Here is a 1,153,433-nt window from a genome sequence, read left to right on the forward strand (position 1 = left end):
TGTGTGTGTGTGTGTGTGTGTGTGTGTATTTTAAAAACAGGAAAATTAATATATGATATTATATATCATATTATTTGTTTCTTTTGTGTGGGAAAATAATAATTCTATGGGGGTACCAAGATACTTATAGAGGGTCAGAAATATTATCTATCTTATTGCTGCTGATTTACTGGATGTGAAATTTCATTGAGCCCATATACATACAATTTTATGTATTTTGTTTTATGTGTATTATACTTCAGTTAAATTATTATTTACACACACACACACACACACACACACACACACACACACACACACAAGTAGGATATAACTTCCTTAGCATGAAATAACTACCATTAACATCAAATTGGTGTTGTGATAGTGGTAGTCCCAATACGTCAGAAATAAAAAAAATACCCTTTAGCTACTAATATTTAATATTTTTCTGAAATTTACTTATGATGCAATAAGGTAAGAAAAGTAAATTAGGTATATAATTATTATGAGGTAATGCCAAAATTATAAGTAAGTGATATATTTGATGATCTGAAAAAATAAGATAATTCACTATATGTTATTACATTTAATAATAGAGGTAGAGCGGTTAGCATGTTTAAATATATATATGTACATATACACCATTGCTACTTAGTTGCCTTAACCTATTAGAAAATTACATAAAAATCATATTAATAGTAGCTATGAGATACAGTTTATGTCTGTTATTATTAATAGTGCTCCCTTTTAGTATTAAAATCTACTGGTTTGAACAACAAATTATATGGTCATCTTACTAATAAGCACTCATAACTATAAAATATGTACAAACCTAATAAGAAATGTAAGATACGTGCAGAAAACTCTACCAAATATAATGAATTTATGGAGGCAAATATCAAGACTCAGTACTAAAAATATGAATTATCCATATAACACAATTTATAATATAATTCCAGTCAAGATATCAATGTATGCTTTTGAACAGTTTTAAAGATGTTTCTAAAGGTCATCTTGAAAAATTAATGATTATAACATCCACAGATTCTGAAAATAAAAGAATAATGTAGAAGTGATTTGTACTGGTTAATAATGAAATGGTGTGAGAATGCCAAAGTCATTAAAATATTTTGGTATGGGATAAGAACTGGCTGATTAATGTAACAAGTATAAATGTACCAAGTATAAAAATAGATCCATCACATTTATATACAGAATAACAGTTCACATGAAGTCGATATAGAAAGTAAGATGCATTTGGGTAAATGGTACATTCTAGATAATAAAATAGTTAAAACAAAAAAAGGTGGCCAACCATTTGCTGAAAAGAAAATGAAGGTGTTGGGTTCTAAGAAAATATTGTATGCATAAAAGACAAACAACAAACTTAGAGCCAGATTGGTATTTTACGTAAGTAACAAAATTGATATATACTCTAAAGTTATTATCAATATTAAAGTCACAATTTAAAAATGATAGTATTTGGGGAATATTTCATAACATAACTATATAAAATATTTTAGTAATAACAAAATAGGTTAACACAATAGTAAAAATAGCCAGACTTTATGGCTATGGACTGAATGTTTGTGTCCTTCCCAAATGTATATGTTGAAACCCTAATCTCTAATGTGGTATTTGGAGATGGGGCCTTTGGAAAGTAACTAGGTCGTGAGAGTACAGCCCTCATGATGGGCTTAGTGGTCTTAAGAGACGAGGGCTTGCTTCCTCTCTCTGCTCTGTGCCATGTGAGGATACAAGAAGATAACTATTTGCAAACCTCACCAAGAACCTCACTATATTGACACCTTGATCTCAGGCTTCCCAGCCTCTAAGAACTGTGAGAAACAAATTTCTGTCATTTAAACCACGCAGACTATTTCTTATAGCAGCCTGTACGAAGGCATATAGCAGTAGGTGATTACTAATGATATTCATCATTAATCTAAATAATGAAAAACATTGAGTTAAACAATTCCTCACAAAAATCAAAAAGATATACATTAAGAAATTAGACTATTCTGCCATAAGAAAAGATGAAATAGTACCATTTGTGACAACATGGATGGATCTTGAGATTATTATGCTGAATGAAATAAGTCAGACAGAAAAAGTCGAGAGCCATATGATTTCACTAATATGTGGTATATAAAACTAAAAAACAACAAAAGAACAAGACAAACAAATGAAAAACAAAAACTCATAGACACAGACAATAGTTTAGTGGTTACCAGAGGGTAAGTGGGGGGAGGGTGGTAGACAGGTAAAGGGAATACAATATATGGTGATGGAAAGAGAACTGACTCTGGGTGGTGAACACACAATGGGATTTATAGGTGATTGGATATTACAGAATTGTACACCTGAAATCTATGTAACTTTACTAACAATTGTCACCCCAATAAACTTTGATTAAACAAAATAAAAGAAAATTAGACTCTCTAGCTAATCCGTATTTTTCGATTTAACCCTTAATGGCTTAATCCATGACTTTATGCAGTTGTTCTAGGACTTTTTAGCTTTTGAAATGGATTATAAAATTTTTCTAGCAGATTAATAAACACTTGTTCCCAGGTTTTTTGTAATTACCGATAGGGGGTGGATTTCGTTTTTGAGGACTAAAGAAAAGTAACAAATTTAGAACAATGATATCTAGTATTGATAGACTATTTTTATTTTTACAAAAACACTTTTTAAAATACTTGTTTATTTTTCAATTACAGTTGACATACAATGTTGTTAGTTTCAGGTGTACAACATAGTAATTAGACATTTATGAAACTTATGAAGTGATCACCCCAGTAAATTTAGTACCAATCTAAACCATACATAGTATTATGATAGCCTTGCCTAATTTCTCTATGCTGTACTTTATATCCCCATAACTATTTTGTAACTACCAATTTGTATTTCTTAATCCCTTCCCTTTTGCTCATCCCCCCATCCCCCTCTGGCAACCATCATAATGTTCTCTGTATCTATGAGTTCATTTCTGTTTTGTTTATTTTGTTCTTTAGATTACATATATAAGTGAAATCATATGGCATTTGTCTTTGTCTGACTTACTCTGCTTGGCACAGTACTGTCTAGGTTCATCCATGTTGTCGCAGATGGCAAGATCTTATTCTTTTTATGGCTGAGTAATATTCCACTGACATACATACTACCTTTTCTTTGTCCATTCATCCATTGATTGACACCCAGGCTGTCTCTACATCTTGGCCATTGTAAACAATGCTGCAATGAACATATGGATGTACATGTTCTTTTGAAGTAGTGTTTTGGATTTCTTTGGATAAATACCCAGAAGTGGGATTTTGGGTCCTTCTATAGCGTTTGTTTTATAGTCTGTTTTTTCTGGTATAAATATTGCTAAGCCAGCTATTTTTTTGTTTTTATTTCCTTTTTCATGAAATATCTTTTTCCATCCTTTTACTTTTAGTATGTGTGTCTTATGATCTGAAGTGAGTCTCTTGTAGGCAGCATATGTAAGAGTCTTCTTATCCATTCAGCTACTCTATGTCTTTTATTGGAGTATTTTATCCACTTACATTTAAAGTAATTGTTGATAGATATATAGTTTTTGCCATTTTATTATTCATATTTTTTATCTTTTTTATCCTTCTTCTTCTTTAAGAAGTCCCTTTAACATTTCTTGTAATGCTGGTCTGGTGATGATGAACTCCTTTAGATTTTTTCTTGTCTGTCAAGCTCCTTACCTGTCCTTTGATTTTAAATGATAGCTTTGCTGGGTAGAGTAATGTTGTTTGTAGGTCCTTGCTTTTCGTCACTGGGAATGTTTCATGCCAATCTCTCTGGTCTATAAAGTTTCTGATGAGAAATCAACTGACAGTCTTATGGGAGCTCCCTTGTAGGTAACTAACTGCTTTTTTCTTGCTGCATTCAAAATTCTCTCTCTGTCTTTAACCTTTGGCATTTTCATTATAATGTGTTTTGGTAGGGGCCTCTTTGGGTTCATCTCGTTTGGGGCTCTCTGCACTTCCTGGGCTTGTATGTCTATTTCCTTCACCAGGTTACAGAAGTTTTATGTCATTATTTCTTCAACTAGGTTTTCAATTCCTTGCTCTCTCTCTACTCCTTCTTGTATCCCTATGATACAAATGTTGGTACACTTGATGTTGACCCAGATGTTTGGATTCTTAAACTATCCACATGTTTTGGATTCTTTTTTTCTTTTTGCTGTTCTGATTGGGTGTTTTCCACTTCTTTATCTTCCAAATTGCTGATTTGAGCCTCTGCTTTATCTAATCTGTTGATTCCCTCCAATGTATTCTTCATTTCAGTTATTGTATTTTTCATTTTTGACTGGTCAACTTTTATGTTTTCTATCTCCATTTTCATGTTTTTAATCTTTTTATTGAAGTTCTCCCTGAGATCACTGAGCACTCTTATAACCAGTGTTTTGAACACTGAATCTGGTAGATTGCTTGTCTTCATTTTGTTTAGTTCTTTTTCTGGATCTTTGTTCTGTTCTTTTATTTGGGACATGTTTCTTTGTCTCTCCATTTTGCCTGCCTCCCTGTGTTCATTTCTATGTATTAGATAGGGCTGCTATGTCATCCAGTCTTAGTAGAGTGGCCTTATGTAGTAAGGTCACCTGAGCTGCGTGCTGCACGTGTGTTCCTTGTGTGAGTTGTGTGTGCACTCCTGTTGTAGTTGAACCTTTGTTGCTGTTTTATGTCAATGGGAGGGATTAACCCTTGGAATGATTGGTTGGGAGGACTGACCATGATTATAGTGGAAAAGCTGTTGTGCAGGGAGCAGGATTCACGTTTGCAGTTCTCTGGTGTCTTCCTAGACTTCCCTTTTGGTGTGAAATTCATAGAGGCAGCCAGGTGGTGCTCTATCTCAGTCCAAAGCCTGCCACCAGCCATACTGGCCTTGATACAATGCCTCCTGGGAGGGGCCCTGCCACAAGCCAAGTTCAGCCACCTGGCAAGAGCCACAAAGCAATCTGCAGATAGCCACCACCCACACTTGGCTTGATGTTGTCTCAAGAAGCCAAGCCTTGAACCATGGCCAGCTGCTGCCAGTGCTGGGTATGGTCCTGCTCAATAAGTGTTATGGGACATACCAAGGCTATGTGTTTGGGATTTGTGAATCTTTGAGAGTCTTTAGGAAAGTCTGCAACATGACCCAAGAGAAGCTGTTTGTATGGAAAAGCCACACTGGAAGCAGCTTGGGTGGGCTGGCAAATTGGGGTGGGCAGTGTCTCAGGGAATCACCAGGGTAGAGTAAATAGTTTAGCCAGGTTGATGGAGACTCAGATATGGCAGCTGCCTGTGTCTGCTAGCTGGGTGGAAGGAGGACTCATCAAAGGGACAATGGCCTCTGCCAGAACTTCTGTCTGGGAGAAAGCGCCCCATCCAACCGTTGCTCTAAAGCCAGAGACTTCAGTTTCTTCCCATATCTCCCTGATGCCTTTCAAGCTGCTGTCCCATTGCTGGAGGTCAGAGTGAGTGAGTCAGTCAGCAACTACGTTCATGCATGGGTCCTTTAGGAGATATGCCTGGGCCTCCAGCCACCCTCCATCTCACTCAGCCACAATCTCTGCTGGGTTTCACTGCCAGTTGTGGGGACTTCCCTTCCTGGTACCGGAATCTTAGGCTGAGGAACCTGGTGTGGGACTTGGACCCTTTGCTCTTCCAGGCGGACCTCTGCAGCTGAAATATCCCTTCTGACTTTTAACATGTGGGTGTGGGAGTAGCTCATTCTGTGTCACCAGTCTCCACGTGGCTTCTTCTGTATGTACTTAGTTATAGGATTTCTCTCCCGCTAGACTTCAGGAGATTTTCAATTATGATTATTCTGTAGTTTAGTTGTAATTTTGAAGTGGTCATGGGAAGAGGTGAGTAGGTAGCATTTATCTACTCTACGGTCTTGACTGGAAGCCTCCCATAAAAACCCTTTAATAACTATAATTTCATTTTATTCTTATGTGCATTTTATTTTAAACTTATTTACAAATTCGTACTTTTCTAGCACACAATAAAATTAAGCCAAAATAGACTATTATGACTACTTCTTTATTTTTAAACTTTAGTTGAAAAATGTTGTACTTAAAAATGTACAGATTTATTAATTTTAGGAAGTCATAGATACAGCCAAAAATAATTATGCTTAATGGTAAATAGAATAATTTGTCACAATATAAAACAGTCATGAGCTTTATATTTATAACAATATGGACTCAAAATACATGAAGGTAAAAACAAAGAATTTCAAGGAGAGAAATTCAAAGAATTTCATGGACAAAATTTTATCATATTGTAAACTTTTAGCAAATGTATCTCAGAATCTGCTGAGTTATACAAAGTGAGAATTAGCGAAGATGCAGAAAAAGTAAACAACACAATTAGTATGCTTAATACAATTCATTTTTATAAAAACTGTATTCCCAAAATAGAAAAATAGCATTTTTAAGCACATATAAAACTGACCACGTAGTAGACCTAAAGGAACTTTCAATATATACAAAATAATATCATACAGAACCAATTCTTTCAAAAATGTATTATGATTATAAGTAGTAATCTAAGTTGGTCAATAAGATATGATAAATTTGGAATCTAAAGACATAATTTTACATAGTTTATGAATCAAATAGAAAATCTTAATGAAAATAAAATATTTAGAAGTGGTCATGAGATTTGCATAATGAAGCTTCAGTTTAGAGGACAGGTATGGCCTTAAATCCATTTCTTGGAAAATAATTTTATAGAGAATAATAGTTTAAGACTTCTGCATCAAGTGAGGAAAACAGAAACTGGATCTAACATCTTACTTTAAGCAACTAGAAAATTAAAATATATGGATCAATGATTTTCAAAAATTGGACAATAGGCAGCACATGATAATGAGATCTGAAAAAGGAGACTCAAATAACGTGAGCTTATGATTACCTCCAATTTAATGACTGTAGAGAGTTTCCAGATGCAGAGTAGAGAGACGGAAATCAAAATAAGTCCAGTGGTATACAAGCCCAAATATGGATGTTGGGAGGCTCAGGTGCTAAAATTCACAGGGAAAAGTACTGCAGAAAAGAAAATTACACAGGGAAAGAAAGTTTCAGAGATTTGCCCAGGATTCCTCCAGAGGCTTCACCTGAATACTGATTGGTGCATGTGGGTGAAGAAACTAACAAGCGTGGGGAAAATCCCAGTGGAAAAGATCATGTGGGACAATCCTCACATAGTGCTAAGAATAGTTGTTTTTCTTACCAATAGAGTTCTTATTAATCAGAGCCCTGGTACCAAGGCTATCTGGATTCACCTAACAAATGTTTTTTTTTTTTTTTTTTAAAAGACTTGAAAGGATCGAATCATTTCCACGTAATTGCATAATAGAACAAAGCCCAAAAGTATTTATAGAAATGAAAAAAAATTCAGTATCCAAATTTTAAACTTGACAAAGTCTGGCATGGAATAAAAAATTATCAGTATGAAAAGAAGCATTAAAAATAAGAACAATAATGAGAAGAAAAAGTAATCAATAGAAATAAAACAAGAAATATCAAATGTGGCAGCATTAACAGGTAAGAACATTAAATATGTATTATAAATATAATTGATACACAAATTGTAAACTTGACAAAGTCTGGCATTAAATAAAAAATTATCAGGCATGGAAAGAAACAGAAAAATACAAACTGTAATGAGGAGTAAAAGCAATCAATAGAACCAGGAATAACAAACATGAGAGAATTAGCACATAGGGACAGTAAGCATGTTTTATAAGTGTATACCACATGCTCAGTGTGAAGAAGATATCATAAGCTTGTTAAAGAGAGACATGGACGATATTAAAAGGGCCAAAATCAAGTTTCTAGTGATAAAATTTAGACCTTAGAAAATGAAAAAAATATATATTAGATAGGTTTAATGGCAAAATAGACATTGTGGGGAAAAAAAGTTAGCGATCTTGAAGACATGGCAATAGATACTATCTAGAATGAAATACAGAGTGAAAAAAAATAATTAAAAAAAAAGAAGCAGTGTGGAAGTGAACTTTGAGAAAACATCACATGTTCTAATATGTATAATTGGAGCTCCAGAACGATAGGAGAGAAAGGGTGGTAAAGATCAAGATATTTAAACAAATACTGACCAAAAATTTTCAAATTTGATAAAACCTAAAGGCACAGATTCAAGAAGCCCCATGAACCACAATCAGAAGAAATCTATACCAAGGGACATCATAACAGTTGCATTGAAGAGAAAATCTTCAAAGCCAGAGGTAGGAAAAAGTCCATTATACACAGGGGGTATAACAAGAATAAAGACAGCACATTTCCCTTCAGAAACAACAATGTAAATCAGAGAAGAATGGAATGACATCTATAATACAGAAAAAATAAATGTCTACTTGGAATTATAGACCAAGTGAAAATATCTTTCATAAACAAAAGTGAAATAATTTTTAAGATATAGAAAAGTTTAAAGTATTGTCACCAGTACACCATTATACTACTCACCATTATAGAATAACTATAAGAAATGTTAAAGAGAATCCTTTAGTGAGAATAAAAGTAATGCCCAATGCAAATTTGAATATACATATAAAAGAATGAAAAGCATCAGAAATCGTAAATATGATATAATTTTTTAAAATTTTGTAAATACCTCTAAGAGATGATTGACTTTTTAAAGAACAACAATAAAGACATATTGTAGGTTTTTAAAATAAATAAAATGTATGACAGTAGTATTATACAGAGGTCAGGAAGGGAGAAATGAAATGATGTCTTAAAGTTATTATATTACACATAACTTGGTATACTATTACATGAAGGTAGACTGTGATAGGTTAAATCCTAATAGGAACATAAAAATGTGGTACATCTAATAAGCAAATGAATGAGATGAAATTGAATCAAAAAACAATTCAAGGGAAGGCTGAAAACAGGAAAGTAGATAAAAGAACAGATGACGCAGTAGAAATATGGAAGACTAAGTTTCAGTAGATCTATAATCAATGATTTATGCTTCTAACTTATGCAAATAGATTAGTTTGAACCAGAAATAATCCTAATAAAGGAAATAATTAAATAAAAGCAAAAACCAGTGGAATACCAAACAAAACAGCAGAGAAAATTGAGGAAACCAAAAGTAGGTTCTTCGAGAATGTCAGTTAAATTGATAATCATCTAACCAGATTGAGCAGAAAAGAGAGTAGAAAAATAACACACCAATATTAACAATGAGGGAGCTAATACAGATCCTACAGATAATGAAAAGGTAATAACTGTGTATTCTAAACATGTTTTATAAATTTGACAACATAAGCTACGTATTTTCCTCATGACCATCAACAAAAAGATATTCTTAACAAAACTTTTGCAGGTATAATCAACAAAATATATAAAGTTAATTCATCTTGGCTAAGTCAGGCTTGTGTAAGTTTGGTTTGGCATTCTTAAATCAACCAATATATAATTCACCAAATTAAGTGACGAAAAAAGAACTACATGAGCAGTTTAATAGATGCACATAAAACATCTCATAAATTAAACATCTATTTTTGATAAAAACTCACTGAAAATATGGAACAGAAGGAAACTTCCTCAACCTGGTAAAAAGCATGTATGTAAAACTTACACCTAGCATCATTTAGGGGTGAAAGTTGAATGTGTTCCCCTAACATCAGGAACAAGCATCGAAGACTCTTCTCACCACTTCTATTACACATTGTCCTAGAAGCGGGAGCCAGTTTAGTAAGATGGAAAAATAAGTTAATTAATTAATTAATTAATTAAAGTAAATAATAATTAAAAAATAAATTACACCCAGATTATAGAGGAAGATGTAAAACTATCATTACTTGCAGACAACATAATCCCCATGTAGAAAATTCTAAGGAATGGAAAGAAAAATTTCTAGATTTAACAAAATTTCAGGATAAAGGGTCATTACACAAAATATGATTGTGTGTACTAGCAACAAATTACTGTAAATTGAAATTGACAAAAAACATTTAAAATATCATAATAGACTTATTGGGATTATTACTTTGTGAGGTATATGAATGTCTAATCACTGTTGCTTTATACACCTGAAACTTATTTAAAAATATCATAAGAATATGGAATATGGACTACTTTAACAAATTATGTGTAAGACCCATAAAGTGAAAACTATAAATTTTGCTGAGAGAAAGAAAAATAACTTAAATGGAGAGACATACCATTATTATGGTTTGGAACATTCAATATTAAAATGTCAATTCTTATCAACTCTATAGATTCAATGAAAACCTGATTTAAAATCCTAGAAATTGTTTTATTTTGTAGAAATGTACAAGCTGATTCTAAATGCTATATAGAAAAAACAAGGACTTAGAATTCAAAAACTATTTTGAGAATTATGACCAGATTTGAAAGAGTTGTAGTATTTTATTCAAGGCTTAATAGTATAGTACAGTTATAGAGACATCACGACATTGGCATAAAGATAAATATTTAGGCCATTGGAATAGAAAAGAGAATCCCAAAATAGACTCTTCCATATGTAGTCATTTGATTTTGAAAATGATGTTAAGGCAATTCAATGAGAAAGAACAACCTCTCAAGAAATGGTGTTGGATATAGAAATGCAAAAACAAACAAACAAACAAAAAACAACCAAACGAAAAACCTCAAAACCCTCTTAACTCTTACTTTACACTAACTGCAAAACTTAATGCTTAATGTAGATCATAGACCTAAATGTAAGATCTAAAATGACACTGTGTTTGGTAAAGATTTTTAAGTAATAAATGAAAAGAATGAACTATAAAAGACAAAAATAAACTCACTTTCATCAAAATAAATAAATGCTTTTCAACAGAAAGGAGAACAAAACATACTACAGACTGAAAATATATTTTTCAAAACATATCTGAGAAAAAACTTGTAACTAGAATACATAAAGAATATTTACAGTGCAATAATAATAAGACACACAACAAAAAGGGCAAAATATTTGAACACTTATCGAAAGAAACCATATAGATAGAAAATAAGTACATAAAAAGATGCTTAATATCATTAGTCATAAAATTAAAACCATAATTAAATAACTCTACACACTGTAGAAAAAATGAAATTGAAAAGGCTGTCCCTACCAAATTTTGGCAAGGAATTAGAGCAACTGGAATTCTCATGTACTGCATGTGGAAATGTTAAATAGTGTAACTGTTTTGGAAAACAGTTTGGCATTTTCATAAAAATTTAAACATATCTACCACATGAAGCAGCCATTCTATTCCAAGGTATTTAGCCAAGAGAAATAGCCATATACACTAACCTTTCTATAACAAACAGAAACTGAAGGCAATCCAAAGTCCTTTAATATTGAATGGATTAACAAAGTGCTGTATGACCTGTTCAATAAAACAATATTCAGCAATAAGAACAAACTATTGACACATGCCTCAACATAGATGAAATTCAAAAGAAATATGCTCAATAAAAGAAACCAGGTCCCCAAAAGCAATTTTCATTAATGTAAAATTTTAGAAATGAAAAGTAATCTATATCGATGGGATGTATACCAGTGGTTATCTGGGAGATTATGCAATAGGAAGAAAGAATACGGATGCAGTAGAAATGAACATGAGGAATCTCTTAGGGTTACAGATACGTTCAATATCTTGATTATGCTGATTATTTCATATATACAGAGGGTGCCAAAAAATTTATACACATTTTAAGAAATGAAAGGACTGTATTAATTGTAATACTCAATATATACCGATAACAAAAAACAAATACAAGTCAGGTTTGACTTCTACAATTACAAGAGGTGCTCAAAGTGGTTGCCATCAGTATCCAGACACTTCTGATTATGGCGAAATACTGCTTAAGCATAGATGACATCTCTTAAAAAGTGTATACATTATTTTGGCACTGCCAATACACACACACACACACACACACACACACACACACACACACACACCAAGGTATGACAATTAAGTTCGAAACTTGCCACCATGCACTTACATTGGCAGCATTATACAAACAGCTCGGTAAGGTTTTATAACCTTGATGTATCAGTGTCTCACAACTGTGTTCATGTCGATATGTAGCAGTGACTTGCTGAGTGGCGTTCACTCTTGTTGTTGCATGATTTTGTGTGCCATTGCGAGAATGTCTGAGCTTGAATTAGAGCAATGAACAAACATTAAATTTCTTGTTAAACTTGGCAAGAGTGGGAGTGAAATCAGGGACATGTTAGTCCAAGTTTATGGGGATAATGCCATGAAGAAAACAGCATGTTTTTCTGAGGGGAGACAATGTGTCACTGATGAAGAGAGGTCAGGGCAGCCAGTAATGAACAGAACTAAGAAAACATTGCAAAAATTAATCAAATTGTGTGTCAAAATTGTTGGCTGTGAGAAGCATAGCAGACCAAGTAAACATCAATACAGAACCAGTTAGGAAAATCTTAACTGAAAATCTTGGCATGAGAAAGGTGTGTGCAAAAATCATCCCGAAGGAGCTCACGGATGAACAAAAGCAAAGGAGAGTTGAAGTTTGCCAAGACCTTTTGGAGAGGCAAAACAATGTTTTGGGCCATGTTATCACTGGTGATCAAACATGGGTGTACCAATATGACCCTGAAACAAAGTGCCAAAGTGCATAATGGAAGTCAGCCAATTCTCCATGACCAAAAAAGTTCCAACAATCCAAATCAAGGGTCAAAATGATGTCGCTAACCTTTTTTGATATCAGAGGGATTATTCATTATGAATTTGTACCAAATGAACAGTTAACCAAGTTTACTATTTGGAAGTGCTGAAAGACTGCGTGAAAAAGTTAGATGAAAATGACCTGAACCTTTTGCCAACAATTCATGGCTCTTGCATTAAGACAATGCATCAGCTCACACAGCACTGTGTGTGAGGGAGTTTTTAGCCAGTAAACAAATAACTGTATTGGAACACCCTCCATATTCACCTGATTTGGCCCCTGATGACTACTTTCTTTCCCCAAAGATAAAGGAAGTACTGAAAGGAAGACATTTGGATGACATTCAGGACATCAAGGGTAATACGACAACAACTCTGATGGTCATTCCAGAAAAAGAGTTCCAAAATTGTTTTGAAAGGTGGACTGGGCACTGACATCAGTGCATAGCTTCTCAAGAGGAGTACTTCGAAGATGACCATAGAGTTATTCAGCAATATGGTATGTAGCACTTTTTCTAGGATGAGTTTGCGAACTTAATTGTCAGATCTAGTATATGTCAAAACTCATCAAATTGTCAACTTGAGTTATGTGTAATTTATTTTGTATTAAGCATATCTCAGTGAATCTGTCACATATGATAGAAAAGTAAACCCAAAACAAGTATTACAAAAGAAAGAATATAAATAAGAGTCAGCAGTGTTGAAATAGAAAACATTATCAAGAAAAATAGAATCAAGAAAACCAAAAATGAATCAACTAAAACCAAAGGCTGCTTATTTAAAAGGAGGAGTGAAATATGTGGACCTCTGATGATATGATTAAAGGGGAAAAAGAGTGAAATTACAAATAATATTAGGAATTTTAAAAGAACATGACAAGATATAGAGATTCAAAATTTTAAGAAATTATATCAACTCTTTAATAATAATTTTTAAAACATAAATAATATGAACAAATCTTAGAAAGGTAAATTCACCAATTTAAAGAGCAACTGAAAACAAATAAACTTTCAATTATTATTCATTATTTATTCAAAGCATATTACCAACTCGGCCCCAGATGAACATTACTGGTGAATGTTTACCAAACTTTTAGTGAAATTATTACCTATCTTATATTCACCTTTACAAAGAAAAGTTCAAGAGGGAAAATCTTCCAATGCATTTTGGGATCTAAACAGAAATGTTATCAAACCTCAACGAAGAAAGAGATTGGCAAATAGTATTTTTCTCAGAAATGCAAGAACAGTTTCACGTTATAAAGCACTTATTAAAAGAGAAAAAAAATTATCAATAGATTTAGGGAAAAGCATTCAAATTTAATTAACACTCATTCATAATATAACATTTAGCCCAACTAAAAGTAAAAGGAAACTTCCTCACCTTCATAAAGTGTCTCTATCAAAAACTTGCAGGAATATACACAACTGAATACAGAAGCATTCCCTGTAAAGTCAAAAAGAATTTAAAGATATCTGATCTTACTACTTTTATTTAACACAGTATTACAAGTCCTAGGCTTTGTAATGAGACAGAAATAACATATGAGTGGTAAAGTTTTGAAAGGAAGAATTACATTTGTATTCAGAGACAATATGACTAACTACATGAACAATCTAAGATCTATTTCAATCTGTTAGAATTCATGACAGTTCAGCAATGTTGTTTTAAATTAATCAATATGCAAAAATTCAATAGCAATCCTATATATCAATCTCTTAGTTTGGGTTTCCTGTGAAAGTAGAACTTAAAACAAGAATTAGGGTGTAGCTAAATTTTTATATGAACTCAAGGAGCAGTAGTCAGGAAGCAGGGGAATGCAATATATAGATGATGTGTTATAGAATTGTACACTTGAAACCAATGTGATTTTACTAATCAATGTCGCCCCAATACATTTAATAAAAACTTAAAAAAAGGAAATAGGATATCCGGATGGCTAATAAATACTTTGAAATGTAAAAGCAAAAGTCAATGCATGGATGAATATTGGGGTCCCTACTGTAGACAATGGATGTTTGATTTTACTGGGACATCTGGAAAGCACACAGACTTTCAGAATTGCTGGTCAAAAGGAGAGGGAGACAACTGGGTCATTTATCCATGGCTCCCATTCTTTATCGGTTGAGGTTTATCCTTGATGATATTAACTTCCCCAAACTGCTCTGCCGTGCATGTGGTCTGTGCCTAGAGGGCTTCTGAGGATTCAGAGAAGTCTTTTACATGGAACTGTCTGCCACAGCTGAGTCTGAAATAAGAGGATTGGAGGGGATGTGACATAAGACCCCTAAGGCATCAGTGACAACCAAGAAGATAACAGTTTTATAAAAAAACTTTCCAATCACAATAGCAAATATCTGTTTGTCTATCTATGTATATATCTATATCTACATCTGGTATCTATATCTATAGCTATCTATCTATCTATCAATCAATCATCTATCTATCTATCCATCCGACAATATCCCCAATTAAAGACTTGTGAAATCATTGAACAAAAAATTATAACATTGTATTAAAAAACATAAATGGAGAGATATCATGTTCATAGGCAGGAAGAATCAATATCTTAAAGACATCATTTAACCTCAAATCTAATAATAAATTCAAGGTAATTAAAATTTAAAAAGCAACACTACAATGATCTTTGTGACTTTGATCAGATGTCTGTCCATGGAGGCAAATTTAATGGAAGCAAAAGGGAACTGGATTAGCCAAGATAATTGAATGAGAATCAAGAAGAAAGACTTACCCGCTACAAATTTTAAGACTTATTACAAAGCTGGTGAAACATAAAAAAAGAAAAAAAAAAAGTGTTTGGATGAAGGGAGAGAGAAAAACCTATAGTTTAAAGGCAAATCTCAGACTAGGAGATATTTGCAACCCACTTAACTGATAAAGGATTAGTTTTTGTATACATAAAGGACAATGAATAAATAAGTAAAAAGACAACCCAAAAGCAAGATGTGAATACAGAAGCATTCCTTGTAAAGTCAAAAAGAATTTAAAGATACGTTAAAGGACATGAAGCAGAAATTTACCGAATAGGAATCACAAATATAATAGACAATAAAATATGAAAACAAATCACTAATAATCAGAGAAGTAAAAATTAAAACCATAATGATATATAATTTTACATTTATCAGATTGGAAAAAAAATACTCCTAAAATAACAACTGTTGGTGAGAATATGGTAGAGGGAATGGAAATGCTCATACATTCCTTCAAGTGAATTGCTTCAAGTGAATGTTGGTACAAACCTTTGTAGATCAATTGTCCAGAATCAAATGAAGCTGATGCTGAATTTACCCACTGAACTATATCTCAGCTTTATGCATTGCTATATCCCTAGCATCTGTAGCAATATCTGGTATATATTAGGTACTAACTAACTAACTAGCTAACTACCTTGTGCCAGTAACCTTTTTAAAATAACCTTTTACTATATAACTAACCATTTCCAAAATTAGTAGTTTAAAACAACTTACTGCTCTGTGGGCCAGCACCTTGGGCTGAGGTGATTCATTTCTGCTTTCTCCTAATGCCATCTGGGCCCATAATAGTTTTAGGCTTTGACTAAGATGTGTGGGGCTTCTCTCCTCAAGCTCATATGATCCTTCAGGAGATTAGCCTGGATTTTTTTTTTTTTAATGTGGTGTCAAAAGAGTTTCAGAAGCAAGAGAGGGCAACCTCCCAGGTGCAAGCATATTTTAATCCTCTGCTTTTATCATACTTGCTATATCTTTTGAGAAATGTGAAGGATATGAGATTTTACTTTACCTGTAAACTAACAATTTAGCCTGGAAGCTGGTAGAAGATACACGTTTCTCAGTGCAGAGGCAAAGGATTTTGTTACTCTCAGCACAGCAAGTAGCAGGGGCATTGTGATAATGTCTGTTCTCCTTGCCTCTCAAGCCACATGAGAGTGACACAGAGGTGGATGCTTCAAACACAGTGGGTTTCAATCACAGCTGAGGAACTCTGAGCTCATAAAACCTAAGTCTTTTATAACCAGCTGCAAACAAATCTGCCTTAGCCCCAGAGGAAGACATCATCTTTGTGGTATGTTAGGATGTTAAGCAAATCTGTCCTTTGCTCTGCAGGGGAAATACTGTCTTTATCTTCTAAGGCATTTGCTATACAAACATTCTTGAAAAGATAGGCTGGAACAAAAGGCCAATTAGTGCCTTGCTTGTAAGATGTGTAGAAATATGAGAAGGCCATAGAGAATTATCTTCGAACAACGTCCTATTGGCCAGAGTCAAATGAACAAGCCTAGAGTCAATATGGCAAGAGACCCTACAGGAACTGGACACAAGGAGGCGTGATTAATTAAAAGTCACTCCTGTAATGCTCTATCACATTCTTTAATTCACCAGTTCACATCCAGGTATAAAAGATATTCTCACAAGCGACTGGATAGCTCTGTTGGTTAGAGTGCGAGCTCTTAACAAGGTTGCTGATTCAATTTCCACATGGGATTGTGGGCTGCGCCCCCAATGACTAGATTCAAAAGATTCAAAACAGCAACTGGACTTAGAGCTGAGCTGCGCCCTCCACAACTAGATTGAAGGACAACGACTTGACTTGGAGCTGATGGGCCCTGGAAAAACACACTGTTCTCCAACATTCCCCAATAAAAAAATTAAAAAAAAAGATACTCGCACATATATGTACAAGGAGACATATACAAGTACTCATATGTCCATTACAACATGTTTTTGTGTGTGTATAAGTAAAATATTGGATACTATTTAAAGGTTCATTAAAAAAGGGAATGGATGTATAAAGTATATATTCATATGAAAACCGGACAATAATGGTGAAAATAATAATAGATACCCTTTACTGAGTGTTAACTATGTGCAAGGCATTGTTATAAATAATTTACATGTATGTCCGCTCACAAAATGTTTATGTTGTATCAGAGACAGACATCTTGACCAAGGTTTGAAATCTAGTGAGATGGTTGGTCTGAAAAATGATATATCAAAATGGGTACTTAGAACAAAACATTAAGTGAAAAAAGCAAATTGTGGGTAGAGAGAGTATGAACCATTTATACAAAAATTAAGGACATACAATATCATTTGTTCAGTTTTGTCTTTCATGTCTTTAGTTCTATTTTAATATATATATATATATTGCAAATATATATATATAATATATATATATATATATTGCAAATATATATTTAATATATATATATATAATATATATATATATATATATATTGCAAATTAGTTTTGAGCTTTGCTTTTATTTTCTTGCTGGATACTACTTCTTCCTTCCACTATTAAAAAAACATTTTATTTAAAGCTGGGGTGTAATGCTGTAGCCAAGAAAGATTAGTAAAGGAGAATACTTTTCCCAGTTCCTCTGAACTTCTAGGAAGAATAACACATATCTCTGCTGCTTTTCTTAACTGAAACATTTATTTTTTGATGCAAACATAATAAATATTCTTTCACCTCTTGTCCTTTGGTATTTTCTGTTAGTTACATTACATTTACCAAACTTTTAGATGTGTCCTCTGTGAAAACCACTGCACATGTTTTATTATATCCTCTGATATTCTTACCAGGCTTCTATGAAAGGTTTTTACAAAAATCTTGCTTAAACATATTGATGTCCTAAAATTTCTAATGAAATTCAACAAATATTTATTGAACCACTTTGGATATTCTTGCCATAGGTAGCGGAGGGATGAATAAGATATGGTCCTTGCCTTTGAAGAACTCATAATCTAGTGGGAAAGAAAGATCCATAAACATTTTAAGCAAACCATGATGTGATATGTGCTAAGACAAATGTGTTTATAAACTACTTTGGGCTCACAGATAAGGGAGTGATTAATTCTGCCTTCAAGGCTGAGGGAAAAACCATAGAAATTAAATGACATCGAGTTGAAACTTGATAGATAAGTAGGGGGGTCCTACACGAGAAAAAGTGAGCAGGGTTATTCTGAGAAGGGTAAAGAACACATACAAATGACTGAAACACCAAAGGATATGGGAAATTTAGGATATTGGTGAAATTCGAGTTACATTAAGAGATAAAGTTAGAGGAAAAGCCTGGGGGTCAGAGGTGGGGGAGAGACTTGGGTATGAGGCTAAGAAGTTTGACTATTATTAGTAAGCTAGCAATAGGGACTTCTAAAAATTTGGGGGTAAGAAAGTGTTGTGGCCAGATTTTTGTTTTAATTTTTTTTTGTTTTGGCCCATTAGAATGTAGGCTTCATAAAAATAGTAACATTGTTTGTTTTATTATTATATACCCAGTGTCAAGAAGCATCCAAGCATATAGTAGGCACTGAGTAAATTTGTTAAATAAATGAGGAGTGGCAGGTAAGAGTGGAGGCAGATATTTCAGGTTAGAGGTTTATACAATAGTCCAGGGAAGTGATAGTAAGTGCCTTTATTACTATGACTTGTTTCATTGTAATGATTAATCACCCTCAAGTTAGGGAGACCATATAATTTTTTGTCCAAGTTGGGAGACCTTTGAAAATACAGGAGGGTGCACTTAAAAGTATTCTGGAGGTAACAGGTGAAAACTGGATTATTTGGGCGATGTACCTCAAGCTCTTACCCTGTCAGCTTCTCAGCCTCAGGTCAGTGCTCAGTGTGGGGAATGGGGAGGAGACACCACCAGGGAATAGGGGAAGGCTGAGAAGGCTATGCCTTGTCCTTGAGGGGATGTACATTTGTTTGGCCTGGACTGCTTTGTCATTATTACCTGCCCTTGGAGTTTGTAAACCTTTGTGAGATATAGTACATTGAGGGGCAAATAGGAAAGATCACACCCAGTGGGTGGGAGAGTTTTTCCTGAAGGGGATTTTTCCATGAGATCAATCCTGGAAGAGGAAGTCAGTACTCAGGAGTAGGGCCTTAGGTTGATATTGGTGGAAACCATCTCCACGTTTTCTGGGTCTTTTGACAGTTGGGTGCTAGGGCACTGAGATGCCTGAAGCTCTTTTACTCAGGGTAAGAGGGTACTTTGGCTTCTGCTTTGAGGAAGCACATGAGGAGTAAGTTGGGCTGTTAGCTGTTAAAGAACTTTAACTGGTAGGCATAGGTCTGAGCACTCAGAGCATACGAGATAGGATAATTAATTTCGCGAACTCATCCTAGAAAAAGTGCTACATACCTCATTGCTGAATATCACTATGGTCACTTTCGAAGTACTCCCCTTGGGAAGCTATGCACCGATGCCTGTGCCTAGTCCACCCTTCAAAGCAATTTTGCAACTCTTTTTCTAAATGGCCATCAGAGCTGTTGTCATATTACCCTTGTTGTCCTGAATGTCATCCAACTGTCTTTCTATCAATATTTCCTTTACCTTTGAGTAAAGAAAGCAGTCATTGGGGGCCAGATCAGGTGAGTAGGGAGGGTATTCCAATACAGTTATTTGTTTACTGGCTAAAAACTCCCTCACAGACAGTGCTGTAGGAGCTGGTGCATTGTCGTGATGCAAGAACCATGAATAGTTAGTGAAAAGTTCAGGTCATCTTACTTTTTCATGCAACATTTTCAGCACTTCCAAATAGTAAACTTGGTTAACTGTTTGTCCAGTTGGTATAAATTCATAATGAATAATCCCTCTGATATAAAAAAAAAAAGGTTAACAACATCGTTGCAACAAGTTTGCGAACTTAATTTTCTGACCTCATACACACAGCTAGTGGTATATATGGTTTACTCTTCCTGTTGTATTTTTTTCATTATCTCCAAACCATCTGTAAAATTTTCTTAAAAATTAATTGCAAATTTTCTTTGCTCCACTATGGGGACATAGGGAAAAAGTGGAGAGAGAAGATTCTAAGGATGTAGGGGTACTGAGCCAGGAGTAGCTCACTGAAATAAACCCCTCTGAAGACGAAGGGGTTAACTGCAGGAAGATTGGCAGAGGCCTGGGATTCAGGGGAGCAGTGACCTGAGCCAGACAACTGGCAGGCATGCTGAGCAGCAACAAGGCCAGATTTGTGGTTCATTGTCACATTCCCCAGAAACATTTTGGAAAGGAAACCTGGGAAAAGGCAGAACTTCTCAAAGTCAAGTAGACTGAGCATTAAAATACTATTACTGCGTGATTTATTGTATAGCTCAAGGAGGTGGTGAGGCTAATATATTTGGGTTGAAAAAAAATTTTTTTTTTGATGTGATATGTCTAATTCCCAGAAACAGAAGAATTTTTCTTCTCTCTTTCCTAATTGTCTTCCTGTTGCCCAATGGCAAAAAAGACAACAGCAATCATGCTTGTATGTTCTTCCTTCCCACTTCACCAGCCTGATTTTTTCCTCCCTACCCTTTCTGCATCACAATTCAACAGTCCTTTTCCATATCCCTTTTTTTAGTCTTCACGTACTGACACTGGTGGTGGCTCTAAATCAGGGGTGTCCAAAGTTTTCTCAACGTTTTTTACCAAGGGCCATATGTGGTAAAATACACAAACAGCCGGGCCACTCACTCGAGGTGAAGTACGTATTTCCTCACCTGGTTTATTTAAGTAAACAAAATATATTTTTGGAATTTGCTGCGGGCCAATTAAAAATGGATTGTGGGCCACAGTTGGCCCATGGGCCGCAGTTTGGACACCCCTGCTCTAAATCAAGGTAAAAAAGGAAAAAATTCTGGGCTTAACATCCTCTGATCCTGCCGTTTTTCTTCTTCCTGCCATTGCTTTTGTTGGGTTTGACAATTTTCCAGTTTCTGTATGGCTAGTGTGCTGTGTTCTCACTGGCCTCCTGTGGTTTTATTTTTCTTCTTCTTGCTTGAGTTGGTATAACATCTTACAGAGCACACTCTTCTCCTTACTTTAAGGCCACATGAGCCACTTCCCAGCAGACCTCAATAACTCATTCACTCACACACATATCATTTATTTCTCGGACTATCCCTAATAAGGAGCAGAGGTAAAGTTTTATTATTATTATTTTACCAATAAAGAAACTTAAGTCCAGAAAGGTCTTGACAAAAGCCAACCAGCCATAAATGACAGCATCACAAACAAAATCACGGAAGCTGGGACCTCGCAGTGGCATCCAAAGCAATCTCAAGAGAGGGCACTTACCAAATCGACCAGTGAAAGACTGTGAAATATGACTCCCTGCTGGCAATAGACCACCAAGGCGGGGCTGTTCTTCCAACATCTCCTGACAGCATGGACATACAGCGGTACTGTCGCTGTCATTACAAGCTGCCATGATGGTAGGTTCTACTGTCAATTTAACCAGCTGCCAAGTTAGAATAAATAGTGAGGTTTGGTAAGTGGTTAGAACTGATACTATTTAAAAGCAGGAAAACTGTGAAATATAAAGTGAGAGTTGCACTGGTTTTAAACAGCACTAGCTTAACTTGTGAGAAATGTAAATATGACCCTTTGAAAATGTCAGGTGCTCACATTAGTGACTCTAGCATTTGTGTAAGACAGAACACACAGAAGCCTGGCGCTCATATTTTAGAATTCAATAACTACAGACATGGTCCTCTAACAATTCTGTGGCCCTGTTATAAATGTCTCATTGACAGTGTTTCCGCATCATAAAGCCAGATGGGAGAGGCCATCTTTTATTTATCAGCCTCAAAATAAAATGTTATCTATCATCTTTGGGATTTGAAAAGAATTTTGGTGGCTTCAATTTTCTTCCTCATCCTCTCATTTCCACTACCCCCACCACCAGCCAACTTTTTGTTGTTCTAAATTGCTCTGTTCCGATGGGAAAGACAGCTAATCAAGCTGGTCCTGTTATTCATCTTGGCTCTATCAGCCATCCAGCTCATTCAAACCGGTGATTTCCACACTTGGCTGAGCCTCAGAATTATCTGGATGATCTTGTTGAAATACAGATTCTTGGGCACCATTCCAGATCTCCAAATTATAATTTCTAGCAGTGTGGCATGGAAGTCTATATTTTAGGAAGTTCTGTAGTGATTTCTATGTAGACCTATGTTTGAGAACTATTGAAATTTCCCAGTCTTGTCAGTGTCCGAACTGGGATGTGGAGGTGGTCTCTACTGATAACTCTGAGGTTGTCAGCAGGCCAGTGAATGCCAAAGGATCATGCCCAAAGCACGGTCTCCTTCTGCAGATGCTAGGGAAATGTCAGGATTTTGTGGTGGCAATGAGTGGAATTGCCGATATGGAGAAAACAGATTTACTCTGGAACCACTTTGTGTGGGCTGCCTTCACAGACCTGGTGGACACTGTAAAGTGCGTTCAGGGATTGGCAAATATTTCATGCTGGTGTAAGTAATGTAAGATGTGTTGGGGCTATGTGTTTTGAGAGAAAGAAAGTATGTTGCTGCCATATTGAATCCCTGCTAAGTAACATGGTCTTTCCATTTTGAACAAGTAAGCATTCATATATGCATCTATTAAATATTATTCTTTGTAGTACAATAAATGGGGTGTTTTTAAGCAAAGGAGTGACATTATCAGATATATGTTTTAGAATGATATCCAGATAGCAGTGAGCAGATTCAATTAAAATGGAAAAAAAAAAATTGGAAGTAAGGAGATAAGTTGGTAGCCCGTACCGTGGGGAAAACGGAAACTCAGGTAGTGGCCATCAGAATATAGAATCAGGAATAGATTTCATAGTTATGTCTTAGAGAGGACTGGCAGAAATTTTCTAATTGACTATGTAGGGAGACTGGTCAGAGAAAATGAGGAATTAAGGATGACTCAGACGTTTTAATTGAGTGACTGGGGAAATGATAATGCTCTAGATAGAGACAGAAACACATTCAGAAGGGTAGGCTTTTTCCTCCTGAACTTGACATGACTATAGGACATGGCGTTGGGCCTGTTCAGTTGATAGTTCAGCAGGATGACTGAGACTGGAGTTTAGGAAGGAAGAAGAGGAAATGAAAGATTGAAAGAGATTGACCATTGGGGGGTGATTGGATTCTTGGGAGAATAGTTAAGATGGCTCAGAGGGAGTGCACAAAATTGAAAATCAAGGACAAAAGAAAGAAATAGGCCACACAGAAAAAGGGGGAAATATAGGTCAAGGGTTATTAAAAAGAAAAAAATAATGCTAAGAAAGTGTCCGAATACTCAGTTCCCGGTGGAGTGGGGGCTGGGTGGCTAGTGGAATGCCAGCAAGGGGTATGTGTGTGGTGGGGATTAAGATGGAGTAGGAGGGGAGTGTGGGTGGGAATCCTCAGATGAGAATGTCTCTTACACAAGATTTAAGCAGAGGACATACCAAAACTAGAGCAGTGGGCAAAGCCAAAAGCTGAGTGGGAAACTAAGGTCCAATAAACCAAAAAGGGGATTCTAACCAATTGTGAAAACCTCAGTGCCAACAATGGGTGGCGTGTGCCAGAGTACAGTCAAGACCCAATGGCAGGCATGCTGAGAACTAGCAGTAGACCTGGAACTCATTGGGTTTGGAGACATATGACTAAACATTGTGTCCTGCAACTTTCTTTGTATGGGCCAGCAGCATAATGTTGTGTGGACAAACTATCCAAATGCAAATGTCAAGGGATAGATAACACCACATGGGTAACTGTTTCAAAGACTCCCTTGCATTAATTCTGAAACCTCGGTAGTGTGCTTGGTACATAGTAGGTTATCCATAAAGGTCAGATGAAGGAATTTGTGAATGAATTAAGTATAGCAGATAATTTCTGAGAGTAAACTAAATTCCTGGGAATCCCGAAGATGACTACCTGCTCAAAATAATTCTGTTGAGGAGGTGTGGGGATCCCAACCATTCTGGCTACAATGTCAAGGGGAAGTACATTCACCAGATAAAACATCCGGGTCACTTTTGCCATCCTTCACGGGATGGAAAACCTTCCATCCTAATCCCGCTATGGAGCAGAACTGATAGTCCTTTCTCTCTTATGAGATTAGAGAGCTGATAGATAAAGAATAATGAACCCTATCAGAATCCATAATTATCTCACACGATTTTAGTTTTATACACTTGTATTGCTATAATTTTCTGTCTTGTCTTTGAACCATTGTTTTGAAAGACTGCAGTGTGTGCTTTATTTTCCCTGCACCAGGACTGCCATCATCCAGTGTATCACATCCACTATATCATATTAATGGCTGCCAGCTCAACAGTTTGATACTCAGTCCCATACATCAACCAGATATAATCCATTGCTATACAGTATATTTCATTTGCATTTATCTTTTCCGTATACAGCCCTGTCTTTTATCACTCTTTCAGCAGCCCCTCTTCCCCCCACCTCCCTTGTTTATTCTCACAGGCACACATCTATACATTCTTCCGGGGTGTGTTATTAATAATCTTTACAAAGACCTTTCTCCCCCTTTTACCTTTTCCCCTCTGAGTAACTGACAGCTCCTTACAATTTGGCCTTTTAATGCGGTGGAGTCAGGCCTGAATGAGGATGTTTCTTTGTTATTTTCACAGACATTAGCATAGCTGCCTGAGCTGGGACTCAGGCACTTTCTCTAGATATGATTTATGACATCAATCCAATTTATGGCCATTTAAAGGAATGCTGAACTGGCTGTAAATCAGCAAAAGCACATAAAATACTCATGAGAACTGCTGGAATCCATCTGCATCAGCCTCCATCACCTGTCACAGCAGCCAATCAGCAGCAAAGGGATGGCGCTAACATGTGGGCAGAGGGAAACAATGGCAATGATAGGCTTGCATCAAGGAGAAACAACTCACCTGGTGACAGTAGACAAAACAGACATGGATCAGGTGGATAAGGAAAGTCTACGGGGCAGAGAGGAGAGTGAAATTTTGGGTTGGTAGCTACTACGTGCACATTAAGTAGGTTTTGCAAAGGAAGGCAAGAATAAGTAACATATTATTCAGGGGTTACAATTTACCAAGAAACTTCATATGTAGTGTCTCATCTAGGCCTACTGGCCATCTTGATAATTGGACTTTATTTTGCCCATTTTATTTAAGAGAAAGATCTAGTCGATAGTTACCAAAGGGTGATATTAAGGCCATATTTTCTCGAACATAGAAAGTTAAGCAAAAAAAAAAAAAAAGGTGAATTTTACGTTGTTGAGGAAATTAATTAGTTGAGGAAAGACATTACAATAGTTAAGTATATTGCTAGGCACTGAGTGGCATTTTTGCTGCAGATAACTTATTCTTTGTTTGCATGAAAGGATGAATAAACCCTTGAGAGGTTTTGGCTATTCTAAGATATTTGTCTTCCAGTGCATTGTTGAAAAGTCAAAAATAATCCCTCAAAGCTAGTTCTTCCTTCTTCAGCCCTTTAGCACTCTGCTTGTACATCTATTCAGCAATTTTGTCTTTCGCTGCGCCTTATGTTGTGGTGGCACACGTGGGCAGATGGATAATATTTTGACCTATTAATTGTTATTTCTTTCTCCATATCGTTTCCCTATCTCCCTTTTTCTGCCCAAACAAGTAACTGATGTTTGGTCCATTCCCTCAGAAAGTCATGTGGCAAAGAGGAAACCAGATTGAGACCAGAAAGACTTCCTAGCTTTTATTTCCCAAAGCCAAAAGCTCAGAATGGGAGAACGTTTTTGAATAGAGCAAAGTGTCTGGGAGAAGCAGAAGAGAGAGATGCATCAAACCTCTGCTGTTCCCTCCTCTCATCTATTAAGAGATTTGTGTGTGCTGGGAGGAGGAGGAATTGGGACTGTGGACTCATGGAGCTCTGGAGAGCTGGGCCCTGCTCCTTGGCAATATTGCTCAGAGATCACAAAACACCAGGTGCTTCCATTACTTTAATTAAAAATATTTTCAGTTAATTATTTCTAAAATCTCGTGTGTGAGAGTGTGTGGTATAGTGTGTGTGTGCATGTGTGTGTGTGTGTGTGTGTGTGTAGTGTGGGGTGTGTGTGTGTGTGTGTTTGTGTGTGAGCATGTACATGGTTGTGAGTTCATCTTGACCCTTTATTGGCCTCATGATAACTAGGGGTCAGCTTTTTGACCAAGTCCAATGATAGCATACTCCCCGACGTGCATTTTCAGGGGGTTGTATATTTCCTAATGATTTTTTACTATTTCTTTCACCTGTGTCCCTCACCTCCTGTAAATTATGTCCCTTGGACAAACTTTTTCCCAATTGTGCATAAGTTGAACCTTTCAGAGGAAAGACACTATAAAACATCTAATCGATAAATAACCTTGTTCTCTTCATAGAGTAAAAGAGCCAATCAATCTTTACTCCTCCACATAAGTAAATGTGCATATCTTATCATAGTTCAAATCCCATTACAATTATTTCCCTAGCTGATTTCTCTTTGGTTGCAAGGGAAATTCTACAGTAAGTAAAGGGGATTCTTATTTACCAGAATTTTTTGCCTCCATTTCAAATGAGGTGGAGGAGGTGAACAGAAGGCAAAATAGGCTTTGGAAATTGTAGGTGCTCAGTACATGTGTAAATTGAAATCTGTATTCTGACCTTGGGTAATCTAACCCCTAACAGGCCTATATTAATTTTCAAGAAGCATCCAGGACACGGACGGTAATCCCTAGAGGGCTCAAGAGCTTTCCACAACAGGACTTTAACACATTCAAAAATGTAGCTGAACTATGTCTGGGATTATGTAGTCATTACCCTTGATTAAATTTAATCGCTGTAATTTATGAAAGACATGGAGTTGTTTGGTGCTGAATTGTAAAGACTGGTTGTTTATGTTTTATGGATTTGTTGGAAATTTGTCATCACACTACTTCATTTTAGGTGTGTTTATGTGACTTACAATTTTCATCATCACATCGTAAACTTCAGGGGATTGAATTCCCCTTCAGGGTGGTGGGCTGAAGATATCAGATGATGCTGTATTTGGGAGCCACAAGTTAGCAGTCACGTGGAAACAAGATTTCAGTATGAAAAGATTCTCTAAGACAATGGCAGGGATCAAAGCTGGAGGGACATGACACAAAAGTATACCTGAGTTGAGCTGCCTTAAAGTATAATTTCAAATCACATGTTATTTGCATATGAATCCATTTGCCTCAACCACTCATAAGCTGTTTGACCTTAGTCAAATTTATTGACCTCTCTCTGCCACATTTTCTTTAATCTGTAAAATAGAGGTAACAATAGTACTTATTTCAAGATTAATTGAGATATTCCATGCAAAGCACTTAGATTCATTTGTGGCATATAGGGTGTGCTGAGTCATGCTACCTATCAGTATTTTTGTTACACACCATGTTCTTGTTACCTCTTTCTACTAAAGCCAAACTAACTAAATTATATTACCATGATTTATTTGGTTCATAGTGCTTTCATATTTTTTTGTAGAGTATTATGTTATCACTACAGTATTTCCTTCCCTGTCAACTTCTATAATCCACATATGTGACAATTTAACATTACATATGTTCTCACTCAATGCCTATACATTGAAATTATTTTATCCTAGCTCCATAAATCCTCATCAGTGAACAGACTGATCCAACAGCACAGATTCCTATGCCTTCCTTGCCCATCTGGTTTTTCATATAGTCTTTCCAAACTTTTTGGTTATTTATCTACTAGAATTTATACTCTATTAAAAAAAAGAAAGAATTTAAAGCAGTAAACATTAGTATCAGGAAGGTAGCAACACTTATAAAAGGAGCTAAATTGCCATATTAAAGATTTAGATTGTGTGTGAAATTTTTTTCCTGAAAGCAAGGCTTATTGAATGCGGGGGAGGGTTGCCAGATTATTTCAACTAAAATATCAGAGCTTTAGGCTCACATATTTGTATCCAAATGGTACCTGAGCGTAGGGCAGAAAGCTCAGGCCTGCACTGAGCAAGGACCCTTACACAGGTCATAGTATATCAAAACATCCCTTTAGTTGCCACACTGTTTTATGAAAACAAAGGCAACAAAATGGAATTGATATAGGATTGGGTAGGAGAGGCTTGGATTCGCCTTGTATTAAAGAGACAGATATTAGAAACATTAAAATAGCACACAATTTTATTTAATTGTTGTTCTAATCCCAGTTGTAGGTTCATTAGTTTAGATCAATCCTCCCCTATCTTCTCTAATGAAAGAAAAACATGGATAAATATGCTTAAAAGTACAAGTTCCCAGGTCCCATCCAAGATATTTTCAACCAGAATCTTCAGGCACCCATGTGATTTTTATTTTTTAGTAATGTTTAGAAAACACTGCTTTTGATGGTTGCTTGGTAATCTCACCTGCCTCCTTTGTCTCTCTCTATAGGTCATCATAGGATTTCTCTTAGATGAGGAGAATCATCATGCCACCATAGTGAAAAATTGTGAGCAAACATCATCAAAAACCTACTGCTGACATTTATGATCTAGATTTAGAACATTTGTGAGTTTGTTTAGGACATTTATGCCTCAGGTTTTTCTACCTGTAAAATGAGAATGATCACATAATAGGTCCTTCAAAAAAATGAGACCAAATGAAACAAAGAACAAAGTATTATACAAATGTTAGTTGTTATTATTATTATTTTTATTATTATTATCATTATTCCTTTACTGGGGTTTCAGCTGTCTAGGGTCGACTTTCCCATTAAGCCTTAATTATCTTCTTCCTCTGTTGTCATTTTAATAATGCAACTATACTGCTTTTCGTTCTATGTTTTTTCTTTTATTTTTTTACTCTTTCTATGCTTTTTTTTTTTTTCATCCAAAGAGGAATGCTGAGAATTTCTGTACTTCATTCCATCCTCTCCTCCAAAGCTGAAGGCTGATGCTAAGCCCAGCCATCTTTACCCCCTAGAGTAACAGGGGAAGTGTAAAGTTGGCTGTTGGCATTGTTGCTTTCTACAACTCCTCTTTTTTTAAAATTTTTTTTTATTTTTTAATTACAGTTGACACACAACACTACATTAGTTTCAGGTGTAAAACACAATAACCAGACATCCACATAACCTGTGAAATGATCACCCTGATAAATCTAGTACCCATCTGACACCATACATAGTTACTACAATATTACTGACTTTGTTTCCTATGCTATACTTTATATCCCCATGATTATTTTGTAATCACCAATTTGTACTTCTTAATCACTTCCCCTTTTCCACCCCTTCCCCCAACCCTCTACCACCTGGCAACCATCAAAATGTTCTCTGTATCTATGAGTTTGTTTCTGACTCCTCTTTTTTCTTTAAAGGCAAAGTTATTCCACAACCTGACTAGTCTGAGCTGAGAAAGACAAACTTTCCAAAGAACTCAGAATAGAACTTAGATTTCTGACTCATCAGAGGTAGTTTAAAATTTTTCTCCATCTGCTCTAAAAGCCTAAAGAGACTGGTGGTTCTTGTGCTTCAGTCATTATTAGAATTAGGAAGGAATACCCATCCTATGTTAAAACATCTTCTTCCCTTGTAGGTGTGTCCACCCACTCCACCTCATTCCCTGGGATGCCCTGCTCATCGAAAATGATGGAAATCACAGCATAAAAGGGCTGCAAAATTATCTATTATTCAGGAAGTTTGAAGAACCTGAGTGGATGGAAAGGAGAATAGTGTGATGTACAATCGATGGCAAAATGTGGAGAGCAATGCAACAAGGACAGAAGGACTTGGAGACACCCCAGTGCCTTATGAAAATGTAGATTTTTAAGGCAGAAGTTTGAGGTGGGGTCAAAGATTTAAATTTCTTCTAATTTCCAGGAGATGCTCAAACTGCTGCTCTGCAGACCCCATTTTATGAGCAAGAAGCCCACCCCAGACCTTAAGCAGTAGAATGCACTATTAGTAAGTTTGACAAGCATTGATCAAGAGTGATTCTCAAATGGCCTATGCATTGGAATCACCTGGGGAACTTAAAAATATATGAATGCCCACAGAGATATTCTGATTTAATTGTTTTGGAGTGCAGCCTGGGCATTGCATCCTCAGATGATTCAAATATATGGCCACGTTTGAGAACTCTAGACTTATGTCTAGACTCTAGACTGATGTGTCTTAAAACATGATTTCTGGGCCAGCGGCATTAACATTACCTGGGAACTTATTAGAAATGCAAATTCTCAGACCTCTCCCCAGACCTCCTGAATCAGAAACTCTGACTGTGGGATCTGTGTGTTAACAAGCTCTTCAGGTGTTTCAGATGTGCACTAAGTTTGAAAACCAGGGTTCTAGAGAGGGCTTGTAAAAACAGAGTTTCCCAAGTTTCTGATTCGGTAGGTCTTGGGAGGGACCAGAGACCTTACTTTGAAGCCACACGTCTAGATGCAGGAGATCAGGGAGAGAAAGAGTTTATAGCTTTAGAGGAACCGAGGAAAGAACTGGTGAAGAAGAATGGGCTCAAAAACACATAACTAGAAGGTAAGAGCAAAACGGTTTATGGTACAAACTAGAAACGCTTAAAATTATTTCTAAATTTGTTTAACATCTTTCTTCCCTACTAGAAGGGAACTCTATGAGGTGACAACTCATGTTTTTCTTGCTAAATGTTGAATTAATGAAAGAAAGCATTTAATGACTTACATTCAACAGTACAAGTCTGTTTACATATAACCTTCTCATGTTCATTCATTTAACAAACATTCATTGAGCTCCTATTGTATCAGATCTTGTGTCAGATGCTGTGGAAACCGGGATGAATAGTCAGAGTCCTTGTTCTTAAGAAACGTGTGGTTCCTCTGACCTTCGTTCACTTATAACTGTATTTATTCTTCCACCTCCTTTGACACATTCATTGAGCACCTGCTATGCGTTAAGCACCTTGTGAGGTACCACATGTACGTTCAACCCTACCTTTCAGAGGAGGACAGTTCAATGGGGGTGGGGTGGGGTGGGGTGGGGAAATAAACAAATATGTATGTGAATGAATGTGCAATTCCAAATTAGGATGAGTGCTCTAAAGCAAATGCACAGAATGTTATTGGAATAACAGAGGAGAATGTTTAACTTCAATGGGCAAGAAAGAGTCCCTTGAAAAAGGCAACACATTACTCAAATGAGAAGTGTCATAGTTAAAGTTGTTAGTTCCATGTCGGGCCTTGGAATCTAATAGGCTGATCTTGACTGGAAAACTTAGTAGCTGTATAAGCTTGAACAAGTTACTTTAATTCTCTAAACCTCAGTTTCCTCATCTGTAAAATGAGAATGGTTATAATACTAACCTCACAAGGGGCTCAAGAACATTCAATGAGATCATCCATGTAATGTATTTAGTCTGCTATGTGGCATTTTTAAGTACATATTATCTTAATCGAGATGGACCCCACCATGTGAATATCTGCAATATGTTGCCTTTGTTAAGCTGCTGGAAATACAAAGATAAATATGAAGCATGTTTTATCTTTAAGACCTTACAGTATTATGATCATATAGTCTTACATTCTGAATAAAAATCTTGCACAATATAAAGATGACCATGGTACAAACTGCATCAAATGTCATGGGAGAAAGTAGCTCAGACAAAGGAAAAGAGGAAACCCCCAAATTCTAGCCTGGGATCTTGGCAGATAAATCCTTTCTGATTCCTTGGATCATGAATGTTGAAGTCTTCCCAGTAAGCAAGTCAAGATATATACCTTCTCTATAGGGGCTTTAGGGGAGGGCTGCATTCTTATGCATAACCATGCATGGGAGCAAGGCCATGCCCCCTTCTTCAATGGATGCCAACCCTGGGAACTACTGAAGAAATGTTGAATTGTTCAACTATTCATTGAGCATTAGACATTTCTTAAGGGCTTTACATTCCATGCAGTATACAGTTTGGTAGTATCGAGGTGGCTAAAAACTAATGTTGTGTGACTATATTGTCTAGGCCTCAACAATGAATTTTAATAATAGTAATGGTAATATAATAATAAATACCATTGATTAAGCATCTACTATGTGCCAGGTGTGGCTTTAGACACTTTATATATATTATCTCATTTTACTTTCAAAAACACCCCATGAAGCATATATTATTTTTTGGACATGCTAATGGAGGCTCAAGAGACTAAGTGACTTGGCTAAAGTCACCAGCTAGAAAGAATGAAATATGAAGGCAGTTCCAGTGGGTGTAAACGCCTTCACTGCCCTTCCCCCCACCCTCCACTGTTTTTTTTTCTGTTGCTTTTTTCTCTTGAGATTTTTTCACACCTATCTGGCTTGAAGGAAGTGTGGGGTGAGTATTTCCTTTCCCACCTAAACCTCAGGCAAACTCATCTCCATTATTTTTTGAAAATCTATAGTTCCAAGTGTTTTGCTAATTAGCGTAAGTTTTTCTTCTCATGTATGTCTTGTATTTTCACATATAGAGTAGATTGGAGAACTAAAGCATTTGTGAAAATGCAGACTAGAAAATGGGTTTAGCTAAAGTGTCTGACTGTCATCAGACCCCAAGATTGGCAATTGAGAATGGATGGTCCAGGAAGGAGGTCTGCAGTTATAGTCAGTACTGAATTGATTGATACATTATTTGACTTTTAATTTCTGTTGTGTAGAAAGAATATAGTACACCAAGACATGGTCATGATTTAAAATGTTTTTTTGACTGCTGATTAAATAATGGTATTTATTACTTCATTATTATTAAGCTGCAGCATGTTTTCTGAGGTGTTCCAGCATTCACAAAGTATTATATGCATATGAGAGTAGGTGGCATCTTTTCAGAAGTGGTATATCCTGGTTACTATCCCTACTGTACAGACATCAAGTAAAGAGAGGGGCGATGGGTACCACGAGTTGTTCTGCCAGCATCTTGGCTGGGAAAGTTTGATTTCACCACTTCTATTTCGACAGAAAATCAATTTGTGATGTCTTGTGAATCGATAATCACAGTATTGAATTAAAAAAGAATACTTATTCACTCTCCCTGTATTTACCTTTCTAGGCTTCAATTTTGTCAGCTGCCCAGTTGGTTCAGTTCATTCCAGCTCTAATATTACGGCTCTCGGGTTAAAGATTGCCTAAATGCTTACCAGGTCTTCACTTCTCCTTTGTGTTTTCTGGATGTGGTTGTTGATGACTGATTTCTGAGCATTAATGTCAATGAAAAGTTATGAAGTTAGCCATGTGAAAGTGATGCATCGGTGCATGACATTAATGCTCTCAATTTCTCTTCACTTACTGGACTATGAAATTCATGAGTACCCAAGCACTTTAAAAATTTAAAACATTTTTTGAAAAGCAAAGTTATGTATTTCTTTTAAAATAAATGTAAAAATAGCAACTCTGTGCTAATAGTGGACTTAAAACTCCACATATGTTATTCCACTGAATGTTCTGTTGATCTTATGAATTGGTCCCCTTACCACTAGTTTAGAGATGCGATGAAGATGCTATGACACGGAGGCCATACAATAGAGTATGGGGCTTCGAGATTGCTTGTGTCCAAATCTGTCTTCACCACTTTTAGTTATGTGTCAGGGATAAGTTATTAAACTTTGGAGTTTCAGTGTTCTCATATTACTGGAATGGAAATAATATGATACCTAACTCCACAGGGTTGTCCTGAGGATTCAGTGAGATAATGGATATAAAACGTCTTGGCATCATATCTGGCATGTAATAAAAATTCATTAAATGTTGTGTCATTATCATTGCCCAAGATCACAGAGCTACTGTGTGAGGGAATTGAAATTCAACTTCAATGCTCTTTTTCTCCAAAGTCTATATTCTTACTGGTGTACTGAAGGGGATCAGAATATGCCACCCCAAATATGCCACTTTGGTGTAAAGATTATTCTGAGCTGAAAGCAATTGAGAAACAGCAGCTGCAGAAAAATACTCTCTACTCTCCCCCTTTATGTCTAAAAGCAGGGCATAAATTTCACCTTGTGTGGTGTCCCTACTCCACTCTCCTGTATCCGAAAGTACAGATAACTTTTATCACTGGAGACAGCACAGACTTAAATCTACATAAACAAACCTTAATAAAATAACCCTATCATCCATTAGTTTCTCCCATATGTTTACCTTCCTACCATTACCACCCCTAGAAGCCCAAACCCTTTTTCCTATGTCTTGTCACATCTCCACAATTTATCACCCTTTGTTAAAATGATGTATAATCTCTCAGGCCTAACTACTTTTTTGGAATTTTTGCTTTTCTATGAAGTCCCCCCATGCCATATAAAAATATTAACATTGAATAAAATCTGTATGTCTTTTCTGCTGTTAATCTGTTTTTGTCAGTTTAATTTGCAGAGCCCCAGTCACTGACCATGATAGGGTAGAGGGAAAATTTTTTCCTCCCTTATAATACCATACCACCAGAGACATAAGTCATTAACCTAAGATGATTTGTGAGCAATTACACCCAATACTTGTAAGAGTATGGTGGTTTGAAACTATTGTCTTAAACGTCTTTTCTCTATGCAGTCTGAACATAATCGTCTAAATCTGTAAATAAGATCATAGCACATTCCTTCCTAAACTACTTCAGTGGCTTTCCATTGCTCCTAGAATCAAGTTCAAATTCCCAATCTTGTCCTCTGCCCTGTGTCTGACAAGTTCTACTTTGTCACTCACCCTGCTCAGCAATACAGTCATCTTTTAGTTATTTGAACTTGGCGATTGCTTTGCAGTATCAGGGATTCTACACATGATGTTCTGTGTGCCTGGAGGAATCTTTACCCCATTTATTTCTTGGTTGCTTCTTATTCATCGTTTAGGCCTCAGCCTAAATATGTCATCTCAGAGAAGACATCCCTGACCACACCACTCCCTCAGCCTTCTAGTCACCAATAAATGCCATCCATAGTTCATAGCACTTACCACAGGTGATAATTATGTATTTATTTATATTTATTTGCTTAATTTCTGCCTCTCTCAATATACTGTTAGCCTTATAAAAGTAGAGACTGTATCTGTTTTGTGCAACACTGTGTGAGTTGCAGAAATAATCTTATTTATAGGCATCTTTCCTTAGAAATTCTACCATCCTAGTGATAATGAATCTTCTTGAGGTGTGTGTGTGTGTGTGTGTGCGTGTGTGTGTGTGTGAGAGAGAGAGAGAGAGAGAGAGAGAGAGAGAGAGAGAGAGAGAGAGAGAGAATTTCTATTTTGAAGTACTAAAAACCTATAGAATGTTTTATGGAAAATATAAATGCCTATATATGAATACTTATATAATGTTATTAATTTTTAGCTATATTTATTTTACATTTTTAATTATAAAAACAATCAGATTCAGTTGAAGACCTCTTTCTACCCAGAGATAGTCAATGTATTGAATTTGATATTTGTTATCCTCATGCGTATTATTATATTATTATTACAGGTAAATATGTCATAAACAGTATTCAGCACTGCTTAGCTTATTTGTGAACTTCAAACAAAGAATTCATCATAGTGTCTATATCATACTAATACAGTATTTTCATTCTTTTTTTTCTTGCATATAATATCTTAAATGTTTTGTCATTTGATATCAGTAGTTCTAGTTAATTAATTCTCACCAACATATAGTATGAAATTTGGTAAACATATTGCATGTATTTATTACCTGCTGATGGACATAAGTCATTCCCAATGTTTCCCTATCTCTAGCAAAGTGTAATGAACTTGTTTATCATGTCTCCTTGTAAATATCTGCAAATGTTCTCTAGGAAATATAGCTCAAAGGAAAAGTGCAGAGTCAAAAAGCATGCTCCTTTTCAAATGTAGTAGATATTTTTAAATGTTCTCCAATATGTATCAATTGACTTTATTCCCTGCCACATGAGAGGTGTTTTTCTCAGTAGTCATGCCAATACTTGACATAGTCAACAATTTTGAGATTCACCCATCTGATGGTTATGGAATGGTATTTTATTAGTCTAAAGGCTCTTTGTATCATTGAAATATGGTAGACAGTAAACAAATTGTTATGCTTGATAATATCACTACTGCATATTTCATATCAGTACTAGAATTCAGTTTTCATGCATATCAGGGAGAAGAGAGATCTGATAGAAGGTATCACTAATCATGGGACATCCAAAGTAGAATTTCATTATAAGATTTAAGAAATTCTTCCCTTTTTCTGTTATCTCTAAGTGGGAAATGAAATAAGCATCTCTCCTGAGTTACAGTTTTACCAAATACATTCTTTTGAATAAATTTGAGTTTTCTCTTACTCTCTTTCTCCCCTTTTATTGCTTTCTCTGCCCTAGGACACAGCGGTGTGGCTTGAGATGGTGAGTAGGTGGCAGGTGGGATGTGGGGGTGACGGGGCACAGTCATTCCCAAGGAGTGAGTGGAAGAGCTGGGAGGCCAAGGAGGCACCCCCAGGACCTGAGGAGGTGGTGGTATTTGGAGGCAGTCTCAAGGGCGGCAGAGGTGTCCAGCGTGGTTTGGAGACTGGTTACATGCAGGGGTATTAAGATTACACTGCAGAGAAGAGATTCATAAAGATGACAAAGAGAAGGCAAGAAAGCACCGTGAGGTGGTGGGTTGGAATAGGTAGTATATATTTTATCCAGCAGAAGCAGGCTAGCCAGAGCATGTTCTCATGACAGCTAAGAAGGAGCAAGAGAGGAAAGGGAAGGGCAAAATGCATTTTCAAGCCTCTGCTTGCATAGACTGCGAAGAAACTAGTGACCAAAAGCAAGGCATCTGTCTAAACCCAGAGTCAGAGTGAGAGAGCACTGTGCATTTACAGGGAACAAAGGTTTGGATACAGGGAGGTACCATTAACTGGGGCCATTAATGCAATTAATCTACCACAAACTCATTCAGAAGACAGCATGAAAATTACAAGGACAAACCCTGTTCCTCCTCAAATAGGCTACCAAAGTAGTAGATATATGAGCAAGTGTTTCTAAAATATTTATACTCTCTCTACATTTTTTTTGTCATCTTATTATTTTTAGTTTATCCAGTTCTTCCGTTGAGGACTTTCACCTCCATTTCTTGATCTATTGACTTTAGACAGTTTCTATTCATTTCTTGATATTACAATGAGAGAATTATAGCAGTTACCCTTCTTTCCATCATTTCTCTCTTATCTGTAAGTCATCATTTTTGTCCTTTATGTTATATTTATATTAAGATCCTTAATATTTATCAGTTTTATACTCATACATATTTCATACTTCATCAGTTGATGTCTCAAAATTGAATACTCATCACACATAATTCACAATATAGTGATTGTATACATATTGTTCACTGTAAAACTAAGAAGCGTGTTTAGTTCCAAGAAGGAATTGCTACCCAGTGTCATTTAAACTCTGTGGTAGAGGAATTTTCTCAGCATCTCATTTTAATGGATTCCTATTTTCAATGCTTTTAAGCTTTCTTCCCTTCTGGGTCGTACTTGAATATATATTCTATGTTATCCTCTTTCTTGGCTCCCTTTTTTCATTTTGTTGGAGTATCTTCCTGAGTAATTTCTTTTATTCATAAAGAGCGTGTGGGTTGTAAACTTTATAAGTTCTCGCCTGTTACCAAGTGCCTTCATTTTCCTCTTGTATTTGATTGATATTTTTCTAGGCATCAAGTTTTTGTTCAGATTCTTTTCTCCTTGAGAAGGTTGAGGATAGAACTGCAATATTCTCTGCCCTCTAAGTTGTTGAATACATAAAACTATCTCGAAAATTGTGCAATTTCACCTGGATGTGGGTGTTTTTATTTGTTCTGCATGTATTTGATCAGCTCTTCAATCTAGTAAACTTTGTGCCATTCTTCAATATGAGGAAATGATCTCTTTTTATTTCTTTGCACCGTCCTCTACATTGTCACTATTTCTACCTGATTGATATTTTATTAGATCATCTTTGACTATCAAACATTTTGTCCAAAATCTAAAATAAGAATCACATTTTACATGCTATTCAATATACACATGTGTTTTACTATATATGATATATTGTCACATATCCCATTTCATTTTTAAAAATGCCACTTGTAGAGCATTATCTTGATATTATGTCTCAGAAAAAAGCTAAGCCTGCTGTTTGAAAAACAAAGTATTTGACCAATGGTGATCTTTTGAACTATTCTTCAGATTTCTTAAATATACTTTCATATTTTTCAATGCATTCCTTTTGTTGTATATGTTATTTTTTTACTTTATCTTTATGTTAATAAATTGATCTTAATCTAAGTCCAATTTCTTATTTTGAAAATCCACTGAATTTTTAGTTGTCTTTCATTAATAATGCTTTTAATTTCTAAGAACAGTTTCTTACTTTTTGAATATTATTTTCAAAGCAGCATATTCTTGTTTTATGGTTATAATTGCCTCTTTTATTTATTTATTTTTTAAAGTGATATAGTTTATATAATTCAAACTCACCATTTTAAAGTGTACAATCCAGTGGGTTTTTTGTCTTTATGTGCTTAGTAGCTGTTTGTGTAGCTTCTCTGGAGAAATGTCTATTTAAGTCCTTTGCCCATTTTTAAAATTGAGTTGTCTTTTTGTTATGGAGTTGTAAGCATTCTTTATGTATTCTGGATGCTAGATACTTATCTCATATATGCTTTGACATTCTGTATGCAGACTTTTTACTTTCTTTATAGTGTCCTTTAGTGCACAAAAGTTTTTAATTGTGATGAAGTTCAGTTTATTTTGTTTTTGGTCATTTGTGCTTTTGGTGTCGTGTGTAACTAACTGGTCTAATACAAGGTCACATAGATTTGTACCTGTTTTTTTCCAAGAATTTTATAGTTTCAACTCTTAATTTTAAGTCTTTGATTCATTTTGAGTTAATGTTGGTATATGGTATTAAGGTAGGAGCTCAAATTTATTTTTTTGCATGTGGGCGTTTAGTTTTTCTAGCTTCCATTTGTTGAAAGGACTCTCCTTTCCCCCATTCAGTTGTCTTGATACCCTTGTTGAAAATCAGTTGACCAAAGATGCATGGGTTTATTTCTGGACTCTCAATTTTATTCCATTGGTCTGTATGTCTATCCTGTTCCAGTACTATGCTCTCTTGGTTACTACAGTTTTGTAGTAAGTTTTGAAATTAGGAAGTCGCCCAAACTTTTTTCTTTTTTTTTTTTTATTTCTCTCTCTCTCTCTCTCTCTCTCTCTCTCTTCAAGATTGTTTTCATAGTCCATTGAATTTCCGTAAGAATTTTAGGACGAGCTTGTCCATTCACTGTAGCTTCTTGAATTTCTCTGAAGCATGAGAGAAAACATAGTTTAAAATACTATTTTATAATACATTATCTTTGTCCCTAAATTATCTATCTTTCCTCTTTTCACTTATTTTGATTTGGCGTATCAGTGCTCTTTCTTTTTCTCAATTGTTTGATCTCTTCCTAGTAGGCACTTGTGTATATCTATTGAAGTAGTAAGTGAATAAATGACTAAATTAATCAGAATGGATTACTGGATTTTTTTTTAAAGACCTAAGTCAAAATTCACCTCCTCCAGATTTATTTCTCATTGAAATGCCAGTAGTGACTCTGATCAATGTACAATTTACATGACTCATGATTTATGTGTTCAATTTCAGGCATAAGTATTCTGAGTGTTCTTAAGTTATTTCATTCTGTTTGTTCCTTTAGATAAAGGTAAGGTCTTTTACATATCTGTTTCTTTCTGTCTCCCATCTTTGTCTCTGTCTCTTTCAACTTGTTCCCTCCTCTGCTTTCTATTGCCACAGTGGTGCTCAATAATTTAGCGTCATTATGCTGATATTGACTTTAGCTGAACAGAAAGTGCAGTCACTGGGTACACAACAGCTTTACTACACCTTTACAATTTCACCTGGGTTCACACAATATCATGGTAATCTTTCCCTTGTCATGTGGCTTAGGTAATAGAAAGCTTCATAATATAAGAATTTATATTCTTATAAATTCTCAAATAAGTTTTTATATGAAAACTCATCTTGAAAGAAACAACAGTTGAAACTATATAATCTAAGTACACTTTAATAAGTGTCTTTGTGTGTGTGCTTGTGTGGGAACAACCTTCCTATATCTCCCCTCATAGGGAGAATCCTATGAGAAATCTGCCTCCCATTATAGAATTCACAGGTGGAAAGGCAGCTAAAATATCAAAATGACCATAAATTGGGCCAATTAAATATTGCTCTGAAACACTTTGGATCATGGGGAAGTGAAGCAAAGATTAAGATCTTGTCCATTCACTGTGTGGAGTCCACTGTGCAATCATGAGCCTTATGTGCCAGCAGTGAGTGTTCACGAGCAGTGGTATCGGGGTGGTGGGCTCTGGTAGGATCGGGGCTGCTTCTTTCCTCCCTTATTCCCTGTCATTTTTCTGCACTTGGCTCTGTGGCATTCCTGATGATGTTGCGAGCCACCCCAAATCCTTCAAATAAATTATCTTCTAATCAAACCAATATAGTTTGGTTTCTGTAGTTTGCCACAGGTGCTGATGCCAAAAAAAATCAATAAAGATAGGTCTCTAGATAAGTCATATTAATGACATTAAAAATTCTCAAATTGTGAATGATGTGTGTGTGCTGTGTGCTCTTAATTTTCATTTGTGAGCCCTTGCTATATTTCTGGATCACTTTTCTCACACTTAATTTCTATATTTATTTAATTCCTATATTTATTGCATTCACATATTTATTTTTAATGTATTAAACAAGACATTTTTCCCTTCATCTGGTTCTCCAACTGCCCATTCATGAGCCACCTGATTGTGTCATTTGAAGCTCTTGACTCTGTTCTTTCTGTTACTGAGCATCTATTCAGCCATACTTCTTACACACTCCTTAGCTCTCTCCCTCCTTGTAAACCATCAGAATACAGACCCAACACAGAGGTTTACTTTCTCCTATCTTCTCTTACTTTTCCTAGAGTATCATTGCAAAACATTTTATTCTTTCTCTGCAACACATTGTACCTCCTTTTTCTATACCCTTTCCCTAATTTCCTCTTTTCAAAATTCTCTTCAGTAGAAGCAACTCAAAAAGCACACAATTTATATATCCTAGAACAGTAATTTTCATTGTTGAAAATTCACTTGTAAATAGTATTCCCCAAATGACTAGAATTGAATGGATGTAATTGTTAGTTTTTAATTCAGTCCCCAAATGCCTCAAACTTGTAGGACCATCCAATATCAGTCTTTTTGCAGAGATTTTCTATGCATTGCTTTTATTATAGAAGAATCTAGGAAGCTTATTTTGTTCCCCAAAAAGAAGAGGAGGAAAGCCTGCTCTTCTATGTCCATGGGTGCTGTTGTTGCTGTTGCTTCTTGTTCCAGAAAAGAGGTCTATTTTTCCAAATAAGCACAGCCAGCTGGGACTGAGAGCATCATTTCCCTTTAGGCAGGACATGAACTCTCTAGCTTGCCCAGTCCGCACCATTTCTTATTGTCTCCCAGAAAGCCAGAGGTTAACTAGAATTTATCCTACGAGGTCAGCATCGGTCATTTCCATGGTCTGCCTCTTCCCAGAAAGGCTTTGAATTTGTAAACTCTGGCCCATCAATACAAAGATCCTATTTATCATTTGAGTGACTCAGATTTACTTAGCAACTTCTTTTGTCTAGAAATGCATGGCTGATTAGTGCTCTCCTACCCCCATAGGTAAGAGTAGTCCAGATTTTAGGGGCTAAAGAAGCTTGACTTCCCTTTGGTAGGAAAAGAAAAATGCTTCCGTATTCGGTTGTGTGTTCTTCCTGGCATGCTAAAAAACAGCACACAAGCCAATTTCTTGGTAGGCTCTCCAGCTACCTCATAGTACTTCATCGTGTTATCCACGCAAGCCACATTTCATTTGAGGGGAGCTCATGCTTATAGAGGGTTTACCGAACTGCATGTACTTCCTCACTATAGCTTCCACTCACTGGTCACTGGAAAATTATAAACAACAGTGATTGTTCAGCACACAAAAATGAAAATTTTAAGATCTCAGGAAGGGCTGCCAGCTGACTAGACTTCAGAGTGGGCACCGTATAACTGCAAAGTCCTATGGGAGAGGAACCAGCTGCAGCTGCTACCCCTCTGAGGGTGACCAGATGCAGCTGCTCTGTTTTATTTTGGATAGGGAAAGTGTGGTGACAAGGAATTGAGGGGGTCTCTCAGTATTTCCTTATGGCACCAACATAGGCAGCCAATTTGGGCTTCTTGAGAAAACTTCCCTTCCCCAGGTTTTTCCAGGGTCCTGTCAGTAACCTACTAGTTGAGCCCTGCTGGTCGACACTGGAATGTGTATCTGTTCCCCTGGAAGCTCCTACCATAGATGGCAAGGATCCAGGGGCTGAGGTAGTGTTTTTGTTGTGTGCCCAGAAGTATATCCAGGACCTGGGCTAATAGAGAAGATGCTTATGTTTGCTCCAAGGTGCAGTTGTCAATTACAGAGAAGAGAGTAACTTCAATTTCCTCCTGAGTCCTCAACTGCCCTTTTCTGGAAGCTAAGTCGTGTGGTGAGTTATTCATTATTATAATGCCTTCACCCTCCATAGCAACTTTCTTTTAAGGCCTACTCACAGTTTTCTGAGAAGCATTACCATATTTGTATACCTAAATTTTGCTGGCTGAGTAGGCATAGGAGTCCTATGTAATAGTAACACAGGTGCATAGACCTGGAGAGCTACCTCAATCAAACTAGTAACAAAATATGAGCAATGATTATCCTTTTATGGCTGATTGAGTTTCTGAAGATTTCTCTTTTTCCTCTTTGCCCTTTCTGGTTACTTCTGGAATAAAGCTTAGAAGTCAAAAAGATCTTGAGAAATCCCTTTGGAATCACCACAGAGTTTAAAGCCCATTTAGCATTCAGGCACCTCCAAGCTTTTTGTATTGCCTCTAATTCCAGCCGTGGATACTCTAGAGTAGGCAGATTTCCCCGGGACAATAGAATTAGTCAGGTATTTCTATAAAATTGCCATGTAGCAGAAAATCCTAAAAATATCAATAGTTTACCAACACAAGCTTTATATTACTTAAAAATCTGTGGGTCAGCTGGAGTGGCTCTGTTTCAAGGTAAAGTTTTGCTTCAGTCATTGCCATGTCTCTCTTCATCGTTTTTCAGTGAATGGATATTAGGAAATATTTCCATGGTGAATGGCTGAAATATAAGAGGGCAAGTAGAACTACATGAAGCCTCTTGAGGACTCACCTTAGAACTCAAAAATTCACTTTGACCTGCATTCCATTGGCAATAGCCAAACATGTGACTAAACCCACTATCAGTGGGCAGCGGGAATACATTCTGCCCAATTTATTGGATCGAAGGACAAAGTAATGGACAAAGGATATACGTGAATAATTATAATACAGTATGGGCATGAAGAGTTGTCAATAATGATTTAACCTGCCACACCAGTGAAAAATATAGAAAGGGAGTTTCTCTGAAATAATGGAAGAGAGGGAAGGATTCATTATTAAATACTGAAATTATAACTGTTACAAATGGAAAAGTGGATACAGATTAAACGGTGGATGTCTTATACAGAAGACAGGGCCAAAAAGGTGACATGAATGAGCAAGTTGTTAAGAAAGTAATTCCCTTCAAAAGGTTTATCTAGCAAATGTAACTCTGATTAAGAGAGATAAGAAAGGGAGGAGGATGAGAGAATAAGCCTAGAAAGGAAAGGAGAACGAGTAAGAAAAATTTGGTCTAGAAAGTAAAAAACTGTATCAGCAATGTACAATCTGGAAGAACCTTTAGGGTGAGGTGGTAAAAATTCCAGAACCCTATTGTGTTTCCCCAAAAATGAGACCTAGCTGGACAATCAGCTCTAATGTCTTTTGGAGCTAAAATTAATGTAAGACCCAGTATTATATCACAGTAAAATATGACTGGGTCTTATGTTAATTTTTGCTCCAAAAGACACTAGAGCTGATTGCCCGGCTAGGTCTTATTTTCAGGGAAACATGGTACTTCCTAATTCAGTATAACTGGGGTTTAAATTGCAGGGATTCTTTGTTCATGAGATTTCTTTTAATGCTTTTCCTCTGTTCTCAGAGATTGAAAAGATGCATTGCATAAAGATAGTACAATGCCAAGAAATATATATTCTTAGAGATTACAGCATATTCTGCTTGGATTGACTACCCAATAGCTATTATCCCCTTCTTACCAAAACAGTGCAATGTTTATGTGGGTAGCAATGTGCCCACTTAATGTATATTTCCTAACCTCTCTTGCAGCTAGGGATGGATCTATGATACAGTATGGCTGGTTAGATATAAGTTTTTGGGTGTGGCTTTTAGGTAAACTCTTAACAAAGACGAATGCACAGTTGGAACCTGTCTCTTGCTCTTCTTCCTGCCCAAATGCAATTGCTGGAGCAGCCATTTTGAAATCACAGGTGAAAAGAATGAAATGAAAAGCCATTCACTGAGCAAAAATACCAGAATACTGCTTCCTGTTGGCACTGGGGAAACTATATGAGCCCTGCACTATGTAATGCTCATATTTATTGCTAGTGTGAGGAAAAATAAACCTCTGCATGGGTTTCAGCTTCTTTTGTTGGATTTTTGCTACCAAATGCATCACCTTGGTAAGAAAGTGGTGGAAGATGATTAGAGATCACCTAATCAATCCCTTCCTCTTTATTTTACAGTGAATGAAACAATACTTCTGAAAAGTAAAGAATGTGCTTAAGGTCAGGCATAGTGATCCTAGGATTGAGACCATAGAACTGTGGGTGAATTAACCTAATAAAAATTAATTAATTAAAAAAATAACTAACAGGATTCATAGCATAGTTGTGTTCTGCTCCAAAGTCCTGGATTCATAGCATGTTTCTGCCCATGTAAATATAACCTTCAACATGACCTCCAGTTGTGTTGACACAACCTGTGTTCTATTAAAAAAAAAAAAAAAAAAAAAAAAAACCTAACCTGGAAGTACTGAATTGTGCACAGCCTTGCAAAGAGACAGGCTTGGAATTTTGGAGACCTCCCTCATATGTATGCCAATAACCAGAAATGGTAGTAGTTCAAGGTAGCCAGGAAGTCTCCTTCCATTTCCTAGGAGGTCCAACAGCTGGCAAACCAGCTGGCTTCACCCTTACCAGATGCTCTTTGAAACCAAAGGTGGCCTTAGTTACTAGGAGCACAAACACAGCACAAGCATTCTGTGAGAGTTGGAAGTAATTGGCTCACTAGAGTTTAGGAGACCCTATTTGAGCATTTCATTCCCTCCCTTATAATTACTATTTAAGGAGCCTCTGCAAGGGGACCTATAAAGGAACCTATCACTTCTGCCTTGGGAATTTTTAGTGAGATAATTTTTAAGTTTCAGGGCTCCTTGAGGAGTCTAAGGCCTCCATGCCAACCCTAAGGGTACACACACACACACACACTTGAAAGACCATCATTCAAATTTGCATTATGATTCTTTGAGCATGTTTTGGTTTTCCTTTTCCCAAAATGGAGGCTACTATTTTCCTTTAGGGGAATGGATGGGCAGGAGAAATATATCTCTAACTTCAAAACTGCCTCACTCAAATTCTTCTTACAAATAGCAGTAGTTTTCTTACTGACATCAGTTAAAAGGCCTTTCAATTGAAATTGTCGAAGTGACAAGATAAATGGGTACATTCATCTTAAGGTTTGAGAAATACACAAGGGAATGAATCTCTGTAAGAATTAGAAAGAAGCCATGACAATCATTAGATTGAGCTAAATATGCAAATGGAGTGAGTTTACTCAATGTTAATTTACTTACAAGAGACACTAAACACTATAATGATCAGATTTAAACACTTATTGTTTTCCTCTTTTTAATTACTACGTTTTTCCCACTTCTTCCTGTCTTCCTAACATATTTGGTCATTTATTAGCCAGTATTTTCTTCTTCTATACATCATATCTTTTTTTTAATTATTTACTTTTTTCCGTTACAGTTGACATTCAATATTTTATATTAGTTTCAGGTGTACAGCATAGTGGTTAGATATATACATAATTTATACAGTGATACCCCCGATTAGTCTAGTACCCACCTGGCACTACACACAGTTGTTGCAAAATTACTGACTGACTATATTCCCTATGCTGTACTTAACATCCACAGGACTATTTTGTAACTAGCAATTTGTACTTAATCCCTTCACCTTTCTCACCCAGTTCCTTACTTTTCCTCTCCTCTGGCAACCATCAGTTTGTTCTCTGTATCTCTGAGTTTGTTTCTGTTTTGTTTTTAGTTTTTGTTATCTTTTAAAGGAGCTTGACTCTGATGTCATTGAGAACTCAGTGGATTTAAGTTCTGGTAGTGGTGCATATATTAAGATATTGATAAGGAAATAAATAATAATCCAGCATAATAAAAGTCAATTTCAGAATTTAAGAATATTTTATCAATTTGGGAAAAAACAAACAAACAAACAAAAAACTCACCTTGTTTTTTTCCAGGACAAATCAAACTACATAGTGATAGTTAAGATATATGGTTGGAAACATGCAAGGTAATGAAAATAATTTTATTGGGAAGAAAAGTGAGGACTCCAAGCTATTTCAGGCCTCCCTTTCTCTGAAAACATCTTGAATAAGGTTCCTATATTTAGCAAATATAAAATACAGGGTGTCCAGTAAAATTTAAATTTCAGATGAACAATGAATTGCACAGTACATACTAATACGAGTAACCATTTCTGTTATCTGAAATTCAAATTTAACTGATTGGCCTATATTTTATCTGGCAACCTTATGTCCCAGGACACCCATTGTTTCTCCTCATTGACCATGAAATGTCTCCTGAGCCTTTGGTTCTCCTTTCTCCATTCACATGGTCTGTTGTCTTAGTGATATAGAAGAAATCCCTATTACCAGCCTGGTAGTATCCTCATAGCCTCTATCCCTAATAATTAAGTGTATGTCCTTATTAGGCTACCAGAAAGGGGGCTAGAGTACTAGTTCAGTATCTCCAGAATTAGAATTTTTAAAATTAAATTTAGTCTCTTATATTTTTACCTGTAATTATAGGGCATATTGGAACATGCTCCCAGTGTCTGATTCACTGATACTATACAAAACGATGGAGAAGTCATCTTTTCCTGACAAAATCAACCTCTGTTCTATGACTATACACAGATTCCTTGACTCCATCTTACTTCAGAATGAGTCTCCCATCTTCCATGTCAAGCATCTCTTTAGAAACACCCCTCTCCAATTGAAAGCCCTTACTCCTTTCCAGATTCAGACCAACGTGCTTCATTTATTTTCCTGTAAGAAGGAGTCTTGGTTATTCATTCCATAAAAATGCAGTATTCTCTATGAATATCACTTTAAATATGATGAAATTTGCTATGCAGATAAAAGAGTTGGATAAAACATGTAGGATAAAAATCATATTGTAGAATAAGTAGACTTAGAGTTTACTGACTTTTAACCACCCCTGACCACAGTTAGGTAAATTCAAAAGTACAGTGAACAATTGTTATTACCCAAAACATGTTGATTAATGGATTATTGTCAACCTGGAAGTGGATTTCTTGTGGTTTGGCTCAGATCACTGTCTTATGTTTGACTTGGTCAACATTATTCTTACTAACATGGATGTAGGTTGTGTTTACCTGGAATTTAACTAGGCGATATCTAACTACTGATTTTTGAAAAGAGATGAAAAGGGTAGCTATATGAGTCATATGTGTACAAGCATCCTTTAAGCTATGTCGTTTTAGTTATATCAGGTAGGATTTGCTAATAAGTTGAATTATAGATAGTGGGACATAAAATTAATTGTTGGCGAGCGAGGCTGTGAGGATACTATATTCTATCAACATTATTTTCACTAAGATTTACCTTTTTGCACAGCTTTTGAGCTGAGCACTTGCAGATGCTGGAGCCGTATCATGCTAGGGAGCTATATCATGGGGCAGCTGAAAGAACTTATTAGTGTCACTCTGTGCTCATATTCTCATGCAGTAAATAATATGTATTTATTTCCTTGCATTCGTCGTCATTTGGTATATGTCTGTGGCCTAATAACCACTGTTACTAAACGTTTGCACCAAACTACTACATTTCAACCAGAAAGCAAATTTCTGGTATTAGTGAGCACCTGGGACATGGAAAGAAATACATTATAGAGAAATGGTCATTATGATAGTATCTATTAGACTAAGCTAGAATGCCTTCCTACATTTAACACACATTGGACTAAAGAATGTTGCCAAAGTTAGGTTATTACTGGAGCAGACATAGGGAACAAGAAGAGCCTGAGGGGTAAAGAATAAATATGGATCATGTCATGATGGTGATCATAAAAACTATGTCTGAGTGTGTGTGTGTGTGTGTGTGTGTGTGTGTGCAAGCATGTGCGTGTGTTCACATTCCAACTCACAAAGGAAAAATAAACATAGCAATAGGTATAAACAATATAGTACCAAAAAATCCATTAAAAAATCAGCAAACATAAAATAAGCTGAATGAATAAAAACCAAATTTATCAGTTGTAACAACAAATTAAAATAAGTTAATGCCACATTTTAAAAAACGTTCTCAATTACAGTAAAAAAAAATCTAAATAAAACTGTATGCTGCTTAAAAGCGATGCATAATGACCCTGAAAAAATAAAATTATAAATGAATCTCAGGCAAACTCAGAAAAGAAATAAACGATCTTAAAATTTAAACAAAGAAAAAGGAGAATTGTTCATTTCTTCACTAACAGCCTTGTATAAACTTCGACAGCAAACCCTTTACCAGCGAGTTCCCCCTGGATATCAAACCCAACAAAAAAGACAGTAAAGTGCATAGAATGTCATTTTATTCTGATAAATGATACAATCCTCAATAAAGATGTGAGTCATAAAGATTTATGTCCTAAATATCATTATATCAAAATGGATAAATCAAAAGCTATTAGATAAACAGAGAAGTTGGCAACAGCACAGCTCTGTAAGTCCTTTATAGGCCAAAAAAAATAAATAAATAAAATAATAAAATAAGGGATGATGACTTCCATAATATAATTAATAAGGGTAATTTGATAGATGAAAAATAAATATATAGATATCTAACTTGATCATCTTTAGACAGAAAATATGAACTTTATAGCTTCCAGTCTATTTTTTAAATTATTTCTGTGTTAGACCATAGAAAACATTCAAAAATTCCAAAATGCAGAAAATAAATGAGCCATATTCTGTGCAACATCCTAAAAGCAACAACCTTCTAACCAGGCTTTCTGTCTCCATGTTTTTGTTCCCCTTCAGCCATTTCCCACTTCTACTAGAGTAATCTTTTTCTAATTCATCTAAATCCCCGGGGTGAATTTTTTTTACAAGATCCCCATTTTTCATGTGCTTCCTAGTGATCTGTTGCTGACTCTTCAATTTGCTCTTTCCTTGCACCACATCTGCAGGCTTGACAGAATGATTCCTAAGTTCTTTTCCATAGGTTGTTCTATCTGACCATAATTTTCTTCTTCTATTTGTTGCGTAGCTAACATCTACTTTTGCAAGAATCAGCTTAAATTTCACACGTGTGACAAGCTTTTCTTGCTCCTCCTCTCCTTTTCCATGACCTTCTACAAATGCCTCTCTCAGAGCACTTTAGGCAGTTTCGTCATTGCCTGTTATTTATTTGCCTCAGTTATTGGTCATAAAGTTCTCTGGAAGGTGGGGTCCCTGACTTTTAATACTTTATCTCCAGCTATTAGCACAATACCTAGTATATATTATTCTAGTATTTTTGAATGAATTGATGGATGAATAAATAGATACTAAATATATTATAGGCCTTTTGATCTATATCGCAAAATAATCTAAGTCAGACATTATAAATGATTCCCAGACAGCATTTCACGTAACTTTTAGCCCTATATAGAGAAAAAAAAAGAAAGAAAGAAAGAAAAAAGACGTTCCCATTTTAATAAAAAACAATAAATATACAAGGGCTAACTATATTAATCACATTTTTTTTTTTTTTTGGTTTAATCTTCCCAACAAACTGTGAGGTGGTGTTATATCTATATGCATATCCATATTCGTATCTATCTAAGAACAATGAAGCCAAGGGAGTTAAATAACTTGCATAATACCATGCAGTTAGAAAAACAAAGAGCAAGACTTAACTTTGGCTTATCTGATTCCAAAGGTAAATGCGTACTACAATTTACTAATTATTTCTACCTTACAAATAATAAGAAAATCTAACCTTGTTAATATTTATTATATACCAGACCCTATTATAACTGTTCTTCTCACAGGATTTTATTAAATACTTACAATAATTAATCTATGAGTTAGGTATTATCACTATGATTCTAGCTTTATAGATTAAAATAAAAAGGAACAAAGAGGTTAAATAACTTGCCCCATCACATTTAGCTAGAATGAGGAAGAACTGGCTATAAATCTAAATAGTCTGACTCCAGTGTCTATGAATTTAACTGCTAAGCTATACAACTCTCAGATGAGGAAGACTATCCAGTTCCCAGATTTAAAATAATAATAATAATAATAATAATAATAATAACATAGATTTAGTCAAGTATTCATAAGATACATAAAAAATAAATATTTCTGAGACATAAATGTGAAAAAAAAGATTTTTTTCATTTATTATAAGTAATCAAGATTAATGAAGTGATACAACTCCAAATGAAGTTTTAGTTATTATCACAAGAGGGGCCAATATAATCCTATACAAAAGCATTAATAGAATTAGAACAATAATTAGAATGCCAGAAAGACCCACTGCGAAATGTTAAAATTGGCATCAAGAAAATGAAAACGTTTCCTTAATTTTAAATATCATTACTTGCTGCAATGCTCACCTGATATAATGGAGGTCTGTCAAGAATTTGAAAAAGAGAAAAGAAAGAAAACTCTGTCTGAAACAATTCAACTTTTATCTAATTTGATAGAAGAATACAGTTTCACAAGTTTATATATTTAGTTAACTTATTCATAGTCTGTTAAGTTCCATAGAAGGTGATGGAAGTTGTGTTTTCTTTAATTTGATTGTCACTTTTTAAACTTCCATCTCAAAAGAATTTGAGCTAGGATCCCTTGCAGAGAAAAAAAAACCCAAGATGAATATCAGAACAATCACGGAATTGTTTGAACCTATTGTCTTTCTTTATTGCATTGCTAGTGGTATGTCTACCATCATATGAAATGGGTAGGTAAAGTATGAAGGGCAATACTTTTACATTTTGGGGTGTTATAAACACTTGTTTGGTTGTTTAAATGCCTGACTTGATACCCACTCACATCTCTGGCCCTTTTCAATACAACTAGCTTCTTCTACACAACACCTAACCCTCACACTTAATGAAGGAAAAATGTTTGGCAGATCAGGCACAATGATGTACTAAACCCATCCATAGACATAGGTCAAGCTAAACATTTGGATACAAAATTTTACAGACAAATTTTAGGTCATACAATGTCATAAACTATTAACATGGTAGGGGTTAGTGGACAGCCCTAACAGTGGCCATTTTTTGTTCCTACTAGTTAATGTAAGACAGAAGATTGGACAATAGGCCGAGTGTGTCCACATTCACACCTGGAAATCATTTATGAAATCTGGTTTAAAGAATTCGCTTCTGAATACATAAAATTACCTGATCACCTTTTCTAAAACTCCCACCCACCATGACATGCAAGGAGAAGTCTGGAACTAGTACCTTCCTTTTCCCCATATGTACTTCACAAGTATTTTAGTGGTTCATGTCTCCATAGCTACAAATGCTGCCAAACTTCACACAGCAGGTCAGCCAGACCCAGACCCAGAGCCTAGCTTAGCACACCTAATTGGTGTCACAAGCACCATCTTCAAACACGAATAGAGTGCAGATGTCTTGATGCTCAAAGTTCTAGTCACTCTGTGCCTGGGTGATCTTCTAGGCTTCATGTCCACTGAGCTACAAGCACTGTCACCCCACCCCCAACCTACCTTGATACTATGTGTGCCTTGTGGGTGTTACTAGACCTCTCTATAGCCCAGTATTTATAAACTCCACATTTGGAACCAGATAGAGATGGGTTCATTGGCTCAAATCAATGAATAATTATATAACCTTGGACAAGTTACTTAAGCATTTGGTATCTCATTTTTTTTATTATTAATATGTACTTATTTATTTTTAGCAAGTAGGAGTTAGCATTCATTCAGTGCTTACTATGTGCTAGGCATTCTTTGAAGTTCTTATTATATATATTGACTTATGCAATCCTTGTAAGAACAATCTGAGGTAGGTCACTTTTTTTCAATCCCCTTTTTACTAAAATTTATTTTAAGGCCAGTCTTTTAAAACTTTACCTTCTCTCATAATTGAGGATTATAATGCTGTTTTTACAGAGTAACTGAATGGAAGAATTCATTAATATTTTTATGTGAAATGTCTAAAACTGTGTCTGGGACATTGTCCTCACTAAATAATAATAATGATAATGATAATAATAATAGTAATAATAATATTGTTATTATGCCTCAATTTCTTGATTCACATTGTAGTTCCTTTCATCTATTGAAACTATTCTGAACATCAACTCTTACTAGGATCCTGTATAGCTCCCTAGTTCTTTCCAGCCCCATTTCTCTAGGATCTGGACCCTGCCTTTCTCTCCCTGTGATTCCATACTGAAGTGATTGTACTCCTGGCACAGGAGTGTCTACACATTTGATGCCAAATAATACTACTTTCTGCTTATACTTAACTTATTGCCATGTCTTACCAGAAAGATCAGTCTATTAGTAAACAACTTTAGATCATCGAGAACCTTGAACACTGGACAGCTGGTTAATACCTTTATGATCAAACCTGAAAAGTTTAGTTCCCTGGCCTTAATCTTTCTAGTTTCTTGTCATTTCCTCTCTCTGGAGATCCACATTGAAGAGCCCTTACTTCATCACAGGTAGCAGAGTTAATTATTTTTGATGCCAAAAATAATGTAAGAGGGTTATGGAAGATATCACCCCAAAGAATGGTCTTACTTTATCCATTTCAACCACACCAATAAAAAGAACTTTATGTCTTGGGGGGACGACTAGATACTATCTAGGACTGTCAAGTCTAGATGGTTTTTCCTGTAGTGATTTTGTATTATACAAATCTGTCAGAAAAATCTGATGCAAAAGCTTTTTACAATTGGCCTATTGTAGGAACAGAGATTTAATCACATTAATATCTTAAGAGGACTTCTTAAAGAGGTGAGTCATTTAATCTTTTTGAACCTCAGTTTCCTCATTTATGAAGTGAGGATAATATGATGATCTAACATAATGAAGATAATTATGCAGTGATCAAGGACAGAATTATAGGCTTAAAAGCTGTGGGAAACAGAAAGCAGAGTGGTAGCACTCTGCTTTGTCATAGCGTTGTCTTTGCCTCATTTTGAAACTAAAGAGACAAATGCAGAAAATAGTCCTACTCCCTGTGAAGGGACAAGAAGAATAGAATTGAAAGGCAGATAATAGATGGCAGCATGGTCTCCCTAACTTCCCTGTGAATTTCTCAGAAAACACTAGAAACTTCTTTGATTCATCTGGTGCTACTTTAATATAAGTGTTTGTTACTTGGGGTCTTCACACCAGGATTACTACAGAGCCTTTCACTTCACAAGTCTTCTATTATTTTTTTCAATCTCCATAAAGAGCAGCTTCGGCCTTCTAATTATGTTTCCCTTATTCCTATATTTGATCCTATTTCTGTTTATTGTTGAGGTCATTTCTCGTTGGTGAGCTAAGCAATATTAACCACTGCCCGAGTTCATCGAGCACCCATGCTGTGTTCAGTTCTGTGTTAGAAGCTATAGTGTTAGAAAAGGAATATAAAGAGCTCACCATTTGGTTATGATCTGATTGTGAGGCAAGTATTATTGTCTTCATTTTATATATGAACAATCTTAGATTCAAAGAAGTAAATAACTTGTCGAGATCATAGCTGGTAAAGAGAAGAGCCAGGACTTAAATCCAAAGCTTTGTGACTTCAGAGACTCTGAGATCAGCATGATGTACATGACTCAGGATAAAACCAGGTTGACCAGAAGAAAATAGCATGTTGGAATTAGTCAGAAGTTGAAATATGTTCCTTATTTTCGAGTCTGCACTGTGACGAGCCAGCCGCCACGAGTCGAACAGTTCCTGACAAGGGGAGTGGGAATGAAAAAAGGCACTCACACATATGCTAATGCGGCCGGTCTTCAGTGGTCCTGAAGCACCAGGTTTATTTTCTCTGCTGAATTTATACCTTTTGAGTACGTGCAAGCTCACAATCACAAAAATGCATTACATCATTAACAGTTGATTTTTTAACTTTTTCACAGAAACTTTACTTAATCACTGAAACTCCCCAAAACGATTGTCCCATGACAGAATCCATCAATTATCCTGATTAGCATCACTATGTCTTGAAACTGGTTGTTCCCACTTCATACCTTAGCAGTTCGTAAGCACCCTCCAGGTGCAGGCAAAGACAATGCCTCAGGAGCACAAACCGGTTATGCATTAGCAGAGCCATTAAGGCTTGCAATTAGCTTTAACCATGGCTCCCCACATCTCCCCCTTTTTTATTTATTGAGAGCAATTTCCATCCAGCCGGAATGGCGAGGAGACGGCGCCTGACTTAGGTGCCCCGGGAAGCCAACTTCAGAAGATTTTTCACTTAAGGGCCTAAACGTGGCCCTTCTGAAGTGGTGCCCAAGTACTTGCCCGTCTTTGGCTGACCCGTCCCTCGGAATGCTCAGGGGAGGAACTGCTAAGGCTTTGTCTTGAGCTTTAGATGATGAATATCAGTACGCATGTCTAACATGCCATTAACAAAACACTTAACAAGGAGTGGGAACAGACACAGAGCCAAGCAAATACAAATACCCAAAGTGAGAAATAATGTAATCGAATGGGTAATTGTAGGCAAAGAAGGAAAAGCATTCTTCAAAACAGTAACAAAATTAGAGGCAGCCTGAGCAGCATCGGATTTCAAAGGCTCAGCTTCTCTCAAACTCTGAATCTCATCATGAAGTCTAAACATATCCAGAGATAAATTAGCGTTATGCCAAATACCCTGAAGATGCAGACGAACTCGATTCCAATCATACTGACTATTATTATATTCTTTGGAGGTAACACAAATCCAATGATATTCTGGATGACACTCTAGATGAGATTTGACCTTCATACCCTGAATAACATCCCCCATATACTGAACGGTATCATAAAGGGCATTCACCTTTTGCTCCAATTTCTCATCAATAGCCTCTTGGGTTCCCAAGGCTAAAGAAACATTCTTAGAAAGGGTATTTACATACTGAGCATTTTGGATGGTTTGGGAAAGAGCAACAGCCGCTGTAGCTGCAGTGGCAATTATTGTAACCAAAGCCATAATTCCTGCAATTAGAAGTCCAATAAACCGTTTTTGTCTACTCAAGGCATACTCAATTTTTTTAAAAATCTGTAAACTTCTTTCAGCATACCAGGGTCCAGAAATGTTAACAGGAAGCATTACAAACGAGGGCTGCTTTAAAATCATAACTTGGGTTCCCGAGGGTACCCAGGAAACACAATTAGTCAGAATACAATTATTACAAGACACATTGAATTGACCTCCCACAAAATGTACACTAATATTTCCCATCAATAAAGCATAAGGGGAGGGAACACAAGCAGATATATTAACAGATTTAGTAACAGTATCCCAACTTTCAGTTCCATCTTCCAAAATCTTCATAGGCAGGGAGAGCCAGGTTTCAACTTTATCCATTGCTCCCAAAAGTCTCCATAATGAATTTTGCTGATACTGCGTATCAGAAGTCCATAGTCCAGAAATCAATTCACGGGTCCGTCCGGACCGGTTGTTTCTCGACCAGTCAATGATATATCTGCCTGTTCCAGGGATGTCATAACGAACAGGATCACTGCCAGGGCAAGCTCTCCATGGAACAGTCTCAACATTTAATTTTAACTGTTTAGCACAAGATGGACGTGATGGAGGGATGGGCAGTTTTACTTTGCGTCCCCCGGACCAGTCGCCTAGCATGTTAAGACGAACAGTCCATCCAATTAAAGAATCCTCAATATGCATAGTGACAGGGGAACTACGCAAACACCCAGTCATGGAGCTATTTTTTGCAATACAAATAGGCAATCCCAGACCTATGCCATTGTAAGTGAAATTTTTTTCCAAATGCTGTCTCATATGTCCATTAGAAGGCAATCCTAAGGCATGAGTATCATTGACATATACTGGAATTTCCGGACCTTCCCAGATAGCAGGATGAAGAATAGGTGGATCGGGCACATAGGCCCAATACGTCTGGTCAGGTTCCGCTGTCACTTGGCAAAGCATCAGCAACATCATCAATGGGCTGAGGGTCCACATGTCGCACCAATCTTTCTGGCAGCCACCGAGGGCCTTCTGCATCCTGTGGAAAAACACAAACATGTCCTCGGCCCCATACGAGGACTGGGTCTGGGCCATGCCAGGAGCCCATAAGTGGGTCTTTCCATTTAACCAAAGCCTGAGGGGCTGTAGAAGGATGCCAAAAGCGCTCTGCAGCACTCTTACCATGGGCATCCAAAGTCAAAAAATTTTGAATAAAGAGAGAATGAGACAAATAATTATGAGGTGTCAGGGGGTATAGCTCCCCCTTTTTTATTTTTTGTAAAGTGAGTTTTAATGTTCCATGAGTACGTTCCACAATCCCTTGTCCTTGGGGATTGTAAGGAATGCCAGTAACATGATCAATCGAAAATTGCTGGCAAAATAGAGCAAATTTTTTGCTGGTATAACATGTTCCATTGTCTGTTTTAAGTTTTTTAGGAGTTCCAATCATGGCAAATGCAGCAAGGCAATGTCTAATTACATGCGATGTGGCTTCTCCTGCTTGGACGGAAGCCGCAACATATCCAGAGAACGTATCGATGGAGACATGAACATATTTTAACTTTCCAAATTTAGGTATATGAGTTACATCCATTTGCCATAGATCATTAGGACGTAAGCCTCGGGGGTTAACTCCATAATGAGGCACAGGCAGAAGATGTGAACAATCTGGACACTGTTTTACTATTTGACGTGCTGCTTCTCTGGTTATTTTATACTGCAATCTTAGGCTCTGACTATTTAGATGGTGGAGGCTATGAGCCTTTTGTGCTTTCTCTACTCGAGTTAAGGCAACAAGCTGAGTAGCAGAGTCTGCAATTTGATTTCCTGAGGCCAAAGGGCCAGGAAGATTAGAATGAGCTCTAATATGGCCAATGTAAAATTTTTCACAGCGCAGCTGAATGGCCTGCTGTATCTGAAGAAATAGATCCTGAATAACAGGATTGCTGGTACTAATAAAGGGTACTGTTTCTAAATTTTGGATAGCACGAACTACATAATGGCTGTCAGAAAATAAATTAAATGACTGGGAAGCAAAGTCAAGCAATACCATATGAACTGCTCGAAGCTCAACTATTTGAGCTGAGGCTGGAGGTGTCTGCACTCTTTTGATGACCTTATCATTGAGTGCATAGACAGCTACACCATTACTAGATCCATCAGTAAAAATATTAAGTACAGCAGGAAGAGGAGCATGTGACACAACCGAAGGAAAAATAGGAGCATGATGCTGAAAAAATTGAAGCAGTTTATGCTTGGGATAATGATTGTCCAATGTTCCTGTAAAACCAGCCAATGCAACAGGAAAGCTATCAGTAAACTGCATCAAACCTTGAATTTGGATTTTTGTAAAGGGAACAACAATAGAATCTGGCTCTTTTTTATAATATTTTTTAGCTTTTAAGCGACTTTCTTGAATTAAACTAGTCACAAATTTATAATAAGGAGTAAGATTTTTCTGAGCAGTCACAGGAAGATGTATCCATCTAAGTGGCCCTTGTTGCCACAAAACTGCGGTGGGTGTATGCTTAGTACTTAATACATACACATCCAAAGATTTATCATAATCAAGGAAGGAAACATGTTGTTCCTGAATAGCTTTCTCTACTTTAAGGAGCGCTTTTCGTGCAGGCTCAGTAAGAGACCTGGGAGAGGTTGGATCAGAATCCCCTTTTAAAATTTTAAACAATGGTTTAAGATCTCCAGTAGTTAGTCCCAAAGAAGGACGCAGCCAATTAATATCTCCCAACAGCTTTTGAAAATCATTAAGAGACTTAAGATGATCTTTTTTGAGTTTTATCTTTTGAGGGGAAAAATGTTGAGCAAATAACTGAAATCCCAAGTAAGAGTAAGGCTCACTTTTTTGTATTTTTTCAGGTGCAATAATAAGACCTGAAGCCAGAAGGTTTTTTTTCATATTTATAAAGCAGGCTAATAACATTTCTTTTTTCTTACAAGCCAACAAGATGTCATCCATATAATGAATGATATACACAGAAGGAAATTGTTGTCTGGTGTTATCAATTGCTTCACTAACAAACTTCTGACACAAGGTAGGGCTGTTTGCCATACCCTGGGGAAGAACCCGCCACTGATATCTCCTCATTGGCTCTTGAAAATTTGGACTAGGGACACTAAAAGCAAATCTCTTGCAATCTTGCGGATGAAGGGGAATAGTATAAAAACAATCCTTTAAATCCAAGACTATTTTATAAGTGTCTTTTGGTATGGCAGAGGGATGAGGTAATCCTGGTTGCAAAGCCCCCATAACTTCCATAGTTTCATTCACTTTTTTTAAATCCTGCAACAATCTCCATTTCCCTGATTTTTTTTTAATTACAAAAATGGGTGAATTCCAAGGAGAGGTTGATTCAGTTATGTTGCCTTGTTCAAGCTGCTCCTGTACTAGCGCTTGAGCGGCCAAGATTTTTTTTTTAGTAAGGGGCCATTGATCTATCCACACAGGCGTATCAGATTTCCAAGTTATTGCCTCTGTTGTTTTTTGGTGGAGTACAGGTAAATCTATGACCCCTGGGGAAAATACCCCAAACCTGTCCTCTGTAAATTGGGATTGGGCGATATAGGTTCCTGACGTCCTTGTCCTGCGCTCCCTAAGCCTTTCCCGGGAAGAAGCCCCTGATCAAACATCTGCTGAGTAACTTGAACACTCGGGCTGTAAAGATAAACTCCCATATTGCTCATAATATCACGTCCCCACAAATTTACCGGCAAACCGGGAATAATATAAGGCTGAAATGTTCCTTGATGACCATCATCATCCTGCCATGATAACAAATTACTACTTTGCTGTGGGGCGTGAGACTGACCGATACCTTGTAGGCTTGTACTCGTACTTTGCATCGGCCAATTAGATGGCCAATGTTGCGCAGATATGCAAGACACATCGGCTCCAGTATCTAAAAGCCCTTGAAAATCTTTCCCAGCAATCTTAAGCTGTAAAACAGGTCGATCTTTTTTTATCTCTTGAACCCAATATACATCCGAGGAACCAAAGCCTCGATCTCCTCGTTTTTGGTTTTGTTTATTTTTTTCTATTTTTATCCTAGGCAAAATTATTAATTGAGCAATCCGAGTTCCAGAGGGAATATTGGAAATAGTCAGGGGTGAATGAACCATAATCTTAATTTCTCCGGTAAAATCCTCATCGATAACTCCCGGGGAAACTTGAATTCCCTTCATGGTTGTGCTACTTTTCCCTAATAGAAGCCCAACGGTTTTTGGCGGCAGCGGCCCAAAAACCCCTGTGGGTAGGGCTTGCATTTTCATTTTAGGAGTTAATACGATGTCGGCGGTGGAACACAAGTCCAATCCTGCGCTGCCTGAGGTGGCCCGGAATAAATCTGTGATGTATTTCTTTTCTGAGGTTCGTTCCCTTTTTGCTCGGGAACCTGTAGAGCCCCATAACATTGCTGATTCGGGGCCTGGGGCTGGCCCCTCACCCAGTTTCCCTGAATCAGTTTTCCATCTTTATCTGTCCTAGATTTACACTCATTAGCCCAATGTTTCCCTCTTTTGCATTTAGGGCAGACATCTGGAGGTTTTTTAGCAGGAGCAGCTGTATTTTCAGTTTCTCCCTTGTCTGGGCATTGGGCTGTTCGATGTCCCCTTTTCCCGCAACTAAAACATGCTCCAGTACGATTTCCTGTATGAAGTCTTGCCTGTTGATTTAGCACTTCCCTCATAGGCTTTCCCTGAAGAGCAGCTGCTATCGCTATTCCCTGGGTAAAAGAGGGCCCCACATCAGTACACAGGCGAAGGTATTCAGATAAATCTCCTTTTTTTCTAATTGGCCTGATAACGGCTTGACATGCCGAATTGGCATTTTCATAGGCAAGCTGCGTTATAAAGGACTGGGTAGCCATTGACGCCCCAAAAATCCGTCCAGCCGCAGTGGTAAGGCGGGACACAAAATCTTGGAAGGGCTTGTCAGGTCTCTGTCTTATCTGAGATACATGCTCCTCTTTACGGGAAGTGTCTGGCAGCTTACGCCAGGCTTTTTTTGCAGCGGAAGAAGTCTGAGCATAAGCTCCCACTGCAAAGCCCATTTGGTTTTTTATTTCAGTATAAATGCCTTCACCGGCCAACATCTCAAAAGTGATGGGAACTCGCCTTAAATTGTTTTGATGAGCTTTCTTTTTGTAGTTTTTATAAAACTCAGATCTCCATAAGAGATAATCGCCTCCCGAAAGGCAAGCATGAGCAAGAAGCTTCCAATCCTCTGGAGGGATGGCTTCAATAGCCAGAATATCCAAAATTGCCAGGGTGAAAGGGGCAATAGGTCCATACTGCACACAAGCCTCTTTCAATTTTTTTATCTGCTTCCACTGGAAAGGCGTCCAATCCCTAACCCTACGCCCTGCCTGATCATACCTTTCAATAATAGGATATACACCAAACTGCTCTGTAGATTCCCCTTGCTTGTGGGCTTGTTCACAAGCCATTTGGAGCGGCGATTTTACATCAAAGGAATCAGATCCCGGTTTAACATAACCCGGTGGAGGCTGTGTGGGCATATCCCAGACAGGAGGCTGTAATGGAGGGTCCCTCATTTCAGTCTCATCGGGGGGCGGTGCTGAAGGATCAAATGGAGGATCCCTTCCCCCCGGATTTTAGGGATCTCTACAAGAGACTTGTGAGCCTCGAGGACCGTTTCCCTCATTTTTTGAAACCTTTAGTTTTATTAATTGTCCCTGAATCTTTTTAATCTGTTCTGACAGTGTAAGAAGAGCATCAGATGTCGGTCCCTCTTCTTGGGCCATAGCCACAACAGGGGGATATTTCTCCCTATCATACTTGGCAGCCTCATCCTCTAATTTTTCCTGATCTTTAGGGCTCAAATCTTCCCATATGTCGTCTGGAAACTCTTGAGCAACCGGCTCTTTGTTAACCTTAAGAACTCCTTCTAAAAACTTTGCGCCTCCTCCCTCCTCATCGCCGGCTTGTTTCACTTTCTCTAATTTACATTTCTCATTTTTAAGGTTTATACAGTCCCGGATCAAAGTCCACAGTCCAAATGTTTCAATCGGAACCTGCTGAGGCCCGTGGACAGTGTAAAAATCCTTTAATTGTTCTCCCACTTTCTGCCAGATTTCCAAGCTGACTGTTCCTTCCTCAGGAAACCACGGACAGACTTCTTTTATAAAGTCTATGAATTTATCTAACTGCTCTCGGCTTACACGACTACCGCGAGCGGCAAGCAACTTCCTAAGTCCTCTAACATACAGGTCCTTGCTGGTTGCGAGACCCATCCCTTTTTCCTGACTCGGTCCTTTTTTCACACAGAAATCACCCAGGTGCCCGTCTGGCCGTGTCCCTTGCGGGGCTAAATCTGTCTTAGCTAGAGGCGCTCCGGTATAATTCCCCGGACAGGTAGGTTGTAAAGCCCAGTCGCCGTTATGCCGTATGACAGAACCGGAACCGCAGATTGGGGCCCAATCAAGCTCCGTAACACAAAGTCGTGGAGCTATCACTCACTCACACACTCATTCGACCGAGGGGACAGTGCCGTACTCACCACGCATCTACTGATAAGCTCCAATGAGCCGGGCCCTTCCCACGCGGTGTTCCTCACTATTACCCCTATATTCAGGTCCCTGTTCGGGCGCCACTTGTGACGAGCCAGCCGCCACGAGTCGAACAGTTCCTGACAAGGGGAGTGGGAATGAAAAAAGGCACTCACACATATGCTAATGCGGCCGGTCTTCAGTGGTCCTGAAGCACCAGGTTTATTTTCTCTGCTGAATTTATACCTTTTGAGTACGTGCAAGCTCACAATCACAAAAATGCATTACATCATTAACAGTTGATTTTTTAACTTTTTCACAGAAACTTTACTTAATCACTGAAACTCCCCAAAACGATTGTCCCATGACAGAATCCATCAATTATCCTGATTAGCATCACTATGTCTTGAAACTGGTTGTTCCCACTTCATACCTTAGCAGTTCGTAAGCACCCTCCAGGTGCAGGCAAAGACAATGCCTCAGGAGCACAAACCGGTTATGCATTAGCAGAGCCATTAAGGCTTGCAATTAGCTTTAACCATGGCTCCCCACACTGCACCTAATCTGGCAGAGGATTTAAACTTGACATAGTGGCAAACAGAGAACTCCTGAATATTTTAGATCTGGGGCAGAGTTTATGAGAAGTGGTGATTAAAGGTGATTATTGCAATGAGAAGTTGGAAGGGCAAGGTTAGACTGGCAAATGTTATTGTATAACTGAGCTACAGAAGGGGGAGGGCCTGGACCAGGTATTAAAAGTAAAAATGAAAAGACATGATTTCATGACATTTGAGGGAAAGGAAAAACATTTCATAATTTCAACTGATAGTGGAGGAGTGCTGTGGTGAAAGAAGAGATTTAGTCAAAGATAATTGCTAGGTTTGAGCATAAGTAACATAAAAATAGTGGAGAGACTGATATACCGGGAAGCCGAAAGGAGATCTCTATTGACAGGATTTTACCCAGGAAGGAACAGAGTTTGACTTTCATTATAGGCCTGTTGCATTTGATGTGGTAGGAGGCATTCCAGGAGAAATATTAAATGAATACAATAATGAGAAAAATTATGATCTCTCAGAGGAATGGGATATTGAAGGGAAAGACAAGAGGATCAATATTGAGCATCTGGATACTCACATAAAGAAAGGGGAGAGGAGGACCTATTTATGGGGAGAAAGAAACCAGAAGAGCCAAGGAGGAAAGTTCAGGAAAGAAATATCAAACATGACTTGCTCTCAAATATTGAACATCTGTCCTACAGAAAGCAGTATACTTTAGTTCTGATGTGGTCCCCACCCTCCTGGTGCTTACAATCCAGTAAGAGAAAAAGGAGGCAAAGCACTGAGGTACAAACAGGGTGCTGAGGGACCATAGAAAGGCTTTCATCTAAGCAATTAGATGAAAGAAAGCAGGCAGGAATTGGGCAGGAAAAATTGCACCAGGACTTGAAGGATAGTTAGGGTTTTAACAGTGTCATATGTAACAGAGAAAATCATCGCTGGTAGTTCTGGCAAAAAGTGGTGGGGGTTGGGAATGGGAGTTCACTTGTGAACTCAATACCCTAGTGAGGACATGAGGCAGACTGCTCCGAGCGAATGATGATGTTAGAGAAGAAACCATCTGGACAATCAGAGGCCTGGTCATGTTAGGAAGGAATGAAATTAATATCAACGAGAGACTTAAGGTCAACAGCTTGTGGGAGGGTGTAACTGGATGAAGGTAAGAGCTGATCAGCTAGAGAGGGAGGTGGGTTTAGGCAGGAATGTGGTGAGGTGGATGAGTTGAGGGTTGAATTTAGAGGAGAAAAAGGCATGTCATCCTTTTTGGGGAAAAAAGGATGTGAAATTGGGCAGATGAGTTATTAGTGTTGCTTTTTTAATGCCTATGGCAGGGCCTGACTTTCCCATATAAGTAGGAGGAAAGCTTGTCATCTTGAGGTCCAGAGCATGAGGAGGCCAGGGTATGTTTTGAGGTTCTGATGGTGGAGAAGAGCTGCTTGAAGCATTATTGGAGGTGGCTTAGAAAAAAAGTTTTCCTGGAAAGTGGCAGTGGAAATAACCAAAGAAAATGTTCTTCAAGAATCAGGTCTTCAGTTGGAGAAATAATAAAACATTCTACCAACAAGTACTGGCAAACAAAAGAAAGACCGCTTTCTATCAACCTGTTGCAGAAGCCACTCCTGTAGATGTCTAGGAAGAGAAATAGTAAACCAGTAATCGCCATGAATAACCAAGGCAACAAGATAGCTCAGAAAGAAAGTGAAAAATCTCCAGAGAAGGCACTTAAAGATACAGAAATATGTGACTTCAATGACAGAGAATTCAAGATTGCAGTTCTGAAAAAACTCAACGAGATACAAGAAAACACAGATAGGCAGTTAAAGGAACTCAGAAACTCAATCAAAGAACAGCATGAGCATTTTACGAAAGAGATTGAAATCTTAAAAAAGAACCAAATAGAATTTCTGGAGATTAAGAACTCAATAGAAGAAATTAAGAATGAAATAACCAGCTTAGGTAGTAGAGTTGACCAGATGGAGCAAAGAATCAGTGACATCGAAGATAGAAACCTGGAAATGACACAAATAGAAGAAGAAAGAGACTTGAGACTTAAAAGAAATGAAAGAACTCTACAAGAACTTTCTGACTCCATCAGAAAGAGCAATATAAGAATAATGGGCATACCAGAAGGAGAAGAAAGAGAGAAGGGAACAGAGAATATATTCAAACAAATTGTCGATGAGAACTTCCCAAATTTGTGGATAGAACTGGACCCTCGAATCCAAGAAGCAAATAGAACACCTAGTTACCTCAATCCCAACAGACCTTCTCCAAGGCACATTGTATTGAAGCTGTCTAAAATCAATGACAAAGAAAGAATCCTCAAGGCAGCCAGGGAAAAGAAGACGGTAACTTACAAAGGAAAGCCCATTAGATTATCATCAGATTTTTCAGCAGAAACTCTACAAGCCAGGAGGGAGTGGAACCAAATATTCAAACTATTGAAAGAGAGAAACCATGAGCCAAGAATAATATATCCAGCAAAGATATCCTTTAGATATGAAGGAGGAATAAAGACCTTTCCAGACATACAGAAGCTGAGGGAATTTTCTAATACACGACCTGCACTACAAGAAATACTAAAGGAGGCTATTCGACCACCATCAACAGGGACAATTTGTGGCAACCAAAACTCAAAAAGGGGGAGAGTAAAGGCCTGAACCGGAATATGGGAATGGAGAAAGTAAGCGTGCTGAAGAAAATGGAATACTCTAAATATCAAACTTTCTTTTACATAAACTTAAGGGTAACCACTCAAAATAAATCCAGAATTGAAATATATACTGAAATAAAAGAAGAAACAGAGGGAAACATCATAGAATACCACCACACAGAAATAATAGACAACAACAAAAAGGCAAAGAAACAAGGGAGAGACAACCTTACCAGAAAACTAAGGATAGAATGACAGGAAATCCTCACATATCAATAATCACCCTAAATGTAAATGGACTGAACTCACCAATAAAAAGGCACAGAGTAGCAGATTGGATCAAAAAACTAAACCCAACCATATGCTGTCTCCAAGAGACACTCTCAGCTACAAGGACAAGCATAGACTCAAAGTGAAAGGGTGGAAATTGGCACTCCAAGCAAATGGTACCCAGAGAAAATCAGGTGTAGCCATAATGATATCAGATGAAACAGACTTCAAGGTGAAAAGATAACAAGAGACAAAGATGGACATTTCATAATGGTGAAGGAGACAGTACAACAAGAAGACATAACAGTCATCAATATTTATGCCCCCAATCAGGGAGCACCGAAATACACCAAGCAACTACTAACAGAACTAAAGGGAGAAATTGACCAAAACACAATTATACTAGGGGACTTAAATACATCATTGACAGCTATGGATAGATCATCCAAACAGAAAATAAATAACGAAATAGTAGCCCTAAATGATACATTAGATGAAATGGACATAATTGACATTTATAGAGCACTTCATCCTAAAACATCAGACTATACATTCTTTTCTAGTGTACATGGAACATTCTCAAGGATAGACCATATATTGGGACATAAAATCAGTCTCAACAAATTTAAGAAGATTGAAATCATACCATGCATATTCTCTGATCACAAGGCTTTGAAATTGGATATCAACTGTAAAAAGAAAGCGGGAAAAAACACAAATACATGGAGACTAAACAACATACTTTTAAAGAAGGACTGGGTCAAAGAAGAAATTTGAGGAGAGATCAAAAGATACATAGAAACAAATGACAATGAAAATACATCCTACCAAAATTTTTGGGATGCAGCGAAAGCAGTTTTAAGAGGGAAATTTATCTCATTACAGGCCTATCTCAAGAAACAAGAAAACTCCCAAATAAATAACCTCATGTTACACCTTAAAGAACTAGAAAAAGAAGAACAAGTAAAACCCAAGGTCAGCAGAAGAAAGGAAATAACAAAAATTAGAGCAGAACTAAATGAAATAGAGAACAAAAAGACAATAGAAAAAATTAATATGACAAAGAGCTGGTTCTTTGAAAAGATTAACAAAATTGACAAACCCTTGGCTAGACTTACTAAGATAAAAAGAGAGAAGACACTGATTAACAAAATCAGAAACGTAAAAGGGGAAGTTATCACGGACACCACAGAAATACAAAGGATCATCCAAGAATACTATGAAGGACTATATGCCACCAAATTCGACAACCTAGAAGAAATGGACAAGTTCTTAGAAACATATAGCCTTCCTTGGCTCAACCATGAAGAACTGGAAAATCTAAACAGACCGATCACCAGTAACGAAATTGAATCAGTCATCCAAAACCTTCCCAAAAACAAAAGTCCGGGACCAGATGGCTTCACTAGTGAATTCTACCAAACCTTCAAAGAGGATCTAATACCAATTCTGCACAAACTCTTCCAAAAAATTGAAGAAGAGACAGTACTCCCTAACTCAATCTATGAGGCCAACATTACCCTGATACCAAAACCTGGTAAGGACAGCACAAAAAAAGAAAACTATAGACCAATATCTCTAATGAATACCGATGCAAAAATCCTAAATAAAATTCTAGCCAATCGAATACAACAATGCATTAAAAAGATTATTCATCACGACCAAGTGGGGTTCATCCCCGGGGCACAAGGATGGTTCAACATACGCAAATCCATCAATGTGATACATCACATAAACAAAATAAAGGACAAAAATCATATGATTATATCAATTGATGCAGAAAAAGCATTTGACAAGATACAACATCCATTTATGATTAAAACACTTAGTAAAATGGGTATAGAAGGAAAATACCTTAACATAATAAAGGCCATATATGACAAGCCCTCTGCTAATCTCATAATTAATGGAGAAAAACTGAAGCCTTTTGCTCTACGTTCAGGAACACGACAGGGATGTCCCCTATCACCTCTGCTTTTCAACATAGTATTGGAAGTCCTTGCCAGAGCAATCAGGCAAGAGAAAGAAATAAAAGGCATCCAAATTGGAAATGAAGAAGTTAAATTATCACTCTTTGCAGATGACATGATGCTATATATAGAAAACCCTAAAGACTCCACCAAAAAGCTATTAGAAACAATCAACGAATACAGTAAAGTTGCCGGCTACAAAATCAACGCACAAAAGTCCATTGCCTTCCTATATACTAACAATGAAATCTCAGAAAAAGAAATACAAAAACAATTCCTTTTGCAATTGCAGCAAAAAGAATAAAATACCTAGGAATAAACTTAACCAAGAATGTGAAAGACCTATATGCTGAAAACTATAAGACATTTTTGAAAGAAATTGAAGAAGACACAAAGAAATGGAAAGACATTCCGTGCTCATGGATTGGAAGAATCAACATAGTTAAAATGGCCATATTACCCAAAGCAATATACAGATTCAATGCAATCCCCATCAAAATCCCAATGGCATATTTTAAAGAAATAGAACAAAAAATCATCAGATTTGTGGAACCACAAAAGACCCCGAATAGCCAAAGCAATCTTAAGGAAAAAGAACAATAATGGAGGTATCACACTTCCTGACTTTGGCTTGTACTACAGGGCTACAATAATCAAAACAGCATGGTATTGGCAGAAAAACAGACACATAGACCAATGGAATAGAATTGAGAACCCAGAAATAAAACCACATAAATATGGACAGATAATTTTTGACAAAGAAGCTAAAAACATACAATGGAGCAAAGACAGCCTCTTCAATAAATGGTGCTGGGAGAATTGGATAGCCACGTGCAAAAGAATGAAACTGGACTGCTATTTGTCACCATGTACCAAAGTTAATTCAAAATGGATCAAAGACTTAAGCATAAGACCTGACACAATAAACTGCATAGAAGAAAACTTAGGTACTAAACTTATGGACCTTGGGTTCAAAGAGCATTTTATGAACTTGACTCCAAAGGCAATGGAAGTAAAAGCTAAAATAAACGAATGGGACTATATGAAACTTAAAAGCTTCTGCACAGCAAAAGAAACCATTGACAAAATAAAGAGGCCACCAACTGAATGGGAGAAGATTTTTGCAAACAGTGCCTCCGATAAGGGGCTAGTATCCAGAATATACAAGGAACTCATGCAACTCAACAACAAAAAAACAAACAACCCAATTGAAAAATGGGCAGAGGACTTGAAGAGACATTTCTCCAAAGAGGACATACAAATGGCAAATAGACATATGAAAAAATGCTCAACATCACTAATCATCAGAGAAATGCAAATCAAAACCACAATGAGATATCACCTCACCCCAGTCAGAATGGCTATCATCACATCAACAAGACAAATAATAACAAATGTTGGAGAGGCTGTGGAGAAAAAGGAACCCTCATACACTGTTGGTGGGAATGCAGACTGGTACAGCCGTTATGGAAGGCAGTGTGGCGGTTTCTCAAAGAATTACGAATAGAATTGCCATATGACCCAGCAATCCCTCTTCTGGGTATCTACCCAAAAAATCTGAAAACATTTAGAGATAAAGACACGTGTGCTCCAATGTTCATTGCAGCTTTGTTTACGGTGGCCAAGACATGGAAACAACCAAAATGTCCTTTGATAGATGAATGGATAAAGAAGTTGTGGTATATATACACAATGGAATACTATTCGGCAGTAAGAAAAGATGATATAGGAGCATTTGTGACAACATGGATGAATCTTGAGAGAGTAATGCTGAGCAAAACAAGTCAGACAGAAAAAGCAGAGAACCATGTGATTTCACTGATATGTGGTATATAAACCAAAAACAAGAAAAGAACAAGACAAACAAATGAGAAACAGAAACTCATAGACACAGACAATAGTTTAGTGGTTACCAGAGGGTAAGGGGGGTGGGGGGTGGGGGGTGGGAGATGAGGTTAAGGGGGATCGAATATATGGTGATGGAAGGAGAACTGACTCTGGGTGATGAACACACAATGGGATTTATAGATGATGTAATACAGAATTGTACACCTGAAATCTGTGTAATTTTACTAACAATTGTCACCCCAATAAATTTAATAAAATAAAATTAAAAAAAAAAAAGAATCAGGTCTTTTTGTCTTGGCATTTTCCCTAGCAGTACTCAGACGCGAGGGAGGGAGGAGTAGAGACAGCAGGTAGTGGGGGTTGATCAGGGGTTGGGGTGGGACAGTAAATGAAGATAATCAGAGAGCATGGGAGCATTGGCGGGGGACTTGGCAGTGGAGAGAAGGCTGTGGTCATGAGGTTGCTGACGAGGTTAGCAGTACTGGCCTAATGGGACTGCCTCAGCGGCCGTGTGAGTTCACTGAAGATGAGCAGCTGACTCATATGGATGGGTGGGGAGTGGAGGATAGGAAAGGTGAAGAGGTTATGGAAAATAGAGCAAAACTGGACCCATTTGTTGGATGATTCAAAAATCTGCTGCCCAAACCCTTAAGATCGAATGCTCTGCCTTTTCTCATGTTGCTAACTGGGGAGAACATTGTCAGGACCATGGTACACAGCTGAGGGAGGAGGCGGTCTTTTCTCTTGTTTCGTTTCTTCCTTTTTATTAGTTTTCTTGTCAGTATTTAATTGCCACCTTTATTTCCTTTGAGAGTTAAGACATCTGCTTTCCCACTTGAGAAGTACAGTGCAGGGAAAAGACAAAAAAAAAAGATAAATACATTTTGCTCCCCCATGAGTCAGTTTCTTTCTTCTCCCCCTTTCCCCCACTCCTTTTAATTATTCACCTCCAACCTTTTTCTTTATTCACTTGTCCTCTCATCTCAGTGTTCATGTCACATTGTTATTCTTAAATCCTAGCCATGGGAGGGGAGAGTGTGTAGTCTAAGACCTAAAATCTGGAGGTTACTGATTTATACTGCACCTATGTAAAGCAGAGCTCAGCAGTGATTCCTCTGGCCTCTTCAATGCCACTCCTGGGTGTTACACCAGAGGTAAGCACAAGGACATAAAATTATTCCATTCGCCTCTCTGGCTTTCTCTCTTTTCCCCTCCCACGAAAGACCTTTGAGCACAATCATTCATAAATTAAAGTGTGTTGGTAATTATGCTTAGACACCAGAAGCAGTTCTTGCAAACAGCACATATATTAGACTTCAGAAAGCATTTCTATTCCTAGCTCTTTTACACTAACTCACCAATGGGTTTCTAAAGAAGAAATGAAAGAGATTTAGAAAATAGTAAACATAAATATGTAGAAGGGTTTCTTCATGGTTTAAGCCAAATGTCCTATTTTTGCAATCTCTTTCAGGGGTATTTATGGGACTAAAAACAATTGAAGAGTAATAAAATGCAGCATTTTGTCTGGGGTAAATCAGGGTGAAGTAGAGGATGAAAACATTCCTTCCTAAAGCACTAACATATCATCTATCTATCTATCTATCTATCTATCTATCTATCTATCATCCACCTATCTATCTAATCTTCTTAGTGCTTTTCCCTTTAGGTCATTTATTCGACATTTACTTACAGAACACTATGCTAGGCATTGAAGTCACAAAGATGGATGAAACATGGTCTCTGCTCTCCAAAGCTCACAGATGACAACTATTAATTCAATTAATTCTTTGTAGAAATAAGCCACTGTAGAAGATCAAGAAAAGTGACCCTGGTGTAGCAGTATAGTGGGTAACTCATGGACAGACCTGCTGCTTTCCCCAGAGTCAGAAGGTGACATTCCTTACCTCAATCTGTTTATTGTGATCTAGGCTCTATTATTCTTGGTTCTCTTAAGAACTGGTACCAAATGGTCGGCATACCACAAGTAGGTCTATCTCCAAAGAGCAGCCTCACTTAGCTTGACCTCACAGAGATAGACTATAACCAAGAATGCCAATACAAAATACAATTATCAGGGAGACAGTCCTGCTCTCTAGTAGAATATTCTCTCCCTGAAGGAGAGACTCATGGACTACCGAAGAAAAGTCAGAAGATTGTTGGAGGATTTGGGCTCTCCATGCTCTGCAGCATTAGGTGATGGTTTCTTTCATATTTTACATCTGGATGGTGTTTTTATTTTTCTCCAAGTTTCTAGAGAATGGTATTTTCTTCCTTTCTCATACTGTTTAAAGCAGTGCTTCTCAATGTGTAGACACTTAATTAAAATGAAATTTTGTGGGACCATCCCAGATTTATTAAGTCAGAATATCTGAGGAATGGGTCCTGGAAGCAATTTTTTAAATGTTTTTTTTTGTTTGTTTGTTTGTTTTTCCAGGTAACTTTATACACACTAAAGTGTGAGAACCATTAGTTCATAAAAATAGGTGATGGAAATATTCCTTTTTTCTGAACTTGTTCTAGGAAAATGTAGGTACAGTCAGAGACAGTTATAATGTGAAGTGAAAAAATTAGAGAATTATCCAACCAATATTGGTTGCATATTCCAGCAATGTGCCCTCTTGATTCTGAAGGTGGGCTTTCATGCCTTGACCATCAGAGGAGAATGCCTCCAGGTGCTTGTGTCAAAATGTGAGCAAAGCCAAACATAAGGCAAAGTTCATGAAGAGATATCAGAGGTAACTTGGAGAGGATGCCAAATCCTATTTTGGGGGAACAAATCTCAAGTCAGGATTGGGACATAGTTGCATATCAAAATAATAGTAAAAGACACATATTTAGGCAGGAAATGGCATATGGTACAAACTATAAGAAAATATCAGCTATTAAAGCTGGCAGGGTCCGACGTAAGAAGCAAGGGAAGGTAATAAGGAACCATTATGCACAGGTAGATTATCGTGGGTATAATTCAGTTGTGTTGTAACCTCTTTTGAAGTAAGGCCTGTTGATTTCCATTTCCCAGCACCAAATGCACCACATTGCAAAAGCAAAATCCAACAAGTTGTCATCAGACTCACTGTCCTATCTTACCTATCTCTGATTTGGGACTTTCTCTCTTGTGCTCATACATGTCACTTCCAGTTTTGCCTGGCTCTCCTAATTTTAAAGCCAGGCCTGTTGCCATAGACTTTGACACCACCAATTCACAGGGAGCTGAGATTCAAGTCTCCAGTCTGTGGCATGTGACCCAGACACCATCTCCAATTTGTCACAATACTTTTTAATGAGAGAGTAATTTCTATGCAAGGCTTGCCTCTCTTGAACATTGAATCAGAAAAAACAAACACATAAAGTGACAGTCATGTCACGACAATCCTTGCAGGTCAGATTTCCTAAGGAAAGACGGGGAACAATCAAATCTCTGTTCCTTTATCCTGCTATTTTTGAGTCTTGGTGGCATGTGGCCTGTCTATCATATCTAAATGTACTCAACCTCTGGAAAACCTTTTCTCCAATTATAGGCTTGCAGGAATACTAACTTTTCTTTTCTGAAGAAGAGCACCATTCAGACCAAAAAGGAGTGACTGCCTTCTTGGTGAAATTCAGAAATATGAAGCAATGACAGCAATAATCCTTTGTAATGAGTATGTCAGTGTTTCCCACTTAAAGCAGCCTTGTTGATATTAGCAAAATAGGAAGGTATGGAACAGGGCTGGAAATGAGCTCCACTGTCTTGGCGGTGATTTACTGTTCTAAGGAAAAAAGATGATAGTAGAAATCCATTTGAAATGTTTTTGACATTGGGATGCTTGAGGAGCACAGGTAAATGATCTTTATTGTCAAAGGGCTATAGCACTTTAGCACTTTCCTCCAGCTCATAGTATATGTTATTTGACATCTAGAGTGAGAGAAGAATCATTGCTACCTTTGTTTGATTTGTCCCTCATCAAGGGAAACGGATAATGATGTTGCTTCTGGAGGCTTAGTGGTAAAAGCCTTGGAACTCTACATGGGCCTTGAAACAGCTGTGGAAATCCTGGTATACAAGCTATCTCAGGATTTGTTACACACAGACATGTAAAATCAAAATACTCACAGAAAAACACACACCAAAAAAACCCCTACTTTTTTATGCTGCCGATTAGAGAGAAAGAAACTCAGAAAAGGTATTATCTAGCAGAGAAGTTTCTGTGAACCTTCAATTATTTTCTGTGATTGATCTATCAATAAGGTGTAAATCATCCTCCCCTCTTCCCACCCCTATCTCAGGGTATCAGATCTCCTTTTATGGTTAATTCATAACAAACTGAGATCTATCTATAGTGTGAGACTCATTGGATTCTCTTGCTAAAATATTTTATTCTATATGAGAAACCATGCATGATATCATTTTTTTAACATGACATTTTATTTTTTTGTTTATAATGTCTTAGAAAATATGATTTCACAGAACATATGAAGAAGGAAATATAGTATCATTACCCAGAGATTGCCATGCTAATATTTTTCTATACTTTGGTATATAAAGATATCATATGTATCCATAAATTATGCACCCCATAAATTAAGTATGTTTATGCATATACATATATAAATATGGGCATACATAAAAATACATCAGTGTGTGTGCTTATATGTGTATATATTCATACATGTAATATATATATTATTTTACAGTGTACATATAATAGTTTTGTTTTGGTTTTGCTTAAATTATATTGTATAAATCTCTGATATCATTAGAGATACTTTAAAGCAGGATTTTTTTTAACCACATAATATTCTGTAGTTTAGACATATCATGATTTGTTTTGCTATTCTCTCATAATTTCATTTTTTAAAATCAAGTACCATGTATTGTATGCTTTTCATAGATCTTCTGTTTTGTGATTGTGCCTTTCTTTTTATTGTTTGTGGGTGTGGTAAGCAGAATAAGGCTCTCCCCAAAGATGTCCGTGTCCTAATCCCTGACATCAGTGAATATTTTATACTACCTGGCAGAAGGGAATTTGAAAATATAATTAATGTTAAGAACTTTAAAATAGGGAGATTATCCTGTATTATTCAGGTGGGCACAGTGTAATCACATGAGCTCTTACCAGCCAAAGACTTTCTCTGGCTAGAAGCAAAAGAGAGATTCGAGTGAAAGAGAAGTTAGAGGTATTCCAATCATGAGATTTGACACACTATTGTAGGGACCCATATGCAAGGAGTGGAAAGAGGTCTCTAGGAGTGAAGGGCTGCCCTAGCTGAGAGCCAGCAACGAAAGAGGGACATCGATCTGTCTTACCGCTCCAAGAACTGAATTGTACCAATAGCCTGACATGAGCCTTCCCACTACCTCTTTGTAAGAAACCAGGAAGCCCGCAACTTGATTAGGGCCTTGTGAAACCCAGAGTAGAGAAACTAACTGAGCCAACCCAGACTTCTGACTTACAGAACTGAGATAATAAATATGTATCATTTTAAGCTGCCAGGTTTGCGGTAATTTATTATAGCAATAATAGAAAACTAATACAGTGGCCTATAATATATTCTCTTTCATTAACAGTAAACTATTTAATTTTTATTTTTTGAGCTGTTCAGATTGGGTCATTATTATCTTTGGAAACCAATTATTTGAAGTTTTTGTGTATGAACCTAAATTTGATATACACAATAAATGGGATAAAGAACAAATATTATACTATAACTATTTCAGCCAGAGTTATACACATTATACCATGGAGTCCAGTAGAGCTTGCTGACATAAAGTTGTACACTGTCACCCTAAGTGGTGTGACGTTGCTTTTGATGGAGCTTACTGATGAACTGTATAATCTTGCAGTAGTAACATTATTGTGCTTAAAAATAAATATAACATGAAATCAATCAGTGGACTTCTAAATTATATGTAAAAAGTGAATCGAGTTTATAGTGACTTTTTTAGTCTCTTCACATCGCTATTTCACTGGCACTTAGAAAAGTTCTAGCAGGAATACATTGTTATAAGGAAAATAGTCTTCTTACATCTTCTTTTCCTGGAAACCGTGTGAGTTTTCCTATGGAATGATTGAAAAAATATATGAATTAATCTTTTACATGTTGATTAACTAATAGAAGCATCCCATAGGGAAGAAAATTTACCTTTTGCAACATTATATAAATAGAATCAGAATTTATAGACCTTGTCAGGAAATGATGTACTATCCTGGGGCCTCTAAGAAATCTTAATTTAAGTATAATTCATTCATGATCCCACTCTTAGAAGACAACCCTGACACACCTAAAAAACTTGCAAAAATAATTAAAAACACCAAAAATAAGTTTTTCCTAAGAAAGACTTCTATTCTAATAAATGTATTAAATTATAATTAGTGCCATGCTACCATCAGACACTTCTCTCTGCAGACAGCACTTTATTCTTTCCTAGGCAAGCAAAGTGAAAATAAGGCACACTCTTTCTAACAAGACTTAAAATTTTGTCATCAAGAACTCCGCAATGGTTATACACAAAAGAGAGAGGTTTCAAGGGCTGGGAAAATAATGAACAAAAGATGACGCCCAAAGAGTGATGCTTCTGTTAAGCAGTTGGACTCCAAGGAGAGCAGCTTAAGGGAGAGAAATCTGAAAAGGGACCATAAATACCTTAGGGTTGTGAGCAAGACACGACCAGCCTAAAAAGTCATGGAAAGGAGAACAAATGCTTCAATCCTCTCAATTTTGGAGGCTGCCACAAGATGAATGGTCTGTTTCCCTGTTAATGATGTGTGTCCAATGACGAATGTTCTCCATCAACTCCACCTGTTCCTACTGTCCACACCTTCTGCAAGGGGCCAACAGGAGTTTGTCTAGCCTCTTGCCTCTGCCCACTGTAGCTGTTTCTCTTGCCATCTAACTGCAACACGCATGCTAATTACTGTTGCCCAGCATGGCTGCCACCTGACTTTTCTGTGACTACGAGAGCCACCCCGGTTCTGCTAAAGCTCAGTGGGATTTGCTGAGGTCAGAGCGTCTGCAAACCTTAAGAGGTGTTGGGTTATAGTCACCTTGCTCACGTCCCTGGTTCTCGCATCTCACATAATATAAAAGATTTAAGTCTCTTTTGCACTTATCCCTTTGGTATTCTGTTTCCTCTATCAGACCAAATATTTCACTCCTGACTTCTCTCAAAGATCTTTTGCATTTTTGAACCTATTTCAGGATTAATAAACTACACTAAAGTCTAAATCTTTCCAGCTTTTCCATCCATTTAAGGCCCTTAATTAAAAACTGGTGTTCTGCAGATGCCATATTTTCTTCATTTATGTCAAGTGGAAACAGCTCATTTTCCCTTATCCCATATGCTTAAAGGTAAGGACGTGGAATAGGTGTCATCTTCCCTCTCCAGTTCACTGTAAGACAAGTATACATTCAGCTTGATGTTAACAAAAAGCATAAAAATGTAACTTTTTATATTTACAATATGTTATAGTTTGTCTCGTTCTTTTTAAAAACACTGTGCTCTTCCTTTCTTTAGCCTGTCATTCAATAATTCTTCATTTCCTTATTTCATTTATTGAAGCATTTCTTTCTGATCCCAAGTGTCCTTCTCTTTGAACTAAGTCTTACTCTCATCCTGAATAACTTCAAAGTAGTAGTAGAAGACCATTCATCCGAGTCATCTCAGTTCTTTGATGTCTTCATATCTCCTAGCTTTGTTTCTTACATCTCTTCAACAATATTAGGTTATGTTGTCATTACAAACCATTAGCATTTCTTACTTAAATCATTGAATACAGTGACCTTCTACCCTATCTCCTTGTGTCCATGATGGCTGTCCTCCAATCTTCTCTGCAAACTAGAGTAATCTTTTAAAACAGGAAAATAGAAGCACACCATTATTCTTGTTTAAACCCTTTGAAAGACTTTGAGCTTTAGATTTGATGTATAAAGAGCTTAGAGGATATCATTCCTCTACAAGGAAAAAGCTGGACAAACTGAAAATCAATTATTTTTCCTGGCCCCATAAGAAAACAGAGAAAATTGGCATCCTGAAATCTGAAGAGACAGGCACATTCGGGGAGCTATAGACCTGAGTTTGCTTACCTGGAGCAAAAGCTGATGGACTATTTAATTAATTACAGTATAATTGAATTATAATATGTTTAAGGCTAGATTCAATATTGAGCAAGATTGACATAAATATAAATAATGGTATAAATAAAAATATATGCTAATAATTTCTATAATTGCCACGTATTTCTTAAGTTAAGCTTAGTTTTCCATGATATCCTCTGTCTTTACATAGTATTTTCAGACATCGGAAAGTTCTATCCACTCAGTTGACCCTTAGCTTCCTGGATAGCCACCCACCTTTCAAGTCCTTACTGCACTTTTTCTTGCTGTCAAAATTAATTACGAATTATTGATGGCATGGCTTCTTCAAGTCTTTGTTCAGCTTCACTACATAGGCAATCCCTCCCCTAAAAAGAAAGTTGTTAGTCTCAGAAAAAGCCTGAAACAACATTTTCTCTAGATTTGTTCTTTCTTTTTTAGATGAAAAAAAGGCAATCCTGTATCTTTCATCAGTTTGCTGATTTTTTTCTAAACCTGTGACCTTCTGCCAGTTAAAAGAGGGGGGGTATCTTTGTGACTAAATTACTAATTAATTCAAATTCCTTTCTTCAATGCTCAATTAACTGAGCCATTTCTCCCTACTTCTTCCAGTTTTACAACCTGCTTAGACCAACTTGATTTTCCTTTGACTTATAGATACGTCTGACGATGGAAAGATAATTACAGTGATTACCTCACAATGGCTATTTTAGTAACCATGCCTGACATGTGTTCCTGGCATGTAATGCCATGCAATAATTCACTGTGATGACAACTTTCAAGGATTACTTGTACCTTTAAAAAATAGTTATTATATAGATCTCTGCAATATTAAATTACTTTTAGTGCAGCGTCCCCAGTGAAAATGTATACAACTGAAAGCCTTCTCATATATTTCAGAATTGCGCATCTTTTAAGATTTTTGAAAAGACAGTTTCTCCCAGCTCCACTGATAGTGTTCAGGGTGCTCATTACATATTTTACTGTTTCTCTCCTTATTTGGTTCCCCTGTTAGCTTGAGGCTTCTTGCCAGCAGAGACCTCGCCTTTCTGTGAGTCTTCAGCATTTAGTATATACAACTCCTTACATGGTGTTCCAATAAATATTTGTTGATTGAATGGATGCATGACTGAATAAATGGTTCAATATATGCATGGAGAAATAAATAAATAAAAGAATTAGTATGTTAAGTATAGTCACTATACTAATAGGCAGGCTTAGTATGAAAGCAGACTAGAAATCTTTTTGGCTTTAGGGAGAAACCAATAAACAAACTTCTGGATTCAGTAATGCCTGGAAGATGCTACTTCTGTCACTCAGTGGTGTCCTCTCCATGGCTGCTTCCTAGTATACACCGTAAATTAACTCATCCTTAACAGCAACTGCTAGTAATCTCCTTCAGTTTCCTGTCCAATTATGTGAGAGTTGGAAACATATGAGATAAAAAGAGGTCCCTTAACTAAACAGAGAAAAGGAAGATAAAAAAGTAGCCAGCAAAACTTGTTTCTCTGATTTCCCTTTTAAAAACAATAGGCATTGTGTGCCATCATGCCTCCCTCGATGGTCAGAGCTCTCAAACAATTTCATGCATATATTTAGTAAGGTCCAGAAAGAAGGGCTTGGTATTATTAAGTGAATGCCACAGATTAACAAATACTGTGAAAAATTAATGGTATGAGGGCTGGAGGTGGATGTCTGAAACACAATTTGCTCCTTACTTTATATTATAGAAATACGGAGGAAAGAGCATTGTCAAAGCAGAGTTTTGCTGCAGCTCTATGATAAGCTCTCTAATGAGAATAAGCAGAGTATCCAAGAACAAAGATTTAAAAAATTGGCTTGCAGTGAGTGCAGGTGATGAAGCAGCTGGCAGAGTTAATAACATACCTTCTATAATTGCCAAAGACCTAGTTCCAAACAGAGTGGGTAATGCCACATCAGAAAGAGATGAAGAGAAAATTAGATAGGGATGCGGGGCAGAAGGCATGGGAGTGCCTAGAAGTCGCAGGCGGGCGCAGACTGTGTGAATGGGTGTGTGGACAAGGAGTCATCTGAGACTGAGGATATGGAAAGAGGAATTTGGGAAAGGAGTGCAATGACGGGTAAGTAGGAAGACAAGAAACAGTAGCATCTTGAGCAGGAAACAAGAGTTTGGTTGCTAAGGCTGAGGCTGGTTTTGGCTGAGAATGATTTGAATCGGAAGAAGCATGTTTGGAGAACTTGGAGACTAATGCTCAAGAAATCAGAGGTAAATACAGGACTAAGTGTTTAGACTGAGGAAGAAAAGGATAGGGCAGGATTAGTTTGGGTTAATAGTTGTTTATTGGAATAGCTTGCCACAAAGACAGAGAAATAGCAGCTTAGCATGTTTAAAATTATTAAGGCAAACCAGAAATCAGCTTCAATTTATACAAATGCACTATGCAAAAAATTTGCCAATAACTCTGTTGTAGCAGAAATAGCTATAGTGTGTTCACCTTAAATCTAGGTATAACATCACGTTAAATTACGCTTAAACATTTTCCTAAGTAATGCTTCAGTAACCTTAGTTTTGTAGCTGGGAAATGTGTATAATTTGTTGGGGAATATAACAAAATATAAAAGTGATCCTAATAGTATTTCAGATATAGGTAGATATAATCAAAGCAAAACATATTGTTAAAATGCAGAACCAAAGACCATGGAAAACAGACAGTCAGTTTAATACCAGCTGGCATCAGTGAAGTGTAATGGGAAAAATTTGTGTAGTTCTAATATAGTTTTGATTACAGAAGCATTTTTACTGACTAAACACTCTTGAAAGAAAGACGAACTACATTAGAGTTATCAACAGGAAAGGACTGTACAGGCATGAAGCTAAGTAGCCTTGGTTGCCAACCCGCTCTCTGTATTATAATGTCAAGATGATAAGAGGAAGCAGAGGTGCCTGCTTAACATAGTCCCAGGATAAGATACCCCAAAGGATTTGGGACAGGAAGTTGATAAGCATGTTGTTCTTTTCGAGGATAGATGCTTGGGGAAGGGGGTGTTTTATTTAAATATCTAAACCCAAGTTTGAGAACTTTCTTAATGCTGCAGACCTATTGTTCTTCTGCTTTCTCTGGATGCATGCTCAGGAAGGATGCTCTCAGAGACACACACTCATGTTGGTGATAACACAGCTGCCTCTCCTGTTCTCTCACACAGTGAACATTACATTGTAGAGGAAACTGTAGACCAGAAGCTTGCTTTCCTGCTTCCCTCGTGAGTCAGTTTGTATTTAGCATGGTCCAAGAAGTCCCAGTGCTGAGTTCTATTCTCTCTGCACTCACCATTTCTCAGAAAGGTAGGGCATGTCTAGAAGGGGAAGTCAAATAGAGCATCATTTCTTTATGAAAAGAGAGGCTGTGGACCAGAAGTGATTGTCTAAAGCTGCAAATAGTCTGTTGACTTGAGAATTGATTACATGTAAGTATTAGTCAAATAACTGGAGTAGAAAGGAAATAGAAAAAGAGAAAACTATTTAAAAATGGGCAAACAAAAACAAGAGAGAGACCACTGGAGAAAGCCCTGGTGTTGAGTAACGAGGCCTGCTTCGGTATTCCCTGTCACTGTGCTCTACTTTTCTGCCAGAGAGCTTATGTGAAAGCTGCTCATCCATGCATCGTGTCTCCCCTGGATCCCTTTACCCCCTCCAACAGCACTGTCTGCCTGCTTTGGTATCCCTGAGAACCATTGTCATCCTTTCCATTTTTCAGTTCTGATTGCCAGGCACGATGATCCCCAGGTCTGCAGTTGTATCTACTCCAGCTGTGCCCATCCCATCGTAAGAGGCAAAGCCTCTGAATCTGCTCCTTTCCCACAACGTTCATGGCCATGACTGGTGTGGTTCATGATGGGAGAGTCTATACCTAATGGTTTGTTTAATTGTTAGATGTTGGAATATGAGCATATGGTTTCAGTGATGATTTCTTTTTTTCTTAAACATTTGCTCATTTCTGGAGTTTACCCAAAATCATACAGTAAGGGAACTCAGCAGCATCAAGATGGCAGGCATGATAATATCCATTCTCCAGTTTTTAAATTTTGATTTTTTTTTTCTGGTCCATGGGCTGAGTTTGCTGCTAAATTAAATAATTCTTCATTTAGAGTTGCTTTCAATGAATTTCAGTTAAGCAAGGTTTACATAGAAGAGCTTTGCATTTTTGTGACAAATGACAGATGGCAAAGCTAAATGCTGACAGCTATGGCAGCTATATATTTGACACAGGAAACAGTTTTTCAAGAATCAGTATTGTCATCTCTTTTTCTAATTCCATTTGAGTGCTAAGAACTAGCTAGGAATCAGATGTAAAGAACTCCTAAGGAAAAGAAACACGTTACTCACCTAGATTCTCCTATTGCTGCTGCTGCTGCTTCTTCTCCTCCTCCTCCCCTCCTCTTCCTCCTCCTTCTTTTTCCTTCTCCTTCTTCTTCTTTCTCCATCTTCTTCACCATTAGTAGAGGCACAAAGAAAAAAAGAGGTGTTCACTGTTCAACTCCCATATCTGTTTGTGGCATCTGGGATATGTGCTCACCTTGTACACGAGGAGGGGGATAGGATTGTGGTGTACACCCCTTGGATATGTTGTGTTCTCACTCTAATACACCCTAGGCAAAGGGTCCCTGTAGCATTCATTGCACATCCTTAGTAGAGAGATGCTGCTATCTCAGAAGAGAAAAGTGGGTTTAGTAGAGGCTAGCAGGTTGCCCTTGGCCCTTGGGAGATTGCTCAGTTTTGGAGAAATAACTCAGGTCTTTTGATATTCAGTGCTTCAGTGCTGGTATCTGCAGGATATGCATACATGACCTTGTGGGGGACACTTTATCTTCCAAAGCCCCAGTGTTATCACCTGCAAGAGGAATATAAATATCTTCACTTTCTTATTTCCAGGACAGTAGTGAGACTCAAATTACGAGGCTTGAAGAAAGTTCTCGGTAATCTGTAGCTACAGTGCTGCCATAGAACCTTCATTTGGTACCATAACGGTGGGTCTAAGTCCACCTAAGAAGACTTGGTATTCCTGTTTACAGGCTGGTTCTTTCTCTCCATGGCTGACCTAGGGAGTTGGTGGGTTGGACAGCAGGGGATGAGACATAGCCTATGCTTATCACATCCCATCTGCATCACCTCTACCTGTGAAGACTTTGTGACAAAACAAGCTGGAGGGGATACTTGACAATTAGTCTTTACCCCACAGCCCTCCCAGACTTGCTTGCCAATGGCAAACACAAGGTTTTCTTTGGTTTTCTTCTCCTCCGCCCCACTCAAAGTGTTTCCACTTAGTTGCAAAAGCACCAATTAATTCCCCAGCAGGAAGAACATTGTTAGAACTGAATTCCTGAAAGCCATCAGGGCCAGATTTTTGAGAGTCTGACAAGCCCTCATTAAGTGGACACTCAACAGTCTATTGCATTACCAGTTAGCTTTTGGCACTGAAAATCTGCTCTCGGGGGCTCAGGACAAATGGACTAATATAATTTGTTCAGCACTCCACTGTTGGTAGTAGTCATGAGGTCAGGATGGCTTCAAGATCTGGGTGAATCCTTTTATCGATATTATTAAAGAAAACTAGTCATCTTCCCTATGTCCCCGTTTATCTTCCCCCTGTGCTGTACATATCTAATCGGTCACACATACTTTTGAGGTTTTCCTCTTAAATGCCTTTGAATCTGTCCTCCTCTCTCTAGAAGAAAGACTTTTTCTTGCCTTACCGGGACCATTGCAATAGCTTCATGCAATTGACCTTCTGGCAGCAGTCTTCCTCCCTCCAATACATCCTTTCGCCGCTCTGCTACCCGAGTCATCTCTAAATACCCAAACCATGACTTTGCTATTCCTTTATTAATGCTTCAGTGCTTCCTTAAAAACCACGGGATTACATAGCAGGAACAACAAGGCCGTATTTTTCACCTCAATAGGTCTGCATTTCTCCAGCCTGACCCTAAGATCATCTGCTTCAAAGTAAAGCAGGGTGTTTGTTTACAATAAGTATTGCATGACTCCTCCCTAATAGTTCTAGATTGCAATTTTGGGAGAAGGGTTTACCAAATCTGCATTTTAAACAATAGTCTAGGTGACTTTTATATGTAGTAAAGTAAGAACCATTGCACTAGAACAGGAAGAAAGAAACCCTTGGGGGGCCAAGAAAGCAACTGTGCCTATTCTACCTGTGTCTATTCCCCATATTTTCCTGGCACTCCTATGAGCTCAGTAAATACTTGTTTAATAAAAAAAGATGTAAAATTAGCCTAACTCAAAACTCACTAAGGAGGATGTTTGTTGACTAGAAGCAGGCATGAGGAAAGTTTATGTGTGCTGGAAATATTCTGTATTGATCTGATTTATGGTTTCATGTATTTATGGAAATGTGAAAATTCACTTAAGATTAATGCATTTTTATACACTTAACCATATATATATATATATATATATATATATATATATATATACACACACACTTTGGGTATAGAAATGAGGAGAACCTATAACATATATATATATATATATATATATATATATATATATATATATATATGTTATACCTCAATATGAATGAAAAAGACTCAATCAATGAATTGAGCCCAACATTTTGTTTCTCCTCATTTCTATACCCAAAGTAGGTTTTCTCTCCAGTCTACCTTAGCTTGGTCAACAAGCCATCTCTCTAGCCACCAAGGCTTAACTCCTTAGTCATTAAAAAACAAAAGCAAACAAACAAACAAAAAAAACTATTTCTATTTATAATCTTCATGAAAACACTTCTAAGTCCATCTTTTTCCTCTGCAGTGTCTCAAAAGGCTTCCTTCCTTGCCCATCTCAATGACACTGCCCCATTCAGGCCCTGGTTATTTAAAACTCAGCTCTAATTATGCCATGTTACCCAATTTAAACTCCAAATGACTCTGTGTTGCATAAAAAGTGCTGCTTATATTTGACCTTCATTAGCTGATCTTAACCTACCCATACTGCTTGTTAGTCTCTTTTGGCCTAAACACCCAATGCACCCTATATTTAAATCAATCTTCTTAACTGTTGTTTCATGTCCTTGCATCTTTACTCATGCTCTTTTCATTGCCCAGAATGTCTTTTTCCTATCTTTATCTCCTGAGAGTCTATACAGCCCAATCTAATACATCTTTTGGAGCAAAAACTAATATCAGACCCGGTCTTATTTTACTATAAGACCAGATCTTATAATATAACGTAACGTAACGTAACGTAACGTAACGTAACGTAACGTAACGTAGCGTAGCGTAGCATAGCATAGCATAGCATAGCATAGCATAGCATAGCATAGCATAGCATAGCATAGCATAAATAATACCGGGACTTATATTAATTTTTGCTCCAAAAGACGAATTAGAGCTGATTGCTTGGCTAGGTCTTATTTTCGGGGAAACACGGTAATGTGCTTATTGATTCAGAGTAAACATGGGCCCTGCCAATCTCCCAGCCCAGAGAAAAAAAGACAAGGTGGTGGGGAAGAGTAACTGTTTTCTAGGTTCCATAAATCTCTTACACTGTGCAGGAAGATAAGGGGTTCGGGATGGTTAGTATGCATTAGGCACTAAAACAGAGCTGGCACTTAATCTCATACAGCCACCATTGGTTGAATGGAAGAGAGTGAGGCCCTTGCACATAATCAAGATGGCTACAGTCTCCATCTTGTGAACATGAGCTCAAAATCACTAGAACATTTAAGAAGGAAAGAAAAGGAGTCTCTTCCATTTTGAAACACATTTCATTTGTACACAAATGCAAACAAGAGCTTTTTGTAAGTTTATGTGTAAGTAAAATTATTATTATTAAAGGTTAATATTTGTAAAAAAACATTCAACTCAAAAAACTCTTTCTTATATATCTCTTTTAACCCTAATAACACCTCTATGGAAGTTGTGTTATTTCTATACCCATTTTTAAAAAAAATTAATAATATGTTATTTAGAGAGGTTAAGTGATCTAAGTGGTACAATGGATACTCAATGCAGAATTTTTTTTATACGATGGGTCAATTTTATTAAATTTAAACCATGCTATTTTGAGGCAAAATCATTATTTTATATATATTTTTTAATTTTTTCATTAAAATATAGCTAACATACAATATTACATTAGTTTCAGGTGTACATCATAGTTATTCAACATTTATGTACCTAAAGAAGTGATCACCATAAGTCCAGCAACCATCTGATACCATACTATGCTATCACAATACTATTGACTATGTTCCCTATGTTGTATATTACATCCCCATGATTTATTTGTTTTATACTTGGAATTGGAGCCTCTTATTCCCCTTCATTATTTCCCACCTTTTTAATTTTTCAATTATAGTTAACATTCAATATTATTTTATATTAATTTCAGGTGTACAGCATAGTGGTAAGACATTTTATAATTTAAGAAGCGATCCACCTGACTAGTCTAGTACCCATCTGGCACTATACATAGTTATTACCATATTATTGACTATATTCCTTATGTTTTATTTTACATTCCCATGACTATTTTGTAACTACCATTTGTACTTCCTAATCCTTCACCTTTTTCACCCTGTCTCTCAACCCCCTCTCATCTATCACCCAAATAAATCTAGTAAACATCTGACACCATACATAATTATTACAATATTATTGGCTATATTTCTTATACAATATTATACCTTATATTGCCATGACTACTGTGTAACTACCAATTTGTACTTCTTAATCCCTTCTCCCTTTTCCACCTGCACGCTCAATCCCCCTCTCATCTGGCAACTACCAAAATGTTCTCTGTATCTATGAGTTTGTTTCTGTTTTGTTTGTTTGTTTCTTTTGCTCTTTAGATTACATATATAAGGGAAATCATGTTGCATATGTCTTTCGCTGTCAGACATACTCCACTCAGTACAACACCCTCCAGGTCTATCCATGCTACCGCAATGGCAAAAACCCATTCCCTTCCATGGCCAAACAATATTACATTGTGTATGTACCACATCCGCTATATACATTCATCCATCTGTGGGCACCCAGGTTTATTCTACATCTTGGTCGTTGTGAACAATGCTGCAATGAACATATAGATGCACATGTCCCCTTGAAGTAGAGTTTTGGGCTTCTTCAGATAAATATCCAGAAGTGGGATATTTATCACTTCTTTGTCACTTGTTATATCCTTTATTTTAAAGTCTGTTTTGTCTGGCATAGATATTGCTATTCTGGATTTTCTTTTTTGTTTCCATTTTCATTGAGTATCTTTTTCTATCCCTTTCAGTTTATGTGTGTCTTTTGATCGGAAGTGAGTCTCTTTTGGACAGCATATATAAGGGTATTGTTTTCTTATCCATTCAACTCTTTTGATCAGAGCATTTATCCATTTACATTTAAAGTAATTGTTGATAGATATGTAGTTATTGCCATTTTATTATCATTTTTTAAATTATATTTTTGATCTTTTCTTTTTTCCATCTTAAAGAAGTCCCTCTAAGATTCCTTGTAATACTGGTTTTGTGGTGATGAACTCCTTCAGCTCTTTCTTGTCTGGGAAACTCTTTATCTGTCTTTCTCTTCTAAATGATAGATTTGATGGATAGAGTAATCTTGATTCCTTCATTTCATCACTTTGAATATTTCATGCCAATCTCTTCTGACCTGTAAAATTTCTGTTGAAAAATCAGCTGACAGTCTTATGGGAGCTTCCTTGTAGATAACTAACTGCTTTTCTCTTGCTGCTTTTAAGACTCTCTCTTTGTCTTTAAGCTTTGGCATTTTAATTATGACGTGTCTTGCTATGGGCCTATTTGAGTTCATCTTGATTGGGTTTCCCTGTGCTTCCTGGGCTTGTATGTCTATTTCCTTCACCAGGTTAGGGAAGTTTTTGATCTTTATTTCTTCCAATAGGTTTTCAATTCCTTTCTCTCTTCTCCTTCTGGTATCCCTAGGATGCAAACATTGGTACACTTAATATTGTCCCAGAGGCCCCTTAAGCTATCCTCATTTTCTTTTTTCTTTTTATTGTTCTGATTGGGTGTTTTCTGTTACCTTATCTTCTAAATCACTGATTCAGTCCTCTGCTTCATCTAATCTACTATTGATTCCCTCTAATATATTCTTCATTTCAGTTACTGTATTTTTTTATTATTATTTCTGACTGGTTCTTTTTTATGTTTTCTATCTCCATTTTTATGTTTCTATCTCATTGTTGAAGTTCTCACTGAGATCATTATGCATGCTTATTACCAGTCTTTTGAACTCTGCATGTGATAGATTGTCTCCATGTTGTTTAGTTCTTTTTCTGGAGCTTTGTTCTTTTTTTCTTTCCTTTGGGACATGTTTCTTTTTCTCCTCATTTTGGCTGCTTCCCTGTGTTTGTTTCTATGTATTAGGCAGAGCTGCTATTTCTCTTGGTCTTAGTAAAGTGGCCTTATTTAGTTGGTGTTCTGTGGGGCCCCATGGCATAATTTCCCTGGTCACCTGAGCTGGATGCTGCAGGTTTGTCTCTTGTATGGGTTGTGTGTGCTCTCCTGTTGTGGTTGAGCCTTGGTTGCTGTTTCCACATCAGTGGGAGGAATTGACTCAGGCTGATTGGTTGTGAGGACTGGTCTTGACTACAGTGGAGGAACTATAGTGCAGGAGCTAAGCCTATGGAGCAAGATTTGCTTTAGCAGTGCTCTGGTGCCTGCCCAGTATGTCCTTTGGATGTGTTATCTTTGGAGGTGTCTGGGTGATGCTTCAGTTTTGTCCAAAGCTGGTCACAGGCTGTGTCAACCCAGGGGCCTCCTGGGAGGGACTCTACCAAAGAGCAGGTTCAGCTGCAGCTTGCACCCTGCCTGGGGCCACCTGGCATGAGCCATAAAGCATTCTGCAGATATCTGCCATCCATGCTGGGCTTGGAGGTGCCTTGAAAGGCCAGTCTGTGAACCAAGGCTAGTTCTCACTAATGCCAGCTTTAGTTCTCACTATCTGCTCAGCAAGAGGTATGGGACATGCTGAAGACAGATGCTGCTTGTTTGGGTTTTGTGAACCTTTGAGAGATTTCAGGAAAGTCTGCAGCATGAGCTAAGAGGTCATTAGTAAACAAAAGCCACTGGATGTGGCTTGAATGTTGGGTGGGGCATGGTCTTAGGGAATCACCAGAGTGGGGCAGATAAACAATGTTAGCCAAGTTGATGGAGACTCAGATATGGTGGCTGCATGCAACTGTATGCCAGGAGGTGGTAGGGCTCAAGGAAGAAACAATGGCTTATGCCAACTCCTCCATCTGGGTAAAAGCTGCCCCTCCATTTCTTGTTCTGTAGTCAGACAACTGAGTTCTTCTTTGTAAGCCCCTGGTAACTTTTGAGCTGCTGCCCAAATGCTGTCACTCAGAGTGGGTGAGTCCATCATCGAGTAAGTTTGTGTGTGGGCCTTTAGGAGGAGAGTCTGGGATTGCAACTGCCCTCTGTCTCACTCAGCTGCAATCTTCGCTGGTTTTCATAGACAGAAGTTATGGAGACTTCTCTCCATAATACTGGAACCCTAGTCTAGGGAGCCTGGTGTGAGACTGAAACCCCTCCCTCCGAGGTATGACCTCTGCAACTGAGATATCCCTCCCAATTTTTAATGGTCACACTTGGGTGTAGGACCAGCCTGTTCCATGTCTCTGCCCCTCCTACCAGTCTCGACTTGGCATCTTCTGTATGTTTTCAGTTGTAGGACTTCTGTTCAGCTAGATTTCAGGCAAATCTCAATGATAGTTGCTCTGTAGTTTAGTTGTAATTTTGATGTGGTTATGAGAGGAGGCAAGCACAGCATTTACCTACTCTGCTATCTTTACCAGAATCAATGCAGAATTTTTTATAAATCTTATGCTTTGCAATGAGATGAAATGTTTTTTTAATATTGTAATTTTACTTAAAATTTTCAAATTGAAGCTAAAAGTAGAAGGTGCACACATACCTACATGTATATATGTCATATACATGTATATTTATAGGTATAATAGTTATGAATCTTCTATGAGCTAAACCCGTGCTGAGATTAGTATTTTCAGCAATCTACCTAGAGAATACAGCATAAGGTTTCTGTGAGTCATTATATGTGCTTTTAAGAGTTAAAGCTGTTGGAAATTTAAACTTTATGTAGATCTCTCAAATTTAAGTGTATGTAGACAGTGGGACTCCATTAATGATCCCAGAATTTCTTTGAGGCTTTACATATTAAAGGAAAAAATAAATAAAAAAGAACTGTGGGAACGTCTTGATCTTATTTTCAAATTAGACTGTTTTTATTGCAGCACTGAATTTTTCCTAAATGATCTATAAGACCCTAATTTTATGTTTCAGGGAAAGTTTAATAACAGTAAAAACAGTAATAAAATATCTAGTTTTTATTTTGTATCATATGCCAGTCATTATACTTTGTCACTTAATCATCGTAACTATTTTATGCCATTAATATTGCCACTGTATAAGTAAGATAAATGAGATAAAGAGAATTAAGTAATTTTCTTACCATCACACAGTGAGCACATTATAGGAATGGTTATTTGTCTTAGTCTAGATTCCTTTCCTAGGTAAAGCAGATTTCAGGATGATGACTTGTGATGATCAAGAATGAGGCAATGGGGAGAATAAAACTGGGAAGGATGAAAAGTCAATTTAAAAATCTAATATGAAGATGCTCACTGTCATGGTGAAGCTGGATCCCATTAGGACCTTCTAAAAGAAGAGAGGCAGTCAATTTCTCAGAATTATCCACCAAAGGATTGACAGGGACAAGTATTTACCCACTGGCTCTTATCATTCTTCACTGAGTGTTGCCCCAAGGACCTTTAATCCACAGCCCAACACACACACACACACACACACACACACACACACACACACACACACACACACACTTCTGGGCTGCACATGCTTCATGGTATTGAGTTCCAATGGGATTATCCTTCTTTAACATTGAAGAAGGCCCAGGTCATAAAGGAAAAAGTGGAGGAACAGTCAACGCACATACAGAATTGGTTTATCCAGCTGGATTTGGAATCAGAAATGAAGCTGAGGGGGTGTGAGGCTCAGCATAGGACACATTTAATATAGTTCTCACCTGCACTGCTAAAAACTTGTGCCTTACACTGAAATCTAAATCATGACTTTTTCAAGGTAGTGGCTAACTGCAATTTGCAAAAGATTTCATATTTAACTGAAACTAATATAATGTTATATGTCAATTATACCTCAACAAAAAATTAATTTTTAAAAAGACAATATTCAATGGTTAGTGGAACAAGCTACTTGCTACTGGTCCCAAATGATCTTTATCTTTTCTTCCTCCATCACTCTTTCTATATTTCCCTATCTTTAGTTAGCACTTCAACTAGTGTAGGTTTCTTGCCTTGTAGGGTGACCCAGATCTTTATCCCTGAGAAGTCTGAGTCTTACTGGGTTGTGTTTGGTGCAATTGTGTATTCACCGTTATCACCAGACCTGGAAGCACCAAAAAATACTCCAATGAATTTTTTCAGTTCCAGACACATTCTTCGATGTTTGTATTATGGAGGAGCAAGCTTTGTTCCCTGTAATAATCAGGATCAACATCTCATAGCTATAGTAACTCCTTTCTTGACTTCTAGCCCTTGATACCAGGTGGTACTTATAGTATTTATTTAGTGGAACCCTTATTGTGTCCCCTTGTGGATTTGTTTCCCGTCTGGAAATCAGGACCTTTAATCCATTAGATTCTAGTGTTTTAGAGATGAAAAATATACTTTGCTCAAGATAATAATTCAAAATAATGGTGATAAATGCCAATCTTCTGCCTTCTGGTTTTTAGGCCCAAATATTTATTCTAGATATTGGAGGATGAGTCACCATATACTGGTAATTGCTTTACTTTGTGTGCTTCCTGCAGAGGACAGTTATCAAAACCTGCAAGGTATTGACTCTGTGACAGAGCCTTAGCTGAGCCTTCAATGGTCCATTCTATTATTCTGTTACTCTAACTACTGCCAGGTACGTGGGCAAAACTAGTTTGTACCCATTGTCACACTCCATCATCACCTGTCACCCCTTAACTTTTCCCCCAACTGGTATTTTGGTCTTCTCGTATTAATGTTAGCTCAGGCCTTGTTTCCAATAGCTCTCAAAGTGTTTGGGGTGTACTCCTTTCCTTAATACACAATTACTGTGGTAAATGACCAAAGGTACTTTTGGGCGAAGGATTAGGTGAATGTGCATCTTAGTTGTATTCCAGGGACCTTCTTCAAGGGGACACGATCTCCCCTTCAATCAGTGGGCTCTGGCTGGGATCTAGGAACTTGAAGATTGCTCTGCTAAGGATTGAGCTGCACATGCACAGATGTAATGTGAGGGTATTGTATTGCTTGAGAATATTCAGTCTGCCACAGAGAACAGGATAATTAATGAAATCATGAAACTTAAGTGTTTAACATAGTGAGTAAGCTGGGAGCTTACGATACATAGGTAAATCTCCTAGGATGTGTTAAATATAGATAATGAGTAAACAAGGAACTTGTGAAGCATAGCCAAAATTTATGAGATGTGTTAAATATAGACTGTGAATGAGTTAGTAACCTGTAAGACATGCCAAAGATAGAATAAATAGCCAAGATGATGGAACAAATATGAATACTATTTGTAGAAAAAAGGAATAGAAAGAGCCTCCTCTGGATTGGCAGCACTACATGTACTCTATGGAAGAAATGCAAATGAAATCCATAGTTGTTCAACAGGCTAATTGGCAACTTCCTGCTGTGGCCAGGTATACTGCTGTGGCCAGGTATACTTGTCTCTGCATCATTCTGATAGAACAAGCACGAATCATTGGTCCAGGAAACCTTCTGTCTATGAACCCCTTTGCTCTAACTTCAACTTTGGATCTTATAATGACACCAAGAAGCAAAAAAGCTTATGTAGCTGAAAGAAAGAGACTAGACAAATTTACATTACATCACCCAAGACTCAAGGAGTGTGGTTCTTTTGTCCACTTACAGCCTACCCTAAAAATGTTAATTTACCCCACTTCTCTGCCTTTGCTTTTTGCTGTGTGTTTTAAAATAATTTAATAAACCACTTAAATTTATTCTATGAACTGTTCCATTTTATGGTCTTTGGGTGAGATAACTTGGCAATATATTTTGGAGCATGAACATAATTTTCCACATTACAGCAGGTCAAGACTACTGAAGTCTTACCAGAGAATAGCACCTGTAGAGCATGGAAATAATAATAGCGTAGATCAAGATCAAGTGTGCTTGGAGACATTGGAATTTCAGCCTAGCTAGAGTGGAAAAACCTTGTGTAAACCTCCTCAACAATCCCAGCCATCCAGTTACAACACTAAAAAGAATGCTCTAGGAACAAAAATTATACTTTAGAGTAAGAATTACCTTAGACCTACCTAGTAAAGACCAAGAACTCTTTAGTGATATGAAGATAAACAACACGATTTTAAGAATGGGTGAAATATTCGATTAGACACTCACAACAAATTAAGATATACAAATAGCCAATAGCACATGAAGATGTTCAATCTCCCAGAACATCTATTATGCGAGAAATGCAAATTAAAACCACATTAAGATACCATGTCACACTCATTAGAATAGCTAAAATTAAGAATTTAATGATTAAAATTAAAAAGACTGAGCATGCCAAGTTAGTGAGGATGAGGAGCAACTGGGCCAATCACCAATTCTTGGTGGGGATGTAACATGATATAGCTACTTTTGAAAACAGACTTTCTTATAGTAATAAAAATAACCATATACCTATTGCTATATAACCCAGTAATTCCACTCCCAAATATTTTACCCAAGAGAAATGAAAATATACTTCCACATGAAGACTTGACAGTAGTGTTCTTAGTAGCTTGTTCAAATTAGCTCAGAACTAGAAACAACATAAATATTCAGCAGCAAATGACTATTTAAAAAAACTGTGGTATGTTTGAAAAATGAGGTAATAGCATTGAAAAAGCATGAGTTACTGTTACGTGTGATGACATGTTTCAAGCTCAGAGATACTATGTTGAGTGACATAAGAGAAAAACAGACACATGAGTGTATATACTATGTGATTTCATTCACATGAATTTCTAGGACAGGCAAAACTGGTCTATAGAGATAGATATCAGATGTACATCGGCCTGAATGCAGGGTGGGGATAATTTACTATAAAGCACACAAGGGAACTTTCTGTAGTGATGAAAATATTTTTTACGTTGATTAAGGTGGACATGAGTGTCTATATTTATCAAAACTCGTGGAACTATACCCTGAACATGATTAAATCTTCCACAGCCATTCTGACATCTGACTTCAATGACTGTGCACTATCAGAATTTCAGAACTTTAAGGAACTATTCCAGAAGTGTATTAGAACAGACTCTAAGTATTCAAACTAGGATGTTAATTTCTGTGTCGTGGAAAAGTGCACCAATGTGAATAACTTCTTTTCATCCAGTCTTATATTCTGCCCCTGCAGCCAAGGGGAGCTCTCACGATTCATTGTGTATATTAACCAAAATCTGCATTTCTTTTAGTGAATTAGCTATTACCTTCCAGATCAGAAACTCTGTTTCCTTGCTTGGGTTTTGGTAAGGTCTGATTCTAATTATTGATTTGTAGGAATGAGAAGTGTCCTTACTGGATCTTGAGGGAAGCAAACAACCTTACAAGGTATTTACCTTGCGTGAGTTCTTTGCATGGTCTTCAGGCAAGGGAGGATGCCGTCCTCTCTAAAGGGACTACAGAGACCTTTGCTTCTGCTGGCCTAGAGGATTTAGGAAAATTTGGGGAGTTCAACCTTCTTAGTCTTGCCACCCAGATACTCCTATACCCAGTATCAGGGTCACATCCCTCCTCTATCAGGACTCCTTCGATGTAGGAGTCATGTTGGGTCTGCACATTAATCTCCTTTGAAGTTCTTTCACTCTTAAGTGAATCTGGGATCTAATCTGCAAAACAGGCTGCCCTTTTTTAGTGTTTCCAATGCAACCAGCAGAGAACTGCCTTATAATTACCACTGTCATCTATTCTATTCCATAGTCCACATTACCCCAAATGTCACTTCCTACCTGTACATCATTCCAACACATGATATGTGACATTATTTCTAATTGTGATATTACAGCATGCCTGGTGTCATCACCACCCCACTGGTCACCAGCAATTGGTGAGTGACTCAGGTCTAGCATTTCATCTTGGAGGTCTAATCTCTAGGTCTATTTCTAGTATCAGTTGTCTTAGCCTGGGTCTTACCCATCTACCCACTTCCCCCCCACATTCCCTCAATAAAAGAGCTGAATGTGAAACAAAGACTTCTGAGCAGGTAGTTTATTTGGGAGGTGATTTCAGGAAATAAGAGTAATTGTCCAGAGTTTAATTGGGAAGGACAAAAAGCCAATATAAGAGAGCATTATTGAGTTGGTTACTATCATGCAAAACCAGAGTTCAGTCCCTCTGGGATCTTCTGAAATCGTATAAAATGCCTCACAGAATTGTGACTCTAAGGATTAACAGTGAAGAGTATTCATCCATTGGCTCCCATCCCAGATTGATTGAGCATTGTCCCAGAGGTAATTTCCCCACATTTGAGTTGTGCTGAAAAAGCTCCCACTGCAGGCCCATGCTTTGGCATTGGAGAAGTCACCAGACAATAAGCAGAGAAACATGGCATGCCATGGAAGTGAAATGCTGTAAATTCAAAATGAGGCAAAGCATACCCAGAAAAGTGTGTTGCAGCTGTGGCTAAATCAGTGGTGAGAACATAAGAGGCACAAGAGGTATCTAATAGAGGATTCAAACATAAGCTTGTTTGACTTTATAGCTCAGACATCAGGTTATCATATATGATATCTCCAGTGAACCAAGATAAAAATTTGACCATCAAAACTCTTATATCTCCAAATCTCTTATTAGTTTGGGGGAATTTAAAACCATAATATTTATAATCTCACTAAATGTGTGATAGAGTTTTACAAGGTTTTGCAGATTGAAATCCAGGATATTTTCCAAGAATCTTTCTTTAAACTGCTGTTTCGTGAAACTCAGTGTAAAACAACTTTAAAAATAACATAATTAGCACACAGTAAGGGTCATATAAATATACTAACACAAAATCCATGCTTTCTCAGGCTTTTATGAGAACATAATTCTTTCAAAACCTTTCACAGCCAGACTTAATTTATAAGCATTATTCTCTTAGGTTTTTGAGACATGGCCTATGGACCTGAAGAATAATGTGGCAGAACTAATATTTGTGTTTTGGCAAGACTTTATTTATTTATTTTTTAGAAATGGTGAAAGTGAATCACCCCTTTCAGGCTCAGGGGGATATAATTAATGAGTGCAGAGAAGACGGAAAACCCTCCCCCAGTGTTGGAGTCAAATACTCTTTATATGGGAAAATACACTCTCCCATAGCTGGAAAAGGCCAGAACTATACTCAAACCAAGGTCTCCAGACTTGCAGTCCAATTTTCTTCTAACAGTCTGAAGGCTTTAGCATCAGAAGATGTGAATTTAAGCCCTGACTCTGCTCTTACACAACACATGAACTTAAGAATCCATTTGTTTTCCTTAGCTTCAGGATCTTAATGTATAATATGGGGATACTTCAGGCAGCCTTTCTATCTCATGAAGCTGCTGTAAGGTTTAAAGTATCTAATGTTTACAAAGCCCTGTGTAAATGTTTGCTGTTGTGGTTGCAGTGGTTATCAGATCAGCCCTACCTCAACTGTGGTTTGACTTCTGGACCTTCTTGCCTTTACGTTCATTTTCTTCCCCACCCTTCATAATTTTCCTGTCCAGCTGACTTCCGGTTTATCAGGGTTACGCCCTCCCCTCCCACAAACACCCATTATTACTTGCTCTCCGGTGCACCTGTCTTTTATAAATGGAGCTGATGAACAAACTCAGGCTAAGAGGCAAAGAAATGATTCTGATTTTTCAATGTTAATCTTCCTCCTCCAAGAAGTATTTAGCCACAAAGAACAGAGGGTCAGAACTGAAAGGACCATATAAAGATCACTTTAATGATTCTCATTTTATCAATGAGAAAATCTAAGCTCAGAGTTGAAGAGACTTGACTAAACTCGCAGAACTAGTTAGTAGAAAAACCTTGTCTCAAACTAATTTTCCTGATTTACTCTCCAGTGGAATTTTACTTGAATTAAAGGGCACTTGAGGAGGCTGGTCTGGGGTGAATGCTTGAAAAGCTGCCTGTCTGCAAAAAGCCAAGTCACTAGCACATTTCACAAGTGGAAAACTTTAAAACTCCTCAAACCTGTAAGAATTTTCACTAAAGCTTTTTAAGGCAGGATTTCTCAATCTCAGTATTATTGACATTTTAGGCTGGACAATTCTTTGTTGAGGGAAGCCGTCCTATGCATTGCAGGGTGTTGAGAAGCATTCCTGGCTTCTACGCAGTAGATAGCAACAGCCCCTCCTCCAGTTTTGACAACCAAAAATGTCTCCAGAGAATGCCCAATTCCCTTGGGGACTCACTGATCTAGGTCAATCTACAAGTCACGCTATCTAGATCAGCAGACATGGTAGCCGAAGTTCAGGGAAACCTAGAATGCGTGGCAGAAGAGGGAGACGATGATTACCTGTTATGGCCTCAGGACCAATCACCAGAATTTATTTCCAGAAATTGCCACTAATTAGAATCCTGAAGAAGCTCTGACTATATAGGGTTAATTTATTGTGATGAACAAGTGAATCTGAATAATGCAAGGGGTAGACCATAGTGGAGAGGTGGAGTTCCCACTCAGATCCCCTTTATGGCTAGTGTACCCATTCCTTACCTGCTGTGATTGACTGGTCACTACTTACAGCTGCCAGAGGATTGCTCTCAGCCACCTTGGTGTAAGCCACCTTGCCTGGTAGAATACATTCTGATTTCATCCTCTTTAGGGCAGACCTTGGCCAATAACGAAATGACATAAGTACAAAAGGTCAGCCCCCCTTACCTCATGGTGAGACTATATGGTGTATTTTCTGTGCCAGAATTACTCTGTTGAATCAAATTGAAACAAATCTCAACTGAGATCACCTTCTCTCATAACATTTCTCCTAGCCTACCTTAGTTTTTTCACTCCTCTTTTCTTGACAGCACCCTCTAAAAAAAAATCATATATACAGGGCGATGCCAAGAAAATGTATACAAGTGGACACAAGTGATCAATGTTGCTCAAACAGTTGTTCGTCGTAATCAAAAGTGTCTGGACACCGACACTAACCACTTTGAGAGCCTCTTGTAATTGCAGAAGTCAAACGTGAATTGTATTTTATCTTTTGTTATCGGTATATATAGAGTATTACAATTTTAATGCAGTTTTCCTTTCTTAAAATACATTTTTTGGTACCCTCTGTGTCTTTCATTCTGATATCTTGTATATTTCAGTTTCATAATTTGTATTTAGAAGGATTTTTTCCATTTTATATACATTTTCACAAATTTTCATATAGTTATTCAAATTTGCTATTATCTTTTTAATATTTGAAGCATGTGTTTGAGGGTCAACCTTTTTCATTCCTTATATTAGCAATTTGTGTACATTTTTGTGTTGCTAGGATTATATAAATTTTAATAGTCATTTTAAAGAATAAACATTGGACTTTGCTTTTCTCTTTATTTCTATTTCATGCATTGCAGTTCTTATCTTTATTATTTCCCCATTTCAATTTTATGTAGGAATATTTTGCTATTTTTTTTTTTTTTAACTTCTTGAGATGGATATGTAACTCTTTGATTTTCAGCCTTTCTTATTTTATAATATATAAATTTTTTCAGCTCAGTGGGTTATTTAAAGGTGATATTTAAAACTTGGAGCATTTGGGAACTTCCTACTTATATCTATGTTATTTATATCTGAACTAATTCCATTGTGATCAGATAATACAATTTGTGTGTCTTCAGTCCTTTGACATTTATTGAGGGTTTTTGTTTGTTTTTCTGTTTGTTGAGATTTGTTGAGTTATGGCCCAGTGTATTGCCTAGTTTTGGTAACTGTTTTAGCTGCACTTTAGTGTAATGCGTATTCTACAGTTGATTAGTGCATTAGGCCAAATTAGATTTAGTGGGTTAAATTAAATCAAATTTGCTATTGTGTTATCCGATCTTCTTTATCTTTACTGACATTTTGTCTGCTTGTTCTATGAGTTATCCACAGTGATTGTGGGTTTCTGTATTTCTTTTTCAGTTTTATTACTTTTGGTGTTATATATATTGAGACAGTTATTCGGTGCATACACGTTTGTAATTATTAAATATTCCCAGTGAATTTACTCATCTACCTTTAAGAAATGTCCTACTCAGAGCTTTTTTGTCTATTACTGCCTTCAATTCTACTTTGTAGAATATGTTTATAGTTATGGCAGTTTTATTTTTATTAATATGTGAATGTTGTAAATTAAACAAATTTAAAAGAAGTGGGGTAGAAAAGGGGAATGCTCTTTTTTAACAAAATAATGCCAACTACTAAATACAGAAGTAATGATGGAAATTTAAAAATCACCATTTTACAGCACAGTGGTGATTGAATAAAGCATGAATCTTCAATAGATGCTAAAATCTTTGGGTGAACTATTGTTGAGGAACAAGACATTTGCAGAGTTTTAATTATTACCTCACATTAGGTTTTAATTGTGAAGTGAGAAGGTACTCCTCACAGTAGAAAAATGTAGTAGACATGATCTTAACCAAATAATCAAAATTAACATTACTAATAATGGGATAAACTGATAAAATCTGCTTATTTATATGATGCACTAGATGGAACATAGCATCACCGATGTAGTTTTTCTTACAAAGATTTTTAATCTAAATGTAATCATGAGGAAACCATCAGCCAAATCAAAATTGTCGGGACATTCTCTAAAAGGCTCAGGAACTATTCCAGATTAAAAGAGACTAATGGTACATGACAACCAATTGAAATTCTTGTTGAAATCTGTGAACTATAAATTTACCTTTAAACATGGATTTTTCTGTATCCCGTGACTTCAATATAGAGAAAGAGAGAATGAGGGTATACATATGTGACTAAATGTTAAAAACTTAATTAATTTATGTGAAGGTATATTTTACTTTTCTTGTAACTTTTGGGGACATTTTAAAAAATATAAAAATTAATGTGAAAAAAATAATTCAATTTTAGAAACTAGAAACATTTCAAATCTCTTCTAACAATAGAATGGATAAATAAATTGTGATGTATCATCCAGTGATGTAATATACAGCAGTAAAATTAAATTATAGGTACATGCGTCAACTTGGATGAATCACAAAGACATGTAAAAAGTCCCAAAACAATGTGTACATCATGAGTCTACTCATATACAATTCAAAAACAAGTAAGCTGTATACTACAGTTTTACACAGTAAAACCAAAAAAGGAAAAGCAGGGCAATGCTGAGTGGTGGGGATGCAATGCCATTATGCAACGATATACTTGTATAGAAAGCATCTAAGGTACAGGTAGCATTCTGTTTCTTAAACTGCATGGGGAGTAGACATAGGTGTTCATGATATTTTTTTCAGACTATCTATCTGTTTACTGCACTTTTTTTATAGATAGGATGCAATTCACAATAATTATAAAAGTTCAGAAATGTCATGAAATTTTGGAGATTAACAATTTAAATAGAAAGTGTGACTTACGAGGTTTTATTATCAAGAGCCATTTTTTAAAAAAAAGAAGAGTGGTCATGTTCTTCATTTTTCGTGGCCCCTAACTGTACTGACCATTGTTTAGCTGGAGACTGGCTGGGGAGAGAGTATGAGAATAGAAGCAGGGTGAAGGAGTCAGCTTTCTTTCCCTTACACGCTTTGTGGCAATATCCAATGTGGATGGATATAGTTCAAAATGGCTTCTTCTCCCACTCACGCACTGGCAGCCCTTTCCCCACTGTCCTACCAAATCTAACCATGATTTATTTCGCCAGCTTTGTCATACTTTGTGTGTGATCCTGAGGGAGATATAGGACATGATTCACATCACAGCGGTCCTTGGATTTTACTTTAAAATGTCCCTAAAGTTCCTTTTCCTTTTTATTGATGAACTTTTTCCCCACTTAAATTATTTACCATAGAAAAGATTAGTTCATCTAAGCCCTTTCCTAAATTCTGCATGAAGGAAATATTATAGAAAATGTCTTTTTTGGTTATCTGTATTTATACCAGAAAATTAAAGCTAAAGTAGTGTTAATAAAGTTAAGTCATTTCTTATTAATGCATACAGGTTTTTATAGGCAATTTAAAAGATCCCAGTGTAAATTAACTTTTGGGATTTGTTTGAATCTTTAGTTTAAAGTGTTATCTATCATTAAAAGAAATTTATCTCTGTTATTTAAGGATGGACTTCGGGTGCTTTCAAATTTCCTTTCATGAACAGAAAAAAAAAAAAGGAAGAATAAATGACTCTTAAGTAGTTTAAATGCTACCTGATTCTACCAGATTTAAATGTAAGAGTACTGTAGGAAAAGGTATATTGATTCTTCTGAATATGAAGACCTGCCCTGAACAGCAGTTGTGAGCTCCGGAATTGGCACTGCAGCTTCTCGGAAAGGACTCTCTGACATGCATTATTCCTGCATTCAGATATTCTTAGAGATGGTTCCACCATACCTGCAATGGTAAGGCCTCCTTCAGTTTAATCAAGAAATAGCTTATCTTGCACTTTTAGAAGCATATCAAATGTGAAGGAATAATCATTAAGCCTTTTATTTTTATGAAGTCTTTAGAGATTTGTGGGGAAAGGCAACATGCAGTACTTTGTAAATGTCAAATCTCTTTACAGAAATGCGAAGGAGGTATTGCAGGCTGTCATCTGTTCTTCATGCTGCCTACTGACCCTCATTGGGAGCTACCAAGTCTCAAAGATTCTGTGGCCGCTAAAATAAGCAGCTCTCTCAGGCACAAAGCAAAATGTTAGACAACATACAGTGGAACAGAACCCACTTTAATTATACTATGCAATGTGTTTTGTAAAGAAGTAGAGATCTGAAGGGTTACGCATTGAAGGACAGTTCCAGCTGGCAGGCGATGAAGGAGAATGTTTCAGAACGATTGTGGCAAATGACATAAAAAGCAAGGGAAGAAAAAGTGGGTGACTTTCAGGCACTTGAAGAAAGAAAAAGGATGATGCAGGTTTTGGAATGCAAAAGAACAAATGTATATGAATGCTAAGTATGAAAGTCCAATTGTATTGCTTCCAGGTACATTTTTTGTAGCTTAGAGAATGGGTCTCAAAATAGAGCGATAGGCAGATGCTGCTGTGTCTTCATCAGCACCTGCCTCATCTTCTGGATTTTCCCATTGGGATTCAGAACAGAGTTTTGGGCAAGAAGCTCCTATTGTGTTTCCCCAGCATTATTATTAACTATAGGCTATTTCACTAACAAAAGATTCTGCTTTGCATGAAAATGTATATGGTCACCTGGGATGTGTTATAGATCAAAATATTCATTTATGGCATAGTTAACAAAGTAGTTTTAGTCTCACAAAGCCCAATAGTAGGTATGAGGCTTACTGGGTATATCGACATTAGGCAAGTAATCTAAGTGCGATGAACTCCAGTTTTGCCATCTCTAATTATCATGCTCATCAAAAATTTTAACTTGTGGAGCCAGATTATAATCAGCAGCATAAAAATTTGCATTATACCAGCTTTGTAGGTCATGGTGTCTTTTTATTAGGCATATTTTTTGGTTGTGTACTTGCTAATTGAATTATTGCATTGAAAAACTTTAAATGTCATATTAACCTACAGTTTTTCCCTTGATTTAGAAGCTCTTCTTGATTTGATCAATTTATTATCAACATTTTTCAACTCTAGCAACTCCAAAGCAACTATGCTGACTTACTTCCTGTACTTGGTGCCCAATGGTTACTCCATCCTTTTTTATGAACTAGCTCCATTAGTTCTATTCTCCCTTGCATACTTCAATTTTTCTCCGCAGCAGTTCAGGTTAGCCTCTAGTCCAATGTTTAAAATTTCTCAACATTATCACTTATAATTGGTTCTCCAGTTTCTGCATGAATATAGAACTCCTAGCCCTTTCCACTGTTAGATCTACCTGCAAGAGTCACCAGTCTTATGCAGTAGTCTCCTCTTTTTCATGGGGCATATGTTTCAAGGCCCCTGTGGATGCCTAAGACAGCAGATAGTACCAAACCTTACACAGACACACACACACACACACACACACACACACACACACACACACATACTAGCAAATAACGGAGGCTTGATTAAAACTAGGGATTCTGGGGGAAATTTCATTCATTCATTCATTCATTCATTCATATATTTATTCAGTATGTACAATAGTTATACCCTGGGATTTCCTAAGGAAGAGAAAATAAGTTGAGTTCTGAAGGATAACTCACAAATTTAATGCCTTTTCTATCTTAACTAAGCACGTATCATGTACTGTGGCCATAACTTTTACAGTATGAGGTGCTACAGAGCACACTAGCACAAACTTCTTTTTCCTACTTCAAAATTTCATGGCTAGAAGATTAGGTCTTACTGTAGATCTTAGCAAACTCAGTATATGACTTTTTTTTTCTTTCCTTTACTAAGTGGAGAACTTTCACCTTTTTACTTAAAGGAAATGCTTTATCACTTCTCCTCGGCACATCCAAATTGACAGCATCAGTACTCTTGTGTTTTGGGGCCATTATTTAAATAACACACGGATTACTTGACAAACGCTGAAATACCCAACCATCGATCTGATAACCAACCTTCCTTCTTTCCTTTCCTTCCTTCAAGATCACTATGTAATATTTTAATTGTTTCTTTTTTCTTATCTAGTGTTTCTGTGTGTTTGAGGGGAAAGCTATATTCTCCTTATCAATTCAGTTCAATCTCATAATAGCTAGGTACCCATAGATCTTTTCCATCGTTGATATCATTGTTTCCTTTCAATTTTCATAATAATTATTAAATTAGTTTCAGGAAATACAAAATATATTCCTTCCGAAATCTAGGACAGATAGCTATATGATTCTTGCATTTCCCTCTGTGTTTATGAGAATTCTTAGTGGCAAGCAGTGGGAACCCACTCCTTTAAATGTAGGCAGAAAATAAATTTATTAAAGGATAGTTTGCAGTCTCTCTGGGATGACCGGGTCACTATGACCGGGTCAAAGGCTAGGTAGCCAGAAATGATTCTCTAGACCTGCTCCAGTGGGAAAAACACAGCACAAGCGCTGCTGAGCACAGACACTGCTGACCTTACACACCTGGTACTGGGAATTGATCTCTGCTAGGATCTTAGCCATTGCTGCCTCTGAAAGTTGTATGTCTCTCTTGCCCCTTATACCAGAGTAGGTTCTGCCCAGCACCTTGTCTTCGCAAGTTGGAAAGTTCTGCAGTAACACACAATTGTATTGAGTAGGGTGCTGTTGAGGAGTAACTTCAATCACACCCAGTTAGAACTTTATTCAGGAGTCCTATATGCTAGACTGGAAAGAGCTAATACTTTTCTCGTTAATTTTACAAGTTAAAATTAAACTTTTCAGGTTATGATAGGGTTAGTCAATCTACTACAAAACTTGAATCTTTAACTCAAAGCTTTTCTCTTCCCATCTTGGGTCTCATAGAAGCTTTCCTGTGAGGAAGGGGTTGGTGGTCTCTTCTCATACTGTTTCTAGACCTTGTTCTTTTAAACCATCTCCCACTCATCAAGCTGCTTCTGTTTTACTCTAGGTTAGGGGCCAAAGGAAGAAAGGGAGATGGGCAGAAAAATCGTACTTGACTAGTGCTATTGACATCTGCCATGGTTCCGTCTCTGGGGCAAGTGCCCAAATACTGTTTCTTTCCTTGGAGTGCTTTTGTAAGTTCATCACTCAGCCCAGGGAATCCTTGGTATCACTTTAATCACACTTGACCCAGTGATAAACTCTGCAGTTGGTCATTTCTTGCTTTTCTTCAGCTTTTGTTTTGAGGAGAAAGCAGGCCCATGCTCTTCTCCTGGGGTCACATTGTCACAGCAAGCTATCTTCTTGGGGTGGAGTGTTCACAAGGCGACTGCAACATGGCTGCTTTCAGAGGCATGAGTAAAAGTATCCTTGCTCTCCCAATTTTCTAAGTCCTGTCTATTCCCACTGTGGCCCTTTTCCTTCACTCTTCTACCTCAGGTCGCTCTAGGCAACCACATTTCTTGTCAGCAACAGCATCTTTTTTTTTTTTTTTCCTACTCTACCCTCAAACTTCTTGGCAAATAGATTAATGTGTCCTAACAATACTCTCCCTATCAGTTCTGCTTCTACATGACACAGCTCTACAGGCTTCTTCAGTTTTACAGGTTTCCACCAAGGGGGTCAGATGTCAGGCTCTCCTTCAGGCCAGCATTCTTGCTCTATGGATATTTCTAAGATGCTCTCGTTTTGTTTGAGAGAGGAAATGCGCAGAATAATAACTCTCTTTTAAAAATACACAAACTTCAAAACTCTTCTACCAGTTTCTGATATTTTCTTACCTATAGGCTAGAAGTTAAGAGTAAGGGTCACAGAACCTGATTTGCAATCTCATAACAAATCCTGTAAATAAGTCTAGCACCTATCATATGTTGTTATCTACTATTCTCACTTATGAGGCTTCAGTCAGATGGAAAAGTTCTCATTCAACATCCCATTATATGAAGGGTCTTTAGCATGTCGGGGTAGAAAAAAATAGTCCTGACAAGGCCATTCTCATCTGTGATTCACAATGCTCTAGTTTACCAACCAGATTTCTGTGTTATCATTAGGTTCAGATAACTGCTGTTCTCACCAAAAAGTTTATCTTTTGAGGTAACAAATTGTTTTAAAAATTAAGTAAAAACTTTATCACATATTCGGCTATTGGTAAAATAACACTGATAGCAAATGTCTGGATAGTGAGGTTTTTCCAGCTTTGCCAAATTGTGGCTGTGTGTTACATTAGAGTCTTTATTATGAAAGCTGTATCTCTATCCTATGATTGGTACATTTTCATGGAACAATTATTTATTCAAACTGGTGATAATGTGGTAAATCATACATAACAGATACAGGCTCTACCCTCATGGAACTTACAATCTAGCAGAAGATATAGACAATGAACAGCTAATTTCACATTTGATTAATTATTGTTGTAATCATTATCATAAAGGAAAATAATAGAATACATGGAGAACAAATAATAGGGAAGTTTGATCAAAACTAGAGATTCTGGGGGAAATTTAATTAATTAATTAATTAATTCATTCATTCATTCATTCATTCATTTATTGAGCATGCACCATGTGTTATACCCTGGGATTCCCTAAGGAAGAGACAATAAGTTGAGGTCTGAAGGATAACTGAAAGTTAAATTTGTGGACATGTGTGGAATGGAAAACTCCCTAGGTACAAGGAACAGAATGTTGGATCTCCCAAAGTAGAAGGAAGTGTAACTCACCTGAAGAACTGAAAAAAAAAAAAAAAAAAAGTTCTATGTTTTGAAGGGCGGAGATCAAGAGACAGAGAGTTATGAGTCAAGCACAGTGAAATAAGCAGGAGTTTATAGGTCAAACTATACAGTGTATTGTATATATAGGTCTTACAGGGTATTATAGGTCAAACTATAGGTCTGGGCAATTGTCTTCAAGTTATCGAAAGATTTTCAGCAAGGAAAAAAACATGTTCTCAATTAAATTTTAAATGGTCACACTTAATGCTTTCTGGAGAATTCATTAAAGAATGGCAAAATTTTTATTTTTTTCCTTAACACTTTGAGTATTAAGTGCCAAATTTATTTTTCTAAATCAAATGAAATCTTTGTTAGAAAATCACTTTTCAAGTTTGGTAAGAAGTATAATAATATTGGTTATCTTCTCTTGCCCAAGGTTATATAGGTGGATTCTAAGATTCTTCTGTGTCTGCAAAAATAGCTCTAGGTCGTACCTGAAAATTACAGAACGGACTTGTCCTCTCCCATCCTTTCTGTCCCGTTATTTCACCAGAAGCAGGAGCATTGTCTGTACAGGGCATTCAAATTTGTGTTGATCCTTTGGAGGTTCCATCCTACTTTGCTAATATTGTCCTTAGAGGTTCTTTAGCCAGTGTTAAAGGTAGAACCTAATCCTCCAAAGCATGTGTGCAACTCTTAGACTATCCATCTAAGTTTTTTGTTTTTCAGCAATTGAACTAGACCTTTGAAAACAATGGATTGTTTAAGATATGCCTTTAAGTTATAATTTCTCAACTTTTCCTTTCTGACCTGAAATATAAAATAGCACTTCACTTTTCAAATATGAAGGAGAGTGCAAGGAGAGCACATAGCTTAGCTATAAAGGCCTGACAACTCTGTGGGAAAGAATGGGAAACCAGTACTTTCTGAAGACTACATAAGAAGGGTGTTAGTGTGTATAGGGCAATGGCCACTCCAAATGTTTCTCCCAGTCTGTAGCTTGTCTTTTCATTTACCTACTACTGGTCTCTTTGAAAGAGCAGACATTTTTTAAATTGTGACAAAGTCTAATTTATCATTTTGTACTGGTTTGCTTTTTTTGTGTCATCTGTAAAAAAAAAAATCTCTGTTTTCCCAAGGTTGTGAAGGTTTTCTCCTACAAGTTTTATAGCTTTAGCTTTTGTATTTAAGACCATGATCCATTTCAAGTCACTGTTTTGTAAACTGTGAGGTAAGCCTCATGGCTCATTTTTCCATTTGGATAACCAGTTCTTTCAATAACACTTGTTGAAAAGACTGTCCTTTACTCATTGAATTACTGTAGTACCTTTGTCAAAAAACTATTGGTCATGTATGTGTAGGTTTATGTCTGGACTCTCTATTCTGTTCCATTGATCTACATGTCTATTTTTATGCCATCCTGCACTTTATTAATTATTATAGTTTTATGGTGAATCTTGAAAACAGGTAGTATAAGTCCTCAAAATTCGTTGTTCTTTCACAAATTGCTACGGCTATTCTAAGTCTATGTATTTCCACACAAATATTAAAAATAGTTCATTATTTTCTACACACACAAAAAAAGAAATGTCTTCTGGGAATTTGATTGGGATTGTAATAAATCCAGACATCAATTTGAAAGGAATTGATATCTTAAAAATATTTAGGCTTCTAGTCCATAGAATCTGTCCATTTGTTAAGGTCTTTGATTTTTTTCAGCAATATTGCATTCATTGTACAGGTCATATATATATATATATATATATATATATATATATATATATATATATATATATGATTAAATTTATCCTTAGTATTTCATGTTTTTGAATGTGATTGTAAGTGGTCATTTTAAATTCTCTGATTATTTGTGGCTAATGTGTAGAAAATAGCTAGTTTCTCTCAAGTCTCTTTTTTTTTTTTGCAATTTTGCCTAACTTAATTATTAGTATTAATAGCTGTTTTTAAATTTCTTAGTGTTCTACATACATGATTATGTCATCTGTGAATAAAGACAGTGTTACTTATTTCTTACCCAACTTTATGCCTGGCATTTTTGTTTTCTTGTCTTATTTTACAGTTGAGGATCTCCAGTTTAATATTGAATAGAGTGGTGAGATTGAGGACCAAAGTAAGTTAATGATTGTGAAAGTGCTATAATATAAAAATGTTAACATTGTTTATTATTCTCTGTATATGTCAGCAGAAGTGGGTAGCAGTCAATAAATATGGGAAAGCTCTTCATAGCACAACAGATATGTGTTCCTGTAGATTTGGCCTAAGCCACTTCCTAGTTTCATAATTTTGAGTGATTCATTTAAACTTAAGATGCGGTCAAATGGAGAAAGTTATGTTTGCCTCATAACATGTCTTGGCCATGACTCTCTCACATACAAGTTACAGAGATCCAACTCAGCTAGTTCAAGTTAAGAACAAAATAAATGGAATTTATTTACTGCTGAAAAAATTTGCAGCACATCTTTCTTCAGGCCAAATAGTGTTTTCAGATCTCACTCTCTCACCACTCATCCAATTTGCTCAGCAGGCTCTCTCCATAGGGTAGCCAATATGACTCTGAAGGGTTCCTCAATAAAAAAGAGAGTGCCTTTTTATTGATAATTCTAGTGAAAATTCCATGAAGTGATGTCGTAGCCAGGATATGTCATGCTCTGATTGTCCATGTTTAGGTTGTATAGGCATCCTTGGAACAAGAGGGTAAATTCAGTCTCGCTTGAACTACTGGTCTAAGAGAGAGAGTGGTGGTTCACCAAGAGAAAACATCATTATTATTATCAAAAGAAAGGACAAGTATTCTGGGAAAGCAAATAAACAAAAATCAGCAAAAGTAGATCATTACTAAACAAATCTGTTCTATTGAAGCAGGATATTACCAACTACCGTCATTACACATCTCTGATTCTTAGAATCTGGAGGAGGATTTACAATACTTATTTATAATACCTGTGTCTTTCTCATATTTCCAGGGAATATGGCATAACATGGCTCTTTACAAGAATTACATTTAACTTTTTAGAGAAGAACCTTAAGGCTCCAAGATTTTTTGTCTTTATCTTTCACATCTGCATTATATTTTGATGACCTCTGAACATGTGACATTCCTCTTGATTTCCTTGACCCCTTCAGAATGTTTTTTTCCAGAATGTTTCTGTAACTTAATATATGTGGGCTTGCCACAATAAACAATAATCACACCAAGTTACTTCTTGAGCCGCTGCTGCCATGGGGGTGGCAAATGGTGCTGATTATTACATATTGTGGCATAAGTTTTAGGTCAATGACGCCAAGCAGAAGGGACTTTTCCTCCAAAATAGATACAAAACATGCATCTTCTCATCACAGATCACAGAAACTACCAATTTGGCACAAGAGAACACAGATACAAATTTTCCAGTGTACATGGGGAAAAGGCATCATTTCCCTCACATCCTGTTCTTTTGAAGAGCACATTAAAGTGAAACAAACAAAGCCTTCTGTAAAATAATTGAATTAATATTTAGTGCTCAAATTTTATATTTTAAGTATTGAAGAGATAAGTCATAATTGGAGCTCAGAATTAAGGAACAGATAGCTGCAGACTGTCATAGTGGGGAGTTTTCCAACTGGACCATACTTTTCCTTTAGCTAACCTATTTAAGGGTCATTGCCAGGTTTCTTTTCTTTTTTTTTTAATACAGAGAATGGAAACAACTATCAGAAAATACTATGCACCTTTATTCTTTGTGTATGTAAGGAATTGCACAGTTCTCATTTATTTCAGATTATGGGTTCAAGTATTTTCAGCAAATCTCTTCTTGCTTCCCTAAAGCTCTGAGTTAAAAAAATACATATGTGAGTTGTTTTTGTATATAACTAGCTGGACCATATTTGATATTCAGAGAAGAGATTCTAGTGTTCTCAGTAGACAGAACCAGAAAAATAGCATTATTTTCAGTGTTCCTTTATGGAATATTTCTTCTGAGTTACTTCTGAATGATTCAGTCTCTTGAAGAACTCGGAGTCTAGGGAGGTATTTTTCTATTGCAGTAATAGAGGGTACAGTAGAATATAATCCAGTGCTTGTTCTTCCAGAATTTCCTTTACATTATACTCAAATTTTCTTCTTTCTCCAGTAAGCCATATGAAACAGAATGAAAAATAAATAAGTGAAAATAAGAGTGACGTGCCAGTTCAGGTTCAAAAATGGTGGGTCAATGCCAATCTGGGTCTCCTACCTGGACAGATGACTTCATTACTAAGAGTCGTACTGGAGTCATGGGTTTTAACTTTGCAGGGATGTCTTCACTTTAAATCCCATGCATGACAAATTGAGTTACTCTGTCACCCTGACAAGCTCCCTACTTTGATGTCAGGGTTTAAAGAAGGAAAAGAAAGCAAACTTTTTACCAGTTGTAACTAGTTAACTATGACCCTGGCTGAGAAACAATTTGAAGAACAGTTGGTTCATTTTTATTAGCATTAACATAAGCAATATTTCCTAAGGGTACATGATTTCATCATCTCTTTTAAAATTATATGGTTTTTTTTTTAAGGTGCCCCATTCCAAGGGCTTAACCTTCTCATATACATGAACAAGAGCTTCAGGGATATATGTGCTCTCACCATGAGGATAGACTGAGCCATAGACTGTGAAATAATCTTCCTTCCTTCCTATAGTTATTTTTAGATAACTTATAGAACAGATTTTTTTCTTTTACCCCCTATTTTTTTGAAATTATTTCATTTTAAGCCATTTTTTCCTAAGTAAAAGGCATTTAAAATTGCATATTTAAATTAAAAAAAAAAATCAAAAGTCACCTGGTAATTTTGAGCCTAAGTTTCCCTACATGTAAAATTGAGGTGCACGTGTATCTGACTTACTAACAAGTTGGTATAATAAGTGAATTATAAACCGTTTCCTTGGAGCTTAGAATTCCTTTTCTTTATGTTATAGTGGTGTTTAAGTTCCAAAACCAATATACAAAATCATCTTTAACCTTTATTTTATCTGAAATATAACTATAAAACTAAACTTTGTATGTAAAAATGTTTTCTGAGAAATAATGCTCTGAATTCCATTTTAAGATGTCAGGGACACTTCTCATCCACGACACAGTGGAAATGACTCACTTCCTTTTCCTAACCATCTATTTGGTGGGTAGTAGGATCGGAGGACTCCACCAAGAAGAAATGATGAGTTGCATTTATGACTGCAATAAATGTACAAACAGAATGAAAATCAACAACTTTCTCTGGGAAGCTCTGCCAGGTGCTTCCCAAATACAAATTCACTGGAGTCTGGTTCTTGTTTATAAATTCCTGAACTGTGGAGGGGGTGTGGGGACGAGCAAGCAACTCTGTGCTTAGCCCAGTATTTATGACACCATATTTAATTCTCTCTCTCTCTCTCTCTCTCTCTCTCTCTCTCTGCCCTAGTATACTGAGCATTTTAGGGCAAGACTTTATTCAGTTCACAGTGGTATCCATAGTTCCAACAACAGTAACTAGCACATAGAAATATAAAATAAATATTGGTTAATCAATGAACTGGGAATGGAGAGGAACGTAAATAGGATGATGAACGTGAAAGTTAGGGAATTTCAATGACAGAGGCTCATGAAGCTAAGGACTGCCAAAATATGGGGGCTCCTAGGGAATTTCTTTGTCCTTAGCTGTCTGCCTGGTTGCCCTCTCTCCTTATGGCATTTCTCTCTGATGACTCATCTCCCCAGACCCCAGGCTCTAGCCTCCCATCACATGATTCAGCCTTCTCTCATTCTTCTGTCTTTCTCCTGCTAACTCTACTACAAATTCTTTTTACCTCCCTTGAAGAGTAGTTTAATTATTTGTTTCTCTCTTGCTAGACCATGCCCTTACTCTTTGCACTCAGAACAGTGGAGCAAGTGTTCTTAAATGGTCTTAAATTAAAAGCAGAGAAACTCCGGTACCATTGTTCAAATAATTAAGAGGACTCCATCATTAATATATTTATCAAGCATTCCTGAAGTCTAACTTAGTGCCAGACATTGTGCTGGACACTTAGTATACAAAGATGAAGAAGACATTAAGACTGACCTACAAGTTATATTCTAAGAAAGAGACAAAAGCAGATGATTTATTGATACATGATACACTGGTGGTAAAAATACCCACTGGGCATTACACCAGGGAACTTGGAAGTAAGCATCTGGTTGGCTTCCTGGAGATGACAAATGAGTTAAATCTAAAAGGTAGTTAAGACTTTCCAGAGGAAGAAAGTGGCTGGTTTTTCTAGGGATAGGAAAACATATTCCAAATAGAGCCAATGCAGGAAGGGGAGAAATAGTATGGCCATTATAAGTACAGTAGTTTATTGGCACTGAAATATAATTTGAAGGAAAGCCTCATGGGAAAAGAAACCATAGGCAGAGATCAGCTCCTGGAATGACTTTTGTGTCACATGGAGTAGATTGAACATTATACTTTAGATGTTTTAAGGAGGGAGCTAAATAGATTACTTGGGTGGCGAAGTTAGATATGGACCTGAGGGAAAAGGAATAGCAGTCATGAGAAATGTTCCACACTTAAATTAGGGCTGTGATAGCAAGGATGGAGATGGTAGCAGTTGGATTGATATATTATTTAGAAGATAAAATCTGTACAATGTAATGGCTGGCTTTGGTGAGCCAAGGGAGGGGTTTCTAAAGAGAATTGCCTATGGTGGTGACTGACAATGGATATTAAAAGGATAGAGATAGCTTCCTTTCAGATACTTGGAAGAAATTTCATTGTTATCACCTCTTAAGTTGCAGGTCCATTTTTTTTTAATGGAGAAAAGTTAGCAATTGTCCTTTTCAAAATATGTTTTTAGTAGTTGTTTTTGGAATCTGCCAGGGCAAAATTGTGTTCTTGATATATTGGCAAGTATTTAACACGGAATACATCAATATTTCCAGTCACAATAAATATACTATAAAGACAAGTTTAATGCTTATCTTAATTGGCTAACAGATAATCAGGTTCATAGTGCTGTTTAATCCATTAGCATTAACAAGGTAGAGGTAGGTTTTATCAATACTGACACTTGTTCAGATCCCTAGGTCCAGGAACATAAGAATTTACAATCACAACCAATGCTTCTTCATTAACAATAGTGTGTTAACCCTGACTGTTTCAAACTCTAAAATTCTGTTACATCACGCTGCAAAATTTACTGCCAATGCTTCACTATGTTAGTGGTCCAGGGCCTTATTACTCAAAGTGTGATCTGTGGACAGAGCATTCATATCACCTGGAGCTTGTTAAAAATGCAGAATCTTAGGCCCACATCAGATCTACGGAATCAAAACATGCATTTTAGCATAATTCCCAGATGATTTGTCTGGGCATTAAAATTTTAGAAGCACTGATCCAGGACATTCGTTTTCTGAACATAAAAATCATGTGGAAGACTTCCAGCTTCTGGTAATGCCGTGTTTCCCTGAAAATACGACCTAGCAGGATAGTCAGCTCTAATGTGTCTTTTGGAGCAAAAATTAATATAAGACCCCGTCTTATTTTACTATAATATAAGACTTGGTCATAATATAATTATACAATATAATATAATATAATATAATATAATATAATATAATATAATATAATATAATATAAAATATACAATATAATACAATACAATACAATACAGTACAGTACAGTACAGTACAGTACAGTACAATACAATACAATACAATACAATATAATATAATACTGAGTCTTATATAATATAAGGCCAGGTCCTATATTAACTTTTGCTTCAAAAGACACATTGGAGCTGATTGTCCTGCTAGGTCTTATTTTCGGGGAAACACGGTGGTAGAGGTTCTTCAATGAGAATGAATTCTCCTTCTGAAAACAATGATAAACTTTGGAAAACTGTTTTAAGGCACTGGAGAGCAACCACAAACAGGCAAGCACTGGAGCGATTACATTCTTAAATGAAGAGCACTATGGCATTTATATAACTGCTCTGAAGGTGCTACCCAGTCAACACAATGTGCTGGCAGATAAAGGTCAAGCAAAAAACCAGAAGCCTGTTTGTTGACTTAAGGAGTTCAGAGATGCCACCGTGGAACTTGACAAAATTCCACAACATAGGGAACCACAGAAAGAGAACTCCCAAATCTTGATACAAAACATCCTCAAATTCTTGGCTGATTTCTAAAATGTACCCAAGGGGTTGAAACTCCAAGTAGCCGAAGGGAAAACAAGTAATATAGTGAAAGAACTTATAGTGATTTCAGCTGCAGAGACAACAAGAAAAAGGGAATTTATTAATATTTTATTTTGCCTTTTCTTTTGTTAATGTCTGGTCTTATCTTTATTACTGTTTTTCTTCTACTTGCTTTGGTATTTGCCCTACTTTCCTAGCTTCTTGAAGTAAATACTTAAGTCATTGATTTTCTACCTTTCTTCTTTTCTAGTAGAATCATGAAAGATTAATAAATTTCCCTCTAAGAACTCTTTTTGCTGCATCTCATAAGTTTTGGTATGTTGTTATTTCATCATCATTCAGTTAGAAATATTTTCTAATTTGCCTGTGATTTATTCTTTGGCCCATAGGTTATTAATATTTAGATGTGCGCCATTCTATTTCTAATGGAATGTTCCTAGGTAGAAGCTTATTGCTATTGACTTCTACTTGAATATCATTGTGATAGTAGCACATCCTCTGTATGATATTGGCTCACTTCAGTTTATGAAGACTTGTGTCATGACTCAGGATACAGTCTATCTTGACCATATGTACCATGTAAACTTAAAAAGAATGTACATGTTGAAGTTGTAAATTATACTGTAATATAACGATTAATTTAATCAAAATTGTTGACAGTTTTTCTCAGCTCTTGCATGGTTGTCCCAAACTCTGTTCTCTCTTTCTCCAAGCCAGAAATTTCGTGACTGTCAATAGCTGTCGTTCAATAGCTGTCATTCCTGGGGATGTGTCTGCTCTCTGTGCTGAGGCCAAGATCCAAAATACTGAAAACTAGCCCTGTGGTGATACCTTCTGCCAAGTGTTAACCCCTCTCTAGAATCTGCCTCCTAATTTTCACTCTCCAAAACTGTTAGATAACTGTTTTTGTTTTTCCAGAGTAAACAACTATTTTCTTCAGGAGCTTACTTGGCCCTACCAGATATAACAGAGGAAACTGTGTTGAGTTCAATTCCTAGAATTCAGGTTCCACACAAGACCAACTAAATTGAAATCTTTATTTTAGCATAATTGCCATATAACTTGCATATGTATTTCTGGTAGTTGTCAATTTATTGCCTGTTAGATAAAAATTCACCTTTAATAACCTACTTTGCAGTAATAGAGACTGATCCTTTTAGCATTTCTCCTATGTAAGAGCAGGATGTTAAACTTTGAGACTAGGGGATGCTGGAGGGACATTGCGGGAGAAAAGACACTCTCTTTCTTGTACCAATGTGCTTTTGATTTTGTTTCTTTTTGCTCCTACTGCATTACGCCCAGGGGCACATGTAGATAGGGATATTCGTGACACTCTGCCCAAACCATGTACCCAGAGCACACAATGCCTTAGTGAACTTAGTAAACAAAGCTCTATCCAGACCCAGTGATCACATCACTGTGGCAATGCTGAAATGGACATTGTAACTCAGGTTTTTCACTACCATGCTTACAAGTGGGTTCCTATGGCCTTGATTTCCTCTGAGCATCTACCTGCCAACCTTGGCCTACCTGTGCTTCAGGGAAGTATTTCCTACTGAACCACCTCTAGTGCAGGCAACCAAATAAACTTCTCCACAATACAGTCAAATCCAATTACAACTTCGCAACCATGTCTGAATCCCAGCCTTGGGGAAGAGGCTTGGTTTCCAAGTTGGTTTCCCTTTTGAGGACTGTTCCCTCAACCACAGGCTAGTCTGACAGTTCTTGTTATGCTCTTATAATTAATTTCTGTTAAGGTTAGTAATTCTTTAAACATTCTCTGTTCAAATTACAAGGATGTCTCTGTCTTTGGATTACACCCTGACTCATACAAGATTTTTATCATGAGTGATTCTGGGGAATAGACTTGCAAAGATAGAAATGGGAATTATTTTGGTTGTGTCCTTGATTTAAACAGTGCTGAGCCAGTGGGAAATTGGATGATAGTAAACTATGACAATAAAAGAAAGTCAATTAAATGAAAAGGAAATACACAATAGAGAAAATTTTAAAAAGATAAAAGTTGAAATAAATTTAATATATACAGTCAGGACTAATTAAGTTAAAAAAAAAAAAAAAAAAAAAAAAAAAAAAAAACTAGAAAAAACAACAACACACAAATTATCTACAATTACCTATATCTGTCTAGGGTGTTTTCTGACGCTAACCGATTCTCTGATCCTCTATGGATACCTACTCAATTTCCAACAATTTGATTCTGACACTAACTATACAGAGTTAACATTAGACTACAGGTTTAAGGGCTCAGTCCCTAAAGACTGCCTTCATTTCAGATGGCAGGCACCATTATCACGTCACTCATACTTGTGATTGGCCAGCTGTCAATTGGGGGTTCACATGACTCCCTCCTCAGGTTTGATAACTTGCTAAAACAGGTCATAGAACTCAGGAAGCCACTTTACTTATGTTTACTGGTTTATTGTAAAGGATACAAATGAACAGCCAGATGAAGTTTGTTGATGGTTTCCTTTGCTGTGAAAAAACTCTAGTTTGATGTAGCCCATTTGTTTATTTTGTTTGTTTGTTTGTTTTCCTTGCCCAAGGAGTTACATCCAAAAAAATATTGCTAAGAGCGATCAATGTCAGAGAGTTTATTGCCTGTTTTCCTCTAGAAGTTTTATGGTGTTGGGTCTTACATTTAAGTATTTAATCTATTTTGAGTTTATCCTTGTCTATGATGTAAGGAAGTGATACAGTTTGATACTTTTGCACGTATCTGTCCAGTTTTCCCAAGACTATTTCTTGAAGAGACTGTGTATATACCAATAACAAAGTATCAGAAAAAGAAATCAAGAAAAAACAATCCCATTTATTACTGCATCAAAACAAAATAAAATACCTAGGAAAAATTTAACCAAGGAAGTAAAAGGCCTGTACTTGGAAAACTATAAGACACTGAAGAAGATACAAATAAATGGAAGGATATACAGTGTTCATGGATAGGAAGAATTAACGTCATTAAAATGTCTATTCTACCCAAAGCAATCTACAGATTCAGTCAATCCCTATCAAAATACAAATGGTATTTGTCACAGAAGTAGAACAAATAATCCTAAAATTTATATGGAATCACTAAAGAGGCCAAATAACCAAAGCAATCTTGAGAAAGAACAAAGTTGGAGATATCACACTAGCTGATATCAAACTATACTATAAGGCTATAGTAATCAAAACAGCATTGTCACGACATAAAAACAAACACCTATGTCAATGGAACAGAATAGAGAACCAGAAATAAATCCATGCCTATATGGTTAACTAATATATGACAAAGGAGGCAAGAATATACAATGAAGTAAAGACAGTCTGTTCAAGAGTTTTTATCGAGCTCAATAGCCAGACATTCCTCCTCTTCCTGGAGGTTAAGGGGTAGAGCTGAATATCCCAACCCTCTAATCACTTGGTCTTTCTGGTGTCCAGCCCTACCCCGAGGCAACCTGTGGGTTCCACTATAAGTCACTTCATTAGCATAAACACAAGTATGATGAATGGGCCTCATAGTGAATAACAAAAGACACTCCTATCACTATGGAAATTCTAAGGGTTTTAGGAGTTCTATGGCAGGAACTGGGGACAAAGACCAAATATATTTTGGTATTATACCACAATCTGGAATGAAAGAGGTTATACATAATATATATATGTGTGTGTGTGTGTGTGTGTGTGTGTGTGTGTGTGTGTGTGTATTTTTTACACACACACACATTTTCCACAAAATTAAAGGGAAATAAATAGAATATCTCTGGAGCAAAGGAAAAATGATACCAAGATCAAAATCTGTGTCTACGCAAAGGAATAAGATTATCAGCAATGAGAAACATGTGAATAGATATACAATATTTATTTTCTTATTTTCAATCTCTATAAAATATAATTAAGTATCCAAGACATCTAAATAACAATGTGGTATGGTATTATAGCAAACACATGAGTAAAATGATAAATCAGTACAAAGACCCAGAAGTATACAATGGAAGTATACCGTTATAAGCTTCTTATATATATGTGTGAAGAGGTATATTATTCTTGAAATTGTAATAAATAAAATCAGCCATAAGACAACCACTAAATTAAAAAAACAAACAAAGAAACAAAAAAAAAAAAACCCAAAGCGGTATGGCTAACATTCCAATGGAATTAAATTAGAGAGGGTAAAATGCAATCATAAAAATGTTAAATTAATCCTAAAATAGGTAACAAAAGTAGAAAAGGAAAGAAAAATCTAATGGGATAGATATAAGATGATCTGGTAGATTTAAGCCCAAATATACCAATGACCATATTAAATGTAAACAGTCTAAATATTCTAATTTTTAAGAGATTTTAAGTGTGGATAAAAATTAAGACCCACATGTAAATTGTGTACAAGAATCCCACACAATATATAGGCACATAATTTGAAAGTAAAAGAAAGCTGTAATAGATATATTAATACCAGAAAAACTATGTTTCAGACCAAGGAATATTGCTAGGAATAAAGAGGGTTACTTCAGTATTAATTAAAGTGATCAATTTATCAAACATAATAATCTGAAATGGTCATACACCTAATATTTGAGCTTAAAAATAGATTAAGCAAAACTAATAGAACTAAAAAGATAGAGAAATCCACAAATATAGTTAGATGTTTTAACAGTCCTTTCTCAATAATTGAAGTGGTCAGAAAATCATTAAGGATAAAGAATACTTGAAGAATACTATCAGTCAAATTTTCTGTAATTGACATTATAAAAATATTCACAGAACACACATTTTTCTCATATACACACTGAACATTTAGAAAGATAGGACATATTCTGGACTATTAAGTCTCAATTAATTTATAGAAATTCAATCATATGAATTATATTCTTTGAAAGCAATGGAATTAAATTAGAAATCAATAACAGAGAAATTTCTGGAAAACTTCCAAATATTTGGAAACTAAATAACACACTTCTGAAAAGTCCGTGGAACAAAGAAAAGATCATACAGGAATAAAGTACCAAAGTTTGCAAAGTATTGAAGTGTAGAAGAATTGAACCAAATGAAAACAAAAACAAAATAACAAAATTTGTGTAATGCATTTAAAACAATGCTAAAAAAGAAATATTTAGCATTTAATTTCTGGTGGTTTTAAAAATATGTCCACAAATTCTTTCATACTCCACTTTTTTAAGGGGTGTAGCTTAATTTCCCTCCCTTTCAGTGTGGGATGAATTTAGTTACTCGCTTCTAATTAATAGAATAGGACAGAAGTAACAGTATGTCACTTATGAAAATATGTTATAAAAAGACTCAGTATCCATTATGGATGTTTTCTATCTAAGGGATCATTTATATTGGAGACAGAGCATGTCCATTTCAGGACACTCTGATACCTATGGAGTGGCCCATATGGCGGAATCTGAAGTGTCTGGCTGACTGAAATAAAGGGACTAAATCTTGGTAGCAAACTTATGTTTGAACTTGGAAAATAGATGATCCCCTAGACATGCCTTCAGATGAGACTGCAATGCTTAACAGCTTGTTTGCAAACTCATGAGAGATTTTGAGTCAGAACCATTCAGCTAATACACTCCCAGATTTCTGACCATAGAAACTGAAATAGGAAATGTTGGGTTTTTTAAGTTTCTAAATTTGGGGATATTTGATCACACTGCAATATATGAGTAATAATGAGTTTGATGCTGAAAGTAGAGCGTTGCCATAATAAAAAGCCTAAAATATTGGGGGGAAAAGATTAAAATATTGGGGAAACTTTGACACCAATCAGTGGGCTTTGTAGAGACTGTTAGCAAAAACCTAAAACCCCTTTAAGAAACTATTAACAAATGGAGAAGACAAACAAACTCATAGACACAGACAATAGTTTAGTGGTTACCAGAGGGTAAGGGGGGGTTGGCAGGGATAGAAGAGGGTAAAGGGGGTCAAACATATGGTGATGGAAGGAGAACTGGCTCTGGGTAGTGAGCACACAATACAATATATAGATGATGTAGTATACAATTAGACACTTGAAACATATATAATTTTACTAACCATTGTCACCCCAATAAATTTAATAAATTTTTTTAATGTAAGAAAAAAGAAATAAAAGTGAAATAGAAAAAAAGAAACTATTAACAGAGTCACGGTCTTAGATGAGGATGCTGGTGAGGACATTCAGGAAAGTCAGGTAAATGTTATCAGAAACTGGAGAAGGGGGGTCCTTGTTACGTGGTTGCAGAAAGTGAAATATGGATACCATCAGTCAGGTTGAAAATAGAACATATACTTAATAAACTGGATAATCTGGCTAAGGATAATAGGATAAGGATAATAAACTGGATAATCCAGCCAAAGTTTTGAATGTGCTAACTTTTTTTTTCCTTAACGCTTAACATAAAATCGAGAGAGGTAAATTAAGAAAATGCTGTTAGACATCAAAGAGCTGGAACTTAAAGGTTTTTAAAATTTTGCCTCTACAGACAACAAATATTAAAATTAAATAATGGCTTCTGAGAAAATATAAAGCCCAGTGCATTAATGTCTAAACCAAAGGTGAGACTATAAAATCTTTTGTTAAGATCTCAGGAAGATCAACAATGGTGTATCAGGGTGCTATTCAGTGAAATAAAATGCTCTTTAAAGAGACTAAAGCTGTGCCTCACACATCTCTCAGTATGACTTGTAGGAAGCTTCAGGGTGTTTTCTCTCAGCTTTTACATCAAAACCTCAAAATAGAGAAATACAAAAGGGCTTAACTTAAAGAAATATGTGTGTGTATGACTTTTGTCTAATAGAGTAGGCTCCAGTAAAAATCAGAGAAGACCCATAAAGGTTTTAAAGTCTTATATATGCAGAACCATCACCCGTTGACTGAAAGGCCTAAAGACAATACAAAATGCAGTGAAATGAAAAAAAGGACTTTCCCCTTAAATTCTACCAGCAAGTAGGAGACTGAGGAAACTACTCGGCTACAAACAGATGCCGCCTTTCTTGATAAAGGAAAGATGATTCAGAAGGCAGGACGAACATCCCAGAGGACGGAGCTGAGAGCCACAGGAAATTGTCCCAGACTTTGAGACCTACAAGGAACTTTCAATATTTGCCTGCCTAGATTTCAGAATTGCTATGGACTTCATTGTGCTAGTGATTCCACCTGCTATATTCTCTCTCTCTCTCTTTCTCTTTTAATTAGTTTCAGGTGTACAAAAAAAACCCACAATCATAATGATTAGACATTTACACCCCTCACAAAGTGATAACCCCACCAATTCTACTACCCCTCTGACATCATACATAGCTATTCCAATACCACTGACTCTATTCCCTATGCTGTGCTTTACATCCCGTATTTGACATTCAATATTATTTTATATTAGTTTCAGGTGTTCAGGTGTACAGTGCAGTGGTTAGGCATTTCTATAATTGATGAAGTGATCCCCCTGATAAGGCCAGTACCCATCTGACACCCTGCATAATCTTTAAAACATTACTGCCTATATTCCCCATACTGTATTTCATATCTGTGGGGACAGAGCCAGGAGTGTAGTTTCCAGGCGCTCGCCTGCACGTGGAGGGGTGCTCACTCGGATAGTAAATGGCCATCAACTGTGATTGGATGGCCATTAGCTAGTTGGCCATAGACTGTAACCAGTGAGCCATTGGCCACTAATATAACTGCCGTGGCTGTGCTAGCAGTAAATGGGGGCTAGCAAGAAGATGGTGGCTGAGCTAGCAAGTGTGAAGTGCATTTATCATGGAGGATTGCAGTTAGCAAGTGGGGTTGGTTGGTTGGCAGAGAAGCGGATGGCGGGTTGTTGATCATGTGGCTCCTGCTTCCTGTGTATCTAACCCAGCCGTCAGCAAAACTATAGTGGCCTGACTCCCCTATCTATGGCTCCATGGGTGTTCCTTTTTGGCTTCACCATATCCTGCGTTCTTATGTGGGGAGCAGAGCTGAGACCCCACATGACACCCTGCATGACAATATCGCATGACTATTTTGCGACTACCAATTTGTACTTCTTAATCCCTTCACCTTCTCACCCATCCCCCAACCCACCATCACTTTATTCTCCTTCTATGAGTCTATTTCTGTTTTGTTTGTTTCTTTATTCTATTCTTTAGATTCCACATATAAGTGAGATCATTTAGTGTTTGTTTTTCTCAGTCTGACTTATTTCACTTAGCACAAAATTCTTTAGGTCCATCCATGTTGTTGCAAATGATTAAATTTCACTTTTTATGGCAGAGTAATACTCCATTGTATAAATGTACCACAATTTATTTATCCAATCATTTATTGATGGACATTTCAGTTGTTTTTATATCTTGGCTATTGTGAATAGTTCTGCAGTAAACATAAGGGTTCATGTATTATTTCAAATTAGTGTTTTGGATTTCTTTGGATAAATACCTGAGTGAAATTGTTGGGTTACAATTTTACTCTATTTTTAGTTCTGTTTTTAATTTTTTGAGGAACTTCCATACTGTTTTTCATAGTGGCTGCACCAATTTGTAAGCCCACCCACAGTGTGTGAGCGTTCCCTTGTGGGGACAGAATCCAAAAGAGTGGTTTCCAGGCTCTTGGCCTCACATGGAAAGATGCTGGTTCAGTTTTTAGTTGGTCATCAGCTGTAACCAGTTAGCCATTAGCCACTAATATAACTGCCATTGCTGGGCTAGCAGGCGAGGATTGCAGTTAGCAGGTTGGTTGGTTGGTTGGTTGGTTGGTTGGTTGGTTGGTTGGTTGGCAGAGAAGTGGACAGTGGATTGCGGATCATGTGGATCCTACTTCCTGTGTCTCTCCTGGCCGCCAATGAGACTGGGGTGCAGGAAGACCCCTTGTTGGGGTACTGGTGGATGTTTGCTCCCTGTGTCTCCAACTCAGCCGCCAGTGAGAATATAGTGGTATGACTCCCCTATCTATGGCTCTGTTGGTGTTCCTTTTTGGCCTCACTATATCCTGTGTTCTTGTGTGGGGAGTGGGACCAGAGACCCTGCATGACACCCCTACATCCTTACCAGCACTTGTTGTTTGTTGATTTATTGATGATAGTTATCTGACAAGAGTGAAGTGGTATCTCATTGTGGTTTTTATTTGCATTTTTCTGATAATTTAGTGGTGTTGAGCATCTTTTCATATGTCTATTGGCCATCTGTGTGTCCTCTTTGGAGAAATATCTATTCAGGTCCTCTGCCCAATTTTTAATTGGATTGTTTTTTTGGTGTTGAGTTGTATGAGTTTTTTTATAAATTTTGGATATTAACCCCTTATCCGATGTATCATTGGTAAATATCTTCTCCCATTCAGTAGGATGTCTTTTTTTGTTTTGTTGATGGTTTCCTCTGCTGTGGGGGGAAAAAAAACCAAATCTTTTTAGTTTGATGTAGTTCCATTTGTGAATTTTTTGTTTTGCTTCCCTTGCCCAAGGAGATAAATCAGTAAAAATATTACTAATTATTACTATTTTCCCTTTTTAAACAGGTATGGCTATAATAGTTATTCTACGCCTGTTCCACTGTTGTATATTGGGTTTGTGTGAGGCAGACAATTTTTCATTTTAGTTTCACAGGTCTGCAGATTGAGAGGAACTCCACTCTAGGAGCTATAGTTAAGGAACTACACCTAAGGAGCACTTTCCACACCTGGGTCTGATTTAAGTGACAAGATTTTGAATTTAGAACCAATTAGACAGTGAAATAGGACATCTGGGAGGTTGGGAGACGATTAATGTATTTTGCATGTAAGAGGAAAGTAAAGATTTGGGTTAGAGGTTGGACTGTCATTGTAAAAATTCCACAGATGGTTTTATATTCTCCCCTTTATAAGGACAATTTTTATTTTCTGGCTGTTGAGTATGGGAGAGACTTAGTGAACAGAATATGGCAGAAACTGTGATATGCCATGTCGTGTATAAGATTAGAATATGGAAAAAATAATTGCAGCTTCCATCTGGCATGGACTTTCTCACTCACTTTCAGATCACTTGCTCTGGGGAAAGCAAGAGCTCTGCTGTAGTTCACTCGGGCAGCCTATGAAGAGTATCACACGGTAAAGAACAAGTCTCTGGCCAATTGCCAGCGAAGAATCAGCAAACAATTCTGCTGATTCAGCAAAGAACCAGCAAAGACTCAAAGCCTATCAACAACCACATGAGGAAGCTTGAAAGTGTATTCTGTCTGAGTTTAGCCTTCTCTTGAGACTAGAGTTCCAGCAATTTCATGAAAGACCTTGAGGCAAAACCACCTAACTCTACCATTCCTGACCCACAGACACTGTGGAAAAATGAATGTTGTTTTTGAGCTGCTATGTTTTCTGATAATTTGTTACGCAGTATTAGAGATATAATACAAATACTTGTATCAGAAAGGTAGAAAAGTCTCAAATCAATATCCTGTGCCTTCATCTTAGAAACTAGAAAGTGATGGCAAATTAAACACAAAGTAAGCAGAAGAAAGTAAATAATAAAGAGCATAAATTGATTAAAGTATAGTACAAAAGATAATAAAGAGAAATCAATGGAGATAAAAGTTGGTTCTTTGAGAAGGTCAATAAAATGGAAGAGGAAAAACAAAAACTCTAACAAAACTGATCAGAAAATAAGAGGAGAGAAGACATTCCAATAACAAAAATTAGAGAGGTGACGTGCTTGTAGAGTATTTAGATATTAAAAAGGTAATTATGGAGAACAGTCAGCTGCCCCATGATGATGATTTGGTCAACAATGGACTGCATGTAAGATGGTGGTCCCATAAAATTATAATGGAACTGAAAAAATCCTATTGCCTGGTAATGTCCTAGCCATTGTAACATCATAGCAAAATGTATTACTCACCTGTTTGTGGTGATGCTGGTGTAAACAAACATACTGCACTGCCAGTTGTGTAAAAGTATAGCACATATAATTAGTTTATGTACTCACTAGATTTTATTATTTTAGAGTGTACTCTTTCCATTTATATAAAAAAAGTTTGCTGCAAAACAGTATGCCATGTTATATTGGCAGCAACCTCATACATCTTGTGTTTACCACATTTCTTGATTGCATCATTTTCTCTTCTGCTTGATTCAGTCTCATGTTGTTTTAGAAATTTAGTGTGGCCTGAGTGTACAGTAAAGTTTTTATAGAGTACAATTTATAAATTCTACAGTAGTGTACAATAATGTTCTAGGCCTGCACATTCACTCACCACTCACTCACTGATTCACCCTGAGCAACTTCTAGTCCTGCAAGCTTCATTGTGGTAAGCGACTTACACAAATGTACCATTTTTTATCTTTTATACCATATTTTTATTGTACCTTTTCTATGATTAGGTATGTTTAGATACAAATTCATACATTGTGTTACAGTTGCATACAGTATTCAGTACAGTAACATGCTATATAGGTTTGTGGCATAGGAGCAATAGTTTATACCATATACCCCAGGGGTGCAGTAGGCTAGACCATTGAGGTTTGTGTAAGTGCCCTCTGTAATATTTGCACAACAATGAAATCGCTTAATGACACATTTTCCAGGCACATAACTGTACTATAAACAATATACATCAATAAAGTCAACAACTTAGATGAATTGAACAAAATTTTTAAAAGAAAGTCTGTCAAAGATCACAAAAAAGTGAACAGGTAACCTGAATGCTCCTATATTTATTAAAGACATTTAATTTGTGATAAAACCATCCCCAAATGGAAAACTCCAAACCCACATAATTCCACTGGTGAAATCTAAACATTTAAGAAAAATGAAAAATTAACCTGCACAAGCTTTTCTGGAAAATAGGTGAAAGAAAGAAAACATCTGACTTAGCTTATTTTATGAGGCCTACATTATTCTGATACCAAAACAAGTCAAAGACATTACAGGTAAAGAAAACTACAGATGAACATTCCTCATGTATATAGTCACAAAAATTTCTAACTAGATTTCAGCAAAAACCAAATGAACAAGATATAAAAAAAATAATGTGTTATGAGAAAATAGGATTTATTGACAGAATGTAAACTTGAATCAACATTTGAAAAATGATCAACGTATTCCACCACATTTAAGAAAGCGTATAATTATCTCAGTGGATGCAAATAGTATTTGCAAAAATTCAACAGTCATTCATTCATTCATTATAAAAACACTCATCAAACTGGGCATACAAGGGGATTTCCTCATCATGGTAAAGAAAATCTGCAGAAAACCTAATGGTAGCAACGTACTTACTGTGAAAGACTACATGTTTTCCCTCTAAGATGGGAAAAAAATGAAAAAAACGAATCTGTTCTGCATTTTTAAAATTCAACGTTGTAATGGAGGTTCCAGCCAGAACAATAAGACAAGAAAGAGAGATATCTATCATCCATATTGGAAAGGAAGAAATAAAACCGTGTTTATCTATGTATGACATGTTCATCTATGTATAAAATCCTAAATAATCTATTTAGAAAAAGGTACTAGTAATAAGTGACTTTAACAAGATCAATATTTAGCGAGGTGAACATGGAAAAATCAATTGTGTTTCTAAATGCTAGCATTGAACAGTAGAAACTGAAATTAAAAAACAAAACAAAAACTTTTGTAATAGCTTTAATAATATGAAATACTTAAAGATAAATCTTATAAAACTACATTGAAAACTAATGCTGAGCTAAATTAAAGACTAAATAGATGGAGACATATACAATGTTTATTGGTCAGAAGACTCAGTATTGTTCAGATATAATTTCTCCTCAAATCACTTTATACATTCAACATAATCATTATAAAAAACCCAGCAGATTTTAATTAAGATAGTTTAATTAAGACAGCTTTATCATGATAGTTATCATACCATAAAATTAACCCCATTAAAGTGTATAATTCAGAGGCTTTTGTTATATTCAATGAGTTGTGTGACTGTCACCAAGATAAATTTTAGAGCATTTTCATCACCACAGAAAGAAGCTCTACCCATTAGCAGTCACTTATTTCTGCCATCTCCAGCCCTAGGAAACCACTAATATGCCTCTTGTTTTTATGAATTTGACTATTATGGGCATTTCATGTAAGTAGAATTATGCAATATATGGTCAAAGGATTGGCTTCTTTAACTTATCAGAATGTTTACAAGTTTCATTCATACTGTAGTATATATTAGTATTTCATTGTTTTTATTGCCTAATATTGTTATGTGGATGCACCATATTTTATTTATTCATTCATCAGTTGATGAGCATCTGGGTTATTTCCACGTTTTGACTATTATAAATAATGCTGTATTAACATCCATATAAAAGTTTCTTGTGTGTCCATTTCGTTTCATTTGTCTTGGAGATATATATATATATATATGAGTGAGATTCCTGAATCATATTGTGACAACATGTTTAACATTTAACTTTTCCAAAGTGACTGCATAGCTTTACATTCCAACAATGTATCAGGGTTCCAATTTCTCCATATCCTCACCAATACTTATTATTATCTGATTTTTTTATTTTGGTTATCCTTGTGGGTATGAAATAGTATCTAGTTGTGGTTTTGATTTGTATTTCCCTACTGACTAATGATGCTGAGCATATTTTTATAGGACATTTAGATATGTTTTTTGGGGAAAAAAATTCAAGGCCTTTGTCTACTGTTTTAAGGCGTTAGTTACCCTAATTGTCCACCTCAGCAATAAAAATTGCTAAGTACTGATACATCCAACAGAATAGATGAATCTCACAAACATTATGTTGAGTGAATGAAAATGCAAAAGAAGTCATATTCTATGATTCCATTTATATGAAGTTCTAGAGTAGGCAGAACTACATTGTAGTAAAACTAAAGCAGGGAGTATTTGCATCTGGGCGGTGGGCTGATGAGTAAGAAGTATGAGTGAACTATCTAGAGAGATAACAATGTTCTCTATTTTGGTAGAGATTTGGGTTCAGGGGTGTGCACAGTTATCAAAACTCAATGAGTGGTAAGTTGATCTTTCTGACAATTACGTTTATGAACTCATCCTAGAAAGCGTGCTACATACCTCATTGCTGAATATCATTATGGTCACCTTCGAAGTACTCCCCTTGGGAAACTATGAACTGATGGCAGTGCCTAGTCCACCTTTCAAAGCAATTTTGGAACACTTTTTCTGGAATGGCCATCAGAACTGTTGTCATATTACCCTTGGTGTCCTGAATGCCATCAAAATGCCTTCCTTTCAATATTTCCTTTATCTTCAGGTTAAGAAAGAAGTCATTGGGGGCCAGATCCGGTGAGTAGGGAGTGTGTTTCAATACAGTTGTTTGTTTACTGGCTGAAAATTACCTCACAGACAGTGCCATGTAAGCTGGTGCGTTGTTGTGATGCAAGAGCACTGAATTGTTGGTGAAAAGTTCAGGTTGTCTAACTTCTTCATGCAGCCTTTTCAGCACTTCGAAATAATAAACTTGGTTAAGTCTTTGTCTAGTTGGTACAAATTCATAATGAATAATTTATCTGATATCAAAAAATGTTAGCAACATCGTTTTAACTCATTTTTGATCGTAGAGAATTGGCTGGCTTCCATTGTACACTTTGACTCTTTGTGTCAGGGTCGTATTGGTACACCTGTGTTTCATCACCAGTGATAACATAGACCAAAGCATCATCTTTCGTCTCCAAAAGGTCTTGGCAAACTTCAACTCCCCTTTGCTTTTGTTCATTGGTGAGCTTCATTGGGACCATTTTTGCACACACCTTTCTCATGCCAAGATTTTCATTTAAGATTTTCCTAACTTTCTCTATCAATGTTTACTTGGTCGTCTATGCTTCTCACAGTCAGCTGACAATTTTGACACAGAATTTGATGAATTTTTGCAATGTTTTCTTTAGTTTTACTTGTTACTGGCCGCCCCGACCTCTCTTCATCACTGATGCATTCTCTCCCCTAAGAAAAAAGTTTAATCCATTTGTACACTGCCGTTTTCTTCATGGCATCATCCCCAGAAACTTGGACTAACATGTCCCTGATTTCATTTCCACTCTTGCCAAATGTAACAAGAAATTTAATGTTTGTTTGTAGCTCTAATTCAAGCTCAGACATTCTTACAACAGCACACAAAAACACGCAACATTAATGAACACCACTCAGTAAGACTCCACCATATATCGACACGATCACAGTTGGGAGACACTGCTATACCACGGTTATGAAATCTTACTGAACTCTTTGTACAGTGCTGCCAATATAAGTACACGGTGACAAGTTCGTGAACTTTATTGTCAGACCTGGTATCTGTTTTCTAAAAATGCCTATAAAGAAACATTGAAATCTAGTTAATAATATGCATGCTGAAGTGTTAATATGTATACTGAAGTGAGGTGTAACTCTTTACTTATCACATGGGAATTTCTACGAAAGTGCTATGTATGTAGTTGTCAGAGATATAAGAATGGAGAAGCATTCCTTGAAGATTGCTTCCAAGTGGAATAGTTTGTTCTGACTCAATTCATTTTAGGAAGGTTTGTTTTAAGTTTTTGATACCTCTTTCCATGTTGTTGGATCCTTATTCTTCATATTGTAATTATCCTGTATATTGCAGGAAAAAAAATATTTTGCCTTTTAAATCAATGGGCCTCTTTTACTCATATTGTTGCATGTATGTAATTTGGCTGCAGTTTTGTTTTATTTGCTTGGTGTTATTTGTCCTGTGCTCTTTTCTCACAACTTTTTAAAAAGTTTTTGTAGTATTTACAAATATAAGTAGATTCTTTCCGTTATACCATTTAAAAAAGAATTAAGATATAATATTAGTTACAGGGGTACAACATAATAATTCAATATTTGTAAATATTTTGAAAATATAAGTCTAGTTAACATATATTACCATAGTTACAGAACTTTTAAGATCTCTCTTAGCAACTTTCAAAGAAAAAAACAGTATTATTAACTATAGTTACTACACTGTACATGTATAGTAACATACCCATGACTTAGTTATTTAATAATTGGAAGTTTGTACCTTTTGACCACTTTTACCCATAGGAACACATTAAAGGAATCAGAAAAGATAAATAAAAAGGTTAATATAATAAACACTATAAATATATATTTGCTTTCTTTTTTTATCTTAGCTTCTTTAAAAGACATTATATATAGTAATAATTATAACAACATGTTAGTAACATATCAAAATTTAGTATGTATAATAATAATAGCACAAAGGTAGAGAGAATATAGCTATGTCGATATTTTACTGTAATAAATTGTAGAAGTTTGAAAAAATTTTAAGTACGTTTCTAAGTCCATATTTAAGCTTAGTAGAAATAATTTAGTTAAATTATTACAAATTGTTTCTATATAAAGTTACATTCTTAATTCTCTCTAACTAAAGGGATTACATAAAAGAGGCAGAAATATGTGCCAGTTCTCTCTGGAAGGCACCATATTATAATACTTCTTTTCTAGGGAGAAACATTTTATACTTTTCTCTTGGGAGGTGATGTCAGAATCTGAAGGTGAAGAGATATGTCTCCTTCCTTCCTTCCTTTCCTTTCCTTTCCTTTCCTTTCCTTTCCTTTCCTTTCCTTTCCTTTCCTTTCCTTTCCTTTCCTTTCCTTTCCTTTCCTTTCCTTTCCTTTCCTTTGGCAGTTTATTTTTTTCTACCAACTGACTGAAAGAATGAAACATAAAGAACATGTTTTCTACCAAGAGCAAAGCTGGAGGAACATTTACTCTGAGCTAGGCTGAAACAGGAATGGTTTAAAGCAAATTGCTGAAGGTGCTTGAGACTCAAAGTCAAATAGGTAGTTAAATAGGTCCTTGGCTTTCAGTTTGAAGGTTAATATGTGACTTTCTTAAAGAGGGAAACTGAGTTATAGGTAATAGGGAATAATTTAGAAAAACACGTGATATTTTATTTCATTTTATTAAATAGTTTTTGTTTTTATTGTGGTAGATATCCTTAACATGAGATCTACTCTCTTGACAAGTTTTTAAATGCATAATGCAGTTAACCATCCTATTAGCTGTATTGTTGACACAGTGTTGTGCAGTAAGTAGATCTCTAGAACTTATTTGTATAACTGAGACTATATGCCATTGAACAGCAACTCCTCATTTATTGGTTTGCTCTATAATATTTCTCCAAAAGTGTTGTCTGTTTCAAGGTTTTGTAAACATCACTCAAGTTTGGCTATTTTTACAGGGGAAGCTATATTTTGAACCTTAAATGTATTGGCAATCCATGACCCTAAATACTTCAGTATCTGTGCAATATTTGGAAAGAATCTTTGTTCTTGAGGGAAACTATGTAATACAGACACGCTGCTACCTATTAACAGAATGTGAAAATAACAGATAAGGTTTTAGAAAGTAAAATTACCACATGGACCCTGAAATTATAAAACAACAGTCATAAATAGCTAGCATGCTTTCCTTTCTCTAGATTTCATAAGTTATTTTTTTTTCATTTGTACCTGGAATTTGATGTGTTTATCCAACGATTTTTCAAAGAGAGCTACACTTGCCAATATTATAGATTTTTATGCTTATAAAATATTAACATATAGATTTTCTCTATCAAAGGCAACAATTTCTCCAAGTGGGAGTGAGAGAGAATAACACCAGAATGGTAATAGTAGAAAGGAGTTAAAGAATTGGTGGGAAATTTGACCTTTACTTTCAGACAACTCTGGTTACTCTCTTTTTTGTTTGCTTTTTTTGTTTGTTTTTTGTTACAGCGTTTCAATCATGGGAATTTATATTCTTCTTATTACTCATTAAAATTTTTAATCTAATATTCATTTTTTAAATAATATAAAGAAAAGAAATGAAATGAGTTTGACTTAGATTTATTCAGTATCATTATGTGTTATGTGTGGGTTTCATGATCTTTAGAGAATGATATTTCCTTTGGACATTACCCATTTTAAAATTAGATGACAATTTCAGCCTTAGAAATATAGAGGTATAAAGTTTTCAAGATGGTGTTTTCTAGTTGGGTTGGCTCAAATACTTGGGTTTGTGCTGTTAATATCTTATTTCCAGCCTGTGAGTTGACTGACAGAAATGTTTGTAAGTGAATCAAGAGTAACTATTGCAAATCTGATTTACCCACCTAGAAATATTTGATTTTAAATCACAATATTTTTTTTCTCTCTTTATGCCAGGGGTCATTGAAGCTCATATACTTCTCTCATTCTTGGCATACAGGAGAGTATCTTTCCCAGGTAAGATAGATATACATTTCAGTCATGTCCTTGGAATAGAAATAGAGCTGCAACATAATATTGCAGTGTGATATTATGCAAAGAGGCTTGGATTTGGATTAAATATTCTGTGAAAAGAGGAAGATGAGTATAGCTCCAAAAATAGCTGGGTTTGATTTTTGGCTCTGTTATTTGTGAATTGTTGAGTTTGAGCAAGTTACTTAGCATTTTAAGCCAGTTTACTCGTCTGTTGAATGGTGATGATGCTGACCTCATAGGTTTACTCTAAAGAATAAATGAGATGAATGCATGTGAAAACTTGACCACATATGTGTTTGATAAGTGTTTGCTAATATCCCTTTTTTAAAAAAATATGTGCAAATTGTTAGCATTGTTATCTTGGGAAATTACATTAACATGTCAGATACACAGTTTACTTATATACAAAATTGAGGTATTATTATTAAATTATTCTGAGAACTTTTAGTAAATAATAGTTTTAGCATGTTTTGTAAATGTACAAAACAGCTATGTTAACTCTGGAGATATCTTAATGCAGTGTCTCAGTAGGAATGATAATGATAATCACTGTGCTTATTAAGCACTTATTTATGTTCTTTGTGCCTAGTATACTTTATATACATTAATTCATATAATCCTTGTACCAAGCCTATGAATTGGTTGACTTTGAAATTTTTCTACCTATAAGTTAGATATTACTGTTATCCCAGTTTTACATATTGGGAAAACCGAGTCAGTCATAAATCATACAACTAATAAGGGTGTGAGCCAGGGGTCTATATGAGGTGACATATTTAAGCTCAGGTATTCCATCTGGTTAAAATACTATTCTGATAATGTAGGGAAAATAATTCGACTTCAACTTCAGAGAGTGGGAAAAGTAGAGGAAAGAGATGGTAAAATGTACAATGTGAGTGAGAAATACTTATAATAGATAAAAGGGAAGGCTTCACATTTGCCCTGATTGGAGGATGTTGACCTGGGGATATTGTAAGCAGGTTAACCAGAAGTGAGCTATGCTATGTGAGTGGTTAGGAGTACATTTTTGGCTTTCTCTGGTTGGTTCTAAGTTGGAAGTGGGGACAAACATTGGGGAAGCTGTCAGTTATTAATCAAATCCTGGCCATTTTATGCCAATTGATACAGAAGTCATTGTTCAGTTTCCTGGATTACCAATAGAGATAGCAATTTCTGTTCCTACAAGCATGATTTACAGCAGGCGGACTCCCTGGGTTGTTTATTGTAGATTAGAGTTGGTTTCCTGAGCAAGTTGTTGCAGATTGGAGATCAAAATTATGTTTTTATACATGGTCTGGCCATTGTCTGTCTGTATATTCAGTCTCTTAATAGATTTGAGACAAAAATGTAAAACTTCTCTATCTATGGGGGAAAAAATCAGAATAAACAAAGCTGAAAAGAATATTAAACCATGAAAGATAATTACAAAGTCCATAACAATATATAATAACACATGTTTATATATTTACCATAAAAGGAGTTTTAATAACTTATAAATTATTAAACATCTCAATGAAAAAATAATCAGGATAATAACAGGTAATGCACAAAAAAGAAAATATATTTAACTTCAAAGAAATGCAAATAAAGTGAGATTTAATTTTTAGTCTATTACATTGACACATAATAAAATGACTGACAAAACTGAATGACAGTGTGGGTTGAAAAAACAGACATTCTGACACATTGCTAATGGTAGTCTAAATTGGTCCAACTTTCCTGAAAGGCAGTTTGGCAACTCTGTGAAATGCCTTTAACATATGCCTTTCCTTTGGGCCAGTGATGCTCTTCTAGGAATTTATTCTAAGAAATAATGAAGCAAATACACAAATATGCAAGGAGGATGGATTAATCCAAAGCAGCCTATGATTCCAATCATAATGGATTCATTAAATAAATTATGGTACATTAGATGTAATCCTTAAAATGGTGATGCCGGAATATATTAAGTAATGTGGAAAGTTATATATTAGGTGTTAAATTAGCATAAACCATCTGAGAAAACAATCTGGAAGAATAAACATCTAAAAGCTAACAACTGTTGTCTCTGAATGGATCATAGGTTTTGAAAATTTTTTAGTATTATTATTTTTGTTTATTAGTAATTCCTAATTTTCAACAAAGAATGAGTATGCAAATATTGCTGAAAAATAGCATTAGTGCTTTTAGTATATAAGACTATAAAAAAGAAAACATATAGTTAACAATCTCTCCATCTGGAAAATACCTATTAACATTTTAAAAAGTAATTCATGCATATTATTAGAACATTCAAATAAATTTTCAAACAGTTTAGAATGAGAATCAGAGTTTTCTTTCTCTGTTCCCCTGTCCCTCCTCCAAAGATAATTGTTGTTAACAGAATTTTATGAATTGGTTATGTATTGTTTGGTCACATTTTTAAGGGGAGGAGGAATGCACAACCATCAAAAAAGAGGAAAAAAATTAACCAACAATTTTGAAGTTAATTGGCTCAGGAAATAAATCCCAACTTCTGCTCCTCTTTAGCTCTTGTCTGAATTCCCATGTTTCCAACTCATTGGCTTCGTATTAGGATGTTCTAAATTATACCTTACAATTTATATTACAATACATAGCTTTGTATAAGTCTTTAGTTCATATCTTTTCCTTTCACTCAAATTAAAGGTACATTTAAAAAGGCACGGCATTTCCTGTGCACTGACTATATGTTCATTTTGTTACAGTCGCAATGTACAATTGCATCACTCTACAGATTATCCATGATGCTAGACATTCTTCCCACACTTGCATTTGAAACAGAAAATGAAGTAGGAAGTTGAACCCATTTAAACAAATTTAGAGCTGCAGTTTCTGTGCTGAATGCAAGTTTTATTTATTTATTTATTTTAGTGCTGTTTCCTCCAGAGAAATGATCTTATGTCCAAAGCACAGACTTTTTCATAAAGGAAATTTGGAGTGGGCTCTTATTTTCATGATGAAAACATTCAGCTATGAATTACTTCATCAAAAGAAGGAGATGACTCATGATTAGGCAAACACAAAGCACCCAGAGCAATATATGGTGGATTTTCAAAAAGAAATTACTTCTCTTTATATATGAGCGCTCTTATACTCATATTTAATTCTTCACAGGTAAACTTACTGAATATACAAACTGATAAATAGTTGTTTTGTAATGTGTATAAAGCTCCTGCTAAAGAACTATATTGAATTTTTTTTCTCCTAAAATTTTGGAATTAGAGAAAAAAATTATTGACTGATCACAGATTTTGTTTTATGAAGTTTCCTTACCTTAAAAAAGGTATTGCAAATATCAGGGCTAAATAAGAATTCAAGAGTTGTAGGTGTACCTAAGAAAAGTTCCATAGTCCTGCTGCACCATTGCATGTGGCCTAAGGGCACGGATTAAGATGGGGAGGTTTTCCCTCCTATGCTGCATGTTAAAGAGGCACGATTGCATTGATTAAGTGCTCAGAGACTCAGGGCTAATCAGCTCAGTTACGTGAAGTGCCCTTGACTTTGACTGTTAAACATGAACTGCAGGCTCTACAATAATCTCTGTAACTCCTGTCATATACTGCCATGTCTGTCACTCCTGTGCCCTGGATTCTGGACAAATATGCTATCTAGAGTGAAGCGCTTTCCAGTGAGGACATGCTTTCCCTAGCTTACGAAGAACAGACATCTTGTACAATATAGAGATGGTACATTGAAGTGAGTTTATTAAAGACTTTATTTCCACTGCCCGGGTGCTAGTTTTTTTTAGAAATAACCTCTTCCAGGACTTCTTTGGCCTCAAATATGACATCCCTGTGACTGTCCCTGGTTCTGTTGATCTTCTGAAGTAGATATGGATATGTGGCTATGAGTCTTCTGAAGCCTACAACCACATGTATATCCGGAAGATAATCTATCCACCACCCTTTCCTCAATGGCTTACAAAGTCAGTATGGTCTGGCACCAGCATATGTTTTTATTTGGAAGTATTACATAAGGTCTTTGAAGTTCCTGTCTTCCATCTGTTATTCTCTTGTTGATGGGGTATCTATCCACCAAAAAAGCTGGAAAGCTACTACTTCCTACTGAGGAAACATAATTTAGATCAGTTATAGTAACTCACTGTCTTCTCCTTGAGAATTGGCTTTTTCAAAATAATCATGGTTATTTTTGCTCTTAGAATAGCTGAGCTGCACTGAGTGTGTGCTGAACAATCCAGGGGACACCATTTGCATAGTAACATGAGTGTCACACCTGGAGTTGTGCAATACGGTGCTCTCACTGAACACTTGGAGGTGTCACATCTAACCAAGACATAGGTGGTCAGAGACAGTATACCAGAAGTAGTATGAAGGGATCTCCTGACAACTCTCAGTTCCATTTAGATGTTTGTCATTTCCCTATTTATGGTACTTATCACATTGTAGTATAATTGGTTGTTTTACTTCTTTGCCTCCTCAACTGTACCATGAGTTTCATGAAGTCAGGAATTACTCACATTTTATTACCAAGTAATAGCAAAATACCATACACATTTTCAGACTGTTTATTGAAAACATAGACTAAAAGACATTCAATGGTATGTCAAATAACAAGAAGAGGTGGTATCTCTGTGGGATGAGACTCAAATGGTAAGTTTCATATAATTATTGCTCCAGCAAAAATCATATGCTTATATTAGTATACATAGGTCTGTATATATCTTGGAATTGTTGAAGATGAAAAGGGCTATTAAACCTCGGAGTTTCAAATCCAGCAACCCAGAGTTCTTTTAGATGCTTAGCACACTGAGTCTACCACTCTCTCTCTAACCCATCAATCCATTCCAATGAGTCAGAAGTAGTATACTACACAATGAAAAAAGTGTCATGGACCTAGTAACATCATGGCTAGCACTAGAACCTAGATCTGCTTCACAAGTATATAGCAAAGGATCATGCGTATGAACTTGAATTTCACCTAGAAATGAGACACTCCATTCTTGCCCTAAGAGGTATGGATGTGCCCTAAGGAAGGTGAAGGAGGGAAAAAAATAATAATATACGTATATTTGCAAAGCCCAAATTAGACAAAGTGGAAGTTTACACTCAAATTGTACTGTAAATCCTCAGGACTGGCTTCACCTACAACTTCCAGAACAAATAAAAGTCACTATAGTTGTATATTCCTTCAGAAATGAATCCAGACTTCTTATCTTCATGGTTTATTAATGTCCTTTGGGCATGATACCAGACGTTAAGGCCAACCAAGTGTCCAATAGTAATTAAAGGCAACCATGAACTTGATATTCCTAGGCCCATGTCTTTTTTTTTTTTTTTTTTTTTTTTTTTAATGGTGGGAATCATATAACCAGCTCTGAATTGTCAGATCACCAAGAAGAATATTTAGCTTCAGCTTCAGGTGTACAGTGCAGTGATCAGGCATCTATATCATCCCTGAGGTGGTCTCCCTAATGAGACAACTGTCCATCAGGTACCCTACAAAAGCTTTACAACATTAGTGAATGTCAACTACAAGTTTATATATATGTGCGTGTGTGTGTGTGTGTGTGTGTGTGTGTGAGAGAGAGAGAGAGAGTGTGTATACTTACAAGAAGTGGAATGCAGCATTAGGAATAGAGACAGTGGAAATGTAATGGCTGTGTGCGATGTCAGAGGGGTAGTAGATGGGGGGAAGGGGGTTGACACGGTGTGAGGGATATACATGATAAACATCTAAGTATTACTTTGTTTTGTGCATCTGAAACTAATTAAAAAAAAAGAATATTAAGGTTTTCAGTAGACATCCACCAGGCTATAAATACCATAAGAGAGGAGCTATGCTTATTGATTTATCCTATTATTCATTCATTTAAATTTATATTGTTTAATTTTCATATTCCAGGCCCTATACTTAAGGTTTAAATACCCAGTGATATCTAAAATGGCAGTCCCCATCCACATAGAACTTATCACCCAGTAGCACAGTTGGAAATATAGATAATAAGAAAACAAATATATGGTTATAAATTCTAAATGCTATGAAGAAAAATAATTATCTTGGCATGGATAACTATAAGACTAGAATTCTATATTCAGCAAACTGTCAATTAAAAAAAGATGAAGTAAAGACATGTCTGCTACATAAATACTGGAAGAATTAATCAACGGAGACTATCAGTTATTGAAAACTCTAGAAAATAATCTTCTGGTCAAAGGAAAGTGATTTCTGATTGAATGTCTCAGTTGCAAGAAGAAATTAGATCGAAGAATGAGTAGGCAATACAAATGAACACTGAGTCTATAAAACAAAAGTAATAACATCTGTTAGGAGTAAATATATGAACAGAAAAAATGAATTTAAAATTTCAGATAACCAAAAAAAAAAAAAATCATACAACCATAATCTATAAATTTGAATGGGTGTTGTTAGTGGAGTAAAACCTCAAATATCCTAATATTTTCAAAAAATACAATAAAATAATTGAATAATTACAAACTTTAATAAGTTAACTACACATATTATCATTTCTAATATTACAACAACAAGAGGGGAAACAGAGGGTCTAAATTTTATAGTAATAATGGATGAAAACATTATTTAAAATATTCACAAATATTCAATAAGGAAATGAGATAAAAATGAAGACCACAGACAGAAAGTGTAATAATATAAGATAGTTGAAGTAGATCCAAATATATCAGTGATTATTCTGAATACAAATGGAATAAATGCTCCAGTTAAAAAAAAAAAAAAGATAATCAGACTGGGAACAAAACGTCTATACTTTTTATAAGAAATATATCTAAAATACATGAGTATAGAAAATGTTGAAAGTCAATGGATGGAAAAGATATACCGTTAAATCTTAATTTTAAAAAAGTTCCTATAAAAGAGACTTTAAGGCAAATGGAATTAGTAGAATTAAAAGGAATTATTTCAAAATGATAAGAGTCAATGAGTGATTTTAAAATTATATGCATATATTAGGAAAGTCTCAAGTTATTTGAAGCAAAAATTGACAGAAATATAATGAGAAATTGATAAATCTCCAAAGTCAGAAAGTTCAATGGTTCTCTCTTAGAAATTGATAGAAAAGCACTTTAAAAAATCAAGATATAAAAATTTTGAACATAACTAACAAAGTTGACTCATGACTCATGTAACTGCAAAAGGTATTATATGTTAATTTCAATGATGCACAGATCATTTATAAATATTTATTATACTGGGCCACAAAACATGTCTAAACATAAACTCTTTCAGAAAATTGAAGAAAAGATTTTCCAACAAATTTTATAAGACCAGTATTCTCTGATAGCAAAACAAGACTAACACATTACAGAAAACTACACAAAAATATTCCTCCATCATGAATATACATGCAAATATTTTCAACAAAATTTTACTAAATCTTAAACAACAATATATTAAAAAGATAATATATTATAACCAATTTGGATTTATTCCAGAAATGCAAAATTGGTGAGACATTTAAATATCAATCTATGTAATTCACCTTATTAAAAGACTAAACACACACACGCACACCCCTAACAACAACAACAACAACAACAAAAAACACAAAGTGATCATCGCAGCAAATACAGGGAAAGCATTTGACAAAACCCAACGTCCATTACTGATAAAAGGTTCCCAGAAAATAAGGAATATAATAGATGTCCTTAATCTGATCAGTGTCATCTATGGAAAGCTTTCAGCTGACATCATTCTTAATGGTGAAAAAAATGAGTGTTTTCTCCTAAGATCATGAACAAAGTAAGGATATTCACCCCCACCCCTTCTATGTACTGGAGTCATTCCGATAAGGTAAGGAAAAGATTAAATGACAACATTATTGGAAAGGAAGAAGTAAAATTGTTTTTATTTACAGAAAGCACAATTATTTGTATAAAATATAGAATCTAAAATAAATAACCTAATAAATCTGTGAGGTTAGCAGAGTTGTGGGATATAAAATCAACACACAGAATCAATTGGATTTCTGTGTACTTGCAATCAGTAATTGAAATACTAAAAATATCACTTACAATAGCATCGAGAATATTAAATACTTAGAGATAAATCTGACAAAAATTGTACAAAGACTTTACATAGAAATAGAAAATGCTGAGAGAAATTAAGCTCTAAAGGATGAAGATACCATGTTCATAGATTATATGGCTCCATATTGTTAACATGTCATTTATTTCTAAATTTATTCATAGATTCAGTGTGTTATCAATCAAAACCCCAGAAGGAATTTTTTGACAGACTGATTTTAACATTCTATTGAAATGTAAAAATATCTAGAATACACAAAACAATATTGAAAATAAAAGGATAAAGCTAGAGGTCTTATACCACCTAATATTAAGATTTACTTTAAAGCTGTAGTAATCAAGATAGTGTGTTTTTGGCATCAAAATTGATGAATAGATCAACAGAAACAAATTGAGTCCAGAAATAGACCTGGAAGTATGTAAATTTTAAAATTTAATATATAGTTATTTGAATATGACAAAGGTAAAGAGGCAATTCATTGGAGAAGCATACTTTTTTTTTCAACAACTGATTCTTGAACAAGTTGCATTCATGCCTCAATTTTCATTCATTTCATACCTTACACTTTTACCAAAATTAACTGAAAATGCATAATAGGTCTAGATATAAAATCTAAAACCATACAATTTCAAGAAGAACACAGAGATTGTGGATTGTGTCTTGGTAACTAGGGGTTAGGCAAAGCGTCCTAGATAAAACAGCAAAAAGCACAATCATAAAAGAAAACGACCAATACTTGGAATCTTAAAAAAAAAAAAGCAAGACAAATGAACAAACAAAACATAAACAAACTAAAAAAAAAAACAGACCCCAAAGGAATGGTTACCAGAGGGAAAGGGTGGAAGATAGGTGAAAAGAGGAAAGGGAATATAGTCAATAATGTTGTGATAAGTTGGCATGCTGACAGATGATTACTAGAATTATTGGGGTGATCACATAATAAGGTATAAAAATGTTGAATCACTATATTGTACACCAGAAACTAATATAACCAAGATAATATTGCATACCAACTGTACTTAAATAATTTTTTTAAAAGCTGAGAGAAATAGACCCTTAAAAAAAGATCGAGGTAGAAAACAGTAAAAAAAAAAAAAAAAAATTAAAAAATAAATTAGACTTCATTTCTGCTCTTTGAAATACACTGAAATAGAATGAAAAAATAAACACTGTAAGTTGTGAGAAAAAGATTTGAAAATCACACTTAATAAGGGAATTATTGTCTACAAAATATAAAGAGTTTTTAAAACTCAATAATAAGAAAATCAACAATGCAGTAAAAGAGGTGGAAAAGATTTGAAGAGACACTATACAAAGTGACACACATTTTCAAATAAACACATACAAAGATGCTCTTTAGCCATTAAGGAAAGTCAAATTAAAACACCAAAGATATACTCCTACACCAATTAGAATGGCTAATATCAAAAAGACTAATAGTAACCAAGTATTGGCAAGAGTATGGAACAACTGAACTCTTGTATACTACTGGTGGGAATGTAAAATTGTTCAAGCATTCTGAAAAATAATTTGGCAATTTCTTAAAGAGTTAAATATATACCTGCATATGATCCCAACATTAAAGATTTAGGTATTTACCCTAGAGAAATTAGAATATTTATTCATACATGCACTGAAACACCAATATTCAGAGCAGTTTTATTTGTAATAATCAAAAGGTGTATAAAACCCAAATGCCCCATCAATAACTGAATGAATAAATCTGTGGCATATCAATATAATGGAATATTATTCCATTATATAACAGAATGACAATATCAAGCTATTGATATGTACAACATAGATGAGTATCAAAATAAAACTATTGAATGGAAGTATCTAGACAATGAAGAAGTACATACTATGTAATTCCACTTACATAAAATTCTAGACAGTGCAAAATAATCCACAGTGATAGAAAGTAGTTTAGTGTTTGCCAAGGAATTGAAAGTGAGGTTAAGACTGGGTTGAATGGAAAGATTACAAAGGGACCAGGGAAAACTTTTGCAGGTGATGGGTATGTTCATCTTGATTGTAGTGATAGTTCACTGGTGTGTGTGAGTGTGTGTGTGTGTGAATAGATCAAAATTGCATAGTTTAAAATGTACTTTTTAGTGTATATATGTTACAGTTTCCTATTTTTTTTTAAACTCTTGAGGAATGGGCTAGAAATTTAACTTAAATACCAACACTAATCATAGACTATAAAAGCAAAAATTCAAACAAAATATTAATAAATGCAAAACTTAAGAATATAGTACAATATAAAAAAGATAACACATTGTAGCCAAGCTCAGTTTATCATAGGAATTCAAGTTTGGTTTAGCATTAAAAATTAATAATTTTAAGTCATCCAAATAACAGATTACAGTGAAAAAATTATTAACTTTCAATATATATAAAACATTTGACAAAAGTTAACACCCATTCTTGATTTTAAAAATCGAAATATTTGGTGATTTAGGCATCAAAAGATAAGGGCTATCTATAATAAAAGCTTCCACAAACATTTAAGGATCAAATGTTGAAGCTTTAAGTTTGTGAATAAGAGATAGATTCCCACCATCATCACTGTCCTCAAGCCCTCAACTAATGCAATAAAGGAAAAAGGAAAAGGAAAAGGTAAAAGAAAGAAAGAAATGCACATTATCCATAAGATAAATGATTGTGAATGTAGAAAAATGGACAAATAAATTATTCAAATTTGCGAAAGAGCTTAGCAAGTTCAGTATATACAAAAATCCATATAAAATATCAATTATATATTCATATACCATCAAAATATTTAATTAATGAAATTTTTAAAAAATCTGTAATTTGCATATTCATGTAAATTATCTAAAACCTGCAAATGAATCTAATAAAATGTGTGCAAGAGCTTATAGATGAAATTTATAGCTTTATAGAAAAACATTAAAGAAGACTTAAGGACATGGAAATATACATAGTGTTTGTGGATTCCTAAAAAAAGATTTATACATTCAATGAAATACCAGTCACGAGCTCAACAAGCTGAATTTTATATTTACGTGAAATTGCAAAGAGCTAAAACTAGCCAAAATATTTTTGAAGAAAAACAAGACGGGAGAACGTTCTCTGTTATTGCAAATAAGGACATTGTAGTTTTGGCAAACAGACCAATTTGCCAAACACAGAAGAGAGAGCTTAGAACTAGCATTGAGTATAAGTGGATATTTGATTTATTAGGAAAATGTTACTGCAGAGAAGTATAAGAAACACAAAAATTTCAATAAACCATGCAGGCATAATTGGCTATCAATATGTTTTTTAAAGGAAACTACTAACTTACATCATATTAAGAAAAATCAGTTCTTGAAGCCTAAGCTGATCTTCAAGATCTAAATTTTAAAGGTAAAAAGCTATAAAGTGCTTAAGAGAGAATATAGGAGAATATCTTTAGACCTCAGAGTAGGGATGATTTCCTAAAGATACAAATAACAGAGCCATAATGATAGACTTACAAAGAAGAATGCATTAAATTAATAATTTCCAATAATTAAAGGATTATTATAGAGACAAAGTAAGTTACAGAAAATATTTTACACTTATAACTAACAAAGTATCCTGAATATATAACATAATCCAGAATGTATACCAGTATCCAAGAAATCAAAGTGAAAAAAGGCAGATAATTCAACAGAATTGCCTATGAGTTTGAAGAGGTACTAAATGGCTACTATTGGCTGAATTGTTGTGCCACCCTATAATTCATCTGATGAAGCCCTAATCCCCCATGCGATGGTGTTTAGAGGTAGGGCTTTGGGAGTTATTCATTTAATAGGGTACAGCTTTCAAGAATGAGATCAGTGCCCTTATAAAAAGAGACAGGAAAGAAATGATCTCACTTCACCATGTGAAGATATTGCAAGAGGGCAGCCATTTGAAAATGAGGAGGGCTCTCACCAGGAACTGAACTGGTTGGCAACTTTATCTTAGATTTCCCAGGCTTAGGAACTCTGAGAAATAAATTTCTGTTGTTTAAGCCTCCCAATCTATGATATTTTGTTACAGAAGCCTGAGCAAACTAAGACAATGACCAATAAGGATGTTAAAAGTTGACACAAATACTCATTAGTAATGAGGGAAATGTATATTAAAATTAAAATGAGATTCTAGTATACATATTCCATATGGACAGATATTAAAGCATACTTGAGTATACCAAGTATTAGCAAGGATATGGAACAAAGAAATTATCAAGCATCATTTAGGAATATACATTAGTACATTTTGAAACCAGTATAGCATTATGCTGTAATTTAAAAAAATGAAAACTAGTAAAGTTGATAAAACACACACATCCTATGACCTAATCTTTCCATTTGTAAGTGTATACCCTACACATCTGCATTTTTGTATGCAACAATAATTTTTATAAATACAAAAATTTGTAAATAAAAATGTCCCAAATAGAAACAAGATGCAAGAATGTTCAATGCAGTGTTTTTCAAATTTTCTAAAAACTGAAAACAGCCCTTTAATAGTAAAATGGATAAACAAATTGTGATATCAATAAATCATAAAATGTACCCCACAGTGAAAATTAGCCAACTAGTTCTATGTACCACAATATGGCTGAGATTTACAATCTTAATAGTGAATAATACTGAAAAGTAGCAAGTTATAGAAAGTATATGCAGCATGATTCCTTTACATAGTATTCAAAACAGGCAGAATTAAAGCATTTTGTGTAGGGATGCATAAACAAGAACTAAAACTAAAGAAAAACAAGGAATTGATTATTCTCAGTGTCAGGTTAATGATTAGACCAAAGGGGAGGGGATGGTGGGAGGAGACACTGTGAAGGTTCTGGAATGTTGATAATATTTTACTTATACAATATTTACATCAGTGTTGCTTATAGCTATGTATTAATATTAAACTAAAAGTGCATTTTATGTACTGTACTAGCTGCATATATATTCATTCTATTACATAATCAAAGAGTTTAAAAAGCAAAACCCGCAAGTCTTTATCAAACCTAGTGAGAGGTATTTGGACTCCTTTCCTGGCCTAAGCCAGATATTATGACATTAAAAGTCCATTTATTAGTCTCTTATGAGGCATCAGAGGGCTGATCAGCAAAAGGATTGGGTTGGCGAATGGCATGTGCATTTTTAAGCCCACTCCAGCACTATCCATGTGTTAGTAGTGAGCTCTCTGAAAATATTTGTCCTGCTTCTTACACAAACCTTACAATGTAAAAACTAAGGTCTCTAGATGGTGACTTGCGAGCTTTAAGAGAAAATGTAATGCTACTTTGAGCTGAAGGTAAAGACTCACGACATGAGTGTAACCAGTCATGATGGAGCACTTCACCCAGCCAGTGGAGCCTGCAGATTGTCCCTTCATGTGAACTGACAGCACCTCCGAGCACTGGATTGATTTGGCAATGAAGCAGGGAAAACTGTGTCGAAGTGAAAATAATGTGATACACAAAAATGCTCTAAATCGTTATAATAGCAGAGAAATGTTATGGTTGGTGCAAAAGCAAGTCATTATTGGAGGCAAATGACTGAACTAAAGAAATTTGATTTCCCCTGAATTTTAACTTCATGGGTGGCTGCCTATAAGAAAACTCAATATATCTCTAAGACTCCTGCCTCTTTGTCAATTTGACTGAAATCAGCCTATGAAATCCAAATGATTTCATTCCACAAGAAACTAGGAAAAATATTTGAAGGCTATATTTTTAATCAAAATTCAGAAATCCTTGAAGACTATGGTTTCTTTGTCAGATTAGTTTGTAGAATCATAAAAATTTCAGTTTATTATGCATACAAAGGGGACAGTTTGATCCCCAGTTGAAAGAAGTCAGGTTATAATAAAGCTTAGATAGTGAAACATCACTAGATGATGATACACGAGAGAACCATGTCTGGTCACTTGAAACGCGCTAGTTTCTGGAGTTAGAAAAAGTAATATACGCAGAAAACCTGGGCGGGGGAAAGATTCCAGTACCCATTCTGGTTTTAATTTCAGTTCCAAGCTGGCAAAGTTATGGGTTTGTTGAATCTAGTGGAAAGATCAGTCTAAAAAGGGTCACGGACCATTGAGACTACAAGCTGCCTGCACTAGTATGCTCTGGCTCAACATTCTAAAGGCAGACTAGATGGGACATGATGTGAAACTTAGACACGACTTCTGAGCTTCCTTCCCATAGGAAAGCAGGCTACAATTACAGACTGGAAGTGAAATATGCGGGAGAATGCTCAGTTAAATAGTAAACTATTTGAGGCCCTGGGTCATGCCTTTCTTTTATTCTTCTGTATCCTAACCAGACTTACACTTCCTAATACTGTGTTCCTATGAGTCATGCACTCAACAATTATTGATTTACTGACAGATAGGCAACTTGCTTACTGTGCGGCTGCTGAGAAAGCAACATATGGAATATGAGTATTAATACTTTTGCTGCCGCCGTTACTTCAATCGACCCCATATAGATCCTAGAAGATAGTACCTCCATTTCAAATCACAAAAATGATATCTTGCTTACGTTAGGATTTATTCTAGGAAGATAATAATGAAAAATACTCAAGACTGCTTCAGTCCCCAGTAAATACTGAACGAGGATTTAGGCGTCTGCCTTTAACAATTGGCCCATCCTGCCTTTAACAAGAGGCAGGAAGTAAAACAGCGCATTTGGTGATAAATCTGTTGGAGTACTTTAACTACATACCAATTCCAACTGACTTAAATAAAATGACACTTTATTGACTTAAAGAACTGAAATCCCAAAAATCGGATGGGCTTGAGGATAACTGTAAGTTCATGACTCTGGCTGTTTCCATGCATTTGCCCTGGCTCAGTCCTCTTCTAAGTAATGATCACATTCTTGGGCTGCTTCTGTCCTGGAGAACAATGCCGAACGTTGCTCCTGGCTTCACATCCACACACTACAATGTCCTGAGGAAGAAAGAAAATGTTCTTATCACAGGTTTTTAAGCAAATATCCTGAGATCCACCCTGGCTGGGCTTTTATATTACTTGCTCATCCCCAGACCAGTGATTGGGGACCGGGAAAGGAATGGGTTGATGACCACAATCCAAAAAGCCTGGGCCTTGAAGCTGGGAGGAGTCAATTTTCTGCAGTTTCCTAAATGAGTAAAAGCAGAAGCCTGAACCAAAATTTAGATGTCACAGGATAGGGAAAAAATATTCTAAATAGACAAACCAGAAAAAAAAAAAAGAAAAAAGAGAGAGAGAGAGTGAGAGAGAGAGAGAGAGAGAGAGAGAGAGAGAGAGAGAGAGAGAAAATAAAAGGAAAGGAAAGGAAAGAAAAGCCTATTGTATTGTTTCTCAATTTTGGCTGCACATTAAAATCACCTGAGAGCATTACAAATCCTCTGTCTAGGCCAAAACCCTGGGCCAAATAAGTCAGAATCTCTGGAGGGAAGAGAGAGGGTAGTACTTTTTAATGCTTCCAGTGTGCTTTTTAGTGAGATCACTGCATTGCATGGCAAGAGTATATTACAGGAAGACAGAACTAATATCTGTCAGCTTCTCCCCTCACGTGGGGATTTTGAAGAGAGAGGAGTTGGTTTTATTCCCCAAGCTCTGGCAGCTTAAAGCCACCTGAGCTGACAGTTGCATTCCCATTACAAAGTGGCTTAAGTGTAGTAGAATTGTACTTTTCTAGCCTCACAATGAACAACACAAAGGTTGCAACAGTGGTTAACTCCCACGTGGGCAGCTCAGAGAAAACCATTATAAGCACTGCTTTTCCATAGTGATCGAAAATAGAGGGGGATTACAGTTGGGTTTAAAACACGGTTTCCTTCCTTCCACCATTCATGGCATTTGTTGAGTATGCAACCACGAGTTGCATGTTCAGCTGTGGCATGGCTTTGTTTTGTTTTGTTCTCTGATTCTTATCACTATCCTTTCATCCATTTCCTACTTATTTTCTCACTCTGTTGCTGCTCTGGATTCTGTAGTTTCCCTCCTGAGAATTCAGCAGATGAATCAGGCTGAATTACAAGCAAAGGAAACTAAACCCCCCTTCAGACTTGTAATTTCCTGCTTTCTTTCTTTTTCTTCTTTTGATTTTGTAAGAGGAATAAAAAAAAAAATAGAAAACATAATTTTTCTCTCTTGTTTGACTTTTAAAACTGCTTGAGCTTTTTTTGGACCATCTTACCTTCTCCTTTGATTCATTTATTTTCTTTACATTCAGAAAAATACTTCCCCAGAAAAAGATCAGCTAATATTGGCCTTCATTTTGTCCTAAATGCATTCATTCACCCACTATTCATACAACAAAAAAATTATCGAATGCCTAACATATGTCAGGCACAGAGATAAAACCAAAAATAAAGTCCTTATCTTTCTGAAGTTTGTATTCTAATGAGGGAAAACAATCTATAAACAAACACATATTAGGTCAGGTAGCCATAAACTTGATGTAAAATAATAAAGGAGGTTAAGAAGGACAGAGAATCTTGGGGGAAGGGTACCATGGGAGGAAATGGAGGTTATTAGTTACTATTTTAAATAGAATGATGAGGGAAGACCTCCTACTAAAGTGGCATTTGGGGAGAGACCTTGACACATGGATAGTGCTGGAGTGGGCTTAAAAATGCACATGCCACCCGCCAACCCAATCCTTTTGCTGATCGGCCCTCTGATGCCTCATAAGAGGCTAATATTTGGAATTTTAATATCATAATATCTGGCTTAGGCCAGGAAAGGAGTCCAAACACCTCTCACCAGGTTTGACAAAGATTTATGGGTTTTGCTTTTCAAACTTTTGGATTATGTAATAGAATACATATGCATCTAGCAAAGTCATGAGGACATCTCAGGAAAACATTCTAGCAAAGCACATAGCAAGTGCAAAGACCCTGAGGTGGAGGAATGCTGGGAGTGTGTGAGGGATGGTGCTGTGAGTAGAGCTGGAGCAGAATAGAGGTGGACATTGGTTCGCCAGAGAGAGCAGGGCTCAGATTAAGAAATGCACCATTTACAGAACTTCAGTCTTAATCTGAATGAAATGAGAAGCACTTAGAGAATTTTGAACAAAGAAGTGTCATCTTACATATTTTAAAGGAATTCTCTATTGAGAAAAGGTTTAGGTTGGCAAGGGTGGGCAAGGGTAGACTCAAAGAGAACCTAATAATTTTATATTTAATGTTGGGTTATGGTGTGAGATAAGATTATGCCTTGATTTATTGAATATATTTCTTCTTGGTATCTGAGGTTCCTTTGCCATATATTAAATTTTTATACTAAACTATATATAACCAGTTTCGGAGGTCTTTATTCAGTTCATTGAACTAACTATTGATTATTGTACTAATACCTTAATTATTGAATTGCTGTAGCTTTTATTATGCAGTAATAGACTCTTCTGTTTTCAGTGACTGTATGATCAATCAGAAAATGCTCATCATATAACATTAAGTCACTGGAAGGAAATATACAAAACTACAAATAGTCATGTTCTTGGGATGATAACATTATAAGATTTTCCTTTATTCTCATCTATAGCTTCCTAATTTTCTATGATAGTCATACCTTTAATTTTATAATTAGACAAAAATGTGTAAGTATTCAAATAAGACAAACAATCCTCTCTCTGTTACTACAGATGCTTGCCATTCGTAAACCCAGAATACTTGTGTTATTTTAGTAAATATAAATGCCACAGAGGGAAAACAATTTCTCAATAAATTAAGGATGCCAGACTCATATATCTCCGCCTACTTAACATTTCAACTTGAACATCTAATAGGCAAATATCAAATTCAACATGACTGAAAAAAGTCGTATTCCTTTCTCCCCAAACTTCTTCTCTGCAAATGTTCTTAATGCAATAAATGGTACCACTTATCATCTTGTTATTCAAGTCAAAACCCCTGGTATCATCCTGACCCCTCATTTTCTTTCATACCTGACCTCTGATCATTCAGCAAAACTTGTTGGTTCTACCCCAGAAAGCTTAGCTAAAGCCTTTTACTTCTCACCACTGCAAAGGCCACCACCTCCTAATCTGTCTTCCCCTGCTTCACTCCATTTTTCATACGGAAGCAGGAGCGCTGCTTAAAAACACCTGAATCAGATCATGTCAGTCACCCCACTAAACATTTCAATAGTTTCCTATCACACTAAAAATAAAACCAAAGTCTTTCCATGGCCAACTAAGTTCTACGTGTTCTTTTCCCTGAATTACTCCAAAGTGATTATCTATCCCCCTCCTCCTCTCACCAGGCCCACACACGATTGACGTTTTTCAACATACCCAAAGGCATTCTTTTAAGATTTATTTTGCACTTCCTGGTATGCTCTTCCAAATATTTTCATGGCTTGCTGTTCCCTTACTTCATTTGTTCTGTGCTTGAAATACCAACTCTTCAGAGAGGACTTCCCTAACCAACCTTTTTAAAATAGCATCCTAAATCCTGCTCCATCTTTACACCTGGCTTATTTTTCCTCAAAGTACTTATCACTACCTATTTATACACATACACACACACACACACACACACACATATATATACATATATATATATATATATATATATATATATATATATATATATATATATAGTGTTGGGTCTTTTTTTTATTGTCTCCCATCCCACTTGAATAAGAGTATTTGAATGCTCAAAGAATTTGTTTATAAAACTAAAGAGAGGATGCTGTTTTTTAAAATGTATAATGATCAGAAACAACAAAGGAGGTATACTTAGAAAATTACCTATTCCTAGCTGTATGACTGTCACTAGGAAGCACTCAGTTTTTTAATTTATTGTTATGTCTAACATGCTAGTATAAACACATTCAATTCTTTTCTATTTTCTTATTTCTACAAAAAGTAAATGCAAGATTGTCAAAATATTTACTTCCTTTTTGCTTTTAAATTCACAACAATATATTTATAAAAAAGAAAAAAAAACAGCAGCTCTCTGTCTATAATTAGGGTCATCCTTCTCCATCTCAGTCTTCATCACCAACACTGTTGTATCTTCATCATATCTTTCAGCTTCAGTCTACATTTTGTATATCAATCAGGACCTAATGTAAGAAACAGAAACTACTCAAGGTGTTTCAAGCAGAAAATGATTTAATATAGGGACGTATGTGTGAGAAATTTATGGTACTGCTAGAGAGGAAGCGTGCAATTTCTGGACTTTGGTTTCAAAGGTCACCAGACCTGGCTGTGATTCAGGGATCCAAAGCTTCTGTAATACTGCCTCCACCCCTGCTTCTACCAGAGAGACGATGGAGAAATAAGAAGAAAATATTTTAAAATAACCTATGATGGATATAACCAAAATGTTAAGAGAAGAAATTGCAGTCACAAAGCAGAAGTAAGAGGTTTTTAAGAAAGAAAAAAAAGGGGGAGAGTGGGAGAGAAGGAAGGAAGAGATGGAGAGAGGGAGGGAGGAAGGGAGGAAGGACAGAAGGGAGGAGAGGGGAAGACATTTTTTAAAAAGAAGCGAAAAGAAAAGAAAAGAAAGCACTTGGATTTAAAACTATGAGAGTCAAAGGAAAAAACAGTTTTTGTTTTTTTTTTCAGGAATAGAATAGGAAAACATATACAGAAAATGGAATATAGTAGTGATTAAAAATATGCTATCAAACCGGCAAGTTCACATCTGATAAAGAGGAGTTTCTGAAATAAGAATCAGAAAATAGATAACAAAAGTTATTAAAAATGAAATAAATAAACAAAACTCTATGATAAAGGACACAGTTTTCCAAAACAAAAGAGTCTGAGTACCCAGACAATAATTTTTAAAAGAGTCATATGACGACACATTATCATGATATATTAGAGCACTAGGAAAAGCACTCTCAAAACTTCCCGAGGGATAAATCTCAAGCAAATGATAAGGATTCAACATGGCAAAGGACTTTTCAACAGCAACTCTGGAAGGAGGAAGATAATGTTCCAGATTCTTGAGTCCCTGCTTTTCAATTCTATACCCACAACATTATCAGTAAGTGTGGGTGTATTGTAAGTAGGTATGTAAACAAGAACATAGAGAAAGTTAAATAATTAGAAAACAGAAAGAGCACACACTTTAGTAGAGCCACCCTAATGGATAAGGAAACCAGATCCCAGGGGCTCCAGGAACTTAGCAAAAGAAGTTTAAGGATGTTTACTCTAGTGCTCCACTATTAACCTGTCTCAGCTGCTTCCTTTTCCTTATATTCTCTCTCCTCTTCTATCTACTTACCTATTCACTCCTTTGTTTATACTTAAGGAAGTTAGTTTTTCAATTTCTGTTTCTTATACTAAGTGCCTGTCATTTAAACATGCACTGGTTCAAATTCTTGAGAGATGGAACTTGATTTCCTCTCCTTGTCTTTTCATGCCAAGGCCCATTATAGATCACTGAACAGCCTATAGATTGGTCGGGTTCTGACACCTAATTATCAACTGAGGCTGGCAGGATTATTTATTTGATAAAATATATGGCCACTGTTTATTTTGTTTTTGTTTTTTGTTTTTTGTTTTTGTTAGCAAGTGCTCTGAACAAGGCATTTTTCCTTTGAACAGTGGTCCTTCATTAATATCACCTGGGAACTTACTAGACATGCCCATTTTGTGGCCCCACCCCAGATCTACTGATTCTGAAACTCTGGGTAAGTCTCAGCCAACTGTATTTTAGAAAGCCCTCTTGAGGCAGGATAGGTAGCCTAGGAAATTATCAACCCCCTCCAGGGTACCACATGACATGCCTCACAAGTAACAAGTGACTGTATCCGGTACCTGCAGCTGGAGAAAAACAGGAATCAGCTTCATCCAGCAAGGCTAATCTCTATGATGGGGGACCTGACCTTTAGCTAATTTTAATGTCATTATAATATCATTTGCATTGTGGTTACTCTGACTCTCATCATGCATCTGACACCATGACAGTTCGAAAAGGAACCAAATAAGGAAGAAAAAGTGGGATATGGAAAGTCCCGCACAGGGGGAGGAGGTGAATAAATCAAATCAATGGGATGTCACCAATTCCCCACCTTGGGAGGGATAAATATACCTGACAGTAACTTCCTCCATGTGACTTGTTCTCTGAGTTTGCCCACAATTTCCTCTCAAGTGTGTACTTTCGTTTTCAATAAATCGCTTTTGCTTTCCTGTATCTGTCTCGCTGTTGAGTTCTTTCTTGTGTGGAGACAAGAACCCAGTCACCACTGCTTGGTGTTGAGTCCTCTCTTGGACATCCTGTGAGCCTCCTGTGACACTGAGTGATTTTGATAAACATTTGTGTTTGAAAACTCATGCCTTTAGGGTCTTTCATGGTATTATTGAATATTTAGTTTACATAATCTCTGTATCTAAGATTTTCCAACAAGAAAAGGTGATAAAATTACCCCCTCTCATTTTTTTTTTTTTTTTTTTTTTTTTTTTTTTTTTGCTTTTTAATGTAATTGCTTTCTGTATTTTAACCCTTCTTATCTCTGGGATGGGCATGGATGGAAGGTAGGTGCATAATTAGATCAGTGTGTGTTTATGCCAATAAGACAACACTAATATACACAAAATGTCTAGCACATTCCAGAAACATTCTAGGTAGCAATAAATGTTAGTTTCCTTGACTATTTCCAACCACAGAAAAGTCATTCCTTTTGTTTTAACTTTACTGACTCTCCCAGCCATAGGTCTATATTCTTTCCACTAGAGTAATATAGAAGGAATTTAGATTTGACTGTCACTGAGAATCTAGTATGAGCCATGTTATCTGTTTTAGATCTTCCAGTTACTCTCTGTATTAGGCATTTTTATACCTTTTCTACTTGGGAGCCCTTGAAACATTGTAGATATCCTTATGCATCTCTTTCCATGCAATACTATCTCTATCAATTGCTTCTCATATGTAAGGTTTTAAGGCTTTTTCAAAATTCTTGTTGCTTTTTCCAGATCCTATTCAAGCTTCCTAACATGGTGCTCAGTTACCCATATTTTAATATTTAAATACTTCATATGTAAGCATCGTTCTGACACAAGTAGCATATTATCTCTTTTATTCAGGACACAGTATTCCTAAAGAGAAACCTAAAATTGTCTCAACTCCCAGCTATATAACTGTGGTACATATAAACTGATATCATAATAGGTCTCCCTTGACATGATTTTTTTAACTGAAGTGTATTTTACATCTGTTCATATTAAATATCATTTTAGTAGTTTTAGTCATCATTCCAATCTGTCATGATTCCTTTGAACTTTGATTCTATCTTCCTTTCTTTTTATGAGCTATTCCTCCCATATGTCTATCATCTGCAAAGCTTATAATCGTGCTTTTATGTCTTTGTTCAAGTTGTTGATAAAAATGTTGGGTAGAACAGATTCTCATAATAATGCACATAATACTAATATTTTATATTTGCATGGTGCTAAAACATTCAAAAGGCATATTCATATACATGATCTAATTTGATACTATAATCCTGGGTTGTAGGAAGGGCAACATTCTTTGTTCTTCTCATATAATGGATATGCTAAGAGAACATAAGTTGCACTGGTACTGGCAGAGAATTATTACTTTAACTTAAATGTTTTGAAGACGTTCTTTTGTAGTTCTGACCAACTATGAATTTGAATCCACCTACCTCTATTACCATTCAGCCTGTATTAATGCATCTATAATTGGTTTCATTAAGCAGGAAGGACTAACACATTCTTCGGGGTGGGGGGGGGATTGCAGTTAAAACAAGTAGGACAGACCAAAAAGGAAAGGTCCCCCATTGACAAAAGAGATCGGGGACCCAAGAGGAAGCCAGACAGCCTCTGACTCTCCTGATACAACAGAGCAAAATGGGCTTGGAGAAGGGAAGTCAGGAAAGCTAATGGGGAACCTGCTTGGGGAAGGCGAGCAAAGAGCCAGGTGAGGGATCTCCTCCGGTGAAATATAAGGTGCCACGTATTCCTTGTTTTGGAGCCTAATCTGGAGGAATCTCCTTGAATGAAAAAGTCAACCTTGACAGTAAGCATACAAGGCCAGGATTGGGTAACATTCCCCACTGCTGTGAGCCCTGAATTAGCCCATTCCTATTCCTATAAGGCTTCATTCCCAAATGATGCTCAACAGTGAGCAACACCTGGCACTTTAATTGCCTATGTTATAGAAACCCTACTCTCCATCAAACAGGAATGGAGTAAGAAAGGGCCTGGGCATTGAAACATAACTCTATCCTTACTAAGTTAAAACCATGGTGATAATCAAGGCACTAGAGAGAGTAGGTATCTATTAGATCAAATTATATAAAATTATGAATATTTGACTTTTTTGACCAATGATTATTTCATATGGTTCACCCAATATCTTCTAGTTATGTTCTGAAAGATTTTAAAAGGACCAGGATAAGGAAATGTGCCTAAAACATTCACCAGTTTCCTTCCTTATAAAAATCTTTTGTAAAAGAAATGATTTAGATAAACAGTATATTAGTTTAAAAACAGCTTAACAAATCTATCAAGTCATTAATTAGAGGAAAAATATCAAAAGAAATCCAATCCCAAAATACATACGGTGTTTCCCCGAAAATAAGACTTACCCGGACCATCAGCTTTAATGCATCTTTTGGAGCAAAAATTAATATAAGACCTGGTCTTACTTTACTATAATATAAGACTGAGTCTTATATAATATAATATAATGTAATGTAATGTAATTATAATATAATATAATATAATATAATATAATATAATACAGGGTCTTATATGATATAAGACTGGTCTTATATTAATTTTTGCTCTAAAAGACGCAGTAGAGCTGATTGTCCAGCTAGGTCTTATTTTCGGGGAAACACGGTGTATATATATATATATATATTGAGGATTTTGTATGTTCTGGGCACTACTGGTAGGTGCTATGGGTAGAGAAATGACTCAGATAAAATTGTTAACTTCAAGAGTTCCTAACCAAATTGAGAGGTCAGACCCAAACAAATAATAATATAGTAAAATTAATTTAAGATAAAAATACAGAAGGACAGAGAATAATTTTCTGGCCAGTCAATGTTAAGGGATATAAGATGACAAGAGATCTGAAGTTTGAAGGACAAATACAAGTTAGCCTGAAAGACAAGCAGGATAAAGCGCGTTCCAGGCCAGCAGAGTCGTTGTACAAAGGCCAGAGGTATGGGGGTAGGGGAAGTGTCAGAAGATGATGGAAAATTAGATAGACATACAATTTGGAAATGTTTTATTTTACTGATGGTATCACCTGCTTGTAATGTTAATTAACCTTGTCCTGATGAAAATCTTAAATATCTTTAATTTTTTGAAGAGGTAACATCAACCCTTCAATTATTTCCTTTTGACTTTTATTTTTATTTTGCATTTAATTCCTCTGTTTTAGGTTTAAGAAATTAAGACAGTAATTTTTTTTAAAGGAGTTGTGCCTTCATTGAGTTACCTAACTTTATTTGCATAGCTATGTACATTTTAAAATAGAGCACAATATAAAAACAAACAATAATATCCCTGCCATGTTACGCGGAGATATGATTACACAATTTAAAAGTCAATTTTATTGTGTATATATGAAGACTGGTTTTTGATTGCTCAGTTTTTTTCCCCCAAACTCATAACAATTTCACTCTTCATCTTTAAGTTCTAAGGTTCAACTATATTTGAATTATCTATAAAAAAATCATAAGTATTTTCTCTGTATGAAATTTTACCCCATACGTCAAAACTTGAAAATGACTAAAGCAATCTGTGCACTAAAAAAGTCAGGGAGGGAAACCTCTTTGTTCTCAGGCAAGGGCAAGGGAGTTTGAGAATCAAAGGATAATATCTTGAAAGAAAGTTTGTACAGGTCAAAACAGAAGGTGATACTGGATATTGTTTTGAAATGTTAACAATAGGATCTCTTCTTATTCACCTTTCTGGTGACATGGTCTGAAATAAAACTGCCAGGGGCTAGCCTCCCAGGGTCTCTCTGCAGACCCTCTTTAAGAGGCATAAAAACCCAGCATTCTCCATCTCCTCTCTAGTACTACTTTGGAGTGAGAAAAACATATATGATTGAAAGGAAGGTTAAAATCTAAGCCAGACAACAAGGAGGCAGCTGAAAGGGCTTGTTCACCCTGCAGTGTAATGAAAGATGCTAGTTCTGAGGTGGAAGTTAGGCTTTGTTGGAGACTTTTGGTTGCCTAGAAGTGTGCAATCAAAGACAAGTCGGAGTCTGATGTGGTTGGTTGCAAGCAAGTGGTGGTACCTCTGTTGCATTGCTGTCCTGTGAGGCAGAGGCCAGATGAGGGCATAGGTATTGAACTGGGAATCCCTGGGTAGTCCCCAGCAGAAGGCTTCCAGTCGGGTTCTGCTGAAGCAGTCAACTCCAAAGGGACCAAAGGTTTCTGCTACAAAGACAGTGTGACTGAGACTCGTGACCTTTTCCTGCCACCTCTGTTGTCCCTACCCCTAGTGTCCTTTGTCAGACAGCAGCTGACAAGCCATGTCAGTGTACACAGTGTTTTTCTATATTGTGAGGAAAGCTCAGTCTAAACTCTTGATGGAATGGGTTTGGTTACATGTATGTGGACTGCCTAATCATAATATATGAATCAGTCTCTTCTGGAAAAGGGACGTGGATTTAAACAGGGCCTTATGTAGGTATTAATAATTGTGTATGTATCAAAAACCAATAATACATTTTGAAATGAGAGTGGTGTGGTAAGAAAATATAGTGTTATGAAGATATGGGCAGAGCTCAACATTAAGTGCTTTGCACAAAATTATTAATAGACTCAAAGTGGAGGTGGTTAGAGGTATCACACAGTGAAAGCTGAAAATAAGGCCAGAAGAGGACCTAGCAAAGAAGAACCAGAACTCGTATAATCCTTGATTCAAGGCTTGGCACAGCCTGGTTGGAGAATTGCTACAGGTTCAGCTTAAGGACATCTAGAGAAATGAAATGGTAATTGAGTAATGTGGCTTATATTTTGTAAATTTGATGATTTATCGCTAGTAAACTGACTGAACTAAATTAAATTGTCATGTGTAGTGCAGTAGTCTCTCTCATACTGGAGGAAGAGTTGCTGTGCATTAAACCATGTACCCTATGCTAAGCTTGGGGCTTGGGGGGAATCTTAGGACTGAGGGGGAAGATAAAAATATTATACCAATTAATTAGGCTGAGAAAATGTTGAGAGCAGGGAGAGTCTATTGGAGCAGCTTGTCTTAAGTGAGAAACTCCCTTGTCCCACCAGACTTTGCTTGCTCTTTGAATTGAGACATTGGAGGAAGAAAGCTAACATTTATCATAGATGAGGTAACAGTGTGAGTAAAACTGAATAGTGACTCCCTGTCCATCAAGGACCTCCATGCAGGAATAAGAGTAATCAAAGAACACCAGAGGAGCACCAAGAACACCTTTACCTGAGCCCACCTAGCGCTGACACTTTGCTCTCTTTGCTTTTTCTCTAAAGATATGAATGAAATTCGGATGTTCCTGGGCGCTTGAGTGACTGTCCCCAAAGCTCGAAAGAGATGCTTGTCTACCCTCTCCCATTTCTCTACTTCCTTATATTATCCCCAAGCCCAGGGAAGCCTTCTCTCTCTTTGCTGGACGGGCAAGGCCTTTTCCTTGCTGGCCTTCTAATGGAAACTACTCTCCCCAGAGCCCTCAGTGTCCCAACTTTATCCAAGCCTATTTCCTGAGTTTGCCTCCCTCTTTTCACTCCCCAGTGCATCATTATTGAGCTCTCTGGAATCTGAGTCCGGCTTCCACATCTTCTGCCTCCTTCGAGCCTTTTTTCTTTTCCGTACAGTTCCATATGCTTACTTAATTTTAACCCCCGGCCCCCACAAACCTCTCTCCACCGGCTGCCCCTCCCATCTGGAAGCAGTCCTCCCCAGTTACGTTAGTAGTAAAAAAATCCCAATTCAGTTCACACTTCTGACCTAGTACTGTATCACTGTCTCTCCCAATGGAGGCTGTACATTTGCATTTTATCACATCCACCCCGGCCCATATGGGGTCACCCTTCAATCCTCTGATATTTTTAGAGAAGATTGTGCTACAATTGTTAGTCTGATATTCGTGGCTTTTCAGCTGAAAGTTTGGCTTTCTAGTGACAGGCTGCAGCAGAATTCGAGAAGTGGATTATAGTTATTGTGGAGGAGAAAAAGTATTGCTCGAAGTTCTAGAAATCTATAGCCTCCCCTTTCCTCCTATGTATTAGACAGTTAGGTAGTGTGTGAATTAGTGATGAACATGGCTGAGAAGAAGTAATGCACCAACAAAAGAGGGGACCAGATGCAGTTTAGGTTAGAATCTTTCAAATTCTACTAGCACTTTCACCAATTAAAATCCCTGGGGACAATTATAGGGCTTAGCGTACTAATAACTTTCTCAGCCAGGACATATTCAAAGTTTTACTTTAGACCTTTCACCCCAGATACTTCAATGATGCACTGAGGATATAGAGTGGAGTGATATGTGTATGTCAATTTGAGTTATTTATTCACCTTTTTGAATCACTGTTTAAATTTAGGTCCTGCTGGCCTTCAGTTTACGTGCCAGTGAAATGAGGATGTTGGATTTGATGGTCCCAAAACTTCTTGTATGCTTTACCATTATTCTTCCCTCTTTCCCCTCACTAGCTATTACTTACACTATTCCCTAATTGCCCGCCTCACTGTGAGACTCCAGACATTGAGAATGTTTGTTGTCAAAGCACCTATAGGGAGAAATCCACTCAAATGTTGAATTTTATTTAGGCCATCACTCTCCAAGAGGGTCTCATCATGACACAGCAGCATGGGGTAAATACCTTCGCCACCACAACTTGCTTTCCTGTCTGTGAAAGGAACTCAATGATCTCTACCTCCTGGTATCCCTTCAGGGTGGAATGGACCTAGTGACTTGCTTCTAGCAGGTAGAATCTGACTAATGTGATAGTACGTCACTTCTATGATTACATTACAAAATATTTGACTTCCCTCTTGCTGGACTCTCTCCCCGTTGACTTCTCCATTTGCACTTCCATGAGGCAAGCTGCCATGTTAGAGAGGTCCACCCAGCCAGGGACTGAAGGCAGCCTCCAGGCAAAAGCCCACGAGGAATTGCGGCCCTCATTCTAACACCCAAGATGAATGGAATCCTGCCAATAATCATTGATCTTGGAGTGGCTCCTTCTCCAGTTGAAACTTAAATACTAAAGACATAGCCTGTCCCTGGATCACAGCCCATAGAAGACCATGAAGGAAAAGAACCAGCTAAATGGGCCTAAATTCCTGACCTATAGAAACTGTGAGTAAAAAAATGCTGTTGTTTCAAGTTACTAGTTTGGGAGTAACCTGTTACACCGCAGTAGAAAACTAATACTCTGTCTTGCTAACTTAGACTTTAAAAAGCTACCACGTGGACCTTCTCTGTACCCATGGCTGTATTTTACTCGATTAGGAAGAATTTGCTGTCGACTATGTTTTACTGACTTTTAACTTCCTCCAAGATACTCCCCATCTCTAATGCCGCCCTACCCAACCCCTAGTTATTTCTGGTAGATATCTTGGGTGTGTTTTCTCTCACATTTACTTATAAATAAGTTCTATCAGCTACAATGAGGTCTCTGTCTTTCCCTCCTCTTTGTCCATAGCCCTTCTGCTGAGCCATCTGTTATCTATGAAGCTAGGGAGGAATTTCTCAGCATTGCCCCTGGTAAGGAACAATTTAGCTGTTCCACTTCAGAAATGTCTACTTTTCTGGGCACTGACATAGAAGTTCTGGAGCTTTCGACATTATCAGAGCAATATGGGAAAGTATGTGGAGTCCTTGATTAGCTGCAAACAGCTCCGACTCCTGCCCTGAGGAGGAAAGAAAGCCTCTTTCCCTCGTTTTAACTTTAAACTTTTCTTTCTTCATTATATAAGCATTTAGAGCTATAAATATTTTTCTAAACGCTATCTTTACTGCATCTCACAAATTGTGAGGAGCTACTCTTCTCTTTTTTCTATCAATTTTCTCTTTGTCATTCAGTTTGGATAGTTTCTATTGCTGTGTTTTCGAGTTCACTGATTTTTTTTCTTCTGCTCTGTCTAATTTTATGTTAAACCCACTCAGTGAATTTTTAATGTCCGATATTGTATTGTTTTAATTTTGGCTATTTGATTTTTTCATATACCTTCCATTTTTCTCCTCATATGTTCATGTTTTCCTTCAAATCCTTGAACATATTTATAATAGCTCTTTTAAAATTCTTATATACTAATTCCAATGTCTCTATTGTTCCTGACTGTCTCCATTGACTGATTTTCCCTGATTATGGGTGGATTTTCTTCCTACTTTCACCCAAGGAACTTTTGAATGTCTACTAGATAATACAAAATTGCTGAGTTTGGGGATTTCATTGTATCCTTTTAAAGAGTGTTGATATTTATTTAGACAGGCAGTTAAAGTCACTTACAAATCAGCTTGTTCATTTCAAGGCTTGCTTTAAGCTTAAACTATGCTAATTAGCTTAGGCCTAGAGTATCCTTTGTTGTAGGACTCATTTACCTCTACTACTAAAGCAGGAACATTCTGGGATCTCCACTGAATGCTCTAATGAGGACTCTCCACTGTGGTTGGTTGGAAATCAAATGGATCCCAAGCCTTTGTGATATTTGGGAATTGTTCAGATTACAACTCCTTAGTAGCTGTTCTTTTTCTAGTGTTTGTTCTTTGCCCAATGTTAGGAAGAAGTACCTATGGAGACTTAGCTTATATTCAGCCAAAGCCTCAAGGAACTCTTGTGCAATTTCTGGAGGTCTTTATTTGAGTTGGTTCCTCTTCTCTGGTCCTCTCTTCTGCAAAGTCCATCCACCCCCATCTCCTCAACTCTCATCTCTGGTACCCCAAATCAGCAAAATCATTGTGTTCTCTTTGAATTTATCTTGCCTGTGCTTGCCTATCCTATGGCAACCATTATTTGTTTACCTTTTCTCAAGGGTTAAAGTCAAGCCTATTGCAAAATGTCTGAAAATACTTGTTTTCTATCTTGTACAGTTTTTAGTTTTAAAATTGTTTCCACAGGAGGGCAAGATAATATTTGCCACGTTGGTTCCTAAACACAGCTTCCTTGTGTCCTTAGAAGAATATCTTCGAAGAAATGAACATTAATTGGTTTATCCATTTGTACTTCACTTCTCCTTAGAATAAGACATAAGTTCATTGAGATTCAGCTGGAAGACAACTCCAGGTTACAGACACCAAGCTACACTCAGAGTCACTCCTCCCTTTTACAACAGTCCTTGATTTGTTCAAGCACTCTGCCTACACCTTCCTTCCTTAGAATGAGTCTTCACCAAAGAGTCTTTGAATACTCATGCCAATAGATGCCTGTCAGGCCAAAGCTACAACATACCTGCATCTAAGTACTGGCTATGGCTCAGGCTTAGGAGTTCCAACCTTACCCCCAACACTTTATGCAGTTAGGAAATTTCCTTACTCTTGGTCATGTCATATGTGTAATAATAAGCTGGCTCATTCTTTCTCCCATTGCATATTTGAGATAGGCAAAAGAACCCCTTGTTTTCAATTCTTTTCTTTAGAATTTGCCTATAAGAAATGACCAGGTTTCGTGTTAACCTCCTGTTTGTTTCTTAGGGAAAATATCCTGCCTAAAGCAAGGGTTCTTAAATGTTAGCAGGCTGAAAAATAACATGGGCAGCTATTAAAGATTCATATGCAGGTAGTCTTTATTTTTCTAATATCAAATAAAATCTGACACCAAATCCCTCCATCTCCTAAGGCTAATGAGAAATTGATTTTCTGTCATTAATTGGGATTCTTCCCTTCAGGACCTGAAATGATTCTAAGGGTCTTACTTAAAGCATAACTTTCAGAGAGATAACTCTGGTTTTTGGTCCACATATGGTGTTTTCATTTTCTAAGCCTGCATGTTTCCTGAAGGGAAATGGCCCTGTGGTTTTTGTGTCAGACTTGGGCAGAAGGTACTTTGTCAGGCCTCAAAGAAGCTGTACTCACATGGTTAGCCCTCTGGGAGTGTACCATACAAACAATCCTCTCTCAAGATTTTCTACCTCCTTAGGCTCTGCCAAGGAGTAGTGCAAGAACTCCTAATTTTTGCTTGTACTACTGGTCTTGAGGAAACTCTTCTGCCTTTGTCCTGTCTTTTTTTTTTCACCAAGAATTTGCCTTAATACTCAAAGGTATTATGTTATTTCCCATCTTCCTCAGGAACAGGTGCTGAGGTGAAGGTAGCAATCTCTCTACGGAGTAATTAGTCCTGACTTTAGAGGATACTAACATCTATCCCCTTAAAATAGAGAAATGAGAATTGCAAAAAGAAACACACATACTCACACATGAATTAATATCTCAATAATTTACCATGCCATACATCATTTTCTTTGGTCTAAATTCAGTCAGTTTCTGATGCTCTCACACATGGTTCTCGTGCTGTATTTTCTAAATAATTTTAACTACAATATCTATTATTTTGAAGTTTTTATTATTTTAACTTTTAAAATATATATGTTTACAGCTTGCTGCACTTCTCAAAGAAAATGAATTCCATTTGCTCAATGGGGATAGAGCCTGAAGGAGAAAGACAGACAAGAGTAATTTTGTAAGAAATTGAAATGTATCCCTCTGATGATTTTAGCAAAAGTGCCAAAAAATCTCCTAATGTGGCAAGCATTTTTTTTCAGCAAATGTGAATTTAGTGTCTACTATGAGTACAATACATAGCTCAGCATTTTAAATAATGCAGGTGGACTCAAACATGGTCTCAACCCTTCAGATGCTTGCATTTTGACAGACTTTTATACTGCATTATGTCTGCTTCCTACTCTTCAATGCAACACTCATCTCTTTGTCTCTCTCTGTCTCTCTGTCTCTCTGTCTCTCTCTCTCTCGCCCCCCTCTTTTCTCCATCACTCTGTACCTCCCTTCATGGCTCCTCTTCTGGCATCTCTGCTTCATTCTGCCTGTCTGCCCAATTCTTTTCTCTGCTAACAGCTTTTCTCATCTTAATAAAAGTTTCTTTTACTTTGCCCATCAATGGCCACATCACCACATCCTAGCTACTTTTAACTTTAATTCTCATTCTTAACTGCTTCTACCATTCATATTTATAATTTGAAACTCACATCAAAGTACACGAACTCATGTGTACTTCTCAATAATGTCCTACAACAGGCAGGGCAACTGTTATTATTTACATGTTACAGATATATTCATTACAACATGAATAGATAATGTTATGTCTATAGTGTAGTAAGAGAAAGTAAAGAATAGAACAAAGAACTTCCAACTCTAAATAGCAAGTTCTTTGCAATTCATCAAAATGTCTTTCAAGACTCTTGTAGTTACAGTGGAGCCCTTCGCAATATGCAAGTTTGTGTTGTTCGGGGCTACCAGATGGTTTTAACCATTCGCCATCTTGAGGTCAGGGATTATGTCTTACTCATCTCTCCTCTGCCAGGATAGCACATTCTGAGGACTTACTAGCTGCTCGATAAATAGTCGATGATCTCATCCCATATAATGCACTGACAAAAGAAAAAAAGGGGCACTGGAGTTGGGCAGGCAAGGATTGCTTAGTGGGGTGGCAACACAATGAAAGGGGAGTTTCTCTTGGCAATCCTGTCACTTGGGTTTGCATATTTTTTACATTTCACACTGAGGAAATGAGAGGGATACTGCAAACGAAAAGCCAGTGTTGCATCTTTCTTCTTATCTGCATGGAATTTTAGGTTGTGGACTTCATTTAATGAAGGTGGAAATAAAGTTCCAGCTGTGGGAGGGAAAATTACCCTTTCCCCCAGAAACAGATTGATTTGACTTTTAACACAGGTGTTTAAAAACATGAAGCTTCTTCCCCAACATACATAGCTGCCCTTTGATTCTGGAAAGGTTATCACTTTTTCTTTAGTGACTCTCCCCTGCCTTTCTGCTTTATTGATGTATCTCTTAGTGGTGTGCGACAGGGAACTTTAGCTTGAAGGGAATGCCGTACCTCATTCTGTAGATCACGTGCCCGTGGGCTTTATGCCTGGGGAATGATTCTTAGTTTGCCTTGCCTACGTTTTCACTTCAGAAGGAATTCATGTATCACAGTTTTCCTCTGCAGTCTCATGAAAATTAACACCTGCCTTCTCCTTACTGAAAAGAGATGTGGAAGATTGATGTTTGTAAGAAGGATTGAACTCTTTTGAGTTAGTTGCCACCAATGGAAATGTTATTACACCCAATTTATGTATGGAATAAGGAGAATGGTTTGATTGTGTTTTGTTCAAGGTTATACATTTAACAAATGTAGTTATCAAAACAAGAGAGAAAGGATGAGTGCACAGAAACTGTCTCCTAACCAATCAGGGTTTTTTCACTATTCCAAAAGAATTCTTACAAAAGAGGGGAGTGGGTTTCTGCATTGTGTGGAGGGTTTCTGATTTGTTTGGTGTAAGATTAACGGTACACCTGGAATAGTGTCTCCATTTCTCTCTGCTATTTCACATAATTTTAGTTCCCATAAAGCCCCATTCCAAACTTACTCTCTTCCCAAATTAATCTCACCTCTTTCGAGTCTGAAGGTGGAATGTTGTGAAAGAAAGAACATGGGCTCAGCACTCCGGTGTGACCACAGTAACGACAAACTCTGAGTCCTAATTTCTTCATCAACAAGATAGGGAGAATATAAAGTTAGTTCTTTATTTGACAGGCTTGTAGCCAATGAGGTAAGGTAATAGAGGTGTTTGTAAATTAGAAAAGACTATATAATTCTAGTTATTATTTTCATTATCTTTCCTTTGCTCCGTAGATAATACTCTGTTTGCATTATATTAATGTGTCTATTTGCAAATTGCTTTCTAAGCCTTCCCAAGTCCTCTTCATGACTTTTAAATTCTCCAAGGATAGGACTATATCTTCTGTTTCTTTTATCTTTTATATTCAGTGCCTCTTGCTCCCAAACTGGTTCATTGTCAGTTGATACCACCTTAAGTATAAAGTGCCCTGAGAAACAAGTGTCAAAAAATGACTTTGGATCATCCACAGACTATGACGTCAGTAATTTAGACAGTGTGCTGCACTCAGAAGAGTGAGGGCAGGAACTGGACAATGGGATTATAAACTACAGTTGCCTTGACATGAAGCTACCAAGCAAATGGTTATCAGCTTATCAACAGACTTTAAGGGGTAAACGGTGAAAGTGGTGAAAAAAAAAATTTACTGCTTTATGGATAAAAGCATTTTTCCCTTATTAAGCCAACGTGTGCAGACTTCCTGGCTTAGCAAGTGGAGAGCTGTGGCCCCAGTGATGGTGGGGGGTGCGCCCATATCTCTTCTGTATGAAGCTTATCTTTCTCTTGGGCACTTCACTGGGAAATCCATTGCCACTGGCTCTTCCCTAAGGACAGCTCTCTCTTTCTTAAAAACTCAGGACCAAATGCAGACAAAAACCTTTTAGTACAGTTAAGATTGGCAGGACATGTTAAGGAGTTTACTAAAAGATAAATGTAAAAACAAAACAAAAAAAGAATCTCAAACTAGTAAACCAGTACACTGGGTTTCTAGCCCATGAGAAAAAGCGTAGGTTCTTAGCCCAGGAGAAAACCAACTTGTTTCCAAGGTTCACAGCTTTGTTGAATTCTGAACAATATCTTTACAACTTCCACCAAGAACTGCTACAACTTTATGAGCATCTTGCCTTGCTTTCCGGCTTCCAAAATACCTATGTAAGTCTAATAGGGTTTGCCATCTTACCTCCTTTTTGATCCCTGCTACTTGGTTACAAACTGTGCTGTAAAGACTAAAGGGAACCTTCTGACTCTCCACTCTGCCTCCAGGACTTTTATTAAGTTGTTAATTTCACAAGACAAAACTCTTCCACTAGTCATTACCATAGCTTGGGCTTGAGATTCCACTTATCTCACAAATGAGAAATGGCTTGCTCTTTTGCATCAGGGCATCTCATTTTTTTTGCAATAAAAATTACTTCCATGCCACATGAATTATGTACATGAAATAGTAAGGGCTCCTTTCTTCACACTAGAGAAAATTGAGTCTTACCTTTTTAAGATTCTGACATTAATTTTCAGGAAAACCCATGGATTTGAGGATTTTGGTACCCATGTTTTCAATTTCAATCCATAAAACCCACAATAAGGTAATTACTAGTTATTGCGTGATTGTTGCTGTAGCTGGAACCTGCCCATGCTGCTATTGCTAGCATATTAAATGAGAAATCATTTGCTTTCTTTCTTGTAGTTTATTATTAGAAATTTCAATGTGTCAAAAATGAGCCCCTATTCAAAACTCTCTGATATATCCAAGGACTGAAAGAAAAATCAAGGAAAGCTCTTGAAAAAAATCTTTGGACAGTTTCCCTCAATGACAATTTTCAAAATTATAGTATCACCACCACGATATAGTCACATCTTATTCATATTTCTCCAGTTTTACCTGGATTCATGTGTGAGTGTGTGTGTGTGTGTGTGTGTGTGTATTAAGTACTATATGATTTTGTCTTCATTGAGGGCTTGTGTATCCACAACCACAGTTGCATTACTGAACAATTCCAGCCCCCCAAGGATCCTTTATATTTTCTTTTTATAACCACACCTACCTGTCTTCTGTACCCCGCTCCTATTCTTAAACCCTTTTAAAACAGTTCATTTAGTACAGGCAACCATTCGTCTATTCTTCATTTCTAAAATTTTGTAATTTCAAAATATAAAATGGAATCATACAGTCAGAAACTTTTTGAGACAGGCTGCTTTTCACTCAGCTTAATTTCCTATAGATACATCCAACTTGTTGCTTTCATCAATAGTTCATTCCTTTATATTGATGAGTACTATTCCATGGTAGGTATGTCCCACAGTTTGTTTAACCATACCTGTTGGAGAATATATGGACTGGTTCAGTTTTGGGCTATTATAAATAAAGCTGTTATGAATATTTGTTTTTGTGGGGTTTTTGGTGAAAATAAATCTTTTATTTCTCTGGGATAGACACCCAAGGGTGCAATTGCTGGATCATGTATATGATAATTTCATGATTAGCTTTATATTAAACTGTCAATCTGTTTTCCAGAGTTGGTGTTCCATTTTAAATTCCCATCTGTGATGTATGAGTGATCCAGTTTCTCGGAATCCTCACCAGGATCTGGAATTGTCACTATTTTTATTTTAGTCATTCTAATAGGTGTGTGGTAATGTCTCATTATGGTTTTAATTTCTGTTTTTTTGCAATGGCTACTGATGTTGAACATCTTTTCAGCTTCTTTGCTATCTGTATATCCTCTTCAGTGAAATGCCTGTTCATGTCTTTTGCCCATTTTCTAATTGGGTTATTGATTGACTGATTGATTCATTGATTCATTGATTCATTCATTTAATTTTTACAGTTCAGTATTGAGAGTTATTTATATATTCTATATACTAGTCCTTTGTCAGATATGTGGTTTGCAAATATTTTCTTACAATCTGTAGCTTGTCTTTTCATCCTTGTCACATAGGCTTTCATGGAACAAAAGTTTATAATTTTTATGAGGTCCAACTTATAGATTTTTTTTTCTTTTCTGGATCCTGCTTTTGTGTCAAGCATAACAATCTTAGATTAGGTCTAGATTCCAAAGATTTTTCTCCTATTTTTTGTAAAATTTTTGTTGTTTTATGTTTTACATTTAAGTCCATGGTTTATTTTAATTAATGTTTGAGGTTTAAGTAAAGGTTCATTATTTTGCCTATGGATAATCCATTGCTTCAGCAGTTTCTGTTGAAAAGGCTATCCTTCCACTGAATTGATTTTACCTTGAAAACAATTTGAGCATATTTCTGTGGGTCTATTTCTGGGTTCATTATCTGTTCAACTGACCTATGAGTCTATTTCTCTGTCAATACCATATTGTTTTGAATATTATACCTATATAGTAAACCTTAAGATTAGGTAGAGTGATTCTTTCACTTTATTCTTTGTTTTAGTTGCTCTATGACCTGTGCCCAAGCTTATTTATGTCTACAAAAATAATTTGCCAGGATTTTCATAGGAATTACATTAAACTTATAACTCAGTTTGAGGACAATGACATTTTTACCACATTGAGTTTTCTAATCCGTTAATATGACGTTTATCTATTTATTTAGGTTGTTTTTTATTTCCTTTATCAACATTTTGCAATTTTTAGCATGTAAATTCTATACATATTTTATTAAGTGTATCCCTAAATATTTAATTTTCTTTGAAGCAATTATGATTGGTATTGTGCTTTTTAATTTCAGTTCCTATATGTTCAGTCCCTGTGTGAAATGTAATTGATTTTTGTTCTGTTGAACTTGTATCCTATGACTTTACTGAACTCATTTATTAGTTCTAAGTGTTTTTTTAAACTCTTTTGAATGTTCTGTGTTGATAATTTTTTTTATCTGCAAATGGAGATAGTTTTATTCCTCCCTTTCCAATCCTCATGCTTGGTTAGAACTCCCACTTCTATGTTGAATAAGACTGGTGAGAATGGACATTGTTGCCTAACTAATATGCTTTAAAGCACACTAAAAAAAAAAGGGAACTAGTCAAAGGAACAAAACTGGGCTTGGTCCAGTTCACTGGAGGAGCCTGATTGTTTAATGTGGATAACCATAACAAATATTAAAAACCTATCTTTCAATATTTGACAGATCAACTTGGAAAAACTAGCAAAATGGAAGATTTGGGCTTAGAAGAAAGAGCAGTATAGTAGCAATACTCTGCCAGTGGTGAAAGATGTCTCATGGAAGATCAGTTCTGTTTTCTAAAGGTGTTCAGAGGCAAGATTACCTTCTCTGTGGGAAGACCATGTAGACAATGCTCCCCACTGAGTCCCCTGGGTGGCCTCCAAGGAGCTGTGCCATTTTCCATGCTGGTACTTGGAGAATCTATGATTGTTCTTTTAAAAGCACATTCAGTTGCAGTTTTCTTTTATGTAGTTACTGAATCATGTTTTTCTGTGCTCATATGACTTTGGACACAGAAAAAGTTCCTAGCTCATAAGGCTCATTAATAATGGGTGGTCATGGTGATGATAACCCAAGAGTCACCATAACATGGAGAAAACAGAAGCCTAAATAGACTGGGCAGATAATAAGTACAGCAATTTAAGGTTGGTCACTTTTTTAATAAATGGCTTCTTTTTGTTGTTCTCTTTTAACCACATAGTTGCCATTTTTTTCTATTCAATCTTTGCATTTTCTCCCTAAAGCAATGTGAGTGATCTTTTGCACTCTGCACAAAACATAGATGCTGCCTCAAACTTATATTTCATGATTTTAATTGCCTGCGTAGTATGGTTTGTGTATAAAACTAACAAAAGCAGAATAAAAAGAAGAGAGGAGAAACAGCGATGGAATGTGAAGCCAGGAGCAGGGTTAGCAAAAGTGGCACCAGGGTGCAAATGTAAGAAGGAACTCACTCTCAAACTCATGCAAGTGTTGGGTCAGCACCTGAGAGCGATACCTCCTGAAATGTTGTACCCTGCTGTGCCTTGCTTGTCTCACCCAGGCCCAGGCCACAGTCTTCTGATTCATTAAGTAACACAAGCAGACAGATGTCAGCTAAGCCAGAAATTTCCCAGCGATAGTTGATAGGAAATTTCATTTCTAGGTTTATCAAAATGTAATTCACTTAAAGAAAAAGATTAACTTGTAAAACATAATGTTCATATAGCTTTATTTCTTTACAGTAATTCCTTATACACTACTTTGTCTTCTTTCGTGACTTTAAACTTATTATATTAAATGATACAAAATCATATGTTTTGCAGGTTAAAAGATTGAATATTGGCTATTTCATGTGATTGGTTTAAACCTATCAGTATAGGGTATAGTAGAAAGAACATGAGCTAAAGAGTCATATCTGTGTGTAAATTTTAAATGTGTCATTTAGCAGTTACAGTTGCTAGAAAATTACTCATCTTTTTGGTTTTCTTATCTGTAAAATGAAATCATAATTATCTTTCAGGATTGTTTTGATTATTATATAAGGTCATGTAGCTATACTACTGCTATTAGTTAGTATTATGCACTACATGTGATTACTGAAGAAACTCCAGGGTACAAATCCAAAAGAGTTATGGTTGTGCCAGTATTAGAGCAGACGTAAGGTGAGTATTTTATGATGCTTGAGATTAGAGATTTCCAAACCTGTCTGAGTATAGATTCCAACACAATTATTCTAGCATGGAGCTTGATTAAACTGTGTTTTTAATGAGCTCCTCTGGTGATTGAAATGTGTTGCTGCATCTGACAAAGTTCCCTAGATAGCAACAGAGATCCCTTCTGCCTTTATGTCTTGTAATTGTTTATCAAATTCTGTTTTGAGCATTTTTTTCCTTCTCTTATATACACTCGTGATTCCTTTACTTGACTCTGTGATGTCTTCCCAAAGAAGGCTCCAGGCTAACTTGATGTGTGCTATCCTTGTGAACACAAGAAACACCTTTTGTTCTAGCATTGCCCTATGAATCTGTGAGCTTTGCTGTGCATTTCTAGGAGAACAATTTTTAGTGGGAAAAAAAAAGTCTCACAAGTTTAGTTTTCCTCTTTAAAAGACACCATTGTCAGTTTCCATGAAATCCTTTTCTCTTTAACTCTCTTTCCTTAAGATATTTGAGTTCAGCAACATCCTTTGTGTCAACTTCTGGGTAAAAAAAGATGTTTCCTGGCCTGCTGCTATTGTCCATGGCTGCCACGGTAAAACAATCCATGCCAATTGCCCAGCCTGCCAGGCTGCCGCCGATAAGAACCCCCTTTCCTGGGTCTGGCATCTTGTTCAGATACTATAGCAAAAGCTCTATTACTCTCTGGGGAGCAACTTGAGTGTCATCTTAGTGGCTTGCAGCCAGCATTCTGCACTGTGGAAGGGGATCCTTGGGCACAATCCAGAATAAAGGTGGTACAGTGTTGTCCAGAGGATCTTCCCCTTGTATAGACAAACCTGTATTTGTGACCTTCAATTCTGACAGCCTGAATTTTATTCAAGCAAATATATTCATCTGGATTAAATCTAGCTCTTGCTAGGAAAAAAAGCTTTCAAGGAAGTTGTCATTACTTTAGGACTAAACATGAAAGACCTTTGGAGCTTCCACATGGGGTATAGCAGAAATATAACTTTCAAATAATTGAGGTTGTTACTTTATTCCTATAATGTTGTCATTCAAACAATAGACTCTCAGCAGCAGAGATGTACAGGAGCCTTGGAGGTCATTAATTCTAACATCCATCCCATCGGAAATCCTTTACTAAAACTACACGATAGACTGTCGTCAAAGCCTCTGATTGAAACTTCCGTTGATTGGCAGCTCACTGCATCATGAAGCAACCCATTTGGATCTGAAGTTCTCTCTTTTGCACAGAGTGTATCTAAATATTATTCAGCTTCTCTAACAGCCAACCATTTTTTTTTTATTCTCTGGAAAACCATACGGAAGATATTTAATTTCTCTTCTCTATGAAAGTTCTTCAAATATTTGATTATAGTTATATCTTCCCATGTCTTTCCTTTTCTAATTGAAATAACCCTAATTCTCTATACTTTATATGTCATAGCATTAAAATCCATATAATTTTGGTCACTTTCTTTATAACTTACCTGGGCTTTTTCAGGTACTCAAATGCATAAATATGGTCCAACCAGGGCAGACTTCAGTGAATCATAATCTTTTTTATACAAGATACCATACTTTATTAATATAGCGTCTTATCACATTAGCATTTTTGACAGCCTTTTAACTCTTTTGCATCGTAGTAAATTTTAATTCAACTGAAACCCCCTATGTTTTTTTCCCCATAAACTGTTATTAAGTAAAGAAAGAATAAGGAGTTCTGAAAAGAAAGGAAATTAGACTGGATTGTACTTTATAGTTCCAGCTTTGCTACTACTTTATTTTGTGATCTTAGACAAGTATCTGATTCTCTGTTTCTTCAACAGTAAACTGGAAAGTTTGGAATAAACGATTTCAGGGTTGCTATCAGTTCTGATATTCTATTATTCGTGAAACCCTATGTGTTTCTCATACAATTGGCGGCTTTTTTAACTAAAATATAAGACTTCATTGATCTCAACAAATATTCACTATTGTGGTGGTGTTTATGTTTCTTTTCACTTTGTTGATATTCACCTTTTAGATAGACACACAGATATGTAATTCAGTTATTCTCTGAGAAACTCCTAAGTGTGGAGGGGGATTAAATATCTTTCACTCCAACATGGAGTCAAGAGAAAATACTTGTGTCAGTTAGGGTTGAATCAAAAAACTATGTCACCATTATGAGTTATATGAAACAAGGGATCAGAATGGATGCAATTATGGGTATTTGTGAAGATTTTTATGGAAGGTGGTTTATGGAAGGCTGTGAATCTGTTGGTTGGCCTATCATCTCCGTATTTCAGTAGGGGTTGGGGGAAAAAAAGTGAACATGAAGTGGGAAGAATAAGGACAGACTAGAATTTCTGAAGATATATTGGAAGCCATGTGGACAAACTGGAACCCACATGTCTGTGTCACCACCTCTAACCTTGACAGTGTGGGTAACCCACAGAAAGAGCTAGAGCCCCCTTCAAGGAATTATAGTTGACCCTCATAGAACACAAATTTTGAACTGCACAGTTCCACTTATACACAGATTTAAAAATCCACTTATAAGTGGACCTACAGAGTTCGAATCTGTGTTTTTCAAGAGTCAGCTGTATATGTGCAACTGGCCCAGCCCTTGGAGAGGTTGACGTGGAGATATGATGGGAAGTAGAGAAGCTGCAGGCCCACACCAACAAGGGGAACTAGTAATAGAATGTTAGCAACAATTGAGCACAGTTATGGTGGTGACAGAATGCTACCCAACCTTCACTTCACTGCCTTCCAGATCTCGTGCAAATTTCCCTGTGGTCAAGCCTAATCCAAAAACACACAGGAAAGGAATTCTGAGAAATGTGCTTCTTCCAGATTAGGAAGGTTAACAGTATAAAAAAGCAGCAACAATAGCATTTTTTGACTACCTTAAGTAGTGGTATTTGAAGGTCTAGAAAATATGAACATACGCAATTCAAAACAAATGTAAAAGTAAAAACGGCTGGTAATGATTGCTTTGAGTACATAAAAAAAGTGACCAGTATAATAACTGAAGAATTTAAAATAGCATTCTATATATGTAATATATATGCTACATAGTATTCTATATATAATATTAAGTTTAGCCACATCAGCTTTAATAAGCTTTCTGTTTAATAGAATAAAATACATCAACAAATATAAAATGTTACAGTTTAATATAAGTATGAAATTGAAATCATACAAGTGTGACACATGCATTCAGTACATTTGAAATATTTGTATGTGTAGGTGTCTGTGTGTGTGTGTTTGGTTGGGTTTGGAGATTTGATGACCTTATCCTGTGTCAAGAATTAACCTTCTGTTAGTCAAGGGTCCTAGCAGTCTTCCTTCTGGAATTTCTCTCTTGATCCTTCTTCCCTCCTTTATCTGAGTGACTCTTTTCCCACTTCCAGCATTTACTTGAATAGTTTCCCACTAGGGTTCATTCCACCAATTCTCTTGATCCATAGTTTAGAATTTATTTTGTAAGTGACATTCTTTTAATTTGTATTTATTATCATCGTTATTATTATTATTATTATTATTATTATTATTATTATTTTTACCTTGGAAAGCAGTCTGCTATAGTCTGTCATTGTGATTTCAAACAAAGGGGTATAGAGTTGCCAGTTATCTTCATCCTGAATAGCTATAATTACATGTAGTATTAAAAACAACACTAGTATTTTGAATATTAAGAGTATTCTGTGGTCTATGAATGGTTCTAAGTGATTTTGAGCATGCTTTTAAAAACATAGAAGATCAAGGCATTTTGTGTTCATTAAAGGTCAAGGCGGGGTTTAAAATAGTGTAATTTAAACTTGATGTGTTTTCAGCTTTAGTTATTCTACATTTACCTTCAAACAGCCCAATCAACCTTAACAAAATAATTCTTTTAAACTCCACAAAATGATCTGGGGATAATGTAGAAGAATAGTGGTTAATACCTTTTTATTTGATCTACTAAAGGCAAAACACACATTTTTCACTTTGAAAAAACTAACTTTTATGTCAGGTATATACCCTGAAATCTTATCTCGATACCTTATCATCTCCAGCTTATTGCTAAGTTTTTCCCTGACTATTTACACCACATGGTACTCCTGGAATACTAATTGTGATTAGTTCTGGTGATTCCACACACCCCAGAACTTTCTGTGTATATAGTCAGGCAAGATACTGAACAACAAAGAATTGCTTGCATTGCTGCTATGCCAGATAAGGATAGTTTAAAAGGATTAAAAAGTTCAGGAGGTTATTAAGAGAAACTTGAATTTGGAGGATGGTGATAAATGAGATTTAGATGCAGGTGACCTATTTAAGGTTTCAGGAAGGAACTCTTTTAGCATACTTATGTAAATGTCAGGAAATGGTGGTATTTACCTATTCATCAACTTATAGTAGTAGGCTTATGCTTTGCAGACATTTACCAAAATAACAAAATCAAGTAGTTTTTGACAGCCAAATGTATTACATACCATTTGCATTTTTATTTAAACCTCAGTATTCTGGATAAACTTTTAGAAGAAGAGAGAAATTTTCCCTGCCCAATTAAGACCACTTAAATTTCTCCCATTAATTAAACATTAAAGTTTCCCTATAGTACAGCTAATTAATTCTTGAAATATGAAAATCATCATGAAGAAGACAATTTATGTAATAATTTACATAAATTCAAACCTATGCTATGGTGATCAAGGTAGGAGATACATGAAAATTAAATAACCGTGGGAGGAGAGAGTGAATGTGTATTTTCATATACATTTAGCACAAAATGATGGACAATCAGACTGATTTTATTTTTTCCTCTTAACTATTAAATTCCTTAACTTGTATGTGTCAACTTGACAATTTAAATTTAAATTATAGTAGTTTTATAGATGTAATAAATTGAATTCTTCTTGAAGGAAATTATATTCAATATGAAGTCAAGCTCTATAGATTTTCAAAATTTTAGACACTTTAAAAAGAATAATGACACATTAACTTATTTTAATTTTCACCAAGTTCCCTGACTACCATTTTTCAAATAACAAGGGAAAGAAGTTAAGGAAGTGCTCAGTCTTTCCACCATGTTTCCCCGAAAATAAGACCTAGCCAGACAATCAGCTCTAATGCATCTTTTGGAGCAAAACTTAATATAAGACCTGGTATTATATTATATTATATTATATTATATTATATTATATTATATTATATTATATTATATTATATTATATTATATTATACCTGGTCTTATAGTAAAATAAGACCGGGTCTTTACATTAATTTTTGCCCCAAAAGACGCATTAGAGCTGATTGTCCGGCTAGATCTTATTTTCAAGGAAACACAGAGTTAGTGGGTTTCTTCATTGGTACTTGAGCCCAAAACTTAAAATGAGTGCTGAAGTAGGTTGCCAAGGTGTTATCCATCTGGGGCCATTTAGGAAGACAAATCAGACACACTTTATACTTTTTTCTGCCTTTAATACTAGTGTTATATAGGTGGAATCAGCCTGACATACACTTTGTAAGTAATATTCAAGGGGCAAATATTTTATAATGAAGATTGAATGGAAGATGGAGATTAATTCTATCTACTTTGCCTTAGGGATGGTGCCTCCAGTTGCCAGGTCAACACTTCTCCTTGTTCACCTATCAGCACAGGTTCTGGAAAGTTGGTGATGGGACTACTGGCCTGAGGTGACCAACTGAAAGATGATTTGTGGCTGTTGCAAGGCCAAGGAAGAGGTAGCATTGCTGTTGTTGGCTCATGTGATTTATCATCAGCAATCTGACTGAACATTTGAGGCACAGATGTGGCAGATGATAATCTGAAATCTGTTTGGTTAGAACTAGAAGCCTAACTGGAAGATGGACGCTGATGAAGGTAGTATAGAAAGCAACATAAATTATTTCTTACCCTCGAGTATATCCTGTCCAATAAGCGTATCCTTTATGCATTCAACTAAGGCTGGGATGAATTGGGCAAAATATCATAGATCTTTATGGAAGGTGTAAAAAAAGAGAAAAAGCAAGTGAAGTTCCAGCCATGGTAAGGTATTTGGACCATTCTGAGATGTTACTTGCCTGCCAGCTTGTGAAGCAGACCAGAATTAGAATTAGTTCTTATTGTTTATATACAATTGGTTCATGAGAAATCTGAGAATTGTGGACCTGTTTTGCCTTTAATATAGGCACAGGAAAAAGGCTTCCCTGTTACAAAGTGTGCTTATGATCAGAAAGAATACAGGGGCCACGTAGGCAGGTAAAAGGGGAAATTGGGAGAGAAGAGTGAAAGTGGTAGTTGGGCTCAGAGAATCTGGGTTAAGGAGTCTTAAGTCTGATATTATGGCAGCAACTAGGGTAAGAAAGACAGATGTAAAAAGAGTGATGTATAGGAAATACGTGGAAAGAGTTTAAGTCCATTTTGTCCTTTGGTCTGGAACAATGAAGGCAGAGAGGTGTAGGACAAAAGTAGATACAATAACTGAGAATGTGAATATCTCTAAGGGGCCTTCATTGAGGACTGAAGAGCAAATTTAGTGTAAGAAACATGTTGTTTTCTATAGTCTGTATCAACCCAAGGCATTTGTACTGCCTCCTATATAGAAAGCCTCTGGAAGACCCTAGATACAATAATGAATAATAGATTCTCAAGATGCTATCATTGCTAATAATACTACCTTACATTTGCGTAACACTTAGTGGCTTTCAAAGTACTTTCATATAAAATAACACATGATTTTACAATCTCCGTGAGATATGTAGGACAGGTATAATTTTACTAACCTTATAAATACAGACATTGAAATGAGATTTAAAAATGCTAATTGTCTTGTCTTCCATCACCACAATCTGTAAAAGGCTAAACTGGCACTCAAACCCTGATTTTCTGAGTTGGAATCCAGACCTCTTATTGGTAAATATTTACCTGGGATGCCAAAAAAATATATGCACATGACTTGTAGTCATTTTTTGTTATTGGTGTATATTGAGCATTATAATTTTAATAGTTTTTACCTTTCTTAAATAAAATGTGTATACATTTTTCGGGCACCCTCTGTGTATGTGTAAATATATATATGGTAAATATATAAACACATATATAAACATTTTGTGAAATCTAAATATGTTTGATGACATACTTAGATTTTCAAAATGATATAGGGGTAGTAATGTTATGTTTGGGTATTATTCTGTCAATGCTAGAATCTATGGAGAAAATTTTGGTCTAATTCAATGTGATTTCTGGTTTTCCCATTTAGAGTTTGGAAAGAGAAATAACAGGATGAATAGATCAACCTGGGAACCCAGGAAGGAAAGATTTTAGTCGAGCAGGTAGGTCTTGGTGCTCTGAACCATTTGAAACCACATCCTGGCATGGGATAGCGTTTTCATCCTTCAAAATCCCTGAAATCTTTGAAAATGAAATGGCAGAATTAAATAAGCTTGTTCCAAGAAATAAAGCTTTGGGATATCTGTAGGACTTCTGAACACATTTCTCAACTGAGACTGTATGACTTTTTCCAGCCATGGCCAGGTCAATGTAGGCTGCGAGGTGAATATGGCAAGCCAGCATTCAAGACCTTGCATGTCACTGAATTGTGTTAATGCTCAAGTTTACTTGTCCATATAAAGGCAATAACGACATCACATCTGCTCCATGGTGTGTTTGGAAGATGAAATGATTAAAGGTAAGTAAATGTATTTTGTAAGTAAATGTGTTTTGCAAACATCAATTGTTGGAAATATCATCCCTATTGAGAAGATGACCCCTTTGAAGCATTTCTCTTTCAAGACACTTGAAGTCATTTATACAATTTCTAGAACTACATCACACTGAGGCAAGGACAGAAACTTTAGAAAAATTTTGTGTGTAATACTATCAGATCTTTATGTTCCTTTTCTGTAGGCCTGCAAGGATAGATTTTCAGGGCTGGACAAGAGACAGCTACTAGTGAGGAGAGGGAGCAGCAGCTGCTTTTTGCAGCTGCAGAAAGTTGCTGACACAGAACTCAGTTGGGAAAGCACTGAGTGGAGTGCAGTAATTTGGTGGAGAAAGGCAAAGGGAAGGCAGATCAGCACAGTGAAGAATGACTCAGAGAGTTTTCCCTACCCAGAACTTTATTCTGCTGGAGTTCTCTTCAGCATTTTTTGTCATTATAAATTGGAGGGTTGGAATCAGCAAGAGACAGAAAAGAGTCTCTGATGAACCTCCAGATGGAGGTGCTTTGTTTTAAAAAGAATAGAAATAGAAAGAGAGGTGTACTTGCATACTGAAAAGAGGCACAAAGAGTGGAATAGGATCTGTAGATGAAAGAGGTTGTTAAATGACTGCAGAGGGAATACCACCCCTCAGTATTCCTCTGGATGATCTTAATAAATGGTTCAGAAAAAGAAAAAGAAAAAAAATAAACAGCAGAGAGACATAGGAAACTTTTAGAGGTGATGGATATGTTTATTACTTTAATTGTGGTGATGATATCATGGATGCATGCATATGTTTAAATTCATCAAATTCATTAAATTAATTAAATATGTGCAGTTTTTTGTCTATCAATTATACCTCAATAAAGCTGGCAAGGAAGGAAGGAAATAAGGAAGGAAGGAAGGAAGGAAGGAAGGAAGGAAGGAAGGAAGGAAGGAAGAAAGAAAGAAAGAAAGAAAGAAAGAAAGAAAGAAAGAAAGAAAGAAAGAAAGAAAGAAAGGGAAAGGAGAAAAGAAAAGGGAGGGAGGAAGGGAGGGAGGAAAGGAAGAAGGGAAGGAAGGAAGGAAGGAAGGAAAGAAGGAAGGAAGGAAGGAAGGAAGGAAGGAAGGAAGGAAGGAAGGAAGGAAGGAAGGAAAGAAGGAAGGAAGGGAGGAAGGGAGGAAGGGAAAGTGGTTTCATTTTGTCTTGTTCCTATCCTTTGAGGAAGGGGCTATAATTTAGTCCTAAATACTGCAAAATAAAAGAAAGCTGACTTCATTCAACACTAAACTTATTCTTAGCTCAATAGATTTGAAGAAAGAATTTACAGCTGGCTTAGAAACATGCCTACTGTGTTATTGGTTGGTGAAGGTACAAAGAACATGTTTATAGAATTTAGTGCTAAAATAGGTATTCATATTTTTTAAACATCTTTACTAAGATATAATTTCCATAAAATAAAATTTGATGATTTAAAGTGTACAGTTTTATGAGTTTTTCAAATGTTTACAGTCACGTAAGTACCATCATAATCCTAAAGTAGAACACTTGCATCATGACAGAAATGTTCCCTTACAACCCTTTGCAGTCAATCCCCTCTTTCTGTACCTGGCCCCTAGATAACCATGGGGATTTGTTTTTAACACTACAGTTTGCCCTTTTCAAGAATTTCTTATTAAGTATATCATACAATATATAGTCTTTTATTTTGAGATTTATGCCTTCTGATTTTGATATCAGTTTTTTTTTTTTTATTGCTAAGTAATATATTTTGAGATGGATATACTGTATGTTTACCCCTTCAACAGATGATAGACATGTGTGTTGTTTCCAGTTTGTTGCTATATATAGATAAAGCTGCTATGCATGCTCATAAACAAATTTTGGTGTGGATATGTGCTTTCTTTTCTCTTGGTTCACTATTTATAAATGGGGTTGTTAGGTCATAGGGAAGAATATGTTTATATGAAACTACCAAATAGTTTTCAACATGAATGTACTATTTTGGTTTCCTACTAGTAATGTATGAGAGATCAAGTTCAATTTCTTGTCAACATTTGGAATTATCGTCCTTTTAATCTGCATATACCCAACAAGGAATGATGCTGAATATTACCATTCATATATCATATTTGGTGAAGTGTCTATTCCAACCTTTTGCCCACTCTTTATTTGATTTTTGTCTTACTATGGTCAAGTGGTAAGATATCCTATATATTCCGGACATAAATTTTTAATCACATATCAGTTTTGCCAATATTTTCCCGAGTGTTGTGTGCCTTTTTATTGTCTTTTTGAAAAACAGAAGTTACCAAACCTAATGAAGTCCAATTTATCAGTTTTTATTTAATGGTTCACCTTTTTTCTGTCTTATTTAGGAATTTTTTTTGCCTATACCAACGTCACAAAGATTTTCTCCCATATTTTCTTCTATAAGTTTTATGGATTTTAGATCTTACATTTCATTTTATGATCCATTTAAAATTTTTCTGTGTATGCTATGAGGTAAAGGACAAGGCTTATTTATTTATTTAATTATCTTGCATATATTCGGTTGGTGCAAAAGTAATTGTAGTTTAAAAGGTTAAAAACAATTGCACAAACCACAATTACTTTTGCTCCAACCTAATAGATATTCTATTGTTCCATTTGTTGAAAAGACTAAACTTTCACAACAAAACACCTTGGCACCTTTGTTGGAAATCAACTGACCATTTATGCGTGTTTCTACTTCTGGACTTTGTTTTCTCTTCATTTACCTATATGTCTGTGGTTGTCAGATGACACTGAGGTGGCTCTGATTCCTGGTGACTCTGTGAAGGAATGATATCCACAGTGTCCTGTCCTCAGTATTTATGAGAATACTACACTGCCTTGATTACTATGCTTTATACTAATCTTGAAATCAGGTATATCATGTTCTCTAATTTTGTCTTTTCAGAATTGTTTTGACTGACTACCTTAGGTCCTATGCATTTCCGTACTAATATTAAAATCAGCTAGTAAATTTTTGCAAATGACCTACTGGAATGTTGTTTCATATTTTTTGAATATATAAATAAATTTGGGGAGAATCGACATTAAAATGTTATTGAATCCATGACTATGATATATCTCGCTACATTTTTAGGTATTTAATTTATTTTGGCAATTGTTTGTAGACATTGCACATATTTTGTTAATTTTATCTCCACATATTTCATATTTTTGATGCTATTGTAAATTATATATATTTAAAAGCTAATGTACAATTGTAACTAGTATATAGAATTTAAATTGATTTTAGTATATTGACTTTATACATGAAATTTGATAATTAATTTATTAGTTCCTGTAAGTTTTTGGAGATTTTAGGAAGAATTATCCATATTTGTCTAAAAGAAGATAATTTTGCTTCTTTATTTCCAATATCTACTTTATCTATTTCTATTTCTTGCCTTTTTGCCTGACTAGGACCTGCAGTACAATGTTAAATACAAGCTGCCTTTTTACTGATTATTGGGAAAAAGCATTCAGTTTTTTTTACTATTAAGTATGATGTTAATTGTAGGTGTTTTACAGATGTTCTTCATGAGATTGCTATTACTAACAGGCTGAAAGTTTTTCTCATGAATAGTTGTATATCTGTTGAAATGATCATTTAATTTTTCTTTTTTAATAGTGAGAATATACTTTAGTATTTTAGAATATACTTTTTTATTTTTTGAGTAGTAAAGCAACATAACATGTATAAGATAGACTCCATTTGGTTGTGGTGTATTATCTTTTTATATATTGTTGAATTTGATTTGCTAAGGATGGATTTTTCAGTCATTGATTGTGAAAGGTATTAGTCTGTAGGGTTTCTTTTTAACCTTTGTTTCTATGTTTTTGGTATGAGGATGATGTTGGATTTTAAAATTTTTCTGTGTATGCTATGAGGTAAAAGACAAGGCTTATTTATTTATTTAATTATCTTGCATATATTCGGTTTAATTATCTTGCATATAAATGAGTAATTCACTGGGAAGTAATTTATACTATTTTCTCAAAGTGTCTGTATAGAGTTGGTTTTATGTCTACCTTCAAAGTTTAATAAAATCATCAGTGAAGCCATTTGAGCCTGGAGTTTTCTTTGTGGCAAGGTTTTTAAATATAAATTCAATTTTTTAAATGTTATCAGATTACTCAGGTTATTTGTTCTTGAAGGAGATTTGGTAATTTGTGTTTGATCTGTTTAATATAGCTTGTAGATTTTATTGACAAATTTTCTCACAGTATTTCCTTATTATCCATATTATGTCTTTGGGATCTGTAATGATGTTCCTTTTTAATTCTTGATATTCATAATTTGAGTGTTTCATCTCTCTTACTAGATAAATCTAGCCATATATATATATATATTTTTTTTTTTTCTTAATATTAGGAAAGCTTTTTTTTGTTTCCATGGATTTATCCATTTTTTAAATTTCATCAATTTTTGCCATCATGCTTATGATTTCCTTCCATGTATTTACATTGCTCTTATTTTTTCTAGTTTTAAAGGTAAAGGCATAGATCATTAATTTGAAACAATTCTTTTTCTATTATAAGCCTTTAATGCTATAAATTTCACTCTAAGCTCTGCTTTGGCAGCATTGCACACATTTTTATAAGTTGTATGTTTTTAATCAGATCAAAATGTTTTCTGATTTCTCTTGTGATTTTTTATTTATAAATCATTAGAGACATGTTATTTAATATCCACATATTTGGGAATTTTTCAGATCTCCTTGTTATCAATTTATAGTTTATTTCCATTCTAGTTAAAAAACACACTGTAGATTATTTCAATTTTTAAAAATATGTTAGGACTTGTTTTATATCCAGAATGTGGTCTATCTTGGTGAATTTTTCATGGGCACTTGAAAAGTAGTTTGTTCTGCTTTTGTGGGTATAGTGTTCTTTGGATATCAGGTAACTTTCTTAATAGCACTGTGCAAATATTCTATATACTTACTGATTATTTTTATCTATTTTCTCTATTAAATCCTGAGAGAGGGATATTGAAATCTCGAACTGTAATGAAGTGTGAATTTGTTTTTTCTCCTTTCAGTTTTAACATTTCTATGTATCTTTGCTTCAGGTATTTTGAAGCTCTATCATTTGTCATATATATTTAGGATTATAATGGCTTCCTGATAGTGGGTCCTTTTATCATTTAAAAATATCTCTCTTTATCTTTGCAGAGATCTATTGTTTTTAATATACTTTTCTGATATTAATACACCCATTTCAGCTATATTGTATTTTAATTTAGTTAATAGAAGTATAGTTTACATATAATAAAATTTAAATTTTATATTCTTATGAGTTTTGAGAAATATATACATTTGTGTAACCGGCAGCATAATCAAGTTAAAATAAATAAATAAATAAATAAACTTTTTCGTTATCACAAAAATCTCACACTTCATTGAAGTGCACCCCCTCACTCTATACCTTGCCCCTGGGAGCCACTCATCCACTTTCCATCCCTATAAATTTGCATTTTCTAGAGTGCAATATAAATGGAATCAAATAGTATGTGGTCTTTTGTGCCAGTAATATTAGTAATTTGCTCCTTTTTATAACGGAGTGATATTGCACGGCATTGATGTACTGCTCTTTATTTATTCATTCTCTAGTCAAAGGATATTTGGGTTTTCCCAACTAAGAGCTATATGAATTAAGCTATATAAGCATTTACATATAGGTCTTCTTGTGGACATGTATTTTCATAAAGCTCCAGGTGTTAGTATGTAAACAACATGAACCTTCACAAAGCACACAAAAATTAAAAAAAATTGAGATAACCAGAGGATTTGAAAACAGGGTATAAGAAACTGAAGACATCTTTCGTGAACGTGATCCTAGAGCAAGTTCTACCTTCTGTGAACACAACCTAACAGTGGCTTATTGAACTTAAAAGATAGTTGAATAGAGCCATGTTAGGCAGCTACCAGGATTTTGGAAGGGCCGGATAAAGAGACACCAGACAAACTTCTAGGAATAATAATGCACCCAAACCAACTGAAGGATAGAATAGTATAAAAATGCTGAGGGTTTGTCTCTTACCTCATGAAGCTTTAAGAAATACAGCCATAATCACACCAATGCCATTTTTATTCCAGAAACTAAACCTTGCAACTATTGTCAAACGCAAAGTGAGATATCTCTGCCACATGTGCAAACAAAATGGATTCTCCTTTTTTCTCCTCTGAGCTCACTTCCGCAAGCTGTTCACTCTGTCATAATGGTTAAGACTGGCAGGTGGAGCCCGGATAATCTGCCTTTGCTTTAACTACAAAGGAAGCTGGGGAGGTAAGTTTTCTTTTTTCTTTTCTTTTTTTTTTAATTGAAGTTCATTGGGGTAACAATTGTTAGTAAAGTTACATAGGTTTCACGTATACAATTCTGTATTACATCGTCTATATGTCACAGTGTGTGTTCACCACCTAGAGTCAGTTCTCCTCCCATCTCCATATATTTGATTGCTTTTACACTCATCTACAACCCCCCACCCCTTACCCTCTGGTAACCACTAAACTATTGTCTGTGTCTATGAGTTTTTGTTTCTTCATTTGTTTGTCTTGTTGTCTTGTTCTTTTGTTGTTTTCAGTTTTATATACCACATATCAGTGAAATCATATGGTTCTCTACTTTTTCTGTCTGACTTATTTCGCTTAGCATTACACTCTCAAGATCCATCCATACTGTCACAAATGACATTATTTCATCTTTTCTTATGGCAGAATAGTATTCCATTGTGTATATATACCACATCTAAGTTTCCAACCCTATTTTGGAGAGGGCAAATTTGTAGCATTAGGAGTTTCCCAAACATATTAATATTTTATAAAATATTTTGATCAGTCAGAAAATATGGCAAATGTCTTTTATACTTTCTTTAATATTTCTTATTTAGATAAGATATGGGCTCAAGGTAGAGTTTCATGCTAATGTTGAGAAGAATAAATAAAGAAGCAGAGGGTAGTAACCATAGATGTGGTCCTAATAGATTTAGATTAGTGGGCAAAATGGACATAAACCAAAAGAAAACAAGCCATATGCCCTTTGAAGACTGTTTTTGTTTGATTTTTTTTGTATTTGATCGTTATCTTCTTACCCTAATGAAACAAAGTACCTGGCAAATCATAGGTAGTCAATTGAATTTTTTTCTCAAAATCAGTAAAACTTATTGGCACATAGAGAGAAGAATGTAACTAAATGCAACTTCTGATTGTGAACAAAAGTGTGGTGGGAAAGTGCTTATGTTATTAAAAGAGTTCTTACTTTATAAAATAAATTTTATCTGTTCTGTTTAAATAATGCTTTTAATGAGTTTTAGTTTAAAACTCCTATTTACACATAACTTTTCCAGATATAAAGTTATTCCTTGAATAAAGCAATGTCTACTTTATCTTATTACTACTACTACTTGTGTCTGTTACCTTTGATTTTGCCATATGAATGTAAGAAAGCTAACAGTCATAGATATTTGGAAGAGCCAGGATGACTTAGTTCTAATCATGCCTGGCAGAAATGTAGGGTGGAATTAAAGAGCAAAAGGGAAAATTAAAGATAATTGAGAAGATAGATAATGATGTCTAAAATAGTATGTATTTGTATTGGTATAATTGTATGTTTTGTATAAATATACTGTTTGGAACTTTTTTCTGAGTTACTATTGTAATCATAAAGGTACCCCACTCAGATATCCCTTCAAGTGAACCTGCTATGGGTCACATAGCTGATTGATAGCCACTAGCTGCGGGCTCTTCAGATCAACGGTGGACCATGGGCACTTCCTCTGCATTGCTCGCAGCCAAATGACTAAGCATGGCTAAGCAGGTAGGATCAGGCTATTTCTGCTCCATGTGAGATTCCTCTAACTAGCAAATTTGGCTTGAAGATTCCCTGTCAACCTGACTGCAACTTTCTGAGAACTTCATTGTGGTCTAAGGACTCACAATCATTCCTTCCCTCTCTTTTTCCACAGGTGTCAGACATGTTTCATGGTCTGAACTCTCTCCCAACCTGCACTTTCTCCCTTTTCCATTTATCCTTTCTAGGCATTCTGTTTCCTGCAAAAAAGTCTCTTGCTTGCCTAATCCCATCTTAGTGCCCTGTCTTCTGCACTCAGAACACCTAAAATGGCACAATTACATAGAAAGAGGAAAGGAAGGAAGGAAGGAAGGAAGGAAGGAAGGAAGGAAGGAAGGAAGGAAGGAAAGAAGGAAGGAAAAAAAAATTTTTAAATTAAAAATTAGAAAATAAACAAAAACAAAAACAATACCACAGGAAGTTTGTTGTTTAATAGTTAATAGTTTTAACTCAATTTAATCACAGCTTTAAAAAAGCCTACCATTTCAGCCTACCAGAGCCAGAGTCGATGTAACACTATCTCATTTGGTTTATCATAAATCTTGATGGTACAATAGGAAGAAGTAACCAATATGAAGAGTTGTTACTAGCCATACAAGCTCATAAATACAGTAAAATATCATACACCCTCCAGCAGGACAAAGGTAAATGATTTATTTTATGAAAATTCGTGCCTTGCTTACTGTAGGTAGTTTTTATAACATGTTGATGTGAACTTGATTTCTTTTAAGGGAAAAGAATAATGAGTGATGAGGAGGGTCTAAGCCAGAGGTTACAATCTGGATACTGGAGCACTAAATCAGGCCAGCAGTTATGAAGTGGTATATAGAGACTCCCTGTACTTTTGGCTCAAGTTTTCTATAAAACTATATCTGCTTTAAAAATAAAGTCCATTAATTAAAAAAAAAGAAGAAGAAAGAAAAGCTAATGATTATATCCTTAGACTATCCTTAGAATCAGCTTATTTAGAGAGACTGAACCCATGCTTTCCCTGGTACTTTATATAAGCTTTTTCAAGTATTTACTGCCTGACTCTCAAGATAGTACAATGTTTCTTAAAATAAGCTGTCAATGAATGAAGCAAATTGATTGAAGCAGAAGATTTTGGAGGAAGATGGTTCTTTGAAGCCTGGATGAAGAAGTTGGGTCCAAATTTTGGAAGGCCATGAAAGGTAGACCAAAGAGAAAATATGTTTTGGTTTGTCTTTGTTTATTTGTTTGTTGTGGTTAACAGAGGACAGTCAAATATTTGGAACAGGAGAATGATATTTAAATGCCAATAGCAAACACACAAAAAAGAATTAAACATTACCAGAATGAGAAGCAAAGTTGTAAAGGAATTTTAAAATGGCTTTTAGATTTGTTTTGTAAAAATATTACTAGGAAAAATGGTATCCCCCAAAAGATGGATTTTACAGTATGTTTGGCTGTATCTGGGTCATTACACTCATGACTGATGCAATGTAATAATTATCAAATAAGAAAGTTGAATTAGCTGGTTAGTTTTAAGTTGTCTAGGAATTACTAGACAACCAGAAATTAACATCTTCTCTCTACTGAAAACCAAACTTCCTGTTTAAAGAGAAATATATGAGATCTATGAATCACAAAGATTTCATGTTTCAGCTCTGCGATCAGTCTTCTATCTTCAAGTGTTGGAAACATCATTAAACCTGTGCTCTGCTGACAATTAAGAAAGCAGAGGCTGTTCTGAGACTGTCAAAAAGGCAGCATGGGGATGACTTTTAGCCAGACTTCAGTTGTCTCGGTCCCATCCACACAAGCTGACATTGAATCTCTCAGGGATGACCCACAGGACAGCAATGTGCACTGTAGTTCCAGGTACTATTTCTTGCTCCTTCAAAGTTGACTAAAGATAGAGGAATATAAAATCCACCAGATGAACAGAAAAGGGAGAAAAGCAGTGCAAAATCTGTGGGAAAAGTGCATATGGAAGATCCTCACAAAGATGAATTTGTTATAAGAATCAGATTTATGGGTGAAGCCAGTAAAAGCCCACAAAGGGCATATGTAGTAAGAACATTGATAATAAACTCATTAGGAGTGTCTCCAAAGACTATCTGAGTAGCGATTCAAATTCTAAGAATGCATAAGTATGATATTAGGTTTAGATGTGGGCAATATGTAAGACATTTGGGGAGTTACCAAGGGAAATTAGAAGACAGCTATTGAAAGGAAATTGCTGTAGATAAGTAAACTGAGGATTGAGAATATGCACATGGAGTTTTGAGATTAAAAGCAGTGCAGTCCATTATATCTGGTATGATGCAGTCTCTGTAAAACAATTTCCTTTATCCCGATACCTAAATCAAGTTTCTTATCTAAGGAACAGATGACGCTGTGCTGGTCACAGGTATTTGTAGAACAGCTCCAGATTTCAAGCATATACACTAATGTTTCTTTTTATTGATGAGAGAGTTAATTGTATAAAGTATGAAACTGGAGGAAAACAGACATATTAATAATACCAGGATATGGTCATCATCGTTCTAGTCTATACCTTTTAATGCACAAGACTGTAAAATAGAGAAAAATAATTCTTCACCTAGAGAAAAAAATAACTTAATCTTTTCAGTATTGTAATTTCTCTTATGTCTCTGCCTAGTTCAATCCTGTTTGCTTAACTTTCTTTTCTCATCATTCATTTTTCTAGTTTTTGTTCCTATGTTAAACTCTGTTCTTTTTCATTCTTTCTTGAGCATTACACTCCGCCCCACTACCAAGCATTTTTATCTCACTGCCTTGCCTCTTTTTTCTTAGTGCAACTTCCCTTCCAACCAGGGGATGTTTATTTAATTTGGAATTATTGGTAAAAATAAGCAGAAAAAAGAATAATGGAAATGCAATTCCAGGACCATACGTATATTTTTCCCACTTTAATTGGCTTTACTTAATAATTTTCTGTTGTCACTAGGATCTTAGTTGTACCTGCTCTAGAATATGGTAACCGTTCCCATAACATTTCCGTTAAGCCAAGCTACTCAAGGCAACTTGCCAAAACTCACCCTAAAATGTTTGGATAAAGAATGCATATGGAAATAACTCCCTGCCAGCTCCCACTTTCATGCCCATAACAAGGCAATGTTTATGTGTGTTAATAATCACAACTACTGTTTATACTGTGTCTTCTCTCCACTAAGTCACTCACTTTGAGTGTTTTGTATACGTTCTTACAGTTTTAGGACTGTGGAAAACACAATTCTAAAGAAGTGCCTCAAGTATTTTCATCCCGTAGTGATTTGAAAAATATAAATCTAAGTACTGCTGTGAAGGGGCTTGGGAAACAGACTTAAGGTCTGACCTTAAAACAGGAAGATTATCCTGATGGGTCCGATGCAGTCACATGGGCCTTTAAAGCGGACAAGACAGGCTGAAGAGTCGGTCAGAGATATGTCAGAATAAGAAAACAGGAGAGATATGAGGCAAAAGGGGAAATCAGAGAGCTTCAGAGAGAAAGATTTTACTCACTGTTGTTGGCTTTGAAGATAGAGGAAGGTGACCATGAGCTAAGGAATGTGGGCAGCCTCTAGCTGCTGAAAATGACCCCTGGCCAAGATCTCAAGGACATGGGGGCCTCCGTGCTACAATAACATGGAACTGAATTTAGCCAGCTATCTGAATGAGCTTATATGGGGATCCATCCCCAGAATCCCCAGAACACCTTGATTTTGGCCTTGGGAAGCCTGGAGCAGCCACATTGTGTCTAGATTTCTGACCTATTGACACTTTGAAACAATAAATGTGTGTGGTTTTTGTTTGTTTGATTGATTGATTTATTTACTTTTAAATGAGCCTCTAACTTCAAAAGTGGTAAGATCTTATCTGAAATCTCTAGATTTAACCCTTCCAATATGAGGCAGTGTACAATTTCTTCAACTATACTCTTATTCTAAAATTAGCTCCTACCGATATCTTCTTGCATTGTAGATCTAGTCACCACTAGCACCTTTGCTAGCTATGCAAATACTTCAACAACTTTGGTATTATAACACCCTCAGTCAGGAATAGCGCTCTGGAAAAAAAGAGTAAGGTGATTTGAAAACATGCAATACAGAACATCTTAAAACAAATTCCTCAACCAACCATCAGGACTGAAAACTTTAAACCTTAACATCACTCTATTTGTGTGGCTTGGGGTAAAGTTGACGATGCTATTAATTAAAATGCAGATATATCATATAGCTAGGATAAACTTAACTCACTATAAACAATGATTCATCATCTTTGATTAATTCATAGGGTTACTTATGAAACTTGAACAGGTAAGTTTTCAAAACAAATTAAATCGGACAGAAAAACAAGAACCATATGATTTCACTCATGTGGGATATAAAACAAAAAGCAACAAATGAACAAACAAAACAAAAACTCATAGATACAGATAACAGTATGGTGGTTACCAGAGGGGGAAAGAAGTGGGGGAGGTTGAAGAGGGTAAAGGGGGTCAAATACATGTTGACTGAAGGAGACTTGACATTGGGTGGTGAACACACAATATACAGTTGATGTATTATAGAATTGTACACATGAAATTTACATAATCTTATGAACCAATGTTATCCCAATAAATTTAATAAAATAAAAAAAACAACTATAATTACATATATTGCACAAATCTGAGATGGAGAGCTAAGCTAATTATTACATTTATATGCATCCATGTAACAACAAGCAGGAAAGACACAGGACATTTCCAGCACCCCAGGAAACACCCTATCTCCTCCCAGTCAGTCCCCCCTCTCCAAAGTTAACCACTTTTGTAATTTCAAAAAAGGAGTTTTGCTTCAGAACAGATATGTTTAAATTTAAGTTGTGAGGAGGTGGTTAATAAAAACGAGGAGGGCAGGCTTGTGCAGAGGTTTCTGGGTGCTCAGGTGTGAATCTCAGATGGAGAAAGAACCGAAGACAATTGTTGCCTGCTTCCCTGCTCTAGAGTCTATGGAAAGGCTCACATAACAGAGGTGGAAACATTTTGTGAAGATCACATAGTATGTTAGTGAAAGATATAACATCTCCAACTTGCAAATAGGTTGTATCGCAACAGTTCATTCATCGCGGGGAACTTGGAACCTACTTCCCCATAGAACCACTGTCATAACTGTCATAAATCATGGGTAGCATCCCAGGTTATTATTTAAGCCTATGTATAGTAAGCATATTGTATCTGAAATATTGTACCTTTAAAATGAAAATATAGGTTCAAATCTACAACACACATAATTAAACAAAACAGGAAGAAAAATAATAATTATTCCTATTTATCTTAATGTTGGTACTTTACAAAAGACAGGTTTAATTAGAGGATTTGTGTGACAATTTAGGTTTTGAAAAGATTTTAGAAACGTTTTCAAATACTTTAAACAATGTTTTCCTTTATTTTCCTATTTTCACTCTGAAAATATCACTCTTATTAACCTGACACAGGTGAATCACTTATCCTAGGCCTACATTCGTCTACCATTTATGAACAACAACAAGTGGTTCAGGCAAAAGGCTTTAGCAAAAGGAGGAATGGTACCAACATTTTCTTCCCCTTTATTCAAAACTTCTTTCCTCTTTTCAAAAAGAATTTGGAAGGCGGGGTTGGGATTTTGCCTTGAAGTCTTCAAGGCTCCATTGATCAAGGACCCCAGTGCATTTGTGCTGAAGCTGTGGGTCCCAGCCAATGACTGCACCCAGTTAAGGTACTCATGGTCTCTTGGAAGACAAGGAACAGCTCTGTGCTGAAAGCTGATTTTGGCTAAAGGATGCCCTGATAGCATAGCAGAAACTGCTATTAACTGCAGGGCAGAAGAAGAGCTTCCAACCACATTTCTCTCTCTCTCCTTCACTCAGTCTTAGAGTTGCATTGCATTCTGGAAGCTCTCTTGACCTTCCCCAGCTCCTTTCCTATTTTTCTCTCACATTGTTTCCCCTAAAAACAAACAAACAACAACAAAAAAAAAAACCTTTCTGTGTTTCATCCCATCTTGGTATCCGCTTGTCAGAGAACACAGACTAACATTGAAATACTCTCTAATTAGGAGTTGCTCTACATCTAGAAGGGAGTGGGGTTGTATTAAGTGAAAACAAGTTGGGAATAGAGTAATGGAAAGAAGTATATATTCTATAAGGCTTTAAGAAGAAAACACTTAAGGAATCCTTAGACCTCTTTTGCCCAATCTAAGGAGTTAGGAAAGAGTCAAGGATGTGAGTGGAAGAACAAATCAGAAGTAAAGAATATGAAGCTGAGATGCCCATTGTATTGTCTGCCAGGAAATTAAGCAAGGCAACAGGTGGGTGGTATGTGGCCTGAACAGAAGTGATCATAACTTGGAGGTATATATAGGGGATGGAAAATAAAAAGAAAGATAATGAATTACATTTGGAATTTAAGGGAGTGGAGAACTTCAGAACATACCTTTCCACTTCTAGGATTGAGTCTCAAATGAACAAAATGAGGCTTACATTCTGCAAAAATGATCATAGTTCATGTGTTTTGTATTATTGGGTGGGTGTATATTCATGCATCTTCTATTGGGCATTTTCTTTTAATATTGTTTAGGACACAAAGTAATTAATCAAAAGCAATCTTCACAAGGGAAAATTAAAAAAAATAACAAACATTTTTAATACCAGAAATGATACTTATGTCATTCTCTGAGTTCCTAACTCAGTAATGTTGAATGGCATGCGAGGTTTGGCCAAGGAGAGAACCTGCATTTTCTTGTGAAAAGGACATCCAACGTCTTATATTTCTAGCAGTCTTACTTTCCCATTCTTCTCTATTTCTGCCAGATGGAACTCTAATGTTTCAGTCTCCATTGTCTTCACAGGTTCCTCAACAGCTGAGGAAACAGACTGTGAAGCATAGCTGGAGATGTGGTAGGTACACATCAGTTACTATTTCCAGAGAATTATCTGGCCACACACAGTTTCCCTGGGGGCACTTCCCAAATCTGTGCTTTGAGGAAACTTATAGGAATCAAATCAGTAGCCCTTCCAGTTTTGTTGTTGTTGTTATTGTTTTCTTATCTGTTTCTCTGTCACATCCTGAATTTCTTATTGACATGTATTACATTTGGCAGATAGTTCCTCCATTTAACAGATTTATCATAAAAAGCTGCTTCTAAGCTAGTGAAAATCAAAACTTACTCCTCCTTAAATACTGGCGGTGCCAAAAATGTATGCACATGACTTGTATTTATCTTTTGTTGTCGGTATATATTGAGTATTACAATTTTAATACAGTTTTTTCCTTTCTTGAAATGTGTATACATATTTTTGGCACCTTCTGTATTATATTTTCCTTCGGCTTTGAATTCCCTGAACTTGGGTAAGGTTTTCAATTCTGATAGGAGTATATACTATATCTCCAAGCTCCGTGACCTCTTTTTATGCCACTGTAAGAACTTAGCATTATAAAAAATATTAATAGCAAAGAGGAATAGCTAATAAGTCAGTTATGTAAAAATGGAATCTTAAAAAACATTTATTAAATCCAAAGTTAGGAAAAGAGAAAAGAAGGAACAAAGAATAGATAGGATGAAAAGAGCAAGTGGCAAGATAGTAGAATTAAACCCACTTACTTTAATTACATTAAATACCAATCATCTAAATACTGCAATCAAAAGTAGATATTAGAATAAACAAAAAACAAGAAATATATGCTACCTACAGAAAATGTACTTTTACAATGAAAATACAGATAAGTTGGAAGAAAAAAATAAGAAGTGTGTAATGTTGAGAACAGTCATAACAAAAGTGGAGTGGCTATATTAATATTAAACAAAGTTGCCTTCAACATTAGAAATAGCAACAGAGATAAAGAAGAAAATCTGATAAAAGGTTAAATTCATCAAGAAGACTTAATAATCCAAGATGTTTATGCACCTAATTATAGAGCTTCAAAATAAAATAGACCCAACCTGAGAGGTATAAAAGGAAAATAGGCCTACAATCATAATTTGGAATTTCTACATTCCTCTCTTAATAATTGTGAGAAGTACAGTGGGAATCATTAAGGATATAGAAAATTGGAACACCTCTATCAAAGATAATGAACTAGTTGACATTTTTAGAATTACTTTTAAAAAGTCCCAAGACATTTCAAAATACTAAAATATTTTATGTTCTCTGAAAACAATGACATTAAATTAGAATTTAATAAAAACAGATTACCTAGAAAATCCACCAATACTTGGAAAATAAACAATATACTTTTTAAATAGCTGATGGTTCAAAAAATTGCAAAGGAAAATTAGAAAAGTTTTCTAACTGACAAATAATGAAAATGTAGCATATCAAATTTGTGAGAAACAGCAGTGTTTAGAAGGAAAATCATAGTTTTCAATGCTATCCTATATTACAGAGATGGAAGTTTTAAAATTAATAATCTGCAATTTTATCTTAAAAAGTTACAAAATAAAACGAGTAAACAAAATGTAAGTGGAAAGGAGGAACTGACAAAGATAAGAGCAGAAAACCAATTAAACAAAAACCACAAAAATAGAAAAAAATATGAATCCAAAAACTTTTCTTTTGAAGAGATAACTAAAATTGATGAGCCCTCAGTCAGCCTTACCACGAAAAAAATACAAGACACAAATTACCACAATTATAAATGAAAGAGAATGTATCACTAGGCATGCTACAGACATTAAACAAAAATAAAGCACTATGATGAACAAGCTTAAGCCAAAAGAATTTGATAGTCTAGATGGAATTAAATTTTCTTGAAAGACTCATGAAATTTAAGAATCTGGCCCAAGAAAATGTAGAAAAATCTGATTAGTTCTACATCTATCAAAGAAATTGAATTCATAATTAAAAGGCATCCCATAATTAAAATTTCAGGTTGATATTGCTGTACTAATTTATTTTATTAGACATTTAAAGAAGCAATAACAACAATCATATACAAATTTTTCCAGAAAGCAGAGGGGGAGACCTTACTTCCCAACTCATATCCTGAGACCAGTATTACAGTGATACCAAATCCAACGATATTAACAAAAGAGCACAACAGATATATATCCCCCAGGTGTAAAAACACCAAACAAAAATTTTTCATAAATTGTATCCAACAATGTATAAAATGGATAACACATCTGACTGAATACGGTTTTCCTAAGGAATGCAAGGTTGATTTAACAGCCCAAAATCGATCATTGTAATGTAGCACATTAATAGAATAAAGCAGTAAAAGTATGTGATGATTTCAAAAGTGTGTGATAATTTCAAATGCAGAAAGTCATTTCAAAAATTCAATACTCATTTATTAAAAAAAAATAAAAATCAAATGCTCAGCAAATAAGAAATAGAAGGAAATTGCTTCAGCCTGATTAAGGGCATCTCTGAAAAACTCATAGCTAACATGGTACACTCAACAGTAAAAGGCTCAATGATTTCCATCTAAGATCAGGACCAGGTAAGGTTTTAGTCCACATTCTTCTATCAGCTCTATCCAGTGAATTTGGCAAGATAAAGAAACAAAAAATCATAAATATGGGAAACAAGAAATAAAACTCTCTGAAGAGAACACGATTGTGTACATAGTAAAATGTAATAAATTACTAATATGCTACTGATTGTAATAAGTGAATATGTTAAGGTTGCATATGCAAGGTCAGTATAGATCTATCAGTTATATTTTATATACTTGCTATAAATAGTTCGTAAAATAAATTTTTAAAATCAACTCCATTTACAATGGAACTAAAAAAAATAAAATTCTTGAGTATAAATTTAGAAGTTCTTTACATGGCCTGTGTACTGACAACTACAAAACATAACAAAGGGAATAAAAGACAAATTTCTTAAACATTACACAGAAGCATGAACTATAAAAGAAAAAATCAATATCATAATTAAAAACTATTGCTATTTTAAAGGCGATTAAAAAAGTAAAAAAGACAAGCTATTGACTGAGAGAAATATTCACAAAACCTGTATCTGAATAAGGGCTGGGATTGAGAATATATACAGAATATGTATTCCAACTCAATAATAAGACAAACAGTACCATTTAAAATGGGCAAATAATTTAAGCACACACTTCACAAAAGAAGATATAAGAATGGGCAACAGACACATAAAAAGATGTGCAAATCATTATGGGAATGCAAGTTAAAGCACAATGAGATACCAATATACATAAACGGGGCTAAAGTCAAAAGGGCTGACAATACAAAGTATAAACAATGATGTGGAACAATTGGAACTGTTACATGTTGTTGCTGCTGGGTATGCAAAATGATAGAACTACTGTGGAAAACAGCATGGCGGTATCTTATGAAGTTAAATACACACTTCCCATGTGACCCAGCAATCCCACTGCTGGATATTTATCCAAGAGAAATGAATTCACACAAACATTTCTATGTAAATCTTCATGGAAGAATTATTTATAATAGCACAGAACTAGCATTAGCACATAACGGAAGTAAATATTTGCAATGCATAAATCTCAATGATATAGCCACAATATGTAAAGAACTCCTATAAAATAACAAATAGACAAACAACCCAATAAAATTGGCCAAAAGACAAACAAACATTGCAGAAGTAAATATTTTAATGTCCAGAAAGCACATTAAAATGCTAAAGCTAATTACTTAGCAGGAGAAATGAAAATTGAAACCACGATGAGATATCATTTCATACTCAGCAAAATGACTGAAAACAAACAAGCAGCAAATGATAAGAAATAACAAAACAAAATTTCTAAAACCAAATGTTGGCAAATATGTGAGGACCTGGAATTCTCATACTACGTATAGAAAGCATACCTATAGAAAGCATCCAGTAATTCCACTCCACTCCTTAGTAAACCAAAGCAAATGAAAACATGTATCCACCAAAGATGCTTATAACATCTTTATTCATAAGAGTTCCAAAATGGAAAAACCCAAATGTTTATTAATGGGAAAATAAACAAATTGGGACATATTTACATAATGGGATACTACTAAAGAGAGAACAGAAACCGAAACTATACATTACATGTAACTATATAGATGAATCCGAAAAGTATTGTCAGAAAAAGCCAGAAAGAAAATAATACAGATTTATTCTATTTATGCAAAGTTCAAGAATAGGCAAAACTTATTTTTGATAATAGACATCAGAATATCATATTCCCATGGAGGGTAGGTATTGAAACTAAAGGGTACAAGGAATTTTGGGGCGTGATGAAAATATTCTATATCTTAATTGTGGTTCGTTTGATGTATGCATTTCAAAACTACTCAAAGGATGCACTTAAATCTGGATATTTGATTATATGTAAATTTTACCTTATTAAAATTTTTTTAAAGTAGTGATAATAATGATACTAATAGCTAGCATTTGAGTCTGTTAGTGTTGTATATTTCCACTACTTTTTATGAGTCAAACTAATTCTTACCTCAACCCTATGAGATTTATACTATTGTTGCTATTTCCAATTATTACTATTTTACAGATTAGGAAATAGAGGATGTGAGATATGAAATAATTTGCCAAATGCCACAGAACTAGTAAATGGTGAAATCAGAAACTGAATCCAGGGGCAGCCTATGGCTCAGTTGGTTAGAGTGTGAGCTCTGAACAACAGGGTTGCCGGTTCAATTCCCACATGAGCTAGTGAGCTGTGCCCTCCACAACTACATTGAAGACAGTCAGCTGCCACTGAGCTTCCGGAGGGGCAGCCAGATGCCTCAGTTTGTTAGAATGCGAGCTCTCCACAGCAAGATTGCCGGTTCAGTTCTCTCCCTGGGATGGTGGGCTGTGCCCCCTGCAACTCAAGATTGAAAATGGTGACTGGATTTGGAGCTGAGCTGCGCCCTCCCCAACTAGATTGAAGAACAAGCAACTAAACTGAAGGACAATGACTTGGAACTGATAGGCACTGGAGAAACACATTGTCCCCCAATAAAACTGAAAAAAAAAAAAAAAAATTGAAACTGAATCCAGATTGTCCAGTTCCACAATGTACATTCTGAACTATGATTCTCTACTGCTTCTTGAAAGTAGTACACCTCATGGAAAAAATAAAATCAAATGCTAGAGAAGAATAATCAAATGAAAAGTCTCATCTCCCTATCCATCCTACTTATTAAATACTGTTAGTTTTTTTTTTTTTTCCAGCATTCTTGAAGAACATTTTCTATATATTTTCAAATTTATAGTATATGATTACATTGTGTTATATATCTACATAAAATAATATAGGCCACATATCCTTTTTTTTTTTTTAACTTTTATTTATTTTAAGCGTGTTTTTCTAGGACTCATCAGCTCAAAGTCAAGCAGTTGTTTCAATCTGGTTGTGGACGGTGCAGCTCACACTGGCCCATGCAGGGATGGAACTGGCAACCTTGGTGTTACAGCAGCACACTCTAGCCAACTGAGCTAACTGGCCACCCCCACATATACTTTTATACAAATTAAATAACTTTACAAATACAGTAATGTAACACATTTTTTATGCTCAATATACTTGGATATTTTCTTCTGATCAGTATATATATAGATATACCTCTTTTAAAATATCTTTGAAAGAATATAATATTGAAGATATGTTGGTTCACACCCTCTGGTGTGTCCTGGGTGAAATCAAAAGTGGCCCCCATACACAGAGGGCAGGGGGAGATGGATAAAAGTGGCAGACCACTCCAGGTTGCTAGTGGCAGGTTTAATAAGCAAAGGAATTTACATATGAGCCTTGATTTGATGGCCACAGACTACGTAGGTCTCCAAATCTTAAGTTTATATAGAGGCCTGACCTAAATTCAGTCTCCTCTTCCTTCTAGGTTGTCTCAACAACAACTTGCTCTCTCAAGGCTACATCCTGGAAAAGGGCTTCCACGGTGGAAAAGGTGGGTAGAAGGTACATTCCAAGGATGTGGGTGGGGGATAGAGGTGGGGTGGGAAGCCTGTGATTGCCTGAGCCTAGTTGGAAAGTCAACTGGTGGTCACATCCTCTCTATGACCTCCTCCAACAATGTGTACCATCATATATTTAACCATTTTTTTTTTCCACTCATAATCACTGCAATAATGAACACGCTTATGTAGTGTAGGGAACTTTTGCTGGCATATCTGTAGAAAACTTTGTTCTTAGAAGAGGAAATGCTGAGCTAAGGTATGAGCATTTAAAATTTTGATAGACATTACTAAACATCCTTTCAAAAAGGCTGTTCTAATTAAGACTCTCCGCAATAGTATAGGAAAGTATTTATTTCTAGCCCAGACTTTTGCCAGCGCTATTATAATTTTTTAATCATTTCAATCTAATAAAACAATGATTGTCTAAAATGGCTTATTTAAATATGAATGAGGCTGAGCATCTTTTCATATGTGTACACTTCCATAAACCACCGCTTTGTGCTCTATGCACATTTTTATTGTTGATTATTCAGGGTTTTTTTGATATTTAAAATCTTTTTCTATGTTAAGGAAAGTTTGCCTTTGTCACAAGTGCTGCAAATAATTTCCCCATTAATTTACATTACTTATTTCTTTTTACAGATATTTATTTTTATCTTTATGAAATCATGTTCAGGATTCTTCCCGACTCTATACTAAAAAAAATACAGTCTCCCACATTTTATTTTAATACTTTCATTCTTTTTTTTTAATTTAAAAATGTAAACCTTTACTACCTCTCCAATTTATTTGAGTTTAAGTACTGAGCCAAGATTACATCTGAGCCCCATTTTGCTAGTACCAATACTGACCAGTAGAACCAAAAAAAAAAAAAAAGTACTTTCTCCCACTGATTTGGATTACACTTTAATATATACTAAATTTCTGTACTTTTTAATTTATATCTGTAGGTCTCTGATATCTGGACGTCATTGATTTGTCTAGTCCCACATCAGTAAGAAAAATATTTTGCTAGTATTAATTTATTTTCAATTTTACTAATTTTAAGGGTAGTATGCTCTCATTTCTCTTTTTCAGAAATTTTTTTCTGATTATGTGTGCATGTTTTTAAATTTGGCCTAAATTTCATATCAATTTTTTTGAAGTTCCAAGAAAAAAATCCTATTAATACTTTGATTGAGACCACATTGAATTTCTATATAAAATTGAGAAGGATGGATAGTTTTACAATATTGGGCTTTTCTAGTTTCTTTTTTCCTGTACAAATACATTGTATTTTTACATTTGTTTAACTCTTCCTTTATGTCCTAAGGTCATTTAATGTTTTTCTACATTATCGTTACAAATGCCATACAAGTTTATTCCTGGTTGTATATTTTTGTTTCTATAATGGAATCTTGTCGTACATTATATTTTGTAACAAAAAAGCTATTACCATTTGTCCATTAGCTTTGTGATCAAGTCACCTTACTAAATTTATATTTTTTCCTATAGATTTTTTTCAATGACTTCTCTTTATTTTCCCAGTTGTAAGATCATGTTGATAGCATATAATGAGGCAAAATTTTTCCTGTTCAGTATTTTGTCTATTTAATTCTCCAGAGCACACACACACACATATATATATATATATATATATATATATATATATATATATATTCCAAAGTATTGTTAAGTAGCAGTACTGAGTCTCGTATCCATATAGTTACCGTACCTTCAAAGAGACTCTTTCTAGTTTTCTATGATTTGACATAATGATGGCTGCTTGCTAATTTCATCATATTTACTATGCAAGGAATTATCTGTTAGGCATTATTAAGTATTTTCATCATGAATAAATGTTTAATTCTGTTAAATGTCCTTCCTAAGCTAGTGGGATGGTCTTATAATTTTTTTTTTTATTTAGACCTATTAATACTGGAATCAAATAAACAGATTTCCTTATTTTAAGTGATTCTTGTTCTATAATCAGTACATGGTTACAGTTGTTATTTTAATATATTGCGTAGTTCTTTGTGCTAATATTTATCATGAGAGTTTTGCATACATATTCTTGGGCAATATTGAGTTTTCATTTTCTTTTTAAATGGGTTGTTTTTGTTAGGTTTGGGAGATTACTAATATATGGGTTTTATTAAATCTACTTGAAAGCTTCCCTTTTTTCCTATGAAGCTGTTTTTCTAAGTGTGTTACACATGGACCATCAGTACTGCAACTGCCTAATGGTGTTTCATTTTATTTGTTTTTAATTATAATGACTATTGCCTTGTCTATTTTCATTCATTTTTCTTTCAACAAACTAACCCTTGGATTTTCTTTTGTTCTATGTACTTTTGGTGTATTCTACTGTTTTCTATATTTAATATGTCAGCTATTTTCTATACTTAATATATTTCTATATTTCATATTTTCTATATTTAACTTGTCCTTTTTGCCTCATTTTGCATTCCAGGTTTGTGATTTTTTTTTCACCTCCTTGAATTGAGTCCTTAGTTTCTTTTCATTTTTGTTTATACATGTAATATGTAGATTTACAAATCTTCTACTGGACCCAAAATGAGTTTCAACCCAGGGGTTTTGATATACAATATTTTTACTACTATTATTTTCTAGCTATTCCATTATCTTAGTCTTGATTTCCTCTCTGAAATGGGAGTTAAAAATGTCATCTCTTATTAGCTGGTAATTTTGTTTTTGTTGCTGTTGTTTGTATTTCTAATTGTATTATAATATGGTCAGAAAATGTTATCTGCACTGGTACAGAATTTTAGATTTGAACTTGTGGTGGTGTTTTTAGATTAATATATAGAAAGCTTTTATAAATATTCTTTGAGGACATCATATAACCTATTTATCAGAGATTTTATATTTGTAATATCATATTAATTAACATCACATTATTTACATTATTACATATATTTATTATGAGCTGAGAAAAGTGAGTTAAAATTTCCTATTACTATTCTCTGTCTTTGGTTTCTTCTTGTCCTTGCTGCAGTCTTGGCTCTGTGTTTTAATGTTATGTTAATCTGTGGCTTAAAGAATGATGACAGCAATATACTAACTGTTAATTATAATCTTTATTATTGAAAATGCTCCTCTTTGTCACATTTAATACATTAGTTCCTTGAATCAAACTTGTTTGATATGGCTGTAAAGATGTCAGCTTTCCTTGCATTAGCATTTGCCTCCTATATCTTTGTCCTCCCTTAACTTTGAATATTTTGATTCATTTATCCTAGATATATTTGTGGTATATGACCTGTTGTATATGACCTAGTTTTGTCCTTGTTTTTGGTTAATACAAACTTAGTACACATTTTTATAAGGGTGTTCATCTCAATTACATTTACCAATATAATATTTTACATTAATTACCAATTATATTGTATTTTTAAATTTTATTTTAACACATCTTACTGTTTTTGTTCTTTTCTACATTCTGCCATGTGACCTGTTTTCCTCCTTCCACTTCTCTAAACTTAAAAATCACATACAATTTTTTTCTTATTACTTCTTTTGATGGTTATGTTTATAATTTAAATAGTATACTAATATCTTTATTTCATACATTTTGATTTTAAAAGTGAGCATTATATGTAAAATTTCTTTTCTAAAAGATGAGGAAATTAGTTCATACTCAGACCTCTTCTCCTCTCCTACCCACTGACTTTTATTGTAATGCTGGAATTCTGGTCTAATTCATTGCAGTTATATTATTATTTTCATATGGTATAATTTTCTCTCAGTATCTATTATTTTCTTTAAACATAACTAACACATTTATTTTGCCATAATTCAGTAATTCCATAATCATAGTATTGAGTTTTTACTCTCAATCCTTTCCTATTATGGTGTCTCCATTCCTAAGTTTTGTTTTTTTCAGTCTGGTTAGATTACTCCATCATGCTGATTTTTAAGGATTTATGTTTGCTATATTTCCTGATTTGTTTAAGAATGTCAATCTTTACCTTGTTATGTTCAAAATGATTTAAACGAGCCTAAAATCTTGCTTTATTTTTTCCCCTTTATCCACTCAGAAATCAGAGACTATAGACATCATTCTTATGTCTAGTTGGAAGTAAATGTTAATGTCCAAAAGTCTGAGGACACATTTTTTTACTCTTGATAAGTGAACTACTTTTCTTTTTATATCAAAAAGCCATAGGAGTTTTTGTTTATTTGTTTGCTTATTTTTTTTAATTGCAGTCTAATGCATTAATCAGGAAACTTTCAATGAAAATAACAAAAATTAAATTTGAACTGGCATGAACATAAAAAAGGGGTATTTGGAAGCTCACACAGATGATCTGGGAAGAGTAAGAATATTGTTACTTCTAAGGGTGACTGGAATAAATACTCATATGCTGTCAGGGTTTTCTTATTTGTTTCTGTTCTGTGCTTTGTGCTATGTACTGACTTTATTATTTCCAACCAAAAACTCACATTGGAGATATGATTATAAGCAGCTCTAGGCACATATTCTCAAGGTTTAGCAACAGAAAAGAAAAGCTATTCTCTGCTAGCTCTACAATAAAAAAATACCTTAAGGTGTCTGATTAGTTTGAGGGTCACTTTCCATATGGACGTGTCAGTGTAGTCAGAGAGGTTATGTACTCTGAGTGAACTAGCTCTGTGATCTTTCCACCAAGCACTGAGGGTGCTGTGGTGGAGAATCCCCATTATAATTGATTTGACAAAGTATATTTTAAAAAATTAAGGGTTATTTTAATCAGAAGAAGAGGTAATTGTGCATTTCATTCAGTAAATTCACAAGGAAGGATATCTCTTATTATTTGAGATTTTGTATTCTTTTTTAATTGGAAAATAGTATAGGCTTGTAACGTGCAGATTCAGATGTTATTTTACTTCAGGATAACTTTCTTCTATTACGTCCCTCCATTTTTGCTTCAGCCCCTGGTCTTCCTTGGAAATATATTAAATTTTCTTATGCCAAAATTTTCTTCATTGATGCCCCTTTGAGACAATGCAATAGGCATTATTTTCATTCCCAAAGGTTCATGAAGGTATTTTGTTAAATAAAAGGGTATTGATTTAAATATTGCCATAATAATGTTGTTTAAAAAACTTAGTTGCATACAAAAATAGATATTTATGTCATGCTCATAGATCTGAGTTAGGTTTGGATAGGCTTGTTTGGGCTTAACTTCAAACTGCAGGATAGATTAAGATTATTTCCAAGTGTCTCTCACCCTTCTTGAACCCCAAAGTTACTCAAGGAATATTTTTCACATGTGAAAGGCAGGAGTACAAGAATGCAAACTCAACTGTAAAGAACTTGTAAGCCTTTGCTGGTGTCACTTTCACTAACATCTTATGGTCAAAACAAGTCATATCTGACCAAGCCCAAAGCAAGAATTGGTTAGTTCAGTCCTTCCAACCATGACAGGGGTGTGGATGTATAATATTACTACAGAAGAGTTAAAAATTGAGACTAATGATTAAATATTTTAGTTTCTTTGTGGGTCACAATTACTCACATGTAAAATAGACTCATCCTATGCAAAGACTCCCAAAATTTTCCTCTAGTCATGGCAATGGATTCGAAGTTGAGAATAAGAGGATCTACATTATGTCCTGGTATTGTTTCTTGTGATCCAGAAACCTATGAACTGATTAAAAGTTCACCAGTCTCCAAAGTACAATGGTATAACAAGGATAGGGGAAAAAAACAACAACACATCATAAACATTCCCATTTGAAAATAATAATTGAATGCACATATCAGTCAATGGTCCAGAGAAATTTCCTGCTGGACAAATATTGCCAAACCATCTACCCTAGGGCTAGGCAGTGCTCTTTGATCAGGTTCTGTGTCTGCTCTCTGTGAATGGCTGGCTGCCTGTCTCTTTGCTCTCCACAGCTACTTTTCTGTCATCTTGGAAGTCATTCCTTTTCCCCACAAAAACCTCCTTAGCCATTTCTGAAGAACACATAGGAGACGATGCTTTTCTTCAGAGCAGAGGTTTTTGAACCTGCTTTCTGTATGGAGGAAGTAGGAGGCTCGAAGATCTCTTTATATCTTGAACACTTTCAGTCTCTTTTAGTCCAGACTAAAGAGATTTTGCCAACACAACTGTCTCAAAAACTGTAAAATTTCTGTGTATTTGATTCTAGTCAATTTCATCCAATAGCTACAACCACAATTATTTCTGATACATGCCTCTCATTTTAATTGCAAGTATAGTACATAATTGCAAGTATGGGTACATAAGATGTCTGGGGGTTCACAATTTTAAGCTTTTCAGAAACCCCCCTACTTTTCTAGCTGAAGAGATCTAAATGTCCATTTAATTCTTTCAGAGGTTTTAAAAATGGCATTATAGCTATACATTTAATTTTGTCACACTCTGAAGCTATATCTTATTGGAAGTTCCAGAGAATCATTCTTTCCCCTGAGGCTATATCTTAATAACTGTATATTTCATATGGTGAAAAACAGTTTAACTTTCCAATTTCACAATCCTAACATTTCTGAGTTCTTCATTTTTTTTTCCTCTCAATTTTATTTTTACCTTGCCAGGTATTTCCTATCTTATAAAACTTTATCAAGTGCAGTGTGCCATGGCCACCTCTGAGTTTCATCAGTCACCTTAAAATCTCAATCAGTATGACAAATTCATTAGATTTATTCTCTGTTCTTCCCATTATCATGAGTGACAGATTGCCAAATATTTATGCACTACATGGCATAGGCTGACATTTTCCCCTCTTCTTAGAACTTTCCTCACAATTTTTCTAGCCTTCTATCACTGTGCTTTCCACCTGCTGCCCAGTTCCCAAACCACGGCCATCAATTATAGTTGCTGTCCTTGGTAGAGATTGTCAAAAGGATGCCACATAACCAACCACCCTAACATTCTATGGCTTACAACAGTAACCATATTTCCTTGTCCATGCCGTTGTTATCAATAATTCTGTTAATCTAGACTGAATTTGGCTCCAAGTTTCAGATTAGAGCCAGGTCTGCACAATGTGGCTCTGATTTTTCTTGGGCCAGCAACTATCTGAGGCATGGTTTTCTTATAATGAAAAGCAAGAGTCCAAGAAGGCAAATCCACATATGCAAACACATGTCCAATTTTTTATTATGTTACATATGCTAACATCTCACTGACAAAGCAAGCCAAGTTCAAAGTAAAGAGATGAGTAATTATGCTCTGCAAACGACAAAGGTAGGACAATGATATTGATGTATATCTATATTAGAAGGGCATGAATATTTTAGACCTATAATTCAATCTACAGAGACAATGTTTTTGTTGGTAAGAGGAATTCAATAGATAACCTCTAAAATCATAATATATTCTCCTAGATGCATATTAATCAGGGCTTACTTGTATTCAAAATTACTGAAAATAGAGACCAGTAAGAGGAGCATTATTTAATTTTCATGTAATGCCATATAGATTTTCATATATCAATCTTCTCATATATCATTTTGACTTATATAGGCCTATGGCTCTGGTTTTCTCATGAGAGCTCATTAGAACCAGCTTAAGAGCAATTGTTGGAGTTCTGGTATTTCTTAGGCTGATAACAACAGTGTAAGCTAAGTCAACATTTCTATACATCCTCAAAAATATCCACAGAGATAAAAAAGAAGTATAAATGAAACCATCCAGGACTTATGCCTACAGCATAACTAGGACATAGAGAATACTGTAAACCTTAAATCAGGGATAAGTAGGCCACTAAACACCCAAACGGCACAGCTATAGCTCCAGAGTTCGTGCTTATGAAGAGGGATTGAGGTAGAAAGAAGACCCAAGAACAAGGAACCAAGAATAGTGGAGCACAGATAAAATTAACCTCAGAAAGAGAGTTCCTCATTTGCTAAGAAAATATTAAAGATAAGTTTGTTAACAGTAACTCAGAGACTATTAAATAATTGAAAGCAATTCTTTGTACAGGACTCAAGGTAATAGACTCAGGAAAGCACTGATTCTGGTAAAAAGGGGAAACTTTGAAAAGGCCTCCATCCTTTTGACACTTTATAGTTACAATGAAAAAAATAAACAAGAGAAAAATCGAACAGCATAATTAACAAATTCAAGCAAAGAAAATATGTATCAAGGCTTGTGTATTCAACCAAGCTTTTTTTTAATAGCAAGCATATATAAAAATAGCTTTACTTTGTAAAAGTAAAAACCAATAACAGAAAAAATCAAACAGAAACGGAAGATCAGAAAACACTGTTACCCCCTCCTAAAAGACTATATTTTGCTATATCGAGAGAAAAGAACAAACTCCACTATAGAATTTAGTGAGCTATCTAAAACCTTCCAGTCATGTCTGCATACAACTACTTGCTAGTCCCAGAAGATGAGGCATCACAAAATGAAGTGGTCATCCCTGTCCACAAAAGCTAAATAGGAAGAAAACAGAAAATAACAATAAAAATTTTGAGCTCATGAAAATTTTCCCAAAAGAACATTAATGAAGCAAAAGGAACCTATAACATAACACATAACACCTCAATCTAAGTGTTGTTAAACAAGCATTTGCACTTAGGTAAAAACAACTCAGAAATTTTAAAACTCAGAAAAATAATTGAAGAAAAAAGCCATAAAGCTCTGAAATAAGACCACAATTGGGAATGAAATTGAAGGAAAAAAACAAAATCAATAAGAAATGAAACCAGAGTAAAAGGTACACCAATGGGAGTTGATTAAATTTATTATATAAAAAAAGAATATTGAGAAAATACATGAAAATAGCCAAAATAACATAAAGACAATAAAGTGGTATAAAAATGTCAGAGTAAAAGTGATTGATAAGTAAGTTGCGGAAATTAAGACATAAGGTGCATATAATTGAAGCCCCTGGAAATTACAAAAACAATAACAATAGGATAAAATTATTTTTAAAATTACTTTTCAGGAAAATGTCTAGAGATTGAAGACCTGACTTTACTTACAATTACCCACTATTTCTGGAAACTTTGGTCATAAAAAGACAACTCCAAAGTATATCATAATACAATTCTTAGAAATCAGTATTAAAGGGAAAGAGAACAAATCTTTAGAGCTCTGGACAAAAAGACCAAGTCATACATTAAATGAAAAAAGTTATTACTGGCATTAGATTTCTTAACAACAATATACAAAACAAAACAACAGAGTGGCATTTTTCAGAAACTCTAGAAAAGAGTGTAAACCCAAGGATTTTATATCCAGCCCAGCTGTCAGGAAATATTAAAGTGATAGTAAATATGATCTAATCTGCAAGAACAAGGAGGCATGCTATGTTCAAAAGCCCTTCCTGAGGAATCTACTAGTAGACAAATTCTATCCAAAATAAATGATTTCTGGGGAGATCAGCAAAATAACCAATATTGACCATTGTAATACTGAGATGTGACTGATGTACTTCGTTTCAATTGTGTCCTATCATTTTATGTATATTTCCTATGTAATATGTCATATTTAGAGTGTTTCCCCATGTGTTTTTTTCCCCTTTAAAAGCAAAATGGTAACAAGAAGGAAAATTATACAAATAGCATATGTTCTGTTGAAGCAGATGTAATGCAACCAAAAACTGGAAGAATATGAGAAGAAAGGAAGCATGTATCAGCCTATTGATTATTCCATAGTAGTAGGAGTCAAATGCAAACAATTACACGTAAAAGTTGAATAGCTGAGTAAGTAAGAAACATTAGGCATTACAAAAGATACACATATCAAGCCAAACATATGAACAAAAATTAAAATCTTAAACGCCAAAAAGAATAAAAAAGGTGTAAAAAAATCAGACCATGAAAGAAAGTAAACATAAAATATTATACAAATTAAAATTTATTAAGATAATTTTACAGAACTGAAACCAAACATACCATTTGTACCATTAAAATGTAAATGAGCTCAAATCATATTAAAATGATTTTTAAATTTCCTCTCAAAGAAAATCCAATTTTCTACTTATAAACTGGATAAAAACAGCTATTTGAAAGCACTATATGGCAAAAGCAGACAGAAACAATTCTTGGAAGAAGAAAATAGGGGGTGAATCTGTTTTTATGGCTTTTTGCCTGGAGACAGGCCACAGCCCTGGGCATGCTGTATTGGGTTGCATAAACTTGGCTAGAAACCTGAAGTATTACTGGTGTGACAAATCAGAGGGCAAGGTCCTGGGCTATCACAATTACTGAAAAGGAAAAGGAAAATCCTGAAAAGGAGAGAGCCTCAGATGGGAAGACCCAATTTCCGTTTTTAAACTGCCCAAATGTCTGGCTGGCGTGGGAACTATGAAATACACAGGACACACTCCAAAAAATCCGATAAGTCTTCAGCAATAAGATTTTTAAAAACTGAATTGTTTTTCACTTCAGGCTCTTATTCTGTGTTTCTATTTTTTGTCTTCCATTATTTTCTGCATTTTGTGATTTTAATCGAATATTTTATATAATTCTGTTTTCTCTCTTACTACGTCAGTTACACTTTTTATTTTTCACTTGTTTAGTGGTTGCACTAGAGTTTGCAATATACATTTACAACTAATGCAGGTCAACTTTTAAGTAAGACTGTACCACTTGATGGGTAGTATGAGTTCCTTACAATAATAAAATAATCCTAATTTCTTTCTCTTGTTCTTTATGTCATTGCTGTCATTCATTCTCTTATATATATAAGCATACATAAGCACAGATGATGGATAAGATGTATGTGAGCATACATAATTAAATACACTTTTGCTATTTTTATTTTGAATGAACTTTTATGTTAGATTAAGGATAAGAAAAAGAAAAGTTTTTAATTTACCTTCATTTATTCCTTATTTGATGCTCTTCCTTTCTTTATGTAGATCTGAGTTTCTGATCTATTTTATTTTCCTTCCCTCTAAAGAACTTCTTTTTAACATTTCTTACAAGGCAGGTCTACTGGCAACAAATTCTTCAATTTTTTGTTTGTCTGAGAAAGTCCTTTTCTGTCAATTTTGAAGGATAATTTCACAGGGTACAGAATTCTAGGCTGGTGTTTCTTTCTCTCAACACTTTAAATATTTCACTTCATTCTCTTCTCGCTTGCATGGTTTCTGAGAACGCAGAGGTAATTCTTATCTTTGCTCCTGTATATGTAAGCTGTTATTTTCCCCTCTGCATTCTTTCAAAATTTTTTCTGTAGCTTTCATTTTCTGTAATTGGAAAATAATATGCTGAGGTTTAGGTTTTTTGTTGTCATTTATCTTGCTAGGTGTTCTCTGAGCTTCCTGGGTTTGTGATTTGTTGTCTGACATTAATTTGGGAAATTCTATAATTATTGTTTGATTTTTTTTTTCTGTTTCTTACTTTCTTCTTCTGATATTCCCTTTGTGTGTATGTTATCCCTTTTGTAGTGTCCCACCGTCCTTGGATATTCTGTTCTGTTTGTTTCAGTCGTTTTCTTCTTTGATTTTCAGTTTTCGAGGATTCTGTTGATATATCCTCTATTTCAGAGTTTCTTTCCTCAGCCATGTCCAGTCTAATAAGCCCTTCAAGGGTTTCCCCCCTTCTCCCCCCCGTTATAGTAGTTTTTGTCTGTAGTGTTTCTATTTTGGTCCTTTTTTAGGATTTCCATCTAGCTGCTTATATGACCCATCTGTTCTTGCCTATTGTCTACTTTGTCCATTAGAGCCCTTAGCATATTAGTCATAGCTGTTTCAAAATCCCAGTCTGATATTTCCAACATCTCTGCCACGTCTGGTTCTGATGTTATCTCTATGTCTTCAAATTGTGTTCTTTGTCTTTTGGTATGTCTTGTAATTTTTTTCTTGGTATCCAGACAAGAGGTCCTGGGTAAAAGGTATTGCTGTAAATAGGCTTTTACTAATATAATGGTGAGGTTTTGGGGAGAGGGGAGGCATTTTATAGTCCTGTAATTAGTTCTCAGTCTTTTAGTGAGCCTGTGCCTGTGGACTGTGAATTTCACAAGTGGTTCTTAGTATTTATCTGCCTCCTTAGTTGGGACAGGTTAGCTAGAGGGAGATAGAATTGGGTATTTCCCTTCCCCAGGTCCATTACATTCTGATAATACCTGAGCGGGTTAGGCTCTTTAAGTAGTTTCTCCTGAGGGCAGGCCTTGTTGAGAATACTCTGGAGTAATTCAAAGTGGTTCTTTTTTCTCTAGCCCTGCTGGGAGGAAGAAGGGATTTCTCTGTAAGATTTACTGTGGGAATCTGGTGGAGCTTTTGGAGGTAAAACTTACAGTATCATGGGGGTCCCCATGATTGGGTCTCTTGGAGTTTTAATTCTCAGTTATCTACATGGAGCCTCCATAAATTTGTTAAGGTTTTCCTAACCCAGCACTGGTTCCTGTGGTGGTTTCAGCTGGTGAGTCTCAGATCTGGTAAGTCATGTCTCCTATATTCATGTGTTGTGTTTCCAGGTGTTGGGAGAGCAATTTGACATGTGTCCTCCTCTCTCTTCAGGATCAAAGAAGAGTTGTTGATTTTTCAGTCTGTTGTGGGGACAGAGCCACGTGTGCAGTTTCTAGGCTCTTGCACTCATGTGCTCACTTGGGTAGTAAATGGCCATCAACTGTGACTGGATGGCCATCAGCTGTGGCTAGTTGGCCATCAGCTGTAACCGGTGAGCCATTGGCCACTGGTATAACTGCCGTGGCTACACTAGCAGCTAGCAGCAAAATGGGGGCTAGTAAGAAGATGGTGGCTGAGCTAGCAAGAATGGATTGCAGTTGGCAGGGCAGATTGCAACTAGCAAGTGAGGTTGGTTGGCAGAGATAAGTGGACAGCAAGTTGCAGATCGTGTGGCTCCTGCTTCCTGTGTCACCAACCCAGCTGCCAGCGAGACTATAGTGGTATGACTCCCCTATCTATAGCTCCGTGGGTGTTCCTTTTTGCCCTCACCATGTCCTGTGTTATGTGGGGAGCGGAACCAGAAACCCCACATGCCACATGCCCTGCATGACACTATTTAGCTTTTTATTTGTTTCTAGAATACAGTGGCAACTTCTAAGCTTCTTATATACAGAATTGGAAACCCAAAGTCTTAATATGCTTCTTTTTAGCGTAAGAGTAGTTTTTCTAAACTATTTCACCCTGAAGGAAAGCCTTATTAAGAAGAACAGAGTGCTCTGGCATATTTCAAAATGGCTCTTTTTCTCCCCCTCTCTCTACTAGAAGCAGGAGGGGATGTTTTCTCTGATAGTCAATACTGTAGGAATTTGGTTGAGCTCCTGGAGCTTAATTTCACAATACTGTGGGAGCCCCCTATGACTGATGTTTTTGACTTTCAGAGTTGTCCACAGTGAGCCTCCAGCAATTTGTCAGTTACAGTTGAGGTTTTCCTACCCTGGTACTGATTCCAGAAGCAGTTTCTCCTTGTAGGTCTCCACTCTGATAATCCAGTAAATCACGCCTCCCTCTATTCTTGGAGACAGTGGTTTGCCCTGTGCCCTCCCTCGTCTTCTGGATCCAGGAAGAATTGTTGATTTTTAGTCTGTTCATCTTTTTACTTCTTGGGACAGAGTGGTGACTTCCAAGTTCCTCTCATGTGGAACTGGAAGTCCCGCCATTAAGGGTTTAATTCGCATTTTGCTGATGACTAATGATGTTGAACATTTTCGTGTACTTATGTGCTATTCACATTGTTCTATTTTGAAATGTCGGTTCAAATATTTTACCATTTTTTAAATTGCATTGTGTATATTTTTGCTTTGTATAACTCTGTGGAGATACATTGTAAATTTAGGTAGGAGAGAAATTTTCCTAGGAAGGTGCAATTAAGTAAAAATAATCCTGCTGCACACAGAGATGAAATAGACTAATTTCATGGGAGAATAATGAAAGTTAATAAAAATTATCCCCCCCCCCAAAAAAAACCAAAAAAAACACACCAAACCCAGGTGGTTCCAAAGGGGCATTGTATGCAATGGTTAACATCTAGATGATTGTTCCATCTAGAGCTTCAAAAGTGAAGGAAAATGTCCAAATTACTTTTTATAACATTAATTTGCTGAAGCTAATAGTAGCAGAAAAGAAAAAAAAAAGGAAATATTGTGAACACGGATGAAAGTATCCTTAAAAAAATTAGCAAATGGAATTGAACAGTTTCATAGGAGAATAATACATTATGATCAAGTGAGGTTTATTCTTGAAAGGTAAGGATGGCTTAATATTTGGAACTCTTTTAACATATCTCTTCATATTAATGAAAATAATTTCTTCATATTAATTTCTGGGAAGAAAAATCATTGCTACTCAGAAAGGCTTTGACACATTCATATCCATTTCTTCTGATAACATTTAATAGAATAAGAAACATACACACACCAACACATGATGGAAGTATTCATACTGAGATCAAAAACAAGACAAAACTGCTTACTTCCTCGCCGCTATTTGATGTTGTTTGGGAATATTGACCAAATTGGAAAAGAAGTAAAACTATATCTATTTGCAAATGATAAAACAGTATTTCCTGAAAATGCAAGAGAATAAATTATAAAACAAATTCATATAATAAGCATTCTATAATGTAATAGAATACTAAAAATTAGCATAGAAAAACCAATAGCATTCAACTGCACAAACAATAACCAGTGAAAAGACATAATGGGGAAAAATCCCATTTACAGCAACAAAATACATAGGCTGCTTAGGAAAAACAATCATGAAAGACACAAAAGTAGATTTGAACAAAAGTGAAAATGTTCCTTGTTTTTTGATCCAACCATATGCATGTCAATGTTCTTTAAGTTAACATATGTACCTAATGAGGTTTCAGTAAAATATCTTGTAACTATACAAGTTAATATGGAAAAAATTGTGTGGAAAAATAAACATGTAAGAATAACCTATAAATCTTGAAGAGCCAGGGTGTGGTGGGTGCTGGGTGGTACATACTTACCAGATAGCAAAATATACTTTTGTAATACTTTTGTAAATCTTTTGTAACATGAAAGAGTTCAGTTTTGGCAGATGAATGGACAAAAAGAGCAGTACAACAGAATAGAAACTTTAGAAAAAACACAAGTACATATAGAAATTTAGTGTGGGATAAAGATAACACCTTAATCGCCATAGAAAACACATGCTTCTTAAGAAATGCAATTGGCAAACTGCATAGCCATTTGGGAAAAATAATATTGAATTTACATCCCATAAATTATACAAAAATCAACACCAAAAGGATCAGAAATTTAAATGTAAAAAGAAAATGAAACTATACACAGAATAGGATAAAACATGGATGAATCCCCCTATTATCGGGATGTAGGCAAAGGCTTTCTACTTAAGTCTCAAAATCCTGATTTAATAAAAGACAGGTAAATTCAAGAACGTAAAAAGAAATTGTTTTCCTAGAAAAAACTAAAAAATACATTACAAATTAGGAGGAAAGATTTGTGTAATATTTATCCTAAACCTAACTTCTGAAAAATATGAAAAAAATCATAAAAAATAAAGACCTAAAAAAATAAGTAAAAAATAAAGACAAAAGAGCTAAAAGCATAAGATATGAAAAAATGGTCTTCAAATTCTTGAAAATATATGCAACTTATTTTGGAGAGTAGATATGCAGAAGGAGGGGTTGCTAGGTCATATGGTAATTCTAGTCTTAATTTTTTGAGGAAACTCCAAACTGTTTTCCATAGTGGCTGTATCAATTTACACCCCACCAACAGTGTATGAGGGTTACTTTTTCTCCACAACTTCTCCAACACTTGCCATTAATTGTCTTGTTGATTATTGCCATTCTAACAGGTATTAGATGGTATCTGTTTGCGGTTTTGATTTGCATTTCCCTAATAGCTAGTGAAGCTGAGCATTTTATCATATCTCTGTTGGCCATTTGTATGCCTTTTTGGAAGAAGTGTCTATTCAAGTCCTCTGCCTGTTTTGTAATTGAATGGTTGTAGTTGTTGTTGTTGAGTTACATGAGTTATTTATATATTTTGGATATTAACCCTTTATCAGAGGAATTGTTTGCAAATACCTTCTCCCATTCAGTTGGTTGTCTTTTTGTTTTGGTTTCTTTTGCTGTGAAGAAGCTTTTTAGTTTGTATACCCCAATTCATTTATTTTTGCTTTTACTTCCCTTCCTTTGAGGTCAAATTTATAAAAATATTCTCTAAGACCAAAGTGCACAAGTTTAGTACCTATGTTTCTTTGTATGTATTTTATTATTTCAGGTCTTATATTTAGGTCTTTGATCCATTTTTAGTTAATTTTTGTGTATGGTACAAATAGCAGTCTAGTTTCATTCATTTGTAAATAGCTTTTCAATTTTCCCAGTACCATTTATTGAAGAGGTTTTCCTTATTCCATTGTATGTTTGTAGAAAATTATTTGCCCATATATATATGGGTTCACTTCTGGGTTCTCAATTCTGTTCCATTGGTCTGTGTGTCTGTTTTTCTGCCAATATCATGCTATTTTGATTATTGTCACTTTGTAGTATAATTTGAAGTCAGGTAGTATAAGTGGGCAGAAGACCTGAACAGATACTTCTCCCCAAAAGACACACAAGTGGCCAACAGATACAGGAAAAGATGCTCAACTTCACTAGTTATTGGGCAAATGCAAATCAAAACAACAGTGAGATAACACCTCACAACTGTTAGAATGGCTATTATCAATGAGACAATAACGTGTTTGAAAGGTTGTAGAGAAAAAGGAACCCTCATATGGTGGGAATGTAAATTGGTACAGCCGCTATAGAAAACTGTACGGAGGTTTCTGAAAAAAAATTAAGAATAGAGTTACCATATGACCCAGCAATTCCTCTTCTGGGTACCTACCTGAAAAATTTGGAAACATTTATTCGTAAATATATATGTACCCTATGTTCACTGCAACACTTTTCACATTGGCCAGGATGTGGAAAAACAACTAAAGTATCCTATAGTAGATGACTGGATTAAGCAAATGTGGTACATATATACAATAGAATACTCCTTAGCCATAAGACAAGATGAAATACTGCCATTTGCAACAACATGGATGGATCTTGAGAATGTAATGCTAAGCGAAATAAATCTGACAGAAAAAGTCAAGAACCCTATTATTTCACTCATATGTGGGATATAAAACTGAAAACAACAAACAAACAAGACAAACAAAAACTCATAGACACAGATAATAATGTGGTGGTTACCAAGGGGGTGGAAGGAAGTAGAAAAGTGTAAAGGGGGTCAAATATATGGTGATGAAATGAGATTTGACTTTGGTTGGTGAACACACAATGCAAAATACAGATGATGTATTATAGAATTGGACACTTAAAATCTATATAATTTCATTAACCAATGTCACCCCAATAAATTCAATGAAATTTTAAAAGATAAAAAGTAAAAAAAAAGATATACAACTTCATCAATACTACTATTAACATGATTAAAACCACATTGAATTAAAGTTTCATTTCTTACCTATTAGTTGGCAAAAATTTACCAGTTTGATAACACACTTTGTTATTGTTCAAGCTATGGGGAAATAGATATTCTTTTATATTGATACTAGAAATGTAGAATGTTATAACTCTCTATGGAGGAAAATTTGGCAATATATAACAAAACTACACACCCTTTGACCCAGCAATCTCAGTTGTAATTTACCCTAAAGGTACACCTCTAGTAACACAAAATGAATAATTTATTTATTTCCCCTTTTTTCTTACATAAAATGTTCATGTATATTTGTGTTCGAGGAGATGTGTGTATCTGCTTATCTTTTAAAAGAAACATAGGAAGGATAAACTACAGAATGATTAAATGTTACCTTCAGAAGGTATATGAAAACAGATTAGAAAACATAAGAAATTAGATTTTAAATATGTTTATATATGTGACTTTGAACCATATTATTATTTCTCTATTCAATAAACTACAAAAATACTAAAATTGAATACACATATAAAAATATATAATTGCATATCACATTAATCATAAAATTACAGAGAAGAAGAAAAGAATTAATCTAAACAACTTTTGTATAAAATACTCTGACTGTATTACCAATGGGATATATTCTAAGGCAAAAGAAAATCTTGGCCTTTAATTAACAGGTGTGCTGGTGATTAGTGGTATGGGTGTAGTCAGTCCAAAACTTTTTTGTATATTGTATGCTTGAACAAATATATACATATATATATATATATATATATATATATATATATATATATATATTCATTCATACTGATGGAACCACATTTTGCTTCCAACTGTGGAAGAAGGGAGTTACAAATATGGAATGGGAGGAAAGGAAGACTGCTATCATATTGGATTTGAATTGGAGTTATCAATATGAATTAATTATTTTTGAAATACTTATTTCCTAGATCTGTCCACTGATAAAGCTAGCAGCAGTAGTACATCAGTAGCAATGAGCATACTTATCACCTAGATCCTGACTTTATAAGTAAAATCCTTAGAAAATGGCTTGCTCTGATTGGAGAAATAGGTGAATCTGGGACATTTTATTATGTCAGAGAGTAAAGATTTTTCAAAAATTGACAGGGGCATGTCAAGAGGACATAAAATCAAGTAGAAGTATAGACCATTGTCCAAATTTGGGATAATCTGAGCCTCAAAAAGAAATAATGATGGAAATGGTTTATAACACATTGAAAAGGAAATGAATCCATGAACCATAGTAACACTCATTTTTAAAGGACAAGAGAGAAAAGGAGTGAAGAGAAATCTCTTTTTTACAGAAAAATTCCAACTAATAAATGTAGGAGGAATGGTAAAATTAGAAGATCATCATTTTACAACCAACATTTTAGGAATTAATTTGGCATGAATTTCCAATGGATGCTAAAACCATTCGGTTAAAGATTGTTGGGGCATAGGATAGGATCTCAACATACGGCCTCCCAGATTATTTATTAATTATAAAGGAGAAAAGGTAATGCTCCAGAAGAGAAATTTGGTGAATACTATTTTTTACAAAATGATTACATTTAATATAACCAGTAGCAGGACAAAGTAAAATCTTCCATCTCTTGATATGATACACTGAGAATGACGCAAATACAACCATCTATGTTGTATTCTTGCTAAAAATGTTAAAATCTGAATCTACTCAGTTGAGGAAACAGTCAAATCCAAATGGGATGATTCTGCGGAAAAAAAAAAAAAAGCTTGCATTTTTCAAAACTATTAATGTCATAAAAAACAACAACAATGAACTATTGTTGATTACAGTAGACTAGAGAGTGACAGAAATTAAATACATTGAGAACTGGAGGAGGTGGGGAAGTCATGTTTCCTTTATTGGGATAATAACAGAAATTAGAATATGGGAAATACAGGAGAACAAATCAATATTAAAATTCTTTAATATGGTCATTTTATTATGATTATATAACAGGACATTTCAAGTTTTAGGAGCTAAATCCTTAATTATTTAGAGGTGGTAAAATGTTAACAATTAGTGAATGTGAGTGAAGGATATAAGACTGCTGTTCCCTTTTAGCAAATTTTCTAAAATAAATTGTTGGAGGAAAACAACACTGTAAAGTCCAAACAAATTCCTGCATGCATATATATATATATATATATATATATATATAATTTCCTAACTCTGTCCACTGATAGCAGCAGTAGTACATCAGTAGTAATGAGTATACTTAGCACCTAGATCTTGGCTTTATAAGTAAAATCCTTAGAGAACGGCTGGCTCTGGTAGGTGAAATAAGGTGAGTATGGGACATTTTATGTCAGAGAGGTGCCAAAAAAATGTATACATATGACTTGTATTCATCTTTTGTTATCAATGTATATTATTACAATTGTAATACAGTTTTTTCCTTTCTTAAAATGTCTATACTTTTTTTGTATATATTTGGTTTGTTTAGAAATTTAGGTAAAATATTAATCTGCCTTTGGAATTTAGGAAAATGAATGTTATTCTATAACACACTAGACCCTCCGTATTACTAAGAACTAGAATAAAGATAAAAAGTAGATATGATGCAAACAATTCTAAGCAATGCACTGGTGCTTGGAACTAACATTCTCTAAGCTGCAAATCCTACACTTAGAATACAGTTTTGAGGTGAGCTTTTCCTGTTCCCAGCAGTGAATCCCCTTCCTTACAGGAAGATGGACACCAATAGGTCAAGAACCAAATGAAGGATATAATGTGCTTCAATGGTGCTCAGCAGTGGTGGACTTGGTGGCAGAAATGAGATGGCACCACTATTCCCCTCTTTTTTGTTTGAGTTATTTTTCCTGCCACTGGATAAGTAAGATGAAGAAGTCTTTATATTTCAGAGATGCCCTCGATTCTGGGGGACTTACTAAGGCAGGTGCTTTAAGCCAAGACCGTACAGGAAATTAGTAGAGGAGAATGTGGCAGACATTGTAGACTGGCCCAATCATCATCATCATGTTAAGGTTGGCCATCTAGTGCTGCTCATTCTTTCTTTTTGACTTTTCTTGGCTGGATATGATGTGATGGCAAGAGCCTCTGCAACCATTTTATGACCATGATGGGAAAGCTAAGGGAAGTCATCACAGATTGCTAAATTACTAAGTCAACCCTGAAATCAGCTACTTCTGGACTTTTCCTTAATAAAAGCAAACTTATTTGTTTAAACCCCTGTTTTGGTTTATAATACAGTCCATCTCACTGGGGTAAGACCAAGAATTTATGGCAAAAACCTAACATAGAATATAAAGAATTTAATTCATGTTAAGCATCTCCTATGTCACCTCCCTCAGGAAACTGTGTGACTAAATGTACCACTCTGCCAGCAGAGATACAGCACACCTTTAATAGGTAAAATAAAAATTGCCCAAGGTAAAATTAATTGAGCTACATCTGGTGAAAGGAAGAAGCAAAGTAAAGACCCTGAGTAGAGAGAAAGGAGATACTGTAATGTGGCATTTAACTTGGACCAGAATTTCTCATATCAATTACCTGGAATCACGAAGCGCAGGAGCTGTGGTGTGAAGCACATCGATGGCGAGGAAGGGGCTTCTTAGGTGTAAAGCTGGGGAGGGGACACAGCACAGTCAGGTGTTTGGAAAGGGAGCTGTCAAGTAATTATCCCCAAATTATGCTGTTTGAGTCGAGAATTTGAAGGAAGTAGGCTCTCTTCAGACGGGTTAATAAAATATTTAAAAGTTATTATATGATAACTTGAAAAAAAATAATAAATCCTGATGAGGACAGTTGATCCTGAGACCTAGCCAATATTGAAGTTTTTGCCAAAGCAGCTCTGGCATTTGGCTTTATCACAAAGGCAATCCTGTAGATGAGGAAGCATCTGCTCTCCAGCTTACTGCTTATGTTAAAATGAAAGCTATTCAATAAAATATTTATAAGTATCGCTTCCACTGGTGGCTGGATGGAAATAAAATGGCGAGGAACCAAATTTCTAATAAATATATGAATAACCACTCAGCTGACCACTCTTGGACATGCACATCATTCATAATTCTTGATCCCTTTTCACTATGCTTTCTTGTCTGAAAATTAAAATTAAAACATTCGAGATCTCTTTAGTGTCCAAAATAAATGAGTTCTGTCAATATAGACATCAACTGTCAATTGGTGTATTTTTCCTCTTTAAAAATTAGATGGTTAATAATTCTTTAGTTAATCCATTAAACATGCATTTTGTGCCAGATATGGTTATAGGCTCTGTGGGTAAGCACACTTGACCTTCCTGCAGCTTACCTATAGCTGATAAGAGAGAATAAAAAGGGGGATTAAAAAGGGAAAAGTAAAACATGCTTATTTCTTTGTAGCATGCATAAAGTCAGGCTGCTTGGATTTTGCCTTTAAGCTAGTGTCAGCAGAGATTCATTTTTCAAAAAAGTAATTAAAAACAATTTGGCCATTTAATACAGTCTCTTTTAAAAAGGTCAGCAGATAGATGTCAATTCTAACATATAACACAATTTCTTTGGTTCTATATGTCAAAACCTTTCATGAGTATTTTCTTTTACTCTGTAAACTCTTAAAAGACAAACCCTCTGTTCACCCTATATATACAGGTGAATACTTTTCTGAATATGTATCTGAATATTTTGCTCTCCTTTACTATCTCAGTTCTTTATGGCATGGATCATCTTAGCCACTCTGGCTTCCCTCTTAATTCCCTGGGTGTTGGATCAAATGGTGAGGTATTAAACATATTTTTGTTAGCATTTATAGGCCTTTACAAAGAGGGACAAGATATGTATTTAAAATACCTTTTGCTTCTCTACCTACCAATCTCTTTAATTTTCCATCTTGTTTGAATGGGATTCATGTAGGAAAATTCCAAAAATCCTTCCAAATTCAGCTTTGTATTGCCCACCCAATTTCCATCCAGAAATTCTATGAAGTTACAGAATTTGAATTTCTCATGGGAGCGTAGCTAGGCAAGACAAGTTGGCTTGTCCTTGCTTTGAGCACAGCCTTAGAAAAGAATTACAGTTAAAACAAACACAAAACTAGAATTTGGCAACACAAGTTTAATTAAGAGCAGTTTGAGTCTTGACTATAAACTCTCCCAAAAATTTCACAAAGGGTGTTCCAATTACAATGCTTCTCAAACTTCTAGAAAGTCTGTCTTCTATTCACTTGCTAATTATTTCACTTGTCTGGCAAATTGTTTACTCCCCATTGCTTCCAAGTATCATTTCCTCCTCTCCCAACTTGGTAAATATCTCCATCTACCCAACCTTCATAAACCCCTTTAGGTCTTCCTCACCCTCCTATACATTGTCCTTTATTATGTAGATAACATTAGACATCTTGTTAATATTCTCCCCCCCGCCCCCCCCGCCCCCCCCCCCCCCGCCCATTTGGATTCTTCTCAATAAAGGAGGGCCTGAGCTGGCATAAGCACCCTAGGAGGAGGGTAGGTAGCTAACTTACTAACATTTATTTTACACCTGTCACAGCTGAGAAAACTCATGCTACGGGGGAGGGAAGGGGAAAAAAAATTGAGAAGATTTGTTGTGTTAAGAACCATATTAGATGATTTTTGTAAATCATGTCACTAAGTGGAAGTTTGGCCTTTAGAAACGTTAAGTGCAGTGATCTCCATATTTATGAGCCAAGAATTTTGAGGGGGCTGTGGATTTACTTTGAGTCCCCCTCTCAATGTTCATACCAAACATGAAGTCAAGGAATCACTCTTTTGAAGAAAAGAGACTTAACCTTTTATTATTTTTCTTATCAAGACACACTTCATGGACAATTACATGAGCCTTCTAAGTGGTAGACTTTGGTAAAGATAAGCAGAGTAGGGAATGAAATTCTATTTTCAGTGTGCTTCCATTAACCCACCCTTCTTTCTCCTACTCAGTAAGGTATATAAAGATATGAAGGAGACACACATACAAAAACATTTCTTAAATCCTTTCTTATGTATATAAAATAAATTAAACATTAACTTCACATTGTCAGCAATAAATTACTTTCATCAAAACTCAAAATGAATATACTGGTTCAAAGGATATAAGTAGCAAAGGACCAATATAATTACTCTTAAAATGGTCTGTGCCACCTCAGAAGCATTACACTTTAGCCATGTCACAAACGTTTGCTGAGCAAAAAGGTGCTGAGAGTTTTTACCAGTGGACCAACAGAAAACACACCTGCCTTTGTGCAGCAGGAAGTTTCAGGTAGTAAACAAATAAGCAGATATCCAAAACATCAGATAGTAAAAAGTTGGGTTTTGGGGGGGAAAAAAAGAGGGAAAGAAAGAGTGAGGACGGGATTGTTGGAGGAGGTCATGGAGAAGACATGACTGCTAATTGACCTGTGAGCTGGTTTTGGGCAAACAGAGACTCCTCACCTCCCCTGTCCTTGAAATGTATATTCTGCCCAAGGTTCCCAGAGTGGGAGATGTTTTCAAGGATGTAGCTTTACGAGAGCAATGTGTTGTTGAGACCATTTGGACTGAATACATGACTGAGCCCAGTTAAGGCCTCTATATAAACTTTTAAGATTCTGGTGGGCAGGTGCAGCCACCTCCCTGCTGCCACCCAAGGCAAGGCTATGTGAGTTCCCTTGCTTGTTAAACTTGCCACCTACCATTCTGGAGTGGTCTGCCTCTTTCTTCAGTCACTCCTTTCCCTTTGCGTACCGGGGCCAGTTTACAAAATAAACAAGGGTGTTGCTATTTTAGAGAAGGTATTCAAGGAGGACCTCTCTGAAGAAGTAATAATTGAGTATATATTTGAAAGAGTTGGAGAAGTAAGCTATGTGGGAAGAACATTTCAGAGAGAGGAGCCCTAGCAGGAAAGTACCTGAGGCAAGCTCATGCTCAGAGAGACAGAGATGAGTGTGAATAAATAAGAGGTAAGGAGGGACCAGATCAGGTAAAGGGCTTTGATCTTATACTAAAGTGATGGAAAGTCATTACAGTGCTTTCAGCAAGGGTGTAACATGATCAGATTAATGTTTTAAAAGGATCACTCTGGCTGCTGTGCAGAAAATAGCTGTTGGGTGCAAGAGCACAGGAGTTCAGGCAGCTATGGCAGTCTTCCACAGGGGAAAGGTTGTGACTAAGAGGCCTTGGAAATGAGTTTTAAAAAGTGCATTCTAAGCTGCAGCTGTGAAAAACAGTAACATCCTGATCTCTGGGTGAGGTCATTGGCGTTAGGTATAGGGCAGACCATAAAGTGGACCTTGATGTGTTGGAGAATAACTGAAAACTACCGATGGTCTTCTGAGAATGAAGGCAGTTGGTATGGCCAAATGTACCTTAATGCAAATGTAAGCAATCACGTACTTAGGGATATATATATATATATATATATATATATATATATATATATATATATATATATATGTGTGTGTGTGTTTACTGGAATAAGCATATATTCATTGCAAGAGGTCAGTAGCTATAGCAGAGAGGAAGGATGTATGGAAAGTAGCCCCATAAGACCAATTTTGCATATTTTCAATACTTGTCTCTGGAATATCTCTATTCTTCTGTCTATTTTAGACAGGCTTTCTTGCTTGATCATGGCCTACCTTTTCACACTTTTTCCTTGGCATTTGCACCATAGCTCCCTAAAAAGCATCGGGGTTCAGCAAGCTCATGTTTCCTGTTACAGCACTATAGGACATGTTCTCTGAAAGCAGGTGGATATAATGGTATAAATGGATATGCTGAAAGATTAAGAGAGGCAAGTCTTTGGCCAACCATTGCAAAGAAAAGCCACACATTTTGTAGGAATTGTTGGCTCAGGCCTCATGCGAGTCTCAGCATTTCAGAAGTGTGAACATTTCTACACAAGAATGTCTCCAATTGTAATTGCTGTTTTAAATCACATTATTTCATATGCAAGAAGTGCTGACACCTGCATTGTCACTGAGGATCTCAGAGCCTTAATACTGAGCGATAGTGTCAAATGCATTGGCAACTTGGCTTCTGAGCTTGACACCAGAACCATCTTCCTGGGTGATCATGCACAAACACTAATAACTGGACATTTCTAAGCCTCTTTTCCCTCATCTAAAAAATAATATGGACCAAATGATTCCAAAAGACCTTTCCTGATCTAGCCTTCTGTCTTTTGGTTGAATGTATTCTTCTGGTAGGCTTAAATCTCAAATATTGATTGTTTTCTCTTTGTGTATTTCCACCCTCTTTCACTCTAACAGCCATTGTCTTTCTCTCAGCCTACACCGAAGTTGAAACAAACAGCTACAAGAGAAATTTCTTAGAGGTTTTCAGACTGGGCTTTCCACTCCAATAATCCAGGTAAGACTGAGTGCTAAATGTTATCTGCCCCCCGAAATATGTATGTTAAAATCCTGGTTCCCAATGTGATAATATTAGAAGGTGGGGCTTTTGGGAGGTGATTAGGTAAAAAAGGTGAAGCCTCATAAATGAGACTAATGTCCATAAAAAAGAGGCCAAGAAAACACCTTTGCCTCTTCTACCATAGTAGGATAGGAGTAGAAGTCAGGAACCTTCAACCTGGAAGAGGTTCCTCACCTAATTATGCTGGAACCCTGATCTCAGACTTCCAGCCTCCAGAACTGTGAGATATAAATTTCTGTTGTTTTTAAGCCACCCAGTGTATGGTATTTTGTTATAGAAGGCTGAATGGACTGAGATGTTGAGGTTGGAAGATGGGAAAGAGGAGTAAAGAGTTGCAAATTGTATGGGAGGACTGATAGGAGGAGTGAGAGGAACTCAACTTGGGGTGTGTGGGGTTCGAGGGAAAAGGATAATTTTCCATATTGGGACTGCAAGTGGAGTGGTAGGAACTTCAAATTTGAAATGTCTTCTAGTGTGGGCTCCTGCTTCTTCCATTGAGTTCATCCATCACTTTAGACAGTCCACCATTCAACTGTTCCAAACACAAGTGAAACTGAACAGAACAGCTGGGAATAGCTATCTGTCAAGGCAACAGTGGACACAATATATGTTACAATCCCATTGTTGCAGGAAGAGAAATGTGCTAATAGAAAGACTAGGAAAAGAACAACATGATATAAGATATTCGTATCAGTCACAAATAACTTGAAGTTTGTTTTAATAGACAAAAACCCCAGAGTAAAGCTGGTGGCACTGGGCTGCTTTGAAAATGGTATGAGTCTAAGTGAACCACTCAGTAATCGTATGACCTCTGCGAGTCACTTCACCTCTTCGGATGTCAGTTTCCTCATTTATAAAATGAGGGGGTTGGACTTGACAATTTCTGGGATCCCTTTCAGTTGTAACAATCTCTGGTGCTATGAATGGAATATGATAATATATGGTCTATAAAGGTGGGGGATGATTTATTTAAATGTATTGCACTTGGACTGAATTCTTTCTTCTGGGTATTTCTTTTCTTCTAAATTGAATTAAGGGTGAGTCAAATTCTCAGGAATGTAAAATGTTGCTTAAACATATTCAGAGGGTTGAAAGTGAGAGAGAGAGAAAATATGCCAAAATAGCATAAAGGTTGTATTTGAGAGATGCATCTGTGGGATAATCTTTTTCATTCTTTTTATTTCTCAGTATTTTCCATTTTTATTTTTATTTAACTTGTAATTCTTCCAAAAATATTTTTAACTGAAATGTTTAACAATAGACACTTACAGTTTCTGTCTCTGTCTCTGTCTGTCTGTCTGTCTGTCTCTTTCTCTCTCTCTCTCTCTCTCTCTCTCTCTCTCTCTCTCTCTCTCTCTCTGTGTGTGTGTGTGTGTGTGTGTGTGTAATGAAGAATAGCTAAAATATTTTCTATAAGAATCTAGCTTTTACATTTAGAGGTCAGGGAGCCTACTGTGAAGGTTCAGTATCTCTTTCAGACTTAGCCTTGAGCTTAATGATGTTCCCGTTGAATTTTCTTGCCTCTGCTGTGCAGGAACACATTTTGTAATGTTTTATATAGTTGGTCCTAGATACATTTTAAAAAATCTGGTAATAGATTGGCCTTCTTTTGGATCTGCTCATACGTTTATTTCTAGGAAGAAGGTAAATGACTGGAATACATATTTTACAAGACTCCTTTCTCCAATAGCAAAATCCTAAATCCTTACATGGATGCATTTACCAGTACAATAACTTCCTTTTTACATCAGAGTAGGCCAAAAAGTCTGCCCTAGCAATTAGCAACTTGCCTTTGTAGAGATTAAATATTATTGGATAGTTTTTTTGTAATTCCTTGTTTTACTTTCTTGCTTTAGGTGGTCACTCTTGGCGCCAAGACCTCTACAAGATGTAATATAAACTCAGGGATATTGTTTCCATAGCAGCATGACTCTCTAGTGCACTCATATCAACAATTGCTTCCAGTTCTGCCAACTTAAGCTTGATACCTTCAGATAACAACCGATGCTTAAGTAGTTTACTTCAACTATCGGAATGATCCAGTCAAATCATCTTTCTTCTCTCCTTCAAAACTATCCTTGAATTCCAACTCTGCTAAGACATTTTTGATTAAGTGGGAGTGAGATGTGTTTAAATAGCTGGTCCTTACACATCCATACGAATACCTTTCTGACCCTTATCCTTGCCATAGATGTGAACAAATACTAGAAAATGAATGAAGCAGAGAGATGTGTCATTAACAAACACTCCAAAAACAATTTGCTCTCTCTTCCTCTCTTCTAAAGCTGATATGACCTCCTTGAGAGCAGGACTCTGACCGTTATGCCTAATATATGAAGTGCTTCAAAAAGTTTAACTTAGAAAAACTACTTTAAAGTCAAATGACTTTTCTGCTCTGTATTTGAGTATTATAACTTCCTCTTATAGTAACAATGCATCTCCATTGTGTTCTGAAACTGTTTGGGTAAATTAGACACCAGAATTTGGATAACTAATGCCACCAGCATTTACAATTTGGGGCCTATTTGGGGAGGGGGGTAGAAGGGGAGCCATTTAACTAATATTTATTCATTATTATGACCACCTGCTTTTCTTTAGCCAGAGACCCAAAAGGCCCAGGCCTGAATGTTACCAGTGAGGAAATAGACAGCCATAAATTCATAAATATCTTGGACTGTTATGTCGAGGTGACTCATGAGGCATGTATGAATTATTGAAAAGAACCTTTAACCTAGCAAAAAGCTATAGGTTTTCTGACAAAGGAAACTTTTAACAATTTTAAAATAACTTTCTTCAATTAGTCAATCAGTCAATTCCTTTTTAGCAATTTTTGGAATTTTATTGGAGTTGACTCAGATTCAAACAGGTATCATCCCAAAACTGATTTCTATCAAATAGACAAAGGAACAGACTTCCTGAATTTAAAGGAAGATTTATACAAGGGATGGTCACAGCTCCCCATACCTTAGCTGACATACACTTTCTGGTGATTTTCCAAGAAATATTAGAATGGGTCTAGTTTAGACCCATTAACGGTAATCTGTAATAGTTGGGGAACAGTTTTTAAAATGTTTTTGCTGTTTCAGTTGCTTTGCCATGTGTTGATCTAATAGCAGTTCAATTCCAATGGTCTTATAATCAGTTTATAATTTTGCAATGAGAGTAAGAGAGAGGACTGCTCAACAACACATTACAAGCAAGTGAAATAGGATCTAACAGTTATGGTTTTTTCTTGCCTCTAGTTATCCACTTAGCATTTTGTTAATTGACTGTCCCAGAAAAGGGAAATTCAGACAGTGATAACTGGCAGAGTGACTAAAAACTGGCCTCTTGAGCAGGCAGTTTGGCTTATTGTTATTAATGTTGTTACACATAATAAATAATACCTTTAAATTCCTATAAAACACGTATTCCCAATCTGAGGTCCTAGACCCCTTGGGAGTTCATGAACTTAGTAATTGTGAATTATTTAAATTATTTTAAAATAATCTGGTAAGGATAATGTGGCTCTTGATTATTTTACTGTACAGTAAGTTATATATTTATTTGATTAATGAAAGTGGGGAAATACGTTACTTATTAATATATACAGTTTTGTTTGGCAGAGACGCTAGCTATTCAAATGATGAAAGTGAGTGATAGTAAGAGGCACCTTCAGAGGTGTAGAAGTCATTAGAATAATTTATAGTTAAATAATTCATTTGATTCCCATTCTACTCTGTAAAGTTGGCTGATGGATAGAGTTAGCTTCATTTATTAGACCGGGGAACTGAAATTTGTTACTCCTATCTGTATTATCTGTCCTTTCACATTTCACACACTATTTCACATACTCTTTCATGGTTTCTTCATTTCATAAGTACTTTATTGAAGTCAGAACTTGTTTCTGAATAACACGATGCCAAATCACTATAAGATTGTTGTACATAATGCTTAATTTTAGCTCATCATGGAGCTCATAGTACATATGGTGGTAAAAGGTAACTCACATGAAAAGGCACAATAAATAAATAAATAAATAAATAAATAAATAAATAAATAAATAAATAAAGGAGGTTTGGGACAAAGTATGACTTACTCATTTCTCTACCTCATTATCACTTCAATGATATCTGACTGAACTTGAGAGTTCCTATACAAATACCCAAAGTGAAAACAATGCAAAGAAAATATTATGACAAAAAGCATAGTGTAAAAGCACTGTATGATTATGAGACAAATGAATGATGCAGACAATATGAATTGGCAGAGCAGAGGGGTGACCATTAGTGTACTTAGTGTTAAGGAAAAAAAAATGCAGACAGAAGCTTGCCCTTGAGTAATTGGTCTACAGTGAGGAAAAAGAGATAGAGAAAAAGACATTTGAGGCAGGATATAGACTGTCATGTGGCATGTTCTTTCTATGTAAGATACTATGTTTCAATATCATATTCTTAATGTTCTACTGCCATATTTATGCCATTTTTTAAACTTTTAAAAAAAAAGAATACAAAGGAAATAGTAAACTGGAAAGAAATGCATGAGGAATAAAAAATTAAAACAGATTAAGAAGGATTAAATCTTATTGTCATAATCTCTACCCTCTCCCTCCTGATGGAGAGCAAAGGAAGAATTAGACTACCTGTGTCACATATGTTTTAAAATGAAATTGCATTCAGGTCTTTAGACACCACACTAGAGACAACAAAGAGAGTGAGCACAGGCCAGACAGAGCTGTTAAACAAGGGGAAGTAAAGAACATAAGGGTGGGGCAGAGGAGATAGAAGTCTAGTGAAACGGATTAGGAAAATAACGGTGACCCTAAAGCAAAATTTGGAAGAAAATGTCTGTTCTGCAAAGGTCAGAAGCCAAAATTGGGGTGGGTTCTGCATTCACCAGGTAACAGGTGAGTAAGGAATCTGAATTCAGTTTGCTCAGTCTATTAGCCTGGCCAGGTGTGAGAACATTCATCAAGCTCTTGATAGACTATGGCACCCATCCATGAGAAATCTCATTTCTGGACATTCGGCAGTCCTTGACCTTGAAAGCAGTTCCGGACTGATAGTCAGTCTAACTTGATAAATGATGATTTCTCAAAGAGAAATGCAATTTTCCCACTCCACTATGACCACACACACACACACACACACACACACACACACACACACACACACCCCATAAAAATATATAGCTACATACATGGAAATGCCCATGAATGTGTGTCATACTCATTCCACCAGCAAGTCACTGATAACAATGGTGCACTTGATGCATTCAACATAATTACAGATGACCAACGCCTGTGCCCACCCTGTTCTGAAAGCTACCAGAAAAATCTTGGCTGTCTGACAGCAAGATGTACAAAGGAGTGCTTGCCAAAGAGTAAGAATACAAATGTTTATTACAAATAATACTGGGGTTTATGGTTGTGTTCTATGCAGAACTACAATGGCCCAACCAGAGCACTTGGCCAAGGAATACCAAAATGTGTTGCAATTTTATTTAAATACGTAACTTTTTAGTCTAAACAGGCATAATAATATTTTGTCTCCTCTTTTTTTATATTACTATAACTGATTTATTATATTTTTCTTCTTTCCACTAAATTGTAAGTCCCTATGAGGACAGTGGTCATGTCTTGGCTATCTCTATTTCATGTGCATTTATTACAATCTCTCTCTCTCTCTCTCTCTCTCTGTCTCTCTCTCTTTATCTGTCTATCTTTTTGACTGATATGTAATCAATGACTGCCTGTGATATGATTTATTCATAGTATATCTTCATTCCTGAAATAATAAAAGTAACATGAATAAGTACGACACTTGTTAGTAAGAATTAATTGTTTCTACAACCAACAATAAGCTTAGGTATATTTTATAGATGGGTAAATATAGGCACTTGTTTGTTAACAAAATATCAAATTTGGAAATACATCTGAGGCCCATGCATGGGTTCCCTTTTTGTTGTTATAAACATTCTTTGTTCTGAGATATTAAGATTATACATTTTGCTATTACAGAAATAGAGTGACAACTATCTCTAGATGTATTTGTGTTATAGGAAAAGATCTCTTACTCAGCTTTACTTACTCAACTCATCCATTAACCACCACTCTGTTCCTCTATTTTATGGATGCCCACTGATTAGTAGACCCCGTTTGCACATCATGCTCTTCTCTGATCAGCTAAATTACATGTTGATCAAGTGTTAAGTATTTTTCCAAACATATTTATGCCAGCTTCATATGCTATTGTCATTACATAATTTAACTAATTACTATTGAAAACAAACAAATAATGGGAGCAAAAAGAAAAAGCTGGTGTTTAAATGAAAACTATGTTGAATGCTTTGGACATATTTGTTAAAGATGAGCTGAAAAAATGCTGTTGAAGTAGGTGGTATTGGGGTTGGGGGGTAAGACAACTGTGAAAGACTCAGAGACAATTGTAAAAATCTGGAAAAATTTCCATACTCAGATTTTTCACACGTATCATAAGATTTTGAAAGAAAGATAATGGGCCTATTCGAAGAAAGGACTTTGGACTTACACTAAAATTGTGGTAAATAGGTGTACATTTGTAAGCTTTAAGTCAAAATAAAGTGTTGAAGGTATGTATACATTTTTAGAAAAATAATGATCTTCCTTAACAGACTTAAAAATTGACTTACTCTAAGATGGCTATGAGTTATAGAGCTGCTACTCTTTATAGGCCCTTGAATTTATTCAGTTTCAAATAACACTTATTTTTGTTCCTATAGTTCTGGAAATTCACTTAAAACCTCAACTTTAATGCATTCATTCATTTATTTATTCATACACTTTATGCGACTACATGCTTAAAGCAATACTTAGTTATGCCATGGCTACATTCAGTAGAATGGCCGTTCCCCTCAGAACGCTTACAATTGAATAGGGAAGGCATGCTACCTATACATACAACTGTAGTCAATTACTTGTAAGTTATACAAAGCAAAACAGGGGCTCTCTTCCAAAAGCATAGATGAAAGACTCATTTCTTTATTCAAAAGATATTTTTGGACATATTTCTTAGGTACCAGAAACTCTGCTTTGGTCTAAGGACATAGTGGTGAATCAGATGGACAAGTCCTTGCCTCATGGTTGTATTTAGATGCTCGTTGAATATAAGGTAGGTTGACATGGGTAAACACAGGGTTTGAAGAAAATGAATGATGAGGTAGTTGGGTGGCTTGAGCAAAAGCAGAAAAAAGCTCAAATTTTGTTGAGGGATTAGTGAATAATTTGGCTGGTGGACGAGGTATCTGTGGAAGTGTAGTGAGGGAGAAGGATGATCACGCATGCAATCTTCACTTTTCACGTAAGCATCATTTTTTTGCACATTATCCCTGTGCCTTTCTGAGCCTGTTTCCTCATCAGTAAAGTACAGGCAATGGTCAGGCTCCATGATCATCAGAGTGCTTTTACAGGTCGTAGTGTTTTTTCATTCCGAATTCAAATCCCTCTTTGTGGTCTCTGGAACACAATCAAAAGCCAAAAACCTTCAAGTTTGTTTTATTCTTAGGCTCTCATCATGGGCTGGAATTAACATAGGGAGTGAGGATGAACAATTGAAATTTCTAATCCACATTGCTCAGTGCACATTGTCAGGTCCTGGTGTGCCACTCTATTAATTGCTAAAAGTACAATATAAAAAAGCACAGAAGTAACAAGGGAGAAGAAACCAGAAGCCTTTTTTTAGCTTCATTTGATTTCTATAATTCCCTGTTCTTAAGAGTGTGTTTTGCCCCCTTGAGCTTTACATACAAAAGTATCATCTAGATTCGGAATTTATAGCTTCTTCTCCTTTTATGTTATTTGCTTTTATAGTTTAGGCTTTACAAATTCTAAGACTATGTCTATATAATGCCCCAAAAGATTTATTGGGCAACAAATTTGCTTGGCTATTTGCATCCTAATGGCAAAAGCAATTTCTTCAGCCAGAATAGTTTTTCTTTTCAGTTGCAAATGGGGATATTTTAAGGGAAAAGAAGCTATTTTGGTTCAAAGGGGGATATTATACCTCTCATTTCTGACACCTGTCAACTTCCTGCCTCAGCACAAGTTCTTTATGGGTCAGAAATTAATGTATTGACTCAAATGACCCCAGGCTGTATTATCTAGTCCTTATCTAAAATAAAATAAATTTTGGTGTTTTTATTTTAGGTTTATGTAAATAGTTTAAAAATTATACCATATACAGGAAAGAAAGTGTTATTTTATTGAAGAGAGTTGGTGGGAAACTTTACCTTTAGTTGTGTACTTAGAGCCTATATTAGGAATCAGAAGGCATAACTTCTATGTTTTTTGTTTAGCTGTATGACTTTAGACACGTTGCTTGAGTTTTAGAAGTTTAGTCTTTCTCATAAAATAGGAGGGGGGAGTGGGTTTAGGGAAAGGCAGAGGGTGGGCAGTGGTGTTTATGGTAGTATCATGAATCAACCTTCACTGAGAGCTGAAACTTATATATCTTATTTCAATAGATACACACAATACCCTTAAGGGAAGAAGTAGAGCTCAGAGAAGTTGGATTATTGGCCCAGGTATTAGAGGAGGTCATCAAAGCACGTGGCCGCTGGTTGACTCATGAGCTGTAACCCAGTAATCAGAGGCTTACCCGCTTCCCCTTCCTTGGATTGTACATTACACCCACAACTGGAGCCATTTTCAAGGATACAACCTTGAAAGAGCAAAGTGTTGTTTAAACCATCTGGGTTGAATCCATGACCGAACCCAGTTTTATGGCCTCTATATAAACTTTTTAGATTCTGACATGCGGGTGGGGAGATCTACTCATCTTGCTGCTGCCGAAGACGAGGCTCACATGTTACGTTCCCTTGCTTAGTAAAATTGCCGTCTACCAATCTGGAGTGGTCTGCTTCTTTCTGCACGCTCTCATTGCCCTTTGTGTACAGGGGCCAGTTTGCAAACCTACACCAGGGTCACATAGTCAGTGGAAAACCCCGTATATAATTGAGATTACAGCTAGATGTTTCTTCTCTATCAAACCACACTTCCTCATCTAAAGTCCCTTTAAGTGCTTAAGTTCTTTGCCATGAAGCTCTACTCTTTGGGTCTGTGACAAATCAAGTTCCTGTTTTTCTTTTTTTAGTTGTAAACTTCTAGGGTGAAATACGGCAAAGGCAAGAAAACAAACTCCCACCTTCTGAAATTTTCTCCATTGCTGTGTTAATGAGCTCATGCCTGTGAAGTAGTTTCACAGCCTTAATATATTATTGTTAGGTGAGGAAAATTACCCACTGTAGGCTTTTTTGACTGGAGCTGGATTTGTTTTATTTCAAATGCCCACAAAAATCTGCAATCCTGTTCTTCATTCTCTGATTCCACATAAATTATGTAACCATTTCCAAGATCTTTGAAAATTGCTCTGGCAGGTATTCAGACAGTCAAAAGAAACCCACAGGCCAGACTGCAATGTCTGTTAAGGAAGATATTGTGCATATCACCTCTCTTGCCTGAAGTCAATTAGTGGGAGTACAACACAGGAAGGAATGTATGGCCGTTGTATACCACACTACAGGATGAGGGTTTTTTTGGTTTAAATAGGGGGATAAAGAGCTCTGATGTAGGAAAGGTAAAAATAGGCAGTCTGTTTTTTTGTAACTTTTTTGACTCATTTTTTCAGTATAACATATTAAGGGGTCACTGGATCTGTGCACACAAACCTAATTGTACTGCGATGAAAGTTTTTCTTTTCTTCTTTTCTTCTTTTTTTTTTTTTTTAAGGATTTGCCAACACTATAGAAACCTTTGAAAAGTATTCAATTTAGAGATGATTGTGCTGACTCAGTATGTCATGCATTTAGTACTCCTTTCCTCTCTTGATTTTATTTTGGGGACATTAATATAAAACCTGTTGTTTTATTTAATCTTTCTTATGATTATTCTGATTGTTCTGGAGGAATAATTCATAATAAGAGTAGTTTAGACACAAATATTGCAACCTAAATATTCTCACTTATTAGGAGAGGTGGCTGGCAGTCTATTGAAATAAAATATGAGAAGTCAGCTCAGGTATCCCCGGGGTTCTTTTGAGTGAGAGAGGACTCTTTTTTTTCTGGTAAGTGAATTTGGGATCTAAATGAAAGGAATATAATTGATAAAGGCATCATTCAGTGCTACTAGCTTTTTAAATGTTTCTTAACCTGCTTTTTTTCCTACTCAGAAAGGGAGAGTCCAACTGAAGGATGGGGGGGGGGGGCAATTTCTAGGAATTCCCGGACACAGCAGAACACAAATCTTTTGATGGAATGCAAATGATTTAGCAGTGATACCAGGAAGCTTCTCAGAGCAAATTACAATCCCATCACTGAGAATTAGCAATGGAAGTTGACAGCCTTTATAAACTTGGAGATTTTGTTGGAGTGGAAGGCAGCTGCAGGGAAGGGAATTAAAATGCCCTTAGGTAAAATGGTAGGAAGGCTTCTATGTCTATGATTAATTTTTCTTATGCTATGTGTGGTTTGTAACCAAAATTAGCTTTTTAGGATCGTAGTGATGATGCAGAAACCTTTAATTTCTACCTATTTACACAACAATGTGCATATATACAGGCATGTCTTTCACCATGATATCCACATTGTTACATAAGCTGAAGTTCACAGAATGTGGGTACATTTTTATATTCAGGAAATACACAAGTCTTCAAGTTCAAAGCTCCTGAACTCTGGCAGTGCATCAGACTGACCTGTGGCCTTATCCACACCTGAATTAAAGCTTCTGGGAATAGGGCCTGAATATCAGCTATTTATAAAATTTCTATAAGTGACTTTAGCCAGCCAATCTGAGAACCACTTTTCTATGTTGTAAACAGTGTCCCTGAACTAAAGTGAAGGATATGGTCAGAAATAGAATAGGATACTTTCTTTCCCCTAGGAAATAATATTTGTGAGGAAAAAAAAAAAAAAAGTATCAAAGCATATGCTACAATTCAAGAAATCTCTGATTGATAAAAATATTTGGACAATTGATATATGAATATGTAAGTGCTCTGTGGCCCCAGCACAAACAAGTAATTATTCAATTGCTAGCTGTGTTTAAGAAATATCTGCCCTGCATCTTGTACTCTGCTAGGATCTGTAAGGGAAATAAGATAATTAGAGGTGTGTTTACCATCAATTTGGAAAAATATGATCCTAACATAGAAATTAGAGATTGATTATTTAAAGCAATATAGAAGCAAATAGAAAGATATTATAGTTGATACAGTATAGAAGTCAGATAATTAAGTTTGCAAACTCATAGAAAAAGTGCTACATACCTCATTATTGAATATCACTTCAGCCACCTTTGAAGTTCTCCCCCTGGGAAGCTATGCACCCACACCAGTGCCTAGTCCACCCTCCAAAACAATTTTGGAACTCTTTTTCTGGAATGGTCATCAGAACTGTAGTCATATTACCCTTGATGTCCTGAATGTCATCAACATGTCTTCCTTTCAATATTTCCTTTATCTTCAGGTAAAGAAAGAAGTCATTGGGGGCCAGATCAGTGAGTAGGGAGGGTGTTCCAATACAGTTATTTGTTTACTGGCTACAAACTCTCTCACAGACAGTGCCGTGTGAGCTGGTGCATTGTTGTGATGCAGGAGCTGTGAATTGTTGGCAAAAAGTTCAGGTCGTCTAAGTTTTTCACACAGCATTTTCAGCACTTCCATATAGTAAACTTGGTTAACTGTCCAGTTGGTACAAATTCGTAATGAATAATCCCTCTGATATCAAAAAATATTAGCAACATCATTGCAACAAGTTCATGAACTTCATTGCCAGAACTTGTATGTATCAGTCAAATGTCTAGGCATCAAGAAACATTTTGAGATAACTTCTAAATATTTGTTGGAATCCATGCTAAGCATAACATAGGGAGATCTCAAAGTCTGATGTAACACACTTCTTGGATCTGGCAAATCCAAATCTAAACTGTATTATAATAACTTATCAAGTCATGTGACTTTCCTTGGACTTAATTTCTTTATCTAACAAAGGTTTGGACTACATAAGTGGTCTCCACGGCGGCGGGAGAGTGGCAGTGGGGACATTATTTTCCTAGGAGACATGTGGAATATCTGGAGATATTTTTGGTTATCACAACTAGATGGGGGGTTGCTAATGGCATCTAGTGGGTAGAGGCCAGAAATGATGCTAAACACTCTACAATGCACAGGACAGTGTCACATGACAAAGACTCACCTGACTCAAAATGCCAATAGGGCTGAAATTGAACCTACAGATTTCTCACATCTCTTAACATTGTGTTGTTCTTCGATGGTACTTTGCAATCATTAGAAGGAACAAGAATCACCTAGAGAAATTAGTTAAATGCAGATGATTAGACTCCAACATCCAAATATGTTAATACATTAGGTCTGGCGTGTGACTAAGTAATCTGGATTTTTAGCATGCACACTAACTGATCGTGTTGCATCTGAGTCCTCAGATTACATTTTGAGAAACCTTACTAATATAATATATACATTAACACCAAAAAAATCTAGGTGGATTCTTGAAAAATAATTCTGCTAGACATTATTAAGTACGTCATGAGTTATACTCACAATAACCTATGGAGACTTATACAAGGTCTCACAGTTTGTTAGAGGCAAGGTAGACCTGAGTCCACCTCGTTCTAGCTCCGAAGTCTATGCTCTGGCCGCTCTGCCTCCTGAGAGTATCACAGTCTTGGCAAGACAAACAAGCAGAACATGGGACTAAAGGAAGATTCGGCAATCTGGAAGACAGGATCTCCATTGGTGATGGAGAAAAGAGAATTTGAATTGTTAAAGGTAAGAGTTTCCGAGGACTTGAATTAGGAAGCGAGAAATCTGAAATTCATCTGGTAGGCCAGATGTTTCTCAGGCCTAGCTAAAGATTAGAATTACCTGGGATCTTTTAAAGCCATCTACTTGGTCTGGGGTGGGATCATGTATTAGCAGGTTTTTAAAAGCTCGCAGTGGTTCTAACCTGTACCCAGAAGACCACAAGGAGCCACTGTAACTCATAAATATGTAAGAGTCTTAAAGAAAGTGTTAAAAAGGATTATCCTGTTGGTACTGTGTAGACTTGACTAGAGCATGGAGAATGAAAGAAGGGGATCAACAGGGAGGCTATTGTAGGAACCTAGGTGTGTGTGGAGATAAAGACCTACACTCAGGAGATGGCTTAGAAACAGGACTGAAGTCAGGAGACTTTCCTCAGCTCTGCTCATGTTGCTGTTATTGGCCTGTTGCATGCCATAGGAAAAGTCACTTAATTTTCTGTCCCCATTTGTCACTAACACAAAAGAGCAAATATTTTCCCTGACTATACCACAGCATTGTTAAGAGGTTCAAATTAGATAATTAAAAATTAGATATTTTGTAAAGTAACAATACGTGTTCAATACATTATGAAAGTGGTGGCAGTGGAGCTGGAAAAAAGATGACCAGCTGAGATTGGAGAAGGAAAGAGTGAAAGATACATTTAAAGTTCTGAGCCTGTGGAATTTGGTGATCCTTCCCACAGAAACTGGGAATGGGGAATAATTCCTGAAGGAAAATGACAGTAGGCATAGATCACAGGTTCTTAGCTGGGGATAATTTTGCTCCTTAGCAGATATTCGGGAATGCCTGGAGACATTTTTGATTGTCATGACTTGTGTGTGGGTGTAGGCGCTACTGTTATCTAGTGGGTAGAGGCCACTAGACATAATATAGTGCACAAGACAGCCTCCACAGCAAATAATTATTTGGTATGATATGTCAGTAGTGCCAAAGTTGAGAAACCTGATATAGACATTACAGAGCTGGAAGAGGCCAAAGACATCATGGCTATATAATACAATTCTTTCATTTCACTGTTGAGTAAAATAGGGTTCAGAGATTAAATGACTGGTTGAGGTCCTCAACAAGTGGAGTTCACAGTGACACAACTGAAATACAGCTCACCCGAATGCCAAACAGTGCTCTTTGTAGGGGAACCCATCTGATTTCTCACTCAATTCAGACCTAGCCTGGGGAATTCAATTACAAATGCCTGATATCCATCCTGGCTGGGAAGTCTGATTTGAGAGCTAAGCAGGAGGTTAGCGGGGAGGTGTCCATCTTGGAGTCACCAGCAGCGTTGTATTTGATTTCCAAATAACTTAAATTTAGGGAAGAAACAAGAAAACATAACAGAAAATATGAACAAAGAAGAGAAAAGGACCCAGGGGGCTCTTGGAGGGAAGGTCAGAAACACCAGGGGGAGTTTTGATTCAGTGACTTTGAAATCAAGTAAACAGGAACGGTTAACACAGTGAAATGAAGCATAAAAGTCAGGTAGGATGAAGCTTCAAATAGCCATTAGATTGCTGGGGTAGAGGTCATGATGACATTTGGAGAAGCGTTTCCATTGAGTTGTTGGGGAACGAAGGGAAATTTCAAAATACAGGGAATGAGTAATGGGATCATGGAAGACATGTGGATAGTAAGTTCCAAGCGTTTCCTCATGAAAAAGAGATAATCAGGACCCAGGGGATAACAAGGTCAAGTCAAGGACTCATGAGGGCAGGAGCTTCACCTGTGTTTGCTGAGAGCAAAGGGGAATTGGCAGCAGCTGGACCGACCTCTTACACACAAGTAAACGCAGATCTGCGGCGATGCCGGGATGTGCGCACTAGATGGCAGTAGCAGGGCCCTTTCGGCTCGGTTCGCGGTCCTATAAAACGCTGCTTGTTTAAGTACAGTCGCATTTAGTTGGAGCTGCAGGGGAGTGAGGGAGAGGAGGGTAGGAAGGAGGAGAGCGGGAGAGCTTGAGGGAAAAGGGGGCTCGCTGTGTTTACACCAGGCACAGGCTTCGAGCGTCTTCCCCAGCCCTTGGCTCTAGCTCTTGCAGAGGAGAGCGAGACTGCTCTGGGTCCGGCCGTCGTGCGGCAGGAGCCTGGTCTGTCCGGGTTGCCGGAGCCCGGAGAGCCCAGAGGGAAACCGAGGGAAACGAACGGCGCGTTTTTCTAGAGAGAGCGCGAGCGGAAGGGGCGACAGCCGGAGCGCGTGAAGGAGCATCGAGCGCGGCGGAGACATGAGGACCTACTGGCTGCACAGCGTCTGGGTGCTGGGCTTCTTCCTGTCCCTCTTCTCGCTGCAAGGTAAGGAGAGATTCTTCGGCCCCTCGCTCCCCCTCCTTCCCTCCGCGGGGCTCTGGGGTGGTCGGTGGAGTAAGGAGCGCTCGGAAGATGGACGGAACGCGGCTTCTGTACAAGTCCTGCGATGCGCTCCTTGCCCTCCTGGTTCTGCGCCCAGACTGGGTCCTGAGGTGTGCAGGAGTGTGCGGACAGACTTGCTGCAATATCAGTGTTGGTGGGGAGATCGGGAACCGGTGTGTGTGTGTGTTGTTGGGGTGGGTGGCTAGTAGAAGTGTGTGTGTGTGTGTGTGTGTGTGTGTTGGCAGCGGTAGGGGTTGGTTAGAGAGGTGGTGGCGGAGGAGCTGGGGTTGCTCCTCTGTAAACTCCAAGCTCCACCGTGGTGTTCGCTGTCCCCGCGTCCCCAGTGCTGATACCACTGCATTCCTGCTCTTTCGGGAGGGAATTGGCATTAAGTTTAGGAGGAGGTTGGGTATCAGCTAGGCACCTGGTACTTGTATCTCTATGCAAAATAAGCCCTTACAGATTCTGCCCCGAGGTGGGGGAGTGGAAGTGGGGGCGGGGGAGACAAATGAATTCATGGGTTAATAGCTGTGCTGACTTGGAATGGTCAATAGCTTTCATGCTTGGAGGACTAAATAGCTGGTGCTGGGTGTTTACTTTGAAGAGGTTTTTTTAGGTCTCGATGTTTTGGGAGGTTGTGAAATGAATTCATGAAGGTTAAAAATGAAAACACATGCACAGTGTGTGTATTTCACTTACCAGCTGGCCTCCAGAGCCCACATATATGCTGAACATGCCTACAATACACGAAGTCATTCTATCAACAATATACTATCTTTTTAATCCACCTGCCTCACACTCTTCCCACCCACGAGAGGAGCGTGGCACAATTAGCCATGGAGAGTCTGTGCTATATTGCTCTATCACTGGTGGTTCCACTACATCTTCGTGTTCGGGGTATTCTGCCACCATTAGGACCAGCACCCCCTCACATTTGTCATGCTATTGCACATGCGAGTCTATTCATTTACACACACGTGTGCATGCATACACACACACACACACACACACACACACACACACAGAGTCTGTCTCGAGAACGTACTGGCATGAAATGACCAGACTGGCAATCCTACTCCTGATTTTCTTCTGACAGCTGGTTGCTAATGTTACATATGTGGGTTTCATTTTTCATTGCTGGGGGATATTTTGTGTAGCTATAGAACCCTCTTGCCAAATGAAAAGAGAATAGACTCCCTGGCTGTCTACTAGTTGAAGCATTGCAAGTGAGTGAATACTATGTCGAAGTGACATTTGAAATAAGCTTAAGGGAGCTGCTAGAACTCACCCACAACACAATTACAAGTTACAGGTCCTAAAAACTTCCTCATAGAACTCACTGACCCATTTTTCCACCATCTAAATTGTGGGGTCTTGTAATACATAATTTCTCTACTCACTGTGCCTGCATGAAAAATAGAATCCCACACCAGCTTTAGCTTTTAATATTTTATTCCTTTGCATTTATTTTCCTCCAAAGCTCTCAGGACTTTCTCTGTGATTTCAGATATTGCTGCAATTCAGCTTTTTCATACAGACACATTAACATCGTGACTGTACTATGCCAGCAGCAGAGGTTAATCCCTTTCCTTCCTATTCCATTTAACTCTAGGAACTTAGCTCTTCAGATAAAATGCTAAGAATGAAGTCACTAATAAATGCTTCTCTTAACTTTGAATAAGACTGGAATATTCGTTACACAGTCATGGGACCACATGAGTGAAGGGCAAATCAGAGTGCTGGGCTGATGTTCGATAGCACTTGTGAAGGATGGGGAATGTCTAATGAAGCACAAAACCAGATACTTACATTTCAGAAGATCTTTTGCTTAAAAAAATAAAGCTCTGCTGTCTTCTTTAGTAATGCCAAAGTTACCTATAGTGGCAGTTCTCTGAAATTGAATATTTGGTATTATTTGGGCAAAGTAGGTAGTTTTCTTTCCTAGGGAATATTGTTCTCTTCAAAGATGAGTTTTAAAGGTTTGCTTCACGGAGTTCAGGGAAATCATGGGAAGTGGTTCCAGTTCTCATGCTTTGGGGTTTCCAGATGTATAGCACAGACCAGGCAGCAGTAACTTTGAGTAATGGGGTAGCCAGAGAGGGCAGTGTGGCCAGAGGAGGCTAGGAAACATAGGGGTCATTCAGAAACATTTCCCATGCACCCTTTCCTTCTGCCATTGTCATGGCAGATCTGGGACTGACTGCCTTACGGTGTTCTCTCCTCTCTCTCTCTCTCTCTCTCTCTCTCTCTCTCTCTCTCTCTCTCTCTCTCTCTCTCACACACACACACACACACACACATCCCTCAATATCAAAGTGTATGGCCCTTTTGAATCAGCCCTTTCCCTTGGTGACTATTTCCCTCCTGTAGCCCAGTTGCTTCTGCTGTTTCTCCTGGATATGTTCATGGATCCACAGATGAGTGCTGTTCTTGGTGTTCATTTTCAGTTAGACTCCATATGTTAAAAAATGTCTAATGAGAGTATTTGGGGCTGTGTGGATGGATATTAACCAAATAAGTTGGGCTGGCCTTGTGAGACAAAGGTTGTGCAGTATGTCATACTTTGTGGCTATGACTAAGTCCGACATACATTGATGTGTTTTCAGTAATAATTATGTTTGTTTCTCAATGATGATGTAAGGATTTGTTGTATTTTTTATCCAAATACCCTAAAGTACTTTGCTATAGCTGATTATATTCATCCATGCAACATCTAGATAATATTGGTAGAGATAACTTCTAACTTTGAGTAATGAAGAAATGGTGAGAAGTTTACATAGTTACTGATCCAGCTGGGTTTTATCCTTGATATACTGGTAAATGTACTTTGTATTAAGGACAGCTCTGTTGATAAAAGTGTATAAGGTTCTCAGAAGAAGGTTTTTTAGTTTGTGATTACACTGTTATCATCATTACATTTACTTGTAACCCTGAGCAAGCAGAGAGAAAAGAGTTCAATTGGAATTTTTTAAAGGTAAAGGGAAGCAAGCAAACAAATAAGCAATAACAACTTCTCAGAACTCTCCATTTTGTGCTTGGTTTAGTTTGAGGCCCCTGTTCCATTGGCTCAGATCTGGCTGAGTCTCCTTGGCATCTGGCATCTGTCCCTTGTTATGCTCCAGAGCCAGAGTACAGCTACTGCTTTCCACTGAGGTTGGCTCTATTCTCTCCTTTTGGCATCTGGGACGCCACTAGCTTTTTGCCCTTTGGGGATTGCAGAAGAGATGGATTCCACTTGGCCCACTCCACCCCCATTTCTGGTTTATCTGGGCATGAAGGTCGCCTTGGCTTCTGCCTGCAGCCAGATTGGAGCTGCTGAGTGTCCAGGAGGAGTGCAGTTCTAGTACATCAGAAGCAGTGAGGCCAACCCCTGAGGGTAGCCCTGCAGCAACTGCTCAGTAAGGGAGCAGCAGAAATACCTAGGAAATGAGCAAGTGAGCATTCTATCCCATTGTTATGAGGCTCCCTTGAAAACACATCTTTCAAGAGAAGAGCCTAAATTGCCCACAGGGGCACTCTCCACCCCTCCCCAAACAATTCCAATGCAGATGTTTTGGGGAAACCTCTCCAGTGGTAGTTGACAGCTCCCTCTGACAAAGGCTGAAAACAAGACCCTTCAAGAAATACTTTTTTTGAGTCCAAGTTACATGTTATTTTAACATCAGGTAGTAGCAAGTCATTAGGAAGAGAAAATACGAAGTTTCTAATTTTACCCAAGTAACTTAAAAAAAGAGTCCCTAAGTTCTGATTTTCTGCTAGTTGTGAATGTTGGTATTTTCATCATCACCACCGTAAATAACCTAGTACAGATTCAACGAGCAGTGACTGCAGTGAGGTCCCTCTCTTTGAGATACAGGAGAAACATGGTTCCCTTTTCCTGAAACACTTGGCATTTCAAGAACATGTCTGACATCACTTATTTAAAAATAATACTATCATTAACATTCTGAGGAACCTAGACTTTACCCTTTGTTGAGTGTTGTGTTCTTTCTAGATTTTATAGGTGGTTGAACAGACCTTGTCACAAGCTTTCAGTGACAATTATTAATTATAATACAAACTTCTAGCTCAAATTACCATGACGGCTACTGAAAAATGTATATACTATCTTTTTTGTAAGAGTTCTTTACAAGTAGCTTATTAACCTACGAAGGCATAGTACAGCCTAGAAGTAAAGCAATTGACCAGATGGCCTCAGTATTTCTTATCCTATTTCATGTGATAGCTGTCTACAGGTCAATCTGGAAGACTATAATTCATTTTACAGAATTGTGGTCAGATCCTGAGCCAACAGTGTCTTCTAGTGTAACAATGTTTGTGCTGTGAAGATCTTGTTTATCATATTTTCCTACATAGTACATTTTCTTCACTGTATACCTATCTCTCCTGCCGGACATATTTGAAATAAATAAAAATATTTTCCTTACTTGAGTCTTCTTTTTGTACCATTACTCTCCCACTACCCATGATTTCCTTGTGTTCTCTGCCATCTTTACTATTTAAAAATATCAGTGCTACCTACATAAGCAGTGCTATGCTGAGCGTGAAGGTAGGGAAGGTGGTCAATTGAAAGAATACTTTAGAAAAGAACACATTAGAAAACCTAGATACTGATTTTGAATTTGCTAATAATTTCCTGATAAAATGTAGACCACAATCTCACGTAAGTCTCAGTTTCCCCCCTTACTGGGTTGGGATGATGGTGCCTGTCAAATGTCAGTTGCATGCTTTGAAAGTTATAAGGCTCTAAGCAAATGCATTGTTTATTTTGCCAGAGAAGATAAAGAGTTAAATTAAAAGGGTTATCTGGCTGATTGCCACTGACTGAACAGAATTTGCCAGTGTTCATCGCTGTCTTTCTCCCTGCCTCCATCCTTTCTTTCTTTCTCTGGACTTGGGTGAGAGCCATATTGAGCTACCAGTGCTAATTTAGAGTGGAGGGGAGATACCAGTATTGATATGGGGTTGCATAAGCTGCTTCTGCCTTCTCACTTTGCTCTAAGGGCTTAAGCCAAAACACAAAACAAAGAAAATAAATAAATACAATTGAAGGAAAACACATGTGTCCACTTTTAATTCTATGCCAACAACTCTCTGTCTGTTTCTCTTTTTCATAAGCCTACAACAATCTCACCTAATATTTTAACTTGCAGTACTGAGGAATTGCTGAAGGAAGGAAGAAATGTTAGGGGATCTAGATTCCAATTAACTTTGCTACTGTGGCTGTGTAACTCTGTGTGAATCACTGTTGTTTAGTAAATGAGAGTGAGAATCTCCAAGATTAATGAATCTTGTTGAGGGTGTCAGCAGACCAGAACTCTGCTGCTCGAATAATCTCCATCCCTTCTCTTCTTCTATGTTCCTCCTTTCTTATTTCAGTACGAAAAAACTCAGGAAAAAATGTTGAACAGAGAAATATGCTGGCATTGTTGATGCATATATTTACTATTTGTCTTCCATTAACATATCGCTGATATTAAGGGATTGTCTATAAGCACCATTTATAGGGATGTTTTTGTAGTCTTATTTCAAGTGCCGGATTAGGTATATTTAAACCAACAATATAACTTAGTTTTTAAATTGAATGAATGCCAAGTGTTTTACAGGGAAGTAAGATGAATTTATATAAATATCTCCCCTGATTCAGGAACCTGCTCCCTTTTCTCTCCTTGAGAAGGCAATTGTGTACTCCCAGGGCTGGGCAGGAAGAGAGACTCCCCTCTTCTTTCTCCAACCTGGCAGCCCCAGAAGCTGTATCCTGCTCCTATGGATACATGACTTGATCACCTAAGGAGAGAGTGGCAAGCTGCTGGGAGGAAACCCGGTGAGCTATCCCTAAGGAATTCACGGGGGGACTCTGGCTGGGTCAGTCTGGTCCTAGCACCCTGCAACCAGACCTGCTGTTCAATGGGGACCCTCTATCTGAACAGGAATAGAGAGAAACTATGATTTCTGCCTCATGTGTAGGAGATAAGACTAATTCCACTGACCTGACCCAAACCTATACTGGCATATCAGATGCAGGCTTGAAACTGCTCCTAGTAACAACTATGGTTTTGTTACTGAAATTTTAATTTCCTATCTTTCCCATTAGGTAATAATGTGGTTTGAGCTGAGGAGGAAGGAGAAGAGTGGGCATTCTGTGGGTTTAAAGTTATTTTTGTTTGTATGATGTATACAGCATGAAGAATGGGTAGTTATGTCTGCTAGTTAGGGTATATATAAGGGGCAGGGTATAAGAAAGTGGTTGGATTTGCAAGAAACAACTAATATTCCCCTCCCTCCCTTCCTTTCTTTCCTCCTTCCTTTCATAAATATTTATTAAGCCTAAGCAAACACTCTTATAAACCTTATAGCAAAGGAGAGGGACACTTGAAAGATAACAAATTAATTACCATTGTAATGAAATATAATGAAGGAGAATTTAGGGTACCATGAGAATATATTTTAGGGAGACTTAGCTTAGTCTGGGTAGCTAAGGAGGGCTTTCCATCAGGAATTGACATGTAATTGGATTTGAGTGATGAGTAGGAGTTAGCTGTGTGGAGGGAGGTGTAGAGAGAGCTTTCATAGCAAAGAGATATCTTGCCAAGGTCTTGAGGTACGAAGGAAACTAACATATTCTAGGAACTGAAATAAACGAAGGGGTGCAAAAACCAATGACAGGAGGTAATCCTGGACGGGTGAACTAAACCTAACACTGGTTCCTTGAGGAGCGTTCAGTACAGGATGTGGGATTTAGTCTAAGGGGCAACAATGAAGGAAGGCATTGAAGGGTGTGAAGGTAGGAAAGTGCCATGTGAGGTGTGAATTTTTGGAAGACGACTCTGGTTACAGTCATGGGGAATGGAAAAGAGTGATGGGAGAAGCCAGTTCAGAGGCCCTTAGTAGAAAAGAATTGAGATAATGGTGGTTTGGACTAAGGTTGTGGCATTGGAGAGAGACAGTGCATTGATGAGAGATTCAGCGGCACAGTCCTCAGGGCTTGGTTGTACAAGGTTCTCTGGCATGTAAGTGTATAAACAACCATTGCAGTTTAGGCCAAAGATACAAAGTTGACAATTTAAAAAGTCCGTGCTTATATATTGTTATCACCTATCTATGAGGTGTGATAAAAAAAATACAGTGGCATCCCGTATTTAAAAAAAAAAATTACAGTAAAAGACACATTGCTATTAATCCCCCTGAAAATATGCCCTCTTGCTTTGAACACATGTATCCCATCATCCTTGCCACTTTCTGAAGCAGTTCTGGAAGTCCTCTTTCATGAGTGTCTTTGTTGTGCTGTCATGGCTGCCTCGATGTCCTGAATCGATTCAAAACATTGACCTTTCATGGTCATTGTGACTTTGATGAGGAACCAGATGTCACAAGGTGCCAGATCCAGTGAATAAGGTGGATGAGGACACACTGTAATGTTTTTATTTGACAGAAATTGCCATACCAGAAACTATGTGTGACATGAAGCCTTTCTGTTGTGATCACAAAATACGGTGACGCTGCTGCCGAGTGCCATCCAATGGAAAGGGAGGGATCTTCAATACAGGAAGTGGTGCCTCAAACCTTAGTAACAGTGTGTGACAAGTTTCAACTTGCAGGGTGTGAGCTACAGTTGAGAGAAGGTGTGTTTTAAAGCGTGCTGTAAATCATCCTTCATTGTGACAAGGCTCCGTGTCACACATAACTTCTGGTATGGCAACTTCTGTCAAAATAAAAACATTTCGGTGTGTCCTCATCTACCTTGTTCACTGGATCTGGCACAGTGAGACTTCTGGCTCTTCCCAAAGTCAAAACGATTCAGGACATGGAGGCAGCCACAACAGTGCAAGTAATGACACTCATGAAAGAGGACTTCCAGAACTGCTTCAGAAAGTGGCAAGAATGATGGGTAAGTGTGTTCGAAGTGAAGGGGAGTGTATTGAGGGGGATTAATGGCAATGTGTTTTTTCCTGTAATAATTTTTTTATTATTTAAACATTCACCATATTGTTTGATCACACCTCATATTACCCACAACCTTGTAAAAGCATATGCTATTATTTCCACTCTATAGCTGAGGAAAGCAACTTATAGCAAGTAAAACTGGGCTTGATTCAGAAACCTGGGCTTCTTCTTCCAAATCCAGACCTTTTTCCTTACACTGCACTACCCCAAGAGGTGGTGTAATGGGAATGACTTATAGAACTAAAAAAAAAAATCATTTTTGACTAACATTTTATGTGGCCTTGGGCAAGTTACTCTCTGATTTTGAAAATAATCTCTAAGGTCTCGTTGAGCTCAAAAAATTAGATGAGTCTATGATTTTATTCTGATTGAGAAGTCTAGTCTTAATTAGCAAAACGGCTGAATTAAATACTATTTTTAAAGAATGCAGTTTTATTACATTCAGTTAGGTACAGAAAAAGCTACTTTCCAACAAAGTCTTTTCAAGGAGAGGGTCTTGCTGACCTAATTTTATGGCCATATTTAAAAAAGAACCAAACTCTTTTGTAATTGGTGGTAGCACCATTATTTACAATTAAGTCACTAAAATCATAACACCAACTCTTTTAGATACATATCATACCATATTTCTATAAAAAGATTATACCACTGGACATTTGAGCTGTATTTATTAGGAATCTAGTATTCTTAAGAAATAATTTCCTAAAGAGTAATGGGCAATATATGATAAAGTATAAAACAGAATAGTTCAGGAAATAAGTTAGAGAAAATAGGATAGGAATGTATCATTGGCATGGCCTTAAGCCTAAAACTGAAGGATAGATGGGTTTATAGGGTTAAGGAAAAAAGATGAAGGATACTTCCTTTGGGGACAATAACACAAACAAAGGAACAGATGAAAAAATGTTCATTCTGTGTTAGGGTTGTAGTGTGGACTCCAGTCTGAGTGGAGTTAAGAGTTCATGTTAGGAAGTATTGACAAAAGAGCTTGGAGACTCAGGGTGACCCTTGGATGCTCGGCTGAGCTGTTTGTACTTGATCCTGAAAGAAATAAAGGACCATTGATTGGTCCAGGAAGAAAATGACATAAAGGAAATGTTGCTCCTGGAAGACTAATTTGATTCCATTCGCATATATAATACAGAGTCAAATTCAAGCCTTGCCTTTGTTTACTGTGGATTCCAACCTATTTATTTATTCATTTATTTGCTTATTTATTGTATAAAATCTACAAACATGTGAGGCAAAGACGTGATTTCTTGTCAGAAGGGTCATATGTGTGTGAATAGCTCTATCATGTCATCTTCTGATGACACACACACACACATCTATATGTGTACATAGATGTGTGTATGTATGTATCCTGTAGTATGACTTTGACATATGGCATCTATGTAACACTTAGGCATGTATGTTATTATGAAGGCAATATGGAGTTGTATGTGTGATATATAGTATATAATACATGATGAGTAGGTGAGAGTAAGGATAGCTTTTCCTAGATTGCTGGGTTTCCGATGTAGACCATCTGTTTAGTTCTGTTCTTGTATAATATATAGTGAGAAAATATTGTTAAATAAACCTTGGCAACACTAAAGGAACTTTGAAGTACTTCCCATTTTATTCCAAAGCAAAGCTTGCTTTTTAGTAATCTTAGAATGAGTAAAGCTACAGTTTTCCCTGATATGGCTTTTAAAGAATCATTTATATTTTTAAGAGTTTCTCTTTACAAATTAATATGTTCATTGCAGAAAAATGAGAAAATGCAGAAAAGCACAGGAAGAAAATGAAAAATTATTCATATGCTCAGTACCAGAGAAACCTCTATTAACTTTTTTGTTGTATATAATTCTAGACTCCCTCTCACCCCCAGGTGTATAATATATATACATATACATATATATGTGTGTATATATATATTTATACATACATACATACATACATACATATATATGAATGTATATATATTCATAAGTTATAAAATTAGGTTCATGGTTTACATATATCTTGCAATTTAGTCTTTTAATAGCATATTGTAAAGTGTTTTTCTTTATTAAATATTCACCTACGACATCCTCATTAATGGCTGCATAGAATTCCATACCATACTTTATTCATCAATGCCCTGTTGAATATAATTTTGGGTGAGTGTTTTTATTTTTTTAATAGGAAGATACGACATGGTGCCATCCACAATTAATTAATTTTTGCTTCATGACCATACTGGTTTTTAGCCACCTTAGGAAATTGGCTAGTGAGTCAATTCAGTGTTATGTCATATTTTGGAAAACGTTGGTTTTCCCCCAATAGCTTATGTTTGGCTGCTTGTTCAGTGATACATCCTTGTGAATGGATCCCGTGATCTCTTCATAAGTACCTGTGGGCTCACAATGATTTAACACTTTCTGAAATGCTTTCACATACATACTTCACTTGTTTGGGCTCCAAGAATACTCTGTGGAGAAGTAAGAAAGCTAAGGGTGTGGAGCACCTGTACTGTGAGCATTGCGTGTAAAGCATCTAGGCCAGTGCCTGGCAATGTTGTGAAACCTCTGAAAATATCAGTTACTGCTGTGATTAACAGCAACTGATTAGCAGCAAGGTATCTCCTTGAATCCTTACTTTTTGTTGTTTGTTTAGGGATTATTATACCCCATTTAAAGGACAAGGAAACTGACACCTTGGAAGGCTCAATGTAGGTGGGACAAATGCTAGTCAATAGCATAGCAAGCTATCATTTTCTCCTTCCAGGCCTAGTATTCCTTCCTCTGCACAGCGCCACCTCTGGTAGGGATGGAGCATCAATGGGTGTATGCTTTTCACCAGGGTTTGACTTCATTACGAAAGGGAATTTCACCCGGCTCCTCTTCCATGACTGGTTGTGGGAAAATCTCTCTGACAAATCTCAAATTGTTCAGAATGTGGTAGTTTAAAAGTATATCTACATTGATTTACAGTTTCAAGGTCCCACCTTTGAGTTACTTTTAGAATTTGGAGATGGATGCCACCCAGCCAGGATGACTCATCTATATTTGGTTTGTCATTTTGTTTTCACGTCACATGTATCTAACATCCGTTGATGTGACTGTCCCTTTAAAATATGAAACAGGTAACGACCTTGAGATAGACTGAGGCAAAAGATCTATTTGGCATGCTTTTACCTTATTACTTTGGGCATGCTTTCCCATTCCTGTGGTCAGGTGGTTTGCATAATTCTCCACCTATCCCTTCCTTTTGCTACACTTAAAAACTTATATTAGGCTCTATAGATTGTCTTGCATGCTATTCTTTAATTTCTTTTTTTGGAGTCCTATAATTTCTAAGTTGTACTTGAAGCACCACATTTTGTGGCCTGCCTTGTTTTGTTTAATTTTAAAATCTATTTATATTTTGTACATATTTATTTTTATTTTTCCTCTGCTTTTTAATATATCCCATACTTACCAGTTAGTAATAAAGGACTTTTTCAAGCTCACTCTTTATTTTTCTTTTCTTTTTTTCTTCCCCGGACCTATATTTACTCCAGGCTTTAAAATGTTTCTAAAGAGCTTTAAGACATCTTGTGGGTTATTTATTTGTATTTGTAGTTTTTCTTTAGTAATGATGTCATCTTTTTCACTGTTTCCTTTTCTAAAATTAAATAACAGTGTGATTGATTTCTTTGGATTTCCCTCTACCACTAGGATGTGAGGTTGAGTTTTGTTATAATGACTTAGCCTCAGCTGATTTCTGTAGCTAATTTGTATAGAGTCCTTCTCTCCCACTCTGTTCTCCTCCTTCGTATTCATTCTAGAACTACCTGTCATAGAGAGCGGTTGTATGGCCTATCAAACACACCCACACATACACACATGCACACACATGTATATATATTTAATCCTGTTTTTTTTCCTTCTAGTTTGCATTAAATAGTCAAAAAGTCTTATTGTTAATATTTGTCTTTGGTTTTAATTTTCCTAATTAGTTTCAGTGTCATAATATGGAAGATTATTGTTTCTCCAGTTGTAGCATTTTAATTAGGTATAGAAATGCCCCAAACAAGCACCCAATAAAATTAATATGGCTGTGTTTTTTAATAACGATAGTATACTTCATCTTGTTTCTTCTTTCAAATGCAATATCTTCTGTCCATTTGTTCTTCTCCTTACTCAAGTTCTCATGAATATTTTTCAAATGTCTAATTCTCTATGTTCCCATTGTCACTACTCTAACTACTGTTGTTTCCTGTTCTAAGTGATTGCTACAGATCCCTATCTGGGTTCATAGCAGTTGGTTCCCTAACTTTGTCAGAGTGACCCAATAGGTCCTTTCACTAATCCATAGGTCAGTATGGTGTCAAGGAGAAACTGATTACTGAGGTTCCAGGTTTGGTTTTGCCTCATCTGTTATTTAGGAAAGGGGGTTAACATCACCTGGACTCAATTTCATCACACAAAGGAAATAGAGAGGATTATAACTAGTTTTTTCAGTGCTCAGTTTTTTTTTTTTTAGTGCATTTCGAATACAGCAAAGCCTTTGCCTATATTCTTCCTGTAGTACTTATATATATTTGAAAGTAAGGTACATTTTAATTTATAATACATAATAGGGTAATTTCAAAGAATGCAGCAGTTGATAAGGTGGACTTGATCATATCACTAAATCATATGAGGGCAATACGATTACAAGTATCTATAGGAAGACCTAGTCCCGTTGCTGCTGAATTCTGTAGTGATTTCAGTCAAATATCCTGCAATGTGTATGACTGTCCACAAAAGGAGCAAGCAGGTGGGAATAGGAATGTTTTATGAAATCTCTCACCCCTTTATGGCTTTTTCAAGAGGTAGCCATAATAGTAATAAACAGTGTTTTCTCTGGTTCTATCCCCAGATTTAGTATGTCTCTAATCTCCCTCAACTCTCTCTCCTGTGAATAGGAGGTCCCACAGCAGATAAGACTTTATAGATTTCATCTTATATAATATTCCAGAGAGATCACTGTGACTCAAGGAGAACTACATAGTATTCAGGATTCTGTGGCTTAGTTTGGGCTCAATAAGAAAGACTTCAGTGATTGGTTTGCGAGCATGGTGGAAGGAAGAAATCACAGGGCCCATTCTTTGCGTGCCCTACTGCCCTGTCCCTCACTCTCATACATTATCCTATGCTTTGTCCCTGTCCACAGTCTCCAAGTCCCTTCTATTCAGGCCTCTTCAGTTCTTTCTGAGTCATGTTCGACCCATACATCTTCCAATAATTGATCACCTTGCTGAAATAGGCAAAAGACTCTCTGTTCCCATTTGAGCCATGTTTTGTGATTAGACCAAATGTTGTCTTGGCCTTTCAATACCCTGTGTTTAAGTTTTCAAAAAGGTTTACTCCTTTATTGAAGTGCTCCCCTTCCCAAATAGGGAGTTGCTGCTCAACAAGTATAAAGTTCCAGTTCTGTCAATGAGTAAGTTCTAGAGTGTTTCTGATACATCATAGCACCTATAGTGTGCTCTTAGAAAATGTATGAAGAGAGTAGATCTCATGTTAAGCATTCTTACAACAAAACAAAACAAAAACCCAAAGAGGCCTGAGGAAACTTTTGGAGGTGTTCGATATGTTTATCTTGATTACGCTGGTGCATTAGGTGTGCGCATAGGTACAAATTCATCCCATTGCTTACATTAATATGTGCAGTTGTTTGCCTGTCAGTTTTTCTTCAATGAAGCTGTTGAAAAACATCAAAACAGAAGTGTTCTTCTCCTCAAACTGCCAACAACCTCCAAGCACTCAGAAAACTCAAGCGTGAGTTTATGAGCGGAGTCAGAGAGCATTTCATTCATCATCAAAAATATAGCTCTTAACCCCGACCGTGCTGCCCCCCAACTCTTCATCCTTATACTTAGGTGTAGTCAGGTTTTGCAGCCCGAATCTTTCCTTTTAGTGGTAAGTTTCTTCCTATGTAACTTTTCAGTTACTCATGCAAATAGGCCCCTGTTAGAATTTGTAGATGGATGACATCCAGCCAGGATGTCCCATTATGGAGCAGAAGGCATCCCTCTGAGAAAATAGTAATTCAGTGGGGTATTTTAAAAATGGTGTCTGATACAAAATGAGAGCTCAGATTTTGTCTTTTTGTAGATGAAAGGAGGTAGTACAATTTTTTTTATATTATCTTTGATATCTATTTAGAAATTCACTCTTCATCCTCATGTGAGAAAAGGTTTAGGAATGGTCTCACCACATTTGCCTCGTAAAACTAGCATAGAATTCGAATAGCACAAGACCAGTCTACATGGAATACAGGAGCCGGAAATGGAATAACAGATTCTGCACAGAGGTTACATGATACCTGAAAGTCATGAAGGCTGAGCTCCATCCAGCAAAGGACTCTGCAAAGTGAGGATGCACCATTTTATAGTAATAATAATAAATACATACTTAGTAATTTAAATGTACTCACTTAGTTCTAACAGTATTATTATTATTATTATTTCCATCATACGGGTGACGAAACTGAGGTATAAGAGTTTACATTTTCTAATATCACACAGCCACGAAAAAGTAGCCGAGCTGAGTTTTGAACCTAGATAATCTGGCTCCAGAGGCAACACAGTTAGCAATTATGCTACAGTGCTTTAAAATCAAGAATGGTATGCATATGGGAATAATTTTGTAAAGAAATAAGGATTATATATACATCTTTCCAAGAATTCCCAAACATGTAATCATTATCTACTAATAAGGGCTCCAGAAGGTCTTCACTTCAGACTTGCTGGATTTTCATTCGTAGCTCTAAGTGGCTTTTGTGCACTAGGTTAACCAACACACCTGCTCTGGTGGTGACTCTAGTTTAATTGAGCTCCAGTAAAGTCATTTTCAGAGATGGGTGGGAGAGGATGATGGTGATAATTACTGTGATGGTGAGGCTGCTGCTGCTGCTGCTGAGGTTGGTGCAATGTAGTTGAATAGTCCCCACAAGGCGAGGCAGGCACCCTTTACAGAGCAAAGCTCTGGAGCTTTTTAAAACAAGGATTCGGCTTTTAATACCAACTGCTAGAGCAGAGAGAATATTTAACATTATGTGTGAGAGAAAAAACATTAAACACATACCCACCCACACACACACTCACACACACACAGGGTATCAAAAAATATATATACATATTTTAAGAAAGAAAAAAACTGCATTAAAATTGTAATAATATATACCAATGACAGACAAAAGATGAATACAAGTTGTGTGTATGTGTGTGTGTGTATATATATATATATATATATGTATATATGTCTTTTGAGTAAATAGGGTCAGCCTTCCAGGTTGCATTCAGCTTAGCAAATAATCTTTTTCCAATAGAGCCAAGGAATTGTCTAAAAATTTCCATCCATAGTAAAATACATTTTAGATTATATTGGGAAAAAGCCATCCCTTTTTTTGTATATGTCATATCACAGGGGGCAATAGAAAAATACGTTTTTCTTTGACAATGTTTAGTTCAGATTAAATTAGATATATTACTTGGTTTAGGATGTAAAGATTTCTGAAGTGGAAAGAAGTAAATGAAGTTGGAAACTTGGATATAAATGCCAGAATGTTCTCACATGTAAATTAGGGCCAATACTATTGCCTACCTCACAGGGTTGTTATGAATATTAAATGAGATATATCATTTAAAAAACTGTGGCACACTGTATAAATGTAGGCTCTCATTATCATTAAGTACACACATTATTTTAGTACAGCTTTCATTTAACAGCATTTTTCTTTTTTTGTGTGTGATTCTTTGTTTTGAAGATTATTGCTAACAAGAATTCCTCTTCATTAATTTCACTAGAGACTGACGTGTAACCTTTCCTTGCTTTCCCAAATAAAGATGTGCTTGGTTGTTTACAGCCCTGTCAATGTTTATTCAATTCAGCTCTTAGATTCCGTGTTTCCCCAAGCCTCTGCTTTGAAAGGCTTCCCTTGCCTAGATGCTTGTAAACAAGACTTGCCTGTCAGTGTTTTTTTTTCCTCTGCAACACACAGCTCTGCCACTGTATTTGAAGATTGGCTTCAGTGGATCTTTGAAGGCTGACTTCCTCCTCCTGGCTTCTGTAGGTCCCACGCTACCTCATTGCATAAGTGCCGCATAGGAATTGCTGTCATTCTCCACACATGCCCTGCCCAGCAGAGCTGGATGGCTGGGAGTATCACTTCCGGGCCAGTACCCCTGCCTTGCAGACAAAGTACCAACAAATTGGAGCAGTCCAAATGTTGTTGCCATGTGGAATAATTGAGCTCCATGATACTTGGAAGGCCAGGTTGTGCTTGATAGTAGAAAGATGCCTTTTTCTTTTGGCCGAAGTTCATTTTTGTGTAACAGCTTTTGATGGATTTTCTGCTGGGGACTTGGCTAGCTTTTTCCTTTCATGCTAGGGTGAGATTCTATTTATCCCTCAGGTAAATCTGTAATAATGATGCCATATTCTCCAGCCAGCCTCCTGGATTGTGGCCTACACATATTTTTTTTCCCTCTCAACATCTCATCTCTTCTTCTCATCTTCAAATGAGTTTTCCCTTTACCTTTCATCCCATAAAGAGGACTTGATTTACCAGTAAGCAGATTTTTCTACCTCCAGACAGACTATTGAACACAAGAGTTATTTTTGATGATTTCAGCAGTGTGGAAACACCCGCTAGTTAGCTAAGCAGTTGCCATTAGATACCGTTGTGTCCATTTCAGTATTACATCGGACATACTGTTACAAAGATAGGACAACTTTTAAAGGGTGCTAATTGGTTATGTATGACCAGTGTGTGAAAATATAGGGTGAAATATGTTTAGAAGTAATGGAGAAGCCCTATGGATGTAGTTCTCAAAGTATGGTCCCTGAACCAGTTGCAAAGGCATCATCTGGGAACCTGTTACAAAAGCAAATTATCAGACTCTAATAATAATAAAATTAGAAATCTCAATAGTCCCATTTATCCGGTTGAACAAGGCTTCAAGGTGATTGTGATGAAGAATAAAGTTTGAGAATCACTGCCCTATGGAGTGAGACACAATGAGACCTTCACTACTAGCTCATGGTAGTGATGCTAAGTGACAACTGCCCAATACAAGATTTTTATATATCTGCTAGCAAATGAGAAAGGAAGTAAGTGTGGAATAGTCTTCCTTGTTTTTTTTTTTATGTCACAGTCCAGATGTTGGAAGATTTCCAGCTGATAGGAATGATGTATATTCCTCCACCACAGAACATTTGAGATAAAAGTAACATTAGTTTCTGTAACCCATCCCCCGCACCCTCACACATCCAGCAAAATATACCACAGGTGGAAAACCATAGGAGTATGTGTCTCATAGTTGAAGGGAGTTTCAGGTCACAGGCAGCCTCTGACACTCACAGTCATTCAGGACCCAGGATGCTGATATTTCTAAGAGCCTTAACACATGACTTAGAAGTTTGCTGTAGGAGCTGTATGTGTTCATAAAAAATAAGAATGGATAAGCAAGGAACTATTTCATGGTGAATCTTGGAAGTACTGTGTATCACTTCTGATCCCATTCCATCAATTAGAACTCAATCACATGGTTACTCCTCAGTGCAATGAACACTGGGAAATGTGTCCATCTGTATTCTGGGAAGAGGAGGAAATACACTTGGTGAATAGCAGTCTCTGCCATAAGTATCTGTTTTCCATATATCATTCTGATTAGAGAACTTATTTTCAAGTTATGGTCATATTATATCTATAGTCTGGAAAAAATAGTTCTCATTCTGTTACCCCCATAATTTTGTAAGTGATTTAGAGGTTCTGATGTTCTCATACTGAAAGATGGTGAGAACATCTGATTAAAAGCAGGACATGTGCCACTGAGTTGGTACATGTGCCACTGAGTCATCTTTCTGTACTTTTGTAAATGGACCCCTGTTTGCTAATACCAGCACATTAAATTGAATTTATATACGTACATATATATAATGGTGGAGTTAGACCAGGTGATTCTGATGGTGGCTTTCAGTGCTAAAATGCTATAATATAATGAGAGCCATTTCATTTTCTGTGCCTGAAATTATTTGTCAACATTTACTGAATGCCAGCTATGTCCAAGACATTTCACTAAGTGCTAGACAAAACAGTGGACACATCTTAGTCTTCAATTTGTGGTCTGTTTGTGAAGGACATAAATACATTAGGAGATAATAAGCAATGTAGAACCTAAATTGATTTATGCATTTAAAGAACTAATTCAGTAAAGTAAAATTTAAAAAATCAAGATATTGTAGAAATTGATAATGCTCATTAATGGAAATCTTGGTGGTATATTGTTTTTGTCCATATTACAAATATCCTTTTCTTACTGAAAATGATTCACCCATCTAAGTAAGATAGAAAATCAATGTTCTTTTTCTCAAAACACTGGTATATTAAATATTTTTTCAACAAATTCTATAATCCCATTAAAAAAATCAACTATAAGCTGACTTACATGGAGCTCAGCTACTCCATTTGGGTTAGTTTTAACTGGGTACAAGAGAAAAGAAAATCTGGAAGATACCCAAATAGGATTTATAGAGATCCATATTGTATCAGGTTTTTCTGCTTTATATGGATGTTGATAGGTTCTCAGAAGAAATTTATAACTGCAACAGAAAACTGAATGACTATTGATTATTTTTTAGTTACCAAAACTAATTGACACATAAAACTTTGTAAATCCTTTCAGATGAGGATGGGTATAAATTAAAAACTAATTAAAGCAGAGACTTATAAAGACATCATCTCCAATTCAATGTGTTATACATTTTTGTTGTGATTAGGAAGATAACTGTTGGGCTCCCCACCTAAAACTCATGCCAAACAAACATATCTTAGACATAAAAATTACTTTAAGTACTAAAAGCCAGTTTATGTATGTTGTTGTTTTTTTCAAAAGTAAATATAACTATTTTAGCAAAGTGATATTTAATTTTTTTTTTAACTTAAGGAAAAGTGTCATGCAGGGACAACAGGACTGATTAGCCTGTTATCTGTAACGTCCATACTTACTGTTAACAAGCCTTTTATCTTTGAAGACACTGAACATCTGGGATCTGAGCAGTGACACCTATTAGTTACAGTGGTTTCCTTTTTACCTTTCTAAACAGTCTGATAGATAAACCTCCAGGAATCCTACAAAATTGGGCCCTTAATTGACCAAATGAATGGCTGTCTCTCTTTTTCAATCTAGGTTGAAAAGTGCACTCCTGCAAAATGAGAAAATGTACAGTGGAAAAAATATTCCAGCTGCAGCGCTATTGGTCACCATCAGTGTGGTCTTAAACTCCCTCCCCAGTTCATTCCTCAAACAGCTGCCAAAGTGATTTTCCTAAAACTCACATCCACCTATTTCACCTTCTCTTAAAAAATTCCTGAATAGATGGGAGGGTGAAGTCTCACGTTTAACATGCAGGGAACCGTTTCCTCTGCCAGCCTCTTTTCTGCACACTCTTTCTTATATCCCTTAAATTATATCTGTAATGAGTATCGTCCATTCCAATGACATCTCCTGCAGTCTCCATCATTTCAGTTTTGACGTCCTTAGTCCTAATCTTGTTTTGAAGACTTCAAGACTTACCTCAATAGTACAACTGGCTTCCACGTAGGCTCCAAGGCCAACCAATAGCCTCATGCATTCATTTTGTAAACATTTACTGAGCTGTTGCTATATGCCAGGAAATGTTCTGTATATTAGGTATTTGGTAGTGAAAGAGTCTCCTGGGTTTTTTGTTGTTTGTTTATTTATTTTTTGTGCAGCTCACCATAAAAAGTAAGAAGATAGATGACAATAAACAAGCATATACGTGAAATCACATGATATTTGTCTTTTTCTGTTTGACTTATTTCACTTAGCCTAATACCCTCTAGGTCTATCCATGTTGTAGCAAATGGTAAGATTTCATGTTTTTTATGGCCTAGTAATATTCCATTGTATATATGTACCACAATTTCTTTATCCAATGTGGAATCTAATGAACAAGATAAACAGAAAAACAAAACAGAAACAGACTTATAGATATGGAGAGCTAACTGATGATTGCCAGATGGGAGGAGGTTGGGGGCTGGGTGAGAAAAGGTAAGGGATTAAGTAGTACAAATTGGTAATTATAAAGTAGTCACAGGGATATAAAATACAGCATGGGGAATATAGTCAATAATATTGTAATGATTGTGTATGATGCCAGGTGGGTACTAGACTAATCTGGGGGATCACTTCATGAATTATATTAAAAATATAATATAATATAATATAATATAATATAATATAATATAATATAATATAATATAATATAATAAAACATTGAATGTCAAATATAATTGAAAAAAAGAAAAGTAAGCCAATGAATAATATAATTTCAGATAAAAATAGATACAATGAAAAAAAAAAAAATCAAACAGGGCAATGACTGTTACAATAGTACTCTACCTGTGGTTCTCCCAGCTCACCACATTGAGCTCTCTGGGAATTCCGCAGTCATGTGCTATATTGATCTTAGTCAGTCTCCTTATCTTCCCTGACCCATTTCCTACATGGTGACCAACACATTGGCCACACTGAATATATCTGGATGAATGAAGGGTTAATCAAGTGTTATGCTATAACTTCATCCAAAAATTGAAGGGATTGAAGAAATGAGTATGAAGGGCCACCACCTATGAGATTTTAGAAGTAGGTATTCTGTATTATCTGGTGTTTTGTTCATTTAGAATTTTATTCATTTATAATTAAAGAAAGGGGTTATTTTGACATTTATTGCAGAGTCCTAACTCACAACTAAAGTTTACATGATCTTAAACATACATTTTTAAAGCACATGGCAGCTGAAAAGGTATCATAAGATGATATTTTCTGGATTTTACTGAGTTACTTCCCCAGATTCACTGGTGGAGCCTATTGTCATTTGAAATATATTTGTGAAACATTTTTGAATGCTTTCAGACTCTGTATTTTCAAATACTGGATTAACTAGAAATTATAATTCATAGTCAATAGCAATATTGAAAACTTAACAAATTTTAAATTAAAATGATTTTATTCACTTTAAAGCCAAACTCATTAAAATGAAACAACTGGGTAATGTTTCTCTTATAAATATACATTAAATTAAATTATATTCTTTATTATTAGTAAAATGCTTTATACATTTTGAATACAAAGTGAAAAATGGAATAAGAAAATGACAGCAGAAATTAATTAACTGAAAACAAAAATATTACAGAAAATCTTTGGATAAAATCGACATAAAAGACAAATATCTAGAAATTTTAATAAAAATAGAAAATAAAGTATGCAACAGTAAGAATAACAAAGGGGCTCTAACTATTGAGAAGGAGGATATTAAAAATGAGTAAAATTTACTTTCTAAAATCCTTGGATACATATGAAATCATAATAAATTAGATGAGTTTCTTAGGAAACTACAATTATCAAAATTCACTTTAAGATTAATTGATAAATACTGAAAAAATTAAAATTAAAATGCCAAAGAATTATCTCTTAAAGTCTTCTTTCTCTCCATGTTTTATAGGTAGCTTATGTAAAAATGCTAAGGTAAAATTAATTGTCATAGTAACTTTTTAAAAGTATAGAAAAATAAAATTGTGGGTAAAATAAGTACCTCTACCTACTGTTATGGAGCTACATAATTATGATACCAAAACTTTACAAAATAAAAAAAATTCTACGTAAAGATAAAAAATTCTAAATAAAACAATAGTAAATCACATTAATCAATATATAAATAGAATATATAAATAGAATATATAAATAGACGAGTTTATCCTGGGGATGCATAATTTAATATAGAAAAAAAAATCTTAAATCTCATTGTTGATTAAAGGATAAAAACTTTGTGTTTACTTCACCAGATCTCAAAATGATATTTGAAGTCAGTTAAAGCATATTGTTAAACTCTTTAAATTTTCTTTCCAGTTAAGGAAAAACATCACTCTTAATGATGAAAAATTATAAGCATTTTTATTAAATGAGAAACAAGGTGAAGATGTTTGCTATGAGAAGTATTATTTGATGTATTCCAGGCAATTTTAGCTAATAAAATAAAATATGAAGTTTAGAACTACTATGAGAAAAAATGATCTCTATTTACATTTAGAACTAATAAACATTTTTAGATATTTGGCTACTTATATAAAATGAATATCTAAAAATTAATACTTTCCCCACATAACAACAAAAAAGGTAAAACACATAAAGAAAAATAAAATATATATTTGACTATGACAGCAGATTTTAATGAGGATTAGCATCATTTACATGAAAGAATTACAGACTATAGTGTAAGACATAAGTCTCTTTGTTTTCATAACTGGAGACATGTCATTGTTCCATGAATATTGCAAACGTGTTAGTTCTTTCCAGCTTACTGCGCACATCTTATGTCTTTTCCAACCAAATTCACTAATAATTTCTCAAACTTTCCACAATTATTCTGCAGTTAATTAAATCGATGGCTGAGAATAATAAAAGATAACGATAGCTAACACTCACCTAGTACTTAACATGTCACAGGCGATCTTCTAAGCTTTGTTTGTTCATTTATTTATTCCTCACAAAGGCTCTATGAGATGGAGACTTTCATTAACCCTTTGCAGTTGAGGACACTGAGTATTTATGATTTGTCCAAGGTTACATAACTGGCATTACAAAAACAGTGGGTAAAAAACAAATTAAGTTTTTCAAGGATTGACTATTTGAAAAAAAAAAAAAAAATGAACTTAGACACCATTTTATAGCAAATAAATTTCAAATCAAGTATATTTTAAACATTAAAAAATAAACTATGGGGGGCCGGCCCGGTGGCTCAGGTGGTTAGAGCTCCATGCTCCTAACTCCGAAGGCTGCCGGTTCGATTCCCACATGGGCCAGTGGGCTCTCAACCACAAAGTTGCCAGTTCAATTCCTCGACTCCCGCAAGGGATGGTGGACAGCACCCCCTGCAACTAAAATTGAACATGGCACCTTGAGCTGAGCTGCCACTGAGCTCCCAGATGACTCAGTTGGTTGGAGCGCATCCTCTCAACCACCAGGTTGCCGGTTTGACTCCCGCAAGGGATGGTGGTCTGTTCCCCCTGCAACTAGCAACGGCAACTGGACCTGGAGCTGAGCTGTGCCCTCCACAACTAAGACTGAAAGGACAACAACTTGAAGCTGAACGGCACCCTCCACAACTGAGATTGAAAGGACAACAACTTGACTTGGAAAAAAGCCCTGGAAGTACACACTATTCCCCAATAAAGTCCTGTTCCCCTTCCCCAATAAAATCTTTTAAAAAATAAATAAAATAAATAAATAAACTATGGGAAAAACATTGGTTTACATGACATGGAAAGATTTCCAAAGCATTATAAATAGGAATAAAAAAGGTCAAAGTTGAAAAACAATTTACTGTGATTATAAAACATTCAATCAGAAGTAAAAAATAAAATATTTGACTATTACACATGTACATTTTCAAACCCCATAATAAAAACAGGAAAAGATGAATGGACTTAAAATTTGAAATATAGACAGATAGTAGCAATCTTAAATTGAATTTTACTATTAAAGAATATTAAATAAATGAATTTATCAAATTGGTAAGGATTAAAGTAAATGTTCTAGTGCTCATAGCATAGTGTAGTAGTGTAACTCTCATGTATAGATTTTGCAGTCATGTGCCACCAATTTGTTCACTGGGTAATCTTAGGCAAAATTCCTGGAATTTTCTGTCTCATTATCTTCCTAATGTGGACTGTATCAAATCAAAGCCATAGAAAACCCTGCTCTGCTTTTCAGTGCGTTCACACGTTCCTGTCCAGACAGAGTATCTAGGTATGCTTGGTTATAATCCTCTTTGAAATGTAGAAAAAACATTGTACTGATAATTTGGAGACCTGATTATAAATCCCAGTCTTCTGTTTGCTGGCTGAATACGGTGGGCAGATCATCTCAACTTCTGGATTAGATTGGATTGCATCTGATGGTGTTTACTTGGGGGGGGCGGGCGGGGAACTTGGTGACTACAATAAAAGAATGGGGTCAGGGGTCAAGGAGGAAGCCAGGAAAAGTAGATCCAGACTTCAGCACTTGCTTTATCTGCCAGTAATGAATGCTATCACCAATGCTATCAAGAGGAAGCATAGCATGGTAGGAGAAGTGTGTGTGTGTGTGTAAGAGTTGGTTTCAAAGTCTGTCTCCTTTGATACACTGTTTTTGAGATGTGGTCTTTAACCAAATTACTTAAATCTTAAGGTCTTCTGTTTCATAAGAAGGGCCTACTAACACCTTCCCTGCGGCTTCTTTCTCCAGTGTTCTATGTGGAGGGAAAGTAGGTGGCAGAGAGGAGGAGTAGACAAATGTATGTGGGTTTGTCCTTGCTTTGTTTTTGCTTCCTGCCTTTGCTAAACAAACAAACAAACAAACAAACAGCCCACCAGAACTCAGTTTCTAAAGGAATACATCTTTGTTAATTATTTTTTCTCCCCAAGAGCCATGTTACTGAGCTTCATCCTTGCTTTACATATTTTCTCTTTTCTTGCTAATGTCTGCTCCCTCCTGCCACACATGCACACAAACCATGGAGCAACTGCCTGTAGGTTTCCCTCTGTTCTTTCTTCAGAAGCTGAGCTGAAGTTCAGGAATAAGAGCTTTGATGCTTTTGGAATTTCTTTGCTGGGAACACATTAATATTGATCTCAGTTCTCTGAGCAATGATGCTGATAAAAATACATTCTGGAAGCAGGATGTGTTCTACTTGTTGTAGAGTTAGAGTAGCATCAGTATGGGGTGAATGTAAACTGTTGCGAAACTGCATATTTGTAACTTAATGATCCATAGTGCCCAGCTGCGTTTCTAAAAAGTGTGCAAACTTTATTTGGTTTTCTAATATAGTGCTAACTGTCCTTAGACTGAAGCTGAATTCAGGATTCTTTTCAATGTGTGCCCCGCACAGTTTCCCTTTTGCTAGATTTCCTACAGACCCAAGTGCCAGTAGGCTGACTGTCACTGCTGGAGATTGTGCAGGCTGAGCTGAGGCCCATGGTCTCCTGCATATCTTAGCAGTGTGGTGGCTCCTGGAGCAGAATGATTGGCACACAGCAATCCCTGAATGACTGCAACGAGGACCTCCGAACGCAGTTACCATCTGTTGAACAGTGATAGTATTTTAGGACACCAGAAAGGAATGTATTTAATAACTTCTCCAAGGTTCTTTCTTGATTTCCCAGGATGATCATTGAAGATATTGAATAAAATATGTTGGTAGATAGGGCTCCATCAATTCCACAACAAGCCATGTTATCCTTAGATACAGATATCCTGTAGAAATCTATGGATGTGGTCTTATTTAGGAATCAATGAATTTGGTTTTAATATAAAGGCAAGGGTTTCTATCATTAATTACCAAAGTATACTTTGTTACCTCAGAAATGGTTAACTATCGATTTTTTGCAGTATCTTGTTAAAAATATGTTAACAACAACTGCATATTTTAGTTTTCGAAAGGAACTTGGAAATTAAATTTTCTCTCCTTTCCTTTTGAAAACATTAAATGCTGAAGAAGAAATATGTTAGAATACTCACACTAGTTAGGTGCTACATTTTCTTGTCAAAGCATCCTAGCAGATAGAGCAATTTCACCCATCTTTTTGACTCCGATCTCAGTGACTTCTGCAAATTTGAAGTGCTGGGCAAGGTTTATACTTTGTCTCATCATTGTCTCATGCCCGTAAGGTTAATCCGTGTGGGGAGGTGTCTTTAAGCATTATTAATGTCTCTCCTAAGTATCAGATCAATCTGAAATTGTAAAAATACATCCATCAAAAGCAAATTGGTGAGCTTTGTATTAAAATGTAGAATATAGTGTGACCAACGAGATGGTGCTGTGGTGGATTTCTGTAGCACACATTAGCAGAGGGTTTTAACATACTCGTTTTCAGAAATGGATTGTATAGGCATTTTCATAATATTGTGGAAAATTTTAAGCAGCTGATTTTCAATTTTATTTAGCCTCAAGGATATGCTTGCATTGCTGGCGACTCAGTCATAACTACCTGGAGCTAGTGCAAAAAGTTCCTGAAATCAAATGAGGGGCAAGGTGGAGAAATATGAATTAACCTCTCAAAGAATGTCAGGTGTATTGATGGGCTTTGGATGTGGGGGTCCACTTGGGATATTTAGATTGACCAGGTGTTTGTATGACTGCATAATCATGAATATGTGACTAGCTGAACATAAAAGAAAAATACACTGGAACAGATACCGACATCCATTTAGCCAGTGTTAGCAAGGAGGTTTATAATATGAAGCCTGGAATGGAGCAGCCAAGTAAAGTTGCATTTTGTACAGCATCTTGTTTTAACCGCTCTTGGGGTGATGACCCTCCCTAATGTGAGTATTAGGACTGTCTCTTTAGAAGATGCACATTCACAGTGTGAGTGATCCAGACCCTGATAGGTTCATGGGGCAGCAGAAATGAAACGTTTGGATTCCTATTCATGGTATTAGCAAGGTTTTACTTGCAACAGATACATCAGGAGGCAAAGCAGATAGAGGCCTCATTTTTTTCTGTATCCCTCCCAAAGAAATGGTCTAGGTTGGTGGTTTTAGGAGGCCAGGCTGGGTTTGGATATCCTATTAACATGAAGCATGAATTCTCTTTACTTTTGGTTTTTACTCGTTATCAGCCTATCGACTACATTACCTGCTACCTAATCCTAAACTCTGCATCAGGAAGTCATCCTGACTTCCCTGTCACCAGGTATAATGTCTGGAATCCAAACGTAGAATTTCCAACTAAGAGACAGTGTCTAAGAACACTGCAACCTAGAACTTGCAAATACTATCAAGGTTCTGTGTAGAGAATAGAAGCCTTCCAGCCCAGAGGCTTTCCAAGCAGCAGTATGCTGACCCTGGCATGTCACACACAGATTCACACACCCGCCTTTAGATTCAATTTATGAGACATTGCAGAATCTCTTAAACTTTAGTGTAATGAATTTTTCTCTCCCAATCTGCGGGTATCTGTGTGCTCTTTTATTGATATGACTGGATCCCAATTGAGATTGTAGACTAGAACTTTGGAGTTGACATTTCTCATTTCATGAATATTAAGCACAAGGCAACAGTTTCTGAGAAAAAAATATATCTATCATCTATCGATGGATCGATCTATCGATGGATCGATCTATCGATGGATCGATCGATCGATGGATCGATCGATCGATGGATCGATCTATCGATGGATCGATCGATCGATGGATCGATCGATCGATGGATCGATCGATCTATCTATCGATCGATCTATCTATCGATCGATCTATCTATCGATCGATCTATCTATCTATCTTACAGAGGTTCTATTGAAACAGAAAGATTTCAGTTTTTCTTATTCTTGAATATTTCAGAAACACTTACATGGCCTGGAATTCCAGTCAACTTAAAGATGATCCAAGACTTATATACAACTCAAAACTATTGTTTTAAATCAGCCGTGAAACTTTTCTTCAACTTGGAAAGTGTGGTAGCAATTCTGTGTCTCATAGGATTTATTTTTGAGGCAAAGATTTATAGGCTTTCCAAAGAAATAGGTAAAAGTTCTAATTCTTGTTTTCCTGACACACTAAGAGAAAAGGAATGTGATCAACTGACTAATGAATGGATGATGGTGGGAGTGAAGGGGATATAGGCGATAGCTCACCCATCCCAATTGGCCTATGTGTCAGATACGTCATAGCTGCTCAAATCTTTCTCTAAAGATTCTTTCCAACTCAGAATCAGAGAAGGATGCATTTCCTTCTGGTTCTGTTAAAAATAAAATAAAAATAGCAAAGAAGGGAAAAAAAGCTATCAGATGAGACCCTGAGAGTTTACACTTCTCCCAGTTTTTCTGATTACTTCATAGTTAGGAAGCAGATTCATAGACAGATTTTCAATTGACTGTACTTTCCTCATGCCCCTGCCTTAAGTGGGTGAGAGATTGCAAACGTGGGAGATAACTGGCCTCAAGAACTGGATGGTTTCCTTTCATGTAAACACTTCTGTTAGAGAAGCCTTATGGTGTTTGATTGGAGTCACCTAAATGTATATTTGTAGTTTATGAGAAAAATCCTCCTCAGTGAATTTTCTGTACTGCATTGCATTGTGAGAATAGGAATTATCCCCATGCTCTCTCATTCCACACTGAAGTGTCCCCACAATGGTAGTTATGAAAACAGTGCTACTTAATATTTTGTTTGATCGAGTTTTCCAAGGGGAGCCCTGGGTATGTATTGCTTGGCTTTGTTATTTTCAAACCCTTAGGCAGAAAGCTATTTGCTTCAACATTTAGGCAAGACCATGCTAAATGTGGAGTACAGAGTAGAAATCTCAATTTGTCAATTCAGATGACATTCACCTAGAGAAAATATTGGAATACTTTTATCTATCTCAAGGCATTTAAACAAGGTACATACACTTCAGTGACACTTCATATTTCTTTCTCCTCAGAGAAATTTGGGGTCCATTAAATAAATCCTGAGCAGAGATTCAAATCCCTTTTAAAGGAAAATGTATTAAGGGAGGTGGAGGAATTATACAGAGAAGAATGGGGTACGTGGAAAAGCGGCTTCTTCCTGTATGGGTTTCCTGATTCTTCAGCCTGTTTTAATTCCTTTCTTCTCTTGTGCATTGTGATTATCTTATATGTATATGCTCTTCCCTCTGCTTAGAGTGTACCTCACTCTTCCTGGGAACGCCTATATATCTTGTAGGTCTTTCTTTTTGGTTAGAGAAGCCCTCCCTGACCTTAACCATTTAAATTATGTCCTCTGCTATTCTATTTCATTTCATGGTCTTCTTTTCCTTTGTAACACTTAGGACTGTTTGTGGTTTTACATTTATCTGTGTGCTTGTTGGCTTGACACTTGTGTTTTAAACCAGACTGTCATCATTGTGAAGGCAAGAACAACATCCCGTGCCCCTTACCTCTAGTGCACAGCACAGGCTCAACTCCTTTTTTAATAATATTCAATATTATTTATTACAAATAATATAAACTGCTATTTATAACAAGTAATATGCAATATTTATAAAAAGTAACTTGTGTTATATCTTTGTTATCCTGAATTGAAAATTAATATATACCATAACCTGTCTACACACATAATATTTAAAAAGTTAAGTGATGACTATAACAACAAGATATAAAGGAAAAGTAATTGCAAGAAAATATGTATTTCAATGTGTAAATGCGCAGGCGTGGCTTCATGAGAAGATGTAATACAGTAGGTAGATGCACACATGTACACATGGCATCACTTGGCCTTGGCCATGGCACATGCAGAAGAATGCAGGATATTGTCTTATTGACTCTGGCCACAGCCTATCCGTTGATGATGTAATTTTCCAAAATGGTGACCACATATTGGTAAATTCTCAACCAAATAGTGTAACACATTTCTTTGATTAATGGTATCTGTATTAGAGAATTCAATATCTATTAAAGCTGTGCAAATCATTCTTTGTACAGTGTATTACAATATGGAGATAGGTTCTAACCTTAAATAATTATAAACCAGCTTCTCAAGCCACGTGAACGCGCAGTGAGATATTGGAAATTCGTACAGGATTGGAACAGTTATTCTTTGAGACTATCCTGAATGACTGGTGTCTCTGGATAGTGCCCAATAAATTCCAGGAGCTCCTTTAGCTATTGTGACAACCAAAAACCACCACAGCTAAAGTTCAAAGTTTCTCACTGTGCCTCCAAAGCGACAGCACGTTGAAGAACCTGTGGCTGCAAACATCGTAGATGCGCCAAATGTATCAAATGAATGAATGTATTTATACCTCTTTTATTGTTTCCTTTTGGCTCAATTATTTATGTTTTTCCTTTTTGAAGACTTCTTCCTCTACCTCTAATATTGCACCTTGATTAAGAAAAACGCTCAGTAGTTATTTATTTATTTTAAAAAAAGGGAATAATGAAGTTTTCCAAGTACTAAGAGTAATTGTCAGATTCCCTCTTTCCTGTTCCCTCCCACAAGACTATCCTTTTCTGTCTGCTTCAGGACATTCTAATTTTTAATTCCTTTATCTTCCAAAATGGACACTGGTGACGGGAAATTTTACTGCATTTTTGTCTGACCCACCATTGTTGTTCCTTTTCTAATCTACCATATGCTGATTAGTCACTACTTTCATTTCACAAGCTGGAGGTCATATTTTAATGAAGAAATCTACTCGTGAGGTCTCAGATATTCCCCATGTTTGCTTTCTTTCTGTCATCAAACCCTTTTTCACATTTGAATATTTTCTCCAATATAATTATTTCGTATCAGTAGATGCCGACACACGGAAAACAACTTTACCAGGCCTGGGAAAATATTGTGAATGATAGTAATAACAAAGAGAAAGTCACAGAAGAAAGAATTGTTTTGGATTATTTTCCTGTATCTATACTGATGTTGTGTTATAATTTATTATGATAGCATGTCAGTTAGTATTTGAAAGTAACATTTTAAAAGGAATTCAAGTTGTTTTTGCTTGTGCCAAGTCAGTGGTCTAGGAGTGAGAAAGCCAGTGCTGTGTGCTGACGTTAGGGAGCTGCTGCCATCTCAAGCTAGACAGTTAACCTATTTCTTGCAAATTATCTTTCTCTTGTGAGGTTAAGTTAATGCTTGTAAGCAGTGCTGAGAATGAGCCATTTCAACAGGAGATGTTTCAGAAATGCAAAGTGTTATTGTTACAATTTGCGTTTATATTGATACATCTCTACTTTCAATGCTGGGCCATGATTGTTCAGGGATGGCTAAACCTCAGACTGAAAGTTTAGATAATGAGACCAGGTATTTTCACAGTTTCTTGCATCTGAGAATCTCAAAATATTCAACCCTAATGCAAATACAAATTGGATAGCAAATATATATATATATATACACACACACTCTCACACACTATATACTCACACACACACTATATATATATGCACACACACATATATACACACATATATATATACACACACCTGTATGCGTGTGTGTGTGTGTGTAGTCACCTGATTTGCAGCAGAAATCATTGGTAGATGGCGGGGATAGAACTGCCTGTTCTATTCTCTCTCTGGCTACCTGGTAAGAAGAGTTCCAAATCTGTAAAGCCTTACAAGCAAAATCAAAATGACAAGTTAAATACACTTAAATCAGGTTGATTTTATAATTTAGGGTGTTTTATATCTATGAAAAGAGTGAAACTTGATTTCTTCTTCTCTATTCTTCTTAGAGCACCTGCTTTATCACTCATCATTTATCATGGCACTTACTCATATGTCCCTTGTGTTGTTACCTGTTTTATGGGCATATATCTTGTCTTTCTAATTAGATTACAGACTCCCATGAGATAATGATGATCTTTTCTTTAAAGAAAAAAAAAGAGAAATTCTTCTCACTATCCAGCTTGCTTTTGGCCCAGAGTAGAAAATCCACATATTATTCTTACATAACATAAAATAATAAAATAAAAATCTTATGTTGAATAGTATTATAGTTGGTTTTCCACATCAATATTGACTTAGCAATCTCCATTTGAGTAAAATCATCATATAGATCATCTTCCTTTACCATGCCTTACTCTGCAAAATATCAGATAAAAACTGGATGTCAAAGAATAATTGAAATCATACCCAGGGCCTTTAGATTATGCTCAAGGTTCTATCTTTGTGTTTATTAATTTGAGAGGTTGCTACATTTAAGGAGAAACATGTTTTGGAAAAAATTGTTTTTCACCACCCTCCTGTTGTTCCCTGAACATATACCAAAGCCATATGTTTTATATTCTTTTATCAACAGAATTTTTTGTAGAGAGAAGATTCTCAAAAAATTTGAATATAGTGTTGACTGTTTTCTGTACTCCTAAATTGTTTATGTGTTTATGTGTATGTGTGTACATATATACATATGTATATGTGCACACATATATATATATACACACATGTATATATGCACACACATATATGTACATATATATTTACACACACACACACACACACACACACACACACACACACAGTGGTTTTCCCCCTTAACCAGTTTCTCTTTCCAGGGTTTCAGTTACCATGGTCAATCATGATCTAAAAATATTAAATGGAAAATTCCTGAAATAAACAATTCAGAAGTTTTAAACAGTGTGCAGTTCTGAGTAGCATGGTGAAATCTCGCACGTTCTCGCTCCATCCCATCCAGGACATGCCTCACTCCTTTACCCAGTGTATCCACACTGTATGCCCTCCCCGCTGGTCAGCCACTTAGGAGCCCTCTTGGTCAGCCAGTGATTACCATGCTATCTCAGTGCTTGCGTTCCTGTAACTCTATTTTCTTAATAATGGCCCCAAAGTGAGACTGGCAATTTGGATATGCCAAAGAGTAGCCATGAAGTGCTTCCTTTAAGTGGAAGGGTGAAAGTCCACCGCTTAATAAGGAAGGGGAAAAAAAATCTTATGCTATGTTTGCTGAAATCTACAGTAAGAACAAATCTTCTATCTGTGAAATTGTGAAGAAGGAAAAAGAAATTTGTGCTAGTTTTGCTCTCACACCTCAAACTGTAAAAGTTACGGCCACAGTGTGTGATAAGTGCTTAGTTAAGATGGAAAAGTCATTACATTTGTGGATGGAAGACATGAATAGAAAAACGTGTTCTGATTGATGGCAACATGTTTTGCCAGAAAGCATTGAGCGTGTACTGAGACCACCACAACAAAAATCCCCTTAAACTAGTGGCCACTTTCACATAACTTTTATTACTGTGTATTATCATAGTTGTCCTATTTTATTATTAGTTGTTGCTATTAATCACTTACTATATATACTATATATAATTTATAAATTAAACTTTATTATATGTATGTATGTATGTATAGGGAAAAACAGAAAATAGATAGATAGATAGATAGATAGATAGATAGATAGATAGATAGATAGATAGATAGGATTCAGTACTTTTTGCGGTTTCAGGCATCCACTGGAGGTCTTGGAACATATCCCCTGTGTATAAGGTGTGTGGAGGGACTATAGTAAATGTATGCTAACATTTTCCTGCAAGTAACATAGTAAAATCGATAGAGTGTACAAATCTTGGGATGTAAAAAAAGAAATCTCAACATTAGTCTCTCCCCCTTTAATCTGGTTGCATGTGAACCATCTATCTGAGCTTAATTATCCATCTGACAGCACGGACAGACTGAGTGGACAGTGGAATATGTTTCACATCACTCAGGTTTTATAGGTATCACTATAATTGTTTTATATGGCCACCACACTCTACACTAGAGATCAGCAGTTTCTGAAGTGTGTTTCAAACAACACTCTTTGTGTAGGAGGTTCATAGGTATTGCTAGGAGAACAGTTTTCATGGTCAAAGACATTTGAACGATTCTGTGCTTTGGGCAAAGCTACGTTTTAGTTTTCTTAGAGGTGAGGCTTATTTGAGCCTATAATATATCAACGTATTTTTTGTTGTTGTTGTTTTGTAGAAATAAGTCCTATTTTTATTAGTAATTGCATTAAATATAAATACATTAAACACTCCCAATAACAATCAAGGATTAGCGGCATGGATTTTAAAAACATGATCCAATTATATGCTGTCTACAACACTCACACTTTAGATTCAAAGGCACAAATGGATTAAAAATACTATATTATTATACAGTATTACCCAAACATATTTAACCACAGTAAATTTTTCCAAAGCATAGGGACTGATGTTTCTTAGAACACACTTCAAGAAATATTTTAATACATGTGTTACTGATTACCACTTTCTAATTACATTTGCTAAATCTAACAAATTAAATAAACAAAAATTCTACAAACATGGTTCTTAGTTGCAAGCAACCAGAAAATACATAGTTATACTTTAAATGAAACAGAAGCACTGTCAACTTTAAATAAGTGTAGACTTTGTCCTTTTGCAATGTGAATGAATTATCATCTCCCCTTCCCATTATTATTATTATTATTATTATTATTATTATTATTATTATTATATCAATTTTATCATCCTTAAAATAATCTTATTTAGTCATTCTTAGTGAGTTCTAAATAGCAAGGAGTTAACCATTGCTGTTGATCTTTTTTTTATTATTTCCTGCACTGGTAAGTATAATAGAGTGAACTTAGTTTAATCCTGGAACTTGCAGAATCTCATGGTCCTTCATGACGAGCATCAATTTTCAGTTTATGAGGCTGTAGCTCTGGAAATTTTAAGTGCTGTTTGAATCAGTGTTGTCCCCACACCACATCCTGAAATATATAGTTAGATAAAAAAGTCCTATATCAGCTTCTTTTGTCATTTTTTTCTTTGACATAAAACAGTGAAGAATATGAAATTGTATTGTCTCCTAAGAGGTAGACCAAGGCTGTTTTTTTTTATTTTTTCCACAAAAATTATCAATTTTGACTGGAAGAGGAAAACCAACATGTATTTTACCTATTATGTGATCATCACACATAATCTTCAGAACAAGCCTATAAGACTTATAATTATGTTTAAATTATACCTGAGGAAACCAGGCTCCGCTCCCCATGCCAACAGCTAGAAAATGGCAGAAAAGGTTAATTTAGGTACGTCAGATTCCAAAGTTCAGCCTTTTTTCTTTTAATCCTATTGTCTTTTAACCAAAGGCTACAAACAACATTCTAAAGAGATAATCCACCTTCTTCATTCAACTATTTTTTTATAGTTCATTGGAATTCAACTTTAAAAATACCTTTACCATATCTACATTGTTAATGTAATATATATATATATAATATATATTATACTTAATATATATACTATACATACATATAATATACATATATAACATGTATATGTATGTGTGTATATATATGTATGTGTATATATATATATATATATACACACACACACACACACACATACGTGTGTGTGTGTGTGTGTGTGTGTGTGTGTGTGTATGGTTAACTTCAAGAACCAAAACAAATAGGAGCTAAAACAAATAGGAGCTATATATTTTTTAGTCACATATCAACACATCTGTGCTATAGAACATGGAGGCTAACATCTCTGCAGTTATTTAAGCTTTTCCTTCACGCTTTTTGTCTTCAAGTTTACAAAAATGGGTATGGTATTTTCAGGTATCATATTCACGTTCAAAGCAGATGACAGTGGTGGTGAAGGAAGGGGTTAGAGTAGGAGTTGTCAGTCCATCCATTCTATTTGGCACAAGCAGAAGCCTTTCTAGAATTCACAGCAGCTATGTTTTCTTCTATGTGCCCAGAGCTGTGTCATATGGTCACATAAGAGAGTTGGAAAGTGTGATCTTACCTCAGCAAATAGCTGCCTTGAGCATTATTAAAGTTTTGTTAGGAGGAAGAGGGAATAGATACGGGTAGGTTACTAATAGTGTCTGCATGATATGCCACATACTGCCTTATCAGCTTCAATCCACATTTATGTCTCACTTTTATTAAGTTTATTGATTGGTTGTGATGAATCAGCCTTCACTACTTCAAGGTTTGTTGGAGATAGGTTATTTTTAAATACAATAGGAGAGTGGGATTTTGCCTTTAATATTCACTTTAAACAGAATTCTAGATATAGATAACATTTAAATTGAATTATGTTTTCTGTTATAGGAAGGTAAAATGTCCTGGACATACTTTCAGGGTGTGTCTACACTTTCTGATAAAATAGTGTGGAAGATAGCATTTCTTATTTGCAGAGCACATTGCTCTGGGTGAAATATTTGAGGTGATAGCAATAGGAGATAGGGATGGAGCTTCAGAGGTTTTAAAAGACAATTTGAAAATACCTATCAAAACTTAAAATGCAAGTTTCAGTGCTCATAAGATAAAGGGATTTTAGTACAACCTTAGAACAAAGCTAGCTGGTGAGTTTTTATGTGCATTGGTACTTAGTATATATAGAAAGTCAAAAAAAATGGGAGAGATTTGGATTTCTTTGAATTGAACTGGAATGTATAGATCACCCATATCAGAAAGTATCCCTGAATTGGACACTAGTATGATGCAAAAGCATTTCTTTAATGTGTGTGCGTTAGATTTAGACAACTTCTTTCTAGAAAAATAAGGCCCTAGATACCTCATTGTAAGCTTTGAAGTGCTATCGCCATTTTCTCAGACAAAGGCAGGTGGAATCTAGGGCCCTTTCTCTGTGCCACAATCAAAACCCCTATACCAGAAGTGAAGATACATCTTTTTAACCTTAGTCAGAGTCTCTTCTCATCCCATATCTCCTCCCCTTTCTTTTTGCCTTTACATACATCTCTCTGCATTGCCTCGCTACAACTCCTGTAAACTTTCCCGCTTAGGCCCTCTGAGAACCCTGCACTCTTATAAACTGAATATCCTGTGTTGTCAGTCTTTTAACAGACTGTATACCTGCATCTCCATGCCTGAATCTAGGCACTCCTTTGAGTACCGAACTTACCCTGTACCTTTTACCTGGGAGTCCCTGAACCGTGGATGGGATGGGAATGGATGCTCTTCTGGCTCAGGCTGTTGTTTCCATCCTCCTGTCTGAAATCTTCTTTTGAGGTCCTTGCAATGTTATTTTCTACCTTCCTCAGCATTGTCATCCATGGATCTCCTGATGACTCTCCCCCAGTTTTGCAACCTTGGGATCAAACTCACTATTTTCTTCTCTACTGCCATTGAGGGGATAGAGGCATTTTTGGACAATCCTTACATCACACTAGTTACTATACCTTGATTTCCTCAACCCTGTACCTTTCACTTCAACTTTAATACAGCCATCCACTCCTAGGTCCCTTACTCAGAGATATTAAGCTCTAATTTCCACTCTTTGATAATAATCTCCAGAGAATTTCCAGAGAATCTTGCATCTCTTTCATACACACTCCCATTATCTCTCATACTTGGTCTCATAGACTATTAAAGGTCCTCGATATTCTCACTTTCGCAGTATATCAGCTGCCTCTAGACATTTCTTAGTTCCCTTTTCCAGCTCAGGCCCTTGGAATATCTGAACTATGTTCCCTCTGGTGGTACTGGTACACTTGCCCCTTCTACTGCTTCCATCCATAAAATCTTACTCATTTATGAATTAAAATTCACTTCAAAATATGTTTTATCACTGCATCTTCACAATCTATGCAAGAGAGATCAAGCAAAGGTTGTTTTCCCTGCTCTACAGTTTAGGACCCAGAATATCAGTAACATTAGGTCGCTTGTCTAAGAATACAGTGGTGGTACCTAGATGAATACAGAGTATAGTACAATTCTTAGTATCCAGATTCCAAAGCTTTTCCTCTGGACAGGTGGTTTGGAAGCCATAATTTTTTACAGATTATTTTTGGGGGGTGGGCTCACAAATTGATGTCCTGACATATAAAACAGATAAAAACAGAGATGCTCTTATTCAAAATTGAGTCCAAAGGGTCCAAAATCCTATCTGTTCACCTTCTTTATCGCTACTCATGTTGGCTGTCTCCTAAAAGTTTTATGGAAGAAAAACATTTTAGATAATTTTGTATCACCAAATCTCAAATAGTTTTAGTGCCCAAAAGACACCTATACGTATATATAGTAATTATACAAAGCTTATTTTAATGGGGGTAAGAAAAACATAATCTAGAGTTAAATGAGAATTCCTCTGAATGGACAAGTAAAAACAGTTTGGTTTCTTATGGCTTGGCCCAGGAACCTGTCTTATTTTACATTTTCATAAATGATTTGGAAGAGAGACCGCATGATGAATTATCCAAGTTTGCAGATGACACTAAGCTCTTCCAGGTAGTGAAATGCCAAGCAGATGGAGATAAACTGCAGGGAGAATGTGCCAGCCTGCATGAGTGGGCAGAAAAGTGGTAGATGATATTCAGTGTGGGCAATGAAAGGTAATTCACTTAGGAAAAAAATAATAAAAGCTATGCTTATTGAAAAATAAATCAAGTTATCTGTTAGTCTCATAAAAATACAGACATTTTTATAGATCATTCTTTCATATAACCCTTGAGTATATTGACAAGTCAAGAAGAGAATTAAAAATAAACACAGAAATATTAATGGTGAATTAAATGATGTATCATAACGTGGGATAGTTAGTCCATTTGTCGAACAATACTAATTGAGTGCCTAGTATGTGTCAAGCTCTCTTCTGAGCATTGAAGTCATTTGGTCATTGCATCTCAAAAGAAAAAACAAAGACAAAAATCTATAAAATATTTAGAGAAGGCCAATGAGGATAGACTACAAATTAGGTAGCAACTATCAAAGCTTAAAAGAGACACAATGTATTTATAATTGTTTTTGAATGTCCTAAGAATTTTCCCTCACCTAATTTGATATAGAAGTGCAGGGTTTGTTTTTTTTCCAGTGGATTTACAGATCAGGATTCAGAGGGTAAGATAACTTGAGTGGCTTCCCTAAGTTCGTAGAATAGTGGAAGGTCAAGATTTAAGCATGGGTTTTCTGATTCCAAGTTCTGTTCCTTTGCTATAGCACCACAGAGCTTTACTTATCAAGAAGTGAATTGAAGGAACGTCTTAGATCCAAAGGTAGAAAGATTGGAAATATAAAAGAGGTTCTGAATGGATACATAATTGATTGCTAGGTAAGTTGTGGATGCAGCTAATGTTAGTAGAGATACACATAACCATGAAGTATCTCTTTTGAGGTCTATCTTTTTTTGTTAACCAATAAGTGGCTTTAGAGAATCATACGTGTATTCTAGACTGTCAACCACATGTAGGTCAAATAACAATTTAGGATTCCATTATATCAGCAGAAGCAAAGAAACAAGAAACATACAGCTCAGGGTATGTAATAAAGTTGGAGCACCTGCCTTTTCCTAGGCTAGCAATCTGCATGAATGTTGCATAGTGGAACTATTGGAGCTATGAATTTTGGTCATAAATGAGAGAAGAAGGAGATCAGAAAATCATTGCAAATGAGGTAGATGATAGTTAAGAATGTAGAGTTCAAAGAGAAACCTGGAGATGAACCAAGAAATAGCCCGTAGAAAAAAGCTCAGGAGTCTGAAAGGAGAAAAAGGAAGGAAGGGAAAGAAGTGAAGAGAGAGAGTGTGGGATCAAGAAAGTGAATGAATAAAAATTAATATACAATAAAATATGATTGAAATAAAGTCAATCATAGTCATATTATTTTCTCTGCTACATTATTCTGGGCATATATGCTTAAGTGTGTGAAACAATGACCCTGAATAATTTACTTATTACTATAATAACATAATTTGGAATCAGAATTTCTTTTTTTAGAGAGCAAACAGATAACTATAAGAAATGTACATGTTCTCCTTGTGTCGTCTGACCTTCTCCTTCATTTGAGCGTGTTTCTATTATGTTGGCCACTAAAAGTACCACCTCCCTCCCCTATTTCCATTCCAGACTATGGCCTCTGCTCTGTTAATTCTTGCACATTGAATATATTCCACTAGCTCTAGTTCATCAGATCCTACCCACCTCTTAAGACTGAACCAAGTTACCATTACTTGTTCATTTATTCATTTGTTCCTTATCCATTTTATAGATATTTAGTAAAATATCTCATACACGTAGTGACGGGACTGTGCTTATCTATTCCCATACATCAATAGTATGTATAGTTCATGCGATTTTACAATGAATTATTTGTGCGTTGGTTTGTCACAGTCAATGTTCGTTGAATGTATTGTGAATTATTTGAGGGAAGGGACCATGCTTTTGAATTTTCTCTACCTAGCTTGTCCATAGTACTGGACTGTAGTTAAGCCTTTTGCTTGGTTGATTGCCTCACCGAATGAAATTGTCGTTTGGAAGAGAACACATACGTATCATCTACTTTGCAGTAGAGAATAACTATGAATTTTGTTTCTCTGAAGAATCATCCCTTTTACTTTGCAAATTCCTAAAATCAAAGGACAACAAAAAACTAAATTTGAGACAGCCTGCCAGTACTGTTTCCTATTCTAGAAGAGTTTTGTTCCTATTACAGTACTTTTCAAAAATTTTCCCACTTAAAACAATATTTCAATTTCATATATTTTCCTCACCCTGTCATCCAGCGCTTTCTTTTTAATTATTAACTTTGCCATCTTGTTCATCTCTCATATTCACAACTTCTTTTGGTCATTTATGAATAGGCTTGGACTTTTTCCTAGAAAAATCCTGTAGCGACAAGTGGGTGTCACAAAACCTGGTGTTGGTCGTTTAAAATGTGTAACCAAGAAACTCATATGACTGTCATGACTTTTCCCCAGCATCATCAGATAATTATAGATTAAATTAAAAAAAACCATAAAACAGAAAAAAACAACCAAACACACACAGTGGGAATGCAATGCAAGGACAGCAAACAGTGGAGAATTTAGGGGGTTGGTAAAAAGCAGAGTGGGGAAAGAGCAATAGGTGGAATCTGAGATGTGAATATAAGCATCTTGCCAAAAAAGAAAAGGCAAAAAACACCCAAAACTCTTTAGGCCAGACTATAGAAGTGCAGCCATTTGGAGAAGTGTCAGTAATCTGTAGCAGATACCTACAAGTATGGCAGAAGTATTTAAGCCACTTACTCAGGGGTCTGTGCTAAATGTGAGCACAGCTCTTATCCAGCTGTATACACTGAGATGGCTGTGCTTCTACTGTATAAGCTCTGCAGACTTCACAGTGCCTGATATGTAATAGTCATTAAATAGAAAATATTGAATTAAACTAGGTTAAGCTTCATGGATTAGTTTAACACCATACCTAGCTGCTATCTTAGCAGAAAATAGAAGTCTGGGAAAATATCGATAAGCCAGGAGGGGAAGTTACGTTTGGTAGACCCATCAGCCAGGACAACTGAAAAGCACTGGTCAGTGTGTTGGGTCAGGACAAAGTGGCAGTGGACAAAGGGTGACCATGAAAAGAAGAGGTAGGAAGTCCTACACCTGATATTGGACTATTTAATAATGTTGCATAGGGCCAGCACTCAGACACCATTTCTTTGGTAGACTAGCTCAGTAATTCTGTCTCAAAAATGGTAGCGCATTCTGCTTTCCCTTTACCCTCAAATTTCGCTTTCAAAAATCTATCAAATTATTCCCCTTAGTTTGTCTCATTGTACTGTGTTCGATAATTCTAGCAGGGGGCTCCTTATTTGTAAATGTTCAGTTGTGCCAAGTGTATTCTTACCAGCCTTTCATCAATAGCTATTTTCGCAGTGTCTATTACTTCCTAATTGTCCACTGTCCTTTGGTTTACTGCAAAAAAAAAGAAAAAAGAAAAAAAGAGTTCAGTATTTTAGCCATTATTGAGTAGTCATTGATTTCAAGCCTACCTCATTTATTTAGAGAGTCTATTTTCTCTTACTATCTTTCTGATTCAAAATTCTACATATAGTTTTCTTATTATTTTTAATCCCTTTGGCTAGTACTAACACTTCTATTTTTCATGGCCATTAACTGCTTTCAGTTGTGAGAACTGATTCATATTCTTTTACAACAGACTATTGTTTCTCATTAAATGCTAAATAATAATACATAATAATGGTACTGGAAGTAAATAGAAGATAGTTTGCTGCCTTTGTAGTGATCACAATCTAAAAGAGGAAAGAGATTACAGATTCACATGACTAAAGTATGCCTATCATCAATTAATTGCTGCTATTCAGAAAACACTAAGTTTTCGAGGATCTGGGGAGGAAGGGTTGGCAGCTATCTTAGAGAAGTGATTTTAGTGAGTAGAGACAGAGGTTTACTTGGAAATATCTTCATGGAACAAGTGAGTCTTTTTTAAATTACTTTTTCAGTTACAGTTGACATTCAATATTATTTTATATTAGTTTCAGGTGTACAACATTTATATAGTAATAGGACTATGCTTATCTATTCCCATACATCGATAGTATGTATAGTTCATACAATTTTACAGTGAATTATTTGTGCATTGGTTTGTCACAGTAAATGTTTGTTGAATGTATTGTAAATTATTTGAGGGAAGGGACCATGATTTTGAATTTTCTCTACCTAGCTTGTCCATAGTACTGGACTGTAGTTAAGCCTTTTGCTTGGTTGATTGCCTCACAGATTGAAATTGTCATTTGGAAGAGAACTTTGCAGTAGAGAATATCTATGAATTTTGTTTCTCTGAATCACCCCTTTTACTTTGAAAATTCTTAAAATCAAAGGACAACAAAAAACGAAACTTGAAACTGTTAGACATTTGTATAATTTATGAAGTGATCCCTCAGATTAGTCTAGTACCAGCCTACTACATAGTTATTACAATATTAGTGACTATATTCCCTATGCTATACTTTACATCCCTGTGACTATTTTGTAACTACCAATTTGTACTTCTTAATTCCTCAAATTCTTTCACCAAGCCCCCAAACTCCCCACCCATCTGGCAACCATCAGTTCTCTATATTTATTTATCTTTTTAAGTTTTGTTTATTTATTTTTATTCTTTAGATTGCACATATAAGTGAGATCATGTAGTATTTGTCTTTCTCCATATGAATTATTTCACTTAACATAATACTCTCTAGATCCATCCATGTTGTTGCAAATGATAAAATTTCATTCATTTTTATGGCTGAGTAATATTCTGTTGTACATATGAGTAATATTCCATTGTATATATGTACTATTTCTTTTTTATCCAATCATCTGTTGATGTACGTTAAGGTTGTTTCCATATGTTGAGTATTGTAAAGAGTGATGCAGTGAACATAGGGGTGGATATATCTTTTCAAATTAGTGTTTTGGATTTCTTCTGATAAATACTCAGAAGTGGAATTGCTGGGTCATAATGTAGTTCTATTTTTAATTTTTTGAGGAACTTTCAAACTGTTTTCCATAATGGCTGCTCTAATTTGCAATCCCACCAACAGTGCATGAGGGTTCCCTTTTCTCCACATTCTCTCCAGCACTTGTTATTTGTTGATTTATTGATGACAGCCATCGTGACAGGATATCTCATTGTAGTTTTAATCTGCATTTCTCTGATGATTGGTTGAGCATGTTTTCATATATCTATTGGCCATGTGTATGTCCTCTTTGGAGAAATGTCTATTCAGATCTCGTGCCCATTTTTTAATTGGACTGTTGTGGTTTTTTTTTTGGGGGGGGGTATTGAGTTCTTTATAAATTTTGTGTATTAAACTCTTATTGGAGGTGTCATTGGCAAATATCTTCTCTCATTCAATAGGTTGTCTTTTCACTTAATTGATGGTTTCTTTTGTTGTGCAAAAATATTTTAGCTTGATGTGGTTTCACTTCTTTATTTTTGTTTGTTTCTTTATTTTGTTTGTTTCTCTTATCTGAGGATATACATATATATATATGTATAAATATATATATATGTACATATATATCCATAAATCCATATATATACATATATATACATATATATATATATAAATCCATTATATATATATATATATATATATATATATATATATATATATATATATAAAACTAAGAGCAATGACTCTGTTTTCTTCTAGGAGTTTTATGGTTTTGGGTCTTACATTTAGGTCTTAATACATTTTGGATGTATTCCTTTATAGGACTATCACTTTTATTCAGCATGGTATTGGAAGTCCTAGCCACAGCAATCAGATAAGAATAAGAAATAAAGGCATCCAAGTTGGAAAAGAAGAAGTAAAACTGTCATTATTTTTAGATGACATGATACTATATATAGAGAACCCTAAGGATTCCACACACACACAAAAATACCCAAACAAAAAACTATTAGAACTGATAAATGAATTCAGTAAAGTAGCAGGATACAAAATTAATATTCAGAAATCCATTGCATTTTTATAAGCCAGTTATGAACTCTTAGAAAGAGAAATTAAGAAAACAATCCCATTTATAATTACACCAAAAACAAACAAACAAACAAACAAAAACCTAGAAATAAATTTAACCGAGGAGGTTAAAGACTTGTACTTGGGAAATTATAAGACATTGAAGAAAGAAATTGAAGAAGATACAAATAAATGGAAGCATATATTTTGCTTATGGATAGGAAGAATTAACATAATTAAAATGTCCATATTACCCAAAGCAATCTATAGATCTAATGCAATCCCTATCAAAATAACAGTTGCATTTTTCACAGAATTAGAACAAATAATCATAAAATTTATATGGCACCACAAAAGATCTGAAATAGACACAGTGATCTTGAGAAAGAAGAACAAAACTGGAGGTGTAATGCTAACTCCTTATATCAAGCTATTCTGTAAGGCTATAGTAATCAAAACAGCATGGTACTGGTATAAAAACAGACACATGTATCAATGGAACAGAATATAGAGCTCAGAAATAAACCCACACCTACCGTGAAACCCACACCTTACCGTGAAAATAAGACCTAGCCGGACCATCAGCTCTAATGTGTCTTTTGGAGCAAAAATTAATATAAGACCCGGTAATATTATATTATATTACATTACATTATATTGCATTACATTATATTATATAATAAGACCAGGTCTTATATTAATTTTTGCTCCAAAAGACTCATTAGAGCTGATGGGCCGGCTAGGTCTTATTTTCGGGAAAACATGGTATATAGTCAATTAATCTATGACAAGGGAGGCAAGAATATACAATGGAATAAAGACAATCTATTTAGTAAATGGTATTGGGAAAACTGACAGATGTATGCAAAAAAAAAATGAAACAATCCCACCTTCTTACACCATATAGAACAAGTGAGTCTTAATGTAAAGCGACTGTGGAAAAGGTTAAGACATGGGATCAGAATGATAACCTTTGTACATGTGATAGGGTCTAAGCACTGGAATTCTGAAGTTTTCTGTTTTCACCTACATACTTGATCTTGCAAAGTAAGAGAAAAGGAAGTGAGAGATTTGAGCCCAGACTCAGGACATGTCTTCGTTTTTGGTTACTTAAGAAACCAAAGGCATCTTCGGAAATATTTTAATCATAAATAAATGTATATTTTATTGGGCCATACACTTTTCGTTCACTACAACTGTCCTTTAGGACTGAAAGTAAAAAGAGGATGGATAATTTTCCCGTGTAGTGCCTTTCATTGTGTTGACATGGTCTCAGATTGCAGTATAGAAAAAACCTTTAGTAAAATAGAGATGGCAGACATTGGATGGTTTTTAATATTGGTATCATGTTACATCAAGTCCCAACACTCTCACCTAAATTTTCAAAAGTATCTGGAACATGGCTCCACTGTGTCTGTTCAACTATATTTATTTCCTTTCAAAACAAACCTAATTTTAGCCACTGTCCCTTGCACATATTCTTGTGCCCCTCACAATTATTCTTTCCCTTATGCTGTTCCTTGGAAAGTACTATTCTTGATAAGATGGAAAAAAATGGAATAAATGCCTGTGCTGCCATTCTACTGGGTGGAATTCATAATGTCTGGAATTCCTAGTGGCAGTGTGAAACCACTAAGGAACAGATTATGAGGCTTCTGCCTCCTTCAGGCCTAAATTCAAGCTTTTATTCTTTAACATCCTCTTTCTCAATATTTTAACTGCTCCTTTAAAGTTAGTTGCAAGAGTTCCTGCCATATAGTTTTATACTTAGTTCTCATGTGATTGTTTTGGTCTTGGATCATCAGTTAAAATATGAACAGTTTAAAGGCAGGTACCATGGCTTCCTCTGTATTCCATAATGACAAGCAGAGGGCTAAAATGTAATAGATTTCTACTACAAGTTTGTGGATTGAAAAATTGAAGAATAACAATTCCTACATGTGGAGGCAAAAGGAGACAGGGCAGAGGCATAAGCCTTTTATTGCCTTATGGATTCTGTAGATATGGATTTTACTTACTAGTTAAATATTGAGCCACAGTGACAATATTGTCATGGAGTCTGGACAATCAACTGTGTCTTAGTGAACATAAAACGCTGCTCACTTCTAAAATCCTCTCCCCACAATGAGGTTCTATTCTCCCTCCTGAAGGCTTGTAGCATTGCTTTTTATTGATTTCTGTCTGCAACAACCCAGTGCTATTTGCTCGGTATTAAATAATAGCAATGACAGCAATAGATAACAAAGTGATCCATTCCTTTTAATGTCAGAATACCCTGAAGGGAGTTCAGTCATTTGTCTGATGGCTTACTGGTAGGATGACCATATAATTTATCATTCAAGATGCAGCACTCCTGAGAATGAAAGGGAACTTTATCAATATTTACACTGGGACCATGTGTATAAACTAGAATTGTCCAAGACAAACTGAGACGTAACATCATCCTATATATTCGAATCTCAGAATTTCCTTAAGGAGTAATAAGGAAGGTGATTAGGATGGAGTAGAGTCCATTCTAATTACTTACTTCTTATTTCCTCCTGACTCATAATCTGTTCCTTAGTGCCTCATGATTGTCGTTAGGGATTCCACCCCGTTCAATGGCAGCACAGGCATTTATTCCATTTTTTCCAGCTTATCAAGAACAGTATTTTTCAATTATTGTGTACAAGATCACTTTTCTCCTTTCCATTATAAACTTTATAAACATCACATTTTAATAAACTTTCTAATGTTTATGGTCATAGCTCAGGACCATAATACTGTTTTTTTTGTTTCATTTTTTGCATCTACCTGTTGTTGATGCCCATGATATGGTACTCCCAGGGGTTACTTAGGCCAGTGGTCCAAAAACAGTTTTTACAGAGCTCTAAAGTATCCCCCAAATTATTGTAATTAATGTTATTCACATAAATGTGTTTATACCAGAATCATTTTACTAAATCAAACATATTTAACGTATTGGACTTTTTGAAAAAGTCATGTATAGAAGCCTGTTTTGAAACAGAGCCTTGTCATATATAGAAGGGATGACTTTTGTGACTAGTTAGGTTTCACACCTGATTATAACAGTGGTTTAAGTCTATCCCATCAATAACATTCAAATTATAGCAAATTCAATGGTTTCTAAAATAACAGTGGTTTAGGTCTATCCTATCGCATATTATTGGGATTCAAGAAAATCCAAGGGAGTTGTAAGTTTACAAACAAGAAGCATTATTTGAAAAGTTTGCAGAATTAGCAAATTTTCTCAATTGAGATGAAATCATTTTTTGGTATAATTTTACAACAATGGTGTTTTAAGGGGATGTGTGAAGAGTGCTCTAATTTGGAGTTTTGTTCTTATTAAATATGCAAGGACATCATGGAGCTATGAATTACATAAGAAACAGTATTCCATGAGTGAGGCAGAATTCTCTGAAGTCATATTCAGGATCAAGTGATGATGGACTTTTAGAAGCAAGTCTGTAGCTACACAGAGACATCGAGGTACCTTTTATCTCAGTGGTCTGTCACATGGTAGGCAATACTTAGTACACAGGGAAAATTCAATTACACTTCTCTTTCTTGCCTGAAATACCTTTCCTCTACTGTCAGAGGATAGGGATAAGTCCTTTGACCTAAAGCTAGTCCCTCAAACTGTGTACTAGGTCACTTCCCCTCGCACCTCTGAGTGGGCCTTGCTGGAACTGTATTGGCATCCTTTCTTCCACTGCTCTGCTCAGTGTACTCCCCACCCCAGCTCTCCTGTCATCTTTCGAATAAATCGTAATATTGAATTATGTAGTATTCATGAATATCCGTATCATTTTTTAAAACACTCATCATTGTTCCCTCGTTTGCTTAAATAATTTGTAGATAAATAGGATCTTTGGCCCAGCAGAAACTGTAACAGATGGCATCTGAAACCAAAGAGAATCATTAACCTGTCCCGTGGAAGGTGTGAAGCACCATGTTTATAAACAAGCATGGCTCTAAGATGGCTTTTTATAAATGTATGAGAAATCGTTCTTCAGACCTTTATAGAATAAGGAGATGGAGAGGATGAACAGTGGAACAAAACACACACACACACACTCACACACACACACAATAAGTAAATAAATAAAATAAACAAACAAACAAAAAACCCACCAGACTTTTATAATATGAGTGAAGCGCTATGAGTTCTCAGGGTATTAAAGGCATTTGATTAATATGTTTCAATACAACAGTATAATACAATATTATGAACATAGAACATATATTTCTATATGATTAATGTTACATTTAATGTAATATATAAAATATGATTGCATAGTGCTTATTTTATATTAATTTATAACATTTAATATAGTATAACATGAAATACTTATTAAATACAAGTATACAAATATAAATATATTTGTAAACATAAGTGCAACCCTTATAAAACCAAATGTGAATTGATTTTTTGAATTTTGGCTACTTATGATAGTGCTTATTTCTCTCAGGGTGGTTTTCAAATATTCTTTGTATTTTGTTTCTTATTTTGATAGGTAAAACTATTTCTTTGATCCTCTTCTAATAGATTCTGTAAAAGGTAACTGCATTTGTCTAATCTTAGCCTTATATTTGTATAAACAAAATGAAATGAAGAAAAACTAAGAAAAAACATCAACTCTATCTCAAACTTTTTTTCTTTTTCTTTTATTAGTTTAAATTTATTGGGTGACAATGGTCAACACAACTACATAGGTTTCAAGTGTACAATTCTTTAATACATCATCCATATATTGCATTATGTGTTCACCACTCAGTGTCAGATTTCCTTCCATCATCACATATTTGACCCCTTTACCCTCTTCTACCATCCTCCTTCCCCTTTACCCTCTGGTAACCACTAAACTGCTGTCTGTGTCTGAGTTTTTGTTTATTTATTTGCTTGTCTTGTTCCTTTGTTGCCTTCAGTTTTATATCCCATATATCAGTGAAATCACATGGTTCTCAACTTTTTCTGTCTGACTTATTTCACTTAGCATAATAATCTCAAGATCCATCCATGTTGCTGCAAATGGCAGTATTTCATCTTTTCTTATAACAGAGGAATATTCCATTGTGTATATATACCACGTCTTCTTTATCCAATCGTCTATCGAAGGACACTTTGGTTGTTTCCATGTCTTGGCCACTGTAAATAATGCTGCAATGAACATCAGAGTCCATATATCTTCACGGGTAAATGTAGGTTAACCTTTATTGTGGCAAATAAACACTGTGTTATTACAAATTATTTTATGTTCAATTTAGTTATTTTGTACTAGTGTTAAAATGTTACAGTAATATTTTTCCTCTTAGGTGTTAAATATGTATAACTTGTTAGGTCTCCCCCGACCCCAAAAGTATATTCTCTAGGAAAGAGGCTGCTAAGCATCCCTTCAAAGGTAGCACACTAATATGAATGTGTGACTCGGTACCTTGCGAGCACTAAACATCATGGCTACTCATGGAGTCAACTGGATCACCAGCATGAGCATTCTTGTTGTGGCTGCTTCCTCAGCGTCAGAGATTCCAGTTTTATAATGAACACACAATCAAAATTTTATTTTAAAAATAGCCTCCCCTACATGAAGACAATTTAAATAATAAATGCAAACTGATATACTGGTCAACTGCATGCTCGGAGACACTTTTAGGTGAAGCTTTCACTGTATAGAATATGAATAAATGTAACTGCAGATTTTTATTGAGTGCCTTTTGCTGTTATTTATTTATTATGTATTCCTCATACAGTACTCCATCATAGGCATGGTTAGTCCCTGAGTCCTTTAGATGAAGAAATTCGGCTTAGATTAGGTATGTGATGTGCCCAAGTGTACCCAGTCCGTGAGGTAGCCAAGGGTTAATTTTTGGTGTGTCTTACTTCATAGCCTATGCTTTTGAAGGAAGGAAAATGTAACTGTTCCCCAATTAAATTTCTGTAAAGCACTATCATTCTTGAGCCAGTGGTCCCTGCATGAGGGATTCCTCTCAAGCATTTCAAATAATGTTGCATCATTTGGTTGAATTTTGTGCATGCGTGATTTGTGGGACTTTGAATTTTGTTTTGCCAAGGTATACCTCCTCCTAATAGTGGTGGAGTGACAATTTACCTGATGATGCAACCTGGTTTGGAGATGTGATACCCCAGATTATCAAGGCAGGAGTGTGTAATAGTGAAGTGTCTGGACACATGTAGATACACTACAAACAGCCCGGAGCCTGAGTGCATCTCTCCCTCTTTTGGATTCTCCACTTCAATAACATGAGCCGGAGTCCTTCCTAGTGCCCTAGATTTAATTGACTTTCTTGTACCTTCTCCTTGAATTAATCTTGAGCTCTAGAAATTATCTGATTTCGATGCTATTCAAAAGGAATAGTGTAAGTACTCAGCCACACACTAGCTGTTGCCGTCTCTCATCTGTTTAGGCAGAGGGCGTGATCCTACTGCGGCTTGTTGATATACTTGTTTAATTATCGAACATTTGCTAAGCTTTTTCTTAAAATTCTCAGTTGATCTTCCCAATTCCCCATGTGATGATATCCTCATATTGGTACATGGGGAAACTGGGCTCAGACATGATAAGTAATATTCTTTACTAACTACAAAGGGTAGCAGACCAAGCCGGCATTCAAGTCGTTGGTTTCCAGTGTACCATAGGATACGTTTGCTGCATTCTACCGTGCCGCTCAAATGATTTTAGTAGAAAATGCTGGAATCTCTTATATTTGAACATCAGAGACTTGCTGTGAGCATTCTCAGCACAGAAGGATACATGCCATTATAACTGCACCCATGAATCTAGGTGTGATCTGGATAACCAGAGGAGGAGTAGCACAGAAAGAGGAAGGCAATTTATCTTCATACTTAAGGATTTAGGTGACAACGATCCTGCTTCAGACCTGGACTCAGCAACTTTTTATTTTAATAAAGGTCTTAAATGATAACTCAATTATCATTGGGAGTAAGGGGATGAGTAAAGCTACTTCCGTCGTCCATCTACCCATCAATTATTTTTATAATGGATATTATTTGTCAGACATTTTTCTAAGTGGATAAAGCAGTGAACAAACAGAGTTATAGTCACACAACTAATCGATGACAATTATGATAAGTGCACTGAAGGAAATGGGATAGGAGGATGGGATTCCTCAACCTGGTGTGATGAAAGCTTTCAATAACAAAGTATACCAAGTGATGCTGGATGGAGACCAGGTGACCATTGACTAATGCTTGTTTGCCAAAATCACTTCTATGGAGAAAGGGACATTCTTTAGGCATCAGGAAAGTCAATTGGAATATAACTGCAATTCTACAAATTAGTTTAATGTCAGACTCTCTTTCATTCAACTCAAAAGCAGAAAATCTATTTCAGCATACCTCCCTGTTCAAACTAGTGTCAAGATTTTGTAACCTTTGGGGTAAAGATTCTATCCAAGTTAAAACCAAGTGGCAAGGGTAGGATTCTCTCCTTCTCCAGAGCTTTACTTTAAGAATATTATTTAAACCAGAAGATCCAGAGTGAAGCGCTTTCCCAAAGCCCCTGAAAAAAAAAAAAATAGCTGACGTCCAAATATTTGATGGACTCTCTCAGGGTAAATCTGGGAATCAGAATAGACTTCCACATCTGCTTGAGCACTAGATTCTTTTAAAGGGCCAGCACTTTGAAAGTATAGGTCATGCCCAGTGGCCTAAAACACCACTACAATAAAGTAATGGCCCATCTATTTAGGTTTGGTTGTCTTTTTACCTTATCAAGATGATGCCCATTGAGTAAAAAGTTGCTATGCTTGATTATTTTGTTCAACTGACTATGCCTTCTTTGCCTTGTCAGTGAGATAAAGAGATTCCCTAATAACCAAATTTTTTAGTTACCTATTTCCACTTTGATTAAGAAGGTGTTCTTATTTGTATTAGTATTGCTATTTGTTATTTTTCAAGTTCCTTGACAGTGACTTCATTTTTGGATTTTCTTGGAAACAGAACTCCACAGTGCATATCAGCCTCTTTCTTCCCAGGGAACTGTTCCTGTTTTAATTACCTTTTACATGCCAGGTTGTCTAAGCATTGTAATTAAAGTTTGGAGGGAGTTGCTTGGGTCAGATATAGCATGTACTCTCTTTCTCTGAGGAAGCAAGTAAAAGTGCGGTGAAATCTAAACATTTCTGCTGACTGTACATAGTTTTGTTCGGCTTATGCTCCTTTTGTTGATGCTATTCTGAAGCATGGGCCTAAGGAAGAAAACAGAAAGAGAATAGCGTTGTTCTAGCACTCTGCTTTTGTGCAAACAGCCTGAGGGTTTGTTCAGAAAGGGAGCCCTCAGGGCCAGGCAGTTGGACAGTGTGACAATCACGGTCATTTGTTCTTTGCCCAGTTGACCAGTGGTGGTAATGGGTCCTGGCTTTCTGGATTGTATAATCACCCCAGCTGTAGAAGAGTGTGGCTCAGACGCTGCACTCATATCATAAATTCTTAGAATTTTTCACACTCATTGGAAATTGTTTTAAGACTTTAGATTGATCTGGAAACATAGGTAAAGCCCTGAAATTGACTTACCTAATCCTGGTTCCCAGTGTATTTTTTTCAATCCATCTCATCTATTTCCTGCTGACTCCTAGACACAGGGATAGCAAATGGCAAGGGGTGAAGAAGAGAGGCCTCAGACCTCGAGTGAATCATGAAGAGAAGGTAGGAAGTCAGAGTGTCACATATCTCCCTCACTGCGGCTCTCGGACTTTACCCTCATTCCTCTCTGCTTTTGCCATCATATGTCTCTAGAGCAGAAAGAACTACTGCTGACTCAAGCTTTCTGGGTGGTCGCAGCATAGTAACAGTAATGGATGCATTTCCACCAGTTACAGGAAAAACAACAGTATGCCCATTCCTCATTTTTTTTTTCCTGTCTAAGAACATTACTTAGTGTCAGATCACCTCCAATATTTAAGACATAAGCCTGATTGCCTAGGAGAATTGCGTAGCTTGAGTCAATTCCTCCATTGTCAGAGAAAGAGTAAACCCCTGTGGATGATGAACAAAGAAAGCTTCCTGTGCCCAAAACTGTCTCCTCTACTTCCTTATGCTGGTATCTTATTAGTCATTATCTGATCAATTGTAATCACATGCGTGCAATGTGCTACCATACTAGGTCCTGGGATTGAGTAGTGAACAAAGCAAACCTCACCTCACCCCCTGCTTCCCATTTCTTGGAGCTCACACCCTGGTCATTGAGGACAGAAAATATGCAAAAAGAAAAGTAAGTTATACAGTACATTAACATGAGCTGTATTGAAGAAAATTAGGTAGGGAATGGTGGGGCGGGGTGGGGAGGGAAGTTTCATTTTTTAAAGGAAGGTAAGGTAAGTTAAGGTGACAGGCAAACTCTTAAATGAGATGTAAGAGCAAGCCAATGATATATCTGAAGGAACAGTGGTCCAGAGAGAAGAGAAAGCTCGTATCAATTGCTGAGGCCAGAGCATGCCTGGGACATTCAAGGCACAGCAAGAAGCCAGTGTGGTGGGTGCAGAGTGAGCAAGTAGGTGAAGAAAGATGAAGTTAGAGAAATGGATGGATTTTGGAGGGTCTTATAGACCACTGGCAGGACTTGATTTTTCTCTAGTGAGTTGCTGAGCCATTGGAAGGTTTTAAACAGAAACGTAGCACATTCGTATTTCAAAGGATCATTTGGGCTGTGGTGATGGAACTAACCCAGGTGGTGGGGAGGATGAGAGTGGCAAAGGTAGAGGCAGTGGCACTCTCTGCAGACACAGTTCTGCAGACATAGGGAGCTATTGCAGCAATACAGGAGGGATATGATGGTAACCTGGACCACTGTGAGTGTTGAGAGAAATGATCAGATTCTGGATCTGCGCTGAAGATAGAGATGTCGGTACTTTGGGATGGATTGGATGTGGGCATACAGGGAAGAAAGTAGTCGCGCACGGGTCCGAAGATTTTGGTCCCAGCAACTCAAAGACTGGAATTGTAATTAAGTTAGGGTAAACCTATAGAGGTAGTGTTATTAATGAGGAGAAAAAGATCTAAAGATTCTGCCCTGGCAACATCATGTTGTGAATATATTTTTCAGGCTCATCCTTTCTTAGTTGTATTACATAAACACAACAGTGAACATTTTCAAAAATGGTACCGTGTTTCCCCAAAAATAAGACCTAGGTGGACCATCAGCTCTAATATGTCTTTTGGAGCAAAAATTAATATAAGACCCGGTATTATGTTATATTATCTTATATTTTATATTATATTATATATTATGCTATGTTATGTTATGTTATATTACCCGGTCTTATAGTAAAATAAGACTGGGTCTTATATTATTAATTTTTTCTCCAAAAGACGCATTAGAGCTGATGGTCCAGCTAGGTCTTATTTTCAGGTAAACACGGTATGAGGGAGGGGGGTGGATTTTGGGGTGTGACTCCAGGACTCACAAATATATTTGTCAGCTTAGCCTGAGGTTTGTCACAGTGGGTGGAAGCACGTGGGTGCCCTGCCCATGAGACGCTGAAGCTGCTGCTGTTCTTGGACAACTCACTCATTCTCTCTGGATTTCATTTATCATATTTTAACTGCAAAATGAAGGCTGTTAATGTCTATGATTTGTTCCTCTGGCATTTTCAGGCCCTGTAGAGGAGAGTGCAATAGAAGCTGAAAAAGAAACAATTTCACAGTTTTGCCCTCATTCATATTCCACCATTTGGGAATTTACTAGTAAAAAGGAGTTAGGGCCATTGTCTAGTTAACTAAATCAAGGCAGACAACCAAACTGGGTAATTCAATTTTTAATATCTACTTTGGCATCTGTATTATCAAGTTTGACCATCTGTCTTGATTAGATTAAAGTGATGCTCGTACTCATAGATCTCCTTTCCTATTTGTGTTGAGTACACACAACTAGGGTTGATTTTTCAGAGAACATTTATGCTTGAAAATTTGTTACTATGCATAAAGACACAGAGCCTCTTTACATTTTGAAAAAGCAAACAAAACCAAAAACATTTTGTGATGTGATATAATCACCTTTTGATGCCCTGTGGCATGTGATGGGATATTTTGGGCCATTAGTCAGAGGGTTCATCCTAAATATTGTGGTACTACCATTCTGTGGTACTAAGCATATAGAATGCTGCACTGTTAGAATACACAAGATATGTTAATCATAGGACAGATGAAACTTCTGGCATGCAGCCACAGTCTGCTCTGGGTCTATGAGTATGGTACATATCTGTGTTGCTGTTGTATTTTGGAGGGTCCCACTGCATTATATTTCTCAGGTTGAGGGCTTTCCTTTGACGCTACTTGTTGAGCTGTATGGGCTTGTGGGGGTAAATATGAAGTCATTGTGAATTCTGCAGTGCTATTAAATTCAACATTTCTCCGGTGCTGTGATGCTGACATTCCAAGCACACAAGCAGTTATGCAAGAATTGATTTTTGCCATGGATGGGGTGGGGGTCTGAGCAAGCACCTTGGTCAACAACCAGCTCTGGAGGGGATGTGAAACCCATTATTGATCCAGGGCTGAGAAATCAGTGGCTGTTGTATTATATAATTATCGATGGAGCCAGAAAATGCCACAGGCAAAGCACAACTTACTATTTGTTATGCTGGATTGTCTCTCTCGTCTGTGTCAAGCCGCTGTGTTCTGCTCTCGTGTTCCCATACCATGTTTATTTATACTCTGTGCAGTTAGCTTTCATATTTCTCTTGTGATTCCATCTTGGAAAATGAATGGTGGTTTTGTTCAGGGGCTATAAAAGAAATAAATTTTTCCAGGCACTCCAATGGGCCCAGGCTGAATACCAAAATCTGGACAGAGGGAAGATGGGACTCTAAGAAAGACGATCAGAACAGTGAAGAGAGAAAGAGCCTCCCCTGTGTTTACCACTTTCCCACATTCCTTTTCCTCACCATGTGTCCCAGGCAAGGAGCACATAGATGGTTGGTATGGCCTAGTGGTGGAGAATACTGACTGAGCACCGATACCTATAAGGTCATGTAGTCGGTCCCTAAGGAAGGGTAAGAGGGGTTTGAGAATGAAAAGATAACATGGTTGTAGCCCAGATGCTGTATAAATTGCTCCTGGATGATTCTCCATTATCCTCTGTTCAGTTTTACCCAGTGCTAGCCCCCGTGTCTCCTCCTGTCCTTCTTCTCTTGGGTGCTGTTCTTTTTTTTGTCCTTATCAGCAAACTTACAGCTCCTAGATAAAGTGCTAGATTCTTTTATGATGAATGTGTGTCTTTGATTCCACAGCTATATATCAAGTTCATGAACACAGAACAAATGTTTACTACAGACAGGAGGGCCTATGAAGAAATCTTGATCACTGATTAGCTGTTTCAACTGATATATCTCTAGGCTACAGGGATATGGGAAGGCTGTGGACAGTGAAAAGCTACCAGCCCTTGGAAACGTTACAGTTAACGTTCATCAACAGGGTTGTGTTCACAAATGGTTAGGGAAAATTATTAAATTGCATTTAAGGTCTCAATAAAATGATTTATTTAACTGATAGCGGCCAATAAAATTAGGGAGTCCTAATATGTCAAAAGTATCTTTTAAAAAATTAAAAAAGAGATAATTTTGAGCTGAAAGATAATTATTGAATAACTAAATGGCAAATACTAAAAGAAAGGGAGCCTACATTAGATATATAGCAGAAATATTTTCTGTTCTTTTGGATAATGGCACTGGAATCGTAATAAAAAAGTGCACTTTAATGGGCGTGTGCATTAAAAACCTTCACTCATGAATGCACATGTAGAGATTGAAATTATTTATTCTATAATTGCTTATTTGAAATTTCTTTGGAATGAAACTTAGTAAATGTGTTTTTCTCAATGCCAAGCTAAATGCTTTAATGTTGCGTTGTTAAAGTGAGTTATTTGGGACGAAAACAAGTTACAGCTGCTGCCCATGTTGCTTATGCATGGATAGCATGACACTACTGTGCAATTCCTGAAAATCATCTTCATTCAAATGTGAACTCTGCATGCATCTATGAATACTTCTGGGTTTTTATGGGCACTCTTGCTCTTCAGAAACCATAGAGCTATCTTCAACTTTTATTATGTGCATTTAACTGTTTGCACGAATGCTGTTTTATAAACAGCCAAGCATTAATCCTGTCTTTAGTTCTTGGTATGTTTTCTGTTATTCTGTCCTGAATTAACTGTCATGGGGATATTGCTCTTAAACATTCCAAGATTAATTTCGTTCCTAGGGAATAATTTAATTTTTTTCTTTTACTTTGATATCAGAAATGAATATACAATAAAATGTTAACAAAGCACTAAAGTCTATCTAAATAAGGCAAATTTTTTTTTTCTTTTTAGCAGTTGTCTATAAGAAGCTAGACAGATAAAGGAAGAGACAAAGTAAATTGAATAAAAACAAATTCAAAGATTGGCTAGAAAAAGCTTCTCTTAATATAGTGGAGACTAATGTTTAGAACTGAAGATTCAGGCAAAATATTCCATTGTATGTACTTACCCGCAAAATTTAAACTCATACCTACAGACATGAGTTATTTCATTTCTAAGCCATCTCTCCCCATGATTACAATCTCAATCACCACAATGTAAAAGTATGTGAAAGCTGAATTTGGTGAAACATTGTTTGGCTAATTGTTTTTTTAATTCCTTTTCTGAGCATTCCACAAACTCGTTTTTTGTGTGTGTGTTTTAATGTGGGTATCATATCTGGTCTCTCTATGCCCAAAGATGAATTTACTGGAAATGTTTAAAACTTCCATAGTTGACTCATTATTAAAACTGAACTAACCCTATGATAAGAAAGACATTTTTCTGCCCTATTTCTAAGCTTTGTCAAATGAAAAAGGAAAAAATAATCAACGTTTTGCAAAAGCAATTGGTCAATTATTAATGAGGCAATTTTTTATGCATAAGGCATCATAGGAAAAATGAGAGAAAACGTGACAATAAATTGCAGGCTACTTTGGATTGTCTGACATTCTTATTAATAAAAGAGTCAACATCAGTGGAAGAGATGGACTTTCTGTGCATTACAAATATAAATTTCATACTTTATATATTATATACCATAACAATCTTTTATCTTGAACCAGGGACAGGGTCAGTTTTTGTGGACCCCAAAGCCTTTATAATCTCAGCGTTTGTTACTCAGAATAAGAATACAAAAATACAAAAAAGTCCCTTTGAAAAATTTACAAAAACTATGAGCAGGTTGCCAGGGCCTTTCCCAGGATCTTAGAAGGGAGCTTTGATAGCGAAAGGCCCTGAAATTTAATCCTCATTGGCTTTATGATATATCTGATTCTGTCTTTATTCTTTTATTTAAATAATCACAAATAAAATTTTAATGTCTAATATTAATGTCATTCAGCTATTAATCAGTGAGTCAATTAATGAACTGAATCATTTGTTCGTTGTATTAGGGTTACTCCAGCTGATATAGCAAATAAACAAAGGGCTTCAAGGGCTTAACACAATAAAGTTTATTGAAACTGTATTACTTGGATGGATAGCCACTCCCTAGTGACATCTCTGTACCATGAAACCCAGATCTCAAGAGCATTGAAAATCTCTGTCATATTCTTTTTTTTTTTTTCTTTAGAACCTACTATGTATAAGACACTGCAGTATAAAATACTGCACTGTATACAGGATATAAAATACGTGGATTCTATACTCAAAAAGCTAACCATCTAGAAAGTGTGATATTATGTTTAGAAATGGCTTTAATGCAGGGTAGAAGAATTAGTATATTCGTAAAAGAATTCATGTAATTCATATGGAATTAGTATATTTGAAGAATCAAAGTTCAAACCGGGGAGAGGTGATATCTCTTTGTGGTTTTTATTTGCATTTCTCTGATGATTAGTGATGTTGAGAATTTTTCATATGTCTATTGGCCATTTGTATGTCCTCTTTGGAGAAATGTCTCTTCAGGTCCTTTGCCCATTTTTCAATTGAGTTGTTTGTTTTTTTGTTGTTGAGTTGCATGAGTTCTTTGTATATTTTGGATATTAGCCCCTTATCAGAAGCACTGTTTGCAAAAATCCTCTCCCATTCAGTTGGTTGCCTCTTTATTTTGTCGATGGTTTCTTTTGCTGGGTAGAAGCTTTTAACAAGTGTTGGAGACGCTGTGGAGAAACAGGAAACCTCATACACTATTGGTAGGAATGTAGACTGGTGCAGCTGCTATGGAAGGTAGTGTGGAGGTTCCTCAGAAAATTATGAATAGAATTACTGTATGACCCAGCAATCCCTCTCCTGGGTATCTACCCCAAAAATCTGAAAACATTAATACATAAAGACACGTGTGCTCCAATGTTCATTGCAGCTTTATTTATGGTGGCCAAGACATGGAAACAACCAAAATGTCCTTCAATAGATGAATGGATAAAGAAGTTGTGGTATATATACACAATGGAATACTATTTGGGGGTAAGAAAAGATGAAATAGGACCATTTGTGACAACATGGATGGATCTTGAGAGTACGATGCTAAGCAAAATAAGTCAGACAGAAAAAGCAGAAAACCATATGATTTCACTGATATGTGGTATATAAACCAAAAACAACAAAAGAACAAGACAAACAAATGAGAAACAAAAACTCATAGACATAGACAATAGTTTAGTGGTTACCAGAGGGTAAGGGGGGCAGGGGGTGGTAGATGAGGGTAAAGGGGATCAAATATACGGTGATGGAAGGAGAACTGACTCTGGGTGGTGAACACACAATGGGATTTATAGATGATGTAATACAGAACTGTGCACCTGAAATTTATGTAACTTTACTAACAATTGTCACTCCAATAAACTTTAATTTAAAAAAAGAATCAAATTTCAGAAAAATTCAATTTATTAATATTTTAGAAAATAGATCCGTATATTCCACATATTTGGAAATTTCTTAACTTATTTAAGGATTTATGCTTTGGGATTTATAATTTATAATCCAAGTTTATAGTGTTTTTTTAATATGAGTTGGAAGAATTGACAACCAACAACAGGTGATCTTTTCATGTTTTTTGCTTGTTTGTTTTTACTGTTGCTATGTGTATTTTAAAAACATAGGAAAGAGTTAGGCTAGTGGGAAGAATGGAAGGAGAGAAACTCCTTTATCTTTTTCCTTCACAGTTCTTCCACAATTTATATCTTCTTTTTATCCTTCCTGGGGAATTTTAGGAGGATTTATGATGAGCTGCAGCAAATTATACCAAGTTATAAAGGAACTTCCCAGAATGAAGTATTGAAATATGCTTTGTGGAGGAAACATACAAATTTTTTAAGCAAAGAGTTTTCAGATCCCATTTCAGTTTAGCCAGAGAAAATGGATCCTTTGACAAATAACAGAACACTTATATAATATTGCAATCTGTTAAAGGTCCAAACTCAGCAGTTCTTCCTCTCCTTGATTCTCAATTTTCTCTCTAGTCAGATGCGTTCATCTGCCTGTGCCTACAGTCCCACAGGAGTCTGGGTTTGGAGTGGATGGCTGCCCTGACTAAATATGCAGAAGCTCCTTTGCTAAGGCATAGTTACACATATTCCTTGGGTTACTGAGCTGACAAACCTAGTTTTTCATTCAGAACATCTGGCCCTGACAGATCACTTCAGATCACTCATGACTTCACCGAGTCTCTCTACAGGCCTTAATGTGCATGTGGGATTTCAACCTTAAAATGGACATGGTTCATGCAGGTGCTGCCTTCTGAGCATGAAATCGATGAATGGGGGAGGTCCTGGCAGCATTTCATCCATGTAGATGGTATCTCTGTACTTTCAGGCATTCTCTTAGTTATGGCCAGACTCCACCAAATGGCTGAGTGAAGTCAACATGTACCCCATGGTTTGTTTTGGACATTGTGGGAGATGATACATAACTGAAACCAAGTCAATTATATAGACTTAGCTGAATGGACTGAAATGCAGGGGAAAGCTCTAAATTGAGTAGTAAGCTGAGTCAGAGATTGAGCCCTACTCCCTGGGCTAAAGCAGAGAGCAGGTAGCCAGAGAGCGCCAGGTATGGCCTTGGAGCATAGCCTTTTAGATCTTATGAGGACAAATGATTCCTAAATTGTGAGACCAACGTGCCCCAGACCGCTATCCCCAGTTAACCCAAGACCTGGAGCAGACCTTGGTGGACAGAAGACATCATAAGTAGAAAACAATGTGGATTTCAAAAAAGAATACAGGCTTTGGATTCAGAAAGGCCTAGACTCAAATGCTATTGCACCATTTAATAGCTGTGGGACAATTGACAAGTCCTTTGACTTGTCCAGCCTTTAGTTTTCTTCTCTGTAAAATGAAATTAATGACTTTAACTTCAACAAAGATATGTTTAGGATTAAATGAGCTAATGTATTTGTGCCTGGTTACTAGTGATAATGCAAAAGGCAGCAACAGATATTATTTAATACAGCTGCATACAGTTCTAAGAGATTTCAATGTTCTTTGAAGTGAGACACTTTTGGGCCCACTTAATTGATTAGTATTGAAGTTCATAAAGTTGAAGTAACTAATTTTGTACCATAAAGAAATTATAGAACTGAGATTCTAAATCAAGAGTGATTGACCCCAAATCCCACTTTTATTCCACTTGATCGTGTTGTGTCTAAGAGCACCAACAATAGTGTATGTTTGAAGGCTATATGCAGCTCCTAGCTCCTTACAAAAAAAAATATTAAAATTTTAGTGGAGATTTGGCTCTTGTATATCCTTGCCAGGTGCTTGAATTTATCAGAGGAAATATTTTCTAGAGCCTTAGTATGTCAGAGAGCAGAAAGATTGTTGAGGAAGTAGATTCTGATACGGCTGTGTGCAGAAAATGCCAGGCGAGTCCTTGGATGCCAGAAGCGTAGCATTCAGATAAGGCTGCACTGGAGGTCTCTCTTGTTGTGCCTCGAAGAGGCCTTTGCTGTAATAGTGAGGATTTTGAGAAGTAGATTGGATAATAAGGAGCATATACACATTTCCTTCATTTGCTTCACTTGAGTTTTAAGGCAGTTAGGTAATTTCAGAGTCTGAGGCAATTCTACATCTACTAATTTGGGTATAGATTTATAGCGTCAACATAAGTCGTGCTCTTCAACAACATGAAGAAGTTGTATGAGTCATACTGTTCCTGTCTTAGATGCTGTCTGTCTCTTCTTTTGTCCTCTTTTACAAACATTCAACAGCTTCTCCTCTTCTCTCTCTCATCTAGTTCCAATCTCTTGACTCATTATCCTTTCTTGGGGGAGTACTTCTTCTTGACCCAGCACTGGCCAGTTTTGAACAGTTTAGTCACCTTCACCAACCCTATGAGCGATCAGCAAAACCTCCACACTGCCCCTAGTAGTTAATGTCACTTATGTATTAAAGTTATAATGAGGCACCAGTACATCCAACAGCCAGAATGACTATAAAGGGACAAAGAAATATGAGCGCACAAGGCACATTACTCAGCATGGCCTTTGCAGAAGATGAGTGAAAATTTGCCCCATGAAATTGGGATAATACGTTCGAGTGTGAACTTTGGTTTAACAGTGATGCCGTGCTACTACTCTCTTTTGTTAGAAATGCTATCAATGGCTCAGAGCTGGGGTCAGCACACTTTTTATGTAAAGGACTAGATAGTAAATATTTTAGGCTTTGTGGGCCATTCAGTCTCTGTTGCAATTATCCAGCTCTGTTTCTGTAGTGTGAAAGAGCAGCCATAGACAATATGTAAATGAATGCATATGGCTGTGTTCTAATCAAACTTGATTTGTAAAAACAGGTGGTGGTGTGTATTTGGCCCATCATCCTTAGTTTTCTGGTCCCTGGCTAAACGTCACAGAGCGGTACAACTGGAAACCCATCCCGCCATCCTTCTCACTTTAGAGATAAAGGGAACTAAGTCCAGAGAGAAGGGGAATTGTCTAATGTAACCTAGCTGGTTTATGCCAGATAGAGAGTTAGAATCCAGTTTTGTGACTCCCAATCCAACAGGGTCTTCACTGTACCAAATTGAGTCTGGCTTTTTGGTTCATTTTTCCCCAGGCCTATCTTTTCAGCCTCTCATCATGATGCACAGTCATTTGTGTTCCTAATATTGGCACACAAAGTTCCAAGCTTATTTATTTTTAAAGTTAGAGAGAAACACATTATTTTTGAAATATATTTTTCTTGTTGAAACTTCTCAAAGGCAAACCACCTATATTTGCATGGCAGAATTCTTACTTTAAAACATGAAAAATCGCATAAAAATTTTTGGAGGGATTGCTTGTAAGCCCTCTTCCTCTGTTACTGCCCATCCATGGCCAAACATCCCAAGTGTGATATTTATCTTAAGTTCACAACTGAGACCTACATAATTTTTAGAATGAAGTCAAGAGAATGACCTAAATTTACTGAAGCCTTTGGTATGTGACCTTTGAAATCTTTTCATCATACGTTGTGGGCCTAATTAGAGTTGATTAATTTGGAGGATTCATAGGCTCTATGAAACAAAGGATCTGGACAGAGTCAGCATGATTACTTTCTTCAGAGAAATTCTATCGTGTGTATGCATTTAGGTCCTATAGCATTTTCACTTGACTTACCAGTAAAACAGAGATTGAAGGTAACTTTCAAGTCTGTTCTGTCAATGGAAGATATGTCCATTCAGATTTGTACTTTATTGTTATGTCAGTGGTGCGGGTGTTCCTATTAATTACAAAAGTGCAATGAAGTGCTTCTCGGGCTACGGCTCCACAACACAATGTAGAGTGCATTTTTGGCCATTATCCAGTTTATTTGGTCAATGTAGGCAGTCAGTCTAGGTAATTGAGGACCCAAATTGGATTTTCTGTCCATAATTATCCCTGTTTGTCTGTACACATCCATCAAATTTATCAGATAATTGCCATATAGCTTCATTTTGTTCCGTCGGGACTCAGATTGGCTAAAAAGGAAAGAGGGCTGGCCTGAGAATGAGGAGCCTTGGGTCTACTTTTGATTTTGTCACTAGATATTTGTGTGACCTTTGGGAAAATTGCATAAATCTCTGGGATTTTGTTTCTTTCAGGGTCTGGACCTATAAGGGCCTTGTTATATCTGAAGTTGCCCTCAACTTGAATTATCTGGGAATGGATTAAGTCTATATACTGTAACTGTACACTTAAAATGGTTAAGATGTTAAGTTCTATGCTACATATTTTTTACTACTTGTTTTTAAGTTGAGTTAGGGAATCACAGAACCCATCCGTTACTTCCAGAATGAACGATCCGATTTTGTGGTCTTACTAACTAAATGCACTTAAATGCCCTTTGTTTTGGTCATTAAAATAAAATAAGATTGACCATTTGGTACCTGATCTATCGCTTATCATCTGACTATACTATTTTGACTGAGGGCTGATCAGAGTCATCCCTGATGGCCTGGACTTTTCCCTTGGTGTCCAGGACATGCAAAGGAAGGAAGAATAGACCATACCTTCCTTCCTTTTGCACCTCATAACCTGGTGAAAAGCAAACCAATGTGGCTTTCCCTCTAGGCCAAGGTTACAAGCTGACATTTTGTATTTGCTTCCTGGATAGAAGTGAAAAGAGTGGTGATCTGATCAAAATGAGTTACTTCAAGGTAAACACCAGAATTTTAAAAGTCAAGGGTATGAAGTAGCCAAACACTGCCTACCAGATAGGACAGTGAGTCATAAAGTTTAGTACACAAAGTATGTATTCATTAACTTGCCAGTGTCTTCTAAATGACCCAAACTTAGAGTCTTGGGAACAGACTTTGCAATGGGATTTAAAGGAAGTAGCATAGTTTCCTCCCTCCCTAATCATTCCTTGCCCTTCCCACTTTTCATCTCCCTTGGCTCCTGACGTCACCAGCTCTGACTACCGTGTTCTTGCTTGCCTATTTTTCTACTTCCTTCACACCCAAATCTGACTAGCTGTCTTTGAATGTCTCATCTGTGTTCCTTACCAACTGTCAGCCTCTGACTGAGTCCTTTTCTTCCTGCATGTTCCACCTTCTGCAGTTTTCTGCTCCAGCACTGTGAAATTCAAAACACAGTTATCTATGACTTAGAAATCATTCATTCTTAGAGAGGGTCCTTTTTTTTTGTTTGTTTGTCTGTTTTTTTGCCCCAGCAATTACTCATTTGGTCAAGGGCAATTAGAAGAGAAAGATGGGAGGGAAAGTGAAATTATCAGGAGGTCTTTACACTAGTTTTCAGCTGCTCAGAAGAATTAAAACTCCCAAGAGAAGTGCTAATATCATTCTGCCTTGCAGTTCTCTACCTCAACTCCACTGGAGACTTATAAAAACAACGACTCCCTATTTTATTCTCAAATCACACCAGGCCCTCAATATTCCTGGATAGTTAATCTGATATTGCAAAATCTTGACATTATCGTTTATTCTTTTCTTTGATAGAACACCTGATAGGTATGTGAAAACCAAGATATGCTGGCTGTGGCTTATCTATGTAGAAACATCAAAGCTCCTGCCTTATGTTCTTGCTATTTAATATGTTTTGCTACCATTGTAATCACAATGAAATCACTGATTCTAAATCACCTGATGTTCTAAATATTAGCATCAATAAAAGTTTCTAAGTACTGTAGTAGAGAAAATGACTACAATGTTTTAATCAACAATTATGATCAAGGACAAGAATATTGTAGTCAGCTGAATTTTCCGATGAACTGTATGTTAAATTAATTTCTATATGGAAATAGCCTGGAATAAATATACTTCTGAATAGAATTGAGGGACATAATTTCCTCTGCAATGTTCTTCATTCAAGTGTGGGTTGCTGGGCTCCATTCCTAGCATTTTTGACTAAAGACGAGTGAGATGGAGTCCAAGAATTTTCATTTCTAATAAGTTCCCAGGGAAGAAAGATGATGTTGGTTCAAAGATCACATTGAGAGAACCACTGTTTTATAGCTATACTGGTATTTTAACCAGTATAGCTGGTTAGTAGGTGTTACTTTGATATAACAGTATACTTACAGAGCTACTTATAGTAATTTATTTATAAAATCACATTCCTTTTCTAATGTGATCTTTGTTAAGCTAACATGCACTCTAAGGAAGTTGAGATTTCACTAAATGTGGGGAGAAAAAATGACCTGACCTATAGATAATAAGGCCTGCTCTTATTTCTTAAATTTGACTTATCACGATTAAGTGTACAGGTTGACTCTGGTGATGAATAAAGTTTTCAAAGTCAACTTACACATCATCTGACTATCTTCTGCAGCCCATATTGTTCTATTTTCTACCTTTCACACTTGATTTGTCCTTATTTATTTATTTATTTATTTATTCATTTTTATCACTCTTGTTGTTTGGGTAACAGTTAACCAGGAATCCTGTGTGCTTAATGTGCTTAATGCCTTTGTTTTCAATTTGGGTGGCTATGGGACACAAACTGAGTAGAAATAACTACTGTGGACTGAATTAGATTGGAAATATATACAGGGCTCGAAAGTGCTTAGAAAAATATGACACTAACCTGAACCACATTTTCTAGGAACAGCAAAAAGTATCAGCGATTAAAAAAATACACTACACAGTCATTTCTTGTTTGGACAGGCTTTTAGAAGTCATTAACATTAAGAAACAGCACTTATTGTCATATTTTGGCAAAATATCCATTTCCATGAAGTTCGCACTGGTGCAATGCAGTGAGAACAGATGCTTTAGCACCTTGGGGTCGTAGGCCTTCTGGATCCTCTGGGACAAGTGAAGGTTTGAAAAGGCTGCTTCCACCTTAGGGATGCCTGGGGTGAAGGCTCAGACTTCTGGGGGTGACCCAGAGATGCCTCCTGTATGCACAACATCTGTGCATGTCATTACACAGCCACCTGTCACCCCGGCAAACTTTGGAAAAGTCTTCACTGTCTGGATTAGTTTCTGGTAAATATCAACCTAGATACTGAGGGTAAGACTTCCCAATCTAATTTTGTAAATTATTTCTCCCTTATCTGACATTTTTTCCATCCTTACCAAATCTGTTTGGACTAGGTAATGGAACTAGGAGGGTATTGACAATAACTTTGCCCCTAGGAAAAAGGGGTAGTGTGTTAGCAAAAGGTTATTTAGAACAAATTAAATTGATCAAGTTAACCAACTGAGAAATTCAGAAAGCATGATATTCAGGCTCCTTTCATTTGTAGACTAGACTAGAAACACGAGAGCTTTCCTGTTTTCCAATTCCTGAACCATTATTCTTTAAGTTAGAATAAATTAATCCAAAGGAAAAAAAAAAAAACTTTGTATACCTACTGAAGATAACATTGAGATTTAAAACTGTATCATCACTTCAGGAGTCTCTTATGAATCTATTTGCTTAAGTGACTTTCATCAGTTCACCGATGTAATTTCTTTAAAATCTCATCAGCAAACATATGTTTCTTGAGTGGTTCATATCTCAGCCTTAAAATGTATTATACTTTTCAGTTTTGGAGGAGAAATTGCTTTGCATTGGTATCAAAATCAAGTCCTTGTTTGCAGTAAATGATTGACCTAGTTGTTGAAAATGATGGCAAGAGAATGAGCTAATGATGCACGCTATTACTGTCTTCCAACATTTCGCAGCTCAGAAGTTGCAAAGTCTAAATTCCAAGCTACGTGTTGTATCTTCAAATCCTGGTTGCTTTACAGTCTATGTGGATGATTTATCACCATCTGCAGGAGGTTTACAACCAAATGGGACAGAAAAAACAATATGCACACACAGGTCAAAAGTCAAAAGAATGGTGCTAACCACTACAGCATAAATCATGTACATGTATGTGAACCAATAACTGTATACACATGAGTATGTGGCTTTATGACACCCCCACGGAACTTATTTTTGTTTTTGATAGACATTCTTGATTTCTGTTCTTGACAGAAGCTTGTTTCTTCCCTTTGTAAGTTTATTGGGTACACTTTGCTTCTTTTGTAAAAAATCTAGCATGCTTCCATTACTTCTTGGGTCCATTTTCTAGATTCTTGACCTTCCTGCATCTTCAAGGACTTTACCAAGTCCTTCACCTTTCAGATAAACAAACACAATATCCGTACCCCAAATCCACAACAGATTACTGAAGTATTTAGTAAGTTATTAGTATGTATTAAACCGTTTTGCACAAAATTGATGGTGGGAATTAATATTTATTTTTACACATGCAAGAAGATACACATATTTATTTCTCTTTAATCCTATCACTGTTTTATAAATATTGTAGTTAATCCATCAGTAATATGACATGCTTTCAATAATCCCAAGAAATAATTAGAAAACATTTATGATAATGATAATATTACTTTGTACAAATATTATACCAACCTATTAAGCCCTTAGGGAAAAATCACAGCCGGTAAGAATGTCAGATACCCTGTCTGCTCTGAAATAGATAGTGAGCTGCTGATTTGATATTTAATGGAAAATTAAGCTGATTAAACAATATTAAAAATAGACATTAACACCTTGACCACCTTATATCTTAGCTAAGACAGATTGTCTTTAACATTGTATCCTACCTTATAAATTGTGCATGTTGTACTGATTCCTGTAATACATTCTAGTTTTATGTCCTTTTAAAAGTTGTGTTCTATGATATTTGTTGACAGTGGTTTTCAGTGATGGGTTAAGATTTTTCATTGAGACTTTGCCACCTGCCTTTATTGTTAGCGGGCAGATGCTAACCTACTAAACTACTTGTTCTGATATGTATTAGAAACATAGTGACCCTATTCATGTCACACTATTCTTAGAACATGTTTTCATGTAGCCATTCAGTGACTGTGCAATAGTCTACATGGTTTAACATAACACTGACAATGTGAAGGTATTCACACCAGCCCACTCAACGGTTGATACTCCGTATTGTAATTTACATAATGTGGCATTTCTTGCATAACTAGTCGTAGGAGTATCTTTGGAACTACCGACAGGATCCCAGATTTTCTATTGTGAATATGCTCTTGACCTCATGCTGTACCACTGACACTGACAGTTGGGAAAGTTACGTACTTTCTGATGGTTAGTTTTACTATCTAGGAAAATAATACTACCCTTTTTTAATTGTCTGTTTTAATATCTGGAAAAATAATACTACTCCATTGAGTAGTCGGCAAGTTGAAATTACATAACCTATAGGGAAGCATTTAGTATCCTGATGGAAATAGACCAGTACTTCTGTAACTGTAAGGGGTTTGTTTTCCTTCTCTCTATTCTTCCTTCTTTTTATCAAGCTGAAATCTCTCTCTCTCCCCCCTTTTTTCTCTTATATCCTTTTTAAAGCACCACAGCTCTGTTTATGTTATGGCTACTTGTGTACATCTCTTTCTACCTCTTAAGGTTAAGGGACTGGACTTGTTGCCTTCTAGTGCACGATAGATAGCATCATGCTTTTAGGAAAAACCTGCATGGTGAATATTTGTTTTGACTAAATTAAATTTTTCAATTGAGCCAAATTAGTAAATATTTCAGAATCCACAGAAGGTATTCTCTCCTCTCTCAAATACCTAGTTAATCATTATAATCTCCCTACCTTCATCTATAAGAGAGAGAGAGAGAGGAAGAGAGAGAGAGAGAGAGAGAGAGAGAGAGAGAGAGAGGCATACACACACACACATACACACACACAGTGAGGGAAAAGCAGCATCAAGGCTTGTCACTCTACTGGGTGAAGAGAGCATGAGAGCATGTTTGGGGAATTCTTTCTACTGTAGAAAGAATATCTTCTATGCCGAGAGAATTGGAAGGAGAAATATCAATATGAGGAGGGGGGAATCAAAAGCTAGTAACTGAGATGAGCCAAAATACAGAGAAACAACAGGTGCAGGTGCAGGTGCAGGTGCAGGAAGAATGGAGAACCATGTGAGGGTATTGAGCCTCTGAGGAAAGGCATTGCTGGTCTGGGATTTGGGAAAGATTTCCATGATGAGTCCCCGAAAAGGTCTGCATTGCCCTGAATGCTCAAAGGGGGTGTGGTGGGACTCTGAGCCTGCAGCAACCCTACCCAGTGCTTTAGAGGCCTTACTTTATTACTTCCAAACCAAGTAGCTTTATACCATGCTTCCTGTTTTCAGTGGGCTTAACAATCATGTTTTATTAATTAATCCTTACAGCTTTGCTCTGGGCTACATCTGTATTATTAGTCTCATTTATGGACAAGAAGACTGATACACAGAGACATTCAGTATCCATAAAGGCAGAAAAATAAAGGCCTTACACAAAAAGCAACAGGAGTCCCCTGTACTTCGTCACTTTAAATAAATGAAGCCGATGTAAGTTATTCTTCCGTCCCCCTTCTCAAAATACATTTCCTTTTTTTTCTTTTTCTTTTTTTTTTTTTTTTTTTTTTTGGTCAACTAGACTCTCTTCAGAACAAGCATGATAAGGATGTGTAATCCCATTTTTATTAAAGTGAAAGAATAAAATAAGAAACATATTACAAAACTGTCATGAGAATCCCATTAATCATCCAAGCAATCAAATTGTGGGGCACTGAAATCAGTATTAACAACTGATGTTCGAAACTATCCACTTAGGCCTGTCATGGCTGACATCTCAGCCATCCTTTCTGTCACCCAGGGAACACACAGGCAGTTCTGTCCAAAGTGGAGGAGGTGGAGTGGGAGGGAGGGGTCAGTGACAGCTCTGCCTGGCAGCTCTGGTGGAGAGGACTGTGCAATGAGTCTACTCTCTAGGGAAGAGTGGTGAGATTGAAAGAAAAAATAAATCAATTAAAAGCAAATCAATCTATCTAAAATTCCCAGCTTATTTTGAGAACGGGCTGAAACATGACTGTTTGGACTTTATTCACTAAATGCAACCCACCTGAAATGCCCTTTAACCTCTTCACTGCTCAGTCTATACTCACCACTTCCTGAAAGTCCAGCCCAGTGCCATAACACCTTCAAGGTACTTCACTGTCCCCGTCATGGCTGCCACACTGTACCTACTATTTGTATGTGTTTGTGTGTATGGGGGGGTGGTGGCAGAGGGTATTGAAATCTTGCATCACTGTTTATTTTTAATACGATTGATTGGTGAACAACATGAGTTTGAATTGTGGGTCCACTTATATGTGTGTGTTTTTTTCAACAAATCCTATAAATGTATTTTCTTTTCCTTATGATTCTCTTTACATTTTCTTTTCTCTAGCTTACTTTATTGTAAGAATACAGTATGTAATACATATAATATACAAAATATGTGTTAATTATCGGTGTTATTGGTAGCTCAAGTCAACAGTAGGCAATTAGTAGTTAAGATCTGGGGGGAGTCAAAAGTTATATGCAGATTTTTGACTACACAAGGGGGCAGTGCCCCTAATCCTTGCATTGTTCGAGGATAATCTGTATTTCAATCTTTTCTTCATATGTAAAAACATCTTTGAGGTAAAAGGTGTTATTCTGTAATATTCAATCCATTCATTACTTCAACAAATGGGAGCATTTTGGATTAATAAAAATTACAGATAAAAATCAGAGTGTTATGAAAATGTGCTCTCATTACTAGAGTCTCTGTCATTCCTTTCAACACATTTCAGCACACAACCTGGAAGCCTGCCAAAGCCTCTCAGGAGTGTCATTTGTCACACCTGAAGAGGAAATAACTGCCGAGATGACCAGAAGATGCAATGGTGGTCAGACTGCTCTGTCAGCCTGCCCATCCTTGGGCGTTTGGACTCAATGCAAGTCAGTGCAGGTTGGTGTGAGATGCACACATGAGTTTCAGTAGGACCCACAAGCTGAGTTGTTTCTTGCTTAGTTCACCCTCTCCCCTGTCCCAACAGCGGGCTGGTCAGTGTTCCAGAATCAACCTGTCACAGTATTTCAAATAAGACTTTATTTTGCCTTTTTTTGTGTGTCAGGGTTTCTGGGTGCCAGATTTCCAAGCTAATTAGAAGGAGCACAGACAGGTCCTGTACTTTCTTCCTCCTTAGTGAATTGTTGGCAGGTAGTCTTTCAGGTCAGAGTTTGTGGAAACAAGTCAGAAAACACTCTGACTGACTGGCAGTTCAAATCACTACTATGGCCGTCAGAAAGCCACAGGGTGAACTGTAAAGGAGCTGCAATTATTCAGGGGACACTATCGCCCCCAGCATGGGGGACAGGCTACTTGCTTCTAGTTTTACGATACCATATACGGGGATCCTCTCCATTTTAGAGGTGAAAATTGTGACCTGTTTGTTGCCCGACATAGGGTTTGTCACAGAGCAAATACTTCAAAAATGCTTGAGTTGAGTTGCTTTATTTTAATAATCTATCCCCAGAATGTATAAGTTGCCTCAGGAACATCTGACTTAACACTGCAAAAATGAAGATAAGGATAGACACCTGAAATGTACTTTCCATCATGATCTCAATACTGCTCTATACCACTGAATTTTACTGGAGAAGTTTTCCCTTTGGTGGTGGTGTTTTTGTTTTTGTTTTGTTTTGCTTTTTGTTTTTGGTTTTGCTTATTTTTGGCTATGCTCGGCTATTGGAACTATTCCAGGCCATCTGTCTGCCTAGGCCAGTCATGTATAGTGGCATCAGATTTTCCTGTGCATGGAGGTCATAGTCAGGGAAGGACTAAGGTCAGCTATTGTAGGACAAGCTGTGAGGAACTGTGGGAAGTAGATCAGTGTAGAATAGTTTCCAGAATATAGTTATTGGGAGTGGAGAACTAGACAAAAATATAGATATTGAAAGCAAAGTGGAGAGGAAGACACATAACTATACATATATTGCAATGAGTCACAATATTACTGTTCAGAAAATGGGCAGGTATCACTTTGTTAGACTCTTCAGGCTGTATGCTTGTTGAAAAGTTTGGTGTTTTAGTTTAATGAAAAGCTTTTCTGCATCTATACTTCTTATTTTTAGCCAGAATTGTATCTCTAAGAATGATTTTAGGCTACTTTTGTAAGGAAACTCATTTTTAAAAATTGTTTTAAGAAAATTCTCATCCCCCTAGCACCATTTTGTTATAGCTTTACTTTTTGTAATTGAAGGTCCCTTTTGTCACTAAACAAAGCTTTCAATATTATTATTTATTCACACTAAGGTGTGAGTGACCTGAACTAATATTCCCCTTAGACATATTTTCATCTCATAAGATGAAAAACCACAGTGATTAAACCAAACATAGGCTGCTAGTGGCAGAATTCAAAGTGTTAACTCTTGATCAATGGGAAGATATTTTTACATGCTGGGTTCTTTCATGATACTCATCAACTCTCACTACTTAACTACTCTCACTACTTATTCTACTAACATGAATATAGTTCAGCCCATACATAAAACAAGATGCAAACACAGATTTATGCTAAAACAGATGGGATATGATTTTAAGAAATTATGAAAAATCAGCTTACTGTGTACTCATTCAAATATTAGATGAATACTCCTCCTAATTCTTGATTACTTCCTCTGTGACTTAACTTTTACACCTCAGTGATAACTTTCTACATTCTAGGAAGAGTGTTGGCATGAGTTACATTTGCTGAACTCTATTAACTCAAGTTGTACCAGGCCTATATTATGTCATCTATTTTTTTCTCCAGTTAGTGGTATATTCTGCATTAATGTTTTTCTGGTAATTGAAGTTTAATTTTTTTAATACGAACTATTTATTTCTAACAATTCTTAATATAAATATTTTTGAATTATGTTGTGTTTCCCCTGCATTGTTAGAATATACCAAATGTCATTCAACTTTTTAATGATTAATTACCCAGGCCATCAGTATAAATAGGAATTGTACTCTGAGATCCTGTACTAATGCCTTCATGTCTTACTAGGTTATTGAAGCCTAATTGTCCCTCCTTTAAATGCTTCATACATTATTCTGTCTGTTTGGTAGTTTTTCTGCCTCTTTCCTCAATGTTCCTATTATTTCTTAACATTGTAAGTAAAATGCATTCTCTTTGATACATTGGGTTCATAATTTTTGGACATTCTTAGATTTTGGGAGCTTAATTTGCTTTCTTGGCAGAGTTTTGAACCTATGCCTTGAGTTGGGTTCCTCTTAAAGAGTACTTGAAATAGGATTTGAGTGCAGGTAGTTTATTTGGTATAAAACATGAAGAAAAAATGGGTAATGGAGTATGGAAATATGACTAGGGATGGAGGAAAGCTGATAAATGGTGTGTTATGTACAATTAGGGCTCAGCCCCACTGGGAAATGATGGGACACTGTGAGGAACAAATCTCAGAGTTTTCCCACCTAAAGCAAGGAAGCTGAGTATCTGTCCAACTTCCATCTGTCATTAGCTGGAAGCTGTTTCCAGGGACTTTCATTCCCCAGTACTAGCCTGCTACATGAATGCCAATAGAAGGCCCTCAGGTGGAGAGTCACACCAGCTTTTGCTGTAGGACATGGTCAGTGTTCTCTGAAATGGTATGTCCCAAATTAATTTGGGCAGTTCACAAACAGTATCTGCTATCAGCAGGTTGCGTTTAAGGAACCTTTGTATACATGATGGACTGCTGTATTTAACATCTCTTCTTTTGAATTCTAGAACTTTCTATAAGTAAGTATTATTTTAAATTGTTGGAACCACTTCTGATTCTGAACTGGTAGAGCTATGTGTAGCCACTGTGTTAATCACATTTCAGTTTACATTGTCTTCTATTATCTTAACACTTTATTTCTTTTCTAGTTTCAATGTGGATATATTGGGTTAATAGCATGGTAAATCTAGTTCATTTCTTAAAAATGTTCCACTTCTCAACATGGTGCCCCATTTGTGGAAGGTCTCGATTACATTCGACAGGTGGATTGCACATGCCCAGTAATAGTCCCACAGAAATGTCCAGGACGTCATTTTGCATTGTCTTCTTGAAAAGCATCCTGGGACTTTTTATTTGGTTGTACTCTGCCCCATTATGATTATGTGCAGTAACTTTCCATTGAGCCTCTTTGCCCTCTACCCTCCAAGTACATATTAAGTCTTATGCAGACAAACTATCTTTTCTCATACACAGGCAGGAGCAGGTGTGATTAGAGGGGAATCTAATTTATCTGGAGTACTCCAGGATTGGAAGGAAATTACTTCACAGCAATATTTGCAAATGCATTCATCACAGACACCCAGCCATTGCAAAACTAGCAGATGATGGCTTTGTGATCTCTATGTGGTCTGTTTTGAACTGCTTTCTAATGGTCCATGTAAAGCCACTCCTTTTTATGCCACTACATTGTGTTCAGAGTATAAGAGAAATGTGTTGGACGAAGGGAAGTCGGTGTGGTGTGGAAAAAATTTCTTTTCTTTGTGTCTCTAATTGTTTTCCTAATCTGTGTAGCAGAGACCTCTGGATTATTTGTTAGGTTTGTCTAAGTAGACTGTGTTTGGATAAGACATGAAGAATGCGTTGTTACCTCTTTTCTCTTGTTAGAATATATTTTTAGATCTCCTGTCCCCTTGAATTTATGAATTTGCACATTTATTTAGAATTCAAGACACATTTGTTTGCCTACTATAGTTGGTATAAAGTATCTGTGTTTTGCAGATATTGTCACCTCACGTTCATCTTATTTGCTACATATATGTTCTACGTATATGTGGTTAAAAAGGAAGACATAAGGGGGCTACAATAGAAGGGGGAGGCTCACAGGGTCTTAGGAAGTCTTTTTTTAGTTGAAGTGCCTGTTAGGGGTGGGAAGGGAAGAAAATAAGAGATGAATTTAGATTTTAAATGCAACACAGGATGGTAGAACCAGAACTAAAACAATTTCTGGTGAACGAAGTAGCTGCCTTCTGGTGCCGGCGCTCTGAGTCAGCAACATAAAAATGACACTTATTTGTTGGTTTTAGGTACAGATGTGCCTCTCTGGAACGTTGGGCAAGCCCCACTGAGCCTCAGTTTCCTATCTGTAAAGGGAAATGAGTACAGTACAGTCTCTTCCAGGTCTGTACTAACATGAAGCTGCCTATTTTTTCAATGCAAGCCTATTTGTATTTTGCTTTCTTTCAGTTCATGTTTTACTCCCGCCCCTGTTTTTCTCCAATCTCATTTCCCTCTCAACTGCAATAAGGCACATTTTAGTTCTGTTTGTTACGAACTCACTTTTCTTAGCTATACCTAATTAATAGGAGATCATATAAATAAATATAATACACCAAAAAGAATAAACATTCCTGTGTTACAGGAATAACGTAATTATGCACACAAAATATCAGAGTACAAAGAAGAACACATCACCATTTATAAACATTAAGAGGCAGGAAATAAATGTCAATGATGGAGATCTATTTATACACATCAGAATATAACCTGACACTATGTATTTTATTTTTGCATTTTGCCATTCATACAGAAATTTCCCAGAATGTTGTGGAAATTGGAAATAAATGAATGCCCATAAAAATAATATCTCCAGGCAATTGCAATATCTGATATAAAGAGTATCTACAGGTTGTGAATTTTAACCACAGTTGGCTTCTTCTGAAAATGCTTATAACAAAACCCAGAGGCACTTAAATCTGATACATTCAATGTTTGGGGGGCCTAGTGGATAGACACTCTCAACATATTCAATTAATTCATAATAAGTTTAGTTGTAGTCAATTTTATGTTAGATAAGATGGAGCAAATCTAATTTTGCGATGTCTTAACAATTTGGAAAACTAGCTTTGGGTCAGAGAAGCAAAATAGGAGGCTATTAAACGGGCACAGAAGAATCCCGATCATCTTAGGTTTTCTAATATCAGCAAACAATATCAGTGTGTTTTCTATCTCATCAAATCTTTTTTTTTTAATGTTTAACAACCGTAAAATGTGGGTATCTATACATTGAAAACAAAATTGGGATGTGGATGTAAGAAACAGCACAAGTAAACAGACCAAAAAGAGGACATTAAAAAAAAATGTATTTTTTACAAAATAATTCTGTCTCACACTTTGCTTTCACAGTACTGGGTATTGAATGCAGCCAAACTAATAGAAAATGCAGATACTAGGAAATCTGTTACATATTTACTGAAAACATCGTTTTTCAGAGGGCAGTCAGGGAAGACAGAGCTGTGTGTTAAATGTGAGCTCTTCTCCAAGAGAGAATATACACCGGCTCCAGGTAGCAGGGCTCCTCCAGGCTACAGATGAGGAGCCGGGACCTTACATGCAGTTATTAACACTCCCAATTAATCCTCAAGATGCTGATCCTGCTGATATATGTCATGGAATAAATAGCTTAGTACATGAAGCGATAAGAAATGCTGTTCCTGTCAGTGGCAGACATACTGCCATCCACATTAAATCAAGGGCAGATGGAGACACGGAGAGCTCCGAGTTCATAATGCCAGTACTTCATGTGTATGACCCTTCTGACTCTATCTTACATGCTTTGTTTCCCACCAAAGCTTGGACAGAGGACACTGCATTGTCAAGTGATCCCATGCCAGACCGGGCATCTGGAAACTTTTTTTTTGGGGGGGGTTGTTTTGTTGATTATGTAAGCTTTCGGCAGACTGCCATGACCTTGAACAAGCTATAGTACATGGCAACTTCCTTCTTTGCAATTTTATCACTGGGGAGACAGAGAATATAGTATTTTCTACATGCAGTGGGAGTGCTAGGAAAATTACACAACTGCATTCTTTCCCAGTCACTAGGGAATATAAGTTCCTTTGTCAGAGGACAAATAGTCACCATCAATATTGCTATTCTGGCACCAGGCTTATGTATAGCCTAACCATAGAATCACTGAACTCTTGAGAGAGAAGACTTTGGCCAAGACACTTCAGGACCTCTCTCCATGAAGTATGAAGTGATACCTTTTGAGTAGAAGGAAAGTTGAAGGGCCTCGTGACCATCCAAAGGAGGTGAGATGATGGCCACCTGTGGTGGTGACTGTCACCTACTTTGAGTCCAGGAATAATGTGTGTTACATTCAATTAATAGACAGTTAATTTTCTTTTTCTCACCCCAGTGAATATCCAGACAAGGCGAAAGCCACAACTCAGCTGGTACGAAATCTCCTAAGAACCGAGTCCAGTGGCTGTAGGGGAGGAGAAGTAGGGAAGTTATGGGATGGCTAAGCACAGTGCTGTTCCGTTAGCTTTCCCTTGCCAGAGGGGAGGAGGGACGACCGCAATGAGGATTAGAGGATTATCAACCACGTGCTGAGTGCTGAGCAGAACACAGGATCTGCAATCAAAATCAGACCTATCAGACAACATGCTGTTCTCAAATGTCCAAGGCAGGGTTTCGGTTATTTTATTGAAGCTAAATCTGGAAATGTCATGGAAAAAGATAGGCTCCCTCTCTGAGAACCATGGGACTTCCCACTGGAGACTGTGCGAAAGCAGTATGAAAGTGACCTTTCCGTGCTAGTCTGGCCCTGGCCCTTCTGGTTTATGAGTAGGAATACACTTTTGCAGATAGAAAAAGAAATACGTAAGGAGGTGGAGATTAGGATGAGTGTTTTCAAAAGCAAGCAACAGTGCATGCGTAACCTCTAAAGGTGGACCTGATACTAGGCTGAACAAAGGTGGATAAAGGGGAAGAAATAGAAGGCCATGGACTTGAGAAGGGACATTCAAGGGAATCACAATGTACACGTGGCTGGTGTGGGATGTACTTGGAGGGCAGATATAAGTAGACGCTAAGAATGACTGAGAGTGCACTCCCGTCATTTTTACAGCTCCATTAGGGGGGATGCTGTTTTCTCTTCTTCATTACTACCCTTTTTATTTTTTATTTCAATTTTTTGCCAGTCAGGTATGAAAGGTATGAAAGCCCAAGGTGCTTTGGTGCTAACTTAAGTGCTTTTGATTTATTGTCTGAAGCCAGGTTTTCAAGTTCCAGAGGCACTTGCTCTCTCCCAGCTATTTACTATTTGGAATAGTAAGCTCACTGTTTTGTGAAACTTTTTTTTTTTCCTTCTAGTTCCAGATGAATGACTTTGACCTCTTCTCTACATTGCTAGAGAATTGGAAAATATAACCCAAAATGAAATGGAAAAAAAGCACAGGGTATTCGAAATAAAAGCTGATGAGAGGGAAAGTGAGGCCGGGCATTTTGCAGAGGGGAGTCTGTCCAAGGACGGGACACTGCAGCAGGCCTGAAGAGAACGTATAGCACCGGCAGTCTGGAGGCGAGGACACAGGAGGTCAGGCAGTCTGGTTCAAAGCCACTTGGGAACCAGTACATTGGAGCTGACACTCTAGATTCTTGAAATGTATGTTGCTATTTTTAAACTCTTGAGGTGTATTATTATAAGCATTGTAGGGGATTTTTTGGTGATACTGCATTACAAAGTACTACCTTAATGAGGAGACGTGGGGGAAAGTTCTCTCAGTCCTCAGAACTATGGGAAAGAGGTTTGTTTTAATCTTATGGACACTGTGAAGCTTAAAACAAGCCACATTATCCCATTTACTTGGGCTTCTAGGGAGCTCAGAGCCAAATGTGTTGCTTAATTTAGACAAAGATACAAAAATATATAGCACTCTACCCTTTGGATTACCTACTTTTTTTTTTTTTTCATTATATTTGATCTACTTCCTTTATCTATGTATATATATTTCTGAAACCTGACTCAAATTTTTGGAATGAGACTTAGATAAATAAATGATATCCCAAAATATCAGAGGTATATGTCTGGAGTGGGAAGGATACTCATTAGAAGGCACATCTGAGCACTGATCTGGGTATGTAGTATTACCTCCCATATATGAAATATTTTAAACAGTCTGTAACAGATAACCTTTCTTGAGCTCACTGTGTACAAGATGCAGCACTAAGCATTTTATATTGCTAAGTACTTTATAATTTCATTTGTACTTTATTACAATCCTATGTGTTATGCATTTAGAGACAAAACTGATTTGGGGGTTTAGTTATTTTCTCCAAGGTCAAAAATGTAATAAGTGGTGGAGCCAGGTTTCTAGCCAGGGTAAGTCTGACTCCAGAGCACATTCTCTTAACTTTGGGGATAATAGGTCTGAGTTCAAATCCCTGTTCCATCATTTACTAATGATATGACCCTGGGTAAATGAATTAATCATTCTTATCATGTTTTTCCAGTCCCTAAAATGGGAATAAATATAGTACTTAAGTCAAATATTTAAAATGCTTAGGACAGTGTTTGGCACTTAGAAAGTGCTCAATAAATCAATAAATATTAGCTATTGTTAATCATATTTAAAGAGTATGTCCATAGTATACATAATTAAACTTCCTTTCCCACCAGTAGAGACATTTCTTCAATATTCAATTAATCACATCTCACAACTCCCTGTACATATGCCCTGGCAGTGACTGTTCCCAGGAGAGCCAGTGTTGGAATGTACATGTCGACATTTCAGATGTAAGGTACTGCAAGGTCAGTGTGTCCCAGGAGAAGGCCAGCTGCCAAGAGACCTTGCAGGGTAGCATTTCTAGGGTGAATTCATCACAGCTGGAGTTCAGACCTCAGCAATGCAGGTCCCAGCATTTGGTCTAGTTAAAGCCCAGAGCTGATTATTCAGAAGGGATGACTTATACCAACTAACAAAAGCCTGAAGCACATAAATTGGAAAGCCACTGTATTAATTTGCAATGAAAAATATTACTGCTAACTGGACCAGACATTTGCATCAGTCTGACCAGTGAATTCCTGCCCTGTAGGCAAGCTACATGGGGAGCTGCATTAATAGAAGGTTGCTTGGTGAGCGGGATGCTTGTTTCAAATGCTTAGGCTCATCAGACTCTAATGGCAGACTGCATCCATCTCCATCTACCTGCCAGAAAGAACAGATATTCCAAGCAGCTTGACAATGCCAAGATGTCCCTTTCCTGGACAGGAGCAGAATGTGCTTCTGTGACTTTCCTTTTTCTGTGGTACCACAGCTGACCAATCTCAGCTTCAGATTGTCACTTTCTTTCTTTAGATATGTTAATTTTCACAGGAAGGTCGCTGTGGTCTATAAGCCATCTTGCCTCTTAATAATAAATAATCTTTGCACACTTAATAGTTTAACTTTCAGAGGACATCTTCATTGTTGGTTGTTCCAAATTCTCCTGGATACTGCATGTACCATGTACACAGTGTATAATTCTGCCTAGTGTCACAGTCTCATCTGCCTCCAGCTATCTGCAGTTTTCTCATCATTTGTGTAAATCTCTACTAAATGATTCTCCTACTCTTTATGAAAACCCACCCACATCCTGTATTTTAGCTGTCTTAGCTACCAGTGTTACCAAAGTCCCATAAATTTTTACTAGCCTCCTTAAATATATTTTTAAAAACAAAATGACTTGTAATTAATTAATATGTACTGTAAAGACTTGATACTTCAACAAAAACTGTATGGAATTATTCATATTATTTTTGATGCCTAACTAAGCATCACAGTGTTAATAGGATCCTATCATCTATCACTGTTTTCGACCTTCCCTTTGCTTCCTGTGACATCCAGAATAGAACCAAATGTCCTGGAATGGCCAAGAAGAACCTCCATGATCTTGCCTCTGGCTGCCTCTCTGAATTAATTTCCTCCCACTCACCTCCCTCTCGAATAGTTCTCCAGACTCTCTAATGGTGTTGGAATATGCCAAGTGTACAGATGCGTGAGATTCTTTGCCCTTGCTGGCCCTCTGCCTGGAGGCCTCGCCCGCTAAACATTTGCATCTGGTTCATTCTTCCTTCCATTCAATTCTGTAATGATTTTGGTGATCATTAGACTTCATTATTTGTGTTGTGCCAACTACACAAATTTGCTTAGAATGATGTATAGGTGCTGACTTTGCCATTCCTGTGATATTTTATTATGGCATATCAAAGGAAGCCAGAATAATTGTCAGAAGCTCACTCAGGGATGGGCATTCAAATATGTTTCACTGTCATGCAGCTTCCACGAGTCTTATTTAATTTCATCCCATTTTTTAATTTTAATTTTTTATTTTTTAGTTTGCATCTGGCTTTTATTTATACTTTCTCACCATAACAACATTCTTCAGTTATTAACGATTCTTCTCTGCGTTTGTTCCCATGAATGGTAAGATGGTGAGGAGGCATTTGAAATATTCAACGTGCGATTATTATACTCATGTCTCTCCAGCCTCCAGTAACTGAAGTCCTCTTCCCTTCAGGTCACCCGGCTATCACTTCTTTGATCACCACTCTCACCAACTTACACTGTGAGTGAGAAACTTCAGTGTTTGCCCTCATCTGATGTGGAGAAGACTTGTCGTAATGTCTTATCATTACGGTACTGATGGTACATGGGTGGTGCCATCAGATCATACTGTCTTTTTAAAACCAATTCTCATTTTTGTACTTTTTTTCACCTTTTTCTCAGTAATGTTAATGTAGAGAGAGATAACTAGAAAGCCTGAAACTTCCAGTTTTCATTTTTCTTTCCTTCCCAGGGCACAATTTAAGTTATTTCAAAAACTATTGACATGTACAAGGTATATTTGTCAATAGGCTGAGAGAATCTAGTTCAATTTCGTTATTATAGGGAAAATTCTAAAAGTACTTTTGAACACTGTTTTGGGTGGGGAGGGAAATTGTTGGCCTGTTAAAACTCCCAACAGATCAGGTCACAGATTCTTAACTCAGGAGAGTTTTGTTCTTCAGAGCGGTCTCTATTGAGTGGCATGACATTTTGCTAGACAGCAGGCACTAAAAGATATACTCATCCTTCAGATCCAGTCACCCAGGAATAGCCACAATATGCCACTGGGATGTCTTTGAGCAGGTTCATGGATGCTGCTTAGGATAGAACACAGCATTAAATGCAAAAATGAGATATTTAAAAGCCTTAAAAGTGCCATAAACTGAGAGAGAAATGTGAACTCTGTTTTAAAGAATCATATTTATAAATGCACTGGGACCTACAAGGCAGAAAAGGAATTCCAAGTTTATTCTGCAGCCCTTTGTATTTAAAAATGTGCTGGTTGGAGATATCTTCCCCCAACTCCCTGTGTGTGTTTCTTAGAATTTATAAGTGAACCAAGACAGATAGGTGTGTGGCTTTGTGATTATATGATGCACGAGTAGACGCTGCTAGACTGTTCTTTGCTTTGCGACTGTGCTCCTATCCGGACCGTCTTTACTTGACTGTCTCTGCTTGGGCTGCAGGCTGTACTTATAGAAACAGACACATGTACTCTGAGCTTAATTTAAACCAACCCATTCTGTATGTTGCTCCTGCAGCTTCCCAGTCTTCCTTGGAGATGTGACATTATTGAAGTTGTGTCTTAATGTCACTGTACTGTTTCTTCCTCTGACCCTGTCTGTGCTCAGTCTGCCATACAGCTGCCATGCATCCTTGTGTGTGTCTAGCTGAGTGAAGCCGTGTTGGAGCAGGAATCATTTCTGTGACTTTCTAAGACTTCATTGCATGATCCTGTTTTGCCTTCCTGTGTCATGTCTGGGATGATCTAAGTTGGACTTTCAGATGGGAGGAGGTGATTACGTGTATGGTATGATTTGAGAGATAACAGGAAAGCTTTACTATCCCTAAATTATTTCTATCCAAGTGTCAGTGTGCCTGAGAGTCCATTTCCAGAAGCTTTTCTAAATGTAAACTTTGTCTACTTTCTCATCAGAAAGGGTTGAACATGAACACAATAATATGAGTGATACTATTAGCATCGTTTGGAAAGATCTGTGCCTCCGTTCTGGGATCCCCACTTAATTATGGGGAACAATTTCCTCAGATTTTAAATGGCAGAAATTTTTCTCATTATACTACAATTATTAAATCCAGTAAGAATTCCGTGAAGATGGCAGCAACTCACAAGACTCACCATATTTATTGTTTCCATTTAAGCAGATGAATTCATATGAAGGATAGAACACTAGCTGACACGAAACAATAACCTATCAATTTTGCATATATTGAAGAGCTCATGACTACTGTTCCAAGTCCTATCTGTTGATGTTTTCAGACAGGGTAGAGAAGGATGGAACAGCTTAAGTCTGTATGTTTCCTCAATATGTGAAATCCAGAGGAAATGAGAGAAATTACAGAGAGCATGCCCTATTCTCACTATCATCAAGAAATAAATAAGTGTTGTATGTCAACTGTAACTGAAAATTTTTTAAAATAAAAAAAAAATAAAAATAAATAGTTTTTAAAAGGAAGTAAACTAAGAACATTAACTAAGGGTTATTCTCTGTTTTCCACTATTGACAACATCTTGGCCGGAGTCCACAAGAAGTACCCAGGTAATAAAAATAAGAACTAATGTTTATTGAGGAATCACTTTATGCCACCAAGTTCATTACTTATATTATGATATTCCCAACAGCCTTTTGAGATCAATAATATTATTATGCAAATTTTTTCAGTTTAATTAAATTAAACAATTTGCCCAAGTTTTATGTATAATGCTTGGTAGGATGAAGGAACTTGAATTCAAGTCTGTCTAATTCCAAAACAGTGTTATTAAAAATCACACTAAACTGCATACTTTGGCTTGCTTGGACTGAAAGCTAAGGACATATTGGTCATTAAAAACAAACAGTGTGTGTACAGATACACACACACACACACACACACCCCCCACAACTAGGTACAGCCAAGAGATTTAAAACAAAAACAACAAAACACAGGGAGAGCCAAAGATATTTATAGACAAAGTAAGTTCTCCAAATATAAACAAATAGATAAATAAACGAAAAACAGATACATATATAAGCTGACACCAAATGTCTCTATTAGGGCAGGGTAGCTTTCAATAAAGAACTAAGAAGTAAAAATTTAAAAAGAGCATGGAACTATTAACTGAATACTTGGATTATGGAATCATCTATATTAAAAAGATGGCTAGAGAATCTTCTAAACAGTGAGTATTTGGTCTCATTCATGTTTCTTAGACTTGATTGGTCTGGATTTAAGACATCTCCTTTGATTTAAATTTCCATCAGGGCCAACCAAAGGTCATTTAACTCTTCAGTGTATCCTCCACCGAGCACCTAAAAATGCTGTACTGTCTTAGAACCACATATTATTACCAAGTTGAATAAACTCATTGAGAATACTTCCCTTCACCACACATACACACCACAGAGAGTCTTCTTTATGCTTTGCTTTTAAAATGTTTCCCCCAAAATAGAATTAACACTTGATCATTGCAGACAAATTGGAAATATAGACCTGTATGATAAGGAAAACAAAAGGCTTGTACAAAGTTAATCACTGCTAACACATCAGTGTATTAGTTTCTAGTATTTACATGCATATTTTAGCTAGCTGAAATCATATTGAAATATAATTTTATTTCCTGACTTTCTTCCATGTTAACATGATAACAAAAGCATTTCACATCTTTTTAAATCCCTTTACAAACAGCATTTTGATGGCTGCCTCATGGTGTGTCTAGAAGTACTATCATTTTCTTAATACTTTGTTGTTCAACATTGAAGAGACATCAGATATAAATATTCTGTGTTCAACTACCAATTACTGGTGTGTGTGTGTTCCAAGTTGTTGGTAGGGGGTTTGGGCTGAAGGCAAATACTCGTGTGCTTTATCTCCCCCACCTCAATTTAGATAGGATTTAGATTAATCTTTTTAAAATATTTCAATTACAGTTGACATTCAATATTAGTTTCAGGTGTCTAGCATAGTAGTTAGACATTTAGGTAATTTAAGAAGTGATCTCCCCAATTAGTCTAGTACCCACCTGGCACTGTAAATAGTTATAATGTTGTTAATTTTTGACTCATTTTCTGACCCTAATACTGATACCAGGCTAGGAATCAGGGGGAGAATGGAGATGAGACATAGAGATTGAGGGCAAAATCGGAGAGGAATGTGGAGAAAAGAAGAGCGAGGCACTAGAGAGAGAAAGTAAAAGAGAGGGAAGGAAGAAAAGAGAGTGTAGAATAGGATGAAATAATCTTTCAATTATATGCTTATGACTTGCCAAGATGCCCAGGATGGAAATAGCCTTTCAGAATACCATATATTAACTAACCCTCTTGTTACCTTCTCCCAAGCCTGACTCAACTTTTTGTACCGGCATGTGAATGTATGCAACATAGTCTATCTTCTGATATTGGAAATTGTAACATTTCAGAAGCCAGCTTTGTTTCCAGGAATCTGTGTTATGTTACAGAATTCTGGAATTAGATTTCCCTCTGCCCTTGTACCTTCTCAGCTGCCTGGTATCACCACAATTGTCTTTGTGATGGAGGCCTTGAGAACTGACCTCCAACCAGCCATGGTCCCCTGGGGCTGCACATGGCAGTACTCTGAAATTCTTACTTACTAGCTCCTTCAACAAGACTGATGCTGAAAGGGCTGTGTTTCTGCTTTCAGCATTCATCACATTCCTTATAAATGAAACATGAATGTAATTCATATTTCTTCTAGGGAAAGAAGTTTTAGAGGCTTCATTTATTCATTCATTCAACAAATATTTATTGGGTCCCTTCTGCCCTTAAAATACCATGGCAGGCACTGTGAGGAACGCAGAGAAACATAAGCACAGTTTCTGCCCTTAAGGGTCTAGTTTACTACCAAGCCCTGTTAATTTTATCTCTTCAGTATCTCCTGCATCCGTCTACTCTGTCCATCCTAAATACAATAAATAGCCTTATTAAAAGCAACTATTATCCTATTCCTGGATTATTATATTTCAAGAACTGGGTCAAATTATTTCCATGCTTAAAAGCATTCCCTGCCCAGCCAACTCTCTAAATTATTAGTATGACCTATATGACTCCGGAGGATTTGGACCTAGTTAACCCTCAGATAACATCTCTTGACCCCTAACATTTAAGGCATCTTGAATTTCTTTTTGTTCTTTGAATGTACAATGGTCTATCTTACTACGATTTTGTGTATACTCTTATTTCTGCTTCCAAAATTCTCCCCACTTTATTTTCCTAATCTCCTCTCCTATTTATCTGCCAATTGCTATTCATTATTTAGGTTTTAAATTAGATGTAACTTCAACCAAAAATATTTGCCTGTCTGCTCATGTACTTCTCCCATCCCTAGACCATATTTGATTCCCCGTTTTCATGCCCTATGACACCTTGTACTACCTCCTTCAGACCATTCATCATACCCTACTATTGCTTACTGACAGGCCACTACTAGGCTGAAAATTCCATGAGGCAGGTACCATATCTACCTTGTCTTCTGTTATTTTCTCATCATATAATACAGTGCCTGGTACGTTGTGTTTTTAGTTGAGAATATTTTTAATTCAATTTTTGCATGAAGAAACCTCTATCGTCATTTAGGAGCCCTTATATATACCAGCAATGTTTCATACACCATACACATACATATATTACATATAGTGTAAGACTACATATAATTCAATGATAGCTACGTAGGGAATGTTACAGGTATCAGAGATACAACATACCACGGTTAAGAAGTTAGAGCCTCAAAACTTGAATTTCTAACCTTTTATGTTTCTTGCCTCTTCCCTAAATGACCCACTCACCCTGCCAATTCAAAATTATATAGTCAATGAGCCACCATAGATAGTCAGTAATGTATTATTTCAGCTTTTGTAAATGAATTTAGCACTTGGAACTCTACGCCTTCTCCCTCAAGGAATGCTCACTCAGGGATTCTACAACCATCCCTATACAGATGATGCCCAAATGTACATCTCCAACACTGCTTCTGTCCCATAATTCACTCTCTTAATTTTCCACACACCTCCCCTCCCCTGGGCTGAAAGTTTCTATCAAGATATACACCAAAGTGTGGTATGTTGTGTCTCTCTGACAGAGGACAAGATGAAAATTTGGGTTGACTGAATCTTGGAGTAAATGTGAATGATTACAGCTTCAGTTGCATTTGCACTAGTATGTAAAGATATTGGTGTTGTTGAATAAATCATGAAATTTGGATAAATCATGTTGAACAATGTGATCAAAGACTAGAGAGATATAGAGGAATAAGGGAATATGTATGGACCTAAATGAATTAAATAAAAGCTGGTGTTTACTGAACACTGTCTGACATTTCACCAGTTATTTTAACATACATTATTGTAGTAATATTTATAGTAATATAATACTATACTATTTCCTTGTATCAATGATATAAAGCCTATGAAGGTTTTATAACTGGTACACATTTACACATGTAGAATATGGAAAGGATGAAGTGCCGTACGATTGCAGGTCTGAAACCATAAGTAGTCTGCTGAAAGGAGTGATTAAATAAGAGGTGAAGGGAGTGAGAAGGGCAGGAACAAAAGTAAAGGGAAATGTGAACTGGCAGGTATGAGAATCAGAAGAGTAAACTAGAAATTTTGGACAGTGTAGATGAGATAATTACATATGGTCATCAAATCCCATATTGTCAGAACATGTCCACTTGCCAGATGCCTTGAAAGCTGGCACAGTTCACTCCAAGGAAACATTACCTGGTAAATGGGCAGGAGGATTTTCCAAGTTGTGAACCAGAAACTCACCGCTGACATGTCAGGTATTCACAGGGGGCTTTTTCACCTGCCTCTGTGCACCAACACCTCCTTACCTGCCCCTAATATGTGAGCATGTAAAAATATGTAGAAAAATAAAATGGCATCTGTAAAGCTGTGAAGTCATGTATAAAATGATATCGTAGTAGAAATATTATCACTAATCATGGTTACAACCGCAGTGAGAGTACCTGGAAAGTACGCTTTCTAATTTTCTCAGCCCATTGCTTCCTTTAATCCATCAATGAAACCACGTCAAAGTCCCTGCCACAGAGAAAACTACAGGAGGGAGGGAAGAGCAACCTTCCTGCCCCCCAGTGACCTAATAACATGGAAAGTGAATTCAACCCATGGTCAGTAAATCTCCCTGGCTAAAAGGATGAGCACCAAATGAATTTCTTGCTTGACAGCAGCATACAGCAGAAACCTTTAATATGTGTGGGGCCATTTCTGAGTAACCTTCACCTTTTTTGACATGCCAGTATTGGATGCTGGCGATCCCTGTTGCCACTGCGCTGCATAAAGGCTGTCCCAGGCTGGTTTTTAATTAAATCCCCCTAAAGGATGGTCAAATCGACCTGTCTTCCCTGAAAAAGTAGTTGTGATCCAGTGCCCTGAGAATACATGCCACCCCATGGCCTTCCTCTCTCCCCGGAGGCTGTCTCATTGCATCACTGATCAGTGTCTCTCCCTCTCCCTGGCTGTTGAGCAGAAGTCTGACAAAGACAGAGAATGAAAATCCAGTGTAGTTTTCATAGCAAGATTTTTAGCAAGAAAGGGATACAAGAGGAACAAAGTGGAACTCGACTACGAACTGGGTTCTGAGTATCAGTGAATGAGTTGCCTGTGCAAAGCAGTCAGTGTCAAGGTTTGTTTATATGAAAGCAATAGAGATAATATCAGAATTCCTTCAATTCCAGATTCTTCCAGTAGGAGGTGGAAACATGAATAGCGTGAAGACTAGATCAAGGAAAACACAGTCACACATGTACCTTCTTGCTCTGACTTTGGTCACACTGTTAAATAGTGGACTCTATGAATATTTATTCTGGTATCCTGGTACCTTCACTTAATTTGGAGAGGATAGCATATAAAATGTTTGTTACGTCTCTTCAAAGAGCTTATTAACATAAAAAACAAACCAATATTGAATAAATGTTCCCAAGCAAAACAATGTGCAACACAACCGTAAGATGCAAACTGAAAGCAAATACTTTGAGTGAGTCTAGATTGAAGAACTCAGCCCTGAGTGGTGTTAATTTGGAATCCTTCATGGAAAGGGAACAAGGTCTTGTAAAAGGGGAGAGCTCAGGGGAAAGCTGTGACCAAAATACAACACGGTTTTTTCCTGGGTTGGCTACACCAGAATGCAAAATTTATAAATTTGTAGGTGCAATAGGTCAAGCATGCCTGGGATAGTAGAGTGAGTTTGGCTCTCCTACAATATATGTCTATGAAAGTTAAGAAAAGGGTTTGGTAGGATAGGCAGAATACATGTTTAGTGAAGAGCAGAGAGATTTATATTTAATTTGAAAGGCCATAGGAAGTTCTAAGATGTTCTTGAGTCACTCAGGGTCTTAAGTAGTAAGTGCTTGAGGAACATGATAGGGAGCAGTATACAGAATCAAGTTCTTGGCTGGAAGATAGACAGTATACTAGAGACAGAAGAACCCAAAATGAATTGTGTATGTACGTCTTTTGTATGGAAGGTGATTCTGGTCATTCTAATAATACCAAGATGGGAATTAATTAAATGTTATACTGTGAGATGGGCTTTTCGTACGATAATAATGCTTGCCGCCATGTAAGAGCTCATAATATACCAGACAATGGAACCTGTATATTTAATGTGTTATCACATATATAATCTTTAAAGTTACACACTGAGGTTGTATCAAGATACCCAGTTTATAACTGAGAAACTGAAAATCAGGGAGGCTACGGGCACACAGCTCATGAGCATGAGACTGGCATTTGAACCAGACTCCAAAGCTCCTGCCCCTCTGTTGAAGCTGACTGCACACTGTGTGTGATTCATATATGTGAGAGGTTGTAAGGGATGAAACTAAGAGAGATTGCCATGGCTTGACATCAAGTGGACAGAAAGTGAAGGAGAAAACCCCAAAGAAAGAGCATAGTGGCGGTGTCATCGGGAGTGATAGAGATATTTGGAGGACAGGATTTTCACATTTCAGTTTGAGTTTGGGGAGAAACTGTCCCTGTAGTTTTCATTGGTTACATTTTAATTAATAGCAGCAGGGGTAACTCTGTGCACCTTTTGATAAGCTTTCTATAGTTTGGAAATTTTCAGATATTGCGTGGGGCTGGGAGCACCGAGCTAATGCACTTTCTGGACATGGTAATGTACACCCTAGGAGACGGAAGAAGGTCAGCCTGAAAAGAGAACATCTAGCAGCTGTAGGTAGAATTGTTCTTTACAGAAGCCTTCAGCAAAATGTCCTTTTAAGTTTCTCTGTCCCTCATCTTGCTAAAATGAAGGCTTTGGGTTTTAGTTGTAATAGAAGTTGAACCAAGTGTTCAATCCTCAAACCTTAATATGCATGTCTACAATTTATCCAAGTCTCTATATAAAGGCATGTGGAAAAAAAAAAAGCATTTCATGTTCCTTTGCATATTTTCCTCAATCCTTCTCCAAAATGATAACCCTAGGGTCTAATAGCATGCCTTCTGCTTCTCTACCTAATTTGCATGGTGAATATTTTGTAGTACAAAATATCCATTGATGGGCAAAAAAAGAAAAGAAGATAGTGACTGTTTCATGTCAATAGCAGGGGACTGTGGGTTGGGTTTAGTTTCATTCTGCACAGTGATAAGTGGGATTAACACAGAAGATGCAGCAATACTGACATTAGCAGCTTCTCTGCCCCTGAGGCAAAGCAGAACTTTATTACCACAGTGTTTTATACTGTGGATTCTAAATTCAAATCTTGGCTTCACTACTTCCTAGTTCTGGGACTTGGGCGGTTACTTCATATTCTTTAGCCTTTGTTTCCTTATCTGAAGAATGGAAACAATAACAGCACCAATTTATTCAGTCATTATAAGTAATGTTGCATGTGAAGTGTTTAAAACAGAGACTGGATCATTAGGTGGTTGGAGACTGCCATTAAGAGCAAAGATGGCTAGATGGGCAGTGAACCCAATAGAGCAGGAGAGGAAAAGTGTTCCACACCATTTCTGAGCCACAGTATAGATTCAAAATGAGGAGATGTGAGATAGGGTAGAACAATGCTGGAGAACGGGTTTTCTCAGATACACAGTACCGCACAGAGCACATGCAGTGTGTGACGAGACCAGTGGGAGCCGCAGACTTTAGCAGGAAGAGAGTGTGTGTGTGGCTGCATAAGTGCACATTCTTCCACCCAACACTAACACTAATTTGCAGAGAAAAGTTTATTCTCTTTCTTCTTTGCTCAGTCTTGAATATAATTACACACACACACACACACACACACACACACACACACACACGGTGCCAAAACATGTATACACATTTTAAGAAAGGAAAACTGTATTAAAATCGTAATACTCCATGTATACCAATAACAAAAGATGAATACACGTCAGATTTGACTTCTGCAATTACAAGAGGAGCTCAAAGTGGTTACCATCCGTGTCCAGACTCTGCTGATTATGGCGAACTACAGCTTGTGTAGTATGACCTTCGCTGAAAAGATTGTGATAATCAAATGAATGCTGGCATCATTCATTGTATTAAAATTTTAATATAGTTTTTTCCTTTTTAAAAATGTATATACATTTTTTTGTCTGTATACACATACACACACACACACACGAAAAGAGAGAAAATTTGGAATTGCCCTTTTGTCTAGCAACAAAAATCTGGAATATCTATTTTGGAGGTATACAGTAGGCCACTCTGGACTCTTTAATCATCTCAGATAAACCCAATTGTCAATGACTTTGGGCTGACCAGATACCTAAAATTTTGTCTAATTTACAATTTGTATAACCACTTCTCTCATACATTTTTATTCCCACATCTACACACTTGGTTTTGGAGTGTCCCTATATCATACTTTAGATTTTAAGGTAGTAACTTCCTATCCAGTTTCAACCAAAACTTCATGTGGGCTGTAGTGTTGATACACTATACAATATGTTCCCTTCAATAGCTTCTAAATAATTAATTAAATACTAATATTGCTTTTTTTTCTTAACAATTGTTCTTAAGTGTTAAATCAATCACAAATTAATTGAAACTTTCTCACCATTTTCTCTTTTCTCTACATAAATTAGCTTTTCCTTTCATTTTCTTTCATGGACCTTTTCCCCCTTCTCCTCAGGCATTCTCAGAGGGCATCTAAATTTCTTTGGCTCTGTAGTTTTGAAGTGTGCAATTTGGAAGGAATGTGGGTCTGGAGGGAATTAAATTAACTAGAAGCACTCTGATTTTTGATTAAATTGCTTCTTTCAAAGATATTATAGAACATTCCAGGTATTCATTTTTAAATTTCCTTCGAAAAAAAGGAAAAGGCATTAAAGTTCAGACAATTTTGCTTCCTTTTTACTTTACTTTTAGGGTATGTACCCAAATTACCTTTATTATGCTTTTAGTACAAAGTCCCAAAACATTAAGAAAATACATTTATTGAATTTAATTTGGTGAAAATGAGACAAGAAACGGATAGTGCAGAACAACCAGAAAATGAAGCGGATGTAAGAAGTCAAATAGGAAGGCATGAAGGAACTATATCCTAAAGCAAAGGGGGAAAATTCCAAATAATGGAGAACTTACACAGTGCTCAGAAACTAGCAGAAGCGTGAGCATAAAGAACACGGGTGTAATCCTGCAGAGGAAATTCTGAGCATAAGACTGTTAAGACAGAGCAAGACAATTTTGTGCAGTTTGGGTAGAAAGATCTATATGCGACCAGAATGGATAACAATGAGGCCACAAGTCAGCACGTATTTCCCCCACTTTGGACTGGTCAAAAGTTAATGTGTGATTGTGAGAAAAGAATGAGAAAAGCCCTTTGGAAATAGTTAACATGACCAGAGCCTTGGCTGGACTAATGTATCCAGTTCTGGAATTCTTTACTAGAGGTGTCACAAAATACTTCAACAGAAATGGGAAAACAGAATCACACAAGAGTATCCATTGAACATCTGCACATTCAACTGTGTGAAAGCATATCACGTGTGTGACTAGTTTAACTTGTCAAGTATTCTCACCCTTTTCAGTTTGTTCACTCCTTGTTGGCACCTGAAAAGGTGTGGCACATTCAGAGAACTAAAATTGTTGGTGACAATTTAGGAAATGCCAGGTTGCTTCTGCTGAAACAAAACTCATCCTGCCATTCTCTTCTTAAAATCGTTTAGTGGATTCTAATTGCCTTAGTGTAAAACGTAAGTTCCTTGAAAGGTCTCTTTTTTGGGACCTGTCCTCCTCGTGGGCTAATTATTTTCATTATTTCTTCACACCTGTTTGCTCCAATTGTTACTGAACAACTTCAGTTTTCTTAACAAACCCACACGTTCTACCATGGTTTGAGGCCATTTGACGTGCTGTTCACTCTAGTAGGAAGCTCCGTTCCAACGTTGATCCCTCCTACTTTTAATTCAAGATTTGTCTCAGATATTAAGGTGTCCATAAAACTTTACTATATCTGGTTGAAAGGCTGTTCCCTGGTCTTAGTACTTACCTTATCATAGTACTGATACCTCTTTACTTCTCCATCTCATTAGACTGTAACTAGCTTTAGGAAGATGCCTTGTGGTGTAATCAATTTTTGTTTCCCATTGCCGAACACAGTTCCTGCCATCAAAATTTACTCATTAAAATGTTTGGATGTGTAAAAGGTCAAAGGAATTGGGATAATTTTATTACAGGGGAAGGCTGAAGGGATAAATAACAGTGCTCAATTGAATGAGAGACCTAGGCAAAGAGTATTCACAAGTTCCACATCTAATCAATTGACGGTGATTACTGCTCTTCTATAAAATAAAAAAAGGTAAAGCTTTCCTAAACATGGTAAGCTATGCCACAATACTTTTATTATGCTTCTATTTTATGACTCCTGAATCTGCGTGTATAAAATTTTATCTTTCACTTAATATATGCTGTAATGGCTCCCTCTGTGTGTGTGTGTGTGTGTGATTCTTATCTAAGAGACTTCCATGTTCATTTTTTTTTTTTCAATCTCCCAAAGGATTTGACAAAGTAACATGCACCTAGTAGGCATTTTACAGGTTTATGTTTAATAAAATATTTTTTGGATATAATACCCATGGAAGGCAGGCTTTGTGGAATTATTAAAATTAAAAAGCAAATAATGTCAAATCTAATCTATTCTTTGAACACACTGGTCATAATATTTCTTTAACATAGAAAGAAACTGACAGTATGAAAGATAAGGATGTACCCCATATTTTCTTTTAACTGTCAGTGGAATTAAATGTTCTTTAGCAAAAGTCTATAGTTGTAAGCCGTATCCAGTTGTGGGTATCTATACCAATGAATCAGTTTTATAAATGTGAATATTTGATACCAAGCAGAGAAAGTTTAGCTCATCAAATATGAGCTAAATTTTCAATTTCAGATTGTGATAATGAACTTTTTTTTTAATGTGGAGATGGGATTTATTATTGTAGAGCCAAGGATAGGATTGTCCAGGAAATATGCATGTAATTGAATAGAACCGTGATTCACAAAATGTAATTTTTAAACCAGAAACATGGGTATTACCTAGGAACTCATTAGATACGCAAATTCTCAGGCCACCTTAGACCTACCAAGTTACAAACTCTTTTTTTAATCTGCAGCTGTATTTTTTTTCAATTACAGTTGACATACCATGTTATATTAATTTCAGGCATACAACATAGTAATTAGACATTTATATCACTTGTGAAATGATCATTCCAGTAAATCCAGTACTCGTCTGACAACATACATAGTTATTACAATACTATTGACTATATTTTCTCTGCTGTACTTTACATCCCCATGATGATTTTTATAACTGCCAATATGTACTTCTTAATCTCTTCACCTTTTTCACCCATTTCCTCAGCCCTCCCCTATCTGGCGACCACCAATTTGTTCTCTGTATCTATGATATGCACCCCTATGTTCACAGCAGCATTATTTACAGTAGCCAAGATATAGAAGCAACCTAAGTTGTATCCATCAATAGACAATTGGATAAAGAAGACGTGTTACATACACACAACGGAATATTACTCTGCCATAAAAATGAATGAAACTTGCCATTGTGACAACATGGATGGACCTAGAGGGTATTATGCTAAGTGAAATAAGTCAGACAGAGAAAGACAAATACCATATGATTTCACTTATATGTGGATTCTAAAAAGTAAAAAAAAAAACCAAGCAAACAAACAAAAAAACACAAAGAATAAAGAAAACATAATCAAGTCAGAAACTCTTGGGGTGAGCCCAGAAATCTGTACTTAAGTCCTTCAGATGATTCTGATATGCCATACATTTTGAAATCCATTGAAATAAACTTTTCAGAGCACTAGGAATTTCAGATGTCACCATGGCAGCCCTGGAGGACCTCAGGATTTTCTAGCTTTGAGCATCCACGGTAACTTCCAGGGCATTTCCATGCTCTGTCACATGTGCTGACCCTTGGTTTCGTCCACATTTTCATGCCAGTAGAAACCTTACCTGACCCTGTTAACTTAGCAAGTATTAGAATAACTGAGACTAGAAAACATGTACGGAAATTTTTAAATCAAGTCTAGGATTAAAAATGCATTTGCTGTTCTTCCATGCTATATGACTACCCTGTTTCCCCGAAAATAAGACCTGGCGGACAATCAGCTCTAATGCGTCTTTTGGAGCAAAAATTAATATGAGACCCGGTCTTATATGATATTATATAAGGTCCGGGTCTTATATTAATTTTTGCTCCAAAACAAGTAAAATAAGACCGGGTCTTAATATTAATTTTTGCTCCAAAAGACACATTAGAGCTGATGATCTGGCTAGGTCTTATTTTCGGGGAAACACGGTGATTGCATATGCAATAATAAAACAGCTGCGTGGTTATCAAGTGTACATGTTTGGGCATTATATTAATCAGACATTGGGATGAATTCTTTAGTGTCTTTGATACAGAGGATACCAATCTTTTTTAAGATGTCGAGTATCAGTACTTGTTTCTTTTGAAGTTTATCCTCTTCTTTATACTATTGGTTTTATTATACTGTGTTCTTCCTGTCCGTATCTCGCCTCTGATAGTCTCCTACGTAGTAAGGGAAGTTTAGTAAATTATTAAAGGTGTTTTGGGGAATCATATCAAAGTGATATGTCCCCTCACGTCATCTGAATACTCTCAGAAAGTTACTGCTCATACTAGGGCTACAATTTCAGTATTAGTTCTGCAGTCTTGTAACACTGCTTGCTGTTACTTTTAGACTCTCCTATTTGGAGTCATTAGTGACAAAAACTATTTAGGAAACAACACACTATTTGTAGATAGTTTTATTTTGGTGGACAATTTGGGTAGCTAATTTATTTCCTTTTTATTTAAATGTTTGTGGTTGAGAAGATGGTTTTAAAATGAAATCATATGGGAAATCTAAACTCTTCAGATCAAAGAGCTGAAGCAAAAGAAAGTTGTTTTTTTTTGGACACATATGTGTATTCTTAAATATATCACACATGATAGAAAATGAAAAGTTATAGCTCCATTTTCTTGTATCTCTAGGAAGCTGTAAAAGTGCTTATGTGGCTCAGGTCATCTCATAAAGAAAAAATAATATGCTACATATAAAATACAGAGATGTTTAATAGGATTATAAAATCTGGGCTACCTACTTATTTTCTAGTGGCAAATTTATCCATTATTGTCACTATTAATAATAATAATATCATTATGAAGCTATGCATATATTAAAAACCAACTATTTGCATTATCCACAAAAGATAATTTTCTCTCTGGGATTTAATTGTGGCTTTTGAAGGAGCGAAATGAAATTATTATCAAATACTGCGAGATTCATACCTTCCTGCTCATGGGTCTAACACATTAATATTTATGTGAAGGTTTCATTTTGTTGAGAGACGAGGGGGTTACATAGAAGACTCTGTGATGGGTACCAGGTGAGAAAATGTGGTCTGTAGAGCAATACTGTGATACACAAATCAGTAGCCAGTTTGGGAAAAGGGAAACATCCTCCCTTGAGTAATAAAATATATCTCCAGCTTTTTCCCATAAGCGGAGATCCACTAATGGAGAACTGTCTCTTCAAGTGACTCAGGAAGTCCCTGGTACACTATCTGAAGAGAGATGTGGACTCAGGATAAGTGGGTCAAAACAGCAGGCCTATTCTTGCTCTGTTATTTGTGACTGTGCTTATTTATTGGCTCAGAGTACATCTTGCCTTAATCTTGGGCTAGTGTGGCATTCTCTTCTGCTTGGTTTCTCTCAGTTGAGCACAAGCTGTTGAGGATGCAGCAACAGACAATCCCTTTCGAAGTGAGGCACTTTAAGCTGTTTGGTCTCTTTCTGTGGTGCACACATCCATATGACATTGTGAGAATTTCATACCATTACGAAGTAATTTTGTTAGCAGTAGTGAACTAGTTATTAACAGCGGTGGGTGAACTGGGTCAGCTAAAGGAGGCACAGGCCTTAATTTCTATAGATAACACAATCTGAATCAAATTTCAAATCTTGGTGTGTGTGTGTGTGTGTGTGTGTGTGTATGTTTAATGAAGAATTTCCCACTGTGTCACTTAAGAGATCCAATGCACTAATTGGTTGAGGAATCACCATGGCTGGGATAAGAGAGAATAAGAAAGAGAATTCAAGAGAGAGCTGTCTTTCACATGAGTCATAAACTGAGGTTCTGACGTAGCACCTTGGATGCTGTTTGGAGTCCGTACTGAAGCACTACCCTATTCGTGTAATAACATGGGGATAAAATAAAACATCCTCCAAGGAGGCATTTAGTGGTGAGCTAAGGCTGAGAGCCTTCAAGGACATCTATCTCCATAGTAGCAACGTTTGACTCTTTGTGGTTTCCACAAATCTCTGTAAAAGGCATTGATCGCCACTGTCAGTATGATTAGATGAAGCACTGATGCATAGCATGTTTATGATTAAAAAAAAATACAACTCATGCACTTAATACGTGTCATGAGGAGGATTTCACTCTCCAGGGAAAAGAGAAATTTTGCTTTTTAAAGAGATGCTTTCTATTTTTGATGTTTTGCTTATATGGCTTTGGCTTTTATTTAAGAGATAGCCCTGTCTGAGGACCAAGAAAATGGTACTTGCTCTATGACCTTAACCAATTCACTTGACTTCTCTGGTTCTCATCATCTATGTCTTTAAAATGAGGCTATGGTTTCTCTATGTTCGCCACCTCTAAAATTTATGGAATTCTATGATACACATATTATTCCACATAGCTCTTTCAACATGCAGTTCAGGATTTACCATAAAGAGTCAAGTCTTAGTAGAGTAATTGGCAAACATTTACCCTCCCAACACTTGTCGGACACCTATTATATACCTGAAACTCTTAGTCACTCTTGTGGAAAGGGATATAGAATACAAAATTGTGGAAGCCCTAGTCTTTGACCTCTGGCAATATTCAATATATAATGCAAGGAAGATAGTGTTAAATTCCATAAGGTAGTTACAAAGCCCATTAGTATATACCCTAGTGTTTCTCAACCTCCCACTATTGAAATGTTGAAATAGATGGATGATTCTTTGTTCTGGAGAATTTCCTATGCATTGTTGTATGCTTGGCAACATTCATAGCCCATTAGATGCCAGTAGCAATTCCCCCAGTTGTGATTTAAGTTTATATTCATTAGACTCAACAATATTTCTAATAAGAACGCTGTAACTCACTGATATACTTTCTTGGGTATTAAAGAAAAAAAGTGGCGTTAAAGCCAGTGTGTGAAAATTGAGTGTAACAATGCATGTGTTCCTGGAGGGGTGACACAAAGAAATGTCAATCTTAATGTGCATCAGCATTGGAAATTACTGCTTACGCAGTTGTTCCTGCTGAAACGCACACTGCATTTGCCTAGCTGACCAATTTAAGAGTTTTCAGTGTCATAATGATGTTGAGATAGTTGAGATATGGAAGTCAACCCCTACCATGCGGTCTTCATGCTGCTGGCCAGAGAAGCTTGGAACATTCAGGTGTCTGGCTCTGGGCCTTTACATGGGCTATAGCCATAGAAGAAGGGAAGAACTTGGGAATCTTGGATATGGTATATAGATATAAACTGAATGTGGAGAGCTGGCTTTTAATATATTTCAATAAACTTTAGTTAGCTGTTCAAATCATTTTGTCAGTGCTGTTTTGATTCAGGTAATTGTAGAGCTTAAACCCTGCAGTTTCCAATTTTGAAACTTCTACTCTTGCAATTTCAGTATAGTGAAGTCTTGAAATAAATGGTCATGTTAGAGCTAAATTAAGGCAAATTTATATAATACTTAAAACTGACAGCAGTCAATTCCCCAAGGCCAGCATCTCTTTCAAGCATTGGATGTTTTATTCCAGTGGGGAAAGATTTTGCTGCATGACCTGTTAGGTCTGAGCCTTTTTCAAGGCTCACTACTTTATGGCACTACTTGTTCAACTAGGGTGTTGCACTGGTGCCAAACCCTGCAACACACATGTGACTATTGCTAAAAGGTGGCACCTCAAGCAGTGGCTACTTAACCATCCCTGGCAGAGGCTTGCCTGGGAGAAGAGGGATAAATGTCACAATAGGAGATTAATTGCATATGTTCTGTGTGACATGACATCCCATGTGGTTTAGGGATATGTTTGTGGTTTTATAAAGCATACGGTAAATATCAGGCTCAGCTTTAGCTGTGACCCTGCCAAATGTGGGGCTAATGCCATTTGTCATATTCAGACATTGTCTTTTCAAATACATCCTTGTTCAGGCTGCTACCAAGGTGTGATGTGTTTGATGGCTCTGGGGAAAATTGTTGTCCTTATAATAGGGGTAGAGAGAGACAGAAAGACAGCGGGAGAAGGGAGATGAGGAAATGGACCATGAGATGGAGCAAAAAACATGTCACTCAAGGGAATGGGGAAATGGTGTCCTTACTATTTGATTAATGAAAGTTACTAGACAGATGATTTTATGTCTTCCAAGACTCTCATCTCTTGACCTATGCTTAATGGAAAATCTGTGAGGAAAGAGAACCCTACCGAGAGAAGGGAACATCAAAACTTGTCGGGGAGGGGTTAGATACCTCCAGTGTTTAACAACAGTGAAATATTTTGATTTTCTCATTGAGAGGGAGAAGAGTGAAGTGAAGGGACAGAGGGTATGTAGTGAAAAGAAGTAATAGTACCATTTCACTTTTGTCCAATTATTAGCAGAGTATGATTGACAGCTATCTACCATTTGGCTTCAGATTTTATCCAAAATTCAGTATTTGAATTAAATCTGTATCCTATTCTGTCCCCTGAATGAATTGTTATTTCTGAAACTCAACACCCCTTGCTGCAAAGCCTAAATTATTGGTTTGCCTTACTGAACTTCTACCTATGGTTAGAGCTGTGTATATCTCACACTTGTCAGATTGAACGGAGTCAGAACATACTCTTTCTCTAGCAGGCAGATGTTCAGAGCGTTAAACCCCACGCCCAAATGGGGCTACCATATATTTCCATCCATCTGGCTACTACAATGACCAACAGTGGCTGTATTCCATTAAATAATTAGCTTTATTTTGGGTAATATTCCTTCTACCTGAGACCGTGGCGGCTTAATTCTGTTATGCTTGTTTCTCTTTCTGTGCTTTAATACAATGTGCAGTAGCTTAAATTCCTGGTGGCAATAGGAAAAGCATGATATGCTATGAAAGCACTTCCAGGGGGAATGAGGCTTGCTCTTTCATTGCTTGAGTTATTATGATCACCTGTACCTTGAGCAGAAGCAGAGTTTGAGGAGCCTATTATGGGACTAAATGATCTCATCACCATAAGAGCTGACCTCTCAGATCTAGAAGCTGAGGATTTAGGAAGGTATTCAGTATTCAGTTTCTCTCTTCCCTTATCTGTTTTATTTGCCTCTCCTCCCACTGTTTGCTCCTGTATTTCCTTGTTTCTAGTCTGTTTTTCCTTTTGTTTCCAAGTTTACTTTCAAGTTTTGAAGGTGAGAATTGTGCTGTCACTAGAAAGGAAAAGAAATGTTTCTAAGGCTCAGCCACATTGTAAGCAAAATTGTTTGCTTCTCTGTGATTGTCTTTGTTTATCTTGATTTAAAAAAAGTTATCCTTTTCATTAATTTACTCATTCACTCATTCATTCTGAACAATTCTTTATTGTATATTTACTGAGTAACAGATATTGATCAGAGATGAGAAGAGCAGCCCTTAAGGCACTTATAAATAATTACAAGGAAATGAAGGGACTATTTGCCAGTTCTAAGATAATCCAGGAGAAGGAATTCCTAACAGGTGCGGAGGCAAGATATTGGAGAAAGTACCATAGAAAAGTGTGTTTGGGGTAAAACTTGATGGATTAGGTAGACCCACTGTAGTCAGAGGCATGCACAAAGGCTTCGAAACATACAATAGCCTTGCAGTATGGCGTTGAGTGAGGACAGTAATTTAATTTGATCTGACTTGAACAGAAGATCATGGAATGATTAGCGTTGAAATTAGATAACCAGTTTAGCTGGGGGTTTCTATTAACTTCCTTTTAGAAAATTAATATCAGTAGAAATGTGTCACTTGGATTCAAAAGGGGGAAGAAATTCGAGGCGTGGGGATCTATATGGAGGCATTTGCAATAATCCAGATATAAATAGAAAATCTGATGTAGAAGTAATATATGTAAACGATTATATGAGAGCATGTGGATTTTAGCCTTGTGTTGGAGTTTAGAAAATAGTTTTTTGGTTGAGGAGATGTTGAGTTGTGATATAAAGGATGGTAGGCTGAGGTATAGGTTAAGGAGAAAAAAGGAAGCTTTCTAAATAATATAGGGCAGAGATGAGATCTACTTATCTAGCCGGATAGGATAGGACAGGTATGAGAGAGTGAGAGCGCAGTTCAATTGGTGTTACTAAAATATAACAGGACAGTGACGAGAGATGAGGCTAAAAACTGGTCAGAGCAGATAACACTGGATCTTATATTCCATGATCAGAAGCTTGAATTTTGCCTTGTAGGTGATGGGAGACTCTGAATGGTTTCAGTCAAGTAAATGACACAGGAAGATCAGCTTTTTGAAAACCTTACTCTTCCATCAGTGTAGAGGATGGATCTGAGGTAGTTAGGATTAGAAATAGATACATAAACAGGAGACCTTTGACATGGCTCAGGCAAGAGAGACAGGAAGTGCAAATCATGGTAGAAATGATGTAGATAGAGTCTAGACATAGTTACTAATTCAAATCAAGTGTTTGACTATGTGATAAAATAAGAGTTGGTGTCTTGGTTTGGGTTATTTTAGAAATCGACTCTGAGATGAGAATGGAAGTGGAAATAGTGTAGTTTGGAGAAGGAGAAAATGCCAGCAGGGAAATGGGGAAGTAAAACAGGGAAGGACATTTGGCCAATAAAGGGCACATTTTCAAGCAAATTACCACTGTGGGTAACTGGTGTTTAATCCTCCTGAGGAACTTTGGAAGGCAGTATAGAACATATGCTTTAAAGTTATCCCACCCAAGGAGTACTCCAGACCAAGATGGTAACATAGGAGGTTCCTGAATTTACCTCCTCCATGGATACACTAAATATAGAGCGACACAGGGAGCAATTTTCTCTGAGAGAAATACAGAAACTAATTGCGTGACTCCTACACATTGGGTGACTGAGAAACTCACATCAAAATTGCTAGACCTGCACCCCTGACACAGCACCATCTGATCAAAAGGGAACCACCACCTTCTATCTTCTCCCTGAGGAGTGAAGGGTTTGGACCACATGTCTAGTATCACAACTTTTAAGGCTCTGAACTCCAATGAGGTTGGCATTCATGAGTCCCACCGTATTATAGCAAACAAAGCAGATTTTAAATGGGTGCAGGAGCACCTCTCCACGGCTATATACCCAGGCTCAGTGCAGAGGGAGCAGGCAAAAACATCATCTCCCCATTTCTGCCTGGAAGGGGTTTGACTGCAGAACTTCCCAGCTGCTGCCTGAGGGTCCAGCTTCTAATCAGCCTGCATCTTGGTGCTAAATGCTATCCTCCCCTTCCCAGAACTGAAGAGCTGGCAGTCACTTTTCCCATATTCTCCCTCTGGCTCACTCCAACAATGAAACCAAGTTGCCACCTTCTAGAAGGAGATGATGTACACATATAGTGCTCCAACTTTTGTGGTGACTACTCAAGGGATGGTCCCTCAAATTACCTAGCACTGATAGACAACAGAACTCAGCAAATATGCCTGTCTCCCAGTTTTTACCTGAAAGGAGTTGGACTGCATACTTTCTTAGCTGCTGCCTGAGGTTCCAGTTTCTTATCAATCTACATGCAGGAGCTGACTGGAATCCTCCCAGGAGGCCAATCGATAGAGCTGGTGGGTATGTCCCCTCCTGCCTTTCCCTGACTCACTCCAACACTCACTACACATTGGGCTTCCAGCTTCTTCCCTCAAGGAGCTTGTTATTACATCCAGTACCCCAACAGTTAAGGCTACCATCCGAGAAACTGGCTCCCAAATCACTTACTTCTGGGATCTGATGGGGCTCGGCCTTCAGTCCCTAAGACCACACAAAACAAAGAGGTAGTTCTATTTGGGTACACAAGATCTCCTTGTGACTATTCCCTTTGGCTAAGCACAGAGTGAATAAGCTCCTGATGTCTCCCTGATAGGGACTAGACTACATAGCTAATGTCCCAACTTTCCCAGCTGCTGCCTGAAAGTTGGGTTTTCAATTAGCCTGCATTGGGAAGCTGAAGGGATAGGCAATAATAGTCCTCAGGGAGACTGAACAGGTATATGGGCATTTACCATGCCTTTGGGACACTGATGGGACTTGGCACATCCTCAACTACTGGAGCCACTAATAACAAAGACAATGGCTTAGACAATCAAAAAGTTTAAGAGGCAACCAGGAGCTTGGATCAGGCTGATTGACAAGGTTTATCTTATACATGAGATCAGTCTTTCAAGACTGGGAGAGATGGTTCTTTTATCTAATGCACACAAACCAACACAGACTGTCAGGGAAAATGAAGAAATAGGAGAATATGTCTCAACAAGAGAGCAAGATAAATTTCCAGAAACCAAAGTTAATGAAACTGAAATAAGGGATTTGTCCAGTCGGAAGTTCAAAATAGTGGTCATAAAGATGCTTACCAGGGAGAACAACACATAAACAAAGTGAGAATTTTAATAGAGCAATAGAAAATATTTTAAAAGTACCAAAGAGAAATCAGAGAACAACAACAACAGCAAAAGTATAATACCTGAACTGAAGAATCCAATAGAGGGTTAGAAGGTTTAACAACTAGATCAAGACTAGATCAAGTGGAAGAAAGGATCAGTGAACTCAAAGACAAGACAGTGGAACTCATCCAATCAGAGGATCAAAGAGAAAAAAGAATGAAAAAGAGTGAAAATAGCTTAAGAGACTTCTTATGACACCATTAGATGGACCAATAGATACATTATAGAAGTCTCAGAAGGAGAAGGGGAGGGGCAGAAAGCTTATTCAAAGAAATAATGTCCGATAACTTCCCTAACCTTGTTTCCAGATCCAAAAGCTACTCAGTAGAACGACTCAAAAGAGAGACACACTGAGACACATTACAGTAAAATTGTCAAAAGTTGAAGACAAAGAAACTTAAAAGCATCAAAAGAAAAGTAACTTGTTATATACAAGGGAACCTCAATCAGCAGGTGTTTCAGCAGAAGTCTTGCAGTCCAGAAGGGACTGTGATGATATAGTCAAAGTGCTAAAAGAAAACAAACAAAGGCCAATCAAGAATACTCTAGTAAAGTTGTCCATCAAAATCGAAGGAGAGATTTGCAGTAACACATCAGGCTAGTGTCCCCTGAAATGGTAAAGCTCTAAAGCATGAAAGCAGGATAACATATCCTGCCAAAGTTGGTAAAAAACTGGGATTACTCCCATATTTTGTCTTGGGTCAATTGCTAGATTGTTAGTCCATTCATGTAGAGAATATAAAAAGAGGAATTGGTTTAGGAAAAAAAAAATGAGTTCAATTTTGGACATAATCTTTCTAAAGGATATTCAGTTGACTATGGCTTTCAAGTTTTAGGGAAGAGATGTGGAAAAGAGATTTAGGTTTAGAAATCATGAGAGTATAGGTAATGTTAAAATCATGTGGAAAAATGAAATCACCAATGGAGAGTGAGAAAAGAAGTAGGCCAAGGAAGAAACTCTAGAAATCATATCATTTTAAGTTTGTCAGGAGGAAGAGATACCTATGACAGAGAAGGAGCTAGAATGGGCAATGATACATGGAGAACAAGGGATATATGGAGTCACAGACACTACGAGATCAGAGAGTTTCAACAAGAAAGAAGTCATCAGTTTTAACTGCAAACAAGAATGAGACAGAGGTTTAATAATGTACCTCTAATTGGCAATTATTTGACCCATAGTGATTCAAGTAAGAATAGTTTGTGCTAGAATGGTAGATGTAAGATTATAGTGGATTTAAGGGTGAGCCTACTCCTCTTCTGTGACCGAGATAAGGATTATGATAGCTACAGGGAGATTTAATTTCAGCCAGGGTTAATGGCATATTCATAGACCAAAGGGGGAAAGAATCAATTAATAGTAACAAGGTGAATGCAATGGGAAAAGAAGCATCACTTAGTGGGACAAGGTCCCAGAAGAAGCAGCACTAAATGGTTTAGATGAAGGGATTGCTCAATCAGAAGTAAGGACACTTCATCCTATAAGGCCGAATGAAAGAATAGGGATGAGTTTGGGTGAATTTAAGCTAGTTGAAGGGAGCAAGAGGGAATATATAGAAGAGTAGACCTTGTAGCCTAGTGCTTTTGGCAATTTAGGGGGCAAGTTGCTCTGCTGAGACTGCATGGGGTCTAGAGGAGAGTGATTAGAGGTTAGGGAAAGTAATAAAAATGGGAGCAGGAGCTATCTGAGTTCAGATAAAAGGGTTTCTGAGACCCCACTAAATTTACAGATTGAGGATTTGTAGTAGTGTGATTATCTTATTTTTCCTAGTAGTGCTCAGACCCCTGAATGTAGAAACAGAAAAGATTGAATTTGTAGCATTGATCTTTGCTTGAGGTTTTATAGGGCAGGTGACGTTCACAAGACAGAAGTGCAAAGACCCCTTAATTTTCCTTGCATCTGTGCTACATTTCCAATAAAAACTGGAAGTTGGTACATTCTACACATTGCAATCATATTAGAACCCAGGCTGATGGAAGCGCGATCTCATGATTTTCATAACTTCCACAACCACCATACCAGGAGGAAAGAATTTTGGCAAGGCTCATACTGCTTTTTAAGCTTCCACCAAGAAGTGACACACATTAGCGTTTCACATTTTATTGAACAAGTCAAACCACCAGGTCACTCCTATCTTCAAAGTGGGCAGGAAAGTACGATACTATCTTATGCTCAAAAGGAGAAAGAATATTTGTGAACAGTTCCAATAACTACTTTTACTTGGGCTTCTATGATAATGTACTTTACCTTTCAAATTCTCTTACCGGCTTTCTGCCTCCTTCAGTCCTAGCCAGTTTTACCTACTATGAGTCCATGTATTCCAAGTTTGGTTCCTGGCCAGTTATTCTTCAGTTGTTTCTCTGAGTACTCATTCCCTCTTGTCTCTAGGTGATTTCCAGATTTATGATCCATGTCTTGACCTCATCATTTTCTCTGGTCCCACACTATTCAATGTTAAATATTAAATCCTAAATATTTCCACTTGCATGTGTTACTTTTATGTCAGTTGAAGAATAGCTAAAACAATAGTCACAAACTAACTTCCCCAGTATTTCACTGTGTTTGTTAATAGTTTTTCTTCTGGAGATACTGCTTCCTTGCCTCAGAAGCCTGTCTACATCCTTGCTTTCCTTTGAGCTCAATTGTCTGTTTTTATTTCATATTTCATTATTTATGGATATGCACATCGTAGATGTTTAAAAAGTACTGGCTGGTGAGTTTTTTTTGTTTCTTTTGTTTTTGTGTTTTTGTTGTTTTTTTTTGTATCTTTTCCTTTAGTTCCTTTTTTTCTTTAGGCTTTAAAGAATAATACTAGAACTACTTTCTGATAAAATATGTTTCCCCTTATACATATTTTTCACTAAGGCCAGAGTGCTTATTTTTATTTTTAGCTTAAATTTTTATTGATGTATAAAACAGATGTAAAATATTAATAAATAACAGTGTACACCTGTGTAACTATCACCCAGATCAAGAAATAGAACAGCACCATTCTCCAGAAGCTATCCTATGCACCTCCCAGACACTATAGACCCCCACCCCTAAGGACAAGCAGTGTCTAGCATCATTGATTTATTTTTCCTGCTTCTGAAATTTATGTAGATGCGGTCCTATGCTATGCACTCTTTGCCTTTGGATTCTCTTGCTCAATATTTTGTTTCTAAGATTGACCTATGGAGTTGCATGTATCATTGCTCTATAATATTACATGAGTATATTTCATTTGTCCATCTTACTGTGGATGTACATTTGGGTTGTTTTCAGTTACACGTTATTATAAACAGAGTTGCTGTGAACATTGTTGTATTTTATTGAAGCTATGTATGCATTTCCCTTTGGATTTCATGGGTCATGGGGTATTCATATGTTAAAATTTACTGCCAAAGTGATTGTTCTAATATATGCTTCCACCATCACGTGTAAGAGTATCAACAGCTCCATGTTCTTGCCAACATTCGAAGTCTCTGTCTCGCATTTTAGCCTATTTGGTGAATGTTTTATGGTTGCCTTGTGGTTTTCATTTTAATATCTCTGGTAACTAGACAACCTGAGCACTTTTTCATGTGTTATCAATATTTGGATACCTCTTTTATAAAGTTACAGTTAAAGTTTCCTGCCTTTCTTTCTATTGAGTTATCTGCCCTGTTCTTATTGATTTCTTATTGAGGAATCTTATTGAGGAACTCATGTTATGGACATGAGTTCTTTGCTAGATATACTTCACATCACATGCAAAAATCAGTTCCAGATGGATTATAGATTTAAGTGAGGATGGTAAAACAATACAATATCTTGAAGGCAAAGAATCCTTAAATAGAACACAAAAAGTGTTGGGCATAAAAGAAATAATTGAAAAACTGAGCTACCTTGAAATGAGAACTTTAGTTCAACATCTGCATGTATTTTTATTCAGGAAAATTGACTTGGGTTTTCCTCTTCCCAAGATACTTCAGTTATCTGCCTGTATCTGTGGAGACATGCCTTTCTGTATTCATTTAAAAGAACATGCAATTATAATGCTTTAACTTTATTTTTAGTTTTCATTAAGTTCATGTTTGGAGAGGTTTCTATCTTAACAAAATTAGTTGGTGAGATAAAAAAATCAATATCCAGACCATTATTAAACTTATAACTAAACTTCAATTATATCTAATTGAAGTATAAAAATAATAATTTTGGAATGTTTTCTCTTTTTCTTTCTCTTTCTCTCTATATATATGTTTTGGTTAAATATAGTTTTAGGAGTAGACTCACATACACTCTGGAAGCCTGGAATGTATTAGGTTCACATTAGGTTGTTCACATTAAGTTGTTCTTGGGCATGGTTAGGAAAGCCGACTAATCCACTTTTTTTTCTTCTCTCCTTTTTTTCTTTTTTTTTTGCACATGTATTGGTGGAAACAAAACCCCCTTTTTCTCCTTAAATTTCTTAAGTGGGACTCCATTTGATAATTTACAAAGAAGGGAGAAAGCTAAGGTTGACATGAGGCTTAGGGTCAATTTATCCTCTTCAGATAGTGGAATCCTAGAATGTAATTAAAAAGCCCTGAAATATAGGGTATAAGAGAATGTGATTGAAGTCTTAGCAACAGCACCCAAAAACTAAGTGACTTTAGACTGGGCTCATCCCTTGTTTTCTTAAAATGAGATGGTTGTCCTCAGAGTCAATTTCTGAGTTTTAGGTATCTTATTATGGTGAGGAATAATGACATTTTCTTAACTCAACAATAAAGAGACAGAGAGTAAAAAAGTGATATGAGAGTAGCCTTTTCTATCAGATATAAGAATTTGTTGCTTCAGTTCTGAGCACACCTAGAAAAAGGAATGGGAAAGCAGGATCCTTTAATTCCTATCCAGGCTACTAGAGGGTTACTTAGGTGTTCAGAAGAGGTATTCTGTTGTGAGAGACAGAAGGCAGAGGCAGTGACTAACTGCAGGATTCCGACACTGAGGGACAGGACAGCTCCATTTAAAACAGTACCCTTGTCTCACTGCTACTCTGGCCAGAGATATTAGGGAGATGACTGCCGCACATACAGAATTGAAAAATGGGAAAGGTTGTTTGTTTTAACAAAAGAACATTTGCAAAAAAATAAATAAATAAAATAAAAACAACAACAACAAAGTACAGGAAAACTAGAGAGAACTGAGAAAGAAGAATTACAAATCTTCAAAGATTTTCATGAAGACAGAGTGAAATCTACCTATCTTCGTAGGTAGATTAAAAGGAAGGGGAAAATGGAATGAATCATTAAAAATGTGTGAGCCGAGGACCTGGCAAAGTAAAGAAAAACAGCCCAAAAGTGAATAAAAATAAGGGGGGTAGTCATGTGATGGTGAATTAGAGACAGTGTGAGGGGGGGAATCTAGAAAATGAGGGGAAAAGTGAGACAAGGGATTTATGAGTCACTCACTCTGAGGAGAGCAAATTCCTATCTTTAGGTGAATAACGATGGATAACTAGTAGGGGACTGACACTGCTTATATGTTAATTATCTTTAAAACTGTCAGGAGGAGCTCTTCTTGTCGGGATCATTTCAAAAGCCCCAAGGCCACTGCAGGAAGGAGAAACACAAGGAGGCTTTATATAGTAGGTGTGAGAATTAGGGGTGGAGAATGGCTTGGGGGATGGGTGCTGTAAATAGAGTCTCATTAGCACAGTTGTACTTGATGCCTGATTAATTATAGAGCACTTGATAAATAACGTCCTGAAGTCATGGAAATCAGGAGAAAAGGTACAGATAATTGAATGGAATTAAAGAACTGGCAGTGTTGAGTGTATTATTAACATATTTTTGCTGTTGTTGTTCTTCTTGGCATCTGCCCTTGTCACAATTGACTCTGGGCTTCAGCAGCTACACATTTTAGTGGAAGAAAGAAAGCAGAGACAGGGAAGGATGATGGCAAGTAGAAGCTGCTGTTTTTTATAGAAGCCCAGAGGTCCAGTGCCTTTGCAACCACTCCTGTCCTCTGCAGCAGTCAGTGCCTTTATCGTTTTCCTTTATGCAGAATTAACTTTTGCCTCAAGCATGTCAGTGCCCATTTTCTGAAGGAGTCAGCGTGAGTGTGTGACAACAGGTTTGGAGATTGGTCATTTTGGATTGTGCTTAGAAAGCTAATAACTATTACACGTCTTCTCTGAAGATATCTCGGCAGGTGGTCATTTGCCTGCCACCCTGAATCAGACAGCTCAACTTTCTGTTTTAGACAATGTACTAAACATTATGTACATTCAAGGTCTGAATAGATATCCCTTGCTTGGCGCTGTGCACATGCCTTTAAAAATGTGAATTTTTTAGTTCTCAAACTTCTTTGGTCCCCTATTAAGATCTGTGGTTTTTAGGAATAAATGTAGGTTTTGTTGTTGCTTTCTTTTTGTTTTTTTATTAATATGCTAGCAATAAAATTTTGAGAGAAAATTTGCCATACAAGTAGTGTCAGATTAGTCTAGAGCAAATTTGATGAAACAAACCAAGAAGAGATAGTCACTTCTTATCTCTCCCTGGAGGAGGAATATGTCTACCCAGGGCCCATGTTGCTCCTGTGTGGAGATTGAGCTGCCCTCTGAGACCCTCAATGTGTTTTAGGTCACAGGCTGTTGCTTGACAGGCTCAGTTCTGCCTGTGGCCTGCAGCGGAGTGGGGTGGAGATGGGAAGCAGAACTGAGAATGCTCGGGTCGGAAGAGCAGCCGCGGCCTTTGCTGGCATTTCAGTGCTGATCATAAAATAGCATGGGGAGTATCACATGAGATAGAACTGTTCTATAGAAAATACTGCCACTTGGGATACTGCCAAGCTTTATCTACCCTAAATGTTTTTCTTAGTTAAATTTTTTTCTCTTTTTTATTTTTGTTAAAGAAATAGAAGAGCCAGTCCAGATTGAATAAAAATTGACCTAAATGCTCATTAGAACACCAGCTTAAACTCAGTTGCACTTAAGATTTATTTTATTTATGCAGAAACCACAATAAAACCTTCCTTATACAGTAACCCAAGGACATGGATTAACTTAGGGTCTGGACTCCAGAGAGTGCTTGTAGGCAAATGGACAGAGAGAGTGTTTCTCTATAGTTTAGAGGGTCTATTCTTGAAAATCTTTATGCTGCATCTGTTTTGCCTCAGCGAGGAACTTTGCTTTTGTTTACATTTCCCCCCTATCTTTGTAGAAAGTTTATTCAAAGCTTGTTTTTCTTTCCTTTTTGTTTTTTTTTAAAGTACTCTAATTTTTCCCTTGTGTTGTGGTTTTTCATGAAGAGGTTTTCCCAGGTGAATTATACAGTTCTTCCGTAATTACTAGTGGACCCTCCAGAGGCTCTAGAATGCTTTGTGTATGAAAACTAGTCAGTCAATTCATATCAAACATCTCCTAGGAATACGGTAATGTGTTATATCCCAAGATCTCATGTGACTGGATCTTGACAGGAAGAGTCTGTAAAGTTTTGCAAATACCCAATGACCTAGAATCTTTTAGACTATCCGTATTATTAATCCAGAAAATCCAGGCAGAGGTCTTATGCTTCATCCTAAATTCTTTAGCTACTGTGACAACTTCTCTCTCTCTCTTTCTTTTCATCTGGGTCTGAAATTCAGGCTTAGACAGGAGCAATGACTACTTCCAGTTTGTTGTTGTTGTATCTAGTCAGTTTTGGCACTTTACAGTTTACCAGGAGGCAAAGCTCAACAAGAGGCCCTGAAATGAAACTTCTAGATTAGTCACCTTCATTCTTTGTTGAGCATCATGTTGGCCCCACTGATTTTTTTCTAGAGTCTCATGGAACTTCCTAGGACAATGCGCACTCAGTCACAACAACCTTGAACCACTAGAGGGGAAAATGCATGAAAAATGAACTTTAACTCGTGAGCAAAAGAAGTAATTTTTTCATAGATTCACTTTTCAGAAATTATGTATGACACTAAAATTAATAAATGGGAATCTCAATAGGTTACCTGGCTGAAGTCATGGGAATCAGGAGAAAAATTTCTTGTCATACTTTTCCCCCCAAATTTTATCAGGAGGTGTGATGAAAAAACACCACTAAAATCTGTACAATGACTTTTTGAGAATATATATTTTTTCCTTTAATACACCCCCTCCCCATTTTTTTTTTCTTTGTTGAAATTCTTATGTACTAAAAAGCTTTTCACAGGAAAACAGTTATCCACCAGTGACTTGTCAAATCATTATTGTTAGTAATAAACCTACATCTCAGTATAGTCCTCTTTCCTACACAGGCTGATCTCAACTCATAGATTGGCATGCTTTCCTATAACTTGATATGGGAAAGACCACATATAGACATTGCTATAATTAAAATGTAGCAGATACTGATGGGAGTCAAACAATTTCTTCTCACTTTCTATTTATTGTGCATCATAGCATCATTTTCATTTGTAAACAACATCTCATTGTGTAAATTTGTTCAACTTGTGGTTACTTATGCATTTTTGAACCTTTCTTTGACTTTAACAAACTCATCTAATACAATTTTCTTTTAAACTCTTGTGTTTAATTTTCTCATTCTAGGAAAGTAGTTTAGTAGTTTAGGAGATTTAATGAGCATACTTTATAATATAAGAATGTAAATGAAATTGTTGCTAGAATTGACATCTTTGAGCCACAACTCATGGCTATGTTTTATTAAAGTAAACATCCAGATGAGAAGAGGAACAGACAATGAGACATTCAGATATTTTGTCAATATGCAGTTAAGTGTCCAGATGTTTAGGAAACATCTGGTGTTTGACGATTTTGTTTATTTCCATGGCTTTTTACTGTTGCATAGGCACAGAGATGTCCCCTTAATTTGAAGACCCCAATAATCTCTTAGAGTAGTGAATTTCATTTTGCATACCAGAGCCCATAGTAAGAAATGCATTTTATATCATGACCCACCCATTATATTTGTACATATTCATACCTGTATCCACATCCCCCCCACATAAATGTATAACGGAAACAATAGCTTCACAAAGTAATACATAGCCTTACTACATGTGAATTTTTATATTTTTTGTTTTATTCCATTCCATTATTTAAAATTAAAAAAACAAAACAAAACAAAAAGTTACTACAGTGGGTGCCAAAAAAATGTATACACATTTTAAGAAAGGAAAAAACTATTAAAATTGTAATACTCAATGTATATCGATAACAAAAGGTGAATACAAGTCATGTGTATACATTTTTTTGGGCACCCCTGGTATATTAATTTCATTATTTATGGAATTAATAGTTTGCAACTCCCATCTTAAAAACTGTTTTTAGAGTGTACCTCAAACCTGGCGTGTCTCCCTTATAGGATAGTGTGGATGTAACATAGTGACATGTAACCTTCCAATAATGTTCAGAAAACTAGTACACTTCAAGCTTCAATATTGACGAGTACATGATACATGTTCATAGTGTACGTCTTGAGTAATGTAAGAATCTTTGTAACTCCTATATTGTTCCCACCAAGGAAGGCTGGAATTAGGGCCAGGGTCTCCTGTGTTCAATTGCTTTTCAATAGTTTTAATTACCAACCTTAGTGAAGGTTCCATGGAGAGAAAATTAGCTGTCAGTAGCAGCAGACAAGATGCTAGTTCACTGAGGAGCTTTTAGTTACCTATTGCTACCATTTCCCAGTGTCATCCTTTATTTACTAAGGATGGAGGAGCCTTAGTGTACCAAGTTTGGTTCTGCAGATGGGGAATGACTTACTGCCCCATTATCAGAGGGCGCTTTAATCTTCTCTTTTATGAACACTTCGTATCTACAAATTACCTGCTTGCTTAAACACATCACCTGCTTCATGTTTTGGTAACCTAAATGTGAAAATATCAGATGACATCTTGTTTACCTGGTAGCCTCCTGTCCCAAGTATTTATACTTCTCATCCAGCACCTGAATATTTTTCTGACCACATTACTTTCCTAGACCTAAAGCAGATCACTCTAGAATCTCATTAGCTCACAAACACTGAAATCTTGAAGCCAGGTTACACCTATTCCAGAGAAATTAAAATCTTTCCTGCTTATAATGATAATTAATGGAAAAAGAATAAATCTCAGGCTTTCATAATGTGCACCAGTATTATTTTGTGAAAAATATTATTTGCAACTCTCTTAAATCATTCCTGCTTTAATTTCAATGTATTTTCTCATTTTATCTATTTATGGGAATTAAAAACAGTTGTTCCTCACCACTTTTGTAAACAAAAACCAATTTTAAACCTCACATATTTGTGTATTTAATTGAAATATGAATAATCCCAATCTCTTAATATTTTCCTCAAATATTTTCAGTAAGTATTATCCTTCTGACTCTATGTTTTCTTAAGTTATTTGAATGTCTTTACCTTCTGTCCATTATTGTGGAGGCCAGGAATCTAACAAGTATGCTAGTCCGGCTTTGGTATGGCTATGAGTATCAAAGTTACTAAACTTTAGCCTTCTAACCATGCATCCCAGTTTTTTCTAAAGCAGTCATTTACATAGAATAAATGTCAAGTACTTAGCTCTTCAGTGGATATGTATAACTGAATTGTTATTTGGCTAATAAGTTGATTTCTGTATTGGTATATTTGTGTTTTTCTCTCTCATTTTTTAGTTAGTTTTATTTGTTTGTTTGTTTGCAATCATAACATTTTTATTCTTCAAATTTCCTATTTATGGTTTGCTACTTTTCCAAATTACCTTGTACTTTTCCAAATTCTCCAAGGTAATTTGGGAATTCTAATCTAATTTCTATTACTCTAAATGTTTGTGTAATCTGAAGAAGTAATAATCAATTCTCTAATCCCATAACCATAGAATAGTCCTGTTTCCACAATTGGCTCATCTTGATTCACTAATTATTAAGTGTATCTAAGCCTATAATAGCAGCTGATAAATTATTGGTGTATTCCTACAGCTAGCTGTATCTATATAATATAGAAAACTAGTAGTTCTATCATCCTGGCACTTCTCAATATATGGAAATCCCATGGCAGCTGTATATCTACCAAAATTCATTGAAATATGTTAGGAATTATAAAAAGCTTGGGCCATATGGAAAATGCATTGGCTGCCAGTTTGTTTTCAGATGGTGTATTGTAGTCAAAATTGAATTTGTTTCTTGTTCCTTTTATAGAGTATCACATTTGGTCATATTTAGCTCATTTAAATGTTATTGCGGAATGATATAACACACTTCAGGTACTAACTGTACGTACAAACTGAACTCTTGGATAGAAACGGTGGTTGGGAGGAATACTGGATTGTGACTAAGTTGGCGTCCAGGTGATGGAGACATCTGGTAATGAAAGAAGATAGGGAAGAAAATGTTCTCCAAGTATGAGAATTTTATTTTAGCCTTTCACAATGAACTGTACAAGATGCAAATGAAAAGATGCCTAGGAAATCAAATATAGCATTCTGCTATAGAGGACCATTAGAGATAGTTGATGGTCCCTGAGCTGGGGTGAACAGTGGGAAGAGAAACATAAGGAAAAAACAGTTGGAGGAAGAGTAGTGAACTCAGAAATGGTACAGTGTAAATAATTTCCACATTTATGATAGAGAATTGGATTAATTACATCTTAACCATTTCTTCAAGTTTCTTAATCTGAGTCTTGGCTATTTATAGTTTTTACTGATAGACCTTATGCTTCAACATACATCTTGCACGTAGGTTTTTCTTTCCTTCTCTGGGAGTGATTTATTTTTAAATCTGTTATTAGCCGGAATGGATAGATTCACCAACAAGGGGGAAATAATGTAGGGATTCATTTAAATGGACCCAAATGGTGCCATATTTAGAGTTTTGTTCATCCTGTTAGTATAGTTTATTCCATCATTCACCAGGAATCGATTGACTTCATACTGTGTGCAGCTAAGAATAGAGAAGACTAAAAACTAAATGTAAAATACAAATCCTGCCTTCCAGATGTCCACAGAGTATGTAGGAATACAAGTCATCTAGGTGACTCAATCACACCAGTGTGGCTGGTGGTCAGCGCTATATCCTGTGCCCCAGTTCTAGGGCTTGGCCTCTCTCTTATACCTGGGACAACGCCATACTCATGTACCCTGCTGTCAGCTATTTAATCTCGTGCTCCTATGCTTTTGTGCCTTTGATATTCAAACAAGAAATGTAAAGAGAATTGCCAAACCAAGAAAGGAATTTGTGTGTGCGTGTGTGTGCACGTGTACATGTGCATTTATGCACACAGGATGTGTTTGCAGACTTTGCCACCAACACTTGGGATATGACAATTATATGAGGATAACTCAAGGTAGTGAATTAGCAGATGGGTATGTGAGAAGGCCCAGTACCTTTGTGTGTGGTGCTGTTTATTTCTGAAATGTTTGACAATAGATAGATTGCAGTCAACTAAGGCAGAATGATACCAATGGACTGGTAGAATAATGCGCGTTAAGAGACTAGAGGATAAGATGCGGATCAAAACTGCCTTCTATGGGAGGAGAAAAGTAGGTTGGGTGGACAGATGGGACTAGAGCCCCGTCCGGCAGAAACCATGATGTATTTTTCATTGTGTCCTCCTAGTGTAACGCAATGTTGGAATATAGTAGATATAAAACGAAATCTGCTGAGTGACTGATTGAGAGAGAATATCAGATTTGAGATTCTGGAAGTGGATTAATTTCAAATGATGATGAAAGATAAGGGATGGTGCCACTAATAGATGCCAAGATTGAAGAAATATGACACCAGAATACCTCCTGAACATTGAGGAATTGTGAGGCAGAGTATTGCCTGGAGGCAAGTGATTTTATCACAAACAAGAGAAAAGGAAAGAAACTTCAAAGATAATAAAACTAGGAAGTGTGTTTGAAGCCCGTTGGGGAGCAAAGAATGAACAGATCTCTTAGCCCAGCCCTTTGAGTTGGAGAAGGTGGCAGAGTACAGGGAAAGGGCAGGTAACAGACTTAGAGGAGATTGGGTATCAATGGTAATTTTGGTTAAAACATATTGAGCAAGTGGAAGAAATGGTCTCAATCAAAAATCTTAAGAAATATATTCAGAACAGACTAGAGATTCTAAATAAACTGCCAATATACAGCCAGTCTTGGACGCAGAGGACGTAGGACGAATCAGCTGATCTGAATAGGGTTGAGAATACAGGAGTGAAAATAATAATAATAGGAATTAAGATAAATGGTGCCAGGGGAATTGGAAAAATGATTTTTAAAATCTTAAATGTATTTATTTTGCTACAATTATTGGGTATCTAAGTGGAAATATCTAGGGAGCAGATGAAAATATTTGAATGCAGTTACATAAAATATATTATAATATCTATTGATTCCTTTCAATGTTTAATATTTTGCAAAGGAAATGGGTATTATTACAAAACATAAATAATCACTGAAGGCTGGAAAAGAGTTTAAGATTGTTTAAAGTCTTAAAGCTTATTTAATGAGCATTTATTTACTATGTTAGGCACAGTTTAGGCAGCTGTAAAGGCATCAATTCATATAATCCCCCAAAAGGCCCCATGGAGTAAGTACCAGTATTGCCCCAATTGTCATGGAGCAATTGTCATGGAGTAGAAAAAAGGTAAATACATAAGCCTATTTTTATACAGAAATTCAGTATTGGAGTTGGGGTGGGACCCTAACTAAAAGTTTCAACCACTACACTATTTTACTTTCCAGTATTAACGTGGTTTTTAGTATTAAACCTCTCTGACAACCATCCACCTTTCTCTGTTATTGTGGTACCCAACTCTGGGCTGAGATTATTCATTTTTCTGCATTTAGCAAGAACAGGTAGAATGGGTTAAACAATAGAGGGAATAAGCAGTGACAGAATAATGTGAGCCAACGTGCAAGCATTACAAAGAGATGAACAATGACACATCATAATTCAATGGGACGATAAAATGTGATGGATTTCCTAACCACCCAATCTTTCACTGACAGGCTTGTCCTGTTCTTTCTCATGCAGCTTGATTATACTGGCCTGCTGCAAGATACTGAATGACCCTAGTGTTAGAAGCTACTATAATACACTGTCGATCACTCACTCAAAGGTGAGGTGAACTGGGTTACAAATAATCCCTAAACTTTTCCTAAAATTATCTGAACTTGTTGTCTGTGCTATCCTAAATTCACCCCTTATGTACAAAATCTTCATGATTATAGGCCTGCAAAATAAGAGGTATATCTAATGAGCTTGAGAGATTTGAATGCCATAGATTGTAATTTACTTGAGAGCTACTGGGAACAAGGATCAGATCATTTCTTCTAGTGCCATGCCTCACAAACAGATTCTCCATAAGTGTGTATTGAATTGAATTAAATTTAATTAACAGAGAGCCAATAAAATAGTTTATATGATATGTATAAAATTATAGATTCTTTCTAGCATAAATTTAAAATGTTGATTTAGATCTATATTTATTGAGTTGGAGTGATGTTCACAATGTACTGCTGAGTAAAAGAAGGCAAGTTCCAAAATGTAATGTATACTAAGCTTGCATTTATGTTATCTAAGTAGACACTACCAATGTATAGTTATTTTTAATTGAATAATCTTAAGGCCGTAGAACAATGGTTGAGTATGTGGGCTTTGGAGTCAGACTGCCCGAATTTTAGGTAACACTCCTATCAGTTATGTAACTGTGAGTAAACTACTTAATTTTTCTGGGCTTCAATTTCCTGATTTGTGAAATGGGGGGGATACTAGAACCTACCTTATAGAGTTATCATGAACATTAAAAATATAAGTATAAAAGGTGTTAATATAATGCCTGGTTTATGGAAAACATGCAAATCATATTAGCTACTACCCTTATTATGAGAGATATGTGGAACTAGGTTGACCAAAATGTTAACAATCTTATTTGTCTTTTTTGCTTGTATTATTACTTTAAGCAGGAATATTGGTTTACAATTAGATAACAGTAAAGTTTTGTTTTTGTTTTTTTGATTCATAAAATAACACAATCTTTGTGTTGTAAGGGAATTTAGGTGGTATTTGTCCCAATTTTCCAACAAGTACAGGAACGCCCCCCAATGTAACTTTCCTAACAGATTGACTTTCAACATCTGCAGAACTCACACTACAGTCATGTGTCACATAACTATGGTTTGGTCAGTGGTGGACCACGGATACGACAGTGGTCCTGTGAGATTATAATGGAGCTGAAAAATTCCTATTACCTAGTGACACCATAGCCATTTTAGTATCATAGGACAATGCATTACTTATGTGTGTGTGGTGATGCTGGTGTAAACAAAGCTGCGCTGCCAGTCGTATAAAAGCATAGCACTGTGGGGCCAGAGTCAGGAGTGCAGTTTCCAGGCTCTCGGCCTCACGTGGAAAGGTGCTGGCTCAGGTAGTAAATGGCCACCAACTGTGATTGGATGGCCATCAACTGTGGCTTGCTGGCCGTCAGCTGTAACCAGTCAGCCATTGGCCACTAATATAACTGCTGTGGCTACGCTGGCAGGAAAATGGGGGCTAGCAAGAAGATGGTGGCTGAGCTAGCAAGAGCATATTGCAGAGAGGCAGATGCCGCCAGTGAGAATATAGTGGTATGACTCCCCCATCTATGACTCCGTGGGTGTTCCTTTTTGGCCTCACCATATCCTGCATTCTTATGTGGGGAGCAGGAGCAGAGACCCCGCCTGTCACCCCGCATGACAAGCACTACAATTATGTACAGTATATAATACTCGATAATGACAATAAGTGACTGTGTTACTGGTTTGTGTATTTACTACATTATTTACCATGATTTAGAGTGTACTCTTTCTACTTACAAAAAACATTTGGTGTAAAATAGTATGCCATGTTACGCAGGCCACAGCCTCATACATCTTGTGTTTACTGTGTCTCTTGATTGCATCATTTTCTCTTGTACTTGATTTAATCTCATGTTGTTTTATATAGTAACGTGCTATACAGCCTTGTAGTCTGGGAGCAATGGCCTATACCATAGAGCTTGGGTGTGTAGTAGGCAACACCATCTAGGTTTGTGTAAGTGTGCTCTGTGACGTTCACATGACAAGGAAATAGCCTAATGACACATGTTTCAGAATATATCCCTGTTATTAACCTGTGCATGACTGTACCTTCTAACAAGACTATCATTTATCTGAGGGTGCACCCTATATCTTCCAGTCCTTTTGTTTGCCCCATGGACGAGTCATTGCATAAATACTACTTTAATGTGGTATGCTTAGAGAAATCAAGAGTCTTTGTCATTTTCTTCCCAAAGTATAGCCATCCTATTACGGGATGTACTTAGGTTCTTAATACAATTCTCATTCTTCCTTTACATCTGAGAGTGCTGTGGTCTGACGGAAAAATACCATCTCTTATCCCTCTCTTGGGTCTTTTTCGCAAGAAGAGCATATACACAAAAGAGTAACTTTCCTTGGCACTATTAGCCTTGACAGCTGTCTCCCAAACAGCATCCTGAGTCCTTACGAAGCAGATTAAGAAGATGACAGTACAAAGAGTTCAGAACTAAAGGTGTCCATGAGGGAATGTCTGTTGGAGTTCCTCATTCTCAACCTTCTCACCAGTTACCCCCACACAAATATTTCATGCAGTAGTTCCCAGAATCATCTAGGGATCTGGGGTGGAGGGCAGAAATCTGCATGTTAGAATGGGTATTCTAGGTTATTTTTTAGACTTGGGGGTTTCACTTACTGAACTACAACTCCCCAACTTTTCCCAGACTCCAGTTACCTGTGGCCCTGGACATGCCCAAGGCTCATCTAAGAATAATCTTTTAGCCAAAAAGGTGCTCTGTCTTTGGGTAGAAGTGTGTGGTTGGAGAATTGAGAAGGGGGACACTAAACTATTTGTGGAAAGAATCGAGTTTAATTAGAGAGTACATATCATATAGCTCTCAAAGAACCAGGAGCCATATACGGGACTTAAAAATTACACGTGCAGTGTAAAAGATTAGATATATACAACTTCTTCTTTGATAGGCATTAAAGAAATTGGTCTTGTGTTCTACCCCTCATGCTGTTTTTTCCATTTTGCTAGTGTGAAGTAAGCCCTGATCTTAATTAGCATATGTTCACACAAAGTTGCCCATATACGGCAAATGAACAAGAGCAAACCCAACTTAAGCAACTACTCCATTCACTAAGAACACATTCATTCACCCTCCTGTTCCTTCTTTCTTTTGGTGACCTCCAGAATTCTTGGCTCTGTTTGCCCACTGGGACTTAGAACAACGAATCCTAAGTTCCTTCCTTAAGTTGACCTCTCTTGGCTCGCCCGGTAAAAAAAAATACTGTGTTGGAATAGTAAATGTGAAATAGCAATGTTCAAGAATGTGTTACAAGACTAGAATACTATTAAAATATATTTGTAACCTCCTGGAAAACTGAGCCTATCGGAAGGATGAGAGATTTTTTTGGACTCTGAGAAATACTAATTGCTGTGTTTATTCTGAGGAACTCAAAGGAGACTTATAGTTTATTGTGGCTTTCTTTGCATAATCAATGCAACATCATGACCCAATAATAAACACAATACTGCGTTCAGCATTAATTCTTATGTATAACCAAAGACTGCCGTTAACAACTGAAAACTCTTGAAATCCATGAATGTCTGCTTGGTCCAGCTCCGGCTACTTGCTAGGTCTATATTTCTGTGTCTTCATCTATAAAATAGGGCTAATAATTGGTTTAGCCTCTTAGTGAGTATTAAATGAATAAGTCCACAGTCAGGTTTCGTTACTTTTGCTATTTTCCTTTCCCTACCACCTAGCTTTTGTGTTTCTCAACCACTCCTTTATCAATTCTGCAGAATTTAGTTTACCCCTTTCCTTCATTTCATATTATTCACTAATTACCAAAATGTCTAAATTAGAAAAAATGTTTTTCAATTAAGAATTATACAAATCCCTTATTCTCAATAACAAGTATAGCACTCTTCAAACACTTTTTCCTCCTAAATAAAAGCATGTACAGTGCCATCTCCAGTTCCCTTGTGAAAAATATATTTTTAAATAACAAATGTAAATTTTTACTTTAAATATATCAGTAGCTATAACAAGTATTATTTTAAAAATGCATTTTTACAAATGATGGTATAAGCCTTTCTACTGTTCTTGATTAATTTGATTAGCATTATTCTTAAATCTTACAAGAGACAGTTTTAGTGTTAATTAAGTTTATATGAGGCCTCCAAAGTTGTGCTTGAGATATTAAGTCATAACTGAACTCTTAGGGGTCAATGATTTAATATTGCTCTAGCTGGCAGTGATCTGTTTCTTGAAAGAACATGAATGATCAAGCATGAATATGTGGGGACATGTTAGAAGTATAATTGTCTGTAAAGACTCAAGGCTACCCTGTTTTTTCCATACTCTCTATTTTCTCTTTTAAGAAATCCATACAGCAGATGACAGGTGAACTGAAATATTTTAGATATTTTATTCTTTCCAGGCTATCTTCATGGTATGGATATAGGGCGGCAAGCGTTTATCGATACCTTTTTAACAGTCATAGTAAATTAGATGAAAAAATATTTTTACCCTACTTATTCTTATGTAGATTAACTGGAATGAAAAAAAAAATACATTAAGAGTATGGGTATACCTGGTGAGCTGATATTTCTTTATGTTTCTTATCTTTATTCTTTTATATATGTTGAAATGTCAATCATCTAATTGGAAATGAAATAAACCAGTCACATTTCATTTATTTATTCCAGCAGTTCTTGAGTATTTAATGTATGCCATACCCTCTGTCATTTCTTAGAGTTAAAAGATTAGAAAAACATACTCTAAATCTTCCATAAGTTTTTAGTGTAGTAAAAGACAGCTCTATAAGCTAACAGATATTAAAAACATTTTTAGGTGCCCTGATGAAAGTGTATAAAGGGCACAGTAGTAGTTTTAAGGAAGGAGTTGTCAATTATATATGGAAATACTATTTAAAGGAGTGATTCTTCAATTTAGTGTTCAAAGTCAAGATTGCCTTCAGAAGTAGGAGGAAGTAAAAAAGGAGAAGAAAATCATTGTAGCAGAAAAAGGTTTAAGAACATGAAATAGTATGGAACCTGGAAAAATTAGATTTAGTAGATTGTCGCAAGAGATATGGCTATAAACAAGCAGCCATAGACCATATGGGGTACCATTAAAGTCTGTTTTAGAGAATATGATCTAATGGTTCTATTTTAAAGATCCAAATTAAAGAGGATGAAGGACAAATTAGAGGTGTAGAAGTAACTAGACTCCTGACGTAACCCAGGAGGGAAATGTAGAAGGCAGGAATTAGAGTTATTGATAGAGAGATGGATTCAAGAGCTTTATAATGGAGGGAGATTAAAGAAAACTTGGACCTTGATTGGATATGGGTGATAATTGGGGAGGGGGGATTGCTGATGCCATTGGCGATGTGGTTTGGATAATTCAGTGGATAATATTGTCAATCACTGAGAAAAGGAATACATATGGGGGTAAAAAGTGTTGAGGAAGAGTTCAATTTGCTGTATAACAAAGTATGTCTAAAATTGCCAGCTAAAATAACAAGTATATATTGTCTCACTTTTTTTTTTCCTTTCTTTCTTTTTTTTTTTTTTTTTGAGTCAGGAATTTGGGAATGGCTTAGATGAGTAGTTGTGGCTCAGGATCTTTCATGATGTTGCTGTCAAGATGTTGGATAGGCTTGCAGCTATGTAAAGCCTTGACTGAGGCCTACGGGATCTATTTCTAAGATAATTTACTCACATGGCTATTGGCAGGAGGCTAGTTTCTTATCATGTGGATTTCTCCATAGGACTGCTTGAATGTTCTCACAAAATGGTAGTTGGTTTTTCTCAGAGTAAGTGATCAAGGAACATCAAGGAAGAAGCCACAATGTGTTTAGTGATGCAGCCTTATAAGCCACACATGTCATTTCTGCAATATCTAAGTGGTTACACAAATCAGCACCATGTAATGTGGGAGAGGGTGTCAATACTAGGAGGAATGGAAGACTTGGACCATCTTGGAGGCTGGCTGCCACAAGACATATTGAGTTTAAGTTTCAGACAGTAATAAGCTCAATAAGCAGTCAGATTATGGGTCTGGAACACAGGAGAGAGTTCAGTCTAGAAAAAAAGCATGTTAGGAGGGATAATAGAGGTGAAAACATATTATTCAGAAATATCTGCATTCAAAAGTTTGTCAGAGGCAAGCAATATATTAATAAGTCTGAGAAGGAGAGATTAGCGAGTAAGCATGGCAGCCAGAAGAGAAGTGTAACCCTGAAATTTAAAAAATGGTGAGTTTTACCATTTATGGTGGAAATAAAGATTTAGAAGAATGTATTGGGTATGGTAATTAGATGTAATTAATGATCTTTACCAGTGAATTAGGAGAGGAATAGAAAACTAATGGTTCTAAATATGAAAAGGAAGTAAAGAAGTAGAGACAGTAAGTAGTAACTGTATTTTCAGGGACTTGTTTAAGGAAGAAGGGCCATGTCGAAAAGAGAAATGGGTAGAGGGTCATGTATATGATGGGAGGAAACTGAGATGTAAGAAAAGGAAGAATTAACATTTAGGAAATAGAAAACATAACTGAAAGAGCAGTCTCAGAGGAGAAAGGAGATTTTCACAGCAAGAATACAGATAGAAGTTACTCCCAATTTGCATAAAAGTTTACCTTGCCTCTGAAACAAGTATCTGCACAAATATGAAATAGATTATGGGTGTTACTAGTGAGAATTGGAGATTGTTCATGCTGGAGATAATCAGTTTTCTCTGAAAAGTGTGAGTTCTTGTGACAATGTGGTTTAGGCAGATGTAAACTGAAGGACTTAGGAAAATAGATACTTAATAATAGCCTTGTGGAGAGCAGAAACGGGTAACCACATCGGATAGGCAAGTGTTTTTGGGGCTTTGAGATTGAAGATCACAAATTTATGGTGGTGTCAATGGGTATTCTTGAACTTAAATATATAGAGTTCAGAAAACTAGGTAAAAGAGAGGCCATGTTGTTTGGTGGTTAAAGCAGACTCTGTAACTAGGTGGTGTGAGTTTAAATGCAGTTTTGCCACTTGAAGCTGTATAATCAGAGGCAAATTATCTTCTCTTGAGCTGTTTCCTCATGTATTACATGGGGTAGTAACAGTATCTCCCTTGTACAGTTATTGTGAGGCTTAAATAATTTAATACATGTAAAGCATTTAGAATATCAAATGGTACATATGAACACTCAAAAAATGGTAGCTGTTATTATGTTATTGTATTTTACGCATCTGTCTTAAAAAGCTTTGCTTCCAAATATTTATTTCTGTTATTTTAATAAACAGTATAGTTGACCTTCAAGCATTTTTACAAACAAGTTTGAAATATAACAATGAATTTTCTTGGAAGATTTGTAACCTGATTTTATAGATCAAGCTATTTCGTATAAGTGCTGAAAGGAAATGTAGTGACTAATCAATAAGCAACAACTAAACTTACCACGTGATGCAAGATACTATAGATAACCAATAAACAAATGCCTCACTCTGTCTCTTTACCTTTCCCTGACTTTTGTAATGCTTTGTCTATATAAAGACTCCGGACTCAAAATTATTATGACTATTATCCTATACCTCCTCCTCATTTTTCCAAAATCTATTAAAATTATTTTTAAATTGGTTTTCTCTCTGGAGGTCTTTCTATTGAATCTAGGGGGTTCTACATTCTTAAATTAAGCATCGATATGTACATCAATTTAATGCTCAGAAACAGTTCTTTTTACAATTGTCTTTCAGTCTACCAGAAAGTTCTGGAAAAGCTAGATGATGCATAAGAATTGCATGAACTAAAGCTAGGCTTCAGCCAATGTTTTACTCCTTGGTTATGGCCCCAAAAGGAACTTGTTTACATGTATTTATTCTAATGGGAAAAAGGAGATTTTCTGAATTGATATACTTTTATAAAATGCAGCAGTAGGCACAAATGCAGTTTGGAGCGTTGTAGAAAGATTAGTACACTTCCAGAATGGACTATGATTGATGTAGGAGGTAGGACAGCCCAATATTTGCAAGAACATCATTGTAATTGTATCTTTTATAAGAAATAGATTACAGCACTGTACTTTCTTTTGGACTGATCTGGATATTAGATTTTGCTTTGATGATGAATTTTCTTATCAACTTCTCAAGCATAGAAAATGAGGAAATTAACAACTGATTTCAGGGTATGATCTGAACAATCCACCAACCAAATCTATTTTTGCAAAATAAATCAGAAATATTGAAAAGACTCACTAGCATGTGAATGCTGTTTTTATATGTGAAACAACTAGATTATGTAATTAATTTTATGTGTGTCAACTAAAGCTGTAGAGAACTTTAGAGATGAGATAAACCTTAAAAACAAAATGGTAACTCCAGGGTAGGGAAGTGGTTCACACAGGTAATTGTTGACTTAATCCAGGTTTATTATCATCAAATGTACATTTATGTCAAATATCATGCAGACTTTAAAATGTTTTAGTCAGTCACTTAAAAAGCAAACAAGAAAACAAACAAACAAAGTCTTGATTCCATGGCCCCCTGCTCTTGAAGTATGACTGCTCAGCTTGTCACAAGTGTTATTCCCCAGCCTGGATAAGCATGTTGGGGCACAGCTGCATTTTTGGGTGAGCACTGTGGATTTACCTGCTTTCTAACAATGCGCTATATTTGGTGCAGCGCTGCACTTCTAATGGCTCACATTGATCTCTTGATTCTGTGGTTAATTAAGATGTATTTTGCAGCACAGCACACAGGTTCCAAAGCTCAGAGGGTTAGTCGATAGTTTTCTGTGGGTCTGCCATTAGCAGGGTAAACTGTCTTAAAGAAGTAGCCTGTTTTCTTTAGTGTGTGCATTTTCTTATATATCAGGAGATTTGATACATAGCCATCGCAGTCAAAGATGGAGATAGGTACGTGTGATAAGGCAGAAACATAAGGGGACTAGGATTCTAATTCTAGATCAGAGCATTATACACTGAGAAAATTTGGGCATTATTAATCTGTTTGTACCTATGTCTTCAGCTTTATAAAGGAGACAACAGCTCTTGCTACCAATTTCATAGTATTATTTTAAACATCAGATTCACTAGAGTAAGAGGAAGTACTTTGAAATCTATGAAGCATTATACATGAGCTCTGGAATAGGCATGAATTGAAAAAAATCAAAATATTGCTTTAAAGTGCATATAGGAAGAGAATGAGGCACAAATTGAGAAGGGAAAGGAAGAAATGAGAAGTGAGCAAATGGAGTTGAAAGCTTGGGAGGGTAGCAGTGCGAGGGAGTGAGAAAGAGAAAGACTGTGGTTTTTCAGGAAAATAAAAGAGGATTGCATGTAAGATAATGGAAACAAAGAGGTAGGATAGTGAAAGCATGAGGTGAAACAAGGGGGGAGTATTTAGTTTTAACAGGCCCAATCCATTTGGACTATCGTGCTGCCTAAATTCTAGCTGTTTCTGTGCCAAAGAACTACTAATGTCTGTCTTTGATAATGCAGGTGGCCTAGCAAATGAATACTCCCTTACTTTTCTGAAGGCACTTGCTGGCGGAATACAGCAGACTCAAGGCTGTTATCTCAGTGGGCTGTGCAGGTTTCATGGCCATAATTCTCTCGCAGCAGCACAAGCTCAGCCAATGGTGTTATCACCATAAACCTCCAAAGAATCTGGCAAATGGTGCTTACCATTACCACATTGGTCTACTAATACAGTTGTGTCTCTGGAAAAGAGGTACCTCTGTGATTGCCAGCAGCTGAGCTGTTGCATGTAGATTAAAGAAAGGGGGTAATGAAGTTTGGATAATTTGCCAGGGAACTATTTGGTTACTCAAGAGCTGGCCTACGCAAAGATACACTTGTCGAAGTATTTTGTTTGTTTTCCAGATGTAGGTATGACGAAAAGGAAAGAATGATTTGACTGCCCATGTTTGAGAGAATCTATTTCAGAGAGATAAGGGAAATTCACACATAATTGTGTAGGTGAGACCCAGATGCATAGGAGGATGGATTTTCTGTGTTGTTTGATGAATATTTATCAGTCCCTGCTATCAAAGCTAAAGCACTTATCAGTGAAACTGGAAAGAGGCTGAACCTAGAGTTCAGATAACTGTTGGGTAAATTTCTCCATAGTTGCCTAAAATTACATAATGATTGAATGTCAGTTTGATGTGTGTGTTTTTTTAAATGAATATGGTCCATATTTGAGAAGCAGACGTTCTTTTCTTTTTCTGCTTTTACCGTGTTTCCCAGAAAATAAGACCTAACCGGAAAATAAGCCCTAGCATGATTTTTCAGGATGACATCCCCTGAACATAAGCCCTTTTTGTGTCTTTTGGACCAAAATTAATATAAGACCCAGTCTTATTTTTGGGAAAACACGGTAGCTCTCAAGTAAATGAATATATCAGGTGACTTTTTGAAGACTCTAATTTCTTCACTATAATTTCACACCCATGATGGAGACGGAGGGAACATATGTTAATGGTGACATTATGATTCACTTGCGGGTATAACACATCTACTATTGGGATTACCACATTTGCTGGTATAATCTAAATTAACTCTTCAGAATCACATATGGAAAATCCCAAATGTCTGTTAGCAAAATGAATGCTGAGTGGTTTAACCCTCCATAAGGACTCATTTATCCCTTCTCCCAAATTATTTTTCCAAAAGGCTATTACGTCTTTGTTACCTAAGTCCCAATAGAATACAATTCAGGAATAAATTCTAAATAGGGAGAAAGAGAAAACTAATTTACAATACTGCACATTTATTCTGAAGTATAGTGGGTACTTAGAATTCCAGGACTTAACAGCCTGTTTTAAAGATTTGTGAACAACCCAAAGGTCTATTTCAAGGAACAATTTATAACATTGCCAAGGCTAGAATTTGAAGCACATGCTGGAGTTAGGTGTATGGAAGCCAATCACCAGACATTCACCCAGGGACCACACTTAAACACGAATTCATAATCTCCCACTTATTTCCATGGCTCACTGAGAGTCTGATAGGGTCACTTCCCATTGTATTGGGAAAACAATATAATATCCAAGGTTTGGGGAATTAGAGAAGATCTCAGAGGTAACTTGTGAGAATATCGTGTGATTTTTTTTTTTTTTTTTGTTTTTTTTTTTTTGTTAAGCACAGTCACTTCATTATCCTTATATTAACTCCTCCATCCTCCCCAGCTCCCAGAAATATCTGCACAGGGCTTACGCTAGAGTACCAAATGGAGGTCAAATATAAACTTCTTTAGAAGTAAATAGACACGCTATGATTTAAATCCATATCTGACTTCCAAACCTATAGATCCTATTGCACCGTGTGACTCAATTTGGCCGCATCCAGTTCTGTACACCACAGTCATGAGTTTGGCTCATTCCCAATCTCAAGTCCTAAAACGCTGCTTACCTTTCTATATGCAGAGCTCCAGAAGCCTTAGTTAAAGAGTATTTAGCTATTGCAAGTATCAACTCTTCTTTCTCCCTGAAAATATGATGCCCTCTTGGAATGGGGCTTCCTGGTAAAAGGGGAAGAAACTTAGGGACTCTGGAGTGGTGGTCTTCTTTTATTTCTCAAAGATAAGGCAGTTTTCTTAACATAAGATTTTTTTGCTCTGGGGGCATTCAGTGTTGGCTTTCTCGAGTGTTCTAAATCTTGCTTTTGTGGAAGCAGAGCCCTGGGTCTCTTAAAAATACACTTCCTAGAGAAAAGTTGTATATCTCTCCAATCTGACAGGCATCTCTACACTTAGTCTGAGAAAGAAGCAGCTAATGGAGTTTAAAAGGTTACCTTCATTAGCTAAAAATAAATTTAAAGTGAATGGCCTTCCTTCAAAGAAAGAACATTCAGAATGGGCGATGTTAAAATGAAATGAAAGACAGATTAGTCTGTGTGATGTTTTCCTAGTGTGTTTTTCCCCTTTTCTGTTTATAAGTGTCTGCCACCTCAGAATCCTCGCTGGAACCTTATTAGACTTCAGGGCTTTCATAATGTTTGAAGGTGAGCTCAGATCAATTTCCTGCATTTTTTTCTGCCATGGTAAATCATTTATTGGGACGAATGTTTTACAAAGCCAGGCAAGAGAAAACTCATGAAAAATAAATACGGTAAAATACACTGTGCTGTCCTGCAGCAATCTTCAAGGCTTCATTGCATTTAAACTCTCCATGACACTGAAGCAGTTAGAACGTTTCCCCTTATTTGGTCTTACTGTGGCCAGTTGAACTAAATTAATACATGATGCCACTGAGGCCAAAAGCGTCCATTTTATTTCCTCACATATCATTTGATTCACTCTATTCTGTGGCCACAGATTTCTTTGTCTGATCCAGCAAACAACGTGGGAAGTTAGTCATCACAGTGGGGAGAGAGCCAGACAAGGTACATGGACAGAAGTTTACTTAGTCCTACTGAAAACAGAACAAACAAGCAGAGACATAAAAACAAGGAAAATACCTTACCTGGTGATCATTAAGCCTTATTTCTAAGAAGAACGGACACTACACAGATTCAAATTTAAAAATTCTTCAAAAATCATTTCTTTTTAACCAGTAGGCAAAATTATAAGGATCTATTTTCTAATAATGTAGTTATTTCACAACTGGATAGTCTAGTTACATCTCCTGGGCTAATAAATTGACTTAGTAACCATTACAAACAAAGACAAACAAACAAAAAATGAAACAATAGCAACAGTGACAACTTTGAGCCCAATTGCTTCAACTTTACTTGCTTTTCCCCTTGCCTTTGTTAGAAAACTCTCACATTTTGCTGTCAGAGAAAATGAAAGATGAAGGAAATAATATATGTGTTCATAGGATGTATCAGATACATCCCATAATATTATTTAATTTAAACCTCATCACTGTCAAAATTAGTAGAATTACTCCCATTTTTCTGATTAACTGAGACTGAATTACGTCCTTGAGGTCATATAATTAGTGAAGAGTGAACCAGGCTTCAAATCAGGTCTGTCTGAAATCTACAAACGAATTTAGATTGAGGCCTTGTAGACATTTGAAATCTAGACAAGTTAAGGTAAAAAACTGGAAATGTGTCTAAAGTAGAGAAGAATGTGTCAGTCGTATTGGGATACAAACAGGCAGGATCAGAGACAAAGTAACATTACAAGAAGGAGAACTCTGGTCCTTTAGGTCTTACACCAAAATAATGTAAATTAGAGGAAAAGCCTTCTACATTTCTCTTATGGATAACACGCTTTCACCCTTTCATGGGTGCACCATCTTGACTGGTTATTGGTGAAATCTCTCCAGCGCTCTCTTTTGGGGATATGTGTGGATTCTTTGATGATGTCTTTTGTCAAGAGGGGGGATTTAGAATGTTTCTGATTGTCGTTTCATTCCCAGAAGCACTTAGTAGATTGAATGAATAACTCTTTCCTGTACCTCCACCCCTCCTCACCTCTCCACCTCTGCTTAAGTGCTTCTGTTGTCTTGGAATTTCTTTCCAACTCTCACTGCATATCTCAGTGAAGTCATTTACAAACTATTTTAATACTTAGAAAACATAAGGAAATATAAGGAATTATTAAAAAGGATCCTTATAATCTCAAAAGCCAGATAACCACTGCAGGCCTTTCTATAAACCTTTTTATACATTTTCTTTAATTTTGCAATATACGGAGGATGCCACAAAAATGCATACATGTGATAGAATGACATCATGGATATTTAACTCAGAATTATAGTTTTCTTCAAATCTCTTTTTTATTATGAAGCCTTGTTCTTGAAATCCTGACTCAAGTACTTGTCTAATTTTGTGAATGGGAAGCTTTCTTTTTCGAGCTCTTTTCTGATAGGCATCTCTGTCTGGAACCACAGACCCAAGTTGTGTGCTAGATTGTCATCAGAACTTGATAGAAAATATATTAAGTAATGTCTTAGTCTTCCAATGAGTAGTGCATTTTTTAACTGTTTACATATAGGGTACAATCTGAGTTTAAGGATGTTCAATAAAAACCATGGGAAAATAAGCAAAACTGTTGACAAAGCGAATGACCTGGTTAGATGGACACCCAGTTATAGTCTTTCCCTTCAAACAGTCCATACTTGTTTTACTTGCATGAATATATATATACACACACACACACACACACACATATATTTAACCTTAGTCAAAGGGGTGTTGAATCAGTCTTTGACAGATCTAGCTCAGTGCTGCACAGCTGGACCTCCCATGCCACCTTGCAGAGCTAATGCCCGGGGCACCTGGACATTGTACATCTCTTTCAGAAAGCTGTTAAGAGTGGTGTTGCAAGACACATTGCTAAAAGTAAAGGCTTCATAGCTGCTTGGGAAAACACTCTGATTTATAAATGGTGATATCATTTCCAAATTTTTCAACTTTTTTTCTGGGATAATTCCCATCCAAATTATGTACAGATCAAAGGTGAAAGAGGCAGCCATTTTATCCTTAGTTAATTTCAGGATTTCTATTGCCCCCGAAGATTTCCTTCATTCGGTGAGAACAGTTTAATATCTTTTCTTGTGCTTTGTGTTGAGTTTCAATATCTTACCCTTTAATTTAAAAAAACACATTTGTCTTTAGTGTGCTGTAAAACCGATCCTGGCAATAAATTATTTTTCTACACTAAGCCAAACCTCTTGTGTGAAGCCAAGGCATGTTTCTTACGTGACATTTTTGCTGTACCGCTGCCCTCTTGTCTTTGGAGCCCTAACTTGCTGTACAGATGTATAACTCCAGTAGGCCAGTACCTGTAAGTGTCAAATTAAAAACAAAACATATAGGGATTATGACACTGAAATATTTAGTGACCATCCACACAATGAATTAGCGACTCTGTGTATCACTTTCATATTAGATATAAAGCTTACTCTCTTCTAAACTGGTTTCCTATTTTGTGTCAATGTTTTCACTGGACCATAATTGAAAGTTCTGATGACATGATACCTTTCCAGTCAATCACCATAGGATTTGTACAACATTTCTGATATCCATGGAATGTCTCAGAGTCAGTTTGTCCCAAGTAAGTTAATTTACAACTGAAACGTGTGAGGTTTTACGAACACTAAGTTCATTTTGCTTTCCTGTAACTTTAAAAACTGAAAGAGTTTTGTGAGCACTGACTGGGGTATAGAAGTTGAAAACTTGATTGATGACAGAGACTAATTAGCATCCCTTGCTGTATTCCTATTAATGAGATGTTTACAGAAAATTTCAAGGAGTTTGTCTCAGAGACAAAAGAACACAAAATCTATTAACGAGGGGTTTTATCAAATGTTTCCCTTATCAATCGTTAGTAAATCATAGCAACCGAAAGTCTTGCTCATCAGATTTTGGATGTGTCAATATGCACAGTGGTGCCTGAAGGACTCTGAGAATTACCTCTGACCATCACTTTTGTTTAGACTAATTGGTTGCATTGTTTTACATGGTAGCATCATAAAAAAAGATCTTATTTCTTGGCTTACATTTGTCACATTCTGTCTAAACAATGTGCACTGATTTAAATTACCCCCAATAAGAGATTCCTTTAAATTGTTCCATGACCACTGAGTATCAAGACTGTTAACCATTAATGATGGCATCTTTGAATAGCAAAATATATTCTCATAAGATGATATTTCTTCCTTCTCTGATGCATTATTCCCAAGAATTTCATATTCAAATTTTATAGGCTCAAGAAGTAGGCCAAAGTTTTGAACTGCATTGTTCAATCATTTTAGAGAAAACTCTATGATCATATTAACAGTAATACCTAACCTAACAAATATATGAAAGGTATAAAACTAACGTTTTTAACTAACATATTAGCTCTTCCAGTATTTTTCCCCTCAGTATGCTTTTTAAATCCTAACAATGATTAAAGGTGGTATTCCCATTGTAAAGATGAGAAAAGCAAGGCAAAGATAAAGTAAATAATTTGCATAATAATAGTTCTTAACATTTTCTGGGTCATAGACCCTTTTAGGAATTTGATTATACCTGTGGTCTCTCTCCCTTAGAAAGTGTATATAGAAAAATACATATTTTTTTTGGCATAGAATTTCATATTAGTTATCTATAGCCTAGGTAACGTTGGTATTAATCTAGCCTTGACTAAAGCCCAGTTAACCTGGGATTCAAATCTGTGTTCTTTTTCCTGCCCCATGTTCTATCCAATCTATTAGCTATAGTAGAGATATGCCTTTCTTCTTTCTCTTAATGTTGTATGAAGATTAAGTATAAAAAAAAAACCACACAAAAAAACAACAACTCATTGCATGTTTCCTCTATAAAATATGCTACTGAGCTATATAAAACTTCTGTAAATTAATTCTGCTCATTTTCTCTTCTACACAATTTCTACTGAGGTTTCTTTCTTCCGTGTTACTTTCCGAGTCCCCACGGGGTATGGAGACAGCATATGCTGATATTAGAATTTTAAACTGTACAACTTGTGCTTCAGACATCAAAGAATGGGAACTTAGTAAACTGTGCGTTATTTTCCTGTTCTGCCACCAAAATGCAATACGTTAATTAAGTTCCTAAATATTATTATGATGGCAATATTAATATGTGGAATAGAGTCCATGTGAGTTATGGGAATTTGCTTTGTGTTTTCCCTTAATTGTTTTTGTGCTTTGGAAAAAGAGCAGAAAGGGGGGAAAGTAGAATGAACATGGTGCCTGCACTCTATAAAACAAACCTCACAGAAAAACCATGTCTGTCTTTTGTTACCTACTTGCTTGCTTTCTTGTTTCAGTACATTTTTAATTTTCTTCTTGCGTGTAATACTCTCAAGCATAGAGTAGCATCTTTTCCTATGTCATTTATCTCTAAAATAAATCTTTATTAAAAAATTAATCGCAGGCTTTTATTTTATATCGTTTACTCTTTTTCATTTTTATCACTAGATTTAAATGAAGGAGAGTCTATGAATTAGAAAAGCTGCAAACCCTTTCATATTAAGTACATAAACACCATCATTATAATTAATTTCCATATAGAGTTTGATTTTCCTATCATTCTTCTTAGCAATTTTAGTTGAGAGATGCATTATGCCATAGATTTAAGTGTATGTTTGTATTATTGGGTAGTTGGTTCTCTGTTCTTTTCTACTTTTCTTTTAAGGAGGGCTAGGAATGTTGTAGCTCTCTGCTCCTCACAACCTCTACTCAGAACCATGTTTCATTCAGCTTAGGCCAAGTGAGCATTTCCACATATTATCCATGCAACAGCAGCATTTGTACTGTGCTAAGTCCCATGGTCCTTGTTTCATCTTCTCAGTAAGGAAGACTTGGTCATCCTTTCAATGCTGCAGCTGACCTTTTCCTTGTCACACTTCCTGTATCATTGCTGCTTCCTGTTGGCATCCTGAGGGATTATCAGTCAGTATAAGCAATCTGGAGTTATGAATGGGCCAGACAAGAGGAAATTTCAAGGGACGTGAGTCGTGAGGGCATAAGATGGGAGCTGCCTATCAAGAACTGGAAGTGAGAGGAGAAGAATAACATAAAAATGGAGTCAATGACAGTTACGTTACATAACCTTGTTTATAATACCTCCAGGTTGGAATTTAGGAGTTTAGTTTAGGGTCCTGCTTTCCATTCAGCTTTCTCATTAGCTTTTCACATTGGCTTTTTCTTTTACGTTTGTCTTCCTGTCTGTCTTTCTTTTGGTTAACCTACTTCCTGTTTGTCTTAGAAACTCATTATTTTTTTCCTGTTGTCTGTCTACTGATACCTACATTTAAACAGATTACCCCAAAGTAGTAATTTCCATGGTCTATGGAAGTCTGCCCTCGCTGATAATTTTTATGACCTTCAAAAGAAGACCCAGCAAAAGATAGCAAATTGTCTTGTGTAGTTCTGGCTAGTCTAAACAGCAAGCATAAACATTTTTAGTGAAAATGTATTACTCAAAACAAACAAGGGAGAAATCACTCAAAACTACTGTGTGTCTTCCTTAGTTTGACTTATTTCACTCAGCATAATCCCCTCTAGGTCCATCTATGTTATTGCAAATGGTAAGATTTCATTCTTTTTATGGCAGAGTAATATTCCATTGCATAAATGTACCACTTCTTCTTTATCCAATCATCTGACGATGAGCATTTCAGTTGTTTCCATATCTCAGCTATTGTAAATAGCACTGCAGTAAACATAGGGGTGCATATATATTTTTGAATTAGTGTTTGGATTTCTTTGGATAAATACCCCAAAGTGGAATTGCTGGGTCATAAGTAGTTCTATTTTTAATTTTTTGATGCGAATACATACTGTTTTCCATAGTGGCTGTGCCATTTTGCAACAGTGTAGAAGGATTCCCTCTTCTCCACATCCTTGCAAATGCTTGTTGTTTGTTGATTTATCGATAATACCCATTCTGATAGGTGTGAGGTGATATCTCAATTGGGTTTTATTTGCATTTCTCTGATGATCAATGCCATTGAGCATCTTTTCATATGTCTATTGGCCATCTGTATGACCTCTTTAGAGAAATGTCTATTCAGGTCCTCTGCCCATTTGTTAATTGTTGTTGTTTTTTTGTTTGTTTGTTTATTTTTGGTGTCAAGTTATATGAGGTTTTTATAAATTTTGGATATTAACCTTTTACTGGATGTTTCATTGGCAAATATCTTCTATCATTCAGTAGGATGTCTTTTTGTTTCGTTGATGGTCTCCTTTGCTGTGCAAAAACTTTTTGGTTTGATGCAGATGTAGTCTTGTTTCTTTATTTTTCTTTGTTTCCCTTGCCTGAGGAGATATATCAGTAAGAATATTACTAAGGGTAATGTTTGAGAGTTTTTGGGTCTTACATTTAAGTCTTTAATCCATTTTGAGTTTATTCTTATATATGGAGTAAGGTTTTTGTTTGTTCATTTGTTTGTTTGTTTGTTTTTGCATGTATCTGTTCAATTTTCCTAGTACCATTTATTGAATAGACTATCTTTATCGCAATGTATATTCTTGCTTTCTTTGTCATAAATTAAATGACCATATAGAGTAACTACTATGTTGTACATATGAAACTAGTATAAAATAATATTGAATATCAACTATAATTATAAAAAAATAATCATGGAGATGTAAAGTAGAAATAGGGAATATAGTCAATGATATTGTAATAACTATGTACAGTGTCAGATGGGTAATAGATTTATTGGGGTTATCACTTCATAAAGTATATAAATGTCTAAGCACTCTTTTGTTTTGTACACCTGAAACTAGTAAAAAAAAACCCCCAAACTGCGGTATATGAGTAGTGATGTATTTGCAGTAATAATGTAAAATCTGAGTTAAATATCTTAAATATAGGTTTATTTTTCTTATGTAATAAAAATAGTGGTTGATATCTGTTGTTGGTTAGCAGCTCAACAATATCAAAGTCAATAAGTATTTCTGTAATTCTTTTGGCCTTTCCCTAATGATTATTGATTGCTTCATAGTCCCAGGACAGCTTCCTCAGGTCATAGCATGATGTTCAAATTCATGGTACAAAGAAGTGGGAAGAGAAAAAGGAGTTATGCCACCCATCTCTTATGCCAGTCAATCCCTTTCATTAGGACAGCCAAAAGCCTTCCCAGAAGCCCTCAGCAGACTTCTACTTCCTTCTTCCTGTCCGGATCACTGGTCAGTTCCACATCTCATGCCTATCTCCCCAAGCTTCAAAGGATGATAAAAATGATGGTTTAGCTTTCCTACTCTCTCAAGTAAAGGTGATGGGGGATAAGAAGCGTGAGAACACAAGTGAGTTGACTGAGGAATAGTGTTGGCCACATTCCTTTACTGGAATATAAGGACAAAATAGTTGAGCATACATACATACACACACAGAAAAGATGACAATATAAAATAAACAACCCAAAGGAAGAAACTACAGTGGTACTTCACTCATGCTCAGCATTGTGCTCATGACAACATTTTCACTGCATATTATCTCCCTTCTCAACTGTGCTTTGGAATTCTTTACTTCCCAGCTTCTGACTTTATCTGGCTATAAGTAAAAGCTTAAAGATAGAGAAGGGTTAATAATGAATTTGAGGAGACCAACAGCATTCCCAATGGAAACTACCATAAATTATTCTAGTAATCTTGGCTCTTCTCTGATTCCCTGGCCAGCCTATCCAAAGATTTCTTTAAAATGAGTCTAATCATCTTATTAGACTTTCTCTTTCTACCACTGTAGGCTACTTTTGGGCTTTCTTATCAGTACAGAGAGTGACAAATGTGTTACTATCTATATGCTGCCTTTCGCATTCTCTGACTTTAAGGGCACAAGTTCTGACATGTTTAAGAATTCTGGTGGAGCAGTGATTCATAATTGGTATGAAAGATCCATTCATGTGATGCCTTAAATAGTTAACAGGAATTGAGGGTAGGTGTGAGGCGGTTCCATGGACCCCCAAAGTCCATTTATTATTATTGAGGTAGAGAAGACAGATAGGGAGGATGTCTCACTGAGAGTATCTACTGGGTTCTGGGGAAGCATCAGAGGAGAGTTTTCAGCGTTCATATGCCCTCAGTTACTTTAGTTTGTGCCTTTCTGATTCCGTAAGGAGCAAATTGATGAATTATAGGTCTGCAGTGAAGGGTAATCATTTGTTAGCTTAAGTAAGGTGGCTTGCCTTGATTGCAGTGTTCAGCATTGAATACATTCACTGCACCTCACATCTAGTCGTTGAAATGTAAATTATGTGAAGTGTTTGTGAATTTATAAAAGTCAAACACACTATTGAAAGTCATGGGTCGTGCAGTGTAGGCAGTGGGTTTTAGTTTTAAATGAACACTTTATTAGACCTGGCAGTTTAGAAATGAACCTGACATTTTGATATGCCTACTGTGTGCCAGGAAAATAAGCCTGTAAGGTAAGGTGCTATCTTCATTTTAAAGGATGAAGCAATTAAAGCTCAGAGGGACCAAGTAATTTTGCCTAAGTTCACACAAGTGAAAGTGTTCCATACATTTCCCACGTGTTCTTTGTTGTGTTCCACAGTATAAATGTATGCATATATGGATTATATAATTTTATAAAAAGAAATATGGAATTTTTATGTGTTTATAACAGTAGTCCCCAGCTCCCACCAGGGTAGTACTTGGTTTCTTCCAGGACTTGCTAAGGTATTGTTTCCTCCTAGAACAATTGTGTACCTAACTCTACTTCCCCTGAAGCTATCCCCTAGCCTATGATGATACTTACATTAAAAGCTATCCAAGCTTCCCCTTGACTTCCTAACACACAGTCCATAAACACACTTAGCGCTCACTGATTATGAATTAACTGATGCTGCAGTTTTGCTGTCACAGCTGATGAGAACCTAAAATTAGTGCTCCCAGGTGTATTTCGGTAGGCACAGAAGGCAGGTACATTCTGGGAGCCCTTTCCATTTCCTGGCTGCACCTTCCTAGAGATTAGAAAATTGGCAACCTGTGGATATTGCAGACGTGCCAGCCAAGTCCTATGCGGGCTAGATAGAGGGGAGTCCAAGCAGTAACCTATGCCTGTTTTATCCTTGGTTCAGAGCATTTGGATCCCGTGTTTCATGAGGCCAGTCTTTCTGAAAAGCCATTGTTCTGTCTCTTGAGCTGGCATTGGGCTCATTCTGGGTGGTGTACTGCCAAAGTGCACTGGACCAACTGTGGGACCTTGGACATGGAAGAAATACTCTCCAGTTTTGGAAGTTTCTCAAAGGTGTGAGATATGAGATCTAATTTTACGCAGTACATCATCTTCCTAAGCTCAGTATAGGAGTCGTGGGATAGCAAGCCTTTCTTTGTTCAGAGTTACACTCATGTCCGAGCAAAGTGAAGGCATTTCTCTTGTTCATCTCCTTTGTCTCAGCCTTTACATGGGGAATTAAGCAGATTTCCTGAGATCTGGAAAACAAGGAAAAGGAAATGCTATTAAAAAAGAGATTGAACATGGTGCTCGTCTTCGCTGACAATGTTGTTCTTGCTTTGTTGGAGGAGTCGGATTACTCTGGAATGCCTTTATTTTCCCTTCCTTAAAATGCCCAGGAAGAAAAGTAAATATGTATTTACCCAAATTATATACATTGTTATTATTTCATGAACACATTTGTTCCTCTTGACATTTATAGAGTGTCTTTTCGTAGTTTTAATTAGAAATAATGCTCATAACTCACTAGTAAATAAGAGGATATTTTTGTTCACCCTCTTCACAGGTAAGATCTTTGAAGTACAAGGTGATTAAATATACATATGAAGGATAATGAGGCACGTGGCTAATATCATCTATGTGAAGCAATTTAAAAGACTGAGTCATTCTTTCCTTGAACATTCATTTATTAAGTGTTTGATATATGCCAGACAGGGTTCAGATGTTGCAGATAAAAATATAAATAAGATAATAAGATACACCACCCTCGTGGACCTCAAAGATTAATAGCAGAAATCATGTAAACAATTAAGAACAGTACAGTGCTCTGAGTATTGTATTAGGTTGGTGCAAAAGTAATTGTGGTTTAAAAGGTTAAGAATAATTGCAAAAACTGCAATTACTTTTGCACCAACATAATAATAAATCACTGTATACACTGAGTGATGCTCCTTGTAATGAATGTGATTAGAGGTTAATCTATGAATTTCATAATATTCCATGCAAAACTGTGTGTGTGTAATTTTTCCCTTTATAAATAGTGCATTATTTTCAATTAAGTTATATTTTAAAGGAATGTAACGACACAAAGCAAGTTACTATGGGTATAAAGTAATATTAAGGATTGGAGAGAGATATTAAGAAGAGCTTATGGGTAGAGGCCCAGAAATTTATAACAACTGCCTCGTCCCAATTGTTTCTTTCACATGGAGTTGCCAAGAGAGCTCTTCACATAAAGGAGAGAATTAAACTGTGGGCCCTAAGGTCTAATGCAGAGTTTTCTGTTACAGCTACTTGGACCCTTGACTTAGGACCAAATCCAAGCCAGGGCTCTTTCCTCCATAAGGTCTAATCATACCTCAAGCCATCCCATGAATACAGTTGGTTAAACAATATCCTAAATTATTTTAGATCAGATTAGCCACTCTTCCTCCCTTATTGCTGGAGAGATGTACATGGGGGGTGGTAAGGGACAGCTGCCTCTTTAACTATTGTTGATAAGGTATAGGCAAAGGCTGTTTTTCAGGAACCATTTGAAAAGGCTGAGATTTAGACCATAAATAAGTTGTCATTGAAGAAACTGGCAAAGAATGGTTTTGGAGAAAGGCTGGTGGAGAGTATTGCCTCCCTGCCCTCAAAGTAACTTTTCTTCAAGTAATGTCTAAAATTTTTACCTGTATTTGCCTTCATACATAGAATGCAGTTTTAATGCTAGAACACAATGAGATTGAAGGATAACTTATTTTTCAAGCTGTTAGTCCTTGAATTTGCATCTGGTTATTGGATTAGGAAACCCACCACCAAACTGGTGTCTGAGGTAACATGACAAAGAGAAGATAGGTTTAGGTGTAGGGAGGAGACCAGCATCAGTGCTGATGAGTAAGTGGATGCCACTGAAGAATGGTGTGGAGGTTATTGATGAATCAGTCACTGCTTTAGATTGTAAACAAAAGAAAATAACTCTGGCTAATTTAAGCAGAACAAGGCACGGTTAGAATGCAGAGAAGCTGTGCCGCAGAGGGCCCAGATGTCATGCCATAGAAGTCTGGCTAGAATGCTACCACTGACTGGACAGTATACACATCTGCCCCTTCACAATGTTGTATCTACCACCGGCACCATGAATTCCTGCCTTTTGAGAGTCCTATGTCTTTGTGTCCCTATCTTTTGATTCAAAATCTTAGACAGGGACCTTTGGTTGATAGAGTAACCTGGCTTCCAGTGGTAAAACGGAGGGATTGCTTGACTTATTTTAGCTTCTGTAGCATGACGAAGGGTCCTATATTAACCAAACTGTGTACATTGAGGCATATCCTTGAAAAAGAAAGAGACTTTAGGCACTAGTCAGTGAGAAAAACACCATAGATGTATGATGCAGTTGGGAAGACTTTTTGTTCTTCCTGAAATCTCAACTGTGTTCTCGTATATGTTGACCAAACTCAGGAACAGGTGAGGAATCTCATATTCAGTGTAGGAATAGATTACCTTTTCAACATACCTATTGAGTTGCAAGGAATTTTTGACAGGCTTGAAGTGTGGGAGGAAGTGGCAAAGATAACAACTGAAACTGTTTGATATGATAAAAGAATAGGTAGGCCAAAGTCCGCCATTGATGGAGATATGACCTTGAAAAAAATCACTTCATTTAAATTGGTCTCAGTATTTTTACTTATAAAATGAAAAGGGAGTTTTTAACAGCCTTTGAGTTATCCTATAATAACCATTCATTTACTCATCAAATATTTATTTTGGACCTTCTCCCTGATAGTATTCTAGGCATTAGGTAAACAAGTGCAACAAGTAGTAAATAAGTGTAACAAGGTCTTTGCTTTGCTAGAGCTTGCATTGGATTGCATAGACACTCCTCTTAGGGCTGAACCAGACAGGGAGAGTGAGAATCAATAATTCTATTTTGGATATACTGAATCTGAAATGACTATTAATCACAAGGAAATACTTGGATTTCAGGATGAGAGAAAGTTCTGAAAATATAAGTTTGAGTTTTATAGGCACATTGTGTGGTATTTAAAACCATAAAATGGAATGATGTCATCCAAGTTGCACAAATTGTGAAGAAAACATAAGGCTGGGGGCATAGTCTTGGAGTGGTCTAATATTTAGAAAACCATAATCAGAGAAACCATTAAAATAAGTGGAGAATGAGCCTCCTGTGATGTAGGAATAAATATGAAAACTTTGGAAGAAGGTGTTTCAAGAATTTGGGAGTGGCTAACCTTGTCAAATGGATCACTATCTTTGTCAAGATATGAGCTACTGCAGAGCTAAATACATGCATTATCATAAGTGATGATGGTGAGAACCCACTAAGGATGACAGAAGAAGAGAATGGGAAGAGAATGTGGGGACACCAACTTTTTCAGGAAATAATTGATAAGCCAGTGGTTCTAGATGCTGTTGCCACCATCTTAGGTCTCTGAGGATTTAAAGTCCTCAGAGAAACCAGAGTATTTAGTTGAGTCACACGTTCTTGTTCTGAAGCAGGGAAACGAAGGGTGAAATTATAAAACAGGAGGTGGAGTCCTAATTTCAAACAATGTTGCTGTTTTTTTTTTTTTTTTCTTTATTAAAATAAGCTATCCACATGGGCATCCCCTCAAATTATCTCCCATTCCAGCTATCACTCTTCTGGCCATCATTCTTTCTTACCTGCTCTACTTGTTTTTTTTTTTCCCCTCAGCCTCTATTATATTTATACAGCCTCTATTATATTATATACACCATTATATTTATCTACAACTGTAATCATATCACCACCTGCTGGAAAATTTGCATTTTCTCCTCATTTTCTATAGAATAAAGTCCAAACTCCATAATCAAGGATCCATAATAATGGAATATTTCTAGTCTTATTCTCTGACATAGTTTTGAGCATTTCTTGATCCAACAAGACTGAATTACTATTTGTTTAATATGCAGTTTTGTTTTGCATAATGCTATTCATTGTCTATGTTGAGATGGACGCCATATCATTATTTGCTATTCTATTAAGCCTTCCAGAATTCTACTCCAGGCGGAAATAATCCATCATTTTTCATAATGTATGTAAAATGTTACTTTGCAATGTTTCATATGTATATGCAGGTATAGGGAAGTGAGAGAGACTTTGCTTTCTGAGTTGCATTTCAGTTTTTGTATTACCAAGGAAATAAATAAGGTATCCTGGCATGAACTAAAGCCCTTCTCAAACTCCCCACAATTTCTATGAATGTCCAGGAGGATTGCATTTCTTGGCCACTTTTGCCTCAGGAGTTCTGAAATCTGTCTTTTCTAAACATTTGTCAAATGTGAAAGCTTGAACCCTTCTCATTTTCATAAGACCAATCAATCAATGAAAGCAAAACTGAATTAAACAATACAATAGCAACAAGAGTAACTCACTGAAGATGTGGTAGTCCACAAGGAGAATTCTGATTTCCCCAACACACAGACTCAGTTTAAGATTGCATATTAGACATTCTATGCTTAAATAAACTTTTGGCTGTCCTATAACTAAAGGGTCTCAACTAATTTTCCCTTTATTTATCAGTTGCCTTTCAACGTCTTCTGAGTGAGCCCCTTACTTTTTAAAAGAAATTTAATTTTATACTTAGTTACAAAGTTACCAAGGCTTTTCAAGGATCTATGATTTGAGACTCCTCCTCTATGCAAAATGGTCTGTCAGGGCACATTTAAAACAATAGTTGTCTTTCCAAAAAGATCAGCTAAGGGTTAGCTATTAAGATTTCCTTTTTTCACCTTGTTATGTTTTTGTAACTTTCTTATCTCTGCGCCAAGGCAGCACATTTCTCAAATATGGAGAGATAGGATCTTATTTATGGGTTCCTTGGTGTCAAGCGCAGTGCCTGGCACACAGCATGCATGGAACCGGCGTTGAGTGAGGGAATGATTAATACGGAGTATTTCTTCCAGGTCTAAAATTCTTTCTATTTCACTAATAATTTATTCTAAACTCATCAAAATACTTATGAATATGCCTATTAATTATTAATAAGTATTGACATAGAATAACTGGTTGAATAAATATCATTTTAAAAGGCGTGAACAGAGACTCTGAATCCTAGAGGGTAGGATGTCAGGTTGTGCTGAAGTCAGAGTCAGGAACATTGGTGTTTGGCATCAATCCAGTGGTTGATCTTCGCAGTAGTTTATATTTGCTACTATTGTCACATTTAATTGAAAGACCATCAGAAGTCTTCAGGCTTTAGAATAATTAGGTTTACATATATCCCACTGATAACCCATTGCATTTATGTAGAAGCTGCTGTCACAGTCTCTGTTTGCTTCCCCAGGGCATATCTAGTCTTCCATGGGAGAGTATTGCCTCTTGGCAAGTCCTGTCTTGTGTCCCATATATTGCTCCACAGCACTTAGATGTTCAATAGATTCTTGTTAAAGTGAATTGATTAGAATTGGGAGGTTTCTCTGATCCCATTGGTATTGACTTTCATCTTTGTTCCATTCTAGAAATGGCTATATCTTTTATGTCCTCCAGAGACCAAAACATGTACCCCATGTTACAAAACAAAGATTTGTTTTTTACTTGTAATATTGAGAAAATAGAAACAAAACCAAATGAAAATGAACCAAATCTATAAAGATAAAATAGTGAAATGCCCCTTTTTAGATGAATCAACAAAAACAATACTCTAAAGACTATATTTAATCAAATAAATAAATCAAATGCTAAGTTAAATTGAGAGCCATCAAAGTGAAGCAGTTTTTTAGATCTTTAACAAGAATGAAAAAATTGAACCATATGTCAAAAATAGGAGTGTTTTATCTTTGTATAACATAGCAATGTTTCTCAAAAATGCCGTCTGCATAAGGGAGAGTCCAGGGAGGGAGAGCTATCAGGCATAAAATGATGGAGCTATTTAGCCAGAACAATGCCTATGATGGAGAGGCAAATACGCAAATGTGAATACAATTGCATTGTTTTAAAATGTGCTAACAAGAGCCATGAAAATAGAAGACTAAATGATTTTTAAAACAGAATATACTTTGCTTACTCAAACAGATAACAGAGATATTTTATAAATGTTTTAATTTTCCAAAGAAATAAATGTGCTTCCTACCACTATGATGCCTGGTATATAGAAGAAATCTCATGGAATTGGAATCTTGGATTTACTACTTGCTACTTGAGTAACACAAGGTAGTAATTTCAGGCTAACACTGCTTCCTAATTAATGAAATAAGGAGAGTGATACAGTTTTCAAAGTTTTTTTTTGAGAGTATTATGTGACATAACATGAAGATGAGCTAGGACAGGAGTCTCCAAACATTTTCTTTAAAGGGCCAGGTAGTAGTCAGTATTTTAGGCTTTGAAGAACAGATGGTCTTTGTTGTAACTGCTCCTCTATCATGGTGGTGCAAAGCAGTCATAAGCAGTATGTAAGCAAACTGCTGTGGCTGTGTTTCAATAAAACTTGATTTACAAAAAAAGGCGATGGCTCAGATTTGCCCTGTGGGACATATTTATACAACTCATGATCTCATGCAATGGCTGGTATGTTGGTAATGCTCATAAATAAACTAAATATAAAAAAATCACCCCATAATTCCTGCCACACAGAAAATCTTGAATAAATGTACTGGGTCTATCAGTCATTATCAATCAATCAATCAATCAATCAAGAGATCAGAAGCTGAATATGGCCTGGTGAGTGTAATTACCATTTCCAACCTCACTGCTTAATGTTTAACTACAAATATAAATATATATATAATTTTTCACTGTTTTTCTAAGATCATTTGACAGTTTCTGCTGATGTCCCAGGTATAAGAAGGTAGCATTATTATAGTCAGAAATTTTCTTAAAATGACTTTGTTAAAACTTTCTTAAAACAATTGGCTTAAAATATGGTGTCTGGAAAGCTCAGTGCTTAAAATTGAAGGAAATCCTCTATAGCATTCTCTCCTAAATACTGTTACATGGATGACTCTGTACTAGGAAATATTAATAGGGTTCTATAGTAAAACATTTTGGGAAATGCTATGTTAAACAAAATTAAAAAGATTCCTTTATAACAGAAATTCTCATAGGCTTTGATGTTAAAGAGCGTAGAAGAATACATTCTGTACAGCTTCCCAAGTATTATTTAACTGGGAAAATTTTTCTTCACATACATATTACCATCTTTTAATATATAGTCTTTGGAGATTACTATCTGGGAAACACCACTCTGTAGCATAAATCAAATTTTGATACATTTGAAATAAATCGTATGAATGGACTCAGAAAAGGAACTTAGCAAACCAAAGTCAGGGAATGCTAACAGTTAACTGTTAAAATTTCTTCTTTTTTTTTTTTTCATTCCATCATTTCTTCAACAATCATTTAATGTTTATTCTATTCAAGGTAGAACCTTATTCTTATTCCTGTTCAAAAGTCAGGAGTAGCTTTATGAATAGAAAGTTTAGATATTCTAAGATAGTCTAAAATAAATGTCTAAAATCTCAAGCTCTTTGTTTCACATTTATAAAAATCTTTTTAAATTTCATGGGAAGATAAATTTTTATTTCCAAAAGGAACTTCAAAGTTACAGGAAGATAAAAGAAGAGCTCTAGTGAGTGAACTGGAGTAATATTTGGCAGTAACCTGCAGGTGAGCTCATCTGAATTAGAAAGAATTTTGATAACAGATCTCATAGCTTAGGTCCATACAAGCTTGAAATAGGGTAAAAGCTGCTTAGTTCAAACTAATACTCTTGCATTAGAATCATTTAGAAATGTGAGGCAGAAGAATAACTGCCTTCTTTCTACCGTTTCCTCACTGTCCAACACACAGACAGACAGACACAAAGACATTACCTTGTTTCCCCGAAAATAGGACCGGGTCTTATATTAATTTTTGCTCCAAAAGATGCATCAGGGCTTATGTTCAGGGGATGTCATCCTGAAAAATCATGCTAAATCATGCTAGGGCTTATTTTCTGGTTAGGTCTTATTTTCGGGGAAACACAGTAGTTAACTTTGCAGAATTTATAAGGATTTTTTTCTAGAACAAAATATAGATCTTGTTGTTCAAGATCATCTTGAAGCAATATTTACTATAGGGACATTGGGACAAGAAGTTAGATCTATAAAGTCTTCTGATAAATCATATTTATCTAATTATTTCATTATATTATTACATAGTATGTATATTTAGTAATCTGTGCTTCTAAAATGCTAGATGCTAAGTAAACGCTAGATATTCAACTAATGTCTACTTTTTAATGTAAACTGGAATTGGTGACTAAGATGACCCAACCCAAACCTAACAGTGTTGAGGCATTTGTTGAAAATTTAAATTACAGAAAAGCAATACAGAATAAAACAGTACATGTCCCAAACTACTGATGGATGATCTGAGTTAATTAAATGGTTACAAGCTAGGCATTATGAATTTTATATATATATACACACACCATTGCCTAATGTTGCATAATATAATTTCTCAGAGAATTGGGGAAACGTAGATCTCCTTTAATTTGAAATCTTAGAAAGAAAACTCTAACTACTCCTAGGAATATAATTGAATAGGGCTGGGTGGAGAGTGAGACTTGATGTTTATATTTAAGATTGTGGGTTCCAGTGACTTGGCCTTTTGTACATGTGGGAAGGACTTTCAGATCGAAAACTCAGTGGGTATTTTAAAGTGATGTAAATGCAGGCAAGATACGGGTTATGTGTGAGAGAATGAGTCTCCAATTCCAGACAAAAGTTATTTTTGCTCTTTCTGAATTCGGTAAATAATTACTGCCATTCTAGAATTTATCATGATCAATATTAGTATCAGATGTTAAATGCTAACATCTGCAAATAGTCCAAGTCAGATCACACATGTCTTATTATTTTTCCAGTCCATAACGCTTGAAAACTAGACAGCTGTTGTGGTCACATACCTTCTTTGTAGAATATAGAGAAAAGAAGAGGACAAAACATTGAGAAATATCTGTGAAAGAACCTGATATCAACTGATGGAATTAAGACAAAAATGCAAACTGAATTGTCAAAAAAGAACAGAAAGTTAATCTTCATAAACCCAGTATAAATAGCAACTATGATATCATTTAATTATTTCCCCCAAACAGCATCATTATTCTATATGACCAAGAAATAACTTTTCTGTATTTATTTGTCAAAACAACAAAAAAAGTGAGTTGAAACTTACATTGTCAATTGCAAAAATGGCATTATAGTGGATTGGAAGCAATTTGAAATTACACCTAATAGAACAAAGCACATTCCAAATTAATGTATAGTGCTACTAGGAAATAAATGAATTCTTTACGCTGAAGTCTTTTGTTTTAAGGAGAACCTTTGGAAATGAAAGCCGAATAATTGTCCTTAAGACTATGAAATGAATCAATGCAGCCATAAATGGCATTCATGATTACAAGAAAAGGATTTTCTTTTCTTTGAGTCTCTCTCCTTTTATGCAGTGCAGGCAGAGTCCAACTGTGTGACATGGAGACTCTTAGGTTGTTTTCTTGCTATAACTTTGACATAACTATGGTTGCATCATTTACACTGCACTCTTCTCTCTTCACGCCCACTTCCTAAGGCTGTCCCTTGCATGCCTGCTTCCCACTGTTTAAAAGTGTGTGTATGCTATGACTTATAAGCAAGGAACTGCTATTAGCCAACTCATTAATTAGTGTCCTGTCTGAAGTTCTCCTGTGAAGGACAATAATTTGTTAGCTTAACTAAGACTTTCCTTCCTGAGAAGTGTCATTCTGAGAAAATATTGATTTGAGAGTGAACCCCTGCTAGGGAATATATGTACAGTTTATACATACTTGAGGATATTTAAGTGCATTATCTTTTTTTGATAGCCAGTAATGAATGTAATAAACTAAAATCACCTCATTTAAAATAAGAAAATGTGTTCAGTTGCAAGTGGATGCATAATTCACAAATATGCTATAATTATTTCTGAGTTAGAGGAATTTAACCCAAATTGAAATAGGCACCTGTATATACGTTTTATACTCCATATTATTTAGCTGTTCCAAAACAAAGTGTCATTGTCTATTCAGTTTCCTAAATATGACATGCTATTCTCCCTGCTTATTCAAATTGAGATAATAATTTAAAACAACCATAAGTTCTATCCTCTCATGTTCTGTCTAAAATTTCTAATAAACATTTATGTTGACTTCTTGACCATCTTTCGTCATGGTGAATAACTAGAAACTTCTGTCATTTCATCCCAGACGTACTGATTTTAAAGCTGTTGCTTTTGGATGGATAACCAAACATGGGTTAGTATTTGGAACCCTACGGTGGGAATGTTCGGTGATCTTCCATGCTGCTTCAGATATTCAGTCCATGGTACTATTCTCCTCTTGAATATGTCATGTTCTTGACTTCTAAATCTTAGCCTTGCTAATTCTAATCATCTGGCCTCAATTTCTGCTTTTTGCCTTTGCTTTTAATTTAGATCTTGATTATTATGTTGCTTTCCTATTGTTAAGTTTTTTGCTGTTGTTGTGGTTTTGTTTTTTTGTTGTTGTTTTTCTTTTTTTAAATCTAGTGTTATAACCTCAGCAGACCTCCACTATGCTTCCTCTTCTCCTGACCCATATCGTGTGGTAGGGCATAAGACAGCAGAATTTGGAGTTAGAAGATGTGGGTTGGAATGCCAGATTTTATTCCTATTACGTGTGCCATCTTGAACAAAGCATAATCTATCTGAGCCCTGTTTTTTTCCAAACCTGTGACATACCTCAATATCCTTTGCGTGAAGTCCCATTATAAATACCACCTGTTACAAGTAATAAGGTTGGTGTGTTTTCATAACATTCTAGTTGTATTTCACATCGTATATAAATCTTGTATCAAAGATGCTGGTTCTCACAAATGCAGCTGGTACAGAGGAATGAAGGATCTGAGACCATGTAGGTCAGGGGAGGGACCTGAATGGAATATAGGAATGGTTGCCAAGGTCCTCACCTTGGCACCTCAAGGTGGATATTTAGCATTATAGTATGTAGAGCATTCAGAAAGGGATAATGAACTCAATCAGATTCCAGGCAGTGTATATGCCTTTGAGCCAGCGTGTATTTGTGTAACCAAGGAAGGCCAAGGTGGTTGGGAAGCATGGGAGCAGCACTGCAGGCATTGTGGTAACTCTTGAAGACACATTGGCGACAGACTGACTGTGTAATTGTTTTCAAGGGAATCAAATATCTTTAAGGAAAACTTAGCATGATGATAGGAGTCTAGGGTATATCTAAGGATGGAGAGGGTGTGAGGGAGTCATGTAGTTCACCTGGGCTCCAGCCATATCTTCAGTTCTCTAGAAAGCCAAAGCAGAAGTCCAGTTGTATGGGTGAGACCAACATGAGAGGCATGGTCTAATACTTTGACCAAATAAGCTTGCTGCCTCATCTGCATATCTAGGCCAGAGCTTCTGGACCTGAATCAAATATTAACTCCCAGCAAAACTATCAAGTGGTTTCTAGGTACAAGGTCGGACAATTAAGTTTGAGAACTCATCCTAGAAAAGTGCTACATACCTCATTGCTGAATATCAGTACGGTCACCTTTGAAGTACTCCCCTTGGGAAGCTATGCACTGACACCAGTGCCTAGTCCACCCTTCAAAGCAATTTTGGAACTCTCTTTCTGGAATGGCCATCAGAGCTGTCATTGTATTCCCCTTGATGTCCTAAATGTCATCCAAATGTCTTCCTTTCAGTATTTCCTTTATCTTCGGGTAAAGAAAGAAGTCACTGGGGGCCAGAGCAGGTGAGTAGGGAGGGTGTTCCAATAGTTATTTATTTACTGGCTAAAAACTCCCAGTGCCATGGGAGCTGGTTCATTGTCATGATGCAAGAGCCATGAATTGTTGGTGAAAAGTTCAGGCCGTCTAACTTTTCCACACAGCCTTTTCAGCACTTCCAAATAGTAAACTTGGTTAACTGTTTGCCCAGTTGGTACAAATTCATAATGAATAATCCCTCTGATATCACAAAATGGTTAGCAACATCATTGCAACAAGTTCGTGAACTTAATTGTCAGAACTCATAGGTTTTTCCTCTGTGGTCTCTCAACACCATGTTAAAATATCTAAAATGAAATTTAACACCATAGTATTTCTATTTTTTATAATTGTATTTTCCCTTTAGATCATGAGCTCCTTAAGGTCAGGCATAAAGTTGCTCTCAGCTCTATATCTTCAGTGCTTAGGATAATGCCTGGCATAGATGCACAAGAAATGCTTATTGAATGAATGAATGGTTGAATGAATGAATGAACTAACAAAGCTCTATTCCTGGGTCATAAGATACCTCTGAATACTCTTTGACCATTCTGAAAATGCATGCCTTTGTTACATAATTAACTAGTTTCGAGGTAGGGATGACTCTATGACTGTGATGCATATTGGGGTGAGGTTGAGGGCTGAATCAAGGGTGTATTCTCCACTTTCCTCATCTTGCTTCTGAAACATTTGGACCAAAGTCTCCATCCCAACTAAGGGCACAATGCCACATACTGGAATGCCTCTGGTTTCTTCTAGTGCTGTAGTCGGAAAACAATTGCAAGCATATACCGTGTTTCCCCGAAAATAAGACCTAATTGGAAAATAAGCCCTAGTATGATTTTTCAGGATGACCTGAACATAAGCCCTAATACATCTTTTGGAACGAAATTAATATAAGACCATCTTATTTTCAGGGAAATATGGTAGTCTACCAATGGAGGATTCATCTTGCCATGTGAAGTTGATCCATGATTCATTATGAATGTGAATATCCCACGGTAGGACTCGATAAAACTGACCAATAAGGAAAGAAAAGACTTCTAAATTCTCTTTTTTAGCCTCAGATTTTGCCATTAAGGACCTTAATGAGGAAATTCTCTAGAATCACTTCGGCTTACAGTAATCCCATCAGGTTTCTAAATACTTAAAAAGTATTTTACTGAGGGAAGTGTTAGTATCTGCCTTAGTTTGGAGGCATTTCGGATTTATCAGGCAGTTAATGATCCTGAGCTGTTCAGCAGGCCCAGACTTCACTGCCATAAACACAGAGAAGTACTTTCCCTCAAGCTTGACTTGTAACAAAGAATACGTTTTATCAGACTTAAAAAAAATAAATAAATAAAATCCAAAGTTAGGGTCTTTGCTCAAGTAAAACTTTTTTGCTTAATCTTCACACCCTGTTTCAGAGCCCTGAATTACCAAGTAAGCCAAGAGAAGATTATACTAAAAATGGGACTCTCAGAATTGTGAACTTATTCAGCAGAGATTTTACAGGAACCTCAGGGGATTTTATTCAAAATTGAACTTGAATAATTTTTAATAATACTTTCTGGTTTTGGAAAACTGCCTCTCAAAGTGTTTTTCTTCTTCTTCTTCTTTAATGCGTATAAAGATGAGTAACTTATGTAATAGGAACAAGTAAAGTTACAAGAGAATCTTAGTGGTCTACGTCCTTCGTGCAAACTCTTAGTTAGAGTTGATGAAAAGATTGTAAGCAACAGTTGTTTTGGGAAAAGTATGTTCGAGCATAGGAGTCTACAAAACTCATCCATTCTCCAAAAATGTGTTGAGTGCATATTCTGTATGAAGCATAGTCAGAGTTTCCATATATTCTTGGTAATTTGCAGTAGGTCTTATTAGTTCATCTTTGTGATTTTTCTCAAGCAGAATGCCGAAACCCTGATATAGACAAAAGGCAGCTGTGGCATTACCCAAGATTGAAAACATGTGCAGGAAAAAGACAAAGCAATGAATTTCAGGATAAGGAGTGTGCATGATGAGAGTGACTCTTCCTTGTCCTGTTCTGGAATGCTCTTCCTCCAGACATTTGAACGGTGCTCCCTCCAAAGCGGTTTTCATAGGCAACCCTGTCTAAAACAGTGCCACCGACTTTGTCTATCCCCCTGTGCAGCTTCCTTTCTTAATCAATATTCAGCCATATATTTATAGTTATGCTTTTGTTGGTCTTTCACAACTAAAATGTAAGTAAAACTTCTTGAAGGCAAGATCTTGATCAGACCAGCCCATCTTTATATTTCTTGTATTTGGATCAGTGATTGGCATGCAATAGGAATCACTCCATATTTGCTAAGTGGAAATATTTAGTCCAAGATGAGAGGTAAATAGTCCCTGCCCATGAGATCACAGAAGAATTGAATTCTGACTAGAGGTAACAATGAGAAAAGGGCCAGTAACAGGAAGGGTATAGGTAGGAGGGCAGGCATACATTTCGAATTACAGACGTGAGGATTTAAGATCAAATCTCCGAGGATAGCTAAAGGAAAGATCATAAGGGGTAAGATAAAGCTGCCTGAAGTAGCAAGTCTTTGGGATTCCTGAAGCTCAGGAGGTATGAGACCAAGATTAAAACACCAAATCAGCATGTCCCTTTTAAATTATATAGGATGATTGTGGTGAGTGGTGGAAGGGAAAACTGTCTATGTAGGCAAGAATAACTCCAAAGAATGGACAGCAAGAGTAGAATCCACATTTGATGAGAGCATCGCTATGATGCTGTCATTATTGTTCAGGTTTTCAGAGAAGAAATCTGTTCCTCAGAGGGCCAGATGCCTAGAGTTACATAATCACCAGGAGCACAGCCAGGATTAAAACACAGTTCTTTATGGCTCCAAGTTCCATACTTGTTCTACGAGATCACATTCCCTCCCCACTTCTTCCCTTTCAGTGCCACTTCCTCTACCCTTCCTTATTTTCTTTCTTCCCCTTAACTTACCCACACTGTCCTAAATAGGAGAGAGTTTCAAATTTCAAAAAAATCCCTTCCAAGGCACTTTTTTCCCCTTCCTCCTAGTTTGGAGGGAAGATTTAAGAAAGCTAAAAGGAATATAAGGTAAACTACTTTCCAAAATCAGCAGGGTATTTAGCTAGTATTTTCTGTGCATAAAAGAGAAGAAGGCATCTGAGAACAAATCACAATAATAAAGAGAAAATGGTGTCAACATTTGTTTGGAAAAATAAATGCACTATAACTTAAATATCTAGAATTTAGTCAAGAGAAATTGCATCTCCATTAACTTAAAATACCCTGGTTCCTAAAGATTTAGCTATTGCCTGCAAAGTACCCATGTCACATATTTAGGAGTTATGGGGATAATAGTTGTTGAGAAAATCTCTAGGAGTTTCCAAAAGGATTGAAATGATTTGAACATAAAATAATATTTTAGCTAAGTTTGTAGCAACAGTATAATAATGAATTTAAAAAAAAACCCACAATTTTTGGACTGGCTAGAGGACAGAATGAGAGGAATTCAAAGAACATGAAGCCCATTTGTTAGAAAGGCACAGTGAAGCACAATATTCTATTGTGATGATGGTGATCATAGGTTTGAAATATATCTATATCTATATCTATATTGATCTCTCTCTCTCTCTCTCTCTCTCTCTCTATATATATATATATATATATATATATATATATATATATATATATATATATTATATCAGCTGACATCTGGACATTTATCAAAGTTACTGTAATGGGGTTTTTGCATAGGTGTGCTTATAGTTGCCTATTTGTGAGGGCTGTAGTTAAGATTATGTATTATGGAGACATAGTCATGACTTTTTAATACCCATTGCTTTTATTTACTTTACCTTTGTAAGTTAAAATTTATATTTCTATTGTTCATTTCTGGGCTTAGTTCTATAATAACACAATGGCAGCTTTCAATTAGACACTTTCAAATTATTAAGATGAGTGATGATAGGAAAGTGAAGTGGAACTATGGAAAACTAGCTGAGAAAAATTCATTTACCCAGTCAAAAACATTTATAGATCAGCCTGCATGTATTTGGTGCTCTTCCAGTCTCTGAGAATACAGACATGAAAAATGGCAGAGAAGTCCTTGCCCTCATGGAACTTCCACCAAGTTGTGATGGGGGGCATTTTGTGAACACACATGTACACACACATAACATGCAGTTTGGATTAGATAAGAGCTATGAAAAAAACAAAATGGGATAAAGAGGAATGAAGACTAGTGGGTGATGGTAATTTAGGTAGTTTATTCGGAACTGCTTCTCTGCAAAGGTGACTTCGGAGTAAGATAGTTCATGGGAAGTGAGAGGAAAGAAGTTATTGGCCACTTAGTAAACACCAACCATTTTGCAAAAATATTCTTTATAGGGTATTTCAAGCAGTATTTATCATACCACAGGACAAGGATCATTGCCCTCATTTAGAACTGAGGAAACTTTATTCAGAAATACTAATTTGTCCAAGTTCATACAATTTCTAATTGAAGAAGGATTAAAACTCAGATCTGTCTGATTTTAGAAACCATGTTCCTTCCATTATACTGAGCTTCCTCTGTGAGAACAGATAGAAATTGCAACCTTGAAGGTGAAACGGAGAAACAAGGGGAGGGTAGCACTCGTAGAGGTGGTAATTGTTTGGGTCTTGAAAGACTTAACCAGAATCAGAAAGGTTTGGGGAGAGTAATGATTTGGGAGTTTTTTTTATTAGTTACCTATGGCTGCTATAACAAATTAACCATAAACTGGGTGTTTTAAAACAGCAAAAACATGCTGTCACAGTTCAGTAGGCCAGATGTCTGAAATCAGTATTGCTGGATTGAATTCACAATGTCTGCAGGGCCACACTCCCTCTGGAGGTTCCTGGGGAGACTCTCCTTTCTTGCTTCTTCCAGCCTCTGATGGCCAAGGGCATTCTTTAACTTGTGGCTGCCTCTCTCCATTCTCTACCTCCCTCTCACAGGTATGTGTGAGATTTGCCTCTGTCTCTCTTTTATAAGGATACATGCAATTGGATGAACCAGCATAATCTCTTCATCTCAAGATCCGAGTTTAAATCTGCAAAGACCTTTTTCCCCCCATATAAGGTAACATTTATGAGTTCTAGGGATTAGGATATGGATATCCATTAGAGGGTCATTTTTTAGCCTACAACAAAGTTTAAAGAAAATACAGTGAAGAGGGAAAGACAAAGCAGATGCTTGGAGGCCTTAGATCACCAAGCATTGGATTCAAATGGAGAAACTGAGCCAGTTTGAGGGAAGAAAGTGAGCACTATTGGCTTTACACTGCTTTTATCACTCACTATTCATTCATTCATTCATTCATTCATTCATTCATTCATTCATTCATTATGTATTTAGTTAATCCCTGTGCTAGAGACTAGGAGAACATAATGATGGAATGATAGCCATGATCCCTGTCCTTGTGAAGCTTGCAATCTGGTGATGAAGTTAGGTGATAAAGAAGAAAGTCAAACAGGTCAAGTATGGGATTATTCACTGTGATAAATGCTATGAAGATAATAAAGATGGAGTGCCTCTGGGACTGACAAAAGTCAGGGGAAAGCAGCACAACAGAAGTTCTAACAAAGCTCTGTCCTACCCAAGAATACTAGTGTAGTTCATCCCTTAAAGTACAACGTACAAGAGAATATCACAGCAGCTAAAAGTGAATAATGAAGCAAAGGAAAAAATAAGCATAAACATACACACACACACACACACACACACACACACACGAACAAGACAATAATAGTTTTCCTCAGGAAGTTGTAGAAAGTACAAACATACATCTGTAGTTTAGCCAAAAGCATAGATGCCACAGCATTAATTGTCCTTTGGAATGATTAGAGATGGATTGCATTTATTTATGTATTTTTTTTAAATAACGTTTCAGTCTGTGGAACCCCTTCAGCGTGTCTCACTATCCCACTACTTGCTCTTATAACAACATTGTTTGGAAACATAAATTTAATATTCATTGTATGAAAACTGTGTACTAGGCTTTGTTCTATTTGTGCATATATTTAATCCTGGGAACAACATGAAAGTGAAAAACACTATTATTTTACAGATGAGAAGTAAGACATAGAGCAATTAAGTATATGACCAACATTTCACAACTAATCAGACTGAGTTGATAATGCAAGAGCTAGAGCTTAAACTCAATTACTAAAGAGTTACTTGTTCAGGTGCATTTTATTGCACAGTTAAGGCAGTGGTACTTACTGTTGGAAATTGATCATAATTGTCTCTGAAGCTTTTAACTATATAAATGCAATGTGTATTCACAATCCATTCCTCCTTACCTGCCTAACAAAGCAGGGGAACAGGGCCTGGAAGATTTTTTAAATGTCTTTTAGCTGATTCTATTGTGTCCCTCCCTTCCTCCTTCACCATTACACATTATACCACTCTCAAACACATGAAAGTTGACATCCGCTGGGTGGACAAACAACTATTCTCGGTTGCACTTAGAGGGCACTCCAAGTATATTCTGTGAGTATGTACCTGGGCACTGATGACCACCAGGAAATGGCATTCTTGTGTAAGGCTGCATTAGATGGGCTATGTGTTGGCCACTAATGTCATACCATGAAGTTTATAGGCATAACCTTGAATGAAGAGGTAAAATTAGGGTTGTTTACAGTGTGATCACTGAGTCAAATGGACAGAACTCTGTTAATCTCTCCAGGTTACATTGACTGCACGTGGATCCTGCTTTTCCTTATATACATCTTCTTGAAATTCACACTGTAAATTTTCATATACTATATTTACATTTTCCAATGCAGAATGATATTTAAAGAAATATTCTCTTCTAAAAAGTAGACCTTCATAAAATGAGTAGCATTTCTAAACCACCTACTTTGTAAATCTATGTGTTCATGTAATGCATTTGGATTTTTTCTTCCACATTCATGTGTATGGGGATGAATTTTTAAACCATGATTTGTAGAAAACTTTGGTAATTTTTCTTCTCTCATCTTGTGTGTAACTCGAACAGGTAAGAGTCTCTCTCATATATCCTAAAGAGACAAGAATGAAATATAAATATTTATTTGCGTTGCTTTTTTTTTTTTGTCACCATCAGAAATAAAAAATAAAACTAAAAGCAAACAACAGTGACAACAAAACGTGTCGATGATGTCAGTTTCTGTTGTAAGACCTATATTAAATTTAAGATAAATCTATTACTTTAACCTATAAAATTTGCCTCTTTCTCAGTATTGAAATCACCTTTTTCAGTGTGTCAGAAGCAACACCAGCCTTATTGTTGCATGTGCCTCCTTGTTTATTTAGTATTCACCTGTGATGAGAAACATAGATTGAATTGGTAAATAGATCATTAGAGGTGACTTTTGCAATATACTACTAATATAAAATGGATTAATAATCCTTTCTCATTCCAAAGATTGAATAGTGATTGGGCTATAACATTTTGACCTGCCTTTTACATGGCCCAGAAATCCCATGTGGTTTTCAAAGAATGAATAATATACTCCCTCTCTAGAGGGAGCTAAATGCAGTATGGCAGAGCTGACCTAAAATTTTTCCATTTTATGTTATTCTTCCATTTGGTTAATTTCCTGTTTAGCCTTTAGAACAGGAGAGTAAATAAAAATGGGTGGCCAGTCCAAAGTGACCTTTTGCCCAAGAGAGTCATGGATTGTAGGACTGTGGCTCAGCTCCTAGGGGCCTTGTGAGGCAAGTTTTTTTTTTTTTTTAAAGTATCATTTCTATTAATAATTTACAGTGTTGTAACTGCTGCTTTGGGGGTAAAAGGCAACAGAAAATGAATAAAAGAGAGAAGCAAGTTATATTGCGGGGGGAGACTTGGCTGTGATTTTCGACTGTTCAGTTCTATAGAGAAATAACATGGAAAATGCTTATAATGTAACATAAAACAAGATTCAAATGTGTGCATGTTTTATCATATCAACTGATTTTCAAAAATCTCAAATCATAGGCATAGGGAGAAAAAATGCTAGAGGAAATAGACAAAATGTTAACAGTTGTCATATTTTGGCAGAGAATATATACATTTCTTCATATTTTTCTAAATGTTGCATTTTCTAAAATTTTAAATGTTTGGCCTACTTTTATAATATAAAAAGACACAATTTAGTAACAGTAGCTGTGATTTAATTGGTGATCCATTAATCTAATCAGGGTTCAGGGTAAAAAATAAGTGAGCAACAATTTAAGTGCTATCTTCAGAATACATTGCATCACTTCCTGCATTTCCCTCCTCATCCCCACCATTGTCCCCTTATTCTAAAACCTCCAATACCTCCTTCTGCAAAAAATCTTCCCAATCTTTCCATCCTTATGAACATTGAGATTTTTCTGAACTCTCTACTCAGAAGCAACACTTGTCTGCAGCTGGTATAATAAACTGATATTGATGGATAATATGATAGTGCCCTTTAATCATGATGGGAACTTAAGACACTATAAGAGACCGCTGGGGAAATCTTTTTTAATAAATGGTGAATTTTAGACCTAAATTTGAGTTCCCAGAGATCTGGGTCTAAATCCTATTTCTACCACTTTGTACTCATATAACCTTGGGCAAGTAGCTTAACCTGTCTTTTCTAAGCCTCTGTTTTCTTGTAATTACAATGGGGAGGGGGGAACAATACTGAACTGCTCATTGTGAGGATTAGTAGCTATAGTTCAAATGAACTAAATGAACTATATTGACTATACCTGTTATTCCTCACCACAAACTGATGAGGCAGGTATTACGATAATGGTAAAGATATGGTGATGGAAGAAGAACTGACTCTCGGTGGTGAACACACAATGTGATATATATAGATGACGTATTATAGAATTGCACATTTGAAACCTATGTAACTTTACTAACCATTGTGACCTCAGTAAACTCCAATTATAAATAAATAAATAAATAAATAAATAAATAAATAAATAAAAAACAGCCGCATAAAATGTAAAACAAAAAAAGATTTTTATACCCTTACAACCGAGCCCTAGTGCCTCTATCTCATGAACTAGCAGAGATCCTTTGGCCTACTTCCTTCCCTAATTCAGTTACATTAAATGAATGTAATACTTATAGAACATTTACTATATACTAGGTCGTATTCCAATATTTACTTTTTATAGATTTTATTTTGCTTGGTGACCAGCCAATATCTGAAAGTCAATGTTTGTTTTAATTTCAATCTGCAAAGATACAGAGTAAGGATAAGGCCATGACTTCCTTTGAAAAACACTTTAAATTATGCAAATCAGCACTTTTGTGAATTCTTGTCCCCTCCCAAAGTGGGCCTTTGTGGAAAAAGATGTTGTGAAATCAGGATTTCATTCCCTATTAGCAGTCATTGAAAAGGTTAGGTTTTTAAAAACAATGAGATAAATTAAAAAATAATAATAATGTGAGTCTTCACTGGCCCCTAAATGTACGCCCAGAGCTCTCTACAGTCTGGAGATTATAGATGACAGTGGAGGGCAGATTAAGTATTAGTTTTCATTTCTAAATGCATTTTTCTGAGGATCAGAGGATTTCTTATTATATGTATTTCACCTTCAAAATGGCATTGCTGAATTCCCAGTAAAGGTTACTCGTGAATCTGAAGATTTGCCTTTCTGACTCAGAGTTTACTGGCATTTGCTAAATGTTTGGTTTTGTATTCATCTTGGTCTTTGATTATGATGAAAGTATGGCATTGTCTCATTTATTAGAAGCCCTTGCTGTGCTGAATTAAGGTTGAATCATTTAACATTGGCTCCCACCGTGGCTTGAACCTTCTCAAGAAATGTTTCGCAGCCACAACTTGTTTTCATTAGATTTTTGTTTCTACCTGTCCTCTCCCTAGCCCCATAGAGTTGTCTAAGGCTAAATATTAGATGTTGGTGAGTAACCTCCTTGCTTCTTTCCAAACAGACCCTTCACAAGTAGCCTGAAGCATTCCTTCAGTGAGACTATTTCTGAAACATTGATTGCCTGGTGCATCCCTTCTTCTTGGCTCTGTTTCTCTAATTACCACATTTGGGAAACACAGTGTATAAGAGGAGCATCTCCCCCAGTTATGAACACTAAAATATTCCTTTCTAGGTTCTTGTAGAAAAGGTCAAGAAATTAATTTTAGATGAATACCTTCACCTTCTTAGCCAGTTGCTGTATTAACGATCTCATGACGGATTGCTCCTTAAACTGGCCCCAGCACAGGTCAGAGTGGAGTGAGAATATGCTCTATTTAATGAGGCAGGGATCAAAGCCCCTAATATTTTATCACTGGTATATAAATGGAAGGAGTCATCGAGGAATAGAGAATGACTAAAGAAGCCTTGTGCCATATATGGGACTGAGTTTACTGCTAAAAAGATAAAAGGCCTCAGTGAGTCTATACTTTTTCTTTTTGCTTGAGGCTGTTTTATCCATTTTAAGGAGCTAACATTATACTGATTCTTTTTTTAATTTAAAAAAATTTTTTTCCCCAAAATACAGAATAGTTGAAAAATGGAATAATGATGACCTGTGTACTTACAATTGAAATTTAGTAATTGTTAACATTTCTACATAATTGCCACTAATGTTGCTTTTCAAAATAGATAGATGCCACTACATACTTATCAAATGTCTCTTAACAACAGCAAATTCATACATAACCACAATACTATTATCATGCCCAAGAAAATAAATAGTAAACCTTTATAACATCTATATTGTATATTTATTCATATCTCCCAATTGTCCCATCAATACCTTTTATAACTGATTTTTTTCAACTTATATCCAAGCAGCTTCCCTATATTATATTTGTTTTGTCTCTTATATAAGAAAGGTCTCCAACTTTCTTTCTTTTTCTTTTCTTCTTCTTTCTTTCTTTTATTTTCTTTCTTTCTTTCTTTCTTTCTTTCTTTCTTTCTTTCTTTCTTTCTTTCTTTCTTTCTTTCTTTCTTTTTGCTTGCTTGCTTGCTTGCTTGCTTGCTTGACTTTGTTTTTTTTTTTTAGGAACAAAATTAATTTTCTTGTGACATGTAACCTATTTTTAATTTGTCTGTTTTCTAGTGGTGGTTTTTAACTTGTCCATTTGTCCACTGTATTTCCTATAAATTGGATATTCAATCTCCAAGCTTAATTAAGTTCACATAACACTTTTTGGCAATAATATTTCATAGATGATTCTGGGTACTTTATTATGTACAAATAAGAGGTACCAATGCCAGGTTGTCCAACTTTCAGTGACACTAAATTTGTTTATTTGGTTAAGGTAGTGACTATTATATCTCTCCATTATGCTAGTACTTTCCCCCTTCAATATTAGCAAGCAAACTTTGAGGGGATACTTTAGCAGTATGTGAATTTGCTGTTCCCAATGAACTTTGACCTAGTGATTTTTATACCCATTAATGATCCTGGCTTTCTAAATCAATTATTTCATTCATGATATCTGAACAGTAACTTTCTAGTTTTATCACTCCTTTTACATTTATTTTCTGGCATTATTCTGTAATATTGTTTTTCCCTCAAAATGTGATAATGAACTCTGGTTTTTCCTGCAAAGGAAAGATAACTACTTGATTCTTTCCATTCAAATATCAATTTTCAGAGTACAAAATTGGTGTAAAAGTTACTTCTAATTATAGCATGTGTGTATTTTATGTTCTGTCTCTTCATTTGTAGTATCAAAATGGATGCAACATTTTTATTTATTCAGTTGTATATAATAAGTTATGGCTATTATTCTTTCTGATGATCAGATTGAAATCTGGACAGTGAGAAGCTCTTCAAACTGGCTGCTATGTTTTTTCTATGTTCTCCTGTTGATCTCCAAGAACTTCCTTGCTTTTCAGTACGAGATTCTGGACTTACTTTGCACTTTCCCTAACCCATATCAGGAATCAGTCATTTCTCCAAGGAGACCTATTTCCTTTTATTTAGGAACAGTATTTAGAAACCAATTTCTGGATGCTAGGTGTGCTCACTGCTACCTGGAAGTCATTGCTAACAGAAACTTTCAATGAACAGAACCAGAAAATATAAAAGATATATAATACATATAATATCTATTAATATAGTCATAAATTCATATTTAACACTTAGATATCTGCCAAAGTTTTTTGATATTTTTTTCTTGTATTAATTTTTAATAAGCTGAATTTAAGATCCATATTATTGTACAGACCTTTATATTCCTTGTTTTATGCACACAATAGAATGATCTGAGAAATGTGTCTGCTCTTGTTTTTAAATACTACTTTCCAATCAAGGTCTAGTCTCACTCAAATATTCACCAAGCCTTTAAAATACCAGTGCGTCTAAGTTAAAAAAAAAAAAAAAAAAATTAAAGCTGATTTTTTATATTGATAATTCCAAATGACTTTTATCAACTTTCTTGTTTTGTTTAAATAAAACTGGTATCTTGATGTTGAGGAGATTAGGAGCCTGGGTTCAAATTCTGCTTCTGTCACTTACTAGCTGTTTAGTCCTGGGGAAGTTACTTAACACTCTGTGCCTCAGAAGTCCAGTGCAATTCCCTTCTCCTTTGGAAGTACCACTAGTACACATTTCCTCTGCTCTAGAACTTAACCTCTGAATTTTTTGTAACTTAACAATCCAGGCATTCACCACCTATTGGCATGCTAACGCAAACCTATTTACCATCCCTAACCTAGTCTGATGGACTCTTGCCTAAGATAAAAGATTGAAGTTCATCTCAGTGATGGATGGGGCACATTAGGCCTATAGTTTGTAATTATGGTCATTGAAACTTGACCAAATTTGAAGAGGGGTTAGTAGCAGAAGGAGTTAGATGTATTTAGGAAAATTTTAAGCCATTATTAAAATTAGGACGCATACATGCAGCTTGAAAATGTGTAGTTACCAGAACAGAAATGGACATGTATCATCTCAGTGTCACTCTCTGTTGTGATTTAGTAAACTTAGACATTGTTAAGAGCATGAGACAGAAATGAGAATAATATATGAGTTAGTGTTGTACCTGATAAACTTACAGAGAACGTCATGCCCTTCCCTTTGTATAAGGAAAAACTGCCCAATTGCTAAGTTTTGAGTAAAAGTAGTAGCTGAGGTTGTTTCTGTCTGTTCCATGGATTTGCTTTCCTTAGGTGCTATTTTCAGTGTCTTAGTTGTTTTGAGTATTAGCTAAGAGGACAGAGGTAAGACGACAGAGGTTCTTCTCTTTGAAAATAAGGTTTAGTTATCTTTTGAATGTGGAGACTTTTCTCTATGTCCAGACTGCATCCCAGACTCCCATCAGATAATGGTACTTCCTTTCTTTTTTTAAATTTTATTGGGGAAGGGGAACAGGACTTTTTTTCTTCTTATTGTTGGGGAACAGTGTGCACTTCCAGGATTTTTTCCAAGTCAAGTTGTTGTCCTTTCAGTCTTAGTTGTGGAGGGCGCAGTTCAGCTCCAGGTCCAGTTGCCATTGTTAGTTGTAGGGGGCGCAGCCCACCATCCCTTGCAGGAGTTGAACTAGCAACCTTGTGGTTGAGAGCCCACTGGCCCATGTGGGAATCGAACCGGCAGCCTTTGGCATTAGGAGCACGGAGCTCCAACCGCTTGAGCCGCCAGGCTGGCCCCCATCAGGTACTTCTTAATGTGTGTGACGAGGCTCTTGTGTCCTTGCATTGGTGCCACTGGCTCACTGGCACACATTATCACGGTTGACAACATGATCCACAAGGCATATCATCATTGAAAACAAGCCAGTGTTTAGTATGAAGAGGAAAAACTATCATCAAATTTCAAAACAGAAACCCCGAACTTGACCTACCCCTCTGAGTGAACAGCAGCTCCTGGGCTGCCATATTGCCCAGCTTCGGGGGGTGGGGGGCGGGGGGCGGGGAGCGGAGGGCGGCGGAGGACCATTCAAAAGGAATCTTTCCAGACACACAGGAGAAGAGAGCATAAAACCACTCCCTTTCATGCTGTCAGAAAGAGGAGATGTGGTGTTGAACACAGTATGTCTTTCCCTGCTCCCCAAGCAATGCTGTTGGCCAACTGCTTCCCTTTCTCCACTATGCCTTAAGAAGGAATCTTCTTTTTCCAAAGTATCCTAAGATTTGCTTGAAACCATCCCTACTGCATTTTCCTCATCTCATCCTACATGATTAAATTTAGCTGGGTCTATCTAGAAACGGGGAAATCGTACCTAGATAGAAAGTGTTTTGTTCAGTCACCTGGGGCATTTTCTAGTCTCAGCAGTGCAATTGTATGGGCAACCATGGAGAATCAGACGGAGTGAAATTAGCCAAGCCTATAAAGACATGAATGGACTATAAATGATATTTTAAGCTGGCATAGTTAACCACTTGCTAACATCAAATTAGTTTTATTTCAATGTAGTTAAGAATGGATGGACAATGATTGTGTTAGCATTTAATTACACACAACATTCCATTATCCTCTAAATATATATTTATACAACTGTTTTCCCACGTTGTAATTTTTTTCATGACAGGAGCTATATTAGCCTGTGTTACTTCCCACAGGACCTCATACAGTACCGAGCATAGAGTAGGTATACATTGAAACCTTGAGGCATGTGTGTAAAATATGTTATACCTTCTCTCAGACAGACTGTCAGGGAGAAAAAAAGATTAGAATGTTAAACTGAATAATACAGGAAAAAGCAAAGTATAAACATGCTATGTATAGGGATCTCAAACATAGAAAAAGAGCTATGAAATAGAATATATGATATGTAGAAAGTAGAAGGAAAAATGATAAGACATTTTAAGACCGTGTGATTTCCAGAGAGCAGAGGTTCCACTGGGGAAATTAATAGAAAGAGAGAATATAAGAGTATATTAGAAAATGAAAGATCAGGCATGCCCCTGAATGGTATCCACAGAAACAGAAAAAAATAAAATTCAAGCATATTAGGTAGTTACATATCTAGTTTTAGCAAAATGGTCTAGGGAGGTGTAATGCCAGAGTTGATTTTCATAGGGTAAACTGTATCTAAACTGGGGGAAAAATGTGTTTTGGGATACATTTTTTCTTTTAAATATGCTTATATACCTTGTGTTGCATTGGACAAAACTAACCGTGTCTACTAAATGAAAGTTTATAGCCAGGTAGACCTATTTTCCTGCAGATATAAGAGATTAGTAGTTTATTGAGGATGAGTGAAGGTGCAGGGAGGAGGAGCATATTGTTCAAATGATAGGATACTAGGGCAGTGGGAATTTTGGGTAAGGAAACAGGCAACACAGACTGGGAATGCCAGGTAGAAAAAAAAAAAACCCAGAAAGGCAGGGTGAGCCAAAGCCATGCTCTGGTTTCACTATTGTCCCAACTCATGGCAACCAGAAGTACTGTCATTCAAAGTAAGTCCAGAAGTCCATATTTGACCATTAAGGTAAGACAAACATAGCTACAATACATGAGCTTATCCTCTCGCATGTATGGGTGCTGCTGTGTAAGAGAGGGAGAAGTAGAGAGGGGAGAGAGGAGAAGACACAGAGTGACAACAGGAGGGACCCCAAAGGGAGGAGGGGAAGGAGGGTAGGAGAAGGGGAGAAAGAAACAAAAACTGGACCAAAAAAAAACACAAAAAGTTTAATTATAAAGACATGTAGATATACCATTATGTAGAATGATTAACTAAAACAAGAAAAATTATATCATTGATGAGAACTTTGCAAACCGTAGATAATGAGGAGTATACAATTATAAGATGAGTAAAAATGGAATGGGTAAGCTATCCCAAATAACTTATTCAAACTGACATAGAAGAAATCTGAACTAATCAGGTTAATAATGAATTTACCATAGTGAAGGGTTACTTAAGGGACAAATAAAGGATAGGAAAACAAAGCATCTGAAATGAGAGGAGAAAGAATTAAGATACATTCTGTCCTATAATAGGTAGAACGTTTTAGCTATACCCTTTAATTTGCCAAATCAGTTCACAGCACAAATAAATTTGGAAACTTGGAATATATTTTCTCATAGGAATAGTATTCCACATTAACTTCCCAAACCTATTCACAAAATCATTTTTACATAAACATGAATCTGAAGCATAGTACCTACCAACTGTACTATCTTACTATTTCAACAGCTTGACTAACTATCACTCATAAGATTATGTCTAATAAACTTGATAGGCTCAAGAGCTTCCAGAACCCAAATGACTTGTTTCATATGCACTAAAGAGAACTCTCTTCCCCAGTTTAATGAGTCAGGACACTTCAGTTCTCCATTTTGCTTCCTATTTCCTTTATAGGAACTCTAACTTCTAAGCAGGTAGAATTCAGTCTTCACAAATGCCGTTTTAACATCTGGTTCTGTGTAACAAGACTGTTTCCAACTCCTCCTGACAGCCCTTATGTATTATATTTTGTTAATATGGATAAACACAAGCTTTTGAAAAGAAAACTTCTGTAAAACAGTTTTGCTCAAAAGTTGCTGAACATGCAAATAGCATAATAAACCTTCAGGGCAAACAAATTTGGGAGGGGCAGGAGCAGGGCTGGAGAGAAGAGAAGTGTTAGAGCAGAGTGCTAAGGGGTGAAAGAGCTTGAAAAGTTCCAGGAGAAAGTGACAAGAAAGGAGGCAGGTGGCACTCAGGGTCATCCAGAGGATGGGTCCTACTTGAGGCTCTAGCCAAAGAGATGAACTCTGTCTTGTTGCAGAGCAGTCAAAATGCTACCTCCTGCTGCTACCCAAGGATTTGATATTTGTTCTAATTAGCGAGGCTCAAAAATGGTGCATATCCTTATCTTGTCCAGATCTCTTAGAACTGTTTTCAGGTCAGTCTTTTTAATGGAAAGCACAATAATTTAACTTTTATGTTTGTTTGGTTTTGTTTTTCTTGGAATTGGTAATGTAGAGTTTATGCAACTAGTTTTGATTCATCTTAATGTACAGAACCTATTGTGGGTCTTTGACCTAGCTGATTCCGTCTAGATGCCAACAATGGTCAACTCTACAAGGGATTCTTATGCTTGGATCCCTATTTTCTCTGTATCTTCTTTCTTTACGGCATTTTGCTTTTCTGCCCTTAATCTTTACCTGGATTATCTGATGACTAATTGTTTCTTGTCATTTTGGTTGCAACTCAAATACCATCTTCCCAAAGAGGCTGTTTCTAACCAGCTAATCAAAATCCCATCATTCTTCCTTATTGTCTTCATAGAATTTATTACCATGTGACATTATTTTGTTGTCTGACTCTTCCCACAGGTACTTACCAATCTTACAGATTGGTGAATCCCCATCATCTAGAAAACTGCTGAAAACCTAGTAGATACTCAATACCTACGAGATAAATGAAAGAATGTCCACTTCTCTGCACGCTTTCCCCCAAAATCTGTGTAGTTATTCTCCACCAGCTATCTGAGAGGGTATCTTCTGCTCTCATTTATTTTTCCCTCAATATTTTCCCCTTCCTGTCCTGAAACCTGTACTATTTCCTCAATCCATAAACATTTCATCTTTTTTGAGGGGGAGATACTTGAGGTCTCTTTAGTCTAATCACTGAAAATTGATAATTTATCACATGGTTCAAGACTTCAAAAAGATCATTTACGCAGGATAAATAAAATTTAGAGGGTCAAAGTGGTAGAAAATAGAATGAGCTGAAAATTAAAGGGTTTTCTTACTCTTTTAACATTATTTAATTGGCACAGAAACAACCAAATGTGGGTATACTTGGAGAGTAATAACTGGTTTCCATAACCCAGAAAATTGTATATAAACATATACATATTTTTAAAAGCCCTTATCACATGCCATAAAAAACTATGAACTGTGACCTCATTTACTTATAGATGTTGTTTGGTACTTAACTGAATAGTGATATGAAAAATTAACTGTATACTTTTTTGAAAGCATATTTGTTTGCGGGAAGAGTATTAGGTACCAAACAGGATAGGGGAGGAACAAAATACCCATTTTCAGTTACTTTAGAATTTTATAGTGCCAAGTCTTTTCTGTGAACCTCTTTCTCTGTCTTCTAGTTTATCATGGTTGCTTGGGAATAGAAGAGGAACTGAGAAGTGAGAATGTCTAGCATGAGGTGAAAGAGTGTAGTAACCAGAGAAGAAGATAGGAAGGGGATTCTGTAGTTTTAAGAGGTGATATGAGAGATGTTAGACACTTCCTCAAAGAAACACATTTTTATGTAAGAGAGAGCAAGAAGGTAGAAGGGAGGCATCTGATTACCACCCACACAACAACTAAACTTCTCTCTTATTTATAGGTTGGCATTAAATTTATTTTCCAGTATGAAGTTATTTTTAGAGTAAAACAAGAAACTATTGATAATTATCAATAATTAGACCTCAATCATGATTACTTATTTAGAGATTAAATCATCATAATCTCTTTTATAAAGATATATGGAATTTTATGTTGTTTAAAACAAATTAGACTCTGAGCAAAAATCTGGATCTAAGATAGAAGAAGATAAATGGTATTATCTTAAGCACTAGGAAAAATGATATACCTATTCTTCACACTAGACTAATATGTTCAAAACCACATTTTGAGATGCCTGGGAGTTTCCCCTAATAAAGTGACTTAACCATTATAAACCATTTAACCTTGGTGTAAATGGATTTGTCAGAACCTTTTCCTGAACTTTGTTTCAGTTAATACTCAGAAATTTCGAGAGCCTAAAATATAAGTACCAGAAAAGTGTGTATGTGTTAGGAGATGGGAGTTAAGAGAAAACCCAAGAAAGAGATATAGGCATTCTAACATTTAGGTCAGCACTGTACCCTGAAGAACTACTAATGGCTTCTACTTTTATACTACTATGGCATTTTACTAGTTTAAATCTAGTGTCACAGGCAATTGAATGAGAAATTAATTTTACAGTTGTTTTTTTTTAAAGTTTGAGAGACAAGAGAGGAAAGAGTTAAATTAAAAAGAACATACCAGGGAAGATTAAATAGTGTCTGTTAAATCTGTTGAGTTCTGTGAAGAAAGAAAGTACTAGATAAAATGAAATCATTATCATAGGTTTCCTCTGCTCATGCAAAATGAAATGAAAAACCCATATGGTTGCATTTTTTTAGTCCTACCCAACAGTAACATTACAAAGTCTGGCCTCAGTCCTCAAGAAATTCAGACATATGTTTTTTGCCTTAATATGTCTAGATGCTGTCTAATTCCTTCATTTTGATTTACACGTGTAAACTCAGCCAACATACATTTCAAGTGAACTCACCTCTCCCTTAAGCGTATACAGAGCACCCAACTCATAATTAAACTTTTAACATTTTGTAGGTCAACCTTAAATCAGTGATGGAGCAGAAAAGAGAACAGAGGGTCTATTGTACATTTCTCTGTGGGGGAACATGAAAAAAAATCAAAGGCTTGAGAAGCTATGGTAACTAAAGCTGCTAGCAGAGAAATCTGACAGTCACGGAGTGTTCTTGAATCATTGGGCTAGAAGAACAGATTTCTGATTTATGCTTCAGAATCTGGAGATTGAGAAAATCTATATGAGAATATTTAATGTGAGGAAGGCATACTCTGAAAAATTAAGTTTACAGAAATCACGCTGCATATAAAATAGTCATTTACACATGAATTGTGTTAATTACTTAATTGATTAGAAAATATAGATTTATGTCTGTTTATTCAGTCTATAAACAAACAGCCGGTTTTTTAAAATGCCACATAAATGATGCAGTCCCAATAATTTCTGCTCCACAGACTAGGTAAGCTCCTCTGCCGTCTATGGCAACTGGTACACCTGCGTGTAAAAGAGAAACAAAACACCAACTATAGAGTTTGGTGGATAGGCAGAAATGTTGCCTGCACTTACCACATCTACCGCACCCTCACTTCCTTCTAAAGAAAAGGGCAAAACATCCCCTTCTGAAGACTCAGCAGTACTGATTGCAGAGAGGTATGTACCCTCTTGCCTTTATCACTTTCCTGGTCTTTCTATAACTATTATACAAAGAAAAAAATGCTTTCTAGGAATTTTTCTAGAAGAGAAAGAAAGACTAAACAATATGCTCAGTAGAGAACAAGTGGTAGAGAACAAGACCTAGAGAATATATGTAGGAAAATATGGGCGGGGGGGGCAAAATAATTAAAAAGAGAACCAATATAATGGCGAAGACAGTTTTTAATGTAGAAAAGTGAAAAGAAAAAAAAATTGTAAATTCTGACTAGAAAATTGACCACTAGCCTACGGAAAAAATAAAAACTCCAAAGTAAATAGAATTGTTTTAAGTGTATGCTAATGATGTTTAAAATTTAGTTTAATATATGACAGTTTCCTCTAACTGTCATAAAATAGCTGGATGTTTCTGAATGTTAAGAATTTTCAGAATATTTGCATGGTTAGAATTGAGTCGATAAAACACTCAGATATTTAAATTACTTGTTAATGTTCACTCAGATGTCTGAATATTGTACAACAGTACAAAAGAAAAGCTAAGAAGAACATTAAGAAAGGTATAAAGAGAAAAAGTATAAAAATAAAATACGTGTGAATAGAAGCTTTTTATTTTTCATTTTTAAATTTGTGTATTACTCGCATTTTTCTTAAAGGGTTTGAATGTGACATACCTACTTTGTGATTGCAGCTCCACCCTCATTTCATGCTGGGCGACTGACAGATTTGCTCATTTACTTACCTTTCCTAGCAAAGCAAGCTGTGATACCTTACTGGGCAAATTACATGTGCTTTCACCCTATTTTTTTCAAACATTCGTATATTTCAGCTAGGAGAAAGCTGGAGAATTACAGTATATGCAGTTCTTAATAGTTGGCAGGTCTACTAATAACATTTATTTTGTATCGGGTCTGTTTCTGTTCTAAACCTATTCCAAAGATAAATGAGAGTACATTAAATTTTTTTCAACACCTTTATGCCAGCTTGGCAACTTCTTTTGCCAGTGTACTTTCCCTTGCTTCCGAAGAGGTTCTGTTCTGCATTATTTGAACTAAGAACTTGCCATGACCTTGTATACCTGGGTAAAAACACCTAATAAGCTTTGTGACATTGAATGAGCGCCTTGAAAAACCACTTTGTTGATTAAAGAAATTTACTAGACAAGAGGATTTGTTTTCCCTTTCTGACTTAAGTTCAATTTTCCCCCTCATTTGCTAAAAGGTTGGCTGTCTTAAAGCATGGAATGGATCTTTCCCCTTCGCCATGCTTGGACAAAACAGACATTGTGAATCCATGCTTGACTCAGTGCTGTCCATATAGGTACCTTGCAAGCCTTAAGACATGGCTTGGATTGGACTTGAAGCGTCACACCAATCACAAATGCTTCTATATAAACCAGCAACCTGAAAAATGTGAAGAAATCTTATTAAGTTTGGGGTCTCTGTCCCCTTCTTACTCAAAGGTCTGAGAAACTTTAGGGAAATAGTAAGTTGTTTCACATGCAAAAATGATAAGAAAAGGCCAAGGTAATAATTAATGCAATAAATACTATGCTAAACATTTTACATAACTGTGGTTCTATTTATACTACAAGACCGTTTTTTAGAAAGCAAGATACACATCAAAAAGCTCAAAGTCAGGTGGTTATGTGACTCTTCAAAATTACCCAGATAGTAAATAAAATAATGGGGATTCAAACTATTACAGTGGATAGATGGAAGAGAGGGAAAAACAGATGTACAACACTGTTTTCTAGGATAATCCTGATTTCTAAAATTCTGCCTTATTGTCAGAATACATATTCAAATGTATTTTAAAATATGTTCTATGTAAAAATTTGCATATATAGCCTGGATGTCACATTTCTTATACCTTTTTCCCCACAGATTTATGAAGGTATTTTTGGAAAGTAAACATTATATATATTTAAAGTGTGGAACTTGATGTTTTGATATACACATGCATTGTGAAAAAATCACCACAATTGAGCTAATTAACATATTCATTACCTCATATAGTTACCATTCCCCCCTTCATGGCAAGAACACCTAAGATCTATACTCTGAGCAAATTTCAAATATATAATACAGTATTATTATCGTTAGTCATATTGCTGAACATTAGATATCCAGAACTTATTCATCTGAGGAGATGCTGATAAAGGGGAAATGGAGTGATGGGCATTTTTACTTGTAACAGGGAGAATCTGGTTAATCAACCACTATAAAAATTGGAAGAAAATGTGCTGTTTGGAATTACATTCTGATTTTAATATGGTCACATTATTTGACTTGGGAACACAGGCAACGTGATTGTAGCATCTGTTACTGCACTCATCACCCAGTTTGATTCAGCCATTCTGGCTGCTGGCAACATCTGACACTTAGTCTGTGACACTTAACCTTCAGATAAAGACCCCAAGTGTATGGTGACATTTTCATGGATTAACTGAACCTTTTGCCCTTTATCTTAGTGCTTTTATACTCTCTGACAGAGCCTTGGTTGCTCTGCATTTACTAGGTTTTTACTGTGTTTCTTAAATATTTGGAACTTGACAGGTACCACATCAACCCAGTGTAACCTTGAAAATAAGCCATATCAGAATGACAGTAAGTAACTTGCAGATGAAGTTGGGTAATTATTATCAGGTGGTTATCTAAGATGTAGTCAACATTGATATATGTTCTATGTTTGATTTAAATGCTATTAAGTCAGAATCAACAAAGTCTTACCAAAAGGGAAATTGCAGCTTTGGAGATAGTGTTGTCATACGGAACATTAGGTCAAAAGACTTGAGTTCGGTTTCAGCTCTACAACTTGCTGGCCACATGACTTTGAGCCACTTATATAACCTTTTTAGAGCTTGGTTGTTTTCCCTGCAAAATGGTCCAGGAGAGGGTTTGGTTTGGACCAGATCACTCCCAAGATCCATCTCTTCCAACGTGAAGAAGTTCTGTGAAATGTTTAAGAGAATTCAAGATTTCTCAACTCTGTTTAAAATCAACCCAAGAGTCTCTGGCAGTATTTTCTTCATTGAAGAAGAATGGTCTTTAAGTTGCCTACCATTTTTCTATACATAATTATATTACTTACCTATTGCTGTATAATAAATCACCACAGGCATAGCAGCTTAAAACAGCACATATTAATTATCCCACAGTTTCTGTGGGTCAGAAGACTGGGCATGGCTTAGCTAGGTCCTCAGCTCTACATCTACCAAGGCTGTGATCATGGTGGCCTGTGGCCCATGCTCTCCTCTGGAGGCTTGGCTGGGAAATACTCCACATTCAAGCTTATTCAGGTTGTAAGCAGAATTCATTTCCTTACAGCGGCATGATCTTTGGCCCCAGCTTTTTGCTGACTATTGACTGCAGGCTGCCCTTAGTTCCTAAACCTTGCCTGAGGTTCCTTGCCTTGTGGGCTTTCCCAACATGACCCCTTACTTAATCAAGCCTACAAGGAGAGACTCTAACATGTCTCTTACAACAGGTCTTATACAATGTAATGTAATCATGGACGTGACATCTCTGTTCTCCTTTACTTTTTAATGTAACATAATCACAGAAGTGACATCCTATTACCTTTGCCATATTTTGTTCCTTAGAAGCAAGTGACAGGTCCTGCTCAAACTCCAGGGAAGTTCCTACTTCCAGGGAGGAGCATTACACAGAGGAGTGCACACCAGCAGGTAGGGACCTTTGGGACCACCTTTGAGTCTATTCACTGCAAACAATGAATAGTATGTATGAACCTTCATTTTTTGACAGCACTTTTTAATCTTGACAAACATTTGTGGTACTATTAGTCTCTTTATTTTGTCTGTGCAAAAACCGAGTCTCAAAGAGGATGTAACTTGTCCAAGGATACAGAGAATGAAGGTAGTTTTCATCTTTCACTGCTGGGTTTCCAAACCTTGCCCCATGGAAACTGTTTGTATTCTATTACATGCACAGTTATGGAAGCCATTACTAAATGGCTGAGTGTAGTTTGATTATGTGATTCCATTGTTCAAATAGCTAAGCTTCCTAGAAATAGTAGTATCTAGACAAGAAAGTGGAATGCATTTTTTAAAAATAAATTGAAGTATTTTATATACATACAGACATGCAGGGCAAGATGACTGGGGAACATGGTGGGGTGTTTGTGCGCTCAAGCACTGGTTTGTGTAGATGTTTTAATGGCAAATTCTAGTGTAGTTACAGCAGAGTGTAAGGAGAAAGGGGTACAGCCATATTATGTTGGGGCTATTTACCCTGCTACAGTGTGAGGTTTGGACACTTTGCTTCTGACAACCATGGACACCATTTTAGACACTCCTTTTGAACGCTTGAGGATTTGTTCTCCATTTGTTCCTGTGGAACTCTATTAGTTAGACTCAGTATAGGAGGTATTCTTAAGTGTGACACCATTGACAGGCTCCACTTGCTTTTCCTCTGGGATTTTTTAGGCTCAGTCTTTCAGCTCCCTGCATTCATGGAGCAAAGTGCCTCCAACACAAACATAATTGTAAGAGAGCATTGCCTTTCACTCAGGAGCTAGCTGGACACAAAGGAGAACTGAAAGCAGGAAGTAGTAGGATTTCTTCTGCTCTCCCCACCAAGGCAATATGTGAAGCTGAATCAGGTTCATTAATACCAATGAGAAATATTGGGTTTAGTCTATTTTTCAATTCACTTAGCTTTCTTTTTAAAAATTGAGAGGTTTGTCTTTGTCACATGGTGTGTCATGATTAATCAGATATATTGGATGGGCAAATGGTTTAATAGTTATTGCAATTTGTCACATCAGACATGGCTTATCATGCATTATTAATACCTAAATGTAAAATTAGTTAAACTGGGTCTGGCTTCTGTTCAAGACAGTTGTGTGTTAGCAGTAGCAAGTCTGAAAGAACCCCACAGGGATGGTTTAACCAATATCACCTTATCCTTTCCATTTCAGTATCAGGGCATTCTCAAATGATAATTAAGATGAGGGAATCATTATTCAGCAGGAGGGCAAACAGCCATCCCATTGAGAGAAGGCGGCTTCAGGCTTCATTAACTTGGGGACTCAGGAGGTCATATAATCTGGAAAGGTACTATTCTTTCTTTTCCAAAGCAAGACAGACATTCAGAAATGTATATGTTTTTAATGTATTTTAATTTGCAAACTCTGAAATGTGTTTACTTTGGTACTTGTGTACTTTTGATAAATTTGGTGAATATACAGTTGTATTTTTAAAACATGTGCTAAACCTTGGTACCTTCTTCGGATCTCGGTGTAATTGCAAAACAAGTAAGAGTCATGTTAGTGTTAGTGTCTACACAATAGTAACATTTCCCTTTGAGGAATGTGAGCGGTGATCTTTTTTCTTTCTACTTTAGTCAGGAAAGGGCCTGTTTTGTGTCTCTATTATTAACACTCACTTTATTGTTTTCTCAGGGGTTTATTACAAGCAAAGAAAGGGGATTGTCTCCATAGAGTGCAAAACCTATAAGAAGCAATGGTTGCTGCCTCATATTTGTAAGTCAGCTCTGCTTTGAACTGCTTACATCAATCCATTCTAAGGAGATGACCATCTCTAGCTAGGAAGTGGTCATTCAGCCTACTACCTCTCAAATTCCTGCCCCATTTCCAGAAAACCAGTTGTACACTTTTACTATCTCCTGAAAATTGAAGTGTTCCATAATTATCATAAGTAGGCATCTTCTCATCTAATTGTTTGGCAAAATAAGTTTCTTAAAACACTCATCATTTCCTGTTCAGTGACCTTTTAAAAAAATCTATTAATATTGAAAACCCACCATACAATTAGAGTCCTACTAGACACAGTGAGATATCTAGAAGAATTATTAAATGTGAGCCCAGTCTGCAGAAAGATCACAATTTACTTGGGAGAAAAGATTAAAATATTCAAAAAGATGTAATATAATTTTTTAAATTTATTTTTTAAATTTATTGGGGTGACAATTGTTAGTAAAATTACATAGATTTCAGGTGTACAATTCTGTATTATAGTCAGTTTGGACATACAGATTCTGTGTTCCTTAGAAATTCAGAAGAGATCGGCTAGGCTGGGGTTGTCAGCTAAGGCTTTATGGAAGTTTGAATTTGAACTTGGGCTGGAGGATGGCTGGTGTTTAGGTAGATGAAAGGACAAGAAAGAGAATACTAAACAAGAGAAGCAATATGGAAAAAGGTTTTGGCCTGTAAATAGTGTGTGCCTTAGAAGGTGAGAATATGAGACTGACTTGTTTAGAAGGAAATTGACTTAGGTAGATAGGATAAGGTCAGATGATGGAGGGCTTTTAAAAGGTTTGGACCAAGCAGTTAGATTTCCTGCGCTAGTTGATCAGAAGCTCCTGAAAATTCTGCTTGTCTTCAGAGAGTTGGCTCATAGTAGGAATTCACCCAGCAGCAGTACAAGGTGTCAATTTTGAGACATAAACACATGTTTGCCCCTGTTTCACCCATGGGATCTAAGCTTAAGGGTATAACTTGGCTTCTCTAAAGTAGCTCTCTTATAAAGGAGAAATCAGCATACGTATTTAAGAGCATATTCTGTTCTATAGATGGGACATAGAATTATGATAGGCTAGTACAATAATCACTGAATATTTAAAAATCCATCAGGAGTCTTAGAGGCTTCTTGTTCATTCCAGGAGAAATACTAAAATAAAAATAAATAAAATATATATATTATACCTAAGCTTTATAAAAACCTGTCTTTGAAGACAAACAAATGAGACACAAAACTCATAGACACAGACAATAGTTTAGTGGTTACCAGAGGGTAAGGGGGAGGGGGTGGGAGATGAGGGTAAGGGGGATCAAATATATGGTGATGGAAGGAGAACTGACTCTGGGTGGTGAACACACAATGGGATTTATAGATGATGTAATACAGAATTGTATACCTGAAATCTATGTAACTTTACTAACAATTGTCACCCCAATAAATTTTAAAAAAAGAAATTCCAAAAGGTAATATAATTATATCATTGCATCAATGAAGCCTAGAAACACTTTGGCTATGATGCTTTGAAAATGATCACTATTGATTGGACTTCCCTCAATTTTAGCCTGATGTATGTATTCTTCATGAATTTGCATAATCAAAAGTAAAATACCTCTCTGGAACTTGTGTCCTCAGAATAGATTTGCTGTTTAATATGGTCAGTGACAAACCATAATGATTTCTCAATATACTTCACTTTACTTGTAGTATGATATTAAATGTAATATCAGTAGCAGATATATTTACATTTCCAAGTGCTCTTTCTAAGCCTTTTATATATGTGGTCCGTCAGTCCCTCTTTTATAACACATGTTCAGCCTTCTTCATATGATAGAGGAAGCTAGAATAATTGCCCCTAATAAATGATGGTACTTTTCCCAATGAGATTCTGTTTTCCACAGATGGTTCTTTCAGGAAAAATTATTGTTTATCAAACCAGAAACCTACACAATTTTGGATTAAGTTCCCAAGGGAAAAAAATCTGGTATGCCTAGCCCAATATTACTGGGGTTATTTTAATCCTATTAAACTACTTTAATTTTTATATCACCCAGTCCCTGTTCAGCAGTGATTTCTCAGTTCCAATATTTATATCAGCCAGTCCCTGTTGAATTTCTCAAATCCAGAAGGATTGTCTGGGTTCATAGTAGAATCATAGGCTTTTAGGAGAAGTTTTAGGCTTCATTCCCTCCAAGGTTTCCTAACAGAGGGCCAGGAGCCCCAAGATGTTTGCCATGTACTTTATATAATTCTCTTTGAGCATGTAAATGTCTTTAGGTTAGATGGAAAGATATGGCCTGGGTTACCTCAGTCTCAAACATCCCCTGCTGCCTTTCATCCAGTTGCTCCCCACATGATGTTACCTACTTAATGGCATTTGTGTTCATGTCTCTGTTTACGTGATTAAAACACTAGGTTTAAAGTGGGTGAAAGATCTTCTACAAAATAGATTCTGAAATCTAAAAGTATGGAATCTCTCCTTGTCTCAGAAAATATCTAGGATGACAATCTAACATACTTTTTACCACACTATGATTTACTTGATATGTTTCATGTATGTTATTCAATGCCATCCATTGCCAATTTATACATCAGCAGAACTTCAGAACATTGCATTTTATTAACATTGCACCTGTGATCTAAATTTAAACAAGATTTTGAAGGTGATGCAAAAATTTGAATGAATCATTTTCTTTTGTTATTATTATTATTATTTTAAAGAACTTAATTCTATCTGGGATTAAAAAAGAAAGTGAACAATTCTGTTTACCTGTAATCATGGATGTACTGGATGGAAAGCTTTAAGGGACTCCTAAGATGTCTGCAATTTGGTTGGCTTCCGTGTTTGGACTTAGTTTAGTTAGTATGTGAATCTTGTGTTACTTTTGGATTCCTTGAAAGGACCAAACCTTTCAGAGTGTGTCCAGGACTTGTTTTTCCTCTGAGTTGCCTTCTTTTTAAGAAGCTCAAATCCCTTTACAAGGAGAAACTTGGAAGAATTATTTTTTGTGGCTACTGAAACCATGGGCACAGACTAGCAGAAAGAAACAGAATTGGGCATGCAACTCTAGGGTTCTGCCGCCCTCTACTCTACTTTCACCATCTGATACTACTCTCTTCTTTCCCACACCAATAAATCATGTGAATGCAAAGCAAAAAAGAAAATGCTCCTCCGTGCTAAGAAAAGTGAGATGGCAAGAAGACAATGAGGCGTTGGGAAAGACATTGGTTCCAGAAATTGGATTCTAGGCATGTAGTGCCAGGATAGAGGACTTTTATTTAATTTTATAGAAAAATGTTCATGTTACTTTACACTGAGATGTGAAATCTCATTTGCAGCAAAGCCCTGGAGGGAGTGAAAGGAACTACGTAGGAGAGCTCAGAAAGACAAGCGTAATAGGATTAATAAGAAAAAGGCCCAAGACATAAGCCTTTATGGTAGGAACTCAGTGCTAAATTTTAGCACTGATGAAGGGTGAAATGTCGATACTTATCCAAACATTGGTGCCTTCGGGGTACAACAGCTGAAGGATGATGCCTTCATAGGTCGGTGCTGCTTGGGTAGGTTATCTGCTTTCTCAGGAGAGAGGACCACTTGCATAGAATAAGGAAACAAAATCACTGCATAGCAATAATTGCTGAACCCTCATTCATGGATATAATTCTCAGAATGTATCTTACACAATTACAGCAAAATTTAGGGTTGAATGGTAATCCATTGAGTTAAAATTGGAAGACCATTTGATCATCAAGGGCCCCCATGTTAAATTATTTGTTTATAAATTTTATGGCCTTGAATAATAAAACCACAAAAGATTTCTCAATCTGAAGAATCAGTTTGTATGAAACTTCCAGGTTGCTCATGAACATGGATTAGCATGCAAGGTGGTAATCACATAGTAAATTCTATTGTTGGTGCTTTTTCTTTTTTGTAAAGGTCTATTGCTACAAAATAATCTGAGCTGGAAATGTGGCTGCTGAAGCAATTTAAATAACTCTACCAAAGGGAACATCATCTAGTTATTTCAACTGTGCAGTCATACCTATTGTCAGGGTAATATTCGCAGCACCTATTTCATAACTGGGTAAAGAGGATGATGTTGACTCTAGGCTAAGGGAGAGTCGGGTGCTGATGATTTCAATCCCCAAAGGCCTCCGTTCATTTTTCTAATTTATGGTGTGGAATTGATTTTTTCCAGTATTACTTTCCTAATAAGATCAGTGTATTTTTTCAAAAGTATTATTCTTAAAGCAGTATTAATGCCGCTAAATTGACAGCCTAAGTGAATAGAAATATTATAGTTATCAGGGGAACCAGTTTGAGCATTTTATATACTAATGATAGTAATGCAACTCAAGTTTAGAAATAGTGCTCGGCTTAACAGGACACCTCCCACCTCCCTCTAGCATCTTTGTCTATTGAACCATCCAATTTCATATTTATAATACATATATACTATCATTACAGAAATACAAACTCTACACAGACAGATACAAATTATGGAATATGAAAATGTGTGCTTTAGTTTGGTGCGAAGCAAGAACATATTTTTAATGTTTTCCTTGATTTTAAGTTTTTCAAATATGAGCATTAAAAATTTGGTCTTCTTGATAATCTGCTAATAACATCAGTGCCTCCATATGCAGGAGGAACGTCTTTGTATGGCTTTTAGGAGATTATCTTAATGAGGTTGTGTCAATTAGGATGGCCATTTTTTTTCCCCCGTGTTTTAACTCAATAAAGCATTTCTGACCAACAGGCTTATACATATAGAGAAAAACACCTGCTTTTAATATAGGAAGGCAACCGTCCAATAGCAATGCCTGGTCCTGAAGTGTCTAATGAAAAAGTAGTTTTGCAAAGGGGACACCAATTTTAGTTTAGTTTTCAGGAGGTCCTGTTTTTGAGGTTAGAGATATAAACTGGAATCCGTTTTAGGAAAAGTGGTCCTTCCATTTTTCAAATCAATTTAGAAGAGTTAGTTGTGGAAGTGAAGACCCTTCTAGATCCTGTTTTCCAAGTGTGTCTTCATGGTGGTTGTCATAATTGTCATGTGAACTTTGTTGTCATCCCCATTACGGTTTTCAGCAAAATCACCATCTTCAGACCTTAGATCTCCTGATTAAAAACGATCCCCATGTGCAAAGCCAAATCTATTAGGACCAAAATATCTGGTCTGGCTGTTTCTTGTGAGGCTGTTTTGGCCTCACATGCAGATGCTGAATCCAGTGTTTTGAGTATCCACCATGTGGCTTGGTTCTAAAGCTGAATCCCCGCCAATGTGAAACACTGAATGTCCTGGCCTTACCATATTTACACAGACGCAGCCATACTCTTAATTTTACAGCATTACTCACTGGCTCATACTTGTTGAGTATGGTAAATAAAAGTGAGTGATGACCAAAAAAAATGCCCATATCTATTTACCTGGATCATCAGTACAGCCATGCAAATGACAAGGTCCTCCTGTAAACACCAGACATGCTGGTGAAGGGGCTGCTTTAATGACTCACTTGGAGTGACTACATCCAATTCAGACAGCAAGCAGGATTGAGGGCTAGTCTCTTGCCAAATCGTGCTCTTTGCTGCATGTTTTGCTGCATTTTTATTTGAACTTCCTTTTCAGCACTCATCCCTAATTACTCAGTGCCCTCTTCCTGGAAGCACTTTCTCTCTGTCCCTTTCTGAGTAAAACAATAAAACCCTTTGATCTTTTCTTCCTCTCCTGCCCTTTTCCGAACATTTCAGGACTCTTGCATCAACAGTCAATTTTCAGGAAAGGTTCTGCTGCTTTCTCATTTGAATAAAGGACTCACTGAGAAATGGATGATAGACCTGGTGACAAACGAGAGAAAATGCAATTGGGTGCCTGAAGGAAGGAGTGAATTTCTATCCTCATCTATCACTACTGATTAGCTGCAGTGTGAGAGAGACAGAGACAGAGACAGAAAGAGATCGGAAATAACAAATGGATTCAGGAGAGAGACTGGGCTTCGCTGACTGGTTTTTCTGGCTCATCCATCATCTCCGTTTTGGCTGATAGGTGGCTCTGTCACTCCTACCTCCATCCCACCCACTACAGAATCTGTAACTGTGACAGGCATTCCCTTGTCCACAGTCCTTTCAGCAGCAATAGTATATTCAGCTGCTGCACAAAATGTCTGAGGTTTCGTGTCTTATTGTCTGATGTTTCTATTGCCTTTTACCTTGGGAAAGTGTGTTTACATGACTCCGATCATTCTCCCAGGCTGTGGCCTCGCCAGTCCCTCCTTGGGGCGAATGTTGGTACCATGCCTGTCATGTTCATTGTGTCCGCACAACTGATAGGCTGACATTACATAAAATACTTACAGGAGGTGGGGTAGGGCGTGGGAGGGTCCATAGAAATGTTGAAGCCATCCAAGTGTGAAATGGAAAGATGAAGAAAGTGTTTTTCCGAAGTCATTTGTATCTGTCATCTGTTCTGGGGCTCACTTTAAATGTGTCTCCCGTTCAGTCCCTTCCTCCCACCTTTCCTGCTTTGGCTGGACCTTCCTTTGGGAAAACACATATGGAGAGGCACAGTTGTTAGGAGAGAGGCATCTTTGCACATAACAAAAACTTCTGTAGCCAAGTTTTCTGTGGATGCTGTTCATTTTCCAAGGGGCTTAGTAGCATGGCATTCAAGCACATACCTATGAGTGGTTACAAAATCACATTGTATGGAAATGTATGAGAGGGAGTCATGTATGTTTCCTTTTGATCATGGCTATCTCTGCTATGAAGGAACATCATGCCACTTAAAGCAAAATGATGGACTCATCATTTCAATTAAAGTAAAATGATGAAGCCACTCTATATAGACACCATCCCTTATCTTCACTTTTGGTTCTGTTTCCATTTTTTATCTAAATAAAACAATAAGTACCCAGTCTCTCAGGATGATAGGAAGTCTCAATTGAGGCAGGCTTACTCTTCAGTGTAGGTTAGCTGTTTGTGTATTTTGCATTTGTCTTTACTCCTGAGGATTTTTTCCTGGCAAACCAGACATGGGTGAGCTTCAATGAGGAGTAAAGGTAGATACTCACACTGCATGCTTGCTGTGAGATGATAGCTGATAGGATTGCCACACATTTTCTTTTGATCCTTACAATATCTGTGGTAAATAATGATGCCCCATTCAAGCTCATACCTGTGGAAAGTGACCCCTGGACATGGACTGCAGAGACAGCATATGGTTCCTTCTGATCCTCGCTTACCTACTAACTCTACTGTTATGCACTGATGCCTTGGATGTCAGTCATCTCCTTCCGCTCTTCAAGCATTTTGTGCTTACTACATTAATGCTTCCGTCGTCCTTTTGGAAGACACTTGAGAGCCAATGTCTTTTGGATTCACCTTCAAAAACTTCAGATTTAATTCTCAGCCTCTTCTCAGCTTAGGCAGTTAGAATATAAGACTATAAAATAATGAGATTAAGGCTTAAATGACTACCCTAGAACATTTGAGTACACATCGAAATCACTGTTGTGGATTCCCAGGTCATTATCCTAATAATGATGGTTGCACTCATGGAAATTCTTTTTTTTTTTTTTTTTTTGTGGGGGGGTAGAATTATATTACGATCATGTAAGAAATTCATTCTGATAATTTTAAAATCACCGTTTATTTTTGACCCAAATGGCATTACTCAGATTGAGTACTCAACAGTTTATTTAAGCCTTTATTCAAGATTACATTTTTCTTACCATAAGAACATTCTGGTTATGGAAGTCAAAAGAGTTTTGGGATTTATATCCAGGCTCAACCACTTACCAGTTGTGTTTTCTTCGATCTTTTCATTAATATCTCTAGTTTTCATAGCTGTAAAATGGGAGTAGGATATTATAGGATATTATCAGATTAAAATTATGTAATATAGCTTATATACTTAGCATAATGACTAATATATAGTAGGGGTTAAATAAATGCCAGTTACTTTATTTTTTTTAATGACATTGTATTCTCCAAAAATTTCAAAGAATATATAATAGATGCCTTAAATCAGTATCAAAAGTGAAATATGAGATTGCCAAATGATTTTGAAAAATGCATAATATAAAGGGGCCTGATTTGATTAGAAAATATCTACTTGGTTAAGAATTCACTTTCAATATTTATAGCTAATTAGACTCATAAAGCATATGCTGGGTGGGCAATAAAGAAGAGTGGTTCACTAATTTTATGGCTATAGATATATTTACAGTAGGGTTGGCTGGAAAATTTGAGAATGTTTACAAAAGAACATGAGGATGAAAATAAAATGATTATGATTTACTATTTGTTTTTTGTACAAGTTAATGTTTTTTAATAATCAAAAGAAAAACCTTTGATGGCCAGGACCATATCTTTCTATGAATAATGCCCAGAGTCGAACCCACTGTAGGTACGTTTGAGTAAACCTTCTATTCTGGCCATTTATCTGAAACCATGCCTTTCTATGGTCATCTTTAAAGATGCCTGGCTATTTCAATCCTTTCAATAACCTTAGGCTAGTCGAGAGGAATTCTGTCCCTGTGTGTGGTTGCTCTGCCTGAGACTGCCAGGAATGGAGTTGTGTGCGTATCTATAGAAAACACAGTAGCAAAAGGCCCTGAGAACTCAAGCCTTTCTCGACTGGGCCTACTTACTTGGAGACATTAATAGGTTTTTCCTTTATACCGAGAGACATAGGAAAATAAAATCCTTAAACCTGGGCGAACCTGGGAACCAAGAGAAGGCAACAATGAACTAAGGTTTTGATGGCTGCATGTAGTAGCACCTGTTTCTTTTTACTTTTAAAAAATGTGGCCACTAGAAAGTTTCAAATTACGTATGTTGCTTCCACCGTGGCCTGTACTATATTTCCTTTGGTCAGTGCTCTTCTTGTAGTGTCAGATCAACTTAGATTCAAATACTGTTACAGTCATTTGCTAGTGAATTTAGTCAAAATGTCTTAACAACAGCAACAAAATCAGAGATTCAGTTTCTCGCATATACCAAAAAGAAAAAGAATGATAAAATCATTTCTTCTAATATATTGTGTGACTCGAGACAATATAAAATATGAACTCAGCAGGTGTGTGGAAAAAAGCCAACGTTCGATAAATGTTAATTCCTTTCAATTCTATCTCCTACGTGCATAACGTATAAGCATACATACATACATACATGCATACATATATGTACACATACATGAATATGAATATAGATGTGTATTTATATTTATATTTCTGTGTATATATCTTAGTCCTCGAGGACCAACAGAAGACTGTTTTAAAAAATCATGTTCTTTTAAAGCCTTCATTTCAAACATTGCTCTGTCATTCACTATTTGCATACTTTGGGGTGATTTATATGTGTCTATTTTGAAGGGTTAATGACACCTACCTTCTAGAGTTGTATGAATTAGAAATGATTTTTGTAAAATACCGAGCACATTGCCTAACACAACATTAGTACTTAATAAATTGCATATGGTGTCATCATTTATGTTATCATCACCACCATCACCACCATCATTGTCGTCATCAATACTAACCAAAGCAGCTGGAAATCTCTCTGACTGTATATATAGCCTACAGTTCTTTTTTGCAGCTTCAGGTACATGAAAACCAGTATAGTAATTCCATCACAACCCTAACTTGGCTATGTATAAACTAGGTGATACCTTTGAGAGGTAAAGAGTGTGTGGCCTAACTGCTCTATGGTGAGCATTTTAGTCTACGTTGCTTCCTAGGACTCTGTATTTTTTTTCTCTATCATTTGATAGCAAAACTAATAGTCATTTAAGATACCATGTTTTAAGGCTGTGTGTGTGTGTGTGTTTTCTTTATGATTTGCTATTATTTTTCCTGACTCTGTGTTGGCAACTATATTTATTTGAAAAAACAATGTTTTATAATTTGCTTTTCTAATTTTCAGAGAGAGAGAGCTCTCTTGGTTACATGGGGGGTCGGATTTTCAAATGGCTTGTGCCAGAAAGCTGCGACTGCACACAGAGCTCTGTGCTAGGCAAGGAAGTACTTCATTAGACTTGTATTCCACGAAGACACTTTCGCTCCTTAACGCCTGTGATTTTAATTAAAACCTGGAAAGTAAAGAATCCTCTGGTTGTATTAATGCTTTCATTTCCATTAGGATGGTGGAGTTTATAAACACTATTTGGGTTTATAAATTAGTCCTCATGTGAATAATAAGTGCATAATGTCACATAGAAAGCAAAACTCTGCTGGCCCATCTGTTCTTCTCCACTTTTTTCTTCCAGTGTTTTCTGTTTTGAAACTCTTATAGGCGTGATCCTTGATTTCTTTTATCTTTAAGTCTCTATCCCCCATCTCCTTTAATTGTGTCTCATTGGACTGAGTATGCTAAAACCAAATTTTATTCTAGGTTTATAGAAGGGGACATTAGTGGTTCATTTGGATGTAAATCTAAAATAAAAATAAGTAAAAACTTAACTATTAAATTCACACGGGAAACAAGATTTTCTGTTTCTGTAAATTTATATTTCTTGGAATAGTGAAGATTTTCATAATAAAAATTGTGTATGTATACACAGACATAGACACACACAGACACATTTATCTTTTTAAAGCAACAGGTCACAAGACACATGTTGATACAGTGTTTGATTCATGTATTATCATTTTTCTTCATATACATCAATAGACATAATTAGATAAACGAATTCTGAATTATAGTTAATATTGTGACAGAAATAAATAGAATTAGTGTTATAAGAAATGTCTATGCACACAAAAGCAAATAATCAATATTACCAATCTCAGTGAAAACTTTCAATTAGAGACAATGATATAGGGATCAAAATTAACCAGGAACTAGACATAAGTCAGTTCTATAGACATATTAGTCTCTTGAATCCCTTTTGAACGTAGGGCAGTATAAATTATAAATAAATGTAGATATATTTAAAGAAGCAAGTGTTCTATGGGGAGGAATAAACCCCTTGAACTACCTTCTATTGATTAGAGACTTAGGTAGCTTCCATTCCATAAGCACTTCAGAAACATCGCAACTTCTAGAGCTTGGAAGAGTGGATTTTAAATTTGTAGGTTACTTTCTAGGGATCCTTTCTGAGAGTTCAGTCTTAGGTAGTCTACTCAACATTTGGGTTGAGAGAAAATTCAACTGCTGTCTGTGTCTTACTCCATTTGAAAGAACTGGGCAACACAAAGAAGTGACCCTTTTGTGGGTGTCAGAACATCCAGGTGTCCACCTGGAGTACCTGTACCTCACGTCGGGGCAGGGCTCTCTCCTCTGAATAGGATGTTGTGTGTCCAGTTCTTTTCCCAAAGGGAGTTAAGGTCCAGGCTCATTTTGTCTGTCTCACAAATGTAGGCGTATGTTATGTAGGAGGGCCGTTGGCACTCTCATACTCCTGGCACAAACAGACAGACAGAACGGAGTACTGCTAATAGGCACGTCTGTGGTGAAATGCGCCCAAAATGAATGTGTTTCCTCATAACACAATATGCATAGCACAACAAACATATGTATGGCAGTGTGATTTCAAAACTTTACAAATTACCATAATATAAAAAGAAATAATATATACCTTTATTTTCAGAAAAACTACTCACCAACAAATAAACATCTTAGAGGTACTTGAAAAAAATCTTTATGGTCTTGATTCAACATGTTTCTATATTCTCCATTCCGTGTTTTGTTTTGTTTTTCCTCACCAATGTCTCAGTCTCTCCTGAATATGAGCATTTCAAAAAAGCAAAGTAATAATACCTTCCATATTGATATTCTATCACACTTTACTATTTCCAAGGAACTTTTTTCACATGTAACATCTGACAGCAATCTGACTTTGCTAGAGGGTAAATGTGCATGTGTGTGTGTATAAATATATGTGAGAGAAGACAGTCTGGTCAGTGGGTCTAACAAGGTCGTGTAAATCTCCTGAAAAAAGGAGTGTATTGTGTAGTTCATATATCTCATTATTCTAGTTGCTTGTTGGAAAACCATCCCTATGTATTGCCTTATTTTCAGTTTTCAGAACACATTGACCTAGGAATTATATTCCTATCAGTCTCTCACCTAACCACTTATCCCCATGTTTGCGAGTTAGTTTTCCTCACAATAGTACAGAATTTATCCCCAAAGGATACACTTGCCATTTTACTCAACTGATAACAAGACTATTGGTACGACAATTTCTTGTGTCTCCAAGGAGCTCCTCGTCAGTAGGATCTCTCTTATTGGGGTCAGAATAAGGAGAAAATGAAAGGAAAACAGATGGCAGCATTTCACAATAATGGCTAAGTGTTTGGCGGTAGCCTTGGATTTGTTAGCCGTGTGGGTTTGCTAATACCGATTCCTTCATTTAGAAGACGTATTCCTGCCAAGCATGACAGGATAGGGCCCTGGCAGCCTGCCCCATAGAGGGGGACACCTGAATGACTAATAGCAAAGAGAAGCCAAAGGGGCTTTGATGTTGGTGTTAGGCCTCTTCACAAAAGGAGAAGAGTGAAACTGAACCAATTGTGTGTTATTCCTCCCAAAATTAACCATTGGGTAAGCCCCACCACCAACCCAGGGGCAAGAAGTGAAAAAATGGAGAGAAGCTAGGAGTGTTCTTAGGGAGAATCTCCCCATGTGGAAATGAGCAGAGAAAAGGCATTCCTCTCAAACAGTATATTTACCGAACTGATGATATAATCACAAAATAATCTGAAAGATTTGGACCAAGAAAATATGGCATGTCCTCATTTAAAACAAATTTTGGTAAATATTCAGCAAGGTCTTTTTCACAAGGGGTATGCAGTATTTGGATTTTCAGAAGATCAGTTTGGTCTGGAATGGAGGTGGGCCAGAGATTTACTTTTTAAAGTGTACATTTAATTTTTGGTGTATTACAGAGCCTCATTGTGATAAATGAATGTGAGCTCATGGTTTAAATGCATTCTTGCCAATGTCACTCAGACAGTGCTTAGCAGCTATCTATCCTATTTGTTAATCTGATAAGAATGTAAAGACAGCTCTTCTGTTGCAGTTCCTTGTAGCCTCTGCATGATCAACCAAGATTGAAGGCCCTTTGCAGAAAACAGGGCAGCTGGAGTCTCATCTCCTCTCTTCTGGAGCTCAGCAAAGGGTTTTATTGAGATATCCTTCCAAGTAGTTTAAACAGAAGTTACTGATAGAAAAATGAAAACAAATGGAGAAGCCAGTGAGAACCACACAGGGGGCTCAGTTTCCTGCTGCTTCTAGCCCTTGTGGGAGAGGCAAGCTGGCACTTCGATGCACAAGAACGCATCTCAGTCAGGGAGGGAGCTGTCAGAATTAGCAGGGAGGAGGAGGTGTTGTTCCATGATCGTATTCCAAGCTCCCTGGGATTCTCTGTCATTGCTGAATCTAATAGAATCCAACGTGCAGGCAGCTTGAAGAGTTGGGCTTTTTGATTCCCAAAGGACTCCAAACTCATCCATCAGTCTAACTGGTATATCTCCCTTGGAAGCATCCATTTGGACCTCCACAAATGCAACAGTTGCAGCCTTGTTGCATTCTCTGACCATTTACATCTAAAGGGAAACTGATGGGAACACACAAACATGCTGGCTCCCTTCAGGAGCTGTTTGGTTGTACTTTCTTTCTTAAATCCTTGTAATTCTCAGTGTGGCTTTCTGCTCAGCCCCAACGCAGGTATCCTCTTTCCCTTTGCTCTTTTCTCCCCTTCTCCACATCTCAGAAAAAGCCATGCTAGAAGTTGTGTGAGTAATTCTTAACATCTGGGGATTTGAGAAGAATGCCAGCCTCAGAACCTCCCTGCTACACTGACCTTCTACCAACTGCTTGCTGGTCTCTAAACATGGGGTTAGTTTTATGGTCCACACCGTTATCTCAGCAGGCTTGTAACTGTACCCTGAAAGGAGATGGAGATCAGTGGTGCAAAGTGGGAAGCGATGGAAGAAATGATTCTGGTGAGAATATAGGTGCGTGTGAGGAAATTAATGATAGCCTCTGCTTCACCAAAGGAACAGAAAATTAGCCTTTTCTCAGATCAAGCTCAATGATAAAGGGAAAAAAAGGAATATTTTAACTATGCACACCAAAGATTATAAATGTGGATTCCCGGATTTTTGTTAAGATTCTTGAAAGTTTAGGAAGACATTAATAAAATCACAAAGGCTCTTACTTGCTGTAGTTCTTGCCTCCCTCACTGGCTAGTAAATTGCTTGATATTACATTGATTAGAAAGGTTAGGAGACTAGAACTCTGGTTTTAAATATCAGAAGGCTGTATCAATTATATCATAGCGCTCTGACTCATATATCGAAATTTCACTCTTCTCTGTCTTCAAATGAAGAGGGTCTGTGGGATGAGGGTGTGATAACATAATGTGTTACTTTTCCAGGGCACTACTGGGGGCTAAGCAAAGTTTTCTGTCATAAGCCCATGAGACTGGTGGAAAATCAAGAAAAAAAAAAAGAGTAACGTAAAACTGTACTTGAATAGTCTGCTTGTGTTTTTTTTCTCTTCCTCTGAACAAAAATATTAGTTATAAAGTCTTTCCACATATATTATCACATTACATTTTCACAACAACCTTGAAAAATAAGAACTGGTTTATTTTTAACTTAATTCCTCTGTGCCATACTGGTTTCCATACTAGTTGTTTCTGTGATGGTAAAATGAGGATAATAATATTAATTTTATGAATATTGTTATGGAAATGAAATGAGATTAAGTGAACCACTTAGTATGTGTGTCAGTTGGGGTCATCGAGAACCAGACACCAAGATGAGATGTGATGTAGAAGTGATTTATTGGGGGAAACACGTGTGAAGGATAGCGAAGGCATGAGCAAAGCAGGTGAAAGGAGTCTTCAGATTACAGTGCAGGTCTGACCCCTGTGAATGGATGGAGGGTTGGGTTGGAAGAGCTTCCGACTACAGTGCGATTCCGAGAAAGAATCAGTCCAAGAAAAAAGTTGCCTACTAGACGAGTCTTATTTCTGGGTAGAAGTAGCCCGACACCAGTACTCCTACTGAGTCATTGTCTGGGAACAGCCTGGGTGAAGCATGGCCTCGGTACAAGTGTCAGTGGATCCCAAAGTGTGGCAGCTGGTGCCTCCCAGCCAACATGGCCTCCCTGAAGCCCGTTCTATTGATGGGAGACCTTTGTGGAGTGTTGTACCTCCCTGACCCTCAGGTACGTGGAATATAGTGAGCACTTGAAACATTTTAGTGCCTCTTGCTCCCATTTGACAGGTACAGAAGCTGCATTCCCAGTCATAATGTAGGGTTTGGCTAGGATTACTTGTAACAGAGTCAAGAGGTAAGCCTATATTTCTGCCTCTGGATCTTAGGCTCTGTCAAGCATATCATACTGCTGCTCTTTGACAGCATATACTTAATGCACCCCCTTTTGTGATGAGGTAGAGCCTAATCATGTTGGGAACAACAAAACCTACCTTAAGCCCCGGGTGTTACATTGCCTTGCTGCCTTTGAGAAAGCCTTGGTTTATTCCTGTGGCTTCTTGGGCACAGCATCATGCTCTTAGTTTCTAAATTGCTCAGGTACTGGGATTTGAGCCAAGGCACACGAAAAGGCTGCGTCCTAGCTCCCAGGAAGGCCATGCCACTCTTGGCTTCAGTATGCAGAAGGACTGTATGCAAAGCGTTTTTGCCTGCATGGAGAGGGGTGTGAGTGGGTCTCTTCTGATGCCATAATTTGTTAGGATATCATTGCATACAATTTTCACTTAAATCTCCTAATGTATTTGTGTTAACAAATCCTTTTAAAAAATCTGAAAAGAGGTCCACTGAATGCATTATTTTTTTTCATTTTAGAGAGATAAGAATGTAACACAGCCACTCTCCAATCAGTATGTGTTTAGATTATAGCAATTTAGCTTCTAATTGACCTAGCAGACATCCAGCTGCATTTGGTTCTTGAGCCAAAAACACAAAAAGAGTAGGATTTCTGTGTTGTGATGTTTAAATAATTATAATCGCTTACCTTTAAAAATAGAATTGAACGTCCCTGAATTGAGGTATGAGAAATTAAATGTGCCCGTGCATACACACAGAGACACATACATGCACGCGGACATTTTTTGGCTTGGAGGCATGCAGGCATACCTTGGAGATATTGAAGGTTCAGTAGCAGACACCCGTAATAAAGCTAGTATTACAATAAAGAGATTCGTAATCTTTTGGCTGGTGGAGGGTCTCGCGTTCACTTTGTAAAAAATGGAACATCTGTGAAGCGCAATCAAGGAACGAGCAATAAAACAAGGTATCCCTGTAAATGGCTGGGGCAAGCTTGAGAGAAATTCCGCGCAAACATTAGGCCTTCTGGTAGAGAATTGCAGCGCCCTCCTCTGTTGAAATGGAACTTTGCAGGATTATGTTAGTAAAGTCCGAAGGACGTGTGTCCTCTTCATTCTGTGGACAGTCTAACATAAAAACTTTAGTCCTACTACTACAATGTTCTCAGTGATCCACAAAGCTGTTTAGAAACTTTCAGCAATAATTTTCTCCCAAATCTCAGGCAAACAGGCAAGATCTTTCCTATTGAGAATATTAAACCTACCATTGGAGTAGCCTGTCTGAGAGGTAGAAATTGGTTTGTTTTTTTTGCTCCCTGCCTGATCAAAAAAGGATTTGATGTGGCCAGGAGGAAGAGGTCACACTGTTAACCTGGCAAGATGTGCCCAACCAGCAAATCACTAAAATGTGGTGGAAGTGAAATTGCCTGGCCCCGGAAGAAGACCCTAAAAAACGAGCTAGGCCATCTGATGGGGAGGTTACTACCTGACATTCAAATAAATGTGTGTTTCTGATCTTTTACTTCAAGTTTACTCAAGAAAGTCCTTAAAATTGAGACTTTTGTGATACTGGCCATTTTTAGGCATTATTGGCCAAATATAGTACAGGCATACCTTGGAGATATTGTGGGTTTGTTTTCAGACCCCCATAATAAAATGAGTATTACAGCAAAGTGATTTGTTCTCTTTTTGCTGGTGGAAGCTCTTGCCTTTAGTTTGTGGGAAAAAACAAACAAACAAACAAACAAACAAAAAACAATATCTGTGAAGCGCAATCAAATGAAGAACAATAAAATGAGTTATGTCTGTATAAGCATCGTTAGCAGATCTCTAATAGTCAACCTATAGAGAACACTGGAAAAACAACCAAGACTGACCGAGCAGCCATGGTTATTATTGGGAATGGGGTTGTCTCAGGGTCTGAAGAAGAGGAAAGACTTAATTCAAAATAAGACTGTTGTTCCAATGACTTCTTACCAGCACCAGCTGTGGCACATCTTTATTCACTGTGTACAGAATCAGTGCCATCTCTCCAATTCAGCTTTGCAGTTCTGTTTGCTCCAGCAGACTAACAGAATAGGCTGAGGGATTTCTTTCTTTAACCCTTGCTTTTCCCCTGGTGTAGTTCCCTTACCACCTCCTGTACAAAAAGCAATATACATGTATGTATATATATATATACATATCTGTATATACATATATATAATATATACATATATGCATATATTATATATATATATATATATATATACACAATTATATATTTAAATTTGAACTGAGAATACATGAGAATTCCATTGGCAACAGACACCAGTCTCAATACAACAAAAAATATGTCTGTACTCTAGCTACGTGGCCAACATCAAAGATCAATATTTAGCGATAATTAAATAGGAAGGTAGTTTCTTGGAGTTCATTTACAAGGATTTAGCCTTTATAATTTATTAATGTGATTTGTGCTTACTAAAGGATTTTTTTAAAATCACTCTGAATTCGAATTTCCTATTCTCTTCCCTCTAGCGTATCCTTATATTTTGTCATCAGTCTTGAAAATCATCAGCACTTTATTTTCACTGAGGACCCTGGAAGTATGAGAACCAAATGTAAAATAGGTCAGCTATCAGATAACATGACCAAGTTTAAGTTACCCCATGATTACCTAAAAGGATTTTAGAAGCACCTTTAAATCTTCTCTGTTGGCTTCTTATTTTATATGCCAAAAAAGAGAAAATATGTTTAGTCATTTGAGATTTTCAACATATAACAATAGTAAACAAGACATCTGCAAAGATGGGTATTACAAAGGGTGGATATGATACTTCCCATTTCACACAAGAGGAAATCAAAGCTCAACAGAAGTTAATTCACTGCTTTATGTTTACCAGATAAAACTAGATATTTTCTCTAACATCTCTCTGTTTTTTCTGTTTACTATAACCCAGGCATATCTTGTGTCTAGAATTTTGCCTTTGTCTCCACTGTAATCCATCCTCCCTGCAGTAGCCCGACAGATATTTTTAAGAAGTAAACCAGATAAGGTTTTTCTCCTGCTCAAACATTTTCCAAGGTTTCCATTGCATGCAGAGTAAAATCCAAAATCCTTCGCATGACCTCACCTTAACTATCAATGTGACCTCATCTTGTACCACCCTCCTCCACTCTTAACAAACTCAAGCCACACTGGCCTTATTTCTATTCTTTGAACACACCAAGCTTGTCCTCACCTCTATAGACTTTCATATTTGCTGTTCCCTCTGCCTAGAGCTGTGTGTGATGAGGTTTTTGCATTACTTGCTCCTTGTCTTTCAGGTCTCAGTTCAAATGCCACACATCTCTAGAGGTACTGTTGTCAAATCAAGTATGTTTACGATACAAATAATCAAAAATGATATTCTGATTTGCTCAGTGTGTGTCTGTTTTATGCCCCCTCTCAATAAACACACCCTTAAATATAAACTTTGTAAGAGTTATTTGTCTCTTTTTGTTCTTGTGGATTTCCCAACGTCTAGGACAGTGCCTGAGACTCTGATACATGGCAGATGCTTCATTTTAAAAGCAAACTTAACAACTCACCATTTCTGTGCATGCTCATAAAATCTTCAGACTTGAGTGAAAAAGTGAATATTAACTTATACAAGAAAGCTTTCATGCTATAATGCTAAATGATTGTATGCAAAATTACATACAGTACACTTGAAAATAAATGCAAAATCTACAGTGAAACAGACCAAATACAAAACCATAATATTATCCTTATTTGTGTATTGTTATATATTTTCTCAATTTTCTACAGTGAGATAATCAGGATAAAATCACTTTGCAAGCTCAAAAAATAAAATTTAAAGGAGAGAAGCTGTTTCTCAGTACTGAAAGGGTTGTTTTCTAAGTTTACTGAGCTTTTCAATGGTTGCTATACTAATAGCAACTTATTCTCCAGGTCACATGGCCTCATTCTTACACTGTCTCGTGTGATGGTTCTGAATTCCTCTCTTTAGAATGTGTTTCAGTTTATTTATATCTCTGCAGCACTCAGCATTGTGTATAATTTTCTAGTAATGATGTAAATGATGCAAAGTAAAGTGGAATTATTTCCTTCCACTTTCTAGATAATTCCTAGATGTTTACTGCTGCCTAAGTTTGCATCAGATATTTTTGGCAACTCGTATCATGGAATTAGAAACCTAGACCATTTCCCCCATAGGCACAACTATTATTCCTGTACTCCTTCCACTCATATTCACAAGTAAGGCTTAACATCATATATAAAATATATTTCATTGATTTAGATTTGTCTCACCCTTCTAGTGTATTGAGTTATATTAAACTCAATTTTATCACACAGGTGATTCATTATTTCTGCTCCCATATTCATCTATTTACAAATGTGATCTTCAGTTAATTGACTTTTCTTTAAATATTGAGTAGAAGGTTAGTTAATAGTGATTCACTCATCAGATACACCCTCTGGTTGTCATTGATCAGTCAGTTAATCCAGATGACGTTACAATCTAGTCCTCATCCCTTGATCTTTAACAATAAGGAGCTCATGGGATGGTGAGAAGCGCCTTACTAAAATTCAGATAAATCATACCTACTACATTCCTCACATGTATAAAATCTCAATAATTGTGTGGGGGAAGAGGAGTTGTGAAAACTCTGATTGATCTGCTCTTGGTGAATCCATGATATTTCTTAAATATCGTTGCATTATTTCCTAAGAATCAACTTCAAAACTCTCCCGTTCACATGATTTACATTATCCTCTTCTGAAAATGAAGTACTTTGCCTATCTTTGGTCTTCATCACCCTTGTAATTTTCCATTATTTCTTTAAAAACACTCAGTAATTAATTTATTTCAATTGTGAGGTTTATCAGTCCCTCAAGGATGTAATTTGTCTCAGCAGGAAGACTCAACCTCATTTAAAGTGTTTGGATATTTTTTCCAATTTCTTTACCCATCTCGAACTGCATTTTCCTCTGACTAATGTTTATTTTATGCTTTCATTCTCAAAAACATCATTCTCTTTAAAAGAAAGGACACTAAAAATCAAATTTAAATTGTTCTTTTTTTTGGGTCATATTTTAGCACTATAATCCCTATACCCAATAGCAAGCATTTCCTTTCTTTTTCCTTCTCTCCTAACAGAGACCTTAATGCTTTTTACAGTGATATCATTTTGTAGACTTCATCTCCCCCTCACTTCCTTACTTTGTCCCTACTTTGAATCAGTCATTTAGCATAGCTCTGATTATTGCTACATTTAATTATATCACTAGCCAAATCTAACCAGTACATTTATTGGGGATTTGGCTCCAATCAACATATTTTTCTGGATACTTTGGAAAATATGAAGATTAACATAACATGGCCCTGTCTTTCAAGGAATTTATAAGATTTTCAAATTGGTGTAGAGTGAGTCTTGTTTTACAACCTGGATGGCGTTACTGTAGTGACCGTTAATTATTTTTCACTAGTGATTCAGAACTAGTGGTGACGCTCACTGTAATGTTTGCAGACTGTACATTGTAAAGTGTATTTGTATGTGTTGCCCTATTTGATTCCCTTTACCTTGGAGCCACAAGGAGATATACTGTTTATACTTATTTTGCATGGATTTATTAACCTATTGGCTATATATTTTAGTGATAACTTGGGGCAAATTTTACAAATGTTTTTCATTATTGCTCTTTTTTTTTAAATTAAGTGTTATTGGGGTGACAATTGTTAGTAAAGTTACATAGATTTCAGGTGTACAATTCTGTATTACATCATCTATAAATCCCATTGTATGTTTACCACCCAGAGTCAGTTCTCCTTCCATCACCGTATATTTGATCCCCTTTACCCTCATCTACAACCCCCATCCCCGCTTACCCTCTGGTAACCACTAAACTATTGTCGGTGTCTATGAGTTTTTGTTTCTCATTTGTTTGTCTTGTTCTTTTGTTGTTTTTGGTTTATATACCACATATCAGTGAAGTCATATGGTTCTCTGCTTTTTCTGTCTGATTTATTTCACTTAGCATTATAATCTCAAGATCCATCCATGTTGTCACAAATGTTCCTATATCATCGTTTCTTACCGCCGAATAGTATTCCATTGTGTATATGTACCACAACTTCTTTATCCATTCATCTATCGAAAGGCATTTTGGTTGTTTCCATTTCTTGGCCACCATAAACAAAGCTGCAATGAACATTGGAGCACACGTGTATTTATGGATAAATGTTTTCAGATTTTTGCGGTAGATACCCAGGAGAGGGATTGCTGGGTCATACAGTAATTCTGTTCGTAATTTTTTGAGGAACCTCCACACTGCCTTCCATAGCGGCTGCACCAATCTGCATTCCCACCATCAGTGTATGAGGGTTCCTTTTTCTCCACAGCCTCTCCAACACTTGTTACTATTTGTTTTGTTGATGATAGCCATTCTGACTGGGGTGAGGTGTTATCTCATTGTGGTTTTTATTTGCATTTATCTGATGAGTAGTGATGTTGAGCATTTTTTCATATGTCTATTTGCCATTTGTATGGCCTCTTTGGAGAAATGTCTCTTCAGGTCCTCTGCCCTTTTTTTAATTGGGTTGTTTTTTTTGTGTGTGTGTTGAGTTGCATGTGTTCCTTGTATATTTTGGATATTAGCCCCTTATCGGAAACACTGTTTGCAAAAACCTTCTCCCATTTAGTTGGTTGCCTCTTTATTTTGTCGATGGTTTCTTTTGCTGTGCAGTAGCTTTTAAGTTTGGTATAGCCCCATTCATTTATTTTAGCTTTTACTTCCCTTGCCTTTGGAGTCAAATTCATAAAACACTCTTTGAACCCAGGGTCCATAAGTTTAGTACCTATGTTTACTTTTATGCAGTTTATTGTTTCAGGTCTTATGCTTAAGTCTTTGATCCATTTTGAATTAATTTTGGTACATGGTGACAGATAGCAGTCCAGTTAAATTCTTTTGCACGTGATTTTCCAGTTCTCCCAGCCCCATTTATTGAAGAGGCTGTCTTTTCTCCATTGTATGTTTTTTGCTGCTATGTCAAAAATTATCTGTCCATATTTATGTGGTTTTATTTCTGAGTTCTCAATTCTATTCCATTGGTCTACGTGTCTGTTTTTCTGCCAATACCATGCTGTTTTGATTATTGTAGCCATGTAGTACAAGCTAAAGTCAGGGAGTGTGATACCTCCAGCATTGTTCTCTTTTCTTAAGATTGCTCTGGCTATTTGGGGTCTTTTGTGGTTCCAAACAAATCTGATGATTTTTTGGTTCTATTTCTTTAAAAAATGCCATTGGGATTTTGATGGGGATTGCATTGAATCTGTATATTGCTTTGGGTAATATGGCCATTTTAACTATGTTGATTCTGCCAATTCATGAGCACAGAATGTCTTTCCATTTCTTTATGTCTTCTTCAATTTCTTTTAAAAATGTCTTGTAGTTTTCAGCATATAGGTCCTTCACATCCTTGGTTAAGTTTATTCCTAGGTATTTTATTCTTTTTGCTGCAATTGCAAAATGAATTGTGTTTTTTTTTTTTTTTTTTTCTTTTTCTTAGATTTCATTGTCAGTATATAGGAATGCAATGGACTTTTATACACTGATTTTGTAGCCGGCAACTTGACTATATTCATTGATTGTTTCTAATAGCTTTTTGGTGGAGTCTTCAGAGTTTTCTATATATAACATCATGTCATCTGCAATTTAACAGTGACAATTTAACTTCTTCATTCCCAATTTGGATGCCTTTTGTTTCTTTCTCTTGCCTGATTGCTCTGGTGAGGACTTCCAACACTATGTTGAAAAGCAGAGGTGATAGGGGCCGCCCTGTTTGAACGTAGAGCAAAGGGCTTCAGTTTTTCACTGTGAGTTATGAGGTTAGCTGAGGGTTTGTCATATATGGCCTTTATTATGTTAAGGTATTTTCCTTCTATACCTATTTTATTGTTTTAATCATAAATGGTTGTTGTATCTTGTCAAAGGGTTTTTCTCCATCACATGATATAATCGTATGATTTTTGTCCTTTATTTTATTTATGTGATGTATCACATTGATGGATTTGTGTATGCTGAACCATCCTTGTGCCCCTGGGCTGAACCATACTTGGTCGTGATGAATAATCTTTTCAATGCATTGTTGCATTTGATTTGCTAGAATTTTGTTTAAGATATTTGCATCTGTATTCATCAGAGATATTGGTCTGTAGTTCTCTTTTTTTGTGTTCTTACCAGGTTTTGGTAGCAGGGCAAAGTTGGCCTCGTAACATGACTTAGGGAGTACTGTCTCTTCTTCAATTTTTTGGAAGAGTTTGAGCAGGATTGGTATTAGATCCTCTTTGAAGGTTTGGTAGAATTCACTAGTGAAGCCGTCTGGTCCCGGACTTTTCCTTTTGGGAAGGTTTTGGATGACTGATTCAATTTCTTTACTGGTGATCGGTCTGTTTAGATTTTCCAGTTCTTCATGGTTCAGCCTAGGAAGGCTATATATTTCTAAGTACTTGTCCATTTCTTCTACGTTATTGAATTTGGTGGCATATAGTCCTTCATAGTATTCTTGGATGATCCTTTGTATTTCTGTGGTGTCCGTGATAACTTCCCCTTTTCATTTCTGATTTTGTTTATTAGTGTCTCCTCTCTTTTTATCTTAGTGAGCCTAGCCAAGGGTTTGTCAATTTTGTTAATCTTTTCAAAGAACCAGCTCTTTGCCACATTAATTTTTTCTGTTGTCTTTTTTGTTCTCTATTTCATTTAGTTCTGCTCTGATTTTTATATTTCCTTTCTTCTGCTGACCTTGGGTTTCATTTGTTCTTCTTTTTCTAGTTCTTTAAGGTGTAACGTGAGGTTATTATTTGGGATTTTTCTTGTTTCTTGAGATAGGCCTCTAATGATATAAATTTCCCTCCTAAAACTGCTTTCGCTGTATCCCAAAAATTTTGGTAGGATGTATTTTCATTGCCATTTGTTTCTATGCATCTTTTGATCTCTCTTCTAATTTATTCTTTGACCCAGTCATTATTTAAAAGTATGTTGTTTAATCTCCATGTATTTGTGATTTTTCCTGCTTTCTTTTTGCAGCTGATATCCAATTTCAAAGCCTTGTGATCAGAAAATATGCTTGGTATGATTTCAGTCTTCTTAAATTTGCTGAGGTTAGTTTTATGTCCCAATATATGGTCTATTCTTTAGAATGGTCCATGTACACTAGACAAAAATGTATAGACTGATGTTTTAGGATGAAGTGCTCTATAAATGTCAGTTACGTCCATTTCATCTAATGTGTCATTTAGTAATGCTATTTCATTATTTATTTTCTGTTTGGATGCTCTGTCCATAGCTGTCAATGATGTATTTAGGTCCCCTAGTATAATTGTGTTTTGGTCAATTTCCCCTTTAGTTCTGTTAGTAGTTGCTTGGTATATTTCGGTGCTCCCTGATTGGGGGCATAAATATTGATGACTGTTATGTCTTCTTGTTGTATCGTCCCTTTTACCATTATGAAATGTCCATCTTTGTCTTGTTAGCTTTTTCACCCTGAAGTCTGTTTCATCTGATGTCAGTATAGCTACACCTGATTTTCTCTGGATACCATTTGCTTGGAGTGTTAATTTCTATCCTTTCACTTTGAGTCTATGCTTGTCCTTGTAGCTGAGATGCATCTCTTGGAGACACCATATGTTTGGGTTTAGTTTTTTGATCCAATCTGCTACTCTGTGCCTTTTTATTGGTGAGTTCAGTCCATTTACATTTAGGATGATTATTGATATGTGAGGATTTCCTGTCATTCTATCTTTAGTTTTCTGGTAAGGCTGTGTCTCCATTGTTTCTTTACCTTTTTATTGTAGTCTATTATTTCTGTGTCATGGTATTCTATGATGTTTCCCTTTGTGTCTTCTTTTATTACAGTATATATTTCAGCTCTGGATTTTTTTTTTTTTTTTTTTGAGTGGTTACCGATAAGTTTATGTAAGAGAAAGTTTGATATTTAGAGTATTCCGTTTTCTTCAGCATGCCAACTTTCTCCATTCCCATATTCCTGTTCAGGCCTTTACTCTCCCCCTTTTTATGTTTTGGTTGCTGCAAATTGTCCCTATTGATGGTGGTTGAATAGCCTCCTTTAGTATTTCTTGTAGTGCAGGTCATATATTAGAAAATTCCCTCATCTTCTGTATGTCTGGAAAGGTCTTTATTCCTCCTTCATATCTAAAGGATATCTTTGCTGGGTATATTATTCTTGGCTCATAATTTCTCTCTTTCAATAGTTTGAATATTTGGTTCCATTCCCTCCTGGCTTGTAGAGTTTCTACTGAAAAATCTGATGGTAATCTAATGGGCATTCCTTTGTAGGTTACCGTCTTCTTTTCACTGGCTGCCTTGAGGATTCTTTCTTTGTCGTTGATTTTTGACAGCTTCAATACAATGTGCCTTGGAGAAGGCCTGTTGGGATTGAGGAAATTAGGTGTTCTATTTGCTTCTTGGATTCGAGGATCCAGTTCTTTCCACAAGTTTGGGAAGTTCTCATCGACTATTTGTCTGCATATACTCTCTGTTCCCTTCTCTCTTTCTTCTCCTTCTGGTATGCCCATTATTCTTATATTGCTCTTTTTTGTAGAGTTCTTGTAGAGTTCTTTCATTTCTTTTAAGTCTCAAGTCTCTTTCTTCTTCCATCTGTGTCATTTCCAGGTTTCTATCTTCAATGTCACTGATTCTTTCCTCCATCTGGTCAACTCTACTACCTAAGATGGCTATTTCATTCTTAATTTCTTCTATTGAGTTCTTAATCTCCAGAAATTCTATTTGGTTCTTTTTAAAAGTTTCAATCTCTTTGGTAAAATGTTCATTTTGTTCTTTGATTGTGTTTCTGAGTTCATTAAACTGCCTTTCTGTGTTTTCTTGCATCTCACTGAGTTTTTTCAGAACTGCAATCTTGAATTCTCTGTCATTTAGGTCACATATTTCTGTATCTTTAAGTTCATTTTCTGGAGATTTTTTCACTTTCTTTCTGAGCTGTCTTGTTGACTTGGTTATTCATGGCAATTACTGATTTATTATTTCTCTTCTAGACATCTACAGGAGTGGCTTCTGCAACAGGTTGATAGGAAGAGGTCTTTTGTTGTCCAGTACGTGTTTGCAGAATGTTTTATATTCTCTCCGACTGCAGCCTTTTTTCTCTCTCACACGGCAGTGATATGTTTTCTCTGCACTATTCCTGCTTCTCACGCTATGGGGATATTCCCTGGAAGGCGGGCTTCTCCTCTGTTAACAGTTCACCTGAGTCATAGGGCACCTCATCCCTGTGGGGATGCAGAGAGCTTTTGAAGTTCCAAAGCTCTTCCTGCACCAGATTCAGAGCCCATATGTTTCAGCAGTTCTGTTTACTCCTGCAGGGATCTGCCCAGATAGGTGGGGACAGGGGTGGGGTGAGTTGTGAGAATTGGCCCAGAAGAATGGCGGCGACCACCACCATAGCCAGTGCTGTTTCAACAGCTCCTTCCCCTTTGCTGGAACTACTTGGGCTGCTAATCTGTGTCTGCGGACCACAGTTCTCAGAACTGCAAATATTCTGTTCTTTTGATCTGACATTGCTACTGTTCCCCTTCTAGCACTGGGTAGGTGGGTGTGGGGGCGAGCTCTGGGAGGGTATAGAGGGTGCGGCTAGTCTCAGTGCCTAAGGCTTCCATTCTCTGCGGCAGTAAGAGCTTAAACCACCGTTTTCAGCCTTCTTCCCTCAGTCTTTGCTCCGAGGTCTCTGCCGTGAGTGTTGGGTTCAGCCGTGTTATATGCTGTCCCCTCAGCCATGTGGGCCATAAATGGAGCCGTAGCAGTCCGAATCTTCCCTCTCCTGTAGCTGCGGTAGTTCTGGGATGCAGCGAGTTCAGAGCACTGAGCTAGGTCTGGGAGCTGCACCCCCGCGGCTCCATCTCTGCACTTCTCCCTTCCCTCCTCCCCTGTTCATGCAATTCACCCATCTTTAGGTGAATTCAGTAGTGGGCCTCTTCGTCTTGCCTGTCTGCTGTGCAGGGAGTGCTTTGTGGAGTTATAGTTGTTCGATAGTTGTAAATTCCAGGGGAGATTTACAGAGGCTCACCTCACGCCACCATTTTGATGAGTTATAGCCATTCTTGCTCTTTTTATGTATTAATTGGTTTGGAAATAGTTGAAGAGGGATGAGAAAGATTAACAGCAACTTTATATTTAAAAACTTACATTGCACTTTTAACTTCCCCTTAAAATTCCAACTAGACCCACCTGGTGTCATACCTTTTGGTGACAAGTTACACCAAAGCCTGCTGCTCAGGTTCAGAGAGGAGTGAAGCCCACACATAGCACAGCATTCTGTGAATGGGATTTGACAGTTGATAAGTGCTGACAATCTTTTTTTTCCCTCATGGGTCTATAAAATAGCTCCTCTAAAAGTAACCACGGTTATGGATAATCTTCAGTTTAAGTAGGTGAAATATACCGTTTCTCTGTCTTCCCCCTAAATAAATTATAATACAACCAAGTGAGTGAATGCAGACTGTTATAGGAATAACCTTGATTGAGTCAATTGAAACTTGTAAACTGACTTTAATTAGTAAGTTAATTTCACACTTACCAATGATAGTCCAATAGTCCAGTGGTTTAAGAAGGTAACCCAAGTACATCCAAGTGGAAATCTTGGATAGTTTAGGCAATGGTTTAAGAATGGAAAACAGAGATATTTTTGTCTTCCCCACAATTCCACAAAATCTATTAAACTGTCCAACAAGTGGAAATGGAAGAATCGAAAAGTATCAAGACCCAATGGTTACACAATTAGGGATTTATTTCAGAAAAAAAGTACAGAGTTTTAGGAAAAATAGTGACAACTTGTGCATAGACATCCAAATTTTTAATTATTTTGGTGTACTTCAGTCATGTAGCTCAATTGTTAGTTTTAAAATTTTTATTGTTATTGCTTTGTGACAACCAGAAAATTTCCCCAGTCAATTTATTAAAATGTTGATTAAATAAGCATAGAATTAAAATTCCAGAATTCTAGAAACCTGCTACCTGGGTTGAAGGAACCTGAGAAGTTTCTTCTTCCTAGCCCAGGAAAATCTTACAGGACCCCACATTTTTGCTCTCAGGCCTACATCTGCAAATTTCCAGATCATGAAACCAACCACAAGTATACTCAAAATACCCCATTTCAAGAGGTTTTTATTTTAACTTAAAGCATCCATACAACAATCATACACTTTTAGAAATAAAATTGATTGAAGCTATTTGGAACACATTATTTTTGTAATCTCTCGGTGGCTCTGGATGAAAACTTCTCAACTATTTGGCAGGATCTGAGACACCAGGGGCTCAGTGGTTGACAGCATCAAGTCGGCCCACTGCTAATGACCTGTCATGCATCATACCAGGTGCCAAATGAAGTGTTCAAGAAATTAATTGTAAACTGAGTAAATCCTATGGCTGCTAATAAAATTTGAATGTGCCCTCTGGTTTCGAAGACAGGTTAGATTTTCTTCTGAATTTTCCTGTGAGACAGAGTTGAATTTCCAAGCTACCAGTATATAATTTCACCTACTACACTCAGACATTGCCATGGAAGAAATTAAGACAGGCAGTTGGATTTTTTGGATGCCCGGGGACATCTATTCCAGGTAGCATAGCATTACACGGTCATGAGACATATTAGAAAAATAACCACTAAGAGGAAGACAACATATTTTTCAAACTCTAGGCAAGCCCAGATGATTCCTTGGGAAAGAATTCTAAAGCTCACAGAACTGCAAATGCTTCCTTTTTCAGACTGCCATCATTGTGACATTTAAAAATATAAATACACATTAAAGGCTTACTCAAAAATGCAGCTGGCTGGTATAAATCAGATGTTTGCTGATGGGCAGTATGTTATGTGGAATATTTTCACCCATTAGGAATGACCCGTTTTATACTTTCCAACATTCTGTTTCTTTTTTAAACTTAAGAGAATATTTTATTACCCTCCATATAATTTATTTTCTATGCATACATATTTCTATGCATACATATACTACATATGCAAAGGTTTTATTTATATTGATGTATTCAATTCATTCTGTATTCACCACACACTTATTCTAGTCTCTAAATAACTTATTATAATAAACAATGCAGTGAACATTAAGTAGCTAATCCTTAGCATTTTCCCCTAATGTGCCATTATTCCAATTTCACAGATGATGAAACTGAGGTAGAGAAAATAAAATATTTATAACTTCAGAATAAATAAAATTATAACCGAGGCAAATCTGAGTTAATACCATAGCAGTATTCTTGTTACATATTCCTGGCCTAATTTCCAACTTGAATTTTATCTAGTTCCCTTGTGACTCCTACCTCCCTCCCTCCCTCCTTCCTTCCTTCTTTCCTTCCTTCCTTCCTTCCTTCCTTCCTTCCTTCCTTCCTTCCTTCCTTCCTTCCTTCCTTCTTCCCTCCCTCCCTCCCTCCCTCCCTCCCTCCCTCCCTCCTTCCTTCCTTCCTTCCTTCCTTCCTTCCTTCTACCTATTTACCTCCCTCCCTCCCTCCCTCCCTCCCTCCCTCCCTCCCTCCCTCCCTCACTAAGGCTGTGTGTACATGTAACCAGTTAACTGATTGCTTATTGAGACATATTTCTTGTCAGCTCTCTTAACCATCTATTTCTTAACCATTGATTGAATGGGCCATATGTTCAAGGTATTCTGTTTTTAAATGGTTCAAATCACCAGGTTTACAATCCTTTGATCTAGTGTGTTTATTCCTAGATTAACATCTGGTTCTATGACTTCAGAAATCCAGACATCAGAAAAGTACACTGTAGTCGTTTTATACATTGTTGAAACATGAAATTCAGCATCAAGTTCATCTATTTATTTATGTTTGCTGTTCTCCTTACTGGTATCTTTATCAACACATATATCTCATATTCCAGCAGCAGCTAATTTTCAAAGCCAATTTGCAATCCATGTACAATATGGTTTTTCTCAGGGACTCCTGTCCACCGAGGCTAGAACCCAGAAGGAACATATAGCCTGCTAACTGGCACCTGGTGATTCTTTCCCCAGGCAGTTCCAACCATTCACTCTTAAAAAGGAAGCCATATGCAGACCTGTGTCTAATGTGTTATCCAGGGAACCTGTAAACTGTCTTCATATCATCATCTCTATATGATATTTTCTCACTCAGAGTTATTTCCAGAATTCGCATCAAAATCCCATATGGCAGTGTTTTCTCAGCAAACATATATATATATATATATATATATATATATATATATATATATATATATATATATATATATATATAAAGAACATCTTTCTTATCCTCAGTGGGCTTATTTTAACTAGTGATCTCAGTGGTTCTGGGCAGAGTATCAATGGGGGTCATGCCATTGAGTTGGATGATAATATGTTCCCTAAATAATTTGGGTGCAGTGAGCAGAAGGAAAGGGGAATCGTGCAAACAAGATGAGTTAATTTCCAAGATCAAGTTCAAGCTGAGATACAGGAAGACTATTGACGTGCAACAATATGTGTTTTATGTCCAAAGAGTTTCAGTGACCTGATCTATTGGGAGATTATGCTAATGGATTGTTTGCCCTCTGGATCAGGATCATAATTGAATAATTCAGATAGAAGCCTATCTGAATCACCAAAGCAGGTTTGGAGCAATCTTCCCCAGTGATGAGAAAATGGGTTTCTTACAAACCTAAGGTTCTAGTTGGAGGAAAAAAACAACTCTCCATATGCATACCTGTAGAGGAAACCCAACATGCTATGTTGAGGACCATAATATCTGTAACCATGAGATCTTCAAGAGACGGAAAGAAAATGTAGTTATTTGAAGCTGCAGGGTGTGAGATTATAGGGGCTAGTAGACACAGAGTATAACTCGAGTTCACATGCTCTGCCACAAGGACCGCGAATCGAGCAAACACTATAAACAAAATGCCTGGTGCTGGCCAAACAAACCCCACAGACCAGCTAGAGTTTGCCTTCAAGTGTCTATCTGGAGTCCTTTGCTAAACACTATGTCGTATTGTACAATGTATGCCCTGGAAGTAAAAAGTCACTGGATTTCTTTTCATCTGTCAGAGTGAAGGAGCCTCTATCTATAACCTAGGGCATTGCATTTATAACTGTATTACAACTAACTCAGAATAGCTGATATTTGAATTGCTTCCCATGTGCCAGACCTACCATTAAGTACTATACATACACATTCTTTATTTCTTAGTTTTGTAGGTGAGGAAATTAGTGCTTTAAGGAAGCCAAGTGAGTTACTGAAGTCCAACTTACTTTCCTAATTCTATACACACACACACACACACACACACACACACACACACACACACATATGCTTGTATCTTATATAGTTGTGTTTTTAATGAAATGAAAAGTAAAATCCAGTAAAATTGAACCTTTTGTTATCGTTAGAGCAACCCTAGTTTCTTGAGACCTGAGAGGCTCAGGAGAGCCCAGAGAGAATTTTGAGAAACCTTAAGAAAGGATGAGATGTGAATCTCAATAATCAAATGTTAACTTTATAACTGTGTTACATCCCCATCTCCCCACCCCCCAAAAATCTGACACATCTCTTATCACATCTGTTTAAAACCCTTTGATAGCTTCCAGATGCGCTTAGAACAAAAGCCATATTCCTTGGCATGGGATACAACGCTCCTGTCAGTTACACCCCTGTTCCCACCTCACCTTACACTTCTTTCTCTAATGCACTGGGTTTTCTTTCAGTTCCCCAAAATGAAAGCTCTTTCCCACCTTGAAGCCTTTGCACATGGTGTTAATGTCCATCTAATGCCTTCCCCCCTCACTCTTCACCTTGCTTTTACATGTCCCTCAGGTCTGATCCGAAAGGGCACTACTACAAGAATCTGATCATGAGCCATTCATCTAAATTTCCATTCCCACCCTAGGCCCTTCATTATTTTTTTCTTGTATGTACTCATTATATATTTTGAAATTGTTTAACATCTTTCTCCCTTACAGAGGACAGGCACACTTGTCTTGTGCACCATTGTTACCTGGCTCACGGTAGTCACTTTGCTGCTGAATAGAACAATGAATGGCATGTTAAATAACTCGTTGATGGACTGATTTGTGCCATCATTCTGCAGAGGCAGACCTGGTCTAATTTCACAGGAGAATGGAACATGGTGTTCATTTGTAGTCATGATGAGACTAGCTACTCTCAATCGATGTTTCGTAATCCCATGTTTTCATGTTTTAAAAAATATTCAGAAAGGGGCCTCTCTTTTTATTCATAAACCACATCATTCCATTATGTACAGATTTTCACTTTTATCTATTAAAATATGGGGAAATAAAAATTAGATAGAGGTGGAAAGTTTAAAAAAGGTTCCTCACTACCTAAATGTCTATGACTATTTAAATATGAAAACTTCTCATCTCACTGGAGATTGATTTCTAGCTTCCTGAGCAAGTGGGAGGCTGTTAGCCTCTTAGGGAGGAACATAGATTTTACAGACAAACAGATCTGGCTTGAATCTTGTCACCATTTATAATCGTTGGGTAGATGGGCAAAGCACAGAATTTTTCTAACCCTCAATTTTCTCATCTGAAAATTGGAATTAAGATGAGTATCTAGTACACAAACTTATTGTAAGGATTCAATCCTTCAGCTCTCCTAAATTCTTAGGGAAAAGAGTAGACAATCAACACGTGTTCATTTTCCCTTCTAGAAAGAAGACTGAGCCCCAGCTATCAAAATGGGCAGGGGCTTCCTATTGCTTTTCTTAATTTTACCTTTGTTCAGTTTTTATTCACAGTTTCCCTAGAATAAATAGCCAAATATCTCATACTATTAATAAGATGTACTACTATGCATTATGTGTTTTCTATGGGTTTATATGAGTGTTTCTTATCCAAATGCTTTACATTCATCCCCTTGTTTAATCTTAAAAAAACAAACAGGAATCTAAGCTTCTGAGACCATATAAAACTTCCCTAAAATCCATAGCCAGCAAGTGGCCATAAAAGCTTGAACTGAAATAAAAACTTGTTCTGTGTCTTGATGAAATACTTGTGAAGACTCCAAAGACTATTGCTTACATGGCAACAGTCAGCTATTACAATAGGTGTCGTTATTTCCATTTTACAAATAGGAAGCTGAGGCTTAGAAAAGTTGTTCTAAGCGCCTTTCATAGTCTCGATCAGTGTTGCTAATCTCATGCATTACTTAATCTCAGTTTCAAGGCTTTATGTGTACTGTGTTCTCTCAGAGTGTGGGGAGTAAGAGAGGCGATGCGCTTTCTCCACTCTTTGTCTTTCTCAATATCAAGACCCATCTTAGGTACTACCTTCTTCATGGACCACAGAGCACTCCTTTGTTTTCTGAATATTTGGAGTGTATGTCTGACACTGGATTATGGGTCATTTTGTTTAATAACAGGGTTCCACAACCATGTTGGGGATTCTGTTAGGTCAATGAATATAAATTGATGTACAAATCAAGAAGTACTTATGGAGTGTCACCTACTGCGTGAAAAAGTCTGTGCTTGATGTTGCCATAGTTTATAAATATAGGTAAGATATTATCCCAGCTCTCAAGAATCTTACATCATCATCTATTGACCACTATGGATTTTTTTTAAATATCTCAAATCCTTGGGATGAGTAGATAGATGGTTAAATAAATGCTTTTGTGGAGATAGTTTTTCTAGACACCAAGGAGACTTCTCAATAATAGCATAGACACTCTCTTCTTATGATTTATAGTCAAGTTGAAGAGAGAATACAAACACTGTACAGTGGGTAGACCCAATTACTTTTTACCACCTTAATGGGGGAAATTGTGACCCTTTGGGTTCAGAGCAATCCTTTGAGTGAAACCACAATATGACCTTGAATAGAAGCGAATTGGCATATTTGCTTCTGACTGAAAGGCAGCCAGCTCTGGCATTTGTGGGAATCTGATGTGTAGGAACCACTAAACAGCTTCCACTTTGCATTATCACCCATTTTTATAAAGCAGAAAGACTCTTAATGTTAATTCTGTAATTCTAGCATTAATATTGTGGTTTCACATCCTGTAAATTAAAGCTCTAGGATGACCAAAGAGCTGGCTCACAGAGCATCCTACAGTTTGCATCAGGACTCAGACAGCTCAAGACAGGCCAAGGATCAGAGGCCTGGCCATTTCAGGGATCTGCTACTCTTTACTGAATCGCCACCCCCTTCTTTCCTCTAGTCCCTTTGCCCCAGTCCTCACTTTGGCTTTTTTTTTTTTCAGCTCCTTAGTTTGTACTTGGTTAATTTATACCTGCCAATATGTTTCCATTCTGTTCAGTAACAGAAGCTAACTATTATCACAACTTCAGAACACTAATATAGCCTCAAAATAGTACATGTGTGTTCTTAAAACCCAGCTAATGTACTATATCATAATGCTGGGGCTAATTTCCATAGTTGTTGGTGCCAACCACAGTGGTCATGGTTTAAGATATTTTGATATTTTAGGGAAATGCTCTAGTTGGCACCAGATTAGTCATTTTCCTTGAGGCAGGCATTCAGAACCATGTTTTAGCCTTTTTCCAGGTTAATATATATTTTTACCTTTTAGAGTTGCTTATGGATCAGGATGAGGGTTAGAAGATTTGAACTTATAACTTTAGGAGTGAAGAATATGAGTAGATTTTAGTGCCATCAATGTGGGCACCACTCTGTCTTGCCTATTTCTGTGTTTTATTCCCTAGCAGATAGTAAGCTCTTGCTATGTATGTATTAACTGAATGAAAAAGAAGTAAGTAGGCCTTCTAGGTATATTATAGAGGAATTGTTGGCAATTTATAATACAAAAGGGTGTGATACTACTTACTTTATGTGGCTTTCCTTAAGGAAAGATGGTCACATCTCCATAAGGCAGCTCTGTGGGGTGGAGGGGAGGGAGGGAAAGGAGACTAGGACCCAGAGGTAGAATAAATATTTGCTAAAATTTATGTCTCTCAGGATTCAGCCTTTTATCTATGAGAAAACCAGTACATCTTAACAGACTCAGGAGGAATATGTCATTGGTACAAATTGAAGAGACCTTCAAAATACATCTACTTCTGAAAATGACCAAGACTTTTTATGATAGAGGTTTTACTTATAATTCCATTTTGTGTAATTTATGTCACTGTCTTAGGGTCTTCATTAGTCACAGAACTGTGACCAATCATCTGCCACCCCTGAGGATGTCAGAAAAGATGTCTACCTTTAGTACTTTTTGATTCAGATAGGAAAGGAGATTTCCTTCAGAGATTTGGTGTTTAATTCAGAACAAGCAAAAGTCTCTAAACCTTGCAGTTTCATGCCATGAATTTATCACATGTAAAGTATCTCGCTTTGTATTTTTCTGTGCTACATGGTTAAGGTTGCACAATGGCTTGTGATCTGAATGGTAAAATCCTTGTACCCAAATGTTATGAAACTACTGAAATGTGAGGGTGGTCATTTTCATAGGGAATGTAAACCTCAAAGAGGAGAGGTATGTTTAGAGAGAATGGGAGTGCAAGGAGTTTGACGGCGAAGAATATATGCTTTGGCTTAGACAAGGGTTAGTAGGGGAAGGAGCATACAGAGCCCATGGTCAGAATATGTCTAAAAATGACCCATTAATACAATGCCTGTTGGGAACTGAAATGGGTTGTCTTAAGGAAGACTATAAAGCAATAAACTTGACTTTTTTATTTCTACCTTTTGGTATTCCAATGTATACCAAAGTTTGCATTATGGTGTATTGGAGCCTTCAATAACTAACTGAAATGGTCAAGTTTATGACTATACGATTTAGTCCCTAGGTTTGTAGTTGGGAGACAGCTTAGCATTATCGATGCCATAATTAACTTTCTAATTTTCATTGCATGAGGACACCATTTTTAACATCCATTTGACACTCCCTTTAGACCCAATAGGATCCGGAAGAAGGGGCTGGGAATAGAACGTTCTATGACTGTTTCTGCAGTTGACCAAACTGTGAATGGGCTCTTAAAGGGTATGGGGTCACTGCAACTTGATACAGAGCAGGAACTTGTGGGGATCATCTTCAGAGATAGGCACCAATAGCCAACTCCCCCTCACAGGTCTGCTTGGGGGTAACAGTGCACTCTGCTTGGGTTGAGACCAGCGTGTGTGCTGAGGGGAGGAAACGGGTGGCATTCAGTGTCACAGCTCGGCACAGAGGAACTGATATGAGTATTTTATTTTTAAGACACAATTTTATAGCGAACAAAAATACATCTTTCAACTGGTGGCAGCCATCCTCGGTTCACAACAAGGCCACCCCACATGCTTCCAGGTCTAGCACAGGCAGCAGCCAACCACATATAGCTCTGTAGCTCCTACCAGGTAGCCAGGACCAGTCACAGGCAAGGCTGAAATTGTCCTGCGCTGGATCCCCTCCCAAGACACACAGAAACAATATACCCAGAGGCCATCTTCAGACCACAACAGAACACTACCTGGTTAGCCCCATAAGTGACACACCGAAACGGTAGTCTCAACAGGCACAAGAGCCTGCAGGGGCAAATCCCCCTCTGAAGAGTCATCGCCCACACAGCAGCTCATACGCTGTAGCCAATCCTCACAGCCAGTCAGCCTGGGAGTCAGTCCTACCCACAGACATGCCAAAAACAATCAAGGTTCAACTACAATAAGAGAACATAGACAGAACACTCAAGGGATATTCCTGGAACACACACACAGGAGATCAGGGAGACAGTACCACTGGACCACACAGGACACATACTACATAAGGCTGCCCAGCAAAGACTGAGAGACATAGGAGACCTACCTAATACATAGAAGTAAACACAGAGAGGCAGCCAGAATGAGGAAACAAAGAAACATGTCCCAAAATAAAAGAATAGGAGAAACTTCCAGAAATGAAATGGAGGCAGCCAACCTACCCAAGACTTAGCCATACCAATCAGACAACAAAACGAAATAAAAGGCATCCAAACTGGAAAGGAAGAAGTAAAACTGCCATTGTTTGAAGATGACATGATATAATACTATATAGAGAGAACCCCAAAGATTCCATCCAAAAACTATTAGAACTGATAAATGAATTTAGTAAAGTAGCAGGATACAAAATCAATATTCAGAAATCAGTTGCATTTTTACACGTCAATAATGAACTATCAAATAGAGAAATTAAGAGAACAATCCCATTTAAAAATGTATCAAAAAATTAAATACTTAGGAATACATTCAGCCAAGGGAGTAAAAGACCTGTACTCAGAAAATTATGAGATACTGAAGAGAGAAATTAAGAAGATACAAATAAATGGAAACAAACACCATGCTCATGGATGGGAAGAATTGATATAATTAAAATGTCCATACTACCCAAAGCAATCTATAGATTCAGTGCAATACCTATCAAAATACCAATGGCATTTTTTACAGAACTAGAACAAATATTCCTTAAATTTGTATGGAACCATAAAAGACCCCAAATAGCCATGGCAATCCTGAGAAAGCAGAACAAAGCGGGAGGTGTCACACTACCTGATAACAAATTATACTGCAAGGATTTATATTGGGATAAAGGAAGTCTATTCAATAAATGGTGCTGGGAAAACTGGACAGATACATGGAAGAAAATAGAACTGGACCACCTTCTTATTCCATGTACAAGAATAAACTCAAAGTGGATTAAAGACTTAAGTATAAGACCCAAAACCATAAAACTCCTAGAAGAAAATATAGGAAGTAAATTCTCAGACACTACCCTTAGTACTATTTTTACTGATATGTCTCTTCATGCAAGGAAAACAAAAGAAAAAATAAACAAATGGGATTAAATCAAGCTAAAAAGTTTTTTTTCACAGCAAAGGAACCCATCAACAAAATAAAGAATGGGAGAAGATATTTGCCATTGATACATCTGATAAGGGGTTAATATCCAAAATTTATTTTAAAAACATCATATAACTCAACAACAACAAAACAATCCAATTAACAAATGGAGAGAGGACCTGAATAGACATTTCTCTAAAGAAGACTTACAGATGGCCAATAGATATATGAAAAGATGCGTAATGTCACTAATCATCAGAGAAATGCAAATAAAAACTACAATGAGATACCACCTCGCTCTTGTCATAATATCTATCAATAAATCAACAAACAACAAGGTCAAGTGAGGATGTAGAGAGAAGGGAACCCCCATGCACTGTTGGTGGGATTGCAAATTGGTGTAGTCACTATGGAAAACAGTAAGGAGGTTCCTTAAAAAAAATTAAAAGCAGATCTACCTTATGACCCAACAATTCCACCCCTGAGTATTTATCCGAAGAAATCCAAAATACTAATTTAAAACATCTGGGGATACCAAAAAAAAATGTATACACATTGAAAGAGATGTTACCTATGTATTAGTTTTCAAAATTGAATTGAATTACATAGCAATGTGTGTATGACATTCACTCCAAAGATGGCGTTAATCAAATGAATGTGAACATCATGCATTGTATTTCGATTTTAACACAGTTTTATTTTCCTTTCTTAAAATGTATATACATTTTTTGGCACCCTCTGTGTAGGAATCCCCATGTTTACTGCACTGCTATTCACAGTAGCCAAGGTACAGAACAACCGAAATGCACATCAATAGATGATTGGATAAAGAAATTGTGGTGCATTTATGCAATGTAGTATTACTCAGCCATAAAAAAGAATGAAATCATACCATTTGCAACAATATGGGTGGACATAGAGGATATTATGCTAAGTGAAATAAGTCAGACTGGGAAAGACAAATACCATATGATCTTACTTATAGTAGAATCTAAAGAACAGAATAAATGAACACACAAAATAGAAATAGACTCATGGATACAGAGAACAAAATGATGGTTGCTAGATGGGAGGAGGTTGGGGAATGGGTGAGAAAGGTGAAGGGGTTAGGAAGTACAAATTGGTAGTCACAAAATAGTGAAGGGGCTGTGAAATGCAGTGTGGGTAATATAGTCAAAAATGTTGTAAAAGCTATAGTGTCAGATGGGTACTAGACTTATTGGTGGGATCACTTCGTAAATTATATAAATGCCTAATTACAGTGCTGTACACCTGAAACTAATATAAAATAATATTGAATGTCAACTAAATAGTCATATATATATATATATATATATATATATATATATATATATATATATATGGTCATGGGATATAAAGTACAGCATAAGAATATAGTCAGTGGTATTTTAATAGCTATGCACAATGTCAGATGGATAGTAGACTTGTTGGGATTATCACTTTGTGAAGTGTGTCAGTGTCTAGTCATGTTGTTGTATATGCCTGAAACTAATAAAAAATAGTTATTTCAATATTTAAATTATTTCAACTAGTGTTTACTTTCACATTTCAAATATAAATGCAATTTAGCCAATATGTCATCCAAAATCACTCTTGTTAAAAAAAAAAAAAAAAAAGCTTAGAAGAGTGCAGCTTCTATAGTGGTCAATATGGTAAAGAGAATTGGAAGATGATGGCTTTGTAGGTTTACTCAGGGAAGACAGAGGAAAGAAGTAAATCAATTGCCATGATGAATTTGGAAAAGATTCAAAAGTTTTGAGTTGATTATGTATTTTAAATCTTGCAGCAGAATGCAGTGTTTTGTTTTGTTTCTGAATATCTATCAGCATTTAGAGTGGATTAGTAGAAAATGATTAATATTATTATTTTAAATACAATTGGTAGGGATTTCTAAAGTGCCTACTCTGTATACAGTATTGTGAGGTTGCAGGGAAAGTTTAGCATGTATCCTCTGTATTGACAGCATATAACCTAGTTGAAGAAACAAGATGAAAATAGGTGACTCAATTAGAGAGCACTGAAAGCAATCTGTGATTAAAGGATACTTTGTGTATTACTCTGAATTATGTAGACATTCAGTGGAGGGGGATTAAAGAAAGATGGAATATTCAGGAAAGCAACAGGTAGAGGTGATGGTAGAAATAGGAAAGTGTTACTTAACTATTAGATCCTCAATTAATGCAATTGCCTAGCCCTGGAGTACCAATTACAAATCTCTTTTACAGCATCCCCTCTTAATGATCTGTCCCTATTGCCTTTACAGCTTCAATACTCACCCACCTCTAGCCACTTTGCCTTCTATAATCCAATATGATTTTCAGTTCCCTGAAGGCACCTGCAGTTACCTGATTTTATCTTTGGCGTATTTGAATTCTTCTTATCCTCTAACGTCCAACTGAAATACTACGACTTTGGTAAAATTTCCTGAAGTTTCCTTGTCCCCCAGAGATTTTCAGTGTCTTATGTCATCACTGAACTTTGTTCAAAATAATCTTATATCACATACAAGGTCTTGACATTATTTGTCGCCAGCCTGCATCTATCCTGAGAGTAGGAACCTCCTGGTGGTTCTCTCATTCTTTGCATATGGGACCCAGGAATGTTGGTTGAATAAATCAGTTTATGAATGTAAAAGAGGATTTGAAAGTCAAATGGCTTGGTTAATTAGGATTGCTAATTAACTGAGTATTAAATACAGTTTCATTTTCATTTTAGCCCATAGTATAAACATATTTGTAATAAAGAATTTGTCTATGTTTCTGCCTAACTCTATGACACATTATGCGGTGATTCATTATTTAAGCCTTGAAGATGTTGATTTGTTTCACTTTGAACATCAACTCTCTTACTTTGGATTTTCATGGAGAAAATGCCAATGGATTGAGTTGAATCTCTACCAATATAAGCCAGACCTGAAAGTTAATCTTTTGAATAAATCCGTGACACCAGCTTTTACAATGATTCATCTGTTTTCTTTTTTTTTTCCTAAAAGCTGAACATGAGGAAAATTTCTGTTTAATGAAAAATTCAAATCAAAATGTGACTGTCACAGGGATGAAAACACAGTGAATAACAATTACATAGACAGAGAAGGAGAAAGGATTCACTAAGTGCAATAGATTTCTAATAACAGGATTGTCAGTCTTGTGTTGAAAGCACTATCAACCAGTTGCAATTGGCCATTCATTTCTTATTTCAAGAATACTATAGAAAATTAAAGGTTAACCTTACACTCATCATTAACGGAAGGAACAAAACAAGGAAAGGTCCCCTCAATTTGCCATTACCAATTGTGCTTTTTAGACCGTCGTGTATATGTTCCTTAAGCATTGACTCAGTTTTCTGTCCCAGTCTTACCTTGCTGAGATGAATGGGACAATGTCTAACAGTTCAGATGGTGTGTGTTTTGGGCTCACATAGCCCCTTTCACAATGAGCAGAGATGCAAATCAATACATGCACACACACAGAAGCAAAGTGTTGTGGCTTGCTGATATGCAGATAGACTTCAACATTCACATGTCCCTGGACATATTTCAATCAGGTTATGAGGAACAAACATAAAAAAACAAAAAAACAAAAAACAAAAAAAAACCTTTTTATTTCCTAAACATATACATTGATGATGTACTATGTGTTGGGCCCTTTTCTGAGTAGTAGGGCTATGCGCTGTTCATTCTTGCATCCATTCGCGATACAAAGCACACACGTGATTCTTAGTAAAGTTTGTTGAATATCTAATATTACTCTGCATACACTACTGAGAAACTTACAGTGCCGTGGCAAAGAAAACAGCAGGAAATTTCAGACCAGGTGACAGTTGGGTACCCTGAGTGCATATTCTATGGAGGAACTTGTTGGAGGTGCAGCAGGTAGGTGTTATGAGGTGATGCTTAAGCTGGGTGTTAGCTAAAAGGGCAGCCATGGACTTGTGAAAGATCTTGGAGAACTTTTCGATAGAGTCTAGGGCCCCCAGCAAGAGTTGCTGTGAAAAGGGACCTTACTGGGAAATGGTGGATTTCTCTCCATATCCAGAGGAAAATTAGCTAATGGAGTCAAGTGGCCACCAGAAATCCATCCATGCGCTGAGAGTACCTACCTCTAATGTCTCCCTGTGGACCTGGCCGAAAGCTGGCCCAGCCCAGCCCCTCTAGTTTAACTTTCACTCCTTCCAAATCGTGAAATGAAATGGAGTTTTCTTCAAAGTGACAGCTAAATCTCAGCCCCTCACCAGCTGCTGTACTGGGGCCGCTTAATTCTGTAATCCTTTTGCCCTCCATTCCTTGTTGTGGTTAGCAAATGCCAGGAAATGTTGGAGTGACAAGTGAGTTCTCTGTGCCTGACACCTCTGCGGGAAGACTTGATAAACTGCAAATACCATCAGAGTCATTTTTCAGGTGCAGGCTCAGAAATATGCCCAGGAAGGAACCAGTCCTGGGAGGTAAAATGCTCCCCCGCCTTCCTGGCTTCCTTCCTCTGTCTTACAAGTCTATGAATATGAACTTGGCATGTTGCTCAGAGCAGTTTTCAAGGGAATACTTCTGTGGAATATTTTCCTTTGCATCTTTAAATTTGAGTGACATCACATCATATGCTCCGTCATCCCTCCATCGATGATACCCTTTCTCTGCCTAAAGGGGGAGGCTCAGAATGGACTAATGCTTAGCTCTCAGAATAGCTAGCAGTGTTATACCACATCCTGTAGCTTTTCAGAGTACAGAGACATGTCATGAGTGATTCTGACCCCCCCCCCCATCTACACCCTACAACGCAATTTCCACATGAGCTTCTTCCACTGGGGAAACTTGGAAATCTCTTCTCATTTAACATGCTGTCATCCTGTCATTCTATTTTTCACTTCGCTGAGAGGGACAGCTGAGTTTCTGTCATATTCTCTTCTCTCCTCTATCTCACTCTCCCTCCCTCCCTCTCTCTCTTTCTTCCTCTCTCCTCTTTCCCCTCTCTTTCCTCTCTATCCTGTCTTTTGTCTCACACCCTTCCTCCCCCCCCTCTGAATATTAGTATTCTGTGATACACTCTTAAGCAAAACCTAAGAAAGGAATTAATCTGTCACTAGGAATGAATGTACTGGACAGTGATTTATGCAGATGCTGCACTCAAAGTGATGGCGTTCATTTCATCTCTACTTCTCACAGCCCATCTAAGAGGCAACACACAAACTTGCATTAAAAAAAAAAAAAAAAAAAAAATATATATATATATATATATATATATATATATATATATATATATATATATATATATATATTGCAGCTGGGTGACCGGGCACTGCTCAGAGCTGGGCTACCCCAGTTCTACCAGACAAACCCAGCAGGCCAGGCAGGCAGCTCACGCAGCTGGGTAGGTCTAGAATTCTAAAATTCTAGAATTTCCGAATCTATAACCTGCGCACTCGGTAGGTCTGACGAAGAAGCTGATTTCACCCATTCTCTGTGAGCTCAAGTCCATCCACTCTCAAGCCTGGACTTAGAAGCACCCTGGAGTCCCATTGGCTCTTGCCCCTCTTTTCCACAGTCCCCAGAAATGCTTTGTGATTCTGGTCATAATTGGGGAAAGAGTTTTGAGGGCTGGCGTTTCTTCTGGCTGCCTGGCTTCTGCACTGTGTTCTGGCAGCAAGTCTGGAAGTCCCTCTAGAGAGCTTATTTTCCTGAAATTCCCCCTCTAGTTTTTACATACTGAAGTGGGCTCTATGAGGTTGTGAGAAACAGCCTTGCTTTTGAACACTAATCCGAATCAAACTTCCAAATCCCTTGAAGTTCAAGCTATCAGTACAAGAAACCAAAGTGAACAAGCCTCTCCCCACCCCTTCACCCAACCTACCCCTGGCTCAACATCAGGGCTCTTCCCAGAGCCCAACGCCTCCTGTGTTCTGCTCTTATGCTGACAAGCAGCCAGCAAGACCATGCATCCTGCTCTTGCAGAGGAGCGGGTTTCTGCAGAGGTTTCTTTTGCTGTTGTGCCTGTGATTACGAGTATTTTCCTTCCCCTCTCTGCTGTCTGGAGATTCATGTGGGATTTATCTCCTTAATGAGAAAAAGGAGATAGGGAAACTTTGGGGCATTTTTTTTCTCTGACTTAAGATTATTTGTCATTTTGATATTCATTTTAAAAGATGCTTTTCAAATATTTAAATGTATGTGTGCTCACATCACAGCTCCTCTGGATAAATTGCAGATGACACAATGATTGCTTTATCTCTCTCATGCTCTAGGCCTCTCTCCTGAATGGGTTGCCAATAGTGACTTGGTTGGAAAAAAGGGGTAGGTTAGAAAGAATACATGCGTAAACTCTGATCTTCAAAGATCCTAAACCTTAGTGTATTATGTTTTTTACCTATCATCTTCAGGATGCCCTGAACATTCTGGAACTGACTGACAGGGAATTCAACTTAAACTTTATTAATCTAAATATCTTCTGTGTTTCTCTCCTTCATACAGACACACACTCCACAAAGTAGAATCAACTAAATAAGGTCCTCTCTCCACTTTTCCAAATTCTGGTTTAAGATATTACAGACATAAAGAGAATAAGCCCCATTTATAAGCAAACTCCCACTTTATTGATAGTGGATCAACGAGAGCATGTGTCAGTTTAGCTATGTAGACAGTGAGCAGAATTTGAAATGCAGAATTCTAAAAGATCCAACACCAATTATTCTAAGATTGGCGCTTCTGTGTAGAAGAGCCTAAGAGAAGATTAAGAATCCACATTACTAAAACACATAGGCTGAGTTAGGAGTGAATCAGCACTAGAATCTTAAAAAGGCAGTTCCATAAAAAGGCATGCGATTTTTTCAGCAAATATTTACTGAGTGCCTACTATGTGCCAGCAACTGGGCTAAGTACTGTGGTTACATTGGAAAACAAAATTAGGACTCCACTGGAGTGGGGGTAAAGAGATATGAAATGACGGTGCAGCAAATCATAAAGAACATTAGCTAAAAACACATGGATCAAGGATGGAGAAAGCCCTACCTTGGTCTCAAGTGGAAATGGGACCAGAGAGAGCAGGGTGGGCAATCTCAGCTACTTTAAAACTCTAAGAGACAAAGATGCACTCTCTCTCACCAATCCATGGTGGTTCCAGAACAGATAACCCTGATTAATCCTTTGTCATGGCATTAAAAGGGGTCAATTTAGGGCAAGATAATGGAGGTCCTGTGACCTCCATTTTTAGAGAGACAAACTTTGAACAGAAAATTATAGATCTCTTCCATACGAATGACATATTTCCCAGAAGCAGTCTAGCTTCCGAGAATCCATAGAAAACCAAGATCATAGGATTTCCATAGCTATACCAGTTCTCCTGTCAATTAGTTTCAATCACTATTCAGTTAATGCCCACTTTGTTCAAGGTGCTATGTTGGACGATGAAGCATAATGGTGGCTGCAATGACTTTCAAATGTCAACTGCACTAACAGTCTTTAACAACTCCGCAATCTATAGCTGCATCTCTAAGTTCTCATATTTCTTCTATGCAAGTCAACAAGTCCTCAGGCAATATGCCTGGTTAGATGCATGCCCAGTTCTAGGTATGTGTTTGTGCAACTTACCAAAAATAGAGACAGTGTGGTTTCTTCACTCAAGGTGACTACCATGTGTCCCAGGAGACAAGAGAGAATTATGTACTAGAAGTACAGAATGGTTAAGGCAGCATACACTTGAGTTCTGAGCTATGTGGTGCAACCTAGAGTGAACTGGGTGCTCAGAGAGGTAAAGGTTTTCAGAAGTAGGGGTGCTATGAATGGAGTTGCAGCGGTGATGAGGAAGAGGGCATAGGCAGGGTATGCCCTTCACTCAGTGTTTCTTCTGCACGAACTATTTTCTTCTACATCTCTATTGTCCTGAATCTAGCTCATTGGAGATTTTAAAATCCAGCCCCAAACTTTATAAGCCTTCCCTAAGAACTTACCCATTGTTTTTCTGTTAGAGTCTGAATGCTATGAGGACAGGTTATCTTCCAGGTTTGCTCATTTTTACATCCCCTACTGTCTATTGCACAGGGCTTGGAAAGTGGTAGGCATTTGAAAAATACTTGATAGATGAATGATTTGTGTTATTGCATATTCCAGAGAACAGTCCAAGAAATAGGGATTACATAATAAATTTTCTGAATTGACCTGAACAATTACCTGAGTACTTCCCTGAAACATGAGTTTGGTTACACTGAAAGAGTTAGTCTGAAAGATGGTTCTCACACATATAAGAGGGACTAGCAGAGGTCATGGAGATTAGAGAGACGCTGCATACTTCCCCGGCAAAGCTGTGCAGGCTATGAAGATAGCTTATAATTCAGGAATATGTCCTGGCTGAAGGTGCTGCTGCTCTGAGGTCTTTGCTCAGATATGCTGCTGTTTTCATTTTTACATAGCTGACCTATGTAACTCTGGGGAGTTGTCCCACATCATATATCGTCTCTGTGTGTATGTGTGTATGTGTGTGTGTATGCTGGTTATACTCTTCGACTTTGTTTTAGAGATGGCACCCTGATTTCCCTATTTTCTTTAAAGATTTTGACTCACTAGAATAATATGGAAACTTTTATACTTTCAATACTCCTTTGTTAATGAGTGAGGTTGTATACACTTCCTTTATCCAACTACATATAACACTCTCAGGTGCACCAAAAAAAGAACTCTGTGACTATAACTTTGTACTTTGCATCTCTCCTAAATTATCAATCTATAATCAAATGGAAGGCAAGCCCTGGGAGCACTGCCGTACTTGAAGCTTGGCACAAGCTTCTTAGTTTTCCCTTATCTGAGCTGCTAGAGGGCACAGGACTTCAGAATACTCTCAGTGATTCTCCAGGTGGGGGATGCTTTTGGCATTTATAGTAGGCCAATTTTTTGTTTTACAGGATTACCCCCCCTTCCATCCCTTCTCCCCACCCACCCCCCGCATTGCAAGGTATCTGGCATTCCTTGTCACTAAATACCAGCAGAAGCCTTCGGTTACTGTGATCATCAAAAATGCCCCCATACATTTCCAAACACTCCCATCAAGTGGTAGCAATTCTGTTTAAAACACTGGAATGGTGGAGACTGTTGCAATAACTGGACAATGGCTCTATTCTTTCCAGTTGCTAACACTGGTGGTAGAATTCCCACCGCTGGGTTGCACCATGTAGTGGCTTTGTATCTACAGGTAAAAAGAGTAGAGGGGCATTTTCAGATACACTGCAGGCCTTCTCAGACAATTCAGAGAGGCGTTGTGGGGAGCCATGCCAACAGACACAGATGGGGAGGAACGCCAGCCTTGTCACACTGATTTACCAATTACACATTGTCTTCAGTGTACCCTTTACTGTATTCAATCTGCTTTCCTAACCCCCTAAGCGCAGTGTTTGTTTTTCTGTCACATCTTTATTATCCTGGATTTATTCTATTCCTGGAAATGTTAAAACCTCTAAACTCCTGTGGGAAGATGCAAAACCAGTGAGATTTGTACAATTAACAGACATCGCTTAGAATGTTTCAAAAGGCTTGGCAATATTAGTGTTCTTATTACTATTAATATTTGTTTTATTGCATGTTAGGATGTACATTTAAAACATTTGTAGCACTTGATATTATGGAGAGACTGAGGATATGCTACCCAAGTCTTTGCTGCGAGGTTCTAGGTCCTGCTACCCACTAATTGGGTAGCTTTGGATAAGTCACTTGCCTTCTCTGGGCTTCAGTTTTCACATATGAAAAAAATATGGAGCTTGTTTCTTGGAAACTCAAGTATATAAATTCTATTAATGTTGAAAGTAAAATATATAGCACTTTGATGGATTGGAAAAAAACTTAAAGAATAATGAATGAATCTCAAGCCAGTAGCATAAATTGCCCATCTTTTCAGTCCTTCCTTCCTTACCTCACCAAGATCCAGGATAAGTGTGATGGACTGTGTTGCTTGAATCTAGAGCTAAGTCTATGTGAATATGTATGCAGAGATTGCAGTTGTGGTTGTATGCTGCATATTGGGCATGGCCATACTCTTAGTCTGGCCGCATCATTAGCTAATAGTGAGGCTCTTAGAAAGGTCCTATTTTATACATGTGTTTAACCATATTTATTGAGACTGTTGTATACTAGGCATTATGGATTCAAAAACAATGATGACAAAATTTACACCTCAGGAAGCTCATAGTCTAGAGAAGGGTATAGGCGTGCGAAGAGATAAGTACGACCTCATATGTGCTGACATTGGGATTTATGTGCCACGGCAGCACTGAGGAAAGCAAGGGATCATACTATGGATGATAAAGTCAGAGAAAGCTACCCAGAGGAGGTAACATGGAAAAATGATAAGGCAGGGCTTCAACTTGCTTGAAATTTGATTCACGCCTTCTTTGTAGAATTCCTTTTGTTTTGTTTTGGTTTTTTGTTTGTTTGTTTGTTTGTTTTTTGTTTTTGGGTGTTTTTTTTTTTGTTTTGTTTTGTTTTTTTCCCCTCAGTCTTTTCCTCATTTTCTTCCTGTATGGTGATAGAAGTTAAGTGGAGAACTGAGGAATAGATGTTGGTAGCTTTCTGCTTTTCTCTCCACTGCCATGAAGATCCCTCATTACCCTCTGCAGTACAAAGATGATAGCACCCTCAGTATCCAGTATGGATATAGCCAGTGAGTTTTCTTATTATAATTTACATTGACCTGTTTACAAATTTCTTGTTATAATGCCCTTGTTTCAGATTTTATGGCTGCTATTCTTGAATCAAAACTGCTGATTCTTTAGGTCTATCCTAAGTATGTGATTTTGTAAGTGTAAATAAATTGAAACAATTCAGAATGCTCCAAAAGGTTTCTCAGTCTCATAAAGAAATATAGATAGACATGTCATACTTTAAGGCAGGGGGAGTGAGGTCTAAAGTTATCTGTGGAGTTAGATCACCCCAGAAAAAAATAACTACACCTAATCATTTCGTATGCAATTTTAGGAGTTTCCCAAGCTTCCTGAATCATACCGTGAATCTAGCTTACCCAATTCAAGGCTGTAAGGCAAGAAGTTCATAGAAGACATCTTTCCCAGGCTCATTAGAGAATGAAGTGTGTCTCTGTCGCCACCACATTCCTTCTCCCCCCCCCCCAACATGGTTGTCTCTGCCCTCAGGCAATCTGCTGCCCCTCAGCCCACCATCTGCTCATAGCAATGAGAGAGCAGCATGGTAGCCATAAATCCTGGCAGACGTTGCAATCTGGCAGTGTGAATGACAACGTGTGGTACGGAGCCTTTGGCAAAGGGTAAAGCTGTGGCTATAAATCCAAACACTGTAAACCAGAAGAGAGAGTAGAACGAAGCACCTGGCTTTTTCCTTAACTAACCACCAGGTGATATTTCCAGAAGCAACCATGCATCTTTGTCACTGACTGTTGGGTACTGAAGTAGCGTGGTTACCTTCTTAGAAAGATCCTACTTCTTTCAACCTTTTTCAGCATTTCTCATACCTCCCTCAGAACAGGTTGTTGTTTAACTTAAAATGTGTTCATACAGCCTTGAATAAATAGCTGTTTCTTTTTTGTGGGGGAGGGAGACCCTTTTATAAGTGATTGCCCCCAAAATCATTTCAACCAACACATTCTATTCAATTATTTCGTATCCCAACTTTATGCTCTCTGAGACAGAAAAAAATAGACAGTTATTTTTAGATCACTTTTTTTTTTGTCAACTTGATAACTAAGAAAAATTGAATAGTCAGCAAATTTGCAAAGCCATACCTGTTAGCCAGATGGATTTATCTAGTGCAATGAGTGTTCAGGCGGTGCCACTCTGAGTGCGTGCTCTGGGCAGCATGGAGCTTATTGGTGAGTGGCAGCCATTAAAGCTGAAGAGGAAGGATGGGAACAGATCTTAAGTGATGTTAAATGCCATATATGTATTTGTAAGATATATAAAATATATCTTGAAGGCTACTGAGAGTCAACCAGGATACAGTTCAGTCAGATTTGTTCTTAGGATGATGTACACCTTATAAGAAGTTAAAGTTTTAATCAGTACTTTAAAAGTCCTTTGTGGCTCCCTGAAGGAAGATTCCATGTAAGTGCCAAATAACAACAAAAATTAGATGGTTGCAGGCAAACCTTAAGGTGTAGAGTAGCCAACATGGCATGGGGGCTATATAGATGGTAGCACATGATTTGCTTTTTATATTTCAGAAGGCCCTCCACCTTTTTGACATTTCACTAAGGGCTCTTTGTTCCTATCCTGCCAAATATATATGTATTTTTTTTGTCTATACATGTATTAAATAAAAAGCACATGGATTGGAGTTGTGTTCTTATATTTTCCATGTATGTATATACTGGATATACCAGGCTACATATACTAGGCTTCTATGTATGTATACAATTTGAAATATCCAGATGAAAATTCAAGTATATAGTAAATCAGGTGAATTTTTGTAAATATCTATGTAGCTTGTCATTGCATATTCGTAGGTAACATATTTGTGATATTTACTAAATTTTTCACTTTATAGTTTGATATTTTGCTGATATTATAAAGATAACATTTTACCTCGCCCACCCCCAGCAAATTTTCTAAATCCAGAGTATTTTGGAATTGGATTTAAATTTAAATTTTATGTATATGTTAGAGAATTTGGGGTGCTTTAGATAAATTTAATTTTCCCCCATACTGTCCATCAAGATTTCCTCAGACTTTTCTAATGATAATAATTTTATAAAGTAGTGGGTTTCTTTATTAAGTAGAATATGCTCATAGTGAGAATCAAATCTCTTAACTTCAGTTGCTCATAGTGTTTATTGAGTATCTACAGGCTTTACCATAGTGTTCCAGGAACTTTACACATACAGCTTTTCTTCCGGAATAGTACTAACGGCAATGACCAGCTGTGGATGGTGATGGCAACAACTTAGGCAACGTGAGTCCCAGAGCACAGACTCTGGCACTGCTTCCAAATCGAGTGCTCCCAAACTTCATTTCCTCCTCTAGTAAATGCAAAGGATAACATCCGGTGCTTCTTGAAACAATAATGAGGTCATATAATTAAAAAAAGGATGAAAACTATTAAGGTCCTTTCTAGGCTTAAGCAATGTTTATATAATATTATACTATGATAATATTGGATCACTTACAATATTATGGTATGGGTATGCATCAAGGTTCTACATAGTACAATAATACATATATCAAAAACGAGTAAGTGAGTGAGTTAATGCCCTCCCATCTCCCTTTGATCTGCTTACTTAACCAAGGAGCAAGTACTTTGAGCTTTAGTCAATATTTTAAGAGCAGTTCCCTAAAGGAGAGTTCATGTAAATACCAAGTAATAATTATAATTTGTTGCTCACATCAAGGTGCTAGAATATCAGCATGTTAAAATACATAAGTGGCCCCAGACATTAAAATTACTACAGTGTTTATTTTTATTATTAATTGCCGGTGCTACATTATACTCACTAGGGAAGCCAAGAGGCAAACAAGTTTTTTAGCACTGGGGTGCAAGTGATTTAACAAATTCCGAAGGGAAGTGGAGATTTAACTGATGTGTCAGAGCCACAATAATAATATTCACTTTCATTATAAGCTATATTCTTCTCTGTATTTCTAGAGAACTTTACACTTCTTTCTATGCTGGCAGTGACTAAAATGTTTCCTAAAGACACGGTTATAATTCTCTCATGTGCCCATTCCATTATAAGCACTTTAAGAACTGTGGCAACTAATAGACTTGTATTTAGAAAACACACTTTACCTTTGCAGTATGCACATGATCTCATTTCATTTTTCACCAACTCTCTAGGTAGCCATTATCTCCTCAGTTAGGTGACTTGCCCAAGGCAGCTCTGCTGGTAACTGGGAGGACTATGACTTCTGGTTCCCAGCCTAGTGTGTACGTATTACTGACCAGTCTCACCCCTATGGAGCTTTGCTCTCTGAGTTTTTGAGCACTGACTGAAAGGTGTTCCTGGCAGGCGAGGGCAGACAGTTTCCTATCGCACGATTCCTCTTCAGTGTAAGTCCTCAACCCCCACCATTTTCTGCTCATGATGTTAGGGCTAGAATTGCTGAGATGAGAAATGAAATCTATGATAACTTATTACGGTGTGGGAGAGACTCGGTGACATGGCTGATTCGACTAGCCTCCTACTATCCTGTATAAGAGATCTGAAAGGATCGGCAGGTAGATTAATTTAAGGCAGCTTTTGCTGACACTAGTTACCTCTAAATGGATAATCATTTATCAGTAAATTACTTTTTTTCTGAGCCAGGTAGTTTCTGATCAGCATGTTCATTCTCGTTCTTCCTCTCCCTCGCCTCCACTCCCTCCCCTCCACTTCTCTGTCTCTCTCACACACGCACACACAGACACATACATATTCACAAATACATATGCCTTCCAGAATAAGCATTAGATGAGACATTGATATATTCATAAAAACGGCATTTCTATTTGTTAAGTCAGAGTCAAAATTGAATGTAAATGGTGTCAAAATAGGGAGAGGTTGCAGTGTCCATTATCAGGAGGGGATGAGTATTAAGAGAAACCGGTCTCTGTGATATTGCAGTAATCAAAACAAGCTTAGTTCTTTATTAGCACTATAGCGTTTTTGCAGACCATGAAAAATGGGTGAAACTAGATTTGGATGCTATCACAAACGGTATGCTGTTGAAGTGCTTTGGTACTCACATAATGAACAACATCTCTGTTAAACTAACACCACTCTTACACTGAGAGCCTGCCTCCTAAATGTAGTGTATGGTATAGTGGAGACAGCTTTGATTTACTTACAAAGAGCTCTGGGAAGGAAAAGATAGCAAAGAATCCAGGGCTTTTGAAAGTCTTAAATGCTAAGCTGGGGGTTTAGAGAGGGAAATTCAGGTGGAAAAAAAATAGGAGAATTTAAGTGAAATTATAACTTTGGAGTTTTGTTAACTCAGTGTTGCCAGAAACTAATGCCAACTTACAGTTGAAGTCTAAACAACTGCAATTCCCAATGAAATAACTAGTTTCTCTGACGTTTTTCATAGTTAGTGATGACATTTCTAGGACAAAACAATGTTATTTCTGCACTATGGCATCATAAGCATACTGTATTCCATTGTAATAAGCTAATTGCCATTAATTTGTGTTACTCTCCTCTCTCTCTCTCTCTCTCTCTCTCTTCTCCCCCCATATTGTATATCAAGAAAGTAAAATTTTCCTGAGTTAAATCTATAAGTCAAAACTGTCTTATCTGTTGATGTGCTTTAAGAGGAAAGAGGTATTGATTGATTGACCAGGGCCCGGAGAGCCTTGGGAATCTGGCAGTTTGGCTGCAGAGAGGGCCACGCCATGGTTGCATGAATGAGTTGAGATTCCAGAGTGCTGATTTGAACAAGGCAAAGAAAGGAACTCTTAATAGCTTTTTAATTTTATTTTCTTAAACACTTGGAAAACATTTGTATTTGGAATGTGAGCAGGTATCTCTTAAATGACTATCTTATCCCCAACTTTTCATTGGTCATTGGTGAGGGAAAATAATAATAATACCACTAGATCATTTTTGTCCCTTGATATGTGAAAGCTGTTCTATATTATTAATGATTACAACATACTTTGCTACTAGACTGCGGAGTCTCTGAGGGAAAGGCCTGTGCCCAGCCCTGACTCCTAACACAGTGTCTTTCACCCGCCATGATATGTTCCTTCTGAATTACTGCGTGATGGATGTAATGGCTAGAGACATGTTATAGACCAAGTTGTTTCTGTGCTCACTTTTTAGCTCATGAGAACCCTGAAGAACAGAGTGGCACACACACTCTAAGAACCTGATTATCTTTGGCGATAGACTGAGTGGGTGGGTGAGTGTGGGGGGAACAAAGTGGGAATCAAATCATGAATGAAAGCATCACTGTAGAGGAGACAAAGAGAGCTTTTGTTGATGTGTTTCATACAAGCACATATGCTTCAAGGCAACCGGTAGTCACCCAATGTGTTTAGTGTTCAATTTTACGTCCTCAGACAGCCCCTCTTCCTCCACCGTAGGCATCTGTGCTGAGTATATTCCTTAACACTCTCCCCCTAGGCCTGCCTACTCTCTCTTTTTTCCCATCAATATCTTTTCTAATACCCACTGTCAGAGCCACTAAAAACTGCGAGGTTTGTTTCTTGACAAATGTCCCATTTTCACAGGCAGTTGAACTGAACTGCAGCTTGTGCTCCGTTCAAACATGTCAATAAACATTATTGCAAAGACGTAGAAGCAATAATGGGAATGTATAAAACTCACCTTTATTGCTTCTTGCCATGAATTTACACGCTGCTCTAAGCAGCTTTCACTCCCTCAAGAAGAAGCTGCAGGAAATCTGTTTTGGGTTGCGGGAACCCAAGATACCGATTTAGTCGCAATCTTCCCTGGAGACTAGAAGCAGAAGATCGCAATGACCACCAAGTCAGGTGTGTGCATGCTATTTCATGCCAAGTGGTGTTTTATGAATAATATTCGTTGTCACAGGTGGAACCAAGATCTTACAAGGCAGAACATCCGGTGTTACAGAACAGCAATACTCATGACAGTAAAGATCCCATGCGTAGTGACACTCCAAACCCAGGCTTCCACGGCTGCCAATCTGCTCCACTGAGAGTACCACTGCATGGAGGGAATATAAAACAAAAACACCAGCCACAGCAGTGGGAGAGCGACTTCACCCTGTTATATCCCACTCTGAACCTGGGATCCTAGGGCCGGCAGCTGTTTAGGGTCTTCAAGTAAGATGTGTTTGACGTAGGTACCTGAACGCAGAGTGAGTATTTTTGGATAGTGTCAGGACAGGGACGGGTATTGTCCTGGGTGTGTGATAGCTCAGGGGTTAGTGTGCCCTGTGGTGAAATGCCCCAGAAGGCTCTCTGAGGAAGGTTAAGACCCTGTTTTAATGTGTTCCACAAACAAGAGATGCTCCTTGGAAATAGACCAACCTACATGTGTATAGATCTAAATCTACAGACGATGAAGTTGAGGAAAAGAGGCCTTCTGAGAGGCAGTCAAAGTTACGTGTGTTTCTTCCTAGTTGTGTGTGTGTGTGTGTGTGTGTGTGCGCGCGCGCGCGCCTTAGATGCTACTGCATTGTTTAGATGTCCCTTACTGCTTTACTGCAGGGACTTAGAGTGCTTAATGCTAATGCCTACTTTAATAGTGCCACTTCTTATAATTTCTCCTTTCCAGAGCCAATAACAGCATTTGGAATCACACTAATTTCACTTCTTAGCTCCTAATATATCACATGATTTTATGAACTTTTTAGTGACAGTGAGTCAAGAGGCATGTGTTTTGCATACCATGGTTGGCCACAGTTGTTTTTCAGGTAGAAAGTAATACAGACTTTAAAAAGGAAACATTTGAAGAAAAAAAGCATTATCAAAATAATCTATATTCATCTGATAAGGTGACAGTATCATTAAGTTAGAACAAATAATAGATACACCATATAGTAACTTTATAGATAATTTTGGTTCTGTATTGCACTTTCCCTGTGGTATTCATTTTAGCGTTAATTCAACCAACCAATATTTACTGAATGCCTATTATGTGCATTAAACCATGTTAGATACTAGGTTCTTCTAGGAAATTAGTTATAATGAAGAATATTCTTTTCTCTTTTCTCACTCTAATTCATTAATTAGCTATTTTTAATCACAGTGACCAAACATTCAGAAATGAGAGGCAGAATTCAGTCAGAAGGGTATTTTCAACAGTGCCATTTATTCTCTATTCAAGATAAGATTAAATGATAATCTGATTATTTCTGCACTGGTTTCTCAGTTTCTTTCTTTTTTCCCCCATAAGTCCCAGCAGTTGAGAACCTCTACCGCAATCCTAGGAGAGATGGACAGAAAAAGTTCATATGCATCAAACTCCAGAAACACAAACTTTCTCCTGCTCCGACAAGCACGGTAGCCTGACTCCTGATTTAACAACCTAGATTATTTTCACTGACCATGGTCAATGAATGTTTTCTTTAAGGCATTTGAGTCATGCAGGGCAGGACTGCTTCTGTTCTCAACTAAGGATATTACAAAATAACAAGCTGGTACAGACGTACATAGAACATACATCATCTTTCGTTTCTACTCCAGAGGGGACAGCCATTAATGTGACACCTGCTGTTAGTGCTGTGATGGAGAAGCACTATGGGAGTAGAGAGCAGATAGAGAAAAAAATAATGCAGCATACACAGAAATCAGGGAAATGACCTCTAAGAGGAGCCTGGAAGCATGAGTAGGAGTTAGTCAACCAAAAGATAAGCTTTGGGGAGAATATTCTAGAGGGAAGCGCCCAGAGAAAAGTGTGGTATATTTGAGGAACTGCATGAAAGTCAGTATGACCAGAGTATACACATATAGAGGGCCAGGCATGGGGGGAGGTGTGAGAAAACTGTTAACTCTGGGAAGAAAGCAGGGTCCAGATCCTGGGAAGCCTGATCAGAAAAACATTTTTAAAGTATGTTCACCTAATTTTTAGAGGGGGTGGAAGTCATGGGAGAATTTAAAGCACAATGCCATATTAAAAACAAAACGCATGCACATAAATGTAACATATGCATTTTACTGTTTATAGCAGGCACACATAGTATTTCCTTGGATTCATGACTTCCTGAGTTTTTATAGATTCTTGTTCACCACTCATTTTCTTTCAGGCACATCAGCCGTCTTTATTTCTTCCCCAATATTCTCAATAACCAGAGCTACACTTGCAATTGATTCTTGTAAATCAACGCAGAAAAGAAGGCAAGCTCTAGGATTTTCTGGTAACCCCACCTCAAAGCTTGTGCCAACAGTCAAGCAATTGATGCCAGCATTTGCTATGGTGTTGGGTAGACTTTCTAAGATAGATCTGGGATTGGTTTTGGTATTCAAAATAAAGTCAGAGCAGGAGCTGGGCCCTGCCAGTTCTTATACTAAGAGAGGACTAGTTGTGTGATTTGGAGTGGTCCTACAGAGAGGGGAGAGAATGCTAGAATCTTCATACATATGCATGCTATTAGTAATGCGGAATGTTAATATGGCTCTTGAAAGAAATCTTTCAGAAACTATCCTGCCCATGGTTTGAAGTTTATTGTTAGTTTTATTATGAAGCAAACCTAATAGTAATTCATGTTACCTAAACTCTCAGTGACTTCAGAGGAGAATTTAACAGTGTAATCCTCAAGTCCTATTTTTAAAGTAGCGATTTTGTCAGCTCATAAGAGATAAGTAGGATAGGAGAAAGAGGATAGGAGAAAAGAGTACAAATAAAGAAAAGGGTCTTTGGTGCCCTAGATTATAATCGTCTCAACTCCTTAAGAATCCATTTCTGCAGCCATGGTGGTACTTCTCTTATTGTTCTTGATCTCTGAAGTTTGTCCACATAACTGTGGCCATATCAGATAATATCTAAATTGTAGTTGCTCTGATTCATGGTGGCTTATCTAGCTAGTTATGGCACATGAAGGGAACCTTGATATTCTTGTCCAATAATTTTGTGGGTTTAAGACAGCCCCATTGGTTTGGATCAATTGCATGTTAAGATTTCATAAACAATGTTCCCACCTGGAGATCTCTTTGTAAACTTGGCCCCTTGTGTTTCATTTCCATTCAAAATTACCCTAGTTTCCTCAGAGAATTGCTCTGCCAAAAGCGCTACAGCCTCTAGCTCTAATGCTCTGGCAAAACTGAAGGATGCAGCAGAAGGAACATAGATCTGAATACAAAAAGAACCCCTCCTCCTACAGCTACAACAAAACTCATAAGGCGCACGATACATGAGTGTAGTATTTCTTACTATTGTGAAAATTGTGTGTGTGTGCGTGTGTGTGCGTGTGTGTGTATAAAAGCCAAGATTGTGATTTGAGCAGAATGGTTTTTGAGGAGCAATCAGAAGGGGGATGCATAAAAACAAGAGAGAGAGAAAAGAGGAGAGGAGAGGGAGACAGGGAAATGGGACACGATGGGGGAAGGAGGGAGAAAGATTGGAGAGAGAGGAAAGAGAAGTGAAGGGGAAAGAGAAGAGTAGGAAAGGAGTTGCCTTTGGGAAGTTATAGGAGATGTTTTCCCTGGTGGTTGTAGAAGTGAGTGTGTTATTGCTCCGGAATGTTCTTTCCTTTGGTTATCCCATGTGATATTTATTTATCCTGAGATTTCCTAGAGATAATCAGATTACTATGAGCTCTTTTTACATTTTGAATTTAAAAGAAGTGGTAACTTCTGCCCTGATTGCACAGGTTCTGAAAAGGGAAAATGGACATTTAAACTATAATACGATTGGGAATTTGCTTATGTTTAGTTTCAGTCTTAAGCTTTCTGGTGAAATTACTAGTGGAGAATTTTAAAGCACTGTATTTTGTCCCTGACATAAAGCACAGATGGCTTTATTTCAATAAGTAGGCCAAGTTGGGATAACCACAACCTGGAGATGGTGCTCGTGGAGGTGATCGGTGTTCTAGAAAAGGGTGCCCCAGCCAAAGGTGATGGAGAGTAGTTCAGGCCATCAGATAAAGTATGCAGGAGCACAGACTGAAAAAGCAGGAGAAGGGATGTGCATTAGGGAGGTGGACAAAACGAGTATTTCCTTAGACGATTCAACAACCAGGAACCTGTGAATGGGCTGATTCATTACAGAAGACTCTTAGCTTCTGGGATACCCCCGTCTCAGCTTCGGGCCAGAATTTGGTTTGGGGAGGGAGACCTGCATTTTCTGGATTACAAGAAGGGGAATGGGTTCTAAACACAAGGCAGAGAGTCAAGCCAGGGTCCTACGGCTGACGGCAGAGATAGAGTTCAAACTTCACCTTTCTGACTCCTGTCCAGTTCTCCCAGTCTTGTAGACTGTGCTTGGCCACTGGGAAGCATTATGGATGGGCCCTATGGGCTTACACTGCAGTAGGTAGCTGTTGCCTCTCTGCGTCCTTTGTGCTGGCTGCCACGATCCTTGCCCTTCCACAACTGGCAGTATATATGCAGCTCTCACACTGCCAGAGGCCTTCTGGTTGGTAGGAAGCTGATATTTCCTCAGAGACCATTCTGTTTACTTGGCACAGCTCAAATCACGTCTCTTGGCTTTTGCACACTGTTCTCCTGTTTTGCTAAAATGTGTTGCCCTTGCCAGTTGGTGGGCTTCTGTTAAACCCATGCTGAGGATATCGCCCATCTCATGTTCCTCTGGATGTACTGATTCTGCCGTTGGCACTGCTGTGACTACCCCATTGACTGACTTGCCTTGCTGCCAGTGGGCTGGCCTGACCTGATTTAGATGTTTTCCATGGAGCCATCCCCTGCTTGGCTGGCAATATATTGCCTGTGCCAATGGACAGGTTCCTTCTTAGGGGGATGCTGCCACCTTGGGCTCCATCTTCCACTTCCGCTGGCCCTTGCATTGCTTTTCCATCCTACTTGGCGAGGCTTACCCCCAGCATTCAATTGCTTCCATATTGTGGCTGGCCTGTCTTACGCTACTGGCTGCCTCCTGGTAACTGCTGACTTGCCACGTCTCTCATGTGTAATGTGTTCTTCAAAGCACATCAAATTGAATTTGACTGACTCATGACTGCTGAGAACATTTCACACTATTCCCTGGAATGTTTCTTATGTATGATATTAATTATTAAAAATCAGATTCTCACCATTATTCAGATAGTCCCCGCCCCTTTAATATTATATTTATCTACTTTCAGCTCAGAAGTCAGTTAACATCTATCAAACACCTACTAATTTGCCATATTCTGATCTCTCTTTGCTGTACAACATATTAGTTATGAGAGTTTCTTGCAGATTCTTGGATTATTCATCTCAGGGGAAGCTTGAAAGAAAATCAAGCCCATCATTTTTTTTTTTTTTTTTTTTTTTTTTAACTTGAGACATGGCAACCCCACAATTATTCCAGACAAATGAGCATCTAATTTCTAATGGCCTCAGGAAGAAGCTCTAGGGAATTCATTCTCGTATGTAACAACCTTCTCTGTTAGGAATACATCAAAACTAAGGTAATGTCTTGTGATCTTTTTCACCCCTTTATATAGTCTCTTTCCTTTCTTTTGGCCATTCGTGGACATACATAACAGGTTTTTAGTTTTTTCTTTGAAATGACTCATTAAAGTAAAAAATAACATGAACAGTAAATACTGACATATTGTTTCTCTTTTTATTATGATTCCATGATTCCAATTCCTTTCAGTTTCCTCTAACTTGTAATTTAGAAACTGGCTTCGAGTATTATTGAGGAGAGAGCCCTCAACAGGCTCAGGCTTAGGAAAAAATACGAAGCAGAACCAACCTGCAAAAACCGCGAGGCCTGTCTACCTAGAAGTCTAGTGTTAGCCTGTCTGAAGTCCTCCCTGGGACCACATCACTTCTGTGCTTAATCCCGTTAGTGGTTTCCCAGTGACTGTTCTCTGACATCTGAAGTCCGAGGCACAGCCATGCAGGTCTGCAGGACTGGATCCCAGCTTCCTTCGCAAATCCATCTCTTCCTCTTGTCCCCCCTGCTCCTGCCTTACTAGGCTGCTGTCGGGTCCTTGACTATCCTAAGTAATTTTCTGCCTCAAGCTTTTCATATGGCTGCTTCCTGTACCTGAAACGTTTCCTCTCCCTTTGCAAAGCTGATTCTGTCTCACAAGTTTTCAGCTTAAACGACATCTCTTCCTCGGCGCCTACATGACCACCTCCTCTCATATTTTCTTTGTTGTACCGACCTCCCCCCATCCCTTAATGGGCTCTTGAACTGGTACTTGGATATTTGTTTGAGTACATATTTATTGTCTCTTGACCCACCAGACCATGAGCTCCATTAGGGCAGCAACCTCTGTTACTAAGCGTAGGATATGGCACATAACAGGCATTTAATAAATACTTACTGAATGAATCCTAAATAGAATAATGAATCTGTTGGCTGTGAAAGAAAGGGGCCCTGTGAGTTCCTGGCATTTCTATGGTATTGGAACAGTACTATCTAAGAATCTGTTCCTACATTTGCGGCCTATCTTTCCCAGCCATGCAGAAAAGTAGAGAAACTAGAAGCCAAGGCTAAGCTGCCAAGATTTGAAACAGCAAGCCTGTCCTGGAGCCCATCATCACTTCCCATGCTTAAGGCTGTAGTTAATTTAGTGCTAGTTAAGCTGACATCTTGTTTCCAGTACAAGTAAGAACAAGATAAAAAGACTCAAACAGAATAAGATAAAAGAGGATAAAGGGAAATGATAAAGAAATCAACGAGATGGACTTGCTCCTCAGTCACTTGCCCTTTTCTTTATATATATATTTTCCTTTGGAGAGGCTCATTCATTCTCAAATCACCAAATACCTTCTTTTTGATGCTGCTGGGAACTTTACCTTTGGTTCCATTTTTCTTATTAACTGCAGGTACAGATCTTTCAATTCTTGCTGAGCATTACCATCTTGGCATGCTTCTGTTGATGGAAATTTAACAGAACTAAACTTAGTAACTTCATTTATTTAATAATAATTATTGAATGTTTTTAGTAGCTTCATTTTTTAAATAATATTTGTTTAATCTTTCTAATGTGATCGATACTACTCTGGGCACTTGGGTTAAAGTGATGAACATTCATCCCAGTAGGAATTTGTTTATTTGTTAATAGATAAATGATCCTACAATAAATGTGGAATTATTAATTATCATAACTGCTACAAAAATATAATGTGACAGGAAGCCCTAAATTCTTCTGTGGGGAAGCGATTTCTGAAGGATGAGTAAAATTAGACAGGAAGAGAGAGAGGAGGAAACATTTATTGGGCAAGAGGAAAGTATGTGTAAAGACCTAAAGGGGTGGGGGAGAGAACTGTATTCAAAGAAATAAAAGGACTGCTATGTGAGTAGATTGTGATAAGAGAAGAATAAGTGGTAAGATAGGCAGTGTCCCCTACATACCGTGTTTCCCCGAAAATAAGACCTAGCTGGACAACCAGCTCTAATGTGTCTTTTGGAGTAAAAATTAATATAATACTCATTCTTATGTTAGGTAAGACCTGGTCATATATTATAGTAAAATATAAGGTCTTATTTTCAGGGAAACAGGGTAGTTTACTTTCCCATCCATGACTCAGTTATTCTTTCTTATTTGTGATGTGTTCATCTATTTAGTCCTCCATAGCCAGCCACCAATGCCAAACAATTCCTCCTTTTGTTTGTACTGCCGATTGCTTCTGCCAATAAATGGATAAGTCCTGTGTACTTGATATCTTTTTATCCAAGTATAGGACCTTTTTATTTTAAAAAAAAAACGATGTTTAAATACACAATTTACATTCACTGTAAGACAACTGACAAAAATACAGAATAAGAGAAATAAGCAAAAATGAAAAATTACTTCCCCTCTTCCTCTGTCTCTGCTCACTCCATGTAAGCCACTGTTAAATATTTGTTGCCCATTCATTCCTTTATAGCTGTAGGACACACACACACATACACGCATACACACACACACACACACACACACACACACACACACACACAATTTTACATACTTTTGTAACCTGACCTTGTTTACATTTAAAATTTGTAACAAATTGTAAAAAAGGGGTTCTATTAAACAACATAGAATTTCTACAACTTTTATAATTGCAACCTGCTTCTTTTTTCTCAACATTTTATTATGAAAATGTTCAACATACTGAAAAGTTGAAAAATCTGTATAGTAAACACCTATATGCCATTACCTAACTTCTGTAATTAACAATTTACAGAAATGGTTTATTGCCTCCCTCCCCCATCTAGTCACTGCTTTATCTAGGCATCAATTTCTGATAGATTTTCAAATAAGTTGTAGTTTTTTATTCAGTTGTAGATGTTCTTTTTGTATTGTGGTTACCATTCCATTATCAGATACATGCTATGTGACTAGAACATTTTCTCCCACTCTGTGGTTTGCCTATTAAGTTTTTTAATGATGTCTTTTGATGAACGTAGTTTCTAATTTTGATGAAGTTTAATTTATCATGTTATTTTTCTTTATAATTTGTTGCTTTTTGAATCCTTTTTAAAATATCTTTATCTACAGCCAAATACAGAACATTATATTTACTCCTATTATAGTTCATCTTGTTAGTTTAGGCCAGTATTCCGGCCTGTCAAGATTATTTTGAGTCTAGCTGCTCTCTTCTGCTATATTAGATACTGCTTTCAGCTTTGTGTCACCTGCAAATTTGACAAGGTATTGAATTTTGCATGGAAAAGAACCTTTTTCAAGTGTAATTAGAATCAAAGGTCACACTTCACTGTCTTATTTCTCAGGGTATCATAGGAGACAAAGTTAAATTCTCTACTAAAATCAGGAACACAGTGGCCTGTTTGTGCCAATGCCCTACTTTCCTGTTTAAGATCCTTATTTCTGAGGTTTGACATTACTTTATTGAGTTACTAATTGACACCTGGTGTTTACTGACTTCTAAACTTTTATTTTTCTAAATTTTCTGTGCCCTTAATATAATGTAAGCTCCATCAGAGGGCACACCTTGTCTCTTAGTTAATACTATGTTCCCAGAAACACAGAGATATCTTAATTAATATTTGTTGAATTCATTAACAAGTAAATGTCCAAAAATCAACCATCTAATGCTTTTATTCCTAGAATTGTGCCAGAAATTGTCTATCTTTTTGGCTTGAATTTTGGAAATTTACCACGTTACTTTCTTGATATCTAGGCCATTTTCTTGGCTCCAGTGTTCTGTCAACTAACTACCTTTCCTATTTTCCATCATTTTTCCCCAGCTTTATTGCGATATAATTGACAAAGTTGTTAGATATTTAAAGTACAATGTGATGATTTACTGCACATATACATTGTGAAACAATTCCTCCCCATCAACTTAATTAACACATCCATCACCAAGAAGAATTGATCTTCTTATGGAGCCTTTGGAAATAAGACTACAAGACTCCAATGGGGTCTAAAGTACCAGGATGAAGACTTTGTGCTTGATCTGAAAGATAAAAATGAAGTGCTGTAAATTCTTATTTTGGGGAGTGATTTAATAAAATCAGGTGTTTAATGAATGTTGGTCCTGTATGGTGTAGATAAATATGGAGGCAATGCAAAGAGGCAGCTATGAGAAGCTATAAGCTAATAACACAAAATTAAAATAAATACAATTGGATCAGTTTGGTGACAGAAGACATAGGGCATTAAAAGGACATATAGAGAAACAATAGATTATTTAGATATGGGGTGAGATGGAGAGTCACAGGTTTCTTTTAAATGTCAACTCCTGTGGACTAGAAAAAAATTCCCCACTGGCTTGAATGGGATAATCTTGGGAAGCAAGTAGAAGTGGTTATAAATATAATGAGATTAAGGTGATATTGAATTGCCAAGGGAGAGATATGCAGGATATTCTGTGGCCTTGTGAGAAGCTGGTGCTATACAGACAGATTGGGAGGTCATCTGTGTAAGGATACAATATGAGAAAGAAAATATATGAGCCCTTTCAGAGAGTGCAATAAAGGGGTGCAAAGAGTCAGTAATTAAACCCCAGAGAAAGTTCACAGTTGAAGTCTAGAAGAACTGGAGTTACTGAAGGGAAGAGAGAAAGAGTAATTCATGAACTGAGAGAACAAGGCTAGTGCAGTAATGCAAAAACCGAAGGAAGAAGCTGGTCAAAAACTGTGGCAGAACATTTACAGATGAGAAAAAGCCACTGGATGTGGTAAGAAGATAACCGTGTGCTTTCCATGAATAAGGAAGCACAGACAAAAGCTAATCTAATCCTTCTCGGGGATTATTTAAAAGAAGCATAGAGATGTTCCCAAATACAACTTCATGATAACATTTTTACTTGCCAATGGAGAAATGATAAATATAAAGCTAGTGCCATTCTGTATGGCGGTATGAGATAAATTCTGTCCTGTGTATCTTCCTAAATTACCACATGACCTCTACTATTATGAAATGATAGAAACCATACATGATGTCTGGTCTATATTTGGTTGGAAAAATAAATAGCAGGCACATCATTTTTATTCTCCTTGTTTTTGTTAACGTGCGGTCTGGTATCAGTGATCTGATGATGTGTTTGCTCTCCTGGGCTTGTTCTCTAGAACATGAAGTGGGGTATTTCTGCACACGGGCTTTCTTCTGTGTTCACAAGCTATTGGCAGTCACAGAGATGGATTAATAATAATTTATTCTTCTTGAGTTGTTGAAAGATGCCCATATTAATACAAAAACACCACGTCCTGACAGTTTTAAAGTCCAACTGCAGGTTCAGAGCCCTGTCTGTCACTTATTTTAATCTTCTATGAAAAATAAAGATCACCTATTTCTGAAGCAATGTTTAGTGTTACAGCTATTTCTGCAAGAGACATTTTATTTTCTCCCACCAAATCCCTTGCACTGTGTTATCATAAGAGACTGCATCACATGAGGTTCTTTGGTGTATAAGTGCAGGCAGATTGGCTGTGGTGAAGAATAAATCTTCGTGGTTGGAGCCTCAAGAAATAGCTCCTAGTCATAGATCCACTCACCTCTTCTGTGGGGTGACACTTCGCAAGTCATCTTCTGTGTCTTTGAAATAATAACCTTAGTAGTAGTAATAATGCTGAAAATAGAGAACACTTCCGTTTTTTTGCCTCATGCCAGATTCTATTCTAATTTGTTACATAGATCAAATCCTTTCTCTTTCAATAACCTTGTAAGATAGGTTCTACTCGTATAATTATGTGCACTATAAAGATGAAAATATTAAACTCTAGATAGGTTAAATAACTTGCTTGTCAGCATGGCTAGTGAATTTCTATGGAAAGATTTAAACCAAAACTGTGACTCCATATGTCATGCTTTTCACCCTCACATTTCTCTGCCTCAAGGGAGGAAAAGTATAAGAAAACATAAGCTTACTTTAGGAGGGTATTCTTATTCCAACTCTGCTATAATATTTGAGACATCTCCAGAATTCTCTTTTCAAAATCTCCTCTAGACATATTTATTTGGAATATGTCCAGCGGTAGTAGTACTGTGTTTAGGGAATAAAGCTAACATTTGGAAATAATCAATGTCAAAGTCAAAGATTACTATAAACATTCAAAAAAGGCAGTTCTAAAAATGTGTTTGACCATGGAAGATATTTGAAATAGTTATAACCTCATAAACTGATGATCTTGAAAAGGAAATTACTCATTGGATGTTTTCTCTGTTGTTAGAAAATCAGTCACACTAGCTGTTGGTCATGTGATGTGGGATCCCTCCCACTTGCTCTTAATGAAGACACTTCTGTTCTCACACACAGAGCCCTAGGTGACCTCCAAATTGGTAGGCCTTTCCTTCTCAGCCGCACTTCAATGCAAGCAGGGTTAACATTTATGGCTGCACTTCCAGGTGGCCTCACTAAGTTGCTGGGAAATTTGAATAGGTGCAAAAGTAATTTCTATAAAGGAAAACTACATGGTAAGCACAATTTTTGCTAGTATATTTGCTAATGATGCATCAACCTGGCCTGATATGGCCATTCATTTTGATTGCAGTAACTAGAGGTCGAGGGCGATTCCATCATTTAACATCTCAGGTGTGTTTTTTTTTTCTCTCTCTCAAACACTGTATAAGAAATAAATTAAGTTCTACATGGTATTTCAGAGGAAACCATAGTAGTTTGTATGAATTGCCCCTCGTATGTGACAAAATATAAACTCATCTACATACCTGTGAGGCAGATAAATGGCCAGTCCTTTCCATTTTGGCTACCGAGGCTCACAGAGGTGAACTGGTACTTGCAAAGGCACATAGTAGATAACTGTCAGAGCAGGAAATAGAAACCAGCACTTAAGTTGTTATTCAGGCAGTGGATACAGTTGAGCACCTTTCCTATCAAAAGAAGGAATTCACGTAGCATCACTAGTACCTGCTAACATTTTCTGTAGGCACTCTGTGGATCATCACATGCAGATATGGTCCCATCAGAAAATGTACATCATTTGTTTCTTGGTGGTGGAAGATGAAAATCAGTCATGTGTTCTCAGAAAAGGGGACTCTGAGAATAAGGCCCGAACCAGTTATTTTCAGGCTGATTTGAAATTACCGATTGGAAGTCAGGAGGACAGGTAAATCTTCAACTCAGAAAAATCAGGACTGACTTGTTTCTTGACCCAGATGACAAATCATTTTTCACCTTCACCTGTGACACAAACTACTCATTTACTAGCTGCTTCTTTGCCCTCTCTGTATTCTGTCTGCATAGTAGCAGCAGCTGAAGTGTAGAAAAGGAAGGAAGAGAAAGAGAACAAGTTGGAAGGGAGTCAATATATTTTAGTATTTTATTAGTAAAGACTCTAGTAGTATTTAGTTGGTGAGTCTGAGCAGAGAATGAGTATTTCTAAAGTGACTCAGTTAACAGCGGAAATGATTAAAGGCACCACAGAAAAATCTATGGATTAATTAGTAGGTCAATGGTGGTTGAGTAGCTATACTAAATAACATGGCTTGCATGCAAGAGAAAGGATTAATCTTTGATGTTTGCCAGCTTGGGTGACTTGTGTGTTAGAATTCCAGGTCAGTGAGAGGAGGTTTCCATTGATTGGTTGATGGGTAATGAGATCAGAAACCATAGTACCTGGATTTCCTTCAGTTCTACACATTCAAGACTTAATCTTGTTTTCTGTCAGTGGTACACCCTTCTTGCTATGGTTACTGACGGTGAGATTTGAAGAGTTAATTAATAATAAATAAAGAAAGCAGAGATAACAATACTATGAGAGAGGAGAAAAATCAGAGTCAGCAAAATAAGGGAAGTGTTTGGTGCCAGCAGGGACAAACAAGTACTAGGAGAGGGAAGGGTGAGTAATAATCTATTCTTTGGAAAGCATACAAGTTTCAAGAAGGAAAGCAATAGATTTACTAAGAGCCCACTGTTTCATTAATCTAGGCAGCAAATATTTATAGAGACACACACATACACATATATACACACACAGCACATAAACGAGTATACATATATGTATCTCTTGTATTTAATTTTTTTATATATTTCTATATATACAGAAATTATATATAATGAAATTATACGTGTATATATATAATATATATATATATATATATATATATATATTCCAGGCAACAAATATTTAGACACACACATATACACACACAACACATATATATACATATATATGTATCTCATTAATATTTATGTATGCAATTTCTATATATAGAAATTAAATACATATAAATTTTATATATATATACAAATTTGAATGTATATAAATTAAAGTACATGCAATTATATATAATTTATAATTATACATAAAATTATATATAAATTATATATATTTATATATATATAATTTATATATATATATATATAAATTCTAGTGGGCGAGGCAGAAATAAAAAATACATAAATAAATTAATTAATAGGTTAGTAAGTGAAAAGTGCTTGGAATACAAGCAAAAGTAGTGTCAGTTAAGGGACTAGAAGTTCAAAGCCGTGTAAGAGGTCAGGTTTCAGTATCAGATAGGGGCCATGAGGTTAAGCCTCTCTGAAAAGTTAACATTTCAGCAAACACTTGAAGTAGGTGAGAGAGTTTAATTATACACATATCTGGAGGAATAGGTGTGCATCAGAGGTAACAGACAATGCAAATGTCCTATGCTGGTAAGTGGCTGGTGACTTAGTAATAGTAGGTAAGAATGCTAGTGTGGCTGGAGTAGAACGGGCAAAAGTGGCAGGGTGGTGGTGGAGACCGTAGAAAATAAGGTCAGAAAGAAAACAGGGATGATGTAGGATAAGTTCTAATTGGCCTATGTAAGGACTCAAGTTGGAGGACTGAGCCATTGTCTGGGTCCCTCTCTCCAACCAGGTACAAAGAAGGATGAAGGCATTTGTGATAGTGCCAATGAGAGATAGTGTTGCAGTAACATGTGAGGCATTAATCAGAAGGAAAGAATTATCCTTGAGGATTTTCATATAAATGCAAGCAAAGCAAACAAGCAGGAGAGACGGTTATGCAAACAGGGAGTTTCACGCTGGGAATTGGGAGCCAACTACATTGCACTAATGTGCATAATAACCAAACTCTCAGAATGCCTTTGCTTTTGGTCTGCATCTGGGCAGACAGTGCCTAGAACATTTTATCTCATTTCCAAATGACTTTTATGCCCGTTAAAATGTTGTTTTCATTCAATTAATAATTCAGCCAACAATACAATTATGAAATAGAACTTTTGCTGATAGCTATTTCTAGAAGGCTTATTGAAAGGAGCTAGGAAGTGGAAAAGGAAATGGAGGTTTTCTTGGCTAGAACTCAACATGGCATAAGCAGATGTTTGAAGATCTCAATAATGAACCATGTCACATAATCTTCATTCCCATTTAGACTGGAAGGAAATGAGATTAGAGTCTGGAGGGTTCAGATTGGAGCTGTCCTATGGACCTTTTTTTAGAGTTCTAAGGCTGGAGCAGTTGGTTGAAGAAAGCCATCTTGGGGGCTCCTTTGGCTTCAGTTCATGCTCTTCAACAGAACTCCCTTCACAGCGGGAGTTTGAGCGAGCTACCGAAGCCTCTTCTACGTAGGAAGACCACATGTGTGTGTACTGACAGTTTTATTTCATTTAAGCAAAATATTATTCTAGTGAATGTTTCTGAGCTGTATATGTCCTTTCCAAAATTATATATATATATATAAATATACAATATATATGTATATATTATATATAACATATACATATATAATATATATAATATATATGTATATATATTATATATATATATATATATATATATATATATATATATATATATATATAATATAATATAGCTTGGTTACGCACACTCAGTTTTACCAAGAATGATTTCTCATCTTGAATAGGTGTAGTTCTAGAAAGAACTTGCAACCGCTACCATACCTATAGTTTTAATGGGTGCTGCACATTTCACATTGTTGACAATGTTGATTTCTTTGGATGAGTCTTACAGGTTGCAAACATGCTGTTCCTCTTTGAATGGAGGCAGGGTCTATAATGCACCATTCTAGGTAAGAGAAGGAGTAATATTTCCCACTGAAGCTTTGCAGATGACTAGTCAACAACAATCAGTCACATGACCCTAAAAACCACTTCTTTAGGTCAGCTGACTTTTCCTTGCTACAACCAGTAAGTGTTCACACAAAATGACTTGTCAGGAAGGATACTGCATAATAGGAAAGTAAAAAATGGGTGAGAATACTTGCTCCTTTCTTCCCATCTCTACTATAACTGGGTTCTTCTCCTTTTAAGGACATGAGGTCACTTAACAAAAGCTCCAGACTAAATTTAGAAAAGGTTTTTCTTTTTCTTGCTCCAGAGAAATGTGCCTAGTGACAATGAGATATTGCACTACCATTATCTTCCCACAACATCCTAAGGTTGAAACCTGGCTCCAATGTTCAGCCTTGAACTCTTACCCTCTTCTTTGGTTGCTCAAGTGAAATCTAGTAAAGGATCAAATAAAATGGATAAGACACAGTGGCTTCTTTTAGTCTCCTGAGTCATGAAAACTTCTCTGCAGAGCCATTTTGAATAATGTAGGCACCAATTGTTCCTAGAACTAGGACGCTCCCCTCATGCATAAGAGCTGTAGGCTCCCGAAAGCCGCCAGGTTAATTAAGTGAGTCAACTGTCTTATAAAATTGCAAGACTTGTAAAATTTGGGGAGAGTGTGTGGGCCCTGAAATGTCTGCCAGCATCTCCAGAGTAAGCAGGTCGGTAACAATCAATCACAACTCGATGAGTTTTTTGCAAAAGTTTACATAAGCTTAGCCTCTCTTCACATGCCAATATCTTGGCAAGTCCTCATAGTTTTTCCCTTCCTATCCCCATAAAAACCTGTACACAGTGTTATTCAGTGGGAGCAGGGCCATTCTCTGAAGATGTAGGAGAGATTAACCTGCATCAGTTACACTTTCCCCCACTCCAACTGTGTTTGTTTCCAAGTTTTTATCCAGACAGTTTGTAGAGTTTTAATAAGCCTAGCGAAGATGCACTCACCAATCTACATCTGAAAGATTTTTTTCTGGGTCAGGGCCTCCTGACTTCCTTGTGTGAAGAATATTGGTGAGCATCTCAGGTGTGCTCACCAAAGTAAACTAATTTTAGTGCTGAATATCTAACTATACCCTATTCACAAAAACAGATTATAATTCATTCAAAGATCAGGGGAATTATAGGATGTCATCAGGACATAAAACACATTTTGCAAAACAATGGATTTTACTGTTTTTTTGCATTTTGCAAATGCAGGCCATGGTGGGTTTACAAGAAACTGTGTGCATAACACTTCTGCTGCTATTCTCTTTCCAAGCCCCTCCAGCACCAACAGGGCAACAACATATCTATGTCACTTGCAGGGCTGTGATCCTCTGCGTTACTTCTTCAGCCCTCAGGTTTTGGTAACACCATCTCAGAAAACTGGTGAGCTGTGACATGGACGTTGGAACAAGACAAAGAGTCATATCAACTTCTCAGTCTCTACTGATATGAAATCATTTTGAAATGCCATAGACTAGAGGGAGGACAAGACTGTCATCTCATGGTCCTTTAAAATCACATTGGGCTAAGATGGGGGGAGCATGTATACTATCTCTATCTGTTATGTCAGGTGAGGAATGGGGTGGTTTTCCACCAATAATAAATTAATAAAAATTAACATCAATAATAACAACAATAATAATAGTAATAGTATTAATGTGGTATTGCTGGCTTTGGTTTCTTACACACATTCCTCCCCAAAATCTGTCTTATTAATGATTTGCTATGAGTTAAGTCATGCTTAAGAGAAATTTCCAAAAATAACACAATTGTGTGAATCTTTTCAAGATTTTGTATTAGGCATATTTTATGAATGAGTAACACTAATAAGCTTGTTACTTCAAATAAATCCATCTCTTGGAATTTATTCAAAGCAACTCCTTTCTCTCCCTACTTCACTCTGATAAATTACCTTTTGTCAACTGAAGAGAAATGACGTTTTCCTGAAAAGTTGAAAAAGCACCTTACCAACACTGGCACTCTTTTAAAGTAATCACTACCAATACTATTAGGTTCAAAATAATCACTTTGTGTAACTGAGTGCATTTCATTTCTAATGAAGTTTCTAAAATTCAAGATTATTTTGAGTGCCTATTTCACACAAGACATTCCCCTATGGGGAATTCAGAGATAACCAAGTCTCAAGCAACACATAATCAAATTGGTAGAATCAGATAGTATACAAATAACAAATTATTTTAATGAAAAATAGTCTAATTGATCTTTGGCGTCTTGAGACTGATGACATCACTAATTCCATTTAATTCACCAAACGGTGGCAGAGTGTAGGGTCTGTTGATTGATATTTATTGAAATGATCTACTGAGAAATAATAAACATGATGGTCTATTTAATTACCAATCTCCTGAGCAATTTTTCTTTTTCATTTTAGATTAGCTTCCATTCTTGAATGAAAAATGCTTCTCTACTAACAATTTTCTTGAATGGATTCTTTGGGTGCTTCGGCAAGTTTAATTGTGCCCTAGGTTGGCTGTTGTGTGAGAATGTGAGTGTGTATGTATGTTTATTAGAGCAAGCTCTAATGGAAACACCTGCTTGTTCTCGATTCTCTTAATGAATTGTCTTGGCATTACTAAATGGCACCACAAACCAATTATGATACGGTTTGTGTAGGAGACATGCACTGACATTGCTTTCTAAAAACAGGTCGCTTCTTTTTCTTGTCCTTTTGAGGGTTGTACATGCATGTGTAATGCATACTCTACATGTAGGAAAATACTTACATTTTAGTTGTGCTTTACAATATACAAAGTGATTTCACCTAAAGCTGCTCCTCCACTTGAACTCCACCATGTATTGCTCTACCTAGAAACGCTGGTATCTCCTTTATTATCGCCTCCCTTTAACACCTATATACAACCTATCTCCAAATTAAGTCAGTTCTATCATTGAAGCAATCTTCTCACTTCATTCCTTTGTCCACTGTTTTGGCTAAATTTGCTGTAATGTCTTGCCTGACTTAATGTTGCAATCTCTACTTGATCTCCCTACATTCATGTCCACATTTGCCCTATTATGTCCATTTTTCTACAGGCATCCAGAATATGCCAATTTGATTATGATAGTCCTCTGTTTAACACACATCCTTGGACCCCAATTACTCAAAATTATTTCCAGGCTCTTATCCTAATCTAGCAAACCCCATTTTATCCAGATCTTCCTTTTTTCTAGATTATCTCTTCACTATAAAACTCACACAGCCATGCAGAATTATTATTTTATTCATACAAAATTGCTACTATTCAACCATTTTGGAAAAACAAACATGGTGGTTGTTCAAACTCAAATAGGCCAGATTTTTTTTTTCCTTCTCTTTGCCTTCACATATATGACGGGTATTCTTCCTCCACTTGCATTATGTCTTCTGTTTCTTTAGCTGGACAATTCCAACTCATCATTCAGGTTTGAGTCTAGACTGAAAATTTCACCTTGTTGAGATTTATATTACCGTATCATCCTCCCTTCTAGTCAGTATTAGATATCCTTGTTTTTGGATTCCTTGACAAATCTTGTTCTCACAATAAATCAGCTCCATGAGGACATGCCTCTTTTGATATCAAATGTATTTCAAGTGTACAGTACAATACCTAGTATATAGTAAGCCTTTAGTAAGTGACCGTTAAATAAAGAATAATTAACCTAAAAAATAATACAGTGAAGAAAATATTTATTTCCGACATCCCATTTGGCATTCTCAGCAAGTGGTGATGCCTCCTGCTTTTCATGTGTACTACAGTTGTGTAGGATGTCATCATTGGAGAAAGTTGAGAGAAGTTCACAGGGCACTATGTACAAATTTATAATTCCCTCTGTGCCTATAAATACTTCAAAATAAAAAGTTAAAAAAATGGCGATGTTGCTAGGCCAAATAAGGTAATTTCCATTTACGTCTGATTAAAGCAAGGGTTAGACAATGAGGTCATTAGTACAAGTCACATGACATGGGCTCTTTTGAGTCGAGCCACTCAAAGGTTTTTTGTTTTTGCTTTTTTTACTTCCTCTGGATCTTCAAATGGACCTAGTACCAAGTACCATGTTTTGTCCCTGAAAAAATTAATGTTCTAGGCCAAAGCATCTATATTTATTTGTGATTGTTTTCCTAACCTGAGAAACTGAGCAAAAAGGAAACAGGATAACACCTTTAGGGCTCTCCCTTAAAACCGAGATTCTCGAGGCACCCTATGCCTCAGCTCTATCTTTGTTTAGTTCTGACTTTGGCTCCATTTACTTATTAATTAGTTCATTTATTAAATCCCAGTATTCACTGAAATTTGCCATATCCCAGATCATGCTGTGGAACATATGGGAAAAGAACAAGGAATACAGCGTAGATTCTGTTCTCAAGGAGTTCCTGTTCTAGTGCGTGGCATAAAGTGAACAGTTAGCTATGTAGGGCAGTGTCCTAACTACTTTTGAATCATGGTAGTTACCGGGATGTAGAAGCAGCACATAACTTGGGCTTGAAAGATGTGTAAAGGATTCTTAAAGGAGGTTATTTCTAAACAGTGCCCAAGAATGGTAAAGTGTAGAGGATGTGAAAAGGGAGGGAAAGGGAAGCAAGGAACAAACACAACCTTTAGGTTTCAAAGAAGTCTATTAAAATGTTTTCCACCGGAGAGGCCTGTGTGCATGGTAGGACTGAATGGCAGGGTGGGGTGCGGTGGGAGGAGTTGAAAGAAAGGGGACAAATGCAAGGAAGAGCACGATTGGGAGGAAATTCTCAAGGAGCAGGTAGGACTTTAACCCAAATAGCACTGATCCATGCTTTTCCATTCTGAGAAAAAACAAACAAACAAACAAAACAAACGAAAAATCCATAGTATATTCTCTTACTTCTCCCACCTGAGACACCTGCAGAGCAAGATAAAAAGGGGTGGACCTTGTTATTCTTCATAGCCTAACTAGGATCATCATTATCTTCCCCATTGTATCATGATCTTTGATAATGGTACTGAGATCCTGATAAGGATCGTTCCTGAGAAGTGAAGAGAATGTGAAAAGGGAGGAAAAGGGAAGTAAGGCATAGACACAATTTTTAGGTTTCAGAGAACTCTTCTTAAATTTTTCCTCTTTTTGTTTTTTCTTTTTTCTAGGTAAGTGCAACCAATTTTTCAACAGAACTGTGGTTACCAGACTGCCTCAGCATATAATGACTTTCTCCACTGAATATATGACAGAGTGAAGATTCAGTATCTTCCATCACTACTATTTGATTCGTGAGTCTTTACGCATAAGTGCTAAATGATCAACAAATAACCTAGGATTAAGAAATATTTAAATGTTTATATCTGTATCACCATATAATGTTTAGTTGTACCTTTCTTTAAGGTAAGTGAACCCTATTTACATCTCGATTTCCACTAGAAATACCAAGGGGAATATTATTCATAGTGAATTTCCACTAAAGAACATTCTTCTCTAATGCATTTTCTTCATTTTATTTACATTACATAACTTTTTGAGAGAGTCTTCAGGTATTCATCTCTATTATCATTTAGAGTGCACCTCTCTGTATTTGTTGGTACTTCTATTTTGTTCCTTTCCTCCTTACACGATAGACTTGAAGCTATGGAATTGGCATGCTTTTTGGTGTGCTCTGGAGTCTAAAATATTAAAATGCATGGCTTCTTTCCCGTTGCATTATCCAAACCTACTTGGAGGTCAGAGTTTTAGACTTGAAGTAAATGAGTTCTTAGCAGTGCGGTATAGAGTAGGATTTAGTTGGCAAGATGGGAGATAAATAGTAAAAAGAAGGAAAAGAATACTTGGGAGTTATTAAATATTTGAACAGTGACTGCTCCTAGAAAATTGGCAGTGACTCTTCTTGGCCTCTGGCCTGGGCTTGGTCATTCTCTTGGCTTTTCATGCTTAGTTATTCTTCAATTCCTTATCCTGCTTTCTAAATTCGTTTTCTGCATAGACAGTGTCGGCCATACTGTATTTGGCTATTTGCATTTACTGAGGATATTTCACGTGTTCCAACAAACTGATTTGTGTGTAGCTTGTGTGTAATTTGGTACAGGCACCCCTGCCCTTTACAGGGAGGTGACACACCTCCTTATTCATAATAATTATCCTAGCTGATGGAGCTCATCGAGCCAGCCCCTGTGTTCACTTGATGGGGACAGACTTTCTGAGGTGCTGCTAATTCCCTGTTTGAATCCTGTTGTCAATATCCATGTGTGAAATTATTAATTACAAAGCACAATGGAATGGTCTTACAGCAAAAAAATTGAACAGCTTTCCTTGAAGGTTACTGCTGGAATTGGCCCTCTGTGATACATTATTATAAACTAAACATTTCATTTTGTTTCATTGTTAATTGAGTGCTTCATTCAGTGGTGTACTATCGTGTGTCAAAATGGTTCTGCTATATATGGAAAATATAGGATGGAAGTATTACTGTGCATTATGTAGCTTTTAATTTCAAAAATGAAAAGGCCCAAAGCACCTCTGTCTTAATGAAAAAAACAAAACAAAGCAAAACAAACAAACAAAAAGGTAGATTAAATGGGAATAATGGTGATTACTTTCTGAAGTTATGAGTATTCCAAGAACAAAATGTCACAGATAATAAATGGTAGCTGATATGAAGAAGATGATACTAGTATGATGATGACAATGATAGTGGTGGTAGTGGTGATGGTAATGATGTTCCGAGCCTGAAAATATCAATCTCATAACTTCTTTTAGGCGTTGCTTTTATGGTGTGTTTACCGTTTCCACATAAATGCATATAACCACCTAACATAGTTTTCATCACCAGACTGTTGGTATTATTTACAAAAACATTGTCCCAAATAACGGATGATTGTAGGAGTAGATATTAGCGATAGATTTTCATTGTAAAAGATTGAGTTGTGATTCAGTAATGACAAGCCAGCTGTGTCCTAATGAATCAACTTCTGGGGGATGACAATGAAATCTCAGCTGAGATCGTATGGTTACCACCCAGGCAAGTGAACCAATGAATGGGAAAAGGATGTGACCAGAATGAAAGGGGTGACGCCCTTCCAGCATTCACTTCTCACCATTCTTTTAGAGAGCTGTGACTTTCTTACCAAAATTTATCTCCATATTTTTGCCATGTTCTCACCTCCACTGCTGGCAAGGGTAGTAATAATAATAGCTACCATTTATCTCCTGATTCTTCTGTATCAGGTGCCCTTCTAAGTGTTTTACATGTGTTGATTCATTTAGTCTTCACAAGTGTATGAGCTATTTACTGCTATTGATCTCAGTTTTAGGTGGGAAGTTTAATAAGAGAGAATTTGAGTAGTTTGTCCAAATTATTTGGTTTCTGAGTTTTGAATATTGAATATTGACCACAGAATTGAGTGATTTGCCATTTCCTCACCAGTTGACTCATCTACATTTGTGATAAAATTTTTATTGTCAGAATCATCATTTTCATTATCATTTTTCACCTCCTCTTAAGCTTTATATCCCAGGTGACAAACATACATTATTTAACTCCCCCACAAAAACCAAAGTCTGTATCATTTTTTTTCTCCATTTTATAGTTGAAGAAACCAATATTCAGAGAATTGATTCCCCAAGACTACTTGTATAGCTAGATTGTGGCAGTGCCTGATTTGAAGCCAGATCTGTGTGATTACAACATTGCACAGAATGTCCTTAGTGGATGCTGTGATTACTCTGGTGGCATATGATGATGGTATGAAGACTTGTGTGTTTCAGAGATATGTTCTCTGTGTGGTCTACCAGCTTGGTGTGGTATATCCCTTTACAGAATAGCTTGGTGACAGAACCTAGGTTCATGTATCCAAAGCAGTCATCATGACAGGCAGTAGATTTTATGTGATTGCTAACCACTCAATTATGCTGAGCCAGGTTGCTTTGGGCGACTATATAGCAATGTTCATTTCACTCTATAATTCAGTGTTGTGCAGATCTGTGCTAAGATATATCTGTAATTTGGGTGTATCCCTAGCATTTCCCCATTTTACTTCCACTGTTTTTCCTCTATGGCTATTCAGGATGGGAGAGTAGCAAAGACCACTTTAAAAATATTCCCATTTTCAGTATCCCCCATGAAAATTTATAAATCCTCACTATCTCCTTCCTTTTGATTATTTTTTCTATGTGGAAATCTTCAAAGAGACTGAATTTGGATTCATAAGATCTGCCTCCCATAAAACTCTATGCTTTGGTTAAAGTCTGCGCTCCTCTGAACTGTGTCCTTTGAGTATAAGGCTTTGATATTCCTCAAACCTGTGTTGGTCCTTTATGCATTTGTTGGAATGAGTTTATAAAATAATTTCTCAAAATGGATTTTGCTTAAGTTATGGGGAGTGAAATCATGGAGGTCCAGGGTGCTGGGGGGGGGGGGAGTTTGGGAGGCAGAAGTCCCACTGGAAGAGAAAGGAGAGAAGACAACTATATAATGAGGTAGGAGGCATTTAGCCTATTATGCAGTTTCCCCTTGGGCCAACTCTATATAAGTTCTGTCAAACTTTCTGTCTTTTTGCGTAAGGAAGAAGGTATCTGGTAATAACGATTTGCTTTCAGAAAGTACCTGTATGGTGAAATTGTCTGCCTTGGGCTACCTGTATTGATTGTTTTCAGGAAAATATGTGATGAACTAGGAATGCATCTTGGCACACACTGCACTGTTGTTTCCAAACTGGGTTTATTTTTCTCAGTTTTGTTGGCTTTTTGGTGGTCAAGGGTGGGGGCGGAGGTAGAGCAGAACAGTTAGTAAGGTAGATTGGATATATGTGTTGTCATGGTGTTAAGACTGAAAAACAAAAACCTTTCACCAATAATATAATGTAAAAATGCTTTTAGAACTGCATCATAGTATACACAGATACGTTATTTTTATGGGTTTTATCATTTCCTCTTGTATTGGAGACTGAAGGAAGTCCATAGAAACCACACTTAGAAGCATGTGTGGAAATGCTCTCCCTAAATCTGGCATTTGAAGTGTGATACTTTTGAAGACTGGAAGAGAAAGGAGTTCTCCAATTGTCCTGTGTTCTTACGGAGTAGAATGATGATGAAGTGATTATACATGGCAATGCCTTCTTCTGTAAAACTAATACATTGATCTAAATACATTCAATTGATTTTTGAAGGACTCCTCATATACAAACACGTATGCAGTAGTCCCTCCCCCCTTATCCATGTGGGATTTGTTTCAAGACCCGCAGTGGATGTCTGAAACCATGAATAGTAGTGAACCCTATATAGACTACGTTTTTTTTCCCTATACATACATACCTATGATAATGTTTAATTTATAAACTAGGCAGAGCAAGAGATTAACAACAACAGCTGATAATAAAATAGAACAATTATGACCATATACTATAATAAAAGATGTGTGAATGTGGTCCTCCATTCAGGGGATTCCTTGTTGAAGTCTCCTTCTAGGCTCACTGCTTTCTTACACAACATTTTGCCATCAATCAGAACACATTTTCTGTTCATGTCTTCCACCTACAAATTCAATACCTCTCCATCTTAACTAAGCACTTATCATACACTGTGGCCATAACTTTTGCAGCTTGCGGTGTGACAGCAAAACTAACACACGTTTCTTTCTCCTTCTTCACAATTGCACAGACAGAAGATTTGTTCTTACCATAGATCTCAGCAACCTCAGCATAAAATTTTGTTTCTTTTCTTAAGTCGAGTACTTTCAGCTTTTCGCTTAAAGGAAGCCTTTTATGATTCTATTTGGCATATCTGAATTGATAGCATCACTACTCTTGTGCTTTGGGGCCATCATTAAGTAAAATAAAGGTGATTTGAACACGAGCTCTGCGATACCTCGATAAGTCAATCTGATAACCGAGATAGCTGCTAAGTGATTAACAGGTGGGGAGCAAATACAGCCTGTAGATGCTAGACTAAGAATGATTCATGTCCTGGTGGGTGGGAGCAGGATGGTGTGACATCATGCTACTCAGAATGGCTCATAATTTTAAACTGATGAATTGTTTGTTTCTGAAATGTTCCTTTTAATATTTTCGGACTGCATTTGCCCCCTGGTAACTAAAACCTTGGAAAGTGAAGCTGTGGGTAAGGAGGGACTATTGTACACACACTTAATTTTCCCCTAATATTGAAGTGATTAATACCTGAGACGTTGTTGAGGGATTGTATGTTTTATTTAATCTTCACTGATAAATTGTATTGAATATACTCCAGTTAGTCGATATTCTTTAAGTTGAGATACAGTACTGAACCTAGTATTGCATACATTGTCTGACCAAGGCAACTCAGATTTATGCAGTGAATAAGTGACTGCTCCAGGAACAACCCCCAGATGAGGATACTTTTTTTTTAACCATACCTCAAATTAGGCTGTAGAAGATAGGTAGTCTAGGTTGATACATACATATACACTGCAGTTAGATGGCCTCCATTCATATCCTGCTCCTCCGTTTACCAATTAGATGACTTAGGGCATATTATTTTACCCTTTTATTGTGGGAATTAAGAAATTAATTCATAGAAATCACTCAGAATATTCTTTTGTCAATAATACGTGCTCAACAAATGTTGTTCTTCTTATTAGTCACCACGCAGGGTTCTAAATGAAATTCTCACATACTTTTCAGGGTCTTTCTTATCACTGTTACAACGAATACCATCATTATTCTATAGGAAAAGCAGTTCCTCTGGGGGCTTTCTGCTTCTGACAGTGGAGATGGCTCTACAGATTAATTATGGAGCTTTCTTCTGTGAGGCACCACATTTGTAACATTCATATTTCTTCCTGAAGGGAAAGAAATACATTGGACTTGAGTTTTTAAACTCTAATATTTAACTGCTGGCTTGCACAATTAATCAAGTGTTTTCATAATCGAGTTATTCTCTTGGACTTGTAGAATTTCAAATTATGAAGGCAAGAATTGTAAATTACTTTTACATATCCAACCTGGGCCACAAATTTAATGTAAATGTGTAAATGGAAGTAGAAAAAAATAAATGAATATGTTAGATTGCTGAGGGGAAAAATTTCACACAATTCAGAATTTCTCCATGTATTTGGCTACTTTGGGCTTAAGGTTTATTACGAATGACTTGCCTTTGTAAGTGCATTTCATACAACATTCTTGGACTTGTGAAGATCTCAGGTCATCTGAAACCAAACTTAAGTGTTGCTAAACCCGATGTGGCATCTTTGTTTTGTGATCATTCAGCCTATGTTGTGACAATTCGCTCAGTACCAAGATAGCCTCTATTCTTTCTTTGGATAAGTCTATTATAAAATGCTTTCTTCTTTTGACCTATGTTCTCTCATCTGGTAGTTTCTATCTTTGGTCCATTTCTTCCTCCATTGAGCCATCAACCCTAGTAGCTTTAGAATTCTATTCTAAAACATTGAATACATTTCTCCTTGTCTTTCTTACTATGATGTGTTTCACATTCACCAGATGATTTAATGAGTTTCACTGATCCTCAATATATCACGTGATTAACTATTAGGAGTTTTACTTGAAAACCCAAAACAATGAGGTGACCCAATGCCTCTACTCTCCTACCGAAAACGTGATAATAGCATTTTCATGGGGCTATAAGGCAGACATGCTATTTCAAGTCTACTAGCAGAGTTCTGATTCAATTTTGATAGGGCAAGGTTATCCCAGGACAAATAGCTACAAATGTTGCCTTTTTCAGAAAAGTATCACAGGACTGTACATCCTTTGAAATTAGTTTTATTTCTTGGCTTAAAGTAGTTACCTTTTTTTTCTCTTGAGAAAGCTCTTCCCTGAAGAGACTCTGGTTTGAAAATTGATTTTAAATTACAAAAACAAAAACTGAGGAGAAGAAAAGAAAGAAGAAATTGAGTAAGGGAGCAGAGGGGAAGAGAAAGAGAGGGAGAAAAAGGGCCATGGGAAAGGGGAAAAAAGTAATTGAGATGTATTGTTATGTAGAACTTACCTAAATCTGTAACTCAGAGAGTAAAAAGTTTGAGTCAAAGAACCTCTGTGATTTTTAATAATCTGAGCATTTTATACATGAAGAATACTGTTCTAAGGCATTATATATATATATATATATATATATATATATATATATATATATACACACACACACACACACACACACACACACACACACACACAACCCTCGTATAACATGGCACTTCTATAACATGGTTTCGCTCTAACATGGTTTGAGAATTGGAGAAATCCCCAAACAACACAGAGTATAGTAAGAGCTTTTAAGAGCAAAAAATGTCTCATTTGAAATTAGGAAAATCCCCGAATAACATGGAATGTAATAAAGGCTTTTAAGAGCAAAAGATATCTCATTTGAAATGTTTCATTCGAGCATGGATGTCGTATCAGATTTGACTGCAGAATTTTAAAATTTATTAGAATTTTAAATCCATTTTGTTCATGGAGTGTTAAGCTCAGAGGATGAAGATATCTTGTCAAAAAGAAAACGCCCTCGGTTAATGGTGCTTAGTAGTGATGATGAAGAAAACATTATTTAATACATATTAATATGTTATACTTTTGGAGAAAGTTGCTTTAATAAAGATATTTCTCTTACTTATAAAAATATAATAGTATTTTTTAAAAATTTTTGGAACCTAACTCCCTTTTTTGTACTAGTTCTTTGTTTCATACAACACGGATTCGCATAACACGGCATTTTTAAGGAACCCAACAACTGTGTATACAAGGTTTACCTGTACATATATTATTTAACCCCTTGCCCCCAGTCCTCCCTAAAAACCCATTGAAGCATTGAAGTAGATTTAATCATTCTGTTTTTGTAATCTAGGCAACTGAGATACAGGGAGGTCAAGTAACTTGTTTAAAATCACTCAGTTGAGAAATGATGGAGCTGGGAGTTGATCCCATGGAATACTGTCCTAGAGTCTACACTTTTAACAACACCCCCTACACAACAACAATGGCTAACACTTATTGATCACTTACTAAATATCATCGCGCTTCTAAGTATTTAATCTCACAGAACTCTCTGAAGCAGATCAGTATTATTATCCCCTATAGATGAAAAAGCAGAAGCACACATGTTTTAAATCACTTCCCATATCCACACATCTCATTAGTGGTGGAGCTAGATTTGATATCCACCTTGACATGATATTGGAGAGAGAAATCTTAGCTAGTGCCCTCAAGGTGATTATGGTCTCGCAGATACAAAGGGGACCCACATACTCAGTGTATACAATACTCGGAAATGGAATGGTTTAAGAATACATATATATCAGCGAGTAGAAATCATTGTAGTGCAATCTGATTACACAAGTGCAGACAGGACACTGAATGGTTTATCTGATGAGGGAGGATAATTGTGCTCTTAGTAGAAGACACGTGCAGCAGGCAATTTTAAAAAAACTTAAAGAAGTGAAGATTTAAAGAGCTGTCATTTACCTTTTGGAGGAGGAGAGGAGAAGCAGAAGGAGGAGAAGAAAGTTACGCAACTAAGGAAGTGCAGAAGTATCAAGTTCAGCTTGAGCCTGAAACAGCACCTGACCGGGAACCCAAAAAATTCTGTGCTAAGACATTTTTAGGGTGCTCACCTACTTCCCCTTACATCTTTCTCTACTCTGATATTTTGTGGACATTATTCTTAGCCCAGTTTGATCTTGAGAAATGTAGTCAGAGACTAAGCAAAAAGGTAGGGATTTTGAATAACAAGGCTTTCCTTCTATTCATCTCAACCTCAGTCTGTTTTCTGATCTGACATGAATCTATGGTTACAAAAATGCTCACACTCTCCCAACTTCCTCTGAAGAGAGGGGTTCTTGATTATATCCAAGTCTTTACTTGGCCCAGGTGGCATTGGGTCTGTTATTCCTAATGTAGCTTCTGCATCAGTTGCCCTTCTGCTCTCTTTCATGCTCCTTCTGCGCTGCATCTTTGAGCCTCAGGAAACTCATTTCAGACCTCGCCTTCCTTCAATATCCTCTTCATTAAATTAGCTACTTCAGAAGTTTCCACACCTCTTTGGGGGTGAATTTCACATAAAATACAACTGATGTACTTCCTATGAGTTGCAATTTTTTTCCCCAAAATGTTCAATAAAATATTCCATGTACTATCACTGTAGTTCCATGAATGCAAAGCACTTCCAACCATGAAAATATAGGTGAGATATCATCTCAAAATAAAAGGAAGTCCTTTACATTGAAGGAAGTTACCTTCATGAAAAGTTTTCAAGGTTTCTTCTTTATCATCATAGATCAGAATTTGGGAAATGCTGAGTGAATATTCCTACAGGTACTCATATGCTGAGATACCTATAGCCTTCTGTAACTATTATACATGTCCTCTTAGCAAAAGCCATTTCTTAAGAATTTGTGGTTGTACATGACCTTGTCTATCATTGTTTCTACAGCTGAAAACAATGAGGTTCTGTTATCATAGATCATTAGAGTATTTGGGAGCCATTGAAATTGGAAAGTGTTAGTCTTCTTTTCACATGAAGTTAGGGCCATATACTGTGTATTTTAGGTGAATTACCTAAAGCTAATTTTTTGAGTCTCGATTTTACTTAAAAAGCATTTTTCCCTCCTATAGTTCAGCCCCTATGTGAGACCTAGGTTTACAAAGGAGACTAAAGTGACATTTTTTCCCTTGGCTATTCACTAACTCAACTTCACACCCAGCTGCCTGCCTGCCTTGTGGATATTTTTACTGCCTCTCAATTGTCTCTCATACCTGAGCTGAGACTTATTAGTGAGGTAAGACCCAGGAAACCCTTGAATCAGAGGAAAGGGCAGTGAAAAAATTACTGATATGCTATGTAAAAAGCCTGTTATGCTTAGGCTTTTTACGTAGTACATCAGTTTTATTATCAAGAAAAACTTTTGAGTGGGTTCAGTTTTCAATAATTTTCAGATAAGGCAGCTATCTAAGAGCTGAGAGACTGTTCCCAAGTTCTGTTTGTGTAGTTGCAAAGACCTTGATCTTTTTACTGCATCTAGATACCTGTAAGAGAGGAGAACACAAAGATCCACATTATAAACCTAGTGGAGACTGAGACAAGTTTCGTTTCCATTATGTAAAACCTTTATATTGACATAATTTTCCTTTACGTTTACTTTCCAGATCTTTCACTTGCTGCTGTACCTAAAATTTTTACATAGTTGTATATATTTTTTTAAGAGCACATAGGTTTTAATTCTCATTTTACCTTTTCAGTGAAGCGATCTCTGACCACTCTCCCTATATAGTTACCTTCTTATCACTCTGTCCCCTTTCCGTGTTGTAATGTTTTAGCACACTCATTGCAGTCTGGAATTATCTTATATAATTATTTAACAACTTCCCCCAAAAGACATAAGTTCTTGAAAGCAGGGTATTTAACTGATATAAGACAACTGTTTTCCTAACACATAGAATAATATCTAACACAGAAAATGCCCTCAATAAAATTGTTGGAGAAATGAACGTATTTTTCAGATAAAATTAACATTGGTATTCATTCTTTATTAGAAGACCACATTATCTTTGAAAATTCTGCATATTCTTGTTCTCATAATAGCTGTATGTTTATAAAGAGTTGTGCAATTTTTCATATTAAAAAAACTAACCAGTAATCATATAATTTAAGATATGTAATTGTTTAGGAGACCTATAAACCTTCAGCAAAATAAAAATCCCTGTGTGTAACAAATTACATTCTTTTAAAAATTCACCTTTATATATTCACCGTATAGTGATGCATCTTTCACATTTGAGAAATGATATATACTTATTTAACGTGACTAGGCTAATGAGGAAAATTATATATTCACTTTCTGGTAAGGGCAACATGGATGCAATTCTCCTCTGCTGTCAGCAGGGGTCTCAAAAAGCTTTTTACCCACCAAAATGTCTATTAACAAAAATTTGCAGATATACAATTTGTTTTGTTGTTAACAGAATAGACCAGGTAGACTCTGAAATTTTTTAAATTAACTTAATTTTAAAAATCTCTATTTTTCCATGATACTTCATGGGTTTTGTTTGTTTGCTTGCTTTAGGCATTGCTGTTTTTTAGTGTTTAACTAGCCCTGAGTTGGTAAGTATATCTTCACAAGCATAGAAAACACAATGTAGAAATAGTACTTATTTACTTGTGTGTCTAGAGTTCACAGATTCCAAGTTTGTAACATATATTCTGTCTTTAAACAAGTCCAAATGATTGCATGAAATGAATAAAATTGGTATAAAAACAGACTGCAACTCTTTGGTTTGTTTGTTTTCAAATTTTTCAGTGACCTGTTTAGGAAGCAGCTGATCACACTTGTTTTAGAAAATGTCCTCCACTCAGCTGCACTCAGATTGGTCAAGCACATTCTCTGCCTATCTGCTGCCAATAACCATTGCAACCCGGATTTCAGGATGGGTAACAGAGATCCCAGCAGCATTTTTATCTGCTGTTGACCACATCTCACCAGTTTTGACTTTTCCCATCTTCTCTCGATCCTTTAGCGAGTACGAAAGAAAAATCTTCCCAACAGCTCACTTCTTTCTAAGGCTTTGTTTTGTTTTCTTCCAATGTACCCATTGATGTTTGTGTGTTATTCACACTGCTCTGACATCCTTTCCTCATGTTGCTCTTTCTTTTTACACCCATTACTGATAGGCATGTACAGTTGCAAACAATCATTACAAAGATTTGCATCTCCAAAACATCTTTAGATATACTTCCATAAGATTCGAGATAAGGCCTTCTCCCAAATTAAATGTTGATTATTGATGTAGTCCTCTGTTTTACTGCATCTCTCTCTAAGTTGATGGATGGAAAGATATAGTTGGATAGGTGGATGGATGGATGGATGGATGGATGAAAATAGAAATCTCTAAAAAATGTGTGTGTGTGTGTGTTTGTGTGTATGTAAATATATACTACATGTACACACCCATACCTAAATATGCACACACATTATATGAGGGTGAGATATATGTGTGTGTGTGTATACACACACACACACACACACACACACACACACATATATATATATATATATATATATATATATGTATATATATAATAACTCCATGTATATTTCTATATGTATCGATCAACCTTTCCATCTACATAGTAAAATTTAGGGATACTATGAATTGACTATTAACCTGGGAGATAACTTCTCCCTTTGTAGTGACCATTGAACTGGTCAAAGAAAATTAAAGAAAAAGAAACACTTTCAAACCCTTGTAATTTATGAAAGGTTATAAACCTTAGAACATGAAAACCTCATGAACACTTGCAAATGACATGTAGCTAAATCCACACACTATGTAAAGTATAGATGTGCTGAGTGGAATGCAATGACCACACCATAGCACTAAGATGGAATTCCTAATGGGCAATATCCCAATAAAAGAGTGTTATGAACCCAGATTTGAAGCAATTAATCAGTCACAAGTTGCCTTAGAAGGAGAACATCCATGGCCAGAAAGAAAGAGCGTGCAGCAGGGCTTACAGAGGAGAGATTGGAAGGAAGCCAAAGGGATATATGAGCGTGCATTTAGCTTGGATTCTTACCGTGGGTCTCCTAGACTTTCTCATCCTTGAGAGGATAAGGGCTAGTGATTTTCACACTTTTGAAGAATGAATTACTCAGGTATCACTAGTTTAAAAAGCATTGTCAAATTAATTCATTTGCTCACTTTCTTGTTCAGTAAACTTCAGGCATAGCTCAGCCTCTTTTTCTCTCTTGGGCTTTTGTACGTGTTCTTCCCATCTAAAATCTTTCCCCATATTTCTTCACATGATATCGGTAGGTTCATTCTCCCTTCTCAGGTCTAAGTTGGTTTAATTCCTCAAAGTGGCTTTTCCTGACCAAATTTTGTCACAACACCCTGATTGTTTCTCATAGAGCTTCGTAATTTGCAATTATTTATCCATTTGTTTGTGTTTATTGTTTGTCATTCTCAGGAGATTGAAAATCCATGAAAGCTGGCATGATATCTGTTCCTCTCACCACTCTGTGCTCATGGTCCAGTATGAGTGCCTAGCACATTGTAGGTACCCAGGAAATATTGATGTGGATGAGTGTGATTCTGGGAGAACGGGGGAAAGAGTAACAATGAAGAGATTCAAACTAAAAAAAATGTGTTTTACAGAGTCCAAAATGAAAATGAAACCTAGATTTAATGTAGTTATGACTTGAAAAAATTTTTCAAGTGCTTAGATAGAAACTGTGTTATATATTGAAAGTATATATGGTCTGTAGATAAATATTTAAAGTCTAAACTGACGCACATATTTACTGAGGCATGACTCCATATTTCCCAGAGGTGCAAGTACCCCCCAAAAATGTATATGTACAATAGTATTTAAAGGCTCCTGCGATATTGGCTCCAATTTAGGATGTCATTGTCTTATAAAATTAACATTGTCATCTTTAAAATACTCTTTCTAATGTACAAGATTTGTCATCATTGAAAGCAATATCAGCATCATGAATATTTATTAATTACTCTACAAGGAGTTGTATAGTCTGGTTTAGAAGTAATTCCTGCCTGTATGAAAATTTGCAAGCTTAACAAATGACATTTGTATGGGTGACAAGGTGAATTTCTATGAACCAGCAAATGTCCATCAACAATTAACATATTAGTGGATTGTGCCTGTGTTGACACTTCCAGTCTCAATAAATGGTTTGCCTCATTATCTGATGGTTGTTATTGAGCTATTAGTGCTATCCCATGCATCAGAGCAGTTGTTTATTGAGGCAAGTAAAGCTGTGAATTAAATATGTGCTTTCTTCCTTGTTCCCAAGAATAATTTCTATTTCCTACCACCTTATCCTATGCTAAGGAGAAATAAACCCCATCAGGATTGGGAGTTTGTTCATCATGTCCAGAGCTCCATCTCCATCTCCCAGCGCTATGCTCATAAGAAGCGAGGGCACAATAAGTATGCGTAAAACAAATTTTAAAAGATTAAATTTTTTCATTACATTTTGGGTGCCTACTGTGTGTCAGACACTAAGCTAGGCACTTTACATATCTTATTTAATCCTCACAACAAATGTGCAATTTTGTGATGTTACAGTCTCCACCCTATTTGTAAAATAAGTAAACTGAGTTTTAGAAAGATTGTCTAGCCTATGCATATGCATCCAGGCAATGGTGGTGAGAGTATTAAGCGTGAGGATACTTTCTCCCACCCTACTAGTGCTATTAGACTAAGAGACACATACATGGAAGTTGATACAATCGAGACTCATGCATGACAGAGGCTTAGGTTGTTGATACTGTGTCGTAAGTAAATGAGAGAAGATATAATTCACTAATGACGACCAGAAGTGTCCACAAAGGCAGATTTAACCATTATACAAGTTGGTATTAGTAAAGTCCTAGACTTTATGAATTATAGATAAGCTATACTGTATAATTCCCAATAAAATCTTATTGGAGTGAAAGAAGAGTATGGTACTTTACAGAGTATTAGCTGTCAAAATACAAGACAAAATGGATTCCCAGTTCTGTCTCTTATAAGCTCTATAGCATATAAGGCAAACTTATTTTCTCTGTGCCTCAATTTCCTCACCTGTAAAACAGAGATAACTGTGACTAATAAATAATATAGTGAATATAAAACGTTTATCACAGAGGCTGGCATACACCAAATGCTCAATAAATGTTAACTGCTGTCATGATTCATTCACTCTATTGCAGAAATAAGAAGACCTGGCAAATGTCCTCCAACTTCCATGAATAAAAATCTATTTCAAACACTATATAATTTTTTTTAAAGCTGCTGTGTCCATCTCTATGTCTCTGGGATGATGTGAATAGCCTAGAGTTATAAAAGACAGTTATGAATAATTTAGTGAGACCAACACAGTTTTCTTTCCTTTCCTACTCTGAAAGTACCTGATTGTGTGCTTTTTGCAGAAAATCTGTTACATATTCCATTCAACATAAAATGAAAAAGAAGTAGTCAGGAGGTATAAGGTTGGTAATTGGTCCCACAAAGAACAATTTATTACTGCACAAAACAATACTCCACATCAAATATTTCAACACTATACTACTAATTTTGGCCATAAAGAGCCTAGAACTCAGGCTTCTGTGTCACAAGTGACACCATCATACTGGGGACAATGTTCTCAGCAAGGTTTTAATTACAGTAAAATCTCCTTTAATGAAAATTCTGAATGCATATTTCACTCATATAAAATTAGCACAGCAACATGCATTTTAAATGAGGAAAAGTCATCATTTATCATTTTAAATTCTATCATTTTAAAAATGGACTCTTCTTTCTCTGTATCTTATTTCAAGATGGACCATATTTATTTCTCCACTCTGCATTTTTGATTAACATCAAATCATAAGCATTTATCCTTGTAGCTACTTATTCTTCATAAATACTCTTTCAATTTATTATATGTTTAGAATTTGCTTAATTAATTAATCTTGCTTGATAGGGATATAAATTGTCTCTCTTTTTATAAATACCACAAAAATGTCCTTTGTAAGTAATATTCATATTTATTTCAATATACTTCTTGCATTCAGGATGCATTTCTGGATGCGGGATGGCTTGGTCAGAGGGTAGGAAGAGTTTTAGGACACCTGAATGATAAAGCCAACTCTTCTTCCGAAGGGTCTTACCCATTGTTAGCAGCAGTACATGAGTATGCAAGATTTAAAATTGCCTTCCTGTAATTTGGTTATTATCGCCATTTATTTTCATCCTTTCAGTATTATAAGCCAATATCTCAGTTTAGTATGGACTTCCGCTTGAGATGTCAGATTCATCATTTCTAAAAACTCAATTGTAACTACTCTTGTATAAATTAATTTTTCTTCTTGTCCTTTATTTATTTTCTTATTTAGAGTCTTGATATCTTGACTTTCTTATTTACGTGAATGGGATATTTTATAATATAAACTTCAGTCATTTAATCTTTTCTGTTAACTTTCCTGTCTCCTATTTTCTACTTCCATTTTTCTTCCTCAGAAGTTTAATATTATATAGAAAAACAGACTGACTTTTTCTTTTGCTTTCTTTCACATCTCAGAAATTCTTAAATATTATATGTTCTACATGTTTTTCTTCACCTAAAAACAAGTTATTTGTGCATAGGATTTAAAGTGTCTTCTGTTTATTAAGCAAAGTGCTAAACCTTTCCCCTAGCATCATTTACTTAATTACATTTTCCTACCCGGTGTTTCATGATGCTTGCTTTGTTGTATATAATATCCTTATATATACTTGTATCTCTTTGTAGTCCTTTTAAGAACAGGATTTTACCTATATAAAGTAATGATGACTGGCGTTGCTGAAGGATATTGATTGAAGGCTTCTACGTGGCATCTTCTGTATATCAGGCTGTTAACATTTGAATGTTTTATAGAAATGAATTCTTAAAAAGATGTTGGTGAGTGCATTGGAAACCTTTTAGAATGCCTGTAATTAGCTACTCTGGGAGAATATCATAGGCTTTGATGGGCCCCTCAGTGGTAGTTCTAGTAGCCTATCCCGTTGACAGACAAAAGATTGTAGTGGAATATTTAATGTTGTTTTAATTAACAACTCCTAAAAGAAAATGTCAATTATCTTCCATTAGCCTGAGGCCTTTTCTTTCCAAAATTTTCCCTCACCCCCTTTAAAATGGTACATAGAAAATTGTTTTTTTTTAATGCCCCCATGGACATCCATCATCTTTTGGAAGTTAGACCAATGTTTAGTTTTCACATCCGGAGTTAATGATGATTTTAAATCTACCAAAAAAATGGAAAAGAAAATAAAGTATACTGCCTTTAAAAGATCCTACTTGGCAATGATAGGGACTTAGTTTTGGGTGTCTGTTTCTCAGAAGGTGAAACAGAAATCTATGGCAATCTCAGAACATAATTAAACATGTATAAATTTGTTGTAGAAAGGAATTACGGACAAAGTGATCTACAGGAAAACAGACAGACAGTAAGTGATCTTTACGATGCAGGACATCATATTTGAGATGGGAGAGGTGAGCTTCGAGATGCCACTTTCTGAATACACGGGATTTGGAATGAAACAGACTTTGGGTGTCATCCCTATTTCTCCACCTACTAGGTGTGACTTTCGGCAAATAATTTAACTTCTATTAAATTCAGTTGTTTGTGTGTGGACGGATGAAAACAATAGTACTTACCTCATAGAATTGTTGTAGGGATTAAACACAAAGCTCTCAACTCAGTGTCTATTACCTGGCTCAATGACTGGCGGCTGTAGTTATCATTGACTACATTAGATGTGCAAGGTCTAGACACAGAGAAAATAAAGAGGAGGGTATTTCACATAGAGACATTGTTATCTCGGGGCTTTTGTTCATGCTAACATCTCTGCTTGTATTAGAGAAACTAGTTGGGCATTGCGGAGAGTTCAAAAGACGAGTTCTTAAATCAAGGAGTTCTAAAATTTAATGCATTTATGAACATACTTTTTCAGTTTTCATTTGTCAGGGAGTATGTCATTGATTAAAAGGAAAATGTGAGCTTGTATGTTCTGAGTCTTGCTAGTGCAATGAAATCATCCAGATTCTGTAATTGCCTGCATTCACTCATGGCTCTATGATTGACAGATGTCACCCTCCTACTTTTCTTAAAATATTGCAACACTAGTAACTTGTGAGCTGGCAAGAGATTCCTCAATGTGAACATCAAATAATATTTTACCTAAAAGTCAGAAAGAAGTAGATACTTGGGGGGTCCTAAAGTTGACACTATGCTTTGAGAGGGCTTTTTAGCAATAGGAAAAGAAGAACTTTTTTGTTCTCCCTTGGGCAAGTGGATAATTACAGAATGTAAGGGAAATTAATTGTTCTATTTTATAAAATGCAAATAAATTACATTCCCATAATAATCATAGCTTATACTCTATACATTTGCTATATAAGCATTTACTATGTCTCAGGTACTAATGGAAGAACTTTATATACTAAACCACTTATATATTAGAACAGATCTAGGAAGTAGACACTATTTTTAACCCTTATTTACTGACAAGTTATCTGTTTGCCCAAAACAGAACCTGAATTTGAACTCAGCAGTCAGCCCCCAGAGTAACTACTTTTAACCTCTATAATTCCTTTGTTTATATCACCATAGGCTCAGATCTTGAAGGAGTAAACAAGGGCTTTGGGTATAAAGGGCCTAGCTGGAGGTCTTTAGGAGGCCATCTTGCCTAGATTTTTCGATACCATTCTCTGGAATCGCCCAGACCCTTGTGAAGGGCAAAGAAGGTCTATCTTCTTCCATAGTAAAAACGAAGACACTGTTGTCCATTCCTGAATTTCACATTTGTCTTTGCACCATTTCATGTCATCCCAGGCCTTCTTGAACATTTCCATCACAAGTTTATAAAATTTGCAGGAAATTGGTTGCTAGATTTTTGAATATTACACTTTTTATTCCTAGAGTTTTAGAGTCTATCATCTCTGCCATTGTAATCAGGATCACCAATATAGGAAACTCAATTGTTCTTTCCTTTCTTTTCCTAACTTTGTGTGTGTGTGTGTAAGTGTGTGTGCCATAGCTGACTTACTGTGGCCAGCATTTCGTAAGTGCAATGACTGCCACCATCACACCTGCAATTGAGTTCATCTTTAGAAGGCTGTCAACATGGGCTGTGAAAGAGAAAAAGAGAGGCCTGAAGAGCAAACCAAGAGGAGAAAGGGAGTAGGAGACCTAGAAAAGAGGAGAGGGGCCAACAGAGAGCTAGGGCATTCTCAGATCTGCCCCTACGAAATACGTGTTTCAGAGAGTTTTCACATTGGATGTATAGCTTGGTTAACTCTGAAAGGAAGAAGGTAAAGGATATGAAAGTAAGAAATATGTGAGGAATGGTGAGTGTGATGAACAATGAGAATGTCAAGTAATGATGTTTTAAAAACATTTACCTGATTTTACACAAGGATCTCAAGTTTAAGCTCATTGCATTTTTTTCTTCCCTACATGAGGCCAATTTTGTAACAAGGTAAGATAATAAGGTAGTATTCTAAAAGGGTCTTTGAACCTTTTCCCCTCCCCTAGAGACATAATGAGGTGCTGGGTATAAGGGACTGACCAGAAAGCCCCAGTTTCATTATGTCCCTCCTCATTCCAAGCCCTGACAGCTCACCTCTTCCCTCAAGCCTCAGTGAGGTAAGAGACACTGAGGTGTTCATCCAGCTCCATGCTCAGGAACTTGTTAAAGAATTTACTTCTAAGGGTTTTTGGTAAATGCCTCCCCCCAAAAAACCTAAAACCTATATATGCAATACCATAGTACAGATTGCTTTTTAACTGATTACTTTCATTCTAACAGATAAAGACTGATCCAGTGGTAGATAAATTACTTTTTAACCATTGTTAAGCAGTTGCTGCAACACTTGTGACACTAGGGGACTAAGTGACGCTATAATTATACACATGTATGACATGGTCTCTGAGTGAGTTATAAATGAAAACTGCACACATACCATGAATAAAGGAAAGGGTGCATGTAGTGATGATGATGGTAATAAACATTACAACAAAAGAGAAGAAGGGGTACAGTAGTAGTCATACTAGTAGCAGCTACCATATGTTGAGAACCTACCAAATGTTGGGACTGCGGGTAGACATTTTTCTAATATTATTGTCAATTAGACAAGGGAATTAAGAATTAGATAATTTGAGTAACTTGCCTTCGTTCATTGTCTCCTAACTAGCAAGCAAACCTTTCACATCAGGTATGTCCGATACCATGATCTGTTTCCTCCCTGCACCCCCACTGAAGACTATCTGGCTCACATGAAAGGTTCTGTAGCATAAGTAAGAAGGAAGGGATGGCTCAACTGATATTTAAGAGTGTATGTTATCAAATGTCTTAGCTACTGGCTGGGTGAAATGTAATCACTCCTTGTGCAAAGGTTTATAAACCTGAGGGAGCCCATCTTATTTCCCTGATTCTGGGTGCAGTACTGTGTTTCCCTGAAAATAAGACCCAGCCAGATGATCAACTTGAATGCGCCTTTTGGATCAAACATTAATATAAGATCTGGTATTATACTATATTATATTATAATTATATTATATAAGACCCGGTCTTATAGTAAAATATTATAGGACCAGGTCTTATATTATTTTTTGCTCACATTAGAGCTGATGGTCCGGTTAGGTCTTATTTTCAGGGAAACACGGTATAGTGTTTGGAACGAAGGGTATTCTAAGGTGGTGCATCAGTACATCTAGAAAATAACATGGCCAGCAAATTTATTCCATAACGAAAAGCCCTTAACGATTTCATACTTAAAATAAAACAAAAACAAAAACAAAAACACACAAAAAAATCTTGCCTCAATTCTTTCAGTATTGTTTCAAGGCTTCAATGGGAAACAATATTCAGTCTTCCATTGAAGTGAGGATATGTTTATTGTCCAGTGGTTTATATATCTCATCATCTTCCATTATGTGTGAGACAAGAGTGGAAGCAGCATCTACAAACAATAACTTAGCTTACTCCTTTACTAGTATTTCCCACATTGTGAGAATGCATTAATAATTGTAAAATTTTACAGATGCCTCTGAGCTGATATTTTAACTAAGAATATTTTATATAATTGTAAATATAAAGCTTTGTAATGATACTTTTGCTTCCAATATTTTCTCACTAGTATTCAAGTAGCACACCAGAAAATACATAAATGTACTCTGTATAATTTTAATTTTCATATTATACACACACATGCACACATACACACACACACTTTCCTCCCAAATCCTATCTGTAACTATGTTAAAAATTAAATTCAAGTTGATTTTTTATCACATTATGTTGCTACCTTCGGTCTGTTGGTGACAAGAACTTTCCATGCACATCAGCCCACACAGCAGATTCCTGAAAGGATGGGAGAATAGCCTAGTTTACTCATGACATGTTAGATCACCTTTAAAAGTACTCAAATACAAAGAAGTGATAACTATGCATTAGCAGGAGAGTTCTTAATGCTTCTCAAAGTAGAGGTACTCTCCGTGTTTATTTCTCAAAGGAGAATGGCAGCAGCAGTTACCCTTCCTCAGTCTTCCTGACAAGGAAGCATGGACATTTGTGGTACCAAGTTTCTTTGTGGTTATGGATTCTAGAAGGTACTGTAATATCAGGAATTTGGGGGAGTATTCACATGAATAATTCCCAGTAGAGGAGTAACTTAAATCAGGAAATCACTTGAAAAGATTAAGAGTTAAAATGTAAGTGGTTCCAATAATTTGGGGTATTGTCAGTGCTTCTCGTTCCCCAGGCATGAACAATACTTGGACTTGTATTGGTAATTCCTCTAGATTGTATCCTGGCCAGTAGAAAAGGGTACTCACCAGGACAAATATGAAGGATAGACCTCCTTGAAAAACTTTACCTGTCTAGATTAATTCATTCATTCACCAACTTAATTATGATGATTAATGTTTGCCACTTGTAAGTTATCAAATATAGATTGAATTTTGATCCTACTGCTGCCTCCTCCCACAAAGATAAAAATTTGCTGCAAAATATAATTTGTACCAACCTAAGTGATTTGGAGAAATTCTAAGCTTACTATTGTCAGTCAACTTCTGAAAATAATGCAATTAATGGTCAAGACAGGAGGCCATGTATTTTCAGTTCTTTAAGCCTGGAGCCCACGTTATAAAGAGATTTATTTTAATTTTCTCCCCAAGGGTTGACACATGAAAGAAGTGATTATTAACTCAGAATGCTTGAATGAATACAGAAAAACAAAAGTTTGATTTAACAATTTTCTTAATGGTTGATTTAAGAGGAAAAAAACCTGCAAGTACCAGGTTTTTCGATAGAGAGTCCATAATTTCATAGGAAGCCTGGTACAGAGGTCAATAGCAGTGAGGTTTATAGCTACCCACTGGTGGGCTCGGCATCTATAAAGTGTAGAGGGAAAAATCATGCAAGCACATTTGGGAATGCTCTTAGGGACACCTGAACTCATGGTGCAGATAAAGAGTAATCCAGCGGTCGAGTAAGGGTTTTTTTGTTTCTGAGAAAGTCATGGTAAGATAAGAGCATTTAAATATTTCAACAGCAGTATTTATGTAGCACTTTATAGTCACTCCAAGTCTTTTAAAGATTTTAACTAAATGTTTTCACATATACTTGTTTAGTTTTCACAACACATTTATGATACTAGTTTTTATCTTTTTAGCAGTTTAGGAACTAAGGCTCTTAAGAGGCTAAGTAACTTGACAGAGGCCTTGTAAGGAAGCCAAGACTCAAGATCAGGTCATTGGACTCCAGGCCTCAAAGTTCATCTGCTATGTCACCTCAACTCTTGCAGTGTACGATTCCAGCCATCTCATTTCCCCAGCTCCCACTTGACGGTTCAGTGTTTCCTCTTGGGTCCAGAGTTGCTGATGCACTTGGGAATGATCCAATGGTTCATTGCTAACCTGTTAACTCCATGGACCACACCAGCAAGTTTAGGATGATGCTAAAGAGGCAGAGGATGGTAGCAATCTAAAAAGGCATGGATATGGGAGGCAGAGTCCTTGGGTCCAACACCCCAGCCCTGCCACCTACTAGCTATGTGGCCTGAGATAAATTTTTTTTTTTTAATCTTTGTTTCCTGGTTTCCCCATAATAATAGTACTCTACAATGTTGTTGTGAGGACTAAATGAATGAATTAATGTAAGGTTTTTAGTATAGTACTTGGCAAATCGTAATCAGTAACACTTGGCTACCATTTTTATTAACCCCCTATTCTTGAAAACATGCGATGGAACATGTTTGGTTTTCTCCCCCTCTCCCAAGTTTCTCTTTTTTTAGCTATAGCTTTTTAAATTGTTTTTAATAAAACCAAGGGAGTATGTTTTTAAAAACTACAACTTACAACTTTGTAACATTCATGTACTCTTTTCTGAGTATTAAAGTACAAATGATCCTAGTTCTAACCTTAATTAACATTACAAAAAAAATTATTTCCTGGTAAATACTCTATACCTAAGGATTCTATTGGTGCTTTTGCAGGGATTTTTTTTTTTTTTTTTAAGATATTATGGAATGGGACCAAATTGACCACACTTGTAGTTTGTAGCCTATACTTTTTTCCATGCAGGTGTTAATTCAGATGAGTACATCTGCATGGAGAGGCTCTTCTGCATTTGCACCTCATGCACAGTGGACAACTTCTCACCCACTCCCTCTCCACCCTCCACAACTCAGTGATTCAATTTTTCAGCACTGTCTCCCGAACTGAAAAACAACCTTCTGTTACTGAACCCCGGGTTTACAACAGATGATTCTAATGCTGGGCCTGTATAATGCACTCTCAGCTACTAATTCATTTATATCTAGCCAACTGAGAAATATATTTTAGCTCTCTGTCTCTGTACTGTCATCCCCTGTGTATCACAGAAACAACAGATTATATTTGCTAAATCTCTCATCATGTCACTCCCTAGTTTACAAACTTTCAGTGGTAACACATTACATATGGGATAAAGTGCGAACTCTTTTATTTCAGGGCCATCACCAGGGTCTACCTAGATGCGCTTACCCTGTTTCCCCGAAAATAAGACCTAGCCGGACCATCAGCTCTAATGCGTCTTTTGGAGCAAAAATTATTATAAGACCGGTCTTATTTTACTATTGACCGGGTCTTACATAATAACATAACATAACATAACATAACATAACATAACACATCAGGTCTTACATAATAAAATATATTAATATAATATAATATAATATAATATAATATAATATAATATAATACCGGACCTTATATTAATTTTTGCTCGGAAAGACGCATTAGAGCTGATTGTCCGGCTAGGTCTTATTTTCCGGGAAACACTGTAGTTTGTTCTAAATAAACCAATATTTTAACTCTCATTTGTGTCTTTAGCATTTTCTTCTAAGCCTGCAAATGTCTCTCTCCCTTCATATCTGTCCTTGTAAATTCTTTCTCATTAAAACTACCCTTATACGAAGCTGCCTATGTCTATCCTAAGAACACCTCAGGAGATTGGAAGACTTCTCTGTTGTATCACTCACTCATAGTGTAAGTGCAATCAAGTGGTTTAAAACATCTCTGGATCTTACCATGTCTGAATATTGGAATGAATTTTCTGTAACGTTCATGGGTATGACAAGGACTTAATGAGATAATATAGGTAAAAATGATTGATACAGTGCCAGAAACATGGTACTTGGTCAATAACTATCATTTCCCACTATGACTTATTAATACTACTAATTTGATACATATATTTCTGGTCAATTATAGTTTTTATCTATTATCTTCTATTTTTCCAAAGAGACCCAAGCTCTATAATAGCTAGAATTATCTGTTCTGCGTCTTGGCATTCTCCACTTAGCAAAGGGCTTTACACACAATACAGGCTGAGTAAATGGGTGCAAGATTGACCATTAGCAACAGTTTTTCCCCAGCTCCTGTGACCATGAAATCAACAGAGCAGAAAATGTGCTGCTGTCCCTGAGAGGGAAGGTTTAGGGACTAAAAACAGTATTCTTTCTATGAGCCTATCTTTGGAAGGACAGAGCACATTTTAAGCCTTAGAAATTTTGGAGCCTATCCAGGACAGTGGTTTCTTGTCCAGTGTCACCTTCATTTAAGCTTGATTGCCATTATAGTCACATTTTCCCAACTCATGAATAAAGATATCTATAAATTGCTCATAGGCATTGCTTCCTATTTTATCATATTGTCATTTATACATTCATTTGTTCATCAACTCGAAATAGTTTTCTCAATACCTAGTATGTTCCAAATATTGGACTAGGAGTTATGAATGCATGCATGAGTCCTAGCTTTGAGGAACTAAGGGTCAATAAGAAATATATATTATTTACTGCATTATGATTGTGAAGGAGGAAGAAACTTTCCTCTACCTTTCAATGTTTTGTTTTGGCTGGTCTAATAATTATATAAGGCAGATTCAGAAGATAAAAACAACCAAATTTAATTACATTTATATACATGGGAACCCCACGTATAAGAGAGGTTTAGGGGGAGAGAGTTAAAATGAGGTATATATGACATTCTGAGCTAAGAATGAGGTAAGATGCCTTGGGTCTCCAGAGGGGAGGAAGGTCATTTTATTTGCATGAAAATAAGAAGAGCAGATGTTGAGTAATTAGAAGTTTGCCCTGCCCTACAGATAGGTCCTAAAAAGTTATTTTCGGTATAACTCTTATTGTGGGCAAGGCCCCTAATTTAAATTCTCCTAGATAGTTAAGTGGGTGCAGGACTTTTTCTTGACCCCATAGGGTTTTCATTGCCTTTGACTCTAAATAATCTGCATACCACATAGGCACATCTTGGGGTGATTCATTCTGAACTCCTACATGATCATAGTCGAAGGAAATTATTAAAAGTATAGATTATTGTAGTTTGAAGGGAAAAACATTCCTTCTAAAGCCTTAATTACTAATGAACACATTGCTGACCTTTTTGCACAATTTCAGAAAATACCAGCATTACTTTATCTCCTTTTCTCCTTTACTGATAATGGACTTTTTATAAAAGAAAAAACTATACACACGCATTCTCTGTCTCCCTCCCTCCCTCCCTCCCTCCCTCCCTCCCTCCCTCCCTCCCTCCCTCCCTCCCTCTCTCTCTCTGTCTCTCTCTCTCTCTCTCTCTCTCTCCTGTTTTAAGGGACCTTTGAGTGTAGTCTTGAAGTTTCACTTTGTTGATGGGGCAACTCAAAGGGTAAAATGTGTAGTCTTGGGCCATGAAGTTGGCAGAGGCAGGAAGAGACGCGATCTCTCTGGATTGCAGTCCATCTCTTTTCCACATGATTATCTTGCCCAACCCAGTATTTTTGATTCAGGGTCAATTCAATTTGCTGTCTCCTTTGCTCTGAAATGCTATTAGGATTCCACGTCATGCAAAAGAGCAGCTGTTTTCACTAAGTAGCATTTGAATGCAACACTGAATCCTGAGGAGGAAATGGTTTCACTGTGGTTTGAAGTCTTCTACACTTTCTCCACCCACATATACTATTTACATCTCCTGAATTCTTAACTGAATTACAGTCAAAAGGTTCATTACAGAGGCTCAGCCAGGAGGACATGCCCTGGGGAGTTTATGCACAGACAAATGTATTATTCACAAGCTTGATCTGATCATACAAAATTTGCAGGCTAACCATACACCCTGAGGAAATTCCTTTCACAAACTTAAATGATTATACTTACAAAGAATGGTGTGGAAGAAAAGAAAGAAAAGTATGTGAGCTGGAAGGGGGTGGAGCTATTATTGTCCATTTGCAGTTAGGAAACCCACAGAGGAGCCTATTGGGGGGGGCTTCCCCCCCTTCCCTCCTCTAAGACACTATTTCCTTCTCTTTAAAGGACCTCCTTTTGCCAGTTTTTAAGGGAGGTGGGAATGAATTAAGTAGAGTTGGTGAATTATTTTAATGATGGTTTCTATGACAATGAGACAAACACTTTCCACAGACTTTGGGTTTTAAGCAAAAAAATCTCAGGCACATAATTTTTTGGAATAGTGAATGTGGTGAAAACAAAACAATCAAAACTCTAGGCATTTGGTTACCATCAGGTATGAAAGATGTGTACTGTATTACGCTCCTGCCGATATATTTGTTCTACTTAGAATCAGTCAACATCTTCATAGCCTAAAAGTCTCCAGCATTCCTTCACCTAAAGTTTAACCTTAACTTGTACCTTTGAATTCTTCAGACCTGGGCCTCCCTCGTTTCCTTCTGAGGGAGGTTATAACCTTGCTCAGAATGTCTAAGGAGAATGCTTGATTTCTTTTTTCTTGCAATTGTTATCTACCGTGTTTCCCTGAAAATAAGACCCAGCCGGACAATCAGCTCCAATGTGTCTTTTGGAGCAAAAGTTAATATAAGACCTGGTCTTATAATACTATAATATAAGACCCGGTCTAATATAATATAATTTGATGTAATATAATATAATACCGGGTCTTATATTAATTTTTGCTCCAAAAGACACATTGGAGCTGATTGTCCACCTAGGTCTTATTTTCAGGGAAGCAGGGTTCCCTCTGGTCATTCTGTAAGACCTGCCCTGGCTCTAACTGATCAGCTTAAACTGACAGACCAACGGCATTAATGTAACATTTTTGCATTGAATATCGGTCAGCAGAATGCTTTGCAATTGATACTTCTGCTACTTCCAACTCCAGCTCTGCAGAGAGAAGCCTATCTATTATTAAAAACCCTATTAGTAGTGGTAAGATTGCACTGCTCTCTCTCACTATAGCTGCTGAGTGTTATCTAATTGGTTTTTATTACTTCGAAAACCCTGGGAGTGAGGAGCTCAAATGCACATTTGCTAACAGTTGTATTCTTTCCTCTTGTACTCACTGGAGATGCTTTTAGATTGTTGAGATTTTGTCAGCAGGAAAGAGGGGAAATATTAGAGAGCATTTTGCAGAGTACCTGGAAAAGGACTGCAGACCCCAGGATTACATTACCTGTGACCACTCTAGGATTCAACTACAGGACTGCATGTTACACGTGTGGCTTTTCCCACTATTAGCTGAAGTGCAGAGAATTTGTTTGCTTCCAGAATTGTAGCAATACTAATTTGTCATGTGAATGCCAGTGTCCTAGGGATTTGATCTTATTTGCATTTTTTTCTTTTAACCTGCTAACTCATAAACTCAGTTCTCTATTCCTACTGGTCTGTGTATGTACATGGGACAATTGAATAATGAGCCAATATGCTTCTGCTTGCTGTGCACATGATGTCTTCTTGCACTTAATATTGTGACACTAGAAAAGTATATCCTTTGCCCAGCCTCACTGATTGCTGTCCCCTTCTCATTTATTTTACCTTGAGAGGTACTGTGGTTCTTGCTTGAAATTACTATTATTATTATTATTATTATTATTATTATTATTAATAGTAGTAGCAGCAGCAGTAACATTAGTATTTTCCCTGGTGACTTTTGTTTTCTAAGGGCTTTGTTGCTTGTCTTTAAATGCTGTGAGCCAGTATAAACATTGCAACTCACCCGTTCTCGTGAATCCTGTCTTACGCTTCAAGGCTTCCTGAACTGTGAGTGTTGTATATGATCATTCACTGAGTTCGCTGTCTCCTTCCTTCTTGACGGCAGAAACCAGGTTTCTTTCCATTTTTACCCCTTCACTGACATGGCTTTCTGTAAAATCATATCCAGTACTTGTATTCAGGTCTCATTTTTTCTTTTTTTTCCTTTTCTATTTCTACCTGGCCTTTAACAATGTTCTCCTCAGTAAATGGTAATAACAGCAAAATTTTTTGAACACTTGCTATGTACCAAATGCTGTTCTAATCACTTTAAATGTAGAGTCGAGTCACTGAAGTATTTTATTAACTTGCTCAATTCTCACAGCACCCCTTAAAGTGAAGAGTACTATGCTTTCCAATTTTCAGAAAGGGCATTGAGACAGAACAAGGTGAAGTCCCCCATCCTACATTTTCCTCTTCTGGGGGAGCTGAGACTTGATCCCAGATGGTCTCCAGGGTCCATAGTCTCTGCCTTTTGGTGCACTGTGGCGCTGTCTCTCAGAATGTTCTCTGGCTTCTCATGAGTGATGTCCTTGACTCTCACACCTCTCGGACCAAATTCATCTGAACAAACATCACTGGAGTGCCAGACAGGGACCAGTTCATGTCTCCTTCACAGTCTCCTTTGTATTGTACTCAGGAGGGACAGATAAAAGCCAAAATCATGCTGTGGCTTTTAAGGTCTAAGGGCTCTTTTCTGGATGGGGAGAAGGGCTGCATTGGGAGCATCAAGGAGCAGTACCATCAGTCCTTCTTCATCTCCTAATTATTAATAATTTCACTATGATCATCTTAATGCCCCAATCTCATCATCGTAATGTATGCAATTGCTCCCTTTACTTTGACCTCCAAATCTAATCAGTGACTAAATGTTACTGATCTCTCCCTTTCAAATTCATCTCTACAGCCATAACTCTACCCTAGGCTCTAATCAGTTCACTTCTGAATTGCAGTAATGGGTCTAAAAGGTTTTTGTTACCCTAGTGTGTGTCCATTCCAATCCAGTTACCCACCATCATACACGCTGGCCTCCAAAGCACTTCCAGTCATCTTCTGTGATCCAGATCAAACACGAACTTCTCTCTGAAGCATTCCCAGATCACGCCAAATTAGTCACCCCTCACCCCTGCGTCGTTTGGGACCAAATAGTACCATGAACATGTTTGTCACTTCACTGTATTTTAAATTGCTTGTGTCCAGAACTATTATTTGTCTTTGTATACGTAACAAACAGCAGTGCGTGTGGTACACAGTAACCACTCAGTCTAAGAATGCATGTATAATGGAATATGGGAATGAAGACTGGATGGATGAATAAGTAAATGAAAGATAAATGAAAGACTCCGCAGGGACTTTCCGTTGCCTACTTTACTAAGTCCGGAGTTCTCACCATGGTCACAGAGACCCAGGACCCTGCCTTCAACTAAATTCACTACCAATACCTGCCGTTTTGGCCCTGGTTTGCTGAGGCAGGTGTGTGTACTGTTCTCCCCCCATAAAATTTTATTTCCCCCCTTATATTAATAGCTCACGGCCTTCCCTTCTCATGGAACATCCTTTCTCATAGTTCTCCATCACTTTCTTTCTCTACAAAGTCTGCTCCATTCATCCCCACTTCCGATGCTCGCCATTACTTTGTTCACATAATGATCACAATAGACTGATAAGGATCTTTCATTTTCGTGATAGTTTATTGAAGTGAAGCGAACCACCAAAGAGTTGGTGTGATGCCATTTAACATATTTCGCATCAGGTGTCCAATGCCAATGACCAGGATTTCAGTCTCAAATCTAATAAATGACCTTGGTCAATGCATTGCCCACTGTGAGCCTTAGTTTACTCATTTGATAATGGATATATAAACCATTAGCTACTTCACAAATTTGTTGTGATGTGGAGTGTTTTCCAACACCCACAACCAGTACTCTGATTCTTCAGACACCAACTGAAAGTCCAAAATTCATTTTCATTCTGACACTATCTACCTAGAGTTAGTGTCAGAGCCCACAAATTAAAGGGTGCAGTCACACAAGAATGCCCCACCACCCCCTTGCCCCCACTTCAGGCAATAGTCACAAGTCCTGGGCCTTCCATGCTTGTGACCAACTGGCTATAATTCACTGTTCCCATGACCCCCTTCTAAGGTTCAATAATTTTCAAAAACAGCTCACAGAACTCAGAAGATGCTGTATATAGGTTTACCTATTTACTGTAAAGGATGCAAAGGAACGGTTAGATGAGGAGGTGCATAGGTTGAGGTCCAGAAGGGTTCCAAGTACAAGAGCTTATGTCTCCAAGGAGTGGGGTATGCCACCATCCTGGCATACCCCAGGCTCAGCGGTTTAGGTGTGTTCAGCAGTTCCGAAGCACATCATACCTCCTTGTTTAAGAGATTTTATATCTAGCCTTCTCCCCTTCCCAGAGGTCAGTGGGTGGGTCTGAAAGTTCCAGCCCTTTAATCATTTGGACTTTCTGGTGACTAGCCCCATTCTGAGGCTATGTGGGAGTCTCACCCTAAGTCATCTCATCAGCATAAACTCAGGCATCATCAATAATGGGTGATATGAAGAAATTCCATGGGCATTAGAAGCTCTATCTCATCAACCACCTGGGACAAAGAAATATATTTCTTAATACATCACATGATGATGAAACTATCTCTAAGTTAGCAAAATATTTTGAAAATAATTTTGTCCACTATCAGAAATTACATAAGTGTTGTAGTAATAAATGCTTAAAATTGTCTTCTTTAGATTGAAAAGCAAAAGACAAAGCAAAAATGCTCCTCACATCATCACTGCAACCCTTGACACTATAGTTTCCATGACCCTAGAAGGCTGTCTTTCAAAATATCTCAACTAAATTAGTGTTCCCAACACATGGCCCTTCCTCGGTTGACAAATATACCACTTATGGAGAAATGTCATGATCTCTAAATCTTATGATAATCCTAGCTGGTCAACCCTGTCATCCTCCATTAACAGAGGAATAAACTGAGGCTCAAACAAGTCACGTTCACATGGTGACAGGGCTAGTGAGTGGAGCTGGGATGGAGAGTCAAAGTTATTTTACACAGAAGTCCACACCCTACTCAGGGCACCATGCATGATGCTTTTGTGACAGCGGATCATTATTTTACATTATTATTTCTCTGATAATCCCACTTTACAGTAAATGCAGCATCCCTGCCGTTGGCTCATGTGATATTAAAAGAGACAAAAGAGTCACAGGCTGATCTGGGTGTCTGTGTGGAGCATCGTCCTGTTGGGGTCAGCAGGTTGGCTTCTTGCCATCCAGGGATGATGCCTTTTATAATGAGGAAGTTAGAAAGATAATTATGGAAATTAATTCCTGAACTGCTGTGGCCTGTGAACTCTACCAAGCAGAACTTTGAATATGAAGGGCAGTGCTGCAATGCAGAGCAGAAACAGGAAAACCTTGCCTTAGCCATCTCTTAGAGGATGAGCCGAGCTATTTTGATATAACCCCACACAGTCTTATTTAACAAGAGAGACTCTGTGTGTGTGTGTGTGTGTGTGTGTGTGTGTGTGTGTGTGTGTGTGTGTGTTCTGTATTATGATAGCATGCCTACAAGCAACCCTGTCACCTAATGCATGCAGATGTTCTATTAACCAATTAACGTATTGGACTAAATATGCTAAATCAAACTAAATGACACCAACTTGCTCTACAAAAATAGAAATAAATTAGGATAAGTGTGTTTTAAATGCCACTCAGAATGAATGGATGAAAAAGGAAAGAAGGAAAGAAAAGAGAAAATGGAATCTAATTCCTAATCTACTAATTTCTTCCCGTTCCCAGAAACTGCCTACTCTACTTTTGCAGATAGATTAGAAAATACCCCAGCTTGCAAAAGCTTGTCAGCACCCTACCACATTGCACACTAAGCCAATGCCAAGCTCAAGGCATGAGGAAATTCAAGATCAATGCTGAGAAATGCATTTCTTAGGTTTTTAAATATTCTTGGGTCATAATCTGATTTCTTTTCAACCAGTCGAAACTCTTTCCAGCTCTGTGCTTCAGCTGGCAGCAAGCGTACTCCGTATGTGGATTCTGAGAAGTCACTTCAGAAACATTCTTCCTGGAATTCTGTTTGGTTTACAAGGAAGTGTTCACAAATAATATCCATGTATCACTAAAAGTAGAGGGAGAAAGGACCCCACATGTGTATTTTCTAATACCGCTAAGATGCACACCTCCTATAATTTTCAGAGACCCACATTATAATTCACTCTCTGTCCTATGATCTGCCTCCTCTCTCTCTCCCATTAGATTTAATTCAATAATCACCCCCTACAAGCCATTCAGGCAGAAATACCCTTGCTGATTGCAACTTTCACCGGCTCGTCCATGAATATTGCCATAATGTGTGTGTGTTTATGTATGTGTGTATCTGCCTGTGAGAGAAAGAGCATATTGCCCCCATCAGCAGCTGACTTCTCCCTGTGTTTTTAATTGGTCTTTCCACCTATTTCCCTTTCCCCACTTTGTGTCCGTGGGAGTTGGAATTCCATCCCTTAAAGGGGCCACACCAGTAGGTAAATCAGTCGTCCTCACCAGTCACATGTAGTGTGAAATTCTTTGTCTCCTCCTTTCATTTTTATTTTCTGTTTTTAATTACCTCATCCTTATTGTAATCACGGGTCAGCACCCCTCCTGAAAGGGCAATATCTGTGACCCTGATGTACTTTTACAAGTGGCATTTCTCCAAGGCTTTACCTCTCACATGTCAATGTCTCTCTATGCCTGATGTTTGGACGTGTTGCTTTTTGAGTTTGTTGCTTACCCCTCAGTGTGTTTTCTCTATGTGATTATCTATTGCTTAGCACCGAGCGAATTTGTGAACATGGTTTCTTTTTCGCTTCCCTTACCTCTTATGCGGCATGTACAGGCATCCCTGCTTTTCGAAAGTTTGTGTTATGCCACTTGACCTTCTTTTAAATTTATTTTTCAATTACAGCTGACATACAATGTTATATTTGTTTCCAGCATGGTGATTAGACATTGAGATACCTTACAAGGTGATTACCCCGGTAAGTCTAGTATCTGCCTGACACCGTACATCGTTTGCTTTTAGGAAACACCTGCAATAGTGTATGTTTTCACTAACTAAAAGAAATCTGAAGAGGACTTTAGCTTTTGCAAAGAAAAAAAAAAAGCAAAGCGCGAAAACCGCATTCAACATTTACAGTGAGCAGATAGACAGGCGGCATTAACCTGAGCAGCTAGAATGGCCCCACATGCCCCTTCCCAGGAACTACACTCAGAGTCAAGCCACCATGGCTTTGAACTGTGTCTGTGAGCTCGGTGGTTTATCTCGATTTATCTTGTGCATCGAGTTGCAAGATATGTTCTAAGGTATCAGGAAAGCCTAAGAGAGCTTGTAAGGGTATTATCCTTAGTGGAAAACTGGACGTAATTGTTTTGATTGTGGTGAACAGGGAAGGAAATAAAGACCTTGGGCATACTTTCATTTGGGGGTCTGGGGATGCTCAAAAAAATGTCCATATAAATTAATGGTATTTAATTGCTTATTCACCTCACACTATTTCAGCTTAGGAAAGGTTTCATAGGAATACTCTGTTTTCAGGTAGTGGGGGAAAACTGTATATTAATGCCCATATGCATGCGGAGAGGTGGAAGGAGTAGAAGTTGTGGAATGGTGTGTGCATTTCAGTTTAGAAGACGTGTCTGTATCTCTCCACTGCCTTGTTTCATATATTTATGCATGAGCAGCATCATCCAGGCCAAGCCAAAGCTTAACAGCCTGAAACTGCACAATGCACATCCCATAAAAAAAATGATTCAAGTTCTCAAATAAATATGAAGCATTGATTTGTATGCTGAAGAAGTTAAGGGGTCTAAGGAGGCCAAGGTTTTATATTTTTAATAATGTTCCTTTATACAGGGGCCTAAATAATTGTTGATTTACATTCTAAAGGATTAAATGGAAGCCATAGCATTTTGTACCTTCATACTGAGCAATGAGGCTAAAGATTCTAAATACATATTCTATGGGAAGAGTAAAATAAGGCACCGAATCTCAAATGTGTTGGTGATGCCACATGGGGCAAGTACAGGGACGCCCATTTGACACTAATTTGCCTCTTGTTTCCCCACCTGGCTCTTGTGTGTTGCCTCCAGTCATAGTCACATCATTTCTTATTTTCTCTTTCCTAGCATTAAGTGAATTTGTTCTCTTAGTAATTAGAAGTGATTAAAGCATGGTGGATAGGAGAAGGGAAAATGTATAGAAAACAGAGTTCTAGGTCGTTCTAGTCTCACCAGTACATTTAACAAATTTTAATTTGCGCAAATTTGGATTAGTACATAGTTTTATATTTTATATGCATATATATGTATGTATGTATATATATATGTGTGTGTGTATATAAATATATATATATATATATATATATATATATATATATATATATATGGTACCAAAAAATGTATACACATGACTTGTATTCGTCTTTTGTATATATTGAGCATTACAATCTTAACACAGTTTTTTCCCTTCTTAAAATGTGTATATATTTTTTGTCACCCTCTGTGTATAGGCATAAGAGAGGAATAAACAAAAGAAGACAAGAATAAGTAATCACAATAAACACAGTTTTTCCTTAATAAAAAATACAAAAGATATTATCAAATAACCCTCAAGAATCTTAGAATGAAAAAATATATTTTTATCATTTTATTTGAAGGGCTTTCTAGCAAATGTAACTTAAGAAAATATGGGTGAGGGGAAGGGAAAGAGAAACTAGTATTTATTAAGCATCTATGATGTATTCAAACACAGGGATAGTTGTGTTTATACAGAATAGCTAATATAATATTCTCAATCCTAGAAATAAGTGGTGTTAGCCCTATTTTTATAGCTATGATAACTGAAATTCATATAAATTGAGTCATTTACCTAAAATCACACAGATGACTTTAAAAGATATATTTTTCCATTATTTATTTGGGAAAACATCTTTTCTATCCAGGAATAAATGTCTTCTCAGTTGATTCGGTTACTATCTGTGGGTAAGAATTATATGATGTACTCATATGACATGTGACGCTTTGTTTTCTCAACCCATGAAATACATATACAATGCTGCTGGTTCACACAGTGTTTATAGAAGTTCAGAGGTTTCTTACCTGGGCAGTTTTCTGATTGTGGGCCCTCGTTACTTGAGGTACATGAGCAATCATGAGTTCTACTCTATGGGTCCCATACTTAGACCATGCTGTCTGGTTCTTCCACAGCCACATCCCTCCTTACAGGGTGAAGAGTTAGCAGCCTAAAGGAATGCCCACCTGGCATCCATGCTCCATCTTCTAGACCATGCCCTATGCACCTGGCGTCCCTGCCCAGAGGATCCAAGATCCATAGCTCAGGTCTTCATTGGCCTCTTCCTGCCTGTCCTTGAAAGGGCTGGCCAAGGCCAGCGTTCAGAGGCTGCCCCAGAAGGTGAACATGAAGATAAGGGACCATTACAAATGGATACAATGTAGAACTGAGGGCCGGACGGGGTGAGAGGGAGACATATCCACGGGCAAGGACCAGTAGTCAGGTGCAGCTCTTCCTGCTCTACATTCCTCAGACACAGAATTTCACGGAGCTGGAGATTGTACATTGAGAGCTACCTTCTAGGAGGATAGGAGGGTATTATTTTGATAAATAGTACATAGGCCTCCATTTGTAATATTGTGTCGGGCCTCATACAGAGAGAAATGGGCCTGAACGTCACACTAGTCTGATTATATTTAACCAAGGAGAAAAGGATGCACCCTGGTACTTTCAACTTTAAGTATAATTTTAAACAAAACTTCATATGATACTTGTTTCTCCAGCTCCCTGCAACATTAGGGGATGGGGAAGCACCAGTAGCTGCTTGGTTCTGACCTCTCAGAAGCAGACTCTCTCCAACGCAGCATCCCTACACACACCCCTTCCCTTGGCAGGCATGCCAAGCGACTCATGAGCTCTTCCTGGATTCCATAAAAATGTGGCTGCTCATGATTGGGAGTTTTAGCTGCTGCTTTTAACGTTGACCTTTCAGAATTATGATGAAAATTAAATAAGTATACAGTGGTAAGTACAGTGTTTGGCACAACAACACACAGACTCACTTAGTAGATACACAGTAAAGGGTCATTTCCTTTCCGTGCTCTCTCTCCCTCTGCCAGAGCAATCTTTTTATATTAGCTGGGAAACATGAGTATTCCATAACTAGGCCCAGTTGATCTTTTTTCTCCCAAGCTTTTTTCCAGTTCCTGCAGCATACATGTTTACCACCTCCACCATGGAATGAAAAGAAAATTCTAAAGAGGCCCGAGCTGCCATTTTATCAGGTCACCCACCAATCAACCTGAATCCCCAGCTCAACTCAAGAGCCACTAGCTGTGTCCCATTCTGCCTTGTCTTGTCCTTACCTTTTGTTTCACTGTTTAGACCGCACCCCGGCCCCATGCACTCATTTCCCTGAAGTAAGGTCACTTCACCTCTGTCAGTGGGTTTTTAGTCGGAGGAAGGTAAAGCACTTATCCAGGAGACCCGGCCTGAATTAGTACAAAATGTCACAGCCTATTTGCTTAAAAAAAGTCAAGTCATCTACGCTGTGTATTTCCAGTTTTCCACAGAGAATGGCAGATGCTGATTTTAATCTATTGTGATGTAGTGTTGCTTAGCCTAAAACCCAGTGCTTTTGTCACACGTGGACGCAGAACTGACACCCACCAGGGCAGCCTTGCCTATTGCTGGAACTAGATAGAGGTGCATAAGCTTGTCTTTCCAGACAGAATTTTCCATTTCTCATTCTCTGCTTCTTGTGCTCTTCGCATACTGAGAGGGACTTGGAGTTCTTCCTTTTTCTGCATCACATCAGCATGCAGTGTATACTTTTCAGATTTAATTATGCAATGGCTTTGTACGGGGCAATATGGGAAGAAAAGTGTGCCCCACGGTCCTGGCTGTGTTTTAAAACCAAAGTGGATGAGAGGAGAGTGTGACCAGAGGCAAGTGTTCTAAAGATACCATTATTAGGGGCGTTTTTCTGTTGATTTCTTAAGCAGCCTGTGTGTTAACAAGAGTTTCAGTATTAGGATAGCTTAATGAGGTGCTAATTAGCGAAGAACTGAGTTCTTTGTTAAGTTCCCCATACTGCATTATTTACAAGGGGTCAAATGCTCTCTGCATATTTCTGCAGGAGCAAAATAATGACAGTAGTTTCTAATCTCTTTTCAAATATTATCCAGCCAACCTGTTTTCAGCCTGCACACTCACATACGGTTTAAGTCCGTACATGCACAGTGGACTAGAAGTGGATTATAGAAAAGGGAAGGAAGCTGATCCCCTCATCTCTATTCATTTCTCTTAGAGGTAACTGCTGACTTATCGACAATGAATTTGTGCTCGGCTTGAATCAGTCGCATATTTCATTTAGAACCCACAGGTTACACTCTACCTATTGGCATCCTGCTGGTATCACATGTGACAGCTGCTGCATACTGGACATGCTCAAGATGAAGATCTTTGGGAGAGAGCTTTCCCCAAAACTTGTAAAACACTTTATGCTAGAAACAGGGTCTTGCCTTAAGCCCAAGGGAAGAAAGAAGCTAGGGTGATGGTAGCAGCACCCGGGGAGCCTCTTTGCACACTAAATACAACAAGGCAGTGACAAAGTATGACTTCTCAACTTACTTAATAAAACTCATTTATTTAATAAAAGACTACTAGGTCTTTGCATGATTAGGAAGAAGGCTTTAATATAATTATCATTGAAAGATATGTTGGTTCAACTCAATCATTCAAATTCACTTCTAGAGTAACTTAAATACAATGCAACAAAAGATCTATTGAGCGTCTACTGTGTTTCTTGTGAAGTTGTTTCTGTGTTATATGCTATCAAATGTACTAAGGTCACATTTTAAGCGGTCATTTTTTTTTTTTTTTTTAACAAGGCTATGATAATTCCTTATGTTAGTATGGTTAGAGTTTTTGAAACACTTTCACTTCCTATCATTTCAAAGTAACTCTCATAAGAGACCACACAAATATTTCAGTGGCTCAGAAGGACCAATCCCATCCAAGCTAAAAGGATAGAGGCACTGCTATGAAGAAGCTGGTATTTAGGATGGCCCAGAATGATGAAAATCAGTTCCTCAAGTGGACTCTGAAGCAGTTTTTTTTAGGTATCTGTAATAACAGCAAAGCCATTGAGATTAAGAAAACTCTAGGTCATTTTTTTGAAGGCATCTGTAGTTTTATTTCTGGAATTTTGGTCATGCTGCTTCAATTCTATGCCATGTAGGGTCTTAAGTGTCAGGTAAAGTAATTAAGGTATAATTGAAAGTAGTGAGTGGCTAATGAAGGTTTTTAAGCATAGGATAATAAGATGATAGCTGTATTCTGAGAAGATTAATCTGTCAGCAGTGTGTAGAAGTGAGAAGTCCAAGTGTTTCGGGTAAGGGACAACATGTGTTTCAATTACAGTGATATTAGTGTGGAAATGCATCTGTTTTACAGATAAACTGCAAAGGCCGTGGTGGCACACTTAATGTGGTAATGTAGGGACAATGAAGCATCTGAGATTAGGAGCTATTTAGGTTAGAATTAATGCCTGAAACTGTGAAGGTGAAATTAATAGAAAAAGACATTAAGAGGAGAAAACAAGAAGTAATAAGGTTGAGTTTGGGGTGTTTCATGAATGGATTATGTGGATTATGTACCAAGACAATTTTTTTTTTTTTTTTTTTTTTTTTTTTTGCAAAATGCAATAAGAAGCATGGATGGAAATGTACAGATGAGTTGGGTTAGAGATAAAGAATCCATGCCCATACTCAAGGAGATAATATTTAAGTAAGGGAATTGACAAAATCACTAAGGAAAAGATTACTTACAGTGTAGAGGAGGGGCACAGGATGTACTTTAGGGGGTGCATACAGTTAGGAAGTAAAGAAAGATGCAGGTTGGTAGAACAATGGCAGGAGCTGGAGAATCTTAGGGGAAACATAGTAGCATCAAAGGCAAAGCAAGAAACAAAATGCTAAAAAGAGAGAATGGGAACCTCCCCAAAGCAGTTGGATTAGATTGTTAGAGGCTTCTTGGAGTCTTTCAACAACACAGCTTTAGAAGACGTAGGGAGTTCGAACAGTAAAGTCGTAAGGGATGAACAATGGAGCAGTTGGAGGACGTGTTTGTAGAATATGGCGTTAAGAGCTCAGGTAAGGGAATTGAATAAAAAGAATGGTCATTTAAGGGGGTTGAGGGAACAGCGACTGTGTGCTTGTGTTTGTGTTGTGTTGTTTGGTTGCTTTATCTGTCCTGGTTGTTTGCTGGTTTGTTGGGATAAGAAAAAATTGAATTGATCTGGGAAAAGTGGACAAAACAGTGGAGAAGGAAGGATTGAAGATGGAGGGAGAGAAAGAGAGGTTGTGATGGATAACAATTCCTCAAGAAACCATAAGGCTCACATTTAAGATTCTCAGTGAGGATATTAATTAGGTCTAAAATAAAAATGGGCTGTAAATTTTCATATGTGAGTAGCGATGGGGAGGACTGTTGTGGGTAAAGAGGAATGTTGAGGTGAAAGGAAATTTTTTGGTCCTTCAGAACAGATATCGATTTGGGAGAGAGACCATCAGGACCATAGATCCCAAAAAGAAAAGGGCAACTGGGGAAGAAAAATAGAGCAAGTGGATACCTGAGCCCCAAACAAACCTTTCCTGTTTTCCTATTTTGCCTAGGGCCAGCTATTCTTAGAAATCTTTCAGACCCAGTATTCTTAATGCAGCCAGGAAAATCAATGGACTATATCATATTGACAGCACTGAATATAGCAGGATTGTCCCTGTCCCCTTCAGCTGTTATACCCTGAGGCCCACAGAGGGACCTTCCTCTCACTCCAATCATAGAAAATATCATTACAATTAAAACTGAACAACATTTAGTGTTTTATTTCTAAAATGGAACACATTTACCCACTCTATACACATAAGAATAAGGAACATAAACATTAATTCAAATGGAGGGAAAAGATGAGCTTAAGGACCTAACATAGAAGGGGGATGAAATGGAGACGGTTCCTTCAGTCTTTAGAAAAACCATCTTTTTTGGCCAACAGGCCAGAGCATTACTGCTATTGAGTTTTAAATTAACTGAAATGGGAAGTTTCTCCATTTCTGCCTAAGGTGAAAATAAAAAACGTTGAGATTTTAATCACAAATGTATTCCATCAGGGTAAAGCTGGTTTTTACGTTCCTCAGGAAAACTGGAGAGAGCAACATTGATTTTTCATAGCTGGAATGGTTTGAAGAAGTGTGGCCAACTCTGTAGCTAGTATGCAAACCCTTTATAAACATTAGCTACCATTACAGTGCCTGACCCAGGGCTGTGCACTCAGTAGCCTTTTCTTGATTGCTTGTTTCAAAAGTTGCCTTCCCAAAGATGTGAGAATAATACCATTTCGTCCCTAAACTAAGCAACAACGCAGTTGCCCTTTGATTCAAAGCTTTAGAAATTGTGAATACTCATTTCCCCCCTTCAGTAATCCTTTCTTCAAAACAAGGAGTTTTCTTTTTCTTTTTTAAAGAAACTGCATTCCAGGACCTACTTACCTATCCATCATAGCACTGATTGTGGTGTATCAGTAATGTAGCAACTGAATTTATTGTTCCCATCAACTCCACAGGATATGTGGGAGCTTCTGAAATAAGCATATGGCTTCAGTAGCTTTCCATATTTTGGCTAGAACTCATGCTGGCTGGAGAGATCTATCGGGGTGGGTCTCTTTTTGTATAGAGTCCCCTTTTTCTGTCTTCTATCCCAGCCAATTCTCTGGGAGAGGGACTTGTGTGTTAGCTGTATTATGTATGTCTATGGACGTTCTCTCTCTAGAACTATTGAGGGCTGACATAATGGTCTCATTTAGCACTACCACCTCCCATTTCATTGTTGATCTGTTTTATTTTATTTTTAACAATGTGCTTTAAAATAGATTGAATATTTCATGTTTCGTGGATTAGCCCACATTGACCTTTCATTGCTTTACCCTAGGAATCCAGGGTAAAGAGTCCTCCGGGTTGACTTGGAATCTCAAACCTAATTTATGAATCAGATGTGAGGCCAAGAAAGCTCATCAGCTCCACTAAGATTGTCCTATGATCAGCTTTCCTATGCCCCATGACTGGCCAAGCCCCAAGAAAGTCAAGCAATCCCAAAGGTGCATTAAATACAAATATATATATATATATATATATATATATATATATATATATATAAAGCCTGGGATAATATACATATCTGGCAAATGGAAGATATCAGGCCAGAGGTGATCATTACAGCATTGTATTCTCTTCACAGTCTTGGAAACTTCAATAAAATGTTGCCTTATTTTGGCTGCGTAGAAACAATTTATGAGCCAGTGTGGTTATGAACAGCTGCCTATGTGCTGTGATTTGATAGAGGCTTGGGCCCGACTCTGTCTCCAAAGTAACAATATCTGCCTTCTTACCATGGCAACATCTTTCTATTAGATTTTGGCTCATCTACTTTGATTGAGAACACAGTTTCACAGGCCGACCACAACCCACAGACTCCAAGTCCCCTGATGGCAGAAAAACCTTATAATGTAAGGTATGTGTTTGACAGAAAGATTGTTGGTGGATTCCTAAGCCACATTGTTTTTATAAATATAATATCACATACTGTATTTGGGTTGTGGGTGGCATAAAGCCCTGAACCTTCAGTGAGTACAGCATATTGTAGTCGAACGTGGTAAACATAAAGTGGAGATGCATTATAATAAAAGATTCTGTCTCTTCAAAAAGCAGTTTATTGACTAAGGAACAAGTTGGCTGTGTATTGATAAAGCATGATGAAGAAGCATATTTGTTCAAATGATATGGGAATGGAAGTATTTTCTTTTTTAGTTGGTTTGGGTAGAAAACATTCAAATGCTCAGGCAGGGCAAAAAATATGTATTTTAATTAGGGGTAACGATGATTAGGATTCCTTTTAGTATATTAGCATAAACCTCATTTTAAAAGGGTTTAAAAAGAAAAATAATCTTTAGTAACATAACTAGGTCAAATTTAAGTTTGGATATCCCTTAAAGAATTGAGTTTACATTTTGATTAACCGAAGTAAATAAAGTATATGGTTCTCAATATGATGAGTTTTGTATTCATAAAAAGAATCTTTGAACAAGCAATTTATTAATTTTTTGGCTTCCATATAAACTATTTTTAAAGCCAGAATGTCATCTGACTATTAAACATATGCATGTTTTTCTAAAATATATGTAGCTATAACTTTATATATTTATATTTCATTCTTACACTTTGAATCAAATTATGGTGAGTTGTTTTGTTTTTTTCCAATGGAATTATCTCTTACATTATAAGTAATGTCACAAAATTTGGAATAAAGATATAATGTTACATTTGTGAAAAAAAAGTACTTTTTTTCCAAATAGACTATTTAGTTTCATGAGACAACTCATTGGAAAGTTGAGTTCAGGGATTTTTGCAAGTACAAATAAAGAAAGACTAATTATATATCAATGTTCCTGCAAGTCATCTGTGAAGAGACTCTGTAAACTTAATATTTCTAGATATACTTTTAAAACCAAAGTCAGTGCATCTTATTTTATTGTACTTTTTAGCTCCTTAGCCACCAATCATGAACTACGAAAAGACTATAGTTCAAAGCAAGACTTCCGTGATTGCAGAGGAGTAGGTATTGCATAATTGGCTTGTATGATCCTATCCATTCTTTTCCTAAATAAAAATGCTACACTGCCTGGCCCCGGGACTTTTCTCCATAGCATTGTTGGAGGCAGGCATTAAAGTGCTAAATTCTAACACCATCTGTATGAGTTAAATCCTAAGAGATAGATTGTCTCTGCTGCCAAAGCCAGAATCCACCTCAGCTGCCAAATGCTAGACTGAAAGAGGAATGTAAACAGCTTGATGGAGGGGTGGTTCCTGGTGCACCTGTGGTTTTGACAGTTTTTGCTGCTGCTTCAGGAGGAAACAGGTTGCCTGTTTGTTCTTCAAGAGCACTTCTGGCATCCAGGTATTATGCAGGCATGCACTGCCAGCTGTGAAGGATGCTGCTTCCTTGTCACTTTAGAGAAAGATGCTCCTACAGTAAGATCCCTCTGCTCTTTCATTCCTGGAGCCTGAGAGAGGAAGACAAAAAGGATCAAACACAAAGCACAGATCACTAGAGGGGCAGCAGTCTGAAATAACTTGTGTGAAAGTCTTGCTTTCAAACTTGACAGTGGTACAATAGATAAGGATTACTTAATTGTAGTAACTTTTTAAAGAAATGAGTCCACTGCTAGATGAGTTAAAGAAAAGCAAGACAATGCATATGTCTCTGATTTGACTACCTATATCTTTGTAAATCCAATGTTCCATCTTAGTGAAAAGGAGTAGGACAACCTGTCTATGTCAAGATATCATTAGTGCAGAAAAATAAAATATTAAATCATCACGTCAACTTCTTAATTGCAAGTTTTTAACTGAAAGAATATGCTTCACAGACAGTCTAGCACTGTGACATATATTATTTAGTTCATGATTAAATTAAACATATATACCTGAAGTCAGATTTCAAAAATTAAAATGAAATTTAAAACATATATGTTATAAATTATTAAATTCATTATACGACTGCAATACTTAGAACACTGTGGTTTAATTGATGTAATAGATCAGTAAAACAGAGAGTCTGAGATAGATTCAAGAGTGTAAGAGAATGTCATGTATGATAAAAAGAGCTTTTCAGATCAGTCCGAAAAAGGTAGATTATTCAATAAATTATGTGAGACAGCTGGCTAGCTATTAGGAAGAAAAGAAAGCTTGATCCCTTTTTTACTTATATTAGACTAAAGACCTTGTATTAGACTAAAAGTGAAGATGGATGAAAGACTGAAATGTAAAAATTAAAAAGAATCACAAAAAAATTAGGAGAAAGTATAATAATGTTTGAATTTAAAAAGCCTAATTAAATAACATTACAAAAATTAGAAACAATAAAGGAAAAGAGTTGTAAATATAATCCCAGAAATGCACAATACTTTTTAATGACCGAAAAACCAACAAATGATAAATTTGAAATAATAAAATAAACGGGAAATATTTGCAATAGCATTATGGATAACACAGTAATTTACTTAATATATAAAAGCTCTTACCTATCAATAATTGTAAAAATGGTAATCTCAATAGAAAAAAATGGTAAAGGATCTAAATAGGCAGTACACAAAAGATGAAATGTGTGTGGCTAGTAGAGAGAGACAGATAGATAGCTGGATAGATAGATAGGAAGAAACAGAGAAAACAAGTAGAGGAACAGAGGGAGTGAGGTGGAGAGGGCAGAGGGAGAGGAAGTGAAGAACAGAGGTGGGAAGGGGAGAGAACAGACACGGGAAAGCAAAGGAAGAGGGAAAAAATGGAAAAAATGCCATTCTTCACTTAACAAATTGGAGAAAGATTTGGAGAATGGGCCACTCTTTGCACTAATATACAATCTATGCCAGTGCTAATTGTGCATAAATGTATCCCAGCAGTCTTAGTTCTAGAAAGTTACTATAGCAATATATAACTAAAATGTTAGCTAGAATATTTATAATTAACAGGATGCTTTATAATTGGAATTATAATAAAGAAAACAATCTAAATATTCATCAAGTATTATTTAAGTGAATGATGGCTGCTATTATAATTAGGTTTTATAATTCCATTGAAATAATGATGTAGAATTAATTTTTGTGAAACTATGTCCAGAGCATAATTGTTGAGTAGAAAAAAGGGATTGCAGAACAGTACATAGGACATTTTCAGAGTTGTATATGCTTATGTGTTTATATTAATATATGTATATATGCATCAATATCTAAAAGTCATGAAAGAACATCAATGATGATAATTTGTAGGTGGTAATGCATCATTTGCACTTCTACATTTTTGATATTATGTGACTTTTTCTATGAAAGTATCAGTATTATAAAAATCATGAAAATTATTTTCAAAAGTTAAAAATCATTTTACTAAATTTAATTTTGATTTGCCTTTTGGGGTTTATTTTAATAACTTGTACTTTTTACCTTGAGTAAAGTAAGATGATTGTCTTTCTATTAGCAACATTTTATTTGGAATTACGTTGCTTGAAGAATTAATCAGGGAAAATTCCATGCTCGTATCTTTCTGTATTCACTGGTTGTTCACTCTTGGTGTACTTGGCATTTTGTTTAATCTATAATTCAAATATACTCAACATGTCTCATAAGATTTGATAATCTAGTTTATAATTGCTTTCATTGTTGTAAAATCTTTAAATTTGTTACGTCAATAAATAGAGTTATAAATAAATGATTTTCAACTGCTTCTTTACAACTCAAAGTGCCTCCATTTAGTTTTGAACACATCTCAATATAGCCACAAAAAGCTTCTAAACAAAGTTAAGTTTAATTCACTCTAAAGGAAAGCACTGTTACAGACCATTTTAAGGAAAGGGGGAACCAATTCAAATAAATTATCAGATACTCATTTTATATAGATTAGTTCTGTTAATTACAATTAGTCTCAACTGTTCGCTAAAACCAGTCCAGCAAGCTTGAATAAACTTTGTCAGCAGTTAGTCACTGCACTTATTTGAAAACTTTAAAATATTTTTTAAAAATGTATTATATATTTTAGAATTTTTACTTATTTAGATCATTTTCCAGGAATCCCCAAATAGTGAGGTTTACAAAAATTCTAATTGGTCCTTGCTTCTCCTTGTTTGGTATGTTTAATCTTTAAGCATTTTGAGTACTCCCCTTTCAATATTCTTCAGTCTCTCTCTTTACCTTTAAATTCTTAAGTTGTTTCAAGTTATCCAATAGGTGCCTAGAGCAAGCTATATGTTTCAGGACAATCCTCCCATTATTTTTGCATGCAGTTCAATTTGTAATTCACTTATTTGACTATCCCAGGGTATCATCTAAGTTACCACGTTCCCTATTCCATTACTAACTAGGCCTGTGATGGAAAAATCAAACCAAATTGGGCTTAACATTCATAAAATCACTATAGCATACCACTTGTTTTACCTTCCTAGGTAATCTAGCTTTCCTAGATAATAATGGAAAACCACGTATTAATTTTGTTTTGTTTTATTTTATTGTTATTGTAATTCCTTTCCCTAAAATGTTGTAGCATAAACAATTCCGAGTAAATGGTCTTTTTGTTTAAGCACACTTCCTGTCCAAGCATGCTTTTGATTGGTCATGTGACTTGCTGGGCTGATACTTTCTTTATATAACCTGCTTGTTATAGCAAGCTCACCGAGCCAGACAGCTGCTGAGGGATTTCCAACCAGAGAGCCATATGTCTCTGCCACCTTAGGCATAGCTTAAAACCACACCCCCTCCTTTTACACTTTTTCAGCAGCTATGTTTTTGTTAGAAGACAAACTAAAGTGTACATAATTGTAAAATACTTTCATCAACTAAACAGATTAGAGCACATTTATGCTTATGAGTTTTGACAATTAAGTTTGCGAACTCATCCTAGAAAAGTGCTGCATACCTCATTACTGAATATCACTATGGTCACTTTTGAAGTATTCCCCTTGGGAAACTCTGCACGGATGCTAGCACCTAGCCCATCCTTTAAAGCAACTTTGGAACTCTTTTTCTGGAATGGCCATCACAGCTGTCATCGTATTACCCTTGATGTCCTGAATGTCATCAAAATGTCTTCCTTTCAATATTTCCTTTGTCTTTGGGTAAAGAAAGAAGTCACTGGGGGCCAGATCAGGTGAGTAGGGAGGGTGTTCCAATACAGTTATTTGTTTACTGGCTAAAAACTCCCTCACAGACAGTGCCGTGTGAGCTCGTTGCATTATCATGATGCAAGAGCCATGAATTGTAGGTGAAAAGTTCAGGTCGCCTAACTTTTTCACACAGATTTTTCAGCACTTACAAATAGTAAACTTGGTTAATGTTTGCCCAGTTGGTACAAATTCATAATGAATAATCCCTCTGATACCAAAAAAAGATTAGCAACATCGTTGCAACAAGTTTGCGAACTTAATTGTCAGACCTCATACAGTTTTCTCCAGTATCTAGCACAGTGTCTGGCACTTTATGGATACCCCTTAAATATTTGTTGACTGAGTAGACGTTTTACATATTAACTTAAGAAGAGCCTGAAAGTGTAGCAATGTCTTCTTAGGTTATAGTTTAAGTGGTGACCATAAGAGCCATGACAGGAGACCTTTCTAGAGTCATGGCTATCTGTAATTTACCAGCTGCAACATTATAAGTTTTAAAACTTGAGGGGTCCTTGGGAATTCCTTTATCAATTTAGCAATTAATTTAAATCTACTGTAATTAATTTCTGAGAGACCTGCAAAAACCTATTATCTGGTATTTATAGACCAGCTGATACTAACTTAGGAGAGCTGGTTGGAATAAATCAGCCTACATAAGCTAGATATGCTGCCCTGGCATCTGTCCAAATAGAAATAGACTATTTCCAAGTTTCAGAAAAGGTAATTAAATTTAGCTTAAAATGCATCTAAAAGTCATTGTCTGATGTACTGGCCCATGGAAATAAATAATTACATATTGTATTAACAGAATATTTATTTGCTGTGAGTTCAAAGCACTGTTTTAATAAGCAGATATTCATGATATTCTTGTGAATTGAAAAGGAGGTGCATGCTTTCTATGTATATTATTTATTGGAAAATAATACTTCATGGAAAGTCGTTGGCAGATCATGAGATATCCTTTCTTGGAGTTATGGTTCCATGTTCTCCCCAACAGAGCTTATCACCCAGCACCCTGTCATCAGTAGGGCAGTGATTTTAGCTTTCTTCTTAAAAAGCAAATGGTTCCTTGCAAACAGAAGTTATCACCCTGCTTTCCAACACTTTCTATACCATGCCTGTTCTCCAAGGCTTAGCTTCTGGTTGAGCTATGACCACAACGCCATCTCACAAACTTTGAAGCTCTATTTCTTCTAAACTGAAAACACGTATTGCAAGCTTGCCTCTTTCCCTTCCAACTGCCCTACTTTCCTTCACCCTCTGCTCTCTCCATCACCACCCACATACACAATAGGAAACCTGACATGAACACACCGTTTCTGACTTTTGGATCCCTCTGCAGATCAGAGATTATAGTTGTATTCTCCTTCTCCTTTCATGTAAACCTACTTGTTACCTATTTGGTCTTCTGTTGACTTTCACTTACAATCTACTTGACTATCTGGACTCATAAGTATGTTACACTGGAAAATTGTAAGCTTCAAGATTTACTTGCTTATTTTCATTTTTCTCTAAATTGGATGACTCAATAGAACATATAGTGTTACATATTTTGCCTCCCTGCCATACCTGCAAGAGAAACAACTCCTGGGGGGTTTAGCATCCTTAGCATAGGGTATCCTGGTCATTCTCTCCTCTTGTCATCCTATCTGCCTAATTAACAACCCTCTTCCTTAAATAGGTTTTTATCATAACTGTTTTTAGGATTCAATTCAATAGTTACCCAAACCTCAACATAACTCCTCAAAAGTATAGAAATGTTGCTCACCACGGTGGCTGCTCACCACAGCTATTAGGCTCTTTCTATAAGAAGACAAGAGGCAGAATGTTAGGAACTGATGGAACGTTGTGAGTATAGTATTATGTTCAAGAATACCTGCCCGGCACACACAAAAAAAATCAAAACTTGCAGATCTTAGGAGACACAATAATGTAATATTATTTTTTTTTTACCTGATCCTTTGGTGCAGTTGAAAACATTGTATGTTATATATTTGAGGCCATATAATTCTAATTATGAATCATAGTTCATAAAAAAAATTCATTAAATGTGAATTTAAAAATCCATTAAAACATCCCGTTTTCTATACACTTGGAATTTCAACAATGAACATGTATTACATTTATAATATCAAATTTAATTTTTAGACTATGTAGTTGAAAATAGGAGAAACAAGAAATTGAGTAATCATTAGATAAATTTATTCTTCATTAGAGCTATTTCATTTAAACAAGTCAGACTATGAAACCATTCTTAATGTATCTGCCTAATAACTAGGAAGGGATACACATCTCAGATAATTTCATCAGGGATATGGGAAGCCAAGAAACAAGGTGATAATAAATTACTATAAACAAATCTTCTATTAACATATGTGAATACATATCTAAATGTTGGTGTGAAAATTCAGTGGGTATGTTTTCCTTTTTTTTCTCCTTTCATTTTCAGAAGAGAGAAAAGGGAATTTGGTTTGATGTTATTAGTTTCGATTTGTGGAAACCCAAAAGGTCCAGAATAAAGGACAAATCGTTATGAATTCTAGGTGGTGCAATCACTGTAGAAAAATGGTGATTTGATTCTATTAACTGACTAATTCAATTAGGAGGAGACCAGCAAGAATCATCTTAGGCGAGCTTCTGAGCTCTTTACTTAAAAACTACAGTATAACCTCAGGGTTTTGCTGAAATGGGTATTGTACGCATAGAAGTCACGGATAATTTTGTGCAATTATACTTAGCTAAATGAGCAGAACTGCAGTTCAGGTAGGAAATGTCTATGAATTCCTGGGGTCTTGGAAGAAGCCTTTTGGCCCTTTGGGTGTTTTATGTAAATGTAATTCTTCCTGGAACTTGAGGAACTGATCTAAGCAGAGGAGCAATCCTAGAAAGAGAGTCAAGAATTCCCAGAGGACCCTTGAAACAATGTTGTCTTCAGGCTAGTTCTAAGTATCCTCACTCTGTCCTTCTTTTCCTCAAGCACATGACCCTTAAATACTTTCTTTACAGTTATTGAGATCTTAATATATGCTAGGAACCACTCCAAAGGCTTTCATATATTAATTCACTTAATCTTCAGAACAAGACAAAACCATACCAATTTAACCCACTACCCTCTACTAGTTGTTTGTTTTGATCCAATCATAAAATCTATAAACTGTTCCCTGAGGGCAGACAACCAATGGGATTAGATTAGCCACATCTAAATCCATGGCATGCTCTTTTAAAATAGATATTATATAATACACTTGGGATTTTGTCAAACCAAATTAGAAAGCAATTGTATTAGCCTGTGAAAATACAAAGTTTAATTGTGCTGGAGAACAGATTTTGCTACTTGTGAACTATGCCCACCCATTGAGAACAATGAGAGAAGGCATTTCTGAGCCATGTTTGGCCCCTTTCATATCACTTAGCTTCTAAATGGTAATTGGGTGTCTTGCTGAATCTTGCCCAACTGGCAATCTAAAGTCTTGGTTATACAGAATTTTTGTCTGCCCAAATATAATTCAAATGCAAGTTTGGATATTCTCTTAGAAAGCCAAGTTATGATTAATATTGGAGGTAGTTGCTACGCTAAGAGCACTCGGCTGGGAAATGTGAGTTTGGAGTTCTGGATCTTTTCTTAATTAGTTCTATGGCATTGGATTAGTGATTTCCATTCATGAGGTCTTGATTCACTCACATATGGAAAAGAGGTTGGAATAAATGATCTGCAGGATTTCTTCTAGCTCTAAGAGTCTATGATCCACTGATTTAAAGAAATAATGTAAACTATGGTTAAAAAAAATTCAATGAGAGCATTTTCAAAGCTATTTAGAAGATTAGGAACAAGAGGGATAACTTAATTTCTCATATTATAAAACATTTTTCAGAACTTCCATAATGTTGAGTTTTATATTTCACTAGTTTTTAAAGCCTTTTCTTAAAACAAAAACAAAAACAAATTCTCTCCCAAGAAAGAGAGAAACATAAAAGGACAAGGGTCCTTATTTATTAAGGTTCAAGAAACGAGTTAATGTTGCTATTGGACACTTGAATAAAATTGATTTTTGCAAGAAAGTGGACATCCATCAGATTGGCTGTGGGAAAACTCGGTAATTCCCGATGTCTCATGAAACACCTGAGTTGTTGCTGTTCATTGGCGATGTGCACATTCTTGGGGGTGTCTAATAGTGTGAACGGGCTCTTAGAGCCACTGAAAAAGGTGCCACATGTTTCTGGAGTGTCAGTTTTACTCATTGATTTGAAGAAAGAGGGTTGCTATTTCTATATTAAAACAACCATAGATCTCTTAAGTAAGAGAATAAAGTCTTGTATTAATGTTGAAAAAAAAAAAAAAAACATGGATGACAATAGCATGCTCTCCCTATAGCAGAGGTACCCGGTGACTACAGTTGGCCCCAAATGTATGCATTCCTTCCCCTCTGCCTCTAGGATACTTTGAAGGAAATGTCTGAGAGGCAGTATTCCTGAGTATGGAAAATATTTATTGACATGGTTTGCTATATAAGTAAAATTTAAAGCTTATCTTTTATCATCAGTTGCAGTTTTGCATAGTGAAAGAGTCTTTTTAGAGTCACACAGAACCAGGTTAGACTGACAGGTCTGGCACTTACTAACTTTGTAGACGGGGCAGGTAGCTTCATTTTTCAGAACCTCCATTTCCTCATTTAGAAAAGAGTGATGATAATATGGTTGTCACCAGGATTAAATGAGATAACTTAGGCAAGGTGCCTTGCTCAGCGCCTTGCCTAGTACAAGTCTACAATAAACATCTGTTTTGTTCTCTTTCCTCTTCTTGCTTGGGTCTTCAACAGGCCCCTTTTAGAGTATCTGAATTCTGACAAGTAAATGTCTTCAGGATATATGCACTTGCAAGTTTCGAAGGAAAAATCTGATTGATTAATTGCAAAAATGGCAAAAAATTAATTGCAAAAAAATAGATTGCAAAAAATCATCTATTTTTGTGCATATATTATTTTTAAATTTGCACAGCAATACTCTTTATAGACATCATGTAAAATGCATATACAGTATAACCCCCCCCCATTCACAGCCATAAAATACAGTGCTAGAAGAAATTTAAAGATAATCAAATCGAACCATTTTAGAGACATCTGCAACCAAGTTGCCTAATTATTGACTCAGATCCCCTAACCCTTGCTTACTCTTGAGGTTGCTCCCTTCCCTTCTTTTCCCTTCTCGTCCCTTCTTTCAGAAGCATTCATTAAGTACATAATATGAATCAGCCATTATGTTAAATACTAGAAATACAAAGAGACTAGAAACCCGTTCTGGCGTTCTGAAAGCTCAGAGGTTAGTGAAGAAGAAAGGAGACAAACAAAAAATGACATCACCTTAAAGTAAGTGCTAATAGAAACATGTACAAGTACAAGGCACTGGGGAACACTAAGAAATGGTTCTTCTTTATTCCCAAAATAAGGAACTGGAGTCCAGCTCCTTTCAGATATTAGCTGTACCACATTTTTCTCTGGGTCTAGAACTTTATAACTGAAACCTCGTTCTTTTCTATGATGTCATTTATTCAAGAATCTGTTGAATGGAGGATTGTGCTTGTTGTTGCTATTTATGTAGAAAGCCTATCTGTGTGTGGGTTGGATGGACATGCTTTATTAAGAAGAACAAAGATTGAAAATAGAGAGTTGCTTGGATAAGAACAGTTTGGGAATGCGAGATTTAAAATCAATATCAAAAAAAGAAGTAATTTCTCAAAAAAATGAAAGTAGACCAACCATGGAGAGAGGAGATAAAGGAACATGCAAGCAGGGGAAGAAAACATGTAATCAGCTATAGTATAAGAGAAAAATTAATTTTGAAAAAAATTAACAATGTTGGATGAAGATTTCAGAAGGAAGATAATAGTTTTAATTTGGGTTTATTCAAATCGGAAACATATTTGGAGCTTTTTAGTTTTCATTTTTTCAATTTTCATTTTTATTTACTAATTTATTATGGTATTGCTGTTCGCTCTGCCTTGCGGCTTACCTAAAACTCAGTGATCAAAGCCAGTCCCCCTAATTATTTCATTGGCCATGGCTACCATGTGTCTCAAATCAGTGACTCTCAAGCATCCAGTGTGCCTGAGTGGGCAGGATCATCTAATCTCATGGACATGCATGGACAAGGGCAATCCCAAGAGGCCTTAGAGCCATGCCAGTTCTCACACTGACTCATACAGAGACAATTGTCCCAATAGAGACTTTAGCAGTGTCCTTTGATCTGTCCTTATGTGAAAGCCATGGAAGCAGTTGGCTGGAAAGTGACTCAGAAGGAAATCATCCGTTTTCACAATGGTATGGCGATATGCCTATGTTTCTCTTGCCAGTTTCTGAGGATCCTTGATTAAGGATACCCCACAATGATTCTACAGTATGATTAGGCCTCACACTTTGCTTTTGGAAGCCATCTTCCCCTCCCCATGGACCCCACAAACTGCAGGACCATCTTCAGTGACAGAGGAAATCGGCCTTTTTTTGTACTTTTATTAACTTATGATAAGTATCAGCAGGAATAAATAGATGCCTGTTTTTTGCTGCCAAGGATGAAGAGTCAGAAATGATCTATGTTGTATTTGGAGCCTTCGAAAAAAGATCTCAGGATATATTTTCCCATTAAAATGCTGTTATCAATGAATATTAGTTTATAGATTGTTTAAAGTCCCATTGCAGCCAATTATAGTTTTTAAAAAGTTGTTTGTAATAAGCACACCTATGGATGTAATTTACCTCACTTCGTATATGGGAAAATTATTATTTCATTTCTATCCTAACTCCTCAGATTTCTGTCTCCTTTATGCTTTCAGTATGCCTCATAATTTTTCTTTATAGCACATACAATGCATTTTAATTACATAATTGTATAAATAGTCGCTGTCTTCCTCTTTAGATCATAAGCTGCATAGAAGCAGCATACGTGTCTCTTTAACTCACCTTGTATCCTTAGCAGCTATCCCCCTGCACACAGTGACATGCTACAAATTGTAGAATGAATGAAATGATGAATGGAGGAATGAGTGTCCACTGTGAGAAAAGGACTGTATTAAATATTGAAGATGTTTATTAAGAGGAAGGCAAAGCACATGATCTCCCTTCAGGAAGCTCACAGTCTACACTGGGCAGGGAAGGAAGGAAGAAGGGGAACAGACATAGTTACTCTAATATATGGCCGAAACAATATGTGGTAAATCATGGATTAAAATAAAACAATAATCATGGATTAAAGTAAAGCTGTAATCATGGATTCAAATAAACCAATATAGAAGATGTTAGTTATTTACAACATAATTTTAACAGGAAATACACATTTCGAGTTTTGAATAACTGACTTACAAATTGAATTTCGTAACATAAATTGGAAAATCGTCATTTATTATTTAGTTATAATCCTGCTGTAATGTTCAGTCTTATTTAAAAAACTGATACATAAAATATAAAATATGCTATTAAGCAGAATTATGTTAATTTAGTGATGTTAAATTAATGTCAAAAATGAATATTTCAATACAGCTACAGAACAAGATAATTATTATATCTAGTATAACAGCTGAGGCATAGTAAGATATTTATTGCCTGCTTCCATTTTGAGGAAGAAATTGTGTTCAGTATAGGGTTAAGTGGAAATTGTTACAGGTGGGAGCCTTGTATCCTTGTGAAAAGTTTGGTAGGTTTTAGAGCAGAATGGATTTGCCTTGGAACCCAGCCCTCATAGATTGGTCTTGGGGAAGTTTCTAATTTCTTTTTAGCTGTATTTTCCTCATCTAAATGGAAGTAAAAACTTATGTTTTAGGATTGCTACTGTATAGGATTTGGTATATGTAACTGTGCTTGGCATAATTTATCATGTTTCCCCAAGAATAAGACCAGTCTTTATTAATTTTTGCTCCGTTAGGGCTTATTTCAGGGGATCTCTTATTTTTTTCATGTAAAAAATCTACATTTATTCAAATACAGTCATGTCATCTACTTCTGGAACATCGTCATAACGTACTAAATGTGTCCATCTGGCTGAGATCTTACCTGGGGCTTATTTTGGGCACAGGTCTTATTTACAGGGAAATGCAGTGCATGCTCAGTAGGAGCTTTTATGATAGCAATGATTCTGATTATTTTTAAGCACAGGGTTCTGAACTGGTCACTATAGAGGTGTACTAGAAAACTGAGTTTGGCTTCATGATTTTAAACAAGCTTACAGCCTATTCAAATAGGAGTTTTAAAGTAACGTACAGGGAAGGAAGTGAGAGCAGTCAAGTTGACATGAATAGCAAGTCAATTTAATATAATGCAAAATGTGTGATTGGAATACTTTGGGGATCATCATGGAGGATTCCATTAGTAAGGTGTTCATTGAGCAGGATTATTCAAGGGAATGCAGAAGCCATCCCATTATTTGGAGAATGTCATTAACTGTTTTAAGACAAGGACCTAATAGTTCAAGAGAAGATCCGAACCTCTTCAGGTCTGAGGAGAAACAGCAGTGTTCTTTACAGCTGAATGCGGTGTTCCCAGTCACTACAAATGCCTGCTGGGAACCCACACAGGGGTATTCTGCGGGTGTCTAATATGAACCCCACTTATTTTCCTTCTTTTCCACTTGCTTACCATCTTCGTCCTCCTTCAGTGACCTCCATTTCAGTCAATAGTATCAGTGTATTCTTTAGCTTTAAACTTTAGTGTCTTTTTGCATTTTCTTCTCCCCTCCGCCTATATCCCCTCATCTCACTAGTCTGTTCAGCTCTGTTCTTCTCTGCCTTGCACATATATTCTCTTCTTTCTGTTCCAACAGTCCCCTCTTCAGAAGAGGCCCTCACTGGGACCATTATAACAGTCTCAAGTTCCTGGGCCCTGTCACCCTCACTCTGGAATGCTGCCCAAAGTGCACGTGTGTTTAAGCCAACTCCCTATTCAAAGGAACTTTGTAGATTTCATATGGTGAAAAACAAACTCATTTCTGCGTTTGCATATCAAAGTTCTCCAAAGTTCAGTTCGAGTTAATCTTTCCCTTCCTTATTTCCCATTGCAAATCTCTCTTCTTCCTTCTCCTCTTTTCATTCTTAGATCTTAATTCTGCCCATCCCAGTTTCTTTCCCAAACATGTTCTGCATCTCCTGCCTTTAGGCTTTGGTTTTCCAAAAGTCTCTATCCAACAGCTGTTCTGCCCACTTGTGCTTGCACATGCCATTTAGCATGTAAAGCCCAGTTCAAAATCCATCTCTTAAGAGAAGCCTTCACAGATCACCTGTATCCATTGAATTATTTTAATAGAGCTTTATTACCTGATCGTCTGCTGAGTTACTTAGAAAATATGCTTGACTCCCCCCCTACATTCTGAACTCCTCATAGGTAAGAGGCAATTCCTTCTCATCTGGGAACCTTCCTGAAAGGAGGACCCAGCTAGCACATCATTGCAGGTAAACAATAACAATTGCATTTTGTAATCAAATACTGGATGTCTTAGTTCCATACATGATTCATATGGCTCCTTGGTTCATTATCTGATATATTTTTATGTTTGGATATCTTTTTTTTCAAAAGCACTTCAGTTCAAAAGATGCACTTAGAGGCCAATTCACCTTAGGGCTAATGAAGCTTAAGCAACATACTGTATCTTTTCCCATCGCCTTCCTTGTGCCAACTCCCTGGAAGGGGCCTAGCAATGGGTTTGTATGGTTATATGATTTTGTAAACTTGCAAAAACATGATCACTAAGTTACTATTGGTTAAGACTTCTGTGTTCTTTTGTACTTATTTTGGTCTTCGCTTCCTTAAGTAAAGCCCTGAAAATTATGTAAGGAAATATTACCTGAGCCCCAGGCCCCACCTGAGCTGGATCTTCCCCTGTATATGTGTGCGAGGGGACTCCTCCTCCATGGAGGCCACGCAAAGCTCATGACCACGAGCAGCTGCTTACCTGGGATTGACTAGATCTGAGCTGAGATGAATTCACCTCAACAGACAAAGGCTGCCTGCTTTAGTGCTTTTACCCACATTACTAACCCTTGGTGAGAGCTCACCACCTCAACATATGGTGATGTTGGTAGGCCAGGAGGTTTTAATGTGGCAGCACTGGAGATGCTCATATTGAGTTGGTGGCTTTTCCATCTGTAGTAAATCAGTATTTCTCAGTAACCTGGCTGGGATACAGGAGGGGGCAGCCTATGAGTTCATCACTCTGATGACCATGTTAGTATCATCAGATACAAAGTCACCAATTCTTCCAGCATCTGGACCTCCTGAGTATTATGCAGGGTACCACGAATAGAAAAGGCAGACATCATCAGGCCCTAACCTGAAACTTGATCTTCATTATTTTGCATGGACGGAAACCCTTGAAGCCCAGTAATATTATTGAAAATGAGCTGAAAGGCATTGACACCTATTTGAAAAGCAAAAGACCCAGCGTGGGCTTTAAGAAGAAACTCAAGGGAAGCATTTATTTCACAGTCACCAGCCTTCAGAGACAGCTGGATGCTGAGACTGTAAAAAGCCTCAGTGACAAAATCCACGGTGCCTAAGTGACTGCAGGGTGATGCCACAGCCGAAGGCCTCATTGGTGTGATGGAAGGAAACAGAGTATTTTCCTTTGTATCTCTGGGCTAAATAAGATTGAGCACACCTCTACTGAGAAGCTGGATATCATCTATAAAATGACTCCCCAGTGATCCATCTCTACCTACCACGGTGGGAATTTTCACAACCAATTGGATAGATATGAGACTAGTAAGAGTTTAAAAAAGTCCCAAAGCCCAGGTACCAAATCGACATTTTCAGGAGTGCCCTCTGAGTCAAGGCCGTAGTGGAGGAAATTTTAATGAAGTTTCACCAAAACAAAACAAAACAAAACAAAAATCTACGCACACAGTGACCTCCCCACAGTAACCGAGCTCCCTGTCCCAAGCTCTGTCTTGATTTTGGCAGCTGGTAGCCCAGGATTTAGGCAAGAGAGATAAGGCCCAGACCATAATTTCACTTTTCTTATCCTGGTCACCCCTTGAATGTTGAATTGCATAAAAATCCTGGTCTTTTATGTGACAGAAAGGATAGTTAATATTATGCACATAAGTAAATCAGCAGCTAAGTTTCCATGCAAAATACACTAAAGTCTTGAAGTTCCTTTCCTGCTTTCCTCTACTTCAGTTTTGACTCAGGCAACAGCAGCAACGTGGGAAAGTCCGTTATCCTAAACCTCTTTGAAATATAATGCCTTTTAAATTACAAGAAACCAAACAAAGATAATAAGATTAAATTTGAATGAGGAAACAGTATCATGGTATTCTGGTACTTAGATTCAAGAGAGATCTGTATTTTATCACCGGATATTTATAAGTAGTAAACCTATTATATAGTTCAATCTCAGTGAAACAAAGAAAATCAAAGCATAGTGCTCGTGAGAGATTTGGTACGTGATCTGGCAAGTGACCATTTCATTGTCTTAGCCCAAGATGTGGTGGATGTGTGGGGTATAAAGTCAGCATTTCTCTTGCTGTTGTCACAAAATGGAAGTAAGATTAACACCACTCTGCGAACACTCTGCTATTGTTGCCGCTCTAGTGGGGGATTGTAAGAACCTACCACTGCAACCTTATTACCCCAAAGAAGGTTTTCCACAATCAACTATCCCATTTCTACAGTACCACCAAGCTCTTTCTAAACACTGACCATTTCACTAGACGTAATTCAAGTGTCAAGATATTCACTTATTTTCCCCTTTCCTAGTAAAGAAAGTTGTCTTTGTAGAAATTAAGTCCAAAGGTGTCTATCAACAGGTAGGGTCAGTATCTGGTGATAACAAACTCAAAATCATTATTAGAGCTTCATAGTATCTTCTAATCAAATGATACTTTAATGATAATTAAAAAAACAATGACACATTATCACATTTTTCACCTTCAGAAATGCTCTGAAAAGTACCTGTGTTAGTAAGTAGTGGTAACTCCATTTTACACATTTAAAAACAAAAACAAAAACTGAGGCTCAGAGAAGTTCAGAAACTTGTCAGTTAATGATCACACAGTAGTAGAGTGGATGTGGAATAGCACGTCTGACTTTTAACTAATTATAAATAATTTCAAGGAAGAAAGTGTCTTTTGGTGTTTGCTTACTGATCACAATGTAAACTCCCTTTTAGAAATGCTAGTTATGTGTCACAGCTGGACCGGCATAAACCAAACACCACTTTAGGATAAACAGTGAGAATTGTGCCCACTAGAAGGGTTGAAAAACTATTTCAGTATAAAATAGACTCAGAAAAAGGTTACAAACCTAGTGGACTATTTATTCCAATGGGGAGCAATCTCAGAATTAATAAGAAAAGCTTTAATCCTTTTAATGAGATGGGGATATCATCAGCACAATATCAATTCACACCATGTTTAAATGGGGTGACATCTCACACCTGTAGAGTACTTTATAGTGTTTGCCCCTAATTCTGTCAACTTTTCTTATAACCACTGCACTATGTTTTGAAGTTATAGAAAACTAATGGACAGATGTCTTAACCCTTTGCGGACACCCTTCAGTTAAAGTCTCCAACTAAATTCACTTGTAAAACACAGAAATAACTATGCCTTGGTTAAATAGGGGTACATAAAATTCAGGGCCAATGGAGAACTACCGGAGGCACCAAATCAGCCGTTTCTTACCCTTGGCTTCATGAAAATGTTATTTAGACACAACCCGATAAAGGAGTATAGTTTTAAAATCTTGTCTTGGTAACCGCTAAACTGAACAAATATAGACACTACAATCCACATATATTCTACAAGAACCTGGGAAATTTTATTGCACTGCAGTGATAAATTCTGAGAACAAATAGCTTGATTTTCACATAAGTGATCAAGCATTTTATTAATAAAATCATCATCTTAAAGAAATGTGTTATTTTTGTCATTATAAAAATTTTTATTCTCCAACCCTCCAGAAGAAGGCATGTGTTCCATCCACAGAGGCCTTGGAGCAGGCTCAGTTTGTGTAAAATAATGACTTAGGGTGGGAGTCACAGCTGTCAAGGGAACAAATCAATTTGGCCATTGAAATGTCATTTCTTTACTCACTGTAGGATGTGCCACGTTACTTTGCTGTCTGTCTGTCTGTCTTTATTCTCTTATATTTTGATTTAGATGTAAAAGCTGAGACATAATTTAAACTGACAGCAGAATCACACCGTGTGACCTTGCCAGGATTGTTTTAGGCCTTCCACACAATCCGCTGGGGGTAAAGCATGGGCAGAGGGAGGGGTGAGTGAGAGCTAGCTTCTCCAGATGGCCCTGCGGCCCACGCGCTCCTGGAGGGCTGCTCTCGGGTCTGGAGGTTTTCAAATCCGTCTGACAGGAGAATAAGAGCTGGGATGAGAAAGGGAAGTGAAGAAAAAAATAGAACAGGAGCAAATGACAAAGATTGGAGGAATAGAGTGGTGATGCTAATATGAGGTCTCGTATGTGGCTGTGAATCACTGGTATTTAAAGTTTCAGAGCTTAGTCTTGCCCAAGAAGAGGGAAATAGCCAATGTCCACTTTGGTAACAGGGTAACCAGATAAACACTACCTTCCAGATGACAGATACTGAAGAGCTAGCTGGCAAGAGGGTAGTTAAGGTCTTGGCTTGGAGTGGACCCCCACAAGGATTTTGAGCGATAACTGCAATTTGTCTATCCAGAGGAGGGATGGACAGGCTGATAGGTATGTTTGAGATGGCTACAGACAGTATACAATTATTTCTCTTTCTTTTTTTCTTCTTTAACTCAGAATGGTGATCTTTCAGTTGGTAGTATTGATTACTTTTTCCACCATGAGGCCTACACGTATCTACCTGTAGAATGACTCTCTCCAGATGTCAGATAGCTTGGAAAGCCACATCAGCAGGGATTTGGGTTGAAAGATCTTCACTTAGGGAAGCCTGAATGAATTACCCTGACCCACATCAGGGAGCTCCTTTCTGGTGCCAGTCTTTCTGTGCCCTGAGTACTATTGAAAAAACAAAACAAAACAAAACAAAACAGCAAGTTGTATTTCAGAAGAAACTATTTAAATAAAAAAAATAAAAAATAAAAACTTCGCAAAAACAGCAGGACAGTGTGGTACATATAGTGAAACATTTCTCAGCAGAAACAACAGTGGAAAGCCATGGTATGAAAAAGGGTTAGAAAGGAGTCTATGATGGAAGAAAGATGTAGCATGCATTTGTGCTCTGACCAGACATGTTATCGGGGATGTGAGCGATAAAGAATAATAACAGCAACAACACAAACCACAAAAGGAACTACCACTTAGTGAGTGCTTGCTTTGTACCTGGTACCTGTTTTAAGGGCTTCATGTGACATTTCAGTTAACCCTTACAGCAATATGATGAGGTAAGTGCTTAGAAATTGGCAGCGTACATATTTGACCGTATGTGTTGACTTCAGAACTTCCTCCCTGTGTTACAGAGGAGACCATCCACTGTCAACTAGTCCACATCCTCCCTGAACCCTGACTTTTGGTGTAGGATTTTGAAGGTGAAATCCAGACACAGTTTGTGTCCTTTGAGAAACTTAATATTTCACTGCTAAAGAAACATTAAAACATGAACCTATCTCATGTTTTTCTTTAGAATGAGATGAGATAGAAAAATAATCATCATTTCTCATGAAATAAGTGAAAATAACAGAATGTTGACCTAAGTGATGTTTGATGGGAAGCATAATACAGAATGAGAATCATGCTGAAAATCCATGAATAAGGGAGACCCTGAGCTGAAGCTGAAGAATTGGACAGGACTTGAAGTTGGAGGAATGAAGAGAGTGGCGATCCAAGCACCAGGGTTGCCATGAACACTGAAGGGAGAATGAACATGGTGCAGTTCAGCGACAGTGCCCTGATTGGAGAGATGAGAATGGAAGGCCTGCTTGAGAAACTAGGAGTTCCAGAGCCAGGTTAGGAAAGACAGTCTTGATGTGGGAGCAAAGCTGTGGTAGATTTCTGAGCAAATGGGTTACACAGGACCAAGTGGAGTCACAGGAGACTGTTGTCATTGCCAAGCTGATGGAATGGAGATGAGAGAGACGGAAAGGAAGGATAGCATCCTTGGATGCTTCTTCCAACACTTGGGTATAAGCCATGAGACATGACTTATGGGCTGTCCGGCTAACAGGGCAGAGGGAGAGGTTGGAATCCAACAGAACTATGTAGATTCTTCATTTGTCCCCACTCTCTGTTGCTCCATCATACTATGACTTTGCATAAAGAGACATGTAGCTTGGAATCAGACAAGGCCTCCATGGGACACAAAAATTGAACAAGTAGAAATATAGGAGGCCCTTAAAGTTTTGACAGCTGAGCTCAAAGACAAAACATCACACACCTGGGAACTACTGAGTTAAGTGACAGATGAGGCGTTTTCCCTCTAAGCTCTGAAACTTCTAACTCCATAGTCTAGGTCTGCCTTAATATGCCGTTTGCACTGTGAATTCCCAGTCTCTTATGATATAATTGCCACACTTTCCCCCTTCCTTTTACTACCATCTCTCCCAAGTTCAGCTTTCTTGATCTAGGACGTAATCCTTATTAGTGCTTAGTCATGTGACATTGAAGGGCAAGGGGAGATTATTAGTAGTCAATTGATGGATCAAATGGTTTTCATAGCTGTGGAGTATACCACCTAATTTATCTTTGGAAAAAAATAATCTGCAGAAAGTTAGCATAACTTTTATGAGATGCAGCTTTAACATCTGAATGCTTAGCTTTGCAATGAAAGACAGATGCCAATAGGGCTTGTGTTCTGCACAACAGAAATAAATCAGCTCTGCCTGTTTTATAGTCAGGTCACATGCCTGAGATATAATATGTGGGCTTCCCCTGTTCATAGCTTCGGAAGGGGAGTGGGAGGAGGCCCAGTGTTGAAAGGTGCTAGTTTCAGGCTTGTAAGCATGTCTTTCATTGGAAAAGAGCTGTTGTGTATAGAGCATGCTCCTGCCCACCTCTGTGAGTTGCTGTCATCCTTCAGCTCACTGGAATTACCACATCATTTCACTCCACCACGTTTCCTTGACTTGGCAGTTTTTCTGATTGCCTGGCAGTCATAGACCATCTCTTTTGCTGATACAAAGACCTGGGAAATGAGGGAATTGGACATGCATAAGGCTGTTCTGGGGACCCCAGCACAGAGCTGTCCCTGAGCGGGGACTTTTTGTTGTTGTTCCAAAAGTAGAGAATCGGCCTTCTCCTCATGCCTCAGCCACCTCACTTCCCGTTTGCTCCTCTAGCTCCCCTGTCCTCTGCCTTTAACCTTGCCCACCTCAGGCAATCCTTTGTGTATTTGTGAGTGGAAGTTGTCCACAGGTAGCATCCTTACGGGGTGTGTGGTGGGGTTCTGTCACTTCAGTTTGAAAAAAATAACATCTCTACCGTCAACTATAGCAACTGATGTCCAGACACAGGGCTTTTAGAAAAACACGTTTCCTCCATTTCAGCTCTTCAGAAAAATTTCCTAAACTCAGTTTGTCACCATGGGATTCCCAGGCTCAGCACCAAGGAGACCATTCTTTTAATTAGGTTTCCCTCAACCAATCCTGTTAGGGATTCTGGGATGTAAAGAGAAAACAGAGCAAAGGCCTCTTTATTTTCTTTTTCTATTCTTTTTTTTTTTTCAGTTACAGTTCACTTTCAATGTTATTTTATATTAGTTTCAGGTATATAGCATAGTGGTTAGACATTTGTATAACTTGCAAAGTGATCCCCTGATTAGTCTAGTACCCACCTGGCACTATACATAGTTATTACAATATTGTTGACTGTATTCTCTATGTTGTACTTTATATCCCCATGACTATTTTGTAACTACCGATATTTACGTTTTCATTTCACCTTTTTTTTTCTCCTTCACCCAGCTCCCACCCTCCTTCCCATCTGGCAACCATCAGTTTGTTCTCTGTATCTATGAGTCTGTTTCTGTTTTGTTCATTTATTTTGTTCTTTAGATTCCACATATAAAAGAGATCATATGGTATCTGTATTTCTCTGTCTGGCTTATGTCACTTTGCATAATATCCTCTAGGTTCATCCATGTTGTTACAAATGATAAGATTTCATTCTTTTTTTTTATGGCTCAGTACTACTGCATTGTATATATGTACAACCACCATCAAAAAGACAGCCTACTGAATTAGAGAGAATATTCACCAATGATACATCCAATAAGGGGTTAAGATTCAAAATTTATAAACTCACACCAAAAAAACAATCAATCCAATTAAAAAATGGGCAGAGAACCTGAATAGACATCTCTCCAAAGAGGACATACAGATGGCCAATAGACATATGAAAAGATGTTCAATGTCACTAATTATCAGAAAAATGCAAATTAAAACCACGATAAGATATCACCTCACACTTGTCAGAATGGCTCTCATCAATAAATCAACAAACAGGTGTTGGTGAAGATGTAGAAAAAAGGGAACCCTCGTGCACTGTTGATGGGATTACAAATTAGTGCAGCCTCCAAGGAAAACAATATGGATGTTCCTCAAAAAATTAAAAATAGAGCTTCCTTATGACCCAGCAATTCCACTTCAGGGTATTTATCCAAAGAAATCCAAAACACTAATTTGAAAAGACATATGTACTCCTGTGTTCATTGCGGCATTATTTACAATAGCCAAGGCATGGAAGCAACATAAGTGCCCAATTAGATAAACACGATGAGCTACATATATGCAGTGAAGTCCTCTTTAAATACACGGCTATCCTCGCTGCCTAACTCTAGTGCTTCTGCTGCACTTTCCCTGCATTAACAATTATCCATCAATTATTATAAAAGAAGACAAGACACCCAACATTTCAAGACGGTTTTTAATTTAAAATTTTTATTTTAGAGCAGTTTTAGATTTATAGAACAGCTGCAACTTCCCCAAATACCTCATACCCATTTCCCTCTATTATGAACACCTTACAGTAGTATGGTACACTTGTTACAATTAATGAACCAATGTTGATACATTGCTATTAACTAAAGTCCATACTTTATTCAGATGTCCTTAGTTTTTACCTAACCTGGGATCCCATCTGGAAATTACATTACATTTAGTTATGTCTCCTTTGGCTCCGCTAGACTGTGACAGTTTCTCAGACTTTCCTTGTTTCCAATGACCTTGGCAGTTTTAATACCTGGTCAGGTATTTTGTAGAATATCCCTCAATAGAAGTGTGTTTGATATTTTTCTCATAGATTGAGGTTATGGATTTTGGGGAAGAAAACCACAGAGGTAAAGTGCCATTTTCAATACATCATATCAAGGGTATATACTATCAATATGACTTATCATTCTTGATGTTGACCTTGGTTATCTGGCTAAGGGAGTGTTTGTCAGGTTTCTTCACTGTAAAGTTGCTATTATTTCCCCTTTCTACACTATACCCTTTGGAAGAAAATCACTATCCGCAACCCACACTTAAGGAATGGGAAGTTTTGTTCAATCTCCTTGAAACTGAGGCCTGTGTGTAAATTTTTTGTAACTGTTATGAATATGAAATTAGTGTATTCTCCCCCATGCATTAATAATTCAATCATTTATTTATAGCCGTATGGACTCATCAGTGTTTATTTTATAGTTTGGATTATAATTCAATATTAGTTTATTTTGTTGCTTAAATTGTGTAGCTTGGCTATTGGGAGGTCATTCAGTGATCTCCTGCATCCCTTTGAGGTCTCCCTGTCCCTGTGGGGTTTGGGTGTGTTCGTGAGCATTTCCTTTCTTTCTGACATTGCAAAATGTTCCAGGTTCGTCTTGAGTATTTCCTGCTGCAGTCCTAGAATGAGCCATTTCTTCAAGGAACCCAGGTTCCTTTGATTGGAGCGTAGTGCTGGAAATCAAGATCTGGGTGCTTGGTGGTAATCAAATTTTTAAGCACCCAAATCTGATATTTTGTGTCAAGATCTATGAGATGATGACTGCATTTCATGATAACCTGCAAGATAAACATTAATATTTTATTTTGTCAGTTGAAAATGGAGTGCTGGAGAGGGTAAAGAATTTTCCAAGTTTATGTAAACAGTTGAGTAGCAGAGCTAGAATTTGAACTTTGTCCATCTCTAGAACGATATCTCTCAACCACTTTTTCTGCATTGTGTGCTGGCAACATCAGAAACAAATGAAATCTAAAGAATGAGTTCACTGGATTGAAATGAACATAGTTTTGAATATTTTTTGTTGCATGTGTATCTGTATTATAAGTTTGTTAGAGCTGCACATGCAAAGCAGTTCAGCACAATGCCTGGCATGTGATAAATATTTGCTAAAATTTAGCTACTGTTGTATTATCATCATTTTTATTGTCGTCACTTTCTGCTGCCATAAGTGTCCGTTTCCGTTTCCCGCTCTTCAGCCACCTATCATGGGCATCTTGTAATGTCTCTCTCTTGACCTTACAGAAAGGATAATTTAAGGAGGCAAATAATTTGCCCATGAGTGTCCAATACCCTCATGTACAATATTTGATATATGAGTGAATTCCTTCTAACCATGCAGTTTCTTGCTCTCTGTTGAGGAGTAACACAAGGAAAGTTTGGAAAAGGTCGGGAAGGAATTTTGGAGGAAAAGAGCGAGGCTTACTGTAACCTAAGTGACCAAATTTGTTGGCAAGCTGGCCAAAATCTGCTTTTAATAGATCCTGTTCAAACTTCTCTCCCAGAAGTCTATTCATCACAATCTTCTTGTCCCTACCTGAAGGGTAGGTGATTAGAGGCGTAGAGGAAGTGTGTGTGTGTGTGTGTGTGTGTGTGTGTGTGTGTGTGAGAGAGAGACTATGCATGTGTAAACCCTTCTATATCCCATTTTCTCTCCTCTGGAAACACAGAAAAACTGCACGCTGGGTGAAGGAGGCTATGCAAGGACCCATGGCAGGAACTGGCTCATAATAACTAGCAACCTTCATTAATTATGTTGATATCATCATGTCCTAAGTATTAACCCTAACTCATACACAGCAATTATTCACAAAGCTACTTAAAATATAAATCTCCTAGCATTTTTACTTTAACTTAGCAGCATCCTGAAAGGCTTCTTTACAAAGCATATGCTTTAAACAAGTAGATGCTGATGTTGTCTGAACATGAGCAGAAAGGGAGAGAGAAGTAATGTTTTGATAATGAACTAAGGTCAGGATTTTTCTTTTCTTTCAAGTGTCATGTTTAGGGCTTAAGCACCTCTGATCTAGAGAGAGAGCGATCTGAAGATCTTTGAGATGCAGGGATTTTGCAAGGTCACCATTCTCTGTGAATACGTCCAACGCAGGGGAGATGATCAGGAGACACTAGACAAACAATGCAGGCTTGGCTGCATTGCTTTCCTGATAATTTGAAGACCTTGTGGCCACAGTTTACCACTGCCGCACTCAACCCCACGTCCTGGCAGAGTATAACGTGGGGACGGTCAGGGATGTGAAAAGAGTTGGCTCTAGGTAGAGGAGTGAACCCTGGTTTCCTGTTCTCATCTCTCGTGGCTCCTTACTCTGGCCAATGCCAAGTTCCTGGCTGCCATTTCCACATCACCTCTGTTTACCTTTGGCAAGAAAAAGAAGTGCTCCACAGGATTTGGTTTCATAGAGCCCCATGAGATTTGGTGGCACCTAAGGCTTGAATTGAAGAGAGGCAGAACAAAAGAAGAAAGGAGGAAGAAAGGAAGGAAGGGACATGAAAGAAAGAAGAAAAAGGAGTGGTCAGTTTGTGCAGTTGTTCCTCATTAATTTCACAAGACATCAAAAATAGGAGAAGACTGTAGCAGTGAATAGATGGGTAAATCCACCTGGTCACAGTCAAGAGTGCACTCACTGTCTCTCTTTCTCTCTTTTCTCTGATGCTTGCCTTCCTTAATTCTATATTTCTATAGAATTATAGAAATACGCAGTGGGAAATAAACCAGGAGAGCATCTAAAGCAATCTTTTTTTTTTTTTTTTTTAAGAGATGAAACTTGATTCCCGAGAAACTGTACTCAAGCCCATATTATCGGATTCCTGCTGCAGCGTCTTGGGTCATTCTCTCTGGAGCCTGCTATGTCCTTCACTGTCTTTCTCCTTCTCCTCCTACCACCACTCCCAACCACATGCGGGGTTAGTCCTATATTTGTTCCTGTTTCTGCTATCCTTGCAACTTAACTTATGGAGGGAAACATGGAACTGTGCTGATTTCTGGCAGAGCTCTGCCTCGTGTGCTGATGAGTATTCCCTGGCACTGGGCACCCGTCCAACAGCAGGTGCCTTGCTCGGTGAACGGCTCTGTAGCTGCGTCTCAAAGGAGGCAGGTTGAAGTCCAACACTGTCTTCCTGCTGCTTCGAGGTTATGATCTACCACCAGCATTTCTCTCACCAGGTGAAAGGAAGGGGACTCTGGCTGCCAAGGTTAGCAACACTAGACATGGGAGGTGGCCATAGGGAGCATCTGTGTCAGCTTAAGGATTCTTAGCTTGATGGATGGGTAAGAGGATAAGAGGAGACGTTGAGCTTGTTTACATAGGACTACTGTCCATGAACCTGAGTAGGTTGACCTTCAGGTCATGAAATGTCTCTATGGTTTCTCAAATTGACAGTGAACTGCAAGGTGAGGCTCAGAGGACCTGAATTTGCATCATGACAGGGCTCTTTGGGACAGATTATTCTTGTTTAATAATATGCATTTGCTTTTGTAAATTACACATTAAATGAGATAAATATAGAGCGTGTGTGACAATTATAGTTTTAGAAGAGCAAATGGAAGGTAATGAAGGCAGGACTTAAAGTTTATATGAGGCATAATGCCTCAAAGTTAATTAAAGGTTATAGGCAACAAAAGGCATGCTAGGACAGTCCATGAGATGGATGGCACAGAGGCAGTGAAATACAAGACGTGTGTAAAGACAAAAAAAAAAAAAATGTTTTGAGGGAACCTAAGGGTTTTGGTAGGGTGTAATGAAAGAAAACTGAAAAGAATGGCAAACCTGGGTGAGTTTTGTCCTCGTAAGATCGGTGAGCCAATGAAAGTATTATGTATTAGGGGAGTGATTTGATTTTAAAAATTTAGGAATATTAGTCTGGCAGCATGTAAACAATGCATTGGAAAGACTAAAGATGAGAGACAGTGGTTTCAGTTAGAAAAATCTGTCAATTGCCCAAAGATAAGAAGTTATAGGACCTAAATTAGGATGGTGGCAATGAAAAAGGAAGGTAAAGATGGGTCGATGAATGGATGGAAGAAATACTACACAGAAAAAATGGAGCAGCTCCATTTACTTTGTGGGACCAAGAAGAAGGCGGTAAATGTGATGTGCACGTTAGATGTGAGAGTGATCTGACTACAACTGAATTCTCCCAGTTGTGTCAAAGTGTTGACTTTTTTGATGTGATCAATCTTGGTTGATTAGGAAATTGGTGGCATAACTGGTAATATGAAGAACAGCCAAAGAGCAGAGATATTTTATTGGACAAAGGAGAGGATGAATAATAAACTGTAGGTAATAGCAGAAATGAATTAGAAGGCTGTGGTAAATGCAGGGCTGATGCTCAGAAAAGGTAACAAGTTGGTGCTACAGGTGTGAAGTCGTTTATATACAAGTGTTAAGTCGTGAGCTGAGACAACAAAGTGAAAATTGAGTATGTGCAGGGCAAACAGCAGAAAGCCAAGAAATGAGCCTATATTACAACCTTTCTCAAAGGTCAGGAGAAGAAAAAATAAACTTTTCAGAGATGGAGCAGCCTTAAAAAATGGAAGAAAATTAAAATCCCATTCTACTGGAGATAGAATCTGAATTACACGGGTTGAGGAGAGAATGGGTGTAAAAATGGAGGCTGCTATTATTGGCTAATGTTCAAGAGCAGCAAGTTAACCGTCCATAGAGATACACATACTCCTTAAACCTTCCTATTTGGAGCAAGACTTGGGCCGCTCTTATTTCAAATCCAATGCCATGTTTACTTCAGTTTTTCATCTGTACGCAGTACTTTTCATGGTCTAAGATTTAACAGACAGTGCGACTTTATATTTCTCTATATCCTATGAAATAGATAGAGCAAGTCCAGAGGGTCTCAAATAATTTTCTGCCCCAGAAGATTTGCTTCTCTGTCTGGCCCAGGAAGGCCTGATTCCTTCGGATCTTGTGTGATAAGACTCTTCCTCTGGGCTGTGTTTGGTTTCCCTCAGTTCCATCTGCTATGTGTGTGAAGCCCACCAACCTATATCTTTTTTCCCATCCACTGGGTCTTGTTTCTCTCACTCTGCATTATCTTCTTTACTTCTCCCTGTGTTTGTAAAACTCTGTCCTGCTCATGCTGCGTCCTTATCCATCGTTTAAGAAAGTAGGATATGAATGTGTCTCTTTATAATGTTGAAATAACAATACTTGATATTTAGAGCTTTTATTGTTTCCTAAGTGTTAATGTGTGTTTATGTCTCCTTTGGCCTTTAGAACAACCCAGGAGTCCGGTCAGTCAAACAATTATGCCCATTTCACAGCTAAGAAAACTGATGACCTAGTGAAGTTTGCATAGTGAATGCACATTGGAACCCAGATTCACATTCATAATTACTGACTTCTCACCCAGAGCTCTCATCTTGAGACATCACATTGCACATAATCTCTCCCGTGGAAAGCCCCCAGGCCTCTGTCTCACAATGTAAAGCGGTCAGTCAGAGCACTGGCTGCAGGGTCACATAGACTCCGTAGTTGTAACTGCTGTGTGGACTTGCAAAGGCTGTGGAAGCTCTCGAGTCTCAGTTTCATTATCTGTGTACCCTATCATAGTATTGCAATGAAAATCAAATAAAATTATGTTATAGAGACTGCATAGAAACCATAGCAAAAGTTAACAATAAAATTAGGCTCTCCATTGATATTTGATTGTGAGCTACCCGTTGCAAGTGTTTCCTCTAAAATTCACATTGCCTGCCCTTGAATGTCCTCTGATAGCACGGGAACTTACCTTTGGGGAAAATAAAGCATGTTTTCAGAAACAAGTAGTTTATATACACTTATTGGAACTGAAATAATAAATTCAGATAAGTCAAGAAACAGTAGTATTATTGATTAAATACTCCTCAGTTGAAACAAGTTTATTTTAGTCTAGAGGTTCGATTTTTCATTCTTGCTTTGCCTTTTTCCCTGGTCTTATTCATCATTTCCTTTCCTTCTAAGCCATGGCACCCTGGGGTGTAATTCTAGCCCCTCACAAATAGAGAAGACTGTGGGATCTCAAAGCCAACATTGACAATAAAGAGGGCGGGACAGAAAGCTCACCGAAACACAAATACTCTGATTAATTACTGGCATTAACGGTGGAAAAGGAAAGTAGAAAATTATAGGCAAGGAAATCAGCTTCTGGTTTTGAATGTTCTGCCCATTTCTTCCTGATCACAGCTTGAAGGTCCTTTCCTCCCAGGGGCTGGTGAATGGGGCAGGGGACTCAGTGAGGTTTGGCACCTTGAAGAAATGGCCAACTCATGAGGTTCCACTGGCTGCAGGGAATAATCAGACTGTGCAACTGTTCTTCATCTGTGCTTCCTCTTCTGCACGACACCCAGATTGGAAGGCAGTAGAAGGTTCACTGATAGGGTCAGACATAGCTGAGAATTTGTCCTGAGTTCTAATCAGGGAAGTGCTGTGATGAGGTTTTTTTTGTTTTTTTGTTTTTGTTGTTTGTTTGTTTTTTGTTTTGTTTTGTTTTGTTTTTGTGTGTGTGTGTGTGTGTGTGTGTGTGTGTGTGTGTGTGTGTTTCCTCCAATAAACTGTGTCTTCTGTGCCCAGCCAATGAGGCTGTCAGTGAGGAGGGGAAAACACCTCAAACCTATGTGAGTCACTGCGTGTTTAAAGGATTAATGAATGGATGCATCTATACTAGGAATTTTAGGATTTTATTTTTTGCCATACCTGTCAAAATCCAAATCACAGGATAGTTTTAAAGGCCTCATATCTGTCTAATGAAAAGTTTTGTCAGCAGTACCAGATAGATTGAAGCCCGTAGAGGCTACTGACATCAATTAACTCTGTCATCTTACATTTGTTTTTATTCACAGATTATGTCAAGTTTTGAACATCTGCCATTCTAGGCCACGAGCTTGTCACCTACCAAGTTCCGTGGTCTCATGATCACTTGGGGATGAGATGAAGGACTTAAGAACACTGTTTAAAGAGCCTCTACAGAAGCTCTGTCCTTACTGAGACACAGGCCTGTGTGTCTCTCTCCCTCTCCCTCTTTCTCTGAATAATGGTAAAGGCAATCTCTTTATTTAGGAAATGTATGTTTCTATACAGGAGAAAATGGGCCATAGGAAATATACAGAGGTGAGAGCATGAGCAAAAATGACCTTCAAAATTGGAGTGACAGAGGAAAAAAAAAAAAGAAAAAGAAAAGTTGAGTCCCAAACATCTGAAAATCATGTGACATGGCTTTGTAGGCGGTGTGAGTCTGGCTCATCTGTTCATTCATTTGGCAGCTCTCAGTAAGCGAGCTACTATGGGCCATGATGGGAAATGACAAGAGCAAAGATCACAGCTCCCCTCAAAGACTTGTCCTGGTACTTTTGTTTTAGAATCAAAGAGTGGTAGAACGAAAGGCAAGCGTGGAGAGCTGAAAGTTCAAACCTCTTCATTTCCCAGATGAGACAATGAGGCCCAGGAAGGTGAAATAATGTACAGTTTTAGCAAATGTGCTGGTTGCCAAATCAAGGCTAAAATCCTGACAGTCCTTATAATTCTGAGTTCGTTGCTTTTTTTACTCTACCATTGACTCCGTATGTCTGAAGAGTGTATAGGGTTTTGTTCTAAATTCCTTATATTTTTTTTTTTCTCTTCTCCCAAGGAGGGAACTTAACGAAGATGAGAGAGCTTTTCCATCCAGTCTTTGCTACTAATGCAATGACTTTCAGCATCTCAATTCTTAATACACATTTTTACAGTGCTCATACTATGCTGTTCCCTTCAAACAATTATCGAAGTCTTACAGTCTGATTGAAGAAAACCTGGTGGCTCTGCTCATTAGGAAAGAGCCTCAAGGGTTTTATATGTTGAGGGTGGAGCTCCATTCTCTTTGCTTCAGAGGGTCGTTCTGTTAACCAGCAGGGTCCTTGATTCCGCATGGGAGTCAGTATGTTCGTGCTCAGTGCTCCTTCAGTGTCACCTAATGGGAACGTTTCTGGGTTGTATCCTCTCAGCATAAGCCTTCTCTGCTCTGGGACACCAAATTCCCAGGCCCTTGAGCCTAATTAATAAACATGGAAAAACACACTATTAAGTCACAGTTTTTATATCAGATGAAGTGATTTCCATTCTTCTTATGTTCCTTCCTATATTTTAATCACTTAGAATTTGAATCACTTTATTTTATTAGACATATATATTTTCTTTTGTTGGCTATCTGAGGACAAATGTGCTGTAAAGCATAAGCACTGTTATACACTAGTTTGACATTAATCCCTTAAAATTCCCAAATCCATGATTTTGTAAGTTCTTTAAAATTCGAGAGGTATGAGCTTTTATTCTTTGTGAGTGCCCCATGAGGTCATTTGGTCGTGATATGCTCAGTAAATGGGTGGCAATCATGACAGCAACGCATTTTATAATTCTATTTGTCTGTTATAAACTCATTAGACCAGTTGGAACTTAGTTGGTCAAATGTACAACAGCTTACTGTTAAAATTAAAATGCGTCTAATTATCACACTTGATAATATCAGGAAATGTCTTGATTCTCATTTCTTAAGTATGCTGAAGACTGAGGTGTATACTCATATTCATTGTATAGTATACTTATTGCAAAATAATAAATAGGATATCACTTAATGTTTTCAGCCATTTTGTGGTGGATAAAAAGATACAATTTTGAGCTCTGACATGTGTTGCTCTTCCCGACTGTCAGCATGCTAAGATAAATGGAATGTCAGATCCACGTTTGTTTGTTGGTTTGATTACCTGTGGTTTCTCAATACCCATACCAACTTTTGGTATGTTCTGCAATATGTTTGAGATTGATGTTCTTCCCTATGATAAATATATCCAGAATTGAGTGGCTCTACTACGATATTGCTGAAAGGCAAAACCAATAAAGGTAGTCAAGGCCTTATGTAAAGCTTGTAGAGATCACGTAACAAGTTGTACATACGTAAGTGGAGGAAGCAAACATTGATTTAAGCCAGAGAACTGAAAAATGATTTTCTAAAGATTATTAAATATCACTGTGTCTGGGGAAACATTTGAGTAGCCTTAGACATGGGCCAAGGCCCTTACATGCTTTAATTAGTGCTATGTCATTGCACACTGTTCATACAACTTGAGAACTTGAAAATAATCAGTGGTCCCTGTTTTCTTCATCCACCCATATCTTGTTACCTTGACAACAGGGATTACATGATTTTTAAAATTTCCAGAATTTTCATAACAGTCCATTTCAAGAATGTGCTTCTAAGTAAAGAGACTTAAAAAATAAATTAATTAAAGGAAACCTAAAGACATCCTCAAAGCACATCGAATGAAAACATGAAGGATCAGCACGTCTCACTCAGAGGCTATTGTAAAACTCCTGGTGTCGTTATCCAGCAGATGCCCGGCCCTTCACAGGCCACTCCTGTGTGGAAGAATCAGTCCATTTTTCCTCCCACTCCAGTACTGGATTACTTGGAATGGGTTGTGTATAGTTTCCTCTGAAGGAGGAGAAGGAGGAGGTACAATAGCAGGGATAGAAAGAAACAAGGAATGACAATACAGGAGGGTATGTTGAAGGAAGTGAGGGTGAAAGTGGTGATGATGGGAAAGATGCCAGAGAAGAAGGCAGGGGAGCAGGAGGGGGAAGGACAGTAGTAAGAAGGAAAGTGCATTTTTTTTTTTTTTTTTTTTTTTTTGTCAAGCTGATTTAACCAGTTAGAAGAGGGGGATTATTTATTATTATATTGTATAAATTCCCTTGTTTAAATTAGATGAATGGATGCAAGCATGGAGTTACGGAAATGGAACCCATTTGGTGTACCACTAGGTGTCCAAGCGTTTGCTGACTTCTCACATTCAGAAAATGTCTTGACCTCAGAATATGAATCTATTAGCATAGTAAAACATAAACCATATGAATTGATATCATTTAAAAGAGGGTGTACCCAAACATCTGGAATATCTAGCAATTATTTATGCCATCGTTTTTGATAATTTAACAAAAACGCTAAGTCGATTTTCTGGTACCTAATATGTGCTAATTATTTTTTTACTCCTATTCTCATTTTTTTAAGTGACTTTAACTGTCTGATTTAAATAGGTGTTTCAAGAGTTCTCATGTGAAAAAGACGTTCATCAGTGATTCCTTGTTGAACAACAATATAAAAATATAAAAGGATAGTTGATATCATTGTGACTGTTTATATGGGCAATTTCATTTATACTATTGGTATTGGGAAACAAGAATAAATATATTCTGGGTAGATTATATGTTGTCTAGATCCCGGTGCTCCTTATTTTTCGAGTTGTTAACTTTGTGGGTACAGAATTTGATCTAAGATAAAGCAAATTCTGTACTCATGAGCCATGTTATAACAGAGTTCTACAATCTGCATCAATACAAAGAGTTTAATTAAAATTGAAGGCACAGTGGAGACTATCCATATTTCATCATCATCGTCATCATCATCAGTTAACACTATATTCAGTGGGTTTGTGTGGTTTTCTTCTGGGCCAGCTGCTATACAACCTTCTGGATCTTGTCCCTGGCTTCAGACTAGAGTCTAAAATATTCATCAGAGTGACAAAGAGGTAGCTGGACAAATACTTGACAAAATCAGGAATTTTCAATCTAGTTTCTCCTGGGCCAGCACGTGTTCCTATAATCTTGAGAAGCCCAGTTAAGTTTTCTGGACCATGGTTCCCTATTTACACCAAGAAACATTTGTGGTGAGTGATGTCTAAGGACCCGTCCTGTGCTGGATCATTGATGGATTCAACAGTGGAAATCACTGCAAATCACTGCAAATTCAACAGTGGAAATTTACTGCGAATCACTAGTGACAGGACACAGAATACTGTGCAACCTTTGTGAGCGGTGAACTGCAATGGGTACCTCCTCACACATCTAAGTTAGCGGATCCCATGTCTCTTGTTCACCACCACTCTCAATTACCCTTAGTAATTACGCTGTGCCTTGCCAAGACTGTCACAACTTAGCAAATTCCCTGACCTTATTTGAAGCTACTGTCATCTAAGAATGTATGCTGACCTTTATCGGCTAAGTGTATACGCGTTTTTTGTAAATAATTTTTATGTGGTGAATTTATCTAGCATCTTCAGTAGATCTTGTACCCTGCCTTATAATTTCTACATTGCCTTTCAGTCATCAGTAATTTTGTTGCAATCTAAACGCAACACTTAGCACTCAGAGGCTCTACTCTGATAGCCAGCAGGATCACACTGTGTTAGTGATTTTATTGCAGTGTTGATAGTTGGGCTGGGTGAGTAGCTAAGACAGGTAGATAGATGCTAGATAGATAGATGATAGATAAACAGATAGACTATTTTCTTTTAGATTTGAAGCATACAATCTAAATTTTTCCCTTACCTTGAGTATGTGCAGGACATAGTGGCTTGCTCCCAAAGAACAGAATGTGGAGAGAGAAAAATTGTCTAACTTTACAGAGCAGAAATCTCGCAAACATTACCTTTGCTAAGTTGTCAAGGTTAATATCACCAGTGATAAGTCATGTTGATATCATGTAACCCCGATAGATGTGATGAGGAGGGCATGCTATCCGTCTGGTATTCACCCCCCTTCCTCCCAAACCTATAACCCTACCATAATCGTGAGAAGAAAACATCAGGCAAATCCAATTTGAGGATATTCTACAAAAATACCTGACCAGCCCTCTTTCAAAACTGTCAAAGTTATTTAAAAAAAAAGAAAAGAAAAAAGAAAGAAAAAATTTGAGAAGCTAAGAAACTATCACAAAAAGAAACTAAGGAGACATGATGACTAAACGCAGTGTGGAATCCTGCATTGGGTCCTGGAACATGAAAAAGACTAGGAAACTGGTAAAATTTGAGTAAAGTCTGCAAGTCCATAGTAATATACTATGTTAATTTTTAGTTTTTGATTCATGTGCTTTGGTTATATTAGATGTTCACTTTAAGAGGACAGGAACTCTCTCTCCATTTATGACTCCCTAGCTTGTGTTTATTGTGGAAAGAACAACTCACTTAGTCTACATGTGCCTGTACTAGTTTGCAAGTGCTGCCGTAACCAAGTTCCACAAACTCCGTGGCTGAAACAGCAGAGATTGATTTTCTTACAGTTCTGGAGGCTTGAAGTCTGAAGTCAAGGTGTGGGTACATTTGTTCCTTCTGAGGGTTGTGAGGGAAGGATGCGTTCCAGGCCTCTCTCCTTGTCTGGTGGATGACCATCTTCTCCCTGTGTCTCCTCCCATCTTCTTGCTGCTGTGCCTGTCTCTACATCCAATCAGTCATGTTGGATTAGGGCCTAATGACCTTATTTTAACTTGATTACTTCTGCAAGACCTGATCTCCAAAGAAAGTCAGGTCATTCCGAGGTGCTAGTAATTAGGACTCCAACTTTTTGGGGGATATAATTCAACCCATAACAGTGCCTCAGTGTTCTTTAGCCTTTTCCATTTTGTAGGTACCTTTGGCACCCCGTCTTTTTTCATCCCCCACATCCAATATATGATTTCACTGTAGCACGTTTACTTACTGAATGTTGCTCAAATCCACGCACTTCTTTTCCTCTGTGCCATCACCATTGCCACTCCAGTCCAAACTACTATCCCAGCTCATCTGGACCAGGGAAAACGCCTCCTCATTTATTTCCCAAATTCTGTTGCTCCACTCTGGTTCATGCTCCCAAGCAGAACAGTCTTCACAGTGATAGTCACCTGTGCTTAAAACCCTTTCAAAACAATGTAATAATTAGACATTTACACCCCTCACAAAGTGATAACCCACCTCCTCCAATCGAATGCCCCCAGCATTAACCCAGACAACACCCAGGTGCCCTGTTATGTGTTTTCTGAGCAACCTGACTTTTCCTTGAGAGTACTTATTGCATTTTGAAATTGTACATTTATGCAATTTTTATATTAATGTCTGTCTTCCTCACTGGATTGTAAGGTGCATGAGACAGGAACCAAGTTTCTTTTACGCTGCCTTATGTGCAGAACCCAGCATAATGCTTGGCTCATAGTTGGATCGTAACATTTTCAATTAATTAATGCATCTATGGGTTCATTTCTAATTTATAGCATTCAATTTGACACTATTCCTTCTCCTCACATATTATTACTTGATACATTTGCTAGTAATATTTAATTCACCTTATAGTTAACGTGCTTATGTCAAATCAATCATATATACTATGGAAAAAATAAAGAATAACACTTTTTATGATTTCTCAACCTATTTTATTAAGAACCAAATTTAGTTTGTTAGTCTAAATATGAATTTAAATTTAGAAAATTCCCATATTTTTAAATTGACTAATATCTATAAAATTTATTTTATTAGAAGGTCTAAACATTTAGAGAGGCAGGCTTAAAGCTTTTTATCGAAGTATATTGAAAATGTACTTAAATTATATGTGACCGAGTACAAAGTTGCAATTTATTACTGACTTTGAAGTAAATTTATGAAAGATGTTCTTTGAGCATTTCCTCCACATCACAGAGAGAGCTCCAGACATTTTTAGAATGCTCATTAGTATTTATAACACCAACAAATTCCTTGTAGCAAATGTGTCCCAGAGAAATTTCCCATCCCAGATGAACTGTAATCAAGGATGGAGATGCTCTCCACTCAGTGGTTTATGAATTGTGTCACTCTAAAGATAAAGGGCAATCCTCCAGACAGCTCAGAGGGCATAAATGTTCAGAAAAGTTTAATGTCCATAGGACTCTAGAGTTTGATTATAGCAAGTGTTTATATATAAGGATGCTATTTTGTGTATGTACAAGATGGAGGGAGAGAGAATCCTGACTGTTTATGGAAAGTAAATATGCTCAAATTAAAATTCAGTATTCCGGAATGAGAATTTTAGTTTAAATAAATATCTGTAACTTTTAATGTAGTAGTTCAGTAAGTATGTAATGAGTGTAATATGCTGCCTCTCTGCTCAGTTGGGTATAAAACAATGACTTGGTCACCAAGCTCCATGCTCTCATGGAACTTACATCCTAATGTGTAACTCCTAATGTATGTCAATCAAGCTTACCAGGAGTTACTTGTGGTTCGAGGGCAATTTCAGAGATATTAATAAAGTTATGTTATCTTGCTTGAGGCTCTATATCTCTAGCTGTGTGCCTGAAATCAACCACTTTTTGCCAGGAACCTACTTATTCAACAGGAAGTGGGACCTGTAGACTAAAAGCAGGAAAGCCATTCCCAGTCCAGCCAGAGTGACTTCCCTTTGGGAGCCCAGGCAAGAGAGAACCCCAGCAATTATTATTGTTTGCCCCGGTTGCTGTTGCTCTACTTGAGTGGAACTGCTTCACTTTGGTGGGATGTGTGTCCTTCTTTTCTTGGAATGATGTGACCTTACTAAGGCCTCAATGAGAATTTGTCCTAGTTCTGACATTGCCCACCTATGGAGGAGGTATCAGATGAGGGAGAGAGATAAAAATAAAGGATATCAAATGATGACCCAGTAAACTGGGGTAGTGTATATCTGTGGGCAAAAAACCTGTGTTCTAACCCATTATATGTCTCTTAACTGAGTACTGTTTTACTTTTTTACATAATTTCACCTTCCGATCTAAATTAGATGAGTTTCCCACATGAGGAATAACCAGCTTGTAGCAAAAATAGGACTAAATGCAGAGCCCACCGTTCCTCTTTGGAAACGCCTTATCCCACTCTCCAACTCAGCCTCACATGAGGGCAAGTAGCCAGGGCTGAGCTAACCCAGCCTGTTCAGTGCTCTATATGCCTGGGGTCTCCCTCTCCCCTCCTCTACCCTGACCAAAGACTTCCCTCTGCACCAAATTCAGCTCTCTACCCCTATTTTCATCCTAGTTAGGGCATCTTCAGGCACAGCCAATCAAAATATATCATATTTGATAATGCCAAATATGCAAATCATTTTCATCTTGTCAAAGTATCCCCTTAGATGTGCTTGATCTTTACAATTGGAAGTGGAAGACTGCCCATGACTTTTCTTGGTACTTAGCAAGGCTGTAGACATATCCGTGCTTAAATCTTCATGGAGGACTCCAAAGGAGTAAAAAGTATAACTCTTTCAGATGGTTGAAGGTCATTGGAGCCCTTTATCTTAAGCCCACATCATATGCGGAGTTAGAGGAGTAACCACGGATATTTTTAAAAGACTTGATTCTCTTTATTCACCTCTTAAGCTTAGGCATAAATTCCTGACTGATGTTCTCCTAATAAGAATGCCCATACTACTCCATTCCATTTGTCAACCAGTGTGTTTTCTGTTTGCAAGAGGAACTTACTGCAGGACTCTGCCATCCACCTTGACAAGATGGAATACTCTTCCATTGGCAAGATGTGACAAGGTTACTTCTTTAGGTAATGCTCAGTGGCAAGGCCCCAGTTTACTTAGCAATGAGATAGGAAAAGAAGCTTGCTTAATTTTCATTAGACATTATTCAGAGATTGCGATGTTTGCACAAGCTATTTCTCAGGAATAATTTGCTCTAACCCTAACCCCGTTGTTAAGCTTGACGTGCTCATGCATAACAGCTGCAGAATAGAGACTGTTGCCTTCTATTTCAATGACACGTAGCAGGTTCCCTTCATCTGACACGTATAACACTGCTTTTCTGCTTCCTTCCTTTGACAGAAATGAATGCCAGCCCCAAAGTGTGAACCAAAATAGAAAAATAAAAATATTTTTAAAGTGGGACAATTTCAACACGGGGCACATGGATGAGAAATGAAAAATGAATACCATTCGACTATGTTCTGACCTAAAACCTTTGAAATAACTTGCAGCTCTTCCAATGACAGGAAGAACATGATTTTTCTAAAATTCTGTACTGGAGAGGGAGTTCGCAGGGAGAGGTAACTCTCACCCCTCCTGGCCTGAGCCAAGTGCTGAAGTCACAGCTGTCAAGGGAAGAGAAATGAGCTGGGTGTGGGCAGAGGGAAGGCAGTGGCTCACTCACAGTATGGCCACCGCTGAGCTGCCCAACAAATTGTTAAGATGAAATCATGGAGCTGATACTCACAACTGACAATCATTCAAGGCACCGGCAACTGTGTTTCCCAGAAAATAAGACCTAGATGGACCATCAGTTCTAATGCATCTTTTGCAGCAAAAATTAATATAAAACTTGGTCTTGTTTGAATATATTACCAGGTATAACATAACATAACATAACATAACATAACATAACATAACATAACATAACATAACATAACACAACATACCACCGGGTTAATATAATATAATATAATATAATATAATATAATATAATATAAGGCTGCATCTTATATTAATTTTTGCTCCAAAAGACGCTTTAGAGCTGATGGTCTGGCTAGGTCTTATTTTGGGGGAAACACGGAATTAAGGGAAAATGTGAGAAGTGGCACAGAAGAGTTTTCTCACCTTTACAATCTCCAAAGTGCAGATTATTTGTTGAGGGGTTGGAAAAGCTGATATCTATGCTGCAAGTGCCCACTTAGGAGCCACTGTGCACCATTCACCTTCCAGGAACCCAATTCCCTTAATTATAAACTCTGACAGCATATGGATCAGTGAGGCAAGTCAAATTCATGTTTTGTTTGGTTTTTATTGTTTTGTTTTATTTATTAAATTAACTGCCAAGTTAAAAAAATCAAGAGGTGTGTGTTTAGCTTTCTTTGACCAAATCAGTCACTGATCATATCATTTCTGAATGGTTACAATGCACTGGACCTGACGGAATGCTGTCCATTTTAGACTGGACCTGACATAGTCATCCTGCTCAGTGTGCCTTAGTCTCCTTCCACCAGCTCTCTTCCCTATGTCAGGTTTTCCCCTGCCCTTCCTATGCATTTGAGTTTTTAATACCTCCTGTGATTATCAACATCATTTCCAGCTATAGCAACTTTTATCCTTTGATAGTGAGAGATTCTTTCTCCTATGCAGTTACTTGCAATCCTATTCATAATAGTTCTCTGATATATAGTCTGTTCAGTTTGTAAACTTCTGGGATGCAAGGACAGTGTATATTTAATTTGCTTTGTGCAACATGCATCGTAATACCTTGCGAGGGTGCTTTTCCCTGATTTCTTTGGACATGCTTGTTTTCTTGTTATTTCTATTTTAAGACATCATCTTCATCAGCTTTTTTAGCAATCCTATCAGCAATGAGTTTATCATCGTCCTTCACAGGCTGTTCCGCACAGCCCCGGGTATCCGAAGCCTCATGGAATGGAGAGTTCTCAGAAATCACAGTGAACACTGAGCCTAAATGTGCAAGAGTCGTAGGGTAGTGAAATTTAAATTGACCAACTGATTTCATTTCGTTCTACACCCTGATTCATTTTACTCTACAGGCATATTTGCATGTGCTAATTTGCATGGCCAATACACAGGTGCTCCTCCATGCATATTTATTTTCAGTAATTTAGAATGTTAATTTTATAGATATGATAATGCAATTTTAAGTTAGAAAAATCATGACATGGAAGTTTGGAGGTGTTGGGAATCCATAGTGTTCTGTGATATATGTATATAGCATAACTTACCAAAAATAACTTCTCAATTATACAAAATACATTATTTATGTTACTTCTATGATTTTAAAATATGCACGTCATATGTTATTTTTCACATTATGATATTTTACTTAATCCTCCCCACAAATTCAAGGAAAGTGATATTTTGTAAAAATAGAGAAGGGATGGTTTCAATGAGTATGTCTCTAACTTTCTTTTCTGATGTCACACTGGGATACAGTATGAAAAACAGATAAAAAAAATCTAGAGCTTCCCTACTAAACTAAGGGGCTCTTAGACCTGTTTATCGGCATCCATCCACCTCTCTGCTGCCCATCCTAGAAGCCTGAGACAACACAATAGAGCTTAACATGCTTCAAAAATCAGAGTCCACTGGGTTAGCTATTCTCTGGTGTTCTCTTATACCAATATTCTGTAAATCTGAATGATATTTGCATATATCTTAGATTTATTTTGTGATGTAATTTGGTATCAATAAATATCTTTAAGGAACGTATTAGTTGAACTTTTTTTCTGATGATTAAATAAGTATAGTAAATGGTCACGAATTCATGAATACTTTTAAATGTTTCTGCTAAAATGAAATTAGCCATTAGTCTGTAGGATAGGGTTTTTTCCTTAACATTTTTGGGGAATTCTGAAACACAAATATGATCAATGATCCTGTATGTGTACATTTTCCAGCTTAAATATCAGAGTTTCTGAAGACCAGCTTTCCAAATTTGATCTGAAGGATATTATGTCTTTCTTACCAGCTCTGCTATTGCTTTTATACTGTCATAAAGACTTAATGATGTCCCATCAAGACACATTAACATTTCCCTTGGGCTCAGATGCTATGAAACCTACCTAAATCCTTTCGCTTTTAAAAATCTCTTCTCAATAACTACTCTTATATTTTCGAGCAAATGAAGTACCTGTTTGAGGGGGTGCAAATGAGCAACGTGAAACCCATACAATGACTATATGATTAAGTCTGAAAAGACGAGAAAAAAAAAAAAAAAAAAGCCCCCGAGGAAGTTACAAAAAACACTTGGAGGATATCCAGACTAAAAATAAAAACATCCCGTATGCCCTTCTCAACCACCATTATTTTGTGTACTAGCCCACGAGCCAGTGGCTTCTCTTTCCTGACTGAGTTAGGGGTGCCCAAGTCAGGGGGGCACTCAGGACAGAAACCATGGAATTCACTGGAGCATGTACGTATCAACAAGATGAAAAACATTCCAGCACAGCCTTATTTTCCTCTTTAAAATTGAGTATGTTAATAATTTATTTTCACCAAGCTGTGGGATAGGTATATATTATTGATGGTATTATGTTGTGTAGAGTTTGAGAATTTCTAGCTTTCCCAGGTCTATTATCTTCCCATCATTTTACACTGAACAGAGACTTGGAAAGAGAATCTTCCACGATCCCAGGGTGTAATAATAATGGGAGAATAGATTGAACAAAAGGTTTTTATTTATATCCTTCCTAGCTCTGTCATCTTTTTGTCTTCTTCTCTTCACCACATTGCCTTTCCACTGTTTGTTAAAGTGTGGAATCCGGTAGCCAGTGAAAGGAAAGCAGAGTTGCTTTGCAAACATATTTCCAGAGATTTAAATAAAGGGGCGGGAGGCACCTTGAGAGATAGTCACACTGAGACCAGCCCTGTTTCCGTTTCAATCGTCCTCCCAATCAGCTGAACAATGTACAAAGAGGATGAAGAGATAGGCAGTGTTCTGACTGAGAAGCAGAGAGCAGAGTTCCCATGTCTGTCCCTGTGTTTCGTGACTTCTCCTCTGCTGATGGAGTATGTGATAGTGATTGCCTATCATACACTGATCTAGTTTTGGAGATAACTGAAACAAGCTAGAAGTAGTGATAGTGGGTCTTAGGCACTCATTTCATTATCTAGACACTTAAATACTCTCTGTCATTCAAACATAGAACCAGGCGGAAAAACTCCAGTCTTTCCTTTGTGATTGGATAATACATGGTTCCAATACTATTTTGAGCATATTTGTTTCACAAAATCATTTTCTCAAGTTATGTTTTTTCAGCAGTCATTCTTGTCCTTTATTATTATTATTTCCTAGCAGCTTGGAGTTAGAATAAGAGGGTAGAGGAATGTGAAAAGTCCGACTTTCCAATGCAGTTCCCCTGTCTGGGTGCCGGTCAGCGCAGTGATGGATGGGTACAGTTTATAGGGGGATAGGTAATTACAGTTATCATACTCTCATCTGCATAGCAACTCCACTTCTCTCTGTCCATCTGCAGCCAGTCACCTTCACTCTGCAGCCATGTGAGCCTGAGGATGTTGTGGGAACCACAGCAATACTGACTGCATGGTTTGGGGTCCAGGTGCCTCTGTAATCAGATGGCACCTGGAAGAGATGTAAGAATATGTAAAACATCTCCTCTGGAAAACGAGTAAATGGAAATTTGTTGTGTTTGCCTTTGATTCATCCTGCCCTTAAATTGTAAGTTCCTTTGTTATCTAACTCCATGGATTGCTGCTGTAGTCAAAGAGTATTGGCGTATTTTCCCTATATTCAGGGAAAGTACCTGCTTGAATTAAGTGTAGCTCAAATTGCTCATTGTAAATAATTTCAAAGCCCATGGTGGAGGGGGATAGAGGATAATTATACATCTGACTTATACTTTTCCACTTTCAGTATTCTTTTTTTCTGCTTGGACAAATCTTCATCTCAACCACCGACTAACAAAGTATTAACAACACACAGAGAGCGGATGAGTGGTCATCCAATCAAGTATGGTGGTCGAATTTTTAGGCCCCAAATATTTCCTGACTTAGTTACTTCTAACTTCACAGAGATGCGTGATTGTCCTTTGCATGACTCTGTCCTTGTAGTTTATTTAATTTACAACGCATCCAAGATCAGCACTTGTGTAAGTAAATAAATTAATTACTTAATGTAATTTCTCAATCATAAATCTCACACCCTTCACATTTTGAGATCAATAAATATTTTTCTTGAATAATACCCTCATTTTCAAAACTTGAGAATGCTACGGCTGCCAGCAGAGTCCCCTGGGAACTCTTAGGAGCATTCATCAGCGTGACAGGCTTCATCCTGGCTGAGAAAGATTTCACCCTCTACTTTAATCCATCTATCCTTTTATCCTTTTTCTTTTTTCTCTTTCTCCTTCTCATCTCTGCTAGTGAAATTATGCTAATTGGCACTAAAAGGCATTATGTATGAAAGGGCTTTTTGAGGTCCTGATGAACTTCAATTCCTGCAGAAATTTATAAAGGAATTACCTGGATATACAACAGCTGGCTGACCCTTCTTTCCCTAGACTGGAATTCACGTCGCTAGGTTGAGAGTAACGCTACTGACTCACTACTAACTTTGAAGCTGAAGTTATATGGGTGTTTATTTTCATTGGTAAATAAATGTTTCAAAAGGAATGAATGACTCTCATTTTTCCCCAGTATCCTGAAAAGAACAACTTAAATGTCTTATGTTTTATATATATATACATATACATATATATGTATATATATATGTGTGTGTATATATATATATAAATATATGTGTGTGTATACATATATTATATATGTATATATATGTGTATATATATATATATATATATATATATATATATATATATATACACACACATATATATTTGCTCAAGTAAAGTATTTTAGTTTAGTTCCCCCCACCCCACCCCCCAAAAAATGCCATGGTACCTGCAATAAGATCCTGGATTGGGAAGCTGAATTGCAGTCCAGCTTGTGTCTTATATCATAGATGGTATTTGAAGTCAGGCAATGCACATGCCCATGCAGGTGGGAAGCAAATGAATTACCCATAGTCAGGCAGGATTTAGATTGGGACAGGAGCTGGCTTTAAGTGTAGGAGAGTACTAGAGAGGTCAGGAATTGTGATAGGCATTTGATGTCTGCTCATATGTAGGCTATAACGGATGGGTTCAATAGAAATCAAAACAACTGCTCAGTTGGTCAGCTACAGGAACAGGTGAAAGCACAGTGGCTGTGGGCTGCTCACTCTAAGAGAAAGGCCTACCTCAGGGCTCTCTCACCGATTGTGGGCTACAGCCTCCTTTGCCATTTCGGTAAAGCCAATACCTATTCCCAGACTGATGCTCTAATACAGAAACGAAAAATACAGGAATGCAGATTTCAGCATCTGGGAAGATGGAGTAGATGTCTTTTTCCTTCTTTGCACACTAAGCACAATTAACTACTTTAGACATTATATGTAAAATAAATGGAAGACTCTGAGAGTGGAGAGAAAGGGGGCACGTGACGTTTAGACACCTTGAGACTAAAAGACCAACATGATGGTAAGTCCCCTGGGCCATAATACAAATTTAAAAGAATTGAAATCACACAAAGTGTGTTCACTGACCACAGTGGAATCAAATTAGAAATCAATAATGCAAAAATAACATTTTGAAAAACTCTAAACAGTTAGAAAATAAACAACATACTTCTAAACAATCCATGGATCAAGAGAAAGTCCTAAGAGATATTTAAAAAAAAAATTAACTGAATGAACATAAATATACAGCATATCAAAAAATGTGGAACATTGCCAAATCAGTGCTGAAAAGGAAATTTATAGCACTTAACGCTTACATTAGAAAGGTGGAAATCTCAAATCAATAATTTAAACTCTTATCCAAAGAAACTAGAAACAGCAGAGCAAAATAAACCTGTAACAAGTACAAAGAAGGAAATAATCAAAATAAGAACAGAAATCCATGAAATTGAAAAGAGAAAAACAATAAAGGAAATCATGAAACCAAAACGTTGTTCTTTGACAAACTTTTGAAAAACTAACCAGTCTCCTCACACCCAGAAAAAAGAAAAGAAACAAATTACCAATGTCAGGAATGAAACAGAGGATATCACTTCAGACACTGCAGACATAACAGGATGATAAGGGAATACTATGAGCAACTCTACAAACATAAATTTGACAGTTTAGATGAAATGGACCAATTTCTTTAAAAACACAAACTACTATGATTCACCCAGTATGAAACAGAAAATTTGATAGTTATGTAACTATTACATTTTAATTTGTAGTTTTAAAATTCTCCAAAATAAATCTCCAGGATAGGATGTTTCCATGAGATAATTCTACCAAACATTTAGGGAAGAATTAACACCAATTCTACAATCTCTCCCAGAAGAGGAGAGAAGACATACTGATTCATTTCATGATGCTAGCATTTTTAGATCCCATAACCAAACAAAAGTTTTTCCTTCTACGAGAATGAAGAATACATAAAAATGCCCCTTATGAATATAGCTGCAAAATTCCTTAATAAAATATTGCCAATAAAATTCAGTAATTGATAAAAGGAAATTTACAGCTTGATCAAGTGGGGTTTCTTTCAGGGATAGAATGTTGATTCAGTATCTGAAAATCAATCAGTGTGATCTACCATATTAACAAGCTAATGAAAAAAATCACATGATCTTGTTAATAGATACATAAATCCTGCACTTGGCAGGATTTAACACCTGTTCATGATAAAAACTCTCAGATAAGTAGGACTAGAGATGAACTTCTTCAACGTCTATGAAAACCCTACAGCTAACTTTTTACTTAATGGTGAAAGACTTACTATTCCCCCCAATACTGTCAACAAGGAAGTATATCTGTTCTTACCAATCTTATTCAATATAGTACTAGAAGCTCTAGCCAGTGCAATAGCAAGAAAGGGAAATAAAAGCATAGAAATCAAAAAGGAGAAATACAACCGTGGCTATTGGCAGGTAGCATGATAGCCTAGGTCAAAAATCACAGGGACTCCATTGGAAAACTCCTAAAACTAATAAGCAAGTTAAAGGGCAGAAAATTTAAGATGAATATTTAAAAAAATCAATATTTCTATATACTAGTGTTGTGTAGGTGGACACTAAAATTAAAAATCCAGTACTATTTGTAGTTTCTCAAAAATTAAGTTCTTAGGTGTCTATTTAATCAAACATATTTAGAATTTGTATGCTGATAACTACAAAATTCTGAAGAAAGAAATTAAAGAATATCTAAATAAATAGAGACACACCATGGTCATAGATCGGAAGATTCAATATAGCAAATTGATCAATTTCCCCCAAATTGATAATCAGGTTTAATTCAATCCCTATCAATATCCCAGAAATATTTTTTTTGTAGATATAGACATGATTATGCTAAAATTGATATCAAAAGGCAAAGGCTAAAATAATTCTGAAAAATAAAAATGAAATGGGAGGAATTAGTCTATCTGTTTTCCTGTATTAGTATATACCTACACTGTATCATTTTTACAGAGAGGTAGACTCAGAACAATGGAACAGAGTAGATAACCCAGAAATATATGCACACAGATATGCTCAATTGAGTTTTACAAAAATGTAAAAGCATTTGAGGAAGGATAGGCTTTTTAAAAGTTGGAGCATAGAGCAATTGGACGATCATAGATTTTTTTAAAAAAGAATCTAAACCTAATCTCACGCCTTACATAAAAATTAAACCAAAATAATCATGAACTTAACTATAAAACATACAATTATAAAACTTTTAGGAAGAAAACATAGAAAATCTTTGGAATTTAGGGTTTGGCAAATAGTTGTTGTGCTTGATAACAAAAGCACATCCGTAAAAGGAAAAGTTGATAATTTGGGCTTCATCAAAATTATTATTTTTTTTTCTCTGCAAATGACCCTAGTAAGAAGATGAAAAGACAAGCTACAGACTAGGAGAAAAAATTTCAAACCGCGTGTTCTACAAAGGACTACTATTTAGAATAAACAAAGATATCCTAAATTGCAAAAGTAAAAAGCCAAACAGTCCTATTTGAGAATGGGCAAAAGACAATGAGCAGGTATTTTACTGGAAAAGACATACAAAAGATGGAATATAAACACATGGAAAGATGCTTAGTCAATAGGGAAATGCAAATTAAAACCACAATGAAATATCACTACACACTTATCAAAATGGCTAAAAAAATAAAAAAAATGATAATACCGTATGATGATGAGGATGCAGATAAAACGGATAGCTCATACACTGCTGTTGGGAAAGAAAATTGGAGTTTTTGATATAATGTTTATATGCTCAATAGCGTGAAAAGAGTAGCTATAGATGGGAAGCATTAAAAATGTTATTTCAGTATGTTATTGAGTGTAGTCCTAGGCATTTGTACCAGAGAAATGGAAACTTATGTTGACACACAAACACGCAGACACACACACACCTCGACACAAATGCTGATAGCAGCTTTCTTTGTACTATCTCCACACTGGAAGCAAGCCACTTGTCCTTCAGTGGGTGAATGGTTAAATAAACTGTGCATCCCATGGAATACTACTCAGATGCAACAACCTGGATACATCTCCAGAGAATTATGCTGAGAAAAAAAAAATCAACCCCCAAAAATTACATACTATATTATGCTATTTACATTAAATTCTTGAAATGATACAATAATAGAAATAGAGATTAGTGGTTGCCAGAGGGTAAGGACAGTGTGTGAGGTATGAGAAAGAAGTGAGTGTGGTTATTAAAAAGGCAGGAGCAGGGACACAACAGGAGTGATCTTTGTGGTAATTGTTCTGTACCTCGACTGTCAATGTCACTATGCTGATTGTTATACTAAAGTTTTGAAAAATCTTACCCTTAGAGATAATTGTATCAAGGGTACATGATATCTCTGTATCATTTTTATAATTATGGTTTATAGTTACCTCAAAATTTTAAAAATAGACATTGTAACAATATTCTTCCAATCCATGAACACAGGATATCTTTCCATTTGTCTGCTTTAATTTCTTTCATCACTGTTTTATAGTTTTCAGTGTACATATGTTTTACCTCCTTGGTTACGTTTATTTGTAAGTGTTTTGCTTTTTTGATGCTATTGTAAGTGGGGTTGTTTTCTTATTTTCCTTTCCAGATTATCCATTGTTACTGTAAATAAACATAACTGATTTTTGTGAGTTGATTTGTATCAACAGTTAGAGTTTACTGAAAACAATGATGTAATATTCCTGTCTAAGTTTACAGATCCCCTGTTTAAAAAAAAAAAAAAAAAAAATACCTTTGTCGCAGAAGGGCTATTCAGCAGGCTGTGAAATTGAGTAGCAGAACTGCTGCTCCATCTAAAGTGTTATCTTCAGAGATCTAATCTTGCAGTCCCTGTCCCTCTCTAAAATTGTGGGTTGGTAAAGGGTTCTGTTTTCTTTTCCAGATTTTATTGTCATGAGCTAGGACATTAGCTTTGCACTAATGTCCTTGTCTCTTCCCAAGTCCATCATCTGACACTGTCCTATCCTGTAATTAGTGATACTACATTGAAAGTTAGGGCACACTTTCTAGAATGATCGTGGGTGCCCCATGTGTAATGTTATTATCTCCAAGGCAATGACAGAATCCTATTTCAATTGAGTCTTGGCTGGGGAGAAAATTATGTTAACAGTATTTAAATATAAAAGATGAAACAGTGATATTGAGGCCACAGGAGAGTTTTTTGTTAGTATTGTTTTTATTGTTGCTATCGTTGTTATCACTATTAGTGAGGGGAGACTTAAGTATATTTAAAAGGCCTTGGGAGCCAGATCTAGGTAATGGAAGAGGTTGACTATACATTCATAATATAGGAGAAAGACCACTGGAGGCAGAAGTCAGATCAAGTTCAAATCCCAGCTCGTTCCCCACTAACATAAAATATGACTTTGGGAAAATTCACTAACCTCCCTACGCCTGTTTTCTCATCGGTAAAACAAGATGATTGAGGATGCTCTGATCTCTCCACATCAAACATTCTATAATTCTACAGTTTCAATTTTAGTGCTAGAAATACTGCAATAACATATTTAATGCTTCCCATCTGTAGCTACTCTTTTCATCCTATTGAGCATAGAAACATTATATCAAAAACTCCAATTTTCTTTACAGATATGGAGCTGACTAATTTCTCTGTTAACACTTCAAGACTTGGGATCATTTCCTTTCAAAAGGTGTGACTCTACCTGTCACAGATTACACTGGTCTTCTGAGAAATAATAGCATCAATACCGTTTTTCAACACCGTTTTTCAACACCGTTATGACTGTTTTCCTCCACTAGTTTTACCCACGGAGGCAGTCTTAGCTGGATGCCTTCCCTAATTATTGCTGGCATTTGACCTTGGCTATGATTTGCCTAGAAGAGTCTACGTTACGAATAACTTCCGTGAGAGAGTGTGTGTGCACCTCATAAGTTTTTGTATCGATCCGTGCAGTGTGTGGCCATGCTTACGGAGATTCTCTAACGTGGTTAAAAGGAGAAGTGTTTTGCATATGACACCAGGTGTAGGTCTTACTACACTATTTCCAAAGCCTTTTCCAATAACCTCAGAATTCAGACAGGAATGGTTCAATTTTAGATGCAGTGACAGATGGGAAAACCGTATCACAGAACTTTAGAAGCCAGAGGTGCCATTGCTGCCACACATATTTTCAGCTGGGTTAGCTATGTTGTCTTATTTTCAGCCTCTGTGTATCACACGATTCGAGAGACTCTCCATTTTGAGGAAGTCAGAAGCAGTGGGAAGCCGCTTCTCAGTCCGGGTCTTGCCTGGCCTCGCCTTCCTTGTTTGTTCTTCTATCTTATTAATGCAGCTGTGAGTACATTGCCAGCGCTCTTCACCTGCCACAGTGACGAGGGATCAGGTGCCAGGTAGGGTTATCAATCTGGAGGGCTTTTAGCAGCACATCCTGCCACTGTTTGACAGCATGTCTCCGTCAAGGAGACTGTCTTCCTTAGATCGATAAATCAATCAGTTCTTTTTACATCTTGCGAAGCACTCCTCACACTCCGTGTCACTCATGCTGCGCCACACACAAGTGGAGAATATGGCTGGAGGTGAGCCCAAACCGTGCCCATTCCCATTCTGTACCATAATCACATATCCTTCCCTAAAATCAATTCCTGGCACAGTGGTTATGGATCAAAGTCCAGTTCTTCGTTCCTCTGAACTGACGAGTAAATCTGTCTAAACTGCTGGATGTTATAGTGTGTTTAAAACTAAATAAATTACATCTGTAATGCAAAGGAGACTAACTGCAAGGTTTAAGATTAGAACCCTTCAAAGAAGACAGCAAAGGTTTTATTAACAAATAGTAGATTTCCTGATACTCCTCAAGGGGCGCCAAGACCAGGTATAGACCCTGTGCACTGAGAAGTCCTCTTGCTGGCACAGGGTTAGAGGAGGGCCGGCAGTGTCATTTCTCCATCACCCAGAGAAAGCCACTTGCATTTGTGTCATATGTTAGGTTTAGGCCTAAGATATCATTTGCACAACAGATTCTACCGCTTCGAGGGGAAATAATGAAACCAATCATTTACATCATTCCTGGTGTCCTCATATTACAAATATAGAATCTGAAACCCATCTACGTTGTATAGATTAGTCAAGATCACATAACTGGCCAGTGGAAGAGCTGGGATGAGACAACCACACCCCAATATCCATCCATACTGCACCCCTTTTAGAAAGTGACTTTGGCTGTTCAGAATTTTTCTCAGCTTAAATATTTTCCCTTTTAGAGCATACCAAGGGATTTCAGAGTCACTGTTGCTCAACAGTTTCAGACATAGCATAGGGTCTTTTGGGAAGAGGAATTTGGCTCATGTGTGCTATTCTTCCATGCCCTATCATTTTATTTCTTCATACTTGACCTAATGGGTAAAGGCATTTTGAAGCCAGACAAATATAGACATGAAGCCTGTGCCTCCCTTCATCCCTTACACAGAGCTTCACAAGACAGGAAAGCTTAATGGTCAATAGAATCAGCTCCAGAGTCAAGACTATCGAAGCACAAATAGGCCCCACCCTTACGATGCAACCTTGGGCAGGGGACTTAAGCTTTCTGGATTTTTTTTTTCCCCATCTGCCAGACTGTGAGGACTCAGAGAGAATATGCATAAAGATAGCAGAGAGCCAGCCCTATGGCAGGCTCCGTAAGTCTTCGTTCCCATGTGCTCTTCTCTGTTACCTGTTGTCTCCCAGCACCGCCAACTTGGAGACACAATGCCAGGTGTCACTTCCAACTTGGTATCGTAATCCTGAAATTTTAATGTCATCCTCACTTTTCATTAAAAAAGTTTCAAATTTGAAAATGGAAATAAAACTGTAAACTCATCTTCTTTTCAATAAACTATAATTAATTAATTAATGTTGTCCATCCTCAAAAAAAAAAAAAAAAGAAACACGGAGCTTTCACTGGAAGAAAGAAATAGCCAATGAAGGGGAGGCCTACAGGCAGGTTGTAATTGGGCTATTGATACATGGTTCTGTCCTGGTTGCTGTTCTTTTTTCATAGTTGTGAGTCTCTCAAAGAGCTGAGGACAATTAAGCATTTCAGGGACCCAGAACTCATCACACCTTATTCCCTTTAAAAGAAAGATAGAAATATTCCATGAAAAATATAACATTATTTATTTAAAAAATTATTTGAACACCATGTGCAGGATCCTTATACTTTTTGTAGTAGGTGGTATATTATACAGATTATGTAGCATATTATAAAGATTAAAGAAAAGGACTTGAAGAGTGAGACAGGCCATATAACTAGGCCTAAGAATCTTTCCTAGATTAAGGGATGATTTGTAGATTGCACGTTTGAAGGGAAAAGGGAGAAGATCATATCCTATTCCTTTTATCTACAGGGGAAAACAGTAATATCTGCTTGGACTAATATCCAAAAGCAAGGCCAGTGATGATTTCGGGAAGAACAGAGCAAAGTTCCCATTAGAAAGAACCAAAAGGAACTTTGTTATACAGGGTACCATCCAACCGGAAGAGTAGAAGGGAACTGGGAGGTCATCTGGTTCCTTCCCTCTCTCCCTGCCCACCCTGCCCAGAGAGATGACGCCCATGTTACTTACGTATCAGAGGCAGACTTGGAACAAACCCTGATTCCCCTTTTTCTCAGCCAAGGGCTCTTTTCAGTACATTATCTCTCCAGGCAGACATGTGTCCACATATCCATTAAGGTTATCCAAGCCCATATTATGGTGACAGCCAGCTGAAATGAGCATCTAAACTGATAATGATAGTTCATTTCACATAGGCCATAAAGTAGCAATAACTGTCTTTAGCTTCTTGGTTGACACCAGACCTGTAATTTCAAGATAAATAGCTTTGCGTGCTTTTTACCAATCTCCCTTGTTCCTCCACTAAGGAGCAGCATATGGTTAATTTTTAGACTAATGAAATAATTTCAAGGAGCTAAATGCATCTGATATACTTAGTTGATTGTTATTAAGTGGGTCCTTACAGTCCTGATGTTGTTATGTATCTGCCTGTTTATGTTTCCATTTCCTAATTGCACATCCTCTCTGAAACACACGTGGTCAACGCATTTGTATCAGGTTCCCTTGTATTCCCCCGTGAATGCCACAACAACCAAACCAATTATTTTATCAATCCTCCAAACACTTTTCTAAAAGTAAATGATACATAGGCTTATGCACCCAATATCTCTGTAGTTACAAGCAGGGAAATCAGAGCCAGTATCCGAAGTGACAAATATAATATTGGATCTAATGTGAGACGCATGTTCATGGAACAATTTTTCTCCAGTAATATTATTTGTGGGCTAAAGCTATTTAGTGATAATTTCTTCATCCACTTTAACCTTCAGCCTAATTATTCTCTAGATCACTGTTAGTATAACTCTGTATTTTTTTCTTATCCCAATATGGGAACCAATCTGAAGATTCTATGTTTCTTAAAATAATGGCAACCTTTAGTTTGCTATATAATGTTAAATGTAGTTTTGCCATTTGACATGAGTTCTGTGGTAAAATTATATGTAACATGGTTGTACTGTGTGCTAGAAAAGTAAGTTGTGTTACAAGTACCCAGTTTTCAAGGACTTGCAGGGGGCAGGGACTTGTTTATACTTGCTTTGATTAAAATCAGCACTTGCATAGGATGAGTTATTTTTGAAGACAATCAACAAGGAATCCTTAAGGCTAGAACCTCTGCAATATACAACTCTGAGTTCTGTTAACTGTGTATGTGCAAGGAACACATTGCAACATGGTTCCTGCCTTCAAAAAACTTACAATTGAATGCAAAAGACAAGTGAACAAAAAATGAAATTATTTAAAACTATTACAAGATAATACATTACAGATAAATGCTTCTATGTGTGGTACAGGTAGACCCTGCTAAAGAATATTAACAGGGTTAGTGAGAATTGAAATGGGAACAATCAATAGTGGGCCTTGAGCTGAGAGTTGCTTGATGAGTAAGTTTGTTGCAAAGGAATAAACTGTATTATGTGTCTGAAATATTTATTCACTGCCTGTCTCTGAAAGAGGATTGTCTGCTGCTGGGCTATTGGTATAAGGCTTGGCCATATGACTTTCTCTGGCCAATAGAATCCTCCAAACACTGTGTGTTATTTCCAGAAGGAAACTGTAAGATTTCAAGGCATGCTTTGTTATGATTTCTTTTTCTTCAGCAGCACAGCTGGCATTGTTCCAAATGAGGGCTTCTCAGTAGAATAGAACCACAACCAACCTATAATTGGCTTGTAGCAAGAGAAGAAATCAACCTTTGTTTTGTAAGACATTGAGATGTTGGGATCATTTGTTACTGTAATGTAAACTACTATATCTTTACTGATACAGACAGGGAGAAGCAGACTTTTAAGCAGAAGGGAAAATGAGAGTTAAGCAATTAGCATAGTATTCTTTGAGTGGAGTGAGGGAACCAGTCTAATTTTAGGGAGATTATTTCTGTAAAAATAATAAATACAATTTAATTGCTAGAGTGGCACTAGACATAGATGAATTTTCATCTTGAAACTAAGAGTTCCAGTTGCTTAAAGACCAAGACTGTATTTTTTCTTCTTTACATCCTCACCCCTAAATATGACAGCTATTCAAAAATTTCTTGTTGAATTTATAGTCTGAATTAAGTTGATACAGTGAAGTGTAGTTAGAATATAGTTTGTAAATGGCCACCAGGGGGGGGGAAAGATAAAACCATGAACTCTAATTGTGACCTAAGGAGAAGAGTGGTAACAATGTGTAGAAAGACAATCATAGGTTACAAATATTAACAGCAAGGTTTTATAAGTGAATATTCTAGAATTCCCACCTGGAAGACAGTTTTCAAGTATTATTATGGTACTTTGACCACACACTATAAAATGCCTACTGACTATAAATAAAATGCGTCTACCTCTGCTAAGTGATTTTTTATGTTATTCATAGAAAAAGATGGCAACTATAGGTAGATTTGTCTCTTTTACAGAATTTAAAGAGTTATCAAGGGTATTAAGAGATAATCCTAATCAAAATATGACATGTGCTTCAATGACGTTCGCCATCTGGCCAATCTGTCCGTCTTCAGTGCCAAGCCTATTGGTTCTCAGCTGTCATCCCTGCTTCCTGTGGTTTATGGTCACTTCTGCTAGTTGTAAGCGTGGGTAACAACCATTGAGTCTCCCTTCTTGTAGTCTTTTTAGATCTATAGTACTCTGTGCTTACACATGTGGTGACAAGTCTGGGTGATATTTGTACAACCCTAACTCTGTTTCCCTTCAGCCTGTCATTTAACTTTTAATAAACTCTGAAGCTCTAGTTGTGGCCTGCACAAGTTCTGAGCATACACAAATACAATTTTGTTTATGTCCACAGCCACATTCCTTATAATGAAGATATTAGACCCAGGGATTCATAATATTACATTTAAATCAGCATCTGCTTCATCTCACACTGTGCCGTACTGGCTGTGTCAAAAGTAAATTAATTCAATTCAGAACTCCATTCAATAGCCAACAGCTAAGTTGCACTGAACTCCATAAGGAGCAGGAGGAAATGCCACTTCAAGCTTGCACACTGCTTCGCCACCAAGTGCTGACATCAAACAGCTGAGCAGATTTCTCCTGGTGTGTGCCTACGTGCTATTTCTACTATTGATTCCTTTCTTCCTGGCATTAGTTTTCCATTCAGAAACAAGGGGGGAAAATGCACTGAGCTCCTCATTTTGCATGTTCCTCAGGTACTGGTCTCTATGTGTACATATGAGGCTGGGGCTGGGGAATAGAGAATAGAGTACAAAATGGCCTTAAGCACCAAAAAAGAAATGTAAGCAACTGCTTTCAGCCTGCACCTGGAACATCTGCAGGATGACTGCTAAGTGTCCCTTTTGGGTCACGTGTCTGAGAGTGGAAACCCTGATGCTGATTGGCCAGATAGTCAAGTGAGATGCAAAAATCTTGGCTTGGAATTCTCCCCTTAGACTTGAGATATTGTGTTGTTGTGTGCTTTCTCAGATTTCTGGCAGTCTGCTGTTTAATAGCAGCAATTTAGCTTTCTTTGGTTTTCTTTGTGCTGACCAGCTCAGAGAATGAAATGAATATTCATGATATTCAGGGAAGTGCATCTGGGAAACCAAAAATCTGTCCAGAGGCTGTGGCAGTGCCCATGAGACACACTTGGGGTGTGTGCAGTGCAGTGAGGGAAGGAACCTAAAGAGACTTCCTTTCTCCCCTCCTGAAATCACATCCTGTCCCTCTTCTGCTTCTGTTCCGGCAAGTAAAATCCTAGGACCACACCGAAAGCATGAGGGACGGTGATGAGAGAGAGGAGGGAGAAATGTATTTCAGATCTATGCATTCCAGACCTGGTGTTTGATCTCACTGTGTTCTGCTGTCATGAGTTTTATTTGTTTATAGGGACCCTTGATCCGTTGAAAAGAACAGTAGACTTAGAATCAGACAAACTCAGGTTATAGTTCTTACTTACCACTCAATAGCAATGTGACCTAGAGTAAAATGTCACCGATTGCTTAGTCATGGAAATATTCTCTGACTTCTTCAATAAAGGGTTATTGTGAAGAGTTATTGGCATATTGTAGCGGTCATACAAGGTAGAGTTTGTAAAGGTGTGGCCATGTACATGTATGGGGAGAGTGGAGCATAGCTTACAAACTGTCTTTTATCAATCAAAGCAAAATGCAAGCAGCTGCACCAGAAACACATGGCAGGTTGACTGGATATTCATGTGGAACTATGCGGAAGTGCCTCTCTAGTGTCAGGCTCATGGTAGGTGCTCAAAAATCCTACTTTCTTTCTTTTTCTTTGCTTTTTTCCTAATGTCCCACCACAGCCTTTTTACTTCCTAAAAGCCACTTTGTTTAATCAACATTTCCCCTTCATTCATACTAAGGAAAATAGAGGACAACTCACTGTATGATAATTTCCAGCAAACAGTATCCCCATTGTGTATTCAAAAGCTGCCTCCTTTAAAGAGCATTGATGACTCAGTTCAGTTTTATTTAACACCAAGCATGATCTTGACAACCCAATGTGGAGCTAAAAACATGTCGGCAAATATATGAAAGACTGGGTTTTATGAAGGTCATGAAAGGGGACCTTCATGGGGCTGGGGAAAAGGAAGATGATGAAGATGACGATGACGATGATGATGATGAAACAGTAAGTAATTCAATATTTTAATTTTTTTGTCTTCTTCAAGAAGTGGAAGCTGTGATATTTAATATGAGTATTTTAAAAATTATCTAGTGAGTATTCCACAACGTTTCTGCATGGTTGAAAGTGGTTTTCACAGTGTGGTCCCCAGGCCAGCAGCAACAGCGTCACTTGGGAACTTGCAAGTTATCTGACCTCATCCCAGATCAATGGAGTCAGAAAACTTTGGGTGTGGGGCCCAGAAAACTGTTTTTGATGCATCCTAAAGTTTGTGACATAGAGAAATATGGGTTTGGCCCTGATTTACTTTGGTTGAGTCATTTCAAGGGTCTCTCTCTCCCAACTGAAAAATAAGAACTTTGAACTAGGTAGTCAAGCTGTTGTGATGTTAGTACTCTGAATGGTTCATGAGCAGGGAAGATACTCCTCTGGGCTCTGGAATGGCTCCTTGATACTGTAGCTCCACTCCTTGAAAATGTCTGGGCTTTGAAGGTCATTACAAGAATCTATGCCATGGATTGAATCCTGTGTATGCCAACAATGTAAAGTCGAGTGCTTCCCACCAACTGTACTCCTGACCCCACCAGATGGCTTCCAAATAAAACCCAGTTCAATTACCGTGTTTCCCTGAAAATAAGACCTAGCCAGCTCTAATGCATCTTTTGGAGCAGAAATTAATATAAACCCGGTCTCACTTTACTATAAGACTGGGTCTTATATAATCTAATATAATACAATATAAGACCCAGTCTTGTATTAATTTTTGCTCCAAAAGATACATTAGAGCTGATTGTCTGGCTAGGTCTTATTTTCGGAGAAACAGGGTACAAATGAATTAGAATCTTCCTCTTTGTTTACGAGTGTGGCCATGCCCGCATGCTTTTAGCTACCAGCAGTGCTAGAGAAAAGATCAGACAGGGACTTGGTCCAGAGGCGTCATCGCTGTGAGTCAGAAGCCTCTTTTACGGTGGTTCCTCAGGGGAAGCTGTCTCAGTGACCTCTAGAGAGCTGGTAACAAGTAGACAGCTCTGGATTTCTTGGGATTTAAGGAGAGTTTATGTAGCTGAGACCCAGGTGACTTGGTTCCTGCGTTTTCTCTTCTCTTCAGGAGAAAGAATGTGTTCTGGGCAGTTTGGGTTGGTGTTAGAGGAGGAAGGAGTGATGGAGAGGGCTGGTTTGCCTGTAGTTTAAATAACAATTAAGTTGAGAGGGGAAAGAGCAGGAAATGAACGGAAGCAGAGGAGAGCAGCCAGAAAACTGGATGAGTAAAGGTGGGTGGAACTCACAGGATAGGGCCTAACTAGAGGATGAGGAGAGTCAAGGAATAGGGGTTCCAGGTGTCATAGACTTGCCCACCTCTGAGTTTCCATATCGTCACGTCACTGGTCATTGAGTACACGTTAACATTTGCAGAACACTCACTTTGCTCCTTTCTCTTTATTTGAAAGTCCTCTTTTTTTTTCCTTCTCCTTCTCCTCCTCCTTCTTAATCTCCTCCTCCCTCCCTCTCTCCCTCTCCCTCCTCCTCTCCCTCTCCCCAGACCCCTCCCACCCCACATCACCCTCCGCCTTCGCCTTCTTCTATATTTGAAATGCTGCTGGCTTAACTACAGAGTCACTATAAAGAAACTTGGTTAGGTGTAAAAGCAGAGCCCTATTCTTAAATTCAAAAGGAGTATGGCCATGTCTGCATTTGGTTTGATCCTCTCATCATCATTGAGGAGGAGGAGGAAGGAGGAGTATGGTGACGAGTTATACCTATTTATTGGCAACACCTATTTTCAGGATCCAACTAGGTGTGTGCCAGGCCTTGTGCCGACAGTCCTGTGAAGTGGATAATATTTTCCTCCATTTAAGGATGCAGAAACTGAGGATCAAGGAAGTTAAGCCACTGGCCAGTGTCACAGAGCACCAGTGTCTGGCCAGAAAGTGCCATTGCCAGGTTTCAAACCCACGCGTGGCACCACAGATTTAAGATTTTGCTGGTACTGCCTGTTGCCTCACTTGAAGAAAAGGTGCTTCCTGAATTATTATAAAATGTCATAGTTTGCTCTCACTTTTGTTGGTTTAGTTACAATAGAACATGGGAATAAAAGGAGATGTTACAAGCACATGAGTTTCAGCTGAATGAATTGCACAGAAGTGCAGTAGTGCCATTAAGTAACATTTTTAGAAACTTTATTTCAATGAAAGAACTCCTTAATTGAGGCAAATTCAAATCAGCATAGTCATTGTGATACAGCGGTTTGACTATATTAGTCTCTGACATGTAATTATTGTTTTTAGGGCCTTTGCCTATCTTTTGCTAAACAGACATTAATCAAGCCATGGGATCCCACACCAAGGATATTTATGTAGTCTCTACCATCCTGGCTTTTCCCCAGGCAATTCATCCTGCCCACCATGGGGCTAGACTAATAATTCTTACACATAGGGTTGAAACAACTGAGTCTCAAAACTGCTGAGCATTTATTATGTGCAGTACACTGGTTCCGCTTTTGTGACTTCCTAGTCCGCATATTTTCAAAGATCGCATGTATTTCCTCTGGTATGAAAAGTAAACGCCTCTGCTTGACTGTCGGAACTGGCCTGCACTTTCCATTGAGTCAGATTTTCCAAAAGCCCCCAGCATGTATCCTTTACTCTAGTCAAGCAGGTGTTTTTCTCTGCATGTTTAAGATGGCGTGTGCATACAGGTCTATCCTCCCTTTGCCTAAAAGTCATCCCCACACTGCAAGGTGGGGACACGCTTCAGTCCTCTAATCGTGGATAGATTTTTAGACACAGTTCCTGTCTTCCTTCCTTTGTGATTGTTGTAGATCATGATCTTGTCTAAATTTACATCGTGCCATATGTACTAAATACTATGCGTTATTGTTACTTGATGATTGTAGTGTCCATATTCTTTCCAAGCTGGGCTGTTAAGCTTGAGGCAGCCTCTGTGTCTTACAACAGAACTTCCCAAACTTTAATGTGCATATGAGTCACCTTAGAATGTAGATTCTCATTCAGTAGTCTGAGGCGGGGCCTGAGAGTGTACATTTCTAGGAAGCCACCAGCTGATCACAGTGCTGCTTGTCCACAGACCCACCTTTGAGTATCAGGGTCCCTCTTTGTATCCTTGACACAGCAAACACAGCTTCGTGAATGGTAGGTGCTCAATAAATGTTTATTAATTAAACACCAGTGAGGGGTTTTATCCAAAAAGCTAATTATCAGTAGAAGAGAACTAGTATTGTTGTCTTATTAGGGTAATTAATGATAAGAGCTCCAGAAAGTTTGCTTCTTACAATAATACATTTGGTCCCGTTTGTTAAAAAATGGCCCCATGACACTGAGTTGAAACGTAGTAAATACATCTTGTGTTTCCTTCCTCTCCCTCCCTAAAGATAGGAAGAGGCACTTAAAAGCTCACCTTTGGGAAAAGCCTGTGACAAATTCTAAGTAACTCACCATATTAAAAATCAACCAAGAGAGAATGGATGAGGAATGCTTTCTTACTTTCTTCCTCTGCTCCTTGGCACATCCTCTGTTGTTGATTTTCTGCTTCTCATTTCCTGCCACTCAGGCTGCCTGTGTGCTCGCTGGCACCTTTTTCAGCCCTAAGTAGTCATTCTATAAAGAATTAGACATTTCCTCTCTTACCTTCCCCTGTGCAGTTTCTGTGAAACACTGTTTTCCAAGATCATATGAATACAGTGTTTGATATACAAATTGAACCTACTATGTACACAAGGGGCTAACAGCTAAGAAGCAACATGTCTTTTCTCACCCCTCAAAGCAAAAAACAATGCTTCAAATTAGTGTTGCTCTTTCTTTCTTTTTATCACATTCACTTGCTTTATTATAAGATCAATATTTTCTTTAAAGACTCTTTTATATACTGTGTTTCTAATAAGTATTTTATTACTACTCTGAATACAAAAAAAGTATAATGTGCCATAAATAAAAGGAAAGTGTTAAAAACTGATAAATTCAACGACACTGAAATGTTACTGATTTTTCGCTAGATACAATTCCCTTCAGAACACACTAAGTTTAAGGGCTGATTTATTTGTACAAATGGAATATTAGCAAGTGGAAGTGGTGTTAAACACATAAGCTACCAAAAGAGACTTTTTCCTTGGCTTGATCGAAGAATTGAAAGAGAATTTGAAGAGAATATTGTACCCACTATGTGATTCAATGTTATGTAAGGCTGTGTGACATGGCACCATATCCCGCCCTCTCTCTTATACACATCACACTTCAGGAAGCAAACTTCTAGAGCACAGGGATAGAGTAATCAATTGGGAAATGTTGAACTGACAAGAAAAGAAAGAAAAATGTTCTTGTTTAAGTTTGAAATTACCCATTTAAACCCAGAACATGCTTTAAGACTTTCTCTGGGTCTTGCAGACGGGCACAGGAAACAGCCTGGGTGTGTTTCCTTTTTTCAGTCTTACAATTGAAAGCATCATGATAAAAACTTTAGTATAAGGTAGAATAAACAAGGAATATACCTAATAGGATATTCTAATCTAGAAAAAAAGCCCATCTGGTAAACTCAGATTAAGCCAGGCTGATGGTTTACCTGGCCCAAGAAGGCAGTAGGTTCACCTGTATTCTCTAACGTGATGTGGAATATGCATTAAGAGTAACATAACATCAGTACTACTGTAAAATAGAAAGATGACCCATCTCAGTTGCTTCAGGGAATATAATTCAGTTGAAGTGGATAAAGCAGAAAGAATAGAAAATTAGTTCTGTAATAAGTTTTTCTTCTTTGAAATCAGAGTCACCACTAATATTTTCCACAGGGAAAGGAAATCAGAGGAAAGGGAATGAATGAAATTCCAGGCTCCTTTTCCTTATCTTCCTGAGAAAGATTCCCATATTCCGTTATTGCCCAGGGGAGAGATCTAGATATCAACTTAGATGATACAGATCTAGATGACCTAGATCTAGATCTAGATATTGAAGGCCCCTCTGCTGCCTCTCTAGCTCGTATCTGTCCATGACTTGATTAATGATTAAAATACTCAGGATTCTGCTTTTATTTTGGTCTTGACCTACTACTTATGGATGATTTCTTTAAGGAGTCAGACTTGTTTCTTCATCCTTTTCTTCTCTTCCTTCTTTCTCTCCCTTGCAGGCAAAGCTAGACAGGTTTTGAAGTCCTCATCATGATTAGTTCATTTCAGCCAGCACAGACCAACCAACAAAGGGTTTGAAATGTTAATCTGATGAAGGGCTTGTTGCTAAACAGCCCACAGAATAGCAAATGAACCAGGAAAGGAAAGCAAGGAGAAAAAGAGGCTGAGTGGAGCTTTGACACAAGCATTTTCAGCTGCTCGGCCTCTTTGATGTGTGAGTGGGACAGATGCGCTGCTCTTCTCCTGAGAGAACCCTCTTTGTGTACAATAGTGTAGTGATTAATATCACTTCACTCTGCCTTTGAGAGGAGCAAGGCTGACGCTTAGTCATTCTCTCACTGGGCATTATTGGACCTCTTCTCTTTCCTGCTTTTAGGGAACTGTCATTCAGTCTCTCTTTATCTAATAGCTCACACTCAAAGAAAACCCGTCTTCCCCTCTCATCACTGCCCAGAGTGTGTGTCTTGTAGTGAGGTCATTTTTATTTTCCTTTTATGCAAATGATGCAGAAGATGAAACCATTGAAGCCAAATATATACACAGGGATATGACCTTAGAGGGGTGGGAGAAACTGGTTAGGTCAAGGCATGCTCCCCCCACCCCCACCCCACCCCCACAATATTGTTGTGCTCTGGAGTAGGGCCGTCCAATCGCACTGTCATCAATTATGGAAATGTTCTCTATCTGTGCTATCCGGTGTGGTACCACCAACCACATATGCTAGTGGACACTGAATATGTGGCTAGTTCGAATGAAGAAATGCAGTTTAACGTAATTTAATTTTAATTAATTTAAGTGTAAATGGCCACATGTGACTATTGGCTACCATATTGGTGCTTTGTCCCTTAAAGTGTGGCCTGAAAACCAGCAGCATTGCTATCACCGGGGAACTTATGAGCAATGGAGAATCTCAGGCCCCAACCCAGACTTTCTGTATCCAATCCTACATTTAGGATATTCCTCTTAGGCGACTTGTGAGCACATTAAATTTTGGGAAGCTTTGCTCTGTAACATGTGTCGAAATCTGAATATACCAAATCTGACGGTTTTCACCAAATGGCACAGTAATGATTCTAAATTGTCTGGCTATTTACCTCCTTAAAAAAAAAAAAAAAATACTTTCCCAAAAATATCATGGAATTATCTAAAGCCAGAAGAAATTGGCGTCTGATGTCTGAGGAAGCAATGGTGGTTGCCTTCCAAATAAAATACAAATCTGTTAGGGAAAGGAGCAGGGACTTATTAGACCCCCAAAATCATCATCCAACTAACATTTGTACAATCCTTTATCATTTTTACAAAGCACTTTCAGATATGTAATGTTACAAGGGGATTCTTTTTATCCCTATTTGAGGGGTGGGGAAATGGTCTAGGCAGGTTTATCACTTGAGCATATCTACTGAACAGTTACACAAACAGGCAGTGACAGATATATAGTCCAAGTCCAGACATTCTGCTTCCTGCGTATTTTAAATCTATAGCAAGAATAAATGAACACATTTCTTTGAGAATTTCATGGTGACAGAATTTTTGTTTTTTTTGGTCGATATTTTCTCATTAAGGACAGGGTGCCAAAAAAATGTATACACATTTTAAGAAAGGGAAAACCTATTGTAATAATTTGTAAAACTATTGTAATACTCAATATATACTTTTAACAAATGATGAATACAAGTCACATTTGACTTCTGCAATTACAAGAGATGCTCAAAGTGGTTACCATCAGAGTCCAGGCACTTCTGATTACAGCAAACTACTGCTTGAGCAATGTTGACCATCTCTTAAAATGTATATACATTTCTTGACACCCCTGGCATATATATATATATATATATATATTATATTTATATTTATATTTATATTTATATTTATATTTATATTTATATTTATATTTATATTTATATTTATATATTTATATATTTATATATTTATATATTTAATTAAAATTTATTGGGGTGACAATGGTTAGTAAAGTTACATAGGTTTCAGGTATACAGTTCTGTAATACAGCATCTCTATATCACTTTGTGTGTTCACCACCCAGAGTCAGTTCTCCTTCCATCACCATATATCTGACCCCGTTGACCCTCATCTACCACCTTCCTCCCCATTTACCCTTTGGTAGCCACTAAATTATTGTCTGTGTCTATGAATTTTTATTTCTTTATTTGTCTTGTTCCTTTGTTGCTTTCAGTTTATATGACAGAATTTAGGAACTCGTTGGATGAGAGAATTTTAAGTCTGTGTCTAAACCATAAAAAGAAAACAATACTATAGGCCTGTCCTTCTTCTATGTTATAGCTGCTAGGGACATTTGGGTTTCCTATCTCATTTACATATAATCAATTACATGTCACTTTTCTCCTTCTTATGAAGACCAAAATGATATATTGTGATTTTTAAAAAAAGTAATAATATTGAAAGTTATTTTAAAAACCCATCACATTTTATTCAACAGGTATTACAAGTCGTTTCCAAATGAGAAAAAGTCAGAAGGCTATAACTCTAATTTACCAAGTTGTGAAAGGTCGTTGTTGGTGCATTTAATTTTAGGAAAATAATAACTGGGCAAGCCTCTTAAGTCTGAAAGAGGAAATTTATAGGTCTGTAAATAGAAGTAGTCCCTATGTGAAAATTAATAAACTTACAGAAGTGTTACCTAAAGCAATTGTGTGGGCTAATATGATGTGTGTTTCTTGCTGTAAGTTGGCCCTGACTCCTGGCAACCCCGGGAATAGTGATGTGCACAATGTCCTGTCCTCAGCAGCCCTGCCCAGCTCCTGTAGGCTCACACTATGGCTGCTTTTATGAAGTCAATCCAGCTTATATTTGGTCTTCCTCTTTCCCTGCTATTTTCCCAGCATCATCATCTTTTCCAAGACATCATGCCTTCTCATGATGTGCTCATAGTAGGACAGCTTCAATTTTGTCATGTTTGCCTCCAGTGATGTTTCAGGCTTATTTTGCTCTAAGACCCACTTGTTTTTCTTTCTGATGGTCCAGGACATCCGTAGAGCTTTCTTCCAACATCATATTTGAAATGAATCACTTTTTTTTTTCTATCAGTTTTCTCCACTGTTCAACTTCAGCACCCGCATATAGTAATTGAGAATATGAGGGTGTGAATGATCTCTCATGACACGTCATTCATTGCTCTTGGTGTTCTTTCCTAATTCTTCCATTGCTGCCCTTCTGAGCCTCAGCCTTATATGATGATAAAAATTATTAAACGTGTTTATGTAAACTCATGGATAACAAATCAGGATTGGCACTATTTGGATACATGCTTCACCTTCAAATGCTGATGTGACAAGGTAAGAATTATTTTTTACAAATCATTCTGATTTGCCTCTGTCAAATTTAAATATTTGGCTAAATATACATGGATCTGACTTGGTAGTACTTCTTATGGTCTCAGTAAAGGTTTTAATGCATACTAAATATTTTATTAATTACATATATTTCAGAAAAATTGATTTATTAAGCTTGCAGTGTAGTCTCTGATTTTGATTCCTGCCATCAAAATGCATTGGCAAATAGAGTCCTCAATATTTTTCAATATCCTTTCAGTCACACATCACATTGAAATAGGCATATGGAAATTGATCATAATCATTTTATTATTATTTGTGGTTCTTCCCAAATATTACCAATCTTCCTTTATCTCCATACAACCCTTTGATTAACTTGTCACTCTGACATTTGTAGGGGTTCCCTCACCCAGCACAAAGAAGGTATTACCCACCAACACAGCAGGATTCCAGTGAAGCAGAATGAGACCTTAATTACTGATTTAATGAGGAAAAAGCCGGATCTTCATTTCTTGCTGATTTCCCAGCTGTAGGATGATGTCTGATTATTTCCAATACACCAATGGTTTACTCTCCATCTGCTGCTGTCACCACTACCATTTTTGTTGGGCAGCTCTCTGCTTGTCGTCCTATTCCTCTTTGGCATTCTGGCTCTCTGAAAATGAAAACGTCAAACACAGGTATTCTCTGCTTTTGCTTGAGAGAAATATCTTAAGAGGTATTATGGCACTAGCTTCTCTGAATAAATGGGGTTAAAAATGAAATCTATTTCTGATTTTCTAAAGAAGATATATATATTATATTACTCATTATATATATATATATATATATATATATATATATTTATATTTATATATATATTTATATATATATATATTTATTTATATATATTACTCATTTCTCCTAGAGTGTCAGTGAGGATACGTTCCAGTTTTTATTATATCCCTCTGTTTTCATCTGGTTGTAAATTTTGGAAAGAATGTCCAGGGAATGAAAATTAGCATTCCCCTTTTTTCTTTAGAACATAAAATTTCAACCAACCACTTATTTTTTAGGGTTTTAAATTGAGTAAAAAACAATGTAATTGTGCAACTTTGTCATTTACTTAACCTCTTTGTGCCTCAGTTTTTTTCATCTGTAAAATGGAGACAGTAGTATCTACCACATTTGGTTGTTAATAGAAATAAATGAAATTAATACATGGCAAGTACTTAGCACAGTTCCTATCATAAAACAAGTTGACAGTAAATTTTATTTACTATTTTAAGAGTGTTTATAAATAGTCTCTGAGTGTTTATTCAATTTTAGACAACATGAATGCTATGGCTAAGTTTTCTTTGGCTGTGTTTTGTTAAAAAAATAATCCCTAAGTGACTAGAAAGAAAATCATAACTCAGCACATTCAGTTGGCACATAATAAGACCTTGAAAACCTTAGGAAAACTATTTTTCATCAAGAGGCTGGTTAAAGAGCAGAAGCAGCAGCTGCTATTTCAGGCTATACTTGGAAGACACATTGACATTCAAGACAAAAAATGACATTTTTCTAAGGCAGTCATTTTACACTAGCTACCTTATATTAGTAAATATCCAAATAGATTAATGTAATATAAAATCTAATATTGATTAAGGTTATCATTTCAAGGCATAAAAGTCTTAAATGGTTGCTGTGGAAAGCCAATATATTCTGTTGTTCTTGGGCTTAATAAGGTGATAAATATTGAATTTCCATGACTGGTTTTATATTTAATATACTGGGTTTTCAAATTCTATATGTCTGAACTATTATTATTCTTGATATTCTAAACACTTGAGTTCAGAAGACTGTAGTCTTATCTTTGTAGCCAAACCTCACCGAATACACACACACAATATGTAGTATTGCATATTACATATATTAGATGCTGAATATTTATTGAATGTCAGAATGATTTTTTGAATTTATGTATGTGTTTATTGCTTTTACCTAATCACCCTCTTCCTTTCCTTATCATCGTTCATTCAGTGAATATTTACTCAGCACTTAACCACGTGCAATGCAGATGGTTGAGTCTTTTTTTCTTTTTTCTTAATGAAAAATTACTAGACTAGACCATACTTCCACTTCTGCTATTAGTCTCGATTATTTTTCAATCTGTCACTTTTCACCTCCCTGGCTTTGGCACCTTTGTCTGGCCTTGCAGCTTATAGGGCTGCTAAGAATGAATCTGCCTATTTTTTCATTTATATATCCTCTCTTTTTCTCACTCCCAGCACTGTCTCCTATTTCCTGGTAACCAGGAGGTCTAGAACTAGCTCCCACTGATCATTCTGTCCTCCTTGGTTAGGCTCCCATCTGTAGTGAGGCTTTTCCTGGATCAATAACATACCTCCAGAGGGCTCAGGCACTCTCTACTTCTGTCCTTTTTATAGAGCTTAATGCATTGTAGGCACCCAACTGTTATTAACAGCAATAAGAATGGAAATGTCAAAGCAAACAAAAATGCATCTCTTCACTTTTTGTGTAGTTCATCTTTTCCACTTTATTTGATCAAATAATTTTACAAGTCCATTTCACTTTATTTTCAAATAAACTTTCTCTTTGGCTATCGGTTCCCTTGTGTCATGTGGTATTGTTTGGATTCACAAACCTGAATAAGAAAGTATAAGAACCAGTTATTTAATTTAAAAATATAAAAATAGAAGACATTTCATTCTTAATACATACAGAAAGTATTTTAATTGTTGACCACTTTATGAACTAGATATTTATTTAAAAAATACTTTATGACATTTAATCCTAAAAACTCCAGAAACTGGATATTATTAATACTACTTTACAAATGAAGAAACTAAAGCTCATGGAAGAGAATCAGTGTAGAGCTAGGATTTTAACCCAAGAGCTCCTGGATTCAAAACTTACCACAGTGGTTCTCAAAGTTTAGTCTTGGAATATCCCAAGGTATTTTTAAAAAAATATTCAAACTCCTAGATCTCACCTGCAGGAGATTCTTATTCAATAAGCCTGGAGTACAATCTAAGCACTCTACTTTGAGAAACCTACTCCCCCTTTTAGATTTTGGGTTTGAAGTTAATACCAAAGGATTTTACTATAAAACCATTTGAGAATGTGTAGCTCCACACCGAACAATTCCTATAATGTATTAGGTTAAATGTAAACCACAAAAATACCATGTATTAGAGAACAACATATGTTATTGCCATTTCCCCAGATGAGCAGAATCATTTTGCATGCACTTGTCTCAGCCCTGCCCAGTTTCAAAGTAGCATTGTAAAAATACATCTCTACTAACGATTCATTTTAATACACACCAATAACAAAGGACATGGAATAGCCCGATAATATTATATGATAATATCAACTCTGGAATTGGATAAATTAAAAGTGACTAATATAACATTAGGATTATTGCATAAGAGAAGAGTGCTGAAAGGACGTGGGAGATTGTAAGCCCATTCTTGAGGAGGCATTTTGCCCTTAGAGAAAGAGAGATTAAAGAGAGTAATTACATGGGAAGCTAATAACGAATGAATGGACCAGAAGACCAGAAAGACAGGAAAGAACATGCTAGGTTAATCTGTGCCTCCCAAACCCTTAAGTTTGCACCTGGCTCATATTAAAGTCTCAATAATTTTTAGTTGCATGAATGAATAAATGAATGATGTGAAATTTAAAAAGAAAGTGAAAGAAGCCAGAAAGTTTGGGCAACTAAAAGGAGATGAAGAAGGAATCACGGAGAAGGTGAAGAGAACTGAAGGTTCTAGAAAAAGGGTATAACTCTGAATGGACAGAAAGATGGAAGCCAAAGAAAAATCCTGGCAGGAATGCCTTCCTTTGGGTTTGCTGTGGTCAAGAGGTATTTCCACTCCATAGTGGTTTTTTATAGCAATGTTTTGCATATAAAAATCTAGTTAAGCTAATGAGGTCCTTAATTAGGGCTTTTATTATCCTTTAATTCCTTGCTTAAAGGAAAATGATTATAAAGCTCATCTTTATGATTTAGGAAACTAATCTTTCATTTCTGAAGTGTTTCCTTCTCTCATTGTAGACATTATAAAAGAAGAGAAACAAAACCCACAGAATGATGCAGAACTGTTCAATAGTAATAAATAGAAGCAATTGAACCTGTATATTAGAATTGCCATGAACTACAGAAAAGTCTCCTGTATCAGACATGACCTCTTCTTTGACTCTGAATTTAATAAAGATATAGTGACTCTGTGTAAGGCATTAGTGAAATTATTGCTGCGACCAAGATTCTTTTGCATGCATTCTTAAAGTTGTAATTACAGGAATGTCCATGGGCCTCTCTCCCAACCCAGTGAGAAACACTCTTGTTCCTCTTCTGTATACCCACACTAGGGCATCTGCTATCATCCAATAGAGAATCAATTCCCACCCATCTTTTGGGGCCATAAATCAGAACATATGACCGTATGGCTCCCCTTTCACCTAGCAGTATTTTTCAGATAAAACCAAATTGAAATAAAGATCAAAGAGTGGCCTATAAGGGGAAAGTAATCCAAAAGCACAGTATCTATGTAACTGGTCTAGAAAAACAACAACAATAGTTTGAGACTTGTCTTTTGAAAGTAGGCAGGTAGTTATAACCCTTTACCTTTAGTTCAATAAACACTTAATGACCATCTACCGGATGTCAATTTTGGGTACAACTATGAATAAAATTTATTTTGGGTAACAGAAATATAAGCAAATGAATTCCCAAGCAATGTACCAATTGAACTATGTGGGTAAAGATATGGCAGTTAGGAAACAGTGGAGTTCAACCTGAGGATTCAAGTATAGCCTCTTGGAGGAGACAGCACCTAGATAATAATGCACATGATGGATTTAAGAGGAGGAAGACTGGAGAGCAGAAAGGCCAGATATAAGACTGTCACAGTATCCCCAGGAAGGAGAGAGGTGAGCCTGTGACAATAAAGCGTGGAAAGAGGTGATGGGGTATGAGGGATTAAGATGTGCCACAAGTGGGAGTTGGTATTATTACAGTTGTATGCAGATAGGGAGGGAGGTGGAGGGAGGCAGAGACTGCAGGTATTCTGGCTTGGATGACTGAATAGGCTGTAATGAACTTGAGAATATACAGGGAATTCTGAATGTTCTATTTATTGATCTGCATGTTGTTTCCAAGGAACTTGTCACCTTCTGAAAGGTCAAGCTTTGCACTCTGCTGATTTGTTCACTTTTCTTTATATATAGTTAATTAAATAAACAAGAGTAGGTAGGAGTTCCATGGAGAAGAGTTTTGATGATGTTAGAGATGCCTTGAGTGTTGAGTATTTTAACAGTTTATGAGTCTTGGGATCTTCTCCTCTGAATCACTGTGCAGGTGCTAGTTGCTAGGGATGGGTGGAGACTGGGCCTTCATTGAACACTTGTTACTGATTACTCTGCATAGCCTAATTAGACTTAATGGGACTTTAATCTTTCTTCAAAGAATATTTGATAATTAACAAATGGGGACTGGAGCAGCTTACCTAAGAGAGAGTGGACATGGATGACCGGATGTTTGTGGGTCAGCAAGATCAACATGCAAAAATCAATTATGTTCCACTACATCAACAAACATGTAATCTTTTTAAATGGTGCAATTCACAATAGAGACAAAAACTAGAAGGCTACCAAAATATACTAGAAATTAGTGTAACCTTTATGAAGAAAATTTTAAAACATTAAGGAGGGACAGATGGTGCAATAAAATGTGTATAGTTGGGAAATTCCAATATTTTAAGTTGCAAAAATCTCCCTGAGTTAAATTTTAAATTCAATGCAATTTCAATCAGAATTCAAGGAGAGTATTTCTTGAACTCTGACGAACTGATTCTTAAATATAATGATCGGGTTTTTAAAATAAAAAAAATTGATTATACCACTCAGGATTTTACAACCACTTTTTTCTCTGCAAAAATTTGTTGTTGCTGTTGCTGTTGTTGTTGCTGTTTTCATGTAAGTATACTTAGAGTAGTAGTGTTATAACTGTAGTTCTGGGAAAGTAACTTGGCTTCTTATGCCTCCATTTCCTCATGTGTAAAATGGATGTGAAATGGTGCTTACCTCAAAAATGTTGGTGAAAAGCTCATGTGAGGTAACACCTGCAAAGTACTTAGTAACTAAAGCACTTAGGAAGTGCATGTTAAATATAAGCTATTGTAACAGAAAAGATAAAAATATATTGACCCTTAGCTTTTTTAAGAAAAAAGAATACAAACTCCTGTATTAAAAGTTTTGCACTACATATATCAGCAAGTTCATGTTCACTGGACTCAATCGGTTAACATACACTTCCGCTTCATTCACCAATTTGTAGACACATTTGAACTCCCTTTTCTTCTCAGACGCAAAGGATAGATGATTCTTTTCTTTCATTACAACTTAGTTGAGAGACTTCTATTTCCTCAGCCAGTATCACCTCAACTTATAATTTTTATATTCATTAGCATTTTTTTTCCATTTGCCTGCTTTCTATCTTTTCTTTGTTCAGGCCTGTTTTCTCATCAATGTGCAACTCCCGGTAATGAACTGTAGGTCCCTACCACTTCATTTTCCTTAAGTAATTTCTGTCTCTTCTCCAAGTTCAGTCAAGTATTCTTACTTGCTGTTTCCTAGCTTGTTTTTGAACAGAGAATTAATTCAAATTTGAAAGGTAAGTGCCATAGACCAGAAAATTCACTCTAATTTCCCCCATCAGGTTTGTGACAATGGATAAACAATGGCCTATAGTTAGGCAATGGGATTAATTAAAGTGTTTCTCAGGGTTTACCACTTATGATATTTTGCAAAAGAAAGGTAAGTTCTACCTTAAAGTAATGTACATTATATTTAACATCAAATTGAGATGAATTAACAAGTGAAAATGTGCCTGTCCCTTGAGGTTTTTGAGGAACTCTCAGTACACATTATTACTTTTAAGTACACTTCCACAATTTTAATTTCTCCTCAGCAATTATCAATTATCACTTAACTTAATCAAACCCTTGTATTCCTTCCCAGGCCTAAATTACAATTTACTCTTATCTTTTTGTAAAAGCCAGGGGGCCCCTGGACTATGCCATTGACAGTGGGGCATCTAAGTTAGTTCAGGTTTTGCTTGAAAAATCCCGACCAGCTGCTCTGCCTGATGCTGGGTTAATTGTCTTCATTAGCTTTCTGACAATAGCCTTCTTAATTAGTCCTTGTGAGGAAATCTTAAACTCTACCCTGCTTCCTTTATCACCGTATACTGACCTTTTAAAGATATCCATTCAGTCTTTTTTGCACAACTGCTCTGTCTAAAGTGAAAGATAAAAAACAAAAGGAAAAAAAAACCCACAAAAACCTCTGATCACCGTTGTGTTTTTTTTTGGGTTTTTTTTCCTGTAGTAATCCTCGAAACTGTGAGCCTTAACTTCTAATCAAGACAGGTTATTCTATTCTGACTTTCTAAATTACTAACAGATCTTACTTTTTCTTTCTTTTCCCATGGCTCACTTAGCCTTCTATTCTAATGAATGCTTAATTACCCTTGCAACACATCCTTTCTGATGATGCTTGCCCTGTTCACGGTTTGCAGCCTGTTGCAATCTTCCTCACAAAGAGGCTCAACTTTTAGTTATAAAACTTTACAATTTGTAGACTTTGTTGAAAGCATAAAGACAATTTTAAATTTTAGTTTACCTCTGTAGAATTTGATGTAGACCAAGGCTTTAATGGTATCAGGCAAGAGCATCTCTGTCACCCCCCTATAATCTGTGACATTAAATTGTCATTCATGGAAAGTGATTAAATTGATCCAGAAAGACTTGATGTTTATAAACATGTCATCTTTGTTATTGACCAATAATACTTTGTGCCCTATGAGGTATGATAATTGATATTTTTAAATTTATCCTAATTTTTTCTTATAATTCTTCAACAGTATTTAAGTAACTGTGCATAAATTATGTTGGTGTGTGTGTTTTGAGTACATGTGTATGTGTTTGTGTGTGCACAGTATTCTGAACTTATTTTAGGTTGTACTGAAGTTTTCAAATGTCACCATCAATTGAGTATAGAGGGATAAAAACAAAACTATATGACCTTGTTGTCAGCTAAGGGGAGGGGAAGGGAGAAAGGAAGAGAGTGAGGGTGGGAGGGAAGGATGGAGAGAGAGAGAGAGAGACAGAGAGAGAGAGAGAGAGAGAGACAGAGAGAGAGAGAGACAGAGAGAGAGACAGAGAGAGAGAGAGAGAGAGAGAGACAGAGAGACAGAGAGAGAGACAGAGAGAGAGACAGAGAGAGACAGAGAGAGAGAGAGAGAGAGAGAGAGAGAGAATACCAGGTAGCAAAGAGCCCAGGAGAGGGGAGGTGGTGGGGGAGGAGGTGGATGAAAATGAGGAGGAGAGGGAGACGGGAGGAAGGAGGAGAGAGGAGGGGGAGAGAGACAGAGACAGAGAGACAGTGCTTGTGCTTGTGCAGGAGTGCTTGCTCCTAGGAAACATGTGCTGTTATTTTATGGGTAAATAATTATACTGGTGTTAATTTCATGTGATATACTTTGATTTCATTGAAATATCACTTTTTATTACTCCTCTTGTCAATATCTGAATATCATAGAACTATTCACCCACCCACTCCTTGGCATAATTGGTCTCCCGCTTCTTCCTCCAACTCAAGTAATCTTTAAAGAAAAAGTTTAATTTGATAAAGAGTATTCTGAGTACTCTCTAGGGCAGGGATGCTGAAGTATAGGAAAGATAAGGTGGGGAATATCTTTTGTGGCTAGGTAATGATAAATAGGTGTGGTGTGCTATGGGAAAGAGAGATATGGACTGTTATAAGTGTATAAGGAAGGATAATGAAGAGGGAAACTATTTGGATTTCATAACTCTGAATGTTTCAGTATATACTGAGCCTTGAACAAGTGTGAAATTCTTTGTGGCACTGTTAAAGGCCACAATCTTTATTCAGAGAGTTGGTAAAATGATTATTTAAATGACAAGATGATTATTTAAACTTTAAAAAGTAAATCAGTAAACACCATTCACAAATTTACTCCTAAATTTGCTTGGCATTCTAAAACTATGAGTCAGCTTAATTATTCATACATGTAAATAAGGGAAGAAACAGAGAAATAAAACAAAGCCATTGAGGAAACAGTCCTGATACTTTGCATCATTAGTATTATGGCATTTATTATTTATAGCGTATCAGGCTTGCCTACTCTGCATTGGAAAATAAATTTCAAAAATTGAAGCGTTTGTACTTAAGCAGATTTTTTTTTGGTATTTTTAAAATTTAGGATAATATTGCTCTTATCTAAAAACATCACTTGTTCCTGAAGTATGCAAAAATAAAATCTCTCTAAGAAAAGACAGTTGTACTACGTAGTGGACTGATATGAATATGCTGTGTAAGCTTGTGGATATCCTAATCGGTGATCGCATTCCTACCCTCTTTGTAGGCCAGAAGGTTCACTGCAATTGTCACTTAGTTTCCCCCGGTTCAGTCATTGATGATAGTATTATAATAATACTTTGTGGGAACCTTCATTTAGGGACTTAAAAAGACTGAGTGTGCCCTGTTGATTGAAGTTTCACATAGCTTATTATCATTAATTAAAGGATAATGAAATTCATTAGCAATATATATAGTAATATGCAATGGATTTCTGATATTCTAATTCCTTGTCACTCAGTCTGGCGTAGCTACAGTGCACTGTATCCTGGTTTCCCTTGTCTTTTCGTCATGTTGCTTCTGTTAATTATTTCCCTGTCTTCCAGAATGTGCCCAGGATGATTGCTGGCTTCAGTGAGGATCCCTGTTATTAATTGCAGAGTAAGCTAAGCCTTGGCTTCAGCAATTACTCAGAGTTCAGATCTTTTTATATGAATCCTTACCAGGTATAGATGAAGGGTGACATTGTGCCTTCTGCTACTTAGAGATCAGGGATGATTTCTCTTCATTTTTGTGGAACAGATATTCTCTGGCGGTTGTATTAGAACATCTTCTGATGTTGCATGTATGCAACTGATGCCCAGGGGATTTTATTTAGCATCACCTCCTTTTAATCTGCCTGTGACTCTCCCCATTGTGTCTGGCCCATGACAGAAAGAGAGATCTTGTGGGATTTATTCACTTTGCCCATATATGGCAGGTAGAGCTAATTCCCAGTTGAGTACAGGCTGAACAGAATTTCTCATGAGCAGAGACATTGTGTGATACTTGAGGAACAACACAGAACAGCCTTCTTATCTATAGGTATGAGGATCTTTTCCCACACCCACAGTCGTGTATGCTATGCATGTATCAAAGTCAGGGAATTTTCCCTTCAAACTCTCCTTCAGAGCCTATTACTCTAACATGAGATGATTTGTTTAGAAGTTGGTTATCAGGTTTTTTAGCCCATGGCTTTTTCCTTGCTGTCCGTCTGCTTGCTGGTAGAGCAGAAACAAGAGCTTTAAGTTCATCACCATAATTGGGGCCCATTTAAACTAGGGCTAGCGCCCCTTATACATTGCTGCAGATCGAGCTTGTACAGTAGTTGAGCTTTAATTATGGAGGAAATTTAATTTATGTATAACACCTCCTTCTCTGTTGATGTCAGGTAAGTGAATTTCCTGTGATTCGTAATATGTTTTAACTTATGTAGGAATTTGGTAAGAATAACCATTACATATAAATTAAACTATACTTACTGTTGAAAATTTGCAGGAGTAACCAGAATTGTCCATTCAGGAATATACCAAGGAACTCCATGGCTGGTTTAATAGTCATTGTTTAAGGGGAATTCACAAGACTATATGTGGCATTTCAGTTATTTAAATATTTTCAATTCAGCAAGTCACAAAATGACATCTGCTTGTCTATTTCCAGGCTTCCATGTATCTTATTTTCCCCAGTATATTTGCTTCTGCTTAATATAATTATGTTTGGTCATTCCAGACATCTGTACTAGTTCTTCTATCAGTGATCCACTTTGGAAAAAGTATTTTCTTTGTTTTAAGAACCTTAATTAAATAGGATCTAGGTAGCTGAGGGATTACAATAGGATCTCCTTTATGGAAACAAAATCTAATTATATGGGCTCAAATTTTAAAATAATGAAATTTTCTATCCTAGGAGAACTAGATAATTCCACACATCAGATAGGTCCATGAAGAGATCTTTTAAGGAGAAGCATATAAATTACGATGTGCCTCGGGGAGTTGTAGCCTAGTGTTGTCCTGCAATTCCAGCCATTGCTTCTGCTGTGACATCTATGACAGATGACATTCATATGCTTAACACACTCCTATGGCCATACTCAGATTTTGATAAAACACCACAACATTTTTAGTGAAATCAGGCAGAGCAATAATTTATACTCAACACAATTATTAAAGTGTGTCAGTATCTGTTGCTCCCTATGGGCCTGTCAGAAAGCCTGGGTGTGAAGGATAATTAATTTCATAATAACTATACATCCACCCCCGTTTTATATCACTCAGGAAAGAGCATGAAATTCCAATGAGTAAGAATGACATAACCAAAAATATAATTTTGAACCATTCTAAATTGTATTTATTATATATTTTTTTAATTCACAGATTTTGATATTAAATGACAAGTAGTGAATTATTTGCAATCACATGCCTCACAACCTGTAAAGATTTGGAATCTTACGTGCTGGGACTGAGGATTCAGTTTTGGCATTTACTCTGCGTGGGTTGCAAACTCTTGGAGCTATATCGTGGCTTCTATTAAAATTAATTTAATGGCCCTGACTTCACTGAGTATTAAATGAAATATTTTTTTATTTATGTATTTTTACTTTCATTAGATATATTAATGATTGTATGTTATTCTTTGGTGCTTTATGATTATACACACACACTTTCATTTGTTATTCTTGGGACCTCTATGAGCTACAGTGTTTCCCCGAAAATAAGACTTAGCCGGACAATCAACTCTAATGCATCTTTTGGAGCAAAAATTATTGTAAGACCTGGTCTTATTTTACTATAATATAAGACTGGGTCTTCTATAATATAATAAAATAAAATAAAATATAATATAATATAATATAATATAACATAACATAACACCCAGCCTTATATTAATTTTTGCTACAAAAGACGCATTAGAGCTGATTGTCCTGCTAGGTCCTATTTTTGGGGAAACAGCGTATACACGGTAGGTATTAATTTGATTGATAGGTAAGGGAACAAACTAAGACTATTGCACTTCATGTGAAATAACTTGCCTAAGCTCTGTCTCTTTCCCATTCCAATTTGAATATGCCTGAACAGTCCCTATCTTGAGAAGTTTAAGAGAATTTTTGGAACATCAGAAGTCATTAATATATTTACATAATAAAAACTATGAAAATGAATCACTATAGAGTTAGAAGGCATAATTTATAATAGGGGATTGGATCAGAAGAAAGAAGAAGAAAAAAAAACAAGTAGAGATAGGAATAAATATACATTTCCGTATGTAGAGAAAGGCTAATAATTAAAACTCATAGGAATTATTCCTAGGGCTAGTTTTGACACTTTTATAAATGGCCTAGATGAGGGCATTCACACTGAAATATCTCCTAAAAGCAGACTCTGATAAATTATTGACCTGACTTGCTTTACTGACAGTTTCATCTTTCTTAAGGTAGAAGATGTTACAGTGGGGAATTGCTACTTTGGGCTTAATTCTAATCTCAAGGGAAAATTGCTGGAGATGTGGTAGGGAAATCCACAGAGAGGCATATTTTGACTTTTTTTTTTTTTTTTTTTTGTCAAGCCATCAAATCTAGTGGACAAGGTGAAAGCACGGGTTGGGTAACAGTAAGGGGGATAGAATGATGCTTGCTAAATCCAAAGTATTAACTTATAAATTACTGTCAACCTGCAAAGACCTCTCAGAGGTCCTAACCTCAACAAGGCATAGCCCTAGTCAAGATTTTTATCAATGTTATTAACTATATCGTAGAAATAATTTATCAGTTGTAGATGTTAAAGTGACAGTAGGTGAATGTAAATAATGCATTAATGAACGAATTAAGACTTAAAACAATCCTGACAGACTAAACTCCTGGGCCAATATCAACATTATAAAGATGTCCTGCATATAGATCTTCTTTTAAAAAATGACATAATATCTAGTGATGTTTGGGATGTTGTTTGATGGAATTATAAATTAATTTAATCCTCCTGAAGGAAAATATGGAAATATACAACCAAAGCTGTAAAATATTTATAACCTTTAAACTGGGTATTCAACCTGAGAGCTTTTAGTCTATGGGAATAATCAGGAAAATGTTTAATGACAGACAAGCAAAAAACAACAAAAACATAAATAATCAATTGTTCAAACAAATTCTAGCACTACCATAATGAAATACTAAGCAATCATTAAAAATTATGCAGTAAACATTTACTTATTGACATGCAAATATATTAATGTTAAAGCAAGTAAAAACACAACAGAATAATATTATACACATTATTTTTATAAAATAAAGTTTACGTGCATACAGATATGCAAATATATGGAAACAAAAATGTGTGCAGGAATTTCCAGTAACATGTCAGTGTTTTTGTTTTGTTTCTTAAATTAAAAAATATATATATATTTTATTAGTTTCAGTTACAAAACAATGTAATAGTAAGACATTTACACCCCTCACAAAGTGATAACCCCGTCCCGCGATCTATTACCCTTCTGACATCGTATATATCTATTACAATTACATTGACTCTATTCCCTATGCTGTATTCCATATCCTGTGACCATTATATATATATATATATATATATATATATATATATATATATATATATATATATATATATATCAACCATGGTTGACATTCAGTATTATTCAGCTTCAGCTGTACAGTGCAGTGGTCAGACACAGTCCATGAAGTGGTCTTCCTAATAAGACAAGTGCCCATCTGACCCGCTACAAAATCTTTACAACATTACTGATTATATTCCCTACACTATAGTTCATATCCCTGTGGCTATATTGTGATTACTGATTTGTACTTTCTAATCCCTTCACCTTTTCCCCCATCCCCACTGCCCTCCCACCTAGCAACCCTCGGTATTTTTCCCCCTATATTTCTGAGTTTATTTCTGTTTTGTTTGTTTATTCTGTTCTTTAGATTCCACATATAAGTGAGATCATATGGTATCTGTCTTTCTCTGTCTGACTTATTTCGCTTAGCATAATATTCTCTAGATCCATCCATGTCATTGCAAATGGTTTTTACACTTGATAATTTTAGAAATGAGATTTTCTTCTTTATGCTTATGTATGTCTTCAATTTTTCATAACATATGTGTTACTTGTGTGACAAAAATGTTATCTTAAAAATATAAAATTGTTATCTTAAATATAAAATATAAAAATTTTATCTTAAAATTATACTATAAGAGGTGACTGCCATTTCATGTGAAAATTTTCCTGGGTTATTTGGAGGACAAAAGTTACCATCAGTGCGATATGGCAGCTAATAAAAAATAATATTATTAAGTTGCATACATAGCAATAAAGTTTTAATGGCAGCTTGGTGGGGGAGGGGTGTCATAGAGTTGTAAACTCACATGACCATATGGTATTCCATTACAGTTCTTTAAATAAGAACTATAACAATGTGTGTCATTCAATGGGTAGGAGCTTATCATACAAAGAAAACTTTTATAACCCAAATGTTTAGCCCACAGAATTATTACTTGGATCTGAGGTGGACAATCCAGGCTCACTGTGCTTAGATATTTGATGGATAACAGAATGAAAGAAATTTTGATTATCTCTGTAAGCTTTAAATAAAATACTTGAGCAAATGGGTAGATATTTCAAAGAAGAAGGTATTCAGAAGGATTTCCTTACCTTTAGAAAACTGTGTAGCAGGCTACTGTAGAAGTAAATTCATTCCCCATCTTAGATCCTCTCTGATGCAAATAATTGAGAACCCTGCTCAAAATGATATTTGTTAATCAAAACGGAAATTTATTGGCAGAGAAGTGGCCGGCTTAGTCTAGCCTCAGCCATGCAGAGGCTAAATGCATGGCGCTGATGATGCCCACAGGACCCACTTCCCCTCCTTTCTTGTGGTTTCATTCTGAAAGGAGCTCAGTTTCCTGATGCAAGATGGTTACAGTGCTTTAGAACGCCTATCCTTTGTTTTACATTCACAGGAAAGAACTGTATCATCAACGGTAGAATGAAAAGTCCAGACCTGATTCCCCTTAGCCATAATTGTCCCCTTTTCCACTCCTGAACCAATTACTGTGGCCAGGGTGTGGTGTGTGTAGAATAGTTGTTTTATTACATAAGATAATCAGAACCCACCATCCCCCAATAGAGGATGGGCTCAAACGCAGGCAGACCACCTGGATTGAGGATATGGAGGTGTAGTTTCTGAAAGGTAATTCAGGCTAATCTTTTATCAGGAAAATGGATGACTAGACAGTGAACTGCAGTAATGACAGGTGCCCATTAAAAGTAGGATGGCAAACGTCACTGGATGATTTCTGACATTCTTTCCAATGCCAAAATTCTGAGCCTGCAATTCATATTGCAGTTGGCACTCATATTTGCAGGGAGAGAAATATAAAAAGGCCTACAGAAGGAACTGTTGATTAGTTCCAGGAAGATATTACCAGTCTACAAGAGAATATGGGAAAGCAATGCTGTGGGCAGGCAAAAGTATTAAAGGGGGGACGATATAAAACATAGAAACCCCTCTACAGTTATGAGATTTTGAATTTTGAAGAAATTGAAATTCCCTAAGCGTACATGTATCTCTCACCCAAGCTTTCACTTAATCAAGCATATATGCATTTCATGCAGTTGCAATGCAGGGTCTGTCTTTCGTTCCTTATATCCCCCCTACACACAACACACACACACACACACACACACACACACACACACACACGCAGACATACACTCCTGTGTAGCAGTATGCAAAAAAGAGAGAGGAGCAGATAACTCTTCAAAACAGAACTCCCACCACCCCTGCACGTAGGCATATTCCAATGCTCCAAAAAATATGATCAATCATAGATTACTTAGGTTTGACAAATGCCTCTCAAAATTCTTATGATCCCTGGAAGGGTTAAGATTCATTCATACTCAGAGTAAATTGCTTTAATCATATAATCAGATCACCAGCTCCTTAGGGCTGCCAGCTCAGCGGAATTTCTCCTGCACATTTGCACTTCTCTTCTGAGAGAGGGAGGAGAGTAGGGAGGACAAAGTTTTGGGAGCAGATGGTGATTTGGGGCACACTTTGGGCAGTGTATTTAAAGAAATGGAGGAGGAGGCAAAAGGAAGGATGGAAACCCAGAAGTAAAGGATTTATAAATATAGTAACAAAGACAACTTTGCTTATGACCCTCTCAATTCTACATGGACCAGCTGGAAATAATGGAAGTTCCTGCTTCCCCAAGTCACTGCAACTCCTCTAATGTCCCCTCATCAACCCCCATTCTTTTTTCTTTTAAGATGTTAAAATGTAAGGAAGGAAAACAAAAGAGTAGTCTAAGACTGAAAAGAGGGAGCGTTTTTATGTGTGTGCCTCTCTCCTGTCTTTTTGTATTTCCCATACTGTTTCAGGTTGTAAACCCTGAGGTTTGCCTTTTTTAGGGTAAGTACACCGCTTCCCCCAGGAATAGCAAGGGCTGTGCCCTTGTTACAAACCCTTAGTCCGTCATCTGCCCTATATGTGATTCTGGTTGATGAACCTTAAAAAGAGAGGAAATGGAGCTAGAAAAGGTCAAGAGAAAGGCAGATAAAATGATCAAAGGGATGGAAGAAAGGGTGGTATATGAGAGCACATTAAAACTATTACATTTCTTCATGAGGACCTGTACGGAAGTGTGAAGGGCACAGATAAGGTAAACCCAGATTATATGATCAGGCCCCGCAATATCATAACCACGGGAAAGCCACAGGAGTTAGTGAATAGTAAATGGGTGAGTAGAAGATAGTAGCTCTGTACATAGCAGAGATACATTTATGGAACGTCCCACCCTTAAATATTGCATAAACCGAGCAAATTTGAATAGGTTTTTATAAAGTTGTAGTTGAAAAACCCGTAATGAGTTATGAAAACAAGCTGCATGATATCTATGAGCGCTTCTTTAATTTTTGCTGTGAATACCTTAAAGAAGTGGTTTCCAAACCTGATTGATCATCGTACTTGCCTGGGGGTACTTTTAAACTACATATAGATTCCATAGCCCCACTTGAGACATAAAAAAAAAAGAAATTCTGGAACTACGACCTCCAAATTTAACAGATTCTCCAACTGATCTGATCTTCACAGGATTTTGAAACACTTGCCCAGCGGCTGACCCTCCCTGCTGCAGTAGAAGGCAGCACTGTGTGATGGGGAAACAGCTTGGCCTATGGGATCAGGCAGACCCGGATTTCCATTCTGCTGCTTTTCAGGGTGTCACTTGGACAAGTTTCCTACCTTCTCTGAGCCTGAATCTATTTTACAGGGCAGTATATAGAGTATGATGCATATTGGAGCTAATGTTATCCTACACATTCCCACCCCACCCTCCGACCAGGTGGGGTTCAGCATAGTGGGTTGTTCAGCATAGAATCCTAGACTAGTGGGACTCTGGAACTATGGATTTAAGCACGTCGATGGTTTTCATACATCCAGGTGTCTTCTCTGAGAAGAAAAGAAGTCAATTGTATAGAAAGGTGTGAATGTAGACGCGCCATCTTTTTCTGTCTGTTCTAGTTCTTGTATATTTCCAGTGACAGGGAGAATAATAAAAGAAGAGGCATATGTTTCAGAGCTATCAGGTTCCACTTAGTGGCTTCAGGGTGTTTTCAGATCATTTGTCAGTATTTTGGGTTTTTGGTTCCTGTTGAGGTCTGGAGCATTTAATATTTGTTTATGGATACTTATGTGAAGTTGAAACCAAACGGAAAAACAAATCAGTGGGGATCTCAAAATGTATGTGAACACCTATTAGGCTGGTGTGCACTGAAGTTGCTGGTGAGGAAATAGCAGCTCCCCCACCAAGTCCCAGTTAAGATCTAGGGAAGTGAGCAGAGAGAAGAAAACCAAGGGATGTGAGGGAACACGGAAGAAGGGGCTTCTGCAAGAGACAGGTGCAAGTAAAGCAGCTGCGGGTGTCCTGAGAAAAGAAAAGGAAAGCAGAATGCCAGGCTTCTGCTGAGCTGGCTGGAGAGGAAAGAAGCAGTCTGAGATTCCAGTAGGAGCTGGCCTGTAGCTCAGCTCTAGGGCCCAGCTGGTCACAGGCTGCTGCTGGTGTTCAGGACACAGGGGCATTTTCAAACCCCATTTCCTTGAATGGAAACAGACTTACAGGGAGAGATCTGCCTGGTGGGATGAGCAGGGCGGAACGGGGAGCCAATGGCCCTGTGGTACTGAGTCTTCCCCTGTGCCATCCAGAGAATGGTGGGCCCATTGTCCCCACCCTCTCTTCCCTCATCTCATTTGGAGCCTGTTAGGAAGTCTGTTCAGGACTCTATGGTGTACCTGTTTCTGTGCCAGGCCCATAGATGATGTTTGAGGAAGATGCATGCCTACCTGGATGGAGAACAATCAATTTTCTCTTATATTTTGATTGGGGTTAGCACCTACAGCACAGATCAAAGGTGCTCAGTATCCAGACTCCAGATTCCAAGAGCTACCAGCAGGTGTGGCTAGAGCCTTTCCCCAAAGAGCTCTCTGGGGAGAGGCTCTCTGAGAGCCTAGGTCAGGGGTGTCCAAACTGCGACCCGCGGGCCAACTGCAGCCCGCTATCCATTTTTTATTGGCTTGCAGCAAATTCCAAAAATATATTTAGTTTACTTAAATAAACCAGGTGAGGCAATACGTACTTCACCTCGAGTGAGTGGCCTGGCTGTTTGTGTATTTTACCGCATATGGCCCTTGGTGAAAAACGTTGAAAAAAGTTTGGACACCCCTGGCCTAGGTGGAAGCCTAGTTAGGAAATGCAGCAAATGTTTGCAACACAGTTTCCCTCCTATAAGAGTAGTAGGGGATGGGGGAAGGTATGAGGTCTCAGTGGACAGAACAGGGCTCTTAAGTGGTTTATACCTAACTTGGAAGAGAAGTAAAAGCTGCTTTGTCATCTGTCCTCTGCTTTGGGAAAAGGATTCTAGGCTTGTAATAGACTTGTTTTATTTTAATTCTTCTTAATTATACAAGGGATACATAGATATATTTTTAATTTAGAAGTCAGACTATTAAAGAGAAATACCAGAACCCTATAGTATATACTATATATCTATATATCTATATTATGTATACACATCATATACCGGGGGTGCCAAACAAATGTATACACATGACTTGTATTCATCTTTTGTTATGAGTATATATTGAGTATTACAATTTTAATTTTAATCACAAGATTTTTCCTTTCTTAAAATGTGTATATATTTTTTGGCACCCGCTGTATATGTATGTATTATGTATATACATACATTGCATATACATATATACATAAAGATGTATATATGTACGTATATATGTGTATACATATACACATTCTCCAGTAAATATTCATAACAGAATATGGTATAGAAAGATATCATATTTTTTTAATGTGCCTCTTTAGTATTATTCAAATTTTTTTAAATATAGAAAACGATTTTGTAAAAAATCTATATAGCTGGAGTTAGACCAGTGAAAGTAAAAGCATATTGTTAAGTGCGTGGACTGTGGAGCCAGACAGCCTGGCTGTGTAACCTTAAACAAGTTGTTAATGTTTCTGTTCCCCAGTGCTTCATCGGTAAAATTGGGATGTAATAGGATCTACCTCACAGTTTTATTGTGATAATTAAATGAATTAGTACACGTAAACCATTTAGAACAGTGCCTGACATGTTGTAGAAGCTATATAAGTGTTACAAATAGATCATGTTCATTTTTTACTACTATAAATTCTAACATATGAATATACCATATTTTATTTATCGATCCCATTACTGACTGACATATTGGCTCTTTTCTAATTTTGCGTTATTTCAAACAACCCTGCAATAAATATTTGATCAATTTATAACACATGTTTTTGGAACATGTGTTACAACTCATATGGCAAATGCTACTGTTGTACTAAATGCTTTTGAAATCACATTGATGCTAAAAATTTAATGTAACTTCTGATTTACACACTTGAGATCATTTTTCCTATCTCTGAAATGACTTGAGAGAGCTATATCCCAAAGATTTAATGAGGTTATGTCCCTTTTAACTGTCAAGAGTCCCCATTCTTTACACTGATATTCTTTTGAATTGTTGATAATTAATCAGGAACATCAGTGGTGAAATGTCACATAGATATCACTGCAACCCTTTGATCTGTAGCTTTACAGGGAGTTTTTCTCCCTGTCTACTGGCTTTGTCATTGCCAAGCCTCCCTCTTATTAACCTTGAAGTCGTGCGGTAAGCCTCTCCTGCGATTTCATCGTATCTCCCATCTGAAGAGATGCTATCACACTCCAATAATTAATTAATTAATTAAAAGGACCACCACATCACCTCCACACAGAGGGAGGTCACAGGATTTTTTTTTTTCCTTGCCCCATGGGACTTCTTGCCCCACCTGTCACAGATAGGCCTTCAGACTTTAGTATGGGCCTTATATCAGTTTGCAGAGGACATTTTAATATTAAAAATAATTTTTTATATTTCTAATTAAACCAGTCTTCTCCGAGCTTTATGGAAAAGGAGTTAGTTTACTTCTTTACAAATGTTTTTCAACTTCATAATGGTGATAACTTGATTAATAAAAATGGCAAAACAAAAACTTTTAAAGCTTTCCAACATCTCTCTATGCTACACAATGTTGAAAAGCCTCTTTGTCAAGCATATATAAAAAAATAACCCATGTTCCGCTTTTCTTGGATTTAGCATGGTTATCAACCCGAGGCTAAATGATGGAGGCTGTGGAGGTTGACTTCAGCATCCTGGTCCTTTTCTTTACTAGCCAAAAAACTCTTCGGTTGTATTGCGTTATAAATTCCTGTTTTCTATAGACCTTTCAGGCAAATGTCTGTGTTCTCTCTGCTACTAGAAATAACAGAATAATGAGACAATGGAAGACTTTCCAGGAAAGAACAAAATGCAGGGACCAGAGTATGATCTTGGCATGGGATAAAGGAGATTTCATTTGAATTGATAAAATGGAACAATTGTCAGCAAGAGATATTTGAGTAAATGCCAGGATCTCTTTTATTTCCAAAGCATCAGACACCAGGTTTTCACAAAGCTGACAGGCACAACAGACTAAGGAACAGCCTTTAGGGTAGGTTTGTAGAAATTGCAAATGAGAAGTTTCCCAGTTTCAGTTGGAATTGAGTACAGGTCCACACAACCAGGATCAAACAGGTATCAAATCTGCAAGGGGTATAACTCTGGAAAGGTCAAGAGTCAGGCCTCAAGAACAGGCAGCTTGGTTGTCATGGCAAGTTGCAAAATGACAAGATTTGCTTCTTTTTTGTTTTTGTTTTTAATAAAGTTTATCGGGCACTTCTTAGTAAAGTTACATAGATTTCAGGTGGTTTTGACTGGATGAAGAAGGGGGTTCCTGTTCACTCAATTTTATCAAATTCCTGGGTCTTCAGGGGTCCTAGATCATATGGGACAGACTTCTCATCTTCAGCCCTTCCTAGTCATTGCCCTCACGTGTGGAACCAATTCTGCCATACTGAATTCTATATACTGAATACTGGAGGCATGGATACCGCTCAGAGAAGTTTTTAGTCCTGCTGGGCATACAACCATCACTCCCTACTCTCCTTACTCTGAAGCTTCTAACATTACGGGAATGCCTATTTGTTCTATTACTCCCCACTCAGTGCCTTCTTTGGATTCGAGTCATGCCATCCCACTGACGTAGTTGTAGTGCAGCCCTTTCCTAATCCAGGCAGCCTCCTAGGTATCTCTCTTCCTCGAAGGACCCTTGATTATCCCATTCAGAGTCTAAGTTTCCAAAACCAAGGTGTGCACCATGACATCGTAAAAGCTATCAACACCTACTTAAGACAAAAGCGCTTGGAATTCATTATTGTTCAGCTTCAGCTTCAGGTGTACAGTGCAGTGATCAGGCATCTACATCATCCCTGAGGTGGTCTCCCTAATGAGACAAGTGTCCATCGGATACCCTACAAAATCTTTACAACATTATTGATAATGAATGTCAACTACAATTATATATATATATATATATATATAGAAGCAGAGTACAGCATTAGGAATGTAATTAGGAATTAGGAAATGTAATGGCTGTGTGCGATGTCAGAGGGGTAGTGGATGGGGGAGAGGGTTGTCACTGTGTGAGGGACACAAATGATAGGTGTCTAACTATTACATTGTTTTGTGCACCTGAAACTAATAAAAAAAAAAGTTTAAAAAAAAGCACTTGGAATTAGGAACAGATCTTAATTCTTGCAAAAAGGAGAAAACTCCTTTTATTTCTTTCTTTGTTTTCTTTCTGTCTTTTTTTTTTAACTCCTGTTTATTATTTTTTTATTACTCCGCAGAAGAAAGATATCAATCAGTCTATCAAGAACTCCACTTTTATATATATTTGCTTGTTCAACTTTTTCTATATGTGGGATGAGAGAATTCTACCCTTTACCTGTGAAGGTTTGAAATCAGGAAAAAATGGGGAAATTCCGTGGGGTTTTATTTGTTTGTTTATCTCCTTTCTCTTTGAAATCACACTATACCTATTAACCTATCATAGAGAGTAAAGCTCATGTAACCATTAGGTTCCCCAGGGAAAAAGTCATAAATGCTGGTATACTAAATGACTGGATTTATTTAAGGTTCCTAGAAGTCTAGTCTTATGAAAGGAAGAGTGGAAGGATGTTTATCACCAGGTTTTCCCTGTGTTTGTAGCCCCCGCTGTCCTCAAGTATCTGTCCAAAGGGCTCTTCTGCCTTTTCCCATCTCGGTTATGTTTCAGTGTTCCCATGACTTCTGCCATTCTCCTTCAACTTCAAGACAAACCTATCTTCCAACGCCCTCCCACCACTTGTAGGCGTATATTTTGTATTTTCTGGTATATTTTTTGGATACGATTAAAGGATTTTTAAACAATAGTCTGCCATTTCTCACATCCTAAAATATATGTGTTTTGTTATTTCTGCCTTTATTTATGAAGTTCCTTGCAAAAAGATGAATTGGAATTTATTTTCCACATGAATGAATATGTCTAAATGTACTTTGATCCAAATTAAAATGAAAAACGTGCTCGTTTGTTTGAAAATTATAAAGGTAAGCCATAAGGACACCATTGAGTAATTTCAAATTTGTATATTTAAAAACTTGCAGAATAGGTCTTGCCCCAGGAATCAGAATTTTGATCATCACCTCAGGTAAATTTGACATGGGTAGTACTTGGATTATACTTTGTGAAGCATCACACTTGTTTTCAGTTCCCATATAGATACGGTAATCTAGATCAGTGGGTATTTCAGCTAATTTACTCTCTTGGAAAGGCAGTGCAAAGCGAGTTACAGTGTTAGATGAGGCATAATACTATAAAATGTTCTTTTAGGTAAAGTTAACAGAGGAAAATTTTGACAGTGTTAGCTAGATGTAGAAAGAGACAAAATGCTGGTGTCTGAAAGAACCTGAATTCCCACTCTACTAGTAATTTTGTGTGCTGTTCGACAAGTCATTTAATTTCTTCCAGAGTCCACTTCTTCATCTGCATTAGGTTGATGTAAAAGTAGTTGTGGTTTTTGCAATTATTTTTAACCTTTTAAACTGTGATTCCTTTTGCACCAACCTAATAAAACAATGATAATAATAATATCTACCTTATAAGACTGCTGAGAAGATGAAATGTACTAACGTATGGACATCACTTAGTATAATATCTAGCACATAGCAGCATTTCCACAAATAATATCTATAATGAACTTTGCTGTTTGTTTTCTAACTTCTACAGTACAGGTTTAACTCTGGGTGCATATATGAAAACTTGCATGCACATACATGCACATATAGCGGGAGAAGGAGAGGGAGGTTGTCAGGGACTCTTGCTTTTGGAAACTCTCTGTTCTCAAGAGTTACATATCCTACCAGGCAAAAATTCTAGCTAACTAGAAATTGTAGTAACTAGGTAACCTAGCTATGATAGGTACGTAAAGAATATAAACGGGTGTGAGTCTAATTTTAGAGAGAAAAAGGCTAGGACTAGCTGTGAGTTTTAGCTCTGAAAAGAGTACTTGTATTTTTGGATTCACCATCCCAGCAAGTAAGGGATTCCTTCCCATTGAATCTTTCTTTGGAGGGTGTCCTGCAATTGCCTGTACTCCATCACAGAGTTGCGTACATATGCATATACAAAACCCTTTTAAATGAAAAGAAAAAGGAACATATTTTCATATACCCCTAAAACTATACCTTTGGAAAATTCCAAAATGAGTTACATTACTGTTTGTACTATTGAAAAATCTCTGTTTGCATCAACATCCTACAATGTCATTTGACCTTTATGACTTATGAAAGATAAAAATAATGGGCATAAAATTGAGTTAGCATAGTTGAGGTATACAGTGGTCCTCCATATGACCCAAAGTATGCTTATGTGGATTCCTTTTCACTTTGTTGAATTTCATCAAATTAAAAAAAAAAAAAAATATATGTAAGTTGGAGACTATCAAAATCCATGTGAAAAAGATGACTGCAAACAGAAAAGTATCTCTGAGACTGGCCTGGGCAGATCCTTCTGAAACCAAATGGAATTGAACATCTCCTCACAATGGGAAAAAGAAAGGAAGAAAATATTCAGTGCAACCCCACGGCAGCTCAGAGGTGGTGAGACTTCAGGTCCCACATTTCAAGTTAGAGAAGAACTCTGAACTCCTGAGTTACAGTAGCCAGTTATTTCTCTCAGCCCTCCTAACCAAAGATAACCTCCCCTTATTTCAATGGCCTCTCCTTCTGTTATTCTTTGTTGTTATTCTCATTTAATCAATTCAGGTTATTCCAGTGAAGATACTAAATTAAAAGTCTTAGGCTGGCATCTGGTTTACCCGTAAGACAGATAGTGCTGTAAGTGCCCTGCGATAGAGACCATTCACCCCCACCCCACCCCCACCCCCTGCTCGAGGCCTGACCCAGAGTGGCTAAAGCTATTAATGAGAAGGAGTTTAAGTCTCCTCATTCATTCAGCCACTGTCCTCTCTCCTGAGACTGCCAACAAGAGAAGCAATTAGGGCCAATTGTGGTGGTAGTTGGCGGCCTTTTAAAATAGAAACCATCTCAAAATCCTTCTAAGAGCTTGCCTTACTTTCAGCTTCCTTACAGACTACTGCAGAGACATTCAGCGACAATGCTGAGAATTACCCAGATTATCCATGGAAGCCTGTAATAGTCCAATTACCAACACTTGTTTGCAGTCTTTTTGTGAACTTTCTCTGAAGTCAGGAAAGGATACACTGCAATAGGGATGGAGGTGGTGGAGAGATGGGGGGAGAAAGAAAACTGCTCTGAGGATGAAATTGTTTTCATCAGTGACTCAAGACTCCAGCAGATTAGGTGACTACCAGAGGCTCTTGTGTGTTTTATTAACCTTTACCATTGTGGGGAAATGGCTTTTCCACAGACTATGAAATCTTTCACTAAGCCTGTGTTCATTATATGTTTGCTATATTGAGGAAAAATTGGTGGGGTTTTTCTGTTTTGTTTTATTGTTAAGATCCTATGTTTTCCCCTCCTGAATTGGATGATGCCAAGATTGCTAGGAAACTCAAAATAAAACCTGAAAACTGCTGTGCTTATTTGTCATTTATTTTAACTCTTTGAGTAGGATTTTCTTGCTTTGCATTTAGAAGAATGATGACCCAATGCAGAATAAACTAGAAAGTGAGGCAGCCCTTGCTAAACTGTTACAGACTATATTGTTAAAGCTTCCATCCTTCAGGAAAACAAAAAGATATCAAAATTTGTTTTCCCTCTGAGCATGTTTTTCCTTGTCAATTCATAAAAGGATTATAGAGTAGCTACTAAGTGCTTAATTTCCATAATAAAGTAATGTGACACTTTTCCTTATTTTTTTTAAGTACAGCTATTAATATGCTGCTCTTTGGAGTCTATGATCTTTTTGCTTACCTCTAGCTGTCTGACAATTAATCAGGAACTATCATTCATGGACACAGGAGGTGAGTGCTCAACTTCACTCAGAATTCTTCGGAATCCTAATTCCTGTGCATCAATTTCTGCTATGATAAAGGAACCAGGTGAGAGGATCTTTTCCAGTTCTGCCACAACTGTTTACATTCAAACTTCACCTTTTAAAACTGTTTCTAAATTTTCCTCTTTTCTTATCGTTGGTATCTTTTAAATTACACTGTTAACATATATGCAGACCATCTTAGATATATTTCTGGAGTACTGGAAATTGTGCAATTATGTGCATAAACCATTTGCTCATTTCTTTCTTTTAAGAGCATCTGCATTTCTCCATGATGGCTCATTTCTGTAGTTTATAATTTTCATTTTGGAGCATTCTGTACCCTAGACCATTCTACACTGGGCTAGGCAGCTGTATCTACCCAGATAGGATTATATTGAAAAATCTTGGGTTCTGCCAACAAATATCTTAGAAGGAAGGTATAGGTGTGTGTGTGTGTGTACATGTGTGTGTTTGTGTATTAATGGAAGTGTTTACATGTTAATCAGGATATCAATTTATATGCTTTGATTGTTCCCACTAGACCTTTTGTAGCTTATTAGCTCTTTGCTGGCTGAAGATCCCTCTGGCTGTTCTGTTACTGCCCTTTAGAGTAGAAACAGAGATGCTGAGGGGCCTGAATTTCTTTGCAATTGAATGCATTTGTTGTTCACATTGGAGTCCCTTCAGCCAAACTGTCAACCTTCTTGTTACAAATGCAGAAAAAATAAGGTTTTGCAAATTTTAGGAGGTTGAACAGTGACCACTCAAAGATATCAAGTCCTAATCCCTGGAATGTTTAAATCTTATTTTACTTGGAAAAGAGGTCTTCGCAGAAGTAATTCAGTTAAGGATTTTGAGGGATTGCTTTGGATTGTTCTGGGGGACCTTAAATGCCATCACAAGTCCCAGTAGCTATTTACAAGTGTTCTTGTAAGAGAGAGGGAAAGAGCCATTTCAGACACAGGAGGAAAAGGCAATGTGAAGAGAAGCAGAGATTGGAGTGGTTCTGTCACAACCCCAGGAATGCCAAGGCATCCACCAGAAACTGGAAAAAGCAAGGAAGGGTTTCTTTCCTGGAGTCCCCAGAGAGGGTGGCCCTGCTGGCTTTGGATTTCTAGCCTCCAAAACTGTGAGAGAATACATTTCTGTTGTTTTAATCCACCAAGTCTGTGGTAATTTGTTACAGTAGCCTCAGGAAACTAATATGTAGGTGGGGGGAACATACAAGTGCAAGATAGAATAGTTCGTACATATTGTACCTCATAGACTTACTAAGTTATCAGAATTCTTTAGGATTATCATCAGCGCCACTCTTGGGCATTATCAACCCTCTCCTTCCTATACAGCTGCATTGTTCAATACTGTAGCCACCAGCCACATGTGGCTGTTGAATAATTGAAATGTAGCTACTGGGAGTGAGGAATTGAATTTTTAATTTTTTTTCAATTTTAATTACCTTAAATTTTTAAAACTTGTGGTGGATTCAGCTATTGGAAAATTTTTCAGTGTGTTTTTCAGGTATGTGAATTTTCTTTTTCAATTGTAAGTTTTATGAAATATTTTCAATGAAAATTTAGTATCCGAATTGGTATGTGCTGTAAGTGTAAACTATGTACTACATTTCAAAGACTTATGGAAAAAAATGAAAAATATTTTACCAATATGTTCTATATTGTTATATGTTGAAATGGTAATATTCTGGATATAGTATATTAAATGAAATGTATTATTAAAATTCCATTTCTTTTACTTTTGAAAATGGGACTACTAGAAAATTAAAAATTACATACATGAATCACATTATATTTCTTTTGGACAGTGCTACCCTACAGTCTCCCTACTGAGTGATCCCGCCAGCTAAACACAGTGATACATCTGGTTTCCTATAGCTTATGGACCAAAACGTTCAACCGACTTGCTGTTATCTTGGGAAAAACTATAACCACGTCTCCATTCTCATGGATGGCCAATTTTTTTTTTTTTTTTTTTTGTCTTCTTTAATTAAAACAATCGTTTTTGGAACTAGAACTTAAACATAAACATTAAATACTGCCTTCAATCACTTTATAGCAATGTTGAAAGAAAAATATTTCAACATTGTAAGAAGTTGTTCTTGATGGTTGTCGTTTGAGGTTGTTTACAGGGTTTGGAAAGTAGACACTGTCATGCAGCAGTTGAGTTCCCAGAGCTTGGGCAAATATATTCTAGTCCCATTTCTCCTATCTCTTGATAGTTCTATGTCAAACAGCAATTGTTTTATTCTTGCTTTGTTTTATAGATCTATTTTAAATAATTAAAATGAGGACATTGTTAGATACTTATATAAATAAGTAAATTTATTTTAATCAAATTGATTTAAAATGCTATTTCACTTGAGAAATGCAATCATACTATTTCAAATTCCTTTCCTATTACACTGAATATAGTCTATGTTTTAAAGAATTACTGGTTTTAGGAAGTTATCATAGTGAAAAATAACTCAGTAAAACCAGAATTGGAAGTAGAAATATTTTTCTCTACTACTCTCTACTGGAGTGATTGTGGAACTGAAAGCTATAGGCAATAAATAACACTTGAGAGGAGAAAACCTCTTGTCCTTGGTGTTTGAGAGTGGTTCAATTTTGTTTTGCTTCTTCTTCCTCTTGATTCTTCAGTTACAAATGTCTTTCCATAGGTTCCTCCCACATTACCACCATACCCCAGCCCCTGTTGGCTTTAGAGGAGATCTTCACAGAGAACTGACATATATATCACATCACAAAAACCATAGACGCTAAAGGACTTAATAGGCCCTTCATTTTCACAGATGAGGAGTAGTTTAGAGTCAGAACCAGAACTAGCACAAACGGTCTTCTGACATCAAATCTAATTTTTTTTTTTCTGTTAAATCATGCTTTTCCACTACAAATGACCTGAAAATACCCTGACTATTACTTTCTTATGTGATTGCCTAACTTCCAAAAGAATCTGATGAAAAATGAAAGACCAGTCCTTGTGAAAATTAGAAACTGGTGAGTGGTTGCTGTGATATCAGTACAGCTGTGGACATCTGCTGGATTCCCAAAATGCTCTGTGCTCACTTACCCCTTATACTTTACCCAGAATGTTTGCTGCTAAAATAGGATTATGTTTGTAAGGCAGGCAGCCTTGACACGTGCGGTTCCTACAATTGCAGTACCTGTGTCCAGTGGTATTTATAAAGCCCAATGTAAAGTTTCTAAAAGGAAAACTAAATTCTTAGTCATATACTCAAGTGTTCTGGACTAAGAGATTAATAGGTATGTTCCAGGTTTTAAAAATCAAACTTATTATGTAATGCAGCATTCCAACTTTCAAAGCTAAAAACTCATTATTTGATTTTATAGATTCTGACATAATAACATTTATGGTGCATTTATGGTGCAATGTGAGGAAAAAATTAATACCGTAGTCCACAATGGCTGACGTTTAAACACTTTTAAAGTGCTATATATTTAATATCAAAGTTTGTTTTTCCATGTTCAGGCTCATATACATCACACCTATTTATTGCCCTTCTTAAAATATTATTTTTGTTTGTACTTTCTGTCTTGCTACCTTATGTTTAACATCCTGTCTGTTATAATGACTAGAATGTTGGTCCGCATTCCGAGATATTACCAGTGGGCATAGTCACTGGAGTGGGGAGTGTGCATGTGGTACTGATGACTCAGTCAAGAAAAGCACACATAGCCAGAGGTAGATGCAATAAGTCCAAATACTGGTGGGCAACATGTTGCATCGATGTCCTTGGGCTATTCTCCTCTCTGGGCTTTACATTCCTAATGTGGAAAACTATATTATTCCCGGACTGTCTGCCTCATCGAGCTGTGAGGATAATTAATATGTTATAGTATATTCACCCACACTATAAAATATATTAAGTGTGAAATACACATAACGCTTTAGGGAATCTATTCTAACAGGGTTTTAATGCAAAGGGAAGATAAGTAGGATGGAGGGAGAGAACAGTGAGAACTAAAGAAATAAGAGATTAAGAGATGGGGAAGACCAGGAGTTTAGGGTGAGTCAGGCTCATAGGTGTGGCATTGATGTGGGAGTCTGATTTTTGCCTTGAAAACTTGGGGTTTCAGTCCACGGGGTTTGACTGTGAAAAATGTACCAGAACTTTAATCACATGTTGTAGTAACACATTTTGATAGATTGGACAGTGACATTAATTTTATTCTTGGCATGATTAGAAAACATTATGCATGTATGCATAGTGCTTTGTAAACTGTGAACATGCATTACAATAGAATGGATTATCATTATTGTTGAATGACGTGTATGGGAGTTTCGGTTGCTGAGTGCAGTTTGCATTTATTGGGAAATGGGTCTTGTAGATTAAAATGGACGGCTACCTGTGATAGACAATTCCGGGAAGCTACTGTTCCAATCTTTTCAATATTTTGATGTTCCTTAAACAAAATATTTTTTTTTATACCTTTTGTTTTTATATGTAAGGTTAGAGAAAAGGGTGAGGAAAACAGGAAAAGTAATTCCTTTATCTGGAGAACAGATACCCTGTGATAAACACTTGTAGGACTTTTTGTCTCTGCTTTTTTGAATCCTAACAGTTTAGTGGTTTTCACATACTTTTTGTGTGTGTTTTTACTGCTTTTATCAACCTTTTTATCTTCTTTCTCTTCTCTTTATAAAGTATGTATCCATTTATTCTTCATTATAGTCAGTTCCCTGTATAGTCAGTTTGCCAGATGACCTCTGAAAGTAGCCCTTAATGGACATGTAAACTTGATATGAGAGTAGAGGTAGTTGTGTCTGATATTTTCTTTGTACACAAAGTTTTCTTCAAAGCAATAACTAAAGCTTTTTGCCCTTTTCAAACTCTCCAGTCCTCTGGAGGTTATTTTCAGTGAAGTGGTGAGAAGGAAGAGTTCAAATAGGATTGATTTAATAGACCTATGATGTGAAAAATCTCGCAACATGCTGTCTGCCTCAAATGGCCAATCATGGAAGCATTAAAATCAGAGTGGGGAAGAAAGCTGAGGCATCGCAAAGAGGTACCCGAATTAAAGAATGACAGCAGCTCACCATCCCTGTGTGGAAAAATGAAAGTATTACAGATGAGAAATAGCCAAGGAAACATTTGAAAAGGTCATCATCTATGAGCTTACAAACAGCTTCAGCCATACATTTAGTAGCACAATATGTCCCCACTCTTCTCTCCCCCCCACCAGTGACCAATGAAATGAAAAGAAAAACTCCTTGTTTATTTTGCTCACCTATCTACTTCCTCCCTGGGATCTTTTCTTTCTCCCTTGCCTGTATTTTATTCCTATCATCATGAAACGCTAGTCTCTTTACTATTTTAATGGTGTATGTTGGTTCTTTCGCCTGTGCTATTAACTGTTCTCAGAGTATTATTATTCATCTACACACTCTTTAAAGCTGTCTGTCTGGGCATGACAAATCTAGCCGGAGGGCAGGGACTTTCTAAGATATTATTGCCTAAGAAGCATGGCAGGAATGGCAGCAAGCATATGGAATGGCAGATGACTAAATGTGGGATAACTAGACTAAGTGTAAGCAATGAGTCCTACTAGAATTGTAGGAGTGGGCAGTTCTGAATATTTGGGTGGTTGCCCTGGCCCAAAGTATTTTAACCCAGGAAGACAAACCGTGAAACTTGGTTATTGGTAGTATGACATGATTCACTAATGTGCAAGAAATTGTTTTGCAAATCAGAATTCTAGTTTAAACAATACGTTATTACAAATTGGATATGTGTGTGCACAAATACAAAAATAAATAGGTATAATCCCATCACTTGGAGCGAACTACAGTTCTTTTGGTGTGTAGTCTTCCAGTATATGTACACATAAGTATTTATTCTTTAAAACTAATGCGACATGATATATACTTTGATTTATAATCTGCTCTGTCTAAAACATCCTGAGAAGTAAAGGAAGGAATGGGAGGAAACATGCACAAAAGTCTTTTAAGAAGTTTGTCTGTGACTGAAGCTGGGAATTAGGTTGGAGGGAGAGGGAACAACTGAAGGATTAGTGTTTTTGAGATGATGAGAATGAGTAGGATCCACAGAGCCTATGGAAATGGGCTTTGATGGGATGAGGGCCATCCCATCAGGATGTAACAGGAGGAAAAAGAGAGGTATAGATGCAGGTGAGTTTATAAACAGATGAAGTGACAAGAAATTGAAGAAAGTCAGTGTGACTTTTCTAGTTCCAAGGGAAAGTGTTCAATTAAGTGAAAGCAAAGATGGGATGTAGGGGTTTTGAGGAAAGGCGATAATGTATGTAAGTTTTCTTGGTGAGTAAGAGAGTGAATTGTCTAGCTCACTCTGGTGGGATTGCCAGAGAATACTGAGTTCCTACTTGAAGTTCATATTCATGCAATTAACACAAAACCAGTTAGCTTAATGGTGTGATTCTTGCAGAAATGTTTAGCTGTTTAGATGCAAGTATAGAAAAGGTTAATGGTACAGTTCTCTCAGAGTTGTAGTTTCACCAGGGAGCTGACAGCATTAGCAAGAGAGTGTAAATAATAACACAACAGCAAGAAAGTGGAGGCAGAGGAGTGTAAATGGGGTATTTGGGAAATCAAAAAATTGTGGCAGTAGGAGTACTGGAGCAAATCAGGGAAAGCGTTAAAAGTATTAGTCAGATAACAAAATGTTTAAAATTGAGTTTCTAGTGAGCAGAAGGTCCACAGTATGACCTTGACCATGCACTTTAGTTGATGCGCTGTAGTGAAAGAAAATGAAGACTTGAAGGAAAAGAGAAACAAACTGAATGATTCATTAATGTGAACATTGAATTCACTGTGAATAATGGCAACAGTTGTGGTGAGAGGAGCTATGTGGTAAAATCTTTGATGAAATGATGTGACAAGGAGATAAGGAGGTAACTGTAGCAAGTAGGGTCAGACTGTGATTTATCAAGATGGTGTACATTTTAAAGGAGTAGTGGTTTTTTTAAGGGGAGGGGCGGTAATCGTCTGGAAGCCACAAGGGGAAGCAAGGAGGACACTAACCTCACTTTCTGACTCTGAGGTAATAGTGTATGTAAGATAAAACACAATCACTACTTCAGAAGTTTAGAGAAGACATTTTGTTCTCAGAGGAGAATTAGGCTTCAGCTTAGATAAGGAGAGACAGGCAGTGTTCTGTGAAATGAACAGTAGGAAGAAACTTGCGGGAGTGAAGAGGTAGGGATTGAGTCTGAATAGGAGATGAGCAGAAAAATACGGAGATGGGTCTGGGTGAAAACAAATGGCCAGAGAGATCCAGGCTACTCATGGTGACTGAGGCAAGCAACAATGAGAAGCATCCGTGGCCTTGTCCTGAGGGATCTGAGATGAGTGGTATTCCTAGGACTGTGGTTCTGTGATGCTTAGCTCAGTATGACGGAATTTCTTAGGCCTTAGAGTCTCTCAGGAAGGGAAAGGGCTGAGCCAATGCAGCTTCACTTCATCTTTGTTATGTATGGATTTCCTCACAAACTTTTGTTTGAAGCAAGTGTCATGTGGCTTTATTTTATTTTATTTTTTTAACTACTGTTACAGACCACCCCTCATCAAGCCTATGTTAGACAAATCCCTGGGTAACTAAGCAAGGAACAGATGAACATTTCCCCCGCCCCCCACCTCCCTTTCACACTGAAAAGGTAGATATGATCATATTTGGGACTGTGGGTGAGAATTAGAACAGAGGAAACAAAAATGATGAGGAGACAGGGAGCCAGGTTGAGTAAGCAGAGAGTTCTGATTTTGTTTTTCTTGTCAGACAGGATGTGGGATCTCTTGTCAAGGAAATTGCACGGCAAACTGTGGACAATCCTATCCATTAGGGAAGATTTATACACATCAACTTCCATTCTAGGCTGAAAAAAGGGCTGAGAGCCTGGACAGACATGTCTTAATGGTAGCAATTCAAAAGTACGTTGAAATATGCCTCATTCCCCTCCCTCTTCACCCTGTACAGCAGATGACAGCAGCTTCTATTAGCTAACATTTCATTCAGTGGACAAAGTTTAGGCAGTAAGACAGTCCATTTTATTCTTCCCCTAGAGTAGTTATTTTCCATCATAGAGACTGTGCTGTCAGTGATGTTAGGTCTCTTAGCCACCCCCAACCTTCTTCTTATTGTTCTTTTTTTTTTTTTTTTTTCGGATCCGAAGTAACAACATCTGGATAATTAGAATGATTAGCGTTCTTTTATAGCTAGAATTCTTGAGCATTTGTGTTGGCTGAGATAATGGAATTTCCCCTCACATAATCTCCTATCTTCAGCAATGCTCAGAATTATAATTTTCATATTGTGAGAACCCATTTCTCTCTCTTGGGGCAAACATCCAAGCATCTCTGAGCACGATGAGAAGTGATTTCTTAAATCAACACCTGTCAGAAGTTTCACTTTCAGAAGTTTTCTGTAAATTGCTCTAATTATTATCACTGTACTTACTTGATCACAACGTTTACCCTATCGTATTAGATACAACTTTGATGTTCCCTACTTATCCCTTTTATTAGACTGACTTTCTCCTTTTTATCCCTTAGTACTTTCTCAGCAAAGACTTACATGTTAACCCTTACACCACATTATATGCTGTTGCCATTTGCACCTAGAACACTGTATATTTCCCCACTATCTTATTAGTTACATCAAAATTATTTTATTATTTAGTTATCTGTGTCTGAATGTCTGTGAAGGAGGAGCACATACCTTGTTCATTTTTATATCCCCAGTATCTAGCACAGATCATGTCTCAAATATATGCTTAATAAATATTTATTGATGAATAAATACACTGTTTGGAAAATGAATATTTGTACTATTCATCTGAAACTGCCCATGAACTTACCTAAAACTATACTCTCTTATCTTCAATAGGTTATTTTATTTTAATTTGTTTTCTAACTCTAGGCTATTTTCAGTGACAGATATCCAGAGGTCACTCAGTGTTTGTTGATTGAACAGTAGGAGTTCATTTACATTGTGTATCTAAAGTTGGCAAAAGTGAGTTCTGGAAAGGAAACCAGATATACAGTTCTTTTGGATGCTTAAAAATGTCCCCATGTTTATAAGAAACTGCTTCAGATTTCCACTGCTAGTTCCTTCCCTCCATTTTCTTTCTCCATTAAGTCTTAAGAAACTAGATTTTGCTATCAATAAACTATTTTTATTATTTTTCTCCTTTCATGCAGTGTCTATGAATATTCCTGAGCATATTGATTTTAATCAAGAAAGGATATATTTATTTAGGAACTAGACCCCTTTCGTACCTTCCATAAACTATCCATTGAAGTTCAGGTCAAATCTGGTACTGATGCTTAGGATTGAAATTTGATGCTGCTATACCAAAGGACAAATCAAAAATGTTTGTCTTTTGTGGGTTCAAAGCAGTTGTTTAAAGTACAGTACCAGACCAGGAGTGACAGATTCTAATTCATATGGCAATTGAGGTTTTAAAAAATAAAAAGGCTGAAATCAAATTCAGAGCATCAGCATAAAGTCAGAATTCCAGGCAAATGCTCCTCTGGGAATATGATTATCAGGTAAGGAACAGGAACAGGTAAGCAGGTCAGATTTTTTTTCTCCTTAAGTCTACAAAGATCTTGCCATCAAATGAATGAGAGCATTTACTTGCCTTCCTTGTAGGATGAAGCCCATAGTGATGACTGAATCAGGTATTGTTTGGCAATAGATGATGCTTGCAATACCCTGACACTTGCCATCTACTCTTTTGTCTTGTAGAATCTATCCAGGGAGGAATATACCTGAAGTAATGAATCATTTGGTGTTTAGGTCCAGAACACATTTTGGTAATTTCAAAATATCACTGAGTACTTTAAATTTATAATGGCCAGTGCGCCTGTCTTTTAGATTTTATATCCTCTTGGGAGCTATATTACTCTCATTTTAATATTTATTGAGGATTTACTATCTACTGAGCATTGAAATAGCTCGTGGCTCCAGTATCCTTTAAAGATTATATTCTAGTAGAATGAGAACAGATATGTAATCAGAAGTTCAATATAGTGATAAAGAGAACACAGAGGAAGAGCACTAAAAGCCAGTCGAAATCTCCAGAATAGGCTGTTTGAGCACAATACCTGACACTCATTTTTTAAGGATGAATATGGCTTTGCCTTGTGAGGAAGAAGGGGAAGCTATCCTATGTACAGAGAACATCAGGAACATGGCGATATGTGTGTAGCAGGGTGGTGGTGGGGGGATGGGAGGGGCGGCACAGTGTAATTGGAAGCCTCTCCAAAGACTACAGGAAAGGAAGTGGTGAGCTAATCAAAACCTTTGATTATGAAAGGGCCTTTATGCTCTATTAATGAACTTGGAATTTATCCCTAGACAGTGATTTAAGCATAAAGATTGTGATATCAAATCTTCATTCAAGAGACTTTAAGGATAGATATTTTAAGAAAACAAGACAGTATAGAACAGTAGTCTAATGCAGTAATCATCGTCTGAGCTGTAAGGACCCAAAGTAGAGTTTTTTAAAAAGGTGGGGAGGGAGGTATTTGTGCACCAATAATGCAAATATTCTGCCATTTCTACTTATGAGGCTTATTACAAGAGATTAAAAAAAAAAAAGTAAAGTGTTTAAAATCTATAGAGTTCTTAAAATATCTAGGGTATTTGAGGGATTACCCATTGAGATGTATAGGACAATCGGGGCAACATTAAGTTATAACCTGACCTGAGACAGATAAGCTTGGATCTATGTGCAAGCTTAGAGAGGGTGCAAGCTTAGATCTATGTGCAAGTAGAGAGGGTGAAGTAAAGCTTACTTGGAGTTTGTGTCGCTTCTTGAATCAATGGCTTGATGCCTTTGATCTGATTTGAAATACGCTTCGCCAATGTCTCTTCAGATATGCTTCTTTTTCCATTATCTCTTGATTATGCACATATTAGTGCTCCATTCTATTGTATCGAATCTGTTGTTAAACCATATCCTGAGTTCATAATTTCAGTTATGACATTTTTTAGTCTAGAATTTCTATTTCATTGTTTCTTAAAAAAATTAGTTCACAGGTTTAATTCCCCATTTTGTCATCTATTTTCTGAATATAATAGGCATTGTTATTTTAAACCTATGTTCCAATATTTGTCTTTCATCTGTGTATCTCTTTCTATTGTCCGTTTTTTTCTTTGTTGTTGTTGTTGTTGTTTTCTTTTTCTTGGTCTTGGTCTTCCCATTTTCTGACATAACTCATAATTTTTTATTGCCTGCCAGACAATGTGAATGGCAAATTTTGGAGGATTTGGATGATATAAGAAATTTTCTCCTTCAGAGAAATTTAATTTTTTCCTTCAGAGAAAATTTAATTTTCCTTTGGAAGACAGTTATATTACTTTCTTAACCTTTTAAAACTATTTCCTTACTGATGAGACATTTTTTTCTTAATCACCCACCATGAAATTGTAGTAACATAGGTTTATTTTATATTGGTTTTTGCATGTCTGTATATCTGTGTTTTTTACACAAAAAAAAGGTAAGTAAAAACTTGCTTTTTAATTCAATACAGGACTAAGAATGCCTCAAAAAATAGTTTAAATTCAGAGTTAAAGTTAAAAGGCTATTAACATTTAAGTTTACAACTGTGTTTGTGACTTTTAATGTATTAAATTATAAATGCACATTAGCAGTTTATATAAATGCATGACAATAACAGTAAAGTAATCACCTTTAAAAATCATTTAAGACTAACATCTCTGCACTAAAACAATTGAAAACATTAATTTTTAAGGTTATTTCTACTGAATTTAATTTTTAACTTTTGCAGGATATGAGGAAAATAATTTTTGACTTGAGTGTATATCCATTCAAATATTTCTGACATTTGTTCTTTGAAGTATTAGATATAATTAGTGATGGTTGAGTGCATTTTGTAGAATGCCATTATAAAATATAAACAATTTTTATTTAATTTTCAAAGTGCATGTCATACACAAAAGTGCTGAGGATCACACACAAACAGCATCTATAGGCTACTCATGTTTTAGACATATGCAAGCCACCTCTTAAAATGACTTTGATATTGAACAGTCAATCAAGAAATAGTCCTTCAATTGCAGCCATCTATTTACCATAGTTTTTTAGCAGTGATTGTGCATACATTTTGTGTCTCTTCTGTGAACGCAATGTCAGTGTTGCTTATGTGATACCCCAAAAATCCAAGTGACAGAAAATCAACATTAAGGGGTAAAATTTTGTTGAGCAGGGTTGAGTTCGGGAGGGCAATGAGCTAACACCTAAGATGATTTTTACTTACCACCCAAGGACCAATCTTCACTCCCTGTTGAGGATACATGGATTAGGGAGTGATCATCTTGATCCAATAAGGCGTTGAGATGATTTGAGGTTAATTTTCAATCTTTACGAGAGCCTATCTTTGGGGAGGTTTGCCCTCATGCCTAGGCTGTACACTTCCAGAGTTCCCAGCAGAAAGTCTGGGATGTTTATCACTGATCCCTCTTTGGCTAACTCTGGACTCCAATTTTTGTCTTCCTATTATCTTGAGAGTATTGAAAGCTCTGCTTAGCTTTGTAGCCTCTTCTTCTGTTGGGGATTTTTTTCCCCCTTTGATTGTAGGTCTATTGCCAAGTATACTTACTTTAGAAAACTTCAAATGTTTCGAGGAAGAAGTGGCATGTAAAGAAGGGTTCATTTCTCTGCAGTTCTTTTTCTTTCTTCAATCTCAGCCTCCTAATGCCCTGCCTACGTTGCTAATCCTGAACTTCGTTTTCCCTCTCCCCAGTCTCTTAAACCTGTCAAACTTTTGAGCTCCTACTTTCTGCTTTCACTCTCCATCCTGCATAGTTTACAAATTGGTAAATGTCTTGAGGGGAAAAGCAGTGGAGAAAGTTGGATCCACCTCAATGTGTTTTTCTTCTCCAGATCTTATATCATTAAATTATGGCCACTTTGGTTGCTCTCTGATCCATTCATACACTTTTTGTATTTTACTCAGCTTTTATAGTTGTTCACAGTGGGAGAATTAGTCTATTACAAGCTACTTTATCATACCTGGAAGTGGAATTCTCAGTCCAATGATATGGATTAGTTGGAGGTTTGATTAGCTTCTGGCACAGAAGGCTGAGAAGATCTCAAGGCTGGATAGACAGATGTATAAATGAAGTTGAATTTCAAAGTAACTATTATAATTTGTAAGTTTATTTTTTCTCTTAAGATGAGCCTTGAATATTTTTCATGGGGTTATACATATGCTTCATTTTAATAGAAGTCAATGGGGTAGTGGAATTAATGTTAAAATGTTTGTTTTATATACACCTCTAAAAATGTATTATGAAATGAAACTATTTTTTGTCTGGTCATAGTTATTGCTCTATTTTCATAACCAACCCTGGAAGGCTGAAGTGTTCTCGAATTACCTGGAGTGGAAAACTAAGAGATAGTGTGTTTATATCTGATATCTTTTTTCTAATAATTTGGGATTGGCTCTACACTGAGACCTTTCCAATTCTACCATATATTAGTTGCTTTTTTCTTTTCTTTTATGCCTCTAGTCTAATGCTCTGTCAACAGTCATAAATAGAAGGTTCATTTTATTTTAGTTTTATCCCATCTCTATCCACAGCTGAAATATAACACTGAACTATTCCTCAAGTCATTCCCAGATGCTATTATAAAACTGTTTCATCTCCTCTCTTCCTAATACTGTCTTTTTTTCTCATTTAAAGATGGTGGTAGAATGTTTTCTGGTCAGTCATAAAGGTTGAATGCTGTTGCTTTCTCTTTGAGGCCTGGTGATAGCACCTAATTCTACTGATATAATGTGATCTCGTGTGTTATAAAAGGCATTGAGAATAGCTTCTGCTGTTCTTTTGTTTGCAATTTCCTGTGAAAGAAGTCAAGAGTCCAACTTATTTTATTAGTCAATGCTTTAGTAGTTTTAAATTAGTTAATGTCTATGTGTATGTCTAATTAAAATATTTTAATAGTTTTATTATTTAAATAAAGCCACTGAGTTGATAGGCTTTTCTCCAGGTTCTTTATTAAATCATTTCAGGATTTTTATTCATCCATTTAACATTATAAGCAATCCCTCTTTTTTAATAGTTTCTGGTCTAGTGGAGTGAACACATTAACAGAAGTGTTGCTCTTGGAGTCAAGAAGACTAAAGACCTAACTGTCTGGAGAAACTGGACAAGGCTACAAAACGAAGGCAGGACACATTTCTATTTTGATTTTCTTCTTATAAAAGAAACCGATTAAGAAATGTAGAAATTCAAGGAAGAGATTTTAACAAATGCAAAAGTGTTTGGGCTATTTTAAAGACTGATTTTTCTCCTAGTTCTTGGAGAAAATGGACCTGCTTCTGTTCTTCTTCCCTCTTCCTGTTTGGTCTCTTGGAGTATGGATTCCTGTTTTAAAATGAGAAGTGCTATAGACTGAAAGTTTGAGTCCCCACAAAATTCAAATGTTGAAGCCCTAATCCCCCGTGTGATATTACTTAGAAGTGAGGCCTTTGGGAAGCAATGAGGTCATGCGGGTGGAGCCCTCATGAATGGGATCAGTAAGTACCCTTATAAGAAGAAACATGAAACAGGATCTCTGTCTTGGCCATGTGAGGAAACAGCAAGAAAATAGCTATCTGCAAACCAGGAAGTGAGCTCACACCAGGTCTACTAGTGTGTTGATGTGAACTTTCCAGCCTCCAGAACTGTGAGGAGTAAATGTTTGTTAAGTCACCTATTCTATGGTATTTGTTATGACAGCTTGAGGTGACTAAGACAATGGACAATAACAAAGGACATCCTCACAAAAAGAGAAAGATCAAAGGAGGCAAAGAAACAATTTGCTCAAGGAGGGTGTTGTTACAGGATCCTTTTGAGGTGTTTGGGAGTAAAAGGGGACTAGCCTACAAAGTGGGATCATCCCTCTTATGAAATATCCATTCACTAAGTCACTGTCTAATTAAAAGGGTTGTTTGTTTGTAGAGGGTGTATGTATGTAGAGGAGATGCTGGTAAAACTTGGGTCTAATTTTTTGTTGTCCACAGAGGTTTTATGGTTCTTATCATTAGCACTCACTTTGCTATATCTATTCCACCATCCACTTGGATGGTGAAACAGAAAGGTTGAGTTTGAACCTCAAAGTCAATTTTTAGTATAGAAAAAGCAGTCTTTTACAGAATTCTATGGCAATCTGAAAGAAAAATGGAAGGAAATTGCCTATTCATACTTTTTAATACTTTAAGTATAATTAATAGGTGATCCAAGTTTCTATACATGCAAAAAAACTGTACAATTTTTAATGTTGCTTGTTAGCTGTATTTCAATAAAAATGTTTTGAAGAAAAAATACATGTGCTTATAGCTATTCAAATTAGTAGAGGTACACAACACTTCATTACCTAGAAAATCAGAATAATGATCATTTTTAATTAGAATCAAGAATTTCTAATATGGTATAATTTATATTTCCTATTTATTTACATTACAAGTGTGCTCCACTGTTAGTGTTATCTTTGCTAGGTTAGCAGAAAGTGTCACAAACTTATCTTTTACTTACTATTATTCAATGTCTTTCTAAGGTGGACCCCAATATTCTCCCATAGAATTTATTCTAGATTTTAAAAATCTAGTGAGAAATATGAGTTCTGGTATTGCTTCTTAATAGCCAACTGTCTGATATTGCCTGAAATTTCAAGTATAAATTGTCTGATAATTGTCTATTTTCATTCAAGACAGAATATTCCTGAGAGACATTTGTCCTTTTAATAGCATTTTCCATTACCTTATGTAAAACCAAAGCCCCTGAAATTTTTTTCTCTAGAACTGTAGTCAAATGCACGTTCTCTATGCCACATTTTCCTCCCCCCTCACCCTAAATCTCACCTTTAGTTCTACTCCATTTAAGTTACAGAAGTAATGCCATCTTGAGTGTCCCTCTGGTAACTTTGAGTACTTCTATTGAAGAACATTAATAATTTATTACCCCTTTTTGTTTTGGGGCAATACCACCCTTCCCCAAGAGTATATATTCTTTGCAAGTCAGGACTATATTGTACTAAGTACAGTAATATACTGTAAATAATGCTGTTGAAACTAATTAAGAGTCATTCCTCTGTATGTTTTCTTTTATTCCTCCTCACCCCAAATCTTTCTGAGCAGAGGTTTGAAGCAAACCAAACTACGTACAAGTGGAGGCAAAGTAATGACTAAATATTCTTCCAGGTCAAAAGTCAGTGTATAAATCATTTTTAAAAACTGTTCTTTTACATTGTTCTTTCTGTTGAAGAGAAATGATGAGAACATGAGAAACACCACTTTGATCTTTCAGTTGCAGTGGCTTCCAATTTAGTCATCTCCACTGTGAACCCATGCATGGCATTTCTGGGATGTATGAAAAATGACAGGGTGTGTGTGAACAACCATGTGTCAGAGTTTAGAGAGAGGGGCTGTAGTGAGGAAATAAGATGTTATCTTAAAATGATAGGTGCATATAAAATAATTTCTGTACTTGATTAAGGCAACAGCTTTATTTCCTTCTTTCGAATTAAGCATAATGCTCACATCCCTGATGAGCCTTCGTGACTCTTTCAGGGGTTGTAATCCCAAACTTGAAAGCTACAGGATTATTGTGTGAGTTTTCCATTTCTCTACAAATTTTATATGTATGACAGGAGTAATTAAAATGCTGAGACCTTTCTAATCATGGAGAAATAATGAAAGAAATGCATCACATGTGTAATCCACACGAAGCATTTCCAGAGTCTTTGGAGGCTGATTAATAGAAAGTGATATTATTTATTTATGCTAAGATATGTAAAAATCTGTGGAAAGCATACAGTCCAATGCTGAATGGAGGCCAAACCTGAACAGATCGTATTAATCAAAGAGAAGGGCTCTTACTAGGAAAAGAAGTAAGCAGAGTACTCCACATTGATAGGACAGCAGCAGCCTATGATTCCCAATGTTCTGCATAGTTTTCCTTCATACTTTCCCTGTTGCCCCCTCCACTACCCATTTCTTTTTCCTTTCTGCAATCTACTTCATTTTATCTGTCTATCAATTATTTTCTCCTTATTTTTCTCCATCACCTCACTTTTTGGTTTCCTATTTCCTTACACTGTCTATCATCGCCCTTCCATTTGATCCCTTTATTTCCCTTTCTTAACCACTCATCTAATTCTCCTCTGTGACTTGTCTGTAATGTGGCCGATTTTAGGATCGCATCACACATCCATCAGCAAATCAATCCCCAGCAGATCCTTCTTTCAGGGATCAGACCAGAAGCAACACCCAGTGGAAAGAAATCTGTTGGGGTTTGACCCAGTGTCCTTACTCCAGATTGCTGTCCTCTGGTAACGTAGCTTCTTCACCTCTCCCTGAAGGGTCCTGTATCCCTGAAAGAACGAGACTGAACTCCCTACACATTCCAGGTAAACTCTTTTAAAGAAGCAGCAAGATATTCATCCGTGGCTTTTTTCAGGACCTCGGAAAATGCATTCTGTTTCGGAATAGCTGTTTAAATATTAGCTTGGAAATGCCAGATCTTTCCTAAGGACACAATGGTGAGAGTTTCCAAAGCAGAGCAAGATGGCAATACATCTTCAGTCATGCTGCTTTAAAAAAGTAAATCATGCTTTATGGGTCTAAACTTAGCCTTTCCAAAGACATGTGTCTGCAGACACTGGTGATTAATAGATGACATTGAAGCCTGGCACCACAGGGCCTGATTAATGGGGGTGACATCATGACTTTTAAATATGCTATTAATGCTGGGGCCTATGACAAATGCAAATGTGACACACAGATTTTCATAGCATTTGCATAGATGCAGAAAAAATTAAGAATGACCTTTAGCCTTAGATTAATCACAGATTTGTTAAGGCAGCATCTGAGGACAGTGAACTCCACCTCTTCTGGCTTCTTTAGGGGAAATCTTACTGTAGTTTTGGAGTGACTTGTCTGCCACACCCCTAGGCTGATTCTAGGACACAAATTTATTTAGATTTTCCAACCTTGGATGCTCTCGCAGAAAATTAGTATCCTAGGAATTTGAGGGCTTCTACTGAGGAAAGTGAAATCAAACCTAACTAGGTGTTCTCTAGTTCATTGTCTTTCTTCACCCTCACTTGCCCCAGATAGAAAAGAGAAAATTGGGAGGGGCGGGAGGGCAGGAATCATTACTTCCACATCACCAACCAAAAACAAAATGTCCCGGCCTCTTCCTACTGAAGTTTGAAGTACAGATTCTTAACACTGTATACCTTACTGCGTATGCACTTAGCTCTTCCTAGGAATCCTAACCAGGGAACCTCGTTCCGGTTCAAGGGTTCCTTCCCCTCTCAGATATATAAGCACAGAGTGCCTCTGCAGAGTGCATGCATGTGCCAGCACACAGCAGTCACATTCCTGCACACGTCTACCACATTCCATAATGGGATACACGCTCCACCTGCCAGGATGGATGGAGTCTATCTCACATAAAATACGTTCCAAAAACTGGCGGCAAATGGCAGTAGTGGAATCTACAAAGGAATGTCTGAAAACTTTTCAATTCCTAATCTGACCAGTTGGGGGACAAAGAATATCCAAAGATTTTGCCAACCCCCCATGAGGTTGAGGAAGATATATTAATCACTTAAGAAAGATGGAGGTGGTTGGAGAACAGAGCTGCCAAAAGTGTTAGAAGTGGGAACAGATTGGAGGACTTAGATATCATGTTTCTGTGAAAATAAGACCTAGCCAGACAATCAGCTCTAATGTGTCTTTTGGAGCAAAAATTAATATAAGACCTGGTCTTATTTTACTACAAGACCAGGTCTTATATAATATAATTAATGTATAATATAGTATAAAATATAATATAATGTAATACCAGGTCTTATATTAATTTTTGCGCTCCAAAAGACCTATTAGAACTTATTGTCGGCTAGGTCTTATTTTCAGGGAAACACGGTATAACTACACACAGAACATGGTAAAGAGCCCTATTTTTTGTTAAGTGCCTACTCAGTGCTAGGTGATCTACCTACATCATCGATAAAACTCACAATCCCTCTAGGTAGGTATGGTCATCCCGATTTTTCTATGGAAATTTTGGGGTCTTGAGAAACTAGTTAAATTGCTGTAGGATCCAGATCTAAAAAAAATGGTAGAGCTGGAATTTATTTCTATTTTTTTTTCTTTTTCCATTGTACTTTATTATTATTTTTTTCATTACATGCTTCCTTGCAGAATATATGTGAAATTGAAACAATGTTATTTGAGGTATCTGAATTCCTGAGTTACCAGCTCCGGCATTCATCCTGTTTCCAAAGCCCAGGTCCAGTCCAAGGATATATTTTTGACACCATGATTTATAAGATCTTATTTAGCTCTTATATTCTGTAGTTCTATGACCATTCCTCTCAATGAATACTCTATCCTGACCTTTCTCTAACCTCACTGCCCTTGTCTTTCACCCCTGCTCAATCTTCTGCTGGCTTCCATTATTTAGCTGCCCTCTTCATTTTGACTATAGCACACACATTATTTTAAGGAAAAATAATTGGCTTCTAACTGCAGGTGTAGTAATTGGCATTCACTACAGTCTTTAGCAAGTTGGGATAGTTGTGACTTTATAAGCTGAGGAGCCTGACCTCTGATTCTAGAGAAGAACAAAACACCTGGCAAAGAGACTGTTTCTATGTAGGAGTCTGTACTATGGAGACAGAAACAAGAGACATGGTTAGAAGGAATATATAGAGTCTAAAATGCAAGGAATTGAATTTTACCTCAATGGATTTACTGTTTCACGTCAGACCCTCTTTGTTAAACTTCTTGAATATTAGCAGAACCCCAACGGTATTCACAAATGCAAAATGCTAAAAATAAAAAGGACTTAGAGAGTTTAATCCACCTATGTCATTTTTGATGAAGAAACGGTTGCCTAGGAAAATTGGGACAAAGAGAAAAAAAAAGTCAAAACCTTGATGATAACCATATATTACAGCTGTTTTATTTGCAAGTGAAGTATTATAAATGAAGTCATATAAAGTTAGTACTAAAAAGTAGTTCCAGTAAATTCTCATAGCAATTTCAGTAAAATTTCACGTGTCTGGATGCTCTTTGGCAAAAATAGACAAGAAATCCATTTTTTTTGTACTATAATAAGACTATTGTTTAAAAATACTGTTATCTGTTTGTACATATCGCTTTTAGATGTTTTGTTTTGGAAGAGTAACTTGCCATTATAGCTACCTGTTTCTAGGATTGCTCTTACAGAGGCAAAATAAAAGTCGCTCATTTCCAGATAGTTTCTATGGAACCATTGCTTCTTGGTAAGCATTGACCAGGAATAAAGTGGCAATTTGAGGACTCCCCTTAAATATCTTCTGGTTTTACTTTGTATTCTCCCCCACTTTCTGGTATGTAAACAAAGACAGACATAATGAAGAGATAAAGGCATAATCTTAACCTGGAAGGAAGACTGGCAAGCAAGTGCAAGAGCCCTTTCCTAGAGGAGAATGAGGTGAAGAGTTCACAAAACTAACTCTGGGACAATGACCAATCTGAAAGCATAGTTTAGAACATTAAACCATTGTAGGACACCTGAAAATGTGGCAATGGGGTTTGGAGACCTGGCATCAGGACTGGGGAACTGCAACTTGGACTCATTCTTACCCCTTTATTTCTCCTGTGCCCTGCTTGCAATCTTAATTAGCAAAGGGACTTGACTTTACCTTCCAATTATATCCTGGACCTGGCTGTTTCTCACCATCTCTGCCATTGACCGCTTAGTTTAAGCCTCCATCATCTCTTGATTTGGTTGTTTCAATGCCTCCTAATTGGTCTCTGCTTCCACATTTGCCCCATATAGTCTAGTCCAGGGGTTGGCAAACTTGTCTCTACAGGGCTACAGAGTAAATACTTTAGGCTTTTGGGGCTGTGCAATTTTTGTTAAGTCTCCATTCTGCCATTGCAGTGTAAAAGCAGCAATAGATAATGGGTAAATGAGTGAGCGTGGCTCTATTCTGAAAAAAATTATTGAGATCCTGAAATGTCAGTTTCATATAATTTCCACATGTTGTGAAATATTCTTCATTTGCTTTTTTTCCTCAACCACTTAAAAATGTAGAAAACATCCTAAGTTCATTGATCATACAAAAGCAGGCAGCAGGTCAGAGTGACCTTGTGAAATAATGAATAAGTTCATATTATACTTCTGCTCAAAATTGGCTTCCTATCCCATTTAAAGACCAAAATATTTATGATGGCCTATAAGGCCTTATGTGATCTATCCGCGCTACTTGTCCAACCTCATCTACTATTTTCCTTTTCTGCCTGTGATCCAGCCAGACTGTCTTCCTGGTCTTCTTAAACACATCAGCCATGCTTTTGTCTTAGACTTTTGTATTTTGTTTGCTCTGCTTGGAGCATTCTTCCCCAAGATATCCACTTGGTTTGCCTCTTACCACCTTCAGTCCTTTTCTCAGAAAGTTATCTTCTAATTACCCGTGTTTAAAGTTGCAAACCAACTCTTTGTGGAGAAACATTCCCCATTTCCCTTTCTCCCTCATGTGAATTCCTTTCTAACGTACTCCAAATTTACTTAAGTTATTGTCTGTTTCCACCCAGTAGATTATAACCTTAAAGGTGACAGGCATTTTTCCCTATTTGTATTTGCCATGTTTACACATCTGAATCAAGAACAAATATAATGCATTCAGTAAATACTTGAATTGTTGTTGAATGGATTCTGGTAAGCAAGACCTATTGCTGAACTCTAGAATATAGATCTAATATAGATCTAATTGCACTGGGTGACAATTGGTCCTAGAATTTGGGAGAGGGGTTTGGCTTAAACACATATGAAGAGGCCCGGCATATGGAAAGTAAAAAGGAGGAAGATGCTGAGCCTCAGATTTTGCAATCTGATTGTATTTCTAGGGCTTAGAAAACAAATATAGTATATGACCAATATTCATTCATTCAACTGAATAGGTTTAATTGTTCCCATTAGTTTGATTGTCACATACACTGTACTGACATCACCTGCACAGCACACAGGGATCTGTTCCTGTGTTAGTGTAGACATGCTTCCATCCAGCCAGTCCCTGATGCGTCACTTCACAGGGCATCAGTACCACTCAGGGCACCACCACTGACCTTGTGGGGACAAGTGCTCATGCTGCCATCAGCAAAGGGGCTGGCAAACATACAGCTATTTTTTTTAGTTGATTTACAAATGGAATGAACTTGATGTGGTCCATGCAGCTTCACAACATGCTATTGTATTTACCTGATCTGTCATTGCGCATGAAGTGAGAGAGCATCCTTTGCTCCACCAGATGGGTTGATTCTCAAAGTCTGTGTAGGCTACAAACTTAAAAGACTTTCTAAGGTTTCATAGGATTTGAGACTTCTATTACCATTAATTTAGTAACAAAATGGTAAACAAAAGGAAATATCCCTTTATATATACACTGTTTTCCAGAAATGATTAGTATGTTTTACCAGATCTTTGTAACATGCCAAGTACTTTTTGTGGACTGTTTCCTTTTATCAACTGTGAATTTTGTACTGTTGTTATTTTACAGATGAGAAAACAGTCTTAGATTAAGCAGCTTACATGATTACGTAGCTTGTAAGTGTCAGCGTATAGGTTCTCACCGAGGTCTACATTACATCCAAATCCCCCTCTTAACTGGTCCTCTGTAGTGACATACCCAACTGTTTTATTTTCACTTCCTCTTACTTCTCAAAAGAACATGAGCATCTGTTTCACTTTTCAGTAGGCTACTCATTGTTAATTGTTATTAACTGTATGTCATGGATCCTCAAATATCAAATACAGATTATATTTAGCTACTTTTTATGCACATCCTGGGCAACTCCCTCCCAATACACACACACACACACACACACACACACACACAGATGCACACACACACACTCATTCTTAAAAGTACCCACTCACAGTAATTTAGTAAACTGTTTTTCTGCAGTGAAACTAATTTTTGACAGTACTCAAGTATGTGGTTGTTTTTCATTTGTACCCCCCCCCCCCACAACCACCTTATTCATAAAATGTTTTTATTTTTTTTCGTTAGCTGAGGAAAAATATGAACAAATGGTGTAAGTCTTACCACCATGCAGTTCACCCTACCTGTAGCCCCCACTATCCTGTCCGTATTGTTGATATGATGGACTTCAGAAGCATTTTTCTAATCTAATGATAGCCATTCGGGGGACTGATGCCCCGCGATATAGGCAAAATGTGTCCTGAACACCATGCTCCTCTGATGTCCTGTTGCACTGTGTTTGCCACTGTGACACTTTAGATTTTATTCCATATCAAAATATACCCCTTTGCTTCCCATCTCCTCGGGGTCTTACCTTCTGCAGCTCTTGATAGTTGAATCTGATGTACTAATCTCTTCTTTTGAATTGGCTGGCTAATTGAATACTTTCTTCTCAGAGAACAGTGACCTAATCCATCTAAAGTTTGTGGGATTTGAAGTAGGTAGTGACCACCAAGGGTAATACTGCTGATCAGTATGACTTTGGGTTTTTCTCCGTGGGTAGAACTGTTGATGGCCTCACCTAACTCATATCCAGTACAGAGAAATGGAGATCTCATACTCTTTACCCACTGAGTAAATAACTGTAATAATTAAATGCAGATTTCACAATTTGCCAAGTTTCTATTAAAGTCCTTATATGGCATTTCTCATTTAATCCTAACCACCATATTAGGAAGATACCCTTAGTATCACCATCATACAGGAAACTGAGAATTTTCAAGAATAAGAAACTTGAAACAACTGATGCAGAATAAAGGATAGATTGATAGGAAAATAAATGTCACAAAATGGAAATAAATGTCTGACAAAGGAAGTTGAAATAATTGAAGTAGAAGAGCTTTTGCTCGTTACTCCCTTTGCCCAGAATTCTCTTTTCTCCTATGTTGTTCTCCTGCATCTACCTGCAAAGTTATCAGCTCTCATGGCTGGGTTAATCTTCTCACTCTTCCTCCCACTACTGTGTTCCCATAGGATTCTGTTCTATTTTAGAGCACTCACTACCTGTATGCAGAAGGATTATTTAGGCATCCATGAGCAACAGAACTTGAATTCCTTGAGAGGCAGAAATAAGCCTAGTCCATATTTATGCGCCTTCGCAGCACTTGACGTGTAGCAGATGCTCTGTAAAACTTTGAGTAAAAGAAATCTTACCAAAATGGATTTAAAAAAATAGACAACGGCATAATGAAAGTGTTGCTTAGACTTAAGCCATAATGACAGGATTAAAGAGGGTCAGTGTCATCTGACCTTTAGTCACTAGTAGTGATTAGCAAAAGGCATTTTATGAGAAAAAAAATGCTTTTTCCTTCATGATACATGGGATTATATATATATTTTTTCTTTTGCTGTGTCATTATTGATAACATTTTATCATTCCTAACGGAAGCAATCAATTCCATTTCTATTGCTGCCCAGTTGGCTGCTGCAATTCTTATGCTGACCTCTCACTCTTAAAGTTCTGCTTTGCATCAGGACCTCTTCAGATAAACTTGCAAAGTGTCTGGTGATTAGATCAGGGGGCTGGTTTCAAGCATTCTATTTTTATCTCGATTGCTTCCCTTATTGTGTCACCTTGGACAAAACACTTAGTCCAGGTTTACATGTAAGGTTTTTCACTTAAAAAGCATGTCTCATGATAAATTCTCATCCAGACAGTAGAAAGCAATTTTCCTGAGTGGTTCACTTAATTGCTTTCCATCCACACATGAACCTCCAAGGTTGTACTTACATATCCTATCATACAATATTGCCTTCATAATTCTCTGCCTCTCAGGAAGGTACATGTCTCTGGTAATTTGTTTGTGGCTGCCCAGTTCATTCACTGATGCTAGCTCTTTATTCCCCGTGCTCTATCCCTTTTAAGCAGACAGCAATGCATTGCTTATTAGGAATATGGGTCTGCCCTAAAAGAGTAACACAGCGCTGTAAATGCTCAGTGACCTAAAATTAGCACCGGAGTCTGAAATTTTGGCCAGTGGAATGCTCCCCTGAGGTATAAAACAAGATCCTTATCTGAAGAAGAAGGTGCAAGACCTTCAGGGTTGCAGGCTGGGGAGAGGATCTTAGTGGGGAAATAGTATCTCCTTTATTATTAGGCAGTATTATTTATTATTAGTGTTGAGGGTAAACTTTTTCTATGGAAGGTAAGAAGAGCCTTGGAGAAATAAATATGGACCCAGTTATAGGTTGTTTCTCCTAATATAAGAATTGAGTGCTAATCTGCTAAGTCTGTTTGATGGGGAGAAGGATCTGGGGAGAGATATATATATATATTCAATGAGATAATAACCATAGAAGTGAAGAACTCTAATTTCTGTAACCCTGCAGTTTTCTGAAAGACTCTCTTTGGGTATGAACCTTAAGTGATCTTTCCATTTTCTTGAAAGGGTTTCTTTGAAGGCCTTTGTCATCCAGGTGCCTCAATTAAGGATACAGTCTGTAGTGAAAAAACAGAACCAGAATGCAAATCTCTGTCTTTGGCTTCCTTTACTCCAGCTCTCATAGTCGAATGAACAACGTTTGTTGGCAAGAGCAATGAATAGTGAGGGCTTTCTGAGGCAGAGGGCAGAGGGACAGACATCTGGGTTGTCAGAGGTATTATAGCTCATTTTGTCCACGTGGTCAGTAAATATATGAATCCAAACAGAGCTAATAAAATACTGTATTTCCTTTTTCCGTTAGACTATGGATTATATGGAAAGGGAGGTTCTCAGGGATAGTCAAATAAAATTCAATTTGTTTCCGAAAGGGTTTCTATAAAGGAGACACAAAAAGCTCCTCAAATATGCTGGAAAAAAAGAGTATGGCCCAACTTTATGCTGCTATGTTTTAGTTCTCTTTAAACAGGCAAAGTATCCTACTCAATTTATAGTATAGTAAATATACATGATTCTCTATGGTCTGATGCTTTTGAGTGATCTTTAAGTATCACTTTGCGTGTGTGTGTGTGAAACTATTCAATATTTACCTTCAGCTCACCAGTTTTACTTATTTAGGTCAGCTAACAATATCACATTCTGATTCTGAGTTCATCCTGCATTCTTGAGTGAACCAATTGGGGTCTTTTGCCCCGGTTAGTTTGATAGTCCCTTTGATTGCACCTTGGTTAGAATCTTTGATGTCCTTATTTCTGACTGGTCATATTGGAAAGAGCTCATTGGCACCTGTCAAATGTTTGACCTCAAAAGCTGATTGATGAGTCTATTCTTGTGGCTAATTAGGTTATTTATTTCTGATATGTATTTAATCCTGTTCCTCTACCTGATGGATGGGAAGGTATACTTATTTGAAAGCTAAAGAAAGACTTGTGACTTTTACTGAGGTGGATAGGATAGGTGTTATCGTTTACATGCTTCAAAAGCAGAGGTAAACTTGATAGATAAGCCAATAAGTTATGATTAGAATTGAACTTGTGGAATAGCACTACTTAGCAAAGTACTGAAACACATGTATATTAACAAATAAGTAGAACACATTTCTGGAAACTGAAATGCCTTTTTAAATAAATAGAATACCTTCCTCTCTAAAGAAAGGCTAATAAAAGTTAACTTAGATGGGGCTTTTAAAAAGGTATATAAATGTGACATAAATTTTAATTTTTATATTAAAATATAAATAATGATTAAGTTATATTCAGCTAAATATAAATAATTTCATCACTATTTACACCTCTAAGAAAATTAATTTCTACTGTACCTTAAGGAAGAGGCAAACCATTTTTTCATTTTAAGTTTACATAATAATAACTGTAAGTTATGGTGGAGGCTATAATATTGAAGGGAGTAACAGTTCCTGTATTTAAAGAAAAATTAGTCTAATGGGTACACATAAAATTGTAATTTATGCTAGAAAGTCATGAATGCTATGACAGAGTCACTTTGAGATTTCGGAAGATTCTTCTTCTAAGGGGTGTTTTAAGAAAATACTGACTTTCAACTAGGCCTTGGAAGAATATAATTTGAACCAGCAGAGAGAAAGATAATGCACAGTGATGGCTGGGACTGGATCTTAGAATATTTTTAAACAGACCAGGGGATTTGAAACTTATCTGGTACATGTTAGGAAATAGTATATTTGAGACTAATATGACCAGAGCTATAGTTAAGGAAATTTATCTGAAAGTCTTATGTAGGTCGAATTAAAAAAAAAAAAAAAAAAAAAAAAAAAAAGAAGAAGAAGAAGAAGAAAGAAAGAAAGAAGGAAAGAAAAGAAAAAAAACAAAAAAACAAACAGAGATCTTGGAAGCAGAAACAATAGGTATTGAATGATTAAAATAATCTAGGTGATAGTTCATGAGGCCTGAATTTGGGTGATCAACTTGGGAGTGGTGAATTCCTGAAAGACTGTAGGTCGGTAGAAACAGGGCAGCTGATTGAATGGGGGAAACAAAGATCAGAGTGAAGGATGACCCTGAGACGATGAGTGATGGGTTGTCAGTAGTAGCAAGCTTCTCATAGCAAACTTGAGAGATGATTGATTCTCTACACATTTGGACATCGCATCATAAACACGCAGGCATTCCCAAAAAGGTGGTAGGTAAATGTTACTTTAAGTTAAAACGCCGTGTATTCTTTTTTAAAACTTGTGTAAAACCTGAGGCAGGTAGAGCCCATCCCCAAACGTATACAAATAGCTTCTGATGTAAAATCTTCTAGAATTGTTTTCTAAAGTTTCTTACCTGTTTTCCTCCTGAACAATTTAAACAATATTTTTCAAAAGTTTTTTTTTAAGGTAAGATTAAATAAGCTTAAAGACAAATATATATAGACTTTAAAGCACCTCAAGGGAAAGAGAAATCACGTAATCTAAAGCTTCATTTTGAAGTTGTGGGATCTAAGTCCTAGAAAAGTAAAGAAAACAAAATGTCTACAATTGCTCAGTGATAGAAATTAGCTCGTGGCTTCTAACTTCAAGTCTTGTGCTCTTTCCACAATACGTTTATTAGATTTAACCATGTGATTTTTATGGGTCAAAAAGTTTAGAATATCAAATATTACAATCTAATAGCAAAACATTTAATACAGAGTAAGACATATGATTACTTATACAATGGGCTGAAATTTCTCTCATAAGAACTGGTTCACCCAGGTATTTACTTAGGGAGTAATTTCAGTGACAAGTCATGGGGACAGATTAAAGGCTTTATTAGAAATCTGGAAAAACAATAAAGAGCATTGATGGCACATTTATTTGGAGGAGGACACTGAGCAAGAAGGTGTTTTAAACACATTGAATCAATAGATTCTGACATCAAAACTGAAAGCAAGGGCCAAGGGCTGATGGTTGAAGGGGCCAAATAGGTGTGTGCTGTTAATAAAGACATAAAGTTTTACATTTCCTTAAGGAAAGATGTACTCCTTTGATGGATATAAGTAGTACTTGTTTCTGGATAAACATCTGTATAGTGTGTGTCTGCGTATTATATATGTATGCTTTAGAGACGGAGAGAGAGAGGGAGATTGAAAAAGAGAGAGAGAAAGAATGAGAGAGAAAGAGGGACAGAGAGAAGAGAGAAGGCACATGATTGAGGATGAGCAAGTGAGAGGGAAGGTTGGTTTTCTTACACAAACATACAAAAAAGAAAGCAATCTCTGTTGATTGATTCATTCAATGAACATTTATTATGCACCTAGTTTGTACATTGTTCTATCATTTAATCCTCAAAGAAACAAACAAAGAAAATGAAACTATACAGAACTAAAAACCTGAGAGCAGTGCATATCCTGATATTACAGATCAGGGAAGTAAATACCAGAAAGGAGACGTGAAGGGGGCAACTTCACATGTCAGTGCAGGACAAATCTTTTCTGTCATACCTCCTTTCCATTGAGTTATGTCCCAGTAGCAGTCTCAGATTTTTCAGAGAGCACAGAATATATTGTAGTCAAACCCAGTGTAAACCAGTGGGGAATCACAGTGTGAAAGGAGCAAAGCCTGGGGCTACCTAAAGAAGATAATCCTGTAGGGGATTGGTATCGACCTTAGAACAGTCCTGTCCCAACTCCCTCAAAGCAGACGGAAGATGTGATGCTGCTTTCATCCTTCCAGGAAGTAAGGATTTCTCTTACAACTACACATGGTGCAGGGGGCAAGAACTAACCTGGGTAGAGATTAGCAGTCCACACCAGTTATCAGCTGTGTGATCATGGACATAGCTTTTTATCTGTTTGGGCCTTGGTTTCTTCATCAAAAAGATTGGACTGAAGGAGTTTTTCAAAGTCCCTGCTACCTGTAGAATGCTAAGAATTCAAGAGCAAAAATATACTTTCCTTGTTAAATCTTTACAAATCTTAATGAAGCTGATACTGACTGAAGAGAAGATGCTGATAGTGAGTATTTTAGCATTCTCTGTGGCTGCCTAGTATCTGCCCACCATGTGTATGTGTGTGGATTTCCACCCCCCTTCTAACTATATCTCTGTCTCAGTGAGAAGCAGATGTCTCCTACTCTGGAGGAATATAATGTAAAGCGTCTGTCCCAGCTTCCTCTACAGCTGGGGCATAAGCCCAGGAACTTCATTTTGACAATCAAATGTCCTGTGTCACTGACTATGCTTTTGGATTAAACACTTTGGAAGCAAGTGGTACAAGTTTTCTCTCTCTCTGGAAGCAACCTTTTTTTTTTTTTTTTCCAAATCAGATCCAATTTTAAGGTGTTGTTTGGGCATTTCTTCCAGGCAAGCTTGCACCTAGTTCTCCAGACCCATCATCAGTCCTGTGAGCTACCGCATTTTTTTTTTTTAAGATTTTTCTTAAACTATAACTAACATATAACATTACATTAGTTTCAGGGGTACACCGTAGTTATTCAACATTTATAGCCCTTAAGGAGTGATCACCATAAGTCCAGCAACCATCTGACACTGTACTATGTTATCACAGTATTATTGACTGTATTCCTCATGCTGTACATTACATCCCCATGACTTACTTGTTTTATACCTGGAAATTTGGATCTCTTATTCCTCTTCACCTGTTCCCCCACTTTTTTTTTAATTTTTCAATTACATTTGACATTCAATAGTATTTTATATTAGTTTCAGCAGTTAGGCAATTGTATAATTTAAGAAATGATACCCCAGTTAGTCTAGTACCCACTGATACTATACATACCATGTTTGCCCGAAAATAAGACCTAGCCAGACAATCAGCTCTAATGCGTCTTTTGGAGCAAAAATTCATATAAAACCCTGTCTTATTTTACTATAATATAAGACTGGATATTATGCCATATCATATCAGATCATACCGGGTCTTACATTAATTTTTGTTCCAAAAGACACATTATCGATGATTGTCCGGCTAGATCTTATTTTCGGAGAAACACGGAGGTTATTACCATATTATTGACTATGTTCCCTGTGTTTTACTTTGCATACCCATGACTGTTTTGTAACTGTCAGTTTGTACTTCTTACTCCCTTCATCTTTTACACCTTGCTCCCAACCCCCTCCTATATATCACCCCCAATGAATCTGGTACCCATCTGACACCATACATAGTTACTACAATATAAATGACTATATTCCGTACGCTATACCCTACGTCCCCATGATTACTGTGTAACAACCAATTTGTACTTCTAATCCCTTCCCTTTTTTTACTCATCGTCAACCTCTTCTCATCTGGCAACCATCAAAATGTTCTCTGTATCTATGAGTTTTTTTCTGTTTTGTTTGTTTATTTTGTTGTTTAAATTCCACATATAAGCGGAATCATATTGCATCTGTTTTTCACTGTCTAACACTCCACTCAGCACAATACCCTCCAGCTCCATCCATGCCGCTGCAGATGGCAAGAACCCATTCCCTTTCTTGGCCGAGCAATGTTCCATTGTATATATGTACCACCTCCTCTTTATCCATTCATTCATTGATGGGCACCCAGGCTGCCTCCACATCTTGGCTACTGTAAACAGTGCTGTAATGAACATCTGGATGCACGTGTCCCCTCGAAGTAGTGTGTAGGTTTCTTCAGCTAAATATCCTGAAGTGGGATTACTGGGTCCTTCTTTGACTCTTATTGTAGCCTTTCTTTTAAAAGCTACTTTGTCTGGCATAAGTATTTTTACCCCAGCTTTTTTTTTCATTTCCATTTTCATGAAATATTTTTATCCCATCTCTCTACTTTCAGTCTATGTATGTCTTTCGATCTGAGATGAGTCTCTTATAGGCAGCATATGTAACAGTCTTGTTTCCTTATCCATTCAGCCCTCCTATGTCTTTTGATTAGAGCGTTTAATCATTTACATTGAAAGTAGTTGTTGATAGATATGTAGCTATTGCCATTTTTAATTCATAATTTTGACCTTTTTTTCCCCCCCATCTTAAAGAAGTCCCTCTAACATTCCTTGTAATACTGTTTTGATGATGATGAACTCCTTTAGCTTTTTCTTGTCTGGGAAGCTCTTTATCTGTCCTTTGATTCTATGATAGCTTTTCTGGGTAGAGTAATCTTGGTTGTAGGTCCTTGCTTTTCATCACATTGAATATTTTGTGCCAATCATTTCTGGCCTATAGATTTTATATTGAGAAAACACCTGACAATCTTATGAGAGCTCCCTTATAAGTTACTAGTTGCTTTTCTCTTGCTGCTTTTAGGATTCTCTCATTGTCTTTAACCTTTGCCATTCTAATTATAGTGTGTCTTGGTGTGGTCCTGTTTGGGTTCATCTTATTTGGGACTCCCTGCACTTTCTGGACTTGTATGTCTATTTTCTTCACCAGGTTAGGGGAGTTTTCAGTCATTATTTCATCAAATACATTCTCAATATTTTGTTTTCTCTCTTCTTGTTCTGGTACCCCATGACGCAAATGTTGTTACACTTGATGTTGTTCCAGAGGTCTCTTAAACTATCCTCATTTTTTTTTTTTGAATTCTTTTTTACTTTTTGCTGTTCTGAATGGGTGCTTTCTGGTACATTGTCTTCTAAATTATTGATTCAGTCCTCTGCTTCACATAGTCTGCTAGTGATTCCTTCTAGTGCATTCTTCATTTTAGTTATTGTATTCTTCACTTCTGACTGGTTCTTTTTTATAGTTTCTTCATCCTTTTTTATGCTTGCTATCTCTTTGTTGAAGTTCTCATTAAGTTCCTTGAGCATCGTAATAACCAGAGTTTTGAACTTTGTATCTGGTAGGTTGCTTGCCTCCATTTTGTTTAGTTCTTTTCTGGAGTTTTCTCCTGTTCTTTCATTTGGGACATATTTTCCCCCCTCATTTTGGCTACCTCTCTGTTCGTTTCTATGTATTAGGTAGATCTATTACATTCCCCAGTGTTGGCCAGGTGACCTTTGTTGTAGGTGCCCTGTGGGGCCCAGGGACACCGTCTCCTTGGTCACCTGCACCAGGTGCTCTGGGAATGTCCCTTGTATGGGTTGTGTGTGCCTTCCTATTATAGTTGAGCCTTGGTTGCTATTGACAGATCAGCTGGGGATTTTGCTACATCCACAGCTTAGAGGCTTCTGTGGGGGAGGCTTATCTCACTGAGTTGGATTTGCCTCAGCAGGCTCTGGTGTCTGCTGAGACTGCCCTTTGAGTGTGCCCCTTGTGGAGCTAATTGGGCAGTGCTTTGCTGTGGTCTGAAGCCAACCTCTACATATGTTGGTTTTGTAGCCCCTTGCGAGGGTCTCCGGTGCAGGCCCAGGTCACCCATTGCCTGTGACAGACTGGGGACTACCTGGTAAGAACTACAAAGTAATCTGTGGTTGTTCGCTACCTGTTGTACTAACCCTGGAGGCGCATGGGAGAGGCCGCCCTATGAACCAAGGACATCTGCGACCAGTACTGGGCCTGGGGTAGCTCCGTAAAAAGCCAGGACAACCTGAGGCCTGCTGCCACCTTCCAGGTCCCTTAAGGTTCAATCACTGATAAAGCCTTGTGAGGTATGAAAGTTGGGTGAAGCAGGATCTCAGGGAGTCACTAGAGTGGGAAGAGTTGTTGTCACCAGGTTAATGCAAATGGTTTGTTGCCAGTGCTGAGCCTCAAGCTACTCAGCAAAAGTCTCAGGGCACACAGAGGCCAGTTGCCACCTGCCTAGGGTTCTGTCTTGGAAAACTCTGATAGTTTTTCAAGAAAGAGTGCAATGCAGGTGGGACTGGCTGCTCTTGGAGAAAATGCCTCCAGTATAAGGTGGGGTGTGGTCCCAGTGAATCAGCAGGGCAGAGCTGTGGAGCTCACCAGACCAGTCAGATTCAGATTTGGCCGTAAATGAAGGGGGTGGACTCAACACAAAAAAGATGGCACCAGCCTGCTGGCTGCATGGGAGGAGGACCCCTCACAACGAAAATGCCGGCTATCCTCCAGCCTTCGTTCCAAAGTCACACAATTTAGTCTGGCCCCCGTATGTCTCCAACAACCCCTGAGTAACCGTCTCTCCTCTGGAGCCCAAGGTTGAGTGCCTGGGAGTGAGAGAGTCTGTGCATGGGCCCTTTGAGAGGACACCTGGGTTTCCCACTACCTTCCATCCCACCAGGATGGTCAGAATCTCCACTGTTTTTCACAGCCTGGGGTTGTGGGAGCTCCTCTTCCTGGCACTAGTACTCTAGGCTGGCTTGGCTGGAGTGGGGCTGGGTATTTTGCTCCTCTGGGGGGGGATCCTCCATGGCTGAGATATTCCTCCTGGTTCTCAACAGAGTTTTTGTGTATGCCAGTGCCACGTTTCTCCCCTTCCTACCAGTCTCGATGTGGCTTCTTCTTTATATGCTTAATTATATAACTTCCGTTCAGCCAGACTTCAGATGGTTCTACAGGTTGAATATTCTATAATTTAGTTATAATTTTAATTTTGTTCACAGAAGGAAGCAGGCACAGTGTTTATCTACTCTGCCATCTTGGATCTCTGCATTTACTTTTAATCATCCCCAGCTTTTGTCCTTTACGGCTTTAAGTTTCAACATGTATTTCTTTTTAGGTCATTTGAATATTTATACCCTTATACCCTCAGAACTTGTGTAATCCCTCTTTTTTGTTTTGTTTTTGCTAATCATATTGTCAATATTTTATTTTATTCTGTTTTTATAGTTATTTAAATATGCAATTAAACTTTTAGTTCTGGAGGGAAAGTTATTTCCCATGGTATTTAATAGAATGAAATTTTATTTATTCATTTATGCCTAAATTGTTAGAGAGCGCCTGTATCAGTTATTGACCAAAAAAGTGAAAACATATCTTCAATCAGGGAACTGGAGGCAGTGGAAGTGAATTTTCCGAGAGTGCTTTCTGTACTAATGGATTCCTTTGTCACAAAGGGATCTTCAAAGTTTATCTTCAAACTTTGTCTTCAAAGTTTCAAAACTGCCCTCAGCTCTTGCTACTTTTGACCTTTGAATCTTAGTTGGTCCCTGTGAAATAGTAAAGATTGGACAGTAAAATTAATTATGACAATACCTGATATAGAAAAGCCTCACATGAATATCACCATGGGGGCCTTTTGAAGAATTACATTTTAAACATAAAATGTTGCAGATGAATTGATTAGAGAAAAAAAGAATAATGGAAAAATGGAAAAACTGACTACAAGGGACCTATTATAGTAAATATATTTATATAACTTGACTCATTGAAAAGGGTAGTGGGGTAAGATTTTTCAAACAGATATAAACATTTAAATGATAAAATGAAATAAAATAAATAATTATGTTACCCAGCACAAGGGGGCAGAGTTGTTAGATTCTTATGGAGAAAATAAAATGTCTTCACTGCAACAGCCAATGGATTAAATTGAATCTCTCCACAAACTGGAAGAAAAAGTTGAAAGATAATACTGTACATTTCCACACTAACTTTCCCTTATAAATTTTCTGCTATCATCAGAATTCTTAGACCGCCCAATAAGGAAATTGCTATTGATCCTGATTTATAGCAGGGGACTCTGAAGCACATAGAGATTGTTATCTGACTTAAATTCATGTCAGAGTAGATTCAAGGCTTCTTGACCCTAAGGTTATTGTTTGCCCATGAGGATAACCTGCCTTTCTAGGTGGGTATCTAGAGACAAGTTATTGTATAGCCATGGATCCCTGCCCTAGAGGAGTTCCCAGCTCAGTGCGAAAGGCAGGACCAACATACAAAAACGTCTCTATTAGTCACACCAGGAAGCTGGCACACACAGAAAACTGTAGGTCCACATCGCCATCTACGTCTCTGTGTGCATGAGTATGTATTTAACATACTTGTACAAACACGCTGACTCGTCTGTAATGTTTTCAAAAATGAAATTAACTTTAGGCATAAATTTAGAACACAGTAAGAGACACAGTGGGATCAGAACCAAATCATTTTCCAGAAACGGGGGAGCAAAATACTGTTCAGGCTGGCATTTTACTCCATAGCATTTTATCCCCCTGTATCCCCATCATCCTCAGCTGTGATGGATCTGAGGGGGTGAGGAAGCTCAACCACACTCCTGATTTCTGATTATTCCCTTAAGTCTACTGAAGTACATCAACCTGAACCTTGTTCCAAACAGCGTCCCACCTCTCCATACTTTTTGTGTGTACCTGAATGTGATGATTTATTACTCTAAGGTAGATGAGAAGACTAGATTTTTCTGTGTACCAATCTACAGAACTTTAGTGCTTGCGTTCTAAGTAGACCTCAAGTGATACTGCAGTCTAGTGAAGCGTGTCTACTGACACACACACACACACACACACACACACACACACACACACGCATGCACACTTTGTTTTACAATGTGGTTTCCATGGACATTTTTCAAGGCCTGAAGACAACCTAAGAATATCCACTGGGATGTAGCAGCTGACTTGCTTTACTCCCTTTTGATGCGGGGTCGAGATTAAATTGAGCTACAGACAGTAATACTGGAATATAACAACACTTTATTGCAAAATGGATTGTCTGGGATGATGGTTCATAATGCTTTATAGGAGCTAAAGGAGAAAATGAAATGGATTGTGTCATCCATGAGAGACAGTGGGTCATTGTATACCCACAGAGAGATGCCCTAGTCCTCCTCCCAATCTAACCCTAATTCCTCTTCTCTTTCCACTCCTTTTCACACGCATATACCAAAGGATTAATTTTTCCCTTCACAAAGGAGGCAGATCTTAAGAACTTGAGAAAAAGAGCCCAGATCGAGTGGTAATTCTGCAAACCCCTGCCAAGTGTTGGGCCTTTGTGACTGAGAAGCATTGTATGCCTTCAGCTGTACAAAGGGTGGGCCGGAATTGCTGTATCGGCTACTGGGGATCATGGAAAATGAAGGAGGGGGAGGAAATGAGACTTTTTGGTTTTCTAGGATCAGCATTTTCCCCAACGGAACCTAAGATCTGAATACAATGACTCATGCATTTTAAATCAGTGTTAGGATTTTGATGAGAGGCACTGTGGGTGCAGAGGCATTCCAGTGGCAGAATGCAATTCAGAATGAGTATAGAAAGTTCCATGCACATTTAGTCAGCCAGGGGCAGAGAGCCAGCATGCAACACTGAGTGAGGGAGAAAGGTGCGAGATAGCTCATCTTTACTGAATTATCTCAGAATCATCCCAGATTTCATGGGTGTAGGATGGCTCACTTTCTGCCACAGTACCAAGGGATGTGGGAATTGGTCATAAAGGTGAGGAAAATGGCATTCCGATATTGGCAGTGGTGTGAGGGAACCCATGTAATCTTAAATTACTGAGGAGCAACAACTTCCTAGGAATCCCAGGGTATGCCAGTATCTACACAATCAGTTAAAATAGAAAGAAACAGGAAAGAGATGTAGATTACTGTGTCCACAGACCTGAAAATAGAGTCCAGACATATGTACTGTGTTCTATCAGAAACCAACACTTCAGTTGTCTTGGGAGGTAGGAGCTTTGTCGGTCTTGAGCACTTTGAATCTGCAGTCCTCACACCGATGCCTGGCTTCAGTTCAGTTCATCTGAGAAGCAGATGCCAAGACAGGAATGCAAGTACAAGAGATTTGAGCGGGAACGATGATCTGTGTGGATAAATGGGAAAAAGGGAGAAGTAGGCAGGGAGAGCCTTCAGGCTGCAATGCTGAAAAGAGACAGGGAGAAGCAATTCTGTAGGAAGAGCCCTGGACTGCAGCACAGTTCTGAGCAAAAGCTTGGCTAGGCTAGATGGAAAAGCAAAAGTTGCTAGTTAGAGAAGGCCAAAAGTAATGGGCCAGAATCAGTACCCCTGCTTTGCTTATGCATAGACTGGGAACAGCCTGGGGGCTGGTGGCCTTGGCAAGAATAAGGTGGTTGATCCAAAGGGGCTGCAGCCAGGGCTGTCTGTCTACTCTGTTCTCTAAAAAGGCAGAGCCTGCCATAGAAGAGCATCTGAGTGACAGCTACAAAAGCCCCCACAGGAATGTTCATGACACTTTGGTTGAATTGATTAAGACACTTAAAGCCAATGGCCTAAGACAAGTTCTCCTTCATACACACGTTCCTCATGTTCTGTGCCACCATTATATGTCATTCATTCTTTTTAAAGGCTGCCATCAGTTAGCAGGTTTCTCTTATAAACAGCACTCATGGTAGAAGTGTTCCAATTGAACCCAAGACTGGAATCTACTCTTGGGGTGACCCTCTCGAGTAGGAGGGCTTCCGTGTACCCTTCTGAGATTTTCGTTCATAGATTTTGTCTCATTTTCACATGTATTTTAAGGAAAGTAGTTCCTTTTTTTTGCTCAAAACATACTCATTAAATATACTCAAGTGTTCTTTATATTGTTAAAAAATATCCCCAGCCCTTTTACTCTTTCCACTTTTGTCATACTTTATCTCTTAAATATTGGAGTTATCCTGGGATCAGTATTTGGCCTTCTTCTATTCACTGTCTGGTTATATGTTAATATATCAGAAATTTCTATCTCTATTCTAGAAATCTTTGCTAAACTTCAGACCTTTATATCCAATTGCCACCTGAACAATTCCATGTGAATAGCCCACAGGAATCTCAAATTCAGAATGGCCAAAATGGAATTCACCTCTCCATAACCGAAACTTGCACTTTCAGTCAATTATCAAGACTCAACTTATCTATCTCCCAAATATCTCTCATTCCAATCTCTTTGCTCTCTTCCTCCTGATTCTGACTTGGTTGAGTTCCTTCTGGTTTCTCACCAGAATTGCCCTAATAGCTACCACAACTTTTCTCCCTGATGTGAGCAGTGTTCTTCTCTAATCTGTTCGGCACATAGCTACCAAAGTGACCTTTTTAAACAAAATATGTTCATGTCACTCCCTTGCCACCAAAGGCACAAGATAAATTCTCATTCCTTCACATGACACACAAGGCCTCCCCTGTGTCACCGCCCGCCCCACCTCCAGATGAACTATGCACCCATCTTTATGGAAATTCTTCAAGTTCTCTACATGATGGCCCTTGGCTGCCTCTATTCTTTTAGAAGTCCCCCATCAGAGATGCATTATTCTAACAACCGTCTCACATACTGCCTTTAGAAATTTAATTACTCATAATATGAATCCAGTTCCCCAGATCATGACAGGAATAGGTACTTGACGAGGCCACTCTAAGAAATTCCAGCTTGGAATAAGAAGTTGGTGACTAAGTATATGAGTCAAGCAAATCAAGACAGATTCAAATATAGGAAACATTTATTAAAGTATTACTGTGAGCCAGATCAGTGCTAAGTGATTTTATGCATAATATCTAGTCTGCATAACAACAGATATTTTCACATATATTAAGGTAAGAGAGTCTTGATATCCAAATAGAATGGAAAATACTTCAGTTAACCAGAAATAATTTAGATTTTGCCCTTTTGTCCTCCATTTATCACTAGGAATTTGACATAATAGTTATCTAAAATGCAGAGTTGTTTGAACATCAAGGTATCTCATAGATTTTCCTGTTGTTACTTCCTTTACGCTGGTTCAGTGTTTCTCAAACTGTAATATGCTAAAATTATTATACAGGGTGGTATAAATGGAAAAAAGTGTATGTGACATTTCATGGGGAAATTACGGATTTCCGTGGGTAATTTTTACTGCCAGCAAATTTCCCTTATGTACTTTGACACTAAAGGAACTAAGATTTGACTTTATTGTATTTCCTCTGCTGGGAAATGCATACCATTCATCAGTATTCCTCTTCTCTGCCTAAATAATTTCTATTCAAATGTTACCTTCTTTGGAAAGTCTGACTGAATATTCCTACCCTTTCTCCCGCCGGCCAAAATGTATTATTAGCTGCTCACCCTTCCTTTACAGTCCTGTGGAGGAAAGTCTATGGCTGTCAAATATGTTGCCTGTCTAGCTCATTGTTTGTAATCATTGTTTTTTTCTTATTTATTCTTCCCAAATGGGCGTTCAGTTCTTTGAGGGTTGAGACCATGAGTCTAGACTATCTCCTGGCATGGCATATAGGATGATGCTTGGCATGTGGTAGTTTTCAATTAAGGTTTGTTGAGTGAATACTAAATAAAAATCAATTTAAGAAAAATGTTGTTTGATGATAGTGAAGAATGAGGAAGTCGATCGAAACAGAATAATAATTTCCCTTACAGTAAGTTCCATAATAACATAATTTATCTAAATGGTAGTGTTGAGTAATACTGGCAGCAAATTATCATGCCTTGCTTTCTGCTAAGTATCCTCCTAGGAAATTGTTGCCAGCAGGAAGTAGGAAAGAGAGAAATATGTTGCTGTTTGGACAGAATACCACCACTTTGCTGGGCTCCCTCTACTTTTCTCATTTCATAAAGGAGACTGTGTATAGTTGAAGAGAATATCAAAGAAAAATAAGGGAGCTCAACATAAAGTACAAGTCATCAAGGCTCAAGGTTACCCATTACAATCTGAGGTAAAATGTGTGAAGGGAACATTCTCTGAGCATGAAAAATCTATATTCATGCAGTGAAAGGTGGGGTCATATGATATTGTTAATTCATTGTCAGTGTTTGTTTATACAAAGTACACTGAATTTGAAAATCAAAGTAAATTTGGAGGTGGTTTAGAACAAACAAGCATTTTTTTGAACTCAAAGAAGTGATGCCCCAGAGAACAAATTGCCCTTCAGCTCTAACTGTGTTTGATTATGATGTAAGATATTCTTAATCAAAACAGATGCTTTTCTACATATTAAATGATATTTATTTATTTATTTATTTATTTATTTATTTATTAAGCCTGTGAGATATTTCAGGTCTAACCCTAGTACCAGGAACAAAGGCTTGAGGTGGAAACCGTCTTTGTAATGAAATGACAGCACAGAAACTGTACAGAAGAAAGGACACAGGAGCTGAGGAATTTGACCTCTGGGTGTACAGCAGAAAGTTACAGGCTGTCATTTGGCTAGGTGTAAAGCCTTCCCTTGAGTCCTCCAGGTATGGGGGAAGGCAAGAGGAGAGACACTGAGCCCCTCTTGCCCCCAAAGTAATGCATTTCCAACCCTCCTCTCCTTGCTGTGTCTGAGGTGAAAGGGTCTGACCCTTGAGAAAGAAATTCAGACCTTTGGGGAACTGGTGGTTCAGGAAAGTAGACATTAGGGCTTGTGGCTAGAAGAGCAGTAAGTAGTATTGTTTTTGCTGTTGTTGTTTGTTTGTTTTAGTAGTAGTTTAATGAAGACATTGTCTCTCACTCTGTCTCATCTCTGTGGTCTCTTTGTTTCTGTCTCTTAACTTTTCCTTATTGTTTATAAACAATTTTAATCTGATGAGCGGAGAATAGCTGTTGAGTATGCAGAAGGAAAGAGTGAAAAGTGAGGCAAGGCTGTATGTCACTCTTAAGACTGAACATCATTCATCTTCCTGTCAGTGAGTATAAAGGAGCCCTTCACAGCAGGTTTGCTGTCCCTTCTCTACTCTACGTTAGTCCAAATTCTCACATTTGCCTGAGTACGAGATGTCTAATAATTATTGCATGTTTGTGTGATAGAAACTGCACCTAATCATGTTTGAGGTTCTCAACTCAGGCTGTGTATTAGAATCATTTGGGAAGTTTTCAGAAATTCTCATTTCCAAGCCACTTCCAAGGTGAATTAAAACAGAAACTCTAGTAGGTACGAGACCCAGGTGTCAGATTTTTTCAATATTCTCAAGTGATTCCAAGATGTAGTGACATGGAGAACCACTGTTTACAGTTAGGGTTTAGGTATATCTCAGCCAACAGACATACAATATTCTAAGGCAGGAATCACATACACCCATCACTTGCCTGATTAACAGTATAAAATATGAAAAACATAACAAGCTGTTCTTTGAACACTTAGCATTCTATAGGTATGCACATAAGACATGGTGCATAAATACTGAAATGATGTTAAACTAATTGTTGCCTTCGTGGACGAGGACTAGTAAAAATATTTTTTAACAAAAGGTTTAAATTGTTTGTATCCGCATGATGAATACAGCATGGGCTAAGACATGGACCAAGAGGGTGTTTTTATATTAGACTGCAATACTAGAGAGCTGTTTACTAAATGAACTTACTTCTTCTGTTATGGTGCTGTACTTGGATAAGGAGAAAAATTGCCTGACATTTGTGCCAGGATCGTGCTGAAAACCCACCCACTTCAAAATAACTGAAACATGATGTAAGCTCTAAATGGAAGTATTTGGAAAATTGCACTTTTTTTTCCCTCACAAATGATGAGTACGGTTTGCTTTTTAAGCTAGTAGTTTGTTTCCAATTTGCAATTTTCTTAAGATGTATGGTATTGTACTGAAGGTATTATACTGCAGGTTTTTTTTCATTACTTGTTATTTTTTTCTTCAACAGTGGGATATCAGTTTATTTTATTACACTTCGATCTACCTTGTTCTGCCTAATTATTGCATAATATTTTATAATTTGGATATAATATAGTTTACTTGGGTATATAAATAATTTCTTAGTATAAATAGTGCCCCACTGAATGTCTTTATGGAGTCTCTTTATGCTCTGGAAAAATTTTCCAAGGTGTCAAATGCCAGCTGAACAGGAACAGGGCAATGACCTTTCTAACAAGGAGTCAGTATCTACACGCTGGCTATTAAGGTAAAAATTACCTGCCACAAAATGTTAACTTTTTGCTTTCATAGGTCAGCTTCACAGAGGTAAGATGCAATGCTAGGATTCTAGCAAAATGAAAGGAAATTGGCATACATTACATGAACAAATATTGTAAGTTAGTCAGTCAATCAATCAAGAAATATTTACCAAAGACCTGCCTACCCAGTGCTAGGCTGTGTGTTATGTAGAAAGAAAACAGTGGTGAACAAGACAGTTCCTTCTTTCAAGGAACTCACAATTTTAAAGGAAAGAGAAACAAACATAATTAATATTTATTTCCTTTGGTCATCTAACTCTTCTTGTAGGACTATGCATAAGTTGGTATGGGACTATATTGAAAGACCTCCCAAAAGGGTGGCGGTGTCTACTAAGGCTTTTCAAGGTGTGACTTCTAAGTTGAGGTCTGAAAAATAGTAAAATTTACAGGCAAATTCTGGGAGTGGGATGGGAAAGACATTCCATGCAGAGGAAACCGCATATGCAAACACGTAGAAAACAGAGCTAGTATATGTGGTAGTAGAAGTAGTTTAGTAATGCTAGAATGTAAATACTAAGCTGTAATATAAAATATGAGAGACATACCAGCTTTTACTAATGTGTTGTCTTTATTTGAATGCTATAATTTTGATGACATTAACCAAAAAAGCTTTTTTCCTTTTATAGTAACCCACCCATTCTTAATTATAAGTACATGGTCCTTGGTCATTTATTCAACATTGAACAAGTATTTATTGAGATATTACCTAATGCAATATACCTAATGCCTTGAGTGTTAAATTCAGATTTCACTTGAGTGGGTGAATATTCCTAATTAAGTAGGATTTTTATTCCTTAACACAAATTGAAATGGAAAAATAGTAAAAGAAGATAATGCAGATATAAAATCAAGGGTCAGGCTGTATGGTTTATAAGGTATATGTTGGTGATATTTCAGAAGAAGGATTATTATTAACAATTATTATTAAAAAACTAATTTTATAAACCAAAAATAATTGAGTAGGTATATTATTTGCAATGGGATTTTTACGATCACTCTGAAAATTCCATCATTTCAATGTGACAACCCAAATGATACGTATGAAATTATTCATGTAATTTGAAAATATACACTTTATTATATTTATTTCTCTTCTTCCACTTTCCTCTGTCTCATCCTTTAAGTACGTCTCATTATGGTGTGTCTTAATGATTCTTTAATTTGCATTTGGTCAAATAAAATATGAAACAACTCTATCACAATAGCCACTTCAGTAATCAAGATGATAATGTAATTATGTAATGTTAAAATATTGTCTCATCTAAAATAAATGTAATTTAAAATATCATGTCATCTAATCCAGATTGTTTCCAGACACCCAACTGGACACCTAATTGGAAAGTGTAGGAAATACCCCAGTGAAGTATTACCATGGAGAATACCAGGAAAGAGAAATAAATGTAGAAGCAGCAGGAGAAAAGTTTTGAGTAGGGTATTTGAAGTGACAAACTTATAAATGTCAAGGGATTCATTCAATCAACACACATTTGTTAAGTTTCCACTTGGTACCTGGCACCATTCTAGGAACCTGTGATTCATCATTGACTAATTCAGTAGCAGTTGTAAGTTCCTTTCAGGTTTGTGAAATTATTATCAGTAGATATTCCCTGAAGACCTTTGTTATTTTTGTTGTTTGTTTGTTTTTGTATTTTCTTACCAGTGAAGGTAAATCTGAGATCTTGAATTCAGTGGAAACAGATGACATTTGATTGACAATTATGATTTATACCTAATATTCATATTTGCAAAGCTTAAGTGCATTAAATTTTAACTGCTGGTAATCATACTTAAAATTCTGCTTGGTTTGGGCTATTTTGTTTATTCATTCATTTATTTTTAAGTTTATACTTCTAACTCTTTGCATTGATGAAAGTTTTATTCTCTACAGAGGTAACTTAGTTTCTGTGTTTTCCATATTAGTTTATTTTACTAAAATTGTAAACTTAAAAATGAGTATTGGCTTTTAGTCTTAAACTCTTGTCCCAGTGAAAGGCTATAATATCTTCCCACAATTTTCTGAGAGAATTGAGCAGAGATTTAAGAGCTGTGTTCATACCATCCTCTCCTGTGTGGTATTTTCATTTGATATATTATTTTGCTTCAAACTTCACATGATGGGGTGGGAGGAAGCAAAGGGACAAAGTTGATTGTTAGGAAGCTTAAAGGAAAGAAAGGTGTCAAGATCCTTCAGGCATAAAATCAAATTTGAAACACTTGAAACTCCTAAGAGGATAGGAAGCTAGATAAGGCTCTAAAGTAGGATATATCCAAGACATAATCCCTAGGAAATTGTAAGTGGGAAGAAACATAATGGCACGGGTGGAAGAAAAACAAACTATTCCAAATACTATGACATAGAAGAAAAGCAGTAGGGAATTACCTTTTTAAGGAGCGTGCGCGCGCGCGCGCATGTGCGCGCGCTCACACACACACACACACACACACACACACACACACACACACACACACAACCTCTACAGTGATGTTCAATGGGTTCAATGGTAAATGGATTATTTCCTCTCTCTCTCTCTCTCTCTCTCTCTCTCTCTCTCTCTCTCTCTCTCTCTCTCTCTCTCTCTGTCTCTCTCTCTCTCTCTCTCTCTCTCAATATCCCTGTGTCTGTCTCTATCTCGATCTCTCCCTCTTTCCTTCCTCGTTCCCTCCCTCCTACATTCTCGCCTGTGTTATTGTTATTGCTGTACTTATTCAATCCTACCTGCTGTATAATAAGCTACGTTAGGATAGAGGCCAGGAAAGGATTGTGTCTATACATTCCCTGTCCCTGTGGAACTCAGCATATTGTCATATATATTTTCTTATTTTTATCATAAAATAAATTCATCAGAATTACAGGACGAACCAATGAATAATATTAATTAGAATCTTGCACATATGGGGGCATGTGTGAATGTTACCATATTTCTCCTAAAGGTAGTAAAAATCTAAGACAAGGATATAAAAGAATTAGAGGAATGGAAGAAATAAATAGACATTGAATATTGAATGAGTTTAATTCAGCTGCACTTTTCTGAGGGAAAGTAACTACCGTGTTTCCCCGAAAATAAGACCCAGCCAGACAATCAGCTCTAATGAGTATTCTGGAGCAAAAATTAATATAGAATGCAGTCTAATATAATACAATATAATACCCAGTCTTGTTTTACTATATACTACATAAGACCAAGTATTATATTACTCTTTCCTCCAAAAGATGCAGTAGAGCTGATTGTCCAGCTAGGTCTTATGTTCGGAGAAACACGGTATGTGCTTTCATATGAGGAAAGGAGACTGGGAATTGTTGAACCCCTGCTGTGTACCAGGTCCTGGGCTATGAGCTTTATCTATATTACCATTGTAATTAATAATAGCAAGATGTCATATAACGTGGACTGGATACCAGGCACTGTTCCAAGCAGTTTATATGTATTAATGCATGTATTATAATAAAATCATTTGAAGTATGTATGCTAATATTATATTCTCATTTTATAGATGGGAAAACTGAGGCACAGAGAGTTTTACTAACTTGTCCAAGGTCATAGAGCTAGGAAGTAGCAGTGCTGAGAATTGAACTCAGGATAATATGAGATACTGTGTCTCATCTTACAAAATTTAAAAGGTTGATTTTTGTTATTGGCTGCAGAATGATGTGAAGTATATTGAATTGAGAAATAACCCCAAAATGCTGAGATAAGCTTACCAGTCCAAGTACAAGTAGTCCAAAATGCAATGAAAAATTCCCCTTAAAGAGGATTTTCTAAACCATGTTTGATACATCTGCATTGAAATAAATCATTCCTTTGTGTTTTTTGAATACGCAGCTTGCATCCTGATAGAGTAGAGTGTATGTATTAAACCTGCCCACTGAATGATTCCCAGTGTATAAACTGTGTTGTTCTTCTTCAGGGTTATCCAGGTTTTTTCACTGTTCATTGCTGCCTCTGATATAGGAAAACAATTAAAAAGGAAGCACTGTGTATTGGAGTCAGTCAGTAAGACAGGTTTCATTCCAACCTTATCATTTGCTAGCTGTGAAGATTTGGTTAAAATATTTAAATTTCCTAAGTCTGGTTTTCTTGCCTGTTGAATGGATCAGGATACTTTTCTTTTTTCTTCTTTATTATTTATTTATGATTTATTTATTTAATTAACGTTTATTGGGGTGACAATTGTTAGTAAAGTTACATAGGTTTCAGGTGTACAATTCTGTAATACATCATCTATATATCACATTGTGTGTTCACCACACAGTCAGGTCTCTTTCCATCACCATATATTTGATCCCCTTTACCCTCATCTATCACCCCTCCTCCTTATCCTCTGGTAACCACTAAACTATTGTCCTTTAAAAAATGTCATAAAATAATCATGAAGCAACCGATCCGTAGCTCCTGGCACAACACAGGGGCTGAACATCCTATGTTAATTCTCCTTTAGCTCTTGGTTCTGTAACTGCTCCAATCCTTAATTCGTAGAAAGCAGCAAATATATGCCTCCAAAAATAATTTCAATTTAATAGTCTGAAATATACTTGCTCAGCATATTTCTCTAAACCGTATTCTACCTTCTTACTATGTCTCTGGTAAATTTCAATCAATGAGTATTAGCTTTTTTGGGGGGGAGGGAAGGCTACTTATGAAAGAGAAGAAATGAAACAATCTATTTTTCTTTGATTAACTTTTATTGATATATAGAAAACTGACATCTTCAAAGACCAAAGTGGAAAGTCTAAGAAGGTTACAACCATTAGCTAATGCAAGGCTTGGGCTTTTTCTATAGATTTATTTGTACCATCTTTACCCTTCCCAACCACAATAAATAAATGGTTGAGGTTATGTGTAGCAGGACAAGTAGATATATTTTGTTGGGCAGTTTGATGATGGGCCAGGAATACTTTGCATGGAAGCGCCACATGCGTATGGTTATTTAGTTCTTTTTCGACAATGAGAGGGAAAACTGATGGAGCCACTGCTTTCCTGTTAGTGAGCTATTCTGGCTTCCATGAATTCATAATTCATCAGTTGACATTGAATGAATGATCACCTTTGTTTTTAACATTTGACTTTTAGGCCATATTTCTATCTCATCAAATTACCTATTTTGAATGTTATAACTTTTATTATCGACCTATGTGTTTTTGTTAACTAGGTATTTATGCATACGATCAGTTTTCATATTTTCAGAAGCCAATTATTCTGTCTCATAATTACCCTGTCTCCCTGATACCAGTGTTTTCCCTTGGTTGTCCTTTATTGGCCATTCATCAACAGCTCTACTCCAGGGAAGAGGAAGGTTGCTTAGGTGAGTCTCATGTGAGATGATTGGATTTCAGGGTTTGAAAAGGTCAAATAGTAAAAAAGTCAGATGAAGGGCTAAAGTGAAGTTGCATTTTCAGTGATGGTTACTTTTCTATTGTAGTACTGAAAATAATATGCAGTCTTCTTGCTCACTACTTAAAGCCAAATTCATAGCTATAACAACAAAAAAGCTGATAGACTGTATATTTGTGTGTCTATGTATATGTGAGAATATATTTTCTCAGCACTTTGTCTCCTTCACTGAATCCTTATAGCACTGAAGGTGCATCTAATGTCACTTATTACAGATATGTTATTTGTAAACATTTTTCATGTGTATACCTTTGGCAGGGCAATTGTATCTAATTCATCTCTGCATTTCTATTGCTTAGAATTTGTCCTTGGGTCTTTAGAAAAAGAGTGTTACTGCTGACTGAGTAAATGAATGAATGAAGAATGAATTTTTAAAGAACAAAATTAGAGCACAATTTAAATAACTCTTTATATCACATACGAGATGCCATATTTCTGGTCAGCATTCCAAGCTGAAAAGTTGATTCTGTGATATTGCCAGCATTAATCTTGGAAAGTGAACCATTAAAGTAGCCACTCTCCACTGAAGTGCTCTGTGTAATTCAAGAATGCACGCTGTCCGTTAGGACTGGTCGAGCATTCGCTCCCGATGCACTCTTGGCATTGTCAGGAAGCAGACAAAGAATCCATCAAAAGACTGGAGACAAGTTTGATATATGCAGCTCATTCCTCATCTTGCAACATCGCTGCCAGTCATGTCCTGGTAGCTATGGGGGATTTTGTTCGTTTTATAGTACCTACAACACTACTACATAAGCTTTCATAATCTGACTGTCAGAAATATCTCAGGGTGAGTATTGTACCTAGTAAAGATTGGCATAGCATGACCAGGGGCACAGCAAGCTGTGCATGAGAAACAATGGTCAGGGCTTTCTTGTACAGGTTTTCTTTCTTTTTTTTTTCCTCTTCCTCTGTGTAATCAGGTCCAGGGAAATGTCTGGACCACTCAGACCCATTAATTAGTGCGGACTCTTTATACTGTGATCTGTTCCTGGCTCCCCCTACTCCGTGAAGGTGTTTGAAAACAAAGAAAAGGGTTTTATGAAGATGATGGAAATAACGGAGAAAATTTGTGGTTGCTATCATCTTACCTATTTTCATAGTTCTATCTCACAGCTTACTCTGAGGAAGGGAGAGGAATCCCTGTACACACGCATACGCGCGCACACACACACACACTCCGATTTATATCCATTCCTATATGTTTATGGAATCTTGGCGTTCCATGAGTACATGAAGGCGACATACAGAAATTCAGCTGCTCTCCATACTATCCCGGATAAGAAGCCAGATTGATGATAATTCTGATTATTTTGTCCCAGGGGGCTGGTTCGAAGGTGGGATCTGGGTCCCTGTTTCTTCACCACCATAGAGGTTCTGAGCCTTTTCCCCACGCCTGTGGATGGTTGGGTGCAGGGCTGAGGTGGACACGGGACAAATGCAGTGCGTGCCGGGCACCGCCATTCTTCGCTCTTCTTCCCCGGCAGCCTCGCTGCCCTCCCTGAATCAGCACCCAGTACTGCAGTAGCTTTGGTACGAGGCTGGCACCAGCGCAATAACAAATACGGCCTCATTTCAGTATGATGAATGGAGAGTTTTAATGAAACTGGCCCAAACTGCTCTGGCAAGCTGCCTTATTTTTGTGTTTTAAATGGAAGTGATCCATCAGCCACACGCACACTGTCTCTGTCTCTGCATTTCTCCTTGATGCGATTGCCGGTCCTCCTCACCCAGCCAGCCCTCTGCCACTCTGCTCCCCTCACGTCTCTGTTCTCCTAGTCTACCCTGCTTGCTCAGTGAGGAGGAGGTTCTCTGCACTGCCCCCACTCTGTATCACTAATCGCTGCTGAGGCCCGGGTTGAGTAGCTGCAGAGCCCTGCGCATGTACCTCGCGCCTTCCCTCTTCCCCAGCCTGGGATCCAGCGCGCTAACGTGGTAATGTCTGGCGGGTATTAATTACACTTGCTGGCTGCTCCCTCATTAGGGTTGCCTATCTCTCCCGAGAGAGGTTGTAAATCAAACTATGATTCATGACTTTTAAAAAATGAGAAAAGGCACACAAACACAAAGGGGGGGGGGGGTGCTCCAAAAAATAATAAATATAAACGAAGAGGAGGGATGACACCTTAATCAAGCTGGTTGGTAGCAGTAGCAGCCTAGCATTTTGCTAGAGTGGAAACAGTTTTGTTAGATGGTTCTTTCTCTTTGGTATTTGTTTCATCACTTGTAAAAAAAAGGAAAAGAAAAGAAAAGAAATGACATAGCATTATTATTCCTTCTTTGGGGGGGTTGTTTAAAACAGAGTGTGTTATAAAAATGTAAATGCAATCTGTGTAGTTGGGTAGATGGTCATAGTGAGGCTGGAGTTTCATTAACCAGAAGTTTAAATAAAAGGAAGAGGAAAATAAAGTGTGTGTGTGGGAGGGGGGACTTTGAAAGGCTGGAAGTTCCTCTCTGAGTAGAATTTTGTATAAAATACCATCTCCTAAGAGTCATAGTCCTGAAATAGACTCCAGAGTTTTTTTTTAGAAACTACCTTCTAACTAATCCCCAACCATCAATGCTATTGTAAGGATCTCTACCTCTCAGAGTTGCTGTAGGATTACATGACATAATACAAATGAAAACACTGTCAGACTCTAACGTCATTATTCACATGTTTGGAGTGATTTGGGAACAGAAATATCCATCAAATAATTAGAACTACCCCTGTTGTTCCAGAAAATCAGCCTGAATGACTCACCCACTGTATGCTCAGGGGCATAGCACATGCTTTGTACCACAGGGGAAAAAAAAAAAAAAAGACAATTGTCTTTATTGGACTTTACTGTTTGATTTGGTGAGAAAGTCCACCGAGGCTGAGTAATGCATATAGTCAACGAGTCCCAAGGGAATTCAGAGATCAATGAAGATTAGTTTGGTTGGAAAATATTCTGTATAAAAGGTGGGGCTGAATGTCATTGAGGGAAGAGGGTTGTACAATGAGCACATCACATGGAGAAAAGACCTCGGTGTATTTGGGGAATAATGTGGAGGACAGCCCCTTGGGCAGGAGGACCATGACCTTGTGTAGTAGATCAGACTACTGGCTGGCTTTGTTGAGAACAGGTGAAAGAAAGTTTTCAAGGAAACACCAATACAGGTATTCCAGGTGATATGTCTATTACCTTTGTTTTGTTTTGTTTGTCTGCTGCAATAACCACACCTCACATTATTAGGAACATAGGATGTGGAGAGAGAGAGAGAGAGAGAGAGAGAGAGAGAGAGAGAGAGAGAGAGAGAGAGAGAGAGAATGAGACTCTGGGCTCCTTCACTGTTTTACTATTAAATTTTGGTTCTATGTGGTGGCAGTGGAAGTAATTATTACTGGGCCATGGTAGTAGACAGAGCCAATTGGAACTTGGGACATAGGCCATATTGCCTATCACAGAATCTGTCATCTGCCTTCCATGTCTGTCTTCAGTTGAGGACAAATAGCCAGGGAAGCATGGGAATGAGCTAGAACATTCAAACTTATTGGTACTCAGAAAGTTTGTAGGGGGATATGAGACCACCCCCAGCTGGGTTTAAAGCAAAATTAGCTTGTTAGGTTTGCTACAACAAAATGCTACATACCAGGTGGCATAAACAATAGGAATTTATCCTCTCAGGTTCTGGAGGCTAAATGTCCAAAATCAAGGTGTCGGCAGGATTGGTTTCTACTGAGGGCTGTGAGGGAGAATCTGTTTCGTGCTTCTCTCTCAGCTTCTGGTGGTTTTCTGGCAATCTTTGGTGTCGCTTGGCTTATTGATGTGTCACCCCGATTTCTGCCTTCATGATCACATGGAATTCACCCTGTATGTGTGTGTCTGTCCAAATTTCTCATTTTCATAAGGACACCAGTCACACTGGATTAGAAGCCCACTCTACTTCAGTATCACCTCATCTTAACGAATTACATTTGCAACAACCCTATTTTTAAATAAGGCCATACTCTGAGGTACTAGGGGTTAGGACTTCAACATGTGAATTTTGAGGGGGACACAATTTTACTCATAGCAGCAAGGATAAGCAATAATAGAGTTATTTCCAGTTACCCCAGGAATGATGCTTTTTTTCTCTACCAAATGCAGCACATTGATTAATTTGGTATATTTTTTCAGTAATTATTTAAGTTTATATTTTGGGGAAAGTAGGAACCAATAAGCCTCCCAACAAATTTATTTTGTTACTAAACTTCCCCAGACTGCTGTGGCAGAGACCTTTTTCTGGAAAGGGATATATCTTAATCTTTACATATAAGTGGGTATCGTCACAACTGACTGTATGTTGTCTCAGGCCATCCAGGAAATAGAGTTTTGTTTATACTGGAGGGAAGGGTGAGGGAAAGGAAGGAAGGAGAGAAGGAAGGAGGGAGGGAGGGAGAGAAAGAGGGAGAAAGGAGAGAGAGAGAGAAGAGGGCAGAAATGGAAAGAAAGAAGAACTGAAGGGAGGAAGAAAAGGGTCCCCCATCTTCCCACCTGTTAAAACATAATGCTAAAGTGCACTTTCCCCTTCAGTTCTGATCTACAGAGATTTGCAGCTGCATTTCCACATGCATCTAAAACAAGGGAGAACATTCCAAAGATTGTGGTGATGATCAGAATGAAGGAAAGGGAGTTTTGAAGACATTAACATCGGAAATATGGCTCTGGGTGTGCTTTGTGCAAAACTAATATTTTCAAAACACATCTGCCTATTGAACACAACAGTCAAAACACATGGCAAACATTTTCACAATTTTCCACCAGGGGGTGCTCCCCCCAATGGAAAGAAACAAGAACATCTTAAAACATTTTTGTCTGAACAATCCCAAAGAAAACATTTGTTTCTGCCAAAATCCTGGAGACAAACATTATTTTTCTTTGGGAAACAAGCATATTGGATCATGAAATGAGGTTTGGTAGAAAATAAAACAAAAAACATATATATATATATATAATAAAAGCTGTTTTTTGTTTTGTTGATATATATATATATATATATATATATATATATATATATATATATATATTTTGTTTATATATATATATATATATATATATATTTTGTTGATATATATATATATATATATATATATATATATTTTGTTGAAATATATATATATATATTTAAACTTGCCTGAAGGATAAAAGAATTGGCTGATGAGTTTGATTATTTAGAAATTGAGAAATTGAGTCTCAGAGCGACTTCTCAGACCATTTCCAGCTTAAGAACTTTAGAATGTTCAATACAAAGAAACAGAAGCTAATTCTCCTGATTCCCATAAAGCACTTTGAAACATGCATTCCATGTAATGTGTGTAGTCAAAACCCCTTAGAAGCTATATAGGAATTACTATTAACAAGCAAGTGTTCTAGGATCTGATTTCGCCCAGGCTCTACAAAGTGCAAATTTGATGTCATATATCTGAAATCCTACTTTTGAGATTTTTTTCTGTTTTTTTTTTTTTTTTTTCCCCAAATCACAAGCAATGCTGATTTTTAAGAACTTAGTCTTAAAATTTAGAACCAAGCATTTAATCCTGTGGTATGGAACTCAAGGAATGAATTTATTTGATGCTCCAACATTTCAGATTTTTTCCTTTCATGTGTACTTAAAATTTATATTATAAACCTTATTACTTTTACACTTTTTTTTCAATTCAAAGAATAAGATAATGTTTTCTGGAGAAAATTATTAGAGTTGACCTTCCTCCACCCTCCACCAAAGAAGAAAGTAGAATTCCTACCGCTTAAATTAATTGTCTGAGAGTTCCTGAAATGTCTAAGGCAGGTTTGAAAAGTAGAGAACCTACTTCTCCTAACTGCACTCAGGCCAACACATGGTCCCCACCTCCTTTCCTTGCTGCTCAGACACACATGGCCATTCTTGCCTACAGCCTCTCAAGCGTGGAGGTGAAAAACAAAGAAGGAAAGAGGATGCTTTTATGGCTAAAGTAGCCTTGAGTTTCCTTTGCTCCTTAGAGCAAAATATAGTATCAATATATAATTATATATTATCAGTATATAGTTCCCCTCACATCTCATACGCCTGATACATGTAATCCTATAGCCTGTTGATAAAAGAATTCTAAGACCATCCCTACTTTTATAAATATGTATTTTATAATTTCTAGGAAATTCACAGCAGCCATAATGCCTCAGCGAATTGTCTCAAGGAGCAATACTGATTCCTGTTTCAGACACTCTATTCCAGAAAATAGAGTGCTGGGTTCTCACCAGCAAGATAGCTATTCTACACAGAATCTTTTATATCCTTACGTGGAAAATTATAACCCTAAGAAACTTCCCCAACCTGTTACTTTATTGGATTCCATTCCCTAAAATAAGGGCAAATAAATAGGTATGTGAGTGAATTAGAGGGATAAGAGGGTGAGGTTTACTTTCGTATTGGACATGTGTGTGATGCTCTGTGTTTTTTTTTGTTTTCTGCTTTTTTTTTTTTTTTTTTTATAGCTCTTGCTTAAATAAGCTTGGAGGAAAAAAAAAAAGCCATGGATCAATGGCCTGAGATGTATCATTACTGAGAATGCAACCGTGGGATTAACTTAATCAGCTATTCTTCCATGCAGTGAACAGTGTTTGTCTTGGGGATCTCAGACATATGCTGTGGCCATGTGTGGCCCCTTCATACTGCTTGTACTCTGTACCCCCATCACCATGCATGACTGGGGAGCGTAAATAGTCAAAACCTCATTGTGGCAGGAAGAACAATAGTGAATAATAGTTTTAGGTAGTGCTTTATAGTTAGCTAATTATAATAGTGACATCAACAACTATTGTTGAGTGACTGCTATGTACCAGGTAACTCTCATACATTATTTTTGACTCTCACATCACCTCTTTAAGTATTAGCTCCATTTTTAGAGATGAAAACACTTCCCGCCTCAAAGAAGTTAACTAACATATCCAGGAATCATGCAGCTAAGTATGTGGCTGGATTTGTATTTGAACGCAGGCTTCTCTGTCTTCAAAGTCCATTTTCTTTCTCCCAAGTCAAGTGCACTATGTGGAATTTGACACTCATGTGCAACAGTAGCATTTCGTGGAGTGGCTCAGTCCCGTATTGTTTGTGTGACTCCGGACAAATCACTTAAATTCTCTAGATGACTGATTTCTCATTTGTGAAAAGAAGACAATATGATAAGGACTAATGAATAATTTTAAGCAAAGTGTTTTTTAGAGTGATTAGAATGCACTAAGCATTGCATACAATTTAGCTATTATATTGATAATAGTGTTGAAATTGAACATTAGTGAAAAGAGCTTTGCTGAGAATACTTCAGAAAGCAGTAATACATCTGAATTATAAGCTCCCTGAGGACAAGACATATGCCTATATATGGTGTGGAGAGTACAAAGGACTCGGGTCCACACACTTTAGTTGAAAAAGGTAGTTAACTGGGATCAAAGTACAAAGACATTTCAGGAATGAAACTCTGATCGCCTGGGAACTTGGCCAAGTATTCTCTGAGCTTTAATAAGTATTCCACTAATGTAACAGTTCTTGACTTTGCTTCTGGCAGGATCTACCATATAGGCCAAGTCTTTTATTCTGAACATAGACAACCAGAGGAGAAAAACAGCATGGCAGAATGGTGAGTTGTGAGACTGAAGTCTCATGGTGAGCAATAGAGAATGACAAAAAAAAAGAGAAATGCATTCGTGCAATATACTGTATTTATAATGTAAGTTTTGAGAAGCTTCACACAATTCGTGTTGGAAGACAAATATCTTACCCTCTGACTTTTCCTACTTCACTGACATCCTCGCTCCCAAAACTCTGGTCCTTTGTTTCCTCAAAAGGCAGTTGGTTTGACCAGCTTTCCTGATATTTTCTTTTGAAAATAATGAAAAAACGTAAAGGCCTCTTTTCTACGGAGATGTAAAGATATGTCACTTATACACACATCTTTCTTTTTCTTTGCTGTTTAAATGGTAGTGCTCATAAGGTAAGGGGCTGAGAGGGCTGTCTGCATTGTAACATTCCCCGGAGAGACCCTGCCCTCAAGCCCTCTCGCCCAACTCAGGCAGCTTGACTCAGAAATTGTCTCCCTCAGTCTCAGTCACAAATAGCTCCCTAGTCACCTCTTTCCTGGAGCACAATTCCACCTTATTTTATAGTAGCTGGAGCATTCTAGAAACTTTACACTTCTGCCTATGTACATGCCCTGTAATATTTCTTGTTGTTCCATAGGTGACCACACACAAGCGTGTCTCTGAGATGCTCTAAATCATGCCTAAACATTCTGGTCATGATTTTATCCTGACAGGTCCATAGCCCTGTAAGTACAGAATAAAAGTGCAGAATGTCACAACTGAAAAGATGTCTCAGTATCATCTTGTCTAACAGCTGTAATTCTCAGATGAGGCAGCTGCTGTCCATGGGTAACCCCACATCAAAACCCAGGTTTTCCGTAGCTCATGCATAGTGTCTTCCTTTGTGTCACATTACTTGATGCTTCCTTTTGATACATGTGTTGCTGTCTGAAGTATCTCATTTTTAACTCCAAATAGCCACTGAATTTTAAAAAATCCCTCTTCCCTCAGTATACCTGTAAGTAGGCAAAATGAGTGGCAATTTACATGGTCTAATTAAAGAAATTCTAAGAAATTTCTGTTGCATGTATGTCCAGGGACTGGCTAAGTCTTGGGACTCCAAAAAATATTTTAAAAATCAGCCTTTCTACTCTTAACAATTTATAACTGCATCAAATATTATGGACTATTATGGGATTTATATTCAGAAAAGTAATAGAATAAAATATTTATTAAGTACTTTTTAAAAATAATTTTAGACACATAAATAATATCACCAGTAAAGTTTTAGACTTATCAAGAAAGTATGACTGAAATATTTGTGTTCAGGTTCTCAGGAATAGGCAGTAGAGAAACCAAGAGCTTCTAGGGTAACATATATCCATTTTCTCCTCTCTGAGTAGACCGTGATATGGCAATGTGTCTGATGCTATTGTACTTATTTAAAACAGAATTAAATAAAAGACAAAAATGATAGCTTTAGGTGGTGATTCCCATCACACATTTTAGAATGCATGCGAATGACTGTGAAGTTGTTTAAATTGAGATTCCTGGTCTGTGGTCCAGATCTACTAAATCATCAGTTTTGGTAGTGGGACCCTGGGGTATGCATTTTAAGCAACTATTACAGTTAACTCTGCTACGTCAGAACCTTGCTTTGATAAAAATCTAATTTAAAGATTTATTTGCTCAATGACAAAAAGTTTTTAAATAAACTTAACTCATATTTAACTGTACTTGTGTAAGTTATCAATAACTCTTGGAGATTTTTTACTTTTGAAAATGCTAAGAATACACCTCAAGTTCCTACGTAAACTCCCTTCTAAAAATCTTGTTGGTCAAAGGGTACGATTAAAGATTGAAGAGTTGGGGCTCCAACCATGACTGTATCAACTTGCCACGGAGTCTCAAATGTTTGATGTGGTAGAGATGACACTTCCTAGGACTGGGACAGTGCAGGCAGTGAGAACTGAGAGGCTTACTTCCTTAGTCTAGTCTGCTCCCTTTGAGGTCCAGGTTCTGGAAGTGACTAGTGAATGTTTCTCTGCATAATTCCTGTCACATTGTTTTGCTGCACAGCGTTGTGAAGAGCTCAGAGAAGACAACAGATAGGAGGACTGGGTTGTCAGCATCCTGTTAGTGGTGAACTGCCGCAGTGCTAAAGCCTAAATTTTTTCATGCCAATGCTGGTCAATAGAAGTATGATGCAATTCACATATATAATGTTATTATTATATTTTTTAGTAGCTACATGTTTAAAAAAGGAAAATAGGTGAAATTAATGTTACATTTTATTTTATTTGACTATTTATATAAGCTATTATCATTTCAAAACAAATGTTGAGATATTTCACATTATTTTCATAACAAGTCTTTAAAACTCAGTAGGTGTTTTATACTTACATCCCAATATGGTCAGTAGATGGGATAGTTCCAAAAGATTAGAATTTGTGTTTAATACTTATTTTAGGAGCACTGAATAAACACTCGTTTCAAATGTAACTTTGGGGCATTGAAAAATGTATGGCCCATTAATCACTAATATAGAAAATAGTTCACCAAATTACTGAAATTATTAGTGGTGGTTCCCAGTTTTATTTGCATGAACTTGTCCAAAATATGTGCTAATAGGGAAAGGAGGGAGGGAGGGAAGAAGGAAGGAAATTTATGATAACTTTTAAATGTCAAAAGGGTCTTTTCACTTCAAGTGATAGCTACATAAATCAAGAAGCCCCTATCAGGCTCAGTAGTTCTTTTTGAAAATCTTTGGTTGCTTTACTTATTCAAAACTGTCTGAATCCCATGGGAATTGGTTGGAAAACAAACAAACAAACAAACAAACAAAAAACAGTAAAGTCTGAACAGAGCAGTAAGCATGAAGTTTCCAAGAGAGGGTGCTGAGATAGTAAGGAAGGGCTATTTCTATAGATCAGATTGCTCGAGAGCTGATCAGACTTTCCACAGGCAGTGACAATGGGCAATTTACTGTGATGCTTCTCAGCTCATGCGAACCAGCATGGTGTGACAAGAATGGTTTGCCTCAGAAGAACACATCATAGTTGCCTTTAGGATTTTTAAAATAATAATGTTTATTTCCATACAAAAGAGCAAACTCAAATATTTTGGACCATTGACATGGGCACATATGACCATCAACTGGGAACGCTGCACTGGTCTGGTCTTAAGAAAATACTAAGGAATCACTTTAGATGTGTGAAGTGATTCCTTAGTGTTTTCTTGGTTGTTGTCCTAACAAAGGTGGTATGCTGGGGGGGATGGGGTCGGTGGCATTCTTCGGAGGAAATAATACTTTTTATTTTCTCTTTAAAATTGTGGAGAAGGAAGGTGCGAAATGCAATGAGTAAATACACTATTTTCGAGGCGTGTGTTAGCTGACCTTCATTGTTGTTTTACATCACAGAGAGAAGTGATCTCAAAGAAATTAGATTCTAAACCAGTAGCTGTCTTGCAAATTAAAGCTATCACGTTAATTGGGCTAATTAGAAGTCCATTACAGCCTAGGGAGTACAGGTTGTTTCACTTGTGTCCATTACCTCTTAGAAAACGTTGTCAGTGGAACCCTCAGAAGAAAGGGTACCACAAACCTTTTCAGCTGAAAAGGTTTGAGCAGTAAAGAGATCCATGTCTTCCAGGAGGGTTTCATAGAACATTCCCATCCCCTTCAGATTGCCTTGTTTTTACTCTATGATTCTTCAGTGCTAATTCTATTTAGAATGGATTACTTTGTGATGCCCACTGCTTAGCCTTGGTACTACCCTAAACCATAGAAAACAACAATAAAGTCAATACCATAAAAAGCGATATAATAGACTACACATTTTCCTCCAGTAAATGTGGGAAGTAAATATTCAACAATGAATATAACAGGTACGGCATCTGCCCTCCAGGGGCTTACTGTCTAGCTGGGGAGACAAGCTTTAAATTTAATACCACAAAAATATTCACTGCAACCGTGAAAAATTCGATAAAGAAAATCCTATCCAAGTTTGTAAATGAATGTTCCAATGGATAAATAAATCAAAGAACATATAACATGAAAAAAAACCCAATTCACCAATAAACTAAATGGATATTAAGCAATGAGGTTATCATTTATCACCTATTAAATTGGAAATATTAAATACTCTTGACATTTGTCTGTCATGCATTTCCGGGGACATTGTCAACTTGTACAACCCCCTTTGGCAAGCAATTTTGCGATGTATAGCAAATAACCATAACAATATTCACAGTCTGACAATTCACTTCTAAGATTGTGCTCCAAAGGAATAAGTCTAAATACAGAGGAAAAGATACACAGAGGAAACTGTTCATCAATTTTATAATGGGTGGAAATTACAAATCCTTTTAAATGTCAAAAATGAATAAATGCTTGACTATACGCGTATGTGGAAAAAAGTAATTATAAGAGCCGGAGGCACTAGATTCAGGCAGTTCTAGTTTAAATCCTAGTTCTTTTTTTTTTTTTTTTTTTAAGTTTACTTGTCTGTAAAGTAAAAGTAGTTTGTAAAGTGCTTATGAAAGGAAGTGGTACATTTAAAAAGTTAGTTCATGGAACACTGTCCCCACCTCCCCCCTTGCCCCTTAACTAAAAATTGTTCTTTCAGGGCAAGCATGGAATACTTGATTTTATTAGGTTGGCGCGAAGGTAATTACAGTTTTTTCAAGTTTTAACCTTTTAAACTGCAATTACTTTTGCACCAACCTAATATTTTTCATCTCAGGGCATCTACACCAGAGAAGTCAGGGACCAATATTTATTTAGAGTCTGTGTGACAGGTACAGAGCTAGGTGCTTTCATTCCAGTTTGGGGATTGTTTTAGTTTACGTAAAGGAGATATTCCTTAAATTTATGTTAGCATAACCTATACACTGTCCTAAACGCTGATGGAAAATAGCACTCCTGATAGAAGCCTTCCCTCGCCTTTTCCGCAGAAACCTATGCATGTGCTGACATTTTGGTGAGAGGTAGCTGATATCTCAAATCATGGGAAAGCATTTTCATGTCTTTGCCCCTTTTTGGATGGTTGTCATCATAGAACAGCAAACTCTGGAGGGAACTCAGCACTTTATATAAGGAGACTCTTCCAGGGTTTCTTTGCTGCGTTCTTTCATCCAGTGTTTTGCATTCCTAGCTGCACGTCAGGATGAGTTGGGGAAATTGTTATAGAAATAACTTCCCCTCTCTCATCAGACCCGCTCCCCTCACCCAGCCTGGAGAGATTCTGGTTTCATTAGTGTGCCATAGGATCTGGGCATTAGAATTTTTTTAAAGCTTTCCAAGAGATTCTAGCTGCTACCGCATGACAGAGTTACCTTTGCTCCAAGACTCCTGAGAAAGGGAGACAATAAGAGTTGTTGTTGTTGTTTTTTTCATTAATGCATATTGAAAATATTGTGTGGTTCCTTTCCTCCTTTTGTTCCTAACTGGAGAGTAAAAAGATAGACAGTAATTAGCTTGTTTCTATATTTCTGCTTGCCCAGACTCTTTAGACTCAGAAGATTCATGACAGACTTCTTTTCTCTTTTGAAGTATCATGCATCATTTTTCTATTCCCTTTTCAATGAGATAAATTCTACAATTCATGACACACTTTTCCCCATTCTTGTCAGATACTCTAGCCTGCAACAGTTTCTTTTGTTCTTCTGTCTTCACAGGCATTTCAGCATTAGCCTATCAGCTTCTGTAAGGAAGTGAAAATGTTTTGAATTCTAATTTCCTCCCAGATATGGGATGCTGTCATTAAATGGTGCAAACCATTTTCCAAAATTTATGACAATTTTACCCACATTTCCCCCCCCCCCCGCTTTTTGTGCTTAAAAGTATTTGATGTTTCTAATAGTTTGAGCATACTTTTTCAGCAATTTAACAGTGATTAAGCTGGCCAATTATAGTAGACTGGCTGTTAGAATATATTATGCTGCTTTGTACTACACAGATTTTATGGTCTTCGGGCCTAAACACTCTTAAAAAGTCTTTTTTTATTGTCATAGAGCAGGAAAAGTTTTCCCTAGTTGAGAAAAGTCACTCTGTCCGATATATAGTGAGAACTACAATCTGGTGAACCCTCTTCTATATGCTGCAGAAACAGTTGAAAGCAAGACAGAAAATGCACCTACTTTTTATGGTACTTAGGCTTTAGTGATTATTTCCTTAGGTTAAATTCCTAGAAGTGGGATTACATACAAAGAATTGACTATAAATAGTTAAAAGCATTTCTAGTAGATAGATGTATAATAAAGCAAATGTAATAAACAATTAATTTTAGAATGTGGGTTGTAGGTATTGGGTGTTCATTGTATAATTGTTTCTCAGCTTTTTTGAATGTTTGAAAATTTGAATAATACGGTATTTAAAATTATTTCAGGAAAAGAAAAACATATCTATCAACAGAAAGATGAATATTTAAACTAAACAAAAATGTAAAGGCAAATACATTCAGGCATTCCATTAGAAAAGGAAGCAAAGACAGTGTACAGAAAAAAAATAAAATGGACAATGAAACAGGATTGACCTTAATAGTAATCACCGACATGCAAATTAAAAATGAATTTCCTTTAGAGTTTATTCAATTGGGCAAATATTTAATGGGGAAAAAAAAAAAAAAAAAAAACTATGAATGATTTGGTGTTGGATACAGTGGGATTCCTTCATGAGTAGGAAAGGAGGGTGATCAAATTTAAATTAGCCACATTTCTGGAAAGCAGTTGTGAAAGATATACTATATCATGAGATTTCAAAACCTTCCTTCCCTTTCGCGCAGTAATCCCACCTCTAGAAGTGGCTCCTAACAAAATGCTTAAAGACGCAATTAGAGACCTATGTTCACGGATAATCCTTTAAAAACTTTATAATAGCAAAACATAAGAAAGTAAATGTCCAATAATAGAAGCATATTTAAACACAAAACAGAAGTGTTAGTAAGACATATAAAGCAGTTATTAACCAATGTTTGTTTTAAAGAATATTTAAACAAATGTGAAAATATGCATGAGATAATATTAGATGAAAAACACTATATGAAAATCATACCAATTTTTTAAAAAAGTGTATTTCTAGGAAAATGGAAATACATTCTTTAAAATAGTAACAGTGACTTTCATTAGATAGTTTTAAATTTAGCTTTTGCAGTTTATTTACTCTATAAGCATTCATTATGGTTATTTAAATTTTTTTCAGCAAATACACACAAAAACAATGAACTGAGAGGAGATTGTACAATATTTAGCCTATATACTTATTAAGTTATCACTGTAAATGAAACTTGTCTAATAAGGTACAGGAACATTTAAGAAAACTATTGTTCTGCATTTTGTAAACTTGAAGAGGGTTGCAGAGAGTGGTGCAAGTCCTGTGTTGTTGCTGAGCTGCAGGGTAGAAATCGCAGACCTGTAACGCTAACCCAGCTTATGGAATCCATCAGGCAGCTTCCTGAGGGAGAGGAGGGTTCTTTCTGCTGATACACAGAGGAACCATGATCTAAACAAGGGGACTTGCAGCCCACCCCAGGCACCTTCCATACTTCCCTCATTTTGCTGGAATTTTTAGAATCATGGATATATCGTGCCCTGTAGCTCACCCTGCACTTTGCTACATGTGTTAGTTTACAAATTAGGTGCTGTGCTCACCCTCATCTTTGTTCAGAGGAAACTCATTCTTCTAGAGATTAGGTAACTTTCCTATGCCCACCAATCCAGAAATGTCAAAATTAGAACTGGCTACTGTAAATTCCACTGTTTTTACACTATACCAGATTAGCTGCAGGGCTAATATCTCAATCGGGAAAATACTTTAGAATATGAATGTATTATTCTTTGGTTTACATTTCTCAAACTATGGATGTTTTGAATAATGAAAGTGATTACAATTACAGCAAATTGTTGAGAAAATACTTGTTGTATTACATTCTGTACAATGTGTTTTTATTCATTTACCAAATCACTCTTAAGGGTTTAGAGAGTTACACTGAGCTTCCTAATGGTTAAAACTATCTGATGGGGCAAAGATAGAGAGGAAAAGGGCTTGTCAACAATACAGACCCTGAGGTCACTGCTTTTGAGATTCTCCATCCTTCAGAGAAGGTCTGACAGAGCTCTGGAATGTGTAATTTTTACAAGGACCTCAAATGATTCTAATACATAGATAGTTTAGGGAAAATATATCTCTAGGCTGGTTCATTTCAAATGGAAGTGTGCATATGTATTTCCTGATAGCTTAAAAATAGTGATTCTAGTCCAGCAAGTCCAGGGCAGGGCCCAGGAATGAGCATACTACCCATGATCTTCAGTTAATTCCATTGTGGACCATTCTTTGAGAAATCTGCCATATTTTAATTTGTATAAAGCATCTGCTTTAGTTGGCATTGGGGAAATACAAATATATATGTGTCCCTTATACCCAAAGGAGAAGAAACAAAACAGTTAATAACATTTATTAAAATGAAAAAAAAAATGAGGATGGAAATGGAAATCATAAAGGAGGAACATGGATAGCTAGCAACGTCTACAAAGAGGACAGACCCTTAGTCTGTTTATTTAAAAATATGTATGTTTAATGGAGGAGGTGGGGATGAAGGGCTTCCATTGAGGAGAGTAGGAAGAGGAACAAAGGTAGAAAAGAGCAAGGCATTAGAATCAGGGAGAAAATGAAAAATGTGTTTGGTGGAGGAACACGGGTCCCAATGATAATGTGGCCTCTGAGATTCTCAGCCTAAACCTTTGAAAGGACAGGCGACGGGGAAGCACTGACAGGGCATGATGGATGGTGCCCTCTCATGATATATTGCAGTGTATACATTGACCTTTCAAAGGTTTAGAAATCTCTCAAATTAGGGTTGACATATACTAGACAGACTGGTTGTTGAGTATTTGTCCTCCCCAACTTTCATCAGCTTCAGCTGATGGATTAGAGCTTCGCCTTGCCTTCCCAAACTGCTTCCCCCAATATCAGGCCCTTAATCATCTGTGATGGAAGAAAAGAGAGCTGTGGTTTACACATTTCTTGGGATATAAATTGAAATGCAGATTTAGGGCCCTATGTCAGATTTGTAGTTTTTTTTGTTTTGTTTTTTTTTTAGGAATCTTAATTTAAGATAATGTCCCCAGATATATCTTGGCAACTGTACAGCAGAGCACTGACTTATAGACTGAAGCTATGTGTTAAAACATGCATTTGCCTTCCAACTACACATGCACACATTCAGGCAAACACACAAATTCATAGGCAGCATTCTAAATCAGTCCTTTAGCATCACCACAAAGAGAAACGTCTTCAAGGATCTTCTCAGGTCATATGATACTTTTCTGCTTCAGATTATTGCAGGGTATTTTGACATGAGAGAACTTCTCTAAGCTTATGAGTTGTTTCCTTCCCTCACCACCTGTTTTTTTGTTGTTGTTTTTTCCCCTCTCTGTATGAATTTGCTAACCACTCTTTAAGACTGTAATGCGGAAAGAACATTCACCATACTGGACCAGTAGTCATTTCACTCTTCAGTGATGAGCAGTGTTCCTATTTATGAAGGATAATAAGGCTTTATCGTGACCTGTGCTGAGAGGCTAAAAAAGTGATTATCTTTATGATGTTCACTGTGTATAATGGCCTTGCTCATATAAACAGATATAGATAATTAGCCATGGCTGTATTAATTAATCTTTCAAAGAGATATGAGCTTTAGCAATACAACTGTGGATTTAAAAAAAAAAAATGCATGTTGATTTTAGCTGAATGGATTAAATAAGTATGTGTGAAGGAGAGAAACATTTGAGAGCAAACAGTATGTTGTATACTAAGGAAAAATGTTTCATTTAGTAGCTAAAATACTGGTGTGGGGAGAAGGGGAAGAAGGGTTGCGGGGAGAGGACACAGAAGAGAGAAGAGAAATGGGAGGTGAAATAAGGGAGAGATAAATTAAGCAACTGAAGGCTTAGTTATAAGACTTTTCGTATACCAGATAGTAATCATTATCTACTCTTTATTGAGAAGTTTATTTGAATAACTAATGAAAATGCTGTAGAATTTGCTAGAAATATATTTAACATAAACAAAATGAAACTACTACTTAACAAAAGCATCATAAATATTATTCTGGCACTAAGGAAGGTGAATCCTTAAATGAAAGGAGAGAAAGATTGGCTGGAGCAATTGTTTACCTTTATAGTTTCAACCTATAGACAGTTGTCATCAGGACTCACATCTCTAATTCAAATAACATTGGGAGGTTACAGTATAAATCTTCTGCCACAACAAGCAGGAGGGAGGACTAGAAGTCTGCATAACATTCCATTTGGCAAGATAGATGTATTTGGATTGAGATTGGAATGCTTAAGCAATCTAAATCAACATACATTTATAACTCCTTTTGAGTCATAATCAGATAAGTAGTAGGTAATGACCACAGGGAGGAAAAAGAAATGTTGTCCAGAAGATAATGTTTATGAATCAAAATTTTCCAGGCCAAGAATGTAAAACATTTATTGAAGTCTGTCTTTTACTGGGTTAGCATAAAAAATATTGTTTGTCGTCAGTTGATACGACATAGGTGAAAATGTTAGGGCCTGGAGTGTCTATAAAAGCTTTGGTGACTTGTGAAGATGCCATTTGTTGTCCAAAACCTGCACTAAACAACTTAAAATAACTAAGCCTCATTCCAATATAAGACCTACTACATGTTCATAATAAACTATACAGGACCTGTGGGGCTTTTAGGCAATGCAAACACAACTGTTTGCAGTGCTTATTTCTGAACCACTATCTTTGTGTTTATGTACCCAGCACAGATGTTATGGCTCACTGAGAACCAAATGGTTTGTGTTAGGTGGCCATGTTTTCCTGGTCAAAACAGCTCATGTGGAGATATGTGTTCTCGCTCCACTGATGCTCTCATTGTAGGAATAACGATATATAGGAATGCAGTATAATTCAGCACATACTGAGTTCCTATAATATATAAGTAAGAGATATTAGGAAAATACATAGATCCTGGTCACATTTGAAGTGACAGAACAGGAAGAATAGTGCTTTGAATTGTCTAATTGAAGGGGAATTCCAAAATTGTAGCCTTGACCCTTAGAGCCAGACCATTTCCTAATTGAGAGGCCACAATGTCCTTTCCCAAGCCAGGATGGCCGATTTGAACAGGCATGGAACTCACTTAGAACATGCATATTTATAGAGTTTACAGGCATGGCTAGTCAGAGGAAGACTTGGATTTCTAAGGGAGGCAATGGTAAAGTTGAGAACATTTTCATGTTATTCCAGATTTAATGAGGGGTACAGCCACTTCTGTCTTACTGAGACCCTTCAACAGTTTCGGAGAATGTTGAACCCTGAAAGACAGCAGCAATGAGGAGGGAAGCAACAACCTCATTATTGACAGAATGTCCAGGGTGAATCTTATGGTTATTCCAAAGAAAGACATGCATTTTTCTCATGTCACAAAGATATGCTTGATATCCTGATGGATCTTCCAAATAACCCTTGACACAGATAACTAATGGATTTACTTGCCACTGTGTCCTCATTTAAATTGAATAGTTACATCCCTGGAATTGGATTTTCTTCAGGTGCCCTCTACCTATATTGTTTTTATTTAACAAATACTTATTGGCTAACTCCAAAAAAAATACTTAGCAAATTTACTCTTTTTAAAAAAAAAAAAAAAACACATTTATTATGTATTGGCATGTTTGTTTTTTTCAATTATAGTTGACATTCAATATTATTTGTATTAGTTTCAGATGTATTGTGTAATGGTTAGACATTTACATAATTTATTAAGTGATCCCCCGATAAGTCTAGTACCCACTTAGTACAACACATATTACAATATTATTGACTATATTCCCTATGCTGTACTTTACATCCCGGTGACTATTTCATATCTACCAATTTGCACCCCAAGTCCTGACACCACCTGCTGCCTTCCTGTAAGGCTCAGTTGCTGAAAGAGCCTCAGCTGGGTTAGGCAGGGTCCTTGGTAGTCACCAGGGTGGGGCGAGTATTTACCAGTTTATTGCAGATTCACATTTGGCAGCACTGCTTAGTCTAAGGCCCCTTGCAAAAATCCCAGAGCACACTGTGGCCAGCCACTACCCACCTTGGGCCTGCAGAACCCTGAGAGTTGTCCAAGAAAGATTTCTGCACAAGTTAGGGCTGGTTGCCCACCACCAAAAGTGACTCCTATGATGCACCAGCCACAGCATGCCATTTATTGCTGAGGTGGCTTCTTGCAGTGTTTGAGGTGGGGCTGGTCACACAGGAGTTGGGTGGGGTGTGGTCCCAAGGAGAAACCAGGGTGGGGCAAGTGGAATTCACCAGGCCAATGCATATTCATATTTGGCTATGTGGGGGAGGGCTCAACACAGGAAAGATGGTGTCTGCCTGTAGGCTACACAGAAGGAGGGCTTAACACAGGGTTAATGAAGGCTGTCCCTCTAGCCCTTACCCTGAAGGCACACAACTCACTTTTTTGCTGTATGCCTCTGTCTCCTCTTAAGTTTCCACCCCTCTGCCAGAGCCCAGTTTGAGTGGCTGCAAGTGAGTGAGTCTGTGCATAAGAGGGCACAGTAGTCTTGTGTCTCACCTGGATGAGCAGAATCCTTACTTATTTTCATGGCCAGATGTTGTGGGGGCTCTTCTTCCCAGCAAAGGAACTCTGACCTGGAGAGCCCAGTGTGGGGCTGGGACCCCCTAACTCCTCAGGGGGACTTCTGCCACTAAGATGCGCAACCACTAGATGTAGGTGTGAGACAGCCCATTTTGCATCTCAGCCCCTCATGCCAGTCTTCATGTGCCCTCTTCTTTATATCCTTAGTTATAAGAGTTTTGTTCAGCTGGTGTTCATGTTCTTGAGTTTGATTGCTCTATAATTTAGTTGTAATTTTAATGTGGTCATGGGAGCAAGCACAGTGTTTACCTACCCCGTCATCTTGCTCAGAACCACAATTTTACTCTTTACATGCAGATGAAATTAGCTCCTTGATAATCAGAGTGGAGTTAACATAAATGCTTTCAGAGATGAACATGGGATAAGTTTGAATTATTTCTGTAACCAATTTAAGATGGTGTCTTAATCAGCTCTTGCCTCTACTACAAAATTGCACAGTCTGGGTGACTTAAACAACACACATTTATTTCTCATAATTCTGGAGGCTGGTAAGTCCAAGATAAGGATTCCTGAGGGAAGCCCCTTTTGGTCTTGCACATGGCTGCCTTCTAGCTGTGTCCTCACGTGGTGGAGAAAGAGAGAAGCTCTCTGGTGTCTATTCTTATAAGGACAATAATCCCATCATGAAGTCTATGGCCTCATGACCTCAGATAAACTTAATACTTCCCAAAGGCCCCAATCTCCAAATACCATCACATTGGGGGTTAGTGCTTCAATGTATGAATTTGTGGGGTGGTAACACAATTCAATCCATAGAAGATGGTGACTAAGACTGGGTCATCATTTCAGAGAACAAATTCACAAGCGTTTTCCTTGCTGTGAAGACAGACTGAAGATCGAAAGAAGGATGCTCTGTTTTATCCCAGAAGATTTTGTTATTTCCCAAACCTTTAGCTGTTCCACTGGCAGATTATCTCTTTTTTTGGTTTAGACCATGAGATAGGTATTAAATTGTTTAAAGGTTTTCTCCTAAACAATGATTTAGGAGCCTTCCTGTGGAAGAAAGAGTATGAAATGTAAAGAGCACTGCTCTAGGACTTGGAAAGTCATCCTTCTACATAGCCCAATGGCCGAAAGGAAGATGTTAGAAGTCTTAACTGTAGGCATTGCCTGTACCCCTTCATTTTCTTGCTAGCAATTCACATCTCTCATTTCTTCCTACACACATCTTTTCTCACAAGTTTTTAATGATACCTACCGATTCTTCTCTCTTCTAGGCTAGAATACTTGTTAGTATTGTAGCATTAGTACATTTTTTCTCTCCTCGAATCATTCTTGGCAATATAATCCCACTTTTTAAAATTCCTTCAAACCACCTATTGTTTTACATGTAAGAAATGCCCTTTAGTGGATGTCATCTACTGCATTTTAATGTGGCTGTCACGATTGGGGTGCTCTAGTCCTAGAACTGAGTCAAGGCCTCCCTAGTACAGCTTGCTTTAATAATTAAGATTTATCTATTCTAAAAGTTTGTAATTATATAGAGGAAGCTATTTTTCCAGCAGCCTAAGTCTGAGCTGTATGTACCTAGGTCCATCAAAATTTGTTTTGATTTGTTTTGTTTTTTAAGAACTTATCTCACAGATCTATCTATGGTCTATTAGTCACTGCCTCACACCCTTCGTCTAACATGTAGCCTGTTTATAAAGCCTAGATTTCTGGAATGTTTCATGTTCTTTCCACAAGAGCCTTCAAACATGATGTTCCTACTGTCTGGAATGGTATTCCCATTTCAACTTTATGGGATCCCTCATACTCTTTAAATTTCCCCCCAATGATTACCTCCTCCAGCCAGTCTTCCTTCACTGTCCTATCCAATTAATGTCTCACCCCATTATTCTCTATTCCAGCATCCTCTTATTACCTCATGACAAGCATATATACTGGGGGTGCCAAAGCAGTATATACAAGTGGACACTTTGGTAAATGTTGCTCAAGCAGTAGTTTATCATAATCATAAGTGTCTGGATGCTGATGCTAACCACTTTGAGCACCCCTTGTAATTGCAGAAGTCAAAAGTGACTTGTATTCATCTTTTGTTATCGGTATATATTATTACAATTTTAATGCAGGAAATTTTTGATACAGAGGAAAACTCCTTTGTCAAAATGTGTATACATTTTTTTGGCACCCTCTGTATTTGCTATTACTCATTTTTAAATTTGTTTTGCATTTTCCCATGTATTCCTAATCGGACTGTTTCACTCCCCACTCCATTATTGGCGTAGAGTAGTTGCTTGATATACTTTGTTCAGTAAATAGATGGAAGACTAATTTAGCATCTCTCATTCACTAAAGCTTTTTAGTCCTCTGTAGCAATTAACCTCAAAAGAAGAAAGTTCAAATTTGAGGAATTGGGAATGGATATTACTCTGACACCTTTGTGAGTTATTGTATAAGTAATAATAATGCAGATGAGGACTAACACTTATTGAGTGCTTACTTTGTGCTACATGGTTTATTGTATTCAATCTTCATTTAAAACTTACTTAACTGAAACACAAAAATGCAGAGTTTTCAAAGCTTAAGTTTCAGGGTCCTCACTTGCACTGCCTCCTTCCAAGGCCCAGGAAAAGAGGTCTGAGCTATGTATTTTTGGACATTTTGTATGTATGTTTTGTGTGTGTTTTTTTCCCATAAAAAGACACCATTCCCACAATTATATGAGCATCAGGTCCTACAATACCTGAGTCTGTTCTGGAACTCTGAAAAGGTACTTAGAATCCCTGTTTCACAGTTGAAGACACTGAAATGTAATTCAAGTTAAAAAGAACTAGGAACAGATGGAGAGGAGTTCTGAACCCTGACCATATAACTCTAGAACTTATGTTTCTAACCATTACACTGCCTAGGCAGCAGTGAGTAAACCCGTGTTAGTAAAATAAAGGACCCATGAAGATAGGACTTATATTTCCACTGATAATACTTTTCTTTAAAAAATAAATGAGATTAGTTCTATGGCAGAGTGAGCTTTAACACTGGGATTCAAGAATTGCTGTCCCCTCATTATGTCAGCCCTTTTATTGACTTCAATTTCCTTGAGCTCTTTCTCAGAAGTTTGGGCTGCACTGCTACAATTTGTCCTTGTTTCATTTAACACAGTCAACTCATTAGAGATTTTCCTTAGTGCCTGAAAAGGGAAGCTATCTTTGCTTACTGCTGCCTTATTCTTCAAATCCCCATAAACAAAGGTGGCGATACTATATGCCAATATTCTGTTGTGTAACAGCCTTTCGAAGCTGACTATCAGGTTGTATTGCAGGGAGAAAAAAATCAACAACAACCAAAAAACCCACAACAAATAAATGCAAACTCACATAACAAGCTGACCTCCAGAGTATGGTTTACCTTTTTGCTGGTAGTCAAATGGGGATCATAAAACTCATGCCCGTCCACCAAATGGTTGTTTTTCGATAAATGATATAATAGTTGTAAAGGCATTTTGGAATTGGAAATGTTATGTGAATGCAAGAATCCTTATGTTATCAATAAGTGGTTGAAAGCTCTTTAGAAATAGCATCTTTCTCAAGACAATGGCTACAGTAAATGACCTTAGCTGGGTGGCCCAACTGATTTTGAAATGATACTAATAAAAGTGAAAGAGCAGATTTTAGTATATCAGATTAGATTAATAAAAATTCTTACTATATTTACCTCATAAAAATTAATGTCTCCTAATCAAATATAGTAACAACAACAAAAAAAACTGTCAAAATGCTAATGCTTGTCACAAAGGTGTTGTATGCTCACTGGCCATCCTTACTTATGTAAAAGGGACCCAGAGGCTCATTCATTCATTTATTCACTCATCCAACAAATTTTTTAGGAGCTAGTGTTATGTGCCAGACTTTCTCCAATGTCCTAGGAGCGAAATGGTGAGCAAAATGAGCTCCATTCTCTTTCATCATGAAAATTATAGTCTAAGAGGAAAATAGATGTTAATCAAATAATCACACTAGTGAATTCATTATTTCAAATTGAGCTAAGTGCTTTGAAAGAGAGGAATGTGGTACTCTTAAGAATTGATAGCAGAGTATATAACTCAGGGGTCAGGAACAGTTTGCCTAAGGAAATGCATGATCTACTGAAATCCCCCTCTTGACTGGGGGCGGGGGCTCATTCTAAGCAGGGAAACAGCATGGACAATGTGGCACATTTCTGCATTGGAAAGATGTCCAGTGTGTCTGAAATGAGGAGAGCCAGAGAGGTGTGTGATCTAAGAAAAGAATGAAGAGAGAGGCAGTCATAGACTAGAAAGTGCCTTCTAGGCCCCTCCAAGGATTTTAATCTTTATCGTGAGAGTAATGGGAAGCCATTGAATAGTTTAAAGATGTGGTGGTAGAATGAGAAAATAATGATTTCATATGTGATTGGAACTATCTCTCTGGCGGAGTAGAAAATAGGAGACCAGATAGAAGACTATTACAGGTAAGAGAAGACAGTAGCTTGGACTAGGTGTTGGCTGTTCATGCAGAGAAAAGGTGCTATATTCAAAGGTTACCTATGACAGGTACTGAATGAGGTATGGAGAATGTAGGAGAGGGAAGGACCAAGGATGTTTCCAAGACCTCTAACACCTCAAGTCTGCTGAAGCACCTACATAATACTGCTGTGCAAAGAGTATACGTTTACTAATGGACCTGATTTCTTCACTATACTTCTTTATTGACTTAATAAAGATTAGAGTGTTCTTTCTGTGCCAATGTTTTTGCCAGTTGAATGAATAATGTTCTCACCCTCAAAGAGCTCACAGTTCCATTGAGTCATTATCTTCAAAGTAGCCACATCTTTGTTCTGAGGGAGGTAGGCAGAATTCTGTCTTGTCTGCCCAAGACAGCTATTTCTTTCACTGGTGGAGCACTTTATTTTCAGAGCAAGCCTAATACCTATTGTGATTTTACCAGAAGAACTAAATATATTCTGATTTTGTGGAAAACTCAGCTACCATTATTGTCTTGGGAAAAGTGCCCAATTTTTGTGATTTATTTTGTGGAAAGGCATGGCTGGATATAAGAAATGATATAGAGGTAAAATGTTCCTACTATCAAATTCCAGGCCCAAAGCAGTAGCAAGACACCCACAAAGCAATAGGGCTTTTTATCACTAGACCTGACAAGGAAGCGAATTCCTATTCAGATCTAAAAATTCAGGTTCTCCTTGCCTGGTTTTGATTATTTCTGGAAACATATACAACTGTATTAACTAGGGTGTTTTCATGCTTTGCTATTCTTTGCCAGTTATTTGTGTTGACAGCTAAAGATATACAGTTGGACATTTTTACTGAATAATGTCTTATGGAGAAGAGTATCCATTGCTGACATCCAACATGAAGTTACTACACTAAGTACAAACTAACCATAGACTACCAATAATAGCGAACTAAATTGTCAGACTAGAGTGCATTTCATCTTTCCTTAGAAATTACAAGAGCTCTTCATTTAAATACCTGGACATGCTTGCTGATTTTAGAAGACAGCTGTGTGTGTCCCACAGGAACACAGCTTGGGATATGCTGAAATACATGTCAAAAGACATTATTTTGTTGCTTTTAAACATACATGTATTTTTTTATTTGCCAAATGACGCTTCCATTGTAAATGGGTGATGGTATGATTCCAGACTTTTGTTAAAATTGGTTCAAAACGTACTCAACATTATTTATAATGTTGTTCAGGGAAGGAGATTTAGAAAAGCAACTCAAAAGAAATTAGACCTTTGTCCTGAAGGAGCTATAGTATCAATGAAAATTTAGGTAAGTTAGGTAAAGGTAAATAGTAAGAACAGACTTCATTTGTCTGGCCTCCAAAATGAAATAATCTCACAAGGATAAATAAATGATTCAAATTCTTGAGAAGTTTATTTCTGTGTGCATCGGTTTGTTTGTTGTTGTTTTTTTTGGTTTTAAATATTTTAAAATTAAACAAGCACTAGCCATAGTGGGAGTTAACTGAGCTAGCATAGACTCTCATTTTAAAGAACATCCTTCAATAACCAATTCTAGATAACAGTATTATAATACCCAAGGTAATTTATCGCAATTGGCCCTTGCTAATATTACCTATCAGAAATGGGAGTAATTAAATCTGTTTAGATTGAACCTATTGTATAGCAGATGCTTCCATAAGTCACTGTATGCGTAGCGATTATTTTTTTATTGAAAGATCTGTACAGTATCGAATATTCCTAATTAAATTAGACTTGTGTTTTGTTAAATGCCATTTTGATGACATTCTGGTTTTCTAATTCATCTGTTTTTATCTATTTCGTCCCCTTAAGAAAAGTAAAATCAAATAAAGCAAAACTATGTGGTCTTTTGTACCTACCAAAACATTTGGCTGTATAAAATAGTTAGGGCTGATTGTTAAATATTCATTCCCATTATTGGAATGTATATTAATTTTCTTGCATAGTGTTATTTGATGTAATCAGTGAAATATGCCAATCCATAAGTGGGATATGCAATTGGCTATAATATTAGAACAAAATTTGTATCACCAAAAATAAATGACCTAATAATAAAAAATGTTTCACCATGTCTGATAGTGGATAATTAATAATGAATACACTCCATCAGCATACTGCCAGTTAATTAAAAAATTTTTCCAAATAGAAAATAAATGTTTAATTTAACTGGAAAATAAGAAGCTGAGCATGAGATGGCAAATGCTCTATTGAATCTCTTTCCTCTTTAATTCAAAATAAAAAACTTAGGAAGGGAACAGTGATTTCCACTTTATATGAGGTTAGAATTTCCTTCTGAATATTTCACATTACTCCCTTCTCTGAGATGCCTTCTACTTATATTCAAATTAATGTTAATAATAAATTATTAGCAGTGGCTCTGATAAGAAAATTATATAATTTTCTTTGCCTGTGAGCAATTTATAAAAACATGATGTAGATTTTTCTTGTCAACAGAATAAAAATGGTCATTTAATGTTTTGTCGTCAAAGTTAGGAGAAAGAAAATACTTTACAATTCTCAACATACTTGAAAATATAAGAAAACCAAATAAATTAGTAATACCAATTTGCCATTGAACAAAACTGTATGAGCGATAAGTTTGTGTTTAGAAATAGTTTGTTGCTTAAAATCCCAAACAATGTATTTTTATAATTATGATTATAAATTTAGGTTTGTTTCTTTTGGGTTTTTTTGTTTTGTTTTTTTAATGTTTGGCTTGGATTTCACCTATGAGACTCACAATGAAGTAGCTGAGGTGTATAGCCTTTTTTTTTTTTTTTAACCTGATATTTTTAACTTAGTAGATCTGCATCTTCATCGTTGTTAGATTGTTCTTCCTATTAGGCATTTCTGCAATTCAAACAAAGAATTTCTTATTTTCCTGTGTCTATAATGTGTATATGCATATGGTGTATAGAGAATAATGCCTAATTAATTATGTCTTAGGTTTTTTCAGTTGTAACAAACATTTCAGTTTTGAAGATAGCATATGTTTTAACCACCATTTTTTTTTTTTTTAATTGGGAAAGGGAGGAGAGTGAACTCTCAAATATCTAAGCTACTAACTAAATTAATCCTAAATGTGGACAAGTCTGACCCTATCTTAATCTGACCCTTATAACTTCTCATGAACCTGTTACTCTAACTAGAGCTACCTGGATGGAACTATACCACCCTGATGATTTTATTAGACAAGCATTTCTTGACCTCCATCTTTCATAGTATTTAATCTAACTCTGGTTACTCTTTCCTCCTCCATTTCACAGTCCCATCTCTCCCAGCAAGTCCAGTCATACAATTGCATGCATGCTTTCAAATGAACCTATTTTGGCATTTATAATAGATCTTTCCTGGATTAATCTATTCCTTTTTTTAAAGCTTAAGAAGATATTTATAACAACTTTGGTCCCTCAATATACTTTCTTGTTCACATTACTGAAAAGAAAAATATGGAAACCAACCAAACAAAACTCCTGGCAGACTAATCTGTATTAAGAGCAGGATAAGAAGGAAAGATAAAACCAAGGTTATGCAAACAGAAAAGTAAAATAAAAGTCACATCTTAGTGCTATCAAATATTTTTAAATGAAAAACTATTTTTAATTCCAGAAAGAATATTATAGTCTACCTATTAGGAACCAATTTTAATATGTTTAATATAAATTATTTATCAATACTAGGAAGGTTACAATATCTACCATGAGTGTTTAAAAATTTCATTTATTACTGCTGAGAACAAACCTCAAGTAGTAAGAAAGGAATCTCTAGTGGAGATGTCTAGAGAATAAATAAAAAGGAAATGATTCCTTTATGTTCCTCTCTGCTGTGCCTTTTCGGTCCTTTCATTTCATGTTCACACTGCTCTCAAGTGTTTGGGAAATGGCACCTTACTCAGACACCAAGGATGTATCTGCCCATGGCCTGCATTTAGGCCCTCAAGGGGCATGACACAGTCCCAGCAGAGCAGTGTTCTTCTCATGCAGTAAACCTAAACCACTAACTTCTGAATGATATAGGGTTTCACTCTTTGGCCTCCTCCAGTGCCTTGGCAGTGACTTTGAACTCAGGAGGGTCTTTATAATCCACCAAGAGTGTGTATATTTTAAACAAAATCAAAATTCAGAACTCAGTATCTTCTAATTTGGCCAATTAGATAATAGCTATATTTGGGAGATACGTTTCTCATCTGTCTGTCGAAAACCAAACCTTTTGACACATTCTAATCCACTGATAATGCATGCAAGGAAAGGATGAAGTATATGCAGACACTAAGGAAAGCCCATTGCTAGGAAGCTGTCATAGAAAGGCAAGTTTGCTCCTGTTTTTTTTTTTTTGTTTTTTTTTTTAAGGTTTTTATTTAAATACGGCTAACATACAATATTTTTTTAGTTTCAGGTGTACACAATAGTTATTCAACATTTATATACCTAAAGAAGTGATCCATAATAAGTCTACCCACCGTCTCACTCTGTACCATGCTATCACAATGTTATTGACTATATTCCCCATTCTGTACTTTACATCCTCATGACTGTTTTATAAGGATGTAAAATAGATATTTTATAACTAACTACCAATTTGTACTTCTTAATGCCTTCAGCATTTTCACCCTGCCTTCTTCCCCCCCATCGATCACCTAAATAAATCTGATACCATACATAGTTATTACAATATTATTGACTATATTCCTTACGCTATACCTTATAGCTCTTGAGTACTTTGTAAACACCAATTTCTATTTCATAATCCCTTCCTCTTTTTCAACCATCCCTAACCCCCCTACAATCTGGCAACCATCAATATGTTCTCTGTATCTATGAGTTTGTTTCTGTTTTGTTTTGTTTTGTTTATTTTATTCTTTAGATTCCATATACTTGTATAAGCAAAATCACATTGCATCTGTCTTTCTCTGTCTGACATACTCCAGTCAGCACAATACCATCCATGTCCTTCCATCCTGCCACAGATGCAAGAGCCCATTCCCTTCCATGATTGAACAATATTCCATTATATATATATATATATATATATATATATATATATATATATCACCTACTCTTTATCCATTCATCCATTGACGGACACCCAGGCTGCCTCCACATCTTGGCCATTGTGAACACTGCTGCAGTGAACATATGGATGCACATGTCCACTCGAAGCAGCATTTTGGGTTTCTTCGGATAAATACCCAGAAGTGGGATTACTGGGTCCTTCTTTGTCTCGTGTTATAGCCTTTGTTTTAAAATCTATTTTGTCTGATATAAGTATTGCTACCCTAGTTGTTGTTTTTCCCATGAAATGAAATGTTTCTTTCCCATCCCTTTACTTTCCATCTGTCTGTGTCTTTTGATCTGAAGTAAGTCTGTTGCAGGCAACATATATAAGGGTCTTCTTTTGTTATCCATTCATCCACCCTATCTTTTGATTGGAACGTTTAGTCCATTTACATTTAAAGTAATTGTTGTTAGATATGTAGTTAATGCCATTTTGTTCATGTTTTTTACTTTTTTTTGGTTTTGTTTTTCATATGAAAGAATCCCCTCTAAGATTTTTCATAATTCTGGTTTGGTGTTAATGAACTCCTTTAGATTTTTCTTGTCTGGGAAGCCCTTTATCTGTCCTTCGATTCTAAATGACAACTTTGCTGGATAGAGTAATCTAGGTTATAGGTCCTTGCTTTTTTGACTATTTCTCACCATTCCCTTCTGACCTGCAAGGCTTCTATTGAGAAATCATCTGTTAATCTGTGGGAGCTCCCTTGTGGGTAACCAACTGCTTTTCTTTTGCTGCTTTTAAGATTCTTTCTTTGTCTTTGGCATTTTAATTATGATGTAGCTTGGTGTGGACCTCTTTGGGTTCATCTTGTTTGGGACTCTCTGAGCTTCCTGGACTTGTATGTCTATGTCCTTTGCCAGGTTATGGAAGTTTTCTATTATTATTTCTTCAAAAGTGTTTTCAATGTCTTCTTCTCTCTCTTGTCCTTCTGGTTCCCTATCATGCGAATGTTGGTATGCTTGATGTTGTTCCAGAGGCCCCTTAAACTATCCTAATTTTTTGTATTCTTTTTGCTTTTTGCTGTTTTGATTGGGTGTTTTCTGCTATCTTGTCTTCCAAATCGCTGAGTCAGTCCTCTGCTTCATTTAATTTACTGTTGATTTCCTATAATGTATTCTTCATTTCAGTTACTATATTCTTTATTTATGACTGGTTCTTTTAATGTTTTCTATCTCTGTTTTATGTTTCCTATCTCTATTTTTATGTTTCCTATTTCTTTGTTGACATTCTCCCTGAGATCGTTGAGCATTCTTATAAGTAGTGTTATTAACTCTGTGTCTGGTATGCAATCTACCAGACACAGAGTTGTCCCCATTTTGTTTATTATTTTTCCTGGAGTTTTGTTCTGTTATTTTATTTGGGACATGTTTCTTTGTCTCTCCATTTTGGCTGCCTCCCTGTGTTTGTTTTTATGTATTGAATAGAGCTGCTATGTCTCCCAGTCTTAGTAGAGTGTCCTTACATAGTAGGTGTCCTGTGGGGCCCAGTGGCACAGTCTTTGTGATCACCTGAGCCATATGCTCCAGGTGTGTGCTTTGTGTCGATTGTGTGTGCCCTCCTGTTGTTTTCAGCTTGGGTTGCTGCTTGCACACCAGTGGCAGGGATTGATCCATGGGCTGGTAGGTTGTGAGGACTGACCTTGACTGCAGTGGACAAGCTGTTGTGAAGGGGCTGACCCTACAGGGCAGGATTCACTTTGGCAAGGCTCTGGTTTTTGGAGGAGGCTGCTGGATCTGAAGCTGGCCACAAGGAATGTCAGCCATTGGGCCTCTTGAGAGGGGCCCCCTGCAGGACAAGTTCACTGCGGCTTGTGCCCTGCCTGGGGCCACTTCGCAAAAGCCACAAAGCAATCTGCAGATTTCTGTCACCCACGCTGAGATTGGAGGTGTCTTCAGAAGCCAAACTGCGAACCAATGCTGGCTGTTGCTAGTTCTGGAGTTAGGGCTGCTCTTTCAGAGGTACAGGGCATGCTGAAGCCAGATGCTGTTTATTTGTGTTTTGTGAACCTTTGAGAGATTTTTATGAAAGTTCACAGCTTGAGCCAAGTCAAGCCGTTTATATCTAAAAGCCATTGGAAGTGGCTTGGGTGAGCTCAAAAGTTGGATGAGTTGGGGTATCAGGGAATCACCAGCATAACGTGAAGGAAGGGTGTTAGCCAGATTGATGGAGACTCAGACACGATGGTTACCTGCATCTGCACGGCCTAAGTTGGGAGGGTTCGAGTATGAAACAATGACTTCTGGCAGCTCCTCCATCCAGGAGAAAGCTACCCCTCCAGCCCTTGCCCTGAAGCCAGACAACTCTGTTCCTCCCCGTATATCCCTGGCACCTTTTGAGCTGTTGCCCCAGAGCTGGAACTCAGAGCGAGTGAATCCATCAAGTGAGTCTGTGCACAGTCCTTTTAAGAGAAGTGCCTGGGATTGCATCTGCTCTCATCTCACTCAGCCACAATCTCCCCTGGTTTTCACAGCCAGAAGTTTTGGAGACTTCTCTTCCAGGTATGGAAACCCTAGTCAGTAGAGCCTGGTGGGGAGCTGGGACCCCTCACTACTCTGAGGGGTCCTCTGCAGCCAATATATTCCTCCAGATCTTTAATGGTCACATCCATGTGTAGAACCAGCATGTTCCATGCCCCGCCCCTCCTACCAGTCTCCAGGTGGCTTCTTTTGTATGTCCTTAGTTGTAGGGTTTGAGTTCAGTTAGATATCAGGCAATTCTCAATGATGGTTATTCTGTAGTTTAGTTGTAATTGTGATGTGGTTATGAGAGGAGGTAAGGACAGCATTTATCTACTCCTCCATCTTGACTGGATCCCCAAGTTTATTTATTCTTGATAATTATGTTAAATTACGTGAACTTCCCTATATTAATAAAATCCCATTATAATCCATCATTTGTGTTTTTTTTCCCTTACAATTTGACTCACATATCCTTTTCTAAGAAATAGACATATTCATATTAACCTTATGGACAAGCCCATATTGCAAAATAGTCCTTAGCACCCATTCCTTGAGCAGTTAAATTCTACAGTTACTAGTTAAATGAGCACATATGCACTTTGGATTTGAAAAGATAAGGGCTAAGTTGCTTATTTGGCAAGTCATACAGGCAGCTCATAAAGCCTTAATTAAATAAGCATTGTGCTTTCTTAATGCTAGTATACTAAAATCTGCAGCATCCCTTAGGAACTTTTAAAATACCCAACAGAGCCTTAGAACCTCATTTAGCAGCCATTGACTTTGGCCAGTGATTTGGATGGATAGTGTTTGGATTCAATTACTTTGAAATAAGGAAACAAATAGAAGTCAAGTTAATTATCATATTGTCTTAGTTGGGTTGCTTTTTTAATTTAGAAAAAGGGGCAGGAAAACAACCTATGATCAGCTCCATTCAGTGGGCTTTTAGATACCAGGGTTTTCGTAGTAAACAGTAATTTTGTTGCTGTCATCAGCTCTGTCCCCAGGAAAAATGGCCTCATCATTCATAGTACCAGCATCATTCCCATAAAAGAAGACTTCCTGGAGTGAAGACACTGCCATGGTTTTTATAAGCTCTTGTCTAGTAATAGCAGAATGAGTGAGTTACCTATTGGTAGAACAAGCTGTTGTGTGTGAATTAAACGTCGTTTTTCACTGGTGTACTGGAAAATGTTTGGTTGTGAAATCAAACAGAGACATTCAAGTTCCAGCTCCACTCCTTCCCGGTTACACACTGAGAAAATTACTGGATTCCAATGGTCTTCAGAGTTTTGTTTTATTTTGTTTTAATTTTTGTAAAATTGAGTTAATCTGACCTCAAGAATATGGTTTTAATGATTAATGTAATGGCAAACAGCCTTGGCAATAGACCTGGCACTCAATAAATCCTAGTTTTTGTGGTTAGCAGTGTAAGGAGTAAGAGAAAGATATTTCACGTCCTTATTTAACTTGCCAGTCACACATACGCACATACACATGCACTCACAGACATACACACTGAACTGTGTACTCAGATTTGATGAGATAAAACAGAAAGTGTGCTAATAAATTACACAGTTAAGAACTTGGGGATTGTGTGCCATTGAGGCAAATTGGAGGTTCATATTACAAACAACCATCTTGATAAATAGGACGTGGGCCTGAAATCAATAAAAAGGGATTCAATAAAAATAAATGTAAACTGCGCAAACAACTGTTCCATAGGGATAGAGATGCAAGCTATAATGAATGATGAATTGAGTATAAGTCAACAATAAGATGGTGCCATAAAAAATCCCAGATACTGCTTTGGGGTATATTAATAGGGATAGCGTGGAGGAAATGAGAGGTAATTATTTTGCTCTACCAGCGCTCTTTAGGCCTCAATTGGATAACTGTGTTCAGTATTTGTCCCTTAGTTGAAAGAGAATCATAGACAAATTTGAATAAGTTCAGAAGAGAGCAACAAAAATGATAAAAGTTTTAGAAAATGAGATCTATAAGGAAACATTAAACAAACTGAGCATGTTCATACTGGAAGAAAGATAACAGAGAAGCAGGATAACTAACACAGAGGAAAGAGATACTATAAATTAAAGAGGGATCAATTATTCCCACCAGTCACTCAGAGCTGAGTAAATTGGGCTTGGACTGTAGTTGATAAAACTTTGTTTAAATATTAAAGACAACTTTGTGTGTATAGATCAGTTTAACACAGAAACAAGGTACCTATAGTGATTATGAAAACCTACTTATTAAATAATTTCAAAGTATCAGGCTTGGAATTATCCTTTTGTAGTTTTGATACAGTGGAAAGAATATGACTCAGCATATCTCCAACTCTATGAGTATATTAATCACAGCTCTAGAAATATTCCATAGTTCATGGGTCTGCTGACATAATTATAGATATAATCAACCTGCTTTTAAAAAGGGGTTCTTTATTATTTAAGCATTTTGCTTTGCTGGATGTTTTGTCTTAATTTAGGTAGTAGAAGTGTTTATTTTTTTTCCTTCAGTATTTTTCTATTCTTTGTTTCTTCTACATACTCTAACTTTTATTAGATTCAGATTCTGATATGAAGCTGTAATATTACTAAATGATGTGAGCAAATTTTCTCAGTCAAAAAATTTAAACAAGCCTTGCTGTATTTTTATAACTTCCTGGTTGGGCAGTAATCTGAAGTAAGTAAAGTTCTCATTAGGGACAGACAATGGGCTTCCAAAGACAAGACAATTAAGCTTTTTGTATTAGCATTAGTTATACTTATGATTAATATAGAATTAAAAGCACAACCATGTATTATGTGAACTTAGACATTATTTTAGCCAGTTGAGATTCAGTTTCCTTTTTTTTTTTTTTTTTTTTCATAAAAAGGAGAATTGTACCTGCCCTTGTAAGAATACATGAGACTATTTAGAGTTCTTGGCATAGAGTACATATTCAGTAAACATGGGAAATGCTCATTTCTCAATGCTCCTGTTCCCAACTGTTCCCACTGCTTGTCTTTCTTTGAAAACATTTTATGTGTCACTTCCCCACATAAACTCAGTAGTGGCCCTCTGTCTCCCATATAAATGTCAGCTTCATTGGAGCTTCATTTAAGGCTTTCTATAATCTGACTCTACCCTTCCTTTTCAATCTTGATTTGTTTGCTTGATTATTTATTTATTTATCTAAATTGTTTCAAATTTGTTTCCTTCTTGATTGAATAGGGATTTTTGTTGTTACTGTACTTGGCCACGTTTGAAATAGTCAAAACCTCAGACTACCCAGAGAGCAGTTCAATGAAGAATGACCAACAGGAGAAGGAACTGATATGCGTACAGCTGACACATAGGAAGCTTAGACACAGGGTTTAGGTGGTCTTCTCAGATCTCTTATTGTTTTTCCATCACACTGTTTATACACATTCACTTAAAAGGATTTACTTTAGTAGGCTACCCAGCTCCTTCAATGGACACAACAAACAAAAGCAGTGGGGAATGTTCTTTTTTGATTGTAACCTTTATAAGAGTTAAGTAAATACCAACACCTCATCTCTAAAATTGATGTTTCGCCTTTGTCTTTCTTATATTCAAATTTCATTTCCCAGCAGATATTGGCAGGCTGCATAAGTGGCTCTCAGTTTCTCATGTTATTTACAAAGAGCATCCCCTTTTCTCACTGTCACCCCTAAGAATGGTACCCTGGCCCTGAACACTCTGCTAACAATGTGGCTTCAGTCCTCTCACCCCAAAGAGTAGATTCTAACACCTAGAAGTTCTAGATGTTGAATAAGTTATTTGATGACTGGGGCCAAGTCTTCAAGACAGAAGAAGGATCCTTAAAGGGGGAGGGAGACTAGGGAAGGGAAACAATTGAATGCCAGATGGAGGAAAAAAATCACTTCTTTTCTGGGCTATTTGTGGTAAACTGCTGGTTTTCTTGCTTCCAGGTCAGCCAATTGCAGTCAGTCCTTTGCAACTCATCCAGAGCTGTTAGTCCAATCTTCTGCTTAAAACCATTTAATAATTTCCCCATCCCCTCTAAAAAATCCAAATTCTTGACAATAGTCTAAAATCCCTTCCTCATTTGGCTCTTGTATATGCAAACCTAATAAAAACTGTTCCCCTTTTTAATACCGAAGTTCCACATACACTGCCTGACCTTCAGTCCCTCAAACATGCCAGTCTTTTTCCATCTTAGGGTCTTCATGTGCCTGTTATTTTTTGGCTGGAATGCTCTCTTCTGCCTTTGCATGCCGTCTCCTTTTTAATGTAATCAGATTAAAAATTACCTTCTCAAGGTGTCTTTTTTTTTTTTTTTAATCTCTCTCTTAGGGTGTGTCAATTTTATTAATCTCTTACCCCATGATTTTTCAGTTTCATAGTATGTTTTTCAATTGAAGTTCAACGTTTGTTGATTAGATTTTCTCTTTGTCATCTGCATCTTCCACTATACTGTAAACTCTGCAAGAACAAGGTCTCTCTGCCTTTCAGATGCAACATTGTATGCTGAGGACTTTGTACGAGTACCTGGATATCAGTAGGAACTTATAAAATACTGTATGTTTAGATGTTTGAATGAGTCCCTGGAACTCTTAGCCTCACATCTGAGCCCTTGATCTCTAGTCTATTTGATGTGCCTGAACCATTATTATTTTGGGTATTAAGACTTTTTTTATTCTTTGTTGACATTTTTTTTTTTCATTTTTGATTTTGTTAGACTCTTTCTCTAACGTGACTCAAATCAAGAGTAAGAAACTCTATATCTCACGTTGTTTCAAAATTCTTTCATTCAGTAATTAAGTACTTATTTCTTCATTGTAGAACTTTTAATTTATATATGAAGTGGAGGTGACTCATATAAACTAGATTACAAAAATAATTCAACTCTCACAAACATTGTTAAAAAACAGTCCAACTCATGTTACTATTCCCATAAGTTTTCCAGGTTCTGCTAATGGTTCATCATTTACAAATGTACAATAAATATAAGTGAAGCATATTTTTCTGTACTAAGCAGAGCAAGTTCTCACTAGAAACCCTCAAATTGAGCTACAAATATAACAGTTTAATATCAATGCTAATAATGATCTGATATCATGGGACCTTCCTTGTTACTTGGGGAGTATTATAAAACTTGAAAGACAAAATTTGCAAGTTATTTTTCCCCCATTCTTCTACTTAATACATGAACACTTCTTATATTATTCACTCTAAAGAGAAAACAAGAGCATAAACAAACAAAGAACAAGACCGGCCAGGTGCTTACATAATTCCTGGTATTAGAGGTAATGTGGTACGTGTAGGAGTGAATATAGGCATGTTTTATGAGTACTCTCTAATGCAGCACCTGAGAACTAAAATGCAAATAATGAATATCTGTTAAATAAATAATGCATATATATGATTTATGTAAGTTTTAATTTTATGCGTGGAGCCGAAATTAAACTAGCACTTTACTAAATAGCTGAATAATAGTGTTGACTATAATTTTTTTAAAGTATAAAATATATTTGTTCTATAAAATATAATTGTGGATTTTACTGGAACTTTTATATGACAATATTTTTAGTATGGTTTTAGTTCCAGCCTAAATTTCCCAAGACATGGGGAATAAGTATCTAAATTATGATTTTTATCTCCTTATGAAGAATAATTATTTTATTGATCCCCTGTGATGTCCCATTCTTTATTCAGTATTAAAGAGTAAGCATTATTTTTGTGATCAAAGTGTACCATTACTTATAGAAACTATGATTCCATTCTGTAATTCACTTCTGACATCAATATCCGGAATATTAAACCTGTGCTTTTGTTTAAACTTGGTAAGAGCTTGTTGGAATCCTAAATTCTAGCTATTTGGTATAGATCATTTTTTATTTTATTTTATTTTATTTTTTTCTCTAGAGTTTAGTAAGCTTTTGATGAAAAGTATGATATATAATTCAGAATATCATGTAGTGGTGATTTTCACCTCAAACAATATTTTTTTTACATATTAATTACACGCAAACACACAGACACACACACACACACACACACACGCATTGAGTTAATTACATCTTTTCTGAAGTTGAAGAAGAATAAAGATATACCAGAATAGATTTCTTAAGTAATTCTCTCAATTCATACAGCAACATAATGAAAGTGATTAGAGTGTTGTTGTTTTTTTTCTTCATGCTTAAACCATGTCTCTCCTCTGGCATGACAATAATCCAGTACCTTCTATTTAACCAGCATTTGTATCATTTTTCAAAGCTCTGCTGTTCTAAGAATTTGATTGTTAACTTGCCTAAGGTGCATAATATTTGATAATATATACTCTTTTTGTTTTTTTTAAGATGAGAAGATAAATTGAGTAGATTGTGCTCTCACAGGAGAGAGCACAAATAGATTTGTAGCTGTATAGTAATTCTACCTTATTCAAATGTAAAATAAAATAAATGGAAAAAAGGAGCCAATTTATTAAAAAGGGATGATGCGCTATAAACCAACTAACTGGATACTGAAAGTCATCATTTGTTTGGAACTGCTAGAAATAGGCTTATTCTCTTTATTCTGTTTTAGAGTCGTTGGATTCAGTGGGGGGGGGAGGGGAATGTCAGCTAAAATAGCATTTGTGTCCGAAATAGACAGGAATGAAGAATAATCATGGCTAGTCACCACTGTCAATAACCATTACTATCATTTATCATTTCTGTAGCACTCTGTATTTGCAAAATACAAATAGTTATAATTCCTTTTAGTTATAAGACCATAACATTCTTAGTTCCTGCCTCAATACCTGAGGCTTTGGAAGCCATAGTGTTATCTGATGTCAGTTACATCATTGACCAGTGGTGAAGTCCCAGTCAGAATACCAGGACTTTTCACACCTTATTCCCCAAAATGCATTAGAGATTGGAAAACCCTGGTAAAAGTCTTAAATCTTTGGTCTATGGCAGACTAGAGGAAGAAGACAAAGAAGAATGGAACTGGCAAAAAAATATATATATAATAATAATAAAATAAAATAAAATAAAAATGAATGCATGGAAACTAAACAGTTGCAGAATAAAGCAATGCAAATGAGAACAAATATTCCATCAAAGAAATCTAATAAAGTGTTCACATCTAACACCTTCCCCGTGAAATATATTAGCACAATAAGTCAGATGACACATGATACTTGCGAGAGAATTTCCTTCCAAGGATGGTTAAAAACTTATTATTTATTCATGTCCAAGTTATCAGCCATTTATTAGGAGGATCAAGTGAATCTTTAAAAAATAATTTGGGACTTATATCTTTCTCTTATCTAGGGTAATCAGCTACCAGTGTCTTATTGAGCCATTAATTACTAAGACCCTTACAACAATGCAATGCTTTTAAATTTTACAGGTATGTCTGGATTTTTGTTTCTTCCAGAGGGCCTCTGATTTAAGAATTTTTCTACTCTCTCATAGATAATAAAGGTGTAAAACTATATGAAATTAACTGCTTTCATCATAAGTGTATAAAATACAATCATTTTGGTGATGTGAACTTGATTGGCATTGAGAAGAGTTGGGTTCCAGTTCTACTTGAGTCACTTCTTATCTCTATTATCATCAATGAGACGCAACAATTTTTGGCCTCTGTTTGTCCATTTTGAAATCAAATGGACTCTGAGATTTTATTCTGCTCTGATATGACTTTCTTCTTCTAAACTCTTCTACACCAGTCATTATCCTGCTTTTGTCTTTAGATATGAAAAATCAGCCCATCTCCCACTCCAGTTTACATCCTGTGTATTCAGAATAAGGAATAAATGTTATAAGTACACATATACTTGATTATGTAAAATTTCAAACACTTAGTGTTATGTTTTAGTCCATTCACGGTAATACTGTGTTTCCCCAAAAATAAGACGTAACCAGACCATAACCTCTAACACACCTTTGGAGCAAAAATTAGTATAAGACCTGGTCTTATTTTAATATAATATAAGACCGGCTCTTATATAATACAATGTGATATATGATATATAATATAATGTAATGTAATATAATAATATAATATAATATAATATAATATAATATAATATAATATAATATAATATAATACTGGGTCTTATATTAATTTTTGCTCCAAAAGACGTGTTAGAGCTGATAGTCCAGCTAAGTCTTATTTTCAGGGAAGCACGGTACAGCAAAAATACCATAGACCGGGTGGCATAAACAGTCAATATTTATTTCTCATAATTCTGGAAGCTGGGAAGTTCAAATTCAAAGCTCTGGCAGATTCAGTGTGTGGTGAGAGCTCACTTTCTGGTTCATATGTGAAATAATTTGAGGTGGAACATAACACCGAATACTATCACAATAGCCCTGATTCACATGGTAAGAGAGTTATTCTCTTTACATATCTCTTCATCTATTTGATCATACCAAGAAGAGTCTTGGTTTGATGCTAATAATGCTTTAAAACCTTTATAAACACTTGCTAATTTTTAAAAAATAAAATAAAGCAACAAATGCAGCCCAGGCCTTAGGCTCAGAGCTTTCAACAATCTAAGCAAATGATAATATCATTATTTTGCTTCTACGGTATTTTCATATTTGCTTATTTATAATAAGTGATACTTATGAATAATAATACTACAATTGGACAATTAAATACATATAATTCAGCAAAATAGTATGTATTTAAAAGAAAACTTCGTTTAAATAATAGTGCAGATGGTATGTGAACATGGCAAAAATTGTGAAAAAGGATGACTAAATTTGAGAAAAACTGGGCTACTTTAAATGTTCTTCAAAATAGCCTTGGCAAACATGCTGGACATTTTGAAATCTTGCTCTATACATTTAATGAGCATATTCTTTCAGAATCTGAAGTGTTTTAACTCACTTTGGCTGTGAAGTCGTTGACTCAGTGTTAAATAACTTAAGTTTCTCAGAGCTCGTGAAACTTGTAATCTTATTCTGATGACAACCATTTACATTCTGAAATCTATAACTATATTTTAAACTATGACAGCTTTACACCATACAATTTCAGCATGACTCTCTCTTCCTTATAATTTCAAAAGCCTTCACAGCCTGGAAAGTTGATGTCTGTAAACTACTTCATAATCAATGGGTTCTGCTAGATATGGGGAAATTATGCAAATTAATAGACTAATAGTAAATAAACTTCCAAGTCTTAAGAATTTTTACTTGTGCTAGTCAACTCTTTTTAATAATGGGCTCATTTTAAATATATATGTATTTTATTTATCACATTTAAATGATATATTAAGTCAACATATTTTTGGGGGGAGGGTCTTTAACTTTTCATGAAAAATTATTATGGCCAAGGTGAATAGTATAAGACTGCATTATTTGTTCAAAAGTTCATTGAAAAGACAGAAATGCTAGAATATAGGGATGACCAAAGTATAGTCCTTTTTGTCATAGTGCTGCAGTGTACTGAAGAAAACAGATAAGAAAGCAATAAAAATAGTGAAATCAGTGCTTAGAAGCACATAATGGGGATACCCGAATTAATCTATTAATTATTAGGTCCTGAAATACTTATGATGCACTTAATTTTTATGATAGGTCAGACTATAAAGCTTGTAAAAACATAATGACACACCCAGCCAAAACATAACTTTCTCAAAAAGTCTGGTAAAACCTGACAAGACGTTCTACAACATTTATCCTCTACAATGTGGGATGGGAGAGGAGGTTGTAAGACTATCTAATGTTACCTTAGTACTTTACTTTTATTGTCTTTGAAACACATTAAAGTTTATAACATGTTTCTATTGGTTATTTCATTTCTTTTTTATAATTGCCCAGTGAGGAAGCAAATGAGGAAACACAGTCTAATAAAGCTAAGCAACGTGACCAGTATTTATGTAGAAACTAACAATAACTGGACTTGACTCTATCTTCTACGCTGATGCTGATTCTTTTACTGTGGAATATCAGACGTAGATTATCCAGCAAGTTTTTTCATTTATTTTATGTGAGGAAACTCATATCTAGAATAGCTGAGTGATTTATCTAAAACTACATTCCTGTGTGTTAGGGAAAACATGCATTTAGATAAAAATGTTTATTCTAAGTTTCCCTGATATGGTAAGATAATTTGAGAGGAGTTTCCTGGCCTGCTAACTTCATAACTAGATGGAAACAATGCTTTGGAAAACTCACTTGATAGAGCATCAAAATATCTGGGTTCTGGTTCTGCCGTATTGTAAACTATTTGTGGAAACTTTGGACACAATTATTGCTTTTCCTTTTAGAGGATTTCTATTAAATTCACTTGCTAGAGAAGGAGAAATAACACAGGTGGCGATAGGTAGTGAGGATTGAAGAGCTATACCCCACAATGTCACAAATAGGGGGATGAACGGTTATGATGAACGGTTCCGTCATATCTGGTATTGAAAGACAGACCAGAATCCAGGGAGACCATGAACAGCAGGACTACATTCAGAAATTTATGAAACATTCATGCATCTCAATAACTATCAGTTTCATTGCCCAAGAGTCTTCCTGGGTACATATTAACAGTAAAATAGTTAAGTACAAAAAATGATTAGTTTGTATTTTAAAGGTGCTTAAGGAAATGGAGTTTTCTATAATTCTTAGAATTAACTCTGTCCTCTCCTTAACTTTCCCCAATTCAGTTCCCTTGGTTTTCCTGATAATGCCCTGCATTAGTTTTCTAGAGCTGCTGTAAGAAGTACAACAAATCTAGTGATTTAATCAATGGAAATGTATTGTCTCACAGTTCTCAGGGCTAGAAGTCCAAGGTGTCAACAAGATTGCTTCCTTCTGAGTTCTATGAGAATCTGATTCACGCCTCGTACTTTCCGTTCCATGCCCACATACCTTCTGGTGGTTTGCTGGCAATCTTTCGCATTCTTTGGCTTATAGAAGCATCACTCTGATCTCTTCTTTCATCTTCTTGTGACATTCTCCCTATGGACCTGTCTGTGATCAAACTGCCCTTTTTATAAGGACACCAGTCATATTAGATTAGGGCCCACCCTCAAGACCTCATCTTAAGTAATTATAGCTTTAATGACCTTATTTCTAAATAAGGTCACATTCTGAGATACTGGGGGTTAGGACTTCAGTATACAAATTTTGGAGGTCACAATTAAACTTGTAATAGGCTCACTTAGCTAAGCAAATCACCACACATATACTTGATAAGTGTATCAGTCAGGGTTCCATCAGAGAATCCAGAACAAGTAGGGGAGTATATGTGTACAGATGATAGATAGATAGATAGATAGATAGATAGATAGATAGATAGATAGATAGATAGATAGAGTCTACAGATATGCATGTATATATAAGTACATGTATATATATGTGTGTGTGTGTGTGTGTGTGTGTGTGTGTGTGTGTGCATGTATATGGAGAGAGAGAGAGAGAGAGAGAGAGAGAGAGAGAGAGAGAGAGAGAGACAGATGGGATGGAGAGGGATTGATTGATTACAAGAAGTTGTCATGTGATTGTGAGAGCTATCTGGGCAAGTCGGAAATCCATAGGGCAGGCCACCAGGAAGGACAGTTTGGAAACTCTGGGTCAGGTGCTGATGCTGCAGTCCACAGAAAATGTAATCTTCCTCAGGGAAACCTCAGTTCTGTTCTAAAGATCTTTCACTGAATGGGTCAGACTCATCCAAGTTTATCAAGGATAATGTATACACAAAAGCCACTGATTGCAGATGTTAATCATGTCTACAAAATCACTTCATAGCAACACCTAGAATGCTGCTTCATTGAATAATTGAATACTATAGCCTGGCCAAGTTGACACAAAAACTGAGCATCACAGTAGGTAACAGAAAATGTGACAAGAGGCTAGTACATTATTCCTCATCTTAGATCAACTGGGAGCAGTATTCTTGTGTGTATATAACCCAGTAGTGATGGACTGACTGGTCCCTATTTGGGCGGCTGGAAGTACACAAAGTTTGCATGCAATTTTGTCACAGCCCAGAACCTTGTGTATTTCTCTTTTCTAACATGGTCTTAATACAACCTCCTCTCTTCCAGGGTATATCATGAAGCTGTAGCTTCATTCTTCCAATTCAATCTAGTGTTCTCTGAAGAAAAAAATGCCCAAAGCAATTTTCACCCCATCACACACTGGTAATCATTTTATTTTTCTGATTATATTTCCTTCTTTCTTTCAGCCCTTTGGTAAATTACGCAGGGACCCTTTATTCTCATTCTTTCTTTTTCTGTCTCTCTGTGTCTCTATGCTAAGTGCCAGCTGTCATTGCTTGGCAGATAATTACCATTTTACAAACAGTATTTAGGGAAATGACATCAGTTTCTGAATGTACGGTTGTCATGTTATTCACAGGGCTTTCCTCTTAACCACCTTCTCTGTGTGCAAGCTGGGTGGAAGCAGTGAGTATTAAGGGGAGGGGGAAAGGGAAGACCCTTCGGCTCCAAGCTTTTGGATATCAATTTTATCCTATTTGTCACTGTTAGTCTGACAGTCCTCTTTTCCCTCCTCCCAAATTCCCCTGCCATATTCTGCTTTTAGTGGATAAATGATTGCTTGTACAAGGTCAGTGGACTTGCTCCCCCATTTGCAGTTTTTATAGAATGAAAAAGTGGGTATATGGGAAGGCAGAGGTACTGGGTTTTGTCCTAGATGATAGTACCTGTTGAGTGATGCAGATCTCTCCCTCATATGATGTTCTTGATTCTTCTGCTGGATGAAAAATTCCTAAAATATTATGAGATATAATGTATGTTAGTTTGAGTTTCTTAAATTAGTTCAATATTCTGACTCCCAGCACTGTTGATTTAAAGATCCTGTTAAGTGCATAAGATTGAATAGATAGAAACAGGCTAAGAAAATAAAAAACACATTTACTAACGGCAGTTTTGTGGTCAACTGGTGTCGTGAAAAGAGGACTAAATTCCAAGTTAGGTAATCTGCATTTATTGTGGGCTCTTAGTTAAGAAACAAAAGTCATTTGGTCTATGCAGCCCTCAGTGTCCACTGTAAAATAATAACAATAATGGTGATAATAATAATAGCAAACTTCCTATGTGTCAGGCACTGTTCTAAGTACTTCATGTTAGTTACTTAACCTCTCGATTGCCTTATGGATGTATTCTATTATACATATTTTACAAACAAGGAAACAGAGACACAGAGAGGTTTAGTTACTTGTTTATTAGGTTTGAACTTGGGTAGTCTAGTTCTACAGTGTGGAGTCCTGACTACTGTAGGTGATGACTATTTCAGTACTTTCAATAAGCATAAAGGAAGTGAATGGGGGAGGTGTAAGAGATATTGCATACATCACTGGAAAGCCTTTCAAATTATGTAGCCACCCTATTTCTCTCACTCCTCGCCTCTGTGATTAAGGTCTTAGTATTCTTTCCAAAATGCAGTATCATCAATGGGAAGGGCTGTATAGTTTGGAAAAGCTTATTCAGGCCAGATTGATATCTATTGTACTAGAGAGTTCTTTGTCCTTTCCAAGTCTAAGGAAAAGGTTCTATGATGAGAGCAAATAGGGCTTGATAGTTAACACTTTGTAGAGTTGAATTACGATTTTTATTAAATCAGACAAGTAATCACAATGAACAATTATAGTGAGTCCAACAACTCTCAGGGGGTTTGTGGGCCCCAGGCAGGTGGTGGCGGCCCTCGGTATGATCTGGGCATTTTGCAAATTGGCTCCAGGCTCAGGATTGGTGCCAAACCTGAATCTGTGTTATCCTGGTAAACACCACTCGCCCCACCCTGGTGACTTCTTGGGACCCCACCTCACCCAACTCACGAATGACTGATGCTCTTTCAGCAGTTGAGCCTTAGGGGCAGCCAGCAGATGGCATCAGGCTTTTGAGGTTCCCTGGGCCTTTTGCTAAACTGCCCCAGGCCCAGTACTGATGGCAGCTGGCCTCATTTGCCATATGAACTCACCCACACACCTCCAAGTTCAGCACAGACAGCAACCAATCATGTAGCTTCTACCAGGTAGCTCCAGGCCTGGTCACAGACAACTGCTATGAATGGCCCCCCAAAAAGCCCTAGAACCAATTCACCCAGAGGCTGGCTTCAGACAACAACAGAACGTTACCCCAGTAGCCCCACAAGAGGCACACACAAAGGGTAGTTATTCTCAACGGGCACAGGAGCTCACTGGGGTGAATCTCCTTCTGTGGGTTCAGCACACACACAGCGTTTCATATGCTGTGGACATGGACAGTGCCCGTAGCCAGTCAGCCTGAAAGTCAATCCCACCCACTTATGTGCCAAAAGCAATCAAGGCTCATCTAGAATAGGAGGGCACACACAGTCCACACAAGTAACACTCCTGGAACACATGACACAGGTGACCAGGGAGACTGTACACTGGGCCATATAGGACACCTACTACATAAGATCACCTGGCGAAGACTCAGAGACATAGGCAATCTACATAGAAACAAACAGAAAGGCAGCCAAAATGAGGAAACAAACAAACATGTCCCAAATGAAAGAACAGAAAAAATTCCAAAAAAGAACTAAATGAAATGGAGGCCAGCAACCTATCAGCGACAGGCTTCAAAACAATGTTTATGGGGATGCTGAAGGGGCTTAGTGAGAACTTCAACAAAGAGATAGTAAGCGTAACAAAGGAAATAGAAACCATAAAAAAGAACTAGTCAGAAATAAAGAATACAATAACTGAGATGGAGAATACACTGGAAGGAATCACCAGTAGATTAGATGAAGCTGAGGATCTAATCAGCGATTTGGAAGACAAGGTAGCAGGAAACACACACACATGTGCACGCAATACTCACATAAGACTATCTCAAAGGCTCCCATTTCTGACCTACCTTAATTCAACATTTTCCTCTTGTTTATCGGAAGTTTTCATCTAGCATCACTTCTCTATTAGACCACAGAAGTGAAGAAAATGGTTCTACAACAAACACTGTTAAAATATCTTTTCACACCTAGGGCCTAGAAAAACAGATAGCCCCAAAATGGGCTTTTCTAGACTTTTTCCTTTTACATATAAACAGGTGTGGATTTATCAGATTAGCTGGTTATATGGATGTGTTGAAATGTGAGGCAAAAGAAAAAATGGAAATTAGGCATTGAAAAAAAAAAGCATTAGCATAGAAGACAAACTGCCTCCCTCACTCTTATGAGTGGAGTAGTGAGACCTTGCTCCTGAATCAAATGCTTTAGGCACTCATTATCCTCTGATTCAAATTTTCTGTTTATAACTTTTCATATTATTAATATATGACTCAATAACAAAAGGTCATAAGGTATTTGGCTAAAATATTTCTTTTGATAAAACAGGAAGTCCAAGTTCTGATGAAATATTTCACTGGGTGAAGTTTTTATATTAATGCTGTGACTGTAAGGAGAACATGAGATGCAAAAATAAAGTTATTATTTATTTATACTTCTCCTTGTTCCAGAGAATAGTTAGAGTAGAAACTAAGGTAATTATCTGATTATTCAAGCAAAAACAACAAAACATTAAATAATTCAGGTGTTATGAAAATTAGCCATGTGTGTATATGTATGTATATGTGTATACATATATATGTGTGTGTACATATGTGTGCATGTATATTATATTCTAGCTTTAAATTTTAGTTTTTGTTTCATACATTTAAGTTTAGAGAAAAAATTGGGTGAACAGGAATTGCTAATAACAATGGTAAATTATCTTCTGCTGTGATTTGAAGTGGATCATAGATGTATTAAGTTGAGAGAAGACAAGGTTGTGGGGTGAGGAACCTTTAGTGAGAGAGAAAAGTTCACCTTTTCTCCTCTTCACCAGAAGACCCAGAGACTATATCTCCTCATACTGTACATCTGTGCTGCCCCATACAGTAGCCACTTGCCACATGTGACTATTGGTCACTTAAAATGTGGCTAGTCTAAAATGAGATGGGCGGTAAATTAAAATGCTCACCAGATTTCTAAGACTTATTATGAAAAGTGTAAAACTAGTTCATTCATATTTTTGTATTGATTATATGTTGAAATAATAGTAAAATAAAATAGGTTTCTGAAAATTAATTTACATGCTTATTTTTACTTTAGTGTAGTTACTAGGAAATTTAAAAGTATGTATACATGCCTCTAATTTGTTGCTTGCAAATATTTCTGTTTGAGGGTACTAGTTAGACATGCAGTTGAAACGTAGAACCCCCTGAAGGGTTGTAAGTGATGGAGTTTGAGAGTCAGAACATGCCTGTTGTGGATTTGGTGGGGAGCAAGCTTCCAGCTTTGTTGGAGGGTGCAAGAAGTGTTTTCACGGTTATCATACAGATCTAATTAGCTGAGACACACTTTTACCAGCTCCAGAGGCCATAGTTATAATAGCTCCACATCAAGGAGAATGGGAGAGAATAATGTGGAACTTTGCCCCTTTCCTGTTGCATAGGGAATATCCATAAAGGTGAAAGAAAAATTATGCAGGTAACTCTACCTGCAGTTTCCCCTTCCTTCTTCAGAGAGAATTTATTGCGCCTGAATCTTATTATATTCATTATAGACAGGGTTTGCCATTCCACTGGCTCAGTGTCTCCTCAAAGAAATTGTGGCTGCTGAAAAGGAATAGCACTCTTTTTGCATTTGGAATACAACTGTCTTATTTGTGGAGAGGTGAGATCATTTATCTCTTGTCCCAGAGATGCCCTCACTTGATGATTTTGTCATTTAATTTCGCTCAGTCTCATTTCCTCATGTGTTCTAAACTCTAATATTTGATGATTCTATGCAATACACTGGAGCACTTTCATGCCCGTTTGTAATTCACCTCTGCCTTGTTCAGTAAGGTGGCATTCATGCTAATCTGCCCACCTACCTATCTTCTGCTTGTTCTACATCTTAAAGACACAAACAGCGGGAATCTAATTCACTCAGAGGTGTTATGGATGAGGAAAGCATGTCTAGGTGTTCTCTCATTCTCCCCCCCTACATCCCCATTCTCTAAATTGGGTCTAAACCAGTTACTATGGCAACACAAACCCTAGAAACTTGATATGTCTTCTTTAATACATCCTACTTTGAGAAACCTATACAAACAATATTTCTGTATGGTTCTAGGGTTCAATTCATTTTAATTTAACACTGGTGGCAGTTAGAAAAGAAAGATACATGAATATATATATATATATATATATATATATATATATATATATGTATATATATATATATATATATATATATATATATATATATATATATATTTATATCTTTAGGAAACAAGGCCCTAGGTACAGTAAGGAGTAAGAAAGGAACCGCTATATTAGAGCAATACCTGTGGAGCTGTCAATCTACAAGTGTTAAGCAGTGGGAAATTTCCTTGGAAAAAAGAAAAACCTCTGAGAGATTTAAAGATCCTATTGAAATGCACACTGCGAATTGCCATTCCCTACAAAGGCCCCTTAAGCTGAGACAGTGAATGAACACAAGTCTCTCTAACTGGGCCAGTGCTGACAGCCTTGGCACCACTCTTCATATTCTAGCAGCCTCTCCTGTCAGCTGCAGAGCCTGTGGGACCCTCAGAGGCCTGAAGAGAGGCAGGCAGAAGATTTTCTCAGGGCCTTGTGAACTCCTGCCTGGGCTACAAGCTAAGATGTCCATTCAATCAGATTCCTTCTGCTTTAAACTGAAAAAAAAAAAAAAAAAAAAAAAAAGTTGATTTCAAATTCACATTAGGATTTAAAATCTATTATGTCTTCCAGTTGAGTTCTTTGCACACCTGAAACTCCCTTCCTTTAATCACCTTCTAGCAGCATTCAAGTACCACTGGTGGATTGACCAGCAAGATTGCTTTTTTACAGCTAATGTCACTGAGAGTGGCATGCTTTTATTGGCTTCCTCATCAACTCTTTCTATTTTCAGCTCTCATCTGATTCCCTTCACACACACACACACCCTTTGACGTTTCTGCTCCCAGTGGCCTTGACATATGTCTTTATACTCCTTATTTCATTGTTCAAAGTGAATGTGAAGGCTCTACATTGAGCACCCTGCGATCTGAGTTCTATTCCTGGATTTTCTGCATTCTCTACCCATGACTTTGAAAGGGAAGGCTTTGTTCTTCTTTCCCTCTGACCAGAATTTGGTAAAGATTAATGTGATATCATTGATTGTGTCTTGGATGACAATGAAATTGAGCAGTACTGAGTCTTCGCAGAGCACCCTCAGCTAGGGACTAGGAGATCTGGTTACTCTTGCTAGTCCCAAAACCTTCACCACCCTTATGGAGTATGAAATGGAGGACACAGTGGCAGCTGAGATGATATAGGAATAAATCTACTAACTTTGCAACGATCAAGATTAAATATGTCAGAATTATAAATACAGATTATAATCTGTATAGCATTTATGTATGATTTTACATGTGCTTTATCTCAATTTTAATTATTTGCTAGTTATTCTTAGAAAGGCATTGTTTAAAATAGAGTCACATTTCAAAGCTTCTTACCTGCCTGGCCAGAGTTCTTTCACTGGGGCTGAAGACTGGCAAGTATAATAATCCATGGTCCCAGAGAAAGGCACATGTGACAAGCATCAGGGCTTTGGAGATCATTAGTCACTTAGTGAGATATTCTATGCAAACCTCTATGCCAGTCTCCATTATGGATTTCTAAGCAACACTTCACAGCTACATATCAGGAATGACATCCCCAGGGACAAGCAAGTCTTACAGGTTATAGATGATTCTCAAGATGTCTGTAACCCACCTAACAGTTGTTTCAGGGATTGCCAGCTACATCCTCCATATGAACAAATTAGTAACACTCTGGAGGCTTCATTTTTTTTTTTTTCCCTGCCATGCTTTCTATGGTGAAAGCCACATCCTGTTCATTACAAGCCGTTCTGTGCAAAATCTCTCTCTTTTGAAGTCATTTTAGAAGTATAGAAGTTTGTGTATATGGCACCTAATTATTTCCTTTTGCACTGTGATTGTTCAGGCATCTCATTTTTGGGAATAGATCTGACTCTAAACAGTTGTCTATGAAGTGAGTTTTGTCAATTCTGTATATGACATATTCTTTTCCCCATTATGTATCATTTAAGTTTAATTCAGCAAATGTTTTCTGAGGGTCTGTTGCATGCCCCACACTATGCTGAATGTGTGGGTTTCAGAGATGAATGGCATGCAGCTGTTGCCTTCAAGAAGCTAACAATCTAACTGGAGAGTCAGGCCTCTCAAAAGTAACTCTGACAGATTGTGACGCATGCTATAATGGCTGAAATAAAAAGAAAACAGCAAAAACAAAAAAACTGTAGAAACTGAGAAAGGGAAAGAGTGATTAATGCCACTCAGATGGGTCAGGGAAAGCTTCACAGAAATGAAATTAGACCTGTACTTTGGAGGATCCTTTAAGATTTTTCCCAAGAGGAAAGAGTTGGCGGAGGGTAGTCCAAGCAAAAAGAATACACAGGGTGTTCATGCAATATCACCCAAAGCAAAACAACAAAAAAAGAAGTGTTGTCAGTGCAACCTATGTTGGAGGATTAGCAGGACAGGGATTCTGAGCATTGTTGGCTGTTTCCTGTTACGTGACAACCAGTGAATCTCTAAAGACAGGGAATATCGTATTAGATTGTTTTTTAGAAGCTTAACTCTGATAGCATATGGAGAAAACCAGATGCAGAGAAGAGATTGGCACCAAATAAACTAATCTGTAGAGATGAGGTGGATCTAAAGTAAGGGAATGGCAGTGGGATGAGAACGGGAGAAAGGAAGGTAAGAGGCATTTGAGGACTAGAATAGAGGGCACTTGGTGACTGGATTGGTGAGCAAGAGGCAGGTAGGGGTGACTTCTCTAAGACCTCATGGCTTGGCTCATTGGATGGGTGAAGATATTTTGACAGACATTTAAAATACTGGAGGAGCAAATACATTTGAAGAAAAAAGACATTTAAGTTAGCTGTGGATATTTGCAGTTTAAGATGTTTATGAAACATCCAAGTAAGATGTCCAGTAGGAAGGTGTAGAGCTTATGAGAAGGGGCAGGGCCAGAGGCACACATTTGGGAATCATCAGCACATCGGTGGCAGTTGAAACTCTGGTAGCAAATGGCATTACCAAGGATGACCTTCCCATAAGCTAATAAGGGGTAGGGACTCAGAGAACTCTGGTGTAACCCACTATTTGAGGGGCAAGGAAGGGAAGCAGGGAAATATGATGTCAAACAGATATCAAACACATAGAAGAAAAGCTCAGAAAACGTGTGATTATTGAAGCCCGTTAAGGGGAGTCTACCACGAAACTAGAATGCAAGGAAAGTGGTAAAGTATTTTGTTGTTGTTGTTGTTTTCATCTTGGATAATCAAAGCAGTGTGATGTCAGGAGTGGGGAATGGCTCAGCGGTAGACAGACCTAGATTCTATATCTCAACTTACCGTTTGTTCTCTGTGGGATCATGGGAAATGGTTTATTTTCTCTGAGCCTCAGTTTACTCATCTTCAGAGGAGGGTTTGTCATGAAGATGAATTGAAAAAAATGTATGTAAAGCACCAGGAAAAAGTGACATAAAGAATAGACAATTGACAATGGCAGTTCCTCCTAGCACTAGGCAGACAGCAGAGGAGGTTGTGGTGAAAAGCAGGTGGGTCTGAACAGTGAGGTCAAGGAAGAACTGCAATAAGAATCCAGGTGGGGGAGAGGTAAGTCCCTGGAGCTTCAGGAGAAGGCAATGAACCAGGAGAGTTGCTGCTTCTGCTTTTAGCTGTAGAGGGTAACCTTTGTGGACAGTCTGTATCTCAGAGGCTGAGGCATTTGTTGACTGTGTGAGCCACAGTGCATGGCCATGTTAGTGCCCACAAGAGGTCTTGAAATGTGATAAGTCAGAAGGTATGACTGAAACACTTACTGAGGACCCAGTATTGGGCTAGTACTGGGGAACACAGAGAAGTTAAGTCAGGGTCTTGTCTTTGAAGAACTTGGAAGCTAATGGGTTTAAAGATTCCTATATAGATAATGATTAGAAAATTGTACCAGGCTCAGAGGTTTTTTATATCATAGGGAGTTAGGAATGAGCAGAAGTAGGGTGAGAGAGAGGAGACAGACTGAAGGCTACCTTAGATTCTAGGAAGCCAATTTCTAAATATTCAGAAGAAAAGGTAGGTGTGCCTCCAGCTCAGAGACACTAAAATGGTGGACCAAATGGGAGATTCTAAAATTCAGATTCTAGCTCCATGATCACAAATATTCCAGTGAAGCAGAAAATGAAGGCATCAAAAGAAACCAAAATGGCAGATCTCCCTTCTTTAGGAGCTGCCTGGCATTCCCTTCCTTTGTCCTGATACTGAGATGAAGCCACTTCATGCTCTTCCTCCCTGCCACCCCCCTTCTGTCTCCACCATTTCAGGTTTTATCTGCTTTTAATAACAGCATTCATTACCTTTTCAGTTCAAAGAAACTTTAAAAAAAAAAGAACATCCAAAGCTGAAGAGAAGAGGTTGGTGAGGAGCCATTTGCAGAAATGTTGAGGCACCAAAGCCTCAGAGATGATATGCTGCTTGTAGCCCTGAAGTGAACCTACTGGGTGCAGCTGAGAAATCGGTTTCTCCTGATGCACCTCACAGCACTTGAGAACAGGCAGCATATTCACGTCGAATGGGGAGAGGCCCCACATCCATGCCATTGGGTGCTCAGACCCACTGAAAGCAGAATGCTCCCCTGGCGTGTCATCTAGCTACAGGGTCCTGAGGATACATGGGAGCAAATGTAGTCCCCATCCTATGACACAAATATCTGCGGAGCAAATACTGAGTCCTCTGGGAAGTAGCATGAATAAATGCCCCCAGAGCAATAAAAGTGGGGCAGTGGAGCAGCACTGATTTGAGTCCTCAGTTTACAGCCTCTGTCCTTTAGAAAAAGTAGTCCGCCTCTTCAAGACTCAGTTTCCTCTTCATTTCTTTTCTTGTGTAAAACTTCATCACAGGGTTTGTGTGAGGATTCTGTGAGATAAAATATTTGAAGGACCCTAGCACAGAGATTGACATACAGTGGGTGCTTAATACATATTTATTGATAGAACTTTTTCAAAATCTTGCTGTGGTGACATTTGCTATCTGGCTAATGTGTCCATCTACGTGCCAATGAATTTTATTATTCCCTAGATATTATTCCCCGACCTAGACTTTCTTCTGAAGTCCAGATTTACATACAGAAGATGCCAAAAAAAAATGTATACACATTTTAAGACAGAAAAAACCTGTATTAAGTTTGTAATGCTCAATATATACCAACAACAAAATATGAATACAAGTCATGTTTGACTTCTGCAATTACAAGAGGTGCTCAAAGTGGTTACCATCAGCATCTACACACTTCTAATTATGGTGAACATTGTTTGGTTGACTTCTGTGGTGAGTGTATAAACTGTTCCAACACCACAGCAGAAGAAGCAGGACTTGCTGCTGTGAGAGGCCTCCAGGGTCTTCCCTTGTGCACATCACACACAGGACCATGCATCTCAAACTTATCACGAATGCATGCACTTGTTAGGCGTGTTGGAGGTTCTGTTGCATACTCTCACCTCCATTGTCGGTCGTTGTACTTCCACATGTTCTCAAATTTCAAATACCACTTCAACATGGTCTTGTGCTCCTCGAACGACAACTGTGCTTCCGCCATTTTCTTTGAGTGTCCTGCCTGTCACATGGTGACGCTAGCATTCATTTGATTAATGCCATCTTTTGAGCGAATGTCATACTGCACCTTTCTATCATAATTCAATTCAACTTCGAAAAGTAATATATAAATAACATCTCTTAAAATATGTATTCATTTTCCTGGCACCTCCGGTATTTTACTGCCTACTCAATATCCTGCTGGAATATCTGATAAATACCTCAAATGTGGCACATCACAACCTGACCTGCTCATCTGCCCCTCGAGACTTCTTCTTCCATATGCCTCTTCCTTTTAGTTGGTGGCAGTTCCATTCTTCCAGTGTATAATCCACAATTTTCAGGATCTCTTCTTGTCACCCCCTGACCTTTGAGGGATACCACCATATCTTGTGGCTCTGCCTTAGATTTATGTCCAGAATCTGACCACCTTCATCCACTTTTACTGCTACCATCTTTGTCTGAGTTACTATGAAAACGTGCCTGTATTACTACAGGGCTTCCTGATGGAATTCTCTTTTTTTTAACTCTTGACTTCCTACAGTTATTCTCAATGGAGCAGTCAGAATGTTCCAGTTCAACATGTAAGAATATGATCTGCTTTTTTCTCTCTTTCATTCATTCTTTGTAAATATCAAGAATGTATGAACAGAAATATACTGAAAACGAAGGTAGCATAGTTTTTGATGAGAAGATCTAAAGAAAGGGGCAACATCATTATAATTGAATGATGGAAAAAGAGAAGTTAAGGGGCATGAAAAGCAAGAAAGGATCACTGAATTTGGCTACTGTGGAATTACCACTGACATCGAAAAATGTAATCTTAAAGGAGAAGTAGAGACATATGCTTATGAAGGTTTACTGGTTATATTACTGGAAATGAAAAGGGAACTGTCTGTAAATTGTTTTTCTAAAGTTTGGTGGTAAAGGGCATGGCAGAAATGAGATGGCAATTCAAGTACATACCAAGTGAGCTGGACCGCCATCATACTCATAAAAAATGTGCGTATGGATAATTGTCAGCAGTTTCAAGACTCTCAAAATTCCAGAGCATTTTATCCTGTTTCATTTTGTCCTTTTTGCCTTAGTAAGACAGTGTGCACATGATTCATTGTTTATTCGGTCCCCAGAATCACCTCAGTTTCATTTTGTGCAGCCTGTGTATGAGGTCCACCCACCATGCCTCACTCCACTCCACCCTTCAACACCCATACCTAGCCCATGCACCCAAGACGTCAGCCCTTGTCTACTGCCATAGCCTCCTGCTTGTGAAACAATTCAGTCAGCTGGGAGTTAAGGGCATATTATATCCTTTGAGATAAGTGCAGTCAGCACACAGAAGGAAGTAGGTGGCAGAATCTGCGGATGCAAGAGGGAGTGAGTTATTGATAGGAGACGGTGACAGAGGAAACTGGGGATGGGGGTTCAGGAATACAGGTGGAAAGTGAACACGACTTCCAGATATTCAGTGCGTTTTATCATTTGTGAGCTTCAACTCTAGCAGGGAAAATAGCTCTTAAAGACCTATTAGCCAACTCTCTTGGGTCTTTCCAGCCACCAGAGCACTCTTTCAGGACCATACACCCACTGCTTTGACCTCTCCCCTTTCACTATCCCTCCTCCTTCCTACCACCTGACTCAAGCTTACCTGGCTGGACTGTGGCTCAGCTTGTTCTACTAATTGGAAGCAGGAAGTTACCCAAGTCCCACATTCAGTAATACAGAGGCTTTTTACAGTTTCTGTTTGCCATGCCATTAGTGGCAGTTTCAAGCTGAGCTGAAGGCATTCTAAAGAATCATTGTTACTCTCCTAGACATATTTTAAATGTGGACAGAGGTGAGATGATAATATCTTTTTTTATTCCCTACCTCCAAGCCAACAACTTTCCTTTTCACATAAACTGAGTTTCAGAAAACTAAACAAAGAACAACAATAATTCTACTTTGCTGCTAGTTCTGGACCATCTTATGGCCAGGGTATTACCTAACGCCTCCTGTGATTATGAAATGCCTTTCAAGCTGAAAATCTTTTCATCTTTTCTTTCTTCATTAAGTGATCGTTGCTTCCAATATAATTTTGTTCTGGACACTTTGTTCTACTCAAGCTCCCTTTTCTCTCTTCTCAGTGAGCACTTCCAGTGAATGCCATCATTAGAATGCACGGATTAGCTTCATCAGAAATCATCACAGCTCAAGATTCAAGTTCAAAGTGCCATACTTTAGAATTAGAAATCGTTTTTCCCTACTGTTATGCATTTCTCTCGATCATATTTTTGGTGTGAAGCATAGTTTCTACCAAACTATAAACCTCATGACACCGTAAGCAACTGTGAATGAGGTTGACTTTATTTTTTTAAGTTCATGATGTTTTCATTATGGTAAATATCCAGTAATTGGACTGGATTTTTCACATATAGGAAATATTTACTTCTCTTGGAAATCACCTCAAGTCATTAGCTGTCCCATTAATAAAACTTAGTTTCTTTTTACTACTCACTTGAAATGTAGTAACCCGGGGTGTGCAACTATTTATCTTTTGCCTGCACTGTTGTGCCTAATGGGTACAGAAGCCTTACTAATGCCGTTGAAAAAGGTGCCCCATATGACTAAGCTCTTCATTAGCTACATGCTCTTGGACATTTTGTTGCTGTCTGTTGAGAGGCAATGTCATTGCTGTGAAACCTCAATACAAAATTGAATCAATATGAGCTCTGCATTTACTGAATTTATAGTTCCAGTCATGTGTTTGTGAAAATAAAGACACTCAGCTCTTGGAAATGCTTTTGACTCTTGATTCTGTTCTAATAGTTGTGAGGTGGATGATTACTGGCAGAGACTCATTTTTCATCTGCTCTGTGAAAATGTAATAGGGGAGGAATGATTTTACAGAGCTATGCTATAGAATAAATGCAGGAAATATCAAAGGCAATTAAGACAGCAGGATATATACAACGTGTGGCAAGGCAAAGAGTGGGAAATGGAGAGAAATTCTGCAGAAATAGGCATGGAACTCTCCGTTGAGCATGGACACTTCAGATATGGTACATCTCAGGGGTAAAAAGACTTCCTTTCACAAAATGCCCGAAACATCATTAAAATTTAGAGAAAATATAAAAGATTTGGCCAAGGTGTTTCTGATATATCATTAATTCAGAGCTCTCATTTGAAATTTGTGACCAGAGCATTATTATTTTGTTGTTGTTGTTATTTGGAAAATTAGTACTGTAAACAAGATTATCAGTTTTTATAAGTTTTTCAAGATTATGGTTTTTAAGGATTTTTAGCATGTTCATATTACAGATATTCAACTCCTGATTATAAATGAAGCTTTTCTATATCATAAACCAAATTAAAACAGGATCTCTGCTTTGGAAATCCTTTGGTAGTCATTAATTTAAATTAGTATAAGATCTTTTATGTCAAAGCTGCTTCTCATTTTTAAGGATATGTCAAATTTAGATGTTAACTGATTCAGATGGGCTTCCCCTCCTGAAGTTAAATTCATGATTCTTTACTTTTTCTTTATCATCAACAACTTATGTATCAATTAATATTTAGCAATTTCACTAATATCCATGTCATTGCTCATTATTTAGCAAAGAAAACTTGACATGGCTTATCACACTTAAAACTCATTTCAGAGTCTACAAATATTAATTAAAATCTCTTAATTGGTGTGGAGTATTGAATTCTTCTATATTTTTTTTTAATGTGGTTTGATTGGAAGGGGTTGCATTTGTAGCTTCTCCTAGCCCTCTTGTGCTTAAAAATAGGATTTTAAGTTTTAAAATATTCATGTTTTTGTGTTATATTCAGTTATAGAGCCCTCCCCCTTCAAAAATCCAAGGGCTCTTTTTTGCCAAATGTATAAATTTAAAATGTATTTTTTAAATAAATTGGGTTATATTCACACAACACAGTACTATGCAGCAATGAGAACCCTCTGTAACTCTCTGCAATAATATCAATAAATCGTGTGACAAAATGTTCAGCAAAAAACCCCAGATTCCATTTATTTTAGTACATAAAAGACAAAACTAAGCTATGCTGGTAGAAATCAGAAGCAGGGCATAATGAGTGGAAGGACACATGAGATAATGAGTGAGGATAGTGTTCTGTTTGTAGATCTGGTATTATTTACACAGGCGTGTCAAGTTGCTGAAAGTACATGAAGCTGTACAATTATGATCTTTCACATTTGTGTATGACATTATGCTGTAATGAAAATATTTAAACTTTGATTTTAGTACAAATATAAAGATTTCTGGTTTTGTACCCCAAGTCAGCTCTCTTAGAACTTGGTTCAGATATCATTAGGCATCAGGAAAATAAGGAATAGATGTACCATTTTTAAATGCCCCCCCCGTTTTTTGGGGGGGTTGTCTGGAGATTGTTAGAGAAAATAGTTGATACATCTAGTAGATACTGTGAAGCAAAAATAGAAATATATTCCATGTCTCTTGCCATCAAACCTTGATTATTTTGACCTCTCTCATCTGAAATGAGGTTATAGCCCTTCAAATGTGCATCTTTATTAAAATATATTCACTAAGAATCATGTAATTATCAGATTCAATTAATATTTCCTCATTATTTTTGAAGAATTGAGATAGTTAATTGATTTGAAAAGAAAAAGTGCCTTAAATAAATAAAATTAGCATAGTTACCCACACACACAGGTATTTGATTTACAACCATATCTCATGTCTATAACCTGTTATATATCAAATTTGGCTTTGACCTAATTCCAGTCTTGGTTTTATATTTATTTTTAATCCTGTGCATTATAAATTATTCTTTTATATGACATCCATTGAGTGCTCTTTACTTAGGGGAAAAGGTCAGGTTGCACAGTTCAAAGACAAAAGTCTTTACTTAGAACTAGAGCAAGGACAGTGGAGAAAACAATAACCACATCACAAATTTCCCAAGCTGATCTCTGCACTTGTGTGTTATAGCCCTGAGAGCTTCACTGAAGAGAAGACTACCTGTTTGTTAGGAATAAGTGCGCTCAAAGAAAGCAGAATCACCACTTGCTAACCTTGAAGGTTACTCTATCTTCAATAGGACACAAAATAACAAACAGATGATTTTCTACAGATTCTCCACTCTCAGCTGTGCTAATTCAGGGGGCTGCTATACTGGCCAGATAGCTCAGAGAAGCTGTTTCCCAAGCAGATTTGCTCCTCACTCTAACCACAGGGTCTTTAACCAAACTCTACCTGTGTTTTCCTCTATGCTCAAAGAGGATCAGGTAAGAAGGCAGCAAATAACCTATAATCACTACGTCCATCTATAATCACTACCTGTAAAACCTGTGATCATTATAAGACTTGAAATGCCTTCCTCTCTATGGTAGTGCATTCATTTTTTTTGTTGCTTGGCTGGTTTTGTTTGTTTTGCATGAAGTCATAATCTCAACAAATAAATATCTAACAAATGAAATTATTATGTTTTAGTTATATGGTAGTCAGTCCTTTGGAAGCAATGGAACCTCTATCAGAATCATATTTCCAGATCTAGGCCTCAAATCTTATAAATACATGAAGATGTCTTATTGAATAAAGTTTCTGCACTTTTAAATATGTCAATATTGGGATTTTTAGTTTTTGCTTTATATTTACTATTAAATTTTAGCCATTATCCTAATAGAAATAAATAAATGCAAGTAAGTCACATAGCCTAATAGCTCGATTTCAAAAATTATAAAAGTTGAGGTCAATCTTTTGTCTTGACCTTTCAGTCATCAATTATCGTATGTTTACTGAGATCTATAATTACGCTCTGTGCAGAGTTCTGAAAGAATTTAAGTGTTGTTGTTTTTTTTTTGTGTGTGTGTGTGTTTTTTAATGCAAGTGAATCTTCCTCCTATTTAGGTCAACAGTGTTATCAATATCTGAAAGAGAAGCATAAAAGAAAAACACAACGTTTATGAAAGTATTTCATTCCTGACTTGTTAGTCTAGTATCTAGGACAGGCTTGGAAAGGATTATAAAGTAGATCCTGCCTCCTTTGGGTCTGATTCTTCTGTCACTACACAGCCTTCATTCTTGGTTACTAGCTGCCACTCTGGACCTCCCACTTAGGACTTAGGCAGTACCTCATTTTTTCAACATCTCTTGATTTACAAAACCACCATGTGGTATGAGAAGTTAGTAAAGAAACATAATAGCGACTAAGGTGTTTATTTCCTGACATCTCCCCGGATGGGTATATTTTAATGTGCCTTTATGTAGCCAATGGTTTAAATAAGTAACTTTAAATAAAAGTTGTAGGTGCCTTAGTACCTATTGGAAAAATATTTTTAATGCAGGAAACTTTTCAGGCAGCTCAGATCCCAGCATGTACACAGCTGGGCTCTGCCTAGGCTAGAGCCGATCCAGCTTATTAAAGATTTAATCCTGGTTCTATTCATCATCATTAACTCCAGCAATTGGCCAACATATTTAAATGAAGCAAATTTTGAAGATTTAGGAAGCAACTAGCAGTTCTTCAAGACACCAAGAATAATATTCACAGTTTAAGAAAATTTGTGTCGACCCAATTTACAGGGAATAAAAATGTCATGAATCTCATCATTTTGTACAAAGCATTTTGTGTCATCCTCAACCCAAAGACTTGCAGTGCTTAATGGAGAAAATGAATTAAGATGTATCATCAATAAATGAAAGCGTTTTCTCAATCACTTAAATGAGTTCTTCACACAAATTGAGATTTCAATGAGACCCCATCTTTAATAATAGAAAATAGATCTTTAAAGTATTCTTCTTTGGAATGTTTTTGACATGTGTTCTGTGTAGGCTGATTGCTGGACTAATGTCTCTGTGCTTGTGTGTAAGGAACGGAATGTGTTTCACATGTTTATTTCTCTGAGATTTCCATTTTGACTCTATCTCTTATGCTCTGGTTAATGGGTACTTAAAATAAAGTGGTACCCATTTTGCTTTATTACTTTAATTTCTTTAAAAGTGAGTTCTTTTCCTCCTCTATTTCCAGTTCAAAGGCAGCGTGGAGTCTTAATAAGCTTCAAATGTATTTGGATAGCTGATAAATGTAATGCTCTCATCAACTTAAAAAATTGCAAGTAAAAAGTAAGTGATCTTGAGAATAATTAACAGGGCAATAATGGGAGAAGAGAGTATTACACAGACTAAATGGAGGTGCCCTTATTTCTGTCAAAATTTCCATTGAGAAAATGTAATCATTATTTGCCTTTGTTCATCGTAACCTCAAATGCACTCTACATAGATAGTATATTTTATCCTAGCAATTGAAAATAATTTACACACTGCAAAGTTACTATACCTGTCCTCTTTATATCTCAGTAAACCAAGAAGCGAATGTTTGCAGCTAGAGTTGGCAGTGAGAGAAACTAAAGTCAAAGATTGATTCACAGCAGTTTAGTGATAGCTGGGGAGCAATTCATATGGAAGGGATCGTGTGCCTTTCAATGAGATCTGTAGTGAACCTAACGAGACTATTTTATCTTTCTAAAAATGTCTATGGTTTTATTCCAAAATACATTAATATGATAAATTATAAAGTATATGTATTTCCTTTATCTGATGTATCTTTATTCTTAGCATATTATTTCCATAAGGCTTCAGTGCTATACTAAAACAGAGGGGTTAGTAGTTTCTGCCCCTAAGGAATATTATGTCTATCTTTATTTAGAAGTGCCAAGAGTAGGTTACAATAAAAACTATTGTTCCACATTTAGTTGATTTCAATATTGTTTTAAAGTTATTTATAAATAGCCTACTTATTGCATACCCACGGGAGACAGTACCACCCTCATGCCGTGCTTTGCCCGTCACCGACAAGGCCTCCATTTTTTGAGGCACAGTATAAGCCTGTGAGAAAAGTGACATTTCCTATTTTACAGATGATGTCACTGAGGAATGAAAGGATAATTTTCACATCTCACAACTTGTAAGTGGTGAAAGCAAGAATTATGATTCCAGGCTTCCCTCTTAATGTTTATGTGGCGAGTAGAGCTATACTACTTAAACATTAGGGTGCTCATTCTGAGTTACAGCTATTTGTACATGTTTATCTTGTGTTAGTCTTATTTTCCACTTATTTTTCTGAATAGATATTACTTTAGAAGTAGACTCAAATGTCAAAGTTGAGACAAATTACAAATCCTGACACATTAATGGAAATTTGTCCATTTTATTTAGCTGATTTTCTGATCATTCTGCCACATTTTAAAGCATGATTTAATGGGATCCCGAATACTTTTCCATGGAATTTTGTATTCTATCACCAATTCAGTAGTATAATAAGTCGGGTATGGTATGCACATCAGGGTCGCGTAATCAAGCTCTTCCACCTTAAAGTTTGAAATTACCCCAACAAATACTCAGTGATACTGGCAAGTGGGCATTTTATCAGGGAGAGAATTGCCGTTAACTTGTAAGGGTTGTCAGCTTGTCTTTTGAATCAGTCTTTAGGGCACAGATAGGGGGAGGGACATGGTTTGTTTGAGCTTCTGGTATATAGTAATTACACCGGTGTATTTGTCTGTATTCTGAGTCTTTTCATTACTTGTACAGCCATGACGGCCACTAGAGGGACTATTGCTGAGGAGGTTTTATGACAGGCTCCTTTTACTGAGGCCTAAATCTAGTACTGGGACAATTGTCTTAGACTCATGTGCAACATAAGAACGGCAGGAGTTTCAGATTATCATTTTCCATTATAACTTGGTTTCCTTCAAATTGTGTTATGCTTCCATGTAGCTACTATTTTCATAGTCTCATATTCGCCATTATCAACAATGGCATTGATACCTTTTCCATATGCTTTAAACTTATATTAGTCTTAATTTCTCTTTAGAGTAGATCTCTTAAGGTGTCTTGAAGAATCTAATATATATATAATGAAATATTTAAATCTCTGGCTTGATCGATTATGCGGATGCTTAAGTGGTAGGAAAGTTAGGGATTGCCATCCAGATAGCTATTTATTCATCCATTTAGCATTTATTGATCATTTCCTGTGATCCAGGTAATATATTAGATATTGTGGGAACAGAACCAAAGTTAGGCTGTTCTCCTTTGGAGTTTACAGAGTGTTAAGTGGATAGAGACCAATAAACAAAGAATAAATGTGGCATGATAAATGTTATTATAGAGTCAAGCAGCAAAAAGTTTCCTGGATATTAGAACATGAATTCAGCATGATATCTTGTATTATCTTTTGATATAACCATGTGAGAAAGAAAGAAAAAAAAAAAGAGAAAAACAAACTCACATTTGACCTTGTCATGATTTTCTTGCTACAAAAGGCAGAGCACAGGGTCCTCATAGCCTTATCTGTATCCAAGCCTAAGGCCTGAGTGAGTAGGGTAACTTCTGTATTCCTCTCAGAACTCCTGATGCAATTAAGGGCACATGCTTTCAGTTGTTACAGACTGAACCCTGGGAGAAAGAAGTGTAAATTGTGGTAGAGTTGTAATAGGAATATTAGCAGGAGAGAGAGGAGGCAATGATATCAAATTGTCTAGCAATGCACTCTGTATGGGAGAGCAAACACTACATAGTATCGCTGATGTCTACACCCATGTTTCATTTCTTCTCTGCAGAAAGAGTGGATAGACTGTTGGCTTTAGCAACCCATGAGTTGAGTAACTCAGAACCTTTTTCTTTCACATGTATAGCACTAGGACAGGTGTCCATTTGCTTTTTTCTAAATGATATTTGCTTCTTGCCTGCAGGCAATATTTAAAATGGTCTTTACCTGTGACGTAGACACTATGCAACACTTGGAGCCAAACGCCTGGGGCCATTAAGATGGTTGCCATCATTGCTGCCCTAAGCACTTTCTGTTGCTGACAGTGTTATTTTTTTCTTTCAGATTTTATCTCATCAGCGGGACTTGTCCTGGGATTGTTTATGGCAAAGAGAACTTGTATAGATAGCATCATTTCTATTCCAATTTTGCTTTGGCACAAAAATAAGCCACCTAAAAGCAAATAATAGTAATAATTAGAATTCTAATTAATTTTAAATATCTAAATATATTTTCTATACCCTGGATGTCCCAAAGTTTGTTTTTTGTTTTGTTTTTTGTTTTTTTGTATATTGTCTGCTTTTTAAAAAACATCATACCTAGCTCATATCTTTTCCACACTTTATGAGCACATTTTTCCTTCTATTTCTTTACTGCTGTTATAATATAATAGGTAAGAAGAATGAGATTTTAACCTGGTCCTTGATGCCAAACATAATCAGTTTCTAAAATGATCCAGATGTTGTACTGTTCATTTCCACTTGGATTATAAGCATAGATCAGATTTTATGCCTCCAACCTATGTTTCATTACCTTGCTTTAACTTAAATTTCTTGACATTTCATTATATGAAGTATTATTCTTTTGTCACCACAGTTCCATTTCACAGTATTGGGATTCCAAACAACTGGCAGAAAAGAGATATATCACCAGGAGAGTAGGCCATAAATAGGTTTGTGTTCATGGTGGACTATTATAAAAAGCAATTGTGTAGATGTATGGCCACTATTGCTATAGTCATAGTGTAGCCGGGCCTCCTAATCTTCAATTTGAAATGATTTTTTTTCTTTTCCTAATTCCAAGGCTTGCGGATCTCAATCTCATATAATATCTTCTTTCCTAATATTGAGCATCGATTGTCTTAAATTTTTAATTGAAGTCTAAGTCACAGTACGTTTGCGGCAGGTGATAGGTAGACCACATACAAGATTTGCATGTTCTCTATCTGATGGATAGTATTGCTTTGGCCATGTAGCTGTTATAGAGACGCAGTCATGCATAGGCCACCACTAGAGAATGCCCTGTGAACAAACGGGGGACAGCAGAGTAAGAAACCACACAGTGACTTCAGTAATGCAGGTCACTTCAGAGCATGATAGGAAAGTACTACAAAGTGAGATGAATTTCCTTTTTTCACTTTTTAGTCACTACTGAATATTGATTTCTTCCCCCAGCAGGTCTTACCTATATCCTCTAATTTCCCCATAACTCCTAACAACCTCCGATGTTTAAGGAGGGGGAGAAAAGTACGTTTGTATTTATATATGTGGAAGATTGTGCCTATATACATTATATAAAATATGTATAGTTTTAATATTCATAGTTGTACACACAGAGAGACATTTGCATATTCCTTGCTGCAGCCTCTGTTAAACATTCTAGCTTACTGCAAAACCCAGCTGATATGTTTCAGTGTTACTTATCATGTGGCAAGATTCTCAGCAGGTTGTTAAGAAATATTTGTTTAAAATGTTTTTTTCTAGAAGGGCTGATGTACTATTCTTTTGTCCATTCCACATGATGCCATTCTTTTAAATTACCCCAGTCGTGCCCATTGGGTCAGTGTAGGCACACATGAGTGCTGGAAAATAATTGTAATTTTACCATCTTCTAACAGAGTACACCCTCAGGCCAAATGGTAAAATTCCACCTCCGCCAGCCCTGACATTCATCACTGTAATGAGCTACAAAATCAATCTGAAATTGACAGAAGCATTTTTAATCAAACTATGAGGCATTTAGCTTCTCCAGATATGGCCTTTTTGTCTTATATGAGTATTTACTTTATAGCAGGATGGGAGATGCTTGATTTTGTTTAAGAGCATGAGTTATTTCTGCAAAGGAACAAAGATATGCTTTTCAGAAATTCTCCTCACACCCACCAAAAGTGACATGGCATCATCACTGAGATGTGTCATAAAACATCACGTTGGGAAGATCATGTTCTACCATTTTAGGGAGAAAAGAGGACGCATTTTTGTGAATGATTGCCAATGATTTCGACCAATTTCCTCCCTATACAAAAATACTACTTTTCGACTCAAACTACCACCATATCTGCAGAAACTGTAATCCAAAGGGCTGCTTTTCTTTGTATCCACATCTCAGTTGCTTAGATCTATTCTTATAAATTTACAGACATCACAAAACATTCCTCTTATTAGTATTATTCTTTCTTGGTCAAGTTTAACTCTCCAAAATGTAATATAGGTAGATATTTCAGATGGCCACACATTAAAAGTTTTAATGTTTCCAAGTAGTGGGAATTGTAGCCAAAGGGATAATACATAGAGATACCTGCAGTGACTTTCTGGGCACAGTTCTTGTTTTAATGGGTGGGCTCCAGATGTTTAGTATCAGCTATTCAGTATTCAGTTTGGAGACCACATTAGTATGATCTATTGAAAAGCAAGGATCTTGCATAGGAAACCATGCACAGCATCTCTTGGATACTTTGCCTTGGTGTTTATGTATGTGAGAGAAACTCTTATCACTGTCTGGCACAGGGAGTAGAGTAGTTTCAAGGGAAACGATCCAGAGGTTGCAAGAATAACTGAACACAGTCTACATAGTCTGATGTTTTCATTTGTGGATTATGTGGTTAATTTTGCGTGTGTGTGTGTGTGTGTGTGTGTGTGTTTGTGTGTGCGTGGTAAGCCTAAAATGGTTTTTAAAAATATCCACTTATGACCTTGCAAATCTTATCTAAACAAATTTAATGTTTCCAGAACCTTAAGTTATTAACATTTTGAGTGTTTCTTCACTGTTCTCTTGTTTAGAATATGTGACCTCTATGTAAATTAATGGATATTGCTGATAAGATAATATTTAGAGTGCTCACTCAGTGTCAAGCACTATGCTAATTACTTCATATATTTAATCACATGTAATTTTCTCAACAATTCTTTGAGTTAGATTCTATTATTATACTCCCCTTTATAGGTGTAATTGAGGGATGGAGAAGTGATGTCATTTGTCCAAAGTCACATAGCTTATAAATAGTAGAAATATGATGAAACAAAGGCCATATGATTCCCAGGCCCAAACTCTTGATCCTTTACATGGATGGAGCGTGAGTATATGTATCGGCTCATGTTATTCATCATGTTATACCTTATTACTGTTGCCAAGCAAGCCTGTTTTCACTTATACATTTCCTTGACTTTTGTCCAAGGAAGTACTACCCATTTTGCTTAAACTTGTTTATTACGATATCAATAAAAAAAACATTTCACATCCTTGGTTTTAGTTGGGTTTTACAATCTAGCAGAGTAGATATTAATTATTAAAATAGAAACTATGTTGCCAGTTCAAGTATACTAATAGTGCTGCTTTTGATTTCTTGATACTTTTGCCAGGAAGAGAAATCACATACCAAAATTAATTAGGCCCAAAAAGCTTAACTTTTTCTTGAAAAGAAGCAGCAGTTAAAAGGGGTAGATAAAAGAATAGAGTCAAAATAAATACTGCTTTGACACTGATAGCTAGCCCTTAACTTGTTCAGGGGCAGTTGGATGAGTTTTAAATGAAAAATGAGTCAGGATTTCCTTCAGTCTATGAGATGTGCTCAGTGGCAAGGATGGCAGCTTTTATGTGGAAGCTTATATAACACCTTATTCTCATTTATATAGGTATTGCTTCTTAGTAGACACTGTTATTTTAACTAATATATCTTATAAGTGCAGCACGGGCAATTCACATGCAGTTATCAAAGCAACAAAAGAACAAGACAAACCAACCAACAAACAAAAACTCATAGACACAGACAACAGTTTAGTGGTTACCAGAGGGTAAGGGGAACGGAGGTGGTAAAGGAGGTTAAAGGGGATCGAATATATGGTGACAGAAGGAGAACTGACTCTGGGTGGTGAACACACAATGCAATACATAAATGATGTATTATAGAATTGTGCACTTGAAACCTATTATATATAGTTTTACTAACAAATGCCACCCCAATAAATTTAATATAAAAAAGACAATAATTTAAAAAAAAATTTTTAGTCCTAATTCTTGGACATTCACCACAGTAACAGATACCACATTCTCACATTGGTGAACATGTACGTATTCAGACATTGTGTTTAAGAACAAAAGTATGCCTCTGTGTTATTTGTGGTGCATTAGGTAATGTATTGAGCAACCCAAATACATACAACTAGCTATTTACAATTTTAAAGCCTGGGTTTTTAAAGAAATACTGAAGCTGGGTTTGTTTATTCTTCTTATGTGTCTGTAATTGGAAAACTTTCCATCTGTAGTGGATGATACCAAATGATAGATTCTTCCTTTTTCAAACAAATTTTAAAGATCAGTAGTCCTTTTTTCTCCAGAACATCTGCCTTGTGCTTCTTTGAAAACGATATAATTTAATGACATCGTCTTATTTTCCATTCCTACTTATGTCATCTTAAAATATATTTGAATTATTGTCTTTTATTTTATAAAGACTTCTTATTTCTATTTTGAATATATACACTGTGATCAACAAATATGGTGAATGTTTAAATTAAAGAAAATTTTTATTACAGTAAAAGACACATTGCCATTAATCCCCCTCCAAAATACTCCTCCTCACTTCAAACACACATATCCCATCATTCTTGCCACTTTCTGAAGCAGATCTGGAAGTCCTCTTTCCTGAGTGTCTTTACTTCCGTTGTCGTGGCTGCCTCGACGACCTAAATCTAGTCAAAACGTTTACTTTTCATGGTCATTTTGACTTTGGGGAAGAGCCAGAAGTTTCACAGTATCAGATCCAGTGAATAAGATGGATGAGGACACACCGTAATGTTTTTATTTGACAGAAATTGCTGTACCAGAAGTGATGTGTCACAGGGAGCCTTTCTGTTGTGATCACAAAATATGGTGAGTGCTGCTGCCAAGTGCCATCCGATGGAAAGGCAGGGATCTTCAATATGGGAAGTGGTGCCTCAAACCTTAGTAAAAGTGTGCGACAAGTTTCAACTTATTTGGTCAAGTCAGTCATGTGTGAGCTACTGTTGAGAGAAAGTGTGTTTTAAAGTGTGCCATAAATCATCCTCAATCATGACAATGCTCCGTGTCACACATCGCTTCTGGTATATGCCGATTTCTGTCAAATAAAAACATTATGGTGTGTCCTCATCCACCTTATTCATGGGGTCTGGCACCATGTGACTTCTGGCTCTTCCCCAAAGTCAAAATGATTCAGGACATTATGGCAGCCACAACAGCGCAACTAAAGACACTCAGGAAAGAGGACGTCCAGAACTGCTTCAGAAAGTGGCAAGACCGATGGGATAAGTGTATTTGAAGCAAGGGGGAGTATTTTGAGGAGGACTAATGGTGATGTGTCTTTTACTGTAATACACTTTTTTTTAATTTAAATATTTATCGTATTATTTGATCACACCTCGTACTATCAAAATAATATTTTTACCTTCTAACACTGATCATTCTTTATATTATCCAGTTCCATAGCTGTCTGGTCAATTTTGAAACACTTATAATGTTATCAGTGTAACTATGTATGAAAGTAAAATTGATTGTTCATGACAATGAATGTAATTCCTATAGCCACTGCGATAGCCCAGTTCCAAACTATTCCTCAGCCTCCCCCTAACAGAGCTATCAGATGATACAGAAAAACTAAAGAAGGACATTAAAATGCCTAGGGAATAAAGGAAAAATCCATATTTTCATTCCAGTAGACAAAAGTAGTATGGTCCCTATCTAAAACCTTTATTGGAATTGACAGGAGTTAGAAGTCATAGCCACCTATTGACCTGAACTAGACTCTCCGTAATGACATTCCAATCAGAATAACAATAAGAGTAAAGGGCGCAGGCCTCTATTGTCAGTTCCAATGGAGCCTGCACTAACTGGGATATACATCCCCTTCTCTCTTAATATTCATCAGAATTGATATGGCCTAATAGGGTTCCCAACACCTTTGGATGCTAATGACTTGATCACAACTCCTCTGGGAATTAGTGTTTCGCAGGCAATTCTCAATTATTCAAATTGATGGAGGAACGATATCAAAGCAATGGAAAGGACAATACATTAAAAATCTTGATGTAGCTTAATTATTTTCTCATGTCTCCCCTCTCTCTTCCTTCAACTGATCCCTATTGTTTCCTGGAACAGCTTGCAGTCAAATTGATGAAACCAATTTCCAAGAAACTAGAATACAGATGAGAATGAAATTTACCAGCTCTATGGCCCAGTCTCAGTCTCACTATTGGCACAGCTTTTGGAAAAGCACACAAGTTTTTTGAGCCTCAGATTTATATTTACAAAATGAGTATAATCACTTCCCATGTGAGCTTCAGTGGTATGTTGGAACAGTAAGTAGCGCACTAGCAAAGATATTATGAATAAATAAACTAAACTGTTCCGATATGTCAGGCACTGAAAACTTTGTGTCAGGGCAACAGTAAATCAAACATATTGTTTCATGTCTTTTATCATCATGCATGTTTGATGAGTGAAATTCTTTACAAATCAAAAAGAATTAACTGAGATCATCTTAATTTTATGATCTATGGTCTCTGGAATTCATCTTTCCTACATTCCTCTCTGGACTCTTCTTGGCAGTCTAACTAGTAGGGGGCTATTGCAGAAAGAACATTAATTTGACATATTTAAGATCTGTGTTCTCATGCCACCTTAATCACTAATTCGCTATATGATCTTTGACAAATGTCTCTATTTCTTCTGGTCTCAATTTCTCCGTTTATATAATTTAGCGGTTGGATGAAATGTAGCTCTGGCATCTTAAGCACAAGAACTTTTTTTATCTTTGTATTTCCATGGATTTCTAATGGAAATATTTAGTTTATCAAATTTCAGTATGTAGTTTACTTTCCTGTTTTTATTGATCAAGGATTTCTTTTCATTGAATATATATTAAAAACAGTGAAAAACACAGAAAAGACACCACACACAGTAAACTATTCAGAGATGGTTGCTATTTAGGTGATTCTGTAGTTCCAGGTCCAAGAAATGCTACAGACCTCACCTCTCATCGGCTTTTATTCTTCCTCACACACTGGATTCTTGGGCCAAACCAAGAATCTGTTATACCTAAAGGCTTTCTTGCTGCAGTGCTTTTTTTCACACTGTTCCCTGCACCTAGATATAACCACATGTCCAAATTCAACCCATTCTCCGAAGCCCTGCTCAAAAATTTAGTTTCCAATGAAACCTTACTTTTTTTCCCCACTACATAACAGTGTACCATATCAGACCATGTCCTAATCTCACAGCACTTTCTTGTCATTCTCCTTCACTGACCCCACTTCACATTTCACTTATATTCTCTGTATATGTGTTGCCGTGTCTTTATCCTACCATGCTCATATCTCCTCTAGCATGAAAACTACATCAAATTCATCTTCATAGTCTTATAACAGCTTGTGCTTGTGAGTTACAAAACTAATATTTGTTGAATGACTAAATGAATACGAGTCCATCAGTAGGTTTAAGGGTTAACTGTTTGTGGTTAGAAATATTTGGAAAGGAATCTTTCCAGAACTGTGTGTGTACTTATTTTTTTCTTGATAATAATGAAAGAAGACCCATCAGTTCTCCTTCCTGTTAATCCTATTCCCCATGTAGACAGTTATGTTAACAAGAATTTGCCAATGAAGCAACAGAACAAATTTGAGGAAATGAGAAAAAACACAGCAGACTCATAGCACTTAAAAAAAAAAAAATGCATCCTGTAGTTACTTTTTCTGCTTGCCAATTTGGTGTAAGGATAAGTCTTTTTGATCCACCCTATGCTAACATACCATATTATTTTCTTTTTAAATGAAAGGGGAAGGAAGGGAAAGAGATAGTTCACACTTAAGATCGTTTTAGAAATGCAGTGATGTCTTCACAGTTATAATATAGTTCCATAAAGATAACACCAACCACATAAGCAGCTGTGAGGCCATGCTGGTTAGTCGGTTCTGACTTTTTTTTTTTTTTTTTAATCTGAACCATTTCCAGTTTTCCTCTCTTTTTGTGATTAGAAAGTATAATTGAAAATCATACAAGCACAGTTGTAAAATCATCTTATGGAAGTAATTAAAGGCTACAAAAATACAATATCTCATTTAAGAAAGTAATAAAATCAATCAATCTATTTTTTGGATCACTGAAGTGTGAGGAAAAAAGGGACAATAAAAGTTTCATTACATTATCAGTCTGGGAATGGCTCCTCTATATCTTATGAAGGGAATATTATTTTTCTCACCATGCTTTCCTATCAATCATTTGAGATTGCCCTTGTGCTCAAGAAAATGCTCAGCAGTGGTCAGAAAGCCAGAACATACAGTCCTAACCACTCTTGCTACTGTTTCTGCTGCTCATATTATACTGCTCTTCCCTCAACTGCTTTTCGCCTGAGATTGACTTAGCATGATCACCACTACTAGGAATAGCTTAGTAGTGGCAAAAAGTGTGATTCTAGAGGCAGGTAGCCTAGGTTCAAGTCCCATTTCTGCCAGTACAGGTTGTTCATAATGGTTACATAACCTCTTTAAACCTTAGGGTTCCCCTCTGCAAAATGCAGCTAGTAATAGCATCTGCCTCGTAGGGATGTTTTGCAGATCAAATGAGGTGATATATGGACCCACAGTAGTTGACAAGTAATCAGTATCTCAGTAAGCTGCACTTGCTCATGCCACTCTTCCCCTTCACTTATTTCACACTTCCTGAATCTGTATTTGTTAGTGCCCTGAGCCACCTGTGATAAGCACTTTATCTGTCTTTTTCCTGATCTGAACCCTTAGATTGCACAGGCATTGTGGGCTCTCTTCTGCTCACCCTCTATCTAGTCTATTTCTACTTTATCCCTCCTTTCTGATGCATCGCTTCTTGTCCATATTTTATTATATTATTTGCTGGGGATGGTTCCTCCATAACTTATTGAGGGAATGTTATCTTTCTTTAATGTTTTACTGTCGTTCATTTGAGGTTGACCTTGTGCTCAACGAGTAGTTTCCATATTATATTCTCATTGCTTTTTCAGTTCCTGTTTCTACCAAAATTAGTCTCAGTTGGCACTCCTCCTTGTGTAGAGAAACACTTGATTTGGCTGCCACCCTCAAGGTTGGAACCAGTCCCACCCTGTAGTTTCCAGACCACTCAGGACTGAAGCAGAAGTCATCTTCAGAAAATTTTCATTTGGAAGCTGATAAAGAGCTCACTGAGACTAAAGTTGATGAAGCTGAGAACAGGAAGTAAGTGGGAATGGACAGAAGGGAGAGAGAATGAGCAGTAAAGCTTGAATGAACGGGAGGAGGGAGTGAGAGCACAAAAGACAGAGCTATGACAATATGAGGAGAAAATGCAGACATTCTCAAATAAAAACTTGGAGAAGCTTCACTCTCAAGAGGGCTAAAGAGGGGTAAAATGTGAGACTATTTTAGAAAGCTAATGGACAAATATGAGAACTACAAAACTTACTCAACAGAGGAACATTGATATGAAGCTAGGTGTGAGCATAAACTACATAAGATAGGGGAAGGTAAAGAAGAATCAAAATTTTACATCTCCCATCAGTGTTCTATGAGATACGTACGTAGTCTGGAAAATTTCTGTAGGGACTAAAGTGATGTTGAAATAAATGGCCATAAGAACACGAGTGCCAAAGGGAGAAATTTTCATTTTTCAGAGTTATTATATGTAAAAAAAAAAAAAAAAAAAAAAGAAAGAAAGCTTTGGATTAAACTACTATATCAAGGGAATATCAAAGAAAAGTTTATGGACCTTTCAAGGAACAATATGAATGGATAATCTAAAAATAGCAAATGCTTTTATACTGTGAGTGAAATGGGTTAGGTGTTCTGAGGTATTTCAAAACAGGCCAACTACCAAAATGGGCAGCAGAAAAGACCCTGAAGGGTATTAATATAGTAATTATTATTGTTGTTATCTTCACTGTTGTTTTCATTACTATTACTGCCATTCTAGAAAGTATCTGGTAGTTTGTCATTGTTTTAAGCTTTCTGAAGGTAGATGTCTCCAACTCTTAGAATTATGTCTTAAATTATTTTGATCTCTTTAATTTCAATTGTTGAAATAAGGTGCTAAAATATTTCTCCAAAAATATGAGTCATTTACATTTTAAAACCTAGTTTTACAGATTGACCCTGTGCTCCAAATTTTTGTCACTGGCTTTATGCAACACCAGTTGAAACATGAGAGCTAGACATTATCCAGGACATATTAAGTATGAACAATGCATAAGATCACATGAAAGAACGCTGTCAGCATTCCGAAAACATGGTAAGAAACACGAAGGAGAAAGCCACTTAGTATGTAGTGATGCTTGGTGACACTTTATAGGGGCCTATGACTGAGGAGCTAGATTCGGGCAGCTTCGTTGGAACTTTTCAACCTTCTGTGCCTATGTAGCCCCATTCAAGTTTTTGACAAATATCACTTGAAGGGACCTGCAATTATTTGCTCTGTTTTATTTCTAGGTAAGAGAATCTCTGCCTCCTTTTTACCGTCATAACTGTGTAACCTAAGTAGAAAAGAAATGAATTCCTTTTATGGGCAGCCAACTCCTAGTTTCTTTTCTAGGATCCTTCTGTGTCCTCCAACTATAAAGAATCAAAATGGATTTCTAAGCAAACACAATCCTAGTAAGAGATGCCCCTAAAATCTAGGGGAGTTACAAATTTCCAAGTTCCGAAGTCTTCCTTTTACAAAAAAATTCCAAAAACTATACATGGAAAGCCATAGTCTCTCAAAGTTTTGAAATCTTCTACATTTCCTATTAAAATTAATCATGTACCACTAAAAATAATCAGACTCTAACAACAGATAAAAGTAAATATTGTTCTACTTCTCAAACTATATTATTTGATTGTTATTAATTTTTATGGCAAAGTCTACTTTATGTGAGAAAACTACACCTGCCTTGCTTAATTAGAAAGAGTTAGAAACGTTTAATTGTTGACTCCATATTTCAGCCCCTTTGTATGTTAATTCCCATTGTTAATGTCCATCTGTCTCCTCTTGACCAATTGCCTCAAAAATGAACTTTAACTGATTATAGAGTACCAAGAAGCATAATGTGATTGAGGTAATGCACCTGCAATACATAATACACCTAGACAAAAATAATTCTTCTTCTAACAGCATTTGGAGTGGTTACTCCTTGCCTCGTTTTTGCTTAGCTTGAACACTGGAATTTTGACTGCAATATAAAAGGACTCATCATTCTCGTTATTTTTATGTTGAAAATGCTAAGACAGTTACTCATTTTGAGAGCCCATGAAAATATCTAATTTGTTGAGAATGACTGTTAGAAGAATTTGAAACACTATTGATTCTAAAATTGTATATACAACATCAGTAAAAGAAAATCCTTGGGTTTTGACACTATCCAGTGCAGTCCGATGAGACGTGAGAATTTTCTCTTTCTTGACATGGACCCTCACCTGTGTTCTTTGATAGCAAGCATCCAAGTGCAGAGTCCCAGGCCATCTACTGCTGTGCTGTGATGCTTGTGCCTTCCCTCAGGGATCCATACGAAGTTTCAATCTTTTATTATTCACTTTTCAAAACGTGTTCTTCAGTATTGCACTGCACAAGTGTATTCATACAGAAATGCTATATAGTACTTCTGCCCTGTCCTCTAATGCGTGGAGTCCAAGGCTTTTCCTTCTGCTCTTAGTGATAATTGCGTTCTGTATTCAGGTAATGATACTGGGAAGGGATTTTTCAAGAGTTTTTGGGGGGAAGACTTCCTGTTTAGGTCTGAAGTGAAAATGAATCCTCCATTTTTTCAGTACCTGTCTCATCCTAGGTAGCACATTAAACATAGTTCTGGTATAATTTCATATTGAATGCAAAATAGATTAGACACATCTATGACTGTGACATGAAAAACAACCTAAAGCATTGTGTCATTTTTTTAACAGCAGCATTTTTGTGTGAGAAGAACAAAGCAGTATTACTAGGGCAAAATTGGCCAATTAAAACCACCTGTAATCCTACTATCTAAAGACAACCATTGTTAATATTTTTGGTATATATTTCAGTCTCTTTTGATAAATATATAAACTTTTTTATAAAAATGGAGTCTTTCCACATACATGTTCGGTGGTCTACTTTTTATAAGGAATGATGTATCAAGAACATTTTTCCAGCTCGTTAAATATTCCTCTGCAACATCTTTTTTTTTTTTTTTTTCCCCTGGGAAGTTTCCTATCGTTGACTTTAAATAAAGCTCTTTAATTCTTAAGCTAAAATTAAAATTGGGGGAACAAACTGAGGTCTCCATACCTGAAAACTTTGTATATTGATCAAATGACCAGATTACCAGTTTAGGCAGGATATTACTTTACCTAGTCCCAGGAGCCTATTCCAAACTGATTCCCCAATTAAGCTAACCAGTTTCTGAATAGAGTCATTTTTTCACCAAAGCTCAGGTTCTAGAAACAGAATAGGAAGAGTTAAAAATAATATGTTAATAACTTTATTTGGAATGTAAGATTTTAAAAATTGAATTATGGTTGACATGCAATGCTATATTAGTTTTAGGTTTACTACAAAGTGATTCGATATTTTTGTACATTATGAAATGATCACCACGATAAGTATAGTTACCATCTATCACCATATAAAGTTATTACAGTATGACCGACTATATTCCCTATACTGTACTGAATGTAGGATTTTTTAAACCTTTATTGTATTGCTCTAAATCCAGTTGCAGAGAATAGAAACTACTCTAGCATTTTTAAATAGTAGGGACTTTATCAAAGGGAATTAAGTCTTCCAAAACCCATGGTTGGATTGAGGTAATAGATTTTAAACTGGATTTACAGGAAGAACATCCAAAGATATACATCATTAAGCCGTCAAAACAAGGGAAATAGTGACTCCTCTATGGCTCCAGAAGATGCTACATTCAGGTAATTTCCATTGCTGCTGACTAGACTTGAACCATGGGACTTCAGATATAAGACTGCTCCAAATTGAGGTGCCCCTCTCCCTGCTTCACACCACCCATGAAGCTAGTGATTGGGCAGTGGGACCTCTGCCAACATTGCCGCCATGCAACAAAATGCCACCAGTCCCTTCTCCTTTCCTTTCTAAATCTAAGTGAAGTGTTCCAATTCAACAAATCTAAATTACATCTAAAAAAAATCTAGCTACGAAGAGTCCAGGAAATGTAGCTTTTAGCGTTCCCACCTGGGCATTATAGGAAAGTATGCTAGAAAGAACATCAAATGCAATTTGAGCACTAATCCATGATATCCACAACAAATATCTCATGCGCTTTGGAAAGATTTATTCATTTATCTCCCTTAGGATGCTTTCTGACTTTCTTGATGATAAGAAATTCATAGACCAGTTTTGTAAAATGTAGATTTTTATCATCCAACTGGAGATGAATCGAAACCCAAATATCTTATCAGGAGCTGGGGATTCAGATATTCATAATCAGGTGATTTTTGGAAAACAATGGCTTTTATGTAGCATGTATTACTGTTCCCCAAATATGTTTGCAGAGTTGGAAAGAACTAGATCTCAGTCTTGACAGACAATTGAAAAATCAGGAAAGGTTTATGAGTAAACTAGTCAATGGTCTCTGGTTTTTCTAGTACATGAAATCTGGGGATAGAGTACATCTGAAAGGTTTTTAATGTTTACAGCATTTCATAAAACTTTGAGGCAAGAGTGATGAAAAATCATAAATAGATGAGGAGCCTCTCTCTTGTCTCTTTTTTTTTATTTTGAATAAATTTGTTTTTCTCTCTTCATTAAAAAAAATATTTTTCTCTCACTACTTACCATCTAAAGTTTAAATACTTCAAAAACAAAAAAATAGAGAGCTCTTTCAAGAAAGTCATCTAACCCTGCTGTGCTCCATAAACACTGTATCTACTTAGTACATTATTGCTACAAGGAGATAATTCCAGTGATCTATTATTGATAATCCATGTGTTGTTAGAGTTGTTTTCTTCTATTGAGTAATTGTAGATTGCATCTACAATTGATCTATCTACACACTCTAATACAATCTCCCTTGAGAACTTGCAAGAATGCAAGCTGGGATTAGATATATACTTTTTGGCAGTAAGACAGAATAAAGCTGACTCCACATGCAGTCTGATAAACAAACCCATTGGATATAACCAGACAGTCATTGCAGGAAGGAAGGAACCAGCCCTCCCTTGCTTTGCTAGGGGTCTAAATATTGCATAATGATCAAAGTAAGTGAACACTCTAAAGCTTAGATGAAGTGGATGAGGGATTCCTAAAATTCATATTTTAGGGTTTCTTCAACCAGTAATAACTCTTTTCACCCTTTCTGATCATTAAGAGAAGACTGAGATAAAGATTTTGCTTCTTATATATCAGGTCACTGGAGAGTCACTATTATGAGTATTAATTTGAGAATATCCTGGTAGGGTGTCGCTGAAGAAATTAACGTAGTTGATAACACCCATAGGCACCACTAATCTTACTGAGTGTGGTTCAAATAAAGGGGGAAAAAAGGGTAAATAAAAGAGTTTATTCTCTACTCCTAACAGAGTCTGATAGAATAGTGCTTCTTGAGTTCTTTCCTGATTCCCATTAATAAATCTCCTCCTCTCACACACAAACACACATAGTTCAGCTCTTCAGTTCTTTTCACTCTATGCTCACGTATGTCCCTGTATTCTCATATTACATTAATTGAAACGTCAGCTATGTAATTTTGTAAAATAAGGTGTAATATCTAATGTTTGTGTTTACTTAAGCTTTCTTTTAGAAGTAAGAGGAGTTTAAATAATGAGTAGTCATTTAAAGATATGGGATAATGGAACAAAGTTTCTTGTTTGGTTGAAATGTCCTTATGCTTTTAAAACCAGAAGTTTAATTGGAATTTCACAAATGATTATTATTTATTTGAAATTTCACAAATAAATAATAATTTATTAATATTAATAATAGTTATTAATATCAATAATAATATTACCAATAATATACTGGCAATAAGTTATAGTATTACCAGTATATTATTACTGGTAATAATATAGCTTAATTATTACCAGTAATGAGTTTTGTCCACAACAGATTGAATACGAGACCTTTATAAGGTTAATTCACAATATTATTTATTAAAATATAGATTCAAATTTGGAATAGTTTTGGACTGTCTAGAGTTCTTTTGTGCCTTTTTGAAAAGTAACTCTTCCAGGCTAACCTGGAAATAAACTATTCCCCAAAATAGCCTCAATCACATATGCACATGAAATAAAAATGCAGTATTCTATTTCTTCCTCAGGGCTGTGAGCAAAGCCAGATTATATTTCATTGTTTTTCCTTCATCATCCAGAAGTCTTAGATACAATTTAGTGATGCTACCCATCTCTTTGCAAAGCAAAGAAACTTTGATTATAATGGTCAAAAGAAATTCTTGATTTTGGTTAAATTAAACACTGATGTGAAGGATCATGCTATTTGGGTCCTCTTCAGTGATATGTTGTTGACCTTTTATATTTCTTCTGGAATTTTTTCTCTCCTGGATTCATGATATTACATTACTATTTCTCCTTATGGTCTCTTTTTATTTAAATTATCTTTACAATTGCTAATTCACGTTATCTTTTTTCCTTCCTCTTTCCAAGATCCACTTCTGACTCATCTGGTACTCTCTTCTTTTGATAACGTTTCTTTAGTTATACCTTGTTAGAGATACTAGAGATGGCTTCGTTCATTGTATTTTATGTGCTCCTTTAGCATTCTGACATGAGGTGATCTCCAACTTAATGTGTCTAATGGGAAACTAAATGAAACCTAATCAGAACTTCTTTATTCATTTATTCAACAAATATATATTGAGAAATTATTAAGTGTCAGGCACTGTTTGAGGTATTCAGAATATGGGTGAAAGCAAAATCAGATATACTTTTCATGGAATTCAACTTGACTAAAGTGTCCTCTGTCTACTCCTCAAAATAGTCTTGTGTGCAGCTCTTCTAGCTGCCTGGTTTCAGAAGGAAATACATAGATACGTCTTCATAGGAAAGATAATGGAGAGACCCACTAAAGAAAGAAAAAGAGTGAAGAAAAAGGACACTGAGGAGTAAGAAAGGAAGACACAAGGGGATAAAGTTTTGAACAAATTCAAGCAAAGGCTGTTACGATGTGTGGAACTTTGGGGAGAGAGACATGGGTAAGGAATAATTTTCACAAGTTTTTGCTGTATGTATTTGTCAGTATAAGTTTTTTTTTTTTTCTCCCTTAATCAAAATTTCAGTACAAAACAATAGTACTAGGCAGAGTTCTGGAAGTAGATTTTTAGATTGGTGTTCAGTTTGAATGTGTCCTGAGTTGATATGGCCTTTGCGATTGGGGAGTCACTAAGCCCTGTTTTATTAAGGTTATTTCCATGGTGAAAGTATACTCTTGTATTGCACATGTATATCTCTTGTACCTATGTAAAACTTATTGTATTGTATTTTATTTGGTTGACCTTTGGGAGTCATAAACTAAGACTCGACCCCTGTGTCAGAGGAGGGAGGCAGGTTAAGTATCACAGAAGGGAATGTATATTCCTCAGGCCAATCATATACAGATGAAAATGAGGTTAAACAGCCAAACAAGGAGTTCCTTCCTGAATCTCTCAAATCACCTTTTCTCTCCTAGGGTGGGATCTGATGAGTCTAGGTATGCTGGAGGAGTTTCCCCCATGGCAGTGCAAAATAGTGTGTATATATGGGGAGATTTATCAGATTCCCAAGCTACCCGAAAGAGGTTGAAAGTCATTGATCTAATTATATGTTATATACTTTGTCTTAATTTCCCTTTTGTTACCCTGAAACTTTAGCCTTTTGGGAATATACCAGCCTGATCTCAACTCTGAATTAGAAAATTAAGAGAAGGGATGTGATGGGAATATCAGGAGGTGAAGAGAGGGAACAAAGGATTGAGAACATATTTGAAGTAATAATGACTGAAAACTTCCCTAACCTGGTGAAGGAAACCAACATACAAGCCCAGGAAGTGCAGAGAGTTCCAACCAGGGTGAACCCAAACAGGTCCACACCAAGACACATTATAGTTAAAATGGCAAAGGTTAAAGACAAAGAGATAATCCTAAAAGCAGCAAGAGAAAGACAGCAGGTTACATAAAAGGGAACTCCTATAAGACTATCAAATGACTTTGCTACAGAAACCTTACAGACCAGAAGGGAGTGGCAGGAGGTATTCAAAGTGATGGGAAAGAAAAAAAAAAAAGAGGCCTACAACCTAGATGGCTTTATCCAGTAAGACTATCACTTAACATCAAAGGAGAGATAAAGAGCTTCCCAGAATAGAATAAACTAAAGGAATTCATTACCACCAAGCCAGCATTGCAGGAAATATTAAAAGGACTTCTGGAAGCAGAAGAAAAATGAAAACAATCTAACTACAAATAACAGAATGACAATAACTATGTACCTATCAATAATCACTTTAAATGTAAATGGATTAAATGCTCCAATCCAAAGACATAGGGTGGCTGAGTGGATAAGAAAACAAGACCTTTGCATATGCTGTATACAAGAGACTCACCTCAGATCAAAAGACACAGGCTGAAAGTGAAGGGTTGGAGTAAAATATTTCATCCATATGGAAATGAAAAAAAAAAAAAATGCTGGAGTAACAATACTTATATCTGACAAAATAGACTTTAAAATCAAGAATATATTAAAAGAAAAAGATGGGCACTATGTAATAATAAAGGGATCGATCCGAGAAGAGCACATAACCCTAGTAAACATCTATGCATCCAACATAGGAGCACCTAAATACATAAAACAGATATTGACTGACATAAAGACAGAGACCAAGAGTAACACTATCATAGTAGGAGACTTCAACACACCTTTGACAACAAGGGACAGGTCTTCCAGACAGAAAATCAATATGGAAACAATGGCCTTAAATGACACATTTGACCACTTGGATTTAATCGATATTTTCAGAGCATTTCACCCCAAAACTGCAGAACACATGGTCTTCTCACGTGAACATGGAACATTTTCCGAGATAGACCACATGTTAGGCCACAAAACAAGTTTCGATAAATTTAAGAAAATTGATATCATAAAATATCTTCTCTGATCATGGTGCTATGAAATTAGAAATCAACTACAGGAAAAAACTGGAAGACACACAAGTACATGGAGACTGAATAACATGAATAACATGAATGACCTGTACTCAGAAGATCATAAGACCCTGAAGAGAGAAATTAAAGAAGATACAAATAGATGGAAACACATACTGTGCTCATGGATAGGAAGGATTAATATTGTAAAATGTCCATACTGCCAAAGGCAATATGTAGATTCAATGCAATTCCTATCAAACTACCAATGGCATTTTTCACAGAAATAGAAAATATAATCCTAAAATTTATATGAAACCATAAAATACCCTGGATAGCCTCATCAATCTTGAGAAATAAGAACAAAGTGGGAGGTATCACAATACCTGACATCAAATTATACTATGAGGCTACAGTAATCAAAACAGCATGGTACTGGCATAAAAACAGACACATAGATCAATGGAACAGAACAGAGAGCCCATAAATAAATCTATGCCTATATGGTCATTTAATCTATAACAATGGAAGCAAGAATATATGGTGGGGTAAAGACAGTCTATTCAATAAGTGGTGCTGAGAAACCTGGACAGACAGACAGGTGCTGGGCCTCCTTACACCATGTACAAGAATAAATTCAAAATGGATTAAAGACTTAAATGTAAGATCTGAAACCATAAAAGTCCTAGAAGAAAATATAGGAAGAAAGTTTACAGACATTACCCAGAGTAAGATTTTTACTGATATATCCCCTTGGGCAAGGGAAGTAAGAGAAAAAATAAACACATGGGATTACGTCAAACTAAAATGTTTTTTCACAGTAAAGGAAACCATCAATAAAACAAAAAGGGATTCTACTGAATGGGGGAAAATATTTGTTATTGATATATTCGATAAGGGGTTAATATCCAAAATTTATAAAAAAATAACTCAACTCCAAAATAACAAACAATCCAATTAAAAAATGGGCAGAGGACATGAAGAGACATTTTTCTAAAGAGGGCATACAGATGGCAAATAGAGAGATGAAAAAATACTCAACCTCACTGATCATTTGAGATATGCAAATGAAAACCACAATGAGATATCACCTCATCCCTGTCAAAATGGCTATCAGAGATAAAACAACAAACAACAAGTGCTGGCGAGGATGTGGAGAAAACGGAACCCTTGTGCACTGTTGGTGGGATTGCAGATTGGTGCAGCCACTATGGAAATCAGTATGGAGGTATCTCAAAAAACTGAAAATGGAACTGCCTTATGACCCAGCAATTCCACTCCTAGGTATCTATCCGGAGAAATCCAAAACTTTAATTTGATAAAATTTATGCACCCCTGTTTATTGCAGCACTATACACAAAAGCCAAGACATGGAAACAACCAAAATGCCCATCGGTATTTGACTGGATTAAGAAACTGTGGTACATTCATACAATGGAGTATTACGCAGCTATAGAGAAGAATGAAATCTTACCATTTGGAACGGTGTGGATGGACCTAGAGAACATTATGCTAAGTGAAATAAGTCAGACAGAGAAAGACAAATACCATATGATCTCACTTATATGTGGAATCTAAAGAAAAGCATAAAGGAATGAACTAATCAGAAACAGTCTCAGAGATATAGAGGAAAAAATGAGGGTTGCTAAATGGGAGGGGCGTGGGGATGAGGGAGAAGGTGATTGGATTAGAAAGCACAATCGGTAACCACAAGATTGCCACAGGGATATGAAAGTCATCTTGGGTAATATAATCAATAATGTTGTAAAGATATTGTAGGGTATCCAATGGACACTTGTCTTATTAGGGAGACCACTTCAGAGATGGTGTAGATGCCTGATCACTGCACTGTACACCTGAAGCTGAAGCAGAACAATAATGAATGTCAACTATAATTTTATGTATATGTATATATATATATATATATATGTATATATATATATATATATATATATATATATATATATATATATATATATATATTTAAAAGAAGTGGAGTACAGGTTTAGGAATAGAGAATGGAAATGTAACGGCTGTATGTGATGTCAGAGGCATAGTAGATGGGGGGAGGGGAATATAAATAATAAATGTCTAATTATTACATTGTTTTGTATACCTGAAACTAATGAGAGAGAGAGAGAGAGAGAGAGAGAGAGAGAGAGAGAGAGAGAGAGAGAGAGAGAGAAGGGATGTGCATTAAATCCCAGGCTAGAATGTTAAAGCGAGGATATGCCCAACACCAAGCCAATGCAATAGTGACAATATTTACATAAATCAAATCTCCAAGAAGGAGATAAATCACAGGGACATGTGTCAAGGCTGAGAGATTAACTATTCCCCCAACCCTCAACCTGCTATAGTGACTAACCGCATTGCTTACTTTGAAGATTTCAGTTTTTATCTGATCCAGAAACCAGCAGTTTTCCTTACATTGCTTGCCAGACATTGTCCCACCTGAATCCTTCACCCCTAACTCAACACATTCACAAGCAAGTTAATAGTCAATCCACCTATCTCCAAATAATACAGCACTGCCCCCCTCAGAGTTTTCTATTTCTCTGAATTTTCCAAATCAACTAGGATCATAATGAGTTTTGCTTCTTCTGCTTTGCCTCAATATTTCCCACATCCAGGCCACTGTTCACTTGGTTCCCTTCCTGTCCTCTTGCTGACCTTTCGCACTGTCACCCTTGAGCATTCTGAAGGGATCTCACTCAGACAAGAGCTCAGACTTGTCCAGTACACGGAAGTACCTCCAGGATCCTTTTCTCCTTTAGCTCCTAAAAATGTGTTGGTTGGTTTTTTAACCTGAAAGAATGATGTTTGCTTGACAACATTTTAATTAATTTTTTTTCAAATAAGCATATTTAAAAACAAAATGAAACTAGATTACCACATATCATCACCATTATTTCAAAAAGAAAACAAACATGAAAACAGTATATTCTTTTATAATTGAAAAAGCTAATTTTTTGAAATGTTTTCTTCTTATGCTTTTTCCCCCCTCATTTACCTCAAGACTCCTGCAAGTTTAATAATTAACACTTGCCCTAGCAATGAAGTCTCGAAACCAAACTACATCGTTTCGTATGCATGCGAACTGGGTTTCTATGCCCTAGAGTCAGAGGCATATGAGTGTCACATAGTAACTTTGAGACTTTAGTCAAGTTGCTTTACCTTGCTGATCCTATTCTGTTTTGATTGTAAATAGCATAATTTGAGGCTACAAATAGTATTTGCCTTCTAGAACTAAGCTGTAGGTAAATGAGTTAATAAATGTAAATCACTCAGCATAGGGTTTGGCACAGAGTAAGCTACGAATAAATGGAAGGTATGGTAATTACTATTACTATTTTTTAACTCATGTTATGCTTCCTCTGGTTAACTTTTCATTAAAGGCACATTTTCTTAAATATATGTGTTGATTATTTAAATTAAGACAGTCCCTTAAATACCTAGTTTATCTTACGGGGACTCACTAATTCATTAATACTTATATTGAGAAACTATTGCTATGTTTCCTGTATTTAAGGTGAGAAACACTTTTCCAGAAAAATTTTAGTTTCATTGGATGGTATTATTCTTACTTACTGTGAGAATTTTAACTATGTGACTATTTTCAAAAACTGGACTTCAATTTAGCCTTTGCTGGGACAAAAAATAAATAAAGATTTTACTGTCTGATTCAGGTTTAACCAAGTCACCGAAAACAATCCCCTTTGGGCAAGACTGTAGATGAGTTTTCTGCACCACTGAATTCCACATTTCCTCATAATTAAAAGGGTGGGTAAAATTCTCCTTACTTACATCTTAAACCCAATAATATTTACCTATGCACATCCAAAAGAGTACTGGCCTCTTTCCAAGACAGAAATAATGATTTACTAATAACATTCCTTAAAGTAATAAAAGATTTAAAAAATACATATTTTTAGGAGAGTTAAGTAAAATTTGGTATATTATTTAAATGGAATAAAATATACTGATTCAAAAAAACAAAACAAAACAAAAAAAACAAAGACCCATTACAACTGAAAACCCTTGGCTTTCAGGACAAATGTTGGGTTAGAGTTGGTGAATAGTAATATTTAGCTGTTTTGGCAATGCTAATACAGCTGAGTGGAGGACTGTGCAAATAGTAAAACCAAATGTATATGAAATAGTAAAAGCATTCCTTGAAACTCATTGAATATAAGAAGCTTATTTCATTAAAGGAGAATTATCCATGCTACACACTAGCATAAATCTTTATTTGATGGGAGTTGTAAAGGGAGTAATTAGTGCTTCCTGTTGCATAACTATTGTTCTCACAGAGATAAAAAGAAAGTATAGAGAGGTAATTGTGTATACCTTAACTCATGTGACATATCTAGGCACAGAGGAGCTGAAACATGAATGAGTTGGAAAGTATCATGGGACGATGAACAGAGATTGGGAGGTTGAGTTGCACACCTGATTCTAGCTGTTGCTAGTTATGTGGCCTTGAACTCAACTAGTTTTTACACAGTTGAGGTTTAATTTCTTCATCTGTAAAGACAGATTAGGAATAGTATCTTTGAAGCATCTGGCATAAGGCGTTTCATCAAAATAGTAGCTATAATTAGTACAGCATATCGTGAGTATAATGAAGTAAACTTTATGAATGGAGTTTAAATATCACATGGACACACACACACACACACACACACACACACACATGCATGCACACACACAGATAAATCAGTTATTAGTTATTATTGAGAAGGCTCTGTGCCAAGCACTCATGGGCCTTTACATGTGCTGGCTAAAATTAGATCACTATAGATATGGTTTTCTTAATATGTTTTATTAAGTTAATCAATGTGTATATGAATCCATGTAAATTTTTTCAGAGCACTTGTTAAGTTAATGACTTAACTTGCACTTTCTTAACAGAACATTCTCTCCTTTTCCAAAAGTTCAAGTCAACAATGCAATTTTCACACAGACCTAGGAGAAAACATGACTCCAGTGGGACCACACATAAAGGTTAATGAAACTAACAAAACCAGATTAACTAAACTGATCTTTTGTTGTGTGTACTATATATGTAAGATACACTTATTTTCATTTGTCCCTAGAAATAAGGCATTCCACGAACATGATTATCTTTTTGTAAAGAAATATATCCACCTGAGCATTAACAAATCTCAAACCGTAGTATATTTTATAACTATTCTCCATGGCGTCCAACTTAAGTAACTGCTGCTGTTCTACCTTCAGTTGAAATGGAGAGTATGTGGGATGAGAAAATATTCAGTGGAATCATAAATTAGAATATGGCAAACCACAGGCACTATTAATGAGAATATTAACATCTAGCATTTGTTAAATACATATGAAGCTTTAAGTACTGTCATCAAGTGTTTTTAGAGGAGTAACTCATTTATTTGTCTCTAATAACCTTTTGAAGAGGGCAACAGTGTAAACCTTTTGTATAGATAGGGAAACTGAGGCTTAGAGCGGCTTAGTGACGTGTTCCAGTTCCACAGCTCATAAATGATTCTATGAAATTATGAACCCAGGCCATCTATCTTTAGAGCCTGCCCCTTCACACTGCTCTGAACTTCCTCCCATGAAATGGAGGTCTCTGTTGGAAACCAAGTTATCTTTCATGCCAGGTGTTCTTTAAACTTCACTGTATTTATTTCTACTTTTCTTAGCACCTCTGTAATCATCCACTTATTGAGTTGCAGCTCACAGTATGTGTGTGGGAGGTTGCAGATAACATATCAGCAGTCTGTGCTCTTACTCACGCTTGTCAGCTGTTCTGGCACAATATTTATTTGCCCCATAAATCCTAGACTGTTCATTTTTATATATAAAAAAAACCTCTCAATTGACAGTTCATCTTATTTTTCTCCTGAAAATACCTGAGCATGAGGTATCCTTGACTTCAGACTCATCATCTCCAAATAAGTGGAACTCTGGGCAGAAAGCCTGACAGCATGGAAGTATGACACAGCAGTATTTGGTCTACACACAAAAATGCCACCGAGTCTAAAATCCAGGCCTCATTCTCCCTCCCCAAATTTTCTAAATTACTCTCTGTACCTTCATCAACACAGGTAGGGGCTAATGAAGGTTAAATCATTCTAATGTGGTTGTAAATATGCCAACTCAATGTTTGAGCTTTGTGACAGGTGTCAGGTATGCATGCTTCCTCCAAAAGGCCCCCACCATGGCTTCCAAAGTAACTGGCATTAACTTTGTATTGCCAAATGCCATATGGCATAAAAATCATTCACCTGATGGAAGAGAACAGACCTTTCTTATCTTCCTTTTCCTGTTGCTTCTCCTCTACTCAGGAACACAGTGTGACGAAATTGTTCTGAGGTTATCAGTAGTGATGCAATAATCTGTCATTACATCTCTTTGCCCCAAAGTTTAGACTTTAAAACTCACTGCTTTGAGTTTCTAGGACAAACATTTTGATATATTTGTTTCCCCCTTGGAAACCATTCCATCTTTCCCTTGATTTGTGGAGTAATTATGGCTCCCTTGTTAGTTCATTAACTTTTCTTTTCCATTAAGCGGTCTGTCTTTTTTGACATTACCTTCTGGCAGCTAAAATGCTAACTGCAAAATAATTTGGGATTAAGGGAAGTCCATTTGATACTGATCAACACCAAAAAAATAAACCTCTTTTTAGGATGGATTTTGAAAGGTATTACTGTACTGTCATTACATTTCTAAGGTAGTTTCTCAAATATATCAGAGCTAATAATTCTCTAGAGAGATTATTCCTAAAGTGGAGTGGAGAAAATGGGTGCTGTGGGAGAATAAGATGTTGGTTACCCTTTCTCCAGTAACTGAAATAACTAATGTTTCTGTTATTTACTGTGCCTCTAAGCTAGCTCTCAAATTCCCTTGCATGTGCCAAACATTTTTATAGCCCTGCCTCAGCCTCCAGATATTTTTGATATGTTTATATAATAGGAAAACTGTTGAAAGTCGATATGACAGAGTGCAGTATACGTGTGTCCTACTTCTGTGTCAGCTGGATCTTATATTCAACATTTTAAGGAGACATGGTATTCAGGGAAAAAGGCTTTTAATTATATTCTGCTTTCGACACCTATTGGGCAAGCGTGAAAGTCTTTTGAGGTTAGATATTGCTTAACAGTGTTTACATCAGCAAATAGAAACCAAAAATATACACTGTTTGATTCTATTTTTGTAACTCTCTTCATGTAGCAATGGCCAGGGCTTCATCATTTCTGATCGTTTCCTCCTAAGCTGTAAATGGCAGACTCAACTGAGTGGCATATTTTAGTTTAACAGGTATTTACAGTGATCTTTATGTTGAGTGTGCTATGGAAACTTGCTCACTTCTGGAGACACTATTATAATACTTAGGTTTTTGTTGTTTATTTTAAGGTTTCTGAGTATTTGAGGGAAAAATGCTGAATATATTTACATATATACCATACATCAATGCATACATCAATAAGATATACTAAGAACATTTCTTAACCTTTAAAATAATGTCTTCTAATCATACTCAGCTGATAAAAAATTAGTCAGTAGCCCTCAGTTTCCTTGTGTCGCATTTGGAAGTTGTCATGGTCCCATTAGGATCCTTCCACATACCTGTTTTATAGCAGGACTTAAAGATCTGTTTGTATCATCCTTTCCTAATGGAGAGGATCCTGAAATACGATGTTGAAGCAAGATAACTAATACCCCTAAAGCACTTCATACTGCTGGATAACATCTGAGTTGGTATCTTTAGCTATATCTCATTTTAATAGTTGCAGTGACCCAGTGGAAGAGGGTTACAGGACAGACATTCTACAGAATGCACTGAGAACCATGGCATATGGAGACTACTTGAACGCATTGAGAAAGGTTTATCTTGCAAGAGAAGATTTAGGAAAGGAACATGGAGGCATGATGGCTGCCTTCACTTAATTGAAGAACTGCCCAGTAAGACATTTGATTTCGTTCCGAACCAAGGGGAAAGAGTTGGGACAATGGGGTGGTCGTTATAAGGAGGATAATCCAATTCAGCACATAGAACTCCCTAGCAATTGGTTGCCTTGTGTTAGAGAGATGTCCATTCATGGCTGTATTCTGGCAAAAGCTGAAGGGGTTCATTAAAGGAGAGTCTTACATTGGTTTACACTAGATAATAACTGTATTAGTTTGCGAGTAATGCATAGCAAAATACCACAAAGTGGATGGCTTAAGAACCTGAAATGTATTTTCTCACAGTTGTCAAGGGAAGTCTATGTTTAAGGTGTCAGCAGGTTTGGTTTCTTCTGAGATTTCCCTCCTTGACTTGCAGGTGGCTGCCTTCTCGCTGTGCTATGATGTGGGTCTTCCCTTTGTGTGTGTGCTTAGCTGGTGTTTCTGTGTGTGTCCAGATTTCTTCTTCTCATAAGAACACCAGTCAGTTTGAATTGCAGCCCACTCCTGCAGCCTCATTTTTGCTTAGTCAACTCTTTAAAGACCTGATATCAAATACAGTAATGTTCTGTGTACTGGGGGTTAAGGCTTCAACCTATAAATTCAGGTTGAGGATAAATGCAATTCACCCTATAACAATACCTAAGTTCACTTCTGATGTCCAAGAGTTCTTCATGAGTAGAGAAGGGATAATCCAGACAATACTGAACCTGTTCCCCGAAAGGAGGAAAAAACAGCAACCAAAATGAAGGATTGAGTAACTCTATCTTTACCCTTCTCTAAATTAATTCTTACCATCAGAGGGGTCTCTTGTCATCTCTCTGCAAAGGCAGGTTTACCTGTACAATTGTGCTCTTTGGCTCTGGTTGAATGTAGAGAGGATTAAATTCATTATAACATTAAATAAATCAGATGGAATTAGTTCTCAGCAGAGAGCAGCTTCTGGCTCCAGCAACGTTGTGACAGGCTCCGCCGAGTATGGAATGGAAATATAATCATCTAACTTCCACCATTTCCAGGCCTTGACAAGCCTGTTGGGCAGTTTCTTCTGATCTGGTCCCACACATGTTGGCTTGACAGTGGCTATCTTAGAGGCCATACACATTTGGTTTACTATGGTCATTCAAGACTAAAACTAAAATCAGAGAAGAGGTTTGGACCTAGAGTGATTGAGGGAGAACAATCCAGGCACACATGTTCATTTTGTTCTTATTAATACAGTTATTATTGATTTAGCTACTAGCAATGCTGCCTGTTTTTTGCTTAGAGAAGCAAAATGAAGCTGGGACACAGATATCTTAATAACCACTCTGTTACTAAGGACGTTTAGTTTTGCTGAGTTTGTACATGAATAATTTCATAACAATACGGTAGTTCGAAAGACTGTGATGTATTTTTATATGGCTGAAAGTACTGGAAAAAATGAGTCTTTGGTTTTGTTGGATTAGATAGATCTAAGTTGAGTTGAAACTATTTAATTGGGAGCTAGCATGAAGTCTGACCAAGTTGAGCATATCAATGTGAACCCTCATACAGAGTTTTAGGACAAATTCAGGCAATATCCATATCGATGTTAATGAGCTTATGAGAGGGATTTCTTAATTTGGAGAAGATAGTCTAGATTCTCAATCTACCTGTAAACTTGACCATTTATGAAGACTAGGTAAAAAGCAGGAAGAAGATTGTATTTACAGAAATTATCTGTAAAATAATCTGTCACCCAAAGTCCTTTGTCAGTGGAAATTTAGGATGCAGAAATTATGTACTGTTATAATGAGAAAAGGCTTCAGTAGAAACTGATCATAAAAGCAGACCAAAATAATGCTACATAGAACTCCTCTTCTTATGTGAAAATGAGTTTGGTTATATATATTTTTTCTGGGCCTGTATGTGCTTTTCCTGACGTTAGATTGTTTCCAGGGCTCTATTATTATGTTGATCTCTCAGGAGAAAATTAGAAGAATAAAAACACAGATCGTTTTGTTTGTGAAAAAGAGGGTCTCCCCTCCCTTTACAACGACCTTTTCTGATTCAAAGTAAGTTTGTAAGTAGCATCAGAAGTGAAAGGCAGCATGTGTTATATTCCCTGCATGTTGGGAAAAAGTCCTCAGCCACGTGACAAGTGAACATCCTGGTGTTCTTGGTGTTTACTTGCCCTGCCCCCTTCCCATTTTTTATGAGAGCCTTGTCAACATGGTGCCCACAAAGGACTGGCCTGGAAATGAAGCTCAAAACGCAGGAGCGATATCATAGTGATGGGGTAGGTGTGTTATTCAGTCATTCAACTAGTGCTTGTTTAGGGCCGACTCTGAGGAGGCAAGGGTGAAAAAACATACCCGTGTATCTAAATGGCTTTTTATGCTTTCCTCTTTAATGAAATAAAAGCCATTGCAAACTAAACTTCCAAGGCAATAGTGTTTCTAAATTGTGGGAATGTAGAGACATTGGAACAAATCAAATCCATACTTAAAACCCACCTATACCCTTGGCAGATTCCTTCACATCTCTGAGTCTCATGACCTTAACGATTAAATGGTAATAGTAATATCTGCTTCAGAAGATCACTGTAATGATTAGCTGCTGCTTCATAAGATCCTTGTAAGGGTTAGATTTAAATAAGCATTCAAAAATGATACAGATTATAATGTATAACATAAGACATTGTGACTTAATAGGGCAAAGTTTCTTGAGGTGTGATGTCATGATGTTTGAGTACTCGTACACATGACATGCATAGCTTTTGACCTTGGCAGAATCTCAATTTCTATGTACAACTTCCATCTCATCAGTATACTATTTTGCAATCCATGTATCATCTTGATTATTACTTAACAGACCTAAGATCATTCAGGCCTGGTGGTGGGTTCTGTGAGTAAATATGAACACACTGTGTGCATATAGGTGTACACATGTCATGACCTCAAACTCAAGAGATTTTTGTCCTATTATGACTGAAAGAAAATGCTATTGTGCTTTGTTAGTCCATAAGAATATGAGGTTTTATGACTGTTTCACTGAAATCTTCCCCCTTCAATAAGGTTTATTTAAGGAACTCCTAGATACTACCTGGTTTATCATATTTGGGTACATTTTACTATTTTCTTCATAGAGAATTTTTATCAGAATTGAATAAATCAGTGATATAAAACAAAACAAACATATATAATTACACCATGTAAAAATTAGAAGAAAAAAGACTGAGGAGGAGAAAAGAAAGCAAAAAAAAAAAAAAAAAAAAAAAAATTATTGCTATCAATTTCCAGGGAGAATATGACAGTGAAAGCCAGAGCTGCAATTTTATTGTTTTTTTTTCCCCTTTTCCTTGACCCCTAGAGAATACACAAATAAAATCAATTAATGGGCCTTGAAGAAGAATCACTTTAAACTGTTCAATTAAACCCCGCAATGCAGAGAACAGAAGGGAGGAAAAAAAAAACACAACAATAAATACGTCTTAAAAGATGGACTTGTCAGAGGCGCCAGGTTCCCGACATGCACCATTACTGACGGATCGAATCACACTTCCATTAACACCATAATCTTATAGACTCCACAGGCTGTAAAAAAGGAATTTACTTTAATAAGGTTTGGTTAGGGCTGAATTTGAAAAGTGCTACAAGTGAAATAAAACATGACCTCCACCTCTTTGATTTTTCTCCAGCCTTGGTTCCCCAGTATGTAATTTGCTGTCCACCGATGGGTCATTTTTTAATGAGTGTGATTTGCTGGTCATTTCTCTTTTAGTCGTGGAAGTCATTAATACAAACCTGTAATATTCCTTCTGAACTATTTTTCTTCATCTAATCAATTGGTTTAACAATCATCCCCACCTCCAAAATTCCAAAATAGTTCTCCTGATGGGATCTTCTTTGATGCAGGTACCTAGTCTAGGCATTCCAAAGATTTCAAAGAATTATCATTTGTTTCACTTAAACTAAGAATGTCATGGCTTTGGATAAATGCTGAGCATAACAAAGCACTTCTCAGTGTCTTTTACTATGCTAATGGACTCTGCAGAGGGGTTAGGCACATTGTGTTGAATACACTGATGGTCTATGGGACATTTTTAGAGCTTCTCAGGAGACTTACATTCCAGTGAAAGCCCAATGAGAAACACAGACTTAGGCAGCTTTTATTTAATCTCCTTAAATTCTTTACAATAACTTGATTGCTGTCTTGTTGGTAATATTCACTCACCAAGAGGGTGATGGGGATGACTCTGGTAGGACAGGTGAGATGAATGGCCGTTAAGGAGCCCGGGAAGTCTATAAATCCAAAAGGAGTCAGAATAATCTTTTCTCGCTGCTTTTTGCTTCATACTTCGGCCTTTACAATTTATCAAAAATACCAGCTTAATATCAAGTTGTACTTCTCCTCCCTTTCTTCACAGGGGCGGGGCGTGGAGAGGAGAACCTAAGAAGACATGTGGTACTAGTGTCTAGAAGCAGTTGTTTTTTGTCCTGTTGTTTACCTCATGTATATGTTTTTTAATATTTAAATGAACTGTTTTATTCAGTATAGATTTTTAAAGGCCGTTGAGCCATACTGTTTTATTGGGCCACATGATACTACTATATGGGTGTGAATCACTATAACTGAGTACTGGTTACACAGAGTTGGGTTGTGATTTTAGATCACCTATTCTTAATCTAAACCCGGACCCGTCATATAAATCTATGCTTTATATGTTTATATCTACTATTTAGTCTTTTCAGGATTTGATTAAGATTATTTGTTTTTTCAAACTGTAATAAGTCAAATCTCTTTGTTATCCTGGTGTTCTCGTTTATCAACTAGGAAGGGACACAAGTACAAGAGATGGGAAGGCTTATGAGAAAGGAATGGATGGGGCTCAGCTGTGCCCTGGAAAATTCTGCTCTAGGAGGAGAAAGGTGACTTCATCCCACAAACGAGAAAATTCTGGATCATCTACGTGGTCACCTAATTAGGATTATCTGTGTCCAAAGTGTGCAAGACCAAAGGGTATCTCAGAGGAGAAATAACTAAAAGTAGCTTTGATGAAAAAAAAAAAAATGAAGAAGAAGAAGGAAAGGAAGACCAAACAAGAAATACTGGCAGAAAGATAGAGAGAACGGTGGGAGAAATGCAGATTATATGAAGCATTGAGAGGGCAGGTTGATTGGTAATAGAATGCTAAGGACAGCAGCACAGAGAAGATGAGCAAATATGACAATACTAGTGTAACAAAGACACCAACTTAAAGGATCTAATGGAAGATTTGGTCATAGAATTGCAAGGTTAATTCTAGAATCATTTTTAAAAGCCCCCAAAGCATAAAATTCACTTTAAAAAAGCTCCAATTTTAAAAGCTCCCTAGAGGCACTGTAATAGAAAAGGGCTTTTAAATGCTATTTCTATTTTTTCCCCTATTTTCCTTAGAGGCTGTCTTAGAGGGATGATTTATTGTCTATTGTATTTAAAGTGACAGGGCCAATTCTGAAGCCCCACTGCTGTGGTACTAGTATCAAAGTACATGGGATTGCAGAATGTACCCTGTACACAGCCAATCAGCACCTGACTTCTGTTTAGTCGGGGCAGTGTGACTGACAGAAATGGAAAGAGAGGCACATGGACCTTTACTATTATAAGTACAGTCCTGTGGTTCCCCTGTAAGTGAGGCTAATTATTAGAGAAAAAAATAATCAAGGAAGGTTTTGACTGGATTTTTTTTATCTTGAAAGGTAAATGAACATAGCTTCTTAAGTGAAGGAGATCCAGAGTCACATTTCCTTCAAGCCAATATAAAAAGTCTCCCTTTTATTTATTTAACAAATACATATAGAACGTGCTTTATGCCCCAGGTACTATCCTAACTGCTATGCATAGCTACAGTTGATATTGCTTGATGGGAAAAAGAGATAGAGGAGGTTAGGTGAAGATGGGGAGGGAGAGAGAGAGGAGAGAAGAGACAGAGTAAGTGCATTAAAAAACAATGACCTATGATTTTCCTAAAACCTTTAAATCTAAAGATTTGAGTTAGTCTTGATTCCATATGTGAAGTCAGAACTGTGTGGGAAGTTGAGTCATTTGATCTTTTTGAGTAGAAAAAGTATTAACACAAAATCCCATTACCTTGGAGAGTGCTGCAGGAATCAATTCAACACAACTAATTTGTGCCTACACATTGAAGAGCTTCATAATTAACAAAGTTAACTTATTATCCAGTTTGCTCCCATCTATTTTTTCCGTAATTTTTAGTGTTCTGGGGAATTGGAGGTGTTTTGCCCAATGTACATTATATCAGATCTCAGAATCATTCTAAATATACTTGTCTCAGCGTACAGTAAATTTCTTTACCTAGACACACTCTGTAATAATACTCCCTTAATTAGAATAATACGAATAATAATATGTTTACTTAGAATAAAACGAGGTCAGACAATTAAGTTCATGAACTTGTTGCAACAATGTTGCTAACCTTTTCTGATATCAGAGGGATTATTCATTATGAATTTGTACCAACTGGACAAACAGTTAACCAAGCCTACTATTTGGCAGTGCTGAAAAGGCTGCGTGAAAATGTTACACGATCTGAACTTTTCACCAACAATTCATGGCTCTTGCATCACGACAATGCACCAGCTCACACGGTACTGTCTGTGAGAGCGTTTTTAGCCAATAAACAAATAACTGTATTGGAACAACTTTCTTACTCACCTGATCTGGCCCCCAAATACTTTTTTCTTTACTCAAAGATAAAGGAAATATTGAAAGGAAGACATTTTGATTACACTCAGGACATCAAGGGTAGTACAACGAAAGCTCTAATGGCCATTCCAGAAAGAGTTCCAAAATTGCTTTGAAGGGTGGAGTAGGAGCTGGCGTTGGTGCATAGCTTCCCAAGGCGAGTACTTCGAAGGTGACCATAGTGATATTCAGCAATGAAGCATGTAGCACTTTCTCTAGGATGCGTTCGAGAACTTAATTGTCCTACCTCATATGTTTATTATTAGACTAGTGTTTCCCCCTTTCATATTCAGTTTTTCCCCAAAATATTTTTGTTTACATTTTTTGATGAATGTGGTATTCATTGTACAAAATTAGAAAACAGCAAAATCAAAAGAAAAAAGAAAAATAATTGATAAGGAAGGTTAACATTTTTATTTATTTCCTTGAAGTCTCTTGAAATATTATATCTTATGTTTAGGTCTTTGATCCATTTTGAGTTAATTTTGGTATATGGTGACAGAGAACAGTCTAGTTTCATTCTGTTGCACGTTGCATTCCAATTTTCCCAGCACCATTTATTGAAGACTTTCTTTCCTCCATTGTATGTTTTTGCCTCCTTTGTCAAAAATTATCTGTCCATATTTATGTGGGTTTATTTTGAGGTTTTTCAATTCTGTTACACTGGTCTGTGTGTCTGTTTTTCTGCCAATACCATGCTGTTTTGATTATTGTTGCTCTGTATTACAAGCTGAAGTCAGGGAGTGTGATACCTCCAGCCTTATTCTTTTTTTTTTTTTTTAGGATTTCTTTTGCTATTTGTGGTCTTTTGTGATTCCAAACAAATCTTATGATTTTTTTTCTATTTCTTTGAAAAAATGCCATTGGGATTTTGATGGGGATTAAATCTGTATATTGTTTTGGGTATTATGGTCATTTTAACTACCCTGTTTCCCCAAAAATAAGACCTAGCTGGACAATCAGCTCTAATACATCTTTTGGAGCAAAAATTAATATAAGAGCCGGTAATATATTATATACTATAATATTATATTATATTATACCTGGTATTATATTATATTATATTATATTATATTATATTATATTATATTATATTATATTATATTATACCCAGTCTTATATTATAGTAAAATATGACCGAGTCTTATATTAATTTTTGCTCCAAAAGATGCATTCATAAACTGCGTCTTAGGAGGAGCTGATGGTCCGGCTAGGTCTTATTTTTGGGGAAACACAGTATATTGATTCTTCCAATCCATGAACATAAAATATTTTTCCATTTCTTTGTCTCTTCTTCAATTTCTTTTAAAAATGTCATATAGTTTTCAATGTATAGGTCCCTCACATCATTTGTTAAGTGTATTCCTAAATATTTCATTCTTTTTGATGCAATTGCAAAATTATTTTTTTTTTCATTTCTTTTTCTGAAATTTCATTGTTAGTATATAGGAATGCGATGGTTTTTTGTGCATTGATTTTGTAGTTGGCAACTTTACTGTATTTGCTGATTGTTTCTAATAGCTTTTTGGTGGAGTCTTTAGGGTTTTCTATATAAAGAATCATGTCATCTGCAAAAAGTGACAATTTTAGTTCTTCATTCCCAATCTGGATGCCTTTTATTTTTCTGTTGCCTGATTGACCTAAAACAATAAACTGCATAGAAGAAAGCATAGTACTAAACTTATGGACCTTGTATTCAAAGAGGATTTTATGAATTTGACCTCAAAGACAAGGGAAGCAAAAGGTAAATAATAAATGAATGAGACTATATCAAACTAAAATACTTCTACACAGCAAAAGAAACCATCAACAAAACAAAAGACAACCAACTGAATGAGAGAAGGTATTTGCAAAAAAACGCCTGTAGTAATGGGCTAACATCCAAAATATATAAGATAAGGTACTCATACAACCCAAAAACAAGAAGACAATCCAATTAAAAAAAATGGGCAGAGGACATGAACAGAAACTTCTCCCAAGAAGACATACAAATGGCCAACAGATATATGAAAAAATGCTCAACTTCACTAGCTATTAGGGAAATGCAAATCAAGACCTCGATGAGATGTCACCTCACACAGTTAGAATGGCTAGCATCACCAAAACAAATAATAAAAGGTGCTGGAGAGGCTGTGGAGAAAAAGGAACACTCACACACTGTTGGTGAGGATGTAGATTGGTGCAGCCGCTATGGAAGACAGTGTGGACGTCCTTCAAAAAATTAAGAATAGAATTACCATATTACCCAGAAATTCCTCTCCTGGGTATCAACCCCAAAAATCTGAAAACATTTATCCATGACGGTATATGTACTCTGATGTTCATTGCAGCTTTATTTACGGTGGCCAAGACATGGAAACAACCAAAGTGTCCTTTGATAGATGATGGACAAAGAAGATGTGGTATATATACACAGTGAAATACTATTCTGCTGCAAGAAAAGATGAAATAATGCCATTTGCAACAACATGGATGGATCTTAAGATTATTATGCTAAATGAAATAAGTCAGACAGAAAAAGTCAAGAACCATATGACTTTACTCATATGTGGTATATAAAACTGAAAGCAACAAAGGAACAGGACAAACAAAGAAACAAAAACTCATAGACACAGAGAACAGTTTAGTGGATACCAGAGGGTAAAGGGGTAGCAGGGATAGTAGAAGAGGGTAAAGGGGTGAAATATATTGTGATGGAAGGAGAACTGAGTATGGGTGGCAAACACACAATGCAATATATAGATAATGTATTATAGAATTGTACACTTGAAACCTATGTAATTTTACTAACCATTGTCACGCCAATAAATTTAATTAAAAAAGAAATAAATATTATATGTGTATGTTCAGGTATGATTTTTAGACATAATTAGAAGCAGAATCTACTTTTTGTTTCCTTCTTTTCCTACTCAATATTATTCTTTTAAGTAAAATAATTTGTTTAAGTATATGACAAATTGGAATGACATGTATTTCATTAGTTCATGATTTCCTTTGATTAAAGATATTTCCATAAACTATTTTTACAATTTTAATGCTGCAGTAAATATATTTATACATAGTTATCTTTACTTATTATAATTTTCTTAGAGACAATAGATTTATAGAAACAAAATTTCTTTTTTAATTAGGTTTACCTATTTTTAAGTCCATGTGTGAAAATTTGCCAAATTCTTTATGGAAGTTTTCACCATCACCAGGTAGTATTTCAGGATGGCTTATTTTCTACACCTATGCCAACAGTGAACATTACCTCTTTTTATTGTTTTTGAAGGTATATTAGCTTATGTAATTTCAGTGTATATTTCACATAAAATATATAATGTAATTATTTTTGACGTAGGATAAATTTTAGTCACATTGTACTTTTAAAAGTAATATATTCTCTGGATCACATTACAAAATATTTGAATCAGATTATTAACATGATATTTACACAATTTTATAATAGAAAAAAAAGTATGACAAAAAATGTGCAACAAATATAATTGTGAAATTTACTCTGAGTTTCCTGGCTGCCAAACCAAAAAAGAGAAGTCTATTTTTTCATTAACTGATAGAAGAAAAAAATATCAGGTCTTCAAAAGAGACAAGCATTTTTTGGTGATAGATTCTAAAATGAATTTATTTTATGGAATCTTAGAGAGATATCGTAATGCACAATGCCTTTAACCATGTTATAGCAAATCCAAAAGCAGGATTTATTGTGGAGTTTCTTATATCTACTGTCAGTATATGATGAGATAATATTATTGTATAAGAAGTTAGTCCTGTGGAGGATTATGTTATGTTTGTCCAAAATTAATAACTTTGAAATGATATAAAAACAATTTAGAATGTCTGTTCTATTTTGCAAAGCACTTGATGTGTACCTTTATTCTTCACAAAATCCAGTGAAATATGTACTAATGTCTCCATTTTACAGATAAGAATACTGAGACTAGTGAGGAAAATACATTTTTTCCAGGTTATACAGCTAGATTACGTTGGAACTAGAACCTTAAGCAAAGGTCTCATTCTTAATCACTAGGCGATACTATTTCCAAATTTGTAGTAGAATGGTACTAAATGGTATCATTTAGTAAAATTTATACTAAAATGGTATCGTTAGCGTTTTCATTAAAGCCAGTGAAGAAAAGAAGAGAAGGAGAAATCAGTGAGTCATTTGCTTTTTGTAATCAGGCCTAGGGTACAGTTAAGCTGTTCTGAAGGTTAAAGGAAAATGTGAAAGGTTTGATCTATTGTCTAAAAAAAAAAAAATGCAAGATTTTTTCCTGTGGAATTTATTTAAGTATGTCGTCTTTTCTTACATCCCCTATTTGCCGTTGATTGTGCTTCAGTCTGGACAGGCTAAGTAGATGTATAATAGACCTATATAGGTGGATATGTTGGTTCTGAATCCAGAAAATATTTCTGTTAGAATTCCCACATTTTGACTACATGCAAGATACTCCACCAGTTTCTGCCAGACTAACTAGGAAGTTAATAAATTGATGTTTCATGTTTCATAATGGTTGTTGTCATTGATGTTGTTTGTTTAAATATTTTGACTTTTACAGCTTATTTTCATCTCAACAGATCACCCAGTTTGAATGTTGTTATTTTTAAAATACACTTACCCATTTTTAGATAACCTATAATTTGTACATATGATCAACTCTCATTTATGCAGAAGTCAATTATACAATTTAATAATTAGGTGAACAGTCTTGTGACTTTCCATCTTTTTGGCCATTCATTGACACCACCAACTTAGGATGCAGTAAGGAAAAACGAAGCATTAATGAATCTTACTCTTGAATGTTAGATTCCAGCTTTTGCAAAAGTTAGCTAATAGCTAAAATTAGCGTGCTTAAATTTTCTGTGCTGTGTCTTCATCAATAATGACAATGCAACAACAGGACAAAAATCATTTTTTTTAACAGATAGCTAGCCTAGAAAGTTAATACCAAATACATAAAAATAACAATGAAATCAAATACATATCTATGTTGTCAATCAATCAGTTTATTTACTTTTTTATTTCAAGCACAAGAATTTTGAAAGCATATCTGTCTTCACTTGAATACCTCTAGTCCCGTTTTTCTGAAAAATTTTAAAACAGATCACAATAGCTTATACTTATATAACCGTTACCATGCTTCAGGAACTCTACTAATGTCTTTATTTACATTAACTCATTGAATTCTCACAATAATCCTATGAGGTAGGTACATTATTAGTCTAATTTTACAGATGAAGAAACTGTAGCAAGGAGAAGTGACATGCCCAAGGGTATACATACAGTAACAGAGCCAGGATTTGAACGAGAACACATAATCTGGAGCTGGTACTCTTAAATATCGCTAGCCACTACTCTATCTCATATAGTATTTTATATGTGATAGACATAGCACATATAGCATTTTCATAATAATCAAGATTTATACCCTCTTTTATAGATAATCTAAAGAAAGAATTAAGGGCTACTCTTAGATTTTATTTATTCTACCATATACTTACAAATTTTCTTTACATTTAGCTCTACGGATGTTATATTTCTTACCATTATAGTTAACTGGGAGATTTATATATCTCAAGACATAGCATATTCTCTAGAATGCAGTAAATAGTTATTTAAGTTTCCTATTGTGATAGAATTAGGGAGTTGAGGAAGTGGGTGTGATCTCAGAAGTCATTTAGGACAGATGCTTAATTGACACACAAATCTTTTTTACAATGTGGGTTTTTGTGTAGTATCTTTTGAGCCCCTTCTATTGTCAGAAAACTCACTATTTATTAGGAAAATTATTCTAGTTGTTAAAAGATCTCTTCATTTTGGTCAAAGTCTATGTCTTTGAAATTTCTACTCATTGATTTTTCTTGTGGCTCCTCTCAGAATAAGCCTAAATCTTTCCCCATTAAAAAGCCTTTAAAATAGTTAACTTGATTATCTTGTCATTGTTTTCTTCAAATGCATACTGCTTTGATTCACTTCCTTCCTTTTTTTTTTTTCTGCCATTGACAGTGTTCTAAGTCTTCTCTATGCATCCTAGGTACTCATCACTTGACTTAAATTTGTCAACATCTTTAAGTGTGGTGGCCGGAGTTAAAATATATATTCCATCTGTGATAATCATGGAATACAGCAGATCTATGACCATCCTTGCTCGAATGACTGTGCTTACATTAAGCCTGAGAATGCATGGGTATTCTTGGCAACATCCACACATTGTTGAGTCATACTGAGGCATGTAGTCAATTACAATGAATAAGATGTAATACTGTAAAATTGTGCTCACCAGTTGGCACTTATGGGAAAGTGTGAACCAAGGTGAAGAAGTTTATATTTGTCCATGCTGGATTTTCTTTTGTTGACTAGTTCAAAAAGACCTAGCGTCCACTTTGCACCTTGCTTCTATTATGCCTTAGCTTTATGTCTTAAATTTCCATTAGGAAAGGATGATACAAACCGATCTTTAAGTCATAATAAATATGTTGAATAGGATAGTGCTTAGAATGCAGCCTTTGCTGGGCTATTAGTCTTTCCTTGAGAATGTAATAGATCCTTGTATTAATACTCTTAGATGGTTATTCTATCAATTAAGAGCACCCATGTTTAGTTTGGATCCAGGATATGTTTTTCCATTTATTTTTAACAACTGAAACATTTGCTGTGTTACTCCTTAAATCATAAGTGTTTGTTGTTTAATTGTAAGTCCTCTCCCTTTCTCTCAGGATTTTGGTAAATCACTGGGAATTCATGTTAAATCAGATCTTTTCAGAATGGAAAACAGAAGTACTAATTGTCTGTGGTATTATAAGTCTGTGACCACATCCTGGAAATCATAGCTACTTCTTGACATAATGTTACTTTGAAATGAGCTTGTTGCTTGCTATGATGATTATTATACATTGATATGGAACTTTCTTTTCTAAAATTGTATATAGATATTTTTATTAACTATTATTCTTTTGAATAGTCACATGAGGTACTTCAGTATGGAATTCATAAAAGATTTTAGGCTGTCATCACTCCAGTCAAAACATTCTTTTGAGATGTTAGATAAAGTTTGATTTTGCATTTGTGAGACTACAATAGTGTCCCCACTGCCTCCGTCAGCCTCCTTGAAAATGGGAAAGTAATAACTGACTAAGAAATCATCTTGCTGCAAAGTAACCCACAAACCGTTAGCAGAGGCAGGACTAGAACACACAGTTGTTAAGTGTTTTCACAACTGCATAGTAATGTGCATGCTAAATTGCTTCTGTCGTTTTCCTCTAACTTGTGTTCTCCTGTCCTCTTTCTTAACTCTGTTTTAGACAATCTCTTCAAAGGTATAACTTGTACTCTCTATGTTAAATGCAACTTTGCTACCTGTTTTAATTTTATGACATTTCATCAAAAGTGGTTTATAATTGGACAATCTGAAAAATGTGAATTAGTTGATAAGAGACTTAATTTTGCATTAGCCTTGGATTCCCTGTGCAATTCTCCAGACCTTGTTTATTGCTCCTGGGAAGCTGAGTCTGACATCCAGCTTGCTCGACTAGTGAACTGAGAGCTGAGTTTCAACAACTCTCCCCTGACCCTCCTGCTAGTATCCGGCACCACCCTTGCTCTGCTTGGCTGTTTAAGCCAAGCTCAATGGGCTGCTTCGCGTGTTCTAAATGCTGTGTGATGCTTCTTCCTGTAATCAGGCTGAGCATCCCTGCTTCCCCCAATCACCCTCTGCACTTAATTGACCAATAGAGCTAGACATATGGAGGATCGAATCACAAACCCAAATCAGCAGTTGTCAGAAGAAATTAATTCAAACAGAAGGCAGCAAAACACTTGTTTTTTTTTCCCCTCTCACTCTGTGCTCATTTTCAGCAGTCTGATGAGAGAAATGATTATTAATATCTCTAGCTGTGCCCCCAGGCAGATGCCAGGAACTTCAGTGAACTGTGTTCCATTCCCCTAGCTCCCTTAAGTCTTTCTTCTGGAGATACTTTCTCGCCCTTTGGTTTAACCAGGTGGCCCTCGGGTGTGTCTGGCAAGTTTATGTCTACATGTCAAGCTCAATCTGTACAATTCTGTTGGGAGAGTCTCCCTTATGAGCCATGCTCAGAGCACTTTTCTTCTCTGGCTCACACTCAGAGCCAGAAGTGGAAAAGATGAATGTGTATATTCTTACTATCTTATTTCTCAACCCATTAGTTGATCTGTAGTATTCAATTAAAAAAAATTATATTTATATATATATGTATATATATATTTAGTCCTTTTCTATGCACTATGAAAAATAGAGAAACATATAATTATTTATCCTTCAAAATCATGTATGAAAAAATGAAAAGTAATTTTGTTGAATATCTGTATGTGCAAGAGACTGGGTTAAGCATTAGAAGCTTAGAGCTTTAAGTCAATTGCTGATGTGTTCACTCATTAAAGACTTACTTATATTTAAGTGACAGGAAAAAAATGTTCAACCTGGACTAAAAGAATCTGTTGGCTCACATATTAGAGAAAAGTGAATTCCTATGGTAGGCACAGCTGTATTCAGAGTCCAGGACCTCTCCATCTGTGGCTCACCACTTGCTATGCCAAGATGGTTGTAAAATTTCACAGTTACATGCTATCCACTCAGCAGCCACTGTGGGAAAGAAAGCAGACACTGTGGGAAAGAGCTACTCTTTCTTGCAGTTTCTAGAAGAGTCCTGGACCTAACTTTTACTAGCCTAAAACTGTGGCCTTGAGGTCTGAAAGATACAGATTCATTGTCTTAATTCTTAAGTCGTAATTCTCTCTAATGGATTGCTTGAGTTCAAATACCAGCTCACACCTTCAATATGTAACCTTGGGCAAATTATTTAATTTCTCTATGACTCTGTTTCATCACCTGTGAAGGGAGTGGGGGAGCTAGTAATACCAGTACTGAGGATTTAAATGGAAATTAATTTAATTAATTCATGGAAAATTCTAGGAACACTCTCTGGAACTTAGTTGATTACTATTGTTTATGTTCAGGATATGTGAACTCCAGTCTGGATGCTATTTTGCATGGGAAATTGGACTAAATGATTTCAATACTATCCAACTCAACAATGATATGATTTCTTTACCGGTATTAGAGTAGACAATTTTAGACTTGGTGGAATACCGTTAATTGTTAACTTAAGCCTAGAAATAGGCTACCAAGTGTTTCCATAAGGCTGTTCTCTGGACCAGGGATTTCTTTCTCATCACTGAGAACTGCATGTAATGTACTTTGCATCTCAGTGTGAGGGCATGCTGCCCCCAGTGGGAGAGGTGCTGGCCTTGCTGATTTGACCAGCAAAATGAAGCTAGAACCTGATTGCAAAAGTCCCCAGCCAAAGTCATACCTTTGTCCTCCAGGAGAGTGATGGCTTTGAAAGGCAATATTGAAAGAGATGCCCTCTTGGGTTTGGACAGTCACGATCCATTCAGCATGATTCTATCAGTTCTGCGTCTAATATAAACTGGGCAAGGGGAAGACAGCAGAAGACACAATAGCATAATAGCAGAGCAAACTGTGAGGAAGAAGTAATAGAGGCAGAGACATTATATTGGTAGGAAGGAAATAATAGGGCATTGGTAGTGGAAGAATCTCAAAGAAGGGCATGACATCAGCAGAGAATGAGTTGGGTTTGTTGAATGAGTTGTTTCCCACTTAGAGTCTCTCCTTTATAGTTGAAAGATTTTTTTTTTTTTTTTTTTTTTTTCCCAGCCAAGAAAGAACCTTATGTGCCAGATATGGTGGGAAGAGACTCTATGTCCCTGTGGTAACTAGTAGTCACTGATTGTGATTTTGTTACCCGGTGCCTGGAATGTAATTACTAGATAGATAGTGACTAAGGGATGCCATTAGAGAAGGGGGATGCAGAGGCTATTCAGAATCTTTCTCTTCTAAAAATGTGATCTATACCATCGATATGTATCACCACCAGCCATTCTGCAGTATTAAGAGAAGTGGCCTTGTTATCTAAGAGGGATTTTATTAGTTGCTACTGAAAACAACAATTCTGACATCACTTTTATTCACCATAATCTTGTAAAACTTACCTTCATATTAGGGACAGTTTCACTGGTGAGATGTTCTCATAGTACAGACACTTACTGCCTCCTCTCCATCCGTGCTAGAATATGGAAAGAGGGCCAGACTTATCTTTATTATTTATCAATGAAAAAGTCCTGAAAGCAAGTCCATGGGCATCTTCTACAATCTTGCCTCTCCCCTTCTTTTCTGCTTTCCTAGTAGTCTATTTGTTGTCCAGAAACACCCCATCAGTAATACCTGTATTTCTCAGTGTCATGATTCAACTTAGGATACTTCTGTAGCAATGTTTCTTAAAGCATGGTCCAGTACCCATCTGCATCAGAAATATTCATTTTCTGGTTGAAAATGCAGATATCTTGGCCATTGGAATAAAAATCACCAAGACCCTAGGCATATTAATTGTTTTCAAGCTCCTTGGGTGGCATTCATAAACACAGTACAAGTATATGCATAAGAACTATTAAGAACCATTGGTCCAGAGCAGTGCTGCTCAAAAGAACTACAATAGGAGTCACACATAATTTTTAATTTCCTAGTAGACAAATTAAAACAAGTAAAAATAAACACATTAAATTAATTTCAATAATATATTTTATTTAATCCAATAAATCTGGCATATTATCATTTCAACCTATGATCAATATAAAATTATTGCTAACATTTTTACTTTTTTTTTTTTTAACCTACTAAGTCTTCAAAAATCCAGGACGTATTTTATATTTATAGCACATTTCAATCTTGAGCAGCTTCATTTCAAATGTTCAATAGATACATGTGGTTAGTGGTCATCATATTGGACAGTGCAGGTCTAGAGACATGGGGGACCATTTCTTTTTAACACAAACTTTTGGTATAGTAAGAGTTTTGTCACACCACATGGCTTTTATTCATCATGGAACATATAATTCTCACATCTGGCTTCTGAACTGACTAAAATGAATGGTCACAGAAATCCCACATTCTGCTAACCACATCTCTAAAATCCCAGCTAGTAGCTTTTGATTACATTAAAAATGAAATAACAGCTTTTAATTTTTTTCTCATTAGGGTGTATTATACTTCCCTTCTGTCATCAAGAGAAGGATTTATTCTGAAAAAAAAAAAAAAAAGGAACAGGAACAAATGTTCTTTCAATGGCTGTAGTAAAGCCATGAGAAATGAGCTTTCTGTAGCAGTGATAATAATAACGCTAATGTTTACCAAGCACTTAGTTTGTGCCCCGTACTATGTGATACTCTTTATGTCATGTATATAATTTATTTCTTATGACCTCACCAAATCCATATAATTATTCTCATTTAATAAACTAGGAAATGGAAATTCAGAGAAGTTAAATAACTTGCCAAAGATCACACAGTTATTAAGGTTCTTTCTATCATGCATTATAGTTAAATTGTGCACTTTTAGTGTAATCAGAATTCCCCCAAATTTTAAAATAGCTTTATTAAGGAGTACTAGGTTTGTTCTTTGGATGTGCGTGTTTTCTTTTTTCTTTTTCTTTTTTTTTTAGCTCTTCCACTAGGCAGCTATCTCATACCTCAGTCAGAAAGTGCTTTGACCAAAGTGATTCTGTACATAGGTAAACTGTGAAGTGTCTCCATGGCTTTGTGAATGACCGTATTCGTGTCTGAGAGGTTTCAGCAAGGAAAGGGAATCAGCTCTTTTCATTTTCTCCTTCCTTGTCCCCTTATCTCTTAGGCCATGGATTCTCCCGATTGACTTTCTCAGTCTCCAACATCTTTTTTGCACAGCGAATGGTGAATCTTGAGCAATCTGAAAGACATTAAGCTTTTTATCCCCACTGCCTTTAAGTGCCATGTAAATGGAGATAAATGAAACTCTAAAAAAAGCGCAGAACCAGTATGAGAGCCAGGCTATATCCTAAGGGGAAGATGGGGCACTGAGCACACATGTGGCGGAGGATTGAGAAAAGAGGTTGAGAAGAGGGAGACAGCTGTCTGGTAAAGCCGCACAGGTGTAGGGGTACTCATTAGGTTCCCATAGGCTCTGTCATTAAGGCTGTGGCAGATGTTCTCAAAATGTGACTGGCATAGTCACAGGGGAGGCAGTAAACTGCGCTTAATGTTCAGAACACTGGTGTGGCACCACCGGGCAAAAGGTTGGCAAGTTTTGCCTCTTTGCCAGAGTGGCAGCTGCTCTTATTTCCTGAGTTGTGGAATCTCTGTGGAATTCCTCTTTGGCAGCCTTATCATATCTCATAGGCCCAATTCTACTCCCTTACAACTGGACTTGAGTTATTAAAAACAAAACAAAACACAAAAACCGAAGCAACATAAACAGAACCCTTGATACTTAGGGGCCATAATATAGTCCTTAGCTCAGAATCCTCTGGGAGTTTGCGCAATATCAACCCAACTCTAGGAAATTTTTAAAAAAGAAGGATAGAAAGAAATTGCCCCTGAAAGAAAGTTGCACAGGCTGGTAACATAAAGCCCAGAGCAATCTTAAAAATTACATTTGAGACCCTCGAATTTTTCCAGTTATACTACATAAGGGAAGATATATCAAAAATCATTTGTTTTCTCTGGAAGTAGCAAAATGACCATTTAACTCTAAATCTGCACTACAAATATATATCACTGTTTTTGTTTTCATTTTTTAAAAAAATCTACATCACAAATTTCTAGGCCCACACTCTAGGAATATAGATTGTTACATTCTCTGTTTGTAGATGGAGGGAAGGGGAAATATTGGTTATCGGAAATGCAGCACTGTGACCCTTTAACAGTGAAAACTGAGTACTAATTTGGCATACTGATAGGTTTATTTGAAGCACGAATGGATTGGACTAAAAATCACCCACCCCTTTGTGTGCTGTTTTGTGGGCATTCATTCAGGTGTTGGTCGTCAGGCATTGCCCAAATCCTTAAGCATTAGACAAGACAGGACAAATCTTAGTGATTGCACATCTTGTTCAAAAGCAACCTTTTCGCAAGTCTAACTGTCTCTAAGATATTCTATTCCTCTTTTATTTATTTATTTTTCTTTTCTTCGAGGGATTCCAAACCACTTGGCATCTGGAATATCTTGGTTGTCAATTACTGACATTTAAAAGAAGATAGATGGTAGTCTTCAGGAAATGGCTTTTTAGCTGTATGCCAGAAGACCTTACAGTTCACATACCTTTCGTGAATGTATCAAGGTTCTCATTCTAGCTTTCAGCCTCGTGGTCCAAATGTCAGTCTTATCAGTGTCCAGAGTGTATTGGATTTACAAACCTGGCTAATAACATTAAAACTCAAAAATGACTGAACTATGAGCCAAATGCCAAGTTATAAATTTAAAGTGATACAAAGATCAGAACAGCAAAATCAGCCTGCCTCATGCATTCCTCCTTATAAGCCAATCCATGTGCTATGGAACAATCAGTTGCTTAGTACCCATGAACTTAAAACAGGGATAATTAGTTGCATGAGTCACACATATATTACTATAAACCATATATCTATCTCTAAGGTGATAATTATAACCATTTATTGAGAGCTGATTATGGGCCAGGCTCTGTCCCAAATGCTTGACATGGACTAACTCAATTATTTTCACAACCCTAATGGTGGATCCTAGGTTTGTCCTCATTTACAGAGGATAAAACAGTCACAAAGATATGAATAAATTGCACAAGGTGATAAAGAATAGGATGAATTAGAACCCAGGTAATCTGGTGGCAGACCCCAGTTTTTAAACACTCTGCTATAATATAAATACCTGTCATGGAAATTGGTCAAGTTCCAGGCACAGAGACTATCTCATTGGCAATGTTATGTCCTCTAGCAACTTCCGGCCTTTTGGTTACCCCTTTCTACAGCCCAAGCCAATCTTCCTTGCTTTGTCCAGCTCTTCTCTGTAAAAGATGCGCATTAACTGCTTGGAGTCCGGCTTATTAAATTTCAATCAAACTGCTGCGTTGCTTTCCCTAGTTCACCTTGATGGGAATTGTATAGAATTCTCAAATGTCTTCATTCACGTGTTTATAAATATCACAACGTGGATTTTTGCTAAAGGTAGCAAATACACACACATTATCTCTGCATCAACTAGTTTCATTCTCAGAAGTCAACCCCATTTCCTAGTCCTGGTGGCTTCAGCACAGCCTATCCCTAGGTGTCACTCACTTATGTAAAGTCCAAAGTTCTTGTAATTTCCTCAAACTCTACTCCTGTACAACCTGCTCAGTGATAAACTCTTGCAGGACTGCTGGAATCTCTGGGCTAGCTGTTACTAGGCAAAACCTTTCACTTCCCAGGGAAGTGACTGAAAAGTGTTCCCACCAAGGGAGTCTCTAGCCTGGGGTTCAGGGATGCAAAGTCAAATTTTCTGTTTAGTGACTTGTTTCCATACAAAAAAGAGGCACTGAAATGCCCTGATTAGTGTCTTCTAAGGTTTTCTGCTTCTCCTTGGGAATATCAAGGAAAGAGCAATCCCTGAGTTCAATGTGATGGCTGTACTTGTTTCCCTGTCTTTTCAAATGTCCTAGATTTAATTTACAAAGCAGATAGTTTATCCTTGTCCATTCACTTCTATTCTGGTCCTATCACAAATTGTGTATTGTATCTGGAGTGGGTTCAATTTTAAGTCAATAGAAATGGCATATAGTCAAGAGCTTCTTGGAATATAGAGGGAATCAGCTGCAACCAAACTGTTATTAAAAGTGTAATTGTTTCACTGTGTTTCCCTCTTGACAAAGAAATTTAAGATAATTCTATTTTTCCGAGTTTTCAGTGTATGTTATTTCTAAGCTTAAATAAACCTATAACCAGTCCTATCACTAAGATATCTTATGACCCACTTTACAATAATATTCCCTGTCTTAATTTCTTGTATCATTACAACTGGAAAAAACAGCCCCATTTTCAAGGGACTAGCAGAATTTTCTTGTCGGTATCTTAAATTTGATCTGCAAGTATCAGCTGAAATTTGGAGCATGGCTTTTTGAAATGCACTAATAAGAGTCAGTGAGGTCAGCAGTCTCTGCAGGAGAATTGGAAGTAACCTATTTGTCATCAGAGAGGCATAAAAACCAAATCCCACAGTTGGCAGTAAGTTTGTCCATAGTCTCAAAACTGTCCTATTTTCAACATACCGATTCTGTGTTTGCTGCTTTTTGTGGCTGCTAGATTACATTTTAGTAGGTATTTAGGATGCAACATGAATTAAGATAATATAAGGTACTGTTACCGGATAGTGGGCCCTTCTCAATGAGAAGTCTGGGCTTACCTCCCACACCCGGGGGTCGAACCCGGGCCTCAGGGAGGAACACTGGGAAGCTTAGCCTCTCTGTTATGGGAGGATGGGCCCATCTTGACGCAGTATCCAGGTTCTTGGCGTCTTGAGCAAAGAATTGAACGAGATATCAAGGTAAAGTAGTGAAAGAGCAGTTTATCAGAAGAAAAAGTACACTTCAAAGAAATAGAAGCAGGCCCGAGCAGAAAGCAGTGACTCAAGGGCCATTATTAAAAGGGACAGTACACTCCAAAGAGTTTGGAGTGGGCCCCAAAGAAAGGCAAGGCAAAAAGTGGGCAAAGGCCCAAAGGTGGCATTATTAGGAGAAAAAGTACACTCCACAGGGTTTGGAGCGGGACCCCAGCAAAAGCAAGGCTCACAGAGGTATGGCTCTGAGGAGCCTGTGGGTTTTGTCTGGGATGGGCTGTTCCTCTCTCAGTGTGGGACCACTTGATTGACACCTGTGATTGGCAAGAGGCCAAGATGCTGTGTGCGTAAGATCACCTTATCTCTTCAGACTGCGCATGTTCTCTGCAGTTTGAAATTGTTAACTACAAGCTGTTTAGCCCTTCCCCTGTACCTGGGCTTTCAGGAGCTTTTTAGCTTGGATTTGTTACAAGCTGGATGGCCCTGCCGCTCTATACCTAGGCTTTGCTTTGATGGTCCTGCAGCTTGAATAAAGTTATTTCCTCTGGCTTTGTTATGCTTCCTTTTTAAATCCCATCTACCACTGCCATTTTCCTGACTGCCTATAATTTTTCTATCTCAGTATTACCAATTGTCATATTTCTTCATCAGATAACACGTTGGTTCCTCTAGATCTGTGCAGCCCCATATGTCAACCACACGTTGTATGTGGCTATTTAAACTTACATTTATATTAATTAAAGTTAAAAACTAGAAATTCAGTTCCTCAGCCACAGGAGTCACATTTCAAGTGCTCCGTAGCCACATGTGCCTAGCAGCTACAGAACTGGATCAGCACACGCGTGGCTGTTTCATCTCCTCTTTCACCCAGCGCTGACACCTTCTGTGTTAGAGCTCTTACACATCTTTTCTTCAGGTGGTGTGTGGATACAGCCCAATGAGAAACACACTAGTCCCACTAGGCCATAAGACAGCCAATTCCCCAGTTGGATGCCTTCAAATTAAAAATAAATGTTGTTGTTTTTTTTCTTTAAATTAAAAAATTACAGAAATATCTAACTTCCTTTAAGTTTTAAGTTTCGCCCATTAGTCCCAACTGAATAGAAAAGAGTCTGCTATAATCCATTGAATGAATTAATGTATTGGGCTGTTACTGAACCACCATATTGACATGCCTTTACCCATAGAAGGCTGTTTTTCTGTCATTGCCAAAGCAAAGGAGAAAATCAAGCACATTATCAATCCTTTTGACCCTGCATGCAAGTATTAACACAAAACACAACAAAAACTCGCCTTCTTAGTGAAGCTCACAGCTTATACTGATTTAGCAATCTTCAGTGAACCATATTGTTACTGATGACTCTCATTCATGCCTTAAAGGATGCATTCATAGCACCTAGGTCTTATCTCCTTATCTCTCTCCAGATAAGCAAATGAACTATGAAACAGTTACATACTCGAGCAGTGCAGTGCTGGGTCCGTAGCAGTTTTCCAAATAATGGGTCGTAACCCATCAACAAGCACATCGTGAATACCATTCATTTGTAAATAAATTGGAACAGAGCAGGTGGGATAGGATAGAAAATATCAGAATACATTGTACATAGTAAAATAAAATATATATATATATATATATATATATATATATATATATATATATTTGTGTGTGTGTGTGTGTGTGTGTGTGTGTGTAAGTAATGATTCATGATGTGATATATATCTTGCTGAGGTCTGTCGTCAAGAAATTTGGGAAGCTACTATAGGAGCATGACTCTTTGGGGTATTCACAAAGTAAGGCTTATCTTAGGCATATTTTAGTGACAATTTTGCTGAAAAAAGTCTTAGGAATCTAATCTGAATTCATGTGCTGCCCCCCCCCCCCCAGTTTGCTTTTGGCCCTGAGTAGATTAGACACCTTGTAAAATTTAAATCCATTAGGTCATTTTATTAACTAGATAACAGATGGTCATATCCCATTACGTGTAATTTGGTCAGCATTTGGGAAGATGTTCAAACAAGTGTAGTAATGAAATTTCAGTCTCATGCTGTACATATTTATTTAGCACCTACAGGATATACTGTTCTGTGTCATGCTGTGTGTGTAAGAACGGTGATGTTCAGAGTAGGGGGCAGTGCTATCAGCTGGATGACACTTTACATTAGTTGTAAAATGTGGCTCATATTTTGCCCAACCCAAATTCCATGTGGGGATGGAAGCCAAGAACAGGAATGTGCCTTCTGTTTCAAATAAACAAAAATAAAAACAAAAAAAGGTATTTGTGTGAAAATACCAATGATTCTATGAGTTTTTAAAGCACGTAAAATCATTTACTCTACTTTTTAACCCCCTGACTAATATTAGTCTTTATTATCGAAGAGAAATTTAAAACTCAAGATGTTAAGTGACTTGTCCAAGATCACATATCTCTTAAGTTGACCTAGAACATAGATCTTTTATGTGTATGCCTTTTTTCCAAGCATTAATGGCCATGTGAAAACAGGACTTGGACATTTAGTCATATGTAGTCAGTTTTTAGAGGCAGGAGAAAGAAAGGTTAATAAGTGATTTTAAAAAAGCGACTTGCTGAAAATGAACTCTCTATAAGCCTACTATGATTTTTACCAGCTCCTTTGATTTTTAGTAATTTAGCCACAATTTACTAAGATCTATAGTATTTCAGTCTTATTACATTCACCATCTTTTTTTTCCCCTTTCCATCTTTACAAGAAACGTTTAATGCAAAGAGAGGCACTGCTTACTAAATTTTTCTTAGACCTGCCATATGATATGTTTTAGGCCTTGGGCGTATGAGTGCATAGTAATTTGCATGGTAATTAAACTCATTTAGACAATACAGTGCTTAATCGGGCATAGGACAGATTCTCACCTAACACTTCATTAAGCTACCTGTGGTAAGGTCTTCCTAGATGACAGGGTCAAGTCCACATCACAATATTAAATATGTTGTACATTTGTTAAAAGAAAAAAAAAGTTAGCCAACTAGATTACACTAATGTTGGATTCAGAACTAAATGTTCTCTTCCACATCTGCTTTGTTCATCTGCTTATTTAATTGTGCTTCACTTTTTTTTCACTTGGACCTCAGTCTCCATTTTTCAGACACCTGTATTGAAAGCCAGCCAGTTCTGTCCTGTTACATTCGGTAGGAAAACTAAAAAGATGAATCAGACAGTCTTTGCCTTCTCAACTGAGAGTTTATGACAATGAAGAACGGACACGATTTGCAAAATGTTGCACACATTAGAAGACAACGTTTTCAGTGAATAACAGAGGTTGGAGTAATTTGCTCGGGGACTTCCAAAGAAGGAAAAATTAGCTCTAATAGGTTGATCAGGGAAAGCTTCTTGGATCTATGTTTTCTTTTGTTTTGTTTATGTTAAATACTGAATTCTAGCCAAGTACTAAATATTCTTCAAAACTTAATCTTTACAAAATTCCTAGGAGGTCAGACTTCTCATTGTTTTCATTTTAAATGGGGTAACTGAAATACAGATGGTTACATATCTGTTAGGTTATTCAAGGTTACTCAACTTTAAGTGACGGGGCCTGAATTTGAACACAGTCTGGCTTGGACCCCACATTATTAGCCACTGTGCAATATAACTCTTTTGACTTTGGAACATCAAAAGTGTTTTGACAGGTGATGAGCGAGGGCCAGTGCAAGTGACGATGTAAAGGCCCAGACTCAGGTACAGGCCCCGAGATGCATGTGTTTATGTTGCTCTGAGTTGCTCTGGTCCTGATTGCTTGTGTAGGGTTTGTGATAAAAGTCCCAGGATGAGTCTAAAAGAGGCCTTGCAGAAGGTGAAACTTTCTGGGTACGGATGCAACCAAGACGGGGCCAAGGACAAAGCCCAGGGGATTGCTGACATTTACCAGGCAGATGGCAGGTGGTGAAGGTGATAGATAAAAAAATGTCTCTTCCATATATTTTGTAGAAAAGTAATGGAAAATAATTCAAATAAAGATAATGAAACAAATACTAACTGTGAAGGATGATGCCCGCCAAATATTTATTGAAGAACTCCCCTTGACATAGCACTCAGCTATTGCTCTGCAGAACTCATTCGCAAAAGATTAATATAGGAGGAAGATTAAAAATCCTTGAAGTATTCCTATGGCACATACTATACCCATCCAGCTTGCACTTCCAAGATTTTAACATATTATCTGCTCCCACAAATATACAAAGAACCATTAGCTACAATGATATATGGAAATGGCAAGAAATTCAATAAATAAACAAGCAAGTAAATAGTATTCTTAAGAAGCAATACTAATGTGTATTCATTCCAAAAAGAAAAAAAATCAAAATTAAACAGAGTATAATTAACGTTTTTTGGTTTTTGGAGTGTGTGTGTGTGTGTGTGTGTGTGTGTGTGTGTGAGATCTTGTTTTAACTGCAAGACTTCAGAGTCTTTAATATGCTCAGATGGTACAGTGACTCATGAGAAAGGAGGTTGGTTATGCTGAGTTTCCAAGAGGTAGTGGCCCTGGTGTCCTTTTCGATGGGGCATCTTGCACGGTCACCGTGGAACACACTCTGGGAAATGCTACTCTGCCAACTTGTTTACCAAGGCTTGTGTCCCACATTTTGGGGTTATATCTGTCCTTTGAGAGCAAAAGAGATAGCCACCCATAACGAGTCTGTTCTTGAAAGAAGCATTTCTTAAATTGTTTTTCAATTCAACTGTCATATTCTTGCTTTCTTCTAAAATTCTGCAGCACTTTATACCAGTCATGGAACTTTCATCTAATATTTTCTCCTGCTCTACTAAAAGCTCCTTGATCACAAAGATTGCCTCTTCAGCTTCTGAGTAAAACTATTTCCTAAATGAATGAATAAATGAGAGTTACAGAAACTTGTAGATATATGACAGCACTAAAAGAGCGTTATAGATAAAGAAGCAGTGATTTGGAGAATCCTGCATTCTTGCTAATTGTTCATAAATATACAGAAGGAAGGACACATAAATCATAGAGTTAAAGAAAGGAAGCCCAGTATTGCTGTCTATAAATTCACTTTATTTGTTCATCCATCACTGTCACATAATAAGAGATGGGTCAAAGGTCCGTGATGCTTATGTGGGCATGTTAGCCTGCGCGAGGTGACTTGGGGTACCCTGATTGGGTGGGGTGGGGTGGGTCGGGGGCAGTGCAGGCAGAAGAAACATTGGTTTACTGATAAAAGCCATGAGAGTCTGAAAGTTGCCTTTAGAGATTGATTAGATGATGAAGGAAAGCCTGTACCTTCTTCTCTGATGGGATACACCAACCTAGTAGGAGCAATTGATTTGGCAGTGGTCATCAGCAGTGGCAGGCGCAAATTTAAACACAGCTCCTATACAAGAAGGAACAACTCCTGGGGGATAAGGCAACCAACTTATCTTTAGATGTGAAGGTGGCAGTCAATCAGTGATACTAAGAATCCTAGCAAATTTATTTTATTTTATTTTATTTTATTTTTACTTTAAATTGATATACTAATTTAGAAGCATTTCAAAATGTATGCTTATTTATATGAGTGCTTTTTTATTGACTCGATATGATTTAGGGGAAGATGTGTACTGTGTGATTGTTTCTGGAGCTACAAAGAGGAAGCTTAGCTGTTATGTTGTGGCATTTAATTAGTCAACAGTGGCTTGTAGAATCCTGACCCCAAGACCCTGTTGCCTTAATCAGGCTCTCAGGGTTGGTTTGTCAGATGTAGTTATAGAAAGTGACACAAACCTCACACTAAAACAATGTTTATGTTTTCTCTTGTTTTTACCTTCTTATGTGCTTGAGACAAAAATGGACTAAGGAATTCATTAAATAGAATAAAAAGAACTAGATTGCCTTTAAGCTACTTTCCTTGCTACCAGAGATGTGGGTGAACATGAGTAAAATTCTGGTCAGTCACTCTGAACATGAGTGGATATAAGTTCGCTTACACTGATAGTTCCAGTTTGAACCTCCCCGTTCAAACTTATATAAAACCTCCTCTGATTACAAAGGGATGTAGGTGCCAGGGCAGATTTCAGTATAAATGCTGTGTTTGAAAGCCATTCAACCTAAACTGGAAAACACTTCACTAGATCCCACTCAAAGAAATTATCTACGCAGGACCATCCTCCAAGACAGAGTTATCTGTGATTCCCTTCTCTATTGTTTCTAATTTCCTCCCATAACCAAGACTCCTTCTGTCTCATTTTCTCTACAAATCATCTACTTTTCATTTGCAGTTTTATCACCCTTTTCTGCCCAGAGCCATTATCCAAGACTAGCTTTTCCTTTTCTGTGTCTCTATAGTCCCTGTTTAGAAGGTAATAAACTTAGCTGACTTTTCTTAGATGATTTTTCCTTGATAAAAACACCAGAAAAAGAATTAGTGTATCATTAACTTTATTTTAACATCCTTAGATTTATTTTAACATCTCTGTAATTTGTAGAGGAGGAGCTCTTATAGGTGGAGCCTGTACGTAGCTGGCAATTTATTAGATACCTGGTAGAGACATTTCTCACCTATTCCTGTCTCCTGGGTTGGTGATTTACTAATGCTAATATTTAAAATGTAACTCTTTCATTTTCCTTTCATTCAAGAAGCCTTTGGGAAATGAATGCATTTTCTAAATAAAGGGAGAAGTATGAGACAAGAGCTTTTTGTAAGGAATGTTGCCTAGTGAGTTTGAGAGAATGCTGGTGGGTTTTAAGTATAGAATAATCTGTTAATCAGATCTTTATCCAAATTATCTCCCCCCCCCAGCCCCAAATACTGAAGAAGAATGTGAGAGAGGAGGGGGAAGAAGAGAAAAGGGAATAGGAAGGAGAAGAGGAGAGGGAAGAGGAGGAAGAGGAAGACAAGGAGGAGAGAAGAAGGAGTGGAAAGAAGAAAATAATGTGGAAGAAGAAGGGGAGGAAAAGGAAGGGGTAAAGAAGATAGAGAGGAAAAATAGAGAACTAAAAGAGAAAAACTAATGTACTCTGGGGAAATGAGAGAGATAGAGATAGATGGAGAGAGAGAGGGGAAGAGAGAGAGACAGAGACAGAGACAGAGATAGAGAGACAGAGAGAGAGAAATGGAAATATAGCTAAATATTTCATGGGCTTCCCTGAACCCTGAAGATTTACATTCAGTTTCAAGGATCGTGTTTCTAGATTCTTGATGCCAATCTCCAGTCAGCATCAGCTCTTCATTATTGCATCGTTTCCTTCCATCACAGCCCCAGGGTACTTTCTGTCTCCCAGTCTTCAAGGGCATTCCTGCAGAAGAGGAGAATGACGCATAATAAATAAAATTAGAGAACCCACAAGAGCTGATGTGGGTTGAGCATGAGGAACAAAAAACCTCATGAGCACTCACCTGCCTCCTCATTCCAGGAGGAAACTCAGTGTCCTCTTGCCCGAGGTGGCCATCCTCCCGTCTGATCTTGATCCTCATACCGAGACCTCAAGGGGGAAGGGGAGGGAGCTCACTCTGCATGCCCGCTGTTTCCTATAACACCATAATTTAATTCTCACTACATTGTGCCATAAGCATTATTACCTTCAGAATGAAGTTGTAGAAAATAAAACTCAGAGAATTACTGTTAGTTTTCCAAGTTTTACAAGAGTAAGGGGTAGAGCAGAGTCTGGGCCCAGGTCACTGTGGCTCCAAAGTGCATGCTCTTTAAAGGATGTCAAACCTGTGACCTCATTTTGCTTCCCCAGTGGGGTTTTCTTCATTCTCAATAGAACTGCTAAACGAAGGTAGACTTTTACTTTGGCTCTTTCCCTCTCCAGATATAGTAAAGCTTTATGCTTCTTAAAGGCCAAGTATTTTAGCAGGGGAAGGCAAATTTTACTATTGTGGATTCTCTTTCCAGACTGAATTATAAAGAATTTTATTTTTAGCAATTACTTTTATTTACTTTTTTTTTTTGCATGAGTAATATATACTTATTACAGAAATAGTGGAAAATGTATGTGAACAAAAAGAGGAACCAAAAAAATTGAGTCTGATTCTACTACCCAGAGTATTCCAGGGTGAAAAATAATGGTGTGTATTCTTTTATGTTTTGTGTATATTCATAAACTATGGTAAATTTCAATGTACATAGTGGATTTTGCATTTAATATTATATTATTAGCATAACATAATTTTATATGAATCGATACACTTTTATAATACTATTTTTAACAGCTGCTGAGTGTCCTGTTGTAAGGATTTCTGTAAAATTTATTTATTCACTCCCCTATTGTTCAAAATTTAGGTTGACTTTTTCTCTTCAAGTTATAAACAAAAATCGAATTTATATCTCTATGACTAATTCTTTGTGAATATTCTTAGTTACTTCTTTAATATAAATTCTTAGAAATAAAAATTGCTCTTTCAAATTGTTACAACTATTTTTTTTTTTTTAATTTTGGTAATCATTGCCATATCTGCCCCAGAAAGTTTTTTCCAATTTACAATGGCAACACCCTCACAAACATTAGGAAAAGCATTTTTTTTTTTATTTAAATCCCTTCACCATTTTCACCCAGCACCCCCCCACCCAAAACCTCTTCCTCTCTGGCAATCATCCGTTTCTTTTCTGTATGAGTCTGTTTCTGGTGTGTTTTTTTTGTTCATTTATTTTGTTCTTTAGATACCACATATAAAGTGAGATCATATAGTACTTGTCTTTCTCAGTGTGACTTATTTCACTTAGTATTTCTTTATTAATTTAATAAGCAAAGTGGTCATCTTATTCTAACTTACATTTCTTGGCAATTAATTTGCTTTGCCTATATGTATTTTTCTTATAGTCTGTCTATGCGACTATTTTTTTTTCAGTTTATTATTTGTATTTTACTTTCATGAGAGAATACATATTTATGTATTTAAATCAATTATTCTTTCCCATTTTTCCTTCATGTTGTCTGACCTTGTGTCATCCTGAGGAAATTCTTTCTCATCTCAGAAGTCTACGAATATATAGCTATGTGATTTTACTAGTCTATCCCTTTGAGGACATCCTGGCTCAGGTAAATTGCAAACTCTAGCCTCCAGATTTTAATCTCTATGACTCCCTTAAATACGCCGATGTCAGGAAGAACATTGAGGAGACCACATATTCACCCCTTTAAAAAATATACATCTTTGTCTTCATCTGGTGACTTTAGCTTAGCAGTTTCATGGGAACAAGAGGAAAGACAAGGGACTATCTATCGTTTCTTTCACCTAAAGTGATGGCTCAGAAGATGAAGCTTGCTTTCAGTCCCTGGAGCTTCGAGCCCTGAGCTTGCTTTCTCATAGGCCCTGGTGAGCAGCCTGCATAGGCTAGAAGAAAGCCTCCCAAGACCTGGCCAGATGAGCCTGTAACTGCACTGTACAACCTAAAGGTTAGTCAGCCTTGGGAAGCCCCTCCGCCACAGCTTGGGGAAGCCACGCAGGGCTAGACCCCCATGTAGGTGGATGTCAGACTGATTCCAGTGGAAGGGCAAGTTTGCATATGTCCGTGATTCCAGAGGAGGATGAATCACCTTTGTAGGCACACTACTTTGTAAGAAAGTTCCCTTAAAAAATTCCAGTGTTCCATTTTCACATTTTGTGGAGCCCCTTCAAGTTGCTGATTTTCTTTTCACGAGAACAGCTTTCAGTTGCTCTGGATTTACTGCACACGTCAGTGAGTACTGAACCCCGAATGTTGACATGATGTTCTGCTTTCGAGAAAAAGAAACTGGGTCACCTCTCTGAGGATACTTACCAAGTCCAGGTATATTGGTCCTAGTGAGTCTTGCCAAGTGTGGAATATAAATATGGGGTTTTCCACTTATTTAGAGAGAATGAGCTTTTTGTATGTGAAGCAGAACATAAAAGGGTAGCAGCTTTTTGTGGGAACAACAAAGTAGAAGGATGAGTTTTAGACTCACGGCAAATAATGTGGTAGGCAGGGATGTGTGTGAGCCGATGATGAGAGAACCCAGTGTGTAGACAAATACTGAAGAACTTGGAATTTCCCCCTGGACCTGAACACCAGTCACTACAGAGTAAACAGAATCCGCCTGAGTAAAGACTAGGGGGGAAAATGTAATTTATTGCAACTAGGGTGACTCTAAATCATTGATTGATCTAATAAATTATATTAGGCAGAGTTAAAAATGAAAAGCAAGTATGAGACACAGGTCCTAATCTCTTTACTCTTAAAAGTTATAAATGAGATGTTTTTTTTGTTGTTGTTGTTATTGTTGTTTTTTAATTTATAAAACCCACCTGACTTTTTATTCAGGGACACCATGTCTCTGGCCTGGTGGAGCAGCCAATGACCTAATATAGCATTCATTCCCTTATGTTTATCAGTTGGCAGAAATCCATATATGAGATCAAGACAAATCTATGCAGGGAAACCGGGTCTAGTGAATTAGCAAGGCTATCCCACTGAGAAAGATAGATCCTCAGAACTTTAGGTCATAAAGTGTTAAATTGGATCCTAAATTACTCTTTGTTCCAGGAATTTTATGACTTATTAGGAACCATGGAACTTAGCATTTTCTGATACCAGTTACAATAGTCATCATCATATATTTCTCATGAGAAACTCAGTACTTTGTTTCCATTCAATATGTATTGTTTGCTCTGTGATTTATCAGCCCTTTCCTTCTGTCTGCTTAGCCCATGTATCTGAGGTCTGTGGATGGAAGTAGGCTTGAGGACAGAGGGATACAAAGGGAGGCAGTCACATGGGTGTCATCCTGTTAGTCTGCTTATTCTTGTTGGGAATTTTTGTCAATAACTGTGTCTTGAAAGAATGAATGCGTCTCTATATCCCCATCTTAAAAAGGAAAATCATCCTAGAAAAACTTGGACAAAGTGCTTATTTTTCTTTTAAATGAAAGTCAGGGAGAATTCAGGTGCAGGTATTGCAACAGTTGTTTGACTAGGCAGAGAGATAAAATGAGCAATGGCTTCTTTGAGCTTTCATCAATGCATTTGACTGTTGTGGATCAAGCACTGCCACCCATACTTCAGGTTTGCTTCCGAAGGCCTAGGCAGGTAAAGGTACTCACTGTATTCTCATTGTGTATGCAGACCTCTCTGCAAATAATCAATTATTATGTAGTGATTTAAAATACAGGATCCAAGCATAGCAAGGTTTATTATGTACACACTCTCTATAAAATACTGTGCTAGACTCTGGGATTGGATAATTGAAAAAGGTTATTATCTCTGCTCTCAAGGACCTGAAAATTAGAGAGGCAGATGGACATTTATACAGATAGCCATAATAAAAAGAAGCCAAGTGTATTAAACAAGGACATGTATCTACATCTATATCATCTATAGCTATATATCTATTTATATAATGTATAACTGTATAATGTATATATAACATATACAGCATTACATATGTTTATATATATGTCTATGTTATATATATGTGTATATATGTGTATATATGTGTGTGTATATATATATATATATATATATATATATATATATACACGTACACACACACATATAATGATTTTATAGATATGAACAGATAAATTCAGATCTCCTCAATGTCTTTGTCAAGCTTATATTTCACTGGGGAACAAATGGAGAGACACAAATCAAAACATGGAAAATACAAATATCATGATATAAAAAACCTTAAATTGACCTCGATGGGCACATACGTTTGTATGGATGTGCACAATGTATATGCGTGTGTGTGTATGTGGGTTATGGCGTATCAACAGTATCTCAATATTAATCTCTGTGGAAAAGTGGAGGCAAAATATAGTAAGCTGTTACATATACTAAAAGGTGGTAGAATCCTTTAGCAGCTTTATAAAGATATGGCCACTGTGTTCCCCTTGGTAATGGAAAGAAGAAGCTATGCTGTTTTGCATTTTATTCTCCTGCCCCAATTGATTATCATGACAGCTTAATAGCTGTGAGCTGAAGTGATGTTATGGCAGCCGACTTGGTATCTAGCCTGCTCCTTTACAAGTATTGAGTGGCTAGTTAGTTATTTCTAGGGAAAGGGAGGTAATATAGGAACACCATTCTCTCATGTAATCACTGGGTTATAAGGTTAGATTAGTGATTAATAAACACACACAAACACACACACACACACACACACACACACACACACACACACACACTGAAAATTGCATGCAGATAACAGAAACATCACCATAACAACAATTATGCATAACAAACTGCTTCTCATGGCAACTATCGAGCAGTTATATTATCATCCAAGTTTAACAGATAAGAAAGCAGAGACCAATGTGAGTATGCTTGTCTTGCCTTAGGTTACATAAAAAATTAATACATAAAGCTTATCTTTGCCCTGATTCTATGCCATATTCCCATCACTCTTGGAGTAGCTCCAAAATTCCTTTCTCTTACATGAATATTTAATATTCTTCTCACAGATCCTCTCTATATAATCTGTTGACAATGTTTGGCTGTTTTACTATCCATGGCAATAGATAGTTTTTATTAACAAAAAATCTAAAGAGAGTTCATAAGATGTATGCTAAACACAACAGCTTACTTTTTAATCAATGGACTAAAATAATTATACAGAAATGTTTAGTATTAAGTTTGTTAGTAAAGCGTAGTCCGTAAAACTGCACATCACCTTAGCACTACCTGAATTGAGAAGCAAACAAACTAATTCTGCTTGAGTGTCATTAGCAACCGTATTTTTTGGAGTAGGTCCCAGCTCATTTTTGGACAAGGAGAATCCATCTGTATGCGAACAGCATTTTACCTTCTTGCTGGATGCCTTCTGAGATGGGACCTTGAGATGTGAATACCTGAAATCCTTGCTCTTTTTACAGTAAGAAATGAACTCGTGTGCCACAGGATCTCATTGTCCTTCAGATATAGATGTATTTTAATTCATCATATCTCTGTAACCTGATGTTGGCTCCAACTCTGAAATGCAAATCTCATTCCCCATGCCCCTGTTGCCTCCTCAGAGGTGACTTAAAAGAACATAGAGACAATACTTCTGAAGATCTCAGCTTTCAAGTGATCTGAAAGGTGAGGGTTTTTGTAATGTATGCTTTCAATTGTGTTGCCATAGACCATTCTGACTTTCAGGAGACACACATAGGCCAGAGTACATTAAATTTGATTAAAACTGTGGATTTTGTTTACACGTAGGAGAGAATTTTGAGCTCACTTAAACAGATGCCTTCACAACCCTGATACCAATCAGTGGAAAGTGCAGGGTGTGCTGCGAAAATCAATATACCATTTGCTTTGGACATTTCAAAAGAAGGATAGAGTTTCTGAAGTTAGAAATATGTTTGTCCTCAAATAATTCATTTTAGCTCGACTTCCAGAGCTCTCTTTCTAACTTTTTCTTTTTTTTCCCCTTGCCCCCCACCTACCGTATTGATTAAAGTAAGCATTAGCAAATGAAATCTCCAGATGGAGCACAAATTTTGGACCAGAGTAGGTGCTTCAGAATATTAAACGGATGAGCACACAATATTTATCTTCTTCTATGATACGGGTCATATGATATAGCAACAAAGGAAAACACTAATTACCAGCATTTTTTCCAACAATGACTACATTATTTCTGTCCTGAAAAGTACTTTTTTTTTTCAGCAACTGTGCCTTCCGATTCATATGCATCAAATATTTCAATTATAAATGGTCTGATCACTGAAGTGTAGAGAGAGGTCTGATTCAGGTTTGAGAACACAAATAAGAAGAAGAAAAAACTGTTAGATAAGAAGCAATAAGTTCAAAACAGTTGAGTAATGCAAGTAATACCTTTGTTTTTTTCTTAGTGCAAAGTAAATGTATTTTGATATTCAGTAGCTCACTGCCACCCTGTATATATGTTTTGCTTTTAATTGATTGTTTAACTTGTACTATTCTAAAAGCTCTGAAACACTATTGTTTCTACCTTTGGAAAGATTAATCTTCCAGTTTATCTCAATATCTCCCCCCAAAAAGAAATTTGGATTTCTTTTTCTTGGAAAATATGAGACAGAAATAAACTAAATTCTAAAAATTTATTATTTAAAAACTACTTCTCAGGCAATGTTTAAGCCATTGCTTTGAATTGTATTAATCATAATCATTTCATGATTAACTCACATGCCACAGCATCCTGTCCTTTAGATAAGCAGTGGTACCATGTCTGTAAGAATTCAGTACCATTCCCTAATAATTAAAAAATAGATATGCACATGCATATTGATATTGAGAATGTTTTTAAATAGTGTATTTTTTTTAATTACAATGTCTTTTATTTTGGGTAAGAATGTTTGCAAACCTACTTTCATAATAGAAGCAATTATTAAAGTGACTGTATCAGCTGTTAACTTGAACAATAGGACAGTTGTGTGTCTTCATACAGTCATTTAGTATGTGAAATGGTTGATAATGTAGGCCAAGAGAAAGACTAATGTGTAGAAGGGAATTTACAGGCCGTATTATCCTCATGGGCTATTTGGTTCAATTTCACCATACATACTTTGTCAAATTTTCATTTATCTTGCTTGTTTAGATAAATCCAAGTGACACAGGTGACTCCTAGTGGAAATAGGTGTGGATTCATAATAATAATAAAAAATCCATCTCCAAATCTTTGGTTGATTAGACAGGGCAAATATTTTCAGTTCTTAAATAGGCTTGTAGTGGAAATCCTGCTATGACATGAATTCCTCCTTCTAGAAATTCCATTCTGCAAACACTTCCACTGCCTTGTGTGTACAGTCTATCGCATGCTCTGCATGAGCTATCCTACAAAGAAATCCAGGATATGAATACTCTCGTTACATTTCTTAGAGTTAAATGGCCAGTACATATTTCAATTTCTATACTGTAAGTGGGCAAATAGAATTTAACTTGTCAAAAATTTTATGTAGTTCAGCCGATGAATCGCAAGGGTATGTGCCATAAGATCCAATCATGTTATTAAAAATAATATATTGAGGTATATGGCTTTGGATAAATAAACCCAACAATAACTTAGTGCCCGAGAAAGATATTTTCTGGATGTCTTTCTCAGGACCTGTGAATAGTCTAGCATTCAATTAGGTTTACTTAATTTTAAACGAATGAATGAAAGAATGAATGAATAAATGAATAAATGAATAAATGAATGAATTAATGAATGAATGAATAAAGTAGCTTCCAGGGTGATTTTTATTATTTTGGCTATTTCTAGACAAAAACTGACCTAGATATTATTGGGAGGGGTGATTGGCTAACTAAAACACTTTTAAATTTTTATTTTTTTTAATTTTTCAATTACAGTTCACATACATGATTATATTAGTTTCAGGTGTACAACATAGTTTATATAACTTATGAAGTGATCACCTTGGTAAATCTAGTAACCCCCTGACACCATACATAGTTATTACAATATTATTGACTATATTCCTTGCGTTTTTTTATATATTCTCTGTTATAGGCGGTGTTGATCCTTGCCATTAGCAGGAAGAAAAGATAAATCTGAGGATTTGGCTTTTCCTCCCACCTAATAGTTAACACACTCTGTCACTGCTGCTTTGCTAGTCTCCTTCAAAGTGCCATTTATAGGGATTACCACAGTAATAGAGCAGATTCTATAGATTCATAGATTCTATTTAATTCTATGAGAATTAAATGTACATATGAATAAATATATGTGAATTACAGAGAATTAAGTCATAATTTTCCTATGATAGAGAATTAAATGTATTTGAGTAAATGAATAAATATGTTTATGTTTGTGTGTGTGCATGTGAGAGAGAGAGAACGTAAAAACGAAAAGGAAGATGCCCTTTTTTCCTAATGATAATTTACATCTGGAGGCAGGATAGACATGTATGATGTATATTATTAGAAGGCTTTAACACTGAGTTTTTAATGTATTGTCGATAGCAGTGGTGAAAAGAATGAGCTTTGACATCAGGTAGGCTTGAGTTCAAATTCTGTCCTGTCCTTTATTAATGGCTGATATGGGTGAATTCATTAACCTCACCAACTCTCCGTCATGGCTGAGAGTTGTAAAGTGGGGTAATAAAAGTATGTCCTTACAAGTTTGTTGTGAATATTAAATAAAAGAATGCATGTAAAGCATGTAAAATGGTCACCACTTGATAGCTTTAGTTATTGGTAGTAATAGTATTAGAGGGGAAAAAAATATTTCAAGTGTTTATGGAAATAAAGAGTTCTTTCATCTTTAAGAAGAACCCAATAAAATCTAATTATTAAGGGTATTCAGAGAGATACAGCGGTGAAAGAAGAATTGTACACTACGTTGACAGCCCAGGCAGCACTCCTCCGTGCATTGAGTTAAATGACTGTTAGTTGTGCATCTCCAATGTGCCAGGCCTTTGCTCATTGCTACCACTGGGGATGAAAGAATGAACATGAGAAGCACAATCCCTGATTTAAAGGGTTGACAGTGTAGTTGTGAAGACAGACCCATTTTAAACCACACATAAAATAATTAGAAACAGTGGTAAGTACTGTAAAGAACAAACAGAATTCTGAGGTAGAGAATAATGCCCTTGGTTAAGGGAAATCAAGGACTGCCTCTGTGAGGAGGGGACCATCAAGCTGAGATTTAGAGGGTAAGAAAGAGCCAGTCATATGCAGGGTAGAGGCCCGCAGAGTGTGTGCAAAGGCTGTGAAGGGGCAACGCGTGTGGTTTATTCCATCATCCTCTGTAGCAATAGCAGCAGCATCAAAATGTCGTGCTGCAAGTCAGGGGTTGTAATTTTGATAAGTTCATTCTTGTTTAGATTATTTTTGTCTCTAAATTAACTGGTATTTTATTTCAAGAAATTACGAACCCAAGGGTTTCAACATTTTCAAAAATAGGTGCCATTTGTGTACTTAAAAAAAAAAAAAAAAAAAAAAAAAAACAAGAGCAACACACTTTTTGGTTTCTTATTTGGAGAGTTAATGTAGTACAGCCAAATGTGCATGACAGCCCGTGGTCAAAGGGAGAGGCAGGGCCTAAAAATAATAATACTATAAGTAGATATTAGGTTAGGAAGCTGTGAAAAAGACATTATGGGACCCACTGTAATATAGTCTCTCCATTTTGTATTATGCCATATCTAGGTCATCATGAAATACCCAGAATAAAATTTTTGTCTTTGGAGAACCACATGTAGGTCGGCTACTTTCCGCTGGGATGCTAGATTGCTCTTGGGAGCGAATGCTCCACGGCAGGATGACGGCCAGCATGCCTTTGGAAATAGAAGGAGAAAAAGGCATTGGATTCAGAGATAATGTCCCCATCCTAACTTAAAATATGAAAAGTTCAATAACTCCACAAAAATCTCCTAAAACCTAATAGCACTTATGAAATATCCACCCTCCCCTCAGGCCCTAGCAATCTTCCCAGAGTTATGTGAAACACGTTTTCAAAAAGTATTGTCTAGACCAGTATTTTTTTCTTCCTTTTCCTTCCCGCACCACACCTGTAAAATTGTTTCGGCTCTATAGCCCCATCCCATTAATACATTCAACTCTCAATTACCTTCACCAATGAAGGGGAGCGTTAGTGCAGATAATTGAAATTGGTGAATAATCTGCTCCATTGGGCTGTAGCCAGTTCCTTTTACGCAGGCTGGATATTTTCTTGTGGGGAGGGAAGGCAGGGTCTGTGCTCCGGGAAACAGTCTTACCTGAAAAGGGCGCTTGTTTCCCATCACTCTGGTTAGATTATGATCAGGTCTACATGCCCGAAGATGTCTCAAATGTACTTGGAATAGCTGCACGTCACTCTGCTCCAAAGACCTTCATCTAGATGGGAAACTCGTGTCAGATGAGCTGTTTAAGAGACAGAGATGCCTGGGCAAGTGGACATCAACTAGACACACTGACATCTATATAATTCTTCATCCACCTGTGATTTATCTCTGCTCTCTAAGAAACAGAGGCGCAGTGTAGTATGCCTCCTCAGTCCTGCTATATTTTATTATTTTTCTATCCCAGGGTATCATGGAACAGCTATTAGTATCTAGGGCATGTCTCTCCTTGAGGAATGTCAACAGAGGCTATCAAAGTTTTAATATACTCTTTAAAAAATAATTAATGTCACCAAAATAGTGAATGTCAAGAGTTCTCAAGACAGAACTGCCTCTTTTGTGAGAGATTCTGGGTGGCGATGAGTCACAGAAGCAAAGACTGCTGATGTGAAGTGCTCGATGAAGTGCTCATGATTCAGTCAGATGGTTCTGTCATGATCTCAACCCTGAAGAGCAGAGCTCAGTCCATTGTCAAGATCATCACCACCTAAGACTGAGCGCACGCAGACTGCGATCGATCAGACCCTTTTTCATTCTTTCCATCTGCTGTCCATCTGCTGCGGGGCTATCTTTCTCCTTTTCCCATCTTCATCCAACTTCATTTCACTCTTACACATCTGTCTCTTGTCATTCTTCCCTGATTTTCTTCCTGACGTTATCTTTTGGTAGCCTCCCTGATTCTCATTTTCTATGCCCCCTCTTTCTTTTATAAAATGTCTTGCCTCCTTAGTTCACTCCAAACATCTTCTTTTAATACCTCCCTTAGCTTCCCACCCCAACATTTTCACTTTCTTCACTCCCCTCTGCCCTAGCATCCTACATTCTGATTAGATGCCATATGTGTAACAAGGTAGGCAGATGCTTTGCTGTTAAACTAAAGGGCTTTTTAATCTACCAGAACAGAAACCACAGCTTTCTTTTTGTTTGGGGACATCAGCAATTCATGGCAAAGGGCTTAGGAATACAAATGAGGGTTTTTCTTCAAGCAGCGTGGAGTCACAGCATGTCTCTCTTACTCTCTCCTTATTTTACTTGATCTGCAGAGTAAAACCTGCACATGTGATGTATTCATAAATACCACTAATGGCACTTAGATCTCTGCATACACAGTGCTTTCACCAGTGGGGCCAGCTGGCCTATGTTTTCAATTGTCAATGCGTTTTACCTATTTTTCCATATACATATATGTTTTTTTTAAATCTGTGACCATTGACAGTGTTTATTTTGATGGAGGTTTCTCAGTTGCAGTTTCCAAAAATTGTATCCAAATTGAGCATGTCTTAGTTTCTCTCTGACACTCTGTTATTGGGCTTGTCTTTTAAGTAGGCAGTGAAGGCATCCAGACACACAACCACGTTCGGTCCTGCTCACGGTGCTGTTCTGAAAGCCATTAATTACCCCATACGCTTCTCCTAGCACTAGCCCTGATGCAAGAGAGAAAAATGTGAGAACAGCCAGCAGTCTTGGGACATCACCACCCAGATCAAGACTGCTGTGACCCCACTGTGTGTTTGGAGGAGAGTCCTTGCAGTAGAAGTCAGCTTCCACGTCTCTTTGGGGTAGATGATTCACCTGCCGCAGTGATGGCGCCCCACTGCTGCGTGGCCAATAGCTAACCACATGGATTTAAGGATAAGGTTGCTATGGAGGCAGGCTGCCCGTGCCATGCCTCAAGCCCTTCACATGGAGCGTGTACCCCCAAGTCACCAGGATCTCTGGTGAGAATTCAACTAAGATGACATTCCAGGGTCCCTCATACCTTTCTGTGCCTGCAGTTTTAGCAAAAGCACTTGATGCTTTCACCTTCTCATGATCTTTCCCTCATAACAGGGGTCTGGTTTGCCTCTGTCATTTTTCTCTCTGCCATGTTGGTGCCTTGTGACTCTCCTAATCCAGAAGACGTCACTCACTAGCAGCTCTGGAATGCCCACTCCCTTCCATTCCCCTAGCGAAGAAGCTGGCACCAAAGGCCTTGCCCTCAGGAGTCCAGCTCATGCCAGTGGCCTCTTTGTGCAGAGTTCATTGCTGAGTGTAAGGAAGTCATGTGTTACATGGTACTTTGGAGTTTTTCTAACTTGTGCAAAATTGCCATTAATGCTGAAATATCCAATCCTATGGTGCTTACCTCCGACTATCCGGCAAAGCAAGTTCTCACCAAATAATCCAAAGGTTTGAATTTTTTAAACCTAGTGACCTTTTCTTGACTGTACTTTACTTTCTGCCGACGTTTGTAACCTGAGTTCCAACTTTGTACTTGGCATTCACAATGTGTTTGTTGGTTTTGTTTGTTTGTTTGATACTGCATGGCTTTCCCTAAAACCTCCATGAATAGAAATAGAGCAGCTAGTAGTTTCCATATTTTACACATATGGAAACTGAGGAATAAGTAAGGAAGTAGCCTTTCCCACGGAGAGATTCAAATAAATGTTTACAATTGAACAGCCAGTCATGTGACCTTTTTTTCTTTTTTCCTTAGAGGGAGAAAAAAGTTTCTCTTTTCTGAGTGAGTGAGATTTGACACTCTTTCAAACCAGGTGCTGGGGAACTCAGACCGAAAAGGAGCATTTGTTATGGAGGTGATATACAGATCAGGAGATAATTTTCAGCTGTTCAAACAAATAAATGTCAACACCACAGGTCACTTCTTCTCCCTGTTCCTTACGTCCACAGCACCCTGCAATGCTGCTGAGCAATTTACCCCTTTTTAATTGAGCAGAACTGGACTTTTTCTGCCTAAGCCTTTTTGGCTTGTTTCTGCTACAGTAAACGATTAACACTATGATAGAAATGAATGCCTACTATATAAGCCAAAGTCAGTTACCAACAAGAGGGCTTGTGCTAGAACTTGCCGGTGCTATGGAAAGCTAACATGTAGGCATGAGACTGGCCGGGACTGCACAAAGCTAGCGGGGCCTGCTCCCTTCCTCTAACACAGCACAGTACACGGCACAGCGGAAGTCATAGCTATTGTATCTCTAACAAAGAAGCCCTCTGGTCAGTCAGGAGGCCCAGTTTTCTAAGAGCAGTACCCAGCCATCTGGGTCTAGCCCTTCCTGCACAGCTGGGAGGCTAGTGAAATCCAAAAACTGGACCTGTCTTGGAGCATAATAAGATGCATGCTTCCCCTGCCGGGAGCCAGCAGTCTCCCCATGGAGCAAAGCCACCGAGTCACATAATCCTAGGCTCACTTGGCTATTCTGGTCGCTTTGAATTAGCTATCTCTTCCCTGTATCTCTCCCTGGAAGCGTTTCCCACCCCCACACACTTTACAACTTCTGTTCACTTTCAAGTTTTTTGCTTTTTTGATTTTTTGGTTTTTTTTGTTAAGATCATTTCTCTTCAAGTCTGTCAAAGCTTCTTTGAGGATTCTCAGAGACACAAAGGCACTCCTTCTGTAGTGTGTTTCTTGGTATTTCAAGGCGGTGGCTGAGAACAAGATCTGTGTGTGTCTGTGCGCAGACCTCCCTCCCCCGCCAGTCAGGAGCGGGCTGATGCAGGCCTGTGAGTGGACAGGCGCTTGCTGTGTCACAACTGATTGATCCAGAGCACATCACCTGTGGGGTCTAAGGGAAGATAGGTTTTCATTCTCATATTGCACCTATTTGTCACTGTAACCTTGTAGAAGTTATACCACCAAGCTTCCCTGTAAGGTCAAGAGAATGTACTGCATCCCTAGTTTCATTTTTTTCACAGGTAAGAGGAGTAAGTGGCTTATTATTTAGGTTATTCTATTGCCTTGATCTTTAAATATTCGCTGTGTAGATACACAGTGTTTAAACACATACTTCTTTGGATCCTCAGCTCACTCATTTAAGCATAAAATTCTGCTACATAGGAAGGCAGCCACCGTGTAGTGTTCAGAGCCTGGTTTCTGGAATGTCAGTTCTACTATTTACTAGCTGTGCCCCACAATTCCTCTGCTGAAATTCATGATATGGTACCATCCATTGCATAGGGCTGTTCAGAGATTTAATGAGCAGATATAGGAAGAAACTTTAAAACAGTTTCTGGCAACTTCATGCAGCCTCCTAAATGTGAGCTATGGAGTTACTGCTCTATAGCCAACTTTCATCAAGCCTCACAAGTCTTTTCTGTTCTGTCTGCACACCAAGATTTTTCCTGCCTCCTGACAAGAATTGTTGCTTGTTCTTCTCACTCCCACCCCCTACTCCAACAATCATCCCATGTTTAGTTTCTCCTCATCCTTCAAGTCTTGCCCACAAGAAGGCCTTCTTTGACTGTCAACTCTAAATGACATATCTTCTTTTCAGCTCTATCTCAATATCTTGCTCGTTATTTATAGTATTCACCAGACTTTGAAATTATTGGTTATTTGTCTCTTTAAATGTGTCTGATGTCTCCCAGTAGATTGTGATATCGTTGTGGGCAATAACCGTGATTGTCTTATTGGCCATTTAATTACCTGTTCTAATTTACTCATTCAATTTGTATTAATCAGGGCTTTGCTTCAGGCCAGGAACTTTTCCAGATACTGTAGATATGGTAATGAAATAAACAAATCCCTGCCTTTTTGCAGCTTACAATTTAGTTGGGAACATGAAAAATAAACAAGTAACTAAAATATATAGTATACTATATTGATAAGTGTTAAGGAGAATAATAAAAGAAGAAAAAGGGAGTGTTGGGGGAGGCGTTGCCATTTTTGGTAGGATGCCCAGGGGATGTCTCACTATGGATAGGTACAGGAAGCGTGTAAGAGATAGAGGGAAGAGCAAGTACAAAGATCCTGAGTTGGCAGTTCACTTGCTGTCTTTGAGGAACAGAGAGGAAGTCTTTGAGATGGCATAGGGCAAAGCAGAGAGAATCTAACAGGAAATGGGTCAGAGAGATGACAGAGGACTATATATGGGACCACTGTAAGGACCCAAACTTTTAGTCTGAGTGTGCTAAGGAGCCTTGGAGAGAAGAGGAATGAATGTCTTAGGTTTTAAGAGGATCATTTTGAATGCTGAGTTAAGAATAGCTTGAAGAAAGGCTAGAGTAGAAGCAGAGAGACCAATTAAGAGACTAGTCCAAGAATTCAGGAGTAATAACTCAATAACTAAATGAATAACTAAATGCATTCGTGCATATTCATGGAAGACTATGAGTCTCTAGGTGGCTAGTTAGGGTGTTGGCACACCAAGGTTGTGGAATCAGGGCTTCTTATACACCCCTGCATTTCTCTGTATTCAGGTATTGATATCTGTCCTATTGGCATCAACCTCAGAACTGCAAAAGATAAAATATTGGTGATGATGGATAAATCCGGAGAGATTTATGACACAAGACACTGAGCCAATGTTGCTCTAAAGCAATGTTTTGCTTTTTATCTGTGAAACAGGGATTTCTTTCTCCTTCATCACCTAGCAGCAAAATGAGCATCATTTTTAATACAAAGAGAAAATAGGGAGACAAAAAGAAGTGGGGGAAAAAAAGAACAAGAAAGTGTTGTCAGCATATAGCGTGTCAGCAAGAGCCATTGGTCATTAGAGTTCTGATGCAGATGAACCTGTCTTTTTACTTTCTTATTCTTGAAAAACAAAAAAGGAAACTCTTAGGGGTTTTGCCATTTATGAATGCCTTTGTCTAGTGTTTCTTCTTCATAATAATTTGCTAGATATTTAATTACCAGCACAATGACTTTAATCATTGATGACAGCAGTAACTTCAAAAATAACTAGGTCTTTGAGATTTCTATACCATAATCCATTCAAAAATCAGTATTAATAAATGGAGAAGACCTGAAACTCTTTATAGACAAGAATATTTCTGATCATCTGACAAGTTCTTTAGAATTTCATAAAATCCAAACACTAAATGAATACAAAATTATACTCAGAGGAAATAAATAACAAATGATGAGTAAAAGATCTGAGTACTATTTTTGAATATATGGCAATAGGTCTGTGGTTTCATTAATAAAACATATGCAGTTCATTATAAGACTTCTTCACCTCCAGTTTTTCTCCAGATTTAGGAGAAGAGCATTTATGGGAAGTATGTTAGGGAGGTGAGAAAAGGGTGTAAGGTAGCTCCCTGCATTGATTGCCAAAGAGTTAGTTGAATGTAATCTTTGTTCCTATTTTTCAAAGTACAGAAATTTCATCGTTGGTTTGGAGTAAATCTTTCTGGGTTGAAGATCAGATTTTTAAAATAAAGATGAGACCTGGAAAAGTTGTTCCTGCCAACATTCAGAGAAAATAATAATAATAATAATAATAATAATAATAATAAAGGCACAGTTGAATCTTTAAGCCCTGAGTGTCAGAAAATATTTCCTTCCTTTCCAACATACCTCTAAAGTTCCAGAATGAGCATAGCAAAGGTGATTGTTCAATGGTACATTGTATCACAATCCTACCCTAATTATCTGAGCAGTTTTATTAATCCAGTCCTCCACAAAATACTTTGAAACGTTCCCTAAAGCTTTCCTGTTTCCATTTATTTCTCATCAGAGTCGGTACCCATTTTCTAGAAGATGGTGATATGTTGAAAGAATGTTCTCTGTGGGAATGATTGAGCACTACGCCAAAGTTGATGATGTTTCTGCCTAACGCCCATATGTCTCAAGTTTCCCAAATGGACATATAAAACATAATATATTGGTGTTTCTTTCAAAAGCCTGAACTTGCAGAATATTTTCAGTAGTAAGCACCACAGGCCTGTCCTCATTCACATCCTGACTGCTGTAGGATATTTAAAGATCTGAAATAGCAGATAAGTGGAGGGAAATAATGCTTAAGAGGAGGAAACTCAGTAAAGAAGAGGGGGCAAGTGGAATAGACGTGAGGACATTGAGAATCAGCAGCAAGTGAGAAAGAGGAGGAGGAAAGTTAGAGATATTTTAATTTACTTTTTCATCATTCAGTATTTTTGAAAGCATTTGCATACTGTGTCAAGTACTGAGCTGCTTCTACTGGAATCAAAGAGGAAAAACACAAGTGAAATATAAGATAAAGGTGAAGAAAGATTTTTAAAGAAAAGAAAGGCAGGGATAGAACAAAGTAGCAGTTTGTAAGGTAATAAAATTGAAAGATGTAGGTGATCTGAGGGAGATAGAGGTGTATGGCGAGAGACTGGAAATCAAGAAAAGAGGAAAAAGGAGCTCTCAAAGAAGCAACCAATAGAAAAATAAAGAAAGGGACAGAGGCACTTATGACAGCTGGGAACAGCATGAAAAAGGTCACATATGCCCTCTGGGCTCCCAGCTACACAATAGTCTCCAGTGGACTGCCAGGGCAGATAAACAAGGGAGAGTGGGATTGAATACATTTTAGGACTTCTTGTCATCTGGGAAAGGAGCTGAGATGAATCGCACATCCCTCTCAGGCAGTCAGGACCTCGAGGAGGATACGACTTGGTCTCATTAGCAAATAGCAAATGGAGAAGAATACCCCCATATTCAGCCTTCCCCAAGAGTTTGAGTCCCGTGATGTATTGGCCCTATTCTGGCATTAGGGCCTTTGTTTCTTCCCAGTGGAGTTTGTGTGCTGGGTTCTAGCTAACCATGGTAATATGGAAATGACATTTCTTTGAAAAGTGTAGTTTCCAAGCTGAAACATTTGGTACTTTGGATTATCAAACAAGCAAACAAACAAACAAACAAACAAATGCACTCCCACAACACCAGGTTATCTGACTGAGTGTGGACTTCTTTCTGGGGAGGTAACTCCCTTTAGGTAGATACTTGTCTATGAAAATGTGAATGCAGTGAGCAAGAGAACACTAAATAAGGATTTTCCTCATCTTAGTCAGAAACCATCACATTTAAATGAAGTCTTGGATAAAGAAAAAATGCACAGATGTGTGGAAATCAACAACAGAGGGTGACTTTCAACATAGCTAAATTGTTTTCATTTTATTTCAGATGCTCAGTGCCTTTCTGGTTCCCACACACTGTGGAAAATCCATAATTCTCATATTGGGAGTGAACTGTGAATTTCCCAGATAGGAGGCCTAGCTGTGCAAGTGGGAATACGTCACCCAGCCTACAGCAATAAGATTTAGCTTCATATGATTTAAACCTGGTCACATTTTTGGCATTGTGCCTGGTGCCATAGCTGTAGTTCAGACCACCAATACTTGATGGGATATCCATATTCTGATTAAAAGCCTGTGAAATACTGTCCATTGTCCTGAAAAGGAATAGTGGACTGGAAATAGACGTTAACTGTTCCTCACAGTGAATGCTCTTGAATTTCTCAAACTCAGAGAAAAGGATTGGCCATCTAATTGTGAGGATGTGTGATAAAATTCTTTTCCATATTGGTTCAGGGCTTTGTGGGAGGCAGGAGTAGAATGGGAGTTGGATAACCAATGAGATATATGTTGGGGGAAATCTAGAGTTTTATGTTTTATTCAAGTAATGATCTATGGATTCCAAAATCTGTGTGTGGCCTAGGTGACAAGAAGAAGCAGAAAACTATGTCCAACAAGGTCGTCCTCTTCATCCCTGTGCCTGGGGACACCATAAATGGCTATTTCTGGTTTTGAAGTCACCAGACACTCCCTGTGGAGCACAGGGAGTGATGGGACAGCAAGCCCTGTCATAGTTGTGGACCCCTGCCATTCCACTGGCTGTTTATCATGTGTAACACTGTCTATATGCTCTCTCGTTTCGTTGATAGTGCAGTGTTTTGGAATTAGAAAAATAAAATCCCCTTCTTTTCTTCCTTCTTTGGGTGCCAGTATTTCACCAGCACTTTTGTGCTTGGTGAAATGTATAACTCTGTGTGCACATAATGTACTGTACCCAGATTGGCACCAATGTAGTAAAGAATGTGAAAATGTTCTCTTTTAAGTATCGCTTGTGTAAGATAAGAAAGAGAGGAAAAAGGAAAAAAAAAAAAAAAAAAAAAGAATGAGTCCCTTACTTGATTAAGTGCAGACTGGAGGAAAAAGTACAGGTTTCACACAAGATAGTGCTTATCTCTATAGGGCATCAGACGTTTTGAGGAAATTGGTGAAAAACAAACAAACAAAAACCTGAAAATGGTTCAACTGGGCATTCTGAGATGCTCTAATATTCAGGACTGTAAATAAACTGTGTAGAATTGGAATGGTAAAGCCAGAATGACTGGCCCCCTTCCTTTAAATCTTGCTTATTTGCTGGTAAGAGACAGACTTGCTGCTGTACTTCTCATGATGGGTGCACACTGCCTAATTTCCTTTGTCAGAGGTGTAGCTAAGTTGTCTACCCATAGGAACACCTCCTTCAACATTCAATACTCCGTTTTACATGATGCGCGAGCCAGCACAGCTTCCCTTATATACTCTCACTTTCTGAACTAGTTCCATATAATTGTGCTGCAGAAATGCAGACACCATCTCTGCTGAGACAACCTTGAGTTTTCTGTTTTCCTGTGAAACTTTTGAGTTTCAGATTCTCTTTGCTTTTCTAAAAACTTGCAAATTAATGGAGATACAGGAATGGGAAAATGCAGAAAGCGAAAGAAATGTAGACAGGAAGAAAAGAAAAGGTTTTGTGACAATAGTAAGTAGCAATGGCAAAAGTGGAAAAGGCTGGAGCTGCAGCAGAAAGGAAGAGGAATAAGTCAGCAGAACTCTTATAACAATAGAGAGAAATGGCTAGAGAGGAGGGCAAAGGAGGTGGGAAGACAACCAAGACGTAAAACGCAAATCAAGGTGAGTAAATGAGCCTGGCAGAGAAACCCATTCAGAGGAAAGATGGTGAGTGGAAGAGAAATGATACGTAAGGAGTGTCCCTAAATATGATTGCATGGAGTTCTCAAAGATCAGTTAAATAAAACCATTTATTCTTGGGGAACAATTAAAATCAATTATAAGAAACAATAGAAAATAAACGAGATTAACCTGCAGAGAGCTGAAAATCTATAAAAATAGCTGCAAATAAAGAGTAGCAGTATAATATAAATTGACCTTCCTACATTCACCAGTTCCCCCAACCTCCCTCCATTCCACATCCTGATCCTTTTCCACATATGGAATACATATTTCAATTTCATTTTTTATACATTTTTATAGAAAAGAGTGATGTTTAGAAACATCCATCTACCATAGGGAAACACCAATTTCAGCTCCTATTTAAAACATCACATGTATGAGGTCTCTTGACAGTTATTTAACCTATGATGACAGGTTGCTAACTTCAAAAAAGAAACAAGAACTGGAGATTTATTTATTCTACATGCCACACACTCTTCATAAATAAATAAGTATTATGGAAACTCATTCCTTCACTATTGTTGAACTGTCACTCAAGCTTGCCTTTCTGTAATAGACTGTAATGTCCCAAATCCACAGCTTTATTAATTTGATGCTAGTTGATTTGGTGAAGGAAGCCTGGGACGGGAGGAAGATATACTACATAGTATCAAACCTGAAAAGCCTATCCTTGTTAATCTTGAGAGGCCTTCATCTCCATCGGCAGCAACTCTGGATTTCCTGGGTCTTACAAACATGCTGTCTGGTTTCTGGCCAGCAGCAGAAGGACACTCAGAGATGACTAGCATCCTTGCTCCTCTTGAGACTGTAGTTCCAGTTCACTAACCAGACTGGAGGTTGATCAGAGAGGGATTTTAAACTAGTTTATGAATTGTCTTACTTCCATTGGTCCTCTAAGCCAGGGTTGTGGTAGCTGGGCTCTCTAGAGCTTCTCCAATCTTTCTCTTTTTCCTTGATGTGTATCTTAAAGCTAGGGTTTTGCAAGGTGAGGTGGGAAGAGGTACACTTCCCCCGTGGCTCACTTGCAGTTACAACCACAATGGAATTACAATGCATTATTACAACCACTGTTGTCTTCATGAAGCATTTTTGGTTGTTTTTGTTTGTTTGTTTGTTTTTTAACTGAAATATCTCACCCACGAAATATAAAATAATATGTTTCTACTTGGTAAAATACAGATAAAGAGTCCTCTGTAGGATTTTATCTACTCATGTGATAGCCACACCAATTGCACCACAATGTTGCCTTTTCTACTAGGAAACTGTGCATAAGAGTACATGTGTGTTTGTGTAGAAGTGATAAAAATGTCCTTGAATGCATAATCCTGGAAGGAACTGTGACATGTGGAAAATGCTGGCTTCTCCAGGTAAATGTGCAAAATTTGCTAAAAGCTATATTATTCATCTGTAAAAGGGGCAGATAATACCTCTCTTGGTATTATATCTCAGAAAAGGGTCTGGCACTGCACACTAGATAGCAGCTCTTAACGTTGCTAATAGCTGTGCTTGCCATAAGGAAGAGCTCTGTTTTCTGAACAGATTGAGTATTCTGTCCAAGTTTCACAAACACATCTATTATCTGGCCCTTTTTTGGGCACCCTGGGCTGGTCCTTGCCTTATCCCTTCTCAAGTAACTCCTTCCCATTCAATGTTGCTAGCTTCTCTATGATAATAAGAGAAGAGAACAGAGACCCCAAAATAAGGAGCATGGATTCCCCACTGCATTTCAACCTGGCACACATCAAAGAAACACAACATAGGTCTGTGAGGCAGTTTCTCCAAAAGAAGAGAGAAATCATTATCATTTTTAAAATTAGTGTGCTTTTCCTTAGGAATATAGGAATGAGGGTCTATTGCCAAACTAAGTTTTTGAAGGATATTATGAAATGGAAGAATGAGGATTAACAACCAGTCATGGGGGGGAAAAAGTTTGGATTGGCCAAAGCAAAAGTAGAGAAGAAATTTCCAAAGATAGTCAAGAAAGGAGACTATAAATTGCAGATGCTACAAGTCTGCGGCCGGCTTGGGTCAGGACTCAAGCAAACTTTAATGCACATATACAGGCCATTTTTAATAGAATTGTATCCAGAAATTTTCCATAACTGAAATTTTATGTGTGTATGCACACTACGTACTAACTTTACAAATCAGAAGGCTGGTTTGGGGGGAATGTGGGTCCATCAGGTGTTGTAATAACCCACTGTGCCACACATGTAACTTGAGAACTAAATGCATAATAAAGTGGGCTAAATTTGAAGATGTGAAATCATAATGCAAAGCATATAGAGCCTCCAGAAATAGGCACCATATAAACTTCACACAGGCAGGGAAGCTTGTCTTTTCCCTTGTTCCTTGTAATTTATTCTTTACACTCTCCCATATTATAGAAGTCTATAAAGTGTTTGGAGGATATACAATTTGTATGAAAGAGGCTATAGAAAAGAAAGATGATTCGTTCTATACATATATAACCTGGAAGTTTTTTTTTTTTTTTTCCTAATATGTCACCAAGGAGGAAAGTGAGCCTTCCCTGATATACAGTGTTGGGCTTAAAAGTCAATGGGAATGGTTCATAGGAATCTGCAGCCAATTTATGTTTCATAGGTTGTGCACTAATTTGAAAAAAATTTCCGAGTGGTTTATGGTGAATAGTCTCAAATCCATTGCAATACCATTATTATTAGGTAAAAAACACAAAAACAATAAACAAGACAGTGTTCTGTCTCTTGTGAAGGTTCAATTGAAGATAACACATGCCAGTTTCTTTTGGTCATCTTGCCTTTTCTAAAATTTTAAGGGGCAAGCCTTAAAGGCAGACAGAATAAAGGAAGCAGTGAGCCGATCATATATCCTCTCCAAGCTCACATTTCCCTGTAATGACTCTCCTCTTCAGATTTCAGGATGGAGTGCTGGTGTGAAATGGCCTCGGTGTGGTCTGAAGTTGGAACTTTTTCTAATTAAATTTTGAAGTGTTTAGTGTGTTTTCATTTTGGTTTTCTAATTTGATAGGTCTCATTTGTGTCATTACTATGGATTTATAAACCCTACTTCGGTTATTAATTTCCAAAATTGTCCCAGGCCAAGTCATTACGCTTTGATCTACACATAACAGAGAGGAGAATTGGAGAAATTATCTAGAGAATTTAAGTCCAAATAGCATGATTGTCTGCAAAGCCTTCATTTGAGATAAAGCCTTGACCCTCCACTTCTCTGAAGGCAGTCACACCCTTAAACTTTGGGGAACTGATTCTCATTCTAATGATTTAGGGGAAAATTTGGGAGCGGGGGATTTATAGTTTCAAAATTATGACTCATTATTTCAATCTGAAAAATCCCCGTCGTGTCAGGGAGGTCAGTGATATCTATTGAGCAAGTTCCCTGTATAATACAAAAGAAACCATCCCTAGCTCAGTTCTCATTTAGCTCTTCAGGATACTATGGAGGGAGGGAGAAGCAGATGAGTTCCCCTGCTCACGTAAGACTTCAGAGGGCTCGGCTTCATAATTTATGACAAACAGGAAACTAGACCTGTGGGCCTGAAAACTGGACTGAATAGTGCTTATGAAATTCCGTCTGATATGATGTCTTGAATGAATTGGGGTTAGATTGCCTTGCTAGCTTAAACAGGTCAGGTGCCAGCTTAAACAGGTCAGGTGTAGAACTATAGCAGAAACCTGGAAAACTGAGCCACCCTCATGGTGTCTCTAGGTCAGTTCTTGATTTCAGTGAAGTCTCCAGGAACATTGCTGCCTATAGACTCCTTGAGTTCCATCTTTCTTTGAGGAAGTTAGGACTTTCCTCAACTCACATATCGATCTGGGAGTGAGCCCCGCTCCCTAATATGTCCTCCTGACCTCTTTTATAGAATAGATGTTCCGTGAGTTGTTGGGGGAAGGAGTGATAATGGGTCTGGGATAATGAGGCTTCTGGAAGAGTAGGTTTCCCGAGTGAGCTATGCCACTTAAAGTGACTTAAGGTGTGAGAAAAGGGAACCCTTTGGAAATAGCATCTCAAAGTCAGAGGCTAGGAGCAAGGGAAAGTAGTGTGTGTGTGTGTGTGTGTGTGTGTGTGTGTGTGTGTGTGTGTGTTGGGGGAGGACTGAGGAGGGAACTGATAGGTAATGGTGATTGTGTTATTAGGAAGAAGTGGTTATCATTGGAGGACCTTGGTATACATACATATTGAACTCGTATTTGACAATTACTAAGCATGTAGACATTTACTCATTAATATCGCTCGATCTGTAGCAAGATAAAAATGTTGTTCATAATAAATTATAAATAAGGATTTTGTAGTAATAAATGTTAAACATATCGTTCAAGTTCACCCAGAAATTTAGAAGAAAAGTCTATATTAAAATTGTTTGAGGTACTAATTTAACTAGCTAAGCCATACTGCCTAGTCTTTATATATATTCTTTATTTCCATTATCTTTTTCTGAAAGGTTCAGCTCTGCTTTATATAGTCTATATGTCATATAACGTTAATACTTTAAACTGCTACATTACCAGTAATCCCCGTACCCTCAGTACAACTAGCATAGGTCAAAAGACAATTAAGATTAGTTGATGGTAAGTTGGCAGAACCCATAGCACTCTCTCCTGAGTACTAGAAAGTTAATTGGATAATGCCACTGCTTTTATCAGAGGCTTTCAGCACAAAATACACAGCACATTTGCAAATGGGAAGCTTTCCCATTTCTCGTCCTCCATGCTAGCTTTAGAAATTTTTGGTCCAAAATGTTGGATGCTAATAATAGGCATTATTAAGTCCCTACAATTGCCCCCAGGTACTATGCTGAATGCTGGGGATACAAAGAGGATTAACACATAGGCTCTACCTTTTATAAAGAGAAGCAGACATGAAAAGCATTCCAGTATTGGGTGGTAAATTCCACAACAGAGGAGAATTCAAAGTGCAATTGGAGCCCAGTGTGAGGGTATACTTCCAAACTGAGAGTGAGAAGTGCAAGAAGTAGAGGGAGTAGGAAGCGAAACCTTCATAACAGAGAAGACTCTTCTGAGAGGTTAATAATTGCCTGACCTATAGTGTCATGGGCTTAGTACCAAGGGGAGGTGAGGAAGTGAAGAAAGGAATAAATAAATGACATTCATTCAAGTAACCTCTCCATGAAAGGAAGGGGAGAGAGAGGACAGGAGAAAGTGGAAGTGAGGGTAGATTATTTTTCAAGGTAGAGGATTCTTGAGTATATTTATATTCTGAAAGGATAAAACCATTAGAGAGAGTTTGAAGCTATGAGAGAGTGAGTAAAGAAGTAGTGAAAAAAGACTTAGGGGGTGTAGAAGAGGGAGGATCCAGAGAACAGGAGGAGAGACTAGCCTTTCACGTGACTGAGGACCCCAATTCCCAAAGCCGAACAAGGAAGCATAAGTTACAGGCCTGTTCACACACATCTGCCAAATAAATAGAGTATAGACTAAGAACCGCTTTGTGGTAGTGATTTCATACCACTGTTATTAATGTAACCCAGAAACTGGAGTCTGTGGGAAGGTATCTCCATTTGTTGTTTGCTCTACAACTGTGTCTAAATAATGCTACTCTTGCTGCCAAAATAAAGAAAGTAATCACTCTTGACTACGGATTTAGATTTATTGATATTCTCAGATAATATTCATGGAGGCACCACAGACTGCAAGCTGCCACATTCGGTGCTTAAAAATAGGTTCAGGGGAAACAAAAAGACTCCCGTATGATAACCATTCCAGAAATCATAGCCCATTACCACAGGCACACATAGAACAAAAAGGAAGTTTAACATGAGCAGACAGACATACACCTTTTGAAGAAGGATAACGTCACAGTGTTCAGAATGTGGTGTCCTAGCTGTGACATGTATTCTAAGGAAAAGATCTGAATTTATTCAATCTCAGAGTGCATAGCTTATTTTATGAAATGCCTGTTTGCTGGATGCAGAGAGAAGATATAATTTCCTCTAAAACAGCATGCACAGTATGAGAGTTAGATTACAAACTGTGTACCTAAAGCTGTTGTTGTTAGGTTTGGAAAATTTACCCTGTGTAGGTAGGGCACTGTGTTAACCCTTGGAGGTACAAGGACGAGCAAGTGATGGGTCCACAGGAAACTAGTAACCTGGGCTGAGTTCCGCAAGTTGCATTATGTGGAATTATGAGACATCACTGTTCTCTAAAATGTTGATAGGCATTTGATCAGAAAACTGTATTTTATGGTCCAGCACAGCATTCCCTAAGGCATTTATTTAAATAAAGTGTTTAATTTGCTGTGGATTTTTACAAAGCCTTTACTGTGATGAGTAACTGATCATGATGAATCATCAAGAAAAGGATTTCCTTCTATAATGTCGCCCTAAATATTTTTAAACATGGGATTTCCCCCCTAAAACTACAAGGTCTATCTTGTAAAATATAAAGACTCCTGACCCCATATTAACTACTTCACCATGATAGGGGCATGGCTTTGACCATTTTTGTCCTATGAATGTAATATCATGTGGCTGTACCAAATAACTCACAAAATGGCCATGGGTATTTCAACTAAAGAAGATTGGTATAGTAAAATAGAATAGATCACTGTCTAGTAAATTACTTTCAAAATAAATATCTAATCCAGATAATCCAAGTCATTCAGACATTTTTTCTCCATAACTGATTTTAAACTGAATCATAGTCCCAATTTTCACTTGGCCCGTGAAGAGATGGTGTTTTTCCTTGGCTTTTCAATGAGGGACCACAGATAAACTAGTGAGGTAGAAAGTATATATAGTCAAAAAGAATAGCAAACAAGTAGAATCTCAGGTTGTCAGGCAGCTGGTCTATCAGCCTCTGTTCATTCCTTTCTTGTGTTGAAGTGCTGAAGAGACTACACCACTTTAGAGAGTATTGTTCTAATGCAACCACTCCCTACTCTCCCAGTAAACCCACTTAAAAATGTGGCAATCTGGTTTTCAAGTAGAGTTGGGTAAGTGGATTTCTTTAAAGGAAAATATTCATGACCTGAAAATTTTTTCTTCTTTTTGGTCTCCTGAACTTCAAGTATTTATGTTTAGCAATTAAATTGAATTAAGAAAAATAGTAAATTCTACACAGTAGATTAATCGGTTAGCTGCTACTCAAAATATTAAAGTTTGTCTCCGATAAACCTATTTCTTTTCCCTTCTAACTGGTGTATGCCCATTAAAACTTAGGACCTAACCTACCAGAACAAACCAATCTAGAATCCACTCAGTCTAGAATCCTGATTCCAACAGTAGTTAATAGCGAATGCTTCAAAGGAAGATGGAAACATTTGATAATTACATCCACCCAGTGGGAAAACCTCTACCTGATGCAGAATGAATACTTACAGGCAGCAATGAAATGTGGAAAGGATCTGGTTTTAAACAGGTACCTCCAAAGTCTTTAGTTAATATATTATATTACTTTGAAATGTATTTTTGTTCAAGTCAATACAGAACCAGTGGTACAAATCTGATCCTAAAAAGCACCAAACTATTAACCAAAAGGTAACATGTAAATGGACTGATTATTTTACAGAAAATTTCTATTCTCCTTCAGGACTTTTGGTGGCAGTTATTCTGTCTTATTCATCTTTTCTTTGCATCATCTCCTAGAACAGTTTCATAGATCCAGGATGCAGTTGTAGAATTACATCAAATATTGTTTACTCTTAAAAACAGAAACATCTGCTGTTCCAGGTCTGTATATGTACATGTGTGAATGTATGTTGGTATAAAGTCAATGTACGTATGTAATACAGACTTTATATATACATATAAATGCACATACACATTTATACCCATAGCATTTTAGTAGTTTCAACATCAGTCTCAGGCTTAAACATAAAGTTATTCATGTCTTCTATAACTTCTATAAGTCGTGGGGTTCGCAAATGGTGGGAATGAAAAAGGAAAAGTTGTTTTTATTCCTAAGTACAGAGTTCAGGACATTATAGTTCAAGAAGTTGTGATATATTGATTTTCACCAGGAAATGTGTTCTCATTATTGTACATCCCTGCGACCAGACATTCCAATTAATTCAAAACCTGTGCATTGGATCTGACAGACCCAATGGTCTTTTGGGGGATAAATGTTAAAAATGTCAATTCCATAATATGGCAAAACCTGCTTTCTCTCTATTAAAAGCACCACAAACTATTTATTGATTTTTTTTTTTAAAGAGAAATAAGAAGAATCATGTACCAGTTGAATAGGAAGTCAGACAACCCAATTACAGTTATGAAACTGAAGCATTGGGCCTGACAGGTTCTCTGATTGCAAACGACTACCAGAAAATGCAAGAGAGTAGTGGCCCACCCACAAACACACATACCCAAGGACATGACTCCTGGAACAATGAAGTTGCTAAAAGGAACAGTCATGGAAAGCCAAAGGCTAAAATTTTATTACCTGTTTATTGTAGTCATATTGAACAATATTACATATTTGAAAGAACAGTGGCCAGTGGCCGCTGAGGGAGTTTTATTTCAATTATGCTCTCCTATTGAATTATCTGACCATCGAGATCTGTACATAAATGAAATTATTATTTATTGTGCCAGATAAAAACTGACCTCTTTCAGTTCAACAGCATAGTCTTTACTCTGTGGCTTAAACTTTATCCATCATCAGCCAATATTTATTGATTGTCCATTTGATTCATAACATTGTACAAAGGTGCTTCAAGAAAAGCTTGTTGAAATGAGTCACAAAAAGATTTGATTCCTAGACTCAGAGAGGGTTGGGAACTTTATTAAGCAGATAACCTAGTAGTGAGCATATAGACAGAAAGCAGGTTATTTCTGAAAAATACTTATATATGACAGAATTTAACTGTCCCCTTTTTCTCCACCCCGTGCTAGGTGTGGGAGTAGAACTGAGTGTTAGCAGTGGACTCTTGATAGTGATAGTAGGGAGATGAGAACTCTGAATGACGCCCTTTTGGATGATGGGAGAACATTTATGGACTGTTGACATCACTAAAGCCATCTTTACAGGGGATGAGCTTTGTTGTCTTAAAGCAACGTATTCCCTCATCTAAGAAGTGAGTTAGTAGTTGTTTCAGGAATAAAAGAGTGACCTCTCTTCGATGGCTTACCCTTTGGGTTGTCTGGGCTCCATTTGCACAGGAAGAAGTCAAACCTGCCTCCTATCTGCTGCCTCTTTGTAGTAGCAGAAAGTTTGTAAGAAATAAATAAGTGGAAGTTGAGTTTCTTTTTTTTTTTAATTTGAAGGTAAATATTTAATAATTCTTTATAAAATTAGTCAGTCCCTCAATGTATAGAATATATGCTAAACAAATGAAGAAAACAGTCTTAGGATGGTTAATTATGAATCATTGTGAAACAAACTGACATATATGCCTATATTATTATTTGGAAGTCATTGAAAACATAGCATGAGCACTAAAAGACCACATAAATAGCTTTCAAACCGTTATGTGTTGAGTTGTAGCTTTCTATGGGATTGTTCATAAGTAGTGAAATTGACCCAGTTGGAGTTTCTTTTAAATTTAGAAAAATTTATTAAATGTGTGATATGTATAGTAGCATGTTAGGTCTGTCAGAGAATACAAAGTAATTTGTATTACTTTGGGACTTACACTCTCTTTTTTTAATATATATTTTTTTATTTTTCAATCACAGTTGACATACAATATTATATTAGTTTCAGGTGTATAACATAGTGATTAAACATTTTTATAACTTACAAAGTGATCACCTCAATAAAACTAGTACCCATCTGACACCATACATAGTAATTACAATATTATTGACTATGTTTCCTGTGCTATATGTCATATTCCTATGATTATTTTGTAACTGCCAATTTGTACTTCTTAATCCTTTCTTCTTTTTCACTCATCCTCCAATCCTCCTCCCAACTGACAACGATCAAAATGTTCTCTGTGTATGAGTTTGTTTCTGTTCTTTTTGTTTCTTTATTTTGTTTTTTAGATTCCACATGTAAGTGAAATCATATGGTACCTGTCTTTCTCTGACTCATTTCACTTAGCGTAATTCCCTCTAGGTCCATCCATGTTGCTGCAGATAGCAAGACTTCACTCTTTTTTATGGCTGAGTAATGTTTTATTGTATATATGTGCCACTTCTTTATTCATCTACTGATGGGCACTTAGCCATATTTTGGCTATTGTAAATAATGCCTCAATGAACATATGGAGGCATGTATTTTTTCGAATTAGTGTTTTGGGTTTCTTCGGATAAACAGAAGTGGAATAGCTGAGCCCTCTTTGTCTCTTGATATAGCCTTTGTTTTAAAGTCTATATTTTTTTAATGAATATGTTTTACTTTATTTATTTTTTATTTTTTTATTTTTTTTAAAAAATATTAAATTTATTGGGGTGACATTCATTAGTAAGATTATACAGGTTTCAAGCGTATATTTCTAAACTACATCATCTATATATTGTATTGTGTGTTCACCACCCAAAGTCAGTTCTCCTTTCATCACTATATATTTTACCCCTTTTTGCATTTTCATGAAATATCTCTTTCTATCCCTTTACTTTTAGTTTCTGTGTGTCTTTTAATCTGAAGTGAGTATCTTGTAGGCTGTGTATATAAGGGTATTGCTTTCTTATCCATTCATAGAAGTTCAATTTCTAAACCATGTGAGTGCAGGGATGTGTTTTCCCATTAATACAAAGAAGCTACTACTGCCATAGTATATGGACAGTATCCTGTTCGGAGTTCAGCAATGTCCTTCAGATCTAGGACCCAATATCTCTACATAAAATTAAGTGTAATCCTCTGTCACTCTTAGGGTCACTGAAATCTTGAGCTATTTCCACACTCCCTATCTGTAGTGTCCAAGGAACTGTGAAACGTTAACTCTTTGACCCCAGTTCCTAACACTGCCTTGTACACGTTTCAGAGACTGCAGGAACCGAGAAAGTAAAAACCATGATTCTTCAATCTTGTCACCTGGGTTCGGAGATACTTTATCTGATTATTCTACCGTAACTTTTTTTTTTGACCCACACTAGCTTCCTAGAAGAATTTTACCTTTTGTTGGCACACAACAGTAATCACGACTAGCTCCATCCCACCAAAGTTCAATGACAGAAGTCCAGGGCACACTTTCTCCCAAATATAATGACAAGGACTGATCATCAGTAGCAATCATCTACATTATATTCAATCAAAAGGCTTAGGTAATAAAATAATAAATCCACAATCTAAGTATCACAAAAAAAGTAAGAGAGTTACAGAGACATAAAAAACTATGTCAGAGAGGGTTTTAAATAACCTTTGTGATTGCCTGAGGATATGTGTCTTCTTCAGCTCAAAATTGGGAAATAGGGAAAAGGTACTAAAGAGAGCTCATTCAACCCCTCATTCTGGTAGGATTGGTTTCCATAACAACTGCATTATTTCTTTATTCATGTTCCCATGTTATCTTTTCTTGTCACTCTTAGAAAGCCCCTTGCCATAATAGCAAAAAACATACAAAAGGAAACTAGATCTCATTGGTAAGTCACAGCATCTTTGCTTTGCAAGCAAATGTGTTATTCTTTCAAAAGATAAACAAACATATGAATGACATTTGGCTAGGCAACATTTCACTAAATATCTTTGGAGATATTTATTTCTTCATTTATTTTAAATCAGTATATTTAACTGCTTACTGAGAAATGGTAAAAGTAAATAGTAATCCATAAAGTTATATATTCACCAGGGAAAAGATCTCATTTATGATTTTTTTATGACTCAGTGCTATACGGTAGCATCTATTATTATAATGGCTGTTGAGCCCACACAGTTCTATCCGTCTCTCTCATATTAGCAGACGTAGGAGAAAAGAGACCAGCATGGTGTTGGATGGTTTAAAAAGTCGTCCAAGTTTCAGCGTATGTAATATATCACCATTTTGCATGAGAAAATTAACATGCAGACAGAGTAATCTACAGCAAAATCCTGTGAAAGGGAGGAATCAGATTTTGAATCTAGTTGTTTAAGTTGAAAAGCCTGATTCTTTCTAGACCACCTTCCTGAAAAACCATATAATTTTCCTGCTCTTGTAACTGACATCCTCCCAGATGTATTGCTTTTTCCCACTGGCTTAATGAAATTCTTAAAATTTATGGTATTTTCACTTGTGAGTATTTGGAAAACTACAATTTCTAAGGTGAAAGTTGGTATACAGATATCTCTGTCGTTAGTTTCTTTTTCTTGCCTCCAAGTCAGAAAAATTGATGAATTAACAACAAACAGATCAAAGTTACCCATGTAAAATAACCTCATTTAAGAATGTTATAGAAGAAAAAGCTTAGGTTGTAGAAGTAAATACAAAGTAAAATATATTCAAACATGAAGTAGATCTCTGTTCAGATCATATTTATTTTGAAGATCAGTTTAATGTATTTGATCATAAACTTCTAAAGGAAATGTAATGTCAAAGTTGAATCGTTAAGCCCAGCACACTGCATGCCTATTAATTCATGTCTCTTAGCATATTACACAGAAGGACACATGACACAGCACAAAGAGACGGAAAAATTCACTCTAAATCGTAGACAACACATGTACTTGTAAAGCATTTCTGTTCTGTTTTGTTTGGGCTTTTTTTGTTTGTTTATTTTTTAGTTTGTTTTTTAAGCCATTCGTTTCGTTAGCAGCCAGTCACTGTCTGTTTGTTGAGACTGGGGAAATGAAATGAATGGATTTCTTCTTGGTCCTTAAGGAAAACACACTCTCACCGGAAGACAGGCATACAAACAGCCACGGTATGACTTCACATGTACAAATTGAAATGGGAGCAGACTTGTTTGAATACTCCCACAGTTTCACAGAAGGAATAATTTCTGTGTGTGGAAAGTGCTCAGTAAGTATGTACAGAATGACTGACTACAAGAATACGTGATTTCATCCATATTTTGTGTCTGCACTAATTTATTTTTGTACCCAGAAGTATATGAAAGTCTGAATATTATTTCTGGGAATAGTGGCATGGTGACATTAAGGCCATGGGTGACAATGGCTAGAGTTACAGAAATAAGGCTCCTGTCACGTTTTTTAACCCAGACGCTGTACCCATAGACTGCTTAACTACCGTAAATCTCAAAACTGAAGAATTTGATAGTATAAATCCCTTTTTCTTCACCAGACTGATTATATTTTGTAGCTCTCAGATGAATATCCCGCAATGTTTTGACAATTTTCTCTGCTCATTGCTTAATTCTGCTGCATTTGTTATGAAATTTGCATTCCCTGCTGGCAAAACGTAACTTGCATTCACAGGGAACAGAAAAAAAATAATTTTATTTCTTTCTTCTTTTTTGTTTTTTTATTCCTTAGAGATTTACTTTTAGGATACAGTAACTGATACTTGTATTTTTGGAAAAAATAAACCTTACATGTGAAACGAGATAGTAGATGATGACTACATGAACGAATCAGGGTTGATGTGGATTGACTTACTCTTGGAAGCTTTTGGAGAGAAGTAGGACACCACCGAATGAACTGGAAAACAACAAGACAACAACTTCACATTAAGCTTGTTTTGCAGACACACAAATGTCATCCAAATAGTGTCCAAATTTCAGCCCTGTTTTATTAAAATCAAAAGGCTATATAGAAAGCAGATAGCATACTGAAGGGTATGATTTTAAAAAGGAATACAGAAGAGGGATCATGAGGAATGATAAAAAGTGAGATGTTTCCCAGAGGAAGAGAAGAACATAAGATACCTGATCCACTTTAAAAAAGAATTGCTATAAAGACCATACAGATCAATTGTTCTACATGCCTACTAAGAACAAGCCTGTTAAGCCTATAGAATATTGATATAAAAATGACTGTAATGACCAATAGATTACCAAGAGAGATATTTGAATCATCACCTTAAAATCTTCTTAAACTAAGATGGAAGCTGTATTCAGCTCAGGTCCCCAATATTTTCAAACAAAAAACATACTTTCCTTTACTCCAAATATTGAGATTTCTAGGTAGAACTACTTTTTTTCTTCTTCTTTTCTCTGTAGCAACAATCACAAAAGGAGTAGGAAAGAGCTACCAACCCTGGACTTGTGTCCTCCACCCCCAAAATGCCAGCAATCTACCAAGAGTTGACAAAGGTGTGGTAACAAGCTTGAGCATGCTAGTATGTCCCCACCTATTACTTTCAGCCATTATCATCAATCTCTTCTTCAATAGGTATTGCCCTTTCAGTTCCAGATGTTTGCAATGCTATAATAAAGAGGAATCTATTGATTCTCTGTTTGAGATGGAAAACTAATATACTTTTTAAAGAAGTTCTTTTCATTTGTGATAAAAAAAATAAAAAACATGAGAAAATAGAGATATATGAGGATAAATAGAAAAATAAGAAAAAGATGAATTACACAGTAAAGAGTTGAAGCAGGACTCTGAAAATAAAGAGTACTTAACAGTTGATTACAAGAGAAAAAAATAGCTTTCTAGATGAAGTCTGAAAAACCTATGAAAATGTCTTGTGCATTCTATATAGATGGTGTCAGAAAAATGGGTGACAGTGTGCAATAAACCTGTTGAGAGGGAATCATTGCAGGAGTAGATTAAACTGTTTCAAAAATAGCAATTGTTCCTTCAAGATCACTAAACTCCAAGAATGAGTGAGCAACAGGCTGGTCTCTGGAAGGAGAGTAGGGACAGGAACATAGGTGAGGAGGTAACAACCTGAACTAAAGAATTATGTCCATTTTACTCCAAAGTGTGGTTCTAAAAAAAGGTAATGTGCTTTGGAGGGGTGCCCTGATGCTAGGTCTCTAGGATGCCCTGGTACCAGTTTGATGTGTTTCCTGGGAGTCAGCAGTGATAGTGATATAGCAACATATTTTTTTTCAAGGACACATAGATTTGATCTGTGACATTTTGAATTTTAATATGGCAGTGACAGACTCTTATAAATGACCAATTGGGAGGTGTGTGTGTGTGTGTGTGTGTGTGTGTGTGTGTGTGTCTGTGTGTATGTGTTTGGAAGGAGAGAAAGTGAAAAGAAAGTATAGGATAACAGTGACAGAAAGAAACAGAAAGAAGAAAAGAAATTGAAACTGAGGTCACTTACATTTTTTTATGATATAACTTTTATATTTAATGTATTCATTTGTCTTTATATCATAGTAAATTTAGGTGGAAACATAACTATTCAAAAAGTGATGATGAAATCACAGCACTTAGAATTGACAAGTGAAATGAGATAATTAAATGAGTCCACTTTTCCAGGAATAATACCTTGCAGACTTGAATTTATATTTTGCTTTATACATTTAATGCTCTTTTTATTTTTTCTCTAGAATAACCTCACAGAATCATATGCTTAGCACAGAGCCTGACATACTGTAAATGCTCAGTAAAGCATTGGTGGAAACAGGATAATGATATGGGAACGAAATTGGGAAGGGTCTGAGAAATTAAAGAGATAAACAATTGGTACTTCATGGACCCTTGAGAGTTACTGAAGACAATTATAGGAATATCATCAACAAGGTAAACCTAAATGTGAATTATGGAGGGAAGTCATGGGTAAGATTGCTCAAGGATCATGGAACGAGATAATCTTACCTCCAGAAGTTGAGAATGGAAACTATTGTCTCCTAGCAGAAGTACAGGTTTCATGGTTAGAAATTGTACAGTGGAAAGGAGAGATTGATTAAATGTGTTGCTTCCCACCCCAGCCACTCACAATTTATCATTTCTAGCTACTGTGATTATTTTGCATGCTGCACAAAGATGGCAATCTGGCAGGTTTGTGAGCCTTGAGACTCCAACAGATTGAGGCTGAATTCTTTCTTGTTTGGCAAGGCAACAGAGCATGCTCCTGTCAGTCAATATGCCTTTTCTTGCCTTGTTGAAACCATTTCTACTCTGCCAGTGTCAGTTGCATTTCTCAGATATGGCTCCAAAATATTGTAACAAAAGTTGCTATTTAATTTGAAGTTGTTTTGGCAGGTGAGCTCTGCTGTTGTAAATTGTGATTCTAAATCAATAATTTACAGAGGAACAAGCCCTTGCTGAAATATGAATGTTATTTAACTTCCAAAAAGAAGTAAAAAGCTATGCAGTCAGTCATTTAATCAGTCTGGTGACAATATTTCTTGAGTACCTTTAGACACTGGAATTATAACTTGTGCTTTGGAGAAATACAGAAAATAATTGTTGTTTCATCCGTCCAAGGAATTTCTCCATTTGGGAAGGCAAAATATATTCGAATAATTAAGGACAGTTTCAGCATTAGCTGATTTTTGTAAGAGAAGAAAAACAGTGGCACAAAATGCCAGAATATGGTTCATTCTTAACTAATAATGTAAGTTGGTGAGTTAAAGCCTAGGACATTGTGCTGTGACAAGTGTTTCACTAGTATGATTCCATGTTTTATGAGATTTTAAATACTAAGAGCAAATGGGTGTGAACAAAGACACGTTCCTCTTACAATGGACTAAACCTGTATATATTCCAAGTGGTTTCTTTTCTTAAACGACTAAAAATGTATTTGGATAAATAAGCATGTTACTACCAGGATGCCTGGCTGCATACACCAGTTGGTGTAGAGAGAAAGAGGAGAGATGTGAAAGTTCCCAGCAAAGAAAAGATCCCTTTACAGTAAAGGGGAACAGTGAAGACATGGCAGCTTCCCACTATGCTTCACGTGCCTCCAGAATGTCGACCATAATTTGTTTTCCAAAAGAACCTTTCTAACTTGTGTCCACTTACATCTTTGTTTCCCTGTCTTTCTGGCTTTCCATTACAACTCCACCTTCTTCATGCTTAGTCCGTCATTACCCTTGGTTAAAAGTTGAGTGAGGTTTTGAGTGAGGTTCTGAGTCTGTTTCCTGGAGTCATGATTTAAAATGGGTGGATACTGGAGGCAGGTGATAGCAAATGTCAACAGGAATCAACAGATGGGGACTCTTGGCTGAGAGGGAGTAAATATCTGGGACCCTCAGGCAAATCAGTTGTACTTGGCCCTGTTTGAAAGTGCCAGGGCTTTGGCGAAGGTTCAACATATAATATTATTAGTAAGTATACAGTGAAAATTGAACACGATTTAAGAATTAGTCACTGTAGTTTGGACCATGAGAGGACCATATGTGCTTGAGCACTGTCAAGACTCTAGCGCTTTGTCTTTAGCATTTCCTCTCTGATGCTTATGTGATGGTGATGTGTTTCATAATTACGTCTTACATTAATATATACATTTCCATTTAGAAAGTGCTATCAGGTGCATAATCTCCTGTTGATTTTCATCCTTATCACACCCCTGTATGATGAGTAAGGTAGGCATTATTATCCTTATATTATAAATAGAGTGATTAGCCTCAGAGAAGTTAAGTGTCTAAGTGGGTTATATGCAGAATCATATTCAATTACTGTCCACTGAGAATCGAATAAGTACTGGGAACTTTGATACATGCTAGCACCTGTCCCATGGTTCATAACAATCCAGTGGAATTGGTGGTATTACTTGCATTGAGCTGATAAGTTTGAGATCATGTACGCCACTGTTGAGAATCATGCAGATCTTAAGGAATAGAGCTGAGGTTTAAGTGCAGGTGTGGTGAATCCGAGTCCACTGCACTTATACCTATGATAGTAAATGTAGCACTCTAAGCTCTTACTGTGGTGTAGCATTTGGGTCACAAAACCAATCATTCAAATCCAATCCTGTTGCTACTGATTTCCTCTTAGATCCATGTCCTAAAATTATTTTCTCATCATGCCAGCCAGGCAGCAGGAAGCAGCGATGGGCATGATGATTGTGTTAAGAATAATGGTAAGAAAAGCTAGCACTTACTGGACATCTAGCAGGTACACTACTAAATTCTTCATATGCCTTTGTAAAGGGTCTGTCTCCATTTCTGATGTTTGGTTGCTGACAGCTTTCAAGTCCCACCGCTCCCTTTACCCTTCTGCCCGTATCTGGCAAGCTGTTAAGAAAACCTGAGTGTTCCCCGCTTTGGCACCAGTTGTAGATTCAAACCATGCACTCCCTGGCCTGTGTAAGGGGACCCTCACCTTATCCCCACTCCCTAACTATGAGAAAACCCTCAGCCAATTGCCCCTCTCCCTGTTCGCAAGACATTTTTGGACCTGCTTAGGAGTCTGCCCTGCTCTCTCCAGAGAGTCTCAGTAAGTGAACAATAAACCTTTTTATGCTTCCTTGGTATGTGTGGCATCATCAGTCTCATCATCCAAATCAAATTTAGGGTGAGAGGTCCGTCCTACTTCCGTGGGGTCCTCAACAATACTTTACCTCTACTCCTGCAACCGTGCTGTTATTAGTATCTGTTTATAGATGAGGGTCCTGAAACCCAAATGAAGAACTAATGCTCCATTTTCTGTGTGTGTGTGTGTGTGTGTGTGTGTGTGTGTGTGTGTGCAGAGTGCTAGAAGATGGCTAGATGGCTAAGGAAGAAATTGGAAAAGTATTTTTACAGGCTTAAGAAAATCCATCTCAGCCTTCCCTGAGACACAGCAACTTGAATACCAGACGACTAATGATTGAGACAGACAGTGTTTGCAAAGCTTTATAAGGTCCTTGGTAGGTGTTCCTAAGACAAGTATAATGAAAATTGCTATTTCACAAGTTCCTGCCCATTCATAACCAAATTTTGTCCTTCATGTGTTCATATAAAAGCTTACCCTCAAAACAGCTCTTAAGTATATTCCCTGAAGAAATAGATTAGAAAATAAAATGCTAGCTAAATTTTCTCTCCTTGCTGGTTTAGAAAAAGCATAATTAAAATGTATTACCGTATTTCCCCGAAAATAAGCCAGACCATCAGCTCTAATGCATCTTTTGGAGCAAAAATTAATACAAGACCCAGTATTATATTGTATTGTATTGTATTATATTATATTATATTATATTATATTATATTATACCTGGTCTTATATTATCTTAAAATAAGATCGGGCCTAATATTAATTTTTGCTCTAGAAGACGCATTAGAGCTGATGGTCTGGCTAGGTCTTATTGCCGGGGAAACACGGTACCTTCTAGAATCCCTTATCAGAGTTTCTGTGAAACTAGAATGGTATATCCAGAGTCTTTCCTTTCCTCATCTTTCCCCCTTTCCCTAATTCCAAAACCCTGTCACAGAACTGTACTAAGCTACTGTTGTCACTAATAACTCTGATTCCATTGTCTATCTGGCAGAAGCACACCCAGACAGTGAGAGCTTCATGCCTTGCAAGCAGGGAAGATGCCCACTCATTGCCAATATGAGAGCAGCCTCTGAATATTTTGACCCTAACAAGTCAGAGCAATCTGCCATGTAGAGCATGGAACACATCAGTTGTGAGAGATATTTCTGCGAACTCAAGGCAGAGTTCGTGAAATGGTACCTACTTTTCAAAATTTTCCATTAAAAATGATTCCATGAGTGTTTTGGTAGAAGATCATGATACATCTTTCTAATTTATAACTTATTTTATTGTATACTATTTGCAATTTTTTACTCTTAAGACAGCTTAATTTTCATGAATTTCTTTAATTTTATTCCAGAGTGTTAAATGTCTTTGGTAATGCGTATTTCCTTATAATAGTTTTCGTATAAAAACATCATTTTCCAGAGTCATTGATTTTTTTTTTTTTTTTTTTTTTGACCTTAACTAGAGAAAACTTATCTCCTCTCGTTTTTGTATTTATCTGTACTTTTGTATTCTACAAATTCATTGCCAACATATCTTTCCTTTTTTGCATGCTCTTAATATATCTAGAGCAAAGGGGGTCTTTCTTGGGCATCTGTTCTTTATACCCAGGCTAGAGATGTGTACAATGAGTGTTTGCCTGTAGCTATTAAGAGAAGATAGAAGGCACACTGGAAAACCTTACTTCCTTTAGTTCTGATAAACCTGAAAATAATAGCTTCAACTTCAAATGATATGAAAATGGAAATGACTATTAAAAGCCACATTATTACATTAAGTCATGCCAAAGTCATTATGCTATTGTTACACTTGTTGTTTTCTACCTTCAGTTTACTGTTACTCAAGATTGCTGTGCACTCACGGTGGAGAGTAAGAATTGTTACCTGATGGTACCCATAGTAGACTACATGTAGGAGAAGCACTGACAAAGATGTGAAAGAAAGTGTATGGTCTTTCAACAACCAAGAAAGCATTTATCGAGCTTTTACCTATGTACTAGTACTTGTGGCCTTCTGCTTCAAAATAGCCAGGGGTAGTTTAAGCAAAATTGTAAAGAAACAAAAGCACTTGACTTTTTTTGGGGAAAAAAAAAAAGCTTTTATTGAGAACGTATTCTTGGTAACCCCTGGAGACTTTAGAGGATAATAATTGGTGTGTGACTGTGACTTGAGAAAGTTCTTTAAAAAGACTATGTGACAGTGAATTGGGGAATAGTTCTAGGACTTTATATCCAGGAATTTTAAGTTCCTTTTGATCAATTATAGGGCAGGTACCTTCTATTCATCTACTCTCTAGTACATTGCACGTTGTGTATGGAGGTCTACGTGCATAATCAGAGTTGAAATCAAGATTATTTGAATTCATATTATACCTCTTAGTCTTTGCAGAGTTAAGCAAATCACTTAATTTCTCTGAACCACAATTTTCTCATCTTTCTAATGGGAAAATTATAGTCTATCTTGTAGAAGCAATGTAAGAATTGAGTGAGATAAGGCTTTGAGACTGTCAACTCTACATAAATGGTAATTGTTATTTTTGACCCTCAGTGTAGACTATTAGAAATAGAAACAACTTCCTATAATTTGGGTGGTCATTTTTGAGTGCATACAGGTATTTGTTTGTCTATTTGATTTGATGGTGGTGAGGATGTTGTTGGAAATGATGGTGTTTTAAAGTATGATTTTTCTGAAATTCCACTAAACAGCTAAATTTTCCCTTTCTTACCTCATTTTCGAAGCTATGTTAAAATGTGGACTAGAATGGATCACAAAGACAAATGCCACAGACCAAAAAAGAGCAAATTAATTCTAAGCAGCAGGCCTTAATGTAAACCAGAATGCACCATTTTATAAAGTTGTGCCAGAATTAATTAAAGCAAAATTTAATTAACTGAAAAATACTTTATACCCTGTGGACATAAACACAAACCATCTAGCCCCAAGCTAGTATTTCGAGTGTGCTAAAGATCTCAGAATTATTATCAAAAATTGATGCACTTCCAAATATGCCATAGAAGTACTTAGCTTTAAAAAATGAAGAGAGTGAGGACGAGGTCAAGTGGAGAAAAGGGATACTTACACCAGCTCACATATCACAATGAAAACTGAAACACTTCCACAAATCAAATTTTTTATTTTTGGAATCAACATGTTATGGATTCAAATCAGCTTTGCTTTGCTTTGCGAAAACCAAATATCTCCACCAGAAAAAAAAAAATCAATTAATTAAACTCAGAAAAGTGGGTTGATATAAGTTCATAAAGTGTACTGTAGGGAGGGACCAAAAGCATACTTCATAAGTGTCAGGTAAATGTATCTTTTTCCAGGCGGTTTGAGCTATAAAACTCCTAGTCTTCCTTCCTTTATCTAATGTAGCCTCAGGATCTCAGGTATGCAGCGTATTATTATCTACCTTGTGGATGAAGGAATAATGTCTAGAGATATGAAGTGGCTTTGCCAGGCAGGTATAGTTACAAGTTCCAGAACTAAGGGTTGGAATTCAAGATTTCTTACTCTGAGTAAAGTTGTTCCTTTCTACATTGGCAAATTTTTAAAGAACTGGGTATATAGCTGCTTTTCTTGATTAATTTTAGCAATAGGCTTCTCAGAAAACGAGGGACATACATTCCTGGGAAATTCAGGTTTCTTTATCCCAGACGATAATGAGGCATTTGCCTGATGACCTGCATTTGTGACCTGATCAGGCATAAATGCAGCTCTCTCCAGGTGTAGGACTTGCCCTCTGCCTGGTATTTGGCCTCCATGAAATACACCTCGGAGCGTCAAACCCTGCTTTCAAAATGCCTGTGGGTCAAGTCTCAGTGAATGACCTGCAATAACCCAACACTGCCCAGGTAAACTAGAGATACATAGATTTGCAGTTTTCACACAATCTCGCGCTGAAAAAAATATCCGAGAAACAATTTTAGTACTATTATTTTCATTGTTAAACATATTGTTTTGTATAAATGTATTTTAAAACAACTTCTGTGTATTTAACTCTGGAACTACACTGTGGGGAGAGAACCAGGAGTGCAGTTTCCAGGCTATTGGCCTCATGTGGAAAGGTGCTGGCTCAGGTAGTAAATGGCCATCAACTGTGATTGGATGGCCATCAGCTGTGGCTAGTTGGCCATCAGCTGTAACCAGTGAGCCATTGGCCACTAATATAACTGCGGTGGCTACGTTAGCAGGAAGTGGGGGGCTAGGAAGAAGATGGTGGCTGAGCTAGCAAGAGCAGATTGCAGCTAGCAGGTGAGGTTGGTTGGCAGAAAGAATGGACGGCAGGTTGCAGATAGTGTGGCTCCTGCCTCCTGTGTCTCCAACCCAGCCGCCAGCGAGAATATAGTGGTATGACTCCCCTATCTATGGCTCCGTGGGTGTTCCTTTTTGGCCTAGCCATATCCTGCGTTCTTATGCGGGGAGCGGGACCAGAGACCCCGCTTGACATCCTGCATGACATACACTCTTTGCTGTACCTCAGTAGATCCCAGACCAATGTATATAATATGACACATCTATGTTGGTATTTTTCTTTATTAAAAATATTAGATTTACCCTTGTAATATCCTCTTTAAGAAACCAAGTGAAATTGGTTTCTCAAATTCCAAAATCATTCTGAAATTCAACTGAGTTCTTTATTGAAACAAATGAGTTATCACTAAAATATTCTATTTTAAAAGAATGTGAAAAAACAAGTAAGAAAAATAAAATTACATGTGAAATATTATCCTATAAAAAATTGACATGTGCTCTTTAAGTAACTAATTGATTAAGCAAGAAAACCTTGCCCTGTCCAATACTTGGATTCAATAATATACTCCCAAATACAACTTCAGAGGTTTCAAGTTTTTATCTTCTACTTTTTTATCTTCTACTCTTTTTCTTTTTTTTGAGAGTTTGTACTGACCTTGTAGAGAAGGCTTTGGATGCTAAGTAAGACCAATAGCCCAGTTTTGGGTAAAAATGTAGCCTGCATATTTCAAGAGGCGGTTAACATAGGGTAAAGGAACGGACAGGCGCAATCACTTAGAGTATAGGCTTAAAAGTACCCTCTGTCACTCTTCCCTATGAGGGAGATACATTTTATGAGAAAAAATGATAATTTCACCTCCAGAGAAAACTGGATTTTATTTAAATTTGTATGTCTGCCAACTTAAATGTTTCTATTGTTTTAACTTTTTTTACTTTTTTAATTACAGTTGACACATGCCATTATATTAGTATTGTATGTGAGAAAATATATTTGTAATTTGAACATTCTGCGCAGCGTTCTGTGTTGGTTAGGAAGCATTACAGACCTCCAGGCGTACCTCACGGTATTGTGCTTCGCTCTATCGCATTTCACAGATGCTGTGTGTTTTACAAACTGAAGGCAAGACGCTCCACAAGCAAAAAGTATACAACTTGCTATATTGTGGTACTTGCTTTATTGTGGCAGTCTGTAATAGAAATAAACTTGAAGGCAGATGGGGGGAGTGACATAATGTGTAGTAAAATGACAAATTTTGGGGCTTGAATGAAATGAGATCACATGGTTACTGTAGTATCTTCTAGCTGAACAATCTTGAGCGCATGTCAATTAATCTCTCAGAGGTGTGGTTTCCTCTTCTATAAATAGGGCCAATATTTTTCTGAGTAATTATTATGGCTAAGTGGTACTCGGCGTAAATATTCAGTACATATGCAATGTAACTATTCATAAGTCTAGGGCTCGGTTTTCCTTATAAAACTATAGCATTAAAAATTACTTCCACAAATACCACAGGAGAGGAACACATCCATCCATCGCTCTCTCTTTTGGAATGTGAGGGGATGACTGAACACCTCTCCTAAATACAGATTTTTAAATTGTCCAAATCAAATGATGCATATCTTGACATAGCAGTTATTTCCATCTTTTATATGAAAACAGCAACACCTAGGTTTAATTATTTTGCAAACTGCCATTCTAAATGCCATTAATTTGCATACCAGGGCAAGTCATTATCCAGAATTAGTTTTCTCTTGATGTGGGTACTTGTGGCACATAGAGGCAAGTGCTACAATGTGACTTTTCCAACACAAAACTCCCAAATTGTGAGCTTTCCCTCCAAATTGTGCTAGGAAACATAGTTCCAAATCAAAATCTGCTTTTTACGTTAAGAAGTGGCCTGGAAAAACCCTGCCTAATAGATGTCAGACCTAAGAAGCCTGAGAAGGCACAGACTGGCTTTCTATCTTCTCCTCTCTGTCTCCTACCTCTTTTTCTCTCTTCCCTCCCTCTCTCCTTCTCTCAGGTACCTTACTGAAGCATCTTACCACTTGAAATTTAGAGTAAAAGTGGTGACTATATAAAGAGGGCAATAAACGTAAATGATACCTGTGGGTAATAGGTTTGAAATTACTGTATTCCTTGGTAACTGGATATAATTACAAGTACCCTGGATTCCATGGGGCTACAATGCAATTATCACTCTCATTTCCAGAATAAAAGAGGATTACAACAGTGTTGCCACAATTCAGTGACGGGAGAAAAAGGATCATATATATATATATATATATATATATATATATATATATATATACACATTATATCAGTAGTTCTGCATGTTTTTCTCGGTGCTCACTTCACATTGGGAGCCTGTGTATTTGTAAGTTTAAAAGCATACAAATCTATGTGATTAAATCCATGGATGTTACAATGCATCACCATTATAGTAAGGCTACTGCAGGGTTCCTTAGTTAAGTTAAAAAATTTAAAAAAACAAAAACCTAAAATGTGGGAAAGTAATGAGTGATATCACTGCATTATAGCAGTGGGCAGGTTACAATATATTTTGAAAGTAATTAAAGACAATTGAGTGATACTTCCCAGACTAATAAGTGATTCTGCCAAAGCCTCGCAGCAGGGAGACAGACCCCTGTGTGTTACTGTGCATTTCCATAGTATTTACTGGGGTAATGAGTGTTATTGCTGTGGTGTAACAGCAGGGCGCACTGCTCACTGTGTTTCCCAAGAGCTCTGTCGTGATTAGAAGGCAAATTTGTGATTGCTGTTTTTCTAGACACCAATCATGATCTATTCCTATACTGTTGCATAGTAATTACCAAATGACACACTGCTATTTCCCAGGGTATTTACTTTGGAAAAACAAGAACAATTTTTAAAAATTAATTTAATTTTTTGTGCTATTTTGGCTTAATCACATCGTTTCTAATTTGGTTGTAGAATGTATAATTGTGAAATGGTTACTATTTGTAATCACTGACTCATATACCATGCTTGCCGTTGCTTCTCCTGGGCCTTGGAAGTGGGATTGCCGTTGCATTGGTGGCATTGTTGAAGCTTCACAGTTCAGGCAGGAGGGAGAAGATAGCAAAATGAAAGAAAACTGTGCCTGTCTCACATGGTCATCCTGTACACTTCCATGGCAAATATTTGAATATTCTGCATCTACATGCCCCTCCTTAGAGTCTAAGAATAGTGCCAGTATATCAATCAAGAGGACATACAGTCAGCAGAACAAAGCCTCGAATCAGCCAATATTTTGATTTGACCTTACACGATATAAGTACAAAAAACTGTCTTGGTTTAAAATACTTTGACTTTGTGTGGATGCAAAAAAATAAACTCTTCCCACCTTCCTAAGTTCTTCTGGGGGGGGAGGCTAATAATCCAATTAACATGGACACAGATTAAGAGGAGAAAATAAACAAATGATGTAGGTACATGCCCTAAGACCAGAGGACAGATAAAGTAGTTGAGGCTTGCATGCCATCTTGAGCTAAGGAAAAAGGACGAGCTGTGGTGTGGGACTTCAAAGGGCAGGAAGGCAAGTCACTTAGAGATGGAAAAGCCAATGTTTCATACACAAATGGTTGCTGGGCTATATTTAACAGTGGGACACAAAAAGGACATTGAACAAATAAACATTGCTTCCCTGTCTTTCACATGTACTTCATATTGAATTACAGTTCTCTATGATGACATCTCCTTTTTTGGGGCAGGTCCTCTATCTAAAGTCCTCCTAGGTAATTAGAGGGAAGATCAAAGTTTCTTCTTGAGTCTTTTCTTAAAAATAGCTAGCTTAAAATAATACCCCAAAAGACATATTTTGGGGTGGCAAACCCTACTTCTCTTCACCTTACTGTCCACACCAGTGACTAAAATATCCCATAGAGTTTGATGTTTTCACTTTGGAATCTGTCACTGTCTTAAACCTTATCTTAAACCTTAATTTTCATTTAGGTTAATGAAAATTAATCCAAATTTGGGTGACTTAATTTTCATGTAAGTGCAGGAAAAGTGCTTTGAGTAGGCAGGTCGGAGTGTGTGATTCTGGTCTTTCTCTACCCTTATAGAGATTACACCTGACCCTGGAGAGTGATGGTAAAGGATATATGCCCTGGAGTCTGCCTGCCTATGTTCAAGTCCTAACTTTACCACTTATGAGTGGGGTTCTATCGGCAAATGTCTTAATTACTCTGAGTCTCAGTTTCCTCACTTGAAAAAGGGGAAAGTAATAGTACCTACTCATAATTATAAGATTTCACAAGAGAATTACATCGAATGTTTATCAAAATGCCTGTACAGAGTAAGTTCTCACTAAAAGTTAGCTATGATTATTATTCAGCTTGTTGCGTATTAATAGCAAAGTGTTATTTGCTCCTTCGGGTCCCTTTTATCTTCTCATATCATGAATTCAGTGATATTTTGTCTTTGCAGATATGTCAAAGGCAGAAAATTCACACACACACACACACACACACACACACACACACACAAAATCAGGGCTCTTTCCTTACCTGAAATATCTTGTTTTGACACCTCCACTTCCCACACTAGACAGTTAATAAATTTGAATTCTGACTTTTACCTGTGGTAGAAACAAGAGCAAAAAGAACCTCAGACTGATCAAATAGAACGTAAGAAAAGTCCAGCCACCATTAACACTGGTATCTGCAGCAATCCATGCGGAATTAAACTCAGAAGTGAAAACCAAATGAGAGAAAGCTGTTACCAGGTCAAATCAGTGAGGTATATCAAATGCTATAAGAGTCTGTGAGGACTGTTGAGATTTCTCTCACTTTTCGGATTTCTCTAAAGAAAGATTTTTAGGCTGAACAATACTCATGTATCCATTTTCACCCATGTACTTTTTAGTTTCCTGTAAACTTCTTCAACTTGAAATTGCTTTTACACCATCAAAGATCCTGCAACTCAAAGAACTCCTCCCATCGCTAGACAGCAGAGAGAGACTTAGACAGTGACCCTCTCAACAGAGAGGCTAGAACTCTAGTCAGTTCCTGGGAATAAAGTTCTGTAGTTAGTATTGTGGAAAGTAAGAATAGGAGAGAGAGACTTTCATACGAATGGTTCTGTGCAGTGCTAGACCTTAGATATTTGATGGAAACTTGACACTGTGTAGAACTAGGGCACTTGAAGAATGACTCTGAATTCCCTGCAATTAGTGTTAAAACTACCTAGATACTGAAGCCCAGGCTGACAACAAATAGCACAAAACTGAATGTCAAGGGTTCTGCCAATGACATAAACTGGATAGAGCAGAAAGTAAGATCTAGACATTTTAACTTCAAGCCACATATCTATGGACTTCACCAGCCCATACTGTATAGTATCAGTTTTGGATATATAATAACATGCATATTAATCATTTAGTACATCAGATGCATTTAAAATTCATGAGTGGGTTCCTAGAGTGTTAACTCTTTTATCATTTTCGTAAGACCCTGGATAGAAAAGTAAATGGGACAGACTAAGATGAAAATTGCAGACAAGGATTCTCATATGCAGAGATGTCAGGCTTGGTGGGTGGTACCTCTGCAGAATTGTTCCTCCATGTGGCTTATTTCTTGTCTGGGGAGGCCACCAGGCACATGTGGCCTTGCAAGTCTATTCCCTGCTAATACTGTGTCCTCTATCATTTCCCCATGGCATGTCCGTCCATCTTTGTGAGCACCATTTTTTATTAATCAGTGAAACGTTTGGGCCTTTGAAATTGAAATGGATTTCAGTCTTCTTTAGATATTAATTATTGATAAATGGAGCCTGGGAGACAAGGAAGAAACCTGGCATGATTAAAGACAGATAGTTTTTAATTTTATGTCTCTTGCAGTGACAGAGAAATTTAGTTTAATAGGAGTAATTTTTCAAAGAAGATGTAATCATGAGGGAGGGTGTATAGAAAATGGGCAAAGCATACTAAAAAGGAAAGAACTTGTGGGAGACATTGACTGATTCCATTGATTACCTAAAAATTTCCTAGAAGGCATTACCCAGAAGTAGGGGTAGAAATCTCTTGAAAGTTGTATCTGTACTTTTGAGGATATGAACTGTAACCTAAGAATCAGATTCTATTATATTAGTTTCAAAGACCTATATTTCTAACTAAGACAATTTCATATTTTTTGCATTATTTCAGTCGGTCCTAAAATATACAAAGTCTCAAACAGCCTTAAATATGTAATATCCCCAAACATAATATAAAAATGCCACGAGGCATAGTAGAAAAACTATCAGGCAAATGGGATTGCTGAGTTTCAGCCTAGTGCCATCATTTACCAGCTTTCCTTGAGGCAGTCACTTAACCTTCTAGAGTCTCAGTTTCTCAGCATGGAAAATAGAGATACTATCCCTTCCACCAGGTCTATAGGTAGTTTCTAAAGATCAAATAAAGAAATTGCCATGAATAGTTTCTGTGGCTCTTGCTTACGACAAGAAATCTAAGATTTTCTGATACAAAAGAAATAAATCTTTTCATGGCTCCCTCAGTTACTAATTAGTCCATGAGAATATATTTCTTTTTAATTCTCCACATAAACAACTAATTGATTTGAGCACCACAAGTATAATCGAGCCCTGAGATGTTGCTCTGGGGTCTATCCTGGAATCTGGAGATTTGAAAAAAGAAGAAGAAATAAAGAATCATAGCCTATACCCGTAAGGATTTCTCATTCTTCAGAACTCATTTCTTGTTGAAGCATCTGCATTTTTATGGGGTCCTATAACATTGACAGGACCACCACACACACCAACACCCACCTCCACCCCTCCTCTGCCAGTTTAGCACAGTGAGCCGCTGTATTCAGATGAGTCAACCAGGAAGGGAAAAGCCTTGCACTAGGATAGGTAACACAAGAAGAAGGAAGTAGAGAGAAAGAAGAGGAGGAGGATTTGCTTTTGTTCAGAAATATGAGAACAGCCCTGGGTCTAGGCTCAGCTTCAAATTTGCTTACTTCAGACTTGGCTGTCTGATTGACAGGGGTCAAAGGTCCCTAGGTCCCCTGTCTTGCTTATTTTAGTGATTATCTCTTAGTTGGCCTTCCATGTTAATCTTCCTAGGACCTTTCATTATGTTCTTACCCTGCTCAGAAGCCTTCGATGGCTCTCACCGACACCACACTAAATCCATCTTTCTTTCTTTCTGCCTTCCAATGCCTTTCCCTCTTCAATTCATTTTACATCTACTTGTGTCTCATAGCTTCTCACTGATATTGCCAGCTGCCTTAGAGTGTGAAGCCCATCTTACACAATTATTCCCCTGTAACTTGCATAGAGCCAGAAATCAATAAATGCTTCAGGAGTGATTGTAACTCTGTAATTTAGCACTTGCTCTTGCACTTTTATATTTCATTCTAATTTTTGTGAGCATAACTTTTCACACTGGGTTATATATATATTTTTAAGTAATAATGTTGTCTTGAACTTCTTATACACCTGAATGATCTATCAGTCTTTGAGTTTGAAGAGGTCTTTGCTAATTGATATTAAGATGTAAAGTTTCTGGCAATAAAGCCATTTTTCTCAGTGAACTTTACAGAAATTATTGTCATATGACATTCTTTATTGGTCTACCCCCTTTCTTTCTACTGGAAGCTCAGCATACATGTGAACATGTAAGTACACAGAAACCCAGGCAGGAATAATAATTGTTAAGGCTGCGCTCTATAGGAGGTGTCACAGCCCCGGTTTTTCTTCTCTGAGTACCAGGGTCTCTACTGCCATTGACTGAGGTCCACCAAGCACAGGTATCTGTCTATAACAACTGAAAGCATACTTTAATAAGGACTTTATGACAACAACAAATATACTAGTTGAGAAAGACTAAACCTACACATGTAATGAGAAGTGTATGCACTTTATCACACAGAGAGCTTAAATATACTACTAATTATAGACTCTGTTTAACAGTCATACATGTGGGCAAGAGATTAATTGCCCTTCTCGTCCATTCTGTATTCCTCTTTCTCTTAGGTTCAGCATAACTTCGTTATGTGGTCCACCTTTTTCTCATACCCTGCCATGCCTGCTGAGATTGGCCAGGTCTTTGTGTTGAGGTCTTATTACTATTTTCAGAAAATTCTAATTTATTATCACTGTTTGGCAAAGGAGACTTTGCTTCTCTCCAATAAGCTTTGCATAATGCTGGCTGCCAGCATTACTTATTAAGCCAGAAATGATTGTGCTTTGCCCCAGCTCACCCTCTTTCTAATCTGAGGATTCTGGGTTCTAGCCAACAGCATCTAGGCTCTGCTTCCATTTTGTCCCCCTCTTACGTTATGTTGGGGTTAGTTAGAATATAAGCTGAAAACATATTCTACCACTAGATAGACACAAACACACTTCCCCCGTCAAGTACTAATCAACCTCTGCTGCAAATGTGTGTGCGTGTGTGTGTGTGTGTGTGTGTGTGTGTGTTTGTTGGATACTATGTAATTATTGCTTGTGGTATCAGGTGCACACGTGTTGAAAATAAGCTCTCTGTTAATTACCAAGGTCAGTCAGTTTCCAAGGATTCTCAGTCTTCCAATATAGACAAAGCACTTCTCGTTACAGTGAATACTACCCCTGAGGCTGAATGAAGAAACACAGACCAAAAGAAATGCAAACTTACAACAAGAAATGTAGGGCATTTGGCTTATTGGTAGTCATAGGTTCAATTTTAAAATGCAGATGAAAGATACCCCAGGTCCAAATGACACTTTGCAAGCTAAACTACAGTACAAATTATGAACTGTATCATTCATTAGCACATTAACCTATATACAATGCAATATTTGTAAGAACCCGGTGAATGATTGGATCTGACTCAGTAATTTCAAACACAATTGACTTCTTTCATTCTTTAATTATTCTTACCAATTTCAAGAATTAACTTTAAATTATGAAGTTTTCCTCTTTTGGATTTGTGTTACAATTGTAGGCTTATCTAAATGTTAGATGGTAGGGGATTTTGCTTCTCTTTGTTTTGTTTTTCTCTTTTCACTGAATACAGATATTTGTTCCTACTTATTATCGTCATAATGACCCTGCCAAAAAATAATAATATTAGAGGCCGAGAGGGTCTCCAACCAGGCTATTGTGGGACCCCTGACGCCAGAGATTGCCTGACCAAAAATCATATCTCAACATAATTGGCTACAGTGACAAAAAGAGAGAATGAGAAAGAAAAAAGTCAGCAGGTCTGATAGGGAGTTTGCAGGCATTTATATCTAAATGCTCTCCAAATATACCATTTTGCTCCTAATGACACAGGATTAGGAAGGGAATAAAATGAGGTTTTATCAAATGTTCAAATAAATAGCCTCACCACCCCTTTTTCTCCCTCATATAGATTTCAGCATAATAAAGTTTAAGGATTAAGAAAGGCAAATTTAACAGAAGGCTGGATGGATTTTTTTTCCACCCATCTCTGCTAATATAGTAATTAACCTTTTGAATAATCTCCCTTACACTGCTGGTTACACTACTCTTCTTTTCCCCATTGCTCACTGTCCTGATGCCAGAGCTTGACCAAGCATCTTGACAAAGAATGAGAGAGTTCTGGAAACTGTACAAATTTATCTGGGGCACATCAATGTCCTTTTGAGGTGAGACCACAGTATCTGAGTGTGACACATGGGGACACATGAACATTTACAATGGAGTCGCAAGGGCGGGGGCCTGAGTATATGCTCCCCGCCCTTCTCTTCACCTGCCAAAGTCTATCATCCCCCTTTTCTGTGGCACCGTTTCCAGCCAAATACCCCATGTAGTCTACAGCTTATCTTCTCTTCACTGCCTTTACTTCTTCCTTTCTCCCCACGACTCAGTCCTTCCAGCTGTATCCCCCCTGGTTTTCCAACTCACAGGGCCTCAAGGACCTGATCTCACAGGGCCCTTCAAGGGGCAGAACAGCCATTTCCAGGCATTTGTTTCAGCATTTGAAGTTAATAAACATTCCTCGCCTAAATACAATCTTATTATTTAGTAATGGCACAAAAAATAAATAATTTGTTCTTTCATTGTATAGATATACTTTACACACACACACACACACACACCCCACCTTTATGTGTAAGGTATTCTGCTAGACACCATGGAAATTAGGAAGGTGAATTAGCTAGTTCCCTTTTCTCACAGTTGTCATTTAGTAGTTTCTTGCACCATCTGCATAAAAGTGATTGTTAGAGCCATAGAGTAGATAATCTCCTAGTGAGAGAGTAATATGTAAAGAGCAGAAGGCAGAGGTTGGAGCCACAGGGGTCAGTCCATGTTTAAAATGCAAAATGACTGGATAAAGCAGATGAGAGAGATAGATAAAAATTGGCTGCTGTGACAGAAAGGGGATCACAATAAGGTCAGAGAGATCTGAAAAGAAGAGAATTTCAAGAAGGAAGTGGACATAACAAAGATTCAGAAGGGCCAAAGAAAATCATACCTGAGCAAAGGCTACTGCGTTTGGTAATTAGGAAGATGCTGGTGTCTTTAAGAAAATTGCTTTTTAAAGATAGTGGTAATACAGCTGAGTTGCACAGGGTTGAATAGTAAGTGCTTAGTGAGGAATTAGGCCTGGCAAGTAGATTCTTTTGAGAAGTTTGATGTTAAGGGGAAAAATACAGAAGAAGGGATTTTATGATAAAGTAAAGTAATATGTGTGCTTTGCTGTGCAGTGTGGTGTGAGTGGGTGTTAGCATTGTAGTGTAAATATGATTTGAAGACAGGAGTATACTGTGTATGTGAAAGATTAAAAAGGAAGGATGGGGGGAGCAAAAGGTAGAGAGATAGAGAAAGAGAGAGAGAGAGAGAGAGAGAGAGAGAGAGAGAGGAATGATGAAGTGATTGATGGAGCCAGATCCTGGAAGAAATAGAGAAATATGGACTGAAGTGGGGAGATAGTAAATATTTTGAATATTAGCTTGTGAGTGAAATAGAGAATTGTTTTTCTTTTGAGACAAAAAAAAAAAAAAAAAAAAAAGATCATGAAAGGACGGTGACATTCAGTGAGATGGCAAGGCAACCAGCCATGGCTACCCTGGACCTCCTAGGGTTTGAATCATTCCCTGAGTGCCTGGGCTTGATACACACAGCATTTGAAATCCCTGTAGTATGAATTGCAATAGGCAATCAACACATACATCCAAGGTTAATGCATGGTTCTAAGGACCCAGCTGAAGTTCTAAAGTAAATATGTTCAGTCCAACAGTTTTATTCCTCTTTCACAGTGTTATTCCTGTTTCTCTCATACTGACAGTAGTTAGTTGTACATACACATCCAGGAGGATGATCATTACTGGAGCTCCTGAATCTTATTTAATAAATAGTTATTCTGAGTACTTATAGTATATTCCAAACACTGTATTAGGCTCTGTTACGTACTTATTTTTTTATGGTAGCCATATCATATAACATTAATCCTGTGTGATCAAGAGGAAACTTGTTCTCAAGATGTAAAACAACTTGCCTTAGATTTCACAATTGATAGATAGCAGAGGCAGAATAGCATAAAAGCTTAGACTATGGAATCTGATTACTTGGGTTTGAATCCCAGTTTTGCTGTGTAAATTTGGACAAATTCCTTAATCTCTCAAAATTGTAGTTACTGTATTTGTAGAATGCAGCTAATGCTATTTCTTACTTTATTTGCTTTATATAAGATTAAATGTGTTAATTCATGTAAATCACTTGCAACAGTACTTGGCTTATTTTAATATTAGCTACTAATACTATTATAATTATCATCACTCTGATTTTCAAAATTAAATATCAGTACTTTGTTTAACTTTGCCACAACTTCCCAAATTGTGCCCTAGAAACCAGAAATTACCTAAGGTGTTATCAGGTAAAAGAAGATACCATGGCTATAAAAATTTGGTAAAAAAATGTTAGATCAAATTCCTCTAGCATCTTTACTGCAAATGACTAAAAAGTTCTAATACATTAATGTCTATGAAGAATTTCTAATGCAGAGATATGAAAATGATTACTACTTAGCTAAAATCTATACAAAACTTATTTTCCCTTCAAAACACCTATTGACATTTTGAGAATTATTATTTTTCTGCGGAACATACTTGCAGAAAAATATTATTCTGCCCTTGGGCTACTGAAGAGAACAATTTTGGAAAGACTGATCCATGCCTGGCACCGTTGGGATTTAGGAAAGCAACGTCCGAGAAAGGGGCTGATGAGCTTTTGAGGATCATCAGGGTTTCACACAGTCAGGCTCCTAAGAAGGGCAAGAAGTAGATTCAAGAGATGGGAAAGAGTAGGAGAGGGTGGTGAGAAGGTGCGAAAAGATAAAACTGTAATGTCAAGACCTTGAGGCTAGACCCATTCTTAATAATGACAAGACCCACTATATGAAGTATTGCATGTCTCTCAATTTTAAAGGAGGTCAAAGTCCCTGGAGTTTAAAAAGCTAAGAAGGTATGAGATCAAAGTTTCAGATGGTTCATCATACAGATATTGATGCATTATGTACTCCTATTGTTATACACTTTTGTAGAAAGAGAATTAGATGAGAAAGAGAAAGAAGAAGAAAGGGGGGTGGCTTGTACAAATGTAACAAAACCCAAAAACAGCATTTGAATGTTGTTAATCATTATAATCAAAATATAAAACATCTTTCTCATTTGTGCAACTTTTCCTTTTCTTTCAGCAATTGCTTTCTTTGTTTTTGATTCTAAGGTCAATTTTTTCATTGAAAAACTGTATTTAGAAGCACTTGGTGCCAAGAATCAAAATAAATTATTTTGTGATGTGTATGGCACCGTATGGTACAAAATGAAGATGTTGATAGTTATGTGGAGAGTTTGGAAAGTAGACATTGAAATTAAAATGTTCTCAATTATCTAACATTATTTTAACAAATGAGGGATGAAACTGAAAGGAATTACCTTATTTTCATGGTTAATCTACTATAAACATAGAAAGAGTGTGCAAGGCAGAGACAAATAGGACAACTTTATATTATATCTTAATCACCAAATACTGCACCGACTCTAGAAACCTTCAGGAAGGCCTGAGATAGTCCACTTTTGCCTTGTTTTGATAGATATGCCTATTGACCAAATTTGTCATTAACACATTTAGTAGGAAAATAAATAATCAAGCATGAGCATAATCCCCAAAAGCTATAGAATTTAGGGATGACAGGTATTTCTTGAAGTATATCAAAGTGAATCAATTAGCCATAATCATGATGCCTGTCTTTCCTTTCTTCCAATAATCCACTTCTTTTACACTAACTCTGGGCCACACATAGGCTGAAGATTGAAGGTTGACAGACGGATAAGACGTAGCTCCTGCTTTTAAGGAACTCAAAAGCCAATGGAGATTTAAGTCTGATTTAATTCTCTCTACGTTTATTGAGTGACCTCTATGCATCAGGCAATGTTATAGGAATCTGAGAGGCTAATTACCAGCGTTTATTATCAAATATTAGGAAGGTTAAAACGGAGGTGTCAAAGGCTAAAGGAGACTAGAGAACAAATGCCTAAAATTAACCTTCAGAAATCAGAAAACCTTATTTTTAGAGTTGCAAAAATGGTGTGAATAAAAATACAATGATGTCAAAGAGCAAAGTATATTTTGGAAACTTCAGGGAGTTCGGTGAACCTGGAACAAAGAAGGGATAACAGGAAGTGACAGGAGATGAAGCTGAAGTAGTGGGAGTGGAGGGTGGGCGTTGACATGTCCCAGGACTGGCCAAAGCACAGTATCCTTAGAGAAGAAGGGTAGGGAAGAGTTGAATTCCAAGTGAGTCAAAGGGGTGCAGAGAGGCTGCCGAAAAGGGGGATGTGTAGAGAACTACTTGAGAACAGAGGGGCTGCAGGACTGGGATGGTTAGCTAAGTGCGTAAATTAAACTGTGTGGAACGGAGGGCCTACAGCAGACACATGGGAGGATGGGTGCATTGAAGGGTAATAAACCAGGACGAGATAGGTCTAGAAATCCAGAGTAGAGGTTTTACTTCACGAAGTGGGTCATAAGGCACAGTTAGTGTTGAGAGAAGAGGTGCGAAGACCCTGAAGTGGTGTACTCTGTAAACTACTTAGATTCTTACTTACTGAGACCAGAAAGCTTCAGTCAGGAACCTAAGTGATGCCTAAGGAAGTTGAAAGATCAAATAGAATTCACGATATCTGCCTACCCTACTCCCTTGGGCAAACACAAACAAACCCCAGGGACTGATGTTATTATTTAAATAACACTGACATTGGCTTGTGTCAATTAATTAGGGAAATTAATGAGTAATTAAGGTACCCACTCTTAAACAATTTGTTATTTATAATGACTAGTATGCTGTGCTCTGTGGTGTATCAAAATAGTGAACATTTAGCACTAAAACATTCAGAATATCAGTATCCAGGCACATTTTCCACCATAAAATTATCATTTGGAAAAAAAGTATTTATTCACTTCTCTGTTCATTATTAGCAAATGTTTTAACCTGGACATGAAAATAAATCTTCCTCTACTGGCCTAAGAGGAATAACTATTTATTTACTCTCATTGCATAGAAATAAACTTTTGATATAATAATGTGTGCTTTTTAAATAACAGAAAAGGGCAGAATTCTCCTATTCCCCTGCCCCAAATAAATATGTGAGCCAATTAAAAATACTTAATATAATATATTTAATGTATCATATATTTATTATATAACATTTTTTCAAGGCTGTTGTTCAGCCTTGAAAAATAACTTGAAATTCAAATAACTGTTGTTTTCCAGCATCATATTTACACACACACACACACACACACACACACACACACAAATAAGGAAGTTCATTAGTATGAACTAAAAAGAAAACAGTTACTACCCATGCTTCTAAGTTAGGCTTCTGCTTATGATCTAGCCATTTCTCCTTGCTAAGCAACAGAAAAACTACATGATATTGTCGGTAATACAATGGGCTTTCAGTATTGTGGGTTGAAAAACACGTGTCATTAGTCAACGGTCTCATAGAGAGATTAATTATGGGGGTAGATCTTGTGTAGTGCGCCTCCCAGGCGCTAAACTAGAGTAATGGTGCCTATCATTGTATAAGGACCATTTAATGGAATGAGGGAACCTTCTGTTATCAGTCCATAGATGGTGGCAAGGGTACCTGAAGGTGTGCGCTACAGATTTACTATGGAAAAAAATCAAATGGCTTACTTTGACATAAAAAAAGAGTATTTGTTAATATTTATATAATGGATTAAAAAAAAATCATGCTGAAATACCTTAGGAAACATTTTTGAACACTAACATCGTAAAAAATGCACAGGACTAGAAAGAAGGTACTGTGTGTATGTGTGTTCAATTATTAGAAGATTAGACATCCCAAGTCCTAGATGCTATCTTAGCCCTGACATTCATTCATTTACACAGAGCATTTTGCTGTGTTCTGAGCTTCAATTATAAATCAGTCATACATCTCATTTCTGGGATTGAAAAAATAATGTTTAGGGATTTCCTGCCAATTGTAAAACTCACTCGCCTCTAGTTCAGGTAAGCAGGCCCTTTGTAGGGGGTGGGGGAAGAGGTGTGCTAGCTATTTGTTCCAGTTACTATGTTAAACACAAAATGGTGTGGGAGATGAGCATCTGTGTGTGTCCTTAGTGCCTAGAAATGTAGACCAGTTTAAAGAAACAAGGAAAACATAGCCTGTAGCTATTCTGCCAAGCTTTCTGATCAGTCTCTTACTTCTTTGCCCAGTAGAAGAAGGAAATAAGGAGACGTCTCTCTAGAAAAAAGGAATGGAAGAGAACATAGAAATTTAATATCTACATAAAATATTGCTAGGCTGCCTCTGTCTCCCTGCAAAATATTAGAAAATCAGCAACAACTATCTAATTGGTTAGGAAATTCCACAAAAGTTTTAAGCAGTAACACTGTCGTAAATGGGCCTTGCACCATAGGATATTTTTAGGCTTAAAAAAATCAGTTCTTTGTTCTTTTTGCTCTCTCCCTCCACTCTGGGGAAATTGGGTATCTTGTCAGCAGGATGGTAAGTGTACACTTGTCTAACCTATTTCGATGGCAGGAGGCCATGGGGCCTTGATTTCAGATGAGATAAAAACTCCTGGAATGACCACTCCAAGATATCAGGGAGCTGATTTTTTTCAGTCATCTGTGTATGGGCTGAGTTTTAAAAGCATTTGGTAACATTTATGGCTTATGCTCAGTCCACCAGTATTTTTAAGCTTTATGAGCATATGAAGTTTTCTTTTTTAATATTTCGCAGGGACTAAGAGATAACATTAAAATAAAACTATTAACATTACATACTTCATGTCTTGCTAAACCTGTTTCGTGTCACATATGAAAATCAATAAGGGGGCAAAAACTATTTTGAATATCAACAAAATGGAAAAGTGAGGCAGTTCTGAAATCTGACAAGGCTTTGTGAGAGCCATAAACAGCCCTTTTCATTTGAAACTAAAAAGTTCTTTAAGGAACCAGAGTCTATTAAGGATTTCATTTCTGAGTCCATTCAAAATACTTAGTTTCTGCATTTATCATTGTGAATTACACCTTCTTTTTAGAAACAGTAGAAAGTCTCCATTTTCAATTCCATTGAGGATTGTACTAATATGGAGGGCTCTGTTACATATAGTACATAAAATAAACACCTCACTCCTGTGCATTTTCCTCTGCATTGAATAAAGGCAATAACAGATAGAAGAATTTATTTCTTTCCCTCTTTCCCTTACTGACTTACTCCTATGTAGATAGTGTGGGCTTGCTCTTTGTCATCTTAGAATGTATTAAAAAATGTGTATTTACTATTACCCTATCTTATTTATTGTTTTAATTTTTTCTTTTTCTCTTTCTTTCCTCTAGGTAAGTTTTGCTACTTTCTATATCTTACCAGAATGTCCTTTAGAAAAATGGTAAGTCTCTCCTGTATTACAACTTCATTTCCCAGATTGCAAAGAGATTACTTTGTTTTTTTAAATGCATTTGGTATCAACCCAATTCTTGGCTTTTATCCATTAACACTAAAAAAAATGAGTGGGTGGCAATTTTCTGTTTGATACTTTGATGGAGCTTTGCTGCTTTGGGTTTTCAGAGTGTTGTTCTTAACACTTCCTAGAAAAGTGAGGGTCGGCAAGTGTGTTGTATATTGAGGAGAGGAAGCTCAGCTTCTCATAAGTATTGAACTTTGGATGGTCAGAGATTACAGGTGGTCTATGATTGGCTCGCATTTTTTAGCATCCGATTTTAGAACCCAGAGGGTAGATATTATTTAAGTGTTGTCAGATAATGAAAGCTACCGAAGGAAATGTGAAAAGTGACAGTGAAAATGTGAAGCAAAACTTTACAAAACCTAACTGTTTTGTTTAGTGCTTCAAAAGGAAGCAGTCTTCATCTGCTGGAATTAGCTTCATGGTCCATTAAAAGAAGTCCAAATTTATCTTTGTATATTACAGTCCATATTCATAGATGACTCAAGTTGCAAGGAATTTTGACTCATCTCCCTTAAGATGAGAGTATGTATAAAAAGCTGAAATTATGACTTCTTAGTGTTGTCAGCTATTTTATTGTGTGTCCTCAGTTTCATTGCTGTGTTGTACGTGATTGTACTATAGTCATTTTCTGTGCTGTTCTAGAAGACCATTTCAAAAACTTTTCTTAGGAGATTGATCATTCGTTTGATGGCATCAAAACAAAAGAACAAGGGCATGACATGAGATTTACTTGAGACCCTGAGAAATAGTATGAGATTTTCAGTTCTCAAGCTAGAGCTCTCTAAAAAAGAAAGAATGAGAAAGGAAAACTTTAACATTTAGGTGGTAAGGTATAACATTTACATTACATATTTTTATGTTATCAACTCACGTATATTTTGTAATAATTGCTCCCAATAACAATGAAAGAAAAATCACCAATGCGTCGATTCCTCTGCATGCAACTCTTTAAAAACAACTTTGAATAGAAAACTCAAGAATTAAGTGGAATGTGTGTTTTATCAGGGCTCTTGTATCCTTATACAATTGTCTTACTATACCCACCAAAGGTCATCTCTTCCCCATATATTTTTCTTCCAGTATCATTTTTAGGCCATTTTTTGTTGCAAGTAAAAAAATTCAAAGCAAAACTGTTTCAAGCAAAAAGGGAATTTGTGGGGTCATGTAACTAAAGAAATCTAGGGACAGAACTGGAATCAGGCACCACTTTAAGGAAATCCTCAAAGAACTCATCGGGACCTGGTTACTCTGTCTCAGCCTCTAAAATGTGTTACTTCTGGGTTGGCCTGTTGGTTTCTATAAACTCAGTTTCAAATTCCATGGAGAAAAGAAAGAGTCATTCTGATAGTATTCCCAGTCAGAGACCCATTACATCTCATTGGCTCTGATTTTTTCATGACGTTTTGCCTAAGGGGACTGCAGTGAACTAATGAACTTAGGTCTAAGAGTGTGCTTACTATGGGGTAGGGAGAGCCCACCCAAACTCAGGGACAAAACGGAGAAAGGGTGAATTCCCAAACTTCTGGTACTAGCATTAAGGTTAGTAGATGCTAAAAAGCCTTAAAAAAAAAAAAAAATATATATATATATATATATATATATATATATCAGTTCTTTGTTCTTTTTGCTGTCGCCCTCCACTCTGGGGAAATTGGGTATCTTGTCAGCAGGATGGTAAGTGTACACTTATCTAGCCTATTTCAATGGGAGGAAACCACAGGGCCTTGATTTCAGGTGACATAAGAACTCCTAAAACATATATATATATATATATATATGAGGGGATTCTCTTTCCCCTCTTTGGAATGGTACAATGAACTTGGTTAGTTCTGCCCCATCACAACTGTCCACCAACATGGCTAGGAAACAAGCTATATGAGGTAGTGAGTTGGAGCTGTGGAAGCTTCTAGTATTTCTTCTATTTGAGTCAAAATACTTGTGTCAATAAACCTGGGATGAGAAATGGTAGATAAAAGCATCCTAGTTTCATCATTTTCTCTTCTTTCTTCTGCCATTCTTTGTATATTTGTATGTTGACTAAGTATAATGAGAAAACAATGTTGAGACTTTGTTGTACTTCTGTTGCCATTCTTGTTTTAAAGATACAGTCGTTAAATACAAGAACGCTGTGTGTGGGAATAGAGCCTCTAGAGATCGTTCGCTTCACATATGCAAGCTAACTTAAAAGAATAAATTTCTTCTGGACACATATGAGTTATTAACCTATGAACTGTGTACTTTAACAGCCTCAAATAATGATCACTTTTGTTTCCCTACTTATAGTAACAGTTTGCATGTGGGAACTATAGGTTGATGGAAATTGTTCTTTCAAAGTAAAGGAAAAATTTAATATTGTACATTTCTTTGTGATCCTGGAGAGGTTATAGAAGGTGGTTAGGGCCCCTCAGTTGTACAGCACTGAACTTGGAGCCCATGATCAGGATCTGAGTTTAGTCCCAAAGTGCTCACATCACTACTAGGAACACACACACACACACACACACACACACACACACACGGGGACACACATGTGCATGCACACACGCATACAAAGAGTGCCAAAAAATGTATACACATTTTGAAAAAGGAAAAACTGTATTAAAATTGTAGTACTCAATATATACCCATAACAGAAGATGAATACTAGTCACGTTTGACTTCTGCAAATACAAGAGGTGCTCAAAGTGGTTACCATCAGCATAATTTTAATACAGTTTTTTCCTTCCTTAAAATGTGTATACATTTCTTGTTCTCTCTGTGTATGTGTAGATAGATAGATAGATAGATAGATAGATAGATAGATAGATAGATAGATAGATATATAGAGATATATATTTCTTTTAAAATATAAACGATCATTGCTTAGAGAATTAAGCTGTGACAAACTCATGAAAATATTCAGGCCTTATTAGAGAGCAGTCTCTCTAGATTTTTGCAGTCGAGTTGGATGGAATTAGACATATTTATATCATCTTTGAACATCATTGACCTAGAAGAAGCCAAGTTACACAGTTCAGGGAAAGCCCAATATAGGCAAGTATTTGTTGAAAGACTATTTACTTCCTTAGATGGAGATTATGCATTTTTTTAAGTCTTTGTTTTTCTTTTTTAAAAATTCAATGTTTCTTTTGAATGTAGGAAAATTATACTAAGAATAATAACATAAATATTGGATTAATACAGTTAAAGCTGATTTATTGCACTAATATTTTCTCCATGTAAGTTGCTACACAATGTATTTTTGAAAAGATATATTTGTAAGACAAAAATACGTTTTACATTTTCTCATTAAATATAGGATTATTAAAATATATCAGCAAAAAAGATTCTGCTTGAAAACTAGTCATCTTTCCATTCCCCAAAGCACTCTAAACCAAGTTTTGTACGAGTAGATACACTGCATTCTTAGTTGGTAAATGTAGTAATGAAGAATGACTGGATAAATGAATGATTTTGGAAGACATTCTCAATTATAAATCCAATTTAAAATATGAGGAAATTTGAAAATATGCATAATAAAAACATGTATGTGTTGTACTGATCCTAAAATTATAACATATACAAATTACGAAATTGAATAACGTATACAGAATTCAACAACAACTCCTTTTGAAAAAGATAACTTAAAATATGAGAATAAAGTAACAGAATAGCTATAAAATAGTTGATATAGTTAAAAGAAAAATCAGAGTCAAAAGCCTATTAGATAGATGTTTTCTGACTTTTAAAGCCTGTATTGGTGACGAGCATGCACCTTCTCTGGGGTCACAGAATCGTTTGCCCATTGCTCATCACACTTTCAGGTTCTAGATCTACATGTAAGAATTGCTGCTTATAATATGCTTTTTTTAATTTTATTTTTATTTACATACAGTTGATATACAATATTATATTATATTAATTTAGGTTTACAATATAGTGATTCATCATTTTTATACCTTACAATATGATCACCCCACTAATTGTAGTAATCTGTCATCTGTCACCATGTAATCCTATCACAATATTATTGACTATATTCCCCATATAATATGCTTTAGAAAGGAATAACATTTATGGAGAGACAAATTGGAATTCTACATGAATCTTGTCTAGTAGTCCTTCAAGGCCAGTAGCACATGAATATATAGTAAAATTGAATGTTTAAAAAGCTGTAGCTTAACTTTCAATTTATAGTTTCAACATATAAAGAGATGGGAAATTGTCACTTCCATCATCATCATCAAAATAAAATCAGCTGGACAAACTGAAAATCAATGACCTTTTCTTGATCAGAAAGAAAATTGAGATTTTACAGAAAATCTCCACTCCAAAATTTAAAGAGAGACATGAAATCAGAGAATCACGACCAAGATCTGATTATCTGGAACAGAAGCCACTGGAGCCATAAACTGGTAGGAACACTTAGATGATCATTTCAACAAATTGTTAAAGGCTGGACAACCACAGACTGAGAAATTCCTGGGGGCTGTTGTCTTAGGAGAGCTCTCACTCTTCCATGGGCATTACCTCCAGGAATCACATCAGATTCTCATAATGAAGAGCAGAGAAACATCCTCTTGTGGCTCTGGCAAAGGGGGGAAAAGCCTAATCCTGTGAAATACACCCAAAACCTTCTCTATAATAATAGCTTATTCCCTAAAGGAAAAGACTTTACCAGAGCCTTGTCTTACTCATAGCTCCATCCTCCCTTTCTGTCACATCCAAGGAGGGTGGGGATGGGGATATCCCCATCATATATACATATATACATATATATATACATATATATATATATATATATATATATATATATATATCCCCATCATATATGTATATATGGTATAGACCAGAGGCACACGTTTCCTAAAATACTAAAATTTAATTGGAAGATTATAGAACCTTGCCTTTCTCTCACAACTTACCATCATAGCAACAAGGCTCCAGTATATTAGTAAGGGGCGACATTAATTAAACTGAAAGAGCTACAAGACACAAACTTTTTCAGATTGAGGCGTGTTTATTTTATAATAAAATGTGTGACAAAAACAAGATTGCTAGAGGAATTTGAAGCCTCTGGTACCTATAGCTACAGCATACATTAATCAAAGTTCAACTTCTAGTCATATGAACACAAATCCTTACACTAGAGACCTACTTACTTCAATTTCTAATCCCTAAAACAACATGTATGGCTTTCAACAAAAAATTACACAAGAGTCAAGAAAAAACAAACAAACAAACAAAAAACACACACACAGCCTGAGGAGTAAAAGCAAGCATCAAAACCAAAAATTTGTATGACATATGTGTTGAGATAATTGCACAGGGAGTTTTAAATAACTATGATTAAAATGTTGAAGGATCTATTGAAGAAATAGACAACATGCAAGAACAGATGGGTAATATAATAATATGAGATTTAAATTCTAAGAAAGAATCAAAAGGAAGTATCAAAAATCAAAAACGGTATAAGAGAAAGGTAAAAAGCCTTTGATGGGCACATTGGTAGACTTGGCATGACTGAGGAAAGAATCAGGAGGTTGGACAAAGGTCAAAAGACTTCACATGCAGAAATGTGAAGAGAAGGAAAATAATAAAACAGAACAGAACATCCAAGACTATGGGACATGCCATTGGAATACCAGCAGCACAGGAAAGTAGAATAAAAGAAATATTTAAAGTTATAATAACAGAGAACTTAAAAAAAAATAATGACAAATAGCAAACCACAGATCCAGGAAGACCCAATAAAACCAAGCAGAATAAATCACCCCCAAAAATATACCTAGGCATATCATATTGAAACTGAAAGAAATCAATGGAAAGAAAATTGAAAGAAGCCAGAGAGAAAAATAAAACAACTTGCAAGTAGGAAGGACAAGGATAAGAATTATAATGAACTTCTCATATGAAACCATGCAAAAAAGAAGATAGTGGAATTAAATATTTTAAATGTTAAAAGGAAAAAACAACAACTTAGAATTGTGTATCCGTTGAAAATATCCATTAATAGTGAAGGAAAAAATAAAGACTTTCAGATAAACAAAAACTGAGGTAAAATTCATCACTAGTACAATTTTTGGCAAGAACTGTTAAAAGAATTTCCTTCAGGTAGAAAGCAAATAATGTAGGTCAAAAACTTAGATCTACATAAAGAAAGGGAGAACATTAGAAAAGGGATAAATGATGGTAAAATGAAATATTTTCTTTTTCTTTTAGTTGACTGTTTAAAGTCATAAAAGTACCAGTGTACTGAGGGATTATAACATATGGATAAATGAAAAGTATGACAGCAATGCCACAAGGGATAAGTGACAGAAAATGGAAATGAAACTGAAATAGTATTCTTTAAAGATAGAATTAGAATTAAAAATATATACTGTAAACTGTAGCAAGACCAATAAAAATTTTTGTTTTTAAGTATATTTGAAATTATAATCAGAGAAGGCAATGGAAAAACCCTCTGACAATGAGTAGAAAACATTTACCATCATAGAAGATATCAATCCGGATATATCAATAATCACTTTAAATGTGGATGGTCTATATGCACCAATAAAAAGACAGAGATATATTGTCTCCAAGAAGCTTATTTTAAAAATAAAGATTCTGATAGATTAAAGGCAAGAAAGATACCATGCTAGCACTAATTAAAAGAAACCTGGAGTAGTTATATTAATTTCAGACAAATCAGAATTCAAACAAAGGAAAACTGTCAAGGATAAATAGAGGCACTATTAATGATAAAGAGGTCAATTCTCCAAGAAGACATATTAACTTTAAATGTTCTCATATATGCATCCCAAAACAGTGCATCAAAATGTGTGATGCATAAACTGATAGAACTGAAAGGAGAAATGGACAAATTCACTATTATAGTTGAAGACTTCAATATCTCCATGTCAGTGATCGATAGGTCAAGCAGGCAGAGAGTCAGCAAGAATATAGTTGATCTGAACAGTAACACAACCAACTTGATTTAATTGACATTTATAGAATAGTCCATCCAACAGTGGAATGCATATCCTCCTCACTCTCACATCCTCACTCCAAAGCTAACATGGAACATTCATAAAGATAAAGCATATTCTGGGCCATCAAACACACCTTAATAAAGTCAAAAGAATAAAAATCATGCAAAGTGTGTTCTCAGACCATAATGGAATTAAACTAAAATCAATCGAAAACCCCCAAATACATGGAAATTGAATTATAAATAACATGTGGGGAAAATAAGAAATTTCAGGAGAAATTAATATATGTGTGTTTTGAACTAAATTGAAATTAAAATGTAAATTATAGAAATTTGTGAGATGCAGCAAGAGGAAACTTCAAGTTTTAAATGCATATATTTGAAAAGAAGAAAGATGTAAAATCAATAATCCAAACTTCCATTTTAAAGAAGTAGGTAAAGAAGAGCTATTCAACCCTAATGCAAGCATAATAAAAAGAAAAGAAAAAAAAGGAAAAAAGAAAAATAGAACATAAGATACAAAACAGGAAAATAATAGAGGAAATCAATGAAACTAAAAGTTGTTTCCTTTAAAATAGCAATACATTTGCTAAACTTATAACCAAGCTAACTAAGAAAACAAAGCTCTATTGGTAATACAAATTACCAATATCAGCAATAAGAGAGGAGTCATCACCGCTGATTCTATAGGCATTGAAAGGATAATAAAGGAATACTATGAACAATTCTATGTCCATAAATTTGAGAAGTTGCATGAAATAGACCAATGCCTTGAAAGGCATAAACTACAAAAACTCACACAAGTGGATATAATCTGAATAGCCCTTTATCTATTAAATAAATTGAATTAATAATGAATAATCTTCCAAAAATGAAATCACCAGGTCCAGATTCACTGGTGAATTTTGCCAAATATTTAAGGAAGAAATTATACCAATTCTCCACAGTCTCCTCCAGAAAATATAAGAAGAAGGAACCCTTCTGAATGCATTTTGTGAGCTAGCATTACTCTTATTCTTTGCTGGTAGAAATTCAAAATGGCACAGCCACTTCAGAAGGCAGTTTGGCAATGTCTTACAAAACTAAGCTAAACTAGAGTTACCATATGATGCAACAATCACTGTCCTAGATATTTACTCAACTGATTTGAAAGCTATCTCCATGTACAATCTGCATGCAAATATTTATAGCAGCTTTATTCACAATTGCCAGAAATTGGAAGCAACCAGAATGCTCTTCAAAGGTGAATAGATAAGCAAACTATGGTACATTTATACAATGGACTATTATTCAGCTATTAAAAGAAATGAGCTATCAAGCCACAAAAAGCATAAATAAATCTTAAATGCAAAATGTTAAGCCAATCTGAAAAGACTCCATGCTGTATGATTTCAGCTATATGACATTGTGGAAATGCAAATTTATTGAGTTGGTAAACAGATCAGTGATTGTCAGAGGTCAGAGTAGTGGGGGAGAGGAAGGTTGAATAAGTGAAGCACAGAGAATTTTAGAGTGAAACTATTGTACATGATACTGTAACACTGAATAGAAGACATCAAGCATTTGTCAAAACCTATAGATCTTTACAGCACAAAAAGTGAACATTATGTTTCTTAAAGGTATAATGATAATCATTTAGGAGGTTGGGGAATCCTGGGATGGAATGCAGAATGTGACAAAACAATCCAAATATATTATAAATATAAATGTATGAAACTACCTTACTGAATAGGGTGAGAGAATAAAGGCAAGGGTCTATAATGATCCAGGTAATACTGAATCGTTGTTAGAAACTACAATATGAAATTATGTTTATCTCAACATAGAGATGCTCTACATATAAGTGAGCAGATATACAGAGGGTGCCAAAAAATGCATACACATTTTAAAAAAGGAAAAAGCTGTATTAAAATTGTAATACTCGATATATACCGATAACAAAAGATGGATACAAATCATGTGTATGCATTTTTTGGCACCCCCAGTAGTTCAGAATGGGTGAGAGCATTGAAAAGCCTTAATTTAAGAGGGAAAACAAAACAAATCTGAGCTATTCTCCTATCATGGATCTTATCATTATGAAAAACAAAGAACAATAAAAACAGGAACACACCCTGGAGGGTACCCACACTACTATGTTTAATGCAAATCTTCTTGAGCAAGAAAATCTAACTGAAGGGAATTACACTTATAAATCATCTTTCATTGAGATTAGCTTTCATACAAGGATATACTTTAAAACTCAGTACAGTTTGTTCTATAAAAATGAAGAATGTGTTTAACTTTACGAGATTTATTAATATTCATAAATTGGACATAGGGATGTTTATCAAATTCTAGAGGTTTACTCTTCTGCATGTTTGAGAATGGAACGTTGAGGTCAAAACACATGGAATTAATTTTTAGAAACTATGGTAGTGGCTAAAAATTCATACATGACAGATTCTTAACAGATTAGTCACTCTCAATGTTCTGTTGTGGAGAAAAGTGTTCTTGTAAAAAATGACATTTGGCTTCATGGGAAATGACGGCTATGACCTGGTCTACTGTTTCTTATTTTTCAACATTTTACTACAATTGGAGGCCATGGCAGATCAGAGTAAGATGCTCATTCACAGGGCTTTCACATATCTGCAGTACTCTCGGCCTCAGAACACCCTTCAAAGATATCTAAGATTGACTTCTCAAGATGTTTAAGGAAGTATAGAGATAGAAAAGGACTGGGTGTTTGTAAGATAGCTCTGAGAACAGCTAAGTCTACGGAGGGAGGAATTCTTTAAAGAGATATAAAGATTTGATATAAAACAATTTCTTGTGATTTCTAAAAATGAAAATATGTACGAACTCTTGTGTGTGAAACAGTTTTAGTGATACTCTAACAATGGCATATACTTTGCTTTAGTTGCCCAGCAGTATGAATAAATGTTTACTAATCCATGGGTAGTACTCTACTTATCCTTTAGGGATCTATCAGCCACATTTACAAGGTAGCTCAGCGTATAAACTCTACATCAAGGCTAACAATATGTGATCTTAGTTAGCCTCATGAGTGTGACATTTCAGTTCCTTGTAAAATGTGTGTAAAACATTGCACTGCTTTATCATACTTACTGCTAATGATTTGCACTTTTAATACATTCCTTAAAAGTGGAGATAGAATTATGTCAGTATCTTTAAAAATGTATCTTTGAAATTCTAAGTAGAAGTAGAAAATATTCTCCATTTCATTAAATTCTCAAGCCAGTTACGTGTATTAAAGGTTTTTAAAGTGTACTTTACTCCAAAAACAGTGTGTGTGTGTGTGTGAGGAGTTAAAACCTACACTTTAAAATATATTAAAATACAATTTTAAATTCACCTAGAAGAGTTGCATATACAGTTCACCTAGGCTAACTTAGTTACTGTAATTGAACAATGTATTTTCCATAAACTTTCTAGAAGCAGAGACAATAAAAGAAAAGACAATGGATTATAAAGTTCATATTGTCTATACGAGATGACATGTCAGTTCTTCAGGAGAAGGAACATCCTGTACTGTAATTGGAAAGAAGAATTTCATGTTGCTTATTGGAAAACAGAAAGACTATTGCCTTTATCAGTAATGTTGTAGGAAGTAGGGAAATGGCCATTTTATGCACTGATCCTTGATTAGGCCAAGTCCACAAAAGTAACTCACAGCTGGTATCTGCATGGACGTAAGTGAATGAGGTCTGGGTATATTGCTCTCTGATGCTCTAACTTGATAGAAACTTGGAGAAGATGATGGCATGCATGCCCCCTAGACTATCTTTGTGGCATGAGTTTACCATAACTAAACAGAGTCAGGTTGAGATTCCTGTCTGTTTAGCAGGTGGAGGGTTAGTTTTCTGTGATGCTGATTATTTTTGGTTGGTTAAGGAGTTGTTTAGAAGGACTAAGAAGCTTAGAATACTCTCTCAGAAACAGAGACTTTCAGTCCCTTCCATTACATTTTTAAAAAAGAAAATCATTATAAATACAGTGCAAAATGGAGTTGATGACAAAAGAATTGGTGATTTTCGCAAGGGTCAATTTCAGTGAAGTGGGGAATGAAGTAAGGGTCATTTGACGGGCAGCTCATTAACTTTCAGATTTTTCCATGCTCTGGATGAATAGTATTAACTATTAACTAGGGGACAGTAAGTAGCAACTCTGACCTCAATTATCTTCACCTATGTGTCTCTCCATTCTTGTGGTTTTTGTTTTGTTTTGTTTTAGGAACGTATTTCTGTCTAAGTTTGGGGAAGAGGATTTCCCAAATCAAATGTAAATGCATATGTCTTTCAATACAAGGAGGTTTTCATGGGATTGTAATGATGAAGATGAGGAAGCAGATTTATTTGTGGCTCTTTTCATGTCACCTTGTACTCCCTTGCAGGCTGTCTCATTTCTCTTTTATAGCCCCAATGTCTCTTTGTTAAAATAATTATTTTTTCTCTGTGTGAGATTCTGTCATTAGATGAAAGGTCATGGTTATCATATGAATCCAGGATTATAAATACAGTGCAAAATGGATTGAAATGCATAGAGCAAAAAGACTTTCCAATTAAAAAAAACACTTTGCCAAGCTTGCACCAAGCAAACAACCATATAGCTGTGATTTCTCTTCACTTATAATTAGCTGCCACTGAAAGTTAATTACTTTCAGGATCAAAGGAAACATAACTAGAAATAAAATGGAAGAATTCCTTTTAGATTAAAAGTTTAAATAAATGTTTGCCTTAGAAGCCGACCATATGCTGAATTCATCCCAGAGGGAAAATGAACTTAAGATTCTTTAATACATATAGCCTGACTTTAAAGTTCACCGAAGGTGGGCAAAGACATAAGGCAGATTTTATTTCCTTTGGGAGTATCAACTGAGAGATTTTCTAAGAGAGTACCAAAGCCTCTTTACATTTCCTCATTTCTGTTTTATCAGGAGAACTGAAAATCATTGTACTTTTTGGAAGATTTATTCTTGAAATACTTTCTTTTAAGAGCACTAAAAACTCTGATTTGATTTCTGTGAACAACAGATCTGCCTTATTAAAAAAGTTAATTGATTATGAGGGTATGAGTACTTCTAATTATGCATTTACCTATGTAAAACCAATACTCTTTGAGTCATGGCAAACTTTTTTTTATTATTTTACTATCCTAAATTTAGTGTACTGTATTTGTTCCCACAGAAATGATAAAAGAGAAACAAAATCAAATATGGAAATACAAATGGGAATTCTATAATCGTATTTTTCGGTTTGTTTCTTAAAACAGGTTATGATCTGTTGCAAAATGCATTTTGGAAAAGAATGATCTAGTTCTGCAGTGTGTATGGGAAGGTTAAGGGTGTATGCTAAGGTGGTTCAGGACCTTGGATAGCGAAGTGTGGATGCGTTAGGAGCGTACTGCTTGGGTCTCTACCCTGAGGTTAGTTTAAGGTGTTCTCATCCCCAGGATTAGGAATAAGAATAATGTAAATATAGCCAGTCTTCAAATGCGTACTCAACCACAATCTCTACCAGCCTCAAAGATTTCAGAACCTAGCAGCCTCATTGCCAATTCTTCAGTTATAGTTCCTCTTTCTGATCTGTCGATCATATAATTAAACTGCTGTTGATTCAGTGCTTACCAAATGCCTATTTCGAAAAAGTATCTCTAATAATTACACTAGGGGCAATTATTATCCTCATTTTACCAAATAGGAAACCTGACTGAGAGGTTAAGTAAGTTGCTGGACCCCCAAGGCTAGTATGCGAATGAGACTAAATCCAGACTTAAGCGCAAATTAGTTGGAATCCAATTCCTGTGCCGATAACCACTATGTTAATGTTCCCTTCCTATAACATTTGTTTTAATTGTAGTAAATAAACACACACACACACACACACAACATAAACTTTAACATCTTAACTGTTTTTAAGTATACAGTGCACTAGTGCTAACTATACACACATTGTGATTCAACAGATTTCTAAAACACTTTTATCTTTTAAAACTATACCCCTCGAACAACACCCCTTTCCTCCTCCTCCCCAGTCCACTTTCCTTTTCTATGATTTTGACTACTTTAGGTAATTCATATTAAGTAGAATCATGCAATATTTCTTTTTCTGACTAGCATATTTTACTTAGCATAATGTCCTCAAGATTCATCCATGCTGTAGCATATAACAAGATTTTGTCCTCTCATGAGTTTAAGTGACATTCCCCTTTATGTATATACCACATTTTCTTTATCCATTCTTCTGCCAATAAACATTAAGGTTGCTTCCATCTCCTGGTTATTGTGAATAATGCTGCAGTGAACACGGAGATGCAAGTATCCCTTCGAGATCCTGTTTTCATTCTTTTGGATACATACCAAGAAGTGAAATTGTAGGATCATATGATAATTCTATTTTTAATTTTTTGAGAAATTTCCATACTATGTTTTGCCTATTATTTAATTGGGTTATTTGTTTTGTTTTTGTTTTTGATCGGTTGGAGTTCTTTATATATTCTGGATATTAATCCCTTATCAGACACATGGTTTGCACATATTTTTCTCCCATTCTATAGGTTGCTTTTTCACACTTTTTAGACTATTTGCTACACAGATGTTTTTAATTTTCATGTAATCCCATTTGTCTATCTTTTACTTGTGCTTTTGGTGTCATATCCAATAAATCATTGCCAAATCCACCATCTTGAAGCTTTTCTCCTATGTTTTTTTCTAGCAGTGTTATAGATTCAGGTGTTACATTTAGGTCTTTAATCCATTTTCAGTTGACTTTTGTATATGGTGTAATAAATCCAACTTTATTCTTTTGTATGTGGATATCCAGTTTTCTCGACACCAGTTGTTTAAGAGGCTATCTTTTCCTTACTGTGTGGTCTTAGTACCCTCGTCAAAGTTCATTTGGCCATATTTGTTAAGGCTTATTTTGGGACTTTGTAATCCTGTTCCATTGATCTATATGTCTGTCTTTATGTCAGTTTTGATTACTGTTGCTTTGTAATGTGTTTTGGAATCAGAACATGTCAGGTCTCCAGCTCTTCTTTTTCACAGGATTGTTTGGTCTTTGTGATTCCATATGAATTTTAGGATTTTTTTTTTTATTTCTATAAAAATGCTGTCAGAATTTTGACAGAGAGTGTATTGACTCTGTACATCGCTTTGGATATTATGGATGGTTTAACGATATTAAGTCTTCCAATCTGTGAGGGATATATTTCCATTTGTTTGTGTTTCCTTCAATTTGTTTCATCAATGTTGTATGGTTTCCAGCATATAATTCTTTCACCCCCTTGCTTAAGTTTATATCTAAGTGTTTTATTATTTTTGATGCTATTGTAAATGAGATTGTTTCCTTAATTTCATTATCAAATAGCTCATTGTTATTCTATAGAATTATAACTGATGTTTGAGTATTAATTTTGTATCCTGCAACTTTGCTGAATGAATTTATTAGTTCTAACTTTAAAAAAAAAAATATTTGTAAAATCTTTAGGGATTTCTACTTATAAGTTCATGCCATCTGTAAACAGATAAGGTGATCATGTGATTTTTAACCTTCATTCTGTTCTTGTGATGTATCATATTAATTTTTACATGTTGAACCATCCTTGTGTCCTAGGGATAAATCTCACTTGATCACGGTGTAAGATCCTTGTAATGTGTTATTGAATTTGGTTTGCTAGTAGTGTGTGGAAGATTTTTACATTAATACTTATCAGGGATATTGGTCTATAGTTTTCATGTAGTATTTTTGTTTGACTTTGGTGTCAGGTAATGTTGGTCCATAAAATGATTTTGGAAGTTTTCTCTCCCTTTCAATATTTTTGAAGAGTTTATGAAGGATTGTTTTTCTCTCTTTAAAAAAAAATAAATAAATAAAAATGTTTGGTAGAATTCTCCAGTGAAGCCATCTGGTCCCAGACTTTTCTTTCTTGAGAGTCTTTTAGTTATTGATTCAATCTTCTTACTGGTTACATGTCTGTACGGATTTTTTAATTTCTTCACGATTCAGTCTTGATAAGGTGAAAGTTCTAGAAGTTACCCATTTCTTCAAGGTTATCCAATTTGTTGGTGTATAATTGTTCAGAGTATTCTTTAATAATCCTTTTTTTTTTACTTCTGTGCTATCAATTCTAATGTCTCCTCTTTCATTTCTGACGTTTGTTGAGCTTTTTTTCTTTTTTATTATTTAGTCTAGCCTAGCTAAATGTATGTCAGTTTTGTTTATCTTTAAAAGACAAACAAACACACAACTCTTGATTTTGTAGATTGTTTCTTCTATTTTACTTATTTATTTTCAAGCCTTTATTAGTTTCTTCTTTCTACTATTTTTGAGTTTAATTTGTTCTTCTTTCTGTAGTTTGTTAAGATGTAAGTTGTTTATATGCCATCTTTCTTCTCTTTTGGGGTACACATTTACCAGTATAAATTTCCCTCTTTGTACTGCCTTTTTTTTCCTATATTCCATAAGTTTGGTGATTTGTGTTTGTTTGTTTGTTTTAATATGTCTGAAGATATTTTCTAATTTTTCTTGTTATTTCCTCTAAGCCATTAGTTATTCAAGTATGTTGTTTAACATCCATATATTCGTGAATTTCCCAGTTTTCCTTTTATTAGTGATTTCTAGTTTCATTACATTGGTTGGAAAAAATTTCAACATTCTTAAATGTGTTAAGACTTATTTTGCAGCCTAACATAACCTATCATGGAGAATGTTCTGTATACACTTAAGAAAAATGTGTATTCTGCTGTTGTTGGATTGAGTGTGCAGTATATGTCTGTTAGAACTACAAGGTATGATCAAGAAATACAGTGAATGCTGCTACTGAATGTAATCCAACAGAAAGGCAGGCATGTTCAATATGGGAAGTGGCATGCAGAACCTTAGTAATAGGGTGTGACAAGTTTCAACTTGCTTGGTGCAGTCACTCGGGTGTGAGCTACAGTTCAGAGAAGGGGTGCTTTAAAGTGTGCCATAAATCATCCTCCATCTTGACAATGCTCCATGTTACACATCACTTCTGGTATATGTATGGCAATTTCTGTCAAATAAAAACATTATGGTGTGTCCTCATCCAACTTATTCACCAGATATGGCACTGTGTGACTTCTGGCTCTTCCCCAAAGTCAAAATGACCATGAAAGGTAAATGTTTTGAATTGATTCAGGACATCGAGGCAGCCACGACAGTGCAACTAAAGACACTCATGAAAGAGGACTTCCAGAACTGCTTCAGAAAATGGCAAAAATGATGAGATAAGTGTGTCTGAAGCAAGGGGGAGTATTTTGAGAGGGATTAATATCAATTAATGTCACTTACTGTAGTAATTTTTTTATATAAACATTCACTGCATTTTGTGATCACACTTGATACGTGGTCTATAGTGTTGTTCAAATCCTCTGCTTCCTTAGTGATCTCTGTAGTTGTACCATTATTAAAAGTGAGGTATTGAAATCTTGTAATATTGTATTACTATCTATTTCTTCCTTCAGTTCTGTCAAAGTTTACTTCATATATTTGGGCACTCTGATGTTGGGTGCATATAAAATTGTTACATCGTTCTGATGAATTGACTTTCTTATCATTATATGATTTTCTTCTTTGTCTCCTGTAAAAGTTTTTGATGTAAAGTCTATTTTATCTCATACAGGTATGGTCACTCTTGTTCTTTTTTGGTTACCAATTGCATGGAATATATTGTTTCATCCATTCACTTTCAACCTATGTGTCGTTACATCTAAAATGAGTCTCTTGCAGACAGCATAGAGTTGGATCTTTTTTTTTTTTTTTTTAAATCTGTTCAGATACTCTGTGTCTTGATTGGGGAGTTTAATCAATTTACATTTAAAGTAATTACTGATATGGAAGAACTTGTTACCATTTGTTAATTGCTTTCTGTATGTCTTTTAAATATTTGTCCTTATTTGTCCTTGCTACCTTATTTTGTGTTTCACTGATTGTTTGAACTGACATGATTTGAATCCTTTCTCATTTTCTTTTGAGTATTTTCTACATGGTTTGTGTGTGTGTGTGTGTGTGTGTGTGTGTGTGCACGCGCGTGCATGTGTACTGTAAGGATTACATAAAGTATTGTAGTTATAGCAATCTATTTTAAGCTGATAACAACCTAATTTCAATTTCATACAAAGCCTGTACAACTTCACATTGGCCACCTACTTTATGTTCAAATTAAATGCACAAATTACGTTTTTATACTGTGTATCTTTTAACATACTTTTATAGGTATAGTTATTTTTAATGCTTCTATCTTGAGTCTAACATCAGAGCTGAAAGTGATTTATGCAACACCATTACAGTATTTTAAGATTCTGTTTGTCTATATATTTCCCTTTATCAGATATCTTTATATTTTTGTTTTTTTTTTATGTTACTCTCTAGCGTCATTTCATTTCAACTTGAAGAACTACCCTTTTGCATTTCGTTTAAAGTAAATCTAGTGGTAATGAGTCTTTATTTCTCCTTCATTTTTGAAGGAGAAAGTTTTTCTTTCTCCTTCATTTTTGAAGGACAGACTTTCAGATATAATATTATTGGTCAGCATTTTTTTTTTTTCTTTAGAACTTTGAATATCTCATTCCACCCCCATCTGGCTTTTAAGTTTTCTGCTGAGAAATATGCTGATAATCTTATTGGAGCCCACTTGTATGTGATTAGTCTCTGTTTTCTTGCTGCTTTCAAGATTTTCTCTGGTTTTGATTTTTGGCATTTTGCTTATTGTGTGTCTCAATGTGTTCTTCTCTTGGTTTATTCTAGTTGGAACCCGTTGAGCTTCTTGACTTTGGATGCCTATTGCCTTCCTCAGATTTGGGGAGGGGGGTTTAGCCAATACTTTTCAAACATGTTCTTTCAGTTCCTCACGTTTTCTTCATTTCTTTTTCTTTTTTTCTAATGTGAAAATTTCAAATAATTTTTCTTTGAGTTTGCTGATTTTTATTTTTTATTTTTTTATGTTTGGCCAAGATCATTGCATTTCAAGACAATTATTTAGAATTCTCTGCCAGATAATTCTTTAATTCTTCTCTCTCTCTCTCTCTCTCTTTCTCTGTTGATTTATGGAGATTTATTTTGTTCTTTTGATTGGGTAATGTTTTTGTTTTTCGTATGTGTTGTGAGGTTTAAATTTTATTTACTTACTCTTCCTCCTCCTCCTCCTCCTCCTCCTCCTCCTCCTCCTCCTCCTCCTCCTCCTCCCCCTTCTTCTTCTTCTTCTTTTTTTCAAAATCCTTTTCTGGGGATTTCTTCTCTGGGCTTTGTAGGTGTAATTTTCCAATTAGAGAGATTTGCCTGTTTCTTTTTTAGGAACTCATAATCTCTTCCTCCCTCTGGTGTCTGTCTGAGGTACTATAGGTTCTCTGGTGCTGCAGCAAGTTGCTTAGCTCTCTTTTGTTTCCAGAGGTGCCCAGGTATGAAAGTACTCAACTCCCATCAGCTCTCCAGGTAAGATGAGACAGAAACCAGTCCCGCAGGCAGTCCTCCAAAAATCCAGAATGTTAGACACATGTTACACTCTTTTCTTTCCCTCCCGAGGGAGAAATTTCAGGTTGGGTGTTTTCTCTCCATTAAGCTGAGCTGTGCCAACTTGGAGGAGGGTGACTATGGGTAGAATGAAAAGGATTTTCTTACCTGTTTCAATGTGGCTGTTCTCAGCTTTGTGCTCCCCTGGGATACTGTGACTTATTTGCAGGTTTCTGGAGTTCTTATAAAAACATTTTGCTCTGTGTATTGTTGTTAAGTTGGTGTTCCTTTGGAGGGAATCAGGGCAAGAGCTTCTGTTCTCTTGCTGAAATCACATTCCCCTCCCATAATATTTTTGATATCACAGCAGGATTGCCTTGTTTTAAAACACAAAATCAGTCTAATCTAAAAAATTATTCCTCTGGGCTCATGTATCTAGTAAACATATTTTTGAGGGTTTTCCTTAAACATAAGAGGTTAAAGGCAAATATATAGAGAGAAACTTGGTTTTTTTTCTTATTTGTTTGTTTTGTTTTGTTGTTTTTTTCCCAGTGACCAAGCAAAGCTTAGCCAATCATTACTACATCTTGATATGATGCATAATTAATGTTCTTCAATCATTTGACTTTAGAAAGAAAAACTTAGGGTAATTCAATAAGGAATTCATTATTGACAAATATTTAGGCCTGTGAGAAAACATAATGCTTTGGAAATCTTCCAAGTGACTTCTAAATGGGTTAGAAGAGAGGTATGACTTTCACAAATCTTATTTATGAAATATAGTCTATTTCAGTCTTGCTCTGTCTGTAGTTATTCATGAAGAGGAAGTTGTGGATGCATTAGAAAGATATCAAATAATTTGTAGATGTAGGTTTCTATGCAGTAGTAGTGGCAACAGCCATGAGGGGGTCTAATCCCCCAAACACCTAAAAGTAACGAGGTAAACAAAAGAGAAGTAGTAATAATAAGAAGAAAATTAGGATGATGGGAAGAGTTCATAGTAGTGGTTGATATGTAAATTCTAGACTCAACATTACATTTCAGTTTCTCTTGCCTCCTTTATGTCTCTTCAACTCCTTGTGTACACCTTGACTCAGATATTTAGGTCCCAGTTTAAGAAAAACAAACTTTAACTTATCTTGCACTGACTATGGTGCAACCCAGGATTGTACTGTTTTTGAGGAATTATTTTCAATCGATTTAGCAGTTTTAACTGAGGATAGATTATTGGACCCCTGGTTACTAGTCACCATTTATATTCTGTTTACCCTTAATTTGGTCTTGATTGTGTTTTAATCAGGAACCATTGCGGGGATATTATGAATGAAGGTTAGAATTTTATGTAAAATAATGGAAAGGGCATGAGAGGAGTAGAGACTGGTGAAAATAAAGATGTAAAAAATAGTAAAATTCAATTTAATGACATTAAAATGAAAACACCTGGATATTCATTCTCAAAAAAAAAAAAAAATTTCACTGGCTTTTTCACACCCAGTCATGTAAGCCTAATGCTAGGTTAATGATAGTTTTACTAATCTGTCATCAGGCTATTAAAAGACCATATGGGGCAATGACCTTTGTAATTATGCTAATAGAAAATCTTCCTTTATATGAGAAAATATCTGAGGTCTGTGAGAAAGAACCTCCTTCCCTAGATTGGCTCTATATAAACTCTTCATTTTAGATTAAGTACACACACAAGAAGAGTTAGATTTCTTTCCATGCATTTCATCCCCAGTTTATTATTATCCTTCTTGCATCCAGTTATCATTGTTAGTCAGGGAGAGTTCACTTTTCCTACCATTTCAAAGGTTAACGCTTTACCAGAAGGACATGGATATCAACATTCCTGGAGTAGAACCCTGGTGAATTGAGTAAAGAATAAACACATGCTAAGAGTTTGGTAATCTGGGAAACTTTGGGTTCTAGGGCCAACTCTGCCACTTACTGGTTATGTGCCTTTAGGTAAATTATCTAAGATTTTTGTGACTTGACATATCTAAAGCATAGACATAGTTTAATGGGATAATTATGAATTTCATTTTAGAAAATGAGAGAAATAGAATGTAAATTATTCTAAATCCCTCCACCTACAGACAAGGACTACTAATAATATGGTGTATTTCCATCTACTTTTAGCATATAAGTGTACACAAATATGCATAGATATGTAGACACAGTAGAATAATGATGGCTCTATATTTTTATGACCACCTTTTCTATCTTAACATCAGATTATGAATCTTTCTTTGATACCATATATTTATAATCACCATCATTATTTAATGTATATAAATTATTCCCTTTTAAAAATTTACTTTTACAATTTATTTAGACAGTCCTTATTTATTGGATGTTTAGCTTATTTACTGACATTTGCTGTTACAAATGCAGTTTTAATGAATGCTTTCAGGCATAATTTAAAAATTTATCTCCATATGATAAAGTTCTAGAATTAAAAATACTGTGCTAAAAGGTATTCAAATATTTAGACATTTGCCACAATTTGCAAACAGTCAACAGAAAAATAGGTATAAAAGACGTGAACTAGCATTTCACAAAAGAGGAAGCACTATGGACAATAAATATATAAAAATATTAATGACTGAGGAAATTCACATGAAGATGATGATATACTTACTATTTTATACACTTCTATATGGCTATGTGAACTATGACATTTAAGTGAACTATGACATTTACAAATTTTGTTTATGTAATATAGTCTATTTCAGGCCTGCTCTGTCCTCAGTTATTCATGAAGAGAGTGTCATGGATGCGTTAGAAAGATATTGAATATATTCAGTTGGTAAACATAAAAGTCTGATAATATCAGGTGCTGGATATGTTCTACTGAATCTTTTAGATATTGCCATTCAAAGTTTAAACTAGTGTAACAACTTTGGGAGACAGTTCAGCTTTATATTCTAAAATTGAACATTTACATGCCTGATAACTTGACAGTGTCCTTCCCAAGAACCTAAGGGAATTTTTACACATGTACAACAAGATACATATACAAAAATGTTCATGATAATAAAAACCTGGAAGCATCCCAAGTGCCCGTAATCTGGAGAGTTGAAAAATAAGGTGTGTTAGATTAAAATGACTGAACTTCAGTTATATGTAAGAGTATGGATAATTGTTAGCAGTATAATAGTATGTGGAAAAAGTAAAACTCTACATCTCTAAAAATATAAAATAACTAAATTAATGTGCTTGCTCTGTCTTGTGAGCTTGAGCTCTCACTACACTCACAGACACACACACACACACACACACACACACACATATATACACACACTTATATATGTGTGTTAACATGTATGTATAAATAATACTTTAAAGGAAAGTAAATGGAATAATCAATATGGGATTCATATATGGAGAAGAAGACTGTAAGATGCACACACACACACACACACACACACATACACAGTACAAACAAGCAAACAAAAGAAAAAAATGCCTCTGCCGAAAGAATCCCACCAGAAAAAAAATATGAATACTGTTTCACTAAGTTGTAGAACTCCCTAGGAATTATAATTCTTTTCCTAATATTTCCCAATCTGATGATTGGAAAAGAACCCCTGATATTTTCACTTTGCTTTGTTTATCAGTAGTTTGCATATTTTTCCATGTGTTCGTTTAAATAAGGGAGGGAGGCAATTGATAGTAACTGAGTGTTAAGATGGCGCGAGAACTGTGTTCGTGCTTCGTATACATATTGTCCCAAAAATTCTGGGAGGTGAAATTATTCTTCTCATCTTACAGATAATGAAATTCGGAGGGAGAAATGGCCCAAGGTCTAATGGTTAATGTGGCTGCCCCAGCAGTCTGTCTATGTGACTCCAGAATGTGAGCACATGAACAGTGGGCCATACTCTCTCAACGTTTCCACAGTTGTGTCCTACTTTCATAATATGAAAGTGATGGAAATCAATGTGAAATTCTTATCAAAGGATTAGCATGTCATGAAAGCCCTGACATCTAAGAACAATGTTCCATAAATAAAATAAAGGAAATTAAAGTAGTTAGGAGCAATGAGGAGTGCCAGAGAGTAGTTTGAGTTAGTACAATTCTTTTCCAGTGGGCCATTATGTATTTTGAAGGATTGAATAGCGTGGACTCACAGGGAAATCTAAAAGTATCTGAAAAAAAGCCCACAATAAGGAGGTAGTGACTTCTATGACAAATGAGAACAGACATAAAAAATGATTTGCAGATACAAAAATGCTTTTAGAAATAGCTGCCTGGTAAAATAGTTCAAAAGACACAATGACCTTGTGAGCCATAGACTTACGGTAATATTTTTCCAAGTTGAGGGTTAGGACCCAATCATGACCCATGGATCTGAAGAGTTAGTGGTGCCTATAAGACAGATGGTGGGTTATATTGTGTGAAAGGAAGAACCATGCAGAGCCAGGAAGGGCAATGAGAGTCTCGGGGTAGAGGGTGAGTGGGAGGTACTAGGAAAATCATGCTCTAATGTGTCTCCTTAGGACTCCATTTTTTCATCTTTAAGGTAAGATTTATACTCAGTCTCCTAGACCTCAGCTTCTGTGATCTGCATTCTTGCTTCTGCTCAGTACAAAATTATACCTTTTGCTATTAACAGAGGCAGCATCCTCTAGACATCAACAAAATAATCAATTGTTGTGGACACAATTGCAAATAAAACATAGGGGTTATTTAATATCTACAGTATTGATCTGAAATTTTACAGTCTTTTTATAAAATGAACATCTTTCACTGGTGTCACTCTGCAGGGTGGCATTGATGACCATTAACACCTAACCAAAACCACACTAGATCCGTAGTCTCACAGCATTCTTCCTTGTCAATCCTTGTCACCCACCTCTATTTACTTCTTGACAAATTTCAAGCAACTCAAAAAGTTTCTGAGATATGCAGGGATAGCTGAGAGTCTATGGAGTTGGTCTTTTCTAGACAATTTCAAAAGAAATGATCATGAAGGGGGGAAAAAATCAGTAATTGAAAAAAAAAATTACAAGATCTAAAGTGTGTACTTACCCTACTCTCCTTTCCCAAGTACCAACTTTGTGGTCAGGTCAGGTCTATGATTGTGTCATTTCATGAGTATTCACTGTTCTTTGCCTCTGAGTAGTATGTTTGGGCCAGAGAGAGAAGGGGAAGGGAGCAGGAAGAAGTAGATGGGAATGGAGGAGATCTATACTATGTTTGTGAGCCACCTTTGGACTTGAGTTTGAGAGTCTGAGGGGATATAAGGGTGAAGATGAAATGATCCCCATATCCCAAAAGTGTTTGTTGCCTTTTAGTGGAGAAGGTGGGATTCAGTAGTCACACTCACCTTGATAGCACTGAGGCCATTGGCTGCTTACCATTTAAGCCTCATTTCACGGTAGGAAGTTTGTGTTTTTGGGATTAGGATCCTGGGACATATTGGGTACTTGTTACTTATTTGTTCAAGTGGGAGCAACTCACAAGATAGAAAAGAAGGGATTCCCTTTTGATCACAGTGGAGGGGAATCTCTGTGGGTTTTTTGTTTTTGTTTTTTTGTCCTTTGTCAAGCTGAGAAGAACCCAGGCTCTGTCAGATTTTCACCTCATATCACAGATGTGGTAAGCTCTTTCCATGGGTGACAGAAGGGAGAGACTTCTCTCAGTTCTGACCTTTTCTAGTCTGAGTTCCTGCTCATCCACCTGCTTTATTTCCCACTGACCATTTCTCCCTGAAAGATCCTTAAAGACTAAAGGTACAGAGGATTATTGACTGGATCCCAGGAGATTTTTGAGTTAGCTAAAGGTCTAATGGTAGCAGAGCAAGGTGGAAAATCTGATTACCTGGAGGGAAGGCCTTATGATTTATGTGATGCTGAGCCTCAAAAGAACAGTATAGCTTCAGGGTTCATAGAAAAAATAAAATCAGCAACAGTGGAGAGATGACTGAAGGATTTATCAGTAAAGTCTGAACCAAAATACTCCATTCTTAGGAAAACATAACTATCATAGAGATGATTGTGAGTTCTGAGACAGCGATAAAGAGCAGTAGTGTGGTGTTGCTATTTGCCTTCACTCTGATTGATACTGAGTATGCATATACTTGGGAAATACATGGATGGTACAAAAGAAAGGGGAACTAGGGGCACTGCAAGAGTGTTCAGCAAAAAAAAAAAAAAAAAAAAATGACTAAACACTGAAGCACACACAAAATCCCATACAAATCTGTGTTTACCAAAGGAGGGAAGAAATACTGAGACAATGGAAATAAGAACAGCAGGAGAGGCAGTTGAGTTAAATAGGGCAAGATTTCCTTGTTGACCTGAACATAAAATCAGGTTCTGAATGAGAATGGGGCATAATGAAGCAGGAAAGAGATGGGGAAATAATCTACGTAGGGTAAAGATGAGCAAGAGCAGAAGCAGAGAGGTGGGAATAAACAAATCCTGTAAAAAAAAGAAAAATGAGAGACAAAATTAATAATTTGGGGTGCCCTAGAGAAATCATGTTGAATTGTAATGGAAGATGCGATTGGTAAACAGTCTGCACGCTGTTGAAGGTTTTGCAAGATTAGGTAGAGAACTCTGGAGTTAATATGCAATGGGATCTATCTGTCCTTGTCTCTCTGGTGAGTGTCTTGATACGCACCCAGCTGAAGAAATTTGTTTCACAAGTTACATATTGGAAGAGAATGCAGACTGTTTAAGTTGAGTCCTAGGGGAAAAGGGAAAACTGAAAAATGTCTGTGGATGATGCTGATTCAATGAGCTACTCCTACAGGGTTGTTTGGCTTCTCAGAGTTGGGATTTGGGAATTTAAAATAATTTTGCTTTCTTTGTAGGGATTTTTGGAAACCTTTATTTAATTACCCTACTAAGATCAGTTTAGCTAAAATGGGAGACCCAATAACCAATTAACCACAACATGAAGTATCATTGGCAGTGGCATGACCCAAAATGATATTCGTGAATCTGGCTCCATTCCAGACATCTCAGATAGGAAAGTCGTCCAGAACTTTAACGCTTTAGTTTTCTAAAGAATTCTTTAAAAATATCCCATTTATCATTATTTTATAATACCTTCCCTATTTTCATTTTCCCATTTTCCCTGCATTTCCAACAGTATGTAATTCTAGATTGGTCTCAGTAAAATAAATAATATAAAATGAAATTTATCATGACTTATCATTTTCATTTTACTAGATTTTATTTGTTTTATATATGGTTCATAAGTATCAAAATTAAATTATATTCCAAATTTGGTCTACAGAAACTTTACTAAATTAATATAAATTACTGTTTATTTGTCTGCCAAACTAGAAAAAGAATGTGAAACATGAAGTCTAACCTTAGGTTAGGGACCTTCCAATCTCACCATGGACAATTTTGTTTGTTCATTTAATTTTGTTCATTTGTTTAATGGTGATTGTTTTTTGTTTTCATTAAAAACAGTTTCTCAAAGGGTGGGGCTATCTTAGAGTATCCATAAAGAATCAGACTTCACCTAGCCCTTTTCTCTTGTCTTTTTTAATGAGTTCTACTCTTAAAAATTGTTCTTTAGAGCTAAAGTCACTGGCTGCCTCTATAAGGAAAAAAACGTCCATTTAAACCAACACAGAGCAGGGTGTCCTCTGCCACTTCTGAAACAGAAATAGTTTTCTTTGTGTTGGGCCTCACATTACATATTTTAACTTTTGACTTATTATCTCAGTCATGTCGGAATGAAAAATGGATCTCTCCAGGGACTTCCATTATGTCAGATTGAAAAATCATCTTTCTTGAGTGCTTGGGGCAACTGCATGTTCAAAGCCCTTTTGCCTCATTTCTCATAAAACTCTGTGTGGCTATGCCATCTTCCTGTTTTCAGGCCCATTTCCACTGCTGATGACAAATCTCACACTCAGGGGTCAGACCAGTTTCATGTGTACACAGTAATCCCCAAGTGATTGGCAATGATTTATTCATTAGTTTGATTTATTTAAAATATTCCCATTACCTAAAGCTGTCTACTCCCTGAAATATTATGTGTTTATACACATATGTAGCAGTGAATTAGAATTGTTTTCTAGACACACACACACACACACACACACACACACACAATAGTTTAGGGCAAAGGTCATACAGGGACAGAAAGACTTTCTTAAAAAAGCATATTGGCAACTTACTCTTAGGAAATACTACATGAGATTTCAGAACTGTGCATTAATCTCAGCCTTAAGAGACTGTTGAATTTGTTTTGTTTTTTTTGTTTGTTTGTTTTGTGTGTGTGTGTTGTTGTTGTTGTTTTAGGACTATTGTGCTCTTCCTAGGAGATCTGAAATAAGTTCCGGCTCTAGGATCTAGTTCAGACCCTCTTGAAACTGTGGGAGAGAAAATTTTATGTCTGCACTCTTTGGTGCCAATAATCTTATTTCCTAAGAATTTCCCCGTCATCTTTTCAACATTATGATTTTAACTTTGACTACTCATGGTAGATGTTAGAGGCGGGAGGCAGGAAGATGTGTAGAAAGTTTTCTCATCTGCCTTTCTCATCCCTCCCGTTCATACTATCCAAGGCACCATAAATAGAGCATGTGCTTTAGGTGGCTTGGTCTGCAGTTATACTTCTTGGTATTCTTTCCTATTCTCTGAGGTCTTCCTTGCGTCTTTCTCTTCCCTGATATCTTCAGGATCACTCCAGCCAGTAGGGATCTCTTCTTCCTTAGCCCAGTGATAGTACTTCTTTTGTGTCACTCACTGGAACCATTCTATTTTGTAGTGTAGCTATTTGTCTGCAGATCCTATTGGTTTTTCTGGGTTGTCAATTCCTTGAGAGCTTGTGCAACTTCATACCCTGGTTAGCACCTACATTGGAGCTTTGTAGCCAGTGCTGTGTGTTTTCACAATAGCTATTCACTGAATGAATACATCAAGGGAGGTCAGGGAAGCAGCAATAAATTAATGAGACTATTAAACAGGAAAATTTAACTACAATGTCCAGTATGATGGAATGGTCATCAAAGTGTAATGATTCACTCTTGAATTTGAAATAAAGGAGGCATATATGTTTAAAGGGCATTTTAGCTGGTAAAAAGTCACTGAGGCATTAAACATTATTATAGTGACCCTTATTACTGAAAATTGGCATTTCTGTTTAAATGGCACTCTATAAAATTAGATTTTTCAATAACATATTAGGTGAGCACACTATTCTCTACATTAAATTTGAGATTCTTTAGAAGGCAGAATAAATGGTAAAAGAGAGTATAAAATCCAAACTAAAAATGTAACTTGATTTGACATTAAGTTTAATGACAAATGAAAAACTGATTGCTGTGAGCAAGGAAATAATTAAAATAATTCTCTGTTTTCTTCTTGAGTTGCTCTTATACATTCCATTTGTTTTTTTATTAATCCTTGGAGTTACCTAATTTGAATATCTTATTTTATGTATGGAAAAAAAATATTCGAAGCTTATAGATGCTAAATGGCCCAGATGTCAAGACATGAGATGCAAGAAAACAGAAAATGTGTGGGAAGAAGGTGTTGTATGACATGAATAAAGAACAGCGGTCACAAACCTCAACCATTCCACTTACACTACACTTTTAGCTAAATAAATTTACATTTTGTTCTATGTGAGAAAATAACGAACCAGCAAAACCTAATCAAATTCCACTCTCAAGTATCCTTTTATGAGGACACATAGCTTTAATATAAAAATGTACTGAGGTTTCATTTGCATGAGGATCTGTGCAGTAAAGCCACCTGTAAGACACGGGAGAGAAAGTGAGGAAACATTAGCACAAGCAATGAAAACTTCACTGGGGCTGTCCTGGATGGTTAGTTTGCTGGGACACAGACGTTCTTTGTCCCAGAAGTTCATATTAGTAATAAGGAGAATGCTTTTTTTAATGCAATCTTTATGTTAACATTCATTTATTAATTAAAAAAAAATATTGAGTGGCATTGGACAAAGTAGACAAAATTCTCCTCTCATTAAGCTTGTATTCATGATAGAGAAGGCACAGGACACAAGAAGCAATAAACAAACCATTATATACATCAGGAGGGGTAAGTACATTATATAAAGAGCAGCAGGTTAGAGCTGTGCCATTTTAGAGAAGGGGATCAGGTAAGGGCTACCTGAGGAGATAAAAGCCAGAATAGTTTTCACAGACATGTTGTCCTGCATCATTCATGATTAGGAGAAATTATTTATCTTAGGAAAGGAAGGCTCACTGAATTAGAAAATTGGGAAATAAAATCCATTAATGATCTGACCACATGACCTCACAGAGCAGAGAAGATGGGGTTCCAGGGTAAGTGGATTCACTCCAGACACCATGTGTGTGGTGACAGATATTGGAATGGGTGAATAAGGAATGTTTGTTGAATGATAACTCAGGAATCAATCCTGTCATTTTCAGTATTATCCCCTCCAAGACATGAAAAACCACATCTATCAAAAGAAAGTAGGTGCCAGAATAGAGCATCGTCTAGAGCTTTTAAAAGTTAATATACATTCACATCTGAAATGAAATACAAAACAAAGTAACATGCATTATCAGTGGCCTCTACATGCTTATGTCATCAGTGAGGTGACAACAAACACCCCAAACTTGTCATTTCCTCTTCCTAGTCACTTCCATCCTCTTATCTTTTCTCAACCGTGGCACAGAACATGTTCATATGTATATATATTTAATTTAATAAAACCCAGAGACAAGCATTTATGCATATTCATGGATACTTGATTAATAATTGATGAGAAGGCCTGGGGCAGGTGGTTGAGAATAAAAAACATTTAGCAGGGAGCAGAGTGGAAGAAGATCTCACAGTACAGCCTCAGTCCCAAGGGACATAGAAGCCGAGAGAAAAAGGAGGAGGAGGTAGGGGTAGGCACAGCCCTAAATGTCATCATTGCGGTGTAATTTCCTTGATTTACATATTTAATTGCTTCCCATCTTTAGCATTTGGGCTCTAGAATTCTGACACTCTTCCTGAGAAATTAATCTGAGGTCTGTGCTGTGTGGGAGGGGAAAGCTGAACCTATGCCTTGCTGGTTGTCCTGGAGAACTAGAGAAAAGTCGCTGCTGTTAGTTCTTGCATTATATAGGGGCTCTAGCAACAGATTTCCTCCCAAGACTTGGTTTTTGGTTCTCTCTCTCTCTCTCTCTTTCTCTCTCTCTCTCTCTCTCTCACACACACACACACACACACACACACACACACACACACACATCCCAAAACAAAACAAAACAAACAAAACAACCCATTGTTATGGTAATAAAGGATAGGACTGCATTTCAGAGACCATGAGTTTCATAGTTGACTAAAAGGATATTTACCCTAATGTCTTATTGCATCACGATTTCTTGCATTTATACGGCCATTTATGATTTACAAAACACTTGCACTTAATCCTCATGACAGGTCTCTAATGTAGACATTATCATTTCCGTTTTTCACATGAGGGACCTTAAATATAAAGAGGTTAAGTGACTTGTCCAAATCACCTGTAAAACTCAAGCCAAGTTTTAATCACAGTCCTTCTGGATTCTAATCCAGGGAGGTTTCTACCATGCATATGGCTCCCAGTGTCAGGAGTCATGCCATATTGGACACCTTCACATCTGTTTGGACACATCTAAAGATCTTGGCTTGAATTCCCAGTGACATCACATTATAGTTTGTGTTATCTTATTGAGTCAGATAAAATATGAAACTTGAATGTATCCCATGAATATTCACAATTAGCAATGGTAGTTACGTTATTTTAAAACCCCAAATCAAAATCTATGAACTCCTACAGGTTAAGCAAGTAATATAGGGAAGGTAAGCACCTTAGTTCTCTTGACATCTGAAAAACAAAACAGACAGCTAAACCTTGAATTTCACAAGAACATTCAGTGATCCTCTTTCATTTTCAGAAATGTATTTGAGCAACTGCTAGTGTGGTCAAATCATTGACTCTAACACATAAATTGGTCATGGTACAAACACCTGAGAATGTGAAGTGGCAGAAGAATTGGAGTGACCAGGGCATCTGTTTTCAATGCTGTGATCCTCTCAGTCCCACGAAGCACACAGTACTCTGTGTTTTTCTGAATATGGAGGCTGGTGTTTGAAGCTTAGCTCATGTGGGGTGCACAAGCAGGCCAGACCAATGTTATTTCATCATCGTGATTTTTCCAGTGCAGAAGAAAATCGTTTATTTATGATTTGGGTAGTCAAAATCAAACTGATATTTAAAAAACAATGGCAATTCTGGCCACTCAGTCTCATTTTCTGTTGTGCAGGCAATGGTAAATAATAAATGAACAGTTGATGCATATTTTAGCAGAAATGAATCATTGTATAAATGTTAACTACTTATTTATTAATACTTAACTACTGTGTATAGTACTTAATGATTAAGTCCTAAAACAAGTGATATTTTCTTTCTCCCCTTGACATGTTCAAAGAAGCAAAGACAATTTACCCAGATTTTCACAGTTGTCACTACTCTACATGATTCTTTCTAGTACCATTTCATGAAGCTTTTATTTGACCATTTTCCATTGGGTAATTAGTTGAATATATTTTTATTATCTGAAGGATGTGAATGAATTTCAGTAGCAAAATCCTGATTTTTATATAATCCCCTCCCATTTCAAGTTTCATTTTTTAAGTAACTTCATCAAACCTGTAGTTTCAGATTTGCTCTATACCCAAGTATTAGTGGCTTTTCTCAGTGACAGAGTAACTTTGTCCCATTCGAATGTCTTTTAAACATATGCTTGCTCCTAGACCACTGTCCAACTATTTGTTCAGTAATCATGTCATTAATGACTTCCTGTCTTCTCCTGTTGACTGTGAAACTTGCTTATACAGAGGGTGCCAAAAAAATGTATACACATTTTAAGAAAGGGAAAAAACTGTACTAAAATTGTAATACTCAATATATACTGATAACAAAAGATGAATACAAGTCACGTTTGACTTCTGCAATTACAAGAGGTGCTCACACTGGTTACCATCAGCGTCCAAACACTTCTGATTAAGGCGAACTACTGCTTGAGCAATGCTGACCAAAGTGTCCACTTGTATACATTTTTTTTGCACCCCTGGTATTTGCCAATTTGGGTAGGGCTGGCTCTCCCACTAGTCTTTTTCTTTTTTTTAGGATCTTCCAGGTCCTATGCTTATTTCTTCTTTTCTGACACATTATGACATTATGGATGATGTCATGTAAATGGAGGCTTTGGTTCAAAATTGAAGATATTAAAAATGAGGAAATTCCAGGAGAAAATAAACTTTCCTTGATGTCAGCCTGTTTCAAGAAGAGTGGGCTGGCCCTAAGGACCTGGTTCATAGTTATGTTTTAAAGTGACATTCTAAGCCTTTGAGAAGCATTTCTTCAACCTTCTGCTGCTAAGTGGCTTGTGTTTTGATGACAGCCAAGTCCACCATAGTGATCCTCCCTCTTTAGTATCTGTTTACCCAGTTCTGCCAGTCATAGCACCATAAGCCAAAATCAGTGAATAATACCTTCAGTTCGAATTTAAGTATCTATTAACTTTTGTAGCATACTCTTAATGTAAGTTGCAAGTTTTCATTTTAAGAAAGAAAAAAAAATGTATTTTTTTGCACAAGATAATCAGAAAATCATTTTTCTCTCCTTGGCCATACCTCTCCATTCCTTACGTACCAGTTGTTTACACGTAACCTCCAGCTTCTCAGAATTTTGACCTTCTGCACTGTCTGCTATAGATATTCCACAGACAAATCACAGAGTCACAAGAATTCTATAAACTAGTGGTTGTTAAACATGACTATACGTTAGAATTACATTAATGCCTTTAAAAGGTAGATTCCTTATTACTTTCGACTAAATTTCAGATTCAGTGTACCTAAGTATGGAGTCCAAGAATCTGTAATTTTATAGAGTTCGTCACTGATTCTGAGGTATGAATAAATTTTAGAATTACCTTAAATGGCTATCTAGTTTGTACTTTTATACATGGTGACTTAGATTCCATTGCAAGCTTTAATCCTTTAAGATTTAATTTACAAATTATTTTTATCCCCTCCAATTATTAATTTATCTAAAGATATTTGTGTGTGTGTGTATGTGTGTGTATGTGTGTGTGTGTGTGTTTTAACAAAGAATATACAGGATTTTTAGCTAACAGGTGCAAACCTTATCAGATCCACCTATGCCTTCAGATCTATTAATAATATTTATAATCATTAAAGAAGAAGGAGAATCTTTATGTTTCGATTTAATTTAGTTAAGAAATATAAAATATCAGAACCAATATTTATGGAGCAGTGAGGTCACTGAAAGTTTCTAAAAATAGTAATAATTAAGCAATGACAGCTTCTGTAATAGTGGCAGGAAAAAAGTTAGGAAAGATAATGAAAGGGTCAAAGATATTGGTGTGAAAATAACTGTAGTGCATTACTTGGTACTTTACCAAATAAACGTGGGAAACTCCAACTAAGCACTGGAGATTTAGTTAGGGTAGAACATGCATCTTTAGATGAACAATAGACCTTCATTTTTCACTTACTCTGCAACCATGCCTTCATTCTCTGGTATTAGGAAATATTCTCTGGTATTCCATGTGTACTACAGAAACTTCTAATTTACACGGTAAAAGGAAGAATGAATACATGTCATCATAATCATTCTACAAAAACAAGTTCGGCTTTCTACAACCAATATATCTAACCAAAGTTTCTAAAGAGAGGTTGTCTTTTATGTCTCTGAATTGGGTTGAAACTAAGTAGGACATAGCCACACTGAGACTACAGAGAGAGCAAAAAAAGGAATACTGCATTTTGCCATGTATGATGTGTATTTTTTTCCCCAAATTGTGAGGGAAAAATAAGGATGTGCTTTTATAGATGGGTAGTACTAATTCCGTATCTATATAAATGTTTTTAATTCATTTCTTTATACTTATGAGCTAAAAGTATAATTCTAGAAATCATTAATGATATCCATATGCAAAACACTACCCTAGAATATGATAATCATTTTTGTTGAACTTATTACGAACTTGCAACGACGAAGAGTTCTTGGCCTTCTATGATGTGTAAATATCATAAAGGTGTTACTGGTATATAAAATTTCTTGTATCTTGCTTCTGTTCTTGTGTTTTGTAATTATTTGTTACATAAAATTTCTTGGAGCATAATATGTTTAAAAAATAAATGCTAAAATTCCTTTATAATACAAAAAGCAAGTACTTAAATGTAAACAAATAAAAATTTGAATTAAAATATTAAAACAAAAAAAATTTTTCCCTGAAATTTTGGGCCACAAACATGAGTGCACATTATATACAGGAGCGTATTATACACAGCAAAGTACGGTACTTATTTGGAGATGAGACAGGTGAGGTGGGGTCAAATAATGTCTAACATGGCTAAATGTGCTGGCTTTCGTATGAAGAAGACCTTCAAACATGTAATCTAAGCAATCTGATAGTGTAATGAATATCAATGGAAAATAGTGGCACTATTAGTAATTGGACTTGGGCTTCATTTGCATCTTGGTCTAACCAGTTGAAAAAACAACTTACATACTCTGTCATCTACAGAAGATTCCCAAGAATCCCATGGGGCATATAGGCAACAGGGTTCATAACACTTTCTTGAAAAGACTCTTAGGGGAGCCCAAGGTTAGGTAAGCAAAAATTGGAAATGAAAATACAGTGCAGTAGGGATATATTAGGAGCAGGGAATGAAGAGGTATCCTAGGATCCGTAGGCTACTACTACTTGTCTTATGCTAGTAATACATAGCTCTGCTGTGCTTTAGTTTACCCTACTCTGTTGCTATCTTCTCATTCCCACACTCCTGGTGGGTGTCTCCAAATTTCCTTCAGTACTCTGACCCCCACCATGATATCATTTCCAGTTGCCTTCTTTAATAAAAAGGCAAATCCTGTTTCTTTGGCATTTCCACCTTTATAAGATGAAATATGATGTCCTTAGTGCATAAATGCAAATAGATATGTCTCTTTCATACATTAATTTGTTAATCTAGTAGAGTTGATATATTTAACAAAATAATCCATACTTCCTTGCCCCAATCCTCTTTTTATTAATTTAACAAATATTTATTGATTGCTTTTTTGGGCTATTGCACTTATGAGCAAGAAGACATATCCAATAACTAGACCAGTGTTATCACATACCTATTTTAGAAGAGAATACTTGAGGACAAGATTGCTAATATTAATGAAAAAAGAAATGAATTTTCAATGGAAATATTTCAAACATGGGTACAAAAGGAGATCTTTCTGTGAGAGCAAAGACAGAAAAAGGAGATTTCTAGACTACATCAACTCTTCCCCAAAGTCAGATGCCTACTCTACTTTAACAAAACTCCCTATGGTGGGATAATGAGGCAAGTATACAGTTGAATTTATGTAACATATTGATTCTGACTTATCTTCATTAGCACACTGTTCTAAGTAAGCTAACTGAATTAGCCCAAGCTATGAGACCCAGAGTCTAGCATCCTAAACTTTAGAATCCTAACTTTGTCATGATTATTAATAATGCCTCTGGAGCCCACCTGCCTGGGTCTGAATATTGGCTTCAACCCTTCCTATGTAGGTGACCTTAGGCAAATTACTCTCCTCGACCTGCCTCAGTGTACTCATGGTTAAAATTGGGATAACAGCAGTACACAGCTCATTAGGATTTTGTGAAAAGTAAATACAAGCAAAGCATTTAGAATAAATACATGTGGAATCAAGTCATCTTCATTATAGACTTGAACTTATGGTATGCACTAGACTCTATACTTCATGTGAACAAAAACATGTTTTCCTTCTTCATCATCCTTGGAGGGGGGGGGTTGCTCAGATGTTTGAGAACTCTGCAGATGCCACTTCCTAGATTCAAAAGACACTTGATGGTGCCGCCTTTTTTTTTGGAAATCTGTCATAGGGTTGAAGCTTTCCAGTTCTAAGACAGCTCAGGACCTTTTCTTCCTGTTCTGCATCCTATGTAACAAGGCCTATCGCAAAGTATGGGAGAGCCAAGTGAAAGGCAAGCCTTGGGTGGCTCGTGCACACCGGTTCCTCCATTCTTTCATAGTGAAGACAATACATAATCTTTGTTTGAGGATAGGCTTAACAGAGTTCTCTACACAGTCATATATGTGTTATATTGTATCAATTAAATATATGAAAATGTGCCCAACATAATATGTGATCTAAAAAGAGTTGTGACCTTGTATGAAAAAGGATAGTGAAGTGAGGTTAGCATTGGTGGAAGGTGCTAGTTTGACTGCCCTACAGGCTGAAATTCTTTATCTGGAAAGTAAAAATAGTATGGCAGCCACAGCAGCTGCAGAAACTTTCCCGACAAATTGCTTCCTCTGCAGAGATGAAGTGTAAGAGATAAATGAATTTTCTGAAAGTTGAAGATTCTGCTCAGATAAACACTCACATATTTCAGACGTATGAGTATATTTGGTGTGGATTATATTTAAGAGTATTTGACTTGACAATGTCATTTTATGTTTTAAAAAATTACTTGCTCTTTTCTTTTTATTTTTCTTAATATCATTGGAGAGATTGAGTGGTATTTATTGAATACTCGTGTTGTCAGCAAAGTATGTTAGGAATCACGGAGGATATTCCTCTCCCCATTCTAAGAATGTATATACTAATGAAAAAGATGTATGCAGGTTTTGGTCCTCTCCCCATTCTAGGGATGTATATACTAAAGAGAAAAGATTTATACATGTTTTGGTCTGTTTATACTGGTGGGGAAGGGATTGTAAGTTTGTATTTACATGGACATTTTATCACAGAGGAGTGTAGTTTGTTGTATCTGTTTGGGGTGGTAAGGAATCTACACTTTATTTCTTAACAAGATTCAGTGCAGTAGGTAGAATTGAGTACATACTTAAATGAAAAATTAAAGTTTAATAGATTTGAGATGTGATGAGGAGGTGGCCTCAAAGAGAAAAAAATGGACAGAGCAGATTATGATTCCCCAAGAAAAAAATCAAAATAAGCTTAAGATAGCAGGAAGTGGGGGGGAGGGGGGAAGAGGGAGAGGTAAAGGGGGAGGGAAATGGGGAGAGGGGAATGGAGAGAGAGAGAGAGAGAGAGAGAGAGAGAGAGATTCTACAAGTATTTTCTGATAACTCCAAGCACAGCAGTCTAAACTATGATTTCTACCCTTAAGAAACTTAAAAAGTTTACATACGTGAGATATCGTAACAGTATAGAGTAGTATGTGACAAGTACACTAAAAGCACAAATCTACCGTGGGTGTTATAGTTTCTGTAGATGAGAGGTATAAGGTTGAATAAACCTGTGATAGAAGATTGAGAGTGGAAATTGAAATTAGTTTTGATATCACAAATTGAAATTGTTTAATCTCAGAGCAAGAAAGGGGGGTCAGGGTCATGTACTGAAACTTCATCCTATCTGTGAAATATTATTCTCATAACATGACCAAGAGGTGAAGAAGATGGTGAAATGACAAGAATATATGTCCTGTTCCATTTATGCATAATCTGATAGCAAAGGGTGTGGGAAGAAGAAGCAGTGTTAGAACTGTGAGGAGGATTTAGTCATCTGTGCTCTACAAGCCAGAACAATACACAGGATGCAAATGTAGGGGATAATTAATGGGGAGAAAGATATAGCTGACACTTGAAGCCTAGACTAGGGAAACTTTTCAGATTGGGGGAAAAAGAGAAGAGGCAAATGTTCTATAATGGAACTGAAGTAAAATCCCAAGAAGTCAGGGGAAAACTGAAAGGAAGAGACTCATAAATCTCCATTAATTCCAGCATGATAGCCAAGTGAGATCTTAGGGTTTCATTAGTCCAATTGCATATTGAATGTTCTTCAGTCTCTTTGAACTGTATGTTGTTCTAAATTGCTTTCTTGTATTGTGCTCTAAACCTTCCTTCCTTTAGCTTCTACATAATTTATTTGAAACTGGGGGTCTTAGAGTATCTATCAATATTTAGATCTGGAAAAACCACTGTTAATTAGTGTAAAATTTAGGACAGTAACAACCATTTACAACTATTCTTGAAAATCAGTGAAGAAAAAGAAAATTAAAGTAAGAAAATGTCTTGATACTTCATAGGGCAATTAAGTAATTCTAATTATACATAAATAACATCATAAATTATTTCACTGGTTGAAAGCCAACTCACTGAAACACTTAAGACTATCAATATCTACAGTTGACATTTCAGTGAGAGACCACTACTGAAAAAGAGAGGATGAGAAAGTGTTGGGAAGAAAACTATGGTGCAAATTTTGGAGAAAAAAACAAAAACAATGTCCGGTTCCAAATATATAGTAAGCACACTATTCTTATTTCAATGTAATATGTAGACATGATTTATGGTACATGACAATTATCCTTCATCTAAAAATATTAGGTTTTTACCAACTCCTTGAACTTAATCTTTTAAACAACATATTTTAGATCTACTATATATATATATATATATATATATATATATATATATATATTCTACGTACTTATTTGATACATTTATTTACCTACTTTTATTTTTATCTTTTGGTGATATCTTTGCAATAAAAAGAGGCAATGTGGAACATTAGAAAAATTTCTATACTACGAATAAGAATATTTGGGTTCAAGTCACAACTTGGCTATTCATAGCATTTTTTAAAAGTTATTACACATCACTCTTATCTGTAAAGGAGAGCATTGAACTAGGTACTATTTGAATTTTTTGTTACATCTAAACTGCTATGATTTTACATTTATAACTCATTGGTCAAATGGCAACTTAAAAAATTTCATCCTAAAGCGATACTTTTTATGATCCTTAAATCTTGTTACCCTTTTTTTATAAAGTTAAATTGTGTCTCTTTAAGTACAAAAGGTCTGGTTTTATAAATGATCCCTTTTTATAGGTGCTTAAACACTAAGATTTGAGGTCCATATGCCTGCAATAGATCATGTCCGGTGATTGTCTAGTTGATTCATCATGGGTAGTCTTCTTACCTTACACTTGGATCTGTTCCCTTAAGTAAAAGACCTTTGCAGAGATAACTGGTGTTTGGTATGCAAGCCCCACTGCCTTCCCATGTTTTTGAGCATTTATGTTATCTAATCTCCTATCTTTTCATTTCCTTTGACTGTGTTGTGTTGTTGTGGTAATCAAAAATTTTATAACACCAGCGGTATAAAAGTTACAATGGGTTGAACAACAAAAAGGTACAAACAATAAATTTATTGTCTTTTCTCACTTCAGTCAAAAACTCATTGGACTGATGACTTTAAAAAATAATCTGCAACAGATTTTTTTGCCTCTTTCCTGGAAATATAGCATGGCTTTAGTCCACAGAGCGTGAATTACGTTTCTTTTATACCACCTTTTTTAAAAAAAAATTATTGGGGAATATTGGGGAACAGTGTGTTTCTGCAGGGCCCATCACCTCCAAGTCGTCCTTCAATCTAGTTGTGGAGGGTGCAGCTCACTGGCCCATGTGGGACTCGAACCGGCAACCCGGTTGTTCAGGAGTCGCGCTCTAAACAACTGAGCCACCCGTCCGCCCCCAGAATTACTTTTCTCTACATGTATTAGTTACTATGTACCTACCTGCACTAAGACATTTTTGACAATTGCTACAGTGTGAACTCTGCCTACAGCTTATCTCCATCTGCTTATTTCCAAAGGGCATGCTGATATCAAATTGTGAATAACCTGTCAGGGCTTAAGTATATATATATAAGTCATTGAAGACCTATAGAAATGCTTTAGATGAAGTAATTGGTATAAAGTCAGATTGGGGAAAGAGAATTCGTCTTTCCCCGGGAAGTACTGGAATCCTGCTGTTGCTGTATTAGTCTCCCATAGTCTTATTAATGATTAGTTGTCATCACTGTCAAAGATTCTTTCTTTGAATTGCTCTTTTCCAGGGAAATAGATTAAGTCCACCAATTACTTTTCTACTATTAAACTATAGATATCACTGTCTGTGGTAAAGACCCTCACCTGAATATCAATTTTCACCTTTTCAATCCTATCAGAAGAGTAATGTTAATAGTTTAGGTACACCATCAATAGCTGTAATATCAGTAGCTACTTGTAGAATAGTATGATATACTTCCAGATTCTTTGTAGATACGATTGTCTTGACCATTACAAAACTAATGTATGCACTGTATAGAATAAAGAGACACTCATTATTTGAATTTATTAGCAATTCATTTGTTTTCATTCCCAATGCTGTTACATTGATTGGTGATCATTAATTTGGAATTTTATGTAATTACCTGGTTTCAAATGATATAATAAACCACTCTTTATAGTGCAGTCATTCTATCAGAACTCTCCAGAAACCCTGGAATTCATCTGTCATATATTTCTTTCCAGAACATATTTTTCATACTCTTTCGATTTTATTCTTATCTCAGCTTGTGTCTTATAGGGCATACTTTAAACTTATAGACAGGGGGAAATCATCAGAGTATGTATTTACAGAAATTTTGTCAACTTTGTTTTGGTTTTCCACTGTTATGATTTCATGCTATCTAGATTTCTCTTTTAATCTCCAGTATGAATTTCCACAAAACCTCAATGTGCCAGTCCATTTATATCTCTAACTTTTACCTGGCTTTTGTGTTAAACCTGAGACAAACTAATTTCCTTTGAAATTGGCCGAAATTTATATTGTCCAAAAAGTTTTGTGTCATTTGGAAGTATTCTATGAAATGTCAGGGTTTAGCTGGTTCTAGTTTTATGAAGAAATTCTGGTCTATTCTAATATAACCTGACCCCAGGTAGAGATTATTTTATAAATGACTTAACGCAAAGTTAATCCAGGCCGACATAAACCTCGTTAAAATAGAATTCGGTAAAGGGTGCTTTTTCCTTGTTGCCTGTTCAGGACACCTCAGTCTTGACACCAGGACACTTGTGTGTGCTCACACTCACCTGGAGAGATATACTGACTTAAAGCTTTGTAAAGATAACAAAAGAATTTGCTACACCTGACTGAATCCACACTCTCTTTTAAGAATGGTGAGCATTTTATAGTATATATTTATACATGTTGAACTACTATTAAAGATATAACTTCCAGTTATTTTTAACTAAATAACCCTTCCTTGTAGTTGAGTAGAATTTTAGTCTTTTTCGGAGTTATTGACTCTAAATGTCTACAGTTGGTCTGTGTATATCCTCCAGTGTGTGTATGTGTGTATATGTATACATACACATTTATTCTTTATTTTATAATGAGCAAATGGTAATTTTCCCTTAGTAACTCTCTTAAAGAACAACAAAAGTAAGCTACTATCTACTTATATAATTCATGAAACACTAGATCCCCCTTTCTCTTCCTCACCATCCTACCAGTTATTGTTTCTCAACAGGAAAAAGATTCTCCCAACCTTGTTTTTTGGGGTTTCCAAAATCCAAGCTTTCATATGGTTACCCTTTCTACTTTTGAAGGTCATAATTTATTCAAAGAAGGAGCATGAAAAGAAAAAGATAAAATGACATCTGATCCAAGACATTTCCTGGTCAAGTTAAACAAGACATAATTAGGATGATCTTGCCACATCTGGTTCCTAATTCAGAGCCTCGTCTGTGGGTTTATGAACCTCTAGGGGAGAGTAGAGACCAACGGAGCTCTAATGGTGCTTTGTTAATGTCATCATTTCAGTGTGTCTTTTTCTAACACATTATTTTCAATAGCTATTATATCTTTTTATGATCTGGTATAAATTGTTCTTTCTTTCCTCCTGCCTTTGAAATGGATGCTAAAATTTCAGCAAGGCACATGAAAAGAAAACCTGAATAATGTGGTACATTGTCAACCAAGCTTTAAGGCCGGCATTTGACAGGGTCAGTGCATGTCCAGTGGCTGGACATTCTGGTGGGCCGGAAATGAGGCTGAAAACTGACAAGAGGCCACTTCAGTGACACCAAATGTTGCATCTTGTCTGGGACTCTTATGGGGGGAAAACAAAAGATGGAAGGGGTGAAAATAAGATCAGTTATGTCAATTGGGCAGAGACCATTTGCTTATTAAGTTGTTCCATTCATTTAGATTCCAAAGTGTGCTCTTAAAGGTCACCTTTGTGTAAATGAAAGGGAAAAAAAAGTTTCTGCCTTAATTCTTCTTAATATTCTAATTATCTTCCTCTACTCTGTCCCTCCTCATCCATCTGCTTCCTTTTCCCCTTCCTTATCCTCCTTTCCTGCCCATTTCCCCCTTCCTTCATCTTCTCTCTCCTGATCCTCCACCACTGCCTTTTTTCTCCCTTCTTTTCTTATCTTCTAGTAAATTCTTCTTGTATACTTCATAGAAGGCTGGGAGATATCTTATATATCTGTATTTTTGTAACTGTATTAATTATGTTTGAGAAGAAAGCTAGACAGCTCTAAAGGAGATACTAATTATTGAGTGTTGATTGACTAGTGGTGGCTCTCACCACCGCTGGTTGCACATTAGAAACACTTAGGGAGCTTTTTAAATACTAATGATTGAGCCCAAACTCAGGCCAATTAAATCAGAATATATGATAGGGTCTGGCATTATATTTTTAGATAACTCTGAGGTGATTATAATGTTCAACCAGAGTTTTGTCGCTCTGGTTTGAAGGAATTTCTAAATGGACAAAGATAAACTTCATCAATTCCACAATTCTGAATTAATCCAGTTTCATACATACAGGTTATATCTCAATGGGGTGAATGTAATTCAGGTAAAATAAAGGAGCTCTGTGTTTCCCACCATGTGCCCCCCTACTATTCCCTTTGGTGCCTTTTGAATCCGTGTTTGAGGCTTTAGCAGAGAAAACACAGGTACAAGTACAACCAATGGGTAGGCATGTTCTTCCTTTTGTCCTTTTTGGAGGTTTTTACTTCCCAGAGGTACACTGATGGGACCTCAGACAGCTAATTACTATGTCAAACATAAGCAGATCCAGGATGGCCAGAGAAAAATATAAGGATGTGAAAGCCCTATACACTGAAAACTACAAGACATTATTAAAAGAAATCGAAGGAGACACAAAAAAAATGGAAATACATTTCATTTTTATGGATTGGAAGAAGCAACTTAGCTAAAATGGCCATATTACCCCGAGCAATATACAGACTTTATGCAATTGCTATCAAAATCCCAGTGGTTTATTTTAAAGAAATATAACAAAAAATCATCAGATTTGTATGGAGTCACAATTGACCCAGAATAGCCAAAACACTCCTGAGAAAAAAGAACAAGGCTGGGGGTGTCACGCTCCCTGACCGGAAATTATACTACAAACTGAAAATAATCAAAACAGCATGGTATTGGCAGAAAAAACAAACACATAGATTAATGGAACAGAATTGAGAACCCAGAAATAAATCCACATATATATGGGCAAATAATTTTCGAGAAAGGAACCAAAATATGCAGTGGAGAAAAGAAAGCCTCTTCAATAAATAGTGCTGGGAAAATTGAAAAGCCACATGCACAAGAGTAAAACTAGACTGTCATCTGTCACCGTACACCAAAATTAACTCAAAATTGACCAAAGACCAAAATATAAAAGCTGAAACAATAAATTGCAAAGAAGAAAACATAGGTACTAAACTTATGGACCTTGGGTTTAGAGAGGATTTTATGAATTTGTCTTCAAAGACAAAGGAAGTAAAAGCAAAAATAAATGAATGGGAATATATCAAACTAAAAAGCTTCTGCACAACAGAAGATACCATCAACAATACAAAGAGGATACCGAATGGGAGGAGATATTTGCTAACAACTCCTCTAAGGAGTTAATATCTAAAATATATAAAGAACTCATACAACTCAACAACAAAAAACAAACAATCCAATTTAAAAATGGACCTGAACAGACTTCTCCCAAGAAGGCATACAAATGACCAACAGATATATGAAAAAATGCTCAACCTCACTTGCATTAGGGAAATGCAAATCAAAACCACAATGAGATACCATCGCACACCTGTCAGAATGGCTATCATCAACAAGACAAGTAATGACAAGTATTAGAGAGGCTGTGGAGAAAAAGGAACCCTCATACACTGCTGGTGGGAATGTAAATTGGTACAGCCACTATGGAAAACAGTATGGAGGTTCCTCAAAAAATTAAGAATAGAATTACCATATGATTCAGCAATCCTTCTGCTAGGTACCTACCCCAAAAATCTGAAAAAATTCATCCATAAAGATACATGTACCCTGATATTCACTGCAACATCATTCACAGGGGCCAAGACAGGGAAACAACCAATGTTTCCTTCAATAGATGATTGGATAAAGAAGATGTGATACATATATTTAATGGAATATTATATTACTCAGCCACAAGATAAGATGAAATACTGCCATTTGTAACTACATGGATTGATCTTGCTATTGTTATGCTAAATGAAATAGGCTGAAAAAGTCAAGAACCATATGATTTCACTCATGTGTGCGACATAAAACTGAAAACAAAAAATGAACAAGACAAAAACTCATAGACACAGACAGCATTTAGTGGTTACCATGGGCGAAGGGGGAAGGAAGCAAGGTAGAATTGGGTAAAGGGGGTCAAATATATGGTGATGGATGGAGAACTGACTTTGTGTGGTGAACACACAATGCAATATAGAGATGATTTATTGTAGAATTGTACACTTGAAACATACATACATAATTTTACTAACCAGTGTCACCCCAGTAAATTTAATTAAAAAAAAACTTAAAGCAATTAGTCACTGAAAAAAAGAAAATCTATAGAGATGATGGATGTAGCTCTTCGGTTTTACTGAAGAAATTGGACTTAAAATGAAAAGGAGAGGAGGCAGTGTTAGTGTTCCCAGATATAATAGAGGATGCCCAGTTAATTTCAATTTTCGCTAAACAATGAATAGTTTTTAATGTAAGTGTATCCCATGCATTATTTGAGATGTACTAAAAAAAAAAGTTGTTTTTCTGAAATTCAAATTTAATTGGCTGTCCTGTATTCAATTAGCTCAATTTGACAACCTTAGTCAGAACACTAAAAAAGCAGACAACGTGGTTTGCAAATGCTCAGACCCTGAGGGTTATGAAGAGTAAAAATTCAATGGTGGAATAAGTGCAAGTATTAGACAAGATTGGAAAACAGAGAATTAGTAATCAGTTTCAGTTCTTTCTTTGCTAACTCAATACCTGTATTTCCCTGTTAGAAAGAGGTGTGGGATTATGTTACCTTTGTATTTCAGCGTTATGCTTAACTCAATGAGAAAAATTTTAGTTCTGTGTGATAACAATGAAAATTCACAAAGAATTTCCCAGGCAGGCCATAGATTTACTGGATTTTAGTCCCAGACATCCCTGCAAGGACAGGTGCTTTGGGTTCTGTCCATAGTTGCAGTGTTGTGTGCTGGGGCCTGTGCTGATTGGCAAAGCGGATGCAATACGGTGGATAGGAGACTTTACCCACAGCAGATAACCTACCATAGGGTAACATAAATCTACCCAATTATCCTTAGGTCAGAGAAGTATATAATTGAAAGCTGGCATTGGATTTTTGAATAGGAAAAATTGGCTAGAATTGTGCCTCTTTTATCTACTTTTCCTCTGAATAAGATTGAGCAATTCCCAAAGTCTTTTTTATAAATTAGTTAACTAACTGTTTTAATCTATTTTCTGATAGCCCCCAGTGATTTCTAGTCAAATAAAACCCTTGGATGGAATCCGTATGTCAATCACTTTAACATATTTAAGCAGAAGTCTGTATTATTGTGATTGCCGTAAGCATTGTGCTGAGGCCAGGACTCATTCCTAGAACGTACAAGAAAATAGTTTCCTTTCCATTTGGTGGGATCCTACAATCTACTGTTTTCCCCTTTAAATTAATCATCTGATCAAAAACCAGAGATATACCCTCATTTTATATTTAGTTATTATTTATGTCCATATTGTTCAGTCTTTAGGTATTCTGTGTTTGTTATGAGTGAATGTGTAAGTGTTTTTATGTAATCTATAGTCTGAGTTCTATTTCACATTATCAGGAAAATTTTATTTCTAAGAATAGATATTTAATAATAGATTCTTCTATTTCTTTGTTATTCTGTTTTATTTTTATGAATCCCACTGCAATAGAGTTGATACATTTTTGACCCTTGAGAAAACTTATTTACAAATTTGCTTTGAAATTTTGTTATGTTTACCTAGCACAATATATAAAATGTAACAAGTATTTACTTAGCTGTCTTATTGGTAGAAGATACGTTGATAAAGATATAAAATAACTATATGCTGACTTATCCAGTGTTACTTTCACCACCTTGGCTATGACAGAGTTGGTAATAAACAGGACTTCCTACTATTCTAAAAGAATGTGAGGGACATACGAGTATGTATGTCTTTAATTTTACGGGAGTCAATATTGGAAATACATCTATGGAATGCATTGAGTTTCTGCTATGACCCTAGATCCCTAGGCCAGAAGACATCATCAAAGGGTAGAATTTCAGTGTCCTATATTCTATGGGGTGATTAATTATAAATAGCTACCTGGGAAGAGTCATTTGAAAAAAGAAAAAAAAAAAAAGATGATGGAAAAGGAAAGGAGAAGAGACATCCATGATTTGATGGCCAGTGGGAAACAGTGTCTATATCTGTATCTGTATCTCTATCTGTACCTGTATGTCTGTCTCTCTATGCCATCTAATTTGACATGCTCTCTGAATTTATAGGATCATTAGGTGGAATAATTTAATCGTTTCCAAATTTTTACACTATAAATGGATAATGTGAGATACATGAGAACCTAGGATTTTTTTTTTTTAATTTAAAGGAATGCATATTTTGAGCTAAAATGGCCCTGTCGATGCTTGAATGGTGATTGCCAATCTTAGAATACAGAAACAAAATATGTGTGTGTGTATCCCAAACCTTAAATGATATATTTATTTTTAAACTACCTGCAATATAAGCAAAAGGATAGATTTTAAACTAATACCTATGCTCTATTGTAACTGACGTTTCAGCGATTCCATCTGACAACTTTCTCTACATTTTTGGTCATTGAAAATAAACCTATATAGAATCTGATCCCTGAGGCAGAAAGCAAAAGGAATGAGTAATTCAGAGTGTAAGAAAAGGTGGATTTAAATTCAAGTTGATTTTAGCTTCAAAGAACAGACACACACACACACACACACACACACACACACACACACACTCACATCCTGGTCCATTTATTTTTTTTTTAATTTAAATTTTTTTAAAAGACTGACATTTTTAGTATCTACAGTGAAGAATAAAAATTAATATATATATATGTATATATATATATATATATATATATATATATATATATATATATATATATATATATCTCCCCTGGTAAGGGAGATAAAATTAGAAAGCAAGGGTGAGAGGAAGATTTGTCTATCCAACAATAACCAAGATTGAGGTTCTACTATGTGCAAAACAATGATAATGACCCTTGTTTAAGAAAGGCTATTCCCGGCAGTGTTCCTTGAAAAGATAACTTTTAAAAAAAAATTAGTTTCAGGTGTACAAAGCAATGTAATAATTAGACATTTCACCCCTCACAAAGTGAAACACACACACCCCCATCTACTAACCCTCTGACATCGTATATAGCTGTTATAATACCATTGACTCTCTTCCCAATGCTGTAATAATATATATATATATATATATATATATATATATATATATATATACATTTATACATAATATTTATAAACATATATTTAATTATAAATACATATATATTTAATTCTAGTTGACATTCAATATTATTCTATGTCAGCTTCAGGTGTATAGCACAGTGGTCAGGCATCTACACAGTCTATGAAGTGATCCCCCTGATAAGTCCGGTACCCATCTGGCACCCTATGTAATCTTTACAACATTATTGATTATATTCCCCATACTGAATTTCATATCCTCTTAACTATATTATGACTACTAATTTGTATTTTTAATCCCTTTACCTTCTCCCCCATCTTCACCCCCTCCCACCTGGCAGCCATCAGTTTTTTCTCTGTATCCCTGAGTCTATACTGAGACTCAAAAGATGAGACAAATGAAAGTATTCTCCCTTTACTCTTTATCTGGGTTACTTGTTTTCTATACAGCGTTTAACCACAGGTGTGAACATTATGATTAGTCTCTAACCTTTTCCTCTCCTCCACACAGAATGTATAAAGTCTAGGAGGACAGAGACCATCAACCTGAGTATGGTGGGGATGGTAAAGGTGCAGGTGACTGAGTGACTCATGATAAGGTAGAAGAGATAAAAATCATGCAGAGGCTACTCCAGGGGTCTGGATGGGACCATGATTTTCTATACTATGTAGGCAGCAATGGGAATTCAGCGATGTGGATAGATTGAATATAATATTTCAGAGCTATAAACCAAAAGAAATGATTGATAAATTAGATGTGACAGATGAGAGAAAGGGAAACAAAAATATCTTCAAGTTTTAAGACTTAAGTAACTTGGTGGGTGATAATGACTTTTCTGAAGTGAGTGAGATTTGGAGCAAGGGACTGGTTGGGAAATGGAATTAGGAGTTGCAATTTGGATATTTTAATTAAATACATCTATGAATCAACCAAGTGAAGATGTCAAAAATATAGCTTGATATGCTGGCCTTGAGTGCCAGATTATACAGCTTTAACCTCGAAGTTCATTTCTACAGATACTTATTAAGCTGCATTTCATAAAACAATAACTCACCTCCCACTTCAAGGAGCTTAAACATTAGAGAGACCAATGAACATTAAAGGACTAAAGAAAAATTAGAAGATAAAGTGCTAGGATCATGGGACTGGATTACAGAGCAGGTCTTTGGAAATGAGTAAGGGAAACACATATCTTTTATGAACTGATGGACCCCATTTACAGATAAGTTGTTTAAGGCAACACAGTTCCTCCACTTCCAGTTGTCAGTGTAGGGTTAGAGACAAGGGAATAGCATAAGAAGATATTATCCTATGAAGATCTGCCCGTTGGAAAATGACTACCCTCGTCTAAATGTAAGACCATCGAAATTGTCCCTCCCTGACCTTCCCTCTGATTCTTCAGCCAAATCAAACATCCCCTTGCTGGGTTACCTCACACATTACAGGGCAGGCAGTGCAGAGGTCAGACTGTTCTTTAAGCACAATGGAGGGACCCATAGTTGGAGTAAAACTGGTGACCTCCCTTTATCTCTTTGTACCCAAAGAGTCATCTTGTGTTTATAGATACATAGAGCTGGTGTGGAAGTGATGCTCGAAGTGTCAGGTATTGTTATTCAATAGATGGCTAGTGCCTCCTCACCTTATTCTGTCCCTTTAAAGCAGAGGAAGAAAGTTAATCAAAGGACAAGTTAACAAATTTTGACTGGACAAAGCTCGTGCTCTTTTATGTGGGGATAATTAACCTATGAAAACCACTGATGCTGGACAATATTGAGAAGGTAATTTGGAAAGACTCTAAAAGTGGATTGAGCATTTATATGAATATAATTAACAAAAGCAGTTTTAGTATCTAGAATAACAGCCTGTACATTCATAAGTCTTGATTTAGAGAATAAGCTCCTTAGCTCTCAGAGAAGAGCCAATTCATATTGCACACACCTACTGTAGAAACTAAGCACCTTATCTATTAAGACTTACATACTAAACAGCCTTTATTAAGAATGACTAGATATGGGATGTTCTGCTCATAAGAATATTCTTAACCAGTGAATGGATATTACCATTTATTCCTGAATAGCCCTCTCTTAAAATTTTGAAGTTGCTATTACATAAACACCTATTAGCCTTTTAAAGGAAGATGAAGGAAAGACTTGCTGAATTTTGGGATTGTAAAATTCTAGACAGATAAAGATTATTACAATGTCTATCATGTTCCCAGTTGCAATCATAAATTAGAATGCTCAGCATGCAGAATAAAACTATATATATATATATATATATATATATATATATATATATATATTTTTTTTTTTTTTTTTTTTTCTTTTTTTCTTTTTTTCTTTTTCTGTAAAGGCACTTTAAGTGGGTAGCTGAAAGAAACTAAAACTGTTACATGAGGATATCACAAAAAGCACAGACACTGATGTAAAAGAGGAAAAAGGATTTACAGGCTGCACATTTATTAAAAGCACATTTTCTTGGAAGGTATTTTGCTGTGTGGGGAGAGGGCATATAGCTGTACTCATTCTGCCTGACCATATTTAAGCGGAGCCATTAAAGATGCTATTGCCTCATCCAGCTGTTTTAGGACAATTAGCCATGTGACAGCCAGACGGAAGAGTAGGATGGCAACAGCCATTTGAGCACAGACATATGTCTCTCCTTCATTGCAAAAAAGAAGGAAAAAAAAAGACCCAGTGCATAACCCCGGTAGAAGATATTAAGTTATCTCTTCTCATAGTGGTTTGTCAGTTGGCTGCAATGTGAATCATCTTCCACTCAGAGACAAGAGTGTGACAGGCCTTGACTGTTTTAATATTGATTAAAGATTAATTGAGTATCCCAGATGATTTGAATTTAAATGTAGCAAAAGTAATGATCCTTAATTTTAAAAGTTCTTGATGAATCACAAACTATCATTAGCTTTAAAATCAGGGCTGAAGGTGAAAGTATTTTGAAAACTGCTGGAAAAATACTATTTTGAGCATTGCCCTATCAAAACTAAAAGGAAAGCTATCATTCAAATGTTATTCATTTCACTTTACAGTATCACACAGATACGTATTTTTGTCTTAGTTTAGTTTGGGTAGAGCTTCAAATAAGGCACCCTGAAGAACAAGAATGTGGTGCGTTCCTTTCTCTCTGCCGTTACCCCAGCTGGCTTATCTCCAGACTTGTCCTGCACTGTGACTCCTTATCTTATGAATTTTAGGATTTTCATCTAGGCTACCAATGTGAAAGCTCTTTTTAAGTTCCCTCTCTAGCCCCACGAGCACTTTGTAATGGAGGTGGAGAGGCAGCAGCCCATCTCACTAGACATTGACGAGGCAGTGAATAAATTCTCCTCTCTGGGTTTCTGCCAAAAGCAGTCATCATTCTGCAGTCCCTGCTCTCCTGGCCAAGGACAGTCACACAGAGCATTAGTCTCAGTCTCCAGATTTTTGTGTGGGGTGGTGTGGGTGGGTGTTGGGAGAAGGGGCAGATAAGGAGAAATAAGGAGAAAAGGGAGTGACCCTGAATCTGGCAAGTCACCCCTAAAGGGTGTGGAAAGAGGGCCAAAAAGGTTAGAAAAGATTATCCACTTTCAGTATCTGTTAGAAAGACTGTACACTTCAGTATCCTCAAAACACTGCCCCACAAATCCTTTGGTTGGACATTTTTCAGTCTTTTTAAGACTACATATTTTATGATTTGATGTACACATATGTTTCAGTTCAGTCTGCTTTTTCAATCTTACTTATATTCTCATAACTCATTTATATTGTTTCTGGAGCCTTCTGTGAGGGTCTAGTTTCCCCTTCCAACTGGACGTCTAATTATTTTCTTAATTTGCTTTGCCGCTGTGTCTTTCTCTCAATGTGAAAAGAATCCAGCCTTGCTTTCTGAGTCTGAGAGGAGTAGGCTTGCAGAATATTTGGTCTCAGTGTGAAGTGATGGCATTTTTATCATCTACTCAAAGCAGCTTCAGTGATCTTGCAATATATAATGTGGCTGTAGCACTGCTAATGCATGGAGACATTAATATCACTGATGGCCACATCAAGCACAGAAAAGTCAGACTCATCTGCCCTGGATGTTGTATTGTATGCCATGGATGAAGGGCTTCCCTTGCCTCTGCTGGAACCAAGTTTTATAGAAGATGGATATGGAACATCAAATGAGGCTTTTATAGTACAGTAAAGTGTGAATCTAATTGCAGCCAGAGCCGAAGAATTGTAGCAGAGAGGCAAGAAATAAAAGAACCAACCTGGTTATGTTTCTGTGAAGTGCCCATTAGGATCAGGGAGCCCTAGGGCATCCTTGTACAGAAACACTCAGGTGATGCCCCAGGGAATTTAATTACAGTCTTCTAATGTGTATTATTAATGCTAATATTAAAGCACAGGCAGGCAGTTTGGTGGAAATTTTAGAAGACTAAACGATGGCATTAATATTCATTCTCCTACCCCACCCCCATTACTTAAAATCATGCATATCCATGTAAACTGATTGAAGGAGCCAAGGAGAGTGGTACATCTGTCTTTTGTTTTGTTTTTTGTTTCTTTTCTTTACTTTCTTTTTTCTATAACCTCTTCAATGCTCAGGGAGAATCTTGATATATTCCAGAATGAATGGATTTTGAATAAATGCATAAATGAACTGTAAAGTCGTTTATTGAGAGAACTTTATTTTCTTACCAATTTGCATAACTCTCAGATGGATAAATGCCAGGCAGGGTGGTATCCCAACAATAGAGCTCACACTTCCTGCTCTTCCTTTTCAATCAGAATGACTGAGTTGGACCACTAGTCATTGAACCAAAGGTCCAGCGAAATACCAACTCAAATAATTTAATTTCTGAGATGCGATTGGTCAATGATATGTGTGTTTTTTTAATGAGATGAATACAAAGTTTGAAATTAAAACAAATATTCTATACCTTTCATTTAAAAAAAAATATATATATATATATATATATATATATATATATATATATATTTTTTTTTTTTTTTTTTTTTTTTCTTACAAAATTGGAGCAGGGGAGGCAAAGGAGAGAGTGATAAGCCTGCAGAGGGAGGAAAGCTCTCATCTCACTGGCTGATTTTCATAGGGAGATTGTGTCCTAGTGACATAGCTACAAAACAATAGCTTTATTTGAGGATAAACTTAATGTTTTCTAATAATCTAAAAAAGAGTGAAGTATTTAAATTTTCCAAAAAATACATCACTGTGGGGTCTTAGGAAAATTAAAATCAACATAACAATTTAACTCATTCATGTTTTTTTTCCTGGAAAAAGTTTTTGAAGTGACAAAAAAAAAAGAGATGGAAAGAGTGAATATTGGAGTTAAGACAAGGGTAGCAGGAAAGAGTAAAGTTGAAAAGGAGAAGGGTTAAGAGCAAATAAGAGAGGCAATATATTATTGCTGTTTAAAAGGAAAAGCTGAAGAAGTGTGAAAGTAATACTATGAAAGAAATACAGTTCATCTTTGTTACAGAAACTCTAAGTGAAGTGAAAGTGAATGAAAAAGAATGGGCAAATCAATGTATGTGGGCAGACAAAAGAGAAAAAAGTAACAAAATCATAACTTAATAGTGCTTACTATAGGCCAGGTACTGGACTAAGACTTTTACATGTACTTATTCAGTTAATACTAAAAACAAGCCTATTTTAACAGCGGTGGGTCCTATGATCATCCTAATTTTACAGGTGAGGAAACCAAGGTGAACAAAGTTAACCAACTTGCCAAGGTCACAAGTTGGAAGCAAAGTTGGGTTCCAGCCAGAGTCTGGTTTCAGAGCTTGTGGAGTAGAGAACTGTACCACATGTCCTCACAGTATACACAGGGAAAAGGACAGAACAAGGGCGACACAAGGACTCTATGATGCTCAATGTTTGGTTTGGGTGAAAAAATGTTTTCAGTTCTGAAGTGTACGGCATCAGCCCTCAGCAGCCTTGCAGCTGAGAGCAGAGGCTGGGTCTGTCACTGCAGTGAGGGAAATGGATAAATAATTGATTAGGCACAGCGGGCTCTGTGTGTGCAGATCTATAGGGAGGAGAGCGGTCCAAGAGGCAGAGCCAGATGGCGAGCTGTAATGTGCCCATATTAATAGATGTCTTCATTAGGTGACATACTCACAGGAGTCCGGGGCAAGTGCTTTGCAGCCATTGCCAGGGACAGACAAGGTCTGGAGATGAAGGTGACACTTACCTAGAAGGCAGTGGAAGCGCAGTTTGGTTGCAAAGGAAAGAGAGTTAAAGAGGCTTCCTCCTTTGCTGTAAGATAAATAACTTTCATTTCAAAACCAGTCAGTATACTCTTTGTGAGTCCACCTCCAAATATTAGAAATAACAAGGCTCTCCTATCCACCCCATTTCCATTCTGTGTTCCTGATACAAATCTCTTTCTTTACTGCATTTCTGTGAACACTGCTTTCCATTTTCTCTCCCAGTTTCAGCTCCTACCGCCTCTATCCCCTCATTGTTTTTCATTAAATGTCCTGGCCAGTCCTCTTTCTGGACATGTACTCTCTGGCCAGAACTTCTTGTACTATCTTTGCTAATATGATTGCACTTTGTTACCATGGCCAGGAGACTGGTCCTATGTATATTATGATAGTAGGCAATTGATGGTCAACTCAAAATTGTTAAGCGAAAGTCAAGGCTGAAAATTTTATATTGTATGTGAATTAATATGATTGACATTAAGCTTAAAAACCCTTGAAATATTGGTTGAGCAGATGTTGAATGTTTCAGAGACTTTGGTCTGTGCTTTTATATACACAGATACACATACACACATATCAACCCTCCAGAGATTAAATATTTTATCATATTTGGAATTCTATATAGGCCAAACCTGAGAAAACATTCAGTAGAATGGTATTTGATTTGTTCAGCTATTATCAGTGACAAATAATCATATACTCAAGTACTATTCTAGATCGCCTCACCCCCCAGGACAAAAATGCCGTTATTTAGAACACAGTATCAAACTGGTAAAATGTTGATAATGGCCCTTCGTTTATAGAGCACCCCGAAACTACAAAGTATAGCGCTGGTGCTGGGTGTCATGACATTTAGAAAATTATGTCAAGGAGCTTAAGCTATAGAAGAAAACAGGTTGTATCATAAAAACTAAATGAAAAACTCTAAATTGGCAACTTAATCCTAAATCTTCCCATTGGAGGGTTAGTACCATCATGGGGCAAGTATAAAAATACTTCTGCTTTTGCCTAAACCGCAGGTCAGCCATAGTCTCTTACATCCAGATTGCTGACATACTTGGAGGTGTAGGTTCAGAGGCAGCATGCAGGTGGGCAGATCTGCACGTAGCCTCTTCAAAGGTAGCATCTTCAGGGTTGGGTTCGTGCCATGACAGGGACACTTCCCTGGGTACTGTCCTGATGACAAGACTCACTATACTCTCGGGCTAGACATCAGAGACATTCAGCAACAGAGGCAAGGCTAATTTTATCCAACCAAAGTTTTAAATGGATGTAAGAGTTTGTTTGAGTTCCCCCTAATTATTCACAACTTACTTTGATAAAATCCTTTGTCTTGCCGATAATAGGGCTCCAAAATCCTGAGCAAGTTTGACCTAAATAAAAGCAACTAGGAGGAAATTTGTGTCTATATTCTGTACCTTGCTCAGCCCAAGTTTTCAGCAAAACTCATGGTACTATTTTTAATTTTATTTGCAGAGTGTTTCGTAAAATAGATCTAGGTGACTTTTGCAGCCATCACTAATTTTCTAAATGAGGAATGACTTTTGACTGTGCTTAATTTTTTCATTTCTGAATAATTGTTGTTCAACATGTCATTTATAAATAGCATTTTCCCCTCAATTTTATCTGGTAAGCCCCTAAACTACACACAACCAGTTGCTGTCAGGCTGTGCTACTTGTCTCTCCCTTGAGGCTGTTCATTTCTACTTTTGGATTAAGATATGTTCCTATTCAGAAACCAGTTCTGGCCTCAAAGAAAAAAGAACTATAAAAAACTTTGACCAAGACATTGTTTGGCAAATATCAAGTTTCAGCCTTTCTACACATATTTTGTGCCTATTACCAGACCCCTTATCCAGATTCTGCCCTCCATTTCCTCCATCTGCTAGATAGAAGACATGGTTGTCACGAGAGGAAGAAAGCATAGCGGTTGAGAGTTCTGGTCTTAGAGTCAAGAGTGCCTGGGGTAAAAGTCCAGCTCCGCCACATTTGAGCTCCATGACTTCAATGTTTGTACACTTCAGTTCCCTCATCTGTAAAGTGGTATTAATAATATCACCTCCTCTTATAGTCATTGTGAAGATTAAATGAAATACTACATCTAAAACACTTAATAACTTGCCTGGAACACAGAGAAAATTCGTAAATATTACTTGTTATTAGTATTACTATTTCTCCCCAAGCTTTGGTTCACTGTTGCATGAACCTCTATACTATGATGTTCATTGAAACAAATGTTTCTTGGGTACCTACTATGTGACTGGACAATGGCAAGCTCTGGACTTGACTTCTTCTTGGCTGGATATATGCTTCATTGTGAATAGTTTAAAAATAATAGCAATCCTTTTAGTTTCATCTTGATAAAATTTGGTGTAACATTATTTTCCACTCTTTCATGAAAGGTTTCAGAGAAGACCTCAACAAATGCCTAGGCAACCTACTTAAAAATTTATTCTGAGATGCTCTTCCCCCAGGTCACTGTCTTGGTATTTTATAGAAGAACACGATATTTAGACTAAAAGCTGGTTTCCCTCCTGTTTATTAAAATTAAAAGAGAGTCAAAGAAGTGCCTAATCACTCTATGCTAATACATTTTTAACTCACAGCAATGAACATAGCTCTGTAATTATCTTAAGTGAATAAGAAATGATTTTTGTAAACATGCTAATTGGCTAAAATTTTGGGGTCAAAGCCAATTTTCTAAGAAATTGTTAAACTATGAAATTGTTGTCAGGCAAATATTTTAGTGGAAGATAAAAATTTCATCTCAGGTAAATATTTTATCAATATATTATAGTTTGTGTGTGACAATATTATATATAAATATTTTTCTTTCAAAATACCTGATAGATAAATACTATAATAACTTGCTTGAATACATATAAGTTGGAATTGACAAAAGAAGAAGAAGAAGGAGAAGAAGGAGAAGAGCAAACAGCTTCTTAAAACATCAACATGTAGAATATTCAAAGAAGTTGTCATGGGAAATGAGATAATAATGTAACCCACATAATAAGTTATTTGGAGACTACTTGGGAGGATTAAATTTAAAATGGCAAGTAGAAAAATAATGATAAACAATATTAAATTCAGGAGACTGGAAAATAAGCATGATACCAATTATTGAACCATGTTTCCCCCAAAATAAGACCTTGCTGGACCATCAGCTCTAATGCGTCTTTTGGAGCAAAAATTATTATAAGACCTGGTCTTATTTCACTATAATATAAGACCGGGTTTAATATAATATAATATAATATAATATAATATAATATAATATAATATAATATAATATAATACCGGGTCTTATATTAATTTTTGCTCCTAAAGATGCATTAGAGCTGATGGTCTGGCTAGGTCTTATTTGGGGGGAAACATGTTATCTGGTGTACAAAAACTTATAGATTTTGTTATTATAAAGAAAGGGCAGATATAGCCAAGTATAAATTTCTTCTCTATGTGATGAAAAAAGAAACAATTTTATTAAACCAGGCTAAACTTGCTGGATAATTTCTTTGAGAAAGAAGCTCTTGTAGAAATGAATAGAAAAAACATGGTAACTCTCATATTAGAATTAAATAGGCTGTCACAAGGTTTCTAATTTTTAAATTAATTCGTTTTCATTTAAGTATTGAGAAGGCATTAGCCAATTCAGAAAAATGGATACAATTTGAAAGAAGGAAGGTCTGGCAGTGTGACACGGGGTTAGTTGGCAGTGTCATTAGGATAATTTATCTGTTGATGATTTATGTGTTGCAGGATAAGCAATGCAAGACAGAACAGTCCCTGATTTAGAGCTTTTCAATGCAGGCTGGAGAAAAACAACTGCAGCATGAAATTTATCAGCTGATAAGATGTCAACACTGAAATGCAAAGCTCATTGGCATTTATGCCTCTGGGTGTTGGAGGGTAGAGGTAAAAAGCTGGTGTGGAAGGGAAGGGCGTGGGCAGTGGGTCCAGGAGGCAGAGTGGTTAGGCGGAAGAGGTTAGAGAAGGAGCAGGAAGAACCGTTAGCTCAAATAAGATTGGCGACTCACACCAAAGCAACAACTCTTTACCTCTTGTTCACTCCTTTTCCTAACTCTGGAGAGAAGATGCTGGAAAATTCACATTTGGTAATAAACAAGGTAACTGGTGTCCTGAACAGTATAACAGAAAGTTTGCTTGCCATGGTGAATGATAGGTATACATTAATAAAGTTTTATTATAAAGACAAAGAAAGGAGTTTTGCTTACCTTTCAGAGGTGCCACTCTGATGTTAGCACATCAACCTGAAATAATCACCCTAAAGATTCAACCCAGCACAGGACTAATAGATGATATTTATGGAGCACTGGATGCTGGCCAGGCATTGAGTGAAGTGTTCTAATACAGCTTTAATCTTGCAACAAGCTCTGACAGAGACACTTTTATTGTGGCCACTTTGCACATGAAGAAACTGGCATAGAAAGGTTGGGTGACTTTATTTCTTTTGCGCTGTATTTTAATCTTAGTGGTTTCCAGACAAAGAGAAGACTCATAAAAATCATGCTCTGATGTAAGGGTCTGCCAAGACCTGGATGAGAATTCAAGGTCCTCTCTTTAAATAGTTTTCCTTTTTGACCTATTATGCTGTCTTTCCAGATTGAACCCTTTTTTATTCAATAAGAGTAAATTGTTAAATCTGAGTGCAAAACGAACAAAGCCGAAACATAAAATAGGCAAATAGAAACAAGCAAAGCGATCAATGATGGGAATTGCACACAATGCCAGGCAGAATTCCTGGAGGGAGAGTCTGTTTCTCCAGTGCTTTCTGGAAGCAGAGTTTTTATTTATCAAAGCTGAGTGCATTTACTAGCCTAGGACTGTTCTCCCACCTAGCAAGGCTGACTCAGGATGTGGGCTGTACACCTACACCTGATGAAACACTCCCTCTTCTTGTCCTTGGGGTCTTGTTGCTTATTTTTCAGTCACAGATGCAAAGAAACATTAACTGTGTCATTCACAGACCTTCATTAAGCCAGTGTGGAAACAATACAGGCAGGAATGTACTCGTATGATGCATTTAAGACATGAGCAAATCAACAGAGGAATTGTGCTCAGAATGCCCACAAAGGAATTAAGTGATATTCAAATTACATTTGTGTGCTTGTCTGTCCTATAGAAATTATTTTGTCTTCCTTGCTGTACTCCCAGTGTTTAATATGATGAGTGGCATTAGAGGAATTTGATAGCTATTTATTGAACTAAACTGAACAAAGAGCAAAGTAAAGGTATATTTAGCAAAAGACTTTGGTAGTGGGGATACTAAGAAATCGAAGTGTTCTGAAAAAAGACCCTGGGAATTTTCTAGAATAGATGTACAGATGTGTACAGGGAAATCAAAGAGAGCTTAAGGAATTATGTAAAAGAAAACCATTAAATTTAAAATAACAAATTGGAAATGTTTATGAGTAACCCTGAAAAACACACTCTCTTAAGAATCTTTGATGTGATGAGGATATATCCCAGAGATACTGGAGAGACATGTGGAGAGATATAAGCCAGAAAAAAGGAAAAGATTGCACGTTTTTAGTGTGATACGGCACCCAAAAGGATAATGTTATTTTTGGATGCACTCTATTTAGGGCATTTCATCATGGATAGAGGGTGACAGTTCCACTCTCAATGACATTCATGAGACCTAGTCTACAATGCCCCATTCAGTTTGGTTTGTCTGACTACCAAAAATAAGTAGACAGATTGGAAGGAATCCAAAGAAGAGTTTCACAATTGATTAGGGGAAAGAAGCTGACTTATGGGAAAAGTTTGAAAGAATTATGTCTACACAGCTTGGCTAAGGGAGGTATGTGTGTACGTGTTTGAAAACCATAAACACTTAATGGAAAAAGATATAATTTACTCAGATCAAAAAAGATACAGGTAGAACTGTACAGTGAAATAGGTTTTGAAAAGACATTCTCGCTTACATATTAGGTGGAAATTGGGTGGTGGTTAATGACATCTACTCTGTGGGTAGAGTAATTTGGAGGTGACATTGACTTGGAGGTGGTAGGTGACCTGAAGTGAAATGCTCAAATATATTTTCCAAACACATTCAAGAGAGCAATAGAAGGCAAGGTAAGAGGTAAAAGGATTTGATGTTACGTTAGGCACTTTCCATCTCAAATCACGCACATTCCATACTGTAGTTGTGTGTGCTGTAAGGAGGTATTACATTTAATTCAATTTTAAGATGTTTTAATCCCAGATATATTAAAATAGCTTGCCTTCTTCCCCTCTTTTGAATACTTTTTGGGGGAAACTAAGGTGAAACTATGTTTACCACACAAATAACATGTAAATCTATTCACCATTAGTAAAATGGTTGTGAAAATAACTATCTAATAAATTCAAAATAATATTGGCTGACAAGTTATTGTTAAGACATTGTGATTAAAATTGTGGTGAATGAGTGTACATGTGGTATATTAGATACTTTGCAAAGACCTTTGCATATGTTTCTTAATTATGAATTTGGAGCACCCTATTTCTTTGGTTAGTACTCTACAGCTGCTTGTATTCAGACTCCATCTCACAATATTGAGATCTCTCAGAGAAGTAAATTCAAATTCAGCAAGGGAGGCAAGTGACCTAAAGGTGTAGGTAAAGGAAGAAGTAAAAAGATGAACAAAATAGCAGTGAAATAGGACAGTTGGGTTGGTTTGTGTGAGGAAGTCCACAGTCACTTTCACACGGTAAGAACGCGATGCTCTTACCCTCCTTTACACACCCATCTTTCACAGTTCTAGACTGTGTAGAAATAATATCTTCTATTCTAGAAAAGCACCTTCCTATCTTTCTTGAAACCAGGCAATTCAAAAAACTCTTGATCTTACCAGAGAATTGATAGTTGGAACAAAAATGTTTCATTGCTTTGTTTCTTCTTCTAGGCCTATAATCATATTGATGTCTTTTTTCCATATTTTTCATTGTCCTTTGCTGAAACATACTATGTATATTAATATTACTAACCTCCACATGAAAATTAAGCCAAAAAAAGCAATAGGATTCCACCAGCTAAGATTCAGAGTGGTCATACTGATTGAAAAGTGGTCTTGAGGGCTGACTAGTCAGTTTCGTTGTAGATTCCCCTGGAAATTACAATGGCCTAGGGAAAAACAAAAAACAAAAAAAAAGAAAAAAAAAAGATAAATCTGAGTTTACCAGCTGTGGTCTTAACTTGAATTTGGTAAGGGCACAAATATGTTATATATCAAAGTTCTAATAATCCTAAAGGAATCTGGGGCTAATCGTAGTGATGTCTACCTCTGTTCAGTTATCATCTATTCATCCTTTTATAAATTTATCTTCTATACTCAGCACTGACTCAGTGTTGTAGGGATATTATGATGTAGTCCTGTTCTCTGTCCTTCATTTATTTTAATGTATTTGGCAAGAATAGTTGAACCAATTAGAGAAGAAATTCAAAGGTATCATATTGCAGCAAAAATTGCTAATAAAACATGCAGTATTAAGGAGCATTCCAGTTCTTTGCTGAAAGTCTCCAAGGAAAAGTTCTTTATTGCTGTGATTTAAGGTGGGAAAGTAGGAATAACATCATGGTGACAAATACATTGGGAAATGTAAGAAGTGATGCTAGGCAGAGAGAAGAGCCCGCTTGGGGAGCAATAGCATATCTTCTAACTATGTAGCAAAACCTCATTATTATGTATTTTTCAATAAATGGCTTTTACCTCTTTCTTGACAACAAATATTCTCAACTCCCATTTCTAATTTCCCACTTCTAGTTTGTCAATGGAGAAAATTTACTCCTCAGGAAATTATCCCCAGAATAATAAAACCCAATCCACACACCCAAAGCTCAAAGTCCTCCAAATAGAGTTGTCAAAAGCATCCAGTGGATAAGCTAATGTACTGTTATCTCATTTTAACCTTTAGTCTTGCCCTCAGGGATAGAGCCTCCCCCTCAATGTCAATAGCACTAAACGCCTTTCAACGTCAATTTAGGGATCTACTTGTATTGCCATTTAATTGATTTTTTTAGTTTTTCTTCTTAATTGGATTGAAAGTTTTTGAAGACTAGAATAGTTCTGACAAAACACCAAATACACAGTAGATACCAGAAAAACATGTGTTAAACTAAATGGATGTATGAGATTGTGTTTGTTTTGTTCCCCCAACACACACCATCCCCCCCCCCCCGAGGCAAAATTCTTATCTCTAGAGGAAATATGGGTAGGGCAGGCTTCAACCCATTTCGCACATATGCAGTTGATTCAACCGTGTATTTATTGATCTACTTCATTTAACTTTTTCTTGCGATGCCTTTGACTTTGCCCTGACAACCCTATTAAAGCTAGTCTGGGGATGAGGTGTCTTATTTCCTTTGTAGAAAGTAATAAAAAGTGTTAGCTAGCATACTGCTTTGCATACAAGGGGTGTTCAGCAAATGGCAAGAATGATGATAATGATCTCTTCCTATCTCAGGGAAAAAAAAAAAAATCAAAGAAAGTAAGCCCTGGTTGATTATGTTATCTTTAATGCTCTTATAGATTTACTCCTTTCAATCCCTCTGTCATCCTCCAATGTGTTGTTTAGACGTATCCTTTGAAGTCGCTTGTTCATGGATATATGTGAAATTACCTTCTGCCTTCAGTATTGTTATGATCAATATTTTATTTTTCTTTATCTTCAGATTCCTTTGGGCATATAAAGTATTTTCCTTTCCATGGATTTTCCTTTTCCTGAGTCATGATATTTGTATAGAGTTAACAAACATTTGTACATACTCTTCTTCATCTCTTCACATATGTGTAATAAAATCCAGCTTTCATCTCAGCTGCCAGGAGCCCCAGTGACCCTGGATAAGCTTTATACAATAATAAAGTTCAGTCGATTTAAAATTGAAGCTTTTCCTTTCTTTCCCTACAAGCATCCCTTCTGCCACCTCTACCAGTGATTAGGTTAAAATCTTCCTACCCCTCACTAGAAACAACATTACAGTTGCAACTGGGTGGAGAGAGGCCCTGTTGTCCCTCCTGGGCACTCAGAAAATACAGTCTCACGAGGCTGTGAAGGGAATAGAAAACTCTGATCATGCCGATCCCTCGTTTTATTACCTCCCGTCTTCTCAGGACAAGAGCGTTCCAGCACCTGCTCCTGCTCCTCACTGGGGGCGAGGCGGCTGATACTCCACAGTCATATTTAGAAAAGCTAAACAGTCATCCAGAGCATTTCCAGATCGATAGGTGCAACCTCAGGGGTAAATTGTTGTTGCATATGCCCAGTGCAATATAATGCAATGTCTCTTTTAACTTCAATACTCTTGAGCTCACAGAATTTCTGTCAGTGAAACATGGGGGTCTGGCGGGGGTGGGGGTGGGGATGTGAATATTTATTGTGAATCAAGGGCAACTCAAACATACACTATTTTGCATCTAGGAACATATCACTATGAGAAAATAATTTGAGAAGAAAAGAAATAAAAATGTTTATGTACTTGAAGAAAAGGAATATAATTTCAGTGACATTGTTGCTATTCCGTTGTTCACCTCATGCCTTGACTGACAGATAAAACGGTCTGGTGTCAATGTGCGGTGGCTTCTCATCTCTGAAACTTTGCCTTTGCAGTGAAATCTCTGGCAGGTCCCTTCAGCTGCCTCAGTAGGAAAGAAGCAAGCAAGATTGCAGACAGACAGGAATACCTCCTCTTCCTTCAGCTCCTCACTTTGCTTGTTTCTCTTTTCTTTTCTTTTGTTCTCTTTGGTAGTGTTGATGCTTGTATTTTATTTTCTTTTATTTTTTTGACTGCTAAAGTATATTCAGTTTCTAAAAAGCATTTAAAATGAGCCCATTACACAAATATGTTTATATTAGATTGGTGCAAAAGAAATTGCGGTTTAAAGGTTAAAAATAATGGCAAAAACCGCAATTACTTTTGCACCAACCTAATATCAAGGACAGGATGCTGGAAAATGTCAGACACTGAGGAAATATTTTCCTTTAATGTAAATGATGTCCTTGTTGTAAATGGAATTTATTTTGAGTATTTGTCTGTATTTTTAGGACCATAAAATGTTTTCCTAGAACATGAGGTTCTGAATAGAATGTTGTCATTCTCAACGTTATTTACCCAAATGGTGTCTTACAAACTTCTCCATAGGGGGCACTTATGAGTGGCAATACCATGGAGAGAAGAAGTAGGATACTAAGGGACTGGCCTTGCAAATGAAATGTGTGTGGGACACACAGCATTTTTAATTAGATTCTATTTTTTTTTTAGATGGGTAGTTTGGATGTAGGTCTGACAGAGAAGCAAAATAGAGTCATTGGGAAGAGCTTGGAATTCTCAGATCCTTTTCAGCAGGTTATATGTATTTCAAACATTCAACAAGAACCAGGCAACCTTCACCTCTTAAAGTAAGAAATTTGTGTTGAAATAACATTTACGGCAAATTTATTAGTTTTCAATGAAGAATTTCGCAAAATTTAAGGAATCTGTGGGAGCTAAATGGTTTTATTATAACTACCTGGTTAGAAATAATGAAAAAAGAAAAGATAAACTAATTCTGCTGAACTGATACAAGCGGCTCTACACACCACTTAATAGACACTCAAAACTGTTTTCTGAGGTTCAGCTGCAAACTCATAGATCTTTGTAGCAGTGGCTTCAAAAGTACGGTCTTTTAAATGGCCAAAACTCTTTTTTCTGCCCAAGAAAATGGTATGAAAAAAACGTGGGTCTTTTCTACAATGTCATTAACCGATACTGGAAAATGACAGAGTGCAAGTACAAATTCCACCTGGTGAACTTTATTCAGGATTGGGAAACTGAGTGCATTTTTTCCCTTTATCGTCATTGCAATTCACACAGCTGCTATTTTTCTCCTGAGAACTGTTTGCCAGGCTCCTTTGCTTGTGCTGCCTCTACTGCTTTTTTGATCCCTAACATAGGAACTACTTAATGTACGTACTGAAACTTTAGCATCTTCCTAACTTTATCTCATTAATCTTGTTAACAAAACCAATTTGTCTTCTTGCTTCACCTTTATCTTTCAATTAAAGCTTGTTTTCTTACCTTCAGCTTTTTCTCTCAGTTCAACTTCAGTTGACTCACCTGTCACTCCTCATTCCCCTACACTTTCTTTGTGTCACCGCCATCATTTGCATAGTTGAAGAAGAACATTCTTATGTTTTTAGTGACAAATAAAAGGCCAGACTCTTTTGTTTTGAATTTAGATGTTGCTTTAGAAACGTGTCATCAGTGTCATGCTAGATTATTAATATTAATGTTAATCCTTATTAAAAAATACCAACATTGATTAATTCTGCACTTGAGAAAGGAATATTACAAAGCAGGACTCAAATTTCCCACATGAGTTTTCCTTGTTTCTAGGCAATATCTGATCCTAAAAACAAAAAAGATGAAATTGTGAAAGAGTCAGAAATCTGGGAGGAAGGTATCCCAGACAAATCTTGAGAGTGAATAAGGTGAGCAACCCTGGTTGCCTTTTCCAGTTCTTTACACCATAGCAATAGAACAGCAAAGCACTATGGCTGTTGGATGACTGCTAACGCTCCATGCTCACATGTGTTTTGAAAGGAAAAACTTCAATTGTTGAAGCTTTTATTTTATCCAATCTATCCCTTCTTATGTTTATTCTCTCCTACCCAGCAAAGCCATTTACCCTGAAAGGATCATTAGAACAGGACTCACTCTTTGGAAAATCACAAATATTATCTTCTCTATCCACTTATCTTTTCCCTTCCATGCCCAATTCTGGCCACAATTGGTAGGGTGTAGCATTTACTTAGAAAATGGAGAAATGAAAAACCATATTTGAGAGGAAGCTATACCCGATAAAAGGGCAAATGAAATTTTGTTGAGAAAGCAAATAACAAGGGTCTGTATAAAAAGATCAAGAGAAGTTGGGATACCTACCCTGGGAGAATATGTAAGGATTCTTCCTGCATTTCAGCAACAGTGTCCACTTTTATTCTGAGCACATCTAAATGCTGGAGTGCAATGAAGACATTCCTTTTCTCCATTATTAGAATTTTCATGCTCTTTCCATCAGCCTCAGTATTTCATTTATGATGTTTATTCCTTATCCTATGTCTGCAAATGCTTTGCTACATACACACAGGTACAAAACACTTGATTTGTAGTGTTCATTTTTATTTCCTAATTAGTACTGCATAAGTCACTTATCATAATATAAAGTAAACCCTCTCTTCAGGACCTGTACCCTCAGTGAATAACTGGAATAGCTGCCCTGTTTTGTTTCTTTGCTAATACTGAAAACAATTTGTTTTCTAATAGAATGTAAGCTTCATAAAAGCATGAAGTTTGATCACTGCTCTATGCACTACTTATATACTCTGCACAACAGTGCTGACACTTAATAGGGACTCTATGATAGAATGATGAACAGATACGTCCTTTCATTAATTAATTAATTAATAGTTAGATTTTCCTAATCAAAGAAAAAGGATAATTTGCCCAATATTCTAGATAATTTGCAAGTGTAGAATTCAGTCATAATTTCCATTTTATTTTGTTTTTATATCTTTTTAAGTCATTTTTTTCCCCGTGAGACTTAATTGAATTTTCGGTGGGTTTGGTGTATCCATAAAATTACAGATTAAAAATATATGGACTGTTTGCCCAGTTCCTCTATGAATCTTCACTCATCCCTCCCCTATAAAAATATACAAGGATTTTAATTTTTTTTTTTTTAACATTGTACCACTTTAAATTGTTGCCAGAAAATGGTTTCTTGGTGTCACCACAAGAAAAAATTCAAGAATGCAACAAATAAACCAAGCAAGCAAAGCCAAGCAAGCAGTAGATTAATTTAAAGAAAGGGAAAGAATACGCTCCCAAAATAGCGGGAGTGAATAGGAGAAGAGCAACGGCCCCAAGAACAAAGAGACTTAGGATTTTATTAGAATGAAGGTGCAAAATAGTCAAGATGAAGGGTGGCGTTATTGGCCCTTCCAAGGTGGGTCTTTGCTGACTATTCTTTCCCTTGGGGAAGTGGAATTTCCTTGTCTTTATTTGGCCCAAATTGGAACTGTCATGGTGACACAGGGAGTGGAGACTTTTTTCCTGCCCACAATGCTGATAGTATTAAAATCATGGTGTCCTGAGTCACCAAAATCTAGTTCTGTCCTGTTTGGTAGTTGAATTTTTTCCCAAGAATGACCTCATCTCCTCTTTCCTTCGACTTCCTGCACTTCCTCTTTCCTTCCCTAACACCTCTCTCCCCATGGCTGTAATCTTTCTGCCTACTGTAACAAATGACAACAGTGTTGATTATAACTCAGAACTCAAGTGGTGTGGTTCCATTTTGTCTTGATGCTTGTATAAGTTTCAGTACTCAGTCTCATAAAAGGTTTGTCTCATTTTGTTATCTTTTACTGGAAAATAACATTTGAAAGATGCTACACATAGGTGAGTTAAATTTAAACCTTTGATCCAAATGCTGCATAACCATATACATATGATTTCCCTAACTAAAATACTATAAAGATATTAATTTAAAATAGCGTTTTCTTTGCCCTCAATTAAAAAAAAAAAAAAGCAAAACAATTCTGTAAACTTTTCAAATATTAAAATAATAATAAGAAGACTATTTAAGAATTCATATGTTACCTTCATCTGTGTTGGCTATCAAACAGTAAATAATTACTTTTAAAGCCAAGGCTAATGACTAATTCACCTCAATTTAGTAATGTCCTCGAGGTATGCAGAGACCGAATTCCTGATCACTGTATCCTGATCTTAAGCCAGCATAGTCTACATCTGCCTCCATTATTAACAATGGCTATAGGTATGTTTCCTTTTCCTACCTCCATAGAAAGAACCTATTGCAAAATCTGTCATTTCTCCTTCAACTGATTTCATTTCCATATCATTGTAGTGAATGGAGATAGCTTGGGTAAATTTAATTTATAGAAAGTAAAATAGATACTACATATTCGTGTGTCTACTAATAGTCTACTAATCTTTTCAACTATTTTTTTTTCAGAATAAAGAGATTAATTTGGATTATGTTTTATTTTTGTTTTAGTTCTTCTGTGCAACTATGTGAAGGTTATAATATGTAGTAAAATATGTTTTAATCAAGTATTGAAGAAGTGAACAAGGAAATCAATGGGCCCAGATAATCAATATGCTAAAACTAACCACTTCATGATTGAAAGTTATCTACCCTTTAAATAAAACAGAAATAAATATAAGTAATTTAAATTCACTGAATTTACATGATACATTGTTTGAACCTTCGTGTAGATTTTGAAACTACTTCTGAAGAACTTACCATGTAAAGCAGACATACATACTAATAAGATCAAATCATTGCCAAATGAGAAGTATTATATTTAATTTGGGGATGTTACCTAATCAGAGAGAACATTCCTAACCCCTCTATTTAAAAATACCATTGCTGATGTCTGCCACTCTACCCAGACATCCTTTATCATGTACTCAAGCTATGAAATACATATACCATGTTTCCCCGAAAATAAGACCTAGTTGGACAGTCAGTTCTAATGTGTGTTTTGGAGCAAAAATTAATATAAGACCCGGTATTGTATTGTAGTATATTGTATTGTATTGTATTGTATTGTATTGTATTGTATTGTATTGTATTGTATTGTATTGTATTGTATTGTATTGTATTGTATTATATTATATTGTATTGTATTATATTATATTGTAAAGTCCGGGTCTTATATTACAGTAAAATAAAACCAGGTCTTACATTAATTTTTGCTCCAAAAGATGCATTAGAGCTGATTGTCTGGCTAGGTCTTATTTTCAGAGAAACACGGTACATGTCTGGAAGAGAAATCAGGGCCATCCCAACCTCCCAAGAATTAAAAAAAAAAAAAAAAATGGAGTACAGAAAACTTGTTATTAGGTTTTTAATAAACTGTTTCTCCACTTTACAAATAATTTTCTTCAAATATAAAAATAAGTGGGTAGACCACATAGCCTCTAAATTTCTTTTCTGTTTTTACATTCTAGGTAAGAAGCAAAATGAGGTCATATAGGAGTAACTTGAATGCAGTATTGCCAGGCAGTTTGCTTAAGTAATCATTTTCCCCTACTATTTCTAAAAATGGTTGTGACTCAAATAAAGAAAACCTGGCTTACTTAGCATTCATTCTATTAACCAGATATTTATATTAACTAAGCATGGAGGGCAAAACCCTCTTCGCTGCATATTTTGAACTCCATGTACAAGAAATGAGTGCTGAATAAATATATTCATATTGATACTATTAAAAAGTAACTTTCAGACTGTGACAAAAAACAGATTCAACTTGATTTGTTACTCCTTCTATTAATATAATATTGAAGTGCTGCAAAGCGCTAAAAGACGTTCCCAGTCCAATAAATGTTAGAAAATATTCAGCTTGCTTGTAATGGTAAGCATTTTAAATTCTATTTTCTTGAAATATTTATAAACAGAATAGATGAAATGTTATAGATACTAATCTAACTATTTGAATAATCTGCTCCTACTAGGTAAAACTTTCATTTTAATTTTGAGTTTCAATAGCTATAACTTGAGGTAGTAGACGATGAAATCATGGTATAGGACTCCAAGATCTGAGAGTCTCAGCATGTGTGCAAATGATCCCTGAGGCCCAATCACCTAATAGGAACTGGGCCAGATTTTCATCTCTGGGTCTCTTGCTTAACAAGTTGTTCTATATATTATTTGTCCGGCAAATAATATGCCTTCCCTAAGCAGCAGCCTGCCCATCTAGAAAATAGGGACAAAAATATTTGCTTCACTGGGAAGTCTAAGTGACTGAATGAAAAAAATGAATGTAAAAAATTTATGTAAATAGCTAAACTATTGTGTTATTGAAAATGTGAGGCAACATTATTTCTAAATAGCTCATTATATATGAGCCTTAATTACTAAAGTCACATGTTTATAATTTTTTTTAAAGTATAATTAAGTTTCCTCTTCAACAAAAAATGTAAAATGAATTTATACATTAAAGCTTTATGCCATATTTGTGGAGAGGAAAATTTCTATTTAAAGCATTGTGAATATAAAGGTAACTTCAGTGAAAAACAAATACTTTTTTACTCAAGGATGTGTTTTTAATAGATTGTAGAGCTTAGCCAGGGAGAATGTCTTTCTCATTCCTTTTTGTACCCACAGTTCTGAACACAGAACAGGTAGTCAATAAATGCTTATTAATATGGAATTTGTGGGGTGAACCACAGGCAAAAGAAACTAAAATCTCTTACAACCCAATCACCACAATTTAACGCCATAACTGGCAAAAGTCAGTTAAATTATCTGGCACTACTTGTATCTGAGACTTTTAACCTTGATAAAAAAGATTTTAAAAAAAGGCAACGAAGGTACCAAGGATAAGCATGATAAATAATTCAATAAGGCCAACAGGCTGAATGAAAAAGAGAAAAGTGGTTTTACTTCAAAAGTCTGTTTTTAATAGTTTAGTGTTTTCATTTATTTCTTCTCTGTCTCTTGACTATTCAGACTTGAATCCATTGTTATGCACTAGAATTTCTATTCTACCTTGGCACGTAGAGTTAATAAATTAGCTTTATTTAAAATTGTTTAGGTCAAATCAACCGCAGATGAACTAAAATCATATGCTTCAAGTCATTATACTTTTTAAATGAAGATGCATTCAAAATTTAAAGGCCTCAGAGGTTTACTTGAATTAGCATGATTGTTCTAAAAAAAAATACTAGCTATTCAATAAATGACAACTATTACTCTGTCCTACCCTTTATGCAAACACTTTATTTATACATTATTTTACAATAATTCCTTGAGGTAAATAAGTATTATTATCCCCAGATATCAGAGTGGTTGAGCAACGTTCCCAACATCACAAAGCTAGAAAGGGATGACTGCAGGATTTGAACTCAGGCCATGCCCCCAACATCCATGTTCTTAACCTGTGTACTTTCTATAGCTTTACACTCAGGAGATTATTCATATGGTATGAAAGTGTGGGCACTGGAAAGCCTCCTGTAGCCCTCATATTCTTGCTGTATTTATTAAAAGCCTGAATGTTCACCTTAGGAAGGCTTTCATTTACTTTAAATTGTTTATCCCATAATCCCAGTTAGAAATAAATTTTACCTCCATATGTATACAGCACCCTTCTGCCCCATTACATTTAGTGTCTATGCAATGACTTTCACATAAGCTTACTTTTGCTAATTAGTTATCTGTCCATTCAACTACTATTCAATAAGTATATTAGATGAAAAACATTGTAGATAGTCTGAGAAGAAAACGATAAGGATCTTATTCCAAGGTAGTAGAAATTAGTTACATAGATGCCCATACACAAATGATAATCCATTGCAGAATGGAAAAGTACTGCAACCCAGATATAAGAGATGGTGTGCTAAAGAAGCATGCAAGAAGTACTGAATCCCAGCTCTTGACATCAGGGAGGCTTTAGAAGGATAAGAAGCATAGAGGGATGTGTTGGCCTATTTGATAAACTGGGAAGGGGATTCCAAAATGGAAGATTGGCATGATCCTGGCACAGTGTCCTCAATGTTCATAGTACATATTTGGAAAATGGCAAATGACTCAATACACTTGAAGCATGGCACTCATGGTGAGTTGTGGAGCAAGGCAAGCTAGAAACCCCACAGCATGGCAGTCTTGACTGAAGCAGTGGATGTTTACACTTGCTTTGATGAGGCACTGAAGTGTTTGATGGTGGTAGTAACCATGTAATCTGTATTTTAGGGAAATCTATTGAAGGGGATTAGAGAAATGAAAAATGAGAGGTTTTTGCATGGGTCCAAAAAGGACAGCAAAGAAGTCCTCAGTGGTTGATGGAATGGAGAGGAAGGGACAGAAAGGAACTTGTAGAAATAAAACTGTGTGAATGTGGCTGATTACTATATCTTTAGAAGATTGGCCATAGTCGGAGTATGAGGTTTGCAATTCTTCTACATCTTCCTATTATTTGTCTCCCACCTGGACACTAGCATATTCCTTCTTTCACACCCCATACCCTATAGTATCCATTAGGCAGCCCAGCCAGACTTGGGCTTTCCAATTATTAGAGGGAAGCGCTCTAGCACCATAGCATCATTCTATAGTAATTGGAATGGATGCCCTTCCCAAGAGAAGAGTGTATAATGGTGAGATTAAACCAAGGTTTTTCTGGGTAGTGTGGGATTTTATTGTTTTCTAGCTTGGGTTTTCTTCTCTGTTTCCCTAATATCACATCATATGTGTACCCCTAGTTCAGCATGTTCTTTCCTCAGGTCAGAGACAAAAAGGGTAAAAAAGAGGTAACAGTTTGGAATCCCTGATCGCATTTGTGAGCTCTTATCAACTCTTGATAAATAGAATGCTGAAGACCACACAAGGAAGTCCCTTAGGGCTAGAGTTTCTGCACTGCACAACTTCAGGGGGTACTTTCCTTGTTTTGTGTTGGTGTGTGTGTGTGTGTGTGTGTGTGTGTGTGTGTGTGTGTGTGTGTGCTTCTGAATTTTCTTAATAAATATCATTGTAATCCCCCAAATGTCTGTCTTATAATACATGCATCCCATAGCTGGGTGAAAACGTTCCACAGCGGTATGACCTTCACATTGTTGATAAGATTTCAAGATTTGAAACTTGACAGCCTGGGTCCAAATCCCATTTATTGACCTCATGACATGAGCAATCACCTTAACCATACTGCCTCAGGTCCCTTGTATGGGTAACAAATCCTGATAGCAATAGTACCTACCTCACAGGGTTATTATCATGAGGATTAAATGAGTTAACCCACCCTAAAGGATTAGCACAGTCTCTAGCATGTAGATTATAATGTAGAGCTTCCCCTGCTGTCTCCTGCTTTTTCCTGTCCCTGAGCTTTGCACCAACCCAGGCTCACCCCACTATTCCTGCTGTCTCCGTCAAGTGTTCATCTTATGCTCCCTTTTCCATACCACAAACCCAAGTGAAACATGAAATTGCTCACAGGACAAACAAAAATAGTGGCTGTTTTTGATTAGGCATTAGGCATAGTGTAATCTGCTTTACAAGTCTTGTCTCTGTTTACCTCCCTGATATTTTACTTGTTTGTTTATTTGTTTAGATCAAAGCATCTGTTGTCCAGGACTATTTCAAATAATAATCTTAATAATAAATGATTCAGAATAGCCAGCCCCTACTTCCCACACCAAAGAGAGTAGGCAGCATAAATTATCTTAAGATAAAACAAAAATTAAAGAAAACAATGATTGGCCATTTTTAAGAGTGAATGTGTGTGTCCAAATTACTTCAGTTACCATAAATACATCTTTTTAGAAAAGTTGGCTAATATCTTTGGCTTCTCAATTAGAATTCAGCTTCACAACTGTGAATAACAATAAGTTAAAACAAAACAACAACAACAAAAATAACAAACTAAAATATAATTCTATATTTTATTGTTAAACAAGTGTAGCATTTTTTATTTTATTTTATCCCTCCCTCCCATATTCCAAGACCAGGATGATAAATAACGGCAGGTTTAATACTATTGACAGAAGACTTACTGCTATGTAAACCTGCTTTCTCTACAAATGTATCATGACCATAGGGGACAGTGAGAGCAAGATAGAAGATTCATTAATATATCCCCACAAGCAAAGAGCAAATGAATCTCCTACCTGTTTCTCAGAATACGTGGGATGACTCAGTCAACCAGCTGCCTAGAGCCATTCTGGCTGGAAATATCAGGACTAGAATTGAATAATCTCATATTAAAAGATGAAAAAAAATACAAATCTACTGCGTGTGTTTATTATTGTAGAGTATCATTATATCTAATTGCAGATGTACTGCAAAATATTCACTTTATTTAGATTATTATACAATGAGGTGTAAATTCTGTGTGGGAATATTTTATTTTGTTTTCAGACTGAATTTTGTGGTTATGAAAGTTACAGGAGATTTTGATATGGGTTGACACTTCTATTGCTTCTTTATTTCTAAATGCAATATTAGTGAAAGATGGCAGCCTTGGAAACCAACTGACTTTTATATTATTCTTCCCCCAGCTCCTTGCATTTAGTCTAAACCCAGACACATTTTTGTGCTTCATCTCTGTTTTGGAGAGTAAAAACCTACATATGAAAGGACATAAGAAGTGCCATCTGGTCCTGGTGATTTTTCTACATATTGTTTATCTATTAGGTGTAGAACATCTTGTACATTAGCCATGATTTGATCTAATAATTCTCATCTGTTTCTCTTGCCTATATCCAAAGACATTTAGTAAATGACACTCCCTCTAACATGTTCCTTAAGAAAGGGAAACAAATAATTTGTTTACTGTCTCAGCTTACTACTGTCTTCCCTCCTAAAGACCAAGCAAGGGATGCAGGCCCTTCTGCTCCTTCTTTTCACACTGCAGCATCTCTTTCCTGTCATTTTCAGCTGGGTCTCCAGTCCTACCCTCTTAGTCCTTCCTTTTCTTATTTATTTATTTATTTTTTTTTGCCTTGTTTGTGAGATGTAATATACCAGGGATGCCAAGAAATGTATATAAGTAGACACTTTGGTCAACGTTGCTCAGGCAGAACTTCGCCATAATCAGAAGTGTCTGGACGCTGATGGTAACCACTTTGAGCACCTCTTGTAATTGCAGAAGTCAAATGTGACTTGTGTTCACCTTTTGTTATCGGTGTATATTAAGTATTACAATTTTAATACGGTTTATTCCTCTCTTAAAATGTGTCTACATTTTTTGGCACCCTCTGTATATTTTTGTGATGAAGACATTGTGATTTATTAACTATAAACTAAAAAGCTAAATAGATGTTTGATGGAATTGGGGATAATATTACTTTTTATTCTTTTTCCTAGTTTTCTAAAATTACCATGTATTGTTTTTATTTTCTAATTCCAATTCTTCTTATTTCTTGTTCATTTTTCTTATTAGAAATGACACTCATTTTTAAAAATTTATTTATTCACTCAACAAATAGCATGGGATGCCTATTGTGTGCCAGGTTCTGCATTACGCAATGAGAACATAACCATAAGAAACAGGTGAAGTTTCATCTTACATGCAGAAAATATAGTCTAGAGGGAAAACTAGAATTAAATAAAATAATCACACATTTAATCACATCATTGCACCTGTGGTAAGTGTTGTAAGGAATAATTATCAAATGATATGGGAAGAGAGTATAGTATCCTATTGAGAGGAGCAAAAATTCAATTAAAGAAAACAAAGTGGTGATTTTCAAAGTGAATGTGTATGTTGAAAGTGCTTCTATTACTATAAACACATGTTTCTGCAACCATTGATTAATAGCATGAGCTACAAAGAAAAAATACAGAAGAAACTACTGGTGTTTGTGAGCTTCCCTGGAGAAGTGACTTCCAATCTGAGATCAGAAGGCTGAATAAGAGAGAATGTTCTAGCATAGCGAAGAGCAGTTAAAGGCCCTGCAGCAGAAAGGAGGCACTTGTATTTGTGAAAAAATAAAAGAAGGCCAGTTAGTTGAAAGAGAAAGAACAAGTGGTGCGTAGGGAGTCTGGGAGAGGACACGGGAGCCAGGTCGTGCTGGGCTTTGCATCCCATGGGAAGTATTTTGGTATTTATCTTAAGAATGATGGGGGACCCCTGAAGAGTTATAAGCTAGGCAGTGGTTATGCAAACAGGGACATCAAACCTATTGGGACTGCATTGGAGGGGGGGAGTTAAAATTTAACCCCAAATTTAACTCATGGAGACAGGCTCACTAGCAAGTGCATTTGTATTCTAAACTATGCCACAGAAGTCTAGCAAGTCCAGATACCAAACTTCAGGACAAACCTACCCTGGATCTGTGGGGCTTTGCAGGTGCATTATTAAGGAAGCATTGTGTGACCAAGAGCAGAAAAACGATGGCAATATTTATGAGGCACAAACCTGACCCCAGCCCAGTCCAGCATTCAGGTGTGGGTAGGACCAGCCCCTCCTGTGACCTGAGCAGGGCACTAAGCTTCATAGGTGTATGGTGTAGCAAGTAAATAGAATTTTCCACATCTATGTTGCTATTCAGGGAAGCATTGGCCCCTCACTTGGCATGAGAATGGCCAAGAGTTTAAGCCTTGGGCTTAAAAATTTAAGGTTGGGCAGGATTGATTGCCTTAAGTTCAGGGCCTTATCCAGTTCCCATGAAACTTTGTAGAAGGCCCCAGAGATCTCGTTTGGATGAGCTAATCCTTATGTTTCAGCAATAACATGCTTAATGTTGTATTTTAAAATATCTACTCTGGGTGTAGTTTGAAAGCCCACTGGAGGTGGCAAGAGTGAACAAAGAGCACATGACCATTGCAATAATCAGGCAAGAGTCTGGGGGCAGTTTAAATCCGTGATAATGTGATGGTACATGTAAATGGGATTTAGAAGATTGATTTAGAAGTAAAATTGGCCAGATTTTGTGATAAACTGGTTGTGGGTTAGGAAAAGAAACATGACAAGGTTGACTCCCAGATTCCTAGCTTGAACTAGATACTACTTTCCCTGAGATAGAGAATATCTGGGGATACCCATATTTGGTACTCAAGATCATTAATTCAGCTTTGGATGTGTGGAAGCGACAGTCTATTAAAGGGATGAAGTTCAGACAAGAGATCTCTTGATTTTAGGGCAGGCAAAAAGCCACTGACCGAGTAAAGAAAAACCATAGTCAGGGCAAGATGGAGTCCTAAAAATGAAGACAATTGGCTCTTATTCTCGGCTCCATTGTCACCACTGTGTGTTCATAGCATCTTATCAGTCTGTTAGAATTGTCTAAAGCAATTGCATTCAGGGCTTTCATTTACCTTTTAAGTTTCAGCCTTGAAGTGTGTCAGCATTGAAAGCATCCTATAAATCTATTAGGTTACTCTTGTGTTATGCAAGTGTAGATTTAAAGTAAGAACAGGTTTCACAAGTTAGTGGTTCGAAGATGTCATTTTTGTCTAAGATTTGGATTATTCTTTTCTGCCTCCCAGCAGGATTCCCTGAGTTTGAGAGCTGCAGGAGCTCTAGAAGCTGCTGCTTGCCTCTGTGTCCCTGCCCTCTCTTTCTCGTCTTCCCACACCCTCCATTACTTATGCATTTACCACAAGTCTGGGAGTCCAACTGCCTATATGGATTAAGTGATCACATGGAATGTGTCCCAATTCATCCCTGTCGGGTGCTCTCCTAGAGTTATAACGTATTCAGGTGTGTGTGTGTGTGTGTGTGTGTGTGTGTGTGTGTGTGTGTCTGTACAAAACTGTGATGAACGTGTATATTAATGTAATTTATTTTCTAAGTGTAAAGGTTTTGCTATGCAGTTCTCAAAATTTTAATATATTGTGTCATTCTTTGATGATAATCCTATCTCAGGTTCTTTAAGCTTTAAGAGCACTTGAATAGATGGTTTCAGATATTTATTTTCTCTGTACACTGTGGAAAGACTTGATTGATTGTGGAATGATGGGTTTTGAAATGGATATTTCAGTCAGTGGTAGATGTCAAAGTATTTATGTATATGTATATCGTGCAGGTGTCTCTTGAACTTAATGAGAATTCAAGATTTTAGTGAAATATAACATATTTAAATAATATTATAACATTGAGTATAGGCCTATTCTTTTAAAACATGGTGTATATATTGTTTAAGCAATGGTTGAATTCAAGATCTATTAAAAATATGATGTGGCTTGTTTATGTTATATTTATTTAAAAAGATGATCAATTCAAGACTTAAATGCATCCTTAAATTATTATACATTCCTACAGGGGGAAAAAAAAAAAAAAAAAAAAAGAGCCAAACAGCCTGTAGCAAAAAAAAAGAGCTTAAATACTGTATCTTTAATATTTCTAGTTTCTTTTTCTTATGGAGCATAAAAGAGTCCCAGAATAAGTTGCCAGTCAAACCTCATCTTTGACTCATTTTAACTAATCCGTAAGACAGGCGAGATCAGGAAAAACATTTATACTTACATGGTGGGCATCCACTTGCTTGGCTCAGGTGAATATGCTTTCATTAGCAGAAACTATCTAAATACCACCAATAGAGGTGCTCTTGCCTCTCCCAAACCTAGCAGGCAGTGTGTGAAGTTCAAAGTAAACACAGTTTTAACAACCTCAACTTTTCAATTTTGAAATAAGACTCAGTGAGAACGCTAAGTTAACTGATTGAACCCTAGTCTTTAGGAATAGAGAACAAACAGTAAGAAATGCAGATGTCTTCTGCATATAAGGATTTTTTTTTTCTTTCCTATGATTTCTCCAAAAGAGAATTAGTTTCATTCTTGACATTTCAGTTGTGTAAGTATGTCTTGATCATTGAGATGGCAGGGATAAAGCATGCTAACGATTTGATGTGTGGAAGGTAGATACATGTTGCTGCAGAGTGGTCTGGAAGTCTACTGCTCTCTAATGGGCAACTATTCAATCTTCAGACTCCAGGTCCCTGGGGATGAGAATAGTATTTGGAGATGTGCCAATGCTTTTCAATCCACAAATTGATAGCAGACTACCAGAGTAGCATTATCTACATTCGGAGAAAAGAAACAAACCAACAATTTTCTAATTTCACTGAATTTGAAAGAACATATTAGACTGTGAATAGTGCAGCTACTTAAAATTCACAAAGTACTTCGATGCATCAAAGATTTAGTTTTCAGGCAGGTCAAATCATTTTTCATACATGCATTTTAATATGTGATAGGTCTTTGTTATTATAATGTGAATGCTATCCTTATTCTGATTAAGCCAGCACTGTAAGTGGCACCTCTAATATAACATACATTGGAAATTGTAACACCTTTAATTGGCTTGAAAAGCGTAATATTTGCCTTTACTTAATTTATATAGATTCTGTGGTCAAGGTCAGATTAAGACCTTTGAGAACTGTAAATGTTGAATGCATTAAGGTACCCCTTTCCTGCCCCAGCTCCAAATATTAGCAGTAGTCAAACTGCCATATGCATTCTAGGAAGTACAAAAATCATCTTTTTCTATGATGTCTGCATTGACACTTTTATATTGAAATTTCGGATATACTTAAACTATTATTAATATTATTATCAGCATCATTATTATTTGCTATCCCTGTGCTTTGCTGATATTCTAAATAGTTGCTTGCTTTACGAGTATTTTTGCATTAATCCAGCAGAAGATTTGCCTGTTACACTACGTGTTTTATTTTGCATCTTTTCCTATCTAAGAAAAAAATCTCCGTAAGTGTGGGAGAAAGCCAACTGCACAGCTGCAGTCTCAAGTCCCCTATGTTCTGCTTCCTTTATTCTTGCCCTTATTATTACTTCAAAGTTAAACCTTAATACTATCTTTTAGCACATTTCATCCAATGAGTGGTTATCGTGTGGTTTAATTTTTATTCCATCTTGGTTTTTGAACTTTTTGTTTAATCAGCATTAATATATTCAGTTAGTTATAAGCAGTCAAATGTTTATGTGTAGTGTCAATCGGTAAATCACAGAGTTAATTATTTGACCATAAATAAATAACAATTGAAGAAAATAAGTGCCACAGGATCTTACCCTAAACTACGCTCTGCAATTTTTTGAACAGTCATAGTATGTTCTGTTTCTGGGATAAGAAACAGTTCTACTTCATTCCAAGGCTAGTAATAGAGTTAAAAACATATGTATTAAAAAATATTTGCTTGCTATTTCTATCTAGCACTTGACATTCGGTCATGTCTATAGATTCAGTATGTGTCGTGTGGCACAAATGGTACAAATCTTAGATTTGAAGGAACTAAACGATGTGGGGGTGGAAGACTGGTTTGTTAAACCACATGGCTCTATTGCTCTTTCACCACTACCTCCCCCAAAAGTTTCCTCCCCCCCTTCTGTCCTAACTCCTACCCTCCTCCTTATGCTCAGCCTCATCTTCCTTCTCCTCCTCCTTCTACTTCTTCCCTTTCCTTCCCTCCCCTTTCAGCCTTCTCACATACATTCTCTCCTCCTTTTTTCTATCTTCTTCCACCCCACTCCCCTTGCTTTCACAACTCATCTGGGTTTGCAACTCCGCGTTGACAGCTCCTGCCCAAATACGGATGTCATTCTTTTTGTTGATTACACTTGACATGAGATAGTCTGTCATTTTCTAGTAGATTTCACAAAACACAAAGGAAACACAGGAGCAAGGAGTACTGAGACATAAAAATTGTTCTGCTTATAAAGTGCAGGTTTCTGTTCCTTATAATAGAGAACTTACTCATAGATCCTGTTTTTATTTTAAACATTATCCTGGATGCTACACGATGCCAAAAACTTAAATCCCAAGTGGATGGCACAGGTCGGCAGACAGCCTGTCTGAATTATTTTCTTTTCAACTACTAATTTCCACATGAGCGTTTCCTATTGACCAAGAGTTCTCTTTTGTGCATTTGATACCTTCATGGTTTTGTTCTCTACATATTAACTGGGATTGTTCTGTTCATTTAGATATAGATAATTGCCTAAAAACCTCATTTCAATGGATTGTCTAATTTCCTCCCCAAGTATTTGTAAATTCCTGAGAGTTTATTATTTTACAGTCACATCTCATTCCAACCATTGGCCTCTATTGAATTAATTCAGTTTGTAGTTCAATGTACACTCTAGCATCAATTACTTTTGCAACACATGGTGTGAGCCCACATGTGGAGCTCAGAACTAGAATTTACTCTTAATTTAGCCCAAATTAAAACACACACACACACACACACACACACACACATACACACACAAATAAACAAGAAACAACTCACACAAGATATTTGTGTTTCCTAAGTTGTGGAGACAGTGGGATTTACATCTAAATGTGCAAAAAACTAAATACGATATTAGACACCTTTCTTTCTAAACATTTCTGTGATTATTTATGCAAATATGAGATCTAGTTTCACAGTTTTTACCTCACACCTTCTATGTTTATTTCTCTTCTCTTTCCTACCCTTTTATTTTATTATCTGTCTACTCCCTTTCAAGTAGAAAAACAAATTAATACCATTGTTAATATAGAAAACCTTACATTTTTCCAGCTCCTGTCTCTAAATACTCTTCTGGGCTTCTTTTTGCATACTTTTGTTTTGCTGAAGCTTTGAAATTAGGTCCTCTTTGAAAGACCATCCATAACCTATTTCAGGTTTTATTCTTTTTATTTTATTGCTTGCCCCCCAGTAGTGATGATTAAGATCATTCAAGTGAAACGTGTTCCCCAAACTCATAGTTTCATTTTATCATGACAGATCCAATGTTTGTAATATATTTTAATAGAACATAAGAGTATTTGGTTAATGAGAAGCATATATGTACAGTAACTGGGGGCTAACTTGGTTTTAATTCCATTAGTAAGATCCTACACTGATCCAGCTTTTGATGTTTGTGACTAAAAAGTTTCTTACTAAGCTTCTTCTCCAGTTTTCAGTTGCCATAAAATGAAGTCCCACCCAGACTGTGTGGGCTACCTTTGTTGGATGCTTAAAATGAAAACAATTACCCTAACTACTTCTCTCTTAAAAGAGAACAGGGAATTTATTTAATGTTAAAAAATGATAAACTCCTAATTTAGAAATTCTGTGGTGATGTTCCCAAATATCCCATTCCATATAGCAACATGCCCTGTATCAAGATTTACTCTACCATCAGCCCTGGGGTATTGCCCCAGAGTTCTCTTCAGTTCTCTGGAAAGGCTCTTCTATGGTCTGGAAACTCGCAAGCCCTGTCCTAATAGAGAAAACCTTAATTTTCTTTATGTGAATCAGTTTTTATCATTATTTGAGGCACAAACCATGCCAACATTAATTGTTTTCAAGTGCTGACTTGGACAACACAAATTAAAAATATCAAACAGAAATGGATGGAGGCAGGGCTTTAGAGCAAACGGAATTCCTGATTGGCTGAGGTACTTGTCATTACAGGAAATTGACAAGAGCAAGATTGTTAAGGACTTTTCCAGAGGGAAACATTTCAGGACAAGTTTTTGTCATAGAAATCCTTCTTTTATTTTTGGTGCAAAGGCCTGAAATTAATTTCCATGGATTCAAGGGGGCTCTTCTATTACTAGTTGCAAGAATACATTCTAGTGGGCCAAGCCATATATGGAGAAAAAGTAAGCTTCTCCCAGAATGGATTAATACAAAATACTCACAATCGGATATACATGTCATCATTTCACTTAGCAGATGTCCCATTAGAAATAGTTTACTAGGAAAAACAGGAGATCGTTTAGTAATTCTTAAATTACTAGCTTCTATAATACCATCCTTATAAGGATACTCTGATCATCCTCATTTTACAGATGAGGAAACAATTTTAAGAGGTATTTCTTTATCTAAAATGATCCACCTACTAAGTGGCAGAATCAGGATTTGCACTAAAATCTGACTAAAATATTGGCTTTCTCTTTAAAAATCGCATTGCCTAGCCTGATCTACAGGTCAGGTCAAGGAGAATGCAGAAATAAATGAACAAGAAATACTCTTTTCCACTAGCTCCACATGGTTTTCAGATTCCTCACAATTTTAATATATAAGTATCCTGCTATTGTTGTTTTTATTGCTGCTTTTTAAATATCTGCCGACTTTGGTATCCAACAAAAATTGGATACTTACTTACAAATACATGATTGATTCGAAATCCTTGTTGATAATATTTACTTGGACATATTTATTACTTCCTACCAAGTATAATACCATCTAGTTTTTTATTCACAGAGGGAGAAAGAAAAAGGAGAGTGATATAAGAAATAATGAACAGACCCATTTAAGGTTTTAGGTTTTTTTGTTTAGATTCACCTTTCAGTTTCATAAAATTGATACTGCTGAGTGAAAGTGGGGATAGAAAATAAAGAATTAAGGAGGAAAGGGAGAAGGAAGAGAAGTGCTCAGAATCAAGACCCATGGTCAGAACTGAGTGAAAAAATTACACAAAAAAAGTGTAGTTTCTGCTTCATTCTCTCCTTCTCGGTGGTCTGCTAATGGAGAAACACACAGTTTCAGAAATAATACTCTTGCTCTCCTCCAATGAATCCTTATTGACCTCATAAGGACTCCCACTCCTGTCCTATTTCCAGGGTGGCATTTCCATCTGCCCCCTGGGAGACGAGAGGCAGTTCCCACTCTGTCGTAGCTACTGGCCACGCATAGAGAGGCCAGGGAAGACAGAGAGTGTGAGAGGAGGTAATGGAAGATAATGAAAATTCTGAGAAACAATCACTTATGGAAAAACTGTGCTCTGACAACAGGTAATGTGGGAGAAATGGAGGTAGCTGGGGTATTAGATCTGGTCAGGTGGTGAGGGTCTAGTATTATATAAAAACATGATGGAAACTTTATTTCCATCATATTTGCTAAGCAGCTTTCTGGGTGTATTTCCCCACAGCGTGTTTAATATGTCTTTGGCAAAGGAAGATGATGTCAGTCACAATGTCAACATTACCACTAGGATATGAATAAAGCCTGGACCAGGGATTAAATTGAGGACTTGCTAATGAAGAGGAACCAGGGATAGGTGCATGCTCCCTGATAAGAATAGGTCACCCTCTAGGTTTAAGCAGAAAAATGTAATGAGGAAGGACTTCAAAATCAAATAACTCCCAAGTGAGATATTGACATCATTCACAACAGCAGGGGATTTGTTTATATTAAGTTGTGTGTGAGAGTAAATACCCAAATAGGCTGGTGAGGATGGTTGTCCAGGGCAGGAAGTGCCCGATCACAGTTTCAGGTCAGAGGACCACATTGAGATAACTTGAGGTCTGACCTTGTTTAGGATTCAGCTATCCCTCCTCTACTCTCCTCCTCATCTACTTCCCCATCTCCTTTCTCTAGAGTCATTTATTTCAGTAATAGTCTTCTACCTCATATCTTTTCATTGCTTCCCTTTGTGTTGCCAACTATTTATTGTCCAACCATAACTGCAAGCAGAACCAGTCTCACCTTTCTGTTTGGGTTCATCAGTGCTATAATCTGAATATGTATGTCCTCCTCACCAAATTCATATATTGAAATCCTAATCTCCAGTGTGATGACATTAGGTGAGGATTTGGAGAGGTGATTAAGCCATGCAGGTGGGACCCTCATGCATTAGATTAGTGCTCTTATAAAAGAGACATCACAGAGCTCCCTAACCCCTTGCACTATGTGAGGACACAGCAGGAAGTCTGCTACCTGGCAGAGGCCCCCCACGTGACAATGCTGGCAACCTGATCTTGGACATCTAGACTCCAAAACTGTGAAAACTACATTTCTGTTGTTTGTAAGCCGCCCAGTCTGTGGTATTTTGGTATAGCAGCCTGGATGGACTAAGACAACCAGTGTAGCTCCCCACAGCATCTTTTGTGAGACTGTCCTCAGGACACTGAAAATAGACCCTACACCATCATGAGAACTGGTATTCTTAGTCAAATCTTTAAGAAATTACTCTTTCTCTGCTAATACATAGTCTGACAGCAGGCTTGGCATGAAAAGGTTAAAGATTGGGTCAACTTTAGTTCATCCATGTAAGCTCTTTCACCATTTTCTAGAAAAACTACATCACAGACTTGAATTAGTGATGGCATTAGGAGAGAGAGAAAAGGAAAGAGACCAAGGGGGCAGACAGAATGGCAGTGACAGAGATAGGGAGAACAGGAGAAAGGAAAGCAGATTTAACACATTTGGATTAATTTGAATGGTCAGTGTGTCTCTTCTCAGAAGGAACATATGCCTCTTGTCAGCCTCAGCTATAGCAATATTCTAAATACTGCAGAAAAGTAAATATGACTCTTATAAAGGAAAGACTGCCTTATATATGTATTTTTTATGCCTCTTCCTCAGCCCAGGTCTCTCTTATGTAAATGCATTACATAGGAGACAGGGCAGTCCCGAAATTGCATCACTCCCCTTGTCAATATTGGGCCACCACAATCGAAGCAGATTGGAAGTATTATTCTGATGAATAACATTAACTTCGTGTCAGGAGCCTCACAAGTATAAGGTGGGAGGGTATGTGGAGAGGACCAGCATAATGGAGACTTTATCGGATTGATAAGCTTTTAGCCAGTACCTGCAGCTTTGAAAGCAAACACCACCTCCCTGTTTGCAGAGGTAATGGAGCTGTTAGGGTGCTATCAGGACTAAGAAAAGACCAGAACTCATCATACTCAGCACAATGGGCTATCTCTTAGGCTAGTTACAAGGTGAGATAGAGCCCCCTCCCCACCTGCCCTGGTGGGGAACAATGCGCTAAAAAAGTCAAACTGCATTAGTCTCCAGGGAAGCAGACAAAGAAGAGGCAGAGATAGAGGGAAAGAAATGGAACTGCAACAAAACTGAAAGAAGACTAGGTGGAAGTGAGTTTGAAAAAAATAAAGGAGAGAAAATACTAAAATAAAGAAAAGGGACCCAATGGGCAACAATCAGGTGAGAGAGGAATAAAAACAAAAAGGGGGATATAAGGGAAAGGATGATATAAAGAAAATAAGTCAAACTGATCTGAAATCTTGTCTGCTGGGGACCAATGGCCCTGAGTCATCCTCATTATTTATTAGCTGAACTTCATACTTTCCTATTTGCTCTTTGTAAGTGGAAAGACCATAGAATCATCTGGTTCTCAACAAGGCTGATTATCACACATGGGGATACTTCATAGACCTGGGTTCCACGTTTCCCTTTGGAAAAGGGTTGAGGGGAGAAAGGGTGTTTCCTCTCAATGAATAATGATTTAAAAATGTTGGTAGCAAAAAATGGCCTCATTTTGTGAGTTTGGAGAGAAAATATCCTTTAATAACTCACGATACATTTCTTTTTTTCACCATCCTCGAGAGACCCTCAGCAAAGGGCAAAATGCTAGAGCAGGTAACACAAGGAGACGTATATTAAGTCAGCCACAGGGAGCAATCAGTGACCTTCACCTGGGCTTGGGATTTGAATATTGTTCAGCTCTGCTGCCCTCCCGTCTCCATCAGGATTGCAGACACTGTCCCAGTTGGCTGATAAAAGAGTCTGGTGCTGTCCAGGCTTCTCCACGCTTGTAACCAACACTGTGACCACCCTGTTGAGCTGTTGTCCACTGTTGTGCTCTTCTTTGGGGCGATAGATAAAGAAAGAGAAAGGGAGGAGGACAAGAAGTAAATAAGGGACAAGAAAGAGGAAGTGAAGGAAACAATTCCAAATAAATAATGTTCTACACTGGCCACCAACCATGACACCGCTTTTTATCTCTGGTGGATTCTGGTTGCATCCCCCAAATTGGCTTTTTTCTATCTTACGTTGCACATTCTCCTTTGCTTCCAATTTTTTGTATCTTCCTCATATTTTCTTTTTTTCTTTCTTTCTCTATTGTTCTACTCATGGAACTTCAATATTTACATATCTGCCCAACACACTGTGAAGGATACAAAGAAGTGTCTGGTGGAGCTCTGACTTCTAGCTCATAGTCAAGCTAGTGAAACAAAACTAATAAACATGACCCATTTAGCAAGTAATAGTCAGATGCTAAGATGTGTGAGGGAAATATGAGGCAAAAAGTACAATTGTATTATTCCTTGTTCTTCTAGCTATAAAGGCAACTACCCACATTCCCAAATCGCTAAGCGGCTGCTGGCCAAGGTTTAGATCTGTTTCACTCAGCCTGTAAAGAACCACTCAGGATTTAATGTGTTAGCAAAAAGGACAGTTTGGTACATATCCTCCCAAAAACAACATCAGGGCCAGGCCCATAGGTCAGACTAATGGATGCAACTATATTATTAGAAAGAGAAATTCCCACATTTCTCATTTATCCCCTCTCCTTTTTCTATAAATTAAGAGGGGAGAGAGAGAGACAGAGAGAGAGACAGAGAGAGACAGAGACAGAGACAGAGAGAGAGAGAGAGAGAGAGAGAGAGAGAGAGAGAGAGAGAGGGAGAGAGAGAGAGGTGGAGAAGGGAGGGAGGAGACATATTGAATTGAACAAATATAGAGGAAACATCAATACGCATGCACATACACACGCGCACACACATGCGGGCACAAGGGTGTCCCTGTCTTTCTCACCTAGTGGTTCAGCAGGTGTGTTATCAGGGGTGTTCCTTCTGGCATTCAATGACCAGTGTTGTGTTGCCTTCAGAGTTACTGACCAGAGCACATACAAGAAACCCATCTGTCTCATGGAGACAAAGAAGTCAGTTTATAGTTTAGCCCAGAGGACAAAAGAGATCAAGAGACTTTCCATCTTCTTCTCTGGCCATGGCAGTAAAGTGTGGCAGAGGGGAATCCAGAGACGCATTTTAGGTGACCAATTTTTGCACTATCGCCCCCTGATTTTTGCCCAACTTCCCTTCCAAACATACCTTGAACAAGAAAATCCAATCTGAATAGATGACAAGGACAGGAGCCAAAGCAGACTTTGCTGGTGACTACAAGCCTTTGGGGATGGCGGTGGGGTTGTTTTCCAGCCTCATTCTAAATCTCTGTGGTAGTGTTATGCATCCCCTAAAACTGCCATTACTTTTAATGATGAATATATCGTTGGATTAATGACTTTTAGCAACAGGCCCAAATCTTTGGCATTAAATACAATATGTAACTAAAAAGTAGAAAACACAACACAAATCACATTCTGCTCTCCCAGCTCTACAAAGTGAATGGTGTTATTTTTTTAGTATAACTTTATGAGCATTTATAAGCATTGACTGGATATACATCAGTTGGTGTCCTAATTTTGTCATGCTGTGTATTGTACATCTATACACAGAATTACAAGTGAGTTGAAGTGATTTGAACATTTTCAGTTTTTGAATTTTCCAAAAATAGATCTCCCAATCATTTTTGAAAGCTGAAAATGTTTGAGTGGCTATATATCCCATTTTATTAATTATACATACTTCCTTACATAATTCCTAAATTTGACTCTCTCACATATGTCGTCCCATAAACCCTCTTAGATAAGAACTAATGTTTTCTTTTTCTAATAATATGTTTAAAACCAAGAATATCCCTAAGAGGTTTGGTTGCCTTCGACCTATAGAATTTTCCCAAATCTAATGAAGAGCTTTGAAAATGAGACTGGAAGATGGTTCTCAATATCTGTGCTTATCCATGCACTTCTCAGTTTCCCTCTCAAATCCAGAATAACAATCCTAGCCTAGGAAACTAGGCTCATCTCCACTGCTCCTCTGAGAGGGGCCTAACAGTATTCTGAAGGGGTCCAGGTGAGGCAACTAAGAGATAAGAATCATCATAGTTGGACCCAAAAGGAAGTGAGAAAACAAATGCTTTGCTTTCCCAAGAATGAGACTGAGAGAGAGAGAGAGAGAGAGAGAGAGAGAGAGAGAGAGAGAGAGAGAGAGAGAGAGAGAAGGGAGGGAGGGAAGGAGGGAGGGAGAGAAGAAGGAAAGGAGGGAGGGAGAGAAGGGAGGAAGGAAAGAAAAGAAAATAGAGAATAGAGGTTAAGAAAAAAGGAAAACTATGTTAGTAAAATTCACTTTTCTCGCCATATTCAAAATGTCTACCTTTATCAAAGTTCATGGGATTTCATCTATGTACAAGTATAATGTGTCTAGCCTCTAAGCAAATCTCCCTGCCTTTTACCCAATTGACCGAATGATTCTAAGATATTAGAACCATATGAAATTACTGTTTCTGTAAATCAAAACTGGTCAAATATTGGTGATTTTATATGGTTCAATTGAGTCTTCACTTTATTTCTTCCTTGTACAAAACACTATGATGCCAAACTAATATCTTATAAACTAAAATAAAAAATCTGAAATGTGGAACCCATGGGTCCCCCTTACCTAACAGATGCTATGCCTCCCTGTCTGTTAGCCAGTAAAGATCTTCATAGCATCCTCTCTCTATGCTGCAAATTTTGCCTTTGATATGTTCCAGAATTTTTTTTTATTCCTTTCTCTTCTATTATAATTCTTCATCCCTTCTATCTACTCTACAAATATCAAGCTTCCTTCAAGTACTTGTGCATAAACCATATTAAGCAAGAAGATTTCTTGAAAAAAATTCATATGTCACTGAAATTTCCTTCCCTAGATTATCCCCTCAAACGTATAGTTATACTTGACTCAATAATATCATAAACATAGCTATATACTGTCTTAGTAGACATCCTTATTTCAATTGTATGACCGACTAAACTTTAAGCACTTCTACGATAAACATCTTGGCTTTCTATTTATTTATTTATTTATTTATTTATTTATTTATTTATTTATTTATTTGGCCCTGTCTACCCTGAGTGCTTGGAATAGATCTGAGACACCAAAGCAGATCACACTGGTTAAATCGACCCTTCTCCAACAGTTCACTTCTGTGTAGTAACCACAATATGCCTGCCAATCTAGACACCACAAGCAGCCTTTAAATAACAACTTCCCTTCCAACTCCTGGGACAGCCATTTGTGAATACATATTGCTCCAGTAAGTACTCGTTATGGGTCATAAAAGAAAGAAAAATAACACAACAGCAATCAGCCAGACTCTCCCACCTAAAACTGCCTCCAGTGCTAATTATTCCAAATCATTACTTACCCAGTCTGTCTGTTAGCAACACACACCAGGCACACAGAAAATACTACTGCTGGAGATGGTAAAGCATCATCACAACAAGAAGAGTCAACATCATTGAGTGCTTACTCTATGTCAGGTGCCATCATAACATCTTTAGAAGCCTTATCCGATTGAATCCTCACCAACCCCTATGCGATCTATGTACTTCTTCCACTGAAGAAACTGGTGAAGTGACTTACCCAAGCTCACTCACTAGGAAGTGGTAGAGCCTAAGTCACATACCAGAGCTGCCTCCTTGTACGCGTATAGCGTGCTCTTCTGGAGATCAGAGGATCTTTATACATCGCAGAGTACTACTCCAAGCTAAATGACCTGCCCAAGCTCTCACAGCTACTCACTGGCTGAGTTAGGACTGAATATAGTTGCCTTACTTCTAATTGACTCCTAATCCAGTGCTGTTCCAACTAAACTCCCCTGTGATTCACGAATAAGATGAAAAGAATGAAGTTCAGGAGAAGGAGTTGTTCTATTTTAGCCTCGTGGATAAATGGTTCATTATTTTAAAATTTTCTCTATTGAACCGTTGCTTGCTTTAGATGAAAGGAGAAATCTTGTCCTAACACTGAGAAAAATAGAAAATGGAGTCTATAAGGCTTCATTCTGTACCTGGCCCTACCATTTTTTCAGAGCCATTTCAGGTGATACATATGCACTATTCATACGTAATTTTTCCATTGGGTGTGGGTTTCCAATGGCCTTTCAGGTGTGGTGAAAACTGTCCACATTTGGAATTTCTCCAAGTATAATGGGAATTTGACCTACAAATGATTTCAATGTAGTTCATGTTTTTAGAGGACTGGGAAAAGTAGAAATGCTTTTAATACAGACAGTAGTGAACAGACACCAAAGTTGAATAGTCCTGATATGTGCCTTAGTGAAATTTTACTAGCCATATGTATACATATACATACATACATATATATACACACACACACACACGTATATGTGTGTATATATATATATATACACACATACACACAGGTATATGTATGTGTGTGTATGTATGTATATATATATATATATATATATATATATATATATATATATATATATACCCAAAAAAATAATTAAAGCTAAGAACAGAAAATCATCATAAGGCAAGGATTGGTTGCTATTTTTGGTCCTGATTGCTGTGGCCTACTCTAATTTAGATATCTTTATTAGTTTTTTAAACTAATCGTAGACCTCAAAAATTAAAATGACCCTGCAGATATTCCCTTTGTCTGGCTCTTGAGAGAAGGGTCAACGTTCCTGTAAAGGAAAAAATACTCTCCTCCTTCTGTGTGTCTTCTTTTCTCTCATATCTACTACAACACAATTTTACTTCTGATCCCACCCCTGTAGGTTTTCCACACAACAAGCAATTCTGCAACACCCACCGGGTGTCCTATAATTCAACTCAATTCTGAATCTATCTACCTGGAGATAGTATCAGATCCTACAAATTAAGAGATTGGACTATGCCTTCTGACACCACTTCAGAAGCCAATTGCAAGTCCAGGTTGTTGATTATGCTTCTGAACCCACCAGATATAGATCATAGGATCCCATGATTCCCTCCTCAGATTCAATTAACTTACTAGAGCAGCTCACAGGACTCAGAAAAACATTTTTCTTACTAGATTACCCATTCATTATTAACGGATATAACTCAGGAACAGCCAGATAAAAGAGAGATGTAGGGCAAAGTATATGGGAGGGGTGTGGAAATTACATGTCCTCTCCTGAAATCACCATGTGTTCAGCAACCAGGAGGCTCTCTGAACCCCATTCTTTTGGATTTTTATGGAAGCTTCATTACATAGACATGACTGATTAAATCATTGGCATTGGAAAATGAACTCAATCTCCAGCCCCACTCCCCTCCCCAGAGATCAGGGCTGGAGCTAAAAGTACCAACCTTCGAATCCCCTATTTGGTTCCACGTTCAACCAGCCCCAATTTTTATGGGCTTTCTAAAAGTTACCTCATTAACATAAACTCAGGCATGTTTGAAAGGAGCTAGTAAATGAATAACAAGGCTCTTATCACTCTGGAAATTCCAAGGCTTTAGAGGTTCTGAGCTAGAAACAGAAATGGAGACCAAATGTATATTTCTTCTTATAAATAACAGTATCACAGCTCTCATGCTATCTCCCTCTGCCCAGGCTCCACCATGCTCAATGCTCCCTTGCAGTAAGCTATAACAATATGCATCACTGGTCTTTTTCATTCTCTAACTTGTTCCTACCATTTGCTCCTCATTTTATGCTCTCTTTTCTCCACTTCCCTCTCTGAGTTCAAACCACTAGTAAAATGAAACCATAAAAATGCACACATACTTGATATTGTCCCAGAGTCTGCTTAAATTATCCTCTTTTTTTTTATTATTCTTTTTTAATTTTTGCTGTTCTGATTGTGTGTTTTCTGCGACTTTATCTTCCAAATTGCTGATTTAATCCTTTGTTTCACCTAATCTACTCTTGATTTCCTCTAAGGTATTCTTCACTTCAGTTATTGAATTCTTCATTTCTGAGTGGTCTTTTTTTATGTCTTCTATCTCCATTTGTATATTTTCTATCTCTTTGTTGAAGTTCTCACTGAGATCACTTAGCATCTTTACAACCAGGGTTTTCAAATCTGCATCTGGTAGATTGTTTGTTTCCATTTTGTTTAAATCTTTTTCTGGAGCTTTATTCTGATTTTTCATTTGGAATATGTTTGTATGTCTCCTCATTTTGGCTGCCATCCAGTGTTTGTTTCTATGTATTAGGTAGAGCTGCTATAGCTCCCGGTCTTCGTAGAGTGGTCTTATGTAGCTGGTGTGCTGTGGGGCCCCATGGAGCAGTCTCTGTGGTCACCTGAGCTGGGTGTTCCTGGTGTGGCCCTTGTGTGGGTTGTGTGTGCCTTTTTGTTGTAGTTGAGCCTTGATAGCTTTTGGCACAACAGTGGGAGAGATTGACCCTCAGGCTGATTGGCTGTGAGGACTGGACATGACTTCAAGGGTAGAGCTATTGTGCAGGGACTAATCCCACAGAACGGGATTTGCTTTAGCATATGAATATTCTTATCTTGGGGTATTGGAAGGAGAAGAGAGAGAACAAGGAATTGAAAACATATTTGAACAAATACTGATAGAAAACTTTCCTAACCTGGTGAAGGAATTAGACATGCAAGCCGAGGAAGTACAGGGTCCCAAACAAGATAAAACCAAAGAGGCCCACACCAAGACACATCATAAGTAAAATGTCAAAGGTTAAAGACAAATAGAGACTCTTAAAAGCAGCAAGAGAAAAGCAGTTAGTTACCAATAAGGGAGCTCGCATAAGACTGTCAGGTTATTTATCAACAGAAACTTTGAAGACAAGAAGGGATTTGCAGGAACTATTTGAAGTGATGGAAAGCAAGGACCAACAACTAAGATTACTCTACCCAACAAACCTCTCATTTAGAATCAAAGGACAGATAACAAGTTTCCTAAACAAGAAAAAGCTAAAGGAGTTTATCGACACCAAACCAGAATTACAAGAAATTTTAGAGGGACTTCTTGAAGAAAAGGGAGAAGAAGAAGAAGGAGGAAGAGGAGGAAATAAAGGATAAAAGATAAAAAATATATATGAATAATAAAATGGCAATAACTACATATCTATCAACAATTACTTTTAATGTAACTGGATTAAATGCTCCAATCAAAAGATAGCGTGGCTAAATGGATGAGAAAAGAAGACCCTTACATATGCTGCTTGCAAGAGACTCACTTTAGATTGAAAGACACGCACAGAGACTGAAAGTAAAAGGATGGAAAAAATATATTTCATGAAGATGGAAACAGAAAAAGAAAACGCTGGGGTAGCAATATTTATATCAGACAAAATAAACTTTAAAACAAAGACTATAACAAGAGACAAAGAAGGACCCAGTAACTCTACTTCTGGGTATTTCTCTGAAGAAACCCAAAACTCTACTTTGAGGGGACATGTGCATCCATATGTTCATTGCATCATTATTTATAATAGCCAAGATGTGGAGGCAACCTAAGTATCCATCAGTGGATGAATGGATAAAGAAGAGTATATATATATATATATACTCTTATATATTTTATTCATATATATAATGGAACATTACTCAACCATGAAAAAGAATGAAATATTGCCATCTGCAACAACATGGATAGACCTAGAAGATGTTATTCTGAGTGAAATAAGTCAGACAGAGAAAGACAAATACCATATGATTTCATATATATGTGGAATCTTAAAAAAAATAAACAAAACAGAAACAGACTCATAGATACAGAGAATAGTTTGATGATTACCAGATGGGAGAGAGGTTGGGGTGTGTGTGAAAAAAAGGAGAATGGATTAAGAAGTACAAATTTGTACTTACCAAATAGTCATGGGGATGTAAAGTATAGCATAAGGAATATATATAGTCAACATTATTGTGATTACTATATATGGTGTCAGATGGGCACTACATTTGTTGGGGTTGATCACTTGATAACTTATATAAATATTTAATTTCCATGTTGTTCACCTGAATCTAATATAATATTGTATGTCAACTGGAATTTAAAAATTAAAAAAAATGATTTAAAAAAAAATACACATAGTTGCCAAGTGTTTCAGGGAGATAACATTATTTCCTGAGCTTTTTGTTCTATCCCTAAGTTTTACATGGATCCTGTGGACAGCCAGTTGATGTACTTCACTTCCTTCATCTATAAAGTGGGGTCGCAGTGCTGGCCTTTCTCTTAAAAGATCACTGTGATATGTTCCACTCTAGGGAACAAAGCCCATGTTAGTAAAGAGCTGCATCTCTTACACTTGGTGCCTGAGCCGAAGCAGTAGGCAGTGAGCTGAAGTAACAGCACATGATAATGAAGCCGTGCCCGGCTGTGATGACCGATGCCCTAATGAGATTTCCTACAATGAACACACATCCAGCATTTTGTTTTATTTCATTTTAATTGAAAGCTTAGGAAACGCTTCATGCTTCATAAATGTTCTGTTATTTTCAGATCAATCTACTATACTGGAAAACGTAATAAACAAATAAATAATGATCTTGCTGAGTTATTCAGCATTTCTTATTCACATCTCACCCGCTTCATGCTCTGCCTGTAGAATCTCGTCCCTTATTTGTAGTTTTTTTTCAGACATTAATTTTCGGAAAGAAATGCTCTGCTGCGAAAAAGGGTGGTAAAGACCAGAGCAACCATCTTCGCTAGTACTTTGCATTGGTCTGTTCTGAATTCTATGAAATGTCTCATGGTTAACACATTTATTTTTTTGTTTTTCCAAAATAAATAACCAGGACAGGATTGTTTTCTCTATTCAGGTTTTTTTTTTTTTCTTTTTTTTTTTTTTCTTTCCTGAAAGCAATGACAGTATTCTGGGAAATATCTACCTCCAGGCATGTGTGTGATGTGTCATTCTGGTTGTTACATTCAGTTGGCCCAATGTAGGTGGCATGTGAGCTGTGACTGATAGAAGGCAAACTTTCAGGTATTCCTTGGGTATAGACATAATATTTCTACTATGGTGCTCTCCTGGCCTTGCTGCCTCTACATATCCCACCTCGAAAAGTGTGAAACTTAACCAAAGGAAATTGATCAAATATACAATATGGGTTGCCAGTGATAAGATTGAATAGAGGATAAAAGATCCTCCCAAATTCGGCTCTCATTCCAATCGGAGAGAATCAGTGGTACAACTCAGTTATTTTATCAGTCTCAAAATACCTGGAAGGGAAATTCCTGGGCATAAGAGAGAGGATATAATAATTCCTTGGGTATAGACATAACATTTTATTTAGTATTTATTAAAAGTAAAGGACTTAGAATAGTGTCTGGCACATAGTAAATAGTCAGAAAATATGATAATGTTGATGAACCTGTGTCCCCATCTACCTAACCCAAAGGTGGCACACAGCAACTTCTTGTTACTAATTATTACATTACTAAAACGAGTAAATGTATAGTTGTATTTCTTGTAAGTCCATAAAAGTGGTAGGCCGGCAATTCCCCGTGTTGCCCCCACTCCTTTTGGAAGACTTTCTTGAGCTCCATACTTCAGAGTTTCACTAATACAAATCCAGCCCAGAAGGACCGCATTCCAGACACTGAAACATGCTAGGAAATCAGGACAAGGAGATCCTTGCCTCAGTGGCCTACTTCAAGTATAAGGGCCCCGAGTCGTATGTGTAATAAACCAGAATCAGGGACACAGTCCTCAGAGCACCTTGTCTTAAGTCCATGCTTAAATATGCATAATTTGATGTGTTCAGCATGACATGGGGGAGAAAAATTTCAAGGGCAGGAAAAGGAGACATAGACCAGTAGAAAAATGCTCCTTATTTCTTGTGTTGTTTGGGGACTGAAATCATCTCTGTGTACTTAGTGTTTGTCTAATTGTTCTTGCTTATGTCAGAAGATAGTTTGAGAGCGGAGATCATAAATGATTTAGTGGCACCCAGAACATGTAGCGTGTTTTCTGGGTTGATAGGAGGTGGGACAACTCGGGTGAGAGGATCCTACATATAAAGGAAAAGGTGCAGTCACTTTTAAAAAGAAAAATTCGAGGTGGCTAGAGCTCACAACACTATTGACAAAGCAGAGGGTCTTGGTCTCCCTCGGTAGTTATCAATGAATAACATACTTTAGTTCCCCTTTTTTACTATGGGTAGTAAGCTACTATGATATCTCTACTGGGGAGATCTTATATACCAATACGGGGCTGTGACCATGTGTATTGTCACCACCTCCAACACTACTACTTGTCTTACTGACTGTCCCTCTCTTTATGCTAGCATTTCAAATGCTAGAAATGAGCCTATTCCCTGATTGGTTTCTAGGATGATTAGGGCTCTTATAAAGAAGGATCAAAGTTAAGGAAGTATTGGTTGAACTAGGACATAGACACAGACAATCCCATGATTCATGATGTACACTTGTTACCTATTTCTGTATGAAAACATATAAGGTTACATTGCACAAAGCTAGATACATTACACTTGACTCTGCTATGCCATGCTGCCGTTCCCTGTTCTCTTCTAATTTAAGAACAGTAAATAGAGAAAAAATCAACAAGAGGAAGAGATGAGGTTGTGCTTTTATTTTCATGTGTTCTTGACAAGTGACTGGATTTTCCTCCATGATACAACTCCTTTGGCCCATCTGAGATGTATTTGGAAACAGGGAGCTAGTATATTATTTTTGCCTAATATCTAAAAGAACATCAGTATTATAGAAAAAGGAAAGGGAAATTCTTGCTAAAGCCCTAGTTAAATGCATCCACTTCTCTGAGAAACACAGCTCCAGGAAGTATGATCAAGGAGGATGAGTAGGGAAGGAAGAGCACAGGATGGAATGTGGGCAAGCTGAGGGCTCTGTTAAGGTGCTTAAACTTCAATGAATGCTTGAGTTGTGCAAACAAACAAGTTGATATTCAAGATGCTCATGAGGAGAGATGGAAGGTTAAAGATTGCCTAGGGCTGAGCTGGTGCACTTGTTAGACATGTGACTGTGCATAAGTACTAGTATGAGGTCTGACAATTAAGTTTGCGAACTCATCCTAGAAAAAGTGCTACATACCTCATTGCTGAATATCACTATGGTCACCTTAGAAGTACTCCCCTTGGGAAGCTATGCACCAACGCCAGCGCCTAGTCCACCCTTCAAAGCAATTTTGGAACTTTTTTGGGGAATGGCCATCAAAGCTCTCGTCATTTTATACTTGATGTCCTGAATATCATCCAAATGTCTTCCTTTCAATATTTCCTCTATCTTTGGGTAAAGAAAGAAGTCTTTGGGGGCCAGATCAGGTGAGTAGGGAGGGTGTTCCAGTACAATTATTTGTTTACTGGCTAAAAACTCCCTCACAGACAGTGCTGTGTGAGCTGGTGCATTGTTGTGATACAAGAGCCATGAATTGTTGGCGAAAAGTTCAGGTCGTCTAACTTTTTCGCACAGCATTTTCAGTGCTTCAAAATAGTGAACTTGGTTAACTATTTGTCCAGTTGGTACAAATTCATAATGAATAATCCCTCTGATATCAGAAAAGATTAGCAACATTGTTTTGACTCTTGATTTGGACTGACAGAACTTGTTTGGTTGTGGACAAGTGGCTCACTTCCATTGTGCACTTCGACGCTTTGTTTCAGGGTCGTATTGGTGCACCCATGTTTCATCACCAGTGGTAACATGGCACAAAACATCGTCTTGCCTCTCCAAAAGGTCTTGACAAACTTCGACTCTCCTTTGCTTTTGTCCATCAGTGAGCTCTTTCAGGACCATCTGTGCACATACCTTTGTAATGCCAAGATTTTCAGTTAAGATTGCCCTAACTGTTAGTCTATCAATGTTTTCTTGCTCTGCTATACTTCTCATAGTCAGCCGACGATTTTGATGCACAATTGGATGAATGTTTGCAATGTTTTCGTCAGTTCTACTCCTTACTGGCCACCCTGACCTCTCTTCATCAATGATGCATTCTCTCCCCTCAGAAAAAATGTTTAATCCACTTGCACACTGCTGTTTTCTTCATGACATCCCCATAAACTTAGACTAACATGTCCCTGATTTCACTTCCACTCTTGCTAAGTTTAACAAGAAATTTAATGTTTGTTTGTTGCTTTAATTCAAGCTCAGACATTCTCCCGATGGCACACAAAAGCATGCAACAACAATAATGAACGCCATTCAGCAAGACACCACCACACATTGACATGAACACAGCTGTGAGACACTGATATATGAAGGTTATGATACCTTACCGAGCTGTTTGTATGATGCTGCCAATGGAAGTGCACGGTGGCGAAGTTTGCGAACTTAAATGTCATACCTCGTTTATCAGTATGCAACATCACAGTAAGTGATCAGAGAGGAAATGAATGAGAGAAGGTTCTGTCTTTACTGGTATTTCGCCACTAATTAAGTCCAAAAGTGCTCGCAACCCTGTATTAGCAATCATGGGATGGATCTCACCAGGGAAAGATGCTTTCCGATTTCTCATAAAAGCCAAGTAAGGAAATGTAGGCAGGGAGAAACTTACAGTAAATCTCTTCATTAATGAAAATCTGCTTTTAAGGCGATTTGCTTTGGTTCACAGCTCATTTTCAAGATCAGGATTTACATTAATTGTAAATTTATGGAAAGTGGGTATACTTAAGAGACAGCAGGTTCTCTGTGCAGAACTGTGTATGTGTTCTGGGGATAGAGGATTTGGAAGGATGCAGCTGGCATGGCAGGTTATATAACTGGCACGATTATGGGCTGTGCATGCATACTCGATATCTGAAACAGCGGCGTGCTTGCAAAGGTTTGCATCTTGAAGTTGAGATGGTGTCTCCTGGGCATTGTGAAGATTTGCATAGGGAGTTCAATATGGCTCACATCCTCATGTAGTCTCTCATCATACTAACAGCTATATTAATAGTAAATACATTTTAGGCACTTAATATTTGCAAGGCACAGTTTCACTCATTTAATCTTCACAATAACCCTGTGAGTTAGATTTTATTATCGTTTGCATTTTGGAGAAGAGAAATACGATCTACTGAAAGATTAAGAAACTTTATCAAGGTTGTACAGTTAGTAAGTGGTGGGGACATATCACCTCAGACAAGGTGGTTCCAGATGCTATATGGTCAACCACGGGGGAGGGCCTGCATATGTACACGTACTAAAACTGCATTTGTGTAAATGGTAGGTGAGTAGTGAGTTATATGTGTAAATCACATCCATGCAAAGAATACTTAGTCAACATAGCATACTACGAGAGTTATGTAACACATATCACATTTCATCAATTCTAAGGCAGATATTTCATTCATAGATTAATCGTTAGAGTTGATAATAAGAAAGCATTATAATTTAATTGGCCATATATGTTCCTTTCAGGGTGACTCATAATAAAATATCTATCAATGTGTCTTACAATCAATGTCATATTATTGTCAATAAAATATAGAAGGTAGATTTTAATGCCTATGTGCGATAAATTAATGGGTGACATATAAATGCAAATAAAAAATGTTTCTAGATAGGTGTATATGTGTGTTTTCTGTCTGAAGTTTAATATATCTGCCCTGATTCAAAAAACACTGGGTGCACATTTCCTCCAATACAAAATAGGGTAGCAAGCATGGAGTAACTATCATTAAGACACCTGGAGTGCAAAATGAGGGACAAGGCGACAAGTAACCTACGAGGGGGCAACTATTGCAGAAAGCAGAATGAGGAAGAAGCTTAGGCGTGGGAGTCATGTTCACCTTGGTCAGATTCCCAGCTCTGTCCTTCTTAAGCACAAGTGCACATGTTGCTATCCTCGCAGTGGGCCCTGTCCTGAAGGAAACGTGCATCCTGTGTTCTTTGAGTCAGGCAGGGCAGGTGCCTCAAACGGCAGCCAGAAAAGAGACGTATACAGTTTTACCGATATGCCTTTCATTTCTGTGTACATATTTCCTCTATGGGCCTCAGTTTTCTAATGTGATAAATAAGGAAAATAATAAATAGGGGGAAATAGGGATAAATGGGGAAAAAGTCTACCTTTGAAATCTTGTACTAAGAACAAACAAAAAAATGTATGCAAAGTTAATGGTAACTGATAGGTACTCATTAAAATATGGTAGTTATTATTTATTGGCTAATAGGCAACAGCAGAAACATCATATTCTGCCCCTGTGTTTTCGTATTCAGTTATTGCTGAATGGTATCTGATGTCTCATTATACTGTGTGACTAGCAACATTCCTGCGGCACTAACGCTATCCTGCATGCCATTTCCATGGGTAACAACAGCTTTCCACAAGAGGGCGCTAGATCCCTTTCTGGGCTAAATGTTCAGGTATACCGTGTATACTAATCGAAGTTCATGAAAACTCCCAACAATAATTTAAATATAGCTATATGCTCTGTTACAATTTTCAGATTATCTTTCTATCATCTAGATATCTAGTCTCTCTAAGTTCTTTGCAAAGTAGTGTCAGATATTATCCTTATTGTAGGCTCAACATCTGTATCATAATGCCTGCTTTTATCTAGGGACAAATCCTGAACCAGAAACCTGTCAAACAATGTCACAATTTCGTCTCCCCAGTGGGTTTGAGTAAGAATACATGTGTATTGATATTGATCTATCAGTGCTACTGGAGTGAGGGAGGGCTGTGGAACTCAAGCATGTTTCTAATATTAAGGGTGAATTTGTATTTTAGTGAGGGGCATAGTGCACATGACTCACCTTTTATCTGGAGAAATCAAAGCTTGGAGTACTTCAATTATTGCCTGGGTGATCAGCTATTCTGCTTGTTTTCTGTCTCAAATGTTAGCCCCCAGTTGTCTAAGTTGGATGGGGTGATGAGATGCAGAAGGACACAACTACACAGATTCATACGTTTACCTCTAGTTCCTGATGTCTGCTTCTAGCTTATAAAACAGAAACACAGATCTATCATATTCAGAAAATATAATGGACTAAAGAATATGTTGTTTTATTTTTCAGGACTTAAAGTAGAATAACAATTTGATGTGTCAGTTTTTTAAAAACTTTTATTGGTCTTCAGAGTTAAAGAAGATCTTAGAGATATAATGTCCAGTTTTCATCTACGCAGTTTTGCTGGCAGCTGCTTGGACCTGGGAGCTGGGGATATTTAAGGGAGGATGACCACTACCAGGGATTTTAAAGACACATTGTGTCTTGGTTACAGTTGTACGCCAAGTAACTAGGATTTATCAGCCATGCAAAGGGCACTCACAAAATATGCATTTAATGAGTTAATAATTATCTGATTTGGGTTAAATGCTGTGTCTTATTATGCACATTTATTCGAAATATAGTGTTCTGTATTATATCTAAATGTAATCTATACATAAATATGCTTATCTCAAAATGTAAAATTCTATAACTTTTTCAAATTATCTTCCTATTTCTTGGGAAACTGAATGGTGTTAGAGAAAGAGGCTGTGATCACACCTGGATTCAAATCCCAACTGCACTACTTTTGTGTTGCATAACTTTGGGCAGGTGATCAAAGACTGAGTTTTAGAATCTAGGTCCATAAAATGAAAGTGATAATACCTACTTCCCAAGGCTGTTGTGAAGATTAAATAAACTCATATGGCGTATAATAGGAACTCAACAAATGCTACTTCCTATATTCTCTCTAAATCAATCAGAAAATATTAGGTTATTAGCCTTCTGCTTAAGTATAATCTGGGCACATCTAGATGATAAATGATTTTGTTTAAAAAAGGAACAGCAAAAACATTATGCCACTATTTACTTAAACTGTGAGATATTATATTCTTCAGTTGGTTCCGAACCCTACGTTGCAGGCACAATTTATGAAATGCATCTTAGTAGTGTATTATATGCACTATGTGATGCTTCCACCTTTATAGCACTTGGACAGAAATTATCTCTTGTTCTGAGTGCAAAAGATCAGGCATACAACCAGTCAACATGGAGGCCAACTGATATTCCCAGGTCAAAGAGTTGATTACAAACTGTCTTAGTTCACTCCAGCTGCTGTAACAGAATAGCATAGACTGGATGGCTTATAAACAACAGAAATTTATTTCTCACAGTTCTGGAGGCTGGGAAGTCTAAAATTATGGCACTGGCATATTTGGTGTCTGGTGAGAACCCATTTTCTGGTTCATTGACTGCCAGTTTCTTTCTGTGTCCTCTCCTGGCAAAAGGGGCAAGAGAGCTCTGTGGGGTCTCTTTCATAAAATTGCCACTCTCGTGCATGGGTACTCCACCCTCATGACCTAGTAACTTCCCAAAGGCCCTACTTCCTTAAAGCATCATATGGGGGGTTAGGATTTAACAAAAGGATTTTGGGGTGACGTGAGTATTCAGTCTATAACACAGAAAGACGTTTTAAAATTCTTGCTAAAAATAATATTTTGCTGGGAATTACAGAGCCAAGTATAATTTTTGCTAGAAAGCAGAGATAGTTAGTTAAATCCTTTCAATGTTCATGAAATACTCATTGGAAAGTAGGGGTTAGAGGGCTGACCTTATGACTAAGATAAACATTCCTGACTGTGGAGAATATCGGGAATAAAACCACACCTACAATCTTCACACAGAGCAGTTATGAACAAGGAAAATACTAAATATAGAGAACAAAGTCCAGAAAGCATCTGCTCTTCTCTTTGAGGTTCCTGGGAAAAATGAGCTTTAGGGTTCAAAAGGAGTGCCAGTATTGTGAAAATAGTCATTGACGTAATTATAGCAAGCAGTCCATAGTTTTCTGCCTGCTACTCCCACTTTATAAAAAGTGAAACTGGACCCTAGCATAAAACAAAAAATGGTCTGTAGTTGGCACTTAACTCAGATCTTTTGATTCCAAGTGCACAGTGATTCTATAATTCAGATCCTATCATAGCTTGTATGATAAAATTTTTAAAAACTGCAAAAAGAAAAACAAATGCCAGCACTCATCCGTTCAGTTCATCTTTCAACAAATTTTAGGGATTTTCTGTTACGTAGGGAGTGTCACCTTAACAGAGAACAGCTTATTTAAAAAAATCTCTTCTGGGGGATCTCTTCATGAAGGCCCGGTGCATTATCGATCAGTATTGATCACTCACTGGCAAGGTCATTGACTTGAAAAGATCTAGAGTAAATTAGAAACACAAAATTCTGTTAGGAAGTGATTGATAACAAGCAAAATTAAAAATGAAAAAATTTACTACCATTGCCTTTTGTTTCCTTTAAATCTTGATCTGTATTAAATCTTTGTGTTTATATATATCTTATGGTAAATAGTTCTATCTTCTGGTAAATAGTTCCGGATGGATGGATGGATAGATAGAGAGATAGATAGATAGATAGATAGATAGATAGATAGATAGATAGATAGATAGATAGATAGATAGATAGACAGACAGACAATATGCCTACATATACATAGTTGAATATATGTTTGAAATTTCATATATATGTATTATACATACATACACATGTGTGGAATATATATATTATAGTATACAAAAATTGTTGTATAACTTGGAGTCAAACTAAATTTCAACTTTCAACATATCAATGGCATAAGCTGTCCATGGGGTCTGTGCAAATATAAGTGACTAAATGTTTGGGGAGGACCAATACCTGTCCTGATACAATACCGTGAGGTTCTGCCTAGAACCTAAGCGACAGCCAATGGGATGTTGGGAAGGTGTAGGAGTCTGGACTTGATGTTTATCTCTACAGGCTTCTTTTCATCCTGGTTATCCTTTCTTGTCCTAAGAGGTAATATTTTATTTAACAAAAGGGTCACTGCTTATTAGAAGGTTTGAAAACGACAGTTTTAGGGTGTATCCTAAGAAATCAAATGCAAGTGTCAGAAGTGTCACTATTAAAAACGAACAAGCGTTTCCCTGACTTGTGTATATGAATAATCATGCTGCATGCACAAGGCCCGAGGCAAGTTTTATTTTAGGAGCCCATCGCATCTTTTCTCTTCTCTTCCTGCCTGCTCTATTCTGGACACAGAATATTTCTCAAATATGCCCTGAATTGTCACATGGGCTGCCCACGATGATTTTTGTTTTCTTCTGTAAGCTATTACAATCTGTTCTCAAGTCTTAAAGTATTTCAATAATTATATACCTCCTAAGCCTACACTGTCGGTGGCCTTATGCTTCCCCATGTAGTGATCCTTTGCTTCTACAAGGATTTGGGGAAGATATTTTATGCCAGCTTCTGTTCACCTCTATCTTTCCTCTACTCCCACTGCAGGTTTTCTGTCTGCCCAGTATGTTATATTATTTTGTCTAAATAGCCTCAGGAAAACCACAAATTGACCTGTATGTTTTGTCTTCCGTATTCTTTTCTGCCACCCCTTTGAAACCTCTTCATTTCTGCTTTCCCTTCCCAATCCCGTTTGTTCAATGTGGGCGCTTTATGCTCTTGGGCCTCCTGTTCTAGAAAAATACTTTCTGGCTGCACAAACCCCATTAGATTACCCCAGCCAACATTTTCTGGTCTCTCTGGAGAATGCCCCGAATCATCCCTCACCCACTCTCCCATCCAGGTTTGCAGTTGTTATTCATTTATTTATTCAATAGTTATTAACTATTTGCCTAAAGAGCGTCAAGCCAGGAAAAGAGGATAAAATAATGTGCAAAAAAAAGACGGGGTCTCTATCCTCAAGGAGATTTCAGTACAATGGGAAAGACCTTCAAGTAAACTGATTATGGCAGTGCGATGGGTTATAATAGGGTGAAATGAAGGCGCTGTCTGGGCATCCAGGAAGACTTCTGCAGAGGGAAGGAAAGGAATAGTAAGTGGAGATGAGAATTAAGGTGGATGAAGTGAGTGTTTCAGGAAGAAGCAATGGTATTAAAGGCTGTAGAGGGAGAGAAAACATGTTATTTGGAGGACTAATACATGTTTGTTGTATAATACTTAAAGCTTTAGACAGTGAGGAAGAGAGTGGTAAGGCAAGAGGCAGTGGTCAGCTCCAGGAAAACCACATAAGCTATATTAAGAGTTAGTACATTGTCTGTACAACAGAGGGGGTTACTGAAAGATTTGTTAAAAGCAGTCAAATGATGATTTAGAGTTTTAAAAAGACTACTCTGACTCCAGTGTGGAGGATAGGTGGAGAGAGCAGAACTGGGGGGCAAGTCTGAAATACATACATACACAGAGTCACACGCACGTGCACAAACACACACACACATTCTTTTTAGCACCAAAGCGTATTGGCTTTGAGCTGCAAGTCTTTAATCAGTGTCTTTATTTTAATCACGAGTAGTTATTATTGATTTCCTAGTTAGAAACAGAGCAACTATAGAGACTTGGTTTCCCTATGTATTGGAGTTCTATTGCTCTTTCTCCGCACTCATCTCAACCCTTCCTACTCCAAATGTAGTGCATGGACCAGTACAATTAGCATCTACTGAGAGAACTTTAGAAATGTGAATAGTGATTCCTACCCAAGGCTTACTGAATCTCAATCTTCAGTGTTAGCAACTTCCTAGTTGATTCGTATGTACATTAGAGTTTTTCAGAAGCCTGTTCTAGAAATCTACCTCAGACTCCCCAACCCTTAATTCTGTCTCTGTGTCTTAGAGTATAATACACATTTATTAATGAGACTAAACATAGGCACATGAATAAAGAATAAAATAACTTTCCACTTTATATCTTCAAATGCAAGCAATGCCCCAAAATCATTATTTCCACAGCAGTCTTGATCTCAAGGTGAATTGATCACAGTCTTTGTGAATCTTAGAGATAGGGGGCTCAACAAATGAGGATTTTCCCAAAAATTATCTCTAGCATATTATGAACTTGTGTCTTTCAGTGTTTCAATTGAGTATAGGTCAATCTATACTAAGATTGCCTTGCAATACCAAAATTTAAGCCTGTGTGCAGTTGTTTTCAGTATATGTAATAAACCTTTTAATGATATTATTTTAAAATATTTTCCTAGGTACCTGTTTCATTTCTAAATTTCTATCTGAAACTACTGTTTCTACAACACCCACAAAGCCTGATCACTTTCATTTGCATATTTTACAAGACAGTTTATGAGAGAGAAGAGCAAGTGATGATGAATGGTTTGTTTAAAACAGGAAGTTTGGGGGTACTGAATTCAGTGGGCAGAGATTCAACCTAATCTCCTATGTCTATAACTTCTATCCTTGAGCCTGGTCCCAAGAAAACAGATTATCAATAATGATGGCCTCCAAGGCACTTAATTTCTCAATCGCCAAAAATTATTCAAAAGTGTGAAGAGTTCGATAATCACATGGGGTGGTAGAAATAAACATCCACTTAAAAATGTGGAGATCTGGGTTCTGATCTTGGCTACATTGCTAATAAGCTCTGACTTCACACATATTCTTAACTGGGCCCAAATATCATCATCTATAACATGAAAGTAGTAGACCAATCTCTGAATACTTTAAAATTCCACATGCATTTCACTTATCTGAAAATTGTTAATCCATATGTGCTGCATTATGATGGAAACACTTGGGAAAGCCTAATGTCCAATTAACCAGCATGCTGCCATTTCCCAGACATCCTGAATTAGTGGCAATCTACACTCCTGCATGCAAAACGCCTCTCTCAGCCATGCTTCTCTAAGTGGCAATTTTTGCCGAGTCTAACCAGCGGTTCCTTTGACTTGTTGCTGTTTCATTTTTTACCCCAAGCTAAGTAGAAGATTATACCTTTCCTGAAACTTATGCCAGATGCTTTCATCGATGTCACAGAAATTGGAAGAAAGTGTCTCTTGGAGTCAAAATCATTGACTCTCTCAACATTTTCACGATATCATCCTACGCAAGCACTTGCTGATGTCTTCCTTCTTTAACTGTAGCCTTGAAAATGAAGCAAAGTCAAAATGATTCAGCTCTCTTGTCCTCCTCTTCTTAGAGATTCCCAGGAGGCCCTCCCTTATTTTTAAAAGCTCATTCTTACTGGTCTCCATCCCTGGCACCGCACAGAAAGGCCTAAGCAGTGCATCAGTATCAAAAGCTCCTTTAATCTTTCTCTTCCTGTCATTGCATTTCTTAACTATTTCTTTTTATTTACAATAACCTTTTAAAAATAGTATTATGAAGATATAGCCACAGCCTAATTTGTTTTAGACTTGAAGTTGAATGATTTTAACACTGTGTTTAACAAGGAGGGACCCATTTTGACTGATTCCTTTGCCCCATCTGAAAACAACTGTGGATTATCTTTCTAGGACCAGTGGTCTTCCTACAGTCTTCTAACAACAATAGTGATAACCACAACGACACTTATCATCAATGCAAACTTTTAAAATACCACACACTTTACATAAATCATCTCATTTCACCCTCCTAACTCTGCAAGTATAAGTAAAGAAACTGAGGCTAGAGAAAGTGCGCTGTTTGCCCAGAGTTACCCAGCTAGTGAGTGGTTCTTTGAGGAGTTGAATCTGGATTGTTCTGACTTTAAGTTCTTGACCTTCTACCATGTCAGATGTTTCTGCTTTTCTCCTAACACGGCTTGGATCCTGGAGTGAAAAGCCTAATTGTGACGTGTATCCACCTAAAAGGAGACTGTCCAAGGAGACTCAGTGTTTATGGCTGCATCTGATGTCCAATTTCCCTTTTTGGGTTTCTCTCTTCATCTGCTCCCAAATCCTCTGCCTACATGTGGGTTTTAGGCGTTGAGTCCATTTTATCACCTCACCCATCTTCTCAGGCAGTTTTCCCCAAATTTTGGTATGTTTAAGTGTCTTCTGGGAGACTTTGGGTTGAGTAGCCTAAGTTGGGGCCCAACAAGCTGCTCTTTACAAGCGTCTGCCCCTTCCCTAATAGAGGAACATGATTAAAAACACAAGGATATCCTGTCAATCTTCATCCTGAGTAAAGGGTAGAAAAATCCCACGTCTGAAAAATAAACCACAGTATGTCTTTTTATCTTTTCCTTGCTAAAGTGTACCCTAAACAAGTATATGTTATGATAAATATATGAACTAGTATTACTGGTGCAATCTAATGCTTTTTCAACCTGTCTCTTTTTCTGGAAACTTTAGGATCCTGGACTACTCTTTATTTTCCCTGTGGGCTTTCCACAAGGTAATGAAAGTACTTCCCTTTCTGGTCCTAGAGGGTTTCTCCTAGGTTTCATGTACTATCCTTCAGAAATTAAATGAAATTTTTAGTTTCCCTATTCTGAAGATTTTTTTTTTTTACTTAAGCAGAATAGTTTTGAATTCTGTCTCCAAAACTCATTAACTATGGGACTTTGGTAAGTTATTCTCTAATAATTTCCATTTCCTCATGTGCAAAGGGATAGTAATGGATAGTGGTGCTTATATTATAGAGCTGACATAAAGATTTAAAGATTAAAGAGTCAATGCTCCTGTGTGGCCCATTAACATCATATTATAAGTAAAAGGCTCCCTTTAAAGTTGTACAGCTTGTAACCTACAGTGCTGTATGAGGGACACTAAAATAAACTAATGTTTTTAAAGAGTTTAGTACAATTCCTAGCACTGCCTCTCCAAATGATACCTATTATATAATATTTGTCCTTTGACTGTTTCTGATTTGTTCTTATATTTTAATAGATATTAAGAAATAGACATCCACTATCTATTTGTTAATGTTAATTCTACTTGCTTGCCAAGCTTGACTCCTTGATTATGGATCTAAGATAACCGAGCTATGCGAGTGGCCCTCGTCTTACCTAAATTGTGGATTTGCCTAACTTCATTCCCTTTCTCTCACCACAGTCTGCTTGCAACTGATGATATGCCTTTGTAAGATGGCTGGTTGAGGTTAAGGGTACAGTCCATAGCTATAAAACCATTTTTTTTCAATGTGTGAAATACTAACTAACCTGCCCAGAGATTGAACCTACTACCTTGACCTCATTAGCACTATATTCCAAATAGCTGAGCACTTTGCTTTTGTAATTTTAATAATGTGATGATGATTATAAAAATACAGCAAGATTCTAGAAATTTCATTATTTCCATTGGTGATGCAAATCAGGGGAGATATGTGTAAGAGAGGGTGCATTAGAGTACTTACATGGATGTCATATATCTGACAAAAGGTTAAAGGATGAATATGTAATACACAGGGTGTATACACATTTTAAGAAATTTCTACACATTTTAAGAAAGGAAAAAACTGCATTTAAATTGTAATACTCAATATATGCCAAAAGCAAAAGGTGAATAGAAGTCATGTGTATACATGTCATTGGCACCTCCAGTATATGAGCGCGTGTATGTGGCACAGGGTAGGGAGAAAAGAAGGGAAAGAGAGAAAGAGAAAGACACAGAGTGAAAAAAAAAAAACCCGCTTTCATTAGGCAAAGATTAAGATGTACTAAAACAGACATAATTATAGGTGTGGGAAGACAATGAGAAGAACAACATAATTCACTTCCTTACTATTTTGCATTGTTGTATTTTTAAAATACCACTAAAGCAAAGCAAACTATTTAGGAACACCTTGGTAAGAGAAGAAGAAATACTTAATTTGTTTAGTATTGTGCCAACTTTATTTTTGGTCCTTTTGTACCAAAAATATTTATCAGAAAACTTTGCACAGGTAATTGCAGATATATACAAGGTGTGATCAAACAATACACTAAATGTTTAAATTAAAAAAAATATATATATATATATATGTATATATACATATATATACATATATATACATATGTATATATATATATATATTACAGTAAAAGACACATTGCCATTAATCTCCCTCAAAATACTACCCCTTGCTTCGAACACATTTATCCCATCATTCTTGCCACTTTCTGAAGCAGTTCTGGAAGCCCTCTTTCATGAGTGTCTCTAGTTGTGCTGTCATGGTTGCTTCAATGTCCTGAATCGATTCAAAAACGTTTACCCTTCATGGTCATTTTGACTTTGGGGAAGAGCCAGAAGTCACACGGTGCCAGATTCAGTGAATAAGGTGGATGAGGACACATTGTAATGTTTTTATTTGACAGAAATTGCCGTACCAGAATGATGTGTGATATGGAGCCTTTCTGTTGTGATCACAAAATATGGTGAATCTTGCTGCCGAGTGGCATCCAATGGAAAAGCAAGGATCTTCAATATGGGAAGCAGCACGTAGAACCTTAGAAACTGTGTTACAAGTTTCAACTTGTTCGGTGCAATCAGTCGGGTGTGAGCTATGGTTGAGCTAAGGTGTGCTTTAAAGTGTGCCATAAATCATCCTCCATCATGACAACACTCCGTGTCACACATCGCTTCTGGTATGGCAATTTCTGTCAAATAGAAACATTATGGTGTGTCCTTATCCACTTTATTCACTGTATCTGCCACCGTGTGACTTCTGGCTCTTCCCCAAAGTCAGAGTGATTCAGGACATCGAGGCAGCCATGACAGTGCAAATAAAGACACTCACAAAAGAGGACTTCCAGAACTGCTTCAGAAAGTGGCAAGGACGATGGGATAAGTGTGTTTGAAGCAAAAGGGATTGATGGCAATGTGTCTTTTACTATAATAAATGTGTTTTTATTTAAACATTCACCACATTGTTTGATTACACCTCGGGTATATATATTGTGGTGTGTGTGTGTGTGTGTGTGTGTTCAACTTCTATTGGAAAGGCAAAGATCAGGGAACTGGGAACATAAAATGGAATGAATCTATAGTTATTTTATGTCTAATTCCTCCCTTTAGATTGTAAGCTTCATGAACACAAGATCCCTGCCCTCATGTACCTTACATTCTAAAGGGAGGAATTGGACATAGAATAACTATATGAATGAGTGAATTAATAAATTAACTAATAAAACTTGACAGAATTTGAAAATGTAAGTGTTTACAAAATGGTGCTGGTGAGTAAAGATAGCATTGTACAGGTTATTATACATTTAAACAAGGGAACAAACTTTTCTTAGGATATCATCATTGGCGGAATTCCCTCCAGTCTTAGGGCACCTCATAGGGCTGGCTTTAGGACTGTGAGGGAGAAGGTACCTCTGCTATTAGGTATTTTAAAGGGATTTAAGGCTCAAAACACAAAACAAAACACCTCTACAGCTACTAACTCATCCACAGCCTCCCAGTACACAAGGCAAAGTTTGATTACCTGTCCCACACCTCCTGTCTAAGAACCTGCTGACCCGTCTCTAGCCAGGTCTGGCCCAGGTGGTCCTGTTAGCACTGTTTACAAATGGTGGTAGACAAAACACACAGCCCCAGAAATTACTCACCCACAGGGATGGTTCTGTCCTTTTTCACCTCACTCCAAGTCCCTCTACCCCTTATCACTAGGGTTGGGTCTGTCCTTATAACTTTAAGACTTTATAGTTGCAAGTTCAAGACTCATCAAAAGTTGATCTCTTAGTGCCTCAGTCCCATCAACTCCAGTCTTCATTCCTTCTCCACCTTAGTCACCTAGGAACACAGCTGCATTTGAAGACCTGCATCAGACTCGTTTCTCCTCAAGGCTCACAATCACAGTAGCTTGTGCTTTCTCACTCCTATTCGACCTGCTCGGATATTCCCTGTCACTTCTACTCCCTTGACCTCTTTGCCATTCTCACAGTTCATGAGCTTGCTTCAGTCTTCATCTGTCCCTTTACCCAACGCGGACCCTATTGCCAGTCATTTTAGTTTTTTATATGTTTGTAGTCCCACATTTTCCAATTTTCATACTTCTAGGATCCCATACTTTCTCCTTCCCTGTTCTAACTGAGGAGTACAGAGAGGATAAGCATATTTTTTTGGTTTGTTTTGCCACTGGGTTTGCTAAAATTTTTGTCTTGGCTTGGACTGCTATAACAAAATATCACAACCTAGGTGGTTTATAAACAAGAGACATTTATTTCTTATAGTTCTGCAGGCTGGCAAGTCCAAGATAAAGGCATCAGCAGATTCAGTGTCTGGTGAAGGTCCATTTCCTTTTTCATAGATGGCCGACTTCTCACTGTGTCTTCGCTTGGCAGAAGGGGCACGGGAACTCTGTACGGTCTCTTTTATAAGGCACTAATCCCATTCACGAGGGCTCTGTCCTCAAGACCTACCTCCCTCCTAAAAGCCCCTCCTCTAAATACCTTTTCATTGGGGATTCAGTTTCAATATGTGGATTTTGGAATGACATAAATATTCAGTCTATAGCAACTCATGTTATCCAACTCTAAAAATCATTGTAATCCATTCTTATATCACTCCTACCCTTTTGATCACATTACTAGGCTGTCTTCTGTACTTCTTATTTCATTCTCTTATTTTGTTGGACTAAGAATACAAAAGCCGTTGGATTCTGAATCATTCAGCTGCCTGCCACTCCCCTTTAAAATCTTTATATACTCACCTATCTTTTCTCTTTTCCTCCTGCTTTGAAAGAAAATTATGTTTTCCTATTTCCGAAGTGAAATTCCACCTGTGCTCTTGTTCTCACTCTCCCTACCCTTAACACACACACACACACACACACACACACACACACACACACACGTGTGCAGGGCTATATTTGTTTTTATTCTCATGAACCTAGGAGTATATTTTTCCCTCTATGTACAAAAAAATAGATTTTCTCTAGAATAGTACTACAGTCGTCTCTCTCCTTCCACTCATGGAAGAAATTTTCAAGATATTAGTTATACTTTGTCTTCTTTTCCTCCCTTAGTGTCATTCATTCACTTCCTACAGTCTGTGCTTCATCTCATGGAGTCTCACCAAGCTTCTGAAACATTCTATGTATTTAGCAAATGTTTCATGAGCACTTGACAATGTCCCAGCAGTTTTTGGTGCTAAAGTGATATGCCCACTACTGAGCAATAATGACCCCTCTGTCCACAGAGATTGGCCCAGCAAGTCCAAATCTCAAGAGAAGAGAGTGAGAGTGAGAGGATATTATATCACCTGAGCCTCTGAATTTAGCAGTGCTTGAAGATCTATTCAAAGACGTTTTAGTTTTCTGAACCAGTACATTTCTTTTCTGTTGAAGTGACTTTGTCATTTGCAACTGAAAGAGTCCTGAATAAGGTAATATAGTTATTTGCATATATATATTATTCTCCCCTATGCAATCATAAACTATTTGAGAGAAAAGACTGTTATTCATTTTGTGTCCTTCAGAATGCTTTGAACATTGTAAGTGTCCAATAAATATTTATTGAATGAATAAATCAATTTATAAAAGAGCTTAAATTTAGATGGATACAGTCTTCAGACTTCTCTAAAATGATCTCGATAATGAACAGCATCACATGGCAGCAGTCTTAAAAATATCTCCTATCTCCAAGTGGGACTACGTAGCCCTCATCTAAACTTCCATCCTTCCACCATTGTCACTTTATCTTCATCCCCATTCAGCTTTTACTCAAAGCAGAGAATAAAGATACCTGGATGACTGTACCCCTATTGTGAGTGTTGAAAATCCCAGGCTCTGCACATAACAAAACTGAGAGGGGAAAAAAATGGCTCTTTTGGGTTTTATTCTTTCTAGATCCATGTACAAGCTTCTCTTTGTAGGTAAAGCGCTGGGACTCTCCTTTTAGAACCATATACTAATAAATTGTAACAAGAGCAAGACGTTGGGGAAGAGTATGATTTTCAATTTCTCTCTCTCTCTCTCTCTCTCTCACACACACACACACACACACACACACACACATACACACACATCACAGGCACATCTGAAAGATGAAGGATTAAAAAGAAACCCAACAGATGCTCAAGGCACACATCTGCAAAGAAAACTCACTCAGATTCATAGTTACAGCTCTCTGTTTCTGTACCCAGGAAGACAAGTAAATACTGAAACAAAACTTTTAATTTAGGAAAAAGTCCCCTGTGCACATCTGGAATCAGGGAAGTCAAAAGGACCAAGGACTCTTTCCCTGAAGCTGACAGAACGTGGGTGGAGGCAAATGGAATGATATATTTAAACATTTAGCAGGAAGGAAATCTTAGACAGTCAAAGCAGCATCCTTATTAATTGCCAGTTTTAGAGGCACTCTGGTATACAACCAATTTCTCCTGTCTTGTTGCTTGTTTAAAATGTAACAGGATTTGGGAAAGGAGGGGCAAGTAAGTCATCTATTTTTCTCTGGGTGTGCATGTGTGTTTTAATTATCCCTCTTGAGATACTTCTTTGCATGGTTGTGCCTTCAATCTGTTGCTTGCAGTTTTGTTTTTGACAGCAGAGCTTACATTTTCAGTAGTTGCCAGTTTTGTTTTGTGTTTTGCTTTTTGAGGGGGTGCAGGCAATTAGAGTGGCCACCAAACAGTCCATACAGCTCACCATTTGGAAAAAGATAACCGGCTTACCATTTAAATAAGCCTAGAGTACATGTCCTCTTCCTGTACCTCGCTTCCTGGGGTCAGGAGCTCACGCTGCTGAGGCTGCAGCAGGAGGAGATTGCTGGACTTCTCTGCGAGGGCCCTACACCAGCTTCATAGTCATAGATTTCTTCTTTGAAAGAATAACCAGGTTACTGCCCAGACAGCTCCGATAATAACAACAAGTAAGTCAGTTGAGTGGCAGAGTGCACTCTAATAAGCAGTCAACTACTTACATCACAGATATAAGGAGCAATCCTCTCTCTAATAACAAATGTAAATATTCAACATTCTCCATCTGCCTGTGGAGACAGAGATCTTTTTAAGACATCCATGTGTAGAAATTCTCCCAAGCTCCCGCCGTGCTAAGAATGCAAATCATCCTTCATTCAAAATAGAGTATGTTCTTAGAAACGCTGTGCTTTCATGCTAACAGATTTCCTTAGTAATGTGGTAGAAACAGGGAAGTTCTGTGAAATGATATGTTATTGAATGAAAATATGTAAAAGTTTACTCAAACTTCGTTTGCTTCACTGGTAATCACACAAGTGTATGTGGTATGCCAGACATATGACCTTGACAATGTCACAAAACTGCAAAGATCCAGGCATAAAGGTAAAGTCTTAACAAAAAAAGTGAGGGTTTCTATATATCAGCCCGTCACATTACAATGTTAAGTAGGTACCACATGTGTTTTTTGCTTTGCTTTTGTTCTGATTATGAGATAACACAAAACACTTTAGAATAAAGTAGCTAGAAAACAACCCTTCAGCTGATCATCCGTAAGTTACCTTTCCTAACATGTTACAAGATTTATTTTTAGGTTTGTGGTTTTTTTTCTGTACACCTTTACATTGATAAGTGCATCAAACACTTCAGACATGAACTAAGTGCATGTTCTATAAGGACAGGACTCGCATCATTCCTACTTTCTGTTAAAGGCTTGGTTTTCAGTCCTGTTCAGCTAGAGTCTGATGCCAGGTCATCTTAGTCTCTATCCCATTCTTCATCTCTATCTCCAAATCAAAATTTGGGAAATAATGTGTGAATAATAATAGAGCCTTACTCTATCAAGGCAAGGGGTTCAGACACGTTCAGGAGAGTGAAAATAGCCATCTCAGGTATCTACCCGGTACATTCCTTTAGTCACTCAAATCAAAGCAAAGGTGTGTAAGGACCACTCGGTGCCCAGTCTTTCTGAGATGGTGGCAAAGAATAGGTGAACAGCACCTGGGCTGTCTTGGTATTTGTGCCATGTGTTGCTATTTCCCATAAAGCTGAGATCTTCAAGCTTTCCTGTTCATCTTCCCCTGGTTAGGGTCTGATTTAGAGACTCTGCTTAGGACCCCTATCTATCTGTATGTCTTCTTGGGTTGCCACAGAAAAACACCACAGACCGAATTACTTTAACAACAGAAATGTATTTGCTCATAATTTTGAAGGCTTGAAGTCCAGATTAAAGTGCTGGCCAATTTTCTTCTTGGTGAGAGCTCTCTTCCGGGCTTGCAGAGGGATGCCTCCTTGCTGTGAGCTCACATGGTTTTTCCTTCATGCTTATGTGCAAAGAGATAGAGAGAGAGAATGCTGTGGTATCTTTTCTTATAAGGTATGTTAGGATTCTCCAGAAAAAACAAAACCAACAGATTGTGTATATATATATATATATATATATATATATATATATATATATATGCATATGTATATATACATATACGTATATATACATATACGTATATATACGTATATATACATATACGTATATATACATATATATGTATACGTGTGTGTATATATACATACACACACGTATATATGTGTGTGTGTGTGTGTATATATATATATATATATATATATATATATATATATATATATACAATCTCCTGTTGGTTTTGTTTTTTCTGGAGAATCCTAACATACCTTATAAGAAAAGATACCACAGCATTCTCTCTCTTTATCTCATATATATATATATATATATATATATATACGTATATATGTATATATATGTACACATACATATATATATATACACACACACACACATTTACTTCATAGTAATACCTCTTTCACAATATTATTCTCCTTCCTTGTTTTAACATGTTGCGTATGGATCATGAGAATCTTCACAAGGGATTTAAACCCCACCGTACGCAACGTGTTAAGAAGATAAATTTGGGAGAAGTATATGGGAGCATTGGGCAAGTGGGCAAGGAAAATATAGAAGAGAACAAGTATAGAACTAATTCCATAATTGATGGAGGATGAATTACCAATGACTAAGGAGAAAAGAGGCAACAAATTGAAGAAAGTTTACATGGCCACAGGGTGTTATGAGCTGAAGAATCAGTGAGATGAATAAATAGTACAGTCAAGTAACCACAAAGACAGAACAGACATTTTTAAAAAGTCAATTTCTAGTGATTTAGGCTTACTCCAGCAATGTCTGTAGCTTGGGTGTGAAATAGATGATGATAATATTTTGTGGGACACATTTAATGATTAGACAGTGGAGACCAGCTGTTGGAAAAATCATTCTTGATGTGCTAACAATGGAAATTTTGTCTTGATGAAGTTGGAGATATCTGCTAGAAAGATAATGGAGGGATTAAAGATAAATGGCCACATGAGCACAGGACAAGTTTATACTGATTAAAACTGCTTTTTCTCAGGAAGATGGTTTCATATATAAAGTTGCAAGAATAAAACTTGCTGGATGGTGACTATCAGGTGGAATTATGAGTACAGAGATAAGAAAAGATTAGAAAAACAGGGGCCATTTCCAACAACCCATGATCGCATCTCACCTGTAATTTCTTCTTCTACTTACAGTTTCTTACACCTGTTTATGACTGGATCACTTGAAAATCTCTACACGCATGGGACGTACATATATCACTGGTTTGAAGAATTGTTTCAGACACAATAAAACAACTTTCAGAAGAATAGCAAAAAAAAAAAAAGATATTTTTCTTAAGACTGCACAAGTGTTTTTCTCATGGGCAAATCAGAATCTCAGTGCCACCAAACATATGTGATATTATAAACTTTTCTATTTAAAATAAATGATTGTGGAGGTGTATGACCATCTTCTAGCATAAGGCTATTACAAGGTAAAACAATCTCCCTTTCTTTAGTATAGATCTTTCCTTTTTAGGTGGGTGCATGATTATTCACAAAGCCACTCTACTATTTAGCTACACCCTCTCCTCAAGGTTGTTGTGACCCTGTAACTAAGATCTGGTCTATAAAACATAAGCAGAAAAGTCATAGCAACTTCTTGGAGTCTCCCTTAAAAGGTGTCTTATGCATGTGCTTTGCCTTTTGTCCTTTCCTTTTAGTCCCTCCCTCCTTTCTGTTGACTACAATGTGAGTACATTGGTGACAGGCCCTGTGGGACTATGGCATGACCTTGAGAATGGAGACCACATATTACAGAACAATAAGACAGAAGGAGCCTGAATGTGGGAACTTGGGGACTAAAGATGACTTACCAGCCTCATGTAGCTCCAGACTCTTACATGACAAGGAAATAGCCTCTATTCTGATTCTACTTCTTTGACTCAAAGCTGATACTAATGCTAATTGAAACACCAGGTGGCCATCCAAAAGCTGAGCTTACTATCAGTCTTCTTTTCATCTTCTAAAACTGTAAGATTGATAGGATGGATTGAGAGACTTCATCGGTGATGAGCCAGAAACAGAAGACAACTGCCCACCTGAATCTAGATAGGAAAAAGAATGTGTTCTCACTCTTGTCCCCTGGATCAGAAACAAACAGTTCCTATCAGACAATGAAGTGGTCCCTGTAACTAAGCAGATGCTGGTTCAAGCAGCCCGATGCTCTCCTTTTCAACTACCACTTTATATCTGCCCATCTTTCTTCATCCGGTTTGTGACTATATCTTTCAGAAAATCATTACATGAGATACCCTGGAAGACAAGCTGTAATGCATTGTATTGTGGGGTGTGTAGTTGCAACATGTAAAGAGGTAGATGGGGAGTGGTTCAGAGACAAGAAAAAATTATATCAGCAAATACTGGGAGCTCTAGTTTTGCCACATACATCATCTGTTCTTTGTGTCAGAGAATCGGGCCCTTGGGGCAAGGTACTGTCTTATTTCAATCCACTAGCGCTATAAAGAACAAAGGAGTAGAAGATCAGAAATGATATGAATATCTGTACATATCAATTTACTATCTATCAGTGAAAATAAAAATACTTGACCAGCACACAAGTGAACAGAGACTAAGGACAAAGGCCATCTATCCACCATATCTGTTAATGAACACTAAATCTGACTGAATTTGCCTTCTATCCATGGTTGACTAAATATAAATTTAAAAAAAATAATAAAGGAAAAAGACACAGCTTAGGAAATAATACCAACTTGGGGATGAAGACATTAGCTTGAGACAGAACAAGAGCAAATCTCTAAGTAATCATTAATGATAGGCAGGAGAGTCAACTTAAGAACATTCTTGGTTCTTTCAATAGTACACAAGAGCACGTTGTCTTTATGAAGTAAAAAAAGTAGGAAGAGAATACGTTGAGATGAAAAGACAGTAGACTATTTGACAAAAAACTAATGGAAGACTTGAGGATTGATTGTAAAGAAACATATGACAATCATAATTAAAATCTGAACTGGATAATTTGAAATAACAACTCAATAGAAAGTCAAATTAATCATATGGTCATCTAACTTGAGAAACTCTCACATAATGCACTTTAAAAATAGAAGAAACATAAATTTGGAGTTTGGGGAAAGGAAAATGTGTGAAAGAATCTAATAGACAAAGAGGGCAGAGAGTGCTATCTCTTACCTAGGCTAATAATGAAATGTGTTCATTAGAAAAAAAAATCTTTAAAGTTTGAATAGAAGCAATGATTAAAGACGTCATTGAAATAAACTTTGTAGAGCTTAAAAATGACCTGAGAAAACAGACCAAAAGTTATTGCTATAATCCAGTAAAATCAGTAAAATGATGTTCTTGTCTAAAAATATACCGAAAAGATTTCTGAGTTCCAAAACCAAGAAAATATAAGTTTTACGGATGGCCAGAGAGTAGGAGTGCTGATTGCTGATTGTTTACTCTGTGACACTAAAGGCTGATGGACAATGGAACAATTTCCACAGTATGTCTAGTGGGGAATAATGTTTCCGGATATGTATTCTCCCTCACAGTTTTTTCAAGTGAAGAGGTTTTTTGAAAGTCATTCTCACATATTCAGTGACTTAAAAAATGTATTATCTGTGTATCAATTTAAACTATTTAAAAATGTACAGCAACTGATCAAGAGAGAAAACAAAATTATGAAATCCATTATAGGGAAGTTGCATGTAAAAAAATTGATAGGAAACATTAAAACCATTTAAAAGCACAGCTGACTAGTGATAGTTAATTAAGTTACAAAACTGAAGTCAAATTTATAAAATAATTATTGAATGAAAAGGTATATGATATAAAACTTATAATTTAATAGATGTATTTTATATCTAAAAATTGGAGTTATAGCAAGAATAAGAAATACAGTAGTACAATGCAAAAATGCAAAATTCCTAACTTTACAATAGGTTGACTCCAGGATACTACTTAATTATTAACTTAGATAATTCGACAAATATAGATTCCTTCAGTGAAAGTATAAAAATATGCATGGGACTAATCCACCAACTTCAGGATAGTGCTTCTCTTTGGGGAGAGTGAGACTAGGCTTTGGCTCGGTCTGTAATGTTTATTTCCTTACAAAAGAGAAAGATCTGAAAGAAATAGAGCAACATGTTAACATCTGTTAAATCTGACTGCAACATTGGTATCTGTTGCAAGTTATATTCCTTTCTGTAGTTTTCCATATGGTTGTAATATTTTACATTTTAAAATATTACTTTTAGAAACTTAAAGATAACCACTAAGTAGAATTTAAAACATAATAGGTATCAGTATATCAACTGAAAAAGAGGAAACAAGCTATGCACTGTGCAAGAAAGTAAAGTATAGGAATACAGAAAATGTAGAAAGAAACAGAAAAATTTCAAAACAAAATGACAGAAGTAAGATTATGGATCCATTATAAGAATTTCTGTAAATTGTTTCAACCCCTCTATTAAATAATCTGTAATAATGGTAATGATAATAATATTGAATGTTTATTCTTAATATGTGCCCGGCACTATGCTATATCCTATCCTACATCCTTGAAAGGTTTTATGGCCCTTAATCCTTATGACATTAATCAACAATTATTATTTTAAAGTCTCACAGATTGAGTTGGTAAAAATAATTTAACTGAGAGACATCTTTTTTAAAAGACAAAAAGGTTAAAGTAAAAGATATTCAATACTTTTGTCTTACAAACCAAAATAAAAAGATAACAGAGACCATTAAGTATTAATTTAGACAAAATAGAATTAAAGGCAAAAATCACTAAATGCTATACTGAAAATTTTATATTTTTAAGAGATTTCACAATGAATATTTAACATTTTTATGCTTTAATATATTGAATACTATAACATAACGTTGAAATAATTGATTAAAATTATAAGAAATGTGGGGAAATTATGCGTGAATTCAGTGACTTTAGACTTTTCTAGGTCATTGAGATAAAAAGAAAGTAATGACATTAAAAAATATCACTCCGGGGGCCGGCCCGGTGGCTCAGGTGGTTAGAGCTCTGTGCTCCTAACTCCGAAGGCTGCCGGTTCGATTGCCACCTGGGCCAGTGGGCTCTCAACCACAAGGTTGCCAGTTCAATTCCTTGAGTCCCGCAAGGGATGGTGGGCAGTGCCCCCTGCGACTAAGATTGAACTCGGCACCTTAAGCTGAGCTGCCTCCCGGATGGCTCAGTTGGTTGGAGCATGGGCTCTCAACCACAAGGTTGCCAGTTCGATTCCTCGACTCCCACAAGGGATGGTGGGCTGTGCCCCCTGCAACTAGCAAAGTGGCAACTGGACCTGGAGCTGAGCTGCATCCTCCACATCTAAGAATGAAAGGACAACTTGAAGCTGAACGGCACCTTCTACCACTAAGATTGAAAGGACAACAACTTGACTTGGAAAAAAGGGCTGGAAGTACACACTGTTCCCCAATAAAGTCCTGTTCCCCTTCCCAAATAAATTAAAATAAATATAAAATAAAATAAATTAAAATAACTCTGGGACAGCTGGTTTGCTCAGTGGTTAGAGTGCAGTGCTCATAACACCAAAGTCACAGGTCGATTCCCACATGGGCCAGTGAGCTGTGCCTTCCACAACTAGATTGAAAACAGTGACTTGACATGGAGTTGATGGGTCCTGGAAAAAACACACTGTTCTCCAATATTCCCAATAAAAATTAAAAATAAATAAGTAAATTATCACTCAACCTGGAATTTATGGATGGGATTCTTTAGTTCTTAGAAACCCTAGAGCTCTATGCAAATTATCATTTATGTGTGTACGTGACTTTGAACATTTCTGGAAACATGGTACTTCCATCATATCCTCAAAAGAGGTCCATGACCTCCCCTAAATATGTGTATGTATACATATATATTTGTGCCATAAATTAGGAGACCATGTTTTTTTCAAAAATAATCCAGGAAATATTTTTTAAAATTGTATACAAAGTCGTAAGTGGAAAATGCCTATATTTATTCTTGAGTTTACTTTCATGATGTTTAGCTCTTTCAATAGGTTTTACATTCTGTGATAATAAGGACAAAAACATCTTATGTTTCCGATTCTCCACTCACTACTATACACTTCACTCAGTACTACACACGGTATATAGATTAGACCTCAACAAATACCAGTTGAATTAATCAATCAGCCAACCAAAAACCTTGGAAGGAGTTAGTATTTTGTCAAAAAATTAGCTCCCCAAATAACTCTAGATCCAGACAATTTCACAGGTAAATTCTAACGAACATACAAAGATCTGCTGCTTATAAACTAGTAAGTTTTTTCATAGTAGAAAAGCACCAGAACAAGAAATGAAACTTCTCTGCCTCAGAAGCTAAAGCCTGAACAAAATAGCTATAAAAATCCAACACACACACATCACATATTTCTGTGTGTGTGTGTGTCTGTGTGTGCATATATGCATATATAACAGACAGAAATAAGATATCATCAAATAGATTCAACAATGTATGAAAAAAATATACCATAACAATATAACAACTAAGATTTAATTCAGGAAAACAAGCGTGACTTAATATAAAAGAATGTACTCAATTATCTTACATTATTCTTTTCCATTATTTTTTCATTATGAGGAAATATCAATACATCAGATTTTAAAAAATGATCATCTAGAAGATGCCAAATGAGTAATTTGTTAAAATTTTACATGCATAATGATAAAACTGTTTTTAGTGTATGAGTAAAAGAAAGATGTTTTGATAAAGACTAAGCATCTGAAACCATCAGCCTAGTCAGCCTATTTCATACTTAAAAGGTATAACACTTGAGTATAACCATTAAAATCAAGATCAAGGTGAGAACTCTTATTTGCATCTATTGAAAGTAAGATAGAATTGCTGTTGATGTGTATATACTCGTATACTTGGAAACAAGGAGAACTGAAACAAGTCCAAAAAATAAAATTAGAAATAGAATAATTCTTAAAAATTCTAGATGAAGGCAAAATGAAAGTTTAATGTCATATAACAATTCTGCAACAGGGCTGTAACAATGAGCCTTTATGTACTAAATAACAAAAGCCCTAAGAAGAGAAGTCAATATATTACCAAATACAAAATGAATATATAAAAATTAGTATTTCCTATAAACCTATCAAAGATTATATGAGGGAATAGATCCAATTAAGAAAAAGATGAACTATCCATATTATGAGATCTATGAGGCATGTCTAAAAACGAATAGGAATTTAAAATGTAAATTTCCTCCCATATTATTTTGTAGGCTTAATATAATTTCAAGTAAACAGTTAGTTACATTTGAATGTGATAACTTTTAAACCTTTAATTCTCTTTGAAAAATAAAATAATCAAAGGACTAATAGAAGATATAGGGGAAAAAGTTATTTATCTTTTATTCCTATTTTTAAAAGTGATCTAAACAACAGAATACCCCCATAATAGCAATATAGTTAGATAAATTGTGGCACAATAATATGGCAAAATATAAAACATAATTATGGTTATGAAAAACAAAAAAATAAAGCAAGAAAGTGCTCAAGGTATAATAGCAATTTAAAATGTAGTGTATCAAACTTTATGTTCTATTTTGATTCTACAAAGTTTTTAAAGCTACGTGGTTTTTAAGTATTTACATAATTGTATGAAAAATAAGCAAAGGGAAATTCACCAATATATGAGAGATGTATACCCAAGAGTATACCCAAAAGTAATATATTAATTTTAATTTTGTATATTTTCATAGGTAACGTTTTTAAGATTTTTACTAAAATATAGCTCACATACAATATTATATTAGTTTCAGGTGTACAGCACAGTTTTTCAGTAGTATCCACTTGGCACTATACAGTGTTCTTACCACATTATTGATTATATTCCCTATGCTAAAAAAGTGATCACCGTGAAAGTCCAGCAGCCATCTGACACTGTACCATGCTATTGCAGTATTATTGATGTTTCCCCCCTTTTTAAATTTTTCAGTTACAGTTGACATTCAATATTATTTTACATTAGTTTGAAGTGTACAACATAGTGGTTAGACATTTATATAATTTAGGAAGTGATCTCCTGACTAGTACCACGTGGCACATAGTTAACATTCTTTAAACAGGGAACATACTTTTTACAGTAGGGAAAAAAATAGTTTCAAATATTGTAGTTATAACTTATGTGTTACCTTTGTTATTCTCTCTCTCTCTCTCTCTCTCTCTCTCTCTCTCTCTCTCTCTCTCTCTCTCTCTCTCTGTCTCTCTCTCTCTCTCTGTCTGTCTCTCTCTCTCTTTTGCATGTGCCAGGCTTAAATCAAGATCTGTAATATATTTTTCAATGATTTTGGGAAGAGAGACTGAAAATCGAATATTTGGAAGGTAGGTTTAGAGTTGTCCCTTGTAAGAGGGACAAATTGAAATGGTCCTTTTATCAACCAAAAAAGAAGAATCAGAAACAAAAATGAAGACTGCCTCCAACAAAGGAAAAAAAAAACAGTCAGTGTCTTATTTAAAAACCTGAAAAATTTGAAAGCATAATTGTCGCTATGAGAGTTCAAATGCTGATATTATACATTAAAGCAATTTAGAGATGTTTATACCAATATTCACCAGGCTTATTAACCAATTTAGCATTGTCTTATATTCAGATTGCATGGAAAATAAGTTTTCCCTTTCTAAGGATATAAAAACTAAGGCAAATAATAGATTGCGAGTTTTATGCTTTATGAACATAAACTGTGATTGTTTACTGTGCCTTAACAATGATGAAATCACTAAAGGCTTCATAGCAAGACCCAAAACCCTGGGGAAGCTATTAAGAATTCAGTATTAACAGTTCATGGAAGAAAATGGATTCCACTTACTAAAATGATTTTAAAATGTTTTCTATAAAATGCAAATATTGCAGCACTGTGAAGTTGGAAATTTTAGATAGGTTTTATTTGAATCTTTGTTCTCATACAAGTGCTATGTATTATTCCCAATGGAATTCAAAGATTATATTGTCTAGTTAATGGTGGGCATATAATAAACCTTTGGATAAGTACAGAAAGAAAGATTCTTAATGCTGAAAGGAGATGGGCCACCAGAGCCACTTCTGGACAGCCTAGAATTGCCTAATAGTGTCTTGCACATAAAGGTATGTAGTAATACATAGCGCTTTGGTCCCAACTGAAACATGTTTGACACTATACCCAGCCTCATGTCTTCTTTAAGGTCTTATTCTGTTTATATATTGAATGCCCTAAGACAAACGCTAGAAATTAGTATAACCTTGACTGAGCCTAAGGTTTGCCATAATGCTCCAGAATTCTCTAATTGAACCCTCAGGACACACACACACACACACACACACACACACACACACACACACACAGTAGAAACTAATAACTGATAAAAGGAAAGGCAAGCAGTTTCATCTGGGAATAATTAATCCATGCTTAGAAAAGATCAGCAAATGTTCCTTTGCTTCATTTGATTTTTATTCACTTCATAATGACAGTAAGCAAGGAAAGTGCCACGTCCTGAAATTGCTCTTGGTTTAGGTTCTGGGGAGTGTTTCGTTTTTTCAAGAAGCTTGTCAGAGCATAACGAAAATGAAGAGCTTGTGTTTCTGGAGTGGGAAAAAAGCAGCATTCGGATACAAACTAATGACTTCTGTGCTTGTGTTTATTACTGTCTTTCCGATTGTATTAGTTCTTAATTAAAGCTAAATGGACATCTTTCTTGAAAATATTACCCCTTTTTTTGGTTTTGAATTTAGTTAATTATGTAATTTCCTAGATTTTACTTAAAGGAAACATAATGTTGAACAAAGTGAATAATCTCTATTAGATAGGGATTTACTGAGGGTTCAGAAAAAGAAAATGAACTAGGAATCATTTTGTTTTCCGTCTATCCCACTATCAATTTGTCTGTGTGTCTGTCTCTCTTTGTGTAATTGAATGTGTTAGTGTGCATGTTTATTTCTGTCTTTGTCTTTCTCTCTTGTTCATCTTGACCTTTTTTCTATCTTTGTCCCTAAAAGGACACTTCCCACCACTTCTTCCCCCATAATGAAGGTAGAATAGTAGATTTACATTGGATTCCACATTCACTGCTGGAAACACTGCCTTGAGCCTGGCTTAGAGCGTGTCTGTTTTGGAAGCCTCCCCCACAATTGGTCTATTAGACCCCACACAGACCTCCTGTAACCTGACATGTCGACCCCATAGATTCCCTCAGGTACCTCGTGTCTTGTTGCAGAGTGTAGTGTTCCAGACCATTACATTTCACAGAACAGGCCAAGGACATAAGCATTGATTTTCAACGGAAACATGCCAGTGCAGTCACCTCTCTGTGTCATTGTACATCCTGTTCTGTCTCATGGCCAGAAAAGAAAAAGAAAAGTTTTGGACTTGACAGTGGGTGGGGTGGTTGGGGGAGGCCTTATGTTTTGTTTTGTTTTAACTCCACAGAAGAGAAAATAAATTATGTAGAAATATGTTACATCAAAAAATATGATTAAAATAACCTGGTATGAATATTCATCCATGGCTTGGCAGAGGGCAGGAGTGAGAAGAGTGCTTACAGCTTTTGCTAAAAGAAATGTCTTTCAGAGAATTGCATTTTAAAAGAATTGTGATTAGGTCTGTTGGCTGAAACTATGGGAGATTTTTGTTTGTTTCTTTCTTTTATTCTTTAATCTTGGCATTTTGGATGCCCAGTTTCCTGCTGAAATGCATTTCTCTCTAATCAAAACGATCCTAGGTGGCTTGCCTCACTCACACCAGGCCTTTGGAGGCTGACTCATTTCGGAGGGGAAGAAACACATTATCATGGTAACAGCTTACCCTTCATACAGTAGTTTATTTGTCTGCACAATGGAAATGATGCTTAACATGTTATTAATAATTCCTCTATCTCCAATGTTTAAAGAACAACCATAGCATTTTGTTTAGACACATTATTTTTCCTATTCCTAGAATGTTTCCTTTCCTTAAACTCTTCCCCAATCTCACCTTCCACAAGCACTGTTCAATTGAATTTGCTTATGGTAAAAAATTCTGTATCCGCACTGTCTCATACAACAGCCACTATCCACATGTGGCTAGCAGCTCCTATATTGGAAAGCACAGCTGAAATCCCTGAAAATGTTAGCAGAGAGTTAGAAAGCACAAAACTGTTCCAGAATCCAAACTGTCAAGTAATGTGAATGTGTAACTCTGTACACACACACACACACACACACACACACACACACACACACACGCTTTTATTCTCTAAGAACATTTCTTTCTTTTAACTTGTTAAAATCATTCATCCTCATTTGTCATCAAGTCTCAGCCTCGTTAGTAAGCTGTTATAGTTGCAGAGGACTCAAGAAGATAAAATGTGACATTATTTTTAATTTAATTCTACTGTTCTCCAAATAGCTAACATACGGGTACTGGGAAGCACAATCACACTTCACATCAAAATGATGTGCATTGAACAGGAACAATCATTCCTTATGTGAATTTTTCATGAGGATTTTCAATAAGTCTGAGATAAACACACTTCCTATTATTTAACCTAGCGTTGCCAATCTTTAAAACAAATTAGGGTCAATAACATTGCCTTTGTTGTTTATATAGAAAACAGTCTATGCCTAGTGAAAAGGGTTAATGTTTCTTAGGTTATTTCTATGTAACACTGTAAGAAATTGTTCAATGAGTAATGAACAGTGAAATGAAACTTACATAATTGCTTTTTGAAAGTTGATGATGATGAGATTTCTGGTCAAGATGGTGGAGTAGGTAAATGCTGTACTTGTCTCCTCTCACAATGACATCAAATTCACAACCTAACTACAGAAAAACCATCACTGAGAATAGCTTGATGTCTAGCTGAACAGAACTCCAACAACTAAGGACATACAGAAGAAGCCATATCAAGACTGGTAGGAGGGGCAGAGACACAAATTGGGCTGGTCCCACACACGTGTGGCAGTTAAAAATTGGGAGGAACATCTTGGCTACAGAGATCTGGCCTGGAGGAGCGAAGTGCCCCAACCTCACACAAAACTCCCCAGCCCAGGATTCCCAGTGCCAGGGAGAGGAGTCCCCATTATTTCTGGCTGTGAGAACCAGCAGAAATTGTAGCTGAATGAAATGAGGGCTGCTGGAGTCCCAGGCTTTCCTCTTAAAGGGCCCACACGCAAATGTACTTGCTGATGGACTCACTCGCGTTGAAGTCCATCACTGGAGAAGCAGTTTGAATTATACGGGGAAGAGCTCAGTTGTCTGGCTGCAGGGAGAGGGTTGAAGGGGCAACTTTCTTCCAGACAGAAGTTCTGGCAAAAGACATTGTTCCTTTTTTGAGCCCTCCCCTCTCCCAGCATGTAGACTTAAGTGAGCGCCACATCTGAGCCTCTACCATCTTTCCCCAAAAATAAGACCTAGCTGGACCATCAGCTCTAATGTGTCTTTTGAAGCAAAAATTAATATAAGACCTGTTATTGTATTATATTATATTATATTATATTATATTATATTATGTTACGTTACGTTACGTTACGTTACGTTACGTTACGTTACGTTAAAGACCCAGTCCTATATTAAAATAAGACCAGGTCTTATATTAATTTTTGCTCCAAAAGATACATTAGAGCTGATGGTCTTGCTAGGTCTTATTTTCGAGGAAACACAGTATCATACTGGCTAACACCTATTGCTCCATGTTAGTGAGTCCCTGAAACCCTGCCCCACCCAACTTGCAGACCTGGCCAAGCTGCTTCCAGTGGCTTTTCCATACAAATAGTGTGTCTTGGCTCATGCTTCAGACTTTCCTAAAATCTCATAGAGGTTTACATACCCCAAACAGCAGCATCTGGCCTTGGTGCACCCTGTACTGCTTGCTGAGCAGCCCCAACCTCAGCTAGTGGCAGCTAGCCACAGTTTGCATCTTAGCCTCTCCCAGGCACCTCCAAGCCCAGCATAAATGGCAGCTATCTGTGGGTTCTTGTGGCTCAATATAGGTGACCCCAGGCAGGGCATAGGCTACACCTAAACTTGGCCTGCTGCCAGGCCCCTCTGAGGAAGCCCTGGGTTTAGCAAACCCAGTGGCCAGCTTGGATCAAGCCAGACCACTACCCAACTGCCTCCATGTATGATACACCCAAAGGGAAGACTGGCCAGGCACCAGAATCCTACTAAACTGCATCCTGCTCCATAGGGTCAGCCCCTGAACAACAGTTCCTCCCCTATAGTCATGGTCAGTCCTTACAACTAATCAGCCTGAAGGTCAATCCCTCCCACTGAGGTGCAAACAGCTATCAAGGCTCAACTACAACAGGAGGGCACACAGAACCCACACAAGGGACTTACCTGGAGCACCTGGCTCAGCTGACGAGGGATACTGCACCACTAGGCCCCACAAGACACCTACTACATAAGGCCACACTACTAAGACCGGGAGACATAGAAAATCTATGTCTAATACATAGAAACAAACATAGGGAAGCAGCCAAAATGAGGAGACACAGAAACATGTCTCAAACGAAAGAAGAGAACAAAGCTCCAAAAGAAGAACTAAACAAAATGGAGACACACAATCTACTAGATGCAGAGATCAAAATACCAGTTATAAGGATGCTCAGTGATCTCAGTGAGAACTTTAACAGAGATAGTAAACATAAAACTGGAGATAGAAAACATAAAAAAAGAAAGAAAGAAAACAAACAAACAAACAAAAACAAAAAACGGAAATGAAGAATACAATAACTGAAATAAAGAATACATTAGAAGGAATCAACAATAGGTAAAATGAAGCATAGGCTTGAACCAGCCATTTGGAAAGTAAGGTAGCACAAGTCACCCAAACAGAACTGCAAAATAAAGAAAGAATGAAAAAAAAGTAAAAAAAAAAAAAAAGGCTAGTGTAAGGGACAACATCAAACATAGTAATGTTCACATCATAGGGGTACCAGGAGAAGAGAGAACAAGGAATTGAAAACCAATTTGAAGAAACAATGACAGAAAACTTCCCTACCCTGATGAAGGAAATTAACATACAAGCTCAGGAAGTGCAGAGAGTCTCAAACAAGATAAACCCAAGAATGCCCACACCAAGACACATCATAATTAAAATGCCATAGGTTAAAGACAAAGAGAGAATCTTAAAAGTAGCAAGAGAAAAGCAGTTAGTTACCTACAAGGGAGCTCCCATAAGACTCTCAGTTGATTTCTCAGCAGAAACTGCAGGCCAGAGGGGATTGTCAGGAAATATTCAAAGTGATGAAAAGCAAGTATCTAAAACCAAGATTAGTCTGTCCTGCAAAACTATCATTTAGAATCGAAAGACAGATAAAGAGCTTCCCAAAAAAGGAAAAGCTGAAGGAATTCATCAACACTAAATCAATATTAAAAGAAATCTTAAAGGGACTTCTTAAAGAACAACAATAACAAAAAAGATTTAAAAAAATATAAATAATAAAATAGCAATAACTAAATAGCTACATATCTATCAATAAGTACTTTAAATGTAAATGGATTAAATGCTCCAAACAAAAGACATTGGGTGGCTGAGTGGATAAGAAAATATGTGCTACCTACAAGAGACTCACTTCACATTAAAAGGCACACACAAACTGAAAATAAAGTGATGGAGAAAGATATTTCATGAAAATGGAAGCAACAACAACAAAAAAGCTGAGGCAGCAATACTTACACCAGACAAAATAGACTTTAATACAAAGGCTGTACCAAGAAACAAAGAAGGACTCAATCATCTGACTTCTGAGTATTAATCTGAAGAAACTCAAAACACTATTTCGTGTGCATCCACGTGTTCATTGCAGCATTATTTACAATGGCCAAGATAAGGCTGTCCATCACTGGATGAATGGATGAAGAAGAGGTGGTACATATATACAATGGAACATTACTCAGTCATAAAAAAGAACGAAATCTTGCCATCTGCAACAACATGGATGGATCTAGAGGCTATTATGCTGATTGGAGTAAGTCATACAGAAAAATACAAATGCCATATGATTTCACTTATATGTGGAATCGAAAGAACAAGATAAACAAATGAAAAAAACAGACACAATCTCATAAACACAGAGAACATTTTGATGATTGCCAAATGGGAGGGGTTTGGGAGATGGGTAAAAAATGAGAAGGATTAAGAAGTACAAATTGGTAGTTACAAAATAGTCATGGAATGTAAAGTATAGCATAAAGAATATGGTCAATGATATCGTAATAATTATGGTGTCAGATGGGTACTAGATTTATTGGGGTGATCACTACTTAAGTTACATAAATGTCTAATCACTATGCTGTACACCTGAAACTAATATAATATTGTATGTCAACTGTGATTGAAATATAAAATAATATTAAAAATTAGTTGCTCCTACACCAGAAAAGTTGATGATGATGGTAATAAAATAATAGCTTATTAGTAGGAGTAGTAATAATAGTATTAGTATTGTTTATTGTGTAATTATTATAGCCAGGCACTTTCTTAAATGTTTAACTTTACATATATTAGTTTGTTTTTCACAACAAGCTTCAGAGAGAAGTATAATTTTTATACCCATTGTACATACATATGAGACAGAGAGAAGTTAAGTAGCTTCCCAAAGTTAGCCCAAGTTGGCATTCAAATGTAGGCAGTGTAATCACTGCACCTGAGCTTATAATTAACTATCTAGTCTACCTTATGTGTGGAAGAAGCAACAAACCAGATGACTAAAATGTTCAGTTTTCAACAACAGATTAGCAGCACCCTCAGCAGAAAAAATTTGATTATGTGGTCAAATTAGTTGTCACTGTGTTTATAGCTTAAAACAATTAGGACTTATAAGCGTGACCACAGTACTACACTTATTGATCAGAGCAATGAGATGCTAAAAGTGCTAAGAGGTTGCCAAAGAAATACTATAAGGCAAACCAGTCTTCGCTTGATAACAGTTATGTGTAGTAGTCATCCAAGATTTTAAATATATACAGAGAAACATATATACATATTCCATATCTACTTATTGCTAACTTTCCTATTACAAATAGAAAAAAAAAAACACCACATCCCCACTCCTCAGGATACATTTTTCTAGAATTGATATTCAATTGACTTGGAAGGTCTGTTTTTCTTTATAGTGGTAAGAATGCTTAACATGACATCTGCACTCTTAACAGATTTTTAAGTATATAATACAGTATCGTGGACTATAAGCACAATGGTATACAGCAGATCTCTAGAACTTATTTATCTTGCATAACTGAAACTTTATACCCTTTGAACAGCAACTGTCTATTTCCTGCTCCCCACAGCCCCTTGCAACCACTATTCTACTTTCTGTTTCTAGTATGAGTTTGACTATTTTAGACACCTCGTGAAAATGGAATCATACAGTATTTGTCCTTCTGTGACAGGCTTATTTCACTTAGCATGTTGCCCTCCAAATTCATCCATGTTGTTGAATATGGCGGGATTTCTTTCCTTTTATAATGTTGAATAATATTCCATTTATATGTATATGCCACTTTTTCTTTATCCATTATCCACTGATGGACATTTAGATTGTTTTTGTATCTTAGTTATTGTGAATAATGCTGCAATGGTTGTCAACAGTTTTTCTGACTAACTTGTATCTCTCTTCTTTGACTATTCCCTTTTTATCTTTTTAATTGTATCTTATTTCCTAGAACATTTCCCACAACTGCCTAACATTTTATATTACCTGGTGAAAACAGCCTCTTCCAACTCCAAGGTAGGAAGATGCATTTTTCACGTAGGATGATGGACATTTTTCACTCTGGTTTATCTCTTCTGTATCTACTCTCCATGCAATGTATTGAGTATAGGACTTTGAAAAAATAGCTGTCCAAAATGAGTTTGGTTTTGAAAACCTAGATTATATGTGATTAAGGATATGGGACTGGTAGTAATTAGCAGTGACAATTTTAATTCTTTCTCTTTCTGCCTAGAACAGGAAATAGCACAGTTAGAAATGACCTCAAACACCATCTTGAATCTCTAATGGTAATATCACCCAGCCCTGTTTCAACATCTACAAGGATATAAAACCTTGCTCCTGCATCAAGAAATTCACTTTGTTTTTCAACAGTTCCAATCATTAGAATGTTCTTTCTTAAATAAGATATTCCTTTGTCTAACTTTTCCAAGTTGAATCTAATTCTAGTCTTTCAGGTCAAAAGTAAATATAATGTCTTTCAAAAAAATATATATATATATATAATGTCTTTCTTACGTGACAGCTTCTCAAACATTTGTAAACACTCCTCATGTATCCCTTAACTCTCCTCTTACCCAGGCTAAGTATGCTCATTTTCCCTCTTTATCAAGGGTTCCTCATCTTCAGGATGTCCATTCACTTCACTTTTTTTTAATGTTCTCCCCTGAACTAACTCAGTTCTTCAATGTCTCATTTGCTGGCTAGAAACAAGCATAGTATGTTGGCAACAATTGACCAGCCACAGTCAACCTCTTCCTCTTCCTGGGTCTTGGATGTGATCTCTAATAGTGAATCTTCAGAACAACTGAATGAATATTCATGTGATTTTTAAAAATACTCCTGTGTCTCTTTTATCAGTTCCCCAAACATTAGAAATCTGGCGGCCACTGGGTAATATAAAACTAAAAAATATCATTAATGGTGATGTTTTTCTTGTTCTTACCAATGTTCTTAAAGTTTCTAAGTATTTGACTATTAATTCCTTGTTGAGTCCTAAATATTTTACTGAAATGGGTTGCAGTTTTGTATAGTGATTAAGTGGAAGGGTTCTAGAAGCAGATTTGCCTAGATCTACCACTTGCTAGCTATGCGAACAAGCAAGTTACTTAAGCTATGTTCGTTTTGTCATCTGCAAAGTGTGATAATAATTACATTACTTTGTAATATTGTGATAGTGAAATGAAATAGTATATGAAGTACCTAGTACAGTGATCAATATATAGTGAGTGCTCAAAAAATGTCAGTAGTTATTATGAAGATGAGGTCATTCGGAGCTCTCATGAAAGAACCACTGTTGGCCTGATGAAACCATCTGAGACTTGGCCGCTTTCCTTATAAACTAATTGGGAAAATGATGCTTTTATATGTGAACCAATTAGAGGGTAATTCAGGACATCACACACTTAAATATGAAGGATATAATTGTATATGAGACACACTTAGGTATTTCAGAGAAAGGAGATTTCTGGCACACAAAACAACCAAGAATGTCTTCTATACTTTGAGTGCCATTGTTCCACCTATGCTGAACTTCCCAAGATATACTCTAGAGTGCTGAAACACAAATCCAGGTGGATTCGATTCTCACAGGGTAAAGTGAAGTCGTGTTCTTCATTGTACTCTTTTCTGAGGATCTCCAATTGTGAACTTTAACAATAGATTAGAAGGTTGTTTGGGGGGAGGCAAATTGAGAATTACCAGATCTCATAGATCAGCTTAATAATTCATAAAGTCTGGACTTCAAGAGAATTTTCTGCAGACTGAATTGATAGACTATTAGAAACAGTCGATGACTACTCTTGGGAGACCTTGAGAAAAGTGATCAGGATAGGTGGTACTTGGTTTTAATAAACCTCAGGTTGCTCAGATACATCTCCTGACTAATGGGTTGTGACACATGTAACCTGGGCTTCGGCCAGCAGTGATACCCAGTGCTGTAATTGTCTTGCATATAGAGTGTCTGTTTCTAAAGAAAGTTGTTTCTCTGTTGAGAGAGTAATTACGAAGCTGCCAGAAGGAAGAGCAGTCACCCCACCAAGCTCACCATGATTTATTGGGTGTATTTGTACTCTTAAATGGACCTGTCTTTTTCTTCCTGGAATGTTTTCATACTTCAATATGAATCTCTCTTCCCTTGAGCTCACCTCATTTGTGTCTGAAATATTGATCTGGTTGACAAAGGACAGGGCAGTGTGTGTGTGTGTGTGTGTGTGTGTGTGTCGGGGGTGGTGCATGCTTGTTGAGGGAAGCATGTGTACATGTACATAGTATTCAATGGCATGATTTCTTTCATATCATTTTTTATGATCTAGGGAGATTTGGCTCAGAGACTGCCCTTTCCCCTTGAAAATTCTGCTGATTGTTTCTGCCTGTGAGTAACAAACTCCACTGTGAGACTGAAAAAAGACCTTCATTCTTTTCTATGGCATTTGTCCATGGAGTCTGTAATAAGCAATGATTTATGAAAGCTCACCAAGGCAAGAAAAGCATAATGTCTGTGACAAATTCTTTTACATCCATTGCGGATCAGCAGTTTTAGGAGTATAGTCTCCATGGTTCCCTAAATACCAAATGTCTTCTGTTATATAAACACATCTTGCTAAAGTTGAGGAGAACCTTGGAAAGTTTTAGCCCCTTTGGAAAAGTAGTCAAAATTGGTTTTAGTTAACTTAAGCATTTCATCTCCCTGGGAAAACACCTGCAGTTTTCCAAACTTGCAGTCATCGAGGAGCAGTGGAAGGTATTGGGGCACACCAAACTACTAGAAATGTCAACTGTTCATCTGTCTCTCAGTTTTTGTTTTTGTTTTTCCTCAATTTTCACAAAGGAGAGCAGTTGTGTGTCTCTCATTTTCAATTGCAGTCCCTCTGGTAGAAAAAGAAAAAAAAAACTTATGCTCTGTTTTCTAAAAGTCCAAGTAGATCAAATTATCAAAAATTTTATGCCAAACTCAAAGTTATAACTTGGGCAATTGAGTTCAGCATATCTCTCTGTTAGAAGGTGCTTGTTGGAAAGTGTTTTTTGTTGTTAATCAGCAAAGGAAAGTACAATATATGGGGAAAAGAAAAAATGAACCACGGTAATCGCTGTAGATTCCTTCTTTTCAGAGGACAAAAAATAACCATTGTTTCAGAAAAGATTAGTGGCCTCTTGTCCCCAGGACAAAGGAATTAATTAAGTGACCTCTCTTAATATCTTCTACCCTCTGCAGGAACAGATATTATATAATTATGATTCCATTTTAAATCCTTTTCCTTGTTATAAGCATCTTTTCAGCCCTGTGTCAGGCCCAGCCCCACCTAAGTTAACCTGACCATGCGTGGGCTGTGGGTAAGGTGGACAAAAAAGCTTGATGTTGGGCTGGAAATCAGGAGACGTGGCTTTTAATTCGGCAAACATATGCAATGAGAAGGTGAGTATGGTGTCTTTAAGGAAAAAATTATATTCAACTGATCCACTAGTTTTCTTGAGGCAATGTATATAAGTACAAGAAGATTAGATATGTTGTAATTAAGACATTTCCACAACAAGATTTGTTATTCCCACCCATCAGAGGATTGAGAGAAAAATGGAATTAGCTGAGAAATAGAAAACTAAGTTTAGAGATAAGTTTTCTTCTTCTTTAATGGAGAAATGGTAGCAGTCTTGTTATCCCTGGGAGAAAGTGCTGAGAATTGTTTGACTCAAAAAATACCTGAACAAATGAATGAAGAGGACTTTTATATAGGAAAATTGACTTGTTTGCAGAGAGACATGGCAAACCAATTAATAAACTTTACAGAGAACTCACAAAGTCTCTTTCTTCAATATTTTTTCTAACACTAATTATGTGCCAAGAATTGTGGGGGATACAAATAAATAGTTCCTGCTTCCAAGTGGCTTATATTCCAATATATGATTGAATTATTACTTTTAGAACTAGAAAATTAAGTGGAAGGTATTACCTGTCCCACCAGAAGAGTAGGTAAAATACCATTAAGTTTCTGAGTGCAAAGCATTTACTTCCAGCTTGAGAAAAAAGGAGAGTTAAATTTTCCTGAAGGTGATGACATTGACTCCTGACCTTTAGATCTGTAGTCTGCATAATAGAGAACCAGAGCTTTCTAAGCACAGGAGATAACATAGTGAAGGTACAGTGGAGAAAAGCAGTCGTAAAATATATATGAGCAATAAGGAATTTAGGTTTTTGTGGTTATTGTTATTTTATTGTTAGCACAAAGACTATGCAAACAGGAGAAGTAGAGAATACAATTATGGCCAAATTGTGAAATGCTATGAGACGTCAAGTTAGGGAATTTGGCCTTGATCCTGAAGACTAAAAATTCTCAACATTTTTCTCCCTCAGCACATATGACAGATGACATTGTAACATGCATGATATAGTTATAGCTAAAGTTATATATGAACAACTATAACTCCTCAAGAAGTCATATCATCATGTAAGTCAATTTTTAATGTAAGTCATTTCCAAACATCAGTTTCAATTATTAAATGATGGCAAATTACTTTTGACACATGTTAAAACAGACAACAACATTCCAGTGTGTTGAGGTAAATGACTTAAGGTGCATTGTTACAGGCCATGCAAAGTCTGTTTTAGCAAGAAAATATCACAATTACTATCTAATTGAGTGATAACGAAGAGTTGAACTTGGGGAGTAACAATGGAAATGGAGAGGAACCTGCAGTTTTGAGTTATTATAGGGCAATACCTCTTTTGACCTAATTGGACTAGGGGGAGAAATGAGTTGTGGTGGATGGAAGAAGTCAGGAGAACAGTCACAAATTAAGTAAAGATTCAAGTACGAATTTGAGTAGGAAGATGGTGTCATTAAAAGAAATTATGAATTTAAGTAGAAGAATAAATTTAGGAAGGAAATAATAAAGTAAGTTTAGTTTGGTATAAAATGCATTTGTGGAGCTTAATAAACAGCAGATATTCAATAGGCAAATTGAAAGATAGAACTAGCAATCCAGAGAGAAATACAAGCCAGGGATTGTGATTTGGTTGATACTGAATGAGATTACTCTCTTTTGATGTCTTATAGTACCTCCCTTGATAATTAGTTTTCTAGGCAATCATTTACATTTAAAGTTCCAGAGGAGGAAATCAATTCACAGAAACTTCATAGAGTTGGTGGGAAACAAAACAAAACAAAACAAAAAGAGTAAATGAGAATTTTATAAAAGCCAGAAGACCAGAGGAATTCAAGCTGATAGTGATCAAATTCTGTATATCAAATGCTGCATAAAACTTGAAGAAAGTAAGAATGAAGAAAACATCTATTGAATTTGGAGAAAATATTACTTCAAAAAAAGTAGTTAGCATAGAAGCCAGATAACAACGGTTGTTAATGAGCAAGAAGATAGCAAGTATAGACTGTTATTTCAAGTTCAGTAATGATTGAAAGTTGTGAGAGAATGATCTTGAACCTATGTTATGATGAAAAGACCTATTTTATTATTTGGGGTTTGAGAAAATTTGCAGAGAAGATAACACAGTCACATAATGCCAGAGGAAGGATTTAAAGAACATGCATAAGACTGGTATATGAGCCATCCAGGAATGTGGAAGGAATGTGGCATACTGTGAGGGACAGGAAGGGACTTGAGTGGTGGTATTCATTTGGGTCCTCCAAGAAGCAGATAAATGCATTTAGATTGTAGGAGATATATTGTGGAAACATCTTTGAAGGATACAGAGAACGGAACTGACTAGATGGAAAAAGGCTTCAAATTACAATGGAAGTCTGACATCTATGAAAAGACAGGAAGAAGGAAGAAAGATTGGATTAGAAGAGTCTCAGAAATTAGTGCAGTTCTAAAACATTTTTGGCCAAACCCATGGGTACTCTTTAATCCAAAGTCACCCATCTGAGTAGCCCCACATCTCTCAGAAATGGACATGAATTAGTATAATTACCATGCTCAGGCTTTGGCTGATAGTAGCCAGGGAAGTAGTGGCTTTGGTATAAATGTGGTGATACATTCAGAAGACAATGACTAGGACTATTAGTCAAACTTTCTACAGCAGGAAGTCAAAGCAGCTCACTTCCAGTGCCACACATTATACAAATGAATGTGGTTAGTTTCAGAAGAGTAAATATTAGGGTTGGTTAGGCCAATGTTTAGTTATGGAGGTAAATGGCAAGGAATAAACATCCTGACCACCATGTCCTTCTGACCCTGTGAGTTTTAGGGAAAAGGAACAGATGATACTAAAGACAGTTTTGTTAAATAGATGGTCTTGTGGCATCACAGTTTTGATTAAGAAGCTAGTCTTAGAGCAAAATATCTCCAAGGTCTGTGAGAATGGAAGGCTGCTCTTCATGCCTCAAGTATCACCATTAAAGCTAACTAAGATAGGAAATGCCTATTTCATGGGATTGTCTAGACTGCTGATTCTTTCTGTAATGCGTAATACTCTTTTGGTTCACATTCCAGCTTGACTGTTTGCTGTTTATGTCACACTGGACATGTGGTCTAGTATTTCCTGTCTCCACTTTCCTCATCTACAAAGTGAGAAAACCATGGCTTAGAAAGTTGTTGTGAGCACTAACTTAGTGTTTTTATTTTTATTACTACACTTTATTTCCAGTTATAACTCTGTCATTTGCTTTCTTCAATTAAAATGTTAGTGCTGGGCTTTGGATTGCTTTCTCGCTGAATAATTGAAATACCAATATTTGATTCCTGACTCAGTCCCTCACTATTCCTGGCTCTCTGCCTTTGCTATTCATATCACCCCACTTCACCGTTACCACCAGGACATTTATTGTTTCCTACTTCTGCTCCACCATCATCATCTGTTTTCTATGTGCTTTCATCAGCTTATGGATCCTCTTTAGGCAAATTCCTATGACAGAACAACGCTGATGCTAAATTTCATTTATGTCAAACCTAGTGCACCCATAGAAGGACTGTTTCAGGAAAAGGTTGAAAATAAAGATATCCATTCCCAATGCATTTGGAATTCCAAGGTACATAGTGGAAAGGGAAAAAAAAATGGAATAGGTAGGTGTGCTTTAGACTATGCAGTGTAGAACTAAAGTCCAAGAAGAAAGAAAGAACAAATTTCAGATTTGTTAATATGGTAATACATTCTAAGTATACAGATTGAAGCAGAAAGCTGGAAAATACCAAATCAGTTAAAAAGTACGTAGTAGGAATTTCAGGGAAAACAAAGTTCTTACCTTCTATTAAATGTGGAGTTTATTTCTTAAATTCCTCATGTAGTTCATGTCTCTACCCTTCAAAAAATACATGATATAGAAAAAATTTAAAAAATCACAAACCAGTGAGAATTATTTGAGAAGTTTCATAAAAATGATTGAGGAAAATAAGAAACATTCCTCTGAGCATAAAGGGAGATAAATATTATGCTTTGATTTGGAAATATAAGGATTGGAAGCTAAGACACTGAAAATCATGATATAAACTTTATGTACTTGTTTATTAAATCTCATACTAAAATTAGAAATTATTTTTAATATATGAATATTTTTAATACAAACAAAAATGTGTTCTACTTAGGCAGAATAAAGTTTATAGGAATAATGAATCAATGATATAGTACTTTCTAAAAGAAGGTGTGGAAATTGGAGAATAAATTAATATTTATTAAATATCTACCAAGTTTCAGACACTGTGATTGGCAATCTACTTTTGTTCTCTTACTTAATTCCACCAACAAACACATGAGAGAGGTGTTAATAAAGCCACTTTATACATGAAACATTTATGGCCTAGCCTGAGGTCAGTTAGCTTGTACGACGCGGTAGACAGAACTGAAATCCAGTTCTGACTGGTTTCAAAGTAATGTTCTCATATGACACGCTACCTAGGTTTAGAAAGTTTCCATTATTCAGAACTATAACTTGTTTAGGATAAGATAAATGTGTTTGTAGTTTTGGTCTATTTTGAAATCACAGGGCTTAGTAGACTTTGCCTACACATGCCTTTTGGTATTCTACTTAGAAATAAGTTGCAGATCTGAATGGACCATGCAACTAAGAAAGTATAACACTTTCTCTGTCATGAAATGTACTCTCTAGAACTGGGCCCACCCTCTGACCAGATCAGTATAAGAATCATGCAATGTTTACAATATTCACTCAGAAAATATTCATTATTGCTGCTGAAGATGATACTGAAAAAACTAAGATGTATTAGGCAGAACTACACAGCTTGAGGTCGGGCAATTAAGTTCACGAACTTGTTGCAATGATGTTGTTAACCTTTTCTGACATCAGAGGGATTATTCATTATGAATTTGTACCAACTGGACAAATAATTAACCAAGTTCACTATTTTGAAGCACTGAAAATGCTGTGTGAAAAAGTTTGACGATCTGAACTTTTCGCCAACAATTCATGGCTCTTGTATCACGATTATGCACCAGCACACACGGCACTGTCTGTGAGGGAGTTTTTAGTCAGTAAACAAATAACTATATTGGAACACCCTCCCTACTCACCTGATCTTGCCCCCAATGACTTCTTTCTTTAACTGAAAATAAAGGAAATATTGGAAGGAAGACAGTTTGATGACATTTAGGACATCAAGGGTAATATGACGACATCTCTGATGGCCATTCCAGAAAGAGTTCCAAAATTGCTTTGACGGGTGGACTAGGAACTGGCATTGGTACATAGCTTCCCAAGGGGAGTACTTCAAAGGTGCCCATAGTGGTATTCAGGAATGAGGTATGTAGCAATTTTTCTAGGATGAGTTTGCGAACTTAATTGTTCGACCATATCAGAGCATTTAACAAAGCTTTGGAGGTTGATAGAAACAGAAGACTTAATTAAAGTATTGATACATATGTGCATATGCACACACCCCATTTACCTTCTGGATGAGACCAGTGTAATTTGATTCCAAGTATGTCCTTGATGTTATATTATTTCAAAAATACTCTTGAGAAAATTGTCTCAAAAATATGTTTATATTTTGAGCACTTTTTCCCATCTATGCCAACCAACTATTCACTACAAATAATTTCAAGGAAAGGAGAAAAAAAATTGAAAGAAAAATTAGCAACGATATTTTAAAAGATATTTAATAAGAAATAACCTCTGGCTTTTCAATCAAGACTTTTTCTGCCCTCCTCTTGGTCAAGGCCAGTCTCTATAAGCCCTTTTTAGCCCAGTTTACACAATGTTATTGATTCCAGTAATGGAATTTCATAAATAAAAAAAGATGACAGAAATTACCTTACTCCTGTAAAATGAATCAATACATTCTGAGTTTTGACTTCCAAGAATGTTGTTCAGGGACATGTTATTTATGCTATGGAGGGCTACAGGTGTTCTCGATGAAACAGATATTCTCTAATTTGAATCACTTCCATTTCTGAGTTTCTGGTGTAAAGAATGTAAACAGTTTTTAATTCATCACTGGAGAAAAGTTGTTCTTCGCCCACCACTCTAAAAATGCTCTGAATATACTAGTTACTGGTAAATATGTTGTCAGACTAAAGATTATTTAAATAAAATTTGAAGGCTGCAATACCATTAATGACATTTAATGTATTTCTATATATTATGCACTTTTATCTCTCATCTTTAATATGTCCTTTCCTTGAAATGTTTTTTTTTTTTTTAATTGAGTACACTATATTTGAAATCATTTATGGAAACTCTAATCAAACAGTTCAGCTTTATCATAGCACAACTCTTGAATTTTCTAGAATCTTCATACAATATGTAGAGGATCAGATTCTGCTGGGGTTTTGCTAAAAGGCGATTTATTTTTATATCAAAAAATGCAAGATATGTGGTCAGAATATTTTTGTGTGGTATATAATTTGATGTGTCTGTCTCTGTCTATAAAAATGTTACTGATTTCTTTGCAGGAGCTGATAGTTTGAAGGCAGTGAGTGCTTGGTACATAACCATGAGAGATAGATTTATCATAAAATTCTGTCTTGGATTTAGTCATTCTTACTGCCGCCACTTCATGCAAAATTCCTCTGAGTATAGTCCGTATCAGAATTAGATCAAGACACTTGCTTCAGTTTGGTGTATTCTTGTGAGGTTTTCCTCTGGCCCCAAATTGGCTCCTGTTTGTAAATCCTGTATTGAGTACCTTGAAGACTTGTATACACCTTCCTCCACTAATCCTGATTGCTGATTTCTGTGGATTTCTCAGGTGCAATATAGGACTAATCACTCTCAAAAACAATTTTACATTTCAAATCAATCCAAACAAATTGTATCTGCCATGGTATAAACTAGTGGGCCATGGCCTACCAGAGCGGAAAACACGGTCTAATTGTGAACAGCCATGTAACCACATGGAAATCCCATATGACTAGAAAGTCATTTTACAGAAGAAGGGTAATTTGTGTTATCTTTTTATTCAAAACTTTTATTCTGCCATCACATATGACAGAATTTGTTCAAATATGACACCATTGTTTTGATGGCTGTGTGGATTCTGGACATAGATTAATAAGATATAATTTTCTAGCTATGAATCCAGTTAAATAAATGTCCTTGTGTGTGTTTATTAACAATTTTTGATGTCACTTAGTAAAAACAGGAAGAATATTTATCAATAAATTTAAAATCCTTTTTTTAATGAAAATGTAGATACCTAGGGCATAGGAAGTAATAAAAGAGCCCCTTTCTTTGCTAGTATAATACAATAGACCAACCAAGTGTATTAGTTTTCTATTGCTGCTGTAATAAATTGTCACTAAGTCAGGGGCTCAAAGCAACACAGATTTGTTATTGTACAGTATGTCTGAAGTCTGATGTAGGTCACACAAAGCTAAAATAAAGATGCAGGTAGGGCTACATTTCTCCCAGGAACCCTAGGGGAGAAAGATACCCTAGGAGAGAATCCACATGTTTGCCTTTCCTGATTTATGACCCCATCCCTCCATCTTCAAAGCCAGCAATAGTAGGTTGAAGCTTCTCTCCATATTACATCATTCTGACCTCATCTGCTATAGTCAAATATCCTGTTTTACTCTTCTGCCTTTTTCTTCTACTTTTAAGACCCCAAGATTATATTAGGCCCACCCCACCCAGATAATCCAGACAATCTCCCCATTTCAACATCTTTAACTTAATTGCACGCAAAGCACCTTTTGCCACGTAAAGTAGCATATTCATAGGTTCTCATAATTAGGTCATAGACATCTTTGGGAGGCCATTATATACCTACCACAGCAAGTATGAGTTGAAATAGACTTAACAGCATACCAAGAACACTTCCCTAAATAATCCCTCTCTCCAGTTGATCACTCTTTTCTTTCCATCAATAGCAAGGCATTGTGTTATATGCACACTATCATTGTACCTTTAAATATACTATTATGTGAGTATAACTGATGTTATGTAACTTCAGGTCTGTTTTTTTTCTCCTCTCTCATCCATTTATGGAAGTACAAACCCACTTATAGCAATTGTTTGATAACTTGTTTTAAATTCATGAACTTAATTACAATGAGGATTGTCTCCTTAATCTCTTTTGTTCTTAAGCTGAGAGACCATTACTTGCTAAGGTGAAGCACTTGAATGGGCTAGATAGACATATAGGAAGATTTATGGAATAATTTATAGAGGGCTCATTCAAACATGAGTTATATTTGAACTTCTATTGTTCTTTATTTGTGATTCTCTTAACACCTAATGTTTTTTCCATGCATGAAATGTTATGCTGTTGTTTCCAATTTGACATTAAACTCCTTGAAAGCAGAATCACTCAAGAACTAAACTTATCTAACATATTTGCATCATTAGAATTTCCATAATGCTTTGCTCTTATACATTCAAATTTTCAGAACACTGTGATATATTGTTCAGACCACTCATCTTTTCCAGTTTTGAGACCACCTGTGCTTATCCTCTTCAGGGAAGTGCAAAATGCTCAGGCCAGGCGACTTCTCATTGTACTCCATAAATTTACCTTTTAGGGTTTGTTACCTATTACCTGGTCAAGCTCAATTGCTAAGTTTGCTGTCTTTGTTGAAAAATAAATGCTTGCAAAGTTTGCTTGTGGTTGAGGGTAGGGAAGCAGTTCCAATGTGCTCTCCCTCTCAACCCTGCCTTTCAGGGCTTCTGCTATTTATGAAACCTCTGAGATGTGAATACAGTGGAGACTGAAGAGGAGTAACATTGGGTCTGTCTTCCAAGAGCATTGGTAGGAAAACTGTTGTGGCGCTCTGCTATGCCAAGCCACGTAGCTGTTGTTGACATACCCTTCAGTATCTCAGAAAACAAATCAAAATATGCATTCTTACTTCTCTGCCTAATGTCGATGTGAGTAAAAGTAAACTAAAATGGGGAAACATGAATTGAGGCACTTTCTACCTTTGGGTACCAATGAATCCTAGCTATTAGTGATTTACAGCATAGAAAACAACTGAGAATTTTGCTAAAATGCTCATTCTGATGCAGTATGTCTAGCATGGGATCTAAGATTCTATATTTGGGAGAAGCCTCAGATAATATGGATGCTGCAGGTTCTCAGATCATACCAGCAAAGATTTAGAGCAATACTTACTCCATTTTATGGTGATAATAGGACCTCCAGTATACATGGAGACATGCTGAACAGGGGCCTCTGAACTTTGCTATCACCTCAATATTAGAGGATAAGGAAGAGCATAGGTGTGGTTGCATGCGGGGAGTGAATTTGTGTGTGTCCCATGACCACCCAGAAGCAGTGTGTCTGAATAGCGATAGCACAGGATTGAGAGTCCCAGCTGAGCCCCTGACTCATAGGAGAAGCCCTACGCAAGTCATCATCCTAATTTTTTTTATTTTCAAAATAAGCATTTGGATATTTATTCCGTGCTTCTCTCACAGATGCTATAAATATTAACAAGAGACTACTTTTATAAAAGGATAGATACAAATAGAAGATGTTATTGCTTCTTGCCGTCATCTCTTTTCTACTTACCATTCAGTTCCCTTCTTACCACTTATACATGATTTATCTTTAGCCCATGTTCTCTCCATTTTCTTGGAATTTTTCTCATGTGATCATGTGATGAATTATTCAAATGCCCCAACTTCTTTTATTGCTAATTATATATTAACCAGGTTCTGACTTCATTCTTCTCTGTATTGAATCCTGGTCCAAGCATGACACTGACAAAAAGGATTCCTAGAGCTCAGAGGAAATTTTGGCAAATGACAGTTCTCTTTTTAGGGCTGTTAGTCTTAATGGAATATTTGATAAGATGGTAATAACCCCTGAGATCCTTTTATAGCAAACCCAGAGGCGAAGTGTGTATATGTGTGTGTGTGTGTGTGTGTGTGTGTGTGTGTAAAATTAACATATATATATATATATATATATATATATATATATATATATATATCTTTTTTAACAGTCTCAATGACTTTTGTTTATTCATTTAAGCTTTTACGAGGTCAGTTCTTGAAGTCATTTTACAATGAGGATTTCTTCAAACATGCAAAACATGTATGATCCAAACTGTCTTCCTCTTTCAATTATACCTATTGATACGTAGAAAAAAATTCTTCTCCATATCTATGATTCAATTGCAGTTTAATACTCATTTCCTCAGCTCATATTTAGAAGTGAAGAACTGCTCACCATCCTGATATCCATCTCCTCTGATGGTGTGTAGAATCAGCAATTTGGTTCTTCAGACACATATTCTTACCTATGTATCATCCATTTATATCTGCCATTTTAATCTTCCTTCTCCAAGGCTGCTTGTGCGTCCCCTCCATTTCAGCAGCCAAAGGTTAAAATGTGAGTGTTTCCTCTTGGGTAAAAAAAAAATATTTATTATCCTTGTCAATTATATACAACATAATACAATTCTTTCTCTGTTTCAAATATAAGTTTCAGTATTTAACAATATGAATGGGCAGGCAGTGCAAGTATTCTGAGAATAATAATAACAATGATATGTGTTAACATTTATTGAGCCCTTTAATAGCCTCATTTTGTAGATGTTGACCCTGAGGTTTACAAATGCTTGGTAATGCTGTGCAAGGTCACACAGAAATAAGCAACAGAGCCTCTAGTCAAAAGTAAACCATTCTCATTGTAAACTGTGCTCTCTTAATTATTGTGCTAAATTATTTTGGCAAAAGTTTTCAAGTTCTGGATGTGGGTATTGTCACTGTCCAAAAAAAAATATATTTCCATCTCAGGTGCAGGGACCTTTAATATTTACAGTTTCATGTTGAGGCCTTTATTAGAGCTGAATTATTCCAGGTTCCACCTATGGAACATGTGTGAAGTTAAGAATAAACCTGTTCCATTACACCATCAACCTTAATTAATGTGTTTATAATAATGGCTTGGAATTTATTTAACAAAATAATCACTTCATTTAACATAATGTCTTGATGCATAGACAGCACTGAGTTGCAGCATGCCTGCTGCGGTTTCCAGAACATTTACCATGTGGCTAATGGGAATCACCTTTGTGATCCTGCAACACCTGTTAATGACTTGTTTCACCTCTGAAGCCTGATCTTTTTATGTGAAGTTAGGCAGTCATGGTGCGTTAAATAGGGACCAAGTGAATTATTAATTATTTTTAATAGCGTTGTTATGGTTGCTTTGTTATTTAAAAAATTGCCATGCTGTAATAAGAAATTCATAAAGCACATTCTTCATAGCATTTATAAAGTGGTTTGAGGAGTCAAAAGATCAGTGTTGAGTACGCCGTAGCCAGAGAGAATTTTGATGTGTTTACACAAAGTGATATCCTGTTTCACTTCAAGCCTTCGCTTCTGTGCAGCCATTATGAGTTTAGGGAGGTGGGTAGAAAAATTATTAATCTCCTCACTTTATTCCTTAACTTTATTGTCATGCTTAGTCAGTGAAATAAGGATGCTAGGCCTACCTCATTGTATTGTACTGCACTTTGTTGTGCTTCACAGATGTTGCATTTTTTACAAATTGTTTACAAATTTTTACACTAGCAAAAGGGTTCCAACTCACTTTATTGCAATGCTCACTTTATTGCGGTGCTCTGGAAGCGAATCTGCGATATCTGAGTATGTCTTTAGATTCTCAACCAATCAGTAGGAAGACTGAAGGAGTGTCTTTAAATATCCCTTTAAATATTTATGCTTGTGTTTGGCCCCTTACATTTTCCACACAAGTATGTAGAGCACATTTGTGGGGGAAATGTAAGGGATCAAATACAAGTACGAATCATTAGTATTTAGAAAAACAAAAATCTCTTCCCTTAATTGAGGTGAACCAGCTGAACTTGGTCAACTGATTGATAAACTTGGCAAATGTAGCAGAGACAACCAGTTGTCTGCTAACTTCCATGTCCTCCTTTTTCTTTGGAGACAGAAGTGTAGCTGGATACATGGTTGTTCATTTGAAGCCTATTATTCCCATCCTTCCTTTTGGTGATTAACTCCTTGTCAACGGAATATGAGTGGAAGTGATGTGTTATTTCTTAGGCTGGACTGTGAGATATTGGTCATATGTTCCTCCATGTTCTTTCTATCCTCTTCTCACAAGTGAAAGTGTGTAGGTGGCCATGACTTTGTTTCAACTAGGTAGACAAGGATAGGCTAAGGGCAAAGTAACAAAATGGAAAGAACTTGCATCATTGAATGATTGTAAGGAACAAAGCTGCCCTCTAAACCTGGACCACTTACCTCAGGACTGTTCTGGGAGCAATTAATAAGACTTTGTTTTCTTTAAGCCACTGTTTAAGCTTTTTTTTTTTTTTTTTTTCAACAGCAGTTTAGTCTTCACCTTAACTAATGCTTCACTAGACTAAAATTATCCACACCATTTATTAAAATGAGTCAAATTTAATGTTCACAGCCTAAGATTTTGGGGTAAACAAATCTCCTTAAAGAAATCTCGTGGAAATACCAGAGATTACAAGGGAAATTACAGTTAGGATGAAAGGTGTTTATCTGACTTCACATGTTCCATAAGCTGCTTTCAAGGAGTGAATCACTGGATTATTTCTCTGCAAGTACAATTATCAATAAATAAAATGTATTATAGAGATGAACAAAACCTATTTTCTATGTATAGACATAGCTTCATCTGGTTAAATGTGAAATATTTAACATGAGTTAGCGTCTGCAATTATGAAACTCAACAGTTATTCAAATAATATTTAATGAGCGATTATTCTATATTAAATTATTGTTAATGCTATTAATTCACAAAGTTATCTGTTTCATATTTAATGAAATGACTTTGCCAAGCTTAACATAGCTCAAATAACTTACTGTAAAAGAAAACATCAATATGAGAAATAGATATCAAAAGTTCCAATTATTGTTGAAAATAGTATTTATATGGTGTAGTATAAGAATACCTCTCATCTTCTACGTTCATCCTTACTGATAATAAGTGTTAGTAGAAAACATGTATAGGCATGTTGGAATGGTATATAAAAGAAGAACAAAACTGCATAAGAAATATAATTACCAAATCAATATCATCTATATCTATATTTATCATATATATCATATATCATATCCATCATATATATACACATATATATGTATATATGTGTATATATATACATAAGTGTGTGTGTATATATATATATACATATATATGTATATATATATCACATTTCTTCTGGAGAAAGAGATTGTTTAATATTTTATGTTTCCTTAAGTCCAAAAAGGCAGTGGCAATCAGGCACTAGGTTGGTTCTTGTGCCAATTATTGATTACCAGAATTAAAAATGTCAGTAACGCCATTGGTACGTGGAAAGAAGAAACCATTTCAAAAGTCACTGAATATCAGGTTTAAAGGGGTAGAAATCTCAGGATGGTGATCTTTTCTAAGCCCTTTCCACAAATGCTAAGCTAAGCTTATGTGGGCAAATTGAATGCATGAAACTATATGTGAGCATAACCCCGAAGAAAAAGTGAAGCAGAGAGTTCAACAAATATTAAATGAATTTGAACATTGTGAACACAGTAGTTGAAATTATTGAGAATCTCCCTTGAATGTATTAAAGCCATTGATTCTCAGGAGACTGATATGTGGATGCTAACTTCTCTATCATTAGGAAATCTTTCTTTTTTAAGAATCATCAGAAATCCCATTGGATAAGTGAATAATTCACAATATTCTTGTTTGAATTTGCCATCAGCCATTTTAGAAGATCAGCTTCCATGAATAATTCCTACTCCATATATGATATTATTTTCCCAATAATGGATTTAAGCAGAGGTCAAATAGCTCCTCTGAACCAACCTCAGATTTCTGAAATTCCAGAAATAGAGTTACAGTGGTAATTGTAATTGTGGTATGTATGTCTCCATATTGAGACTCTACCAAATTAAGAGTCCATTACAATTTTCTACAATAGCAAAGAGATTGTCAAGGAAAAGATTTGGAGTCGAGATAGAATATTGCAGGGCATATTGTTTTATTTAAAGAGATACATATCTCCAAAGACATATTTGAGAAGATAGGGTGCCCCCTCAGCTAGACAGGTAAGAAAAATGGATTATATGTTGTAATCAGTACTCTTATTTACATGCAATAGAATCCAATCTACTTTTTTTAAGTGTAGAGGGATTTTTTAGGAGGTAGAGATAGCTCTAAATCATTGAAATCCCTGAAGAAACAAATTCTAAGCTGCACTCCCAAAAAATAACTTCTAAACTCACACCATAGAACTAGGTCACCAAGTGAACTTCTATCTTTGCCATGATGTACATTCTAGAAAGCTGCAGAATCAGGAAGCCACCCACCCAATTAGAAAGCTGTTATCACAGCTGTCAGTACCAGAAGGATTACCAATGTGCTTTGATCAGGAAGCCGTAATATCAGGAAGCTGCCTCTAAAATTCACGGCTCTAAAACCATGCTTTCTTTGCCAGGATCCTTCCCAAAAGTATGGCTATCTTGTGCCTTACCTGTTTAACATTTCTCAGTTCCCAAAGTGTCACAAGTGTTCATGTAATTGGTGATACAAGTAATGAGTAATAACTACAAAGCAGCCCAACCATTTTTTTTTTTATTTTTTTTAAGAATTTACACTTTTTATCTGCTAGGATGTAGTAGAGGTAGATGTTTAGCAAGCTGTTTATTGTATGTGCTGTAGAGCTTTAGGACAGAGACTTTAGCATAAATCCCCTTATTGTGCATTGTTCAAGTTTCCCACTGGAGTCTATCACAGAAGTGGCTGGTAAATCCTGGAAGAACGGATGTGAAAAAAGGTTTGGGGTGAGAGTGGCCCAGGAACAGAATGGCCCAGAATACCATTTTTGAAGATGCTTGTTGATAGCTTCATACTAAAGTACATTTTGTATTTCCTATTGTCTGGATGACTTAAAAAAACCATTGTCCTATGTTCAGCTTATTCGGCCTTAGCAGAGACTGAAATATTCACTTCACAGAATCCCATGATGCATACGTTTTTTGTTTTGTTTTTTATTTATGGAAAATACTGTTGTCTAGGGCTGTGAGTAACCATGTATATTTTTACTCAAATTATTGCAGTTAACCCATATTTTCTGAACCTCATGTTAGTTGTCAGGCACTGTGGAAACTCTAGAGAAAAAGATATTGTGTGTTCTCTGAAAATCACAATCTTAATTACAGGATTTCATATTGAAGTAGAAACAAAATGAAGAATACTATTTTTTTTTTTTTTTTTTTTTTGAATCCTAGTAAGACTCCAAACATCCTCCAACACTAAGCTCATACTAAGGCGGTCCCCTGTACCCCTAGACAGAATAAAGGTTTTTTTATTACCACCGAATTCTACACTGTGATTTAAGAGATTATAACTCAATCATGGCTCAAACATGGGCAGAGGGTACAGTTCACTTTAGATTTTAAAAATGGTGCCATAATACAGAATCTTGAGCTTAATAGCATGTTAGACTTTTCCAGCCATTAAAATATTTCATTGTGGGTATGTGACTAATAGGGAAACATGACATAATGAGTGTGCACCCATATTATCCTTTCACCTTCCTACAGTATTTAAGGTAATGCTGTTTTCCTTCAGTTATTTTCAGGAGAGTTTATGAATTGTGTTCAGCAAAACATGGTGAATCGCCGTCAATTCTCAATTAAATCTGAGGAATGTAATGTTTGTTATTACACCTACCATAAGTAATTTATCTGATTAGTTTTTTCCAGTGCATTGCTAGCCTACCATATTCATTAGAATTTCAGCTCATTGCCTTGTATATTGTAGTTGTTCAGTAAACATATGTTTCAGTAATATTTTAAAAACAATTATTTCTTCCTACTGAGTGTTATGCAGGGTTGGTTTGACCTCAGGTGGCTGGCTATGAGTGTCAGAAGTGACAGCCCTCCTTATGACCTTTAATTAAATCAGTATGAAGACATTCCTAGTAATCAGCCCCTATGGGTGCCCTCATATATCAACTTTCCTGTGACTGTCCCTGACTGCAATGCTTCATTTCCTTCCTGGCCCGCAGGCATATGTGTCTTAATATGTATTTGACTGCATTGTGACTGTTACTATTTCTTTTTGATTCAGCTAATTGTATTTGCAGCCTTTTCCTTTTCTTTGCTTGGCAAAAAGTCCCTCCGATGGTGTTTAACAAGAATGCATATAACAGGAAACAAATTGTTTCTGGGGAGTACTATTTACCTTTTTATTTTCTGCTTTGTTAGCGATGCAGAGGTTTCATTAGCTAGGAACAAATGAATTGCAAAGACAGCTAATCACACACACACACACACACACACACACACACACACAATAGATATAGAACACAATCAAACCATCTTCTCATGAGAAAGAATAAAGGAATGAGAGATACCTTTGGGATAATGGGACGTATTGTTGCATCATTATAGGAATAGATTTTATTCTAAGTAATCAGTGCTCCAATCACAGAATGGAGTTCTATATTTTTCCCTATAAAGAAATGGAGCCAACTTGCAGTACTTCACACATGTGATGAAATTGAGCCCTTTAGCTTTTTTGTTGGCTCAAAATCCCATGCAGTCCCATCAGAAGAATATCTTGGACTTAGAATAGCAGATAAGTACAAGCAAAGCTTGGATTATGAGGGTTATCTGCCAAAATTCCAAGAGAAAGGAAGAAAACCTCAGAAACATATATGCAATGATTACAGCTCTTCGAGAGAAACTGCTCAGTGTTGACATGCATACCTGCCACTCAGTGCTAAGCTGAATTCCCAGAGAATATTAAAGGAGAAATGAAGTACATCCCAAAAATCTCAGCTGAAAGGAGAAGAAGATGTACTACACAACTGAAGAAAGAACATACAAAATTTGTAATGTTAGGTGGTCCAGAGAGACCCTCCCCTAACTAGGACCCATTCTAATCAGTGGGTGTAAGACTGAGGTACCTTAGTGGTATTTCTCCCAAACTTTTGAAGGATGCATGCCATGAAGTGCAGAGAGAAAGAATTTAAAATCTACCCGACAATTCCGTAGAATTCAATAAGCTAGTGTACAGAAGAGATAATCAAGTCAGAACTATTGACTGCTAGCCTTGATGATTCCTGATGGAAGTTACAATGGAGGGGATTTTAATTTATATGTTTATATGTTTAGAAAAAACATATGAACAAACAATTAAAATGCTCTTCAAAAATGGCATAGGTTTTCTTATGTAACAATGAGCTCCTCATCACTAAAAAGGTATAGCAAAGAATAAATGGTTATTAAGTATTCACTCATTGATTTATTCAGTCATGCATTTATTTAACAAATATTTATTGAGCTCCTGATTATGTGTCAGGGGATGCTAAGCTAGAAATATCAAAGATATATTCAACTGAAAAATTTCATAAAAGTTTTGGATTTAGGCAGGCATTGAAAATACAGAACTTGATGTCAGAGGCAATTCTAAATGTATGTGTCTTATATGTCTGAGTTTTCTACACTTTTACAATTCAGATGAGTTTCATCCTGTCCATGTATTGGGGTAAAGCTTTACACAATGCCCCCGATTTCATTTGTGAATTCCTTTTCATCTTTAGCTCATTGTTCAGTAGTTACTTTTCCAGACAAATTGAGTCAGGAACATTTCTGTAGTGCTCTTGTTTGCATGGGAAGTTGTCAGGCCTGATCTGACCTGCCTTTCCATCAGGATTATAAAGGTGACGGATAGTCAATTTCAGGGATTCATGATCCATTTTACCACGGCGCTTCACCTTGCAGCTAAGTAATACAGCTGTGATAAAATCAGCCATAATCACTGCATCTTATTCAGCCCTGCCTTGGCTATAAATACAAGTTTCATAACAAAGAAAGCAAATGGAACAAGAGGGGAGATAGAAGAAAGATGAAGGCAAATGTGAAGGTTTATTTATTGTGACTAATGGGAGTGTGTTTATGGTTTTTACTCTATCCATTATTCTGTAGAAAAAATGGAGACATATATCACACAATCAAGAAGTTTGCTTATAGTTGATTCATCAAATCAATTATCAGCATCTTATTAAGTATTTATGTGTGTTTAGAATAATTATTCTCATGACTATAGGTCAGATAGTTAAATATATCTCAGGCACGAAGACCTTATAATTTAACATACACATATGCATATGTGCATGTATATATAGCAAACCTCTGTTGGGGGACAAATATACAGACAATAGTGTAAATACTAAATATGGAGAGAATTGAAGAGTGTAGTGAAAAAGTCTTAGATCCAAAATTATCTCACTCATTCATTGTTTAGCCACACACTGCTCTGCGTGCAAAAGGAAAAGCAATGATGGAAGCAGAGAAAATACAAGCCCTCAAAGTGCTTACGTTTAGGGAAGAGAGACAGAAAATATAACAACAATAACAAAAACTGTGTATATATATATATATATATATATATATATATATATATATGCACACACACATATATATATGTGTATATATATATATATATATATATATATATATATACACATATATATATATATATATTGAGGGTAATGAGGGTAAAAGAAAAAGAAAAAACATATAGAAGGGGAGGGCATAGAAGTAATCAGGTGTGGGATAATTTTCGGATACCCAGGCTAAAATTTTAGAAACCTCCTTGATAGAGTGATAGCTGAGTAAAAGACTTGAAATAAGTTAAGCCATCCAGATGTTTGGGAAGTGAAATATGAAGTTCAAAAGAGCTAAGTCAGGGATGTCCCTCGTCTGTGTGAAGACCTGGAAGAGGCAGGTGTGGCTATTGAGGCCTGAGTAAGGGGGAGGCAAGACCAGACAGGTAACAGCAGTCCGGGTACATACAGCCCCTAGAGGCTTTGCGAAGGACTTGAGCTTTTTCTCTCCGTGAGATGTTATACCATTGGAGTCTTTCAAGCAGAAAGTAACAAGCTCTTCCCTAAATGTTCAACTAATCACTCTGGTGGGTCTGAGAAGAATATACAGTAAAAGGCCAGACAAATGCAGGAGGCCCAGTTGGGAGACTATTGCAATGTTTCAGACTAGAGAACCAGGACCAGGGTGAGAAGTGATCCAATTGTGTCATTCTCTTCAGGTCAATCTAACCGATCTCATGGCTGGTGGAATGTGAAGTGAGAAAGACAGAGAGAAGTCCATGAAGATAGCAAGGTGTTCGACCTCAGCCTCCAAAAGAATGGAATTTCCATCAGCTGGGATCTGGAGGAGTAACAGAAGCATTGAGGAAAATGAGGAGCTTAGTTTAGACATGTTAAGTTCAAGAATGCCTATCAGAGATCAAGGTAGAGATGTCAAATACAGAATAGAATGTAAGAGATTGGATTCCAAGGACAGGTCTAGGCAGAAGGTTCATATGTGGAGTAAGCAACATATTAAAGCTATGAGACTGGATGAGATAACTTAGGTACACAGAAAAGAGAAGTCCACCACTGAGCCCTGAGCATTCCAACTGGTAAAAATTCTCGTCTGGAATTTGTAATTGGCCAGCTTTGTATCCTAAGTTTGCAAGTCACTAGCTCCTCTAGTGCTAATTTTTTTCTTTCCTTAAATGCTCTCTAAGGTATAAAGAGATTGAGGGAAAAAAGTTTGGAAGTTTCACAGATAACCTAGATGCGGTAACATTAATAAAGTAGGAGCATAAATAGCAACAGGAAAAAAAAACACACTCGGTATTTATTGAGCATTTACTAGATGTCAGGCACTGCTGAGCATTTCTTGTTAGTTGCTCTGTTAACCATCCCAGTGTTGCAGGTATGGAATTATCCCCATTATTATTATTGCCCCCATTCTATAAGTGTGAAAACAGAGGTTCTGAAAGTAGAAGACTTCATCAAGGTTATACATTGAGCAAAGCTTATCTGATTTCAAAGCTGGACTTCTTAACCAATGCTAACTTCACTGTGGTGACGTTCTTTCCATGAGATAATACTCAGTCATAGTCCTTCTAGCAATTCTCTCTTATTTTTGTCCATAAGAATATTTCCTGAACTTCAGCTCTACCCCCACCCACACCCCTCGAGAACTATGAAAGACCTTCACATGAGATTGCATGATGGGGGTTGTTAAGTGGGGTAGGGAAAGGGATTTTTAACCTGACAAGCAGAAGTGGATATGAATCTACTTACTACATAACTTTGTGATTGTAGGGAACTTATTTAACTTCTCTGAGCCTGGAATTCTTATCTGCAAACTGGGAATAATAACTCCTTCCTCAATGGTATTTAACCACTGGAGGATGAGAGGATTAAATAAGAGCACTAATGTAACAGTCCTGGTACAGTGCCTGGAACAAGGCAGACAAAATACAATTGCTAACACTGGTCTTCCGTCCTTATCGTTATTATTTGAATTGCCAGCTCACTACTCACCATTCTTTCCAAATACTGTGTCCCACCTGGGTTCCCTTTAGCTGCTATCTAAAGCTGGGTTTGCCACTTTTCTCTGCCCTCTAGAAATCTGCCCATACTCCCAACCCCCATCTCAGGTAGATTCCAGATCTGTCTTTATACAGCTCACACTTTTGTTTTCCATTATGCCCTATGTTACAGCATCTTTCATCTTGTAAGGAATTTTAAGTGTGTTATAAATCCTTGGACTATAACCATGAGACAGATTGACTTGGGTATAGAACATATTACAGGCTGAAGCAAGGTCTTTATCATCATTTTCTTCAATATTGAATATTTACTGAATTTATATCATATATTGTGTATTCCGAAAACATAACACATGCCACTGACATTACCATTGCCCTCTAGAAGCTTTATTTTAAACATGAATTTCCTGGGTCTCACATACATCATCGAGTTTGGTGTCCCTTCTTTGCCACTATAGCTACACACCCAATAAAATAGCTTTATAAAAAACCTGAGTTGGGTAAGTAATTTCCAGGAAATTTATAACTATATTTATCCCCAGTTCATGATGAATTATTTTTATTATAATATATATAGGGAATTAATGAAGCCGTTGCTGATTTGTGAAGTTAGACTTCCCATGTTGCAATGTACTTTCTTCCTTCAACGTTTCCCAGACTGCTAGGTTGCATTTTGCTGTTCTGTTCTTTGCTAAATTTGAGGGTTAACAATCAACTCCCCTAGGCTTCTCTCCATTCTATTCACTTCCGCTATGATTTTTTTCTTCATATATTCTCTTGTAGTCTGTTTGTTTTGAAGTGTATCATTGTCCTCTGCCATCTTCCACTCCATTTCCCTCAGCTTTCCATTTCATATTCCAGTTTGTTTTATTTGGATTTTCTCTGTGGGTTTCTAGTCCTTTCCAATGCAATTTCCCCCACTGGGCTGTGTAGTCTCCCATTCTCCTTCCTTGAAGCTTCTTCAGTATTCAGTGTCAGAATCAAAATGACATGAGGTACTTTAAAGATCTCTGTAAAGTGTAATAGGTTAACCAAATGTTATTTGCTATTTTACTGTTTTACGTTGGAGATGAGCAAGATGAGAGACAGGAAATAAAGTGTCAGAATGAACAGGTACATCTTTGGGGAAGGGAAATACAAGGATTACTGCTGGATTCAATAGCTGCATAGGAGCTAATGCAAATCTAATAAGATGTAATAAAGAGTGAAATTTCCAAGGTGACTGATATACATTTCAGGAAGGTTTCAAAACTATTTATGTAGGAACTTAAAAGTAGCTGATGGGCACCCGAGTGGTCTACTTAAGTAACTGATATAAAGAAAAATATTAACCCATAACATTGGTAAATATGATCAGTTCTAAACCCCCACTACTGAAGCAGGAGGAACCTGAAACCAATTTTAAGTCAATAGTATGAATCCAGTGTGTTTCTATAGTTAAAAAAGGCAAACAAACAGGCATCATTAGAAAAGTTATAACAAACCAAACAGAAATTCTTCTATGCAGATCTTGTTACTAAACACAAAATGCATATGGTTGAGCTAGTGAGACTTAGCACTACTAAATTTAACAGCAGAGTGAAGAGACAGCCAGATGAAAACATACATATTTTTTTTCAGTTTGGAAAAGCAAACGCTGTGATGGATTGTAACATAAGCACATGAGATCCATAAGTATAGATTAATATTTTTTACAAAGTGTGTTCCATGGAGCACTAGTTACACCAGGGATTAATAACTACTTTGTGAAAATAGGAACTGAGAATCGTTTGGGGTCCTTACAGGACTTCTCAGAGAGTGCAGCATGCTACTACACATTTTAAATCAGCAAGAAACATGCGATATGCTTAGTTTCCCAATCTTATTTGACCATGGAGTCCTTTTCTTGTGTATGGAACATCTTACAAGAATAGAATTCAACAGATTCTGTAGGGATTTCCCCCCCTATGTTGTGGATACCACTAAAAGTAAGAAGATTAAATGCCTGGATTCACTAACATCCCAAAGTAATGAAAACTGAAAATATAAGTAAGTTCAATCAAGCTTTTGTTAAATGTTTGTATAATCTATCCATGAGGAAATCTAAACTGCTAGGGCGCATTTTCACATTTGTTAGAAACTTCAAGAAGATCAATTGATCTTTCAAATAGCACTCTTAGCAACTCAGGAAAACTAGTGAAGTGAGTTTATTATGACCCACTTTTTAATGTGTAAATATTTATTTTCTAATATTTTTACTGAAGTGAAGTATCTGAAGCTGGATATTTGCATAATTCAAGGATAAACATTACACAATGTTACTTTTAGTAGTAAGTACTTTTAAATGCTATTGTTGTGTAGGGACAAAGTCAGATGTGTCCTGAAAGGAATGCAAAACTTACAATAATTTTAAAGATAAAATACAAGATGTTAGAGAACATTTAAAGTTTTGGTGGATTGTGCACCCTGATCCCTGGGGGAAAGTGTATTTCTTTTATGTCATAGGCATTCTTTGGTGCTAAACTTTGAGATGCATTGGCCTTGAGTAACAAAATAATACCTGGAAGCACTAAAAGCAATGCTAATGCATCTTGAATAAAAAATATGGAGAAAATGCATTCTTTCAGTAGATTCCTAAGGTGTATCTTCTGATTTATTGGCAAGCTCCATGAGTCAATGTTGATGGAAATATATTACCTATGGTCTCTCGTAGAAAACTGCTACTTCAGTGAACTTGAACTGAACTGCATTGATTCACGCGAGCACGAGAGCTGTTCTAAATATTAGAAAAAGGAACGAGATGCTCTGCTTGATAATATCATGTCTCCAATGTGAACGCAATTCAGATTTAATGCAATTACTCTGCGTTGATTAAATCTCAAACTGTTATTAAAAAACTGAATTATTGAGGTTTACCATTTATATAACAAGTTTGGCCTTCCCTACATTGCACCATAAACCTTAATCATTATGTTGGCAATAATCACTTTGTGGTTATTTAACATAAATAATTATTTCAGCTACTAAAATGAGATGATGCGGCATTACATTGTCCCCACAACTTGTAGGATAGCATTGGTATTTCTGTTTGAATTCTTTAACCCTTAACATGCAGTTCTTGTCTTTGCTCCCATCCAGTGAATACGGAATACTAGAATAACGTTATGGCACTGGCAGTAGTTTCTGACTCTGCCACATCTTAATGTTAGTTACTAGGCTGTATATTTAGAGACTATCATTAGGCTCTTTTCTTTTTATTTAAGATTTATATTAAAAATATAGTTGGCATACAATATTATATTAGTTTCAGGGGTGCACCATAGTTATTAAATATTTAAATATTTAAATATTTACATACCTTAAGAAGTCATCACCATGATAAGTCCAGCAACTATCTGACAGCGTACCACACTATCACAATATCATTGACTATATTCCCCATGCTGTACGTTACACCTCTATGATTTATTTGTTTTATACCTGCAAATTTGGACATCTGATTCCCCTTCAGCTTTTCAGCCCTTTTAAAATTTTTAAATTAGTCAATATTCAATATTATTTTATATTAATTTCTGGTGTACAGCATAGTGGTTAGACATTTATAAAATTTAAGAAGTAATCCCCTTGACTAGTACCCACCTGGCACTATACATAGTTATTTCCATATCATTGACTATATTCCCTATGCTTTACTTTAGATCCCCATGACTATTTTGTAACCACCAATTTGTACTTCTTAAACCCTTCGTTTTTCTCACTCTGCCACCCAACCCCTTCCCATCATCACCCCAAGAAATCTAGCACCCATCTGACACCATACATAGTTACTACAATATTATTGACTATATTCCTTATACTATACCCTACATCCCCATGACTACTTTGTAACAACCAATTTGTACTTCTAATCCCTTCTCCTTTTTCACCCACATCCACAAATCCCCTCCCATTTGACAACCATCAAATGTTTTCTGTATCTATGAGTTTTTTTGTTTGTTAATTTTGTTCTTTAGATTCCACATATAAGTGAAATCCCATCGCATCTGTATTTCTCTGTCTGACATACTGCACTCAGCGCAACACCCTCCAGGTCCATCCATGCCACCTCAGATGCCAAGAAACCATTCCCTTCCATGGCCGAGCAATATTCCATTGTATACGTGTATGTACCACCTCCTCTTTATCCATTCATCCATTGATGGCACCCAGGCTGCCTCCACAACTTGGCCATTGTAAACACTGCTGCAATGAACATATGGATGCACATGTCCCCTTGAAGTATCGTTTGGTTTCTTCAGATAAATACCCAGAAGTGGAATTATTGGGTCCTTCATTGTCTCTTCTTATAGCCTTTTGTTAAAGTCTATTTCTCTGGTATAAGTATTGCTGTCCCAGATCTTTTTGCTGTTGTTCGTTTTTCGTTTCCATTTTCATGAAATATCTTTTTTCATCCCTTTACTTTCTGTCTGTGTGCGTCTGTCAGTCTGAAGTGAGTCTCTTGGAGACAGCATATGTAAGGGTTTTGTTTTCATATTCATTCAGCCCTCCTATGTCTTTTGAATGGAGCATTTACTCCATTTACATTTAAAGTAATTGTAGATAGATATGAAGCTATTGCCATTTTATTATTCACATTTTTATTTTTCCATCTTAAAGAAGTCCCTTTAAGATTCTGTGTAATAACTGGTTTGGTGGTAATGAACTCCTTTAGCCTTTTCTTGTCAGGAAAGCTCTTTATCTGTCCTTCCATTTTAAATGTTAGCCTTTCTGGGTACAGTAGTCGTAGTTGTAGGTCCTTGCTTTTCATCACATCAATACTTTGTGCCAATCCCTTCTGGCCTGCAAAGTTTCTGTTGAGAAATCAGATGATACTCTTAGGGGAGCTCCCTTGTAGGTAACTAACTGCTTTTTTCTTACTGCTTCTAAGATTCTTTCTTTGTCTTTAAACTTTGCCATTTTAATAACAATGTGTCTTGGTGTGGGACTGTTTGGGTTCTTCCTTTTTTGCACGCTGTACTTCCTGAACTTGTATGTCTATTTCTTTTGCCAGGTTAGGAAAGTTTTCCATCATTATTTTTTTCAAATAGGTTCTCAACCCCTCGATTCTCTCTTCTCCTTCCGGTACCCCTATGATGCAGATGTTGGTACGCTTGATGTTGTCCCAGAGGTCTCTTAGACGATCTTCATTTTCTTCTTCTTTTTGCTGTTCTGATTGGTTGTTTTATGCTACATTGTCTTCCAAATTTCTGATTCGATCCTCTTCTTCATCGAGTTTGCTGGTGATCCCTTCTAGTGCATTCTTCATTTCAGTTATTGTACTCTTCACTTCTGACTGGTTCTTATGGTTTCTGTCTTTTTTATACTTGCTATCTCTTTGTTGAAATTCTCACTAAGTTTCTTGAACCACTTTGTGGTTCCTTGAACCACTAAGTTCCTTGAACCATCCTTATAACTACTGTTTTGAACTCTATCTCTGGTAAGTTGCTTGCCTCTATTTTGTTTAGTTCTTTTCCTGGAATTTTCTCCTGTTATTTCATTTGGGATGCATTTCTTTGTTTCTTCATTTTGGCTTCTTGTCTGTGTTTTTTTTCTATGTATGAGGTAGATATCCTATGTTCCCAATGTTGGTGTGGTGGCCCTATATTGTAGGTGCCCTGCAGTGCCCTGTCATAGTCTCTCTGATCACCTGCTCTGGGTGCTCCAGGAGTGTCCCTTGTGTGGGTTGTGGGTGCTCTCCTGTTATAGTTGAGTCTTAATTGCATTGGCACATAAGTAGGTGGGATTGATCCTCAGGATGATTGGCTGTGAGGTTTGGCCATGTCCACAGCTTATGGGCTGTTGTGCGGGGGCTTACCCCACTAAGTGGGATTTGCCCCAGCAGGCTCTGGTGCCTTTTGAGACCACCCTTTGAGTGTGCCCCTTGTGAGACTAATTGGGCAGTGCTCTGCTGTGGTCTGAAGCCAACCTCCAAGTATGTTAATTCTGGGTCCTCTTGGGAGGTGCTCCAGTGTAGGCCCAGGTCATCCACTGCCTGTGATCGGCTGGGGACTACCTGGTAGAAGCTACCAAGCAATCCACAGTTGTTCGCTGCTTGTGCTAAACCTAGAGGCACGTGGGAGAGGCCATGCTGAAAACTGAGGATATCTGCCTCCAATACTGGGCCTGGGATAACTCTACAAAAAGCCAAGACACCTGAGGCCTGCTGCCACCTGCCAGCTCCTTTAAGGTTCAACCACTGATAGAGCCTCGTGTTATATGCAAGTTAGGTGAGGCAGGGTCTCAGAGAGTCATTAGAGTGGGAAGAGGTGTGGTCTCCAGATTAATGTAGATTCTGATTTGGTGCCAGTGCTGAGCCTGGAGCTGCTCAGCAAAAGTGTCAGAGCACACTGAGGTCAGTCTCTGCCAGCCTGGGGCATTCCGGACTCTGATAGTTTTCTAAGAAAGAGTGCAATACAGGTGGGGCTGGCTGCTCACGGAGAAATTGCCTCTGGTATTGGAGGAGTTTGATGGGGCAGGTTCTCAGTGGAGCTCACCAGACCAATCAGATTCAGATTTGGCCATGTGGGGGCGGGCTCAATACAGGAGAAATGGTGCCCACCTGCTGGCTGCCTGAGAGGAGGACCCTTCACAGGAATATTGGCAATGGTCCTCTAGTCCTCACCCTGATGCCTTGCACCTCAGTCTGTCTCCTTATGCCTCCATCACCCCCGAAGTCACCGTGCCTCCACCGTAGCCCAGGGTGAGTGCCTGCGAGCAAATGAATCTGTGTGCTGGCTGTTTAAGAGGATGTTTGGGTTGCCTGCAGCCTTCTGTACCACCTAGATGATCAGAATCCCCACTGTTTTCACAGCCTGATGTTGTAGGGCGCCTCTTCCTGGCATCAGTACTCTGGGAGCCTGGTGTGAGGCTGGGGTTCCCTTCTTCCTCCAGGGGGAACCTCCATGGCTGAGATATCCCTCCTGATTCTCAACTGTCAAATGGAGGTTTGGGGCCCATTCCACGTCTCCGCCCTACCTACCAGTTTCAACGTGGTTTCTTTACATTTTTAATTGTAGGACTTCTGTTTGGCTAGATGAGTCTACAGTTTGTTTTAGTTGTAATGTATTCATGGAAGGATGCAGGCACAGTGTTTATCTACTCTGCCATCTTGGATCCAGAATGCCCTTTTCTTTATCATGAGGCAGGGATTTATCAACGCAAATGGATCCTTTAATGGTAAAGAATCAGAATTTGAAAGCTAGCTCTTTGCTTTGTCATCAATTATATATTATTCACTCTATTCACCATGTTTTTACTAAAAATTGAGAAAAATATCCTATCAGCATGTTGTTTTTTTCTTATTTCTTTGTTTTTGTTTAAGGAAAATGCATACTTAGGTAAAAGGCATTTGTGTGGGGATTTTAAAGGAATTGTACTTGATCTTAACTGTGGTAGGAAGAAAGAAAAATGAGAATACAACTCTTAACCTCATGATATTTACCACCTAGTAGCAAAGTCATAGGCACCAATATTCTTATTTTCTGAAATCGTAGTATAAAGCTAAAAGGAAACAATGCCTATTTTGGCTAATCTCATGGTTCATAAGTCATAATTATAATTCTAAGTCTTGAGAATGTTTAAAGATTGATTTAAATTTTTATCTATGATTGTCAACCATTTTGAATCTGAAGTTGTATTTTGAGCTCACGTCCCTTCACTTGGCTCCTCCTTGTCGTGTACAAAGTAGAGCTTCTCTTTTAGGGATGCAGTGGGTCCACGGATGCTTAGGATTTCTGTTCTTGCTAGTGTTACATTTTGGTACAATGAGCCAGAGCTTGAATCGTGCTTTTGCTACTCATTTATTCACTTGGCTTTGGAAAAGCTACTCAAATGTGTTGAGCCCCGTTTTCTCATCTGTAAAGCATCTATTGCAATGCCTACTTTGTAGAGTTGGTAGAAAGATTTGAGACAATGCACGTAAGCCGCCAAGCACAGTGACTGGCACCTTAGCCTTGCTCAGTAAGTGGTAGCTGTATTATCTATTATCTATTATGGATTTACTACTACACAGGCACTTATAGGGATAAATTGATTCTTGTACACAACTTGTCAGGATATGCATTTGTTGTCTACTTGTCTTAGATTATTGCATGACAAATTATTAAAGAGTGGCACAAATGCTACCATCTTACTTACTAACTTGAACCTACTGTTGGCATTTTCTTTTTCTTTCTTTTTTCTTTCTTTCTTTCTTCCTTCCTTTCTTTCTTTCTTTCAATTAACATTTACTGGGGTGACAATGGTTAGTAAAGTTACATAGGTTTCAGGTATACAATTCTGTAATACATTATCTATATATCATATTGGCATTTTCAATCAATCATTATTAGCCCAAACATAGCCTTATTTTTTTTTTTGTTGTTTTTGAAACTGTGTTCTAGGCTACTACTACCAATTAACTGCTATTGTCATGATATATAAATCCTATTAACCATCTAATAGCTATACAGTGGTGTTAGGCAGCTAGGACAAAGTGTGTTTAAGAAATCAGGATCAATGAGAAAGCATTTTGGTTAAAGGCACAGAAAACAGAGATGCAGTGGCCCACTTAGCGAATGGTGAAACAGCAGCTCGAAGAGCCTGGAGCTGACCACAGCAGAATGTAAGTATGAATGGGCAAAAGTTTGACAAGTTTGCCAGTATGTAAGTGATTTCTCCACTCTGGATATTGTACAAATGCCAGCCATAGGAAATTCACTGTGAAGGGCAGTGATGTACATAGCAATTTGTCACCAGTCAACCTCTGTTTTGTAACCTATATCATAAGAAGGAAGGAAGGAAGGAAGGAAGGAAGGAAGGAAGGAAGGAAGGAAGGAAGGAAGGAAGGAAGGAAGGAAAGTAGGAAGGGAAAAAAAGAAAGAAGGGATCGAAAAGAAATTTGTCAATGTTTCTTTCTTCAAAGGCATTGTTCACGTGGACCTGACTTTGATTTTAAGTTGGGTCTGTGCTGATTCACTGTCAAATTCCCAGGTTCCAGTATATACAGACCCAAGGTTGTGCCCGTGGCATGGCTTTCTCTCAGAGTTGGACAGAGTTAACATGAGATAACCGTCCCACATGGGGCTTGGGGAGATTTATAGCACCTTTTTAGGTTTGATAAAGTCACACTCTTTTCTCTAAGGAGATGTCTTCTTGTCTTAACTATGAACTCACACACAGTCAATTGTAAGCCCAAACACATAACCATTTAAAAGATGCTGCAAAAGATCAAAGGAGCACTGGTTCACAAATGAATGGAAAACCCTTGCCTCTGTGGTAGTCTTTAAGCCTCTCAGACCCAATCAAATATCCATTTCCTTGAAGTTGGTCAGATAGCAGGAGTTAAGGTTTTTGAGCATGCTGTGTAGAATATCAAAACAGAACACCTCACTGGCTGCTCCATGACCAGTGAGGTTTTAGTGTGGAGTTTGCAAGCTGGACGGTGCCCTATCTCCCTCAATCTTGTAATGGATCAGCTGGTGATGCAGCATCATCTACAAGTGCCTGAAGACACTAGATTTTGGGCACCAAAAGCCCCCGAGGGAATTTGGTCTGATCTGTCTGTCAAGGTTGAAGGAATTTGTGGCATGAATGGCTATAATGAGTCAGACTCATGTTCTGACCACTGTAAAATAAGGATCCGGACAGGTCCACCGAGTTGTTTTGTTTTGGATAAAATGGTAAGCATACAGTGCATCCATTCTAATAGATTTGGATTGTATGTAGTGAAGGGGTGGTAGATATTGCTCTGATTAACCTGAACATGCTATGAATTTTATAGCTACCTAGAATTTTAAAGCAAAAAGACTTTATTCCCTCTTGATTTTATGATTTCCAACTTAGGCCGACTTGAGGGGATAATGAGTCCCACAAAATAGGCTAGTGGGTTTATTTTTAAATTTTTCCTAAAAATACACACTATGTTCTTTATGATTTAGACCACATCTGGCACTCTACGTTCAATTCTGAACACCACAGTGGAGTCGGGTAGTGACAAATGGGATGAGTCACAATTATTCAGCATTTCCCTTGTTATTGAAGAGAATGGAAATATTTAGCTTAGAGAAGACTCAGGAAGGATACCTATTTTAAAATAATTGAAGTTACTCTAAATGAGAAAGACATTAGCCTTACTTTATGTAGTAAGTATCCATGGGTGACAGTTATTAGGAAATGAATTGTGTCTAAGATTAGGGAAGAATAATCTCGTAAGTCAAAGTAAGAATAGAATGATGTTTGCTGTCTTGCAAAGTAGTGAATTTGTTTTCAATTGAAATTATCAAGTAGAGCCTGCCTGACCACCTATCACCGACATTCCAAATGTCCCTGTTTCCTAACGATAGGTAACTTGGAATACATACATACAATAAAAATTCAATAAATGTAACCAATTTACCATCCTGTCTTCAACTCAAAAATGGGATGATATGAAGGACGCTTGAATTTATTACTGCATATGTTAGAGTATATAGGAAACTTGCTGCTGGTGAATTGAAAGTAGACAATTAAAGTTGGGCTAAAGGTATAAGCAAAGAGAAAGAATGGGTTGAAGAAAAGCCTCTTGGCTCTTTTTCAAAGTGGGTGAAAAAGAGACTGAAATATAGTAATTTCTTAAAGAGGAGAGAGAGGCAAAGGGAAGAGCCAAGTAAAATCTTGAAAACTAAGAAATGGGGAGGATCAACCGTGGAAATGGAGGCCAACAAAGATGAGAAAATGAATCTAAAAGAAATGAAAGGGATGCACATGGACAAGAGAAATGATAAGGAAGCCAGTCTACTCTGGCTCAAGTGGCAGAAGGACAAATTCAATTGATGCATGGAGCCAGCAGTGCCAGCAATGGGCTCCTTCGACAACTGGCTGTGCTGGAACTCAGCTGCAAATGTTTGCTCAGCAAGTTCACCCTAGGCTTATTTATCACTCCTGATCTAAATAGAGTCAGGAAACAAGATGCTGACTTCGCACCTCCCCTTCCTCTTTTGGATAGGTCACTCACTGCTCAGGAAAAGACTCCATCAAGAACCCATTATCCAGAACCTACCTTTTCTGAGGATACACCTCCACTAGGGGTCGCACTACCCTGACCCCAGCCAAACCACCCTTTCCTTCCCATAGTGCACCCTCCTTCCTGGCCACTCCTGTCTTGTACTCCACACTAAATATTACCAGAGAAATGTCTCATTCTTACTAAGTAGACACTTTACCTTCCAAATGGTACTATGATAAATTATCCATGCCCTTTGCTAATGAGATCAGGTTAAATGGATTTTTCAGGTCTTTTCTTTCCCAACCAGGCAATGTGCAATTGGACAGGGATTTTCCATGTCAACATGCCTCATATTTTGTTGTCCAAGCAACTACTCTGGCTTGGTAGCTGCTTGGACAACAAAAAATGAGGACATCAAGTCCAATCAAAATGATGTTTGCGGGGTTTGGGAAAGATAGGTATTAGTCTGTCACAATATTATCTAATAAATTGCCATCTTTCTTCCTAAATACACTTCATCTAGTTTGAGCAACATCATCTACCCAAGCATTATACTGTTCATCTGAGTGTTTCTTTTGCAACAACAGAGAATTGTGAAAAGGCTATTACAGGTCTAACAATTTGAGTTTCCAGATCTCCTCTGTGCCCTGTGCTTTCTTGAACATGACTTAATTTTAAAGTGGGAGAAACAAAAAAATTATTGCTAGCATTATGATGTTGAATAAGGTTCATAATAGCAATAATCCCCCATGAAAATAGTTGTTATCATAGTTAATGCCCATTTTGTCAGTGTGCTAACCTTCCCTGGCTCTGCCTCGGGCCATTAAACGGCCAACCATTTATTAAGCACCCCAGAGCAAGCAATTTCAGGGTGAATATTGCTAAGCTCATTGGGTAAGTAAAGCACCTGAGAAGAGAGTAATACACTCTACACAGGTACATGGACACACAGGTTATCCCCGTATATACCTTTTCCAAGTCTTTCCTTTAAGAAGATCCTGCCCTATAGTTACTTCCAGGATAGTCAAAGCAGTCCCACAGCCCCGCAGTATCCATTCTTACTAACCCAGGGCACCTCAAACTTAGGCTTTCAAAAATCACGCCCTAGCTGTCTCCTGCCATTCTTTCCCATGTCCAACTGGTATCAGTGTTTACGGTGTTTGCTAGTAATCTTAATGCTGATCCTCAAGAATAGTTTATGCCTTGAAAATGCTCAACGGGCATAACTGAAACACAGAATAAAAGTGATGCTACTTTCAAGCAATGGCAAAACAGGGAAAGGAAAGTATAAAATACCTGTCATATCCAGGAATACCTGTTCCTTAAGTCGATACAACTTTGCAGTAAATAACTTCTATTTTTAATTTATTCAGTATTATATACATTCAATGCTTTACATATATTATCTCTTTTATTTATAACACCATCTTTACTAGGTTGGTATAATTAATATTCCAAATTGATGGGTAAAGAAACAGAATTTGACTTCAGATACAAGCTCTTCACTACCATGATACAGTATATCTATCTCCATTTCAAAACAAAACAGGCAGGCTTCACAAAAAGTGACTAGCTCCTATCTCATTTGCATTGTGTCACTTCTGTACCAGGTGATACAATGGTTATCACTATTATGATTTTTACTGTTATTTGTTAATCTCAATTATTTGTTATTGACAAGAGAGACTGTTGAATAAATCTTATCCAAGTATGAACTGGTTTTCAGTTATAACAAAGCAGAGTTCCATAGCTTAAATACCAATCAGGTACTTTATAATGAATGTTATTTTAAATATTTAAAATATTCTTAATATTTTACATGAGAGAATACTTTATACTATGTTACCATAGACAGTCAATTGGCCCAGAATTATAAATCTCTAATTTTGAACAGGGTTTAACTAATTAGTTAAAGGTAGCTGCAACTATCTTCAACTACTTTCCTTCAGGGAAGAGCTATTTCAACCCAATCTCATTTCAGAGAAGAAGAATACAGGTCTGCTATGTACGTTTTGACATAATTAGTCATTTCATTAATGAAACAATTGGACCTCCTTAATCAAAGGTGGAATTTCTTCCTTAAAGCTTAGTTTGAAGAATCAAATGGGCGTAGCAGTAGGAGGTATCAAGATTGGTTCAGAAGAGACAGGAACACTTTTAATGAAGAAGAGATCTTTTCTCATTAAAGTTCTAATTTGGTAAGCCTGTCTTCTATTTTTAATTTTTACTTCCCATCATCATTTTCACCATAGTTAACATTGCTAACTGCTAATATCAGATGAGTGCCATCCATAATGCATGCAAGAGGGTCCCCGAGGAGGAGCAGAACCAGAGGTTGTTCGCCAGCATTATGGTTAGTACTTGATTTCTTGTATTGACAAAGAGAAGCCTGGGAGCAAATTCTGTAAATTCAGGTATAATCCTCCTAGACTCTCTGTTACCTATCACCTTCAACTGTCTGAGCAACCCAATATTTTCAAAATAGGAGAGCCCAATTAGGATTTAAAAAACAATGTGCTTGATTTTCTCCCAAACACCTAAAATTCATAAAAGAACTGGTTTATCGTTAGGAGCAAATCTCAAACTCACTCTTTTGCAAGCATTTGAAATGCAACAATATTCTGTTGACAGAAGTGGGAAGCTGGTTCATTAACATATGCTTATCAATTATCTGCATAAATGGCTATTTTTATCATTTCTTTCCTGCCTGGGTTTTTTTCTCACTTGGTGTTCTGGCTGGCAGCAAGCCATATAAATGTTAGTGTTCCTCCAGTTAGTAGGATTTCCTACCTCTCCATTCTTCGGTATTTTATAGAATCCAAGTGTTAAAAAGCAGCAAAACTATAACAGGAGTTCAATATGAGGATAAGCAAAACTGGGATGTGGGGTTTTTTTCAAATTTAGTAATGTAACCATACACTATAATCTCTTAGACAAGTATGATGTTGTAAATTATTCTTTCATGCTAAGTTTTAGTGGATGTGTCAAGATCAGTTGTAACATTCCTGAAAGTAAGGTGGTCTAATGGTAAGATATAAAAGCTTGCAAATAAATGCTTCAGTAATTTACACAAACTCAAGGGAATCCCTATAATAATGCCATCCTCACTCCTTTATATTCTGATCCATTCTCCTGAGTGGGAAAGTGATAGAAAGGCCTAAAGTCAAAAAGTGTATCGAATACTTGGTATGTTCTTCAAAATGTGTCCTGTGTTTTGATTTCATGCTATCTGTCTTGTACAGCCAGACTGAGAAACATTTGCTTTAAGGAGGACCCAAGAAAGAGTTCTCATACAGTATGAGGACCAAATGGAACCTGACACAATACCTGGAGTGAGAGCTTTCCGTGAAAGGAAATGCACAGAAGCGCTCCCCACTTTGTCTCTCTGCTGCTTCTCTTCAATAGCTACTGTAGGAAATTAATTTTGGATGAAATGTCCTCATTGTAACAGTGCAAATATAAAGTGGCAAATTCTGATTTAACGCTAAACCCTCAGCCTGTGCACTCAAACAAGTTGTTACCTGAAGTAATCAGACACTCAGAAGAAGAAGGCCAGTACCCCAGCAAGAGGGGATCATTATCAGTCCTTGGAATCACAGGGGCGTGAGTCCAAGACAGAGTCTGAGTGCAAGCACAATGTCTGCAGGGTGGAGGGGCACCAGCCCCAGAGCTTACAAGTCCAGATCTGTAGGTGAATATTTGCGTGGCCTGAGTTTGCATTTTCTATAAAAAGGGAGGCTATAGGGCTGTGACTCTTCATCTCCGTGCTGGTAGTCAGCAGAGTGTGGCTGTATTGAGAACTGTTTTGGATTTGAGCATATGGGCACATTTCTCTTATTCCCTCATCCCTTTTTTAACTCTCCCATCTACCTGGAGTTTTTCCATGTAGCCTTCTTGCATTGCACGTTTGGTTTCAGAGACGTGGGGTGTTTAATTTCTTTTTTTTCTAGTTTTATTGAGATATTATTGACATATAGCTCTATATATGTTTAAGGTGTACTGCATAATGACTTAACATACATGTATTGTTTGAAATGATTGTCACAGTAAGTGTACTTAGCACGCTTCTCCTCATATAGTTTATATATATATATATATATATTCCCCCCCACCCCGGGATGAGAACTTAAAAGTATCATTTAATAAAAGCCTGGAGGACTCACAGCTATTGCTCATCTCCATTGTTTTTCTTCCTATCAAATTCTCAGTTATTTAGAGTAAAAAAAAAAAGTAGCATTGGTATGGAAAACTAGAAGTCTGAATAGCAATACCAATGTGCTCCAGCCTCAGTTTCCCCCAACAGCAGTAGTGGAGCTGCATGGACCTCTCTTCTTGTGATATATCATTTATGTACTCACACATACATGTATATGTGTGTGTGTGTGTGTGTGTATATATATAATATATGTATATATACATATGTAATATATATGTATATATATGTGTATATATACATGTATAATATATGTATGTATATGTATATAGACAGTTGATTGTTGAATAACACAGGGGTTAGGGGCACTGACCCCCAGCACAGTTGAAAGTCTGCATATAACTTTTGACTCCCCCAGAATTAAACTACTGGTAGTCTACTGTTGACTGGAAGCCTTACTGATATCATAAACAGTCAATTCACACACATTTTGTATGTGATATGTTATATATGTATGTGTATATATATATATATATATATATATATATATACACACATATATACATATATACTGTATTCTATGCAGCATATATATAGAATACAGTGTATATGCATATACTGTATTCTTATAATAAAGTAAGCTAGAGAAAATAAAATGTTATTAAGAAAGTCATAAGTAAGATAAAATACATTTATAGTACTATACCGGTAGGTATTTTTTAAAAAATCTATATATATATATTAGTCATAAGAATAGCTATACTTGTTCTTTGGGTTTTTGTATACAGTCCAACTATTTATGATTACTGAACATGTATAGGACGACTGTTAATCCTCTTTTTAGGACTTATTTAAATGTTACACTAGGTGCCAAATACAGGAAAATGAGACAGAAGACAAAACTCGGATCATGATAGTTCACAGGATAGAAATGATCCGGAGTGTTTTTTCCCAATGAAGGCATAAGACCTGACTGCCTTCTTTTCACCTGCCCTTCTCGTTTGGGGAAAATTCGGCCTCAACTCAGACCCCTTGGTTACAGTATTGCCCCATCCCTGATGGTTAACAAGTTGCCGTGGATACTGGGACCTCCTGGCAATGAGCCTCCCTAACACCGTGAGATCACACTATCCAACCAAAAGGCTGGTCATCAGTGCAGCCTTCGGACTGATTTATGACCAAAAGGGGGAACACTGGATGAAAAAAGGGGGATCTATGAAAAGTAATCTCACCGGGTGATCTGATCATAAATTTCAAACTGGGCAGGTCATGCTGGGTAGTCATTCCCCAGGCACATAACTTTTTAGTAAAACATTTATCTTTGCCTTAAACAAGCCCTATCCATTGTTTCTGTGCAGCTAGGTTAACACACCTTGGAAATAAACCATAACCACCCTCTAGAGAGCACATAATCTTAACTATCCTGTAATCCCATCCCCATGTTGCTTCCTCCCATCTCCATGTAATCTCCCTTATGTTCCTTCCTTAATCTCCAATGCATAAAAGAAGCTGTAAAACTTATTCTCTGGAGCATTTGAAACCTTGTTCCCTGGCAGGCATATGTCATCAGTTTGGCTCAAATAAACTTTTAAAAATTCTATAAATACATACATATATACATACATATATACATACAGACATACATCCATACATAAAATTTGAAAATCTGCATGTAAGTGGAACCGTGCAGTTCAAACCCAAACCTGTGTAGTTTGAAAGTCAACTGCATGTGTGTACTTCTGTGTGAAATACTTTGCACTTTGATAGACTTATGTTTTCATTTTTACTAGTTCCCCAAGTCAGAATAAGGACACTAATTTGACCCTTAAAGACCAAGCTGTTTCCTTCAGTATACTACCTTCTAAAGGAAAAAAAGCAAAGATCCCTACGTATTAGATATCAGTGTTTGCAAAAAACAGTAATGCTCCAGATGATAAAAAAGAAAAGAGAAAAGAAAAATAAAAAGGAACACCTGTGCATGAATGAGCAAGAGTTTGGTTTGAAGCAGCACAACCTTGGATCCCTGCCTGCTCTGTACCACTCACCGCTAGGGTTGGTTGCATGCTAAGAAGAAGGGAGTGGTTTATCCACCTGGAAGAAGATTTATTGTTTAGTCAGAAAAATATACTCTTGTTAAAAGATTATTATCCATTGTTCGTTATGCATCTCATATTTCTAGATCACAGATTTAGAAAGGAGGAAATATTCATTTCTTTTTTCCATCTCTATAAAAAAGCCCTCCAACATGGAAGCCCTTGGATACACACTCTATGAGAAATGAATCAGGCACCTTAGCTGTTGTAACTCTGAATTCCATAGCTGATGAAAGTTTGTTAACTCTAACTTCCCTGCTTAAAAAACAGACTAACAAACAAATACATACATATGTACATACTTACACAGACTATTTGAAAATCACTGCTGTCTGATGTAAGTTAGACAGGTTCAAGAAAAAGAAGCCCTATTTATACATTTTGTTTTTTAAAGTCAGAAGCATTATAAAGAATTAGAGTCAATGCCTCTTCAACATATAAGAGCTTTTCCTAAGGAGGTCTTTAGGAAGACCTCCATTAGCATGTGCAAATTAAGATTCTCCACATAATATGCAAGTGTTGAGGGAAAAAGGAAAAGATAAAAGCAAGCATTTAGAGATAGTCCAAAGGCTAATGAAATACATATCTTCATCGGGGCTCCATTAGATAGTGATGCATTTATCAAGGCTCTCTTGCTTATTGCTCTCTGTTTGGGGGGGGCTCTTGTCTTTCATGTTGATACTACCGTATCTTGGGTTAGGCAACTATCACCTAAAATAGTTTATTAGAGCGTGGTTTCCCCACATGTGGACAGTCATTGTCATTCTAATCAGTGCATTGGTGAGATATTTTTTTCTTATCCTGCAGATTATTCTTTAATAAATCAATAACATGATATTTTAATGACTCAACACCCCAAACAAAATAAAGATAAGGAAAGCCAATCTTTACTTGTATATAGGCCTTTGTGTTTTACGTGTGGGGAAACTGAGGACGTGTGGGAGACCTTAGGAAGCTTGTTCTTGCTGCACAATATAGATGGAGCTTGGATATGATCTCCTGCCCCCAGCCCCAATACCATGTGGTCTTACACACTGGGTATGATTGTTTGCACAGCTGAGAAAGGCCTTTGCAGTCAGAAAGTTTGAGTTTACAGGATTCTGTCATCAGTATTCTCCTCCCCAACCCCCACAAACTCCCCCACTAAAAGCCTGAAGAAAATAAATGTAAATTGATTCAATAAAACTCTTTCTTCACTAATATGCAAATTAAGAGGGAGCCATTTAAGAGTGAAGATTGATACAAAAAGATAATAGACGTATAGTCAAAGACACTTCTCAGAAGGCACCATTTGATGTATTGTGATTGTTCAGCTTTTTTCTCTCCAGGAGGTCATCCCCTCCCCATTGTATAACGCTTTTCATTAATACAGCCATGAAAACAAATGCACTGCTGTTTTCTCCCAGATTGGTTTAGACGGTCTGTATAAGACTTGTTAGCAGTACCACTAATACTCATTTTGCATTATATTTTCAGGTTAAATATAAATACATCGATAATATTTACAGTACAAATACAAAGCAGGGTGTTTTGCGTTAAGAACACTTAACTATATGAAAAAAAGTGATAAGAAAACTAAAGCCTGTATAGATCATCAGCATGAAAATGACCTTAACAAACCATCTGCTGAATTTGCTACCAATTCCCTATTCTACAATTCAAGAGATTGAGAAATAAGACTGTGCTTTGGCTGAGGTTACACAAATGGTATGAATAAAATAAGGAATGACTACTGGACCAAAGAATTCTTTAAGAATCTTTATTCTTCCTTCAAAACTCAGCTCAGCTATTTCTTTTTCTTCCAAGCACCACTATCGATCTGCCCGGGATGAACAAGTTGCTCCTTCTTTGTTCTCTCACGGTATCTGTGCTCACGTCTATGTGTGCACTCAGCATATGGTATTGACATTTGGTATTAATGTGCCTCTCTCTTACACTAAACTCGAAGATTTTTGATGACCGGAGCTGAGTTTCATGAATCCATACATCCACAGCACCTAGTTCAATGCCTGCAATGAAATTGATTCTTACTAAAAGTTGTTGAATTATATGGGATGATTTTAAATAAGCCAACTCTCACAGTGCATTTATTTATGATTTGATAGATACAAAAAAATATTTACTCATAGCTTTCAGGAATGTGTCATGGAAAGTGACATATAGCAGATTTAATGTCTTTGTGTTAGAGGTTAAAACTTGGCAAGCTTGAGGTGTAAAGCGTTAATTAGTTTTGCACAAAACAAGCAATTTTAATACTTTGGCTTTACTTTCAGTTTTATAGGGAATAGTATAATAACAGCATCAGTGATGAATCTCCCTAAAACCAGGAAGATGATAAATTATAACTGATCCATACCAAAACACCCTGAAGATTGCCAAGAATTATGAAAAGTCATTTACCTTCTGATTTTGTTTAGAATACTGACCATCTTACACTAAGAATAATATGTTATCCAAACTAGTTGATTGAAGGTGCATCTATTATTACTAATAGACTAATATTAGTAGTCTTAAATCTCTGATTTTCGCTGCATGATCATCACTGGTTCCTAACTCCCCTTTTTGGGGAACAACTTTTTCCCGGTAAGAGCACCAGCATATTTCAGAGAGCATAGAACTCCATCTCCATTCCTCTTCATGTCCTTTATTTTCTATGAAAATTCATCCAGAATCATCTGACAAAGCTGAACCTCTTGCTTATGTAGACCACTTCCACTGAAGTCAGCATCGTACCCGCATAAATATGCCTGTACTTATTTCAGGAAGGGCAGCTCAAATCAATTATCTTTGCAAATCTTTTAATATGTATATTAAAAAAGATCACTTTTATACCAGTCATAGGAAAAACAGCATGAATTGTATCCCATCTCAGGTGAAAATATGTGAGGAGTCTGAGATAAAGTGAAAATAGCTCTTTTACATTTCAGTGGACCAGAGGCAAGAGTGATTGTGCTTCATTAAGGTAAATTCATAGGCTGCTTGAGGGTAGAGGCCATTACATTATTTGTCTCTACCTTCCATAGCTCCATACATGATATTGAGGACATAGGTTGTTCAAGATAAGTACTTGCCCGTTGATTAAATATCAGATTGGTTATTACATTCAGAAAGTCACAGTGAGGTTCTTTCACCCACAGTTCTCGTTTATTTATTAATTCATCCACATTTCCAGATTTGCTACTGGGCTGTATGCATGATCATACTTCCTTGTGTTCTCAGGTGATCGTAAGTTGCCTGCCAAGCTGCTGAGCACACACTCTGAATGAAATCACACAGCCTCTTAATGTTACAGTTCTAAGGGCTGAAATGCAGCCTGCAAGAAGGCATGACTTTGCCAGTCACATAGCTTTCAAAACTCTGATTTCTTTAAGTTTGTGATTACTCCACTGAGGTAGTCTCTATAATTCTTCTCTTTGGTATTTCAGAAGCAGTGGAATTGACAGAAAGCATTGGACTGAAAATTGGGACCTCAGGGTTTTATGTTTGTTTTTGCTTTTGTGTTTTCATCACATCTCAATTAAGGACCTTGAACGAGACCTTGAATATTCTACTTTGTGATTTGGAGGATAAATTAAACCTTTTATCTTAAGTCCTTAATTCTATGTAAACAACAGAGCTAGAATAATATGACAATATGGCTCATAATTATAGGGATTTAGAGCACTCTGCAACTGAACTGATATAGCTATGTCTAGAATCTGAGAAAAACAGTGAATATTATTAGTTTTCCAGCACCTAAAACACCAGACCCCATTTTGCAAAATTTTAGATATTCTAACTATAACTCTGAAATCACTTGGTAAATGGCTTGGTAAACATTTCTCAGACCCTAAGTCAACACTTAAAATAAAGAAACAGACAATATCCGTTAGTAATGTGTCTTTTCTATTTTTGAGATATTATTAGGCGTCAAACTGGAGTACAGTTTTGCCTTGATTTTTCCTCCCCAATCACAGAGCAAAATTATTCTTTCTGCATAATGACTTCACAAAGTTCCTGGCCAGAAAAAAATGGGTTAATAGCTTCAGGTATTGGCCTATTAATTGACATTTAAGTAGGACCTTTATGAAAACTCACCGTCTTTATACCTAGTAATAACTCTAGCTTCAAAAATTTCAGGCTAGTGGGATACCCTTTGGGATTCAGAAATAAGCAAGAGCCCCTTTATTTATTACTCACTAGAAAACAGTCGTTGGTCAAGCATTAACATCAGGTCCTCTTCTGACCCTGTAACTCCAGCAATTCTGACCTGATTCTGATAGGAAATAAATAAATAAACAAAGGAATGACAACATTTTGGGGGGAGGGGAGTTATGATATCACTAAAAGGTATTCGTTGATTTTATTTAAAAGTGCACATTGCTTGAAGGAAACAACAACAACAACAGCAGCACAAGTACTTAGTCTTTCACGTGTAACCTCCAGCTGTTCCTGTACTTGGCTATGAGTCTTAGTCCAAATCTAGTGTAAATCACTGCATGATAAAAATATTTTCTTTCCTTTCTACATCTATTCACACGTGGTTGTGAAATATTTCCCAGCTGTATTTTCATTCATCTTCAACCCAGCAGGGTGTCCAGACTTTAGTGGTGCTGCTCGATTTGTTCCACTCCACCTAAAGTTTCAAGGCAAAACTTGCCACGCTCATGACAGCTTACAGTCGGTGAAGGACCTTATGTGAAAGGAGATGCATTGTAGCAGCAGTCACTATAGGTTACCCGATGAAACCCAATCTCTGAAGAGATAAAGTGAATGGGACAATTTTAGAATGAAATCTGTAGTATCTATGAGGCATAGCCCATCACCCGTGTTTCACCTTGCACCCACCCTATTCTGTCTCCCTGTTACTTCTTCCCAGGGCCCATTCTTTCTCTTTCACCATTCTCTTACTGTTCCACATTCCTAGACCAGCTCTGCTATTCCTGAGTCCTTTACCATCCTTTGATTTTCAGAGGACCTGTTTGCTCTCCACACATTCCCACTAATAAGGCTGTCACATGCAAAAGGATGGAGATATTTTCTTTGCTACAATAGGTTGGAAAGCGTTAACAAAAAAAGATACTGGATATTGGTTATATGCCTGTAAGGCCCAACTCAAATGACACTTCATCAGGCTAAATGGCCCCTCCCCTGTGCTTTCATAGATCCAGTCTATTCTTCTGGTGTGGAACTTGTACTATAGTTAGACACATGTTGATTCTTCCCCATTTAGACTCCTATCTCCTTCAAGGTAGGGCCTTGTCCTTTGAATCTTTAGTACTTAGCACGATGCCAACCACGTGGTAGGTGTACCAGAAGTAGTTCTCAAGTTACACTGGCCTTCCTGGGTCACACCGTTAACTAGTCAGCATCCAGGTGTGGAGCTTTGTCAGTTTCCATAGCTGTAAGTCAGGGGCTTTAGGGGAACTTGACAGTTTGCTGGGATGGCAGGGACCGGGTCAGGCTTCTTTCATGCCTGTAGGTTTGGAATAGAAAATTTTGGTGGGGCTGAAATACTTTTAAAAAGATAGGTGGGCTGAGATAGATAAAATAGGAAATACCACAAATTACAAAATTCCAGATGGCAAATGATGCATTTTTTTTTCTGGTTAAAAATAAATAAATAAATAAACAAACAAACAAAGACCTGATTACTCTTTCTACCTTATTGTTTATTCATTGTGCCTGCCTTTTCTGGCTCTGACTCGAAGTGTGTTCTGTTTCTGGCCAGCTCAGGTTTTCCTGGCATATGCAAGACTCTGTGGTGTCCAGAATAGGGAGTTTATCCTCACATATAGTCAGGGTAACAGGAGGGAAAAAATAAGACCTATCAACTGCTTCCATCTGAAGGACAGAGAAATGTACATTGAAAGATGAGGTACGTTCTGGACCTTATTACCACCTCCTGCCAATTATGTGGTGGCAGAAAGGATGATGTTTCATAGAATTTTATAGAGTTCTGAGCTAGAAGCCACCTGAAAATCATCCAACACAATTCCCTTGTTTCATAAATGAAGAAACTGAGGTTAGGGGAGGTTAAGTGACATGTGCAAGAGGGTAGTAAATGGCAGAGCGGGGCTAGAATCCAATTTTCCTAACTACCAGTGCAGCCCTCCCTCTCATCGCCTGTATGCAACGTGAAAAACAAATTGTTCAGTGTCACTCCTCTCTCACTCCACAGTGCTTTCCTCTGCTACCCTAAGGGTCTTCTCACTACTCAGAAGCTTATAACCCCCATGATTCTCTCTCTTCATCTTTTAAATTTTATTTTCAAGAAAGTGACTGGCACCAAATTTTTATGGAACAATTAAGTCTTGATATTAGGGCGTTTTAAAACAAGACATAAAAGTTTGAGAGTATAGAAATCAATAAAAAGATGAAATTCTCCATCATTTCAGATTTCATCTAACCTCATTTGATAGGACATCTTTTAAGAATAAAAGCAATATCTGCACAAAGTTAGACATTCAGAAAACACCAAAAGATAAACTGTAACATGTGTTTTTCCTTCCCAGTCACACTCCCTAGTGGAAATCGCTGCTAACAGATTTTATCTACACTCTCAGCAAATTATAAAATACTTTATACATAAACCAGCATAACTATCTAGATGGATGGGTGGGTGGATAGATGGATGGATGGATGGATAGATGATAGATAGACAGATAGATAGATAGATAGATAGATAGATAGATAGATAGATAGATAGATAGATAGAAAAATGTTTTGACAAAAGAGTTCAGTCTATACAAATATAATTTTTATGTAATAATATAACTGGTTTTTTTAAATCATATATATTTATCTTATTTTAAATAGCTACATATAGTTCAACTATATGGGTGTATAGTAAATTATTTAAGGAGTCCCTAAGTTTTTTCTAGGTTTTGCTGTTATACGTTAGAATAAGAATATGTGTGTTTGTGTGTGTGTGTGCACGTGTGTGTATACAAACTGTTGCTGGTATAAGTATAATAGTGGGATTATTGGGTTAAAGAGTGTGAGCACTCAGAAATTTGATATTTTGAAGTAGAGCATTTGAATGTCTAAAGAAGAAGGAAACTTTAGATAAGATAAAGAAATCTTTCATCGTAACTTTTTTCAGTCAGCTCTCTGAGGCCCCAGAAAATGTGTTGTAGAGTGAGTAGCAGGAGAGAATTCCTAGCATAGCAGCCTCTAGTATCAAGAGAAAGATATAGGTTCAGAGTCTAAAGACCCAAGCTTAGGTAGGTGGTAAAAAATAAATAGGGTTATCAAGAATTGGTTTCCAAATGGCTACTTGGGGGTATAGGGAAAATCTAGCAAAGAAGCCCAACCGCTTATGCACATGTAAGAAAGAATGGTTCTCCATCTATGAGAGTATCATCCTCTTCTTCCAAGCAGGGCTTCACTACCTGGTGTTGGACCACCAGCGTCTGCACATGATGACTAGAAGCTAAGGCTTCTAGTGGGAAAGCAGGTAGTATTTCTTAAGGGGTCCAAAATGGAGGCTATGGAATTGTCATACACTTGCTTTTTAAAAGGAGACAGGCTCTCCTCACTCTTCCCTTACCAGCTTATTAGTGACTAGTGCAGCGCCAGCAAGCTAAGAGCAGCAGCCAAAATCTGATCAATAATGTATCCGTCTGTATCTGAATCAAAGGCACCATGGTAAGGAAAGGAAAACATAGAGTACCTTACATCACAAAGCGTACCAGCAGGAGCCAGGCAGCTGAGAGAGGCTTGAGAGAGAACACAGAGAAGAGAGAAGCTGAGCAGGAGGTAGAAAGCTGGGGAGAAAGACCCAATTGTGAAAACAATACAGTTCCTATTTTGAAAGGTTGAAGCTTCAAAGAAAAAAGGTTCAGAACTTTGGGAAATCAGAATCTACCTATCTATCTATCTATCTATCTATCTATCTATCTATCTATCTATGCATATATATGCATATGCATGCATACATGTATGTATATATTTGTATACATATATATTTATATTTGTATATCTACTTCAGACATTCAGGGGTCAAATGAAGCAAAAGTCCTGGGCAGTTTTTTGGATAGTTCAAATGGAAACTCAGCATCACCTAAAATTTTTCAATGTCTCTTTAGCCTTCTTTTTTCTAATGTGTCAGGCCTCTAACTAAAAGTCAGAGTTTGCATACTGAGCCTCATCTTTTGAACCTATAAACCATGCAGAATGTCTCCCAAGCTCTGCATCTGAGCCACACTTACACAGTTTTCTATTTAAAAAAAAATGAAAAACAAAGGTTGGGTTCAGCTTCATGTTTGAGTGTAGAAGTTGGGAATAGAAATGTGAGAGCTGGGAGGAATCTTACAGGTCAATTAGCCCAAACCTCCAATTTAGTAGATGAAGAAACTAAGCCCTTAGAAGTAGCTACTTTCACTAACAACATATAATTAGGACTAGACGTCAAAACTTTTTGATTACCATCTCATGGTTCTGCTCTACCACCAGGCTATGAATTCAGCATTTCAATTTTTGTTCATGGGAGAAAATTAAACAGCCAGCCAGTGTTTCATTATTGCCTGGGGAAAGATGCATGTATATCTTTCTGCAAAGTGGATTAACATCCAGCAAAGAATACAGTGAACTGAAATCTCTGATGACGTAATTTCTCTTACTCTACATACTTTGGACTTCATCACTGTTTTAGAAAATAGACCTTATTTGGTAAAGAGGTATGTGTGTATGTTTGGAAGGGGCGGCAGGATGAAGAGAGAGAGATACTTTATTCTAAAGTAATGTAAATATAAATTCTAAAATATAAGTTATTTTATATCATTACCAGTTTTAATTTTTTAGTGTGAACTATGTGGGCTTTTTCTATATCTATGCTTAACATTTTCATATCTAACCATGTGTCTCTATTTGTGTGGTTTGCTTATTTATTGTCTGTCTTCTGTTGAAACATATCACCGAGAGGGCGTAGAGAGTCTGTTGCTCGTGCTTGTATTAGTTAAGGTCGCACTAGCTGCTGTCAGAGAAGTCTATTTCTAGCTCACCTTTAGTCTAAATCCAGTTAGACTTACTGCCCTCCTCTAAGTGGTGATTCTGACTCCTTCTTCTGTGTAGTTCCACGCCCTGTCATGTAGCTCCCAAGGTCACCATGATAGGGGAAAGGTCATGGAGAATTCCCCATGACAGGAGCAGAGGTAACACATTTTCTTGCATTCCATTGGCTAGTACTCAGTCATATATCCAAACCTAACCACAAAGAAGTCTTGGACATGTAATCTAGTTCTGTTCTCAAAAAAAAACAAACCTGGGTTCAGGGATCAGCTAGCAACTTTGCCACACACTGTATAACCAGAGCCCAGAATAGCATTTAGCATAGAGTAGGTGCTCAAAAAATAGCTGTTGAAAGAATTTTTGAATAAATAAATAAATATAATTTACCCTTTTAACTCTCTCACAATCCTATAGGTTAAATAATTAAGTGTGAACTACTTATCCAAATAGAAATGAGAATTCATTATGATCTCATTTTTAAAGAGAATCTTATTACTCTTCAGCTCATTTGGCTTTTCTTTTCTCTCAGCAATGATCCTTAACTGAAAATAACTTGATTTTTATGAAAATCAGTTTTCATGGAAGTAAGGCTAATTAGAGCTGTCTGGTGTCCCTTTTTCTGTTCCTCTAAGTTCTCATAAAAGACTTGATCATATAGGAACAATATGATAAAAAAAAAATCCTTTACCATCATGACACGAGATTACTACCTATTCCCACAGAAGATAGATTATCTGTATTTCACATGTACAGGTTTGAGTATGATTGTTATTTTATATTTAAAAATGTAAGCCAGGAAACATACTGAACTTGTATAAATCAGATAAGAATCTGACCTAGTGTCTGGATATCCCGAGCCGGCCATTGGATAAGCTCCTCTGATTTTTAACCAACCTCATTTGCAGGAATTTCTTCAGTTTTCCCACCAATGCTGTCTGACTATATGTCAAAACCAATCCTTTGCTTTTTATCTTCGACTGTGCCAAGAGAACAGCAGGTACGTGTCCTCAGAATAACAACTGTGTAGTACAACAGCTGCCTGAGGCCTGGCTCCCTGCCTTCAACACCTTAAAGGCTTAAGGGTCAGAGCTACAGCCTTTGAAACACAGTTTTTGCAAGCTTTTGATTCTCCTCCCACCTTGCCCTTTGCAAATCCCCTCTGTCTCTGCTCTCATCAGCAACATAGACTCAGGTCGGCTGGCAGATAATACTTTTTTTTTAACTACAGGTAGTGAGAATAAGATAGAAACTATTGATTTGGGGAAGTCACAGCTTCATAGCATAGTAGAAAGCAGAAACTTGTGCATGTGACTGGATGTCTCTGAGCATCAGCGTTCTCTTCTCCATGAATTGGAGAATGGTAACTTTCTATTGCACTGGTGTCAGACAGTGGGTGTGAAATGCCTCTTCTACAACTGTTTGTCTTCTTTCTCTACAGTGTTCCTCTATAGCTCCTTAATTTACTCTCAGCTGATGGAAATCTTATCCTCCCCCAATTATCAACATAGACATTTTTATAGTTCCATAATCTCATTCTGAAATTAGTTCATTTTAATGCAAAATCCTTGTGACCACCTTCTCTGTGCAAGCTTACTTGTTAAGCTAGTGGAGCTGTGCGGTCCCGTGCAGTGATCTCTAGCCACATGTTGCTATTGAGAATTTGCAATGTGGCTATTCTAAATAAAGATGTATTCTAAGTGTAAAACACATAGAAGACTTTTGTAAGACTTCATATAAACAAAATTAAAATTGCTTATTATTGCTTTGTGTTGATCATATTTTGAAGTGATAACCCTTCAGATACATTCGATTACATAAAACAGTTACAATTAATTTAGCTATTTACTTTTTTTATTTTTTTAAACATAGATACTAGGAAATTTAAAATTAAACATGTGGCTTGCATTTGTGGCTTGCACTATATTTCTATTTGACAGCACTTGTAGCAGAAATAGCTCTGACTCAAATTCCAAATTCCAAACTTCTGCAACGGAATCCTCTCTCTTCAACTCAAAAGTTCCTCCTTATAGCTCTGCTACTTTCAGGCAGATCTGTTTGTCTTTATTCCCCAGCATGGATAAGAGTAAGACCCCTCTTAGCAAGAGGCTAGAAATGGCCTTTTAATGTTTCTAAAAATCTAAAAATCTTTATTGTGTATGAAAAACAAAAAAAGTGGTTAAGCAACCCGAAGAGAGCCACTTAACGTGTTTCCTGGAAAATAAGACTGGGTCTTATATTAATTTTTGCTTCAAAAGACGCATTAGAGCTTATGTTCAGGGGATGTCATCCTGAAAAATCACGCTAGGGCTTATTTTCCAGTTAGGTCTTATTTTCGGGGAAACACAGTAGCTAGAAGAAAGAGCTGGACTCTGAGTTCAGACCTTTAAAATTTTGTAAATAGGAATTTGGCAGAAAACGGAAAAAAGACTTCGTTTTGGATTCAGATTACATAGGTTCAAATCCTTGCTCTGCATTAACTTGAATCTATAATAATTAAGTCTCTTGAATTTTCTGAGTCAGTTGTCTCAATGATAACTATGTGTTTATGAAAATTAGACTTAAATTATGGTAAGTGTCTGACATATAACGAGTCTTTAATGCGTGATGCAAATATTTTTCACATGAGAAATCATACTGCTAACTGATTTATTGAGACTCCTGGAACTAGGATTACTGACTGGGGCAGATACTGGGGACATAAAAATCCCACCAACCTTTTATAAATCATCCTCTACCCCTTCTATACTTCAACTCCATCATTTCTTATTTCCATTAGTCTTTTATTATGGGTCTTATTTTCAACAGATGCTTATTAAAAATATCCATAAACCTTTGATAATGATACCAAGATATAAGGAACATTAAAGATACAATTCTAAAGGTTAAAAGAATATTTTAGCCCATATTTTATTTTAAAGATTATATTTAATCACAAGAGGTAACTAGTTTCATGGTCTTTAAAAAATAAATAAATAAAAGACAAAAGTTTCCAGCCAACATGGTGATTCTTCACATTCTTCATATTCCGAAATATGAATAGATTGAACTTCTCCAAAATTAGTATGGCTGTAATTCAAGAAACACAGCATAACTTCCAAAAAGTAGGGTAAAATAATTTTTTTGTTAATTGTCTGAACTCCAGAAATGGAAAGGTAAGAAGGGTTTTATTCTTCAAAGTGCCGTAGCAGTCATTTTTAACAAGAAATGGCATATGAATTTAAATAGAACTTTCTGCTTTTCACGATGTCTGTTTATATTATTATTCTAGCTGACTGTTGGATGAGGAAAGTAGACATGATAGAAACTAAGGTAGGATGCTTAGTGTCTCAAATGGGTCAAAGAAACCTTAGACCTGCTTCTGAGCTTCTGGATTCATGGTCAGAAGCTAATTGAGTTTTTTTGCCACAGCCTCCACGAGAGGCTGCAATGGACAGCTGTGCGAGTCACCTGGACTTAACAAGGTGCTAATGGATCTGAGCCTCTTTTGCCTTGTGGCATCACAGTCTTTCCCTCCTGGGCCTAATAATGGCATAGAACTGATGCCAATCATCTGTTTTACTAAGACTTCCATTGATCAGAGTGTTTTCAGAATTGAACATTGCCATTTCTAGGCCAGAGAAATAGGAGTAGAGTCATATGCTATTGTGACAGGACAGTTGTATCAATGCCCAGGCCACCTAAGCTCTACATACATCTCTGCTCTCCAGCTCCCCAACTTCTCAGAAGGGCCATTTGCCTATATCAGCACAATTTCTTTTACATAGTTGTCATTCCATAGAAAAAGTATTCACACACACACACACACACACACACACACTCACACACACGGGATCGAGAAAGAGGAAAGGAAACTAGTCCACAGAGTCAATGTTCTTATCCACATAAAGAAAATAGATGAGTCTCAGTGAGGGTAAGTAACTTGCTTACGATCACACAGCTGATAAGTGAAAGAACCAGGTTCTTCAAACCCAGTGTGGTCTAGCTGCAAAGCCTGAGAGTTTTCCAACACACCGTACTCCTTCATCAGTCATATATGTCTAATAATGGAAATAATATATTCAGTGCTTTTCATATATACAAAAAAGCATTTACACACTTTCCTTTCTACTTTCTATGTATACTTAGTCTGACTTTTTCTTTCCCATTTGGTTGTGGTTTTTTTTTTTCTTTAATCCTGGCCTTTTGTTCCCCCCAGCCACCCGTTTTTTTCCCCTTGTCCTGCTCACTCATCTCTTCCTTCTTCCTCATTCTTTATCTCTTTTCTACTCTCTCTTTTCCAATTCCATTAATGAAAGTAGATAATAACTTGTGAATTCAAGTGGAACTTCATTTCTGAAACTGCACACTCATGCTGGAACCCATTAAGGTCGATAGCGAGAAATGAGAGAAATCATAATTATCAGGCCACTAAAATACATGAAACATAAAATTTGTCAGGGAAAGTAATTGAAATTATTGGAGCAGTTGGGCCTGGTGCTGAGCAGACCCTCAGTAATAATGGAAAGGTTACGGGTGATGTTTAGCAATGCTGATGAGGGCCAAGGTGACTCTGCACCACCACAGTCAGCAAATTTATGTTCAGTGTATATTATTTTGCTAATCCATCTCTGGCAGTTGGGAGAACACAGGGGTTCAGGAAACCCCTTCAACTTCCCAGCAAAACAGAAACAGAGCACTTCTTCTTTTTTTCACTTCTTTAATGGGTTTTTTCTTACTTTTCTCATTCTGTTTTTTGTATTATTTTTCTCTCTTTGAGCATCTTCATCTCCTCATTTTAGTCTTCCTATTATTCTTTCTTCCTGTATTTATTTTCCTCTATCCTTTCCCATTTACTCTGAGTGATTTTATACACACACACACACACACACACACACACACACATCTATTAATTCCATTTAAAATCATTTGGCTGTTTGTCTGATTGGTGTGTAAAGTGTGCTTTTCACCAATGGCGACTCTGTATGTAACCTGAGGATCAGTATTTGTCTTCCCTTGAACAAGGCTAATTATCACTGAGATTAAACCACAGTCCAAACCTGCACATACAGAGGTTCCTGCGATTATTATTACCAAACAAATGATGTTACTAGGCTTGTTCAGCTGCTGTCATCTGACAGATATGAATATGCAGTAAAGCGAAAGAAAATGATTCTCAGACTTCAACCTTAAAATTCTGAATGTGTCTCTTATCTCAACAACTTAAGAATTTTAAACAGTCAGGGCTGCTTATACACCGTGCTTATGGTATGAGGGCTGGGACCCAGAAGAAAACACCCAGGAGGAGGCACAAGTTCATATAAGGTTAACCAAAATATTCAGGCCATAAGACATTTTTGACAAAGATACCTGAATCATGATGGAAAATTTTTAAGTCACCATAACTGCTAATAGTTTTAGGAAGAATACTGTATTTATACCTGACATTAATTGACGGTTGCCTCATAACCTTATATCTCTTTCATATTTTCATGGCAGTTTATATTTACGCCACATTTTTCCACTTGCAAAATTTTTGTTTGATTCTTGCATATTGAAAGTATGGAAGCTATTAATATGAAGGTTGGACAATTAAATTTGTGAACTTGTTGCAACGATATTGCTAAACTTTTTTGGTATCAGAGGGATTATTCATTATGAATTTGTACCAACTGGACAATTAACCAATTTTACTATTTTTGGAAGTGCTGAAAAGGCTGTGTGAAATAATTAGACGACCTGAACTTTTTACCAACCATTCATGGCTCTTGCATCACGACAATGCACAGCTCACATGGCACTGTCTGTGAGGGAGTTTTTAGCCAGCAAACAAATAACTATGTTTGTTTACAGCAGGCCTGATCTGGCCCCCAGTGACTTATTGCTTTACCCGAAGATAAAGGAAATATTGAAAGGAAGACATTTTGATGCCATTCAGAACATCAAGGATAATACGACAATAGCTCTGAGGGTCATTCCACAAAAAGAGTTCCAAAATTGCTTTGAAGGGTGGACTAGGTGCTGACATTGGAGCATAGCTTCCCAAGGGGAGTACTTCGAAGGTGACCATAGTGATATTCAGCAATGAGGTATGGAGCACTTGTTCTAGGATGAGTTCACAAACTTAATAGTATGACCTAGTACCCACATCCTGTGGCTGAAGACACTGAAGCTTCAAAAGACTAAATTATATATATATATATATATATATATATATATATATATATATATGTATATGTATATGTATATGTATATGTATATGTATATGTATATGTATATGTATATGTATATATGTATGTATATATATATGTATATATGTATATGTATACATATGTATACATGTATATGTATATATATGTGTGTATGTGTGTATATATATATATATATATATATATATCCTGTCACTTGAGTAGTGAGCAACAGATATGTATCTCCTATCCTTTTATTTTGTGTACTTTCCACAGTGTCTTATGTGCAAGCTAATATTAGAAAATTCATGAGTTGAGTCTGACTGGCTCAAAAGAGTTTGACGACCTCATTTGGGCAAGGTCTGTGTTGTAGTCACTAGATCTCAGTATGTGGCTGACCAAAGCACAGCTACTCTGGCAGCCATGCTGACAACTTACCAGTGCCTAATCCTTCTCATGTGTATGCTTTCCAGTTACAAAAGCCCCACCAACTGGTAGTTCAGTCTCTGCTTAAACATTTTTACAAATGAGTGGCTCCAGATTTAGGCCATTCCATCTCGGATAACTCTAATTGTTAAAAATTATTTTTTCTTTGGAGATAAAAGCCATTGCCATTCAATGGGATTCCAGCCTTTAGAACACTCAGAACAAATCAGAGACAATTATTGAGTTAATAATACACCCCAGCTTTGTGCTCAGATGCTGGAGATAGTCTCTTCCTTCTTCTACAGTTGAAACCAGGCAATCTCCCTGTCCTAGTAGTTAAGATTCGGGCTCAGGGGTCAGACCATCTGGTTTGAAACCGGGCTCCACTCTGTGCTGCCTGAGGTCATGCAGGTTATCAAACTTCTGTGCACCACACGTTTTTCATGTGCACAATGAGGATAGTAATAGTACCACCACATTGGGTTCGGTCAGGACTAAATGACATAGTACATATGAAAAACTAGAAAGATGGCATGGAACTTATTAAGCAATAAATAAAGATTAGCTGTTATTATAGTGATGACTGTACTTCAGGATATCCAGACCTTTTTCACTCACATACCTCTTAGCGTCCTCCTCTCCACATTAAAACCCTAGGTTCATTAGGTTTGTCATTCATTCATTTATTCAGTCATCCAAAACTGCCTGGGTGATTACTGAAGGTCAGGTGTGTGACTAGCTCTGGAGATAAGATAGTGAACAAACAATTTCAGATCTAAAGGAGATCACTGTCTATTGCAGAGTCATAGATATTCACAGAGATAACTGTAATTTGGAGAGACAAGGGGCTATGATTTGCATATGTATAAAAATGGGAACACAAAGCAAGACACCACACATTTTTCCTGGCTGGAGCTGAAGGTGGGTTGTGGGGGGAATATTTAGACTTTCGGGAGGGGAAACCCTGAAACAATTCTTGGAGGATAAGTTAGAGGTAGCAGGGAGAGGAGGAGGAGGAGAGGAGAATGGCATTTCAAACAGTAGTTGTGTATATTCAAAGGCATAGAGGCAGGAGGCATTTAATGGGCATTGTTAGTATGGACTGAGTATAAAATTCCTGTCAGAGACAGGAGGCTGTGGAGGAGACTGGGGAGAGCCAAGCTCTTACAGGGGCTGTTTAAAAAAAAAAAAAAAAAAAAAAGAAGAAGTTTGACTTTTACCTTGATCTCTTCTTGGCAGCCTCATTACACTGGAATAAATTAAATTCTAAAGTCTTCTTATACATGTGCTGCTATTAAAGAGAGTTTGTTTGAACAATAAACAAAAACCAGGGCTTTCCAAGGTCCAGCATGCTCAATCAGTAACAATGACAAGAAGGAACCCAGGGCCAACAGGAGGGCACAAACCATCTCAGGGGAGAATTGGGGTAGTGTTTGAAATTCTTTTGTTTCAGATTCTTACATGTGAAGTTCTGGAAAATAATCATATAAAATCGTAAATTTCAAATATTTCCTAATGATAACACTAGGAAGGGCAGAGAAAGAGGAAAGAGGGAGGGAGGGAGGGAAGAGAAGGAGAGAGAGAGAGAGAGAGAGAGAGAGAGAGAGAGAGAGAGAGAGAGAGAGAGAGAGAGAGAGAAAGGGAGAGAGAGAAAGGGAGAGAGAGAAAGGGAGAGAGAGAGAGAGAGATTCTGAAAAGCATGGTGAATTATACCTTAGAGATTCTTAAGAAGAAATGGTCAATTATGAGAGAATCTACTAAAATTATTTTATTGCCTTCCATATTCCTGATGGCTGTTATAAAGCTATTAAGATGAATATTTCTTTCCTCAGTGTCACTTAAAAACAATCTGACCACTTTTCTAGCACTTTCTTTCATTCCGTATCAGTCCTTATACTCAGAAAAATGTTTTTACTATTCCATTGAAAAAAAGAAATTATGTCTGTAACACTAAAGGCCAATAATAAAATAATATGGCACTGAAAATCAAGTTTTACTTTATGATAGGTCATAGGAATAAAAATAGGGTGGACTGTATAAATCTTTTAGATTCTCTGCAGCACATATGTACAAACATCATATACTATAGGGGGAAAAGTAATTCTAAGCTCTGGGCATTGAATTGTCATTCAGTGTTCCCAAATTGCCAAGATGATGATATTATTTCAAACCTAAAATCATCTAATGAAAGTATCTGTTGAGCTGTTGTTTAATAGAGATTTATCATGTTTATTTTACTATTCCTATAGTAAACTTCATTCTGTCAGTGCAATGTGAACACTTGTCCTGAATTACCACAACTATAGCTAATGGGGCAGAATTAGGTACTACACTTGGTATTGCCAGAGTATTTCTAACAAGCCATTTGTATTTGTAGATATATAAAGAAATATTTGTATAAACAATTTCTAGTACATGGTACTGGTACCGTGCTAAGGGTTCGGCTTGAAAAAGTCAAAAATCGAGAGACAGGATTGGTGGAAAGAAAAGCAAGTTTATTCAGAATGCTGACATTTTGTGAGGATGGCAGACTCCTGTCCAAAGGCCATCTCCCCGTTCCTTGACCAGTCACAAGGCGTTATGGTTACACAAGAAGAAGAACAAAGGAAAGGGGGAATCAGTCAGGCAGGTCTGAGGGCTGACATCGTTTCCAGGGTTCTGGTTTGTTATAAGATAATGTTATCTCCACGTAACATTATGGCCACCACAATCTGGGGCTTTAAGCATCACCAGTAAAAACTGCTGGGAGTTGCAAAATGGATTCTGGTGTCCTGGCGCCAGAGGATTAAGAAATTGCTCTTTTTAGGTTAGGATTTTGCTGATTAAATGGATTTCAAAGTATGTGTAGACTTAAGAAAGGAAACAAAACAGAGTTCTCAAATCAATCAGTGAGGAGAGAAACAAAGAGAAAACATCTGAATATCAGGGTGGATCGCACTGCAAATTAGCCAAGTCTAACTACATCATTGATTCCTTGAGTTTCACCCTTATGGTTTCAGTGCATTACTCTAGCAACATAAGGTAGAAAGTACCCTTTTTATTTCTCTGAGTAATACAAGCAAAAAACGTACAGTTTTCTACAGCGATGTAACTAAAAGGAACCTACAGTTAAGGGTTAGTGTGGCTTTTCCATTTGGTGCTATGAGGAAGATACTGATCTGTAGTGGAGAGCTGGAAAGTATCGTTGGAACATTTATTATAACTCTTTACTCAGTAGATGAGGAATCCATGTCCCAATGACGACTACTAATGGGCCCAAGTTAATTAATGACAAAAGTGAGTTTATTCGGCTCTTCAGATGCATGATCCACTTTCCACTTTCAACATTGGCTTTTCTGAACTTTGCCATTGCTTCCTAAACTGTCTTCCTTTAAGAGACTTTGTAAGAGTTAAGATTTGTCTTCAAGTGTGCTATTGTCTATTCTACCCAGCAGAATAGGAACACTAATAACAAATATCTTTGTGCATCAACTTAAAGTTGCATTACTAAAAGAATTTGTTTCTTTTAAAAACATACCACAAGTAATGTGAATACAAATGTGTTCTGAGTTTAATAATGCAAAATTTCTATCTTGTTAGTGTTCCCACACTGAGAATACCACATAAATGTGAAAAATAGGCACTTTCAACAGAATTTCAGAATCTGATGCTCAGTAACTATGTCAATTAGCAAGAAAACATATCTCCAAGTCATTTCTTTGAGCACTAGAAGCTCTTTTATGCTTGATGCTTCTGGCAAAAATATTCCTGGACACAGCAGCCTTAAAGCGTTTGAGGAACAATGAAATCTCACAGGAAGAAAGGTTAGAGCTGGGAGCACACCAGAGAACTAATTGCTAAGAGAGCTGCCTTTATGTACATACTGTGGTAATTCATAAAGATATCATTTAGAGAAAGAGAATCAACAATTCTACTGTATAGACTCTGTATAGACTCTGTATCCCTAGGAATAGAGGAGAGAAAGAGGCGTTTTCATGACTCGGGGGGTTTTCTGAAAGGCACAGCTAAGGATCCATCACTGGAAATCATGTGGGCAGTCAGTCTGTCATGGGAGAGAAGGGGACTGTTCAAGCTTTATAGTTCAAACAAAGTAAAATTCTTTTCCTAAAGGGTTTCTCAGTTTGGGCAAAGGAAGCTAGTTTTCTTGATCTTTTCTTTGAAAAATAACAACAACAACAACAACAAATTTTTATTGAAGTTTAATTGACATACAACAAATGGCATTTATTCATAATCTATAATTTGGTAAGTTTTGACATGTGTACACATATATATCATCCCCAAAGTTTCTTCATGCCTTTTATAATTCCCCCCTCCTGCTCCTCTCTGCTTTCTCTTATTTCCAAGTAATCACTGATCTGCTTTCTGTTTCTATAGATTAATATGATTTTATGTAAATGGAATAATACAGTATGTACTCTATTCTGTCTGGCTTCTTTCACTCAGTATAATTACTTTGAGATTCATCCATGTTGTTGCATATTTCCCAAGTCTATTCCTTTCTATTGCTGAGTAGGATTCTACTGTATGGATACAGCACATATTGTTGATACATTCATCTATTGATAGACATTAGGATTGTTTCCAGTTTGTGACCATTACAAAGAAAGTCGATATGCACATTCGTGTACAAGTATTTATGAGCACATATGTTGTTTGTTTTTCTTTTGGGTAAATACCTAGGAGAAAATTAATGGATCATATTGCAAGTGTATGTTTTACTGTAGACTTCTTTATCCTGGGAAGAAGGGGCAGCTAGTTCAGCTGAAATAGCATTTTATTCAGTAAGCTTTATGGGGAGATGGCTTGACTCAGCATTGGGGGGCTCAGAGCCTTTTGTTCTTAGCTTCATGCTCTGTTTATTTATAATACCCATAAAATGGAAAAATATTTCACAGGATCCCTCACAATCTGGGAAGCATATATATGAGCAAAGAATTAAAAATAAAATTTCATGAGGGCCCTGGCCATCCTGAGGCTTCTTCTCAGACTCCCTGATGCTCTAGAGACCTCTTTTTGAGTGCACATCGTGTTGCTTGAGGAGAGACTACAACCAGCTCTCACAAACGATGGGTGCAGCTTCCAGAACAAGTACCTTATAATTGGATTGCTTTCCAAAGGTATAATAACAGCCACAAATTTTGAAACCCTGTATGTGTATTAGGCTAACTAATTCACACACTTTCACATACATTTTCACATACTTCACATACTGATGTGAAATGTTAGTATTTTTCACATACTAATCCACAGAGGAGAGCTTTTCACAGACTTTTTTTTCCTCATTTGATTCTTGTAGTATCTCTGTCAAGGAGTCAGAAAAAAAATTAAATTTCCCCATTTTTCAGTTGTAGAAAGTGGAGCTCAGCAAAGTTTAGAAGGACAGCCTGGTATAGTAGACAGAATTCCAAAACTGGGGGTCAAGAGAGCAGAGTTGTAATCATATCTTTGCCATTTGATTACTATGGGACCTTGGGCAAATCATTTAAGCTTTTTAGGCCTCAGACTTCATATTGAGAAAGTAAAATAGTTCAGTGGGATCAGGCTTCTCAAACTGTGTTCTTAGAAATATGTCTTTTTGACGTTCTTAATAATATTCTACACACATACATAAACACACAGAATTGTGTAAAGTGGAATATTTTATTACCTTCTGGAGAGTCACAACATAAATACCATATTAAAAGTTCTGAAAATTCTTGGATTAAAGAGCCCTGTTTAACTTTGGTCACCTCGCATTTCCCAAAGTTATTTGCCCCAGAACTATTTTGCATATTAATCTCAGTAACTAACACCTCGTGTAATTTTTATTCTTAAAAAAACAAAATGAGAAACCCTGATATAGTCTTTCAAATTCCTGGCAGCCCCAACATTCTTTCTGCTTTGAAAGAGGTTATCTAACACATTCACAGAGAAAATCATGGAGGAATGGAAGTGAGAAGCTGAGTTTCTTAACTTCTCCATTGCTATTCACGGTACCAACAAGACTATTCAGATTTTCCCTTGTGCTGCATTATGATGACAAGTCTGAAGCTGCCACCACAGGCTGAGGGGCAAACGTTTTCACGACAACAAAGTCTCTCAGCATAATTCTGACCAGAAAACATTTACCAGCATTAATTGTTTCTTCCAGTTGCATTTCCTTCATAGGCAGTGCTTACCTGAATGAAGGTTCTGTAGAAAGTGCCAAATTATCTAGTTAAGATCATTAGAGGAATTCACTTTACACTTCCTGGTGAGATACGATAAATCTAAAAACTTATTTGGAAGTAACAAGGCTTATTTCACTCAGACAAAATAAAACATGGGAATATTGAATTGTCAGCCAATTTCTCTCTCAGTCTTTGTTTCAAGCCAAGACTCCTCTGCTCCCCAAATCAGCAGGTGGAGAAGTTTTCTGTGAAGTCTGTCTCAGACTCCCTCATTTCAAAATTTTCATGGCACCAGGAAACAGTACCTAGAGAATCCCAAAAACAAATGAGAGGAAACGAGACCCTTATTTCTCACCCCCTGTTCTGTCACTAAGTCAGCAGGGTCCTTGTCTCACATAGAGGTAGTCATACAACTCTATTTTAGAGGAAAAACAAAAGTCCGTAATTTTCTCACTAGTGCTTCTAGTTTTACTGTTAGTTACTTCGGGAAAATAAAAATAATGACATTTTGAACAATATAAAGATTAAGCTCTTTTCTAAATATCTACATGACAGCACTAAACAGGGAAACTCTTTCAGCCTCAAGATTTCAAGACATGTGTTGCCACATCCATTAAATATATTTAAGTGTGTATGAATGTTAGACATACAATGGATTTTATGGCATATTATTTTATACTAATTTTGGAGGAGAAAGAAAGATGAAAAATTAAAGCATATGAAATGTACAGTTACATAACTTGGATTGGTTTAAGAACAAGTTTAAAGTGATTGAAATCCAGCCAGTGAGGTGTTCAAAGTTAATGTCTACGAACATCTGGAATGTACTCTTGAAGATAACTCTGCTGGAAAATTTAAATCCCATTCTCCATTCTCAGACAAGGTTGCTGAGATCCACATGTTGACTGATGTGTGATATATGTAAGATTCAGAACTAGATTTTTAAGTATTCCACTGAGAGTCTCATGCTCTTATTATCAATTTCTCTTTTCTAACAATGTAGGGCATATGCCCATTTATTTTCCAAATGAACTCCATAAGATTTTTAATAATAAATGGCTTGAAATAATAGGTATCATTTGGTAATCCTCATGAAAGGAAGCTGAATTCTTCTACTAGATGATTCAGATTTTGTTCACAATAATGGAAAGTGGGTAAAATGTGAAGGTAGCATTGAGGGAGGCTGTTCTATTATCTCTTTTTAATATGCTAGGCTATTTACAGCTATTAAAATTACATGTATTTTATTTAATGTAAAATAAATAATAACACTTCTTCTTCTCCACTTCTTTTTACCATTTAAAAAAATCTCTTGTTTCTGGTTGCTATGGTGATAGTGCCACTCTGATATTTGTTTAAGTGAAACACTTTCATCTCACTGACTTGAAGACAGGTACTAGAAGGGCCAGAAAAAATAATTGACAGCATAGCTTGCTAGCTGAAATAAAGGCCCCCTGTTCTGCAGCCAAGATAGTGGCTCTGATAAGAGAAATCATCCTAACAAGAGTAATGAAGAGGCGTATTATCTCTCCTGTGAGGTTTGTTTTAGTTTCTCTTTCAATTGTGTTTTATTTTGTTTTGTTTTAGGAAAGAGTAAGAAATAGTGTGAAGAGTAAATAGACAAAGTTTAAATATGAAGTCATTTGTAGATAAATTAGGGATGTAAGGAGACCTTTGGAGATGAAAGAAAAGGCAGGAGACCTTTAAGAGAAAAACCCCTTCTTGCTCTAAGTGAAACAGAGAAAACACACAATTTATAGTCAAAGAGACACCCCCTAAGTTGTACGTAAGTTTGTAATTATAGCCAACATATTGAAATTGGTTTTGAATTTGTGTCTGTAGTAAATGTCTTCAGAAAAATTAACACATTTCCAATTGCTACACAATTTAAGAGTTGCCCGTTGTGCGTAATTCAAACATGTGAACTCTGGCATGTAAAACCATAATGAGGGCGGCAGGATGGCTCAGTTGGTTAGAGCAGGAGCTTTAACAACAAGGTTGCCAGTTTAATTCCCGCATGGGATGGTGGGCTGTGCCCCCTGCAACCAAAGATTGAAAACGACAACTGGACTTGGAGCTGAGCTGCTCCCTCCACAACTAGATTGAAGGACAACGACTTGGAGCTGATGGGCCCTGGAAAAACAGACTGTTCGCCAATATTTCCAAACAAAATAAAATAATATAATTTAAAATAAAATAAAATACAAAATTAAAAAAAAAAAACATAATGAGAATCAATTTTGATGATCTTCAGTTCACAAAGATACTATGTCATTATCCAACCACATCTAACTCTTAAAACATTATGTTTTGAGACTGAAGTGTTAAAAGACAGATTATGTTTGTACCTGTACTTTTATTTCTGAGCTCTGCTGCTGCTAATGTCACCTTGACAGAACAGCATAACAGTTAAAGCATAGCCTTTGGAATTAAATATACTGCAGTCCCAAACTCCTCCACTTTCTGTGTGAATTTGGACAAATGAATTAACATTTGCTGACCAAAGTGAGAAAACTAATGGTCTTAACATGGAATATTGAGCTTGCCTGGGTATGAATATCTCTTTTGTAAATCATCCTCTCAGTTTTAATGACAGTGAAGATCATGGTCTTGGGTTTTCGTTCATTCAAAACATGCCCTTTCCCTTTAAGATAATTAGGTGCACTGTCAGAGTTAAAGTGTTTATCTAAACAAATCTGGGGTGGTGGTAGTTTTGTAGAACTGGCCTAGCAGTGATTAGAGTTGGCTACGTAATTGAAACGTGGGTACATTTAGGCAGGTTCTTTTATTTTTCTAAACCACAATGTCCCTATTGACGAAATAGTAAAGTTAGATGATGTCTCGGGTCTTTTACCTCTCTAAGTGTTATGACTCTTCCAGTATTGTTCTTAGTGGCAGAATAACATGAGGGTCCCACTTCTTAGTTTAAGAATTAGCTCAGCCTTTGAGAGCTGGTCTGAGGGGCATTGTGATGAGATTCCCATCTGATGGTGTTTGTGCTGGCTGGGTTTATCCATTTCCTGGTTCATGAAGTTTTGTTGTAACAACTAGTGAAAAAGAAATTTGTCACTCAAACTTAAAACAAACAAGCATAATAAAACAAGTGGAAGAGGACATTTCCCAAGCCATTCTTGGTCCTTTGACAAAAGTAGTTGTAGTGATTCATAAATCACACTGAGTGTGTTGGAAATGACTGGATTTATAATCATCTCCTTTTCTCAGACTTTCAAGTATATCTGCATTCCTTTTGATCTCTAGTTCTGCAGAAAGGTCATTCTTGTTTTTTTTTTTTTTTTTCTCTGTGTATTTTGCATGTCTATTTTTCCTTTAAATATGAGAAAATATCGAAAACTTTGCAAACACTCTAAATGACTGGAAGATACTTGTTTTCCGATTTTCAAATCCTCAGCCTCAGAACATGCTTTACTCCTTTGTTTTCCTTCTTCATTCATGTACCTTTCAGATGCAAAAAGGATTTACACAGAAATTCTCTTCATCTCTTTTGCTCCCACCTTCCTCAAAGCAGATAAGAATATTTCAAGCAGACATGCAATTCATTATACGCTCCAGAGATACTAGTCAAATAGTTTAAGATTTTAATGTAGCAAAAGAGTAGCAAACAATATGCAAAGAAGCAAAGCACAAAGCACGGAACAGAGCTAGGAATGAGCTAATCTGCAGGTGTTAACTGAAGCAGACTAGAAAATGCATGTACCTTCTCTTATGCCTTCCCGAGGATTCTGAAAAATTGCATATAAATCATATCTTTTAAAATTGATTTAGACTTTTGGTTCACTGGAATGCATTGGAAATTTGACCACACATTTTCTGAGCATCTGAGAGTTGAAGTAGAGATTATGATTCCTACTATATTCCTCCTATTCCTGTAAATATGCTTGATTTTGAAAGTTAGCCATAAAAATCACTGAAAATCATTAAGAAAAAGGCATGCCAATATTTAGAAGTAAATACATTCTAGGTCAGTAGCTTTCAAGTGTTTTTTTTTATCATGACCTATAATAGAAAACAAACTCCTTAGTAGCCAGATACACAAAAACATACATACGCACACATATATGTTCATATATATGTATGTATATATATATATATATATATATATACATACATATATATTCATACATATACATATATATAGAGAGAGAGAGCCAAAAAATGTATAGACATTTTAAGAAAGGAAAACTGTATTAAAATTGTAATACTTAATATATACCAATAACAAAAGATAAATGCAAGTCACGTTTGACTTGTGCAATTACAAGAGGTGCTCAAAGTGGTTACCATCCATGTCCAGACACTTCTGATTATGGCTAACTACTGCTTCAGCAGTGATGACCAAAGTGTCCACTTGTATACAGTTTTTTGTGTCTGCCCCCCCACTGCTCGGTGTGTGTGTGTGTGTGTATATATATATATATATATACACACACATACATATGCGCACACATATATAATATGTATATATATTATATATTATATATATATATACATATGTATGTATAAATGATATATATGTAGATATATATATATATTATATATTATATATTATATATTTCACAAAGCAACGTTGTCGCTTCTAGATGCAGGACATATTTTATTTTTTCCTTCGTTTCTATTCCATTGTTTTAAATTATTAGAACTACTAAATTGATTTTATAACTACTAATATGTCACAGTATGTAGTTTGAAATACAGAGCTGTACATAAATAGTAGGTCAACATAAAGTGTGGAGAAATTACATTAATAAATGACAGAAATTGAGATTTGGGATATTAAAGCCCCGAACAAGGCATGTCATTCAAGTAAAAATTTAGAGAGCGGTAAGAGCATAGAAGATCCCATGGGAATTCTCTTTAGCTAAATTAAGCCAGAGCGTCGTATATGACAGACATTCAAATATTTGTCAAAAGACTACATATCTGAGTTACATATGGATTGGCTATTTGTCTGAAACTTGAAGAAGATTTGTCAGTACCTCATCCTCGAAGGAATATCTGAAAAGGAAAGAAAATGGAGAAAGAAAAAAAAAGAAGACTGGGATGATTCGATAGTCCTGCTTAGCCTGGAATCATGGCAAGAAGTCGCTCAGGACCTGCCATGTTAGCCAGGTTAGGAAGCAGGGTCTCCAGAGTTGGGATTCCTATGGACTGGTTAATCAGGTCTCTATGAGACAATGGGGAAAGTAGTAGACATTGAGACAAGGGAGTTTAGTTCTAGCTCTCTCCTTGACACTGGTTTGCAGAGTTATTTTAAGATGTGCAAATAGTAAACTCCTTGGCATCCTCATGTTTCTCGTCTGTTTGGCTGTGTGTTTTTTCCATCTCCAGAGATTTTGATTTAATTGATTGGGGGTGTGGTGTAGGCAGTGGGGATTTTTTTTTAATATATATATTTTTAAATTACAGTTGACAAATAATATTATACTAATTTCAGGTGTACAGCATAGGGATTAATCATTTAAATAACTTAGGAAGTAATTACCCTGATAAATCTGGTACCCATCTGACAGTGTACATAGGTATTACAATATTATTGACTGTTTCCCTTATGCTTTACCTCACATCCCATGACTATTTTATAACTACCATTTTATAACTACCAATTTGTGCTTCTTAATCTCTTCCCCTTTTCACCCATCTCCCCAAAACCCCTCCCATAGGTCAACCATTAATTGGTTCTCTGTATCTATGAGTATGTTTCTGTTTTGTTTGTTTATTTTGTTTTTTAGATTCCACATGTAAGTGAAATCATATGGTATCTGTCTTTCTCTGTCTGACTTATTTCACCTAGCATAAAACCCTCTAGGTCCATCAGGGTTGTCACAAATGGCAAGGTTTCATTATTTTCTATGGCTGATTAATATTTCATTGTATATATGTACCACTTCTTCTTTATCCATTCTTCTATCGATGGACACTTAGGTTGCTTCCTTATCTTGACTATTGTAAATAATGCTGCAATGAATATAGGGGTGCATATATCTTTTTGAAGTAGTGTTTTAGATTTCTTAGGATAAATACCCAGAAGTGGAATTGCTGGGTCATATTGTAATTTTATTTTTAAGTTTTTTGAGGAACTGACTTATTGTTTTCATAGTGGCTGAATTCTTACCCAGTGTAATTATTGTGCGGTCTTATAACCTGAGACGTAAGTCCAGGCATAAAACAAAGAGAGTTCAGCCCATTTCTCTGGGAGATCAGGGGTTAGAAACACAGGACAGGGGAATAGGCCTAGATATAAAGGACCACGGGAGAAATAAGCAGACGCTGAGTGTCTAGGTAAAAGGGGGCCAAAATACAGGCAGTGATTCTAGACCACAAGCAAGAAAACTGAGTTCAAACTGACTCTGTTCCTCAGCTGTATGGTCTGAGACTGGAGCTTTTTATTAACACCTTCCTAGGACTAGGGCTCCTGAGACTGAGCCATCAGTGGGAGCACAGCAAATGGGGTATGCCTCCAGGGTAGGAGAAGTGGAAGCGTGCAATTCATGTTATCCCATCTGAAGTGACCCAAAGAGAGAGAGACTATCTCTGAATGAGATGGCCAAGTTTCCACAAAAACTTTCAAACATTGTATTTTGGGCTGCTTCGTAGTTTACTATTCACACAGTCTGTGACCTGACTCTTTTAAAAAAGCACTGCATAGTGACTGCTGAAATTACAAATATAGATTATTTTATAGGCTTTCTTATATATAACTTGGACCATCTATAATGGAAATTATTTAAGCCAACAATATGATTGAGGAGCTCATTTATTTATTTGTTTATTCACCAAGTATTAATTGAGCACCTATTATTTTCCAGGACACTCTATTAGCCTTGAAGCCAGAAAGATGAATAATACTGAGCTTCTGTCTCCAAGGATTTCACGGTCTAGTAGGAGAGATAGACATATAAATAGATAAATTGCAATACAATGTGATAAGTGCTTTAATAGAGATAAGAAATGATTAATATAAATGAAAACCAAATTAAGCACATTAAGCTCTTCTCAAAAGAAGGAAAATTTGTTCATGTAAAATATTATTATTAAACTATATTATTCTTCAATTCCCTAAATGATATTTGAAGATAATGTCTTGCTCTTTTCTCGTCTAGCCCCATTAGTTTTCATTTTTACTCCACCAGAGTGGGTGTGTACACTCAGGCACATGCATAGGTGGGCTCTGTTCTGTTGTTTTGTCTCTGTTTTCTGTAAAAGAGTCAACAATTTTTACAATTAATGTAATAACTATAATTAAGAAACACAAATCTTAAGACATGAAAGTGTTCTCTTTTTTTCCCGCACCTACTCTAGTCCTTTTGGGGGTAATTAGAAGATATTAATGGGAGGAAAAAGCAGAGCAGGCAATAGAAATGTAACAGGGATGAAAAAAGAATGACAGTAATAATGATAGTTAATATTTATTGAGATTTTACTATGTGCTAGACACTTCTCTAAGTCCTTTACATGTTTTAATTCCTTAAGTCATAACGAGAACCCCATGCGGTAGATCTATTATTATTTCCATTTTAGTAATCAGGAAGCTGAGGCATCGGAGGTTAATTAACTTGGCTAACATCACACAACCAAGAAATTCAGAGTCACAAGTTGAACCTGCCATACTCCAGAATTCATAATTTAACAACTTCACTAGGCCATGTTGAAAAATGTTACTTCTTGCATTTTTTTAAAGAAAATCCTGAAGTGATATTCATATTAAACATATATTAATAGAATGGAATATAGCTATTAAAAGGAAATGAAAGAAAAAGCACTGTGTAACATTTCAATTCCTCCTCTGTAGTTTTCCCAGTTCACTCTATCTTGCAGGTGACATAAATCATAACAGCAGAAAGGACAGACTTTTGAAGAACAGTAAATGTCTAGTTGACATGTATACTTCATTTTTTTGTATGTGTGGAAATTTTGTCTGCCACTTGCAAACCACGCATGAGGGAAAAGTAGCTTTCTACTTTTATATTTTCTGAGAACAATATAGTTAATTGAGAATGGGGTTAGCTTGAAAGAAGATTAACATAATGCTAATAGTATTTCATTTGATGAAGTCCATTCCTCTATAATCACAGATGTTAATTAAGTGACTTCATTATTCCCACTTTATTTGTTAGGGAAACTAAGGCACAAGGAAGTTAAGAGACTGGCTTGTCACATGAAGGTGGTAATCAGTTTCAGATGGGTCCTAACTAATACCCACTGCTGAAGTTCAAGTGAACATTCTTCTTTTAACATATGTACCCATCTGCGATCCTATCCCATGCTCTTCTACCATGTTACCATTTTTTTCTAGTAACAATGCACAGCTGGATTGTGCCCTATTTCTTCTGCTCTTGGCCTCTAATCCAGATGTGTAAAGTAGTGCCCTGACTCTCAGGCCCCGATACTGCCTTGATAGTTAGTTTCTAGTAGTGGCCTGAGGTCCATGATGCCACTTTTCCCTGTCACCTGAGCCTGATAAGTCTTGCATTTTAGAATTGAAAAAAAATGTCTGACAGATCGTCCAGTCACCTCTCCCTGCAATTTTATCAGTTAAAAAGGCAGAGGTCAGAGAAGCTGCTTCCTCAAGTAGATCTCTTTTCCCTGATCCCTTCAAGTGCTAACAGTAATCACAGGAAAACTACAAGGCTGTCAGGAAGCCACTGGGCTCTCCCTTTTCTCTGGCGTATTCTCCTCTCTAGCACCCAATGGCGTGAGGAGGTTTCCTACCCACAGGATTCTACTAATGAAAAAACTCTGTCAGTTAATGACAACAATTTCCCTGTGGAAAAGCACTGGCCCTTAAAATCAAAGACCAGGGTCCAAAACCTGCCTGTGACATGATGTGGCTTTGTGACCCTGGACTTTTGGTTTAATCCCTGTGATTTTCAGGGCCTTCATCTGTAGAGTTGGGATGGTGTCTGTTACAGACGCACAGGTTTTTGTGAGGATATCATGAGATGTTTAGCACAAAAACTGTGATATTTTTCTGTGTTCCAAATCTTTTGTGTACTTCTCATTGCCTTTATGATAAAGTTCCAAGTTCTTAATACGCCCTCTATGACCTTGCCTGATTTCTCTTGCCTACCTTGCCATGTTCTCTTGGTTCCAGGTGTTCTATAATTCTCTCAGATACTCTAAAAGTCTAGAAGTCTGTGTTCGCTCTTGTCATGGCATCTGCTGTTTCTTCTGCCTGAAATGTTCTCCCTAACCCAGCTAACTCAGCTATTAGGACTCGGCAAACATGCCATTTTGGGGGGTATCCCAGGCTAAGTGGGATTACCTGTGGGGCACCCAAGATTCCATACTACTCTTTATAGTATTCATCGTTCTTATGAGCATTTGTTTAATAACTCTCTCCATCTCTAAATTGTAGGTATCGTGAAGTTAGAATCCATGTGCATCCTATTAACTTCTGTATCCCCAGAACCTAGTGAAGTGTAGTAGTCCCCCCTTATCGGAAGTTTCACTTTCCCTAGTCTCAGTTATCTGTGGGAAACCATGGTCCAAAAATATTCAATGGAAACATTCCAGAAATAAGCAGTTCATAAATTCTAAATTGCATGATGTTCTGAATAGCGTGATGAAATCTTACACCGTCCCCGCCCATCCCCCTGGTACTGAACCATCCCTTTGTATCCACGCTATATGCACTCGCTGTCCGTTAGTCACTTAGTAGCCCTCTTGGTTATCAGATCAACCCTTACGGCATTGCAATGCTTGTGTTCAAGTAACGCTTGTAGAAGCCTAACACTACTCACAAAGGCTACATCATTAACTTCACTTATCTCATCACATAGGCATTGTGTCAACTCACATCATTACAAGAAGAGGGGTGAGTACACTACAGAAAACATATTTTTGAGAAAGAGAGAGACCATATTCACATGACTTGTGTTATAGTATAGGGTTATAATTGTTCTATTTTACTATTGTTCTTAATCTCTTACTGTGCCTAGTTTATGAACTAAGCTTTATCCTGGGTATGTGTAGATAGGAAAAAAACATAGTATATATAGGATTCAGTATGATCTGCAGTTTCAGGCATCCACTGGGGGTCTTCTGCCCCAGATAAAAATCCTCACAACAACCCAGTATGTATGTAACATGTATGCATTGTACCTGACACCAAGTGTCAGGATATCTGTTGGCTCTATGATTATTTGTATATACACATAGCACATAGTAAATGCAGTGTGTACACAAATATGAAAAGGCACTAAACAAATATTAGGTGTACCATCCAAATTAAGTATCAAGTGTATTGGTATCCCAATACAGTAAGACTGAATAAGTAGGACTGTCTACTTAGGTCAAATAATTGCTGACGCTCTCTGGCAGCTCTTGGTAACCAATCTCCTGGCTGTAGCATCCACAAAACATACAAGGCATTATCGCATTAACCTTTCCACTCCACACAGATAAATTATGGCTTACATTTCTCAGACATTCCCTTAGGTCTGTGTACTAATGAGTTGGGCTCATTCTGCTTCAACATGGAAAACCTCATCCAGCTCTAAAGTCCACCCAACTAAGAGGTTCATCCAGCTCTTCCTTAAGCTGGCAGCTTCAAATAATAGGAACGTGTATCTGTGTACGCTCCAATCATAGCTGCAAGTCATTTTCCAGCAACTTTATTTTTCCACCAGTTTATTTTAAGCCTGGCATAAATTTGGCAATGTTGCTAACAGTCTGTACTGTGATTATGCCCTTGTGCATATCATTCTGTAAGACTAATTTTAAATATATCATAGATGGCCGAAAAGTAGCCATCCCATTCCTTCGCTACCCCTACTTAATTATCTGCATAGCTTTTATCTATTTTAGAGTTGGATTTCATCTGCAGGAATAAAAAGAGCATAACAGTACATAGTAGATATTTATGTAAATATTTCACCTACCGAGAAATATTTACTCAAGCCTGATGTGATCCTGGTTTGCTTATGTTTTACACAAATTTAGCAGATGTTGCTGCTTTGGAGTCCATTTCCCAGTCACACACACACAAATTCCAGTTAAACAAATTAAAGTTTATTTTAACAGGCTGGATTGTTTGCATCCCAAGCAGTTCACATTGACGAATTTAGTTTACGTGAAAATAGGTTAATCTCTCCTCAGAGTGATTGCTAGATGCTGAATTGCCACAGCAACCCCAGCTTCCTCACAGTTTCACCTGAAGTGTAGATTGATCCTGAATTTACCTGTTGCTACTTCAGTCCACTATTATGTTACCTGAGCAACCTAGGGTAGTCTGCTTTCCAAGAAAAATCAGATAACTTTCAAAGGAAAATGAGACAGTTAAAAATTAAGTATGGAGAGTCTTCATCAAAATAGCCATGCATTTGAGAACTCCTCCTGAAAAGCAGCCTGTTATTAGCTGATGTGACCAGGTTACTGAGTACCGAATTTGTGTTTCTACAGGTGTGTGTGTGTGTGTGTGTGTGTGTGTGTGTGTGTGTGTGTGTGTGTCTGCACTTGAATTTCTAAAAGTCATCATTCAGATACTGTGAGTTATCTTTCTATAATTTTAGATCTTCTTTCCTGGTTGTTTGAAATGCAATTTTTTTTTAACTTAGTGAAAAAAAAAGTAGTTATATAAAATACATTTTTCCTTCAATTCTGAGACTTCTTATTAACAGTAAAATTGTAAAAGTAAACTTAATTTATTTTGGAAGAAACATTTTCTTTCCCAAATGAGAGTTGTGTGCACACCAGATAAAACCCAAAAGGAAGATATTACGGAAAAGGAAAAATCAAAAAGATTGTAAAACAAAGGAAAGGAAGCCTTTAAGAATTGTTTTGCTTTATTATGTAGGGGTTTTAACAAGAGACCTGTTTAATAGAAAATATTTGTGTGGATGAGTTTTTATGAGAAAACAACTGCATTTTTTTTTGTGGCGCTAAGAATGTGAGAAGGTGCATTCAGCTGTGTGAGATTTTCTCTCTGTTGCAGTGTGGAAAACACATAATCACACTGCTGCAGCTAGCTATTTTCTATGGAGAACTAGGGTAAGGAGAAGTCCAAAAGTACATCAAGGTTTCCCTTATTCTTTCCTTTAATTTAGGCACAATGTTTCCATTAAGAATTCTGAAATTGTTAGGGTTTTTTGTTTTGTTTTTGTTTTTTTTTGTTTTTGTTTGTTCGTATTTTTAAGACTCAGACAAAATTAATTATTTTGATTTTTTGAGACTGTTTCAACTTTGACCCCCAGGACTTTTCCTTTTAAGCTTTCCTCCCCGCAGCTCTTTTCCTGGTTCTTAACACCATCTGGCAGGAGACTTACTTCCTTTGTGATACCACTCCCACCACCATGTGCTCTTTCTACCCTTAGCAGAGACAGGGACTTCCTCCTCTGACTTCCCACAGCACCTTTTCTCTCCTCTGTTATATCACTTTGTCATTTGTGGTGTTATCTGTTTTTATGCTCATCCCGCTCTCTCTAGACTTTGAGCATCTTGGGCACTGTGACTGCCTTTTTTCATATTTGTATTAACGTGCTTATAACTGTGAGGGGTACATAATAGGCTTTCAAATTGATGGTCCCAATAAGTCTGATAATAAATGAAAAGATTAATGATTTCATATTGGAGGATCACTTAGAATTCTAATTCTGTCATCCATTCCAGTTTGGTGTTACCTACAAATGTCATAAGAGTCTTTCTCTATTTATGTTCGAGCCATTGATAGATAGACATAGACATAGATGACAGAGATTTAGACAAGGATGTCCTATGGCATATCTTGGGAAGTGTACCTTCAGTCTACCTGTCACTACCAATCAATATAACATTTTGGGTGGAGAGAGACATTGCATGTTTCAATTCATTTGCCGTCTCTGAGTCAACCAACTACAGTGAACTAGTATCCGGCTATAATCTCTTTATATTTTCCATATGCTTCTTCGTATGCTTGGCTGAAGTAAAGATAAAAAGGATCAAAAGACTTCTCCTGATTTGCTGCTTTATGAAAAACAAATAAGTTTAGTTCCATCATCACTAGTAATAGATTCTTTCGTAAGCACTCATAACTAATTTGTCTCCTCGTTCATTCTAGAATTTTGCTAGAAATCAACATTAAGTTCATCGATCTATAATTTTTCCCATTTCTTAAAATTGGGACTTTTGTCCCACTTTAATCTCTATGATTTAGTGCCTTTTTTTTTTTTTTCTTTCTTTCTTTTTCCCCACTCTTGCAATAAAGTCTTTCTGGTCCTGGAAATTTGAAGACATTTAAATTGCCAGGTTATAATTTACTACCACCTCATGTGCCAGAACTTTAATTTGTTTTTACAATGTTTATCCTACCCCCTTCCCACTGGGAAGATTTAGTTTCTTGCTAGAGAAGATGGATGAAAAATAGGTGTTGAAAATCCAGTCTTCCTTTTTCCATTTGTTGCTAAGTCACTATTTTCCCTAAGCCACAAGCTTTTCTGAATAAACCTCAAGAATATAGACATTTCTTCGTTTTGATTTTAGGATATTTCATGAACCTGAAGCTCATTTTGGCCTTAAGACTTCTTAACACTATGTTTACATATTCACAGCACATGCAGTATCTTTCTTTATATGTCTGTCTTTTCACCTTTATTGAATGAATTTAAAAATATGAACAAGAGATCTTTGTACAATTGTATTAATTTAATCATACCCTTCTTTTCTGAAAATAGTGAATTCAAAAGGTTTCTACAATTTCTCATCTTTTTAAGCTGTAATTATTGTAAACAATTCTGATTTTGGATGGAGGGGGATCCTACTGTGTTTCCCCGAAAATAAGACCTGGCTGGACCGTCAGCGCTAATGTGTCTTTTGGAGCAAAAATTAATATAAGACCTGGTATTATGTTATATTACATTATATTATATTATATTATATTATATTATATTATATTATATTATATTAAGACCTGGTATGATGTGATATGATATGATATATGATATAAGACCCAGTCTAATAGTATACTATATAAGACCAGGTATTATATTATATTATATTGTATTATATTATATCATATTATAGCCAGTCTTATATTATATTAAAATAAAACCGGGTCTTATATTAATTTTTGCTCCAAAAGATGCATTAGAACTGATGGTCTGGCTAGATCTTATTTTCAGGGAAACACGGTATGTTAAACCGCTATACAAAAAATACAAGTTTCCCTTGGGAAACTTAGCTCTTGTGTAAGCCCAGTTTTATTTACCTCGGGTAGAGCCGTGGCTACAGTTATTTAGGATCCTGCCTTTTAGGTTTTCAAATTTTTATAGAATGTCATTTCTACTCCCACTCTCCGCTTGTTACATCCTATACAACCCTGTACATATGTGAGAACAGAAACAAGCTTCCCTCCAGGTACTTTTTATGGAGTGCAAATTCAAACTCATTATCCCTAGATGGTTTTAAAGGCTCAACAGAGGAAAACTATCATTTCACAATGGATCAAACTCCAAAGTATCTCTTTAATTGAATTTCATTTTTATGTACTATCCTGTCCTATAAGGGACATCACAAGACAAGAAACATCCCTATGAAAGCCATAGCTTTGCTTACTCACAGAATGTTGTTGACATTTGTCATATTTCTGTGTCTCCACTATAAGCTGCTTCTGTTTTATATCTCTGGAAGCATTATGATTTTCTTGTGAATCTTTTAACTGTCGCTGGTTTTCTCTTCAAAAAAGTTAAGATCTGAATGTATGGCTCTCATTAAAAAGTGTACAGTATAGGAATTCATGCCACGCATGTGTGTGTGTGTGTGTGTGTATGTGTGTGTGTGATTTATATGTTTATTGAAAATAATTAATAAAAAGTTCGAGGACCACTGTTCTAAAGTAATTAGTAAATAAAAATATAAAGTGTATAATTTCCCTTCCCTTAGTAAGCTGAGCCATACTGCCGCTTGTATAGGGAGTCTTATCTTGGGTAAATGACGATTTAGTAGCCTTATTTTCTTTTAAAAATATACTCTATTTCTTTTTTTCTTTTTTTGACTGGTTTAAGTTATTTTTTCAGTTACAGTTGACATTCAATATTTTATATTAGTTTCAGCTGTATAACATAGTGGTTAGACATTTATATAATTTATGCAGTGAACCCCCAATTAGTCCAGTTATACCCCTGGCACAATGAGGTCTGAAAATGAAGTTCGCAAACTTTTGCAACCATGTTGCTATCCTTTTTTGATATCAGAGGGATTATTCATTATGAATTTGTACCAATTGGACAAGCAGTTAACCAAGTTTACTCTTTGGAAGTGCTGAAAAGGCTGCATGAAAAGGTTAGACAGAAACAGCCTGAACTTTTCGCCAACAGTTCATGGCTCTTGCATCATGACAATGCATCAGCTCACACGGCACTATCTGTGGGAGTTTTTAGCCAGCAAACAAATAACTGTATTGGAACACCCTCCCTTCTCACCTGATCTGCCCCCAGTGACTTCTTTGTTTACCTGAAGATAAAGGAAATATTGAAAGGAAGACATGTTGATGATACTCGGGACATCAAGTGTAATATGATGACAGCTCTGATGGATATTCCAGGAAAAGAGTTCCACAATTGCTTTGAAGGGTGGACTAGGGGCTGGTGTTGGTGCAGAGCTTCCCAAGGGGAGTACTTCGAAGGTGACCAGAGTCATGATATTCAGCAAAGTGGTAGACAGCACCTTTTCTAGGATGAGTTTGCAAACTTAATTGTCAGAACTCGTAGACATAGTTGTTGCAACATTATTGACTATATTCTCTGTGTTGTACTTTACATGCCCATGACCATTTTGTAACTACCAATTTGTATTTCTTAATCCCTTCACCTCTTTCAAACAGTTCCCCAAACCCCCTATCCTCTGGCAATCATCAGTTTGTTTTCTGTATCTGTGAGTCTCTTTCTGTTTTGCTTATTTGTTTATTTTGTTTTTTAGATTCCATATATAACTGAGATCATATGGTATTTGTCTTTCTCTGTCTGACTTACTTGACTTAGCATAATACCATCTAGGTTCATCCATGTTATCGTAAATCGTAAGATTTCATTCATTTTTATGGCTGAGTAATATTCCATTTCATATATATATTTATATAAATTCTTCATCTAATCATCTATTGATGGGCACTTGGGTCGCTTTCATATCATGGCTATTGTAAATAGTGCTGCAATGAACATAGGGGTGCATATATCTTTTTGAATTAGTGTGTGGATTACTTTGGTTAAATACCCTCGTGAAATTGCTAGATCATAGGGTAGTTCTATTTTTAATTTTTGTGTGGAATCGCCATACTATTTTCCATAGTGGCTGTACCAATTTGCAATGCCACCAATAGTGTACAAGGGTTCCCTTTTCTATGCGTCAAAGCCAATGCTTGTTTGTTGATTTATTGATGATAGCTATTCTGACCGGATTGAGGTGGTATCTCATTGTGGTTTTCACTTGTAGTTCTCTGATGATTAGTGACATTGAGTATCTTTTCATATGTCTACCAGCCATGTATATGTCCTCTTTGGAGAAATGTCTGTTTAGGTCTTCTGTCCACTTTTTAATTGGATTATTAATTTTTTGTGTGTGCGTGTTGAGTTATATGAGTTTTTATAAATTTTGCATATCAATCCCTTATCAGATGTATCACTGGTGAATATCTTTTCCCATTCAATAGTCTTTTCATTTTGTTGATGGCTTCCTTTGTGTGCAAAAGCTCTTCAGTTTGATGTAGTCCACTTGTTTATTTTTCTTTTGTTTCTCTTGTCCAAGGAGATATAGCAGGGAAAAAAAAAAATCACTAAGAGCAATGTCAGAGAGTTTGCTATCTATGTGTTCTTCTAGAAGTTTTATGGTTTTGGGTCTTACATTTAAGTCTTTAATCCATTTTGTATATGGTGTAAGACAGTGGTTCAGTTTCTTTTTTTTTGCATGTTTCTGTCCAGTTTTCCTAATACTGTTTAGAATAGACTATCTTTACACCACCATATGTTCTTGCCTTGCCTCTTTTGTCTTAGATTAAATGAGTATATAGGTGTGGGTATATTTCTGGTTTCTATTCTGTTCCATTGATCTAGTGTCTACTTTTATGCTAGTACCATGCTGTTTTGAATACTATAATACAACCTTGTTGTAGAGATTGATATCAGGCAGTGTGATACCTCCAATGTTATTCTACTTTCTCAAGATCGCTGCAGCTATTTGTGGTCTTTAGTGGTTCCATATAAATTTTAAGGTTATTTGTTCTAATTCTGCAAAAAATGCCATTGGCGTTTTGATAGGGATTGCACTGAATCTATAGATTGCTTAGGGTAGTATGGACTTTTTAACAATGGTAATTCTTTCTATCCATGAGCATAGTATATACCTTCATTTATTTGTATCTTCTTCAATTTATTCAGTGTCTTAGAGTTTTCTGAATGTAGGTCTTTTACATTCTTGGTTATATTTATACCTAGGTTGTTGCTATTGTTGTGTTTGTGGTGCAATTGTAAATGGGATTTTTCTTTTAATTTTTCTTTCTGGCAGTTCATTATTGGTGCATAAAAATACAACTCATTTCTGAATATTTATCCTGCAATATTATTTAATTCATTTATCATTTCTTTTAGTGATGTGGTGGAATCTTTTGGGTTTTCTATATATAGTATAATGTCATCGGCAAATAGTGACAGTTTTATTTCTTCTTTTCCAATTTGGGTGCCTTTTATTTCTTTTCCTTGTCTGATTGCTGTGGCTAGGACTTCCAATACCATGCTGAATAAAAGTGGTGGAAGTGGGCATCCTTATCTTTTTCCTGATCTTAAGGAAAATGTTTCTAGCTTTTCCCTATTGAGTGTGAGGTTAGCTGTGGGTTTGTTGTATATGGCTTTTATTATGTTGGGTTATGTTCCCTGTATTCCCACTTTGCTGAGAATTCTTATCATAAATCAATGCTGAAATTTGTCAAATGCTTTTTCTTCATCTATTGATATGATCGTATGATTTTTTATCTTTCATTTTGTTTATATGGTCTATGGTCTATTACATTAATTGATTTGTGGATATAAAACCAACACTGCCTCTCAGGAATACATGTCAGTTGATCATAGTATATGACTTTTCTAATGTATTGCTGTATTCAGTTTGCTAATATTTTGTTGAGGATTTTTGCATCTAATTCACCAGGGATATTGGTCTATAATTCTTCCTTCCTTCCTTCCTTCCTTCCTTCCTTCCTTCCTTCCTTCCTTCCTTCCTTCCTTCCTTCCTTCTTTTTTTCCTTTCTTTCTTTTTGTAATGTCTTTGTCTGGTTTTGGAATCAGGGTAATTGTGGCCTTGTAAAATGAGCTTGGGAGCTTTCCCTCCTCTTGAATTTTCTGGAATAATTTGAGAAGGATAGGTATGAATTCTCCTTTGAATATTTGGTAAAATTCACCTGTGAAGCCATCTCATCCAGGACTTATGTTTGTTGAGAGCTTATTGCTACTGATTCGATTTCCTTAATAGTAATCAGTTAATTCATATCTTCTGTTTCTTCTTTACTCAACCTTGAAAGATTGTGTTTCTAGATTGTCCAATTTGTTTTGTTGGCATATCATTGTTTGTAATATATATATATATATATATATATATATATATATATATATATATATATATATATATATGTTTTTTGTTTGTTTGTTTGTTTGTTTGTTTGTTTCCAGAATCCTTTGTATTTCTGTTGTGTCCATTGTCACTTCTCTTTCATTTCTGGTTTTATTTATTTGGGTCCTCTCTGTTTTTTCTTTGATGAATTTGGCTAAAGGTTTATCAATTTTGTTTATCTTTTCAAAGAACCAGCTCTTGGTTTCAGTGATCTTTTGTATTGTGTTTTTAGACTCTATTTTGTTTATTTCCACTCTGCTCTTTATTGTTTTCTTCCTTCTACTCACTTTGGTCTTTGTTTGCTGTTCTTTTTCTAGTTTCTTTAAATGTATGTTTAGATTATTTATTTTAGGTAGTTCTTGTTTCTTGAAGTGGGCCTGTATTGCCTTGAATTTCCCTCTTAGCACTGCTTCACTGTGTCCCACAGATTTTGGGTCATTGTGTTTTTATTTTTATTTGTCTCAAGGTATCATTTAGTTTCATGCTTGATCTCATTGTTGAGATCATTATTTTATTTATTTTTAAATTTTATTTTATTTAAGTGTTTTTAAATTAAAATATAGTTAATATATGATATTGTATTAGTTTCAGGGGTACACAATAGTTATTCAACATCTATATACCTAAAGAAGTGATCACTATAATAAGTTCAGCAACCATCTGAGACTGCAAAACGCCATCACAATATTATTGACTATATTTCCTATGTTGTACATTACATCCCATGACTTATTTGTCTTACATCTGGAAATTTGAACCTCTTATTTCCCTTCACCTTTCCCTCCCCTTTTTAGTTTTACAATTACAGTTGACATTTAATGTTGTTTTATATTAATTTCAGATACAGCATAGTAGTTAGACATTTATGTAATTTAAGAAGTGATCCCCCTGACTAGTCTAGTACCCACCTGGCACGATACATAGTTATTACCATATTATTGACTCTATTCCCTATGCTTTAATTTACATCCCCATGACTATTTTGTAACTACCAATTTGTACTTCTTAATACCTTCACATTTTTACCCTGCCCCTGCACCCCCTCCCGTCTATCACCCCAACAAATCTTGTACCCATCTGACACCATACACAGTTATTACATATTATTGACTATTTTCCATGGAAACAACCAAAATGTCCTTCGATAGATGAATGGATAAAGAAGTTGTGGTATATATACACAATGGAATACTATTCGGCGGTAAGAAAAGATGATATAGGAACATTTGTGACAACATGGATGGATCTTGAGAGTGTAATGCTGAGCGAAACAAGTCAGACAGAAAAAGCAGAGAACCATGTGATTTCACTGATATGTGGTATATAAACCAAAAACAACAAAAGAACAAGACTATTTTCCTTATGATATACCCTACATGGCCATGACTATTTTGCAACAACCAATGTGTATTTCTTAATCCTTTCCCCTGTTTTACACATTCCCAACCATTTCCTGTCTGGCAACCATCAAAATGTTCTCTGTATCTATGAATTTGTTTCTGTTTTGTTTATTTGTTTGTTTGTTTGTTTTGTTCCTTAGATTCCACATATGAGCAAAATCCCGGTTCATCTGTCTTTCACTGTCTGACATGCTTCACTAAGCACAATACCCTCCAGATCCATCCATGCTGCCACAGATGGCAAGAACCCATTCCCTTCCATAGCTGAATATTCCATTGTATATATATACCACCTACTCTTTATCCATTCATCCATCAACAGACACCCAGGCTGCCTCCACATCTTAGCTGTTGTAAACAGTGCTGTAATGAACATATGCATGCACATATCCCCTTGAAGTAGCGTTGTGGGTTTCTTTGGATAATTACCCAGAAGTGGGATTATTAGGTCCTTTTTTATCACTTGCTATAGCCTTTGTTTCAAAGTCTTTGTTGTTGTTGTTGTTGTTGTTGTTGCTTTTCCTGTTGTTGTTATTGCTACCACAGCTTTGTTTTTTCTGGGGGTTTTTTTTTGTTTGTTTTTTCATGAAATATTTTTTTTTCCCATCCTTTTACTTTCACTGTTTGTGTCTTTTGATCCGAAGTGAGTCTATTATATGGAGCATATGTAAGGGTCTTTTTTATTTATCCATTTAGCCACCTTATTTTTTTATTGGAGCATTTAATTCATTTACAATGAAAGTAAATGTTGATCGATATCTAGTTAATGCCATTTTATTATTCATATTATTTATTTATTTATTTAGTCATAATGAAGTCCCTCTAACGTTCCTTGTATTACTGGTTTCATGGTGAGGAACTCCTTTTGCTTTTACTTGTCTCAGAAGCTCTATCTGTTCTTGTATTCTAAATGATAGCTTTAGCTGGGTAGAGTAATCTTGGTTGTAGGTCCTTACTTTTCATCACCTTGAAAATTTGTGCCAATCCCTTCTGGCCTGCAAAGTTTCTGTTGAGAAATCAGCTGATAGTTTTATGGGGGCTCCCTTGCAGGTAATTGACTGCTTTTCTCTTTCTGCTTTAAGATTCTCTCTTTGTCTTTAACCTTTGGCATTTTAATTATAAAGTGTCTTGGTGTGGGCTTCTTTGGGTTCATATTGTTTGCGACTCTTTAGACTTCCTGGTCTTATATATGTATTTCCTTTACCGTGAGGAAGTTTTCCATCATTATGTCTTCAAATAGATTTTGAATTCCTTGGTCTCTCTCTTCCTTCTGGTACCCCTATTATGCGAATGTTGCTGTGCTTCATGTTGTCCCAGAGCTCCCTTAAATGCTCCTAATGTTTTTGGATTTGTTTTCCTTTTTGCTGTTCTGATTGAGTGTTTTCTGTTACCTATCTTCTAAATCACTGATTTGATCCTCTGCTTTATCTGAGCTACTGTTGATTCCCTCTAATGTATTCTTCATTGCTGTTATTGTGGTCTTTATTTCTGATTGGTTCCTTTTTATCTTTTCTATCTCCATTTTTATATTTCCTATCTCTGTTGAAGTTCTCCCTGAGGTCACTGTGCATTCTCATAACCAGTGTTCTCAACTCTAGGTCTGGTAGATTGCTTGTGTCCATTTTGTTCTTTTTCTGGAGCTTTGTTCTGTTCTTTATTGGGGACATGTTTCTTTGTCTCCCAATTTTGGCTGCCTCCCTGTGTTTGTTTCTATGTATTAGGTAGGGCTGCTATGTCTCCAGTCTTAGTAGAGTGACTTTATATAGTAGGTGTTCTGTGGGACTCAGTGGTGCAGTCTCTTTGATCTCCTGCATCAGGTGCTCCAGGAGGGTCCCTTATGTGGGTGGTGTGTGCCCTCCTGTTATAGTTGAGACTTGATTGCTGTTAACATATTAGTGGGTGGTATTGACTATCAGCCTGACTGGCTGTGGGGTTTGGCCACATGGACAGCTTATGGTCCACTGTGCAGGGGGCTAACCCCATGGTGTGGGATTTGCTCCAGTGCACATAGGTACCCACTGAGACTGCCATTTTGGTGTGTTGCTTGTGGGGATAACTGAGTGGTGCGCTGTTGTGGTCTGATGCTGACCTCCACATCAGTATGTTGTTTCTAGGGCTTCTTGGGAGGGGCTCCGGTTCAGGCCAAGGTTAACCACTGCCTGTGACTGGCTGGGGACTGCCTTGTAGGAGCTACAAAGTGATCTGCATTTGGTCGCTGTGTGTGCTGGACCTGGTGGTTCATGGAAGAGGCCACACAACCAACCAAATATTCATGGCACCAGTCCCAGTCCTGGTGTAGCTCTGCAAACCGCCCAGGACACCCTGAGGCTTGCTACCTCCTGCTGGCTCTTTTAAGGCTGAGCCAGTGATCGAGCCTCATGCAGTACATGAGTTGGGTGAAGCAGGATCTCAGGGAGTCACCAGGGTTGAACGAGTGTTCACCAGGTTAACGTACATTCCGGTTTGGTGCCAGTGCTGTGCCTGGAGATACTCGGCAAAGTCTGAGAGCACACCAAAGCCAGACTTTGCCTGGTTGGTGCCTGTGGATCCCTGAGAGTTGTCCAAGCAAGAGTACAATGTGGGTGGTGCTGGCTGCTCACCTAGAAATTACTGCAAGCATTGAGCGGGTAGTGTGGGGCACAGTCCCAGGGTATCACCAAGGTTGAGTGAGCAGATGGAGCAAACAGAGTTCACCAGGCCAATACAGATTTAGGTTTGGCTGTGTGGGAGTGGGCTCAACACAGGAAATATGGAGCCTGCCTGCTGACCACATGGAAGGAGGGTTCTACACAGGGAAAATAGCCACTGTCCCTCCAGTCCTCAGCCTGCAACCACACAACTCAGTCTCTCCCTGTATGTCCCTGACACTTCCTAGGTTACTGTCCCTCCTCCAGAGCACGGGGTGCATGCCTGTGAGCAAGTAAGTCTCTGTGTTTGCCCTTTATGAAGATATCTGGGTTTCCCACAGCCTTCTGTCCCACCTGTATGGTGGAAACCTTACCTGTTTTTACAGCTAGATGTTGTAAGGACTCCTCTTCCCAGAATTGGTACTTGGGACTGAGGATCCCTATCTAGGAGTGGCATCTCTTGCTCTGTTGGGGGTGTCTCCATGACCAAGATATCTCTTCCAATTCTCAACTTCCACATGCAAGTGTGGGGCTGCCATTTCTACATCTTCACCCCTCCCACCGGCGTCACTGTGGCTTCTTCTTTATATCCTTAGTTATAAAACTTCTGTTCAGCTAAACTTCAGATGATTTTCCACGTTGATTGTTCTATCATCTAATTGTAATTTTAATATGGTCAAGGGATGAGGCAAACACATCATTATCTACTCCACCATCTTGTATCATTCTCCCATGCCATGCATTTTATATTAAGTTCATTTTGGGCCTTATAACTACCATTATTTGCTATGTGTATATCTTTGCGAATCACCACAAATTCTTTTTGTAATGAGGTAAGATTAAAATAAAATAAAATAAACTTAACTGCATTCCTTTCTCCTTGTGTTGCAAAATCACAATTGCACTTTCTCCTAAGTGTCTCATCACTTCTTCCAGCCCAATCCAGTTTCTTGTTCATAATTAAGACCATCATATACATTTTGTTTATGAATTCAATTAACAGATGGAATAGTATTGTCTGTTCTAGAAACTAGTATGAACACATAAAGATAGCCAATTGACATTAGGATCAAATGCATCAGGGTGCTTTCCACACTTTGTCTTCCTCTTCTCGTCTTGTTGGGAGTTTATCAGATGTTTCTCTTTAGTACAATATTTTCAGCAGAAGTGCAAGTGATTGAAATTTTCATCAATACTGTATTTTACTTTATGATACCTTGTATCAACTATATTTTCTATTTGTGGTACACCCATGAGAATATCACTTCTGTTTGATTTTCTTTCTTTTTTTTTTTAACCTCAACTTACTATGAGTTAATTACAAAACTAGAAAGGACACAAAACTATTTATCTATCTGTTAGAAATGCACATTTTGTGAGGGTTTTTTTTTATGTTGCCTTTGCGAAAAAGTCTAAAAGTTGTACTCAGAAAACATATTCTATGAGGCCTGTTAAATAAGCACAATATTCATATTAGTTTTCTTCAATAACCCAAATGATTTGTCATTTTCTAAATAGTCAGATATTAGATTTAGCTAGACTTAGCTTCTCTCATTAAAATTAAGCATTTTTTTTTAAAGAAAATATATGGTCCAAATATCTCTTTCCTACTTTTGAGAAATTTAGTAGTAATATTTGATTTGAGTGGTTTGTATTGGGTGCAATTCCTATTCCTGTTTACTTTCTGCTTAGAGGTAGCCTCAGCAAGGCACTTTCTTGAGGATCCACAGATATTCCTGACTCTGGGCATGAGAAAGACTAAAGAGCCAGAGAGAAGCAGAGAAAAGGGTGCAAATCAAAGGAGTGTGTCCTGGGATAGTCAAGTCATATTGATAGTTATGTGCCAACTATGAAGATAATTCCCAATAAGAAACTTAGAGGAAACTGTTAGGCTTCTCAAGGAGACTGAGAACATAATCATTAGGGTGAAAGTATCTTCATAAACATATCATTTGAATGTATATGAGTATAAAAAGTGTCTCTTTCATTACTTTCGTAGTTATGTCACAGTAGAACTTAAAAAAAAATGGGCTAGAAAATTATAAAGCCATGTTCTACTAATTGCTACTTCTATTGTTGCAAGGCAGCAGGCAAAATGTGTGGCTGAAATGGAAGGTTTTGATTTTGTGGTTTCAGGATCAAACTTAGCACAGTGTGCCTTTGAGTTTGGACATTCAAGCCAAACCTTTCAGACTTTTTGACATTGTGAAGTAACAATCTTATGAGAAATCAAAGGATGAAAAATTCAGCACAAGTGAGGGCTGGCTCATGCATTTTAAAGGCAGGTTTGACTTGAATATATTAAGGTGCACGGTGAAGCTGCTGGTGCAGATAAGATGGCTACTCAAGAAATAAAAAAGAGAGACATTCTATTTTCAAACCCAGGCAGAAGAAAGTGACCTGATCTCTAATATCTATACATGTGGGAGGGAAATTTATAGTGAAGAGAACAACAAAATATATCTCCAAATCATGTTATCTGAATTACATCAAATGACCCAAATTCTTCTCAAAAATGATTGCCAAAATCTCCCAGAAATATTTTTTGAATGTTAGTAATTTTATAGAGATGGTTTTTAAACACCTTTATTTCCTAATTTGTTGATATAAAAAATAAAGCAGAATTTATAAGAAATATAACATTAAAAGTTAGTAAGTATTTATCCCCCATATTATTCTAACTCTTATTTATGGTTTATTTATGTGCTAACCTGTACAATTAAATATTAACAATAACTTTATAAAGGTTTTATTCAACTTTTCTAATTTAGGCAATTTGGTGGAATATTTGCATTATAAAGTACACTTGCTAGGTCAGCTTAGGATTTGACTTATTAGATTTCAATTATTCTTCCTGGGTAGAAAAGGTTTTAACTTTGTTATTGAGATATAGTTTCTAGGACAACTACCGTTGCTGTTTAAATAAATTAATTTCTGTTTAGCTCATTCACTGTAGTTTATAAAGCATGATGGAATCCATGCTGATGAAGAGCATAAAAATGCAATATATTATTAAATTCCAGATCTCATGTTGATGCAAGGTTAAAGTTGAGAAATTAAGCGCTCTAAGGACCGAAAAAACAAACAAACAAACAAAAAAAAACCCCAACTCTAGTATGGTAAGCTCTGAAACAAAATGCATTACACATTTAAAAAATAAATGCCATATATTATGATAAGCATTTACTAGGAAAGGAAAAGAGTATGCAAAATATAAATTTATATATGTAGGAATTTACAAGAGTGAAGAATTATCATATTAATAACAACAGAAAAAAAGTGTTTGACGTGCTAAATGTTCAATTTTAATGCTACTTGAATCCAGTCTTCACTGTTTTTATTATTCCACTTAGATAAAGTCAGTGTGCAATTGAAAAGGAAATATAAAAATAAAGCATACGTGAAGCCATATAATAGAAAACACATTTTATTATAACCCCTTCCAAACTCATTCAGGATTTATTTTCTACTGACACTTATGATTTTGGGACAGCCTTCAATCAATGGCAATCATGATACTATATAGTAATTGCATATTTCCTTGCTTTTCTCCTTAAATCCAGTGAGCCTTCTGTGTGACGAGCCTGTCTACCTCTGTATCCCAAAACCTAATCTAATACCTATTCATTGATTGGTCAATAATCAGCAGTCAGTATAAAGCTGTTTGATCAAGGAACAAATACATGAATGTGTAGACATAGGATGAAGTATGGACTTTATAGAATGTATGGTGCTCTTTGTGATAATGTAAATTCGAAATACTTTTAGATGTAGAATTTTCAGCGACTGAAAATATTCATTTTCAGTTTTTACTTAAAAATAATTTAAGGGAAAGAATACACACTTCCATCATTTCTCTGTACAGCTGCCGTCCTATCAAATAGGAGCTTTTTAATTTCATCATCTTCAGGGGAATCCCCTCCATCCTGACTATGCAAATTAGTCTGGATCTTGTCCAGCTCCATTCCGTGTCCTGAAGAGTGATGAGCAAATAAGTGCATTGATGCACCCAGGTGTTGTTACACTATGTTGTGTTTTGTTTTGCTTTGTTTCCAGTGCAAGGATGGGTAATGCTTTCGGTTCTATTTCTATTAAACTCTATGAGAAAACAGAGCATTTCACGGGTATCATGGCTCAGGTAACATTTTTTGTCATTGTCTTCAGTGAAGAATGTACTCCTAGGTTCCTGCATCATCAGTGATAGCTTGGAGTTCATAATCTTGTAGTTTGGATTATTTCCCTCAAAACATATTGCCTTACATTCATTCTTGCTGAATGAAGCTCATCTGCTGATACATCACTTTCATGCCCACTTACCCAGACTTGCAGGAGTCTTCCTAAATGCCATCCTTGTTGCCTCAGCATTTCCTTACCCTCCAGAGCTTACTAGAGATTTCATTATATATAACCTCTCAACTTCATCTTATAAAAATGCTATCATTTATACTGGCATCATCTCAGATGATTTGGATGGTGGGGAGGGCGGGTGGCACAATTTTGAAACTTCTCGATTCAGAGAAGTTAATTTTTATTTTTTTGTCCTCCGCATCTGTCTAAACTAACAGGCCATTTCTTCAGGCACATCTGCCTACTTTTTTGCATCTCCAGATTCTGGGCTGCCTACATTGTTGGGTTAGCCCACTTCTGTCAGAGGACAAATATGTGCCACTAAGTTCAGGGACCTTACCTGCCTAAACTTTCTGACTGGCTTTTTTTTTTTTTTTCTTTCCTCAGCTTTACTGAGGTATGATTGACAAATAAAAAATTGCATATATTTAAAGTGTACAACACAATGTTTTGATATACAAATACATTGTAAAATGACTGCTTATGAACTGTTTCCTTAAAGCATGATATCAGGTAAACAGACCTGATGTTGAGTCAAATAGTCCCAAAGAGCCTGACTGTCACCTCCTATCTGAACCAAATTAATAATTTAATTGGCACTGTCTCCCATCTGCAAAGCAGAGCTTCTAAATCTATAAACAGAAGGTTTTTAAAGATTCAATAAAAGAACATATTGAGTATCATAGTATATCATATTGTTTATCATTGTGTATCACAGTCTGCAGGATATTTTATTTCCTTCTTTCTGTGATTTCTGAAAGTTGCTTATCCTTTAATCTGGACCTCATTGTTTCCTTCCCACTGTCCTGATGGAGGCCAGCGTTCCTTTATTATGCCCATCTGACCTCAAAGTCCCTGCTTTCCTGGTTCTGTCATTGTGCAAGGCAACTCCTGTTCAGTGTGGCTAATCTCTGACTAAACATCTCCCTCATTAAGCAACATTGTAAAAGAAAGCACCCTCAGAAATACGTCTTTAAAATTCTCTGTGAATCACATGCCTACCTATTTTTTTCTGGAGCATGCATATCAGCTATTTGGGCATAATTTCCATTTACATTATCACCAGCAAATATTGAACAAAACATTTCTGCCCAGTTGAAAGGGTCTAAGTAATACAACATGGATGGCAATGACCTTTGACGCGTTACCTGCACAGAGAGTTAGGGGCAGCTCTGGTTTGTACTGAGTGGTCCCGATAATGGCCAGATTGGAAATAATCTGAAGGGCAGATTGATATTTTAGCAGAGGAGAGGAGACAGAAACCAAAGGTCAGTGCCAAAAGAACAATCTATAATTAGAAGTCTCTAGAGAAAGGTGAGTTAACAAGAGTACCAGTTCTGTGTTGGAAGGTAGAACACAAAAAAAGATAAGGTGATAGGAGGGTGAAACCTGGGGGTATTAGGGAAATCACTTATAGTGAGTGCATAAATCAGTGGCATAGAGGAAATCATCAAGGTTAAAGGAACAGCATAAAGTCAGACACAGAATTCAATGTCTTGTCCTGGAATGTATACAGTATACTTGAGGAAACAGGGAACATAAACACATAGACCAGTAAGTTACTGAGCATCTGGTCTTTCTATATACGTCATCTTAAGTTCTCAAAACACAAATTATTCTTAAGGTAATAAAGATGGCTTAGGTGGGGTTATTCCCAAATTAGACTCTGGGAAAAATATCTTGCACAATCCAATAAGAAATCCATTAATAAACACGTGAGCCCTGTGAGCAGTGGTGGCTCAATCCTGCTGGAGACGCTCTGAGAGACTATGTAGAATGCACCTCAGAACTGTCCCACCGAGAGGCAAGAAAAATGAAGTATCTATACACAGACTCCCATCTTGCCTTTGTTGAGGGTTACTCCTGGAAGCACTAACTTCTCAGCACTACCATTCTACTCCACGTGAAGGAGGAACTTTCCTGTGGCCAAAGAAGGCAGGCAGAGAAACACAGGAGCTCAAGGTCAGGGAATTATCCAAGGCAGCCTCTGATGACTTCCTGGGTTGGCTAGGAGCGTATGGGTGTGGGGCGTTTATCTTGAGAATGATTTTTGTTTTAAGAATTTAAGCCAATGCATATAAAGCCCACAGGGGCTCAGTGTCTGCTATAAATGGGAAGGATAATTCTTTCTATATAACCAGATAGATGCACTGAGGGGTTCTATTCAAAATTACTTATATTGAAATATGATTTTGTCACACTTTAGTCATTGAGATCCAGGACCTGTACAGAAATTATACTCATGCATTTCTGTCTTCTCCACTAAAATAAACATTCTGTCAGGAACAGGAACTAGAATTTATTTGATTTGCCTCTTCGCCACCCAGCACAGTGCTTTCCTGAAATGAACTGAATTCAATTCCAGTGAAATTAGAAAACAACTGCTCCATAAGATCCCTTTTTGCCTAAAACATCAGAACATTTGCTAATGGTAACTTGCTTCCCTTTGCCTATTTTTGTAATGCCTACAATCCCAGAGGATGCAAATATACTGAATTAGCAATTACTGTACAGCACATAGTTAGAAGTCTCTTTGCCCACCATTGGAATGCAGCCACCTGGATACAGTGCAGCAGCTGTGCAGTAGCTACGGTAACACACATAAACATGTATGGTGGATAACCTGACTCCCATATATCAGGTCGCATCCATCTCCCATATAACAGGTTGCATATTTGCAATCTCAGAGTCTTCTCTAGATCACATTTGGAGCTCTAGTAGCAAGAGGCATAATAATATCCTTAAAGTAATTATTTTTAGGAAGATAAAAACAATTCATACTGTCCTTTAATCTTTCCCATAGAATCGGAAGTGAGAGTAACAGGACACCAAGGGCCTATGTCTTTATTATGAAACTGAATGCCCAATAAACACAAGCTTATGTCTTTGGAGGAAGGCAGACTGTGTCATATGGAATGATGATGGTGACATCACAGACATTTAAGTTATTACTCAGAGTTTGCGAAACTCTCGGACATGTGCTATTTAAATTAATCCTCATAGCACACCCATTTTGAAGATGAGGGCATGAAAACCCGAGGAAGTGATGCCTTTCACCCAGAATTACCAAGCAGTAAGCAAGGAGAGTGCAACCTTCCACGCCAATTGTTGCTTTTTCGTCCTATGCTCATTCCATTACACCAGACACTTCTGTATGTAGCAAGACACAGAGTTTGGAGGGTGCAATTGTGGTCCAAGTGAACTAAAACCCTACCCCTGTCTTTTAAAGGGCCCTATGCACTCAAAAATGCACTAAACTAGCTGTCCTTCTTCTAGTCCTAGCACTTCTGCTTCCTGCTCTGTGATCTTTGATTAGTCACTTTGTATATTGAGTCTTGGGTTCCTCTCTTTACAACTGTGAATTTTAACTGCTTCCTTGATAATTTTCCTTTCTATGGTAATAAGAATTGCACAAGTTTAACTCTTAAGTGCTATATAAAAGAAAGGTAACCGTCGTTCATGGAAGACCACACAATACTCAGACTTCTTTGCACATTTTGTTTTTTACTTACTTCTCATACAATTAGGTGTGTGTGTGGTGAATCCCATTCTATATGGGTGGAATTAAAGCTCAGTGAATTGCAGTTTCTTGCCAGAGATCACATATCTTCTAAGTGAGTACGGAATTTAAATTCAGGTATGCCTGGTTTTGAGCCCTGTACTCTCTTTCTTTAGTATATCTGTGACAAATCCCAGGGGTTTTCCAATCTGGTATAAAACAGCAGTGTTTAACTGAATCTATACTGACAAAGAGCATTAATGAATGTAGAATGTCTGAAAATGTTCAGAAAATCAGGGGTTCCACTTCCAAATCTGTTAGCCACCTCTGGTTTGGGGCAATACCACTAAGTGTTCTACAGCCCCTGTCCACGGTCTTTCCTGCCCCACCCACCCCATTCTCTTGTCCCAGTGTTAACGCTTACTCTCACTGTCACCACGGATCGAGTCCCTGCATTAGGCACGAGGGGGTAAATAGTTCTGGTCCTTAAGGAGGAGAGGCACCAAGCAAACAGGCACATACAAAGCAGCATCCTCATTATGCACGTCCGAGTGGTGAGCTCGGGAAAGTGCTGAGGAAGCAAGCTGGGAAGCTCGGCGAGCAACTCCTGTCCTCACCAATCAAAAGAATCCACTAACTCTTATTCATCATGAGAGGCAAACATATGAATGATAAGGTTTGAAATGTTACCTTTCATCAGGAGTATTTCCAGAGTGCATATTAAAGATATGTAACAAGCAGAGTGGCTTGAGGACCAACCAGTCAGAATAGAGATGCTTACCATCCAGACCCCTGAGCGCCTGTGCTGTGCTCAAGGTTAGTTTAGCTGGTAGAGCACAGAAAGGTCCAGGAGGTCCCAGGGGAGGGGCTGTAGTCATCACAGCTGAGGAGTGAGGATGGGGCAGAGGTACTACGGTCTCAAGGCAGTGGCTTCATTTCTACAATTGATGCAGAAATATTCCAGGATTTCACAACTAACTAACAAATTCCTCTAGTACCAGTTGACTACAAGCCCTGTTATTTGCTTCGAGGGGCCACTCCACTATTTGCCCTAAGCCTTCACGAGATTTGCCTTAAGGTCCCCTCTGATATTTCAGACGTCGGTAGGCCACAGAAAGAGGTACCCCAGTAATCATTCTATGTGCACAGCTACCTGCTTTATGATTGGGTAATACCACATGCCCATGGACTTTGTGAGAAACCTTAGAAAATTGTTCCATGTTAAGAATTGATCAAAGGAGAATGAACTTGCCACTTGGGAACCCTCCTTGTTTTATGTTAGTGAAACAGTAAGTGTAGGAGCATTAACACTCCTTCATGCTGTATTGTTGAGAAAGTACTCTCATATATACAATGTTATTTGCTATGCACTATAACTTTATGGATTGAGAATGGTTGCTATTTTTATCATCCCCATTTAACAGATGACAAAATAGGGCCCAGGAAGGATAACAGAATCACACAGTGAGCAAATGACAAGATTCACTGACTACTGGGGAAGTGAAAGTGTGGGCTTTGGGTCTGACAGCCTGTAATGGAAATCTGGCCCCAACTCTGTTGCTGGATAACCTCTAACAAGTTCTATTTTAATCTATTTCGAAGTGTAGCCTCGGTTTTTGTTTTGTAAATTAGGGACAATATCTGTATCTACCTCTTAGAATAGTCTTGAGGTTTAAATGAGGCAACCATTGGAAACTACACAGTGCTTGGCACATAGTAAGCACCCAGTAAATGGTGACTCACTCACAGAAAGCCAGCCATCCGACTCCCAGCTCCTCTCCTTCATTACAGGCCACTTGTTTCACACCTATTCATACACAGTCACACAGTTTCATATTAGAGACCAAAACAGAATCCTGAATAATTTAAAACACCAACTGTTAGTGTATTCTTTTAATACCAACTGCTGTGTGATAATATTTACACATTTTGTGCCAACAAAAAATACTAAGAAAAACAAACACATATAAGCAAATAAAAATATTTCATGTTTTGAGTTCTAATACATGACTTTCTCCATTCTGTAGAATATTACAATCCCCCAAACAAAGAACTGAAAGCTCCTTATCATAGTAGGATATTGATTAATTTCAATGCAAAACTATTGGGGCTAGTGAAGTTATAGAGAATGGCGGTATACTTATCACATCCAGAATGATTTATTTTCTTTAAATCTGCTTTGTGCAATAAAGCATTGCATATACTTTTTTCATTGGATTTTCCAAACTGTCAACCAGTGGACTTCAACTCTTTATCTTTGTTTTAGGAGTGTGTGTATGTATGTGTGTGTGGGGGGCATGGTACGTTGGGCAAAAAGGTTAGGTTTTCATATGCATTTTTCATAGTCTTCTGCACCTAATAAAATTTGTTTGTATCTTTAGAAGGTGCAAATGTCATGGTCTAGAATGGAAAAATATTTCATTCAAATCTTTTTCTGAGATGATTGGGAAAATTGCAAAATTCCAAAACAGTACAAGAATGGTTTGGAAGAGAGAGGATAGGATAAAATATGGATGCAATTCTTATCTTTGTATTTTATTGCTCTATGAGTAAGTATTTTGCTTTACTCTGAATTAAGAAAATGCATACATATCCCTAGATTCTGTGAATTCTTTCTGAGTTTCTTGGATGCGGAGCTGATGGTTAACTGATACTGAAAATAGACTACTATTGTGTGTTTCAGCACTGGTTATTGGATGAGAACTGTTATAGCGTACTTGACTTACCCCACCTCTGCACTTAGGAGATTTGAAAATCTAGATTTCCCAGTGTACCCCAACACAGCTGTGGCTCATTAGCTAAGTTTATCAAAATCTTAAGGTCAGATACACAATCTAATTGTCCCCTGGTGTGTAAAAATGCAGGGCTTCTACAAATATCAATCCTATGAAATTACCCCCTAAAGCAGAAAATACCTCTCTTAAGTGTTTCTGGACTTCCAAAAATGTGGAATGTCTTCCTCTTTTTCAGAGGGAGGGTTTATGGGCCAAGTGACATTTGTAGAAGTATTGTCATCTTTGCTATTCTTAGATCTGGTCCTCATTTCTAGTGAAAGTTTTGATCTCTATACTTAACTCCTTTCTAAGTGCAAGTAGTCCTGAAAAGGGAATCCCTAACCTCTCACCCTGGTTTTCACCTCTGGGCCTTCGCTGTGTTCTTCCCTGTATTGGATTATACATTGTTCCCTTTTAATTATTTAAATACTGGGCGTTCTTCCAAGTTCAGACCAAGCTTTTCTAACCTGCTATGTTTCTAGCTTCCCCCTTCCCTCCTCTGAACAACTTATACATTCACCCATCAGTTTCATGATAAAGCATGCAAATATATAACCACAAAGGGTAGAATTAAAGATGGAGAGATGGATGCTACTGAGAAAGTTAATGTAAGGAAACTTTTATTCAGAGCAGCCCAAAGGGGAAAATAGGCTGGCTTGTGAGATAACAATATCCCTGTTGCAGGATATATTTAAGAGTCTGCTGAATAATGGTCTGGGGGACCCTCGTCTAGAGGGCACTCATGTATTAGATGGGTCATTTAAATAACTCTGTGATCCCTGAGGTTATACCATTTTATACTTTTTTAATAGTATGTAGACTCATAGAGAATAGAGACCTTACCTTATATTGTTTGTGTATCTTAAAAAGCAAGGTACATAGCAGGGACTACTTAATTCTATGTTGGTTGATTGTGTTTGTTTTACTGTTAGTTTCTTCTTATATCAAGAGGTACGTATCCCTAGAGGTACAGGGAAGCAAGTAAAAAGACTTAGAGAAAGGGAGAAGAAGCTTACAAGAGATGTCACACAAAACTTACAAGATGTATAACATTTGCTTAATTTATAACTCTGTCCTTTATGTGATATCTTTCATTACATTTTTACTAATAGGGAAATATTGTTGAGGCCTCCTGATTCACATAATGCCAGGTCTGGTCACAGGCAAAAATAAAAATCTGAAAGATCCACTCACGACTTGATACTACTCAGAAGAAATAGTTCTATTTTGTTCTGAAATTGCAATTCAATCTCGGTGGTTTCTTACTTTTTCTTAAGGATGATACGATCAAAAAGAATTCTGCCTTATCATAGTAATACTTTCTTGTTGCTTTCAAAGAGCTCACACCCTTTCTCATTTAACCCTCACAGCAGGCCTGTGAAGAAGTTGTTGGTAAAAGTAATACCTTGTAGATTTTCCAGAGGAAACTAAAGCTCAAAGAGGGTAAATCACTCATTCAAGATCACACAGCCATTGATGAAATATAATCCCAATCTTTATTCTTAAACTGGTTTAAAACCACAATGCCATGAGCAGCATGATGCAATTAGACTATATGATACACTGCAACTTAAAAGGGCTGATAAGTGATCTTAATTTAGGCAAAATAAATTTAAAATTCAAATATTGAAATTTGTGATATAAAATTGTTTTCTGTAGTTAAATGCTCCATACTAGAGCATGGCACATAGTTGCTTATGCATCTCAATGTGAACTTTATCGCATATCATATTTTAAAGGATTACGGAGAAAATGAAAAGAGACATGCTAATGTATAAAAAAAGATCAGAGTTAAAGAGATATCTTGTGTTATGGATATAAGAGATACTGTAAGAAAAGATACAGAGAAGAATGCCCTTGTGCCAAAAATGTCAGCATGTTGAAGCTAAGAGTTGTTTTTTTAAAAATTAGTAGTGGGAGCAAAGAACAAGGATTAATTAAAGAATGAAGCAAGATTGTGAATTAGAATGAATGAATGAATGAATGAATGAATGAATGAATGAATCAAAGAAAACAGGAGAATTTTAAACTGCAGGCTCTAATACAGATGCTCTCTTTCGCATGCTTAACAGAGAGCAAGCACCAGGTTGAAGCGGATCTGCTGCTCAGTGCTTGACCACTATTTACCCTCAGCCGCCCACATGTAATAAGAACCAGGCAGCAGTACTCCCAAGAGCAGGCATATAATCTCACTGATGCTTCTTAAGTGGCCATAAAGAAGTTGGCTGAGCATGAAATTTTATCAGTACAGTTTACTGATTTGGGGGAGGGGAGAAGAAACAAAATTCAAGACTAGAAAGAAGAAGAGGAGGAGGAAAAATTGATTATAGCTCATGTGAGAAAATGATGTGGTTGTTAGGAGATACTTAGTTTTTAGGGGGGATGGAGAGAGACACTTGTTATTCAGAATCCAGTGTATGCTGGTGGCTCCCACCCTTCCTGTCATCCAGAATGAAAGAACAGGAGGGAAACTGCAAAGCGGTAAGGCTTTTAGATATCTGAACACAATATGACAGCTGGTGCGTTGCTAAGTTGTGATCAAGGGATACCGACAGCCTTCTCTACACACAAGGGAAGGGGATTTTTGCTTGCAGAACTCAAGGAAAAAAGTGTTAGGTGAGAGAGTAGTTTGTATTTCTATAGTAGTACAATTGGTTGAATTAGTTTGGAAATTTACGCGCCATTGCTCAGATGACAATCAGAAATGACATTTCTTTAATTTTGTGTAATTGCTCTAATACTTCTCCCAGTTTTCTACTTGCTAATAGACTGAGATTAGGGTGGAGAAGGGAGGACATTTTTAACCATTAACAGTCTCTTCGTCTTCTAGTCTCAATCGTCTATTTTGGATATCTAGGTGTCTTTTAGATAAATAATGCCATTCACATTTACATCACCTCCTTCTGCGGCTGCCTAACCTGGCATCAGGCTGCTAGGTGAGAGACAGGAGCTAGCTAATATGAGCTCATACAACTGAAGTAGATCAGAACCTTGGAATGGGACCTGGATATCAAGAATGGGGTTCATTGCTGCAATGGGGGTAACTGGTCTAATCTGGGCTTTGGATTGATAACCTCAGATTTATTCTCTGGTCCCACATGGCCTTTGGGAAAGATGTGCTGACAGGAACTGTTGAACCTTGGTTATAGTCATCTGCTTCTTCCTCCTAACCCTGGGACACTGGTAATTTATTTGCCTTGTCAACATGCTCATGTCCGCTCAACAAAACCTATAGAAATGTCTGGACCCCTTGCATGCCACACCAGAAGCACCGTCTCAGGATCATATCTCTAGCCAATTTTCTCCAATAGACTAGCATTACCTTTTCCATCTGGACCAGCACAGCTCTCTCTTTCCAGGCAAATAAAGGAAGGAAAGTGGCAAAGAAAAAAATCTACTGATTCTAGATTTCTCTTCAACCCTTCCAACATATTAAAGTCAGAAGCCACTTCTCTAATTGCCTATTTTCCCTTCTCCTTCCACAATTCACCAGTTGAAAGGAACCATCACTCCTTTTCCTTTCCTGTCTGGAAGAAACTTGCACAATTTCCTAGGGACACTAAACGTCAGGGTTTAGCTGTAATGGTAAATGGGGAGCAAGGAAACAGATCTGTTTACTAATGAAAGAGCACACAGCCAGGAATACTTACAAGTTATAGCCTCATGATGTGTATACCCTCTCATAGAGCTCAATCTGTTACAGTGATACAAAATTCAAGGATTTGTTTCCACTATTTGGATGCTGAGGGATAAGGGAGTATTCAGCAAAATAATGTATATTCATTTTATAAGGAAAACTTTTGAAAAATAAAGCTGGTAAAATTCATTTTACATGAGGCAAAGTATTCATTTGCTAAATAGAAGTACTGTAAAAATCAAATACTAAAAAAATCAAGATTTTTAAAAAATGATAATAGCAAATGTGTAACATCTGAATAAGAGTGTCACCCATCATCCCAGAGGGGGAATTGCTGTCAGCGTGTGACTCCTACTGCCATCCAGACACTTATCCATACATACACAGGGAAACACTGTTCTAAATCACTATTCTCTGGTATGTGAAGGCTTTACTTTTCTTAGAGTGGCCTCATTTTACTTAGTTCAGGAGAGGCTGCAAGATTTACTTAATTATGTATTTGGGAATCATTAAGAAAGGGTGGGAAACTCTTTGTACCGTTTAGTTTAAACATTGTCCTGAAATTAGTGACGTAATACCAAGAACTTGATCCCAATGATTCAACTACTGGATAGCCCTTAAGTCTGAGAAAGACTTTATAAGAGTAAAGAAAACAAAAAGAATAATAATTGTTATCCACTGAGGCTCCAACCAAAGATATACTGCTCTGTTGCTCTCATTTAAATATTTGTTGAATGTTCCCAGTAGTTTAGGCTCCTTGATTGGCCCTGGATATATAAACTCGAAAGATACTTTCCAGATCTTCAAGGAGTTCAAATTAAATTCTATTTAACAGGTGATTTGATTCCATGATTCTTTCTCTATATCTTTTTCATTCTGCTCCTTAAAAAATTAAATTTAATGTAAAATACACACACAAAAAATGTTTTAATTACCAGTTCTTCTTTACACTAGATGCTTGACAGTTGCATGCTACATGCTCATAAATACATCACACGTATATATTCACCATTCTGAATATGGTCTCCCAGTGATTCTATTTTTTTGCTTACTTGTTCATTTTCCAGGAATAAATTATTAAGAATTTATGATACTGGCATTGTCATGATTTGTTGGTACATTCGTCGTATGATATTTGTTTTGAGCGAGAGAGAGGGAGAGAAAGAAGGAGAGAAAGAGAAGGAAAAGGATGATATTTGATTGTAGGTGAACCATAATCTGAGCAAACAGGTCCTTAAAATACTCTGTCTTCCAACTTTCTCTGTTTTCATTAGGGAAACTCCCCTAATACTATACACTGTAGTATCATTAAAAACGTGCTTTGTATATATTGTTTTAAGTCTAACGTGAACACAAACACATTCAGCATTAGTATTCAGTTGTGCTTTTATAGTGGTCACAAGAAAACCAGAAATATTTTTTTTCCTTGACAGAGATTTTTAATTGCAAAGATCCCTTAATGGGCTTGTTGCCGGAAAAAAAAAAAAAAATGGGTTCTTGGTATCATCGCAGGAAAGAATTTAAGGATGCAGCAAACAATCCGAGCAAGTGGTGGACTTATTAAAGGAGGACAGTACACTCTCAAGAAGGTGGGAGCAGGCAGGCCTAGAGAAGAGCGACTGCACTCAAGAACAAAGAGTCTTAGGAATTTATTACTCTTAAAAATGAGAGCACAAAATATTAAGGTTGTAGGGGTGGCCTTATAGGCATTCCTAGGCAGGCCCTTGCTGACCACTCTTTCCCATTGGGAGGAGGGATTTTTGTCCTTATTTGGCTCTTGTCAGAGCTGTCATGGCGACATAGGGAGCAGAGATATTTCTTGGCTGCCATGTTAATAATATTGCAATCCGTTATAATTAGCTAAAGTTCACCTACAGTGACAAGATGGCATCCTGGGTCTGCTCTTGGCCACCGACATCTAGTTCTAGCTGGTCTGGTAGCTGCACATTTCTTAAAGATGACCTCATCTCCTTCCTCCTTTGTCTCCCCTCACCTTCCCCTTCCCTTCCTCCCCCTCTCTCCCCACAGCCTTATTCTTTCTGCCTACAGTAACAGGCTTACATTACATATCCAAGAGTCTGTAAACCCTTGTTTCCGTTTTATATTCTGCTGGCCTCCTCCTTGTGCATTTCAAAATTGGAACAAAGAGCCAGTCAAGGAAAGAAAATCCTTACAAAGTGCTGTTCTGATGCAGCTGCCTCCTACTTTTCTTCAACGTAATGTTTATTAGCTTCTAGGTTTTATAATAAGTTGATAAGGAGTTTACAGAGATTAAACATCCTCACAAGAGTCATCATCGACCAAAGCAAATTCCACTGTCTTTGCAGGTGAACTGTGCTAATAAATGAAAGATGGATGAAAGGAGTAGAACAATGACAGCCATAAAATCCTGTTGCAGAAAAAGGAAAAAGGGGGAAAAAAGTGGTATTTAATTCCTTCAGTATCTTGAGAATCCATCACTCAGACAGAATCCTTAACAGAAATCTAATTCTCCAGTTGCTGGACAAAGTTAATTAATTTGCAAATATATTTCATCTTCTAAGTAACTGCTTTGTCTACTCCAGGCAGTGAGGAAATAGGAGGCTGAAACTGGAAGGTAAAACACTAGCAGGCTCACGTGACAAGGCTCTAACCCTAGAGATTGGAGGTGACACCAGCTCGTTACCTCTCCTCTAAATGAGCTCCTTGTAAAAGGGAAATATTTTGATTAAGGTAGTGAGGGGGGCACTTGCAAGCTCTCTATGTGCTTCTCCTAATTGCTTTGCCATGTACTTAAGTTTCTTCAAAGAAATGTTGCCTGCAGGAACAGGGCCCTCCTGATTTTTGTCATCAGCCCCAAGGTGGGTAGGGAGATGTTTACTTTTGTTTCCTGAATCCTCTAGTAACTGTCTTCCTTGCCTTAATCTCCAGTGCCTTCGTTTCAGATCCATTCATCCCAAGTGGGAGTCGTTCTAATTACTGTAGTTAGTGACTTGCACGGCTAAGATTCTAGCGCAAGATTCAGTAATGGCCATAGGATTCTAGCTAGGGCCATTTATTTTCCTTTCCAATACCTGTCCCTGTATCCAAGTCACTTCATAGGCTTTTATGCTTCTGTGGCATTGGCAGAATAATTACACAGTCAAAACTGGGGTGACAGGGGCAGAGGATTAAGTCTACATTCAGAATGGAGGCAGTCTCTGCCTTATCCCCAACCTATGCAGTTCAGTGCTTTGCAAGGCTGGCCTTCTTGGCCCTATGGCTGACTCAGCAACATCCCATTTGCTAGAACACAAAGGGGGAGAGAGTGGTTATCAGCATAGTGGGCAAGGAAGAGGTGGTTAAGGACAAGTTGGAAATTTATAAAGGGAAGAGATCATGCAGGACTCTGTGCCATATGATGGAGGTTGGCTTGTATTCTAAGTGCAATGGGAACCCATTGAAGACATTTAAATAGGTAAATGAAGTGACGTGAATTATGTCTTTTAAAGAACATGCTGGCTATTGTATGGAGATTGGATGAGCAAAGAGAAAGGGTGAAATTAGGGCTGCTGTTGGAAGAGTCCTACCCAATGAAGATAGTGGGATGAGAATGTTGATAGACTAAAGATTTGTATTGGAAGTGCAACAAACAGGTCTGGCTAAAAGATTGCCTGTAAAAGATGAAGGAAAATGGAGATTCAAAGATGGCTACTAGGTTTTTGGTGTGGGGCAACTGAGTAGACGTAAGCACCAGAGATCTCAGTCTTTTTAGAACTTGAGCCTCTACATTCTCTTATTAGTTCTTATCCAAAGGGTGGAGGCATGACCCCCAAATCTCAGTTTAGTCACCAGATCCTTTAAATAAAACTTTTTTGTATTTTCTTTCCCTTTGTCTATTTTCTGCTCTTGAAATCTTATTGCCCTTTTGAGCAATTGCATTGGCTGAGATGCCCCTGTTGCTCCATTCTAGACCTTCACATACTGAGATTTCAGCTGTCCCCAAATTCCTATTGGGAAACTCTGTTCATTTTGCACAGAGGCTTCCTTCCATCCTCCGCTAATATGGACGTCCCAGCTCCACACCCAGCACTTGTGATCACAGCCTTGGAGATTGGTATAATTTAGATGCCAGCACCTTTCATTTGGAATTTATTTTACTCTGATTTACTAAGCCTTTTCCAGCTAAGTCTTGAAATAAGAAAGATACCCAAATTTGTAGCAAGTTTTCACAAAAATGTCCCCTTACTCTAAGTCCAGTATCCCCTGAAGTACATACTCTGTAAAGTACTCCTCCTCTTTGGCTGTCTCTAACCACCATGACCATTATAGAAATATCAGTTGGTTTATCTAAAGCGCACACAGTCCATTATGTGTTCAGAATGGACAAACATGATGACCAAAGGAAACATTGTATAAATAATTATAATTATGCAATTATGAAAACCTATAATTAAAGCAGCTCTCTGGAAAAAAAAACACAAAAAAACAACAGAAGATTTTATTAAAAAGTGAGAACTGTGTGTGATCCTTTCCAAAGATCAGATCTATTCCCTGTCTTGTTAGGGACATTCATGAGGAAATTTTAAGATATTTTAAGATCTCATTTTCAATCTTACAAAGTACTGTTTCTCTTCATTTAGTAACCAGAGATTTATTTCCAGGATAGTTATATAATATACCATTCAAATGAACTATAGCTAAGTGTTCATTATATTCAGGTGTTACAGGTCCAATGAACTAATGAATGAGAGGACTATTTGCTTCATTCAAGAGTATAGAATTCTGCTACCAAAAAAAAAAAAAAAAGTAAAAATCAAAGGAAAAAAAAAATCACACATGCACTTTTACAAGAATAGTGTTAAGGGAATCTTGTAAGCCAGCTTTTAAAAAATGATCAATCACCACCTACAATCTAAAAATGGGGATATAAAGCAATTTTTATAATTCCAGATAGCACTAAAAAGCTTGAAATTGCTTCATTCTTTTAAAAGAAAACGTTATTCTTGCTAAACTTTCCACCCAGTTGTCATGACAACCTTCCATTTTATACAACGTAGAGACAATTAGATATTAACCTGAGCATTTAGAGAAAGACACTCCTAACTTAGAGAAAAACTTGTTGATTTGTGTTTGGCTGAGTAGACCAAAGAATTACTATTATAATTCTTCCTGGAGCAAATATTCTTTGAGCCTTCCAGGCTATTCTCTTAGAAAAGAGCAGTTCCGATTTTTACAGATAAACCAAACACAGTCAAGGGAAAGGAGATTTAAAAAGGGTTGTATTAACTAGTATTCTACCAACTAGAAGACTAAAGAAAGTCACATTTTTGGTTTCTTTGACATAAATCTTTAATATAGTGACTGTCATCACTGTAGATTCATACAAGACAGAAAAGTAATTACCTGAGATTTATTTGGAGAAAAAAGTAGCAATGAATTGTATCTCTATGCTTTACCAAACAACGGTTATTAAATCTGTAGTCCTAACTCTTTCATTTACTTATATATCTGTGAGAGACAGCAAGGGGAGGAATGAGATGAAAACCACCAGAGAAGGCAGAAATTAATCCTTCCTTTATTAAGGTTTTTGTCTAACTGGCACTCTACTTATTTTCATCAATTCAGATAATAAAATTCTTTTTTTCTTCATTATCTTCTTTACTATTAAAGTTTTGTTTTTTGTGGAGTTTTTTTGTTGTTTTTTTCTTACTTACCTAATAAGGCCAGAGAGAGAGACGGGTGGAGGTATATGGTTGGGAAGGAAGAACTGTTTTAAATTAAATGAACTCAAAATAACACATCTGAGGCTTTGTTTTTATAGAGCATCTGTTTACTTCCAAGACCGAGTTATTTCCCTGGTTAATGCAGACGTTTACATAGACTAAAGTTATCCCCAAAATATGTACCATACAGATGAGGAACAAGGTAAAATGCATTGAAAACAATGTGACTATAAAAGTACATTTTTTGTATGAAAAAAATTAGGGCTTTTCTCTTCAATGTACTAACCAAAAGAAGCAATATATTTTTTAATTATGCTGCCATTGTTCAAAATATTTAGGGAACTCTTCCCCTGGAAATTGCTTCTATGTGATTGCTTTAATGTTATTTCGATTGTCCTAAGTGAAGTGAATCTATTCTTTGAGAGTAAGCCACTTCTAAGAAAAAGGTGGATATTCAAGTTTGGTAAAACCATTTTTACTTTAGTGTTTTACTTTAGTGTTTTCATTTCTTTTTTTAAGGAGGATTGGAAATTGTATATGTGCGTGCATGAGGGAAGGGTCATGGCGGGGAGCAGCTAGGGCTGCCATAACAAAATATCACCGTGGCTTAAAACAACAGAATTTTGTTCTGTGACAGTTATGGTAGCCAGAAATCCAAAATCAAGTAGGACTATACTCCCTCTGGAAAACTTAGGAAAGAACCATTCCTTGTCTCTCCCAGTATTCCTGGGTTTATGGCTGCATTCTTATAATCCCTCCCTCTGTTTTTACATTGCCTTCTCTTGTGTGTGTGTTTGTGTGTGTGTGTGTGTGTGTGTGTGTGTGTGTGTGTGTGTGTGTGTGTTGTCTACTGTTGCCTTTCTCTTATAAGGACATTTGTGATGGTATTTAGGGCCCACCCAGATAATCCAGAGTAATCTCTTCATCACAAAGTTCTTAGTTTAATTACATCTGCAAAGATTCTTTTTACAAATAATTACAAATTGTAGGGACTAAGACTTGATTTTTTTAAAATTTTCATTAAATTTATTGGACTGACATTGTTTAATAAAAGTATATGGGTTTTAAGTGTACAATTCTATAATACATCATCTACATATTGCATTGTGTATTCACACCCAGAGTCAGTTCTTCTTCCATCATCACATATTTGACCCCCTTTATCCTCTTCTACCAACCCCCCCCCCACTCCTTACCCTCTGGTAACCCCTAAACTGTTGTCTGTGTCTATGAGTTTCTGTTTATTTGTCGTTTCTTTGTTGCTTTCAGTTTTATAACCGACATATAAGTGAAGTCATATTGTTCTCAACTTTTTCTGTCTGATTTATTTCACTTAGCATGATAATCTCAAAATCCATCTATATTGTCACAAATGTCAGTGTTTCATCTTTACTTATGGCAGAGTAATATTCCGTTGTATATAGATATATGTACCACATCTTCTTTATCCAATCATCTATTGAAGGACACTTTGGTTGTTTCCATGTCTTAGCCACCGTGAATACTGCTGGCAGTGAACGTCCAGGTACATATATCTTTACAGATAAATGTTTTATTCAGCCTGTAACAGCAATCACCAACATCAGTTTTTCTCTAGCCTCCTAAGCTAACCTGTTGTAAAAGACAAATAAGACATAAAAAGGCAAGGAATGTGTGGATATTCAGCTGTGCCAGTCTGCCTCATTGCCAGATTACGAGATTAAAAAATTCTGTAATATCCATAATTGGTGAGGGAATAGAGAAGTTTGTACTTAGATATTCCTGTGAAGAGAATATAAATTGACACACATTTGAAGAAAAGTTTGGCAATATCTAGCAAAATACTAAGCCTACATACTTGCTCAGCCATTAGTTCCACCTCTCAGCTCTTTCTCCCATGGATTTACTTGTATGTGTTTACCAAGATATGGGTTCAATGATTGTCACTGAAAAATTGTTTTTAATAACAAAAACTGGAAACAGCCTAAATATGTATTAATAGGAACTGGTTAAATTTGTTACATTCATGTACTGGAATGAAGGAAATATATATATAAAATTCCACCTTTTATATTAGTGTATGTATATTATACTTACCTACATACATTAATATAAAAGGTGGACAGAATATACTGATGAGTAAATAATTGATTCTATTTGTATAAAACAATGCTGGGAGAACATACCCCAAACCAAACCAAACTAAACTAAACAAAACTGAAACAAGGGTTTCATTTTGAAAATGGAGATGGATTCAGAGTATGAAGGAGGAAAATTTTTATTTTCATTCTTTTATAGCCTTCTGGCTTGCTATTTGAGCAACATGTTTGAATTTAATAGTAGCAATAGAATCACCACCATCATCAGCAGCAGCAGCAGCAGAAGGAGTGTGACAGGAGTGGCTGGTTAACTCAGTTGGTTAGAGCGTGGTGCTAATAACACCAAGGTTGCCAGTTCGATCCCCGCAGGGGCCACTGTGAGCTGTGCCCTCCTTAAAATAATAATAATAATAATAATAATAAGTTAATTAATTAGTTAATTAAATTTAAAAAAATGGGGGAGACATGAGCCAGCCGCAAGAATGACATGTCTTATTCCTCTCTGACTTGGTAATGGTATCAAGAAATGTTTCCCAAAGTTAGCCGAAATGTCAGTACTTTCAGTGACTGTGAATCCACAATATTCTTTAATACCTAATTTTAACCACTGGGTAATGATACATCAAATGAGGAAGTATATTTACTACCTTTATCACACAGGCAACTGGGCAAAGAAAACTTATTTGGGGACTTGTTGCATAATGTAATGGAAACAGCAGGGAACTTGAAGCCAAGGGATCTAGAAACAGATCCTGATTTTTATATTCACTGGATGTGCTTGAACAGTCACTTAACCCCTCTGAGCCTCAGTTTTCACTTCTATAAAACAATGATAACAAACCTTAACAAGTCAAAGAGAGTTGTTAGAAAGAGACTTTATAAACAATATGATAGAAATAGTTTTGTTTGATTTTAGAGGAGATACTTCCTACTTTATTTTAGATCTGTCTTTACCTATGTCAGAGCAGATACTTTTAATCAACATGGGTTCTAAGCCAGGATGATCAAAAGTGATGCTTGCTGTAGAAATTGCACAACCCTAAATGTGGGATGGGTTTGTATGTACTGAAATAAAAAAAAGAGACATCTGAATGGTGAAATTCTCATTTCAATAGCTTCATGGGCCAAATGTGAACCATACACATTTTCTCTTCCTTGTCTTATTTTTTTCAACATCGGTCTCATTTTATTATTTATTACTTTACTTAGCTAAAGTATTTTCTTTATATATGTGTATTGGAATTTCTGGACATCAATTGATGGTGTGATCTGTTCAATCATTTCCTGAGCAATAATGTAACAAATTCATGGAAACCCAAGACTAACCTGGAAAATGAGAGATGAATATACAAATAAACCCTATTTCACTCTTGCTAGCTATAATGCTTTTGCTTAGGGTGGCCATGGGGATTAGCCATCAGGTCATTGATGATTTAACTCTTTTACTGCCAGAAAATATCCATCTTACCTGGCCTATAGGAATGCAAACTTCTCTACATGAAATAAAATCTTCCATAATCTGGCAGCACTATTCCTTCCAAATCTGATTTCTCCATAATTTCCCATAATGAGCCTTCCTGTATATGTGGTCATCTAAAATACCCTCTTATTTTGCCCTGTTAATTTCCTTCCTGGTGTCTTTGCTCCTGAAAGGGTTTCCACCTATTATTTATGGTTCATTCTCTCGTCCCTCCTCTGTGAAGCTTCCCATCTGCCACCACACTCAGACCATTCTTGCCTCTTCCTTCTCTGTGCTTCCATGGGACTCTCTGTGTCACTCCTTTGTGGCTCCTTTTTAAATTAAGCTCAATGGCATTTTATGTCATTAAATTACTGTGACCTTGAGCAACCCTTCTCTCAGGTTTCACTTTCCTCATCTATAAAATTAAGCAGGTAAAGGAATTCAATTGTGTATTCAACAAATAATTTACTGATGCCCACTTTATGCAATATGCATTTATTTCTAAGTGCTGGCAACCTGACAATTAAAAAAAAAGTCTACTGTTTTGCAGTTTCATTCCTGGGGAAGAGAATATAATATTAGCATAGTAAATATGCATATTATGTGAGGCATTAAATGATGGTAAGTGCTATGCATACAATAAGAAAATAGGTGAGGAATAGGGGCCTCAAACACCAGCGGCAGGTCAGCAGCTGGGTGACAACTTTAAATGAAGATGAACTTCCAACTTTAATGTTCTGAGTTCGTATGTATATGTTTGTATATTTCTCTCAGGAAGATTGTAAGTTCCAGGACAGTAGGAGATGCATCAGTGTCTGTTGTTTCATACTGTGAGGAATATAGTGAAATGAATTAAGTTTAAGTGTGGAAGTCAGAAAGATTTTGATGATAACTCCAAGTCTGCAACTCACTTACTCTGTGATCAAACAAGTTGCTTCAACTCTCTGAGCCTTGTTTCTTCCTCTATAAAATAATGTCTGATTTATAAGATTGTTTTGAGAAGGGAATTACAGATGCTCCTCAGCTTATGACGAGGTTAGGTCCTAATCAACCTATTGTAAATAGAAAATGCTGTAAAATGAAAATGTATTTAATACATACTGTGAGCAGGATGTGGCTATCAAGGTAAGCAGTCTCACACATGTGTGTGTCTTTCCGATGTCAGATTTTATTAAATAAAGCCATGGATCTTGTCCTACTGACTTGGTTTACTACGGGCATTAACTAAGGTCCAGCCAAAGGATAGTCTCCAATAGTCAAGGTAAAGCAGTTTCACACAAAAGCAATAGCATCAGGGATCAGACCGGGCTCGTGAGATGGTCCGGAGGCGACGCTTCAAGTGCTCTGTCTGGGACGAGTGCAGGTGCGGCTGTCAGATGAGGCCTGAGCGATGAGCCGTCAGAGAGCTCTGATGTTATGCTCAAGGCTGGGTGCGGTGCACCCATCTGCAGTCGGAGAAAGCTATTCATATGGTCACAGTCCACCCTGTCTCTGGAGTTACTTGATTAGGGCGTTCACTGGGTACGCCTTTCATGTATGCTCTGGCATGACTGTCACTTTGAGACTGACATAGCTATCAGAATTGTTAGAGTCCATTTTGTGCTTATAATTAATACTCTATACAATACACTGAACCTAGTAAACATCATAGCCTAGCCTCGCCTACCTTAACATGGTCAGAACACTTAGACATTAACCTACAGTTGGACAAAATCATCTAAAACAAATCTTATTTTATAACAAAGCGTTGAATATCTCACGTAATTTATTGAATACTGTATCCAAAAACACAGACACTGTAGAGTATTGATTGTTTACCCTTGTCATCATGTGGCTGTCTGGGAGCTGTGGCTTGGGGCTGCTCACCTCCTAGCATCACGAGAGAGTATTGTACTGCATAGCACTAGCCTGGGTAAAGATCAACATTCAGAATATGAGTATGGTTTCTACTGAGTGTGTATTGCTTTCACACCATTATAAAGTAAAAACTCATAAGCCAAACCATCCTAAGCCGAGAACTATCAGTAGAGAGTTCACAGGAAGACATTAGTATAGAGCCTGGCCCTTTGTATACATGCAAGAAATGCGAGCTACATCTTTTATTCTACATAAAAAGGTGGCACTCAATAACTTTTTATTGAATTAAACGTTGCTGAATATGTTACACTAAAATGAAAAGTATTCTCATAAACAAACTCTCTTGAATCTTTCACTTCCTCAGAAGTTCTTTATCCTTATATGCTCTATTTAACAGAATCCTAGGTATTCACGAAGTATTTGTTGGGATAATTGGCAAAATCTAACTAAGGTCTATAAATTAGATGATGTTGTATTAATGTTGTTCTCCTAATTTGGGTAACTGGACTGTAGTTATGTAGAAGAATGCCCTTGTATTTAGGTAATTCACACTAAAACATTTATGGGTAAAGGGGCATGTCTGTAACTTATTTTCAAGTGATTCAGAATATATGTTTCTGTACACATTTGGGAATCTGAGTGAAGGTAGTATGAGAAATCTAGTAACTTGTGTTTCCTACTGATTTAAAGTCCATGTGTCAGGCGTTTTAAAAGGCCGAAACACAAAACATCAAATTTTGGAGTAAGGAAGTTTTATTTATCCAGAAGTTTCCAACAGAGAAGATGGGAGCCCTAGCAGTTCCTCAAATCTATCTTAAGAAAGTACAGAGTTCAGGCTTCTTTTATGACCAGAGAAGGGAAAACGGGAGGGGCTGTGTTTGGAAAACTCAAGAGGCAAGCAGAATTCCTCTAATGACTGACATGTCTATATGCAAGACAAAGCAGGAACTATTAGCCTGAAGGCCATGGGAACAACTTTGGCTTGAACAAGATGGAGTCAGAGACATTTACTCTGTTACACTCATTCGTAAGCCTGATATTGTGTTACAATAAAAAGTTACAATTAAAAACTATATTGTAGAATGAATGAGGGCCAAATGAGGGAATGGGAACATGAATTAATCTAGTAGCATCAAAACAGGAAAAAAATCACTTTAGACATCTGCTATACCTGGTCCCCTCTATAGATTACTCAGAATTTTTTTTTTAAGTGTGATTTTCCAGGACCCATCAGCTCCAAGTCAAGTAGTTGTTTCAATCTAGTTGTGGAGGGCACAGCTCACAGTGGCCCATGTGGGGATCGAACCAGCAACCTTGTTGCTAAGAGCATCACACTCTAACCAACTGAGCTAACCTGCCACCTCCTATTCTTAGAATTCATAAAGGATGCTAAGACATGGAATGTTTTTGTAAGCTAATAATAAAGGGAAAAAGCTGTCTCATGTGTAGGCATCATTCATTCAAATAGAAATCTTGTATATTTGAAAATTTTAGCATGTTTTAAAGAAGCAATTTTGATTATGAACTGCATTCACAATATGGGATTTTATAGGGAAAATAAAAGCTACAACTAATAAAGTGATGTCCCCATTTTTTTAGGCTTTCAACAGGGGATAAATGCATGTGAAAACACTGTGGATGCTGTCCCTAGTTTGGCTATATATACACGTTTGATATGGCTTACTGGAGATCCACATATTCAGCCATCAAACTACCCCAGGGGCATTACCAACTCATTAAAATTTTATACTCTTTTCTAATTAAATGTAAAACATGTCTATGCAGCAGATTTTCTAAGAAACCATAATTATGGATTAATTGAATGAAAAAAAATCACACAAGGAAATACCTATATCTTCATGTTTTCTTAAGATGTTCGGTGCAATGTGTTCTCAGTCTATAAGTGTGTCTGTTTTGATATGCCATGAGTTCTTGTTTTCCTCTTTTTCTGATTTATTGTCTTAAAACAGCCAAGCAGCTATCCAATCAGAATTGTATATATGTAAATACACACACACACACACACACACACACACACACACACACAGACTTTTTCTATCTAGAAAGACCCCTTTTCAAAGAAAGGGGAAAAAAAGGCCTAAATAAAAGCCCCTTTAATCAGTTACAAGAGTGCTGTACCAATTACTTCCCTACAGGGTGACCTTTTCATCTTTTAATGGCATTTTGGAATAAAATCGCCCTAACACATTGGGAGTGTTATGTGTGTCACATTTCCAATTCTATTTTTTCTCTTGTTGGCACTGAATAAGGCCTAATGTATTCATGACCTAATTAGAGTAATTTTTGAATAATAATGACCTCCTGGGGGAGATTTTTTTCTTAGTACTATTCAGACACATTAACTAGAACAAGTGTTTCTTAATTTTTAAGTGTTTTTCTGGTTATTGGAAGTCTTTTTGCTTCATTTAAAATGGAAATCATATAACAGAAATCCCTAGAGGAAATGAGAAACACATTGTTTTAGTTTCCTTGATGTTTTCATCTCTGGAAAATGCAGGATTCCTGCTACGTTGTGACTGTGTTCATCTTTTCTTTCATTCTCAAGGATGTAACTGCATCCAAGAAAGACCAATCATAACATTTGGGAAGAAGAGCTTAAACAATTCGGACAGCTCTTCTTGTGGCTGTATCTCTGGTTTTCTGAATTAGTTGTACAAAGCCTTTCATTCCAACTATCTCTTGTTTTACTATCTTATCCTTTTCTAAGATGGAAATAAATTTTAAGAGACACAAAAGCAAATAAACATATTAATACATTTTGGAAACATAGATTCCCCCACTCATGAAATACTAAGTAGTTTTATTTTGCACAAACCTTAACACTTTGTGTGTGTGTGTGTACCCACCTTCCTCCAAAAGATCAACAGACCTGACAATGTCATGCCTCCAATCTGCATCACCACTAGAAATTCATGCTATTTATTCCTCCATCTCCCCACATGGCTCTGCCAATCCCCTAATCTGACTTGATGTAGCACCTTCACATGACCCTGTTATGTCCCTGGAACTCTCAGTCTGTCATTACTAAAATATCCTATACCCCTGAACTCCCCCTGCCTCGTCACTTTAATGGAAAGCTGGCTTTTACCTGAGGATCCAGATACTGTCCTACCTGTCATATAACTCCTTTATTCTCTATACACTACCACCCCGCTCCGCTCCCCCACACACACACCATCTAAAACAGGTCCTTGAGGTGGAATTGAAGTACTTACTTGCTCCTCGCTGCTTCTCATAAACCACTTTTCTTCCCTCCTCTTTCAAATCCCTTAGCTCCTCTGCAGCTCATCAGACTATATTTTCTACTACCATTCTATTTCAATCATGTAACAACTTTCCATTTTCCAGGTGGTAGTAACTGGCCCGCTCTCTTTTGTTCTACAGCTACTGCTATACAAAAAAATAAACCTACCAGTAACTACTAAAATCTCTATTTCAGTAATTCCTCTCTCTTATATTTCCAACTCATTTATTCTAATATGTACACCCCAACAATACTTTGGCTCCATCAGGACCTACCCTTTTTCACTGAGCAACATTTTTGTCATGTTTCTCATTCACTTGGAGCCTTACAACTAAGATGCCATTATTCTTCTGTATAATCATACACTTGCATAACTGCTCACCTCCCTGACCCCTCTCCCCCTTTCTTACTAAGGCAACAAAACCCAAAATCTAATTAAATACAAAACTCTGATATTTTTGCATATCCATTCAAACAGCTGAATTTGATACCACACCACTACACCAGCTAACCCTACTTTAATTATATGGTCACAGATTTCAAAAGGGCTTTTACTACCTAACAATGCTGGTAGTATGTATTTTCCTAGTCAATTTTCCTTCCCACTCACTGAGATGAATATTTCACACCTTCTCCTTTTTGCATAAATACCCTCCCATTTTCCCCATCTCTCTTATTTCTGTCTAATTCACATATGCTCTTTTGTTTAGCTTAAAGGGAAGAAGAACAAGAGTTTCTGTTTAACATAAAAAAGAGTTTGAAACTATGGGGAGAGAATAAGCCTGCAGGTTGTTTCCCAGACTAGCTTGGGGATATAGAGATTCTAGACATAGTTTTGCTCCTAATTAGCTGTCTAAACTTGGGCAAGTCTTTAAACTTCTTAGAATCTCTTTTTTCAACTCTAAATTGAGATATGTGAATAGAAATGTTACTGAAATAACTTATGGATATAAATGCATTTAACCAGACACTTAAAAAGCTTGTAAATACTATGGCAATCTAGCATGTCAAATTCCACATCTGTTTGTGTATTCTGATGGTTGAGAGCGTGGAGGGGATGGTATGAGAGGGGACCTAGTACCAAGAAAGTGGAAAGGTTGGGAGGTGGAGGAAAAGAAGTAGGTGGTCCTCTAAAACCTTAGTAGAATGCCCTTAGGTGTCATACTACACAATTAGTGTTTAGATTAAAATCTACTGACATTATATGATATACCTTTTTCACAGCTGCGATAGATATTGCGATTAGATGGAATTCTCATTGTCATTTGTTAGGGAGAAGACTGTCCTGAATGTCCTGTCTATGTATAAAGGACGGTGATAAGGCAACAAATAGTCACAACTAAAATCATCATCATCAAAAGTGAAAGATAAAGGCAGGGACCCTTCTGTGTTTCTCATTTTAAATTGAAGAAATGTGTTACTATTAGAACAATCAGTGACTAAGCACTACACTTTCAGCCATGGTTAGATAAGCAGTACAGAGCTTGTGTTAGCACCAAAAGCAGCTTTAAACAGATTCAAAAAGGTGTCACCTCTGGGCAAACTACTTAAAGTATTGCTTCTAAATGAATTACAAAGAATGCCTCCTGTGTATGAACACAGTGACTATTCACATTGTTATAACCCTTTCCTACCTTTGTCCCCAAGGGTGAGCAGCTTGACAAGCTGGAACACAAAGGGAATTTCAGCTCCATTTGTCCCTCGTGGCTGGGTATTCTTATGTAGGGTACCACACTCATCCGGGAGTCAGACCCCAGCAGCATGACTCTGTTAATTATGGGCATGGTAAGAGAAAAATAGGACTATTCAAGATAAATTCCAACCTATTTAAGCAAATACCCCAAAGGACAAGCAATTGCTTCCTCAGTTTTTTGGGGTAGAGATGGAGTACTGTCTACCTAGAACAATTTCATTTAGAGTGGCTCTTCTTACGTTGTTAAAAGTAGTGGAGGTTAATTAATTTTACAATTAAAACCCTTAACCATCAATGAGGAAAGGAAAGTTTTTTCAGTGAATTGATCATGGAACAACTGGATATCTATATGTGGGGGGGAAAATATGAAACTCACGACCTACCTTACGATAAAATTAAGTTGGCAAACTTGTTGCAACAATGTTGCTAACCTTTTTTGATATCAGAGGCATTATTCATTATGAATTTGTACCAACTGGGCAAACAGTTAGCCAAGTGTACTATTTGGAAGGGCTAAAATGGCAGCATGAAAAAGTTAGATGACCTGAATTTTTCACCAACAATTCATGGCTCTTGCATCACGACAATGTACCAGCTTACAGGACACTGTCTGTGAGGGAGTTTTTAGCCAGTAAACAAATAACTGTATTGGAATACCCTCCCTACTCACCTGATCTGGCCCCCAATGACTTCTTTCTTTACCCGAAGATAAAGGAAATATTGAAAGGAAGACATTTGGATGTCATTCAGGACATCAAGGGTAATACGACGACGGCTCTGATGGCGATTCCAGAAAAAGAGCTCCAAAATTGCTCTGAAGGGTGGACTAGGCGCTGCCATCAGTGCATAACTTCCCAAGGGGAGCACTTTGAAGGTGACCATAGTGATATTTAGGAATGAAGTATGTAGCACTTTTTCTAGGATGAGTTTGTGGACTTAATTGACCTCATATGTACAATATTAATTCAAGAAGCATCACAAACCTAAATATAAATGCCAAAATCATAAATTTTCTCAGAAGAAACCAGGGAAATATGAAATTTTGAGATATATAAAGATTTCTTACATAGGACAGAGAAAGCACTAATCATAAAGAAAATTAATATTTTAGACTTCATCAAAATTTAAAATGTTTGCACATCAAGTGACACCATTAAGAAATAAATAGGCAGGGCACAGACTGGGAAAAAATGTTTGCATACATACCTCTGACAAAAGAGTAGCATTCAAATCTCTATATCTGGATGTTCATCCACTTTGTGTTAAATGGCCCAGTTGATTAATATGGGTTTCACACCTTCCATTTTACTAGCATACTATCTGAAAGATCTAAGTTTGGGCACTAAGCAAATTTCAACCCCAAGAACTCCTGACAGACTCATGATTTTTGAGCCTTTGAGAAACTGTTTTTTTTTATATGTATCCTAAAAACTGCCAACACAAAATCACTCTGGTTACTATCAACCCTGAGAGAAAAGTACATGCTGCAGTTCTAACCAGGAAGTGTCCAAATGTTCACATATAAACAACAGGCAGGCTTCTGAATGCTCAAGACCAACAGCTTTCTGTGCCTCTTAGTTCTGAGTTTCTAGTACATTTCTGTTTCCCAGAAGAAAAGTCTTCTTCTAGGCTAATCTTGTCAAGCTTGTTTCTGCCTTGAATTCAGAGTTTCCTGCTTCACAGCTCAGAAGAGAATTCAAAATAAACCTTTATAAATAAATTTGTTGTTACTCAATAAGTATTTGCATATCTGGTCTGTGAAAGATGCTGTACTAAACTCTGTACAAATGCCATGTCTTCTAGAGCCAGGGTATTTTCTACCCATCTTGATTTCTTATGTAAGTACCAAGGCTGTGACAGAGAAGTCTTAGGGATAAGTAAAGGAATCCTATGACCGTTTGAGATATTTTAATTACTGTTGAACTATACAACGCACTGCTCTTTTCTGCTGTGAAATCCAGGTTTTATTAAACTGACCTAATCAATAGCAGTATACTTTCAGAGGAGCTCAAATACAGTCCTTGGGGATAGGAACAATATGATCCACTGTATCCTTCACATTGATTTCTGATGACTGAATGATTAGGGCTGTCTGTGTGTGATGATTATAATAATGTACCAAGAGATCTTGCAGCACTGTTAGGAATGCACAGAGCCACTTAATCGTTAGTGGCAATAATACCAGAAATGAATTTGCTACTTCTCTGTAGGACTTGGCATTTAGCACCTCCTAGGAATTCTATAAAACACAAACAGTTCTGACTACCTTACTCCCATAATACAGTCTCATTTTAAAAGGTGACAAAGCCACAATGTCAAAATACAAGTATCTTTCACAAACCGATTCTATTTAGTTCCTGGATTTAAATAATGAGAATTCAAATAGTGTTAGGATATGCAGGTATCAAAGGGTAGAGATGTATCTGAATCTATCAGTTTTTTGTCTGTCTGTCTGTCTGTTTATTTCAGATAACAAGTCAGAGAGTAAGGAATATTTTATAAATAGGGTTTGTGGTTTTACTCGTATGCTATTCTTTTAGTTCTACTTTAAGGTATTTCAAAATTCAACTTAGCCCCAATTTCTCACCAGGTATGTAACTTTAAGGGCCTGAGTATTTATGATATAATCTAAAATTGCAATCATCTCTTTAGCTCATAGTTTAATTGCACTGGAACATTCACTATCTTAATAGAGTTATAAGCAGTGCACATGGATTATGAATTTATGTGTATGGATTATGGTTTTATGCATCTGAGGAAGAAAAAGGCACAGATGGTTGGGCTCCATAAACTACTTCATTGGTATATTAGATAAACACAGGTAACAATTCACGCAGGTGGGAGTGAAAGAAAAGAAAGGAAGAAGAAATGATCTGCAGATAAACTCATTGGATTCTGACACTGCAGGAGGAAATTAGCTTTTGAACTCTCCCCCTGCCATTCATTATGTGGTAGGAATCAAAGTGCATCTTTTCCTTGTTCCAATTCTTTCCTAGATGAATTACATTCAAGCCAGGGGTCAGCAACTAAGAACCCCAATGAAAGTATTTGTAAGCACCCATTGAGAACATAGATCTTCTTGCTGTTCACTGCAAATAAGTGTGCTATTTCAAGTGCATGAAGCATTCCTAGTGCACTAAGAATTTTCTCTTGGCCTAAACATGTACGAGACTGACCTCATGAACTAGGGTAAGACCCCCCCATTAGGCAGAAAGTTAGCAATAAATTTCCACTTTTATAGCCAGGAAGACTGGGGCAAAAGAAGCTCAGAATGATGGAAAGGAAACTCACAAACTCTTTGGTAGAGTCAAATTGCGATTGAACTTCACTGTATCCTTGGCTGAAAAGAGAGCTGTGCTGGAGGATTGATTAAATGCATTGCCTGCAAGTTGCCTGGGGTTGCAATTCATCTATAAAAAGAGCCTGGTCAGAGAAGTAGAAATTCCCACTCTTAAAATATCGCTCAACATAAAAGGTTCATTAATACTGAATTACTAAAATGGTAGTCCATTGGTTGCTTGGTCTCCCCTGTGGCAATCTGCATGTTTCGTAATTTGAGAATTAAGAGATTGGGTAGTTTGTAGGTAAAGAGAACTGTCAGAGAAACAGCAGTGGACTGTTAAGGCGAGGATGACTTCTTCAGAACTCACAATTTAAACTGAAGCCAAATATCTCCCTGAGTTGTCGGGCTGTCCCTGTAGAGGTGCCTAATACCTGTTGAATTAAACAAGCTTAAAAGTATATTAGAGAAAGTTCACAGAGAAAGCTCATTTTCCTTGGCAGTATCATTATTCACATGAACATACATGTCAGTTTTATGTGAAAACACATAGCAGAGTCTAGCATTCATTTATGTTATCTACGCATTTGTCGTGTGTGTGTGTGTGTGTGTGTGTGTGTGTGTGTGTGTGTGTGTGTTCATTGTCTATCAGACTCAGCCCTACTTTAGGCTACGGAGATACAATAGCAAAAAATGATCTTTGTGGGACTTACATCATATAGATATGGGAATTGAAAATTAACAAGTAAAATGATATATTTATATACATTACAATTTTAAGTAATGACCAGTGCTAGAAAGACAAAGCAGAAGAAAAGATTCTGAGAGGTAAAAGGCTTGTTCAGGAACTTGTCATAAGGAGCTGACACACACAGGGACATAAGGGTTGATTCATGTAAATGTCTGTGAAAAGAACATTCTAGGCAGGAGAAGCAGCATGTGCAAACACCTTCAGGTAAGAATGAGCCTGATGTATCTAAAGACAATAGGAGGCCACTTTGGCTGGAGTGGCCTAATGAGAACATCTGTAGCAAATGAATTTGGAGAAGTAAGCAGAAGACAGACCATCCTGGGTTTTGTTTTCCATGGTATAGCCTCTGGCTGTTTTTAAAAGTGGGAAAAGCACCATTAAATGGATGACCAGGGGGGTCACATAAAGTGCCTTACAAGATCACCATGCTACCCTATGAGTATAGATTCTTTGAGGACAAGAACGGGCAAAACAAGATAAGTTAGTGGACACTGAAAGTAGTTTAGGGAAAAAAGTGGTGGCAGCTTGGGTGAGAGTAGTAGCTGTGGGGATGGCAAAAAGTGATACAGATTCCACGTACAAAAGGTGAACCAACAAGGGTTGTTGATCAATAGACTGTAGTTTGTGAGAGAATAACGATGAATCAATGATGACTTGTGAGCTTTGGGCCTAAGCCAGTGGTGTGTAGCAATACCATTGTTAAGATTGGGGATACAAGGGAAGAGTAGATTTGAAGTAAAGGGACGTCAAGAGTTTTATTTTAGATATGTTAATTTTTATGACTCTTAGAAATCAAAGGGGAAGATATTGAATATACAGAGAGAATTTGAAAGGTATTGGGTTAAGAGGAGAAAATTTGAGATAGTATTTAAAATAATATGTTATTATGGAGATAGTATTTAAAATAATATATTATTATGGAGAATCTCAAAAAATATCTGATGTAGAATAATATAACAAATCCAGACATTATTAGCTTTAACAATGATCAATTTATAACCAATCTTATTTCATCCATTTTCTTCTTTTTCCCCCAACCATTTTCTTCTTTTTCATATTATTTTGGAACAAACCCCAGGTATTATATCATTTTATCAGTAAATACACAAATATTTCAGTAAGTATACAGTTGGAATTTAAAACCACGCAACTGGACAAGATAATTTAGGGAGAGAGTAAGAGATGGGAAGAATCTTTAAATCCCAGTTTCTTAAGAAGTTTGATGATTATCATACAATATTGTTGTCTATGTTCACTATACTGTGCACCAGATCTCTAGGGACTATTTACTATTTATTGCAAGTTTGTACCCTTTAAACAACATCTGTCCTGCCCCCTATCCCCATCCCCTGGTAATTACCATTTTATTCTCTGTTTTTACAATTTTACCTTTTTTTAAATTCCACATATAAGTGACATCATACAGTACTTGTCTTTCTCTGTCTGACTTATCTCCATTAGCATAATATGCTCAAGAACTTAATGATTCCAACCACTAAAAAGAAAGGATCATTATGTAATGTTATAAAGGTGCTAATTATCGCTACAATGGCAATCATATTACAATATGCAAGCATATCAAATTAACATGTTGTACACCTTAAATTTGCACAATGTTATATGTCAAATATGTTACAATAAAATAAATAAATCCATTCTGTCTGTGTGCAGGGGGAAGGGGGTGGAAATAGAAATGAGAAGATAGATGAGATGTGAGTTTCGGAACATTCCAAAATTTTGAAGTCAGGAAGAGAATCCAGCAGAGGACATAGAGAAGGAGCTACCACTAAAGTAGGAAGGAAACTAAGGGGACCTGATGTCATGGCAGACACATGAAAATAGTGTTTGTGTTGTGTCTAATACTGGTGAGAGATAGAATATCATAGGCACAAAGAATTGAGGAGTATTGGACGTAATGAAGTAGAAATCATTGTTAATTTGACAAGAGTGGTTTCCCTGAAATGTTCAGGACAAAGTCTTCATGGGAATAAGTTGAACAGAGAATGGCAGATGATTAATTTTAAACAGCAAATGTAAACAACTCTTTTGAGGTTGTTGAGAGAAGAAGCAGAAAAATGGGACAGAGGCCAGAAGGGAATGCTGGGTCAAAGGGAATTTTAATTTTATATCCTGGAAGATATTACTACATGTTAATATACTGACAAAATGGTCTGCTATGGAGGAGAAAGTTGATGATGTAGGACAGAGAGGACAAGTGCAAAGCAAAATCCATTAGTAGGTGAAAGTAAACGGCCTCTGGCACACAAGTGCAGAGGGGTTGGCCTTAGATAGAGTGGCGACAGTTCATCAATTTTAATAGGAGGAAAGGCAAAGTATATATTGATCCCAATGCAGGCAGGTTAGTAGATTTGATGGAAGACAGTGAGGATTATTCCATTCAGAATGCTTCTGTTTTCTCAATTAAATAAATATTGAGGTCATCAGTTTGTAATGAAGTGGGGTTAGAAAAAGCTGTGAAATGTTCCTTCTAAAAAATGAAACAAAACTGATGTGGGAAATAGTATAGGCTTGCTGACAGTACTGAATTCCCATTTTAAATGTGTGGTCGGAAGTTAGGGTAGGTCCAGTCATCAGTTCTGTTTTTCTTTACCTATTTAACCTGTGCATGTACAGTAGTGAAAGAGGAGAAAGACTGGATTTTACTGCCTAATGTTTTGACATGTTGGAGGAAAACCAAGTTTGAGTCGATGGTGTTTGCAAAGGATTGCTTGTAGTGATGAATCGTAGCATCTAAACTTCATACAAAAGCAAATGAAAACAGGATACGGAGGATGAGAGAAAATGAAGAAGTGATGATTAATGAATTGGCAGTTTCACTGGGCCAAAGAATTAGAGCAGCTGGGGAACTAGAATGAGAGACTTTAAAGAGTAGGAAATGGGAACAGAGACTTGACTGACTAAAATCAAGATTTTGAGGTTGGTGATAATAGTGTATACTGAACACCATGTTGAACACCATGGGAGTGGTTGGCTGAGATTGGGGAAAACATCCCCGGAAGTGAAAAGAACAAGAATTGAGGCTGTGGAGAAAAAGGAACCCTCATACTCTGAAGGTGGGAATGCAGACTGGTGCAGCCGCTATGGAAGGCAGTGTGGAGGTTCCTCAAAAAATTGAGAATAGAAATTACCATATGACCCAGCAATCACTCTTTTAGGTATATACCCCCAAAATCTAAAAACATTTATCCATAAAGGTATATGTGCTCTGATGTTCACTGCAGCATTATTCACGGTAGCCAAGAAATGGAAACAACCAAAGTGTCCTTTGATAGATGATTATATAAAGAAGATACATAGCACATATACAATGAGATATTACTCTGCCATAAGAAAAGAAAATACTGCCATTTGTGACAGCATGGATGGATCTTGAGATTGTCATGCTAAGCGAAATAAGTCAGACAGAAAAAGTCGAGAACCATATGATTTCACTTACATGTGGGATATAAAACTAAAAGCAACAAAGGAACAAAACACACACAAACAAAATCTCATAGACATAGACACCAGTTTAGTGGTTACCAGAGGGTAAGGGGGGAGGGGCGATGGTAGAAGAGGGTAAGGGGGTCAAATATGGTGATGGAAGGAGGACTGACTCTGGGTGGTGAACACACAATGTGATATATAGATGATGTATTATGGAATTATACAATTGAAACCCATATAATTTTACTAACCACTGTCACCCCAATAAGTTTAATAGTAAAAAAAAGAACAAGAATTGGATTATCTACCTATGTAGTGAACAAAGCAATGATTCAAGTCTACTCAAAGTGAGCAGGTTCTACATATGTGTAAAGAAAGAATGGATGATCAGTTGCTCAGTAGATGATTCAAACAAGAAACAATAGTAGATGGTATGGTATAGTGACAGGCTCCAAAGTCTCCTGAGTTATTGAGAGAGGAGGAAAGAGAAATGGCCTGGGTGGCAATGAAAAGAATGAAAAATGTCTACCCCTCTCCTCCAGAGAGGGCTACAGGGGCATCTGTGATCTCAAGGAATGTTTACGCTTTAGTTAGGGCAAGAAGAAAGAACATGTCCAGAGAAAAGGTGGAGGGGAAAGGGGACTGACTGCTTTAGAAGGCAATTAAAGGGTTTTATAGGAGAACTAAAAAGCGCCCTGAGTTTAGGTCAGATTACAGGTTGCGTAGAGCTCCTTGGGATCCAGTCCAGGTACTGGGAGATGATGACTGGGGGGCATACACTTCTGGTGGTGACTGCTGTAAGCAGTGATGAGAGCATAATGGTATAATTCCTATTGATTGCTGTTGTCCTATTATTCAGGGTAGTTAGCTAATCCTGCCTCCTTTCTTCCCAGGACCAGTCTCATAAGTGGTTTGTAGTGGTCATGTGGTGGTTTCTTAGCTAGGTGAATGTGGCTTTGCCATAATCACATGGGGTTCACTCAATTTCAAAAACAGACAAAAATCCTGTAAACCTACCTCATAGACAACAGAAGACAGTGTCATGCCAAGGGGCGAGAAGGCTTTAGCAGGAGTAGGTGATCAATAAGTGGTCCTTCCCCCCACCCTGCCCCCCTTTTCTTAGTTCCCCATCACAAAAAAATATCCTTAGGACATGGAGGTATGATATAAAATTCTCAGAGTCCCTGAATTAATTAAATTTTGTTAGAACAACACAATTTAAGAGCATTTCTCAGACTTCACACTGCAAAGAGAATTACTTGGAAACTTAATAGAAATGCAAATTTCTGGGACTCAATCCCAAAGTACTATAGCTCTGGAATGCGGAGGGGCACCGGGTGCCTGTGTTCTGTTTTTCCCAGGGCAGTACAGTTGATGCTTGTTAGCCTGGTATTATTATTTGTAGCAGTCCCTTCCACTCTCAAAAATATCTAGATTTGAACACTCAAGTATATGGTGACCTTAGGAATAGTATCTGGGAATCTTCATTTTAAACAAGTTCCTGAGGGGATTCAGATGCAAGTGGCCTGAATTCTGTGCTCTGAGAAACACCACTTTAAGGGATGATACTGTTTGTTTTGTCAATTCTGGGCATGATATATTTCCTAAATTTGTCAGGTAAGATCCTTCCAGCCCAGGTCCCTGTGTTTAGAATTACCTGCAAGAATCTGTGGGCTTTATAAAAAAGGCAAATTGATTTATTCGGAAATGACTACTCCCTACTCTGAAATGACAACTATATATCATTTATTATACCAGTTTTAGCACGCACACGTGAGCACATACCCCCCCACACCACACACACACACACACACACACACACACACACACACACACACACAAACACTGGCTAACACTGTTGAATGGTTACAATGTCCCAGGCACTTATCTAAGCACTTTGCATATGTTAACACATGTAACACTCAAAACCGTACTTGGAATTTCCACTAATATTATTTCCATTTTTCAGTGAGGCACTGAGAAGTAAAACATCTATTCAAGAATACACAGCTAATACAAATACCTGGTAGAACTTTGATTCAAAACCATGTAATCTGGCTCCCCAGCCTATGCTTTTAAAGGTTATATAATATTACCTCACTAAATCCAATCTGGGGAAATAATCAATTTCTATTTCTCCCTCCCTCAGGTCCTGATAATAATCCTTAACCAGATTACCTACTAGTTATCATGCTGTATTATCTTGCTTCCGTTGATCTTCTGTGTGTCCCACTGAGTTCTTACCTACCCATGTTTTATTTTGAGTAACATTCAGTAGCTCTAGTATTTGTAGATGGCCTTTGTCTTTTCATTCACCAAATTCTATGAAAATTATAGGTTTTGGACACTCCCAAATGTGACAAGAGTAGGAAGCAGGGAATTAACATTTATTGAGCATTTAGTATCGACTTCTTTGTTGCATTTTATATAATTTTCCTCATTCAATCTTTACAACAATTCTGAGAGGTGAACTTTTTATCCAACTTTTTAAAATAAGGAAAGTACAGTTTAAAGAGAATAAGTAGGTTTTCCAGGGAAATCTAAAGTAGTGAAACCAAGAGCTGAACACTGAACACTGAACACTGAACCTGCTGAATGAGAATGTGTCATGTGTTTTATTTTATTTTTCTGTTTGGTTGGCCTTGATGCTCCTTCCTTAACTTGTGTTAATGATAGCAAAAGGAAGGCTCTTTTTTCATTCCCGTTGATGAAGAGAGCCACTGCTTTGATAAACTCTAAGATGAAAGTAATAACATTAAGGATACCCTTTGCAGCAATATGGGTAGTGTTGTTAATTTAACAGTCTCACAGTCAGCGGTGTAAGAAAATCTAGATCCTCCTCTTTAGACTGAAAGTGACTTATTTTCTGACATTTACTCACCTATACATGGGTTTACCAGTTAGTAAAGGGAGATTATTAAAATGGCCAGATGGCTTAGAATTAATGGAAAAAAGAATCTGAAACCTTCCCTCACCCTCTGTATAGCACGTTTCCCCGAAAATAAGACCTAGCTGGACAATCAATGCTAATGCATGTTTTGGAGCAAAAATTAATGTAAGACCCCATCTTATTTTACTATAATTAAAATAAGTAAAGTAGCAAAATAAGACCGGGTCTTATATAATACTAAACTATACTATACTATACCATACTGTAATGTAATACCGGGTCTTATATTAATTTTTGCTCCAAAAGACACATTAAGCTGATTGTTCAGCTAGGTCTTATTTTCGGGGAAACATTGTATGTACTGTGGGGCGCGTGGTGAATGACAAAACTAAAGCGATACTCTGCCTGGATCTACTGCTGGTCATAAAATATGTATTCAAATGAGGATCAATTCATCCTCACCTTGTAATAAGAAATGTCATAATCAAGGCATAAAGGATGCCAAGGGGGTGAAAAAATGAAGAGAAAAAGCTGAACTAAAATGACTATAGCAGCCAAGGACACAAAACAAGTCCCCTGAAAGTGATTGATCCTGACACAGCCTGAGTCTCTGTAAGGTTTTTAGCAAGGCTGAGTAACTGGTTATAACTCCTCAAAGCAATGTGACAACCTCTGCCATACGGTGTCTTTGAAATACTTATCTTTTCATTCCCTAACTCCTTGTGGAGTCATATTTTCCTTACTGGGTAAGACCATGTTCAAGAAAGCAGTTGTTTCTACTCGCAAAAGGAACTAAAAGATCGAGTAGACATAATATTCTTGCTGTTTGCCAGAAAATGGAAAGGTCACTGAGCGCGATTGGGTAAGACCCCAAAGTCTCTACAAAGAGTGTGCAGTTTGTAAGCATTCCCTCAGATGTTTCTCCCAACACTGGTCATGCTTTCCTAGTCTAAGGTGAAGACCCCAGAATGCAGTGTAGTCATGTCTATTCTGTGTCAGTACTTAGCACAGCACTACACACACAGTGCATATTCATTAATGATTTAGATTAATTCTATGTCTGACAGATGTGTTCCTCATGTTTTGGAAGTTCAAAGTCTAAATAATGGTTCTATGATTTTCTGTAAAACATTAAGGACTTATGTCAGTCTTTCTAGTTTATAGTCACTTTATTATGGTGGGAAATCCATTTGATAGATGGATGGAAAGATGATAGATGATGATAGATAGATGATAGATAGATAGATTGATAGATGATAGATAGATAGATATATAAGTATCTATGTACTCATATGTATTTATATATGTGTGTATATGTATGCATATTTGCTTTAATATATAGTTATAATAGCTATTAGTACACACTCAGTGAAATTAGGTAATTCTAACTAATGAAATTTAATTAAAATTTGTAGTGTGTGTATATGTGTTTATATGCAGGGGAATGACTAGAGATTATATGGCTCAGTGCAGAAATTACCTCCCCATACACATAAAAAATTATGTATTTACTGATCCTGACATTTTCTTATCCAACATCTAGTTATTTATTGGATCTTAAAAGTAAATGTGTGTATATATATATATATATATATATATATATATATATATATATATTTATATTTATATATTTATATTTATATGCGATATATATGTATATGTATGTATATACATATTCTGATATGTATATGTATATATATGAATTATACACACACACACACACACATACAAACGGAATCTGGATGTTTACAAGAGGATGTATATGTTTATAACTCTCAGTCATATCTTAGTTTAGGCAAGTTAAAATCCTTCCTTACCTATTTTTATTTCCATGAACACAAACTACATGTGTTGTTCCCTGCACATGCTACAAGGATTTTAAAACAAACTGACTAGAGTTCTCCATTTGGCATTCAGTCCACATTTGGTGCCTCAATAAAGTTTTGTTGATTGAAGCCAGAGCAGGGGTTAATGGAGTTTTAATACCATTGTATTACATTCCCAATGATGATTTCAAAACCCTACAGAGACTTTTCTCAGGTTTACGAATAGACACAATTCCCACGTATTTATATTTGGTACAAGGAAGAAAATAATCATTTCATGACAATTCATGTCACAGTTCTATTTTAAGCACCAGGATGCAATTTAAAGTGATCATTTTTTTGTTGTTGTTTTCAGAATGAGACTGAGGCTGCTTCCTGTGTATCTGTAAAACTTGCAACAATAAGTATGTTCTGAGTTAGATTCCCATCTTTGCCATTTACTAACTGTGTGACCTTGAACGTGTTCTATAACCATTATGTGCCTTGTATTTCCTATTTAAAAAGAGGTGAGGGGACAACAATAGATAATTTGTCAGGATACTGTAAGAATTAAGTGGTATGAAGCCTATGAAAGAGTTTAGAACACTTTCTTGCACTCCTACGCTTTCACAAACTTCCCATGGCAGATGCAAAAGAGAATTTTTTATTTTTTTATTTTTTTTTATTAAATTTATTGGGGTGACAATTGTTAGTAAAATTACATAGATTTCAGGTGTATAATTCTGTATTACATCATCTATAAATCCCATTGTGTGTTCATCACCCAGAGTCAGTTCTCCTTCCATCACCATATATTCGATCCCCCTTACCCTCATCTCCCACCCCCCACCCCCCACCCCCCTTACCCTCTGGCAACCACTAAACTATTGTCTGTGTCTATGAGTTTCTGTTTCTCATTTGGCAAAAGAGAATTTAAGGCTTAAGGATCCTACAAATCCTTTTACTCCAACTTGCTCATCTGACTGATAACGAATCAAAGTCCTGAAAGGGATGGAGTGATTTACTTAGCCAGCTAGCTGCTGAGCCATGACTGAAACATGGAACAGAAGCTCCTGATTCCCAGGCACTAGTGTATTCATTAAATCAAGATGGTAACCTCAAATTTATTTTTTCTGAATTACTGGATGCCTGCACTTGATGAATAGGTGTGCCTTGGCAATAATGTGTTTAAGGGAAAGCATGTGGCTTCTGAGTTTGTTACTAAGTAGTTATGTAGCCTTCAGCACTCCCTGTTGAATTCCCATCAGGGTGACTGGTTCCATTCTTAGACCTGAAACATAGATTCCATCCTTTTTTTGTTCCCTTCCTTTATGGCTTCCAATGGCATCAGTCTATTCCTCAAGCAATTATTGAACACCTTCTATATGCCAGATACAGCAGTAGGTTGAGCCTCCCACAAGTCTCTGCAAAACCAAGATCTTTTCCCCCTTCTGGTTCCCAGATGCACTTTCTTAGCCCTACAGGTCTCTGAAAACCAACATATTGTTCTCTCAAATTCTTGCCAGATAAATGATTTAAAACCGCTCTTGTGTGGTCTGGGAACTACTATCCTCCTTGTGACTGTCAGTGATCAGCCTATCTTGCAGGAAAACTAGTTCTCAATGATCTTATGCTGTAAAAACTACAAAGAGGCTCTTTGCAGGTGGACATAGGATAAGATGGGAAGAGGGGAAATCACTCCTAAATAATCCTTCAGTGTCATGCTCTAGTTTGCTTAAGAACCCAGCTGCTTTCTGTCCTGCTTCGCAGGAATCACTGAAGCAGAATGTCTAGGGATTATGCTGCTGACTAATTGGAATCAGCCAGACTAGACACCATGTCCCAGGGACCGACTTGATGTCACTTTTAGTCAGAGGACAGGAAAATACATTCCAGAGATATGCTATTATGTGCTACTGAGATTAAGTAAAACTCAAGTTCTAAAAATTCATGAAGAAAGATGATTTTTTAATGAGAGTATTTGTTTATTTTCATTAGTGATTGTCTACTGACCCAATTAAAGAGAAGCCAGAGCTTCAGTTGCAGAAGAAAATTAGGGAAAAAAGTAAAAGCACACAAATATCAAATGTTATCCAAAATCACCTGAAGGAAAATGATTTTTTAACCATGGAATCACAATTGTATTACTTGTGTATATTACTTTGATTATATATGCCAGCCTTTGGTATCATAGTTACAGAAGTTGGAATCTCATAAAAGTGGAGCTAAAAATAGTATAGACATGGTCTCCAGAGTAAGCCAGAACGAACTGTCTTTAGCATGAATTATTCCAACCATATCATATTTCTTGTAACCTGAAAATCAAACATTCAACTGTATCTTATAACTTGTACAGTTATAGACTCCTGCATGCCTGAGCTTATTTTAGTCAGCTTCTTATTACTGACACATGGAGGAAGAAAAAATGGTTCGAGGAACAAGAATAAAGCACAACTGTGTCTGCTCTACCACTATCAAGCTCCGTGACTCTCCACAGTACCTCTCTTGTGCGCCACATTTCTCAAATAAACACATTTTCTTGGAAACCCATTGGTGTTCAATGTATTTCAACTCCATATGCCTATAAATGTGGTTATGTTTCAATAGGGGCTTGTCTTCGATTATCAAACTTTTCCCACCTGCCCATATGGAGCTGGAAATGGAATGATATAAATATAGTCACAGTTTTTGCTCCTCTCCCCTGCAGCCAACTTTCTAAAATAATAAGAAACTGTGTTGCTGGGGAAACAACTGACAGGTGTCAGAAGTTTATTTGTTTTGTTTTGTTTGTCATCTAATTGGGGAAATGGGATGAGTATCAGAATTAAAAAGCTAAAAAAATAAAAAGAATAGGTTGATTTTAAAATTAGAGTTTGAAGTAGTCTGGAAGAGGGATTAGAGTATCTGGGTGAGAGGGGATGAATCAGTAAAATTGACCAGCTGGGGCTGGAAATTGGAGTGTGGAGGAAGAGGCTATGGGTGTTTGTTAGTTTGATTATTCTGAGAAGCTACTTGGAGGACTTCAGGAAACTGAATAGAGCTCATTACCCTGAAAAAGGACATTATGGTAATGTTTTGGATTTCCTCTTGCCAGCACTTTAACTATTTTACTAATTATTGAAATACCTTTTTAATTTTTTATTAAAACACAGCTAACATACAATATTACATTAGGTTCAGTTGTACACCATAGTTATGCAACATTTACATACCTAAAGAAGTGATCACCATGATAAGTCCAGCAACCATCTAACACCTTACCACATTATCACAATACTATTGGCTATATTCCCCATGCTGTACATTATATCCCCATGACTTACTTGTTTTATACCTGGAAATTTGGACCTCTTATTCCCCTTCACATTCCTACCCCCTTTTTAAAATATTTCAATTACAGTTGGCATTTCATATTATTTTATATTAATTTCAGATGTACAGCATAGTGGTTAGACATTTACATAATTTAAGACATGGTCCCCTGACTAATCTAGTACCCACCTTGCATTATACATAGTTATTACAATATTATTGACTATATTCCCTATGTTGTGATTTATATCCCTGTGACTATTTTGTAACTACCAATTTGTACTTCTTAATCCCTTCCCCTTTTTCACTCAGCCTCGCAACCCCCCTCCCATCTGACAGCCATCAAAATATTCTCAGTATCTATGAGTTTGTTTCTATTTTCTTTGTTTATTTTGTTCTTTAGATTCCACATATAAGTGAAATCACACTGTATCTGTCTTTCTCTGTCTGACATGCTCAACTCAGCACAATATCCTCCAGATCCATCCATGCCATCCCAGATGGTAAAAACCCATTTCCTTCCCTGGCCAAACAATATTCCATTGTATATATGTACTACTGCCTTTTTATCCATTCATCCGTTGAGGGACACCCAGGTCGCCTCCGCATTTTAGCTATTGTAAATAATGCTGCAATGAACACATGGATGTACATGTCCCCTCAAAGTAGTGTTTTGCATTTCTTTGGGTAAATACCCAGAAGTGGGATTACTGGGTTCTTCTGTATCTCTTGTTGTAGCCTTTTTAAAGTCTATTTTGTTTGGTATAAGTATTGCTACCCTAGAAATTTTATTTATTTTCCATGTTCATGAAATGTCTATTTCTATCCCTTTAGTTTTAGTCTGTGTGTGTCTTTCAATCTGAAGTGAGTCTCTTGTAGACCACATATGTAATGGTCTTGTTTTCTTATCTATTCAGCCACCCTATTTTTGATTGGAGCATTTAATCTATTTACATTAAAAATGATTGTTGATAAATATGTAGTTATTGCCATTTTATTATTCATATTTTCTATCTTTTTGTTGTTGTTGTCTTTAAGGAGTCCCTCTAACTTCCCTTGCAGTACAATTTTGGTGGTGATGAGCTCCTTTAGCTTTTTCTTGACTGGGAAGCTCTTTATGTGTTCTTCAATTCTAAATGATAGTTTTGCTGGGTAGAGTAATCTTGGTTGTAGGTCCTTGCTTTTCATCATATTGAATATTTTGTACCAATCCTTTCTGGCTTGCAAAGTTTCTGTTGGAAAATCAGCTGACAGTCTAATGGGAGCTCTCTTAAAGTTAACTGCTTTTCTTTTGCTGCTTTAAAGAGTCTTTCTTTGGCATTTTAATTATGATGTGTCTTGGTGTAGGCCTCTTTGGAACTCTCTGTGCATCCTGGGCTTGTATGTTTATTTCCTTCACTAGTTTAGGGAAGTTTTCCATCATTACTTCTTCAAATAGGTTTTCAATTCCTTGCTGTCTATGTCTCCCTCCTCCTTCTGGTACTCCTATGATGTGCATGTTGATATTCTTGATGTTGTCCTAAAGGTCCCTTAAACACGCCCCCCCCTTTTTTTTTTTTTTTTTGATTCCTTTTTCTTTTTGCTGTTCTGATTGGGTGCCCTCTGCTAACTTGTCTTCTAAATCGCTGATTTGATCCTCTGTTTCATCTCACCTAGTGTTGATTTCCTCTAATATATTTTTCACTGCAGATATTGTAGTCTTTATTTCTGACTGGTTCTTTTTATGTTTGCTATCTCCATTTTTATGTCTCCTATCTCTTTATTGAAGTTTGCCCTGAGATCATTGAGTGTCCTTGTAACCAGTGTTTTGAACTCTGCTCTGGTAGATTGTTTGTTTCCATTTTGTTTAGTTCTATTTCTGGAGCTTTGTTCTGTTCTCTTATTTGGGACATGTTTCTCTGTCTCCCCATTTTGGCTGCCTCCCTCCCTATGTTTGTTTCTATGTAATAGGTAGGGCTGCTATGCCTCCCATTCTCAGTAGAGTGGCCTTATATAGTAGGTGTGCTGTGGGACTCAATGGCACAGTCTCCTAGTTACCTGAGCTGGGTGCTACAGGTTTATCCCTTGTGTGAGTTGTATGTGCCCTCTTGTAGTTGAGCCCTGGTTGCTGTTTGCACATCAGTGGGAGAGATTGAACCTCAAGCTGATTGGTTGTGTGGACTGGCCGTGACTGCAATGTAGCCCTTGTTGTGCAGGGGCTGACCCTATGGAGCAGGATTTGTTTTAGCAGGACTCTGGTGCCTGCCCAGTCTGCCTTTTGAGTACGTCATCCTCGGAGGCCGCTGGGTGATGCTCTGAAGCTGGCCACCTGAGAGATGCCCTCCTGCAGGCAAAGTTCAACCCCAGCCTCTGCTCTGCCCAGGGACTCCTGGCATGAGCAAAAAATAATCCAAAGTCGGCTGCCACCCCTGTTGGGCTTGTTGCCTTGAGAGGCCAAGCCATGAACAATGGCCGGCTGCCATTAGTGCTGGGCATGAGCCTGCTCAGCAAGAGGTACAGGACACAGCAAAGCCGGATGCTGCTTGTTTAGGTTTTGTGAACTTTTGAGAGATTTTAGGCAAGTCTGCAGCGTGAGCCAAGACAGGCCATTTGTATGGATAGCCACTGGAAGCAATTTGGATAAGACCACAAGTTGGTTGGATGGGTTCTCATGAAATCACAGGGTGTGTAAATGGTGTTAGCCAGGTTGATGGAAAGACTCAGATATGGCAGCTGCCTGTGTCTGCACACCCCGAGAGGGTAGAGCTCAACAAAAGAAGAATGGCTTCTGCCAGCATTTCTGTGTGGGAGAATGCTTCCCTTTTAGCCCTCACCCTAAAGCCAGACAATTTAGTTCTTCCCTGTATATCCCTGGCACCTTTCGAGCTGCTGCCCCAGCACTGGAGATTGGAGTGAGTGAGGCCATCAGGGAGTAAATCCATATGCAGACCCTTTAAGAGAGGTGCTTGGCACTCCAGCTACCCTCATCTGAGCCACAATTTCTGCTGGGTTTTACAGCCAGAAAATATGAAGACTTCTCTCCCCACCACTGCAACCCTGGGCTAGAGAGTGTGATGTGGGGCTTGGATCCCTTGCTCCTCCTGGGGGGACTTTCACAGCCAAGATATCACTCCTGATGTTTGAGGGTACAGGACCAGACCGTTTTGCATCTCTACCAGTTTTGAGTCTCAAGGTGGCTTCTTCTATGTGTACTTAGAGGTAGGACTTCAGTTCAGCTAGACTTCAGGCAATTCTCAATGATGGTTATTCTGTAGTTTAGTTGTAATTTTGGTGTTGTTATTAGAGGAGGGAAACCCAGAGCTTACCTACTCCACCATCTTGACTGGAAATCTGAAATCTCTTCAGTGTTTCTTAGATACTATTTGACTCTAGCTTCGTTTTGAAAGGGACATTAGGCAGCCCATGTGTTCAGACTGTGTAAAGATATGATGCATAATGTGTAAGTTCTTATTTCATATAAATCTTGTTCAGTTCCCTAATGACCATCAGTGCCACTCCAGCCACCCTGGCTATTAGAAAATTTGTTACATGACTTTATCCTTTATATGAATGACATTACACCATATGTTCAGTGACAGATCTGCTAGTAACTTTCTCCCACTTCTCATTTCAGTTTTTTCCATGCCTTTACAGTGTGGGTGATTGTGCTGGTCTCCCCCATGCACCAAAGCTGGAAGTTGAGAGCTCTAGGATAGGGAATACCACAAAGCTGAGTGCATTTTTTTTTCCACAGCAATAGAGAGTCTGGTAATTGTGCTGAGGAAGCTAGGTACATATCTCACAGCAATGACTACAATAATCTTTCACAGGCATACTCATATGCAGCTAGTTACCACTGCTGGCATAGGTCTTACTCTATTCATCCTTTCTTTAAATAAAAGAATGTCAGGAGTCACCATGGAGTAGGTGAATTTTACAAAGATAGAAAGGTGTCAAATATCTTATAGAATAGGTACTCTATGTGTCTGTTTTTATAGCATGTTATACATTCTTACACTCTCAAGTATTGTTTCATTTGATCTTCTTTGCAACCCTGTGAAGCAGGCAAGGCAAGAGCCATGGCCCCAGATGAGGAGTCAAGCTTAGAAAGGTTAAGTTAATTGCCAAAGCCAAACAATGTCTATGAAGGAGTCCATAGAAGGACTCTGGACTTTGGATTTGAGTCCATTTCTCTATCAACTATAAGATACTCTCTCTGGGTAAGTCTGGCAGAGGTCAGAGTCTCTGCTTAGTGTTTCACTGAGCTTTGTACTCAATGGTCACATGGGGTCATTTGATCTCTTTGCTAGGGTTGGCTGTTTTCAAGTTCACAGTTCTTTCATCAAAGAGCAGTTCTGGAAAATTCAGAGACAAGGAAAAACCAAAAGCGTCTTGAAGAACTTTCTTGCCTGGAATAGACACCACTTAACTGCAATGTATTAGAGGAGTTGTTTATCTTGATTGAAACTCATTAATGAATAAGAGTAATTAGCGCTAGTTTATAAATTGGGACAGTAAGGCATAGAACATTGCCTGAATTCTTCTATTAGTCGTTTTCTTCCTTCCCTACTCTAATCACCTGTGTCACATTCTTGTTATGTGACTTTTGGGAGACAGAATACATTGATTCAGGTGGAAAATATAGCATAGCCAATTAAGGCCAATTGCCTGATATTTGGTGATGGCATTCATTATGGTCAAAATGTATGTATTGGACCTTCTGTTTGGTTACAAAATTTGAAGATGTTTTAATTTGTTATTTCGAAAAGATGCTAACTAAGCTTTTACTTCAATGCCTTCTTCAAAATTATTTATTTAGTAGTAGAACATCAGTTTGGAAAAAATCTATATTGAAATTCCCTTGTCTCTTGATTGAACTTTGAAATAGTAAATTCAATATGTTTGGCTCAGGGTAATTCTTCTGTAACTTTGTCAGAAAGTTCATTACTCAGGTGTGGCTGGATATTTTTCCTTTTTTCTTTGTGTTTTATCTATAATTCTTTTTGATCCATTAGAAAACCTATGCTCACTGAGGTGCATATTACTCTCTACCCAGAAACTGGGGAGGTAGAATAGTTTAAGTTCTAGAGTACCATGCTGTAGACTAAGAAATAAAAGAACTGGGGAGGTCTCTCTTTAAATCTTGGGTAATCGTAAGTTAAGTTTTCTCTACTCATTAATTTCAGGATGTATCAATTTCCTCTCTGTAAAATAAGAATGAGATTCTTCTTGAAAAGTTGTGAAGATAAATAATTCAGCCTGTGTTGGGACTGTAAGTTCTTGGAAAGCAAATAATTGAAAATGGCGTTGATTTCACAAATTTCAAAAATATATATATTGTAAAAATTCCTCCTTAAAGAATAAACTTCTCAAGGTGGAAGAAACATATTATTTATTTTTTCCTCTTTTCTTAGAATATGATGTGTATTGATTCACTGGGAGTAATTCCAAGGAGACCATTCCCCCAGGTATCCGCTTGGAGTGGATGAACTATTAAAATATTATAGGTCTGTGTCCCCCATCATATTTTTCATGAGTGGTAGTTATTGTTTTCTTCTGAGTAGCCCATGGACATTGTACCCTCTGAAATGCCACTGCACCCAGAGAAACCCACCTCAGATTACACTGAAAGGTAAAAGTGTGGCTTTGGTGGTGGTGAAAGGCTGTTAAGCAATGTAGACTGCACTATAGTGTCAGAATAGTAGGTATTAATTTCAGCTTTACTCCTTAAATTTTTTAACATTGGGAAAATCATGTAATTTCTCAGGACTCAATTCCTTCACCTGTAATGTGAGATAATAATGTTTACATTCCCAATCTGTTGTGACAGTTGGGTGAGATAATATTTGAAAGAGATTTTCACATAGGGTGTCTCAATAAGAATGTATGGAATTAAATGGAATATTAGTTTCTATGATGAGTTATGTTAAAGAACTATCAAGAGATTTTCAAAATCATAAAGGTGAATTTCCCAAACTCTATTCAGTGATCATGCCTTTAGTTGTTAATAGGCTTTACATGAAAATAAAGAAATTTATAGTCAAATAAGCTTGAAGAGATCCTAGTGTAGAGTCACAAAAAGCACATTAGCATGGTAAAGTTAATAAAAGTCCTATGATTTTTTTAATCCATTTTTCCCCCAAGATTTTAGCAAACCTATCTTGTCATAAAACACATTCTTACAGAGTATTTACTAAGTTCTTTTAGAACATATTTTGGAACATGTTGTCATAGAATTTTTGAACTTTTAATAGGTAATATATGTTATCTAGTTTAAACCTGCTCCATTTTATTTTATGGATAGAGATATTGGAGTTCACAAGGCTTGAGGAACTTATCCAAGATCATACAACCAATTAATGGCAGTCTGAAGATAATAGATTGGTGCTCTTTCCACTGTACCACGTGTTACGGATTTGGACTAGCTCTCCCTTGGCTCACCATAAATCACTTACCAAGAGTCTTTGGAACAACGATCTATATCATTTCTTACACATAAACTTTCTACCCTTGCATTTGAGCCCAGTGATCCATTCCCCCCATATCTATGAGCATGTGCAGAGTCAACAGCATGCTTATGCTGAGTAGAGCAATAGCTAGTTCTAAACACCAATTCATTCAACTACATTCTACTTATCTTAACTACCCTAAGCACGCATTTATTGGGTCCCTCTTATATAGTAACACAGGAAGACATCCAAAACTAAGAAGGACCTAGTCCTTAGGTGATCTTAAGCAAAATGCCGTGTTCAGAGGCTTCAGACAATTTTATGAGCTCCTTAGTGATCTGTAGCAAACCTGTTAGGCTTAGAAATGTATATATCTTGTATATACATGGAGAGATTCATACTTATAGCAATCACAGAATATACTCCCTACAACACCATGCACAAAAATACAAATTTTAGACAAAATGTCTGTTCTTATAATAATCATCACATTCTGCCTACTTGCTCCTATTTTCTGTGTTCTGTTTTTATCTTCCCAAGTGGAATTTTAAAATTTCTTGAGATTAGGGGCATTGTCCTTACACACCTTCACAAAAAGGGGTTTAAGATATACTTTCTTTTTTATGCTATGTGGAGTTCAAGTGTATTGTTAAAATCATATTTGCATGAGTAAAAGAGAAAGGGAAGACTTGGAGCTGAAAAGTGGCTTCATTCATGACAAAAAATGGATTAATTAAACCCAATGGAGGTGTCTCCTCTTCAAAACACACTTCATGACTCATTTGAATGACAATTCCCAGCACATCAGTTGTTTGGATTAACAATATAAACCCTAGATCTAAATAAATGCCTTTTCTTTATCCAAGTGATTTGTTTTACTGATTACTGTATTCTATTTTATTTATGCAAAAAAAACCTCTGTAGTAGCATGCCTTTCCGAAATAGAACTAAAAACTGCTATCTTACATATGACAAATGCATTTACCTTTGCTAAGTAGTTGAGTTCCGTCACTTAAGGGCACAGATGGCTATCTTAAAGTCACTCTTGAACTCCAAATTGCCACGTGTTGGAACAATGATTTACTGTTTGCGGAAGGGGAGTTTCTAGCACGCAGATCCTGGTAAAGTGTGGAATAATATATCTAGAGCGGTGTGTGCAACCAACCATTCTATTAAACATATAAGCAAACAATTTCATGGGTAATAATCTCATCATTCCTATTTCGAAAGACTATAATGGCTCCCAAAGCTCATCCCTCCAATTCTGTAAGTCTACTCTCCTTAGTCTGCCCATCGATACAAGAAAGAGCATTTATTAGAAAAGAATCTATGGGAAGCATTTTTTTAAATATTCGTCATTTTAAACTTAGAATTGATGTTACGCACTGAAGATTAAATATATATTCTATATTTCAGTAATTATTGGGACCATCAAAAATATCTGGTTGTGAGGCATTTATCCAGATAAGAAGTAGGGAAAATAATTAAAAACAGTAGAAGTCAACTAACAGGAAAAAGAGAACAAAGAGAGAACTGCTCCAGAAAACAGTAGAATTAAGAAGAGATTGCTTTGAAAGACAAGAAATAATCCTACTACTGAGTATGAGCAATATTGGCAAGACATCATGCAAGAATTAGCAAGAGAGTTTGTATTTGTACTGTCTTCCAATACCTCTTTTACCTTGAACTTTTGCTCTAAATTCACCTTCCTTGACTTCAAAAATCATAGCTAAGTTGATTGACATAAGTATGTGGTTTTTAAAAATATTTTTTCTCAATCTGTTTTATGTTCTTTAAGTTCATACATAATCTTCATTCTCTTTTGCATTTATGGTAGCATTTACTCTTATCATTTGGTACCCAGCAGATACTTAACAGATATTTTCTCATTCTTCATCTTAACTATTGAATTAAAAACTAAACATTTATCTAATTTGCTATGCTGAAATCCTCATCCCCAATGTGGTAGTATTTAGAAGTACGACCTTAAGGAAGTAATTGATTTGGGTAAGGTCATAGGGGTGGAAACCCCATTATGAGATTAATGCACTTATGAAAAGAAGAAGAAACACAAAAATCTCCCTCTCTCTACCATGTGAGGATACACTTAGTAGGGCAGCCACCTACAAGTCAGGAAGAGGTATTTCGCCAGACACTGAATCTGCCAACCCCTTGACCTTACACTTAGCCTCCAGATTGGTGAGAAATATAAAATTGTTTAAGACACCCAATATATGGTATTGGTTCATAGCAGCTCAAACTGAATAAAACAGTAGCATTGTTCTTACATATTGCTTTTTTCTACATTAAAGTGCTAGACATCTTACTTAGCAGCCAGGCTCACTGAAACAACCTGTATTCCTTTCTTAGTTATAGTATTCCCTGAAACATCATCATTTTGAGTTTTCTACACTGCACTATAAAATTCTCATATTTCAAAGACATCTTAAATGTCCAAGACAGTGTGGCTTGTGTCAACACATCATGTCTATTTTAAATAGTCAAGAAATCCTTCATTAGAGGCAAAAAATATTATACCCAACGTATACAGAGTGATTATAAATTATGAAACTTATGAGTTTTCAAGAGGTGCCCTTATGAGATAAGTTTAATTAAGCAAGGCATTCTATTAATCATTTCTAATTACTCATGCAAATCACAGACGCTCTGGCCTGTGGTTTAATAGCCTGATTTGATCCCAAATGTAACTGATGTCTGTGGCCCAATGGGTATTTCCATGAACGTGTCTTCACTGATCTTATTACTCTATCTAGATGTGATAATTGTCATAAAACCTCAGCTTGATTTGTTTGGCATTACAAGTGTTTTAATTGCTGAATTACAGAGGCAAAGGTAAAAAGAATGCAAGAAAAGGTTGTGTAGCTCCATGTAGCGATTCAGCTCAACAATGCCCACTCATATCCATCTGGCTGTTTGCGCTACCCAGGGTGCTGACCTGGAGACCCCTGCTCCTCATTCCTAGACACAGTCTCTGTCTGTTAGCTCCTAGTGTGCTGCCGATGAAAAGATGTTGTCCTGAGTTTAGCATCATCATTTACATAAGTAAATAATACACAGAAAAGAACGGGCTTGTTCCACTTCATTCCAGATTTCTTCTCTATACCCAGGGTTCATAATTCAAATATGAAGTTAAAAGATGTGGCCTCCTCACCCATCCAAATCCAAATTGTTTGAGAAGGTCCAGAATGACAAAAATCCATGAATGTATTTCTAAAAAACGTCCTAAGGTAGAATCTATGCATTTTGAGACACAGTGATGTATCTATGAGGGGGACTTAGTACTTATTCACTCTAAAGGTAAAGTTGAACATACATATTCAAGGATTTCCTTGTAATGATTCCACAACCTCCTAGAGAGTTTTTCCCGTAGGTTGAAACTTCTGGACTTCTTCTGTTCTATGGCAAATTTAGGTCTGTTTTAACCTTCTTACTTAGATGGAAATGTTGAAAACTCCAGTCCATCATGGAAAAATGAAGTATGTCTCTGCCCCCTCCCCCCACTTCCCTTACACAGTGAAACTTCTCGTTCTACACCCGTCCACACAGGCCTGAGATGCCAGTCACCACCTTAGTCTCCCTTCCCCACACCCCTTCTCCTCTTCTCCTAATCCTCCTATGTTATAATCTTAGGTGTCTCCTTGGACCCTCCCATCATCAAAATCTGCTGTCACAATACTCTTGCTAAATCAATTTGTACTAAAGTATAAAAGACAGATAAGGTTATATTTGCATTTGAATAGAGAGCATTGTCTTTCGCTAAAGGGATTAGGCGCTGACCTGAAATTTTAGGCATCAGCAAACAGATGACAAGAGAGCCAGTTCAAGAAAATGGAGCCTTCCTACTACCCATGAAATCACACTAAGTGTTTAGTCACTTATTCATCCACCAGAGAAACAGTGTGACCTAGTGGTTAAAGGCTTAGACTGCTTGAATTCAAATTCAGTTGGAGGCACTTTCTTACCTGTGTGATTTTGGGTATGTCTTTCGTTTCTTTTTGCCTCAGTTAGCCCATCTGTGAAAAGGGGATTAAGATAATATCCATCTTGTGAAAATCCATGTGCATGGGGAGTGCTTAGAAAATGCCATGCACGTGATCAGTGCTCTGTATGTGTTTGATAAATAAAATAAACACCAGTAAGGCTGGCCTTGAATCTTTGTGGTGTTTCTATCATGGCCAGGCCTAAGACCCTGAAGATGTTTTAGTTATTCCTGAGGACTAGACTATGTAGTTGTATAAATGATTATGATAGATTAGCAGACAAGTTAGAATGATGCTCTTTAAAGTCTAACCCAGTTTGAAGGTTTCAATATCAGAAACGTCCAAGCCTATAGAGAAATTTTATGAGAGTTTATTAGAGTTATTTGAGCCACACAGAAGATACACCTGGAAGCAAGATCACAACAAACTAAGAAAAATACTTCTGAGAATGACAATTTGCAGTTTCTTTTATACATTTGGAATTAAGGAGAAAAAGTAAGGAAGATAACATGAAGATGGAAGAAACCAAGGCAGGGATTAGATTACAGGATAGTTTACAGGATTATGTGCTCTCCAGTGGGTGGTTAAGCTTCCAAGGGATCTGAAAAAGACGGATTTCAAAGGTGTGTTTACCTAAATGTACACAAAAAATGGACAGGGCTTGCTTAAGGCAAAGGTAAACTTTTCACTAAAGAAATTATATGTCTGGCGTGTGACTACACACCATGACATACCCAGTTAGGAATTTATCAGAGGATAACCCTAAGAGGTTACTTATTGTTAGATTTATTATAGCACCCTTTTTTTTTTTTTTTTCCACAAAGGACATCCAAAGAGGAAGGGCAAATATTAATGTGGAAGGACAGAATTTTCCCTGAACTTGAATTGAAGTACCGCCTTAAACCATGAGCAAATACTGCAGAACAGTTCAATGGATGTCAATGTTGTACTCTCTAAACTCACAATTTCTGTCTTCCTTCTTTTTCATTGTCTTACTCCTCCTTTTTGTTTCCCTCTTTTACTCACTCCACAAATATTATTTGGACAACAAGAGGAGGAACAAGTCTGTTGGGAAAGGGAGATAGATAAAGAGCTCAGTTGAGACACTTGGGTTTGAGTTGCCTGTTGAACAGTCACATGAATATGTCCAGCTGATGGAGAATTCCGGGGGAAAAGCTCAAGAGGAGTTATGTGCTCAAGATAAGCAAGAAATTCGCCAGTGTGTAAATGGGAGTTAAAGATAGTCTGACTCTTTAGAAAATATGCAAATTAAAGGAAAGATCAAAGAAAGATCATAGAAAAATGCTAACCACCAGTTTTCATGGTGAGGTGGGGTAGAAGAGGGAGTGAATAAAAGTAAGATAAGGTTAAAAAAAAAAAAGTAAAATAGGACCAGAATCCAATGTGTTTGTTTCATAGAAAACAAAGGAGAATTGTACTTCTATGAGAAGGTTAAGTGTTGAAGCTATTGCTAGTAAGACAAGGACTAAACTATATATGGGAATTTCAATGAGGTCATCTTGATGATTTTTGCCAAAATAGTTTCTAACAAGCAGTGGAAATGAAAGCGAGATTTCAGTGAGTTAAGGAGTGAATTGGAAGTGAGGAAGTAGAGAGGGTGCACACTTGTGAGAAAGACAGAGAAAAGTATATAGCTTGAAATGCTCAATAATATAGGTTAATATGGCACTCAATGTCTAGTCCATCATGTTTCTGTTTTTTCAAGGGCCTAACTTTTCTTTGTTCTGAGACTGCAATTCCAGCATTCTGACTCTACCCTCCCAAATCTTGGCTTCTTCCTCTAAGAGAGATTTAAAGAGAGGCAAATAGTATGGAACAATTACCTGGTACTTAGAGGCCAAATTTACCAGCAAATGGGGGATGTCCAGGCAAAGCTAGCCAGCAAGGTCAAGTTTCAATCTTAGGAATAACATTGTGATAGGGAGTATGTACACAGTTGTCATCAAAAGAGAAGTGATAATTGCAGGGGCCAGAGGAAATGGATAACAGAGAGTACACAAAAGAGGGAAAACATACAGATCTTTGTTGAAGCCTACAAATTTAGTGGGGATAAGAAGGAAGAAGAGCCTGGGACAGATAGGGATGGGACAGAAGCAGTCAGACAGATGGGGTGAGAACTAGAATAGTGCAGCCCGATAGAAGCCAATGGCAGAATGTGAATCAAACATATGTCAACTGAAGGACACACTGGAAATAGCAGCCATGTCAAGCTGAGGTGGATGAGGAAATCCATTTGTTTTTATGTTTTAGATTATTTCTCTCTCTCTTTGTACTCTACGTGTATATACAGAGGGTACCAAAAAATGTATACGCATTTTAAGAAAGGGAAAAACTATTACAATTGTAATGCTCAATATATACTGATAATGAAAGATGAATAGAAGTCATGTTTCACTTCTGCAATTACAAGAGGTGCTCAAAGTGGTTACCATCAGTGTCCAGACACTTCTGACTTCTGATTATGGCAAAATACTGCTTTAGCAATGCTGACCAAAGTGTCCACTTGTATACTTTTTTTTTTTTTTTTTTGCCACACCCTAGTATTTGTTTCTGTATGAGATTGTTGCTGCTGACCTTGGAAAAAACAGTTTCAGAAGAATAAGTGAGGGTGGAACAGTTAGTTTTCTAAGAACTAAGGAACATTGAGGCCACAGGTTGGGAGAAAATATTTGCAAAAGACATACAGGCATACCGCAGAGATATTGTGGGTACGGTCTTAGACCATCACGATAAAGTGAGTATTGAAATAAATCGAGTTGTAATTTTTTTTTTCTTTTGCTGGTGAAGAATTTTGTTGTCAATATGTAAAAAGTTAATTATCTGTGAAGTACAATAATATAAAGTCTAATAAAGAGAAGTATGCCTGCATCTGATAAAGGGCTGTTATCCAAAGTAAACAAACAACTCTTAAAAGTAAACAATAAGAAAACAAACAACCTCTTTATAAAATGGGCAAGCAATCTGAACAGACACTTCATCAAAAAAGATATACAGATGACAGATAAGCCAACTAATGTGAAAAGATTATCAAAATTAAGTCATTTGGGAATTCCAGATTAAAGCAAAAATGAAAAAAACACACAAAACACTACAAACCTATTAGAAAGGCAAAAATCCAAAGCTGACAACACCAAATGCTGATAAGATGTGGAGCAACAAGAACTCTCATTCATTGCTGGTGGGAATGCAAAATGGTGCAGACACTTTGGAAGACAGTTTAACAATTTCTTACAAAATTAAACATTCTCTTATCATACAACTCAAGAATTATTCCCCTTAACTCCAATGAGTTAAAAACTTATATCTACACAAAGCCCTGCACATAGATATTTATAGCAGCTTTATTCATAATTGCCCCAATTTGTGTTAACCTAAAAATAAAAGGTCAAAGTGAGAGGCAGTACAGTAAACATTTACTAGAGATCAAAACAGAATAGCTATTCAGGAAGCACTGAGTGAAGCAGAAACCCAAATAGTGTTCCAATTAGGAGACAAAGGCAAGAAGTATTAATGAGAAAGGAAAGGGAAACAATTACATCAATGGAAGGAAGGCATTTCTATTGGTGCAGATAAACTAATATAGTGACCCTAATTCTAAACAATGTTTTTTAAATTTCAGTCTGGTAGTCATAAGTTTGGTAGTTACAACATCTGCTTTCTTATTATTATCTTTGCAAACAGTTCTTTGAGGTACAATGTTGCTTTAAGCCCAGTCCAAGGGTTATTTTGCCTTGTTTTAACATTTCAAACATTTGAGGCATAAGAAAGAACAGAGTAGATGTACAAGGTAGTTCCTCTTGGATGGCAACTCCAACTCCATTCTGATTATTTATATATATACACATATATATGTATGCATATACTTGGAAGCAACCGAGATGTCCTTCGGTAGGTAAATGATGGATAAATGAATTGTGGCACATACAGACAATAGAATATGATTCAGCACTAAAAAGAAATGAGCTATCAAGTCATGGAAAGACATGGAGGGAACATTTTTCTTAAAGATGTGGATGCATATTTTTAAAGGCAGTGAAACTATTTTGTGTCATATTATGATGGTGTTTATATGCCATTATACATTTGTCAAAATCCATACAATGTGAAACATCAAGAGTGAACCCTTATTTAAACTGTAGACTTTGGGTGAGAATGACATAATGTGGGATCGTCAATTGTAACACACGTACCACTTTGGTATGGCATGCGTATAGCTGTGCATATGTAGGGTGGAGAGGTATATAGGCAGTCTCTGTGCCTTCCTCTTACTCTTGCTGTGGATCTAAAACCGCTTTGGGATTGTGTGTACAGCCCTTGTGTAAGAAAGGGATACTAAATGAGTCCAGTGTGTTTCACATTGTACAGAGTCTGAATTTGTACAAGTGTTTGATGGAATGAGGCCACGGAAAAAGCAGGGGAAAGAGAGTAGTTGGGACTTTAACTCTTAGAATGAAGGAAACCACTTTTCCTCTGAGACAGAAGTGAGGAAGGGAAGAATTGGTAAAGCCCTTGGCTATGTACAAGTTGTGAGGAGGATATGATTACAGAGATATTTTGAGAAGAGGAAGAAGGTGAAGAAGTGTATACATTGTGACTTTGATTTCTTCTCAGTAAAGCCCAGCCACATGATGCCCCAGGCTAGAGTAAATATTTGATGAAGAAGTTTTTAAGTTAAGAGGGTTTGCTTCCCCTGTTAGCTTACTTGAGTGTGGGTGGGGGGTTGTGGTGGTGGAAGTTTAGTGTCTACACTGGTTCCTTATATTATTGCTCTGCTTAGGATCTTTTGTGTTTACACTGACACATGTGACTATTGAGCCCTTGAAATCAGACCAGTCAAATTAAGATGTAAATTGTAAAAGATCTTGAAGGCTTAGTACAAAAATATTTTTATAAAGTGAAATATCTGTCATTTTTATATTGATTATATATGAAAATAATGTTTTGACATATTTGCTTAAACAGAACAGATTATCAAATTAATATCACCTGTTTCTTTTTTACTTGTTAAAAAAATGTTGGTACTAGAAAATTTAACATTATTTGGGTAGCTCCCATTATATTTCTATTGGACAGTGCTGTTTCAGACCCATGATCATGTCTATTTTAGTTTGTCTTAACTGCTAGTTAGATTATAGCTCTCAAAGACCATATTAATCTACCTTTTTGAAATCTAGTATGGGGTATTTATGGGCCACCTTGGTTTTTGCAAACTAAATGTTTTATGTTCTAATAAAGATTAGGTTTTCACAGTAATACTTCCCTTAATTCTCATCAGACAATGAATGGCAAGGTGACTTCTAAATGGTGAGAAGAGAAGGGCCACTGTGAAACCGTGGAGCAAAGTGCAGAATAATAATGATAGCAACCATTTAGCGAGAATTTACAGTAGGCTAGGACTGTGCTGGGTGTTTTACTCACATTCAAAACAAACAAACAACAAAATGAGTGAGTTTCCGAGCTGGAACCCTTGAACCTCTTTGAAGGCCAATGTTTAATCCATAAAGTGAAGCCTAAATTATCACTAATCCAATATCTGTTCATCTAAAAGGCATAAAGTGTATTAGAGATTGCTACATATCCAAGCTCCTACAGTTTAGTCTAGCATCTTTGAGGCTACTTTTCTGAGGTTAATTGCCAAGGTCACACAATTAATAAGTGCTCAGTGTGACTCAATGTCCATCTTCTTTCCACAATTCTACACCATGAGGGTCAATGATTACTCATTTTCATGATTGTTTTGAGAACCTAAAATTGCACCTCATTCTCCCCTTCCTCTTTTCCTATCTCTGGAGCATGAACACCTCTTTCCTGTTCTCTCTTCCTCTCTTTGTGTCCACCTTTCTAAGTGTTTCGTCTTTCAACTCCTCCCCCTAAACTCAATACTGTCCACTTTCTCACGTCCCGCTTTCACATCTCTGTCTGTGTCTGTCTCTCTTCTCTTCTGACCACTCAAATGCTGCTCTAATATGACCTTGTGTTTGGCCGTTCTTTCTGATTGTCCTCAAATTTACTTATGTTGTAGTAGGTCTGAGAGGTGCCTGCAGTATTTCTTCTAAACATTTTTGAGCAAAACCAAGCATCAGTTGGGAGCAAGAGAGAAACTCGAGTTAAACAAAAGACTCAGCAAACATTTTTCATAGTTAATTTGAATTATTTAAAATGTCTTCCTGGGGAAGTAGCATTTTGTCAATATGTTTAAAAATATATATTCAAGGATGTTCTAGTGTGTTAGGAGTAATATATTTTCTGTATCATTCATTTTTATAGCATTTAGTTGAATATTTCCATACATAATGTTGCTATCCCTTCTTTCTTTCATCTGATAAATCAGGGAAAATAATGTTTTAAAAATATTTATTGTTAGACTTAATCATACTTCAGATACATCGTGGTTGTTTTGATGGGATTGTGACGTTGCGTATTACAAAAGCGATCACTTTATAAATTATCTTCATTTGTGTTTTACAGCTCTATGAACTTAATTATTAGTGCAGAGTGTATTTCTTTAAAGCAACAGCTTCTTGGGTCTACACTCAAACAAAGAAGTAAGATTTTTCCAAATACCTTCTTTTTTTTTTTTTTAAGAAAAGTATTTTACAGTCTCTGAGCTGTGAAATATGGAGCTCTCATTAGCTGCACTGAGAGTTCCCTGTTACCATCCAGCTGTTGACTATTTACTACAGAAGCGGGTGCTAGCAGTAGGCAGAGAAAAATGCTCAATTAGAGCTTTCCAGGTGAAGATTTCTTTGAGGTTGATTTGAACATTTGCCTATTATGAGAAAAAGCTATGCATTATTCAAATCATGAAAAAAATGACAAAAATTCCCCCAAATTGTTCGGTGTTTTGTCAAATAAAATAAATGCTAGTATTTAGAGAAAAATTCCATTACACTAATCAACTTAAAAATTTTGTTAGCTAACACATTTTTTTCTTTAAGTGATAGATGCTAGGAAATCCCAAATGTAGTTGTTTACAGATACATTTTAGTACAATTATGAATATTTTACTCACTTATCCTTAGTAAGTCGTCTGATCTCTCTTAGTCTGTTTTCTTACTTATCATCCCAGTACACTGATCCCAGAAAATTGATTGATTGAGTCATATTAAGCAGCTGAGCCATTAAATAAAAACTTTATTCAAAAATGGCCCATCCAAGTGAACTGGTCGGATGAAGAGTGATTTTTTTTCTTCTTTTTTCCTTTGTTTTTTCCAATTTTTCTACTACTAAAAATACATTAGTTTGTTTTTTTTTTAAATCAGTAAAACTAAAGATTATTTAATACATTTACAATGAAGTATATACACTAAGGGACTCTTTTGAAAACAAGATAAAATAGATAAAGAATCTACCAAGTGAAAGCACTATCTAATGAGTGCCTATCCACTGCCATCCTCATCGCCTCTGAAACTGAAGCCTCTGGAAAGAAATTCTGCCATCCTCTGGCACACTCCTAGGTTTTCCGCTTGCATAGCCAAGAAGTGCAAGAGCCATGTTGTGAGATTTTCAATTTGATCGTATCACATGAGGGTACCAGTGTTTTCAGACTGGAAACAGCATGTTACTACACTTTGGCAATAATGCATTAAATACAGATGGGTTTGTTTTTAGCCAAATATGGATCATACAGCCAACAGCTGTTTAGCTATTGCCAACGGTCTGTTTAGTACACAGAGAATCTGTGAGGTATTCTTTTTTTTTTTTTTTTTTTTTTGCTCAAGAAAGTCTAGTAGTGTATCTATGTAAAAGCCCCACAAAGGTGTCCAGTCTACCACAAAACAGGAGACAGAACTCACCAGCACACTGACAAGGGCCTGCAAAAAATTTTTTCTCACAAATTAACAATATCTAATTTATTACAAAGAGTAGAATTAGCAAGTGTTTCAATATGTCCAAGTTTTAATTTAATTATCTATTGCATATTTCAATAGATAAAGAATGCCTTATAATCTCAGCAATAATACAATAAATGATAATATTTGGCATTTGTTTTTTCATGTTTTCTTTAAAAGTTTGAAGCAGTGAAGAGTGTGCATAGCCTGTGGAACATAGGTCATCCCCTCCCACTTCCTCAAGTTATGGAGAATTGATAAGCATCAAATACAGTATTTCTTATTGCCTGGAACTTACTTTAATCTCTAGTAAAGACATCCAGATAGGTACTTAACAAAAAGGCCAGATGTATTCCTGAGAAGTGAAAACAAAACAAAAAACAGGATTCTATTCTATCAAATTCAGAATTTATTTACTAGAGAACTGTCACAATATAACCAAGTAAAACACTATTTATTACTGTTTTATATGTGCAAGCCCCCTCCTTTTGTAAACACCGTTTTAATACTTAAAGCAGGTAAAACCATTTATTTCCATTCTGTATTTTAGAAATACTGCCACCAGGTGGTGATAAGGGAACATGGTCACATTATAAACTCCAATCCCTTTGTTTTACCCCTGTAACTGTTATTTCTGCATCTTAACAAAAGTAGTTCTTTCATCGAAATGGATACACCCAAAACATTTTAAGCAATCCTCAAAAATTAACCCTCTTAAATCAGTATAAACTCAGAAGGGAGACTAACTCTCACAAAAAATGCAGGAGTGATTCAGATATTGTGGGTCCTGAAGCTTACAAAATCGGAGGGAATCTCTTAAGAGTACAGAATTACTCATACAAAATTATTCATGAAATCGAATATTTATCGTGAACTAGAAATCAAATAACCACAAATTACATAAGATTTGGAGACCCATGTCCTTTATTTCTGAAATCTCTTTAAGCATTTTCCTCAAAAACTGGCTGGGAAGTGAGTCCCTACCTCCTGTTTGCTACTTGGCCTCCCTTCCACACCTCACTCGAAAGCACCACACAACTCCCAGCTCTCATCAGGGTTTGTGGGAGAGAGAAGCAGGGAAGCTTAAGTTTTATTAGCTTTATCATAAATCGATCAAAAGATAAGATTGTGGCATTACTTTCTAGCTAACTCAAGTGTTCTTGTAATTATCTACAGTAACCCCATATTTTCATGGTGTTAACTGTACCCTGATAATTATTCCCTTATTCTCAAGCTCTGGGCATTTCAGTATCTCTTACTTGGCAGCCCCCTTGTCGACACCTTCCCTTTGCTCTTTAGCCAGAAAAGAATCTTTCTCTTTTTAAACCAATAATTTATCAACCAATTGCCTGGTTTTTACCTGTAGAACTAAGACAATATTCTGAAAGGACATGTATTGGGATGAAGGTTACTGATAAAGAGAAAGCAAAGTTTAGAAATCACAGCCTAGAACTTTCTGAAAATTCTAAGTTTACATCTGTCTCTGATGAGTAGTGTTTTCCTCCTTTTATTGAAAATCTCAAAAGAAGTCAGACTATTTTGTTGGTTAAACAATTTCTTATATAATCTTGGCAGATGCTCTTAACCCTTGTCTAGATTACAGTATTCCTCACACTAGAGTAGAGACTTAACCATTTCCCAGGGGACAGAAAACTGGAAATAAACTAGTTTTTTACCATGGGGTTTTCAAATAATCAGTCTTGTTATTAGACCCTCCTTCCGTTCTTCTTTTCATTGACTTCTTCCTTACCCAGTCCAGCTATTGGAGACGTATTCTCTTGGGATCATGTAGTGACACCCCTTCTAAGATATATGTAATCCAAATATCTGAATTCCACTCAGTTACTCTTCCAGAATCCAACTAGAAACAGAAAAAGGGGATGATGAAAAACAAGCCAAAAGAGATTAGTCTTGTTGATTTCATTCAACACAGATTTCTAGAAGGCACAGGGAGAGACAAATGTGCCAAACAAAAGTCCAACAAACTCTTTTCAATTCACAACTGATATTGAATATTTGAATTTTGTAAAAAGTAGGAATTAATGAGGAAAATAATAAATGTCCGATTTTTTTTTTCACTTAAAGGCAAATATAATTTGCATGAAATCAACATTTACCTGACACATGCACTTTTCAAGTCTTGAATAAACTACAACATAAAAAAGATGAAAGGCATGGGGCGCATATAAAAATCTTTAAGAGGTAATTGACAGGCATGTGTAATAAATATTTATTAAGCAAAGAAATGCATTTTTCTATTTTTCTGCACTGTGATTCCTGCTTCATCTCTATCTTCTCCCCACTTTCTCATTAAATATAATTTCTCTTTTATGATGGGATTCAGACCACATGCTGATGGCAGAGGAAGGACGATGAAGGAGTCTTGGGAAAGAGGCCTACCACCTAAAAAAACTGCTTTTTGAGGTTATAGAAAAAGTCTGGGACAAAACTGAATTCCCAAAAAGTATGAAAATAGAGAAGAGCAGAAATTAGAGGATGAGCTAGCATCAGATTGGCTTGGTTGCTCCTTACCTCCTACCATCCGCCCTTTTGTCCCTTGGTTCATTGTGAATGGGTTCTGTCTGGTTGGCCTTATAGATGTTGTCCAACCATAACAGTGCAGTAGCCCGCTAAAATACTTACCCCACCAAAAGCCTACGAGTCCTTGCAAAGCTGCCTTGAAAAAATCTTTTTGTGTCTCTAGCTCATTAGTATTACATCTTTTACGTATCTTTTTCTCTCCTGTTCTGTTAGCTGTCTTTTATCATGATATCCTTGTCATGACTAACCTATGGCATGCTTTAAAAAATATTCTCTTATTTTTCATGATGACTTCTAATAGTTTCTTTTAAATAGAATGATTCTAAAATCTCTCCTCACCTCATTCATGAAGTCTCTTCCAACCATTAAACTGGGAAAGAAGTTCCTATGGACCAGCATCTTGTCTTGACACACACAAATGTCATCTCTCTCTCTCTCTCTCTCTCTCTCTCTCTCTCTCTCTCTCTCTCTCCCCCCCTTTAATCCACATAACATGCAATTTGGATGAAATATAATTTTTACATGTAATTGATAATACTTCCTGTCCCCACTCTCAGTATCTAAGAAGGAATCTATACAATGGAGAGCAAAGTTTTAAAAGATGCAGTACTTTATTATTTCATAGAATTTTTCAAAAAGTCATATAGTACATTTTTTTAAGTGAATCAAAACATGTTGTGAATTGAGACTATTCAGGCATCTCTGGGGATCATTGGAAATGCACTGAAATATCATAAAAACAAGGCTGTAAAACCCTGGTCTCCATGTGCAGTAGAGAGTACTCTAAACTGATCAGGGTACACCGTCCCCTTAGCACCTGGTATTCTGAAGTGCCAATTATGTAAAGCATCTTGACTGTGCTGATTTGATATAACACAATGGCTTCGGTGCTGCAAAACAATAACTTCTTAGAAATGGTCAGCTGCCGTGCAATTAAATTTCACTGTTCATGAGAGAGTGACCCACATCAGACCTATACAAATCCCAAAGGGTCTGTGTCAAACTTGTTTGGAAAAGTACCATCTATACTGAGTCTCAGTGAGCTTTAATGAGGGACCCCTTCCCCTTTCCCAGGCTTAAAGTACACATTTTTTACAAATAGAGAGAGTCCATTTCAATTGCCATTGGGATGTTTACCTTTAATATCTCTATAAAGATTAAAACAAACATTTCTGATTAAATGTTAACTTACTTTAAGCATTTACTGTGGGCATATCAGACATCCCCATTGTGGTTTGCATGTGAACAGTACTTAATGTGGAAATTACTTTTTTAAAAATTGACAAGGAGATAGAATAACTCATTTCAACATTTCCACAGGTCTCACCTTTTGGAAATCTTATTACTGAATCAGGGAATGTGAAATTCTATGTTCAAAACTCTTAAGCTGCCAAAAATATAGTGTTGCATGTTAGAATACTAAAAGATTTCACTTACTTCATAAAATATTGCATAATTTATAAACTGTAAATTAAAGTCCCATTGAGAATGGCATTGTAAAAGGATGATATCGAGAAATTCTTAATAGATTTTCTACCATTCCGCAGTACCACTGGACATACGAACAATAATAAGTGTCACTGGCAGCTGAATCTTTCCATTTTAGCAAACTTTAATTTGTTTCTTTCATATTCCTTTTACACCCATGGCTGGCAGTCCCTTGGCTTTATTTAGTTTGGCTGAGGGTTCATTAACTCAGGTGATGTGAAAGATGGCAAGTTAACAAGACTTATTATTCCCAAAGCCAGTCATATTTGCCAAGTCTTTTGATTCTGTATCTCGGAAGAGCTCCTCCATTTGTCTGCTTCCATCTGTCTCACTGCCACTATCTACCTCAGGACACCATCATCTCTAAAATGGGTTATTGTAATTGGACCCCAACTGGATTCTCTGTACCTAGTCTTTTCTTTCTCCATCTATTCTCCACAGTTTAGACACACTAATCATTTAAAAGTGAATTTGATCCTCTTGCTATTCCCCTCTTAAAGTCCTTCAGAAGTAGATTCTCTTTATTCCAAGGCCCCAACTCCCTAACATTACTGGAATATATTATATATTAAAAAAGAAAACAAAGAAGATCTCATTCTACAGGCGTGCTCTTTAGCGGTGTGACTATTACTCTTCTCCTCAGGAAATGGAGTCTATTTCTTTATCCCTCGAATTTGAACAGAACTTGTGAGATACTCTGACTAAAAGAATGTGGTGGAATGATGTTGTGGGAGTTCTGAGTCTAGGCTTCAAAGGCCTTGAAGTTTCTGTTTTCATCCTCTTGGAATTCTTCCCGGAAACTGCCATGTGAAGAAGCCTAGTCTGGCCTGCTGAAGGATTGGAGGCCATATGGAGCAGAGACAAGCTTCCCCGATGAAGCTTCCTAAACCAACCAGCCAGCAGGCAGCACCAACTACTTTGTTAAGTAGAGTGTAGATAGTAGAGTACAAAAAAAAAAAAAAAAAAAAAAGGAAAACATTTTACCATAATTTTAAAACTATGGAAACTAAGGGAAGTTACAGATAACTAGTTCAAGATCAGACATCAATGATGGAGCCAAGATTTTAGGTCCAGACACCTTGACCCATGTCACCAACTCTTAACCACTGTGCTATGCAAATATGCATTTTAAATACTCTACATTCCATGTTGCAGACTGTTTTCCCTCTACTTCATTATGTCTAACTGTGTGATATTTAACCCACCTAAATCAAAGTTATCTCGTAGCTTTAGAGACATAATAGATCATCTATCTATATCACAGTTCTCAGAACACACTAATTGCAGGAGAATGGTAGCTATTATTCCTGCTGATAGTAAATCTCCATACTTTGAGTATGAATTTTATTTTTCTGAACAGTCAAAAGCCATTTGGCGCTAAGAAGGTAATTCCAACTTTAATTCCATTTGTTCTCAGTAACAAAATATATAGGTAAAATAAGAAAACAGCCTTTCTCATGTGGTTTGGGACCTGGGTTTGAAAGTTATTCTTGTAGGTTTTTTAAAGAGCATCATTAGTAAAATTCAAGTAAATATCCACGAAGTAAAACACTCACATGAAAGTACAAGTTCTGGCCTAGTTGTGAAAATATCAGTCTTTTCATATAGTAAAATCTCACATACATAAGTTCATATAAACTTTGTATAACCAGCTAACAGAAATATGGATGATAACTGGGTCTGGGTGATCAGTATATTGATAAGTGTGCTTGGGTTGTCTGAGTTGGACTGTCATACTGCTCAGGTGTCAATCAGAGGTGAAGCAGCTTGAAGGTCATAAGATTTTTATATCTTTAAACTCTAGCATTACTCAGGAGCTTTTGCCAGGCCCAGATTCCTCCAGGAAGGTGGATGCAGTTTGCTATCTGTGAGGAGGTGATCAGTAAAGTGTATTTTTTTCTCTTTGTTTATTTTACATACGAGGGAAGAAATAATTCTGTGCCTGTAATGATGTATTTCTTTACAGAATAAAACCCAAAGTTTTTCACACGACATTCAAAGCCTTTGTGATTGATTTCCAGCCTACTGTTCAGATGTCTTCCTAAGACACCGTACATTTCCTTACTTTGGCACCTTATTCATACTTATCTGTACCTGGAATGTGCCTTTCATTTTCTCATTCTCTCTACCTTGTTTATCCTCCCCTTATTGAAGATTGTTGACATCCATCAAATCATATGACATCTTCTCCAGGAAGCTTATACAATGCCCTTAGTAAAATCTTTCTCTTAGTTTTTCCAGTAAAACTGTGTTATGTGAGGATCTATGGATCAGAAAAGAGACTATCTTAATAGCATTTGGAGATAACAGTAGTGACTACATCATACTCGTAGGCTTGTTTGAGGAATTAAATGTTATTCTATATAAAGTATTGTGAGATTTACAGGTATATATTAAGCATAAACACTGTGTAAATGTTGGCCATTATTATTTACAATTGATAAAAAATAATGTGTAAGTAGTTGTAGGGATGGTTGCGTGAGTTTATAAGTAAAGCATGACAGTGGCATTTTGCTATCAGTAAATCTATGTAGATGCAAAGTGAAAGGAAAGAGTGAATGGTATACAGAGTGACTGCACACTGGGTTTGCATGTGTATTGATTTGCCTGAAAGGAAAGGTCTAAGACAACAGGATGCATGAAGTGTATCTAACCAAGATTAAAATGCAACTGCCAAAAAAACTCAGCTAACTTTACAGGGTTGTCACCTCAAGTAAAACAAAACAAGGGCTGCCCAGTGGCTCAGGTAGTTGGAGCGCTGTGCTCCTAATGCAAAGGTCACCAGTTGGATTCCCACATGGGCCAGTGAGCTGCACTTTCTACAGCTAAAATTGTGAACCGCGGCTCTCTCTAGAGCTGGGCTGCTCTGAGCAGCCGGAGGTCGGCGTGAGCTGCTGAGCGCTTCTGAGTGCTGCCGTGGGCTACCGTGTGCTGCCATGAGCGGCTGGTGGCCAGCGTGAGCAGCCGGCAGCTGGCAAGAGCTGCCGTGAGCCGCTGTGAGCGGCTGACTGAACCCTTCACCTGGGAGGAGTGCAAGGCTCATAATACCAGCCTGGGCCAGGGAGCTGTGTCCTACACAACAGCACTGAGAAACAATGGCTTGAACTGGAGTGGGGGGTGGGGGGAAGAGGTGGAAGAAGGGTGGAAAAAACAAAACAAACAAACAAACAAACAAAATTACACTGCTGGATGGGGGAAATTACCTCACTTCCTAGGCCTTTGTCTTGTCAGTTAATCAGGTAAATTATCAGATTAACTGATTAAATCTTCTCAAAAATCAAACTCAACTCAGAAATCAACTTTGTTAAATAAGAACCGATGATTAAAGAAAGAAAGAAAAAATATCTGAGGCAGAGAGGCTAGAATTGCTGAGGATCTGAGACGTGTAAATAGAATTTCTTTGGGAATTCTCATCCCTACCAAGGTGAAACAGCTACCCTCTTCCCTTGGCCAGAGGCAAACCCTCTGAATACTTAACTATTACCTCTACAGGAATGTATGTGTGTATGAATATGTGAGTATCTGATTAACTCATCCACTGAATATTAGATTTCCCTGAGCAGTTGTAATTTGTAATAAGCCTAAATCCTCAAAATTTTTGGAAAATCTCTCCCCATTCTATGATTTATAGTAAATTACAAGCTCTTTATAAGTATATGTTTTGTTTTGTTTTTCTGTTGCCACCTCATGACCATTACCACGCCTTATCCGTAATAGAGCCTCAATAATTATATAATGGCTTTACAGGACCATTTTATCTCTTGCTCTAGTAAACCTGAAACCCTTCTACATAGTCTCTGAATTTCCCACAGATTTTCACAATGCCATGCACACAATAGATATTTTTGGTGGAGTTAGTGAATTACTATATCAATGTATTCCAAGAGATCATAGTTTTTTTTTAGTATTAAAATACAATATGTAGTATAATAGAGTGCTATTGTATCCTTTTGTTGTATAGTCAGCAAAACCAAACTTTCTTTCCCTAAGGAAATATATTATATCCGGTGTTCCCCATGTCATAAGTCTTAAACCTTAAGGCAGAATTTTACATGCATACTTACTTAATCACATCTTGTTAGTTTACACCCATTTTTCAGCCTGTCAAAATCTTTTCAAATCCTGTGTGATGGTTTTCCCCTCCTATGGTGTGTCCTGTATAAATGCAACCAGCCCTTTTTCTGTACTTCAGTCTAAAATTAATCAAGTGTACAGTAGTAGGAACACTATATGAACTCAGGGTACACATTCCTGGAGCTCTTGCTCTAGGCTGACATAAGAGGTGCAGTAAAAAGAATGCATGGTTCATTCTTGTTGGAAAACAGTGGCAACTCATGCGCCACTAATTATATCACGGACCTATTTTTCTTACTTGAAGCCGAGTACATCTCTTGCCTATCTTATCAGTTTTGTACACAGTCTGAAGTTTGAAAATAAGTAGCCTTACTTTACACTTAAATTGCCTTTAGCAAACTAGTTTTCCAGAATACATATTTGTCATGAAAACAAAAGGGTCTGGTATGAAAATAAAGACACAAAGGTATTTAACTGGACACAATTGAATTATATTATTAGTACATTAAATTTGTATGGCGAAGGTTCATGTGTACTTTATTCAGATTTTTTAATTTATGAGTCACCCTTTCTTTCTAAGTAATGGGTCATTTGTATATGTATTACTGGTCATATATATATATATATATATATATATATATATATATATATATATGCTCTTTTTTAAAATGGTGACAAATATCTCCCTCCCTCTTATAGAGCCAATTTATTTATCTTTTTAAAAATTGTATTTTCACCCATTACTTCTGTCCTGGGTGACACAAGTAATAAGAAGAGCTTCCATCTGTTTAGCATTTATTGCATATCAGGCACTTCATATCAATTTTTCTCACTTAATCCTCCAACAAACCTCTAAGGTAGGTACTGGGTATAAGAGAAGTATGCAAATTTTCCCAGCATAAGCACCTTGCAAACAACAAAGCTGATTTTAAACACAGGCTCAGCTCAACCCACATAACAGGACCTCACTATAAATTTCCCATATATTTGGACGCATTTATATTCACATATGATTTTTCCAGAGTTTTGGAAAAATATCAGATAAACAGAAGTCCTCCTTATTATTATTTGAACCCATAATCCCCTGAACTAAGTTTTCTTTTCAAGCATGCACTGTTGTTTCGTGCTCACCGCCGACTCCTACTATTTCTCTTCTGGCAAATCTTACTGCATTGTGTCAATACCTTTGGTCAGCTACTGTGTAAAACAAACATGTGGCTCAAGCTGCATTTACTAATTTCCATTCTTGGTGCCACTATTCAATGCATGTTACCCTGTCTCTTGCCTGTTCCAGCTGCCTCAAGCCTTGGATCTTTCAAATCTATACTAAGGAAAGTGATTATCAAAACTGAAAATCAAATCTTACTCTCCTGCTTAAAACTCTATTGGTCCCCACTGACCTTAAGAACTTAGGATATGATCTTAACCACTTAGCAAGTAATATAGGGAGGGCCCTTTGTGGTTTGACTTTTGTTTACTTTTTAGTCTCCTATCTGACCACACCTGTCCTTCAGGACAAGTTCCAGGTAGGGTAAGTCTGCCACCCTCTACCTCAAACCACTCCTACCCTCGCCCCACCTCTCTTGCCTGGCTAACATCAGAAATAGGAATCCCAAGATTTGTTTAGAGGCTCAACAAGAACATCAAGAATTCAGGTTCTCTGGTAGATATAATGGAAGGTTTTCCTTCAAATAAGTACTTGCAGCACAGGTGGGTGGCCTGCATTCAGCAGACGACCCTTAGCTGTCATCTTCTTTGAGGGTCAGCTTCAGCATCAGGGAGCCACCTCAGCCCTGACACCTCTTTCCAGGGAGGCTTGCCTCTGTCTAGTGACTGAGCGAGGCTGAGGCTGGGGTCTAAAGGCATGGCCACAGGCCTACACATACAATGCTCTAACTGGAGATCCTTCTATCAAGAGCTCACAGTATTTTAGCTGAGATTCTATTGGGCCTACATTAGTTTGGTTTCTCCCTCTGCCCCATCTGGCTCCCACCAATTTTCTTTCATAGGTATTGATCCCCAAACACTGTCTTAGTTCTGCTTCTATAGAACACAAGCTCCAACTTTTTCTGTCATCTTCAGATGAGGTCTCTCCCTTTTTTCACAAGATGGCTTCAGCAGTTTCTAGCACCTTGTCCTTACATAGCACTATACAAAAGTCACGTGGGTAGGGGTGTAAGAGTCAGGGGCAATAAGGGAGCACTTTATCTCCTTTCTTTATGAAAGAGAACATTTCCCAGAATGCCCCAGCAAAATCAGCGCTTCCTTTTACAGGCCAATATTGAGTTGCACGACTCTTCAACAATATAAGAGAGGCTAAGAGAGTGAATAGATTTTTTTCTTAAAAACTGTATCTTGAGATACTGACTCAGTAAGGAAGAAGGGTCATGTGTCTGGAAAACATTTTCTCTAGGACAAGTTTTCAAACTTTTATGCACATGTACCCCTAATAATTTTTTGAAAAGTGGTAACTCTGCAAAAATTACACATTGTTAATTCACATTAAAACCTGTTTCATTATAAATTTAAATAATTGTAAAGACTGTGATTTCTAAAACTTTTTCCTATTGGAATATTTCAGAGAAAATCACAGACATCATATCATTTCATTCACAAATATTTTAACGTAATATATCTGACAACAAAAAACACAATAACATTATAACACAACCAGCATATTTTACAATTACCTCTTAATAATATCTAATACTCAGTATGTGCCTAATTTTTCGTACTGGTTTAACATTTTTTTGTTGTTGATTTATTTGAATCAGGATCCAGAAAAGGCCCACATACTGCCTATGGTTGATTCCTTTTAAATACCTTTTAAAGTCTATAGCAACTTTTTTTAACATTTATTTTAATTTTTTATTTTTATGTTTATTTTGAATTTTTCATTCTATTTTTTTCGTGCCATGTATTTGTTGAAGTAACTGCATATTTTGTCTTATATAAGATCCCATATTCTGGATATTATTAATGAGTCTTTGCACTTGTGTCTTCATGGTATTTTTAACATGTTTTTCTTTTTCTCCCCGCATTTCCTAGAAACTGAAAGTTAACTCTAGTAGATTAATGAAAATAAGGATTGCGTATCTTTTTTTTTTTTTTTTCAAGAATAGTTCATAGGTGATGCTTTGTATTTTCTATCAAATCACATTGGGAGGCACATAATAGCAGGTTGCCCTACTATTAATGATATTAAGAGTCATCAGTGGGTTCAGGTGTTGTCAACCTGATCCATCCATTTAAAATTTACCATAAGCCAGTCAAATAGTTTTAAAAAGCTGTCTATGATCATTATATCCAGTATTTCATTAAGATTACAAAATTGTGTAATTCTGTCTATTTCTAATTCTATCATTCTTCCTTCATTTATTATCTGTGGTTTTCTACAAAGAAGACCTTTTTCCTTATCAACTATTTGGTTACTCTGAAAAGCAACCCTATAGGGAAGGCAAGAAAAATACTTGGTCTTTTACCTTAATCAGGTGTCAGGATAATGAGATGTTGCCCTAGCAACTTTCAAGGGTTATAAAGGAGGATTTTTTTTTTGTTTAATCATTGTGAACTTCTGGACTTTTATATGTGTTTCAATCTAATGAAGTCATTTTTTTTTTTTTATGCTCATATTCTCCCATTTTTGGCCCTAGAAGCCTCTTTAAGTTGGCTTTTGTGTCCTTCTGATGTGGCCCTAATAGTCTTTGATAGTTGTCTTTCTTTCAGGCATGAGAAATCTCATCTTATAATTTCCCTGCTTCAGATGTGTAATCAGCCACTTTTCCAAAGGACCAATTTTTGTTGTTGTTATTTTTGTTTGTTTGTGTTTTAGTTGAAACATAAATAATATTTAGACACAACAATCTGGACACAGCATAGAACTCTGATATTCACCATAACACTACAAAAAATAGAAAATACCTAAGCAGAACTTTTAACTGTCAATGATTTTACGTTGCTCCTTTTTCTCCTTGAACTTTTATTCCTATTCCACATTCCTCACATAATTTTATTTTACTGAAATATTTTTTAAGTTTGAAAGTATGTTATTGATCATCCTATCAGAACTCCTTGTGACAAAAAAATTGTGTGTAAATTAAAATGTAAAAATCTTCTTTCTTCCTTGCAATCACATGTCTCTAAGTCTTAAAGGCTTTAGTGTACTATATAAACCTTACATAACAGTTAATAAAAATGTTTCTCCTAAGGGTCTAAATAAATGTTCCACACACAAATACCTCTCATAAGTATTTTTTAAAATTAAAGATGTAATGTGAATCTATGAGAAGTATAGATGAAACCTTTTTCCTCGTATTTCTCATGCAAAATAAACAACTGAGGCAGAGAACTAGACAAGGAAAATGAAAGTATTTCCTTAGGCCTTTTTCATAACAGAATAATAAAAAGGCAGTGAGGGAGTCTTTCATAACAGATTAATATTGTTCAGCATGCTTCTTACAGATTTTGAATATTACAATTTTAAAACCAGTGGACAAGGCACAGAGTCTTTCTCTGAGTACTCTACTTACCATCACCTTTGCTACATTAGCTTTGCTACACTGTAGGACTCTTCCTTAAAGCCCAAGAATTCTTTGACAATAATCATGGGTGGAAGAATTGAGGTCATAAAAAGAACTATGTCTTCACTCCTCTTCTACACTTTTTGATATATTTGAATCAGAATATCCCATCATTGACAAAATTACCTCGCTTCTAATTTAACACATCACACTGTAGTTTTCACATTACCTTTTTGTTTGAATCAGGGATTCAGGTTTTTTAATCCTGGGGCAACATCCCATAGTAAGGCTCTGGATGGCTAAAAGGTAGGCCTTTCTTTTTACAGTGGGAGAAGAGCAATGATCAATGAAGTAGCAGGAAGGAAGACAACCAGTAAATTAATTTAAGAATACAAGAAATTTGAAGATCAGAAAACTGATTCCCTTATAATTATTTGTGCTTGCATACTTCCTTGGATAGTTTTTTTTTTTTTTTTTTTCTGTATGTTCAGAAGTACCTCACTTGAAAGAATGCTGTGCTGGAGTAAATATCCACTAGTGGGACTTACGGTGCCCACGTTGTAATAAGTCTTGTCAGTTTACGCTTCAGTTTGGCTGAACCATTTTATACATTCCTACTAGTAAACATTCCATTTCTTTGTAGTGCTGTTGACACTTGCTATTATCCAACTTTTGGTTTTTTTGCCCATCAGGTGTGTACAACTTGTTATCTCAAGGTAGTTTTAATTTGTATTTTTCTGATTAATTGTATTATTGCTATAAATATGCTTTTTTTTCTTTCTGTGAACTTTATTTTTGAAATTTCTGCCCATTTTCTATTAAGTTTTTGCCTTTTCTAGGTGATATACAGGAATTTATTGCATTGTCTTGGTATTACCCCCTTTGAGATTTTAAATATTCTCTCAAATTGTGTCCACACTTTTCACTTTTATCAATAGTAATCTGCCATAAACTTAAATATTTAATTTCTAGTGCAGTCAAAGCCAGTAATTATTTTATTATTTGCTTTATAGTGTCTGCTTTCTAAGTCTTATTTAAAAATCATATGCTCACGCCTAAGATAACAAATACGTATATTTCCTTATTTTTTTCTATTAGCATGTTTGTTCGCTTTTTGTTTTTTTTTTAACTTTTCATATGTAGATTATAAATCCATTTGAATTCATCTTTGAATACAGTATAAGGAAGACATTCAATTTTATTTGTTCTCCATATAATGCACCTATTTTTCCCCCGAATATATTTTACATAATTACTCCATTATAGAGTTTTTATTACTATTTTATCATGTATATAGTAACTGTTTATGCATAGATCTGTTTTTAAGTTCTTTATCCTGTCTCATTTCATTTATTTGTTTATTTCTGTGGAAATTTTATGCTACTTTTATTACTAAAGCGTTATAATGTGTCATGATGCTTTTAAGATTTTCTGTGATCTACTTTCTGAAAGTATATTTAGTAATGTACAATTTTTAATTTTTTTGATATGTCTTTTAGAATCAATTTGTTGAACTTCTTTAAAATAATTCTGTTGATCCTGCTGGTATTTTTACTGGGAATTACATTTAATTTCCAGCTTAACCTATAGATAATACACATCTTTGCAGTGTTAACCATCAATTAGGAAGGTGGCAATCACTATTTATTTCAGCCTACATTTATAATAGAGTTTTAAATTTTTCAATTTTCTCTGTAAGACTTTATGTACCTTCTTTTTTTTTTTTTTTAAGGAGGGCACAGCTCACAGTGGCCTATGCGGGGATAAAACCGGCAATCCTGGTGCTACCAGCACCACACTCTAACCACCTGAGCCAACCGGCCACCCCAAGACTTTATGTACTTTTGACCAAAACAATTTCTAGATACTTTTGGATATTCTGTAGTCTTTATGAATGACACTTCATTTCTATTATATCTTTAAGTTGGCTATTTCTGATATTAAATAGATGAATATATTTTGTGCAAAATAGAGTAATACTATTAGGCTGTGCAAGTTGATCTTACTCGTAAGTATTTCAGAAGTTTACTTTGAGTTTTAGTGGTTTACATGGCAAATCTGATGAATTTTCCATGTAAATGAACATACCATCTGAAAATAGTTATAGCTTTACTGCAGTTCTTTCAATTTTTGTAGCCCATATTACTCTTTCATGTGCATTTGCATTGGCTAGAACTTCTAATATTATATTGAATGGCAACGGCTATAAGGGCACCGTTGTCCTATTTCCAGATCTGGAAAGGAGGTATTTTGAATAGGAAAACTACTGTAAATTTAGTATATATTCTTTATAAAGTTCCAGAAGTGCCTTACTATCCTAAATATTTAATAAATGAACAAATTCCTGATATTTGCTACAATGTGAATGGATGTCAATTGCATTGTGTGAATTGAAAGAAGCCAGACTCAAAGGCCAAATACTGTATGATTCCATGTATGTGGCATTCTGCCAAAGGCAAACTATAGGGACAAAGAACAGATCAGTCATTGTCAGGGTAAAGAGGAAGGAGGGCTTACCTGCAAAGGATTATCACAAGTGCGTGTGTGTTGGGGGAGGGGGGTGCATAACGGCTACTCTGTATCTTGATTATAGTGGTGTTGTACAGCTCTGCATTTGTTAAAACACAGAACTGTATGCCAGAAGGAATGGATTGACTACATACATATTGAAAAATAAATTTGGGGGAAAAAAGACAATAATATATTCCAAGTTAAGAAGCAAAGAACATATATCTTTTCAAATTATTGTTTTCATTTTCATTGAATAAATACCCCAAAGTGGAATTGCTGGGTCTTAAAGGCAATTCCATTTTTAATTTGTTGAGGACTCTCCATACTATTTTCTATAGTGGCTACACTAATTTACAATCCTCCCCATCAATGCACATCCCTGCCTACACTTGTTATGATTTGTCTTGTTGATAATAGCCATTCTAACTGCTATGAGGTGATATCTCATTGTGATTTTGATTTTCATTTCCCTGATGATTAGTGACGTTGATCATCTTTTCATGTGTCTGTTGGCCATCTGTATGTCTTCTTTGGAGAGATGTCTATGCAAGTCCTCTGCTCATTTTTGAATTGTTTCTTTTGTTTGTTTGTTTGTTTTGCTTTTTTGTTGTATGAGTTATTTATGTATTTTGGATATTAACAACTAATCAGATGTATCATTTGCAGAGATCCTCTCCCATTCAGTAAGTTCCCGTTCATCTTATTGATGATTTCCTTCACTGTACAAAAGCTTTTAAATTTGATGTAGTCACATTTGTTTATGTTTCCTTTTGTTGCTTTTTCCCAAGGAGACATATCAAAAAAATGTTGCTAAGTCTGATATCAAAGAGCTTACTGCCTATATTTTCTTCTAGGAGTTTTATGGTTTCAGGTCCTACATTATAATCTTTAACCCATTTTGAGTTTATTTTTGTGTATGGTGTAAGAAAATGGCCTAGTTTAATTTTTTGCATTTGTCAATTCAGTTTTCCCAGCACCATTTATTGAGGAGTCTATCTTTTCCCAGTGTATATTCTTGCCTCCTTTATTGTAGATTAATTGACCATATAAGCTAGGGTTTATTTCTGGGCTCTATTGTATTCCATTGATCTATGTGTCTATTTTGTATCAGTACCATATTCTTTTGATTACTATAGCTTTATAGGATAGTTTGAAATCAGAGACAATGATACCTCCAACTTTGTTTTTCTTTCTCAATCTTTCTTTCACTATTTGTGGGTCTTTTGTTGTTGTTTATAAATTTTAGGATTATTTGTTCTAGTTCTGTGAAAGATGCCATTGGTATTTTGATAAGGATTGCATTGAATCTATAGATTGCTTTGGGTAGTATGGACATTTTAATGATATTAATTCTTTCAATCCACGAGCTCAGTATATCCTTCCATTTATTTGTGTTTTGTTTATTTCTTCAAAATCTTACAGTTTTCAGAGTACCAGTCTTTTGCTTCCTTTGTTAAACTAATTCCTAGGCATTTTATTCTTTTTGATGCAATTGCAAATGAAAATGTTTTCCTAATTTCTCTTTCTGATAGTTTGTTATTTGTATACAGAAACCCAACAGATTTCTAAATATGAATGTTGTATCCTGCAACTTTACTGAATTAATTAATTAGTTTTAATAATTTTTTTGTGAAATCTTTAGGATTTTCTATGTATCATATCATCTGTAAATAATGACAGCTTTACTTCTTTTTTTCCTATTTCAATATATTTTATTTCTTTGTCTTGTCTGATTGCTGTGGCCAGGGCTGCCAATACTATGTTGAATAGAGTGGTAAGAGTGGGTGTACTTGCCTTGTTCCTGATCTTGGAGAAAACGCTTTCAGCTTTCCACTGTTGAGTAAGATGTTAGTTGTGGGTCTGTCACATACGACCTTTATTGTGTTGAGATATGTTCCTCCTATACCCACTTTGTTGAGAGTTTTTTATCATAAATGGATGTTGAATTTTGTCAAATGCCTTTTTTTGTATCTGACTCTAATTCTGAATTGAGGAATGCTGTCTTTATTCCATAAAAATAATAATTTTAAGGGTTTCTTATCTGGGATTAGACACTGAAGAGTGAATAAGAAAATTCAGCTGAAGTTTAGAGAGGGGGAAGGTTACGAAAGCCAAGGATACCCATTTAAGGAGAGCTTTCAGACTTTAGCTGAGTGTTGATAGAGACTTAAAGTGATTCCAGAGAAGAAGGTAAGGCGTAAGATAAAATATTTCACAAAAGAAGAATAAGCATGATTTAGAGATGACTGAGCCAAAAGGACAGGGAAGAGAAATCATAAGAATCAAACAAAGATGATTAAAATTTCAATAACATTGCAAGGCAAAGAAGCCAAGGAGATTATAAACCCATGTTCAGATATGAGTTTGAGTTGTGATTATAAAACGATGAGGCAGATGTTGAGAAGGAGTCCAGAGAAGCAAGAGTGAGAACATGCTGAAAATTCCTAGTGTCCTTACAACTGGACAGGTTCCACTCTGCCTCTGCTGTTCTGCTCGAGTAACACAAGTTTCCCTCGGGGACCTTGTCCTCTAGCCCACATTTCCAAATCTAATGGTCTTCTCAGACAAGTCTTTTCATGAAAAGAAAACGCGATAATATTGAGTGGACTTTGTCAGTATGGTTTTCCATTCTATACTGGGTTTCTAGACAGAGGATTACCCTCTTCATGTTTCAAGGACTAGTGCAATCTAGGTTTCTCTATATTCCCACTATTGTCTAATTGAAGTCCCATCTGTTGGAAATAGTGGCTGATTAATTCTCTGTAGTCTGAAATTTAATTCTTTCATCCTGAGTGCAGTGGTTGGCTTAGTCAAGGGTCTAGAAAATATTTCTGTCTGCATTTTGTATCCTTTTTCCTTAGTGTCTCCTAAATGCTAAATGCTTTATGTTTTTCCAATGTAGATCGTTTAAAGATTAAAATGGATGTGCTGTGTATTCTTACTGTTTGCTGTGCAGGGTTACTGAACTATTTCAGATGCAGGATCTTTTCGCATTTAGAATCCCAAAGCAAGGAATCAGGAGCCTTCTCCGGGTCTGCCCCTCCCCTGGACTTGTCTCTCAGTTCTTCCCAGAAGAACCTGTCTCCAGGAGGTCAGTTCCTCTGTGACAGCTTTTAGGAGTCCCAGCTGCAATCTGTCCTTGGCTGTCTTCCTCTGCCTGGGGCCTGCAGGCTGCTTCAGCAACTCCAGCCCAAGGACTTAGATTTCTGTTCTGGCGGTGGGTTGGAAGGGATTTCCCCCCCACCCCTTATTTCTTTCTTATTTTGT

At 36.7% G+C, this 1,153,433-nt stretch overlaps 1 protein-coding gene across 2 annotated transcripts; it reads right to left on the reverse strand.

Annotated features, from left to right (window-relative positions):
• Nucleotides 1-54,539: 54,539 nt before the first annotated feature.
• LOC148754809 (endogenous retrovirus group K member 25 Env polyprotein-like) lies at nucleotides 54,540-62,809 on the reverse strand. 2 transcript variants are annotated; one of them, XM_088794023.1, is made up of 2 exons: nucleotides 62,436-62,809; nucleotides 54,540-56,774 (listed from the first exon to the last, which is right to left on the reverse strand). In XM_088794023.1, the coding sequence occupies exon 2, from the start codon at nucleotides 56,771-56,773 to the stop codon at nucleotides 55,112-55,114; it is 1,662 nt and encodes a 553-aa protein (XP_088650149.1). In that variant the 5' UTR covers nucleotide 56,774; nucleotides 62,436-62,809; the 3' UTR covers nucleotides 54,540-55,111. The 2 variants fall into 2 exon arrangements, with proteins under 2 accessions (XP_088650149.1, XP_088650148.1); XM_088794022.1 differs by having other exon boundaries at nucleotides 62,271-62,809.
• Between the last annotated feature and the right edge of the window lie 1,090,624 nt (nucleotides 62,810-1,153,433).

This window comes from Rhinolophus sinicus, chromosome 17, assembly GCF_057876585.1.
Source record: "Rhinolophus sinicus isolate RSI-liver-muscle chromosome 17, RSI-T2T, whole genome shotgun sequence".
In the NCBI taxonomy this organism is placed as follows: domain Eukaryota; kingdom Metazoa; phylum Chordata; class Mammalia; order Chiroptera; family Rhinolophidae; genus Rhinolophus; species Rhinolophus sinicus.

Bases quoted from the DNA above. Each gene is read 5' to 3' on its own strand.
- LOC148754809 (XM_088794023.1), bottom strand. From the start codon at position 56,773: ATGCAGAAGGCCCTCGGTGGCTGCCAGAAAGATTGGTGCGACATGTGG.